This window comes from Hyperoodon ampullatus (assembly GCF_949752795.1).
Source record: "Hyperoodon ampullatus genome assembly, chromosome: 14".
Taxonomy (NCBI): Eukaryota; Metazoa; Chordata; class Mammalia; order Artiodactyla; family Ziphiidae; genus Hyperoodon; species Hyperoodon ampullatus.
The window spans coordinates 31,110,785-32,169,385 of NC_136927.1; the positions used below are offsets into that span (position 1 = coordinate 31,110,785).

At 45.9% G+C, this 1,058,601-nt stretch overlaps 9 protein-coding genes and 1 long non-coding RNA gene across 13 annotated transcripts in view; 3 read left to right on the forward strand and 7 right to left on the reverse strand.

Moving 5' to 3' along the window:
* Positions 1-5,027, reverse strand: part of LITAF (lipopolysaccharide induced TNF factor) — a gene marked incomplete at its 3' end in the record, with an annotated part of 6,560 nt that extends 1,533 nt beyond the window's left edge. The window contains exons 1-2 of the mRNA XM_079719896.1: positions 4,803-5,027; positions 1,815-1,971 (exon numbers count right to left, since the gene is read on the reverse strand). Coding sequence (XP_079576022.1) covers positions 1,815-1,971; positions 4,803-5,022 — 377 coding nt within the window. The 5' untranslated portion in view covers positions 5,023-5,027. The remainder of the gene's footprint in view (positions 1-1,814; positions 1,972-4,802) is intronic.
* Positions 5,028-76,130: 71,103 nt separating this feature from the next.
* LOC307063348 lies at positions 76,131-109,540 on the reverse strand. The gene is made up of 3 exons (XR_013811241.1): positions 109,456-109,540; positions 77,587-77,697; positions 76,131-76,333 (listed from the first exon to the last, which is right to left on the reverse strand). It is a non-coding gene; the product is annotated as an uncharacterized lncRNA (long non-coding RNA).
* A 254-nt stretch (positions 109,541-109,794) lies between these two features.
* On the forward strand, positions 109,795-117,832 carry SNN (stannin). Its single transcript, XM_079720252.1, has 2 exons — positions 109,795-109,907; positions 117,110-117,832. The coding sequence occupies exon 2, from the start codon at positions 117,201-117,203 to the stop codon at positions 117,462-117,464; it is 264 nt and encodes an 87-aa protein (XP_079576378.1). The 5' UTR covers positions 109,795-109,907; positions 117,110-117,200; the 3' UTR covers positions 117,465-117,832.
* Positions 117,833-120,274: 2,442 nt separating this feature from the next.
* On the reverse strand, positions 120,275-186,430 carry TXNDC11 (thioredoxin domain containing 11; the record flags this gene model as incomplete). 4 transcript variants are annotated; one of them, XM_079719373.1, is made up of 13 exons in its annotated part: positions 120,275-121,019; positions 125,030-125,110; positions 128,997-129,106; positions 130,037-130,179; positions 132,695-133,487; positions 138,649-138,849; positions 140,920-141,032; positions 160,603-160,696; positions 171,425-171,554; positions 175,020-175,117; positions 178,606-178,822; positions 185,688-185,791; positions 186,165-186,430. In XM_079719373.1, the coding sequence occupies 13 exons, from the start codon at positions 186,399-186,401 to the stop codon at positions 120,377-120,379; spliced, it is 2,964 nt and encodes a 987-aa protein (XP_079575499.1). In that variant the 3' UTR covers positions 120,275-120,376. The 4 variants fall into 4 exon arrangements, with proteins under 4 accessions (XP_079575499.1, XP_079575501.1, XP_079575500.1 ...); XM_079719375.1 differs by lacking the exon at positions 185,688-185,791 and having other exon boundaries at positions 178,606-178,740; XM_079719374.1 differs by lacking the exon at positions 185,688-185,791.
* Positions 186,431-192,554: 6,124 nt separating this feature from the next.
* Positions 192,555-227,224, reverse strand: ZC3H7A (zinc finger CCCH-type containing 7A). Its single transcript, XM_079720124.1, has 23 exons — positions 227,088-227,224; positions 214,745-214,846; positions 213,909-213,948; positions 212,074-212,271; positions 210,964-211,122; positions 210,646-210,726; positions 210,512-210,550; positions 209,829-209,862; positions 209,060-209,343; positions 207,750-207,954; positions 206,587-206,651; positions 205,838-206,024; positions 205,011-205,172; positions 203,792-203,988; positions 203,410-203,510; positions 202,790-202,971; positions 202,302-202,378; positions 201,035-201,168; positions 200,517-200,622; positions 197,833-197,941; positions 196,017-196,150; positions 194,268-194,431; positions 192,555-193,461 (listed from the first exon to the last, which is right to left on the reverse strand). The coding sequence occupies exons 2-23, from the start codon at positions 214,810-214,812 to the stop codon at positions 193,272-193,274; spliced, it is 2,916 nt and encodes a 971-aa protein (XP_079576250.1). The 5' UTR covers positions 214,813-214,846; positions 227,088-227,224; the 3' UTR covers positions 192,555-193,271.
* Positions 227,225-274,170: 46,946 nt separating this feature from the next.
* RSL1D1 (ribosomal L1 domain containing 1) lies at positions 274,171-286,167 on the reverse strand (the record flags this gene model as incomplete). Its single annotated transcript, XM_079718535.1, has 9 exons — positions 274,171-274,793; positions 276,931-277,200; positions 279,617-279,742; positions 279,828-279,921; positions 281,210-281,311; positions 281,399-281,547; positions 282,633-282,771; positions 285,093-285,232; positions 286,069-286,167. 9 exons carry the CDS (start codon positions 286,165-286,167, stop codon positions 274,467-274,469), a joined length of 1,446 nt encoding a protein of 481 aa, XP_079574661.1. The 3' UTR covers positions 274,171-274,466.
* A 13,960-nt stretch (positions 286,168-300,127) lies between these two features.
* Positions 300,128-330,576, reverse strand: GSPT1 (G1 to S phase transition 1; the record flags this gene model as incomplete). The annotated part of the gene is made up of 15 exons (XM_079720253.1): positions 300,128-300,622; positions 302,361-302,529; positions 302,682-302,771; positions 303,611-303,784; positions 308,401-308,481; positions 309,330-309,423; positions 310,475-310,615; positions 310,791-310,945; positions 311,849-312,029; positions 313,123-313,200; positions 315,060-315,093; positions 316,122-316,349; positions 317,073-317,114; positions 317,233-317,277; positions 330,228-330,576. The coding sequence occupies 15 exons, from the start codon at positions 330,574-330,576 to the stop codon at positions 300,570-300,572; spliced, it is 1,914 nt and encodes a 637-aa protein (XP_079576379.1). The 3' UTR covers positions 300,128-300,569.
* Positions 330,577-401,552: 70,976 nt separating this feature from the next.
* TNFRSF17 (TNF receptor superfamily member 17) lies at positions 401,553-403,952 on the forward strand (the record flags this gene model as incomplete). The annotated part of the gene is made up of 3 exons (XM_079719029.1): positions 401,553-401,670; positions 402,025-402,156; positions 403,663-403,952. 3 exons carry the CDS (start codon positions 401,553-401,555, stop codon positions 403,950-403,952), a joined length of 540 nt encoding a protein of 179 aa, XP_079575155.1.
* A 17,653-nt stretch (positions 403,953-421,605) lies between these two features.
* Positions 421,606-961,487, forward strand: SNX29 (sorting nexin 29; the record flags this gene model as incomplete). The annotated part of the gene is given in 23 exon segments (XM_079720019.1): positions 421,606-421,618; positions 421,621-421,659; positions 421,662-421,682; positions 426,845-426,909; positions 428,960-429,012; positions 451,743-451,867; positions 473,333-473,513; positions 476,561-476,631; positions 477,819-478,067; positions 480,231-480,606; positions 487,209-487,327; positions 493,495-493,570; positions 495,496-495,578; positions 539,244-539,307; positions 541,478-541,606; positions 611,047-611,129; positions 682,712-682,818; positions 753,031-753,147; positions 781,467-781,522; positions 784,541-784,622; positions 861,385-861,525; positions 900,569-900,708; positions 961,358-961,487. Coding segments are annotated over 23 exon segments (2,520 nt in total).
* Positions 465,927-467,909, reverse strand: LOC307063576 (polyadenylate-binding protein 4-like; the record flags this gene model as incomplete). The annotated part of the gene is made up of 2 exons (XM_079719788.1): positions 465,927-466,369; positions 466,505-467,909. The coding sequence occupies 2 exons, from the start codon at positions 467,907-467,909 to the stop codon at positions 465,927-465,929; spliced, it is 1,848 nt and encodes a 615-aa protein (XP_079575914.1).
* Positions 961,488-1,058,601: the final 97,114 nt, after the last annotated feature.

Below are 1,058,601 nucleotides of genomic sequence, written 5' to 3' on the forward strand. Positions count from 1 at the left end.
GTGAATCCGCCATTTATGTGCCAGAAGGGTGGTGTACCCCAGCTCCAAGGGGACAGAAGCCCCTGCACTCAGGACCTATCTGGATCTCGCCCTGTTACCTCCTCACCTAGCTGTCCATCTGTCTGTCTCCTGTATGATAAACCTGTAAATGTAAGTAAAGTGCCATTCTGAGTTCTGTGAGCCATTCATTCTAGCATATGATCAAACCCGAAGAGGGGATAGCAGAACCCCTGATCGGTCAGAAGCACAGGGGACAAACAACTTGTGCCTGGCATCTGAAGTGGGGGGCAGTCTGTGGGACTGAGCCCTTAAGCTGTGGGGTCTGCACCAACTCCAGGTAGTGTCAGAGCTGAACTGAAACACTGGACACACACCTGGTGCTGGAGCCTTGGCCAGTGTCAGAAAACACCCCACAACCTTACAACCAAAGTTTGCCAAAAAACATAGTTTAAAAAAAAAAAAATCAACATTTTACAGGAAGACACTGATTTATATAAAGCAGAATCAGGAAATATTCTGATGAGAAAACTATCTCATGAATGGAATTTCCTATTGCCTAAGCTTACCTGAGTTCAAATAAGGGCAGCCAGCGCATTTAGAGATCATCCTAACCTCCCGCCTGACAAGTGCGGGCATGGCTGCAAGAGGCAATGCACACACAGCCACCTACTTTATCCTCAACACCCCCGGAGGTGGGCATTAGTACACCCCAGGTGACAGATAAGGAAACTGGAGCACAGAGAGGTGAAGTCACTTGCCCAGAGCCACACAGCTGTGAGAGGCAGTATCTGAACACAGAGTACTGCATTTAAAAAGGAGGAACGGATAGAAAAAGCTGCCTCAATTTGAAAGTCAGAGGCCAATATTCGATAAAAGTTTCCATTTTGTCCTTCCCTGATTTCAAAGACAAAAGTTGGTTTTAACAGGAATGTCCAAAGGACGATGAGTTTTTATGTAATGTTTTCTGTCTCCTTTCTTCCCCACTGAATGCAAGTCCTCAAGGAAGTTAATTAAGCTCTCAGGGGCTTTGAGCCTCTCTTCAAAATTAGAAAGAGAACGATGATTCCCCCTCCACCTAAGTCACGAGCAGATAATGAGGAAAGAGCCAGGCAAGGGCCTCTGAAAAGAAACACACAAACACGGTTTCCTTCGAGGAAGAAAACGGAGCACTTATGGTTTTCTGAGTGACTTGCATGGCCAGGAATAAGGAGGCTGCCTTTATCTGTTTGGAAAAAAAAAGTTAAATGGTGCTTCCTCAACTTTCTCCCAGAACAGAAAGTATTATCTCTTTCAACATAATACCCTTGGTGCAGACATAAATATTTACACATTCTCCTTGTGTAGGCAACAGAAAACTACTGGGGGTCCTAAAAGGATAAGAAATTTTGAAGAGATGACTATAAAATATTTTAACGTACAGATTGTTTAAAGCTCCTCTTAGAGTCAAGCAAACATTATTAATTAGGTCATGAAATTCTAGAAAAAGAAATCCCCAAGGGTATCGCTGTACACAGATACAAATGGCTGCTATGCTTGTCCCTACACGCAGGGAGTGGTCTAAGAAATGATAGGACAGCAGCTTCCAGGGGCTGATATGCTCAAGGGCAGTGGTTCTCAACTGGGCACGATTTCTGGTTATGACAACGGGAGCAGGGGAGCTCCTGGCATCTAGTGGGTAGAGACCAGGGATGCTGCTCAACATCCTACAGGGCATAGGACAGGCCCCCACAACACAGAAGTAGGTGCTGAGGCTGAGAAATCCTACAAGAGAGGAATTCGGGAGAGCCCGGGGTCTGAGTGGACCTCAGACTTACCCCAAAAGGCACAGGCTCCCGCAGGAGAGCCAGGTGAGGGCGCCGGCATTATAGGACAGCCGAGTCACGATCATCTTGTTGCAGGAAGGACAACACATCTGGACCGGGCGGTCAAAAAAGGAGATGGGCTGCTGCACGTAGACTGTCTGCACAGCAACTGATGGAAGGTACAGAACAAACAGGCCAATCAGTAAATGAGGAAGACATTCATTAAATGCAAAACAGTAGAGGCAGGATCTCGACAGATATTTGCTCACCCATGTTCAGGAGAGCACTATTCACAAGAGCCCAGAGGTGGAAGCAACCCAGCGCCCATTCATAAATGAATGGATGAACAAAATGTGGTCCATCCATGCAACAGGTTATTATTCAGCCTTCAAAAGGAAGGAAATTCTGACACATCTTATAACATGGATGGACCTTAAGGGCATCGGGCTAAGTGAAACAAGCCAGTCACGAAAAGACAAATACTGTTGATTCCACAGAGAGGAGGCACCTAGAGTAGTTGAATTCATAGAGATAAAAAGTAGAATGGTGGGTGCCAGGGGCTGGGAGAGAGGAGTGAAGGGGGAGTTGCCATTTAATGGGTATAGAGTTTGTTTTGTATAATGTAAAAGAGATGCAAGGTGGTGATGATTGCCCCAAAACGTGAACATACTTAATGCCACTGAACTGTACGCTGAGAAATGCTTAAGGTAATCAATCTTATGTTATGTTATTTTACCACAATAAAAAAAAATAGGGGATGGGTGAGGAGGGAGAAAAATGACAAAAAGGGAAGAAGAGAAAACAGTGGCAGATTTCCAGAATTGCCACTGGAGGGGCTCTGGAAACCTCCACACACGAGATGGGGGAAAGGACTGTGTGTTTCTGGAGGAGATTTGGCCCAGCTCCACCAGGCTTTCAAACTCAACTGTCTCCGGACTCAAGTGTGGAGCTTATTAAGAATGCAGATTCCCTGGTCCTGCCCTCAAGACCGTCTGATTCGGCAAGTCTAGGGCAGGGTCCCCAAACCACTTTTTAAGCTCTTGAGTGGTTCTACGAAGGTTGTCTGCAGATGGTAATTTCAGAAACAGTGATGTGATGGGTTTTAGCCTCAATTTTCTTCATCCATAGATTAGTGGTTGCCAGGGGCTGGGGGGATGGAGGGTGACAGGGGTTTCTTTCTGGGGTGATGGAAATGTTCTGGAATTAGTGCTAATGGTTGCAGAGCTCTGTGAATATGCTAAAACCACTGAATCGTATACTTTAAAAGAGTGAACTTTATGGTATGGGAATTCTATCTCAATAAAGCTGTTTTTAAAAAAATGGAATAATAAGGGTTGTTGCTAGGATTAAATGGGACAAAGGTAGTAAAGAACCTCACCCCGGGCTTCCCTGGTGGCGCAGTGGTTGAGAGTCCGCCTGGCGATGCAGGGGACACGGGTTCGTGCCCCGATCCGGGAAGATCCCACATGCCGCGGAGAAGCTAGGCCCGTGAGCCATGGCCACTGAGCCTGCGAGTCCGGAGCCTGTGCTCCGCAACGGGAGAGGCCACAACAGTGAGAGGCCCGCATACCCCCCAAAAAATAAATAAATAAATAAATAAAAAATTAAAAAATAGAATTAAAAAAAAAAAAAAAAAAAAAGAACCTCACCCCGTGCCTGGTACAGAGTGAATCCTCCATAAACAAGCCTGCATTTCACACGGTCTCCTTAGCAAACTCCAATGCCCAGTAATAAGGCTGGCGTTTACCAAGCCAGGGGATACTGGCCCAGTTCTTTACAAGTCGGGGGACCATATTGATATACTCAGTGAGTATATGAAATCATGCTAAAAAGAGAAAACTATGTGAAAAACATGTGTGGACATCCACAAGCATCAGAAGAGCACCTAGGGTGATGGAAATCACAAAGCCCTCAGAGCTCAGCACGTTCTTTTGGTTTTCGGCAAAGTTGTTTAAGCTCGTAGTTCTGTCAAAGTGACTTTTTTCTGTTCTTTTTTATGTTATTGAGATGCCATTTCTGTGATCTATGTATTAGGGGACATGAACTGCTACCCAGAGCTAACCAGACAATATTCCCAGAAAGACCTAGAAAGCACCCCCGCCCCCATCCCCTGCAGAAGACCAGCATCAAAGCATAATTTAGCACTTACACGTAAATTTTAGTAAGGGTTATTTGGGGTGCAAGAATGAGTTATTTATTGATCAGAGTGTGATCTAAAATAGTCTGAAGTCGTTATCTTGTCCTCCTCCATCTCAAGGAGTCAAAGTCACTTGAGCACAATGACAACAATAGTTCACATTTATCCAATGATTACTCATAGAACCTTATCTAATCTTAACAGCTGCCGGTTGTAGCTACTTGATGGGCCCCATTTTACAGATGGGGAAACCGAGGCACAAGGAGGCTGGTGAACCCAGGAAGTCTGACTCACGGGCCCGCTCTCTGAGCTGCTTGTAATACTGAATCACCTACGTACCTGGGTGCAGACGGGCAGCAGGAAGTACCAAAGGGCAAGGACATGAAGAAGCTGCTGGAAGGCAGGGGAGTCACCTGCACTCATGTTGGGCTGGGGGTGGGTTTCAGCTCACCCATTCCCCACTCACGGCTGCATCCTCTCCCTCTCCTGCTCCAGCCCTGGCCTCGGGGCAGGGGTTCTCCCGCCAAGCCTCAGCAGGAAGGGCAGGAGCCCCCAAAAGCAAACTCCCACTCCCAAATTTCTCTGGGACGGTTGGATGTGCCTCTGTGATAAGCACCAGAGGCTCAGTTTATGGTGGACGTGGGAAAGTTCATAAACTGTGCTTTATTATGGAAAAGCCAAAAGCCTCACTGACATGGAACCCAAGACTAGATGTGAAATTTCAGGACAAGGGGGAAAATTGGACTGACTGGCACTTTGCTTAGACTCTGGGGCACAGTCACTACGACCACTCTCCTGATTCTCACGGAGTCCCAGGGCTGAGGGCCAAGGAGAGGTAAGGGGGCTCAGGAGGCCGTACGTACTTGCATTGGCATTGGGGACGGGCACTGGCTGGGTGTAGTACCCCGGCGGATTTATGCCCTTTCCATCCGGGCCCGTCATGAGCCCCGTGGCCGGCCCAGGCATGGGTGCTGGAGGTGTGGGGTAGTAATTGTTAACAGAAACTGTCTCTTCATAGGATGGGGGTGCAGTTGGCACCGAGGAAGGTCCAGCAGCCGCCTGGTAGGATCCTGGAGCAGACATTTTACCTAAAGCAAAACCAGAAGACACCAGATCAGAAATTCAATTGACAGGGGCTTCCCTGGTGGCGCAGTGGTTGAGAGCCCGCCTGCCAATGCAGGGAACATGGGTTCGTGCCCCGGTCCGGGAAGATCCCACATGCCGCGGAGCAGCTGGGCCCACGAGCCACGGCCACTGAGCCTGCGCGTCTGGAGCCTGTGCTCCACAACGGGAGAGGCCACAACAGTGAGAGGCCCGCGTACCGCCAAAAAAAAAAAAAAAAAAAGAATCCACCTGCCAATGCAGGGGACATGGGTTCGAGCCCTGGTCTGGGAAGATCCCACATGCCGCGGAGCAACTAACCCTGTGCGCCACAACTACTGAGCCTGCGCTCTAGAGCCTGTGCTCCGCAACAAGAGAAGCCACCGTAATGAGAAGCCTGGGCACCGCAACAAAGAGTAGCCCCGGCTCGCCCAACTAGAGAAAGCCCGTGTGCAGCAACAAAGACCCAACGCAGCCAAAAATAAATAAATAAATTAATTAATTAAAAAAAAATTCAATTGACATCTCCTCATCTCTCTTTTCCACCCTCAATCTTTCTTTTTTTTTTCTCTTTTAAAAAACATCTTTATTGGAGTATAATTGCTTTAAAATGTTGTGTTACTTTCTGCTGTACAACAAAGTCAATCAGCTGTACGTATACATATATCCCCATATCCCCCCCACCTTGAGCCTCCCTCCCACCCTCCCTATCCCACCCCTCTAGGTCGTCACAAAGCATGGAGCTAATCTCTCTGCGCTATGCGGCTGCTTCCCACTAGCTATCCATTTTACATTAGGTAGCGTATATATGTTAATGCTACTCTCTCACTTAGTCCCAGCTTCCCCTCCCCCTCCTGTGACCTCAAGTCCGTTCTCTACGTCTCCATCTTTATTCCTGCCCTGCCACAAGTTTCATCAGTACTGTTTTTTTAGATTCCATATATGTGCATTAGCATCTGGTATTTGTTTTTCTCTTTGTGATTTACTTCACTCCGTACAACAGACTCTAGGTCCATCCACCTCATTACAAATAACTCAATTTCGTTCCTTTTTATGGCTGAGTAATATTCCATTGTATATACGTGCCACATCTTCTTTACCCATTTATCTGTCGATGGACATTTAGGTTGCTTCCATTTCCTGGCTATTGTAAATAGTGCTGCAATGAACATTGTGGTACATGTATCTTTTTGAATTTATTTCATTTTCTAACTGACAAACAGGCAATCAGGAAATGACCTCTGTCCAGTCTTGTCCAAAAGCCAGAAAGTGAGTTAACATCATCCCTTCCAGACCCAAGAATGAGAACCTTAACAAGAGATTCCCTACATAAAGGTAAAAGGTAGGGGGACATCCCTGGTGGTTCAGTAGTTAAGACCCCAACACTTCCACTAGAGGTTCAATCCCTGATTGGAGAACTAAGATTCCACATGCCGAGTGGAGTGGCCAAAAGAAAAAAAAAAGATTGCCTTGGGTATTGTTCACCCTTTGCATTTCCATTAAAAAAAAAGAAAGAAAGAAGGTAGATGATGACAAGAGAAAATTACCCAAATCCCCAGGGCAAACATCAGCCAAATGTGAACATAAATTTTTTCACACTTGAAACCATCACCCAACCAAGATCTATCTTTCATATCTAGTGTTTTTTCTTTTCTTTTCTTTCCTCTTTTTTTTTCTTTTTTTAAAAAGTTAACCGCTGCAGTTTTACTAACAGTGTTTCAAGTGACGGAGAAGACAAAGGCCTTCAAAAGCCAACCACAGGGACTTCCCTGGTGGCGCAGTGGTTGGGAGTCCGCCTGCCAATGCAGGGGACACGGGTTCGAGCCCTGGTCCGGGAAGATCCCACATGCCACGGAGCAACTAAGCCCGTGCGCCACAACTACTGAGCCTGCGCTCTAGAGCCCGCGAGCCACAACTACTGAAGCCCGTGCTCCTCAACAAGAGAGACCACCGTAATGAGAAGCCCGTGCACTGCAATAAAGAGCAGCCTCTGCTCACCGCAACTAGAGAAAGCCCGCGCGCAGCAACGAAGACCCAACACAGTCAAAAATAAAAAATTTTTTAAAAATTAAAATAAATAAATAAAAAGCCAACCACAAACTATGGCAAATACTGAGCAAAACAAGCCAGATGCCAAGAAACCCACACCGTGAATGCCATGTACCCGAAGTCCAGAAGCAGGCAAAAGGAATCTTGGGGGTGTAAGTTAAGAAAACAGTTACTCTTGGGAGGGGAAGGAGAGTCTGGAAGAGGTTGGTGGGTGAGGGTGTCTAGTCATGTTCTCCTCATCTGGGGGTGGTTACACAGGAATGTCCACTTTGTGAAAATTCGAGTTGTACAATTAAGTTATGTGCCCTTTTCTGTATATATGTTATTTAAAAAGTAAACACACACAGGGACACACAAACCAACCAGTTCTCATTTTGAAAAGTGAGAATCAGAGCAGCCAGGCACATATTTCCTTTTGTGAGGGCAAAGAACCGTTTTTTTTTTCCCTGCAGAACTGATGCCCGCCTAGAATTACATGGCCTGGACCCAGGGTGTGTTCCTGTCTGCGGTCCCATGCTCGGCAGCCCCCGGGCAGCTGGAGAAGGACACAGTGCCGTCCTTTGTCTGCTTCTGTTTTTCCAACGGGGCAGGGCTAACGCTGCATTAGAAGATCCATTCAAACCTGTCTCAGGAGAAACGGGGCACGGAGCTCCGAGGGCAGCAAGCCACAGTCCGGGGGCTTGGCCGGGCCTGTGCCGCTTCCCACGTACCATGCCTCCCCTTCTAGATCCCGTGGGAAGCAGAATCGATTCACTCTGCTGCGGGGAGAAGGGGAGAATCCTTCAAGGACGCTCTGCCTTTCAGCCCAGCCCGAAAGAGAAGATTTCTCTGGGGGAAGAGATGAAAGGGCTTTCAAAGTGGAAAGAGAGGCATGGGAAAATGACCATGCATAAAACAAACTCCATAAATAAAGCCAGATAGGTTGGAGCTGGGTTCTAGAAAATTGTGAAAGTCCTATGGAGATGTTTGGATCTCATTCTATAAGCCTGGGGCTGTCCAAGGGAAACTTTCCAAAAGGATGGAAATGGTCTCTATGTGGGCCGTTCATTATGGTCGCCAGCAACCACACCACACTGCCGAACACTTGAAATGCGTCCGAGGAACTGAATTGTTAAATTATATTTATTTAGATTGAAAATCGAATACAGGGAATTCCCTGACAGTCCAAGTGGTTTGCACTCCGTGCTTTCACCGCTGAAGGCCCGGGTTCAATCCTTGGTTGGGGAACTAAGATTCCACAAAAAAAAAAAGAAAAAAGAAAAAAGAAAGAAAATCGAATACACAATTCATTTATTGGAACATTTTTATGTAAGTCTGGGACTCCTTGGGTATGTGAATCTACTTTCTCAACAGCAAATTTAAGGAACTCTGAATCGAGATCAAATGTTTTTGATAAAATTTTAGCATCCAATTTGGGATATGATGTCAACGTAAAATACACCTCGGATTTCAAAACATTTTTAAAATGTTAATGTGAAACACCTCGTTCATAGTTTTTTATATCGACGCTAGATTGAAATGATAATACTTTAGATAGCCAGAGTTAATATATTGTTCCAGTTCATTTCACTTGTTTCTTTTTACTTTTTAAAATGTGGCTACTAAACAATTTTAAATTGCCTATGTGGCTCGCTTTCTGGTTCTATGGGACAGGAGCCATGGAAGGTTATAGAGAAAAGGAAAGGTCCAACCAGGGTAGACAGGGTAGATGAAGCAGAAGGTCTGGAAGGGAAACAAGAAGCAAAGCTCGGAAGTCCCCTGTGTGTGGGTGGAAGGCCCAGGGCTGGGGGGAGTCTACACACCAGTCTACAGTGGGGGGCTGACCCCAGAACATGTTTGTGAAAACAGGCTCAGGGTTTAAAACAGACTGACTGTGAAAAGTGGTTAAGGTATGTAACTGTGTCAATTTCCTCTGACCCACAGGAACAGAAACGCAGAAGTAGGAGGGAAGACGGGCCACAAACAACAGCCCCAAGATGCCTCTCTACCAGGCCCACCTCCAACGCTGGCTGCTGTCCCCTCCCGGCTGGCCCCAGACCTCCCCACATCCGTGCACTGGGCTGGAGGGAACTTCAGCTGGGGGAAACACGGCCGCCTCGTGCTCCCGGGTAATTTACATCTGTGCAGAACGTCAAGGACTCACTGTCCCTTCCTGTCTCAGGAAAGGCAGACCCAGAGCTGCCAACACGATTTATTATGAAAACTGAGTCATATAAAAAAACCCACAAGAGCAGAAAGCACCATGTGTCCAGAAAGCCTAAAATAGCAGTTTGCTGTGGTTGCAAACGGAGTGCTTCGGGAAGGGAAACAGAAGGTCTTGGGGTGCCCCAAATTCTGCAAATAGTTCGGGTCAAACCATTGCCTCTCTCCTCCAAAAGGGAAGAAACTCAGAGATTGTGAATTGTGCTGCTGAGAGCGAACACACAGGTGTTAGGAAGCTGGGGGGAGGCGGGGTTCTTGCCAAGACATCTAAAGGAAGGAAGGGCCTGAGCTTCTGGTTCTGTAAATTAATGTCTACCCACCCCTGCCCCTGTTTTAATTGACCATCATCATCTTTCTTATGGTCACGTCCTATTTTCTGGAACTTCAGGACACTCTCTCGGGAACACTGCTTTTGGATCAAACAGCCACATAAACACGCTCATAATTCTGAAAAGAACAAGAGCAACGGTCTAGAATGGTTTAAGGAAAGGAAGGAAGGAAGGAAGAAGGAAGGAAGGAAGGGAGGGAGGGAGGAAGGGAGGGAGGGTGGCAGGGAAAGAAAACTCATAACTAGCTGCTTTGAAAGCTTTCTAAATAAATTCCACAGCTTGCTTTCCCCCAGGCCCCAGGCCAGGAAATGCCACTTCAGTCAATCCCATTTCTCTCCCTCTCTTTTTTCTTTTCTCTCCCCACCCCCATTTCTTTTTAATTTGGTTTCCCCCAGGGGCAGGAGGCCCACCTAGCCAGCCACTAAGCCACCCTTCCAGAAAGGATTTGTTCAACTGGCCTCCACACCCCCCTCCTCACCCCCACAATGTGAAATTCTTAAGGGCAGACACACATGTGGACACAGACACACAGACACACTCCACTGTCAGCAGAGAACCTGCATCCCTCCAGAGCCTCCACCTGTGTGCTGAGGCACTAGCACAATTCCATCTAATACTTGTGACCCATTTTTCTGGGACAAACTGGAAACCACAGGAAAGTGTCTTTTAGTTTAACAAAACAGAAAAGCCACAGTTTTGCCACGTAAAAGCACGGCCTTGAGAATCCTTTGGTGGCCCTGGGTGGCTGGGGTGCAGCCTCTGCAGAACCCAGGTTGCCACAGTTACGGGGAGCTTTGTGGGGGAAAATAAAGGAACAAACAAGGGGGTCTCCTTCCTCCCTCCCCAGTTGTTTAACTTTCTTATTAAGCCCCTGAGAGTGGCATTTCTCCACTGTTTATTGAAAAGGACACATTGAAGGGATTCTCCACCCACCTTCCACCTGCCCCCGCAGGAATTAAGGAAATGCTAAGGGCTGGAGATTTCTGTTTCCACCATCTCATAATGACTCTTATTAGCTCCTTCCAAATGCAGAGAGAGGCATTCCAAACACCTTTTTTTAAATATGGAAAATTTGACCAGGGCTGACCTCACAGGCATGTGACCTGTGTAGGCCCACGGGGCCCTACACGCAGAAGGGCCCCCCAAGCTCCGTTGAATGCTGCCGCCATCTTGAAATTCCAGATACTTCTCAAACCAGAGGCCCTGCCTTTCCACGCTGCACTGGGGCCAAATGTTAGGTAGCCAAATCATGATCATTGGTTACAGAAAAGGAAAAGGAGACATTTCTGATGCATGAAGAGATGCATTCCTGATGCAAGAAGAACAAGGCTGGGCTTCCCTGGTGGCGCAGTGGTTAAGAATCCGCCTGCCAATGCAGGGAACACAGGTTCGAGCCCTGGTCCGGGAAGATCCCACATGCCGTGGAGCAACTAAGCCCATGCGCCACAAACTACTGAGCCAGCGCTCTAGAGCCCACGAGCCACAACTACTGAAGCTCGCGTGCCTCAACTACTGAAGCCTGTGCGCCTAGAGCCCATGCTCCGCAACAAGTGAAGCCACCGCAATGAGAAGCCAGCGCACTGCAACAGAGTAGCCCCCGCTCGCCGCAACTAGAGAAAGCCCGCATGCAGCAACGAAGACCCAACACAGCCAATCAATCAATCAATCAATCAGTAAATAAATAAAAAAGAACCAGGCTTGGACTTGGAAATTGGCCCATGACCAGCTGCATGATCCTGGGCTCCACTCTCTCATCCGTAAATATGCCAATTGGAAGTTTGGGGCCCCTAGCTGAAAACATCCCTTGTTCTAAGACTCAACGATTAGCTGGGTGAAAGATATTCTCTTAAATGGGCAGTGAGGGCTACACGGATATTTATTCCTGGGCAGGCCTACGGGAATGAGTCCGGGAGTAGCTCATTCACTGAACCCAGTATAAAACAGGATTTCCCAATCTTGTTTGCATTACAGCTGCCTCCCTCCCTCCCCTCCTACCCCTGGCCCCCAAGGAAAAAAATTAAATTATATTTAAATTCAATTAATTAACTTGAATATAATTTAATTTCTACCTAACAAGAAAAATTAAATACTAAGAAATAAGATTTTGTCGGGCAGGGCTGAGCTTTGGAGGGCCACACACCACTGTAATAGTTCAGATTTTTTCACCTCTCCCCTCTCCCAAGAACCCATTTTCATTCCCTTGGATCCCCAGTGAGAACTCACTGTTTGGAAAGAGGTAGTTGGGCCCAATGAGTTTCGCCAATCACCCACATTTATTCATTGAGTATTTCTAAAATACGACTCCTCCTTTCTTGGTGTCATAAGTGCCATTGTCCGAACTCAGTTGTTAACCTTTTACGGACCAAGTCCTAGGATCCCTTACATCAGCATGTTCTTTTCCAGGCATGCTCAGCCCTCTCGCAACTTAATCTCATGAGCCACAAGGGAGGGAAGTGGACAGGGGTAGGGTGATCAGATGGAGGGACACTCCCTTCTGTTGTACTGGGGCCAAGCAGGGCTGGGCTGGCGTCCACTTCCTCCTGCACCCATCACTCCTCTGGGTCTTGAATCTGCTGGGTCCTCACTCCAGGAAGAAAGTAAAGGGTGCTCGGGGATTCCAAATAACCAGACTGTTTACGCCTTATTTTGGCATCTCAGAGTCCAGAGGTCCTGGCCTGATCAGAATCTACGACTCATCTCACAACTGCTACTCCGCACCCCATCCCAGATTCGCAACTGCATTAAGATGAACCATAATGGGCTCTGACTTTACCACACCGGGCCCTGTAATTCACGCCCTTACAGGCATTATCCCATGTCATTCCCACACCACTGAGTCAGAAATTATTGTTGTCATCAACCCGATTTACAAATGAATAAACTGGGGCCCAGAGAGGTTGAGCAGCTTATCCACATTTGCACAGATGGAGAGGTTTGAGCCCATGCCCCCCAGACTCTGGAGCTCTTTAGAACTCATCAGAATACCTCCCAGGCTGGGAGACCCAGACACAATCAGCAACTCGTTTTGCACACTTTGCCCCCCCAATGAAACGTGAAAGGAAAATCAATTCTCAGTGGAAGCAACACATTTGAGCCCGAGGCGACAGGTCACCCCCTTTCTCTCTGCCTTCCTAACACCCGTGAAGATGCATAGACACAGACTTTCACACCACACATCCAAGACAAGATTTAAAAAACTACCTGCCCATTACGGACTCCAACTAATTCTGTCACGAGGACTTCGCAGTTCAAAACGATCTACTTCTTTAATGAGAATCAGGGGTCCAGGAGGTCAGTGATCAGCCAAAGTTAGATATCCACAGAGCAATTCTTGCTCGTCTGGGGGACACAAGCAACGAAGGGGAGATCTCAGAACTTCTGAGATGCCACATTTGCTTCAAGCAGCAGTGGGGGGCTGGGATATCTCTGCCACCTGCTGCAGCTCCCAGGGAAGAAAAGGCAAAGGCCATGCCAACCGAGTCTCAGAGCAGGCTTTTTAATATTGCTGTTGAAAGACTGTAGCAAAAAGCCCTCAAAATCCTGGAGAGAAGCCACGCCGGTGGGTGCAGTGATCTTCGCGCCTTGAGCTGAGATTAATGAATTGATCCTGAAACCGCGAGACACAGGAAAAAACTCCGAGTCACTTTCAGCAACAGATTTGTTCCTAAAAAAACTCGGCCTAAACAGTCTTAGAATTCCCGGAAACACCCCAGTGGAGCTGCTATTCTGGGCGCTCGCACAAGCTCTGGGAGTCATCATACTCGGTCTGAGCCTGCACCGGTGTTCACTGGATAACTTGGGGTCCCAGCCTGGCAGCGTTTGCCTGGAATCCTAAATTCAGAGGCAGGGGCCTGACTTCCAGGAAGCCTAGAGATGGCTGGCCGACCAGCTTGATCACCGATACAGCGGTTCCAAAACATCGCTGGGATGAACCTCGAAAACATGATCCTAAGTGAGAGAAGCCAGACGCGAAATCATTGTATGATTCCATCCATTTATACGAAATGTCCAGGATAGGTAAATCCAGAGACAGAAAACCAATTAATGGTGCAGGAGCTGGGGGTGGGGAGGGGAGGATACTGGGAGGAAACAGGTACGGGGTTTCTTTTTAGGGTGATGAAAATGTTCTAGAACTGGATGGAGGTGATGGTTGCAAAACACTATGAATGTACTACTTGCCACTGAACTGTACACTTTCAAACGGTGAATTTTAGGTTTGGTGAATGTTACCTTAATAAAAAGAGAAAAAGAAAGAAAGAAAAAGGCAGTGCTAGAAATCTTTATCTATCGTCTCCATATCACAAGCCAAGGCCTGCAATTTGAGCCTCCAAATCCACCACTAGCCTCAGTTCAATGCATTCAGTGGCCCGTTTACCTAAAATTGAGACCGCTGGGGTCTTTCTGACACCGGCCAATGTGCCCCCGACTAAGGTGACCTAAGGCCCTGAGTTGCCTGGGATGGAGGGGGTTCCCAGGACACGCTGAACCCCTAACTCCCCACTCTGCCTCTCACTTCACCTCCCACCACAGTTGCAAATTGATGTGTCTGCAGCCTGGCCTGGATGTCCCCAAACATGCCCCAAGCATGCTCTTTCCTCTTTGCCCCGTTTCCTTCCTTCCCTATGGGTTTGCAAATTCCTCTCACCCATCATATCCCTGCTTGGCTGTCACCTCCTCCAAGAGGTGATCTCTGGCTTTCCCAGAGGGGAACTAATTCCTCCCGAACCTCTCTCTACACAGTGCAGAAATCAAGGGTGCAGGGTCTGGAGCCAGACAGTCTGTGGTCGCATCAAAGTTCCCCTGGGCATGACTTTGGTGCCTCAGATTTCCCATCTGTAAAATGAGCACACTGGCAGCTTCTTCCTCATGAGGCTCTTGGGAGGATTCAACGAATCCACTTGCGAAAAGGACCCAGGGCAATGAGAGACACATATGCCCTCAGCACGTGCTAGCTGTCATTAACATACGTTTCTCTGCTGTACTTGTCACAGGGTACCTTTCTCGTCTAAGACGTCTTCCTAACCAGTCTGTGGGCCCTTTAAGGGCAGGGATTGAAATTATTAAAATCTGCATCCCCAGCACCTAGAACTAAACTCAAAACATCATGGGTGCTTCATAGGGTAACCCACTGTCCCAGTTCGCCCAGGACAGAGGGATTTTCCCGGATACAGGATTTTTGGTACCTAAATTGGGAAAGTCCCTGGCAAAGACCAAGACAATCTGGTCACCCCGATATTTCCACAAATGTTTGGAGAAAGTGATACCTATGTGTAAAAGGGACACCAAGACCCATCTTGGATGGCATCAAGATTTGGAAGCAGAAATAAATGGGAGGGTCTTACCCTAAGAGCCTCAACTTAGAATCTGACAAAAATGAAGTTTTTTTTTAATAGGAAGATGTTACTAACAACAGGCCTTAATAACAGATGGCCTCGCAGTTCAGCTCAAGGGAACATGAGGATTTGGCCAAATATGCTCCAGAACTGGCATCACTTAATTGGTCTGGAATCCTTTGTTTCCTCCAGAATTCCTTGGGGAGAATGGTATTTCTCAGCAGGGCACCCTGTGATGTCCAGGCAGAAGATCAAGGTGTGGGTGGAGGGACTTCCCTGGCGGTGCAGTGGTTAAGAATCCACCTGCCAATGCAGGGGATATGGGTTTGAGCCCTGGTCCGGGAAGATCCCACGTGCCATGGAGAAACTAAGCCTGTGCGCCACAGCTACTGAGCCTGCGCTCTAGAGCCTGCGAGCCACAACTACTGAGCCCGCGAGCCACAACTACTGAAGCCCGCACACCTAGAGCCTGTGCTCCGCAACAAGAGAAGCCACCACAATGAGAAGACCGCGCACTGCAACGAAGAGTAGCCCCCGCTCGCCACAACTAGAGAAAGCCCACGCGCAGCAATGAAGACCCAACACAGCCAAAAATAAATAAATAAATAAATAAGTTAATTAATTAATTAAAGAAAAAAAAGAAAGAAGGGCTCTCCTCACACCCTTTGGGGAAAAAAAAAAAGATGTGGGTGGAAAGAACTTGAAAAGGGAAGTGTGGAGGCAAGTAAACACAAACAAGACAAAATCAGAGACAAAAAGAGCCACAGTCTCTAAACTTCCAGATCGGTTCATTTTTACTCTTTGATGCAAGTTTCTGAGGCTGCTCCTTCCCAGGCTCTGCAGAAGGCGCCCCTGAATTTTGCCGACAACCACTGCTGGTTCTGGTTGGGGTTTTAGAAGAGAGCGAGAAGGAGGCGCTTCCTGCGGCTGCACCATCCATCCAAGATCTGAACTTATGAGCAGGCTCCTCGCTGCCACCAGCCCAAACTCAGTAACACCTGTCACCCCATGTTCATCACCTGGTCCTCGGCATGGCTCTGAAGCCACTTGTTCTGCATGGATGGTGTGTCAACCATTCTCCAAAAATGACAATCTTTTTTCATGGGTGTCAAGAAAATTCAGAGGCTCTAACGAGCTTCTACCCCAAGATGCCATAAACATCAGCAACTGCTGCTGACACATGTGGACAGGAAGTGGGGGGACGGGGACGGAGTTCACACCTTTGAGCATCTCCACCCTCAGTGCTTACTTAAAACCAGCACGGATGGAAGGGGGACTCTTGGCAGATGAGGGGCTGAAAGAGTCTCAGGTGATTTTTTTCTTCCCACTCCCAATCCTTTCTGGTGAAATGACCGACAGGCAGGCAGGGTCCAAAACCAAAGGAGGAGGAGGACAGAGAGGTAATGCCCGATGCGGAGAATTCTCCTTGGGCAATTGTACAAGACACATGGGCTTCACAGGCGACTCCAATCGGGGACTGACCTGGTGGAGAAGCAAGGCCATGGCCGCTGAGCTCAGAAATGTTACAGGTGGGATGTCTCTGCCTGGTACCCAAGATACGGTCGCATGTGGGGTCTTCAGAAACACCTGTGTGTGTCGCCTGTCATTTACAAGCATGGGCGGGCACCACCCACCTCTCAGGGGTCAGTAGGAATGACGTGGACCACGACCTGGCCTGCTGAATACCCAACAGTGATTTGGAGAAAAGAGAAGACATGGAAGAATGTGAGCAGACGGGGCACGGAGAGGGGAACAAAAAAGCCCCAAAGAAAATTAAGACGATAGGATTTTAAGGTAGGTTGATTGTTTAACAGCAGTAACTGGGACCAAACTTCCTTGGCTCAAATCCCAACTCTGCCATGTCTAGGCTGTGTGAACTTGGGTGAGTTGCTTCATTTCTCTGTGCCTTGGTTTCCTCATCTGGAAAATGGGCTAACAATCGTACCCACACCTTCACAGTGTTGCAAGTTGGATGTGCCCAGAACACTGGGCACGTGGGTCACTACGAAAGCATTAGTTCTAATTACTTACAGGGAAGCAGAGTAAAATCTGGGGAGGGGGTCACTTGCCCTCAGTGACACAGAGGTCTCACTGCCAGGAGGCAGGAGGACCCAAGCACAGACTCCATCACACCACGTGCCCCTGTTCTGAGGCCTCTACCTTCAGGCCTTTACTTGTTTGTCCTAACCCCCTACAGTCTGACCCTCCCACCCCCACCTGCAGTGCATAGACAGGATAATGCCCCTTAAAGCTGTCCACATCCTAATCCCCAGAACATGCCTTAAATGGCAAAAGGGACTCTGCAGCTGTGATGAAGTTAAGGCCCTTGAGATGAGGAGATGATCCAGGTGGGCCTGAGACAACCACAGGGGTCCTTAGAATAGGGAAGCAGGAGGGCCTGAAAGAGAGAAGAGGCCCATTGGCTTTGAAATTGGCCCACGGAGCCATGAACCAAGACATGCAGGCGGATGCTAGATGGATTCCGGCCTAGAGCCTCGAGGAGGAATGCAGCACCTTGAGTGTCACCCAGTGACACCCATTTTGGACTTCTGAGCTCCAGACTGTAGGATAATAAATGTGTTATTTCAGCTACTAGGCTTGTAATTTGTTACAGCAGCCAGAGCAAACAAACCTGCCCCCTCCTAGCTAGGTTGCCCAATCCCCCTCTGGCCCTGCAGACTCCCAGGGGGGCTCTCCCCCTCCCATGGTGGGTGCCCCCCATCAGAGACCTGAGCCCCTCAACCTCCCACCCAGCTCCCAGGCATCTGTCCACCCACCCTCGGTACTGAAGGAGCCCTTCTCTGGTTCAAACTCCACTTAAAGCCCACGAGTGTGGCCACCCCCCCCCCGCCCCGCCACATCCGGGGGACTTTGCTCCAACAATGACCCCTCCTGCCAACCCTGCCCTCTCAGCTGGCTTCTCTCCTGATCTCTAGGCTGGTTCAAATCTTTCCTTATTAAAAGGTAAAAACCAAAACCCCTCTCTTCCCTCAGCCTGGGTCCTCAGCCCCTCTGGCTCCCTGCTTCTCTTCCGTGTCCACTGATTCACCCCTGGCCACCAGCCTCCTTCCTCCCTTGGCCATGACCCCTCCAAGCCCACTTCCCATTTCCTGTCCTCTTCTCCCAAGGCTGCTGGCATCTCCTCTGGAAGGACTGCCTCACTGGCCTGGCCCTGCACCTCTAACTTCAGGGGCTGTGCCTCCCCATCAGCCCGTCCACAGCAGGTCCCTAGGGACTCGGGGGTCTGCACGCAATGCCCACTGTCCCCCGAACTCCTCAACCCCACACCCATCATGCTGACCGTGACCCACCCCTGGACAGCTCCCCCCACCCCCACCCCGGCCAACCCAGTCTTCATACAGAAAGATGCTTCTCTCTCTCTAAAGCAGGGAGATGCAGTTAAAGCGACTCAGAGACAGATGGTCAAGCTTAATATCGTCAGTGAGAAGTCGTGTGGACATCACACACCTGCTGATCTGACGGAGTGGAAAGGGCACTCTGGCTTGGTGGTCTTGCTCCCCAAAACCCCTGACCCCAGGCTCATCACAAGAAAACCTCAGGCAAACCAAAATTGGGCAACTTTCTACAGGGGACCAGGCCAGAACTCAAAACAGCCAAGGTCATGGAAAAAGGAAAGTCTGAGAAACTGTCACAGATCAAAGGAGAATGACAGATGACAACCGAACAAAAGGTAGGATCCTGGATTGGACCCGGGAATGCAATCCAGTGGAAAAACTGGTGACACTCAAAAAGTCTGGAGCTTGGTTAACAGGAAGTTACCAATGTCAGTTTCTTAGTTGTGGCGAATACACCCTGATGATGTAAGATGCTAACAGTAGGGGAGGCTGGATGGAGCATATGGCACTTCTGCACCAGCTCTGCAACTTTTCTGTATATCTAAAACTATTCTAAAATGAAAGGTTTGATAGACAGAGATAACAAACTTATGGTTACCAAAGGGGGAAGGTGGGGAGGGATAAATTAGGAGTTTGGGATTAGCAGGTACACACTAATATACACAAAATAGATAAATAACAAGGACCTACTGTATAGCACAGGGAACTATATTCAATATCTTGTAATAAACCATAATGAAAAAGAAATGTATACATATGTATAACTGAATCACTTTGCCATACGCCAGAAACTAACACATTGTAAATCAATTATACTTCAAATAAATAAATAAATAAATAAATAAATAAATAGAATGAAAGGTCTGTGTTTAAAAAAATCCACAACTGATACCAAGATCTTTTTCACCCATCATTAGATTTGCCATTTTCACCCTGGCAGAGAGCAGAATGTTTGATTGTACACAGAGCTGGCCTGGATGTGGATGAACAGGCCTCTCTCCCAGAGCCGGTAGGAAGGTAACCTGAGTCTCACACAACAGAAGCATCTACCAAAATTTAACATGCATGAGTCCTTTAACCCAGCAATTCCTCCTTTAGGATTCTGTATCAGAGCTGACCCCATGCATGGGTGCAGTGAGAAAATGATGAGCACACAAGGGTACTCACTGCAATGTTGCCAGAAACCACCTAACTGTCCATCAGCAGAGGCCTGGGTAGACCAGTTATGGCGCATCCACACAAGGGAATAGTATGCAACCATCAAGACAGAATGAGGGGGATTCCCTGGTGGCACAGTGGTTAAGAATCCGCCTGCCAATGCAGGGGACACGGGTTTGAGCCCTGGTCCAGGAAGATCCCACATGCCGTGGAGCAGGTAAGCCTGTGTGCCACAACTACTGAGCCCGCGTGCCTAGAGCCCGTGCTCCGCAACAAGAGAAGCCACCGCAATAAGCCCGCACACCACAACGAAGAGTAGCCCTAGCTCACCGCAACTAGAGAGGGCCCGCGCGCAGCAGCGAAGACCCAACACAGCCACAAAAAAAAGACAGAATGAGGAAGCTTATGTGCAGACATGCAGTTATCTCCGAGATGTATCAGTGCATGAAAAAAGCCCAAATGGTGTTTATTGTCATAGGCCATCATTTGGGTAAAACGAAGAAGGATATATGTATTTCTTTGTAAAATATGCATAAAATGCCTCCAAACGTATACACAAGAAACTGATAACTGGGAATTCCCTGGCGGTCCAGTGGTTAGAACTCCGCGCTTTCACTGCTGCATGATGTGGCCAAAAGGAAGAAAAAAAAAAAGAAAAAAAAAACAAGAAACAAAGAAACTGGTAACAGTGGTTGCCTGTAAGCAGAGGGGGGAGGTGCACTGGGGGATGCAGCCAGATGAACGCTTTTCACTCTTATACCCTAAGTTGATCTTTTGTATATTGAGCCATAGCAATATTACATAATCAAAAAATTAAATTAAGAAAAAATTAATAAGTTAAACATATTTGTAACTTTCAAAATTTACAGTTCTATAATCTATTAATTATAATTTAATTATTTATATTATGATGTATTTATAATAAAATAAGTTTTAAAATTAATGAAATTTAAAATAAAATACATTAAACCTTTTATTTTAATAAATTTTATTTATTTATTTATTTATTTTTGGCTGCATTGGGTCTTCGTTGCTGTGCACGGGCTTTCTCTTGTTGTGGCGAGCGGGGGCTACTCTTCATCGCAGTGCGTGCGCTTCTCATGGCGGTGGCTTCTCTTGCTGCGGAACACAGGCTCTAGGCGCACGGGCTTCAGTAGTTGTGGCACGCAGGTTCAGTCGTTGTGGCTCACGGGCTCTAGAACACAGCCTCAGTAGTTGTGGTGCACGGACTTAGTTGCTCTGCAACTGGCATGTGGGATCTTCCTGGACCAGGGCTCGAACCCATGTCCCCTGCATTGGCAGGTGGATTCTTAACCACTGCGCCACCAGAGAAGTCCCAAAACTTCTTTTTTTTTTTAATGGGGAAAAAGAGCCTCTTCTGCAAACCCATATTTGCTCTCCCCAGGTTGGTCTCTCTTGTCCTCCCACCTCTGGGTGAAATGACGTCATCATTAAAGTTACTGATTACTTCTCTTTGGTGAAAAGATGTGCACTCCACCGTTTCTGCTATATCAGCCCCAAATCTGTACCAACAACATCCTATTGGCCAAAATAAAATTCTTCTCTTCACATTTTACTCTATGATCCATTTTTCAGGCGGGAGGTTCTGAAGGCTGATGGCGGATGTGGGATTGGGGAGGCATGGACCCTCCCTCACTGGCCTTAAGGAACCCATTTAGGGAGGCAAAGTTAACCAACATGGGGATATATGGAAGCAAACGCAAAGGGGAAACTGAGCCCAGATTCTAAGGCAAGTGGAGGGTCTAAGAGAAGAGAAGGACACAGGCGAGGGCAGAACAGGAGGGGGGGTGGACCGTGCGGCAGAAGACACAGAGGCAAGCACACCTGTGTCCTGTGGGGCGTGAGCAGCGGTTGGCCAGGTGGGTGGGGTCGGGTTACAGGAGCACTTTCGCCATCAAGAGCCTGGCCCTGGGACTTCCCTGACGGTCCAGTGGTTAAAGACTCCGCGCTTCCACTGCAAGGGGAGCAGGTCCTATCCCTGGTCGGGGAACTAAGATCCCGCATGCCGCACAGCACGGCCAAGAAAGAAAAAAACAAAGAGCCTGGCCCAGGTGAGGTGGGGACCAGGCTACCAGGCTGGACCTTCTGGGGAGGGACCCCCACGCAGGTTCTGTTTCATTAACCAGCAGCCCAAGAGCAACTTGAAAAGCCCCCCAAAGTTTTCAACTCCTGCCAGGGAGAATTCAGATTCTAAAAATAAGCCTCAAAACCTAGAATACCAGGAGAAAGCAACCACAGCAGAAGCCATCCAACAACTCCCCCGTCAGTATAAACACACATCAAAGGCCCAAAGGCCCGTAGCCAAGGGGTCCTCTCCCCAGATCACGTCTCAACACAACAAAAACTCATCTCATAATTTCTGGTGTTGCTTCATTCTGACCGAGGCCCCTTTTTCAATATCTCTCCCCTGAAAATCTCTTAACCATTTTCTAAAATGATCCCCTATTATTTCTCTCTGCCTTCTTAAAGTCAAGAAAGAAAGGAAGAGAGAGAGAAAGAGAGGGAGGGAAGGAGGATTGGAAGGAAGGAAGGAGGGAAGGAAGGAAGGAAGGAAGGAAGGAAGGAGGGAGGGAGGGAAATGCTTGTGTCAGCATCTTGTGGTTCTGTGATACCCCAGGCTGCTGGCAGCCCCCATCCTACTCCTCCATTTGCTGCTTCAAAGCTTCCAAGGACTGGAAAACCAGAACCCAGTGTGTAAGAACTCTGTGTAAAGTAAGAATTACTAGTTTCCTTGGGTGCCTCCCATGAGAAAAGTAAACAAGCTTGGGCATTTATCTTGATGATAAATACCTGCGTTACTTGGGAGACTCCTATTTGCTTATTTTCTCAATTCTGGCCATAGTCCAGATGACTGTAGGTTTTATAACTGCCATACCTTTGAAAATTATATAACAGTCTTGCTTTTAGCAAGACTTAAGGTGAGAACAGGGTGGTAAACGTTAGCTACTGCAGTCTTTTAAGGCATGCCCCGCTTCCCCTTGCCTATCCTATACAACCCAGCCCTGGATGACAGAAGCCTTCCCCCTGTGTCCTAATTGCTTCCTGTCTGCAAATTAGATTCTGTTGCCCTAACTGGACTGCATTATACCCCTCCAGGGAAGGGCTATCTTCCATGTTTCTCTGGATCCCCCAGAGCTTTAGCGAAAGCAATGCACAGACAACCTCCTGGCAGAGCTGAGATTTCATGCGCACATATGGCGTATATATATCCCATATACGATGGGGGAATCTATAGTGCACGTTCTTTGAAAGAGTGTATTTTTGGGGGGTAGTTTTCTTTTCCAGTTTGAGATATAACTGACATACAGCACTGTGTAAGTTTAAGGTGTACAACATAATGATTTGCCTTACATACATCACGAAATGATTACCACAATAGTTCAGTGAACAGCCATCCTCTCATAAAGATTCAACACTAAAGAAATAGGAAAAAAATTATTTTCCTTGCGATGAGAACTCTTAGGATTTACTTTCTTAATAAGTTTCATTCAATGTACAGCCATATTAATTACCTTTATTATACATTTACATCCCGAGTACTTACTTATAACTAAAGAAGTATTTCCTAAATGAAGACAAATCTTCCTTACAGAAGGATTCCAAATGATATGTGTAGAAGCCCCCTCCCTCCAGGAGGTGGAGATTAATCTAGCCCCTCCCTCTCCTAGGTGTGGGCTGGATTTAGTATCTTGCTTTTAAAGAATAGTCTAGGAAAAGAGAAAAAGACTAACTATCTGCAATGGAGAAAGCTGGCAAACACCACGTTAACCTAGAGACGAAGGTTAACATCATTAGCAATGTCACATGGGTATCATGTACCTCCTGATGTGATGTGATGCGAAGAGCCCTTCATCTCTGTGGCCTTCTTCCCCCAAACCCATAACCCCAGTGCAATCATGAGAAAAACATCAGACAAACCCAATGTGAGGGTAATTCTATAAAATCTCTGCCCGGTATTCTCTAGAAAGTCATGAAAAACAAGGAAAGGAAAGACTGAGAAACCGTAGTAGACGGAGGAGACTGGGAGATGGGGTGATTAAATGCAGTATGGTACCCTGGGTGGGATCTTAGAACAGAAAAGGGACGTTGGCGGAAACACTGGTGAACTCCAAATAACGTCTGGAATGTGATTAACAGTGAGCTACCAATGTCAGTTTCCTAGTTTGACAAATATCCTGTGGTGATGATGTAAGATTTTGGGGGGGGAGTAGACGGGACGACTGGGTGAGGGGTAGATGAGAACTCCCTGCACTAACTGCTACTTTCTTGCAAATCTAAAATTAAACTATAAGATGAACTGGAGCAGGCAGGCCTCACTCAAAAGCATTCAAGTTCAGTTTTTAAAAACAAAAACAAAAAAATTTTAAGGTTTACTTTTTTAAGGTTTTTTTTTTTTTTTTCCTCAAGTGTATTTTGGTTAAATGGGAAAGGTTAAGTGGAGGTGGGGGTGATGATCAGGGTTTCTATTATTTCTCACTGAGGATGAGTGGATGGATACTTAAGTAGGTAGATAGATAGATATCACCATATTTAAGCAAATGGGCCTTAGAGTTTAATGAATCTCCAAACCTCCCAGCTGAATGCACACTGATTCCCGGTCACAAATCTGTACCCCCTCCCTTAAGATAGATTTTAAAACTCTCACAAAGTGGTTTTAACCACAGGTAGGTGATAAACTCTTCTAAAAATATATCCTCCTGTTTTCTAGATTTAGGTATCAGATCAACATACAAAAGGGCAAAGCCTTCAGAGAGAAGATAAAGCAGCTTTTCCACCACCAACTTAATCCTCTAAGATCAGTTCTTTCAGGAAGAAAAAGAGGAAGACTATTCAATTCCACTCTCTGCCCCCACCGTGCGGCCCCAGAAAAGAATCTTGCTCCGAGTATACGTGCATCACAGAAATGACCCCAGGAAAAAAAGGCATTCCTTCAGCAAAAGAAGGACACACACACACATGCAAATTGTCAGGTCCCCTAAGAAAACAGTCTAGTTTGTACACAAGGTGGAGAACCAGCTGAGGAGGTCAAAGAGAGCTGGTCTTTCACAGTCACTAGAGAAAAATGTTCTTTACAATAATGTGAGCACAAGTGAAACCTGATTTCAAAAACCCTAACGAACTATCTGACTTCTACATTTAGTCAATCAAATATTGTTCAAAATACTTAAACTAAAGGCCACTGGCTAGCAATCTTTAAAATACAAAGATTCTGCGACGCTGTGTTTGCTGTAATGTAATTTAACCCGTATATGGCACCAGGAAACGGCCCAGGCAAATGGTGCCTCTTAAACTCTCAGTCAGTAAGGAGGAAGAATTTAGACAAAAGGGGAAATTGGGATCTCCAACTCTCTTTGGGAAAGGAAGTGAGAAATTACACTAAGGTTCTTAGGCTAATGGACCCCAAAACAAATTCAGATTCGGTCTCCCTCAGTTAAAAAATACCAAAGCTCACAGGGAAAGATTTCAGAGACATGTTTTCAAAAGACATCTTCTAAATTCAGTCTGTTTCACAAGTCAAAGATAAAGTGACCACAATCTGAGAGCCAGGTTCAAAGATGGCATAACTACAAATTACAGTGATTTGTAGAATGGAAAATCCTTCCACTGGGGAGCTGGGCTGCTCCCCCAGAATCAGAGAGGGCAATTTCCCCCTAGATTCCTGGTGAAACCACATCCCCAGTTTCCACATGAATGATAGTTTTTGATGAAACAGCACAATGAGAACATTAATGGGACTACATCAGGAGACAAAATATATGTACCCTGATTACAACTTCATTAAAAAACAGGCACCATGACAAAAGATAAAACTGCCAAATAAGGAAAACTGATGCTAGTTGTTTCATTCACAGGGTGAGATTATACCTGATAATCTTCTTTATCTTTCATGCTTTCTGTAATATTGTTATTTTTTACATAACTTTAAAAACTATCAATGCAGCCTTCATGAATAACCTCCCTGGACTCAAGGTTAGGGCAAGTCAATGCTAAGCTCTTAAATTTACCCCAGTCAATTCTAAAACTCCATGAGCTAAGTAAACTTCAATTCTCCATCATCATTTTCCCTGAAGTTACCTTCTTCACCCACAAAGAAAAAAGTGCCTCTGGCTTTTCCGATCTTGGTGAATTAACTTCCTACCCACTAGGTGAACAGGGAATCACCACACAGACACCCTTGATATTTCCTTTCTTCTGTCCAGGTCTTAAACCCTATGAAACTACACACAGTTCCTCTACCGAAATAACCTGAGGCTAAGGGACAACTTCATTAGCTACGAAAGTGTTATCCTGACTGCCCAGAGTGCAAACAATAAGATGAAATTGTGAGGACCCGGGAAAGTACCACTTAGAACTCAAATAACAATGTTAAGATAAGTAAACACCAGTCAAGTTCACAACAGGCCATAGGGGGGTCAAATGGGCACCAAAGACACCATAAACACGTCAGTACTGAAGTACAGCAGAGTTAAGGAGGCCTTATTTGCATGATGAGATGGACCACCTCACCCACTGAGCTATTTTTGTTGCAGTAAAAGCACAAATAAGGACAAGTCACTGTGCCAAGACTCTAGGACTTCGTGTCAGATCCCGCTTTTTCCACTTCACTGTAGCTGGGGTTGATTCATCTTCGGTGGGAGAATTTTAAGTCCCTGATGGCATACTCCCGGTTCTCAGAGTGGCACCATAGCACCTCTGGCTGTGGGTAATGGCAACAAAGCATGCCCTGTCTATCTCCTTGAAAATGAACTTCGGCCTTCCAGTTCCTTTGCTCTCAGTGGTTCCGCTTTTACTGTCCTCAACTATGGGCTAGTCTGTGCCTCCTCCGAAGCTTTGCTGAGCCCCTTCTGCTCACTCGGAATGCTGCCCATCTAGTCCACATGTACCTTCTGCTACATGTACTCAGGCCTCTGCTTTTCTATGAAACTTTCCCTGACTAACCTAGCCCCCAGCTCACAGCTCCCTCCTTTCCATTCCTTTCAATCCTTCCAGAGTCACAAGGGCATTGCTGAGCACTGGCTTTTCACCTTTGTGTGTTTCCATTTTCCACCCACAGCATAAACCCCTCAGGACCGGGAGCCATTTCTTCTGTGTCCTTTACAAGGCAAGGGTAGCACTTTATTTCCCCACAGCTATCCCGTAAAAGCGACCACAGGAACAAAGGGAAGTTTACTCGCCAGAGACAGCGAAATGACTTCAATCTAGTATTTTAGAGACTTCAGAAATTGATTCTCCATCTCAGATCAATCACCGAGTCACTTAATCCATGAAAACATTACAACAAGGATACTTTTACAAATCTGAATAAAAGCATGTATTATTCATGCCTTAAAGTAACAGGAAAGAGGGAAGATGGGCCTCTCCCATCGTAGATCTACAATAAATGTTTCTTAGAGAGTCTGGTGCACATTTAAGTTCCAGAGCAAGGACTGGCTGAGAGGTAAGCCAAGGGCAGCATGGCTGTTATTCTATGCCAGGTAGAGCAAGTCACCTGCTCTCTGGACTCCGAGCCAATTGTGATAAAACCAAACATGCTGGTGGAGTCCCAGATACCAGCTCATCCCACTATACGGCATCCAGGTTAGTCCCATTTTAAAAGAGTCACCCAGAGACGTCTTGGGGTAGGAGTAGGAAGGTAAGGGAGGCAGTCAAGCACACACTAATGCAAACCATGTCTTTCCTTAAAAGGGCCCCAGGGGAACTGCAGGGCCAACCTGCATTCCAGACACCGCCTGAACCAGGGCCAGCTCAACAGGCCAAGGATTTATTCCCCTTGGGAAGACGGGTGGGAGAGTCTACCCTGATGGGCTAAGATGGGAAGGTCCTGTGGCTTCCAGAAACTGGATTTCCCAGCCACCAAAGCTCAGTCCAACAGGCAATGACATCAGCCCCACTTATGGGAAGCACAAAAGCCACCAGAAAACTATTCAAAGACCAGCTGGCCTGATCCCTGGAATGCACAGCCCTTCCAGAATACACCCATTTCCCATCACCTCCTCTCCCTGACCCTGACCAAGGGCTTCTGGCACAACAATGACCCCACTGCCCAGATCCACAGGGGCCTGTACAGCAGAGGGGAGGGGGCAACCTGCCTATCTTGGTAGGGAGGGGCGATGTCCACCTCGCCAGCATGTGCCACTGGCATCCATCCAGCACCGGCAGTGGACGGGGTCCCGGCCCAGCCCTGCACTCACAGGGTGCCCACCTTACCCCCCATGAAGGGGGCGTCTAGCCAGGGCCCAGGCTCCCTTTGCTCTGTGTCCCGGATTTTCATCTGCTGGGGGCTCCCTAGGCCCTCGGGTGTCCACACAGTCACCGTCTGAGAGCCGTCCTGAAACCTGCGGGGAACCCCCGGGGTCAGGGGGAAAACGCAGATGCCGTGGCCCCTAGAAGTCGAATTTCTGGGACCGGCGTCCGGAAATTCGTCGGGCTTTTTTGTTTGTTATTTGGTTTTGTTTCTAAATCACCGGGTGATGATTCTGGAAATCTCAACTTTGAGACAGCTGCCACCAGAGCGAGTTGAGACTTTCCTGAAAAGCCTCGGGGCGTTCTCTCCGGGGAGGCGGCCCCGCGAGTAGGAAGGGGCGCGCTTTCAGGTTGGGGCGGGACGACCCCACCGCGCGCGATCCGCGGGCGATCTGCCCACTTAGCAGAGCAGGAACGGAACCAGCCTGTCCCGCGGCGGGAACAGGCGCCGAGAGGCTGGAAACCCGGCCTCACCGGCCCCGCACAGAAGATCGAGGCGGGACCTCGACGCCCTCCACCCCACCTCGACCCCGGGGACCCGTCAGGGTTCCCGGCCGCCACGACCCGCGTGGAGCCCGGAGCAGGTGCTCGGGCCCCACGGAGCCCGCTCGCTCCCCACCGCCGGGCCGGGGTACCCCCGATCCGCGCCCCGGCCGCTGCCCGCCCCCATCCGCGCCCCCCACCCGCGCCCCGGCCGCCCGCCCTCCCGCGCCGCACTCACCGCCGCCCGCGCAGCCAGTCGAGCCGGGAGGTCTGAGCTGGCGGTACAGGCTGGCGGGCTGGCGGGCGGGCGGCGGGGAGGAGCTCCCGGCGGCGGGGGCGGGAGCTGGACCGGCCGGGGCGGGACGCTGCGGCTTCGGCTTCCGGCTTCTCCACGCCTCCGCGCGCGGCCGGGACCCGCGCCCAGCCACCTGCGGGGGCCGCTAACCCGGGCCTGAGAGCCCGCCAGGGACCTGCGACCCTCCGGCTTCTGCCCTTCCCCTCCACCCCTCCGATCTCCCAGTACCCTCGAAACACCCCGGGTTACACCCCAGACCCCGTTCACTCCCTGGAACCCCCAGTTTCAGCCCAGACCCCACTCGCCCCATACTGGTGTCTCCCCTTTCGGATTCTGCCCCTGCTCGTCGATCCCCGCCACGTGCCCGGACACCCTTGAATCTCCCCTCCTGATTTCCACCCCCTGCTCTCCCCGGCTTGCATGGGTCCCCCATCTCTGGCATTCCTTCTTCCCCACCCTCAGACTATGCGGACCCCCACCCTCGAGTTCCATATCCCGCGCCAAGGGATCCAGTGCTCCCTGCCCTCCGGAGGGCGGCCCTTCTCTCCCCATAACAAATTTCTGTACATTCAGACGCATCCAGACAGCCCAAGATGCTCTATGTGCCTTTGGCCAAGTGCCCACTTTCTCTGAGCCTCAGTCTCCTATCTGTAAAATGGGCATAACAGTGCATATCTCAAAAGATCTACGGGAGAATTAGGTGAGCTAATGCAGGCAAAGCGTTTAACACAGATTGCGTTAAATAAAACTTACCCTATGTTATAAAGCAGAAACTAACACACCATTGTAAAGCAATTATATTCCAATAGACATTAAAAAAAAAACTTACCCTATCTGCTAACTATTGTACTTTGTATGCCCCCAGGGTGGCCCGTGGCCCCTCCATCACTGAAAACTGGAAATCAGTAACTACTGTTTCAGCAAAACCCTCTGCCCCTAAACAGGTGCTGCGTATCTGATAAGAGCCCCCATTATGCTGCTACAGTAATAATAGCAGCCCTGATCCAGCAGGTCCCCCTGGGAAGTCATTACAGGGCACTGATGAGCTGATGTGGCTTTGAGAGTACAGAGTCCTGGAGAATGGGTGGAACCCTAATGTGGCTACCTAGAGAAACGCCACCTGGGCGGGGAGCCTAAAATCCCCCTTGCGGATTCATAGACCTGGATCCCAGAACTCCTCTGGTGGTGGAACCCTCCCCCCCTTTACACTGAGACCCAGGCAGAGAGTGACTTGCCCAATGTCTTATAGCAAACTGTCCCCTTCTTCCCTGCCCAAAGCTCTTACCACCTTTCACCACGTGGACCCAGCTACCAGCAGCCACGTATTACTACCAGCCCTGGACGTATTACTCAATTAAAGGAGGGGATTTCAAAGTTCTCCCCAGCATGAGAAGTTGCTACGTAGATGTTATTAGTGATGCCAATCTTTTCTTGTTTTAAAACTATAGAGAGGGCTTCCCTGGTGGCACAGTGGTTGGGAGTCCACCTGCCGATGCAGGGGACACGGGTTCGTGCCCTGGTGTGGGAGGATCCGACGTGCCGCGGAGCGGCTAGGCCCGTGAGCCATGGCCGCTGAGCCTGCGCGTCCGGAGCTTGTGCTCCGCGATAGGAGAGGCCACAACAGTGACAGGCCCGCGTATCGGAAAAAAAAACAAAAACAAAAACAACTATAGAGAAAGCTGGATTTTGCCCAACACCTGATGTCTTGACATTAACACAGAGTATCACAGACCATTGATAGCAAGAGGTGAGCCCTACAGAAAATGTGTCAGAGCAAAACCTTGAAGAAACAGCCTTTCTTCCTTCCTTCCTCCCTCTCCCCCATCCTCTTCTTTCCTTCTTCCTTTCTACTGAAGGAAAAGCAATCGCACACCTGAATTTCCTTCTCTATTACTCATTGCTAAGCCATCTTCGTTCATTTTTCTCCCCCCAACTGCTGAGCCACAACAGGAGCTGGTTTTGTTTTCTCATCTGTCCTAAATACTTACTGCATCCGTGAGTTTGCGATTATTTATGGGGAGAGTTATAAAACTGTAACCCTTTTTTGATCCCTGAAAAAAACACAGAGTTGGAATTTCCAACCCAACGCTTCCAGGAAGGGAAGAAAAGTAAACCAGCCACATAATCATCTTTTTTCTGTGTCATCAATAGACACAGAAAAAGCATATGACAAAATCCAAAACCTTTTTTTTTTTCTCTCCATTTTTTGGCCATACCACACGGCATGTGGGACCTTAGTTAGTTCCCCAACCAGGGGTCAAACCCGCACCCCCTGCAGTGGAAGTGTGGAGTCTTAACCACTGGATCGCCAGGGAAGTCTCCCAAATCCAACACCTTTTCAAGATATAAAGACACTCAACAAACTTGGAATAGAAAGACACTTCCACAACCTGATAAGGAGCATCTACGAAAAGCCCAAAGCAAACATCATCTCCATGATGAAAGACAGGATGCTTTCCCCCTTGAGATCAAGTACAAGCAAGGATGTCTGCTTTCACAACTTCTATTCAACACTAGAAGTACTAGAAGTTCTAGCCAGAGCACTTAGGCAAGAAAAAGAAATAAAAAGCGTCCAGATTGGAAAGGAAGGAGTAAAACTATCTCTATTTGTAGATGACATCGTCTTGTATATAGAAAATCCTAAGGAATCCACAAAAACTGTTAGTGCAAATAAACAAGTTCTGTAAGGCGGCAGGATACCAGATCAACATTTAAAAAATCAGTGGCATTTCTATACACTAGCAAGGAACAATACAAAAACGAAATGCAGAAAACAGTTTAACTAAGGAAGTTTAAGACTTCTTCACTGAATGTTGCTGAAGGAAATTAAAGAAGACCTAAATAAATGGGAAGATATTCACGTGGTATATCGGAGTTCTATCAGAGAAATGGAACCAAAGATAGATAGATACATAGACACATAGATACACAGATATAGATAGAGAGATAGATACGAAACTCCTGAGCAGGAGCTGAAGCTCTAGTCCATAGGTGGAATTCTTCTGGGAAACCTCAGTTTTGCTATTAAGGCCATTCAACTGGTTGGATAAGGCCCAAATTACCAAAATAATCTCCTTAAAGTCAACTTGTTGTAGAAGTTAACCACATCTACAAAATACCTTCACAGCAACACCTAAATTAGCGTTTACTTGAATTACTGGGTAATATAGCCTAGCCAAGTTGACACATAAAACTAACCATCATGGATGGTAATACTCCCCAAACTTATGTAGAGATCCAATGTAATTTCTATCTAAATCCCAACTGCCTCTTTGGCAGAAATAGATAAGCAGACACTAAAATTCATATGGAATTGCAAGGGACTCTGAATAACCAAAACAATTGTGAAAAAGAACAAAGTCAGAGGACTCACACTTCTTAATTTCAAAAGTTATTATTCAGTACAAAGCTACAGTAATCAAAGCATGTGTTATGGGCATAAGAATAGACATATAAACCAATGAAATAAAATTGAGCTTATGAACCCATACATCTGTGGGCAATGGGTTTTTGAGAAAGATATCAAGACCATTCCATGGGAAAAGAGTCTTTACAGCAAGCGGTGCTGGAACAACTGGATATTCACATGCAAAACACTGAAGCTGGGGCTTCCCTGATGGTGCAGTGGTTGAGAGTCCGCTTGCCGATGCAGGGGACATGGGTTCGTGCCCCGGTCCGGGAAGATACCACATGCCACGGAGCGGCTGGGCCCGTGAGCCACGGCCGCTGAGCCTGCGTGTCCGGAGCCTGTGCTCCACAGCGGGACAGACCACAACAGTGAGAGGCCCGCGTACTGCAAAAAAAAAACAACAATGAAGCTGGATCCCTACCTCACACTATAGAAAAAAATGAATTCAAAATGGAAAAACTAAAAAAAAAAAAAAAAGGAAAAACTATAAAACTCTTAGAAGGAAACAAAAGTGTAAATCCTCATGACCTTGGATTAGGCAATGGTTTTTCAAATATGACATCAAAAGCACAAGCAACAAAAGGAAAAAATAGATAAATTGAACTTCATCATGATTAAAAACTTTTGTGCATAAAAGGACACTAACAGCATACTTCGGCTATATTATGGGTTCAGTTCCAGACCACCACAATAAAGTGAATATTGCAATAAAGTAACTCACACGAATTTTTTAGTTTCCCAGTAAATATAAAAGTTATGTTTACACGCTACTATAGTCTATTGTGTGCAATAGCATTATGTCTAAAAAAAAGTACATACCTTAATTTAAACATACTTTATTGCTAAAAACTGCTAATCATCATCTGAGTCTTCAGCTAGTCTTAGTAGTAACGTCAAAGATCACCGATCACAGATCACCATAACAAATATAACAGTAATGGAAAAGTTTGAAATATTTCAGGAATTACCAAAATGTGACAGAGAGACACAAAATAAGCAAATGCTCTTGAGAAAATGGCTTCAATAGACTTGCTCAATGCAGGGTTGCCGCAAACGTTCAATTTCTAAAAAAAAATGCTATGTCCACAAAGCACAATAAAGCAAAGCAGCATAAAATAAAGTATGCCTGTATCAAGAGAGTGAAAAGACAATCCACAGAATGGGAGAAAATATTTGCAAATCGTACATTTGATCAGGATCTAATATCCAGATTTTATAAAGCACCCTTACAAGTCAACAACAAAAAGACATCAACCCAATTTTTTTTTTTTTTTTTTTTTGCGGTATGCGGACCTCTCACTGCTGTGGCCTCTCCCGTTGCGGAGCACAGGCTCTGGACGTGCAGGCTCAGCGGCCATGGCTCACGGGCCTAGCCGCTCCGTGGCATGTGCGATCTTCCCGGACCGGGGCACGAACCTGTGTCCCCTGCATCGGCAGGCGGACTCTCAACCACTGCACCCCCAGGGAAGCCCAAAAATAGTCTTTTTTTTAAAAAAAGTTTTAGAGATGGATAGTGGTGATGATTGCACAATATTGTGAATGTACTTGGTGCCACTGAACTGTACACTTAAAATGGTTGAAATGATAAATTTTATGTTATGTATATTTTACCAAACACACACATACAAATTTAACTTAAACAAAAAATTGGCAAAGAACTTGAATAGATGTTTCTACAAAGAAGATATACAAACACCAACAAGCACTTGAAAAGATGCTCAACATCTTTAGTCATCAGGGAAATGCAAATCAAAACCACAATGAAAAACCACTTCATACCCACTATGGTGGTCATAAAAATTTTTTTTTTGTTTTAATGGAAAATAACAATCGTTGGGGAGAATGTGAAGAAATTGAAACCCTCATACATTGCTGGTGGGAATATAAAATGGTGCAGCCACTATTCTACCCCTGGTATATACACAGAAGAATTGAAAACAGGTATCCAAACAAAAATTTGTACAGGAATGTTCATAGCATTATTCACAATAATCAAAAGATGGAAATAACCCAAATGTCCACTAACTGATGCACGGATAAACAAAGTGTGGTATACCCTTATGATGGAATATTATTTGATCATAAAAAGAAGTGAAATACTGATACCTGCGACAGTGTGGATGGACCTTGAAAACATGATGCTAAGTGAAAGAAGCCAGACACAAAAGGTCACATATCATATGATTCCATTTATATGAAATTTCAAGAATAGGAAAACTCTATAGATATGGAAAGCTGATTGGTGGTTGCCAGGGGCTGGAAGGAGTGGGGTAATTGGTATGGGGTTTCTTTGGGGGGTTGCTAAAAGTGTTCTGGAAGCCAGTAATGGTGAAGGTTGTGCAATATTTTGAATTGTGAAGTTTACTGAATTGTAGAGTTTAAAATGGTTAAAATGTTAAATTTTATATTATGTGAATTTATCTCAATTAAAAAAATAAAAGTAAACCAGGCATCTCACGTACGCTCTGTGAGGACACAGCAGAGGGGAGGCAGTTATACATACATCTGTGACTGTTTCTCTTCCCACTGAAGATTTTGCAGCTGTATTCTAACCTGAAAGGGCCCAGAACAAGATCTGGGAAGTGGACACATTACATGCCAACACCCCTGGCATCACATGAACCAGACAGAAAGGGGGAGATGTCCTCTGGGTATATTCTGAAATTTCAGCAGCCAGGGGAGAAAAACAGTTTGCATGAAAGAATGCAGGCTATAATCCCATTTTTTGTTAAAAAGAAAAAAAAAATGCACACACATACACCTGGAAAAATGTCTTCACACTTTTTCAAGGATAAAAGAACGTGATAAATAGTTGTCTCTGAGTGAGGAGAATTAGGATTTTTCCTCTCCTTTTGCTACTTTCCATTTTCTAACCTTTTTTTTTTTTTTTTTTTTTTTTTTTTGCGGTACGCGGGCCTCTCACTGTTGGGGCCTCTCCCGTTGCGGAGCACAGGCTCCGGATGCGCAGGCTCAGCGGCCATGGCTCACGGGCCCAGCCGCTCTGCAGCACGTGGGGTCTTCCCGGACCGGGGCACGAACCCGTGTCCCCTGCATCGGCAGGCAGACTCTCAACCACTGCGCCACCAGGGAAGCCCATTTTCTAACATTTTAAGAAACAAACACAAATTGCTGGTTTAGGAAAACTAATTTTCAAAAAAGGAAACCAGTTGCCAGAAACAGCCTCCACTGACTGGTCTGTGTTATTCATAACAATGAATTCTGGTAACTAATGTTTCCATAACACCTTTTTCATTTCCAAAATATGTTTCCCACACACATCACACGATTCATCCTTGCAAAAGCCCTGTGCAGCCGAGATTCTTCCTGCTGAGTTACACAAATGGGGAAACTGAGGCCAGGGACAGGCGAGGCCCTCCCCATGCCCAGATCCTAGCTCACTGCCTTTGCCCGGGCTCTTGCCCTGGATAAGCTCTTTGCTTCTGCTGCTGCCAAGATAGAGCTGAATTGGAGTGAATTCAGGGGCAGAGAGAGGCCTTGGTGGAGTTGCCAGATGTAGCAAATAAAAACACAAGACTCCCAGTTAAATTTGAATTTCAGATAAACAGCAAGTAATTGTTTAGTATAAGTATGTCCCGAATGTTGCAGTGTTGCAGACTTGTAATATATTCTCAGCATTGTACAAGACATACTTAAAACTAGAAAAAAAAAATCACTGTTGGTCTGAAATTCACATTTAACTGGGCATTCTCTATTGAAATTCACATTTAACTGGGCGTTCTCTATTCTATCTGGCAATGCTACCTGTCTGGTGCACCAAAGCGATGGCACCTACAGACAGTGGCCCAGGTGGAGGCCCGGGTGAGTTTCCCTGTCCCTGCAATTACATGGGTCAGCCTTTCCCTGGAGGTGTGGGAGACTGTCCCCAAACTAGCCAGGCCTCTGCCTTCACCAGGTCCAGAAGAAGTAGCAAGTGGGGCCTTTCCTGGCCTGCCTAGAGTGAGAACTTTGTTACCTGCTTGGGGTGTAGCCCATTAACTGCAGGGAAAAACAGGTCCTCAGGATGCGAGGCCTGATCCCCTCAATAACACCACCTAAATGACATGCTGTGTGCCTGTGGTTCTATTTAACAAGATATACCCTGACCACAGCAATGGGCCAAGGATGCAGAATAAACCCCCAGTGCAGAAGGAGGAGGACGATGATGATGATAGTGATGGGAAACACTAACACTAACCCTACCCCTGCTGGGTGCTGGACACTGGACACTTTTATATCCATTATCTCCTTTTCTTAAAAAAAAAAACCTCCTGTTTTACAGATGAGGCATCTGAGGCCCAGAGAGGTTAAGTAACAAGCCCCAAGTCACACAGCAAGAAGGTGCCTGGAGATGGGATTTGAACCAAGTCCAGCTGACTCCTGAGACTGTCGCACAGCCTTCTGACTCCCTCAGCTGATGTGTCCTGGGTGCCAGGACTGTTCCAGGGCCTAGAGCTGGGGTAACTAAACAAAGGGCAAAGTCCCAACTCCCCTGGATTTTATGTTCTGGTTGGGAGCAGGAGATAGGTAATGAATCAATAATGAGTACCCTGTGACTTTGCAGTCATCCCTGGCTCTTTCTAATTGCTGTAGCTTCCCGGAAACAAATGTCTTCATGGCAAAGAGCTTCGTTCTCTGGGATCCATTCCAACAGCCCTGGGTGGGGAGAAGGGGCGGTGTGGGTGGAGCCTGAATCCCAGAATCATATTTATTTAACAAATGGTGCTCCCAACAACCCTGTGAGGGAAGTATTATCATCTCTACTTTACAGATGTAGCCATTGGAGCCCAGAGAGATTAAGCAAGTTGCCAAAAGTCACACAGCTAGTAATGGTAGCAGTGGCAATTTGAACCCAGGCTGGCTGGCTCCATGTTTAGTCACCACGGTGTGGAGAGCTTCTTGGTATAGAGCCTTCTAGATCACCCAGACCTGTATCTTTCAGGCTGTTGAACCTCAGAGTCTTTCTCTCCAATGTAGTCTCCTACAGAGCCGCAACCCACAAAACAAAAATAAGCATTTCCAAGCAACACCTGGCCCTCCCTAGTCTGAAAGGGAACAGCCAACTTCCCACCTCCACCCCCCAGCCAAGGTCTCCATGCAGGTTCCTCTCTTCCCTTGGAGCACCCACAGAGGCCCTTAGCCACTTTTCCTTAATATTTTTGTATGGAGATGTAACTGACATGTAAACATTATATATTAGTTTCAGGTGTACAACATAATGATTCCATATTTGTACATATTGCAAAATGACCGCCACAATAAGTGTAGTTAACATCCATCACCACACATAATTACAAATCTTTTCTTCCTTGTGATGAGAACTTTTAAGATCTATTCTCCTAGCAGCTTTCAAATATATGATGCAGTATTATTATTAACTATAGTCACCATGCTGTGTATTACCTCCCCAGGACCTATTTATTTTATAACTGGAAGTTTGTACACTTTGACCACCTTCACCCACTTCACACACCCCCCCACCCCTGGCTTCTGGCAACCATCAATCTGTTCCCTTTTTCTATGAGTTTGGTGATTTTTTTTTTTTTTTTTTTCAAATTCCACGTGTGAGAGACTTCCCTGGCAGTCCAGTGGTTGGGACTTTGCACTTCCAATGCAGGGGCACAGGGAGGCGGGGCGCGGTGCTGATTCAATCCCTGGTCAGGGAACTGGGATCTGCATGCCGCACGGCGCAGCCAAAAAAAAAAAAATCCCACATGTGAGTGACATCATATGATAGTTATCTTTCTTGGTCTGACTTGTTTCACAGAGGCCCTCCATCTCTTGCACCACTGTCTTTCCAGGTGCCCCAAACACCAGAGCCACCTTTCCACTCAACTTTCAAAGGGACCTCCTCATTTGGGGTTTTCTCCTGGGCACATTGCTGGACTGATTCTGCAATTCCTGGAATTTGAACCTGAATGCCAGTGTTTGTCCATCAGTTCAAGGCTGGTCTCTCTTCCGGCCAGAAGGAGAAGTGCAGGCCAGGGGCGGTGACTGTAGGTCTGGGAAGTCTAGAATTGCCCAACCTCCAGAGGGTCAGACCAGGGCTTGGGGGTGGGAGGTGAGCAGTCAGGCCCCCTCTGTTTGAGGAAGTAGATGGAGCAGTGGTGATGACATCAGGTCTGACACAAGGCCTGGGCCCCAGTCCCCATCTTGGCTCCTTCCCGGTGGTTGGACCTCAGCCAGCCCCTCCTTCCAGACTCTCTTTTCTCTGCTGCCCCAGCATCTCCAGTGAGGCCGTGACAATGAGACGAACTCGTGAAGGGAAGCGGCCTGGCACATAGAAGGCTTCAGGTGTTCATAACTGCTATTATTATTGTGTTGCTGTTGCTGCTGCGGTAGTTGTTTTTAACTGAATTGTAGTTGATTGACAATGTTGGGTTAATTTCTGCTGGACAGCAAAGTGATTCAGTTACACACATACATACATTCTTTTTCATATTCTTTTCCATTATGGTTTATCACAGGATATTGAATATAGTTCCCTGTGCTATATGGTAGGACCTTGTTTTTTTTGTTGTTTTGTTTTTTGTGGTACGCGGGCCTCTCACTGTTGTGGCCTCTCCCGTTGCGGAGCACAGGCTCCGGACGCACAGGCTCAGCGGCCATGGCTCACGGGCCCAGCCGCTCTGCGGCATGTGGGATCTTCCCGGACCGGGGCACGAACCCGTGTTCCCTGCATCGGCAGGCGGACTGTCAACCACTGCGCCACCAGGGAAGCCCAGGACCTTGTTTTTTATCCTTACTATATGTAATAGTTTGCATCTACTAACCCCAAACTTGTTGCCGTTGTTTTTAAGGACCTCTTCCATCAAAACCAAATACCCACAAGGCCTATGAGCCCTTTGTTTCTGGAATCACACTTTAGATCTGCTAGCAGCAGCCACAACTCCGTGATAAGAAAATAATCCCACCCAAGCAAATATGCTCATGACCCATCCTGAGCTCCTGACTCAGTTTCCCCACAGTCAAGGCCTCCAGAGCCCCACGTGATCTAAGCCTCACTACTTCTCTGTCCTCGTCTCAAAACACCCTCAATCTCACTCACTCTGCTTCAGCCACACAGGCCTCCCTGCTGTTCCAGCACTGTCCTGCCTCAGGGCCTTTGCACTGGCTGTTTCCCCCTGCCTGAACCACTGGCACCCCAGGTATCAACATGGCTGGCTCCCTCCTTCAAGCCTTTGCTTAAATGTTACCTTCTCAACCAGGCCCACCCCGACCACCCTCTCTGAAATTACAGCCCCTCCCTCACACTCTTGACCCCATCCCCACTTTTCTGTAACACTTACTACCCTCTCATTAACGACATCGTGTTTATTATCCCACATCTGATGGTGTGCTGCTTACGGATGTGTTCCAGATGCCCAGCACAAGCCTGGCACTGGAATAAAGAGAAGGCAGGCTGGAGGGGAAGTGGGGAACACCTTGATGTCCCTGACACCCCCCACTTCCCTTTTCTGCACCCCACCCCCAAGCACATGTAGCCCTGAGGCCCTAACCTGGGAGCATCCCCAAGAAGTCTTATTTCCAGAGCATTTCCACAAAAAAGACGAAGTACACCGCTTCCCCTTTCACCTACCCACCCTTCCGGGATGGAAGTTGTCTCTCCCACCCCCATCCTCCCCTCCTCCACCTTCCTGAGCCACTGAAATGAGACACTGAAATGAGACACTGAAATGTGGAAGAAACACTTGCGAAGAACCCCTGAGCAGAAGCCTCTAAGATTTCTTCTCCCTCCTGAGCTAGTCAGAGCCAGGGCTAAATGTTCATTACCAGACCTACTGCATTCCGAACCAAAAATACCCTGTCTAAAACTGTCATTTCTTTTAAAAAATTGTGATCATTTACTACATGCCAAATCCAATAGGAGCGCATTTAGATCCATTATCTTTTTTTTTTTTCTTTGTTGCGCCGGGTCTTAGTTGTGGCATGCAAACTCTTAGTTGCAGCATGCATGTGGGATCTAGTTCCCTGACCAGGGATCAAACCCAGGCCCCCTGCATTGGGAGCTCAGAGTCTTAACCACTGTGCCACCAGGGAAGTCCCTAGATCCATCATCTTGTTTAATCTTCATGACAACCCATCATTCTTAATAAAAACAACAATAATAATAAATGCATAGCCAGGCATCAGCCTAACATGTTTATTAACTCACTTAATCCTTGCAAGAACCCTAGGAGATAGATGTTATTATTCTCCCCATTTTACAGATGAGGAAATCAAGACACAGAGAGGTTACGTAGCTTGCCCAAGGTCACACAGTGGGGTTAGTGTGAAGCCAAGATCAGAATCCAGAGAGGCTCTTTCTAAAGTCCCTGGTGGTCCAGTGGTTAAGACTCCACACTTCCACTGCAGGGGGCACAGGTTCGATCCCTGGTTGGGGAACTAAGATACCGCAAGGCACAGCCAAAATAAATAAATAAAGTCTGTGCGCTTACCCACAGACTTATTCTATCCTGTTTCCCCGAGTAGGAATTCTAAACCCCATTTTATAAAAGATGAAGCAACCAAGACCCAAGGTTTTTCCCACTTGTAAGTGTCAGAACCAGGATTTGAACCTAAGATAGGACTGCAAATAAAGTGCCCATTCTAATGCACTGCAGCTGCAGGGTCCCAGTCCAACTCATGTACACACGTGCATGGAACCAGCTTTGACCCCCTGGGAACTTACTGCCCAAGTCACACAATATAAAAGGCCCAAGGACTCCAGACAGAAAAGCCATCGATGTGGAAGAGCTTTGGAATCAGGATTGAGAAGGGTTCCCTCCTCCAACGCCCTCGAGTGACAAAAGAGGAAGCAAAGGAGGAGAAAGAAGAAGTGAATTGGAACCCGACTCATTTCTAAAACCCACATATGTGTTTCCCAGCATCGTAAGCAGGGTGTGATACAAAACAAAATCCTGTGCGGTCATTGGGTGTAGGGGACCCTGTGGGAGCAAAGTGTCCTCTGTGCCCCTAGACGCACGCCTCAATGAACCCCCCACCCCAGGCCATTCCCAGCAGCAATCATGATGTCTGAGGGGTGCTTTCTTCCTGACCTGCGGATCCCATGCTGAGAATCACTACACAGATGCCCCTGTAGCTGTGCATGGATGGGGTATCCCCTCCCCCAAACCTCGCTGATGACAGCCCAACGTGGAGACAAGGCGAATGGCTGTTAAGAAGGAGCTGGACACGGGCTTCCCTGGTGGTGCAGTGGTTGAGAGTCCGCCTGCCGATGCAGGGGACACGGGTTTGTGCCCCGGTCCGGGAAGATCCCACATGCCGCGGAGCGGCTAGGCCTGTGAGCCACGGCTGCTGAGCCTGTGCGTCCAGAGCCTGTGCTCCGCAACGGGAGAGGCCACAACAGTGAGAGGTCCGCATACCACAAAAAAAAAAAAAAAAAAAAAAGGGAGCTGGACAAACACCTCATGAAAAACCACTCATGATTTTTCCTCTGCTGCCATTAAGGAGGAAGAAATAGTGCTCTATGTCCATTTACAGAAAGTGGGCTGTAAAATCCTCAAGTGTGAAAAGCAAGTCATAGAACGAGGAGTCAAGAACAGTGACGTTATGTATTATTAACATCTACAGCAGGGGACTTCCCTGGTGGCGCAGTGGTTAAGGCTCTGCCCTCCCAATGTAGGGGCCTGGGTTCGATCCCTGGTCAGGGTACTAGATCCCACGTGCATGCCGCAACTAAGAGTTCACATGTTGCAACTAAGGAGCCTGTGTGCCACAACTAAGGAAACCAAGAGCCTCAACTAAGACCAAGTGCAACCAAATAAATAAGTAGATAAATAGATATGTTTAAATAAATAAACAAAACAAAAACAAAAACATCTACAGCTGTAGTTTCACTGACGGTTACACCAAGGCATGTGAGACATGAAATTATGTGACTGGGTTAAGACCAGCCACCTTTCTTTTTAAAGGAAATGGGATAGAATGGAATAGACTGTCATAGAACAAAACAGAACAGAATAGACAACCCCAGCCAGCATTCCTTATAATAAGCATCATTGCATAAAACTTCTGTTCTACCTATATTCCACTGTCCGTGTGTACTGGGTTACAAGGCAAAATCTATTTTTTCATTGTGGCTCATAGCTAAACAAAAAGTTTGAAAACCCCTGATATGGAACATATCTAAAAGAAAGGACCCAACGAACCAAGAGAGTTTCCCTCTGAAGAGAAGAGGGAGGCAGGCAGGGGCTTTATTTTACACAATTCTATACTATTTGGTTTTTTCTTTTTTAAACAATGAGCATGCATTGCTTTTGCAATAAAATAAAGAACTTTTTAAACCTTTTAGTAAAAATAAACATCCCTGCCTCAGTCTCCAGGAAAGAGGCTGTGCTGTTTGAGCTGTCAACAACTTTTTGATGTGAAAAAGACCAAATCCCTACCCCAGGGGCTGTGCCTCCCAGCAGGCTATAAGGGCCTCCCTGGTTTTTTTCCACCCGTCCTTCTCTTCCCCTCCAGAAAGCCACAGGATCATCCAAAAAAGGAGACACGCCTTAAGCTGTCACTCTCCATTTTCGAAAATGGAACAGGCGCACCAGTTTTGGGGCTGGATTGTCGTGCAGAGCCCTGGTGATGCGTCTGCCAGATGGGGAGGGGCCTGGAACGCCCCCTCGCCACACACAGGCCAGTTTTCCTGCCATTTAGAGCAATAGGAGGATATCACAGACGGTTAGGAAAATCAACAGACCCCTCCACTAGCCCTGCCTGCCATCCCCACATTGTGTTTTCAGCTCAGTGTTATATCATAAGTATTTTCTATGTTGATAAAGAGCTCTCATAACTCCTTCTTCTAAATGCCTCTTAAGAATCCACAGGGCTTCCCTGGTGGCGCAGTGGTTGAGAATCTGCCTGACAGTGCAGGAGACAGGGGTTCGAGCCCTGGTCTGGGAAGGTCCCACATGCCGTGGAGCAACTGGGCCCGTGAGCCACAACTGCTGAGCCTGCGCGTCTGGAGCCTGTGCTCCTCAACAAGAGAGGCCGCGACGGTGAGAGGCCCGCGCACCGCGATGAAGAGTGGACCCCGCTTGCCACAACTGGGGGAAGCCCTTGCACAGAAACGAAGACCCAACACAGCCATAAATAAATAAATAAATAAATTTAAAAAAAAAAAAAAAAAAAAAAAAAAAGAATCCACAAAGGGGCTTCCCTGGTGGTGCAGCGGTCGAGAGTCCGCCTGCCGATGCAGGGGACACGGGTTCGTGCCCTGGTCCAGGAAGATCCCACATGCCGCGGAGCGGCTGGGCCCGTGAGCCGTGGCCGCTGAGCCTGCGTGTCCGGAGCCTGTGCTCCTCAACGGGAGAGGCCACAACAGTGAGAGGCCCGTGTACCACAAAAAAAAAAAAAGAAAAAGAATCCACGAAGGGGTTACAACAGATGTATCATGCCCAGTGATTCCTATTACAAATGTCACGGCAGTAGATATCACTGGGCACTCAGTCTTTCTTTCCTTGTTTTAGGATTAGTTCCTTTGGGCAAATTCCCAGAAGCGTGATCGCTGGAAAGGAAAGTGTAGGCCTTTCCAGCCCCTGAAACACTCTGTCAAACTGCTTTCTGAAAGGGCTGAGACCCACACCTTTTTAAGGAACTGCAGGCTGGCATGATTAAGTCACCACCACCTCTGACTCCTGACGTGAAACATCTGTGACCCAGGCGCCCTGTGTCAGGAAGAGATAGCGATGTAGCAAAGAGAGAGACTTCCTCTCCTACTGTGGGAACTGGCCAGGGCCTGAGCCACAGTGGAGCGTACCCTCACCCTGGCCAGTCCTCGAGGACTCCGGAGGGCAGGGAGGGCATCACTTCCTCTCCTTCCACAGTGGGAACCTGGAACCAGGCCCTCAGCATCCCAAAGCCAGGGCTGGGAGGATGGACTTCATCGGTAGGCTGTCACCATGAAGAATGTGGTCCATCTCCGGCACCTCCACCAAAAAAAAAAAAAAAATGTGGTCCAGAGCATGTTCTGCTAGTGGCTTAGTCAGGTCGGCTGCTATACCAGAATACCACAGACGAGATGGCTTATAAACATCGCACATTTATTTCTCACAGTTCTGGAGGCTGGGAAGTCCAAGATCAAGGGGCTGGTAGATTCTACATCGGTGAGAGCCCACTTCCCAGTTCTTAGATGACTGGGTTTTTTGGGGGTGTTTTTTGTTTTTTTGCGGTACGCGGGCCTCTCACTGCTGTGGTCTCTCCCGTTGCGGAGCACAGGCTCCGGACGTGCAGGCTCAGCGGCCACGGCTCACGGGCCCAGCCGCTCCGCGGCATTTGGGATCTTCCCGGACCGGGGCACGAACCCGCGTCCCCTGCATCGGCAGGCGGACTCTCAACCACTGCGCCACCAGGGGAGCCCTAGATGACTGTTTTCTCTCTGTGTCCTCACATGGTGGAAGGGTTGAGGGAGTTCTCTGGGGTCTCTTTTATAAGGGCACTAATCCCATTCAGAAGGGCTCCACCCTCATTACCTACTCACCTCCCAAAGACCCCACCTCCTAACACCATCACACTGAAAGTTAGGCTTCAACATATTAATTTGAGGGGGACACAGACATTCAGTCGTGGGAAAATGCTGAGCAAGGAAGACAAGGCCTATGGTTTGGCCAGATGGGGCAGATGGATGGGTGGGGACACAGCTCAGTGTCGGCTCTGGCTTTGGGGACCCTGCAGACCCCCACAGAGCCTGGGTCCTCGTGGCTGAAAATCTGCAGCTTCCTGCTTCCAGGCAAGACCCTTGCACACTTCTCTAAAGGTTGGCAAGGAGGAAAGGAGGTTGCACTTTTCCTGTGTGACACCCCCCCTTCCCAAGGGTATGGAGCCCTCCCCAGCTCAGTGTTGGAGTGGAGCGATTGAGGACAAGAACAAAAAGAAGGGCTCTGACGAAGTCCCCAGCAGTGTGCTTGTTCTGAGCCCTTCAGCGAGTTACTTAGTATTCTCACAACCGCACCAAGCCAGGCGCCATGGTCCCAGCCGAAACCTATCACCGGCTGCCCACTTAGGATCAAGACCAAACTCTCACCATGGCCTTTGACCTCCGAAGCCTCCCACCCCCATCTCCAGCTTCCCATTTTCTCCTTAGGGCATCGCTCACTGAGGGTGTGTAATTACCCATGTGGTTAAGAGATGCCTTTTTGTTAAACTCATTATGGACCATTACAAACAGCTTCCCTATCACCTACTTGTGGTCCATCTGATACCGTCTATGTATCCCCACGCCTTCCTCCGTCACTGGATTTTTTAAAAATAAACTTTAAAAAAGAATAATTTTAGGGAATTCCCTGGCGGTCCATGCTTTCACTGCCAAGGGCCCAGGTTCAATCCCTGGTCGGCGAACTAAGATCCTCCAAGTCGAAAGGTGCGGCCAAAAAAATTAAAAAAGAAGAATTTTAGTTTTACAGACTGAATTGTTTCAAAGCAAATCCTTGACATCATATGTGATCTGTAAACACTTTGGGTTGAGTCTCTAAAAGATGAGAACTCTTTTGAAAAATATAACCACAAAACTACGATGTGTACCCCTCACCCCAAAATGAACAACTTCTGAATTTCATCCAATCTGGGTTTATATTTCCCTGACAGTCTCATACATGTTTTTAAAAGAATCTGGTTTGTTCAAAACAGGATCCTGTTCACGGTGTCATCAGCACCTGGCACTCAGCTCATTTGGCCCATAGTAGGTGCTCAGTAAACACTTGCTGGGTTACCAAATGAGAAGAAAAAATAATCAAAACGACAGCTCACATTTTCAGAGTACTTCTCAGGCTGGGCCCCATGCATTTTTCTCATCTGTCTAACCCAGGCAGCCATACCAAGAGGTGATGCCTTTTGTTGTCCCATTTTACAAAGGACAAAACTGAGCCCAGAGAGGTGAAGTGACTTGCCCGAGGCCACACAGCGAGGATAGAATAGACCAGTGAAGAGGGCGTGGGGCGCTATCTCACTGTGCCAAGTGCTACCCTTAACCTGACAACAGCCCTCAACCTGCAGGTGAGGAAACTGCTGGGCAAGGCTGGCCTCACCCACACCCAACTGTTCCCCAGCAACATGAAGACAGACAGGCACTTGGCATGATTTCCAGGGCCAGGAGTTAATCCCCTCTCCACCCCTAGACCCCATCGGTGCCCTGCAGAGGGATTCCTAACCCACTTTCTCTCCTCCAGGAGGACTCCAGGAACATCCTCCTCTGGGCCCCTGAAGGAGAAGCAAAGTCATCTCAGGTTGCCCTAACCCTGTTTGGTCATGCAACAGATATTTATTTCTCATCAATAGCTGCCAGCCATTGTGGCAGGCCCAGGAGAACAAGTAATGGCCGAGACCAAGTTTAAGTCCAGTGGGGAGAAAGATCTTAAAGGAGACCACCAAATGTATTTATAATGGTCAATGGAAAAAGGGCACGAGGGAAGGATGTAGAGGCTCTAGGTACATCTGGGTGTGGTGGTCAGGGAGGGCTTCCTGGAGGAGGTGAGGCCAAGGCTGATTTTTTTTTTTTTTTTTTTTTTTTGCTATGCTGCCACACAGCTTGCGGGATCTTAGTTCCCTGACCAGGGGTTGAACCTATGCCCTTGGTAGTGAAAGCACAGAGTCCTAACCACTGGACTGCCAGGGAATTTATGGTATTTTTTTTTGAAGTATAGTTGATTTACAATGTTTCAGGTGTACAGCAAAGTGATTCAGTTATATATACATATTCTTTTTCAGTTACATATATATTTTATATTATATATTCAGCTATATATATATATATTTCTTTTTTTTCTTTTTCAGATTCTTTTCCATTATAGGTTCTTACAAGGTACTGACTACAGTTCCCTGTGCTATACAGTAGGTCCTTGTTATCTATTTTCTGTATAGTAGTGTTTATCTGTTAATCCCCAATTCCCAATTTATCCCTCCCGCCCTGGCTGAGTCCTCTTATTATTTATTTTGAACAATTTTAATTAACTAATAAAGTAGTATTAACACTAATAATTCTGAATAACAATAATAATGGCTAACAATTATTGGGTTATATCATTTTGGTATTTTACATATGGCATCTCCTTTCATCTTTACAATAACCCAATGGGTAGAGACTATAATAAACCCTATTTTATAGGTGAAGGAACTGTGGCTCAGAAAGGTGAAGTAATTTAGCCAAGTCATAGAACTCAGTAGGTGGTGGAGCTAGGATTTGAACCTAGGCCAGCTGCATCACAGGATACAGCCTCTGATTTTAGTCTTTCCTTTCTGCCACCCTGACAGGCTGCTTGCTGGACCCCAGCCTGGGGTCTCAAGGCATCATTCAAGGTCATGTCCCTTCTCCAATCTCAGACCCTAGGTCCATTACAAGGGGTCAGGGATATGACCAGTCTTCAGAGCCACAGGCCTTGCACAAACCGTGCTTGGCACCCAGCTGCTAGCCTGACAGGCTCTGCAGTTGAAGGAACTGAGTTCGACTGTGGCTCTGGGGCATACTAGCTGTGTGACCCAACACAAGCTCAGCAACCTCTCTGAGCTGCTGCCTCTGACCCTGAAAAGTGCAGATGACCATGGGGCATTCCAGAAGGAAGGAACAGCAAGAACAAGGAGATGGGAGCCTGCGGGACATGTTTGGGGGACCAAATAGCCACGTCCCAAGGACCCAGGGCATGAGGCAGAAGCTAAAGTCGGAGAACTTAATGTCGGGCTGGTTTATTAAGCACTTACTAGGTGTAAGGGCTGGAGACACGGAGGCCCAAGGAGGGTGATTTTTGTCTGTTTTTTTTCACTACTGTATCCCCAGTGCCTAGAAAAGTAGCTGGTAAACAGGAAGCTTTCAGTAGTTGATTTATGAATGAATGAAAGAACAAATCAATGAATCAATCAATCAATGAGTGAGTGAGGAACTAATGAATGAGTGACTGCATCAATGAATGAGTAACTGAGTCAGTGAGTGAGTGAGGGGACTTCCCTGGTGGTCCATCGGTTAAGAATCCGCCTTTCAATGCAGGGGACGCAGGTTCGATCTCTGGTCAGGGAACTAAGATCCCACATGCCGTGGAGTAAGTAAGCCCGTGCACCGCAACGAAGCAAAGACCCAGCGCAGTCAAAAAAAAAAAAAAAAAAAATGAGTGAGTGAGTGAATGAATGCATATGTGTTCTGACCGCAGTCTTAGTGGAGTAGCTGGGGAGGGAGGTGGATACAAAGAAGAAATTACTGTCCCCTGGCAGGTAGGAAATCCAACAAAGGCTTTTTAAAAGGGCTGATGCTCAAGTCCAGTCTTAGGCAGACAGGGAGGAAGAGCATTCCAGGCAGAGGGCACCACATGGGCAAAGGCCTGGGACGTTAACAGTCGCTTGGAGTTCAGAATTACTGGGGCGTAGGATGGAGGTGGGTGTAGAAAGAAATGTTGGTGGTAAGTCAGGGACGGGCCCCCAGGGTCTGGGATCAAGCATTTGAATACTGCCCTTATGTGATGAGTCAGAGAAGGTTTTAAGTAGGAAAACAGTGGGATCAGATCTGACCATGTCTGGCCGCAGGACTTCCCCAGCCAAGACCCTTCACCCTTTCACTGCCTTCCACAGCAGGAGTGGATCCCAAACACATACCCCCCACTCCAAAGGCTGAATCTTTCATTACTTGTGAAAAAAAAAAATGCAGGTGTCCCAAAAGTATTTACCCAGCACCCTCCATGGCACAGAAATAATAGCTGGATTAACTATTTACTTCTGCCAAGTCTGGGGTCAGCCTTGGGCACATGCTATCTCATTTAATTCTCCCAACAGCCCTGTGAAGTAAGTACTATTTGGGCCCCATTTTATGGATGAGGAAACTGAGCTCAGAGAGGTTTAAACAATGGCTGAAGGTCACACAGCTACCTGGGAGCCATTCTAGGCCTTGATCCCAGGCAGTCTGGCTCCAGAGCCCCTGTTCCTATCACCATTCTGAACTGCGTAAAGCATGGGCCCTGCTTTCTGCCTTCCATCTGGGAAAGTAAACCACCACACTCAGGGCAGGCACTCGAAAAAAGGCTGCCTTTGCCCAGCTGGCCTCAGCCTTACATCACGGCCTGCTTTGGTGCTATCAGCCCTAGCACGTTGTTGTGGCCCCTTTATAAGGGCCTGTAAGAGAAAAGCACTGAGTTCTTCAGGCCCAGGAAAGCCAGACTTCCCCTGAACCCTTGATTTGTTTTCACCTTTGGAACAGTGTGAATCTTGAAATTGATTGTGTTTCCCCCTTTGCTCTGGCCACTAGGAAGCTCAGACCAAATGCACATCCCAGCTCTGGAAGCAGAAGCGTGCTTTAACATGAGTGTTGTTTTATTTTCTTTCCCTCCTATTATTTTTCACAGTTTCCTCATTAGAAAAAGTTTCATTGCTCTGTTGATATCTTTGTTAGTTACTTCTCATTCATTGTGGCAAAAGGCAAGCTTACAGATAAATACATACACACATGAAAAATGAATAACAATCATACCATTAAATCAGTGTTTCTCAACCTTGGCAATATTAATATTTGGAGCTGGAGCATTCATTGTTCTGGGCCTGACCTGTGCACTGTAGGATGTTTAGCAGTGTCCCTGGCCTCTACCCACCAGATACCAGTAGCACCCCTCCCACCCCCACATTGTGACAACCAAAGATGTCCATTGCCAAATGTCCCAGGGGCAAACTCTTCCCTGGTTAGGAACCTCTGCTATAGCCTGAACTCCTAAAGGCAGGATGAGAGTGGTTTATGGCAGCAACCAGGGCCTAGCTCAGGGCCGGAAGTTGGCAGGATGAGAACAGCTGGCTTAAGAGATGAACAAATGTCCACCCAATACCTCATCACCCTTCCCCAGGCTTTCTGCCCATAGAGCTCTTGCCATCTCAATCCTCATAGGAGCCTCATGGAGTCATAATTAGAACCCTGCCTTACAGATAAAGGCACTGGGGTCCAGAAAGGTTGAGTAAGTAGACAAAGGTCACACAGCAAGTGGGCAACAGGGCCAAGAGGCACAGGGAGCGGTCACTGTGAGATAAAGGATGTAAGCTGGATTCTGAGGAGTAAGTCGGACTTGACTGGGCAGGTGGGATCCCAGGTGGGGGAATCTGAGCATGAGAAAGGCCCACAGGTGGGCATTTGAACGGCTTCCTTAAGACTTGGAGATTCGAGAGGGAACTGAAAACCTGTATGTGGATGTTCATAAGAGCATTATTCACAATAATTAAAGGGGGAAACAACCCACATGTCCATCAACAGACAGATGGATAAACAAAATGTGGTCTGTCCATAAAATGGAATATTATTCAGCCATAAAAGGAATGAAGTTTGCTTGATGCTGTGATGTGGATGAGCCTTGAAAACATGATACTCAGTGAAAGAAGCCAGACACGAAAGGTCACATTTTGTATGATTCCATTGACATGAAATGTCCAGAATAGGCAAATCCACAGAGACAGAAAGTAGATTAGTGGTTGCTTAGGGCTGAGGGGAGGGTGGAGTGGAAGGTAATAGCTAAAGGGGATAGGGTTTCTTTTCCAGATGACGAAAATATTCTAAAACTGTGACGGTTGCACAACTCTGTGTATACTAAAAGCCACTGAACCGTACACTTTAAATGGATGAGTCATATGGTATGTGAATGATGTCACAATAAAACTGTTAGAAAATAACAATGAGGACTTCCCTGGTGGTCCAGCGGTTAAGACTCTGTGCTCCCAATGCAGGGGACCCGGGTTTGATCCCTGGTCAGGGAACTAGATCCTGCATGCCGCAACCAAAAAAAAAAAAAAAAAAAAAAGGATCCCACATGCTGCAACAAAGATCCTGTGTGCCACAACTAAAACCCAGCACAGCCAAATAAATAAATAAATATTTTTAAAAATAATAAAGTAAAATAAAGATGGAGTGGGGGGATACTCCCAAGGCAGAGGATGCAGGCTTTGGTGCTGGCTGTGCCACTGCCTTGCTACATGACCATGGACAAGTCACTTCACCTCCCAGAGCCTCAGTTTCCTTATCTGTAAAACAGGTACATCCATGACCCCCCATCTGCTAGGGCTGAAGGGAAGTTGAAGGAGATAAAGCATGCAGCCGAGAGCCTGCCATTCGAGTGCTCCATAGATGTTAGTCACTGGACGTTATACTCTGGATGTGTCTTGTCCCGACCCCCTTCTCATTCATATTCCAGAAGCCTCTAGAGCACCCATTCCAGGAATGGGGCAATTCCTTGAAATCTGAAAAGACCGCACAGGCTTTCTTGCCCTGGGAAGAAAATAAAAGCCCTCACCGTTGTCCCTCACTGTTGACAACAGCTCCTGCCTGCTGTCCAGGCAGGCCTTCTTGCCCCAGATCCAGAGGGCCCAGCCTGTCATTTACAGATTCAAGACACCAAATGACCCCAGTGATCTGCAAAGAGGTCCTCATGGCCCCCATCACCTGGGGCCCTCGAATCTGTGCTCCACCCCCTCCAGTCCCCACTGCTCCTGGTGGCTTTGAGGACCTCAGGAACGGCAAAGAGAAGCTGGCACTGACCCTGCAAAATAATCCAGCCTGGGTGGGATGGGGTGGGGGAACCCCACAAAGAAGCACGTGTTGGGGGGGGGGCTCATCCCTGCACAATGGCTCCTCAGAAACCTGTCCCTGGGGGGAAACAGAGGATCTCTATCAACATGGCCTGAGAAAGAAATGTCTGTATTCTTTTCGGACCTGCCCCCACAGGCTCCAGGCCAAGAATGTACAGCACAGCATCTATTAAGTTTCTAAAATTATGCCTAGGTTTGGGGGTTTGGCCAGGGCGAGGAGCGGGAAAGGATGTGGCGGGTGCGCAGGCAGGCAGGAAACCTTTAATCCAGCGCCTTGCACCCCGACCTGCACGCTGGGCAGCGGGAAGGGAGTGCCCTTCCAGCAGATGTCAAATTGGTCCTTAGAATCAAAAGCCCTTCTGTGCACAGCCTGGGCGCTCAACCGTTTTTAAACATTGCTGTACTGCCTTCCCGGATTGTTTGAGTTTTCCTTGGATCGACGGAGTTGGGGGGAAGGGGATGATGTATTTGGGCCTCCCAGTTTGAGGAGTAAATGAGAGAAAGAAAACTCCTAGTGGTCAAAATCTAGAAGTGGGAACAGGGTTGCTATAGAGGGTTGTGCAGGCTGTGCACTGCACAACTGCTGAGGGTCTTCTTCTCAAACATGGAGTTACACTGTGTACACCCATTCGAGGTGGCCCATCATGTACCAGAAGGAGGACCAGCTGGCTCATGTGGTCAGGGCCTCATTCTTGGATGGAGCTGGGGGGATGGGAATCAGTGGCCAGCTCGTATGTGGGAGTCAGAGCAAGACCTTATCACAAATGTCAATCCTTACCGAAATACTTAGACACCCCCTCATACAGATAACTAAATCTAAGGGGAAGGAAGGAAAAGTCAAGGGGGTACGAGCCCCCAAATCTGTGGGCTATCTTACCTCCCAGATATGGTTGCCAGAAAAAATAGAGGACACACAGTTAAATCTGAATGTCAGATAAGCAATGAATGGAAAATATCCCCAGGGCTAAGATCAAACAACAAACCAAAAAACAATGAATGATTTTTTAGCATAAGTATGCCCCCAAATATTGCAGGGGGAAAATTACTCTAAAAAAAAAATCATCTGTTGAGGGACTTTCCCGCTGGTCCAGCGGTTAAGAATCCGCCTGCCAATGCAGGGGACATGGGTTCAATCCCTGGTCCAGGAAGATCCCACATGCTGCGGAGCAACTAAGCCGGTGCGCCACAACTAGTGAGTCTGCGCTCTAGAGCCCGCGAGCTGCAACTACTGAGCCCGCACGCCCAGAGCCCGTGCTCCGCAGCAAGAGAAGCCACCGCAATGAGAACCCTGTGCACCACAACGAAGAGTAGGCCCCGCTCGCCGCAGCTAGAGAAAGCCCCTGCGCAGCAACGAAGACCCAGCGCAGCCAACAACAACAATAAAAAATCCTCTGTTTCTCTCACAGTCAAATTTAACTAGGCATCACTATTTTTCTTTGCTAAATCTAGCAACCCTACCCCCAGAGGGCATGCCTATAAAAACTCTTTGCCACCCACCATTGCCTGGAAATGGCTGTTGAAACAGCAGCTAATTAGGAGCAACTTTCACCCCAAGCCTTTTGATTGCTGAGCACGAGCCAGGGTAGGAGGCCTGAGAGCACTCCCCCACCGCCCCCATGTCCTCGCAGTGGCCGCTTCCTCTCCTGGGGGCTCTGAAATCACCACCTGGCCTGGGTAAGAGGTTTCTCTGCAGGTGGGTGCCCAGCACGGCTCCTGTCCGTGGGGAGGATGGAAACACAGCCTCGGAACCAGAGGATCTCACAGCACTGCCCACGCGGCTGAAACTGGAAGAGTGAATCTTGTATAAGGCCTGCACAGTAAGTCAGACCCTGTGACCCCCAGGAGCCAGGGTGGCCTCGGACTCTGGTGTACTCTCATTCGTCTGAGATGGGCTTGCCCTGGGGGTCAGGCTTGGGGGGCCAGTGCTCAGGTCAGGGGGGAGGCCCCTCCCAGGCTGTCCCCCTGGGCTTTCTGGAAGGCAGGTAGAAAATGAGGGAGAGCGCTCTGCAACCCTCGGTGGTTTCTATGGGAATGGCTGGCCGACCTCCTGTGGGGCCAGAACCAAATGCACGTGACCAGTGGGCAGTGGAGCCAACCCAGCTGGCAGGACACTCACATGCACAGGAAACCTGGACAGAAAGTTACCCGAGGCCCAGGCAGAACGGACCTGGATCTGGAGCCTGGAAGAGCCTTGGCAGACAGCAGGAGGGTCTCCCCGGTCCCCCACTTCCCCCCAGCTCAGGACTGGCCACCAACTTCCCCACCCCTGCTCCCCACTTGGTCTGAGACCCTGGAAAGGGTGGGGAGGCGATGAGGGGCTGAAATGCCCCAGGGATGAGTCAGCCCTGTTTGAGCAGTTCCACTCTGCTAGCCCAGAGGTGATTGGACACCATCTGGGAGCCTCCCTGTGGCTCCTGAAGACTTGTGAGTCCCCTCCCCGTCACCCCAGAGTCCTGTTCCCTATAGAGGCACAGAGGCACCTGATCCCTGCAAAAGCTGTCCCGTGTGGGCCATAACCGGAGACTTGAGATGCCTTCTTCCCACGAGAGGGCCAGCCAACCAGGTTCTTGACTCTAGTTTTTGTTTGCACTTCTGATCCTTGTTGGGTGGAGAGGGGAAAGACGGCTCACAAGGGCAAAGCAGCCAGAGCTCCGGGCTGCTTTCTCCTGTGTGATTGGGTCACAATTGTCACAATGGGTTTGTTCGAGGTGTCAGACCCTGCTGTTCTGCCTATTTAGACCTGCCCCACTGCAAAGCCAGATTAATATTCTCCTCTCCGACTGCCAACTCCTGGAGGGCAGGGACCCTGCTAATTCAACATGGGCTCCCGGGAGAGCCCCCAGAGGGAGAGGGCAGTCAGGGAAGGCTTCCAGGCGGAAATGGCACTGGTTGAAGCCAGGGTTCATTGCGGGGAGGAGGAGGAAGGGCACTATCACACAGAAACAGTGAGATGGAAGGTGTGACACACAGGCAGACTCAGCAGGCAAGTAACCCAGGGCAGCTCAGGCTGGTGGAACTAGGGCACGGACGGGGGGCTGGGGGTCTAGAGAAACGGCTGAACAGAGAGAGCATCCTGGAAACCAGGATCTGGACCCAGAGAGCCAGCCTTGCCCTGCCACGTGCTGCCAGATGACTTGGCAAAGCCACTTCACTTGCTAAGCCTCAGTTTCCTCATCTCTAAGATGGGAACAATGGCGGAGATGAACATCGCTGATCTGCGGGGTCCCTTTGCTCCCTGCCAGGCCCTGGGGTCCGCACGTTTACCGGCACATCACTCATTCCCATGACACCACTAGGAAACAGGGGGCACCCTTATCCCCACTGTACAGATGGGGCAGTTGAGGCTCATGCAGGTTCAGAAAGACGTCCCAGGTCCTAAGGTTCAGGGTTTGAACCCAGATCCAGCGATGTGAGACCCAGGTCTGAACTGCCCCTTGGATAGAGGGAAGGGGGATGCTCTTTGGGGTATGGGCGCAGTTGTCTCTCACTCTACTTTTTCCTCCCTGGGGCGGCCATAGGAATTAGCACAAACTTGGTGGCTTATTAAAGAAAGAGAGAGAGAGGAAGGAAGGAAGGAAAGGGAGGGAGAGGGAGGGAGGAAGGAAGGAAGGAAGGGAGGGAGGGAGGGAGAAATTTATTCTCTCACAGTCCTGGAGACCAGAAGTCCAAAATCAAGGTGTCTACAGGGTTGGTCCCTTCTGGAGGCTCTGAGGGAGAACCTGTTCCCTGCTCCTCTCCCGGCTTCTGGGGGCTTCCGGCTGTTGAAGTTCAGGACATCATCCCCCAAAATATTACACCTCGGCATGCTGAATACCTTAAGCAGAAGCAGGAATATCACCCTGACCTTGCCCTTCTTCCCTGAAACAGGTGAATAAAACTCCCATGGGAGAGGTGCCCTCCCTGTACCAGGAGGAAGGGAGACTTTCTTATCACCAGGGACGGGGAACTGGGGATTGAGAAATCTGAACAAAGTTTGTTAATCTCACCTTTTCCTAGTTATTTCTCCACTTACTACCCCAAACCCAAACCCCTTTGTCTTGTTCATTCTTCACACATTTACTTGTTTCTTTGTCTCAAAGGTATAAAATCTTCCTGCTTTGGTCACTTATGGTCCTCATTCTCTTGTAAAGACTCCCATGTCCAAGTAAAAATTCAATCAAACGTGTTTCCTTTTCTCTTGTTAATCTTTGTCCATTTAGCTTCCAGATGCAGCCAGGGACCTTAAAGGGGTTGACAAAAATTTTTTCTTCCCCTCACGGCAGTCCTGGAGTTTCCTTGGCTTGTGGCTGCATCCCTTTAATCTCTGCCTCCATCATCCTGGGTATCTGTGTCCGCTCTTCTTCTTATAAGGGCACTTTTCATTGGCTGAATTGTTACGGTCTCTCATTGGCTGGGCTGTTGCCGGGCAAGGAGAAAAATCTTCCTTCCTCCTGCTGGGGTAGTAAAGTAGTAATTTTCTTCCTGTTGCAGATGCAAGGTACATCTCTTCCTGTTTGGAGTCTACAGACAGCAACGTGTGATAGGACTTGAGAGCTCCACCTTCCTGCCTTCCTGCCTTCAACTTAAATGAGGTTTCATTTGGTCCTCAGGGTACTTGGGGTGATGGAAATGTTCGAGAACTAGGTAGTGGTGATGCCTGCACAACATTGTGACTGTACTGAACGCCAGTAAATTGTTTACTTTAAAATGGTTGATTTTATGTTGTATGAATTTTACTGCAATTTAAAACAATAAAAATATGGGAATTCCCTGGTGGTCCAGTGGTTAGGACTCAGCGCTTTCATTGCCTGGGCCTGGGTTCAATCCCTGGTCGGGGAACTAAGATTCCACAAGCCGTGCAGCGAGGCCAAAAGGAAAAAAAAAGCAATAAAAATAAATGAGTGAACTTAATTTGAATGATATATTTTTTAACCCAGCCTAACCAAAGTGTTATTATTTCAACATGTAATTGATATAAGAAGTTATGAATGAGATATAATATTTTACATTCTTTTTTCCATGCAAAGTCTTTGGAACCTGGTGTGTGTTGGACACTGCACCACAGCTTAACGCAGACCAGCCCCATCCCAAGTTTCAGCAGCCACGTGGGGTTGGCGACTCTCTCGTTAGACAGCAAGGCCCCAGAAAGAGGCAAGCCTTCTGGCTTCTTCAGAGGAGCCACCGGAAAGTAAACCTTTCGCTGCAAAGCCCCCCCCCCCCCCACAATGTAACTTCCGTGTGTAATATTCTCATGGAGTCTCTGGGGTCTTGTCTGCTCTGGCCAGTCCTCCCTCCCAGAGATGGGGAGAGTGTAGGGCTGGAATGGAGACCCTTCCCCCAAAGATATGTCTACCCAGAACCTGTGAATGTGATTCTATTTGGAAAAAGGATCTTTGCAGATGTAATTAAGACTCTTGAGGGAATTCCACGGTGGTCCAGTGGTTAGGACTTGGCGCTTTCGCTGCCGAGGGCACAGGTTCAGTCCTGGTCAGGGAACTGAGAGCCCACAAGCAGTGCAGCACAGCCAAAAAAAGAAAAAAAATCATTAAAAAAAAAATCGACTCTCGAGGTGAGATCATCCTGGATTATACAGGTGGGCCCTGTCAATTTACTGGCGTTCAGTACATTCACAATGTTGTGCAGGCATCACCACTACCTAGTTCTAGAACATTTCCATCACCCCAAGTACCCTGAGGACCAAATGAAACCTCATTTAAGCTGGAGTCAGGAAGGCAGGAAGGGGGAGCTCTCAAGCCCTATCACACGTTTCTGTCTGTAGGCTCCAAACAGGGAGAGAGTTACGACTTTACTACTCCAGCAGGAGGAAGGAAGATTTTTCTCCTTGCCCGGCAACAGCCCAGCCAATGAGAGACCGTAAGAATTCAGCCAGTGAAAAGCCACTACACTTCGAACTCCCCGCTTCCTCCAATGGGCTCTTTGTTTATATCAGCCCTGCCCAACTTCCCCCTTCTCCTCTGTGAAAGAATGTTCCTCTGCTTTGTTTTTCTGGACTTGCCTATATTTTTTGCTATAACACTTGTCATGAATTGCAATTCTCTGTTCCCCAATAAACCAAACCCATTTGCTGGTAAAAATAAATGGCTGTTTCATTTTTAAAGTCAACAACCAATTAGCAGTCACTCCCCTCTCTCCCCAGTCCCCGGCCACCACTAATCTGCTTTCAGTCCCTATGGATTTCCCTATTCTAGTCACACAGCAGGGACTTAAGTGGCTACTTCATGCCAGTGGATGCCCGGCTTCCAGGACCTCGTGGAGTGTTACCGGTTGGGGCCAGGCAACCCCCCGCGCCAGAGCTAGGTCTGTGCGCTTCACTCCCAGCATTTTATCCAGCACCCAACTCAGCCCTGTCACAAAGTGCATGCTCAGTAAACATATACTCTGGGAGAAGGAAGGAACAGGGACCCCAGAAAGAGAAGCAACTCTGGGAGCCCCATTCTGCCCTGGGGTCTGAATGGCCTGGGCAGCAACTCAGTGGAAAAGGAGAGATGTGTGTGCGTGCGTGCGTGTGTGCCTGTGTGTGTATGTGTGTGGGTGTGTATGATATAATTAAAAAAATATATATATATATTTGGTCTTTGCCCCATTCCTGGCAGAAAGCCCCTAAAATCCTTGGAATTTCCTCAGTGATAAGAATGTCTTTTGTATGCTAATGAGAACTCCAGGGGTCGGGGCTACAAAGCTTCAGGAGGGGAGCTGGTAGCCAGAAAAAACAGCCAAGTGATTACAGGGCGGGGACTTTCAGCCCCATCTCCTGAGAAAAGAGGCTGGAGATTGAGATCAATCACCAATGGCCAATGATTTAATCACTTGTGCCTGTGTAATCAAACCTCAATAAAAACCCCTAAATAATGGGGTTCAGGGGGCTTCCGGGTTGGTAAACACATCCATGTGCCGGGAGGGTGGCACACTCTCCCAACTCCAAGTGGACAGAGGCCCCTGTGCTTGGGACCCTTCAGACTGTATTTCCCTCTTCCTCTGGCCATTCATCTGTCTCCTTATAATGAACTGCAATACGTAATAGTAAGGATCGCTCTTTCCTGAGTTCTGTAAATCCTTCTAGCAAATAATCAAACCTGAATGAGGGATGTTGTGGGAACCCTCAAAGCTATAGTCAGACGGGCAGAAGTGCAGGTAGCCTGGGGATCCCATTTGTGGCTGGCGTCTGAAATGGGGGCCGTCTTGCGGGACTGAGTCCTTAACCTGTGAGGTCCAATTCTAGTTAGTGTCAGAACTGAATTGCTGGACACCCAGTTGGAGTGGGAGAATCAGAAGGTGTGTTTGAGGGATTCCTCTGGGCTTCATTGCATGGATGGGCTGAGAGCAAGATGACTTTCTTGCTGGTAATGGACACGGGTAATGCCCTTGCTTCCAGATGGATGGAGTATTTCTGGGGTGCTGCCCAGGGCTGAGAGCCGGTCACCACCCTGGGCTCAGAGGAAGAAGCTCCAAGGGAGCTACCCGGTGAAAGCCAGCAGCCCAAGGGCCCTGCATGTCATGTGAATGACAGGTACTTTGCTCCGTGGGTGAGAGGCTGCCAACGCAGCCCCCTTCAGGGGCCAGGCCAGCAACAGAAATAGGAGAAGTGAGCAGAGTGTAATTATAAGCACGGGGCATTCTTAGCTATATTTCACTCTCCCACTTTTGAAGGTGATATGGGCAGAGGGACGTTTCTCTTCTGTAAGAAAATCAGCAGCACGAGTATGAAGACGTAAGGAACCAATCCTCAGCCTCCTGTCTGGGAGACACACAAAAGGGAGCAGAGGGACTGGGGCAAACTGGAAGGCAGGGCCGTCTAAAGGGTGCAGCAGGCACTGTCATCAGCGCGTATGACGCTTCTCCATCTGTGACTTTCTACCTGAGGTTTTTCTCTTGGGCCAACTGGCAGTGCCAGGGAGCTAATACCCTGGATGTAGGCTTCTACCAAGAACAGACAGGCACTGGCAGGAGACACCCCAGTTCCCTGGCCCCTGGGGCGGCGGATGTTCCCAGATGTCCCCAGTGGGATTGCACCCCAGCTGCCCACAGCAGTGACTGCTCGCCCACACCCGGCACCCTGCGCTAGCTCCTTCCTTCCCCGCCTCTCTCCCCATCTCCCATCAGTTCTTCCTGGGATCCCCTCCCTAATAAACTACTTGCACTAAGATCCTGGCCTCAGAGCCTGCTTCTGGGGCAACTGAAGTTTAGGTAAGGGACTGTAAGGGACCAACTGTTCCTTAGCTGCAGCCAGTGTTTGCTGGATGGGAAGGCAGGCCCTGTAGTGCAAGAACTTCCAATTTTTTTCAAAGAGAAACCAAAATCCAGACTTTCCTATGAAACCTTCCGAGTTCTCATTGCCAACTCAAATTAAACAGTACAGAACAAAATAAAACAGAACAAAACAAAACATGTCTGTGAGCCAGCCCTGGCCCTCGACCTGCCAGGTCAGAGCTGTTGGTGGCGGGTGGAGGAGACACAGAAAACTGTAAGCAGCAGGGACTTGGTCAGAGGGGCTTTTTGGCAACCCGCTCAAGCGGCCTGGGTGGGGACAGGCGGAGGAGGCCCGCGGTGGGTCGGGCAGTATGGCCTGTTTATGAGACCCCAGCTGGAAGCATCTGGAAAGCCCTGCGTGGCCGCCCGTGGGCCGGGAGTAGACCCAGAGTAAACAATCAGTCCGAATGCTTTTCTAAACACGCAGACCCTGAGCTGCCTGCAGCCTCCCCAGGCTCGCCAGGCTGGGGAGAAATCCCAGGACCCCTCCACCCGCCTGACTTCTAAGCTCAGGCCCAGGAAAAACAAACTCGGGGCGACTGGAGTGCCCCGAGGGGGCAGTCGTGAGAGAGCCACTTCTCGACCCCATGCTTGTGAACTCCTTTTTAATTCCGTGCAGATGGAGGAGGCTGTCTTTACAGATTTCCATCTCCCGACAATGCCCACTTCCTTCCTCTTGCAGAGAAAACAAAATGGGTGTCTCTCGAGATTGCTTTTGCCCCATTTCACATGGTTATTTAAAGCCATCGCTTTTCTGCTGCCTTCTCAGGATTTAAATTAAGAATACATGGTGTCGAGTACAGGCGGGTGATGTAAAATTTGGGTTCTATGTGTTTATTGTTCTACAACCAGCCAAACCCTTCTGTGCCTCTTCTAAACTGTTTAATACGTTCAGTAGATTTTCAGTTGGAACTATATTCCGTCAGGGGGAGGAGAAGAGAAATTCCTGAAAGTGGACCCTTAATGGGCTCCCTATGAGCACATATTTCATACATCTTTAACTCATGCAATCCTCATCATGACCCAAATAGCTGTATAGCATTGTATGATTAAGATATCTTTTGGTTGCAAGGGACAGAAACCTACATCAGAGGGAATTTACATGTTTGAAAAGTTCATGGTAAGGACCTCAGACATGGCTGGATCCAGGAGCTCAAATGCTGTCATGAGAATCTCTCCATCTCTTCTCTGCTCTCTTCCGTGACTGTTTCATTCTCAGTCAGGCCCTTCTCTTATGGTTGCAAAGATGGTACCCAGCAGTTCCAAGCCTCCAGTCACCAAGCAACCCTGGTGGAAAGAGAATACCTCTTTCCCAAGAGTTTTAGCAAAAGTCCCATGACTGAATTTCATTGGTCCAGCTTGGGTCATGTGCCCATCCTTTGACCAATCACTATGGTTAGGCTGATTAAGCAAAGTCCCAGAATTTAGGACTTACTCCTCCAAATGGTGTGAGTCAGTTCCATAATATTGGGTTGCTCAAAAGATGTTAAGGAAAAACCCGAATGAACTTTTTGACCAACCCAATACTTGTGAGAAAAATCTCATTACTTTCCTAAGTCTGATGAAATTGGGATCTGATCCCCCTTACCAAGGGGGCAGGCTTTGGCCACTCAGAAGCTTGTTTCCCCAGATAGTTCCCACAAGCTTCTCCCAGATAGCCTGGTTCCATTCCCCTATGGCCCCAGGAGTAGACGATATCTCTTACCTTTGCTGCCAAATCTTCCCTTCCTAGCCCCACCCCAGGCTCTTGGAGCTGAGTTGTGCACATGACCAAGGCTGGCCATGGTGACTGCTTCAGTAATGAGCATGTGACTTAAGTTGAGCCAGAGAGGAAATGTATTGTATGATTTCCTATTCAACAAGAGGAAATCTCCACTAGGCTGGTGAGATGGAAGCCTGGCCTATGATGCACCATCTTTGCCAGCAGATGGTGAGAGCCCACCTAAGAATTAAGCCCCCACAAAGGAAAGCAGAGTCAAGAGACAGAGACAGATCCCCAACAACCTGCCTGAGCCCCTGGATCCAGCTGTTGCACTCCTGACTTTCCGGTGACACAGAGCAATACATTTTGCTTCAATGTAAGCTAATTTCAGTGGGATTCTGTTATTTGCAGCTAGATGAATCCTGACTAATGTATGAGACTTCCAAAAACCCAAGGCCCCTTGATTCTCCACTAGCCCAAGACAAACAGCCCTTCAGAATGCAAAGTTGGTCCTTGAGAGGGATGGAGGGAGGGAAAATATCTCTCATTCTTTTGTGATGACTCAATAGCTAAAAGAAGCCCTGGTTCATTTCTCAAGCAGGTTATCCTGGCTGACAAACATTACTCATTCCAGCCCCAACCAACCCTGAGGTTGGTGTGGCCCCAGAGAACTTGTTATACTCTAAGCCTCCACAGATTTTCCACATTCATGTGAAAAGCCTGTCTGTGTCACTGCTCCTTTCTCCTCCAGCTCAGAGTCCTGGGAGCTGGGTTTTCTAGAGCTCCAAGAAAACACCTTACAGAATGTCCAGCCAAATCAACACCCAAAAAATGCTTACAATGCCCAAGAGGCCACCGGAGATCTTGCCTCTACAGAGAACGCCCAGAGAAGTTGTTCTGGCCCCTTCTTACCGAGTGATGGGCTAGCACAGGACTTCAGAACCGAGGAGGCAGGTCAGTAGGGGCCAGACGAGGAACCTCTGGCTGAGCCAAAGAGGCAAGACTCCTTCTGGAAGGACCTAGGTTGTACGGGAAGATTTTCAGTTGGGGAAATCAGACACGACTTCATCTTAGGTTAGGTTCCCAAGAGACGGAGCCCGAGACGGGGATTTGGGTGCACGTGGCTTTTTGAGGGGGAGGTTCTCAGGAGGAGGCTGTGTCATTCCCTCTGGGCTGGAGCGGAGCGTGGGTAAGATGGCTGTGAGTCACTGGCCACCAACACTCACGGCAGCTGGCACACAGCAGCCTGGTAAAGAGGATTTGGGCAGCCCCATCCTTCCTCCTCAGGACCACACACCTGCTTTCAGGGAAGGGTTGCACCTGGCAGGGATGGGGATTCACCAGTGACGGCATAGCGCAGCGGTTGAGAGCCCAGAACCTTGGGGGCAGGCAGAGCTGGGTTCGAATCCGGGCTCTGGGACACCTCAGGCACCCATCGGGACCTGCAGAGGTGCACAGCTCCCAGGACGAGGACGGATGAAACATGATCGTGTGTTAGGTGCCCCCCCATCCAGAGCCCAGCACGTGGTGGGTGCCCCACAAGTCTCGGCTTTGTACACATCTCTGAGTGTCCCGGGCCTGAGGGCCGTGGTGGAAGTTCTGGGGTGTATGGGGGGTGCGGGGGGTCTTCCTGTGCCTTCCCAACACCTACAGACACTGACTGACCTACGTGTGCCAGGCGTTACCAGACCCCTGGCTTTTGGGGTGTCTAAACCTTCTCTGTTGGGGATTCCTGGCTCCCCACTTTCCTTCCCACTCTCAGTCCCTCTGGGTGGGAAAGTACCCTGATTGGCATGAGAATCAGGTCTGGAACACAAAACTGGAGGGGGGTGGGGTGATTCTAACAGAGGAGCAACTCAGTAAGAGATGAAGGAAGTCTGGTCTTAGTCTTGAACCAGAATTGCTTCAAATCCTCCAATGACCCCTAAGACCTGGAGGACAAGTCCCGGCCCCTCGTAGGCCATGCTCAAGGGGGAGGCCTCTTGGGCCTCAGTGCTCACCATGGCCCCCTCCTGTACCTTGGCTGCTCAAAATACCTCTCCCATTGTTCCACATGCTCCTGTCCCTGGGCCTTTGCATGTGCTGTTCTCTCCGCCTCGAATGCCTTCCCCTCCTTCTCCAGGGCTACTTGCCCTTCTGCTCTGGCCTCAGGCCTCCCCTGACTCCAGGAAGCCTTCCCTGACCCCGGCTCCTGTGGGTGGGCCCCTCCTTCCCATTCCCTTCCCACCTCCCCACCCTGTGCCATCTCCCTCCTTGTTCACTTGCCTCCCCAACAAGACGGAGCAGCCCAGAGGGCAGCTGTCAGCCTTGACTGACTTGGTGTTGGCTGTGCCAGATACAGTGTAGATGCTCAGGAAATGGGTGTGGCATGAATGAATGAAAGCCAGTGAGTGGGGTGGGCGGCCCCCCTTGGCCAGTGACTAGTCAGGTGCCTCCACAAATTATATCCACTTATGTTGCACCAAGTAACACGCTAAGCCAGTGACACTAAGCCAGTCCTCTAAGCTGACTTTGACCATGGTTTGTGACAGCCAAACATTCCCAGATATACTTATGTATAATATACACCCTCCCCACCAAATTAAAACTGGCCATTGCTTTGGATGCATGGGTGACAGGTACCATCCCACGAGTAGAAATAGCCATGATAATAACAATCATTGCTGCTCTGGATGTACCCAGCTCGGCTAAGCATCGTCTGAGTATTTTTATTATTATTTTCCCTGTTTTACGTTTGTGGAAGCTGAGGCCCAACGCGGTTAAAGTTACCTGCCCACAGCAGGTGGTGGAACAGGGATTAAACAGAAAACAAATGACCAAGCTACAGTTAACTGTGCACCGCATGGGGCGGTGGTGTATCCGTTTCCTGGGGCTGCTGCAACAAATTACCACCAACCTGGCTTAAAACAACAGAAATGTATTCTCTCACAGTTCTGGAAGCCAAAAGTTTGGAATCAAGGTGTTACTGGGGTTATGCTCCATCTGGAGGCTTTAGGGGTGAATTCTTCTTGCCTCTTCCAGCTTCCGGGGCCCCAGGCACTCCTCGGCGTTCGGCGTCATCACTCCCATCTCTGCCTCCATCTTCACATGGCCTTCCCCTCTGCGTCTCTGTGCCTCAAATTCCACCCCCCCACCACCATCTCCTTTCTCTTATAAAGACACCAGTCACTGGATTTAGGGCCCATCCTAAATCCAGGAAGATCTCATCTCAAGATCCCTAATTTGATGACATTTGCAAAGACCCTATTTCCAAATAAGGTCACATTTACAGGTACCGGCGTTAGGATGCGGACATATCTTTTAGGGGGTTACTATCACTGCACTACAGGTGAGCAGGAACAAGCCATCAGCTGCCCCACCTCCACGGGGCTGAGAAAGATGAGGAGGGGGGCTTGCCCAGGGAGAGGAGGAGACGGGCACAGAGATCAGCAGGGACAGAGAGGCCACCAGGCTTCATTCCCCACTGGAAACCCCATTTACAGAGGAGGAAGCGGCCAGGGAGGCTGTGAGGCCACACAGGTCCCACTCAGGACAAATAGCTGCCTCTGACCCTGTGATCCCTGGAGCCTCTCTGGACCCTCTGGGCCAGCATTCTGGCGCATGGGGTCCCTTGGACCGGTCTTGGGGAGGCCTCGCCAAGCCAGACCAGGATGCCGGCCGGAATCCAGGTCCAAGGCAGACGCCGCCCAAGCCCTGCTTTTGGTTCTGCAAATGCCACCGGCCCTGCTCCCTCGAGGATGGAGAGTCCGGCCCCTGTCCGCATGACCATGCTGTGCCCTCAGCCCCCACCAGCGGTCGGAGTTTTCCATGCGCCTCCCCGACACCCAAAAGGCTGAATGCCTAGAATTCTGCAGGAATTCCCACAGCGGCCCCCGCCCCCTCTGGGTCTCCAGTGAAGGAAACAAAGGCCCTCTGCGGCCTGGGGCCGTGGATGGGGGAGGCCCAGGGCAGTCACTGGGGCTGTCATTCCTGGAGGTTTGCTCTTAGACAGGAAAGGATGGCGCCAGAAGGGGCCCTATAGATGTTTGCTATGATTATGATATAAACACACAGGTATGTATGAGGCTACGTACCTACACGTAGAGACACATGTAGAGAGACATATGTAACCCCGAATAAAAACTCACATGCAAATAGATACACAGATACATGGGTACCTACGTGCACACACACACAGAGGCACTCACACACACACGTACAGATATACACACAATATAAAACTGGATGCACGTAGGCCGCACGCAGGCGTGCACACAAAGTGATGCTCACACACGTACCCACATGCGTGCACACAGACACCAACCCACACAGGGGGACCATCCCAGCCAGCCCTGCATCTGGCCCATTTCCTTTTCAGTACTTCCCCTCCCCCAGCCCCACCACTCCATTTCCCAGCTGTGTATAAGACACATCTGGCCGTGGCCATAGGCACCGGAGTCCTTCCCTGACTCTTGAGAGGCGCCTGTGTCATCTCTCAGGTTATAACATGCTGTCACACACAGGCTGGTTTCTGTCTGTCTGACCAGACACCCCACTGCTGGGCCCAGAGTCTGGTTTCAGGACTCTCAGCTGCACAGCCTGGGACCCTTCTCCCCTCCATCTCCCTGCATCCCCCTCTGCTGGGCCCCATTTCCCAAAGTGGGAAACGAAGCCCAGGTCCCAGCAGCCTCTGACCCCACTCCTCTCCCCACTCCTCTCTCTGTCTCTCTCTGTCACACACACACACACACACACCCAGGGAAAACAGATCACAAACCCAAACTGCAGTAGCTCCCTCCCACCTCCCTCATCCAGATTAAGGATCAGTGTCACCAGGGCGACAACTTTTGCCACCAGTGCCCAACCCCTGACCCTGTAGATTGAAACCTTTTGTCTGTGGGACCACAAAGGGCATTTCTTTTTTTTTTTTTTTTTTTTTTTTTTTTGGCGGTACGCGGGCCTCTCACTGTTGTGGCCTCTCCCGTTGCGGAGCACAGGCTCCGGACGCACAGGCTCAGCGGCCATGGCTCACGGGCCTAGCCGCTTGGCGGCATGTGGGATCTTCCCGGACCGGGGCACGAACCCGTGTCCCCTGCATTGGCAGGCGGACTCTCAACCACTGCGCCACCAGGGAAGCCCCACAAAGGGCATTTCTGACCCAGGACTCCTGGCTTTCTACTCTCCCAAGGCCTGTGCTGTGGGCCGGCCCCCAGCATTGCCACCCTGGGAAGAGTGGATTCGGGGCAGCAGCGCAAAGACCGTGGGTGCTTCTGGAGAGGAAGCAGGAGGGCAGGGAAGAGCTAGACAGCGAGGCCATCCAGGCGGGGTGCCCGCCCTCCCCGAGCCTCAATGTGCTCGTCTGTAAAGGGGCTAAGAACAGCACCATCTGCACTGGGCGTTGCTTGGGGCTACCCAGGCTGCGCCCCTCCCCACGCTTGAAGAAATTTCCACCTTCATGGGTCTCAGTGGGAGAAAGCCCTGCTTCCCACTGGGGACCCTGAGGATGGCAGCCTGGCGTTTTGTCAGCCTCCTGGCAGCTAGGATGGGAGCACATGCCCCTGGCTGGGGCAATCAGTACACAGGTCCCAGAGTGGCACTAGTGCCACTAAGCAATAGGGATGGGAGCTCCACCACAGGGACAGGGTGGCAGGGACACCCACCCCTGGGGCCAGGCCTGCAGCCGTGGGGCAGAACCCCATCTGAAGTTTCCAGGCATAAGTTTGCTGCCCACTTTCTAGACTGTAGTCAGCACTGGGGCTGAGTTCTCCAGTTTTCTTCCTGTTCCAAGAGATTCCTTTCAGCTTATATCAGCCGGGTCTGTTTCTGTTGCTGGCTGCCGGGTCCAGGGCTCATCACGGCCCCTTAAGACTGCTGTGGGGAGTGAGTAAAACAATCCAACCTGCTAGCCGGGCACCTCAGCACATCACACTCCCTCTCTGGGCCTCAGTCTCCTCAGCTGTAAGATGGGCTGATAATAGTTCTCCACCCCCTGTGACATAATAAGAAATAGATATTTGGTCTCTGCCCCCAGCTCCTGACACAGAGCTCCTAAAACCCTTGTAATCTCCGGAGTGATAGGAGAGTGTTTTGTTCTAATGAGGTGGCTCTTGGCAGGCACCCGGGGTGAGGGCTGGTCACCAAAAAGGCCAAACCATGATTAGAAGCTTGGAGCTTTCAGCCTCACCCCCATCCTCAGGGAAGGGAGAAGGGCTGGAGATTGAGTTAATGATCCATCATGCCTACATGATGAAGCCACGATAAAAATCCTCAAAGTATGGGGCTCGGAGAACTTCTGGGCTGAACACATCCATGTGCTGGGAGGGTGGTGAACCCCATCTCCATGGGGACAGAAGCTCCTGTGCTCAGGACCCTTCCAGACCTTACCCTGTGTATCTCTTTATCTGGCTGTTCATCTGTATCCTTTATCATATCCTTTCTGATAAGCTGGTAAATGCAAGTGTTCCTGAGTTTTGGGAGCCATTCCACCAAATTATCAAACGTGGGCGGGGGCTGTGAGAACCTCTGACTTTGTGGGCAAGTCAGACCGAAGTAGGGGCGCTCTGGGGAACTCCTGTGGCTGGCATCTGAAGTGTGGGCGGTCTGCGGGACCGAGCCTGTGGTCTGATACCCAACTCCAGGTGGGTAGTGTCAGAATTGAATTGAATTATATGATACCCGGTTGGTGTCTGGAGAATTGGTTGGTGTGGAGGAAACCCCCACATATTTGGTGTCAGAAGTGTCGTGAGTAGACAGCTTTCTTTTATCCTCATGGGGATGGTGTGAGGATTAAATGAGATAATGCAGGAAGAATTTGCCATGGGTAGCATTTGCCTTAACACGGTAACAGCAATGATTTATTTGGTTTTTATGAAATAAGAACTGAGTGGGGGTCCTCAAATTCAGAGAATCTGTAGATCTGGATAGGAAAAAAATTATGTTTTTGTTTTCACTAGCCTATAACTGAAATTTAGTGTCTAACTTCAGTTCCTGAGGTAGCAACATCCATGGACCTGTGACTTTGTCACCAACAAGAATTGCAAGTATTTTTATATCCTATGACTGTCATATATATGACATAGCTGGCTTCTTTTGTAACCTGTCTGGGGTTTTTTTGCATTGAAAAAGACTATTCTGAATATTAAACTTAGTTATTAAAATACATGCCAAAAAATACATGCCAAACTGTTTAAAGGGACGGGTACTGATGTTAGCAACTTATTTTGAAATTTATCAAAAAATAAAATAAAATGGCTAGATAGAGTTATAGATGGATGGAGAGGTAGAAAGATGGAGGAATGGAGAGATAGAGGGATGGAGGGATGGATGGATGAAAAGATGAGTAGAGGGATGGAGGGATGAGGGATGGATGGATGGATAGATATAACAACATGCTATCTAGGTGTTCACTGCTCAAGTCTTTCAACTTTTCTGTATGTTTGAACATTTTCACAATAAAATGTTGGGAGAAGATTTCTAAAAGAGAGAAAAGGATGAAACCGAGAAAGAAAAAGACATTCAAAGCCTGAAGAAAGAAAGAAGACTCATCTTAAAGATCATCTTTATCATTGAGTCCTTATCAAAGTCAGAGTATACAGAGAAGAAAATGAACAAAAGAAGCACCAAAAGCAGACACATAATGCAGGACTTAAGTAACTGTAACATTAAGGGGGGAAAATTAAGTTTTCCCTATAAAGAAAGTTCAATGTCTAGGCTGTATTGTCCATGTGATGCCCACTGGCCACCTGTGGCCACTGAGCAGTTGAAATACAACTGGTCAGATCTGAGATGTGCTGTAAAATATACACCGGATTTTGAAGACTTAGTACCAAAAAAAGAGAATGGAAAATAGCTCTGGAATATTTTAAAATATTGATTACATGTTGAAATGTTAATATTTTGGATATATCAGATTAAATACAATATATTGCTAAAACTAATTTCCCCTGCTTCTTTTTTTTTTTTTAATGCAGCTATAAGAAAATTAAGATGACATACGTGGCTAAATTAGTTATATTTCTACTTGGTAAGACTGGTTTAAAGGAAGTGTCCACTGTGAAAATTCTGAGTTTACCAAGCTGCATGCATTTCTCTTATGCTTCTAGAATTATTCTTCTTTCAATGGTTGACCAGACATGGATACGCCAAGGGAATAATTGTTGCCCTTTGCTTACCTTTGGGGGAGTACCTGCTTTTTCCATTTTTCTTGTGGTCTGTACCTCTGGGAGATACGATGTCAAACTAGTGTTTAAGATATTTGGAAATAAAATAAAATCTTTATAAAATAAAAATATTTTTTAGGACTTCCCTGCTGGCGCAGTGGTTAAGAATCTGCCTGCCAACGCAGGGGACACAGGTTCGAGCCCTGGTCTGGGAAGATCCCACATGCCGCGGAACAACTAAGCCTGTGTGCCACAACTACTGAGACTGCACTCTAGAGCCCGCGAGCCACAACTACTGAGCCTGCATGCCACAACTACTGAAGCCCACGCACCTAGAGCCCGTGCTCTGCATCAAGAGAAGCCACGGCAATGAGAAGGCCACGCACTGCAAAGAAGGGTAGTCCCTGTTCGCCGCAACTAGAGAAAGCCTGCATGCAGCAACAAAGACCCAACGCAGCCAAAAATAAAAATAAATAAATAAAAGAAAAAAATTTTTAAATATATTTTTTAGAAGAAATATCCAGTCTTAAATCAACAGAAATAAATTCAGGTACATCTTTCAGAACAAAACAAAGCATGTATTTGGAAGGGGTGCCTGGACCCCAGAAGGGTCCTCAGTGAATCAGGATGTACGAGCTGGGTCCCCTGCCCTCCAGCCCTTCGAGAATCACGTGGTTTCTGACCAGGATCTTCCTGTTTTCAGATGATTCTGCCACAAACAGACGGTCATCACAAAAACATGAGGCACCATGTGACAGTCGCCTGGCCCTTCTTGTGGGCAGTGGCCCCTGCCCTGACTGGGGCAGGCACAAGGTTTGGTCCCTCTGGGCCCTGCTCCAGAGTAAGGAGACCTCGGGAGGAATCTGGCCAAAGTGACAGTGGCGCCATCCTCTGGCCAGAGAGTGGCATGGAGCTAAGTCAGGGTCTGAGCACCCTGGATATTTACCCCAAAGGCAGCTTGGGAGGGGGGATACCTGGGCTCTGGGAGGTGGGGCCAGGCAGGGTCAGCCGTCACTACTGTCAGCAACTTATTGCGAGGCATTTCCTGGATTGGGGCTCCTCTTGTACTGCTCACCTCTCCAGGCCTGAGCCTTTCTCTTCTTTATTAACATATTTTAAGCATGTTCCAGGTGCTGTCACCAAACATCATCTCATTTCATCTCTACTCATCCTTGAAGAAGGAGCTATCATCACATTTCCTAATTCACTGATAAGAAAACTGAAGCACAGAGAGGTTAAGTGACTGGTCGAAAGTCACACAGCTCAGGACCCACAGTCTTGACAACCACTCTGTGCTGCCTCTTCGCAGAAGGGTCAGAAACCCAGGTGCTCCATTCCAATAAACCAATTCCTACCAGAGAGGGTACAGTACTGCTCACCAGCATCTCTACCCAGGAGAGCTGCTCCTCCCCCAGGTGCCCCACATCCTCAGGGCATAACCACCCACCAGTCACCCAGCCAGACACTCAAGCCTGACAACGCTTCCTCCGCAGTCATAAGTGTCTCTGGCGTCAGGCCCTTTCTCTCCAACCCTTCCCCTCACTATCAACTGTGTGACCTGGGGCAAGTCACTTGACTTCTCTGTGCCTCAGTTTCCCCATCTGTAAAATGGGGATAATGATAGGTCTATCTCATAGAATCATCATGAGGTCAAAGTGATTTTTTTGTTTGTTTGTTTGTTTGTTTTGGCTGCATAGCACAGCTTGTGGGATCTCAGTTACCCAACCGGGGATTGAACCCGGACTACGGGTGAAAGCCCAGAATCCTAATCACTAGGCCACCAGGGAACTCCCACAGTGATTTTTAAATTAAGAAACACACACACGCACATAACACTGTAAATCAACTGTACCTCAATAAAAGTTAAAAAAACCCAAAAAACAAAAACAAGCAAAAAAACCCCACATTGTAAAGCCAACTATACCCCAATAAAAATTAAACACACACACACGCATGCACACACACATATATATATAGGGGCTTTATCATGACACCTGTCACACAGTAAGAGCTCAGCACTATTTAACTATCATAATTATCATCTGCATCCAGAGCTCAGCACAGTGGATGGGACACCAGAGACCCCACAGCAGATGTCTGGGAGGCCAGAGATGGTTTCCTGGGAAATGCAATCATGTCCCTCCCCAGCCAGGGGTCCTGTGGTGCTGTCCCCAGGAGCCGGAACATGAAGCACGAACTCCTCAGGCTGTCCCATGAGTCCCCGCTGATGTCACCTGCCCTCTCCTGCCCACAGAGCTCCCTCCAGTGAGCTGCTGCTCCCCTGCCCTTCTCCCCGCTCCCACCCCCAACGCCCTGCACAGCCGGCTCCTTCTCATGCTTCAGGGCTCAGCCCACATCCATGCCTCTCTGCCCCAGGTCACAGCACAGCCTCTGGGCCCCACAATTTGTCAGTTTGGACCTGCTTGTCTGTTGACTGTCCCCCCACTGGAATGTCGGGCTGTAAGGACCCGGACCTCATCAGGTGCTCACAGCTGGATCCCCGCAGCAGGCACACCTGGCAGGTGCGTCAACAAGTGTTTGTGGAATGACCAAATGCTGGAATCAGTGAGGGAACAAATGGGGTCTGGTCCCAACGCTCATTTTGCAGCCTGGGAAGCCAAAGCGGAGATGAGGTGACGTCACAGGTCACATACACGGTGGGTGGTAGAGCCAGACTGAGGTTATTATTATGAAATATTTCATAAGGACAAGGGGGCACATGCCATGCAGACAGAGCTCTGGACGACTTCCTCTTTGATTTGCCACCAGCCCTGGTGACACAGGCAACTGAAGGCTCCACGAATCACTGCCCTTCATCCCAAGCACAGTCACTCCTGTGCCAGTGGAGGGACTGGCTGCAAGGTCTTTTCATTCGATGCTGGGATGGGGGCTCAGGATGCCCCCTCTGGCAGGTCACAAGAACCCCCCATGGGACGGGAAATTATGTCTTAACAGCTGAGTCACAGCCGGGGTGTAGAATGGCATCGCTGGTAAGCGTGACTCCATGACATCCATTCCAAACTCATCCCAGCCTGTTTCTCCCCTCCACGCAGCTCAGCTGTATTCAAGTCGGCTCACTGGCAAGATGCTGCCACGGAGGAAGGAAGCAAGCCCAGAGAGGACAGAGCTGGTTTGGGGTGGGCAGCCTGGACCCTTGTCCCTTGTGGAGGGAGAGAACCAGGTCATGATACCCAGAAGAGCCAGGCCCACTAGGTGCCTATAGTGCTGAGTCCTCACCTCCACCCTCGTGAAATGGGCAGAACTGTTATCTCCACTTCACGGATGCAGAAACAGGGCTCAGAGAGGTTGAGGGCTCTGCCCAGGGTCACACAGCTGGCCAGAATTACCTCGGGGCTGGAACTCCAGAGCCTTACACGCAGCGTTCCAGCTGATTGCAATCCACACTCCACCACGTGCCAAGTGTTTAGAACACGTCACTGCCTTTAGTTTTTTTTACAACAAACCTATGAGCTACGTGCTATTGTTAGCCCTGTTTTACAGAGGATTAAACTGAGGCTTGGATAAAGGAGACCATTTGCCCAGAGTCCACAGTCGGGGGCTGACAGGGGTGGGATTTGAACCCAGTGCATCTCCAGGGCGCATGAGCTTCCCTCTGCACCCGAACTCCTCCTTCATCATCGACTCTTGGCTTCTGCACAGTTGGGCAGGAGCTGGCGGGCTGACCCACACTGTAACCTCTGGGCCAAGGACACGGGTCTGCAACCACCTTCCTGCCCCAGGGCTGCTTTCTCAGGCCTCCAGCTCTCCCAGCATTTGTGTAACCGGTCATTTTATTCACTTGTATGGCCTCCTGCCTTAGCCCTGCCTGATCCCCCATCCCCAGGAGCCCCTTTGAAAGAGTAAACGGAGCTGGAATGAGGGACTGACGCTGAGGGATGGACAGATAGCCAGACAGCCTGGAGGCAGATGAGGACACAGCCGAGGGACTCAGACAACTACGGTGAGTGTGAGAAAGCAGGTGATATACACGTGAAATGCTGGTGACAGATGTGAGCAAGGCAGATAAAGGAACCTGGGTCACTGCAGAGCAGAACAGAAATAAAAATGCTGATTTATCACCAGCTGGACACGGCCCCCTGGAGGGTAAGTGTGTGACTTTTAAAGAAATACCCTGAAAAATGGGTCTGGCTCAGCCGAGAGCCTTGGAATCCTTTTTTTTTTTCTCTAATAGCCGAGATATAATTTACATACCATACAGTTCACCCATTCAGAGTGTACATTTCAATGATTTTTAGTATATTCAGAGTTGTGCAACCATCACACAGTCAATTTTAAAACATTTTCATCACCTCAGAAAGAAACCCCGTACCTTTTATTTCCTTGTGCCCACTCCCCATAGCCTTAAGCACCCACTAATCTTTTAGTCTCTATAGATTTGCCTATTCTGGACATTTCCTATGAGTGGAATCATGTACTTTGGGGCCTTTTGTGTCTTTAGTATCATGTTGTCAAGCTTCACTCATGTTGTAGCATGTAGCAGTGCTTCATTTCTTGGGGAGGGATAAATTAGGAGTTTGGGATTAACAGATACTACTATATATAAAATAGATAACCAACAAGGACCTACTGTAGAGCACAGGGAATTCTATTCAATATTTTGTAATAACCTAAAATGGAAAAGAATCTGAAGAAGAATATAGATATATATAACTGGATATAAATAGAATATAGAATATATATAGGTCACTTTGCTGTATACCTAAAACTAACACAAAATTGTAAATCAACTATACTTCAATAAAAAAATAAAAATAAAATACTTCATTTCTTTTTATTGACCAATAACATTTCGTGGTACAGATACACCACGTTTTGTTTATCTACTCATCCGGCTGACTGACATCTGTGTTGTTCCCTCCTTTGGTATTACGAATAATGCCGCTACGAACCTCCCTGTACACATTTCTGTGTGTTTCTGCTTCTCTTGGGTCCACACCTAGGAGTGGAAGTGCTGGTCATATGGGAAAGAACCTTGGAATCTTCTTCCAGATTTAGAGATCCTCCATAAACGCACAGGCAAGAAATTCTACAAATAATCCCAGCACATCTTATGCAGGCTTCCTGCATGCCAAGTCCTGTTCTATATTCACTTGTAGAATCTTCACAGCAATCTACTGATGAGACACTAGTATTATCTCAATGGTACAGACAAAGAAACTGAGGCATAACTCTGCCTGGCTCCTGAGAACCTGCTCTTAACACTAGACCAGAACAAGGTTTGTGATGGGTGAGAACAAGACCAAGGGCACCCGTGAGTCACACCCCGAGGACCTGAAGCAGTGGCTTCCCCTCCCTTCCTGGTGTGACCCCAAGGGACCAGCATCTCCCCCTGGGGAGGAGCCCACTGAGGGCCCCCAGGCCTAGCCACACCCCTCCATCCTGGCTGAGACTTTTCAAAGGAGGGGAGGGGGTGGGCTGGGGGAGACCTTTCCTCTGCCATCAGCGAATCTGACCACTTCCCTCTCCCCTCTCCCCCCACGTCGGGACAATGGTCACAAACTTGGTCCAAAAGCATTTAGTGAGCACTTACTACATGCCAGGCACTGTGCTGTGCACAGAAGATCCTGCCAGGAGCAAAACAGACACAACACCTGGAGCTGACACTCTAGGCGCGGGAAAGACAATACACTGCATAATAATAAATATATACGGCCCCCATAGTAGCGGGTCTGTCCTGGCAACCAATGCACGCACCCCTCCTCTGTCGCAGAACAAAGGACCCCATTCCCTTCCCACAGGGGACGGGTACAGCAGTGGGGTTGGCCAGGTGCCACGTGACGCACGTGCAAACTTAAGCAGGGCAAAGGGGCACACATTGGGTCTGAAACAGGAAGGACATCCTCACACAAGGCGATGAGGCTGAGGGGCCTCTTTAGTTCCTGGTAAGGAAGTGTTCTAGGCCCAAGGCCATTCTATGAGGCCAAGTCCAGGTTAAAAGACTGCACACTCAAGACCCCTTCCCAGCACGAGGCAAGGCAGATCAAACCCAAACATCTACAGCTGGAGGGAAACGCAGAGATGAGCTTAGTCCAGGGTTTCTCAATATCAGCCATACTGACATCTGGGGCTGGAGAACCCTCTGCTGTGGAGGGCTGTCCCATGCACTGTAGAGTGTCAGCAGCATCTCTGCATTCTACCCACTAGATAACGGCAGCGCTCCCCACCCTGCAGCTGCAATAGCCATCCAAGTCTTCGGGGTTACAATCACCACCCCCACCAGTTGAGAACCACTGATCTAGATAAACCCTGTCCGATTACAGATGGGGAAACAGAGGCCGAGAGAGGTTAAAGATCAGAACAGCTGCCACAGACTGGGCATCTACCTGATGCTGACCCGACGCCAAGGGCTTTAGACGTTATCATCTTGAATCTTCAGCACCATCCTAGGAGCGAGGCGTTACCAACTCCCTTTCACACATGCAGAATCTGAAGCTCAGAGAGGCCAAGAGAGTTACCCCAGGCCACACAGCAGGTGAGTGGCCATCAGAGCCGGGCATCCCTGACTTGGGGCCCAAGCGGTCGCCTCCAAGAGCTGAAGGTGAGCTTCACTGAGGGAGTTTTGGTAAACAGGCAACAGTTGCTGGCAAATTCTTTAATTCCATCTGCTGACATGTCTGTCATCAACTGCAAACATCTGTGGGTTTCCACCGGGGTCCGCTTGACTCCTTCCCGTCCCCGTGGTCTGTCAGGCATGCGCAGAATGACAGGTTTCGGAGCTGATGGGCCACCTTTGGCCCGTGTTATCCCAGGTCTCAGTGGGCAGGTGGCCCTGGTGAATACGTAACCATCTGTCATAATAAAATCATAAGCTGTCAGAGCTGGATGCAGCCTCAGAACGTACCTGATTCAGCACCTGTGTTCTCCAGGCAGGAACTGGGGGCCCGGGGCGTGAGGGGAATACCATGCTCAAGGTTACACAGGGAGCTGGGGCGGGGCCAGAAGGAGGACCAGCTGAGATAGAATGCGCATACTGTACAATTCACTCTCTCACAGCGTACAGTTCAATGGCTTTTAGTATCTTCCTAGAACTGTGCAACCATCCTCACAATCCATTTGAGAACACTCTCATCACCCTTCCTAAAACCATTGGCAATCATCCCACCCCACCCTTGTTTTCCCCCAACTCTCCAAGCTCCTGACAACTACTAATTTCTGTCTTTATGGATTTGCCTATTCTGAATGTTTCATGTAAATGGACTCATACAGCCTCTGGTCTTTGGTGACTAGCTTCTTTCACTTTGCATAAGGTTTTCAAGATTCGTCCGTGTTTTTAACAGGGCTGCATTCCTCTTTAAGGCTGAATAATATTCCATAGTATGGATAGACCACATTCTGTGTGTCTGTTCCTCCACTGATGGACATTTCCATTGTTGCCCCTAGACTGTTTTTTTGGTAACTCCCAATGATTGAGAGCTTCCTATGTGCAAGCCTGAGCACCTGACTTGCAGACAGATCAAACAGCCCAGGAGGAGGCAAAATTTTTCCCATTTCACAGTCAGGGAAACCGAGGCTCAGAGGAGCCAAGGGACCAGCTCAAGGCTCCAAATCAGAGGTGTTCTCAGAGGTCCCAAACTGGCAGCCTGGGGGCCAACATGAAATGCACTCTGGTTTGGCCTGAAAAGCATTTCATAGTTGTTTGAATTAACTGCAAACATTTGAAACTTCAGGGTTTTTTGTGTTAAAAAAAAAAAAAAAAAAAAAAAAAAGGTATTTCTAGCTTCTCTTGAAAAAAATAATAAAAATCACAACATCTAGCCACACAGGGCCTGTCTTTCTCTTTCCAGGAGTTTAGAGACAGCTGCTGAGAGATGTGCTATCCCCTCAGGACAGGACTGTGCTCTCTCCCATCCCCCGGGCCACCTGCTGGGTTAGGGTGACCCACCATCCAGCTTGCCCAGGACTGTCCCAGTTTTAAAACTGAAGGTGCAGGGCCCAGGAGACCCCTCAGTCCTAGGCAGGCGGGATGGCTGGTCACCCTAATGGCCCGGAAGCCCCATCACCTGTCAACTCTGCCACCCACCACTCCCCCCAAGAATCTTACACTATAAGTCACACATCAGCTTTGGTCCAGCGTCTGGTGTTCTCAGCTGTGGTTTTCTTCTACCATTTCTCCCCCTGACCACATTCTCCAGGCCCCAACTTCTCATGCGTCCTGGGCAAAATGAGAAATATAAAGAGCCTGAATTCTTCATTAACCTGGACTTACTCCATTTCAACTCTTGTCCATTCTGAGATGGAGGCCTTCCTGCTGTTATGAACCTCCTTTCTTTTATGAAACAATAGGGGAGGGGAGGTCATTGGTGAGGTTTTTAATGTCTTCATTAGGTAAAATAAAAAGTTAGCCATCTCATGTCCAACCTCAATTTTTAAAAATAAACTTTAAATTTTAGAATAGTTTTAGATTTAGAGAAAAATTGTGAAAGGAGCACAGAGAATTCCATATACTCATATCCAGCTTCCCCTGTTATTAACATTGACACATTATTATTTACTAAAGTCTGTGCTTTATTCAGATTTCCTTAGTTTTTTTCCTGAAGTCTTTTTTCTGTTCCAGGATCCCATCCAGGACACCACATTACATGTAGGTTCCTCTGGGCTGTGACAGTTTCTCAGACTTTCCTGGTTTTTGATCACCTTGACATTTTTCAGAAATATTTGTCAAGTCCCTCAACTGGGATTTGTCTGATGGTTTTCTCATGATTAGAATGGGGCTGTGGGGGCTTCCCTGGTGGCGCAGTGGTTAAGAATCCACCTGCCAATGCAGGGGACATGGGTTCGAGCCCTGGTCTGGGAAGATCCCACATGCTGCGGAGCAACTAAGCCCGTGTGCCACAACTACCGAGCCTGCGCTCTAGAGCCCGTGAGCTACAACTACTGAGCCCACGTGCCACAACTATTGAAGCCCGCGCGCCTAGAGCCTGTGATCCGCAACAAGAGAAACCACTGCAATGAGAAGCCCACACACCACAACGAAGAGTAGCCCCCGCTCGCCACAACCAGAGAAAGCCCGCATGGAGCAACGAAGGACCAACACAGCCAAAAATAAATTAAAAAAAAAAAAAAAAAAAAAGAATGGGGTTGTGGGACTTCCCTGGTCGTCCAGCGGTTAAGACTCCACTTCTACTGCAGGGGGCACAGGTTGGATCCCTAGTTGGGGAACTCAGATCCTGCATGCTGTGCGGGTTGTGTATTTTGGGAGGAAGACCCCAAAGGTGAAAGGCCATTTTCATCACCATCATATCAAGGGTACGTGCCCTGAAGATGAGGTACGTGCCCTGAAGATGACCTATCATGGTTGGTGGTGACTTTGATCACCTGGCTGATCGAGGTAAATAATTTGGAATTCTTTTGTGTGGGAAATTCATCTCTCCTCCAAATTAAAAAAACTATCTCATATATATATATATATATGATATATCTATTATATATATCATATATATATATGATATATCTATTATATATATGATATATATATATGATATATATATTTTTAACTTTCTATCAGCAAAGCCCTAATCCTGGCTTCACCACTGCAGGCTCCAGCTGGCCATATGGGATTTGCCAGAGAAAGACAGAGCCCCCTCTGTGTGCCAGGCCTATGTGGGGTATTTTTATTTCACATAAAAGGGTGCTTTCTGGCAAAATCGGGCTCAGCTTCCCCAATTTACAGAAGAGGCTCAGAGAGGCGAGTGAAGCCCCAGGTCACACGCTGTGAGTGGCAGCTGCTGGGTTTGAACCCACTTCTCACCTCCCTCCCCAGCCACCCCTGAGCTGGCTTGCTAAAGCTAACTGCTAGCGAGCAGGAAGGCACCCAGGCCACGGAGGCGGGGAAATTATACCAGCCTGGATCCTCCGCTCTCAACCCACGGGGCCCCACCCACCCTCAGGGAGACATCCCACGGCGCGGACTTTCAGCTGCTGCTGCTCCGGAAACCTGGAGTTAGAAAGTGGAAAAGGTCTGGAGATGAACCGCAGGACGCCCCAGCCAGAAGGGCGCCACCTGGCGTCGCCCCTCCCCCAGCGCCCTTTATACGGGAACTGGTGGGCGCCCACCCACAGGGAGAAGCCTGAACATGTCTTTAAGGGAGTCTTGGCTTACTCCCCGGACCACATCCTGAGGCTCATCTTCATCATCCCCCTGCCTCCGAGCGGGGCTGGGCTGGGCAGTGGTGAAACCCGGGGGGCTACTCCTGAAGGGAAGTCTGGGAGTCCTGGACCCCACTCTTGGCCTCTAAGGTTCCCCTGGTGCCCTGGGAAATGCAGCTCAGGTTCCCCTGCAGGAGCACTGGACTGGGGGGTATCCTGAGAGGCTGATCCACCCCTTGGGAGAGCCCTTCCTGCTCTCTGGGCCTGGGGGTCCTCCTCTGTAAACTGGGGGTAAGAGATGACTCCCCGGGAACTGCCCAGTCCCCTGCTTCCAACCCGGACGCAGCTGGCCCAGCCGCCTCTGACGGGGACCTCTCGGCCTCCGTGGCGCGTCCCCTGCTCTCTGCCACCCCCTGCAGGTCATGTATGGAAGGGCAACTTGGCTGAAAGCACCCAGAAGGAGACGAGAACTGGGATTCTAGACCAGCATTCCTGGGTTCCCATCCCGGCTCTACCACCTGCTAATGGAACCTCAAGTGTGCCACTGAACCCCTCAAAACTTAACCCAATGCTTTGTCATTTATAAAATGCATATAAACAGGTGAGGAGGACATCTATGCGTCTCTGTGATAACATTTGCCCAGGAAATTATTGCCTCCAGCCTTGTCCACTCTGCATCCTCAATGCTGTTGTGTCCACCCACCCATCTCTGCCCGGGCTGGGCCTTCAGCCTCTCTCCTGAATCACTGCCTAGACCTTCAAGTGGCCTCCAGTCTCCACTTTAATCCACCATCCTAACTCCACCCAGGGTTCTCTTTCTAAAACACAGATCTCATGAGTAACTCTCCTGCTTGCAATACTCAGTGGTCCTCTATCGATAAAGTCACAGCATTCAAACCCTTTTCCCTCATATCTGTCAGAATGGCTATTATCAAAAAGACAAGAGATAACAAGGGCTGGCGAGGATGTGGAGGAAAGCGAACTCTAGTGCATAGTTGGTGGGAATGCAACTTGGCGCAGCCACTATGGAAAACAGTATGGAGGCTCCTCAAAAAATTAAAAATCTAAATACCATACGATCCAGCAATTCCACTCCTGGGTATACATCCTAAGGAAATTAAACCACTATCTGAAAAAGATACCTGCATGTTCATTGCAGCGTTACTTACAGTAGCCAGGACATGGAAACCACTGAAGTGTCCATCGATGGATGAATGGATAAAGAAAATGTGGTATACATATACAACGGAATAGTACTCAGCTATAAAAAAGAATGAAATCTTGCCATTTGTTACAACATGGATGGACCTTGAGGGCATTATGCTGAGTGAAATAAGTCAGACAAAGAGAGAAAAATACTGTATGGTCTCACTTTATATGTGCCATCTAAAGAAGCCGAATGATACAGAGAACAGACTGGTGATTGCCAGAGGCCAGGGGGGCAGGTAGGACCGGGGAGGCATGAAGTGGGTGACGGGGGTCAAAAGGTACAAACCTCCAGTTATAAGATAAGTAAGTTCTGGGGATATACAGCATGGTGATTATAGATAACAATAACGTATTGTATAGTTGAAGGCTGCTGAAAGGGGATCCTAAAGGTTCTCATCACAAGAAAAAAAAATGTAACTGCGTGAGGCGATGAATGTTAACTAAACTTATTGTGGTGTCATTGTACAATGTACACATATATCAAATCATTATGTTGTATGCCTGGAACTAATACAATATTACGTGTCAATTGTATCACAAAAAAAACGCAAAAAAAACCTGTTAGACCCAGGCCTTGTCTTGTCTCTGATCCAATCATTTACCATTTCTTTTTCCATCCTAGGCTCCTGCATATGAATCCACTGGCACCCTCTGCATCCCCTCACCCTATGGTGATTCCCAAATCTGGCCTTTGCATGTGCTATTCCTGCTGCTGGAAGACATTGCCTGTATCTCTGTCCACTATTTGTCATTCAGGATACAGCTCAAATGCCCCCACTGCTGAAAAGCCTTCTTTCCTTCCCACTCCCTGCCCTGCCCTGCCCTGCCCTGCCCAGAGAAGAGTGGGTCCCTCCTTTGACTTGTCCTTCAGGCATCTGCTCGGGATCCAGCTCCTCCAGGAAGCCATCCCTGACCACCCCATACCCCCAAGGTCTTGAGTTGGGATAGTGTGCCTTTGGTCTGTCTGACCTTGGGTACTGAGCCCTGTGAGGTCAGGGACTGTGTCTGAGTACTCGGGTATCCCTGGCACCCAACCATGCCCCGGCATGGAGGAAGAAATCAGTTGGGGTTCGGTGGATGGGTGAATAAATAAATGAATGAATGAACGAAAGAATTTGGACAAGCAAGTTAGAACTGGTGATCACAAGGAAGGGTTCTTGAGTGCTACTTGGAGGACCCCTTGGCTTCATGGGAGGTAGAAAAGGCTTTGCTCTGACACAGATCATGGCTCCTTTGACCCCATCTAAGCCTGTTTCTCCACAGGCAAACTTGGGAAATTATTAAGCCATTGCCCAGGTGGTTATAAGGATTGACTGGGATCACATTGCTATTGGTTTATAGCCTGGACCCCGAAAGCCTTATGTCAAAGCTCATGGGACCTTTAGCCTTCATGATGGGATTCTAGGAGGGAGTGTCCAGGACACACAGCGCCCAAAGTCTCCAGTGCCCACCTTCCACCCCCTCCACCCCACACCGGGCCCTCTGTGCCTAACACTGGCCACCAGTCTGCTCTTCCAGCTGAGCCCCAGGCAGGCTTTTCCAGGGTCTGGGCTTTAGCCTCTCTCAGCCCCTCAGCCTCTGCAATCCTCCCTGCATCCCTGCTCCCCCGGGACATCCATCAGCGTCTGGCCAGCTGTTGTCCAGAGCAGCCACTTCTGACTGGCGCCCCCCCCCCATCCATCACCGCAGCCCAGGGGACTTCAGCCCAGCTGCAGCCATCAGCCCCAGCACCCATCCCGGGGCTGGGGTTCCCGGCAGCCTCTCTGCTTAACCCCAGTTCTGGAAATGGACAGCAGCTGGGTGGGGGCAGGTAGGGGAGACCCTCCGTTCCAGCTGTTAGGAGGGGACACCCCTACAACTGACCTGCTGACAGAGGCCTTTTGCAGGCCACCCAAAGGGAATTAGGAGCCTTATTTTCACAGCAGCAATGACAGCTGACCTCTATTGAGTGTTTACTGTGTGTTCCGACCCTCCGCCAAGCACACTCCCTGCCTCTGCTAATTCAATTGTCAAAACAAAACAAAACAAAAACAACCCATGATGGGGAACTTCCCTGGCGGTCCAGTGGTTAAGACGTTGCCTTCTAATGCAGGCGGTGCGGGTTCGACCCCTGGTCGGGGAGCTAAGATCCCACATGTCTCGCAGCCAAAAAACCAAAACATAAAACAGAAGCAATATTGTAACAAATTCAATAAAGACTTTAAAAACGGTCCACATCAAAAACAAACAAACAAACAAAACCAACCCATGAGGTTGGTTCTGTTATCCCACTTCATAGGTGTGGAGACAGAGGTTCAGAGAGATGCTGTGACTTGCCCACAGTCACGCGGCGGGGAAGTGCCACAGCTGGGACTCAGACCCAGACTGAATGATTCTGGAATCCACGCTCTTTCTACCCTACACAGGTGCCTGAGTGGAAGTACAAGGAAGACAGAGGGAAATAAGGACTGGGGTGAAGGGGAAAGAGGGATTCCTGCTCAGAGAGGCATTCCTTGGGAGCTTTGAGAGATGGGCAAGATGTGGGTGGGCAGAGGACTGATGGGGATGTGTGCTTAGCAGGGGGAGCACCTTGAGCAAAGGCATGGAGGTGGGAGCCTGAACCACCATCAGCGCAAAAGGGCGAGAGTCAGCGAGATACACAAGACACACACGCAGTGTGAGGCTTGTAGGTGATGTGGATGTGTGTGAATGACTGCATTTGTTAGTGATTGTGACTCTCTGTGTGTGTGTGTGTGTGTGTGTGTGTGTGTGTGTGTGTGTGTAAAATTATGAAAAGCTTTGAAATGGGCAAAAAAGATGACTGGTGTCTTGCCTAGTGCACCCTTCTGGGTTATCTTGGCCTTTCATCATCTTCAAGGTATTTCACACGATGTAGAAAACCGACTGTAATGCAAATGATTCTCCTCCATAGAAATGCAAATTACTTGCATCCGGTAGAGACACAATTGATTTTTGCCCTGGCACACTGACTAGTTTTGCACCTATTTGTAAGTTCATTTCAGCACTCCTAATTGCCTGCGTTTGCATGTGCGTGCGCTTTTTAATCCTCCTTTGAATTGGCTGTAACATCTTACTAGTTCCCTCATAAATTCACGAGTCAAATAAAATCTTTGACATATGTTCAAAGATTTTATATTTGTATGAGAGTCCTGAGTTTCCTTTCTTAAAAAGATGTTCCTTTACCAGGGCCCATGTGCCTGCCCGCTCAGGGGCTGCAAAGCCTGCACACCCCCTGCCCCCTGCCCTGGCGCCCCTCAGGCTCTGGCCTGTGCAGCTGACCACAGACAGTATCCCCCCCTGTGGTATGCCCAGACCAATCATGGTTCTTTTGACATTAGTCAGCACTTACTACACGCCCAGCACTGGACTGAGCAATTTAAATGTCTGAGATCGATTCTTTCTCCCAACACTCCTGTGAGGCAGGTGGTCTCATCACCCCCATTTGACAGCTGGGGAAACTGAGGATCAGAGAGGTGAAAAAGTCAGCTAGAGAGAAAGTGCCAAGGCCAGGATTTGAACCTCAGCCATCTGACTCCCGTGCCCATGGGTTCCTCCACTATCTACAGGTGAGTGGGTTTCTCTAGCTGCTCCAGCTCAGAGAAGGTAGGAACAAGGGCTCCCAAAGGCTGAGCCCCAGCCCTGCCACAGAGCAGTAGGAGAGGCTGTTTCTCAGTGGGGAGCACCTACTATGTGCCAGGCCCCAGCCAGGCACTTCACATGCACACTCCCACAGTGTCCTCACCATAGTGAGGCAGGTCCTGCCTCATCCCCATTGGGCAGAGGAGGAAACAGGCTCAGAGAGGTTAAGCAACTTGTCCAAGGTCACAGAGCAGAGCTGGGATTTGAACCCAGGTCAGTGTGTCTCCCAAGTCCGGTCCAGGTTCAGTCTGCCTTCCCCCGGCCTGCAGGGAGGTCACTTATCCCAGCCGGGGTTCAGAGGGGACTGCAGTCAGCAGTGGTGGACACTGGTCCCCTCCCCGACCTGCTTCCTGCCTGGGAGATACAGACAGTCCCTTCAGAAGGAGCTGGAGTTTGGAGGGCCAGGTGTGCCAGACCCACCCTGCCCCCTTCTCCAAGAATGGTCTGGGGCCTCCCAATCAGCTGAAATTGGGGCTTCGCTGCTGTCTGCCTGCTCCTCCATACCTCAGCCTCAGTTCCCACACCCGGAATCCTGCTCCCACCACCATGCACAAAGCCTAGCTCACTTGTTAAACCACACAGCACAAGGTTAAAAGGAGCCCGCGGTGCTTCCTGTCTCAGTAAGTGGCACCTCCACCCACACACGAGCACAGCTGTTATGCACGCCCATAGCACCAGGAACTCCTGGGTAACATGTATCACAGTTATGACTGAAAATCCCACGAGGTCCTCTCAGTTTCGCTGTGAACCTGAAACTGCTTCAAAAAATTAAAGTCTTAAGAGACAGTTGTTTTTTTCTAATCCCATGAGAGTATCTAAGAATCTGTCCCCAAAATACAAATCCATGCATGCACAAGGTTTTGTTGTTGCCACTGCAGCACTAATAGTATCAGCAAAGACTGGAAACAATACAAACATGTACCAAGAGGAAACTGGTTGAATAAAATGGACATCCACATAAGAGAGCACTACACAGCTGTGAAAAGGAACAAAGATGCTCTCTTAATCCTGCACTGGAATGATCTCCAGGATATATGATTAAGTGAAAAAAGCAAAAATAGAATCCAAGGAGCAGAACTGTGTATGCAAAGTATTCTGTCTTCTGAACATGTGTGGGGTGTGTATACATTTGCTTATATTTTCAAAAAGAAACAACGGAAAGATAAAGCAGAAGCTAACAAAAGTTGTTACCTATGGGGAGAGAGGTAATTGGCAAAAGGGAAAGATGTGGAAGCTGGATTTCACTGAGTGTATCTGGTTTTAGAGTATTTAGTTTGTAAATGCAAACTTACAAAATTGTAAAGCCAAGACAAAAAAAGCAATCCCTTAAAATAAAAATACCCAACAGAAATGAGTAAACCTGACTAAATGTCAACTTGGCAAACACACTAAGAAGGATTATTGGAAGTGACTTTAAAACAGCATTTTGATTGTACATCCCTAATGGGCTTTAACCTAAGGACCACAGAATCACAAAGAAACAGGAGCACAACGAAATCTTCAACAGCACTCAGTTATCTTACAGGTAGTGATTATACTGGTATTATTAGGTTGAAACTGTCTGCTTTATAATATAGGATAAAGAAGATAAGAAATTGGATTAATATTGTTAGGAACAAAGATTTTCTGTGTAAAAATAAAAAAAGAGATACATAAAATCAAATAAGTTAACTGAAAACCTTGGGACTTCCCTGGTGGCGCAGTGGTTAAGAAGCCGCCTGCCAATGCAGGGGACACGGGTTCGAGCCCTGGTCCGGGAAGACCCCACGTGCCACGGAGCAACTAAGCCCGTGCGCCACAACTACTGAGCCTGCGTTCTAGAGCCCGTGAACGACAACTACTGAGCCCATGTGCCGCAACTACTGAAGCCGGTGTGCCTAGAGCCCGTGCTTTGCAACAAGAGAAGCCACCGCAATGAGAAGCCTGTGCACCGCAACGAAGAGTAGCCCCCGCTCGCCACAACTAGAGGAAGCCTGCGCACAGCAACGAAGACCCAATGCAGCCAAAATATAAATAAATAAATAATAAGATTTAACAAATAAATACATAAATCCTGTTTAAAAAAAAGATAACTTAAAAAAAAACACCTTGTAATCGTAAATGTGAATGATAATTATCATTGTCTCCAGCTTTAAGCCTAGATGCAATGATAACCCAGTGGGAATGAGCATTCCTAATGTCTAGATTGTGATTCCTAACTCCCATTTATTGCCAAAAGGAACAGGGCTCCTCTGAGAAACAGCTGATTCCAGGTCGAAAATGCATGAGATGAATCTGGGACGTGTCATCCATAAATCAAGAAAATTGTCAAAGACTACAGAGGTCATGTCGAAAAGAAGCTGGGTGCAGGGGGAAGAGACTCCCATTTACTTGTGCTGGGCACGGTTCTAAGCACTTTACAAGTATTAACTCACCCTTAGGAAAATTACTTAACATCATTTAATCCTCCAATAAGCTTGTTATGAGATATGTATGATTATGCTCGTTTTATAGATGAGCAAACTGTGTCCCAGGCAATGAAGTAAATGGCCTAAGATCACACAGCAGTTAGATGGCTGAGTGAGGATTTGAATCCATGCCCTTAGCCGTCTTCTAAGCTGCCTCTTCATTAATGCAGGATGATCAGCATCGAAGTAGAAAAGGAAAATAAAGAAAATGGCCCAAGGCTTGGCACAGGCCAGTCTGGGATGTGTTTAGAACCACAGAGAGTACCCCCAGTCCCTCCTTGTTGGGCCACCTGTGCTATAACCAGGGTGCTCAGAGGCTGACCCCAGTGGGGATCAAGGAGCAGTTGTGATGTGCTCGGCCCCATATCCTGGTCAGCTGCAGACCACACTCCCATAATGCTCAGCCTCCCTACAGCCACTCCTCACATCCTCCTGACTCTCTTGGGGCCACCTGGGCTCTCTTCCTCAAGACCACCACTTCAGAGCAGCTCACCATTTACTTCCTCACAATGCCCAGCCAGGTAGGAATGGGCATTCCTATTGCTCAGATGGGGAAACTAAGGCTCGGAGAGGTATTGAGCTTTCCAAGCTCATGGTGCTTGGGAAGAGGCCCTTGTCCCACCCTCTCTCTTTCCTCTGTTGGCTCGTTCTCTTTGGAAGGCTGAGCATGGGGTGCTGGTGGTCCATGCTGAGGCGTGAGTTACCCTCATTTTGGTGTGTGTCATCTCCCCAGCTTCAGCTGGGAGCTTGGAGGAGGGGTCTGCGTCCATGAGCTTGAGGCAAGAAGGCTGCTTTCCCCAAAGAGAAAGGAGCCTGCCATCCAAAGCACCCTGGACATCCACTGCCCTCCGTGTCCATACAGCCACTGCACCCAACCAGTTCTACCTCCAGAACACTCCTGGAATCTGTTCCCTCTTCACCTAAAGCCACCACCCTGGCCCAGGCCACCATCAGCTCTCACCTGGACTGTGGAAGCCTCCCACCCACCCCCGCTCCTCGCGTCCTCCCTCATCTCCTCCAATCTACTGCAAGAGAGAAAGGGCAGATTCCAGACGTGCTTTGAAGGTGGGATTGACAGCATTTGTGACAAATGGGCAAATGAATATATTTAGTTTCTGCCATCCTCAGTGTGCCTCCCTTTTCTACGTAGGCCTGATTTTCTTTCTTTTTAGATAACCAGTAAGGTGGAAATGCCAGGCTCTCCACCAGGCCTGGAGGCTGGGCCAAGCCCCACCATTCCCTGCCCCCTCCACTCCCCAGCCCAGCCCTCCACTTTCTGCTGAAGGCTGTTTGAGAGGCAGCAAATCAGTGCTTAGGAGCAAGGATCTCGCACTCTCTGCAGCGACTAAAAGGCAAGGAAATAAAAGAGAGCATCGTTATAGCTTACAAGGGATTTAAGAGAAATACCAGCCAAATGCAATGTACAGACTTTGTCTCTTGATTTGAACCATTAAACACATTTAGAAAACAAACGGGGTCGGGGGGGGAAGATGGGATTCGAGAGGATATTACAGAACCATGAACTTCTTGTAGGTGTGATGTGAAAGTGGTGAGTAAAAGAAAATGTGCTTATTTAAGAAAGTTCACATCACAGAGATACATTCTGAAGAATTTATGAATGAAATGCTTAGATGATATGATTTGTGATAGAAGAATCCAGCGGGGAAACGGGTGGGGGCAGAGCTGCAACCAGATGATTTAGAGGAAGGTGCACCTTTCTCAAAAGATATGGAGGTTCCTTAAAAAACTAAAACTAGAGCTACCATGTGATCCTGCAATGCCACTCCTGGCCGAAAGTCATAATTTGAAAAGATACATGCACCCCTATGTTCACTGCAGCACTATTCACAATGGACAAGACATGGAAGCAACCTAAACGTCCACTGACAGATGAATGAATAAAGAAGATGTGGTACATTTATAAGATGGAATACTACTCAGCCATAAAAAAGAATGAAATATGCCATTTGCAGCGACATGGATGGACCTAGAGATTATTATACTAAGTAAGTCAGACAGAGAAAGACAAATATATGATATTGCTTATATGTGGAATCTAAATAAATTTGATACAAAGGAACTTATATACAAAATAGGAATAAACCCACAGACAAAGAAAACAAACTTATGGTTACCAAAGGGGAAAGGGGTTGGGGGGAGAGATAAATTAAAAGTTTGGGATTAACATATACACACTACTACATATAAAATAAATAAACAAGGACCTACTGTGTAGCACAGGGAACTACATTCAGTATTTTGTAATAACCTATAAGGGAAAAGAATCTGAAAAAAATAGATATATATATGTATGTATAACTGAATTACTTTGCTGTACACCTGGAACTAACACAACATTGTAAATCAAATATACTTCAATTAAAAAAATAATTAGATATATACAACACTATGTATAAAATAGATAACTAATGAGAACCTACTGTATAGCACAGGGAACTCTACTCAATGATCTGGGAAGGAAATCCAAAAAAGAGGATATGTATGCATATAACTGATTCAATTTACTGTACAGCAGAAACTAACACAACACTGTAAAGCAACTATATTCCAATAAAAATTTTTTTAAAAATCATTAGAAAAAGATATACTTCACATGATTCCAGTAAAAGCACGGTGTCTAGAACTAGAGCAGCCTGTGGTTTACCGATGCTGACCATTGCGGGGAGCACTCTTGGGCTGGGGACACTTAATGATTAAACTCTTATCCTCTTTACTCTTGTCTATATCAGGGACGGATGTGAGGATATTGGAGCTAGACTGTGGAGTTCAAACCTTGCTCTGACACTTCTTTGCGTGTGACCTTGGCCAGGCACAGTCCCACTGTGTGCCTCAGTTTCCCCATCTGTCAAGGGGGGGTGTAATAATGTCTGCCTGACAGAATTGTGGTGAGAGTCACAGGAGTTAACCAGCATGTCACCCGCACTAAAGAAACATTAGCTCTGATTATTGCTATCAGGTAATATTTGAGTGTTCCCATGATTTTTTTGTTCACATTTCATTTGTCTGAGACGATCTGGACCCCCTGGGGAAGACACAGAACACCTGGCTTTGTTGTTGTTGTTGTTTTAAATAGATATATTGAGCTATAATTCACATACCATGCAATTCCCCCACTTAAAGAGTAAAATTCAGTGGGTTTTTCTTGTGTCATCCATCACCGTAATCGGTTTTAGAACGTTGCCCCCAAAGAGGCCACTGCTTCAAGGAAGGGGTGGGGTAGTGACTCTGAGCCCCCTGTGACTTCTCTTCTGGCAGAAGGGGTGGGCTGTGGGGACCACCACCTCCCCACAGCTCCTCTGGGGTGGGAGCAGCCAGCCCGTCCTGCAGTGTTCTTTAGGGACACCAGGGACCGGCCAGCTGGCCTGGGCTCCAGACCCACTGCATTTACTGCAATCATGCGAAGTACCTCTTTAGAGAAAGGTGACCGCAGACCTCCGTGCGGCTCTCTATAGGTCGATGATAACCTGCCACATCAGGAGGGAGGGAGAGAGAACCACTAGCCAGATATGCTGGGTGTTAAAGCTGCAACAAGGCCCGTCAAGGGGCATTTAATGACCGGCCCCTGGAAGAGGGGGGCAGCCAAGGGATCAAAATGGCTCTGGGGCGTCTGGCCCATTAACTGGGGAGTTGGTGGCGACATTTACCGAATGAAGGGAGGCAGGCAGGAAAGGGGCGGAAGAATCTGCATCTCCCACCATCACGAAATTCTTGCGAGGCTTCAATAGGATTTGACAAACCTTCCTGATGAGACTGAGCTGGGTTCACATCTTGGCTCCTGCCTCTGGCCCACATGGCCTGGGGCAAGTCACACTGCATCGGGTCTCCTGGTCTGTAAAACGGGCTGTAAAACCTGAAGGGTCCGTGTGAGGGGCCAGGTCAGAGCACGCCCAGCATGAGGCATGGCTCGCGGTAGGAGGTCCATGCACGGTGGCCTTGACAATGATGGGTGTTAGTTCCCCTCCCTGGCTGCACATCTTGGGGAAATTCCAGCCCAGGGAGTGCCTGTAATGGGGGTGAAGGAAGCAGAGTGGCTAGAAAGGGCTAAAATAGGGAACTACGGGTAAGGGGGTTTCCAGGCTGAGCAAGAAGGGAGATTCTGGTAGGTCAGGGGCATGGAGCCCATCACCCCTGCCTGAAACCTGCCAGGCCTCCCCAGTGCCATGCTCACAAGTGCCATCCAGGCCTGGTCCACCCCTTGGTCCCCTTCTCCCACCACTTCTTTCCCTCCCAGACCCCCTGGCCTCTCTGGTCTCCCCTCAAGCCTTTGCCTTGACTGTTCTCCCCCACTCCCCCTCAAACAATGCGTTTCCATGACTGTCTTCTTTGCATCCTCAGATGAGGCATCACTCTGACCCCCTCTCACGTAGCCCCCAGCCCACCCTCCCCGAGTCTCTATCACATCACTTGTTAGAGCATTTATCTGTCTCTGAAGTTATATTTCATGATGTATTTATCAATGTGTTTTCATGTGCCTGGCCTCCCCCTCTAGACTGTCAGGCCCCTGCGGGCAGGGATCTTGTCTCCTTGTTCATGCTCTGTCCCCAGAACTTGGCATGTGCATCCTGAGTGGTCTAATCAACATTCCCAGGGGTGGGGCTGGGCTGAGCCTGGGTGGGGGCTTCCTGGGAGGAGGCCTCTAGGAGCCCTTGATCCCCAAGGAAGGGAATGAGCCTCTGGTTCTCAGCCAGCAAGGCAGGCAAGGCTCCAGCCCAGAGATGGGTCACTCAGCAACTCCAGGGCAGGGCGGGGCTCAAAGGAGGTAGAAGACTCTTGTCTCCTGGAATGTGTCATCCACCGGGCAGGGTCAGCACTCCTCGTGCCCCCAGGCCCATGGCTCTGGCCAGGGGGCTCTTGGCTGGTTGGTGGTCAGTGGGTGGCCAGGGCCCCGGAGGCTCGTCAGACCCTCCTCCTGAGAACAGGCTGCTCCCAGCTGTCCCGGCCCTGCTTAGGGCAGGACACCAGGCCTCACCCTGAATCCCCCCTTTGCTCTCTCTGCAGGCCCCCGCGGCTGGGCCTGTCGGCTGGCTCTTTGCTAAAAATCCTCCACACCTGACCATCCCTGCCTCAGCCCAAGTCCTTCATGGGCTGCAGGGGCCTCCTCCTTGCTCTCCCGGTCCCTCTGATCTGTTCTCCACGAGGCAGACACAGCCAGCTCTTTAAAATTTAATTTGGGTCCCACCCAGCTTCCCAGGGAGGATGAAACCCTTTAATGTCCTTGCATTGCTTTGCAGATAAAGCTCAGCCACCCTCCCTGCTGCCTGACCTTTCCACCCCGACCTCGACATCCATGGCCAGCAGCGTCTCACACATTACTCCCCTTTGGGTATTTCTTGACCACTGGGCCTTTGCACATGTGGTTCCCTCTGCCTGGAAAGATCTTTCTGCCTCTCTGCTCAGTCAGTTGTCCTCGCTCAGCTTTCAGATCAGGCCTCAAACATCACGTCTTCCAGGAAACCTCAGGTCCCTGTCAAGGTCGCATCCCTCTACACACTCTCATGGCACCGTATTTGCCTTCAGGGATTGTTCAGGGTGACTGTACAATTACATTTAATGTCTGCTTCCCCTTAGACTGAAATGTGCTGAGACTGGGAACCTTCTCTTACCTGCCTCTCTCAGCACTGCACCTGGTGCATCAAAGTCTGGATGCAGCGGAGACATGCGCGTTCCTTCGTGCATTTGCTCTCCATAAACATTCGCTGAGAATCCACTGTCTCTGGGCTACCAAGTTGGCATAGACCTGATCCTGGCCCTCAGGGGGTTCAGCCTGCTGGGGACCACACACTACAGTGAGACCCGGGCTGGGCAGCGGCCACAGAGCAGGACCTCAGGGAGGGCTTCTCAAGACTTGAACAGCGAGTGGAAGTCTGAGAAAAGAGGGGGAAGGGAACCCCAGTCGTGGGAACAGCCTGTGCAAAGGCCCTGAGACAGGAGGACAGGAGGCATCAGGGAACTGCAGTGGCTGAGCATGGCTGCAGTGCAGGGAGGGAGGAAGGGGTGGAGGATACAAGGGCAGATGGAGATGCTCAGGACCCAGAGCTACCTACCTTCCTGCCTCACTCCCCTGTGGTCTCCCCCCAGGACAGGTCAGGGCCTGCCAGAATCGTGCTCACCAGCTCCAACTCCCTCCCTCTGGGGCCAGAGCAGCAGGGACAGGGTTTGGCAGGGGCCGAGGGCAGTGTGGGAGGATTTTCCTCCGTGCATTGGGAACCAGGGAGCCCCAGGAGGCACCAGCTCTGCTCAGAAATGATTCTCGTTTTCTTGCACAACCCTCGCTCTCAGCCAGTTCTCACCGAGCGCTCAGCTGCCTGTGTACCATGTCCATGCTACAGATAGAGAAATCGAGGCTCGGAGATTGGGGTCTTGGAGCTGAGATGAGTCAGAGCCGGGCTTGAACCCACAGGCTGTGTGACTCAGAGCCCAGAACGTGTTCCTTGCAGAGCCTGTTCTACGTGAGGTAGTCTGGCTCCCGCACAGGGCCCATCAGGCTCACGACTATCAGAACAGCATCAACTCCCTGTCTGAGGGGATTGCTGGCTCTGTTCTGAGGCAGGTCCTACGGCTGCACACCCCATCAGCCCGTTCCAGAGTTACAGGGGTTCTCTGTCGGGCAGACACACTGCCTGGAATCCCAGTCTTTGCAGAGGCCCTGAGGATGCCCTGACAGAGCTGCTGGTGCAGGACCCCCATAATCGGGAGGGAGCACCTTGCCGGGTGCAGAGGGTTCTGGGGCTCAGAGGGTGGGCTGTGGCCTTTGCCCACCTCTCACCGCACATGGGGAGGCTGGCAGGCAGGTTCCATCTTACTTCCTGGTACCACTTTCTCTTCCGGAAGCTTCTCCTTGACTGGAGTGAGATCCAAGGGAGTAGAGTCCTGCCTGCACCCCTGGACCCCAGGGCCCCATCCACAACCTCATCCCCAAGCACAGCCCCAGGGCCAGCCCTGAGCCTGCGGGCTCCAGGCTCAATTTGTGCGTGAGCAACCTCTCAGCTCTTCCTGGCTTTGTTGTTTTCCCAGTATTTTCTCTCAATTATTTCTTTTCCTCTAACTATTACTGTATAGATTTTGTTATAGATATAATACATTAAATGTTTTCAATAAATTACATATCTATTTTCATTATATATTAATGTAATAGGTTAATATATTAAGATATTCCTATATATTATAATGATAATGCATATTAATGTAACAATAATGCTACACATTAGAATTTTATTATTCTGTTAACTTCAACAGGAAGATCTCTCAGACCCTATCATTTGTCAGTACCGCAATCTGGGACTTGACATTTCTCTGAAGTCAGTAGTTGTTATTATCCACCTGTTTATAAAAGCTGCCTGTGAACTGAAATTCTTTTCTGGAAACAGCACCCACCTTACGAGGTTGTGGGGAGGGTCAGATGAGGTGACTGGAGCTAAGGACAGTCAGCGCTCAACAAACACCAGCTTGTCATTCTGGCTCAGCAGAACTGTGTCTTCATATGTTTCAAATTATCCTTTAAAGTCAGTAAACGAAAAAGAATAAGGCACGTCTATGTGTGATGATAAGGAGTGAATTTCAAGATATATTTTCAAGTGAGAAAAGCAAAGAATAGAACACCATGTATAGAATATTACCATCTGTGCTTTTTAAATAGGGATATATCTTTATCCATCCATACATTCATCCATTCATCCACCCATCCATCTCCTGCGTTCAAACAGGATAGCTCTGGAAGGACACACAGAGAAGATGAAGCATGCACACCTGGACCCCCACCTCCTCCCCTTTTCCTCTGGTTTTCTCCAAATGTATATGATGCATGATACTTCTGTATTTATTGTCCATCCCCTCCAGTAGAATGGAAGCCCCATGAGGGCAGGGATGTCCGCCTGTTGTGTTTGCTGTTGTGACTCCCACACCCAGAACTTTGCTGTCCAAAGGGTCAATCACCAGCCACATGTGTTGCTTGAGCCCTTGACACTGGGCTGGTCGGAACTGAGATGTGATATGTGAATCAAATCCACATTGGGTTTTGAAGACTCAGTGTGTCATGGACTGAATTGTGTCCCCCCTTCCAAATTTATATGTTGAAGACCTAACCCCCATTTCCTCAGAATACGACTGTGTTTGGAGACAGGGCATTTAAAGAGGTAATTAAGGTAAAATGAGGCTTTTAGGGTGGGCCCTAATCCAACCTGACTGGTGTCTTTACAAGAAGAGGAGATTAGGACACTGAGAGAAACCAGGGACCACACGCACAGAGAAAAGACCATGTGAGGACACAGCAAGAAGGCAGCTGTCTGCAAGCCAAGGAGAGAGGTCTTCCTCAGAAGAAACCAACCCTGCCAGCACCTTGATCTTGGACTACCAGCCTCCAGAACTGTGAGAAAATAAATTTCTGTTATTTAAGCCACCCCACCTGTGGTATTTTGTTATTGCAGCCTGAGCTAACTAATACACCATGAAAAGATCATTAAAATTTCATTAATAATTTTTGTATTGATTCCATATACTAGGTTTGGATATACTGGGTTAAAGAAATATATTATTATTTCAAGAAAATTAATTTCACCTGTTTCTTTTTACTTTTTAAATGTGGCTCTTGGAAAATTTTAAATTTCATGTGCAGCTCTCATTGGTGGCTAACATCATACTTTCTGACACCATAGCCTGGCACAGTGCCTGGCACATAGTATGTGCTCAATAAGTATCTGTTGAAGAGATCAATTAAAATAGTTGTCTTTGGGAAGTGACTGGAAGACGGGAGGAAGGGTGACTGGTTTTGCACTGTATTCCCTTTGAGTTTACCATGAGCAAGTATCTTCTTAAAAAAAGAGAGAGTGGGCTTCCCTGGTGGCGCAGTGGTTGAGAGTCCGCCTGCCGATACAGGGGACACGGGTTCGTGCCCTGGTCCGGGAAGATCCCACATGCCGCAGAGCAGCTGGGCCCGTGAGCCATGGCTACTGAGCCTGTGCGTCCGGAGCCTGTGCTCCGCAACGGGAGAGGTCACAACAGTGAGAGGCCCGCGTACCGCAAAAAAAAAAAAAAAGAGAGAATGAGAGGTCTAAAATAAAATACGATGACTTAATGTGATGACTTAATATATTAAGACAAAATAAGAGTTGCCCTCATACACTTAAAAGATGCCTCTTGGACTTCCCTGGTGGCGCAGTGGTTAAGAATCCGCCTGCCAGTGCAGGGGACACGGGGTTCGATCCCTGGTCCGGGAAGATCCCATGTGTCGCAGAGTAACTAAGCCCATGTGCCACAACTACTGAGCCTGTGCTCTAGAGCCGACGAGCCACAACTACTGAGCCTGTGAGCCACAACTACTGAAGCCTGTGCACCTAGAGCCCGTGCTCCAGAAGAGAAGCCACCGCAATGAGAAGCCTGTGCACTGCAACGAAGAGTAGTCCCCGCTCACCACAACTAGGGAAAGCCTGCACGCAGCAACAAAGACCCAGCACAGCCAAAAATAAATAAATAAATAAATAAATAAATAAATAAAAAAAAAAAAAAAAAAAAAAATAATAAAAGATGCCTCTTGCAGGTATGCACATAACAGTCAGCCACCAGGTGCCCTCCATCGCCCTCAGATGGATGGGTGTGTCAGCCACAAACTGCCGGAAAGTTGAGTCTCGGATGATGGGGGAGATTCCTCTCCACACCCCAGGCTCAGGCAGGGAATCAGGTCCCAGAGGCTCCTGCACAAGCCCCCTCCCCAGGATGAACAAAACACAGGGCTGGGCCCAGGGACAGCCCCCCAGTGTCAACAACCTAAGGTGCCCCCCAAGGTCCCTCCAATCCTCCTGCCTGGGGTTTGCTTTGTCCATCTATACAATGGGCACACTGGGCTCACTCCATTTTTCAAACATTTTTTTCGGCCACACCACAGGACATGCAAGATCTTAGTTCCCCAAACAGGGATAGAACCCACGCCCCCTGCAGTGGAAGCACAGCGTCCTAACCACTGGACAGCCAGGGAATTCCCAGTTTTTCAAACTTTTTACCATGGAAACTTTCAAACATGTACAAAAACACAGAGAATAGTAAAGGGAGCCTCCAAGCACTGTCCCCTCCCCTCTCCAACCGTCAACTCATCATTTTCTTTCACATTTACCCCCTCCCCACCCTGACTATTTTAAAGCAATTCCCCAACAGAGTATCACTTCATCTGTATGAATATGTTCAATATGTTTCTCTGAAAGACAAAGCCTCTTTTTCAAAACATAACCACAGAACCACTATCACTCCAAATAAAAGTGAACAATAACAGCTTAACATCATCCAGGATCCCCTTGGTGGTCTCACATCCCCTAAATATCAACGTAAAACAAAACAGTTAATATGTTCAATCAGGATCCAAACAAGGTCTGCACATTGAAATCAGTTTATGTTTCTTAAACCCCTTTTATTGTAGACTTAATTTTGTTGTTGTTGTTGTCCTCCTATTTTACTTTAAAATTTTTATTGGGGTAGAGTTGATTTACAATGTTGTGTTAGTTGCAGGTGTACAGCAAAATGAATCTGTTATCCATATACATTAAAGTAGACTTTAGATTACTCCAGTATATCCTTCTATTCCCTCCCACCACCCATCTCTCCCTCTCCTGCCAATATCCACCATATTAGTTATCTATTTGCTGCATAATGAGTTTCCACAGAACGTAGCTCTTAAAACAACAAACATTTATTATCCCATAGTTTTTGTTGGGCAGGAATCTGGGCGTGACTTCCTCCAGTGAGAACCCTTAAGAGTTTCTCCCTGCAATCTAAGTGTCGGTGGGGCTATGGTCTCACCTGCAGGCATGACTGGGCAAGGATCCAGCTTCCAAGCTCCTTCAGTACACACTGGCAGCATTCAGTTCCTTTCCACGTGGGCCCCTCCAACGTGGCAGCTCACAACATGGCAACCTGTGTCATCAAAGTGAGCAAAGGGGGCTTCCCTGGTGGCGCAGTGGTTGAGAGTCCGCCTGCCGATGCAGGGGACACGGGTTGGTGCCCCGGTCCGGGAAGATCCCACATGCCGCGGAGCGGCTGGGCCCGTGAGCCATGGCCGCTAAGCCTGCGCGTCCGGAGCCTGTGCTCCGCAACGGGAGAGGCCACAACAGTGAGAGGCCCGTGTACCGCAAAAAAAAAAAAAAAAAAAAAGTGAGCAAAGGAGAGGGAGAGGGAGCAGTGGGTCTCACACTTGTGTGTGCGCCAGACTCTCCCAGAGGAACTGTTAAAACACAACTCACTAGGCTCCACCCCCAGAGCTCCTGATCCAGCAGGCTTGAGTGGGGCCCAAGGATGTGCATTTAAAAAAAATTAACATTTATTTATTTATTTTATTTTGGCTGCGCCAGGTCTTAGTTGCGGCACGCAGGATCTTCGTTGGGCTAAGCACAATCTTTTAGTTGCGGTATGCGGGCTTCTTACTTGCAGCATGCGGACTCTTAGTTGCGGCATTCAAACTCTTCAGTTGCGGCATGCACATGGGCTCTAGTTCCCCGACCAGGGGTCTAACCCGGGCCCCCTGCACTGGGAGTACAGAGTCTTACTCACTGGACCATCAGGGAAGTCCCAGGATGTGCATTTCTAACAAGCTCCCAGGTGATGCTGGGGACAACAGGTTGAGAGCTACAGAATTATAGGTACCCCCCTATCTAATTTTTTATTTCTTCATTGCATTTTATCTGTTGAGGGGCCACTCTTAAGAAGTCCAAGGTGAAGACAATGGTTTCAATCCTGGATGCAAATGAGAATTACTTGGTGAAAAACTAAAAATACAGTTGCTATATGATCCAGCAATCCCACTCCTGTGCATATATCCAGACAAAACTATAATTCAGAAAGATAAATGTAACCCTATGTTCACAGCAGCACTAAGGCTATTGTGAAACAACCTAAATATCCATTGACAGATGAATGGATAAAGAAGATGTAGTATATATATACACACATACACACTTACATATAATGGAATACTACTCAGCCATAAAAAAGAAATAATGCCATTTACAGCAACATGGATGGACCTAGCGATTATCACACTAAGCAAAGGAAGTCAGAAAGAGAAAGACAAATACCATATGATATCACTTAAATGTGGAATCTAAAATGCAACACAGGGCTTCCCTGGTGGCGCAGTGGTTGAGAATCTGCCTGCCAATGCAGGGGACATGGGTTCGAGCCCTGGTCTGGGAAGATCCCACATGCCGCGGAGCAACTGGGCCCGTGAGCCACAACTACTGAGCCTGTGCGTCTGGAGCCTGTGCTCCGCAACAAGAGAGGCCACGACAGTGAGAAGGCCCGTGCACTGCGATGAAGAGTGGCCCCTGCTCGCCACAACTAGAGAAAGCCCTTGCACAGAAACAAAACCCAACACACCCAAAAATAAATAAACAAATAAATAAATTTATATTAAAAATAAATAAACAAATAAAAATAAAATAAAATGCAACACAAATGAACCTATCTACAAAACAGAAACAGACTCACAGACATAGAGAACAGACTTGTGATTGCCAAGGTAGAAGGGGGTGGGGGAGGCAAGGATTGGGAGCTGGGGATTAGCAGACGCAAACTATTATATATAGGATGGATAAACAACAAGGTCCTACTGTATAGCACGGGGAACTATATTCAATATCCTGTGACAAACCATAACGGAAAAGAATATGAAAAAGAACATATACATATGAATCACTTTGCTATAGAGCAGAAATTAACACAACATTGTAAATCAAGTATACTTCAATAAAATTGAAAAAAAATTACTTGGTGAACTTTAAAGGGTCACACCATCTCCACATCCCCAGCAGGGCCTGAGAGACAATCACTGAAAAAGCAAATGTCACAATAGCAACTCTGATGCTCAAGCCCAGCTATGGGCCACTCATGCATCTAGTTGTAGATTATTTCTAAATCTTTTAGCAAAGTGGGGCCAGTTATTCCCATTTTACAGATAAGGAAATTGAGGCCCCAAGAAGGTAACAGGAAAGTGGCAGAGCTGGGCTCAGACACAGCCCCAAGTGCTTTGTCTGTCAGTGGGTCGCAGGCCTGTAACTCATGCTGGAGTCTCCGTCCCCTCTCGGTGGAAAGTCCTCTGCCCTCAGATCTAGAGAAGAAAGTTGCTTGTGGTCAGGCTCAGCTGTGGATAAAAGCACCTAAGAGCTGGGCCTTGGGAATAATTCCTGCGTGACCCCAAAGCAACCCTAGGCCCGGGATGGCAGCTGTGAATAATGGATGACACCGGGGAGAACACTGTGGCCTGTGATTCATATCCACTGTGACGGCCAACTACCTCTGGGGATGGGGAAGATGGATGGACTTCCCCACCAGGAGGCCCCGCCTCTCCCCTCCATCCCCAGCCTCTCCCCAGCCTCAGAGTCAAAGGCAGGGGCCACCGGGGAATCAGGGGTCAACCCCACTGCCTATCACTTCCTCATTTCAACCTCTAGACCCTTCCTCCTGGAGAAGCAGGGCCCAGAGACTAGATTCTGGAGGGTGAGGGAGTGAGGGAGGGAATGGCTTTGATGTGTGGTGGTGATGGATGAGGGTTCTGTAGCCAGACTGCCAGGGTTCAAGTCCTCTGACATATGCTAGCATTGTGCTCTTGGGGGACTCACTCATCCTATCTGAGACTCAGTTTCCTCATCTGTAAAGTGTGGAAAATACCATCAACTTCATGGAGTTGTCAGGGGTTAAATGAGTAAATAACACATGTAAAGTGCTTGGCATCACCTGGCACATGGTAAGTACTCAATAAATGGTAGTTAGTGTTCTTATGCTGTGTACCCGGCAATGTGGGAAGCTTCCTGTGTAATTTGTCTTATGCAATCCTTATGGCAACCAAGGGCAGTATCTGCTATAATTCTCATTTTACAGATGAGGAAACCGAGGATCACGGAGATGAAATATAAGATCGCAAAGGCAGTCCATGGGAGGAGCAGAATTTGAACTCAACATCCAGTGAACAATTTCCAGTACACTCAAGAGTCCCAGTCGAACATCCTGCCCCACTGTCCCCAAAATACACTTGTCACCTTACAAAAGCTCCTAAGATTATACGACCCATCCCTCCTTACACAAAAATCAACTCCAGATTAACAGCTTAAAGGCCAAAAACAAACAAACAAATAAAAACCACTTTAAAATTTTCAGTAGGAATTAGAGGTAAATATCCTTTGGAACTTAATGATGGAAAGGTGATAGATTATGGACTTAAATGTTAAAACCAAAGCTTCAGAACCCTTAGTAGGAAATATAGGTGAATATATTTTAGACCTGTGTTGACAAAGATGTTCAGCATCATTAGTGATCAAGAAATGCAAATCGGGCTTCCCTGGTGGCGCAGTGGTTGAGAGTCCACCTGCCGATGCAGGGGACACGGGTTCGTGCCCCGGTCCGGCAGGATCCCACATGCCACAGAGCGGCTGGGCCCGTGAGCCATGGCCGCTGAGCCTGCGCGTCCGGAGCCTGTGCTCCGCAACAGGAGAGGCCGCAACAGGAGAGGCCACAACAGTGAGAGGCCCGCATACCGCAAAAAAAAAAAAAAAAAAAAAAAAAAATGCAAATCAAGATCTCAGCAGGCAACAACTTCACACTCGACTGGAAAACATTTTTAAATCTAATAATACCAAGTGTTGGAGAGGATATGGATCATACATGCTGCTGGTGGGAGTGTAATTAGTGCAACTGCTACATAGAGTACCTTGTTATCATCTCCTAAAGTGAAACATTCACCTATTCTGAGTCCCAGTGATTCCATTTCTGGGTAAACATCCCAGAGAAACTCTTGCACGCGCACCAAGAGCCACTTATGAGAATGCCCAAACAGCACTGTAAATTAGCAGACACCTGGACACTACCCAAAAGGCCACCCACAGGACAGCAGATGGGTCAGCCATGGTACACAGACCTAGTGGATATATGACACAACAGTTAAAACAAGTGAACCTCAATATGGGCCAATCTTAGCTATACATAGACTATTAAAGAAATTAAGCCTCATAAGAGTCAGACAGCTTGATACTCTTTTTTAGGTTATCTGGATTCCCTTTGTTATGGGTTGAATTGTGTCCCTGAAGAGAAACACTGAAGTCCTAATCCCTGGTACCTGGAAATGTGACCTTACTTGGAAATACGGTCTTTGCAAACGTGATTAGTTAAGTTTAGATGAGGTCCTATGGGTTACAATGGGCCCTAAATCCAATGAATGGTGTCCTTATAAGAAGAAGAGGAGGTCCTAGAGGTAACAATCAGGCAAACAAAAGAAATAAAAGGCATCCATATTGGAAAGGAAGAAGTAAAATTATCTGTTCACAGATGATATGATCTTATGTATAGAAAACCCTAAAGACTCCATCCAAAAGCCATTAGAACTAATAAATGAATTCAGTAAAGTTGCAGGATACAAAATCAACATACAAAAATCATTTGTGTTTCTATATACTAACAATGAACTATCTGAAAGAGAAATTAAGAAAGCAATTCCATTTACAATAGCATCAAAAAACGATAAAATACTTAGGAATAAATTTAACCAAGGAGGTGAAAGACCTGTACACTAAAAACTATAAGACAAAACAAACAAACAAAACCCTGATGAAAGAAATTGAAGAAGACACAAATAAATGGAAAGCTCTCTCGTGTTCTCAGACTGGAAGAATTAATATTGTGAAAATGTGCAAACTATCTACAGTGATCTATAGATTCAATGCAATCCCTATCAAAATTCTCATGGCATTTTTCACAGAAATTAAAAAAACTACCCTAAAATTTGTATGGAACCACAAAAGATCCCAAATAGTCAAAGCAATCTTAAGAAAGAAGAACAAAGCTGAAGGCAACACACTTCCTGATTTCAAGCTACGTTACAAAGCTATAATAAAACATACTGGCATAAAACTAGGTGCAGAGACCAGTAAAAATGAATAGAGAGCCTAGACATAAATCCACACATACTGTATGTCATACAGTTGACATACAGTCAACTGATTTTTGACAAGGTGACAAGAACACACAACGTTTGAGAAAGGACAGTCTCTTCAATAAATGGTGCTAGGAAAACTGGATATCCACATGCCAAACAATGAAACTGGACCCCAGTCTTCCACCACTCACAAAAATTAACTCAAAATGGATCAAAGACTTAAATGTAAGACCTGAAACCGTAAAACCCCTAGAAGAAAATATATGGAAAAAGCTCTTTGACATTGGTCTTGGCAATGATTTCTTGGATGAGACCCAAAAGCACAGGCAATAAAAACTAAAATAAACAAGTGGGATTACATCAAACTAAAGAGCTTCTGCACAGCAAAGGAAACAATCAACAAAATGAAAGGCAACCTACAGAATGGGAGAAAATATTTGCAAACCATATATCTGACAAGGGGTTGATATCTAAAATATACAAAGAATTCACACAACTTAATAGCAAAAAAAAAGTAAATAATACGATTTTTAAAATGGGCAAAGGACCCAAATAGATATTTTTCCAAAGAAGACATTCAAATGGTCAATAGGTATGTGAAAAGGTGCTCAACATCACTAATCATCAGGGAAAAGCAAATCAAAATCTCAGTGAGATATCATCTCACACCTGTTAGGATGGATATCATCAAAAAGACAAGAGATAACAAATGTTGGGGAGGGTGCGGAGAACAGGGAACCCTCTTGCGCTGTTGGTGGAGATGTAAATTGGTGCAGCCACCGTGGAAAACAGTATGGAGGCTCCTCAAAAAATTAAAAATAGAACTACCATATGATCCAGCAATCTCACTCCTGGGTATATATCCAAAGGAAATGAAACCAGTATCTTGAAGAGATATCTGAACTCCCATGTTTACTGCAGTATTATTCATGATAGCCAAGATATGGAAACAACCTAAATGTCCTTCAATGGATGAATGAATAAAGAAAATGTGGCATATATGTACATACACATATATATATGTATATATACATATACATACACATATATATGTGTATATATATATACATACATACATACACACTGTAATATTATTCCACCAGATGTTATGTGAAGTAAGCCAGACAGAGAAAGACAAATACTGTATGGTTATCACTTATATGTGGAGAAGAAAGAGAGAAAGAGGGAAAGAGAGATAGAAAGAGAGAAAAAAAGAAAGAAAGAAAGCTGATTTCATAGAAACAGAAAGTAGAATGGTCGTTGCCAGGGGCTGGGGGAAGGGGGAAATGAGGAGATGTAGGTCAAAGGGTACAAGAATAAGTTACAAGAATAAGTTCTGAGGATCTAAGGTATAGCGTGGTGACTATAGTTAATAATTCATTATTGTATACTTGAAAGTTGCTGAGAGTAGATCTTAAACATTCTCACCACGTGCACACAGGTGTGCGTGCACACACACACACACACAAGGAGTTAACTGTGAATTGACGAATATGTTAATTATCTTGATCTGGGTAGTCATTCCGCAATGTGTATTATATCAAAGTATCACACTGTACACTTTAAATCATATTTGGCAATTATTCCTCAATAATGTTGGGGGAAAAAAGAAGAGGTGATGACACAGAGGAGAAGGCATGTGAAGACAGAGGCAGGGGCTGGAGTGATGCACCTACAAGCCAAGGATTGCCAAGGATTGCTAGCAACCACCAGAAGCCAGGAGAGGAGCATGGAGCAGATCCTTCCCTAAAGCCTGAAGAGGGAACATGGCTCTGCCAGCACCTTAATTTTGAACTTTTAGCCCCAGAACTGTGAGAGAATAAATTTCTATTGTTTTAAGCCATCCAGTTTGTGGGAATTGCTTCCAGCAGCCCTGGGAAGCTAATATAGCCTTTTAATAAAGTTAGTAAGAAGAAACTAACATAAAAAAATATACTTTGAGGGACTTCCCTGGTGGTGCAGTGGTTAAGAATCCGCCTACCAATGCAGGGGACACCGGGTTCGAGCCCTGGTCCGGGAAGATCCCACATGCCTCAGAGCAACTAAGCCCAGGCGCCACAACTACTGAGTCCTTGCGCCACTACTACTGGAGGTCGCGCGCCTAGAGCCTGGGCTCCGCAACAAGAGAAGCCACTGCAATAAGCCCATGCACCGCAACGAATAGTAGCCCGTTTGCCACAGCTAGAGAAAGCCTGCGCGCAGAAACAAAGACCCAATGCAGCCAAAATAAAATAAATAAATAAATCGATTTTTAAAAAAACCATATATATAGATATACACACACACTTTGAGGATAAAACCATACAAGAGGGAAAGCAGGGAGTAATGAAGACAGGACCCAAGGTGATGGGGACCACGGGGTGGGGGATGGGATGGGGAAACCTCAAGACTGGACTTGGGCCATTGTTAGGGTTCTGGCTTTTGATTAATGGGTTACTTGGTGTGTATCATGTGATTAAAATAACTGTGGAAATTTTAAAGAAAAGCAGGTCATGTAAGACCAAAGAGAATACGCCATGATCTGGACTATGATCAGTCCATCATTCTCTGCACCTGAAGTTTCATTAAAAAATTACTTAAAATCAAAATAAAAGGGACCCCTGCACAGCTCGCTGTCTGCCTGCTTCCACGTCTGTGAGTTTCTCTGGTGCTAGGACGAGGCTGCATCCTCCCACTTCGGGGCACACCTTCTCAGAGAGCCCCTGCCACCACACCTCTCACCTTACGGTCTTTCCCTTTTTCCTTAGCGCATACACTGTCTGATAACCCCTATAGTGTATTCATTTCTGTGTTTATCATCTGTCTTCCCCCAGGAGACTGTGAACCCCGTGAGGGCTGAGTTTCCCGTCTGATTCATGCCTGTCTCCCCGGGAACTAGCGCAGTGCTTGGCACAGAGGAGGTGCTCCATAAAGATTGGCTGAATGAATGAAAAAGTGAGTGAATAAATGAAAGATTTAGTGAATGGGTGATTAAGGGGCGCCAGTGCCCAGGTGTACGTGTGTGTTTCGGGGGGTGGCTACCGCACGTGGGAATGCAGGGCAGGCTCAGGGCAGGGAGCACCTCAGGATAGCCCTGCCCTCCCCCCTCCCCAAGTCTGCCCCTCATCACGCTGATAACACAGACTGCAGGAATGAAGACCGGAGCCAACCCCGGCCGCCCTCAACCCATGACAACCCAGCTGGACTCTTCCGGTCAACACAGGAGCCCATGGGATGTCTCCATCCCGGCCAGGGGCTCTGTCTGGCCCTGCAGTAAGAGGACTGGGCTGCGAGCAGCTGTGGGGTTCACCTCTGGCAGGTTCCCCACTTGAGCCATCCGTCTTCCACTGTCCTCACTGCTTCCATACCCCCGTACCATCTCCAGTTACTTCTGTTACATTTTGCTTTAAATTAACTCACTTATTTTTTTCCCCTGAATAGACTGAATTAAAAAGGAATGGAGGGGGGAAACTCCCTGGAAGTCCAGTGGTTAGGACTCGGTGCTTTCACTGCCGTGGTTCTGGGTTCAATCCCTGGTAGGGGAACTAAGATCCCGCAAGCCACGCGGAGCGGCCAAAAAAAAAAATTTTTTTTTAAATAAATAAATAAAAAGAAATGGGTATGTCACTATCAAAAATGGAAAAGCAGTATCTGTGCCAAAAATAGAAAGTAACATAAACTGCAGAAAAACAACACGTTGTTAAATTCTAGATCAAGAGTGTGGATTGCCCAAGACTGTCAGCCTGAGGTCTGCTCCCTCCTGGTTATAAGGGAGCCGAGCCAGTGCTAGAGAGATGCTAGAGAGATGTTAAAGCCACCCACCAGCCAGGGAGGATTTCTCTCCTGGACCAGGATTGCTGTGTGACTCAGAACAAGATGGCGCCCTCTCTGTGTCCCACCTAACCTCGCCCTGCAGAACTCACCAGCGGCTCACTTCTCTCCCTTTGGGGAACTTCCCTCTGGCCAAGCAGTTTTCATTTCATTTTTAGGCCTGGAACCCTAAGAGCTGTGGGCTTGGCAAGGAGGCCCCACTGGAGTCTCCCCGGAGGCTGGCTGAGGCCTCTCTACTCCCCAGCAAACCCCTCCCTTGTCCCAGTGCCTCCAGTGCCCCAAGGGAAGCAGGCACAGGGCCAGCCTGGCACAGGGCAGGCCCGGCTGGGCCCCAGCAAGCCCCAGGGAGCCAGGGTGATCTCAGCCCTCGCCCTTAATCATCTTCCTGGCTAATGAGCATCTGAAAACCTCCATGTCAACTACAGGAGGACCCCTGGGATGCTGGGGGCAGGGAGATTCTACGGGCCAGATGTCACCAATGGAGGGAGGTGGTAGGGGCTCCGAGAGAGGAAATGGGCTTGGGGAGGGGAGCTATACTTCCTGCCTCTTTGAAGGGGAGAAAGCTAGGGCTGGGGCAGGCAGTCACGGTGGCGGTTAAGTGCACGACTCGGCAGCCTACTGTGCGGGCTCAGATCTAGGCTTGTTGCACACCACCTGTGACCTTTAGCAAATGCATTAGCCCCTTGCTGCTCAAAGTGTGGTCCCCAAACCATCAGTACCACCTGGGAGCTTGTGAGAATGCAGAAGCTCGGGCCCCAACCTACTGAGTAAGTATCTACATTTTAACAAGACCCCCAGGTGATTTCTGTGCACATGTGCCACTCTGTGCCTCAGTTTCCCCATCTGTAAAATGGGGATTAAAATGAATTTATGCATACGTAGTGTTTAGAACAGCGTTTGCTGCTATTATTATTCATTCATTGTTATTATTATTGAAGCAACTCACTCTGGGCAAGAGGGATGGCTGGACCCAGGTGGGCTATTCCAAGTCCCCCACCTCTCAGGGCCCCAGAGGTGGGTTGTCACTGTGAAGACCAGGAGCCTGAGGCTCACAGAAAGGCAGTGATTTGCCCAAGATCCAAACGGGGGAGCCCAGGTTCAACCCCACTACTGTTCAACCCTATTACTAATGTTAAGAGTGAGTGAAATTGTTTCCTCTGCACAAGCACTTGTGGTGCTCACAACCGTCCTGTGAGGTCAACTTACTGTCACCCCATTTTTCAGATGATGAAACTGAGGGACAGAGAGATTAGGGTGCTTTTCTAAAGTTACCCAGCAGGAAAGGCTGCACTGCAGCCGGGCAGTCTGACGCTCATCTTCTATGCTATGCTGCATTCCCCCTCTGGTTTTTTCCTCCCAGAACCCGTTCCCCCAAAGTGTCCCTGCTTCCCCTGTCATTTCTTTGACAACCCTGGCTCTGGGGCTCCGAGCCTGCTCCTCCCAACTGCTCACCACTAACGAGGTCTTTGGCTACTTGAGGCTGGAACCGCAGAGGCCGCTGAAACTGTCTCTGTGGGAAGAACCTGCTTCCTTTTACCCTGGGCTCCCAGGTGTGGCTAATGAGGCAGGAGCCCTTGAGGGCCGCGCTGCCAAGACTCAGGAGCAGGAATTGTTCTGGGCTGTCTGGCTCTGGCCTCTGGGGAGCTGGCCTGGAGCTGGAAGCTCCTCTGCCTCTCTGTCCCCTCTTACTTTCCCCTCTTACAGCTCACATCCTGGGCCTGGCCTCTTGGCTAGGGCGCAGCAGGGCCAGACCTGTAGGTCTGCAGTCTGCCCATTCATTCATTTACTCGACTGGCACGCATCATACACTCTTGCAAACGTACAATTTCGCAATGCACAGGCGGGAAAATAACAAAGGGACCGCGCTAGGTGGAGATCAGGGAGGGCCTTCTGAAAGATAGGAGTGGAATAATGTTTCAGTTGAAGGAAACAGCACAGGCAAAGGCCCAGAGGTGGGAAACAGCTTGGCACATTTGAAGCAGGAAGGAGAGACCAGCGACAGCGTGGCGACTATGGCCTTGAGAGCTGGGCCCTCCATCTTCTCCCAGAGGCCTCTGCTTGAGGCTGGCAAAGACATTTCCAGACAAGACTCCCAGCCTCCAGGATGAGGGGCTCCACCTCCCCCCTCCTGCCTTCCAAGCCAGAGGTGGCGATAAAGGGAATTTGGGCCACAGAGGCCTTGAAGTACCCACCCTTGCCCCTCTTATGGGCCCCGGCTGGCCACAAGGGGGAGTGTCCTCCTGCTGGACCGCCTTCTTGGGTGGACAAGTGGACTAACCGGCAGTAACTCCCAGGCAGACAGGCGTGGCCTCCAATCCTGCCTTCATTATATGCGGGCTGTGGTACTTCAGCACTTTGGAGCGTCTGGAAAATGAGTAGCTCTTCCTTTCCCCGTTGTCTCCATGAAATGTGTTGAGAGCTGAGTACAGGGCATAGTTCTTGGTGAGGGCCTAATCGCGGGGTTATTAAATTAAATAACCATGATTATAAGAGGCCAAGAGGCTGCAAATTCCCCACAGCTTCAGCCCGCAGCAAAATGAGAGCTCTGTGAGGGCAGAGTCCTTATTTGTCTTGTTCGTGGCTGTACCCGCGACCACTGGTGTACCCGGCACATGGTCGGCGTTCCGTAAATGTTGAATGAATGGACAGATGGATGATGAATTAATGAACTAATAAACGAGTGAACAACCAGCTCCCTCCCCAAGGAAGGACATTTAACTTAGGGGTCCTGCCTATCTTTTGCTCCTGCCCGGGATGCTGCCGCTCCCTGCTTCCGGGGAGCGTGCCACACTCTTACCTGCTGTGCGCCTCAGTTTTCCCCTCCGTAAGCTGGCGGGAGTAAGGGGAGCCTCTGGGGGGTTGGAGGCAGGGCCCCAGCCCGGGCCTCGCACCCACCCGCGCCCAATCGGCGCGCTAGGAGGCCGAACCCGCGCCCCGCCCCCAGTTCTGCCAGCTGCGCTCAGCCCCCGCCCCGCGCGCACGTGACCCCGCCCCGGCCCGCCCCGCCCAGCCGTCCCAGCGCGGACTCCCATTGGCTGTTCTAGGAGGGCCCTGCCCCCGTCCGGAGCGGAGCCGGAGATACCCCGCCCGCCGCAGAGAGGGGCTCCTGCGTCCGGACTGTTCGCTGCGGCCGGACCGGGCTGGCTGGCTGGCTGGCGGCTGGCTGGCTGGCGGGCGGGCGGGCGGAGCCGGGCCCGCGGGGCTGCGGGACGATCGGGGCGATCGGGCCGGGCTGCGGGCAGCGCCATGGTGAGAGGGGTCGGGCGGGCCGGGCGCTCGGGCCCGGCGGGGGCCTGCAGGAGGGGAAGGGGCCGCCCCGGATGGGGTAGGGGCGCGCGGGGGGGGGGTCTCTGCGGCGGGGGAGGGGCAGCCCGGGCCGGGGCGCGGCTTCGGGGGAGGGTCTGTTCCGGGGGGCCGCGCCCGCGGGCGGGGGTTCTTTGTCCGCTGCGCTGCGGCGAGATCGGGACAAAGGAGGCGGCGGGGGGCGGCGGGGGGCGGCGGCGGCTTTGCAGGGAGCTGGTGTCCCCCCAACCCAGTGCATGCCCCTCACCGCGGCCCGCAGTTCTGCGCCCCAGGCCGGCCGCAGGTCTCCTCCGGACACTTAGGGATTTTTTAAAATAACAGGAGGCGGGGATCCTGGCAACCTCCAGAGTGGTCAGGAGGGCTGCAGGGGGTAGCGGTGGGGGTCCTGGCGACGTCTGGCGCCCATTTCGCAGGTGAGGAAACTGAGGACGGGCTGCGGCGTTTGGTGCCCGGTTCCATCGGTGGTGACTGTGCGGCGTGGGCATGACTGAGTCTCGTAGTCCCCCGTCCCCTAAGCTTCCCCCGCGCCAAGTCAAGCCAACTGGAGTTGCCTCTCCAGCTGTCGTTTCCCCGCCAGCTGTCGCCCCCTGGGCCGAGCTCCTTCCTCCCTCCAGCCTCGCTTAGCTCTTTGGTAGAGTCGGGGAGAGAACGGAGTCGCCTGGCAGGGTTAAATGAGAGGGTGCGTGGAGCGCGCCTGGCACTGCGCCTGCACGTCGCCCGCGCTTGGCACGCGGGAGCTGCCAGGGCGCTTACCATCCCTGTGTCCCCTCTATGCTGTGTGCCCCACATCCTCTATGCTGTGTCCCCAGCATAGAGCCGTCCACCCCAGTCACCCAGGCTCTTCGGGTGGGGGTGGACTGGGGTTCACTTGTCCCCCTTGGCCCCTCAGGCAAGGGAGCGGGGAGGCGGGGGTCAAATAATATGACATTTTAGTGTCAGAGTTGAAATCCCGGATTCTGGATCCAGGCTGCCTGGGTCTGAATCCCTGCGCAGTTACTTTGGGGCTGTGTGACCTTGGGCAATTGGTTTAACTTCTCTGAGCCACGGATTCTTTATCTGCAAAGCGGGCATAGTAATAACTCTAGGGTTATTTTGATGCTGAAAGGAGATTATCTGTGTGAAGTGTTCAGCCCAGTGTCTGGCACATAGTAATTATTGCCAACTTTTGCCAGGCGTCTACTGTTATTACCAAAGTTGTTTGGCAAGTGAGCTGAGCCTGGGGCAGCCTGTGAGAATAGCCAGTGGCTGATTCACAGGGTGGGGGCACAGGAGACTGGCACTGACCTTGGGGCAGTCCCTGGGGTTCTGCCTGCGCCAGCTTCCTCTTCTGCACAGGGGAACCTGCGGGGTGCTGGCGCGAGTTTCCTCTCCGGGAGGACCGTGGTGTAATGGGTGGGTGGTGGAGGGTGAGGTGACACTGGCCGCAGAGCTGGGCACAGCCCAATGATTGTCAGTCTCTCATCCGCATCCCCACTGTTCTTGCCCTGGCTTTTGGAGGGCAGGGGCCTGTGTGATGCTTCCTTGGGTTCCAGCGCCTGCTCAGGCCTGGCACAGAGCAGATACGCCACCTGCCCCCTTGTCATGCCCTGTCCTCCCTACAGTCCTATGTTTCTAATCAGAAACTGGGCAGGAAATGTTTCCGGTTTGTGAACTGGGGTCCCCCGAAGAGACAGAGCCTGGTTTGCTGGCACACCTGATAGATGGCTTTGTTGGGGGAAGGGGCATGGCTTCACCCCTGTGGAGGTGGTGGGTCCCCTGTAAGCAGGGCAGCCCCAGAAGGTGGAGGCTGCAGGGGGGGAGGGGTGGCAAGCTGGTGTCCAGCTGGGCTGGGTGACACTCATGATGTGCCCAGTTAAGCGAGAAGAAGGTGGCAGCGTGTCCCTGAGGAAGGCGCTATTTGTGGCACTGGGCCTGGACCAGGCCCTGTACCCTCCTGGGAGCAGGTCCTTCACGGGGAGTGAGGGGCGACCCTGTGACACCCAGGAAGGTGTGGTGCCTGGTGACACACAAATCTGGTGGCCCCATAGCCCTTCTGTTTTCACATTTCTTATCACTTCGCAGCCTCCCCACAACCTGGCTGCTGAGGTCAAGGCCTCTTTCCCATTTTGCAGGCTGAGAAACTGAGGCCATTGGGAGCAGCTTGCTTGGCTGGGTCCCAACAGCTAATGGTAGTGAGTGGAGGGATGGTGTGGGGCAAAGGAGGGGACTCTGATCTGCTCTGCTGCTGGCTGGGCTCCACTGGGCCTTGAGTGTGTGAAGGGGCCTGTGGAGTGGGGTTAAGGCTTCATTTTGGGGTCCCCTGAAGAGGCAGGGGTAACTAGAACCCAACCCAACATTGGGGAAGACCTAAGCCGTGGGCCTCCGAGGGCAGCAGGACAGTGGGGGACACCTGCGTTCAGCTTGCTGGTGGCCGATGCAGGGTCTGTCCTTTGAACCCATCGGTGGTTGGGGGTGGGGCAGGGGGAGAGGTCAGAGGGGTGGTGTCGGCAGACGCTGGGCTTTCGAGCTTGTTGAGATCCATCCGAGGGAGGTGGGAGCCGGAGGGCGGAGGGAGGGTGGAGGACTGGCACTGTGTGTTTGGGGGATCCAGATGGCCTTGGGCTTCCAGTGCCAGCTTTCGTCCTGACTGAGGGAGCTGGCAAGGAGATGCTACAGAGGTTGGGGGAGCATGGCCCGTCGCCCACCCCTAGAGTGACCGGAGACTACAGTCCTCGGCTGTGCTCTGGCTCCCAGGCTGGCCTGACCCTCTGCACTTAGAAGACCCCTCCCTTTATTCTGCTGGGCCCCACTTCTGGGTCTCATCCTCCTTTATTCTGTCCAAGTTCACTCTTGGACGATCCATTCAAGCTCTCCACGCCTTAGTTTCCTCACCTGTGAAACTTGGATGGTAACAGTGAGCAGCACTAGCCACGGGCTTGTTGGGGGGAGTAGACGATGGTATGGAATAAGTGTTAACTGCTTTGGTGATTGTTCTAAGGGGGTCCAGGTTTCCCATGTGCCATCCTGGGCGTCTACCCAGCCCAAGCTCTGGTCCTCCGCGTCCTGCCCTGTGTGCTTTCCTGGATCAGGGTGAGGGGTCAGCTGACTTGTAGGAGACATCTTACCTCGGAGGGGCAGGAGGGAGGCCCTGAAGAGATGAAGCAAGGGGTGGGGGCCAGCCCAGGCCAAGAGGGTTCAGAGGGAACTGGCCGGCCGCCCTCATGCTTCAGGTTCCTCTGGGATCTGCATCTCAGTGGCATCTTCCCTCCCCTCCCCTCCCCACAGCTCGTGCAGGGACAGCTGCCCCTCCGTGGGCTTGGGCCAGGCCTGCCTGGGACCCACTTGCACACGTGGCTCCTGCCCCCATGTTCAGCCTGCAGCCTGTCCTTCCACGCAGGCTGCCAGCTCCCTTGAGGGGAACCCATGGTGGCTTCGAGATTCGGGGGCATTCAGGGGTGGGGGCTGCCGACCTTGATCCCCATGCAAGCAAGGTCTCCTCTGATTACTGCCTCCCCGGGCTTGGAGTGGTCGGTCAGCAGACATTTACTGAGCACCTGCTGTGTGCTGGTAATAGGGCTGGGGATCCAGCAGTGGGCAAGATGGACAGTGCCCGCCTACAGGCTCAGAGTCCACTGCGGGAAGGAGACGGCAGCCAGGGAAACACCTTCCCTGACCCAAGAGAATTTCAGGTGGCAGGGCGCCAGGAAATAAGAGGAAGTAGTACGAGACGGTGGCCAGTGGGGGTGGGCTGCGTCTGGAGCCCGGGTGATCTGGGAAGGCAGCCCCCAAGAGGCACCTTCTGAGAAAGTTCCTTCCCTTCTGATGGGAAGGAACCAGTCACGGGACACTCAGGGAAGAACACTCCAGGCAGAGGAACAGAAAGTGCAGAGGCCTTGAGGTGGGAGGCAGAAGGGTGTGAAGAAGCTGGGGAAATAGGGAACTTGGATTCTCTGCTGGTACCAGGGAGGGTTCTGAGCAGGGGATGACATGATCCGATTTTTTAAAAGATGGGTTCTCAGGAAATACTTGCTGAGTGAAGGAACAAACACAGTCAAGGGAGGGCCAGGGACCGCAGGCGAGGCCTGACCGTGGCCTGGTCACCTGGCTCTGCCCCTCCTCCTGACCTGGGGCGGGGGCAGCAGACAGGGTTTTGAGGTCACCACTCCTCTCAGAGGGTCCTTGGAGCTGGGGCTACCACTGCCTCAGTTTGCTGGTTGGTGGTTGGTGGTTGGTCCCAGGACCGCTTGTTCCCCACCCCCAGGACTCAGAGGCACTTCCTGGGCTCCTCAGCTGGTTTGGCCCCTGGGGTCCCCCCTCCCCAGGTCTTGCTGCCATTGTTTGATTTCCCACTTCCTGTCCCTGAGCCACCCCCCTGGCTCCCCAAACACACACACTTCCCCTTCTGAATTGATACCGACTTGCCTTCCTGTCCAGGAACCCAGGGGGAGGGCAGGCACCCCGGCAGGCACTGGACACAAGGGCCAGTGGAGAGGGTGAGGCGGGAGGGACAGGCAGCTAGGTGTGCTCCCGAGCGGGACGAGGGCACAGGGGTTGGGGCGGGTTCACCCAGCTGCAGCCAGCAGGCTCTCTGGGGGTTGGGGGGATCACCTGCTCCATGTGGAGGCCCAAGAGGACAGGCTGAGCAGAGTTGTGGGAGCTGATGGTAGCCCTGATGGTGGCAGGGGAGAGGCCAGGAGGACCTGTGCACTGGGTGGGCACAGAAGTGTGCAGGGCCACTCACAGAGCACACAGCCCAACAGGGGAGGCAGGTGCCAATCCGATGTCCCTGACACAGAAGCCAGAGTTGCACGTTGAGGCTGGTGCCCTGGAGGGAGGGAAGGAGGGAGTGCAGCCACAGGACGAAGAGGACTTCCTGGACCGCGGGGTCAGGAAGGCTCCCCGCCTGAGCTGGAGTTAACCAGGGCAGCCTCCACATGTTGATGTTTGTCTGGGGTCTTTGGGGAGCGGTCCCATGCCATGTGAGAGGTTTACCAGCATCCCTGGTCTCCATCCACTTGATACCAGTAGCACCCACACACACACCAGCTGTTATAATCACAAATGTCTCCAGACGTTGCCACATGTCCCCTGGGGGGCACGGTTGCCCCCACTTGAGAACCACTGCACAAGGGTAAGGGGAGCACAGCACTGGGGCAGCGGGACCCGGCTGGGCAAAGGTCTGCAGGTAGGAAGGAGCGTGGCGTCAGCAGGAGAGCAGCAGGGCTGGAGATGCTTCGTCAGGTCCCGTAGGTCACCGTAGGGACTTGGGGTCTTTCCTCTGAGTGACGGGCACTGGCTGCAATGGCCCCCACAGGTGGACCAGGGAGCCTGTTGAGAGTGATGGCAGCGGCTTGACCCTGGGGGCAGTAAGAAGGGGGCAGACTCCAGGGATGTCGCCCCCTCCTGACCAGGACCCCTCTGCACAGGTGGGTGGGGGAGCAGGGCAGTTCTGGGGGTCTGTAGGGTTTTCTCAGGGCCCGGTCCCCAGACAGACTCAGGGGCGTTGACTTAGCTGCCTTTGACCTTCAGGCAAACCTGGCCCTGGGGTGGGGGTGGAGGGCTCCCTGGTGTGGATAAGAATCATTTCTAATTAAGGCTGTCATTGCTCAAGGAGGGCAGGTTCCATCCTGTCCGGAGGGAAAACCTTCCGCTTCCAATGATGTCTACCTGCACTGATGTCTGTCTTCTCCAGAAAAACCAGCTTCAGACAGCTGAGCATCGACTCTGCCCACCCTGTGCCCAGGCGTCGCAGGCATCCTCGTAACCACTTGGGTGTTAGTTACTATTATTTGCTCCGTTTACGGTCAGGCAGGAGAAATTTTAAAAGTGCAAGGTCTTGGGACCCAGGGGAGCCACCACCTCCAACCTCAGTGGGTTGTCGCTGTCTGAGCCTTGGGGCACGTACACCCCTCCCCGCCGCCACTCAAACCAGCTGATTTCCAGCTGCAGCCACTCCTTGCACTTGCCAGCGGGCCCTCCTGCCTTCAGAGCCTTAGCAGACGGTGTTCCCCTGCCGGGAAGCTCTTCAGGGGCTGGCTTTCCCGCACATCTCAGCATCAGCGCCACCTCCCTGAGTTTCGCCTGCTCCGCCCAGTTTAGCATCGTGGCATCTGGTCCCCTATGTTCCCAGCATTACATTCCTGCATTTGTAGCGACAGGTGTTTGGCATATTGACCCGTTTGCGGTCTGGCTCCTGCACCAAGACGCCGGCAGAGGCTGGTCTGTCCTGCTTTCCCCTGCCCTCCTCTATTTTTCCAGAGCCAGGTCAGCTACAGCGTCTTTGTGGGCAAAGGCTGTTGTCGGCTACACTCTCACAGGTGCTCCTGAAGACTCGTTGAGCTATATATGTCCCGTTCACGAGAGGGGCTGATGTCATTTCCCTGCTTTTGAACCCCTCATCGCTGGCCGTCTTGAAGCACTTTATTTTTTTTTTATTATTATTATTTTTAAATTTTATTTATTTTTGGCTGCATTGGGTCTTCGTTGCTGCACACAGGCTTTCTCTAGTTGTGGTGAGCGGGGGCTACTCTTTGGTGTGGTACGCGGGCTTCTCATCGCGGTGGCTTTTCATGTGCAAAGCACGGGCTTTAGGCACACGGGCTTCAGTAGTTGTGGCTCGTGGGCTCTAGAGCGCAGGCTCAGTAGTTGCGGTGCACAGGCTTAGGTGCTCCGCGGCATGTGGGATCTTCCCGGACCAGGGCTCGAACCCGTGTCCCCGCATTGGCAGGCGGATTATTAACCACTGCGCCACCAGGGAAGTCCTTGAAGCACTTTCAATCTGTGAGCAGTTACTGAACACCTAGTGGTGCTGGACTTCTAGAACATTCACCTTAAACAGACCCGCTTTCAGCCCCTGCTGCGGTGGTGACGGAGGTCTCGGGTGCCCCCTCTCCTGCCTGTCAGGTTCGTGGCTGAGCAAGGATGACTGCCTGTCTGGTGGCAGAGGCACTGAAGGTATTAAATGGAAGTGGCTGGGTTGAGTGAGGAGAACGCTGGTGGCATCATGAACAAAAACACCCAGCAAGTGCCAGCCAGCCTGTTTCTCACTAGGATGAGGGCAGGACGGTCAGGCTTGAGAACTGATTAAAATAGACCCCATGGAAGAGCAAGCCCGAGCATGTGAGCTGTCAGGAGTCCCCAGTGTAGACTCATCTTGCTCTTTCTTTCAGGGCTCTCGTGTCCAGCCTGGGTTCCAGCCTCACTGAGCCGTCCCCACCAAGACCTTCCTGCAGAGGGGCCCCCCCCGCTCAAGCGCTAACCATGTCCATCATGGACCACAGCCCCACCACCGGTGTGGTCACGGTCATCGTCATCCTCATCGCCATCGCTGCCCTGGGGGCCTTGATCCTGGGCTGCTGGTGCTACCTGCGGCTGCAGCGCATCAGCCAGTCAGAGGACGAGGAGAGTATCGTGGGGGATGGCGAGACCAAGGAGCCCTTCCTACTGGTGCAGTACTCGGCCAAGGGACCGTGCGTGGAGAGGAAGGCCAAGCTGACCCCCAACGGCCCCGAAGTCCACGGCTGAGCCGGGATGCGGAGGCTCCTGGGGCTGTCTGCCGCCAGCCGAGAGGCGCAGTAGGGGCGAAACCACAGACGTGCTGCCATCTGAGAGGAAGGGTTGACGCTTGCTGGCATGGCCTCACCGGACTTCGTCATCGCATGCACCGACTCCTGGGATCCCGGAGGTCCTGAGCCAGGGCTCAGTGGCACTGGGCAACCCCTCAGCCTCCTGGTAGGACTGCCCATTGCAGGCAGTGGGCAGGCCTGACCTTGCTGGGGCTCACGGCCCCACAGCGCTTTTGTTACTTGAATGTTTAGCTGAGCCTGTTTTTGATGGAGCTACTACTGTTAACGCGTGAACTCACAAGCCTGTGAACTGTAAATAGGCCCCAGAAGCACGTGCTTAAGCCTCTTTTGCTGATTTTTAAAAAATATAGAGCACATGGGACTGTCCGTACTAACGCTGAGCTGAGTCAAGGCGGGAGGGAGGGTCTTAGACTTGTAAGGCCCACATTGCATTTGGCAGGGGCCTCAGATACACGTGTGTATGTAGAGAACGTGACACGTCGGCTTTAAGTCTCGCAGCTGACCCGTTGGGGTGCTTTGGCGATTTCTGCTTCGTGAGCAATGAATGGGAGCAGCAGCACGTCCCGCCCCCTCCTGCTCTAGGTAGATGAGGTTGTTAAATGCCAGTTCCTGTTGCTAGTGGAGCGATTGCAAGGAAGCTACTGCAGCTGCTTGGGAGCCGGTGAAGGACGAGTCAGGGCACGAGGCCCGAGTCCCAAGGCTGCCAGGTGTCCTAGTGGCAGAGCAGTTTCTGGCCCCCATGGTCTTGAGCATGCTGAGCACCTTGCCCCCCACCCAGCTTTACTGAGCACAGGCTTCGCTAGAAACACCAGAGCCACGGTGGCTACCTGTATCCCAAACCCAGTTGGCCCAGGAAGGAGAGAACATTGTGGTTTTTGTTTGTTGTCGTATTTAATATTTTCTGCACTGGAGGCGGCGGTGGGGGGTGCTTGGTTTCTTCCCCCTGCCCTTTTCACAAATTCGCTTCCTTTCCTCTCAGATTCCCACCCACTTGCTGGGTCCTGGATTTGATTTTCCTCAGTGGGCCACCTAGAAGGAGGGTCCCCTGACCTTACTCTGAGAGCGCCAAGTGTCACTTCTTGTGTGCCTGTGCACACAGGAGCAGCCAGCAGCCTGTGCTTAGTGGGTGCCCAGGGGAGGGGGCTGGGGGAAGAGGGAGTTTCAGGTTCAGGATTTGGTTTTCAAAAAGGTGAGGAGTTTGGTGGCTCTTGGTCAGGCCAGTGATTCCCAGCCTGCCCCTCCGAGATGTCCCTTGTGTATACTTCAGTGAACTTGCTTAGGTTTTTAATCCCACCACTGTAAGCACACCCTAAACTATCATGATTAAAATGTGATTTGTGTCTGCATCCTCGGGAATAAACTGGAGGCCAGCCCTGGGTGAGCTGGGGAGCGCTGGCCCTCAGCACTTGAGCCGCCTTGCCAGCAGCATGGGCAGGGAGCTCCCGGGTGGCCAGGGGCTGGCCCCTATTCCCAGCTCCCCCCTCAAAGCTCTGGCCTCCTGGTCAGGCGGAAGGCAGCTCCTCTGGCCTCATCCAAATCTCCTCTAAAAAGCATGTTGAACTAATCAACTTTCTAGAACCCCTAGTCGGGAGCTTAAGGAACACTTCTTTTAGTGGCGTACCCCTAAATTAACAGTCAAACATTTAAGGTGTAGCTTGGGGGGAGGGGAGGAGTAGCTAGTTAGGCCATTTGAGCTGAAGGCAGGATTGAGACAGCACAGGTGGGCTACTAAGGAATCCTTAGAAGGCAGCCGGGCTTTAGTACAGGGGAGGAAATGCCTTTGGCCCCCACCTGGGGATGGCCAAGCATGAGTCAGGCTGGAGACCAGCAGAAGGCCCTGTAAGCAGCACACAGGGTGCGGGCGGGAGGAGGGGTCAGAAGTTCTAAAGGGGTCAACTGGAAGGTCAGGGAGAAGGCGTTTCCTAATGAAGGACATCAGAAAAATGGGGCAGGTGTAGGGGTGTTCGATCCATTCCCCTCACATTTCAGAACCTCAGGCTTTCTACCTCTACTTTCCGCAGCCGGCAGCCTGCACCTAAGGCTGTCTGTCCTTTACCCAAGTAACCGAGGAGCTCCCGGGACTTGCATTTTCAGTCCCTGAGCCTGACCCTGAAAATGACCATTGCTTGACTGTCAAACTCGCCCTGAGCTTCTTACCGTGCCGGTGTAGTTTCGGTTTTGAAAAGATGAGGCATCACTTTCTCCTCAGTTTCAGTCCTGGAGGTTCCTTATCCCACAACATCTGTGCCATTTGCATCAGGCCCATCAGCACAGTGTCAGTGCCAGGTGAGGGTCACGGGCATGGTGGGACACTAGTGGGTTCTCTGGAGGCAAGTGGAAGTGCCTGCAGAACTGGTGACCAACCACATAACAGCTCTCACTGTTCTTGGTCAACAGCTACTTTTTTTTTAGCATAGACACCAGAGCCACACACTCAAATGGCTTAGTTAAGTTATGACCTCTCATTGAATTCTTTCTGAATAGCCCAACTGTTGCGTCCAAGTTTTCTGACTAGCCAGTCAGGACATCAGCCTTTCATTCTGCATGTCATCGCAGAAGCAACAGCAGGGGGATGGGGAGGGAACGCCGACACTGAGCCACTAAAATATGGACTAACTTTTCAGACAAATCTTCAAGTGGACTGTGCTACTGTTTTTGTCTCAAAGCTACCAAGTTTGTGCAATAAGTGGAGGGGATGTCATCCCTGTTCAATAAAAGCTGAATGACATTCAAGCTGATTTTCTAGACCACTGAGAAAATCTTTATTTACAATAAATTTCAATAAAATTTGCATAAATATATTCGCAATGTACAGTCTTCACCTCTGATTTCTTCGTATCATTTTCAAAGTTAGTCTGTCCTGTTCTCAGTGCTCCTTTCGGAGGCCAGCGTGGAGCTGACGTTGGAAGGCGGAGGGGTGCTGGCTGGTAGCCGGGGGGCGCCCGAGGGCTTGTGGTAGTCTGATCGCACCTCGTCCAGGGGAGCACGGTCTTCGGCCCCGTCCCTGCCCTCCAGTTTCTGCTCCATGGTGGCCACCAGGATCTTGAGCCACGTGTTCTCGGTGAGGAGGTTCTCTGAGGCATCGGCCAGCTCCTGGAGCTTGCGGGCCACCTCCTCAAGCTCCCGGGTTTTCTGCTCGTACAGGGCCTGCAGCTGCTCGCTGTGCAGCTGCAGCAGGCTGTGCTGCCTCTCCAGCGTGTGCTGCTGCCGCCGCAGCTGCTGCTCGTCCCTACGCGCGCTCGAGAGCCGGGCCTCCACCTGCCCCTGCGCCTGCTGCAGGGCGCTGATCTCCGCCCTCAGCTTCTGGATCTCTCTCTCCAGATGGGAGATGTGCCCCTGCTGCAGGACAGCCTGTCTCTGAAGACACTCTTTGGTAGGAGGGTTAACCAAGTTCTGGGGGGCAGAAGCAGGGTCTGAGTGATGCAAAATGAACCTCAGCAGATTTGGAAGGGTGATGGGAAGGTCTTCGGGGTATTTCACACTTAGGTCCTTTCTGGAGAGAAAGGGAAAGGAGTCAAAGAGAGTCACACCAACATTCTTAGTCCAAAACCAGACTGCCGCCGAAGGTCAAGCTGCTTATTTCCTACCAAAAGGAAGTCAGCATGGAAAATGTCATCTGGCAAAAAATTTTCTACAAAGCTGAGGATGTCCCATATGCTGCTTCTGTAATTAAGGTGGTTTATCTCAAAGGTGTGTCTGTTCCTGAGGACAAAGAGCTCAGTTTCTGTTCACAACCTTCCAAGAAAGATAAGAACTCAGGGCAGAGGGGCCTCCGTGTGCTCTCAGACGCCCAGTGGCGTGTCAGGAAGGGTGTCCGGGGGCACGACTGCCACCCATGTCACTATCGTGGCCATGGACAATGCTTGGTGAGATAGGAAAAACCTCCAACACTCAGCCTGGCTCTTCAGCAAGCATTTATTACACATTATCCGAGGCAAGAGTTCTCAACTAGGGTAACTGTACCCTCCCTTCCCCAGGGGGCACTGGGCAACATCTGGAGACACATTTTATTGTCACGATGGTGGAGGTGCTACTGGAGCCCCACCCTTGACAAACAGACCAAGGGGCTCTGAGGAATTAAGGTTGCCGGGCCCTGAGAGCAGAGAATAAGGAAGGAGGGTGACATATGAAGGGGATTTTCCCCAAAGCTTTGCTGCAAGTCCTGATGTACAAAATTCCTTTTTAGAACTTGTCATCCAACTGTCTGATGACCAAAATTTCTACCACAGATACATTTACCTGTGTATACACCACCTGGCTGCAATAAATCCAAACCAGCAGCTTTAGCATGAGAGGGGCAGACACCACCCAGTATTAAAGGAGTGGAGGTGAAGGGCACGACTCCGGGGCCCACCCACCTCCAGGGCCTCACAGGACTCCTCTGTGGCCTGCACTGCCTTGTCTGTAAAGGGGGGAATACGAGTCTCATCTACCCCAGAGGACTGATGTAAGGACTGCATGAGTTACCTGATGGCTCAGGGAATGTTAGCTTGAAAAAAAAAAAAAAAACCAACCACATTGTTCCTTAGAGAAACTGACCAGAAATCCCTCATTAAGAGCTTGCACACCCTCTCCACACACAAAGCCAGTGGCCAAACACCTAAGAAAAGACAAAAGGTGTTCTATCAAAGGGTAGCCCTTTCCCTATGAAATAAAAATCACAGGGAAATTAAAATCAGATATGTCCCATTTTATATGTTTATGGAAACTTTCAGGTAAATGGAACAATTTTTAAACTTTGGGGGTAAGTATATAACCACGTCTTCCTTTAAAGCATAGTTTTCTTAACATGTAAGCTTTCTCCAAGTGGGACCTCCCAGCCATTCAACTGACAACTAAGAACATCCTGGCCCCTGTGAAGCGCGGGTGAGGACGGACAAGCAGAGGCTGGATCCACCCCTAAGTTCTGCAACACAACCTGGTCTTCTAGGACTGAGCAAATGTGAATCATCCTCAGCAAAGAGCTTAGTGTGTGTACCTGGAGGCATTTACAGGCCAGAAAACGATACTGATAAACATGCTATTTTAGAGTTTCTGGAGCAATCTCCATGAACCTACCTGATGGGTGTGCTAAAATGCTTTCAAACTTCTTAGAAGTAGCAAGGATACAGAGCGTCAACAAACTGCTTCCAAAATGGTAATCATTTTGAAAGTGTAGTGGTAAAAAGGTCCCACTGTTTATGTGACTCTGGTCTAAGTTCACCAGGAGTATGTGTACACACTTCTAGCATGTAAAAGGCTAAATACAAAATGACCAATGGGGTAGAAGTTACCTGCTCCAAAGAGGGGCTATAATACTGAGGGAGGGTGGGCTGCTCCTCTAAAGAAGCGAGGTCCTTCCCCAGGGGGCACATCAGAATGAACCCCCCACCCACTTCTGATCTCCTGGCCCAGGGCCGGGCCAGAGCACCTGCATTTTGGAACATCACAGAGTGGGGGAAGAAGAGTGGTTCTAAGGTGCCCCTGCACAAGAAGGCGGCCCTGCTGGGAGCAAGAGGTAGTCCAGGCTGTGCACTGTGGCAGAGGACAAGCTCTTTCCTATGGTTTCTTTCATGATCATAAAATGCAAACGACGTGCTCACTGAGGACAATTTGCAAAGGATATAAAGAGCATACAAGAGGCACCCCTGTGACCAGTGGTAACCTTCACTACTCCAAAATTATCGTCGTCAACATCTTGACGCCTTCCCTTCTGCACACATTTTAACCCAGTGCATGTGTAAATTTATATTTTACCAAAACGCATATATACTTTTATATTCTTTTCACTAAAAATAACATAAGCATGCGCCCTGTGAAGAAGGTCTTACTGCTTGTTATCAGTTTTTCATTTCCTCTTTTGTGAGCTATCAGCTTTTTGCCTTTTACCTTCTGAGTGAACTGAACACTCACTTTGGACCAGTTAATGAAGAGCTTGCTTCACTTCTGATTACCATTTATTTTTAGGAAATAAGAAAAATTCCATTCCAAAGCAGTAAGGCTTTGGTTCACCAAGCTCTCTGCAATAGAATGGAACTGGACAGTCTACTCCTATTCAGTATTTACTCTCTTGACTTTTCAAGACAAGGGAACTAGGAAGAGGCTGTAGCAGCGACCTTCCTGCAGGGCATGGAAAATGAGCTCATCTCTATGCTGACTCCAGCAGGCAACCTCAGAATGAAAGGCACTCGACCCAAACGCGAAACAATTCCAGCTGCTGAGAACCTCTTTGTGCAAGGCATGTGCTGGGTGTTACGACGTCAATGTTTTTTCCAACTATGATTGAAATTTGAAAATTATGGTGTGTTAAACTTCATGCCCCACCTCTGTCCCACACACGATGAAATTACTTGTGTTGTTGTCCACGGTTCCTGGACCGTGTGGCACCTGCTGAGACACTTCTTAAAAAGAAAAAGGCTCGTCACAATACAGTCAGCAGTAGAACTGGGTGAGTCACACTCTGTTTTCAGTGCGTGATTTGACAAGACCCTACTACCACAGGAAGTATTCCAGCAAAAATTCTTTGAGATAAGGGGGAAAAACCAAGGAAATGATTCACTACACATGAAGGAAGCACTCTCCTAGAGAAGCATGAAGAGCAGGGCAGTGGCTGCAATAAACGGTAAAAGCGAGCGCCAGAGAATAAAAGACGTGAGCTAGGGAACGTCATTAAAATCATCCTGCAAATGCTTTTCCCTTTAAAGATATTGTCAAAGCCATGTGACTGGGTCCCTGAGGACCCATCCTTTTAAAAACAAACAGGAATCTGTACCAAGAGAACATCTGGTTTATCAGGCTTTAAAAGGCCAAGAGTTAATTTCCCTTCTACCAAAACATCTGGATCCACATTCGCTGCCAGGTCACGTCCCCTTGCTAACGGCCCATCCCTGCTCGCTGGGCTTTCAGGGAAGCTGCCCTGATCACTCACCTTGAAGAACCACTTAGACAAATGTGAAGAGATCAAGGTGACAGCCCCGTCAGGTGACATTCACAGAAGTCTGCACACCTGGGGAGAAGGCTTCTTGAGCTCCAGTATGCGGATGCAGTGGGTAGGAGGGCCTCCGTTTCCTCCTTATACCAGGGGGCCGAGGTGGCCATCCGCAGGGCTCAATGATAAATGACTCATGTGGAAGCGGGCGGGCCGGGCCTGACTCCCCGTGAGGCCCAACAGTGAGCTGTTGTTTTGCCCCACGTGAACCTGGGGCTCTTTGCTGTCAATCTCAGCACTCACTGTGTGCTCATAAGGCCAAGAAGGTGAACAAGTTCCAGTGGCCACATTCATACTTGTGTAAAACACACTCTTGGAGGGGGCAAACTTAAAAACACTACCACACCTGACATCATGACACCAAAGCCCTTTGACCCTTGGTTCCCAGTGTCACATTTTTTTAACAATACATTTTATTCTAAATACTTTAGTAATAAATAATGATGTACATTTCACTTCTGTGAAGTACCTTAAACCCATTTCATTTTCAGCAAAAGAATCCCATCTGCCCAAATATTGAAAAAATTCAGCTTTACCTGTTACAGGGAAAAAATAAGACAGTAGGAAGACGGTCAACCATAAATTCCCAAGGAAGATCATTCTGAGATACATCAATCCTGGCAAAGGGAAAGAACAGAAAAAGCAAAAGATCAGCCCAAGAAACTCCAACTTGAAAGGATCTTCTCAAATAATTGAAGAACCCAGGGCACTGTCTGCGCCCACACAAGACTGGCCCCTGGCGGTGAGTGCACCACAGGGTATAAGGCAGGCACAGCTTCTGGGAGAAGCAGCGAGACTTCCAGGACGTGCAACTGCCCACCTAACTCAATGAGGGAAATGTCATGTCTTGAAAGTAAACGTAGAATGCTCCCTCAAAAAAGTCTCGCTGACACCTCAGGAGTAGTCCACGCACCTAACGAAATCTGGGCAAGTACCTTAACCGTTGAATCAGCTCTGGAAAAAGGAAATCATTGAGCAAAACACATTGAGCCTCTGAAAATGTAAGAAAACAAGATAAGGAAGATTATATTCTATATTCTGTTAAGCCTAGACAGAGGCCAAGAAAGTTGTGTTTTCTTAGCAGATTTTAGATGAATTTTCTAATACAGGAAATGATATCTGTGCTAAATGAGCCAACCTGTGCTTAATTACCACTGAACTAGGTGGGGGCCCCTCCTGCAGTCTGCACTGAGCTGGGCCTGCAGGAATTTCTCCCCACCTGCCCCCAGGGACTGCTCAGTTGAAGCAAAAAGAACGTCCCAGAAGGAGGAAGCGAAGCAGCAGGGCTGCTAGGCCAGGTGTCAATATTCACAAATAGTGCAAAAAAAGGTGGAAATGTTTTGAATCATTAACTTGACAGAAGTTTTCAGAAAAGTATAATTGGGGGCAGAGTGGGGAGGGGGGGAAATCAGTGCCTCGCATTTGTCCAAAAGGATAAAATACACTTTAAAAAAATTGACATAACCATGGCTTCCCTGGTGGCGCAGTGGTTGAGAGTCCGCCTGACGATGCAGGGGACGCGGGTTCGTGCCCCCGTCCGGGAAGATCTCACATGCCGCGGAGCGGCTGGGTCCGTGAGCCATGGCCGCTGAGCCTGCGCGTCCAGAGCCTGTGCTCCGCAACGGGAGAGGCCACAACAGTGAGAGGCCCGCGTACCGCCAAAAAAAAAAAAAAAAAAAATGACATAACCAAATCATAATGGTTTTAAATAGCTTCATTAACAGAACAGTACTCCTGCCTCTCTGTCTGTGAAAGCCTACCTAGAACATCAGAGTTTCTATTTTTTAAACAAATGGTGTGGAACAGTTTATTTTATAATCAAGTGTTTCTTTCTCCTGATTTTTACTTCAAAGAAAAGCCAAACTGTAAAATTAAAAGAAAAACATTTGTAAACATCCACTCAGAACCCCATTGTGCTAACCAGGACCTTCTTTCTGGGATTCTCATTCAGGCTTTGGTGTATATGCCTACATACTGATAAGAGCAGCAATCATATTTCATACTCTATTCTTTTCAGTTAATTGTATGAAAAGCGTTGTTCTAACGAAGGGGTAAAAATCCCATCAAATGCCCAACCATAATTTACTTAACCATTTTTCTACTGTTGGATATAAATAATGCTGCAATGACCAGCACATGCTTCTCTGGAAGTCCTACTTCCTTAATTTCCCAAAGTGAAATTAACTGGATCAAAAATGTATAACCATTTTTGCTAAAATGTTGCTAAACTGCTTTCCAAAAAGTTTATGCCAATTTACTTACTGTTAGCTACATCTGACTGTGCCAATTTTATTTTATCAACACAAGATTCTATCACTTAAGAGTATTCCTTAATTTAATAAGTGTAAATGACACTTTGTTATTGTTTTGTTTGTTTGTTTGTTTGGGTTTTTTTTTTTTTTTTGTGGTACGCAGGCCTCTCACTGTTGTGGCCTCTCCCGTTGCGGAGCACAGGCTCTAGACGCGCAGGCTCAGTGGCCATGGCTCACGGGCCCAGCCGCTCCGCAGCATGTGGGATCTTCCCGGACCGGGGCACGAACCCGTGTCCCCTGCATCGGCAGGCGGACTCTCAACCACTGCGCCACCAGGGAAGCCCACACTTTGTTATTGTTTTAATTTACATTTACTAGATTATAATTTCCCCGTTTATTTACTCTCTTCTCTTACATGAAAAGCCTGTTCATGACCTTTCTTCACACGGCAGTCCTTCTCAGCTGTTACTCCCTCCATCCCCCATTTTTTTAAATTGTGGTAAAATATACATAACATTTACCATCTTAGCCATTTCTAAGTGTACAGTGCAGTGGTATTAAGTACATTCATAATGCTGTGCACCCATCACCACCATCCATCTCCAGAGCTCTTTCATCTTGCAAAACTGAAACTGACCCCATTAAACAACTCCTCCCCCTTCCCCCCTCCCCCCATCTCCTGGCAACCACCATTCCGCTGTCTTTATGAATCTGACCACTCTTGGTGCCTCATATAAGGGAAACCATACAGTGTTTGTCCTTTTGTGACTCATTTCACTCAGCATTAATATCCTCAAGGTTCACTCATGTTGCAGCATGTGTCAGAATTTCCTTCCTAATTTTTAAGGTTGAATAATATTCCATTATATGTACAATCCATATTTTGCTCTCAGCAGTTTTAAACCATTTTAATTTCTCAGGGTCTGGAGCATGAACACCTGATTCTGAATCCTGCTCCCTCATTTACAGGTTGTGTAACTCTGGGCAAGCTGCCTAATCTTTTTGAGCCTCAGTTCCCTCCTCAGTAGAAAGAGAGTGGTAATCATACCTGCTCCACTGAATGGTCTAAGGATTAAGTCAGATAATATGTATATATAAAAATCTCGGGCTTCCCTGGTGGCGCAGTGGTTGAGAGTCCGCCTGCCGATGCAGGGGATGCGGGTTCGTGCCCTGGTCTGGGAAGATCCCACATGCCGCGGAGTGGCTAGGCCCATGAGCCATGGCCGCTGAGCCTGCGCGTCCGGAGCCTGTGCTCCGCAACGGGAGAGGCCACAACAGTGAGAGGCCCGCGTGCCGCCAAAAAAAAAAAAAAAAAAAAAAAAATCTCGCAGCATAGTAACTCCTCAAGTGTGGCTCTAATCATTACTTACAACATACACAAAAGGTAAGACATATATGCTGTAAAATACAGCTACCGTCCTTTTGTAAGTCAGTTTTATTTTCGTTGCACATTTTTCTAGTGAAATCTGTTCATCTTTCTTGCATTATTTTTTCAACTGCTTCATTTTGGCAAGTTTTCACCTCTCAAAGGAACTAGCAAATCCAATATTCTAGCTTCTGTTATTTTTTTCTATGATTTGATCTTTTATATTTAAATTCTATCTGAAGGGTTTTTTTTTTTTTTTTTTTTGGGTGGCGGGGAGATGATATAGCTTAAATCTAAATAATTTTCATCTCAGACTGCTTACCACCTGATACAAAAACTCTTTGAGCCTTGTTTTTACAAAACAATGGTTTAACATTGTTTTGTTTGCTATACATACACATACAGTACCAAGGAATCACAAAACTAGAACATGCAGGTATCAGCCAATCTTGCCTCTTACTTTTAGGAATGAGGAGGGAAAGGAGGTCTGGTGGGAAGATTTGCTCCAGGTCCCAGGGCTGGTTGGCAGCACACCAGGGACTGGCCCCCTTTTGCTGGGCCAAGGCCCCAGTGCCATGTATTCCAGAAAGCTGGCCACTTGGGGAGCTATCTGAGCAACCAGGTCAGCACTAATCCCTCAGAACTGCACTCACCCTCCTATGAACTCAATCAGGACTAAATACACTCAACATCATGGAAGGAACACTCAGCATTCATCAGGAAAACTTTGGCTCCAATGAGGTTTTGCTCACAGCTTTAAGCTGACAATCAACCAAATCTTACCCAAGGTCAACAGAAAATGGGCAGACCCTTGCAGGCCATAACGGCTAAGCCATAAGGAGGAGTGAAGGCAGGCACCCAGCGCTGCAGCACGGGCTTCCTTACCTCGCCACAGTGAATGTATCCGCAGGCAGGAGCCGAGCTAGCTGGATAAAGACGTGATTGAGGGCTGGACAGAAGCCGCACCACTGTGCATAATAAAGCAGCAACACGTCCTATGGGAAGAGGAAGACGGCTGTTACCAGGCTGCTCAGGTCCTCACTGTGCTTAGAACCTGGCAGGCATTCAATAAATGTTGCTCATGCACAAATTACAGTGAAAATTTAATCTTCAGGTATTTTCAATTACGTGATTTCTTTTTTTTTTAAATAAATTTATTTATTTATATTTTTGGATGCATTGGGTCTTCGTTGCTGCACGTGGGCTTTCTCTAGTTGCGGCAAGCAGGGGCTACTCTTCGATGCAGTCATTGCGGTGGCTCCTCTTGTTGCGGAGCACGGGCTCTAGGCGCCTGGGCTTCAGCAGTTGTGGCGCGCGGGCTCAGTTGCTCCGTGGCACGTGGGATCTTCCCAGACAAGGGCTCGAACCTGTGTCCCTTGCATTGGCAGGCGGATTCTTAACCACTGCGCCACCAGGGAAGCCCTATGTGCTTTCTTAAGGACGTTTTACAATCACAAAACCACCATGTAATTCACATGTTCTGCAGTAAGACTGTCATGTGGTCGATCTTTTGTACGTCAAAACCAACCGCCCCCTGGTGGCGCAGTGGTTAAGCATCTGCCTGCCAATGCAGGGAACACGGGTTCAAGTCCTGGTCTGGGAAGATCCCACATGCCGCGCACCAGGTAAGCCCACAAGCCACAGCTACTGAATGAAGCCTGCGTGCCTAAAGCCCGTGTTCCGCAACGAGAGAAGCCACCTCAATGAGAAGCCCGCGCACTGCAACTAAGAGTAGCCCCTGCTCGCCGCAACTAGAGAAAGTCCACGCGCAGCAACAAAGACCCAATGCAGCCAAAAATAAATAAATTAATTAAAAAAACAAGCAAACAAAAAAAACCCAACTGCTCACCCCGATGACTGCAGCTTTGGAAATTATTATAATAGGGACAGATGGCTTGATTTTTGCCTCGCTCCTGATTCTATACCTGTTTTTGAAGGACTACTTCCCAAAAGGTATCAGTTGTCACTTCAGTGATTAAACGCTGAGATGGGAACTGGGCAGAGTCACTTCCAATAAGATGCCTTTTCAAGGGACTGTAGAGAACGCTGAAGTTTTGAATGAAAGACTCTAAAAATAAGGAGAAAATGAGATCAGTTCTTCTCTCAGTACAAGGAGAGTAGCTGGCCTACTTTAAACTCTACATTTAAAAAATTGGGCTGGCTTCGCAGGCCCACATTTTTAACACTTCACCTACAGGCAAAACCCTGAACGAAGCCACCCGGGGGGACAGGGGGTAGCTTTGGCAGTAGTAACTCAGCAGACAGCACTTTAGCTAACAAAGCACCACTCGGTGTTCCGTGTTCTACTATGCAGGGACTAGGAATTCGATGCTCCTTTTAAAAACAACACTGGTCCACAAATGGACACCTGAGACTGTATAAGTCATCAACACGCCACCATGGAGATTTCAACTATACCAAGACCTTTAAGCATAACTACTGATGCAGTAATTGCACAGGCTACTGTAATGGGGAAGGTGTTTAAATACTCAGTAATTTAAGGATAAGGAGCTATATGGTTTTTGTTTCCTTTATTAAAGTCCTTCAAGTTTCTTTCTTAAAAGGTTAAGAAAAATAAACTCAATTATATTTAGTGGAAAAACACATAAATAAAACCCATAAATAATCCCAAACCCTAACCTGAACCAACAGTTTTACCCTCCCCACCAACTCTACTATCTTCAGATTCCTTTGTATCATCTGAAGCAGCACTAATCTGTTTCACTTCTTTTTTTCTTTTTTCTCTCCATTGGGAGGCCCTAGTGAACAATGATATGTTTCGTGGAGGGAGGAGGAAAGGAGGAAGGTCTTGTGAAGAGAATCCGTCATCAACGTCTGACTGATACTTAGTTGGCTATGTTTTTGAAACATAAAACTAAGATTTACTAATCTGAATGAAGCCTACATTCTGAAACTGACCCAGAGACAGCTGACTTAAAAGTCAACTCTCCAAAACAACAACGATGCACAGTGAATGTTTTTGGACGAGGACCCTGACAAATTTTGTCACCAACCACAGCACAAAGAACAAGAGAGCTAGATGTTTCAGAGGAGATAACAGAAGACGAAAAGAAATCGGAAGAAGGCTTCTTTCAGATTACCATTAAATTCAGGATGCACACATCATGAGCTAGCTCACTGAATGCTTGAGTATTAGAACAGAATGCAGGAAAATCCAATAGACACTTACTTTAAAAATACAGGCTTGTTTCATTTTCAGAAAACTCAGTACAGTAAAATGTAACTTTAGGAAACATGAATTAGGAGCAATTTATAGTATCAAAAGAGTACACAGGGCTTCCCTGGTGGCGCAGTGGTTGAGAGTCCGCCTGCCGATGCAGGGGAGATGGGTTCGTGCCCCGGTCTGGGAAGATCCCACATGCCGCGGAGCGGCTGGGCCCGTGAGCCATGGCCGCTGGGCCTGTGTGTCCGGAGCCTGTGCTCCGCAGCGGGAGAGGCCACAACAGTGAGAAGCCCACATACCGCAAAAAAAAAAAAAAAAAAAAAAAAAAAAAAAAAAGAGTACACACTTCATAGAGTGACTGGTCACAGGGTTCCTCTAAGCACTCAGGAGGCTTCGTGTTTATAATATAAAGCCTTTTATTAACATAAGCCTTTTAACGTGTCTAATGTAAGAAACGAGCTTCACCTGGACTTAAAGGACGGCAGCTAAAATGACTATCATTTAGGGGCTTTGAGCTTACTCTTGCTTTCATACTCTCCAAAACTTGAAAATAAAAGGTTTCCCTCCCCACCAAATTCCTCCTGTCTCCATTTGGCAAATGCTAACTTTCCCCCATGTTTCCAATGAGGCTGAACTAACACGGCTTTTGAATTCTCACTTCCTTGTGTGCACATCAAGGATGGCAGCAAAGCCCTGGGAACAGGACAGCATCGGTTAGTTCACTGCTGCTGCCAAGCTGCCTAAGGATGCACTCCCATAATGGGGCCTTACCCGCCACCCCCCCCAAAAAAAAGTGGGTTTTGCTGGTTTGCAACCTGACACTTGTTTATTGCACTTGACAATTTGTTACAATCTAGGCACCCAAGGTCAGAGCAGCATTTCTCAACTTGTTATAAAAGAGCAGCAGAACAAATTAGGTCTGGTGGCCTTGACGCCTAGACAGTTAAACCTGTGAGACAAAAAGGGGGGCCAGGCGGTTCTATGGCTTCACTGCTTTCTGTTTAAGTACCTTTCGAAAGAAGCCGCTGTTGGGGCTCACGTTCATCAGCCCCTGGGGAGTTACCACCCGACCCGCTCTCCACCACCCTGTCCGTCACAGAGGCCAGGTTCCCCACTGGCCGCAGCTCGCGCCACCGTGGAAATGCGGCAGGAGCTGCCGATCAGGAACGCTGGACTCTTAGCCCCCAAGGGCTAAGTGACAAACTTATCCAAAATTTGGAGTTAGGAAGTTTCTGTTCCATTTAATATACAAAATTAGCTTCTTTTACAATTATGACCAGCTGCAGTCTAAAGATTTCAAATGCGCTAAGAGCCAACCGTAATGAGATCCCTAAATAAAAGTTACCTAGGTTAAGTTAAGCAAAGCATTAGGCTTGGGGAAGGAAACTGCCCACAGTACCTAGGGTGAACTTCATAAGAGCTTGTTTTGGATCCAAGACATAGTGAGACTCTTCTTTCACGTCTACAATTGCAGCAAATCCTTTCACCCGAGCAGCGCTCGGAGCACCCAGCCTCTCTGCATACAACCAAAATAAATTGGAATCCAAAAGGTAGATGTTCAGGGTCTTGTTGGTTCTGCAGCTCAGGCCTATGAAGCTTGTGCTATCCACGTCCAGTTCAGGAAAGAGATACCTGTTCTCCTCAATGTGAGGAACGGAGCTTGGGGTATCAACCTCACATTTCTTCTCAAGGGAAGAAAATGCAATGGTTGGGGTTTCAAAGACATCTTGTTCAGAATCAATGAAGCCTGTCATGCCCCTGTTTATGGTCCTGCAACATGCAGTGTAGTAGCTGAAAGGGCTATAGAAACTTAGAAAATTCCTGCATTCTATGCTGTCTGATGCCACATGATAAAAGGTCTGCTCCTTGAGGTAGAAAGAATCCAGAGCTGCTGCCATCTCAAAAAAGCTGCACTGGGGCATGCCGACCGAGCTTGGCCTGAGGCCACCAGCGGTCTGGTTGACACACAGTTCACACACGTTGTGGGTCCTGGAGATGGAGTGCCACTGGGGCAGCACCACGGTGTTGCAGCAGGGGGACTCCGTTATCAGCGGCGGGTCCGGCAGCTGGGCCGGGGGCTCAGGTGCCAGAGACTTGAACACCGGGGCGTCCACTCGCCTCAGGTGCTGAAGGAGCCGCTCCACCACCTGGTCCCCGTGACAGTTGTTGTACTCCAAGGCCACTTCGGTGATCTGAAACACAGGGCGGAGCTCATGAGAGGTGTGGGGGTGACTGAGGGACAGACCCCGTGGCTCTTAGACCTGGAAAGCATCTTGTCTGATTCACAAGAAGGAACCCTGGCTGGAAACACAGCATCAAACAGGAAGCTGTCACACCAAAAGCTATTAACAAAGAGGCTTGGGTTATTTTTCAGATCCTGTCACTCTGTTAACAAATACTGAACCGCCTGTTCAGAGACGGAAGGGGTCTTAGAGGGAGATGTCAGTCTACCCCATGATGGGGTGAAGTGGCTCATGCCACGACACACATCGAAGAACGAGGAACAGAATTTAAATCTCAACGCCCAGTTGAGTGCACTTTCCTTTACATCCTTAAAACTCCTCCAGACGATGTCTTCTTTCTTCATCTTAAGTAACAGTCTAAAAATTTCCCAAATATTTGATCCACTTGTTGATCCATCTAACAAGTGGATCAAATATTTCACAGCATATGTGTCCAAATAAATTCATGCCTCACAGGAGGCTACGAATTCAGCCTCTTCCAAACCATACTCATCCATCTCGCCTTCCTCCTCCTGTACCACCCTTTCTGGAGAATGGCATCATCAAACTGGAAAAATCAGCTGACCCTCAATTTCTCCTCTGCATCACCCAAGCCTCCAATCCAGCCAGCTCTGACTTCAGCATCACGAAGCGGCCCCCCTTTGCACCCTCACAGTCACTGCCTCAACTCAGGCCCTCACGTGTCACAGAGCGCCCCCGTTTTCTCTCCCCCGCCTTAACTGAGCCTCTACACTGCCACCACTTATTTTTAAAAATACAACCCTAGGGCTTCCCTGGTGGCGCAGTGGTTGAGAGTCCACCTGCCGATGCAGGGGACACGGTTCGTGCCCCTGTCTGGGAAGATCCCACATGCCGCGGAGCGGCTGGGCCCATGAGCCATGGCCGCTGAGCCTGCACGTCCGGAGCCTGTGCTCCGCAACGGGAGAGGCCACAACAGTGAGAGGCCCGCGTACCGCAAAAAAAAAAAAAAAAAAAAAAAAAAGTGTGTGTGTGTGTGTGTGAGAGAAAACCATTTAATAAGTGCTTTTCTAATTTAAAAGAAAACCGAAATTTTATAACATATGATACTTATAGACATAGTTAATTTAAGACATATGCGTTTGTACAGAAAAACAGATTGTTTGAATAGTTCTTCAGCATAAAAATGGTTACCTTAGATGATAAACCAGTGTTTTGGTTTTTTCCCCCACACAAAAACATCTCAGCCCTTTTTAAAGGATAAGGCTCTGGCAGCACATTACGCTAAAAAGGTCAAGCCCGTATGATTCATAAATAGCCCAGCTGCCCTCCTGCCCCATCCTGGTACTACTTTATATTCAAAGACATAATAGATTACCACCCCCAGTCCCCCCCACCAAAACCCACAAAAATTCAAGTACAGTCAGCCCTCCATATCCTCAGGTTCTGTATCTGCAATTCAAACAACCATGGATCGAAAATATTCAGGGGGAAAAATGCCAGAAAAGAAAGCTTGAATTTGCTGCACATAGGCAACTATTTACATACCATTTATATTACATGAGGTATCATAAGTAATCTTAGAGACGATTTAAAATATACGGGAAGATGTGCATAGGTTATATACAAATACTATGCCGTTTTACATATGGAACTTGAGCGTGTTGGATTTTGGTACCTGCAGGGGGCCTGGAACCAACCCCACTGTGGATCCCAGGGGACGACTGTATTTACCGTGGGCTTTTATGAAAAGTCCAAGTAGGAGTACACTGAGGACAGCAAAACTCCTTACGAGGTCTTCCTTCCTCATCTCTTTCATTCTTAATGTCTCTCACAAACGAAGCAGCCATGTAAAGGATATTCTTAAGTGAAGAAAATATTTTATACAGTAATGCCCCTGAAAAGTGAGGAGTTCTTAGTTTTCTCCTATAAACGGAACCAGTTTTTACTGTTATATTCCTTTTTTATAACAGGCAGTTTTGAAAAGGCACTCCAGTTACATCCCATATGTGAATCACTTGATGTCACATTTAATTTCATGTGAACTAATAAGGAAAATTTGGCAAAAAACTTTAAATGTTTGCACTATAAATGCTTCCTTCCATTTTCGTTAATCGGAGAAATCTGTAAGTCTGGACAAGATGCCTTTGTCCCCCAGACTCATACGCAGTAGACGCCTCAGAGCAGTGCTGTGAAAGCTAAGAAACCGGGACTTCCCTGGTGGCGCAGTGGTTAAGAATCTGCCTGCCAATGCAGGGGACACGGGTTCGAGCCCTGGTCTGGGAAGATCCCACATGCTGCGGAGCAGCTAAGCCTGTGCGCCACAACCACTGAGCCTGCGCTCTAGAGCCTGCGTGCCCAGAGCCCGTGCTCTGCAACGAGAAGCCACCGCAGTGAGAAGCCCGCTCACCGCAACTTGAGAAAGCCCCCGTGCAGTAACGAAGACCCAATGCAACCCAAAATAAAATTAATTAATTAATAATAAAAATAATTTTTAAAAAAACAAGCTAAGCACCCACACAGAGTCTCTTCTGGCTGCGCTAAGAATTTCTTTTGATAAGCACACTGAGATGTCTCATGAGCTCTCCGTGACTCTCTGGAGACACTGGGGTCAGGAGCCTGATGCCATGTGCGGTGCAGGCCGTGCTCTCCCGGGGGCGGGGTGGGGCACGTGTGTGGAAGAGCAGCTGCCTGGTCCCGGCCTGGGCCTCACAGGGCGGTCCCCATATGGCCGTCCCTTACTGACTGACCCCCGCCCCGACTCTACAATGACCACTCTCTTCTCGACGAGGCAGGCCTCCTCCATCGCCTGCCCAAAGTTGGGCCTAAAAGCATAATGGAAAAATAAGGCTTAAGGCTTAATTCTTTTGGGGTCAAGGAGCCTTTCAGTTTAGAACTCACCCTCATGTAAGGGACGTGTTCACCCCTCCCACCCTGCCCAACCCTGAGGATGACTTCCTTACTTCTAGTCACTGTGTCACTCTTTCCATGGTCACACGCCCCACTTTCCATCCCCAACACTACCGTCCAAGTTCAGCATCTTCCTACTTCTCACTTTTCTGGAACACGGCTGCTAGGAAAACTTTAATAATGGTAACACAGCTCTGCTGACAGCGCTCCATTATCAGACTTTGATGGCTGTGATTACTCCTGGAGTCCTCAAAGAAGCACTCAAAAGCCTCTCCTCCAACGTTTCTTTTCTGGGTCTTCTTCAACCAGTCCTTTATGGAGACCATACAACCTATCCTGTTTCCTAATATCTAAACCCGTCGCCCCCTGCCCACCCCCGTGCCTTTGCTCAGGCTATTCCTTCCCTTAAGTTTCTCTCAGCCCATCACAATTCTGGCCACCCCTGAAGGCCTGTCTCAAACACTCACCCCTCCCGCAGCCCCCTCCTGCCTCCCTCCTGCCCAGCCCCCAGCTTCCCGGGACAGCCCCCACTCTCCTCCAGTTCCTCCTGGGGCTGAGCACACTCTGCCTTGAATTACAAGCAGGTTATTGCTCCCCTACCAGACAGGCCTCCGAGACCATGAGACCAAGGCTCTGCCTTCTCCATCTTTCTCCACCGTGGCTCCCTGGCACAGTGCTCCATAAGCGTTTGCTAAAAGGGCCTGAAATGAACAGGGAAATGTACTGCACTTGGCTGAGTAATCCATAACACTACTAAGATGCCACCTGGTTTAACCACAGGCTGCGATTAGGGACTCTCTTCACCTCACAGGGACACTAAGAGCCCAGAGGAAAGGAGCTGTGGGCAAAACCTTGATAAACAAAGACAGAGGAGTATGGGGAGATGGGAGAGACACTCACCCAGAAACAAAGAGTTGGAAAGCAAGTGTCTCCCACCAGGTGTCTAAATCCAAGCACAACCCCCCAGAGGAACTGGGCTCCAGTCACAAAATACCACCCGACCCAGAAACCCGACATGCCCAAGCCAGACAAGACAGAACTCTCCAGGAGGAAACTTTAAAAGTTAAAGTAAAAATCCACAACCATGGCTAATACCTTGGTTGAAAACCCCACCTTTCCTACAAAGAGCTTTAAGGGCTCTTAATATTAGAGTGTCTTAGTAAAGAAAGAGTGTCTTAGTTCATAAAATAACTGTGTAGTGAAGATTTTCTAAAGAAATTAAGTCTTATTACTTCAAGTCCTCCCTAATCAGAGAATAAACAAAGCTATTTCATCCTCTCTTCTTTCCTCCTCTAAGCCATGGTAGCAGCATCCACTTAGAAGGCCCCCAGCAGAGATAATAACTTCAACAAAGAGGCTCCAAAGCAGCCAAGTGAGGGCTCTGGCCTGGCCTCCCGGTTCCCTCAGGAAAGAAGAATCCTGCCTCCCGGCTCCCTCAGGAAAGCAGGCCATCAGGCTCACGTGGAGGGCTTGGGAGAGGCAGCATCGAGGCAGCCTGGCCAGTGATTCACTGGCTGTCTGAAATTGGTTTTGGCCAATTAAGGGATCCTTGAGGGAAGGAAAAAATAAACCCCCAGTAAATCCAATTTAGCAATCCCACGCGCTCTCGGATGACTATTATTGCTCTAAGTGCCTCCGAACGATCCCATGTATAAACTCACACCCAGAGACAGTGAATGCACCAGATGAAGCAGAAGAGGCAGCAAGGAGGGGCTGACTCCTGATGGCGGTTGTCTCCGAAAACTGCTCTGTGAGACATGCAAGGTTTAGAAAAACATGGGATCCAAGGTCACCACCACCGCTGCTGGCTGCTGGGCTGAGAGTGGCCAGGGCCAACAGTGTGATCAAACCCCTGCGACAACAGCATCCCAAAGGCCACAATAAACCCTGCCTGTGTTGTCCATCCCCTCTGCCCCTCTCCCAGGCATCCGTCACCGCAGGAAGAGGGCCATCTGGTCCTTTTCCAGACAGGCACAGTTTGCCTTCCCTGTACCCTCCGACTCAGCCAGACCTGAGCAGCTGTCAGTAATGTGGCCAGAGAGGCTGTGGTGAATCCTACCCAAGGCACGGGCTCTCCTGCTCACTTACAGGAGAAAGGAGTAACGCCACAGAAATGCAGCAGCTGCTCCTGGTGGCCGCTTGGCGGCTAGGGGAAACTACTCTGATCGCGGAATGAGAAAAGGCTAAGTTAATCAGTTTCTCCGACTCCTTATGAGACACCTTTTACCATTATGACTCTTACCTCATCTATTAAAGGATGACTTTCGGCTAAGGGATTAAAAGGTATAAATACAAAAAGTGCTGGTCCCTTCTTCAGTTCATTGTTCAGCAGGAGACTCTTGCCGCCGTGTGGCCGCAGCCAGCGAAGGAGCGTCTCTCGGTTTTCTAAGGCCCACTTATAGATGTTCTCAGCTGTGTAGTTGATGACCTCCCTGGGAAAGACCTGGGAAGGACAAACGCACAGAGGATAAAAGGCAGGGCAGGATCAAAGCACATCCTCAGCCCCGTCCTCAACCCCACACTTCACAGGGGAGGAAAATGAGGCTCAGAGCAGTGACACGACCTGTCCCTGCCTGTGCAGCTAAACCCTGGCTCTACTTCTCCAGACAGAGCGCTTCCTCACAAGCAGCTCGGAAAAGCAAAAGCAGCTGTAAGAGGTGACTTCCATATCATGTGGTTCATCTTTTTCCCTTTAGACAACTCGTCTATCAACAAATAAGTCTCCCTGCCTGCTGCTGGCAACAATGACCTCTACCACCCTGCGCAAAGGGAGCTCTAAGGGAACAGAAATGATGGAGTCAAGGATAATTTTTACCTTGGTAAAATCATGTTTAACTTGGTCCCTGGGGACCCTCTGTTAGGGCAGAAGTTTGCATCTGCCTTGCTCACATGTACCCCCAGTGACTAGAACACCTGGCACAGAGCAGGAACTCAACAAATATTTGCATGAATCCATGAGTGACCTAGAACTTGTACAAGGCCACAGATCACATTGTATGTGTACAGAATGAAGGAGAGATACACCTAGATTTTTTGCTTTGTTTTCCTATAATAATCAAGAGTATGTCAACACAAAATTATGTTTGAAATTCCAGTGATATAAATCACTGGGTTTCAAACAAAACTCCCCACAGAATGCTTTGGAGAGTTCCACAAAATGAGGTATTTTACACTCCCCAAAATAGAGGTTTAAATTGGCTTACAACAAAGATGTCCACTGCTTTTATTTTTTAAAAATACTGGTATCCCAGTATTATTTCATTTGCTAAAAGGAATTCTGCTGCTACACCAACCAACCAACCTTAAAAACTATGGAATTGATGCAGTAAACCCAATATCTTTTTCGGTATCATTCTCAGTCCTACCTTCTTTTCTCCGTCTATTTTAAATTTCTTCCTCAGTACCCTTTACTATACATAAACATGATATGTTGGTTGTATAGCATGCTACAAAGGAAGGATGAAGGAAAATGATAGCAAAGGCAGATGAAGTCAAAAGAAGCTTAGACAGAGAAACAAGGAGAGCAGGTGGGTGGTGGGAGAAACCATCACAGCAGTGATTCCCAAAGTGGGATGGTGGGAGTCTGAAAAAATATAATCAACATTTCTATCTGGAAAACACAGAAATACATTTGACTTTGGGAATATAAACTGCGAGAAGTAAAGCCATCTGGGATATAGAGATATGCAGAAGCCAGGGTGACTGGCACTGACGGTGCCCCCCAGGAGGGTCTAACAGCATAAGGCCTGCACACTGAGCCAAGGGGAGCATGGGATTAAAGGGCTGGGCACACTGGGTACAGGAGATCTGGTCTTCACTCGACCTGTAAGTCACTGATACCATCAATGAAGTCAGAGAGAGAAAATACTGAAGAAAAATAAACTCAGTGCTGGGACTGAGGAAGTAGCAATAAACAGAGCAGAAGCACAGGACTAAGGATACAGGTCAGAAGCTCAGAAATAGCTGAGTTGGGGCTGGTCCACCAGAAGGCAAATAAAATCAGGGAACAAAGACAACAATGGAAAACGAGGCTCTCTGGGGCGGAAAGCCAACAACTTCTCACTGTGACTTGACAAGAACTTCAAAATCCATTTCATCAGCTAAAGGAGAAAAGCATGTCACATTTCTACTCTTGATAAATGGAACAAATGAACAAAGAACATTGTCCAAAGGAAGCTTAACCTCTGAGAACATGGGCCCAGAGTAACACTTCTCCAACAGAGTAACTCTGTAATTTCATCCAAGAAGGAAAACTAACAAGGCTGTATCAAAATCTAAGAATATAAACAGAATTTCTAGATGTTAAAACCAAGAGCCCTCTAATGCATGAGTTCTAAACCAGGGGCATGGGCTCTACAGAGGGGCTGTAGGGACTCTCAGTTTGCAATATAAAATCATGTGCACTCTCCTAGAGAGAGTATCCATAGATTTTATCCAATTCTCAAAGAAGTCTGTGATCCAAACAAGGTTAAGAACCACTGCGCTAATATAAACGTGATTTCAAAATACTTACAAGTGATGTGTTGAAATGTCTATGTAAATACACACTTCCAGAGTGTACTAAGGATACCAGTTTCGCAAGATGTTTATTTGTGATAACCCCAAATCGTACTGTTCCTAGGTAATCTGAAACAGAAAATTTTCCTTTATTAAAAAGAAAAAGCCTATGCCTTAAAACAACCACAAAACCCAGTGATCAAATCCTGACGCACAAATTCCCCAGAGCAAAGCTCTTTTTGGGCACCTAGCCTAGACAGAAAAGGAGAAGACGAAGAAACAACCTCCTGAAACAGACCTCATGTCTACCCCTGCACACCTGTCTCTGACAAGCAGTTGCACTGTGTCCGTCCGTGTCCCCCCGACTCACTAGCCCCACCTGGGAGCCCAGGCACATGCTGTTCTGTCTGGACACTTCCACGGCCAATTCCTTCTCATCATTCAGATCTCAGCTCTGACCCCACCTTCTCTGAGAAGCCCTCCCTGACCACCCGCCTCCGGGCAAACACTCAGAGGATGGTCCGGAAGGGGAAACTGGGGCTCCCTCCTGACTCAGGTCCTCTCTCTACCATTACTCTAATTTTTTTTTTTTTTTTGCGGTACGCAGGCCTCTCACTGTTGTGGCCTCTCCCGCTGAGGAGCACAGGCTCCGGACGCGCAGGCTCAGCGGCCATGGCTCACGGGCCCAGCCGCTCCGCGGCATGTGGGATCCTCCCGGACCGGGGCACGAACCCGTGTCCCCTGCATCGGCAGGCAGACTCTCAACCACTGCACCACCAGGGAAGCCCTACTCTAATTTTTTAATAGCACTTATTAACAGGTACATAATCCTACTGATTTATTTAGATTTTCTTTGGTCCAACTTCCTCTTAAGTTCTGTGAAATTAGAAACCTTGTTTATTGCTGTTACCCCAGCACCTAAAGCAGTGTCTGGGCATATGCATATTGATCTCTTGATTAATAAATATTAGTTAAATGAATCAATCTAGCATATATAGTAACTCATATAAATTAGTAAGAAAAAGAAAGCAGTTAAAAATGGACAAATCACAGAAAAGGAAATGTAAAAGGCTAAAAATACACTCAACCTCACTATTTCAGAGGAAAGCAAGCAAATGAGAACAAAATGCCACTTTTCACCTTCAAAATGTCCCAAATTTGAGACACAGGAAATATCAAATATTGATGACCAGAAGAGAAACAAGTACTCTGATGCAAAGCTGGTGGAAAGGGTAAAATGGCAGCCGCTTGGGAGAGCAATCTGCTGTAGTGATCACAGTGGGACAGGGACACAGCCTGCAGCCCCACAGCTCCACTTCTTAGTGTCTACACATGTGCACCAAGAGACATACAAGGACAGTCACCAAGAAATACTCTGCAGCTGTTAAAAACAGTGGGGCAGGGCTATCTATACAACATGAATAGATTTTCTAAGACACATATGAGTAAAAAAGCAAGCTGAAGAAAGATAAAGTATACCTTTTATGTGGAAAAAAGCATCACACATAAAATGTTTTCCCCTACAGGCACATATGCTTAGAAATGTATACAGAATCTGAAAGGATAATAAAAATTGTTTCGTGTTGGGGGATGGAGATCAAAGGGGACTTTATCCTTAGGTGTGAAGCTTTCTTCCCCCCCGCCAAGGAGTATATTTAATGTAATATTTGTGTGATTAGGAACTGACTAAAATGTCTAGTATTAAAGGAGGCGGATAAGACGGTGTAGGAAAAGGTGCATTCTTTCCTATCCCCTTTCTGCTTTATTAGCAAACGTTAAATAAAATACCAGTTAAACTTTAAATGCTACCAACTGAAATCTAAGTAGTTAAAATATGAAGGTGCTAAACACACGAAGTTTCTAGCTTAACCACACGGCCCACCTTCCAGCAGTGGTGGCTCCTCAGAGGAGGAATGGCTGTTGAGGATGAGGTGAGAGTGACCGTGTCCCTAACAGCGGCTGGACAATCTAGCACAAACCTGATGAGTTTAAAATGGCACAAAACCAAAGAAACACAAGAAGAGTAAATCAGAAATGGGGCTTCCCTGGTGGCACAGTGGCTAAGACTCCACGCTCCCAATGCAGGGGCCCCAGGTTCAATCCCTGGTCGGGGAACTGGATCCCGCATGCCACAACAAAGATCCCATGCATCGCAATTCTAAGACCTGGCACAGCCAAATAAAAATAAGTAAATAAATAAATATTAAAGAAAAAAAAGAATAAACCAGAAATGACAGAAATGGCTTACTTGGCAGAAATGGCTTGGGTGGCAAAGGAGGGGTGGGTAATGGGAACTGGAGAACAGGCGTGAGGCAGCCTGACCTTCCTCTGAGTATCAGAACCACAGCAAAGCTCACAGCCTTCACACACTCAAAAATTAAGATCATGATACCAACCAGCATGTGTGGGGATCCAGTGGGGAACACAAGCACTAACAAACCTACCTAGCTGTACTGCAAATGCATCACACCTCAATGAAGGGGTGGTGAGTGGGGAGAAAGAACTGAACCAGAAGAGAACAGCAAACGGTATCTTGACTGAATACTGTAAAACTAAAGACGATGAGAGCCAGGCTTCTCAGGGCAGGAGAAAAGTTACATACGAAGAGGGGAAAGCTAAAATCTGCGGTTTTAGATTGGAATCAGAAGAAATTAGTATAAACTTACGACCTTTCGTATAACCTTATGACTTATGACACAGATAACAGATATAGAACCATGGAGGCATGCATGTGTGTGGGTATAAATACGTATATGTCCTAGCTCTGTCTGCTGAAAGGGCCTAGAAGTAATGACACCTGATACTGAAGAGCATATCTTGTACCCAGATCTGGGTTTCTAAATGTCACTCTCCAATAAAAAGAAACCAGGGCTTCTTGGAGAAGAGGCTGATCCCAGAGCTGGGGCAAAGGAAGTACAAGATGAGCCTGAAACATCTTGTCAAGTCAGAATGAAAGATATGCTCATAAAAGGAGGGGGATATGTTCAAAGGACACAGGCGCCAACCCAAGATGCTCCTAATGGCCAAAGCCAGAACAATTTGAGCAACAAAATAAACAACGAGTATTTTTCAAAAGTGTCAATATCATGAAAGACAAGGAAAGAGTGAGGAATTGTTATAGGAGGAGACTAATTAAATGTGATGTGGGATCCCAGATCAGATCCTGGAACAGAAAACAGTCATTAGTGAAAACACTGGCAAAATTCAGTAACATCTACAGTTTAGTTAATAATCCTGTACCAATGTTAATTTCTTAGTTTTGGCAAAAGCACCCTAACAAATGGTTAAATAATATGTTAACAATGGGGGAAGCTAAGTGAAGGCAGGACATTAGGAAACTCCCTGTTCTATTCTTCCAACTTTTCTGCAAGCATAAAATTAGTTCAAAATTTAAATTTAAAAAAATGGCATAGGGCTTCCCTGGTGGCGCAGTGGTTGAGAGTCCGCCTGCCAATGCAGGGGACACGGGTTCGTGCCCCGGTCCGGGAGGATCCCACATGGCACGGAGTGGCTGGGCCCGTGAGCCATGGCCGCTGAGCCTGTGCGTCCAGAGCCTGTGCTCTGCAATGGGAGAGGCCACAACAGTGAGAGGCCCGCATACCGCAAAAAAAAAAAGGCATAACATATAAGTTCAGGTTCCAAAGCTGTCAGAAGAAAAAGCAGGACCCAAGAGAGGATATGAATTGGTAGAAGCAAAGACACCACTCTCCAGGAGAGGGCTAAATTTTGGTAGACTGGCATCGATAAAGAGAGGAGTGAAGGAAAAGCAGCCAGTAAGAAACTCATCTGATAGTCCGCCAAAGTCACCAACATGATTTATTGGAGCAGAGGAATAAGTAGTGACAGCTTGACTCAAAAGTTGAAAGGGGTCATTCAAAAACCTGTTTAACTGCATTAACAAGAATGGACAGCCGCCTGCACAGAGCAGATTCTAACACGCCCAAACACGTTACAATTTCAAAACTTTATTTTTTACAGAGAAACTTACAAAAATCACACATTTTAAAAGTTCCTGCATATAGTGGAAATCTTGTTGGAAGAAGCAGCTTAAGTTTGCAGTCCCATGTGTACAAGGAGTACATGAATTAGCAGAGGAAGTTTACAGTGTCAAAATGACACAAGAAAATAACACTTCTCATCTCCATATCCAGAACATTCTGTTAAGGAGGGCTCCAGGGCTTTCTATAATAGGGGCCTTTGTCATTTATAAAATGAGTAATTTTGTCCTAAAATTAATGAAGCTTTAATATTTTAATTAAGGTCTTTGAATGTGTTAATAATTAAAAATAAATTCAGGGCTTCCCTGGTGGCGCAGTGGTTGAGAGTCCGCCTGCCAATGCAGGGGACACGGGTTCGTGCCCCAGCCCGGGAAGATCCCACATGCCACGGAGCAGCTAGGCCCGTGAGCCATGGCCACTGAGCCTGCGCGTCCGGAGCCTGTGCTCCGCAACGGGAGAGGCCACAACAGTGAGAGGCCCGCGTACCGCAAAAAAAAAAAATAATAATAAAAAAATAAATAAATAAAAATAAATTCAGAATCATGCTCTCCCCTCCCCCAACAATGGCCCAACAATGGCATGATCCTATTCAGTTAATAATAATAATAATAATAAAATTTCCAAACTTGCACAAGCCTCTTAGATAGCCTCATCCACGAGAGGGCAGACAGCAGAAGAACTACAAACCTGCAGCCTGTGGAACAAAAACCACATTCACAGAAAGATAGACAAGATGAAAAGGCAGAGGGCTATGTACCAGATGAAGGAACAAGATAAAACCCCAGAAAAACAACTTAATGAAGTAGAGATAGGCAACTTTCCAGAAAAAGAACTCAGAATAATGATAGTAAAGATGATCCAGGATCTCAGAAAAAGAATGGAGGCAAAGATCGAGAAGATGCAAGAAATGTTTAACAAAGACCTAGAAGAATTAAAAAACAAACAAACAGAGATAAACAATACAATAACTGAAATGAAAACTACACTAGAAGGAATCAATAGCAGAATAACAGGCAGAAGAACGGATAAGTGACCTGGAAGACAGAATGGTGGAATTCACTGCTGCAGAACAGAATAAAGAAAAAAGAATGAAAAGAAATGAAGACAGCCTAAGAGACCTCTGAGACAACATTAAACGCAAAAACATTCGCATTATAGGGGTCCCAGAAGGAGAAGAGAGAAAGGACCCATGAAAATATTTGAAGAGATTATAGTCGAAAACTTCCCTAACATGGGAAAGGAAATAGCCACCCAAATCCAGGAAGTGCAGAGTCCCATACAGGATAAACCCAAGGAGAAACACGCTGAGACACATAGTAATCAAACTGGCAAAAATTAAAGACAAAGAAACATTATTGAAAGCAGCAAGGAAAAAATGGCAAATAACATACAAGGGAACTCCCATAAGGTTAACAGCTGTTTTCTCAGCAGAAACCCTACAAGCTAGAAGGGAGTGGCATGATATACTTAAAGTGATGAAAGGGAAGAACCTACAACCAAGATTACTCCACCGGCAAGGATCTCATTCAGATGCGATGGAGAAATCAAAGGCTTTACAGACAAGCGAAAGCTAAGAGAGTTCAGCACCACCAAAACAGCTCCACAACAAATGCTAAAGGGACCTCTCTCTTTAAGTGGGAAACAAGAGAAGAAAAGGACCTACAAAAACAAACCCAAAACAATTAAGAAACTGGTAATAGGAACATACATATTGATAATTACCTTAAACGTGAATGGATTAAATGCTCCAACCAAAAGACACAGGCTTGCTGAATGGTTACAAAAACAAGACCCGGGCTTCCCTGGTGGCGCAGTGGTTGAGAGTCCGCCTGTCGATGCAGGGGACGCAGGTTCGTGCCCTGGTCTGGGAGGATCCCACATGCCGCGGAGCCACTGGGCCCGTGAGCCATGGCCGCTGAGCCTGTGCATCCGGAGCCTGTGCACCGCAACGGGAGAGGCCACAGCAGTGAGGGGCCCGCGTACCGCAAAAAAAAAAACAAAAAAAAAACAAAAAAACAAGACCCATATATATGCTGTCTACAAGAGACCCACTTCAGACCTAGGGACACATACAGACTGAAAGTGAGGGGATAGAAAAAGATATTCCATGCAAATGGCAATCAAAAGAAAGCTAGAGTAGCAATACTAATATCCGAGAAAATAGACTTTAAAATAAAGAATGTTACAAGAGACAAGGAAGGACACTACATAATGATCAAGGGATCAATCCAAGAAGATATAACAATTATAAATATATATGCACCCAACATAGGAGCACCTCAATACATAAGGCAACTGCTAACAGCTATAAAAGAGGAAATCAACAGTAACACAATAATAGTGGGAGACTTTAATAACACCCCACTTACACCAATGGACAGATCATCCAAACAGAAAATTAATAAGGAAAGACAAGCTTTAAATGACACAATAGACCAGATAGATTTAATTGATATTTATAGGACATTCCATCCAAAAACAGCAGATTACACTTTCTTCTCAAGTGCACACGGAACATTCTCCAGGATAGATCACATCTTGGGTCACAAATCAAGCCTCAGTAAATTTAAGAAAACTGAAATCATATCAAGCATCTTTTCTGACCACAATGCTATGAGACTAGAAATGAATTACAGGGGAAAAAATGTAAAAAACACAAACACATGGAGGCTAAACAATATGTTACTAAATAACCAAGAGATCACTGAAGAAATCAAAGAGGAAATCAAAAAATACCTAGAGACAAATGAAAATGAAAACACAACGATCCAAAACCTATGGGATGCAGCAAAAGCAGTACTAAGAGGGAAGTTTATAGCTATACAAGCCTACCTCAAGAAACAAGAAAAATCTCAAATAAACAATCTAACCTTGCACTTAAAGGAACTAGAGAAAGAAGAACAAACAAAACCCAAAGTTAGCAGAAGGAAAGAAATCATAAAGATCAGAGCAGAAATAAATGAAATAGAAACAAAGAAAACAATAGCAAAGATAAATAAAACTAAAAGTTGGTTCTTTGAGAAGATAAACAAAATTGATAAACCATTAGCCAAACTCATCAAGAGGGGGAGGACTCAAATCAATAAAATTAGAAATGAAAAAGGAGAAGTTACAACAGACACCACAGAAATACAAACCATCCTAAGAGACTACTACAAGCAACTCTATGCCAATAAAATGGACAACCTGGAAGAAATGGACAAATTCTTAGAAAGGTATAACCTTCCAAGACTGAACCAGGAAAAAATAGAAAATATGAACAGACCAATCATAAGTAATGAAATTGAAACTGTGATTAAACATCTTCCAACAAACAAAAGCCCAGGACCAGATGGCTTCACAGGTGAATTCTATCAAACCTTTAGAGAAGCGCTAACACCCATCCTTCTCAAACTCTTCCAAAAAACTTCAGAGGAAGGAACACTCCCAAACTCATTCTATGAGGCCACCATCACCCTGATACCAAAACCAGACAAAGATACTACAAAAAAAGAAAATTACAGACCAATATCACTGATGAACATAGATGCAAAAATCCTCAACAAAATACTAGCAAACAGAATCCAACAACACATTAAAAGATCATACACCATGATCAAGTGGGATTTATCCCAGGGATGCAAGGATTCTTCAATATATGCAAATCAATCAATGTGATAAACTATATTAACAAATTGAAGAACAAAAATCATATGATCATCTCAATAGATGCAGAAAAAGCTTTTGACAAAATTCAACACCCATTTATGACAAAAACTCTCCAGAAAGTGGGCAAAGAGGGAACCTACCTCAACATAATAAAGAAAAAAAAAATCTCAATAAACTGTTAGCCAGGTAACTGGCCAGTTATAGTCTCTATAAACCATCCAGTGCAAGGTGTCAGAAAGACACCTGCAAGATGTAACAACATCTTGAAAGAACATCTGGGTGAAGGCAGTAGTTACTGAGCAGTTTCTGCAGCTGGTCACACAGACACTAAGTAGGTCAAGGTGACCACAGCATGAAGACTGCCGCCTGCTACAAAAGGTGCTGAGTCCTTGGCCCTGTGTCCCTCAGCTACAAGGCAACCCACTGCACACACAGCCACCACTAGGCTCCCCATGAGACGTGGGGTGAGCAGAATGAATATCATGCTGATTCACTGTTTGTGTGCTTTGAGTAACAAACAGCCTTTCTTTGATCCATTAAACATTGTCTACTTTTAGCATGTATTGTAGGTTTACCCTTTGCTATCTTTTATGAGGCTAGGGTTCTTTTCTGCCACTAACAGAATGCTCTACCCCTGCTTCCCACGCCCCCATAGGTGGAGCTTCTGCTGACCCTCTTGTACCGTCCACACACCACTGTCACCATTTACCTCATGGCAACCACCAAGGATGCATCGAGAATGGAAAGATCTGAAATTCCATCTGGTTTCCATTCAGATTCATCTGGCTCACTTGTGACCTTTCTGGTGTGCAATCAGGTTTTTTGTTTTTGGCCACTGCCTAATGTTTTAATATCAGACTACTTTATTTTGCTTAAAACCATTGCTTTAAATTCAATTTTTAATATTAAAACTTCAGTTCAGTATTAAGGTAAAGCAAACACATTCTGAGGCAAGACCTCAGTGAGGCAAAATATTAAAATTCTCAAACATTCCAGAAAGAACAAGAATTCGTTTCTTTTGTTAGCAAAAGAGAATAGTTTTTTTTATTGAAGTATAGTTGATTTACAATATTGTATAAGTTTCAAGTGTAGAGCAAAGTGATTCAGATATGTACATATGTATATGTATATATTTCAGATTATTTTCCACTAATAGGTTTTTAACCGTGCTTTAAAGTTAATAATAAAGGGTCCTGCCAGAAGCAAAGCTACACAGTTCGCACTCAGCAACTACCAGATTACCAAGACTACCAGGAGGACACTCTGAAGCATTAACTCAAGGATGTGCCTGCAGGAAGGAGACTCAGTATCTTGGGAAATAACTGTTTCCCCCGGGATACTTGGATAATGAGGCCTAGGCCCTGAGTGCACTGTCCTATGTCATAGCCATTAACCATATGTGGCTAATGAGCGCTTGAAATATGAGCAACCGAGGGACTAAATTTTAACTTTATTTGATTTTAATTAATTTAATTTAAAAGTGATACTCAACTCAGTTATCAGAAAATGTTTAAGTATGTTTAAGACAACATGGGTATGTAACCTGAAGCTAATATAATATTGTAAATCAACTATATTTCAATAAAATAAGTAAAATGAAACAATATAAATATTTGGTATATAAATCACTTTTTCAACTGTAAATTTTATGAAGTCTAAATACAGATCAAGTATTTCCAATGAACATTTAGCAGCTGAATTGAGATGGGGCCGTTAAGTATAAAAGACTTGGTTCAAAAAAAAGAAAAAAAGTAAAATATCTCAATAGTTTTTATGCTGATTACATGTTGAAATGCTAATTATTTGGGTATACTGGGTTAAATAAAATATAAATTATTAAATTAATTTTACCTATTTCTTCTTAAATTTTAACACAGCCAGGAAATTTTTAAATACCTCCATTGTTCATCTTATAGTTCTACTGGACTGTGCCAAGGTAGCAATGATGAAAAAGCAAGATTCATGTAACTCAGGAAGAAGATTAGGCTAAGATAATAAGCCCATTAGTCAGTAAATCTTAATAATGGACAATTATCTGGGAAGGATACATAAGACAAAGATTTTTTCATGAATGATTATTTTTAAGAATCCAAGAGCAGAGAATGATTATTTTTAAGAATGTGTCCCACTCTCTCCTTCAGAAAGGAAAAGGTGGGGCTCTAAACCTTGTGACTCTGGGTATAAACTGCCAAGCTTCTGAAATTAATTCTCTCTCAGAGGGCTAGAGTAAACAGCGCTTGGTGTCCTACAAAGTAAGGTACCCAAGGATACAAAGAAATAATGAGCAGAAATGCTGGAACTGAACAACATGGAAATTTTTACATCAGGACTGGCCATCTGCTCTCCAGGAGGCTTTCATGTGAGCTAATCTCTCAGGGATCATAGGACAAAATGGAATATCAGGTCAAGAAAAATACTGATAAAGGAAACTGCTAACAAATAAACCATGAAATACTTCAAAACTGAATACCACTGGATTAAGTCACATGGCTTTTAATCTGCATGGCTAAGAAGTTATTTACTCCCTGGGAAAAATTCTCTCACTTCTTTACTCTGGGAAGTAGTGACATTCCCAAAGGCAAACCTGTGTTGTGGTAACTTCCATCCTGGCAACGATTCTCATTTTACTCTATACTCTGCCATTTTTATTAACTTCTGCTTTCCCACTCTTCTTTACAAGGTTTTGGACAAGGAAGAAAAAGGAAAACGACAGGATTATATAAAAAGGAATAACAACAGCCCCTCCAAGATTACTCAGCATTTACATGGTGATTGATCATCATTCGCTAGATGATGACTTCACACACTTCACATACTTTAAATGCATTCATTAAAATGAAAAAATCTTCAAAGAAGTGCAATAGTTTATAGAAATGTTTGTTTTCAATGTATGAACTATAGCTACTGCTTGTTTTTTTGTTTTTTTTTTTTGCGGTACGCGGGCCTCTCACTGTTGTGGCCTCTCCCGTTGCGGAGCACAGGCTCTGGATGCGCACGCTCAGCGGCCATGACTCACCGGCCATGGCTCACCGGCCCAGCCGCTCCGCGGCATGTGGGATCTTCCCAGACTGGGACACGAACCCGCGTCCCCTGCATCGGCAGGCGGACTCTCAACCATTGCGCCACCAGGGAAGCCCTATTGCTTGCATTTTTTCCCACAGAAATCTGACTCTGAGATTTGTATACTGTCAAAATTCTTTTTTCTTTTTTCTTTTTTTGGCTGTGCAGCATGGCTTGTAGGATCTCAGTTCCCCAACCAGGGATTGAACCCGGGCCACAGCAGTGAAAGCACTGAATCCTAACCATTAGACCACCAGGTAACTCCCTCAAAATTCTTAATACAAAGCACAAAGCAATTATCTAGAAAAAAGTCTGGCATATGGGCACCAGAGATACAATATGCACATTCTGGTACATGTCAAAATACTGCTAAACTCTAAGTAAACATGAAACTCCTTAGCTGTGATTTTTCTCTTTCTTGTGAGTTAGGGAGGAGGGAAAGAAAAATATAGTTCCAAAGACATCATTTTAGGGGAACATAAACTATAGAACTAAATATGCACTGTTCTATACACTAACATGACAGTAAACTTAACACCCTCACACCATTGTTTTCATTTAACCAGAGCATAATATTAAAAGGATCAATTCAAATATGTCCCTTGTGTGTATTTCAATTAAATTCCTTTAAAAAAAAAAAAAAAACACCCTCAGGGAGGGAAAGACTTCACAGAAGAAACACATCTGCTTAGAAATCCCTCCTCCATCCCCTCTTATGCTGCTCTTAGGGTCTAGCATAGGTGTCACATATTCTTTTTTAAATAACTCTTTACAAATATAAAAACAATTCTTAGCTCCCAGGTCTAAAAAAAAAACAGGCCAAGGGCCAATGCATTTTCAAGCTGAAGTTTCCTTTAGAGGCAACTAGGGCAAAGTTTCCTTATCCTGCAGATGGGTGACCTGAAGACCAGTGAGAAGGGGTGACTGGTGAGCTGTGGTCACACAGGACATCTGCCACTAACATGACTGATCAGGACAGTCAGTCTCTGACTACTTGTTAGGAAGATACAGTCTAAGGGAAAAGTCTAAGGGAAAATCAGAAAACAACGTCGGTTGCTAAGTGGGAGACACAGCCAACGAGTGCAACAGGAGTTCCAAGAAGGGAGCCAGTGGATGGAAATCTCCACTTGATGTCCACAGTGTGCCAGACATCGTGCTGGCTGGGCAATATTTACAAATCCCAGAGGACTTCAGTTAGGCTTTGAAAAACTAGGAAGGCAGATAATAAATAGGGCAGGGCATTGCATTTTAAGCAGTATCATGGGCACAGACCAGCAGGTAGGAATCACCATATTGTGCCACCTGTCCCACCTCCGGAGAGTACAGAGGCAGATGGAGTGATGTGGTCCTGGATTCCTATCTCACTCCTCATTTACTGGTACGTGACTATATCAAGTTGCTATTTCTGCTGTAACAAATTACCACTAACTTAGCAGCTTAAAAAAACATAAATTTATCTTACAGTTCTGGAGGTCTAAGTCCAAAATGGGCCTCATTGGGCTAAAATCAAGGTGCAGCAGGTAATGTTCCTTCTGGAGGCTCTAGGGGAGAATGCATCTCCTTGCCTTTCCTACCATTTAGAGGCTACCTGCATTCCTTGGCTTGAGGCTACCTGCATTGGCTTGTGGCCCCTTCCGTCTTCAAAACCAGTAATGGCCGGACAAGTCCTTCTCATACTGCATAACTCTGACACTATTCTTTGCCTCTCGATGCCACTTTTAAGAATCGTTCTGATTACATTGGGCCTACTCAGATAATCCAGGATAATCTCCCTTTCTCAATGTCAGCCGATTAGCAACCCAAATCCATAGGCAACCTCAATTTCCTCTTGCCATGTAATGTAACATATTCACAGGTCCTGGGGATTAGAATGTGGACGTCTCCGGGGAGCCACTGTTCTGCCTCACAGTGTCCTGGATTCTGTTAACAACCTCCTCCAAGCCTCAGCTTCCTCACCTGAGATAGTAACACTGAGATAGTAACAGTTTCTACTTCAAAGAGTGGCACTGAAGACTGGATCATCCAGGTAAAGTCCTCCGTCCAGTATCAGCTTATCACCCTCAATGTTACATAACAAGTGGTCAAGTAGAGACCAGAACGGGGTTTGTCTGCACCGAGTCGAGTCGTTTCCCTATAAGTTTGTGACTTTATTATAGAAGGTGATCCCTGAGAGGTTTCTAAGATTTTAGTGTTTTTGGTTCTTTGTCTAGGAGTCTTATTTCAGCTTAAACAAAAAAACCAAAACCCCCCAACAACCTTGAAGAAATAGGATCAAAAATCAAAACACACACATACACACTACTAAAACAGGATACCTTTAAAAAGGTAGAAAATACCACAAGATAATTAGAAAGTAAAGATGGTGTAATTTTTCAAATACATGGGTTCAAGGAATCAGAATATCTACAAATGGGCACTACATTTAGTTCTGAGCTCTCCGCACACCTTCTGCTCTTCTCAACGCCGCCTATCTTCCACTCTCTCGTTCCTTACACACTTACCTGAAGGCTGACTCCTCATTCTCCTGGGAAATCCTCCCCACCTCCAGTCTTCCCTGACCTGATCCGCACGCCCCACTTCCGTGCTCCGACGAAGCCTGTCACAGACGTGTCGCTGCCCTCACATTGTGGGTAAGTCCACCTGCTGGCCACATTAGCTGGTGGCACCCGATGGGGAGGAACAAGTTTTACTCTTTACAGCTGTAGCACAAAGTGGATCCTCAAATGTTTGTTGAATTAATAAGTCATGCTTCTGAAGCTAATTCAAAGTGCGGGGATGTCTGTTTTTGGCCTTAGTGCTTATCTAGCGGTACTTACAAGGCTTAAGAGATGTCATAATAGGAATAAAAGCATTTCCTATGAAGTGTGATCACATCCTTGCTAAAATAATAGCAACATAATTAAAAATTCAATTTTAGGTATGGGACCAAAAGGTATGGAATTTCTAATGTATATTAATCAGTACCCAGAGGGCCTCAGAACACAGACAGTTAGTTAGAAAAAGATTACCCTCTTTAAGTGAGTATAGTGACAACAAATGAGATTATGTGGGAAAACCAGTGACCTAGAACCTGTTTCATTCACGGAGAATTGTTAAACCCAATGCTTGGTCCAAACTCCCAAGAGTGAGACCCAGGAACCTGAGAAAATAAAGCAATTTCAGAGTCAACCTTGCCTAAGAAGTCAATCCCTTGTCTTTCCAATGACTTTAAGAATGTCACTTTCAGGATAAGAAAATCCTACTTTTCAGACCTCTTGATGTTGTACAAAGTTTCACAATCTAACAGAAAAGTGCTCCAAAAAAGCTTTATTTGTGAATAAGGATATGGAGGAGGGAGCTTCTTGTGCCCTGACTCAATTCTACCAGCAAATCACAGCACCATCAGACGCCACCTAGTGGAGTAGAGGGACCCTACACTGGAATTACTTCTTCCTCTAAAAAATTCCTATTAAAAAAATTCATTACAACAGTATTTTCCAAAGGTGTTCCTTAGAAAACTAATGCCACAAGGTTCCCTGTCAACTATGTTTAGGAATTCCTAAAGGTGAATGAAGGGAGTGGAAATGACGTCTTTAGTTAACAGTTTAGTGTATTTTGAAGATGACATTTAAGTATCATGTGAATTTCAATTCAATCCATGAGGACTCTAGTGTCAGGGGATGGCGAGAAGCCAAGAAAAAAGAGTAAGGAGAATGAGCCAGGCAGGGACTCCACCCAGTCCAGTGGGAGTGATTCCTGCACATTGGTCTATGGAACCTGAAAGGCCAGGCATGAGGAGAAGTGGTGGTGGGAGGGGATCCAAAATGACTCAACATCCCTCTGCCAAAATCACTCCAACCTGAGCAATTTCAAGGTAAAGTATCCTTTAACTAGTCATTCATTCAAACTTTTAGCTAAATTGTTAGAGTTGTAGGAGAAAGACAACAAAACCTTGGCCTCAAGGTGCTCAATAAATACTGTCTGAACAAACCAGCTCAAATTTTGGTGGGACAGACGTGCAGTCAGTTCCACAGCGAGAACACCATGCAGTACTGTCATCCCTTGGTGTCCACAGGGAATGGTTCCAGTCCCCCACTCCCCTTGGATACCAAAATCCATGGATGTTCAAGTCCCTTATACAAAATGGCATAGTGGGCTTCCCTGGTGGCGCAGTGGTTGAGAGTCTGCCTGCTGATGCAGGGGACACGGGTTCGTGCCCTGGTCTGGGAAGATCCCACATGCCGCGGAGCGGCTAGGCCCTTGAGCCATGGCCGCTGAGCCTGCGCGTCCAGAGCCTGTGCTCCGCAACGGGAGAGGCCACAACAGTGAGAGGCCCGCGTACCGCAAAAAAAAAAAAAAAAAAAAAGGCATAGTATTTGCATGTAACCTATATACATCCTCTGGTATACTTTAAATCACCTCTAGATTACTTATAACAACTAACAGATTGTAAATGCTAAGTAAACAGTTGTAATTACAACATAATGCTATGGAAGTAGTTGCCACGTACACAATACATTCAATTTTTGCCTTTTGGAACTTTCTGGAATTTTCTTTTTCCTAATATTTTCGATCCAGGATTGGCTGGATCCAAAAGTAAAGAACCTGTGGATATAGAGGGCCAACTACACAAAAAACAGCAGGTATGGAGTGCTCCAGGAAAAGGGAAGAGGAAGACCTGTGTCTGCTGGTCGGTCAAGGTACATAGTATCTGGTATAGATGCTTTTAAGAAAACAGACACAGTACTTACTTACTTCAGGTGCTTTCAGCCAATGGCTTTCTCATTAAACTGCTACAGATTTTCAGACTATTACTTTATTCACACACAACATACTTCACCCATGATGTGGCCTTGTAAAACAAGCATTTACCCTTACCTCCACCCTCTCCAATTTTACAGACAGAGAAACTCAAACACAGAAAAGTTAAATGCTTTGTTCAAGTTTATAACTCTGCCAGGGGCAGACAAAGGCTAAGGACCAGATACTGCCAGATCCCAGGCCACTGCTTGTCCCCCAGGCGGCACTGCATTCCTTTTGAACAAAATTTGTTGCAAATTTTCTCTTTTAAAAAGGTCACTGAATCATAACAGAATATAACAACATTTTACCAGAACACATTTTTACAGTAAATAATGAAATAATCATAAGATGGAAGAAAATCAAGTAAGCAACTTAAAAATATCAACCCCTCTACCAAATTTTCTTTAGGCAAATTTTCTTTAGGCCTGTCTGTCAAGATCAGAGGTGGAAAGGCTCCAAGAGGAAAAGGCTCTGCAGTCTGGGAAGAGTGAAGAAGTACAAGAGATGCGCTTCCCCAGGATCCTGAAACACAGACTGCCAGCCCACAGTTAATCATTCAGCACTTTAAAAGGATTAACCATTAATGAGGGATGTGTAAGACCTTTTACAAAAAATTGAAAGGAAGGTTTGAATAAATTAATATCATGCTGTGATCCTAGAAAGGGAAGCTAAGTTTTATGAACATGTCAATTACCTCCAAGTCAACTTAAACATTTAATAAAATTCCAACCCAAATTCAGCCAAATGCATAGATGGATATAAAAGATTATTCCATAAAACACCAGAACTAGAGGACACGGAGTCCAGAGTTCACCAGGTAATTACTTACAATGTAAAAAATGAGATTATATTTACTCGTATAAAAAGAGGGATCTAGACCAAGAGAAAACACAGAAATAGACCCTATTACATATTAGAAAATATTCTGTGATAAAACAGGCATCATCAAGATGAAGGATAAAGAAAGCATTATTCTGTGAATGGTGCTAATTGATTAGCCAATAAGAAGGGAGGAAAATCAATTGTGCTCTGTATTTTAAGCCAAAGTAAATCCAGGCAGCATAAAGTGCCAAATAACTTTAAAATTCAAAAAGAAGTGAACTGGGCTTCCCTGGTGGCGCAGTGGTTGAGAGTCCGCCTGCCGATGCAGGGGACACAGGTTCGTGCCCCGGTCCGGGAAGATCCCACATGCCGCGGAGCGGCTGGGCCTGGTGAGCCATGGCCACTGAGCCTGCGCGTCCGGAGCCTGTGCTCCGCAACGGGAGAGGCCACAACAGTAAGGGGCCTGCGTACCGCAAAAAAAAAAAAAAAGAAGTGAACTAATTAGTGACCAGATTTTTCTAAAAAAATAAATCAAGAAAAAGAACCACAGATTTAACTACATGAAAATATAGAACTGCTAAATAAAAAATGATAAAGGTAAAATGGCTAGGAAAATAATGGACAGAAATATAACAAAAGGGTTACTGCCCACACCACCTAAGAGGAGGGCTGACATCAACTGACGAATCAGCACCAAGTCGGAGAGCAATAGGTAAAGGACACAGGTAACTGAGATGTCCCCTCTCAGCAACCCCACAGCACCCAGGCAGGATGCTTCATATATGGCACATTCTCAAAATATCTGTAGACCGATGGCCAGCTAGCTTCAAGAAACGAATGTTAGAGAGTGTCCTGGCTATTTCTAAGGCAATTAAAAAAATAAAAAAACATTTAGGCAATGGAAAGATGTGTAGTTTATATATGCTTGTGGCTTGGTGAACCAGGACATCTGCTTTCTACCACAACAGACTAAACACTTCGTCAGTTAAGCTCTCTATAACCAAATGTTAAGTGTGTCAAATGTTCCTCAGGCCTCAATTTGTGTACACAATAGAAACACAACAATGACCTAGAATTTACTTTCCAAACTGTCCCATTAAAAAAAAAGTCTGCATGTGTTTCTCTTACTTAACATTGGCTATTAATAATAAGTAAAATACCATTTGACTTCAGTGTAGGAGAAAGAAAAGGGGAAAAAAACCCAGATGCTCAAGGCAAGATTTATTTTAGGTAATCCTTCCAAATTTGTCTTTTTCTTCTAAAAATGGTTCATTAAGCTTAAGTGGGAGTTTACCCACAAAAATGGGGTAAAAAATTATTAATTAGAATGAACTCAGTTCTTGCAAAGTTCCTATGCAGCAGGATTTTATAAGACCCAACCAGAATAACAAGAGAGGGAAGAAATGTAGTACAGGTAAATTGAGCTAGATTTATTCTGAGAAGAAATTTCATGTAATCATTTGTCAAAATTAGTGATTTGACCAAAGGGTTCATTTTGTACCTTCACGTAGTTTTTATCCATTTATTACCTTCCTTGCTTAAAAAAAAGAAAAAGAAAAAAACAAGGGAAAGTCAACTATACTTAAAAAAAAAAAAGGGAGAAAAACAGGCTACTATCTTATACTTAGAAAGGTTTTTCCAAAAAGAAGCAAAATTTTGGAAACCTCTGAATGAAAAAGATGAATCATAAACACACAATATAAGCCAACTGGATAACAAAACATCCTTCCAAATCTTGAAATAGCTTCTCCAACTCAAGTACTTGAATGCTGCCATCATTTTAGTGATTGACTCTAGGCTACCCTTTTATACATAATCTTCAAAGGACTTTGTTTAGTTTTCTAAGAAGATTTTTGAACATCTATCTGCTTAAGCTTATTTAAGTTGGTAGTATTTTGTTTTCAAAATTCAGACTCTGACTCACTGAGCCTTCTTAGTCACCTGAAGCTGTGCAGCTCAAAGTCTTTCAAGTGGACAGAAGACACACCTAATGTGACAGCTTGAGTTCCTCTCCCAGAGTCCCCTGCATGAAAAGCATGAATACAGTAGATTCTCTATGTATAAAACCTTAAGACAATGGACATATTAAAACAGCCAGTAATATAATTATTTGACGTATTAATAGTATACTATTATAATACCCCCCCAAAAATATTGAAGCAATGTAATATCCAGTAATAGGAGGATGACTACGTATTTTTGGCTGACCTACTGAGGGAAAGATGACATGGCCATCCATCTGATCACTCATTTGGTAAATAGTGATTGAGCCCCTGCTATGTGCCAGATGCTGGAGAAAGAACACTAAACTGAAGACAGACAATCCCTACCCTCAGAAATCTCCCAGCCCAGGGAAGAAGACAGACAGTAAACAAATCATCTCATAACTATACACATATTGGGTGGGCCAAAAAGTTCATTCAGGTTTTTCCGTAAGATGTTATGGAAAAACCCGAATGAACATTTTGGCCAACATAATAAATACAAACTATGTTGAGTGCTATGAAAGAAAACAACAAATCTCTCTCCAGCGGGGTAGACTGTGGACGTGATATTTGAGCTGGAATCTGAAGGATGAATAGGGGTTCGACAGGTGGACAGCTGGGCCCTGGGGACTGGGGAGGGAGAGGGCACATTTCAGGAAGAAGGACTAGCACAAAGGCCCTAGTGTGAGGAAGGAGGGGCGAGACTGGATACCAGTTAAGTGCCCACTGGCCTAGGGTAGGGGTGGGAAAGGGGCTTAGACCAGGGTGGTAACAAGGAGATGAGGAGCAGATCAAAGTATATAGAAGAGAACTGACATAAGGTCATGGCTGATACAGAGAAAAGAACATGGAGCAACACGAAAAAATGGGCAACATGAAAAATGTTTAATTTAAAAAGTAGGACACTCAAATAATACATGATTTAGCTAAGTAAAAAAATATATATGGATTTGAGAATAGTGAACCTGGCAGTAGGCTTATCCTGTAATGTGACATGACTTTCATCCTTATAGAAATACTTCTTGAAGAAAATGTATTCCTAAATTATGATACATCCAACTGACGACACAACCACTGAAAACTCTGACCAAAATTTGTAACGCCACACAAAAAAAGAGATTATGATATAATAAAATTTGAAGTGCAAAATGTATCATTGCAGACGCTGTGAGATCAAGCTACATTTAAAAAAATAAGTCTCTAAACATTTAAGAGACTATACTTGAAATAGCACAAAATTTTATTTGCCAGTGCACCATAAAATAATGTATTTAACACAAATACAGAGAAAAAGAATCAAGAAAACTAAAATATATAATCATAAAGATAACATATGCAACAGAAAATATCAATATACAAACATTTCTGTTAAAGTACTAATGTCTTAATATGAATCATGTTTACCTTTCTTTAATGAATGTAATGCTGAAGTGAAGAAGGTCAAATAACCAGGAGGCTGGGGTGAGCCACTGAACTCAAAGTACCCGAGTACTCCAGGCTGCAGAACAAGAGCAGAATTAGGTGCCTGGGGTATCATTGGTCACTGCGTAAAGGGAAATATTTCAAAACAAGAAAGACATGCCATTATAATTTAACAACTGCAATTTGTTGCATTTCATTTTTTAAAAAGCCTAATAAGCCTTTGAAAAAAGTTGCCAGTTAGGGCTGACATTTCCCTTCATTTAGACAACAAACAGGGCAAGCGATGAAGTGGCAGCAGCTTTTACAGAGGCAATTCAGAGCTGAAACTTCCTAAGCAGGTTCTTCCACCCTCTGTGGACAGTTCTCCTACATCCTTGGTTTGAAACCTCACTGTCAAGTTCAAGCACTCACTTGCTTTTGTTTAGCAACTCCAGGCAAACTAGGTCAATGATCTGTAACCTTTCTTACATTTCTTCCTCAACCTCTTCCCCGCCTCACTCCAAACACACCTTCACACTTACTGGAAATCAGGCTACTTCTGACTGGCTCCACTGGTGTGCAAGGTCATCCTTTGAGGGGCTCCTTCTTCCCCACTACACGCAGAACCCAGCATTCCACAATGGCACCCGTCCTCTCTTGTGAGGTCAGTCTGCTGAGAGCCCTCTCGCTCCTCCACCCCAATTTCCACCTGCTCATTCCATTTCTCTAAGCTTAGCACAGAATACCCCACCATTCTGCCAAACCAATTAACTGTCCCCACCAGACACATTCTGCCTTCTTGTGCAGAATAATTTCTTCCTTCTTAGAAGGCCTTGTGGGCACTCATTCTGTCTGGGTTTGTTCTATATGTTTTAAAAGCCCAACTGTGAGATCCTTGAGGAAAGAGTGCTGGGCTTGGAGTCAGAAGACCTAAGCTCAAGTCTGACAGTTAAATGATCTTGAGTGAATGCTTCAGTGTGAAGCTCAGTTTCCTCATCTGGCAAATAGGGACCATTCATCATGGGGTTACTGAGAAGAATGAGCTTGAGGAACTATAAAGCACTTGGCAAATGTAAAGGGTCCTTTCTAGCCCTAAAACACACAGCACTATGTTTTTAATAAATAATTTTGGAGCTGATTTGATCATTGGGACAAAGTCAAATCCAAAAAGTAAAACAGAAGTTTAACCTGTTGGTAAAGTTTAAAATCGGTATGTTGTATAAAAGGGGAAATATCTGATTGTAGTGGAACATACTATCTTTCAAATCTAAATCACCTGTTAATTCTAGTAAGATTCCATTTTAAATAGATCAATTGGCTTTCACTCTGGTAGAAACTGAGATAGAATGTTTAATCTTAACATCTAAAAAAATCTAGCAAATAACTAATTTCTCAAACAACTGAGGAAATCAGAAAGTAGTCATTGAAACAGGATTTTCTTTTGCTAAACTCCTTAAAATGTTTTCAACAAGCTGATCCAGAATTGGCTCAATGTAGAATTACACAGTGTTTGGGTTCTTAAGGTTTCAAACCTAGGCTATGATGGTGTATAAGCCTTTCTACCATGAACAAAGGAAGACAAGATCTTCAGAAATTTTAGTCACTTAGTTAATACTGGATAGAAGATAAAAATGAAAAGTAACAGAAAGAAAATAGACTCAATAGTTTCTTTCAATTCTGACCAATCTCCTAAACCAAAACCAAATGGAATAAATTGGTTCTAAATATTAAGAAATGTTTCATGGCTAATAATTAAATGAGGTGAGTTTCAACCTCTTCTCCCATCATGTTATCTCAGGTGGCTTCACAGGAGGAGACATATGGCCCATAAACATGTATCTCTCTACATGCATGTATGCAACTACATATGTTTATGTAAATACACATTAATGGAAGTAAAACTGATGTGAATTCCGAGTCTTCATGAGAAACCCAGATTAAACATTTAAAAATGAATAAAGGTTAGACCATTTGCAGGGGTCCTTTACGGACCTTTCTACAGTGTAAGGGTTTATTCTTGTTGATGGCACCACTGCTACAGTTTTCCAAGGGGCTACATAGCTTCGATGAAAGAGCCTGTATCCTCAGAAGACCTGGTACTAAAATTTCCAAGTAGTTTGACCAAAGAAATTCCACAAACAATACAAACAACCCCATAAGTAAAATTATTTTTACTTTTCATTGCCAAAGAAATGAAGATCATAAGATTAGAAACTATATGAGAGGATTAAAGGTTGTATAAATTATAAAATACTAGCTCTTTGAAAAACAAGACGGGCTTCCCAGGTGGCGCAGTGGTTAAGAATCCACCTGCCAATTCAGGGGACACGGGTTCGAACCCTGGCCCGGGAAGATCCCACATGCCGCGGAGCAACTAAGCCCATGTGCCACAACTACTGAGCCCGTGCTCTACAGCCCACGAGCCGCAGCTACTGAAGCCCGCACGCCTAGAGTCCGTGCTCCGCAACAAGATAAACCACCGCAATGAGAAGCCCGCACACCACAACGAAGAGTAGCCCTTACTCTCCTCAACTAGAGAAAGTCCAAGCCCGCATGCAACAACAAAGACCCAATGCAGCCAAAAATAAATAAATAAATAAATTTAAAATATATATATATATAAAATAAAACACAAGAAACAGGCAAAGTATATTTTAGGTACCATTTTTCAAATATTCACAATACTGTGAGTCTGTATTAAACTTTGAAAAGTGGCATGTTTAAGGATATAACTTAAAATTAACATTTCAAAATAATAAAAAGAGGAAATAAAGTGAAGTGATAGTTATCTGTTTATTTCTATTGCAAATTATCATTTAAAAGTTATTAAACTGGCTCTGGTTACGCTTTAGGTAAAATAAATTTTGCAATCATTTCCCCAAAGTTTCAGTGTCTCTCCAGGCGAAGCTGTATTTGAGAAATGATTACACATTTCAGAGTTTCCTCCATAGTTCTTTCTTAAATCTGGAAAAAGGGAAGTTTGGGGAACAAAACACATGCATATTCACATAGGTCTACACCCCTTGTTTGCTGGGTTGCAAATAAACCCAGGGGCTGGTTCACAGCAGACACCTTGGCCCCCCTGCCTCTTACTTCTGAGGTTCTCTTTCAGATGAGCGGCCCAAGCACGTGAGCCAGCCTGACCCTGGGCTGAGGTTGGAGTGGAAGCCTGCTGGCACGCAGGCTGTCCCTCCTCACTCTGATGCTCACCAACATGTAAAGATGGTCCAACCTCAGGTTCCAGCTGCAGTGTTTCCATCAGTCCCTCCCAAATGCCTGGACGGCTGCCAGGTGAATAGAACAGCCACAGGAACCTAACTGCCAGCATTCCTCTTTCCTTCATTTGCCCAATTAATCAAAGGTGTAATCAGGACACACCACAGTCAGTCACAAGACACCTCTGTGCCCTCATCTCCTACCGCTCGCCTCTCTGCTCTGGCCCCCCCATCCTGTTCCTCCCTCAGGACCTTTGCACTTACTGCTCCTGCTTCCTGGAGCGCTTTCCCCAAATTTCCTCAGGGATGGATCATAGCACACAGGCTTCACTCTAAGTATCTGTTCAAATTGCCTCAGAGAGGTCTTCTCTGTCTTCTAAAATAGTTATGCCCACCCTCCCTGCCCTCATATCTATCTTATCACCTGTCTTTATTTCTCTTTGTAGCACTTATTACCTAATATTACCTTGTATGTTTCCTAGGGCTGCCATAACAAATTATCACAAACTTGGTGGCTTAAAACAACAGAAATTTATTCTCACAGTTCTGGAGGCTAGCAGCCCCAAATCAAGGTGGCAGCAGGACTGTGCTCTCTCTGGAGGCTCTAGGGAAGAATCCTTCCTTGCCTCTTTCCTAGCTTTTGGTGGCTCCAGGCATTCCTTGGCTTAAGGCTGCATCGCTCTGGTCCCTGCCTTCATGTTCACAGGGCCTTCTTCCCTGTGGATTTAGGACCCATTCTAAATCCAGGATGATTTCATCTTGAGATCCTTAACTAATGACATCTGTACAGACCCTATTTCCAAATAAGGCCACATTCTGAGCTTCTGGGTGGACACAAATTTTGGGGGGATACTACTCATCCCCCTACATCTTGTTTATTTATTTTCCTGTTTGTTGTCTATCTCCACATTTTTTTTTTTTTTGGCGCACTGCGCAGCACGTGGGATCTTAGTTCCCCGACCGGGATCAAGCCTGTGCCCCCTGCATTGGAAGTGCGGAGTCTTAACCGCTGGACTGCCAGGAAAGTCCCCTATCTCCATATTTTAACTCCATGAAACACAAGCTCTCGCTTGTTCATCACTACATTTGCAGCTCAGACAGTGCCTGGCACAAAGCAGGCACAAAATAAACATTTGTTAAAGACTGAATGGGGATAAAAAGATAAATAAGACAAAGCTCCTCCTCACCGAGTTTACAATTTAGTGAAGAACAAAACATGAGTACCAGATTATAACTTGACCCAGTTTGTGTGTTTCAACTCCATTTAATGATGTACAGTATATTCAGTACCTCCTATAATGAGGAGGCTGGAAATAGGCTATTTATAGGAGGCCAGCACATCCTCATCGGCATAAAATATTTATTTTCCTAAGTGAGCACCATTTGTGGTATGGCATAAATTTCCGCAGACGGTGTACATGCCCTCTAGTGGCCAAGAGAATAGTTACCTCGGTGTGTTTTTTTCCTCAATGGCAATTGAAATATTTCTGCATTAACGTTAACTCACACTTAGAAAATTTAAAGCTACTTAATTCACAGTCGTATAGAACTATGAGTTAACAGAAACAGTATCAAGTTATGTGTGCAACATTCAGGGTACAAACAACACTTTTACTAACAAACAACAGGATAACAGCAGGTACCAGGCAGTCTACTAGGTTTTTCTCCAAAGTGCTCAGGTTTCTGTCACCTGGCAATTTACCCAATGCCCTGCTTCTCCCTCCAAACAATTCCCAAGTCTTCTCCTACCTCACTTAAAACAACTTGGTTTACCAAAGCTGCTAAGAACAGATGAATGGATGTGTGCTAAATCACTGCTCTTAAATAGATAAATTATAGAAATTCATGAAAAGATTTCAAAAATATTTTGGCTACAGATATAAGAGTTCTAAATAACACTGTTGGCATTTGGTGGGTAGACTATAAGGTACAAATCAGATAATTCTGTCACATTCTTTAAAATATAAAAAAGAAAGTATTATTGATGTAGAAGCTACTGATACTTAAGAAAAATGTGTCTAAAAAATACCAACAAATGAGCCCTAAAACTGTGACTGTGAAAGTGACATTACCATATTTGGTCCTATTCCCTTTCCAATCAACTTAATGTCTATCCAAAATAAAAATGACACTGGGTTATGTCTGCCTATGTTGTCCACAAGTAATAAATTAAATTGTCCTGTCTGTATCTTAAATATGCATGAAGAACTTTCAAGGAAGAGGAATTCTACAACTGGAGTAAATGAAGAAAGCAGAATTTCTTAACATGGTTTGCAACAAGATGATTTAAAGTTCCTGATCTCCCTCTGTGGTGTCCACCAGAAAGTCCACTTCGTTTTAGCTACATTCATTATTTATAAGGCAGGTATGATTTTAGTGCATATTTGGGAAGAAAATTCTGGACTTTACCCAGCCTCAATACTGTGATTATCATACATAGAACACTCCCAGTTCTGCAGAATAAATGCTAATGACCCAATTAATAACAGGAAATTGTAAAACTCTACTGCTTTAACAGTAAGTCAATAGCCATGGCCCATCCTTTATCGCTAATTAGTCTTAGAACCATTCCTAAAGATGAAGGAAAAAAGTTACAATCAAGAGCTTCCCTGGTGGCGCAGTGGCTGAGAGTCCGCCTGACGATGCAGGGGGCACAGGTTCATGCCCCGGTCTGGGAAGATCCCACATGCCGCGGAGCGGCTGGGCCCATGAGCCATGGCCGCTGAGCCTGTGCGTCTGAAGCCTGTGCTCCGCAACGGGAGAGGCCACAACAGTGAGAGGCCCATGTACCGAAAAAAAAAAAAAAGTTACAGTCAAATTAAGAAGCTGACTTTCAAAATTTTTCTTTCATGAAAAAGGAAGATTCAAAAATGACATTAAATAATTAAATATTCAAAGTTTTAACCTCTAGATACATAGTGAAGTTTCAAGTCAGAGACCTTAAACATTCCTTTGTATACAAGGAAGAATTTTGGGAGCCAGAAGACCTAGGCTACAGTCCAGTCTCCACTTAGGGTACATCACACCCAGTCTGTACCTTATGTTCTTAATCTGTTGAAAGGATCTACAATTTCCATCTATCTCACATGGCTGTTGGGGAAGATTAGAAGTAAAAGCACTTGAAAACTGAAGGGCACTTACCAATGCATAGTCTACTCATTTTTTGTTTGCTAATAATGTCTGAAGTACTTTGGAATCTACAGAATCAAGTATTTGTAACAGTCACTCTTTTAATGTCTTTCTACAATGTTCAGTAAATTAAAGGCAAAATTGTTTTCCTAAAAATTACATCTGGGGGAACTAAGATCCCACCTGCTGAGGGGTAACTAAGTCTGTGTGCCACAACTAGAGAGCCTGTGCACCAGAACTACTGAGCCCGCTCACTCTAGAGCCCCCGTGCCACAACTAGAGAGAAACCTGTGCACCACAACAAAGAGCCCGTGCGCCACAATGAAAGATCCCGCATGCTGCAAGGAAGATCCCACGTGCCGCAACTAAGACCCGATGCAGCCAAATAAATTTAAAAAAAAAATTGCATCTGGTTTCAGTGTCATATTTTATAAACATAAAAATATGGAGAATGATGCGCAATCTGATTTGGGTAAGTTTGAGATATCTAAGTCAAATAAAATATTTTCCATTGGTTAAAAACTTCTACTCTTCTAGGTAATTCATTATCAAATCATCTGAAACAGGCTTTTAAAAGGATTCATCTGTAGGACTTATAAAAATTTAAACCAAGCTAGAATTAGAGCATTCCTCTTTATAATAGCAATAGAAGCATATGTGAACAGAGTTCAGTATACGTATAATAAAAGTTTATGTCAATATAGGAAGTTGTTAATTTCAGGGTATCATCACTTCCCAAGTAATAAACCCTAACTACACAATCTTATGATGATCCAAACTGTTCACAAATATCTGGATTAGAGACAAACTTATGAGTAATCAATGTGTTTTTTTAAAATGAGGGGGAAATTATCAAATGCACTCCTATAAGACGTCACAAACACATCTAGAGATAGAAGCAAAAAACAAAGCCATCCTAACAAACCTTAGAAGTGCCACAGGAACATTAAATAATTATTTCAGCCCAATTTTGGTATACCTAAGTTTAACACATTTGATATTGAACTCTATATAAAAAATATAAATTAGGAGACAAGGCTCTTGATCAAAACAAGTATCTTTCATACTAAGACTTCTTTAAATCATCAATACCCTTAACACGTTTAGGATGCATACTTTTTGGGGGGCGGATTATGGTACAGACAAACAATTTGAGTAGAAAGTTGAATATCAGGGACATCTATTGATGACAACATAACTCACTCCTGGCTCTAGCTCCCCACAGGTAACACTCCAGAATTTTCTAGTTAAGGCACTGCTTAATTTTCATCTTCTTTCTACTGATAACTGTTATAGGCAGATAAACTTGCAACAATTAGATTGTGGCATTCTGTGTGCTACATGAAAAAACGTGTTTATGCTAGGACCTGTAGGGCATCCTTAAGGCCTTATTTGGGGAAACAATAATTGAGAGCAGTGGCTCTCAATTGAGGTGATTTTGCCCCCCTAAGGGACATATGACAACGCCTGGATATTTTTGGTTGTCACAAGTAAGAGGGGGGTGCTACTGGTAACTAGTAGGTGGAGGCCAAGGATGCTGCTAAACATCCTGCAAAGCACAGGACAGCCCCCGACAACACAGAATTATCTGATTCCAAATGTCAATAATGCTGAGGCTGAGAAACCTTAACTTACAGGAATGTCTAAAAGTATATTACGCTCCAGAGTGGGGCCTCCCAAAATTCCTTTACCTTTCCTATTTATTCAACTATCAAAAACCATGACAGTAGTTTCATTTCTGGATCTTGAATTTTGTCTTTATGTTATCTTACAGAGAGTAAATGAAATTGACATCACTTCTTCCTAGGCAGTATTTGGTATGTTTCACAAGATAAATGGCTTCACATTTGAAACCATGCTGGGCTTGACTCCCGAGTTCTTTCACAATTAATCAAATACTGCCTCTTGTCAACCCAACTATTTCATCTCCGTGAAAAGAAGCCCAGCAAAGATGATTCTAACACGATAAAAGCCATCTACAGCTTTCGGGAGGCACTTGAAAGGCTGACAGAAGCTATACAGCGTCCCAGCTTGGCAGCACTCTCTTGGGTCTCATCTTAAAGGCAGTCTCGTCATTGCTGTACATCTTCTAATTAAGTGGGCTGCCAAAAAACAACCTTGAGTAATGTCGTGTGGACTCAATGTCAGACTTGGAGCATAATCTCTGAAAGTGCTGCTGGAAAGCAGGTGCAAAGAATGCAGAGGCTCAAGGTCAGGAATCATCCTGGCTGCTCAGTCATAACCATGCACTTGTCTCCCCTGCAGATCCAACTACAAAGGCACTACAAACATCTTAGAGGCAATAAATAAAAAAGGAGTAGAAAGATCTCTGACACAGATGCTCAAAGGCATTGTGTCAAAAATACTTTCCCCATCACAAATGATGAACCTTCTTCTGTCTGCCTCTTTCCAGCCTCTAAACTTCACCAAAGCCAGCAGTCAGGAGGGATTATCTGAGCCAACTCCCTTATTTCAGAGATGAGAAATCTGCATAAAATGCAGAAATCACAGATTTCTGTCAGGGCTAAAACCCAAGCGTCCAGAGTGCTAGCTGAGTCCGTCTTATCACATGACCTCTGCTAAGAACTGGCTCAGAACTCTCTGGATACAAATCTCTGATAGAGCTGGATATAATAATAAAGCCACCTCTCTGTGCTCTTTTAAGGCTAAACAATCTCAATTTTTTCCACACTCTTTTGGTGTAGGGTAAGTACATGCTGTATGCGATTTGATGTTCCACAGCTCTTCTCCCATTTCTTTATTTTTTAGGAGACACTGACTGAAAATTTAAAGAAGAAAACGAGGGTACCAATCTGGGCATGGTGTTCTATAAAAGTCCCGACAGAAGCTAAGCTGAAGGAAGAACTCTTGGCCCTTAAAGGTCATTTTTTATCATCTAATTACAAAACAAACAAAAGGTGTTTATATCAATGTAAGCTGGGAATTCCGGCAGGTGTTGTGCACATTTTGAGCTCTCTCGGTAGTGCTAAATATCCAGGATTTTTCCACAATGTCATTTTCACTGATAAATTTTCATTTATTAGGACTACATTCTAGCAGGCATTTCCTTCTTTTTTTAAATCTCATCCCTGTTTTACAGATGAGGAAATGTAGGCATAAAGAGGTTAAGTATAATACTAGCCGGAGGCCACACAGCTAATAAGGTGGAGATGAGTTTGGATTCAAGTCTGTCCAAGTCCTGATTCTTCACCATTTTGCTGGACCACCTCCAATGACTGCTTGTCATCTGGTGCAAATCTATGTGAAAACCCACATCACGCAATCATTGCACCTAAAAGTTAAAAGGAATCTCAAGAAAACCCTGTTCCCAGGCCCTGACGCCTGACAGATGAGTGACCTGCCCCAAGTCACAGACCCAGTTAGTGCTGCCAAAGGGACTAGGCCCAGGCGCCCTGCCTCCTACTATAGCTCCTGCCCAAGAGCCTCCCAGGCAAAACGGGAGCAAGCCCATGAGGGGCACGGAAACCCACCCTTTATCCACATAAGAGTCAGGAAGCATTCACCCTAATGCACATCTGAGAACTGCAAGCAGAATAACTAGATAGTAACACTGCTGCTTAGAGAATCTGCTAATAGTTAACACAAAGTGTTCCTAACATAACTGAAAAAAGCTGTAAATGATGTTCTAGGGAAAGAAATTCACATCCTACCTACATAAAATATACATAGTGCAAAAGGTATACTTCAACCGAGTGACAATTCCTAAATTCTGAATTACTGAGGTGTGGATTCATATGGTTTTTATCTCTGTCAGGTACTTATGGTCTTGATTTTGTTGTAGCTAAGTATCATTTTTACTTGTGCCCCAGTACGATTTTACACTTGATCCAATGAATTATTTTGTGGAACTATTTTTATAATTTACTGAGATTGTTTTAAGCTTTATACTGGCCTCTCAATAAGCTGTCCTGAACATGCACTGAGGATCCTACCAAAATAATCCATCAGGGGTTGACTGGCAATGGGAAAGCAGTAGAGAAGCCATGTTAGGAAACTTTCTGTTAATGAACCTTGAAATTGTTATGCACTTAATAAAACAGAAAGGAACATATTCCTAGTTTTGTTTTGTTTTAAAGCTAAACTACAACTGACAAGAAAAACCAGAGATCTGAGTAACATGCTGTAAGCAACAAATAAAATTTTTAGAAATCTGTAGCTGCATATAAATTATAAGTTAATTTTTACATACTCTAACTTAATTGTGAGACAAACTGAAAGTTTGTTAAAAATTCCTGAATAAAAAATGGACAAGGTTTTGCAAGTATTTTACTCTCTAAAAACTCACTTGGCCAAACTATCCCTATAATCAAGTATCTCAAAAAGCATTTAATTGGGGCTTATCTCTAATGTGATCTTTTAATTGCTACAAATCAGGAGGTATAAAGACTCTTCTAATATAAACAATCCAATGCAACTCAGTGAAGCCTGGGGGAATGGGAGAAGATAGGAAAGATAGGTACCTCATAGTGTGAGAGAAAATCTAGTAATTCTGATTGAGATGGGATGTAGAGAAGTGGTTTCATCACACGGCGGACAAACTTCTCAATGTAAACAGCACTCATGGGGCCTTTGTATTCGATTGGTCCAAAACTAGTGCCAAAAAAATAAAAATTAAAAATAATACACCACGCATTAAACCTGTAATATATACCTGAAATCATCAACATCACAAAATGAAAAAGTCTTGCTTTAGGATCCCAACTGTTTCATATGTAAGTAGCCTCCCTTGTCTCAGGAGGTAACTGGAGGGCCAATTAAGAACAAGCATTTTATGTAAGGGGGGGTACAAGTGGCCGTTACTTATATATGAGCGTAATTCTGCAAACTGAATTTCAGAGCAAAGAACATTCATTCTAGTCTCTGAAAAAAATTAATTCTCACAATATTTCTTTAAAAAACAAAACAAAACAGACAGGCGACCCTGGAAACTGACCAAATGCCAAAGGATTCCAGGATCTTAACTACACAATTCAATTGGGGGTGGGGGGGACGTAGGGGCAGACTTTCCAAGTCACTCCAAAATAAGGAACAAGTTGAGCAGTTGGTCCTTGGTCTACTAAAAAGTAGTTATTAAATATTCTTAGATGCACTTACACAAAGGATCACTAAATGAAACTTAAACCTATTTAAAGCTTTATTACAACAATAAAAAATTATATGAAGGTATGAAATCAGGGACTTATACAAACAATCTTCCTTATTCTCCCCTCCAGTTGTGCTTGGGAATGCACAGGAATTTGATTTAGTATTGCTAAGCAATGCTTCCAACATTCATTATCCTAAGCTAATCCGAATCCTCACATGGCTTTCTTCAATCTTGCACAAAAGAGACATTGCTCAAATATAATTGGATGGTATGTGGTGGGGGTGAGGGAGTATGGTGAAATTCACCAATTCCATAACCATTCTTCTCTCTAAATAGAAATTGACATTAAGCTTACCATTAATAGCAACAATAGAGCACAGTAAAGAAATGTATAAATGGTGATCACATAACTATAATATATGGTTACAGAAATTAACACATATAATGTGATGAGATAAACACAATTCTTCAGTGTGCACTGCAGAATATGATACCAGACAGAGGAATATTAGCATGAAAAAAGTAAAAATAGCATTTTACATGCACAGCTGAGAGACTGGGTGAACAATTCTGTCAACTCAAGACTTACTACAACTCATTTGTTAACTAATTCAAGTTTTAAAATTACTACCACCACCAACCCCATCAACCACCACCAATTTTTAATTTAAAGGAAGAAATCAAAAAAATTATCTGATAACTCATTTTGTTGAGCAAAAAGGAGGCAAGTGATCTGGAAACCTCGTTACTCAAGCAAACAGGCTCTGCTGAGGTTCCCCGGTACCATATTACAAGGGTCCCAGTGACTCATAATGAGACGATCCCAGGATGCAGGATGTAGGACACGTTTTGCCAACACACTATAGCCATTGCCTTAGGACAAGCTGACCTAGGGCAGCTGAACTTTGCACAGAGTGTTTTGAGAAAACTACTCCCTGCTTCAGAGCCTTCTGTAAACTGCCTTTGTAACTGGCATCAATACAAGCCAAAAAATGGAATCTACTTTCACAAAACAGAAAAGCCTGTTAATTTCTGTAAGCAGCTACTACTAGTTAAGCCATTACACAAACAGTAGCAGCAAGAACACACACAAACAGCAGTGGTCTGTCCAGTGATGAGACTCAAGGGCCATATTTGCAACCACCATTAGTTAAAAGAACCTCAAGACTACCAAATGCTCACAGGAGAGTTTAGTTGAAGGAACACATTCATTCATATGTGTATGTATAAAACAGAGGGCTTGAAGATTCTTAAATAGACTATGAAAAGGCTACCTTTTGGGTATCTCTGTGCCTTAGCACTTTCTTCTATTTTTTGGAACATCGGGAATGGTAGATGTTGAAACGGGTATTAATGGGTCTGAACTGACTTAAACAAGTAAAAGTTTAACGGGCAAAGATGAGGGGCAAGCACTTCAAGGCAAGTACCAGCCTCAAATTCCTCATGTGTAAAATGAGACGGTTGGACTAAGTATTTCTAAAGTTCCTTTCATGTCCTTCCAATCTTTCTATAAAACTAAGAAAACAAATAGTGTAAAACAATGTTACACACCCACGTATCCCAAAATGACATTTGTACTCAATTCAAGGGAACTCTTTGTTATTTTAATGTCACATCAAGTTAAGTCTACCTCTGGGCAGCTGGCCTGGTTACATACAGTTGCACGACCTACACTCCCTGCTAGCCATCTGTGCCCTATTTCCTATTTCGAAAAAAAGAAATGCAGGGATCTCTCCAGGGGAAGCTTATCGCCCATTACACAGCACTGACTTTGAGATCCTTCAAGTATTAACACCTTATACTTACCTTTAAGGAAAACAAAAAAAAAAGTAAACATCAGAAAGTCACTCTGAGAAACTGTTCTTATACCCAGAGGAAAATTTGAGGGTGGAGATCGGGTAGGAAAGCGTGTTTTTGCCCAAGTACTATTTAATAGCTCCTGAGAAACAACACTCTGTTCCAAACAAAGTTTATGTTAGAGACATGGGAGTGAGCTGAAAGATGACAGATAATCCACAAATGATGGTCTGTTGATGTCTGTAATAAATCCCAATTGATTAAGGCCCAGGAATTTTAGAGGGAGGAAATAAAGCCTAACAAAGTAAAGCTCTTACTGGTGAACTCTTCTTAAACCATTTTACAGTAACAAACTTCAAGCCAATTACAAGCAGTAACAAACTTCAAGCCAATTACAAGCAGTAACAAACTTCAAGCCAATTATACTACACAGAGTCCAGAATCCCATCTCCTATCTCCAAAATCCTTCAAGTCACACTTTAGACATAACACCCACAGCAAGGTCTGGGCAGTTCTCCAAAATGAAACACCAGTATTTTTGCAGCAAAATGAGTACAGTGGCACCTGATGTGGTATAAAGACTATAGGTGGCCTCTTGGTACTTCAGGCCAGATGAATGCATTTGGGGACAAAGTTCATGCGAGTCTTTCAGGTTTTAAAAGCTCTCTGGATTTCAGAATGATAGATTATAGGATTGCGGACTTGTAGTCTTTTTCTTCCCAATTTGAAAAGATGTTAGATACACTCTTAACTATGCTATGCTGCCAGGTAATGGGATAAGGACGTCTGTATATTTTTATACCATAAAATACTTTTCAAACATTTGAAATGTTCAGCCACACAATGGAGTAACTGGTATAATAAAAACAATGCTATCAAATATGTAATGACATGAAAAAGTGTTCACAAAATAAAGAAAAAGCAGTTGAAGAGATAGTATTACTACATGATCCCATTTTTTAATTAAAAAAAGGGGGGGTGGATATGTATACTCACAGGAGGATATAAGTCAAAACACACAGTGATTATGAATGGCTAATAAAATCACATACTTTTATTTACTTATTTTTGCTTATCTGTATTTTCTCAATTTTCTACAGTGAATATAACAAAATTCACTTTGAAACTGATAAACTTAATTGGAATTAGAAACTCTACTTGAAAGTTCTTACCTCCGATGATACAGATATATTACAGGAAAATAAAAGAAGTGTTTCTGTTTTCTGCATTTCCCCTGATTCCACCAACAGTTAACTGCGACAAACAACACCTGCAAGCCAAAGAAGGTTTCAAATAACTATAAACAGCAACTGAAAAATTGCCAAGATTTAAAAGATAAAATTATAGAAATGGAACAATTCCTCTCTGAAACAGAAAGTATTAAAAAAATTGTTTTGAGTGTTCAAAGAAGGTCATCATTTACCACGACAAGGACAAAGAAAGACACCTGTCCACAGTGTCCAGCTAGGACTCTGAATATTTTGGAGTCTGGCCCAAGAGGAGAATGATTTGCTTCAAATTCTGAAGTGAATGACACCAACAAACTTTTTTTTTTTTATTTTAAATATATTATTTATTTATTTATTTTTGCTGTGTTGGGTCATCGTTTCTGTACGAGGGCTTTCTCTAGTTGCGGCAAGTGGGGGCCACTCTTCATCGCAGTGCGCGGGCCTCTCACTATCGCGGCCTCTCTTCTTGCAGAGCACAGGCTCCAGACGCACAGGCTCAGTAGTTGTGGCTCACGGGCCTAGTTGCTCCGCGGCATGTGGGATCCTCCCAGACCAGAGCTCGAACCCATGTCCCCTGCATTAGCAGGCAGATTCTTAACCACTGCGCCACCAGGGAAGCCCCACCAACAAACTTTTTCTAAGCATGGTTACACTAAAACTCAGTAGTAGGATGTGTCTTTTGTTAGTCAAACTGAGCATCTGAGAAGGAAAAAAATCTTACCTACAGATGAAACATCACAAATTTCAAAGGACCATTTTCAATAACTATATTAAAAATGAATAAAGGTAATAGATGACTAGAGCTATGCTCTAAAATGTACCATTAGATAGCAAAATATGGATTAAGTATGTATTTATAGGTAAATGCTGAAGTATTTAAGGAGGAGTATCCCAATGTCCACAATTTACTTTGAAATGTACCCAAAATAAGATGGATTAACAGTTAGATTGTAGCAGTGTCTCACCTTTGCTACTACTGACATTTTGGGCTTGAATTGTTACAGGGTTTTTTGTTGATGTTATGTTTGGTTTTGTTGGGGGTGGGGTGAGGGGAGGCTCTTCCACACACTGGATGCAGCATGGTGTAGGATCCCTGGCTTCTACCCATTAGATACCAGTAGCATCCCCCTCAAGTAGTGACAACCAAAGACCTCTCCACAGTCCCAAAGGTCCTCTGAGAGACAAAACTGCCTCTAGTTGAGAACCACTGATTAGAGGGATGGTAAGATAAATAAACACATGATAAAACAAGTGTAATAAAATGGTGATAGAATTTAAGTGGCAGGTATATGTCACCTTTGCTATGTATTTAAAATTTTTTATAATAAAATATTGAAAACATATGAAGACTACAAATGAAAAGTCACTTTCAGATGCCTTATATTTAGATAGCAATATTGCTCAAAACTTAGTGGAAACTCTCAAGAGCTCCTATTATAGTCTATCTATTAGAAAGAAGAGCAACAATATCTTTACTAAGGTTGACATCTCAAAAATAGGGCACAATCTACCGTGTATGCTAATTTTATTAAGAAATGTGGCGCAAAAAATTTTTGCCTGTTTCTAAAAATGAACCCAGTCCTTTTCCCTACTGAGAACATAGAACAATAAGCTCTCAATTTAGAAGAAGCTGAAAAAATTTTTTGAAAAAAGCAGAGCCCATCAGTTGTGGACAGCACTGTAACCTCTACCACTTGTCCCATGACCTTTAACAAACCACTCTGCCCTCTAAACCTGAGGTCCTGTTTCAGAGGAACCAGGCTACCAGCATCAGCTTGCAGGGCTGTCCTGAGGAACAGCATGGGCCTGCACACCAGCACACCATCCCTATAGTCACTCTGAAGGACATAGTCCCTAGGCTGACAGTAAGATAACAAGTAACTGACACTTACCCTAAAATACAACAGATTCTCCCCTTTTCCCCCACAAGTTCTCTAAATTCAGAAAACTTGGGGAATGACTGACAAAGTGGTGATTTCCTTTAAGCTTGCCTCCCAGTGCTCCCTTAGAGTCCTTTCCTCCCTGCAAGTGCTGGCTTGGTTACTATCAGCCATTTTTAAGGGGGGGTGAGAGGGGTGGGTAAAGGGAAGACAAGGAATAGATCGATTCCATGGGTCCAAAGCTGGAACACAAAATCACAACCCCCTCAGAATCAATGTTATAGGGAATGAAGAGTTCTATTTAAATAGTACTTGGTACACATTCAGGGATATAAAACAGTTAAAAAGGCTTTGGCAGGCTGGGCAGGAAGCCTAGCCACCATTTATAACATTGTGTCTAAGAAAAACCAACTGAGAGTTCCAAATGAACTTCTGGAACTCAGCTGCACCACAAGTTACCCCAGATCAGTGGGTGTCAGCAGCAGCCTCTTAGAAATCTGCGGGATGCTTTTCTGCTGGTTGCAATGACTGGAGGAGCTATAGGGCATGCAGCGGGCAGAGGCTGTGGTACATATCCTGCAATGTTCAAAACTGCTCTGCACAGGGAATAGTCATCCACATCACCCAGAGCAGTTTTAAATGTCCTGCCAAATACTAATATTGAGGGAAACCTGTTTGTTATTATTCAAGCTCAGAACCTAACTCCATTTTATATGTGAATCCAAAGCGTGGCTTTTGTGTTCACTGAATTTCTTGGAAGACAACTTCTGTTTAATTGAAGGCAGAAAGTACTTCGTTTGGTTCAGAACTTTACCAAGAGCTGTTCACCATTTAGAAAAATCAAATCACTGAGAGCAATGCCCTCATGGCACCTAAGTTGTGAACACATCCTACTTTTATGGGCCTGCATTTGTAACTGTCCCATTCACAGTGGTTCTACATAAAGGTACAGCACTTACATACTGAAACAACATGTGATTTAATTATACACCATTTTTCTTTTTCCCCCATCTTTGTGTTACAATTAGCACATTAGATTGGCTATTTTGAAATTATATGTATAGGGAAGTTTTATCATCTATGAATTCCTTTTGAGGACAGAAAAAGGGACATCATAAAATACATACATAAGGACAACGGGGATCCACTGGATTAAAAACCACTGCCAGACCGAAGGCATATATATCAATTGCCTATATATCCCTCTTATCTAACACAAAGGTGGCATTCATTAAATATTTGTTGAACATAGTTCTGGTCCCGGGATTTAAAAGGTCTGCCTAGTTAGACTGTACTCATGATACATAAATTTCTCTTACATAAAATAACTAATCAGCAAATATCAAATGTATATTCAATGAGGATTTTCAGTCTTCCCACCAAAGCCAAACAGCATGGCACCCTGAGATAAGCACTGGCCTGCATCACAAGCAATTGCAGAATCTCCTCCCTCTCCTGCCTCTGACCAACTATGACCATCACAGTCAGAAATTCTATTTCTTTATAGAAGGCTTTACAGTTTACGAAGTAAGGCTCCTGGCCGTCACCCTGGCAAAATCAGCCATCTGGGTAACGTGTCTCTATGGGGATAACCAGCCCTGCACAGGAACTGAAGGTCATTTGATTCTCAGGCTGAATGTCAGCATTACCTGGTCTGAAAGCTGACTCGCTACTTGTTCAATTTCTGCCCTGGCGGCGATGGACTGTCCACACCACGGAGCATAGAAGAACAGGAGCACCACCTCCGAATCCTGGCGAATGTGCTCTGCGTAGTCCAGCTGCCCCTGGAAGAGGTCAAGAACCGGAGACCTCGAGGAGAAAAAGCTGACAGGTGGCTTTGCTGGAATTATCACATCTTTTGCTCGACTAAAAAAAGAGCAAACACAAACAAGATTGTTTAGTTTATCTTCTTCTAACAACAGCTCTGTGTGGAAGAAGAATGAAGCTTAAAAGAAAAGTCTTCTTTTGAAAAAGAAAATGGAGTTCCCAAAACACTGTCCTGGAGTATAAAAGCAATATTTTGTGCTAAGTTAAGGCAACATTTGGCTAAGAGAATGCAAGATATGAATAACACGTTAAAACGATTCTTGGACTTCCCTGGTGGTGCAGTGGTTAAGAATCCGCCTGCCAGTGCAGGGGACACACATTTGATCCCTGGACCGGGAAGATACCATGCCTCGGAGCGACTAAGCCCATGCACCACAACCACTGAGCCTGCACTCTAGAGCCCACGAGCCACACTACTGAGCCTGCGCGCCCAGAGCCTGTGCTCCGCAACAAGAAAAGCCACAGCAATGAGAAGCCCGCGCACCACAACGAAGAGTAGCCCCCGCTTGCCGTCACCAGAGAAAGCCCGCACATAGCAACGAAGACCCAACGCAGCCAAAAATTTAAAAACATAAATAAATAAATAACAAAAACGATTTTTTTTTTTTTTTTTGCGGTACGCGGGCCTCTCACTGTTGTGGCCTCTCCCGTTGCGCAGCACAGACTCCGGACGCGCAGGCTCAGCAGCCCACGGGCCCAGCCGCTCCGCGGCATGCGGGATCTTCCCAGACCAGGGCACGAACCCGTGTCCCCTGCATCGGCAGGCGGACTCTCAACCACTGCGCCACCAGGGAAGCCCAAAAAAACGATTTTTTAAAAATTTATTTATTTTTGGCTGCGTTGGGTCTTCGTTGCTGTGCGCGGGCTTTCTCTAGTGGTGGTGAGCGGGAGCTACTCTTCTTTGTGATGAGCGGGCTTCTCATTGCGGTGGCTCCTCTTGTTGCGGAGCACAGGCTCTAGGCTCGCGGGTTTCAGTAGTTGTGGCACGCGGGCTCAGTAGTTGTGGCACATGGGCTTAGTTGCTCTGTGGCATGTGGGATCTTCCCGGACCAGGGCTTGAACCCGTGTCCCCTGCATTGGCAGGCGGATTCTTAACCACTGCGCCACCAGGGAAGTCCACAAAAACGATTCTTAACAATGTCTGCCCAGGTATGGGGTGGGAGGGCAGTGGAGAGCAGAAGAGAAGGGTGTCTTTGAGAGAGCGCCAAATCCTAACCACTAGACCACCAGGAAGAGTTGAGAACGGTGACTCTGAATAATCCAGATCCTTTCCTCCCCCACCCAAAAGACTCCATCCTTATCTCTCTGCAGCCTTCCTCTCCACAAAAGCCACTGATCTCCAGGGTTTCAGAGCCACCAGTGAGTCACTCAGAAATAAGGGGAGGGAGCACATGTGGCACCACTAATAGGCATGGGAAATGCTTACAATCAACTCACGTTAAGTTTATTGGCTGGAGTTGGCCTGTAGTTATCCAGGGCACTCAGGCAAAAGTAATAATTAAATAATAATGTAGATTTCTCCAGATATATGTCATGATCCGAAGGTTAATAAAGATGAATAACAAAGCAACAGCCCATTTTACTGGAAAACAGGTTTCCTAAGTACGTATTTGAGATTCCCAGAAGGTCAGGAGGAGAAAGAAAATAAAACTAAACAAGTAGTCAGAAGTCACAGGCTGCCACTATATCCCCATCAAGACAAAAAGGTCTCGGCTCAAGCTGCATCCCACCAAGTTAAAGAGTCCTAGTAAATGCCTTGAGCTGTCCACATATCTGCATTAAAACAGTATGAAACCATTAAAGCAGCTTAGCTAAGAAACCAATAGAGGAAATAAAAATGGAATGCTAAAAAATATTCAATTAACCCAAAAGAGGTAATTCCCTGGCAGTCCAGTGGTTGGGACTCTGTGCTTTCACTGCTGAGGGCCTGGGTTCAGTCCCTGGTTGGGGGACTAAGATCCCACAGGCCCCAAGGTGCAGGGGGGAAAAAAATGCAGAAAAGGACCAAGAAAGGAACAAAAACCAGAAGGTACGAATGGAAAACAAATAGCCAGAAGGTAGACATAAACCCAACCATATCAATAATTACATTAAATATGAAAGGACTAAACCACCCAATTAAGAGGAAGAGATTGCCAGGTTGGATAATGAAGCAAAACCCAACCATATGCCATCTAAAAGCATTTTGAACATAAAGACATAAGGATGGGAAAAAATAAACCACATAAATAGTAAGCATAAAAAAGCTGTAGTAACTCACTAGGTGAAAGGATAAATAAACTGGGGTGTATTCTTACAATTAAATGTTAACTCAGCAATAAAAAAAAAGAACTGATACACACTATAACTGGATGAGTTTCAAAATAATTATAACGAATGAAAGAAGTCAGACACTAAAGAATACATACGAGTGCATTTATATGAAATTCCAAAACAGGCAAAACCGATCTATAATGAAATGAATCACATCAGTGGTTGTCTAGAGCTGGGAGTGGGGCAGGAAGGCTAACTGCAGAGGGGTAGTGAGGAAATTTTCTGGGGACAAGGAAATGTTCTGTATCTTGACTAAGAGAATGGAGGTGGTTACATTTGCCAAAAGTCATGGACCTATACATGTAAAATGTGTGAATTTTACTGAATGTAAATTATACTACAATGAAGTTGATTAGCAAAAAGCTTTGCTGGTGTGTCACCTCCTTGGTGAGGATTGCTCTGATGAGTCTACCAGAAGCAGGCGGCTCTCAAATTTTTTTATCTCAGCTTCCCGCTGAGAAGTTGCTTTCATAGCCCTCACCATAATCTGTAACTTACTTATTTTACCTGTTTATTAACTCCATGAGGGCAAGGATCCTGGCTCCCTTTTTCACTGTTACATCCTCACTGAGTTCCCAGTACTCTGAAGTTCAGTAATTTGTGAAATGAACAAACCTATCCTACACCTTACCTGAACCTATGTGAAAGCAAATTAAACATAAATCCATACAGACGTATATTATATTATTAAGAACAATCTAAAAGAATCAAAATGTCAGGGACTTCCCTGGTGGTGCAGTGGTTAAGAATCCGCCTGCCAATGCAGGGGACATGGGTTTGAGCCCTGGTCCAGGAAGATCCCACATGCCATGGAGCAACTAAGCCCGTGAGCCACAACTACTGAGCCCGCGTGCCACAACTACTGAAGCCCACGCACCTAGAGCCTGTGCTCTACAACAAGAGAAGCCACCGCACTGCAAAGAAGAGTAGCCCCCGCTAGCCACAACTAGAGAAAGCCCACGCGCAGCAACACAGACCCAACGCAGCCAAAAATAAGTAAATAAATAAATACATTTATTTATTTAAAAAAATGTCAGAAGGTCCATTTGCCTTACTAGGGGTGATTCTAAGGAACACCTAATTGTGTTCTAACTTTACACGTGTGCAAATGAACTTGATAATCTGGTTTCTCAGAATACAGCAAAGTAGAAAGAAGGAGGAACAGGAAGGAATGTGCTGCTAGCTCTGAGATACGCAGCAGACAGCCAGATATTTAGAATCGAAAGACAAATCACACAAATACCCAAGACCTAAGCTACTCTAAAAGCCTTGGGTCACTTAGTTTGAGGAAAAGAGTCCACCCCCTTCTCTACATCTAGAAGGTGTCAGCTTCCTGAGTTAAGACAGTTTTAAATATATTGCTTCCCCATTTTAACCAAAAATTATTAACATCACAAAGCAATGCTGTTAAAGGTTGCTATTAAATGCAAATCTCCTATTTATGCACTCACACTAACATTTTAACTCTGCAATCAGGGAGATCTGTCTATGTAAAATATCTTCATAACCTGAAAAACAGTCACTTACACAATAATTCAAAAAAAAAAAGTTCAGTAAGCAAATGCTACTGTGCTTCAGGCACTGCTCTACAGGAACCAAGGCTATAGGAGGAAGCACACGTTCTCAAGGGGCTTCTTTTCTCAAGGGAGACAGGCAAACAACCAAACGTGTAAACAAACATAAAACCACACAAAATGACCATGTTCTGTGGAGAATTTAACACAGTGATGAGACAGGAGACCTGGAAGCTCCTCAATGGGGTGGTGGGCAGGGTGGTATCTTTTTTTATAAATTTATTTATTTATTTTTTTGGCTGTGTTGGGTCTTCGTTTCTGTGCGAGGGCTTTCTCTAGATGCGGCGAGCAGGGGCCACTCTTCATCGCGGTGCGCGGGCCTCTCACTGTTGTGGCCTCTCTTGTTGCGGAGCACAGGCTCCAGACGCACAGGCTCAGTAGCTGTGGCTCACGGGCCCAGATGCTCCGCGGCATGTGGGATGTTCCCAGACCAGGGCTCGAACCCGTGTCCCCTGCAATGGCAGGCAGATAACCACTGCGCCACCAGGGAAGCCCAGGGTGGTATCTTTTAAGCTAAGACCTGAGTGACAAGAAGACAGTCATGCAAAGGGGAGGGAGGTCTTGCAGCGAATAAGTGACACATTTCTCAGCAAGTAAAAAATGCTCCTCTTTGGAGGTATTATTTTTCTACTCTTCAAATTTCGTCTTAAAAGTTAAATACGCAATCTGAGGGAAAATGTAGGTCTGTGACAGTCAAACAGAGGATAATCATCAACTTAGTACTGTTGCTCTGCATGTTCAGAGCAGCTCCTCAAGTAAATGAGCCAGATAAACCCATGGCCCGTCAAAAAGCAAACATTCACCAGGGCAGAGAAACATATGCCTCTGCCCCAACAGAAACATTCACGAGTTTCCATTTAACTCCTAAATTTGCTCTCGTTTTTAAGAAACTACACCTAGATCAAAGATTTCCTGCAGCTTTGAAGTGTAAATCTCAGGCACCAAAAACTCAAGAGTTGGTTGCAAACAAGGAAGGCCTCTTGCAACTCCCAATTTTTGTATGAGACTCATACTCTACACTTCCAAAGGATCTGAAGCAGCTTTGAGCTTACAAAACGAAATAAAGCAAAATGAATATATAAAGCAAAAATACATATAGAGATAATAGAGACAAACACACGAACACACACTCACAATTTTTTTCCCCCACAAAAAAACACACCCACAAATCAGGGTAAAAGGAAAGTGAGGATGAAGTCATGGAGATTCAATGCATAGAAAAGCAGGTAGCACAGAGATTTAAGTTCCCAGAAATGCACAATTATTCATAGTGTTTCAACCCTAAATCAACCTTTTCTTAATGTTATCTGATTTGAACTCAGCTAAGCAACAAGACAGTGAAGAGGGCTGTCACCTATTTCAGACCTGGAGCTATTAATAAAAATTAATTTTAAAAAATTCTACTCTCCTTTAAGCCTCTGTCCTCATTAACACAAAGATCTTAAAAGTAAAATAGGAAAAGAGTGGCAGAAATGTTAGAGTCAGTTGTAGAGCGATAAAGTAGTATCATGACACCATTCCATCAAAGGAGACTCTAAAAAAATCAATCTGAGTCTATTAAAAGACTGTGAAATTTGCCAGTGGCACACAAAGAAGCTGGACAGGCAAGCAGCCTGTTCACTGGTTCTCTCTCCTTGCCTGAAGTATGTGGGGACCTTGCTCAGTCTGCTCTAGTAATTGGATTTACACTCTTCCATCTTCCTGAAATCTCAAAGCACTTTCATATCTATTAAGCCCTGTTCTCTCAAACACCGCACGTTATTACTATAGATGGACAAAGTGATGCAAGTAAGCCCCCCAACCCTTGCAGGAGAGAAAACCTCTCCTCCTAATTTGAATCCAAATACCACCTTGCAATATTCTACCTTGTAAAATACTTTGTCTAATTTCCTTGTGCAGGACGTGATAAAGAACCAGGTAAAGAGACTAATTGCTGACAATAAAGGATTCAAATTCCAGTTCAGCCACTTATTAGGTGGATGTGATTTGGGGCAAGTTTTGCATCACGACCAAAGCTCCACTCCTTCGTGTGTAAACTGGAAGGGTAAGAGTATGTATATCCAGACTTTACTGGATTGAGACTTAAGTGATCCATATTAGGCTCTCAGATCATGTGTTAAGTGAATTAAATGCATTCATGTAATCTGTAGTTCTCAAACAGGCGATTCTGTTCCCCAAAGGGCATTTGGTATTGTCTGGAGACACTTCTGGTTGTCACACTGGGGTGCAGGGGTAGGAGCAGGCAGTAGGTACTGGCATGTAGTAGGCAGAGGCCAGGGATGCCGCTAAACATCCTATAATGTACAGGACAGCCCGCCACAACAAGGATTATCTGACTCAAGATATCAATAGTACCAAGGCTGAGAAACCCCGCTGGTAGTATAGCACCTGGCACATAGCAAATGCTCAATGACAGTCATTATAATTTGTACTTTCCACTACAATCCCCAATCCTTTGACATCTCTTTGACAACAGGAGCCACATATTGTCTTTAACAGACTCAATAAAAATGTTCCAAGTTGAAATCTTCCTCGTGGCCAATACGCCAGTCAGTGGCACCACAGATGTATAAATTGGAGTCCCAGGAGATACAGTGTGGATTTGGGAGCCCAAAAGCACTCCTGAAATGTAAAGTAAATTTTCTATTTGTGTACTTTCCCAAAGAGAGACATTAACTTTCACTCTTCCTGCTCACTACACTCCAGCCTACTCAGGCCCTCCTTCCAGTTCCAGGAAAACACCAGCCTTGTCCAGCCTCAGGTCAAAGGACCTTTGCACTTGCTCTTTCCTCTCCCCTGGACGCTTCCCCCACATCTCCCCAATGCTGGCCCCTTCCCCTTCGTGGGTGCGTTTTCTATCTAGCTCCCTTAGGAAGGCCTTTCTGCCCCACCCTCTTCGCTTCTATTCCCTGCACAGCACTTACTGAAGCTCTTTAAAATTATATTAAGTTTTCTTATTTACTGTCTGTACCACCCCCTGGAATGGAGAACAGGGACTTTTTATCTTCATCGCTCACCTGGATGAGCGCTCCGCACACAAGAGGTGCGGATAAATAATCGCTATATCGATGAGTGCATGAATTCTCAACATGTGGGACGCTAAAGGTTGTCTACGCCTAGCCTAGGCATAAGGGAAATAAAATGGGTGATAAATGAGGGTCCTGCAGCCTGGGCAGAAGTGACAGGTGCACCCCCAAGAAACCCCAACAGCTGACAAGCAGCTCGGAACCTGGCCCGCCTTCCTCGGTATTAAAATGGGAGGAAGGGGCGCCGGGCAGCACCCCAAAACCTCGCCTTATGGCTCGCTGGCCGGAGAGAAGGGAACGCGGCGGGCATGGCCGCATGCTGGAGGAGGGTCAAGTCCATCGCTCCAGGCAAAGTCAGGCCCGACTTCCCCGGAGGCCGCTACGACCCTCGACCCCGAGGCCCAAGCCGGCTACGCGCCGCCCGCCGGGCCGAGGCGGCGCCGGGCCCGGGGGTGCGGGCCGCCTCACCTGCAGGTGAACTTGTGTGCGAGGAGCAGCGCGCAGCCGAGCGCCACGGCCCCGCAGAGCAGCTCGGGCCGCCGGCGCGCCATGAGGGAGGCGCCGCGCAGCCCGCGGCGGAGCCGGCCCTCCGAGGAAGCAGCCGGGGCCGGACTGAGGGAGCCGGAGCCGGCGGGGCCGCCGCCACCGCCACCCTCGTCCTCGGCGTCGTCGCTGCTGCTGCCGCCGCCGCCGCGGCCTCCGCATTCCGACATTACATGCTCCCCGTCGCCGGCTTTATACCGCCGCCACCGCCAAGGGCCCGAAGGCCCGGCCCAGCCCGTCGCGCCCCAATCCCGCAACTCGCCGAGGCAGCTAACCCGTACGGTCCACGTCAGCCCCGTCGCAGACGCGGCGCCCGCCCACGCGCAGGCGGCTCCGCCCCCACCCGAGAGGCTACGTGGACACCACCCATCAGCCACGCCCCCATAGAGCCACGCCCCCTCGCTTACGGAGTCTGCGCGGATCCGTTCCCCGCTGGCGGCGGGACAGCCGCGGCGTAGTCCCACAGGCCCCGCCCCCGTCCCTGACGTATGCGCCGAAGCCGCCGTAGCCACATGCTCGCTCAGGTACCCAATCCACTGAGTCTGCGCAGGCGCCGGAGCCGAGCGTCCGGCCACTCCTATCCTTGCATCTAGCCAGCGCAGACCTCAGCAGCCCCGGGCTACAGGGAGTCCTCGTTTGGCTCCTTGAGTTTAAAGAGCCGCGATGGTGACAGCAGTCGTGTCTGCTAATATCACTACAGGCTCCAGAGGATGTAGGTGCCATTTATTGTCCCCGCTTAATGAACGGAAAACATGTACAGAGGCGAGAAGTGTCCGCGGATCCGGGAGTGAGGCGGGAGAGGTTACGGCCTCGGTTTACACATCTGTAAAATGGGAGTGATATCAGTACCACCCTCACAGAGCTGCTTTGAGGATTTTTTTATATAAATTTATTTTATTTATTTGCGGCTGTGTTGGGTCTTCGTTACTGTGCACAGGCTTTCTCTGGTTGCGGCAAGCGGAGGCTACTCTGTTGCAGTGCGTGGGCTTCTCATTGCAGTGGCTTCTCGTTGTGGAGCATGGGCTCTAGGTGTGCGGGCTTCAGTACTTGTGGCACACGGGCTCAGTAGTTGTGGCTCGTGGGCTCTAGAGTGCAGACTCAGTAATTGTGGCACATGGGCTCAGTTGCTCCGCAGCATGAGGGATCTTCCCACACCAGGCCTCAAACCCGTGTCCCCTGCATTGGCAGGCGAATTCATAACCACTGCGCCACCAGGGAAGCCCTGCTTTGAGAATTAAATGAGATCATTGATTGAAACTGCCGGGCCCATAGTGAGTACTCAAATTTTAGTGACTGTCATCTCCCAGTGTCCATTTCCTGCACCAGTGAAGTGCTGTGCGCCTGAGCACCATGTCCCTACATCACACCCCTGGGAGGAGGGTCTGTACAGCCTGTACTCACTTCACAGATGCGAAAACCGAGGTTTGGAAAAGCCACGTGACTGCAGCCACAAAGCTAGTAGGTGAGGAATTCAGGCTCAAAGGCAAGGTTAACAAGCCGCTCCAGCGACCCACTGTCGACTCTAAATCCTCTGAGACTCTAAATGTTAGGTCCTTTCTAAGTAAGTTTTTTTTTTTAATTAATTTATTTTTGGCCGCATTGAGTCTTTGTTGCTGCGCGGGCTTTTTCTAGTTCTGGCAAGTGCGGGCTACTCTTCGTTGTGGTGCGCGGGCTTCTCATTGCGGTGGCTTCTCTTGTTGCGGAGCATGGGCTTTGGGCATGCGGCTTCAGTAGTTGTGGCACACGGGCTCAGTAGTTGTGGCACACGGGCTCAGTAGTTGTGGCGCACGGGCTTAGTTGCTCTGTGGCATGTGGGATCTTCCTGGATCAGGACTCGAACCCGTGTCCCCTGCAGTGGCAGGCAGAGTCTTAACCACTGCGCCACCAGGGAAGTCCCTCTAAATAAGTTTTTGTGATTAAAAACAAGTCGGAGAAGGATGAAATATGAGTTGAGAGTGACAGGAAGGGATTGTTTCCCTGGGACAAGTGTACCTGGAGCTAAGAGAATGTCCGTAATTACCAAATTGCTCGGGCCACAGATCTAGACTCGACTTCCATTGTCAATAACTACAAACCAGGCAGATAAAACTCGGAGGGAACTAAGGCAGTATGATGCCACGCAAAAAAACAAACAAAAAAAAAAACAGGAGATGAAACCCTACCTGTGCCGCAAACCAGCCGCGTGACCCCAGTGCGGATTTTCCAGGGATGTAAAATGTGCTATGAATGGTCACCTTTGTAGGTGACCCAGAGCATTAAGTGTGTTAACCGTGGAGGCCCAACATGGTAGCTCATATTCACCTGCCATTTTGCTCTTTGGTTTCTACACCTCTTTGTTCTTTACTTCCTTCTTTTGTATTAAGTGGATCTTTTCTAAAACATTATTAATTCCTTTAATGATTTAAAACTTTTTTTTTTAGTTACTTCAGATTTATACTAACTTAACTTCAGTAAGACAGGGAAACTGCTCCAATACAGCTGTTTCCTCCTCCCTTTTTTATGCTATTATTACTCTTTTTTTAATCTACTACAAACTGAATAATATAGTGTTACATTATTGTTTTATATAATCTTATTGGAAGAAGCTAGAAGAGAAAAAATGTATTTCTAGTTTTTAAAAAAATATTAACCTTATTTACCGTTTCTAGTTCTCTTGATTTCTTTGTGTAGATTTAAGTTACATAGTATATTACTAACAAAAACAAATATGGTCCGAAGTCACCAGTACCCATTCACTGTAGGTTGCTAGAACAGAATCCACACTACTCTTCCGTAAGACACCTGTCATTTGCACAGGCCTTTATAAGGTTCAAAGTACTTTTGCTGCCTGTGGGTTATCTCATGAGACCCACAATATCTTATGGCAATGCAGGGCGGAGTCTTACAGGCCAGGAAACCACCCTGGATCAATAAAAGGATGTTTCCTTTACTATTCTCTTTCTAGACATCTGGCTGCTGCTCTGGCCCTAGGTGTTCTCCTGAAACAAAGATAAATTCATTTCAGATTACACCAGGCCATCTGGGTCAGGCTGCACAGCTTTTCAAGGCTATGTCAGCCCTAACTAGTCCACATCAACCAATATCTGAGCTTTCATGGCCACTTTTTATGCCATGATCAAGGTGGTGGCATTTGAGTAGGGGGCAGGGGGAAGATTACGTATATTTCTCCCAGGTATTAATCCTTTTCTTAGAATCGGAGAGAAATAATGCTTGTTAATTTTTTTTCTTAATCAGAGCTCTTTTGTTTTCCTTTCGTGTGCTAATAATCATTTTTCCCCTGCCCCAAATTTTGTAATTCTGTCTTTTTAACTGTCTCATTACTATTGTGTCTAAGCCAAATTTGGTTATTTTTTAAAAGTGAGTTACTATGCTAACTCAGTATCACTTGCTTCAAATATTTTATTCTACTTTGTCCTTTAAGCAGTTTCCTTTTTTTAGATATATAAATTTATTTATTTATTTATTATTTTTGGCTGCGTTGGGTCTGTGTTGCCGCGTGTGGGCTTTCTCTAGTTGCGGCGAGCGGGGACTACCCTTCGTTGTGGTGTGCGGGTTTCTCACTGCGGTGGCTTCTCTTCTTGTGGAGCACGGGCTCTAGAGCGCAGGCTCAGTAGTTGTGGCACATGGGCTTAGTTGCTCCACGGCATGTGGGATATTCGCGGACCAGGGCTCGAACCCATGTCCTCTGCATTGGCAGGTGGATTCTTAACCACTGCACCACCAGGGAAGTCACTCACCAGTTTCCTTAAATCTGAGTCTCTGGTTTGGTATTCTGTCAGTGTTTCTTACACAAGAAAACCCATATTTTACATTCTGTAGTTTCAACTAAATTTTTTTAAAGTTGAAGTACAGTTGATTTACAGTATTGTGTTAGTTTCAGGTGTACAGCATAGTGGTTTTTTCAGATTATGTTCCATTATAGGTTATTACAAGATATTGGGTAATTCCCTGTGCTATATACAAGGTATAGTAAATCCTTGTTGCTTATCTATTTTATGTATAGTAGTTTGTATCTGTTGATCCCATACTCCTAATTGTTCCTTCCCTCCCTCCCTCTCTCCTTTGGTAACTGTTAAGTTTGTTTTCTGTATCTGTCTGCTTCTGTTTTGTATATGGATTCATTTGTATTATTTTTTTAGGTTCCACATATAATGGATATTATATAGTATCTATCTTTCTCTTGGTTCTCTAAGCATGATATCCTGTGGCCCATCCATGTTGCTGCAAATGGCAATATTTCATTTTTTTATGGCTGAGTTGATATTCCATTGTACATATATATACATATATATAGCATATATATGTATAAAACATCTAATGCTTGTTTTTTTATTTTTGGTTGCGTTGGGTCTTTGTTGCTGCGTGTGGGCTTTCTCTAGTTGTGGCGAGCGGGGGCTACTCTTCGTTGTGGTGCGCGGGCTTCTCATTGCGGTGGCTTCTCTTGTTGTGGAGCAGTGCTCTAGGCACACGGGCTTCAGTCGTTGTGGCATGTGGACTCATTAGTTGTGGCTCAATGCAGTTGAGCAGTTGCCTACAGCTTGAAAAGCAGGGGGAGTGAGTAGACTAAGGTGTGGGTTTGGTTTTGTTTTGTTTCAGGTAATGAAATACTCTAAAATTCATTGTGGTGATTGTAGCACATTTGGAATCTACTAAAACCATGGATTTGTACTTTATTTAAAATGGTAAAACTTTTGTTATAAAAATTGTATGTCAATTTGTTAAATGTTGAAAAAAATCCACCCTGGAGGAGATATGGAGATAAACATGTCCAAGTAGACATGCCAGTTATTAGTTTCGTCTGCTGTTAATATTCGGGTTTTGCTCTTTCATACTTTTTTTTTCTTATCCTTTCCCCCCCACCACACCTCCTTCTCCTCTTCACTTCTAGGGTGGAGGTGTGACTTCACCATGGAATAATTAGCATTGACTTCCTGATGCTGAGACCAAGGCTGTGGCCAGGGGGGTTCTTAGCCGAAATGAGGCAAAAAACTGGATGATTTAGGCAGAAATGGAATTTACTGAAAGGATAGTTCAGAGCACAGAGAACTGCAAGAAAGCCCAGGCACAGAGAATTTGAGGTGGGGATGTGGGTGTGGAAAACAAACAATTCTCAGACTTCAAGTTTCTAGCCTAGATTCCAAAGGTTAAGACAACCAACTTGTTAAACTGCAAGCTAAAACAGAGCACCAGAGACAGCTTTTTAACATCTATTCTCCCTGGAAAAAAGGGATAAAAAGGAGTTTGGAAGGATGGAGAAGAAAAACATCATGAAGGCCATCAGACTAGGGAAACCTAGCAGAATGATAACACTGCCAGTCTGCTCTACAGAAACAGATTACTTATTTGGCAAATAAGATGCACTGCTAACGCACCTGCCAAATAAAACTGGTCCCAACTGCCTTCCATTCATGGAGGGAAACCAGTCTCCTGTGGTCCTCAAGGAGTCCCCCGGGCTTGCCTTTCACTCTGCAGCCTCTGGTTCTGCTGAAGGCACCGCTTCTCTCTCATCTCTCTACTTGCAGCCATGCTCCCCCCACCCAGGCTGGACTCGCACTGAACAAAGACCCTTTTCTGTTTTCCCCAAACCCCACTGAGTCAAGGTTGTCACGAAGAAGTGACTTTCGAGTCCATCAGCCATTCCTTCTGACTCCCACCCCCAACAGGGACTCTGCACTGGCAGTGTCCTCGTGAGGTGGCGGCCCCCTAACCCTGACAATGACTCTTCTCCCTAGCTTGCCAGGTCAGGAGCAGATCTGGGTCTCAGGACAGCTCAGCCCTTTCCTTGTCTCTGCCAGCCGGTCCTGACCACACCTTCAGTGGTCTTTCAACAACCAAAACAGCCCTATAGAAGGCGCTGTGCTAGACAGTCGTGTCTGTGGAACCCCACAGCCCACGTCTTAGCTGACCATGTGTCCCCTTGCTGGGCATTCATCTGAATGAGACACAGAAGAGCCCCCAGAGGGGTTAGCATGTCAGTCAATAAGAGAAGCCTCTTAGCAACCTGAATCGGAGGAGAGCGGGACAGAGTGAAAGTTGCTGCCATGCCTCTCTAATTTGCCTTCTGCCATTAACTGCTTAAATGAAAGTGTTTTTTAAAAAAATCTAGGCAATTCCCTGGCAGTCCAGTGGGTAGGAGTCTACGCTTTCACTGCTGAGGGCCCAGGTTCGATCCCTGGTCGTCGGGGAACAGGGATTCTGCAAGCCGAGCAGTGCGGCCAAAAAAAAAACAAAAAGAAAAAACTAACCTTGTGATTTTAGTACCCAGTTTTAACAATTCTTTAAGGAATTGGCAAGGACCACACCAAAAAAATGAAAGACATCTATATATAAAATCTTTATTACGGGCAGTATTGGTCCATACACTACACAATACCAACAGTACAAGTTTAATCTTTCAAAATCATCATTTAAACAGCAAAAGACCAAGAAATAAAATTTGAGTCAACTGATTATTTTTCAAAATATTCTCAATGCACATTATCCTCAGTTCCCTTATTATAGTGAAACATACAAATACAGAAAAATACCCCATTTAACATATACTAGTGTTAAATGGTTATTTGGCTTAAAATCTGAGTTAAGAAAATCCTTTTTAGCAACCTACATACAGATAAGTAGCAAACTTTATTATATTAGACAAATTCATTCCTCTTAAAACATGTGAAGAATTTCATCCATCATGTGTTCTGATCCTAGTACAGTGTTTCTCTCTCACCATCATGATTCTTATCTGAAGGACCAACTCAAGAAGTCATCCTCACATAACCTTATCCTCTTCCCCAACACAGTTCATCCAAAAGTCTGTTCAACAGATGGCAACCAGTAGCGGTCACTTTGCCATTTGATGCCGTGAGAGCCTGGCCAGACCTGTCAAACAGCCCGTTTTCCTACCTACTGTGGGTTGCTGCTCAGGAGGGACGAGAGACGCCAATACAAGCAGAAAATCTGCAGCTCCTCTGCTACGTGCCTTACAACACTTTCAATTTTTCTGGTCAATGCTCTGATTAGGTAACATACATAAAAGCCAGCATATTAGTTTAAATCTTTAAACAAAAAACTATATTTTCCAAAGTCATTATCATTGGGGGCAATTAAGTGATCTTTTCGTGCTTTGTTGAGCTTCATCTTTAGGGCATCTCTTCTCTCTTCCCATTCATGAAGTTCAGCATTGCCATGTGCAAATTTACAGCTGCTTCCTTCCGTGCAAGTACCATTCATATACCTGTTAGGACAAGTCAGCTTGGTAAGCATCCACCAGCTTGGTAAGCGTCCACCAGTTGTTTATAAAAATCTTTAAAATGTGTTCTTCACTACCTTTATGGTTTGCATTAAACTTTTAGCTCGAAATCTTAATCCTAGAAAAATGAATATTTTATTGCCTTGACATCTACAATAATTAGTACTTTAAACTATTTAAATGCACTATTTAATGAAAAATACAGATTGTTGGGGGAAAAAAGACTATGCTCCTTCTTGATGCAGTGGAAAGAAATCAGAAGGGGCAGGAAGTAAAAAATATCTTCAATAATTCTATGTATCACATGGATCTAAGTTTGGAAGTCAAATAGAAACAGCAACAACAAAATGAGGAGCAATTCAAAATTATCTAGCTTTTCATTGAAAAATTTTCTAAGTAAACTTAAAATACTAATATTTTCCTTTGACCTGAGAAAGTTCCAGATTTATACTTGGAATATAATTCAAAGGCAGTTTCAAAACTGATGAACATCTACTACGAGAAAGATTATTGTGAAGGGTCAGAGAATCTCCACTGCCATCTCAGAGATCATTTGGGCAAGCCTGAATGAACTTATTTCCCTATTTGGTTATCTTTAAGACTTTCACGCCAGTACCGGCAGACTAGTGAATCTTTTCATGTAACACAGAAGAGTGAAGAAATGTTCAAGGAGCAACTAAACTGTGAGCTCAAATCCAAGCATCCAGGATTAGAAGATTTTATCACCCAGATACTCTGTCTACTCACAAGGTCAGCAGTTTTCATGTGGGAAACTGAAGAGACCCACATACCTATCGCAAATACTAAAATATCCTGTTGGAAAGCGGTGCTGCCAGCAGTACTGGTCATCTTCAGTGTGGAAAACCTTCTCCTTGTGCTTCTCTGAGGAGATGTGGCCCTGCCACTGCTTCTCACTGTTACAGTTCTTCCCACACATCCAGCAGTGGAAGTCCACCTAGAGTGCACGCAAGACACACATCCCGTCAGTGGCTGCTGTCTGTGTGGCCCCTGACGGGTCACATGTGTTCAGGCACCAGAACAACTAGAAACGACTCCACCTAAGACCCAGGCTCTACTGTTGGGGAGCCCGTCCAGTGGGGGAAGCTGGGTGAGAACATAAAACTCAAAGTCAAGAGCAGGACCAAGGAGAGGGTGGCCAGCACACAGGAAGCAGAGAGCAGGGACGATGGACTGGGCCAGGGGTCCAGGCAGTCTCTGGCAAGGAGCTAGTGTGCCAACAAGGGAGTCTGTCAGCAGGACAAGGGGCCAGGTTCAAACAAGGATTCCGGGGAGGATTAATACCACGAGGGAAAGCAGAGAGGATGTGAAAACCCGGGATTCGCCCACTGCAGAAGGATGAGCAACTCCAGCCTTGCACATGAACTGAGCCCCTACTATGGGCCAGGACTTGTGCCAGGGGCCAGGGAAGTACACGTGCTGGGAAGACACCACCCTGGGGACACAGACCCACACATTAGGAACCCTGTGCTCCCACATATGCAAGCGTGCAGTGTTTGAGTGGTATTGACTATTTCCCAAATGCCCTGCAACACTGGGTAAGAACAGGTTCGCAGAGACAGGTCAACCTCATGACCCAGCAAGCTGGGGTGACCCTGGCTCTGGAAACCCTGGTAGTACTTAAGAAAAGGTGGTGAGGGGGTCAGTGCTGAGCCTTGGCAGAGAAAGCAGAGTTCACAGGGCGTATCATGCACAGAGACGTGTCCATGACCTGCATCTGAATGGCTCAATATGGAGAGGGGACAAAAAACAAAACAAGAAACAAGGAGCAGAGTAATGCATACGCCTGTCAGTTTAAATAAAACATGCCAGGCAGAGCAATAGGTTAGGAATAAACAGTCCAAGATATGTAAACATGGCCTGACAAAATATACACTGGATCTGGCCCCTCTGGGAAAGAAGGACAACTGGGGTTCCGACTTTATCTGTGACATTTTATTTACTTTACAGAAGCAAACACAACAAACTTACATCGGTTCACCTGGGATGGTGGGCTCAACAGTCATTATACTACCCCCTTCACTTTTTTGAAAAATTTAAAAGACAGACAAAACAGTAAAAGACCACAGGTGACTTAATGTCTCTGTAGAACCCAGAGGCAGAGGCCAGACTGCAGGACGGTGATAAGAGAACAAGAGGACTTGGGGGAGGGGGGAATCCCACATTTCCTGAGCACTTTCCGTGGCCCAGCACTGGGATAAACCCGCAGGCTCATCACACTTAGAGGCTCCATCACAAGCAACGCTCTCAGAGACGTTCAATAACCTGCCCAGTGTCACAGGTTACTAAGGAGAGGGAAGCAGGACTCGGACTCACAATTTCCTGGCTCCAGAGTTGGAAAAAAGATCCAGGAAAGCCATTTTTAGGATGAAGAGACTTAAACTAACAGTGGAGAGCCAGCGTGGAGAGAAGATGAAGATAAGGGGGAGGGCAGACCGCGGGCGAGGGAGATTTTGGAGAAGGTGGGAAAGAAAAGAAAGGCCTGGAAGCAAAGGTGAGGGGAACCAACCTGGGGTACTTACAGTAACTTCCGCGTAATCTGTCGGCATGTGAATTTGTTTTCCATTTTCTTTGTTTGACTGACTGGCTACATCATCGCTTTTTTCATTTTTTTGGCTCTTTAGCCAGAGTTCATAAAACTGTTCCATATCTTGTACTAAAGAAAAATGAACTCCTTTCAGCAGCAAATATTTAAATACGCCATTTAAATACACATAAGAACACGCACTCTTCTGGTATCAGTCGGTGCAATTTTCAAAAGAAACTTGAGAGGGCTGAATGGAAACTGATCGTATTTAGACACGGAGAGACAGTCCATTTCCAGACTCTCAGGGGTAAGAACCAAATTCAGGACTGTAAGACCACAATAGTTAGTTTTCTTTTTTTTTTTTAATAGTTAGTTTTCAAGATTAACTCCTCCCTGCATTTGCACGACACTATGGGGTGTTTAAAATTCAGGAACCATTTCAAGGGCATTGCTGAAAAGGAAAGCCTCGGCATGGCTTCACGATGCCCCACGTTAAACACTTGCTACCGCTGCTGTAACCACACAGGCTACTTACACAGCTCCTCACTGTCTACTGAGAAACCTACTATAAGGACCGAGATTCTGACCCTGATGGGAGCCTGTCAGTTGAGCCACAGTCCCAGAAGACCGACATGCTGGGGTGCAACTTACAACAACACAGCCACGACCAGGTGCTGGGCAGTGGCTGCAAGCTACTGGAACAAGTGTATCCGGCATTACTGTCAAGCGATAAAACCAAGGTTTCTCAACCTTAGCACTGCCAACGTTCTGAGCCAGAAAACTCTTCACTGTCGGTGGCAATCTTGTGTGTGTAGCATGTTTAACAACACCCCTAGCCTCTACCCACTAGCTGCCAGTAGCACAGCCCTACAAGTCATGACAATGTCCAGACGTTGCCAAGTGTCCCCAAGGGAAGAGAGGTGTGTGTGTGGCAAAATTCATCCCCAGTTGAGAGCCACTGAGTTTAAAAAAAATATCTGGTAATGAGGATCTGGTCAAAACTTGGCTTCACTGCCTGCCTAAGTGTTTCTAAGATTAGAGGTAAACTAAGAAATTCTTCTTCCTTCAGACCAGTGGTAGCAGGAATCACTGCAAGAGCCCTGATTTACAAGGACACCTTCAGTAAGGCCCAACTCTATGTCCCCACTCCAGCAAGAAGGAGTCCTGTCCACACAAGTCACTGAATTTTTACATGGTTGAAATACGATAGGTGACATGCTTAAATCAGATGGCTTCTTGTAATCCAGGGATCACAGATCTTAAGCAGTCGGTAAATTTCCATCAGTTTACTTAAGACTGAAGAACAATAATCCTGGTAGCAAAACCTTTTCTGGTTGGAATTGAAAGTTTGTCTGAGGCTCCTCTCAAAGGCTCTCACAATAAAAAAAAAAAAAAAAAAAAGGCTCTCACAATAAACCTAACGTTTGACCAAGACAAACATTCTCTCCTCGGGCCTTTGAATCTGGGCCTGTTCTACCAGTAAGGGCTCCTTGAAGAGACCTCCAATTATAACCTGATTAATTCTGGGGTGACTATTCACAAAAGGAGCTCACAGAAGGACTGAACTTCCCCAGACCATGAATCACGCCTATGACATCAGAGGATGCAGACCTATGTATTTGTATCTGAATCTGACCTAAGCAAACATGATCGGAGCTCAGACTCTGCTTCACTGATAAAATGGTATAATGGTTTAGAACGCAGACTGCTTTCTGTGTGCACAGTAAGTTGGCATATTTACAGAGAGGAAAGAGACTTTCAGGCAAGCTAGATTTCACGGGTGTCAAGGCCACGGTTAATCATCAACTTACTCCCGTTCTCTTTCATGTAGGTCCACACTTCTCGTTCCTCAGGACTGTGAGCAAAGGAACAGTTTCCAACATACTGACATTTTTTCCCAGAAGCAATATGATTGCACAGCTGTATTGGAAAGATAGGAACATGCTTTAAGACAGAGTACACTTAGTAAAACTGCCTAATTTTTACATTTAAGCAAAATAAAAATTATTATCCATGCTAATGCCGAGAACATAATTTTAAAAGGAGATTAATTTGCTTCTATTCAAATTGACTATAAGCCCCAAATACATGAGATGATATTAAGTTTTCTGTCTCAAAACTTTTCAAAAGAAAATTTCCAGAAGAAAGTAAGTATGAAACTGGAATATGGAACATTTTCTTACAAGGAAATGTCAACAAACTCATTGATTCAGAGTATCTGCTTTTAACACAGCAGAACATTGTATCTCTGCAATCCAAGTCTCTGGCCCCCTCAGTCTGAAGGATCCTACTCTCCCCTACCTGACACCCAGGATGCCTCCCTGTCAGCACTTGGGAAGTGATAAAGAAACTGCAGACTCCTCCAAAGGCACTAAACAGTGTCAGAAAAAATCTCGGACATTTACTTATCACCAATACTGGCAGCTAATCTTGGTCATCATTCTCTAGCTACGCGTTGTTCAAAGACAATTATTCCACTAACCAGGCCATCTAGTTATACAGCGTTCAAATAATACCTCTTCTGGTTATTTGCATTTTTATTTTACAGAGTAAATACACTGATACTGGTAGGAAAATAAAGTGAGAGCAATCAGCAGAACACAGACTCCCCTAAGACCCATGACTATTAAGAACTAGGAAAACCGCCATCACCAAGAGCTCATTCTTAGATATCATCAATGTACCTGTCTTTATAGAGCATAAATCCTAGTACAATTAATTGTTAGCTTATTTTAGTTTATCCGTGTTTCAGCAGGAGTTGGCCCTATATATTAGTTTACGTAATAGTAGATGCTTAGCATTGACTTTCACTAAAAATCAAGAAGCAGTCAACACTTAACACTGCTCCTTTCCTCCCTTGGACCAACATCAGGGACCCCCACCCCTGCAACCCTTACAATTTTCTGCATGAAGTCAATAGTCAACAAAACATTCTTGTGATAGACTGTATTATATTCTTTTCCCAGTCAATCCCCAATAAGTACTTAGGTATTACTAGGTAGACATTTACCACCGTCTTTCAAAACTCAACGATAAGGAGCAGGGAGAAGAGAAAATAAAGGAGAAGGCCGCTCTGTGCTGGGTTTTTACACAACACCAGCTCCTGTATCTTCCCTAGGATGCAATTATTCTCATTTACAGATGAGCAAACTGAGGCTGAGTAACTTGCCCTTCGGGCAGACTCTGAAGCACATGCTCTCTCCACCTCACCACACTGTCTACACACATACAAACACAGAGTACTATTTCTTCTTTTAGAAAAAGGATCCCTTAGCAATACCTAGTATGGTGGGAAAAAGAGGAAATACGCTCCTGTAAAATTGCAAGGTAGAACACCACGTCCAAGATGAGAGGATAATCAGTGGTCCTAGGCAGCTGCCTCATGAGCTAGAATTGTTCCCAGTCGTCTTAGTTTTAGCAAAGTTTTGAGGAATACGCCCATAATCTCCACTATCTTTTGAAGCACAAGATATCAATGGTTCCAATAAACCTTCCTCCCCTCCTACATAACCCATGGATTAAATCACCCAAATCTGAGGCTGAAACCACTGTGGATAAACACAAACACACCACCTCCTTCAAAGACTGTCATTATAACTTGTATAAGTTTTACAAAAAGCAAGGTACCCTGGGTGATGGGAAATTCACCCTCCTCTTCCTCAACTCTCTGGCAATTGGGAGAGGGAGCCTCGTTACATGGGGACTCTGCAATCCACCTGCACTGCTTCTCCGGGCAAAAGGCTCTCTCCATACTTCCTCCGCTGCGGCAGAAAATTTCCGCCCTGTCAGCTCCAAGTGTCCCTTGCACAGTGAAATCCCTCCAGACCCTCTCTCCTGTGAAGAGGCAAGTTGGGCCAGCTCCAGGGCTTTGCCCAGACAATCGTCTTTAAGACCATGTAAAGCACCAGGGAGACCAAGTTGAAACGTGCTACCCAGTGAGTGAAATGCTACCCACACATTAAGTTGGTCTGGTGTTTTCATTCTAAGGGCTTTTGAGGAACATATTGCTCTAACATGGAGCGTTTTTCCTTTGGGTTACTTCAAGAAAATCCTATAATGTTGGGCATCCTTTAGCAAGCATCCATTGCTTCAGTGAAAGAAACAGGCGTGATAAAAACAACTCATCAACAGCATCCATGATAATACGGAAGGCCCTGGGTTTGACAGCAAAGCTGAGGAATCAAATTTAAATGAAATTCTCTCCCATTTGCTCCCAAAGTAATTCATCTGGAAAATAAGCTGAGCCATGACCATCGCTCTTCTCTAGTTCACTGTCCACTTACTTTTCCTCAGTAACTCATACGATTCCCATCAATCTAAAGACTGTCCCAGAGCCACACATTCAAAAGGGAAAGGAAAACGAAAGGACCACTTCAATTTCATTAACATGATGAGCATTATTTAAAGGGTACCAGTTTCCATCTGAATTACTACTACTTTCTAATGATTTGAAATGCCTAATTAAAAAAAAGTGGCTTAAAAATTACGTATGTACATCAAACTGTAAAGGCATTTGTTTCTTTGTGGGGAGAGGACGGATGTTCATCCACTTCTTACGTTCAATAGACATCACTCTCATCGCACGACGATCTTTGGTCCACCTAAGAAAAATGGAGTTCAGAAAAAACAAAAACACACTGGCAAAGGCATAATATAAAGGGGCAGGTACAAAGTTTGTACCTAAAGGACCAGAGATTTTTTTCCTCAACCCTTCTAAAAGAAATGCCTTATGATTCTGTCATTTCATTTCCTGTCGATAATTATAAACAAACATTCCCTACGAATCCTAAACACGGAAATGATGAAATACAGGAAAAACACTTGAATTGTGCACAGAATTCTTAGCTACTAAATTCTAAAAATCTCTTCCCTTTTGCTTTGCAATTATTCCTAAATTGTCTACTTTCCTTTGCTCTCTTCAAAGTCTTAATCTTTTTTTCTTATATGCATGATTTTACACCCATGAAAGAGATCATTATGATCAGGCACTATTTCCACACACACACTACTTACGAATGCCTTGCTTTTGCACTACAATATTTTCTGTTTTTGTCTGGTTCAATAACTTGACCATTTCTCAGACACTGAGCACATACAAATTTTATCTTCATATTAAGAGATCCAGGCATTATTTGATTGCCAAGTACCTTAAATAATTAAAAGATTAGTTTTAATTTAACAGAAAACCAGTTTTCTGAGAACACAATCACCATGCATTTTTTTTCATAATAGCATACAATTTCCGTTTTTGTCTGGTTTGATGATTTGACCACTATATATATATATATGATCTGATAACTAAAATCTCCAGTTCTCCACCCAAATGCAAGAGAATATGGTAAAAGCAGATTACAGATGCCAAATCTCAATTTATGAAAGTCAGCTTTGGAGTTAATGACTAGGATTTTTGGCAGGGAGGGGAAGGAGGGTAGTTGGGTTAAAGCAGTTTGGCTGGGCGGTAAGCAAAACTACAAACACAATCCACCTCCCTTATTCCAAGGATCCCCACAGCGCGAGACCCCAACTGTTTTGCCAATTAAGCTGAATAAGAAAACTGTATCCTACAGTCTTTTTTGGCCATGCCGCTCGGCTTGCAGGATCTTACTTCCCCAACCAGGGATCGAAACTGTGCCCCCTGCAGTGGAAGCACGGAGTCCTAACCACTGGACCTCCAGAGAATTCCCTATCCTACATTCTTGGTGGGTATTATGGGATGCCTAACTTTTTTTCTTTTATATGATCAACTAAAATTCAGAATTTTTTTTTCACATTAAGAATTACTCAACTGGGGCTTCCCTGATGGCACAGTGGTTAAGAATCCGACTGCCAATGCAGGGGACACAGGTTCGAGCCCTGGTCCAGGAAGATCCCACGTGCCACAGAGCAACTAAGCCCGTGCGCCACAACTACTGAGCCTGTGCTCTAGAGCCCGCGAGTCACAACTACTGAGCCCACATGCCACAACCACTGAGCCCGCGCGCCTACAGCCCGTGCTCTGCAACGAGAAGCCACCGCGATGAGAAACCCGTGTACCGCAACAAAGAGTAGCCCCCGCTCGCCGCAGCAACAAAGAAAGAGAAAGCCCGCGCGCAGCAACAAAGACCCAATGCAGCCAAAAATAAATAAATTAATTAGTTAATTTAAAAAATTAATCAACTCAATAAACATTAAGAAAGTAACTGGACTGTATGTAAGTTTTAACTGCATCTGCCGACAACTAACATTAATTCGGGTGCTCCAGAAAGGATCCCAAATGCAGAAAGTACACAGGAAAGAATACCTGAGCTCCAGGTACGTTTGCTTCCAAATTTTGCCAATATCGTTTAGATTCCTGGGCAATAGCGTCATGTGAGATACCTGGGAAACGCAGAAGCCTTTTTTTAGGTCCTCTACACAATAACAGGCCACCAATCTAGGCACAGTCAGACTCAATTCTTTAATTAACCCCACTTGGCATAATCTGTTGCCAAGAATGAACATCACATTATTCTTTCAAAATGGAATATTTACAAATATAGCTCTTGGTGTCTTCCGAGGAATCTTTCTTCCTCACAAGTCCATACTTCATACATGAACTTGTATCAGCAATTACTTATACGAGACCACACTCAAAACAGGCCACTCTAAAGATGAAGTGACTACACGGTTTAAAGCTCAGGATAAAATCAACAGTGTTGCCACACCAAGTTGTTGGAGAAGGGTCTCCAATACCGCTTCATAAACCCTGACGCTCTTGAGGAGACATTTCTCAATCACACACAAACCTACCTGTTTCATTTTGCAATATCCAGACTTTCAATTCTACAAGACTATGTGCATAAAAGCACTCGTCTTCCCTTAAACAGCCATATCGCACCTCATGTCGGCATAAATCAAGCTGACACTGACCATGAAAAGAACGTATTTTGGAGTATTTTACTGTTGTCTCTCGCAAAATGTGGACAAGGCACCTAAGAGGAAGAGGGAGTGACATTTTACTATTGTTCTGCCATAGCTTTAAAAGAAATGTACATACACATATAAAATGTAAAGTTCTAGAAGTTCTAGACTGAAAATACATTTTAAATCTTTATCAGAAAAAATAAATCACTGTATGCAACTGTTTTACTAGGGAGGGGAGGGGATAATTGTATGTTAAGCTATAAAATACCTAAGTCCATGTCATGAGAAGCTATAAATCAGTATTGCTTTTCTGTATTAAATTTCAATTAAATAATTCATTTTAAAATTCTCAGCAAAACCTATTAGCCATTTAAAAATAGTCACCATCTTTCAAAACAGCAACAAAAGGAGAGGGGGAATGCCTGAGTGGATACTACTCTGGTTTTATTTGGATCTAAAAAGAGACTCTGTGTTGTCACTATAAAAATTAGAAACTACCAACATACTTATTGTCTTCAAACTCATGCTTTGTAACCGGATGAGAACAAGAAGTAGAATTATCTTTGTTTCTTTTACTTATCATTCTAGGCTTATGATCAAAACATTTCTGAAACAGAGAAGAAGAATTATCATGAAAACATAATATGAGATAGAACTTCCGTGCCATGCTTATGATGTACATACCTATACATTACATGCTTACATCAAATAACACTCAGTAAGTACGAAGTCTTAACAGTATTCTTTTGGATAATAGCAGTGACTACCATTGCTGAGCAGATGCTTTATCATATGGCAGGACCAGAGCTAAGTACTTGATACTTCTGGGCTTGCGGGTCGGAAGCTACCACCAATTTCACAGCAGAAAGTAAGGTTTGGAGAAAGTACCTCACAAAGGAATATAAATTCTCCAAGATGCTCTTGGAGAAGTTTGAACACAGTAAGGTTGATCTTTCCGTTGCCACCAAAGAAAGCCTCCCTGCTGAATGCTCCCTTTCGCTCTAGCGTCCAGACATCTATCTCTTCCTGGCAATAAGCGAATGTGCAGTGGCCCAAATATCTACATTCCTCCTCAGCAGCAACATCTAGAAAGACAGGGAATTAAAAGACATTTAAAACACAGACCATTGTTTTTTCAAAGCCAATGAATATTAAACACACTTAGGGAGACTTCCCTGGTGGCGCAGTGGTTAAGAATCTGCCTGCCAATGCAAGGGACACAGGTTCGATCCCTGGTCCGGGAAGATCCCACATGCCGCGGAGCAACTAAGCCCGTGTGCCACAACTACTGAGCCTGCGCTCTAGAGCTCACGAGCCACAACTACTGAAGCCCGCGCACCTAGAGCCCGTGTTCTGCAACAAGAGAAGCCATCGCAAGAAGCCCGCACACCGCAACTAAGAGTAGCCCCCGCTCGCTGCAACTAGAGAAAGCCTGCACGCAGCAACGAAGACCCAACGCAGCCATAAATAAATAAATAAATAAATAAATTTATAACAACAACAACAAAATATCAGAAAAGTATTTAAAAAAAAACACGCTTAGGGCATCACTTGAATTTTTATAACAATTCATGGATAGCTTCCAACCATGATACGCATATTACAATACAGGGATGGTATTAACTCTTAAAAAAGAAACCAAAAAACCAGCACCACAATTCTAAGTTATTTTTATTTCAGACAGGGAAAAAAAGCCTTGATACCCGGATGTACTCCACCTAAGTTTAAAAAGTCGTTTAGGTACATTCAGAGCTCGTTCAGGTGAAGTGGTCTGGCAAAAATGAAAATACTAAGTTCTCTCAAAAACAACTTAAAAGAGCGACATTTTCAAAGCCTTAGTTCAGTGTTCTGATTCTGTTTAGACCATGTCAGGGAAAACCTGGGGAAATCCCCATTTCCATAAATAACTATAAAACACCCACAAGACAGGAAGTTAAAAACAAAGGTAAAAATAATATAAAAAATACTAATGTCTCAATCCAAGGAACTTTCTGTTAACTCTATCTAAACATTTTTAGTTACAGTAATACTGGAACCATTATAACAAATGTAGCAAATCATTTCTCGCTTAGGCGATGCACACCAATTAAGTAATTATAGCATATACCTTTACATATATAATAAGGTCCTTCATAATTTGTTTTTGTTGGTCTTGGACGTATTTTTTTCCATGATTTATCTTCAACATTCTTTATCCTACCAATTAAAATATCTTTCTTACATTTATGATCTATATTAGCATGGTAAGTGAAATCCATTAACTTAGGGCCTGAAAAAGATGTAAAAAGGATTGCTCATATGCACAAAAAGTATCATTTCATTTTACAGGCACATTTATAAGCAGATGTAAGCAGATGGATTATGATTATTAAAATATTAAATTCCCATTAAAAAATCCCATCTTCATAACCCCCAAATGTAAACAAGCTATGGAAGTAACTTTTGCCTTTCGTGCTGTTTGTCAGACAAAACAAAGATCAGGACAAAACACCAGTCTTCCCAAAACATAACCCTTATTTAACTATTAGAATAGGAGTTTTGATGGCTTCTAAAGGTAAAGAACGCATTTAAATAAGCAACTAAGAAAGAAAATTAACTTGGGTCGAGTTTAGAATAAATTGCGTTCATATCACTTGACTTAGGGGTAAAGATATGAAATAATCCAACAGAAAGTTCTTTAATTTTCACAAACATTATGCTCAGGTAAATATTCTATTCCATATGTTTCTATATATAAAATCTTTATCAAAGGAGAGCAGCGGCCTATCCTATTAGACTCCAAAGGTCCCTAATCAATAACTGCTGCTTCTTTAGAAAGAACTCAAAGATTGAAGAATCACAATGGCTGGTGTTTCCACATGTATCTACAAATCCCTAAGAACTCTCAGGTTATTGACTGCTTTAATCCTGTCTGCTCCTTTGTTTGGTCCTGACCTGATTTTACGAAACAGATCTGGCAAGCTTGTCTCAGTTCATGGGTTCCTTCAAGGGGATGTCTTGGGGTCACTGAAGAAGGTGGTTTAGTTACTGCACTTCCAAAAAAGTTTCCAAAGTCATTCCTAGGGTGACTTGACATTCCCAGGAAACTCTCAGAAGCAAACAAACTGCCTGGTCCATTCATCTGCAAGAAGAATTAAGAAAACAAAAAACAAAAAACAAAAAACAAAAAACAGCCAACAAATATTGCACTATCACTAAAGAAGGAAATCGATGCATCTGAAAAATAAGACATTCTGCACAGACTGAAGTTGGGACTATTCTGTCCTTACTGCGTTTCTATTTAAAAACCACTTCCTTCTACATTTTCCTCTCTTTTGGGTCTCTAGGTCCCTCCCCCACTTTTTTGGATGCTCCATGAGTTGTTATAAGTGACGGGTAATTGTTCTGCTTCATCAGCCAACACGTTTTTCACGCCCTGATCTTGTATTTCCTTGTCGTTCAAGCTGTGCTAAAGCCTCTTACACTGCCTGCAATTGTGATTAATTTGCTAGGACAGATCCAGCCTTAAACACAAAGCACTTATTACTGGATGTTCCAGAAGAGTCTTATTTTAGCACTCTTTCCCACAGCACACACAAAACTTCAGGGAGATGGTCACGTTCATTCAAATAACTCAGTTACTTAAGTAAAAGACCTATTTGCAATTTAAGCGACGTATTTACAAAAGAGGAAGTGACACTTACAAGTAAAAGGGAAGAATTACTGTTGTTAAGCGGTGTTCCCTCTCTAGAAGTTGAGGTGGACAGATCTAAAATAATAAAAAAACTTCAACAGACCTTTTCATTCTAATCATGTAATAAGAACATCAGGGCTAGTAGCTAACTGTGGTTTCCCACGTTATTTTCTCATCCCAATTCCAAGAAGCTTTCTTGCTCGTGACTGACACTCAAAGAGGGCTATGGAGTCTTTCCTCTCCTCTAGAAACCAAGGGCATAAATAACCCTTAGACAAACAAATTTAGATAAAAAGTGATTTTCAGAGACATAAGCTAAGGCAGGGCCTACCAAGTGGGACTGTTAAAAAGACTAAGAAAATAATTCGTATTCAGAATGGGAAAGGAGTCTCTCCTTTTGAAAATATGAAGCAGGAACTCATCATAACATTAAGAAAATCAATAAAGTTCAATTACTTTCTTTTTCTTAGTCGACCACTCAGTTACCTTCTCTCTGCCCTTCTGTCTCCCACAAATTTTAGTTTCTTCAGTTGTCAATCTTTAAATCAATTATTTTGATTTTTATCCCTTTAACCATAACAAAGCCTCATAAAAATATGAAGATTTTTATTGTTATTGTTTAAAGTATATATTAAGCCTAGGATTACAGAAACAGGAGTCAGGCCAAAACCTCAGCAATCCCTTGCAAAACTAAGGCACCAGGCATACTTTGCTGAGCTCAATGGATGAAACCTAAAATAGATGGATCTATTATCATTTTAAACACTGATTTTAAATTAGTCTTAACTAAGTGTTTGCCTAGTTCAGAATTTAAAAGGATAACCTGTCTTTAAGACCCTTTAGATGGGGTATCCCTTTTTTAGAGAACACATTAGAAGTCATTTCACCCCCCAGAACAATAGACACCCAGCTTAACACACTATCCTATAAAAAAACCAGTGCCACATACATTCCTACTCTCAGGGCTTTGATTCTTGATCTCCACAATGGCACAGTTAAGTCCAGGTGAATTTAAAACAGGAGGGTTTTGATTTTAGAGCTACAATGTATTTTCAGCTACAATAAAAATAACTCAAGTACCAACTATCTGGAGTTAGTTAAACAACAGTCAAACCAAATTGTCTTTTTTAGAAAATGGACTGTAACTGTTTACATAAGTGGCTCGAGTCTTACCTCGTTTGGATTCGCTCACTGAAAATGAATTTAGAGAAGAACAGAAATCTTCTAAGGATGAAGTCAAAGGCGGATACAGCTCCGAGAAGGAGGGTGCAGGCGCGTACCTCGCACCGATGGGCAAGGCGCCCAAAAGAGACGCTGAGAAGGGGATGCTCGGAGCGACACTGGCCGTTGGGAGGGGGCCTCTGACTAAGGCTGATGGCTGGAGAGGAAAGAAGACCAGATTAAAGTCCATGAAACTCAGTTCCAAGCGGGCCAAACTGCTTTTAATATCAGCATATAAAAACAAATTACTTCACTGGGTGATTTTGTTACATAACAAAGTTGAAATCAATATCAAGACTCAGTGGCAGAATCCAAGCTACAGAACAAATGGAACACTACCTTGCCCCTCCCCCACAGAGCGAGGATTTTTGGCGACCTTCCATGTGCCTTATACTATGATAAATCATATACCATCTATTTAATTCTCCTAACCCTCTGAGATGTATCCTACTAGGGCTGCCATGGTACAGATGAGAAAACCGAGGGACTGAAAGGTGAAATAACCTGCCCAAGATCAAAGTGGTAGGAACCAACCCCCCATCTGTCTGCCTTTTACATCTTCTCTCTGTCAGCTCCACGGGGACATCACTGGTTTCACCCACCCTGGAAACCAGCTCTGAGTTTCCCCCTCATCATCATCCTACTGCTGCCACTATTTTAATATACTTCATAGCAGGAGTCAGTGAACTTTTCTATAAAGGGCTGGATATTAATATTGTAGGCTTTGTGGACTACACGGTCTCTGTTACAACTAGTCAACTTTGTTACTACAGGGTCATGAAATATTTTCATGTGTCTTAAAATATTATTATTATTTTTTTTTTTCTTTCAACCATGTAAAAATCTAAAAACCATTCTTAGTCCGTGGGCCATACAAAACAGGCAGCGGGCCATATCAGGCCTGTGGACCAAAGTCTGCTGACACTTGCTTTATGATATATGGTTATAGGAGAATTATCCTTAAGGAATGAGAAGTCCTTAATCCATGAATTCATTTTGCCTTACATGTCAAATGCCTATTCTTTGTCAGAAAGTTAAATTTACCGTTTCCATAATATGTGATTCCTAGCACGTTTCCCTTTTTTATTTAAAGAAATGACCAAATTAGCCAGTTACCACTGGAAAACGACAAAAGTAATTTTCAAGAAACCCAAAGCTTACTCTATAGTCAATACTAAAAATATCTAGCAGGTTATACTACGATTAAAAAAAAAAAAAAAAAAAGCCTGCCTTCAGAAGAAAGGAGTCACGCTGAAATTTACCATAACAGTTTCATTAGTTTCAGGTGCAGAATCAAGGAGGTCATCTATTTCATCTCCAAGGACCATATCTCCATCATCTAAAAACGCTTCCGGCATACTGAAGGGGATCTTTCCTCCATTTGCCAACACTGTTGATGGCAGAGAACTCTCTTCCACTTGCAGTGGCAAAATAGAAGTTAAGGGCATAATGGGAACTGAGGCCAGCTCATTTCCAACTTGGTGAGAAAAACTGGATGCAGGTATAGAAACAACAGGAGCAACTTCTTGCCTCGGAGTTAATAAATCTGTAACATGGATGGACATGTACTCACTTATTTTCAGTGTATTTATGTAATACTAGTGTTAATAGCCAATAATAGAAAAAATGAAGAGCTAGGTGAAAATATGAAAGCAATTATAAAAATAAATAGATACAACAGTGAAAGCAATTCAAATAAAAGAGTACAAGTAATCCTAAAAATAATTTGTTTTGCACAGGAATAGATATATTGACTTGTGAAAACTTCTCCTTCTTTCTCAAAACTCCTAGGCCCCTTTTGGATGGAGCTACTAGAGGGTGGTGAAGCCGCAGTGGGTATCGACGATTGCTCACTGACATCCAGTACTGTCACTCACTCACTGGCACATCCAGAGGCACAGAGGTGGTTTTTGAAATTACTCTTGTTTTAATACTAATAACCACCCAGCAATCTTATTTGACAACACTATAATGTACATAACGTCTAAGGCTGGCACTTTTCAGATTAAGAGGATGTGTGTGAAAACGTACCTGGCTCAATATCTTCCACAGAACAGTTCAAAGCCTAGAAATCAAACCAAATAATAGATCATAGTATTTTCAGGACTCTAATAAATCATAAAGCAAGCTATAAAACTCATTCTAAGAGAGCAATGCAGGTTCTCACATTTGACCTCCTTCCAATTAAGACAGAAATAAACAAAACGTGTAAACCTTTGTAATACATGGCGTTAAACGGTGCTGGCCTACTGGCACTTGTTTCTTGTGGCCCAGTATTTCTCAAAGGATAGTCAGGAGCCTTCTAGTTCCAGAGGGACTAGTCTAGCCACCACTCTCTCCCCAACTCACAGTGGCATCCTCACAGCTCTAAGAAGACTTACCTTCAAAAAACAACTTGTTAATTATGTTCAACCTAATGACTCCTAAAATTAGTATGTGGCCCTGACCCACTTTTTCTAATAAAACCTAACATCTATTAAAATCCTGTAAAATGCTCCATTGCCCTTCAGGAAATGCTGATTGAGAGGAACAGATATTACTTGAGTTGTTTGTTTTCTTTTTCTAGGGCAGGAAGCTCTGGCCACCTTTGTGTTTGAGGAATAAAAAGGTCTCAAAATAGACACAAACCAAAAATATTAGAAACAAAACTACTAATGCTTCTATCTTTTCTTCTTTTTTTTTTATTACGATTCTGACAAGAGTAATAACCTTACCTTTGTAGTCCCATCCCCAGGAACTGTTTTTAGTGAGAGCTGAAAGAAAATTAAGAAGCTAATTTAAAACCAGAACTGACTCCAAGCTACAAAACAAAACAAAAAAATACCTTATGGAGAGAACTCCACCTTACCTCAGTTCTAACATATGCTTTTCTTATTTTAAATCCCAATTTCTGAGCTAGTTCTTGAGTTAGTTTTATTACATGTTCATCCTGAAAAAAGTGAGAATATATGATTAGTGGAGGGCTATATTTACTAACTGTAAAGACGAAGAGGCAAAACAGTTCTAACTTATACTCTGTCAAGACACTTGTTTTAAGGGCAATTAGTCCCAACTGCAGCAGGTGGGTGGCTGGCTGGAAGATGTAACTTTTTAAGGCCATTTCTCTACACAGAATCAATAAAATGGTTATGATGTAAACGAATGAACTAAAACATAAATTCCATACCTGAGGCACTGCCAAGGAGCACTTTGCCACAGCGTCATAAGCCTCTTTGTACCTTCCTAAATCACTTAGAGCCTTAGATTTCCGATAGAGAGCTTTGCAGTTACTGGCATTTAAACTGAGGACTGTATCACAGTCTTCTAAAACTTTATCATGGAAACCCTGGTGAGGAAGACCAAATAAAGTTAGCAATCAAACAGTTCACGTCTTGTGATGATGTCTCCCTGCAAATGGAAACAAATTCAGACTTTTCCTTTAAATTGAAAGTTAGTGGTATTATTTGTCTTTTTAAAAATTATTTTCATTATGAAATTTCAAATACACAAAAGTAGAAAGAATATCGTGGCTACCCATGTACCCACCACCCAGACATCTGGCCATAAAATACCCCAGATCTTCGAGAAATAAAACTTTCCAGGTATGGCTGAGGCCCCCACGTGTCACTTCGCCTGTCCTATTTTCCTCCCAGTTGTAGCTACCCCCTTTTTGGAGCTCATTAAAATGTTAAATGGAAATGTAACTCCCAAGCAGCTAGTTGAAGAGGAATATATTATAGAAAACAAATCATAAATGAATGCTCATTAGCAAAGAACTAGGTGACAACATGGATACTTAAATTCATGGTTAAATTTTACTGAATGTCTATAGTGAAAATTATAAGCACATCAAAATATTGCTTTCTAAGTTCAGACATGTGAAGAGCTTGTGTTAATTCTTTTGAAGGCTAACTACTGTTTTGTGCTATAAAAAAAAAAAGCTCCTAAGAGAATCTTGACTAAGAAGCAAACTGTCAGCAGAGATACCTGATGGGTACCCTGTACCCATCTGTGAATACCTGTATCTTCCTAGGCTGACTTTTTTATGAGCAGACACCCCCCCACCAAAAGCCATACTCAAAAGGGAATCTCCAAGGACCAGTATCTACGAAACAAATTATTTTTAAATCCCTAAGCATTTGGCCAAAGCTGATTTTTCAAAGCTTGAGGCCACTCTAAAAGCAGTTAATACATCTTTCTTATAAACTGAAATTAGGAAACTGACTTTTGCTAGTATACTATGTTATTGAAAACCTTTTTTCTCTCTAGAAACATTGCTTTAAAAATCACAACTCACCATATTAGAATAGCAAGCAATACGATTTATATATAGTTTTTCAATGATTTCTTTAGGGATTAAAATTTCTTCAGACTTTGCATAATCAGCTATACTCAAAGCTTCTGAATATTGGCTCATAGAGCTGTTCCAATCACATTCCCGATAAACATCATTTCCTTCGTTAAAAAGATTTCTCACAAGAGCACGTAAATATACCTAAAAAAAAGAAAGTTACCACTTGAAACCCTTAAAGGAACAAGTCAGAGTGTAAGCAAATTTTAATTTTTGTATCTAAAACTTCAGAGGAAATAATTTGACAGAGCAAGAAGCACTGTTGTAAGAAATTATCAAATCCAGGCCAAGTCACTGCTGTTTCAGCTAGGGTTTCCTCTTGCTTGCTTTTCCCAAGAAAAAATTCAATGTGTCATTATTAAGAGATGTGCTGCAAAAGCACCTGGTCAATATTTGTTGACATTGCCAACTCTGTGCCTGGGATAAATTCCTACAAGTGGAACGAGGATTTTAAGGCTTCTGACTAGTATTTCTAAATTGTCTTCCAAAAAGGCAACAACAATGAATACTTATAGCAGCTTGCTTCAGAGCACCTCCACCAACACGTGTGGCGCACGTGCGTGAGCATGTACACATAAAATCTACACATTTCTAGGGGAAAAACGGTATCCTTTTTTATTTGCGTATCTGATTACCAGCGAGGTTGAACTTCTCCACATTTTTATGGACCATTTGTGTTTCTTCTTTTGTAAATGTTCAGGTCATTTATTGATTTATGGGGAGGGGATGGCAAACCTTTTTCTTACTGGGTAAGTATACACACTCTTCTGGTAGGGGCAAATGTTCTTAAGTCTCCTTCAGGATTTCTATCATTGCTTTAAGATTTTAGAAGTCCTTTCCTATCAAAGGATCAGATAAGCATTCAGCTCTTCTTTGTCTCATTTTACGAATTCACGTCTAAGCTGATGAAAGTAATGAAGAAAACTGTCCAGATCAACCTTTAACAGCTGAGGTGACTTGAGAGACAGGCCGTTTCACCTCCCTGGACCCCAACTGCACGTTTGTAAAATGAAAGGATTGCTCCATGTGATTGCTAGTCCTCATACTTTACAGTTCTACGTCTGTTTGGAGAAAAGGAAGGAAGGAAGGGAGAGATTGAAATGAACGGAGAGGGAGGGAGGGAGGGAGGCAGAGAGAAAGGAGTGACATTCAGTAGCACCAAAACCCACAGAGATGCAAAGCCACAGGGGAACTAACGGTCTGCAGAACTGAAGGCCTTTAGCCCAAGACCCAGTCAGCTGGGCTTTCTCTCTAACTAACTAGATTCCTCTCTAGCTCTTTCCCCTAAATATCCAGTCACCTCTTTACTTCTGTTACAACTTCTCTTCTAAGGAAGAACAGAAGGTACTCTGCACTCTCCCTCTCAGCATATTCTGTCCCCCTCATTTTCGATGAAATGAAAGGCTAAAAGTAATTGTCAAGTGGCTCAAAAGAAATTAATTCAAAACTACACTAATAGAGGAAGGAAAAAATAGGACAACTGTCCAAGTACGCCAGAAAAAAACAACTTTGTCTTATATATACACGGGTCAGCAAACTTTTTCTGTAAATGCCCAGATAGTAGGGATTTGAGGCTTTGTGAGCCGTAAGGTCTCTGTCTCAACCACCATGTCGTGAAAGCAGCCACAGATAACACATGGACAAATGGGCGTGGCTGTGTTCCAATAAAACTTTATTTATGAAACAGACGGGACCACATCTGGGTTTGCCAACCCAGGCTACATGTGGCAGTTCACAGGCTACTTGTGGAGTTCTCAAGCAGACCTTCCCAGAGTCCTTACCGCATACTGTTCCTGTGTTCCTGGATACGACAGCGGTGACCTAAGAAGAAGAAACAAATCAATTCTGATGAGCAGGTTCTTATCAGGATTTGTTCACCCAGGAGTCATCTTAAAACTGAGGTTCTCATGAGCTCACCACTGGTTCAAAGCACATTTTAAAGACCTACTTCTCCTTTACGACCATTATTCACATATAACTGTAGTCATGAAAAAAAAATCTAAAACTATTCCTTTGTATTTTCTTAAGTATAACATTTTCCCTGCAAATCTACTCCTAATTAAAGACAGCCTAATTCTTCAAATGCCGAAAAAGTTTTAAAGTAGTATAGAACCACTAGTACTATTTGATTCAATTTACTATAGAACAGAGGGGAAGAATGTCCCCTTCCCAGGAGGGACAAAGAGGCCTTTCTGCCTGGACATGGCCACCCGGGCTGTGGTCCTGTCACTGATGTGCTTCACGAAGGCCAGTTAGAGACCGAGCTTCTTAACAGAAAGAGTGTGATCACAAAAGCCCTGTGTGCTGACAGATGTTGATTTTCACTCATCAGAACTGTTCTTACGAGATTAGGTTCAAATTCCTCAGTCTAACATTTTAGAGGATACTTAAGGATTTCAGCCCTAAAAATCAGCGACAGCAAGGTCCAGTTCAGAACACAAAGAAATCAATGTCCAAGAGCAGAAAACACTGCTGGAACAAAAAGATCTAATTTCTAACCCAAAAGAACAGGACTTCTGAAACATAACTAAAGGTTTCCTAATCCCTGCTACGTGCACAGCCACACCAAAAGGAGTTCCTCCATGACGAGAACATGAGGCACGCGGTGAGCCCTTACTGTATAAACTGCAGTCCTTCCTTAATGTTCTGCTGCCTTTTTCTTCTCTCCTCGGACACACTGGACATGTTATCCCACACATCCACTTTCTAAAGGAGAAATCTGGAAAGAAACAGGCAAGAAATTACACAAGGCACGGGGCTCCTGGACCCCGGTTAAAACACCCATAATCTAGGTCTTGTCACATGATTAGCTGTGGACATGTCCATCTCCACCGCCTTGACTAGGGTCCTGGACGCCGAGGACACCACCTGAGTTGTGTCTGTGGTCCCCACCATCTCGTGCGCCACGAGCAGAGGGCTTCCACACTCTGCTCACTCCACTTAACAGCCGCGCAGACGCTGCAGGCCCCTCCTAAACAATCCCCACGCTAAAGTCATCTCTCTCTCCCCATTTCACCTTCCTTCCTTTGACGACAGGTTTTGTTCCCGGTCTGTCTCTACGCACGCGGAAGCAGCCACGAGAACAGTCCTGGCCTTGTTTTGCTTCTGGAAGCTTTCCAGAAGCAAAATGGTTTCACGTCCGCTTGCCTCTGAGGGGTTTTGACTTCCTTGTGAGCAGAGTCTAAACCTTATCTGTGTTTTTTGAAACAATCCTTCTTCGTACAACTGATAGAATAAGGATCTAAGTGAAGTTACTTTAATTGGAATTTTCTGGAAGGTAAGGGTTTACCTTCGATGTAACACTGGCAAAGGTCAACACCGTGAGTATTTAACCTGACTAGTTGACGTTCATTAAGCAGTTCCCAGAAAGCAACGGGAGAACCACAGAGAAGAGATCTCGGATAAAACATCGTCTCCCAATGTCCTAAACTAGGGTCTCTCAACCTCAGCCATTCAGGCCAGGTAGTTCTCTAGTACGGAGTGCTGTCCTGTGCACTGCAGGATGCTGGCAGAATCCTGGCCTCTACCCACTGGATGCCCGTAGAGGAGGTGGAGCACCTCCTCCCCTCAGTTGTGACAAACCAGTGTCTCCAGATATTGTTAAATGCCCCTTGGCGGGGGTGGGGAGGGGCTGGGGGGTCCACACAGTCACCCCTGGATGAGGACTACTGAGAGCTAATGCTGAGAGGACATCGTGTCACATAAACCATGTATTTGGACCCACGTGACAGGGAAATGGCACCCACGTTTCAAGTACAGAGGTGAAATGTTTTCGTTTCATTATCGCTTACCATTTATAAGCAAGTTTTATTTTTAAGTCTACCTTTTTTCAAAGTGTAGAGTGGGGAGGGAGGCTGGAATACCCTGGAGGCTCATAACTGGTGCTAATACTTTTTGTCTTTTATTTTTTCTCCTTCCAGTTTTATTGAGATTATCATTGAAATACGGCACTGTATAAGCTTAAGGTGTAAAACATAATGATTTGACTTACATACACCATGAAATGATGACCATAATAGGTTTAGTGAACATCCATCATCTCATGTAAATACAAAATTAAAGAAATAGAAAAAAAATTTTTTTCCCTTGTGATGAGAACTCATCTACCCTCTCAACAACTTTCATACAGCAGTGTTAATTATATTTATCACATTGTACATTATATCCCTAGCACTTGTTTATCTGATAACTAGAAGTTTGTAGCTTTTGCTTTTTGTCTTTTAAATATTTGTCAGTTCTAAATATTTTGATCTTGTATCTAAAAGTTGGTTACTTTGCTGAAGTATTGCTATTTACATGTGTACCTGGTATTTGCCTTAAAATACTATGTTTGAAATTATGCAGAATTAAAAGTTTAAAAAGCCCGTTATACTGAAGTAAAACAGCATTGTTTCTGCAATTTGTTTTTAAGATAGTCTAGCTTAAAGGGGGGTAAATGGGTGAGCATGAAACAAGAGTAGCAAAAACATGGGACACTGCTCCAGCTGGATGAGGGGAGGGTATGTGGGGTTCATTCTTCTACTTGAACATGTCTGGCTATTTCCGTAATAAAAAATTGTTTAATTCATATGTATGAATATTTACAAGCTTCTTTAAAGAGGCACTATTTCTAAGAGAAAAAAGATGGGAAATTAACTCAATGCATGTCAAAAAGGAAATGGTTGAATAAATTGTGCTGGAGGGAAAAAAAGGCAAAGTGCAAGTGTCCACAGTAAGACCCTGTTCTGTTACTTTAAAAGGGGGAAGGGGTATATGTTCATATTTGTTTGTGTATACACAAAATAGCTCCAGATGGGATCACAGAAAGCTACAGCAGTGAGAGAAACCCAGGGGTTCAGGGAAAGGGGTGGGACAGCGTCTTTTCACTGCAAACCTTTAAAACTTTTTTTTTTTAACCTTGTAAACAAATGATCTCTGGGAAAAGAAAGTATTAAAAGAAGTCTACAGGGCCTCCCTGGTGGTGCAGTGGTTGAGAATCTGCCTGCTAATGCAGGGGACATGGGTTCAGGCCCTGGTCTGGGAAGATCCCACATGCCGCGGAGCAACTGGGCCCGTGCGCCACAACTGCTGAGCCTGCGCGTCTAGAGCCTGTGCTCCGCAACAAGAGAGGCCGCGATAGTGAGAGGCCCGTGCACCGTGATGAAGAGTGGCCTCCGCTTGCCACTACTAGAGAAAGCCCTTGCACAGAAACGAAGACCCAACGCAACCAAAAATAAATAAATAAACAAATGTGGGGGTTTAAAAAAAAAAGAATATTAAAAAAGAAGAAGTCTATGTAGCTTCTGAGCCCTTCCTTAGAAAGATGACTTACTGGGTCACCCAGCCTTTTTCTTCTATTTTACTTAAAACAGAGTCAGAACCTTAGAGCTCAAAGGCACCCAGAGCTGCACTTGGGGGTCCAGGGTGGTCAGGCCAGAGGGACTGGGACAAAAGAAGTGAAGCCAAAGACAAGAAGCATCCCCTCTCCTTCTGTGAAGGACATATGTCTCCCAACCCCAGTCTGGTGGGGTGGGGAATTAGTTTGAGGTTCACTCAAAAAGTAAATCTGTTGGCTCAGAAGGAACTCCGGGGTAATGATAATCCTCCAAGTTAAGAGCCTTAGAGCTATTTCCCCAGAAAGTGCTTGAAAAACCTTGAACCTTGCCCTCTTAAGGACAAAGGGCAGGTGGAAGAGAGCTGACAACTCAAGCAAGTGATTAAGAGAAAATAAGACACAGATTCTTAACAGCATGAAATACCATGCCTCCTTTAAATGTTTAAAGATTTGAAGACATAACATCAGGTGATGTTTAAATATAATATGGCAGGGCATTTCATGTTCTGTAGATTTTCCCCCTAAATTTTATTATGAAGAATTTTACACACACAGTAAATTTTTTTTTTACCATGAACAACATATCCCTCTATACTACCTATATCCTACAATTAATATTGTGCTATATTTATTACATCTGCCCACACTTCCGTCCATCTACCAACCCAATTTTGGTAAACTGCAAACTGAGTGGTAGACATCAATTATAATTTACCATTAAACACTTCAGCATACATATCATTACCTGGGGTTCCACATTTGTTTACAGTTTTTTGAGGTAAAATGCACACAACTTAAGGCAACTTTTAACAAACGATACACTCATGTAACCCAGACCCCGGTGGTGAGACACACCATCACTGTCACTCCAGAAAGTTCCCTCAGGCCCCTTCTCTAGCCAATCCTTGCCCCACCCCCAGCCCAGGAATCACTGTTCTGATTTTTTTTCCACCATAGATTAGTTTTACCTGTGAAATAAAGCCTCCCCACCCCCCATCTCATTTTAAAAGAAAACGATAAAGGCTTTATACACCATCTTATTTTCAGATCCAGTCAACAAAATCTGGCCTCAATTTTCAAGTGAGGAAGAATTTGATAAAGTTAATCCAACAATCACTTTCCTTCTTCAAACTCAGCAGCACATGACAGGTGTCCACTGTCTCCTCAAAACAGGGGCTTCATCTCCAGCTGACCTCTGAATGTGAGGGCCCTGGGACGTCATCAGACCCTCTTTCCCCCAGGCACCCTCTCCCCTCAAGGACCTCCTGCTCTGCCCAGATGTTAAATACACTCATCTAGGGTCCGACAACTCCCACGTCTGTCCCCTGGCAGAGCTTGCTAGATACCCTCTACCTGGTAGTTCTACTTGGGTGTCCAGACATCACACACTGTTCCGGAGAGCAGGAGTTTAAATATTAAGACAGCGAAAAGGAATGTCGCCTTCCCAACCCTGTCATTCAACCACCCATTTGCTCTGTGAAGGCAATCAATCCATACCATTGTTACCGATTTGTTATGTGTCCTGACAAAGACACTGTGTGAACCAAGCTGTATCTTGATTGTAATGGTAGTTACATGAATCTATACATGGGATAAAACTGCATAGATACACACACACACACACACACACAGGCGTGTGCACATACACACACGAGTGAATGTAAAACTGAGTCAGGTCTGTAGTCTGGTTAACAGTATTATGTGAATGTCAGTTTCCTGACGTTGCTATTGCACTACAGTTAGGTAAGATGGCACCACTGGGGGAAACAGATGAAGGGTTCATGGGATTCTATATACGAGTTTTGCAATTTCCTGTGAGTCTATAATTATTTCAAAATAAAAAGTTAAAAATATCCTGTGCATACGTTATTTTTTTATACAAACTGGGGCTCCTAACGCGTTCTGCACCTTGCTTTTCTCGATTGGTACCTCATATCTTGAAGGTCAGTCCATATCAGCACGTATCAAGCTGCATTACCTTTAACAGCCATGCAATGTGCTCTGTGATATGGCTGCACCATAACATCACCAGCCCCCTAGTCATGGACATTTTGGTTGATTCCAGTCTTTAAAAGTTCACCAGGTTGGGCTTCCCTGGTGGCGCAGTGGTTGAGAATCTGCCTGCTAATGCAGGGGACACGGGTTCGAGCTCTGGTCTGGGAGGATCCCACAGGCCGCGGAGCAACTGGGCCCGTGAGCCACAACTACTGAGCCTGCGCGTCTGGAGCCTGTGCTCCGCAACAAGAGAGGCCGCGATAGTGAGAGGTCCGCGCACCGTGATGAAGAGTGGCCCCCGCCTGCCACAACTAGAGAAAGCCCTCGCACAGAAACGAAGATGCAACACAGCAAAAATAAATAAATTAATTAATAAACTCCTACCCCCAACATCAAAAAAAAAAGTTCACCAGGTACACAGAACATTTCATATATGCATATCTTCAAAGAATTTCCGTAGGATGAAGGGTATGTACATTTCTTTATTTTGCCAGCTACTGCCAAGGTTTACCAAATGACCCTACCCACCACCAGTGCACAAGGGTTTCTATTTTACCCCTTCACCAAGAAATTATCAAATGTTTCCATCGCTGTCAGGGAGATGAGAAACAGTGTGACAACTGTGGTTGGGGTCCTGCTTGTTCTAGTCTATCATTAGTGAGGCCGAACACCTCTTCAGATTTAAGAGCTGTTTGCACTTCCTTTTCCATGAACTGTTTCATTTCCTTCACCCATTTTTCTTCCAGGCTGAGCTTTTCTGACTTATGGAAGTTCTTTATGTGTTGAGGAAAGCAGTCCTTTGTGATGTTATTATTATTTTCTCCAATGTGATGTCAATCTTTTGACATTGGTTATGGTTTTTTTTTTTTTTTTTTTTTTTTTGGCTGCATTGGGTCTTTGCTGCTGCGCGCAGCAAAGGCTTTTCTTTACTTGCGGTGAGCAGGGACTACTCTTCATTTTGGTGCGTGGGCTTCTCACTGCGGTGGCTTCTCTTGCTGCGGAGCATGGGCTCTAGGTGCACGGGCTTCAGTAGTTGTAGCACATGGGCTCAGTAGTTGTGGCTCACAGGCTTAGCTGCTCCGCAGCATGTGGGATCTTCCCCGATCAGGGATGGAACCCGTATCCCCTGCATTGGCAGGAGGATTCTTAACCACTGCGCCACCAGGGAAGTCCCAGTTTTGGTACTTTTTGATACCAAAAGTTTTATTTTTAAGTAGCTGAGTTTATCAATACTTATTTTTATGGCTTCTGGATTTTGACATACTCAGAAATGCCTGCACCACTCTGAGATCATAAAATAATTCTCCGCATTTTCTTCTACTACTATTCTCACTGTTCCATTAAAAAATTTTTTTTCATAAACTGGATACGTGTGTGTGTGTGTGTGTGTGTGTGTGTGTTTCCCTCCCAGATAGCTACCAGTTGCCCAAACACCATTTACAAAAAGGCCTTCTATCCTACACTGATATACATAAGGCGCATACAAAATTCTGGGTCAGTTTGTGACCTTTACTCAGCGTTTTTAACTAGAATGCCCCCTAATCCTACGCCCTCCTCCCAAGACTAACCTTTTGCCCAAACTTACCTTCTTAGTACTAAAACCACCTTCTGGCCAATTACTCAAACCGGAAACCATTCTCTCACCACATCCAGTCAATCCACCGACAAAGGCTCCATCAGTGATACCGTCAAAATACATGCGGGACACCCCAAATCTGTCAGTTCTCAAACCTCCTCTGCCACCTCCACCTGAGCCACAGGTGGATCGAAATATCCTCCTCTCCCACCTCTGCTCTCAGCTCCCTATCCTCTCCACTGTCCCCTCCCCCATGCAGTTCCCACAGGAAACTGAAAGGAACGCTCTTTAAAAGCACAAATCGGTTATTGCAGTCCTGCTTAAAATCCTCTGCCGGCGTCCCCTGGGCACTCAGAATCAAATCTAGACTCCTGCCTGTGACGCCGCCTTCACCCAGCCCGTCGCTGGCCTTCTTCCTGTGGGTTCCTGGGATAAATCAAGGGCTCTGTGCTTCTGGGACCTCGTGCCTGCTGTTCCCTCTGCCCACGACACTCTCCCCAGATCTGCACGGGCCTTTCACCCCAGAGTCTTGGCTTCAGTGTCAGCTTTAAAGGCCGTCCCTCCCCCCCAACTCTGTTGCCACACCCCACTCTCACCCCATCATTCCCTTCCAGGGGCCCCCTATCTTTCTTAGTCCTGATCACCTTACACTCTCTGGGTCCAAGTCAATGAAAACTTGAATGAAGAATGAATGAAGTGGCCAAGCATAAAGACAACGCTCCGTATAAAGTACCTGGTACAGCCGTTCACTCAAGGCAAGCGTGACAAATCAAAGGACGGGGCCAAGAGGATGTGACCAGAGGCCAGCAGGTCCGGCTGAGGTGGACCCCACCTCCTTAGGGAGCAAAGCACGGAGAAATCAATAGGGTGAGAATCAACCAGAGACAGTGACAGAGAAAAACCTGAAACCGTAAGCAGCTCAAGGAGTGTGGTGAAGGGTTTCATTCATTGCCAAGAGGGGAAAAGCAAGTCAGCCACACCTTCTCCTTAAACAAAAAGGAAAAGAGATGGGGGTGGGGGCTTTGAACAGTAAAAATAAATAAATAAAATAGGCCAGAAACTCAATTAGATAGGAATTTCATTCAATTAACTAAACTCTTGCAAGCTGGAACATACATCACCTTTCTGGAATCAGCTGATTTTAAGTTCCTTACTCACTCTGAAGTTTTACAGGAGCAAAGGTCCCCTGGTTCTCCAGTATAATTCCTTACATATTTATTCCGTACTTGTTAGGTGGAACCCATTATAGTGAAGTCCAGTACAAAGCTATAACTAAACCATGAAATGCTAAACCATGAAATTTTGGCCTTACAGGGTAACTTCATAAACTAGCTCCCCTTATCAGAAAACACCAAGGAAACGAAATGTGACTACAATATCCGGTAGAGATGGAAATAATAGTTAACACTGAAGCCTCTTAGTGGACGCCGGGTATTGTTCGAAGTTCTTTACACATATTAAATCATCTAATCCTCCTAAGAACCCTGCGAGGTAGGTACTTAAGAGGAAACGGAAGCACAGAGAAGTGGCGCAAACAGTCCAGGATCACACAGCCTGGAAGTGGCCGAGCTGGCCAGGCTGGCTCCGAGCCTGAATTCCTATCCACAGAGCAATTCCACACCGCGTGTGCCAGGAGGTCGAGCACGGCTACGCTGGCCCTGGGCTGGGCTCTGAAAAACACATGCAGCTGTGACAGACAGGTGGGCACTTCAAAGCCACTCAAGAGGAACAGGACAAACACACGTCTCTGCACACGCAGGCACACACGATGACGTGTGCAAGGGACGTGATTTAAAGCAACTCAGACAAGCAGAGGGTGTCCATGGTGTGGACACAGAGAGTTAGGATAGCACTCAGGGGCCAGAGCTTTGAATGGAAATACGCTCCGCCCACAACATCACGTATTTAGATGCAAGGAATAAGTATTAAACAGCCTTACTTCCGAGACACCTTCACACAGGACCAGAGAAGGTGACCCAGGGAATGCGGCACAGTGCCTGTATTTTTGCCTAAAAAGCTATTCCTAAGTTTCAAGTGAAAAATTATAATTTCCAGTCTGTATTCAATGCTACCCTCAGACTCAAGCCTGTCATGGTAATGGCATAAACAAACACGCACACAAAGTAGTTAAAGTTCCTGTCACCCCAGCTTGCAACAGTGATCGTTCACTCTGGTAACACTTATAAAAGCACATGGATATATTACATCCCTCAGTGACCACAAACCCAGGGAGGGAAACATTATTACAGATGTTCTATCACTTTCTTGGAACACTCAAACTCCTACTGGATACTTTATGAGACAGTTTTGCCCTTTTACTGAAAACGAAACCCCCATGATGAAGGCTGTGCTAAACAACATCAAGAAAGAAATTTCATATTTTTGCCACACTCCCACCCCTGCCCCCGAGCTATCCATTTTGAACTTGCTGTCAGATATAATAACACGTGCCAGGTGCCCCTTATAGGGCCCAGCCCTCCTAAGGCCCAGGGAACATCTCACATCATACAGGAACCCTGTATGGGAGGAATGAACAAGAAAGATGTGAAATCTTGCAAACAGCGTGCCCAGGGGCGCCCAGACCCTGGGTCAGTGACACGTCCAGGACTGCAGAGGAGGGATTCTGAAGCGCCAGATCACTCTCCTGCTCCAGACTCAGGTATTCTAATAAAACACAAAGGTTCCACTTCCTTATTTGTGAAACAGAAAAATTTCTGCCTCTCTCTTACTGCATCCATTACCTGGTTCCCAAAGCTTTGAAAGATATGTGAAATTAATAGTAATCAATTAACTAAAAACACATCATTAAACTCATAATAAAATTAAAAAGCAAATTTCTTGTTGGGGCAAAACCTGGTAAGGACAAGTGGCCTTGTTTTTTTTATATCAAAGAAAATTTTCACCTCCACTTAATATGCTTCGTGTGTGTGTGAATTAAAACAAACGTATTGGGACTTCCCTGGCAGCACAGTGGTTAAGAATCCACCTGCCGGGACTTCCCTGTTGGCGCAGTGGTTAAGAATCCGCCTGCCAATGCAGAGGACATGGGTTCGAGCCCTGGTCCGGGAAGATCCCACATGCCGCGGAGCAACTAAGCCCGTGAGCCACAACCACTGAGCCTGCGTGCCACAACTACTGAAGCCCATGCGCCTAGAGCCCGTGCTGCACAACAAGAGAAGCCACTGCAATGAGAAACCCACGCACCGCAACGAAGAGTAGTCCCCACTCGCCGCAACTAGAGAAAGCCCGCGCGCAGCAACGAAGACCCAATGCAGCCAAAAATAATAAGTAAATAAGAAAAAAAAAAAAAAAAGAATCCACCTGCCAATGCAGGGGACATGGGTTCAAGCCCTGGTCTGGGAAGATCCCACATGCCGCGGAGCAACTAAGCTCGTGCGCCACAACTACTGAGCCTGCGCTCCAGAGTCCACATGCCTAGAGCCCCGTGCTCCGCAACGAGAGAAGCCATCACAAGGAGAAGCTCGCACACCACAAGGAAGAGTAGCCTCCGCTCCATGCAACTAGAGGAAGCCCGCGCGCAGCAACGAAGACCCAATACAGCCAAAAATAAATAAATAAAATAAATTTTAAAATAATAATATAAATAAAACAGATGTATTGTCACAAGCATAAACTTTTTTTTTTTTTTTTTTTTTTTTTTGCGTTACGGGGGCCTCTCACTGCTGTGGCCTCTCCTGCTGCGGAGCACAGGCTCCGGACGTGCAGGCTCAGCGGCCATGGCTCACAGGCCCAGCCGCTCCGCGGCATGCGGGATCCTCCCGGACCGGGGCACGAACCCGCGTCCTCTGCATCGGCAGGCGGACTCTCAGCCACTGCGCCACCAGGGAAGCCCCACAAGAATAAACTTTTAAACTTCTGAATTAATGTTTTACTATTTCTTCCCCCTAAAAATACTATCTAAAGTTTTCCTCTTGATTTGTAAACACATCACACTTTGGAGAAAACAAATTTCACTTCCAACCCCAAGATTCTGGAGAAAAAGTACTTTCATTTAAAAACAAAAAACAAACCAAAAAAAACACCTCAGGATATTATCTGGAAGTCAAGTCTCCATACATCATACTTTCTCTCGAAAGCCCTTCTAGAGTAACCAAGGCAACAGAATACAGACATATTCTGTTTCTACCTTGTCCTTTATTGGAATGCTCACAACTTTCCAAAAGTCACTCTCACCATTCTTAAAGTTGAGGATCTATAGTAATTGATTCTCTCCCACTTAACATTGATTTAACCCTCCCAAACTGGCAAGTTTTACAGTTAATCAAAATTAAGAATTAGGGGACAATATGGTTGACAACCACCATTTTTATTGGCAAAAACTGACAGCATCTGAGGGCTGGGAAGGGAAAAGGGTGTAGGTCAGGGTAGGACGAGCGCCCAAGCACAAGCCACAGTAACTTGGAGGAAGGCATTTAGGTGGCAGAGGCCCTGAAAATTAACATGCTCTTTGCATCACACACACAAATACTGAAAATATTCAGCTCAGCTTTGATAGCTCATGATGTGATTCTGAGTCGAATCTTACACAACTATTTCCAGACTACAATACACAGCAGATACAGACATTTTTTTCAACAAAGAAAATTCTGTCCACTAATTTAAATTATTCTGCAAATTAGAACAAGATCTTTAATAAGCAATCAGCTCGACAGTTCAGTTGAGGGTGAGAAGGAAGAAGCAGGGGGTTCCTTGAGAGGCTAAGAGAGAGGAGGCCACGTGCCATCAGAAAAGCAGTTAAAAATAAGCAGATGCCATAGGCTCCCAGCTACCCCTGCCCCCATTCTGATGCTCTGGCTGAACTGTGTCCAATAGAAATATAATGCGAGTCATATATCTAATTTTAAATTTTCAAGTAGCTATGTTAAAAAAAAGAGTAAAATGAAACCAGTGACATTAATTTTAATAATATATTTGCATTAACCCAATATGTTCAAAACATTATCATATCAACCTGTACGATTCAAGTAGAAAAAAATTACGAATGAGGTATTTTACTTTTTTTTCCTTACTAAGTGTTTAAAATCAGGTGTGTCTTTTTCACTGGGAGCGCATTATCTCCATTGGGTCTAGCCACATTCCAAGCGCTCAAGAGTCCCTTGCGATCAGTAGCCACCTTCCTGGGCAGCTCACATCGCCTTCAGGCAGACCCTTGGTTCTTAAATACCTAACTACATATGGGGGGACGGGGAAAATACCCGACTCCAGAAAAATTCACCCAATCAGGGTGCAGGCGCAACCTCTCGGGACCAGCCGGAGCTTTCCAGCTGGACCACACCCCTGCAATGACCGTCCCCAACAGGAAATTCACGCTAATGGGAACTGACAGGTCTTCATTCTTTAAGGGTGGGGAAAAGAAACCTAAAGCTCAGCCGTCTCCGTATCCACAATATAAGACAGGAAACCATTCGCCGCGCGTCCTAGACGTGAGCCCCGCGCAAAAAAAAAAGGGTGGTGGTGGTGGTGGGGAGTAACCCGAAATAAACGAGCCAAGAGCCCCGCGAGCATCCTTCCCGCCCCCAAACCCAATGTACTGAATTAGGGGTCCTAGATCACCGGATCAGATACAAATAATGGGAAAAAAAGAACCCTTTTTTTTTTTTTTTTTTTTTTTAGTTAACCAGAGAGGAGGTATTTTGCCAACGGAAACATGCTGGGACGGAGGGAGCGGCAGCCCTCTGCGCCCCACTTGGCGGCGACGCGCCCCCAGGGTGAGCCCCGCACCGCCCCCAGGGAGGGAGGGAGGGGACCGGGACCCGCCCGCCCGCGTCGACTCGCCCGCGGGGCCCGGGCGGCGGCGCGCGCTCGGACCGCCCCTCCGCCGGGGCCGCGCGCCCTTTGTGGCCGAGCCCTCCGCCCCTAGGGCCGTCGCTTCGCCTCGGGGTGGGGGGGGCCAAGCGCGCCGCCCCTCCCCCGCCCGGCGTCCGTTACCGACCGCGCGCGAGCACGAGGCGGCGGCGGGCGCGCGGCGGGCGCGCGCCGGGCGGGGGCGCCGGGCGGGGGGTCGAGGCGGCGCGCGGGCCAGGCGGGCGGCGGGGCCCGGTGGCACCCACCTACCTGGGGGGACGGCCGCGCCGGCGGGCAGGCAGCGGCGCGCGGTGAGCGGGCAACGGCGGCGGCGGCGGCGGCCTGGGCGCTTGCTTGCAGCTTCCCTTTGCGACCGGTGGTGGCGGTGGCTCCGCTGCCCCCGCGCGGCGCCCTCTGGCGGCCGGAGGCCGCGTCCGCCGCTCGGGAGAGGCCGCCATTGGCTGCGCCCGCGAGCGTCGGCACCGGGGGCGGTGGCGGCGCCACGTCGGGCCGGGCGGCGGCGACCCTCGGCTCTGGGCTCCGGGGCCGCCCCTGAAGCGGGCGTGCGGTCCCCGCCGGGCTGGGGCCGCGGGGTGGAGCCAATAAAGGGCCAAGCGGTTCCGGGACGCACCCATCCTGAGAACTGATTGGGGCGGACATGCAATTCAAATTGATGGGCGCCTTGGGTGTTTTTTCTGGGCAGCGGCCCTGGGGCAGAAGAGCAAGGAGTTAGAATAGCGTCTAACGTGGAACTGACCTAGTTTCGGGTGTCGGGAGGCCTCCCCTGAGATACTGTTTATTTAGCAAATCCTTATCCGGTACTTCCGACTTTCCCAGTTGTAACTCTTTGGAGCCTCCGGGCAACCATTGTTGTCCCCTTTCCCGCAGATGAGGAAGGGGAGCACGAAGCTCCGCGGCAGCTCTGCGATGGACCCTAGAGGGCCTGGCTCCCTGTCCTTCAGACCCGCCGCCCCCCAAATGCCACCTCATACACCTGTATTTTCAACAGCCAACTGTGCTCGGGGCTCAACAGCGGGCAAGGCAGAGTCCCTGTCCCATAAGGGGATGGGGGTGGCGGTGGGGACCCACAAGGATGCAAAAAAAAAAAAAAAAAAAAAAACCGTTTCGGGCAGTGAAAACCAAGGAGACTAGATCAGGGTAATGAGACCATGATGGGAGGGCTCCACTTAAGGTGGGATGAGTGAGGGCGGGGTGGGGACCTGAGACGGTGGCAGCGGTGCAGAGACGGGGAATGTGCTCCAGGAAGAGGGAAGGTCAAGTGCAAAGACCCTGAGGCTGGAGCTTGGTGCCTGGGGAACAGGAGGGGCCTCTTTGGTGGGTGTTTTTGAGGGGAGAAAGGTCTGAGTGACAGAGGGGCCACAATTTGGAATTTGGAGTTTCTTCTGTGTGGTGCTAATGAGTCTGAATTGGGAGTGACGCAATGTGATCTACATTTCAGGAAGTTCTCTGTGACTACTGTGCAGGGACTGGGCGGTAGGAGGGACAAGAGGAGAAGCCGAGGCCGGGAGACTATCTGGGTGGCTCTGACAGTCGTCTGGCTGACGTAGGTTTATAAAACAGATGTACTAGCTCAGGCCGCTATAACAAAATACCACAGACCTGGAGGCTTAAACAATAATTCATTTTCTCACGGTTCTGGAGGCTGGAAGTCCAAGATCAGGGTGTTGTGTTGGCAGGGTTGGTTTCTGATAAGAACTCTCTCCTTGGCCTGCAGGTGGCCACCTTCTCACTGTGTCCTCACATGGCCTTTCCTCTCTGCACAAGCATTTCTCTTCCTATAAGGACACCTGTCATTTTGGATTGGGGCTGCACTCTTATGACTCCATGTAACCTTAGTTACCTCCACAAAGGCCCCGTCTCCAGATACCGTCACTTTAGTGCTTCGGGTTTCAACATATGAATTTGGAAAGGACACAATTCAGTCCATAATCCCAGGTAAGCACCGTGACAGAAACATTCAAGGAGAGCTGATAGGAAGTGGCTTTAGGGGAGGCCCTCTGAGGAAGGAGTTCTGCTCATCACTCAGGTCTCAGCTCAGACCTCTTCTCTTGGAGAGGACTTCCCTGACGGCCACCGAAAATTGCCCGTTAATTCAGCACCCTGTTTGGTCATCACTCTCTGGAACGACCTTGTTTAATCATTTGGGTACTTATTTGTGGTCTTCCTCCACCCCTCCTAGGACAGCAGAGACCCTTCCTGCTTTGTTCTCTATTCCCAGCCCCTAGAATAGTGCCTAGAACTCTATAAACATTTCTCAAATGGATGTCCCTGTGAAACTTGGAGCTAAGATCTGCAGGATGAACAAGAGGTAATGAGCTGCAGGGGTGCGTGGAGAGAGAGGAAACATTTTAAGTCAGAAGATGCTGAAAGGCCAGATTGGCTGGATCACAGAGAGCTGGGTGGGGTCCCAGGGAGGTGAGACAGGAGATGAGCAAGGGCCAGGCCCTGAAGGCTATTGTAAAGCTACATGAAGCTGGACATCATTCTGCCAGTACAAGGAAAAACTCTATGGGACTGTATAAGTTTCCTATGGCTGCTGTAACAAATCACCACAAGCTTAGTGGCTTAAGACAACACATATTTATTATCTTACCTTTCTGGAGGTCTGACGTCTGAAATGGTTCTCACTGGGCTAAAGTCAAGGTATGGGCAGGGCTGGTTCCTTCTGGAAGCTCTAGGAAAGACTCTATTCTCTTGTCTTTCCCAGCTTCTAGGGGCTGCCTGCCTTCCTTGGCTCATGGTCCTTCCATCATCTTCAAAGCCAGAAATGATTGGTCAAGCCTTTCTCAGGCTGCATCTCTCCAGCTCAGCTTCTGATGTCACGTCTCCTCTGACGCTCCCTCTTTCTTCTTTCCCTTATAAGTACCCTTGTGATTATACTGAGCCCATCCAAATAATCCAGGATGAGCTCCATATGTATATATGGAAGAGTTCTTAGGAACAGAACATATGTATTCTAAAGAAGAGAAGGCAAACAAGACCTGTTCTTTTTAGGTAGGTTTTGTTTTTGCTAAGGTACGTTGATTTAGTTTGTGATTCCATTCTTCCTACTCACCTTGGATTCTCCACCCCTCTGTATGTTCTGTCAATTCTCAACTATTTCAGGAGTCAACATATAAGTCTATCTTTTGTTGCCTTGGTTTTTCTTTCAGCTGGGCACCAAATTAGGAATCTTAGTTTAAGAACCTCATCTCCTAGCACTCATCTGGGAATATGGGAGTGAGTCCTTGGGCCATGGACATATCTGGACAGCAGCTCTTGTTACTATGCAGGCAGTAACAGCAGTCGTAGTTCTGTGTCGTGTATAAAGTTCCCCAAGATTCTCAGCTGAAGCTGGCATGCACACTTGACAAAAGTGGTTTTTTTGTTTTGTTTTTGTTTTTTGCGGTACGCGGGCTTCTCACTGCTGTGGCCTCTCCCGTTGCGGAGCACAGGCTCCGGACGCGCAGGCTCAGCGGCCATGGCTCACGGGCCCAGCCGCTCCGCGGCATGTGGGATCTTCCCAGACCGCGGCACGAACCCGCGTTCCCTGCATCGGCAGGCGGACTCGCAACCACTGCGCCACCAGGGAAGCCCGGTTTTTGTTTTCTACATTCACAACCTAAGTCCCCGCCAAAGGAAAAACAAAGTGTTTATATCATTATAAACACCATTCTCTCTCTCACCCAAGCTCCTCCAAATAAACATAAAGTGAATGTTCTAGAATGAATGTTTGTGTCCCCTCTCCCAAATCCATATATTAGAAATCCTAACCCCCAATGTGATGATACTAGAAGATGGGCCTTTGGGAGGTGATTAGGTCTTGAGGGCGCAGCCCTTATAAATGAGATTAGTGCCCTTATAAAAGAGGCACAAAGGAGATGATTTCTCTCTGCATCATGTGAGGACACAAGGAGAGGACAGCCTCCTGCAAGCCAGGAAGAGAGTCGCACCAGACATCGGATCAATTGGCACCTTGATCTTGGACTTCCCAGCTGTCATATCTGTGAGAAATAAATGTCTCTTGTTTAAGCCACCCAGTCTATGATATTTTGTGAGAGCAGCAGGTATGAACTAAGACAGTGAACATCTAAGATACAAGCATCTGGTCAGTATGAGGTAGCACAATGGTGGAAGGAGAAGGACTTTGGAGTTTGGGAAACAAGGGCTAAATCCCAACTTGCTCCTTTCCCATCTGGACGGCCCTGGGCCAGTTTCTTACATGTGTCTTGAGCTCATCATCCTTTTTTCTTTTCTTTCTTTTTTTTTTTTTTTTTTGGCTGTGTTAGGTCTTTGTTGCTGCGCGTGGGCTTTCTCTAGTTGCGGCGAGCGGGGGCTACTCTTCCTTGTGGTGCGAGGGCTTCTCATTGCCCTGGCTTCTCTCGTTGTGGAGCACAGGCTCTAGGGCACACGGGCTTCAGTAGTTGTGGTGCGCAGGCTTAGTTGCTCCGCAGCATGTGGGATCTTCCCAGACCAGGGATTGAGCCCGTGTCCCATCCCCTGCATTGGCAGGCGTGTTCTTAACCACTGCTCCACCAGGGAAGTCCCCTCATCATCTGGGTGGGGTGCACTTGCACCCCACCCCACACCCAGACATGGTGAGGCATGCTCCCCAGTACCCCTGGGAGCTACTGCATTTGGAGAAACTATTCTTGAGGGGCGGATGGAAGGGTGAGAGATCTCTTAGGTATCCTGAGGTGGCAAAATGCTTGAGAGTCACTGGCTTAAAAATGGAACCTCAGAGATATACCCACAACTTGAGGTCACTATCACGGTATTATCTACGGAAATGGATTGACCACAGGACCAACCTCAAATAAGAATGAAAATAAAAACGATCCATTTTCAAATATTACACACCTGTACCAGAAAAGGAAAACCTTCAATTTTATAGCAACTCAGAACACGAAAGGCATGTGTTAAAATATTTGCCAAATGACCCCATGATACTGTGACAAGCCACATGTACTGAATTTTGTCAGCACTCATATGGAAATCTGTTCTGGAACCTACATGTGCAGCATAAAAAAATTTTATATTACTACATTCCTTCTTGAATAAGCAAGTAAATTGATTAATCACTGTGAATCACCTGGGCTATATTTCTTCCACATTCTGCTTTGATGAAATGCTGAAGTATAAGAAAGATACAAAAGATATTGACTGGATTCTTTTATTTGGCTTTTTAGGTGGTATATGGATTAGGCATTTGCTTCCTCTCCACTTTCTCTTCGTATTTACCTTGTGTTATTCAGCCTTGAAGGTGGCTTGCTAAAACCTCTGCCCATGGGCTGGTTGCATGGACATCAACTTACATGTGTTTACATGTGTAACTAACTGCAAGCAGGGTCCTAAACATTGTGTAAGGCAGGAGAGCCCTAATTATCCAAGGGAAAACAAAGGAGCATATACATAAATAATAGGGGGAATAATGAGATAGACTTTGTTTTACTTGTCAGCACTTTTTCCAGGAACTCTTTGGGGCTCCCCTCCCCCCCATACTAAGTTTAGTGTCACAATGTATAGCACAGTTGCTTGCTTTTATTTGAGGAGACACATTTGACATTCAGAAAAAGAGTTGATCCAACTCCTAGTAGCTTCTGGGGATAGAGGAGCATGAGAAATCAGGAGTGCTGCCTTCCCAGTAGGAATTCTTTCCAATTCTTTCCTCAACTTCTTTCTGCCCCAAGTTGGGAATACAGGAGTCCCTTTTCCATGCATTCTGTCTTCCACTCCATACCTGTTCCCAGCTGGCTTTTCCTCCCCCATCCTCTGATTAATCTTGCCCATAATTTCTACTGCCTCCAGCCTCTGGGACTCAAGCCACCTGGAACTGGTCCTTCTGGAATGGTGGATGGGATCCAGGGAGCTCCGTTCATCTGTTCAACAAATGTAAGTGCCAGCTACATTCAGGGCAGTTTGCTGAATTCCAAAACCTACAAGTCACGGTTCCTACACTCAAGATACTTAAAATTAAACTTGCTGTTTGATCCCCCAAGAGGTGGGCTTGGGAAATAGAAAATTAGAACAGGAAAGCACAGGGACCCCTATGATGAACCAGAAACACAGGTTAAGGGAACCTGATCTGTAGGATGTAAGGTCCAAGATCTTTGTCTTTTAACATGAGATTCTCAGGACATGTGTAAATGAGGAGAATTAACAAGAAATCAAAACTTACCACCGACACTGCAGTTTAAAAGGTACTTTCTGCCTCAATTAAAGGAAACTGCTGTCAGGCTCCTTTAATCCAACTAATCTACAATAGAGTGTTTTTTTTTTTTTTAACATGTTGAAGGATCATAAATTTTACTCAGTCTTTTATAGTCTTTGGCAGGGTGCCAAGGCTTATTAGGAAATTGCAGAAACCATAAATATAAAAAATGTACAAGTACTCCCTTGAATAACCACACGAATGTTTCCAAAAACATGTCCAAAGCCATTTTTCCCTTCTGTGAAGTTGTTATAAAATGTACTTAGCACAGACCTACATCTGCTGCTCTAGACTGATTTATAACAAAAATTTAAATGAATGTATTTTAAAGACATTTGCAAAAAGGAATAAATGTGAATAAATTCTAAATCTGAATCATGGTCATCTGGTTGTGCTGTAAATTTTAAATTTCAAAACAAAACAAAACAAAACAACCCTAAGCCAGCTCTTCTCCCTAACGTTCAGCATCCATCCTTCAGACATGATGTTTAAGGCATGTGTCTTCATTAGGAGAGATGTTTCTAGGAGCATGCGTGTGTGTGTATGTTGCAACCAAAACAATTCATACAGGGACTTCCCTGGCGGTCCAGTGGCTAAGGTTCCACGCTCCCAATGCAGGGGGCACGACTTTGATCCCTGGTCGGGAAACTAAGATCCCGCATGCTGCACCATGTGGCCAAATTAATTAATTAATTAATTATATTCCTATGGAAATACAAAGAAAATCTTTCATGTATTTCACACAAATTTATTTTAGTTCACACAAATTTATTATAGGATGGACTTAAATCTCTTGTTTCTTTTCTAGAATAAACATCTAACGAGGTTGGTTGTTTTTGTTTTTTGTTTTTTTTTTGCTGCATTGGGTCTTCGTTGCTGCACACAGGCTTCTTATTGTAGTGGCTTCTCTTGTTGTGGAGCATGGGCTCTAGGTGCACAGGCTTCAGTAGTTGTGGCACACAGGCTTAGCTGCTCCACGGCATGTGGGATCTTCCCGGACCAGGGCTTGAACCCGTGTTCCCTAAATTGGCAGGCGGATTCTTAACCACTGCCCCACCAGGGAAGTGCAACATATCTAACTAGGTTTTAAACATTCTTGGGTTCAACGTGACTTTGTAAGAGCTTTCTTTGATTCTCAATTCAAATGTTAATTTTCTTCACCTCATCTACAGTATGCGCAAAGTCTGTCTTGCTTTTCTTCAGCTTTGATCAGGGGAATTGGCTTCAAGTCTGCTAGTTTATCCCTAGTGAACATTACAGTAGTGTGGCACCTTTCTTTTTGGGAGGACATCAAATTCTAGCAAAGAAGTCCCTCTAATCAGGGGGACCCAAAATCTTAGTGATTCAGTTACCTTTTGGGGGGCGAGTTCCTTCTCCAGCACAATATTTTACCAGTATTTTCTTTCTTTCTTTTTTTCTGGCCGAGCCATGCGGCTTGCGGGATGTTAGTTCCCTGACCAGGGATTGAACCCGGGCCCCCGGCAGTGGAAGCTTGGAGTTCTAACCACTGGACCACCGGGAAATTCCTTACTGGTGTTTTCTTTAAAGAAGTTCATGAATGGGTATGTCAAGAATTTTTTAGTAGCAATGATCTTTAACTAGTGAATCCTGCTTACCCTAGATTAAGGCAGAAAACAAATTTATAAGCACATGTAACTTAATCATCCAGGTAAAGCCAGCCTCGATGTCAAAAAAACCCAGTCTTTCTCCAACTGTCAACTCTGCTTTTCATTCTCAGGCAGGTCCTCTGCTTGTGGGGGTGTTCCAGGCTTATGGGGCATCTTCTCAGCAACCGCCACAAGTCCCGCAAATATCCAAGGCCTGACTCTCACTAGCCGGAACTGGGTCATATGACCATCTGGAATCAATCACTGAGACCAGGGGGATGTTATACAATTGTGTTGTTATACACTTACATTGTATACAATTGTGTTAGACAGTGATGACTTGGGCTTCAACTATATACTCACCCCTGGAACTGGGGATGGTGTCAACCCCACCAAGAAACGGAGGAGGATAGTTCCTCCAGGGAAGAGTGCTGGTACCTAAAGAGGGCTATGAGTGGATAGTACCTATGTCCAAAACAGGGACTCTGTTTCTAGTAAAATAATAAACTGATATAGGTCTTCTTCTGTTCCAGTTCTCTACTCTCCTAGGCAATCTCATTCACAGCTCTGGCTTCCACTGTCATTTATGCGCTGATGGCTTTTCCATCTACATCTCTAGCCCAGATCAGTCCTCTGAACCTATACCCAAAATATAGTCCAACTGCCTACTTAGTATCTCTTCTTGGATATCTCAGAAGCATTTCCAACACAGCATCTTAGAAGCTGAACTCATGGCCTCCTCCTCCCCATGTGACACTTTCTCAGGGATACCTTCCCTAACTTTCCCAGATAGATCAAATCTGCCCAGCAGAGGCATTCAGCGTGTCGTGTACCTCCCTCCGCTTGTAACTGCATACAAGTGCAAGGTTACATTTGTTTGTATATTATTTGATTCATGTTTGTCTCCCTCACTAGACTGTAAGCCCCATAAGGGTAGGGACTGTATCTTTTTTCCTCAACATCGTATCCCATAGAGACTGGAACACAGATATTCAATAAATATTTAATTGACCACATTAGTATTTATTGATGTATAGCTATTTACTGAGAAACGTGTCCCACTGCTACATAAATACTCTCTAAAAAAGACAGTTTGCTAGTAAGAAATTAATCCAAAGTACAGCAGATCAGATGGGTGGTGGTAGATAGAAAGACATTGGTTATGAATACATGCTCCTTGACACCCACTGCTCTGAAACACAGAGATCCTAAGGGGAATCTAAAAGGCCACCTTGAGGGACTTTCCTGGTGGTCCGGTGGTTAAGACGCTGCAGTTCCACTGCAGGAGGTGCAGGTTCGATCCCTGGTCGGGGAAATAAGATCCCTCATGCCACGCGGCCAAAAAAGAATAAAAATAAAAGTAAAAGGCCACCTTGAAAGATTTCCATGAGCATGAAGGCTCTTGGAAGACATGCAAGTCAACAAAGATGCGTGCAACATTTTATATATATATATTTAAGTTGCATACGTGTACACTTATATATTCTAATATTTTCTATTTCTATTCAATATTAAAGTATATCTATTTATTCAGTTCTACATTTGGGTTCCTTTAAAGTGTATATGGCATTAATATTTTTCTCTAAGGTTTTATATAGAGTTTTTGTTACAATTAAAAGGCTATAACTTTTCATTAAGTTTTCTAAGCTATTAAAATTTTTTTATTGAATGATTCTTTAAATTCTATAATGCTTTATAATTTTCCAGTTTCACACACATGATTCATATAATCCCATAATAACCCTTATCTCCCCACCCCTATATTGCCCCTCCCCACTTCCCCCTCCCCACTGATTTGTTCTCTGTTTCTGTGAGTCTGCTTCTTTTTTGTTTTATTCACTAGTTTGTTGTATTTTTTAGATTCCACATATAAGTGATATCATAAAGTATTTGTCTTTGTCTGTCTGACTTATTTTACTTAGCAGAATGTCCTCCAAGTTCATCCATGTGGCTGCAAATGGCAAAATTACATTCTTTTGTACGGCTAAGTAGCATTCCATTGTATATGTATATACCACATCTTCTTTATCCATTCATCTGTTGATGGCCACTTATGTTGCTTCCATACCTTGGCAATTGTAAATAACGCTGCTATGAGTTAGGGTGCATGTATCTTTTTGAATTAGTATTTTGTAACATTTTATATTTAGTTATGAAAATCAAGCAATTATTAAATAACATTCTATCCATCGTGACTGAAATGTCCCTGTGATAGAAGTCATCCTCCCAGTAGGAAATAAAGCAGAGACTGATAAGATCAGAGAAAAGGTCAGGCAACAAAATGCAAAGACAAGGAAGGAAAAGTCAACAATAAGAAGTGATCAGCCAGGGAGCAACCTGGGAGCAAACTGTCCTTCAAAGAAGCCAATTCTGTGACAAAGTTCAACATGTTTAATAAACAAAAGTAGCAGTTCTGGTGGAAATTTTTGTGTTATGTGCTTTTTACCAAAAAAAAAATTTTTTAAAGTAGAAGCTCTGGAAATTATTTACTTCATAAAAGCAATTAAGTAAATTCCTAAAAGGCTGTGAAGTAAAATAGCTTTTAAAAAGTGAGGAACTGTTAATTTTATAGATAAAAGCCATTCATATACTAAGAATCCATTTTGGAAGGCAAAAGACCCCAGAGAAATACTAGAATATAATAGGTCAAATGCAAAAGTTAAGAGAAAGGATATGGGAAAAGTGAACAGCATTCACGAACTGCAGGAAGAAAATAAGGTGGATCTAAACAACCACAATATCAAGAGATTAAAAAGTAAAAGTGCTAGGGAAAAAAAAGTAAAATGTTTCCCCATTAAACCCTGAAAGCTTTACTTCAGAATATTCTGAGAACATCCTGGTAACATTTGAAACTACCTGCTTTTAGGCATTTCAGCAACTCCAATCTAAAGAGAGAAAGTGACACCAGGTATCTTCTTGGAATTCAGTAATTATTAAATGATCATAGAGGGGACTTCCCTGGCGGTCCAGTGGTTAAGACTTCGCCTTCCAATGCAGGGGATGTGGGTTTGATCCCTGGTTGGGGAACTAAGATCCCACATGCCTCACAGCCAAAAAGCCAAAACATAGAACAGAAGCAATAGTGTAACAAATTCAATAAAGACTTTAAAAATAGTCCACATCAAAAAAAAAAATCTTTAAATGATCATAGAATATATCATTTTATTTAAAAAATTAACAGGTTAGTGTAAACCATTATTGATGTTTCGGTCTAAGTTTCTAAAACGAGCTATCACTAAACTTTTTTTTGCAAGATCGGACCAAAGTTTGACGTATAATAAACATGGAATACAATTTACATATTTTATGTGTATACACATATATGTGCAAACATATTTTGTGGGTATAATTATGCATTTTGCATGAACCATCAACTTGTAATATTTAATCCAATCCAGGTTAAAATTATAATTCCGATTTAGTGAGCTCCAAATTAGGACTTTTTTTTTTTTTTTGGCTGAGTTGGGTCTTCGTTGCTGCTCATGGGCTTTCTCTAGTTGCGGCGAGCAGGGGCTACTCTTCATTGTGGTGCACAGGCTTCTCATGGCTGTGGCTTCTCTTGTTGCAGAGCACGGGCTCTAGGCACACAGGCTTCAGTAGTTGTGGCACACGGGCTCAGTAGTTGTGGCTCATGGGCTCTAGGGCACAGGCTCAGTAGTTGTGGTGCACGGGCTTAGGTGCTCCGAGGCATGTGGAGTCTTCCTGGACCAGGGCTCAAACCTGTGTCCCCTGCATTGGCAGGCAGACTCTTAACCACTGCGCCACCAGGGAAGTCCCAGGACAGTTTTATTGTATTGGCAGCAGCTGGTATTTTCCAGGCCTCCATTTATTTTCTTTGGTCTCTTCTAGATTTTTACTACTCAAAGTGTAATCGGTGGACCAGCAACATTGACACTTTGAGCTTGTTAGGAATCTAATTCAGTACACCTGGCGTAGGGCCTGAGGTTTTTGGACACCTTACAAATTCTTAGGCCATGCCAGCACTACTGGTCCATGGACCACACTTTTGAGAAGTGGAATTCCTCTAGAGACTGCCCCATTTGCTTTCTTTAAACTCTATTCCTTTTCTTAGGAGTTTCTGTGTCTTCACCTAAAAAAAGAGTGGGATATTGGGATTTCCCAGTGCTCCCAGTCAGAAAAAACTATGTTTGAATATGGCAGTTTTATATTCTTTATTCTTTAAGTGGCCAGTAGGATGATGGTGGTCAAAAGGTACAAACGTCAAGTCATAGGATAATAAGTACCAGAGACTTAATGTACAACATGATAAATATAATTAACACTGCTGTATGTTACATTGGAAAGAAAGTAAATCCTAAGATTTCTCACCACTGAGGAAAAATTTTTTTCTATGTCTTTAATTTTGTATGTATATGAGGTGATGGATGCTCACTAAACTTATTATGGTAACTGTTTAATGAGGTATGTAAGCCAAATCATTACACTGTACACACTAAACTTATACAGTACTGTATGCCAATTATATCTCAATAAAAGGAAAAACAAAAAACAATAAAAGGGCTTCCCTGGTGTCGCAGTGGTTGAGAGTCCGCCTGCCGAGGCAGGGGACGCGGGTTCGTGCCCCGGTCTGGGAAGATCCCACATGCCGCGGAACAGCTGGGCCCGTGAGCCATGGCCGCTGAGCCTGCGCGTCCAGAGCCTGTGCTCTGCAACGGGAGAGGCCACAACAGTGAGAGGCCCGCATACCACCAAAAAAACAAAACAAAAAACAAAAAAAAGAAATTGTAAACTCCCCCCCCCCCCCCAGATAAAAGCAAGTCCTTTCTTCCTGAATAACATCTTGTATAGAAAGGGGGGGGAAAAAATTTCAGAGGGCTATGACAGATCACTAGTGACACCCTGTGGCCAATTCTTATAATTACAGAAGCATTTCGGGAGTTTCCAATGTAAAATTAGACAACCTGACCTTGGGTTTTTAAATGTCAATAGTCTGTGTTTTAATATTACTTAATTTTTTAACTTATTACTTTGAAATAATTATAGATTCAAAGGAGGTTGCTAAGAAATGTATAGGGAAGTCCCGTGTGCTCTTCCCCAGCCTCTCCCAGGGTTAGTGTATTATACTATCAAAACCGAGACAGACATTGACCAGATTTCACCAGTTATACATGGACTCATTTGTGACAATGGCAATTGACATGTCAAGGAAACCACAACAGGCCTATAAGATTATTTTATTTTGGTGCTTAAATAATATTAAATGCAATGACCAACTGGAAATCCTACTTTAGCATTGTAACAATGTAAAAAGAATCTTGTATACTAAAACTCACAATTTTATTGAGTCAACTATTGCAAAAAATGTGATATAGTGAAATAAGCACTGGACTGAGAACCAGAAAGCTCAGGTTTGACTTTTTGACTGAAGAGAGCTGAAAAACCTTGGGCAGAGTGTGTAATCTCCCTGCATCTTCTATCTCAATAAAAAGCTTTTACTTTGTTGGTTTCAGGACTTGTTTCTGTGAGGTTTCTTGAGAAAGAGTACATGTCAAGCCAGTGTTTCTGACCTTGCATGTCTGAAAACATCTCTCTTCTAACCTCACATTTGATTGATAATTTTGCTGGGTATAGCTTTTTTTAGGTAGGAATTTATTTTCCGTTGGAAATTGGAAGGCATCCTGCATTGTTTTTGTTCTTTCCTAGTTCCATTTTTTTCTTCTTGTTTGGCTGGCTCATTCATAGCAGGGCTTTCTTCAGATGTCTGTAATTCTTTGCTCCTTGTATTAAGAATAAAGCATCGAAAAGCCAGTCAGGAGCTCTGCGAACAGCCTTGTCAACTGGTGAACTTTACAGAAGGATCATAAAGAGGCTAACCAACTTTTCACTGAGTGAGCCTAGGTCTCTTCTTTTTAAGGTGGTAAGTTTCCTGAGAAAGGAATCTCCCAATCTCCCATGAGAAGTTGGGGGCTGGTAAGAAGGATGGACAAGAAGTCTGATGCCCAGTTGACATGGGTGACCTTGAATTTAGATCAATATGAGTCAGTTAAAGCATAACGTTTAGCTGCCTCAGTACAGACAACTAAGAAATAAATTCTTATATTGACCAAGTTTCATATATTTTAGGAAGCAAGTGGAGGGGGAGAGATAAGGAGAGTTGGAGGGTATATGAAAGGGAGCGATGATGGTGGGATATGGGGTCTCAGTCAGATGAGGGGGGAAATGAAGACACTAGAAGATTCATGGAAAGTGAGAAAATTGGGAGTTTTTGAGTTGGAGGTCTCATGAGCAAAGAATTTCAACAGTGGCAACAACAGTACAAAGAACCTAAGATATTGGAACGACTAAAAGTGAGAATTCAGGGCACTGTGTTATGGGTGATAAGGTCTGGACAAGCCAAAAGGTCATTGGATAGAGAGAGAGCCAAAAACCAAGCCATGGGACTTCCCTGGTGGCTCAGTGGTTAAGAATCCGCCTGCCAATTCAGGGGACACGGGTTTGAGCCCTGGTCCAGGAAGATCCCACATGCCGCGGAGCAGCTGAGCCCATGGACCACAACTACTGAGCCTGCGCTCTAGAGCCCACGAGCCACAACTACTGAAGCCTGCGCACCTAGAGCCCAAGCTTGGCAACAAGAGAAACCACCGCAGTGAGAAGCCCGCGCGCCGTGAGGCAGAGTAGCCCCTGCTCACCGCAACTAGAGAAAGCCCACGTGCAGCAATGAAGACCCAACACAGACAATAAATAAATAAATAAATAAATAGATTTTTTTAAAAAATCAAAGAAAACAAAAGAAAAAGATATACATATTCTTTGGAGGTGCAGTTCTTAATAGTTTTCTCTGCATGTTTAATAACAAATATATGACATGTTTTTCTCAGTCCATTGGAGCTGCTATAACAAAATACCACAGAAATGGCTTATAAACAGCAGAAATGTAGTGATCACAGTCTAGGGGCTGCAACTCTGAGATCAGAGTGCTAACATACACCAGTGAGAACCTTCTCCTGAGTTGCAGATTTTTCCTTTTATCCCCACTTTGGGGAAGGGGTGAGGGAGGTCTGTGGGATTTTTTTTTGAATACATTTATTTATTTGTTTGTTTGTTTGTTTGTGGCTGCGTTGGGTCTTTGTTGCTGTGCACGGGCTTTCTCTAGTTGCGGCGAGCGGGGGCTACTCTTCGTTGCAGTGCACAGGCTTCTCATTGCAGTGGCTCCTCTTGTTGCGGAGCACAGGCTCTAGGTGCGCGGGCTTCAGTAGTTGTGGCACGCAGCCTCAGTAGTTGTGACGCACGGGTTTAGTTGCTTTGCTGCATATGGGATCTTCCCAGACCAGGGCTGGAACCCATGTCCCCTGCATTGGCAGGCAGATTCTTAACCACTGCAACACCAGGGAAGTCCCTGTGGGATCTTTTCTAAGAGCATTAATCCCACTCATTAGATCTCAGTCCTTATGACCTAATCACCTACCAAAGGCCCCACCTCCTAATACTATCACCTTGGGGGGCGGGTAGGATTTCAACATATGAATTTGGGGGAGACACATTCAGACCATAGCAATGTTGTTTTGATCACATGTATACTAATTGTAATTGTAAACTAGTTCAGAAAAAGTTTTACTGTTAGAACGTCATGGTCAGAAGAATTTGCCTTAAATCCAAGTTTATCTATACGGATATACCTTTGTTGTAGGGAACAATGATATGGGTGATCAAAAAGGACTTGAAAGCATAACATTAAGATACATTTCAGGGGCTTCCCTGGTGGCGCAGTGGTTGAGAGTCTGCCTGCCGATGCAGGGGACACGGGTTCGTGCCCCGGTCCGGGAAGATCCCACATGCCGCGGAGCGGCTGGACCCCTGAGCCATGGCTGCTGGACCTGCGCGTCCGGAGCCTGTGCTCCACAACGGGAGAGGCCACAACAGTGAGAGGCCCACGTACCGCCAAAAAAAAAAAAAAAAAAGATACATTTCAGGAGAGATTGAATGGAATGGAAGAACAGATTAAAGAAAAGGAAATGAAGAAAAACTTCAGACTGTTAAAGAAGAATTTGTTTATGTGTAGTATTTCAAATGCATGATGGTGGTGAAGATTCAAATTTATATATACATTTAAAAGTAGTATTAAGGGGACTTCTCTGGTGGTCCAGTGGTTAAGAATCTGCCTTCCAATGCAGGGGATGTGGGTTCGATCCCTGGTCGGGGAACTAAGATCCCACATGCTGCACCCACGCCACAACTAGAGAGCCCACGTGCTGCAACTACGGAGCCCATAGTTGCAGCTAGAGAGAAGCCCAAGCACCACAACGAAAGATCCCACATGCCGTGATGAAGATCCCACGTGCTGCAACTAAGACCTGATACAGCCAAATAAATAAATAAATATTTTAAAAAAGGTTAAAGTGGTAAATAAAATAAATAAAAATAGTATTGAAACAGAGCAGGACTCTGTGGTCCTTCCCTCCCATATCCTCAGCCTGCCTTTTGTCTGTGGAAAAACTTTAGACAAAGAATAAGTTTAATCAGAGAAGTGAGAAAATGCAGAAACAAAGGAAAATAGTCCAACGAGACTAAATAATAATAGTTTAGTCATTAAGCATAGCCAAGGACCTTTAGTTCCTCTTCGAGGGCTATAGATAATATTCTGAGCCTTATCCTGCGAGCTGTCTTATAGATACTGAAACCTCCACCGGGTGGAAAAAGTTAATTACATGATGACCAGACTGTAGCCATGACATAAGCTGCCACAGTTCCAAGAACTGGCCTCAAGAAATGGAAACAAACCGACCCTGGAACTAAAGATTAACTGTACTTAAAACAATCAAGATGACACTGGTCAGACCACCGATGACCAATTTCAAGATGACTGTCAGAGCTGACTGTGCTCTTTCTGCATGTAGCCCCCTCCATTCACCTATAAAAGCTCTTGCCCCATGACTGTTGCGGGGAGGGGGGAGCCGGCCTTTGGACAGGTTGCCGGCATCCAAAATAAAGCAAGCTTTCCTTTCCACCAACCTTGCCTCTTTATTGGCTTTTAAGCAGCGAGCAGCCGGACCCAACTTTCAGTTACACTATAAGAGTTATTTTGAAGGGTCAGCATTTACAAAATTCCAGAGAGTGCATTCTTTGTGACTATTTAACGTGATGGAAACCTTTAGAAGTGCAACTTAATGTACAAGTAACTATGGAGTTGTCTCCAAAAATATTATGATGCATGAGATCAAAGAAACTGAAGAGCTCAAACACGAGGAGAATATAATTGAAAACTGCCTCGCTTCGTAGATTACCTTTAGCACCAATGCTTTGGTTATTTCACCATTTCTTACATTCTTTGCTGTTAGCAGATTCTCTTTTTTAGAATCAGCATCTCCATTCTTCTTTGAGAATTTGTCATAAAAAATTGCTAGGGAATTTTGTCAAATGCATTTTCAGCACTTGTTGGTAAATGTGACTTTCTGCTTTCCTTTATTAATATGATGAAGTTTATCAATTTTCCTCATTTAGACCTATCCTTGTGTTCTTGAAATAAATAATCATGGCCCTCTTTGTTAAATGGTACAAGTAATTTTATTAATCAAGGTGGTCTTCAGTTTTTGTAGGAGAATGCCCTTCTTCACAGGAGAGGCAGGTTCAAGCATTTAGGCGTGCAATTCTTAAAGTCTGCCACTGATTCTCAAGTGATTCGGCAAACCATAATAATAGCAATAATAATAATAATAGCAACAAATGATGTGAACATGTACCAAAGTTACAACAAAATGTTAATTTGTTGATATTAAGGAGAGTAGACGAGTGTTCATTGTGTTTTAACATTTTACACACTTGGAAATTACGATTAAATGTTTTTAAAAGGTAAGATTTTATTTGCTCACTATGTTAGGAACTTTACAATGTAGGTTTTTGAGTTCGACTGTGCCCCAGTTTCATCATGGAGATTTTTATGGGTGCTGGGGCTGAAGTAACATTACTTTTGGAAAAAGGTGCCTTTGGAAAGCTTCCAGAGCGCAAAGCAATAGGCTGCTCGGGTTCTTTAGGTGGAGGTGTGAATACATTTCTCATATCTTCTAGAGTGATTTATATGTCTGCTGCAACTTTCCGTTGCTTCTTGAATCCATTTTAGTAACTTTTCAAAGAAACCATCCCTTTAACCTAAATTATCAGGTATTTTGATATGAAGTTGTACATTACCTTTTTTTATAATTCTTTCTACCTGACTATATTTCTTGTATTGTTCACCAAATACTCTTTTTTTTTTATTGTTTTGACAGAGTTGGTCTATTTGTCACCATTTACAAGAGCAAGCTTTTAGTTTTACCCATCAGGCGTGGTATTGTACTTGATTTTGAATTTAATCTAGGCTTTTAAATTTCCTCCTTTATTTCCATTGATTTTATTTATTCTAGTTTCTTAGACTGAATGCATATTTTCAGTCTAGCTAAGTAAGGAAAGCACTTATGTTTACGCAAAAAATGAAATAGAGATGCCTTAAAAGAAAAAAGAAAAATCTCTTGTTGGGCATGACATCACAAAGTTATGGTAAGTGACCAATTAAGAGAATATATTTTACACACATAGAAGATAGAGTTAGTATCCTTCATAAACAAAGAACATCAACAAATTAAGGAAAAAGAAAGAAAAACAGACAAAGGACATAACAAGGAATTCACATCTGAGGAACTGCAATGATCAATAAATCTAAAAACACATCCCTGACCTCATCTAGTAATGATAAAAAGAGCATCCATACAATGATTTCCAAGCACACCACACAGTTATACACAAAAAACTGTAGGTTCCTTTACCTGGTATGAAACGCAGCTCTTGAACCACCAAAAAAGGCAAACTACTTTCAAGATGAAACACCAAGCACAGCTCTTTGTGTTTCTTTTCTAGGAGACAGGATCTTGATTGGATAATTGCAATAACATGGATTCTATGGAGAGAATCTATTCTTTTTTTTTTTTAATTTATTTATTTTTGCTGTGTTGAGTCTTCGTTTCTGTGCGAGGGCTTTCTCTAGTTGTGGCAAGCGGGGGCCACTCTTCATCGTGATGTGCGGGCCTCTCACTATCGCGGCCTCTCTTGTTGCGGAGCACAGGCTCCAGATGCGCAGGCTCAGTAGCTGTGGCGCACGGGCCCAGCCGCTCCTAGGCCTGTGGGATCTTCCCAGACCAGGGCTCGAACCCATAGTCCCCTGCATTGGCAGGCAGATTCTCAACCACTGCGCCACCAGGGAAGCCCCAAGAGACTCTCTTCTTTTTCACCCATCGGCTTAGCTTTCTCCCAATTCATCCAATGATGTAAGATGCTGGGGGGGCGCTGAGAACGTTCCTTAAAGGAGAGCCTGGTAACAAACCCTTGTTATATAGTGGTTAAGGATCATGTACTTGTGTGAAACACTAGGAAATCATAGGTTTGTTTTTCCCTGTCTGTTGATGGTGGCAGTTTCATTCGGCTTCACCTGATAATGGTTTGGTCAAGATGAGAGAAATCTCCTTCTCTTCTACCACCCACTTTATACCAGGGTTTCCCAACTTCCCTGAGCTTGAGAATCCCCGAGGCTCTTATAGAAAGCACAATTCACCTGGTGCTCCATGGAGGACTCAGCAGCAGAACCAGGTGTGTGGACTTTCCACGGCACCAGGGGCTTCTTAATATCAGCAAAGGTTGGGGAAACACTGCTTAAAATCATTCACTCTATGCTTCTTTATTCACAGCTTCATAAATTTACAAATGAGGTACAAAAAGCAGCACATATCTAAAGTGTACAATTCATTGAATTTTGGCATGTATGAACCCATGAGAGCATCAGCTTAATTAAGATAAAATAAACATACCCATCACCCCAAGTTGGCTTGTGTTTCTTTGCAATTTGTACCTCCCTCCTTCCCACTCGCAGGCAACCACCAATCTGCTTTCTGTCATTAGAAATGATTTTTCATTTTATATAAATGTAAAATATAAACATGATCCAGCATGTACTCTGGCTCTGTCTGGCTTATTTTGAGATTCATTCATGTTGTCTTGAGCATCAACAGATTGTTTTCATGTTGAGTAGTATTCCACTATATGGATAAATCATAGTTTGTTTATCCATTCCCTCTGTAGATGGATATTTAGGTTGTTCCACTTGAGACTATTACAAGTAATTTTTGATAATTAAAGAGGTACAACGAAGGAGAAATGACTTTTCCCTTTTCATTTGAAAAATTTCGCTTGGAAAAAGTTGAATATGACAGAAGGTAATAAAGAAGAGAAAAGAAACACCCTATGCACATGGAGAAAAAGACTGTCAGAAAATGCACCATTCTTATGTTTGGGAGGTGGGGACTTGAATATTATTTTCTCACAGATTTTCAATCTCAAAAGTGTAAGACACTTCAAAAACACCTAGGTGATGTATTGGTAGTTCAATGGTGAAAAATTCAAGGAAAAAATTTATAGCTGTTTAAAAAAAATGTAGCAAATATGAGAGACTGTCACAACATCTGGCATCCACACAGCCGGCTCTCCCTCCTTGCTCCTGGACAGCACAGGAATTCTCCCTTTGGAAATGTACTTTCATGTCCTGTATCCTGTAACCAGGTCACCTGGATATTGATATATATAATAGAAATTTTATTTTTTAACATTTTTTTTGATTGCAGAGTCCTGGGAAAATAAAATATCCAAGTACAAAGAGGGTCATTAGTTATTCCATCTCCCAGAAACAATCACCATTAATGATGGTTTCCTTTTTTGTTTCTCTTTTTCACATCAGTTAGGGATGGTAAGATATTTCATTGTCTTGTTCTGTTGTATCAAGATTTTGAACAATTCTCCATTGTTGGACATTGTTTTCAGTTTTCCCCCGTTGTAAATGGTTCTCCTTGAATATATCTCTTTACATTTATCATACACAACTTTTTTAGATTTTTAAGTTCTGCTCTCATTTTTTAAAGATTTTTTTTTGATGTGGACCATTTTTAAAGTCTTTATTGAATTTATTACAATATCGCTTCTTTTTTTTATGTTTTGGTTTTTTGGCCATGAGGCATGTGGGATCTTAGCTCCCTGACCAGGGATCAAACCCGCACCCCCTCCATTGGAAGGCGAAGTCTTAACCACTGGACTCCCAGGGAAGTCCCTGCTCTCATTTTTAATTCAAGAGCTCCTGCTTTTTTCTTACGGATCCTTTATAGCACCCCATTGTTTTTGCTATTATGCAGTATGTTCTAAGCGTCTGAAAATGTCAATTACATAGTTGAAAGATATTTCTGTTTACGGCTCCCTGCACTCTCTGTGCCCTCTAAAGTCTTTTGAGTTTGCAAGTCATCGCAGAGGCATTCCCAAAGGGTCCTAGTTTCTGGGATTTCCCTTCTCACTTCAGAGTGAGGACTTCAGGGCTGTTGAGTGGGGCTTGTTGAATGGAAGGATTTCCATGGTGAGTAGGTTGAGCCACTGTTTTCATTATGGGATCCCTACATGTTAGGGGAGAAGGAACAGTTTTTCTTTGGCCAGTTAACTTAGGAAAGATTCTTCCAATCTCCCGCCTGAACTGTAGGACTGGGGACACATAAGAAAAGCAGGACAGCAGTGGTGATTCCCCTTTGGTGAATGATCATGATTGAAAGGAAGCAGTCACCTTTACTGAGTGATTACCTCCTTGGATTCATGTACACAGGGAGATAGCTTGGTTCAATTAAGTTCACATGTCACCAGGCATGTATAGTTATAAGGGGAGGAAAAGGTAATTCCAAGAGGAAGCTCAACAGAAACAAGAAGTCGAGGCACTGTGGGAGAGTAAGGAGACCTCAGCATCAGAAGGGTGGACGACACCATCACGTTGGAGAATGGTCAGGTGAGGGATGCTAGGGAAATTGACCAAGGATGATAGGGGCTGTGTGGTGCAAGAAAGGGATGTCTGAAGGGATGTTTTGGAGACTCACAGTTAACAGTGATGAAAAGTTACAGGACAGGACCATGGACAAGATCGGGGCATTGCAAGTGAGGAGGGCCATGAGCTGGGCACCTGTGGTCTTGGGTGGGTCAACTGTGTGCACATGAAAATCTGCAGGAGTTTCGTGAAAAGCCAGAGCGAGAGGCAGCAGCTGGATCTTCAGTGATCGTTGGAAGCGAGCTGTGGAAACAGGGAAGAGAAAATTCGTTCATTTATCTGGTGCAACCTTGAAAGAACAGGAGCTTCTGCAAGAAGATTTCAAAGAGGCAACAGGGAACAGAAACATTCCAAAATCAAATAAGCTTTTTAAAAGCCAGAGTTTATTTCTATTTAAATCTTTAAATTGTCCCAAGTCCCAAGGATTTCCAGGTTTAAGATAATATTACAATCAGGTGATAACTGTTGGTCCCTCCATTTCTAAAGCCTCACAAGGATCCCGAGCACTTCTACTCCTTGAAAATTTTTCTTGTATGAAGGCTGATATCTTGTTAGCTTCATGCAAGTACATCAGTCCAGTGAGGAAGAAAAACACAATGCCGGTAACAATCATTGTCTTTACAAGGGAGAAAGGGGTATGGCCAGAGAACAAAGTGATCAAAACACCGCCGAGTAACAATATTATTGTTGCAGCATAGAACAAATAGAAGCATATCCAGAATCTATGTGAAAACTCTTCTTGCGTTATTCTTTGAAACCAGGTCCACTGACGATTAGCTTGAAAAGATGGGATCATGATGAGTTTTAGCTGCAGGGATTAGAGGAAGAAAAAAGTTAAGTTCAGATAAATCAAAAGGTTGACCGTGTGGCTTTGTTTTTTGATGAAGTTTCAAATTCCATTCATCCTAAGTTAAAGTGTCCTGGTGATATAATACAAAGGGCTAGTGATTAAGACAACCTGGGAGTTGGCTTCCAAGGAACGTTGCTAGAAAATCAGGGATGATTGGTATTTAATCCTTATTTATTTTAAAGATTTCTTTCAATATCTTCATGAAGCTATTTATCACAAAATTCTGGATCCTTTTCAGAGAGACCACTAGTGAATTGGGTATATCATGTAGTCCTGAGGTTTGCTAGCAGGTATGTAAAGACTCAGAACACATATTGCATTTTATGGGAATATCGACATTACTTGGTGGTATACCTAAGATTGTTAATCGGATACAGATGAAATGGAGCACAAAGCAAGAGCCCCATTATTCAATTTAGACACAGATGGAATAGAACGGAATGGAATACGTGCTAAAAGCAACATGCACTCCAGACAAAACATAACAAGGGAACTTTGACCTGCAGCACAGGGACCTGTGTTTTCCTCTCCTCTGCCAGTAGGAGGACCTGAGTGCAATGTTCAACCCGCAAGACTGAAGGAAACTTCCAGGTGTTTCCCACTGATGCTCTTGTCCTTGCCTGATTGAACTGAAGAGGAGTCTTGAGTTCACCAGACTTCCAAAGGGCCACTTGGGAGGGGCAGAGTTAAGGCAAGAGTCAGTAGGTAACTCTTGTCTTGATTGGCATTTTAACAGACAAATGGGCCACTTGCTGTCTCTGGACCATGCAGGACCCACCTGATGATGGACATGATTTCTAACTAATGTGGTTAAGAGCCATGATCTCAACTGAATCAAGGGATTTACTTCTCCCCATCATTATATTATTATTATTAATCATTTTTAAAAGCTTTTTGATGGCCATTTTTAAAGTCTTTAATGAATTTGTTACAATATTGCTTCTGTTTTACGTTTTGGTTTTTTGGCCACGAGGCATGTGGGATCTTAGCTCCCCGACCAGGGATCGAACCCCAACCCCCTGCATTGGAAGGCAAAGTCTTAACCACTGGACCACCTGGGAAGTCCCTTATTATTAATCTTTAGTTTCTGAGGTATATAGTCCATTTGATCAACAAATCCTGGTGCTGGCACATTTTGTTACATTTCAAGAAACACTTAAGAGGCATACCCCACCTCAAGATTATAAAGCGTTACATTTTAATAACTATGGTATTCATTTTAATCCATTGACAATTTTTGTACTTTTGCATGTAAAGGAACTCTATATTCGCCCCTAAACGAATAGCCAAGTAGTCCTCTACCATTTATGGAATATTTCATCCTTGCACATTATTTTGAAATCCTGCTACCCCTATCATATTAAATAACTCTATACTACAAGATATGTTTTGACACCCTATCTTCCTTTTACATCTTCTAGTCTTTTGCCAGTCCCAAACTGTACTGATTTAGATCCCATTTTGTGATCTCGTTGAAAGTATTCCTCAACAACCTGTCAGACTTCTCCTGGCACACGAAGAAAAGTCAGGGCTTAAACTGAAATTGTGACAGAAACAATTTCTTAGAAAGATATATTTTATAAGAAGTCTTCCTTTTCAGGAAGGGCTCACTACTGAGTTCATCTTTCTAGTCTTCGTTACTGTTTTATGCTCATTTCTTATTTAATATTTATGCTTCTGTATATAATACAACTACATAATTATATCAAATGACATGATTAACTTTATATAATGATTGAGAATTTTATCGGTTCTATTTATAACTGGCAATTACTTCCATAAAAGAAAACTACTAAAGTTGTATACCATTGCTTATCACCAGCCATTTAAATTTGTTGCACTAATTCTAGAACTCTTCACTTGAATCCTGGATTCTCTAGGTATACAGTCATAGGAATAATTTTTCCAATCATTTTACTATTTTGTTTTCCTATTTTATTACATTGTCTAGAACAGTGGTCTTCAAATGAACCCACATGTACCCTCAAGGGACACAAAGACCATCCATTCTTGTTTGGAAAGCTCCATCAAGCTCCACAGCCTCAGCCCCCTGTTCTTCCTACAGCTGCTCTGCCTGCAATCAGGGCATCCCTTTGGCAGGTGCCCTTCTCCCTCCTCAGAGGAAAATCATCCCTCTCATATTTATCTTGCTGTGGTGCATTGCATCAGGGTAAGTATTAAAAAAATATCCAGGGCACCAAATGTAGGCACAATTCAAAATGTGGACATCTATCTTAATAAATGACTAATAACTGGGCAACAAATAGTTTTACAAGCAGAAGTCACTTTTTTTTTTGGCTGTTAAAAACTGGAGGAATCAATGACGTTTTCAGCTCAGGAAAAATAACTCGATAAAAGATCATTTTGTGATTTCTGCATGTAACCTTGAAGGAGTCCAAAATATCAAGTGACATCACTATACATTCCCATCTCTCTATATGTGTGAACAAGTTTCTTTCGTTTGTCTGTGAAAAATAAAAGCAAGAAGTGTAATGATGCTGAAATTGGTCTCATCCTAGCAGTGAGAATTCTCTATGTAAACGTGAATTTTAAAAAGGAAAAAGAAAAAAGAAAGAACATGTTAAAGAAAGAACATATTAGGGACTTCCCTGGTGGTCCAGTGGTTAAGAATCCGCCTTCCAATGCAGGGGACGCGAATTTGATCCCTGGTAAGGGAACTAAGATCCTACATACCACGGGGCAACTAAGTCCACACGCCACATACTGAGCACACAGGCCACAACTAGAGAGAAGCCTGTGTGCTGCAACAGAGAATCCCGCATGCCGCAACGAAGATCTGACGCAGCCAAAATTAAAAATAAACAAATAAATATTTAAAAAAAGAAAGAACATATCATCATTGGAAATGAAGCCCTTACCAAGTGTCCTTTTCATATTAATAACACGATTTGTAGTACATTGTTTTGATCACATGTATACTAATTGTATTTGTAACTTAGAAGAAACTTAACACCTAGAGTCTTACAGCCAAAAAAAATTTTAATTTAGGCTTACATACACACTCTTACTGCAGAGAACTATGATATGTTGATCAAATAAGATTTAAGGCATAACGTATTACATTAGGACACAGCTCTAGGTGGGAGTGCATGGAATAAAAAACAAGTTGAAGAAAAAGGAATGATGTGAAGCTTCAGATTGTTGATGAAGAGCTCAGTTCATGTATATTTCAAACAGTTGATGGAGTTAAAGATTCAAATTCAATGCATTCATTTGAAAGTGGTGTAGCTGTTACTTTGAAACATCAATATTTATAATATGTCAAAGCATCCATTGTGAATAATTTATGATGAACTGCTTTAGAAGTCAACTTAATATATAATGAAAGACAGAATTGTCCTCCAAAAATTTTATGGTTCTTGGGATCAAAGAAATTGAAGACCTCAAACACAGTGGCGAATAAGAACACTGGAAACCATAGAACTGTGTATATTACATTTCTCGGAAGCCCTCTGTTCATTTCTCATACTCTTTGACAAATGCTGATTCTCTTTCACACATTTAGAGAACATTTCTATTCTTCCTTGACAAACTATGATGAAAATTTCTAGGGAATTTTTTCAAATACATTCTCAGCATTTGCTGATAAATGGGACTTTCTGCTTTTTTTTTATTAGTACAATGACACTTGATGACTTTCCCAATTTGGATTCACCTCTGTTCCTGAAATAAACCCTCATAGGCATCCTGATTATATTAAAACTATTCAATAATGGTCCTGCACATAAGTGAGTTATTGTAGGAGAATGCTCTTATATGTAGAAGATGTAAGTTCAAATGTTTAAGGGTGAAATGTTATGAAGTCTACAACTTTCAAATCAATCAAATAATAATAATGATAATTATATACACATGTACCACAGTTATGACCAAATAATTTGTTGCATCTAAATAAAGTGCGGGTAAGCAATCTTTTGATTATTTAAACTTTTGTGAATGAAAACTATTATGACTAAGTTTTTTTTAAAAAGGTAGGAATTTATTTGCTTGTGTTGTTAGGAATTTTTACATGTATGTTTTAAACTTAAACAAGGCCCCAGTTTTGTCATGGGGATTTTTATGGGTTCTGAGACTAGGGTAAATCTACCTTTGTAAAATAATTGAAAAGCTTTCCAGCACCTCAAAGGAATCAGCTCCTCAGGTCATCCCTAGGTGAATGTGTGACCAACTTTTAAAATTCTTTGAAGAAAATGGGCTGTTTGGAGTTTCTGTCCTTTCTAAATTTAATTTTGATAACGTCTGTTTTCCAGAAAATTATTCATGTAACCTAACGTGTCAAGTATATAGGTATGAAGTTGTTCATTATCTTTTTAATAATTTTTTGTACAATATTTCTTGTCTTATTTATAATAACTAAGTTTTTTATTGACTTGACATTGTTCACCTATTTCCAAATAGAATAATTTCCTTTTCCAAAACCCAGCTTTTAGTTGTATCCATTAACCATAGTGTTTGCTTTCCAATTGGTTAATTTTAGATTTTTCCATATGAAATTCCTCCTCCATTTCCAATGTTTAAAAAACTTTTTTTCAATTCCTATGTTGAATGCATGTTCTGTGTAATTTCAATCTTGCTAAATAAAGAAAAAAGTTCAAGTTTTTACTGAAAAAAATTAGCACAGCTGCCATAAAGAAAAAAAAAAAAAAAACACTAGAGATGAAGTTAAAGTGACAGGATGGGATGAATCTATTTTCATCGTGGAGAAGACAAAGAGTTAAAATCCATTACATACAAAGAATACCACAAATTAAGAAAAAAATAGAAAAATTGAGAAAGGGCATGACAGAAAACCTACATCTGAGGAATTGCAATGCTCTGTGAATCTCAAAAGATGTCCCTGACCTTACCTAGTCATAAGAAAAAGAGCATTCTTAATGACTTCCAATCACATCACTACTTCTATATAAATATTAAAAAAATTGTAGCGTGCTTTACCTGGCATTAAATGCAGCTCTTTCACAACAGAAACCAGCAAACACCCTTCAAGGTGAAATGCTAAGCACAGCTCTTTGTGTTTCTTTTCTAGGAGACAGGATCTTGATTGGATAATTGCAATAACATGGATTCTATGGAGAGCCATTTTCACCTATCAGCTTAGCTTTCTCCCAATTCATCCAATGATAGAAGATGCTGGGGGACTGAGAAACTTCTTAAAGGAGGGACTGGTGACAAACACTTGTTATACAGTGGTTAAGGTTAATGTGTCATGAATAAAGCCTAGGAAACGATCATTTGTTTTGCCCCCTGAGCTGTTAATGGTGGTGGTTTCATTTGGCTTCACCTGATGATAATTTGGTCAAGATGAGGGAAGCCTCCTTCTCAGCTGCCACCCAATTTGTACCAGGGTTTCCCAGATGCCCTGAGCCTGAGAATTCCCAGGACCCTTGTTGAAAGCACAATTCACCTGGTGCTTCATGGAGGTTCCAGCAGTGGGGACCAGGAGCATGGGCTTTCCACAGCACCAGGGGATTCTTCATATCAGCAAAGGTTGGGGAAACACAGCTTAAAATCATTTACTCTGGGCTTCCCTGGTGGCGCAGTGGTTGGGAGTCCGCCTGCCAATGCAGTGGACACGGGATCGTGCCCTGGTCCGGGAGGATCCCGCATGCCGCGGGGCGGCTGGGCCCGTGAGCCATGGCCGCTGAGCCTGCGTGTCCGGAGCCTGTGCTCCGCAGCGGAGGAGGCCACAGCTGTGAGAGGCCTGCATACAGCAAAAAAAAAAAAAAAAAAAAAAAGAAAAAAAAAATCATTTACTCTGTGCTTATTTATTCACAGCTTCATGGAAGTATAAATGAGGTATAAAAAACAGCACAAATTTAAAGTGTAAAGTTCAATGAGTTTTGACATATGTGTATATCCATGAAAGCATCAGCACAAGTAAGATAAACATATCCATTGACCCCCAAAATTTCCTTATGTCCCCTTGTAATCCATGCCTCCCTCCCTCCTATATTCAAGCAACAGCTGGATCTGCTTTCTGTTTCTAAAGATCACTTTGCATTTTATGTAAACAGTATCAAGTATGTAATCTTTTCTGTTTTGTTTTTTTCACTTAGGATGATTATTTTGAGATTCATCCGTATTGTTTTGAGTATCTGTAGCTTGTTCCTTTTTGAGAAATATTGCAAGGTATGGATATATCACTGTTGGTTTTTCCATTTTCTTACTTATGAGTATCAGGTTGTTTCCAGTTTGGGGCCATTACAAATCATTTAGGAAATTAAAGAGGATAAATGCCAGTTTACTATTTTTTACTGAAAAGGAAATTTTATTGACAAAGACTTGAATACACATAGACTGGAAATATAGATTAAAAATTTTAAATCCTATACATTTGGGAAAAAGATGATCAGAAAACCAATCATCCTTATGTTTGGGAGTTGCTGGGCTTTGAATATATTTTCTTACAGAACTTCCATTTCAGAAGTGCAAGATATTTCAAAAATATCATGGGGATGTTTCCCCATTTCAGTGGTGGAAAAGTCAAGACAGAAAGTTTATGGTTGTGTTTAAAACAATACCAAGGAATGGTCTGTATGCGATGTCAGCAGAAAAGCTGGGTACCATCTTCTAGCTCCTTGCCACTTTTTGGGGGAGTATATTTTCATTTCCTGTAATGTTTCACTGAGCAGCTGAGATAGATAGATCGATCGATCTATATATGTATATGTATGTATGTATATATATGTACATACATATATGCAATTTTATTTTTTAAACCATTTAGTTTTTTTTACTACCACGTACTAAAAAAGCCTTAGTGAAACTTTGGGAAAATCCAAAAAAATTCAACTAGAAACAAAGTTCATTACTTACCCCACCACTCAGAAACAATCACCTTAACGGCAATTTCCTATTATGTTTACTTCTTTTTGACATCAGTTCAGGGATGGTAAAATGTTTCTTTATCTTATTCTATTGCATCTTTAAAAAAATTATTGGACTTGTTTCCAGTATTTTTCATTGTAAATGATTCTTCTTCACTTTATCCCCTCACCCGTATGATACAAAAGTATTGGATTTTGAATTTTTGCCCTAATTTTTGATTTCCAAGAACTCTTGCTGCTTGTTTGCTTTTTTTCCTGATGCTTTATAACACTCTATACTTACTCCATTTATTCACTGTGGTTCCTACATGTCCAAAATGTTAAATGCAAGTTGAAAGATATTTTTCCTGTGCTGCTCTCTGCACTGTTTCTACATCCTCCAGAATCCTTCGAGTTTGCCAATCATGCCAGAAACATCCCTCAAAGGTCCTAGTTTCTGGGCTCTCCCTTCGTATTCCACAGTGAGGCACTCAGGGTTGTTGGGTAGGGCTGGTGCAGTGGGAGGATTTATATGGTGATTAAGTGAGTAGGTGGCATAAGTCATCATTTCATTGTGGGAACCCCACACATCTGTTGAAGGAGAAAAAACTTCTCTTTGGTCAGTTATATTAACAAGATTTCACTCTCCATTAGGGCTGAAGGAGTGGGAGACACCTCAAAAAGGTGGAACAGAAGTGGGCAGTGCCCTCTGAGGCAGTGATCATGATTTTAAAAGAAGCCAGTCAACGTTTTGGCATGACTTGCTCTATTCTATAAAGTCATGTACACAGTGTATAGCTTAAGTGGAGTTCTGATGTCCCCAGGCCTGGAGGGTTAGAAGGGGCAAAAAATTAGGGGTATTCCTAATGACAAAGTGCCTCTCCTTGACCAAAGGCTCCTCTGAGTCCTCTTCCCAACCAGGACTCGAATTTTGCATTTCTGTGTTGGTCTTTGCATCACCCAATTTGAGTAGGAACCTTGCTAAGTCAGTTTAGTGAGAAACCGCTACCCTTGGCAGCTGATCAAATTCCTCATCTCCCTACCCCCCACCCCCAGGTGATGTCTGATCACCTTGGCCTGCCTTCTGCAAGAATCCTGTTAGGTCAGTTTAGCCAGAATCACCCCCCACCCCAAACACACAAACACCTAATGTTTCCTCAGTAATTTTCTATCCAGTGACCACCCCCCTTCTCCTGGGCTATAAATCCCCACTTGACGCTGTCGTATTCAGAATTGAGCCCAGCTCTATGCTGAGGTCTCTTCTCTCTCCCCTGTTGCAATAGTTCCTGAGTAAACACTGATCTTACTGCTTAAACTAATTCCTGGCTCTGGTTTTCTTGGACATCAAGAAGCAGCCCAGGACTTCCCCCGACAGTCCAGTGGTTAAGACTCCGTGCTTCCACCACAGGGGGGACGGGTTCCATCCCTGTTTGGGGAAGATCCTGCATGCCGCATGGCACAGCCAAAAGAAAAAAAAAAAAAAAGAAGCCCAAATGGGACAAGAAGAAGGTGAAGGCACTGTGAGAGAGTGAGGAGACCTAAGCAAAGGGTTGGAGAGCTCCATCCCAGTCAAGAACTGTCATGTGAGGGGAAGGAGAGAAAGTAATCAGGAATGATAGGTGAGGTATGTGTGGTGAGGAGGGATGTGTGGTGAGGGAATGAGGTGCCTGCAATGATGTTCTAGGGGTCTCACAGGTAGCACTTATGACAAGATACCCACCTTCGTGGTCATGTTTTGTATCTGGTGGGGGAAGAACAGGACATGGCATGTGAGGAGGGCTGTGAGCTGGGCACCTGTGGTCTTGGAGGGGTCAACTCTGTACTTGTTAAAATCTGGAGTTGACAGTGAAGACCCAGATGAGAGGCAGCAGCTGGACCTTCAGTGATAGTAGAAAGGGAACCAGAAGATTGGGAGCTGCAGAAACAAGCAGGACAAAACTAGTTCCAACAAGAATTTGAGAGAGAAGACTTCTGCAGGAAGAAAAATTCCATACAGGCAAGAAAGAACAAGCACGTTCCAAACTCCGATAACAAAACTTTCTAGAAGCCAGAGTTTATTTCTGCTTTAACAATACTCAAGGAACTTTCAGAAGGTTAAAAGACCCAATGATATCTGGGTTTAAATATAATATCATAGCCAGGTGCTGATTGTTGTTGCCTCTGTTTCAAAATCCTCAGGATGACCCTGGGCAGTTCGATGCCTCACTGATTCTTCTGGTCGAAGAGGGGTGTATTCTGAGTTTTGGCATAATCCATACAAAACCATCCCTCCAGAAATGAGGATAAAAACAATGCTGGAAGCAATAATTGTCATTGAGAGGGAGAAAGGTAAATGATCAGCAAAAAAGGCCACCACAGCAATTTCAAGGAGCAAAATTATTAATCCAGTATAGAACAAACAGATACGCTTGTGGAATTCTTGCGTTATTCTCTGAAACCAAGTCCACTGACTACAAGCTTGAGTTGCTAGGATCATGATGAGTCTTATCTGCAGGGTGAGGGGTAGGAAAAAGTTAGGGTTAGATAAATCGAAAGGTTGACAGGAACCTGTCTCCCCATTTGGCATGACACTGCTTTCGGATCAAATTTTCAATTATATTCACTGAGTTGCCAAGTATCCTGTTGGTATAAAACAAAGGGCTACCTCCTGGACAACCTGGGAATTGACTTCCACAGAAGACTGACAGAAAATCCAGGAGGATGAGTACATATTCTTAATTTCCTTTAACTATTTCTTTCAGTAACCTTCATGAAACCATCTATTACAAACTTCTAGATTATATCCAGAGAACACTATGGAATTGGGGCATGACCCATAGACCTGATGTTTGCTAGAAGACTCAGGTTGCATTTTATTGAACTATCAGCCTAAGCTGATAGTCATATTCTAGGATTATTATACAAATTAGATATAAATTAAATGGTACACAAAGAAAGTTTAGACACAGATGTAATGGAATACATGTTAAAAGCAACGTGCACTCCAGACAAAACATAACATGGGAACTTTGACCTGAAGCACAGGGACCTGTTTTCCTCTCCTTTGCCAGTAGGAGGAGCCGGGTGCAACATTTGACCTGCAAGAGAGCAGAAAATTTCCAGATGTTTCCCACTGATGCTCTTGTCCTTGCCTGAGTGAACTGAAGGGGAGTCTTGAGTTCTCCAGGCTTCCAAGGGCTGCTTGGGAGGGGCAGAGTCAAGGAAGGAGCCAGCACGTAACTCGTGTCTTGACTGGCATTTTAACAGACAGATGGGCTGCCTGCTGTCTCTGGACCATGCAGGACCCACCTGATGATGGACATGGTTTCTAACTAATGTGCTTAAGAACCATGATCTCAACTAAGTCAAGGGAGTTTCCTCTCCCTTTTATTTATTATTATTATTTATCTTGGTTTCTTAAGCATAATACCCTTTGACAATTGAATCCTGGTGCTGGGCATGTTTTGTTACATTTTAAGAAACATTTAACTATATTCAATATCTTATGATAACCTATAATGAAAAGAACAGGAAAAAAATATATATGTATAAGTGAATCACTTTGCTATACACCAGAAACATTGTAAATCAACTATCCTTCAATTAAAAAAAAATTTAAGAGGTAATGCCCGACTTCAAGATTATGAAGTCTTATATATGTTCTGTATTCATTTTCATCCATTGGTATTTTTTGTACATTGCTTGAATGAGAATCTATATTTTCCCTCAAAGGAATAAAGAAGTATATGTAAACCATTTGTGGGATATTTCATCCTCCCCTATTACTTAGAAATGCCACCTTAATCATATGGAATAACTATATATCCTTGGACATGGTTTGCCACATGCTGAGATTTTCTAGTCCTTTGCTACTTCCAAATTGTAGTGATTTAGATCCTGTTTTATGATCTGGTTGGAGTGTTTCCCCATCAACCAACAGATTGACTGGGGTTTTGATTGTATTATAGCAAAATGATTTCTTAGGAAAAAGTTACATTCCCATTGTCTTCCTCCTTAAAGGGCTCTACTGATTGAATTCATCCTTATAGCCTTCATTATGATGTTATGCTTATTTCCTGCTTAACATTTTATTTCTGCTCAACTCATTTCTGTATGTATGCATGTACGTGTATAAACACACATATTTAAGTGGGATTTTTATCAATTCTCTAACTGCTAATTATACTCATAAAGGAAAACTGTTGAATTTTTGTACCATTACTTTTAGCTAACCGTTTAAATTTGTGGCAAGAATTTTAAAACTCTTCATTTTAAACCTGGATGTGGGGACTTCCCTGGTGGTCCAGTCGTTAAGACTCCTCACTCCCAAGGCAGGGGGCCCAGGTTCGATGCCTGGTCAGGGAACTAGATCCTGCATGCCTCAGCCAAATAAATAAATAATAAAATATTATTAAAATAAATAAATAAACCTGGATGTGCTTGCTATATGGTCATCTCCATAAAGAATCATTTTCCCGGGACTTCTCTGGTGGCACAGTGAGCTAAGACTCCGAGCTCCCAATGCAGGGGGTCCAGATTCAATCCCTGGTCAGGGAGCTAGATCCCACATGCATGCCACAACTAAGGAGCTGGCAAGCTGCAACTAAGGAGCCCATGAGCAGCAACCAAGACCCAGTGCAACCAAATAAATAAATAAAATAAATATTTTTTAAAAGAATTATTGGGCTTCCCTGGTGGCACAGTGGTTGAGAGTCTGCCTGCCGATGCAGGGGACACGGGTTCGTGCCCTGGTCCGGGAAGATCCCACATGCCGCGGAGCGACTGGGCCCGTGAGCCATGGCCGCTGAGCCTGTGCGTCCAGAGCCTGTGCTCCGCAACGGGAGAGACCACAACAGTGAGAGGCCCGCGTATGGCAAAAAAAAAAAAAAAAAAAAAAAGAATTATTTTCCTGACATATGCCATTTAATTTTCCTATTTTATTATGTTACCTAGAACACTGGTCTACAAAGTGATATAATACACATGTACCCTCAAGGGACACAAAGACCATCAACGTGGCTCATTGTCAGGGAGCTTCCTCAGACTCCACAACCTCAGCTTCCTGTGATCCTTCCTACAACTGCCCTGCCTGCAGTCAGGGCATCCCTCTGGCAAGTGCCCTTCTCCCTCTTCACAGAAGCAAAGCATCTCATTCATATTTATCTTGCTACGGTGCAATGCACAGGGTATTAAAAATATCTGGGGCACCAAATATAGGCACAATTCAAAATGTAGGTGTTTATGTTAAGAAAGTGAATGCCTAATGACTGGGTAACTAACACTTTTGCACGTAGATGTCTCTTATTCTTACCTGTTACCAAAAAAATGGAAGAATTAATGAAGTTTCCAGCTCAATAAGAAAAGCTGGCTGGATGATCATTATGTGATTTTTTTGCATGTAACCTTGACAAAATTCAAAGAATTCAGTGACACAGCTATAGTCAGACTCTTTCCATTCCTACCATTTTATGTATGTGAACAAGATTGCTTTTGCTTGTTTATGAAAAATAAAAATAACAAGAGAATGGATCCTGAACCTTGTCTCATTCTAGCAGTAAGTTACATGCAAACAGGTACTAAAAATTGACAAGAGAGCAAAGAAAAGAAAAAGTGTATACATTGTATGACTAGAGTTGCAGCTCTTAAGCAAATTTCCCTTTTTACATTAAATACCATAGTTTGTAATATGTTGTTTTGATCACATATATATTATTATAGTTGGAACCCAGTTCAGCAGAAATTTTACATTAAGAACCTTATGGTCAGAAAAAATTTTTAATTAAATCTATATACATAACTTTGTCCCAGAGAACTAACTATATATTGTGATGTTTTTAAAAAGACTTTAAAGCATAACATTACATTAGGACACAATTCTGGAGGCGGTGAATGAAATGGAAAACAAGTTAAAGAAGGAAAAGAAATGAAGCAAAGTTTCAGAGTGTTAATGAAGAGCTTGTGTATGTGTATTTCACATGGATGCTGATGGTGAAGGTTTAGATTCAATGCATACTTTTAAAAGTGGTGTAGCAATCAGAAGTATCAGCATTTTAAAAATGCCAGATATTGGGACTTCCCTGGTGGCACAGTGGATAAGACTCTGTGCTCCCATTGCAGGGGGCCCAGGTTCAATCCCTGGTCAGGGAACTAGATCCCATATGCATGCCGCAACCAAGAGTTCGCATGCCACAACTAAGGAGCCCACCTGCTGCAACTAAGACCCAGTGCAACCAAATAAATAAATAAATATATTTTTTTAAAATGCCAGATATTACATCCATTGTGACTAATTTATGCTGAACACTGGAAGAAGTCAATATATGGGAAATAAGAGTTGTTCCCCCAAAATATTATGGTGCTTGGGATCAAAGAGGTTGAAGATCTCAAACACAGTGGAGAACTCAGAAACCACGGAGTTTTGTACGTTGCCTTTAACGGAAACGTTTTAACTATTTCTTATGCTGCTTGTCATTTGCTGTTCTCTTTTGAATATTTTATTTCTATTCTTCATTAAGAAATTTTAATCAGGAATTGCTAGGGAATTTTTTCCAATACCTCTTCAGCAGTTGCTGATAAATAGGTCTTTCTGCTTTCTTTTTTTACTATGATCAAGTTCATTGATTTTCCTAATACAGAACCATCCTTGTGTTCCTGAAATAAACCATCATCAGCATTCCTTATTATAGTAAACCATACAGGTAATCTCCTTGTGCAAAGGTGGTATTGAGATTTGTAGGGGAATGTCCCTAGCTGTAGGAGATGCATGTTCAAGAATTCAGGAGTGGTATGTCATGATGCCTGCAACTTATTCTCAGATGATTCAGCAAATAATAAATTATATACACCTGTACCAGTTACATCAAAATATTAACAATGCGTTGCACCTAAGTGGAGAGTAGGGAGTGTCCATTGTGCCTTTTTAAAACTTTTCTAAGTGTCTGAAAATTATCATGATTAAAGGTTTTAAAAAGACATGATTTGCTTGCGTTGCTAAGAATTTGTACATTATATTTTTAATTTTGTCGGGAGGATTTCTATGGGTGCTGAGGTTAGGGTAACACTGCTTTTGTAAGATGACTGGGAAGCTTTTAGAATTAAAAGCCCTTGTCCTTTCAGGCCAACTTAGGTGGATGTGTGACCACCTTTCTCATTTCTTTTAAAAAGGTTGGTTTGTTGTGATGTTTCCATCTCTCCTTGATTCAATGTTGGTAACTTTTGGTAACACGCTTTGGTAACTTATTTGAGAAAACCATACATTTTAGGGTATTATGCTAAGTGAAATAAGTCAGACAAAGACAAACACTGCATGATCTCACTTAAATGTAGAATCTAAAAAAATAAAACAAACAAAATGAAAACAGACTCATGGATACAGAGAACAAAGGGATGGTTGCCAGAAGGGAGGGAGGTGGGAAGTAGGTGGGTGAAACAGGTGAAGGGGATTAAAGGCACAAACCTCCAGTTATAAAATAAGCCACAGGGATGTAATATGCAGCATGAGAAATATGGTCAATAATATTCTAATAACTTTGTATTGGGACAGATGGTTCCTAGACTTATCGTGGTGTTCGTTTCATAATGTATGCAAATATCAACAGTACACCTGAAACTAACATAATAATATTGCATGTCAATTATATTTCAATTTTTAAAACTCTAAAATATGGCCAGACACAGATTCAATGTATTAGCATTTGTTTATATAAAGGCTGAGAAAAAAAATAGAAAGAAAACCATACATTTTGCCTAAAATGCCAAGTATATTGGCATGAAGTTTTACATGAGCTTTTTTATAATTCTTTTTATCTGACTATATTTCTTGCCTCATTCATAGAATGCTAAATTTTTTGGCTTGCCAGGTTTAGCAACTTGTCACCTTCCTCAAGAACTAACTTTGAAACTAACACAACATTGTAAAGCAATTATACTCCAATAAAGATGTATAAAAAAACAAATCAAAACATTATGCTAAGTGAAAAAAAGCCAGACACACACACACACACAAAGAACTAATTTTGAGTTTTATCTATCAAGCATGGTTTCAGTTTTCCAATTTATTTTGTTTCCTTATTAAATCCCTCCTCCATTTCTATTCGTTTTATTACTTTTTCCCCCCAGAGCCTTAGGTTGAAGACATGTTTTATTTTGAGTCTTGCTAAATAAATAAACTCTTTCAAGCTTTTCTTGGAAAAAGTGAAACAGATGCTTTAAAGGAAAAAAAATTCCTTGAATGGCAAGAGACATTACAGACAAGTTACGGTGAATGACCAACTGGAGGAATACATTTTACACACATAGAAAATAAAGAGTTAAGATCCTATATACAAAAAAAATCAACAAATAAGGAAAAACAGACAAAAGGCAAAACAGGAAACACACCTGAGGAATTGCAATAGTCAGTGAACTTTTTTAAACATACCTGAGTTCACCGAGTAATAAGAAAAAAGAAATCTTTAGTGACTTTCAAACATTCCACAACATATTTTTAAAAACGTAGTTTCCTTTACCTGATTAAATGAATCTCCTTAACAACAAAGAAGCAAACACCCTCTAAGATGAAACGTCGATCAGAGGTACCTCACTGCGTTTCTTTTATAGGAGACAGGATCTTGATTGGATAATTGCAATAACATGGATTCTATGGAGAGCATTTTCCACCCATCAGCTCTCATCCCAATTAATCCAATGATAGAAGATGCTGGGGGGCTGAGAAACTTCTTACAGGGGAGATGGGTAGGACACGTATTATATGTGATTAAGGATCAGGCACTTATGTGAAACACTAGGAAATCATACGTTTGTTTCCCCTTGGCTGTTGATGGTGGTGGTTTCATTTGTCTTCACCTGATGATGGTTTGGTCAAGATGAGGGAAACCTCCTTCTCAGCTACCACCCAATTTGTACCAGCGTTTCCCAATTGCCCCGAGCTTGAGAATCCCGGGACCCTGTTGAAAGCACAATTCATCTGGTGCTCCATGGAGGACTCAGCAGCAGAACCAGGTGTGTGGACTTTCCACGGCACCAGGAGATTCTTAATATCGGCAAAGGTTGTAGAAACACTGCTTAAAATTATTCACCCTATGCTTCTTTATTCACAGCTTCATGGAGGTATAAATGAGGTATAAAAAACAGCACAAATTTAAAGTGTGCAATTCAATGAGTTTTGACATGTTATATACAATGAAAGCATCAGCACAAATAAGATCATAAACACATCCATTGCCCCCCCAAAGTTTCTCTGTGCCCCTTCATAATTCACATCTCCTTCCTTCCCATCCCCAGGCAACCACTGATCTGCTTTTTGTTACTATAGATTACTTATCATTTTATATATATGACATCATTCAGTATGTATTCTGTCTTGTTTCTTTCACTTAGGATAATTATTTTGATATTCATCCTTTTGCTTTGTGTATCAATAGCTTCTCCCTTTTTATGTAGTATTCCACTATTGAGTATAGTATATCCCAATGAATTCATTCCACCACTAATGGATATTCAGGTTGTTTTCATTTTGGGACCATTACAAATAATTGTAGATAATGAAAGAAGTACAGTTAAGAAGAGATAACTTTCTTTTCATTAGAATAGAAATTTTATTAACAAAACTTGAAAAATATAAATGGTAAAAAAAAGGAAATGAAAAACTCTATACATATGAAACAAAGACAGAAAATACACCATCATGCTTGGGAAGTGGGGCTTTGGATACTACTTTTCTTACAAATCTTCAGTCATTTCAAAAACATGTATTCCTATTTCAGGGATGGAGAGGCCAAAGCAAGGAGTTTATAGTTAATACTAAAATAATACCGAGGAATTGCCTGTATGACAGATGGGCAGAACTGCTGGGCACCCACATACCATCTCCTAGCTCCTTGTTGCTGGACGGCACAGAAACATCCTCTACTTTGGGGAATGTATTTTTATTTCCTATAACCTTTCCCAGGTCAGTGGGATACTGACATAGATAAAGGCAATTTCGTTTTGTAAAAAAAAAAATTTTTTTTTTTTTTACAAATACTTATACATTGGGGAAATTTTGAAAAATATAAAATGATTCAAGTAGAAATAAAGATTATTACTTATCCCACTACCCAGAAATGACCACTGTTAATGATTTGCCGGTTGCGTTTCCTTTTTTAAATTTTATTTATTTATATACTTTTTGGGCTGCGTTGGGTCTTCGTTGCTGCCTGTGGGCTTTCTCTAGTTGAGGCGAGCAGGGGCTACTCTTCGTTGTGATGCGCAGGCTTCTCATTGCGGTGGCTTCTCTTGCTGTGGAGCACAGGCTCTAGGCACGTGGGCTTCAGCAGTTGTGGCGTACGGGCTCAGTTGCTCCGCGGCATGTGGGATCTTCCCAGACCAGGGCTCGAACCCATGTCCCCTGCATTGGCAGGTGGATGCTTAACCACTGTGCCACCAGGGAAGCCTGTGTTTACTTCTTTTTGACATCAGTTTTAGGGAGAGTAAGAGGTTTTGCCTTGTTCATATATGCATGTATTTTAAATTATCTGTTGTTGGACATTGTTTTCAGTTTTTCCTTGTTATAAATGCTTCTTATTAATATATTACGTCATCATTATCATGCAAAAATTTTTGGAATTTTAATTTCTGCTCTCATGTATAATTTCTAAGAGTTCTTGCTCTCCCTGACTGATCCCTTATTACAGCCTACTCTTATTTTACTTACACAATTTCTCTGCGTATTGAAAATATCAATTACAAGTGGAAAGGTTTTTTTTTTTTCTGTTTCCTGCTTTTTGTCTTCGGATTCTCTGAAATCCTTTGAGCTTGTCGATCATGACAGAGGCATTGCTAAAAGTTCCTAGTTTCTGGGCTCTCTCATATTTAAGAGTGAAGCACTCAGAGGCTGTGGGGTAGGGTGTGTGGAATGGGGGGTTCTGTAGAGTGAGTAGGTGACATGGCAAATCACTTTCATTGTGGGGCCCACAAATGTCATCTGAGGGAGAAGAAGGACTCTTCTTCTGCTAGGTTTCATGACAAGGAGTCTGGCAATCCCTAGCCTGAGCTGAAGGAGTTGGGGACACATCAGAAAAGTGGGACATTAAAAAAAAAAATGGTTCTGAAGAACCTAGAGGCAGGACAGGAATAAAGACACAGACGTAGAGAATGGACTTGAGGACACGGGGAGGGGGAAGGGTAAGCTGGGACGAAGTAAGAGAGAGGCATGGACATATATACACTACCAAATGTAAAATAGATAGCTAGTGGGAAGCAGCCGCATAGCACAGGGAGATCAGCTCGGTGCTTTGTGACCACCTAGAGGGGTGGGATAGGGAGGGTGGGAGGGAGATGAAAGAGGGAAGAGATATGGGGATATATGTATATGTATAGCTGATTCACTTTGTTATAAAGCAGAAACTAACACACCATTGTAGAGCAATTATACTCCAATAAAGATGTTAAAAAAATTAACATACAAGGAAAAAAGAAAGGTGGGACAGCAGTAGAGTGTGCTCTTGGAAGTTGGTGATCATGATTTTAAAGGAAGCCAACCTTTTTGAGTGAGTTGCTCCAAGATGTGTGCCTCTGTGGAAAGTTCAGTTACCCCAGGCTAGTGTGTTTACCAGGCATGTAGAGTCAGAAGGAAGCAGAAGTTGGGGGTGTTCCAGCTTTGTTCCAAAAGGGACAAGAAGAAAGTCAAGGCACTCTGTGTAGTAAGGAGACTGTGGAACCGAAGAGTTGAAGAGGGCTTCCCTGGTGGCCCAGTGGTTGAGAATCTGCCTGCTAGTGCAGGGGACACGGGTTCGAGCCCTGGTCTGGGAGGATCCCACATGCCGCGGAGCAACTAGGCCCGTGAGCCACAACTACTGAGCCTGCGCGTCTGGAGCCTGTGCTCTGCAAAAAGAGAGGCCGCGATAGTGAGAGGCCCGTGCACCACAATGAAGAGTGGCCCCCACTCGCCGCAACTATAGAAAGCCCTCGCACAGAAACGAAGACCCAACACAGCAAAAATTAATTAATTAACTAATAAACTCTTACCCACAACATCTTCTTTAAAAAAAAAAAAAAAAAGAGTTGAAGAACGTCAACACATTGGAGAATTGTCAGGTGAGAAGTACAAGAGAAAGTTAATGAGGACAAGAGGGAATGTGTGATGGGAGAGTGGGTTCCCTGAAATGATGTTTGGGGTATCATAGTAGCAGTAATGACAAGGTACAGGAAAAACCATGAAAGTGGATAACTGATATCAGAGATAAGATGGGGAGACTGAAGACTGTGACCTGGGCACCTAGGGTCTTGGATGGGTCATTCCTGTGCACATTAAAATCTGCAGGAGCTGATGTGAAAAGCCAGAGGGAGACGCTTCAGTGATGATGATGATGATGAAGAGGGAGATCTTCAGTGATGGTTGCAAGACAGCTAAAGGTTGGTAGGTGCAGCCAGCAGGAGTGAAGTGGTTGGCCAGATGACATGAACATGAAGACACAAGGACTTCTGCAGGGGTAATTCATCTATGCCATTGGGAACAAAAACATTGCAAAAATCAGGAAATGATTTTAAGAAGCTAGGTTTCATTTGCATATAAAAATCAATGCTCAAGAGACTTAAAATCGAAGTTTCAATGGCCTGAAAATATCAGAGTTTAGGATACAGTTTATAGCCGCCAGGTGTGGCTATGGGTCTCTCAGTCACTAAAGGCTCTGCATGGCTTCAGGTCCTTCTGCTCCTCCTCCCTGCTTCCAGGGCTTCCCTGGTGGCGCAGTGGTTGAGAGTCTGCCTGCTAATTCAGGGTACACGGGTTCGTGCCCCGGTCCGGGAAGATCCCACATGCCGCGGAGCGGCTGGGCCCGTGAGCCATGGCCGCTGAGCCTGCGCGTCCGGAGCCTGTGCTATGCAACGGGAAAGACCACAGCAGTGGGAGGCCCGCGTACCGCAAAAAAAAAAAAAAAAAACGAGGAAAAGGCCTTGGCTGTGGGGGGCGGGGCTTAAGCAAGCGCGAGGTTTGGGTGGTGGGCGGGGCCTATGCGCGGGACCCACAGGGCTGGAAAAGGCCCTGGGGGTGTGGGGGTGTGGGGGGTGGGGCTTAGGCTCCAGGAACCAAAAGGGGCCCAGGTGAGCCCCCAACTCCTGGTCTCAGAGGGCGGGGGACCTCACCTGGGAGCCCAGCAGGCTTCCTGGGCTCGAGTGGTTGGGGCAAACACCCTCTGCTTCTCTCCCTTTGCTCCCGGAGGGCCCCTCCCGCCTGCCTCTCTTGATCTCCCTGGCCTCAGGGGTGCCGATCTTGTCTTGCCTCCACTTCTCCTCCCCCCCTCGGCCCCCCTACATCCTACCGGTTCACTCTGGGGTTCCTCCCGTCTCCTTGGGGGTCAAAGTACCCCAGCAGCGGCTGGCAGGTGCCCTAGTTGTGGGGAGCTAACTCCGCATCTTCCCACACCGCCATCTTGATTCCTCCCCTCTATATGCCACTTTTATAACTCTAAATCTTTTGAGTACCCTCTACAGTAAGTACATTAATTCCCATTTTATAAATTAGAAATCTGAGGCTCAGACAGGTTAGGGTTGAGTGGTGGTACAGAAACAACAGAATTAGGATTGAAACTCAACTCCATCTGGCTCTAGAATTATTCCCTTTCTGCTAACCCAGTAGATACATAGTTTGCTCACGTTAGGGCATACTTGGAACATGTCAATATCTGTGTGGTACACAGAGAGAAACTGGAAGGGATTTAGAGGCATCTATATGATATTTGTGGGGAAATTGCAAAACATTCTTTACACTCTAGAATTATATTAAAATAAAATATACCCTATTAGGTGATATTAAATATTGAATAAAACTCCCAAATGTTTTCATATTTGTAAATGAGAAGTTTGAACTTGCTTCTGTGTACGTAAATTTTTCTTATCAAAGCTGTATTGAGATATAATTCATGTAACATAAAATTTACCCTTTGCAAGTGTACAATTCAGAGGTTTTTAGTATTTTCACAGAACTCTACAACCATCACCTCTAATTCCAGGACATTTCCATCATCCCAGAGAGAAACCCTGTACCCATTAGTGGTCACTTACCATCCCCTCCCTGCCCCTGACCTTGGCAACCAATAATCTACTTTCTGTCTCTATGGCTTTGCCTATTCTGGACATTTTATATAAATGAAATCTTACAATATATGGTTTTTGTGTCTGGTTTCTTTTACTTACCATAGTGTTTTCAAGGTCCATCCATGTTGCAGCATGTATCAGTAAGTCATTCCTTTTTGTGACTGAATAATATTCCATTGAATGGATATGTTACATTTTCTTTATCCAGTCATCAGCTGGTGGACAATGGGTTGTTTTCACTTCCTGTCTATTAAGACTAGTGCAGCTATAAACATTCAGGTGCAAGTCTTTTTGTGGACCTATGTTCTTAATGCTCTTGCATGTATACAAAGGAATGGATACGGTAACTCTATGTATTAAACCCTTTCAGGAAATGACAGACTTTTCCAAAGCAGCCACACCATTTCATATTCCCACCTACAATGCAATAAGGGTTGCAATTTCTCCACATCTATCTTGTTATTGTCTTTTGGATTACAACCATCCTAGTGGTGTGAAGTGGTACCTCATTGTGGTTTTGATTAGTATTTTCCTGATGACTAATGATGATCATCTTTTCATGTGCTTGTTGGCCATTTGTATACCTTCTTTGGGCAAATGTCCATTCTGATCCTTTCCTCATTTTAAAAATTGGATCGTCTTTTTATTATTGAATTATAAGTTTATATATTCTAAATACACATTCCTTCTCAAGTATGTATTTCCTTTCATTCTGTAGGTTGCCTTTTCACTTTTAAAAAAAAATTTTTTATTTATTTTTGGCTGTGTTGGATCTGGTCTTCACCGCTGTGTGCGGGTGTTCTCTAGTTGTGGCAAGCAGGGACCACTCTTCGTTGTGGTGCGCGGGCCTCTCATTGCGGTGGCTTCCTATTGAGGAGCACGGGCTCTAGGCACGTGGGCTCAGTAGTTGTGGCTCACGGGCTCTAGAGCACAGGCTCAGCAGTTGTGGCACACGGGCCTAGCTGCTCTGCGGCATGTGGGATCCTCCTGGACCAGGGATCAAACCCGTGTCCCTGGCACTGGCAGGCGGATTCTCAACTACTGCACCACCAGGGAAGCTCCACCTTTTTACTTTTTTGATGGTGTTTTTTAAGGCACAGAAATTTTAAATTTGGATGAATCCAATTTTTCAATTTTTCTTTTAGCACTTGTGTCTTAGGTAGCATAGCAAGAAACTACTGCCTTACCTAAGGTCATGAGGATTTACTCCTGTGTTTTCTTTTAAGCGTTTACATTTAGGTGTAGGATCCCATTTTATTTTCCATTAGTTGGAGACTGTCTTTTCCCACTGAATTGTCTTGGCACCCTTGTCAAAAATCAGCTGAGCATAAACGTAAGGGATTTCTGGATTCTCTATTCCATTCCATTGGTCTATATGTCTGGTTCTTTTTCTAGTCCCTTCCTACGATCTCCATTAGCACTTCCTTCTAAAAGCATATTCTACATTTAAAACACTTGACAGACATCAAGAGAAGTTCCCTAACTCCTGGGTCCACCTCCTTGCAGCCAAACTGTGCCCCTGTATCAAAATTCTGAGGATGCCACTAACTAGACTAGGGCATCTCTTGAAGGGCAAAGCTGTGTTTTGTGTATTAGTTTTTCAAATCTAGTACCTTGGCAGTTTGAAGAAACTTAATGGTTAAAGGGTATGTGGATAAGTGGCTGGCTGAGTGAATGAAATAAAAACTTGGTAGCTCAACAGCTGAGTTCAACAGTTTTTGAGACTGTAAGGTTGAGTACACGGGAGGAATAGATTTTGAGGGAAATCTGTAATGAAAAGTTGATTGTTTGATTCACATAAGCTAACATCTTTTAGATAGCTAAGAGACATCTTTTTAGGTGAGTCAAAATCATACATATGCCCTATTTCCTGTAGCTTCAAGTATAGAAAATGCCCCAAGTTATACAAACAAGGATTAATCCTTTTAAGATACTGTTAACTAAGATGTAGAATCTGGGATTAAATATATCCACCTAAATAATTTGCTATTTTCTCTCTCCAGGACCATTATACAGAAACCACTATAACCAAAATTTTATTTGTGGTCTTTTATCACATGCATTCATTCCTTTAAGATCCAAGCAACGATGAGGGCTTCTCGCAGTTCGTAAAGTCCTAATTGGGAATCTTGGCACTGTGACTACTAACACACTAATTGCAGGCAAGGAAAACATAGCAAATTTAAGAGATAAAAATGCAGGTAGTGCAGAACCTTCAAATATTTAATTAAATGGCAAAAGACTTCTTTGCTAATTAAACCCTAAACACCCATGAACTGAAGTACATCAAGTGTTTTTGGTCTGGTGACAAGACAATATGACTTAGCAATTTCTTTGTACTTGCATTCAAATATTTCTCAAGACTGAAATAAAATGTAACCTTTATTAAACACTTGGACAGTCTTAAATACATTCAAGGCATTTAAAATATTAAATTTTCCATGCTTATTACAGTTCCTAAAAAACAAATTAACTAAGATTCAATATTTCTTCAGAACAAAAACGTGGCAAATTTCTCCCATCAGATCTGGTTTTGTCCATTAAATCTCTATGGCATGGAGGATGAATCCAGATAACCCAGTGTTGACTTCCACTGAAACATAAGCCACATACTCAACCTCTTATCCCACAAAACAACGTAATTTACTGCACAGATTTCCAGTACTCCTCTTGGCCCCTGGATAGGCCATTATTGGCTCCCAGCCCTCACAGCCTTGAGGTAAGGTGCCCCCCAAACCTCTTAAGCCTTGGAAATCTAGCACCATGATTTGAACGTTTTCATTACAATTCAGAATTATCTCTAACTCAACTGTGGCCTTCAATTGTCAAAAAACTATCATCCTGCTCAAGAAACTTAAATAAATCTGCTCTTTTCAACATAGAGAACTATGAGAATTTCTACAGAGGGAAACTAGACGCACAGTGGAACAGGAAGGTAAACATCTGCATCGTATTCAACAGGGACTAAGCTACAGGCCAAAGAACGACTGGGTGTTGCAAAATCTTTAGCTGGCTAGAGGATGGCATTAAAAAACCATAGAGCTAACCCCAGAAAACTGTCATGGAGAGCACAGACTATATGATTAGGTAGGTAAGTTTGCCCTAAGCAAAGCAGTAGACTTAAATCTTCATCTTTGAATAAGTTACGTTTCTATGGTAAACAAATCAATTACACTAAACCCCTACATTAAATGTAGTATACTCACTTTTAGAAGCCTAAAAGGACAGTGGAATGAAAAACAAATTATTTTGTATTTCAGAGGCTTTCATGATTTAAAAAGCTGTCTCAACTCCTTGACTTGCTGGAGAACCACCTGAAGCTTTGATTCCTTTAGTCATTATATTCATGAACCGTAATTACCTTTGAAAGCATGACTCACTTTGGCCTTTCCTATACTACACTGACTATGTCACTTACTATTAGAGATGTGTACCCCAATTCAAATGCAGCAAAAGGCCGAGTACCTGAAAAGTCACTTACTGCCTCAGGATATATTTGACAATGACCCAAAGTTTAGGAGTCTATTCTCCCAAGCTTCCTACCCTAGAGCTGTCACATAAAAGTAAGTCTGTTTAGGGTGAGGAATCTGGAGGAAGATGGAAAGTCTTATGGAAGACAAATATTTTCTTGCCTCCAGCGTTCAGGATTCGATCCAGTGCCTCTGTGAATGACTCCATGTTAACTTCCCCCAACAAATGTATGCTCAGTGATCTGCAACCTTGGCTGATCACCATCTGGGTCCTGGAATCGATTATGTTAATTTTGATTCCAAGGTCTTTTCTAAGACCCATCTCAGCATGAGGGCCACGGCTGACTTGCATGCAGTGAGCCCATCAGTGGCCTGCAAACAAGCTTTGGATGTTTGCACAGATTACTGTGATGGAACTGTCATGTGAACAAATGGCTTAAAGCAGATGAGGAAAAGGGTCACATCATAGGCATTCAAGTAAAACCAACAAGACACGGGATGCCAATTTTATACTGAGAAACAAATGTTAACTTTAATAATAAAAAACACAACCACAGAGAAGCACTGTATTTTCCCTCTACTGCATTAGCAAATACACAGAAGAGCAATGAAATAAATGGATTTACTTCAAACTACTGGTTCTTACACCCATGAACATGTATCAGAATTATGTGTGGAGGTTTCAAAAACTATTTAAGTCTAGGCCTCACTCAGCGGTTGCAACAGGGGTCAGGACCTAGGTATTTTTTACAAGCTCTTTAGATAGCTCTGATGAGTTGCCTGCTGGTTGAGTCTCTGATTTTAGGTTGACTGGGGTACTCTGGGATTTTTGGGCCACTGTTTGGGGGTACGGGGAGCTTTTTTCGCAGATTTACTAGCAGTGGTGAAGAACTTGGCCTCTGGCTTTTTAGGAGTCTGTCTTGGGTCTTTTTTCCCCAGTGAAGAGGTTCTTTCTTTCTCCAACTCTTCTTTGATTCTTGCCTTCTTCCCTGGGCCTTTACCTGGAGTCTTGGGCTCCGTAGCTGTTGGGGTCTCCAAAGCTGGGGAGGCCTTTCTCTTCTTCCCATGAGGTGTGTTGGGACCAGGACTCTTCTTTGGAGACTTCTTTCCTGCAGCACCTTTTTGTGTCTAAGAAAAAGAAAAAAGTGGGTGTGGTGTGGGACAGACAACTGATGATGTGACTCTAAGAGTCACTGTTCTTAAAATTTAGGGAACCCCTAAGAGGGAAACTGCAGCACGATGAATGAGGAATGGCTTTTTCCTCCTGCCTCAAAATCATTTTGAAAGGCAGCTGTACTCCACTATTAATGACTGTAAAAAGGACCCTGGCACCTCCCTGGTCTCACCATCTTTCCTTATGGCTGGGGCTAAGGCCTCCTAGAAGCACTGGGAGCACAGTGGGAAGACCTGTGACCTAATCCTGACTCTTCTTCACCTCCAGTTGTAAATTCCTCGCATGTGGGTTAGGGCAGGGGGTTCTGAAACAGTGTGTGTGAAAACCAACTGGGGTGCCTGTTAGCAAAAGGGGGGACCGTGTTCCAGACTGGAAATCCTGGATTTTTCAAGCACCCCAGATGATGTGGCTGATGATCCAAGGACAACAATCCAGCAATGGACTCTGTCCCACACAGAAAGAGGTTATATAGACAAAACGACCAACAAAACTTTGTTTTTGAGTTAACATAAAACAGACGGAAATTTTGAAAAACACTGAAAATATAAAAAACAAACCTCTCTAATAACTCTACCACACAATATTAATGTTATTCACTACCTTTTCCCCATGAGTATGTATTTAAAAGCCGAGTATTATGCTCTTTCCCCAACTATCTCATTAGTATTTCCTAAGCACTATAAACTCGTACTAAACGTTATCTTGAATAACTTTATAGAAACTATTGCAAGGGTACATAGCATTTTCTCATTTTTGCTTCTACAGTGAACAATGCTGAAACTTTCATATCTTTCCCCTGATCAAATTTCCTAGATGGGTTCAAAGGGCATACACACTTCTACACTCTTTTTTAGGCCTTGCCTCATCGCTTGTGGGATCTTAGTTCCCTGACCAGGGATTGAACTGCGGGCCCTGGCAGTGAAAGCGCTGAGTCCTAACCACTGGACCGCCAGGGAACACCCAACACTTCTACACTCCTAATGCATATCACCCACCCAGGAAGCTATGCTTTCCACTCTTTAATTTCCAACACATTACCTGCCAGTCCCATATAACAAATATAGCTTACTTTTTCTAGAAACAATTATACTGCCTACAGTTAATATACTGATCAACATTAATTTCAAGTATATTAAAAAAAAAAAAACTCACTAGCAGTTTGGGGACACTGTAAAAGGAATATTTCACTAGCAGAGGAAAATTATAACTCCGTTGAAGATGTTAAGGATTACTGTGAGGAAAAAATCCATAATAGGTAAAGTGCAGTAACAGCCCTGGGTTGACCCTAATGGGCTGTGCCGAGGGGCCATGAGTCTCATGCACACATGGTGAGGGCAGCCCTCTACTCTCTTAGGGACCCATTTCTCCCCTTATTTTCAAGAGGTCTCCCCCCAATATTTGGATAGATACTATGAGTATGAGCAAAAACATTATCAAAATGGGAATTCCCTGGCGGTCCTGTGGTTAGGACTCAGCGCTTTCACTGCCATGCGTCTGCGGTCGACCCCTGGTTGGGGAACTAAGATCCCGCAAGCCTCGTGGTGTGGCCAAACAAATCGAAAACAAAAAAAAAACATTATAAAAGCACCCCAAAATAAAAAAACTCAGTTCCTTTAAATCACCTCCTCTGAAACCCATGAAATCAGATTTCTGTAAGAACCATGCAGGGTGGGGTGTTTGAAAGGTTTCAGAGGCAGAATCTAGCACCCAAGTTTCCCTTGGTAAATTTTCTGTAACGAATTATGTGGTGACTGAGGACTCACCTTCAGAAACTGAACCTGCTTTTCAAAACCACAGGCAATGTTTTTTAGAATTATTGTTATGGCCGAGTCTCCCTTGATTCCAAGGTACACAAAAGGCTGTGCTGACTACACATCGCTTCACTATTTAAGAAGGGGATAGAGTCAGTCAGGGGTTCTTGCGATTTACCCTAGTATTTTTCATCCATGACTTCATAATCTCTGGTAGAACAGATTTCTATAAACGATGCCTCCCAGCTGCATAGCACTTCCCGTCCCTCACCAAGTGCCTGCCTGGCACACGGAGCCCCGGAATCCGTCCATGATGGATATTAAATATTAATGAAAATACCTCTACGCTTCTTGCAGCTGGAGTTTCCTTCACTGGTACCAGCAGTGGGATTTCATCTTCAGACTCGTCTTGAGCTTTACGGAGGGTGCTCACCCCACCGGTCTCCTTCTGGGGTCCAGGGTCCTGGGCTGGAGCATCACCAGTTTTGGGGGCCGGTGCATCTGTAGTCGGGGCTGGTGCAGCCTTTCCAGCCTGTTTCATAAGCTTGTTGTTTCCTTTCTTCTGCTGTTTTTTAAGACGTTCTTTCTTCTTTTGGCTTTTCTTTGCTACCTACCCCCCCCCAAAAAAAACAAGCATAATTTTAATGGAGGACTCTTTTGTTGGTAAATAAATGGCACAGACTTAGCATGTGCAGTCAGGTCATCCATAAGATCCCTGAAAGGGCCTTGACCTGTACAAGATCCAAACACATGAGTCCCATTGCCAGCACTTGAACCCCAACTCTGCTTTGTCTCAGAGTCTCAGCCAAAGATGCATTTTATGTGGTAAATTATATTCAGAATCTGGGTATCTAAAGTGTGCAGTCACCAGCTGTGTGGAAGTCAACCTCATTTAAAGGCGAGTTACGAATAATCCAGAATTGTACAGTATGTGATGTGTTGAACTTCCATATATGCAGGTTCCACATCTGCAGATTCAACCAAATGTGAATCAAAAATATTCAAGGGGGCTTCCCTGGTGATGCAGTGGTTAAGAGTCTGCCTGTCGATACAAGGGACAGGGGTTCGTGCCCTGGTCCGGGAGGATCCCACATGCCGCGGAGCGGCTGGGCCGGTGAGCCATGGCCGCTGAGCCTGCGCGTCCGGAGCCTGTGCTCCGCAACGGGAGAGGCCACAAAAGTGAGAGGTCCGCGTACCACAAAAAAAAAAAAAAAAAAAAAATTCAAGGGGAAAAAAATTATTCCAAAAAGTGAAACTTAAATTTGCTGCAGTCTGACAACTATTTACATAGCACTCACATTGTATTAGGCATAAGTAATCTAAAGATGATTTAAAGGGGGTCCAGTGGTTAAGACTCTGTGCTCCTGGGAGTGCTAGGGGCCCAGGTTCGATCCCTGGTTGGGGAACTAGATCCCGGATGCTGCAACTAAAGATCCCGCACGAGGCAATGGAGATCCCGCGTGCCGCAATTAAGACCCAGAGCAGCTAGATAGCTAGCTGGCTAAATAGATAGATAGATAAATAAATATTAAGGAAAAAAAAGATGATTTAAAGGATGCCAGAGCATGTGGTGCAGTTTATGTGCAAATACTATGCTGCCTTACATAAGGGACTTTAGCACCCACAAATTTTGGCATCCTTGGGGGGGATCCCGGAACTAATGCCCCCATGCATGAGATGGGTGACTGTACATTTCCATGAAGCTGCTACAAAAACGAAAAACCCTAGTGTTTTTTTCCTGCCTGAGTTTGTGGTTGAGAGTTAACACAGTAGCAAGTTTACATAGCTAGAGGTCCATTATCCTTACCACAGCGTACTGTTAGGTAACATCTATAACTGTGACAAAATTCTATTTTAACCAGCAATTCCAACATTGTCACAAAGCCCTCAACTGAATCTGACAAACAGCAAAAAATTCAGACTTCTTGTTTCCAGTAACAGCAGTTTATGTTATTTTGGATTATGAAAACAAGTAAAAAGTAGGGTAAAATATTAACAACTTTTTTCATAAAAGCACTGATGAGCTGATTACACTGTAAGAAACGTTTGCCCCGAGAGTATTTGCTGATCCCTAACTTTTAACAGCCGTTACGACTGGGCACAGGAGGGCAGGGGTGTGAAGTGGAGAAATCAAATCCTAATGTCCATACCAGGCAGGGACTCTTAAGTAAAAACCTCGTTACAATAAGCTGGGACCCCAATGAGTCGGACCCTCAGGGTAGAGATGAACGGGGAGCAGGGCCATGAGGATTTGTCACCGTGGGTGGATTTGAATCATTCAGGGAACCTCAAGCCTTGAATGTGCTTTTAGGTGCTTCTGGGCTGAGAGTGCCCCAAGGTGCCTGGCTGCCATAAGTCTAAATCCTCTCGGGAAAGATCTTCATCCCACCCCTCAAGTTAGTTCTACAAATAATTTTCCAAATGGACTATCCACGATACAGTCCACAATAACTAAGTACATAGGAACCAGCAGGTAGAGACAACCCGCTGCTTCACCAAGACGGCTAACAGTTTGAATTATCAGACAATAAAGCAACTATGCTTAATGTGTTCTAAGAATTAAGACAAACTGGAAGACTACTTAGATAATAGGAAACCAAAAAAAGGTAACGATAATTTGAAAAAGAACAAAACACAGAACTTCTAGAAGACAAAAAATTAAAAGACTGAGTCTAAAAACTCATTGGACACATGGATGAACGTGGCTGGAGAAAGACCAAATAAACTAGGAGATTGGTCCAGCCAATAGCAAAAAGTTCCATTTTCTCTCATGCGGCTTTCTGCAATATTACCAGCAGCACTGATAACCTACAAACCAAAACCAAGAGGTTATGTCAGCCTCATACGATCTTAAATTTCGCCCATAAATAACCATGTATGAATACTGAATAGACTCGATTTCAGTTTTCCTCTTCCTCTCAGCTCCTCTTGCCACTGCACAGGCCCCTTCTGAGCCTTTGTTCTCTCTTCCTGGGCTGCGCTTACAGCCTTGATTAAGCCTGCCTGGGATGTGAACTTCTACTAACCTTTTTCTTCTGACTTTGTGCACGTAGTCTCCTGGCTTCACCACGACTGCTGACAAATGAAGAAAAGACAGGCAGGGAAACCGATCTCTCAGTCTTCACGTACAAGAGCTTCACGCTCTCCCACTTCTGAAACAGAGAGAAGAGCAACATCATCTGTAGGTGTTTTGTTCCTTTAAATGAACGGCCAATGGAAGCATCTGCGAGACCATACCTCCGGCAGTTTCTGTGAAAGCCCTTTTGTGACGGCAACAACGTTTTCGACGATGTGCTGAACTTGCATCCCAGTGTGACCGATGCGGATGGTACTGAAATTTAATAAAGCATTAGACACAGAGAGCTGAAAAAATAACTTGGTTTTCAAAATAAAGCATAAGCAGGTATGTGAGAAATACAAATACACAATCCTAAAAAAATTTTTTTTAATGTAAAATCATTGAAATCTTTAGGTTCTCAATTTATTTTAAAGGAAGATGATCATCCTTCATGTTCTAGAAATGCCCTCCTCCTAAAATATGCCCTACCATCAAGAGGTGATTGAGGAGCCGGCACCTAACCATGTGAGGCTGGGAGGGGCAGTGGGGAGGCCCAAAGGGAGTTCCACCTTCATTCTGGAAAACACAGGTCACTGAGTCAGCCCTCAAGCTTTCCTGAGGGCAATTACCCCCAGCAGCGGCTGTTCTGAAAAGGACTACCCCCAGGAGGACTGCTTGCTACCTTTATAGCTCCACTGCCCTGACATAGCGGCCACCTCTAAAATGAACAGTTGCTCATGTAATGGCGTCTTCTGGCCAAGAGCAAAACGATCCCCTCAGCTGAAGCAGAGGGCAGCCGCAAGCCAACGGGGAAGCCCACAAGTGCCCACTGCTCAGCCACTGGGTCCGCTGGTCCTGGCAGCCCCCACTCTCCCTACCATGGGAGCTGAAAGGCAGGCTGGCTGTTTGCAGGATGAGTGCAGAATGAGGATGAGACGGGCTGATGCTCCCACCTCCCTCCAGCCAAAGACAGGACTCTGCCCATTCTGTGTGCACACTGTCACTGACCTGCAAGTACACCCTGAACCAGGCTTATTCTCCTGTTTTCCTGAACATCTAAAGGTGCCCTGTACAGGGACTTCCCTGGTGGTCCAGTGGTTAGGACTCCATGCTCACAATGCAGGGGGTGCGGGTTCAATCCCTGGTTGGGGAACTAAGATCCCACATGCTGCGTGGCACATCCAAAAACTTAAAAAAAAAAAAAAGGGTGCCCATCCAGTACAGTAAAAATCAGCAGACGTGCCTTTTAAAATTTAAGTTAGTTAAAATCAGGCAAAGTTAGAGATTCAGATCCTCAGCTATGGAAGTCATGTTTCAAGTGCTCAGCAGCCATCTGTGGCTCATTCTTCTGCATGAGACTACACAGCTATAGACCATCTCCACCACTTTGGAAAGTTCTAGGAGGCAGCACTGTTCTAGAGAATTGAATACTTCTAAAGAATGAATTTTAGTTTTAACAGAAGAGTCTGGTTTCATTAATACTATCTTATTTACAAAAGTTTATAAAATCATTATTAAATATAAAATGAAACAGAGGCACACCTTAACGCCTTTTACCTACCTGCAAGAACCACTTTTAGAGATGTTTAAGACAGTTCCCCCTACACAGTCACTGATCTCTCTGGACAAATTCTTGGCCTGAAGGTTTACAGGTACTGGAACTCTAAAACAATACAAAGGCATTTACAGCAGCACATACACACCCATAAATTTCACGCTACTAAAGTCCGGTCATCGCTGAGAAACTTACTTCTTTCTGTTGTAGAAATGTCTCCCGAGGTGTGAGGGTAAGAGCCGCCTAATTCTGGCGTCCGTAATGAAGAAGTCGAAACTACCCAAGAGGCGGAGCTTAGCTTCATAGGCTTTATATTCCTTTTTTAAAGTTCGGAGTGGGATAATCTAGAAAATGTAAAAACATGAATCTATATACAAAACAGAAACAGACTCACAGACATAGAAAAGAAACTTATGGTTACCAAAGGGAGGGGAGGGACAAATTAGGAGTTTGGGATCAACGGATACAAACTACTATACATAAAATAGATAAGCAACATGGATTTACTGTATAGCACAGGAAACTATATCCAGTATCTTGTAATAACCTGTAAGAGAATGTAATCTGCAAAATAAAGAAACAAAAACCCCTGAATCACTATGCTGTACACCTGAAACTAACAATATTGTAGACCAACTATACTTTGATAAAAAAGAGAGAGGAAGAAAAAGGTATAAAAACAAAAAATTAAGAACCTGAACAAGAAGAATACTGGAGCAATTTGTATTTGTATTTTAAAATGCCCTGGGGTCATAGTTTAGTGAACATGTGAGTATCTAAAACAGCACAGGCACAGGGGAAAATGAGTCGGGACCCTCAGCTAAAGAAACCGAACCAATGACTACAAAAAGGGGGAGGGGTGCCAAGTCAGAGGCAAACCCAGGATGCTCTGGAAGGAGAGAGAAGTGACACAACGGAGCAGCGTTCTGTAAAATCTTCAAGATATAATCATTACTGATGCATGTGTTGAGCTTTTAGGTCAACAAACCTCAACAGCCCATCCATCACAGGGAAGAGGGAATATGCCCTACCTAAAGCCAATGAGAATTAAATTAAAAAGAGAAAATTAAGTTAAAAATTAAATTCCTAGGAGAGAAACATGTACCAGGTAACATAGGAATGTATTACTTGTCACTTCAATTGAATCCAATCTTTTAGTTGTCTTGAAAATATTAACCTGCTCCCTACCTGAGAAATGTCTTTTTTTCCCATAACAGATTTTATTGAACACAATAGATCTAAAATACCATATTTAACTGTAATTTATAGAAATTATTTTATATTCTTTTTCCATATTAAATCCTTAAGATCCAGTATTTGTGTTACATCTTAATTCTGACTAGCCACGTATCAAGTGCTTAATGCCATGTGTGGCTAGCTGCTACCATGATGGACAGCTTAGCATTGGTCAGTTACAGCTATTCATTACCTGAGAAATGGTTTTAACTCCATGCTTGTTCAAAAGCTTCTTATAAAAACGTTCTGTCTGTTCGGGAGTTAAATTAGGTTCATCTTTGGTAAATAAACAGATATCTGCTAAATCTGATCGAATACTATGAGGCAAGGACCTGCAAAATACATGAGAAGGAACCAAGGAATAAAGCATTATAACTGATAACATGTATGTTTATATCCCAGAGAATACACAATAAATTCACTGTCATTTCAATAAACTTCATTCACGCTTTTTAAGCAAATACACTACTGAGAACATTTAAAAATATATCTAGTTTTCAGTGGTACAGAGGAGAGATTTAACATCCAAATACTAAATCACCACAAATGATCTGCAGGCCGAAACATCAACTAATATTTGGGATACAATTAAGACTTAAAATATAATCAAAGATACTCAAAATAGTGCACATGTAATTATTATTATTTTACGTGTTGCTATATAGGCACACATACTACCACGTGGTAGAATAATCTAGCTTCATCAGGACAGTTCTGATTCAGAACTCTACCTTGCAGAAACCCCTGGGCTCCATAAACATAACTCTCAAGTCCAGACAGAAAATGGAGCAAACCTACAGGGACCAGCAAACATGAATTATGTTGAGTCTCAAAAAGGTTTAGTCCACTTCTTAGGCCTACATGTTCTGAGGAAACATTTCCTCAGTTTAAGAAGAGAGCAATCCACAGTAGCAGGACTTGGCAAACGAGATGGCAAGTGGCAGAAATCACCAAGAGGTGAGCAGTTGGAAAAACACCACGGAGAAAGTAAGGGCTTTCCAGAAGCAAAAACCCGCCTGGGCAGAGGTATGGAATAAAGAACGCACCCAGATACATAAAGCAATAACTAAGGCAATCTGGCTGGGGCGGTTTGTGAGGATGAGTTAAGAGAGAGTCTGAGGGTCAAAAGGGTCTTTCCAATCTGTAGTTATTCTTAACCCCTATCGCCCACCTTTATGGGGAAAAGAAAAAGAAGCTATCCCACACACTGCTTTCTATAGCACAGCTGGCTTTTTTTTTTTTTTTTTTTATTAGTTTCTGCTTTATAACAAAGTGAATCAGTCATACATATACATCTGTTCCCACATCCCCTCCCTCATGCATCTCCCTCCCTCCCACCCTCCCCATCCCACCCCTCCAGGCGGTCACAAAGCACCGAGCTGATCTCCCTGTGCTCTGCGGCTGCTTCCCACTAGCTATCTACCTTACGTTTGGTAGTGTATTTATGTCCATGCCGCTCTTTCCCTTTGTCACAGCTTACCCTTCCCCCTCCCCATATCCTCAAGTCCATTCTCAAGTAGGTCTGTGTCTTTATTCCCGTTTTACCCCTAGGTTCTTCATGACATTTTTTTTTTTTTAATTCCATATATATGTGTTAGCATACGGTATTTGTCTTTCTCTTTCTGACTTACTTCACTCTGTATGACAGACTCTAGGTCTATCCACCTCATTACAAATAGCTCAGTTTCGTTTCTTTTTATGGCTGAGTAATATTCCATTGTATGTATGTGCCACATCTTCTTTATCCATTCATCCGATGATGGACACTTAGGTTGTTTCCAGCTCCGGGCTATTGTGAATAGAGCTGCAATGAACATTTTGGTACATGTCTCCTTTTGAATTATGGTTTTCTCAGGGTATATGCCTAGTAGTGGGATTGCTGGGTCATATGGTAGTTCTATTTGTAGTTTTTTAAGGAACCTCCATACTGTTCTCCATAGTGGCTGTACCAATTCACATTCCCACCAGCACAGCTGGCTTTTTAACACCCAGGAAATGAGAGACTCCACAGAGAGGCAGGGTTACCAAACAGAGTACAGGACATCCAGTTAAATCTGAACCATTTTTTAAGTATAATTATGTCCCCAACATTACATGGGACCTACTTATCTAAAAAATTGCTTGTATTTTTATTTGCTAAATCTGGCAACGCTGCAGAGAGGGCATCTCTCACCTACGAGTCCTAGCAATAAGAATGTGCAATCACCATGGGTTTTTTTTCTCTTAGGAAATCACTGCCAAATTTTTAATTGTCTCTGTATAAAGGAGTGAGTTCAGGACCTCAGGAATTTTAGCTTGCAACTAGCTTGACGTGGAAAGATAACAGATTCTATGAAAATATGAAAGTTGTTTCATTTATTCTAACCTCTGTCTTCTCAAAAACCAGGTTTTCAGATTCAATAGAACAGCTTAGGTCAAACTGTCCACCAAACATCCAGAAAACTGGTGACATTTCTAGAAAACTTAAGCACATCTGAAATCCTAGAAAACTTAAGAATGTCTGAAGACCTATGGTTTTGGGGGGGTACAATTATTTCAACTCAAGATATCCTGAGTTTGCAAAGTTTCCACCAGAAACTAAGCTGCCGATTGTTAAAGTTCCACGGAATGGCCAAGCAGATAAAAAGAGCAAAGGTAGAAAATCAGAACTTACAATCTGACCCTCAGTTCTTTACTTGGAATTTTCCATAATACCACCATTAAAAAGAAATTTTCATTCTCATTCAAAAGCAATCCATTTGCGTTTTTCCTCGATCTGGAATGTGCCAACAGAGCTTCTACTGCCTTTTTAATCTGCAAGGTGGAGATACACAAATAAATTACATCTCAATCGAATTTAAAACTTGCCCCCGCCCCAGAATTTGTCCCTGATGAATTTCTATTTTAGCAGGTAACCCACACAACCGTATCCATTAGAATCTTGCAATTTGTAATCAGAGGAATGTAGCCACCTAAGTATCCGCTAACAGCATCGTCTACAGAAACGAGCCTCTTGTATATATAACATTGAGACAGAGGGAACGTGCTTCCCCTGCCCTGGATGATGAAGGCAGTAATACCAGTAAGAGCGCAATACACCTGCATCTAGTATTTCCTGAGCGCTTATTATGTGCCAGGCTCCCTGGCTACCGCGCTTTAGGTGCATCACCTCCTCTCAGAGCCCATTTTAAATACGAAGTTACTGAGGCTGGTAAAAATCAAGCGACTTGGCCAAAGTCAAAGGCAGGGAAGCACAGCCAGGTGGACCTCACCCCAGGATCCCAAGTTATACCTGCAATCCAACTCAAGATAAGGGACTTCCCTGGTGGTCCAGTGGTTAGGACTCCGCGCTTCCACCGCAGGGGGCATGGGTTCGATCCCTGGTCGGGGAACTAGAAACCCGCAGGCCACGCGGAGCGGCCAAAACAAAAAAAAAAATCCAACTCAAGAGAGCCAGGCCGCAGGGCTGGAGGAGGCGGGCGCCCACCCGCGAGTACAAAGCAGCGGGTGAGCCGAGGGCACCGCAAACGAGCGACCCTCCCAAAGCTCCGGAGGCGCCCACACCGGCGCGGAGCCCGCATTACGCACCCGCGCCTCCCAAAGGCCACGGCCATCCCGCTTCCGAACGCCCCTCCCCAGAGGCCACTGACCTGCTCTTCGTCCAGCTGCTCCAGGCCGGCCGGGGTCGCTGGAGTCGAAGCTGAAGTTCCGGTTGAGGTTGACGGTGGGGTAGAGGCCGAGGCCTCCATTTCGCGTTCACCTCGTGGAGACCCGTATCCAGATCCCAGGAGCTGCTTCCGGAGGCGCACGCGCGAAACCAGGCCCGTAGCCGGAAGTCGGGGGGTGGGGACTAGACCCTCGCGTCACTTCCGGGAGCGCGGGGTCGAGTTCCTGGGCGTTGCGGCGTCAGAGTTTGGCGGGCGCGAGCAAACTGAGGTAGGTATTCGCCCCGCCTGTGGTCTGTCACTTCCCAGAGAGATTGCCTCTCTTTCTCTTCTGTTCCCGGTGTCTGTGAGGCGCGGGGAGCAGCCTGGCGACATCTCGCTCTCACTCTTCCACGGAAGAAATCGAGCGCCCGGAGGCGGGAGATGAGGCCTGTCCGCCCACCCGGTGGGGCCACCTGCTGTCAGTGGACCCCCCCCCCGACTTTAGGCTGGCGGCGTGGGGCGTGAGGAGCGCGGGGAGTGCGGCCTCATCACCCACCTGCCGGGTGACCTTGGGCGAACCTAGCCACAGTCCCCGCCACGGCCAGGGTGGCGGGCCCCTCCCCGCTGGCTGGTGAAGATTCCGTGGCCTCGTGCGCGGGAAACACCAGGCGCGTCGTTAAGCGGTGTGGAGCCCGAGCGATGAGCCGGAGCCAGTCTCCTGAGCTTCGGGGCTCACAGAGGCGGGAGGTAAGAGCATGTACACGTAAAGGTGCAGGCTGGAGAACGGGAGGAAGCCTCCCTTCCTCCCCATGGCCCCAGAGGTGATCACTGTTACCTGTTTCTCCTGGAACCTTCCAGGGATGTTCTAGGCATGTTTAGGAAATACTTACACTTTTTTCTCTTTAGCGATAGCTGCGTTTCGATTTTCTTTTCTTTTTTAAACACAAGTAGTAGCCTGTACGCCCATTGTTCTGTACGTTGCCGTTTCCTCTTAATATATCTTGGAGGTTGTCCAAGTCAGTACCTAGGGCTGTGCCTCTTTTTTAACAGCCGTATGGCCTTTCACCATGTAGATAAACAAGAGGTAATTTAGGAGCTTTTTGATGGATATTCAGGATGGTTCTTTTTGCAATTAGCTACAGAAGATTTTGAGAGATCAAAGAATGGGAGTAGGATGCTTTCCGTGTCATTTGCTTACAAAGAAATGCTCCTTCCATATTGCCAAAGCTGGAGGAAGGGATGTTTTGCTCCTGATCTCTAATACTGGCTTTGTCTTTTTTTTTTTTTAATTGGGGTATAGCTGATTACCAGTGTTATGTCTGGCTTTGTCTTTTTATTTTAATTAATTAATTAATTAAATTTTGGCTGCGTTGTGTCTTCCTTGCAGTGCGCGGGCTTCTCATTGCGGTGGCTTCTCTTGTTGCAGAGCACAGGCTCTAGGCGCCCGGGCTCAGTAGCTGTGGCCCACGGGCTTAGTTGCTCTGCAGCATGTGGGATCTTCCCGGACCAGGGCTCGAACCCATGTCCCCTGCATTGGCAGGCGGATTCTTAACCACTATGCCACCTGGGAAGTCCTGTCTGGCTTTGTCTTTAACCAGAAACTTGTAGGAGAAGTGTTCTAAACCTTTGGCACCCACTCCCACTTGTCTGTTTTAGAATCTAGTGTAAGATGGAATTCGGTTTAGCATGATATTATGAATTGTCACGTTAGGCTTCATGTATATGTGTTTCCTAGTATTCTGAAGAGAGCATCGGGGCTGTCACTGTTGTGTCACCTGAATTCAAGTTTGAGAACCAGACTTGCGGGCCAGGGGAACAGCATGGATTCAGGTGAAAGAGGATAGTGGTGTTTGGAAGTAGTAAGTGGCTGGAGTAGGGATGTGCAGAGGGGAGAAATGGGAGATGAGGCTAGAGTGGGGAGGTTAAGGAATTTATTATCAAGCTGAAGGTTTATATTTTGGAGAAATCATACAGATACAAGGTTTTTGAACTGGTATTCGGGAAGAAGAGGAGGTGATGAATTATGCTTTAGGAAAGCTAATATTGCTGTGGTATTGTAGTGGTTAAAAAAAAAATGTCATATGCCCACAAATTCTTTGAAACTTAAGTGATGGCGTTTCGTTCCCCTCCCCTTGAGTATGGGCTGGACTTAGTAGACTTGCTTCTAGCATATAGAATAGAGCAGAAGTGATGGGATGTCACTTTAGAGATTAGTTTATAAAAAGACTATAGTTTCGACCTTAAGTGTTCTTTTCCCCTCCATCTTTCCCCCCACCTCTCCTTCTGTCTTTCCTTTGTTCAAAATTACTTGCTCTGGGTGAAGCCAGCTACCAAGTCCTGAGACTACTCAGGCAACCTGCCAGCAAGTGAGCTTGGAAGTGGATCCTCCTCCAATCGATCCTGCAGCAAAGTTTTGAGAGATCCTGAGCCAGAACCATCTAAGCTATGCTGCTTCCAGATTCCTGACCCACACACATAAACTATGAGATAATAAATGTTTGTTATTTTAAGCCACTAAATTTGGGCTTGGTAATTTGTTATCCAAAAATAGATAACTAGTGGAAATGTGTAGCCCTCCCATCTTCAGACCCATCAGCTGTGTTGATGTAAAAGCCCTGTTAGGACCTTACACCCAAAACAAGTTCCACCATGAACTCATTATCTTCCTCTCAAACCTGCTCTTCGTATGTTTTCTGTCTCAGTTCATGGCACCACAAACTCAATGCCTAGTTGCCCAAGCCAGAATATGGGAATCCTCCTTAATTCTTTTCTCCTCATCCTCCATTTATGGTCAATAACAAAGTCTTGTTGTTTATTTCTTCTAAATATTTCTTGCATTCATCCAATCCTTTTTATCCCTTCCAGCTTGTGATGCAAACTATCATTACTTTTTTTCCTAGACTACTGTACCAGCCTCCTAAGTTGTCCTCCTGCCTCCAGTTTTGCATATTATAGTCCATTCTTTGCCCTTCGGTGGGAGTGATCTTTGTAAAGGGCAGATGTGGTCCTATCAAACCTGATCATGCTTAACCAGCTTCCTTGCAATATCATTGTCATTAGGATGAAGTACAGATTCCTTAATTTGCCTTATACATATCCGAGTGTGCATTTGTTTTCTGGTGTCCCATCTGGTTTAGAATTTGTCCTGGAAAAAAAGTGTCCCAGTTTGAAAAATAAATTATATGGTCATCCTCAACATATTAGGCACTCTTCATCTGCTGCCTCCCTTATTACCTCCCTGACTTCATACCCTGCCTCTCACCCGTTCAGTGTTTAGATCCTGGTTTCAACTCTGCAGTTCCCACTTGTCTTCATACCTTCTAACATGCTGTAACTTCTTCCTGGAGCACTACCACCTGCAAAGTCGTCCGACCATAATTGGCTGTCCCCTGCTTGAGGATAAGCTCTGAGAGGGCAGGGGAGAGCCAATTAATGGTAGGAAAACTATAAATGATATCTTCACCATTGTATCTTTAGCACCTAGCCCATATATGACAGAGTGAATATTCACTTGAAGAATGAGTAATGCATTGTAATGGCCTGAGACAGGGCTTAGGTTGACAAGAATAGGAAACTATTGTGGTTTTCTAGGTATTGAGGTCTAACAGCGTGATAGCAGTGAGGACAAAGTATAAGACTTGAACAAAAATTGGATAAACAAAAAGGGAAATTCAGATTATTCCCAAATTCTGAATAACTGGGCAAATCGGTGGTTTTGTTAATAGAGCTTGGGAAGGCAGGAGGAGCAGTAGATTTGGAAAGAAAAATATGATATTCTGTTTCAATATTGAGCTTGAAGTTCCAGGGGTACATCTATGTGGATCTGGAACATGGAGGAGAAGGTTCCTGAACTTAAATAGGAAATGTGAAAGTCATGGAAATGATGGTTAAAACTGTGGAGAGACTTCCCTGGCGGTCCAGTGGTTAAGACTCCACGCTTCCACTGCAGGGGGCACTGGTCCGATTTCTGGTCGGGGAACTAAGATCCCGCATGCCATGTGGTGCAGCAAAAAAAAAAAAAAACCTGTGGAAATAGATGAGATTGCAAAGAGAAGAAGCATAGAGTCAGAATAGGGCTATGGAGAAACCCTCAGTTAGGGAACAGGAGGAAAAAGAGCCTGTGAAAGAGAACTAGTTGATGTAAAAGAGGGTGCTTAGGAATGGAGAAGTGAGGATGCGATAATACCGTCAAATACTGAAGAACTTCTAAAAGGCCAATTTGCTGGGCAGTTAGGTCATGGCGACCTTACAGAAAGCAATTTCAGTAAAGGATTATGAGGAATGTGAGTGAGAGAGGAAAAATGGAACATTGGTATATTTTAAACTTTTACCATTAAGGCAAATGAAGTAAGTGAAAATATTTTTGTGTCCCAGGGAATTCTTTATATTGACAATTCTCTTTACTATCAACAATAACGTATATAATAGCACTTGCCCATCTCTCTATATGGCATTTATTTTTATTTATTTATTTATTTATGGCTGCGTTGGGTCTTCATTGCTGCACGCGGGCTTTCTCTAGCTGCGGCGAGCGGGGGCTACTCTTCGTTGTGGTGCGTGGGCTTCTCATTGCGGTGGCTTCTCTTGTTGTGGGGCACGGGCTCTAGGCATGCGAGCTTCAGTAGTTGTGGCACGTGGGCTCAGTAGTTGTGGCTCACGGGCTCTAGAGCGCAGGCTCAGTAGTTGTGGCACACGAGCTTAGTTGCTCCGTGGCATGTGGGATCTTCCCGGACCAGGGCTCGAACCTGTGTCCCCTGCATTGGCAGGCGGATTCTTAACCACTGCACCACCAGGGAAGTCCCTATATGGCATTTATTGAGTTACTTGTTAGCATTTTTGATTTCTCCAAAGTTTGAACGTCTGTGGCCTTATCCTATTCACTTTCAATCCATAGGGCCCAACTCATGTATAGGTGCTTACCACCAGTGAGCTTACAACTTAACAGGGCGAAATAAGGCATACGAGGCAGGAAGTGATCAATGCTGTAAATGGTATAAGATGCCACATTAACTCAGATTACTTAAAAACTGAAAGAATAGCAGTAGTAAGAAGAGTTCTTAAAATTAGTGTTTCGGGCTTCCCTGGTGACGCAGTGGTTGAGAGTCCGCCTGCCGATGCAGGGGTCACGGGTTCGTGCCCGGTCCGGGAAGATCCCACATGCCGCGGAGCGGCTAGGCCCGTGAGCCATGGCCGCTGAGCCTGCGCGTCGGAGCCTGTGCTCCGCAACAGGAGAGGCCACAACAGTGAGAGGCCCGCGTACCGCAAAAAAAAAATAATAAAAAAAATTAGTGTTTGACCCTGCTTTGATAATAACTGTTGCTTAGTTTGTTTTCTCTATGTACTAGATTGAATCTTTGAGGGCCAGAACTAGGGTTTAGTTATTTTGGTACACACAGGGTATGCCTGGCCTGAGGTGAGCAGACACTGAGTCTGTGAATCCCTTTCTGCTGCCTTAAGGCTTTACTTTTAATTTTCCTCTTCCTGTTCCGTTTTCTTCATTTTCCCCTTCTCCAGTAGCTGTCTTTGCTTCATGTGTGTTCTTAAGAGGTAGTGTCATGCTACTTCTCCTTTTTTCCCCCTACTTTTTTTTTTTGTCCTTTTGTAGTCAGGTGCTTTCTCCTGACTCCTTGGTTTCAATCACACTATTCCTATTCCCTTTAAAGTCACCAGTGACCTTTTAAGTCAAATAATTTAAAAAAAATCCTTGTTCTTCTTGACCTGTTGTATTTGAAACCATTCTAATGTACACTGAAATTTCTCAAGGAATTTTATCCCTTCCTAAATATCCGTGCCTGCTATTTATTAAGACCTGAGTTAGCCATTAGTGAGCACTAGTTTTAAATCTGAAATGTACTCCATTTTTTCTGTGTAAGTATAGTTCATGCAATATGTTATTTAACTTTGGGATTTATGCTGGAAAATATTTTACTCCACCAGTTTGTCTTTTATTTTTATTTATTTATTTTTGGCCACACCACGCGGCATGTGGGATCTTATTTCTCCAACCAGGGATTGAAACCTGTGCCCTCTGCAATGGAAGCGTGGATTCTTAACCACTGGACCACCAGGGAAATCCCCCAAATGGTCCTTTAAAACAAGCTAATCTGAAAAACTAATCCATATTATTTTATTAAATTTCACTCAATAGCCTGAGGGTAAATATTTCATTAATAAATTAAATAACTTAAATTTTTCTTAAACTGCTGTCAGTTCTACCTTTTCTTTTTAAAGCTTTTCAAACTCAAGATACTGCTGAGCACACGCAAGATTAATACTGTGTAAACTCTATCTATCCAGACTCCACATATTAAATTACATTATTTATGCCTATCTACCCTTTACCCACTAAAAATAATGAATTTTTAAAAGAATTAAATATGGTAATTGCCAGCCAAAATGAACATAGTATTGTACTTGTAAAGGAATACTATAGGTAGTCCTAATAGTGGAGATTGAGTTAAAGGAAAAGTAAATGTAATAAGTATCCTGAACCATGTATGTGAATTACGTTTTAAAAATTAATACGTACATTAACATCTGGGAAGAAATGAAAGTAATTAGCATGTACATTTCTAATGGAACAATTACTAAGTTTTGTGGTATGATTTCTTTTTATAGTAAACATACGTTAAGGAAGAGACATTCAATATTTTGAGTACCCAGGTCTCACTGAATACTATTAAGTTGTTTCTCTGAAGGTACTGAAAGAGGTTTCTCTTTAAACTTCTTGAAATTTTTTTTTTAGTAGTTGCAAAATCTGCCTGCTTAACAAAGTGGCATTAACTATATGCAAAGTAGTATATAATCTTACAAAGGGTTTAATAAATCATAATGCAACTACCTGCAAAGAATGTATGAAGATGTTGCTAGATGGTAAACAAAGTTTAAGAAACAGCAAACTTAATAATGGAGCTCAAGTTCCAGTTATTTGAAAATAAATATTTGCTAAAATCAACTAGTAAATCTAAACAACCCTGCAAAATTAGAATAATTACAAATGACAGAACAACAACAAACAAGCCATATAATTAATTATCCGTCTGGGTTATCTAAAAGCAATTTAAAAAATCTTAGTGTCCTCAAGATACTCATCCTGGTATTGAAATCTGCTAGGAGATATTAACCTAGACATAGTAGAATCAAGAGGTGAAACAATATTGCTCAAATATAGAATGTGACATTTTAAGGAAGGTAGGAAGAACATGGTCTTTTTGGTCAGAAAGATCTGAGTCTGAATCCCAACTCAGTGATATACTAGTTATTTAGCTTTGGACAAGTTAGCTAATCTCCCAAGCCTCAATTTCTTTATCTGTAAAATGAAGCTAGTTCTCCATAGGAATTGTTAAGAGAGTAAATGAGATAACATATATATCTACATAGTACCTGGCACATACATAATAGCACAGGGCCCTTTGCTGAAAATAGTCATTAAATGGATTGGAAAGTGAAATGTGCATCTTAGTGCCTGAAAGAGGGGAGGCCTATACCTAAACTCAAGCAGGGAAGAAGAGGCTGGTAAGTGAAGAAATTTTTATTAGATTCTGATTAAAAAAAAAAAATGGGGAGGGCCCTAGGGAAGGAGAAGCAAGAGAACAATGAGATCACCAGAAAGGAGAGAAGAAAATGAAAAGGTTTTCAGTAGAGAAACTTTATCAACCTGTTTGCTGTTCCTCTTGAGCTCTCTGCTTGTACCTATATAGCTGTGTGGGTACCTCGAGCACCTCTTGTTGCTCAGTCTCATGATGTACACCAACCCTTCCTTGTACACCATTTAGGTAGACAACTTTTTAATCCAGTCAGTCTCTATTTAGAGGAATTATATTCCTTGAGAAATGTTATTAAGGCTATTTAAAAACAAAAACAAAAACTTATTTATCTGGCTGTGCCGGGTCTTAGTTGTGAGATGAGGGATCTTTAGTTGTGGCATGTGGTGTCTAGTTCCCTGACCAGGTATTGACCTGGGCCCACTGCATTAGGAGCATGGAGTCTTAGCCACTGGACCACTGGGAAGTCCCATTAAGGCTATTTTAAAAAGTGACTTCTAGGCTTTAAAAAGAAAAAGGGTTTTCAGTACCACTGATGATCTTTTATCTTTGAAGATAAGCAGCTGACAACTTCTTGGAGGACTGTGTTCTTTTAACCATACCAGTATATAACTGGTGAATGTTACTGACAGTTCAAAGTGCATCTTTACTCAAATTAGGAAGGTTTTCAATAGCCACTAAAAGTATTATGCTAGGTCATCAATAAGGGATCAATAAAAGAACTTCTAAAAGTTATTCATACATGTAATTTAATAAAATAAATCTACCAAAAAAGAAAACAAGGACTTAGCCCTGAGATTTAAAAGAGTTAAACAGTAGAGGTACAAGTCAGGTGAATTTGCCTCTAGCAACATGAAAGTGTGATAGGGACAATCCAGTTTTATAATTGACAGGGCACATCAAAGGGAACAGTGAAGCAAGCACTCAAGACTGATAGGGAGATCAGAAGGGAGCTCACATTTTTTCACCTTTGGGGAGGCTAAATAGTCTGTTTCTGTTTGGTCACAGCTTTACAAAAGCAGATAAAGGAAGAGATAAAGCTTTTCTCTCTGGTTTATTTACTCATTTGCATTTCTAATGATAAATTCAAACGAGGCTGTTTGTATTTGCAACCAACAGGAGAAAAAATCCTAATTGGAAAACAAAATTAAAAATTTCAAGGACGGACAAAAATTTATGGGATATTCATCAAATAAAATTATTACCCAGCAAATATAAAGAGAATAAACTACTGGTAAGACGTGGGTTAATCTCTAAAACATGCTAAAAAAAAAAAAAAGACAATTGGGTGCATAATATGATTCCATTTATGTGGAGTTCAAAAATGGGCAAAAGTGGGACTTCCCCAGTGGTCCAGTGGTTAAAACTCTGCTCTTCCACTGCAGGGGGTGCTGGTTCCATCCCTGGTCTGGGAACTAAGATCCCACATGCCACAAGGTGAGGCCCCCCCTCAAAAAAACCAGGCAAAACTAATCTCTGGCAGAACCGTGATTGCCTTGGCAGGAGGAAGGGATGGATTGGAAACAGGCAGAAAGAAACTTTCTGTAGTGATGAAAATGTTCTATATGTTGATGGGGGTGTTTACATAATTGTATACACTTAACAGACTCATTGTAAACTTGAGATCTGTGCATTTGACCATATGCAAGTTTTAATTTAAAAAATGCTCTGTGTACACCTTCTGTTTGCTGGACCTTCTTTACAAATAGTAATTACTCCTATGAATCTAATCCTTTCAAAATTGCTTTCTTACCCTAAAACTTAGTGTATTTGCCAGGGAAATAGCAAAGATGGTGGAGACTGCTTTTGTTCGAAGTAACTTGTGTAGTTTGTAAGCAAACACAAAGTCCTTTAGGAGGATTGTACTGCTCAGTTCAGAGGGGTGAAATCTCAACCTAAATACAGTCACAAATAAGGGTGCAAAGCAAGTTCTGTATATGTTTTCTTCCATTATGCCCTCTCTAGCTAATCTATTTTGCCAGTAGACATATTATCAGTAGCCTCACTCTTCTCTAAACTCAAAGAATAGAACTTATTTCATTGTAATTTGGCCATGATTTATTCTAGACTGGGAGATACAGTTCTTCACTACAAAGCTACAACATCCAAGGTACTGATGCTATTTTTCTGCTTTAAGATGCATTGATAGAGAGAACTTGTGTATCTGAAACTGGTTCCACAGGCCATGAAGTGTAAAATCTTGTACACATTGCAGTAGCGTGTCTATATGTGGTCTGATGCCCAAACACGACATTGAGGACTGTAGAGAAAACAGGTTCACTCAGAGTATGATACAATACAGGTGATATAAACAGACAAATCCTTCAAAAGGGAAGATGACAATTTTTATTGTTATTACAAAAGCAAATTTTTTTAACTTCAGTCATTTGAATAATTGCAAGAGCAGACTAAGGGCTTAATCCTCACACAGGCACCAAGTCAGGCACAGTAGGTAGCTACAAATCATAAGAAAAAGGTTTCTTTACCTTGGATTCCCTTAATTCCTACCTAGAGCACTCTGCCATGCTTTGGAATTAGGTTAAAAACCCAGCAAACCTAATCAGTTCCCTTTAATTCTGCTTTTTAAAAAATGAGAGCTAGGTATTAACCTGCTGTCTAGTGAAAACTAGTCACTAAATCCTGGCCTGAGAGAGAGCCACATTTGTTTTAGAGCAGAGAGAAGAAACTAGTTAACTAAGAGGTGTGTCAATTTCTGAGAGCCCCATGTGAGTCCTTAAAATGTAGACCGTCTGGGCTCAGACCTCAGTTTCACCTAATGCATGTGGGTGGTCACCTGAGGAGTGCAGGAGCTCTAGCTCCAGCACAAACACTCTTCCCGGGGAAGCAGGAAAGGAGGTAGCAGGGACTTGGGCTGACATCTGAAGCACTAAGGTAATGTGCCTGGCAGAGGGTAGCCTCAGGAAGCACAAAATGTAATTCTACCCTTGCTGTCCACAAACCTGAGGTTTAAAGGGCACAGTGGCATGTGTGGCAAGGCAGAAAAGACAATTACCATTCTGAGAATTGATGAAGAAATCCTAATTTTCTGCCTAATCAGACATGGTGCCTATCTGCTTCTCCCTTATTTTGGAGAACACTCCAACACTCCCACATCTCCAGGCCCTTAAAACATTTCTTAGTAAACAACTCAGCTAGCACATTACTGTTTCAAGGAAGCATAGGATTAGAGGTATGTGAAAAGTGTATTTACTGAAGGGAAGACTCAATATGTTTTAGCATATTGAAAATTAAGAATATCCTAGAGCCAAAACCATCACAAGTTGAACCAAATTTACCCTACCTGAAATTTGGCAGTAAATTGGTTCAAATGGAATCCACTGAACTACAGGAAAATAACACTTCCTATTCCATTCACTATGAAATCTGATATAACCAACTGACTGCTAAATTTAAACCTACTAAGTTTTTGAACTCAAAGTTGTGCATGTGTAATTACATTTATATGACAAGTTGCTGCCATGTCAAGATTTCTAGAGAAAGAAACAAGATCATAAATGTATTAGATGGCATCTGCTATAATCACTGAAAAATTAGCTGGAGGAAATATAAGCCATATTATTTGGAGACAGAAAATCGTCCCCTAAATTCTGTTGATTGCTATCTACCTTATGTGTATATGTCTGTGAGAGGATTAATGGCACAGTTTATTCTGATAAGATAGGCCAACGCTGAGAATTTAGTCATCCTACAGTCAGAGCTATAGTGCTGTTAACAGAATTTTCAAAGGGTTTTTAAAAGCTGAAAGTTGCGTGATGTTAAGAGCTACAATAAAAACTGTCCCTCGACTACCTTAAATTCCTACCCAAAGCAGTGAAGCTGTCATCCACAAAGCAGCGGTCCACGAGGAAGTCCATGCCAATGAGGAAAGGTGCTAGAGTGCTGTCATGTGGAACAGCCATCAAAGACCACGGAGTAATTACAGTCACAACTAGTGTTTTCTGAAGATTGCCAGGGAGTTTAGTTGAGTTTTTTCAAAAATTGATCATGGAAGCAGTTTTTGACCATAAGTTCACCTTTTTCTTGGGTTGCAAAACTGCGGCTGGTTGAAAGTATGACCCAGAATATCTGCAGTACTTCAGCTGAGGATGCCAGTAACTGTTCAGTTGCATCACGTTCGAAGTCCATCCCATATTGTAAAAGCAGTTCTTGTAGTTTATGTAACTAGCAGACAAGTATGAATTACCTCTTGTTACAGTGAACAACCTGTATTCTTCTATAATTTACAAAGTTTTTACATTTAATTATCACATATTTCAAGACTTTCAATTCAAAACAAATATACATGGGCTTATTTACTCAAGAACACTTTACTATTTGTCACTTAGTTTCATGGCATTATATACTCAGTCCATCTCTTTTGGTTTGATTTTACATAATTTTCATTGGATAAGTTCTGTTTGCAAATTAAAAACAAGAAGCAAATGCTATATTTTCCCCTTCTCCCACAGTAAGAAATAGGATTTAAAATGGCCATTACTTAGATGTTTATTTCAGTATCTTTCTTAAATTCATTTCATTAATTTAAAAAACTATAATTAAATAATATATCATGAAAGCTGTATAAAGAACATCATTAATGCAAAGAAAATTGTGATTCTAACATATCTATGCTAAAGAGGAAAAAAATGTTTAGGTCTGTAATATCCTAAGTCTGCAGCCAATTACCCTATTTTTGCCTTGTCAACAATATAAACACGTTTGTACTTACAGAAGACAAAATGACAGCATAGGAATCTGTATTGCTTTTAAAGGTCCAACATCTCCACACACTGCCAGTTCACTTCAGACATTATATTTCCCCATCCAAGTAACCAGGCAGTGTAATGAGTTTAAAATGCATCAAGTTTAAGTGAGCATTCTTCCCAAAGAAAGAACTTAAAAGCCCACAAAAATGTATGGTGTTGGTTAAATTAACAATGAGGTTTCTTCTAAATAATCTTATTTGCATGAATGTACAAGAATCCATTGAAATTTTTATTTCATAATTATTCTTTTTTTTTTTTAGAGGTAGGCCCTTCACAGTTGATATCCATGTCATTTTACTTGAGTCTTGGCAACATGCACATAATATCCTAAAAGTGTAAATGTTTTAATAGCAAACATAACTGGTTTTTTTAAAATGTATCAATTTAAAAATGGAAATCTCTGGAATTAATTTCAATGACTCTTGAGCTTTTAAAGATTCATTAAAATCCAAGCAATTGCTAGTATTTTGTTCTTATTAACTTGGAAGTAGAAAAAGAGTTACTATGCACTGATTAAAGCTTCCACATATCCCAGAAAAATAAAAGCCCAGAGATTTGCAGACATAGTAAAATTTATTTAAATTTCATGCAATTTTAATAGCCATGAGTATAGTTATAGGAAGCTGCAGGACAGTAACTATGCTCTGTCCATAAGATGTGGCCTCATTTATGAAATGAATGGGAATTTTACAGTTAAGAAAACAGGGTTAGATTAATTTTTATGTTTTGTGACTGGAAATAGTCTGACTAGGCTTTTCTTTTCTGAGGCAGAAGATTACACGTAAGGGACATGTCATTAAATACACAATTACAAAGTATTTTATTTAGAGATAAACCAATCTAAAAGAGGCCAAGTCTTGGATAAAGGGGGCATCCAATAAACCCAGAAAGTGTCCCCTCCATTTCCCATTTATTCTCATTAAAAAATTTCAAAGTTGTGACACAGTTATAACAGAAAGTCAGCCTTTGATCTAAAATCCACAATGCTGCATTGCGGTTCATCCAAATCATAATTTAGCAAATTTCAAGAGAACAGTCAATTTCGAAAAATTGAGAAAAACTTACACTGTGCTTGATTCTATTTATCACTGTTAACTTTAGTCTGTGCAGATATTGATGGTTCTAAAAATATGTTCATTTAGTTGCTGGATGAGATTTAGCAATCAATCAGCAAGGATCATCCAGCCTTTAAAATTACTAATACAAACAATAAACTGAGTAATTTGTAGAACTGGCACTTGCAGTTGATATAATTTTCATATTAGATGCATGCAGCTCTTATAAATATTAAAGGAGGCATTTCTGCCAGGTCTCAACATGCTGTCTTTATTGTAAATTCCATTAATTTAACAACTTAATGGAATTTTTTGTAGGGGTACAATTTTATTATACTTTATACTTATAAAAACTACAGTATGCTGTTCTTGTATTTTAAAACCACTTACTGTGTTTAAGAAATCATGTTAAAATATAAATTGGCAGAAACTGGTAGACCTAATAAAGCAGTGTCACAGTTGCATAAAGATACTGTATGTATGCATTAACCATCCAAAGAATGGGGTCAAACTAATTCTTTCTTTTAATACAAACTTGAACATTGTGTAAATGCCTCATTTAAAGTAGTGGATAAGGAAAGTTTAGAAAAGTCCAAGTAATAAAATGTACTCAATTACTTGGTAAAGTTAAAAAGCTAATGCAACAATGTTACATCCAGATAAAAAACATTATTCAAAAGCAATTCAAATACCGAAAAGGGTTTCAAATTGAATATTTTATTAACATGGTAGTTGTCTTTGTAACATGTGCACACACACTCGCACACTCAGAATGATCTGCCTGGGGGAAAAAAAGACTAAGTATGCCTAAGGGAAATGAAAAATAAAAAAATTCCTGGTAGGTTTTCTTTATTGTAGGCAATTATGTCCACATCACTTACAAAGCTATTGCCAAATCTGTCCAAGGAAGCAGAGTTTGAGAGGGGAAGAAAAAAATCTTGGGAAAAATTCAACAGTGGCATAGCAGAGCTCTCAATATGAGAAAGCTGACATAATGTGGACTTTTGCTGTGAATTTTTTGTCTTTGCAAAACATGGGGAGAGGTTTGTCAATGGGCAGAAAATAAGAGTAGGCGGTGTGAAGTAGGATTTTGCAGTCAGTTTTCCTCACAGTATTGTGCAGGGTCATCAAGAAAATGCTTAGTCTTTCTCTGGAACCAGTTTCAGAACTTTTCCAATTGCAATGGTCTTACCTAGAAATGAAATTTTTAAAAAACCTATTCAGTAGTTAACAGCAAGGCTATGTAAGATATTAAAACATTATTTTAAATCATATTTTAAATCATTATTTTACAATTTAAATTACTAATTAACTGGCTTTACCATCAAAGACATGATTTCTGAATAATGGAGGGGAACTGAAGATACGATTTTCTTTCGAAAATCTATGCTTGGAGGGCTTCCCTGGTGGCGCTGTGGCTGAGAGTCCGCCTGCCGATGCAGGGGACACGGGTTCGTGCCCTGGTCCGGGAAGATCCCACATGCCGCGGAGCGGCTGGGGCCGTGAGCCATGGCCGCGGAGCCTGCGCGTCCGGAGCCTGTGCTCCGCAACGGGAGAGGCCACAACAGTGAGAGGCCCGCGTACCGCAAAAAAAAAAAAAAAAAAAAATCAATGCTTGGAGAAGTAAAGTGTGGATATCTGTACAACGGAATACTATTTGGCAATTAAAAGGAATGAATTACATACAGTACATGCCACAACATGACTGAACCTCAAAAACATGCCGAGTAAAATAAACTAGACACTAAAGGCCACAAACTATATGATTCCATTTATATGTCATGTCCAAAAAAGGCAAACAGAGAGAAAAAGTAGATTTATGGCTGCCTAAAGCTAGGGGTGGGAATAGGTGGTGACTTTGTAAACAGGTTCCTTTTTAGATGTTCTAGATGTTATAAAATTAGAATGTGGGGATGACTGTACAACTCTGTAAACATATAATTCACTGAATTATATACTTAAAACAGGTCAATTTCATGGTATGTAAATTATCTCATTAAAAGCTGTTAAACGGGGCTCTCAGTCCTATTATAAGAGATACAAAACCCATGTAGATCTTGTGAAAAACCTAAAAGCCAACTACTCTTTAGAAAGAAAAAAAAAATTCTGGGGTTAAAAATTCTTGCTACATTAATTTCTTCTGCCAGATTTTTATCAGGTAACTAAAATTCTCATTTTGTTATATTAATGGGACAAACCCAGTAACCAGTTTCACCAAGAAGAGTTTTAAGATAATGACTTCAAATGGATACCAACCTTTATACAGATTTCTCCAAAATAAGGCTCAGGGACCATATTCATCATATTCCCAGTGTTTGGCATGGCTCCTGCCATGCAGTAGATATACAGTAAAGTTTTTGCTGAATGAAACTGGAACTAATATGTGAACTGACTATTCTATATTTCAAGTGAACCATGAAGTTTTTTTGGTGGTACGCGGGCCTCTCACTGTTGTGGCCTCTCCCATTGTGGAGCACAGGCTCCGGACACACAGGCTCAGCGGCCATGGCTCACAGGCCCAGCCGCTCCGCGGCATGCGGGATCCTCCCAGACCAGGGCACGAACCCGCGTCCCCTGCCTCGGCAGGCGGACTCTCAACCACTGCGCCACCAGGGAAGCCCCAAGATGAGTTTTAATCACACACATTACAGAGGATTTCATCATAGAAATGTCTTATTTAGTAATAAATAAAATGACTCTCAAAACCCACTGCTTGCAAAATATTAAAATTAAGATTATTCATCTAGAGCATCAATAAGATGTGTGGTCAAGTCTGCTGTTCAACTCATTCAACTCATAAAACATTATATGAATATATTATAAAACAAGTATCCAAGTTTCCTATGAACTTGCAATGTGTGCTGCACTCAGATGAAGATTACCAAAGCTAAGCATCTTAGATAACACTAGACGTCAATTTAAAGGCTTACCCTCATCTCTTAAAGTAAAACGACCCATCTGAGGGAAGTCTTTAAAGGTCTCAAGGCAGATGGTTCCTGCTGTTCTCAAACGGGCAATGCATACTTGATCTTGTTTCACAAAACGGGGTCGAGTCTTACTTTTTTCTCCTGATTTTTTGTCTACCAAGCAGATTAAGGCCTATCCAAGAAAAAAGGATGAGATTGGAATAACGTCAAATAAAAGAATCTTTAATACTAGAAGTGCAAATAAGAATACATTACTGTTGCTGATCAAAAATTATCAAGATGAAATGGTCTTAAAACAAAAACCTCAATTATCTTAAAACTCACTGTTATTTCGACTTCTTCAATACAGGTATGGATATGCAGCACCGCATTATAACCTGGGCAGATGATGGATTTGTGCTCTATAATCACTATCTGTCAAACAAAAGAATTCACATCTTTATCCCTAGGTAAAAAAGAATTAAATGTGTAACTCACAATCTCAATAGGGCACCAACTTATTTTTGTGTTAGAAGTGGTAGATCAGTTTGCCTTACCTCCAAGCATGAACTTTGATATCCTTACCTCACTGATCTTCTTGGCAAGCACACAGACTTTAAAGATACAGGCAGACTTTCTTCTCTGGGAAGGCTTTCCTCTATACTCCCCACCAAGGAATTAATCATTGCTGCTCACATGCTAGGTTTTTTCCTAGATGTGAACTTATAGTTTTATCCATTTCCCAGTATCCAAGGTCCAAAGTTAACAATCTTGTATCTGACATCAAAATCTAACTTGATTAGTCATTGTATCTTAGAACTCAAAAATTCTGCGAGCTGTACCAATCACTTACTCTTTCATTCTCCTGGGGAGGTCAGGTTGCTAATAACATGGAGAAATTACGTGTGTTTTTCTGTCTGGAAAGTTATTTGCTCTGAATGAACAGACAAACCATGACTTCCAAGGCAACTATGCTCTATTTAAAGTGAAAAACACTTTGAGCAAAATATAAGTATCAATATATATTATCAACAGGAAATAAAAAATAAAAGGGAACTTAGAAGAATACTACCTACCCAGTACTTGTACCATCTTAACGACTTTATGTATATGAGATATACATCACAGTTGTGATCTCTATATATGGTTTATTCTATTTCATTTCCCCTTCTGCACACAATGGCATGTCACCAAAAATCAGGACAAAGGAGATTTAAATTCTAGTTTCATTTAGACAGTGAACATCATCATAATAATTACAATAACTGGTTTACCTGGGCATCAAATGTGCGACCAGAATGACAAAGATTATTAGGATCACAAAGTATGAACCCTGGAAGAATCTCCTCCTCTTCAATTCCTTTCAGTCTGATTTTGAGGTTTTCACCTGGGGCTACAGAATCAGTTTCTACATCATCAGAAAGGATTCCAAGAACTTCCACGTTGTGCTTAAAAAGAAACCAAGATTGGAGATTTTTTGACACATTCACTGCATTATAGAACGGAAAATTATCTGCTGAAGACTTGCAAGTCACATTTTTCTGTGGTTGTTGATTAGCCAAAATAATTCTTTGAGTGTGAAACTTTGTAACATTTGTATGACACGAACTTAATGAAAAAAATCATAGAAGTACAAACTGCCAATTAGAAGATTTATCTGTCACATCCTAATAATTTCCAAATAGAACAAGTATAAACTAACATTTGCCTTTTTTACTTTTTCAAAATTACAACATTAAATCTAAAATTTGGATTTTAATTTTATGGATGTAACTTTTATTATCATTATTGTTAAATTCCAGGAGTTAACAGACATAGCTTCCATTACCTCTCAATCCCCCAAACATCCAAAGAATGTACTTTTCTAAGGTTATTTGAACAGCTAAGCTTTAAAGCACATTGACTGTTTAATAGGTAGTTTCCTTTTGGGGTGATGAAAATGTTCTGGAACTAGACAGTGGTGATGGCTGCACAATACTGTGAATGTACCTAAATGTCACTAATGGTAAAACTTATCTGTCTTTTACCACAATAATTTTTTTTTTTAAAGAGCATATAGATGGGGAAAAAAATGTTAAAAGCAATACTCACTAGTATTCCCTCATTTTATTCCACTTCTGCCCTTGGAGGTAATTCATATTTTTAAAACACATGCCAGAAAACAAACAAAATAAAGCCTTCAAGACAAAAACGAACTTTCTCATGATGGTAGACATACAGTAGAGAATCCAGAATCATTATATTCCATACCAGAATTCTACAGACTGTCACTTGCTAAACTCTAGTAGTTTCCCCATACACACACATACACAAATAATGGCTTTCTTTCCCAAAAGGCAGCTTATACCTTACTGATACCTGTTGAAATTCATTCCAAGAACTGGTAATATAGCGCCATATTTGCTAGCAAATTCTTTACAGTAATGGGATAAAGGGGTAGAAACTAGCAGTTCCACCATACACAATGAAACACAAGTATTGTTCAATACTTTTTGCCCAAATAATCCAGCATAATTAATTCCTCTCCCCAAATAAGGACTTTTATAGCTAAACAAAATAGAGCAAGTCTAATCTCTAATCCATACTTATGAAAAATTAAGATTAAGACCAACAAATTCTTAGTTTATGAAAGGTATTAAGGATTTTACCTACTCTAAGTACTTCACATAAGTGGAGTCATACATGATTTATCTTTTTGTGTCTGGCTTATTTCACTTAGTATAATGCCCTCCAGGTTCATCCATGTTGTAGCCTATGTTAGAATTTCCTTCCTTTTTAAACTGAGGTAATATTCTGTTGTATGTATACACTACATTTTGTTTGCTCATTCATCCATCAGTGGACACTACAGGTTGCTTCCACGTTTTGGCTATTATGAATAATGCTGCTATGAACATCAGTTCTTTTTTTTTCCTTTTTTAAAATTAATTATTTTTGGCTGGGTTGGATCTTTCTTGCTGTGCGCGGGCTTTCTCTAGTTGCAGAGACTGGGGGCTACCCTTCATTGCAGTGCGCGAGCTTCTTGTTGCGGTGGCTTCTCTTGTTGTGGAACACGGGCTCTAGGTGTGCAGGCTCTAGAGTGCAGGCTCAGTAGTTGTGGTGCACGGACTTAGTTGCTCCGCAGCATGTGGGATTTTCCCGGACCAGGGCTCGAACCCGTGTCCCCTGCATTGGCAGGCGGATTATTAACCACTGCGCCACCAGGGAAGTCTCTGAACATCAGTTATTCAAGGTCTGCTTTCAGTTCTTTAGAGTATATACCCAGATGTGGAACTGCTGGATCCTGATTATTCTATTTTTAATTTTTTTGAAGAAATGCCATTATGTTTTCCACAGCAGCTGCACAATTTTATATTCTTGCCAACAGTGCACAAAGGTTCCAATTTCTCCACATCCTCACCAGCATTTGTTATTTTCTGGGGTTTTTGATAGTAGCCATCCAGATGGGTGTGAGGTGTTATCTCACTGTGACTTTGATTTGCATTTTCCTAATGATTAGTGACGTTGAGCATCTTTTCATGTGTTTTCTGGCCACTGTACATCTCTGTAGAAATGTCTATTTAAGTTCTTTGCTCCTTTTTTAGTCAGCTTGTTTTCTTTTTGTTGTCGAGTTGTAGGAGTTCTTGATATATTATGGATAGTAACCCCTTATCAGATTTATGATATACAGTATTTTACCCACATTCTGTAGGGTGCCTACCTATTAATTTTTTAATGTAAAATAGCCTGGCATCTACATCTTTTCATTCTATTCCACTGAGACTCAGGGGACTAGTGAACTCAGTGAACTGAGTTTTTAAGGCATGATTAACAACTGTAAGATACGCTACACTGACCTGCTTAGTCATTAGTATAAAGTGACAGCTTCTACAAGAACTAGTATATTAAGGCCCTTTACCTTTAGCTATAGCCCAGCTCTAGGTTCACTTGCCCATAGTAAGTACTTTTCTTTCTATTGTGATAAAATACTCATAAAATTTACCTTTTAAAGCCATTTTACATTGTACAATTCAGTGGCATCTACATTCACAATGGTGTACAACCATCACCAGTATCTGGCTCCAAAACACCTTCATCACCCCAAAAGAAAACTCCATACGCATTAAGCAATCACTCCCCATTCTTCTTCCCCAAGACCCTTGCTTCCATCTCCACAAGCAAACTCAACTTCTGTGACTGCTGAACAGACAAAATAGAGCAAGGATTCAAACTGACCATTATTTCCATTCATTTATCATTGACCTTCAAGTTGCAGAGATAAATTACCTTAGAAAAAAGATACTATGATAGGATACTCTGATCTCCAAGGCATCAAGAAACCCCAAAGTAGGGCTTCCCTGGTGGTGCAGTGGTTGGGAGTCCACCTGCCGATGCGGGGGACGCGGGTTCGTGCCCCGGTTCGGGAAGATCCCACATGCCACGGAGTGGCTGGGTCCGTGAGCCATGGCCACTGAGCCTGTGCGTCCGGAGCCTGTGCTCCGCAGCGGGAGAGGCCACAGCAGTGAGAGGCCCGCGTACCGCAAAAAAAAAAAAAAAGAAGAAAAAAAAGAAACCCCGAAGTATAATTTGTAAGGTTCCAATTATACCTAAACAGTACATTGACAATTACCTTTTGTAATTCACTGTGCCTGGAATAAGCATGGTAAAGAAATTCTCAGGGGACCTCCCTGGTGGCACAGTGGTTAAGAATCTGCCTGCCAATGCAGGGCACACAGGTTCAAGCCCTGGTCCAGGAAGATCCCACATGCCACAGAGCAGCTAAGCCCACGTGCCACAACTATTCAGCCTGCGCTCTAGAGCCCACAGGCCACAACTACTGAAGCCCACGTGCCTAGAGTCCGTGCTCCACAACAAAAGAAGCCACCATAATGAGAAGCCTGCACACTGCAGCGAAGAGTAGCCCCCGCTCGCCACAACTAGAGAAAGCCTGTGCGCAGCAGCGAAGACCCAACACAGCCAAAAAGAAATAAATTAAAAAAAAAAAATTCTCAGTTAAATCTTAACAAAGTCTCTATTTGGAGGTTCTGATGATTCAGGCCTGTTTTCCTACATAACTAATACCTCTAGATTGTTAGAGAAGTCCTCTGGAAAACAGGTAACAGTTTCTTAGTAACGTCATCTGCAATTATCAGCAACTGGGCAGTCAGAAATAACACAAAGGAATAGCTTGAGATTTTTGCATGTTACGTAATGAAACCCTCTCCAATAATGAAGAAATTACAATAAGGTAGAAAGAAAGAGTTAGGGAAAGACCCATTTATGATAAAGGCAAATCCTCTTCTCCCAAAATAAATTAGGAATATAGGTTAGACACATTATTTTATAGTACTTAACTATGTACAAAAAATAAAAGGAAGCTAATTATATCATGATTAAAGCTGAGTTTTCATCCCTGGCTCACTTACTAATCCAGTGTGTTAACAGAAGCAAGTCACTTAACCACTTCAGATTTCTATTTACTTCCTGTAAAATAATGGAGTTGGGCTTCCCTGGTGGCACAGTGGTTAAGAATCCGCCTGCCAACGCAGGGGACACGGGTTCAAGCCCTGGTCCAGGAAGATCCCACATGCCACAGAGCAACTAAGCCTGTGTGCCACAACTACTGAGCCTGTGCTCTAGAGCCTGCGAGCCACAACTACTGAGCCCGCGTGCTACAACTACTGAAGCCCGTGTGCCTAGAGCCCGTGCTCCACAACAAGAGAAGCCATTGCAATGAGAAGCCTGCTCACTGCAACGAAGAGTAGCCCTTGTGCACAGCAACGAAGACCCAATGCAGCCAAGGATAAATAAATTAAATAAACAAAAAACCAAAAAAAAACGGAGTTGAAGCTTTCATGATGATGCACCTTTTAACTGTAACATGGAGCTAATACTGTCCCTTCTCCATGTCAATAAATAACATCACATATTCTTGATTAAATTTTGTACTTGACACTAATAAAACATAATCCTGGATTTAAAAAGTTGTTTCTTTTAATGAAATCCCTAAGATTGAAAAGTTCTGGCTCCTTGCTAATATTTTCAAGAGAAAATTTAAATGAGCAAGAGCATTACTAATTCTTACCTTGTTTGGCATCATAACAAGCTGCTGACCTTTACAAATAGATCCTGATTCTAGCTTTCCCAGGACCACAGTGCCCATATCCTGTTTAAATTTAAAATGAAAAACCAAATGTCAGACTTCTATTACTACTCTACAGCAGTTCAACAACCCAAAGTGAAATCTTGCAGGGCTTACTCATAAAAGAAAATCTTTAGCTCAAGTGGTAGAATGCTTAGAATTAATCTTAAACACAGGTAAATACTCTATATCTGTGTCATAAGCATATGTATAATTATAATACTAATAAATAAGTAGGCTTAGGATTTAAAAGGAAAGCACACTGCAGGAGACAGGGCAGAATTTTATGTTTGAAGATCTGAATTATTTGTTGAAATTCAGGTTCTCTGAAAAATATCTGAGACTTTCTCTCTTTTATAAAATTGGAAAAATACCTGTTCAAGAAATTTAACATGAAGCTAATCAAAGAATGAAGTGTTTGAGAAGGGCAAAATATTACATATTGATAGTGCAATACTTAAAAACCTAGTTAAAAATAGTGAAGCTTATTTTTTTAAAGATTAACATCCAGTTGGTTGGTGAGGCTATGGCAAAACTAGCACTCATATACTGCTTGCTGGTGGTCATGTAAGTTAGCACTGTATTCTGGAAGGCTGTTTGTCAGTATCCATCAATTTTAATACACAAACCCTTCCAGCAGTTTTACTTATAGGAGTCTCTCTCTAAAACTGATCATTGGCTCACTGGAAAATAGCTGAAATAAACTAAGTTTGTTGATTAAATTATGGTCTGTCTATATCACTGAATTAATATATAACCATTAAAAAAGAGACATCTATGTTATATTGTTAATTATTAAAGTTATTTCATAATTTAAAAGAAAACAATTTATCACCTCCCATAAAACCCAAGTTCTTGAACATTTTGGGTACCTTGTACTTATCCACAATTGGCAGCCTGATTGGTCCATCAACTGATCTATTGAAGTTTGGCAAATTATCCAGATATGGAATAAATGGTAATCCACTGAGAACATAACAATATCGATTAAAGAGAGTCAACATAAATGTTAAAATTTTAAGAAATTACATGACTCTAACTTAATACAAAAAAAGTGGTTATAACAATATTTCCATTCTATCCATGTACTCTTCTCATTCAACCTTTTTATTATCCAGTTCATTTCACTTATTCCTCAGAAAAATAAAAAAAGAAAATAACAAAATAGCTCAATATAATGAAAAAGCTTCCCCATAAACTTATTAAAATTGAGAAAAATATTTTATGGCAAATAGCCCACATGTTGTAATAAAATGACTCCACTCTATTACTTAATTTTTATGGAGTTTTCCAGCTCTGAAATCAGGATTCTATAAAATATTTATAGTTTCCCCTTTAATTTCAAACTACAGTATATGGATTGGGAGGCTTAATATTGCCAAGATCGCAATGCTCCCCGCAAACCGATCTACAAATTCAGTGCAATCCTTAGTAAAGTCCCAGCTGCCTTTCTGCAGAAATTGATAAGCTGATCCTAATATTCATATGGAAATTCAAGGGACCCAGAACAGCCAAAATAATTTTGGGGAAAAAAATAACAAAATTCAAAGACTTACACTTCCCAATTTAAACACTCATAAAGCTAAAGTAATCAAGACTTTACCTTACAAAAAATTAATCCAAAATGAAACACTCCCCTAAGAGCTTCAATAGACTTAAATGAAAATAACAGGGCTAACTCTTTATGACTGGATTAGGCAACACTTCCCTAGGCATGACACCAAAAGCACAATTAAGAAAAAAAATAAACTAGACTTCATCAAAATTAAGACCTTTTGTGCTTCAAAGGACACCATCAAGAAAGTAAAAAGACAGCCCACAGAATGGGAGAAAATACTTGCAAATCACATATCTGATAAGGGACTTCTATCAGGTGAGTAAAGTAACCTTAACAACTCAATAACAAAAAGACAACCCAATTAAAAGACAAAGGTCATGGTATTTTTAACGCCAAGGTTACAGTCAATATTTTCTTAAATTACTTATTAAGACACAAACTTTTAAAAAGGTTACTTACATGTACCAAGGACAGAAATCTGATTGCTCTTTAAGATTTGCTCCAGTCAGTCCTGAGCAGGGCATGAAGTGAATGTCCTTTTTGGGATTGAAGCCAACTTTTTTCAAAAATGGCACTAGTTTCTCTTTACATTCTTCATATCTATTAATATTTATAAATAACTCAATTATAATGTAAAGCAACTGAACTCTAGTTTCAACACTACACAAATTAAGGTTTAGAAAAACCCCAGGGGAAAAAAAGCACAGTAACAAAACCATCCTTTATTCCACTAACATGTCTATAAAAAAAAAACCAGTAAGACATCCAAACTTACCTCTCATTGCTCCAATTTACTGTTGGATCATCCATCTTATTAATAAGAACAATTAAGTGTTTTACACCTGCTGTCTTTGCCAACATTGCATGTTCTCTTGTCTGTCCTCCTTTTTCAAATCCAGTTTCAAACTCTCCTTTCCTGGCAGAGATTACCTATTCCAAGAAATCAAACAGTTTATTCTTACACATTCAGGTACACTCTTCTAGCAATAAAACATCTTTCCTTTCAGTTTTATCAGAAGCTTCTTCCAAGAAAATATAAGTAAATGAGTTATAACATACATACTTTTGAACATCACAATGTCTAAATGCTTTAAGATTTTGGTAAATGTTTCTTGATTCCTAATTCTCCAAAATCTAGTATGCCTTTATATTTTAAAATTCAAATATGTATGTGATTTAGTGCTAGTACACTGACCACCCCCTGCCAAAAAAATTGCAAAATGACTGAAGACCTTAAAACGGATAATTTCTTATTCATTTTTGTACCCACAGTACATTTATTGAGTACAAAATGGATTAGGCTTGGCAGTCAGTGGACACTAATTTCTGGCACAGTAAGAGGTAATAAAGGGCAGAGAAAAACAAACATTTTCATGAGTAAATCATGAAGATTTCTTGGGCAGATTAGAGAGACAAAAGTGAAAATTGTGACTATGTATATATTATAGTTCACTGTAACCTAAATTCTAGCTTTTAGAAGGTAAATTCAAATGTTTACATTTGGGACTTCCCTGGTGGCGCAGTGGTTAATCCGCCTGCCAATGCAGGGGACACGGGTTCAAGCCCCAGTCCGGGAAGATTCCCAAATGCCACGGAGCAACTAAGCCCGTGCACCACAACTACTGAGCCCGTGTACCTAGAGCCCGTGCTCCTCAACAAGAGAAGCCACCGCAATGAGAAGCCCACGCACCGCAACTAGAGAAAGCCTGCGTGCAGCAATGAAGACCCCACGCAGCCAAAAAAAAAAAAAAAGAAAAAAAAGAAAGAAAAAGTTTACATTTTAAGTTGGGCTGTTAACAAATACACAGATGAATTGGAAATGTCTTTCCTTACCAGTACAGCCAAATCTGCTTGAGAAGCACCACCAATCATATTTGGGACAAAACTCTTGTGGCCAGGGGCATCTAGAATTGTAAAATGCTTCTTTTCTGTTTCAAAATAGGCACGACCCACTTCTACTGTTTTACCCTTGTCTCGTTCTTCCTGATTTGTGTCTAAGGCCCAAGATAAGTACCTGAAATAATTTTAAAGTAAGAATAATACTGGTAAGAACATGAAAGTTTTAAAAATATTCTTCTACCAACATTTAAATCATGAACAAGACTGGGTAGAAATAAAAATTAAATGACTAAAACTTGTATTCTTGTGATTCAAACACTCAGTGCTTTTATATATATCCAGTGTCAATTATATATCCTATAAGCAAACACTATGTATTAGAACAAGCTGACAACATACAAAGAAAGACTATTTAGTACCAATGCCAATATCACCATGAGTTAAGTAATAAGTTCCTTTATAGTTCATTTTAAAAATCATCTAGCACAAAGTATAATACAGATAAGGCTGTCTAAGGGTATCTTTCAAAAGTAAAGGCCACTAATCCACCATTTGGGAGCAATGGTTACTTGCTAAAAATTATTTCGATATTTCTTCGCTATATAAGAGAATTACTTATATAAATTTAAACCATCTATAACAGTAGGTGTTAATTTAGATGACATCATCTGTATTTCATAGTAAGTAATCCATTTTTTAGTATTATACTGATTAGGATTTTTTCCCTTAACACAGAAATACAATTAAAAAAAAAAAGACCATCAATGTCCTATTTAGATAAAGCTTGTTAACTTAAAAAAAATAAGGTTAGAAAGAAGCTCACCCTTTCTCTCACCATGCAAAGGCAACCACTGTCAATAATTCCATCTATTCTTTTTTCATTATTCACATAATGATCATACCCTAAGTACTATTATGTTACCTGCTTTCTCCCCAAATTCCACTGTAACATCAGTTCTATTCCTGGTTACTATAAATTCTATAAATGAAATTTTAGTGGCCAGGTAATGACTTAATTAAATAGATATTTTATAATTTATCCCACAAGTCTCCTATTATTATCCTGGATGTTTGGATATTTCCAAATTTTCCCTGTAAAGTTATGAAGTCATCAGGAACTGATCTACTAGGTAGTATGAGGGTAAGGGAAACTTTTCCTTTGTTATGACACCATTTTAGACCTCATGAACTTACATCTTAGTAGACTACAAAAGCAGTAAGTAGGCAGAGTTTCCTTAAAAGTAAGTTATAGTGTCATAAAAGTTTACCAAGTTTCTCTGTTTTTTTCTTTAGCTTCTCTTTCATATTTCTCAAGTGTCCTTTTGTCAACCATTCCAGTCAAATACCTGAAAATGTTGAAAGAAAAGAGAAACAACATTTAGTTACTCACAAATTATTCAGTTGTGAAGTTAGGAAACCTTTAAACCTCTTTTGAGGGGAATTTGAACTCCACAAGAAGCTACTTTAGGCTTCCCTGGTGGCACAGTTGTTGAGAGTCCACCTGCTGATGCAGGGGACACGGGTTCGTAACCCGGTCCGGGAAGATCCCACATGCCGCGGAGCGGCTGGGCCCGTGAGCCATGGCCGCTGAGCCTGTGCTCCACAACGGGAGAGGCCACAACAGTGAGAGGCCCCCGTACCGCACAAAAAAAAAAAAAAAAAAAAAAAAAAGAAGCTACTTTAAAGTACAAGTACCACTGGGGTAGATGCTGAATTAACATTTCAGTGGAGAAGATATTTACAGTCTCAAATTACTTCCCCCAAGATAATGGGGAAAAAAATAACTTTCCAGTGGAGAATTCTGGCATACAACACCTTAACTAAGTAATTATGGCTATTATCACCAGTAATAAATAAAACATACTGAATATTGCTATTTTGTGCGCCCCGATAGGATGCTGTTAAGAGCACAGCATACCTTCTGTGACATTCTTATCCAAAATGCATACCCTCAATCTAATTGTTAACATCAGTCAAACCCAAATTGAGGAACATCTCATAAAATAACCAAATAACACTCTTCAAATTATGAAGGTCATGAAAGACAAGACTGAGAAAATGTCACAAGTTGGAGGAGACTAAGGAGATGTAACAACTAAATGCAATGTGGAACTCCAGAACAGAAAAAAATGACACTGGTGAAAAAACTGGTAAATTCAAGTAAGATCTGTAGTTTAGTAAACAGTATTGTGCCAGTGTTAACTCCCTAGTTGTGATGATTGTACTGTGGTTATTTAATATGGTAAAATTAGTTGTATAGCAACTCTGTACTGTTTTTGCAACCTTTCTGTTAAGTCTAATAAAATTATTTCAGAATAAAAGTTGAAAAAAGCAAATGTAAATACTGTATAAAAGAAAATAATTCTAACTGTTGTCCAAGCAATTATGTCTTACTAATACATTTCAATATTTTATATTTTAAAATTAGTCAAAATGAGATTATAAATTTTTAAATAATTCTTTAGTAATACCTAACTGCTTCCCTTGACTCAATCCAAATCAAATCCTGTTCTTAGCTTTAGTCTTTATGTATTGTTCTCTGCAGAGTCATCTACAGTGCATACTTCTAACCATTTTGGTGTAGAATCTTGGTGAAATGCCAATGAAAATTCCAGCCCATAAGCAAAAAATATACACTCTCCTAAAATACAACATCAACTGGGCCTGTCACTTCCTTCCACAGAGCCTTAGGTAAGGATTCCTGTGTAATGGCCTGCTTTTTAGGGTCTGTTGTAGAAATTTTCAAAAGTAATTGGCAAGATTACTGATTAAGATTACTTAACAGGGCAAGACAATGAAGATATGCCCTCTGATCCTCTGATGACACAGCTTAAAGAAATGAGTCTAATTTAGGAGAGATTAAAAAGACATTTTAATTATTTTTCAATTCTAGAACACATCACTAAAAGTCAACCAAGGCATTTTCATACCTAGATACCTTCTATATGTGTGATAAAAAAACTATTCAGCATGTTAGCCAGACTGTCTTTGATTAAATTCACATATATTCAAGGAGTTGATGAATGAGGAAAAGCCAGTTCCCCAGATTCATTATTCCCAAGAAAATCGTATTTAGAGCAGACTAAGATTTCTTATAATTTAGGGTTCTATATTTTTATACACAAATCTAAAAGACAGCTATTAGAAATACATTTAATTAATGTTCCATGAGAGTCTTAAGATATTTAACAAAAAATATACTTACATTATTTGTCCTCCAATGGTTGACTTGCCAGCATCTAAAAAGTAACATCATCATCAACAATAGGCAAACCGCAGGTGTAATAAAAACAAAACACCATCACTATATAGGAATACAACTAAAGGTCCGTTTAACATCATAATTACAGCTTGCAAAAGCAACTGCAACGATAGGAATTTGGGTCATGAGCTCTGGTTAGTCACCTTCTCCCTTTGAAGCTAAGACCCCCTGCAGCTCTGCAGTGACTTAGCGCTACTTTACTGATAAAGAAAGAAAGACTTTAAAATATTGCTCCTTGACCTTCTGCAGCAGCAAAAGAATATGCATTACCCAAGAGGAGCCTCGAAGGAGAAAAAAGTAGCCAAAGACCCGTGAACTACATTTAGGTAGTCTGCTTTTTCACTTTTAGCCAGTATAGGTGTTCTTTACAAATTTCAAAGGAGTTCTTGCTACTAAAAAAAAAGTAGAACGGTGTATCATCAAATTCAGGGCAAGGCAGAGATAAGATAAAGGGAAGAAAAAGGGGCACATAACTCCCTTATTTTCTTCTCACTTCTCTCTGACAAGTGAGATTGGCAGAGAATATCTGAATAAATGAAATAGGGTTTTGTTTTGTGTGCTAAACCAGCAACCTGACAACATCCCGAAGTTACTCCAAATAATTCATTTTTTGCACACACAAAATTAAACTACCTAGTAAAGTTAATACCGCAAAATCAACTGAAGTTCACACAAAAAATATAGGTACATTTTCTATGATATTAATTAACAGATGTCATAATATGCTGAGCCATCATCAGTGGTCTATAGACCAGTTATGCATTACATACAAATATACTGAAGCTTATTTTCTTCCAGCTTCCATGCCATCACAACTTTCAAAAATAAAGCACTGGCAATGTCCTGCCAGCTAAAAAAAAAATCTATTGAGTTAAAAATCAAGACATTCTAGATTAATTTAGTTCAGTTTCACAAAACACTTGCAAGTAGCTAAATAAGATGTTCTATATTTGATGTACCCAATAACTTTGGTCATTTCTTATCACTGCTGTGAGTACAACTTACCTACATGCCCAATGAATACTACATTTACGTGTTCTTTCTTAGGAGCACCTGGTGGTGCAACCACAGATTTAGGTTTTGGTATTTCCTCTTCCTCCTCCATCATTTCCTGGGCACTTTCCTCTGTGGGCCTTCCATCTCCCAAGGAACTACCCCCTGGCTCTGCTTCACTTATTTCTTCTTTGTGCTCCCATGATTCTTCTGGGGACATTTCTGTCTCCCCGTTTTCTACTGAAATAAGACATTTTAGCTTAGTATTCCGAAAAACGTTTATCATCTATACTTTAAAACACTGATGCTTTCAAATAACAAATAGAACTTAACATATTCAGTTCCATTTCCTAACCTCTAGTGACACACGAGCAAGAAAATCTCACAACAGAAACGGACAAGCTAGCCTCACTGCTGACATCAGAGCTCTGACTCAGAGACTAGAAGAGACTATTTTAACGTAGCTTCATCTTCATAAGGACAAAGAAAACATGAACAGCAGATCTAACATTCCTAACAGCCCAGTTATTCCATCGTCAAGATGTCCTGACAGAAGAAAGGGGAAGCTCCAAATCAGAATACAAAAAAGTGTGAAAAGATTTAGATTTTTTCTTTTTCCTCTGCAAGTACAGAACTTTGATATCGATGTTATTAATCACCTTGGGAATATGAAACCCAAGAACATTACAAAAAGGAAGAAAATTTTCACAAAGTAAATGGATCAAGTACAACTATTCAAACTGACTTTAGCATTTCCTCCATTCGATTATTTTATATTTGCCATCAATAAATTTATCATGGCAGTGTTAATGCCCAATTAGTTCTGTTTCATAAATCCTAACAGCAAAGACTCAGTTTTAAATGTAGGCATTATAATAAGCATAACACTTACATTTGCACCTTAAATCTTGAGAGTGAAAGAGTTTCATATTACTGTATTAATATGGTCAGAAATTTTCTTACCAACAGGTTCTGAAAGTTCCATGCTAACAGCTGAATTTGAACCTAGACAAGAAATTGAGATATAATATATATTTACAAAATAGTATCTAGCTTTACACACCACAGACAACTTAATGTTTTCTGAATTAGATGTTCAAAGAGTCACATCATAGAAAATTACCTTCACACAACAATGACTGTTCCTCTTGAGAAGGTTCCAGAGGTGCTGTTTAATAGAAACAACTTCTATTAAAAATTGAGACCTATACATCCATTTTACTTATCTTTTAAAATACAGGAAAAATAGAAGTTCAATAACAAAACAAAAACCTCAATAATTCAGAACAATGGCAACTAATTTAGGCTTTCAAATTAGAAGCCTCTGTTTAACTTACTAAGAAATCTACCCATCACAGCCAATTTTAAAACATTTTCAGAAACTGAAATGTATTCACAAAACCATGTTTATTCTCTGAATTTGCTTCATAAACTTTTCCTTTACAGATATTATAAAAGTAATCTGCAGCCCAGCACAGATCAAATAAGTAAGATTCTGCTCAACAAATACACATTACTTCTCTAGATTCTCCCTTGGTAGCTCTAGCCCAAGAAGGCAATGATCAGTCCTTTTTAAGATTCTATAATCATATGTATTATCAAGATCCTTGAATAAATTCTATTCAATACCAATAAAATTAAAAGGACATTCATATAGTCTGTGAAATGCATATAGGCCCTTACATCATCTCAGAAAAAGTGATTACAATGATGCCAGTTTTGTCATATATTAGAATTCTAAGGTCAAGCAACAATCCAGTTTCCACAAGTGTCATACTGCAAATCTTATGACATCACTGGAAGAGATGTATGTGAAATATACTCTGATACCCCAATACATAAGTTTATTTTTTATATCTGATAAACCTAAATGATACTCCAATATCGAAGTACTCTTGCTTTAAAGAATACACAAGATGCACAAAGACATCGAAAAATTTGAAGTCACATGAATCCTGCACACCAATAAAGAATAACCTGCAAAACCCACATTTAAAATCATTGCTCAGAGGACACGGGGAGGGGGAAGAGTAAGCTGGGACGAAGTGAGAGAGTAGCATGGACATATATACACTACCAAATGTAAGATAGATAGCTAGTGGGAAGCAGCCGCATAGCACAGGGAGATCAGCTTGTTGCTTTGTGACCACCTAGAAGGGTGGGATAGGGAGGATGGGAGGGAGGGAGACGCAAGAGGGAGGGGATATGGGGATATATGTATACGTACAGCTGATTGACTTTGTTATAAAGCAGAAACAAAAAAAATTTTTTAATTTAAAAATAAAATCAACACTAATATTATTGTATTATGGAATAGAATCTGGAATTCTACAGCTGCAATTTTATTAGATCTAAAATAACTGAAATACATTGTTGATTTGTGTGAAAAAAATAAAAATAAATCATTGCCCAGAAAGTATTAACACCCATAAGTCAACAAAATTTTGGGCCCAATCTTCAATAACATGAAGTGCTGAAGAAAGTAATTCCTGGGAGTTCCCTGGTGGTCTAGTAGTTAGGATTCCAGGCTTTCACTGCCATGGCCCTGGGTTCAATCCCTGGTCAGGGAACTGGGATTGTGCATGGTGTGGCCAAAAAAGAAAAAAAAAACAAAAACGTAATTCCTATCCCTGAAAGGTAAAGGGCAACCAATTTTTTGAGGAAAGAAGTGACATACCAGCCAAGTGTTACTTAGGAGGATCATTCTATGGTAGTGCATAGATGAACCAGAGAGATAAAGACTACAAGGCAGAAAGACCAAAAACACTACTTACAAAAAGTATGCCATCAGGACAAATAAGCAGTACAATTAGAGGAGGTGTTAAGTGCAAAGATAATGGGAGCAATATCTGACAGGAGTAGGAAGAAAGGAAGTATGAAAAGTCTAAGATGACCCCAACTTATGTGGTTAAGCAGGGTATTTTAACAGAAACTAGGGGGAGAAAAATCCTTTGAACTCAGTTTGGAAGGTACAGGAACTGTATTTCAGATGTAATATACTTATTTTGTTTTCCTGTTTAAAAAGTTTACAGGTAAGATAAGGAAAAACTACTCAATTTTCAGAGAAAGCCAGGCAGTGCTATAAATGAGTCAAGTTCACATACCACCCTAGGGATGGAGGAGGTGGCACAGGGTAGTAGCAAGAGGGGAGAACTGAGCTGACTCCTGGCTTTAAATCCTGGCTTGTCATTTATAAATTATGAGATACAATTATTTCACTGGAATCATGGAAATGACATGCCATCTGCCACCAGACAAGATTAAATGAGAGAATACATTTGTATAGTATCAATTAAATAACTTGTGGCACCTAGTAGATATTCAACAAATATGAGTCTCCACCTCCAAACGTGACTGAGTATCAATTCAATTCTATCAGCTAACATGTACTGAGTGTCTATTATGGGCTGGACAAGGATAAGAAGCACTCACCAATCCATACAGTACTGGAGATAGGGGTGAAGCTGGTGGCAAATTACCCTAACTCCAATTAATTTTTATTGAGCCCTTATGTGCTAACTGCTATCTCATTTAATTCCCCTGAAGACCCTATGAAATAGATAACTACTATCTAACATATCAGACTCAACTGGGCTTTTCCGAGTTATGTAAGTGCCATCTTGCTGTTCCTCAGACAGCCCCTGTTGAAAATCACTCAGAAAAAGTAAACCGAGTAAGTGATGATGTACAAATATTTTAAGGCAGGAAAAGACTGAGATAACTGGTATGGTGGGCTCTCCTGTCACTTATTAAGATGACCCAAACTGCAAGTGAACAATGAAGTAGTACATACACCTGATCACCTAGTTCTAGAACCAACTCTTAAATTTACAAGTATACAATACATGCATTAGGCTGTAAGGCACTTCTCATGACAGTGACATCAGTCATGAGATCACCCCCATGGATGCATAATGCAAAATCTGTTCATGGTTTTTCAAAATATCTTAACTTTTATAGTATGTTTGTTTTAAGTTAATAAAGCTTACAGAGTCAAGTACCAAAAGAAATTAAATGCTTAATATACACCTCACGATATTATTAAAGGGGCCCCAAATAAGAAGTTGACCATAGTTTTCCCATGGTGGAAAAAAAGCTTTCCATGCATTCAGACCACGGATAACATTATAAACTTAATGGCAGTGCTAGAGACATTTGCAAAGTGATGGATGTTTTTGGAATAATGAACCAGAAAAATCACAGATATAATAAGATGTTCCTTAAATTTAAGCTTCTCAGTATAGTTGTACCCAGTCTCCAAACACACACACATGCAACCCCTTCTTGTTCATTCTACTCTGGTCTTACTCATAGTGCATATCACATCCAGATTTACTGGCTACTATTCATCCTGGACTTAGAATTCTACTAGGCCCAAAGTCATTTGTTTATGGAGAATTCTACTAGGCCCAAAGTCATTTGTTTATGGTTAGCAAACAGGTGACTATTAGTGCTTGATTTCTCAAGTCCTGCATGGTTCATATCTGTTAGTAAAAGAGAAGTAAACCTCCCAAGGAATGAAATTACGGTTTCATATTTTCCAATGGTATCTCCATGTTCAGAAACATAACCTTATCAAGTGTTCAAAGGAATAATTCTAATTAAGTAGGAAAGTTATCAGAGTGTATGAGTGAATAAAACTGCCACACCCTAAGTTAAAAAGAGAAACAAATAACTGATGTAAAATTATTACCACAATTTTTAAAACAAGAAAAGATTTTACCAAAGAACAGTCGGGCAACAGTACTGACTGTGTTTTATTTAACACAGATGATAATCTGGGTCTTAAAATTGCTAGTTAAATTTGATCATGGTGAAATAAGCCAGTCACAAAAGGTCACATGTTATACCATTCCACTTACAAGAAATATTCAGAATAGGTAAATCCAGAGAGGCAGAAAGCAGATTGGTGGTTGCCAGAAGCTGGAAGGAAAGGGGAATGGGAAGTAACTGCTTAATGGATACAGGTTTCCTTTTGGAGTGATGAAAATGTTTTTAAACTAGACAGAGGTGGGGACTTGCCTGGTGGCACAGTGGTTAAGAATCTGCCTGCCAATGCAGGGGACACGGGTTCAAGCCCTGGTCCAGGAAGATCCCACATGCCGCGGGGCAACTAAGCCCGTGCGCCACAGCTACTGAGCCTGCGCTCTAGAGCCCGCGAGCCACAACTACTGAAGCCCGTGGGCCTAGAGCCCGTGCTCTGCAACAAGAGAAGCCACCGCAATGAGACGCCCACACACTGCGAAGAAGAGTAGCCCCCGCTCGCTGCAACTAGAGAAAGCCCACGCAAAGCCACGAAGACCCAACGCAGCCAAAAATAAATAAATTTATATATATATATAAAATAACTAGACAGAGGTGATGGTTTTTACAACACTGAATGTACTGAATGCCACTGAATTGTTCACTTTAAAATTATTAATTTTATGTTATGGGTTTCAGCTCGATTTTTTAAAAGAATATAAAAAAGTTTTTAAAGATTTGATCATGGATCAAAGGACTTCAACGTGGAGACTCCTATTTTGCCAGTTCACAGTACAGCACAGGTTAGTCAAGAACATATATGTGTCAGGTAATGAAAGCCATGTTTTAATTCCGGCTACATGTTTTAAACACAAACGTATGGCCAATTCTTTTTTTTTTTTTTTTTTTTTTTTTTGCGGTACGCGGGCCTCTCACTGTCGTGGCCTCTCCCGTTGCGGAGCACAGGCTCCGGACGCGCAGGCTCAGCGGCCATGGCTCACGGGCCCAGCCGCTCCGTGGCATGTGGGATCTTCCTGGACCGGGGCACGAACCCGTGTCCCCTGCATCGGCAGGCGGACTCTCAACCACTGCGCCACCAGGGAAGCGCCAAACGCATGGCCAATTCTTGAAAAGTGCTTAATCCATATATTTCATAAATAAGCAGTTTAAATCTGCACTGCTTTAGATATAAAACCAATCTCTAATCCTCTTTACACACTAAATACAGATATTTAAAATAGCCATCATAACTAAAATATCTTACGCCTGTTAGCTAAATGGTGTGTTCATTAAAGAAAAAAAATAAAAACAACTTCAGTGCTGTCACAGAAGTCACAAGTGTCCTATACTGCATGGAAGTGAGAAACTGTGTGACAATTCTGTCCGAGTTTCTACAATGGTGGAAATGTGCTATATCTGTGCTGTGATGATAGTCACTAGCCACATGTGGCTATTAAAGCACTTGCAAGGTAGCTACTGTGACCAAGGAACTGAATTTTAGATTTTACTTAATTTTAAAATTAAATAGCCACATGTACACAGTTCTAGCTCCTCTGAAGGAGTAGTCTCCTCAATTGCGGTAGGAACTTGCCTTATCTGGTTTTCCACTTCTTTCCCATTACTGGTCCACCCCACCACCCTCAAGGGCTAATGAGCTCTCTTCTGAACTCCTCTAGGATATGACCCTTCTTTCAATTATAGATCCATCTACACACATAGCTTAGTTCTTTTTCCCTAGGAGATTATGGACTGCCAGAATGACTGGTTTTCTGAAATATGGAGGCTTTTTTTCCTCTACTCTTGTAATCTCCACAGGTTGGCACAGTGTACTGTATAGAATAAATATACAGTTAATTTTTACTGAATTAATTCAAGCAGTTTCCGTTAGGGTTCAGTAGAGTAAAAACAATTTTATATGTGCCAATTTTCTAAGAAAGGAGTTAGAGAAACAATATCCAAGTGATGTTAAAGTACAGCTTGAATAAAAAACTAAAATTCTCTAGCACACAGGTGACCATACAGTCTTACCAAACTACACGCTGAGGCATTTTTCTCCCACAGACAACACTGTTAAACAGTAAAGGCAGACATCAGAAAGAAAAGCCCACAGAACATATACAGTCCGCGGTTTTGCCTTAACTACCTAACACGCTAAAAATAAAAACACACATGTTACAGACAGTGGTGAACAGAGCTGTTTAAAGTATTCTACATGATTTCCTAAAATGTATGAAAAAGTAATTTCAAAATATTACTTTAAATTAGAGCATTGCCTACTTATGACAATGTCACCCAGCTACTACTGAGAAAGAACATGGAGACGGTGCCATAGTGCACAAACTCATAGGCCCAGTTTCTGAAAAAGTGTCTCAGCCAAAAATATCTTTTAATATCCAATCACTAGGAAACTAGTCGAGTTACTATATTACTAGGAATAAGCTTTGAAATCAGACCTAGATTCTAATCCTAACTCCTCCATCTATTCATGGATGTCACCTCACCAGAAGTTTATTTAGCTTCTCTGAACCTTAATTTTCTTATCTGTAAAAATGGGTCAACAGTACCTATACCTCAAGAGGTTGTTGTGAAGATAAGGGCATATTAACCACGTGGTAACTGCTCAATAAATTTATTATTACGAGGGCTTCCCTGGTGGCGCAGTGGTTGAGAGTCCGCCTGCCGATGCAGGGGACACGGGTTCGTGCCCCGGTCCAGGAAGATCCCACATGCCGCGGAGCGGATGGGCCCGTGAGCCATGGCCGCTGAGCCTGCGCGTCGGGAGCCTGTGCTCCGCAACGGAAGAGGCCACAACAGTGAGAGGCCCGTGTACCGCAAAAAAATATATATATATATTATTACGAGCATTTCAAAGCCCCATAATAATTACAAAAACTTTTAAGAATGAAATAGAGAAAAGAAAATTCCAGGGCCACTCTCTTAGAAGATCCATGCTGGTTGTAGTAATTAGCTCTAGGCATGCCCTTTTTCCCCATTATTAAACAGCATGGTGTGCCAGAGAGAGCACTAAATTAGCGCTGGCAAATTTGGATTCTAGACTCAACTGTGTCCTTAAATCTGTGAGTGACCTTAGGCATTCACTCAGCATCTGTAGGCTTCAGTTTCTTCATCTGAAAATGAGACTGTATTACTGCCAGGTCATTTCTAGCCCTAACATTCTAAGAACCTATTTTCTAAGAACCTATTTACTCAGTCACTAAAGCAATGCCACATATCAACCTGATTAGGCTTTTCTGTAGGGTAACTAAAATCCCCCTCTTTTTCAAACAAACCTAAAAGATAGTCTTATTTATGATTTATATCCTATCTACTGCAAAAACAATGAGATATTTAATTTCAGATACCACAAAAAAGTACAAAGAAAACAGAAAAACACCCATGTGCAACCAAACTCTCAAAGAAGATGGACACAGACTACTTAGCACTACAGTAACCCACTGGAGTTCTATAAAACTAGTCAACCGGGAAATTTCCCCAGTGACATTCTAAGGTACGCACTTTTTTTTTTAAATTGAGGTAGAGTAGATACACAATATTACGTAAGTTTCAGGTGTACAACACAGTGATTCACAATTTTTCAAGGTTATACTCCATTTATAGTTGTTATAAAATACTGGCTGTGTTCCCTGTGCTGTACAATATATCCTTGTAGTTTATTTATTTTATACATAGTAGTTTGCTAAGGTATGCTTTTTTTGTTTCAAGTGAAGTGACATACAATTACTTTGTCAGAATGTGGTCTGGAATTTGGTGCGACCACTCTCGAGCTAGGCTAGTGAAAGATGCTCAAAAAATCCTTGCTAAGTGTTTCTCTCACCTAGGAAGTAGAGTATAATGGGCACTGGTTTAACTTGGAGTACTGTAACGACTAGGTTTCCTTAGAACAAAGTCATTTATGGAAAAAAACAACTACACATCTGTAGTCCAGCCACACTTTGTTAAAATCTACTGAAAACAAGGACACAACTTTTAAGAAGCTTTGGTATGAATCAGCAACTGACAGCTAAAAAAGCAGTCTGAGGACCTCAGAACAATCAAGGACCTTCAACTAGTAGCCAAATTCTTGCTTCCCCAACATTTCTAAGAACTGTGAATAGAATGATGAAATTCTAAATTAACATGCCCAATAGACAGCCAGAATCACAGTAACTCACTGCTGTTTGATATGAAATAAACAAGCCTCTACTTACAAGTAGTGTAAAGATGACTGATGCTCTACCCTAGCAAATTTCTAACAAACTTAAAGGATGAATTTTATATGTTAATTATAGCTCAAAAAACCCACCCCCACTCTTATGGTATTCACAAAGAGCACTTAGTAGAAAACAGATCTTTGGTTTTAAGATTTCACAACTGACTTTATACGAGGGTACCTGTGAACAATTCTTCTCAGCTTTGAAAGCCCTCTACACCCTGTACCTGGCCCTCTTACCAAGAAGTGCCTTCCACTAAAGTAAACTGGGTACTTGATCCCTTTTTAGACTCCTTGAGAACCAGTTCTCCATCTTGGTGGTACCACTTCAAGTGCCTAGCACAGCATCCTGCCTTCTGTAGGCAGGCAAATGTCTGTTCACTAATTGCTATACATATATCTGAGCAAAACCAGAGATTCACATCTCAAAAAATTTCATTCTAATACTGCTAACTCACCCCAAAAGTTTATCAAATCTTTTCTTCCTTCCTTTCTCTCCAATCAGGAAGACAACGCTATTTTAACACTTTAAGACATTTCCTCCCCAGCAAAAAAAAAAACAAGGCTAAAATCTGTTCTCTACAATATTTCCCTAACTTGCTGTGATACGTTTTAATTGTTATCTTTTCATGCAGTACAATTCCAGAAAAGGTGAAAAATAAACAAAGGACACACACACACACACACACAGAAGCAAAAAGCACTGAATAAAACCTGCTCTAAAGAAGGTTTATTCACATGGGAATTCCCTGGCGGTCCAGTGGTTATGACTCTGCTCTTCCACTGCAGGGGGCACGGGTTCCATCCCTGGTCAGGGAACTAAGATCCAACATGCAGTGACATGGCCAAAAAAATAAAAAAATAAAAAATAAAGAAAGTTTATTCCCAATCAAAATTTCTAACAGTTTAAACAGCTGCTCAACATGGCACAGCACCAGTGGATGCCCTCACTTGTTCCCTGTATCCTCACACCTGAGCCGTTCCAACATGTAAAATCATGAAACAAGAGCCAAAACCGAATGATCTCTAATAATCAGTAAGTCAAGGTAGGAAAAGAAATAATACTCCAGGAACAATACTTTCTCTAATCTCCTCAGCCCACTTATCCCATTCACTGTCCCATCTGAAAAATCCTTTCTATTAGAATTGTTATTGCAGGCATTTCAGTCACATAGGAGAAGAAAAACAAGTGTCAAGTGGAGAACCATATCTATCATCTATGTAAACTTAACTATCAGTCAGCTGGTGTTCTTTAACATAAAGTGTAAGAGTCCTTCAGGACAAAACAACCATTACTTTGACTCTGGATCTTCTCTACTCTGGTGGCCCTGAGGAGGTCACCTTTGGGAAAATTCAGTGATTAACAAGGATCCACCAACTGGGGACGGTAGCACAACTTTGTGAATATACTAAAAAACCACTGAACTTTTAAAAGCTGAATTTTATGGTATGTGAATCATAACAATCATTAAAAAAAAAAAGTCCCTCCTCCACAAGGCATTCAGCAAAAACCAAACACTACAAAACAGAACATTTCTCTTTAAAATTCAATATAATTCATTATATTTGGGAGATAAGCCCCCTCTAAGGGCTCACCGGGGACTGCTACTTTTATTCTATACCCATTTTACAACCGCAGTTTTGAGAGGCACTGAGGGTGGGATGACAGAAAGAACTCTACACCATTACTTTAGAAGCTCTGGCAGTGTCTAAAAGTCCAGATTCTATGGCCTGAATGTTTTGTGTTCCTCCCAAAATTCGTATGTTGAAATACTAATGCCCAAAGTGATGGTATTAGGTGGGGCCTTAGGGAGGCCTTAGGTCATGAGGGCAGAGCCCTCATGAATGGGATTAGTGCCTTTCTAAAAGAGGCCCCAGAGAGCTCCTTTGCCTCTTCAGCCCTGTGAGGACACAGAAAGAAGTCAGTCAGCATTCTGTTATCCAGAAGAGGAAAGAGGGTCCTCACCCATCCAGGCTGGCACCCTGATCTCAGACTTCCAGGCTTCAGAACTGTGAGCAATAGATTTCTGTTGCTGACAAGCTACCAAGTCTACAGTATTTTGTTATAGCAGCACAAACAGACCAAGACACCAAGTAACCCTGATTAACACTGCTGAACCTGTTTCTCATTTCACAATAAAAAAAGACAGAGCAAGACTGAACTTGGTGCAAATTGGAACTGAAAATAAGTACATTCGATCACAGAAAATGTTTGTTCTAGCACACACAACCCTTGTCTACATTTTCATTCATTTCAGGGACTCTAAACGACCATCACTTAGCCATTTTACTTGCATCTGTAGAGAACTGCACTTAAGTGAATTATACTTAATTACACTTACATGAGTTCTACTTAATCATTTCTCTGGAAACCTATATTAAAAATTTTCAAAGAGATCCAAGGTCAACACTGCATCCCAAGCTCTGACTCGAGATAGCCAGATACAAGCAGTAACCAGCAGCCTGCCAGTGAAAGTGAACGACTCTGTGCCAAGGCATCTTCCTCTACCTGCTGCTCAAAGCACCACTGAAATTATTTCAAAAAAAAAGAAAGAAAAGAGAAAGGAAGACAGAAAAAGAGAAAACTAGCCTTCTTTCCAGAGAATGACAGATATTCATCCTAGACACACACATTTTAAAAGTCGTTCATTCATTCTAGCGCTCTACCTCTAGACTCCTTCAAGAGCTCCCCGGTATCTCGTTTAAAAACACACCCACTTCACTCTGTATGACAGACTCTAGGTCCATCCACCAGACAGGAATAAAGACACAGACCTACTAGAGAGTGGACTTGAGGATATGGGGAGGGGGAAGGGTAAGCTGTGACAAAGTGAGAGAGCGGCATGGACATATATACACTACCAAACGTAAGGTAGATAGCTGGTGGGAAGCAGCCGCATAGCACAGGGAGATCAGCTCGGTGCTTTGTGACCGCCTGGAGGGGTGGGATGGGGAGGGTGGGAGGGGGACGCAAAAGGGAGGGGATATGGGAACATATGTATACATATAACTGATTAAATTTGTGATAAAGCAAAAAAAAAAAAAAAAAAAAAAAAAAAAAAAAAAAAAAACACACCCACCACCAATTTCAGCTATGGGTTAACGACAGAAGAAAACATGCTAGCCCTACAGTCCATTTCCTCAGTATAAAAAACTTGCAAACTTTATGGTTTCCCCTTTGTAAATTTCAACCTAAGTGCTATTTCCAATTTTTTCCCTGCTTTTTCCAAGCATAGTTCTCTGCTCTGATGCTGGTAATTTATGGACCTGAATGAGCTGGAACATGTAATCCAACGGTGCCACATTAACTCTGGACCTCAATTTAGAAAATCCATTCTTTTCCAAACAGACATCCTACAGAGGATGGGTTGTTGTTGTTGCTGTTGTTGTTTTAACATTAACTGGCATTTTGCAGAAGCAGCTGATAGAGTCAGTAACACCGAGATAGGTTTCTGATTAAAAAAAGAAAAAACTGACCACAACGTAGGGACCATAAGGTAGGGACAACCACTTTCCTATACATTCTTACATCTCCAATTTCTAGCAGTGTCACAGAGCAAAGGATTAAAACTGCAAATTGGCAAATACCAGGAAAAGACAGTCCTTCTACGTAAGAGGCAATGCCTACTCACTCAAGAATGACCAACATTCCAGACCACTGCTCTAAGGAAGATGTCCCTTGATGACTGGCAACTCCAGAGTTAGGAGGGAGGGCCAAAAAATAAAATGGCTGGATAAAAGCAAACTTCATGACAAGGTTTGGGGAAAGAGGCACTTTTAGGAGTTAGTAAGCGAACTAGTTTACGTGGCCAAAAGGACTTGGTCTAAGCAAAGCTAAGCTTCCTTATTCAAAGGGCAAACTTCAACGGCTTCACACAAGTAAAAGAAATACCAGTCAATAAAACAAGCAAATCCGAACTGTGTGCTCACAGACACACTTCCCAAAAACATTTCCCCAAACTCGCTTTTTGCCTCTTGAGAGAAAACTGTAGCCAAAGTCTCTGAAGAAACTAAACTCCTAGAGCACTTTTACAATGTCTGCTTATCCAAGAAATGCTAGAATATAGAACTTTAAAGAGAAATCAAGTTCACTCATTTGACATTCCTGCAAAATCAGTACCTGAAAGCATGCCATCACTTAAGCAGCCCCTAAATACACAAAGAGTTTTGAAGACTGAACTTAACTTGAAACCACAGAAAGCCTGTCTACTCGCTATGGTCAAAACGGCACGTGACACCTAAGAAGTTATAACAAATGCTTAGGTGTCTGAACAGACAAATTCCTGACACAGGAGCACAGAGAGTGAGTTACACCAAGTAACCTAAATAAGGCAAACGATTTTAACGCAATAAAAATTCTAAACGTGTCACTAACTAAGGAGAAGAGTCCAAATCCCACTTAAAAAAAGGGCACACAAATCAGCGTAGTCTCCTACACACTTTAATGTTAAGTGAGGAGCTCTAACTTTGGGACACTGTGAACTTCACAAGCTTACAAAATGCTAAGGGTGAAAAAGATCTATAGATAGCCAACAGTTTCTGCCCCATCGCAAGACTGCAATGCATCCTGGGATTCCTTCAGGACGGTTCAGTGCCGTAGATACGTTAAATGTAATTACAGTTTCAGTAATAGAAATTGCAGCGAGAGACGCTCTCTCGCCTAGGCCCAAGGTGAAGGGAAAACTCGACCAACCGTCCTCCCCAACTCCTCATCTTTCTCAACGCCCATCCGGCCGCCTCCTCCTGGTTCCATCTGTCCTCGCTTCTAGGCCTCGTGGCACTGACCCGCGGCCGTCCCCCTCTCCGTCCCATACTGTTCCCACTTCCAGCGGGGAACTGCGGCCCCGGGGGGGAGGGGCGGACACCAGGCCCCTCCGGTGTGCCCGGCACCCTGCTCCCGCCCCGCCCGGCCCTCCGCCGCGGTCAGCCCACGCAGTTCGCCTCCCCGGCCCGGGGCCGCCCCACCCAGGACAGCGGGCGCCGCTGTCAGCGCCCCACGTGCCGCCCGGCCCCACGGCCACGCGTCCCCGGCCCGGCGAGGCGCGCCCTCAACCCCATCCCGGGCCCCATCCCAGGTGAGCTCCGGCCCCCAGGCCGGCTGCTCCCGCCCTCGCAGCCCGGCTACCTCCCGCGTCCCGGGGCTGCCCCGCGTCCCGGCCCTTTACCCGAAGGGCCTCCCGCGCCGCTGCCGGCTCCGTGGTTGTTGGCGGCGGCGCCAGCTGGGGGTGCCGGCGACTGGGCCGGGCCTCGCAGGAAGGACGGCACGAACTCGGCGGCGTGGACGTTGGGCACGAAGGGCTTGGCGTTGACGTTGAGTTGCCGGCTGAAGGCCGCGCTTAGGTGCTCACGCTGGGCCTCGGCCGCCGCCGCCAAGGGACCGCCGGCGCCGCCGCACGGGCCCGGCCCGGGGGCTTCCATGTCTGCCTGGTCCCAGCAGTCCGGTGCTGAGTCGCTGCTGCTGCTGCTCCCGCCGCCGCCACCGCCACCACCGCCGCCACCACTGCCAGGATCCATGATCGGGGGGGCCGTGTGTGTGGTAAAGAGAGGGCGGGAAATGGAGGCGGGGGCTATGGGCCGGGGAGGAGCAGGCCGCGCTGACCCAGGGAAGCGGCGAGGCAGAAAGCCCGGGGGCTAGCGGCACAATCCCCGGCGTCGTCGCGGCAGCAGCTCCAGTCCCGACTCCGCACTCGCGACGACGACGGCAGCAGCGGCTCAGCCCTCCTCGTGTGTGCGAGCGGATCTCCTCCCACCCAGCCCCAACCACCTCCGACCGCCTCAGCGCCAACCCCACGCCCGGAGCAGGTTGATCCCTCGCCGCTACCCGTACCTTCGCCTCGGTAGTTCTCGGCCCCGGTCAACCCCGTTTCCGCCTATGAAGCGCGGTAGAAGGCGGAACTACGAGTTCCGGCAGCGCCCGCGCGACCCCGCTGCGGTTTTCCCGGGTGCCGACGGGAGTCGGAGTTCGGGGCCGGGAGCAACCGGAAGCGGCGCCGGCTCCCGGCATGCAGCGCGAGGAGGCGGAGGTCTGGTCGACGCTCGGCGGCCCCACCTGTCACCGGGTGGGGGCAGGGGTGGGAGCGAGCCCTGGTGCGATTCGGCGCGGGGCGGCTGACCGCGAGTCGGGGTGGCCCGCTCCGTCCTGTTCTACACAGGACGCGGGAAAACGAACAGCAGTTCTAAGGTGGAGAAAAAAGCTTTCAACTCTTGAAAATTCCTTCTTTCTCTTCTCACCAGCCCTCTGCGTTCCCTGCCTTACAGTCTCCGTACAGTGTTCTCTTTCTTTCCACCTTCCTCCTCCCCGCCCCCAGCCAGAATTTGCCCTACATTTCAAAGGCGACGCAGGGCGTCCTTCATTTCTGTATTCATTTGGTGGAAGAGACAATAAAACCGTGACCCATTACCACTAAAACTGCAAAGTGGCTCATAAAGCGCTCCGGCCCAGGTTCTACCCCGGCAGAGGGGATTATTAACTGGAAACTGACAATGACTCACTGTCTGTATGACTAGTCATTTAAAGCCTTCACTCAAACTTTTCCGTCCCTTTCTCCTCCCGGGCAAGGGCTTTGCAAACTAAACAGAAGTTTGCCATATTCCATGATGTAGCCAGCTGGACCCAACTGACAGGGTTATTTTTGTGCGTCCAGCGTCGTTATACACCTTCAGGTGAAGTGGTTTTCTTTTGAATGGTCGGATTTGCTCAGGTTTTCCCGAAGTACTTGATTGACTGCATCTCACGCTGCCAAGTTGCGCTTCCGTAAACATGGGAAAAGAAAAAAAGCAAAAGATAAATACGTAGACTCGAAGTAGGAAAGTGCCTGTTAAGTTTTCTTTTAATTCACCCTTGTGGAGCCCAAGACAGAGAAAAACATATTGTTGATATTTTTCTGCAAGAAGTCTAGACAGAGTGCAACTAACCTGTTAGCTAGAAATAACAGAGTACAGGGGGGAACACAGAAGGAATGTTTCTTAACAACCTTATGTTAAGGTCCAAAATCTAGATCTAGATATTAATTTTAATTTTAAATATCTATTTTAAAGGTAAAAGAGGACTCAGCCTAATGAGACAAATCAAAAACAAAGCTGTCAGTTACCTTTGAAAACCAGGCCTAAGTGGTTTGAAATTGTGTTTAATATTAAATTAGCAAATTTGATGGATGCTTTGTTTCTTTAACACATAACACTTGGGAAATTGAGCCCTATAAATGTAAAGAAACCAGTGACCTCAATTATCACAAGGCTGGCTTTAAGTTTCTCAACAGGCCTGTGGTTCATGCTCCCTGAAATCTTCTGGACATTGATATTTTTTTCCTCCCCACAACAGAGGATTTATTCCTCTGATTAATACAAAAATCTGCTTACAGCCTATTAATATAGTTCTCTGAAGACCCCACTGGATCTTTCTTATGTGACCTGCTTTAAAGTTGGTATTAAGTGATTGCCCTCAGGTTTACAGAGAATTTACCAATGATTGATATAAAAATCAGACCTTCTTTCATATATAGGAGACCTGCCTTGCTATTGACTCAGAGTCACAAGAAGAAGAAAACACAATGTGTCCGAAATAAAGTGCTTAAAGTGACTTCTGACTCAAGATTTGCTCTCCCCAACCTACTCCTAAGAAAGTGTCAACACAAGCAACTGACTCAGATGGTGAATCACACTGTCCTTCTTCAACCCTTGTCATCAGATACCATACTTCAAGAGGAATCACCCGGAGGGCACTGGGTGATCACTCTGATAGGTTAGTTCTTCACATCTAATTAAATTAGCAGAATTTCTTTTGGTGCTTTTTGTAGGGACAAAGAAACTGCTAAGACTGCAGCTTAGAAAAGTTGATGTCATTAACTGTCCCTGAATAGGATAATTATTCAGGAAAGAATCCACTCTGTTTGTTTTCAAAAGCCTTGACCTGCCAGAGGCACTGTTCCAAGCAGGAAAGGGAGAAGCTCTTTTTTTTTTTTTCCCCACGTTTTTCTTTATTTTTTTAAAATTGAAGTATAGTTGATTTACAATGTCTTGATAATCACTGTTGTGTTAAGACTGAGCAACTTGAGGTCAGAATCTTTTATTCATCTTCTTTATATTTGTAATGCCCAGTATAATGCCTGGCCTAAAAAACATTCTTAATAAATGTTGAATGCAGGAATCAGTAGGGAGTCTGGGACGATACTGCCCTTTTACACTCATCTGGGGCTGTTGAGACACAGGATTGTCAACTTTAAGAGACAGTTTTCCAAGGACGTCCTGCTATTCCCTGTGATACACACACAAGGTTAGCTTGACAACAGCTTAACTTTGCAAAGCTATGCTTGTTCAAGTCTGAGCCATTTTACCACAGATATTCCCATCTTCCAATGCAAATCCCCCCTGCTGTCATTCCTAGTCTCTCTCTCCCTCTCCCTCTCCCCCCACCTCTCTCATTCTCTGTGGTCTTCCAAGCCCCCGCTTAGTTATTCTGCCTTTAAATCAGGGTCACAGCATTTGCACCTTTAATCAAATACACGGTAGTTTGTTTTGTTTTTTTAACCTAAGAGTTTATCTTTTATACTTCTGAACATGAGACTGATATGAAAAGTCAAAGCTGTCCCGGGCTTTTAGTGGGTGAAAATGTGTGCACACAAATGGACACTGATGTAGCAGTCCCACTCCGAGATGTTTTCTACAGAAATATGAACACAAGTGTGAAAAGCTGGTAATGGTTCCCATTCCCATGGGAACATGCTCCCCATCTCCTCTCCCCAATGCCCCTGAAAACCACCAATCTCCTTTCTATCTCTAGGATTTACCTAATCTGGTCATTTCATATAAGTGGAATCATACAATATATAACCTTTTGTATCTGGCTTCTTTCACTTAGCAAAATGTTTTCAAAATGTTGTAGTATGTATCAGTACTTCACTCCTTTTTATGGTGGAGAAATATTCCCTTGTATGGATGTACCACTTCTTGTTTATCCACTAATTCGTTGATGAGTAAATTGCTTTTATAACTTAAAGACATTAAAGGGAGTTCCCTGGTTGATGAGCAAATTGCTTTTATAACTTAAAGACATTAAAGGGAGTTCCCTGGTTGATGAGCAAATTGCTTTTATAACTTAAAGACAATAAAGGGAGTTCCCTGGTGGTCTAATGGTTAGGATTTGGTACTTTCAGCTTTTACTGCTGTAGCCCGGGTTCAACCCTGGTTGGGGAATTGAGATCCTACAGGCTGTGCAGTGCAACCAAACAGGTGAAGTCCCAGTAAGGTGTAGAATCTACTTAATTGTATTGTGGCAATGTCGATTTCCTTGTTTTGATAGTGTACTATAGTTATGTAAGATGTTACCATTGGGGAAAGCTGGGTAGTGGGGACATAGGACCTCTTGTAATATTTTTACAAATTCTTACGAGCCTCTAATTACCTCAAAATAAAAAGTTAAAAGGTTGAAAACTCTCATACTAACAAAAAGCCATGTTTTCTGAACTCTTCGAACCCACTTGTAATTATACAGACGTTAGCCTCAGTTCCCAAGTCTTTACCAAAAGAATGGTTTTTTTTTCTGCCTTTCTTAATTAAGTTTGTTTGGGCCAGGGGTAGCACTGGGGGAGGGGGATTTTTTTTCACCTTTGAGGATTTTATAAATATAGAATATACAAAGACCCACAAACACTCACATAGATACATACAATCGCAGGATTGTCAATTTTTTTTAACTTTTTATTTTGTGTTGGAGTATAGTTGATTAACAATGTTCTGTTAGTTTCAGGTGTACAGCAGAATGATTCAGTTATACATACACATGTATCTATTCTTTTTCAAATTCTTTTCCCATTTAGGTTGTTACATAATACTGAGCAGAGTTCCCAGTGCTAAAAGTAGGTCGATGTTAGTTATCCATTTTAAATATAGCAGCATGTGCATGTCAGGATTGTCAATTTTTTTTTAATCCTTCTTCCTTCCTCCTCCCTCCCCCTCCCCTCCCCTCCCCCCTCCCCCCCTCCCCCCTCCCCCTCCCCCTCCCCCTCCCCCCTCCCCCCTCCCCCTCCCCCTCCCCCTCCCCCTCCCCTCCCCCTCCCCCTCCCCCTCCCCCTCCCCCCTCCCCCTCCCCCTCCCTCCCCCCCTCCCCCCCTCCCCCCCTCCCCCCTCCCTCCCCCCCCTCCCTCCCCCCTCCCTCCCTCCCTCCCCCACCCCGTCCCTCCCTCCCTCCCTTCTTGCGTTGGGTCTTTGTTGCAGTGCACAGGCTTTTCTCTAATTGAGGTGAGCAGGGGCTACTCTTCATTGCAGTGTGCAGGCTTCTCATTGCTGTGGCTTCTCTTGTTGTGGAGCACGGGCTCAAGGCTTGCGGGCTTCAGTAGTTGTGGCATGCAGTAGTTGTGGCTCGCAGGCTCTAGAGCGCAGGTTCAATAGTTGTGGCACATGGGCTTTGTCGCTCCGCGGCATGTGGAATCTTCCTGGACCAGGGCTCGAACTCGTGTCCCCTGCATTGGCAGGTGGATTCTTAACCACTGCACCACCAGGGAAGTCCAGGATTGTCAGTTTTTAACATTATCTTGATTCATGTTTTAAGATCAGAAATAGAACAATTCCAGTGCACAGGCCACCTCTTTACACCCAACCCTGTCCTATTCTACCCCCTCAAAAAAGGCAACCACTCTTATATATTTAATGTGATCCATCGAATCTATTTAAAGACATATTTATATACATATAACATACAAATCAATGAAAGATACACTATGTTGTTTTAAGATTTACATATAGTATACAAAATCTCTTTCATGTGTATATCTTTTAACTGCTATACAATAACTCCATCTATTTATACATCTTTTTTTTTTTTTTTTACCCATTTCCCTACTGATAGACTTTTAGGTTATTGCCAGTTTTTTGTTACACTGACAGTACTTGTACAAGTGTCAGGATCCTTGCAGAAGCAAGTTACAGAAATTTCAATTCAAACTAGCTTTAACCATGAGAAATGTATTATCTTACATAACTATAAACCCTAAGATAGGACTGACTTCTTAGTCCATTTGTTTGGGAGCTTAATGACATCACCAGTGACCTACATCTTTCCATCTGTCTGCTGCTCTGGGTGTTGGCTTCATCCTCAGGCTGGTCCCAAGATGGCTGCAGGACTCCAGATGCCACGTCCAGAGAAGCAAGAGAGAGCATATCATCCTGCACCCCTTTTCTAGGAATGAGGAAACTTTTCCCAGAAGCCCTCTATGAGGTATCTCCTCTCATGTCATTGGCCAGAATTTGATCACCTTCCCATTCTTTTTTTTTTTTTAAGAAATTTATTTATTTATTTATTTTTGGCTCCATTGGGTCTTCATTGCTGCGTGTGGGCTTTCTCTAGTTGCGGCGAGCGGGGGCTACTCTTCGTTGCGGTGTGCAGGCTTCTCAATGCGGTGGCTTCTCTTGTTGCAGAGCACGGGCTCTAGGCACACGGGCTCAGTAGTTGTGGTGTGAGGGCTCAGGAGTTGTAGTGCATGGGCTTAGTTGCTCCGCGGCATGTGGGATCTTCCTGGACCAGGGCTCGAACCCGTGTCCCCTGCATTGGCAGGCGGATTCTTTACCACTGTGCCACCAGGGAAGTCCCCACTTTACCATTCTTGAAAAGAATATATATATATTCTTTATCAGTTTCTTTTCCCTTATGGGTTATTATAAAATATTGGGTATAGTTCCCAGTGCTATACAGTAGGTCCTTATTGGTTATCTATTTTACATATAGTAGTGTGTATATGTTAACCCTAAACTCCTAATTTATCCCTCCCTGCCCCGCCAGAGTTTTTGTTCTTGCTAAATATAGCCAACTCTGAATTATTCATAGAAATTTGGAACCAGAGGGGCATGCCAGCCCAGATAGCAATAATGAATAGAAAATACACTGCTTGCTGCTTGATTTCCTCACCCAGCAAACATTTTGTTGAAATTGGCAACAAATACTGTAGTAAATTGACTGGTTCTGCATTTTGGCTAGACTTTCTCATTTTGTGTGGTTTGTTTGTTTTTAACAGCTTATTGAGATTTAATTTGCATGCCATACAATTTGCCTATTTAAAGGGTACAAGTCAGGACTTCTCTGGTGGCACAGTGGTTAAGACTCCATGCTCCCAGTGCAGGGGACCTGGGTTTGATCCCTGGTGAGGGAACGAGATCCCGCATGCATGCTGCAACTAAGAGTTTGCATGCCACAACTAAGGAGCCAGCAAGCTGCAACTAAGGAGCCCGCGAGCTGCAGCTAAGATCCAGCGCAACCAAATAAATAAATAAAATAAATATTTAAAAAAAACAATAAAGGGTACAACTCAGTGGTTTTTAGTATATTCACAGGTGTGACACCATCACCAAATTTCGTGGTATTTGTTTGGTTTTTATTTATTTATTTTTAAATATTTATTTATTTATTTGGCTGCGTCGGGTCTTCATGTGGTGTGCAGGCTTCTTTCTAGTTGTGGCGTGTGGGTTTTCTCTCTAGTTGTGGCGTGGACTGCAGAGCACGTAGGGTCTGTAGTTTGCGGCACATGGGCTCTCTAGTTGAGGTACCACACGAGCTCAATAGTTGTGGCGCACAGGCTTAGTTGCCACACAACATGTGGGATCCTAGTTCCCTGACCAGGGATCGAACCCACGTTGGCAGGCGGATTCTTTACCACTAGACCACCAGGGAAGCCCCTGTTTGTTTTTTAAGTCTAGATTAATGGAAATGCAGTTTGAAATGAAATGACCTAAGAGCTGACATCAAAAGGGGTCTCAATGAGTCACAAATACATAAACAATTCTTCACAAAGAAGATTGCATTGTAAAAGATTTAAAAGGTAAGGGAAAAGGGCTTTCCTGGTGGCACAGTGGTTAAGAATCTGCCTGCCAACAGAGGGGCCATGGGTTTGAGCCCTGGTCCGGGAAGATCCCACATGCTGCGGAGCAACTAAGCCTGTGTGCTTAGTTCTTGTCCTGAAATTGGCTTCCTCACCGGCTTCTGTGTGTTAACCACCTTCCCAATGAACTGCTAGGAAAACTCGTTGTTCTGGTTTCCCCAGGAATCAGAGATGCTTCTGTGAGTAAATCTTTTACGTCACTTTGCCCATTCATCTGAAGGAAATGCTTGTATTCAGAGATCTTAGCCAACGTAATCCCAGTGCCCTCCGTGGCCAAAATCCAAGAAGTTTAATGATCGCTGACCCCCTGGGGTTCCCTGTAAATGGGTTTGTCCCCCTGAAGCAGAATGAAACTACCAGGACCACCCTAAGAGCTGCCTGTTTCCTCAGCCAGCATGGCCCAACTCTCTCCCTGGGTTAGCAGAGGTTGGGCATTAAAAGGTGTCTAGGGCTTCCCTGGTGGCGCAGTGGTTGAGAGTCCGCCTGCCGATGCAGGGGACGCGGGTTCGAGCCCCGGTCCAGGAAGATCCCACATGCCGCGGAGCGGCTGGGCCCGTGAGCCATGGCCGCTGAGCCTGCGCGTCCGGAACCTGTGCTCCGCAACGGGAGAGGCCACAACAGTGAGAGGCCCGTGTACCGCAAAAAATAAGATAAAATAAAATAAAAAGGTGTCTAAATAGCAGCAGTCCCCAGGTTCCACTGGCTTATTGATTTACATTTGAAATAGCTGTCTGAGGGCTAATGATCATCTCATTACATCCCCTTTGTGAATGTAAAAGACCCATAACAGAGAGCACAGAGAAAGTCTGATACTAATCAGCTGACTCAGATGAAAAGTTGATTCATTCCGCAGAAATCAGGGTTCATCATTGCTGAGGTATTACCATAGTGCTTGTGATGTTTTACACCTAAGAGCCTGCACCCTTCTTTCCAGGGTCCCCGCACGTTTCTACAGACCCCTTGCTGAGAAAGGTCTGGTACAGGTAAGATGAGGAAAGCTCCGACTAGATTCAGCAGTTTTAAGCTGCACAGCTAGCCTACTAAATCATGTATATATTATACAAATATGTAATGATAGCAGTTTTAATTTATTAACAAAAATAGCTATCTTTATTATCTTTAATTTTTTATTTTTAAAGAATTGGGGTAAAATATACCTAACAAAAATTTACCATTTTAATCACTTTTAGTTCAGTGGCATTAAGTACATCCATACTGTTCTGCAACCCTCACCACCATCCATCTCCAGAACTTTTTCATCATCCCTAACAGAAACTTTGTAAGCCATAACTCCCTTCCCCCAGCCCCTGATAACCTCTGTTTTATTTTCTGTCTCTATTAATTTGCCTATGCTAGGCACCTCATATGTAGAGTCATACAGTATTTGTCCCTTTGTGTCTGGCGAATTTCACTTAGCACGTTTTCAAGGTTCATCCATGTTGTATCAGAATCCGATTCCTTTGTGAGGCTGAATAATATTCCATTGTAGGTTTATACCACATTTTGTTTATCCATTTGTTGCAGGAAGGGGGACCCCTTCCAGGGCCCCAGAGTGGGCTCTTGTCTAACACTTGGAAATGAATTGTCCCAGGAGACACACGTGCTGATAAAGCAAGGGACTTTATTGGGAAGGGGCTCCTGGGAGGAGAGCAGCAGGTAAGGGAACCCAGGAGAACTGCTCTGCCAGGTGACTTGCAGTCTCGGGTTTTATGGTGATGGGGTTAGTTTCCAGGTTGTCTCTGGCCAATCATTCTGACTCAGGGTCCTTCCTGGTGGCGCATACATCGCTCAGCCAAGACGGATTCCAGTGAGAAGGATTCTGGGAGGTTGGTAGGACATATGGACTAGAGTCTCTCCTTTTGACCTTTCCCGAATTCTTGGTGGTAGCTTGTTAGTTCCGCGTTCCTTACCAGGACCTGCAGTTGTAAGATAACTCATGCAAGTGGCTACTATCTTGCCTGGCCAGGGTGGGCGGTTTCAGTTAGTGTTTCCCCTAACACATTCACCTGTTGATGGACACTTGGTGGTTTCCACCTTTTGGCTATTGTGAATAATGCTGCTGTGAACATTGGTATACAAGTATCTTTGAGTCCTGGCTCTCAATTCTTTTGGGTATATACCCAGAATTGGAATTGCTGGCTCTTACGGTTATTATCTTTACTGTAACTTCAAATTTTATTTATCTTTAGTGTCACAACAGCCCTGAAGGGCCATATCTCCATTGTCAAAGGGAGAAAATTCAACTTCAGAGAGATTGAATGACTTGAACCCGGATCTGTCAGACTGCAAAGCTGGGACTCATCCTCCACATTTTCACACATAATCCTAACATCACTCGTGTGTCTTGCATAGGGACTCAATCAGAAACTGCACAAACTAGCTCCTGTAAACAATCTTTTAAAGCTTTGCTTTAACAAATAAGCTGTTTTCTGATCAGTTGGATTAAAAACAAATCTGTGGTTTAAAACCATCACTGATTCCAACAGGATGGCCGCACATTCTAAAAATGTCACTGATTCGAAACCCTATCAATTTCCAAAGAAGATTGGAAGCATTTTACAATAAAACAGTAGGGACAATAATGCCAAAAAGTATGAAACAAGAGAAAAGTCAGAAATCAAGATATAAAAAGGGGAGAAGGGAGAAAGGATACCAAGATTTGTTGATTGAGGAAGGCTGCATGGACTTATCACAATATTTAGGTCCAATTACTCAGCACAGGGAAATGATCCTCAATATAAACTCTGCATAATATGCATAAATCATAGAGACTTTGGGGAAGTGTATGGTCCAATAATTCTATAGCAGAATAAGTTTTATTTATTGAAAATGACCTAATTATTGAATGGTAGCAGAATGTCCACCCAACGTGGACACAGCATGACAAACGCCAGGGCATGGCTACTGCCTGACAAATGCCACATCATTTGTCCCCTCAGCCAAACTAGCAGAATGTGATCCTTCCTGGTTTGTCATTCATTTAACAAATGTTATTTCACATCTACTATTTTCAGGGTTTAAATAATATTAATATGCCGTCGGTTATACACTGAACCCACTCTTGCTGATTACAAACTTTGCAAATAAGAATAAGCCGGGGGCTTCCCTGGTGGCGCAATGGTTGAGAGTCCGCCTGCCCATGCAGGGGACGCGGGTTCGAGCCCCGGTCCGGGAAGATCCCACTTGCCGCGGAGCGGCTAGACCCGTGAGCCATGGCTACTGAGCCTGCGCGTCCAGAGCCTGTGCTTCGCAACGGGAGAAGCCACAACAGTGAGAGGCCCGTGTACCGAAAAAAAAAAAAAAAGAATAAGCCATAGAGACTGACTATTTATTTATTTATATTGGAATATAGTTGATTTACAATGTTGTGTTAGTTTCAGGTATACAGCAAAGTGATTTAGTTATACATATATATATATTTTTTTACATTCTCTTATATTATAGGTTATTACAAGTTATTGAGTATATTTCCCTGTGCTATACAGTAGGTCCTTGTTGGTTATCTATTTTGTATATAGTAGTGTGTATAGAGACTGACTCTTGATTCAACCTGTACAGGTCAAGGTATGGGGAACAAGAAAAACCACCTAGTTGTTTATATATAGATAAATCAGGTTATTGTGACCATCCATAAAGAGAAGTGTTGAGAGTCTGTACGTTTGAGAAGAGCCAGGGGAGGGAAGTAGAACATAATAGAAAGAGTTCAGCTTGGAGTTAGATAGAACTGGGTCTGAATCTTCCCACAGCATTTAGCTGTGTGACTTTTGACAAGTTACTTAACCTCTCTGAGCCTTTTCCCTTAAAGCTCTTAGCATATTGCTTGTGCTAAGAAAGTGGTAATTGTAGTATGTTAAGGAATTGTAATATATTAAGGATGGTGATGGTAACTCCCCTATATTGTTACTTAAGACAACAGAAAATGGATTTGAATTGTTGCAACACTGGTTTAGGTTATACGAAAGAAAGAACTTCCTACTTGTTAGCATGCCCAAGGTAGAGAGAGAGCAGGGTCTGGGCGCCAGGGGGAGCCAGCCAGGGCTACTTGGGAGGGTCCATCAGAGGTAGGAGCTGAGAGTAGGACCATGGGGGTGGCCAGAAAGGAGCCCCTTGTCTAGAGGAAGATCTGAGTTTTATATAGGTGATGGGCCAGGATCAATGTGGGCTTGAGGACCAACCCACCCCAACCTCACTTCTGCAACTTCATCTCCTGCCTCTCTCCCCATCACGGGCTACTCTCTACACTTCAGCTGCTCCTTTCTGATTCCCCGACTCGCCAAGCTTGTTTCTTTCTCCCGTCCTTGTACTCTTGCTGCTCCTTCTGCCTGGCACACTGTGTCCCCTGAACCTCACATGACTGGCTTCATCTCATCATTCAAGTTTCAGCTGAGATGTTACCTCTTCCTCAGAGAGATTCCCCATTGAAAATTGAAACCCCCTCCTCCTCACTCTCTATCACATCACACTAGTTTACAGTCAGTCCTCATTATTTGCAGATTTGATATTGCGAATCCGTCTGCTCACTAGAATTTATTTGTAACCCCCAAATCAATACTCGAAACACTTTCTTCGTCATTCTTGGACACGTGTAGAGTGACAAAAAATTCCTGTCATCTGACATGCACATTCCCCGCTGAGCTGGGGAAAAGCTGTCTTCTGCCTTCTTGTTTCTGCTCTCACATTGTAAGCAAGTGTCCTTTTCAGGAGGAGATCAGGGCACAGACTATCTGAAAGTGTTCCATGTCTGTGTCTTCTTGTTGATTACTGCTCATCTGCATGCATCCGCAGTGGAGGTGCTCTGAGAGCTGCGGCTCGGCTTCCACGGTTAGTGCTGTCTCCCCTGTGCCTGACAGGCACTTAATAAGTATGTGTCCCATTAATGAAGAAATGAATGAAAAGATTGGGCTGTCCGCACTCAGGAGGGAAGGTCACGAGCTGGGAGAGTCCACTGATGGATGACCATGGAAGAGATGAAGGCAGAGAGCATCCAGGCATGCCAGTGTGGGACTCATCCAGAAACAGCCTTTTCTGTGTTGCTTATGTGGCCAGGGATGGACCCTTGTGGGGGCAGACTCCTCAGTCTGGAAAGCAAACACAGCTTGTGGTCCAGAGTTAGGCGGGGCAATAGTCATACCAAAGGTATCCGTTGAGTGGGCTGCTTTTATGAGTCAGATACCTTACTCGGTGATGCGCTTACATATTTAATCCACATATTTAATCCACGCAACTACTCCATAGGGATGGATTATCACCTCAAACAAGTGGAATAACTGGCCCAGGATCCCAGAGCTACCAAGTGGCACAGCCAGAATTCAAATCTAGGCCATTCTTTTTTGGTTTTTTTTTTTTACATCTTTATTGGAGTATAATTGCTTTACAATGGTGTGTTAGTTTCTGCTGTATAACAAAGTAAATCAGCTATACGTATACATATATCCCCATATCTCCTCCCTCTTGCCTCTCCCTCCCACCCGCCCTATCCCATCCCTCTAGGGGGACACAAAGCACCGAGCTGATCTCCCTGTGCTATTGCGTCTGACCCCAAACCAGGACCCCAGCTTCAGTCTTCACATTTTTGCCATGTGTGCTTACCATCTGTACTATTATTTACTTAATGCTTTTTTCTTTAAATGGACACCCTTTCTTCACCAAGTTTATTTTAAAAGGAAACTTTATTTACTATAGTAAATAGAAAACAAGCCTCCCATACCATGAAAAAAATATAATTTAAAAACTACATACAAATGAAACAAAATATTATTACATTTTGGCCAGATACCGTTACCTGCTTGAGGTCCGTTTTCTCTGTGTTCAAGGTGGAGGTTAGAAGGCCTTGGAGATGCATTAAAAACAGGGTAGAATTCACCAGGGACTGTCTTCTAGAACTAATCAAAGGGTAATTGAATGGAGAATAATTGTCGCACTGTGTGACTTAATGTTATTTAATAGCATGCCTCTTTATCATACACAGTCTTCTCATATTCCTCCTAAATCAATTCATGTACCATGCCAGGCTTCTGGAAATAGCAACTGACCTTTGTGGCCTGAGACCCTGATGAGCTTTCACTCCTGAACAGTGTGAGTAGGCAGTTTATGTTATGGAAAGTTGTAGAGGGAATTTAAGGAGGTAGAAATGCAACTCCTTGAGCTGACATCTGATTCAGCCCCAGAGAACAGTCCAAGGGATCAGTAGCCCCAGAGAATGAGTACTCTGCTTTGTTTGCTTTCTAGGGATGCATCCAAGTCATGATGTATGGCTTTGAGAATGTTGATAAGGGTCATCAGAGGACATCAAAATTCAAACTAAGGGCACAGCAGGGGATTGGTAATTGTGGAGTGGCACACAGTCAGTCTGTAATAGGTGGAGAGTCAGTTTAGAAGATCTACAAAATATCTGTTTCCCACTCTGAGTCTTCCTCTGCAGACCTGGAAAACAAGTCAATTATTTGATGTGCAAAGAGGAAGTGAAGTCACACCCAAATGAACAAAAGCAGAGAGGAGGGGGCGTCATGTGAAGCTAGAAAGGCTACAGGATTCCTCGTGGAGTCTTTTTTTTTAAATTTAAATTAATTAATTAATTTATTTTTGGCTGTGTTGGGTCTTTGTTGCTGTGCCTGGGCTTCCTCTAGTTGCGGCGAGCAAGGGCTACTCTTCGTTGAGGTGCGCGGTTTCTCATTGCGGTGGCTTCTCCTGTTGCGGAGCACAGGCTCTAGGCGCATGGGCTTCAGTAGTTGTGGCATGTGGGCTCAGTAGTTGTGGCTCGCGGGCTCTAGAGCACAGACTCAGTAGTTGTGGCGCATGGACTTTGTTGCTCCGCGGCATGTGGGATCTTCCTGGACCAGGGATCAAACCCGTGTCCCCTGCATTGGCAGGTGGATTCTTAACCATTGTGCCACCAGGGAAGTCCCCCTCGTGGAGTCTTAAGTTACAGAGCCTGATGTGAGATGTGTCATCAGAGGATAAGATGCCTTTGTGGTAATTCGTATGCGACAGCCTGGGGTTTAAGTCAGGGGTGATCTTGTGACATCTCAGTACTGGGAGATAGCTTGGATGGTTGAGGGGAGAGGTTGCTGGAAAGGCTTTGCGGAGAGAAGAAGGGGTGTGTTTGTCTTCTACTCCTCTCTCGTACTCCTCACCCTTAGTCATTTTATAATGACCGCGCCATCAGTTAAAATGTGAGATAAGGAGATCCGAGGCATCTCTGTCTGTGTTCCATTATAATTTAATTATTCAGCACATAATATCATTCAGAGGTTATCAGACTCAAAGACTGACTCATAATTATGAAAATCTTAAGAACCTGATATAGAAAGAAAAATGTCAGTTCATTTCTGTACCTAGAAAAATGTCATTGCTGAGGCGATTGGAATCCTGTGCCGGTTTGATCAGCAGATCTCTGCTCTACAGAAAAGTGTACATGGGAGTCATAAAGTATTTAACTTTTTTGTGTTTGGCTTATTTCACTTAGCAGAATGTTCTCTAGGTTCATCCATGTTGTAGCGAGTCCGTGCTTTCAATTCTTTTGCGTATATACCCAGAAGTGGAAATGCTGAATCATATAGTACTTCTAAGTTAAAATTTTGGAGGAATCACCATACCGTTTTCCACAGTGGCTGCACCCTGTTATATTCCCACCAATAGCACATAAGTGTTCCGATTTCTCCACATCCTCATCAACGCTTGTTTTCTGTTTTGGTTTTTCTTTTTTTTTAAATAGTAGCCATCATAGTGGGTGTGAAATGGTGTCTCATTGCAGTTTTGATTTGCATTTCTGTAATGATTAGTGATGTTGAACATTTTTAAAGTGTTTGTTGCCATTTGCAGATCTTCTTTGAAAAAAAAAGCCTCTTCTTTATGCGTCAGGGTATCTAGTTCTGTAGCATCTTTTTTCACAGCTACATAGTACTCCATTGTATAGATGCTCTATACAGTTGATTAAACCAATTTCTCACAGTTTTAAACAACATGATGATGAACATTCTTGTAACCAAATCTTTGACGGCTTCCTTAATTCTATAAAATAAATTCCTGGATGTGAACTTCTGGGTCAAAGAATATATATATTTTCAGACCCATTCCCTAATGCCTTGTGGAGCAGTTGCGCTGCCTGCACTGCTGCCCACAGTGTAAATTATAATTATGTCCTGTTTCTTTGAGGTTTCAGTTGCCTTTGTCAGATTAGCCCAGCTGGTGGGTGCTAATCCTCGAGGCTCTTACTAAACACTATTAATGTCACCAAGCTAATAACAGCAGCAGCAACTTCCCTGGTGGCACAGTGGATAAGAATCCATCTGCCAATGCAGGGGACACGGGTTGAATTCCTGGTCCGGGAAGATCCCACATGCCGCGGAGCAACTAAGCCTGTGCGCCACAACTACTGAGCCCGTGTGCCACCACTACTGAAGCCTGTGCACCTAGAGCCCGTGCTCCGCAACAAGAGAAGCCACCGCAATGAGAAGCCCGCGCACTGCAACGAAGAGTGGCCCCCACTCGCCGCAACTAGAGAAAGCCCGCATGCAGCAGCAAAGACCCAACACAGCCAAAATAAGTAAATAAATACATAAAATTAAAAATCTTAAAAAAAAATGAATAACAGCAGCAGCATTCGACTCAGCAAGCTTGCATCTCACTTCCAGACAGGCGATTAGAGTCTGTTTATAATTGCTTGGTGGAAAGACTGGCTGATTTCCAGTTAGCAAACCAAACTGTTCATTTGAAAGGTTTGTTTGTGTATAATAAACCTAGTGTTTCCATAATTCAGTTTCTAATTAAACGTAAAATCAGAGAATGATAATTTGCCTGATATTTTCTGATACTTCCTGGATAAATATTTGCACCCTTGTTATTGAATATTTTTTTCTGAAGATGCATTTGGTTTTTGTCTCCACTTGCCCATAGTTTTTCAGCCTTGAAGTGTTAGATGTAGCAGGGGTACAAAAGACTTGTGCAGATCTGGGCAGTGACATTCAAATGAAAATGGCTTTGTCTTTGTGACAGTGAACCAGCTTCCCACTTTTCTTGTATCTACCTGACATTTATTGTATTCTGTTGCATCAGCCGTCATGAATGGATGGTCCAGTTCTAGGAAGATAGCATAAAAAATAGGGGTCTAGGGCTTCCCTGGTGGCGCAGTGGTTGAGAGTCCGCCTGCCAATGCAGGGGACACGGGTTCGTGCCCCGGTCTGGGAAGATCCCACATGCCACGGAGCAGCTGGGCCCGTGAGCCATGGCCGCTGAGCCTGCGCGTCTGGAGCCTGTGCTCCGCAACGGGAGAGGCCACAGCAGTGAGAGGCCCGCGTACCGCAAAAAAAAAAAAAAAAAAAAAAAAATAGGGGTCTACAGTCAATTAAGATGCTGGTCGAGGGCTTCCCTGGTGGCGCAGTGGTTGAGAGTCCGCTTGCCGATGCAGGGGACACGGGTTCGTGCCCCGGTCTGGGAAGATCCCACATGCCGCGGAGCGACTGGGCCCGTGAGCCATGGCTGCTGAGCCTGTGCGTCCGGAGCCTGTGCTCCGCAACGGGAGAGGCCAAAACAGTGAGAGACCCACGAACTGCAAAAAAAAAAAAAAAAAAAGATTCTGGTCAAATTCTGAGGTTGAACCCAAACTTCAGTGTGTGCCTAATATTTATTTGTTTATTTTGTAACATGTCCTATGGCACTAATATATTATATACATTATAAAACATACACAAAAAATTTAAATTAGGGACTTCCCTGGCAATCCGGTGGTTAAGACTCCATGCTTCCAACTCAGGGGGCATGGGTTCAATCCCTGGTTGGGGAACTAAGGTCCCGCACACCAGCGAGGCGTGGCCTAAATAAATAAATAAATAAATAATAAAAGGATTTAAAAAGAAAAAAAAGCTCCAATCTGATCCTGTCACTCCCCTACTAAAAAAAAATTTTTTTTAATTAAAGCATAAGATAGAGAAAAAAAATAATGGTCTAAAGCCCTAGACTCAGAGAAATTTTGTTCCACCATGTACCAGCCTGAATAAGTAATCAAATCTCTGTGTGCATCAGGTTTATCTATAAAGAGACATGATAATAATCATAATCATAATCATAGCCTCCCTTTAATGAGAAAATGAATGTAAAAATGCCTAGTAGGCATCAGGAATATAAGACTAATCCCTCTGTAAATATTAGCTATTATTATTGTTGCCATTATTATCATCATTGTTGTCAGTGCCTTTGGGATCTTCTGCAGAAATTTGCAGTAGAACATTTGAGAAGGAAGTAGTATAACAAGAACTGTATTCATGGTGATAAAGTTTGCTTCAGGTCTGTTAATGCTTTTTTGGGTGCTAGCGTCCCTGGGCCAGAGACATTTGAACTTGTTTTGAACACAATCAAGGCTCTCAGTTCCTGTGAGGGATGTACCTTATCAACTCATAGTCTTTATGTGGGTTAAGTAGAATAGCTGAACCATCGGCACTGAGTTTAAACTCTGGTGCATTCACAGAGTAGGTGCTCGATAAAAACCTGTTGAATGTTGTCCAGGGATTTAGTCATTGGCGCTTTGGGGCACACCATCATCATTATCTCTCTCTTCCTCCCTGTTTTGGATGACTTTCTTCTTCTTCTTTTTTTTTTTAATTTTTTGACCGTGCCCCACGGCATGGCATGTGGGAACTATTCCCCGACCAGGGATCAAACCCAGGCCCCCTGCAGTGGAAGTGCAAAGTCTTAACCACTGGACCACCAGGGAAGTCCCGACTTCCTCCTTCTTTGGAAGTACCCGCAATATGCTTTCAAGAGGGGTGGCCCTAGATGGTTGTGTTTGTACTAGTTATTCCACCTACTTGCCACGCACAGATGGTTGGACTAAGGATGGTTGGACTTGGCTCAGAAGCTGCCATTCTTCTAAGGAAGAATCCTTCCTTGCCTCTGCTAGCTTCTGGGGATAGCTGGCAACTCTTGGCCTTCCTTGGCTTGTAGAAACATTACTCCAATCTCTGCCTCTGTTTCCACAGGGCCTGCTCTCTGTGTGACCGTGTCCAAATTTCCCTCTTCTTATAAGGACACCAGTATTGGATTAGGGGCCCCCTAATGACCTTAGGTTAACCTGATTATGTCAGCAAAGACCCCATTTCCAAATAAGGTCACATCACAGGTACTGGGAATTAGGGCTTCAATGTATCTTATTCTAGGGGGACACAACTCAACCCATAACTAGGGGGGTGCATGCTGCTCTTTTGGGTTGGGTGCTCTGTGGGGGGACAATTGACAGAGACCAGGGAAGGAGGGCTCCAAGAACAGACTGAGTATAGGACAGGGCCTCTGTCCTTTGTTGGAAAGGAGCGGGGTATGTCTGAGCAAAAGCCTAGAGTACAATGTGGCTGGAACAGAGTTCAAGAAGGAACTGAGTTCAAACAGGTTGAGGGGTGAGGGACCCAGAGGGTGGGGCTCAGGCCTCTGCTAATGGTGCAGACCCTTACCCCTGCCATGGGGCAGTCCTGGCCCAGGACTACCAAAGTGCCCACATTTTTAAGAGAGGCTAGAAATCTAGATATTTAAAGTGTGCAACCTCTCAATTTTTAAGTGTTAATAACAAAATTCGTTTGAGGCTGTCAGTTTGCAGGATGGAATTGGAGGAGGGGAGGGAGTCAGGAAAGGCATCTCAGAGAAGGTTTGGGATGGTGACTAGGAATGAAAAATGAAGGACAAGTCAAAATATGGAATGGGGGGCTTCCTTGGTGGCGCACTGGTTGAGAGTCCGCCTGCTGATGCAGGGGATATAGGTTCGTGCCCCGGTCGGGGAAGATCCCACATGCCACGGAGCATCTGGGCCCGCGAGCCATGGCCGCTGAGCCTGCGGGTCCGGAGCCTGTGCTCCGCAACGGGAGAGGCCACAACAGTGAGAGGCCTGCGTATCGCAAAAAAAAAAATATGGAATGGGTTCACTCTCTCTTCCATCCCCTCCCCCACCAGTGGCCTTTTCCCTTTTCCTTTCTCCTTTGAAAGTCTGGCGTCATCTTTTCAAGTATCCCCACTTGCCAGCTCTGTGATCATGGTTAAGTCATCTAACCTTGCTGTACCTCAGTTTCCTCATCTGTGAAATGGGGCAAGTCCTTTAACTTCTTTGGGCTTCAGTTTCTGCTCCAAGAAATGAACTAGAGTGAGAGGAGGAGTGGAGGGCAGGGCAGCAGTTGTGAGGGTTTAGTGAGATTCGGGTGGTTAATAAAAGCCAGTTCTTACGGTCTTCCGCCCCTTCCTCTTTACACCACCCCTCACCGGCCCAACTGTGGAAGGTTCATCAGCCTCCCAGGCCCCTGAATGGAGGGCAGCTGTCTTCCAGCTCTGCCCTCCCCCAGAGGCATTTAGGTACAACCATGGAGACCTGGCAGAGGCTGGTGGAGAGATTTCTTGGCTGTTTCCAGCCGTTTGCCTTGTTTTCCTATAGAACTGGCAGTGGTCCCAGCATCTCTGCCTAGTGGGCAAACGAATAACCAACCAACCGTTCCTGGTTGGGGAGGAAGGTGGGATTGAAGATTGGATGCCCAGTTACTCCTATTGTTCTGCCTGGATGACTCCTGGGCTGTGATGACGGCTGTGTGTGCGTGCATGCGTGTGTGTGTGTGCATGTTCCGTCACTGAGTGGAGCTCTGAGGTTTGGGAGGAGGAACACGGAGGTCCAGCCACAAAGGTGAGAGGAAGCCAGGTGAAATGCTCTCCGGTCATCAGGTGCTCTTGGCTGTAATGCTTTTGAAAGCTTTATCTCTGTGATGGTTAATTTTATGTATCAACTCAAGTGGGCACAGGGTGCCCAGATATTTGGTTCAAGCTTATTCTGAATGTGCCTGTGAGAGTATTTCTTTTCTTTTTCCTTTTTAAAATTTTATTTACTTATTTATTTATTTATTTTTGGCTGCGTTGGGTCTTCGTTGCTGTGCGCAGGCTTTCTCTAGTTGCCGCGAGCGGGGGCTACTCTTTGTTGCAGTGCGCAGGCTTCTCATTGTGGTGGCTTCTCTTGTTGCGGAGCATGGGCTCTAGGTGTGCGGGCTTCAGTAGTTGTGGCACACGGGCTCAGTAGTTGTGGCGCACAGGCTTAGTTGCTCCGTGGCATGTGGAATCTTCCCGGGCCAGGGCTTGAACCCGTGTCCCCTGCATTGGCAGGCGGATTCTTAACCGCTGTGCCACCAGGGAAGCCCTGTGAGAGTATTTCTGAATGAGATTCACATTTGAATCCATAGACTGAGTAAATTGGATTGCCCTCCCCAGTGTGAGGGGCCTCATCCAATTCTTTGGAGAACCACTCAGTTCTCCAAACTGAGAACTGGATAAGTAAGGGAGAATTCATGCTCTCTGCCTCGCTGTTTTCAAGCCAGGACATCTGTCTCTTTCTGCCTTGGGACTCAGGACTCACGCTGGAACTTAACAACCATCGGCTCTCCTGGGTTTCCAACTCGCCAGCTGTAGACATTGGGACTTCTCAACCTCCAAGATCATGTGAGCCAATTCCTTAAAATAAACCTATGTGTGTGGGGGGGGCATTTTTATTATTATTTCAGGCATATCTTGTTTTATTGCATTTCACAGATCCTGCATTTGGTGGGAGCGGGTTGTTTTTTGATGAGCCTTTTTTTTTTTTTTTTTTAATATATGTTTCCTACTGGTTCTCTTTTTCTGGAGAACCCTGACTAATGCAACCACTTTCACTTACTTCACAACCACTTACTTGAGGCTTTTTCCCTTTCTCCCTGTCATGATCCATAGAGAAATCTTCCAAATGAAATGAGTCTGTGGCTGGTTTGGTTGGGGACTGGAGCTCATTCTTTCATCCATGTATTTGACAGATCTGTAGTGATTGAGTGCCTACTGACAGAGTTCCCTATGTTGTGCACTTCTTGGGGGATGGGGTGCAATTCACAGAGGATACAAAGTACATGGTGCCCCTGGAGTTGTACAGCTTGGCAGCCTCATGCCGTGTGCTGGGTTCTGAGGACATAGCAGTGAGCAAAACCGCTTCCTGCCCCCCCAAGCTCACCTTGACCTGTGGAAAATTGCTGGAAACCAGACCAGTTCACTGGCCCCAGATGCTTCTGGCCTAAACATAAGGAAAATTACTAGTTTTGATCACAAGCAGAAGGCTTGCAATTTCAGGAGCCTGTAGGTAAACATTTTCTGACCCTCTTTATTCCCCCAGTCTGAGTTGGGTGCCCCCTCTCTTTGCTCCCATCTCAGTTTCTGCTTCCCTGATCACAGCACTTACCTTCCTGTTTGAATTTGCAGACAGAGAGACCAGTTACCAGAACCCAGAAAAAAGAGCTATAGATGTGCGACAGGGCTGCCTGGCAAGAGCTGTGGCTTTTGGTAGAGGAATGCAGCCAGCATGCTGTGTCTTGGCAGGGAAGGAGCTAAGGATATTAATACCCCAGCCTCTTTCCTCCTGTGGGCTATTCTCCTGCCAATGTCTTCAACTGGCTGAACCCAACTCTGAGCGAGAGAGCAAGGATTAACACTGTTGATGTGGTCCACACTTCTCAGCATCCTGGGCCAGAAAGCAGGGTAAAGGAGGTAGAGGGTGGATCTGGATGGGTAAGTGGAAACCATTCAGCACAGGAAGCAACTCCAAATGTCCTCATCAACAAGGTAGAACTTTCCAGTGGTCCAAAAGACGGAACAGGCCACCTGATGGAAGAGAATGGTGTTATAGACAACCTAGTAGGATCAAACATCAGCTGGGAGATGGGGCTGCATGACAAAGTCCTTATCAAGGACTTTATGAGATTAAATGATTCTGTGAAAGCTATTGCCACCAGCTGCCCTCCCGCTTTATCCTTAGATGGGACAACAGTAATAGTACTAACAACAACAACAATAACTGCTAACGTGTAATAAACATGTAATGGATGCATAGTATGTGAGGCACTGTGCTAAGCCATTTGCATGCATCACCATATTTATTCCTCATGACAACCCTATCAGGTAGCTACTTTTACTGATTTCATGTTATGGATGAGTAAACTGAAGCTTAGAAAGAAGATCAGTAACTTGCTGGAGGTCACACAGCTAGTAACTGTCAGAGCTGGGATTTGAACCCAGGTTTCCACGATGGATAGGGATAGCCTGAAAGCCAGCAAACAGTAGTGGTCTTGCAGCGAGAGTGGGGAAGATGTATGGAGTTCCTCTGAATAGAATGAACCCCACAGGCATAGGCATCTCTAAGAGTGGCACCCAGAGTTTGCTGTGGTCTCTCTCCAGCGTATGGATGCAGGGGCTTCACTGGCTTCATCTAGTCCAGATATGTGTGTGTAACTCAGACACCAGCTGGGGACCTTCCTGCCACAGTAGAGCTAGATGAAATATGAAATTGTCTTAGAAACACCTTCCATCCTACACCCCAGGGCATGTGGAAATCCAAAGTCCTCCTCTTGATTTCTACTTCTTCCCAGGAGGTTTACATTTTCATGGTGTCTGCTGCCTCTTGGGGTTCTGGTTTGTTTATGTGCATCTCTTTCCCACACCATGTCAAACCCAATGTGAATTCAACTTCTTCAGTTTCCACAACAGCCAATCAAGCAGAGATTTTAGGGGAAATTGTAGAGAGTGGCCCCATCATATAGTGCATAGCTTCCTACCATCTTACTGGCTTTGTATCTCCTCTCCTCTTCCTGTCTCTGCCCCCCATCCTCTCCCTCTAGGACTCCCCTGGGGAGCCCAGCTTCTTCTCTTTCTCTTTTTTTGGGTAGTTTCCACTTCCTCTGAAGCCTTGGTACCTAAGGCCTGAGAAAAGAGAGGAGATTCACTTTTTAACCCAAGCACTTATCTAGTCATCTTTACCAACCAAGACAGTTCCCTCCCTAGAAGGAATTCTTTTTTTTTTTTTTTTCTTTTGCGGAACACAGGCTCCGGACGCGCAGGCTCAGCGGCCATGGCTCACGGGCCCAGCCGCTCTGCGGCATGTGGGATCCTCCAAGACCGGGGCACGAACCCACGTCCCCTGCATCGGCAGGCGGACTCTCAACCACTGCGCCACCAGGGAAGCCCTAGAAGGGATTCTTAATTTGCTGTTAAAGTCATATAATTTTCTCCATCCTATTTTATCTGTGCAACTATTGGGTATTAATTATCCAACATCTAACCAATATTGGGGCTTTGGGGACTTTATTAAGATGAGAAAAGGATAGAGAATGACTGAACCCATACTATGGGATGAAAACTGTATGACTTTAATAACTTAAATAGAAAGGCATGCAGTGGATTATGTGTTCTATACAATGGGATTCATTCTGATATTAATTTATTGTATTTTCTCACGAAGGACCTTTACACATTTCTTAGCTTGGGCTAAAATAATATTCTGGTTGTGGTTCAGGTTAGTGTTCTTTTCTTCAGCTTCCCACTTTTAGCTCATTCTCTTCTCTTACCTTCCTTTATTCTTATTCCTTGATCTCTTTGCTAGAGGCAGTTGCTTCCCTGTATCAAGGCCTTTGTGCTATTTGGATTGAGTCCTTTGTCCTCACCTCAGCACGCGTGCAAAGTTTACTCCAAATGCTTGGTCTTTGCTTCAGAATTGATAAGGAAATGTGCCTTTCTCTACTCTACTCAATAAAATGCAAGTTGAAGAAAATCCACCTCCAGCTGGCTTAAACATAACGAAGGATTTCTTGGCTCCTGTGACTGAAGGAGTCTGGAGGTTGGATGGACTTTGAGTACTGTTTCATCAGTGCTCTGAAACTGTTCCTCTGAGTCACTTCGTCCTAGAATAATGGGAAGGTCATGGACCTCACATCTGTTTAGAAGAAACAAGACTGCTCTTTCTTCATGCCTTGCTCTTAAGAGTGAGGATATGCTTTATGAAAAGATGCTAAACAACATTCAGCCTTACAGAAATGCAAATTAAAACCACGAGATACCACTGCATATCTACCAGGATGGCTGTAATCAAAAAGACAGAATTAACAGATGGTGAGGGTGTGGAGAAACAGGAACGCTCATACGTTTCTGGTAGGAAGTTAGAATGGTGCAGCCACTTTAGAACACAGTTTGGCAGTTTGTTAAAAACGTCAACATAAATGTACCATATGATCAATCAATTTCCTAGGTATTTATAATTGAGAGAAATAAAAACATATGTCCCCATAAAGACTTGTACACAATGTTCACAGCAGCATTACTCATAATAGCCAGAAAATCAAAACAACCCACCAACTGATGAATGGATAAACAAAATGTGGTATGTCCTTATGATGAAATATTATTTGGTCATAAAAAGGAGTGAAGTACTGATACCTGTTACAATGTGGATAAACTTTAAAAATATGCTAAGTAAAAGAAGTCAGTCACAAAAGACCGTGCATTGTATGATTCTATTTGTATGAAATGTTCAGGAGAGGCAAATCCATAGAGACAGAACATAGATTAGTGGTTGCCTGGGGCTTGGAGTGGGACTAGGGTTGACTATAAATGAGCATGAGGGGTCTTATTGGGGTGATGAAAATGTTCTAAAACTGTATTGTGGTGATTGTTGCACAGCTAAGTAAATTTACTATATATCATTCAATTGTGTGCTTGAAATGGTTCATAGTATGTTAGGAAAAAAAAGAGAGAGAATGTTTTTCCAGTACCCCTAGCAAACCACTTCTTGGGATTCACTGGCCCAAGCTGTGGCTTGGGGAATGGCATGTACTTACTGGTCTGGGCCTTGGTTCTGGAAAGGGAAAGCCCATCCCTGGAGCTGGGGCTGTGGTCAGCTCTTCTGAAGCACTGGGGATGTGAGTAGAGATCACTACCTAGACAAAAATCTGGGTATCGCAAGGAAGGTAGAAATGAAAGCTGAGTGGGCAGCCACTAAGGTGTCAACCACACCCAAGACTGGCTGCTTAATACAGCGGCCCTACCCCTGCATTCTCTGATCTGTTACCCACATTTGATCTCTGAGTTCTCTGCCTAGTATGGCAAAGGGAAGGAGGGGTCATGGGAAGAATCACTTCTTGAGAACATGGAACCTCAGCTAGGGCGACCAACTGACCTGGTTTTCTTGGGATGGAGTGGTTTCCTGGGATGCAGGACTCAAGGTAATAACACTGGGAAAGTCCCAGGCAAACCAGGAGAAGCTGGTCACCCGATGACCTCACCAAATAGAAATATAGAAGCAGTCCTAATGAATTGGTGCGTCTTGGCATCAATGGCTTCTAACACCACAGAAAGACAGTCAGTCATTGTGTGCCTGTGATGAAAACACACTCAGCACCATTTCTGAAATAAGTTTTTGGCAAAAAACTTGAACCTAAATGTAAAGAAGGCTGTAGATCTAACTCTCAGTTAATAGGAAACACAGAGGACCATGGGGGATATGAAATGACTCCACGTAGGCACTCTATAGGACAAATGACAGATGACCTAATTCTTCAACAAGTAAATTGGAAGGGGCAAAAAAAAAAGAGACGGAGGGAGGACCTGTAGATTAAAAGACACTTAAGAAGCATATCAACCAGTTGCAATGTGCGGATCTTATTTGGATCCTGATTTGAAGAGACTAAGAGAGAGAGAGAGAATGTGTGTGTCAGGAATGTCTAATAAGATATTTGATAATATTAAGAAATTATTGGTATATATAAAATAGATAAACAACAAGGATTTACTGTATAGCATAGCGAGCTATATTCAACATCTTGTAATAACCTATAATGGAAAGGAATTGTGAAAAAATTTATATGTATAACTGAATCACTTTGTACACCTGAAACTAAGACAATATTGTAACTCAAATATACTTCAATTTTAAAATTTATTGGTATAATACTATATTTGGCTAGGTTTTCTCAAAAAGAGTCCTTACCTTTTAGACATACATTCTGAAATATTTACAGTTGAAATGATATGATATCTGGGCACTGCTTCAAAATAATCCAGGAGGAAGCAGGTGGGGGTAAAAATAAAGCCAGCTTGGCCCGTAGTTGATAATTTTTGAAGCCGGTGATGGTCTATGAGGGTTTGTTACACTGTCCTCTACTTTTTGAAGGGTTGACGTGTTCCTTCATCAGGACAATTAAAGCAGCAGCGCGGTGCTCTTATCCTGCCTGTGTAACCCTCCCTGCTTGGGGGCTGCTCGTAGTCACAAGTAGGCCAGGTCTCACCAGAATTTAAAATTTCACATATCCGTGAATTTTCCAAAAACTTGGGTAAAGGACAAAGTCAACTTTTCCTTTTGCCAAATTAAAACAAAAGAAAACCAAACAAAATTTTAAAACTCCCATCTACTCCATCATCATTTCATAAAAGGAAGATCATATAAACATCAATAACATCTTTTCAGAAAAGTCCAGCCTTTTAGCTGGGCACAATTAGCCTTATGGACAAACTTGTTCCATGTCCCTCTTTTGTCAGTTCACCCTGAAACTGGCTACACAAACACCCTGGGGAGAGGAAGGAAGACTTGAGGGCTGGCTGCTCTCACTTCCCTTCCTGCTAATGAGGGAAGGACTTGTATGCTGCTGTCATTACAATGTGCAGGGCTCTCAAACCATCAGCCTCTCAAAGAGTTCAGGTGAAGGTCCCCCTAAACCAGGAACTCATGGATGCACTTCCCTTTCATCGAATCCTAGTGATGTGTCCCCGGTGGGGGAAGGGAGTTGCAGACTCAGGGAGGGCTTTCCTGCTGGATGAAATGCTTTGTACTTGAATGGAAAATAACAGCTGGGCCCAAGGCAGCAAGGGCCCTCTGTCTGTGCTCAGCTGGTGGTGAGGGCCCCTTTGAGACCTCAGGAGAGCAGAGCCAGCCTTGCGGGTGGCATCAATTGGCTGCATGGCTGTGCTCCTGAGACTTAAGCTACCACCTGATACACTGTGACTTGTTCCTCTTTCCTTCGCTTCCTCCTCTCTCTTGCACCCCACCTACCAAGGGGTTTTGGTTTATTTCTTAAGGCAATAAATTTCAGGATCAGATATGAGCCTCCTTTTCCTTGAAACTCAGGCACATGGAAGACAGATTTTTGGGGGTGAAGAAATATTCTGGAGGTAGATAGTGGTGATAGTTGCACAATGTTATAAATGTACGAAATGCCACTAATGGTAAATTATATGTTATGTGTATTTTAGTACAATTAAAAAAATAAAGAGACTGTCCCCCAGGTTCTCTTTGGGGCAGAGTCTTAAAGAAGGTCCAATATTAGAATATCAGAGATGGAAGAGATCTTAGAGGACATCTGGTCTACCCCATCATTTCATAGATTAAGGGTCCTGAGGTCCATCATGGGGAAGTGATGTGCTCAAGACCACACAGCAATTTAGACAGAAGAAATTTGCCGTCTACCATCAGTTCTTGGTTCTGATGGGGGAGAGGCATTGGTCTTGTGTCTTTTCTTAGTAGTAGGCTCTTGGACCTGTACATCCTCAGATTATATGCAACCACCAGACATGTTTTGTTTGGCTGCTTTGTGTTTAATATTCTAAAATTAATTGCCAGCATTTAAAATCAGGCAAATTCACATAAAAACCCAGATTTCCAGCATATTTTAACAGAAAGCTCTGACAGTGTTGGGTTCATATTCCCACATGGCAGTGATGGGAGCAGATAGGGACCGTGTTCTCTCCAGTTCTCCACAGTCCCCACCGCTCCCCACTGTCTCCCACTTATCCTCAGGCCTGTGTTGGTTTTCTAATGCTCAGTCTGCTTTTGTCATTTCTACTGCTTGCCTGCCCTGGGGAGACAGGAGGATTGGCAGCCCTGCTTTAGCCTGGGATGGAGGACTGTGGGTATTTGAACACTTCTCCTAGGTGTGTTTTGGCTGCTGGGTGGAGTACAGTTGGCCCTTTGTATACACAGTTTCCGAATCTGTGGATTCAACTAAACATGGATCAAAACTACTTGGGGAAAAAAAATCCAGATAATTCCAAAAAGCAAAACTTGAATTTGCCACGTGCTCTGGCAACCATTTACATAGCATTCACATTGTATTAGGTATTATAAGTAATCAAGAGATGATTTAAAGTATATGGGAGGATGTGCGTAGGTTACATGCAAATACTACACCGTTTTACATAAGGACTTGAGCATCCACGGATTTTGGTATCTGAGGGGATCCTGGAACCAATCCCCCATGGATACTGAGGGGTGACTGTACAGATGGTAGAGTACACACACCTGGAGTTCTGTGTATCTCATCCATTTCTGCTCCACCTACAGTGTGGCCCCAAGATATTGTGGACTAGCTTTGGCTGAAGAATTTGCTTCTCTGTGGTGCCTTGCCTTTAAGAAATGTTCCCAGTTTACAGATGGGGAAACTATAAGAGAAACAAACATAGGGATGTGTCCAAAGAAGAAACACACTTGAAGGCCTAGCACTATATTTGAATGGATGCAGGCTTAGAGTGGCATCTCCATATGATGGAATATTATTCAGCCATAAAAGTGAATAAAGTTCTGATACATGCCACAACACGGATGCACCTTGAAAACACTATGCTAACACAAGGACACATTCCGTATGACTTGACTTATATGAGGTACTTAGAAGAGGCAAATTCATAGAGGCAGAAAGAGTGGAGTTTACCAGGGGCTGGGGGAAGCGGGGGATGAGGAGGTATTTTTTAATGAGTGTAGAGTTTCTGTTGGAGGTGATGAAAAATTTTGGAAAGAGATAATGATGATGATGGTTGTACGACATGCTGAGTGTAATTAATGCCACTGCATGGTTCACTTTAAAATCGTTAAAATGGCATATTTCATGTTACATATGTTTTATCACAATAACCACAATAAAGAAATAATAGAAAAAAATGTTATCATTAGCAGGAAGTTCCATGTGGTATTGCTGCATCTCTCTCTTCCAGCAGTGGTACTAAATATGGGGAAAGAGAACCAAAAATTTAAAAATGTTCTGTTATCATCTAGGACACCACTGAGGGGTAGGTGGCTGTTCCCTTCCAACTCTTAATACTTAGTAACTCCTACTCATTCCCCACACGTCAGCTCACCTGTTGCTGCCCTGTCCTTTGCACTCCTCGAATTTTGCATTCACAGCATTTAGTACAGTTGCAGTGTATCATCTTTCAGGGTGATGATCTGATTAATGTGTTTTCTCACTTGGCTGTAAACATCACATCATCATGAGAGCAGGAATCCTGCCTGGTTTTTGGTTCAACATTATATCCCTGGTGCTTAGCCTAGGGCCTGGCACATAGTAAGAACTCAACAAATATTTAATGAATGAAAGGCAGGAAGTTCATAAAGAAGATGTAGTGGAGGGCATAGTGTCACCAGGGAAGACACATATTCAGCGGCTGCCATGTTGCCTGGATCGTACTTCCTCCATGGTTCATACTACTTGGGGTCATTCTCCCTTTCTGCTAGCCAGAGTCTCTTTCTGCTGTTTGCAACCAAAAAAACAAAAGCAAAAGCAAAACCTTCCATTATGTAATCTCCCTGAGGCTCAGTTTCTTCATCTGTAAAATAGGGGTAATAATAGTACCTTCCATTTATTCATTTTAACAAAGATTACATCAGTAAACTCAATCAGTGTTCACCAAGATAATGATGAACAAGAGGAGGAGGAAGATGGTACCATGTGTATTTCCTGTTGCTGCTGTAACAAATCACCATAAACTTAATGGCTTAAAACAACCAAATTTATTCTCTTATAGCTCTGGAGATCAGAAGTCCAAGTTGGGTCAGCAGGGCTGCCTTCCTTCTGGAAGCTCTAGAGGAAAATCCATTTCCTCGCCTTCTCTAGCTTCTAAAGGCTGCCTGCATTCCTTGTCTCGTAGTCTGTCACCTCTCCTTCTCTGACTCTAACCCTCATGGCTTTCTCTTATAAGGACCCTTGTGACTGCATTGAGCCCATCCGGATAGTCCATGATAACCTCTCTATCACAAGATCCGTAACTCAATCTGCAAACTCATTTGCCAAGTGCCTTTTGCCGTATAAGGTAACACTCACAGGTTCTGGGGTTAGGATGTGGATTTCTTTGGGGGATTTCTTTGGGGGGCTGTTATTCAGCCTACCACTCCATGTGTCCAAAGTTTTGAATTATAACTATTTATGTGGTTATGTGGAAGATTCCAAGGAAAATAAGTTATCTTCCCTGCCTTCAATGCTTAGAATACTGTTGGGGAAACAAAATATTTACCAAGTCCTCAGAGCCCCAGGCGGTGTGGTCGATGCTACTTTGGGAGGTGAAGTGATGTTTTGAGGATATGAAGATGAGTGCAGGGATCCTTTGTTTCTGCTCTGAGGAGAGGTATCTCCTCTCTTTAGAGCTGTGTAGGCTGTGCCCACTCAAATCGGGGCGCCACTTTTCCAGGAACAATTATCTGAATGTTGTCTCCTGGAGGTGTGTGACACAGCATTCCTGGCTTCTCCTCACAGGAAGTGGGAGCTTTGTGACAGGCAAGGTGGAATCTCTTCACTAGATCAGCAGACATCTTTGCTTTCTACTTTTATAGATTCCTATGGTCTGAGTGTTTGTGTTTCTCCCAAATTCATATGTTGAAATCCTAACCCTAAATGTGATGGTATCAGGAGGTGGGGTGTTTGGGAGGTGCTTAAGTCATGAGGGCCAAGCCCTTGTGAATGGGATTAGTGCCCTTTTAAAAGAGGCGCCAGGGAGCTCCTTTGTCCCCTTCTGTCTTGTGGGGACACGGGGAGAACTCTGCACCACCTTACCTGATCCTGCTGGTCCCATGATCTCGGACTTCCAGCCTCCAGAACTGTGAGCAATACATTTCTGTTGTTTATAAAACAGCCAGTCTATGGTATTTTGTTATAGCAGCCCAAACAGACTAAGACACTGATGATTTGCTAAATTTCATTTGGACCCTAGGGAGGGTTAATTTTAATGTTAGCCTTAATTTTGGCTTAGGGTCTGACAGGTAAGTTGATGGTGAAAAGGAGTGAGGGGCAAGGGAGAAGGCATGTCCCCCTCCTCCAACTTCCCAGAGCCCTGGAGAAATTGTATCAGTTAGAAACAGGACGGGATGGTCCAAAGGATAAGAAATCAGCTGCTAGACCATCTGCTGTGATACAGTTGCTAGAAAGCATGAACCATGCCCATCTTTCATCAAGAGAGTAAAGCACCACTGAACAGCAATAAAGACAGTCTGTGAGCAATTTAATTGAGGTATCTAGAAGGGAGACATACCACTACGTGTCCAAATAGGCTTTGCCCAGCCCCCCAGCCCTCAGGTCACTGACTGGGTCTGGCATGTGACTAGAATGAGTTGGGTCATTCGCTGGTGAGTTCTTGGTTTTCCAACTGGTGTCTGTCCTGGGACCTGGCCCATGAACTCTGCTTTCCCAGAGTAAAAATTGTGACGTGTGTCTCAGTAAGGATTACTTGATGTGTGTGAGCTATGTGACAAATACAAAGGTCTTAAAATTTACTTACACACTGAAACATTTTTTAAAAAGAGATTTATTCACATACCATACAATTCACACATTTAAAGTGAACAATTCAATTTTTTTGTATATTCAGAGTTGGGCAACCATCACTACAACCAATTTTAGAACATTTTCTTCATCTTCTTAATAATTAGCCGTCACTCCCCATTTCCGCCCAACATCTAGTCCTCAGTCCCTGGCAACCGCTAATCTACTTTCTGTCTCTATGAGTTTGCCTGTTCTGGACATTTTGTATAAATGGAATCATAAAATGTGTGGTCCTTTGTGACTGACTTCTTTCACTGAACATAATGTTTTCATAGTCCATCCATGTTATAGTATGTATCAGTATTTCATTCCTTTTTATGGCTGAATAATATTCCATTGTGTTGAGATACATATATACTATATACATGTATACATATATACATATACTATTTTGTTTATCCATTCATCAATGGATGGACATTTGGATTATTTCACTTTTTGGCTATGAACAGAGAGTAAGGGTAGTATATTCATGTACAAGTTTTTGTGTGGACATACGTTTTCAGTTCTCTTGAGTATACACCTGGTATACTGGGTCATATGTAACTCTATGTCAATTCTCTTGAGTATACACCTGGAAGCGCTGGGTCATAGAGTAACTCTATGTTTAACCTTTTGAGTAACTGCCAGCTTGTCTTCCAAGCTGGCTGTACCATTTGACATTCCCACCAGCAAGGTATGGGGGTTCATATTTCTCCAAATCCTCACCGACACTTGTTATTTTCCATGTTTGTTGTTGTCCGTGTTGTCTGTTTGTTTTTATGGTCATTAGTGGATCTGAAGTGGTATATCATTGTTTTGATTTGCAGTTCCCCGATGGCTAATGATGTTGGGCAGTTGGCCATCTTTTCATGTGCTTACTGACTATTTACTGGCTATTTTATCTTCCTTGGAGAAATGTCTATTCAGATCCTTTGCCTCTTTTTTTTGGCCTGCACAGCATGAGGGATCTTAGTTCCCGACCAGGGATGGAACCAGTGGAAGTGTGGAGTCTTAACCATTGGACCACCAGGGAAGTTCCTGGGTACATTTAATCTTGAATGGCTTCCTAAACAATTTCATACAGGAGCCACTATAGAATAGTGATTCACTATGGGAGCTCTCAGGTTGATAGCCTGGATTTGAATCCTAACTTGGCTGTGTGTTAGTACGACCTTGACCATTCCCTACAGACCTCAGTTTTCCCCAACTACACAATGAGGATAGAAATATTAGCGACTTCATAGGGTTGTTGTAAGGATTTTAAAAGGCCGCACATGTCAAAGGCTTAGTAAGACTTAGTAAAGACTTAGTAAATGTTACCCATTATAGTAACAACATCAACACTTACCAAGCCTTTTCTATTTTATGTGCACATAGGAATCTCATTTAATCTACACAGCAATCTTGCAAAATAGGTATCATCGTCTCCATTTTACAAGTGAGAAAACTGAAGCTCAGGGAGATGAAGGAATGTGTCCCGGGCTACCCAGCTGGTAAGAGATTCCTACCTGCATCTGGATGACTGCAGGGCCCTCCGCAAATGTGTCTCAGGAGAGTTTTTAGGCTTCTGCTATTCAAATGCAACTGTAATTAAGCAAATGCTATAAGAAAGGAATCAGAGAAGAACCCAGTAATGAAATCGTCACCCGCTTATTCAGGCAGAGAGAAGCCATAGCACCCTCGCCCCCTCCACCAGGGATGTGTTCATTTCACTTTGGGTGGGTTTTTGAGTCGGAGGGTCTTTTCACACAGCCCTGGCAAGCTCTCCCTGTTTAGCACGGCCTCCCTGAGAACCTCATGGAGTTAACTGAAAAAATGAAGAAAGGCAAGCATCCAGTAAGGCTCCCTCTTCTGGAACCATCATTTAGGATTCCTTTGTAGTTCCCCATAGCGACATTGGGTGTCACCTTCGAGTTGACTGAAGCCAGTCTCCCAGAAATTGTCAAAATGCGTCGTTTTGTTCCAAGAGTTTCTGCCTCTCTAAGATCCAGTTTGGAGGCATTCGTTACCAGCACTCCTGGCCCCAAGTCAGGCTGGATAATCTGGTTCCAATTTACAGAGCCAAGCGGTGTTCTTAAAGAGGAGGGCGCCCAGCAGCTGGATAAGCTTTGAGTTTGAAAATGGGCTCCATGGCCATGACTTTTGCAACTGACTTCTCTTCTGTTGAAAGGAAGGTGATGACACAAGGATGAGAGACAGTTTATGCAAAGATCCTACTAGCTCAGAGTCCTTTTCTCCCAGAGTTCTTTGCGCTGCCCTGTCGCATCTGCTCACACCTGTATCTACACTAGGCTGTGAGCAACTGAGGGCAATGAGTGGGCTGGGACTCTCCCTCCCTCCCTCCCTCCCTTCCTATCCTTCCTTCCTTCCTTCCTTCCTTCTTTCCTTCCTTCCTCCCTCCCTCCCTCCCTCCCTCCCTTCCTTTCCTTCCTTCCTTCCTTCCTCCATTCCTTCCTTCCTTCCTTCCTCTATTCCTTCCTCCCTCCCTCCCTTCCTTTCCTTCCTTCCTTCCTTCCTTCTTTCCTTCCTCCCTCCCTCCCTCCCTTCCTTTCTTCCTTTCTTCCTTCCTTCCATTCCCTACATATTAATTGAGTATATATTATGTGCCAGACACTGGAGCTAAAATAGAAACAAAACAGCAAATTCCTCTTCCTTCATGGAATTGACATTCTAATTCCTTATTTATCTGTATGTTCTCAACACCTAGCACATAGTAGGCACTTAATAACTGCTTTAATGGATTGGTGTATACTCTTCTCTTCCAATTTTTTCCTATGCATATACTAACACAATACATGACATTTAAATTTTAGATAGAAATGAGAGCATGAATTAATACTATTCTGTAACCTTTCCCCCAACTTAATAGTGTCTCACGGCCATCTTTCCATGTTAGAACATAAAAGTCGACTTCAGGGTTTACATGTCCCCAAGTGCTATCTGGAATCACTATGCCCCTTGGAGTCTAGAAAAGACTGGCTTGAGCCCAAATCCGTTCCCTATGAATTCTCAGGGTCAGGTTAGGATTGTGAATGGGCCAGGGTGCTTATGTTCTCACGGTCACTTCTGGTCACTGTTCATGCTTCTGCTGAATTAATTTCATTCCAATTTATTTAACCAGTCTCCTATTGTTGGACATTTAGGTTGTTTCCAGTCTTCCTATCACAAACAGTGCTGTAGTGAAAAAGCTTGTTCATCCTTTGTTTTATGCAAATTGAATAAATTGCTAGAAGTGGTATTGCTGGGTAAATTTAGCAATAAGTATTGCTATAGACACAGATATTGCAATATCTGTGGATACTGCTAAATTTTCTCCACAGAGTTTGTACTAATTCTCATTCCCAATAAGATGTGTTACCAAATTGTGATCTTTGCTTATCTGTGCAAATACTCATAACACACACATTTCTTTTTCATAGTCTTTGCCTTTTTTTTTTTTTGGTGAATTGTTGATCTGCAGGAGCTTTTTCCTATGTTAGGGAAATTATCCCTTTGTAACTTAAAATACAAATATGTTTTCTTAATTTTTATTTGTTTCTCATCATCTTTTTCTTTAAACAGCTGCCTAGTATTCCATAAGTATTCTTTAAACAGTTTCTTGTTGCTAGACATCTTGGTTGTTTTCAGTTTTTTGCTGTTATAAACTACACAGCTCTTTCCACTAATCTGCATTGCATCTCTTTATGCTAAATTCCTTAAAGTGGAATTTCTTGTTTAAAGGATATTGACTTTAAAAAGCCTTTTCATACATGTTGGGTATTGAATATTATATTTTAAAAACCTTTTTATTATTTAAAAACAAACATTTAGTAATTTAAAGAAATGCCCCCCACATCCCAATCGCCCATCCACTCAGACTGACTAGTCTAATCTATCCTTCCACCCCCTTCCACTTGCTCTGTATTACTTTGAAGCAAATAACCTCATCTATAAAGATTTAAGGATGTAGAGAGATGCTGTCTTTGGATGAGAGATTCACCATCTCTCCCCCTAGTTCTTCTAGGTAGTGGCAATGGAAAGTTACCCAACGATGCTGTTTAAAAGCCTTCCTCTTGGAGGCTGCTGGGGGGCAAAAGTTTAATCACATTCGTTTGCCCCTTCTCTGGAGCTCTGCTCTTGTTTTGCAGACAGGACAAAACGTTCACCCACATGGATGACTCAGCCAGCCCCAGGCCTCTTTGGTCCACTGCAGAATCTCCACAGACCCAAAAGCTTTGCTTCAACCATAAGTTTTCACTTATTTTCTATTCATCCCAAGAGGCAGGCAGGAAATTGCCCTTGGTCCATGACTCACACAGGAATCTTTCCTCTGCCCTTTCCCATTTGGATGTTGCTTCCTTGAACAATACCCAGGTGGATGGGCACTTTCTCCATGTGAACTTATCTTGATGTGCACTGACCTCTGGCTGGTGGGGGGCTCTGTCTTTCACGCTGAGCCCCTGCGACTCGAGTGTTGGCCTACCCAGGACTCTCCCAGGACCCTCCAGGTTGTATTTTGAGAACTCCTCTTGCTCCTGACAGGCTCCCAGTTTCCATCCTTAGTTGGCTTCACCCTGGGGGTACCGGGCACTGAGGGAGTCAGGGTGGGCACTGCCAGCCAGGCCCTGCTTCCTCATTTATGCAGCACCAATTATTGTCAAAATGCCCTTGGGATTTGGGAAGCAGAGAACCCATAGGGGTGCAGCAATACCTAGAGTGACTGCTGGCAGCCTGGCTCTCTCCACACAAATGACTTGACCCTGTGCTGGCCTCCATGGTGCTGGGGCCTTACTCACCTAGCTCACTGAACCCTCCAGCGCCCTGCAGATGGGTATTTCATTATTCTTATTTTACCCAAGAGGAATAGGAGGCTCTCAGAGAGACTAAGGGACTCAATGAAAGATACATAACTTGAGCAAGTCCCAGTACTGAGATTTTGAACCCAGGTCCTTGAGCTGGAGTTTTGACCCTAAGGCCGTCGTTCTTACCTTTTATTATTATTATTATTATTATTTTATTTTTATTTTTTTTGTGGTACACGGGCCTCTCACTGTTGTGGCCTCTCCCGTTGCGGAGCACAGGCTCCGGACGCGCAGGCTCAACGGCCATGGCTCACTGGCCCAGCCGCTCTGCGGCACGTGGGATCTTCCCAGACCGGGGCATGAACCCGTGTCCCCTGCATCGACAGGCGGACTCTCAACCACTGCACCACCAGGGAAGCCCCGTTCTTACCTTTTGATTCATTTTTAAGAACAAATATATCAGGTAGAGGTCATAGCAGAAAGGCTGCCCAATCAAATCCCCTTCTGAGACCCAACCTGGGAAATCCAAGGGAAGTAAGATCACATTGGTGTTGGCATGAATACTGGCTAATGACACTTTTCCAGGTATAAAGTAGATTCCAGGCGATGGAGGCTTCTACAGGGAAAGTCTGCTTGTCAGTAACAGCTTCTGGCCTCTTTGGGCTGCTATCTATGTTACCGAGTCCAAGCTCGTACTGTTTTCCACACGACAGGCCAATAAAATAGAGAGATGAATTGTTGGGGCAAGGAATAGCAACTTTATTCAGAAAACCAGCAAACTGAGAAGATGGTGGACTAGTGTCCCAAAGAACCATCTTCCCTGAGTTAGAATTCAGGTTTCTTTTATACTAAAAGGGGAGAGGGTAAAGTCCTGGTTCCAGTCAGACTCCAGAGGGGGTGTTCTAATTTCTTTCCTGCAGCCATTCACAGGTGGGCCTGGTCAGGAGGTTTCCTATGAGCTAAATAAAGGTACTTTAGCTTAACGCTCTTTATGTGGGAGGCAGGGTTCCCAGAGATGGGCCATTATGTATGATTTAAGCTTATAGGCAACATCCCTTTCGAGATTAACTTGTAGCAAAAGCAATAGAATACAAAGGTTAAAGTAAAAGAAATAGATCCAATATGGAGTCAGATTTGTTCTTCCCTATTGGATCTAGAAATGAGAAGGGGATTTCCTAGTTCAGTGATGGGCAGCACTGGTGGCTTTGGATTGTTCTCCCATCCCACCGAATGGACAGCCCTGTACATCCACGCAGAGTCGAGTACTTTGCCCAAGTGGGGGTGCTGGGGCTGTGGTCTTCTCTGCCACCAGGACTCTGTGCCACCAGGGGAACTATGGAATGTCAACGTGATAGAAAGAAATTTGCCCTCCTGAGTGTTAAATGCTGGGTAATGACCAGAGACTGGATTTCATTGTTCCCGCTCAGACCCATTAAACAGAGGCACCTGATGGGCAGATTTCCAAATGGGAGCTTCCACGTGTGTCAGGGCTCAGTCATCATTCTGCACTGAAGCCCTCCTTCCCCAACCCCACGCCCTTTGGTGAGTTTGATATCACCCTTCATCCGGGATCTCAAATGACAAACTCACGCCGCTAACCTTCACCACCTTCCCTGTAGCCAAGCACTCACCACTGACCTCTCCATTCTCTCTCTACATTGTTTCAAAACTTTCAGAAAATCCTACTGGTGTTTCCTCGAAAACACACCTCACATCTTTTGACTCTTCTGCATGTCTATCTTACACCACCCTGGGTCAGGGGCAGCAGTCCCCTCATAACTGTCTGCAGCTTCCCCCTTTTCCCCACTGCAGTCTGTTCTCACAACACAGGCAGAATGAGCTCTTGTCAGTCTTCTGCTTAAAATCCTTCAATGGCTGTCTTCCCATTGCTTGTAAGAAAAATCCAAACTCCTTCCCTTGGCCTCTAAGACCCTGCCTGGAACTGGTTCCTGCCTGCCCACCAGGACTTTGTTGCAGACATGCTGGCTTTCTTTTAATTCCCACCTGTTAGCACAGTTCATCCAACCCCAGGGCATTTGCACTTGCAGCTTCCTCTGCCTGGGCTGCTATGAGTCTGGCCCTTCCTATTTATTTATTTACTATTTAAAACTTTAATTGAAGTATAGCTGATTTATAATGTTACATTAGTTTCAGGTACACCATATAGTGATTCAATATTTTTATAGATTATACTCCATTTAAAGTTATTACAAAACAACAGCTATATTTCCCTGTGCTGTACAATATATCCTTGTTGTTTATCTATTTTATACATGTAGTTTGTACCTCTTAATCCCTTACCCCTAACCTGCTCCTCCCCACTTCCCTCTCCCCATTGGTAACCACTAGCTTGTTCTTTATACCTGTGTCTGTTTCTGTTTAGTTATATAAATTTGTTTTATTTTTTAGATTCTGCATATAAGTGATAACAGAGTACTTGTCTTTGACTCATTTCACTAAGCATAATACTCTCTAGGTCCACACATATTGTTGCAAATGGCAGAATTTTATTCTTTTTGCTGAGTAATATTCCATTATATATTATATACACCACATCTTCTTCATCCATTTATCTGGACACTTAAGTTGCTTCCATATCTTGGAAAATTTATATGGAACCGCAAAAGACCCTGAAATGCCAAAGCAATCTTGAGAAAAAAGAACAAAGCTGGAGGTATCACGCTCCTCGACTTCAGGCTATTCTACAAAGCTGCAGTACAGTAAGTCCTCTACATATGAACCTTCAAGTTGCAAACTTACAAAGATGTGAACGTGTGTTCGCATGTCCAGTCACGTAAGTTAGTTCACGTGTCTGGTGTACGTTGTTATGTGTGTGCTTTGTGCCACATGGTTGTGCTTTTGCGTACTTTACTGTACAGTACTGTATAGAGTACAGTAGTACAGTGTCTTTATAGATAGAATTGAATCCAGCAGGGAACCAGAACCTGTGCCATCAGCATCAGGCGTGAGTGAAATTGCAGCTTGCCCTCCATCTCCTATTGCTGATGATCCTTCAGCTCTACCATCTCCCACCTCCTCTCCCTCCTCCAGTCAGTAACTCTTCTTGCCTGTTCACTCGATGATGCCAGCCCCCGTATGCCAGCTGTACTACTGTACTTTTCAAGGTAGTGTGCTGTAAGATTAAAAATGTTTTCTTCATTTTTTGTGTGTGTTTGTTTTTTATGTATTATTTATGTAAAAGTAGTATAAACCTATTACAGTACAGTACTATATAGCTGATTGTGTTAGTTGGGTACCTAGGCTAACTTTGTTGGACTGACGAACAAATTGGACTTACAAACGGGCTCTTGGAATGGAATTTGTTTGTATGTAGGGGACTTACTATAATCGAAACAGTATGGTACTGGCACAAAAACAGACACATAGATAAATGGAACAGAATAGAGAGCCCAGAAATAAACCCACACACCTGTGGTCAATTAATCTCTGAGGGAGGAGGCAAGAATATATTGGGCTGGCCAAAAAGTTCGTTCGGGCTTTTCTGTAAGAGGTTATGGAAAAATCTGCATGAACTTTTTAGCCAACCCAATACAATGGCAAAAAGACAGTCTCTTCAATAAGTAGCCCTTCTTATCTTTTGGTTCTGCTTAAGTGTTAGTCCCTCAGAGAAGCCTTCCCTGATTATCTAAGCAGGTCTCCCTCCTTTTAAAGTAATAGCATCCCTTTCATTTCCTCCCCATAATTTATCACTGGGTTAAATTATGTGCTCTAAAAAGATGTGTCCAAGTCCTAACCCCCAGTACCTGTGAATATGGCCTTATTTGGATATAGGCTCTTTGCAGATGTAATCAAGTTAAGATGAGGTCATACTGGATCAGGGTGGGCACTAATCCAGTGACCAGGGGCCTTATAAGAAGAGGGAAATTTGCACATGGAAGAATACCTCTGAAAACAGAGGCAGAGATTGGACCCAAGGAATGCCAAGGGTTGCTGGCAGCCCCCAGAAGGTGGAAGGAGTGAGGAAGGATTCTCTCCAGAGTCTCCAGAAGAGCCAACCCTGCCAACACCTTGTTTTCAGACTTCTGGCTTCCAGAACTGTGAGAAAAGAAATTTCTGTTGATTAAGCCATCCAGCTGTGGAAGTTGTCACCTAGGAAACAAATACAGTTGGTTAATTACTTTGTTTGCTTATTTGTTTATGATTTTTCTTCCACTTGACAAGACTTTTCTTTATTCTCTCTTGTATCCCTAGTGCTCAGCTGTGGGTCTAACACAGAAAGAACTCACCAGGTATTTCTGGATGAATCAATTCCCCCACATAACCAGACATAACATCAACTGTAGCTTGTCTTGTGTTCATTGCTCTGTATCATGTCCATCGCCCCCACTTTTGGTCATCATCTCCCTCTGAATTTTTGCAAGAGCCTTCCATCTGGTTTCCACGCTGCTTATCTTTTCCTCCCCTTTTTAACAGAAATCCGATCTTCTCACTTTTCCACTTTAAACCCTTTATTCTTTCCCCATTGTCCTATACTAGCTGTTGGACCTTGGGCATTTGCCATAAACTCTCAGCCTCAGCCTCAGTCTCCTCATCTGTGGAGTGGGAGTAATAATTGCACCTACCTCACCAGGTTGATGTGAAGATTAGCTGAGAATCAATGCAAAGCACAAAACACAATGCCCAGCGCATCACAGGAGCCCTGTGAATGCTGGCTTTCATTATTATGGTTAGCGTTTCTGTTGGATTGAGGCTAGAGACCCGAGGCTATATAAAATGAATCCTTTGTTAAGATGGAGAAAAGCATTTTTTCCATCTTGTTTAGTGATTGGATCCTTAAACTAGCAGCATGCATAACTTAGAATTTTTTCTAAGTTATCTAAAAATCACACATTCAAAGTTGGCTTGCCCAACAAAGTGATTAAAAAGCAGAGTTTGCCTAGCCTTTTGGCCTGTTGAAGTTTGGAAAAGACATCTATTTTGAAAGCATGAGTTTGCATATCATTAAACACACAATGAAAATACACTAAGTGAAAAACTTAATGTAGGCTCAGGTTTATATTAAAATTATATCATTTGTACCATAGACATAATCTTAAATGTAGAAATAAAGGAATTCATTTTAATCATGGCTCAGAACTGATGACCTCTATTTCTGAAAACCTCTTAATCAGGAAATTTCCGAAAGAAAAAAATTGTTTAAAATACATGGTAACACATTTCAGAGCAATTCCAAAATTTAATGTGTGCAAATTATTCATATATTCATAATTTCATTATAACACATCAGATTTGGGGAATCAAGCACAGAGTGAAGGGAATATCCATTAACTGCTAAAAAAGGCCCATAAGTGAAATGAATTTAAATATTACAACTACCTTCTTATCGACCCAGAGATCTCACTAAAGCACCAGCTATTTAATAAGATAGGAAGGTCTCGTTGATTTGAAAGGCTAAATTGGTGAGAACCTCTCTTTTTAAAAAAGCTTTCTTTCAAAAAGTCAGGCTTTCTGTAGAAATGAACAGTACTGTGATGTGGTCTGCTGCTCTTCTGAAGCTGCTTTTGTTTGATACGGCAAGTTTTAAAAATAGTGCCAGCAGGGAAGGTAGTAAATGATTGAAAATGGAAATATGAACATGGCTTGATAGTATTATTATTTACTATTTATTAAAATTAGAAATTCTCTTAAAAGTTAATAGGAGAGACAGAGAGGCTTTTGGCCAAAGGACAGCAGCCTGGGAGGGCACCCTCGTGTGTGTGCGTGTGTGTGTGTGTGTAATGACCTTTCTGCCTTGTGATATATCTATCTCTGGACCCATCCCAGCAGTCATTGTGGGTCCTTGGGTTCCTAGAATCACTGAGAGGAGGTAGAGACTGTTTGACAGGAAGACTAGAGATTTTACTGACACTTGGGAACATACCAGGCCATGAGAATTGAACCATGACCTGGGCCATGCCCACCCAGTAGGAAAGGAGAACTCTCTCCACTGTCTTACTTTATTAAAAAGTAAAATCTTCTAAAATGGTCTTTGGTTGCAGAAATATACCTTCAGTTTGTATACGATGAAAATAATGCGGATAAAATGAGTGTTCCTTGACCCTCTTACTCTCCCGTTGTCCTCTCGACTTGGGACCCTAGTTCCTCTCATTCCAAGTTCAACAGGCTTCAGTGTTACCACTTCCATGCATCTCCTCCCAGATATTTTCTATACATTTGTAAACATACATATGCATAGAGAAACAGACGGTTTGTGCACTATTTCTAATTTACATTAAAAAAAATTCTGTTATGCATGCTGCTAGTTTAAGGATCCAATCACTAAACAAGTTCTGCAGGAAGAACAGCAGGCCCCGCCCCATTCCTAGCTCCCTGTTCACGCTGCCCTAAGGTAAACACTTTCAACTTGTTCCTGAACCCTCTCTAATTCTCAATAACGTGCTTAGACTTCTACTTCAGATTTTTTCATCTTCAGGCATTGTCTTTTGACTTCCCAGGATGGAAGACCAGGCTTTAGACTTCAGTTTTATGCCACCACCAGCATCCCTCCTACTTTTGTCCTCCTGTCATCATGGTACCAAAATCTTGGTTAGGTCAATATTTGCATTGTTATAAATATGGATGTGCCTTTCACAGCTGAGCCATGTTGAATACCATGGAGCTTTGGGGGCCCATTTTTTAATTTACTTTCTTGACATGAGTAATCGTTAAGTTTTCCCATGTGTGTCATGTTCTGTATTCTTACCACGAATTAAGCTGTAAGCTCTCTCTCCCAGCTGTCCCCCCCACCTCTCCCCACCGCCGTGTGCATTAGGTTTTCCATAGCCTCATCTTGGAGTGACTCTCCAGGAGCCTTTTGACCTGCTCCACTTGGAACTGTCTTCTCTCTAAGCCCAGTGCACAGACATCATCCTGGGAACTCTCTTCTCATCACCCCGAGATTCCTTCCTCTTTCTCTTGAGTTGGGTTTCCTGTTGCCTGGGTCCCATATCTTCCTCTTTTTTGGTTTGTTTATTTATTACCCCCTCCAGTAGATTTCTGAGGAAGGATACATGGGTAGGGTGTGTGCTTTTTCTGTAAGTGGGATCTTATTAGACAATTGTTCTGTATTCTTCCTTTTTTCCCTTAACCTCATGTTTTGACAATCTTTCCCCATTGGTGTGAAAATTTTCCCTCTTATTTTAATGGTTGAGTAGATCATAGAAACCCTGTTAACTGAAACAATTGGCACTCTCCATTGAATACTTAATTGAAAATTAGGATCATAAGAAAGACACACTACGGCAAAGAGTAGCTCAAAGCTCACCAATTCCATCTCCTCACAAGAAGACTGTGGGTCCCAGGCTCCCTTGCAGTTAGGTTAGGGGCCAGGTACCAGGGAATGACCAAAGATATGTGAAATATGTAGATGTGTGTATTAGGGTTCTCCAGAGGACCAGAACCAATAGGATATATATAGAGAGATTTATTGTAAGGAATTGGTCATGTGATTATGGAGGCTGAGAAGTCCCAAGATCTGTTGTCAGCCAGCTGGACACCCAGGAAAGCCAATGGTTTAGTTCTAGTCCAGGTCTGAAGACTGATATCCCAGCTCCAAGACAGTCAGGCACAGGGTGGGTGGGATGAATTGGGGGATGGGGATTGACATATATACATTATTGATACTATGTATAAAATAGATAACTAATAAGAACCTACTGTATAGCACAAGGAACTCTACTCAGTGCTCTGTGGTGACCTAAATGGGAAGGAAATCCAAAAATAGGGGATGTATGTATACGTATAGCTGATTCACTTTGCTCTACAGTAGAAATTAACACAACATGGTAAAGTAACTATACTCCAATAAAAATTAAAAAAATAAAAAATAAAAGGCACAGAGAACAAATTCTCCCTTCCAGGTCTTCAGTGGATTGGATGAGGCCAACCCACATTGGGGAGGACAATCTGCTTTACCCAGTCTACCAACTCAGATGCTCACCTCATTCAGAAACACCCTCACAGACACATTCAGAAAAATGTTTGGCCAATATCTGGGCGCCCGCTGGCCCAGTCAAGCTGACACATAAAATTTATCATCACAATGTGACAGGTCACTTGCAGACCTAGCCCTAATGTCCCCTGTGTACTCTTCTGTGTAGTCTTTCTTTCCTCTCTGTGGTGCCTTTGGAGGCCACATGTTAGAGGTGGTGGAGTCAGATGGAAGGTGCCTGGAGCCTTGGTTCACCATTTGTCCATAATGATATTAACAAATAAATGAATGAATAACTGGGTAAGCAGGGAAAGCTCTTCCTTACAGAACAATGCCAACTTATACATGTGCAAGGAACGATGGAATTAGAAAGTCACCATCTGGCAGCCAGCACACTGATGAGTGTTTCAGGCAAAAGTCTTCAGTTGGTGCTAAAATTAGTAGGTGAAAGATTGACGAGAAACTGGATATTTGCATAGTTTCAAAGTAAATCCGAGCAAGATATTTATAAATCGGGAAGGTGAAAAAGTAATAACTTTAGAGTGGAGAAACCTGGCTGAGACCATCTTAACCAATAATCCAAATTAACATCACCAGCAATGTGTCAAATATACATCCTGTGCCTTTGATGTAATGCACTGAGAAGGACCAATATCAGAAGTGTGGTATTCTGACCATACATGCTTAACCTGAATCTAATCAGGGGAAAAAACATCGGACGAAATCCAAGCAAGGGACATCCTAAAAAATAATGGGCCTGTGCTCTTTGATTATTTATTTATTTATCTATTTGTTTGTTTGTTTGTTTGTTTGCCATGCAGCTTGTGGGATCTTAGTTCCCCATCAGGGATTGAACCCGGGCCCTCGGCAGCGAGAGCATGGAGTCCTAACCACTGGACCACCAGAGAATTCCCAGGAAGAAATTTTTTTTTTTTTTTTTTTTTTTTTTTTGTGGTACGCAGGCCTCTCACTGCTGCGGCCTCTCCCGTTGCGGAGCACAGGCTCCGGACGTGCCGGCTCAGCAGCCATGGCTCCCGGGCCCAGCCGCTCCGTGGCATGTGGGATCTTCCCGGACCGGGGCACGAACCCGTGTCCACTGCATCGGCAGGCGGACTCTCAACCACTGCGCCACCAGGGAAGCCCGCAGGAAGAAATTTTATGTTATTTTTTTTAATAGATCTTTATTGGAGTATAATTTCTTCACAATACTGTGTTAATTTCTGTTGTACGCCAAAGTGAATCAACCATATGCATATACATGTCCCCATATGCCCTTCCTCTTGAGCCTCCCTCCTATCCTCCCTATCCCACCCCTCTAGGTGGTCACAAAGCACCGAGCTGGTCTCCCTGTGCTATGCGGCTGCTTCCCACTGGCTAATTATTTTACATTAGGTAGTGTATATATGTCGATGTTACTCTCACTTCGCCCCAGCTTCCCCCTCCCGCCCAGTGTCCTCAAGTCCATTCTCTATGTCTACATCTTTATTCCTACCCTGCAACTAGGTTCATCAGGTACCAGTTTTTGGTTTTTTTTTTTTAGATTCCATATATATGTGTGAGAATACGGTACTTTTTTTTTTTCTTTCTGACTTCACTCTGTAGGACAGACTCTAGGTCCATCCACTTCACTGCATATAACTCAATTTCGTTTCTTTTTTTTTTTTTAACATCTTTCTTGGAGTATAATTGCTTTACATTGTTGTGTTAGTTTCTGCTGCATAACAAAGTGAATCAGCTGTACGTATACATATATCCCTATATCCGCTCCCTTTTGTGTCTCCCTCCCACCCCACCTACCCACCCCTCTAGGCGGTTACAAAGCACCAAGCTGATCTCCCTGTGCTATGCAGCTGCTTCCCACTAGCTACTTTACATTTGATAGGGTATATATGTCAGTGCTACTCTCTCACTTTGTCCCAGCTTACCCTTCCCCCTCCCCGTGTCCTAAGTCCATTCTCTACGTCTGTGTCTTTATTCCTGTCCAGCCCCTAGGTTCTTCAGAACCTTTTTTTTTTTTCTTAGATTCCACATATATGTGTTAGCATACGGTACTTATTTTTCTCTTTCTGACTTACTTCACTCTGTATGACAGACTCTAGGTCCATCCACCTCACTACAAATAACTCAATTTCATTTCTTTTTATGGCTGAGTAATATTCCATTGTATATATGTGCCACATCTTCTTTATCCATTCATCTGTCGATGGACATTTAGGTGGGTTCCATGTCCTGGCTATTGTGAATAGTGCTGCAATGAACATTGTGGTACATGTCTCTTTTTGAATTATGGTTTTCTCAGGGTATATACCCAGTAGTGGGATTGCTGGGTCATATGGTAGTTCTATGTTTAGTTTTTTTAAGGAAACTCCATACTGTTTTCCATAGTGGTTGTATCAATTTACATTCCCACCAAGAGTGCAGGAGGGTTCCCTTTTCACCACACCCTTTCCAGCATTTATTGTTTCTAGATTTTTTTGATAATAGCCATTCTGACCGGTGTGAGGTGATACCTCATGATAGTTTTTTGTTGTTGTTGTTGTTGTTGTTTTTTTGCTGTACGCGGGCCTCTCACTGTTGTGGCCTCTCCCGTTGCGGAGCACAGGCTCCGGACGCGCAGGCTCAGCGGCCATGGCTCACGGGCCTAGCCGCTCTGCGGCACGTGGGATCTTCCCAGACTGGGGCATGAACCTGTGTCCCCTGCATCGGCAGGCGGACTCTCAACCACTGCGCCACCAGGGAAGCCCCTCATGATAGTTTTGATTTGCATTTCTCTAATGATTAGTGATGTTGAGCATCTTTTCATGTGCCTCTTGGCCATCTGTATGTCTTCCTTGGTAAAATGTCTACTTAGGTCCTCTGCCCATTTTTTAATTGGATTGTTTGTTTTTTTGATGTTGAGCTCCATGAGCTGTTTGTATATTTTGGAGATTAATCCCTTGTCTGTTGTTTCATTTGCAAATATTTTCTCCCATTCTGAGGGTTGCCTTTTTGTCTTGTTTATGGTTTCCTTTGCTGTGCAAAAGTTTTTGTTTAGGGCTTCCCTGGTGGCGCAGTGGTTGAGAGTCCACCTGCCGATGCAGGGGACACGGGTTCGTGCCCCGGTCCGGGAAGATCCCACATGCCGTGGAGTGGCTGGGCCTGTGAGCCATGGCCGCTGGGCCTGCGCGTCTGGAACCTGTGCTCTGCAACGGGAGAGGCCACAACAGTGAGAGGCCCACGTACCACCAAAAAAAAAAAAAAAAAAAAAAAAGTTTTTGTTTAATTAAGTCCCATTTGTTTGTTTTTATTTTGCTAGGAGAAACCCTAGGAGGTGGGTCAAAAAAGGTCTTGCTGTGGTTTATGTCAAAGAGTGTTTTTCCTATGTTTTCCTCTAAGAGTTTTATAGTGTCTGATCTTACATTTAGGTGTTTAATCCATTTTGAGTTTATTTTTGTGTATGGTGTTAGGTGGTGTTCTAATTTCATTCTTTTACATGTAGCTGTCCAGTTTTCCCAGCGCCACTTATTAAAGAGGCTGTCCTTTCTCCATTGTATGTTCTTGCTTCCTTTGTCGTAAATTAGGTGACCATATGTGCGTGGGTTTATCTCTGTGCATTCTATCCTGTACCATTGATCTATATTTCTGTTTATGTGCCAGTACCATACTGTCTTGATTACTGTAGCTTTGTGGTATAATTTGACATCGGGAGCCTGATTCCTCCAACACCGTTTTTCTTTCCCAAGACTGCTTTGGCTACTCGGGGTCTTTTATGTTTCCATATGGATTGTAAAATTTTTTGTTCTAATTCTGTGAAGAATGCCATTGGTAGTTTGATAGGGATTGCATTGAATCTGTAGATTGCTTTGGGTAATATAGTCACTTTCACAATATTGATTCTTCCAATCCAAGAACATGGCATATTTCTCCATCTGTTTATGTGATCTTTGATTTCTTTCATCAGTGTTTTATAGTTTTCTGAGTCAAGTCTTTCACCTCCTTAGGCAGGTTTATTCCTAGGTATTTTATTCTTTTTGTTGTGATAGTAAAGGGGATTGTTTCCTTAATTTCTCTTCCTGATTTTCCATTGTTGATGTATAGGAATGCCAGAGATTTCTGTGCATTAATTTTGTATCCTGCAACCTTACCAAATTCATTGATTAGTTCTAGTAGTTTTCTGGTGGCATATTTAGGATTTTCTATGTATAGTATCATGTCATCCACAAACAGTGACAGTTTTACTTCTTCTTTTCCAATTTGTATTTCTTTTATTTCTTTTTCTTCTCTGATTGTCATGGCTAGGACTTCCAAAACTGTGTTGAATAAGAGTGGCGAGAGTGGATATCCTTGTCTTGTTCCTGATCTCAGTGGAAATGCTTTCAGTTTTTCACCATTGAGTATGATGCTTGCTGTGGGTTTGTCATATATGGCCTTTATTATGTTGAGGTAGGTTCCCTCCATGCCCATTTTCTGGAGAGTTTTTTTTATCATAAATTGGTGTTGAATTTTGTCAAAAGCTTTCTCTGCATCTATTGAGATGATCATATGGTTTTTCCTCCTTAATTTGTTAATTTGGTGTATCACATTGATTGATTTGCATGTATTGAAGAACCATTGCATACCTGGGATAAATTCCACTTGATCATGGTGTATGATCCTTTTAATGTGTTGTTGGATTCTGTTTGCTAGTATTTTGTTCAGGATTTTTGCATCTATGTTCATCAGTTATATTGGTCTATAATTTTCTTTTTTTGTGTGATATCTTTTTCTGGTTTTGGTATCAGTGTGATGGTGGCTTTGTAGAATGAATTTGGGAGTGTTTCTCCCTCTACAATTTTTTGGAAGAGTTTGAGAAGGACTGGTGTTAGCTCTTCTCTAACTGTTTGATAGAATTCACCTGTGAAGCCATCTGGTCCTGGACTTTTGTTTGTTGGAAGATTTTTTTTTTTTTTTTTTTTCCCGGTACGCGGGCCTCTCACTGTTGTGGCCTCTCCCATTGCGGAGCACAGGCTCCGGACGTGCAGGCTCAGCAGCCATGGCTCACGGGCCCAGCCGCTCCGCGGCATATGGGATCTTCCCGGACTGGGGCACGAACCTGTGTCCCCTGCATCGGCAGGCGGACTCTCAACCACTGCGCCACCAGGGAAGCCCGGAAGATTTTTAATTATGATTTCAATTTCATTAGTTGTGATAGGTCTGTTTATTTTTTCTAATTCTTCCTGGTTCAGTCTTGGAAAATTGTACCTTTCCAAGAATTTGTCCATTTCTTTGTGGTTGTCTATTTTATTGGCATATAGTTGTTCGTAGTAGTCTCTTATAATCCTTTGTATTTCTGCGGTGTCAGTTGTGATTCTCTTTTTTCATTTCTAATTTTATTGATTTGTGTCCTCTCCCTTTTTTTCTTGATGAGTCTTGCTAAGGGTTTATCAATTTTCTTTATCTTCTCGAAGAACCAGCTTTTAGTTTTATTGATCTTTGCTTTTGTTTTCTTCATTTCTATTTCATTTATTTCTGCTCTGACTTTTATGATTTCTTTCCTTCTACTGACTTTGGGTTTTCTTTGTTCTTCTTTCTGTAGTTGTTTTAAGTGTAGGGTTAGTTTGTTTATTTGAGATTTTTCTTGTTTCTTGAGGTGAGATTGAATTGCTATAAACTTCCCTGTCAGAACTGCTTTTGCTGCATCCCATAGGTTTTGGGTTGTTGTGTATTCGTTGTCATTTGTTTCTATGTATTTTTAAATTTCTTCTTTGATTTGTTCAGTGATCTCTTGGTTATTTAGTAGTGCACTGTTTAGCCTCCGTGTATTTGTGTTTTTTACAGTTTTTTTTTCCTGTAATTGATTTCCAATCTCATAGCGTTGTGGTCAGAAAAAATGCTTGATACGATTTTAATTTTCTTAAATTTTCCAAGGCTTGATTTGTGACCCAAGATGTGATCTATCCTGGAGAATGTTGCATGTGCACATGGGAAGAAACTGTATTCTGCCACTTTTGTGTGGAATGTTCTATAAATATCAATTAAATCTATCTAGTCTATTGTGTTATTTAAAGCTTGTGTTTCCTTATTTATTTTCTGTCTGGGTGATCTGTCCATTGGTGTAAGTGGCGTGTTAAAGTCCCTGACTATTATTGTGTTACTGTCGATTTCTCCTTTCATGGTTGTTAGCATTTGTCTTATGTATTGAGGTGCTCCTATGCTGGGTGCATAAACGTTTATAATTGTTATATCTTCTTCTTGGATTAATCCTTTGATCATTATGTAGTGTCCTTCTTTGTCTCTTGTAATAGTCTTTATTTTAACGTCTATTTTATCAGATACGAGTATTGCTACTCCAGCTTTCTTTTGATTTCCATCTGCATGGAATATCTTTTGCCATCCCTTCACCTTCAGTCTGTGTGTGTCCCTAGGTCTGAAGTGGGTCTCTTGTAGACAGCATGTGTATGGGTCTTCGTTTTGTAACCATTGAGCCAGTCTGTGTCTTTTGGTTGGGGCATTTAACCCATTTACATTCAAGGTTATTATTGATATGTATGTTCCTATTACCATTTTCTTAATTGTTTTGAGTTTGTTTTTGTGGGTGTTTTTCTTCTCTTGTGTTTCCTGCCTAGAGAAGTTTCTTTAGCATTTGTTGTAAAACTGGTTTGGTGGTGCTGAATTCTCTTAGCTTTTGCTTGTCTGAAAAGCTTTTGATTTCTCCATCAAATCTGAATGAGATCCTTGCTGGGTAGAGTAATCTTGGTTGTAGGTTTTTCTCTTTCATCCCTTTAAGTATATCTTGCCACTCCCTTCTGGCCTGCAAAGTGTCCACTGAAAAATCAGCTGATAACCTTATGGGGATTCCTTTATGTGTTATTTTTTGTTTTTCCCTTGCTGCTTTTAATATTTTTTCTTTGATTTTAATTTTTGTTAGTTTGATTAATATGTGTCTTGGTGTGTTTTTCCTAGGGTTTATCCTGTATGGGAGTCTCTTTGCTTCCTGGACTTGGGTGACTATTTCCTTTCCCATGTTAGGGAAGTTTTTTTTTGTTTTTTGTTTTTGATACGTGGGTCTCTCACTGTTGTGGCCTCTCCAGTTGTGGAGCACAGGCTCCGGATGCGCAGGCTCAGTGGCCACGGCTCACGGGCCTAGCCGCTCCATGGCATGTGGGATCTTCCCAGACCGGGGCACAAACCCACGTCCCCTGCATCGGCAGGCAGACTCTCAACCACTGCGCCACCAGGGAAGCTCTGTTAGGGAAGTTTTTGAGTATAATCTCTTCAGATATTTTCTCAGACCCTTTCTTTTTCTCTTCTTCTGTGACCCCTATAATGTGAATGTTGGTGCATTTAATGTTGTCCCAGAGGTCTCTGAGATTGTCTTCAATTCTTTTCATTCTTTTTTCTTTATTCTGCTCCTTGGCAGTTATTTCCACCATTTTGTCTTCCAGCTCAGTTATTCATTCTTCTGCCTCAGTTATTCTGTTAATGATTTCTTATAGTGTATTTTTCATTTCAGTTATTGTGTTGTTCATCTCTGTTTGTTTGTTCTTTAGTTCTTCTAGATCTTTGTAAAACATTTCTTGTATTTTCTCAATCCGTGCCTCCATTCTATTTCTGAGATTCTGGATCATCTTTGCTATCATTACTCTGAATTCTTTTTTGGGTAAATTGCCTATTTCCTCTTCATTTATTTGGTCTTATATGTTTTTACCTTCCTCCTTCATCTGTGACATTTTTTTGCTGTCTCATTTTTTTTTTTTTTTTTAAATGAGTGGGTTTGTGTTCCTGTCTTACTTGTTTGGCCTGAGGCTTCCAACACTGGAGTTTGTAGGCTGTTGGGCAGAGATAGGTCTTGGTGCTGAGATGAGGACCTCTGTGATCTTCACTGCAGTGAATATTTCCTGGGGTCTGAGGCTCTCTGTTAGTTCAGTGGTTCTGACATGCAGCTCCCGCTGAAGGAGCTTCGGCCTGATCCCTGACTCCTGAACCAAGATCCCACAAGCCATGTGGGGTGGCAAAAAAAAAAAAAAAAAAAAGGACAATAACACAGTAAAAAATAAAATTAGACTAGGAAACTAATAGATATGTTAGAAAGAATATAAAAATAAAAATATAGATGAATCAACGACTGGAAGGTACAACAGTACCACAATAGTAAAAAAGAGGAGGAGGGAAAAGAGAAAACAAAACAAACAGAAAAAACGGGGAAAAGGCCTTGGCTGTGGGGGGCGGGGCCTAAGCAAGGGTGAGGTTTGGGTGGTGGGCGGGGCCTATGCTCAGGACCCACAGGACGGGAAAAGGCCCTGGGGGTGTGGGGGGTGGGGCTTAGGCTCCAGGAACAGAAGGGGCCCAGGTGAGCCCCCCACCCCTGGTCTCAGAGGGCGGGGGACCTCACCTGGGAGCCCAGCAGGCTTCGTGGGCTTGACTGGGTGGGGCAAACACCCTCCTCTCCTCTCTTCCTCCTCTAGTCTGGGGTCTGGGAGGGCCCCTCCTACCTGCCTCTCCTGTTCTCCCCTCTGCCTTCTTCTTATGCTCCCAGGACCAATGGGGCCAGGGGGAGTGCAGACCTTGGAGGGCAGGGAACCGGCCTGGGAGTTCAGCAGGCTCCCTGGGCCTCAGTGGGTGGAGCAATCACCCTCCGCTCCTCTCTTGGTCCTCCCAGAGGACCCCTCCCACCTACTTCTCCCTGATCTCCCTCCTATGCCCCCCAGGGACCTACAAGGCCTGGAGGGGGCTTGGAGGGCAGGGGACCCGCCTGAGAGCTCAGCAGGCTCCACGGCTCGAGTGAGCCAGGCGATCGCCCTCTGCCCCTCTCCCTCACCTCCTGGAGGGCCCTTCTGCCTGCCTCTCCTGATCTCCCCTCGGCTTCCTTCCTATGCCCCCAGGACAAATGTGGCTGGCGGAGGCAGGGGGACTTTGGAGGGCAGGGGATCGGCCTGGGGGCTCAGCAGGCTCCCTGGGCTGAGTGCACTGAGTGGGCTGGTCGATCACCCTCCGCTCCTCTCCCCTCCTCCTGGAGGGCCCCTCCTGCCTACCTCTCCTGATCTCCCCAGTCTCAGGGGCACCGATCCTGTCTGGCCTCCACTTCTCCTTCCCCCTCTGTCCCCCCATGTCCTACCGGTTCACTTGGGGGTTCCTCCTTTCTCCTTGGGCATCAGGGTCCCCCACCAGCGGCTGGCCGGTGCCCTAGTTGTGGGGAGATGCTAACTTGGTGTCTTCCCACACTGCCATCTTGACTCCACCGCTATGTTATTTAAAAAACATTTTTTTTCCTGTTTTTTGGCCTCACAGCACGGCATACCGGATCTTAGCTCCCCAGCCAGGTATGGAACCCATGCCCCTGCAGTGGAAGTGCAGTGTCTTAAACACTGGACTGCCAGGGAAGTCCCAAGGGCCTGGGCTCTTTGAGAAATGCCCAGATTGTGAAAGACAGACAGAGGCAGAGTTCCAGATTCAAGGAGACCAGTTCCAGGATAGGATTCTGGACCAGGAAAATTTTTGTTTTCCTTTTGCTGTAGACATTAGTGGGAAATTGGTGAAATCTGAATAAGGTCTTAGATGATAGTATCAGTATTAATTATTATCAATATTAATTTCCTGATTTTGACAATCATACTGTACCTATGTGATAGAATGCTTTTGTTTGTAGGGAAGACACACTGAAGTATTTAAGGGTAAAGGAGTATCATGTCTGAAAGTTGCTTCCTAAATCGTTGATAAAAATGACAATAATTATACATATAAAGAGAGAGCATGCTCTAGCAAGAGGAAAATTACAGAGCAAGTGTAAAATGTTAACATTTCTATAAGTATGAAATTTTGTCAAAACATAAAGTTAAGGGAATGCCCTGGTGGTCCAGTAGTTAGGACTCAGCACTTTCACTGCCAAGGGCCTGGGTTCAATCCCTGGTTGGGGAACTAAGATCCCACGAGCTGTGTGGCGCGGCCAAACTCCCCCCCCAAAAACCAAAAACAAAAAACAAAACAAAAACAAAACAAGAAAAACGCCCATAAAGTTAAAAACAAAACAGCATAGATAGGGAAAAGTCTGCCATCATAAATTCAATGTTGATTTCACTACAGTGAGTTTTCTGAAAAGTAATTTTCAGGTAAGATGCACTTTTTATCACATAATGACAATTATCATTGTATTTTCTTTATTCTATGAAGGGATACATTAATTAAACATTTCTGCTAATGTTAACTGTGTCAAAGAAAATATATAGCAAGTTGCTTTTTTCAAATGCCTAATGCATTTAGGCATTTTTGTGCATATTTTGGATGGTATACTTGTTTCCACTCAGCCTGAGAGGTTTGGGTTTATGGGGCTTACAAAATATCCCACAATACTGATAGAAACAAAAAAATTTATGAAACTAGGAAAACTCAAGAATTGGTTTCTACCAAGAGAGAATATTTAACTAAATAAAAATTGATGTGCTTTTATCAAGTCTTTCCAAAGCAACCAACTTAGTTTTCATATACGCACTAACTCTTTTTATTTTTCACATTTTCACTGGTTTATGTGATATTTACACAAACAGTTATAAGAACAATTACAAATGTAAATAGGTTTGGAAACACAGACAGTTAACTTTTGGGATAAGCATACAGCTCAACTAATAGGAACAAACGTTCACCCACGTGTGATAGCTCAGTATCTCCTCCTATTCTTGCTGTGGGCATCACACTGACTGGTGAGAGCTGATTAATCCAGCTAGTCAGGTAATTGTAGATCACTAAAGAAAATTCATGTTTTATTAAATAGTATGCATTTACTGTACTTTGATTAATCATTCTCCTACTGATGGGCATTTCACCAATACATTCTAGGCCCTGATAACACAGTGTGTTGTAGTTATGACCCATCTCTACGGCAAAACAGCTAACAAGTGGGGAAAGGGAAGCGGTCCCTGATGCTATCTCATTCAGGGGGTTTTCAATGTTCCAAGGCTGGCAACGCCACTCCTAAATTCATCCTGATTATTTCAAGAGCCTGTTGGTAACATTTTCAGTTGATGGGATTGAGTGTCTATCAGAGAAAGCCAGAAATAGCTCAATTGTATTGGTAGGACTCTTTAAGATGCAAGAGACAGAAAAGAAACTCACATGTATTTAAAGGAAAAGGAATTTATTGGCATATATATCTGAAAAATGTGTGACTTTAGGCACTGCCACCTCCAGGAGTTCAAATTGGCAAACATTTCCATTAAATTTATCTCTTCCCCCCAAATACTGAGATTCATTAAAGGGAGTGAATCATTTACTGGCTGGAGAAATAACACTGATTAGTCACAAATGCCTGTACATTTTAGCCTATGGTGTGTACATCTCTAACAGCATTTCCCAAAATGGGTTCCTTAGGACATCAGTTCTGTTAATGGATGTTCTGTGAAAAGGAGTCCATGATCACATATGTTTGGGAACCACTGAGCTCCACATTATTCTCTATGCAGAATATTCACAGAATATTTAATATATTGTCAATGAAAAATTAATCAGCCAATATAAGAAAGAAATGGAAAATCTTTTTCGAGCCAAATTTGAGGATTATAACCCAGGAGAAGCATCTCAGAAAGCTCTGAGAACTGTTCCACCTGTTAGAAGTAAAAGCACAGTTATGTAAGTTTTTTGAGACAGGGGGCTGTACATCAAATCACATATTATTGACAGTTTACATAATCCAGATCTAAGCATCATTGTGGTGGGTCATGTGACCCCTCACAAGCTCAAGAAGGAATATCATCTTTTTTTTTTTTTTTTTCTGCGATACGCGGGCCTCTCACTGTTGTGGCCTCTCCCATTGCGGAGCACAGGCTCCGGACGCGCAGGCTCAGCAGCCATGGCTCACGGGCCCAGTTGCACTGCAGCATGTGGGATCTTCCCAGACCGGGGCACGAACCCGTGTCCCCTGCATCAGCAGGCGGACTCAGCCACTGCGCCACCAGGGAAGCCCGGAATGTCATCTTTTAAGGAGTTGTCTTGGTGATGCTGGGAGCATGTTGCTCTTTATGGTTGAACAGGTATTGCTGATGGGGAGGTTTGGTCAATGCATAATGCAGAGACACAGTGCACAGTAGAAGAGAGAGAGGTGGCCAAAGGGTAGAAAGAATTTTTTATGTTTAAATTTCTCTTGTCTTGGCATAAAATATGAATTTTATTTCACAATGTAAATTTGCATTATAAGTCAACAATATGTGGCATACGTCATTTTCTTACATTTTTTTGAATGTGAGATCTATTTCTCATGGAACATCTTTTGGGACTTAGTGTTCCTTAAAAGCCATTTTAGGAAACACTGGTCTCTGGCTATGGATAAGATACCCTTGGATGTGAGGTAGTTGTGGAAACAAGGAATTGTTGACTAAGATGAAAACCATGGTGAATAATTAAATAAAATGATGGCAGTTCAAAAAGTTAAGCATAGGGACTTCCCTGGCAGTCCAGTGGTTAAGACTCTGCACTTCCAATGCAAGGGGCGCGGGTTTGATCCCTGGTCGGAGAACTAAGATCCCACATGCCAAAAAAAAAAGTTGTACCTAGAGTTACCATTTGGCCCAGAATTCTACTCCTAGGTATACACCCATGAGAACTGAAAATATGTGTCCACATAAAGACTTGCACATGAATGCTCATAAGCATTATTCATAATAGCTAAGAAGTGGAAACAACCCAAATGTCCATGAATTGATGAATGGAGAAAGAAAATTGGTCTTGGGTAGATCAACAGAACGTTATTCAGCCATCAAGAGGAAAGACGTACTAACACCTGCTACAACACACATGAACCTTGAAAGCATTATGCTAAGTGAAAGTAGCCAGACACAAAAGGCCATACGTTGTATGATTTCATTTGTATGAAATGTCCAGAATAAGCAAATCCATAGAGACAGAAAGCAAATTAGTGGTTGCCAGAGAATGGAGAGTGACTGCTAATGGGTAGGAGGTTTTTTAGAGGGTGATGCAAATGTTCTGGAATAAGATAATGGTGATTGATGTATAACTCTGTGAATATACTAAAAACCACCAAATTGCACACTTTAAGAGAATGGACTTTATGGTATGTGAACTCTATCTCAATAGAACTGTTATTAAAATAAAATAAGGTAAAACAATGACATGAACTAAAATTAAATTGAAAATTTTTTTCTTTTTTGGCCACGCCACATGTCTTGAGGGATCTTCGTTCCGAGACCAGGGATTGAACCTGGGCCCCGGCAGTGAAAGTGCCAAGTCCTAACCACTGGACTGCCAGGGAATTCCCTAAATTGAGCTTCTAAATGACTGCCATCTATTGAGTCCATACTGAGTGCCAGGTACTGAGTTTCAGTGGTGTCCCAAGACAATTCTAAACAATATCAGTGATTGAATACTTTCCCTCTGGGTGGACCATTCCCACCTCACAGTCACATCCCTGGTGTCCTAAGTAGTTTCTCATTTAATCTTCAGAACAACTCATGTGTTAAGTGATTTCATTATTGTTTCTCTTTTACAGAATGTGAAATAAAATTCATATTTTATAGCAAGACAAGAAAAATTTAAACTTTTTTGGGGACCCATGTGGGCCTCCTCCCTCTCCTTTAGTGTATATTGTGTATCTGCATTAACCAGACCTCCTTAGGAGATAACCTTCCTTCTTAATCTTGTAAGGGGCCCTGATGACCCATGACCTACCACTCAGTGCTCTATATGTGAGATCTGGATTGTGTAAACTGTCAATAAGATGTTATTTGATTCTAACCCTTTGTCTCAAAAACTTATATAATTGTGCTTTGACCTCTAACGGGCGGAAGAGTCCTCAGAGCTTTCTGAAAGACTGTCTCCCCGATTATAATTCTTAGGTTGGCTCAAATAAAAATTTCCATTTCTTTCTTAGTTGGACTATTGATTAATTTTTTTCGTTGACACAGAGTAAGTAGCCAAATCTCCAAAGCTCCGACAAGTTAAAGAAATTTGACAAAGCCACGTGACTAAACAGGTGCTTTGCCAGGATCCTAAATCAGGATGTCTGACTCCATGATGTGGTGATTCTATGCAGGAACGTTCCCTGTGGTTTGAAGTCGCTCTTGCATCTAAACGAGAGCAAAGGTCAGGAAAAGAAAGTACTATGTATTAAAAAGGTGAATCAAAAGAAGATGCATGACAGGCAACTTTGCAGTCTGTGTCCTAGAGAGAGGGACAGTCACCTTGAGTCATGGTCATGGCAGGGATTCACTCTTCTCCCTCCCTCCCTCCCTCCCTCCCTCCTTCCCTCCCTCCCTCCCTCCCTCCCTCCCTCTCTCCCTCCCTCCCTCCCTCCCTCCCTCCCTCCCTCTCTCCCTCCCTCTCTCCCTCCCTCCCTCCCTCCCTCCCTCCCTCTCTCCCTCCCTCTCTCCCTCCCTCCCTCCCTCCCTCCCTCTCTCCCTCCCTCCCTCCCTCCCTCCCTCCCTCTCTCCCTCCCTCCCTCCCTCTCTCCCTCTCTCCCTCTCTCCCTCCCTCCCTCCCTCCCTCCCTCCCTCTCTCCCTCCCTCTCTCCCTCCCTCTCTCCCTCTCTCTATTTATACATACATTTTGCTGGCCAGGGATTGAACCCACGGCCCCTGTGGTGGAAGCGCGGAGTTTTAACCGCTGGACCGCCAGGGAAGTCCCCACTCTACATTTAATCAGAGGCATCTGTTCTGAGGCTTTCTACACCCCTGAGAGGAAACATTATGGAAGATGATTGTGATAAAATGGCAGTGCATATGTATCACAGAACACAACCACTGCTTGGGGCTTAGGATTCCTTCTCAAAGTCAATTTCCTCAGTGCGTTTTTTTTTTAATTTTTATTTTTGGCTGTGTTGGGTCTTTGTTGCGGTGCGCGGACTTATCGTCGTGGCTTCTCTTGTTGCAGAGCATGGGCTCTAGGCGCCCAGGCTTCAGCAGTTGTGGCATGTGGGCTCAGCAATTGTGGCTCGAGGGCTCTAGAGCACAGGCTCCGTAGTTGTGGCGCACAGGCTTAGTTGCTCTGCAGCATGTGGGATCTTCCCGGACCAGGGCTCGAACCCATGTCCCCTGCATCAGCAGGCAGATTCTTAACCACTGCGCCACCAGGGAAGCCCCCTCAGTGCGTTTTGTACCCAAATCTCCTTCATGAAGAAACCGAAGTGGAGTAGTTGTGAAACACACACTTTTGCTTTAGGTATTTGAATGACTTCACAACAGGAATGGAGGAGAGCCCAGTCTCACTCTGCTAATTAATTCATCGAATCACAAATGTGCAGGTTTTAAAATTATTTATAGCTTAAGAAAGAGTATTTTCGCAAAAGTACAGGAGAGAACGTAAAAGTTCTTGAACTTGACGGGAGAGAGAAACAACCATAAAATAATTATGCCATCTCTTTTTCTAAGCCATAGGATATTTATAAATAATTTTCTTGGCATGTTAACTGATACTCTTAATCTTTTTGAGGTACAATATGTCTAGGTTATTAGACTCCACGTAATACCATTAAATATTTGTAGGTGATCATTGATTGGTGACATGGTACAAATTGTATTAACAATGATCCTGATATTCACCCAGGTGATGTGGAAGTTGTAGATTATGGAACTACTCAAACTTCAAAAATATTTATCAAACAATAGGTATGACAAGCCACTTAGAGATTACTTCTATGTTCTAGGCCCTGTAATAATTGTATTATATAGATTGCTTTGCAATAGTCTTACAACAGCCTTATGGGGTAGATGTTGGCCCCTTTGCAGAGGCGAAGAAATTTGCTCAGGTCAGACATCTAAAAGGTGACAACAGCTGGAATGTAACCAGGCCTGCCCGATTCTGAATACTATGATCTTCACCTATATACCACACTGACTTTATTCTATATGTCATTGGTTAAGATTTTAAATAAGGGACTTCCTTGGTGGCACAGTGGATAAGACTCCGTACTCCCAATGCAGGGGGCTGGGGTTCAATCCCTGGTGAGGGAACTAGATCACACATGCATGCCGCAACCAAGAGTTTGCATGCCACAACTGGGGAGCCTGAGAGCTGCAACTAAGGAGCCTGCATGCTGCAACTAAGACCTGCTGCAACCAAATAAATAAATAAATATTTTAAAAAGATATTAAATAATTTTTATTTGAATTAACATGGTGTATAGATGGATTTTGTTGGATTTAAACCTAAGGTATCTCAAATTGTGTGCTACTCATAAATACTATTACTGTTCCAAGTACTTTACACTTAAAAAAAATCACTTGAAAATGCCTATTTAAAATTTTATAATTAAAATAACTTTTTTATTATTGTAAAAGTAATATATATTTATTAGGAAAAATTAATTAATACAGACAAAAATAAGAATCACCCATAAAAGGATACTCAGAGATATTCTTTCTTAATACCTTGGAATAAATTCTTTCATATACTTTTTTTTTTTTTTAAATACATGGACTCCCGTTTTTTTTTGTTTTTTTTTGTTTTTTAATTTATTTTTGTTTGTGTTGGGTCTTCATTTCTGTGCGAGGGCTTTCTCTAGTTGCGGCAAGCAGGGGCCACTCTTCATCGCGGCATATACTTTTTTTTTTTTGCGGTACGCGGGCCTCTCACTGTTGTGGCCTCTCCCGTTGCAGAGCACAGGCTCCGGACGCGCAGGCTAAGTGGCCATGGCTTACGGGCCCAGCCGCTCCGTGGCATGTGGGATCTTCCCAGACCGGGGCATGAACCTGTGTCCCCTGCATTGGCAGGCGGACTCTCAACCACTGCGCCACCAAAGACGTCCCGGCATATACTTTTAAACGAAAATTTTAAATTTCATAGTATAAAACTTTCATAACATATGCAAAATAGAAAAGATAGTATAATGAACCCTAGATACCCATTATCCAATTTAAAAAGCAGTTTCCCCTCATAAGAAAGGCCCTTGGAAATCATGCAGGGCTGCTCCCCAAACAATCCTGGAGACTGATGGCCGCGTCAGTGACCCCTGGGAGATACTGCAGGGAGCCTGCCTGCCTGACTATTCCAGCTGCTACTGCTCACTACTGCTTTCCCACTGAGACTTGGCTTCCCTGGGCTGCCCCCAGCCAGGCCCGAGCACGGCCAGGGGACTAGTGCATTGGGCCCATTCCTGTGAGACCCAGGACTGCTCCACGAGCAACTTTGGCTCAAGATCTCCCCCCACACACACACACCATCAGCCTGACCTTGCCCTGTAGCCTGAGACACTTGCTACCCAAGTCCCTTCCTTGCCTTTCTCCTTCAGTGGTGTTAGACCTGCATTATGGTCTGAAGTTTCTTCCCCCTTCTCTGGCTCCCTCCCTGTGTTCTTCACAAGTGTTTTCCCCCCTCAAAACCTGTCGCAATCTAATTCCATCTTGGTGACTGCTTCTCAGAGGGCCCCCGACTAACAGAGGAGTTTCTTTCCCCTGTACCCTCCACCCTCACTCACCTCCTTTCAGGCTCTCTCAGCACCGTGCTTTTTCCTTAATAGCACTTTCACAATTGTAGGTACTTTATTTATTAGTTTCTTTCTTTTTTTTTTTCTGTGTCCCCTGTCAGACTGTAAACCCCGTTAGGGCAGGAACCACATCTAAAATGAACTCACTGGTGTACCTCGGTGCCTGGCATAGTGCCTAGTACGTAGTGGGCACACAATCAATATTTATGGAATGGGAGGATTTGTTTCTGCTTCTCAAGTCGTCTAATGATGCAGGCACCACTGTCAGCAAGCTCTGTGTCCTGTGGTTTTTGGTATTTACAGTGGAGACAAAAAGTGTCACGAGGAGAAGTCAGTGGTTGAAAAACAAGAAATCAAACTTCCCTGATATGACGAGTCTTAGAATTGCAAACAGTCAGGACGCCCTGGAAATCAGAGTGAACCCACTTTGAAAAATTCTAAAGAGCTGACATTTCTGATAGGGCTGAGGGATGGCAGGAGTTCAGAGGAGCAGGTCTTCAAAGGGAATCTTCTTGGAAAACTAACAGACGGCCTTGAGACTTGGCCCCCTATCAAATTAGCCTTTTCATGTCCATGAGCAGACAGACTTCTGAGGGATGTGCAGAGATCTGAGTATGAGGGAGAGATGGGAGGAAAAGGTCTTTGCATTGGAATCTACCATCGCAGGATTCACCCAGCAGGAATGCTGAGCCTCCTGCTTCATTAGAACCTGGCTCTGAGCTGTTTCATCTCCTCCACCTCCCCTTAGCACAAGCCCAGACTCCCCCAGGCTCTGTTTCAAGTTGAATAAGAAACCAAATCATTGGCAGTTTATGGGTACACCAGACGGCCAATGTTTCTGCCTTAATGTTCGCTGTTCCTTTGTGTCCTTGTTAGTTTTGTGTTCTTTTGAGGTTTCTTTCATTTTGGACTGCAGTACACTAGCAGAAGTTTGTTTGGAAATATTTAGTGCTCACAAAGAAGTTTTCAGTGGAAGTGAAGAGGCAATGCTGCACAATGGTTAGTACCATGGCTCTGGACTCTGTATCAGTCAGGATAGACGAGGTTGTGTTGCAGTAACAAACATCACCCAGATCTCATTCATGCAACGTGTCTCAGGAGGCATGGGTTGCTATCACAAAATATCATAGGCTGGGTGGATTAAACAACAGAAATTTATTTCTCACTGTTCTGGAGTCTGGGAAGTCCAAGATCAGGGTGTCAGCAGATTTGGTGTCTGATGAGAGCTCCCTTCCTGGGTTGCAGTAGGCTGCCTTCTCCCTGTGTCCACCTATGACACTTGAGTGCTCGAGAAAGTTCTCTGGTGTCTATAAGGCACTGATTTCATCATAAGGGCCTCGCCTCTCATGACCTCATCTAAACTTAATCACCTCCTAAAGGCCTCACCTCCAAATACCATCACTTTGGGAGTTAGGGCTTCACCAAATGAATTTGGGGGCACATTCAGCCCATAACCTCCCACTGGGTCAGCTGGGGCTGTGCTTCAATCATCCTCCCATTGGAACCCAGGCCCACGGAGCTGTCACCAGCTGGGGCATTGCTATTCAACATGGCAGAGAGAAAGAGAATGTGGTTGAATTAAGCACTGGCCTCTGTCTTCAAGTGACACATGTCCCTTCTGCTCACATTCAAAAACAAGTTACTCATCTATGTGTAACTTCAAAGAGGGGCATGGAAAGTACAATCCTGCCTTGTGCTCTGAAGGAGGGAACTGTATTCTTGGGAACAGCTCCCGTGATCACCAGAGTTACACAGTCTAGATGTTGTTGTGAAGATATTTTCTGGACACGACTCACATTCAAACCAGTGGACTTTGAATAAAGCAGATTACCCTCCATAAAGTGGGTGGGCCTCATCCAATCAGTTGAAGGCCTTAAGAGCAAAGACTGAGGTTTACTCTCCCTCCAAAAAGTTTTGGCCTCAAGCCTGCAACATAGAAACCCTAGAATTTCCAGCCTGCCTTGCTTGCTGCCTGGATTTTGGACTCAATACTGTAACATCAACCCTTCCCTGTGTTTTTAGCCTTCTGGGCTCTGCCCTGTGATTTTTGGACTTGCTCCCTCCCACAACTGCATGAGCCAATTCCTTGAAATACCTCTCTCTCTTTCTCTCTCTCTCTCTCCCTCCCTCTCATCTCTTTATCTATCTTCCTTTCTGTCTCCTATGGGTTCTGCTTCTCTGGAAAACCTTGACTAATACATAGTTATACCCCAATTATAGAGTTAACCCCACAACCTGTCAACATCCAGTCCAGAGCTAAGCCTGTTTTGTTGCACTGGCTCCCAAATCACCTTATCCAAATCCAAATCCTGTAATAAGAACTGTCTAACCTTCTCTAATTAAAGAAAGCACTAAATAATGATTCACAAAATAATGTGTTATAATAAATACCATGTACATCCACCAAAGTAAATGACATTAAAACATCTAGATGTTGATGCAGTATTGCAATGATATTTGAATTTCTGGAAGCTATTTTTCTACTTTGGGAAAAGGTAAGGGTTTTGGACTGAACTTGTAGATTTCCTATAGGCCACTGTGCCTGCTCTGTGCTACACATCAGACATCCTATAAAAAGAGAATGCTCACTCTTGCCTGCTACTCATTACCTTAGTACTAACCCCTTGCCTTAACCCATCTCTCAAACTTAAACACATTCTGCCTTCCACCCTTGCAGTGCCCCTTTGCTTCATCATCCCTTGAAATTCTAGCATTTTAATTAATTTATTTGAAATTCCAGCAATTAATGCATAATATTGGTTTCCTGACTTTGGTTTGGGGATGATCCCATTTATGTGGGGTCTCCCCCCAGTTATACTGCTCTAACCAAACTTGGGCAAACAACCTTCCCAGAGGTTGAATGGCTCTGAGCTTCCCGTTAATGATAACAAAATCACTAAAGTTTGCTGAGCACTTCCTCTGGTCCAGGAACTGTGCTCATAAATTATTTGCACATAAATTTATTATTTTTTAAAATAAATTTATTTATTTATTTTTGGCTGTGTTGGGTCTTCGCTGCTGCACGTGGGCTTTCTTTACTTGCAGCGAGTGGGGGCTACGCTTTGTTGCGGTGCGCGGACTTCTCATGGTGGTGGCTTCTCTTGTTGAGGAGTACAGGCTCTAGGTGCGTGGGCTTCAGTAGTTGTGGCACGTGGGCTCAGTAGTTGTGGCTCACAGGCTCTACAGCGCAGGCTCAGTCGTTGTGGTACACGGGCTTAGTAGCTCCGCAGCATGTGGGATCTTCCCGGACCAGGGCTTGAACCCATGTCCCCTGCATCAGCAGGCGGATTCTTAACCACTGTGCCACCAGGGAAGCCCTGCACATAAATTTATGAGTTCTAGAGATTATCTTACTTAATCCTGGCAAAAATCCCAGGAAGTTGATGTATTATCAAGGACATTGTTATAGATAAGGAAACTGAGGCTCAGAGAGGTTAGACCACTTGCCCAAGGCCACAGAGGATCCACTGTGGTGAAGCTGGGATTCAGATTTTTCTGGCTCCAAAACTTGTGTCTTAATCATAATGCTGTGCCACTCTGAGGGCAGGATCTGGACAGTTCTTAGTGAATCATTTCAACTGTAGGTTCAAAACAACAAGATTAAAGAGGTGTATCAGTCAAGGATGGTCAGGGGAGCTGAGCCACCATGAATGGTACAGCGTAAGGGACATATTGTAGGAATCAGACCTTCTACAATTGTTAGAGGAGCTGGGGAGGTGAGGACCAGAGGAATCACCGACCAGTTGATCTGAGAAGTCGGGAACATCCAGTTGCTAACAGAGGGCCGTGAGGGGGAGCTTGTACAGTTGTGTGTGGCCCCCGCCTCTGTGAATCAGCAGGTAAGCTGATGGCGAGATGGTGGGGCTGGGGCTGCTGTTGGTCAGCAGGGTCAGCAGGTGGGAAGAAGAGCTGGACGTAGAGCAAAGGAGAATGAGGATGTACCTGAACCCATTAGGCATCTTTGTGACCATCCATCACTGCATGCGACTGTGATGTCCTCTGGAGAACAGTGGCTGCTGCTTCCCATCCGCTTTCCCAGTCTCATTCATGTTCCTCTGTTGGCCAGCTCTATCCTGGAACCGTGCAGGGATGGGGATTCTGGGAGACACAGCTCCCACAGTAACCAGGTAGCACAGCATAAAACAGAGATTATTCAAGGAGGTCAACAGAAGGCAAGGATTGGATGTGTAGTCAAGGGCCTTGTGATAGTTAATTTTATGTGTCAGTTTGATGGAGCCCAGATATTTGGGCAAAGATTATTCTGGGTGTGTCTGTGTGGGTGGTTTTGGATGTGATTAGCATTTGAATGAGTACACTGAGTAAAAGTAGACTGCCCTCATCCAGAGAGTTGAAGATCTGCCTGACTATTGAGCTGGGACACCAGTCTTTTCCTGTCTTCAGACATTGAAACATCAGCTCTTTTTGTGTCTCGAGCTTGCTGGTTCTTGGACTGGAACTCACACCATTGGCTCTTGAGCTGGAACTTCAAACTTGGACTGAAACTACACCATCGCTGTTGACTTTCCTGGGTCTCCAGCTTGCCAACTGCACATCTTAGGACTTCTCAGCCTCCATAATTGTGTGAACCAGTTTCTTAGAGTAAATCTCTTTCTCTCTATATGTACATTTTGTTGGTTCTGTTTCTCTGGAGAACCTGGACTAATGCAGGTCTAGATTTCCCTCTCCAAGTGAAAAATCTACTAAAGTCCTGGGAAGAACTTGTGTACTGTTGGTTTGGAGTTAAGAGCTAAAAGGTCAAAGTGTTCTGGTGTGAAAGCTTGCTGGTAGTTTAGTAATTTGGATAAAGGATCTTTTAAATGGATGGAATTTTCCTTGCAGAACACGCTAATGGCTTTGGAAGTTTGAGGCAGCGTCTCTTAGCTTCTTTAGAGCGTTGAGTGACTGCTGAAGCTTGATGCTGACTTGGGGATTGGTTTTCCTCCCTGTTCTTTCTGTGTAGAGCGAGGTCAGACCCAGCACTCTTTTGGTGATGTTATCATGTCAACAAACTTTATCACGAAACTTAAAAAAAAAATCCTTGCTTTAAAACCATACTACTTCTGTGTTACTGTCACTCTGCTAAATCCCCAAATCACAGTCTTTGAGAACTGGAGGAAATTGTGGAGATAATCTGGCCTGATTTTTCCCAAATTATGTTCCATAAAACATATATTCCTAGATGTTCATAGGTGGTCCTTGAAAAAAGGAATTCAATGACCAAGTAGGTTTGAAAAGACTGCATACATTCTTTCCCTTTTGGAGAATCCAAATGCACTTTAATAAAGTTTGAGATGCCTCTTAGACTTGAAATGGATGTACCAAGTAGGCAGTTGGTAGATAGGTTTGGATTTCAGGGCCAAGGTTGGAGTTGGATATATAGATTTGGAAGGTAACAGGTTTCAAACCATGGGAGCAGGGAATTCCCTGGTGGCCCAACTCTGTGCTTCCACTGCAGGGAGCATGGGTTTAATCCCTGGTTGGGGAACTAAGATCCTGCAAGCCACATGGCATGGCCAAAAAAACAAAAATGAAAACAAAACAAAAACCAAAAAACAAGCAAGCAAAAAAACATGGGAGCAGATGAGATGATGAGGGAGAGTTTAGAAGGAATTAGTGTGTGAGGGCTGCAAGTGCTGCAACTCTCTTGCGACCATGAGGAAAAGACCTGGGAATGGAGCCAAGACCCAGAAGATGGCATTGCTGAGGCAAGTGACAGAGAGAAACTTGGTCAAAAGTTGAACTACTAAAGCTGATTTTACCATTGGACTTTTCAGCAATAATACCAGTAAATTCTTTTTGAACTTCAGTGTTTATGTCATTTCTTATGGAAAGATTCCTGACTAGTATGACATCTCCCAAATCCTTTTGCACACTTATCTCTATCTGTCTGTGTTTCACTGCCTCCTTTCCTGTCATGGAGGAGAAGCAGCTGACCCTAAGATGCCAGAATTCACCAGTCACCCTTATCCTGAGGAGCAAAGGGGAAGGCCCTCAATCAGTGTCTATTGTCGACATTTTAGTCAAGAGTGGAGGAAGTAGTTAAGAATGGGATAAAATGGTTAAGGATTTTATTTTGGTTTTTGGATTGTTAGCAACCAACCCACACTGACTCTGGCTAACTTAAGGCCAAAATGGGATTTTATTGGAAGGATCACAGGTTTTCCTCACAGAACCTAAGAGAGAGCTGAACAAGCTGAACAGCAAACCTGGGGAAGGGGAGGGACCAGAGCTACCCTGGGGAGCCTCAGCAGGATGGCATCATCATCCTCTCTGGGCCGCCCATCCATTGATGTGGTACAGCTCCAAGGCCTGCGCTCTCTGGTTCAAGCTTGAAACAACTGGGGGAGAGAAGATGCTTGTGGGGAGAGAGCCTGAGGCAAGATGAAGCCTCCCGGCCTGGTCCCTGGAAGCCCACTCAGCACATCTGAGAGGCTTGGCAACATGCCAGGAGATGTCTGCTGTGACCTCTCTGAGGATGGAACCATTCCTGGGCTTCTCCAAGATGCCCGAGGCCTACAAGGGATTAAGAGCAACCTTGGCAGGCCTTCACTGCTTGTACGGCTCAGTGAGGTTGCCAGAGAAGGGCTTCCTTGGTGCTTTGGCTTTCAGGCCTCACACTGTCTCAGACTCTGCCCATCACTGGTTTCTCTGACTTCTTTAATCTTTACTCTTGCCCCCTTAGCCTATGCTCTTCATCTTTGGGAAACTTTTCTTTCACTCTGCTCTTTTCCCTCCTCCAAGCTCCCCAGTTGCTGTAGACTGAATGTTTGTGTCCCCCCACCCCAAATTCTTACGTTGAAACCTAATGCCCAGTGTGATGGCATTTGGAGGTCTTTGGGAGATTATTAGGTCATGAGGGTGGAGCCCTCATGAATGGGATTAGTGTCCTTATAAAAGAGAATCCAGGGAGATCTCCTGCCCCCTCCACCATGAGAGTTTATAGTGAAAAGACAGCTAGCTCTCTGTGGGCTCTCACCAGACACCAAATCTGCTGACACCTTGATCTTGGATTTCCCAGCCTCCAGAACTGTGAGAAATATATTTTTGTTGTTTGTAAGCCACCCAGTCTATGGTATTTTGTATAGCAGCCTGAATGGACTAAGACAGCACCCTTTAAAAAAATGGTTCTTATTAAAAAAAATAATCATTATTATTTAAAAAGTTATTCAAGCAGTACCAAAGATTTTTCAGTGAAAAGTAAGTTTTTAAAATTTTCTTCCACCCTGGACTTTATGTCTCTTGCCAGAGGCAGTGATTATTATCAGTCTCCTGAGTATCTTTCCAGGTGTAGCGTATGTTTATATCTCTATATATAGACCCTACATATTTTATTTTGTAAACACAGGAGAGAAGATTATAAACACACTGCTCAGTACCTTGAATCTTCCACTTGGTGATGTATTGTTCATATCAGAGCACATTGGTCTCATTCTTTTTGATGGCTGTGTCGTATTCTACAGTGGATTCCCCACTGATGGACAGGCTCTTGTGAATACAAATGATGTTGCAGTGAATGTCCTTCTACATGGGACTTCAGGCACCTGTTTCTGACAGTACATCTGTCAGAAACAGTAGTGCTTTCTTTTCCAAGAGACATCGAGGCTCAGTTCTGGTTTCCACCAGACTTCCCAGGCGTGGCCCACCTTGGCCACCTCCTCTTCCTCTCCACTCCTTAAATACCTACAATATGCCCACTGACATACTCAAAGGCCACCAATGACCCCCTTCCTTAGTGCACCACCTCTGACTTTTCTGCAGAATTTGACCCCACTTCCTATCCTTTCCTGAAGCTCTCCTTGCTTGGCTGATAGGAGGGGGTAATCTTTGTCCTTGCCTATCTCTCATCATGCTTTTCCTGTGTCCTTTCCTGTCTCCCAAAGGTCACCATTTGGCAGGAGCGTGAGGGCGTGGGACCTGCTGGGCCAGCCCTTTCAGCTCCTGGTTGTCCCACCCAGGGTGTCACACCTGTTGACCTCACTGCCTGGACCCTAGAGGAATGTAAGATGTTGATTTATTTCTCAGTATCGTTAGAAACAAACGCATGTGATTCCATTTATGTAAAAAGGAAAATGCACCTCCCTATATATCTGTCTATTTATCTGTCTATCTATCCCTCCATCCACCTACAGAAATCCTCCCAGGAGTTGGCCAAATAGAACACATTAGCAATAGCACAGAGAACTCTACTCAATACTCTGTAATAACCTTTATGGGAAAAGAATCTGAAAAAGAATAGATACAAGTATATGTATAACTAAATCACTTTGCTGTACACCTGAAACCAACACAACATTGTAAATCAACTATATTGTAATATAAAAAAAATAAAAACAAAAAAACACATTGGCAGGCCTGTTTGCAAACTCTGTGTGATACACCAAAATACTAACAGTGATTATTTCTGGATGCTATGATTGTGGATAATTTTTCTACATGCTCAACTGTTTTTTTTTTTCTAAAATTTCAACAATGGAACAGAGATATTAATAATATATTAATATTCATATATTATTATTATGTCCCAAACCTATCTTCCCCCCAACCCTCTTGCCAATTTAACTTTTACCCTAGAAATCCCTATTTGTCGGAATTCTGGGATTCTTCCTAGGTTTAAAACCTGGTAGGCATGCTTCATATTCCTTCCCTCTCATATTCTATCTTCCTACTACACTTTGTGGTTATTTGAGTTAATTTCTATCTCCTCTGTTAGATTTTTAGTTCTTAAGGGACACAGACCTTGTCTTATCTCTCTCCCTGGGGCCCATCACACAGCACAGCTCACAAACAGATGCTCCAAAAATGGTTACTGAACCTTCTGCTTGATGCCTCAGGCTTGTCGACATCCTGCAACTGTCACCTGCCTGAGAAATTTCCTCTATAAATAAGCAGTTTCTGTTTCAGGTATAAACCATAGCCCTTGCTACATACGCCCCATCTCTTACCCCACCCAGGTCTCAAACTTAGAAACTGGAATTAGTGTTGGTATTCAAATCCTTAGCCATGGTACAAAGAGTCAGCCCCCATAAGAACCAAGTCATTGATGTGAAGTTCTTTTTTTCCCTCGACATTCTAGCAGCTGTCATTACATTTGCTGGGGAATTCTCAACGAGATTTTACTTGTCCTCCCATGCTGTTCTTTCTGTGGTTTCCTTGTTTCTTTTTGCGATCCGGTTCCAGATGGCTCAACAGTGCTTCCAAAATGAATATTTTGACAGATTGCTGAATGCTTGCAAACCGTGTCACCTTCGATGCCCTAATACCCCTCCTCTAATATGTCAGCGTTATTGTAATACAAGTAAGTAATACTGCTCGAACAATTCCTCATTGGTATGAAGTCTTCTCTCTGTATTGACTTTATTCAAAGAAGAAATATTACGGGGAAGGTGGTGATATTTTCTGGATCAAAAAGAGGAAGAAAATTAGGCAATCATTTAAATGCCAACAGGAACGAACAATTATTCAGAACTGAACTCAATTTTATTCTGCAATCTTAACAACAGAGATTTTTTATCAGCTCTCCTAATTAAGTATTGTTTAGAATTTAAAAGTCAATGCTGAGGAATTAGGGGAATTGGACGGCAAATAATCTTTACTTGATGTGGATATGATGTTATCAGTTCATTATCTCTCTGACATTCTTTTAATTCAGTGAAAGGAACAAATGCAATTCTCTGGACCTGTTTGGGCCTCAGCTTGATAGTTTCTTTGACAGTTTTCCTGTTGATGTTCTTGCTCAGGAAGATGAGCTCCCAGCCATTAAAGGATGAATTTAAAAACACAGGTTGGTTTGATGGTTCATCTTTGAAATCTGTTTCCAAGAGGTGGCTATGGTGAATTTCAGTTCCTTTTCTTTTTTCATGTTTGAGTATCTCATCCGGTAAGGGCCCTTCTGAGTGTATTAGATGACAGGTTAAATGAACTCTTGGAAGAAGCGAGCTTTCTTTTCGATTTTTACACCTTCTTCGCTGATGTCCTACAATGTCAGCCTTCCCCAACATTTTTTCTAATTACTCTTTCGAGGTACTGAGGCTTCCTTGGGAAACATCCATCTCTTTGACAAAGTTAGCACATTGATTAAACGTCATGCTATCAGAAACAGCTAGCCAGGTTTGGTACTATTGGGAAAAGTATATTTGGCAAGAGCCGTGGCCATATTTTCATACAAATATAAGTGTTGTTTGCTTGGGTGAACATTTTACTGCGAAAAATGCTAGAAATGAATACCAGTTGCTCCTGGATTATTTAAGCAATCATCTCAAAGATTTTTATCTTTATGAAGCAGTAGAGAACCAGTCCCAGAGAGGTGGATGTTCTACTTAAAGGCTTTGTAAGATAAAAATATTTCAGCACCTTTGCCCATGATCTAATTCCCGAACACTTTGCAGCCATTGCCCTATTTCTTTATGCATGTATTTTCCATGCATAATCTGTAAAGCATCCACCTCATTTGCTTTCTAGTGCAGTAAAGGGAGGGAGATGGCTGTTCCATATGATTTACTCATTTCTCTTTTTTTGCCTGGGGTCTGAGAGACAGGTGGGGAGTGACTTTAGTGTGACGTTTTGGAAGATGGAGTTACGCTGCAGAAGGTTGAGGAAGTAGTAAACGTGCCTTCGTAGACATATATGGGAATGTAGTGGAGACTCCTTCCTTCTGTGATCATGACAGATTCATTTTAAAAAAAAAGTAATCTGCCACAAAATGCTCTGTAAGAGAAGCATCTTTACCGTGAATTCTAAAGTGTCACCCAAGACTGATTTTGGTGTGCTGTAACATATGGTAATTTGTCATTTCACATGTGTAAAAAGGCTCAGTACCTTAATGCATCCAAGGGCCAAGTGGGTGAGGAATGAATGTAGTGGGCTGCTTGAGGCTTTGGCGATAGGGGAGCCCATGCCCTGCTTGGAGGAGACAGGAGCTGTCGACTCCCAATTGTTTCTGTGTAGGAATGTAGGCTCCTGGTGGCCACATTTTGTTTTCTTAAAAAAAAAAAAAAAGAGGCCAGTTGTCTAGATTTGTATGTAAAATCTCTTGCTTTTCAAATGTGGGCCAATGTAAAACAGACAAGCAAACACTTAAAAACACTGTACGCCCTAAACCAAGCATGTCTTTGAACCCAATGTGGCCCATGGTCTGTCAGTTCATGACTTCTAGTGTAGGACCCACGTATTTGTTCTGTGGGAAGAGACGCATCTCACGTTGCTTTGATCCTGGATGTGTGCTGCTAAGTCTGGCACAACCATGCGCCCTGAAAAGTTTAGGTTAACTGTTCTGTTTCTGCATAATCAGGACCGGCTCTCCAGAAGGATGCGAATGCAGACCTGTATGAGAGCGACGATGGCGGGACTGGTGTGGAAACTCTTCTTTCGAGAGGCCTCGGGTACACAGTGGAAGAATGTACGTGTGAAGACTGTGTCAGGAGCAAACCAAAGGTCGATTCTGACCATTTCTTTCCACTCCCAGCCATGGAGGAAGGTGCAACCATTCTTGTCACCACGAAAACAAACGACTACTGCAGCAGCCTGCTAGCTGCCTCGAGTGTCACGGGGATGGAGAAATCAATTTTCCCAGCTAATTAACCATTCTGATGGTTTAGAGCTACTTGGAAAATCTTTTGTCAGAAGAAAAGGATGATGTATCAGATCTTTTTAGGATGATTGTACTTATCAGTGGATGATATGGCTTTTTGTTCTCTAATTCTGGAAAATCTTTGTTAGATATATTTTTCTACCTTACTGTTGGGAGCTTAGCTGTGGAAACTAGCTTGGTTTCATGATTAAATTGACTCACTGAAAAAAAAAGTACTGCAATGTGTAGATTCCATAGTCACACATTTCTGTGGCTAGACCACTTCTCTCCTATACATGCACACATACATTTCAGGACAGACTGGATTTCTTTTTATTGTTAAAGGAAAGCAAGGTTATCCTACATACTTTCTATCTACAGGAGAAGCCTAGAGCCAGCCACACTAATTCAGTGTGCAGTGCATGGCCAGTTCCTGACCTTGTGAGCTTTCAGCTTCATGGAGGCATCAGGCATTATTACAATCATATAAATAAACGTGTAGTTGCAAACTGTGATAAATGGGTACTAGGTATCGTTTTTGCACCTATATGCAGGTAATAATAATGATAGCTAGCACTTATTTACCCTTACTAATGTGCTAGGGGTTGTTCCAAGTGCTTTACCTGTACTAACTCATTTAATATATACAACAAACCACAAGGTAGGTGGATCATTATTATCTGCATGTTACAGATGATGACAGAAACTGAATCAGAGCAAGATCACATAGCTGGTAAATGGCAGGGCCAGATTTAAACCCAGACATTCTGATCTATTCCCTTTTTTCTCTTCACATCAATTTAATTCCATTTCTGAGTTTCCTCATTTCTTTGGGCTACAATCTTAGTCATTATTGGGAGAGGGTTGCCTTCCTTGGGTTGTGTGAAGGTCCTGAGGTGCTATGGAAAGGGCTGTGCAATAGGCAGTGCCCTCTGGTAATCTGTTGACTTTGATCATTGTTAAGATGCCCACTGGCACCACAGCAGAAACCCTCAAGGTCTTGGGGCTTTGTGGCTTTTGTGTCAGGTATGGGGTATGGAGAAACTTGGTGGGAACTTTTTACCCACTCAGGGTCCATTATGGCTCCATTCCAGGCCTTTGAGGGCCATAGGAGACAACGCAGTATAGTGGTGAAGGCACTGGCTCTTGGAGTTTGACTCCAGGCTCTGTTACTAGGAAGTTATAGACATTGGGTGACTATGAGAAAGTTACTTAACCACTCTATGCCTCAGTTTCCCCATCTGTAAAATGGGGATAATAATAGTATCCATTTATAACGTTGTTTTAAGGATTATATGAAAATATACACACACATACATTTATTATTTATTCCCATGAAAAGTTTCTGGTTCATGTTAAGTACTTTGTGTTAGTTACGTTGCCATCATGGTTTTTATTAGTGCTTTGAGGTCTAGTCTCTTTGAGGGCAGACACACACTCCTTTTCTGTTATATGGCCTGGGAATATTCCTCCTAGTTTCTCACAAGCCTTCTTCCTTCTCCCCTCACCCCCCTCAATGAGTTTAGATTTTTTCAAAAGCCCAGAAGAGCTGCTGACCTTAGGCTTTTGATTCTTGGTCCTCCAGTACCAGGCTAAATCTTGGGAGGAAGGAATTACAATACTTAAAGAAGGGTGGCTGGTGGTGGAAAATGTAAAGCACCCTCTACGAGTTCAATAACCTATCCCATCTCAAGTGCCATGAAGAAAGGGTACAGGGCGCTAGGAGAAGGTATAACATGTATCCTCATGACAATTCCATGAAGCAAGTATGTGATGTCTCACCAAAAGTTACAGAGGCAGACAGACCTAAACTAGGCTTTCTGCGGGGGAGAGGAGGGATTCAGACACACTGACTCTTTAACTAGAATAACAAATTAGCAACAACTACAAAGTACAAGTTTGAAAATGGGGAAAACAGCCCCACCAACCAAACATACAAGTATTTTCATTTTTACATTCTATCATAGTCCCTGCACGTGGCTGTATTTTGACTCTGACACAATTGTAATCATGGTGTACAGACCATTTTGCATGGGGCTTTTTTTTTTTTTGCCAAACCGTGTGGCATTTGGGATCTTACCAGTTCCCTGACCAGGGATCAAACCCATGCCCCCTGCAGTGGAAGCATGTAGGCTTAACCACTGGACCACAGGGGAGTTCCCTGCATGGGGCTTTTTTTAACTTGTTCTATTATCACTGGCCTTTCCTTGCATTTCCATAACCTTTATAATTAGCACTTTAAACGAGATTCTTTGTGAGGTGGGCCATGATTTGCTTAGCTATTCTTCTGTAACCTGGCTTTGGTGTTTTTCACTTTTTCTCTATTATAAATAATGCTGCAGAGCATCCTTCTCCAAAGATCTCTCGATCTCTGCTGAATCCAAAAGATAAATTTCCAGGGGCCAGAGAGTATGTGTTGAGAGGCAATGTAGTAGGAAGACTATGGGGATGTGGGTCACGCAGAACTCGGCTGGAATTCTGGCTCCATTTCCCTGTGGGGGCCTCAATTCAGTGTTTTGTGGATCAAGACTTAGGAGTGGATCAATCGTCTCAGTCAGCATTGAAAAAAATAAAAGGCGAAGAGAATACATTACCTACAGAATTGCTTTGTTAAACAGCTTCTTAAATGTATGTATTTGTGTACTGGGTTGTGGTGTAAAATGCATTTTCTTTTACTGTGGGTTGTGGGCAAAACAAGTTGGGAAAACACTCCTTTAACCTTTCTGAGTCCCCTTTCCCGTATCTGTAAAATGGGGCAGTAACCTGACCTTCTTTCAAACACGACCCATCTACATTCACACCACTGCCACCACCCTAGCCCCAGGCACTAGTATCTCTTGCCAGACAATTGCAGTGGCCCCCTAACCAGCTGACCCTTCTCCACCTTGCCCCACTACAATTCATTCTCAACCCAGGAAGAGGAATCACCTTAAAATTCACATTGCGTCACTCCCCTGCTTAAATTCTTGTAATGATTTCGCATTCCCTTATCTCCTCAGAGTTAGGCAGGAAAGTCCAACCCATTCACCATGGCCTGCAGGGCCCTCCACCCACCTCTTCAATGTCCTCTCTCACACCCTTTTCTCGCTCACCCTTTCACTCCAGTCAACCCCTCCTTCTGGAACACCCTTCCCATAGATCTTCCCGGGCCATCTCCCTCTTACCATCCAGGTCTCTAAAGTCGTCTCCAGAGAGTGGCCCCCCCGGGACTGCCCACTTCCCCTGTCCCCACGCTTTGGCCCATTCCTCTTTTTAAATTTCCCCGTTCCGCTTCTAGCGCTCTCTGGAACCGCGTTGTCTCATTTCTCGTGGCCACCGTCCCGTCTGGCTCCTCGACAGAGGCGTGAGCCCAGGATGGCGGGGTGGCGTCCCGTCTGGCTCCCCGACAGAGGTGTGAGCCCAGGATGGCGGGGAGGCGTCCCGTCCGGTCCCCGCCTTGCGGATCGCGAGGCATCGCTGCGGGGGTCTCCGGTCTACCTCGGGCACCCAAGCCTCAGCGCGGCTAGCATCTCCCCAACTCTGCCGCCCGGCACGGGTGTTTACGTTCCGGGTCGGGGGGCGGGGCCGCGCCTGCTGGGCTGTACTTCCGGGGCGGGGCGGCAGGCGGGGCGGGGCGCGCCGTCTCCTGGCCTGTCTGGAGGGCGGCAGCGGCAGTGGCGGCAGTGGCGGCGGCACGGCAGGCACCGGCCCGGGAAGCGGCACCATGAGCGGTGAGTGGAGGCCTGGCCGCTGTCACCCGCCCCAGCCGCCCCGGCTCCCGCCGCACCAGCTGCACACTCCGGCCCCCGAGTCCCCGCGTCCCGCTCGCTCGCGGACCCCGTCCCATCGCTCCCAGTTTCCTGACCCCCATGTACGCCCAGTTCCTGGCTTCTGGTCACCTGCACTTTTCTGGCGTCCCCGGTCCAGGCACTCCTAGTCCCTTGACTCCTGTCCATCACTTACAACCAGCTCCTGGACACCTGTCCCCCAGATCCCCCAGTCCCTCCCAGTCCTCCGACCCCCTAGTCCAGTTACCGACCCCCCAGTTCTCAGACCTCCTGTGTCTTAGTCCCTCCTAACTCCTAGACTCCCTGAGTCCCAGTTCCAGTTACTGGTCCCCCTGCTCCCCAGTCATTCCCACTACCCAGGCCCCTGGCCCCAGTCACTCCGATCGACACACAGGCAAAGAGTGTCTCATTCTTAGTTCGCTGCCCCCTGAGCCTTGTGTCCCCCGCTAGCTCTCGGTTTCAGAGGACGCTTGGTTCTCCTCATTTTCCCTCTCTGGTTCTGCTTCTTGTATTTTGGTTATTGTTTCATACTCCAGCTCCTTCCATTTCTTTTCCTAGCTCATCTGAGGTCTCCCTAGTCGTGCCCAGCAGCCCTAGCTAGCCCTCTTGTCCAATGCTGAGCTCATTTGGGGACCTCTGCCCTTCCCAGTCCGACCCTGTCCCTCCCACTGGGGAGCGGGGTGGTTTTGGTGGGAGGCTTGAGTTATGTGTGGACAGCTTGCCTTCAGTGTTTCTGAAGTTTATTCCCTAGACTTGGATGCGTGTTCTCAGCCCTTTCCACTCATGAGGTCCGTTGGTGTTTTGCTGCTAAGTCATTCCTGGGTGTAGTATGTAGAGATGGGAGTGACTCAGGGCAGCCTCGCAGCTGCCCTGACTGGGATCTGGATTTACTTAGGAAGACCCGCCTACCCTCCTTCTGTTTTCCCCTTACTGTGGAATAGCCTCTACAGAATCCTTGCAACCAGCCCAGCTGGTCCTCGCCTTGGACTCAGGCATTTCTGGAGGTCGAGGCGGGGCAAGGTGAAGGCCATGTGTCTCTCTTCATCTTTAACTTTTAAGTTAACTCTGTGGATCATTTTCCATAGCTTAGGTGCCTTTTGTTTTGCTATTCATGAGCAAGATTTGTGAAATTGATGGTCCTAATGCGGGAGCTGGGGAGGGGGGTTTTCCTGGGAGATAGTCCAGCTTCTGTTGTCAGATGATTTTTGGCTTCACTAGAGTTTCTGGTCCTTGAACATTAGTGATACCACAACAAAGATGCAATGAACTGGTTTCCACCCAGGAGGTAATACAGCCTGGAATAAGTGCAGACCTTGGGGGCAGACAGGTTGGGTTCAAATACTTGCTCTTCCACATAAACCTGTGTGATTTAGAGCAAATTGCTCTGCCGTCCTGGAAGTCTCAGCAAAATGAGGATAAATAATAGCACCTGTATCCTAGGCTTGTTGCAATGACTAACGTTACTCACGTAAAGTGATTGATACTGTGCCCCTCACATGGTACGTAGTCAGGAACTTGAGAGCTGCTATTGTTGTTTCTGTAAGGACCTCTGTGGGGTTCAGGTGGGGTTGTTTTCTGGCCCAGCTCTGGGACAAGGGCTGGAGCTAAGAACGCCCTGAGAAACTCTTCTTTTTAATGTGACCATGGAGTCTCTGCCTTGAACTCACAGTTCTGGACCATTCTTTCTACTGTCTTCATTGGGAGCAAGTGAAATTGACAAGCCAAGGGGAACCGACCAATGTATACTTTAAGGAGCAACTTGATATCAAAACTAAGGAAGTTTTAAAATTCAGTTAAAAAACCCCATTAGGTCTAAGGTTAAACAGATTACAGAAGGAAACCAACACATGGCTTTTTTAGGAAAAACCATGAAGGATGAAAGACTTCTTTTGGAAAGATTGTAATTGAGAGAGAAAAAGTGGTTGCTGAGGATTGGAAGGGGAAGCCCAAGGTATTTTCCACCTATGGGATTAATAATTGGCACATAAAATAATGTGGCATGGAAATATTTACTCTCTTTTGCTTTTTTTAAAAGACAATTTCAAGCAAAAAAAAAAGTGGAGAGAATAGTTTAATGAACAATTACGAACTTATGACACTTCACCCATATACTGTCTACTTCCTACCTCTCTCCCCAGTTTATTTTGAAGCAAATCCTAGACACCCAGCAAATCCTATCATTTCTTCTTTTTTTTTTTTTTTGGCTGCGTTGGGTCTTCGTTGCTGTGCGTGGGCTTTAGTTGCGGTGAGCGGGGGCTACTTTTCGTTGCGGTGCACGGGCTTCTCATTGCGGTGGCTTCTCTTGTGGAGCACGGGCTCTAGGCCTGCAGGCTTCAGTAGTTGCATCACATGGGCTCAGTAGTTGCAGCATGCGGACTTCAGTAGTTGTGGCACATGGGCTCAGTAGTTGTGGTGCACGGGTTCTAGGGCACACGGGTTTCAGTAGTTGTGGTGCACGGGCTCAGTAGTTGTGGCTTACGGGCCCTAGAGCTCAGGCTCAGTACTTGTGGTGCACGGGCTTAGTTGCTCTGCAGCATGTGGGATCTCCCCAGACCAGGGATTGAACCCATGTCCCTTGCGTTGGCAAGTGGATTCTTAACCACTGTGCCACCAGGGAAGTCCTATATCATTTCATCTGTAAATTTTTAAAAAAATATTTCTAAGATATAGGGACTCCTTTTTAAAAAAGCATAACTCAATTCCATTATCATACCTATAGGAAATAAGCAGTAATTCATTAATATCAGATATTCAATGTTGAATTTCCATGATTGCCTTATAATTTTATTTTATAGTGTATTTTTTTTTTGGCCACGCCACGTGGCTTGCAGGATCTTAGTTCCCCGACCAGGGATTGGACCCAGGCCCCGGCAGTGAAAGCGCTGAGTCCTAACCACTGGACTGCCAGGGAATTCCCTATAGCGTATTTTTAAAAGTCAGGGTCTAAATATGGTTTAAACAATGCAAATTGGTTTGTCTTTTAATTTTTTTAGGTCTCTTTCTCTCTTTTTAAGTTTTTTTTAATGTTTAACATATTTACAGAATTGTACAAACATCACCGTAATAAATTTTAGAACATTTTCACTACTCCAAAAAAAGTAACTTCATACCCATTAATAGCTGTTCTTCATTTTCTGTTCCTTCAGCCCCAGGCAACCACTAATCTACTTTCTCTCTCTGTGGATTTGCCTATTCTGGATATTTCGTATAAATCAAATCATACAATATGTGACCTTTTGTGTCTCTTTTCACTAAGTATCATGTTTTTAGGATTCATCATGTTGTAGCATATATCTCTATTCATTCCTTTTTGTGACTGAATAATATTCTGTTGTATGAATATTCCACATTTTGTTTATCCATTCATCATTTGACAGACATTGACTTGTTTCCACGTTTTGGCTATTATGAATAATGCTGCTGTGAACATTCACGTACAAGTTTTTGTGTGGATAATATATTTTCATTTCTCTTGGACAGATATCTAAGAGCAGAATTGCTGAGTGTGTTTGAAGAGCTGTCAGACTGTTTTCCAAAGCAGCTGCATCATTTACAGCCCTGTAAAAAGGTTCTGGTTTCTTCCCGTCCTCACCAATAGTCTTTTTGATAATAGCCATTCTAGTGAGTGTAAAGTGGTATCTCTTTGTGGCTTTGATTTGCATTTCCCTAATGAGTAATAATATTGAGCATTTTTTCATGTGCTTGTTGGCCATTTGTATATTTTCTCTGGAGAAATGTCTGTTCAGTTTCTTTGTCCATTTTTTGTTTTTTTTAATTGGGTTGTTTTTATTGTTGAGCTGTAAGAATGCTATATAATTTCTGGCTACAAGTCCCTTATCAGATATCTTTACAAAAAATTTTCTCCTGTTCTGTGGGTTGTTTTTCACTTTCTTGATGGTATCCTTTGAAGCACAAAGTCTTTTTTTAAACTATGGGTTCCCCTTTCATCTCCCTCGTTTTTTTTTGCCCCCTTGCCATTTTTTTTTGAAGGAAACAGTTTATCCTGTTAGGTTTCTTTGTGGGATTTTGCTGATGGAATCCTTTTGGTGTAGTTTGACATGTTTCTCAGTTTCTCGTGTAGCCTATAAATTGACAATTAGAGTCTGTTGTGTCTTGCAGCTGAAAATATTGGAGTGGAGGTGGAGGTCAGATGGGTACAAGGCCAAATACATTAAGTGCAAATAACCAGGAAGTGGAATGGTTAGGTAATGCATGCATAAGATAAATGGGCATCATGGGGCCAGGAAAAACTAAGATGACCATTAATAGGGGAGTGGACAAATATATGTGGTATGGTCACATGATGGAAAACCTCAAAGATGTTAAAAGGAATAAATTAGGTTTATACACATCACTGTGGCTATATCGCAACATTAATGTTCTCTAAAAATAAGCAAGGTACAGAATTATATTTAAAATATATACCTTGATGCATATCAGAACATGCACATAAAACAATGTTTATGGATTCATGTATGTGTGTAGAAGTAAACAAATTGCTAGGAGGATGGATACCTGCTGGATGTGGGTGGTTGTTTCAGTGTGATAGTGTGATGATTTACTTGTTTCTCTTTAAAGAATCCAGTAGGTAGGAATACTTGATTATCAGCCTCTGCTAGCTAAGGAATTCTGATTTTCAGATAATGCTTTTGCTCTTACTGGGGAAAATAGGACTTGTAGGGTCAGAAAGTCATTATGATTCTCAGGCACTGTCTTTGGTAAGACTTTATAGTTGAAGCTACTCGATGCTCATTTCCATCAATAATTACTCTGTCACGAATCCTTCTTAAGTTAGAAAGACCCTGAAACCCCCACTTCAAGGCCTGGGGAAAGCCAGACCCAGAGAGGTCAAATAATGAGTGAAGCAGACAAGCTCTAAGGGCCTGAAACACCAGAGTTGGGGGCTTAGTGGGTAATTTACTGCTATGTCTTGTCTGATGTTTAGGTTCATTTTGGCAGCTTTTTTCTTATTTTTCTGGAATGTTGAAGGTCATGATTTTCTCTTTGGCATTGACTGCGTCATCTCCAGCAGTGGCTTGTATTTGGAATAAAGGATCAGCTGATGGTGGAGGGGGAGGTAAATTAGGAGTTTGGGAATAACATATACACTACTATATATAAAACAAGTAAACAACAAGGACCTACTGCATAGCACAGAGAAGTATATTCAATATCTTATAATAACCTATAATGGAAAAGAATCTGAAAAAGAATATATATATATATAAAATATATATATGCCAAATCACTTTGCTGTACACCTGAAACATAACACCGTAAATTAACTATACTTCAATTTAGAAAATGGTTAAAAAAAAGAATCAGCTGAAATGAGTGAACAGAAAAAAGAATAGCTGTGGTCATTCAAAGCAGAAAGAGTGATGATATCACCTTTTTCTCCCCCAGTGAAGGCACTGGGCTGATCTGTTACGGCAGATTGTAAGAAGAAACTGTTCCACCGTCAGCAGACATTTGACTGCCTGCCTCTCTTGTGAGCAAGTGGCAATGGACTCTGTCACACTGATCCCCACTCTCCTGCTTCCTGGTTGCATGGCTCTGCCTGGGTGACCAACAGGAAGTCAAATGCTCAGAGGTCTTAAATTTTGGAACTAAATTCTCTAACTTCTGGCAATGTGAACATAATCCCAGATAAAGCACCTCCCGTCCTGCTACCGTCTTGCCTGCACACAGGCCATGCATTCTCAACGGGGTGATATCACCCCTGTGGGGGAGAAACATCTATTCTTGTGTCTAAAGCACAGATATGCATGATGTACGATATATCTGTGGTATTAAAATTTCATGGCGGGGGTGATTAAGGAGAAAAAATGTCTAAAAAGCATCCTGACAGAGAATGAGAAAAAGCTTGAGAAATGTTGACATAGCTGAAGTAATTTTATCACTATCATATAAATTCACATTTTGCTTTTACCCTTAACATTTCTGGATAAAACTTTATCGTATTGCTACATGATCTTCATATTGATCACTTTTAGGGACTTCATAATCCATCAGTAATCCATCATTACACATATGGCATAACTTTTTTTTTTTTTTTTTTTTTTTTTTTTTTGCGGTACGCGGGCCTCTCACTGTTGTGGCCTCTCCCGTTGAGGAGCACAGGCTCCGGACGCGCAGGCTCAGCGGCCACGGCTCACGGGCCCAGCCGCTCCGCGGCATGTGGGATCTTCCCGCACTGGGGCACGAACCTGTGTCCCCTGCATCGGCAGGCGGACTCTCAACCACTGCACCACCAGGGAAGCCCTGGCATAACTTTTAAATTACTGACTTTACTTGTGGAAACTTATCCCCCCCCCTTTTTTTTCCTTTTTGTTCCTATTATACATAATGATGCAGTGAACATTTTTGTTCAAGGTAGTTTTTCTTCCTTTTGATGATGTCTTTAGGATGAGTTCCCTGAAGTAGTGTTAACATGAAAGTGTCGATGGTTCTTGATTGCTCTTTCCGCCAAAGCAATTGCACTTGTTTAAAACGCTACCAGTGAGGGACTTCCCTGGTGGCGCAATGGTTAAGAATCCGCCCGCCAATACAGGGAACACGGGTTCGATCCCTGGTCCGGGAAAATCCCACATGCCACGGAGCAACTAAGCCCGTGCACCACAGCTACTGAGCCTGCATGCCACAGCTACTGAAGTCCCTGTGCCTAGAGCCCGTGCTCTGCAACAAGAGAAGCCACTGCAGTGAGAAGCCTGCGCACTGCAATGAAGAGTAGCCCCCGCTCGCCGCAACTAGAGAAAAGCCCTCGCGCTTGAAGCAATGAAGACCCAACGCAAAAAATGCTGCCAGTGGGAGTGAGGCACTGGTAGCAGCAGAGCCTGGCCAGAAATTCAGGGTTCAACATTCTGCAGTCATTTGTTGGATGACAGTTTGGCGCATCTTCTTAGCAGAGGGCTGTACTGTCGGTGTTTGTTGAAGGGAATTGAAAGAATGTACCCAAAATGTTAAGAGTAATGAGTACGTTAACCAGGACTCTTCCTCCCACACACCTGGCCGCACCACGCAGCTTGTGGGACCTTAGTTTCCCGACCAGGGATCAAACCCGGGCCCCAGCAGTGAAAGCACCGAGTCCTAACCACTGGATCGCCAGGGAATTCCCCAGGACTCTTTTCAATTGCATGTGGCGGAAGCTGATTCCAGCACAATAGGAGTTTAAAGCATCTTGTGTTGGAAAGGTCTAGGGATAGCCTGGCTTCAGCCTCAGCTGGTGCTTAGAGAGTCATCAGGACCACCTTTCTGTCCGGCTCGCAACTCTCAATACTTTCCTCTCTGTTGGCTTCACCTTCAGGCAGCCTCCCCTCCATGGAGGCAAGACGGCCCCTAGCAGCTCTTGGGTCACATCCTACAATGTAGCAACACCCAAGCGGGCAGGCCTTTTCCAGTTGCTCCGGCAGAAGTCCTGGGGCTGACTCATAGTGGTCTGGCTGGCCTCACGGCCATCCTGGAACCAATCCATCACCGTGGCTCTGGCTGCCCATGCCTGGATCACATGCCCAGTCCAGACCCCAAGGGTGGCGTCTGTCTCACTTGTTGTCTGGATGGAGGATGAACTGAAGGAGGAGGGAAGGCTCTTGTCATTTGGTGGGGGGTGGTCAAGGAAGACCTCGCAGGGAAGGTGATGTCTCAGCAGAGACCTGAGGGAGGCGAGGGTGACTCCTGAGCAGCTGGACAGGTGAGGATGCCTTTTGCTGAGGTGGGAAAGGCTGTGGGAGGAGCAGCCTGAGGCCTCCAGGGCGAGTGAGGACCCTTTCCCAGCCCTGACTTCTGCTCAGCCATCCAGAAGCCCTCAGAGGCCTGTGGTCCCCAGCTTCCCACGAGGGGGGAAACTTGCCCACTGGCACCCCATTTCTCCTTGCCTGTGTCTGCATAGCTTGGAATCTGCTCTTTGCTCCTCCACCTTAAAAAAAAAAAAAAAAAAAGCAAAATGCCCAAATGACATTAAAGACTATTGTGAAAACAATATACCTATAAATATACCTCTCTAACATATTAAATATTTCGATTTTTAGGTATTCTACTTCTATGTTCAAAGCATATGCATTTTACCTAATTGCATTGAGTCTACATTTGAATTAGTGTTTTCACTTATTATAGCATTTACCCATGTTCCTTCTCTTCACAATTATTTAAAAATGCTGCGTAACATTCCACTAAATTGACATGCTGCAGTTATTTAACCTTTCTCCCATTGTAGGAAAAGAAAGTAAATTCTGTTTATGATGTTCTAGGATGGAGTTGGCAAATGTTTTCTGTAAAGGGCCAGATGGTAAATATTTTCTGCTTTGTGGGCCATGTAGTCTCCATCCCAATTATTCATCCCTGTCGTATAAAAGCAGCAAGGGCAATACGCAAGTGAAAGCATGTGGCTGTGTTCCAATAAAACTTTATTTAGAAGACCTTCAGTTTGGGGGCTGTAGTTTGCTGACCCCTGTTCTAGAACGCTGTGGGAAAAATCTGCACCCCTGAAACCATGTTTAGGCAGGCATCATGTTGCAGTGGAAGAACACTTTGCCCTCAGGCAGTCCTGGATTTAACTCCCATTTGAAGGACCTGAGCAAGTTGTTGAACTTCTCCGACTCTTAATTCCCTTATCAGAAAATGGAAGTGAGAGTGAGTGATGAATGTACAATGCCTTACTCAGTACCTGGAAGACAGAGAGACTGGTAAAGAAGATACTTATTACTTTTCTCATAATCCCCACCCCCGCACCCCGGCCCATTCCTCCTTAGCTTAGTTTCCCAGGAGTCAGGAAGGTGCTTTGATGTTCTTGTAGTTTTTGGTATTCCCTGCTCATTGCTTTCCAGGACTCTGCACTGGTACTCATTACCAGTGGTGCATTCCTTTATCCCTGGAGCTTTACGAGCAATGGGGAATTTCATTTTTTAAAAAAATTGAAGTATAGTTGATTTACAATGTTGTGTTAGTTTCAGATGTACAGCAAAATTATTTTGTTATACATATATATGTATTCTTTTTAAGATTCTTTTTCATCATAGGTTATTATAAGATATCAAATATAGTTCCCTGTGCTCTACAGTAGGTCCTTGTTCTCTACTTTATATGTGGTCGTGTGTATCTGTTAATTCCAAACTTCTAATTTATCCCTCCCACCCTTTCCCCTTTGGTAACCATAAGTTTGTTTTCTGTGTCTGTGAGTCTGGTTCTGTTTTGTAAATAAGTTCATTTGTATCATTTTTTTTTAGATTCCACATATAAGTGATAACATGATATTTGTCTTTCTCTGTCTGATTTATTTCACTTAGGATGATAATCTCTAAATTTATCCATGTTGCTGCAAATGCCAATAGTTCATTCTTCTTTATGGCTGAGTTGTATTCCACTGTGTATATGTACCACATCTTCTTTATTCATTCATCTGTCGATGGACATTTAGGCTGCTTGCATGTCTTGGCTATTGTAAATAGTGCTACTGTGAACATAGGGGTGCATGTATCTTTTCGAATTAGAGTTCTCTCCAAATATGTGCCTAGGAGTGGGCTTGCTGGATCATATGGCAACTCCATTTTTAGTTTTTTAGGGACCCTCCATACTGTTCTCCATAGTGGCTGCATCAATTTACATTCCCACCAACAGTGTAGGAGAGTTCCCTTTTCTCCACACCCTCTCCAGCATTTGTTATTTGTAGACTTTTTGATGATGGCCATTCTGACCTTTGTGTTTCCCCGGAGCTTTGCCAGCAATGAGGAATTTCAGTTTAAATGTTTTTTGGTGAACTTAGTAGTTACACAGTGGTATAACTGTATATAAATGTGGTGGTATAAATGTGGTGGATGATTTGGTAAGTTTATAATTTGCATTTTTCCAGCCATGAGGGAAGATACACTTTCTCTTCAAAGTATTTGCACACTGCAGTTTTTCTTTTTATTTTCTGCAGCAAGGATTGGCAAACTGGGCTGGCCACCTGTTTTGTAAATAAAGTCTTATTGCAACCCAGCCACACCCATTCTTGCTATTGTCTCTGGCTGCTTTTGCACTCTGATTGAGTAGCTGCGACAGGGACCATCTGGCTTGAAAAGCCAAAAATATTTACCATTTTGCTCTTTACAGAAAATATTTGCCGACCTCTGCTCTAGAGGGAATTCTTTGCCCATTTATGAGTCCACTGTTGACCCCGTCTTTGTTCTTGGGCATCCCAAGTCCACTTGGGTGGCCCGAGCCCATCTGCCTCCAAGCAGAGTCTGCCTCTTTCCATTGTGTGGTGAAGGAAAGTCTGTCCTTTTGTCCTCCTCCAGCTGTGCCACTTTACCCCACAGTACTGGGACCCAGTGCCCTGACTTTGGGGGTGAATGATTGTCCATTTTATCTGTTCATGTGCTAATGCAGACAAAACTAGTCCTTCACTCATGCAATGTGCATTGCATGCACGAGGGCATTCTGGTCCTCTCCATTTAAAGCAGCCGCTTGAGGGACTACAGAACCGAACCCCGGAGTCTTGGTCCAACAGTTGTTGAGTTCCTTCTGTGAGGAGGGGAACCAGAAACACAAATCATCTCAGACAACGCTCCACATGCTTACAGGGCTCCATAGAAATGCCATGTTAATTGCAGTTTTGCAGGGTGCATTGAACAAATCATATAATATCATTGAATGTATCATGTGTTTGTTATATAATGTCAGTACGTCATTTGTTGTGTTCCAGATGTTATGGCCCCTGTGTAGATAATTCGGTGCAGGAGGAGATGGGAACAAAAGGGCCTTTGGCCAGAGCTGGGAACAGCCATCGTGGAAGGGGTGGCCCTCACAGAGGCCCTGGCTGCTCTCGTGAAGGAAGAGCTGTGCTGGACAGGGCACCAGAGAAATGAGGTGGAGGCGGGAGTGGCACGTGGGAGCAAGGCATGGCTTTTATTAAACTGGGGGGAGGTATTATGACATCCCCGTATGCTGTAGGAATTGCATAGATGATAAGAAAGAATTGACCATGTGGGAAAAAGAGGGACCGTTGCTGGAGTATGTCCTTGAGCAGGTGAGAGGAGATGGGGTTCAGAGCACAAATAGAGGTTTAAGTTTTTTAACTTCTCGGAGCCTCAGTTTCATCATCTGTGAAATGGGACAATCAAACTTAAGTTAGGGCAGAATTTCCCAATTGTGGCACTGTTGACATTCGGGCTGGATGATTGTTGTGTGGGGCTGTCCTGTACACTGTAGTAGATGCCAGGAGCAGCCCCCTAGTTGTGCCAAAAATGTCTCTAGACATTGCCAAATGCCCTGTTTTTTGGGGGGGTGTGTGAAATCCTGGTTGAGAATCGCTTCTCGCCGCCACTTCTCTGTAGGGCCCCTTATAAGTAAACCTCCTTGAAGTCTCCTTATTTGAGAGTGCCTGCTGTTTCCTGTTAGGAGCCTGACTGATGCAGAAGTTAAGGACTTACTAGCCTCAGACAGACACTCCCCTCAGTGTAATCAGAAACATGAGAGAGAAGTGAGCTTGGCTTTTCTTCCCTGTGTTTCAGTGGGGGTCTGGGCACTATCTGAAGTCTTGTCCCACCCCTGGGGACTCCTGCTGTGGTGGCTTCTTTGGCTTAGAATGTGCTCTAATCTACCTGTTGCAGTCCTTTCCATAAAGTATTTTCTTATGGAGGTGAATTTCAGATAATGTGAAACCATGTATGCTTTTAATACAATTAGAACAATTAACAACTGTTAAGTTAGAAATTTAACAGTTATAAAAACAATTAACCATTTAAAAGTGAACAGTTCATTGGCAATTGAGTACATTTGTAATGTGCAACCACCATGTCTGTCTAGTTACAAAGCACTCTCATCACCCCCAGAGGACACCCTGTGCCTATTAAGCAGTAGCGTTCTATCTTTATGGGTTTACCTATTCTGTATTCTAGTTCTTCCTGTTTTTTTAAGTGCAGTTCAAGTTCCCGCTTTTTCAGTCAGGCTTCCCTGGCCCCCAGCAGGCCAGCAGTGTGCTGTGGAAGAGGTCAGGCAGATCAGGGTCTCAGCGCTGCTTTGCTGCCTGACCTCGGGCAGAATTCCTGGCCTGCAGTGGGCACCCAAAGAACCTTACCATCTTTTTCTTTTCTCCATTATGCCCACTGAGTGCATTGCAAGGATTGGCCTTCGAGCAGAGAAATGACTTTCCCTCTGCCACTGCGTAGAGAGGCAGGGGAATACCATTGTGTGTGTGTGTGCAGCCTTGCCCAAGTGACCTAACTCCTCTGTGGACGGGCACCATGATTACCTTGACCTCCTGGGTTGGGACAGGGATTGGAGAAGGGATATAGGTAGAGTGCCCTGGGGGCATCTTGCTGGTTTTCCCCTCCCCACACGGCAGAGAAGCGTTTTCACCTTTATACTCCCCCAGGGCAGTGAACACAGAGGCCAGGATTGGATTGCTTTGCCTGTGCTCTGGAGAGAAGGAAGCCTGATGAAAGTACTTGTTAGAGCCAGAGGTATAGGATTGCCCATAACAACAGCAATAATAGTTAATATGTATAAAGTGTTTGGTGTATACCAGGCACTGTTCTGGGTGCATGGTATCCATTCACTCATTAATAGCTGTAGGAGGGGACCTCCCTGGTGGTGCAGTGGTTAAGAATCCATCTGCCAATTCAGGGGACATGGGTTTGATCCCACATTCCGCAGAGCAACTAAGCCTGTGCGCCACAACCACTGAGCCTGCACTCTAGGGCCCGTGAGCCACAACTACTGAAGCCCATGCACCCGAGAGCCCATGCTCCGCAACAAGAGAAGCCGCCGCAATGAGAAGCCTGCGCGCTGCAACTAGAGAAAGACCACGCACAGCAACAAAGACCCAATGCAGCAAAAAAAAAAAAAAAAAAAAAAAAAGCTGTAGGAGGTGCAGAGGGGTTAAGTAACTTGTCCTTGGTCACACAGCTGATGATGTAGGATTTGAACCTGCCCTGTCCTACTCTGAATCCCTGCTCTCTCTCCCCAGGAGGTCACTGAAGGCTGGAGATTTGTGGGAAAAATTAGTGTAGGATCTTAAGGATTCTAAACATGAAAGACAACAGCGAAGCACCTGAGCCAGGTGACTGATTTTCAAACGCAGGTGATTTCTAAGTTAGAGCCTTAGGAGATCACTGCATTTCTCTGACAGGTTTGTGGACCCTGGGTGTATTCCCTGGGGTGCCTTTCTGTTTTCTGTTTTCATTTTGATGGTGCTCTATTTTCATTTTGATGGAAGCCTGTTCTGTGAATCACTTTGCTGTATAACTGAAACTAACACAATATTGTAAATCAACTATACTCCAATTAAAAAAAAAAAAAAAGAAGCCTATTCTGGCTCATCTGGTTGATAGTGTTGACTCAGGCCTACCCTTACAGAAGGAAGGAAGCAGAAAGGCTGGGGTTTCATAGAGAAATCATTCCTGAACTGGCAGTGGGGCTGTCACTGCAGGTTTGTTACAGGGGTTGAGGGTGAGCAAGATTTCACAGATGGCCGAGCCAGTGGACTCGAAATTGAATCCTTCCTTAAGCACTTCCATGGGTGAAGGTCTTTTCCTCTCAGCCCCAGTGCTCTGTTGAGTGGAGCCACCTTTCCTTCTTTGTCAAGGATTAGATGCCAGTCAGTTAATGGCTTAGCCCACAGTTGAGGCTCAGTAGTTGGGCACTGGCTCCCTGCTCCTCCTGGGTGGTTGCAGCCGTTGAGGCTGGAAGATTCTTCTTGCCCTGGGAGGGGTCCTGTATTCTCCTCTTGGTCCCTGGGAGAAGGTAGGAAAGAGCCCGGTAGCATCGATTGCTCTGCCTGCCTGTCTCCACAGACACCGCACACTCGCAGACTGCAGAGCTAGGAGGGTGTGATCTCATGCAGAAACCAGTGCCCTGAGAAGGGAAGTGACGGTCCGTGTCACGTGGCCAGCAAGCAGCCCGGCAGGGATGAGGACTCCTGATGCCTTGTGACTTCCCACTAGCGCGCCTTCCACTGTTCCTCATGGCCATGGGCCTCCTGGGCACCTCCTGCCGTCGGTGAATGCTCCCAAGGCTGCCTGTGCTCCCTCTACCCTACGAGACCCCCTTCTCTTCATCCCCTTTCAGGCCTGGGATGGCCACAGGTGCCTTTTCAGGGGTCAGGACTGTCTTTTTCAAGTGCACTTCTTTTTTTTTTTTTTTAACAGTTTCCCCAAAGGAATGTGTCTTGCTTATTACTGACATTTCGTATGTTTCAGTCATTGGAATATTTCTTTTTTAAAAAATTTTATTTATTTTACTTATTTATCTTTGGCTGCGTTGGGTCTTCGTTGCTGCGTGCGGGCTTTCTCTAGTTGTGTCGATGGGCTTCTCATTGCGGTGGCTTCTCTTGTTGTGGAGCACGGGCTCTAGGCGTGCAGGCTTCAGTAGTTGTGGTGCATGGGCTCAGTAGCTGTGGCTTGCGGGCTCTAGAGAGCAGGCTCAGTAGTTGTAGCGCCCGGGCCTAGCTGCTCTGCAGCATATGGGATCTTCCCGGACCAGGGCTCGAACCCGTGTCCCCTGCATTGGCAGGCGGATTCTTAACTGCTGCGCCACCAGGGAAGCCCCAAGTGCACTTCTTGTCTGGGGAGAGATCACGTCAGCGAGGGTGGGTGTGTAGTGGGCTGAGACCTGCACAACCTCAGGCTGTTTCTCTCTAGAGAACAGGCTTTCTTCCCACGGTGGAGAGGCTTTGCAGGGTGAGGCAGAGGAGGCTGCTGACCTTTCTAGAAAAAGCAGTGGAACAAGTTCCATCGCAAAGATCTGGGATCATCATGCATATCATTAGGGGTAGGTGCTGTATCCTTGCTCTTCACGGTGGGTCAGGCACCAGCAGCATCATCATCATCTGGGACCTTGTGAGAGATACAGAATCCCAGGCCCCACCCAGCCCTTCTGAATTAGAACCTGCTTGGAGATTCGTGTGCATGTGAAAGCTTGAGAATCACTGCGCTAACAATTATCAGTAGTGAGATGATGGAGATTTTTATTTTCTTTGTATATTTCCCCCTGATTTGTTATTATTGTATTTTTTCACATGAATTACTCTTTTTTTTAAAATTGTGGTAGAATACACATAACATAAAGTTTGCCATCTTAACCATTTTTTTTTGCGGTACACGGGCCTCTCACTGTTGTGGCCTCTCCTGTTGCGGAGCACAGGCTCCAGACGAGCAGGCTCAGCGGCCATGGCTCACGGGCCCAGCCGCTCCGCGGCATGTGGGATCTTCCCGGACCAGGGCACGAACCCGTGTCCCCTGCATCGGCAGGCGGACTCTCAACCACTGCGCCACCAGGGAAGCCCCATCTTAACTATTTTTAAGTGTACAGTTTGGTGGTATTAAATACCTTCACATTGCTGTGCAGCATTCCCACCATCCATCCCCATGACTCTTCTCATCTTGTTAAACTGCAGATGTGTAGCTGTTAAACCCTAAACCCCATTCTCTCCCCTCCCCTCCCCTCCCCCGGCAGCCACCATTACACTTTCTTTCTCTATGATTCTGATTGCTCTTGGCACCTCATATAAGTGGAATCATGTGGTATTTATCTCTTGTGTCTGGTGTGTTTCACTTAGCATAAGGTCCTTAAGGCTCATCTGTGTTGTAGCATATTGTAGAGTTTCCTTCCTTTTTAAGGCTGAATAATATCTATTGTATGTATATGCATACATATTTTGCTTATCCATTCATCTGTCGGTGTTCACTTGGGTTGCTTCCACGTTTTAGCTACTGAGAATAATGCTGCTGTGAACATAAGCATACAGATATCTCTTCAAGACCCTGTTTTCAATTCTTTTGTGTATATACCCAGAAATCCTGGGTTATATGATAGTTCTATCACATGAATTACTTTTATGATCAGAAAGAATAGCAAAAGCACTTCAGGGGGGAAAACCTTGTCGAGTTTCCAGTTGGCGTTGCCCAAGGGCAAGTAGAGTTGTTGAGTGCAGTACTTGGAAAAAGGAAGAAAGCAAACCTGACTTCCCAATTCTGGTGTTAGAGAAGCTGAAACTAGACCTTCTGCTAAACGAAGAGCAGGATGTTTTGATAGACACAGGTGTCAAGAGCAATGTTTGAGGGCCTAGGGTCGGTGGGGTCTCTAGCCATCCTGAATGAAGCTTCAAGATGGCCTCTGGTCTGGTGGGAAGGATGCGTGAGCTATCCTTTCTCAAGACCTCTTCCAGAAAAAATAACAGTGGCAGAGTTTGGGAAGTCAGCTGTATTACTGTGTGTCCATGGAGAGTCTACTGACTGGTTTGATCTCCGGGCCTGGGGTGAGGGAGGAGCCCGTGTGGTAGTCCTAACAACGCTTGAGGGGCACGATCTCCAGTCGGGGTCACCATTCCACCTATTTTTTTAATGTGTTTTTTAAATTAATTAATTAATTAATTAATTTTTGGCTGCATTGGGTCTTCATTGTTGTGCACAGGTTTTCTCTAGTTGCGGTAAGCAGGGGCTACTCTTCGTTGCAGTGCGTGGGCTTCTCATTGCGGTGGCTTCTCTTGTTGCAGAACACGGGCTCTAGGCATGCAGGCTTCAGTAGTTGTGGCTCGCGGGCTCAGTAGTTGTGGCTTGCAGCTCTAGAGCGCAGGCTCAGTAGTTGTGGCACACGGGCTTAGTTGCTCCGCAGCATGTGGGATCTTCCCAGACCAGGGCTCGAACCCGCGTCCCCTGCATGGGCAGGCGGATTCTTAACCACTGCACCACCAGGGATGTCCAACGGTTCCAACTATTAGTATTCAAATACAGAACAAAACCTAAACCCATTATAATGGTCCACAAGACCTTTGTTACTGGCCCCTGCCTGTCTGTCTTTGCTTCCCCTTTTCTGGTTTTTGCTCAAGTCATAAGAGGCTTCCTTTGGGTCCTGGAAGACCAGAAGCCAAGCTGTTCTTTCCTCTCTTCCCTGGCCGTTTGCTCTGCCTGGAATGCTGGTCTTCCATATCTTTCCATGGCTGCTCCTTCTTGTTATAAAGGGCTCAGCTCAGATACTACGTGTGCAGAGAGGCCTTTCCTGACTGTCCTGGCTGACGTGGCCCTCTTGCTTCCTCCCTGTCTCATCACCCCATTTAGTTTTTCTTTCTAGTATGACTCTCTAACATCATCTTTATTAGTTTACTTAGGAGCTATTTGTTTCTTCCTAAGAGAATTATCGCTCCATGAGAAGATGGTTCTTTTATACCATTTAACTCCTGTGTCCCCAGCACTTAGAACATTGCCTGGCACACAGTAGAAGTTAAATAATTACCGAGTGGGTCAATGCATGTAATTGCTTGTCTTCTCTGAGCTTCAGTTTCCCCATCTGCGATTCAGGGATCCTAATACCTGGCTGGTAGGGTGGTTGTGAAAATTACAGGACACAGTGCGTTCAGAGGACTCAGTTTTTGTTTTTTTTTTTTCGGTAAGCGGGCCTCTCACTGCTGTGGCCTCTCCTGTTGTGGAGCACAGGCTCTGGACGCGCAGGCTCAGCGGCCATGGCTCATGGGCCCAGCCGCTCCGCAGCATGTGGGATCCTCTCGGACCGGGGCACGAACCCGCGTCCCCTGCATCGGCAGGCGGACTCTCAACCACTGCGCCACCAGGGAAGCCCAAGGACTTAGTTTTGTGCCTGGCGTGCAGGAAGTGCTCACCGCACGGTTACAGTTGTGAGCAACTGGGTGGCCCTGGCGTGACTTACATGAATCATTGACCATCTCTAAGGTGATGCCCTGCTGGTACTCCCTGGTGAAGCCCAGGCTGAGTTGCCCAAGAGAGAGGCAGCTCAGTGGCAATTCAAGGCCTGCCGTGTGGAGCATCTGCCCTTGTACAAACTCTAAATTTGGGTCTCCTTTGAAACAACTGTGTTCTGTGTCTGGTGCGTCATAATATGTAGCTGTGTCTCTGTTGATTGGAGTCACTGGGTCTCTTGTGGAGCATCAGATGTGGTTCTGACAGTGGTCTGCCTGGGGCTTTGAAGTGTCCTTGCCCCACACCCTCTTAAATGGGAGTTTGGTGCATGCCATGTGTATCAGTTGAGAATGCTTTTGGCTGTAAGTAACAGCCCAATCAATGTACAATGCTTGAACAAGTGGAACTGTTTGTTGTGTGAGAAGTATGAGATTTTTAGTATTGGTTCAACAGCAAAATGACATCGGGGCTGGCGTCTCTGTGATTCTCTTGGCCTTCGCTGCAGGCTTGTTGCCTCAAGGTAGCAAGATGCTGCTCTGGCTCCACCCGATGTGTTTATGATTAAGGCCTGAAGGATGGAAGAAGGAACGAAGCCGTTAACATCTGTTCTTTTAGAAGGATGGCGTAATTTCCCCAGATCGCTCCCAGTGCTCTCTGCTCACATGTCACTAGCTAGAACTTCTTACGGGCAGCCTTACAAGAGAGGCTGAGAACAGGAGTAATTAGGTTTTTTTTTTTTTTTTGCGGTACGCGGGCCTCTCACTGTTGCGGCCTCTCCCGTTGCGGCGCACAGGCTCCGGACGCACAGGCTCAGCAGCCATGGCTCACGGGCCCAGCCGCTCTGCGGCATGTGGGATCCTCCCAGACCGGGGCACGAACCCGCGTCCCCTGCATCGGCAGGCGGACTCTCAACCACTGCGCCACCAGGGAAGCCCAAGTAATTAGGTTTTTCATGGAAAAATAATGTTGGAGATGATGGTGAGGTCAGCCAACAAGCAGTGCCTGCAGTACTGGGAAACTTACATTTTAAGTTAGGCTATTGGTTCTCAACTGGGGGCAGTTGTGTTCCCCAGAGGACATTGGGCAGTATCTGGAGACATTTTTGTTGCCACAGCTGGGGTGTGTGTGTGTCTGTGTGTGTGTGCGCACGCTAATGGTGTCTAGTGGGTAGAGGCCAGGGATGCTGACGGACATCTTAATTCACAGGGCAGCCACAGAGAATTATCTGGTCCAAATGTCAGTGACACCAAGGTCGAGAAACCCTGAGTTAGACCATTCCAGTAACATCATCCAAATTTGGGGAACACTAGTTTAGCTGCTTTCCTGGGTTGCAGTAACAGGAAAGTGGTCCAACTTCATTGTAATGATGTAGATTACTGATACCTGGTCTTGTTATTGATTTTACTAAAGAGAAGGCTGATGCCAGTTGGGCACAGCCGTACACTACATGTCAGAGAGTCTGAATAGAAAGCGAATGTCAAACAAAACTAATTAAGCCTCATTGCATTTTAGGGTCACAGAACAATGACACGAAAAGACAATTTCTGCTGGAGCGACTGCTGGATGCAGTGAAACAGGTAAGAAGAAAGCTCACGTTTGACTTTGTGGTCAGGTCATTGTGTCAGATGATCGATGACGAAGTCATTTCTGCCCTTCTGTCTACACAGACTTCCTCCCGCTTTGTATCTGGGAACGGTGAGGCTAATCGTTTTCCCCAGCAAATGATAGTGATCAGTAGTAGGGACAGAGGAGCTCCTGTGTCCTGACTTCCTGAGACCCCTGGAGGACCCGGCCCCATCCTTCAAAGATGTCCCCTTGAGAAGGGCATTGAGTGGGTTTCAAAGCCTCATTTCCAAGCAGTTGTGTTTTAGGGCAACTCCTAAGGGTGTTGCGGTCGTGTTTGGAGTTGGGACCCTGTGAGCACAAGAACAGAAGTGAGGCCATGCTCAGGATCATGTGGATCCCGCGGATGGGCTCTGCTTGGTTTGGCTGATGCTATTTCTGATGCCTGGCTTTTGGCTGGGTGTGGAAGCGAGCTTTGACATGAGGCTGGCATCAGTTTGCTTGCTTGCAGCTACCAGACAGGCATCATTTCTTGCACATTCATCGCGTGCCTGATTCTCTGCTGAGTGCTTTACATCTAATCCTTCCAACCACCCCGTGAGACAGTTCTTGCAAATATTGCCATTTTACAGAAGAAGAAACCGAAGAACTGAAGCTCAGGTCTGATAACTTGCTGCCGACGTCATAGTTAATAAGCAGCAGAGCTAGGATCCAGCCCTAGGAATTCACATTTTAGAAGGGGCAACTGGCAATTATCTGCGTGTAATCACGATGTAGGGAGATAAATATGTACTTTAATGGAAGTGTCTGTTAAGTGTCCACATGAGTCCAGAGAATTTAGCATCTGCCCAAGCCTCGAGGCGTCCAGGTATGGTGGGAAGGACACAGATTCAGGTGTAGCTGAGGTTGAAGGCCAGCTTCATCTCTTCACAGCTGTGTGTGCTGGGGCAACTCATCCAGCCTCTCTGAGCGTCCTTCTTCTCTTTAATTGGGTTACCAATCTCTATAGGGCTGTTGATGGAATTGCATTTGTTAAAGTGGGTAAAGGGCCATGGCCAGCGCCTGTTCCACAATAAATGCACAACCCACATTATTAGTTTCTTCTTTCTTTGCTCCAGAAATGGAAAGTAAAATAAGAAGATGAAGAGTTAAGCCACGTCAAATGTAGCAGTTAAACAGAAATAACTTGGATCTTCTGCCTAGAGCTGCTATTATTATTTTGGGGGGTGAAAGTGTTGTATATATGCCTTTTAAAAATCAACTTTATTGTGGTATAATTTGCATACAATAAAATATACCAATTTTAAGTGTGCAGTTCCATGAGTTTTGACAAAAGTATCATTTAAATGTCTATACACACACACACGATAATAAATTCAGGAATCTTGCAAACGTACTACCCACAGTGGAGATTCTACAATTTTGGAAGAGTAGTGGAGAGAGGTGATGGTTGCACAATATTGTGAAGTGAATTGAATTGCATAGCTAAAAATGGTTAAAACGGTAAATTTTATGTTGTCTATATTTCAGCACAATTAAAAAAAAAAAAAGAATAGTTTGCTTTTGTTTCCACCCTCCCTGGGTGAATTGTGGTTCAGCACAACCAGATGACTTGTTTGGAGTTTGATTTATGCTGTCATAACTTTACAGCCAGCCATAACAACTTTGGGCCCTGTCAGAAGGGACCCATCATCACAGATTTGTGGAAGTTTTGATTACTGCCTATTAAGAGCTCTGTGTTATTGACAGTCAGCTGCTGACAGACAGAAGAAGCTTCCTAGATAATCTGCAGAAGGCCGTGTGCTTCTGTTTTCCTCTCAGCCTTGTCTTTGCACAAGGCTCACTTCTCTACAAGCTGGAGATAAGGGCTTCCTTCAAGTGGTGGCTGGAAGACTGGGGTGCCTGCTGTCTTAGGTCTTGGGCTGATACCCTGGGCGTGGGGACACCCTGACTTGGCACCCAGAGTTCCTGGCCGTGTGTCCCCCGTGACCCTGAAGGCCTGTGGGGGAGGTTTTGTATGTCCCATCCCAACAGCTGATCTCAGCAGCTTCTTTTTCTGTGCAGTGCCAGATCCGCTTTGGAGGGAGAAAGGAGATCGCCTCAGATTCCGACAGCAGGTAAATATGTAGCTTCTGAAACCCTTTACCCTCAAAGACCAAAAAGGTGGCCAGAGATTGACCAGCTTCTATATTCTGCCGCTGCAGCCAGATGGGGCAGTGATTGCATTTGGGGGATCTGTAGATCATCTGGGCAGTGACTACTTGTCTAAAGTATTTCCAGCTTCCTGTCATCCTCCTTCTAGGAACCTACTCTGAGTGAATTCCTTGAAATGACTTTCCTCATGAAGTTATTTTCACGGTAATTTAATAATGATGAAAACTCAGAAATCTGAATGCTCAACAATTGGGAAATGGTGAATAAACTACAATGCATCGGTAGAATGGCACGTTATATAGCCATTACATTGATGTCCATACAGAATTTGTTTTAAGCAGAAAAATGCAAATGTAGTGATTTAAAAATAATATATTTAGTAAAAATAAAAAGAGCAGGATACAGAGTTAACATGGATTCAGAGTGATCCTCGCAACGTTAAACAACAGCTCTGGCAAAAAACATACCAAAATGTGAATAGAGGTCATGCTGAGGTTAAGACTTGGGAATCTTTATACTTTCTGATATTTTTTCATATTTTATACTGTGATCGTGTGTCCCTTCTATAATTTAAAAAAAAAAGTCCTAAAAATGGCCATTGACCTTCATGACCCTTCATGACCTGACATGACTGCATAAGCTTATAACACCGCCCAGGAGGAGAAGCAAATGTTTTGGCAAAGGTAAGCGACACAGGCATTTGCTGGAAATGCCCAGTGAAGTCGTTCAGGGCTAATTCGTGCTCTGCAGCCTTGGACGGGCAGGAGGAACACTCCCGCAAAGGAAGGGGAGGGAAGGGAACTCACTTGCTCAGCATTCACCTCATCCTGGAGACTGCAAGTGTTCCCCACCCTCTGACCCTGACCCGCCCAGCCCAGCCGGTTCCCTTCTCTGTCCTTCCAGAACCTTTCTCTTTGTGACACTTTACCAGCCGTGAGCAGTGCGTGTAGTGCTACGTTTTAATCAAGCTATTGGGACTATTTGAAACTGGTGCAGATTTACAGTTCTACTCGCTACCCTTACACTCTCTGCTTCTTCTTTCTCAGGTTTTCTCCATAACACCAACTAACAACTGTCCATTATGCATTTTTTTTTTTTTTTTTTTTTTTTGCGTTACGCGGGCCTCTCACTGTTGTGGCCTCTCCCGCTGCGGAGCACAGGCTCCGGACATGCAGGCTCAGCGGCCATGGCTCAAGGGCCCAGCCGCTCCGTGGCATGTGGGATCCTCCCAGACCGGGGCACGAACCCATGTCCCCTGCATTGGCAGGCGGACTCTCAACCACTGCGCCACCAGGGAAGCCCTATTATGCTTTTTAATTTTGTTTCTTTCTGTCGCCCAGACCATAACAGCAGGCAGGGATGTTTGGCTGTCTTGTTCACAGGTGTATCCCCAGCGCCTAGAAGCATCTAGAAGGTGCTCAGGGAGATTCGTTGTCTGGTTGAGTGTGTGCGTGGCTTTGTACCGCACATGGTCAAGTGTTTTTTTATTTTTAAATATTTATTTATTTATTTATTTGGCTGCCTCGGGTCTTAGTTGCAGCACGTGGGATCTTCGTTGTGGCACGTGGGATCTTCATTGCGGCATGTGGGATCTTTCGTTGTGGCACGTGTGCTCTTCAGTGTGGTGCGCGGGTTCCAGGGTGCATGGGTTCAGTAGTTGTGACACACAGGCTACCTAGTTGTGGCGCATGGGCTCTAGGGCGCGCGGGCTCAGTAATTGCAGTACGTGGGCTTAGTTGCCCTGTGGCATGTGGGATCTTATTTACCCGACCAGGGATCGAACCCGAGTCCCCTGCATTGGAAGGCAGATCCTTAACGACTGCACCACCAGGGAAGTCCCTGGTCAAGTGTTTAAAGAGGTTGTGAGCTTGGAGGGCAGAGGGGCAGCTTCTCTATTTTTTTCTTTCTCAGCGTTTTACACAGACATTCTGTGCCCATCACACATTAGGTTCTCTGTATGCTTGTGGCATTAGATCATTAAACTGAATTTTTGCTTCAGTTCTTCTTGAGGGCCTACTATGGGACCTGGCCTCCGTCAGCACAGGGGTTCTCATTTTGGAACCCAAGGTCCACCTGCATGAGAACGAGAGGCTTATTAATTAATAAAGCAATTCTGTACCCCATCCTAGATCTCCTGAACCAGGAGGTGTGTATGTGCGAGTGTGTGTGTATGGGTGTGTGCGTGTGTGGGTGTATGTAGGTCAGGAGTTCTTTATCACTTTTCTTCATAATTATTCTTTTCCTTTCCTGAGAGAGAGAACCCATTTCTGAATGTTAGGTTAACGTGTTGTTATATAATAGAGCTTACTATTACAACTTTTATTATGTAAACTGTTGTGTTTTATAGTAGAACTAACAAAGTTAATTCCTTCCATGGTAACTGGTTTCCGGCTAAAAGGAATATCCTGCTTAATAAAGATAGTTACTGTCTCTTACTGTTCCAGCTGCCCTTTGTTCCTGTCCACTCTTAGCTTCAGTGCATGCAGCCTCAGGAGAAGCAGCGGTGTAATTCTTTACAGATAAGAAAACAGAGGCTCAGAGAGGGCAAGTCAGACAGCCTAGGTGAGTCATCTCGGGATGTTAGAGTTGGAGGTTGGACCCTAGTTTCTTGGGCTCCAAAGTCTATTCTTTCTCTGTTATATCACCTTTAGCGATTATATCGGTTTTGAAGCTGGGTTTAAAAAATTTTTTTGTTTTCTTCCCCCTAGAGGGTTCCTTCTCAATATCAGAGTCTTGGTCTCATCTTGCAATGTGTTTGGCTAAAGGCGGCACCACCTTCACGTAGGAAAGGTCACATCGTTGTCCTTATTCTGTGAGAAACTTTAACCTCAAGAGGGAAAGTCAGTGAATATTTTAAAACAACTGTCGTGAAGTCTGAAAAGAAAGATAAGTCACCTCTCTCCTCACCCCTGACAAACGGCCTGGCACCGGAATGGATCTCAAATCCATTTGCTTCTCTCCAGTTGTCCGGCCGTTGCCCTGTCCCAGTCACCACGTGGCTCACAGGACAGTTGCCGTAGACCCACCACCGTCTTCCTTCTTGTCCTGCCTCCTGTGCATGGAGAGGGTTCTGCAGAATGCAGATTCCCACCTGTCACTCCCCCATGGAAAACCTTCCACTGGCTGCTCTTGGCTTTGGGAAAAAGGCCCACATCCTTAGCAGCCTGGAGGGCCCCATACCTCTCCCCTGGCTCTTTGCTCCTGCCACCCTGCCCTGGCCTTCCTGTTTTTTGTTTTTTGTTCTTAAAGCCTTTCAGTAATTTTTCAGGGAAACCTTCCAGACCTCTGATATGAATCCTCCACACTCCTCTCCAGCTCTGGCCATCTGGACCTGTTTTCCTTGCTCTGTACCATGGACTGGCAAACTCTTTCTGTTAAGGCCTGGATTTGGCCTCAGGCTGTATTTTGCTGACCCCTGCTCTGTACTGTTAGATTCTATAAACCTCTGTTTCTCATTACTACACGTCTGTGTGATGAATGGATTACATCTGTCTGCTCAACTGGATGACCAGCTGGAGAGAAGCCTGTTTTGCTCACACTACGTCCACAGCGCGTGACACATCGTAAGTGCTTAGTAAGTACTTACTGGATTACTCATTTGTTTAACAGTTAGTTACTGAACGCCTACTTGGTGTCACAGACACTGGGGCTTTCCAAATATTTCAGACAGTTTTCTACCCCTCAGGTGGCTTCGTGTCCACCTGGGAAGATAGTCCAGTGAGGCAGTGATCACAACATGCGATGCCGAGGACCATGTCCAGGGGGCTGTCGGATGCCCTGGGCAGGCTGGTGCGAAGGTTCATGGGCTCTCAAGGCCTGAATCTGGCGCTTCCCTTTTCCAGCTGCATCACTAACTTTTCTAAGCCCAAGAATTAGGTCTACGGTGATACTGTGATTTATAATAAGAAATACACATGATTGTTCTTTGCCCCATTCCTGGTACTGAGCTCCTAAAACCTCTGGAATTTCCGAAGTGGTGATAGCCAGAAAGGTGTCTTTTGTTATGTTAATGTAGTGAAAGCACCAGCAGTTGGAGGCTGGTTGCCAGGAGAACCAACCACGTGATTAGAGGGTTGGAACTTTCAGTCCCATCTCACCACCACTAGGGAGGGGAGAGGGGCTGGAGATGGAGTTCAGCTGCTGATGGTCAATGGTTTAATCAATCAAGCCTATATAATGAAGCCTCCATAAAAACCCAAGAGGACGGGGTTCAGAGAGCATCTGGGTCGGTGAATACTTGGAAGGGCGGAGAGAGTGGTGTGCTGGGAGAGGGCCTGGAAGCTCTGTGCTCTTTTCCCATACCTTTCTTCCATCTGGCTGTTCCTGAGTTATATCCTTTTTCTTTCTTTTTTTAACATCTTTATTGCAGTATAATTCCTTTACAATGGTGTGTTAGTTTCTGTTTTATAACAAAGTGAATCAGCTATACATATACGTATATCCCCATATCTCCTCCCTCTTGTGTCTCCCTCCCACCCTCCCTATCCCACTCCTCTAGGTGGTCACAGAGCACCGAGCTGATCTCCATGTGCTATGCGGCTGCTTCCCACTAGGTATCTGTTTTACATTTGGTAGTATATATTAGTCCATGCCACTCTCTCACTTCATCCCAGCTTAACCTTCCCCCTCCCGGTGTCCTCAAGTCCATTCTCTACGTCTGCGTCTTTATTCCTGTCCTGCCCCTAGGTTCTTCAGAACCTTTTTTTTTTAGATTCCATATATATGTGTTAGCATACGGTATTTGTTTTTCTCTTTCTGATTTACTTCACGCTGTATGACAGCCTCTAGGTCCGTCCAACTCACTACAAATAACTCAATTTCATTTCTTTTTATGGCTGAGTAATATTCCATTGTATATATGTGCCACATCTTCTTTATCCATTCATCTGTTGATGGACACTTAGGTTGCTTCCATGTCCTGGCTGTTGTAAATAGAGCTGCAATGAACATTGTGGTACATGACTCTTTTTGAATTATGGTTTTCTCAGGGTATATGCCCAGTAGTGGGATTGCTGGGTTGTATGGTAGTTCTATGTTTAATTTTTTAAGGAGCCTCCATACTGTTCTCCATAGTGGCTGTATCAATTTACATTCCCACCAACAGTGCAAGAGGGTTCCCTTTTCTCCACACACTCTCCAGCATTTATTGTTTGTAGATTTTTTGATGATGGCCATTCTGACTGGTGTGAGATGATACCTCATTGTAGTTTTGATTTGAATTTCTCTAATGATTAGTGATGTTGAGCATCCTTTCATGTGTTTGTTGGCAATCTGTATATCTTCTTTGGAGAAATGTCTATTTAGGTCTTCTGCCCATTTTTGGATTAGGTTGTTTGTTTTTTTGATATTGAGCTGCATGAGCTGCTTGTATATTTTGGAGATTAATCCTTTGTCAGTTGCTTCATTTGCAAATATTTTCTCCAATTCTGAGGGCTGTCTTTTTGTCTTGTTTATGGTTTCCTTTGCTGTGCAAAAGCTTTTAAGTTTCATTAGGTCTCATTTGTTTATTTTTGTTTTTATTTCCATTTCTTTAGGAGTTGGGTCAAAAAGGATCTTGCTGTGATTTATGTCATGGAGTGTTCTGCCTATGTTTTCCTCTAAGAGTTTTATAGTGTCTGGCCTTACATTTAGGTCTTTAATCCATTTTGAGTTTATTTTTGTGTATGGTGTTAGGGAGTGTTCTAATTTCATTCTTTTACATGTAGCTGTCCAGTTTTCCCAGCACCACTTATTGAAGAGGTCTTTTCTCCATTGTATATTCTTGCCTCCTTTATCAAAAATAAGGTGACCGTATGTGCGTGGGTTTATCCCTGGGTTTTCTATCCTGTTCTGTTGATCTATATTTCTGTTTTTGTGCCAGTACCATACTGTCTTGGTTACTATAGCTTTGTAGTATAGTTTGAAGTCAGGGAGCCTGATTCCTCTAGCTCCTTTTTTGTTTCTCAAGGTTGCTTTGGCTATTCGGGGTCTTTTGTTTCCATACAAATTGTGAAATTTTTTGTTCTAGTTCTGTGAAAAAAGCTATTGGTAGCTTGATAGGGATTGCTTTGAATCTGTAGATTGCTTTGGCTAGTATAGTCATTTTTACAATGTTCATTCTTCCAATACAAGAACGTGGTATATCTCTCCATCTGTTTGTATCATCTTTAATTTCTTTCATCAGTGTCTTATAGTTTTCTGCATACTGGCCTTTTGTCTCCTTAGGTAGGTTTATTTCTAGGTATTTTATTCTTTTTGTTGCAGTGGTAAATGGGAGTGTTTCCTTAATTTCTCTTTCAGGTTTTTCGTCATTAGTGTATAGGAATGCAAGAGATTTCTGTGCATTAATTTTGTATCCTGCTACTTTACCAAATTCATTGATTAGCTCTAGTAGTAGTTTTCTGGTAGCATCTTTAGGTTTCTCTATGTATAGTATCATGTCATCTGCAAACAGTGACAGCTTTACTTCTTTTCCGATTTGGATTCCTTTTATTTCTTTTTCTTCTCTGATTGCTGTGGCTAAAACTTCCAAAACTATGTTGAATAATAGTGGTGAGAGTGGACAACCTTGTCTTGTTCCTGATCTTAGAGGAAATGGTTTCAGTTTTTCACCATTGAGAACAATGTTGGCTGTGGGTTTGTCACATATGGTCTTTATTATGTTGAGGTAAGTTCCCTCTATGCCCACTTTCTATGCCTACCCATCATAAATGTGTGTTGAATTTTGTCGAAAGCTTTTTCTGCATCTATTGAGATGATCATATGGTTTTTCTCCTTCAGTTTGTTAATATGGTTTATCACATTGGTTGATTTGCATATGTTGAAGAATCCTTGCATTCCTGGGATAAACCCCACTTGATCAGGGTGTATGATCCTTTTAATGTGCTGTTGGATTCTGTTTGCTAGTATTTTGTTGAAGATTTTTACAGCTAAGTTCATCAGTGATATTGGCCTGTAGTTTTCTTTCTTTGTGACATCCTTGTGTGGTTTTGGTATCAGGGTGATGGTGGCCTCATAGAATGAGTTTGGGAGTGTTCCTCTCTCTGCTGTATTTGAGAAGGATAGGTGTTAGCTCTTCTCTAAATGTTCGATAGAATTCGCTGGTGAAGCCATCTGGTCCTGGGCTTTTGTTTGTTGGAAGATTTTTAATCACAGTCTCAATTTCAGTGCTTGTGATTTGTCTGTTTATATTTTCTGTTTCCTCCTGGTTTGGTCTCGGAAGGTTGTGCTTTTCTAAGAATTTGTCCATTTCTTCCAGGTTGTCCATTTTATTGGCATAGAGTGGCTTGTAGTAATTTCTCATGATCCTTTGTATTTCTGAAGTATCAGTTGTTACTTCTCCTTTTTCATTTCTAATCTGGATGCCATTTAAAATTTACCATCTTAGGAAAAGTTCTAGGCAGGGCTGTGAGGGGTTGGCTTCTGGTTGCAGCTGGTGAGTCTAGCTGGTTGGATGAATATCAGTAGGAACCTTGGAAAGGATGGTACCCTGGTGTATGTGCCAGGGCTCTTTGGTAACAGGCAAGAGAAATTTACTCCAGTTGAGGATATTGTGAGCTCATGGAATTGATGGCAGGTCAGGTTTGGAAATAGGAAGGAGTCAAAGCAGCTTTGGAAGTCTCCTAACCTGGAAGCAGGGTCCACTAAATGGTCTCCTAGCAGGAATGGTCCAGTTAAGGCCCTGCTGCAGGAGTGGACACCAGCTGTTTTCTGACTTGTTCTCATTCTGCCCAGAGTTGGCATTCCAGGGAGGAGGCACCTGAGTGACCAGTCTCAGGTCACGTGGCTGCCTCCTGGCCACCAGCAGAAGGATTGGCTGGTGGAGCTTCCTGGAACCCTGTTGACTTACATAGTGCGAAGTTGTCTACTTGGGTTCATCATCATCCCCCAAAGACAGTATCCAGTAAGGAAGAAATAACCCTCCAAAATGAAATCTGGGTGCTGTTATGAAGGTAGAGTGAATATAGGGTGGCAAAATGCACAGCAGTTGTCCCTGTCACTGCCATATTATAATCTTTCCCATGACAGTTCTGTGTGGTTTGAAAATACCTTTAGGCAGTGGAATGGGGCTGGAGCACAGACTGCATATTTTCCCAGCTTGGTCCTCACTCTCTATCACATCCCTTCTTGTTTTCCTAGCACAGAGTTTCCCCAAATGAGAGATTTGTGTCATTGCAGGTACTTAACATTATTTTAAGTGTTAAATATCACAGCATTACATTCCTTTCAATTGCCCAGTGGCTCAGTTATTCTCCTTTCAGTTCCTTTTAAATTGCAGTGATATTGGGGGAAAGACTTGGTTTGGTATTAATATTAAGCTGAATTAAATGAAATTGCCAATATTTGATCATTTTTTGACATACCAGAATAGTAGTATCATACAGTTGAAAACAGTATCTCAAACACCCCCTGCCTCTCTGTAAACAGAGCTTACAGGTTTCAAGCACAGTCCTCCCCTGACAGCAGCAGAGACAGTATTTTATACTTTATTTGGATGGCATTTAATTTTAGGGCTACTCTGTTGAGGGCCCACAATGTTGGCTTTACATTTGCCATTGTGATAGAGTTTTTCCTTTTAAAACAGGTTTATACAAGTCGAAAAAGTGAGTCGGACTCAAGACAAGTAAATAATAGAAATATTCTCACGAGTGACAAAAGTGGCCGAGGTGTCTGTGGACAAGAGACGTTGAGGAAAGAAAAAGTGGGCTGGACTGCAGCTGTTGGGTATGGGGGCCTACATGATATACAGTATTATTCTGTGAAAATCCCAAGTGTGAGTATGCTTGTGTGTGAGTGCTTGCGTGCCTGAGAGATTTGTTTGGTCTTGCGAGATGACACGGCAAGATGCAGCAGTCCTCACATGAAGAATAAGACAACATTGACACGAAGGGAAATGACAGGCAGCACTTGTTTTTTCCCAGCAGATTTTGTCCTCAGAAACTGGCGTAAGTGGTGGCGGTCATAATGCACGGGCTCCTTGTCCCATTCTGTTGGCCTTGTTCTCCTGCTCTGTTTTCCCCTAAGGACAACCTGTTCTTGTGCTTCGTTAAAATTATTCCTCGTTCTGTCAGTCAGACTGGCCTGTGGGGAGGCTGTCTTGTATCTTTTGAATAGTTTGCCTTCTAGAAAGAATGGCCCAAGAACTCAGCAGGCACTGGAAGTTACCTCTAGATATGCTAGTGCTCCACAGATGCTGCTTCTTCCCATGTGGAATTACAGAACATGCTGAGTTTTCCCACTGAATTAGAAAGAGCAACCCAAACTGTGGGGCAGCAGAGTGAGCGTGGGATTTGGAGCTCAGAGTTTGAATCCTGGTGTTGCCAGTTCCCGGTCGTGTTGGACTGTGGGCAAGTTTCTGACTTGCTTGTGCCTCAGTGTCCTTGTATGTAAATGGAGAGAGTAGTGATAATATTCACTTCATAGAGTTGTGAGTTAGTTCATGTGCAGCCCTTAGAACAGTGCCTGGCAGCTAGTAAGTTTCTAGAAATTGTTAGCTGTTGTTACTGCCATTATAATTTTGTGTGAAGTGTCTTGACACTCTGCCGTTATGGGTGGCAGTGAGTTGGCTTTGGGTATTTGCCTCATTTAGAAATTGTAAATTTTTGTTACTCGTTCAGGTGACTATATCAGAAGAAATCAGAGAGGAGAATTTCTTCTTCCAAAACATGCCAGGGAAGAGAGCTTTGTTTTGGTGATTTTTCTTTACCTGTTAAGGAATTCAAAACAGTTTTGAACTTTTTAGGAAGCTAAACAACAAACAGCTGCTCTTTGCTGTTCCCTAATGTTGTTTCTTAGCACAGTTGAAAACTGTCCTGTGTATTCCTCTGGACGCTTATGAAACTGAATGGCTTTTTCAGACATTCCTTTTACTCTTTTAAATGTCTCTGGATGTTCATCATGTGATTTTTTAATCTTCAGTTTGTCACAGGTTTCTCACCAGCCTCTTAGTGGTTTGAGGTGTTGACTGGATGTTCTAATTCTTCTCATCCTGGCAAAAAACCCTGGGGTTCATTCATTGGATTTCTTATCTCCCCAGCCCTGTGCACTCGATTTCCACTTTGAGGCTCTGTGGTAGATAATTCCACATTGCATATTCTTTCATTTTACTTTATTGATCAAATGAATTGATTTCTTTTTGAAAAAGATAATTTTTAGCAAATGGGGGGCCCTAGGGCATTTAGCAAATCTGAGCACATTTCCATGTGAATTTTAATATTTATATTGTTTATATTGATAGTTGCTGAGAGCAGTGCTTGGCCCATAGGAAATCGTATGTAAGCACGGTCATCATCAACATCACCCCTGTCTTGGTGTGCAGAGAGGCCTTGAGCATGAAGTATGAGCTTTGGAGTCAGGCGTACTTATCTTCCTGCCCACTCGGTCCACAAATCACCAGTTACCAGCTGTGTAATTTAGGACTTGCTCAGCTTCTCTAGGCCTCTCTTGCATGATCTGTAAAATTAGGTGATGATCATGGTACCCACTTCCTAGGGTTGAAGTGAGGATTAGATGTAATATTATTTGCTTGACACATCCAATGAGAACTTAGTAAGCGCAATACATTTTCTTCCTATGACTAGACATACCAGTGTTTTGGCTAATTTGGAAACTAAAGGCTGGAATGATTGCTCATTAATTCCTTCATGTAGCAGATACTTGTTTATAGGTCGCTGGGTTGGCATTTGGGCTGCAAACTGGATGAGATGATTGCTGTTCTCAAGGAACTCAGAATTGAGCCTGGGCAATGGACATGTAAATTGCAGACAGTCATGGTGGCCTGTGGTAATAATTACATAGTATAGACGTGAGAGGCGAGTACAGGGTCTTTAGTGGTCAAATGGGCAGGATGGGACTTCCAGGCAGCAGGAGTAGCAAATGTGAAGATGCAGGGGTGTGTGAGAAAGTAGTGGAATCATGGATGATGTGTTGTATGTGTTGGGAGATGGGCTGGAAGGTCAGTAGATTCTTGGCTTGCTGTCATGGGGAAGTGTTTGAACTTTATCCACTAGGGTATTATTTCTTAAACTATGGCTATTTGTATACTCTTTTCACAATTTTTGCTATTTCCGTATACCATCTGAGCCAGAGATTGGCTTGAGGTGGAATTGCAAGGCCTTGTCTACTCTGGTCTTGTCTTAAGCCATCAGTGAAATCAAAGATTGATAGCTACTTCTATTTTTTTCTTGACATAGTAAAATGATTAACCTAAAAATGTTCATTTATGGTCCCCCTAAAATCATGTCATGTACCATATACCCATAGCAAACTGTGGTAAGAAAGATAATGACGTTGTCAGATTTGCATTTCAGGAGGGTAGCTGCTGATCAGCATGGGGGACGGGCAGGTGAGATGGGACCTGGGGTTGCAGCCAGAGGCCGTGGCTCTGTGCAGTAGGCAAGGAAGCTGAGTGGAGGTGGTGGTATTGGGAGAAGGGACGGAAGGCTTAGGACTGAGGCTTGGTAAGATTGACTGACATGGGGGATGAGACATAAATGCTCTGGCTCTAAGAGATGACCAGAAATCAGAACAAATGTATATTGTTTTAAATTTTGTTTGTTTTATTTATTTTTATATTTTTGGCTCTAGTAACAGGCTGTAAATTTTATTATGAGTGGCCTTTGCTTTTTCAAAGGTACATCTGTACTTCAGAGTTGCCTGCACCTTATTTGTTTTTGTTTTTTTTAATTGGAGTGTGGATGATTTACAATGTTGTGTTAGTTTCTGCTGTACAGCAAAGTGAATCAGTTACACATATAGATACATCCATTGTTTTTTAGATTCTTTTCCCATATACGTCATTACAGAATATTGAATAGAGTTCCCTGTGCTCTACAGTAGGTCCTTATTAGTCATCTCTTTTATATATGGTAGTGTGTATGTCAATCCCAATCTCCCAATTTATCCCTCCCCACCACCCGTAACTATAAGTTTGTTTTCTACGTCTGTGACTCTATTGTTTGTTTAAAGGAAGCTTTCGGTGTGGAGTTTTCTTTCTCCCAGGCTGTGGACTCTGACCAAATTTGAAGATCCCTTGGCCACTGACTTTGATTTTTTTTTTTTTTTTTTTTTTTTGACCACACTGCGCAGCATGCGGGATCTTAGTTCCCCAACCAGGGATCGAACCTGTGCCCCTGCAGTGGAAGCTCGGAGTCTTAACCACTGGACCACCTTGGCCACTGACTTGATACACATTAACCGTTTCCTCACCCCTTCTGCATTGAGGGGCTCTTACTTTTCTCCATCCTCTTTTTCCCTTTTGATTTACCAGCTTCTTCAGCTGATTCCTTCTCCGCTGCCATCTCCTGTTCCTGACTTTGAAGCTCCTCATCTGCCAAAAGAATCCCAGAGCTGGAGGGTCTGTCCACCCCAGAGAAGACAGTTACTGTGTTTATATTAGTAACTTTAAAAAATGGTCGGAAATGATGATTTAACCTATTTAAAAGTTGGTTATTTTTTCTAATTTCTGGTTCCTCTGGTAGAACATTCATTTGACTTCTTTTTACATGTCTGTCTGCCATCCTCAGGCCTTCACACGAACAGTATCTTTTTTTTAAAATTAATTTTTATTGGAGTATAGTTGCTTTACACATACTGATAGTATCTTGAAAACTACTGCCTTGTGAGTTTTCACTGTTACCAAGCTTGCATTTTTTCTGTTTCTTTGTCAACTGTTTTTTTCCCCCTCTTTTTTCTCTACCATATCCTCTTCTCCCTCCCTCTGGGTAACTTATGTTAATGATCAAGAATTGTTTGTTCTGTGTGTTTCTCCACATTCATTTAATCTTTTACAATTAAAATACATGTGTATACATACACACGCACGCAGGTTTTATTGCCATTGTCTTACAAAAATTGAATTATATATAATGTTCTGCATCTGTATTTTCTCTCTTGGCACTACCCTGTCAAAACCTTTCCAAGCTAGAGTTCTAAAAATTCTTTTTAAAAGGCTGCATTATATTGCGTGATGCAGATATACCAACAATTGCCTATGAAGTAATACTGACTTTGTTTCCAATTTTTACTACTATGGACAGTGAAACAGACATCCTTGAGCATGTTTTCTTATGTACTAAGGATTTTGTTTGGCAGACATTTCCAGGTTGGGTTGCTGGGCCGAAGAGAATGTGTTTATTTTTAACAGTTGTGGTCAGGTATCTTTCTAAAAATTTCTACTGGCAGTGCATGAAACTGCCCTTTGCTTCCTTCCTAATAATAGTTTTGAGTGTTGTTTTGAAGTTTTGTCAGTCTGATGGTTGAAAAGTGGTGGCTCACTGTCATTTTAATTTGCATGTTGATTGCTAGTGAATTTCAGTTGTTTTTTTTTTAATATTTGTGAGCTATTTGGCTTTGCTCTCTTGTGCAAAGCTGCTTCATATTGTTTGTCCAATTTCTTGGTGGATTATTTGTCCCCTTGTCAATTTGTGAGAGCTCTTTGTATATTATAGTAATTAATTAACCTTTCATCTGTTTTCTGCATTGCAAATATTTTTTTTCAAATCTGTCCATTATCTTTGTAGGCACAGGTAATAGTATCTATTACAATACTACATTTAAATTTTTTTACATGGTTAAATGTCTTTTTACTGATTCCATATACCAACCTACCAGTTTCTGTGTTTTCAGTGTTTTAAGATCTTCCTCAATGTTAGAGTATGCATGTGGTCTTTTACATTTACTTACAAGATTTTTAATGTGTACAGTTAAGCCTTTGATCCATCTGGAATTTATCTTTGTAGGGTTTCTGAGATAAAACTAAAACCAATTTTAGTTTCTTCTAGGTGCATGCCACCTTTCTCAGAGATCTTTTTGGCTCATTATCTCTGAGCTGCAATTTACTTTCGTTCCATTTACCTAGCACAGAGAGAGGGTGCTCTAGGCCAAAGTACAGAGGACTAATTGAGAGCCCTGCGCTGATTTGATTCACTGGTCCCAGCACCCCTGGAACAGCAAGGAGCGGGAGAGAGCCTTGTACGCTGGTGCCGTCACGCCGAGGAGGAGGAGCCCAGCCTTAACCCCAGCCCTCATTATCCTTGCTCTAGATGAGTTTGCCTGAATTTTCAAGGATGCTTAAGTCTACCCACCTGATGGTAGATGATGCAAATAATTGAGAGGACAGGCTTATGGAAGCCCAGTCCTCTTCCTCTTTCTCTCCCTCCTCCTTCAAACGGGAATCATACCATTTATATTACACTGTAACTTGCCTTTTTTTTTTTTTTATAACTTGGCCATGTATTATGGACATTGTTTCAGGTCACTAGGTAACATAATGGTGCAACCTACCATCCATGGCTTCTTTATGTGTAATTAAGAAAGAAAAACTAGTGCCAGTTTTAATTGGATAATTTCATCAATTATGAGGCACACTTGGATTTCCAAGATCTTAAAATGTGGGGAAGAAAGGTGCTTCTAGGTTGTTTAGGTTTGACATCTCATTCTTTTAAAATTTCTACATAATATTTTGTAGTGTGGAGGTGCTGTAACTTATTTACTGTTTTACTGTTAATGGACGTTCAGGTTGTGTCTAGTTTTGTTTCTGCTTTTACTATTATAACGATGCCGCAATAAAAATATTTGTGTATATGTATGTCTTTGCCTACTAATGCTTTTATATTTAATTGTTTATTTCAACTTAAAAAAATAAATTTATTTTATTTATTTTTGGCTGCGTTGGGTCTTTGTTGCAGCGCGTGGGCTTCTCATTGCGGTGGCTTCTCTTGCTGTGGAGCATGGGCTCTAGGCGCGCAGGCTTCAGTAGTTGTAACACGTGGGCTCAGTAGTTGTGGCTCGCAGGCTGTAGAGCGCAGGCTCAGTAGTTGTGGCGCACGGGCTTAGTTGCTCTGTGGCATGTGGGATCTTCCCGGCCCAGGGCTCGAACCCATGTCCCTTGCATTAGCAGGTGGATTCTTAACCACTGTGCCACCAGGGAAGCCCTATTTCAACTTTTAATTTTGAGATAATTATAGATTCACATGCAGTTGTAAGAAATAATGTAGAAAGATCCCATTTACCCTTTACCCAGTTTTCCCCAGTGGTCACATCTTGTAAAATTCTAGGCCGGCATTTCAAATTTCGCTAGTTTTACTTATACTTATTTGTGTGTGTGTTTAGTTCTGTGCAGTTTTATCACCCTGTAGGTTCATGTGTCCCCCACCACAGTCAAGATACAGAATGGTTTCATCACCACAGGGTTCCTCCTGTTGCTTTTTTATAACCATGCCCACCTCCCTCCTGTCCCCTCCCTCCCCATCCCTAACTCCTGGCAACTACCAATCTGTTCTCCATTTCTATAATTTCATCATTCCAAGAATGTTATGTAAATGGAATCATACAGTGTGTAATTTTTGGGATTGGCTTTTTTTTTTTCACTCACGGTAATTTCCTTGAGAGTCATCCAGGTTGTTGTATGTATCCATAGTGTGTTTCTTTTTATTGCTGAGTAGTATTCCGTGGTCTGGATGTACCACAATCTGTTTATTCATTGAAGGACATCTGTGTTGTTTTCAGTTTTTGGCTACTGGAAATAATGCTGCTATAAACATTTATGTACAGGTTGTTTGTGTGAACGTAAGTTTTCATTTCTCTGAGATAAGTACTCAAGAGTACAATTGCTGGGTTGTATGATATTTGCATATTTAGTTTTATAAGAAACTGCCAACTGTTTTCCAGACTGGCTGTACCATTTACATTCCCACCAGCAATGTGTGAGTGATTCAGTTTCTCTGCGTTCTTGTCAGCATTTAGTACTCTCATGATTTTCTATTTTGGCCATCCCTATAGGTGTGTAGACATATCTCACTGTAGTGTTAATGTGCATTTCCCCAATGGCTAATGATGTTGAATGTATTTTCCTGTTCTTATACATGTGTATCCTCTTTGGTGAAATATCTGTTCATGGTTTTTGCTCATTTTCTAATTATTAGTGCTTTTATTTTTATAGGATAAATTCCTAGAAGTAGGATTGCTGGGTCAAAGCATACAGGCATTTAAAAAAATTGTACTGCCTGGTCTCTTTGCAGAAGGATGTAGGAATTCACGTTTATATTCCAATCAGCAGTACCCATTTACATGCACTCTTGCTAGATCTGTGACTGGTTTGAAATTGATAGTCCTAAGTTGATATCTTAGTATTTGCGACACTTTCCTGGTCACTAGTGAGACTGAACATCTTTTCCTATGTTTATTGGCCAACTGGATTTCCTCCCTTCATGGTTTGTTGGTTCACCTTCTTTAATAATAGTCTTTTAATTTTTTGAGTTGCATGTCTTTTTTTGTCCATTTGTGGAAGCTCTTCGTGTACTATGGCCCTTAATTTTTTTTCAGTTGTGTGCTGTAAATATTTTCTCCAGTCTATCATTTATTGTTTTACCATATTTATATCTTTTGCCGTGTTGAAATTTAAACATTTTATGTGATTAATTCTATGAACCTTTAAAATTTTGCTTTGAGAGTATACTGTCCTGAGGTTCTTCTGTATTTTTCTCTATCATTTTTTCTCCACTTGTATATTTTTTTGATCTTAACCCATCTGGAATTTAGCTCTATGATGGTTTGAGACAGAAGTTTATTTTTATTTTCTTTCAGCCCTATAACCACTTGGGTCAGTGCCACTGGTTAAATAGCCCATTCTTGCCCATCTGAGTTGAAGTGCTACCATTATTATATATAAAATATTTCCATATTCATTTGGACTTTTGGAGGGGGATTCTCTATACTGCTTCATCAATTTGTTTATCTCTGTACCCAAAACCACACTAGGCCAAGTCCTTCCTGTGATTAGTATTGGAATTGTATTAAATATATACATTAATTTGGGAAGAATTAATATTTTTATTTTAATAAATCTTCCCATTTAGGAAAACAATATTTCTATTTATTTTGAGCTTTACACCTTTTAAGAATATTATGTTTTTCTTCATATAGGACATGTGTCTTTCTTATTAAAAATATGATTTATTTTACTGTTGTTACTGTTGTGAATGTAGTTCGCCCCCACCATTTTGTTGACTTAAAAAAATCAACTTTTAATGTTACAGTTTCTTTTATTGCAATATTTTAAATTTGCGGGTTAGAAACTTTTTAATATCTTTTTGTAGATCTGCTTTTTTTTCACTTAACATTATAATCCGAGCTTTAAAAAAAATGCCATTTCAAGTTTCCAGTAAGCATTTTAATAGTTGCATGATTTTTTTCTCACCATAACTTTGATGCCATATTTTTTCATTCTTTTTAGCTCAAGGTAGCAATATTTCTGGTTCTTGAGACATGAATACTTTTTAAATGCTTGTTTTAGAAAAAAAGCTAAGTCAGAAAAGCATAGAGGCAAGAAAGACATCAACAGTAATTATTTTACCAAGTCACTCTTAATTTTTCACATAATCCCTTTCAGATTTTTTTGTGAGTGTTTTTTTAGCATAGTTGAAAACATACTTAATATACAGTTTTGTACCCTGCTTATTTTTCAGTTTTGTACCCTGTTGGCTTATCATTATAAGCTCTTGGTAAATAAGGGCTAAATGGCATTCGATTTTGTGTTGTATTATCATTTAACCAATTCCCCAAGTGTCAAATCTTTATGTGTTTTTAACTTTCCACAGTTGTAAATAATGTTTTGAATATTTTCATTCTTAAATCTTTATCTGACTTGTAGATTACAACCGAGGATTGATTTCTGCCAGTAGAATTCAGCGGTTAAAGGATGTGAACCTTTCTGAAATTTATAACACATAAATGTAGGACATGGCCCATTTCAAATGACTGTCACGTGATGGCCTTGCTGTAGTTGATGATTGTACTGTCTTAGTTGATGATTGTACTGTCTTAAATCTGAGGTATGGCTAATGCTGTTAATGGCCCGTTTTCATGGGTACAGTCGACTCCGTTCTAGGTGACATTGGAGCTTTCCACACGAGGATGATCCAATCCATTTTCATGATTGTACTTTTCACCAAAAGGTTCTAGTAAAGCTGTAATGTAGTGAAAGGATCAATTTGAAGTTACGCTGTCAGGAGGTTAATTTGATGCAGTTCTTAAAATGCAGCTTTCATTGCTGATCCTTTCTGTCTCACATTTGCCATAAATGTCTAACATTTGCCATAAAAAAGTACAGGATTCTTAGGATTCTTATTATAGATTAATGTGGCAGGTTAAGCAGTCTTGAAATTTAGGACACAGCTGAGGAAAACCAGTGCTTGCAGAATTTTAGCAGCAAACCAGTTAAGCTCATGCAATATCCAGCTGTGCTGGCGGGCGGTGAGAGACAGTTTTAAAGTCAGCAGGAGGAGGTTATTTTTTTCCACTCATTAACTCCTTCAGCAAGCTTTTACCAGGCACCTTGAGGGCAGGTTTTTTAAAAACAGCTTAACTGAAGTCTAATTTACTTACCATAAAAATCTACTCCTTGTACGTGTACAATGCAGTGATTTTTTTTTAAAGTAAATTTATAGAGTTATGTAGCCATCACCACAATTCAGGTTCAGAACATTTTCATTGCCTCAAAGAGTTCCCTTGTGCCAGTTTACAGTTAATTCCTGATTTCAGCCTTAGGCGACACTAATCTACTTGTAGTTTCTATGTATTTACCTTTTCTCAACATTTCATGGAATCATAGAACGTATGGCTTTTGGGTGTGACGTCTTTCCCATAGCATGATATTTTCAAGGCTCATCCTTGTGTCAGTACTTTATTCCTTTTTTTTGCTGAATAGTAGTCCGTTGTATCGATATACCACATTTTATTTATCCATTCATCTGGTAAACAGCTATATGCATAAAAACTTGAAGTGATTTTCTTGGCTGGTGCTTTTAAAAAAAATTAAAACATTCACTGTTAAGTGCCCTGCTTAATTAAGAACATGGCCGGGGCTTCCCTGGTGTCGCAGTGGTTGAGGATCTGCCTGCCAGTGCAGGGGACACGGGTTCGAGCCCTGGTCTGGGAGGATCCCACATGCCGCAGAGCAACTAGGCCCGTGAGCCACAACTACTGAGCCTGCGCGTCTGGAGCCTGTGCTCCGCAACGAGAGAGGCCGTGATAGTGAGAGGCCCGTGCACTGCAATGAAGAGTGGCCCCTGCTTGCCACAACTAGAGAAAGCCCTCGCGCAGAAACGAAGACACAACACAGCAAAAATAAATAAATTAATTAATAAACTCCTACCCCCAACATCTTCTTTAAAAAAAAAAAATTAAGAACATGGCCGATTCATTAACTGATAGTAGAAATTAAATGTGAGAAAATGCCATGGAGGCAGCCAATCCTCCCACCTCCTCCCCTCCCCTGCCGCGTGTCAGAGAGCACTCAGCAGAGAGCATTCTGGGAAACAGGAGAGACTGAGCTGAGCAAATAATGAGCTCCATGAAAGCAGGTGCCCCTTTCATTTTTGCAGAAGGTATCATATGCCTGAGTCAAGGTGAGAAGAAATGGAAAACCTTCAGGTGACATGATTATAAATCAGTGCCCAGAGAGTGCCCACCACAAGCTGAAGGACTTAGATTCATGTAGTTGGACCAGTGTGTTCTCCTTGGTTCCCTAGTCTTTTTTAAAAATTTTTATTTATTATTATTATTATTAATTAATTAATTAATTTTGGCAGCATCAGATCTTAGTTGCAGCATGCAGGATCTTTTAGTTGCGGCATGTGGACTTCTTAGTTGCAGCATGTGGACTCCTAGTTGTGGCATGCATGTGGGATCTAGTTCCCTGACCAGGGATTGAACCTGGGCCCCCTGCATTGGGAGCACAGAGTCCTACCCACTGGACCACCAGGGAAGTCCCTTGGTTCCCTAGTCTTAACTGACCTGGATTTGGATTCCAAATTATACAAGATCTCCTGAGATGCATCTCTCACCTAAGTATACATAAAGTCCATGTTCTGAGTTCTTCAAGGGGAGGGGCCATATTGGTCATATATACCACAGATGGCAGGCATTGTGCTAGGTGCTGTCGCCACTAAGATGAACGAGGCGTGATCCTTGCTCTCTGGAAACTCAAGTTAGCAAGAGGAGACAGCTGTGGAAAGCAGATTGTTAACAGAGGTTGACCAAGTGCTGCAGCACAAGGAAGCTCAGCATGAGGAAGCACTCAGGAAGGCTTCCTGGAGGAGGGGACCCTTGAGCTAAGTCTTGAATGACCTGTAAATATAAACTCAGGTCAAATGGGGAGGTGAAAAGGGGACATGGAGAGGATGTTAAGTAGAATGGCCTTCAGCAAGGCAGGCGTCGTAATGAACTAATTATAGGACTAAGGCCCACCTGGGTTTTCTGCTGTGTTGGGTTGATTGTGACCTATGTGCATCTGGAAGGTAATGCTGCTGATGTAAGCAAACCTTGGGGACTGGGTTTGTGTTGTTCACCTGTGTTCCATTCCCCTTAGGGGCCAGATGTTATTATAGAGTTGGTGGGGCAGTTACTGACTTGTGCACTGGAGCCAAACAAGCCGACGGGGATTGTTGGGTTAATCATTGTATTTGCAGATGATTCGTTTAAAGATGTGATTTATAATGGAGAACTCTAAACACAGACCAAGGTTTTTGCCCTCCTCCCCACCCCACCCTGAAACAGGGCCCTGGTCAGGCTCCGTTTTGCTATGCCTTGCTTTTGGTTCCTGTGGGATTTAGATAGTTTTGGCAGGTGTCCCAGCTTTCAGGGAGCCCTCAGATGTGTGCCTGTGTGGATATGCAGAGAGACTAGCATATGCACATCTAATATTTAAGAGTGACATCTGCCACAGCATAAAGGGTTGTTTCAATGTGGGGGAGTATTGTGGGACCCAGGGTTCAAGGTTAATGACCCTTTTACCTATCCACTGAAAAAGCATTTACAGAGCACACACTGTGTTCCAGGCACTGAGTGAGCTAGGTGCAGGGGAGCCAGGAGGACAAGGTAGGAGTTGAAAACCAAAGAGTGTAGTTGAGGACAAGTTCAGTTTGGGATGCCAGGTAGGGCTCCTTCCTATGGAGGACTAACTTTTTTTTTTTAAGTTTTTATTTTATATTGGGGTATAGCCGATTAACAATGTTGTGATAGTTTCAGGTGCACAGCAAAGTGACTCAGCCATACATATACATGTATCGATTCTCCCCCAAACTCCTGGAGGGCTAACTTTGATCATTGGCAGTAGTAGCCTAGAATTCTGGGATGGATTAGTGATGTCTGTCATGGGCACAGACTAGAGGATAAATATTCGTGTGCTGTGTATTTGCTGATGCTGGGGTAGCGTTTTCTGGTGTAGACAGAAGACTTGAGTAAAGGTGGCATATGGGAGGGAGTTGACTTTCATCTTAGAACAATGCATGTTTGTCTTGGTGGCATGGGGTGTAGTGGAAACTACCTTGGATCAGCATGGGGGTGGGTAGGGCTGGAGTACCCATGTTGCTGCTAATTATGTACTTACTAGGTACTGTCTCTTAAATGTCTCTAAGCCTCAGTTTCTTGACGTGTAAAATGGAGATAATCATACCTGCCTCAACCATATCATAATGTTGATGGGAGGAGCTAGTGAAATCATGGATGTGAAGATGTTTTACCACCCACAGAGTAATAGACACTGGCAGTATTATAACTCCAGGTGTGGGGGTGGGTGGAGCAGGAAATGCCTGCAGTTACGCAAGGATGAGCCAGATGGTGGTGGCCGCAGGGTCTTTGCACTGGGTCTGTCTGCCCAGCCTGCTGCCTCTTGTCATATCCAGGTCATAAGGCTACCTCCATTCGGGCCACAGAATCTAAGCCTGTTCTTGCCCTGGCTCCACCTACCACCTCATCCTGTTTTATTTTCTTCAAAGTTCTCATCAACTGATGTGGTCTGGTTAGCTTATTTGTTTGTGTATCTTCCCCTGCTAGAACCATGGAAATGTGGTGAGGCAGAGACCTTTTCTGTCTCACTCCCACCTTCATATCCTCAGAGCCTAGAACAGTGCCTGGCACGTAGGAGAAGTTCAGGATTTCTTAACATTTGTTGCATGAATGATTGGAAGGGTCTCTGAAGTCCACAGACCCAATTGGGCTGGGGGCCCAGGAGCCCTGTGAGGATTGTTAAGAATTGAGTGTAGTTGCTGTGACCTCATCTCTCTGTGAACATGTTCCTGAATCTCCCATTTCTTTGGTTACTGATAAATCAATTCAGTTAAATGCACAGTAATTGTAACTTAATTGACAATTCCATCAACTCCGGATCTGACTTCACAATGTAATCTCTTACAACAAAATAAAGGACAAGAATCAGAATTCATATTATTTTTTAGGGTATGTAACAGGCCATGAAATTACACAGTGTTTGCAATTTGGCAGGCTGGTGAATTCAATCTCTTAAAAGATAATCTTGTTTCATAAAGGACATGATATGAATTAGAGTTGAAACTTGTGAATTGGATACAATTAACACCTGACCCCTCCCCACACAGAACTGATTTGTTTTTAAATTGGCTTTTTTTTTCCTTCTCCCCTGCTGGCTGGCACCAGTTCCATTTCCCCTTGTTTCTTGTGAATTGTTACTGTGCTTTCACCAGTCTGACAAAATTGGCTAGACTGTGTGGGGCTTCCCTAAGTTATGTGAAATGAACATAAATGGAAATTGGTGTGGAGTCAGTTACGTGTCAGTTACCTGTCTGTAAATCCAGGTGTCTAGTGTGTACCCTCACTAGCTCCCTGGAGATGCCAGGGCCGCCCTGGTTGTTTCTCTGCCTTCACAGGGTGGATTGATGAATCATTGGTTCTCTCGCAGGGTAACCTGTCTGTGTGCCCAGTTTGAGGCCGTCCTGCAGCATGGCTTGAAGAGGAGTCGAGGATTAGCACTGACAGCAGCCGCGATCAAACAGGCAGCAGGCTTCTCCAGCAAAACCGAAACAGGTACTGCTCGACCTGATGCATCCCGGAGGATGTTCCTTTCTCTTGCTCTTTTAATTTTTGTTTATATTTTAATAGCGGGCAAGGCAGTCATCGTGCGGGACTGGTGGGGGCCAGTGGCACGTGGTGGTGCAGAAATCCGTGGTAAGGATGTCTTACTTGCAGTCAGTTAGGGTGTTGTCTGGTTTCTTAATTTAAATGAAGTCAGCCTTTGTGCAGAATTCTCAGATCCGTGTGTTGTGGTCTCCGAGGGGCTTGGGGGACCTGCAGCTAAGGTGCTTATTTCACCAACATGATGTGGCAATTGCTGTGAAACTAATAATCTGTTCTAACTTTATGCACAAGGATAGCACGGCATTTCATAATTAAATCTGTCTTCAATAACAGCAGCAGAAACCAGGCAGGTCTCTGAGCTTATAGTTCTGCTGCCATCCATTTTAAAATTGTCACAGCATTTCCCTTGTCCTGTGCTCCTGTGTCTGAATGACAGGGATAATGCTAATAATAATAATTCAACGCTCATGGGTACTTAGTGCAAGCCTGGCACTTTGTTAGTCTTTTGTGTAAATTAACTCGCTCAGTTCACACAGTAGCCCTATGAGTGGTGGGGACCTTCATCTCTCTTCTCCACGGTACAGATGTGATTTGTTCGAAGCGGTTTGCTTTGGATCTGAACTTTGAAGTGTATCATGTCATGTAAACAACATCCTATGTTCCACCCCACTCGTGCATTTAAAAGAGCAGGTTCTTTCAGACCCTGCTTGTGGCTGCTGCCCTGAATTCCCAGATCCTTCTTGTTACTGTGATGTCAATGTCACTGCTGAGTAAAATGTGTCACCTTTTGCTAGTTCACCTCCTTTCACAGCAAAAAATCAGTGCTCACCGTGTTTGGTAGAGGTGTTTGTGGAAATTCTCTGCCCGCTGAAGCGAGCCCTTTGCCTTTCCCTCTCATGTTGGCGTGTCTCCTTTCCCTTTTCTCTCACCCCTTCAGCAGATCTTTCATCCCTGTTCATCTCACCGGTTGCTCATTTTCAGAAATGAATGTGGGTCCTGTTGGGGTCAGGGGATGGCTGCAAGAGGGATTCCTGTCATCGTTGATTTTTCTTCTGTGTTTCCGGGTCCCTTCCTTAAAAAGTCAGGGACATAGGGGGCCAGTTCAGAGAAGAGCTGGTGTCAAGGGCCTCAGTCCTCGTAGAAACCACAGCCAGCTGCCTTGGCCACCTCAGATGTCAGCCTCAGTCGTCTCGGTGGCATTTTATGTACAGGATGCTTCCCTGAGCCTCTGTGTGGGGATGCCGTAGGGCTGGTTGATGGCTGTTTGAGGACATGGCTTTTCCGAGAGTCCTCCTTGGCTTGCTGGGCCCTTGTGTTTCTTGTCATTTCCTTCTTACCTGTCTGTGGGGCAGCTACCTCAGAGGAGCTGGTGTGGAATAGACCACCAGGCTCTGGGCAGCTCCTGGGCATGGCAGAGGTAGCCCTGGCTTTGGAGTCAGACTCAGAGGGTAAGTCTGGCATGACCCTGGGAAAATGCCCCTCTGTGCCTTCATTGTTTGCACCTGTAAAGGCAGAGCATCTGGTCTCCCTGCGAGGTTGTCAGGAGGCTTCAGTGAGACTCTCATGTGAAGCACCTGCTTCAGTTCATAGACCCGCCCCCCCAATAAATGTTTAACCAGTTACTCTCTTCTCCCAAACACCCTGTAAACGTTTAATCTCTTTCCCACCTCACCCCCTCCTGAGGCTCTGACCTTTTAACCATGAAGAATGGCTCTACCTCTACCTATCCAGACTAAAATTCTTATCTTTTTGTTACTTGGCCCTGATAATCACAGAAGCACCTACACCTTTGCAAGACACGGCCAGCCTTCACCTTCTTGCTGTTTCCTTGCATCTTAGCATGATTTCTACACTTGCATCCTGAAGAGACTGATGAGCAGTCTCTGGCTTCGTTTTTGTCGAGGAGGGTGTGCTGGGCAGCCTCCTGGCCAATTAGAAGCAAAGGAAAGACCAAACTAGCTTAGCTCTGGAGTAGTTGCCAAGGGCTTGTGTCATCATTGTTGGCAGCGTTAATTAACCGTTCACGGGTGTAGGATGGTCCTTGGCTGATTAAGACCTCTTTCCTGCCCTTGAATGTTTGATTAAAAACCTCACGAGAGAGGGGGCAGGTGTTTCTTCAGCTGCTCAGAGTTGGAAAAGATCAGATCAATGACTTCTTACGGTTGTTCTTAAAGCCATTGGAATGACCTTGCCAGGCAGAATGAATGAAACGAAGTCTGAAGAGAAGGATCCGACGGGAATGAGCACTGCTGTGCTCCCTTGTCTCTGCCGGCGGCTGGGCTGGGCCCTCTATGTAGCTTAGCGATCGGACGGCAGGGTTGAAATCCCCGCTCAGCGACTTGTCACACATGAGCTCTCTGGGACACCTCCTCTCTGAGCTTCTGTTTCCTCGTGTGTAAACTAAGGGTAATGACGGGACCCGCCTCGCAGGGTTGTGGTGGGGGCTTGAGGCCTTGGTACTGGGCTGCCCGAGCTGGTGCGTGATGATAACATGCCAATAACATTCTAGCATAGGTGATGGTGTCTTTACTTTTCAGATGATGACACTGAGCCTCAAGTAAGTTAATACGTGGCCCAAGTTCCCATGGCTGGTAAATGGCAGAGCTGAGGATTCCAACCCAGGTCAGACTGATGTCAAGAAGTTCCTGGCCCTTCCCCACTCCCCACCTCCTCTGGCCGCAGGCCTGATGCCCGTTATTGCTCCTCTGTAGGCCACTCTAACTCAGTGAAGTGAATTGAACGTGACAGGAGAGAATGAGTAACGGTGAATTAACCCACAAGGCTGTTGCATTAGCTCTGTTTCTAGATGAAGAGAGAAAAGCTGAACTTCAGAGTAATGACTGAATAAAATGACATTGTTGAAAATCACAATACAGTAGATAATACTGAGAGTCTGCCAGGGGCATGACTGCATTTGGTTGTCTGCGGTTAGGGTGCCTGTAGGACTGAGTTTGGAAACTGGTGCCCTTGCACAGCGTATTAAAAAAACTTTTTTTTAAAGTTGCCAACATTTAAAAATTATGAGATTTTATGTGGAAATATAGATTTCTAGATTTTCTTAAACTTGAGGATCTGTGACTCTGGGCCTACATTTACTGTTGACTTTGTTTGGAGCCCAGCACCCCTGCCCTTTGTAGATGGGGCAAAAGTACTCCAGGTCACCACAGTCTCCACCCCTCCCTTTCGCCCCTGACACTTGAGATAGAATGTCGGTTGCCATTTATTGTTGTACTGTTGTTATTGTTCCCACTGTTCTAATTGGAAATTCAGCAGTTTTCAAGGGTAAACACCTCTCAAGTTGTAAGCCTTTGAAGCCAGTTTCTAGAGTGCTAAAACTGTTGTTTTTGTCAATTTTGTTCAGTTTTATAGTTGCTTTTTGGGGAGAGGATTTGTTAACCTTCTCACTGGCCTGTAGCCAAAAGTCCCTTAGTTTTTGTTTTTGTCTTGATCTTGAATACAGTCTTGTCTTCGCATGTATCTGGTATTTTTGACTGAATGCCAGATGTTGTGTATGAAGAATCGTAGAGATAATTTGAAGTTTGGAATGACTGTATCTTTTTTCAGAGAGGATTTACTGTTGCTTCTCAGACAGTTAGGGTAGAGGGAGATCAGTTTAATCCAGTCAAGGGATCAAGCCAGTTCACACCTGGCCTTTAGCATTTGTGATGCCTGATGTATTTCTAGGATGTAGTTCTTCGGGGTTTCCAGCTTATATCAGTTTCCTGGAGTTGCCATAGCAAATTTGCACACCCCGGGTGGCTTAAAACAACAGAGAGAAATTTACTTTTTCACAGTCTGGAGGCCAGGAGTCCAAAATCTAGGTGTCAGCAAGGTTGGTTCCTTCTGGAAGGCTCTGAGGGGAGGGTGTGTTCCTAGCTTCTGGTGCTTGTCAGCAGTCCCTGCCATTCCTTGGCTTGTAGCTTTATCACTCTAGTCTTGGCCCCTCTCTTCACATGGCCTTCTTTCCTCTGTGTCCATGTCTCTCTGTGTCCCCTCCTCTCCTTAGAAGGACACCAGTCATGTTAGATTAGGTCCAGTATGACCTCATCTCAATAAATTACACCTGCAAAGAGGCTTTCCCCAAATAAAGTCCCATTCTGGGGTTCCAGGTAGACACGAATTTTGGGGGCCACTATTCAGTTCAGTACACAGCTGAATCCCTGAGGTGTTTTCCAGTGCCCTTCCTCATCTGCAGGTCCCGAACTCTAACTTTTTCTTTTAAAGACCCTGTGGGAATTCTGAAAGCTCCACTTAACTTCTCATCAGAGAAGCTCTGTAGTTGGGAGAAGCCTTAGGGCAAAATAAGGCTCTATAGACAGGAGTCATGTCTGTGGACTTCCCTTCTCTTTGGGATCTGAGTTCCTCCTGTCTTTCTTGCCTTTGCAGAGCTCCTAGTCCTTCAGTTTTGCTTTAATTAAAAAAAAAAAAAAGGCTGGCATTTTCAGTTGCTGTTTTTTTCGTGGGGGAGTTGGTCTGGTTCAAGCTAATCTTCCACAGCCGACAGTGGACCCTTGGAGTAATGCTTTCAGCTTGTGCCTTTTCCGGTGGCCAGATGTGCCCCCTCTGTGCGTGACCATCTTCTGTTACTTTTCTATAAATCAGATACCAGCTTTTCCTTCTGAGATCAACTGTAGCCTGGGAAAGGGAGTTTGCAGGTAGTTTTCCTTCAGTTTTGTGATGATTTTAATCAGTACCCACATATATCTCCCATTCCCTAGTTTGCTGTCTATTAGGTGGTTTTGTATTGTTTGTTTTTGATGTTAGCTTAGTATTCAGGTTTCTTTTTGTTTTTGACTTGGGAAGTTTTTACCCAAACATCCCTGACCTATGAAATGTTGGTAAGGTAAAACATCATTCTAAGCAGTTATGCTGCCAGCTCAGCAGTTATGCCGTCTTGGCGGGCATGGGAAACAGTGTCCATCCCAAACTGCAATCCCTTTGAATAGATCGTCCAGTTAGTTGAGTTACGCAGGACCCAGAGAAGTTTAGAATAAGGTCACCTGGTGTGTCTTCTTTAGAATTCAAACCCCAGAAGTGAGAGCCTACTGTGCCCGGTAGAGCCGTTTCCTCTGACTTTTGACAAGTGACTGGATTTATCTGCACAGACAGTTGATTTGCCGGTGGTGAGATGGGAGCCTGCATTTTCCGAGCCTGTCCTGCAGTTTGTTTAACCTTTCCATTCCAGTTATGCAAGGTAGCGTGAATCATTACAGCCAACACTGGTTATTCCCCACCCAGCAGTTCCGTCCCTTCTTTCTTGCTAATAGAACTCTGGTTTTGTTCTGATGTTGGGTGGCCACGAGCTTCAGGCCTGAGGCTAGCCACAGGAGGAGTAAATCTGGATCAGATCAGGCCAGCCATAATAATTTCCAGCCTGCCAGTAGTTGGTTTAGGAATAGACATGTGATGCAATTCTGACCAAAAGGAAAGGTCTGCTTAGGGGCTTCTGAGAAAGCTTCTTGCTGTTTAAACAGAGACACAAGAAGGCTTATTTTATGGCCTTGGGTTGTTTTGTGAGACTGTGATGTTTGGAGCTATGGCAGTGATGTTGTGACCATGAGGAGGGACCAAGTCTGAAGATGAAAGCCGGTACATTCAGGATGGCAGCTCAGAAAGATGGAAAGTACTTGGACCCTGCTAATGTCACTGAGCTACTGAATTAACCAACTCTGGAACTGCCCTACCTCTGGACTTAATGTTATGTGAGATAATTAGTTCCCTAATGTTTTAAGGCATTTTGAGTTGGATTTCTTTTTACTCGCATCCAAAATCATCCTAACTTAAACAATAGAGAAAAGCAAGACAACTTAAAAACAAAAAGAGACCTATGCTCCAGAAATGGGAGGAACAATGTGATTAGCACAATCATCTTGGAAATGACACTTGGGTGTTTTCTGCTCTTTTCAATGAACCACAGGTTTGGCTTTCTTAGTGTTTGCTAGTGACTCATATTGAGCAGCTCTTGTGACCCAGGGGATTCGTTAGACCCTTCGCGCTCATTGTTCCACTTTACTGCTAAAATGATTATGCATAGTGAATAACAGTGTTCCCATTTTACAGGTGAAGAAAATGAGGCTCAAAGAAATTAAATAATTTCCTTAATGTTCCAGAGCTAAAAAGTGGCAGAGCTGGGATTTCTACTCAGGCAGGCCTACATGATTGTGATTCTGAAGCTCCTACTTTTATTTATAATGGCATATTGTTTCCAGAAAGAGGGCTCTCTGAAAGATCACGACCCCCTTCCCCCATTTGAACTCGTGAGTAAATGAAGCAGCATTTTATTATTTATTTATTTTGGCTGTGCCGGGTCTTAGTTGCTTCATGTGGACTCTTAGTTGTGGCATGCGGACTTCTTAGTTGTGGCATGTGGGATCTTTAGTTGTGGCATGAAGACTCTTAGTTGCAACATGCATGCGGGATCTAGTTCCCCAACCAAGGATCGAACCCGGGCCCCCTGCATTGGGAGCACGGAGTCTTACCCACTGGACCACCAGGGAAGTCCAAGCCACAAGTATTGAGTAAGTTAGGAGCACTCAGAGCAAAGCTCAGCAAACTATGTCCTACCACCTGTTTTGTAAATAAAGTTTTATTGGAACACAGCCACAAACATTCATCTACTTAGTGTCTAGGGCTGCTTTTAGGTAGAGTTGTGACTGAGACTGTCTGGCCTCCTGACTTTCTAGCTCCTAGCGTAGTGTCTAGAAGTATATGGGTTCTTCAGTAAAAATATGTTCAATAAATACCTTTTGGTTGGAAGGAAGGCCATCATTCAATGTGCACAGTACTATAGTTCATGATTCCCGAGATATCTTAAACCAGGATCGCTCCAGAGTACTTCCTTGTCCTGGTTCATAGCCTGTGCCTTCTTGCTGTGTCTTCACATGGTGGAAGGAGCCTCTTTTATCAGGGCACTAATCCCATTCATGAGGGCTCCACCCTCATCACCTAAGGGTCCACCCAAAGGCCCCATCTACTAATACCATCATCTTTGGGGGTTAGAATTTCAAGAGATGAATTTTGAGGGGACACATTCCGATTATAGAAGTGGCATTTCAATGGCATAACCTTGGAGTTTGATGTTCTTGTTAATCACTAAAATATCATCATCAGGTTATGTGTCGGCAGTCTATTACAAGGTGATAGGCATGATTCGGAACATGCCAGAGACGCATTTATTATTGAGGTGCCTGTCTTGTAAAATTTAACTGTAACTTTCCTTATCTGTTCAGCAGCCTTTTGGCACCTCTGACCTTGACACTTTGTCTCCCCCTCTCTTCTGTAATGCCACAACCTCTGGGCATACTTTCTACTTCTTTGCAGATCCTTCCTGGCATATCCCTTCTACACCCTCAAACATTAAATATTATTTATCCTCAGATTCTGTTGTTGACTCTTGTTTCTACACATACTGTCTGAATTCCTCGGTGAAAATTGCTATCTGTGTGTCGATTACTCTTAGTGACACCTCCCGCAGATCACTCCCGGTCTTTCTCTTGAGTGTCCCTATTTGGATGTACCACGGGCTTGTCAAGGTCTGCATGACTGAACTCTCACCCCTATCCCACCCCCATGCTTGCTCCTGTGTTCCTTGCTTAGTGAATGGCTCGGCCCTTTACCCAGGTCCCCTGACCAGCCTCGGGCTTCCTCCCAGCCTCCTCCTCCTCCTTCCCCTACAACCGCTCAAACTTCTATTTTTTTCTCCCTCTCTTTTAAAAATTGTCATAAAGTATACATAACATAAAAATGACCATTTTAACCATTTTTAAGTATACAGTTCAAAGGCATAAAAGTACATTCACATTGTACAACCATCACACCATCCATCTCCAGAACCTTTTCATCTTCCCAAATAGAAACCCTGCCCCCATTAAATAATAACTCTCCATTCTCTCCTCCCACTAGCCCCTGGCAACCACCACTCTGCTTTATGTCTCTGTGAATTTGATTACTTTAGGTACTTCATATAAGTAGAATCATACAATATTTGTCCTTTTGTATTTGGCTTATTTCATTTAGCATAATGTCTTCAAGCTTCATGCATCCTTTTTAAGGTTGGATAATATTCCATTGTATGGATAGACCACCTTTGTTTATCCACTCATCTGTCGATGGACACCTGGGTTGCTTCCACTCATTGGCTATCGTGAAAAGTGCGGCTATGAACATGGGTGTACAAATAACTGTTCGAGTCCCTGCTTTCAGTTCTTTTGGTTACATACTCAGAAGTGGAATTGCTGGATCATACAGTAATTCTATGTTTAATTCTTTGAAGAGCCACCATACTGTTTTCTGTACTGGGTGCCCATTTTATTTTATTTTTTATTTTTTAAAAATTTATTTATTTTCTTTATTTATTTTCGGCTGTGTTGGGTCATTGTTGCTGTGCGTGGGCTTTCTCTAGTTGCGGTGAGCGAGGGCTACTCTTCGTTGCTGTGTTCAGGCTTCTCATTGCGGTGGCTTCTCTTGTTGCCGAGCATGGGCTCTAGGCATGCAGGGTTCAGTAGTTGTGGCTTGCAGGCTCTAGAGCACAGGCTCGGTAGTTTTGGCGCCCGGGCTTAGTTGCTCCGCAGCATGTGGGATCTTCCTGGACCAGGGCTTGAACCCGTGTCCCCTGCATTGGCAGGCGGATTCTTAACCACTGCACCACCAGGGAAGCCTGGGGTGCTCCATTTTAAGTTCCCACCAGCAATGCACAAGGGTTCCAATTTCTCCACATCCTCACCAGCACTTGTAATTTTTTGTGTTTTTGATAATAGCTACTCAAATGGGTGTGAAGTGCTGTCTCATCCTAGTTTCGATCTATTGTCTCTTGAAGTTTCAGATTTCTCTCTAAAGTCATTCATGAGCTCCTTACCAGTTCAGCTGGATGGTGCCCCCGGATCGGTGACGACCCCCCCACACCCCGCAATGGTCCTGAGTCCTCTTCTCACCAGACCTCTGTGTGGCACCACCGTTTTCTTGTCTGCCTCTCTCGGTGGTCAGGGACTGGGTCCATCCTTGCTCACATTTGTAGCTCCAGTGTATTGCAAGGAGCCTGCAACTACATTCAGAATAATGACTCTAGGACCCAGATGTCAGGTCATGCTGCTCGTTCTCCTGGGATGCCAAACCCCGCCCTCTTCCATCTGTATATCCTCACAGTTGAAAGCAGGTGGTATTAGTATTAATATAGCCCCAACTGTAAAATTAGAGAAACCTACTTCCTTGATCCTCAGGGGGGATTTTTGAAAGTGGTTGATTGCATTTAACTCAAATTGGAATTTATATTTTGCTTCACCGGGGCACCTTGGGTAACAGTTTCATTTCTGTAGAAAATTGATTGCAGAGGAAGCTGCATGTGCCAGGAGAACCCCAGGCCTGTCCTTTTGATCGTGAGGGGAAGTCCACTGCCTCACCCTGCCATCCCTATCATGTTTTCAGTTCCCCCTTTGTGTTTCTCTGTTGAATTCGCGAACTTGCAAATCAGCTAGTTCTGGTGAAAGAGAGTTGGGAGGATGTCTGCCAAAGGGGCAAAGAAGATGTCCAGGGTGGCAATAAAAATGTTCAGCAGCTGGTGGGGAAGTGCTGGTCTTAGGGAGGGAGCCAGGGCCAGAGCGCTGTCCCCCATGGGCGAGGTGTTAACCCGTGAGTCACTGGATTTGGGCAATGTCCATAGGGTCCTGGGAGGGTTCTTGACTGCTGGAGTGGCTGAGGGCTTGGGCCAGTGGCCATTTATTAAGGGGGATGAAACTGTCCCAGCATATTAGGATTTGTTGTAGCCAGACTGATGCCTCTTGGCCGAAGGGGACCTCTGGCTGTTTCAGAGGTATTTAATCTTTTTTTTTTTTTAAATGAATGAATGAATTTATTTTTGGCTGTGTTGGGTTTTTTTGTTGTTGTTGCTGTGTGTGGGCTTTCTCTAGCTGCGGCGAGCGGGAGCTACTGTTTGTTCGGTGCAAGGGTTTCTCATTGCGGTGCCTTGTCTTTGTTGCAGAGCAGAGGCTCTAGGTGCGCGGGCTTCAGTAGTAGTTGTGGCTCACAGGCTCTAGAGCACAGGCTCAGTAGTTGTGGCGCACGGGCTTAGTTGCTCCGCGGCATGTGGAATCTTCCCGGACCAGGGTTTGAACCCATGTCCCCTGCATTGGCAGGCGGATTCTTAACCACTGCGCCACCAGGGAAGTCCCAGGTATTTAATCTTGATGTCCTGTAAATGAAGACTCAGACCTGGCATCGGAGTTGTCAGTTTTGAGTTATTATCCAGCCTGTTGGTTCCATGGGTACTTTGCTTCGCTTCTGTCGGCATGAAAATGGCTCTTGCGCAGAGGATGGAGTACACCCCTAGAAGGAAACAGGGCACAGGTTTTAGAAGTGCTGGAGAAAGTTCCCACTTGTTCATAAAGGAGGTACCATAGGCCCTTGTGTCACATGGGTGAAGGCCAGGTGTGCTCTGTTGAGGTGTTAGAGCTGGGAACTCAGCCTTCAGATGATCACAGGGGCCGGACAGCTGACAGAGATGAGTGAATCGGGCTGGTGAAGGGTGCCAGGGAGTAGTGGCACCTGAGAGTCACCTGGCCCCTGCAGAGCAGGCTGGGATGTGTAGTCAGTCTGCGGATTCAGGTGGAAAAGAGGATGGATTTGGATGAGCAGCTAGCAGTCTGCCACAGTGGAGCTTTTCCTCTTCTCTGTAGAGTGGTCAGACACCTCTTCATGGGGACATTTGAATAGAGACCCAAGGAAGCGAAGGAATTAGCCATCCTGTTATTGGGGGAAGGAATCCCAGGCAGTTCAACAGGTTCAGAAGCATGTAGCAGTCGGTCTCTTGTTTGCTCTCAAGTTGACTCCCTGCCCTTGCCTTGCAAACTCTATTTCCCGGGTCCCCTTGCCCATCATTTCAGTGGGAGGTGGTGATACGGTCAGCAGGTGAGAGGAAGAAGGGAGCTGGAATATGTCTTCCTCTCAGCCCTGCTTCAGGGGGCATCTCTAGCCGTGGCTGTGCTTCCTTCATGGTCCTTGAAGGTCCCCCGTGGCTGCCGGTCAGGCCTTCCTCGTCCCCCCACTTTCCTCCTAGGTGCCTCTGCCACAGTCCAGCTGTTGCCTGCAACCCTGGTTACACCGCCTGGGAACACCTTTTGTTCCTCTGGCTTTAGGGATGGATTAGCTTTCTGACGTCAGTTATCTCTGGGTGCCCTCGTTATCTCCTGTTTGGCTTTCTGCCTCTTCCAAAAGCTCTGTAACAGATGTCCTGTTTGAAATTCCTTCAGTGGCCTAGCTGGTGTGGCTTCTGTTCTCACGGCTGGGTGGGCCCTGAGGCAGAGCAGGCTTGGCTGGTTGGAGGAGCGGCCAGGAGACCAGTGAGGCTGTTGCAGGGTGAGTGGCAGGGAGAGTGGGACGAGGTGAAGTGGAGAGGTAGTGGGGAGCCCAGTCACGTCCGGGCAGTAAGTGGTAATGTGTCCTTCTTTTCTTGCTTCATTTTTGTGATCTCCTTTCACCTCTACCAAGATAATTGGCACTTGTTCTGGTGAGTCAGTAGGGGTGTTTAAGTTTAAATCTACTGAAGTCTTCCAAAGCAATCCAGCATCTTAGATCATTGTGCATTTATTCATTCTTTTTTAAAATTTTTTTATTGGGGTATAGTTGATTTACAGTGTTGCTTTAGTTTCAGGTGTACAGCAAAAGGGATCTATATTCATTCTTTAAAAATGTATCACGTTCCGGGACTTCCCTGGTGGTCCAGTGGCTAAGACTCTGCGCTCCCAATGCAGGGGGCACAGGTTCAGTCCCTAGTTGGGGAATTACATCCCACGTGCCACAACTAAAAGATCCTGCATGCTGCAACTAAACATCCTGCAAGCGGCAACGAAGATCCTGTGTGCCACAACTAAGACCCAATGAAGCTAAATAAATAAATATTTTAAAAAATGTATCAAGTTCTGAACTGTACACTTTAAAATAGTGAATTTTACTACAATTAAAAAAAAACTGGAAATGGCTAAGTTACCTTTAACTGGCAAGTTTTAGTTTTTTTCTGAGTGAAGGGAGTTTAAAAACTAACTGAAAGGAAACTTAATAGCAGAGTTAATTTCAGTTGCAGCGAAATAAAGACAATTCCATCTTTACTAAAAAAAAGTATCAATGTAAAATGATACAGCTGCTGTGGAAAATAATTTGATGGTTTTTCAAATAGTTAAACATAGAATTAACAAACGATCCAGCAATTCCACTCCTAGATGCATACCTAAAAAAATTGAAAGCAGAGACTCAGATACTTGCACACAAATATTCATAGCAGCATTATTCACAAGAGCCAGAAGGTAGAAACAACTCAAATGTCTATCAGCAGATGAATGGATAACAAAGTGTGGTATATACTATATATAATGGAATATTATTCAGCCATAGAGAGAAATGAAGTACTGCTACCTACTATAACATGGATGAACCTTAAAAACATGCTAAGTGAAATTAGCCAGTCACGAAAGTTCACGTGTTGTGTGATTCCACTTATACGTAGACTCTAGAATAGTCAAATTTGTAGAGACAGAAAGTATGTGGAACAGAGGTTACCAGGGGGTGTGGGAGGGGAGGATGGGGGGGATTCGTGTTTAATGGGTATGAAGTTTCTGTTTGGGATGATGAAAAATTTCTGGAAATGGATAGTGGTGATAGTTGCACGACCTTGTGAATGTACTTCATGTCGCTGAATTATACACTGAAAAATGGTTAAAGTGGTAAATTTTATTATGTATGTTTTACTGCAATTGAAGAAAGCAAAAAAAAAAAAAAGGTCCCAATTTACATACTTCATACAAGTCTTAATTATGTGTTCTTCATGGTTAAAGCACAGCCCCTGTGTTCTAGTTCCAGGAGGCGTCTTGTAGCTGGTTGGGCGATGGCCACGTGACAGAGCCACAGCCCCTCATTGGAAACTCTGCTTTGCCACTGCATTTGTGTCTTGTAGTCGGGCTCATGCAGATTGGGGTGTGACTGGGATTTGGGGGCACCTCTGCTCACCCAGGTCTCAGGCTGGAATAAGGAAGCACTTGGTTTTGCCTTTTGTTCCTGGAATGGTTGATACGATGTATGGCTGATTCTGTTAGCTTACTGCCTAGAATCCTTTCCCCTTTTCTTCTTTGGCTTAACAGAACCCTGATTTTGCTTGCAGCTGTGGGATGTCCTTCTCTAGGTCATGGCTCATGAGTGATTTAGCCAGTCTTGACATGTTCTCCACTCCCTTGTGCTTTTCTGGGGTAACTTATCCTTGCCTGAAAAAAGGGAGTGATAGAGCTGGCTTTATCTTTTTTTTTTTTAATTGTTTATTTATTTTTGACTGCACTGCGGCATGCGGGATCTTAGTTCCCCGACCAGGGATCGAACCCGTGCCCCCTGCAGTGGAAGCGCAGAGTCCTAACCGCTGGACAACCATGGAATTCCCAAGAACTGACTTGTATCTTAACCTCTTTCTTCTGCTCCAGTTGTGAATGTGAGGCCCAGAGTGTTGACAGTCCTCTGAGACAGCGAGGGTAGAGGGTAGAGATTCTGCCCGTGACAGAGCCTTTGAACCAGCTGTCTACCTCCAGACTAAGTAATTAAGAAAAATAAGCCTTTCTTTGTTTACAAGGAGCCTAGCTCCTTGTAGTTGGGTTTTCTGTTTATTGTTGAGCAGTGCTTTTGTATGTGTGTTTATTTATTTATTTATTTATTTTTTATTTTTATGGAGATTTTTTCTTTATTGAGAAACTTAAGACTTGGGTACATCAAATAAAACCAGTTTCTGGGGGGGGGGAATCAAAACTCACAATAGAAAAAAAAAAGTTAACACTGTTTGGGCCATATCAGAACCCAGAGAATATATTCTTTTAATTGAAAAATTCTAGGTGCTTCATAATTGACCTTTTGATACGAAATGACCTATGAACTTTGCAATTTGTGGTTCTTGGTGTTGAGGTCCATAGGACAAGCTAGGATGTCTTCAAACCTTGAGCTGAATTCCATGAGGGTTTATTTGGCTTTTGAATCGGTTTGTCCTTGTCTAAGAGGTAGCAGCAGCAACAGCGCCCACCTTCTGGGCAGCTTCTTTCTTGGCATGATGAGCCTGCAGGGCTGCCACAGCTTCATCCACCTTGGAGCGGAGAGACTCGGGGGACTCCAGCATGTGCAGCAGCTCTGAGTTGTCAATCTCCAGCAGCATCCCCGTAATCTTCCCAGCCAGGTTTGAGTGCATCGTCTGGATGAGCGGGAACAAACGTTCACCCAGCATCTGTTTCTGTTCCTGCGGGGGTGCTGTGGCCAGCATGGAGGCGGTCAGCGGCTCCTGCCCCTGCACGTGGACCGCAGGCTGGGGTGCCTGCAGGGGCTGGATGGCGGGGTGAGGGCTGCGGACACTGGAGGCGTACTTGTAAGGTCCAACAGCCCGAGGAGCAGCGGCAGCAACAGTGGCACGAGGCGCTAGGCTCTGCACAGCTGTGGGAACACCTCCAGACTGGCAGCTGTCAGTCAGCCCTTGCTGGGCAGCACCAGCCCCACCAAAGTCCATAGCCAAGCGGTCCGGGCACTCAGACCCGACTCTCTGAGCGGTAGTAGGGAGGCCACGAGAGGCCGGAGCATTACCAGTTGGAGCCAGATGGCGAAGAGCTGGACGAGGCCCAGACTGGCGTATAGCACTTGGCATTCCTTGGAAGCCTTGAGGTCTCCCACCTTGCTGCCAGCGTGGATTAGGCCTCATCTGTGCTAACTGGTTAGGTGTGTAATATGGAGGTCTTCCCTGAGCCTGTGGAACTGCTAGCACAAAGTAGCCCCCAGCTGCAGGCTGGAACTGATTTAAGATGGCATTGGCGGGGAGCGCTCTCATCCCGGCCACCCGCTGCATATACTGGTTGGTCAGGTGAGCCTTTCTCTCTTCTTTTCTCTGGGCCAGGGCAACATACAGTGGCTTGGAGCCCACGATGCGTCCGTTCATCTCCGTGACTGCTTTGGTTGCCTCTTCAGGGGATGAGAAGCAGACAAAACCAAACCCTTTGCTTCTCCCATCCTCCAGCATCACCTTAGCACTGGTGATTGATCCAAAAGGAGAAAACTCTTTCCTTAACTTCTCATCATCAATGGTGTCATCCAAGTTCTTAATGTAGAGGTTCACCCCCTGATACCGACTAATTCTCTCCTGTTTCAGCTGTTCAAATTTTCGCTTTAACTCGGCCTGCCGTTCCACTTTCTTCTGTGCACGGCCGACGAAAATGACTTTCCCACTGATTTCTTTTCCATTCATCTCCTCCACGGCCTTATTGGCATCCTCGTGTTTTTCGTAACTCACAAAGCCAAAGCCTTTGGATTTCCCACTGGGATCTCTCATCACCTTGACACTTAGAGTCTTACCAAACTGGCTGAATAGCTCTTTCAGACTCTCATCATCCACCTCTTCCCCGAAGTTTTTGATATAAACGTTGGTAAATTCCTTAGCTTTGGCTCCAAGCTCAGCTTCCCGCTCTTTTCGAGACTTGAATCTGCCCACAAACACTTTGCGGTCATTGAGGAGCATGCCATTCATCTTCTCGATGGCCTTGTCGGCAGCCTCCTGGGTCTCGAAGTGGACAAAGGCATAACCCTTAGAGCCGTTCTCATCACACACCACCTTGCAGGACAGAATGTTTCCAAAAGCAGAAAAAGTATCATAAAGTGCCTTGCTATCTATAGATTTGTCCAGGTTCTTGATGAAGACATTTCCCACGCCAGATTTTCTCAAAGAGGGATCCCTCTGAGACCACATGATTCGGATTGGCTTTCCCTTAATCACATCAAAGTTCATGGTATCCAAGGCCCGCTCAGCGTCAGCCGGCTGCTGGAAGTTGACGTAGGCATAACCCAGGGAGCGGCGGGTGATCATGTCGCGGCAGACCCGGATGGACAGCACAGGCCCCGCAGGACTGAACTTTTCGTACAGCATGGCCTCGGTGACGTCCGAGTGCAGGTCACCCACGTACAGGGAGGCCATGGGGTAGCTGCTGGCCGCAGCGTTCATCTCCCCAGCCCCCAGTACCCCGAGCCCCGCCAGGAGGACTTCTTAGGGGGGGCCACACAGGACAAAAGGGGCTCCGCTCCGAGCCGCGGCCCACAGGTGGCAGTGAAGCTCAGAGAAGCTGGAGTCGGCTCCGAGGGCCGGAGAGGAGTGCGGGGACGGCTCGGACGAGACTGCCCAACCACAGACAAAAGGCTCTCAAAAACAATATGGCCCTCCCTGGGAGTTTGTTAATTTTCAGCTGTCCTGGTCTGGAAGCTCCCAATTTCAAAAAATGAAAACAATGAAAACGGGGACTGTCCTCCAAATTACAAAAATTCTTCCCGAGGCAACCCAGTGGTGCCCACGGCGGCCTCCGGAACGTGCGTTTCTCTATAAATATAGGCCTCGGGCTCCCGGCGGTTTAAGATTACAGCAACCCGGGGAAGAGGGAAACCAAATATTTGTCGGTACCGACTCGGCAAGCCCCGCGAGGCCGGAGCGCACAACCGCCTCCCACGTCGGGCCGGCGAAGGGCAGCGCGGACGCGGGGGGCGAGGGCGGCGGGCGCGGGGCTGCCACGCGGTGCGGCCGAGCGGCGGGCTGAGGCGCGTGGACGCGGGCGCGCGAGCGGCTCACCACCGGACCGACGGACGGGGACCGACGAACGCCCAGGTGCGGCGGCGGTGGCGGTGGCGGCGGCGGTGGCGTCGGCGTCGGGCAGGCCGGAAGCGTGCAAAAGTGACTTCCCCGCGGTTTCTCCGAGGAGGATTCGCTTTTTTTTTTTTCTTTCTTTCTTTTTTTAAGATTTTAAAGCGTTTTCGGGTTTTTTTTTTTAATCTTTTTCTTTTTTTCCCTTCAGGCTGCTAGGCCCGAAAGCGGCGGAGGCTGCGGCGACCCGGGGCGGAGAGAGTGTTTATTTTTGAGGGATGCCATCACCCCTTGAATGTGTGCAGGCATTGCTCAGGGCCTGCCATGTTCTCGGTCCCCCAAATGATTGTCAGATGGTTGAAGAACCTGCCCTAGCTCCCTGCATTAGGCTTCTTCTGGTTGCAGGTGACAGCCACAGGGCACTTACTGACTGAAGTAACCAAGAAAACTAGGGGTTGAGCTGGATCCAGTGGAGTAGCATCCCCTACATCTGTCCCTTGGTCTCTCCCAGCTCCGCTTCTCTGTGGGTTGGCTTCTTTCCCAGGTGGGCCACTCTACCTGATAGGGGAAATGGACCCAGGAAGCGCCAGATTTACACGACAGTTATAGCTCCTACTTCTAGAACGGCAGTTGGCAAACTTCCTTAAGGGATCAGATAGTAAGTATTTTAGGTTTTGTGGGCCATAAGTTTCTGTAGCAACGTCCCAGCTTTGCCTTTGTAGCAGGAAAGCAGCCACACATGACTTGTAAACAAATGGACGTGACTGTGTTCCAGTAAAACTTTATTTACAGGGCTTCCCTGGTGGCACAGTGGTTAAGTATCTGCCTGACAATGCAGGGGACACGGGTCCTAGCCCTGGTCCGGGAAGATCCCACGTGCCATGGAGCAACTAAGCCCGTGCGCCACAAAGACTGAGCCTGCGCTCTAGAGCCCGCGAGCCACAACTGCTGAGCCTGCGTGCCACACAGCTGGAGCCCGTGTGCCTAGAGCCCATGCTCCACAATAAGAGAAGCCACTGCCATGAGAAGCCCCCGCTCGCCGCAACTAGAGAAAGGCCATGCAGCAACGAAGACCCAACACAGCCAAAAATAAATTTAAAAAAACACAAAAACTTTATTTACAAAAAGAGGGGTGAGGTTGCTGAATTTGGCCCTTGGGCCTTTGTTTGCTGACTTCAGTTCTGGAGGGAGACAAGGCTTCTCTTCTAGCATTTCAGGCAGAAGTTGTGGGGAGGGCCCCGTGGTCCAGGGTGAGGACAGTGAAGCACTCACTTCAGCCACAGAATTTAAGGGAACACCAAAAGCTCAGCGATCAAGATAAATAATATTTTCATGCAATATTTTTAAAAAATCAAAATTAATACAGAAAAAAATCCATCACGCAAAGGTCACGCAAAAGTTGCACAAAATATCAAACAGGACCAGGATGAGGGGGTGCTGAGTGAGGCAAGTTGAGGCGCCCGCCCTGCTGTGGCCAGGTGGTTGACCAGCTTGGGTTACCTGCCCACCCCTGTGGGAGGGAGAGTTTGGTAGTGCTAAAAGCAACTTCACAGGGAACCAAATGGAACACGGTTCCCCTAGGAAAGAGGGGCGCAGCTGCCAGAAGAAAGGGAAAGGGATGCCGTTTGCCTGCCTTGGTACTAAACACTTCATATGCATGCTTTATTGTCTCATTTTTTTTCCCTCTTAGCAAACCTCAAAGGCAGGTAGTTCTCTCCATTTTACAGATGAGGAAAATGAAGGACAAACTATGTTGCCGAAGGTCACGCAATGCCTGAAGTAGAATTCGCGCCAGGGATTTTGCCCTCCAAAGTATGCGTTCTTGAATTCTTGGCATCGATTAAAGTTGAGGCCCATTAGAAGCTTTGCCAAAGGCCGCGTGCTTTCATCATCCTCTGTCAGCAGGTGCCTCTAGGTAGCTCACCTCAGTGCCCCCTTCTTGGCTCTTGTTCTTGTCGGCGGATGGCTTTAAGGAGTTGGGGGAACCAGAAGCCCTCACCCACTTTTGGAATCAGCCTCTGGTTTAAAGCAACAAGAGATAAGTGTATATTCCCAAATTAAATTATGGACACTGCAAGTGTTAAGTGGCAGGTGAGCTGCGCTTTAAATAGACCACATTAATTCTGGCAGTGGAAGCGGAGCCCTGCTGGGATAATAATGATCATCAATAGCATCACTCAGGCAAGCTTTAGAAGGATTCTGTATCGGTTCGCAATCTGCGAAATTCTAAGGTGAAAACACACTTGGAGGCGTTTCATGTGTACTCAGGGTCAGAGGGAGGTGACTGTAGTTTTCAGGAAAGACAGTGCAGGTGAGAGTCACTTGATTGGAATCGTGATGGATGTACTGATGGTTGTCTGGTGGGTTACAAAACAAGTTTTTGGCTGGTCAGCCGGCTGGCCCAGAGTGGTACTCTCACCAAATTCTGAGAGAGGCTTCCAGTAGAAAGAAGGCTGTTTGCACTTGTGCGGTTTGGGCTGATCTAATGGGTTTCAGGAGGGGATTAGTTTGGGTTTTAGGGATTGAGACAGAAGGTATTCTGAGTAAACTGCCCTGCTGGTGGTTTTACCAGTCTGTTCCTGAGATGTTTATTCTAAATGATCTCAGAGGTTGACTTGATACACAGATGCATACACATACTCGTAAGTACATACACATTTAGATGCTGTTAACAGAAAAAGGAAAAGAGGAAACAATATGAATGCTCTTGGATAAGAGGATAATTATTCAGCAAACAGTGGTTGGTCATCATGCTCAGTGTTCTACCCCCCTTTTCTCCAGTTACCCCAGTAACCCTAGGTGATTCTGCACTTTGGGGCTTACTTTAAGGGAGAGGAGTCTGAAGCTTAGCATGGTTGAGGGGACCTGCCCAGGGTCCTTCCGCTGAAGACCTCCTCACCTGTTGTCCTGCCTGCTAGACGGGAAGCTTGTTAGGAACGAGTCCTTCTTGTCTACCTGGGGGCCCATAGCCTCGCCCAGCTTGTGGCTACTGGGAAGAATGCAGCCTGTGCTACTTGAGCTGAACTGCAGTCTTAGAGTGAGCTTATTAACTTGCTCTCCAGTTTATGGAGATGTGTGTATTCACATCCTTCTGGAAGGAAGGTTCAGAGCTCTTGTCACCTTCTCAGAGGGGTCTGAGCCTGTTTAGCTACTGGATTAGAATCCTCGTCTGGCAGCAGAGACTCAGCAGTTTCCCCGTCGGGATATCGAGCAGGTGTGAACATGAGCGCCCCTCACTTTGCAAGGCAGTGTGATGAAGTGCTTTGCAGGGAGACAGCTCTGAGGTCCCTTTCTGCGGTACCACTTATAACCGTGTGTCACTGGGCCAGTTACTGCACTTGTCTGGGCCTCAGCCTTGTCTTTGACATGGAGATGGCGTTGGTGGTTGTGGGGACTGAGGTCGGATGGAAAGTGTTGGGTGCAATGGCTGGCACGTAGGTAATGCTCAATAAGTAGTAGCGGCTCTCGCTGTTGTTGCCGTTATTATTGGCAGCACTGAACTGTCCTTAAGTAAAGAAGGTTGATTACAAAATTAGGTACACACTAGAATGACCCCTATGAAAATCATCTGTGTGCATGTGGACAAGAAAAGCAGGATGTGAGGCGACACGATGGCTATTTTATGGATAAAAACAAACTTCTTAGCTTTCCTTAAAGCCTTAAATCTGTTCAGACCTATGGAAATCTCCCCTAAGGAACTAGAAACAAGGACAGTGAGTTATGTACAGGGATGTTCAAAGCATTATACAGGGAAAATTGGCATTATATTATGTTCCCAGCAGTCCTGAAATAAATTGTGTTTAACTGCGGAGCTATCAAAAATCATGTTCTCAGAGATCTTTACATGCTACAGGAAAATGTTCATGATCTAGACAAGAAAAGAAACAAGTCAGGATACAAAGCTACATGTGTGTGTATTTATATATACACACATGCATCCATATACATATACAACACACAATGTGATGGTGTATTAATTTCTTATGGCTGCTCTAACAAATTACCACAAAGTTTGTGGCTTAAAACAGCACAAACTAATTTTCTTATAGAGGGCAGAAGTCCAAAGTATGTTTCACTGGGCTAAAGTCAAGGTGATGGCAGGGCTGGTTCCTTCTGGAGGCTCCAGGGCAGGATCTGTTCCTTGCCTCTTCCGGCTTCTGGTGGCTTCTGGCATTCCTTGGCTGTGGCCGCATCACTCCAGGCTATGCTTTCCTGGTCATGGCACTGCCTTCTCTTCTGCATCAGCTCTTCTTCCCCCTTACTCTTTTAAAGACACTTGTGATTATGTCAGGCCCCCAGAGACTACCCAGGATAATCTCCCCGTTTCAAGATCCTTACAGGGGTCATTCCGCTGTAATGACATGACCTGTCACACCTGCAAAGTCTCTTGCCGTAAAAGGTAACATGCACAGGTTCCATGGAGTAGGATATGGTTATCTTTGGGGGTCATAATTCAGCTATCACAGATGTCAATTTTGTATAAAAAAGCAAAGTGCAGGCAAAAAGACTGACTTGAAAATGTTAATGTTGGTCATCTCTGGATGGTGGATGGGGGGTTCATTTTTATTTTCAATATACTCTCGGGTATCTTCCTTTTTGGTGCTAAGAAGTAACTCTTTTACAACCCTCAAAACTTCCCATGGACATATATACAATTCTTTTTTTTTTCTTAATATTCTTCTCCATTATGGTAAATCAACTATACTTCAATTAAAAAAAACAAAACCAAAAACTGCCCAAGGGTGTTCTTCTTCAAACGATGCACGTCCCACAGCGCGGTCCCACTGTCTCCACAGAGCCCGTGTTCTGGTTCTATGTGAAGGAGGTCCTCAGCAAGCATGAGCTGCAGCGCTTCTACGCCTTGCGCCACATCGCCTCGGACGTGGGCCGCGGCCGCGCCTGGCTGCGCTGCGCCCTCAACGAACACTCCCTGGAGCGCTACCTGCACATGCTCCTGGCCGACCACAGCAGGCTCAGGTACCCCAGAGGGGCTCAGGGAGGGGGTGCGCCGAGGGGTGACCATCGTAGTATCTGCCCGCCTGCATCTGGTGCAGCTGGGTTCCCCTCTTCCAGCCCCAGCTTGTCCAGCTGTGCTGTGGGGACAGTCGACCAGAGACTAAATGAGGATGCCTGTAAAGGGCTCCCTCCACATGACAGCTGCATGCAGCAAGCTCTCAATAGATCCTTGTTATTATTAAGGCCTGGGGTGTGGAGAGAGCTGTTGTCTTAGGACACAGCCTGTGCCCCACTTGCTGGAATTTTAATCTGGGTTTCTTTCAGATTCAGAATTTCTTTCTCTTTAGATGTTGGGTGTTCAGTGCCCAGTTTCATGTTGTGTCTCACCTTGCGTGCTGCGTACTGTACAGCTCCTTCTGGTTTTTTTTGAGGTTAATCAACCCCAAACTGATGGAAAGAAATAGGGAAGTTTTAAGTTGGGGAGAGAAGTCATTTGTTATTATAAAACAACATCTTGTTTTATTTTGTTTTCTTTTTTTCTTCACCATAAAGTTCACTCTGTCAGTTAGTATAGGCCAGGTTATGCTGCCATAACAAGCATCGTGTAAAACTCATTGGCTTGAGACAGCCGAGTTCATTTCTTCCCCCTGCTGCATGTCTGTCATGGGTGGGAGGTCTCATCTCAGGGACCCAGGCTGACAGAGGCTCCGTCTCTACATATGCTTTCCTGATTGCCAAGGCAGGACAAGGGGATGTGGCTGAGCGAAGCTCTGGCTCTTAAAGCCTCTGCCCGCCGTGATGCTCACTCCCACTCATATTTCATTGGCCAGCAAGTTACACGGCCACAGGCAAGCTCAGCAGGGTGGGTGAGGTATGGTTATCCCACAGCCATGGGGAGACGGCACTGAATATGCATCAGCGATAGTACAGTCAGCCATCTTCCCTTCAGAAACATTTGATGATGCTGTAGAACCCTCTGGGACAAAACTTAAATCACTCATAAATTACACAGACATAACTCTGCTAACATGTTGGTATTTTTTCTGTCATTTTGCTTGTATGCTGGTGTTTGTGACCTCTTTCTCCTCTCCCTGTCTGTTTCTCTCTCTCTCTCTCTCTCTCTTTCTCTCACTGTTATTTTCCCTGTGAGAAGAGTGAGCTAGACATGTTGTTTTGTGTCACCTGATGATGCAAAGGGACAGTGATCAATTCTGCCCTGGTCCCTTGAATAACTTCCACATCAGCCCAGATCCTCAACATTGAAATGTCAGTTAATTCATTAAGCTGACATTTCCTTAGTGCTGTGATGCATTTCCGTGATTTCATATCTTGCTGTGCATTCCCTGGCTCAAGTCTCCTCTTCTGTTTCTTCTGTTGCTTGTGGTCACCTCTCTACCCGTAGTTTGTTAGGTATTCTGGGATTGTTCACTAAGGCTGTTAAAGATACCCTTGAAGTTCTCCTATTGATGTTGCTTGTGGTACCTTGTCCAGTTGTGTGTTCAGACCCTGTGGATATGAAATGGTAGGGATGAGGGCCAGAACGACTGGCATCAGCTGTACCTGTGTGCTGCTTAGGGTCTGAGTTGGGAGGCTGTGAATGTCTGTGTGTACATCTGAGCATTAACCAGCTTTCATTAAGGAGAACATACACGTTTCTTATAATAGTTTTTTTTTTTTTTTTTTTTGTGAAGCTCTTTCCAGCAGATCATTTACAAGTGCAGTCTGCCCTCTCTATCCCCAGGTTCTGCATCTGTGGTCTCAGCCAACTGTAGATTGAGTACCGTGTTTAAGATCTGTGGTTGGTGGAATCCATGGATGCAGAATCTGCAGATTTGGAGAGCCAATTGTACTACACTATTTTATAGAAGCATCTGCAGATTTTGGTATCCAAAGTGGGTCCTGGAACCAATCCCCATGGATACCAAGGGACAGCTGTAGTTCAGAGTTGTGCTCTCATTGTCAAGGTTGAATGTAACAGTGAGCAGTTGAAATGAATCAGCTGTTAAGAATCCAAGTTGAACTTACCTGAATCACTAGCCACTCTAACTTGATGTGGGAAAACTAAATTCATTTACATGCATGAAAACTGGCTCCAATGTGTAAAGAATCACAAATTTGGGAATCAGAGGTCTAGTTGCAGTGCCAGCTTGAACATGTAGTCTGTGCTTCCACTGACATTTTTGCCAGGTTGGGTATGTTGAAAATGATGTGTTTCTTTTCTCTTTCTGTTAGTTGTATTCAGTCGCTTCAGCAGTTATGTATCTGGTCTCTTGCTGAACTCCAGGTCACCCGTCACTGACTGTGCTTCAGTGAAATTGGGTTTTGACTCCGTTAGTTTAGAGTTCTCTGACCTGGCGGGGAAGTCTGGGGGGTGAGGGTATTTGCTTGTTATTGCTTAACAGGGGGTCGGATAAAGACCTGGGGAATGAGGCTGGGAGACCTGCTTTGGAGCCCTGGCTGTACCATTTATTGCTGAATGACCTTGAACAATGGACTGACCTGTAGGCCTTTCTGTCCCCCTCCTCCCCCACTGCTGTTTAGATCTGTGGGCCTTTTTAGCTTCCCAGCCCTTTCCAGGGGTAACTTGGGCTTTTGGGCTGCAGCCCAAGCTGGTGTTATATACAAATGCCCTGGTTGATGGAGCCATGGAACTATAATTTCTTACTGAAATTGTCTCTTCTTGTATCAACCCAATCAGAGGGGCCCTGTGGGCCGGCTTGGATTTCCTGTCTGTCTCTTAGAGACATAGCTTGAGTGGAAGTCACCCCTCTGTTTGTCCCCTTCTCCTTTTCTGCTTCAGAAATACCACGTGTACATCTCATGCCTATCTCAGTACTTTCAAGCTCAGGGGACTCTAAAGATCTCAGGGGACCAGTGAGGAAGTTGTAGGATATATGCGCTCAATCCTTTGTTTATAACCAGAAGCCTCAGCCCAGCAGAGACCTCGTATATACACTCTGGGATAACCAGGCATGGATTTTCCAGGGAGCCATATGTGGGAATTGTTTGGCTGACAGATGCTGAGAACCACTGTTCAGAGTTTGTCCCCTCTGTTTTCCAATTTGCAGCACTTTTTATGAAGACTGGGCTTTTGTGATGGATGAAGAAAGGTCTAGCATGCTTCCTACCATGGCAGCTGGTAAGCCTGGCCAGGGCCAAGGGCGGGGGCTCCTGTGAAGCTTGGTGAGCAGAAGAGGCTGCCTGGGAGTGAATTTATAACTCCAGGGGAGACTCTGGTTTTCCCTGTCCTCACCGAATTAATAATGAGTCACTTGCCGCTGTCCTTCCTTTAGTGGTGATAAGCAATTGAGTCCATTTATCCAGAATTTGATACCCGGGCTGGGAAAGCATGGGGTTGAGGGGTTTTGGCCGTGGCTTTGCAAGTGTAATATAAAGACCCAGGGAACCGGGGGAGGAGACCTGCCTTTGAAGCCTGGCTCCGCCCCTGTCTGGCAGGTGGCCTGGGGCAGATCCTGTGAACTTTTTTACCTTTACTTTTCTCTTCTGTGACGTGGGAATCCTGATAGCATGGCAGTCACCTGTATAGGGCTGTGAGGGAATGAGATGTGAGAAAGAGTCAAGTACATGATTGTTACCATGAAAGCCCTGCATGATGCTAGTTGATGAATTGTTAAATTGTTTAACATTTGACTGTCACTCAAAGGGTAAAGTGGGTAACTTGCTTCTTTCTTCCACATCCTTTGTTGCCTCCTTTTTCTCTCTTCCCTCAAAGTTTACACTGAGTCCCACCTACTGAGAGTTATGTTAGACTTGTCCATGGATGAGGAAAAGTCAGGTGACCATGATGTCCTGTGTGGGCCATAGGAGACCAGGGCAAGTTTTTGCCTAAAGTGATAATGGTAATGATATTGGTACACATTTTTTGATTGCTTACTGAGCTGTTTTCGATGGGTGATGGTCTTTAATACTCTGTAAGGGATGCTGCTGTCCCCCTATTATAGATAAGGAAACTGAAGCTCAGAGGTCACGAATGGCTTGACCCAAGGTCTCAGAGCATGTAAGTGGCAGTGCTGGGATTCAACCCAGGCAGTCCGACCCCAGAACTTTCTCCTTAACCTCCCCACAGTTGACTTCTTATTTGCCTTTGTCTTCCTGACGGATAGGGAGAGATAGGGAGAGAATTTGGAAAGACTCAACTCCCGTGATAGCGGGTATCTCCTGACCCCAGTTTTGTGGGTGGTTTTTATCACCATTTGAGACGAGTGTGTACCCTCTTGTGTACTCTAACGTCTGCAGCTTGTTGATTGGGTTGGAGTGTGACTGTTGAACAGCAGACACACCAGGCTTTTCCCGTTTTGGGGGCAGGTCTGAACTCCATACTCTTCGCGATTAACATTGACAACAAGGATTTAAACGGGCAGAGTAAGTTTGCTCCCACCGTCTCGGACCTCTTGAAGGAATCCACGCAGAATGTGACCTCCTTGCTGAAGGAATCCACGCAAGGAGTGAGCAGCCTTTTCAGGGAGATCACGGCATCCTCGGCCGTCTCCATCCTCATCAGGCCTGAGCAGGAGACCGACCCCCTGCCCGTCGTGTCCAAGCACGTCAGTGCCGGTGAGCGAGAACGGGGGAGGACGGAGAGTCGGGTGAGGGTGACAGATTGTGTCACAGCTGAAAGCACCAGGGGGAGTGAAATCTGATGCACTCGTATTTTCAGTTCATGTTTGTGTTTATCTTATTTATTTATTTATTTATTTTTGGCTACACTGTGTGGCATGCAGGGTCTTAGTTCCCTGACCAGGGATTGAACCTGTGCCCCCTGCAGTGAAAGCACGGAGTCCTAACCACTGGACCACCAGGGAAGTCCCCATGTGTTTATCTTTCTTACCCTTATGCACTTGGAAAGGGATCTGAGAGCCTTCCTGAGATGTGAAGATGATAGGGGAACCAAGCCAACAGCTCAGTCAGAGCAAACTGAAAGGGAGGGTGTGATGGTCACGTGAAGCCAGGGGAAGTTGATCTTCATTCCTTTATTCCTTCATCCATTCATTTCTTTAATTATCCTTCTGATAAATGGGGTGAAAGCCCAGCTCAGGGTGCTATGGAGAATGTATACCGTTGGGGGGATGACATTTAAGTGGAGGCCGGGGGAAGGGAGGAGTTGGTTAGCTTTGACTCTAGGCTGTGAGGAGGCAAAGGAAAGTTGATTCAGTTCTGATCAAGTTTGTGAGACGTTTACAATACCCCTTGAACTTCCTGGGACATCCAGAATGTTGCAACAGCAAAATTGGAGATTTTGGGTGTAAGAGCTTAATCCTGGTATTCTCAAATCCCTTAAACAAAGCAGTAATCATGGTCATCCCTTTGGAATTATTAACGATGGTGAAGACACAGAATTCCATGGAGTCTTTGGTACACACTGGCTTTATCTGTCTTGCCCTCTCTTTCTCGAGCAGAGACCCCACGCGAATGACATAGAAACAGGACTGTTGATAACTTTGTGTACCAGAGATGCTGGAATTTGCATACCCAAAGGAGTATCTTGGGACTTCCCTGGCAGTCCAGTAGTTAAGACTCCGTGCTTCCACTGCAGGGGGTGCGGGTTTGATCCCTGGTCGGGGAACTAGGATCCAGCATGCCATGCAGCATGGCCAAAACAAACAAACAAAAACTGGCCAAAGGAGTATCTTTTCTATCCATTTTGGGAACCTGCTTTTGACACTGTCTCAGAGTTGGGACACACTGGTGAAGCATCACCACGTCACACCTTGGTTTAGATGGATTTGACTTTTTGGAATTGGCTCCAAAGTGCCTCACACCCAAGGTTGATGATTAAGATGGGTGAACAAACTGGCTCATCTAAGTGCTGGTCACCAAGGTAGTCTTGACTTCTGTTTCAGTTAGCCTTTGCTGTGTAACAAATAGCTCCAAAATGTAGTAGCTTAAAACAAACAACCACAATTTATTATTTTTTTTATGATTCTGTGGGTCGGCAGGATGGTTCTTCTGGTGGTTTCACCTGGGCTCCCTCATGGGGCTTCATTCAGCTGGTGACTGAGCTGGAAGATTCAAGATGGTCCCACTCATGCACCTGGAGTTGGTGCTGACTCTTGGCTGGGGCATCTCAGTTTCCCCCCACACGGTCTCCCATCCTCCAGTAAGCTAGACAGGCTTCTTCCATGGCCATTTCAGGGCAGCATTCCATGAGGGTAATGCCTAGGCTCTAGAACTCACACACTGTTATTTCTGCCACATTCTGTTCTTACAAGCAGAGCACTAAGTCAGCCTAGATTCCAGAGGGTGGAGAAATAGATAGCACCCTTGATGGGGGACAGCAAAGCCCCACTGTAAAGGGGCATCGTGCTAGGCTGCGAGGAATTGTGGCTGTTAAACAGTCGACTACAATCCCCAAACTGATTTTCTTGGTCTCATCTCCCAGCCATTAGAGTATCTTCCAAAGATACTTCCACTTGATATAATACAAATCATTTCAATAATGATTCACCCTTTTAATCAAAGTGCTTGGAAGGATTGCTTAGAAGGAATGATTGTAATATATGCTCTATGGCGTATGTGTTCACATCAGAGGTAGAGGCTCACATCCATTTTGCTTGGTCTCCCGTAGACAAATTTTTTTTCCAAGGGTTAAAAGAAATCTGAGTTTATCTCAGATTTATTTTTTAGTAGAATAGTAGAGATTTTCCACAGTCTAGAGGCAGGATGGCTCCATCATTGCTTTATCTTGCCTGCTTTTTCTTATCTCATATCTTTTGCCAGATGCCAAATGTAAAAGGGAGAGGAAGAAGAAAAAGAAGGTGACTAACATCATCTCATTTGATGATGAGGAAGACGAGCAGAGCTCCGGGGATGTTTTTAAGAAGATCCCTGGGGCGGGGGAAAGCTCGGAGGAGAACTCCGACCGCTCCTCTGTCAATATCATGATGGCCTTTGAAAGCCCTTTTGGGCCAAATTCCAATGGAAGTCAGAGCAGCAACTCATGGAAAATCGATTCTCTGTCTTTGAACGGGGAGTTTGGGTACCAGAAGCTTGATGTGAAAAGCATCGATGATGAAGATGTGGATGAGAATGAGGACGACGTGTACGGGAGCACACCTGGAAAGAAGTGCCCGGGCCACTCGGAGTCGCCGGAGAAGTAAGTTCTGCTTGAGCTTCTGAGGAAGGGTGGCTGGCTCTTTCTGTAGTATTGGGTGAAATTAGACTGCAAGTTTTCTGTTTGTTTGGGGCATCATTCATTTTTCAGATCTTGATTTCAGAAGAAGGAGCATGAGCTTGCTCCACTCCTGAGAACTAAGGGAAAGGGAGCATATATACTATTTGAAGGTACTTATTGCAAAGTTGGTGTCAAGATGTAGACCTTGAAATTCTTGCTTTATGTCTGTGTCTTTCATTTTTGTTGCTTGGATTTTGCTTGCATCTCTTACTTGCCACTAGCCCAGGAAGCTCAGGAGAGAGGCAGGGTATTCTAGAGAATAGTCTCCAGCTGGTAATTTCTGTGTTTATTTGCAGGGGTGTGAACGGCAGTAACTGGCCTGCACTCGCCACCTTAACACTCGAGCTGTGGTGCATTTATACCTGCAGGAGGGGCTTGGTGCAAGTGAAGGCATAAAACAGAAAAGCATAGTTAGGAGCTTGGATCTTAGAATCAAGACAACCTGGGTTCTCATTTACTAGCTGTGTGGCTTAGGTTGGACTAGGTTGGACGAGTTTCTTCACCTCCCAGAGCTTCAGGCCTCACGTGAGACCTAGGAGAAAAACAGCATCTGCTTTGTAGAGTTGTTGTCCAGTTAATGGGACCCTGCGTGTTGGGCCTTGGGCACGGGTGCTGGCACTTCAAGAAAGAATGCAGGCAGCTGTGGCCGCTGTTATACTGTAACTCTTGTAATAATTCCTGTGCTTGGTCTTACTGTTAATACCGAATAAACTAGTGACCTCTTCACCTGAGTTCTGTAGTGTGCAGTGCAACCCTAGTCACGGCTGGCTTCAAAAACAGCCCATGAAAGTGTAAAATGAAGACCCCGAGACCCCCTGGTGCAGTGGAGGGGCACACTGTGCCTCTAGCCCGAAGCTTTGCATGTCCATGTGTTGAATTGGAGTTTTTTTTTTTCTTTCTCATGAGACTTTCCCTGTTTTTGTCTTTGATTTTTACTCTCATCCTCATTCACATGCATGCCCATGTTAGTAGCATTACCTTGTCGATTATCTGGGACAGGCCAGATGAGGCAAACTGCAGATTCTCTGTATCCTAATACTTAGAGCCGCCTTGGGGGGTTTGTGGGTGTCAACCCCACCTGATGGATGAAAGACCAGTTTCTTTAGTTAAGATTTGTCAAACCAGTGGGAAGAACTGGAATTAAGGTTAGGTTGTGCTGTGTTCCAAAGCTTACATGTACTGTCAGATATTTTCCATGTTTCTACATAGCCATGAATCTCGATTGGTTGATATTCGGTCAGATCAATGTCATGATTTGCTAACAGTTCCCCTGTTGTTGAGTATTTAGGTTGTTGGCATTGTTTTTGTTTTTTGTTATCAGCCATTCTGAAATGAACATTTTCGTGCACAAGGCTTTTTTCTCCTGCTAAAGTATGTTAGGATAGCTTCCCTCCAGCATTGTTCTTGCTTACTGTGTATGAATGATTTTGTACCTGCATCCAGTCTTGTGACCCGCTATATTAAGGTTCTCCAGAAAAACAGAACCAATAGTGTGTGTGTATGTGTGTGTTTCTCGTATGTATGTATGTATGTATTTATCTAGAGAGATTTATCTTAAGGAATTGGCTCATGTGATTGTGGAACTTGACAAGTCCAAAATCTGCAAGGTAGGCTGGCAGGCTGGAGACCCAGGGAAGAATTGCAATTTGAGTCTGAAAATTCTGCCAGTGTGCTGGCAGAATTTCTTCTTCTTTGGGGGAAGCTCAGTCTTTTTCTGTTAAGGCCTTCAACTGATTGGATGAGGCCCACCCAAATTATGGAGGGTGATCTGCTTTATTCGAAGTCTCCTGTCTTAAATTTTAATCTCATCAAGACAAATACCTGCACAGAAACGTCAAGAATAATGTTTGATCAAATATCTGGGTACCACGGCCTAGCCAAGTTGACACATAAAGTTAACCATCACACCTGCCTACAGTTCTTCCTCTGGGCCTTTTAGGAAATGCCATTTGCATTCTCTGTCTCTGTAGGTGAGTGCATCTCTGAGTTGATTCACTCCACGAATCAGTTTTTTGGCCTCAAACACAGTGATTTCTCTTCCTACTGGACTGGTGCCATTGAGGGGAGGCTGGAGCTGGGAGGCCAGCTTGCGAGCCAGGATAGCTGCCAGCATTGTGATGTGTGAAACACAAAACAGTGCAGGGTGACCTTTCCAGGGCCTGGGCCCTTTGAGGCCATTGGGCCCCCGATGGATTATGGACAGCCACTCTCTGGCATAAAGAGGGATCTTGAGTGAGCATTCTGCAGAGCCTCTTGGGGAAAGAGGGAGAAATGATGAGATGGCCTACTGGGCAATACTTTCATTTTGCTTCTAAGCTAATATTCACGTGAAAGGTCTAGGATCCTGGAGGGGCCAGAACTTTAAAAGTTTAATAGCACAGCCAGGTTTGTGGGAGGAAAGGGGCCAGGCTGGGAGAAGCACATGGTGGGTTGCAGTGGCCTTTGGCAAAGTCGAATGCTCTGATGGTCTTTTAGATGCTCTGTTGGCCAAAAATTGGGTTTACACCTCTACTTGCTGGCAGTTAAACCACTTCTTTGATGACTGAGGAAAAATGTCCGATGAGTGAGGAAAAATCTTGTCCCTCCTACCTCAGTATTTTATTTTATTTTATTTTATTTTAACATTGCTTTACAATGGTGTGTTAGTTTCTGCTTTATAACAAAGTGAATCAGCTATACATATACATATATCCCTATATCTCCTCCCTCTTGTGTCTCCCTCCCACCCTCCCTACCCACCCCTCTAGGTGGTCACAAAGCACCAAGTTGATCTCCCTGTGCTATGCGGCTGCTTCCCACTAGCTATCTATTTTACATTTGGTAGTGTATATATGTCCATGCCACTCTCTCACTTCGTCCCAGTTTACCCTTCCCCCTCCCCGTGTCCTCAAGTCCATTCTCTACGTCTGTGTCTTTATTCCTGTCCAGCCCCTAGGTTCTTCAGAACCATTTTTTTTTAGACTCCATATATATGTATCAGCATACGGTATTTGTTTTTCTCTTTCTGACTTACTTCACTCTGTATGACAGACTCTAGGTCCATCCACCTCACTACAAATAACTCAAGTTCGTTTCTTTTTATGGCTGAGTAATATTCCATTGTATATATGTGCCACATCTTCTTTATCCATTCATCTGTCGATGGACACTTAGGTTGCTTCCATGTCCTGGCTGTTGTAAATAGTGCTGCAATGAACATTGTGGTACATGACTCTTTTTGAATTATGGTTTTCTCAGGGTATATGCCCAGTAGTGGGATTGCTGGGTCGTATGGTAGTTCTGTTTTTAGTTTTTTAACTACCTCAGTATTTATAAGTGTTGGCCTTGCTTTTGTTTTTTTCTTAAAGTATTTATTTATTTATTTATTGGCCACACCAGGTGGCATGTGGGATCTTAGTTCCCCAACCAGGGATCGAACCCACGGCCCCTGCAGTGGAAGTACAGAGTCTTAACCACTGGACCGCCAGGGAAGTCCCTGTTTTTTCTTAAAAGAGGATATAATATCTTCATCATAGAAAGGGGTTTTCCTGTCACTTTATGTGTGCTCCATGACACCAACAGGGAAGTGGGGTGAAAACATAGTTCAAAAAGAATTACAGGGCTTCCCTGGTGGCTCAGTGGTTGAGAGTCTGCCTGCCGATGCAGGGGACACGGGTTCGTGCCCCAGTCCGGGAAGATCCCATGTGCCGCAGAGTGGCTGGGCCCGTGAGCCATGGCCGCTGAGCCTGCGTGTCCGGAGCCTGTGCTCTGCAACGGGAGAGACCACAACAGTGAGAGGCCCGCATACTGCAAAAAAAAAAAAAAAGAATTACAAACATGAAAAAGGTTGCACTTCACCAGCAATTAAGCAAATGCAAAGTGAAACCAGACACTGTATTTTGCCCATCGTCTTCGTCAAGATTTAAAGAGAACTGGGTGAAAGGCGGCTTTGGGTTAGCGCCCTACCTGGAAGGCTTGCTCTCAATGTGTCCTCAATGCTTAGAATCTTCCAGACACGTAGACGTTAACTGTGGAATAATGATGAGGTATGGCTGGTGCTAGGGTCATCCTGATAGAGCGCTGGTCATGTCCGCAGCCCTTGGGGAAAACAGTTTGACACAATGTCAGGAGCCTTAAATATGTTTATCCCCCTTGATTTAGTAATTCCACTGCTGGGAAGCTACCCTGAGGACCAGCCTCAGGAAAAAGGTTGCTGCATCTGGATACCAACATGCTAATTTAGAAAAGCTAAACAATGAACCTGACGAAAATGTGCAACCACAGAGGAACAGTTAACAGTGGAATATTTTGTAGTTTAAATCTTAAAATCTTAATGTTCCGGATCTTAAACATCTTAAATGACATCTAAGAGTATCTAAGTAGTATGAAGATGAAATTATGAATTAATTTTGAATGAAAAAAACAAAATATAAAAACCTACATCTAGCTTCATTACAACCTCATAAAGGAAAGCACGTGAGTAAAGAAAGAAAAAAAAGACACTGTGGAAATCATGTCTACCCTAGTTGTTTTGGGTAATGGGGCTTTGGGTGTATTTTTCCCCCTCCTCTTTATGGCATTTTGTAGGTTTTAAAATAAGTGTCTTACTTTTCTAATGAAAAGCAACACCGGTTCTGTTTCTAAGCCCAACTCTGACCCCGTATTCTGAATTGGTCTCTGCTTTAGGAATCACTGCAGTGTAACTCCTTTTCGAGGTGGAGGCCTTTGGCCACTTTTATTCGGGTCCGAACCTTAGTTGGTGGGACCTGACTTCACTTTGTGCTCTGCATGTGTTGCTGGAAAGTGGCAAGATGTCCCCTTAGAAACAACAGAAAATCCCACCTGCCTGGAGCTGGTGCAGCGGCCAGGAAAGGACTGTGGTTTTGCTGCTGCGTCCCGAGGGGCGCCCCTGGCCACCTCTGGGTGTCTGGGAGTCCCCTTGGTTGCCAGGTGCAGGATCAGAGCCCCGGGTGGGTGGTTCTTTACAGACTGTAGAGGCAGAGCCAAGTTCGCCCCGGAACCTGGCTCTGCGGCTGGGCACACAGGTGGGGGGCGCTTCCTCTTCGGTGCCTCGTCATGTGCATTACCTGTAGGACTAAATGACACAGGTGGCAAAAGTCTGTTAGGATTATTACCTGATGTGTGTCCTGCTCCGTGTCAAACGTGTGACCAAAAGCTCAAGAGTGCTCAAAGGAGAATGTCTACAGACAGACCTTAAAAGAGGAGTTGACAGGCTAGCCTGCCGGCCAAATCTGCCCCCAGATGAGAATGGCTGTTACATTTTTTAAAGCGTTGTAAAAAGCAAAAACCAAACAAACAAAAAACCAACAAAGAAGTATATGTATGGCCACAAAGCCTAAAACACTGACTATCTGGTCCTTTCCAGAAAAATTTTGTTAATCCCTGCTCTAAACGAAAGAAGAATTATATACACCATGTCAATGATGGGGCAGTGGCCAGGAGACCTCATTGTAATTGGATCTGGAAGACCTGGGCTGAAGCCTTGGTTCTGGCCAAGAGATGAACTTGGACAAGTCACATGATCTCTCTGAGTTGTTTTCCTACCCGCCCTCTCCTCCCCTCCTTTCGCCCTCCCCGCCCTCCCCTTCTGCATCTCCCTCTCCCTCCTCCTCCTCTTCATCATCATCCCTCCCTCCCTCCCTCCCTCCCTCCCTCCATTAAGTAGGTATGATTATGATCTGCTTTGGTCTTCTTTACAACTGATTTATGATGTGATTTTATAAACTTTCAAGTACTGCACAGATGCTTCCTGGTATTTGTCAGTGGTGCCTGATTGCCCAGAGGCAGATGCTGCAGTGGGCAAATACTTTCTCAAATTTAACTGAACCAGCCTGGCGTCCCAAAGACGGCTCAGGTTAGTTTGGTACTTGGTGGATAAGGTGACAGTATAACCGATCATATGAGCCTGGTTAATATTTGAGCTGACCCCCTTTCTTGGAAGGGACCCAGACATGATCCGGTCTGGTTCTGTCCCTTTACTCGTGAGGGTTTGAGAACCAGCGAGGCGTAGGGACCCTAGCCCAAGGTCATTTCAGAGCCTGGAGCCCACGGGGCCTCCTCCTGCTTCAGCACCAGCACATGCTGCCCCCACCTCCCGCCCCCGTGACTCCGGTTCTTCCCTCCGTCCTCACCTCAAACCTCCCTTCTTCAAGGAAGCCTTCCACCACCTTCCCGACCAGCTCCACAGACCTGAGCTGCCATTTCACACCTTCTTGTGGGATTCCATGCCTCATGTCTGCTTCCCCCAGTAGGCTGTAAGCTCCACGAGGGCAGGATGGACACTGTTGGCTGGTTCTTTGCCAGCACAGAGTGTGTGCGCACTGCCGGGCAGGTAGGAGGTGCTCAGTAAACACGGGCACCGGAGGGCTGGCTCCCGACTCCCACCCGGGCCTGCTCCTGTTCTCATCCCCCTCACGGCTTGGTTGGTTCCCAAGAGGGGGCTTGTGGAGGCCCATCAGGTGCTGTACTAGTCGGGGCCCTTGGGGCTTTCGGCCCTGACGTGCAGCTGTGTTCTCCCCCCGCAGGCCGCTGGACGGGGCTGCCTGCCTCTCCCAGATGCACAGCTGGGCTCCACTGCACGTGCTGCACGGCGACGCCGATGTGCTCTTCCCGGTCAGTGGCGTGGGCTCCTACGGCCCTGCAGGTAGGTGTCTCCCGACTCCTCCTTGCCTCCTGTCGCAGCTCTGGCTCGAGAAGCAGCAGGAGTGGCTGGGTTATGTCTGCAGGTGGGGGTGGTGGGAGGGTGAGTACGGCGGCCAGGGCTCAGGGCGGTCGGGGCCTGTCGGGCTCAGGAGCGACGGAGGCTGCCCTCCTTGCTGAACCTGGGTATTTTGAGGTGCTCTCACCTGAGCGAGTGTTGACAAACCACCAGGGAGCACCTGGGGCCTGTTTTTCTTCTTGGCAGTGATTTGTTGAACTTGGTCACATACAGGCTGATCACAAATGGTGACCATTATCTTTGCTTCTTAGGAGAAGGGAGAAGGTCACAGAACCCGTAGCTCTAAAGGTCCTTGTGCTCTTTGCAGCCAAGTGCTTGGGGGTCAGGGAGTAGCTTGCTTAAAAGTGGGTAAGCATTTCTGACCTGTTCCTTGTGGTCGAGCAGGCTTGCCTGTGGTTCGTGATTGTTTTCTTTAGTTAGAGCAGGTCATGGTGGGGAGTATTGGGGGGGTGGGCGGTGAGGGTGGGAGCATGGATGAGCCCGGCTCCCCTGGTGGGGTCGGTGTTTGCAGCGCCTGGTGCAGTGAAGTGCTTGGTCACTGTCACTGCCTCACAGCACCAGTGTGTCACGGAGGCCTCGGCCCCCTTGTGTAGGTGCCCTTCTCACCCTCCTAGGCCCAGGTTTAGGGAGCCGTGGGTCGGGGCCCACTGACTGCCCAGGAAGCTGTTGACATTCTGAACCGGATGATAGACTGTTGTTGTGTGACTGTGTCAGGAACAGAAACCCACTCAAACTACCTGGGGCATGAGGCAGGGCGGGCACGCTGACTGGCGCAGTCTTGGGGGGGGGTGGTCAGCTCAGGCCCAGCTCTAGAAGTTGCTGAGGGGGGCACGTGACCACCCTGTGAGGCAGTGTTCCCGGTGTAAATTGAGGCTAATGAGAGTGCGGCTAAGTGACTTACGTCCGCCAGGCTCTTCTCTTCTGGAAAGTATGGATGGCGGTGATGACAGCCCTTGAAGTGAGTCCAGGACTGTAAGGTGACAGATCTGGGTTAGCTCATCCACTCTTGACCACAGCCCGCGAGGGAAGGGATGGTTATTGTTATACCTCCTCCTTCTGAGACTTGTGGCAAAGGTTCCCTGAGTTAATCTGGGACAAGGTGCTGGGACATGTGAAGTCCCCAGGCAGGCTTCCTGCAGGCATTGCACTAGTGAGGTCGTCTTGCGGGCGCCCATGGGCTGGAAGCTGGGACTTTGGGATGGAGGGACTCCAGGCCCGGCGAGGTCCTGCTGTCATTCTCGTTCTGGGCCCCACGCTTCCTTGCGGGGATCTGCCCCCACCTCCTCTCCCTCCTGGTCTGTCTTTGCTCCCTCATCATTCTCCGCCCTCTCGTTTGGCCTCTATTTGGCTGAGGTGCCAACACTACTGCCTCGGCTGTGTGTCCTTCCATACCAACTAGAGCTTCTGTCCAGGTGTTGATTGAAACCCCAGAGAGGGACGGTCTGGTGGGCCTAGCTGGTGTCTGCAGCCCAGGCCGGCCCCTGCAGCTCCTTCCATTCGGGTGACCAGCCTTGGTCTGAGCCACTGCGGGTTGGAGGTCTGGTCACCTCGCCCTTGCCCATTCAGCAGCAGTGCAGACACGAGCAGAATGTCTGAGAAGGCGGGGTGGGGGTGGGGGGGTGGCTGGCAGAGAGTAGGTGGTCCTCACGTTTGTCTGTGGGACCGCTGGAGGATTTCCAGTGCTTGTTCAGGCATCTGAGTCGGGGTCCAGTTCCCCATTCCCCTTATCCTGCTCCCCACGGGCGGGCCTTTTGTTTGGGTCATGAACTGTCGCTGGGTTGCCGTGTCAGGCTGCTCCTGGGGCTTGGCTGTGTGCCATTCTCATCGGGGTTTAGTCACAGAACGCGGCATTCTGGCCGTCCTCCAGGAGCCTCGCCAGGAGTCACCCCTCCCCCCCGCAGATTTGCCACCATCCCTCCTCGGGCTGTCAGCCTTGCAGACCCAGAGGCTCCACCTCGTCACTGTTGATAGGACCCCAGCTCCAGCTGGTCTTGACTGTCCTCACCAGAGGTGCTGCATGTGATCTGGTCTGCCAGCTTTTTAACTTACTGTTAACAAAGCTGCCAGGAGCCATGGAAGCTTGTGACCGCCTGAGGGGCAAACTCACCATGGTGAGAACACTGCACGGAAAGGCACGTTATTCTAGGGCTGCCCGAAGATACTAGAATCAGCTGGGAGAAGCCGTGTCCTGGCTGGAGTGCCAAAGTGCATCAAGTCCCTCCTGGCCTGATGCCCCATGTCCGTGGAGGTGTGCGGGCTGGTGGTGCTGAGGCTGGCCTGGCTGCCGGCCCGGCCTCTCCATGGGAAACCCTGGGCGTGCACGGCCAGATTTCTCCCCAAGACTCCTTCTCTTTCACTCCATTTGACTAGTGTCCCTTCTGATTGACACTTGCCTACTTTAGTGACGTTCAGATCTCCTTTCTCTTTCTGGCCTGGGAGTCATTTCATGTCTTTAACTTGGGGGGTATTTAGAGAAAGAGGGAGGGGATAAAAAAAAGGGAGAGAGGCCTGTGGCGGGGAAGGATGGATGTTTTAGTAGCTAAGTCTGGGGAGGGAGAAGGCGGCAGAGAAGGGGACCCTGAACACAGGATTATTATCCTTCTGAACCTTGGAAGAGGCACCTCTGTGGTTTGGGGGGCCACGCCTTGGGCTGCATTTTGGGGGTTAGGGACGGGCTCAGAGAAGGGAGACACCAGCCCAGGGTCACCCGAGACCCTGACAAGCAGATGGAGGATTAGATCCAATCATTCCTGCGGGCATGTCATTACCTAGAGCAGAGCAAAGCACATTTACCAACACCTGTTTGAAGCTGCCAGGGAGAAAAAGTCCCCAAAGTTTCTTTCAACTGAGAATCCTAAACTGAGGAGGACAGGACACCCATTCCTGATGACTGTGTACGTGGAGACGTTACTGCTTCTCGCTGAGGGGCTGTGGTTGGAGTTGGGTTTTGGCAAGTACGGAGCTGGTTCACTGGACAGCTCGGGTCCTCGGCCCCTTCCTCTCCCCATCATGTCCAGTGTTCCCCACTTCTCCCAGTCCTGCCGTTGGGTCTGGGGTTGGGTCGCTGCCAGGCTCTGGGGGATCTAAAGGCGAGTCCCCTGGGAGTGCCGCAGGCAGAGAGGGGACAGCGACATCGTTTTAATCCTCCGACGTTGAGGAGGAGGAATGAATGGTCGAAGTGTCCTCTGAATGCTTCCACCACCCTCTTCTGACTCATCCTTCTCTCCCTGGGCTCATGCAAAATAGCCTCTCAGCAGCTCTCTATCCCCGTCCGCCATCCATCCTTCTTTCAGCAGCCAGAGTGATTTTTTAGAATGTACATCAGATCGCCTCATTCTCCTGCTCCAAATCCGGAACCCTCACCGGGCCCACCCGGCCCCCACTCACCCCGCAGCCTCACCTCCTCCTGTTTCCCCTCTGCCTGCTGCCCTGGCCATACCAGCCAGCTTTCACTTCCTCCTCCCCTCGAGCTCCTCCTGCCTTTAGGCTGTGGCCTGAGGGCTGCTGCGTTAGAGAACACCCTGGCCCTACTGCCCACCACACCTGCACGAGGCCCGGGCCTTGGTTTCACTGTGTTGTAAACCTAGGTGTCTCCACTGCTCCGACCTCGGTGTACCACCTGAAATCGTGTATTTGTGTAATTACCTGATAACGCCTGTCCCTGAACCCCTACCCGCACTAGCCTTTGAGGTCCGTGAGGGCAGGACCATGTCTGTTTTGCTTCCAGTGTGACCCTGACCCTAGTCAGAGCCAGGCCCGCAGCTGGGGTTCAGGGGAGCACATCAGTGCCGGGGTGGGGTGTGGGCATGCTGAAGGGAGTGGATGTCTGGCAGTTGGAAAAATGACGTCTGGCTGGGGGCAAAGGAAGAGGGGCCTCGACAGTGTCTGCTATCGCTCTGTGGCCCCAGTGCATCAGGCTCGCTGCAGCTGGCACGGGGTCAGGGTCGTGTATTATGACAGGAAATCCACTTGGGCCGGGTAGGCGTGGCGTCCGGAATCCTGGTGGGTGACGCTGGTCTTTACTCCACCCGTGGATTTGCGTTGTGTAGTTGGAGTCCTGTCTTTGCTTCAGGGAGTGGAATCTGACGGCTGTGTGTGAGTTCGACTGGAGGCTGAAGCAGAGCTGAGGGGACCTGCCGCAGAAGACCCCGGGGAGGGCCTGGAGCCCTCGAACTGGGGGGCGGGGGAAGTGGCTGGAGAGCACAGAGTGGGAGGTGACTGGGTGGGGCTGACTGGTCTTGGACACCAACCAGCTCTGGGATGAGAGGGAGGGTGGTGCCACCATCTTCTGAGGTTGGAGCGGTTTTGAAGGTCACGATCGGTTGGGAGGCCAGTACATATCCCAGTAGAGCTTTCTGGAGGGTGGTTATAAACATGGGTTTAGGATTCAAGATTGAGGGCCTAGCCAGAGGTAAGGGCTTCAGAGCTGTCACCTTCACGGAGCCGAGAGCTGGAGCCAGGACCTTTGCTGGGTTTGCCAAGGGCGTCAGAGGCCACGGAGCCGTGATCCAGCGACACCTTCACGCAGAAATCAGAGAAAGAGAGTGAGGGGAGGAGGACCAGTGTGTTCTGAAGGCTGAGAGCAGAGAGCTCCTAGGAGCGGGAGGGGAGGGGTCTCGGTTTCAGGGCGAGCTGATACCAGCCGCCGTTCACTGCACGCTCTCACCAAAATGTATGTGTAATAAACTGTGAAATTTAATTATGTGGCGGGCGTTCTTAAAATGTTGTATGAAAAGAGGGGATATATGTATACGTCTAGCTGATTCACTTTGCTGTGCAGTATAAACTAACAATATTGTAAAGCATCTATACTCCAATAAAAAAAAATGTATGGTTGGCACTAGTGTCAGCCCATTTCAGAGAGGAGGCAGCCGAGTCACAAAGAGGCTGGGTAACTTGCTGGATTGAAGTTGGGGAGCAGGGACTTGAACCCAAGCCAGTGGGCGGAGCCTGCACCCTGACCTCACCACGATGCTGGGGAATGAGAAATGGGAGGCGGAGAGGTGGACACTTTCTCTTCCCCCTGTGAACTTCTTAAAAGAGGTAGCAGTGAGTGGAATAGTTTGGTGGGGACAGCAGGGTAGAAGGAAGGGTGAGAAAACCCCTGAAGTTTCCCTTAGGTCAACCTCTTAAGAGCTGGGGAATCTTGAGCAGGACCAGACCAGGTGTAAGCAGAGGAGGAGGTCACACGACAGACGACTTAGGGCAACGGGACGTGCGTCCTTCCGTCCCTGCACCCCCTGTCCCTGATCCAGGCCTGGTTGGGGGTGTTGACAAACCAGAAGTTAGTCCAACGTGCAGGTGTTCTGCTGGATGACATTGGCGTTAATGTCACTGTCCAGCCTCAGGGGCATGGATTTGTACTTTTTCCTGGGAAGAGACTTGAACAGCAGCTAATGCATCTATGAAAGTCTTTAGTGCCTCTTGCCTGTTGTTTCTAGAGATGACTTACGGCCTCACTTCTTCCAAATGCCTTTCCCACTTGATGCAGGGCAAGTGGTGCTGTAGAAAGCAGCAGTCACTGGGCTGTGCTGCCCTCGTGTGTCCGTCTCCAGACACTGCAGGCGGGAGCCGATCTAACAGCTGATTTATTATTCCCTGGTTCTGAGGTTGGCTCTGGATATGGACTTCGTGCATAACTCCAGATGGCTCCAGATCAAAGAGGTTAATAAATAAGTCATGGGATGTAACGTACAGCATAGGGAATATAGTCCATAATATTGTAATCACTTTGTCGGTGACAGATAATACTACATTTATCCTGGTGATTAATTTGTAGTGTATGTAAATGTCGAATCACTATGCTATACACCTGAAACTGATATTATTGTATGTCAGCTATACTCAATGGAGAAAAAAAGTTTAAGTGGGAGAATAGGGCCTCCAGTCAGTGACTGATACCAAGTCTGAGATTACGGCCCAAAGAGATGAAACAGGTAGCAGATGAGAATCCAGTGTGCCCGACGGGTAAACATTGTAAGTAAACTGATTTAGCAGGTGAGCCAGGGTCTGCACTGTGTCCTTGTCTCTTGGGGAAAATGAAACGAGAACAGAACCCTGACTTTCCCTCTGTGGTTGCTGTGTGCGCGCAGATACCCCCCTCGGGAGCCTGGAGAACGGGACGGGACCCGATGACCCCGTCCTTCCGGAGCCTGGACCTCGGTACAGGTGAGTATTCAGACCCCAAGCTGCCTCTGGGGTTGAACTGTCCTCTTTACAACTCTGCCTTTTATTCTTTTTTAAAGATGGGCGGGCACCTGCTGGGACTGAAGGGCAAGGCCTCACTTCACGTTAATTTAGTTCAGGTTTGGTCTAACGTCGCAGAGTGCGAAGTGGCCAGGGGATCTCAGGCCCGAGACTTGGTACGTGTCACATTTCACTTGCATACCACCTTTACTTTTTCCACGTTGGGGACCATATCTGGGTACCTCCACCATCATAATTTGCTTGATTTTAATATTTGATAATGATAACAATTGAACAATTTTAATATTACAATTTATAATTGTAATATTACATAATATTTAAACCACTTTGATATTATATATCTGTGAAGTGCTTAGTCTGGCATTCAGTAGCAAGCACCACATTGGTTTTCTTTTTTTTCAAATGAAAGTATCTCAAGGGAAAGCTGAGTTGTCCAGAGTCACTGGACATTTGGTGGACACTGAGATGGACACTGAGGACTCCCTGATGCCACCGTGATCCTTGTTGTTCTTACAGCTTTTTCTTTCTTCTCTCCATGGATTTAAGTTGGTGTCCCCAGGGTGTAGCATCTGCATTTTCAACCTTGGCTCCAGAGTGGAGTCATTGTTTACCTCCACCCATGCTTAGTGTTACAGTCTTGCCCTGCTCTCTGAGAATGGCACTCCCTGTAGGAGGCTCATACGGATTAGTACGACACCAGGAAGGGTTGGTGTCACCAGATGCATCCAGGACGCTGAGTCCTTTCTGCTGTTTATTTTTAATTTTTTTGCGGTACGCGGGCCTCTCACTGTTGTGGCCTCTCCCACTGCGGAGCACAGGCTCTGGACGCGCAGGCTCAGCGGCCATGGCTCACGGGCCCAGCCGTTCTGCAGCATGTGGGATCTTCCCGGACCGGGGCACGAACCCGTGTCCCCTGCATCGGCAGGCGGACTCTCAACCACTGCGCCACCAGGAAGCCCTCTGCTGTTTATTTTAGAAAATTTGGAAAATGCAGCAGTACATGAAACTACCTCACTCTTAACCCCAACTCCATTTCATCGATGATGTTTTTGGTCCTTTTCCTCCTGGTGTGTGGATGGGGGTGTGGTAACCAGATTATGGTCTTGCCATTTTCATGAAAGATGTGAAGTGTTATTTTTCCACGCTGCAAATTCTTTGTAACTACACAGTCAACTCTCGTTATTTGTGGTGGTCGTGTTCTGTCAAGATGGAACCATTGCTCCTAAGTTCCTGGGAGTGTCTGGTCACAACATTTTTGTCAACAGATCAGTACATACCTATGTTTTATGCCAGTTCCTCTTTAAAGACACCTTATTTAACATATGTTGTTGATTCACTTACTGTGAACTCGAGGCCAACAGCCCTACCATCAGGCCTGAACAAGGACCACCTCACACGTGTATTTTCTCCTTCAGGCACTTCACAGTCTTGCATTCAGGAACACCAGACAGCACTTCAGCACTAGCTTGGGTCCATTTTAGATGCAAAATCAGCAACAAAAAGCACAAGAATGTGAACAATGTGGTGCTAGATAGCTCGCCAGAAGGACAGAATGATAGTTGAAAGAAGGCAGAGCTTGCCTTGTTTGGCGTGAGCTGGGAGCATGCACGTCCGTGACTCAGCCTTTTGGCCGCTCTGTGCGTGTTCACAGGTGACCATGTTATACCCGAGAGCTGGGAGTTTTGGGGTTACAAGTAAACTGCAGGGAGTAGGTGAATTTGCAGCTCTGGAATCCACAAATGAGGACTGACTATAATTTCAAAGGGCATCCTTCCCTTCCTTCTAGTTCGTAAACCTGAATAAGCGTAATGCCTGCTGGTTTTTGAATGGTGAGGAGGTGTGTTTTAAGTGGCCGACTGTAACTTCCCTCTGCCTGCCTTTCCCAGTGTGGAAGCCAGCCCTCCAGGCCAAGGAAGTCCTCTGAGCAGCCTGTTACCTTCTGCCTCGGTGCCAGAGTCCATGACAATTAGTAAGTACTTTCTGAGCAGCTTCTGGCGATGCCAGGATGACTCTTGGGCCTGCACATCGAGGCAGTGCCTTTGTGCTTGCTCCTGTGTGACCGTGGACTTTACAGAGTGTGGGATGAAGTCAGATGTGTGTGTGCCTGGTCGTGGACTTGGAGTGTGGTGCGTGGTTGTAAGCTCCCTGAGCTGTAAAACTTGATACTTGGGTGCGTGAATGCTCTAAAGGACGTGCTTCAGAGGTGGAGCAGGATTGAGGCAGAGGGAAACTTCTGTCGTTCACGGTTTCCGGGTTTGTCTCCTGCAAGGCCGTCAGCTACAGAGGAACATTCTAGTTGGGTTTCCTTTGTAGCTCTGGAGGAATCACTTTTGTAGGTAAGGGAGAGAGTGTCTCTTGAAGATGAATGAAGGTTGCTAATGATCAGGTTCAAACTGTTTGCAAACTCACTACTCAGTAAAAGTATTAGCGATACAGCAATTACAGTTAGGTTTGAGTGGCTTTATGTAATAAAGAATAAACCAGCAAACTGTGGCTTAATATGATAGGAATTCATCTCTCTGTCCAGAGGTAGGCAGGCTGGGCCGGTATGTAGCTCCATGGTCATTGGAGACCAGGGCTCCTTCTATCTTGCCTCATAGTCCAAAATGGCTGTTTTAGCTCCAGCCATCCCATTCTCATCCCAGGTACCAGGAAGGAGGAGGGGGCAAGGGAGAGACTTCTTCCATTTCCACAGGTAGGATTCAGGGGTCTGAACTTGCACAGGGGAAGAAATTACAACTTTTTTCTCTAATCTCTGACTGAAATTTAGTATTTCCTTTATTTTTTATTGTTTTACTTGATTTTTCAATTGAAGTGTAGTTGTTTACAATATTATTAGTTTCAGGTGTACAACATAGTGATTCAAAATTTTCATAGATTATACTTCATATAAGTTATTGTAATACATTGGCTATAGTTTCTGTGCTGTACAATATGTCCCTGTAGTTCATTTTATCCATAGTAGTTTGTACCGCTTACCCCTACCCCCATCTTGCCCCTCCCCCTTTCTTCTCCCCACTGGTAACCACTAGTTTGTTCTCTGTATCTATGTCTGTTTCTGTTTTGTTATATTCATTTGTTTGTTTTATTTTTAAGATTCCACATATAAGTGATATCATACAGTATTTGTCTTTTTCTGTCTGACTTATTTCACTAAGCATAGTACCCTCCAGGTCCATCTGTGTTGCTGCAAATGGCAAAATTTCATTCTTTTTTTATGGCTGAGTAATATTCCATTGTGTTTATGTGTGTGTGTGTGTGTGTGTGTGTGTGTGTATACCACATCTTTATCCACTTATCTGTCGATGGACAGTTAGGTTGCATTTTCTTTTATTATGAAAGTAGCAGCAAACCATAGGAACCTTAGTAGCCTTAGCAAAATGGGTGACTTGGTCACTGACAGAAGTCACAGGCACCTGTAACAACAGTGATATGGAAAAATCTCACAATATCATTTCTGCTTGAAAATACAGTAGTTTTTTAATGTGATAAAAAATCCTGTATATTAGTGTGCTACTTTTCCTTTTTACATTTTAATAATACTATTTCAATTTAATCAGTTTCCTTTGTAATCTTGGGTGTTTTATTTTATGTATTTTAAAACATTTTTCTGAGAAGAGGCCCATGGGCTTCATCACCAGACTGCGGAATGGGTCTGTGGCACAAAAAAGGTAAACTTCTCCCCTCCCCCAAGCTATAAGGACCCTTCCTAGAAGGTGCACACAGGTTCCCACTTGTGTGGCCAACATCCATCCCGAGGCCTCCCCTGGCTGCTAAGGAGGCAGTGTGTCCTATCTGTCCACCCGCCCACCCCCCGCCAAAAAAAACCACCCATGGCTAAGGAAGGAAGAGGGGTTCGGGGGGCAACCAGCATTCTGATTCAAGGATGAGGAAGGAAATGAGTAGGCGCTGTGAGGTTGGAGGGTGAGGATTGGGTTATCTCACTGCGCATAAGCAAGGCATGCGGTTTACGCTGGCACCTCTCAGCCTCGGGTTCAGCTGAGCAGATATTTCTGTATCTGCCAGTGTGGGGAACACACGGGCCAGAAGAGCACTAAGGTCACTGGTTTTCAAATTTCCGTTATTTATTTACCTCTGTACTATTACCTACCCTGCCATTTTTTAAGAATGGGTGCCCCTAAAAAACCTGAATGCCTTTATTTTAAAATGGAATTTTATATGCTTACGGTAAACGGAGAGCCACTCTTAGTTGACTTAAATAGCAGGTAACTGTGACAATAAAGGCAAAAAAAGGAACCTGTGTTAGTAAGTCGGCCTGGATGTTGTTGCCTGTCTAAGCATGAGAAGATATATCTCAGTGCTAATCCACACAGGTATTTTTCCTGACCTCCTCGGAAGGAGTGGAAAAGGGAAGAGGAGTTCTCTCCGTGGCTCACTGTTATTTGACGCCTTGTCTTTCTAGCACCTGCAGTGCCGCCTCTTCACGTGGGTCACACCTTGACCTAGAGGGGTGAGACTTTACCCTGGCCCTGAAGTGCATCTACTCTAAAGACCCCGAAATTGAGGATGTGGAGGCCAGGCTTCGTAGGCGCCTCATCCTAGGCACCATTTGTAGGGATACAGGCGTCTCCACACTGCCACTTCCCCCCGCCCTGTGGTACCTAGCGCTGTGCTTCCGCGTAGGTCTCCTGCACCCTGGCATGAGGTCCCGCCATCTCAGACACAATTCTCTTTGTCAGCTGCTCTTGGGTTTGACAGAGATCGTGGTCTGTAGGTCTGCCTCAGCCATCTTCTGACCTTGAGGAGGGTGCTGGCCCTGCTTGTGTGTTTTCACTGAGGACATGCCTCTGACCGCACTCAAGTGATGCTGATGGCAGGGATTTAGACTGTTTTTCTTGGTTTCAGTCGTACGCTTTTCTAAAAATGTAAATCCGGTGTTCTTATTTGGTATCTTTGGCAAATAGAGGCATACCCAGACTTTACAACCTGCATATCTGAAGAAAATGTCACTGCATCCCCATTTTGACCCTCGACGCCCTGTAGCGGTGTGGTCTGTGGGTGATAAGTGTGTATAGCGGGAAGGGGTTCTGTTTTCTGCGGTGGCTGTAAATTTCAGGGAACCTTCAGGGGACAGCCCTGTTGTCTGTCCTCTGGGTGTTCCAAACGAGAGATCAGAATCCTGAGAAATTTTGAGCGGTGGGTGGTTTTGACCTGTACCCTCCCCATCCTGCCCCTGCCTGCTGTGTCATCGCAAAAAAATAGGAAGAGCGAGTCTGTCTGGGTATCCAGGGTGTGCTCCTTTGCTAGGGTTGTTGTAACAAAATACCACAGACTGGTGGCTTAGACAATAGGAATTTATTTCTCATAGTTCCAGAGGCTGGAAGTTCCCCAAGATCAAGGCGCCGGCAGTCTTGGTTTCTGGCGAGGCCTCTCTCCCTGGCTTGATGACCTTCTCTCTGTGAGCACGCATCCCTGGTGTCTCTTCCTCTTATGAGGATGCTTTAATTACCTCTTTAAAGGTTCTACCTCCAAATACAGGCAAAACATGAATTTGGGAGGGATGCAATTCAGTCCATAACAGCGGGTGTCCCAGGAGTGGGGTCCCAAGAGATCGCCAAGTTCAGGATGAGAATTGCATCCCAGCATGTGAAACATGTTAGGATTGCACTCCAGAGGAGATGCCTGACTCTCACAAACCCCAGAAGAGCCTGGCAGAGGAACCCCAACTCTCTTCCCTGGAGCGGAGAGTGTTTCCCTCACGTCCCACCAAGTGGCTCCCGGCCTGCACTGAATAATCGGGCCAGGTGGCTATCTCGGCCCTGTCATCGAGCTGGAGCTTGTGTACTTAACCCTTGGTGCTGCGGGTAATAGACAAGTCCTCTGCCAAGCAGCCTCCCCCCCTTGCATGTCTCTGAAATGGCAAAGGGTTTGGTCCCAGGCTTTTGGGGCATATATTATTATTCTTTAGTGCCCAAGAGAAGATGTGTGATCACACCCCCATTACTGCTCTCTCTTCAGGCCCTTTGGTACTTAAGAAAACACAAAAGCCTGTTATGAAAAACTAATTATTGAGGGGAGCAGTAAAGACAGTTACGAGCAAACCCAGACACCCATAATTCTGCCTCAGAGGTCCTTTCCATTCCTGCAGGTGAATTTGCGATCCTGGATTTGGGGGTGCAGAGTTGTAGCTGGTTGGAATTGCAGTGTGCCTGTTGCTTTAGGAGGGCGTGCTCTGAAACCAGGCTGCCCAGGTTCAAGTTCTTAAACCTCCCAGGCTCTTGTTTCCTTGTCTAAACATAAGGATTCGATGAATCCTTGTCTTGTATGGTCGTTGTGAAGATGAACCGTGATGTGCTTAGGGAAGTATTTAGATCAGAGTTAAGAGTCATGAGTGTTAGCTATTGTCGATGTGCTTATTTTGTATTCAGCTCTTAACATAGATCACAGTTGCCCTTTTTTCCCTCATCTCCCCGTTGTCCTGTTGAATGTGTTGACTGAAGAAAAAGGCACAACCTAAAAGTTGTGAGTTGTTTTATTCGGGTATCTTACTGAGGACTGTAGCCCTGGACACAACCTCTCAGGTCGCTCTGAGAAACTGCTCAGAACGGGTAAGGGAGGCGTTAGGATATATAGGAGTTTTTTGCTGGAAAAATAACATGTAGTTGAACATCAGGAGACTACTGCTAATCACAAAAACCAGACATCTCAAGTTAATGATTCTAGTGCTTTTCTATTCATGGGAAGATGCAAGCATCTGGGCTCCTTGAAATGATCCCTTAGATATGCATCTTATCTAGGGCCAGCATCCAAAGCACAGAATTCTTCCTGTTTTTCTCCATCCTGGATTGTCCTCGGGGTAGCATTCCACTGCAGGGTGGCTGCAGTTGCCAATGGCTTGATTCCTGTAGAACTAGCGTGGCGGGCAACATTCCCTGTTCACAGATGGCTGCATCATATTCCATCACTTGATTTATTACAATTTGCTAGGTAATTTTTTGGGAGGATCACCAGCCAGGGTTTTTTTCTCCCCAGTGAGTTTCTTCATTCATTGTAAGGAAGAATGGAAGAGTGCTATTAGTAAGTACACTCTAAGAATATTGGCTGTTATTTTTTTCTGCTTAAGCATTCCTTTGTGGTAAATTTGTGGGATAGGAGGCCAAGGTTGGGCCATATTTATGGGCTAGTTCTCAGTAGCCACTTGTGTTCTGAGTTAGTGTGTTGCCGGGAGTGTGACAGCTGCATTTCTTTACCCTCCGCCAACACTAGGTGCTAACGTGTTTTTCTACTTTCGGGCCTGGAAAGTTATCCTTTGTGGTTGAGTGGCTTTGCATCCCCTCCAGGGCAGCCCCTCTTCCGCTTTTGTTTACCATTTGTATCCCCCGTGTGAGTTGTTGGCTTGGGGCGTGGTCCCCCATTGGGGGTTCTGCCTGACTTGGGAGGGCAAAGGAGAAAAGCGGGTGTGTGACTCCAACAGTCGATCCTGGCTGCTCTTGGAGCTGGTGGCTCGGGGAGGAGGTCGAAGGAAGGGGCCAACAGTCATATTGTGTAAGAATGTGACCCAGTTAAATAATAACATGCTTTAGTAGATCTTACGGTGTGCCAAGCATTGTGCCTAAGCGTTTAAAATGCTGTTTTCTCATTTAATCCCCCAGCAGCCTCCTGCAGATAACATCACTCTTTTTGTTTAAGAAAACAGGCTGAGTGAGGTTAAATAACTTGGGTGGGCATCCAGGTCTGAGAGCCTTAAATTATTTTCATCATTATTTTTTTAATAGAGCAAGGGATTCCTGGGTGAGGACACTAGGTTTTTAGGATGAGCATACCAAACTTGTTTATTTTCAGGGGCACTTTTCGCTCTGAGTACTAGAGTCTGAATGTGTCCCCAAGTTTATATTTTGAAATCCTAACGTCCAATGTGATGATACTAAGAGATGGGGGCCTTTGAGGTGTGATTAGGTCCCGAGGGCAGAACCCTCAGAAAAGAGGTGCCAGAGAGCTCCCTTGTCCCCTTCTGCTGTGTGAGGACACAGCGAGGAGTCTGCAGCCCTCACCTGACCACGCTGGTGCTCTGACCTCGGTCTTCCGGCCTCCAGAACTGTGAGCAACACATTTCTGTTGTTTATAAGCCACCCGGTCTGCTGTGTTTTGTTACTGCAGCCCGAATAGACTGAGACACTGAGGGTTAGTGGGGCCGTGACGCTGGGACTGCTGACCTCTCGTCCATTACCAGCCACTCTTTACTAGTTGCTGCTTCTCCGCCTTCCGAGCAGGAGGATGTTGGATTTTATCCCAAGTGCAGCAGGCAGCCGGCAGAGGGCCTGAAGCAGGAGTGACCTGACTCTCCCCGCTTGGTCTTGCAAAGGGCAGGCTGTTCACTTGTGTGCCTTCCTTCCCCCTTTCTGATGGCCCTTCCTCGCCTGAGTGGTTGTTGCAGGGCCTCCCTTGTGCCTCACAGGGTGGGGACTCCTGGGTTGACTTGGGTGTCCTAACTCTCTCAAGCTGCTGACAGTCCCTAGTGGGTGCCCCAGGTATGGTGTGCTGACACCCATAATTCAGAGAGACGTGCTAAGGGCTGCAGGGGAGCAGAGTGGGGGAGGTTTGGGGGGTGTGATCTGGAGCCACCATCCTGGGGTCAAGCCCCAGCTGGAGTACTTCCCAGCTAGGTTGCTCTTTCTTTATTCCCAGATTCTCTGGGCCCTGTCTCCTCATTTGTAAAATGAAGACACTTATCGCTGGCTTTTCAGGGCCATTTGGAGGGTTAAATGCACTAATGCCGGAAGGCACAAAACCTGAGCCCCGAACCAGGTGTTGTACGGTTGGTCTCGTATTGAGAAGCTTCCACAGGTGGTGAGCATTGCCATTCTAGTTCTTCGGAGTCAGGTCACTGCCTGGGGAGGCCAGGGACCCAGGTCACTGAGAGAATTGGCGCCGTGTCCAGCGTCATCTCACCGTGTGTGGGTGTCAGCCGGTGGCATCACTCCAGGGAGGCCAGCTCTTCCTGAAAGCTTTTTTGGAGACCCCCTTCGGAGATCAGTTCTGAATCTGTTCAGTAGCCCCAAGGGTCCACGCTGTAAACCCTAGTCAGAACCAAACCCCTAGGATTCTGGAGTCTCACGTTTCCATGCTGGTTCTTTCCAGATGACATCTGGCAGGCTTCAGAGATCAGATCCAGCTGCAAGTTCATACCTATTTCTGGGGCAATTCCAGATCTTCCTTCAAGGAGTGCCTGGAAAAGATTAATAACATGGATAGCTCCTCATTTATTTTCCTACTGTGAATTAGGCTATACCTCTACTATCACTCAGTTTTCACAGCATCCCTGCAAAGTGGGAGTGTTGGCTTCATTTTATAGTTGGAGAAGCAGAGGCCGAGAGAGGCTGCAGTGAAGGTCCCACTGTGAGCATGTAGGGGAACTGGGGTTCACCCCCCAGCCCCCTGCTGTTCCTGGATACCCTCAGCTTCTGGAATTCTCTGCCCTTGGAGGGAAGCATTCAGGTCTGTTGAAATGACCCTGTTGGAGAGGCTTCCCTTCCCTGACTGCCCGTCTGCTTCCATCACCCACGCCTTATCACCCACTTTGTGTCTGAGGGCGCCAGGCTTCCGAAGCCCCTGTGGCCTGAGTGTACTGTTTGTTTCTTTTCCCACCCCTGGAAGGTGAGCTCCTCCAGGGCAGGCGCCTGGCCAGCTTGTTCACTGCGAGGCCCCGGTGCCTGAAACCCTGCCTGCCATGGACTTGCTGCTCAAGACACTTTAGTTGAAGGTGCGAGGAAGGAAGGAATGAATGTTTATTCTAGTTCTAACACACAGGAAATATTTACAAAGGCTTCAGTAGGAATGAATTGAAAGTGAGTTCCCCGAGGGTGAGCCCACGTCTGTTTTCATCACCTTTGCATCTCTAGCTTGGTCCGCGGTAAAAACCTAGAGCTGTGAGCTGCCCGCGGAGTGAAGGAGTGAGTGAATGTTCCCCCTTTTCCCCTGTTGCGTCAGGGAGGGGGCAGCTGGGGTGGAAGGAGCACCAGCCTGGGTATCGGGAGCATTTGGCTCTGATTCCGGCCCTTATAGTAGTGGGTCCCTGCACCTCTCTGGGCCTCAGTTTCCCCAATTGTAAAGTGGAGGAGGCCGCCCTCCAGGATTCCTTGCGCTTCTAGCCGTCTGTTCTGAGAAAAGAGTCATGATACTCATATCCTCCTTCTGCAACCATTCCAGAACCAGGGTGTCGAAGTCTGGATATTTCTAGCATCATGCCTGGTCTTGTTGGCTGTCCCGATTGCAAGGCAGGCATCTTCATTTTCCCCTTGCTGACTGTCTCCTTTGCAAATGTGCTGACGGTTGCCTTGACTTTGAGTGGCCTTCGGCAGGGGGAGTGGGTATTCATAAACATACTGGCTCTGACATTTGGCCTGTAACTTCTTCTCCTCTGGGCCAGGTGTTGTTCCATGTAGGAGGCATGATGGGTTGGAGAGACAGGATGGTATCTGTGTGAGGGTCCAGGCTCCTGGGGACTGCTTTGAAATGACGTTGTCTTCCAGAACGTGTAAAGGAGAATAGTCTTCTTTGCGAAAGGCAAATGTCACCTTCAGGTTTCATTCTGCGAGGCCAGCAGCCCTTATATCGTCACTGCCAACTTTCTGTCACCAGTGCTGCTAGATCAGACGTGTAAATCCTTCCTGTCCTTTGCGCATCCTTCATTTTTGTAGTGCCCTGGTGTGGGGTCGCGGACGAATTGAGTTGTGAAGGCAGCCTTTGGGGGAGGAAGGAACGCTGGCGTCAGGCAGAACATAGGGCTGCTGTTCAAGAGCTGTGTGACCTTGGGCAAAGGCCTTAACTCCTCTGAACTCAGTTTCCCAATCCATGAAATGGAGGTCATATTACCTGCTTGCAGGATTCTTCTGAAGTCTATGTTGTGTCTAGCACAGAGCCTAGAATGTATTGTCTGGGTGCTTCCCGGGAGGCCCATAGATAGTTTGGGAGACTTCAGAAGCCTCTTGCAGTTGTGTGCAAAATTATGTTTGTGTGTTTGTGCTCATATGTGGATTTTCCTGGGGAGAAGGTCCTTTGCTTTCATCACTCTCCTTCAAAGGATTGCAGACTTCAGAACAAAAAAAAAAAAGAAACACTTTGTGATAATTGCACCGAGTGTCTGCCGCAGCCCTAATAATGGGCGATATCATTATTCTCGCTGTTGCCATTCTGCTCTCTGATGATCCTTCCAGCTAGACTGGCTGTGTTTTTAGCCACCTCCATCCACAGATTAGCAGTGGGAAGTTATTTAACCTGTCCATGCCTCAGTGTTCTCCTCTTTGTGAAATGAATCTGCTAATAGTACACATCTGACAGGGTCGTGAGGATTAAATGAATGAATACATGAAAAAAGCTCAAGATAGTTTATATAAATTATACCTCGACAGGAAAAATAGAAAAGAACATGGATATGAAGTGTGCCTGGCATAGTAAATGCTCACTGACTGGTGGGTGCTATTTTATTGTTAACGTCCTCAAGGGGTACATTGCTGGCTAGTCATCCCGAAAACAGTATCTGGGCCTTCTTGTTGAACTGCAGGCGGATAGATCCGATTTCCTGTTTTAGTGACACCATCCCTCCTGCAGAGGCCCCTCGGGGTGCCTTCCCATAGCATCTCCTCCTTAACTTCCCTCTCCTCTAGAGGAGATGAAGCTGTACGCTCTTTCTGTGAGGCCAGTGGTCTCAAGAATGGAAGTGTGATCAGATAGGACAGTGATTCTCAGCCAGGGGCGATTTCAACCCCGGGGGCATTTGGCAGTGTCTCGGGACGTTTTTTGGTTGTCACAACTGGGGTAGGGATGCTACGGCATCTAGTGGGTGATCCAAGGGATGCTGCCATACATCCTAGAGCACACAGGACAGGCCCCACACTGGAAAATTATCCAGCCCCAAATGTCAGTGCCAAGGATGAGAAACCCTGAATAAGCAGTGGGGCTATTTTCCAGGAATCATAGTTTATTTTATACATTTTTTTTAACCACTTGCCTCCTGCATGGTTCAGGGAATGAAACAGGATAAAAATGAACCTGAATGAAATGACAGATCCCAGAAAGCGTTTGTTCTGTGTGTACTTGGGAGCTGTTTAGTTCCATCACCCCTGCACTGAAGGTGATTTAGGGGGGCTGAAGGGTGCATAAGGATAAACACCTGTAGAAGGTACCAGAATAAATGATCCCAGCCTAATAGCTGTAGTCACACTCAGCATGTGCAGCTCATTGGTGCTATTTTATTGGAACTTATTGAAAATTCCTTCAGTTGATATTTATTGGCATTCCTGTCAGCCTAACATTCCTTCACTTCCTCTTTAGAAAATGAGTTTCTACTCTCAAATTATTTATTTGAATATATCAATATGATGACCTGGGAGCTGGAAGTTGCAAGAAAGTGGCTCAGCGTGCCTCTCTGCCGGTTGCAGGAAGAGCAGCACTGGAGCCACCAGGGGGCGCCCTGACCCTTTCTCTGCCTCCCCCTCCCCGCTTTCCTTCTGGGGGTTGTTGCTGGCTCAATTTTTGATGTCCAGCGCTGCTGCCCTATTTTAACGGTGAGGGGGTGGGGGGAACGATGGACTTTTCTAGATGAAAACATCACCCACACACAGACCATCCTACTCGCCATGAGCACAGCTATCGCCGTACATTGCCAGTGACTTTCTGAAGGGGAGGTTTAGGTGTCTGGTCCTGTTTTGAAATGGAATATACAGTCAATTGGAAGATAGTTCTCCTTTGTAATTGCTTTTCATGAGATATAATTGATTATCCAGGGATATTTATTCAGCACTTGAATCCTAATCATTGCCTTCTTTTTCCGTTTTGGGGGGTGTGCAGTGACAGGTAGTGGAGAGAGTTAAGCCCAGATAATCAGCCTGATTGTTCCCTTTTGTTTTTGTTTTTGGGTTTTTTTTGGTTTGTTTGTTTTTTATTTATTTTATTTTTGGCTGCGTTGGGTCTTCGTTGCTGTGCGTGGGCTTTTCTCTAGTTGCGGTGAGTGGGGGCTACTCTTCGTTGCGGTACGTGGGCTTCTCATTGCGGTGGCTTCTCTTGTTGCGGAGCACGGGCTCTAGGCGTGCGGGCTTCAGTAGTTGTGGCGCATGGGCTCAGTTGCTCTGCAGCACGTGGGATATTCCCAGAACAGGGTTTGAACCCCTGCATTGGCAGGCAGATTCTTTTATTTTTTTGCGGTACGCGGGCCTCTCACTGTTGTGGCCTCTCCAGTTGCGGAGCACAGGCTCCGGACGCGCAGGCTCAGCGGCCATGGCTCCCAGACCCAGCCGCTCCGCGGCACGTGGGATCTTCCCGGAGCAGGGCACGAACCCATGTCCCCTGAATCGGCAGGCGGACTCTCAACCACTGCGCCACCAGGGAAGCCCGTGATTGTTCCCTTTTGATTTCTCCCCACTTTTGATCTTGAGCCAGGGCAGAGGGGGCAAGAAAAACATCCTCAGTTGTCAGTAGGCCTTGTCCTTCTCCCGGCTGTTGTTGGAAGAGATTCTCAATACTAGTGAGGAGGTCCGGCTTGTCGCCTGGCAACACAGTTCTTCCAAACACTCGGCAGCTTGGAGAGTGCTGTAGTAAGTGTTCCCAGGGAGATGGCGAGGTCCCCAGCTGCCGCCTGCCTGGCTGAGGGTTTCATGATGCAGGTTAGGAGGAGGTGGTGGGGCAGCAGCCGTCACATTGGTTGTGCTCGAGCCCTCTGGCCTGAACCACAAGGAGGGAAGCAAGTTGGTGCAACCAACCGAAAGCCTCATGTTGGGCAAGTTTCTTGAAAGGGGAAACGTCCCACTGAATTTTACCTACTAGATCTTCAGCGGCTGACTTGGTAATTGGAACGTTCCAGCTGGAATTTAGACAAGTCTCAATTCTTTATTGATCTATTATTCAGCCCACAAACATTTACTGAGCTACTGTCACATGCCACACCCTGGGGAGTCAAGGTGAAGGTGATCCAGCTCTGCACTCAGAAGCTCTGTGCCTGAGTTTCACCATCATTCAGATGCAGATTGTAAGAGAGTCAGCAACAGAGTTCTGAGGACCAGATAAAGCGCTTATGCCAGTGCGCTTGCTACCTAGTTGATAGGAGCTCTTACTGCGCAGACCCTGCCCACAAGGAGTTTAAAATCTAGGGGAAATAACAGTGGTCATAAAATACAGAAACCAAGAGCCATTGGATGGGTGAAAAGGAAGGCAGTTGGGGCCCTCGGGGGTGATGGATTCTTTGTTACCTGTGGGTACTGCGTGACCTCTCCGGTGACCTTCCCCCACCCTCACCCTGAATGAGTCCCCCAGAAGTGGGAAATCCTAATCTGAGTTTCAGATCAGTGGTACAGCTTCAGCCCCTTACCTGGAACCCCAGAGGCCTCGAACCTACTGCCGGGGCCGATTGTAAGCAACACAGGCTTTGTTTCCTCGCTCCCCAAGAAGCAAGGGGGAAACCGGTGACAGTCAAGAGGTGAGGGTACCAAGGATGGGGGCTGGCTGAGGAGAGGGTGATGGAGGAGGGAAGGGCTCAGGTGGCTGCCGGGCAGTGAAGGAAGCTTGACAAGGAGGGGAGGGTGCTCCCCAGGGAGGGGCAGCCTGTTCAGAGGCCCCACGACAGAGTAACTCTGCAGGACGCCCAGCCGGTCTGGAGGGGCTTTTCCCATCTCCAGAAGAGATGGGGTTGCTGCTGCTTGGTCCCTTGCCATGTTCATTTGCCCTCCACAGTGATCCCAGGGGAGGGGCTGCTGGAACCCATGTTACAGAGGGGTGAAGGGGCTCGTCCGGGTAGGCCGTGTGTAGCCTTGCCTGGAGCCCCTGCCCAGCCTGCTCCCTTGGGTGTTTCCATGAGCTTCTCTTGCAGGACGACTGCCTGCTTTAGGGGGTGTCACTGCCCTTGCAAAACTCTCCCCCGACTGCAGTTAAGCAGGGGGCAGCTGTGAGCTCCCCTGGTCTCAGCATCATGTCTGTGCTCGTGGTTCGTTTTTGAGCCAAACATGATTTTTTATTTTTTCCTTTTGAATTTCATCCTTCCAGTCGGGGTCTCTTGCATTCCTGCCGACCCCCTTAGCAACTCAGACTCCTAATTTGTTTGCACACGTTGCAGTGAGGGTGCTCGTGACCCCTAAGCCAGGATGACTTTGGACTTGAGCCCTCCCATTCTCTGTCTCTCTCAGCTGGGCCTGGTAGCAGCTTATGTAACGGCTTGATGCAGTTCAGAGCGGATCCAAAACAGGCTTCTTGCTCAGCGGATGAGTTATCAGTCACACTTGTTTGAAGTGTCAGCTTTGTTTGAGACATGCCACCAGGGCAGCTCTCTTTGTAGAGTTGCAAGAGGCGGGCAGTTACGCGGCTTGACTTGGGGGTGGGAGTCTCCTGGCTGGGCATCGGTGGAACTGGTGACACCGGCCTGTGTTATGAAAGTGGGGGGGCAGTGAGAACGCCCCAGCTCCCACAGCCCTGGCCCTGCTTTCTGCTGTGCTCCTTCCTTACCCTCCCTGGACCCTCTTTTCCTTATTTCTAAAAGGAGGTAGTAACACCCACCCGTGAAAAGCAGCAGCTCGGCTCAGGGGGCCTGATCTCAGCAAATGGAAGCAGGCGCTTGTGTGTCACTCCGGCCCAATTCTTCCCCCTCCCCGTCCTTCAGCCCCTCTTCCTCCGCCTCCCTCCTCCCCTGGATCTTAAATATTAACTTTAAAAAGTACTGTTAACATTTTTGTATGGTATATTAATACATTTACGTGGGAAAAAAGCCTCAACAGGTACTGCTGGGCACAGTGAAGTTTCCCTTCCTGTCTCGTCTCAACCCCAGCTCCCCCTGCAGGGTTCTGACCTTTGCGGTTCAACGTCTGAAGAGCACAGTTGCCAGACCGAATAGGCGGTCAGACGGACAGAGCTGGCACTTGCCTCTGACCATCCCCATGCCCTTTGCTGGGAAGCCCCGATGTCTCAGCAGGTCTAAGCTGCTCCGGGTCTCTGCAGCTATCAGATTCATGTGCCCAGACTGTCCGTGCTAGTCTGTATGCCCGGGGCGCGCTTCCCACTCTCCCTTTTGTGTAGTGCTTCTTCATCCTTTAAGACTCAGCTTAGATGTCGCCTCTTCTAGACAGACAGACAGAAACATGCAGATCAAAATGGTAGCTTTGGTATTAGTTAAGCAGACTGGGAAACAGAGCTTTAAGCCTGTGGGCAGGCAGGCATGCAAAAACGCCATCTCTGAGTTCAGTAGTCAGGTGGGAAGCCCCCAGGGGCAGCTCCTGAGCATACACCATGGTAGGTGGACAGCGGCTGGGCTCTGAGAGAGAGAGAACCCACAGGGGGCTGAGCTGAGCTCGCCCAGTTCCTCCTCCCAGGCTCCTGATCGGGACCAGTCACCCTCCCTCCCGGGAGCAGTGAGTGAGGGGCAGAGAGATGGGGTGGGGAAGGGGGGGCACTTGTTCCATGTGGAAATGGCAAGTCAGGGACTTGGCGGTTCCCCTCCAAGCTCCTTGCTTGGGAAGAGACATTGAGATTTCAAGGCTGTTTTTCTTTTTTTTTTTTTTGTGGTACGCGGGCCTCTCACTGCTGTGGCCTCTCCCGTTGCGGAGCACAGGCTCTGGACGCACAGGCTCAGCGGCCATGGCTCATGGGCCCAGCCGCTCTGCGGCACGTGGGATCTTCCCAGACCGGGGCACGAACCCGTGTCCCCTGCATTGGCAGGCAGACCCTCAACCACTGAGCCACCAGGGAAGCCCTCAAGGCTGTTTTTTAGGTAGGTGATCGAGGGTCAGTGACTTTCCTGAGGCTCTGTTTTCTCTTCTGCAAAATGGAATCGCTAACCCATCCCTCCCAGATTTGCTGGGAACGTTTGATAAAATAAAGCACGTAAAGCAAGGTGCCTGAATCTGCGAGGTGGGCGGCTGCGCGTTCAGTCCTTGTCGTCAAGAGCTCGGCTCCATGTTCTCATGCCACCCTTCTCCCTGACCTTTCTTGAAACCCAAGTCTCGTCCTCTCCCTGGAAGCGCAGCTGCTGCCTGGGGTGCGTATCTAGCACGGAGCAGGGTTCAGTTGAGGACGGGTCAGCGAGCTGGTGCCGCATGGCCGGGGCACTAGGTGGCAGCCTGTGGCTCAGCGTGTGGTGGCCCTGACGTGGTCCTCCTGGGTGTGGGTGTTTGGGGCGGCCACGGCCGGGGCAGGTTTTGACCTCTTCCCCTCCCCACACGTCCACACTCCCCAGCTGAGTCTTCTTACCTTATTTAGCCAAGAATTCAGAACTTGGTGCGAACAAGGAGGCCACAGAGAACGGGAACAGATGCAACCCATCCGAGGGCGGCTTTCCCTGGCCCCGGGGTTCCCTCCACAGCGCTCTGCCGGCCTTGATTCCCAGTGCGGGGACATCCTGCCAGCTTGAGAAGGCAGCCGGTCTGGCCTGGGCCATGGCCCTCTTGTCCAGACTTTCATCAGATTTCGGGAGAAGCTGCACCAGCCTTCTGGGCACTTTTGATTCAGGGGAGGCTCCTCAGTGGGGCTTTCCTGGGGGAGAAAGCCGAGTGCCCAGGTGTGCCTGTGTCCCCAGGAAGCTGGCCTGCCTGCCCCCTGCCGGCCACCCCCTCTCTGTGATTTAGTACCCTGGCACCTGGCTGATTCAGATGCAGACTTTGATCTGAGGGCCCCCGACACACACCCATTCCTCTGGGCAGCATTACGAACAGTAAATGCCAGGTGTAAGGGACTCGTAATAAGTGATGGTAGGTACTTGATGTGCACTGTGGGCCAGGCACCATTCCGAGGCCGTTATGTTTATTCCCTCATCTAACCTCACAACAGCTCCACGAAGTGGCTCTGTTGTCATCCCCGTCTTATTGATGAGGGGGCTTGCCCAGCATCACATGGGGAGTCCTTGACGGGAGCACATGGGACCTCATCGCCCAGGCTCCCAGACCTGGTGCCCTGCTGCTCCGGCTCATCAATGTTCACGCAGGCATCCGTGCAGCAAATATTTACTGAGGACCTCCTGTGTGCCAGGCACCGAGTGGGTCTCTAGGGCAGGAATCTCAGCCTCGGCACTGTTGCCTTTGGGTTGGGTTATTCTCTGTCGTGGGGCTGTTGTGCCCTGTAGGATGTTTACCAGCATCCCTGGTCTCTTCCCACTTGATGCCAGTACCCTCCTTCCCCCAAGCGGTGACACCTGAAACTGTCTCCAGCATTGCCAAATGTTCCTTGGGGGGCAAACCCCCACTGAGGTGAAAACCACCGTTCTAGCAGGTAACATGGAGCTTATGTTCCAGTGGGGGAGCATGGAGACCACAAACATGTATCAAGTGAGGGTCTGTCTGAAGCAAAATGAAGCCAAACAAGAGCATAGATGGAGAGTGGCCAGAGGGGCTGCTGGGTCCTGCTGTCTGTGAAGGCCCATCTGATAAGGTGACTTCCAAGTAGAGGCCCAGAGGAGTGAGGAAGGGTGTTCCCAGCAGAGGGGACAGCCAGTGCAAAGGCCCTGGGGTAGGAGGGTGCTGGGCGTGGCTTAAGCAGAATAAGCCTTGGACAGTAGGAGGTAAGGGTAGGGCAGGTGGGATGGCTTTAGGTTTTACTCTGAATGGGATGGGAACCTTTTGGGGACTTCAGAGCAGAGGAGGGACTCCATCTGACCTGTGTCCACTGAGTGGAGAGTTGACTGGGGGGAGTGGCTGGAGGGCCAGGGAGATGGCAGGGGGAGCAGCTGGTCCGGGCAGCAGATGCTGGCCACTTGGAGGTGGGTCTAGGACTCTCTGTGTAGGAGGATGACCTGTGGGGCTTTTTCCAAATTCAAATAATCAATGCAATACAAGACCATGGTTGAAGGACCTGGCCCACCTCTTCTCTATCCTAGCCCTGTTCCTCCCAGGATTAAGAGAACCTCTTCATCTTTTAGTTGTTACTTCTGCAGCTCAACACTCTTCTTGAACCACCATTTCTTGAGTGAGCACTTTTTAGCTTTATATCACTTAACGTCCCGCTAGGATGGGGAGGGATCGTGCTTCCTGATTTGAGCCCTTTCTGGGCCAAAGGAGGCACCTTCTTTTGTTCTCCTTGCTCAAGGCTCTGCTATTTTTTTCTCATCTAAATTGAGACATCCTAAGGTAACTTTTTGCCCGATTTTGCCTTTCAGAACCTTTAGTGTCTCTCTCATTGTATTCCTCTAATGAACAGTTGACCCCTAATTAATTTTAATCATTTTATGTTGGCAACTTTAGTCACAGCTGTCCCTTGATGTCTTTTTTTTTTTGTGGTACGTGGGCCTCTCACTGTTGTGGCCTCTCCCGTTGCGGAGCACAGGCTCCGGACGCGCAGGCTCAGCAGCCATGGCTCACGGGCCAAGGCGCTCCGCAGCATGTGGGATCTTCCCAGACCGGGGCACGAACCCGCGTCCCCTTCATCGGCAGGCGGACTCTCAATCACTGTGCCACCAGGGAAGCCCCCTTGATGTCTTTTTGATGCATCCTTGTTTCCATGTATCATCTCTCCGTGATGTTCTTGTAATCATTAATTTATTCATTCATTCCTAGAGACCTAACTGTGTGATTGTGGCCCTTCTAACATTTACTGGTAAAAAGATGAAATATACTTGAAAAAAATGACTTCTCCTCACTTCAGTTTCCTAGAATTGGAAACCCGTGCCTGGAGACTAAGGCTCTCACTCCAGAGGAGGCAACCCCAGATCAGAATTTGTTTCCTTGAAACTGTGGCTACTCCTTGATCCCAGACCATCTGATGGTCTGGAGCCTCGTTTGAAAATCAAGGTGTCCTTTGATGCTTGTGGGCACTTAGGTGCCAGGAGAATCTGCTCGACGGACACCGGACACAAACACCACCCTTGCCGGAGGTCTCTGAGGTCAGCGCTTTTGGAAGAGTTCTTGCCACCTGAGTTGCCTGGCCGCGTGGCTTCATCCAGGATCACTCCGGGGTTAGCTTTGGGTTTGGGCATCATTTTCATGCACTGTATTCGGGAACGTTCTTTGTAGCAGACGGAATAGGTGACATACTGATGACCATGAAAATCGGTTACCTTTTCTGTGAAAATCATTGATAAAAATAGTTGGTGACCCTTGGCTTTATTGCTGTATATCACAGAACCTTCTTTGCCTTGCAGAGATAGGTCCCAAAGACAGATTATGCCGAGGAGAAGGACCTGGAAAGGATGCCAAAGGCTTGCGCCACATCCAGTGTCTGCTGGGAACGTGGGGTTGGTCTGACTCCTGCAGGCGTGTCTGGTTGGCTCCAAACTTGGACCTGCTTGCATTTTATCAACGTTTCTTTTTTGCCTGTTCCTGGCCATTCAACCCAGGGAGAAGATGGAGGCTTACACTGAGTTTCTGGGAAGTCAGCCTCCATCCTCAGAATGTGAGAAACACAGCAAACAATTGTCTTCACAGTTAGAGCCACAGTTAACCCAAGTATGAAGCCAGGCTGTACTAAGAACCCAATTTTAAAAGAGTATTTTGGAAAAAAATCCACCAACAAATTTTTGATGAAGTTTGACCCTTGAGTCTAAGTTAGATTTTTTTTTTCCTCTTCTGAGTAGCACTGATCACTTAACACAGCAGGTGTCTTTTTTCAGGTAATAAGTTAACAATAGAAAACTCAAAAAATGGCAACGAGTGCCGTCTGTGTTTCCAGGGATTCCTGTTCCCCTCCCTTCCCCCCCAGATTCATCACCTGGTCCTGTCACGTTCCTTGAAGTGGAACGATCAGTCTGCAGAGGCGAGTTGGCAGAGTTCTCTCTGTGTGGATATTTTGTTTTGTTTGTTTGTTTGTTTGTTTTGCGGTACGTGGGCCTCTCACTGTTGTGGCCTCTCCCGTTGCAGAGCACAGGCTCCGGACGCGCAGGCTCAGCGGCCATGGCTCACGGGCCCAGCCGCTCCGTGGCATGTGGGATCTTCCCGGACCGGGGCACGAACCCGTGTCCCCTGCATCGACAGGCGGACTCTCAACCACTGCGCCACCAGGGAAGCCCTGTTTGTTTTTTTATAAATTTACTTACTTATTTATTCATTTTTTGGCTGAGTTGGGTCTTCGTTGCTGTGCGCGGGCTTTCTCTAGTTGCGGCGAGCGGGGGCTACTCTTTGTTGTGGTGCGCGGGCTTCTCATTGCGGTGGCTTCTCTGTTGCGGAGCATGGGCTCTAGGCACGTAGGCTGCAGTAGTTGTGGCTCGCAGGCTCTAGGGCGCAGGCTCAGTAGTTGTGGTGCACAGGCTTAGTTGCTCCGCAGCATGTGGGATCTTCCTGGACCAGGGCTCGAACCTGTGTCCCCTGCATCGGCAGGCGGATTCTTAACCACTGTGCCACCAGGGAAGTCCCCTCTTTGTGTGGATATTAAGTTGAGGCAACTGAGCTGAGAAGTTGGGACCGAGGGACCCCGACCGTACGTATTTAATGCTGTTTGGTCTGTGTGGGAGGAGATAGAGTGGCTGCTTTCCAGAGGGGAGCCTCCATCATCCACCTTCACTGAGACGGCCCCTCCACGGGGACAGAGCGCGCATCTCCATCTAAATCACACGGGGCAGGCGGCAGAGGCACTGAGGCGAGATCACAGCTTAATACGAGATGCTTCCACCCGGGACCCGAGAGGCTTGGCCTCTGTAAATTTCCCCTGCTCTTCCTGGCTCATGTGGGCTGAGGGATGGGATTGGACAGTCACTCTGCTAACACATCGGTCACTTCGTCAGGAGATGCATATGTTAGCATATCGGGCAGGAGGTCGCTCTGTGACAAGGACCCGGTGTAACACTGGTTTAAACGGGACAGAATTTTATTTCTTCTCACATAGCCGCTTGGGACCCGGTGTCCTTTCCTGTGGTTGCTCCGTCGTTTATCTCATGTTGCCCTTGTCCTTGTTGACATTTCCGCCGGAGAGGAGGCCTGGCCCCTTCTCCTGAGGGCACAACACCAGGCCTCCAACATCGCTGCCACCCACCTCACTTCACCTGGTGGTAGTTAGAGGGTCACATCCAGCTGCAAGAGAAGGTGGGAGATGTTTTTATTCCAAATGGTCGTGCGGCCACCTGTGCAAGAGAAGCACGGCCCCTGCTCCAGATGGAGGACAACACGGTCAGTCTGACCAGCACGCTTTTTTGGGGTATATGTATATATGTATGTGTGTATACATACACGTAAATGTATGTACACATATATATATCCCCCAGATTGTGTGTATACATATACACACACACATATATATATATAAAACTTTGTTTTGAAAGACTTTAAGCCTCACAAGAATTTGTAAATTGCAGTAGAGAATGTCCATGTGCCATTCCCCAAGCTTCCCCCGATAACGTCTTACAGAACCATAGCACATTGGTGAAATCAGGGTACTGACACTGCTACAGACCTTATCTGGATTCTGCCAGTTCTTATGTGAGCTGTTGCGCATGTGTGCACGCATGTGTAGCAGTGAGAGATGTTATCACTGATGTGGATCCACGTGGCCAGCACCATAGGTGGCACTTTTGAAAATCCCTTCAGAGGCAGCCCATCCTCGGGGATCGAGTCCAGGACCTTCTGTGAGCAACCCCTGCCTCGTCTCCCACCATTCCGTGTTCTTGGCCCTCATGTAAACAGCTGACCGTTCTCCGGCGCTTACTGTGTGGTCCCCTCACTTTCCGCATTCCCTTATGCCCATAGGTGCCAAACTGGTGGTCTGCAGAGGGGTTTCATCCGGGCTGCGCAGTGTTGAAAATGTTTTTAGAAATTTAGTTGCCAACACTGAATCATTGGGAGATTTTCATGTGAAAAACAACATCAATAAACCAGTACATCTGACTTCAGTGGAAAAATCAGAACCTCTGTGGTCCCCGGGCATGTTCGCATAGCACCATCGCGGTTGCTGGAGAGTCGCTGCCTCCTGTAGCAGGCTGTTGCCGGTTCCTCGCAGCCCCACGCGCTGGCCCCAGGGAGTTGAGTGTGCACTTGCTGACAGAAGCAGTTTTCTCTGTTATGGGGGTCTTACCCAATTTGGGGGTAACTGCTGCTCACCCTCCAAGCCTTTGTGCGGCATCTTTCCTCTGAGGAGGATTTCTTGGCCCTCCCCAGCGCACAGGCTTTTGGCGGCCTCTGCCGTCTTTGCTGGTCTCCATCACTCCACTCCACGCTTACTGTTTGCCTGGCAGCCACCTCGGCAAGTCTGCAGGCTCTTTAAGGGTGGGGGGCGGGGCTCAGAGGTTGAGTCTCATCTCTCTTCTCTCGTCCGCTGTGTGTGGGCAACGTCGTGCCTGGTGCCCCTCGCGAGTGATGCATCATTGTTGGTCTAGTGAACAGAACAGAATCAAGGTGATTAATAGGCAATCAGTAGGTGTCAGTGTGTTGACTGCCCACCTGTGGCCAGACTCTGCCTTCGCATCCTCACTCATCCTCCCCATGATCCTGTGGGAAGGTGTTCTTTTGTCCATCTTGTGTGTGAAAGAGTGCAGCCTGGAGAGATTACAGAGCTTGTTTTCAGTGATAGAATGAGGTACTGGTGAAGCTATGACATGACTTCGACCATGGGCTTTTCTTTTTTTTAAGGCCAAGGATTGACTGACAGCCCCGGAATGAGACATAGAAATAGAAATGTATTAGGGATTGCTAGAAAAGCATAGGAAATAGGGAAAGGTCAGTGTTAAGCCACAGAGATTTCCTGTTGATGTATCAATTGCTGTTTGCAGTCCCAGAGAGGATAATGATGCCACTCCAGCTGAGATGGCAGACAGGCTTGGCATGGAAGATCAGGCTCTTCCTGGACAATCCTCAGGGCACGAGAAGCCCTCCTGGTGGCACAGGAAGTTGACTTTTCCTGACCTTCCCTGACACTCTTTGAGAAGTACTGATGGAAATGAGGAAGGGGCTGGGGTGAGGCTGGGGAGAACGCCACCTGGCTGTTAGGGCTAGCGTGCTGGTCCCGGTGCCTGTTTAGGGGAAGTGCCAGGCCAGGCCCTGGGAAGACTTGGTCAGTGACTTCTGTAAAGCAGGATGACCTGACCACGGAGACCACGGCAGCAGGTGCGCTGGGAGCACCTGGATGCTGGTTCTGGCTCTGCCCCTTAACCCTTCGGGTCTTGGAGGTGTCGTGTTCTCTCATCTTTTAGGAGAGGGTTAGAGGTGTCCAGGCTTGTGGAGCACCTGCTGTGTCTGGGCAGAAGCTTTTGTAGCCTGGAACTTACTCAATCCCCTCGGCAACCCTGTGAGTTGGGTGATCGTATCCCTGTGCTCAGATGACACCGCTGGGGACCAGGGAGGTCGGTTCGCTACTCAGAGTTACACAGCTGGTACTTGCTGGAGCAAGGATTGAACCCAGGCTCAACCCTGAAGCCTCCGCTCCGTTCACCACCTGCTGCATGGTCCTAACCGCGTACGCGGGGCCCTGTGCACACGCCGCGGAGCTGCACTGCCTGGAACACGGAGAGGACATGGAGGCAGGAAGCTGTCCGGCTGAGAAGCCCGGCCCCGGCTCCAAGAAGTTCTCACGAGAAAGACGTGCATCCTTACAGACCCCGGGGTTAGCCTCTTTAGCTTCCAATTTCCTCACCTTTAAAATGGAGTGATCTCATCTGCCTGCTCTCCGCACAGGGCAGAGTGCGTGTGGGGTCTGCTGGTGTGCTGGAAACCTGGAAGGGGCTGTGGGCCGTGAGCTGGAGCTGGTGGGGACTTCTCAGCCGCGGCTTGTCGGTCTCAAGCTAAAGACGGTCTCAGGTGACTCTCTTCCCATGTCCCTGCTCGGGGACATGCCCCCCACACAAGGTTCCCAAGGCAGGAGAGAGGTGGAAATATTATTTGTTTACTTCTGCTCAGCCAGTCCTGGCCCTAATGGGGTCCGCCCTCCCCAGTTTAATATCTCTTGCCGTCCACCACGGTGCCTGTGTATTCGTCTGATTAAAGACTAATTTTCTAGCTTTCAAGGTGGAACTTGGCCCAGATTTTCTTCTCTCCAGATGAGTGGGTTTTACATAGATGCCTCAGACCATAGGCTGTGAGGAACCCAGAAGCAAGCCTCCAGGGCCCCCTCCTGGCCCCCTGAGCCCCACCACGAGGACCCCGAGGACGGGAGGGCGTCTCCCTGAGGGGCGCAGGTGTGAGGGGTTGGCTGCTTAACCCCCTGGTCTCCAGAAGGCTTTTGAAGACACAACAGTCCACCGTCACTTCCCAACAGGCCTGTGCCTAAAGCCAACTCTGGAGTCTGTAGGCCCCGGGCCCCTGAAAGAAGGGCTGGCGGCCTGGGGGAGCAAACCTGATTATTAACGGAAAAGGGTATTTTTCCCTCGGGTACCAGGGTTTTAATAAATGGAACGTGTACAAGGACACTTAGAAAGAGGTACTGAAGACTTGTCCGCTGCACACTTGTCCTCGGCTGGAGGGCGGTTTACCAGGGCAGATGGGACGCGGGCACATGAACTCCCGCCACCCCCCCACCCCGCCCTTCCCTGCTCTGATCCCTGCAGTGGCCTTTTTCTGTACGTGGGGCAAAATCTGGATTCCTGCCACGGCCTTTAAAACCTGTCTGCCCTTTGTCATCCCCGTCCCCTGTGCTTGTCACTCACTGTCCTACCACACTGGCCTCTGGGCAGTTCTCAGACTCGCCAGGCCCTTCCCTCTGCTTGGACGCTCTCCTCCCCCCAGCCCCTCTGACCACCTGAGGGCTCTTACTTCATCACCTCCAATTTTCACTTTCATTTTCCTCAGCCTGGCCCGGCCACGCCCCCTCACGTGGTTCACGCCCCTTCACGTGGTTCACGCCCCCTCACGTGGTTCTCGCTCTTTAGTCTTTCCCTTCCCGGCGTCAGTTTGTGAAGGTTTCTTTCTGGGTTTGTTTAAAGCCTGCTTGCCCTGCTGGTCTGAAGCTCGGAGACGGGCTGGTTTCTGCTCCTGCCCCTCCCCTCCCCTCCCCTCCCCTCCCCTCCCCTCCCCTCCCCTCCCCTCCCCTCCCCTCCCCTCCCCTCCCCTCCCCTGCCCTGCCCTGCCCTGCCCTGCCCTGCCCTGCCCTGCCGTGCCCTGCCCTCCCGTGGTTTTAGGGGCAGCCTGGGCAGATGGACTGTGGCCGGAGTGAGGAGGGTGCCTGCTCTGGGCTCAGGCCTAGCGCACTTCTCTTTGTGGCCTTGGGGGACCCCTACCTCGAGGGGTGCCCGCCTCCTGCCTGCTGCTCCTTCCAGCGCCTGGGCCCTTCCTTGTGTGTTCTCATTGGGAGGCCTGCCAGCTGGCAGTCTGCGGCCTCCACCTTGCACCCTCCTCCCTCCTTCGGGTTTCATTGGGGGTTTGGAGTCTCACTGTGAGGAATCGATGCAGCCCAGGAGTGGTAACTCTCAACACCAAGAGCACCCAAAGAACACCGTCATTCCTCATGCCGCCTCCAGTCTGGCCTCCAGGTATGAGTCCTAGGCCTGGCTGCATCCTGAAAGCAGGATGGCCTGCCTCTGCGGCCTTTTAAGTCTTGGGGACAGGGATTCAGCATGAAAGAAGGGAGCTCACTCTCTTGGGCTGCTTTCTGTTAGGTGCAAATCCCCAGCTGAGTCGAGGGTGACCGTTTCCGCCAGGAGGAGGTTTTCAGCCTGTTCACCTGGGGCAATGCTTTTCCTTCCTGACCTCGTCCAATGTTGGGGAAAGGGAGCCGGAAGGAATTTAGCTGCACAAACTTGGCTGCTCTGAGGCGAGGATTTGCTGTTGTTACTGAACCAAACTTGGGTCCGCTTGCGCACATGCAGTAAAGCCAATCTACTGACACTGGGTTGTGCTGAAGGAAAGTGCAGGGTTTATTGTAGGCACCAAGCAAGGAGTCCAAGCAGCTAGTGCTGGAAAGGCCTGAACTCCCGGATGGCTTTCAGGGTGGGAGACGGGGGTTGTGGGGTATGTGATCAGCTCCTGGTCATTCTTCTGACTGGTTGGTGGTGGGGTTCAATTGGGTTCAACATCATCAACTTCTGGTTGCAACCTGGCTGGAGTCTAGGAGCTGGTGGTTAGCATGCAGTTAACTTCTTCCACCTGGTGAGAGTTTCAGTCTCTGCAAAACAGCTCAAAGGATTTGGCTCAGAATATTATCTGTAGCCCTTGAGGAGGAACTAAAGATCCTTGACTTTGTTTAACGGCTAAACTATTATTATTTTGTCCTGCTTGGCTGTTTTCCATTTTTTCACTTCTCTGATTAAGTTTATTCTTTGGAACCTGGGGAAGGCCTAGGAGGCTAAAGTTTTTCTGCACGCAAGAGGCAGGCAGGGGACATGGTGGTGGTAGAGGTCTGTCTGGGAAGGCCCCACAGGGTCCTGCTTGGTTATACTGTGAGGTGATTCTGCCCTGGAGTGGGGGGCGTGAATAGGATGGAGGGAGGGGATGGGCCTTCCGGCTCCTACTGGAGCCTGATGCCTTCTACTTATTCTCCTCTAATTCTCACAGTAGCCGAAGGAGGTGAATTTGATCTCCCCATTTTACAGGTGAGGAAATGGCTTCAGAGAGGTTAATTCATCTGCCTGAGGTAAAACAGCAGGTACTGACAGAGCCAGGTGCTTCAAACCTAAGCCCATCTGACCACCAAGCTGGAGTGTGTTTTGGCTGTGCTGTCTCTCAGGGAAGTCAGGGAATATTGAGGCCCTGCTGTGTGCAGATTGTCACGCCCCATCAAGTATTTTATCTCGTTTACTCGCCAGGGCCAATCCGTGGTATAGGGAGTGTGACCCCATTGTAACAGGGGACACTGAGGCTCAGGGAGGACAGGTAGCTCGGCTCCCAGTGGGGTCTGGGCTCCGTGTGCGGCTGGTCCCAGAGAGGCCTTCAGAGGCAAAGAGGTAGACCCAAGAGGGGTGCTGTGTGGAGGCTGTTAAGTCAGTGAGGAATGCTTTCAGCTGCAAGTAGTTGAAAATCCACCAACAGTGGCTTAAGCAGGCATTTATGTTCCTCCCAGAACGGGAAGTGTGGGCGTCAGAGGTTGCCGGCCTGGTTCAGCAGCTCAGTGCTACCAGGGATGCAGGTTCTTTCTGCCTGAGCCTCTTTGGTTGTTAGTTTTCATCCTAATGTTGGTCGCCTCATGTTTGCAAGATGGTTGCTGCTGTTCCGGCAACCATACCCATTTTTGGGCAGGAAGCAAGGGAGAAGGGGTAGCCCTGGCTATTTTCTTCCCTTTATCAGCAAAATAGAAGCCTTCCCACAAGCTCACTTGGCAGACTTCTCTTTACATCTCTGCAAGCAGAACCGAGCCACATGGCCCCTCCACTTTTTTTTTTTAAAGGATGGTTATAACACAAACTTAGTTTATTTTATTAATGCCAGTACACTCTGTTGTTTTATATGTCTCTATGTTTATTCCAAACTTCACTGGAAGTAAATATATTTTGTTTCCTTGAATATATGTTGTTTTTTTGGGGGGGGGTCTTTTTTTTTCTACATCTTTATTGGAGTATAATTGCTTCACAATGGTGTATTAGTTTCTGCTTTATAACAAAGTGAATCAGTTATACATATACATCTGTTCCCATATCCCTTCCCTGTCAGGCAAAGCAGCAGGCCGGGCGTGGAGGGAGCCAGAGGTGACAGGCTTACTCCTCCTCCCACAGAATTTGCCATGTAGCAGGGGAGGTGGGGAAAGGTCAAGCAGAGGCCCTCGGGCCGCCCCAGCGGCTGAGTTGGGTTTTCAAGGTGCAATAGGAGTGAAGTGTTACATCCGTGAATGTGAAAGGCCACTGCTGGGTCAGTTTCCAGTGATGCTCTTCCTCCAGCGGGGTGGCTCTGAACACCCTCCTGATCTGAGCTTGGGAGTCTCTGTTACCTGCACTGAGGGCAGCTTGACCTGTGACTCCTGTACCCTGCCCGGTGTTAGAGGTCGCCTCTGTTCCTGAGTCACTGGGACGCTCGGGGCAGTGTGCGTGGTGTTGGGCAGTGGCGAAGGAAAACAGGACGCCCAGGGACAGCGTGGTGGACTCGGCCTCGGGAGAGCCCAGCTGTTTGCATGGTTTCTCGGCCACTTGTGTCCTGGGTGTGTCTCGGGTGTCACTCCACCTTTCTGAGCCTCACTTGCCTCAACTGTAAGACGCGGGAGCATCGTTCTCCCTCGCTTCCCTGTGTTCACGGCTTGAGGGGTGACAGCTCGGCCAGACGTCAGCTCACCTTTGGCTGACTGAGCTCCGCGTGCTTCCTCTCCCTCAGGAACCTTGGAGGAGGATGAGGTGCCATCGTGCCCATTTCAGAGGAGGGGAAGCAGGTTCAGAGAGGGCAGGTGACACACCCATGGCTGCACAGGACGTAAGTGGCAGAGCTGAGCCTGGAACCCGGTCCATCTCGGCGACAGGGAGCTTGTGTTCTGTGTAGCAGACATCAACGCGTCCAAGTGTGGAGCAGGACAGCGTCGCGTTGGTGTGACTCCGTCTGGCGTGAGGTCTGCCTGTACTCTCTCAGGAGCCATGTGCTTCTAATTAATTGCAGATTATGTGTGTGGGTCTGTTTGACAATTGCCTACACATATGATACCACAGCCTGAGGGTGGACGGAAGCTGTGCAGCTGATGTCCTGATCATTTATGGGTATTTCACATGCAATTAATCTTCCTTGCTGTCAGTTGACCCCACCACCCTGCTGTGCGCGAGGCCAGTCTCAGCAGGTGCTGGTGTTGCTGCCCCCTGGGCAGACCCGGGGCTTTAGCCAGGTCAGGGTCACGTTTCTGCTGGTTGCACTTGACAGTCCAGCCACGTGCAGGCAGCCAGCGGGTAGAGCAGATGAGGGGGATGCCTGGTGCTTCCCGTTTGCTTACTGGAGCCAGAAGCTAGGGAGGCTCATCTGCTACCCATGATGATCACAGCCTCTCAGAGCCAGGAGGGTTCCAGAGGGTCAGCTTGTCTAACCTCATCTTATAGATTGAACATCTCAGACCCAAAGTGGGTGTGACATACTTAAAGCACGGCTGGACCAACTGTGAACCTGGCATGCTGCTTACCTGTCCTCGTTGTCACATTGCACATCTTTTCCTGTCCTCTGTGTCTCCCAGCTTGCTGGCCACACTGACTCCAGTGCCACCTCATGTAGGTTCCAAGGTGCAGCATGTGAGGGATGATTTGTTTGGTCACAGGTGCCAGAAACCAGCTTGAACCAGCTTAAATGAAGTAAGGGAATGTGATTGCCCTCAGACCTCTAGCATCCAGGGGGCCTCTTGAGTTTAGGCAGCACTGGATCCCCAGGCTCAGTTGGCCTCCAGGGCTCTTCCTGAGCGCTGTTAACGGAGTGATGAGGAGAAGCCGGGGTAAAGCATGTCCATGACCTCTGGCCAAGCTGACTCTGCCCAGAATCTGCCGAGGCTTGGTTCTTCTCAAGATGAAAATCTTGAGAATGTTGATTTTGGGGGTAGAATACAGGGCTGGCATGGAGCCCTGGCCGCCTCTTTCTGAGATCCCCCGGTGGGGTTGGGGGGAGAGTATCACATGGTGGTTATGGTTGTGGGTCCCAGTGTCAAATGGCTTATGTTCTGATCTCTGTGTCTGTTTCCTTATTTATTTATTTTTATTTATTTATTTATTATTTGGTTTTGGCTGCGTTGGGTCTTCGTTGCTGCACGCGGGCTTTCTCTAGTTGCAGCGAGCAGCAGCTACTCTTCATTGCAGTGCGTGGGCTCCTCATTGTGATGGTTTCTCTTGTTGTGGAGCACGGGCTCTAGGTGTGCGGGCTTCAGTAGTTGTGGCACACGGGCTCAGTAGTTGTGGTGCACGGGCTTTGTTGCTCCGCGGCATGTGGGATCTTCTGGACCAGGGCTCGAACCCGTGTCCCCTGCATTGGCAGGCGGATTCTTAACCACTGTGCCACCAGGGAAGTCCCTTTTTCCTTATTTATAAAATGGATTTGATTTGAGCACCTACTTTGTGGGGCTGTTTGGAGGGTTTAATGAGACAATTTACGCACAGAGTTTCACCCAGTGTCTGGCACGTGGCATGTGCCCTGCTAGCGACTGTTATTAGGAAAGTCATTTTAATGTCTTGGTTTTTCCACCTGTAAAACAGGGGCTTGGACACCACCCGTTTCTATGAAATAAGGAACTTGGCTCTTTTAATACAGCCAAGCCTAGACCTATGCTTCAAGGTTGGTAGTGGATGAAAAATTGCCATGTGCAAAGGGGCAGCTAGACCCTGAGGCCCTGTCTCTCCTCTCCATGGACTTTCCCTTTTGGGTGCTCCTGTCACAGTGAAACCCCATGCCTTCTCTTGGGGGGCACTCTGTCCCCTTTAACACTCCCGCGGTGCCTTGGATGGAGGCCAGGCTGGAATAGTTAATAGGGCTTGTCTGAATGTTGGGGTATAGGTATCAGCCCCCTTTCTGCAAACACTTCCCCAGAGAAACCACTGTGATTGTTCAGGACCAAGGACAGAGGCCTCTGTAGCTGGCTCTGCAGCCTAGTGGTGAGGAACGGGCGCTAGGCCTAGCAGGTGCCCTAGCTTCCTAGCTGTGGGTCCCTGAGAAGATTGTTTGACCTCTCTGAACCTTGGTTTGCGCATCTGAAAAATAGGAACTGAGACAGCATGTGCTTGTTCGCAGTATTGATTGAAGTAATGTCTGTAAAGTTCTCTGGATGTCGCCTGGCCCACAGTAGGCGATTTTGAACGTTACCTGCTGCCACTGCTGCCATGCTGAGTCATCTTCAGCTTGGGGTCTCCTGCAGCCCTGCTTCCCAGCCGTGGCTGCGCACTGGAATCAGTGAGGAGCTTTGCACGAAAGCACTGCTGCCTGGGTCCCACCCCGGTTCTGGATTAGCTGGTCTGTGGTACAATCTGAGGTTTGATTTTTGGTTGTTGTTGTTGTTTATTAGCTTCCTACGTGGTTCTAACATGCAGTCCAGTGTGGCTGGAGAACCATTCCACTAATGTCTGCCATCTGGTTTGTCCCCACGTGGCCAAGGCCACCTTCCGGCCACCTTCCCCCCCCCAGCCCCACGTGGGTGCTTCCTTACCCGCTCTAGGCTCTGCCAGGTCCAGACCCTGGAGAGAGAGATCTGGGGGAGAGAGAGGCTTTCCTTTTCCCAGAGCCTGAAGCCAGGGGTAGGGCCCCGGAATGGGGTGGGTTGCCATCTTGTCTTGTGATTAAGGTGGTCCATGGACGTCAGGGATGCTGACAGGATCTCGTCAGCCTCGAGAGACCATTCTCTGGGGAGGAACTACTTCTGATTGACTAATACATACCTGAAGCGGTGGGGCCAGAGGATTCTGGCGGTGGAGTCTTTGAACTAGTGGGGAAGGGCAGTGCTACCAGCGTTGTTTTCCTCTTGGTTGGGAATCCTGTCCTGTGATAGGGATTGGAGTCTCCTCCACACCCCAAAGGAAGAAGGCGGCTCCCCAGTTTACCCAGGGGTTATAGATCTGCCTGGCTTCAGGAGCCAGGCTGGTCAAACCTCCGGCATGGGTGGGACCCAGCTGGATAGGACATGCTCTGTCCAAAGAGATTAGTTTTTGCTGGCCCCTACTGCACGGCACAGATTGTGTGCGTGTGTGTGTGTGTGTGTTGGCGGGGGATGTTACTGAGTGGAATCATGCTGTTATAGCAGTAGGATGGCCTAAGTTATTCAGTAGTGCCCACGTGAACACCTTTGTAGAATGTACCATCCCTCTCTGGGTGCCTGCTGATTGAGCCCCTTTGCAATACAGAGCACGTAAGCCCTGCTTTTCATGGCTTCATATTTATCTAATACTATCTAGTTAACACTGGTATTCCACTTGTCACCTTAACCCAGACACTTCACTGGTTCTGCTACATGTTTCTCACTGGGTCTTTCTCATAAAACACTTTTGCACATAACTAGCATCTCCTTGCATGCTGGTGAACGAGAAGAGGATGACCTTGGCGTATGATGGCTGAGTGCACACCCTGCCGCCCTTGCAGTAGCACCCCACCCGGGTGAGCAGCTGGCTTCTACCCCTTTCCTCCCAACCCCCTCCATAATTTATTTTTCAACTATATCTGTAATGTCTTGTTAAAAAATATTTGAAGAGAATATGGCAAAATAATAAGAACTGGCCATGCTGGGTGGTGAGGACGAAGACGTTCACCATACAGATTTCTGAACTGTTCCATGAGACGTAGTGATTTTAAGCCACGATGCCTGCTCACTGTGGAAAAGTTTGGCAGTTCTTCAGAAAGTGAGATAGAATCACCACTTGTCCCCAGAATTTCACTTGCAAGCAGAGACCCAAAAGAATTGAAAATGGGGACTCCAGTACATGTACACAGATGTTCACGGGAGCACTATTCACAACAGCCCAAAGGTAGGAACAGCCCAGATGTCCATCAGTGGATGAGTGGATGGACAAAGTGTGGTCTGTCCATACGACGGAATATTATTCAGCCATTTAAAGGAATAAAGTGCTGACACCTGCTACGTGGATGAACCTTGAAATCATTATGCTCAGTGAAAGAAGCCAGATACAAAAGGTTACATGTTGTAGGATGCAGTTTATGTGAAATAGCTGGGATAGGAAATTCCACAGAGCCGGAAAGCAGATTAGTGGCTGTCCGGGTTTGGGGAGGGGGGGCACGTGTGGGAGAAGCTGCTTTGTGGGGGAGGGGTTTTACTTTGGGGTGCTGGAGGTGTGTCAGGACTAGACAGAAGTGGCGATTGCACAAAACTCTGAATGTACTAAAATGCCACCGAATTGTTCACTTTCAAATGGTTAATTTTATGTTATGTGATTTTTACCTCAGTACATTATTTTCAAGAATCGCAATTATCCCCCCACCTGCACCCCACCCGCTTCTTACTGCCCGCAAAACTCACTCAGTTCCATTTCTTCTCCTTGAAGCAACTTCACCTTACAGTTGTTTCTGATTTTAGTTCTTCTGGTGGATACCTCTTTAAAGCTGAATGATGCACTGATGCCTTTTTTTTTCTTTTTAATTTTTAGAGAATGAATGTAGGCTCTTGACTCCTTGATATGCGGAAAAGCATGAAATTAAGACTCCCCCCCATTTACCCCTTCTAACCTTCTGACGATTTCATGTGTTCTCTGGTGCTCTCTTTTCTAGGCCTTTCTGAGTGGGGCAGGGCAGGGGTGCTCAGACCCTTTTTGGTCCCTGAGTTAATCGCTTTGGGGTTCTTGGGCGGCTGCCCTGGAGGGTCCAGCCCCTGCCCGTTCTCTCCGTCTCCTGGGGGTCTCTGCCTCCATTAGAGCCCCATTCAGGCCCCTTCCAGCTCTACACTTTTGACATTCTCTGACGTGGAACAGAAAGCTGATTTTTCAGAAATGGCTCTGCGTTGTTGTGTGCCACTTATCTTGACGTTTTCAAAATAATTGGCCGTCAGGAACTCAAACTTCAGGGCAGAGGGTCTCAGATGGGGGCCTGGAGCCGTGATGTGTTGGGCCAGCCTGTTAAAAACCTTTGTTAACAGCCTTTAAAATCAGATTTGTGTAGAAACGCGGGTGTTGGCTTCTCAGAGTGGGGCTGCGTCCCTGCGTGGGACAGTGGACTGGAGGCAGGAGAGCTGCCTTCGCCGGGCACATCTGCCCCTCTTCCCACTGTCCCCACGTCCCTTGGAGCACATTACTGCATTCACTAGCATTACTTTTTGGTCCTGTCTGCATTTGCTTTGGGGACACCTGCCTTAACATTTGTATTACAAGTCATTATAAACAAACACTATATGTGCGTGTGCGTGCACTTGTGTGTGAGAGAGTGCACACACACCAGTGAGCAAGAAAACCCACAATTACACACATGGAAAAGTTCACAAAGATTTAGAACTTTATCAAGATATTGAAAGAGATGTTTCTTATCCCTTGTGATATTCTCGTTTCTCATTCTGTTTCCATGGGTTCCTCAAACCTTTCCTCTCCTTTCCAGATTATGTAGAAACAGTTATTTTACAGTGGGGGTGGGTGTGGGTGTTGGAGGGCCAGAATTTAATCAGATTCCTGATTTTCCTGGAGGGCAGAGAAAAGTTGGGAAAGTTGTTGGAGGCCATGCACCAGGAGCTGGCTGAGTCTCTAGGGCGTGTGCTCCATTCCAGGGGACTGCTAGGCATGGTGCCACAGCTCGGGGACGGCCTTCCGAGGGAACCTGAGCAGGCTGGGTCCTTGCCCTGCCACCTCCTGGTTGTGTGGCACGGGGCAAGTCCCTTCCCTTCTCTGGGCCTCTGTTTCCTGATTCATATAATGGGTGTTGTAAACTTTGCTTCTGGGGGATGTTGTGAGAATCCAGTGAAATTGTGTATTTCAAGTGCTTTTCGCCTTGCTGGGCATACAGAAAACAACGCATAGCAGCCACTGGCCATCTGAACACTGGGAATGTGTCCTGGGGTATTTTAGTTTCTTTCTTCATTATAACAAATTGCAAGACAGAAACTCTGGGTGGGCAGGGGAAAAGGGGAGGCAGGAAAGAGAAACAGGACAAAAAGCTAGACTGGGCCTGAGAGCGATTTAAAAAGTTATGTTTTGGGCTCAATATAGTTCATCCTTTCTTTTAGAGATAAAAGGAAAGGGAGTGGGTAGGCAGAAAACGATATAAAAAGCAGTATAAGTTTGGAAAACAGCGGTGTAGGTTAAGTATATATCCACAGAAGAACACTGTTTATTTCTGTGCATGTGCCCTCGTGAGCCCTCTCTTTAAATATAACTGAGTACGGGCCCCAGGGGAGTGTTTGTAAAGGCTCTCTGAGGTCTGCAAAAAGATACTATATAAAGCCAAAGAATTATTACACAGATCTCTGTATATGGGAGAGAACGTGTGCGTATGCTTGCACATGCCCGCACATGCCCAGATGTCTAGTTACAGTCATCGAGTTTTCTCCCTTTAATCTTGAAAAGGGAGTTGAAGATCAATTGATCTCAAGATAATTTCCCTCCTGGAGGGCCTTTAATGACTGGAAATGGGAAGGCTCTTACCTCCACCCTCCATGTCACTGTTTCAGTACTTTATGTAGCGACCTCTGATGCCCATTCTCATTGTGAGAATAGAGCATTCTCTGTGGTGTGTGTCTTTGTTTCTGTTTGGGTCCTTGGCCAGTGGAGGTTGGCAGCCGCTGCTCTGCTGATCTTGGGACTCGTGTGGTTGGATTCATGTGCCAAGGGGGAGGGAATGGTTTTGCAGGCTTGCCCCGTTTTAGGTCATGGTCGTGAAATATAAGAATTCGTCCCTTCCCTCCCATGTGTATCCATTCATGAGACACATATTGGAAAAAGCTCAATTTGAGCCTGAATCCCTGTCACTGGGGCAGGAACTAACAGCTGTGAACTGGTAGTTAGCTCCTCTGGTGAGGCCTTGAATTTATTATTAAACACACTAGACATTTCTGCCCGGCCCATCCCATGCTCAGTTCCTGGAGGTGAGGGGCAGATTTTAGCGGCAGGTGTCAGTCAGTCATTCACTTGTTTATTAATCCATTTATTCATCCGGCCCTTGACTAGTTCTGCTGGTCTTGTGGGTACTGTGCCCAGGGACTGTGCCGGTCCCTGGGGTCCCTGCTGTCAGGGGCTCACAGGCTTGGGGGTGGGGCTTTGGTAGCCACAACTGCAGAAGAACAAGTCCACCCCAAGGGACAGAGCTTCCATTGAGGTGGAAATAAAAAGGTGCGGTGGGGCTCAGGGAAGGAGGGGTCCTTTGAGCTCTCCTTGGCTTGATGGGCTGGAACTCAAGAATCTTCTCAGGTTAGCACAGCAGGGTGGAGGATGTAAGGGCTCACAGGGGCCTGGGTTCTGGGTCCCAACGTGCCTACCTCATTCCTAGGGCCGCTCGGTCTCTGCTCTCAGAGAGCTGTCTTGGTGATGCTAGTACAGCAAGAGACCCAGCCAGCCAGTGGCGAGTTTACTGAATCAACAGGGATCCTTTTCAGAGTCTGGGATCCCCTGTGGCTTTGCCCCTTCATCAGGCCGAGGGCTCTGTGGCTCATGCCTGACATTTCAGATGCCAGCCACTTGGCTAAACTCAGCCTTCTCTCTGCGTTGAGTGGTCTTGTCCTCCCGGAGGGGCTTTATTGGCTTTTCTCTTGGGTGGGCTTCTTCCTGGTGCCCGCATCTCATGTTTCCCTGGCCAGGCCTCTGCACCTGACAACAAAAGGGGCCCAGCAAACCGTCCTTGGCTAAGCTCTCAGCAGGTGGATCTTGGTGGAGTGACTTGGAACTGTTTGCTCTTGCGCCAGACGCCTCTGCTCCCATCCTCCTTTGTCGGAGACTGTGGCCCATCCCAAACTTCTGGAAGTCTCTATCAGAGTCAGCCAGCCACCCTCGGTCTCACCACCACCTCACCCTACAGACGCCTGAAGCTCCAGCCCCTGTGCAGTGCAGGCCCTCGGCTGGCTCGCCTCTGGGGAACCAGTGAGGGTAGAAGAAGATGATCTAGGGCAGGAGGCTGAGCAGGGACAGCTGGAGGGACAGAGGCAAAACTGAGGGGACCTTGGAAGAGGCAGGAGGGATCCACAGTGTCTGAGGCAGCAGCTGCTCCAGGGCTGTGTCGCATTTATTAAAGCTGGGCCCGCAGCCCCTTCTTGGGTTCCAGCCATGGGGCCCCACCGTCGGCACCGGTGTCTGGCAGGCCGCACACCTTACCACAGAGGGCCCGCAGTGGAGAAGGCTGGCACGGGGAGCGGGGGCAAGGGCTGCTGGATGTTCCCCTAACTTTTCCTTAAAGGGCCAGCTGGTAAATGTTTTAGGCCGTGCGGCCCCTCGGTTTCTGTCACAGTAGCTCAGATCTGCCTCAGTAGCATGATAGCAGCGTAGACAATATGTAAACAGACAGTGGGGCTGTGTTCCAGTAAAACTGGCGCCGAGCCCTGCCCTGTCCGGGGAGGTCAGTGATATTAGCACCATTTTTCCAGCTGAGGGCACGAGAGGCGAGGAAGGACCCAGAGCTGAGACCTGTGGGATCTGGGATTTGATTAGAAGACCTGTGTTCTTTCTCTTCTGCCTGGTCGCTGTCCCGAAGAGCTTAGGAGCTTGGTTTCCACAGTGGACCAGTTTTTTTGTTAGATTGGCCCTCAGTGTGCAAAAGTTTAAAAAAAAAAAAAAAAGCAAAACTATCATTTCCTTAATGGACTTGTTCTTTGCTTGCATGTTAAGATGGGCTTGTGCTGCTACATATGGCATAAATGTTTGTTCCCATATTTATATTGTTTTTATTGCTGCATTTCACATATTTAAATTACTCTGTCTGAACTTTATTTCCATATGTAGTAGCTGCAGAGATTTAAGTCTTGTTTCTTGCTCCCAAAATGGTACCCTGCCTTGGCAACATTTATGGACAAATCCATCCTTTCTGCAGTGATTCAAAATGCTCTGTATCCCAGACTGATTTCCTACGGTTAACATTGTCCCATGTTCTTGACTGGATTTGCTGTTCAGTTCCCTGAAGCCAGGCAAGGAACTGATTTCGAGATGGATCATTCTTTGCCTTTCAGCCTTAGGAGAGGGAGACCCCGATTCAGCCGGGCTCTGTAGAGGCTGCAGTACAGAAAGGCTGCCCTGTTGTCCCTCGAAATGTGTGCTGAGGCAGGTAATAAAGAGGAAAGGAATCACAATGATAGAGACTAACAAATAATGGGATGCGCGGTGCTGGGGAGAGGAGAGAAAATTACAAGTTAGGGAGCGCCTCTGCCAGTGTGTGTCACTGGAGCTTGGAGAAGTAGAATGTTTATGTGATGTATGGAAATCAATCCCAGCATTACCTATGCAAGGAAAGTCAGCAAAGCAAATGCATAGAAAGTTAAAGCCTGTCAAAAGGGTGATTTTTTTTTTTTTTTTTTTTTTTACGGGGGTGCGTGGATACCAGCTCTCAGGCCGTTGTCTTTTTCACCATTAACCATGAATGTTCTGTGATGGTAACTTGGGGAAGGCAGAGAGGACAGTCTGACAGCTATTTTTTTTTTTTTTTTTTTTTTTTAAAGATTTGAGGTATCAGAGTACTGCTTTACCTGTATTTGTGTCCTCAGTCATTCTGATGTTGATGCAGATACAGGGCATGGTCCAAGAGGCTGGAGGTGCACAGTGTGTGGGACGGGGGAAGGAAGGGTTATGACAGGATGATGGTGTGGATCAGTCAGCGATGGCCATCCCCCTGCTTCTGTGGCTTCTGTGCGGTGTGACTGTGGCCCCTTCGAGGTGAACTTGTGGCCAAGACATCTCATTGCAGCTACTCGTAGCTGTTCTTTGCCAAAAGAGCATTCATACCTTTTCTGGGTCCTCCTGGGAAACACTTCCTCCTCCAAGTTTCCTTTCCCCCATGGACTGTACGCTTTTCAGCTGCAAAAGCCTGGGTGGTGCTGTTTGGGATCCCCGTGTGCTGTGCCTAAAAGTCCAGAAGCTGACCTGACACTTTTGCAGTCTCCCCCAGTTGGCACCTCACTCTTTGGGTCTGATTTCCCACATTGCCCATGCTGAGCTGGTTTGATGGTTCATAAAATTCTCTTGTCTAGTCTGCTGCTCTAGGGCATAGCCCACTTGAAAAAATTCCTTTTTATTTCCCAAGGTTGAGGTGCACAGGAGCTCACTAAATCCTGTAACTCCTGAAAATGTGACCAGTGGAACCCACTTGTGCTTGGATGGTCACTGCTGCCTTGGGCCCCACCCTCCCCTGCCCTTGAAGGGAAAGGCACTAATTATGGTGATCAGTAACATTTGTTGAATGCTTTCTATGTGCTGGGCGTTGAATCCTTAACAGTGCTTCTGTGAAAAACAAAAAACGCTTCTGTGAGATAGAGACTGTCAAGATCCCATTTATAGATAAGGGGGTCAGGTGCTCAGAGAGGGTGGGTAACTTGCCCAAGGTTACCCAGCTGCAGAGGCCAGATTCAAACCCGGGTCCTGACTCTAGAGATCATGCTCTGAAATACACGACCCTGAAACCTGCATTCGCTGCAGTGTGAACACCACCGGGAACTTCAGTCTCTTTCAGCATCCCACAGGAAATGTGGCTTTATCCCCTTTTGTATTTTGCTGAAGTAGAAACCTGCGCGAGGTTACCAGGCAGTAAGTGGCTAAGCTGGGGCTTGAACACAGATCTCCCCAGCCCTGGGACCTATTGGTAGCAACCTTCCGTGGGTCCTGCTCCTGTCATTGCAATGGAAGCTACTGGAACCCACACCTGACCTCTTCTTGCCCCTGGCAGGTCCCCGCTGAAGCACTTTATTTTTCTCCAGCTCTTGGACCTACTCAGGGCAATTCCCACAATTTTTGGCCTTAGAGAGGGTTTTGGAAGGCGACTTGGGGCCCCGTGGGCAGCTTGGCTTGTCCCAGTGTGGGTTCCTGCTCTTTTTTTTTTTGAGTGTCCTCATTTTTTGAGTGTCCTCATTAGGTGGTCCTGAGAATTGAAACGAGGCTTTGGTGCTGTCGTGTTACTAGACACAGAAGTACCCACCACGTGACAGCTGGTACCTTTGCCCTCCATTTTAGTTGTGTTGTACTCAGGTAGGAATCGTCTCTCTGCATCACTTATTTTCCATAAACCTTGACCAGGCTCCTGGCATGTGGGAGCTCTGGGGACCCCAGATGCACGGCATGCTGTGCGCCTTTAAGGAGTTGTGAGGTGATTGCAGGAGACAGAGGCAGTTAGCTACTGCACACTCTGCAGCTTGCTGAGGGGTAGGAGAATCACGGAGGGCTTCCTAGAAGAGGTGCCTTTTCATCCGGGCCTGAGTAGGTGGGTTTTATCATATTGGGATGGAGGGGGTTGGTGAACACAAGGAAATCCATGAAACAACAGTGTGTTGGAATATCATTCAGCCTTAAAAAGGAAGGAATTCCTGCCATGGGTGACAACATGGATGAACCCAGAGGACATTATGTTAAGTAAAATAAGCTAGACCCAGAAGGACAGACACCGCCTAATTCCACTTATATGAGGAATCTAAACTAGTCGAACTCTGAGTTGCAGAGAGTGGAAGGGGGGTTGCCAGGGGCTGGGGCAGGAGGGAATGGGAGATGCCGTTCACCAGGTGTAAAGCTTCCGGCAAGCAAGACGGGTCAGCTCTAGAGACCTGCTGTATAGCATTGGGCCCGGGCATAGCCATTAACATCTATGAAGAGGAGAGAGCTCGTGTGAAATGTTTGCACCATAATGAAAAACTTTTGGGTTTATTCAGGGAGAGGCGCTCACGTTTGTGGGGAGGGACGAAATAGTACGGTCACATCCCTCGGGGGAAGTCCCTCGAGAAGGCTCTGTCACAGGCTCCTGGCCCAGGTGGATTGCTGTCTGCAGTAGAGGCCAGGTAAAGGGGTTGGTGACGCCTGGTGACGCCAGGAGAGGGCATGACACCAACATCTCAGCATAAGGATCGTGTTCGTGGGCAGTGAGCTGCCCCCTCCAGGACAGGCTCGGCACAGCCACAGGACTGAGGGCCCTGGAGCACGACCCTCCTGTCCTGTTGGGTCCAGGGCACCCGGTGCCAAGCGCCGTGGTGGTGGGTGTGCGTGTGCTGGGCACGTGTGCTCTGCCGAGCTCTCATCCCACTTACATCCAGTGCACGTGGCTCATTAGTGTAAATCAGGCACACGTGTGCCATGCGCTGCAGAACAGAAGGCTGGCATGATTCCTTTGATTAAGAGGAGATTTCACCAGGGGTTAGTGGCGAGGGAGGATGAGCAGGCAGAACACAGAGGCTTTTTAGGGCAGTGAAACTATTCTGTATGATACTGTCATGGGAGGTACATGTTGTCACATAGTTTTCCAAACTCATGGAATATGCAACACCAAGAGCGAAGCCTGATGTAACTGTGGGTGATTATGATGGGTCAGCATGGGTTCATCAGTTGCAGCAAATGTCCCACTCTGGTGGGCGTTGTTGATGATGAGGGAGGCTGTGCACACGTAGGCGCTGCTGGTGGACGAAAAAAACCCTGTACCTTCCTCTCGATTTTGCCGGGAACCTAAAACTGCTTTACAAAATAGTCTATGTTTAAAAAAAAAAACTCACTTCTTCTAGCCTCATGTTGCAATGATGACTATCCAGTCCTTTGCTCCCATAAGAAGTTTTGGCCAGTTGAGAACTCCAGAAGAAGTCCTCGTTAGAAGATTCAGATTTCAAACAGGCCTTGGAGTAAAGGAGCAGTTTCCCGAGGCTGCATCTCCAGTACCTGGCTGCAGCCTTGCCACCTGCTCTGGGTTTCTTGAAGATAAGAACCAAAGAGACACTACCTGGCCTGTCTTCAGTGATATATTAAGTCTTGAGTTTTTGTTTTTTTCCCCCACGGCTGTAGTGTCATGGGATTAAATTATTGGCTGGTTTTTGTTTTTACAGATTTATCAGTGTTTTTAGTTAGAAATGTGAAATCTAGCATTACGTCGAGTTCTTCTAGATTATTAGTGCTCCCCATTGCCGTCCACGACAGGCAGCGCCTTGACTTAGTTAGTACTGTCCTGTCTGGTCTCTCCTCTGAACCTTACAGCATCCCAGGGAGGTGGGAAGGTGGGTGCCGTTCACCCCTTGTGCCTGACAGGAAGGCTCAGAGAGGCTGAGAGCCAGGGCCCTCATTACCTGGTCACGTTCAGAATGCAAAGTCAGACTCTGTCTCCTCGTAGGCACATGTGAATGTGTGTGGTCGTCCTCCATTAAGAAATCCTCTGTTAAGGACTCCTTCCTTAGGTAAGTCGGGAGCCTGGCTCTCCCCTTGGGAAGGTGCCTTGTAGCCAGTAGTTAGGTGCTCAGTAGATGTTTACTAATGAATGAATGTGTGAGCTGGGAGGGCCGTTGTAACCCCAGGCAGCCCGTGGCCAGGCAGGCAGCACACGGTGGCTTTATCTGTGTCGCTATCAGCTCCCTTCCCCCCGGGACTGAAGGGCAACGGCTCGGCCTCTTTCCTATCTCTTTAGGCTGATTAACTCTGCTGAGGATAAAACAGATAATTAGTAAGGGCCTACTGTAGAGAACAGGGAACTCTTCTCAGTACTCTGTAATGACCTATATGGGAAAAGAGCCTAAAAAAGAGTGGATATACGTATATGTATAACTGATTCACTTTGCTCTACATCTGAAACTAACACAACATTGTAAATCAACTATATTCCAATAAAAATTAAAAAACAAAACAGAACAAAAATCTCTGCCAGGGCCTAACCCTCCTTCCCTCTGTTCTTCCCAGCCTTGCCCTCTCTCTGCTCGTTCTAACCTTTAGTAGTATCTTGTCTGGAAATGCTTTTTCTGCCCATTGTTTCCCTTTTGCAAATTTTCAGACCTTGCGAAAAGTGCAGAGGATCCTGTGTGGCTCTGGTCCTACAACCTGTGCCAGGAACTGAGCCCCCAGGGGTCCTGGTTGCAGCCTTGTTACCTGCACCCGTGCCACTCAGCAGCCTCGGTTCTGGACACAGCACACACGTCCCACGGGCCAGGGTCTTCTCCCCAGCCAGTTGGAGGCCTCGGTTTCCCTCCTAGCTCTGACACGTAAAGGTGTGTGGTTGTGCAGCTTATTTAATTACCTCTCAGGTTCGTTCTTCTGGCTTAATGTCACTGTGCGCTGTCGATGAAATAGTAGCTCTTACATCCCTGCATGTGAGTGGTGGTAATTATTGCTGTTTCCTGGGGTCGAGTGCAGAGGTTGGAATTGGACAGATTTGGACTCAGATTCCAGTTGTGTCTTTACACTTCCTCTCCCTGAGCCTGTTAGCAGGCCTGTAAAAGGGACTCAGAGATAGCTTCCATAGAGTTGCCCTGCGGCACCAAGGAGACAGTGTACCCGGAGCGCTTAGCTGGTGGGCGTTAGAATTATCATGAGTCCTCGAGCTTCCAAGCCCCCTGAGGGCAGGGCCACGTGGGCCTCCCCGCCTTCCTCGGGTCACCCTGCCATCCTCATGTGACCAAGCTCACGCCTGTCCCTGCACCTTTGCACGTGCCTTGTGCCTTGTGGAGTGTTTCCCTCCACAGAGCAGCCCGCGGGTTCCCTCCCTTCCTTCCTCGGGCCTCTGCTGTCATGTTGTCCCCCAGAGAGGCCTTCCCGGAGCACCCCAGGAAGTGGCACCCTCCCACCACCCGTCTGTGTACCGCACCGGGCTTTCCTCCTTGCATGTCTTGTCGCCACGACTGCTCCATGCTGCTTTGTTTGTCCCTCTTCTGGGGAGGAGGCCTGCCTGCTGCAGGTAGAGACTTTGGTCTCCTCTGTTCACCCTCTGCCCACAGTGCCGAGAGCAGGGCTTGGACTTTGTAGGTGCTCAGTAAGTTCGCATCGACCCAGTGAATTTTGAATCTTCCTTGGTGACACCAGGAGAGGGACACCTCAGACACGCCTCCTCATCAGCACCTTAGGAGGCCCAGTTTCTCACTGTGTGACCCGCAGGTTTCATGCTGTCACAGGTGCGATGGGGAAGCCAGGGCCTGGACCTCCTAGTCGTGTCCTTGTGATGCCCACGTGGCTGCTCTGGGTCAGAAAAGACAGGGAGGGTCTATTTTTTGTCCCATATCTTCTGAACAGAGTGGCTTCTGGTGTCTGACCCAGAAGCTGAGGAGGAGCCCCCAAGATTCCCCTCCTTCTCTTTCTTCCCCTGGGACCTGGGCTGTGGGCTTTTATTTCCTCTGTAGCAGCCTGAGGGCAGCATGGGTCCTGGGACCTATTTCTTGCCTCAGGGTCTTTGGTGGGTCTCTTTGTGCCCGGGCATTCTGAGTATAAGTGGACCGAGGGACCTGCCTATTTATCTGTGTCCTCTTCCTCCCCCATTTCCCCCTCCTTTCCAATGTATTTGTACCCCAGCAGTGTGGGGTAGTGTTTCTTAGGTGTGTGTAAAGGACTAAACAAGATAGCGCCAGTATGGGCTTTGAACAGAGCTCGGCAAGTAGAAGCGTTCAAATTTTAGCTAAAAAAAAAAGAAACCAAAAACCATACTTCTTCCCAAAAGAGGACCTGAAGCAGCATATTAAAACAGATTGAAAAAAATAGAGTGAGATGGGTTATATGTAAATTGGCACCAGGTGGAAATACAGGTTGGCGATCAGAGGGAGGGTTAGGACACGTCGTGGTGGCCACAGGGCCATGTGCACTCACTGGACTTGTAACTTTGGCTGTGAGCTTCCTCACAGCCAGTCCCAAGAGGGACATAAAGTTCACAGGGTTCCTTAGGGAAAAAAATAAAACAAAACTGGCTTTCCAGGAGAAATTCACAAGTTCCTGGTCTTGAGATCTGAGAGTTATGGTAAACAGTCCACCGTGGGTGGACAGTGACAAGTTTTTGATGTAGATGGGAAACTTGGGTGCTTACTGATTTTAAAGGGGTGATTTTCTATCAGTGAATGCTTTCCAATGTTGACGATGTCAGGAGAGTCACTCCTATAGGTAATTATGGACTGTGCATTGGAGAGGCCCCACCCCCCTTCAGAGTCTATGGGAGTCAGCGCAGGAAAACCAAATCTGTTAGTGAACTTGAGTATTTCTGTGTGGGTATGGAGTCAGTTGTCATGTGATCTGCTGTCTGATCTGCGGTTGATAAAAAGCTGTAACTGGGAACATACTCTTGTTCAAAACAGTTGCTGTCCAGTAGTAGAGACTTGGAAAAGTGCTTAGAAATTACCAGCCTGTTTCTTCTGTAGCAGCTGATTATATTCACTAAGGAAACGCCTCCACAGTTATTCTCATCCTGCTCTGCCTTTGGGTTTTGTGTGGCTAATGAGAGTGATTGACTGAGCCCACTGGATCTCTTAGACTGTATAGGAATTATTTTTGAAAGGGAAAAGGGAACTTGTCTAGACAAGTGGCCCTAAATAGCACATAATCCAGACCGATGTGGTGTAGCAGGCGGGATCTGCCGGTTAACTTGGACTTGGCTTTCTTCCTTAGGTGAACTGCGACAGGCCATCGTGGCCATGATGACGAGGAAGGATGAGCTGGAAGAAGAGAACAGGTATCGAGAGCTCCGTGCTTGAGGGGCAGTCTACCATGGACATTCTGCATCTGGGGCAGAGAGAATATCACCGTGAAGGAAGTTTTGCTTTATTGGCAGAGTTGTGACCAGTGATTTCTTATTTTTTTGGTCTGGGATGTACCACTTTAGCATATATATCATGGCTTGAGTGTTAGCAAGGAATGAAAAGCGTATGATCCCCGCGCTATCTTAGAACAAATTGAAAATTTGTAAAGCCATCTTTTTTATTTTTTAATTCTTTTTTAAAAAAACAGCCTTTGAGATAGAATTCACATATCATTCACCTATTTAAAGTACTCAATTCAATGGGTTTTAGTATATTCACAGATATGTGCGACCATCACCAGAATTTTAGAACATTTTCACTACCTCAAAAAGAAGGTCCATCCCCATAGCTATCACCGTGCGACCCTCCTAAGTAGCGGGTAACCTTTAATTCAGGGTCTACCCGTCATGTTCCAAGCACTAGAATACTTAAAATTTTCTCAGGTCAGGGACACATAGGGCAAGATGGCATTTGAAGTCTTTTGACTTCCCCAAAAGCCTAGTTGCAGGCACCGAGAGGCCAAAGGGTCTTATTCATTTTGATTCCCTGTTGAAACCAGGGCTAGATGCCAGCCAGGTATTAGCCATGCTGCTACTGCTTGGCTGCCCAGACGTGAGCTCCTCCACTGCCAGAACCTTGTCTTGGCTACAGGGTGCTCAGTAGAGGGGTTTGCCTGCAGTTATCTGCCGAGGCTCTGCGAGTACGACAGGCTGCCTCCCTGGGGGCCGGGTGCCGGGTGTGTGTGTGTGTGTGTGTGTGTGTGTGAGTGAGTGTGTATGCTCATGTCACCCTCTTATTCTTGTACTCAGAGCAGTAATTGTGTCCCTAGTGACATGCAGTCGTGATTCTCCTTTTTAAGCCTCGATTTGGGCCCTGCTTGACAAGCTTCTCCCTCATCCTTTATGGAAGCATAGAAAAGCAAATAAGCGTGATTTGGAAAACAAAAGAGTTTTTTAAGAAAGGAATCTTCAGACAGTGCTATTTTCCAACGAAAATAAATTCCAGTGGCAGGCTGTAGACATTGTAGGATGCTTTTTCCTTGATCCAGCTGGGGCCATTATCTTGGAAAAAGCCATAGGTTTTGTCTTACCTTGTAACGAACAGTCATCACTGTTTGGTAATTTCTTCTCCTTCCCAGCAAGAGAAAAAAAATCACACTGTGTTTGTGTTGGGGGATTTCCAGGCCCCAAGAGGGGAACTTTCTCAAAACTTTCCAGGAACACACGTCTTGGGGTGGGGTGGGGGTTCAGTGAGCAGCGGGTGGGCAGGTTCAGACACTTTTGCTTATGTTCTGATGTCACGTGGCAAGTGTCCTCTAAATTTAGGATGTAGCTGCACCAAAGTTAGTAAATGTTCTATAGAAATAGCCATTTGAGGTCCAGTGACGTAGATGGTCCGAAGAACCCTGCTTGACTCATTTCCAGGTGGTAACTTGTGATTATTTCTGGAAGAGCTTCTGTCTTCTCTGCTGTTTAAGACCAAGGATGATAGATACGTAAGTGAATGTGTTCTGGAGGTTAACACACTCCAAATGTAATATAAAACACGTTCTATGCAATGTCAAATTGTATAGCTCCATGAGATACTCTATATGCTTGTTTAACCCGGAGGTGGCGATGGAGCAGGGGTAAGGTGTGCTTTGTGGCAGAAGGAGAAATGAGACTCCCGTTGTCTGTCAGATAACCGGAGCCTGTCTTCTGCTGTTGTGGTTTAGGTTGTTCTTTTGGCCTGTCCTGGCATCCTTTCCTTTGTTGAATCTCCTACGCAGCATGGCTGTGACAGAACGTCTCGGTTGAATGTGCTGCATCTCTGCGTGGGATGTCTTGAAGGGGGCTTGCCTGGGATTGGCTTAGCTCATTGTTTTCCCTTGATTTAAGCTGCCCACAGGCTCTCAGGGCCACAGAGCCAGGCCACAGATGGTTCCCCGGGGACTCATCCTAATTATGCTTCAGAGGCTCTTGAGCAGAGTTTGGTATCTCCTCAGATCAGTTTATATGAGATGGACTTGAACTGCAGTTTATGCAGAGCCTTGTGGAAGATGAATGAACTAAGATTTGACTCCACGGACTCCGGGTTGACAGCAGGTGGGCCTCCTCTTCCCAGGTCACTGCGGAACCTGCTTGACGGTGAGATGGAGCACTCGGCCGTGCTCCGCCAAGAGGTCGACACCTTGAAACGGAAGGTGGCCGAGCAGGAGGAGCGGCACGTCACAAAGATCCAGGCGTTGGCAAGGTAGGGGAGGGCAGAGGGACTTGGGGGGAGGCTTTGTTCAAACCCCAAGCACACCTTTCATCAATACTTTTTAACTAAAAAAAAAAAAGTGACCAATGGAAATAAAATCTATGCATCTGAAATTTTAACTTACTACATTAAATACTGAATAGTATGTATGCACATGGTTCAATATCCAAAAGGTACAAATGGTTAAACTCCGCCACCCCCAGCCACCTGGTTCGCCCCTGGAGGTGGGCAGTGTTGCCGTCCCAGAGATGCTCTGTGCGTTCCGTGAGCAGATGTGTACATTCGGAGGCACGAACTTTTTCTTCTTTTCCCTTCCCTTCCCTCCTTCCTTTCTGCCTTGATACAAATGGTCACGTATCCTACACCCCACTCCCTCCACAGCTTAGAGATTGTTCTGTGCTGGGTGCACAGAGCTGCCATCTTTCTAACAGCTCCCGATACCTCATTGCCCGCCTGCACCAGGATTCATTTGGCTGGCACGCCAACAGCCAGGCATCCCAGTTGCTTCTAGCCGTTTGCCTCTTCTAATAATAATAACCTTCGCATTTGTTATTTTGTCCCAATATGACTCTGTTTGCCAGAGAAATTCCTGGAAGTAGAATTGCTGGGTCAAAGCACAGTGCCTTTCTGAGTTGGATAGAGGTCATCAAGCTGCCCTCCAGGGAGGCTGGCCCTCACCCAGCACAGCCCTGCCCCCTGGGACGGATCCGACTTTGGGGTCTTTGATTAAATCACAGGGGAAAGCAGCGCTGGCAGAATATTTTTCACTTGCATCCCCCTAATTCAGAGTACGGTTGAACCTCTTTTTATTTGAGCCATCTTATTATACTTCCTTTTCTGTGACTTTGTTTATATCTTATTAATAATGAGAACTGTAAAGCAGCAGCCCCCTGCCAAGCTCCCAACTCCCATAATAACATGCGTTTTTACTGAATTTGTTCACATGCAAACGTATTTTTATGTACTGTACTTAAAATCTCCAGCCTGTCACTTCTTAGGCCACCTCCCTCCACCACTGAAGCTTCATGGTCACCATTTTCTATATGCCTGGATGTGGCATTTCATTGAGTTAATGCACCATATTAACATCATCATTTCTGATTGCTGGACACTTGAGTTCCAGTTTTTTTCCCCATTTTAGGTAAAATAAGCAGTTTATCAGGTCATTCTTTAAAACTACTTTAAAATTAGACCAGGAGATAAACCTGACTTGTGGATGTGCAGGGGAGCCCAGGGTTAAGTAAACCGACAGAAGCAGCATTTACCATCCTCGTGCTGCCAGCGGGTGTGAGTGGCGCTAATGTAATTGCCGTATACATGTAACTGAAAGTTGGCGCCGTGATCCCATGTTTAATTTTAATTTGAACTTCTCTCCTTTGTTCACATTTGAAAATGACATCTCAAGAGCATCACAGACCATTAAATGACTATGATAAATATGGTCCCAGGTGCCTAACTTGGCATTTTCTCAACCGGACCTGCATCTTACCTGGCCATGCTAGGGTTCTGTGGTGTAATTGTGTTTTATGTTGTCATAAAGACTGAAGTCTGTGGAGACTTGGGTTCTGAATCATCAAAGAAAGACAGACTTCTGTCGCCTGTCATTTTTATTGTGTTAGGAGCCAGCTCAGCCTTGAGTCCCTGCTCCACTGCTTGCAAATTGTGCGTTTTGGGTGAACTGCGTCACTGCCACAAGCATGCGTTTCCTCGTTTATGAAATGGAGAGGATGATCTTATCCCCCTGCGCGGGCCCAATGAGGAGGAGTGTGTGTGTGAAAGTCCATAAGGCGCTGGGCAGCGATGTGCTATTGGAGTGTGTTTTACAGTAAATGTATTTTGAGTATATGATAATTTTGGGGTAAATTTTATTTAGCCCATGAATGGAATAGAAAAAAATAACTTCTTAACTGAGCAAGTTTGTAATCTGAAGCCTCCCCATTTAAGCAGTGGGTAGCTGAGCTTTTAAGGTGCCTGAAAGTTTGCAGTTTGCAGGTAGAAGGAACATGTATAAAGCAGGCAAACACTTCAGAAGGAGAAAACAGGAAGAAAGCAAACAGAGCAGTGGGATGTGTAAGTTTTGAAAAATTCAACTGCTGACGTGTTGCAGACAGACTTGACCTCTGCCAACTGTCAGAACTTTCTCCGGGCTTCTGGCTGCAGGAGGAGCAGCTGTCTGTGTTGTCAGGTGATGGACCCTCTTGGTCAGTTGTGGCTTGGGGGCTGGGGGGTGCTGTCACCGAAGGGACACAGGCAGGATGTGCAGGGTCACAGGCTGGAGGCGAGGCCCACATGAGTGCACCAGGGCTGCTCTGTTCTAGGTCCCCACGTGGCCAAGTGGCAGGTTTCATAATGCGGGTGGTTTAGCCTAGTGGTTGGTGGCACGGATTCTGGCGTTGGATCCTGCGGGTCCAATCATGGCTCTGCTGCTTAGTAGCTGTGGGACCTCAAGCAGCTTACTTAACTTCTCTGTCTCTTTTTCCTTGGCTATGAAATGAGGATAAGAGAAGTCTCCACCTCATAGAGTGGTTACATAATAAAATGACAGACCATATGTCGGCTCCATGAATGTGCTTCATAAATGCTCAAAAATGTTAACTATCATTATCATTTTTCTCAAGTATAATAATTATATTACTAAGAAACCTTGCCTAATCAATAGTTGTATTTTAACGGCAGTGGTGAAGAAAGAATTAAGAATTAGGTTATTTCCAACTCAAGAAAGTGAAATTATTTCTGCCGTGAGTATGCTAATGCTAAGAAGCGTGTTTGGGTATATGTGGGGCTTACTGGCTCTGAGTGTAGAATTGTAAAATGGGAACATCCCTGAGCAAACCTAGCGTTTTAGTACACATTCATTTTGCTCAAAATTAATGGCTTTCCTTTCGTGCTGTCATGGCTCAACAAAGAGCAAGATCATATAGCCAGCCCAGTGCCTTTGTGGCACCAAGCAGCTGCTCCTTGCTGGGCGGAGGCATTGTAATCAGTTGCTGTTCAGGGTCGGTATGTCTCATTCCCTGAATAATTGATTGCCTTATTTCCTGTGGAATTAAGAATACTCAAGCTAAACAACAGGGTCCTATGATATAAGCACAGGGAACTATATTCAATATCCTGTGATAAACAGGCTATGAAATGGAAAAGAATATGAAAAAGAATATATATATGTGTATAACTGAATCACTTTGCTGTTTAGCAGAAACTAACACAACATTGTAAATCAACTATATATACTTCAATTAAAAAAAAAAAAGAAAGCTCAAGCTATGAGACAGATGTTAGCAGAAAGAAAACACACATTTACCTGAGCAGAAGTACCTTTGAGGGAAGCAAGTGGACAGGGTTGTGGGCTTATTGCAGGGACATTTTCTGCTTCTGCTCTTCATATTATTTACCCCTGGCTGTGTAACAAATTATCTCCAAACTTGACAATTTAAAACAGTGAACGTTGAGGATCCTCTACAGTTACTGTGAGTGAAGAATGTGAATGGTGCAGAGTTTCTCAAGGTTGCGGTCAAGCTGTTGGCCAGAGCTGAGGTCATCTGAAGGCTTGACTGGGGCTGGAGGGACCACTTTCCAGCTCCCTCCCATGGCTGTTGGCAGGAGGCCTCAGTTCCCTGCCATGTGGGCCGCTCTACAGAGCTGCTCACAGCCTAGCGGCTGGCTTTCTGGAGTGAGTAACCCAAGAGCAAGGGAACACACCCAACATGGAAGCCACCACAGTGGCTTTTGTATCCAGTCTCAGAAATGACAAATGATCACATCTGCTATATTCTGTTGTCACACAGCTCAACCCTGGTTCAACGTGGGAGGGGTCTACACATGGATGGAATACCAATAAGCAGGGGTCATTGGGGGCCACCTTGGAGGCTGCCTATCACACCCACCCTGGGACAAACACTACCCCAGTCTTCCTTGGCCGGCTTATCCTTCTCCCCATTCTGTCCCTGTGGTTTGGCAGGAATGACCCCACCACTGCCCCACCTGAGCTCCAGAGCAGGGTGGATGATGCCGGCCTGGTCAGTCAGCTTGTTCCATCCCTTGGCCACCATGGTTGGGTCACAGGATGGCGTGTGGCCAAGCTGATCTGGTAAGAGCCAATTCTAGCAAGAAGGGAGGATATGATGGAAGCCAGGGGCTGCTGGCAGCTGTCCTTCCTGCTGTGCGGGAAGATCCTGACCCCACATGGTGACAACACAGTGGCGGAGGGAGGGAGGGAGGAACCAACAGGCCTAATGATACTGTTAGAGCTCCTGGATCCCGTCCTCCCTGAAGCTGCTTTTCCTCTGGATTTGTCAGTTATGTGAGCCAATGAATTCCTTTTGTTACTTGAGCCAGGTTGTGACTGGTCTTCTCTCTGTTGCAGTCCCGAGTCCCGACTAACCAGGCTGCCTTTTGTGGTTATTAGGGGGTCAGAGCGAGTTGTTCTCTCTGTGTATGAGTAAAATCACTCCCTCAGTTACCAACTTGCCGGGGCCGTGACGCGACCTCCTTGTCGTGATGACCGAGGGGGTGAGGAAGGTGTCTTGAGAACCCGCTGGATCATCCCACAGAGCACTGCTCAGGGCCTCTCCTGCCTGTGTCTCATGTCGGAACCAGCCTTCCGAGCGCCCTTTTGTCACGGCTTTTCTCCTCCTGAGGCGTTCTACTAGATGTGTGACTGGGGTCATTCCCTCCCCCTTCTGAGACTCTGGTTCTTCCTCTTTAAAAGTTTGAAGGGGGTAGTGGGTGTGGGGCCCTGTCCACACCTCGTGTACAGAGGTGTTAAGCAGGATGCTGTGCATGTGTCTTGGTCACTGCTGGTGTGGAAGGGCCGTGTCTCATCCTCAGCAGGGGGAGCAGCACAGACTCCTGGCTCTGCCACTCAGTAGTTTCTCAAATCTCCGGTTACAACCGGGGCATAATAATCTTAACTATTGGGCTTCCCTGGTGGCGCAGTGGTTGAGAGTCCGCCTGCCGATGCAGGGGACACGGGTTCGTGCCTCGGTCCGGGAAGATCCCACATGCCGCGGAGCGGCTGGGCCCGTCAGCCGTGGCCACTGAGCCTGCACGTCCGGAACCTGTGCTCCGCAACGGGAGAGGCCACAACAGTGAGAGGCCCACATACCAAAAAAAAAAAAAAAAAAAAATCTTAACTATTATTCATGCTTTTGGCGGCAGAAACCCAAACCAAATTAGCTTGGGTCCGCAGGGGAATGTTGTGTTGCTGGAACTGGTCCCTGGACCTGGGTGCTCCCGTGAGGTCAGTGAGGTCAGTGTTCTTCACCCCCTGCTCTTGGCTCTGTGTTAATGTCAGTCTCAGTGCCTCTGCACTCAGCAGCAAAGATGACCTGTGTGACCCCAAGCCCCCTGCAGGATCCAGAGAGAAGAGACTCTTTCTCCCGTGTCCATATGTAACATTTCAGGAAGTCTCTTCCTTGGGCGTGTCATGGCCAGGAGTGAGCAGAGGCCGTGACTGACAGCCTTGCCAGGTCCCCAGGGCAGGCGGGGGCAGATGAATCCTGTCTGTTATGCTTCCTCCCTCGTAGGATCGTGGAGCTCATGCTCCTACAGCACTCAGCGTAGCTCGAAAATTATCATAAGTGCTCAGTGGGCGTTTCCTGATTGCTTCTTCCTAGCTGCTGCCTTGGCCAGGCCTGGAGAGGGATGCTGAGGCTTGGTCAGAATTTCGTGGGTCCTTCACTTGACCCATTTTCCCGTGCAACGAGCATCTTGGAGCCTGTAAATCCCCTTTGCTAGTTAAGCCATTTTGATTCGGGTTTTCTGTTTCTTGCTTCATCAGGAACACTCACTGACACGGAAGGCTTTGCCCACCATCTCTGCCCCACCACTGGCTAGGTCACATCCCTCTGTGGCTGTCCTTCCATGAGAACCAGTGTCACGCTGTAGTTGTATCATTGTCAGTTGTGTGTCTGTGTTGTGTTTGCTTTTAGGCTGTAAGCTCCACGGGGTCAAGGACCGCAGCCTCCGTGCTTTACCTTGTTTGTCTTCCGTGTCCCTGGCCTCACACCTGGCACACAGTAGCTGCTCTGTAATAGTGGTTAAATGAGGGAGTGCAGGGACCATGGGGCCAGTGACAGTGCACTTGGTCCAAGTCTCACTGAGGAACGTCAGCTCTTGGGTCACCTGACAGCTCTCCTCCTGTTAGTGCTGTCCCTCAGCACAGAACCGTCACACTGAACTTAGCTTCAGATCTGTCGCTGGTTGTCATTTGCCCCACGGTGATGTTCTGGTCAAGCTTGGTGACTTGTGGCTCTCTGGAAACCCCTCAGCCATCTACTTAAATCTTATCGATTAAGATAGGTAGGTAGTGTGAGATCTCTCAGTATGAAGTGATGGAAACCCGCTGAAAACTGGTGCTGTTGATTGGCTTGTATAACTGAAAATTTCGAAGAAGAGCTAGCTCTCTGCCCAGCTGGACCCAGGGGCTTGGGGTGGGGGGGTGCCTACAGGACCTGCTTCCTTCTGTGTCTCCCCTTTCTTTCCTTCGCTCACAGCTTCATTCTCAGGCCTGCTATTCTCCTGTGGTGACAAGAGGGCCCCCTGGCAGCACTAGGCATAAATCCCGTTGGCTTGGCACCCAGTGGAAGGAGAGCACATCTTCCCGAAAGCTGGGGAGAAAGTCCCGGGCTTCACTCTCAGTTCCCCAGTGGGATGTGTTACTTTTGCTGCCGGGCCTGGGTCACGTGCCCACTGCAGCCAGGAGGCGGCTCGCTTTTCCTCACCTAGCCACGCGGAGCAAGAACAAGCGACAGCGACGTTTCCTCTCAAGGACAGTCGGGGAGCATGTCCCATCAGATGGGGGTGAGTGGTGGGGAGGCAGAGTGTGGGTGACCCCTGCGGTGGGCTCAGCTCCTCGTCACATTTGGAGACTGTAGGTTTCCTGAAGTAGAGGTATTGTCGTTCTGGAGCCAGCCCTCCCGTGAGTGATGGTGAAATCTGGGCTTCAGGTCATCCCAGTGTCTCTGCGTGTCTTTCCTGGGTGGGATGTTTACGTCTGATATAATTTGGCCTCGTTAGCAAGTGCCTAGTCCAACCACTTTGGCATCATTAGACATATAGTTCTCAATTTTAGCCCAGTATCCCTTAAAAAAACCCCAACCCCTTTAACTATCCTGAAATGAAATTCATAGCTAACATACCCTACCTGCACAAATAATTTTAAAAGTCAGTATAACACCCTAACTCTAATATGAAGGAGAAATAATAGGAAAGTAGTTTATAATATTAATACAAAGTAGATTACAATATATATTGGCTGGGCATGAGCTTTGCTAGAAAATCATGATGCAGTTAAGTGCTCATACCTACTTAAAACGCATAAGTTTGGATTTAAAGGCGGTAAGGTCAGAAGTCACTCTTTAGAAGAAGTACAGAAAGTGAAAGAGCAGAGCGTGGGTGGACCCCAGGGTAAAACTGGTTTATTCAGTGTGTAGTTAATGAATTCAAGGACAGGCTCAGATGACAGACAAGCTTTTCACCCACGTCATGGGCCATCAGGACCATTGAAAGCATGGCAGGATGCAGTTTGCTCTGGGTTGTGTGCAACTGTCTTGTCTTTCAGGACAGTTCGTAGCCTTAGTTCTCCCAGTGCCGGTAGCACATTATCATTGTGGTGACTGAAAGCATCTCGACACTTTGGCCTTGCTTAGGCTTCGCTATGTCTTACAGTCACCCGGGGAGCTTTACAACCGTGTCCACTCCCAGTCAGAATCACCGCTTTAGCCCTTTCTGCAGTGTTCTCATCTTCAAGTTTGTAAACGTACCTTCAGAATTTTGTGTTCAAGAGCCTTGTGGTCCATGTTCACGTGGCCCCTCTTTTAGAATCCTTGTCCAGGGACCGAACCCCGACCACACGGAATTATCCGTTGAGCTCCTGGTGTCCCGGCCCACCCCGCCCCTCCCGTCCCTCACTCTTCCTTGGGTCCGAAGCGGCCTTCCCCAGGGTTGCTGGCGCTCTCGCTCGGCGGAGTCTCACTAGCTGAGGGAGTTGTGTTCTTGTCTTTCTCCCGCACGTCCTCGTCAGCAGCTGACAGGTCCTTGGTGACTCACACCAGAGCAGCCAAGGAGAGCGGAGTGCGTGGGGTGGGACTGGCGTGTGGGGACAGGGGTGAGGACACGACGCGCCTGTCAGGGAAGGAGACAACATGGCACGGGGGGAGGAGCTGGTTTCCCGAAGTTTAGTGCTGCCGGGATCCGGGGAAAGGTGGTTGGTTAGTTAATACTCATTTGTTCATGGGTTGATTCACTCATCAAACACCTGTTCTGTGTGAAGCTGGATCCGTCAGAGAAACCAGAGACAGCTGTCTACCTCTAGGTGCTGCAAATTAGGGGAGGACTGTATAAACACAGACTTCAACCTTTTGGCCAGTAGTTCCCTGTGCTCCAGTTGAGGTGGCCATTCTTGGAAGGAAGTCCGGGGCAAGCCTGGACTGGAGTCCAGCTTCTGAAGGCCGGGACTAGAGTAAGGTGGGTGAGGCCTGTGGGGTGCAGAAAAAGGGAGGCGCTCGCTCTGAGGGCCCTGCGACGGCTCCTTTCACTTCCAGATGTGTGATCTCAGCTGGTCATTTCACCCCTGACGCTTCTCATCTAGAAAACTGCGACATAGTAGTCTCTCCTTTCTAGATACTATCAATACGCAAAAGATAATGCACGAGAAGAGCTACGCACAGCGAGCACCCTGCATAAGTACTTAGTAAAAGCCAGCTGTGACTGTTACTACCGGTTTTGCGCAAGTAAATTATTCCTCCATTCAAGGCTGCAAAGAGCCGCTTTTGGGAGTTAATCTAGCCCGCTGTTGCTCGGATTAACTAACTATCTAATAAAGGATTCTCTGGGCTGAGGAGCTAAATGCCTTATTTAGACTTGGCTGTAGATACATTGCAGTCACCAGGGGAGCTTTTAAAAAATTTTTTTTTTCTTATTTATTTTTGGCTGCATTTGGGTCTTCGTTGCTGCGCACGGGCTTTCTCTAGTTGTGGTGAGTGGGGGCTACTCTTTGTTGCGGTACGCGGGCTTCTCATTGCGGTGGCTACTCTTGTTGCAGAGCACGGGCTCTAGGCACGTGGGATTCAGTAGTTGTGGCACGTGGGCTCAGTAGTTGTGGCTTGTGGGCTCTAGAGTGCAGGCTCTGTAGTTGTGGTGCATGGGCTTAGTTGCTCCGCGGCATGTGGGATCCTCCCAGACCAGGGCTCGAACCCATGTCTCCTGCATTGGCGGGCAGATTCTTAATCACTGAGCCACCAGGGAAGTCCCAGGGGAGCTTTTTTTTTTTTTTTTTTTTTTTTTTGCGGTACGCGGGCCTCTCACTGTTGTGGCCTCTCCCGTTACGGAGCACAGGCTCCGGACGCGCAGGCTCAGCAGCCATGGCTCACGGGCTCAGCCGCTCCACGGCATATGGGATCCTCCCAGACCGGGGCACGAACCCGTATCCCCTGCATCGGCAGGCGGACTCTCAACCACTGCGCCACCAGGGAAGCCCCCAGGGGAGCTTTTAAAACTGCTACGACCAGGCCGCTGTCCAGACTGATTACATCAGAATCTCTGGAGGCAAGACCCAGACTGCTCAGGTGCAGCCGAAGTTGACAGCCCGTGGCTCAGAGCAGCGCGTCTCAAACCGTAACGTGTCCACCAGGCACCTGTGGGTCATGGTGGACCTCGGACTCCAATTCCGCAGGCCTGGGCAGGGCCTGAGAGCAAGTATTTGTAACAAGCTCCCGGGTGGTGCTGATGCTGCCCGAGGCCACACGCTGCTATGAGTGTCCAGGACTCACACAGATGCTGGTGATGATCTGAAAGGGGAATTTCAGTGGTTCAAAACCCCTGGGCTCTTAGAACGATGTGAAGGCACTTGCGATTTTTTTAAAATCTCAGAACCAAGTTTGGAGTTAGTTTTTGTTTGTTGGCTTGTTTGAAGAAGGCAAAGCATGCTGTGGTCCACTATAAGAATTAGCACTATTAACATTTGTCATTTTTGCTTTTGATTTTATTTTTAACTGAACTATAAACAACATGCAGGCTTGCTTTTTGTGGGTTTTGGAGGATCTGCATGTGGGCTTTTAACACGAACCCATCATTCTGCAGCTTGCCTTGCTTGCCCACCGTCAGGTTGAATGCTTTTTGGTAAGATGCCCACAAGGGGGATTCTGGGATGGAATTCAGTCATGACTGGCCAGTGTGAGATTTCTTGAGAAAGCTCTTGTTTTTGTGCTTAGAAAAATTACTTTTGGGACTTCCCTGGTGGTGCAGTGGTTAAGAATCCGCCTGCCGGGGCTTCCCTGGTGGCGCAGTGGTTGGGAGTCCACCTGCCGATGCAGGGGAGACGGGTTCGTGCCCCGGTCAGGGAAGATCCCACATGCCGCGGAGCGGCTGGGCCGGTGAGCCATGGCCGCTGAGCCTGCACGTCCGGAGCCTGTGCTCCGCAACGGGAGAGGCCACGGCAGTGAGAGGCCCGCGTACCGCAAAAAAAAAAAAAAAAAAAAAGAATCCGCCTGCCAATGCAGGGGACATGGGTTTGTTCCCTGGTCCGGGAAGATCCCACCTGCTGCGGAGCAACTAAGCCCGTGCGCCACAACTACTGAGCCTGCGCTCTAGAGCCTGAGAGCCACAGCTACTGAAGCCCGCGTGCCTAGAGCCTGTGGTCAGAAACAAGAGAAGCCATGGCAATGAGAAGCCTGCACACGGCAACAGAGACCCAACGCAGCCAAAAATAAATACATTAATTATTTTTAAAATGTTGGAAAAGATAACTTAAAAAAATTACTTTTAAGTTGTAAAAGTAACATAACAACTTGAAATGGAAAAGAGAGTCCCAAATCTCACGACCCTAGCATGACAGTTATTTCTTAGTTCATTTAAGTACAATTTTTACATAGTTATACCACCATTAGTGTGTCCATGCAATTTTTTTTTTATTGAAGCAGAGTTGATTTACAGTGTTGTGTTAGTTTCTGGTGTACAGCAAAGTGATAAATTTTATGTATATATATATATATATATACACACACACACACACACGCATATATATATTCTTTTTCAGATTCTTTTCCATTATACCTTATAACAAGATATTGAATATAGTAGGACCTTGTTATTTATCTATTTTATATGTAGTGGTGTGTATCTGTTAATCCCAAGCTCCTAATTTATCCCCCTCCACTTTCCCCTTTAGTAACCGTAAGTTTGTTTTCTTTTTCTATGTCTGTGAGTCTGTTTCTGTTTCATAAATAAGTTCATTCATGCCTTATTTAATTTAATTAATTTATTTATTTTGGGGCACATCATGCAGCATGCGGGATCTTAGTTCTCTGACCAGGGATTGAACCTGTGCCCCCCTGCAGTGGAAGCGTGGAGTCTTAACCACTGGACTGCCAGGGAAGTCCCTCTGTCATATTTCAGATTCCACATAAAAGTGATATCATATGATATTTGTCTTTCTCTGTCTGACTCACTTCACTTAGTATGATAATCTCTAGGTCTATCCACTGTTGCTGCAAATGGCATTATTTCATTCTTTTCTTATGACTAAGTAATATTCTATTGTGTATATATACCACGTTATCCATTCATCTGTCAATGGACACTTAGGTTGCTTCCATGTCTTGGCTATTGTAAATAGTGCTGCAGTGAACATTAGGGTGCATGTATCTTTTTAAATTAGAGTTTTCTTCAGATATATGCCCAGGAGTGGGATTACTGGATCATATGGTATCTCTATTTTTAGTTTTTTAAGGAACCTCCATACTGTTTTCCATAGTGGCTACACCAGTTTACATCCCCACCAACAGTGTAGGAGGGTTTATACAGGCAATTTTTATTTTGTTTATAATATTTTCTTGTGTTTCCCTGTAGACTTCAAACTATGTTTAAGTAGAGATTTTTACCCTTAGAATATAAAAGAAATGCACAAATTACAACCCTTAAGTCTGGGAAGAACAGAAAAGTTTAAAGAAGAAAATCACTTGGACACAATTACTGTTAATGTGTTTTATTCCAGTTTATTTTATGTGTACATTCATTTTACATAATTCAGATCATTCTGAATCCATAAGTTGATGGTCTGCTTTGAAAACCAGTAGAATATAAGTAAATATAAGTAAAATATCCTCATGCTATTCGCTTATGTGGATATTACTTTTGATGGCCATGTAGAATTACATGTTGGGTTATGTCCTTGTTTCTCGCACCATTTCCTTTTCTAACCATTTCCCCCCTTCCCCTCTTTTTAGAATTAGTATTTCCATGAGCATATTTTTTTGTCCACTCCTTCTTTTATTTAAAAAAAAAATCTTGAGCTGGGTTTCTAGAAGTGGAATTCTCATTTTAGAAGGTATGAGTATCTGTAAAGACTTTTTTTTTAATAGTAATCTTTATTTATTTCTTTATTTTTATATTTTTATTTTTGGCTGTGTTGGGTCTTCGTTTCTGTGCAAGGGCTTTCTCTAGTTGCTGCAAGCGGGGCCACTCTTCATCGTGGTGCACGGGCCTCTTCACTATCGCGGCCTCTCTTGTTGCGGAGCACAGGCTCCAGATGCGCAGGCTCAGCAGCTGTGGCTCACGGGCCCAGTTGCTCCGCGGCACGTGGGATCTTCCCAGACCAGGGCTCGAAACCGTGTCCCCTGCATTAGCAGGCAGATTCTCCACCACTGCGCCACCAGGGAAGCCCTGTAAAGACTCTTGATTCATTTTGCCAAAATCCGTTCCAAGAAGAGGTGACTTGATCCCCCCTCCCCCATCAGTCTATGGAGGGCCTGCTTCCTTGGCATTTTTAATGGCTGTGTAGCACACCACAGTTTACGTCGCAGTTTTCATGTGGGTCAGTGTTTAGGCTGCTTCTAGTTTTCTGAGATTGTAGATAAAGGCTCAGATGATATCCCCTTGTCTGTAGCTCGTTCTGCCTCTGTCAGTTTCTTTCCTCAGCCTGTATTCCAGGACTGAGGTCATGGGGCAAAGGATACGAAGGCTTTAATGCACAAGTTATGTGGTTCTGGCTCCAGGGTGAGGCAGGAGGACCCACCCACTAGAGCTTTAGCTGGTTCCATCATCATTCATCACCACTTGGCTTCTGCTTTTGTGGCTGTGGAAGATGCAGGTATCCTTGGCATGAGTGATTCCCCAGCTGATTTTTCTTTTGGGAGCAGAGACACGGGAATCCCTCACAGGCCAGAGAATGGAAATGCCAAATGCATTCATGTCTGAACTTAGAACCATGAACGCTGGAGAGCCGTATACATTCCTTCATGACCCTTTCAGAAGTTTGTGACCTGTGTCAGTTTCCTAGATACTTTTTCCAGATGAAAATGATGCGCAGGAACAGACAGAGGAACAGGAGCACTGCACCATCTCTTAAAGCAATCACGCACAAGGGAGAAAGCCACGTGCTTGTTTATTTTCTCTAATGCTTCTCGAATCCAATCAAAGACTCAGGTTTTGTTGACGAACTAAAATTTTTAGGGAGTAAGCAGCAAGGTATCTTTGCATGCACATCTGCATTTTGAAGCACATGCCACCGTGGAATGGTTCAGCGGCAGAGCCGTTAGTAGTCGGCGCCAGATGTTCCCCACAAAATGTGCACCAGACACGGAATTGGGTGGTTCATCAAGATGCGAAAAACAGGCAGCTGTTAAGGGAAAAGGGAGATGGTTGTGTCTGAAATGTTTCTTTAGCCCATCACTTTTCCCCATCAAAGCACAGAAGCAGGAGGAGATAAAAAATTACCCAAACCAATCAGTGTGATAGAACTCTCATTAAAAGGTTATGATAATTGTCTGCTGGGGAGGGAAACGTGTTTACCATTCATCAACGCTCCATTTGCTGTCTTTTCTAACAAGAGGTAGGTAGAAAAGTCTAGAGGAGTAAACACAAATAACAGAATGGCTTTGAGGGATAACAGAAGAGCCCAGGAAAGGAGACCGAGGGGGGGAGAGATGATGCTACCGAGCAAACGTCGGTGTTCGTGTTACTTGAGAGAAATGGTTGAAGTTAAACAGCTGGACCTCCCTGATCCCGGGGGCTGGGGCCCTTTGCTCAGTTTAACGCCCTGGCTTCTTCCCCTTTGCCTTGGAAGAGGCAGAGTTGGTAAGCTGGTTCTCCGTAGAAAATAATTTTTCAAACCTTGCCTTTCCGGTACGATTCACAAGGTGGCAATTTCCATGTCACTGAACATGAAGTCTGGGTCTTAAATATAGCCAGCATGTGAATGCCCTGCAGGCGGTGACAGTGGCAATGACATCACTGCTAAGCAACTTCTTGTTATTTTGGAGCCGGGGAGGGGAGCAGCAGGAAGCTCAGCGGAGGGGAGATATTCTTGGCAGCAGCAGTAATGCACTTTAAAGAGAGGCAACTGTCAAGTCTAGTGGCTCTGGAAGTTTGCAAAGTTTATTTGTTCCACGAGCAAACAGAAGTTCACCGGGTTCGTCCCGGGTGCCAAACGCAGACAAGGCACAGACCCAGACACGTGAGATGCTCACCTACCATCACGCGGCTCGCGCCAAACAGCCATCACAGGATGTTTTATTTTAAGCAGAACTGTTTCTTCAAATGCAGTCTTTCTTGGGAGCTCCAAATGTAACCTTGCTGAGAGCTGAGCTGCACGGTTGGAGCGGAGGGCGGGGGTCCTGGAACACCACCTGCTGAACTACTAAACCCCCACGTGAGCCGCACCGAAAAGGCAATTTAGAAACGATCAGCTAGTGTGGAACAGGTTTTCCTTTGAGTTCGTTTCTCTCGTTTCTGGTAACGTGCAATAAGGAGTTGTTAGGGCTGAACTAAACCCGCAGATGGTCCCTGCAGCTCTTCTCCATCTTGTGAGGCTGTTTCGTTTCCCAAGGTGGTTTCGCTAGGAGTGGAGTTAACTGTGTCTTATGAAATATTCTTGTTTTCCTCCTCATTCAGTCATTGGTCTGTCAAATCTCATAGTGCAATCTCTCCCCTTCCCCCATTCTTTTTTCTTTTTTTTTTTTTTGTAGGATTTATCATCTTCTGATACGTTACTTATTACAGTCAGGTGTTACTGCATTTTTCTCTTACGCTGTAGGCCTTGTGGGGGCAAGGAGCTTTGTCCCATCTGTTCACAGATGGATCTATCTTGGGGGCCTGTGCAATGCCTGGCACATAATAGAGCTCAGAAATTTGTCAGATGAACAAATGAGTATTTGTCAATTACTTCTCTGCTGTTGCTCTGCTGTGTTTCTGGCTTAAGTTTCTAAGGTCCTTTATGGTCTAAGATGGCTGCTAGAGCACTAGCCATTACATCTACATTCTCAGCAGCAGGAAGGGTGAAGCAGGGGAAGGGTAAAAAGAGTGTGTGCCAACTGCTTTTAAGGAGGTTACCTGCAAGTCACTCAGAATAGTTTCTCCTACATTTCAGTGGCCTGTACTTATTCTGTTAGGGATGCTGAGAAATGTGTTTTTGTTTTTTAATAGGATACATTGTCACCCTAAATAAAACAGAAGAAGGGAAGAACAGGTATTTTGGAAGGTAAATAGCGGTCTGTGTTCAGTGCCTTGCACACTATAAGCTCTTACAGAACTAAACATAGAAAACCCCACTTCTTTTGTTACATGGAGTGACGAGGTAGCTTAAGTTCTGTTCTGTGGTCATCAGTATATCAGATTGACCCCATGGTGATTAACAAAACAGCTTTTGAGTCAGAAGGACCTTGGCTTAAATCCCTATATGAGCCGTGTGACCTTTGGCAAGTTACTTTAGCTCTCTGAGCCTCAATTAAAAAAAAAATCTATAAGATGGGGATAATATAGAACCTCCTCAAGGGTGATAGAGAGGATTAAGTGGTATAATGCAGGTAAAGAAACATGGCCTGGTGTCTGAAGCCTGGAAAGTTAATAAATGGAGGTTGTTATATGTCATCCCAATTCTTTTATCACCGTCCTCAGTCAAGTATGTTTTCTAGATGTCATCCACAGATGACAAAGACATGATCTCTGTGTTCCAGAAGCTCACAGAAGGGCATTCCAGGAAGAGAGAGCAGTTTGTGCAAAGGGAGAGAGGCAGGAAGCAGGAGGACGTGCTGAGAAAGCTTCAGGTAGCTTGCAGTGCAGCGTCCTGGAGTCCGGGGTACATGTGGGGACTGACTAAGGAAGGGTCTTGAAAGGCAGCCTGGGGACAGAGTCCAAAGGTCCCAGTGAAGCGTTTGGTCAGTGGGGAACTAAGGAAGGCCTTTAAGGAGGAGGGTAATGCATCAGATCTGTTCTGTGGACAGTTCCCCCTCCTGGGCTCCCCAGAGAAGTGGATGGAAGAAGGCCAGCCTTGGAGGGGAGAGTCTGGGCTCCAGGTGCTTTGAGCCATTCAAGCAAGAGACGATGCTGGTCACGTCTAAGCAGGGCCAGCCATTCCAGAGAGAAGATGCGGCGGGTGAGACAGAGGGTGGAATTAGCACTGGTTAGTGTGATGCTAGTTGCCCCTTTGTTGGGTTAGAGTCTGTTTTCCCCGTCGACTTTGCTACATGGGGGTGAAGGGAGGATAAACAGGATGTAAGTGAAGTACTTCACACGCCCAGCGTAGCTTCTCGAGGTAGAAGACTAGATCCAACCCAGGGCCTTGCTGGCACCAGTGTTTTTACTGCAGACATTCACTTCATTCCTGAACCTGTGCATCTTTGTTAACCTAGAGCCATTAAGTGGCAGGTCTTCTGAAGAGTGAGTCAGCACTGCCACTTTAAAAACCTGCATCCGGTGCCCAGGAACGACAGCTAATGAGCTAATTATTGCCCATCAATCACGTCTTGAGATCGTGTATGCAAACCTGCATCCCTTTGTGATTACCACGGTCACAGGGTCAGCTGGCCCCAAGCTTTTGAGAAGGAGGTTGTCCCTGGGTCACCAGTGGGGGTCAGACTGTGATTTTGGTTCATTTGTGCAGACTGGGGCTAATTTGTTTTGGCTGTTTTATCTGAAATAGAAATTGCTCAGCAAAGACAAGAGATGTGGTCATTTAACAAACAGATGTGCTGGGATGGGGAGCATGAGGCGGGATGTGACCTGGGTTTTCCTCCAGGTTCATTGCTAAGGGGTACATGACCTTGACTTTGAGAGGACCTTAACCAGGCCAAGATGCCTTTTCCCCCTCTGCCACATGGCCGTAGAGTGAAACTTTTAATAACGGATTGCTTATGTTGCTTATTTAACATTTTTTAAGGCATCTTTCAAATACATACTAAAGTGGACGGAAGAGTATAACAAACCCCCATGCACCCATCACCCAGCCTTTGCACTTATCCACATTTTATCACTTTTGTTTCCACCCCATCCCACTGTCTGCTTTGTTTTTTGCTAGAGTACTTCAAAGCAAATCCTAGATATTATGTCACCAGTATATGATTCATTACATAGGAGTCGCTAACAGATACGGATTTTAAAGAAAAACATAACCACATAGAACGCTATTATCACACTTACTAAAATGAGCACCAATCCCTTGGTATCATCTAGTTTGTAAGTTCAGAGGTCCTTGGGTTGTCTCCCTCGGGTTGTCTCAAAGTTTTACAGCAGCTTCGTCTGAATTAATTCTGAATTCACTTTCTAAAGTGTAAATCAGCTCCTGTCATTCTCATGCTTAAGACCCTCTGTTGCACACAGAAGAAAAAATCCACACTCCTTCCCGGGGCTGAAGCCCCGCGCCGTCTGACCTGCACCTCCCGCTTCCTGCCGAGGAGCCCCGCTGTTCCTCCTGGAGCATCATCCCCCAGGTCTGTGTGTGGCTGTTCCTGCCCCTCATCTCTGAAGAGAGGGCCTCCCCCTTCCTCCCCCAGGCATCTTCTCTTACCCTATTCCTCACACTAACTTTTGTCGTCCGTTTCTCTGTGTTTTTGTTGGGTACAGACCTTCCGCTCATGGGTGCCGGTTTCCCGAGGGCCGGGGCCAGCCCTGCTTGGCCACTGCTGTTCCCCCAGTGCCTGGCACCCAGAAGCTGCCCAGCCAGAGTTTGTGAAGTGAGTGGACGCTGTACAGCACAGCCCCCTCTGCAGTGTGTGACCTGGAAGCCTGCAGCCCTCACCTCTTGGGGAAAAGTATTAAAAAGGGAGTCTCTCCTCCTTTCCTGTTCCTCTTCTTTTCTTCCTATTTTGTAATGGCAGTGTTGGCAAGGGAGGTTCAGGCTCTCGGAAGCTGTGCCCATGGCGGTGGTGGTGGTTCACATGAATAAGACGCTCTAGACACGGCGTCACAGAATCCTTGGTTTCAAGAACTCTTTCCTTTTAAGAGGAGGTCCCAAACCCGCCTTTGAATCATCACTTCCCGCATCCTGGACAGCAAAGTTCTTTGCAGATTGGGAAGCCAGCGTGCCTCCAGGTGGTCATTTCAAGGTTCTGCCTCAGGTGGCATCTGGAGAGAGGTCACTTGCCTTCCCTGGACCTCCCGTTGCTCGTGCACAGCGGGGCGAGCCATCACCCCCAGACCAGCAGGCAGCCAGGCCTTCCTCGGGCTCCTTCCGTGCATCCTGCACAGAGAGACCAATTTGTTTTAATTGGTGACTGTGTCAGGCCAAGAGATGAAAGCAGCACGTGCCCCACAGGTCCCTGGGACAGATGCTACCATTAATTATGGGCAAAATGTATTTAAAAAAAATTTATGCAGTTTTTTAAAGGTAACTTTCCATTTACAGTTGTTACGAAATATTGGCTCTATTCCCCATGTTGTACAATATGTCCTTGAGCCTGTCTTACACCCAAGACTTTGTACCTCCCACTCCCCCACCCCTCTACTGCCCCTCCCCACCATCCCCGCTGGTAACCACTAGTTCTCTATATCCATGTGTCTGTTGCTTTTATGGCAAAACATATTGTGATAGCTAGCTTTTCAGTGTTTTCTGTGCATCAGGGATTGTTCTGTCTCATATACATCTGCTCAGTTAATCCGCACAGCAGTCAAAGCTGAGTACTGGGGTTTTCTCATGACCGATGAAGCAGCTTGCCTGAGGTCACACGCACAGTGGCAGGGCTGGGGCTTGAACCTCTGTCTGCCTCCAGACCCTGTTGTCAGGCCCCCTTGACATGCACTCTTCCTGGTCATCAGATGGTTTTTGTCCTGTGACAAGTGTCTCTTGTCTTGTCTCTTACTGTAGGGTTTCTTGGTCCCAGTCCTGGCTGTTTTTAGTCAATGAGAATGATAGTTTAAACGGGGCCGCATCCTTCATTTTCAGCTGCAAGGGAGGGACATTTCATCTCCCAAAACTGTCTGATTCTGAACCTTCTGTCTTGTTCCCCTTTCTAAACTTATTGGCCAGGCTCATGCCAGGTTACAACATGGGCCAAAAACTTGCCCACATTTTGCCTTTCCTTGAATCTTTATGGCGAATGCATGTTCTTCAGAAAGTTTTATGTAGCAAGACATTGTGATAGGAAGACCAGTTGTTGAGCTTTAAATCGAAGAAAAACAAGGCAATTTGTCTGATGTGTTCCAGTTCTGTTCTTCTGCCTTCTTCGAGTTTGAATCATGATGATTTCCTTCCACTTTGAAGGTTAAGCTGCTGGGAGGTGGTTTCTCGGGGAATGTGCTATTAAAGCATTAAGAACAATTAACATGTAAAGTCCTTTTTTTATTTCTACGCATTTTGATATGTAAATAATTGGAAGTGTGGTTCTCTTTTGCTCTTCCTTAAAAGACTTCTAAAAGCACTGGAATGAAATGTGTTTTAGGGGGCACTGGGCGCAGGCTTACCGTAGTTGCCCAGAGAGAGAAAAAACATACTTATTTTTGGAGGTTGACGCTGATGGCCTAGGCCTGAGTGGTCTTGATATAGGGCAGGCCGTCCCCTCCCCTCAGAGGCCCCTGAGTCGGAGCAGGCTGTTCTCCTCCTCCTCGCCTCACTCTGGTTTATGATTGCGTATTTGTGTGCATCTGTGATTGGAGTGTGTCTCCTCTACAAGACTCGGAGTCCCGTGAGGGAGGGGGTCCGGGCCCTTGCCCTCATCTCTGGCTCTTCATCCTCAGGCCTGAACCTAACACGCAGCGGCTGACTGGCATCTCTGGACTTTGGGGGATGATCGCTGTAGCGTAAACAAGGCTTTCCCTCTTACTCCCCACCCCGTTGCCCTTCCACCGACGACTCTTTCTGCTGGATGCCCTCGTTCTGGAGTTTCACCTGTCCACTCCCTGTTGGTGCTGGCTGGCTCCCCCTTCCCTACCCCGGGCCGCTCTGGTGCTTGCTGCCATTGTGCTGATCAGAAGAGGAAACTCCATCTCAGAGGATGCGGATTCGGTTGGGAGGTTTGCGACAGTGTAATTATGTAGCTGTGTGTGCTTGGAAATATTCTGTGTGTGATGTTTGTAGAAGAACATTGTATTAAGTCAGGGAATTCAGAACATGTACAATTTATCAAGGCTTTGGGAGGAACAGCTGACATTAAGAGTTTATCTTCTTGAAAGCCCAAGGGTGGGGCGAGCCAAGGATACAGTCACTAACAAGCGGAGGAAAGGGTCTGGCTCGGGTGGAAGGACCCCAGACCCCTCAATGGCCTGGTGCAGGCCCACTTCTCCAGCGAAAGGTGGCCTCGCTTGGGTTTGAGTAGAGGTTGGTGCTGCGCTTAGATGGAAGATAAAAGGGTGGACTGAGCTGGGTGGCTTGCAGCACCTTGGGCTCGGAACTTTCTCTGGTTTATCCTGCTTGAGTGGCCACACCAGCCACCAGGCACGATGCGATATGTGCTTGACAGTCAGGCTGACCTGGGTGGAGTCCTGACCCCTCACTTCCAGCTGTGTGACCCTGGGCACCTTTGAGCCTGGTCCTTCGTGTGTAAAATGGGGGTGTGAGGCTGAAACGAAATGGAGCCCATAGCCCTGTGCTCAGGCCTGGTTATTGGCCCTGAAATGTAGACCCTGCCCCACTTTCCCCGGTTCGTGCTCAGTGAATTGTTAACTTCATCCCAGCTCAAAGCGAAATCTTCTTGTTCTGTGGGGTTAAGTTGTTTCTCTCATCTTGGTGGGTGGATTCAGAATGGGATGTGTTCAGTACTCCTGTCAGGAAAACTCTGGAATTTATGTGGCGTGGGTGGAGAGCACATCTTGTTCATTATCTTAGCAATTAACCCAAACGGAGCTTCCAGGTGACCCCTGACGAGGACACCAGTCCAACAAAGGGCTTCTTTGGTTCCAGCAATGGCTGGCTCCTCTACAAGGGCGTGATGATTCCCTGCCAAGTTAATCCGCAGCTCTGCCTAATCCCCAGTTGCAGGCAGAGCCTGCAGAGTATTACTGGGAGTTGGCTGCGTTCCCCACCCCTCCGTTCTTTCAGAGCTGGTGGCTCAGAGCACTGTGTGTTTGGCTGCTTCTCTGAACAGAGGCAAGGCCTGAGCCCTAGTAATCAGAGAGCCCAGCACTGAGCAGATGCAGGAGCATCTGGAGAATTCTCACCATTTCACTTGCTAGGCTTTGGCTTCAGATGCCTTGGACCAAACTTTTCCCTCCGAAGATGGAGAAATTTCACCAAATGTGTTGATGAACACATCATCACATTTGTGATGTAGGCCCCCGGATCACATCTCCTTGGAGACAGGGTGGTGTATTAATTAGAGGAGTTTATCTCACCAGTAGGAGAATAGAAATCTCCACTGACGGGGAGAACTCACGCCGTGTGGGTGTGGGACTCATTGCCCCTGGTGAACACCTGAAGGAGGGATGGAAATACAAGGTCATTTGCTGCTACTCCTGCATCCCATGCCCATGACAGACACTGTTAATCAATCTCTGCTCTCTGCCATAGCCCCAGAATCCAGTATCCCTGGTATCTAGTATCCCCAGAATCTAGTATCCCTAGCATCTAAGTGCTCCAGTGTCTAGGTAGTCACTTCTGATCAGAGTTGGTTCTTCAGTGAAAATCTATTCTTTGTCTTTCCTATCTCTGTGAACCCTTAGAAGGGCCCTCTCTGGAAAGGGCAGAATAGACAAACATCTCAAACAAACGGTTCTAAGACCACGTGGGGATGACAAGGTCCACCACAGCTAGGGGCGCCGAGATCGTGAGGACGGGCAGGTGTGGTCATGATGCCAGTGAGACTGCGTGTCCCCAACTGGTTCTATTCCCAGTTCTGTGCGCCCCCAAGAACTGCCTCCATGCCACTTCCTCTCCGTATTTGCACTGCAGGTGGCCATCACAGGAATAAGTGTCAAGTTTACAGTGAAGAATCTCTTGTCCGGGTGGAGAATGCTGGGCCTCCATTTGGTTTGGGTCCATCCTCTCAGTCCTCTAAGCCGGCCTCCTGGGTTACATAGTGTATGTGCTCTGCTGACCAGCCCACCAGCTTTGAAAGGTCACAGCCAGAAAGATGGTTGGAACGAAGCAGTTAAGAATCACGTGATGGCCAGAATAGGCGGATTTACTGGGACGGAAGGATGACTGGTTGTCAGGCGCTGGGAGTGGGGTGGGGCAGCTGGGAATGACTGCTGATAGATAGGAGTTTCTTCAGGGGTGATGAAAACGCTCTGGAATTAGCAGTGATGGTTGTAGAACATTGGGAATATACTAAAGATGACTGAATTGTGCTTTTTAAAAGAGTGAATTGTGATATATATATCTCCATAAAAGTAGAAAAAAGTCCATGGGGATTTTAAGCTAAACAAAATCAAATGTTCATAACAGCTACCATTAGTCAAACACTTAAAAAATAACTTTGCACAAGGGTTAGTGCCATTCCCTGTTTCTTGATGACCTTAGAACATCAACATGGGCATGGCGGCTTTCTCTTTTGGGTCTGAAGCGGTAGAGACTTGATTGCTTTCATCTCTGGCCCTGTGCTGGGAACAGTTAATGCGTGTGTGATTTTAAGATACGCAGTCATCCTTTTCTTTCCTAATTCCACTCAGGAATGCTGACGTGTTATAACTGATCAAAGCACATGCCAATTATATTTTTGACAGAGATGCAGTAATAACAATTTCATCTTTCATTTACTTAATACTTTTCCTCTGAAGAGTGTATCTGTCTGGTACATCACAACAATCTTGGGGTTGATATGATTAACCCCGCTGACAGCCCTTGAAGTGACGCCGACCTTTTTTCTGACCCTCTGATGTACAAAGGGTGCCATATAGACTGTGTTTTCCCCTCCCAATTTACTGTCCACCCTTCTCTACCTTGTTCTGAGCCCCAGGAAATGCACCTTGATGGGCTGGGTCCCTGGACTCCCTTGCCCCCAGCTTCCAGTGGCGCTTGGGTGCTTTCGGTCCAGTGGGAGGTGCTGGCAGGAGGAAGGCAAGGTTGGGGCATTTGTTCCTCCAGCTCCCTGCCTGCCAGACCGTGGGTTGTGTTCTTGTCCTGGGGGCCGCAGCTCCTCACGTGTCTGCCCGTGTGCCGCTGGGGTCTGGGAACCGCTTCCTCCTGCCCCTCCAGGCCTGGCAGAGTATGGGGGAGGGGTTTCCACCATCGCCGGCCCCTGAGTCCCTCCCCATCCCTTGCTGGTTTCCCTTCACCTTGCCCCTTGGTAAAGAGTCTCTTCATTAAGTCCCATGACCTCCCCCTTTGTGCTGTCTGTTTTCTGCTGGGCTGTGACTGAAACGCCAGGCCTGGTCTAATAACTTCATGACTTTGCACTTGGTTGTTCCCCTCCAGGAACACTCTTTTCCCAGATTTTGGCATGGTCGGGTCCTTCTCAGGGTACCCAGGCTCAGTGCAGCTGTCACCGCCTCAGAGGGGCCTCGTCTGTCTGCCCTCCCAGTCTCTCTGTCCTAGTCCCAAGACTTACTTTTCTTTACAGTACTTTGACTTTGAAATCATCTTTGACTTGTTTGGCTGGCTGGCCTCATCCAGGGCGTCCTCCTAAGTTGACCAGGGGTCAGCAGACGTTTTCTGTAAAAGGCCAGAGAATAAATATTTTCAGCTTTGCAGGAACACTGTCTCTGTTGCAGCCACTGAAGTCTGCCTTAATAGTAAGAAAGTGGCCACAGACAAGATATGAGCGAATGGGTGTATCTGTGTTCCAGTAAAACTATATTTACAAAAACAGGTAGAGCAGAAACTTGTGGTAGGTAAATTTCATCTCAATAAAGCTATTAAAGAACAGCAACAAAATCAGCAGTGCAGTGCATCTGGCCTGTGGGTCATAGTTTGAGAAGCCTGAACTAGACCGAGAACTCTGTGAGCATTGAGACCTTATTGTTTTACTCACTTTGGGCCCTGGACTATGAATGGGGCCTGTCCCATGGCAGGTGTGTAATAAATGGTCCCTGAATGCACACACTTATGGAATGCCTCTGTATAGGTCATTGTGCCGGGCCGTGGTAACAATGGAAAAATCAGACGAAACCCCTTGACTTTGCAGCCCTGGAAGACACCCAAGTGTGTGTTTATTGCACAGCACAGCTGCTGGTTCTGATGACAGAAGTGCTGTGTGGGAGCTCACAGCTGCATTGACTCATCTGCTGGGAAAATCAGGGACTGGTCTTCAGAGGGAGGATCCTTGAGCTGCATCTTGAAGGATGATCAGGGGTTTTGCAGGTGGACGGCGGGGGAGGGCAGAGAGGAAGGCTTTTCAAGAAGGGTGGGAGGGTGTGGTATGTTCAAGGAGCTGGACTCTGCAACCCAGCGTGACAGAGTGACCAAGAGGGACATACTGGACAGAGGCCAGGTTGTGAAGAGTCCTGTGTACTGTGCTTCGGCGTTTGGTGGTCATTGTCCTGTAGGCAGTGGAGGGCACTGAAGGAGGCTGGGCTGAAGTACCATGATTAGCTAAGCATTGTCATCAGGGGTAGTATGGACGGAGGCCTGGGAGGGGTGGTAGCAGTGGGAGACAGACTGTCTGGAAGCTTCTTGCCCAGGAGTGGGGTCTTGGTCTGGGTTGGGGTCTTGGGACGATGTATAGTTCTTAAAGTTGAACTTTATGTTCAGCCGGGACCAGGGACTGTTCCCTGCCTTGAACTTAGTGTGGGAGAGAATGGACCGGAGGCTGATGCAGATTCCATTTCTGCCTTGATGGATGGCAGTACTCTTGGTGCAGAAGGGTGAGCAGGTGTGGGTGAGGAGTGTTCAGATCTGGACTTTCTAGTGGGGTGGGGAGGGGAGGAGAGACAGTAACAAGTACTGTTGACACTTGAATGATGCGTGTTTGAACCGCATGGGTCCACTTACACACAGATAGTTTTTAGTAGTAAATACTACAGTACTACGCGGTCCACGGTTGGTTGACTCCACAGATGCAGAGGGACCGTGGATACAGAGGACCGACTATAAATTATATGCGGATTAACCCCTGCGTCGGTCAAGGGTCAGCTGTACCTGAAAAATTGCAGAGTGCAATTGTGAGTACTGAGAAGACAGTAAGAGATGGTTGATGGGAAACTGATGGGGTCATATGGGAACAGCTGCTTTCTAGTTAGGGAAAGGCTTTTTGCGGGGGTGGGGTTCGGGCACAGGGGAGCTGGGACTGGGAAGGTGAGAAGGAGACAGCTCTCCCAAGATTGGGGGCAGACTGGTCCAGGTAGAGGGAATGGCACACGCAAAGGACCTCAGGTAAGAGTGAGCGTGAGGTGTGTAAGGAATGTAAAGAAGGCCAGTGTGACCAGAGCAGAACCCTTGAAGGCGAGTGAGGTACAGAATTAGGCTGGTGACGCTCCAGGAACCCCATCCTGGAGGCCGCCATAAGAAGTCTGGGAGACAGAATTTCCAGTTAATTGCGATTTCTAGTGAATAGGATGCTAGTTATGCCAGTTTAAGAAAACTGGTACAATAGTGAATTGTTACATAATGGGGATTTATAAGATGTACTTGGGAATCCTTGATTGTGTAGGTTCGAGGCGTTCAGAAGTTGAGCCGCGGGACTTCCCTGGTGGCGCAGTGGTTACGAATCTGCCTACCAATGCAGGGGGTACAGGTTCGAGCCCTGGTCTGGGAAGATCCCACATGCTGCGGAGCAAATAAGCCTGTGCACTGCAACTACTGAGCCTGTGCTCTAGAGCCCACGAGCCACAAGTACTGAAGCCCACGCACCTGGAGCCTGTGCTCTGCAACAGGAGAAACCACTGCTATAAGCCTGAGCACCACATTGAAGAGTAGCCCCCGCTCACCACAACTAGAGAAAGCCCATGAGCAGCAACGAAGACCCAATGCAGCCAAAAATAAATGAAGGAAGGAAGAAAGAAAAGAAAGGAAGGGAAGGGAAGGGAGGAAAGGAAGGAAGGAAAGGAAGGAAAGAAAGAAGTTGAGCTACTGCGTTTTTCCTTCTGGCCTAGCGTTACAACTTTGAGAAGATTTAGTACTGTTTACAAGTGTGTTCCTTTTTGGTTGTTAATATTTTTTTAAACTTCTCACTTTGAAATGGGCTGGCAATCGAAAGCTCTGTGAGCAGTCTGAGCATTTGGCTTGTTTTTAATCCTGGAATTTTCTTATTTTGGGCAGTGAAATTCACATGGAGTGTGTTTATTCATGCTTTCTTGACTCACTTCTCCCACGGCTGTTCTTGAATTTGCATTGCCACCATATGAATGAATCAAGAATCCATCAGGTTCAGTCTTTTGAGGATCAGATAAGGAGCATTTATCAGAACTTTTGGAGAGGCATTGACTTATTAAGTGGAAAATACACGGTTTCACACGGGAGTGAGTGTAAATAGAGTAGGCCTGTGTTTCTGCTTTGGAGTCATCATCACTCAAACTGCCTTGCAAAACATGCTTTCTCTGGGTAATTGTCCTAAAGCATAGAGTAGCTTGAGTGACACCCCATCTGCAAACACCTTTTTCCTATCGCACTGCACTTTCTAGTTATGAGGTGGCACATATATGGCTTGTCAAGCCGTTCAGCCTTTTAATGGAATGAAAAGTTAACTTGCTGTCATTTTTTGTCTCAGGTCAACTCACTTATGCCTAAGGAAAGGGGAAGAATGATCTATGAGTCAAAATTGTCCTTTAGTTCCTGAATGCTTATTCAGCTAAACATTTTTTGGAGGCCTATTTTTATCATTCAAATATTAAAAGTAAACGTTGATTCCCTGAGCACTTCTGGAGGGCCTGTGCGTCATTTAGGGCTCATGACGGTGTCGAAAAATCCAATGCAAATTGACAGAAGCAGAAAGGGGATTCATGGGCTCCCATGACCCAGTTAGATTTTGGCTTCAGGCACAGACGGATCCAGGGTCCACCTCTGTTCTCTGTCTGGGCCTCGTTTCTAGAGAGTTTCCAGTCTCCATGTCTTCCAGGCATGAGATGGCCGCAGGAGCTCCAGACCTCCCTTTTTCTCAGTGTTATGTCCAATGGGCAAGACAGAGCTTCTGGGCTCACTCTGAGCAGTCATCAAAAGTCTCAGGCTTGACTCTCATTGGCTCATATTAGGGCCAAATGTAGGCCCATCCCTGAGTTGGTCCCTATTGCTGGGGAGAGTGGAGGCCTGATTAGCCAGCTCTGAATTCTACACCCACCCCTGGAGGTAAGGCGGGTGGGGGGGATCAGCTCCCAGGTGAGCATCCTGGGGGAAAACCGGGCATAGAGGTAATGTTCCTGATGAGAGCAGAACAGGAGCTGCCCCCTAAGGTGTATCCTGTTCACGTGTGTATCCCTCCTTGCGCCCCACAAGTGCCCAGTGCAGTGCCCCACCTGTACTGGTTAGATTCAGTAAGTGTCCTCAGAATCTGATTACATGCCCCACGAGAAGCTGCAAGTGAGGCTGCTCTGGCCAGAGGGGGCGCTGCTGTGCTGGGCTGTGTTCCTGAGTTTGCAAACTAGGATGGGTTTCTCTTGCTATACGGATGAATATTTAAGTTTTAGAAAATAGAATATAATCCGTCAAATCTGTGACTTTTCAGATTCCATTGCTTAGGGCAAGGTGATGTAAAAAAGTGGGTCAATTAGAAAAATATTAAGGAAACATTAGTGTGGTTTCCATAGAATATGGTAAAAAGCTTGAGAGTGACTGGTGTGTATGCAGGCCGGGCTTACTGGTGGGTAAGGGGTGGGTCTTGAGCCAGACTGCCCAGAGTCCCCCAGCTCTGCGCACACGGGCTGTGTGACCTTGGACTCCTTGCCTCACCTCTCTGGGCCATTCCGCCTGTGAAGTGGGGCTTCTGTGGAGGGTGGAGAATTGTATGACGTGCTTACGATAGTTCTGATCACATGGTGCATGTTTAGTTAGTATCGGGTATCAGTAATAGCGGTAGTACTAGTAGTAGTAGTATAGATGTGGCTCAAGGTTAAAAATGCGGTTTGGGGCTTCCCTGGTGGCGCAGTGGTTGAGAGTCCGCCTGCCGATGCAGGGGACACGGGTTCGTGCCCCGGTCCGGGAAGATCCCACATGCCGCGGAGCGGCTGGGCCCGTGAGCCATGGCTGCTGGGCCTGCGCGTCCGGAGTCTGTGCTCCGCAACGGGAGAGGCCACAACAATGAGAGGCCCACGTACCACCAAAAAAAAAAAAAAAAATGCGGTTTGGAGGGTCAGTGAAGTACATACGTTAGTTCATTAATGAAACAAGTGTTCATCAAGCCTCTGCTATGTGCCAGGCACTGAGCAGGGCACTGGGGATGTGGAGGTGAGCGGGCAGGGCTCCTGTTCCTGGAGGGCAGCCGTCCAGTGGGAGAGACAATGCGGAGGCCACGATAGGAGTGCAGGGCGGCGCGTCTTGGAGGGTGTTGAGAGGAGGGAGCTGTGGGAGCAAGAGGAAGAAGCCTCCCGGGCTGAGCCTCGACGCCGGAGGAGCCAGCGGGTGCAAAGGCACGGGGCACACACCGCTAAGGCTCCTGGGTGCGGGTGGGATTCAAGCGCCTGGAGCCGAGGAGCGGGGCACTCATTTTGGTTGGAGATGATTATGTCATTTGGGTCATTCCATCGTCACATCCTTTCCCCACCTACTTCCCAGGTGACCGCTCTGCACTGTCGGGGAGCAAGGATGGGGTGCGAATTGCAAATCCACAACTCATGGAAAGTGTGAAAACCCTGGGTGTCTTTCCTCCCTCTGAGGCTCTCTTTTTGTTTGAGAACTGCCACCAATAGCTTCAAACGTGAGAGAGAGAGAGAGAGAGAGAGAGAGAGAGAGAGGGAGGGAGGGAGGGAGGGAGGGAGGGAGAGAGAGAGAGAGAGAGAGAGAGAGAGAGAGAGAGAGAGAGAGAGAGAGAGAGAGAGAGAGAGAGAGAGAGAGTGTGTGTGTGTGTGTGTGTGTGTGTGTGTTTAAAATCAGGAGGACATGATATACTTTTATTAAATGATTCCAGAGACTCTCTGGTCTGACTTAATGCTGTGAATTTCGTTAACTGTAACTCATTATTGGTCTGTTTGGACCTTTTCTTTATGTTTATTTATTATTATTATTATTTTTTAAAGGGCTACAAATGCTTGGCTTATTTATTTATTTATTTATTTATTTATGTCTGTCTGTCTGTCTGTCTGTCTGTTTTGGGTCTTAATTTCTGTGTGAGGGCTTTTTCTAGTTGTGGCAAGCGGGGGCCACTCTTCATCGCGGTGCACAGGCCTCTCACTATCGCGGCCTCTCTTGTTGCGGAGCACAGGCTCCAGACGCGCAGGCTCAGTAGTTGTAGCTCACGGGCCTAGTTGCCCCGCAGCATGTGGGATCTTCCCAGACCAGGGCTCGAACCCATGTCCCCTGCATCGGCAGGCAGACTCTCAACCACTGCGCCACCAGGGAAGCCCTCTTTATGTTTATTTTGAAAAACAAAATTAACTTTGGACTGCTGCATGGACCTCCCCTTTGGAGGGGTCTGCCAGTGGTCAGTGATGGCGGTCAACCGGGGACATTCTGTTACGACTCCCCACGTGGTTCATTAGCTTGATGCCTGTCTCTTTTGCATCCAAAGGAATGTTTGACTTTACGGGGAACCCTGTAATGACGTCTTAGCTTTGCTGGCTGAACCAGGAAGACTGACTTCCTGGCCAGCTCTCAGCAGGTGAGGCCCTTGTCCTCATTTGGAAATTGAAGTGCCAAGTCATTTTTTCTGGTCTCCCTGCCTCTGAGAAATCTGATTTCAGTGACCTATGACTGTACCAGGTGGTTGGGTGGCCCAGAGCTGGAGTCACCCAATGGTCCTTGTCTGAGCTCTGCCAGGGAAGCAGGTGGGTCAGCTGAGAGAGGTGACTGGAGGGCCACCTGTCTGGCCATGTATCAGATGTCATAGAGCCTCTGTGCACCCCAGCAGAGTTCTTGAAACCTCTCATTCCTCCCCTGGGCTCACCTGGTTGCCTCTCTCTTTGTCAGGGTTGGCTTCATCCTCCTCCGCTTCATCAGTGTGGTCACCGTTATGGCAGCCACCACTTACTAAGTGCCTGGGGTTGGGAGGTCCAGTCATTGATTCTCTTACCCCACCATCATTAATTAAGACTTTAATGATTATGGCAGCTCACATTTATTGAGTGCTTGCTGTGTTCCAGCCATTGTTTAATCCTCCCAAAGCCCAGTCTGATTTGACACATGAGACTGAGGCACAAAGACCTTAAGCCACTTGCCCAAGGTATTGATACCATTGCTGGGGTGCAGCTTAGCCAGGATTCGAACTCACACATCGTGATTCTAGAGCAGAAGGTGTCACGCTGTGGCCTGTGGGGCCACCATCTGTTTTTGTAAATAAAGTGTTACTGTAACTCAGCCATGTCCACCCGTTTACGAATTGTCTCTGGTGACTTGCTTTACAGCAGCAGAATTGAGTGGTTATAAGAGAGACCTCTGGCTCTTTTCTGAAAATGTTTGCCAACCCCTGCTCGGAGCCCAGGCTCTCGGCCACCATGCTATGCTGACTCTCAATGAAAAATAAAAGCACAGAGTTCCTACAGCGTGCCCAGCACTGTGCCAGGCCCTGGGAGCCAGTGATGAACCGGTGAACACGTGTCACATTCTGGTGGGGGGCAGATGGTAGTCAGGTACTCACCCTAGTAAATATGTGTTTATAAACAGAAGTGCTCTGAAGGGAGAGTGTAGGCTGTATGAAAGCAGAAAAGAGACTCTTAATGCTGGAACATACATGGTGGAGGGCGGGAGTCAAGGAAGGTTCTCTCGTGGAAGTGATATTTGAGCAGATAAAGTTTGAGGACGGAACCCTCAGGGAGAAGCAACAGAATGTGCAAAGGCCTGGGGGTGAGCCACAGGGAATAGGAGAGGACAGCTCTCCTTGCAGATGAGGAAAGTGAGGCTCAGAAGCTGAAGGAACCCTTGTCCCAGGTCACATGGCAAGGTCATGCAGAGAACTGAGCCCAGGTTTGATTCTCAACCCCATATCGCTCCTCCTGTTCTGTTCCTCCACTCACAGTGTCCACCTCCTTACATGCAGTGTCCCAGCTGGAACCATCTTCTCATAATGGGCAGGCCCGTGGGCTCCCCGTGTCCTTGGGACACAGCCTGGACCCTCGGTGGGCAGTAGCACAGGTGACCCAGGGCCTTCAGAGCCAGGTGTGCCTTTTGGAACCTGACCCACTTTGCGTTCCTTGTTTCTTCCTTGAGAGCGACTTCTTTGCATCCCTCATCACAAGGAGGCAGTTCGAACTCAGGAACTCATTCCTGAGTTCACCTTTGCTGCTAGAATGATAACATCTCGAGTTATTATTAGATGGTTACGTAAATTCCTGTTCGTGCACTTCGGTAGCTTGCCCTCTGAAGTGATCCCTTAGAGGGTAAAAGAAATTCATGGGAGAATGATGTGAGAGAGTTAAAGTTGCTTGTGTGTTGGTTTCCTCTTGCGCAGAAGCATCTCGAGAAAGGGCTGAGCGGTTGGCACCTGGGGGTCGGGTGGGGAGGGGTCTGCCCCACTTCTGAACAGTACCCACTGGGGAGAACAGTCACAAGAAAGGGTTTCCCCTCCTGAAGACCATGGCTGTAACTGAGGGATGACTTTGGAGGTGACCTCAAAACTTCAGCTCACTGCTAAGGGCTACGGGTTTTAGAGGGATGAAATGTTCTAAGATGGATCGTGGTGCTGTTTGCATTAGGATTGACATAAATACACTACCATGTGTAAAATAGGTAGCTAGTGGGAACCTGCAGTATAGCACAGGGAGCTCAGCTCGGTGCTCTGTGATGACCTAGATGGGTGGGATGGGGGTGGGTGGGAGGGAGGTCCAAGAGGGAGGGGATATAGATATACATATAGCTGATTCACTTCATTGTACAACGGAAACTGACACACATTATAAAGCAATTATACTCCAAGAAAAAAAATCATTAAATTATACACTTGAAATGGGTGCACTGCATGGTATGTGAATTGTATCTTCATAAAACTGTTATTTAAAAAAGAGACTAGAGGGGAGGGAAAACCACTTCAGCTCCTTCAGCCTTGATAAACTAGAGGGTGTATGAGGGGCAGGCTGGGGATTTGTTAGTTTAACAGGTTTCCAGGATGCTAGTTGTGTAGGTAGTGGGAATCAGGCCCTGGTTTTAGAGAGGGCACCTCTGATGCTCTCTGGAAGCAGGGAAGCACCCCGTAGGCTCAAAGCACAAGCAAGACTAGCTGCGCACGGGCCCCCAGAGCCACGCTCTGACATCGAATAAGCCAGAATGCGCCTATGATGTGCGGAGCTGTCACGGGATTTCTTCCCAGAAACAATCCCATGAGGCTCTGTAGGGCTTGTTGATGGGGCAGGCTGGGGGGAGTCTGGGCCTGGCTGGGGTCTGCCTCTGCGGCCTCCCACCTGAGGGACCTTGGTGAAGTGGCTTCACCTTTGGGTGGGACACATGTGGACGTGCTTTGTGAAGGGGAGAGCTTGGTGGGCATTTAGAGGAATTTGTTCATTTAAAAAATACGCGAGCGCCCACTGCACACGGGCACTGGAAGAAACGGGAGAGGAGATAAATGGGACCTCTCCCCCGGGGCTTACGGTCTAGAGCAGGGTTTCCCAGCCACAGCCCTCCTGACTTCTGGGGTTGTGATTCTGTGTCGTAGACTGTCCTGTGCACTGTAGGAGTCGGGCAGCATCTCTGGCCTCCACCCGCTGGATGCCAGTAGCACCCCCCAACACCATTCATGACAGTCAAATGTCTTCAGACATGGCCCAGCGTCCTCTGGGCTTGAAATTGTCCCCGATTGAGCCACAGTGCTCTCAATGGCAGAGCAGCCACATCACGTGGCGGAGGAGCCCTGGTGAACACGTGGGTGTGAGAGGGGCGGTGGGGGTGATGGCAGGTGGGTGCAGGGGACCCGGGCAGGTGTGTGTCAGTGGAGAGCTGCAGCGTGAAGTCACGGGCAGAGCCTGGTCCGCTTGTCCTCGTGACCCTGGGTGGGGGTCACTTCCCTCTGTGGAACCCCTCATGAGAATGTGGGCTTAGAAAGTGCCACCGAGCTCTGTGGGGTGAGAGGCCAGGTACTGAGGGTGACACTCGGTGGCCTCTGCCCCGCACCTAGCACTTCCGCCACGTCCACGCCGAGACTGCTGCATGGGGTGTGGGGCAGCACGTACTGTGCCCAGGGCTTGGAGAGGTCTCAGGAGGATGTGACGTCTGATTGGTTGGAGTGCCAGGGGGTGACGGGAGTCATGGGGAGAAGGTGGCTGGTGGGAGGGCATGGTGGGCACTTGTGTGCCCGTGGGTGGGCCTGTGCCCCTGGGCCTTGGGTACTAGTGTGTGGGTATGTACTCGTGTGTGGGTGTGCCCTTGCGTGCAGGTGTGTGCGTGTACACACGCCTGCTCGGTAGCAGCGAGGGACGTCTTCTCAGGCACCCCGGTTGTATGAGGAGTGCCTGGAGACCAGAGAGCTGGTGGCACCTTGCGGCAGCTGCTTACGGTTCAGTCCAGCATGTACGAGGCGGGCCTTTGTCCGTGGGGAGGATGGCACTGCTGTGTGGGAGAACGGCCGCGGTGGCCCCGGGGTGGGGCGGGGAGGCCAGTGAGGAGAGGTGGCCGTGATCCAGGAGGTCAGGTGGGCTGTCCCTGAGGGGCGCTGGGGGGTGGAGAAGGGCACCCAGAGGGGAGCTTGAGAGGCGGGCTCCCTGATGTGGATTGGTTACGCAGAGGGAGCTGTGGAGGGTGACGGCTGGGCTTCTCTGGAAGGTGAGTATGCACACGGGGGTGTGTGTGCCTGTGTGTTTTGATGGTGACACCAGCTGAGGACTCGACTGTTTGTGGTGCCCCTGAGACGTCCAGGAGCATTGATGTCCAGGTAGACAGTAGTAGGATTTATTTATGGCTCTGGAGCCCAGGAGAAAAATCATGGCTGGTGCTGTTCGGGTCTTGGGGAAGTGATGTGATTTTATATCTTAGGTTACTCTGGCAGCTTGGAGGAGAGCTGGGGAGACCTTTCGTGAGGGCCGCGGGTGCCTGCTGGTGGCCTGAAGTTCCTTCTCCAGCCCCTGATGGACCCCAGAGGAGGGCTCTGACCCTCCTCCCGGTTGGCAGAGGCTCTTGGACGAGCTGAGGGGGTTCTTGCAGAATTGCATCACTCCTTCGGTTAATGGGGGGTTTCACACAGCTGCCCGCATCATCTGCACGTGGTAACTGAGGGCACCAAATTGAACCCGGTTCTGGGATCTGCTGTTGCGTAAGCCTTTCCAAAAGGCTGAAGTTGATAAAAAGAGGGGGCAGTCACTCCCAGTCATTTCCGTCTTGTGATGAGCCCGAGTCAGGTAGCAGTAACCGTCTGGTCTGGGTGTGTCTTCCTCAGAGCGTGGGTTTGATAGGTGGTATTGGTGGCCTCTCTCATCTTGAGTCTGTGCCGTGGCAGAGAGACTGCGAGGGAGGGTGGGAGCCCCCGGCTCTGGCTGTAGCATGTTCCAGAGTCCATGTGGTGGTGGTTCTTTGCTGAGGAGGGTGTAGTTCAGGGCTGTAGCCCTCCTCTGTTGTCTGTGGGTGTTCTCTCAAGGAACGGTGACTGTAGGGGAAACAATGTGTGTGAGGATTCCGGGTTGCAAATCAAATTAGTTTATATAAAACACACAAAACCAAAAACCAAGGAACGTACCAGGTTAATATAACTGGGAACATCCAAAGGGATGGTGTGGGCTTCCCAGAGATCTGAATCCAGAGCAGTGCTGACGTCACCGGCCTCTGAGTCTTTCCCCTCCGCTTGTTTTCTGGGTTGCCATCATGCTCAGGTGGGCTTTCTCCCGAGGTGGCAAATGTAGCCTTTGGCAGAGCCAGGCTTCCATTCTTCTTGTTAGGTCAGGGTCTCAGCGAGGCGAGCACATGTGTCCCTCCCCAGAAGGACCCCGGCTACCTCTGTGTGGGTCATAGAGCCTCCCCAGCTTGGCTCAGTCTTCAATTCCAGAGGGGTGGGCCAGCCAGGGTCAGATGCCCACCCCTGGTAGGGAAGGTGGGGCTGTGCGATTGACAGGCCCACTAGAGTCTCATGAGGGGCAGTTTCCAGAAGGAAGAGAAATGGGATGACCCCAAAGTAGAAGAGTGCCCTCCACCTTGGCAAGTGCCAGCAGCCACAGGATCCCAGATCGCAGGTTTATGAAGCAAAGAATAGAGGAATTTCGTCTGGCTAAAATGGTAGGGAGCCTTGTTTTTAGGCATAATGCAGCGTTTGGATCAAATTCATATTTCTCCAATGGTTGTTATAAGTACACTTTCGAGGTGTCTCCTGTGTTCACAACTCAGGGCATGGTGGGTGGCCCAGCTGTTAAATTTGGTTGAGGAGTTAATTTAATTTAATTTAATTTTAATTAATTAATTAATTTTTGGCTGTGTTGGGCCTTCGTTGCTGCGCACGGGCTTTCTCTAGCTGGGGCAAACGGGGGCTACTCTTTGTTGCGGTGCGTGGGCTTCTCGTTGCGGTGGCTTCTCTTGTTGCAGAGGGCGGGCTCTAGGTGCACGGGCTTTAGTAGTTGTGGCTTACGGGCTCTAGAGCGCAGGCTCAGTAGTTGTGGTGCACGGGCTTAGTTGCTTCGTGGCATCTGGGATCTTCCTGGACCAGGGCTTGAACCTGTGTCCCCTGCATTGACAAGAGGATTCTTAACTGCTGTGCCACCAGGGAAGTCCCCGAGGACTTAATTTTAATCCTCAGCTCTGCTCCTTGCTGGCTGTGTGCCTTCAGGCAAGTCTCTTGACCTCTCTGGGCCTTGTTTCCAATGAACACCAAGCCTGCCAACCTCTCACAGTGCTTTTGTGAGGATCGCATGAGAATCCTGACTTTGTAAACTGTGCAGTTCGTAGCAGACATCCCTGCTGCTACTTACTGGTGTATTCATTCTGGGACACGTGTGCTTTTTTTTTTTTTTCTTGAAATTGCATCAAAAACTTTGAATCTTTATTCCGGAAGTGTTCCTCGCTCTGATTTTAAAATGTTTTGTTTTTTTGTTTTTTTACCTACTTCACAGTGTGAAGTGTTGCATACGAATGAAATGCAGATCGGCACCTGAGGCTTTGCTCACCAGCTGAGGACACAAGATGGAAAACTCTTCTTGGCAATTTAAATGGGGAGGGAGTAGAAGGAAGGAGAGGGACAGGGCTGGAGGGAAAGCGTGGAGACAGGCCAGGGGGTGCCACGTGGGGCTCAGATCTGTCACTTCAGTGCTCTGGTGGTCAACAGCTCCAGCTCCCAAGTCCCCAGGACCTGAAAGAGCAGAGGGTGGTGGATTGGTTAGGAGCTGGGATTGAACCCCAGCTCCACTGTTGACTAGAGGTGTCACCTCTGTGTCCTCATCTATAAAATGGATTCATAATATTACCTTCCTCATAGTGTTGTAAGGATTAAATAAAATAATCCAGGCAAAGTGCTCAGGATCTTGTCTGGCAGATATCATGGGCTCAAAGACTTGTCATCGTCATTAGTATGATGTTTTAATGAATGAATTTGCTTTTTATAACCCTTTGAGATACACAGGATGGATGGTTATGCACTTCTTATTTTAAGGATAATGGACACAGATTCAAAGATATAAAATAACTTATGTGAGGTGTCACGTGGCACATGGGTCCACAGACTTTGTCTGTAAAGGGCCAGATAGTAAATACTTTCAGGTTTGTGGGCCATCTGGTCTCTGTTGCAGTGACTCAACTCTGCCGTTGTAGCAGCAGCCACAGATGACATATCAACTAATGGCCGTGACTCTGTACCCATAAAACTTTATTTACAAGAACAGGTGGTGGCTGGATTTGGTCTGTGGGCCGCAGTTTGCTGACCCCTGATGGAGCTGGTAAGTGGACAGGTGCTGAGTTAGGTCTCGAGTCTGGGTTTTCTGGCTTGGAATTCTAGCCTTGTCCCCTGTGATGCACGGCTTCCTCCACATGTGGGTCAGGAGAGGTTTGTCCGCCAACCAGGAGCCAAACACCTGCTTCTGGAGCCAATTAGATAGAGCCTTTGGGAGAAGGGAAGGCTTCATCTCCCAGCCTGTGAGATGCCTGCAGAGACATTTCCTATCTCATGACTTAGTGTGCTGTGAGTTCCTCGATGCTCGCGTCGGTGTTCCTGCCCCTCTGCTGCTTGGTGACAGTTCAGCAAAAGTGAACCCTAGGAGCTCGAAGTCTTAACCTGGGCCAGCAGGCCCATCTCAGACTGCAGGGCAGGTCAGCGGCCTCCCTGCCCACTGCTACTGTGCAGCTACCAGTGATGGCATCTCCTGGGAGGCAGCTGGGCACCTCTGTGCTCCTGAGCTGCTGGGATAACTGCATGGGAGGGATGGTGGAGTGAAACCCATCAAGAGAGCAAGCGGCCCGCAGTTATCCTGTGGCCATTCTGACTGATGAAAGTAAGGGCAAGGAGAAGTCCCATTTTGGCAAGAGGAGTCATTGGAGACTTTCAGCCTTGACCTCTGCTCAAAGGAAGGGGCGGACCCACTCCGTTGTTGCTGCCACTGTCAGCTCCGGGCAGATAGGAGGCAGAGAGATTTGTCGTTGGATTTTAGCCAACCCCGCAGCAGCCTTAGCGCTGGTTGACCTCGGCCGGGCTGGGAGAGGACTTAACGGTGACAGACCAGCTTGCGTGGCAGTCACCAACTTTCAAGGCGGCATTTGAACCAGCACAAAAGAATTCTCAAAGCTCATTTAAAAACCGGAGGAATAGGTTTATTTTCCACACGACAACTCTGTTGGTGCTTTATACATAACAATAAAAAGATTAGGAGGCTGTAGAATAATATGAAAATGGAATCTGTGCTGGGTGGCTTGTTTGAAAGTTGCTGTGTTCTCCCTCCCCTTAGTAATAAACAGTACGTTTAAGGAGATTTTGTGTTTGGTGGTTTTGCTGTTTGGATTTTGTGGGGGAGGAAAATGGTTCTGTAAATTGAAAGTATTGATAATATTTCAAAAATCTCAATCCTTTTGTCCCTGAGGTGGGAGGGTTAATACATGGCTTAGTGTCCTCTCTTGAGAAGCCTAATAATAAAAAACGTTAATTATATTTCATTTACTACTTAGGTAGTTTCTAAAGGGAGATTGGCTTGGGAATAATTATTTGGGGATTATTCAATTTTTAGGGTTGTTGTGGAAGGGTTACCTAAATTGTTCCTAATCTATTTCTGGACTGCGTTTTACTCACTGCCTCAGTTATACATTTGCAGCAGGCTTTGGCCCCCTGTCGGAAGTGGGTCACTATTTGCTATGGACTGCATTATATCCTCCCAGAATTCATATGGTGAACCTCTAACCCCCAACGTGACTGTATTTGGAGATAGGGTCTTTAAGGAGGTGATTAAAGTTAAATGAGGTCATGAGGGTGGGACCCTACTCCAACATGACGGGTGTTTTTATTAGAGGAAGAGCTGCCAGGAGTGTGCACACACAGGAACGACCGCGTGAGGACACTGAGAGGAGGCGGCCGTCTGCAAGCCTGGGAGAGAGACCTCAGGAGAATCCAAACCTCCCATACTGTGGTCTTGGGCTTCGGATGTGCAGACCTGTGAGAAATAAATATCTATGGTTGAGCCACTCAGTCTGTGACGTTTCGTTATGACAACCCTAGGAGATGAACACACTCTTTGTTTAAAAAATAAGTTTATTTATTTAGTTTGGGCTGTGTTGGGTCTTCGCTGCTGCACGCAGGCTTCCTCTAGTTGTGGTGAATGGGGGCTCGCTGCTGCACGCGGGCTTTCTCTAGTTGCGGTGAATGGGGGCTACTCTTTGTGGTGTGCGGGCTTCTCATTGTGGTGGCTTCTCTTGTTGTGGAGCACGGGCTCTAGGTGCGCAGGCTTCAGTAGTTGTGGTGCAGGGGCTTAGTTGCTCTGCGGCATTCCTGGACCAGGGATCAAACCCGTGCCCCCTGTACTGGCAGGCGGATTCTTAACCACTGCACCACCAGGGAAGTCCCATGAACACACTCTTAACTGCTGTCTCTTCTCCCAGTTTTTGACAGGTACAGGTTCATCCTGGGCCCAGTGCTTACCAGCTGTGAGTACTTGGGGCAAGCTGATTAATCTTTCTGAGCTTCACTTTTCCTTTCTGTAAAATAGGGACTGTGTCCCAGAAATTAGGTGTTATGTGTATATGTGTTGTTTTAGAATTGCAGAAGGGGTTGACTCCAGCTGAGCCTTGCTGTGTCAGGGTAATCCACATTCTGAGGTCCAGTGTCCCTGTGAGATCCTTATATGTTTCCAGTGACTCACATTTGTCCCTGCTGGAGGCAAGCACCTCACTAGGATAGATGACCAAGGCGGTGTGGTATGGGGGAAGTGTGCTGGTTCTGGGGTCAGGCTGCTCGGATGTTCATCTCAGTTCTGCTTCTCTGTTGGCTGTGGCCATTGGCTAGCTGTGGTCCTACTCACAGCCTCAGTGTACTCAGCTGAAAGATGGGGGTGGGCCTGGAGTTGGGCTGGGTCACTAGCATTCTTTTTTTTTTTTTTTGCAGTACGCGGGCCTCTCACTGTTGTGGCCTCTCCCGTTGTGGAGCACAGGCTTCGGACGCGCAGGCTCAGCGGCCATGGCTCACGGGCCCAGCCGCTCCGCGGCATGTGGGATCTTCCCAGACCGGGGCACGAACCCGTGTCCCCTGCATTGGCAGGCGGACTCTCAACCACTGTGCCACCAGGGAAGCCCACTAGCATTCTTGTATATGATACAAGCTCTGATTTTATGACTCCATTTTAATAACCCAGACATGACTAGGTCCCTCATAACTGTCCTTGTGGTTTCTCTTCCCTCGTGTAGGTATTAGTCTGTATAGGGTCTTAAGTGAAAGCCATATCGATCTTCTCAAGAGGCAGACCTTGTTGGTTATATTCTCTCACATCCCTGTGCTTGTCTCAGTGTCTGGTATATAGCAGATGCTCAATTACATTTTTGTTTTTAAACAGCTTTATTGAGATACAGTTTGTACATTATACAATTTATCCACCTAAATGCAATTCAGTGATTTTTTTTAGTATACATACAGAGCTCAATTATTTTCTTTTCTCAGTTGTTTTTTAAAATGAATGAATGCTTTATCTGTTGCTTCATATGTAGTATTCATTCATTCATTCATTCATTCAGTGTTTGCTGGGTGCCTGCTGAATGTAAGGTAAGGTGCTAGTAGCAACACTGGGGGTCCAGCTGTCTCCCAATCAGATGAAATTCCTTGCCTTCATGGGGCTCACATTCTTGTCAGGAGGACACTGTGAGACAAGAATTGGTAGCATTGACTTTCCTTCTCTCACTAGAGTAGCTTCTCTCTATAGCTATTGAGCAGACCTACCTAGCAATAACCCACAGTCTCTACACTGTCTTAGACTTCCTTGTCCCTGCCATTCCCCAGCTTGCCAGTATAGGCTCTATGTCATTATATTAATAGTTTTCATCTGATCATTATTCACTGGAGATGGGGAGGGGCCCAAGGGCAGGAATATGAGGCTGGAGGTTACATGATTCTGTGAGCTCCAGAGGGTGAGACGTGCCGGGACATCTCAGGAGGAGCATCTTTTGGTGATAGGGCGTGGCTGCGCTGGGGGTGTCAACTCCTCTAGTCTTTTCTGAACCTGTTCCCTTCCCTTTGCCGTGATCTGTGGATGGTTCTTGTGCTGGAAGGGGGCTGGTGTAAGCTGTTACTACTGTGGGCAGAGGTGGGAGGTCGAGTCGTGCTCATTAGAGACAGGCGTTGCTTTGGTCCCATGGAGCACAGCCCTCAATCTGGACATCAGCCATATCTCAAGGTTCCACAAACCAGCCTGGCTTTCATCCTCTTTTAAGTCAACCTGGGATCACAAAGGGCCAGACCTCCTTCAGAAAAAGGCCTTGTGGTCCTGGAAACAATATGGAACCTGGAATAATCAGGAAGCTCGTTTAATAGGCCTTTTTGTCTTTATTTTGGAGAGGAGAATGGTAGGTGATTGGATTCACCAAAAATGAATCAAAACATAATTTTCCAGTGTATACCATGAGGTCCTCTCCTTTTTACCTTCTCCTTTGCTTTGCAACAGTGACTATCTGTCTTTGTGGACCCTGAGATAATGTCCAAGTCAGCAGCATTTGTACAGTTCAGACTAACTTGGATGGTGTTTTGTTTTCTTTGTACAATTGTATAATTGCATAGACATGTGTAACTTGGATGTAGCGTATTTGGCTAAATGGACACATAGACTTCTTGAGTCTCTACGCTGGTAGTATTGTTATTCTGAGACTGTTGTGTATCTATAGTGGTATAAAGCATACAAGTTATGATGGTATATCCTAATTCTATTATCCTGTGCATCCTTGGTGTACATACTTTGTATGAAGAGAAAAAGATATACAATTGTAATATAAAAGAGGTTAAGTAAAAAGCTCATCAAATTAGAATTGGAAATAGTATGAATAATGAGGTATTTTATCTTAAAATAAATAGGTTTGTGTATCTATGTATATATTCCTATGTATAGCTCATCTGTGAAGTCTCAGAATATAACACAATGTAATTGCTGAAAACAGATAAAAAATTTTGCATATGCTTTCTCCATTCTTAAAAAATATTCATTCTGTATCTACATTATCTGGGTGCACAGCCAACACGTACTTTACTCTTTCCCTTTCATCCTTGTTTAGTCTTAGTTCTGTAAGTTTTCCCACCAGTTCTGTTGCTCCCCTGCTAATGGTTTTGTCTATCTTAAGCTTATCCTCTGATAGATTCTGCGGGGAGGGCTTACTGGACCAGTATTCCCAGAGTTCTTACATGTTGTTACTTGTTTGCACTTGAAAATCAATTTGGTGGCTCTAAAATCCTCAGGGTGCATCTTCTTGAGACTCTTAAATATGTTACTACATTTGGGGAAGCATTGTTGTCGAAGTTGGATGATAATCTGATCTTTCTTTCCCTTAGAAGTCAGTTGCCCAAAGGAGTTCTTCCCTTTGTTTAAAGTTCAGTAATTTTACTAGGATGCCTCTTTGTATTCGTCACTCAGAGTTAGCACTCTCAGGTACCTGGTGGGCTCTTCCCATATATGATTTCAAATCTCTTTATTTCAACAAAGTTGGTTTGAATCATAGTTTACTCTCTGTTCCTTCCCTTTGCTTTTCCTCCCTTTTGGTTTTCTGTATGTTGGATCCTGTCTTTAATATTTGTCACTTTCTCTCCAATCTTTATTCTTTTCTTCACTTTTATTTTTTTCCTTTCACGTTCTAGGTGTTCCTTCTAGGTTGGTCTTCATTTCTGAAAATTTTCCTTTAACTTCCTGAGTTTTGTCACCTCATGATTGAGTTTTTCTAATTCTGGTTCGTGTTGTTCTTTCATGTCTCTTACCGTTTCCGCATTGTCTTTTAGCTTGGATTGAAATAGAAGGCTGCAGTTACATGGATATTTCTGGCATGCCTTCATTATCTGTAGAATTGTTCTACTTCTTCCTCTCTTTTTTCTTACAGCTTCTGTATGGGATTTTCTCTGGCCACTTCTTTGTTGCTCTTCTTTTTTTGTAGTCGTACCTTCTCTTGTGTTCATGGAGGGGCCAGGTGTGTCACAGCTCTGAGACCTCCTGGTTCTGTTCCCCTCCCTGACTTTTATCTAGGTCTTGTCTTCCCTTTGCCTCCAGCATCTCTGTATTGCTCAATTATGATTCCACTCGAGTAGTTTTTCTTTTTTTCCCCCTCATTGTGTGGCCCTGTCCTGGAACAGAATCCAAGGGGGCCGGTTTGGAGAATGAGTGGAGGCCTGCCTGAGGTATCCCCTTGGACTTCACCTTACGTCCCTTGCACTCACCTGCTATTGGGAGAAGGGAAATCACTTCCAGTTTTATTGTAGTTCTCAACTTGATCCAGCATGCTTTCCTTTCCAGAAATACTAGTTGGTAATTTTGGGGCTCTTTTCTCAGGGTGTCTCATCAGATGCCCTGTTGCTGCTTCCCTCTGCATCCTCCTACACAGATGCTGATGCCCTGCAGGCTTTGTGGCTGTGGGTTTGTCCTTACCTGCTTATATTTTGGGGTTTCAGGGCTTCCTTGTCACCTAGCTTTTTTTGTATTACCCATAGGCTTTTGACTTTGCTGTATATATTTAGAGAGATTAAAAATTAGGCTACCATCACGCCTGTCTTCCCAGAATCCCCTTCTAGATAGACATTTAAAATAATACAAATAAACGCCCCCTTGATATTGATCCCACCAGACAGAGCATGAAAAAAGGAAGCTGCCTGTGAGGGTGAAATTGAAGGTGAACAGTCAGCTGGTAATAGGCTGATTGATTACAGGGTATCAGAACTGATTTTGCTTCACAGAAGTGGTTACCCTTCTGGCTCCTAACAACCTTGGTTCTTTCAGAGCAGAGCTTTCCAGCCAGGGTGCTGCAGAGGCTCATGGGGCTGAGGTAACGATGCCTTCGGCCCCCAGTGCTGTCAGAGGGACCCAGGCGGCAGGACCCTTGCCAGTTCCTCCAGCCTGAGTGGCTTCATCTGTTCATTCTCAGTGGGATACAGAAATGTCATTCTGAGCCTTGCTTATGGATATATTTATTCATCAAATATTTCTTATTTTAAAAAAATTCCCTTAATGTTTAATTTTGAAAAATTTCAAACCTACAGAAAAGGTGCAAGACTGGCGCAATGAACTTGGGTACAGACACCCTTTACCTGGATTCACCAGTTGTTAATATTTTGCACATTCCTCTTTATTTTCACTTTTTCTTAATAAATAAACAAGTGAATAAATGTGTGTATACCTATATATTTATATGTATTCTTTTCTGTACTGTTAAAAATAAAAGTTGTTTCAGATATTGTGATTCTTTACTCCTAAATCCTTCTACATTTCTCTCCCAAGGACAAGGATAATCCACTATATTATCATAATATCATTATCCTACCCAAGAAAATGGACAATAACTCCATAATATCTAATATGCTGTCCATATTCACAATTCCCTAATTGTTCCTAAAGTGTATTTTTTAGCTATGTCCCCCCTAGATTCAGGATCCAAAAAGGTTTATGCATCACCTTTGGTTGTCATGTCATCAGACCGCAGCCTGAATCCCGTGCCATGTGCTGTGCCGGATGTTGGGGATACAGGGGTTAGGTAAACCCCAGTGCCTGCTTTTAAGGAGGTCGTGGTCTGGAAGCAGCCAGGTTAAAGTAAGAGCAGGACAGATTTGGACTTCCTAGGATCTTCGTGCTGGTAGCTATATTCCTAAGAGTTTCAATTCACCTTTGTCACCAATGGCATCCGGTTCCCACCTGGTCTTCAAGCCCGCTGTGCCTGGTCAGCTTCCTGGAATCCATGGGAATGCATTCATGTTTGACACTGACATGTATAAAGCCATCTTAAGAGCCTTCCGGGCACATTGTCTTGACCCTCTTGAATATTCTGCCGGGAGCCTGGAGGCCAGAGAACAGACCCTCCTTACTTACATTTAGTAGTGTCTTCTATAGCTTTTCAGTAATTTATCACCAAGGTGTGCAGTGGAATTGAACACATTGAAATGTTTTAATCAAGTGAAGGCAAGCAGCAGTGACAGGTTGAAGGAGCCTCGTTTTCTTTTTTGCTTTGTCAACTTGCAGTCACTAGCTGTTGACAGGGAAATGATTGTGTTTTCTCAGAAATGCGTTTTAGTTGGCTAGATCTTTTGGGACTCGTTTTGCATCAAGGCAGAAGTGCCTGTTTGAGCAGGCCAAAGGCAGTTTCGCCGTAGTCGCCGAACAATAAGCTACCACACCGGGAGGGCTATTTGTGTGAACCTGGACTTAGAACACGGTGGTGGCCTAACTTCTCTATCATGTTCATGCTTTGACCCTGCAATCCCCATCCCACAGCTGCCTCTGGAATTTGTCGAAGTGCAGTGTTCATGTGCACTGCGGGGCGGGGGGGTGGGGTGGGGCGTGTCTCAAACAGGAATTCCTACAAAGGGACAGGTGGGTAATGGCAGTGGATAGGAATGGAAGCAGGCACATGTGAGAGAATGGGGCGTGGAGCCCTGGAAAGCACTTGTCCTGTCTGAAGAAGCAGCAGTGCCAGCCACAAGTGGCCTCAAGGGCATGTGGGTTTATGTGGTCGGACACTTGGATTTTTCAAGGTAAGTTGGAAACATCTTTAAGGGAAATATCTTGATTTTTAATTATTTACACCTAATTAAAAAACCACATCAGATGCACACACACACACACACACACTTGCATATGCTCTGAGGGGCAACAGAGCATGTCTACAAGCCAGATGGTCCTTGCGGCTGGGATGAGCAGTAATATCCACCCTCCTTAGGTAACCTTGGTCTTTCTCTCTTTCTCTGCTGCTCGGCCTCCATTGCTGTATTTTGTTGTTACTTTATTTTTGCTTCATTCACAGTCCGTGTTTGCTGCCTGTGGTCTTGAGAGGCTGGGATTTGATGAGACTATTGTGACTTGTTCAAGAGCCAAATTGAGTTTTCCACTTGGTAGTCAGATGCTGGACGTCTGTCTCTCCAAGCTCTGTGTCAGTAACAACAGCTCCTCTGTGGCTGATCAGAATCTCCAGACATCATGCTGCCTCGTGGAAAGGAAGAGGCCCGTTCTTGGCCTTTACCCCCTTTCCTGATATGCGGGTTGTGAGATAATAATAGTGATTGAACACCCCTATTCCCAAACACGGCACAAAGTGTCTTCTAGGTTCTAAGTGGTCCTGCCAGCATTGCCACAAAGGAGGTGGGTGGATTTCGTGAGCTGCACCCCTCTGAGCCACAATATTTATCAAAGTATTAATAGTGGCTGGGCCTTGTTATTCCGAGATGCTCTTTAATATTTAATGTGCTGTATTTATATTTACCAAGCAAATTTTCTTGGCTTTTCAGTGCCAGTTATGAGCTATTCACTTAACCCTTGCAACCCTACTGCGTGGGCTGTTATGATAAGCCCACGTTTTGTTGGTTGGGAGTCTTTCTTTTTCAAGAGTTTCTTTTTAAAAAACTTATTATTTTCAAATAATCTTAAATTTGCTGAAGAATTGCAAGAATTGTAGAAGAATTCCCATGTATCCTTTACCTAAATTAACTAGTTAATATGTTGCCATATCTGAGATAGATTTATCTATCATCTGTATCTGCATTTACTCCTGTAAGCTTTTTTCCTGACCCATTTAAGAGTTAGTTGTGAACATGATGACCTTTTACCTTTAAGTACTTGTATTTCCTAAGAACAAGGGCACTTTCTTACATCACTACAGTGTGATGATAAAAATTCAGGAAATATAACATTGATGCAGTATTATTATGTAAAGTACAGGCCATATTTGTTTTTCTCCAGTTGGGCCAATTAAGCCTTTTATGGCCATTTTCTTTGCCTGATCCAGGCACTGGTCCATAACCAGCCATTGCTTTGAATTGTCCCTTCTCTTTAATCTCCTTTAATCTGGAACACTTCCACAGCTTCTTAGTTTTTCATGGCCTTGACATTTTTTCATTCCTCTTCTGGCCAGTTGCTTTGTAGGACCTTCCTCAATTTGGGTTTGTCAGCTGTTTCCTCATGATTAGATTTGGATTATGCATTTTTGATAGGATCTCAAGAGTTTTAAATCCATTTCCTCTTGGCCTAAGAAAGGGACACAAGCTAGGAGTAGACTTCTGGTCTTATAGTTGGCAAAGCTTGATACCAAGAGGTGAAAGTCAAGAGCAGAGGTAGCACTTGGTGGCCCCAGGTGGAATTTAGCTCACAGATGTGCTTTCTTTGGCATATGAGATTTTTTAAAAAATGTGAATTAGTGTTTTAAGACTTCTAAACTTCACAGAGAAATCCAGATTTCCAGCTATTCTTGAAGAGTTTGACGATCTGGCAACATTGGGGCCACCCTCCCATGTGCCTGGTGTTGAGCTGTGGATGTGCCCTTCATACAGGCATGTGCTCTTTACTGTGACCTTCACCCCTTACACGATGCCTGCCATGCATTGCTCTCAGCCTGATTCACTCCTTTATGTTACTTGCCTGCCTCCTGTAGGTCCATAACTCGGAAACCTTTGAGATAGTTGTGTGCTCTCTGTATTCTGCTCTTATACGCCATATACATTCTTCTTGGGGCCCATTAGCCAAACAACTTGCCGTTTCATATCTACTCCTCTTACCTATTCTTCCCTCTTTTGGGGAGGTTGGTTTATTTGAATATCCATTCTTATGCAGTGACACTGTTTGCATTTACTCTTCCCCAAGGTAGATTGTCACATGGAGGACCTTCGGGTACTCCAAACTGGCTCCCATAGAAGCCCAATGCGGTGAGAGGCTCCTTTAGCTCCCAGTTAATGTGGGAAATGTCACATCCCTAGAGGGACCTACACCAGTCTGGGAAATCAGACAAGTATTTTTGAAGAAGTGAGGTTGAATTGGTAATGCATTGAGTCAGCCGGGTGACAGGCTGGGGGAAGAGGACTCAGTATTGATGCCTGCCCTGGAAATCCTTCCAGGGACAACTTGAACATCACTCTAGGTCTTCCCTAGCCCTTAACTTCCATGGGGAAAACAGACCTCTTTGGGTTAGAATATAGTGATAGTGGAGCACTGGTTTACAATTTATGACTAATGATAATAATAACAGTAATAATAAAAATAACAGCTAACATTTATTTAGCACTTATTATGTGCCAGATACTTCTGTCAAATTTAATAAAGCCAGTTATTTTACCATCAAAAGGAAGTTTATTTGGGAGTAGCCAGAGGAATTGGAATTTGGGATATGTAAACTATGGTGGACCATAGGCAGATCTGAAGAACTTGCTTCTATGGGGAAACGGGGGGAGTTGGGAGGGCCTCTAATAAAGAGTCCATTGAAGGAATTTAGGAGTCCAAAGTATGGAGGCTTCTCATTGGTTGGGCTACTGCAGTCTCTGATTGGCTGGGCTGTAATTAGGTGGAGAGAGCTTTTCTTCTTCCTGCTGGATAGTAAAATAGGCAACACCTTTCTGTTTGGAGTAATTGATGATGCATGGTGGATGTGAGAGCTTCCCCTACAGGCCTGTCCTGACTCTAATTTTAGCTGAGGTTTCTTTAATTAATTCCACATTTCCCCCTTTTGATCAAGAACTTTTTTCAAAAACATTGCTGATGAAGAGTCAGGATCTCCACATGTAGTGGTTTGTCCCCCGGGGCCAGGAGGGGCCTTCTCTGGTTGTCATGTCCCATATTGGAGGGAAAGTACACAAACCAGAACCCTCGTGAGGCCACATTTGAGTAACAAGGAAAGGTAGTAGGGAGAACTTTCAAATTTGGAGTCTGCTTTATCAGTGTTGTAAACACTAGAAGTTATCTTGAAATGCTGAGCTAGCATCACCTTATTAGGCATCTCATTTTTACAAAAGTTCAACAAACAATATGTGCAGAACTTAACAATAAGTATACATAGCAAAATTAAAAACAACATTCCAGGGACTTCCCTGGTGCCGCAGTGGTTAAGAATCCGCCTGCCAATGTAGGGGGCACAGATTTGGGCCCTGGTCCAGGAAGATCCCACATGCTGCGGAGCACCTAAGCCTGTGCGCCACAACTACTGAGCCTGTGCTCCAGAGCCTGCGAGCCACAACTACTGAGCCCACGTGCCACAGCTACTGAAGCCTGCATGCCTAGAGCCCTGCTCCACAACAAGAGAAGCCACTGCAATGAGAAGCCTGTGCACCATAATGAAGAGTAGCCCCTGCTCGCCACAATTAGAGAAAGCCCACGCACAGCAATGAAGACCCAACACAGCCAAAAATAAATAAATAAATTTATTTTAAAAAACAAACAAAAAAACCCATTCCAAACCTAGTTAGCAAGATGGTTCCAAACCAGGAGCCCACATCTTAAGGAAGCCAGCTGAATAAATCAAAAGACAGTGGATTGTCAGGTGAAATTTGCTGTAACCAATGTGCTTATTCTTTAATTTTATGTAACTGCGTCTCTACTTGCCAAAAGGCATTTTTCTACATCCAAGAGGTGTTTGCTATTACACAGACACTTCCTTGCTCAGCAAGTAGATAATCAAGGGGTCTGCCATTATCCAATGAGTTGAGTGGCCATTGCTGAGCTGAAACTGTGTTGGCTATGGAGTCAGCTAACTCTCCTAATGTCAGAGAGAGATTTCTGCTTATTTGTTGGTGCTCACTTCTATTTGTGGGAAGAAAGCTCTCCCTGCAGAGGCAAAGCCAGTATCACATATGCTTCCTGAAAGCTCTCACTTAAGGTAGTTATAGAGGTTTAATGGGATGAACCAATCTGAGGCTTCCGTTTGGTTATGTAGGGAGAACAAGACAGTGAATACAGCAAGGGCACACTGTCCTTGTATTCTCCAGCTGTCAAGGCAATGAGTGACTTAAGCATAAAGGCCATTCCCCAAACTTCTACACATGAAGTTGTGACCAGGGGGTGCACATAAAGCCCTTGCATAAAGTGGTAGTATCTGATGGACTCATTCATTGGCATAGAGGCATTAGCATTATTTAACCAAGCCTCAGACGTTATGTTGTTATACCCTGAGCAGTTATCTAGATATGTAGATATGTCAGCCAGTTTACAAATGACCTCACTTGCATTGCCAACTCCATAGAACCTTTCATACCAATATTCACCCAGGGCTGGGTAAAACTGAAGCAAAGAATAATTTCAGGCAGGCTCAGCACCCTGACACTATAAAATGGGCCTGTGGAACAATTTGGAGAGAAAAGAATACCTTGAACCTCAGTGAAATTACCTATAGGATGAACCAGAGGGTCACTGCTGTCTTGCACAGACTGAGGTTTCTGATGGCAAATCCAGTGATCAGAGAGATTTCCCCCTTTTGTAAGGGATTGGGAAGTATGGATGAGGGCATTTCTCATGGAAAAGTGGGAGAAAGCAAGGTAAGAGACAATACTGCAAGAAAGGTATACAGGCCTGGCCCGGACATCTTGGGAAAGCTGTCAGCTTAAGGTTACTGGGTGGTGTGCAGGTCCAGTAGGGTTCGGTGCTTTCTTTAGGTGTGACATATGGATCTAGGAGTCTACTCCCTGGAGTTTGGCAGCACAAGGGTTAGTCAACAGGACCTGATAGGGGCCCTTCTAGTAAGGCTGGAGAGAGAGAGTCCTTTTGGAGGTGCTTTTTCAGTATACAAAATCTCTAGGTTGTAGGGTGTGACATCTGGGATCTTTGTCTCCCAGGAGCATGCTGCAAAAAGAGTGCTGTACCAGAGCATGGTTATGTTTAATAGAAGCAATTAGGCCTTTACAATGTAGAATACGTGCTTTCCTTTGTTAGTTGTGGATCAAAAGAAGCAGGAGCTAAATGCATTGGGCATCCTGTGATTATTTCAAAGGGTGAGAGTTTATGATTCGTGAAGGGGGCTAGGCCTAAGAGGCAGAGGACTAGTGGCAGTGCTTTTGGCCAGGGTATCTGGAGAGTCTCTACAGACGTCACCAGTTTATTCTTTTTTTAAAAAATTTTATTTTTTTATATTTTATTTATTTATTTTTGGCCGTGTTGGGTCTTTGTTGCTGTACACAGGCTTCAGTAGTTGTGGCACACAGCTCCGTAGTTGTGGCTCGCGGGCTCTAGAGCGCAGGCTCAGTAGTTGTGGCGCATGGGCTTAGTTGCTCCATGGCATGTGGTATCTTCCCGGACCAGGGCTCGAACCCATGTCCCCTGCATTGGCAGGCAGATTCTTAACCACTGCACCACCAGGGAAGTCCCTTCACCAGTTTATTCCTTTTTTTTTTTTTTTTTTTTTGCGGTACATGGGCCTCTCACTGTTGTGGCCTCTCCCGTTGCGGAGCACAGGCTCTGGACGCGCAGGCTCAGCGGCCATGGCTCACGGGCCCAGCCGCTGTGCAGCATGTGGGATCCTCCCGGACCGGGGCACGAACCCGTGTCCCCTGCATCGGCAGGCAGACTCTCAACCGCTGCGCCACCAGGGAAGCCCCAGTTTATTCTTAATGATGCCATTAGTATGTGTGACTAGCCCAGAGGATTGAGAATGATAAGCACAGTGAAAGTGGTGCAGAACTGGCCAAACAACACAGACCTGCTGTAGTATTTGGCCGGTGTACTGAGTTCCCTGATTACTGAAGTTCAGACAGGGTTCCCCAGGTGAGAATGAGCTTTTCCAGCAGGACTTTAGCCACAGCAAAGACAGTAGCTTGTCTACAAGGGAAGGCTTCAGTCCAGTGAGTAAACATACAAACCATGGCCAGAACATATTTATATCCATAGGATGGGGGAAGCTGGATAAAAGCCAGTTGCCAAAACTTGAATGGTCCATTGGGTAATTTAAAATGTCCAGGAACAGGAATGACAGGCTTCCCCGAATTGTGTATTGGACAGGTAGGGCAAGCAAAATAAATACTTTCTACAGCTTTATTGATATTTCCCCACCATCATTGATGCATAAAAGTTAGCCTTTATTGGTGGACCAGTGATTTCAGGGCATGTACAGTGGGCAGAAATGGGAACTTGAAAGTCTCTGGTAGGACCGAGTGGTTATTTGGTCTGAACCAGAGCTGCTTTTTTTTGTCAAACCGGCAGTTTTTGAGTTTTTGATCTTGTTTTTCTTTTTCTGAAGCAAATTGTTGGGTTTACATAGTCAGTTTTTCTAAGCTTTCATTCAGAAAAACTTCCCTTTGGACCATGACAGAGGTTTGGCTGCAGTTGGCTCCTTTTTTGCTGAACTGTCAATAGGTGGTTTCCCTTAGTCTCCAGAGAGTCAAGTTTAGAATGTCCTGGGATCTGAATAATAGCCAAAGTAGCAGGTAAGATTATGACATCCGGTAGTTCCTGAACGTGAGGACTGTTCTTAACTTTATCTCCACTGGAAGTGAGGAAACCACTTTGCTTCCATAGCATCCCAGAGTCACGGGCTTCTCTGAAAGCATACCTGCTATTGATATAAATGTTGGCAGCTTTGCCCCCTGGCTAGTGTACAGGCTTGAGTAAGTGCATATAATTGGCCTCTTGGGCCCAAGTAGCCAAGGGCAAGGGTGTCACTTCAATTATATCAAAAAGTGTTACTGCATATCCAGCACAATATTTGCCATTGTCACATTTTAAATAAGAACCAACAGAACACCATGAGATGCCAGCATTACTCAGAGGAGTTTCTTGTAGGTCATGGTAGCGGATGGTGGTGGTGTTCAGAATTCAGAAGGTGATTCATCCAGGTTAAGCAGTTGTGAGCGATTTCGTTGGTAGTGGGAGAAGAGTAAGCAGGGTTAAGGTTATTATAGTGGGAGTTATATGAGGGGTGGTTAATAAGAGAATCTCATAAGAGGTGAGATGGCTAGCAGAAAGATGCTGTGTATGGTGAGAATTTAGAAGGGTTTCTACTACATGCGGTACGAAAATGGTCGAAGGAGATCCTACAACTATTTCTTCAGTGGCCTTAACCAGAAGGGCCATGGGGGGATGGCTCTAAGGCAGGGAGGGTATTCTTGTGCTACAGGGTATAGTTGTTGGCTGTAGTACCTTCTGGGCCAATGGTGATCTCTGTGCTTTTGAGTGAGTATCCCAAGAGCATTCCCTTCTTTCTCACACGTGAAAAGGAAAGGTGGAAGCTGATATCTGGGATGCCCAAACATCAGGAATGTTCATTAAACTTTTAAGGCTATAAAGGCTGTGTCATCCTGTTCTCCCCATAGAATCGAGTTGGGATGGTCATTTTTTTAGTAAAACGTACAGGGATTTTGCTGTAAGAGAAAAATTTGGAATCCAATTCAGACAACAGCCAGCCAGCCCGAGAAAACCTCTTAACGGGCATTTAGTTTTGGGTTTTGAGAAGCTCAGGACGCTATGAACCCGGTCTGGATCTAGGTGTAGCCTTTGTTCTGGTATCAGGTGACCCAAGTACCAAACCTGGGTTTGGACAAACTGCAATTTCTTTTGGTGACCTTGTGTCCTTTTAGGGCTAAAAGTCTTGGTAAATGGATGCTGCTGTCTTCCTGTGAGGGGGCCTGGGAGGGAGAACAAAGAAGTAAGTTGTCTAAATATTGCGACAAAGTAGAGCCTCTAGGAAACCTTACATCATCCAAGTCAACCTTCAGGACTTGTGAAACTTAAGAAGGACTTTCAGTAAAGCCCTGAGGCATTGCTGTCCAGGTAAATTGTTTTCCCTCCCAAGTGAAAGCCAAAAGGTGCTGGAAGCCTTCATCAACCAGAATACAAAAGAAGGCACTGCATAAACGAACTATGGTGAAGAATTTGCTTCCAGCTGGATGGATCCCAGTAATGTACAAGGGTTAGGAACAACTAGGCTGGCCATGTTATTTATCACTTGGAGGTCCTGGACGAATCTCCATCTTCGGCCATTGGATTTCTTTATGGGTAAAATAGGGATGTTGTAGGGACTAGTGCAGGGTACGGTAAGGCCTTGGGCCTCCAGTTCTCCACGGTCAGCTTAATGGTCTAGAGGGCCTCTTTATTTATAGGGTACTGGTTAATTTCGGGGAGAGGCTTTCTGGGATCTCTTTGCATTTTGGTAGGAGGTGCACTGTGGAGTCTGCCAGTATCTGTTGCAGACTTTGCCTACGAGGAGGGTGGCAAGTGATCCAACAGGGATGAATGACTAGTGTTCGAGTTACTTTTGCTAACAGAACAGATAAAAGATGTTTTAGGATCATTTAATTTACCCAAGTGACTATTTTGGTTGTTGCTGTCACTGCTGTTATCAGACTCTGGGATTATTTCCCCCTTTTGGGAGAAAGAAGTACCAGCATGGTATTTTTCTAGTAAATCTCAGCCCAGCAAATGAACAGGAGCAGAGGGACTAAGAAGAAAAGGGTGGGTATCTCTCAAAGGGCCCAAACAAAAAGGGATGGGTGTAGAAACAAGGATTGTTGAGGTTTGTTTGAGACTCACCTGTCTGAACTGTTTAGTGCTCCAAGGCAGGGCTGTTGAGTGGCAGTGGGGTTGAGCACCGGCACCTCCATGGACAGGTAAAAAGGTTCAAAGATTCATTCTCAGTCTGGAGAGGGGTTTCCCTGAGCTGATTAAGGGGAAGGATGGGGACAAGCTTTGGTTCCTGGGAGCCTCGTCATTGGGGGTTAGGTTGGTTAGAGGGCTGAAGGCATAGTCCTTAAGCTTGTAACAGTGCTTTTTTCCAGTGTGCTGGCGTCTTGTAATAATGGCAGAGACCAGGAAGGTTTTGTTTTTGTTTAGGGGTCTCCATTTGGTGTAGTCGAAAATTTGTGTATATTGCCATTTGCATATGCACTTATTTTCATTCTTTCTAGTTTCTTTTTTAATTAGTTTTTATCAGAGTACAGTTAATTTACAATGTTGTGTTAGTTTCTGCTGTACAGCAAAGTGAATCAGTTATACATACACATATATCCACTCTTTGTTAGATTCTTTTCCCATATAGTTCATTACAGAGTATTGAGTGGAGTTCCCTGTGCTATACAGTAGGTTCTTATTAGTTATGTTTTATATACAGTAGTGTGTATATGTCAATCCCATTTCCCAATTTATCCCTCCCCCTTGGTAACCATGTTTGTTTTCTACCCCTGTGACTCTCTTTCTGTTTTGTAAATAAGTTGATTTGTACCATTTTCTTAGATTCCACATCTAAGCAATATCATACGGTATTTGTCTTTCTGTGTCTGACTTACTTCATTCAGTATGATAATCTCTAGGTCCATCCATGTCGCTGCAAATGGCATTATTTCATTCTTTTTATGGGCTAATTTCTGAAGTAGGTACTCTCTGATCACCCCATTTTGTAGTTGCTAAAACCAGGATGAGAGAGGTCAGATGACCTACCCGAGGTCACACAGAGGCAGAGCCAGCCTTCACATTTAGGCCTGTCTGACCTCAAAGCAAACACTTTTAATGGCACAGAGGACTGAAGGGAGCAGTGAGCTGCCTGCTTGATATATAAATGCACCAAGAAGTAACTTTGGAAACAGTTTTGAGGGAGTGAAATGACAGTCAAGTATGATTCCGGCTGTTAAGTTTGGAACCCTGTGATTTTCCCGTTGTACTCAGGATATTTTGGGTGTGTGTCATCTGCAATTAATTACCTTCATGAGTTGCTGGAGTTGTTTGGGCTCTTTCCCTGGCTCTGGATATGAAATGTGGGGGCCAGTGTGCCATTCTGAGGGGAATTTACCAGGTGGCTAATGAGATGGGGCTTATCAGAGAAATAGTGAAATGATGGGAACAGGGGAGCAGGCACTAAAAACCAAACAAGCTTTTTACGGCTCCCCAACTCTCTCCAGCTGGCAGATGAGATGCCGCACAGCCCAAGTGCGAGAACAGTCAAGGAGAAACGCAGACTTGCTGGAATTCGAGTTCCCTGGCAGCCCTGGCCCTGTCCTTTTACTGAATACAGTTGCAAAGAAAGGAGAAGTAGTCAGATACCTTGTGAGTGAGAGGAGACCACTGTCTCCTGAAGACTGTTAGAGGCAGGATCATTGTCCTTGTCTGGGTTCTCATTCTGATCAGGATACGGCAGGAGAGCACAGGGCAGCATGTGGTTCTTGGGCTCAGGCGTGGCCCAGAAGTGTCCTGGAGGCTGGTTAAAATGCAGATTCCAGGCCCATCCCCGAACATGTGACTGCTGACAGCAGGGCCTGGAAGTCTGCTTTCTACTTTTCACTTTTTTTTAAACCACAGAATATTAGGGTGTGTTTCCTACAAACAAAATGTTCTCCTTCATAATTGCACACACCAGTCAAAACCAGGAAATCCACAGCGATATGTTTTTACCATTGATTCCTCCCCTCCCATTCAGCTCTCACCAGTTGTCCCAGTAATGCCTCTTCTGGCAAAATGATTGAGTCCAGACTGACTTTGTGGCCTGTAATTGTCAGGTTTCTTCTGTCTGGAACAGTTTCTCTCCTTCCCTGCCTTTCGTGACCTTGACATATTTGACAATTACAGGCCAGTTTATTTTGCAGACCATTCCTCAGTTTGCTTTGTTTGTTGTTTCCTCAGGATGAGATCCAGTTTCTGCATCTGTGGTATGAATATCACAGAGGTGATGCGTGTTCTTCATAGAGCATCCTGGCGGGTGGTGCATGGCTTCAGTTTGTTCCTACGATTGTGCTAACTTTGATCCCCTGATTAAGGTCATGTCTGCCCCCTTTCTCCACTGTGAAGTTACTCTTTTCTCCTTTGCAATATTAGTATCTTGTGGGGCGGTAGTTGGAGCCTGTGTAAACATCTCATTATATGTTAAATGCTCCATTTATTCATTTTTGGATTCCTGGGTTCCTGTTTCATTCAGTAGGTCATAACCTATTACCATCACTGTTTGGCTGTTCAAATTGCCCCAGATTTGTCCAGTGGGAACACTTCTGAACTGGCTTCCAGGTGCTTCTGAAATGATCCCGTGAGTTTACACCAACACCTTGAATTCCAATCCAGCACCACGGTGTTGACTTCTGGTTTTCTCCCTGTACATGTTTGTTACTCCCTCCTCTGACAGCATTGTCTGCAGTGTATTGAGGTATTTGCCCACTCTTCTCATATCTCCAGCAGCCTTCACTGAACAGTTCAGGAAGGGACCAGCAGGCCTTGCAGAGACCTGCTTTCTGAATAAGCTTCTCCAGCTGATTCCACTGTAGGAGAACCTCCTTCCTCTGACCCCACTGCAAGAACCCTGGCTTACTGCCTCAGGGTGTGGACTTTGAAGTTGCCCAGAGGCCAGTTCCAACTCCTCTCTTGAGTGACCTTAGCCTGTCACCAACCCCCCTGAGCCTCTGTTTCCTGTTTGGTCAAGTGTGGACAATGGTGATACCTACTCCATGGTTTCAGAGGCTAAAACGAGTAGATAAGGTCCAGCTTCTCTCCTCCAGGTCTCACAGCCTAGCTGGGGGAGATGAGCACAGGCCAGGGCTGTTGAAGTCTTAGACTTGAGCGCGGAGCTTGTCTGGGGTGAGGTGGGGGCAGAAGAGGGAGTGGTCGCAACCCCGGATGGTGGACCTAGAGTTAGCCGGAAGGGCTTCGGAGAGAAGACGGCCTCCGAAGAGACTCTTGTAAAAGTCGTAGGTGTTCACCAGGGAGCTAGGGCAGATAGGAGAGTTGGGTCAGCCTTGGCGAGAGCTTGGCTGGTGTGGGCGCCAGTGAGGAGCTGATGGCCACGTCCCAGGGTCAGGGTAGCTTCTGTGTTAGCCCACCACCTGAGCTGCCGAGCTACTTCCGGAGGCCTGGGAGCCGCGAGAGGAGGGGTCCAGCCTGAAGAGCACTGTGTGTTGGGGTGGCGAGCAGTAGCCTGTGGGAAAGCCTGGGCCAGGCTCCCCACTGTGGCCTGGGCGTGGCGCTCTGAAGGGCATCCTGTGCTTCCTACCCTGACCCTCACTGCCTGGCAGCCTGGGTTTTATTGCTCCAAGCCTCTTGTGATGGTTTGCTGTTTCACAAAGGCAGTAGAGAGGAGTGGTCAGGTTCTGACCCTGGAGTCACACTGCCCGGCTTAGAATCCTGGCTCTGCCTCTTGCCTGCTTGTCACTGCCCAGAGAATTGCCGAGTCTCCCTGGAGGTGTCTGTGTCTGTAGGTGGCCGAGAGCCTGCCTGACCCGCTTCCGCCTCTCCTCCGCTGTCAGTGCTGGGCGAGTGTTAGCTTCCAGTCAGTGTCGTGGGGAAGACAGGGTGTGAATGCAGAAGTGTCCTGTGAAAGATGATGCAGAAATACATGTGCTCATTTTAGCAACAGGCGTGAGAGGTTATATGCTCCCCAAAAGGAGGTGGGGCTGGAGTTGGGGGTCTGAAGACACTAATGGGAACGCACACAGTTTTGGGAAAATGGCTTTTCCACTTTGTGTTGTTTTGCAATGAGCTTGGTGGTGACTGTAAACACCTCAGAGCTGGGGGATTTGTGCCTCCCTTTCTGTCTTTTGTTGGTGGCAGCTTGGGACAATCATGTTTTGGATCACTTGGTCACCTAGCCATATTCTTCTAGTAATCAGGTATGGTTATGGTTAGTGCCTACTTGGTACCCACCAGACCGTTGATTTGAGTGAGGTACCCTCGTGCCAGTGTCTGGTGGGGGAAGGCAGAATACCTGTAGGTGTGTTTCACTGCAATGTTTTGATGCCTGCAAATTACCACATGCACTTCACAGGTTCCTCGGTTTTGTTTTGAGTAATTATCCTTTGAGCAGTGCTGTCTGGGGTTGCCGGCTGTTTGTTCTGACAGTGGGGCAGGCATAATTGCTTTGACTTACAAACATTAATTATTGCAGTCACTGGAAGCCGTTGGAGAGGTACTTGCCACCTCCCGATGATTTGCTTCCTTTCCTGATGCTTTTAAAGAAAACTGCAGGGTGGCCAACAGGCGTATTTGGGGCTGGGGGTGGGAGCTGGCAAGGCTTTCTGGAATCCTAGAGTTGAGATCTGAATAGTCTCTCTGTCTCCACTGCCACGACCCCAGTCCTCCCGGTCCTGGCCGTCATCATTTCTTGCCTGGGTGGATGGTCCCAGTAGCTTCCTTCTGGTCTGACACTTGTCCTGTTTCCAGCCCACTCTTTGTTTTCCCACACAGCCTGCCATTCCCCTGCTTAACACCTTTTATTGGCTACCCTTTAAGCTTAGACTAAAGTTCACACTTTAGGGTCCCACATGATTCCTCCCTGCTCCGGCCTCCTTGGCCTCCCTGAGTTCCAGGAACAGGCCCGGCACTGGCCTTGGGGCTTTTCCCTGACTTGTTCCTTGTGGTCCAAGGTCCGGTGATATTGGCATCCCCAGAGGGCCTGGTAGAAATGCAGTCTCAGGCTCCACCCAGACAAGCTGAGTCAGAATCCGCATTTTTGCAAGGTCTCCGGTTGCCCCCTTCCCCACTGTCACACGGTCCACTTCCTTTAAGTCTTGCCTGTTTGTCACCTTTCAGAAAGGCCTTCTCAGATGACCCTACCTAAAATACTCTTTACTCTACATCTTTTTCTCTTGCTTCATTTATTTATTTATTTTTAAAATAAATTAATTTATTTATTTTTGGCTGCGTTGGGTCTTCGCTGCTGAGCGCGGGCTTTTCTCTACTTGTGGTGAGTGGGGGCTACTCTTCGTTGCAGAGCACAGGCTCTAGGTGTGCAGGCTTCAGTCGTTGTGGCACACGGGCTTCAGTAGTTGTGGCTCGCAGGCTCTAGAGCACAGGCTCAGTAGTTGTGGCACACGGGCTTAGTTGCTCCGCGGCATGTGGGATCTTCCCGGACCAGGGCTCAAACCCATATCCCCTGCATTGGCAGGCGGATTCTTAACCACTGTGCCACCAGGGAAGTCCCCATTTATTTATTTTGAAATTAATAGACTTTTGGGGGAGCAGCTTTAAACGTGAACAGAAAGTCCAGAGTTGCCATGTACATCACTGCCGTCCTCCCCAGTTTCCCCTGTATTAACATCTTGGGTTGGCGTGCTACATTTGCTTCAATTGATGAACAACATGGATCCATTATTATTAACCAAAGTCCATGTTTACATTAGGGTTCACTCTTGATGGTGGACAGTCTGTGGGTTTGGACAGATGGGTGACATGTGTCTACCATTACAGTATCATACAGACGAATTTCCTTGCCCTAAAAGTCCTCTGTGCTCCACCTATTCATCCCTCTCTCCCAACCCCTGGCAACCCCTGATCTTTTTACCGTCTCCATAGTTTTGCCTTTCCCAGAATGTCATATAGTTGGAATCTTAAAGTTAGTAACCTTTCAGATGGGCTTCTTTCACTTAGTATGCATTTCCTCCATGTCTTTTCATAACTTGGTAGCTCATTTCTTTTCATCGCTGAATAGTATTCCATTGTCTGGATGTACCACAGTTTGTTTATCCATTCACCTATCAGAGGACATCTTGATTGCCTCCAAGTTTTGGCAATTAGAATAAAACTGCTAAATATTGTGTGCAGAGTTTTGTGGGGTTATGTGTTTTCAGCTCCTATGGGTAAACACCGTATGAATGATAAGGGTATTTTAGTTTTGTAAGAAGCTGCCAGACTGTCTTCCAAAGTGGTGGTACCATTTTGCATTCCCACCAGCACTGAATGAGAGTTCCTGTTGCTCCACATCCTCGCCAGCATTTGGAGTTCAGTGTTCTGGGATTTAGCTGTTCTTACAGGTGTGGCTTTGGCTTTTATCGTCCTCACTGTTATCTGAAGCCTGTTCCTTGACTGGTTTGATCACCTCCCCTTTGTGAGTGTCACTTCGTGAGTGTAGAGACTTAGTCTTTCTTGTTCCCCCCTCATTTCTGTGTTCTAAACAATACCTGGTACATAGTGGATTTAGGAAGGCCTTTGTTGAATAACTTACATACTTTCTGCAACAATCCTGTGAGACCTCAGTGTTCTTCCATTGTTTGGGGAGCAGCCGGAGCTGCAGAGAAGGACATCCACCTTGCGCACGGTTGGCTAGATGTGAAATCACTCAGACTGCAGGACTTGGACAGATGAGGGAGTCGAGGGTCAGGAATGAGTGGCCTTCGGCAGGTTATTTGTCCTCTTTGTCATTCTTACCTCTCTGTTCTTTGGCCCAAAATTGAGGATCAAAGTACCTCACAGAATAGTTGTAAGGATTAAATGAATTAAGGTATGTAGAGCTATATTAGTTATCAACTGTGTAACAAATTACCCCCAAATTCAGCAGATTAAAAGAACATATTTATTATCTCAGAGTTTCTGTGTGTCAAGAATCTGGACACAGCTTAGCTGGTGCCTCTGGCTCAGGGTCTCTCATGAGGTTGTAGTCAGGACACTGGGTGGAGCTTCGGTCATTTCAGGGCTCTGCTGGGCTTGGAAAATTTGTTTCTGAGTTCACTCAAGTGGCTGCTGGCAGACCTCATCCCTCACGGTGTGGGCCTCTTTCAGCCTGCCCAGGTGTCCTCAAGACAGGGCAGCTGGTGACCAGAGAAAGGAGGGAGAGGGACGAGCCTGAGAGCATCCCAAGTAGATGTCATAGTCTTTTTATAACTGATCTCAGAAGTGACAGCTCATCCCTGCTGTTAGAAACAAATAGTAAGACCAATCTGAACTCAAGTCAAGGGGCGGGCATTTGAGTTGTTTCCAGTTCTTGGTGATTATGAATAATACTGCTGTAAACATTCATGTAGAGATTTTTGTGTGGAAAAATAGAAGTGAGTTTCTGCGACATATGACAGGTGTCTGTTTAACTTTATAAAAAGCTGCTCTGCTGTTTTCCAGGGTCACCAAAGTGTTGTGTGTTCCTGCCAGCAATGTTAACAGGGTTTCAGTTGCTCCAGATTCCCCTGGCACTTGATATTGTCATTAAAAGTTTTTAAAGCTATTTTACTAGGTTTGTAGTGCTGTTTCACCAATTTTGATTTGTATTTACCTAATGACTAATGATGATTAGCATCTTTTCATGTGCTTATTTACTGTCTCTCTTCTTTGGTGAATTGTCTGTTCAAATCTTTTGCCCTTCCCCCCCTTTTATTGGGTAGTTATGTTTTGTTTGTTTGCTTTGAGAGTTCTTTATTTCAGATACAAGTCCTTTATTGTTTATCCGATTTGTTAGTATTTCCTCCCCATCTGTAGCTTGTCTTCTGCTCTTAACAATGTCTTTCACAGAGCAAATCCAGTTTAACTTTTTTTTTTTCTATTCTGGCTCATGCTTTTGGTGTTAAATCTAAGAACGCTTTGCCTAACCCCAGGTTAGGCATGAAGACTTTCTCAGTTTTTATAGTTTTATATGTCTTCCAGTTTGAGTTAATATTTGTATAAGATGTGAAGTATTAGTTGAAGTTTACTTTTTGGTGTATGCATGTCCAGCTGTTCCCAAACTGTCTGTTGAAAAGACCATCCTTTTTCCTGAATTGCCTTTGTACCTTGGTTAAAAATTATTTGGCCCTGTTTGTATGAGTTTATTTCTGGACTCTTCTTTCTACTGGTTCTATATCTGTCATTTGCCTGTACTACATTCCTTGATTGCTGTAGCTTTATAAAAAGTCTTAAAATTGGGTAGTGTGCATCCTTCAGATTTTGCTTCTATTTCACGATGATTTTGGCTACTATACTTTTTTTTTGGCCTTTCCATATGAATTTTAGAATCAGCTAGTGGATATGTATAAAATATCCTGCTGGGATTTTTATTGGACTTGCATTCAATCTATAGATCAGTGTGTTGACATTTTAACTATTTTGAGTCTTACAGTCTGTGAACCTGGTATTTACATTGACGTAGTTCTGTTTTGATTTCTTGCATCAGTGTTTTACAGTTTTCAGCATACAGATCCTGCGCATGTTTTGTTGGATTTACACCTGTGTATTTCATCTTTTGGAACTATGATGAATGATTCTTTTTATAATATTGCTTTCTAATTGTTCATTGTTAATATGTAGAAATACAATTAATTTCCATATTTGACCTGGAAAAAGTCACTTATTTGTTCTGGGATTTTTTTTGTAGATTCTTGGAATTTTCTCTGAAGAACTCAGGTCATCTGCCAGTGGGGACAGTTTTAGTTTTCCCTTCATTCTGCACGCCCTTTAAAAAGAAACCTCGTTTCACTGGTTAGAACCTCCAATACTGTGCTGAATAGGAGAGAGAGGCAAGAGAGACTTCCTAGCTTTGCTCTCGGTCCCATGGGGAAACCATTCGGTCTTTCACCACTCAGTATACGTTAACCTGTAGGGTTGCTTTTGTTTTCTGCAGGTCTGACCTTACTCTTCATACCTTGTTTTTTCTAGTGTGCTAGTAAAGTGTGTTGACGGCATATTAAATTTTTTTCTCCTAATTTCATCGTTCAGAAATAAGCCCTGTTAACATTGTGGTATATATATATTTCTAACGCAAACATATACCAATAAATATACGTGAGGGATTACAGTAAATATACTTTCTTTGTACTCTGCCACATTCATGTAATGGTGTATTGTAAATGTTCATCTATGTTAATTAACATGCATATTCATCACAACTTCAGCAGCTTCATAGTGTCCTATTACTGGTGGATACACCATAATTTATCTCTTTACTCCCCCAGTGTCAGACATTTAATTTGTAACCAGTTTCTTTCTGATAACATTCACAACATCCTCATGTGTATGTTTTTTTTTTGTTTGTTTGTTTGTTTTTTTTTGCGGTATGCGGGCCTCTCACTGTTGTGGCCTCTCCCGTTGCGGAGCACAGGCTCCGGACATGCGGGCTCAGCGGCCATGGCTCACGGGCCCAGCCGCTCCACGGCATGTGGCATCTTCCCAGACCGGGGCACGAACCCGTGTCCCCTGCATCGGCAGGCAGACTCTCAACCACTGCGCCACCAGGGAAGCCCTCATGTGTATGTTTTGAGCCTTTGGCTCCTTCTTATTTCCTGGGTATAGTTTCCTCGAAGTGGAGTTGTTGGGTCAAAAGGTATACAGTTCTTGAGGCTGTTGATTCATATTTGGAAAAAGCTTACCTCGACCAACTGCTTACATTTGTGAGATGTTTGCTGATGGGCAGCAGAAGCTGTGTAACCCTACAACAGTTCCTTAACCTCTGAACAAAGCTTGCTGATCAGGAGAATCCCGTTCGCATTTGCACAGCTGTCTGACCAGCCGAGAGATTCTGCAGACCCGTGCTTATCCGCCCTCATTTCCCAATGGACTCTTTCAAGGCTTTAAGTTTTCAACTTTATTCAGTTCATTTAATTCCCTAAATTTATATGAACCCAGCAAGAGACTTTGGATTTATGGGACATGGGTTGGAATCCCAGGTGTGTGTGTATGTTGTTTCACTCTGTGGGCCTCAGCTTTCCTATCTGCAAAATGAGCCCAGTTAAAACCAACCTTGTGAGGCGCTGTTGATGATCCACTGAGACCAAGTATGTGGCAGGGAGGAGGAAGGATGGCACGGACCTGGAGATGCTTAAGTGCAAATTGTGGCCGTGCCTTGTGTAGCTGCATGAACTTTTTGATTGACTGCTGAGCCTCTCTGAGCATCAGTTCCTTCATCTGTATAATGAGAGTAATAACTCTTGCAGAGTTGCCATGCAGGTTAAACGAGAGCACGTTGTGTCTGCAACACCTTGAACGTTCAGAGCCCCACTTGGAGGCAGATATTCTCGTGTTGTGGGTAGAAAAGCGTATTTCATGTAGGGAGGTTTTGAATGAGGCCCCAGTTTTACCCGTAGGAGGTCTTGGCACTGAACTGCTTCTCACTTCTTAACTCACACAGAGGGATTTCAAGGAGGTATAAACATCTCAAATGCCCACCTCTGCCACAGTCCACGTGGGCAGTGTTTTTCTAACATAGACGTGGTTCTTTTCCACTGAGATTTCTCTCCCGTTCATAGAGGGTTGTGCCCAAGGTGAAAATGCAGCATTTCACAAACTGTGAAGTTTGAGGAGTTAGTAGGTGGTCAGTGTACATAAATATATGAAAGGCTTGAGGAGCCCTGGGGAGGAGGGGGAGGGAGAGGGAACTTTCCTGATGTTGATTAGCGCCATCGTTTCCTAAACGTATTTAACTCTACTGTCCCGTCCCTGTCTGAGAGCCCTTTGTCATCCCCGGGAACACAGTGTGGGAAGTACACTGTAAGAAAATATCTTCTCCTTATACCCTTATTTTATCTAAAGCAAAGATTCTCTTTCTCAGATCTGTCGCTGTGCAGTGCCTTCATGTGTACCGCCTTCATGTGTACCGCCCGTGTTACTCATTCCTTAATATTTGTCTTTCAGTCCAGTCCACTCACTTTTGAAAGCCTTCACATTCCTTTCCAAAGGATTCTTTATATCACTGCCATTAATGGAAAATCGGTTTTTAAAAAACGTACCGGAAGAAATGCTTAAGTGTTAAAATAGAAAAAGTTTTGTGAACCCCTTAAATGATCTCGGGCGTGTACCATGTTTGGGAGATTCTGTTTTAGTTCATTCTCTTGGCGTTTTTTTCTCCTTTCATTGAACTGCGAGGAAGTTGGATCCCACTGCCCTTCAGGGTGGAAAGAACTGGATGGTTACTAAAGAGGCGGCGGGGAGGGGCGTTTCTGCAGGTTTACCTTCCCTAGTGGGGTTGGATTCCCACGTAGTTGCCTGGGCCACGAAATAAAGACTGGACCCCATCCCCATCCCCCCTCGTCCCATGGCTTTCTCATCTTCAGCCTTGTAAAGCAGTCGCTGAGGGCATCCCCCGTCCACATCCTCCTTTGAGGCAGATGTGGAAATTGCAGCTGAAAGGCTAAATCCTTGGGGAGAGCCCAGCCGTTCTGAGCACTGACAGTTCCTTTTCAACAAAGCACCCCTTCCCGCAGCTTTTCTAGATGGTTTTCCAGATGGAGTGTTAGGATTTGATTAAAAGACTCCGTTGGTTGCAGAAAGAGCCAGGTGTCATGGGTGATCACTTGGCCTGTGTACACCCGAGAGCCGGGGAGGGGGACACCGCGTGAAATGGAGAAGAGAGTTGCCCTAAGATCTGGCTCACGGGACTGCAGCCATCTGTGCTGCCTCCCGCAGAGGTCTCATCCTCCCAGGCTCATGGAGGTGGGCGGTGCCTCCCCCGAGAGGGGAGCAGGCGGAGGGGGGGCCCTGCCCCACAGCAGCCTCATCGTCCCTCTTAGCATTTTCTTTAAGTGTACAATTTTAAGAGACCAGGCAATGAAAGTGTTCTTTTGTTTTCAAACATTATTTTGTTATGGACAATTAGAGAACATAGCTGAACAACAGCAACCAAAAAAGTTAAAAGTCAGAGCCCTGTGACTTCAGAGATGAGTCTGGTCAATCCCACCTGTGTGTGTAGCCTCCCGGGCTCTGTGACTCTCACTTTACCACACGTGTGTGCTCACATGTACACACACACACACACACACATGCGCGCGACAGGCACCCAGGCTCTGCACACGTACACACACACACACACACACACACACACACACACACACACACACACACACACACACACACACACACACACACACACACACACACACACACACACACGACAGGCACCCAGGCTCTGAAGCCGGACTGCCTGGGCCTGTGGTGGGTGCTGATGCCTCGGGGCCCTGGGCAGGGTTTGGTCCGCTCTGCTCACCTTGCCTCTCGCCTGTTCAGACCGACGGGCACCCGTGATGTGACTTGTGCTGGGTTGAAGACCCCTGTTGGGATGAGCCTCAGCCACAATCCCGATCTCATTCACACACTTGGAGGGTTTCTGAGGCCTTTCACAGTCAGGATGCTCTGAAGTATTGACCCATCCTGTTGTATCATGAGGTGGCAAATAAAATGGCATCTTATTTGATCATCAGGAATGGTACATTCTATATGGTTCCTCTGTCTACAAATTAAAGTCCTGTTGCTGGTTGCAAATTAGTCGTTCAGAGCCTGGGAATTATTTTCTTGGGCCATTAACATGTTACGTTTTTAAAAAATACCTTTTGGTGGGACCACAACTCTCTGGTTGGCCACAGCTCCCACCCCTCAGACCCTCTTGTCTTATGCCTGGTTTGCGTTACTCAGGGTCCTCATCAGTCTGCCTGCTCTGGTCATCTGAGTCTGTATCCCTTTGCAGATTGTCATGACCATCAGTTAAAATACCAGGCTGGAGAGAACTACACACACGATGTGACCGTGTCGGAGTCCTGGATTTGCCATCGGACTGTAGTTACGGAAGATGTAACCATTAGGGGAGGCTGGGCCGAGGGTATGCAGGATCTCTCAGTAATATCTTTCCAACTTTCTGAATCTATAATTACTTCAAAATAAAAGTGAAAACATAAAAGGCCTCATCTTGCCTGGGGTCAGGAGCTAGTTGCCTCTTTGGGGCGGTCAGTGTACCCTCCAGGTGTTTGCGGTTGAGTCAGGAGCAGTTCTACTGACCTGAAAGTTCATTTCCCATAAAAGGCAAACAAGTTCATTGGCACAAAGTTGGCTGGGATGAATTTATGGTTCCTAAAGATGTCCGTCCATGGTATATTCTCCACGACATCTCATCATTTTGTTGGAAGTTGGATTTGTATTAAAGTTTTTGGTCTTTGTCTGTTAGGTCTGATATTTAGATAGTCGTAAGATGCTATTAAAAGATGGCTCCAAACCAGAAGAAAAGCAGCCACTTGAGTATCTTAGTGCTGGCTACAGAGTTGAAGATGAATTAGGCAGCTGAGGGTGGGCCTGGATGGTGTGAGCAAGCGAGCTGAGACCTGGCAGCCAGACACGGACCCGACCCACTTGTCAGTCTGCCTGAATGAACCTGCCTCTTCTGCCTCTTGGACAACATTCTGCATGAACCATTGTTAAATTAGGCTGTACAGAAATGCACATCAGTTGCTTTCTCTCCCTTGTTTTAAGATAATATGTGCCTGGAATTCACATGTGGGGATTAGGAGTAGGTTGGGATGGGATGAGTGACAAGATCCGGCTTAGGGGATCCAAGAAAACCAGCTGTACCAGCATGTCCGTCAGGGAGTGTGTTCCCTCCCACAAACCTTCTCAAGACTTGTTAGTTGTTTAGCTTCGGACGTTCACTCTTCGTATCACAGAGAAAGTGGGGCCACGGATAGAAACATCTGTGACAGGCTATCTAGGAGGAGGGCGATAATTAAGGGACTCCATGTTTTACTTTCTCTCAAGCTTCTGAGATGAATGCACAGACCTCAGGTGACACCTAAGTATATGGTAGTGTCTGCAGTTGGTACTTATGTTCTTTCTGACAAATACAGGGCAGAAAAGCAAAATACAAACAAAGTGCTCTCTCTGTGGGCTGAGGTATAGTCAGATGCATCGAAGACAGACAGAACCTGTGATGGGCAGTCTGCAGTTTTTCCACTGAGCAAATGTGTGGCATATTCGTACCAAGGAATGGCATCTCCATCCATAAATAGACGGAGTCAGAAGCTTACCGTGGTGAATTGTTAAATGAGACAAGCCAGTAGCAGAAAAATTTATAATAGGGTCTGGTTTCATAAAGTAAACTCTGTTTAAGTGTGTCAGGTTTGTAGTGACTATGTGAGCATGGAGGAGGCGTGAAATGTGTGTACCAGGTATTTAATGTTGGTTACCATGGGGAAGGATGAGTGTGACAGTAAACAAAGGAAAACAGACTTCAAACAAAAAAATTTAGAAGAGTGTGAAAGGTGTTTCATCTGTGAATAATTATATACAGTGTGTGTGTGTATGTGTGTGCATGCCTAGAGAGAGAGCTGATAGGACAGATAGAAAAATGATAGTGGGGTTTATTTCAAGGTGTTGAATTTTTAGTGGATTTTTTACATTTCTTCTTAAATGTGTTCTGATGGCTTGAGTATTTTGCAATGAGCGTTTTATTTTTTATAATCATAAAAGACACCCAATCTTAAAGCTGTTTTCTTTGTGAGGAAATATTCCAGCATGTGTAAGAGCACACAGGCTTGAGACCTTGTTGGGGGAGGAACAGGAACAGAAGATGTGGAAGAGGCACCTGTCTCTGGGGTAGCCAGTGAGAAACCAGTTCTGAATCCCAAAAGAGACAGAGAAGAGCTCTTCTGGGCCTCAGAGGCAGAGAGACCTGGGCTTGTGCCTGGGCCGTGTGCCTTACGTATGACCTTGGCATTGGCCATGTGACCTTTTCCATGCCCCAGTTCCTCTCCTGCAAAATGAGGAGAATTCTACAGGGTCATTGTGCCTGACATATCGTTAGGTACTTAACATTATTCAGTGTTACCATCGAATGAAGAATGGGTGAATGAATACACGTGTGCTTGATTCAGTGAGGTCACATATGTAAAGTCTGAGCTATGTGGGTAAATACTCAACAAATGGTAGTTTTCTCTCTGACCCTCATGTCCTGTTCCGCAGCTGGGGTACCTGGGGAGTGAATTTAGTAGAGTGGGGTCTTGTCATCGCCTGAGTTCCATGTTTCATTCTGCAGTCTTACATGGGGTGCCGCTGGAGTTGGTCAGCTGCTTCTCATTATACCTCACTTTCCTCATCTGTAAAGTGGGTGTTGTGATAATATATATCTTGGAAGGATTAAATGAGATACATAAAAACTTCACGTGATGCCTGACAAATAGGAAATTTTCAATACATGTAGTAGTTAATAAAAATACTGAGTGTTCCCCAAGTAAACAGTACCTATTATGTGCTTCTGTAAATGGAGAGGATACTACAGAGTGCCTGGCACAGAATAGGCATCTAATAGATTGATTCAAATAGCCTGAGGGCAACACATGTCAGCATCCTGAATCTGTGGGCACCGCAACCAATTAATGCTTATTTCCATCACGAATGAACAGTTCTCGAAGGCATTCTGCAAACGTGCCTTTGCTAACATAGTCTTTTCCAGCGATGATCTCTAAAACAGAGAATATATTAATATTTATAAGATGCACACTGTGTATTTTTCTTTACACAGATTCTCCTCCTTCCTTGGGTCTAAGTTGCCAATTTTTAAATATATTTTTCTAACATTCTTGTACCTGCAGAGAAAACGAAGTGCTCAAAGTCCAACTGAAGAAATACGTGGGAGCTGTCCAGATGCTGAAAAGAGAAGGTCAAACAGCTGAAGGTGAGGGCAGACAGAGCCTGGGTGGGGAGGGGGCTACACCTTTTCATCTTCATCGCCCCCTGTGCCTGGCATAGCAGACACTCAGCATGGGATGAGTGCACGTGCAGATGAATTAGAAGAACGGGGCTGGCTAGGGTTCCAGAAAATCAATTAAATGGAAAACCCTGCTCTGTATTCTTGGTAAATGCATAATATTATAAGACTTACTTGCCAGATTATTAGCAATACTTGTATCAGTTTGTGTACTTAGGGAGTTTTATGTCTAGAGTCTTGAAACATTTGCAAGGTAGTGAACCTTCAGCACGATTAAGTCACATCAGGCCAGGGGTGAAAGCAACAGAAGGCCAGAGTGGCAGAGAATCAGAGCTATGGAGTTAGGCTGATCAGGCGCCAACCCCAGCTCTGGTTAAATTTCTTAATCTCTGTGTACCTCAGTTTTCTCATCTGTAGAATAGGGTTAGTTGACAGTGCCTACCTCATGAGGTGGTCCATGTAGACATCTTAGCATAATGCCTACATAGAGTGAGTACTGAGTAGATTTTAGCTATTATTATTAATACTCAATCAGAAATACAGGTAGATAGAAAAATGATCGTTTGACCAAGATCTCACTAAATAAAGTAGTGCTATATGCTTCCTCCCTGTGCAGTTTGCCTGCACTTTAACTGTCATGACTCTACTAAAATGTTTCTCAGGTCAGCCTGAAGAAGGGATAGTTAATTAACTTTGGCTCAAGGGTCTTGCAAACTTCAACCAACTGACCATTACAAGATTTTCTTTAAAATGAGCTCTCAGAGTGTGGACATTTTAACAGAGAGGTGGATGCTCCACACTCACAGGTCTTGGGAGTCAACCAGACCTGGATTTGACTTCAGGTGCACCCTCCATGACTTGACCTCTTGGAGTTACTTTGCCATCTGGAAGAGGAAACGCCACACCAGTGCAAGAGGAAATCACACCAATGTCACGAGGGCTGTTGTGGAGATTTTCCGAAACAATGACTGCAAAGCTTCTACTATGGCACCCGGTGTATAGTTGGTGCTCAGTCAATGGTAGTGATTTTTCTGTGTCAGAGAGAGAGATAAGATTGGAGTCCGGATTTGGCTTGCGTAGCAATATCATAAAGACTTGAATTTTCTTTGGAGCTTTTGTACTTGATCAAGTTCAACATGTTGATTTTTTTTTTTTTTGGATAACATACCTCGCCTCATTCCTGCTAGGTCTGTAACAGTTACCAGTCTGGGGGTTACCTTTGCAGAGTGAATCGTGTCCTGCTGTGAGGGCTCATCACCCTTTTCATACAGATACTGCTCGTGTGTCCCGGAGCCCATCTCATTACGTGGAGTTATGTCTGCCCTGGCCTTTGCCTTTTCACTTCTTCTCATCTTTGTTCCCCCAGCACCTGGCCTTTACAGTCGTTCATTCCATTCACTGTATGTTTTGAATGAATAGTATATGTTTAGCCCTTTACCCTTTCCAAGCAAGTTCAAGTATATTCACATTTGATTCAGTAACGCTGTGATGAGTAGGTATTTTCCCTCTATTTAAAAAAATTCATTATTGGCGGCTCAGGAGAGCTTAAGGGGGCTTGTCCATGGATCTGCGGTGGAAATGAACTTGGGTTATTTTCTTCCAAATCCCTCTTCTTTGCCATATGAAGTTCTTAAACTAGTGTGCAGAGGCCTTTCCTGGGGCGCCTATTAAATATGCTTCTTCTCAGGAGATCTGGGTTGAGGCTCTAGATTCACACGTCTAGAAACGTGACTCTCCTGCAGCTGATCCGTGGACCACGCCATCACCGTCTGAGAAATCTACACTCTACCCACACAGAGCTTTGATTTGATGCAGTAAGAAAATTAAACCAGGGGGTGTGGGGGAGCACCACTGGGCTTGCATTTGGTTTAAAAACCACAGTACTATAAAGTACATTTCTGAGTAGGAGCATTTTTGGAGTGAGTCCCCCCAGAATGGGTACACAGAACCTACAGCGTACAGAATGGCTTCTCACGGCAGCCAGAGTCCCTTTTCCTAAGACCCAGCCTGAATGCTCTGAGCCAAAGCTAGGTATGAGATAGCCCTTAAATGGAACAGAGTGGAGATAATGAAGCACATTTTGCTCTTTCTTTGCTGTCCCTTACCCCTTCGTTTCTTACTGGGTCGCTTAAGACCATTTACCTTATCTGTGAGTCATCCTTAGTGGGAGGTCTTTATGAAAGCCCTCAGATGCAGGCACATACTGACCGATGCCCTGCGTTTGCTTGTTTAAGTCCTGCAGTTTATTCCTTCTTCCACTTAAATAATATTCGTGAGCACCAGCTGTATGCCAGACACTAGGAAGCAGCTGCATTTAAAGGCATGCTTTCAAAAATTGCACTCTGGCCTTTCCAGAGCTTTTGCCTAATTTTTAAGTGTGTCATCTACTACTCAAAGGAATTGAGACCCATTCCTCAACCCCAGCCAGATGCTGACTCAGTTTGTTGAAAACTACTGAGTATGTGCCCTGGCCAGGTTGGGGTGCCCTTGTCAGGCTTTGGTAGCTTGGGGTGTCCTGGCCAGGCTAGGGGGGGCTTGGGGTTTCTGGGGAGTTGGAGGAGCAGGGGCAGGGAGAGGTTGGAGAGGGAGAGTCCGTTCTTTCTGATCCATGATTTCCTTGGCTCCCGATGTTAGGTGGACACAGAGATGTGTACTAGCTTCCCAAATTCTAGGTGGGAATTCAGAATGCATTTTCCACAAGAGAAACCTTTTAGTTTGAGGATATAAAGATTTTTCTGTCTTTTGGATGACAGATGGTTTATGAAACTGAGCTCATCAGTAGGGAAAAGAGTGAAAAGTCATTTAAGCCCTAAATGCCTTCAGGGTTGAATAGATGGCTGAGGGCTATATTGGGATCGTTACATTCATAGTTGTTGTGGGAAGTACCTTCAGGATTAAGGGAAAAAAATCAATTTAAAATGGACCTTTAGAATAGATTGTTGACAAACTTTAAGAGCTTAGTAGGTAGCTTTGTTTCAGTTCTGAGGTTATAATTAATCATGGCTATTCTTTCCCCCAAATTCTCTATGAAACACCGATGTAGGAATCAGACAAAAAGTGATCAAAATAACATTTTTTAAAAATTTATTTATTTATTTATTTATTTATTTTTGGCTGTGTTGGGTCTTTGTTTCTGTGCGTGGGCTTTCTCTAGTTGCAGCGAGCAGGGGCCACTCTTCATCGCGGTGCGTGGGCCTCTCACTGTCGCGGCCTCTCTTGTTGCGGAGCACAAGCTCCAGATGCGCAGGCTCAGTAGTTGTGGCTCACGGGCCTAGTTGCTCCGCGGCATGTGGGATCCTCCCGGACCAGGGCTCGAACCCGTGTCCGCTGCATTAGCAGGCAGATTCTCAACCACTGCGCCACCAGGAAAGCCCCCCAAATAACATTTTTATTACTGTCAGTTGATTGGAAACTCCAGCTTGACCTGAAGCCAGAATCACACTCCCCAATACATTGCTTCCCAGGTGTAGACCCAGGGACCCCCACTGTGAGGCATTGTTGGATCTGCAGAATTACACTCACCCAGTGGGGACCAAGAGGGAAGACAGTCCGTGGAGGTGTTTCCCTTTTTAATACATCATCTCCATTTGACTGAGGATCTCACCAGTCAGGTAGGAGGTGGGGAGTGAGGCCCAGAGCATATTATGTTGGATGTCTCCCCATGGAAACATGGCCCAAGGTGGGGGCCCTTCGCTAAGAGCTGTGATGACCGCAGCTGCTGGTGCCTCCTGAGGGAGAGGCCAGGGCAGTGGGGCTGGGGCAGGAGTATGGGTCAGTGAGTGGACACCTGTCCATCTGGAGAAAGGCTGTGTCAGTGGAAGGAAGGCTTATTTCACCTGTAGCTGCGACTGTTCTCCAAGGGGGTCACTTCATCCTAGTCCCTGTACATGTCCCCATGAAAAAGGTAGTCACGGCCAAAACGTTTGGGAAACACTGTGCATTCTACATTCTTCTTGCACGTCATGATGGATGTTAGTGAATGAATGACCTCTGTGCCAGAGACACTGAGCACTGCCCGGGGCTACTGACTTAGAGGCCATGTAACTTTCTGTGCCTCAGTTTCTTCCTCTGTAAAAGGGGAATTGTAATAGTACCTTCCTCATAGGGTTTTGGGGGAAGATGAGATAGATTAGTACATGGAAAGCATTTAGAATAATGTCTGATATGTAGTAGCCACTCAATAAATGTTATAGTTATTATTATTACTATTTTTACTATCTCACTTTACCTCTCCTGGCCCCTTTGAACAATTGTAAAATTAGGATTTATTAAAATAGTATATACTTTATAGGTTGTTGTTGTGGGGATTAGCTGTTAAGAGGTGTAATTCAGATAACATGCTGGGATCTAGAAAATGCTGTGGTGGACAGAATGTTGGTCCTCCAAAGATGTCCATGTCCTGATCCCCAGAATCTGTGAATATACCCCTTACATGGCAAAAGGGACTTTTCGGATGTGATTAATTTAAGGATCTTGACATGGAGAGATTATCCTGGTTTATCCACATGGCCCCAGTGTAATCACAAGGGCCCTTATAAGAGAAAGGCAGGAGGGTTGGAGAGGGAGAAGGAGTGACAACAGGAGCAGAGGTAGGAGTGATGCACTTTGAAGATAAAGGAGGGGCCACAAGCCAGGGAATGCGGGCATCCTCCAGGAACTGGAAGAGACAAGGAAGAAACAGGTTCTCCCCTAGAGCCTCTAGAAGGAATGCAGTCCTGCCGACACCTTGAGTCTAGCTTATAGGACCCATTTGAGCCTTCTGACCCCCTGAACTTCAAGATAGTAAATTTGTGTTATTTTAAGCCACTAAGTTTATGGTAACTTGTTACAGCAGCCATAGGGAGCTCATATAAATATTCAGTTAAGTTGAGGTATTGCCTTAATCATTGATGGACATGGGGATCATCTAATCATCTTATGGAGCTTGTGGTGGGAGGTTGATGTCTTAAAGGTTGGTTTTCTTGGTCAAAGGTCACCTGGTGGACAAACTTGGGACCTCACGGGAGAGCTGTGGTCTTTGATTTGCAGCCACATCTGGGACAGGAAAGCCCACCACCCCTCTGCCACACCCCTTTGTGCAAGGTGTGTTTGGCCAAGACAGGGAAGTCCTTGTCCCAGGTCATGCTCACCCCACCCGGGGGTCACTCGTGTCAGCCCTGGTGGATGATTCCTGTCACCAGCCAGCTCTGGACATTGGAGACAGAGCCTCCAGAGCTGTATGGTTGTAGCCTTACTGTCCAGTAGACCCTTGGTGTTACTCTTTGGGTGTGGTCATTGTTGCGTGTGCAGCTGGGGAGTCTGGGTTCTCTGAGTGTCCCGCGGTGGGGGTGGGGCTATTCTCATGAATGCTTTGCTGCATGTTGGGCTTCTCCCAAGGAGCATTTGCCTGTGAGTTGGAGCTTGCTCTCTGTATTAAGGAAAAGGTTCTCCTACCAGGGGCAGCCGAACGTGGGATTCCGGAAGTGCATGAGCCTGCCCTTGTCACACGGCTCCGGTTGCCTCTCCTGTCTGCCTGTGAATGGTGGACATCTGTGGCCTCGTGGTGTCAGGTCCCACGTGCTCCAGTTTTCATCAGACCAGCGTCCTTGCTCAGGGTCAGCCCAGTAAGGTAGGTGAGACTCCACCCTCCGTTCTGCACTTGACCTCAGCTGACTGGCTCCAGCTGGGTCTCAGGACTCTACTAGGCTGTCAAGAGTTCTTTCTTTCCTGTTGGGCCTGGAAGGCTGGGGCCACTGTGGTTACCTTGTCTCCAGGTGGAGCCTGGGTGTGAGGCTGTTACACGGAGAGAGAAGCTGGGCCGAGAGGCAGAGAGGAATCAGGGGCTGATCGTGTCCTTCGAGCCCCTGAATCCAGCAGTGCCTGACGTGACTGTTCAGCCCTGAACGTACTATTAACAAGAGCAGTAATTCACCAACCTCCGCTGCCCCTGTTTTTGAGCTTGAGTTGGGTTTCCATAGCTCTTATGCTCCATGGCAAAAAATTAGTTCTTTACTGGGTGCAGAGTCCCTTCTGTCTTCATGAAGCACTGTTATTTCTCTGGAGTCTTTTCCAATCCACAGTGTCTGTCTCTGTGGTGTGAGGCCCTTCCTCCCGGCCGCCCTCCGTCTCATTAGGTCCACTCCACTGGCATCACCTGTCCTGGCCACCGCAGTCCTGTTCCATGGTGATGGATTTTAACACTGCAAGTGCTTGTCGGCATCGTCATTTAATTCATCTGTCGTAGGCTCAGGGGCAGAGGGAGAAGAAATGGCCTGTTGCTGGTGGCAGTCAGAGTAATCGGCAGTGAGGGTAGGAGATCCAGTGGGAGGAACTTGACAGATGAGGGAGGCTTGTGAACAATTTTAAAAATTTACTCTGAGAAAAAAAAGAAACAAAAAAAGGAAGTCATCAACCTGTCTCACGTGTCATGTCTCTGCCTGCGTGTGGCATGCCCACTGCTGCCCACTCCACTGCTGCATGTGCTTCATGCCCTCCCCGGGGTCTCAGTTTCCCTGGGCTCCCAAAAGTGGGGAGGGACAGTTGAGAAGCCTAATTCTGTGAAGATGGACGGTCATGGGCAAGAGGATTCCTGGATCTGGCACGTTTCAAGGGTGCGTGTGGTGCTGTGTACCCTTTAATCCTTCTGTCTCAGTCACCGCAGGTGTTGGCGCCTCCCCTCGGGTGGCCGCATGTTCTTGCCCGCTGTGTGCACAGAGGTGGAGATGTCTTTGTTTGAGGCAGGCTGCTTTGGTTGCAAGGAAAGCAAGGTCATGAGTCTTGGGTGTATGTGTCTGTGTCTGGTTCTAGTGGGATAAGCATGGGACCTCGTGGAAACACTGATAAGATCTCATCACTCTGCTGTTTAAAGCTCAGTCCAGACTTTCTGACCATGGCTTGCGGTACTTGGTGTGATCTAGCTCTTCCCTGCTTTCCAGCCCCACCTGCCTTCACCCTCTTGTTCCCTCTCTCAGCCCCGGCCACACTGGGCTTGACTAAGTAATCCATCAGGGCCTTTGCACTTGCTGTTCTTCTGCTGGAAAGCGTCTCCCTCAATCTCTGAATGGCTGATGCTGCCTTGTCAGGCAGTTTCTGTTCAGCTGTCACCTCCTCTGACCTCCCTGCCTCTCCTTCCTTCTTTGTCCCATTACTTCCTTTATCTTCATCACAGCACCTTTATCAGTACCTCACAGTATCTGGTTGTTTATTCCCTTCCTTGTTCACTGTTTGTGTTCCACCCTGCAGTGTACAGTCCACAGGAGCAGGGACCTTGCCTGTTGTTCTTCCCGGCTGTGTTCACAGTGCCTCGCACAGTGCTTGACCCAAGGGATGTGCTCCATAAAAATTTATAACACGAATGAACAGAAATCCAAGAGGAGCTATTGTAGGACCTGGCCTCCTGGCATTTGGGTGATTGAAAACCCACGGCAGCCAGGGAGAGCTCAGCAGTGGGCGAGGTCACGGGTCTTCGTTCTAGGGCTACAGATAACGTGCTGTACCCTGTGTAACCGCTTCCTTCAGTTGTGCCTCCAACCAGATTCTTCTGATCACATATAGTTATGGCTCCTTGTGACTGCAGTTAGCACATGACTTTGACTCTTCCAGGGTTTCATCATTCAGAGCTCTTTGGATGACAAGTCATAAAGTCCAATTCAATCTGTTTTAAATGAAAATAATGGAAGTCCAGGAGTGCCTGTCTTCAGGAATGGCTTGATCCAGGGGCTCAAACAATATCATTAGGAGGTTTTTTTGTTTTTGATTTTTTTCATTTTCCCTCACCCCCAAATATTGGCAGTGTGCTGCTGGTGAATGTTTAACAGCTAGCTCTCTAAGGGAAGAAGGCTCTGATTTAAAGTGCTTGCTGATGTCCATGGTGGTGGTGCTCCATTGTGGCTGATTTCAAGCTGTCAACACGATGTTACTGAAGGCAGAGTTGGGAAGAGGTACATGCACTGGGCTCCTGTGAGCTGGTGTGCCCCAGCTTTACACCCACACCCTCTCATGTGTTGGCTCCATTTTCAGGCAGGTGTTCTTATGCTCGCGGAAAGCTGCCAGCAGCTCTTGGGTTAATCTTCCCAGAAACCCAACTGAAGAGAGAGCTCTTCCTCACTAGTTTCCTTATAAACCACTCTCCCATCTTCCCCCACAAGGAGCAGCACTTCTCGATCTTGGCTCCATGTTCAGTCACCTGGGGAGTTTTAAAAAATCCCAGTGCTTGGCCACTTGGAACCACTGCCTTCAAATTGATGAAGTGATGTGTGCTAATGTGCTTCAAATGTGTCAGTACTCCTTGATTCTTAGCCTGTGGTAGATATCTTGAATCTCACTGACACAAGAAATTAATCGTTAGTCATCCACCTCTAAAGTGGCTGAGCCAAAATTCCTACCCAGATGTAAGCCAAGTCCATGCTTCCCCCAGCACCCTAAGTTGATTCTCCCGGAAATGTTCTCGGTGATAAGATACGCTGCATCACTCTGGACCTCAGAGGTGGTGTATGACAGGTGACCGAGAGGTGCTTGTCTGCAGGGGCAGCCTCTGCCTAGGATGCCTGGCTTGATTGGTTAGACTCTACCCCTTAACTTTATCCTGAGAAAAACCCACTCTATGCCCCTGTCTTTGGTGGGTGACCGAAACCCAGTCATGGACCACATGTGGAGCTGGGTCAGAGCATGAGGTGCTTGGAACTGGACATCAGCTGGGGACAAACAGAAGCGCTGGCTCACCGCTTCTCAGTAGCAGTGGTGTGTGTGGACCAGGCATGCTGTAGATATTTTCTTCTTCCTCAATGAAGGCTCCTCCTTCCACGATAAAGAGAAGCCTTTGCCTTGAGAAAGAGCACGGAGAAGGTGATAGCAGGGCTTGGAGGCAAAAGGCAGGCACACATTTTCCAGTTGGGGGGAATCTGGGTTGAACCTCAGCCCTATCATCTACCAGCTCCGAAGTCTTGGAATGAGTTTTAATCTCAGAGCTTCAGTGTTTTTATTTGAACAGAGATAATCATGTTGACTTCCTAGCATTATTTGAAGTATAAGATGACATATGTGAAGGACCAGGCAATTGTTGACATTATTTTGGATTGGAGATGCAGTTTGAAGGGCTTCCAGGCTGTGGCAGGTCAGGGACCATTAGCAGAACACCTGTACATTAATTTCTGAAAGTGGGTGAATAATTATGGTGATAATTGTAGAGTAAACCTCTTTGAAAGCTTTGTAGTCCATTATGCTGGTAGAACAATATTTGTGTGATTAGCCAGTTTCCTGACCTTTAAATAAAAATCCGAACAGGTAGCCCCAGTACCTGGCCCTTGCTAAGCACTCGGTACTGCCAGCATCAGGAAGATGCTCCAGGGACAGTGGCCAAAGCTTTGATATTTCAAAATCAGGACTTGCTGGAGAAGTCCAGGAAGTAATGTACCCATCACCCAATGTACTCACCACCCAGGTATAACAGATAAATTTCCATATTGATTGAAGATTAATGAAAAGACTTAAAAGTTGCAAGTGCAGTTGAGGGTGTCCTTACTGACTGCACGCACAGATGTGTCCAGATTAATTCTGATGGCCCAGCTTGGGTGGCAGGCCTCACTTAAACGAATTCTGGGGACTTGGGTGGCATGGTCGGGGGGGAGTTAGAACTCTGATAGGCCTAGCCATGGTCACATGCCCTTTCCTGGAAGGGAGGGCGTAAGGTGGGAGCAGCCCCATCCAAACATTCTGAATTGAGAATGCAGAGGGGCAGGCCCCCAGAAGTAAGAGATGCATTCTGACAAGAGAGGATTTGGGGAGCAAAAACAGATGATCTTGCATCTGGAGTGATGTGGGAAATGGGGGTAACACCAAAATTTGTATGTAGGAGAGGTTTGGTGGTTTTGTTGGAAAGGGGGTTTGGAGGCATTGTTTTGCTCTGTTTTCATTGAATTTGTAGGTTTCCTTGGGATAGTGTATCAGGTAGAACTAGATTTGGCTGCATAAAGAAAAGAAACCTAGACAACACTGACTTCCATAAAGTTTCTCTCTTATCCCACACAAGTCTAGAAGTAAGTAGTCTAGTCCAAGGCTAGTGTGATGATTCCATAGCAGTTGGGAACTCAGGCTGCTGTTTTCTTTTTGCTCTACCATCCTCAGTACATGGCTTTTTATCTTCATGATTGCCTCATGGTATCTGTCAGTGTATTGCGGCTAATGTTCCAGCCATCACATCTGTATTTCAGGCAGATAGATGCAGAAGTGGGAAGGGAAGAGAGTGCATTTCACAGCTGAATTCTATAAGGATTTAAAACTTTAAGGATCATAAGCTTTCTTTAAGCAGCTTTTGCCCCAAATGACTTCTGCTTAATGCTGTTGGGCCTCCCCTAATTGTGGGGAAAGCTGGGAAACATGGTTGCTTAACTGGCACATAGGGAAGGAGGGACAGTGGATATCGGGTAGGCAGCCCGCAGTCCTTGCCCCAGGTGGCTTTGAGGAAGGTGACGCTGATGACAGTTTTGCCGGGGTGGGTGGAGGAGGGTGTTTCTAAAGTCCCCCCAAGCCACCCCTTAGTGCCATCACTACTGGGAAAAGCTTCATCAACGATACAGGGTCATAGCTGCAAGAGGATCCATTCCCTGGTTCTAGAAGTGGCCCATGTCTCTCTGGAGACCTCCATATGAGATAATGTTTTATTTTCTCCACCTGATTTTATCCCCCGCAGGATGCTTTCCTCTCATAAATCATTGCAAAGACAAATGCCTGAAAACACCAAATATTGATTCATGATTTTTGTTCATTTCCTTTTTATTGTTCGGTAGGAAACAAAGGCCCAGAAACAGAACAGGAGTACTTGGAGTGCTTCAGCTGCCTCCTTAGAGGACTAGGCCAGACATAACACTTATCGTTGTCATTGTGACTTTTTAGGGCTGTCTCGGCGTTGTGATTCTCGTCCTGCAGTTTTTCAATCAGTGTCTCCTTTGGTGTTCAGCTCCTCCCCTTCCTGGAAGCTGACAGGTGGCTTGTTTTGTTAAATGCCACTTTGGTTCTGAAAACTGCTCTGTTTTAAGTTTCTAATTACAGTTTTCATCAGGCAACTGGTCATTTTGCTTTGCTTGAGTGGGTAATGATGCTTCTACCTCGGCGGAGAGTGACTTGTCTAAATGTTTTCTTTTTTCTTGGACTGAATAGAAAAATAGACGTCCTAGAAAGAGATAAAGCCCACCTCTTGGTCTGGGGTTATTTCACTGGTTTATGGCCTCAATTTCATTCTTTGCATTTCAGGAGAAATGCACTCCTTCCTCACCCCTCTCTGCGGAATGCCTTCTCATCCTTGTACCTTCTGTTCATTCAGTATAGAATCTTGCTTCTGCCCAGTATACCTCCTAGTCACAGTCAGATATCATTGCTCCAGGAAGCCTAAGTGATGTCCCCACCATCATTTCCCCTAGTTGGTCACTCCCAGATCTATAGTATTGCTGCCGAATTTGTGCTTTAAAATTTTAATTTCTTCCTTTCTTTAGTGACATATTCCATAAACATTTACCAGGACATAAGCTCTGTGACAGTGGGGACTGACTTGGTTTTGATACTATTGTGCACTCAGCTTCTGAAACAGATTCCGTACACCTGGTAAGTGATCAGTAGATGTTTGATGAGTGATGGAGTGACTGACTTACTGAGTTTAAATACTAATATAACTAATGTGGGTTAAGCAGCATGTGCCAGGTCCTGTGCTAACTGCTTAAGAGGCCACCTTCCTGTGAGGTGGGTACTCTTTATCATCCTCACTTTACAGGTAGGGAAACTGAGGTCAAGAAAGTTCAGAGAGAGAGTATAGGGGAGTCAAACTGTCTACATTAAAGTCCTTTCCATGTACTGTGTTAGGTTGTCGTTATTATCACCGTCATGGTCCAGTGCTCAGCCCAAGGCACACAGCTGGTGGGTGGGGGGCCGGATCCTTGAGGCCCCGAAACAGAAGTGAATGACGCACAGTGTCTGCCCCTCTCTGGAGGTCACAGGTGGGGGTGAGTGGGTGGGTCCAGTAACCTGGGCTCCAGGAGAGGGGGGTGCCTGGTCTTTCCAGCCCCAGTTTTCTCCCAGGCAGCCAAGCCGGTGGGCAGAGCAGGCGAGGATGTGGATGCTGAGCCATGTGATGTGCTGCTTGGATGCCCTTGACCCGAGTTCCTGGGAGGCATTCTGGGTCCGTGCTGTGCTCCCCATTACCTTTCCATTTCTGACTTAGAGTCTGTTTCTGAGGCCCAGTCCCTCCAAAACAAAACAAAACAAAACCAAAAAACCCTCCTCTACCAGGTGGAGCCAATTAGGCCAAGCTCGGCTCTACCTTTAATTACTTTTGCCCTCATTTGCATCTGGTTTGTCTCATTATAATGCCATTAGCAGGGTGGCGACCAGGAATGGTGCGCACACAGTTTTGAGGCCTTGCTTCTGTGGTCTTGGCTTCCTTCTGAGTAAAATGAAGGATTTGGAATAGACACAAGCACACATATACCCCTGGGCCAGAAGCAGCCTGCTGAGCTCACCTGGCTTGCCTGAAAATTGTCTTTAGCAACTTGATTGTGGAATAACAATTTGTGTTTTCTCTCCTTGTTAAAAAATGAAGCCATATTCATTATAAAGAATTTAAAAAGAGAGACAAGCAAAAAAGGAGAAAATAAAAATCACAAACCCTCAAGCGTTGTGAATATTTTGGAGTATATCCTTCCCGATGGGTATAGCACTATGCGCTGTGAACACTCTTGGGATAAACACACCTTGCCTGAAAAGTTTGGGCATCCCTCACCCCCCTAATTGACACATGGACTTCATGGGCTAAGAAGAAAACTGATGGCATTAAAAAAAAAAAACACCAATAACAGATAATTGGTAGGGATTTTAACAGTAAAATCAGGCAGTGATATAAAATGACTGTAAATTATGCCAAGGTCCTGTCAGTAACCAGTCACATGTGTGCCAAGATGACAGGAAGTGGGGTTTGATGGGCATGCATGCTGGTTACTGCTGTCTTGCCTCCTTCCTTACCCCTTTTCCAGAGGAAAGCAGGACAGCATTCATGAAGGCTGCCCATCCTGTGTTAGAGCATGAAGGTGTAGTCCATGGGTTTGGCCTGGAAGGTTCTGGCGCTGCCCCTTGCCAGCGGTGTTACCTTGGGCAGATAACCTGGCCTTTTTTGTGTGTTTTATCTTTTTCCTTTCTGCATGTTTATTTTTTGGATAGTTTCTGTTGCTAAGCCTTGAAGTATACTAATCTTTCTTCTGCATTTAGCTCATGACACTTTATGGTGGCTGTACCTGGCTGCAAGGGATGCTGGGAAACATAGTTTCTTAGTTTTGTGCCCATATGTCCAAGTGCCCAGCAAAAATTGGTGTTTTTCTTACTACATAAGAAACACTGGCTATTAGGGGATACTTGCCATTTTTGCCACACATGTGAATTAATTGCTACTCTGCTTTTGATGAGCAAGTGGGCGCAAAGTGCTAACTTTCTGGGCAATGGCAGTAATGGGGTCAGTTTCAGTGGAGAAATGGGGAGAGGTAAAATGTGAAAGATGGTCTCCGCTCAGCACTTGGAAACTCTCCCCCTGTTTGGGTGAAACAGGAGTCATCCTCCTCTTCATGTTTAAGAAGTAAGGTAGCCAGTTGTTTTGTGTCCCATGCCTATTTCCCCTGTGAATATCGGGTGCCCTCGTGGCATGAAGGATTAGATTTACCATGATCCTACTGATCAGTTGGGTCAGTGCCAAGAGAATTTGATTAAACTAATCCAGGTGCACAGGTCCAAATCTTGGCTTAATGCTCTTAATGCTCATGTTATTTTCAGAGGGCATAAACTCACTTGCGCCATCTGTAAGGCATGGGTAGTAACTACCTGGCTCAGTTAACAGTGGATCCCAGGTTTACGAGATCAAGTTTTAAACTGCTCTTTCTATATCGTTTAGTCTCCCATAGGGAGAGGAAAATAAACTTTACAGTATTTTCTTGGTTTCCCATGACTTGTTGTCGTACTTTCTACCTTCCTTGGGTAATTTCTACCTGGAGGGTACGACAGTTGGCATTCAATTAAATATGATTTACAGAAGGTCTCTTCTGTTATTTGCAGTGATAAAAAATATTGGTTTAATATATTAGAATTGATGTCAGTGAAAGCACTCACTTCATAGCTTGTTTTTCATACATTGTTTTTTATAACTGAGTATTTTATTGGAATTTAAAAAATGAGTTATATGGATTTTTTATAACAATCCCAATAATACAGAGACGTATAAAGGAGTTAATCTCCCTTAATGCTCCCCACGTTAGAAAACCAGGGTAAATTGATGTATGTGAACTCAGGCAAATCTATACTCCGCAAACGTAAGTATACATGTTCTACCTATTCCATTTTTTTCCTCTCAAAAATGGGATTACAGTCTCTATCAGGGGTTGGCAAACTATGGCCCATGGGCATGCCATCTGTTTTTGTAAGTAAAGTTTTATTGGAACACAGCCACATCCATTTGTTATGTATTATCTGTGTGCTTTGTCTATACAATGGAGGAGTTGAGTGGTTCCAACAGAGACACATGGCCTGAAAAACTGAAAACCACTTAGCCCTTTACAGAAAGTTTGCTGACCCCCGATCTGACCTACTTTGGCTTTCTCAGGTAACAGCATATCACTGAACAGTCATGAATCTTCCTGCAGATCAAAGTCATTCTTTTTAATATCTGCATATCAGAGTTGATCATGTGACTGTCCTGTGATTGTTAAAATCATTCCCCCATAGATGGTATTTCGTTTGACTCCAGGTTTTTGCCATCACAAACAGTGTTTCATAAACCCCTATATGCATGTATTTTTAAAAAAAAATTTATTTAGTTAGTTACTTTTGGCTGTGTTGGGTCTTCGTTTCAGTGCGAGGGTTTTCTCTAGTTGCGGCGAGCGGGGGCCACTCTTCATTGCGGTGCGCGGGCCTCTCACTGTCGCGGCCTCTCTTGTTGCGGAGCACAAGCTCCAGACGTGCAGACTCAGTAGTTGTGGCTCACGGGCCTAGTTGCTCCACGGCATGTGGGACCTTCCCAGACCAGGGCTTGAACCCGTGTCCCCTGCATTGGCAGGCAGATTCTCAACCACTGTGCCACCAGGGAAGCCCTACATGTATTCTTATATCCTGGGCTGCTTCATTTACGTGGGAAATATTTACAGAAGTACGGTCGCTGAGGGAAAGCATGGGTTCTGTGCCCATCAGTTGCCTTTTGGTTTGAAACCAACATGTCATGTCATCAAATGTTCTCCCTGATCTGACACCATTTTTTTGGGATCTGACATCTTTTTTTGGGATCTGACATTTTTTTAAAAAGTGATTTTCAATCCCTTTTGACTCTGGCTCACAGTAAGAAATAGGCTTTTGAAGCACACACTTTCAAGTATGTATGTAATTGAGACACAACCTTCCTGGAATAATACTTAACCTTTACTACGGGCAAAACATTCTCATGTTTTGTATCCTGTTCTATTCCATGTTAACAAACATCAATTGTGACTCACTGAATTATTTTCACCACCCTATGAAAGGGACACAGCCTGTGGTTTGAGAAACAACATTTTCTAGAAAGGGGTAATATTCTGGAATCTTGTAATCTAGTTAAGTTTGATATTTTATCTGTTGGTCAAGGCCATTCCTCCTTCTTCCCTTCCTTATTTAAGGTAAAAACATTATTCTTCTTAATGAAAATTCATGTATATTTTAATGCATAATGTCTTTATAGTGCAAGGTGGGATACAGACCAGTTTCCTTTGGAAATGGGAGTTGTGCTTTGGTTTTCGTGTGTTTCCCCAGAGAGACTGAATACCGGGGCTTTGCCACCACGCAGTGTGGACATACCTGTTAGCCAAGCCACCTCACAGGTGATTTGTCCCCTTTCGGGTCTAGCCCAGTTGCTCGTACGTTGATCCTGACCCCCCCCCCGACCCCAGTGTTCACACACGTCACCACCCCCCGCTCAGCCTCACCTCCCACTCTGTCCTCTGCTGAGTACTCTGCAGACTTTGGCCTTGACCAGCCATGAAAACTGTGATTCTGCTATCCCCTCTGGGTCTGTTGAGGCCTGCAGCCTTAGTTTAGTAATAGAACTTTTCCCCCCTTTGGCAAACAACGAAGCCAACTGAAGCCAACAAGAAAGGGTATTATCTCACAGAACTTCTTCGGGTGCGGGTCTGGCTGGATCCAGGTGCACAGGCAGTTTACCAGGAAGATTTATCTCTCTTCCCCTTTGTCCTGCTTCAGGTTCTGGTAGGTTTGTTTCATTTTCAGACAGCTTATCTTTCCTGGAGAGAGGAAGAGGTAAGATAGAAGCTGGAGAGACAGGGAAGGGTCAGAGCAAGGATCACTCCATGTGACCTGCAGAGAGGCTTGGGTTTTATCCTCAGGCTGGGGAAGCTGGTGAAAAATTTAAAGTGGGAAGTGACATGAGTCAATTTGCATGTTTCCTCCCCTCACATGAAGATCTGCCCCATGTGTTGTATTGTTCTGTGTACGTCAGAAGCTGGATTCTGCCTTTAGAGGGATGGTTACTTTCAGACGCCTAAAATATTTTTTTTCCTTTTTTTTTTGAAATTTCTGACATTGTTTGAATTTAATGATTCATATTACGAATTATTCATGAAAATGATCTTTTAAGCTTCTTATAATAGCTGAAATTATCCTTCATTAGATACTGACAGTTCCTGTGATGGGTGTAATTATAAAAAAAAATATTCTTAGGCTAGTTATATTCTGCAGTGTTAAAATTACGCAAATGAGCAAGGGATAAGAATAGAAGCTGAGTAGGATGGTCAGATTTTATGGGAGGGGGGGTGGCAGCATTGCAGATTTTCTCAAAATGAATAAATATGTGCTGTACACATTAAATACGTTTTTATTACAGCCTGCCTTGATGTTCACCCTTTCCTCATTGGCAGGGGAGCGCATTAATTTTAGCGCCCTGAATTGTTTGTAGCTCTTGCCCATGTATGAATCGCATAAAGGAGAAATTTTCTTTTTTTTCCTTTCCTCCTTCGTTCCACTCAGCATTTTCTGCAAGGCAGGCTGTAGTAATCTCTGATAGCTCTGCAGAATGTCAGGCTTGTTGCTAATACAGAGAAAGCCGAGCCAGGGAGTGGGGAGGCTCGAGGGTGGGGGCAGTGAGCCGGGTCCAGTGAGCCGGGGTGGGTTTCTGGGTAATTAGCCTGAGAAATCAGGACCACATCTTGTTCATGTCCCAAGGATGGCCAAGTGGGGTGTTCATGGCTAATAGGGGCCAACCTGCTTCTTGGGATTAACCTTGGCAACTTTGTGGGGAAGCACTGGGACGAGAAGAATTGAGGAGCCTTTCAAACCACAATGGCCAGGGCCCCACGTGACCTGCCCCTGCCTGCCTCTACAGGGTCTGTTAATAATGCCCCTTTCTGCCTCTTCCTCACGTGGTCCCATCCCCTGGGGGCTCTAAGAACCCCCAAGAGAGCAGTTGGTGAATAGAGCACCATCCCTGGCTCTACAATCTAAGATCAACTCACAAGGAAAGCAGATGGAGTGAATTCTCCCTGTCTTTGAACTGGACCAGTTAGCGAAATGTAAGGTAGAGGGTGATTTAAAAAAGGAAGAAAAAGGCTAACATTTAAGTAGTGTTTTGCATTTGAAGAACTGTCCGTGTACTCATTTAATCCTCCCATCAATCCGATACGCTAGATGCTTTATGATCTTCAGTCTGCAAGTGAGAAAGCATAAACAGAGAGCTTAAGCCACTCGCTCAAGATCACACAGCAAATTAGGAAGGTGAAACAGTGCTGGTAAATTTGCAGTGATTGGTGACAGCAAGGGGTGGGGGCCTGGTCTGCCCACCCAAGAGGTTCTCAAACAAGCTTGGGTTTATTCAAGCAGACATATCTTCCAGAACTCTCATTTCACTTTTACCTCTTGGGACCTCTACCCATTTCCCGTCAGGTTCTGGGCGCCCACCGTGCTGCCTGCTTCTGTGCCCAATTTGGCACGTACTGCCACCCCTCGTGTAGTATTATATGTCACTGCACGGTGGGGATGGTTCGGTGTCTTCCTCGCTTGCATCTGGGCAGCCCTCTGCCTTGGTGTTTGGTTTTCTTCCAAAATGTGCACAGACCTCATTATGCCTTCAGAGGACCAGAAGTAGATACTTACTTTCCATTATATCTTAGAGACCAGAGGTTGGCAAATATTTATTTTTTTGTAAAGGCCCAGAAGTAAGTATTTTAGGCATCGTAGTTGGTCTCTCTCCTCGTCCTCTTCTTCCCCTCCTCTTCCTCTCCTTTTTTTATCCCCCTCCCCCTCCCCCCTCTCCTAAAATGTACAGTTTTTACAGTAAAATAGACCACAGGCTGGATTTCACCCAGGGGGTATAGTTTGCCAACCCCTCTTGCAGTCATTTGTTGGTATTAAACTGCCTCTCTTAAAAAATTGAACTGTCCTTGTTCTTGTGGGTCTGATTTTTGGCTCAGGTGGTTCTTCTTGCACTTGTTATGTCTGCTTTTTTCTGAAGTGCTCTGCACCCACTTGTGTACTTTCTTCCATTCCCTGTTAATCTCTTGCCACTCTTGCCTGTTCTGGTTTTGCTCCAGCCACCCTGGTGCCCTGGAAGTTTCTCAGAGATGCAGAGCTAGTGGAGGTGAGGGTGATGGTTATTTGCTTCTTCAGACTTCTCTTTCCACAGTTTCCACGGGAAAACGCTCACTTGATAAAAGGTAACCACCAGCCTGTGTGTTTGCACCTGAGTGTTCCTTTGGAGCGGCTTCTCCCTGAGCATCTGATGTTGCAGGAGGGGGCATGGGGAGGCAGCTTTGTGGTTTGCAGACGCTGTCCTCTTAGCCATCCTTTGCCAGCCTTCTGAGGTCACTAGCGTAGATCCTTCTTCTCACTTTTTAAGTGAGAAAACTGAGGCTCAGTGTGGGGTTCTGCACGCAGCATGTGGCAGAGCTGGAGAGTCAGTTTAGGTGTAAATTCCAAATTTGGGACTCTGGCTGGTACCTCCTTTGGACATGAGTAATTCTGGAATGCTTCTCCTCCGTGTGCTCGTGGTTCAGAGCAGGGTTTCTGGAGCCAGACCATGTGGGGGTGAGCCCAGTTCTACCCTTCAGCAGCTGTGTGACCTTGGGCAAGTTACCTACCCTCTCTGGACCCCAGCTTTCTTATGTGTAAAACTGAGATAGGGGTATTGCCCTCATGGGTTGTAATGACTATAAAATGAAACCAATGACATGATGCTCGGGAAACATTAACTATCATTGCTTTTTCTTTTTTAATCAACTTTATTTTTAATCGTAGTAAAATACACAGCAAAATTTACCGCCTTAACCGCTTGTAAGTATGCACTTCGATACTGTGAAGTACATTCACATGGTTATGCAGCTGATCCCTGGAACTCTTGTCGTCTGGAGATATAAAGCTCTGTCCCCAGCTCCTTGCTTTGCTTTTTAAACAATCAGGCGAGAGCAGCAGGCACTTGACTGAATTGAAAACAGCACCTGCAGTCTGCAGACAGCTGTTGTGCTTTGCCCTGTGGGTGGCCCGGCTCCTGGGCCACCGTGAGGCGTTTAGACTTGGGGTCTGTTTCCTTCCCCAGCCATGACACCTACCGTTTATTGCCTGCTTTCTCCTCATGGGCTCTTGGCTGAGCACTTCACGGTCAGCATCTCTCGGAATGCGTGCCACAGTACTTTCCGGCATGTTCTCGTGGTTCCCCTATTTTACGTAAGAAGAAACTGAGTCTCAGAGAGGCTCAGCAGCTTATGTCTGCCCACGTGGCTCAGAGAGGGCAGAGCCGGGCTCTTACCCTCATCCAGGGGCTGGCTCTGCACCTGCTAGCCTCGCCTCCCTACCCAGTTTCTTGCTATTGGACGGCTGTGGTGAGATTTTTCTTCTCATTGTTTTCCTCAGCATGTGAAATACTAATCCTTTTGAGTAGTAGGTTATCTGAGCACCTGCTTCTGACTTCAAGAATGGAATAGATGTGGCAAATTATACATCTCCTCCCCTACTGCCCCTTTCTCCTTTCTCTTCCTTTCCTTCCCTCCCTTCCTTCCATCATTCCTTCCTTCCTCCCTCCCTCCCTCTCCTGGCTTCACTGCTTTCTCTGACACATCTTTATAGAGGGCCTGCCATGGACCAGGCTCAGTACCCGATGCCTGGAATGCAGACACGAGACAAAGTCACTGCCCTCAGAGCTCGTGGACGAGAAGGACAGACAGATGAGTAGGAAGAAGTTACAAGTCAGCGTGATAGGCTCCCTAACATGTCACTGAGGGGAGTCTGGGTGCGGCAGGAGTATGGCGGAGAGCCTGGCCCGCTCTGGGTCTGGGGAGAGCATCAGGTTCTTAGAGAAAGTGCCATCTGATTTGAGGGTTGAAAGTTGAGTAGGAATTCTCCGGGTCAAAAAAGGGAGGATGAGATGGTCAAAGCTTTCTGAAGAATTCTAAAGAAACCATCTGTGCAAAAGCAGGGTGGGTCATTTTTTTTTTTTTTTTTTTTTTTTTTTTTTTTTTTTTTTGCCGTACGCGGGCCTCTCACTGTTGTGGCCTCTCCCGTTGCAGAGCATAGGCTCCGGACGCGCAGGCTCAGCGGCCATGGCTCACGGGCCCAGCCGCTCCGCGGCATGTGGGATCTTCCTGGACCGGGGCACGAACCCGTGTCCCCTGCATCGGCAGGCGGACTCTCAACCACTGCGCCACCAGGGAAGCCCAGGGTGGGTCATTGAATTTGATCTTTCTCTAGTCAAAAAAAAAAAAATTTTTAATAGCAAGCAAGCACAAAACCAGGTAACCCACTGAGACAAGCTTGCTGGAGTCCCAGCTCTGTGTCCTTTTGGATGCTTCCATAGTACCTCATGGAAGAGCCCAAGGCAGATGTGACAGTATCCCAGGGCAGGATTGGTTAAGGTGAACTGGGTTTCCGATTGGTGGCTGCACGCAAGACCAGGTTAGAATCCAGCCTGGGCACCTCCCAAAGGGGGAAGGCTGTTGGGCTTCCTGGATTTTATATGGTATCCAAGCAAGGACAGAGCTTGGATAGACATTTCTAGGTAACCTGTAAATCTCGACCTCCCTTTACTTCACTGAAAAATCATTTCTAACACCCATTATTCTGCTGAACAAAGCCTTTGGTGGTGATCAGAGACAAAGATGGCTGAAGTCTTAATATAACCTATTATATCTTTAAAAGGCATCTTACATACTTGGGCCTGGGTATGTTGTAAAGTTTGCAGTAGGCATCTGGGTCAGCCGAGGTCCAGGGTGCAGGGTTAGAAGCAGCACGGAAAGTTTAAGGTCCTTTCCTGAATTGTTTGAAGAGTCGAGAAGCTGAGGTAAGGGTCTGACCAGATCTCAGCAAAGCCTAAACAGCCATAGTTGTGAACTCAGCAAGCCTTCCTCTCTTTGTTAAAAAAAATGCATTGACTTTCCAGCCTGCAGCCCCATGTTTACTTTGCCATCCTCATTGTAGTTAACTCTACAGTAATACACTGGAGTTAATGAAGAGGCCCGCTTGCCTTTACAGTAACCCCACTTAGACAGATGAAGCAATTGAACTCTGTGTTTTACCAGGCAGCGTTCAGCCCTCATCCGCTGGCATTCCAGCAAGAGGCGAATTCATCCGAGGTATGAAATCCCTCACGTACAAAATGACTTCTTGGCTTCCTTCCTCACAATTAATCCTGGTGATGATTAATCTTTTTGCTCTTACTTTATCTAAAGAACAGTCTTGTTCAACATTCTGGAGACCTGAAAAGCGCTGTGTGTGTTTAATATTAATATGCAACCACTCAGAAAGGTGCAGAATAAATTGAATTAATATAGTCTGGGAGTTTGGGACGCTGTAACCAGCAGAGGCCTGAAATTGAGGTGTATGCTAGTAGAAAGCATGAATCGAGAGAGGGGGAAGATGGCAGAAGAGTAAGACGCAGGAGATAACCTTCCTCCCCACAAATACATCAGGAATACATCTACACGTGGAACAACTCCTACAGAACACCTACTGAACGCTGGCAGAAGACCTCAGACTTCCCAAAAGGCAAGAAACTCCCCACATACCTGGGTAGGGCAAAAGAAAAAAGAGAGACAAAAGAATAGGGACGGGACCTGCACCACTGAGAGGGAGCCGTGAAGGAGGAAACGTTTCCACACACTAGGAAGCCCCTTCGCGGGCGGAGACTGCGGGTAGCGGAGGGGGGAAGCTGCAGAGCCGCCGAGGAGAGCGCAGCAACAGTGCGGAGGGCAAAGCGGAGAGATTCCCGCACAGAGCATCGGAGCACTCCCCAGCCCGAGAGGCTTGTCTCCTCACCCGCTGGGGCGGGCGGGGCTGGGAGCTGGGGCTCGGGCTTCGGTTGGAGCGCAGGGAGAGGACTAGGGTTGGCGGCGTCAACACAGCCTGAAGGGGCTAGTGCACCACGGCTAGCCAGGAGGGAGTCCGGGAAAAAGTCTGGAGCTGCCGAAGAGGCAAGAGACTTTTTCTTCCCTCTTTGTTTCCTGGTGCACGAGGAGAGGGGATTAAGAGCGCCGCTTAAAGGAGCTCCAGAGACGGGCGCGAGCCGCGGCTAACAGCGTGGACCCCAGAGACGGGCATGAGATGCTAAGGCTGCTGCTGCCGCCACCAAGAAGCCTGTGTACAAGCACAGGTCACTATCCACACCTCCCCTCCCGGGAGACTGTGCAGCCCGCCATGGCCAGGGTCCCGGGATCCAGGGACAACTTCCACGGGAGAATGCACAGCGTGCCTCAGGCTGGTGCAACTTCACACAGGCCTCTGCCGCCGCACGCTCGCCCCGCACTCCGTGCCCCTCCCTCCCCCCCCCCCGCCCGGCCTGAGTGAGCCACAGCCCCTGAAGCAGCGGCTCCTTTAACCCCGTCCTGTCTGAGCGAGGAACAGATGCCCTCCAGCAACCTACACGCAGAGGCGGGGCCAAATCCAAAGCTGAGCCCCAGAGCTGTGAGAACAAAGAAGAGAAAGGGAAATCTCTCCCAGCAGCCTCAGGAGCAGCGGATTAAAGCTCCACAATCAACTGGATGTACCCTGCATCTGTGGAATACATGAATAGACAACGAATCATCCCAAATTGAGGAGGTGGACTTTGAGAACAAGATTTATTATTTTTTTCCCCTTTTCCTCTTTTTGTGAGTGTGTATGTGTATGCTTCTGTGTGAGATTTTTTCTGTATAGCTTTGCTTTCATCATTTGTCCTAGGGTTCTATCCGTCCTTTTTTCTTTTTTTTACTTAAAAATTTTTTTTTCTTAATAATTTTTTTATTTTAATAACTATTTTATTTTACCTTACTGATTTTATTTTCTTTTATCCTCTTTCTTTCTTTCTACTTTTTCTCCCTTTTATTCTGAGCTGTCTGGATGAAAGGCTCTTGGTGCTGCAGCCAGGAGTCAGTGCTGTGCCTCTGAGGTGGGAGAGCCAACTTCAGGACACTGGTCCACAGGAGACCTCCCAGCTCCACGTAATATCAAACGGCGAAAATCTCCCAGAGATCTCCATCTCAACACCAACACCCAGCTTCACTCAACGACCAGCAAGCTACAGTGCTGGACACCCTATGCCAAACAACTAGCAAGACAGGAACACAACCCCACCCATTAGCAGAGAGGCTGCCTAAAATCATAATAAGTCCACAGACACCCCAAAACACACCACCAGACGTGGACCTGCCCACCAGAAAGACAAGATCCAGCCTCATCCACCAGAACACAGGCACTAGTCCCCTCCACCAGGAAGCCTACACAACCCACTGAACCAACCTTAGCCACTGGGGACACACACCAAAAACAACGGGAACTACGAACCTGCAGCCTCCAAAAAGGAGACCCCAAACACAGTAAGATAAGCAAAATGAGAAGACAGAAAAACACACAGCAGATGAAGGAGCAAGATAAAAACCCACCAGACCTAATAAATGAAGAGGAAATAGGCAGTCTACCTGAAAAAGAATTCAGAATAATGATAGTAAAGATGATCCAAAATCTTGGAAATAAAATAGAGAAAATGCAAGAAACATTTAACAAGGACCTGGAAGATCTAAAGATGAAACAAGCAACAATGAACAACACAATAAATGAAATTAAAAATAACTCTAGAAGGGATCAATAGCATAATAACAGAGGCAGAGAAACGGATAAGTGACCTGGAAGATAAAATAGTGGAAATAACTACTGCAGAGCAGAATAAAGAAAAAAGAATGAAAAGAACTGAGGACAGTCTCAGAGACCTCTGGGACAACATTAAATGTACCAACATTCGAATTATAGGGGTTCCAGAAGAAGAAGAGAAAAAGAAAGGGACTGAGAAAATATTTGAAGAGATTATAGTTGAAAACTTCCCTGATATGGGAAAGGAAATAGTTAATCAAGTCCAGGAAGCACAGAGAGTCCCATAAGGGATAAATCCAAGGAGAAACATGCCAAGACACATATTAATCAAACTGTCAAAAATTAAACACAAAGAAAACATATTAAAAGCAGCAAGGGAAAAACAACAAATAACACACAAGGGAATCCCCATAAGGTTAACAGCTGATCTTTCAGCAGAAACTCTGCAAGCCAGAAGGGACTGGCAGGACATATTTAAAGTGATGAAGGAGAAAAACCTACAACCAAGATTACTCTACCCAGCAAGGATCTCATTCAGATTTGATGGAGAAATTAAAACCTTTACAGACAAGCAGAAGCTGAGAGAGTTCAGCACCACCAAACCAGCTTTACAGCAAATGCTAAAGGATCTTCTCTAGGCAAGAAACACAAGAGAAGGAAAAGACCTATAATAACTAACCCAAAACAATTAAGAAAATGGGAATAGGAACATACATATTGATAATTACCTTAAATGTAAATGGATTAAATGCTCCCACCAAAAGACACAGACTGGCTGAATGGATACAAAAACAAGACCCATATATATGCTGTCTGTAAGAGACCCATTTCAGACCTAGAGACACATACGGACTGAAAGTGAGGGGATGGAAAAAGATATTCCAGGCAAATGGAAACCAAAAGAAAGCTGGAGTAGCAATTCTCATATCAGACAAAGTAGACTTTAAAATAAAGACTATTAGAAGAGACAAAGAAGGACACTACATAATGATCAAGGGATCAATCCAAGAAGAAGATATAACAATTGTAAATATTTATGCACCTAACACAGGAGCACCTCGATACTTAAGGCAAATACTAACAGCCATAAAAGGGGAAATTGATAGTAACACATTCATATTAGGGGACTTTAACACCCCACTTTCACCAATGGACAGATCATTCAAAATGAAAATAAATAAGGAAACACAAGCTTTAAGTGATACATTAAACAAGATGGATTTAATTGATATTTATAGGACATTCTATCCAGAAACAACAGAATACATATTTTTCTCAAGTGCTCATGGAACATTCTCCAGGATCATATCTTGTGTCACAAATCAAACCTTGGTAAATTTAAGAAAATTGAAATTATATCAAGCATCTTTTCCGACCACAATGCTATGAGACTAGATATCAATTACAGGAAAAGATCCATAAAAAATACAAACACATGGAGGCTAAACAATACACTACTTAATAACAAAGTGATCACTGAAGAAATCAAAGAGGAAATTAAAAAGTACCTAGAAACAAATGACAATGGAGACACGACGACCCAAAACGTATGGGATGCAGCAAAAGCAGTTCTAATAGGGAAGTTTATAGCAATACAATCCTACCTTTAAGAAACAGGAAACATCTCGAGTAAACAACCTAACCTTGCACCTAAAGCAATTAGAGAAGAACAAAACCCCCCAAAGTTAGCAGAAGGAAAGAAATCATAAAGATCAGATCAGAAATAAATGAAAAAGAAATGAAGGAAACGATAGCAAAGATCAATAAAACTAAAAGCTGGTTCTTTGAGAAGATAAACAAAATTGATAAACCATTAGCCAGACTCATCAAGAAAAAAAGGGAGAAGACTCAAATCAATAGAATTAGAAATGAAAAAAGAGAAGTAACAACTGACACTGCAGAAATACAAAAGATCATGAGAGATTACTACAAGCAACTCTATGCCAATAAAATGGACAACGTGGAAGAAATTGACAAATTGTTAGAAATGCACAACCTGCCAAGACTGAGTCAGGAAGAAATAGAAAATATGAACAGACCAATCACAAGCACTGAAATTGAAACTATGATTAAAAATCTTCCAACAAACAAAAGCCCAGGACCAGATGGCTTCACAGGGGAATTCTATCAAACATTTAGAGAAGAGCTAACACCTATCCTTCTCAAACTCTTCCAAACTATAGCAGAGGGAGGAACACTCCGAAACTCATTCTACGAGGCCACCATCACGTTGATACCAAAACCAGACAAGGATGTCACAAAGAAAGAAAACTACAGGCCAGTATCACTGATGAATATAGATGCAAAAATCCTCAACGAAATACTAGCAAACAGAATCCAACAGCACATTAAAAGGATCATACACCATGATCAAGTGGGGTTTATCCCAGGATTGCAAGGATTCTCCAATATACGCAAATCAATCAATGTGATACACCATATTAACAAATTGAAGGAGAAAAACCATATGGTCATCTCAATAGATGCAGAGAAAACTTTCAACAAAATTCAACACCCATTTATGATAAAAACCCTCCAGAAAGTAGGCATAGAGGGAACTTACCTCAACATAATAAAGGCCATATATGACAAACCCACAGCCAACATCGTCCTCAATGGTGAAAAACTGAAACCATTTCCACAAGATCAGGAACAAGACAAGGTTGCCCACTCTCACCACTCTTATTCAACATAGTTTTGGAAGTTTTAGCCATAGCAATCAGAGAAGAAAAAGAAATAAAAGGAATCCAAATCGGAAAAGAAGAAGTAAAGCTGTCACTGTTTGCAGATGACATGATACTATACATAGAGAATCCTAAAGATGCTACCAGAAAACTCCTAGAGCTAATCAATGAATTTGGTAAAGTAGCAGGATACAAAATTAATGCACAGAAATCTCTTGCATTCCTATACACTAATGATGAAAAATCTGAAAGTGAAATCAAGAAAACACTCCCATTTACCATTGCAACAAAAAGAATAAAATATCTAGGAATAAACCTACCTAAGGAGACAAAAGACCTGTGTGCAGAAACTTATGACACTGATGAAAGAAATTAAGGATGATACAGATAGATGGAGAGATATACCATGTTCTTGTATTGGAAGAATGAACATTATGAAAATGACTATACTACCGAAAGCAATCTACAGATTCAATGCAAACCCTATCAAACTTCCACTGGCATTTTTCACAGACCTAGAACAAAAAATTTCACAATTTGTATGTAAACACAAAAGACCCCAAATAGCCAAAGCAATCTTGAGAACGAAAAATGGAGCTGGAGGAATCAGGCTCCCTGACTTCAGACTATACTACAAAGCTACAGTAATCAAGACAACATGGTACTGGCACAAAAACAGAAATATAGATCAATGGAACAGGATAGAAAGCCCAGAGATAAACCCACACACATATGGTCACCTTATCTTTGATAAAGGAGGCAGGAATGTACAGTGGAGAAAGGACAGCCTCTTCAATAAGTGGTGCTGGGAAAACTGGACAAGGACATGTAAAAGTATGAGATTAGATCACTCCCTAACACCGTACAGAAAAATAAGCTCAAAATGGATTAAAGACCTAAATGTAAGGCCAGAAACTTATCAAACTCTTAGAGGAAATCATAGGCAGAACACTCTATGACATAAATCACAGCAAGGTCCTTTGTGACCCACCTACTAGAGAAATGGAAATAAAAACAAAGATAAACAAATGGGACCTAATGAAACTTCATAGCTTTTGCACAGCAAAGGAAACCATAATCAAGATGAAAAGCCAACCCTCAGAATGGGAGAAAATATTTGCAAATGAAGCAACTGACAAAGGATTAATCTCCACAATTTACAAGCAGCTCATGCAGCTCAATAACAAAAAAACAAACAACCCAATCCAAAAATGGGCAGAAGACCTAAATAGACATTTCTCCAAAGAAGATATACAGACTGCCAACAAACACATGAAAGAATGGTCAACATCATTAATCATTAGAGAAATGCAAATCAAAACTACAGTGAGATATCATCTCACACCAGTCAGAATGGCCATCATCAAAAAATCTACAAACAATAAATGCTGGAGAGGTTGTGGAGAAAATGGTACACTCTTGCACTGCTGGTGGGAATGTGAATTGGTACAGCCACTATGGAGAACAGTATGGAGGTTCCTTAAAAAACTACAAATAGAACTACCATATGACCCAGCAGTCCCACTACTGGGCATATACCCTGAGAAAGCCATAATTCAAAAAGAGTCATGTACCAAAATGTTCACTGCAGCTCTATTTACAATATCCAGGAGATGGAAACAACCTAAGTGTCCATCATCGTATGAATGGATAAAGAAGATGTGGCCCATATATACAATGGAATATTACTCAGCCATAAAAAGAAACAAAATTGAGCTATTTGTAATGAGATTGATGGACCTAGAGTCTGTCACACAGAATGAAGTAAGTCAGAAAGAGAAAGACAAATACTGTATGCTAACACATATATATGGAATTTAAGAAGAAAAAAAAATGTCATGAAGAACCTAGGGATAAGACAGGAATAAAGGCACAGACCTACTAGAGAATGGACTTGAGGATATGGGGAGGGGGAAGGGTAAGCTGTGACAAAGCGAGAGAGTGGCATGGACATATATACAGTACCAAACGTAAGGTAGATAGCTAGTGGGAAGCAGCTGCACAGCACAGGGAGATCAACTCGGTGCTTTGTGACCACCTAGAGGGGTGGGATAGGGAGGGTGGGAGGGAGGGAGACGCAAGAGGGAAGAGATATGGGAACATATGTATATGTATAACTGATTCACTTTGTTATAAAGCAGAAAGTAACACACCATTGTAAAGCAATTATACTCCAATAAAGATGTAAAAGAAAAAAAAAAAAAGCATGAATCATCTCCCTGCAACAGGAGAATGTTCTCATGATTTTTTAATGGCCCCCTGAAAATGAATGTGCACTATTAAGGTAAACTGTTTAAAAATTAAGGCTTTTGTAATTCTGTGAGTTTAAAAGAGAGAGAGAGAGACAAGAATCTGTAGACCGTGTAATTCAGAGGAGGCAGCTCCTGGGACTGACTGGGCTGCATGGAGCTGTAGGGCCTCTGTTCATTATAAAAACGCAACTTTGGTTTCCAGGGCAGCTGAATGCCTTGAACTGAGCCTTCAGGTTTGGGGAACATTTATTTAATACCCAGTCCACTGGCCAGCTGATCCCATCTGCAGACAGCAGGGTCTGGCTACAATCCTTGATTTAGAGCTGATTTGGATCTGACTTTGGGAGGGAAATTTGGACTCGGCCAGTTCTCATATTATCAATAGTTGTAGTTGGGATTGTGGACCAGGAGTGTGGTGGAGTCCAGACACAGGATGCAAACTCCCTTTTGGGGCTTTTTGTTAAGAGCCAGCCTTGCTGTCATCATGCAGCGCAGCTGGGGGTCCAGCAGGGGGCGCAGTGCTGCTCTTCTGGGGACCCAGCTGCAGCTTTCTTTCCTTACCGTATTTCCCAATCATTCTACAGAGCTTAGAGTTCAAATAATAACGCCGTGGTTAGAATCAGCCCTGTTAAGCAGATTTCTAGCTTTTGCATTTTCATCTCTTCTTACCCTTACCCTCACCCAAATGATCTTCAACTCAGTAAGGATGAGGTGCAGGTCCACAGACAATGTGTAATATGTATGCGTGATGTTATTGGTGATATTCTAGGGTGATGCTTTTTATGGCTAGCTACCTGGAATTTTTCAGTTCTTTTTATTTCAGTTGAGGGCTGAAAGTCACACACATGCAAAACAAAACAAAACCCCCAAAACCAAACCAAAACAAACCAAAACAAAAAGACCCCCAACTTGGCCCAGTCAGCATTTGTTGAGAGTCCTTTTGTGATGAGCCCTGGGAGCTGCTGTTCATCCTGTGCAAATCTGTGGGGGGAAGAAAAGAGTACAAACTCCAGACCTGTGCTGTTCAAAGTGACCTTTCTGGACCAGCAGTATTGGCATCATCACCCTGAAAGATGATTTAAATGCAGAATCTCAGGCCCCACCCTAGCCCCACTGTTTCAGAATCTGTAGTTTAAAGATCTGCAAGTGAGTTGTCACACATTATAGTGTGAGTAGCACTGCTTGAAGTTTCTGTAGACAGAGGACATATATTGACATCTGTTGCTGTTATTCCCTCTCCTGTGCCTGTGACAGGCATCACTAACCAGATACTTTTTTCCCACTGAACCCTGTCTAAGCTTCATAATCCTTCTCAACGCAGTGGTCCAGGTAGCCACTTTCAGTTCAGAGCAGGTGCTCAAGATCAAGTTCGGTCGCTGTACCCCACCTCCGTCGAGTCCGTGATTATCTCTTACCTGGAAAACAGTGACATTCTGCCGCACCTTCCTTTCTTACCCCACTCTTTTCCTGTTCTCTATAACACAGTCATCTTTTAAAAGTGAAAAACTTCCCTGCTTCAAACCCTTTAGTGACTTTCCATCGCAATTTAAATAAATCCGAATTCCTTACCATGACTTGCGAGTCCCTGCCTGACTGGGCCCTGCTCAACCTCCTGCCCTGTCATGTGTCTCCCTCCCCCTTTACCTGCTGTTCTTTGCTCCTCTGGCCTTGTACCAGGTCCTGGAGCATGCCATGCCCTTCCCGCTTCAGGACTGGGACACACCTAAGTCACCATCTCCCAGTTGTCCCTGTGCAGAAGCAGAGGAGCACGGAGGTTTGGTCTGTCTGAAGCCTTATGAACAGTCTGAACTGGAGCAAGTTCATTTCAGAGCCTGAGATGCTGGTATAGCTACCACCCCTTCCCCCCCCGCTAGTGCTCTGTCTCTGGAGAAGACAGTAACCTCCATGGTGACCGGATTCCTTTCTGCGTTACTGGCCCCACACCCAAAGCACCAACAGCGTGCCTGGCACATAGAAATAGGTGTTCAGTAAATACAGTCTGAACATATGCACGAATGAGTGATGAAAGTGCAGGACAGTCCTCAAATTTTCGGCCGGATTTGGACCCAAGAGCACATCTAGCCAGCCTGTACTTTGTACATAGGGTGACACAGAGAAACAGAGAGATTTGACCTGCCCGAGGCCAAGCAGCCAATCAGATCCATAGGGATTTGTTTAACTGCATGGATGCTTTTTAAAGTTATTACATCAGATAGCCCCAAATATTCTTCATACCATTTTTATATTTTCTTATTCCCTTTGAAGAATGGTGTTTTTTAAGACTATCAAGTGACCTTTTCCTCAGTCAAGTAAGATCCTTTCTGCGTTCTGCAGAGATCTTCCGTCAACAGGATTTACCTAGAATTTGAATTGGGGAGTTGCTTTTCTTGGGTGGATAGTCTCCACGGGATAGTGTCCGTGAGCTGAGTCAGAAGGGATGAACTGTGCTGGCTTGGAGCTCCATCTGTGGTCCTATGTCTTGTGCCAAGATCTCTACAGGTAGCTCAGTTCCCACCATCTCATGCTTGTCTGATTGGACCCATGAGGTGACTTGAATTGCCTTCATTTTTTCTAGGACAGAGGTCAGCAAACTTTTTCTCTAAAGGGCCAGATAGTAAATATTTCTGGCTTTGTTGGCCAGAGGAGTCTTTGTCCCAGCTACTCAACTCTGCTGTTGTAGTACAGAAGCAGCCCTAGACATTATGTAAATGCATAGGCACTGTTGAGTACCAATAAAACTTTATTTACAAAAACTGATGTTAGGGCTTCCCTGGTGGCGCAGTGGTTGAGAGTCTGCCTGCCGATGCAGGGGACACGGGTTCGTGCCCCGGTCTGGGAAGATCCCACACGCCGTGGAGCGGCTGGGCCCGTGAGCCATGGCCGCTGAGCCTGCATGTCCGGAGCCTGTGCTCCGCAGCGGGAGAGGCCACAACAGTGAGAGGCCCGGGTATCGCAAAAAAAAAAAAGACAAAAAAACTGATGTTAGCCCAGATTTGGCCCGAGGGCCATAGCTTGAGGCCCTTGTTCTAAGATGTCCAAATTAAAAACCAAAACACTTTAAATGTTAGATAGCTTTCATTTCTTGTCAAATTTGTTTGCAAAGTGTCTTGGAAGACAGATTTGAAGCTGTTCTTTGGACTCAGGAACTGGTTCTTAAACTTGAGAAACATCATTGTTTTTGGCTTCCCGTTTGGGCAAAGAGTCAAACAGTGATTTCTCAGTTGCAAAAAATACTTTTCACTTTTCAAATAAACAATCATATTCTCTTCATTAGTCACCCATCTGCTGGGCCCTCTGCGGTACTGAGGAAAGATTCCTTTGTAAACAGCAGGATCGCATTGTCCAAAGTAACCTTCTTTCTTTAGTGATAGCTCTTTTGTGGAAACTGGGCTCTTCTGCACGTGGGTGCATCATCCTTGCCCAGATACTGGGAGGGCCCATTTAGCATTAGTGGAAATGCCAGTATACTTCCAGATCGATCAAACAAAACTGCACGTGGACAAGTTTCAGCATTTGTTTTTTGACCAACCAACAGTTGATAGGCCTTGAATGTCCCAAACGTTTATCTTTGAGTTAGGTTGGAAAAAAATGCAAAACCAAATCCGAAGTGAGAATTAATGCTACTCTACCACCAAGAAATGATTTGGGCTGCAAGTAACAGTTGTGGCTTTCAAGAATAAGAGTTTGTTTCCTTTGTAACGAGTCACTTAAAGGTTAAATTGGCTAATGAAGAAACTGAGTCTCTGGTTGGTTAAGTAGGGTGCACAGTTCACTCTCCTGGGCTCTGAAGCTTGGTCTTTTTCCACCACACTGAGCCCCCTCACTAGAGAAAATTAGGAAAACAGGACTTCCTTCAAAAGACTTTTCTTCTCTTCAGACACCTTTGAAAAATATTACTGAACTCACGCCGTACATCAAATTTTGTATCTTGCTTCTTCCTATAAATTGTCTGTCTCAAGGGTTTTTCTATCATATAGAATGCATAACTCCAGTCTGTAACAACTGTTTAATGGTCCATTTAGAGGATGGCCAGAGTTTATTTAGTCCATTTCCTATACTGGGCTTTTTTTTTTTAAACTGTTATTTTACTGAACATTGCTGCAGGGAATGTCTTTTGTATCCAAAAATTTCCCACATTTCCAGTTTATTTGGGGGATGTGGTACCATAAACCAGATGGATGGATGAAATGCTGTGTTTTTTTCTGACTTTTGTTATGGATTTCCATGTTGCTCCCCAGAAGGACTGTGTCCATGTGAATGTGTCACCAGACCACAGGGCCTTGTGGCCACTCTCTCCAGCATTAATGGATGGTTACCATTTGAATTCTAGTAGGCAAAAATATAGCTGGTTGTATTTGTACTTCCTGAGTTGCTATGGAGATGGAATACTTTTTTTTCTGTATTTATAAATTGAATTTCCTTTTGGTGAATTATCAGCTCATTTCTTTGGTGTTTATGTCTTAAGGATTTTTTCTGTGTGTTATATGAGGGCTTGGCCTCCATAAAGATGCTGGCTCTTTGCTCTAATGGGTTCACAGTTCTAAGGTCTAGAAATAGTCAGAAATCGTCCTCTCCTTTTAGTGTCCCCCAGTTTAGGTTTTCAGCAGATGCCTTGGTTAAGGCACTTTGACAGGCCGTATTTCGAGAATGAAACCTTCAAGCCTTTGTTTGAAGGTATTTATAGGCGCTTATGGTCATTAAGGGGGAGAAAGCATCAGGCAGCCGCATTGAAATCCCCCGCCATCTTTCCCATGGTGTAATTACTTCGGTAGTGGATGTGTCTAAAAGCTTGAATCCCGGGCTTACTTTTCCTTTGGGAAACAAAAGAACAACTCTGGTTTATAATCTCCCTCGGAGCCTCACGGTGGGGTAGCTGAAACTTGAGGAAATCTGGCTACTCACAAGAGTGTAATTTTCCCCAAAGCTACAAGTTCTTAGATACCGAGTACTGCGTGCAGCCCGTTGCTGTCAGAACCAGGCAGGGCTTTGGAGACAGCTGGTGTAGAAGGAGTGCTGATGGCTGGTCATGTCTGAGCCCTTGCTCTGTGCTGAGCCCTGGAGGTGTGGCAGAGAGAGGCTGGCTGCAGGGTGGGTCCTGGCCAGACCCTTTTCTGAGCTGCATGCCTTGACAAGCTACTTCTCTGAGCTTTATATTCCTTATCTGCAAAATGGATGTGGTAACAGTTTCCTGGCTACTGTCCTGAGATGGAGCCAGTCCAAGCCCAGTCCAAGCCTCCGGTGCAGAAAGGACTCTGATGAACAGTTTTCTTCCATCTCACATTGGTGTGCCTAGAGTTAATAAAGTGCTTTCATATCTGTTTCCTCTATTTTTATCTTGAAAATAACTTCGTGGGTTCTGGTCTTTCAAACGTGCAAATTGAATTAGACCATCGTGTCACTGCTAAAGAGCCTTCCTTGGTCCCTCGTTGCTCTTGGAGGTCGGCTCTCATCAGCATTTCCTGGCCTGAGGTCTCCCCACCTCATCCCCTTGTCCCCAGCGCCCCCCCTCCACGCATGTACCCCTTCTCCCTTAGCTCTGTGCTAGCGACACAGGTCTCTATCTTCCTCTAGTTTCCAGGAGATGTGTTCTTTTTCCTCTTACGACCTTTGCACTGACCATTTTCTTCTTTGCTTGAACCCCCTCCAGGAAAAAAAAAATAGCCACTCCTTCCCCTTTCTGACAGGCCAACGCCTGCATCCTTTAGGCCTCGGCCAAAGGTATGAGGCCTACGGAGTTCAGGGGCTGGGCAGTCAGGAGGTGCGGGCCGGGCGGCTCCAGCACGGGAGTTGCCTGCTGGTCCCCCTCAGTCCAGCGGCACTTATGTCATCATCTGTGTACTTCCGCGCTCCAGTTCTGGCTGCCCCACTGGAAGCAGCCGCTCCCAACCCTCCTCCCTCCAGCCCCCGGCAACCACTCGTCTACTCTCTGTCTCTAGAGATTTCCCTATTCCGGACGTTTTAGATAGACAGAAAGATGTAATATGTGACCTTGTGTGTCTAGCTTCTTTCATGCAGCCCAGTGTTTTCAAGATTCGTCGACATGGTAGCAAGTATCAGTACTTCATGCCTTTTTATGACTGAATTATGTTCCATTATAAACTCCACATCTTAGCTTATCCATTCATCAGTTCATGGACATTTGGGCTCTTTCCACTTTTTGGCTCTTGTGAATAATGTTGCTATGAACGTTCATGTACAGGCTGTTGTAGGGACGTGTTCTTTCAATTGTCTTGGGTACGTACTTAGGAGTGGCCTTGCTGGTCAAATGGTGACTGTGTTTAACTTTTGGAGGAACTGCCACACTGTTTTCCAAAGTGACTGTACCTCTCACCAGCAGTGAATGAGGACTCCAGTGATTCCACATCCTTGCCAACATTGGTTACCATCTGTCTTTTTATTACTGGCATCCTAGTAGGTGTGAAGTGGTATCTCATTGTGGTTTTGATTTGCATTTCCCTGATGGCAAGTGATGCTGATCATCTTTTCCTGTGCTTACTGGCCATCTGCATATCTTCTTTAGGGAGATGTCTCTTCAGATCATTTGCCCATTGTTTGATTGAGCTGTCTTTTTTACTGTTGACTTGTGAAAGTTATTTGTATATTCTGGACACAAGACCCTTATCAGATATATGATATGCACATGTTTTCTCCCATTTTGTGGGTTGTCTTTTCATTTTCTTGATGGTGTCCTTGAAGCATACATGTTTTTAATTTTGATGAAGTTCATCTGTTTTTTTCTTGTTATTTGTATTTTGGGTGTCATATCAAATTTAGTTTGTTTCTAAATCATTGTTTCTGTCAATTAATTTTAGGTCTCAAGATGATTTGATATTTAGAGAGTAAGTACCCTTCGGCTTTGGCCCAGTGGTTTTGGGGTATCTTAAATGGAGAGTTGTCCGTTCCCTCTTTGGACTCACCATCATGCTGCATTTACACACCTCTGTTACCGTCACCAAGCACCCAGGACTGGAGTTATTGAGAGTATAGCTGTTTCCCTGCTGAGCATCATAGTAGGTGCTCAGAAAATATCTGCTGAGTGGATGGTGGAACATCGGACTTCCCATTCGGGCAGGTATCGCCTCTGCTTTCTTTGTTTCTCTGATGCTGTTTTTCTTCTCCATTGTCTCTCTGTGTCTCTGAGTGTGGGTGTGTGTGTATGTGTGTGTGTGTCCCTCTCTGTCAGCACTCCCTGCCCTCCTCCGCCCACCCCCTCCTTTTGGTTCTCTCTCTTCTCTTTCTCTTAGTCTTTCTGTCTCTCGCTCTCTCCGTCTCTCTTTAGGTCCCTCTGGCTTGGTCTTTGTTTCCTCAGAATCTCTATGTCTCCTGCTCTCTGTCTTTTTTCATTCTTCTTTCACGTTTTCTTCTAAGTAGTTTACCCGGTCAGATGATCTTTGCAAGTGATTGGAAGCAGACCTGCTCTTCCTCCCCCCATTTCCTTCCTTTCCTGTCTCTTTGATTATCTTTGGTGTTTAATGAGTTTAGAGATGTTATACACAAACTGTTGATCCGTCTTCGCTCATCAACCCAGGTTGGCAGAAGTCGCTCGGGAACCAACGGTCCCTGGGCTGCAGCGCTCAGGTTTCCAGCTTGCTGTCTGCGAGTCTGTCCCCGCCGGGCCTGCAGTACTTCATTTGAAATTTGGTTTGAAAGCCGCAATGATACATTTTCACATTCTGAGGCACATTTTTGGTCTGTCGGAGGGGAGCAGTGCAGGCATATTTTTCCCTGTGTGCTAACTGCTGACGTTTGTCAGGAGCTCTATTATGGAAATCAACGTTTCTGCCTTTCCATTTTCCCAGGTTACTCTCCTATATTGATATATCTTCAGCTGTGCAATGTTGGGCTGTTCTTCAGGGTTCTTGCTTTCTGATTCAGTGGCGAGACTCAAAATAACACAGAGGAAAGAAATGGAAAAACCTTTGGGTAAAAAAGATTTGCACTTCATACTTCTTTTATTGAAAGGAAAATTAATCAGTGTTTTGAACAGAAAACATAAATGCAATAAAAGGTGGATGAAAACATAGGTTGTAGGGCTTCCCTGGTGGCGCAGTGGTTGAGAGTCCGCCTGCCGATGCAGGGGACACGGGTTCGTGCCCCGATCCCGGAAGATCCCACATGCCGCGGAGCGGCTGGGCCCGCGAGCCATGGCCGCGGAGCCTGTGTGTGTCCGGAGCCTGTGCTCCGCAACGGGAGAGGCCACAGCAGTGAGAGGCCCACGTACAGAAAAAAAAAAACAAAAAAAAAAACATAGGTTGTAAATTTGATCTGTGTGTCCGTGTATGTTTGGAGCACAGATTCTGATTTATAATCACAGTTCTTTTTGGCAGTATACAGAAACCTGAGGGAACTGAATAGTAACAGGTAAGGATTCAGGAATAAATAGCAATTTAGGGGTTATTGGGAAAGTACAATATTCTGTTCCTGTAGGACTTGTTTCTGCCTGGGGGTGGGGGGTGGAATATGTGTGACTTAAAATTTGATCTCTCTCATTTTAATATATGCTGCCTCTGCTTACACAGATAACCCAGAACTGATTTACATATTTATTTCCCAATACTATAGGTTTGGATTTTGTATCTCTGGTTTCTTCATATCAATCTGACACAAATCTCATTAAATAAGTGTTCATCAGCTCTGTTGCAACAGTTAACACATCGTGTTGGTTGACCCAAAAGACAGGATTGGAGAAAGGAAGGCGGTCACTTTCAGGTTTTGAGTATTTGTTTTTAAAAGTCTTCATTTGAACTCATGTCTGCGGGTGAAAGCAGAAGACAAAAAGGGCTCACGACTGCCATCTGTCCATCGGTGAAGGAGCTTTCTTGGGAGTCCTATCTGACAACTTCGTTTCTGTCTTACTGGCCAGACCTGGTGGCACCACCTGGCTATAAGGGAGGTGTGAAGTGTGGTCTCTCGGCTTAGTGCATGGCCTTCTTGAATGACACTGGGCTTCTGCCAGGAAGGAAGAAGTGGGGGAGGGATGCCAGGCAGGCTACCCTGCCCTGCTTGTAGAGGTAGTGCCGTCAGCAGCCAAGGTTCATTGAGCACTTACTGTGTGCCAAGAAGTACACTAAACACGGTACATGTGTTAGAGATGGCGTGAGGGTAACCAGATGGTGCCTACACCTGCCCTAGCACCTAGCATTTGGTTGTCCAGGAGATTTTTAAATTGTCAACGCCATTTCCTCAGTTGTATCTAGCTCACTGGACTGCAGACCCCTTGAGAACAGGGAGTACTTGCTTTTGTCCCTCAAAGTACCTAGCTCAGTGCTGTGTACCTAGGAAATGTCCACCACATCTTGACTTACTAAACCAAGGCTATTTCTACTGAAGTGTGTGTATACTTGTGTGTTTTCTGATTACAAAGAGCTGTACATCTATTAGAGAAAAATTTTAAAACAGGGACGAGGACAAAGAAAGGAAAAAGGAATCATTTTTAATCCCATTGCCCAGAAGTAGCCATGGTTAAGATCTTTCAAGTACCTATTTTTTCTTTGTTTTTATATGTGTCTGTGTAACACAAATTTGGATCATTCTACATATATCATTTTGTGTCCTCACATTTCACTTGGGATTATATCATGAGCATTTTTACAGGAGATTAAATGTTTTTTTTAACAGTCTTAATGGTCGCATAGTGTCTCATACTCCCTTTGGCTGGGTATTGTTTTTATTGTTCTCACTGCTGTTGCGACTTTTTTTTTTTTTTTTTTTTTTTTTTTGCGGTACACGGGCCTCTCACCGCTGCGGCCTCTCCCGTTGCGGAGCACAGGCTCCGGACGCGCAGCCTCAGCGGCCATGGCCCACGGGCCCAGCCGCTCCGCAGCACGTGGGATCCTCCCGGACCGGGGTACGAACACGCGCCCCCCGCATCGGCAGGCGGACTCCCAACCACTGTGCCACCAGGGAAGCCTGTTGTGACTATTTTTAAGCACACATTTTAGTTTATGGTTCCTCTACGGTCAGCTCCTATAAGAGAATCACTAGGTCATTTAAGGCTCTTGACAAAGACTGCCAACATGCTTTCCAGAAAGAGGATTTGATGCCAGCCGTGTGTGTATGTGTGTGTGTGTGTGTGTGCGTGCGTGTGCACGCGCCTGGTTGCTTCTCACTGGTATTCTTAGTATTTTAATTCTTTGCTAATTTGATGGTGAATTTTGTTTGATCTTATATTTCTACAGTGGTTGGGTTTTTCCAAGTGTGTTGACCATTAGTTGTTTGTTTTTTTGCTATGAAGAGTCAATTTACCGTCAATCTTTCTTTTTTCCCCATCTGATTTTTAGGTTCTCTGTTTTTGATTTGGGCGTCCTTCTTGTTTATATGAATAAACATTGGCCTTTTGTGGCAAATGCTTGTTTTCTGTTCATTTTTCTGTGTAATGTTTTTTGACATATAACGGTTTTTAATATTTACCAAATCAAATCTGTTGACTTTTCTTTGTGATGTCTTTAATTGATTTAGAAACTTCTTACAGGTACTAAGAACTAGTGTTTTCCTTATTTGACTTACTTTAAACTTTTAAATCTCTTTACTACATGTGGAATTTATTTTAGTGAAAGGTGTAGGGAGGGGGTCTGACTTGTTCCTGCCCTCATCCCCTAATTAAACAATTATTTTGCTCTGCATCATTTAGTAATGATTCTTCTCCTTCAGTAATTTGTGATACTGCCTTTCAGCCTTTGTTATAACACTAAAAAAAAAGAGAGAGAACATTCTAGGGCCTGTGTCTGTTTATCTTTTCTGTTGTAGTGACTCTATTGGTGGATACCTGTACTTATTATGTTAATTATTATAACTTTGTAGGATGTGTAAGTATTGGGCAAATCTCAATTTACTGTTCTGGAAAAAGTAACTGTTTATTTGATTATTTTCTAGATGAGCTTTAAAATTTAGTGGATTAAAAAATAATTAATTAGGATTCCAATATTAATCTCATAAAAATGCCTAGGTGGCTTTTAAGAGTATTAATGATTATTGGGTAAAACTCTTCTTGTCTAGCTTGGCCTGGTGGTCCCTTAGAAGTCATTGTTGTAAACACAGGAAGATAGTTGACTTAGTATTGAGGCAAGGAAACCCTGAAAATGACTAATCCTGTTTTATATTAAAAGGGAGTTTATTGATTTACCTAACAAAAGTTTTCTGGCTTCAGGCAATGCTTGATCAAGGACTTGGTGTTACCAGGACCTAGTCTGTCTCTAGGTCTGTCTGTCTCTGCTTGTGTTCATTTGTCTGTTAGTATCTCTCTTTGTCTCTATTTCTTTCCTTGTCTGTCTTTCTCTTGCACTCTCTCTCTTTCAGTTTTGCTCTAGCCCAGGTTGGCTCCGTCATCAGACAGGTCAGTCTCCCCGCATGACTGTAAGGTGATTAAAGCAGCTCCAGGACTTGGATCCTTAGGTCGATAATAATTTCTTGTGAGTGGCAGATTATTCACAAGAAATGCACGTTGGGAGAGCGAGGGGCAGGAAGGGGACTGTTGGAGGAAGCTGCCCAGTGCCCTGACTTTTTCAGGAGGGGGAGTTACATTCAGTCCTGATCTCGAATCCTGCGAGTGTTGATGTTTCTAGCCCTCTTTCTTTTTTTTTTTTTTTTTTTTTTGCCGTATGTGGGCCTCGCGCTGTTGTGGCCTCTCCCGTTGCGGAGCACAGGCTCTGGCTGCGCAGGCTCAACGGCCATGGCTCACGGGCCCAGCCGCTCCGCGGCATGTGGGATCTTCCCGGATCGGGGCACGAACCCGTGTCCCCTGCACCGGCAGGCGGGCTCTCAACCACTGCGCCACCAGGGAAGCCCGCCCTCTTTCTTTTTGTCTTTTCTTTTTTAAATTTTTTAACAAATTTATTTATCGATTGATTTTTGGCTGTGTTGGGTCTTCGTTGCTGTGCACGGACTTTCTCTAGTTGCGGCGAGCAGGGGCTACTCTTCGTTGCAGTGCGCAGGCTTCTCATTACGGTGGCTTCTCTTGTTGCAGAGCACGGGCTCTAGGCGTACAGGCTTCAGTAGTTGCAGCACGCAGGCTCAGTAGTTGTGGCTCGCGGGCTCTAGAGCACAGGCTCAGTAGTTGTGGCACACAGGCTTAGTTGCTCCGCAGCATGTGGGATCTTCCTAGACCAGGGATTGAACCCATGTCCCCTGCATTGGCAGGCAGATTCTTAACCACTGCGCCACCAAGGAGGTTCCTTCTTTTTTATCTTGAAAGCAGCCAACTTTCAAGGAGTGCTAGGCTAATTAAATTTCAGGGGGAAGGGCACCAATCCCAGGAGTTCAGTTATGTCTGCTGTGGCTGGCTTTCATTATTACCAGAGAATCTAAATCATACGACATCCACCAGAAAATGAAGACACTTTTTAGTTTTTTACCTCTTACAGTTGACTTCTTGTAGGATGAAGCAGAGCAGACAGTAATGGTGTGAACATTGCTGCGAAGCAAGTTGGTGGTAGTGGTCCACCAGGAAGTCACGCTGGGGCTCTGTGGGTTAGGGATGGATGCAAGGGGAGGAAGATGGGAGCTTTGAAGAAGGCAGTACGTACAGGTTAAAGCAACAGGTTTAAGGAAAGTATGTTCCACTATCAAAAAGCACGGTTAATCTCCACGTTTTTTCTCGTCATTTGTGTTTCTCCAACACATTGTTCTGTGGCCTTGGGTGGCATTTTGGTGTTCCTGTGAGAGGTGTACCAACCTTCAAAGTAAGTGGCCTTTTGATTGAGTCATTAGTGGCCTCCAGAGACACCTCTAGTCTATCCAGGAAGGCTGATAGCTTATTTAGGCCTTCATCCTGGCCCAGAAACTTGTGGGGCATTTAATTGGGTTGAACAGTTGTTTGGCTGGGTTTCAGATCCATTCACTTAGAAGACTCCGAAGGCTTCGACTGCAGGCCTGGTTCTGACCTCATGGGATCTTGGTGACTGTCAGCATCCCTGAGTACCACGTTGTCCCTCTGCTCAAACAGAAGGGCTGCTGGTCGCACCTGCATTAGTAGGTCATGTGGATTAAGGAGGATACTACCTACGAAGACTTTGTGTCATTATGAATGTCCATTCAGCACGCCGGTGTCCATTGTCTAACGTCACAGAGTCCTTTGTGGCTCTTCTAGAGGTTTGCTTCTCACCAGCATGGATGGTGACAGTCACCAGTAATTAGAATTACTCTGGAAAATCCTTTAGGAAGGTACCATTTTGGAGATGTTCCTTCTTCCAGCAATGGAACAGATTGTTGTTTCTGAAGTCAAACACCAGATGAAGTGGATGGTGGGTATTTAAGGGCATTTAAGAAGTAGGCTATTTTATAAACACACACACACACACACTTTGTTAAACCCTACAACCTCTCACTTCAGCAGGAGCCTCATACTGGGAGAAGCACATGGCTGCTGACTCCTGGGGAGTGGCTATTCCCACACCTGCCCTGAGGGTGTCCTGACACACAGGCTGGAGGAGCGGAACTGTCGGGCAGCATTGACTTTATTTCTCTGCTTTTCCTCTCTTTATGTATATTTCAGTGCAGGTCTGGCATCTCTCACGTACACACGGATCCATGAACATAGTTGATCACGAATAAACTAAATGTGCATTTGATGTCACTCTAGGGCATGTGCTGGACACAGCCAGGCGTCATGCATTGCGTGTGACCAAGCCCTGGTCCCTAGTCTGGGCTGTCCCACGGCTTGTTGCGTGAATACTGGGGCAGGTTTCCCAGCGGCCCTCGCTGACCTCTGAGCTTCTCTCTTTCTGCCACCCGGCTGTTTGTCTCAGACTCCTGGCGTCTCCTTTCACAGTTGGTAATACCATCTGATGCCTTGTAATGAGTTTACTGATGGTTAAATAAGAACACTTCGGGCCGAGGCTGTTATGGGATGTGAGGTTGTTGGGTAACTTTAACTGGATCCTGGTTAGCATTCTTGCCCCTTCAGGGTGATAAAGTGGGGTCTAGAATTCTGAGAATGGAAGATACGATTCTGTTTTTTTCATTCATATAATCCAGTAAGTGACATGTGTTCAATGGAGGGTTTTTTGGGCTTCCTAGAAGCAAAGACATGTTCTCAATACTGATTTGGGCCCAGTATGATCTAAATAAACGGAAGGTGGTTTCCATCTTTGAGGAACTGTTGCACGTCTCTGAGAAGCCGGGGCTGGAGGGATGGTGCAGGTGGGTTAACAGGAGGCTCACTGGTTAATGTTCAAATGCAGGTGTGCATCGCCCCCGGAGTCACGTTTCTCACCATTTGTTACTGTTACTTAATTTGAAATGACAGTTTTGTGTTCTCAAAAGAACAGTCACGTTTCTCCTCCCAGATTTGTTGTGGCAACTTATTAGTGGATCTAATTATAATGTTTGTTCCATGAGGCCTCAGGTAGGACCCATCTAAGTGGATATAGCACTGCTTTAAAAACAAGTCTGAAAAGGCATGTTTTCCTTATAATGATAGAGAACACTGATTTTTTTTCCCCCTACAAAAATTACTAAGTGGTAAACTTAAATTGAGAAATGATGTCTCCCTTTTTTGTTGGATTCCTTATGTGGTGGTTGAGAGCTTGGGCTCTGGAATTGGTCAGCCTCCTGGCAGAATCCTGGCATGGCTCCTTATTAGCTGCATGACTATGGCCGAGTTGTGTGATGGGGCCCAGCCTCAGTTTCACCTTTGACAGATGGTGTCATGAGAGTGTGCCCTCATGAGGTTGATGGGATACATACATGTCTATGATGTGCTGTGACAGTGCGTGTCAAGCACTTAGTGGGATGACTCCCTCTCTAGAAACAGCCCAATACACGTGACTGCTGTTATGATTACTTTTAATTCTTATCATCTGCTTGAGTTTTGATTTATAGTGACAACTTCTTAAGTTTCCTCTAGCATGAGAGATGCTGACTCTTCCTATTTATGTTTGAGGGGAAAGTTCTCTTAAACATGTTTAAAAGTATAGTGCTTAAAGACATTTAATTTTGTTCTTTTTCTCCCCTTTGTGACTAGACTAAAACCCTATGGTTGCCATTTATTATATCACTGCCCACCCCCAACCCCCAACTTATGGCAGTACTCACAGGCCTCGGTCAATGAATTCTGAAACAGAAGTTGTTTGCTGCTGAAACATCATCTGTTTCTTTGGCTGGAAACACACTTGTGTTGGCTGCTCTGGGGTTAGGCTGGTTTTGTGGTTGATGGTGTGTTGCGGAGAGGTGAGTTGGGTGGGGGGATGCAGAGTTTCTGTTACAGGAACTGGCCATCTTGAAGGGTCAGGTCTTGAAGTGGAAGGGTTACATGTTTGGACTTAGCAGCCCTTTGACCTTGGATTAATACAGTAGGTCCCCTATATACGAAACTTCCAGTTGCGAACTTTCAAAGATGAGAACGAGTGTTCGCATGTCCAATCACGTAAGTTAGTTCACATGTCTGGCGTACATTGTCACGTGCATGCATCCTCTACAAGTGGTTGTGCTTTTGTGTACTGTACTGTATAGAGTACAGTAGTACAGTGTCTTTATTTTAAGCCCAGGATGTCCGGAAGCAAGCGTAAAAGCAGCGGTGGTGTAGCTGATACTACTGTACTTTTCAAGGTACTGTACTGTAAGATTAAAAATGTTTTCTTTATTTTTTTGTGTTTGTTTTTTATGTATTATTTGTGTGAAAAGTATTATAAACCTATTACAGTGCAGTACCATATAGCTGATTGTGTTAGTTGGGTACCTAGGCGAACTTTGTTGGACGTATGAACAAACTGTACTTAATGAATGTGCTCTCGAAATGGAAGTCGTTCATATGTAGGGGACTTACTGTAATTTCCTTAAGCCTTATTTTTCTCATCTGTGGAATAGGGGTATTAACAATGGTTACTTTGTAGAGTTTTTGTATAGATTAAAAGAGTCCACGAAAGGTAACTAACACAGTGCCTGGCATGTAGTAAGCACGCCATAAATGTTAGCTGTTGGGTTTTTATTCTATTATTACTTTCCTTGTAAAGCACTAATGATGACCCAGAGGGTGTCTACATATGTGGACCCTCTCCTTGGAGTCTGTAATTTGGACTGATATATATTAATACTGAAATAAGTTCAGTTATTGGTGAGATAAGGTGACACCCTTATTTCAGAGATGGGCATATCTCTTGATGGCTCTAAGAACATGTAGCTTGCAGAAGTTTTGACATAGAACTTTGGGTGGTCTGAGGAAGGGGGAGGATGCTGGGGCGAGGCAGAAGTAATAGTAATTAGTTACAGCTAATAATCCCTCCTCCTTTTTGGGTGGGTCACAGCTGGGGTAAGTCTTTGGATCAAAAGCAGTGCTAAGCTTGATCATTAATAATTGTGTCCTAGAGTCAAAGAGTAGCCTTTATGTATGACCAGCACAGAAGGGGCAGTTTGTGGTGTGCTGAGAACAGTGACCCCAGGTCCAGCAGTCACTGTCCAAAGCAGCAGCTTCAGGGGATCTGCTCAGGTCTGGGGGTTGGGGGTTTGTATGGGTCAGAGACAGCTTCTTGGAGGAAGAGATGGGAGAGCTCAGATCTGAAAGGAGGAGGGTGTTCGCCTCTCCTCACCAGGTTTAAGGCCTGCAGAAGGAGGGGAGCGAGGTGTCAGAGGAGCTGAGGAGAGGCTGGTATGTTGGAGCTCGGAGCTCAAGGGGAATGGCGTGGGGCCCAGAGCACCACACACCCCATAGGTCCCAGGAAAGGGTTTGCTGTTTATTCTAAGAAAAATGAAAAGTCTTTGAAGAGTCATGAATAGAAGACTGACAGGGTCAGCTCTGCATGTTAAATTTATCACATTCCCCACACTGTGGAGAGAGGATTGAAGAAGCGGAGGCCAGTGGGTGGGGTGACCAGTGGGCCGCTCAGCCATCATCCAGCCAGGTGTCGTGGTTGACACTTAGGGTGGAGATGATGGGAATTAAAAGAAGATCAAAGGACCCAGGAGAGATGTGGGAAATAAAATGTATAGGACCAGGAATCCGTGTCTTGCGTTTTTTGAGAGAACTCTTTCTTGTCAGACTATATTCTTTCGATAGTCTTTCTTCCTGTACTTAATTTTCCCATGGCCTGCACAGTCTGTTTCCTTTTGCTTTTCCCTGAAAATGATTCTATGGGTAAAAATAAATATCTTCCAACTTAGAGCAGCTCCTCTTCCACATGAAGCAAGTAAATGAGTGCCTGAAATGAACAGTGATTTGTAATGAGAAAGGAGCCAGCGGTCTGTGATTGACACACGTGCAGTGTGTCCTCCCAGAGGGCCGCTGGGTCCACGTTCCATTTACAAAACGCACAGCAGGGCCTGCATTGGGTAGTGGTGTTATCCAGCAGGGCATTATAATGTTGTGTAGTTTATTTTCAGCCTCAATTAAGGTTGAAAAGTCCCATTTCCAAGCAGTCTTCAGACTAGGGTTGCTTTTTCTTTCGATTGAGTTCCTTACATGGCGTGCTCAGGGGGTGCTATTGGAGTGAGTCTTAAAAAAAGAAAACCAGCTGTGTGGCAGCCACATGTGTTTCCTGTTCCAACCCTGAAGTTGTACAAGAATGGCAATCAACCGCGTTTTTGTCCCAGAGAAAGGCAGGTCAGCCCCTGGGTGTTGTTGACCAGCGTGGGTTACCATGGGAACAAGGATAAGGGGAGCATCTCTCAGCCCTCCCACCTCTTCGCCCAAGTCATCATCATATGCCTCCTTGCTGGTCTCTCTGCCTCCTCTGCGGCCAGGCCTGCCCCTTCTCTGCTGCCAGGGTGATGATTTGAGGCGAGACATCAAGTCTGTCACTCCCTAGCCTCTGTCTCTCAGGCTTCCCTTCCTCCTGAGGATGCAGTCAGGCCCTGAGCACGGCCCTCCGAGCCCCACGCAGTCTGGCCCTGCCCTCCTTTTCCTCTTTGCCTCCTACCACCATCCTGCCCTAGACACCTCCCCCTCCTTCCTCTCTGGCGTGGCTCGGTCTCAGGGCCCTTGCTCTTGCTGTCCCTGTGGCCTGGAATGTTTTCCTGCCAGATCTTTGTATGACTTCCCCTCTTCCTTCAGGTCTCCGCTTAAATATCACATGATCAAGAGGCCGTCGTATCTAGAATAGCACCCCTGACATGACTCTGTTTTTCTCTGGAGCTCTTGGCACTGCTTGGCATAAAAATGAATTTATCTGTGGGCTTGTCTGACTCCCTACGAGAATGGAGGCTCTTCGAGGGCAGGGGCTTTGTCTCTTCCATTCTCTGCCGAATCCTGGGCCCAGGCGGTGACGAGTGTACAGTGCGCTCTGTGAATGTTTGTTGAATGAAGGAGTATGTGCTTGAGAAGCTCCCCACTGGGTCGGCCTGATTCTGCCTGTGAAAGTTATCACAGAAAGCACTGCTTTCTGTTATCTATTTTTGCTTCACAAATCAGCTCAAAACTCAGTTACTTAAAACCACGACTGTAGCATTTGCTCACTTTTCTGTGAGGCAGGAACCCATCCAGGGCGTAGCTGGATGGCTCAGTGCTGCTGCATGTTGTCTGAGGCCTCAGCTCACTGGCTCGAAGGACTGCAGGCTGCCCCCCGGCTCAGCTAAGGCCCCTGTGTCAGGGCCTCTGTTCTGGCTGTTGGTGGAGGCTGCCCAGTTCTCCTTCCCCTGTTCTCCACGAGCCTGGTCCACACCCCAGTGGTCTCAGAGTTCTGGGGGCGCGTTTCCAAAGGACAGGGCCACGTGCAAGGCTTGTCAAGCCTCTACTTGTCCCACACTTGCTAATGTCCCATTGGCTGGAGCACATCTCCAGGCCACGTCAGGGCCTGTGTGGGAAATGACTGCACAGAGGCGGGGATACCAGGAGGGGTGGTTCCTGTGGGGCCACTGGTATAACTGGCTGTCATTGGCAGGATAATATGTAGTTGAAGGGATGGATTTTAGAACCAGCCTGCTGGGTTTGAGTCTTTACTCAACCACCCTCCGGTGGTATGACTTTAGGTGAGTTTTCTGATTTTCCTATGCCTCTGTTTTTTCTCATCTGAAGAATGGGGCAGAGGATACATCATAGGGTTCTTATTGAGTTTGGTGAGAAATATATGTAAAAGTTCTTAGACTGCTTGCTGGTGCATAGCGAACACTGTATAAACTATTGGGTGACCATTAACTATCTGTGTACTGGGCTGTCCTGTCACCCATTTCCCCATTCACTTCTTTGCTCACTGTTCATTCATTTCATTTCTCAAATATTTATTTATTTGTTTCTTATAAATTTATTTATTTTTGTCTGCGTTGGGTCTTCGTTGCTGCACACGGGCTTTCTCTAGTTGCGGCAAGCGGGGGCTACTCTTCCTTGCGGTGCGCGGGCTTCTCATTGCGGTGGCTTCTCTTGTTGTGGAGCATGGGCTCTGGGCACATGGGCTTCAGTAGTTGTGGCTCGCGGGCTCTAGAGCTCAGGCTCAGTAGTTGTGGTGCACGGGCTTAGTTGCTCCGCAGCATGTGGGATCTTCCTGGACCAGGGCTCAAACCCGTGTCCCCTGCATTGGCAGGTGGATTCTTAACTGCTGAGCCACCAGGGAAGTCTCTCAAATACTTATTAACCACCTGCTGGGCACGTGCCCTGTGCTGGGCTCTGGGATACAGGAGGGTCCCCCCATGGAGCTGGCGGGGGTTGGGGAAGGCAGACCAAGCAGTCAGGATGCAGTCTCAGTGGAGTGTGAGGTGAACGGGCTTGGGGAGCCCCAGTGGGAGTCCTCTCTTGGGGCTGTGGCAGGAGTGGGCCGGAAAGGCTTCCTGCAGGGAAAAACAGCCCTGGAAGGACACGATGGACTCAAGGGGGCAGAAGGTTCCCGGTAAGTGGAAGAGCGTGTGCAAAGGCCCAGAAACGAGAGAAAGCCTGGTTGATGGAGGACCCGAGAGTTAATGGGGGGACGGCCCATGCCCTGCTCCCCCGGAGAGACGTCCTAGTGGTTTGCTTACTTCTCAGTCTGGGGAGGCGAGGTGCCTGAGGAAGAGCCCCAGGACGGAGGGCCACAGGTGGGAGCTGGGCAGGTGGCCAGTTGGTCGTCAAGCTGGAAGAGCCTGGCAGAGAGAAGAGGGTTCCCAGAAGGAATGAAAGTAGATGTCAGTGGGCCAAGAGCCGGCCTGAAGTGCACATGGGTTGGATTGGGTCGGTGGGGTGCCTGTCCTGCAGGCTAGGTCCCCTGGGAGTGCCGTGTATGCACTCTCTGCTCACCTGCTTCCCTGGGTGCAGGCTCTTGAAGGAACAACGCAGGGCCTGACACACGTCCTTGGGTAGTGTTTTGGGAAGATTATTATTTCTGTCCATTCTTATGCACTCACTTTTGTGCCGGAGATGGAAAGCAGACGGCTCTGTGCACAGGTGGGTGAAGCACTGGGAGGTAATTGACCCAGCTGCAGCACGTGTGAGATGGGGAGGGCATACAGAGCTGGGCTGTAAGGGTGGCCCAGGGAAGGCTTCCTGGAGGAGGTGACATCTGAGCTCAGTGCAGAAAGACAAACAGGGATTTTCTGAAAGAGCCATGTGGGCATCCAGGGATACTGCCAGTGGTTTGGTTCTCTTCCAAGAGGACTCAGGGTCACTCACAGCCAGCGTGGGGCTGGGGTGCAGACCACTGACCCAGGAGACTGCCGTTACTTACGGAGACTGTGGGGTGCTGGGAAAATGGCACAACAAAGGGCTGCCCGCTGCTCCTTCTCAGAGCTCCCTGAGAGTCCCTTTCTGGCCTCCAGGGCCCTGCCCTTTGGGCCACAGGCTATCGTTATGGTTGTGCGTGGCCAGGAGCACAGTCAGAAGTCAGACTGGCTGGGGTGGAGTCTTGGCTTTGCCACTACTAGCTTCCTGACCTCAAGTAAACTGCCTTTGCTTCAGTTTGCCCATCTGTGAAGTGGGAGCAATATTAGTTCCTGTTTCATAGAGCTTTTCTCAGGTTTAAATGATGATGTGTCCTCAACATCACTAATTAATAGAGAAATGCAAATCAAAACTACAATGAGGTACTACCTCACACCAGTCAGAATGGCCATCATCAAAGAGTCTACAAATAATAAATGCTGGAGAGGGCGTGGTGAAAGGGAACCCTTCTACATTGTTGGTGAGAATGTAAATTGGTGCAGCCACTCTGTAGAACAGTATGGAGGCTCCTTAAAAAACTAAAAATAGAACTACCATATGACCCAGCAATCCCACTCCTGGGCATATATCCAGAAAAGATGAAAACTGTAATTTGAAAAGATACATGAACCCTAATGTTCATAGCAGTGCTGTTTACAATAGCCAAGACATGGAAGCAACCTAAATGTCCATCACAGGTGAATGGATAAAGATGTGGTATATATTATATACGGTGGAATATTTCTCAGCCATAAAAAAGAAAAATAATGCCATTTGCAGCAACATGGATGGACCTAGAGATTATCATGCTAAGTGAAGTAAGTCAGACAGAGAAAGACAAATATCATATGATATCACTTATATGTGGAATCTAAAAAAAATACTAACAAACTTATTTAAAAAACAGAAACAGACTCACAGACATAGAAAACAAATTTCTGGTAACCAAAGGAGAAAGGGGGGAGCGAAAAATTGGGAATTTGGGATTAACAGATAGACACTGTGTACGAAATAGATAAACAGCAAGGTTCTCCTTTATAGCACAGGGAACTATATTTAATGTCTTGTAATAACCTATAATGGAAAAGAGTCTGAAAAAGAATATATGTATACATCATATATTTGTATGTGTGTATATATAACTGAATCAGTTTGCTGTAACCCGAGACACTGTAAATCAACTGTACTTCAGTAAAAAAAAATAAATAAATGAGATAATGTGTGGCAGAGACGTAGAACTGAGGTAAGAACTCAATAAATATAGTTATTTTGGCTCTTACTATTATCGATCCTTAATGGATGCTCTTTAGGGTTTTTAATGATCTAAGCTTTATGATGCAGAAGCCATTAATCTGAAAGAAAATTGCAGCCCAGGCCCTACTCATTGTGACAAATAATCTCTTCTGCCCTTACCAGGTTTCCCCCAGTCCATACAGATTTTGGGAAGCAAAGTAAATGACAAGACTGTTCACAAAGCCACATCTTCAAACCTCAAAGTGACAGATGTAAAGGAAACCTTACCCCTCTCCCCGGTACAAAAGCACGTGAACTCCCTCCCCAGCTTATAGCTGGAAAACCTGAAGCTGCCAGGCTCCCCACTGGCGACTCCCCCGTCCATAGCCCCTCTCTACCAACTGGCTTCTTGACCTCGTGGGAATTCAGTTCAGTTCTAGCTCCAAAATGGGGGAATACATGTGCTTCATAGCATTGATGAGAGAATTCAGTGAGGTTGTGTGCAGGGCTCAGATCATAGTACGTGCTCAGTCAGTGCTGGCTGAAACAACAGTAATCTGACCATCAGCCTGTTGTTTCTGATCATTAACTCTCTGTGGACAGGTGCTCATTTCCTGGTCCCATGGGTGCCTTTGTGTCTCACTCCTTCCGTGAAGGGTGCCCTCCCCACACCTGCCTCCTGCTGTTGCTGGCAGCTTGCCTCAGCCCCGAGGCATCACAGGGAAGCTCTCCTCCTCCTCGGGTCCTACCCCTAAGAGGCAGCAGCCCCTCGAGGGGCTCTGGGCGCCCAGCCACGCGGAGCCTCAGTGGGCCGCCAGCTGCCTCTCCAAGTGGCGCAGCGCCCACAGTGAGGGCGCAGCTGTCTCTTCCAGCTGTCTAATTGCTCAGCAGATCCACTTGAGCACCAGTTTAACAAATCTTACTCCTCATCCCAAGCCATCTTTTCCGTGATCTGCCTGCTGGCTCAGGATCGGAGTCGGGGAGGAGTGTTCCAGTTGGGTGGGAGGAGTGTTCAGGCCCAGATGGAGAAGCTGGTGGTGTTTGGGTCTCTGGGTCATCTCTGGGGGCCCAGCGATCCCAAAGGACTGGTTATTTTTGCTCACTCAGCAGAAGTCCTCTAACCCCCTACCATGTGCCAGGCAGATCTCGAGATGAGAGAGAAAAAGATGGAGAGACACAGTCATCTGGGCCATAACCCCCTGGTAACTGGGCACTTGCCTGCATGTAGTCATTCATGCGTCGTCCATTCATTCGTTATTTTAATAAATGTTCATTAAGTGCCTGTCGTGGGCTGGACAGCCTTCTGGGCATCTGGGCGAACAGAGCAGATAAAGATTCCTGCCCTTGTGGAGTTATGTTCCAGCTAGGGGGAGGTGGATGACAGTCACCAAGTGTGATATGTAATGTGTGGCCGGTTGGAAGGTGATGGTAGCTGTGGAAGAAGGGTAAGAACAGAGCAGGCTGAGGGGCTCAGGAGCGTGGGAGATGATGGCTTCCCACGTGTGAGGGTGGGCTTCACTGAGAAGGTGATGTGTGAGCACAGACTTGAAGGAGGGGAGGAGTGGCCATCAGGCAGGAGAATGTTCCAGGCGGAGGGGATGGCCCCGTGACAGCCTGGGGAGGGAGTGTGCCTGGCGTGTCTCAGGACCATCAAGCAGACGGTGAGGGGGAGAGTAGGAGCAGGTGAAGTCACAGAAGCTTCCAGCAGGTCAGATCCTGCAGGGCCCTGTGAACTGCTGTGAGGAGGTTATGTTTTTTCTGTGTGAAATGAGAAGCCCCTGCAGGATTTTGAGAGAGACTGACTTAACGTTTTCAAGCACTGCTTTGGCTGCTGTCTGGAAACTAGAGTGTAGGGGGCAGGGGTGGAAGCTGTGGGCTAGGCTGAGTTTGGCTTTGGGTAGAGCAGGCTTTGTCGGGGCAGGGGTGGGGGGGCGGCGATCAGGATTTCCGGTGTGGATGCGCTGAGTCTGAAATATGTGGACATCTGGAGGGAGACAGGCAGAGTTTAGAGGAGATGCCGGGGCTACTACAGACTTGGAAGGTGTGGACATATCAAGGTATTTAAAGCCCCAAGACGGGAAGAGCTCCCCGAGAGGGCACATGTAGATGGACCAGGACTGAGCCCCAGGACCTCGCACAGGAAGAGGATGCAGGAGAGGAGGAGGCACCAGCAAAGGAGATGGAGAAGGAGTGCCTGGGGAGGAAGCGGGGAAGCCAAGGGAGTGTGGGGGCCGGGAAGGCAAACGGAGAGCCTGCTTGAAGGAGAGGTGAGCAGCTGTGCCAGGTGCTGCTGGTGGCCAAACAACGCGGGGGCAGGTGACCTTTGGGACCATCTAGTGGTGAGCATTTAGGGTGACATTTACAAGAGCAGGTTGGTAGACTGGTGGGGTGATTGGAGAGGGCTGAAGACAGAATAGAAGAGGAGTTGGGAACAGCAGGTGTAGACAGCTCTTTCCAGGAGGCTGGCTGCAAATGAGAGCGAGGCAACGTGGCAGTGAATGGCCGGGATGTACAGTGAGACTCTTTTTTTTAAAGAGAGGACCATCAACATTCATTCAACAGTTGTTTATGAAGCACCTGCTGTGTGCCAGGTACTGTGCTCCTGTCTGACTTACGTAGTTCCTGAGTACATGGGACTCAAAGTCTGCCAGGGATCATGGTGGGAGAGGCAGGTGTGACCATTGACCTCCCCACTTAGCTCCAGATGTGCATCTTTTTGGTGACAGGCTCCCATCCAGGAGCCCTCCCCACAAGCATCACCTCCTTAGAACAAAAGACCAGCTCTCACCTGGGAAATTCCAAGGGATTTAGGAGCTTTGTGTCAGGAACCAGGGTCAAAGACCAAATATTATAATAAAAGATGTTCCTAGCGCCTTATCACTCAGGAGTTTACAAGGGTTTTAGGAGCCTGGTGTCAGGAACCAGGTCAGAGACCTATATGTATTTCTTATTATTTTACAATTTCTGTCTCTCCACCTTATTAGCTGAGAGGAAGAAATACTTTCCATCTGCCCATATCTCACGGGACTTGTAAAGGTGTGGGAGTTGGTTCCCGAATTTGATGTCTCCTCAGTCAGAGGTGCCAAGTGTGGAAAGAGTGGTTATATTTTATCTAATATACAATCAGACACCCTCAAGGACTTCCAGCCTCCCTTGGGAAATTTCCTTGAATCTCAGTAGGAGGAGGACCTCTGTCTTGTGTCATTAGCTGACTGTATAGTCAGGTGCAAAGAGACTACCTTCAGCAGACAAGAGACATCCCATCAGCGCAGACACAGAGAGGTGGATTCAGCCCTCTGGCTTGGAATGTTCCAGTTCCTTCCCCAGATTCCTCCTCCCCTCTCTCTTCTGTCCACTGCTTCCTCCAGACTCTTTCTTGCTTTGGGTTCCTAGACATAATTAAGGTTTTCTGGGAAGTTGTCAGAGCTGCAGAACATCTCTGTGAGCTTTTCGAAATGGCCTCTGGTTTGTTGTTTATTATCATGTTGTTCCAAATACGTCAAGGTCTCTTTCTCACATGGGAAGGAAACACACTCGGCTTCCAGGTGTCAGAACGCAGAGCGCTCGGTGGACCAGGCCGCTGTGTCCTGCAGCCCCATCTTTGGCAGGAGGCAGCGTGGTCTCGCTGGCTGGTGGGGGACCCTCCCTCTTTCTGCCCACCCCTGCAGCTCTGTCGAGCCCTGATTATGCTGGGTGTGGGGAGTGCTGAGGCTGTGTCTGCCTTCCCTCCTGCCGCAGGGGAGCATTGAGGAGTGGGATCGGGGCCAGCCCCGGAAGAGAAACCTTGGATGTGATTGTTCCCCCATCTCCTAGTCTCTGTCTGTAAGACGTTTTCTCATTGCCTTAATGCTCTGGTTCTCACACTTAGTGTGTGCGTTGAAATCACCCTGGAATTTATTAAAAATGCAGATTCCTGGCCCTTCCCTCAGACCCATTGAATTAATTTCTGGGAGTGGGGGTCCAGGAACCTGCCTTTGAACAACTTCCTACTCGCATCCCATCCCTCTCCAAGCGATTCTGATGAGGGTGGCCTACAGTTCACCCTGAGAGCCACGCCAACCTAGTGGACCCCTCTGCCGGGGTCCTCAGCACGCCCGCGAGCCCCCTGCCCTGAGTTCCCACGTCAGCAGCCTCCTCCCCCGGCCCCGCGCAGGAGGCCCTCCGACCTTTGCTCCTCTCCACGAGTCTCCGCTTCTCGTCGTCTTCTCTTCTGTCCCCTTAGGAGGCAGCTGCCATGTCGGGACTTCTCCTGTGCTTCTCTATGACCCCTTTTTCCTTTGCATTGTGACCTGAATTCATGAGGTGTGAGCTTTCAGCATGATTTCTTTCTAAACCAATCATTTTTCGGCCCGTGAAACATTAGACTTCCCCGTGACCTTGAGTGTCAGGGATGATGATTTTTCTTTTCCTGCCTGTGTTCTGGGCGTCCCTTGACACTGTTCTCTTGCGGGTCCCTGGAGCAGGAACAGTTTTCGAATTTTCAGCATTAATTGTGTGAGTTTTTTTTTTTTTCTTAACCCCTCTTCCTTTTGAAATCCTTTTCCTTGCCTTCTGCGGTGAGGCTTTCCTTGACTGGCTTTGTCAGTCGGGCTTCCGATGGGTGAGCGTCCTCAGGGTACTTGCTGGTGTTCCCTGTGGGCAGAGTAAACCGCCCCACGGAGCCCAGGCCCGTGGCCCTCACGGTGCTGGTTGTCCATGCCCTGCAGCCTGCCAGGGCCCGGGAGACCTGAGATCTTATCCCAGTGCCTTTCAGCCTCATGCTGTCTGTCTGCACACTTTCTCCAGCCCTACGTGACTTTGTCATGCTGCCCCTGGATCTTAGGGTTTAAACAATGAATATTCGAACCAAAATTGACCAGAAAGTCTTCTGCTTGATTCCATCAGTGAGGGTGTTGAGGCCCATGGAAGTGAGGTCATTGTGCAGGGTCACAGGACACTCTGTGGGAATCTGGGGGTTGGGGAGAATTCGTCAGCTCTCAAAATTTAAACTGCACACCCCTCGACCCAGCAGCTCCATCTTGAGGAATTCATTGCAAAGAAAGCTTTACACGCGTGAGCAAGAAGATGGGTATGAGACTGCGGATGTGGCATTATTTGAATCGGGATCAATAAAAGATGGGTGAAATAGATCATGGTTCCTTCCAGACATGCAGTGGCGGTAAAGAATGAGGCTGGTCTGTGTGTGCCATGGGGTGCAGTTGTCAGCGCTGGTTGTGGAGGGAAAGGTAGCTATGCCACGTGTGCCACTTACGGTTTATGAAGATCAAAACCTGTACGAGTACACCAGTATGTGTATCTGTATATATAAATACACAGGAAACTATACAGCCTGGAAGAATAATCCTTTGACCATAGTGGGAGCAGTGGGATTTTGGGGGAGGGAGGGTGAGCCTTGGTAAAGTTTGCCCTGGACTTTCTATGCTCTGTACTTAGGTATTTCAATTTTTTGTTGAGATATTATTTGTATGTCATACGATTCGCCTGTTTTAAGTGCACAATTCAGTGTTTTTTAAAGTGTATTCACCAAGTTGTGCAGCCATCACTGCTTTATCGCTCCGTTTTCATCGCCCTGAAAAGAAACCCTGTACCTGTTAGCAGTCAGTCCCCAGCCCCTTTTCCCCAGCCTACGGCAACTAAGAAATTACTTTCTGTTTCTATTGATTTCCCTCTTCTGGCATTTCATATAAATGGAATAATACTATATGTGACCTTTTGCATCTGGGTTCTTTTACGTAGTATATAACGTTTTCAAGATTCATCCATGTGTGGCATCTATCAGCACTTCGTTCTTTAAAAAAGATTAAAACTTTTTTTTTAACTGTGGTAAAATACGTATAACATATAATTGACCATCTGTTTTGAAATGTACGGTTTGGTGGTATTACACACGTTCATATGCTGTGTAACCATCACCACCATCCATCTCCAGAGCTCTTCCCATCTTAAAAAACTGAAACTCTTCCCTTAAACAGTAACTCCCCATTCCTCCCTCCCCTCAGCCCCTGGCAACCACCATTCTCCTTTCTGTCTCTATGAATTTGACTAATCTAGGTTCTTCATATAAGTGGATTCATACGGTGTTTGCCCTTTTGTGACGGGCTTACTTCACATAGCATAATGTCCTCAAGGTTCCTCCATGTTGTAGCACGGGTCAGAATTTCCTGCCCTTTGAAGGCCAAATGACTATTCACTGTATGTACAGACCACATTGTGTTTATTCGTTCATTCAGCCCTGGACACTAAGGCTGCTTCCTTCCACCTTTTGAACATTTGGAGACAAGTTTTTTTGTATATTTTCAGTTCTCTTGGGTTGAATTTTTTTAAACTACAAACTTGTGCTCATGTATTGCTTTTGAATTTATAATGAACTGGATAAGAGAAAATAAGTAGTCACATCCACGATATCAAGGTTTCCTACTTTTTTTTTTTTTTCTGGGACGTGGCACCACATGGGGGAAAAAACCCCAACACCCTGGAGAAGAAAAAACCCAAGTTGTCTGAGGCTGGCTCAGGCTCTGCCTCTGGAATCCTGACTCCTGTGTGTCTGTGCCAGGCCAGAGCTCCCACGCTGGAGCTCCTGGGCAAAGGTTGTAGCATCGTGGTTCAGATGGCAGCCTCAGAATGCGAAGGCGGGTGCTACATGCCAGTGCATGTGAGGTGCTTACTGTAGTGCCAGTGCTTGGGAAGCATCCAGTAAGTATTAACTGTCGTTATTATTGTCTTCTCCTCTTGGCCAGTCGCCCGATTCCTGAAGAGTTATACAGGCCAAGTGAGAGAGTGAGTGGGTACACACCTTGGCGAGAGTGCAAACTGTCTAGAAATGTAATGGATTATCTATGACTTGTCGGCTGGGTTGGATTTATACCCTGTTAATGTCCCAGTGGTATGGTGTATGTACAACAGGGGCATGAAAATATTAAAATGGATTATTTTTCCTGCAGTGAACATGTGTTACTTTTATAATTTGAGAAAATAAACTTGTGAAAGGAACAAAGAAAACATAACCACAAGTTCCGAGAACCACGCTAAACGTGCCTCGTCAGCTGGATGGCATCTCCAATAAGAGTGGCAGATCTCTGCTGACTGATTTTCTTGGTATGTTGATACATTCAGACTCAAAGAGGTGTCTGTCCGCCCGGAATTATCGAGAATCTGATTTATGCCTCATTGGATTCTGGATGTTTAGTGGGTTCAGAGAAACAGGATGGAGCCTTTGCCTTTTAGGAGCTTCTAGTCTGGGTAGACGGTCAAGGTCACCATCTCATGTTCTGTTAATTACCTGACAGCTCCCACCACCATCGCCATGTATGCAGCATGTTTTCTGCACCAGGCCTCTGCTAGCCGCTTCATCTCTTTTCTCTGGGAATCCTCCATTGTTGCCCTGCAGGATGGGTGTGATTATCCCCTCTTTACCAAGCAGGAGACTGGGCTCAGGGCAGCTGAGGACCTTGCAGAAAGGGGCCCAGCTGGCATTTGAACCCAGGTCAAGTTCTATGCCTTTTGCACTGTTGTGTCCTTCTCATTCTGTTGACACATTTCCTTTTTTATAAACTGCACCACATTTGCCTGTGGGATGGTGCAGAGTCCTAGGGACCCAGGCAGTTCAGAGAAATCTTCCACGTGAGCTTTTGAAATTCCAAGAGCCTCTTCTTAAGGGCAGGTTGTACAGTGATTTCCTAAGGAAGGTTTGATGCCAGTAAACCCAGGACGTACAGATGAACAATTCCTGCCTCTGATAAATGTGACATTGCTGCTCTAAGAATGAATTGCAGAAGCCACACGTGCTTGTTGTTCCAAATAAAATGATTCAGAGGTTTAGAATGAAAACACTGATTGTTATCTACTGCTCTCCACACCCAGGTGACAGGGTTAATAGTTCGGGTTGGCCCTGTGTCCTTGCTCAGACGACCAGGTAGATGTCCAGCTCGTGCCTTTCCTCCTCCCTCTCTTCCCTCTCCCTCCCGCCCAGATGGAACCACATTACACACATTCCTGCTACTCGTGGAATTCTTGAACCTAGATATATCTGTTTTGGAATGAACAGTTTTGTAAACAACATTTGAAGCCGTCCGTGTCATCTTGTCCCGTTGCTGGCAAGCTGACCCTCGTGGGTCTGTAGAGTGTGATCAGGTCCAGAGTTCTGTTCAGCAAACACTTTTGCACCACTTAGATCACGGCAAGAAATCGCTCCGTCTGGCATGCCCAGCTGCTTGTTTTATTCCAGCAACAGAGTGGTTTTCATTCTCAAACTGCTTTTCACTTAGGGGGAGAAAGACATCTCTCAAGTTTCCATCAGAGCCTCTGCTGCATCACATGAGCAGGTGAAAATGTGGTTGGCGAAGGGTGTGATGACAGTTCTGGTTTTATGCACCAGCCATTCCCAGCTGTCCCTGTGCATGTGTTATATATTTAGATGATCCCTTGGAAGAGAGATGTGGCATCTACACAGGCGAGCAGATTTCTCTGGAAAGGCCTAGAGGAGATGGAAACTTCTAACGAAAAGACTTTCTGGTTTGAAAAAGAAGGCAGGCTCTCAGTTTATATTTGCCTTTAAAAAATTGTCATATCTTTAGTGCTTGGAACGAGAATATAAAGTAGCTTGTATTTTTTTGTTTAATCCCCACAAGAGGTATTATTATCCCCTTTTACAGATGAGGAAACTGAGGCTCAGAGACTTGAAGTCATGTGCCTACGATCTCACTCTGCTTAGTGACAGAGCTAAGGTTTGAATCCAGGGATGCACTTGTGTCTCTGTCCACACTTCCATACTTCTGATCATGTATATAATTTTGTCTGTTAGAAAAACAGTATCCCTCTCTATCCCATGGTTCCTGGTCCTGTTCTTGAGGGATACAGACAAGCATGCACCCCTTGGATAGATGTTGTTGGTGTGGATGTCACATGCTAAGACATTGTTGGGTAACATTTTCTTAGCTTGGCTATCACGTGTCCACTGATTTTAACCAGAGAATCATCTATCTGTGAGGTGACTGGGTGTATATCAAGTTTTTGGAGAATCAGGTTTCAGCTTTCTGGAGAGTTTGAAGTTTATAGTTACCTGTGAGCAGGCAACCAAAAATGTGAGAATGTGTATGTTTGTGTGTCTGTGTGTGTTTGATGCATGTAGGGAAGTAGGTTTCCTCTGAGGTTTCAGCATGTGGCCTGGGAAGTCTGTCACAGGTGAAAATTGGTGACACAGTGGCCAGTAGGCTCAAGAGGTAGGGAGGCAGTGTGGTGAGTTGGGGAGAGCATGGGGCTTTGAAATCAGGCAGAGTGGGGTTTGTAGTACAGCGTTGTAAAAGAACCCACTCCTCTGTTTCCTCATCGTTGCAGTGGAGATACCACACAGTGGTATTTCGAGCCGGGTGTGAAATAATATAAATCATCGGCTCATCGGGCTCTGTAAACAGTAGCTTTTCACCTTTATTGCTGCCTGTATATGTTCTGTCTGTGCTGCAGCCTGAGACCATGGCAGGGAGGTGGAAACTTTTCCAGCTCCAGTTGGGAGCGGCCATTCCTTTTCCATGCTACGATCTGTTGTCTGTTTCACCACCTTCTTTTCCAAGTACTATGGCCTGGCTTCTCATGGGAAACTCTAGGTTGAATCAAGATTTCTCAGTTTTGGGGGACTCCCTTCCCCCAGGTCGAAATTAGCTGACTAGCAGCCAAAGTTCATTGGTTGCCCCATCCCTAAAAAGCCTGAACCTGTTCAGCAATAACTCAGAAAGCCCTGCCAGAAGCTCTTCTGAGAGATGCCGGAAACTTGCTGCCCTGGTGACACCTGGTTCTGTGACTCTGGAGCCGTGCGGGGGCTGGTGGCAGTGTCGGGTTCCCTCTGTCTGCGTTGTAACCTTGGGGCAGGGAGAGAAACCCCTCAACCTCTCCTTAGCTTTTGGGCCTCATGAATGCCTGCTGGACGAAGGTCTGAACCAGAGAGTGAACAAGTCTCCCTTAGTTACTCAGCTGCTGACGGGGCTGGGGCGGGAGCGTGCCATGGGGGAAGGAACACGGGCTTGGGTTTCGTCCTGAACGTCCCCTTTGGTACCTGTCTGACCTTGGGCTAGCCGCTTAACGCCTTGGAAACTCATCTTCCTGGGTTAATAATATCTACCGTGCACGTTTATTGTGAAAACAGTACATAATATAATAAGGTGCTCAGCAGTGTGCCTGGCGAGGCAGAAGCCTGGTAGAAGGATGACCCCAGCAGTAACAACATCTGTACTCCTGGCTGCACACGGCGCTGAGTGCTTCGCCTGCATTGTGGTGTTTCATCCTGTGGTTCTTTGGGGTTGGGGCTGTTACTGTGACTATTTTACAACAGGAGGAAACTCAGCTTTCAGAGGTAGGGTGGTCTCACCTAATTCTATGGTTCTTATCCTGATGCTCTTGTCTCCTAATTTTGTGTCTCCAACCCTGACCTCTCCCCTAAACTCTACTCACGTGCTACTGCATTTTTGATATTACCTCTTAGACAAACCTAGCTTGTCTGAAATCCAAACTCCTGGTGGTCACTCGCCCTGCTCTTTCCCCAGTCTCCCCGGCTCAGTCAGATGATGGTTCCATTCTGCAGGTTCCTGAGGCCAAAAATCTTGGTGTTACATTGACTCCTGTCTTCACCCAACCCCACATCAAATCTGACTTTTCTTTCTCGACCTCTTCTACTCCTTGTCACACCCGTTGCTGTCACCATGGTCCAGGCCAGCATCATCGCCCCCTGCCTGGACCACTGCCATGGCGCCCTAACCAGCTCTGTGCCCTGGATTCTCTCAGAAAAAGATGCTGCTACAAAGTTAGGAGCACAGGAGGTGCCCTGGGGGATAATGCCTATGAAATATAAAGGGGACAGGCAGCATTGGGCAGGGAGAGCCTCAGATTTGGATGCAGATTTAACAAAGTTTTGCCCACCCACCTTGTTGGGGAGCTCTGTGCAAAGATTGCTCATTAGAGGGGTCCCACATTGCCCCGAGGTACCTCTCTGTGCTCAGCCACTGGCTAGGGCTGCCCTGAAGGAGTAGCGCATCTGGAAGGGGCTGCAGCTGGTGGTTGTCAGCTAACTGCACTCCTTGCTACTGGTAGAGCAGTGAGCTCTCCCTTGAAGGGAGACCTGAGCTGGGTACGTCCCCAGCCACTACACCTCCCCTCCCAGCTTCCACAGTTGCCCCTTCACGGAGCCAGTAGAATGATCTTTAAAAAAAAAATAAGTCAGATCATACCACCTTTTGTTCAGTCTTCCAGGGGCTTCCTGTTTTGCTCAGAATAAAATACCATAGCCTACAAACCCCTGCCATCTCCTCTGTGGTCTCATTTCCTGTCGATCTCTTCCTCATGCATTATCCTTAAGCCACACTGGCCTTCCTACTGTTCCTGGAACACATTAGGCCTGTGCCTACCTCAGGGCCTTTGCACTTGCCATGCCCAGGAATGCTCTCCCCCCCAGGGCTTTGCATGGCTCACTCCCCCGCTTTATTCTGGTCTATGCTCAGATGGTACCTCCATGGTGAGGCCTTTCCTTATACTTTATATAATTAGTATTTCTCCACCACCATGCTTTAACCCTCCCAAAGCACGTCTTACAGCCTGACATATTAAAGAGTTATTTTCTGACTCCTCCCACTAGAGTGTAAGCTTCATACTGGCATTCCCCACCGCCCCCCTCCCTGACCCCATACATCCCTGTATTAAGTATCTAGTGTCTAGTGCCTGGCATGTAATGAATCTTAAGGAGCCAGTTGTTGAGTGAAAGGATGAAACACTTGCCCAAGGTCACTCACTGGTGAGCGGTGGGGCCAGACTTTGCACCTGGTATCTGTCTGATTGCAGAGCTCACGCTGTCTCATTCGCTGTGCTCTCCCCCTGCCTCAGCGAGTGCTTGGAGGACGGTAGATGCTGTTATTATGAAGACTGTTTCCTTTGCTGGAACAAGTGTGGGTACCTGCTGTTTTGTAAGGGTCACTGTCACCTTACCCAGGAGGAACTGTTCTTTGGAACCTGCACGTGTCCCAGATTCCTATCACACCAAACCCGGCCCCCTGTTATAGGACCCGGCACACCTCCTTTTGTGCGTTAGAATGTTCAAGGGAACCATCTCTGAATTTTAAATTGTTCTTTATCCTCTTTCACCACCAGCATCGCATACTGTTTGCATCGGGTCAGACTAAGCTTGTTCAAATTGAAAGCAAAACAGTAACCTTATCATACTGTTTGCCATGCTGCTCTCCATGGTATCTGAAGTTTTGCTTAAAATAATTTAGGCAAAACCCCCCATGTGTTCTCGGATGCTTTGACTGCCAGTGAGACAAGCATAATGTCTGCTTATTTCAGGTGACTTATCACAGACACCTCAGCAGGCAGCAAGGAGGTGAAAAACTGTGTCATGTTCCCCAAGATTAAATGACCTGCTAGTGGTGCTAACAAACCCACAGCTTTTCTGGAACATGAAAAATAGTTCTGATTTAAAGTCAGTGTCTTTGTGCTTCTACCAAACACAGTTTCAGTGTCTATTTGGATTTAAAGAGAGAAGGCTTATTATTTTTGCCAAATTTTTTCCATTTGGAGTCTAACTTCGATAATTATGCCATCAAGGAAACACCAGAGAAAACTGCTGACTACTCAGAGTATGTGCAAGTGAATAAAGTGTAGATGTTCCTGTGAATAATGTGGATATTCACTAGGTTGCTTGGGTTATGGGGCATTCTGTGCTAGACAGATAATGTAGATAGCTTCACCTTTGGCACAAACCTCAGCTGGCCAGACTGAGTTCTATATGGAGGCTCCAAAGTGCTGTGTAAGATGAAACAATATCATTGTTTTATTTATATGAGAACCCATTGTGTATGGATGTAGCTTTTAAATTTCATTTAGCAAATTAAATACAGCCCTTACCCTGTTTTGCTTTTGGACCTGTTTTTATGTTTTGGTCTTTTCAACACAGTCCCCTCCCCGCCCATCCTCCCGGGATACATTCCAAGAGCCCAGGGGATGCCTGAAACTGCCCATAGTACCACATCCCATATATGCTGTTTTTTTCCTGTACTAATGGGCAGGTCGTATATACAGCATTGGATACTCTGCCCAAAGAGGTGAGTCACGTCCTGGGCAGGCAGAGCAGGGTAGTGCAAGGTTTCACCATGCTACTCAGAATGGTGCATGATTTAAAACTTACAAATTATTTATTTCTGGAATTTTCCATTTAATATTTTTGGACCACGGTTGACCAAGGTAACTGAAACCGTGGGAAGTAAAATTGTAGATAAGGTGGGGGGTGGCTACTATACAGCTTAAGTTTCTTATCCACGGTTGAAATATCTAACCATGTGGGTGAAAGTTTCTTTCTGTCCTGTTGGGGACCAGCTGCTGCCCTCTTCGTGCAGTGCTTGAGCAGGGCAGAAGGTCAAGTTCTGAACGTTGTCAGAGTAACTCAAAATATGGACCGAGATTGTTAATGAAAAAAATTTAGGTTTAAGATGGCATAGTCTTGTACTCTGGAATTCAGAGTGAGCTATTTTGGACACGAATAGAGTTCCTCCTGGGCTGTTAAATTATCTTTCTGTTCCAAGACTAATAGATCACGCTCAAGAAATAGGTATCTTAAAAGAACAACAACAGACTTGAAGTGTGATCAAGTCACAAATGTTTGTATTGGTTGTTCAGATTTGACTTGCAGAATTCAATCACAGTTGATCGTCTCCAAGTTGATTGGTTTACTGGAGGATGTGCAGAGTGTGTGAAATGGTGCTGTAAGCTGCCATTTTTGGCTCTCAAATGACTTGGCGTTACTCACACTTTTATTATGCTGTCTTCCTTGAACGCCTGAATGTTCTTTGCTCCCGAGGCAGATGAAATCCTCTTGACTTGAAAATACACAGATCAGATGGTGGTGCTTGTACAAACTTCAGCTAAAGGGACAACTGACTTCTGGTGCCTCGCTACAGCTCACCTTGCCAGTAGAGAGGCGGGGAGTGCCTAACCGATGAGATGGCTGCCCTCACTTTCCTAATATTAAGCTCTTTCCTAATATTAAGCTCCTGATATAAGCTATAGAGATACATCCTTATCCATTCATCTGTTGATGGATGCTTAGGTTGCTTCCATATCTTGGCAATTGTAAATAATGCTCCTATGAACACTGGGGTATTTGTATCTTTTCAAATTAGTGTTTTCATTTTCTTCAGATATATACCCAGGATTGGAATTGCTGGATCATATGGTAGTTCTATTTTTCATTTTTTGAGGAACCTCCATACTGTTTTTCACAGAGGTTGCAGCAATATATATTCTTGCCAGCATTTGTTATTTGTGGTCTCTTGATGATAGCCATTTTGATAGGTGTGAGGTGATGCTGCATTGTGGTTTTGATTTGCATTTCAGTGATGATTAGGAACGTTGAACATCTTTTCGTGTGCCTGTTTCCCATCTGTATATCTCTTTTTGAAAAATGTCTATTCAGGTCTTCTGACCATTTTAAAGTTGGGTTGTTGTTGTTGTTTGGTATTGAGTTGTATGAGCTGTTTATATATTTTGGATATTAGCCCCCTGTTGGTTATATTATTTGCACATATTTTCTTCTATTCAGTAGGTTGTCTTTTTTGCTGTTGTTTATGGTTTCCTTTGCTGTGCAAAAGCTTTTAAGTTTAATTAGGTCCCATTTGCTTATTTTTGTTTTTGTTTCCTTTGCCTTAGGAGATGGATCCAAAAAAAATACCACTATAATTTATGTCAAACAGTGTTCTGCCCATGTTTTCTTTTAGGAGTTTTATAGTTTCTGGTCTTACATTTAGTTCTTTAACTCATTTTGAATTTATTTTTGTATATGGTATGAGAAATGTTCTGATTTCATTCTTTTACAGGTATCTGTCCAGTTTTCCCAGTACCAGTAATTGAAAAGACTGTCTTTTCCCCATTATATATTCTTGCCTCCTTTGTTGTAGATTAATTGACCAAAAGTGCGTGGGTTTATTTCTGGACTCTCTCTTCTCTTCCCTCGATCTATATGCCTGTTTTTATGCCAGTACTATACTACAAAGCTGTAGCTTTGTAGTCTTGTCTGAAATCAAGAAGTGTGATACCTCCAGCTCTGTTCTTTCTCCAGATTGTTTTGGTTAAATGGGGTCTTTTGTATTTCCATACAAATTTTAGAAGTATTCGAGTTCTGTGAAAAATGCCATTGGTATTTTGATAGGGATTGCATTGAATCTGTAGATTGCCTTGGGTATTATGGTCATTTTAACAATACTAATTTTTTCAATCCATGAACACAGTGTATCTTTCTGTCTGTTTGTGTTGTCTTCAGTTTCTTTCATCAGTGTCTTATAGTTTTCTGAGTACAGGTCTTTTACCTCCTTGGTTAGATTTATTCCTAGGCATTTTATTCTTTTTGATGTGATGGTAAATGGGATTGTTTTTTAAATTTGTCTTTCTGTATAGTTCATTATTAATGTAGAGAAATGCAACAGATTTCTGAATATTATTTTTATATCCTGTAACTTTACTGAGTTCATTAATGTGCTCTAGTCTTTTTTTTGGTGGTATCTTCAGGATTTTCTATGTATAGTATCATGTCATCAGCAAACAGTGCCGGTTTTACTTCTTCCTTTCCAATTTAGACTCCTTTTATTTCTTTTTCTTGTCTGATTGCCATGGCTAGGACTTCCAACACTGTGCTGAATAAAAGTGACAAGAGTGGGCATCTTTATCTTATTCCTGATCTCAGAGGAAATGCTTTCAGCCTTTCAGCTTTTTATTTAAAAATTTTAAAAAAATTTTATTTCACCAAATAAAATTGAGTTTAGTTTTTTAAAAAATTGAGCTTTTGTACATAGCCTTGTGGTAAAAGGCCTGATACTTCTAGCCACCATCTTTCCCCATTTCCCACTCCTCACAAGCAACTGCTTCAGACTTTTTTAACTGATTGTTTTAGTAGTTACCTTCGTATCTCTGAATAATGTGTCTATTGCCATTTGTTGATTTTTTAGTTGTAGGTGTTGTTTATTGATTTCTCATTGTGGAAGATGAAGGGAAGCATTCTCTGATCCTCCACACCCTTGAACTGTGTACACACACAGACAGACATATACACACGCACACCCTCCAGCTGTTATATAATCTAGCACAGTCATGTACTCATTTTGGTTAGATCCATGATCCGCGATTACATTATTATGACTCTGAAAATGCTCTCCACAGTTGAGCCATGAGATACATGATTAGTATTTTTGGACAACTTGTAAATTTCTTTGAAGTTAATACTTATCTGTTTTTGTTTTTTAAATTTTGTTGGTATTCTGCATACTTATCACTAATTCAACTTCAAATTTTCCCTCAGTTATATAAATCTCAGTGTTTCCAAACACTTGAGTCATCAGTGTCATCCTGAGGCGGTCTCTCCTGGGGTCCTCTGACCAGTAGCTGGAAGAAGCCTGACTACTGTGTGGGCCTGTACTCTCCAATTCACTCCTTTATTGAGATATAATTCATATACTATACAGTTCACCCCTTTAAAGTGCACAGTTCAGTGGTTTTGGTATACTCACAAGGTTGTGCAACCATCATTTTCTATTTCCAGAACATTTTTTAATCACCCCAGAAAGAAACCTGATACTCATTAGCAATCACTTCCCATCACTCCTTCCTCCCAGCCCTTGGAAATCAATGCCGCTCTGGACATTTCATGGAATCGTGCAGTATGAGGCCTTTCACTTAACATCATGTGTGGCTTTTTTCACTTAACATCATGTTTTCAAGGTTCATCCATGTTGTGGCATGTGTCAGTACTTCATTCCTTTTTAAAGCTGAATACTAACCCGTTGTATGGGCATACCACACTTTGTTTATCCATTTATCCATGATGGCCTGCAGGTTCTTCCCACTTTGGGTTATCATTAAGAATTTTCTCAAACTCACTTTTGTGTTGGATCTCCTATATCTTGGCATCTCTGTCTTCCTCTTCCTAGATTTCTTCTCTTCTTTGGGTGGGAGGTAAAATTTTTGAGAGGTTGCATGTCTGTAAATGCCTTTACCCGCTTTCTCACGTGGTTTGGCTTTGTAGATCATTCCAGGTTGGAAATAATTCCACTCAGGACATTGAAGATTCATTGTTCTCTAGCTTACAGTGATGCTGTTCATAAATCCTATGCCATTTCTGATTTTTTTTATCCTTTGTCAAAATTCTGCTTCCACTCCAGGAGTTTGTACCCTCTCCTCTTTGTCTCCCGTGTTGTGGAATTTCACTGTGAGCATGTGAGCATCGCTTATCATCAAGCTTATCCTCAGTAGAGCTCTTCAGCTTCAACACTCATGTCTGATGGTTCTGGGACATTTCTTGAATTATATCTTTGTCTTCCTCCTCTCTGTGTTATTTTTTCTTTCTTGAGCTCTTCTCATTTGGTAATTCTTGATTTCCTTTTTTGTTCTCCATTTTGTCATCCTCTGGCTCTATTCTCTAGAAATTTCTTTACCGTCTATCCCTTATACGTGGTATTCCATTTTTGCTGTCATAGTTTTGCTTTCCAAAGGGCTTTTATACATTCTGTGTGTTCTTTTCAAGTGTCTGCCTCTTCCCGTTTCTCAACTGCACCTTCTCCTCTCCTCTGGGAGTATTACTGGTAGTTTGCCTTTGAAATGTTGTTCTCACTTAATAATTTTTATTTCCTACATGTTGATTTCTCTGTTTGTTTATTCTGGTCCCTGTCTTTCATCTTAGGTGCTTGCCTCAAATGTAAGGTGATTTCTGGCTGTCTTCTCAGATGTAGGAGTGGGGTACTAAAACACTGGTTAAAAACTATCTAAGATCATTTCTTGGTGGGGTGAGGGGCTGTTCCATTTTTGCGGAGAACCTCCCACATTGAGCCCTTTCCTCTTTGGCTGGTAGATTGCTAGGAAATTACTTTCTGTTCCCTTGCTTAGAGGTATATGCCTGCTGCCTGCTGCTCTGGGAGTGGGGAGGGAAGAAGAACGGGAAAACTTCAAAAGTTCAGTGTGTATTATTTTTACCTCTCTTTTTAGTAAGATACCCCTACCTTCAACTCAGGCGCAGCTGCTGTTTTTTTGTTGTTGTTTTTTTAACCTTTTCTGGAGAATAAACCCCTAGTCTTCTGCTAGTTGCTTCTTAAGGCAGACTTTTATCCCTTCTTTGGACTTTTAGCTGGTGTTCAGTCCCGCTTCTAGAAGTGTCTCGTGTTAGCAGTTTATGCAAGTTGTTCATTTTAATCAGATTGTGTTTTGCAGTTGCCCACTTGTAGCTGAGAATGAAATTTTCTCAGGTCTGTCAGGTTCCTCACCAGTTACCTACCTTCTTCTCAGCTTCTAAAATTTTGTTGTGTTGTTTTCTCTCTCATTCTCTTTTTCTTTAAGGGTGGTGCCTTTAGAAGGAATTATTTTTAATTGGTATTTTAATGAGATTTTTGAGAGGTTGTGAATGTAAATTAACATGTTCAATCTGTCAACTTTAACAGGTTGTTACTGGGTCACTGCTTGCAGTAGTGGATGGAGCTATAGTTACTGCTGGGATGGAAACCACTTAGGGTTTTATTCCAGTATGTTCTGTGTCATCACTCAGGGGCCTTGCTACCTCCGGGGCCCTGACCAGCTGTGGCCTGATGGAGGCTCCTTGAAGGGCTGAAGGTGGAGCCACCGGTCAGTTCAGGCCCAGCAACGAGTCCCATTTTTTTTTTTTTTTTTTTTTTTTTTTTTGCGGAACGCGGGCTTCTCACTGCCGTGGCCTCTCCCGTTGCAGAGGACAGGCTCCGGACGCACAGGCTCAGCGGCCATGGCTCACGGGCCCAGCCGCTCCGCGGCATGTGGGATCCTCCCAGACCGGGGCACGAACCCGTGTCCCCTGCATCGGCAGGCGGACTCTCAACCACTGCGCCACCAGGGAAGCCCCACGAGTCCCATTTTTGCTCAGCTTTTCCCCGTGTTGACTTCTCCCTCAGTGCCTGACCAGAGCCTGTGTCTCTTGAATCCCAGTCGCTGGGGGGCTCACCTTAGCTTCCTGTTCTGCCTCATTGCCGTCTCATCACACTTGATCCAGGAATCTCATCTCAGGACACACAGGCATCTGCATCTGCATCCCTGATGCTTGTTTTCAGGCGTGGGGTGAATCCATAGTCACACTACTGGGTCTTCTTAACTGCTCGTGCAGGAGTTCTCCACTGCTCTCCTTCTCCTACTTATCTTGGAATTATCTGGCTCTTTCCCAGTTTTTATCTTTTTACTCTTCTCTACAAAGTGAGCATATGTGGGTATATACCTGATAGTAGAAACAATGCCCATGGGCATCTACTGTGCTAATTTCTTTTTTTTTTTAATTGAAGTATCGTTGATTTACAATGTTATGTTAGCTTCAAGTGTACAGCTAAGTGATTCAGTTATACATATATATTTTTTTTTTCAGATTCTTTTCCATTATAGGTTATTACAGTTCCTTGTGCTATACAGTAGGTCCTTGTTGTTTACCTATTTTATATGGAGTAGTGTGTATCTGTTAATCCCAAATTCCCAATTTATCCCTCTCCTCCTTTCCCCTTTGGTAACCATAAATTGGTTTTCTTTGTCTGTGAGTCTATTTCTGTTTTGTAAATAAGTTCATTTGTATCACTTTTTAAGATTCCATACGTAAGTGATATCATATGGTATTTGTCTTTCTCTGTCTGATTTAGTTTACTTAGTATGCTAATGTCTAGGTCCATCCATATTGCTGCAAATGGCATTATTTCATTCTTTTTTATGGCTGAGTATTATTCCATTATGTATATGTACCACATCTTCTTTACCCATTCATCTGTCAATGGACACTTAGGTTGCTTCCATGTTTTGGCTATTGTAAATCATGCTGCTATGAACATGGGGGTGCATGTATCTTTTCAAATTAAAGTTTTCTCCGGATATATGTAACTCTGTTTTTAGCTCATACAGCTTAATATATAAAAAAAAAAACACAACCCAATCAAAAAATGGGCAGAAGACCTAAATAGACATTTCTCTGAAGAAGACATATAGATGGTCAACAGGCATGTGAAAAGATGCTCAATATCACTAATTATTAGAGAAATGCAAATCAAAACTACAATGAGGTATCACCTCACACCAGTCAAAATGGCCATCATTAAAAAGTCTACAAACAATAAATGCTGGAGAGGGTGTGGAGAAAAGGGAACCCTCCTCCACTGTTGGTGGGAATGTAAAGTGGTGCAGCCACTATGGAAAAGGGTATGGAGGTTCCTTAAAATACTGTGCTAATTCTTGTGCTGACCTGAGAGTCAGTATCTCACGAAGATGTCTTTGCATTGTCATTGTGCATTGGTTTTAGAGTTTTTCCGGAAGACTCCTTGGTTCTAAATATAATCTGAGCCCCATTACCATTTCACTTCAGGCTCTAGGCAGGCGCTATCTCCTGGAAAACTTTTTTGTTGGAGAAAAAGAAATTTGACCAGTATAAAAGATGTAAGTGTAGGCTCTTATATTTGCCAAAACATTGTCCGTCTTCCCCTGAAATGGAAAGTAGCTACAGGATCGTTGCCTAGACTCCTGTGCATCTGTCTCTAGGACAGTAATTGCTGTTCTTAAATACAGCTTATCATTTGATTTATTATACTTCTGTGAAAATGATGCAATGCTGAAGTAATTAGTAATTGTGATTTTTTTTTCTCCTTTAACAAGAGCTTTCTCTCTGGAGAAGCCATATGGAAAAGAAGAATTTTTTTTTTCAACTGGGAGAATTATTTTTGATTACTGTTAAAATACTTATGGAATGTCTTTCTTTTTCTAAAGTTGTACCAAATCTTTGGAATGTTGATGGAGAAGTTACAGTTACTGACCAGAAGCCGGGAGAAGTTGCCGAGGAACTAGCAAGCTCCTATGAAAGAAAGCTCATTGAGGTAAGGGTGGCAGAGTCTGCGTTTATTCCCAACATTGGCTGCTTTGGAGATTTTTCAGACATAGGCCCAGCCTGTTAAACAGATGTTAGCAAAACAAGCAGTCACACACTCCGCCTCCCACAAACAAAACACAAAATGATAAAACCACTGTAATTGATAGAGAAAAGTAAGAAAGACGTGGTTCTTTGAAAAATATCGTTTAATTAGAAACCTGTGGCAAGGAGATAAGAGAGAAAACATGAAAAATAAGAAAACAATTGTACCCTTGGATTTGGAGAATATTCAAAACAGAAGAGAATATCACATACAACTTTGTGCTGAGAAATGGGGAAATAGGGATGAGATGGACTGTTTTGTAGGATCGCATTCAGTATCAAAATTCATTGAAGATGAGGCAGGCTACCTAAGGGACCAAAAAAATCTGTGGAAGAAAGTTATAAAAAGTAAGAAAGAACTGTATCCCAAGAAGGTAGCAAGCCTGGATGGTTTTATGGTGATTTTCAGGACACCCTTCAAGGTGTATACAAAAAGCCCTTCTCAATTTATATTTTCTTAGAGCATTTTTTATCTATATCTGTACCTTGGTTCAAGTGTGTATCACTCCAGTATAAAAAATCTGACAAAGATAGCAGAAACAAGAAAAGTATAGACTGGTAGCATTTGTGCATGGATACATAACAATTCAAGAAAGGTATCGCTCTGTCAAATTCAGTCATATATTAAAGGAACAACATATATAAAAAGTTAAAATGTATTTAGGATTTCTAGGATGGTTTAACATTAGGAAATTCATCCATTAAGTCCACCCATTTATAAATCAAAGGCGAAAAACAGGATATTTATCTTGATAGGTACTAAAATGTCCATTTAGTAACACTCATCATCGATATCTGATAAAATATTCTTGGTAAATGAAGAATAAAGGTCCTTTTTTGGTATGATCAGATGTTTTTGTCAGAAACCATTAATTATCACCATACTCAGTGGTAAAGCTGGGAGAGTAACTAATATATATACAGGTGTGTGTATGTGTTGTGGTGATCCAGTGGTGGTAGTATTTATTACAAGTCATGTATGTTTGTGTACATACACACATAAAAGTATACACCTATACTTAGTACTTTCTAAATCTTCTACAGGTGAGTAAGTTTTATTTTTGGAATCAGAAAAACACCCACAGTTGCTGTGGAGACGTGCCTGACCTGGGGTGGGCTTCAGGGGTAGGGCCTTTGAGGAGCAGCCCCTGAGCTCATTCTGGTTCAGGCTGCCATCCTTGTAATCTGTTTCCTCTGTCTCTAAATGACCTCGAAAGAAGGGAGCTGACTTTAGAAGCAACTGGAGTTCTAACTCAGGTGAGCTCAAGGGAAGGCAAGCCAAGGTCTTAGCCAAACAGGCAACTGGGTGAAGAGTTAAAAACCGGGATGGGAGGGCCTGGGCATGGGGGAGGTGGTCCCTGCAGCGTCTCTGTCCACCACTATGCCCGACCGTGGACCTTCATTCAGAGGGCTCATGAGACCAGAGTTGGCTGTGGCAGAAAGCCTGGGCGGAGAGGGGAGCAGGCCCCTTACCCTCAGAACTGTGACGACCCTAGTGGACTCCGGGTCTCTGGATGGCAGAGACTCTTTCATCTCTGTATTCTCAGTGACTGTTTGTTGACAGGCAGTGAATTTAGCTAAATAGCCCTTGAGTGAAAGTATTTGAAATTCTCCTGGGACAGGGATGGCTTTGGTTTGCTGAATGAAGGAAGGGCTGCTGAGCTAGGAAGGGTGAAGGGTTCTTACCAGAGTCAAAGGGGGTTGGGAGCTTCTCTCCTTTCAGGGGAACTAGGGCGAGGTGTCCACTTGTAAGGATGTGGTCAGACCCGCACAGCTTAGAGACCGGTGCTCGTGTCCCTGGATTCCTTTGGGTGCCGGGCCTGGGGCAGCGATCTGGGGGATTGACATGCTCATCAGAAACTCGGAGGGGCTTGGGAGGAAGTGACTGGCTGCTCGACCCACTGAGGAAACGCTGTAGTTCATTCTTGGGCTGGCTGCTTGGTTGGTTGGTTGGTTCATTCAGTGTTGGTTGGGTGCCCTGTCACCACCCATTGTGACCATGAGAAAGCCTCACCACCTCACTGTGCTCCAGCTGCGATGTGCAGGGAAGATCCAGGTGTGATGTGAAGTTACTGTCGGATCCCCTTGCATCATTGCTCTAGTTGCCTGCAAGAGAGGTAGGTGTTGAACTCCCACATCAGGGTAGAAGGCCTCTCTTGCCAGCCTTAATTTAAGCCTTCTTTCACGTTCTTCTGTGATCCTCTTACGCTGGGAGCCGTGGGGTCGATGGCTGTAGTCAGCAAGCTGGGAGAGAGGTGAAGTTGAAGCAGAGATGGTCCTCCAGTGGCATTTACTATGCTGCACTGATTTTTCATTCTGTTTTTGTTTGCAAAGTGAGATCCTGTCAGTGATCTCTCATCTCTGAATAGTGTTTCATTTCACCACGACTTTTGCCGAATCCTCTTTGCTGGCATTAATCAAACCCATTCTTCGTGATGCTCGGCTGTCATTTTATTAATGGGTTGGTTTTTACCAAGAAAGAGTTGTAAACGTGTGTTGGAGTGCAGTAATAAAAGGATGAGGGGGAAGGGTTGAGGCATTGCTCTTCCCATTCCGAAAGGGCAAAGGAAGAAAAAACATATCATTTTAAATAATATGACTATTTAAAATACCCCAACAATTGAATGACTCTTCTGTGATTCATCCCAGTGAAAAGGGAGTTCCTGAACCTTCTTTCTCTAGGTGTCTTTCAAAGCATTAAAACCATTCCACCTACCTGCACACATACACAGCACGCCGCATGGACAGCTCAGAACCCAAAGCAACACCATATGTAGTAGCTGGTGAGAATCAGGGGCCCAGGACAGGAAAGATTGTGCAAAGATTGTTCCTGACACCCTGTGGTGGTCAACTTTTGAAAACAAGAGGGATAAGAGAATTCTGGCAGGTGTAGGTTAATCTGGCAGGGAAAGAACACTGCTATGAAAACACTCATTATGTAGGAGCCGCTGTAATACTAGCAGCTAGCCATCAGCGCATACTTTCAATTCTGGTTACTGTGCTAAGTCTTTACCTCGATGACCTCTTGCAATCCTCAGCAGGGTTCCTTGAGGGAAGGTACTGTTCACAGATGGGGTTTTGAGAAGTGAAGTAGCTTGTCTAAGATTTCTCAGCTGGTAAGAAGCAGAGCTGGGTCCGAATCCCTCAGGCCATCTAGCACCAGAGCCCAAACCCATCATCCTGCTGTGTTCTGGAAGGCCAGGCTCAGTGAGAAAAAGAGACACCTAAGAGAAGGGCCAGTCACTGGTCCCATCTGAGAGAATGCGTGGAGGGAGGTGAGGGTTGCCAGCAGTAGCTGACAGAAACATGGCACATCGGCCTTTTGGCATGGTGCTGGCGGGGCCTCGTCCCACACCCTCAGTTACTGCAGGAGGAGGGAACGCCTCCCATCCGTGCTCGGACCTACTCGATTCTGAAGCCACTTGCAGTAGAATGCCAGGCTGGGACGTCATCTTTTTTTTACTGTATGTTCATTGCCTCATTCGGCTCCAGCATATAGTAGGAGCTCTGTAAGTATTGAATGGGATGACAGTCTGTTAAGTGGATTTGGCTGTTTGGGGTCATGTTTAAAGAGTGATGGATGGACTTCCCTCCGCTCTCAGGTCGAGAGTGGGTTGTACAAGGCACCCCTGTAGCTCAGAGCATCCTGGCAGAAAGGATTCCACATCTAATAAGAGGAAGCATGGCTCTTTGGAGGAGGCACACGTTTTCCTGGCGGTCAGTTTTAGGGGGAATTTGAGCTTGGAGAGTCTGGAGGGGATCGTGAGAGAAAGATAAGCGCTACCAGCTCATGTAGCACATATTTACTGACTACCTCCTAAGGGTCCAGCCTTCAACTTCCTTTCTCTACCCTCAGTGGCCTCCCCTACCCTGGGAGCCGTAGAGTTGATGATTCTAGGAGATGAGCCACGAGAGATGTGAGTCTGAAGCTGAGACGTTCCTCAAGTGGCGTTTTCTTCCCTAGACTGAGTTTTTCTTCTTTTTTTGATTGCAAAGTTATAGATGCTTCATCCGTGGGTAGCATTTGTGTAACCAAGGCTTGTCATAGGTTACAAAGATGAACAAGACATATTACCTGCCTCTGGGGAAGCTCCTGGCCTGGGGGGTGAGGCAGACATGTCCGTTATGATCATTAGGAAACAGGGTTGACATGCCAGAAGTGCAGACATAGAGTGACGCCTGCCTCATGGGCTCCTAGAGCTATGTCTTTAACAGCAGTCTTGCAGAGCTTGGGCACCTAACTGGAGCTTCTAGAACGTTCCTCCCCTTTGGGGTTGTTAGTGATGACACTCGGAAATTTCTTTTGTCCACTTCCCATCCCTCCTGAAGAGCCACACATTAGAGGAAATGGATTTGTTCTCACCAAGGTTTTTGAGGATAAAAGATGCTGGACACAGGGGCTTCCCTGGTGGCGCAGTGGTTGAGAGCCCGCCTGCCGATGCAGGGGACACGGGTTCGTGCCCCTGTCTGGGAAGATCCCACATGCTGCGGAGCGGCTGGGCCCGTGAGCCATGGCCATTGAGCCTGCGCGTCCAGAACCTGTGCTCCGCAACGGGAGAGGCCACAACAGCGCGAGGCCCACGTACCGCAAAAAAAAAAAAAAAAAAAAAAAGATACTGGACACGTCCAAGATAGATCTGCTCTAAGATTCTTCTTTACCTCCTGCAAGTGCAATCCTTTTGGTTTGGATTCGTCTCCAGAGATTTTTCCATTCCTTTCTAGCAGTTGCCATCAAGAAAAATGTAGAATTGTTGGTGGCATTTGGACTTTGGTCCTGCGTCATCTCCTACAGCCTGGTGGCTTGGAGAGCACAGGTGTCCCATGTCAGACTCAGTTCAGATTGGTCCCTCACCACCATGCATTCGTTCCTGGGCAGGCCACCTGACCTCTCTAAGCCTCAGTTTCTCTGTCAGTAAAGTTGAGCTGGTAATGCCTACTGGTAGGGTTGCTTTGAGGATTAAATATAAAGAATCAGGTTCAGTACCCATTGTGGACAGGAGTGCTTTTTTTCTTCCTTCTGTCCTGATTTCCTTTGGAGGAATGATGGCCCCACCATGTCTTGCCATCTTGGTAGGAGAGTAGATCTTGTCCTACTTTGGCCCCAGGGCAGGCATGTGACCTGAGCCACGGCAGTTGGGGCTTTAACTCCTAAATTAAATAAGAATGGTGAGAATGCTTGAGAGGCCACTTATTCAATAACTGGGTCCTGATGACTCTCCATTTGTTCCTGTGTGAACTGGCCAGAGCTGTTCTGGTTTCAGGTCCTTCTCTGGGCCAGGTTCTCCTAATTTCCTGACTGTTTACAGTAATTTCTTTGTAGCTCAGGTTAGAATCTGTCTCTGTTACTTACCTCCAAAATACCTTAGTTCATATGAAGTTTTGTAAATGTCTACAATCCATAGATGCTGTTTCCTCTTCCTCTCCTTTGGGGCTCCTTTGTTCTGCCTTTTTCATACGGTCCTAAGTCTTGATCACAGCCCTGCTTCCCCATTGTTTGCTCGCCTCTGTGCTGTGTACAATACTGCCAGTCCATCCTCAGCACACGGATCTTTACTTCCTCCTGTGTGGAGGGACTCAGCTAGCTGTTGATTGATTTTTCAAATTATAGGATACTTATCATTTACCGTGTGAATGTAGTTAGCCCCTGAATTTTTGCTCATGAGTGAAATAAATGTGTGTTAGCGGCATTTGTTCTCATTATAATGGCAGAGTTACTATTAATGGAAAAGTAAGCTTAAGCATCAAGCTGGTAAAAAGTACATTCATAATCACACGCTGTGGATAACTCTGAATGTGATCATCATTTTAATAAAATGGAAAAGTTCCTGAAGCAGCCAGGACCTTGGGGGCAGTTACACCACCAGCACTGGCTTCATAAATCGGCACCAATGGGTTCCAACACTCTTGATATATCTGGGAGTCATTTTTATGCAAAAGAAAACAGGCTTTTAAATAAAAGACTGGATTCCGTGTAAGGACTCAGGATACAGAACTCTGAGCTGACATCTCCATTAAACTGCTGCTCAAAATGAAGAGTTTGATGTGAATTTGTTTTTGTTTTTTAATATCTCATGATACTGAGCAGATTGAGACCGGGCTCTCACCTCGTCAGGGAAAAAATGTTTGCTCACCACGCAAAACTGGGTGTTGAAGCAAAATTGTTATGTATGAATGAAAATTGGTAAGGAGTTCTCCCTTCTGGAGGGATAGGGGTAATTCCCACTAAAGTGTGAATGACTAAGAAGGCCAAATCTCCAAGGAATTCTTAAAATCTTTTTATTATGAAAAAGATACAAAAATGGAAAATTTAGAGGTTTAATCAGCCTCTAAATACCCATCATCTGGCTTCAACCATTAATAACTCCAGGTCAATTTTGCATCATCTCTGTCCCATCCTACTCCCAGTCTCTTGTGGTATTTTGAAGCAAACCTGAGTTTTCATATCATTCCACTCCTATTTCAGGCTATATCTGTAAAATATAAGAGCTCTTAACAAAACAAAACAAAAGCACAATACCATTAAAAAATCTTCTAAAGGAGGCCCATGTTCAACTGAATTCTGACACTATCTACCCAGAGATAGCATCAGATTCTACAGGTAAGAGGCCAGTTCCACAAGATCACCCTCCACTTCAGACACCAGTTGTGAGCCCAGATTGTTACCTGTGCTTCTGACCGACTGGCTATAAATCAGAGGTTCCCAAGATGATGAATTTGCTAGAGCGTCTCACAGAACTCAAAATTTTACTCACTAGATTACTGGTATATTGTAGAAGGATATAAGTCAGGAACAGCCAGATGGAAGAGATACATAGGAAAAGGTATGGGGAAAGGGCACCGGGCGTCCATGCCCTCTCTAGCCACGCCACTCTCCCCAGATCCCCATGTGTTCACCACCTTGGAAGCTTTTGGAACCCTGTCCTACCCATAAAACTAGAAGCTTCATTACAGAGGCAGGAATGATGAAATCATTGACCATTGGTGATTTTTTTTAAACATCTTTATTGGAGTATAATTGCTTTACAAAGGTGTGTTAGTTTCTGCTTTATAGCAAACTGAATCAGCTATACATATACATATATCCCCATATCCCCTCCCTCTTGCATCTCCCTCCCACCCTCCCTATCCCACCCCTCTAGGTGGTCACAAAGCACTGAGCTGATCTCCCTGTGCTATGCGGCTGCTTCCCACTAGCTATCTCTCTTACATTTGGTAGTGTATGTATATCCATGCCACTCTCTCACTTCGTCCCAGCTTACCGTTCCCCCTCCCCGTTGCCTCAAGTCCATTCTCTATGTCTGCATCTTTATTCCTGTCCTGCCCCAGGTTCTTCAGAACCATTTTTTCTTTAGGTTCCATATATATGTGTTAGCATACGGTATTTGTTTTTCTCTTTCTGACTTAGTTCACTCTGTATGACAGTCTCTAGGTCCATCCACCTCACTACAAATAACTCAATTTCGTTTCTTTTTATGGCTGAGTAATATTCCATTGTATATATGTGCCACATCTTCTTTATCCATTCATCTGTCGATGGACACTTAGGTTGCTTCCATGTCCTGGCTGTTGTAAATAGAGCTGCAATGAACATAGTGGTACATGACTCTTTTTGAATTATGGTTTTCTCAGGGTATATGCCCAGTAGTGGGATTGCTGGGTCATAGACCATTGGTGATTGACTCAATCTCCACTGCCTCTCCCCTCCCTGGAGGCCAGAGGGTAGGACCAAAAGTTCTAAACTTCTAATCACAGGATTGGTTCTCCTGGCACCCAGCCCCCATCCTTAGGTGCTTCTAAAAGTCATCTTATTAACATAACAAAAGACACATTTATCATTCTCAACACTTAGGAAATTCCAAGGGTTTTGGGAGCTGTGAGCTGAGAACTGTGGCCCACAGTAAATCACAGTATGGCAGGACCCCTTGCTTCCTGTTCCTCCCCCTCAGTTTGCTGAGGAAGGAATCTTAGCACCTAATTCACGTGAGATGGCCAAGCTGAGGTCTTCCTCCCCTTTGCTTGGCTTTCTATGTTAATTCTGGTTAATATCAGCCACAGCCCTGTCACCAGCACAGCTGCACTGACTCTTGGAAATGGAACAGGTTGGAGACAAGGAGGTGTTGATTTCGGATGCAGGCAGCAGTAAGCGGCAGCGAGCAGTAGCTGGAAGCAAGATCTTAGTGTCCGGACTGGGAGTCTTAACCACTAGACCACAGGGGCCAGCAGCTGGGGCCTGGATCCCTAGTTCTTGCCTGTCTTGTCAAGAATGAATTCAGGTGAGGAGGCAGAAGGTAAAGAAAAGTAAAAAGTTTATTGGAAAGACAAAGTACACGCAGAAAGATGCAGGGGTGAACTCAGAGAGAGAGTTGCGCCTCTGGGAAGTTTAAACGCTTTATAAGGGCACAGTTTTCCAGGTCTTTGTCTTACTTCCTGCCAATCATCTTGTTTTGTGCCCCCTGGCTAATTTGTCTCAGGACCCTCCCCTTAGGGGTGCAGGCACCTTTCAGCCAAGATGGGTCCCAACGTGAAGGCATCTGGGAGAAGCAAGAGTCACCATGGCTTGGAGTTGTCCCCTGGCTTTTGACCCCCAAGGAGCCTTTCTGCGCATGTGTGGTGTCTCCCTTGCCCCAAGGAGGGGGGAAGCGGAGATCCCTTGATCCTTTACTCAGACAAGGTTTTGCCCCTGTTCCTGCCATGACTGTTATCTTAACACATCCACAAGAGACAAACCTTGGCTATTTACTGTGTCTCCATCATTGCTTCCATTTTGGAGAACAAACAGGAGGCTGATTTTAAATGTCTAACCTCAAGCCCACCTATCTCCTGTCTCAGGAAATGCAAACAGGAGGCTAGTTGTAAGTGTCCAGCCTGAAACCCACTTTTTCCTGCCCTATGAAGTATAAACAAGAAGCTAGTTGTAAATATCTAACTTGGGGCCCATCTACCTCCTGCCTCAGTGTCACCACGGCTTGCAGGTTTCCCATTGCTTGGGTTTCCGAATGCTTGGGCACACAGGCCTCTGCTGTGCCCTTGTGCGTGAATGAACTAGTTCCCTAATGAAGATCACAGGCAGTCCAGTACTTTATTCAAAATATTTTTTGTGTGTTTTCTCTTCTTATTTTTAATATTCTATTTTTAAAATTTGAAGTATAGTTGATTTACAATATTGTGTTAGTTTCAGGTGTACAACATAGCGATTCAGTTATACATATATATGTGTGTATGTGTATATGTGTATGTATATATATACATATATGTTCTTCACATTCTCTTCCCTTATTCAAAATATATTTTTATTATGGAAAGTTTGAATGTAAGAATAGCCCGAAGAATATAATGAGCTTTCACGTGCCCATCACCCAACTGCAATGGTGGCCAAGTCATGGCCAATCTCGCTTTGTACATACATCTTCCTACTTCCCCAGCTTCTCATAGATACGCTGAAGCAAGTTCAAAGCACAGCATTGTTTCCTCCTAAAGTATTTTGAAATATATCTCTAATACAACATGAGGGTCCTCCTATTTTTTAAAAGAAAAAAAATCCTGTAATATCACACCTAAATAAAAATTAGCAATAATTTCTTAACATCATCAAATATCTGGTGAGTGTTCAAATTTTCATTTCAAACAAATGTTTGAATAAGTTTCCAAATGGGGTCCAGCCACACATTGTAATCGGTTAATAGGCCTCTTAAGTCTCTCTGAATCTGCAGGTTTCCCATCTGTATCTTCCCTTCTCTCCCTTTCTTCTTTACTTGAAATTTATTAGTTAAAGAAATTAGATTGTTGATCCTAGAGAATGTCTCCCACCAGTGTTTTTTGAGAGTCTGTCATGTGCTTGGTACTCTGTGCTCTCTTAGGCTTTTGGTGACATTTACTTGGAGAAAAGCAACCCCCAAACATCGATGACAACGATGGTAGTAGCAGTTAGCATAAGTTGAGGGCTTATTCTACTTTTAGTCCCTGTGCTAATAGCGTCGCATTGGATTGTCTAATCTAATGTTTGCTGCATCCTTACAGATGAAGAATCTAAGGCTTGGAGATGACAAGTCACCGGCCCAAGGTCACAGGGCTCCCCGTGCAGACCTAGGGTGTCACCCTGGCTGTCTGACTCCAGAGTTAGTGCTCTTCCCCTCACGCTTAGCTAGAAACAGGAACTGGTGCCGAATCTTCGCTCCCTGTGCACCCAGGCCGAATAAAAATACGGAGACGGGGATTTGGAAGATAAGAAATAGAGAGGCTTTTTATTTTCTTTGCCAGGCAAGGGGAAGACACAGTAGGCTAGCGCCTCAAGAACTGTGCGCCCACTCTGCTGAATTACAGGGATTCTTACAGGGGAGTTCACAGTCCAAAGTGAGTGATAAAGTTCAAAACAGTGAATGTCTTGCATTCTTCTTCTTCTTGCATTATTTCAAAATAGTCACTGCTGGCAGTCAGGAAACCCAGTAATGGGGTCCATTAGTCTCTGGGTTGTCAGTGTGCAGAGCTCCCTTCTGGAAAGCAAACAGCTACAAGGGGTGATTTGCTACAAGAGATCACAGGGGGAGCAAATACCAGGTGCAGAATGTAAATTACACAGCATTAGGGGTGACGGGTTAGCTTTGTGAAGGACAAATCTAACAACAGACACTGTCGCTTAGTAACAGTTAAAATAAAACTAGGATTGGATTAACTCTTTCAGGCCAGGTTATGTTTCTTCTCTAGCCTGGCACCGTTCCCTTTGTTTTCCTTGTTCTCAGGAGAGGGAAAACTTCATTTCTATTTCTGCTGCAACAGAACCAGGCCTTGCTGGCTGGCTGGCTCTAACTTTTAACTCTAAGGGGAGCCACGGTGATGAAAGCAGTGACGAGCGTGCTAGCTCTGAGCTTGTCACACCCAAGGGAATTATTGAAGGATGAGGAGGGATGATGGGAAGAAATTCTGGCTGACAGACACAATCCCTGCTGTAAGCTGTATTGACACACACAAGCCCAAGCACTTGCTCAGATGGCAGGGCTCTTCTGATGCCTCTTTTTTTTAAATTAATTTTTGTTGGAGTCTAGTTGATTTACAGTGTTGTGTTAGTTTCTGCTGCCCATGTCTCTTGCGCTCATCACGTGTCCCCAGCCTGTTCCTGTGTGCTCAGGTGACCTGCCCAGTGCAGCAAAGGGAAAGGTTCCACTTTGGGCAGTGTGCCCTTCTCGCGGGACGGGCACAGGCCTTCTTTCCTTCCCGCACGTCCCCAGGCCTTTCATCACGCTTTGCACTTGGCAGGGTGTGTGGAGTGGCAGGTGACAGCCCGGCTCCTGTGCAGGCACACCCACACTCCAGACTCATTAGTGCTCGCTCGTCCCTGCCCGTCTCCTGGTTTCTCTCGTAGATCTTTGGGCGTCTCTTCTCCCATCTCATGGTGGGGTCACCACCCTCCATCGACGATGATACCACGGGCCCTGCCGTTTGCTCGGTGTCTCCACCCTGGGTGTTCTCTTCGGCTGCCGTTCCTGTTACAGCCTCATTTCTGTTTGCATTTTTGGAGTCTGGAGCACGTGAGATTGAACAGATGAACTTCCTGAGAGAGACACTTGGAAAATGATCTGCTACTCCTTTTTGGGTGATGGATAAAAATACTTGTAATTGTGGTGGCTGGTTTTCAGCTTTTCAGACCCACACTATTTTGGGCCTGTTTTATATTTGCTTTCCTTCTTGAGGCGGGAAGTGGCTCCTTGAAGCTGCTTCTTGGGCTCCCAGAGGAGTTGTGTGGTCTCAGTCGGGGGGCGGGGGGGATAGGTGGCACTGTCCTATTGAGGTCAGTGTTGAGGATGCACCAGATGAAGGGACATGGCTGTCACGTGTGGTGAGCCCAGCCCACTGGGAGCATCTAGGGATTGTCCCCAGCAATGTGGAACCATAGCAGTTGGAGGTGTGGGGGGCAGATGCAGAGACAGGGGGGGAGGAGGTGGTGAGTTTAATGCACGTGGACGGAATAATGAAAAACTACCCCAGGCCCAGTTGGCTTGGGCCGTTTTCCTGCTTAAGACTCCAGTGGCTCCTCTTTGCCCGTGGAGTCATTAAAACGTAGCCCCTTTTTTACGTGTTACCGTCAGACCCTGCATGCCGTGGCTCTCATCTGCCCCTGCAGCCATGTTTCTCACCTCACCGTGAGCTTGTGTCACCTTTCTACCCACTGGTTTCTTACCTGGAACCCTATTCCTTCTCTGTGTCCCCTTCTCTCCCCATTTTCCTGGGCTGACTTCTGAGCTTTCAGATCTTGCCCTAGAGCCCTTCCCCTACCAGCCCTCTGCGCTCCTGAAAGCTAAGTTCTGTTGCCCCAGGTGTCTTGTTGCTACCCGCCTCTCCCGCGTCCCCACTCCTCGTCCTGACGGTGCCATATGTGTGTTTGCCTGTCTTGTGGGTTCTTGTTTCCCTCATTCTTTGCCCCACCTCTCACTGTGCTGTGGGTTCCATGATGACAATTCTCACGTCCTGTTCCCTGTTGTGGTCCCAGCATATATCATCTTGGAGTCTTTTGGTTGCAGGTGATAGAAAGTGTGGCTGATTCTGTTGTGGCAGAGACTGTGCTGTGTGTTCATCAGGCCTGTCTCACTTGTCTCTCCCTGACAAGCCTGACTGGTGCATTTCCCAGTCTCCCTTAGGTTAGACTGGGACCATGTGACTCATTCGGGCCAGTGGGCTATAAGTAGAAGTGATGAGCGTCCTCCAAGGCTGAAGCGTGGAAGAGCTGGTGTGAATTTGCTTTGATCTCGTTGTGCTTGCCGTTATGACCCTGACAGCCATGTGTTCCATGTGGCATAGCTACAGGGTGATGCTAGCCTGGATCCCTGAGTCACCGCCTGGAAGGGATTGGCCCTGTTGTGCTGCTGGGCCCACTGCAGACTTTGTGAGAGCAGCAATAGACCATATCTGTTCAGCCACTGAGATATCAGGGTTTGCTTGTTATTACAGCCAGAGCATAGCTTACCCTGATTATGCCTAGAAAGAGAATTTCTTGATTGAAGGGAGAATTTGGCTTTAGGTGTGGCTGAATCTTGGGATGTGAGCTCTGTTACCAGGCTCCTGTCTCTCTCTGTCTCTGGCCCTTACCTCTACCATGTCTGGGTTGACATCATTTTGGTGGGTTTATCCCTCCTGATCACAGCTGGCTGTGATAACCCCTGGGCAGATAGTTTTTCTTCCAGGTTCACATTCAGGGGAAGAAGCAAGAGTCTCTTTCTTGATTCCTGGGAAGAGCCTTGAGTTCCCTCTGATAGAGCCAGCTGAGGTCCCTTCTTCTTCTTTACCCAATCGCAGGATCCCTCTCATGTGCCGAGGCCGAGGGAAGAACCCCATTCAAACGTGGAGAATGAGGGCTGGGGAGAGTGGTGGATCCCCCAATGAACACGGAGACTGTTGCTGGACAGGAAACGGGTGCCATAGGGACAGGTGCTCAGTGAATGTTTGAGTGCATGTATGCATGAACGGATGAATGAACGGATGAATGAATGAGTGCCAGATTAGTGGATACATTGATGAATAAACCTCTCTCTTGCCCCAGGGGGCTCGCAGCCTGGTAGGGGAGTTAGCGTCATAAAGCAGTAGCCAGTAGCAGCAAGTGATCAGTAAACCAAAAGAAGTAACCCAGGGAAGAGGGGAATTGGCCAGATCTGGTAGTGGAGGGGCATGGCTTGGGGTGTCTCAGAGAAGATATTGCAGACTGTTCATTTCTAAGTTGGGTTTTGAGGGTAGAATAGGAATTTGCCAGAGAGACAGGGAAGGGCAGGGTAATCCAGGTTGCAGGATCAGCATGAGCAAAGGCTCAACCAGGTTCCCAGGAGGCGACTGACTGATACATAATAGGGTGAGACGGAGGCAGACGCCTTCAGATTTTCTTTTTATTAGCACTATCCGTTTATCACTCTATTTGAGTTTTCTGTTTCAGGTCCTACAGTTAATGGTTATTTTTTGGCACACGGTACAATTGGAAAGCTTTCTCTTTCCTTTGCCTTTTCCCGTCCGTCTGATTCACCCTGACACAGGCACACGCGAACTGCCACACCTGCCACCCACTCTCTGCTCTCGGCCTTTGGAAAGAAATACCCTTCTAAAGCCCAGGCAGCCACTTCTGACCTTTTCAGGAAGGTGTAGTTTTGTGGGTCAAGCCGGTGGTGCTGAGAAACTTCTGTTTCTTAAAAGGCTCTGCAGTTTGGTCCTCAGGGAGGGAAACTGAAGGCTTCCAGCTTGAAGATTTGTAGCAGTTTTGCTTGGGTATGGTTGGGGCACATCTTGTGAAAAGTGTTGCCTGAGGGTGCCTGTCACTTTAGAAGTGGCCCTTCATTAGACTTGGGACTTTGCCTTCAATAGCTTGATGCTCTTGTTTGTTTTATTTAAAGGATCTAAAACTTTCGTCACCTGACTGTTCTCTTGCACCAAGAGGCTGACACACAGCACGGTGGCTCTGGTAATAGGTTTGCAGAAGCCAAGGTTCCACTAACTCTGTCCGAGCTCGTATGTAAACATTGCTGCTACCATCTATTATGTGGAATAAATCGAAATTTTCCGCAAAGTGGCTCACTCACCTGGAAATGAATGAATAATTGTTAAGTACAAATTAATACAATTGATACCATTTAATAAGTGCCTACTGTGTGTCAAAAACTAAATGGGGGCATCACCTGCATCCTCTCATTTAATTCTTACACCAAGAGGTCAGGAAACAGGTTCAGAAAGGGTGAGTATAATATCCTGAGTCACACAGCAAAGAAGTGGTAGAACCGTGGGGGTTTTTTTGTTTTGTTTTTTTATATTGAAGTATAGTTAATTTACAGTGTTGTGTTAATTTCTGGTGTACAGCAAAGTGATTCAGTTTTTTATATATGTATTAAAAAAAAGTGCCGTACACTTTGTTGTTGTTGACCTATTTTTATATATTGTATATATATATATATATATATATATATAGTGTGTATATATTGACCCCAAGCTCCTAGTTTATCTCTCCCTGCCACCCCCTGCAGAACAGATTTTTTTTTTTTTGAGCCAGTTCTGGTGGCTGCAGGGGCTGAGATCCTGCCACCTTGCTGTTCAGACTGTGCCTTTGTTTACAGAGGTGTCACTGTGAGGTGTGACAGCCCTCCTTGGAGGTTAAGCGCACCATTTCTATTTCCTGACACATTTTATGACTGTCTTCTAGCGGAATACTCTTCCAGATCTCGAAATGGACTCAAAGTTGGGCTTGCAGTGATTTTGGGGTTTTGCCGCCTCTACTGGCTCATTGTGTGCAGATTAATCAAATGAATTATGTAGCTCAGGTAATAACTTGCCTGGATGCAGTAGCTCTGTAGAAAAGAATGAGTTGAACGTTTTTATTTAATCCACTTTGGGGGCATGTTTGAGTTGATTAAAAAAAATAAAAAGCACAAAGAATCCTTTTTACCAATTAATTGTGAGCCATTCTGTTCTTTTGGGGGCAGGTGTCTTTCTCAGTAATGGTTCAGATCCTTGTCAGGCTGCCTGGCTTACATCTGTTCGTGCTTATAGCGTGCCAGGCATTTTTCTGAGCACTTTATCTCACTTTTATCCTTAGAATCACTCGATGTGATGAGGCGTGGTGAGATGACTGATGTTTCAGGTCACACAGATGGCAGAGCTGGGAGTGATATTCCAGGCCCGAAGCTCATAACCACTCCCTGTTGAAAAGAACCTTAAATCTGAACTACAGGAGCTTGTAGAGGTGGTTTGTCCCCACGTTGGCCAGAGTGTGAGAGTCCCAGTGATGGCCTTGGGTGTGTTCCCTGGCCCTGTTACCCAGCCTCTGTGAGCCTCAGTTTTCCTCATCTGTTGCCTGGAAGTATTGATTTCTGATGTGCACTGCTGACAGATCAGTCAGGGAATCGCCCGCATTGCTTCCTGGCAGCCCTCTTCTCCTTGGGTGGCTTTTGTGCTGTGGGGAAGGACTCTCTTGTCTTATTTACCTGCTGCAGGACAGACAGTGACACTCTTGGGTTGAATGACCCCTGAGCTCCACCAGTCACAGAGCAGCCCCACATCTCGTCGTAGCTTGGGCCTCCCTCCCCTGGTGGGCCGAGAATGGCCTGGCGAGGGCACTCAGGGGGATGCCTCCTCAGGGGGAGTGACTCAGCCCCAGTTTCCGAGGACACGCCCCTTCGACCCAAGGTCAGGGAAGTCCATGGTCATCACCCTTCTGCCGTCTACGCAGGAACTTGGGCAGCTTCGGGCTGCTGCTGCCACTGCTACAGCAGAAAGCACTGTCTGTGCTGCGTGATAGTTGGGCCTGTCTGCCTGCATGACCCTCTTCTTAGCCGTGAGCACACGCTTCCTCTCTGGGGTAAGTTCAGGCCCTTCCACAGCCTGGCTCCCCAGGCTGGCTCCCCACCTCTCCCTGGCTTGCTGTCACATGGCTGAGGATGGCTTGTTTCACCACTGGAGCTGCTCTGGACCACTATGGGGCTGAACCACTCTGGGTCTGGACTACTGCTCCCAGTGTAGTTGGAGCCCCAGGGAGAGGATGTCTCTCTATCCCCCGTCCTTGGTTCTCCACTCTGCCTGTCCGGGGATTGACTTGACCAGGATGAGGAACAGTGGCTTCCATCGGTTCTCTTTAGGGAACCCCACACCCCACTACAGGGCAGTGAGGCCTGCCTCCCGCCTTCTTCGGAATCCACTGTTCCACTTTCTGAGTGTCATCACCAGTCTTGTTTGGAAAGGCTGCTGGGATCCCTGGCCCTTCCTCCCGCTCCCCCCAGCCTCAGAGCTTTCACTTGCCAAGCTGCCCACAGCTCTCTTAGTTTTGTTTTTCAGAAAACAACTCTGTCTCACAACATCCTTCGTGGCTGATTTTTCCCCATCAGCATCCTGCTTTTTCCGCCGCTTCTGTTAACACAGGTGAATTCTACGTCTGTACCTGGCGAAGCACAGACCTGAATACACTGTTTCCTCAGGCCTCCTCGATGTGACTCACAGGCTCCATTTCAGTACTGAAAACTCAGCTTCGCCAGGGCAAACTGTCAGCCTCTTTTATACCGTGACAAGTACTTCTTAAAAATTTCTTTCCCCTTCACAGAACCTTTAAAATGCCCCAGTTCATTTACTTCTCTGGGTCATGCAGGCAACTCTGTGGCCTGCTTTGGGCAAAGAATGATACTTCTTTTTTAGCAAAGGAGATTGAAATTGGGTTCTCTTGATTTTTTTTTTCTTCCACGCCCTCCAGGTGGTTTTAAAAAAAGATCCATTTTTAACAGCGTAGAGATAGAGAAGGGAGACCAGTCTCACAAAAACTTGGAAATTTTTCTCCTACAAAGACCAGCTTCTGTGCCCCAGCTCTTTCATTTCCAGGTACCTGAGATTAATGCTCCTGAAAATGAGTCTTTTAAATTCTGTTCCTCTCCTCTAAATGAAATGTGTTCCGGGGTAATGACCCAATTCCTACTACGCAGAAATTATTTTCCTTTTGTGAAGAAAACTGGATTTAAATGCAAAAATATTGCCTTTTGGTCTTCCTGAAAAATCTTTTCTGCTTTGTAGTTAAAAGCTTTTAAAATTAATGGAAAAATTCCTCCATCCCTTTGCTGTAGCTCAGGAGGAGAGCAAGATGGTCGGTTTCTTTGTAAATAACATAACAACTGCCTTCCTGATGTTTGAGGTTTGAGCTGCTTGATGGCATATATTTTAAAGCAAAGTCGTGGTCAATTTGGATGTAAAGTGATAAAATTGACTGGATTAAATTGGCCGTCAGCAGTTAAAATACCATTTTGCATCCAAAACTTTGTGCCAACAGCTTTTATGTATGTGGGAAAAGAAAAGTAAGTTTCCTACAGTTCTTTTTTGACACATCAAAATTATAACTTTCTTTTGGTATAGCACTTTGCGGTTTTTAGATCATGCGTCAGCAAACTTTTTTTCTATCAAGTGGTAAGTATTTTAGGCATTGCAGGCCACCTAGTATCTGTTGCAGCTACTCACCCCTGCCATTGTAGCGCGAAAGCAGCCTCAGATGATGTGTAAACAAATGGACGTGGTTGTGTTCCAATAAAACTTTACTTATCAAATCAGGCAGTGGGCGGGATTTGGCCAGCAGGTGGTAGTGTGCCAGCTCCTGATCTAGATGATTCTCCTAATTGATGATGATGATGGTGGTAGTGATGGGAGATCATCACGCTCTCAGAGTCAGTGCCTGTCGCGGGCCAGGCAGAGTACATATTTAGTGCTCATAACACTTGAGTGAAGGGTAATTTTGATTATTGCCACTTCACAGAAGAATTGAGGCTCAGTTGTGTGCTCCTAAAACTTTACTTATGAAAACTTAATTTCCAAAAACTGAAAGCAACTTACACAGTTAAAAGGAGACCTACTTCTCTCTCTCTCTCTCTCTCTCTATATATATATATATATTTTTGCACTGATACTGTAATTTTCTGTTTATCGTTGTTGATTGTATTATCTGCTCTTCTGTCATTTTGGAAGCTTTCTGCTAAGTAGTACCTTTTACAAAGCACAGTGGACTATCTTGGGGCCACATTTTAGGGTGAATACCTTTTGAAAGAAACCTCACTATTTTCTCAAAGCTTTTCTGATTCATGAGGGTCCATTCTGGGCTCGTTAGGAGCGCGGCCGTTGCAAATCAAGGTAATTTGATTAGTCACATTCCCCTGTCACTAGGAATAAAGGTAACATAGGATCATTGAAAAATTACAGATAAGTAAAACTTTAAAAAAAATTCACTTGCAGGTCATCTCAGAGATGATCACTCTCGACACTTTGGGGTCTGTTATGACATTTTTTCCCCATAATTACTATATAAATATAGGTGTTATCTGTCACATACTGTATACTTATTTTTAATTTTTTTTGCGGTACGCGGGCCTCTCACTGCCGTGGCCTCTCCCGTTGCGGAGCACAGGCTCCGGACGCGCAGGCTCAGCGGCCATGGCTCAGAAAGTGTGGCTGCGCCAGGCCCAGCCACTCCGTGGCATGTGGGATCCTCCCGGACCGGGGCACGAACCCATGTCCCCTGCATCGGCAGGCAGACTCTCAACCACTGCACCACCAGGGAAGCCCTGTATACTTATTTTTGACTGGAATGTATTGAATTTTTCAAACTTGGCATCATACTGTCTGCAGAGTTTTGTAACTTTTATCACTGAAGTCAAATTCCCACTCGACGCATTGTCAGTAGTGGGTGGTTTAGTAGTGCCATTTCTAGTGCACAGTGTGACCTACTAACAGGTGGTCAGATTTCCAACCCAACAGCCCTTGAAAGGGTAGGGATCGGCCCTTGGTCAGTAGCATGTATGTCTTCCCTCTGGGTTTGTGTGAGTGAGTATAAGGTCACACTTTGTTCCTTCCAAAAGCCTCCAAAAGCTTATTTTTAAGAAATGATATTCACACACACTTGCCTGAAGGTCAGATGGTCTGTCCATGTAAGGCCCTTCTGACCTTGAATGAAGCTAGTTAGGGGCAGGAGCGCATGTAGCATGAGTCCTCTTCCTGCTTAGAGAATTATTCTTTTGCAGTTTACCATGAAGCTGTCAGCCTGTGTTAAAGGCTGCAGACCAGCAGCCGATAGACAGCATCTAGCCCATGGGTGCATTTTCCTTGCACGTGTACAGTTGATCCAAATGTTCTTTTTAGTTGAAGTTAACTTGGCCAATATTAAAGTCTAGATTTGAGCCCCACCCTAGAGAAATACTTGCCCACAGGCACCAGGAGAGACACAGACAGCCATGTCCATAGCGTTGCTCATAATGACAGAACATTCAGTGCAACTCTAACATCCATCAACGAGAGAGGAGATTTTAAGAAATAGTGGCGTGGCATAGTGATCAGTATAGCAGTGACACTGGACAAACCTCAGCTGTGCACATCTACGTGGGTGGGTCTCAGGAATATTATGTGGCAAATTACAGAACACATTTACATAAAGGTGAGAAAAATGTAGAATGGAACTGGAGGTAGGTTAGGAAGTCACCCATGTGGTAAACCATCCAGAAAACCAAAGGGATTACAAATATAAAAATCAGGGTAGTGCTAACAGGGGAGAGGTTCTCAAAAGTTCTGGAAGGTTCTGTATCATAAGTGATACAGGCAGTGAGTGGGTACACAGCTATTTATTACTGTTATTTATTTCCTCCGTGTATGTATGATATTTCTTCTTTCGTATGGTTGAAATATTTCACAGTTTACAAAATTGGATTGTCTGGAAGCATTGGGCCCATATTCCTGCACAGCAGCAGTTGGGTGGAGCTGAGTTTCAGCGGCCTCCTTCAGATGCTTTGCAAACTTTCCAGCTTATTACAGTCCTTAACTACCTATTGTTCCCTACTGTTCCCCCAGCCCAGCCTATCTTGCGTGTTTTCAGTGGCATTTGAGTTTTTGTCCTCCATCCTTGGGGTGTTCGGAGATACAGCCTGCAGAAAATCATTGTTGTATTTTCTGCAAGCATGTAGGTAAGGATGTTGGCGATTACTCATGTTGTATGTAACGTGAGTAATTTCTATGTTAGAGAAATTTCTCATAGTTATAAGTGTCAGGAATGATTCTCTTGAGTAAGTAGTCAAGTCTTTTGGATGCTGTGAATGTTGTCACTGATCGTGTTTTCTTCTTCGCCTTGCCTGCTCAGAATCTCAGAGGCAAGTGTGGGCTCGTCATTAGCTAAAGTGGAGACGTTGTAACCTGTGTGTTCTGTTCTAACCTTGCTGTTGGCTTCATCTGTTCTCCTGCCTCTCCTCCCTCCTTTATTTCCTCATTTAATTTTAAAATACTATTCCATGATACGCCTGTTTATAAGTGGCCATATTATATTTGGAAAAAGAGGATGTAAATTATCAATTCTCATTTACCTAGAATGATGGCAGAATATGGGTTTGTGAGAACATTCTGGAAATCTGAGCTTTATCCAGAATGTTTTATTCACAAAGCTGCCTTGGTCATGTATTTCAGCCATGTGGGTTACTAATTTCCCAAGAATGAGAATATAATTAAAATACACTTAACGCTAAAATGCAACTGAACATAATTTGATCTTCGATAATTTAGAAGGCAGTTAAGGAGCTTGCCTTTCCTCAAGGCCATAATTACGAACATCAGTTATCATAGTGTGATACTATAAAAAATCTGGTTATTTCAGCTTTCTGATTATTTGAAATCTATAGGAACTAGAATTTAGAGTCAATGCGTGCAGTGTATATAATGGTCTTTCAACCCACCCCCCTCCCCATACGAATAGTTCATACATGATTTCATAGCTGATGAGTGTCAGAAAAGGACAGGCCTGTAGTAGGAAGAGTTCAGTTCTCCAAACGTTTGCCAGATAGTTCCTGCCATGTGCTGAGTGCTGGAAAAGTCTTTGCTTTTTGGTTCGATGCAAAATTCAGGAATGTAAGTAGATATATATTTTTTTAAGCGTTGAATGCTGTGGCAACACAGATTGGTCTCTTACCTGGACATGAAGTGGGTAGTGAAGGAGTCACTGTTCCAGGAAGTAGCACATCCATTGGGAAGCAGAGTGTAAGTGGATTGGGGCATGGAAATATCCAAGAAGGCCCAGAACAGCCTGGTTTGTTTAAGGGGCTTATCTCTTTTTTCATCCTTACCCTCATGGTGATAGGGGAGGTGATGGAGAAGGTGGTATTATTGTTGGAGGACGAGGTAGTGGTGGTGGAGGAGAAGGAGAAGGTGTTATTGATAGAGGTGGTGTTGGTGGAGAAGGTGGTGTCATTGATGGAGGATGTGATGGTGGCGGGGGTGTTATCAGTGGAGGTAGAGGTGGTGGTGATGGACACATTATTGATGGAGGAGGAGGTGGTGATGGAGGTGTTATTGATGGAGGAGGTGGTGGAAAGGGTGATGTTATTGATGGAAGATGGTGATGGTGATGGAGGTAGAGGTGGTGGTGGAAGCATTATTGACGGAGGAGGTGGTGGTGGTGGAGGCGTTACTGACGGAGGAGGTGGTGGAAAAGGTGATGTTATTGATGGAAGATGTTGATGGTGATGGAGGTAGAGGTGGTGGTGGAGGCATTATTGATGGAGGAGGTGGTGGTGATGGAGGCGTTATTGATGGAGGAGGTGGTGGTGATGGAGGCGTTATTGATGGAGGAGGAGGTGGTGATGGAGGCGTTATTGATGGAGGAGGAGGTGGTGATGGAGGCGTTATTGATGGAGGAGGAGGTGGTGATGGAGGCGTTATTGATGGAGGTAGAGAGGTGGTGAATGTGATGGTGTCGGAGATGGGGATGCTGGTTTCAGCACTTACTGAGCGTTTCCATGCCAGGCACTATGCTATACACCCTTTACACACACTATTTCATTCATCCTCATAGCAACCCTCTGAGGGTAGGTATTTTTTGTATTTTCCATTTTCTGGATGAGGAAGCTGAGGCACGAGGAAGTTAAGTACACTCCTCAAGAGATGGGAGTGAGAAGGGTGCTGCAGGCCTGGATATGGGCTCACCGCCTCACCTCCATCAGGTCTTTACTCAGATACCCACTTCTTAGAGGCCCCTCCCTGACCACCCTGTTTTTCCCCCAGCTTAACTGAGAGATTACTGACACAAAATCTATGTAAGTTTAAGAGACATACAATGCGGTGATTCAATACACATACATATTGTGAAACGATTAACACAATAAGTTTAGTTAACATCCCCATCCCCTCACAAAGTTTCCTTGTTTGTGTGTGTGTGGTTCAGAACATCTAGGATCTACTCGCTTAACAGCTTTCAAGCATATAATACAGTGGTTTTTTTTTTTTAAGATTTATTATTTATTTAATTTATTTTTGGCTGTGTCGGGTCTTAGTTGTGGCACGCGAGATCTTTGTTGCGGCCTGTGGGCTTCTCTCTAGTTGTGGTGTGCGGGTTTTTCTCTTCTCTAGTTGTGGCACGCAGGCCTCAGGGCGCATGGGCTCTGTAGTTTGCGCCACGCAGTCCCTGTAGTTGAGGCGCGCGAGGTCAGTAGTTGTGGTGCGCGGGCTTAGTTGCCCCGCGGCATGTGGGATCTTAGTTCCCTGACCAGGGATCAAACCCGCGTTCCCTGCATTGGAAGGTGGATTCTTTACCACTAGACCACCAGGGAAGTCCCCAATACAGTGTTATTAACTGCAGTCACCATGCAGTACATTAGACCCTCAGAACTTACTCATCTCGTAACTGCAAGGTTGTGACCTTTGAACAGCGTCTTCCCGTTTCCTGCAGCCCTCAGCAACCATCGCTCTACTCTCTGCTCTGATGAGTTCAGCTCTTTTCGATCCCACATATAAGCAAGACCACGTGGTATTTGTTTTTCTCTGACTCCTTTCACTTAGCGCAGTGCCCCCCGAGGTCCATCCATGCTGTCACAATGGCAGATTCCCTTCTTGTTCTGACCACCCTGTTTAAAACTGCTCCCCCTCCCCTACAGATAACTGTTCGGATCTCCTCTACCAGCTTTTGCTTTTTTTTCATCTTACTTATCTTTTGAATTACTTTATTTCACCTATTCTGTCCATCATGTGTCCCATTGGAATGTAATCTCCACGAGAGCAGGTATTTTGGTCACTTTTGTCCACTGCTGTGTCCCCAGTACCTTGAACATCGCCCAGCACATGGTGGGGCTGGTGCTGGCCGGAGAGCTTGTGCTTTCTCCACCCCCTCATGGGAAAGTGGACCCAGTATTGCCAAAACATTTCTTTGTTAAGAGAAGTCACACATCTCCTTTTTTTCTAAAATCTTAATTTCAAAATGCTCGCAACTGATTTTAACCATAAACACCCGGGGAGTCCAGTGATATACGTTGCACACTGAATTCAACTTGCTGGTTGCCGCCAGCCTCCCCTCTCTGGATGTGGGAGGAGCACTTGACCACAACCAGAGAGCTGTGCCCGCTCAGGTTAGATGGACACTTGGTGAAGATCACCTGGCAGCAGTGACATCCAGACTGGAGTGGGGGGGCGGGGAGGACGGTGCAGTGACCCCACCCAAGGTGGCAGGGATCCCGAGAGCACAGAGCAGAGGGGGGCCTCGAGACCTGGACGTTTTAGTTCCCAGTGACATTGTGACAATGGCAAGTCATTTTGCTTTTGTGGGCATGTTTTATCACCTTCAGAAAGAGCAGCAGTGCGGAGCCCAGTCATATCACAGCCTGAGGCTGAAGGAGGAATCAGTACTACTCATCCCGTCTTTATGGGAAATTTTGCTCTTTTGTTCATTATAGGTTTTTTACATTATTTTGATTTTTCAAAATATTGCACAAAAACGTGATGCCTGATTTTTTTGGCACCCTCTTAAATTTTGCACATGGCCCCTAGTCACCCCAGTCCCACCCTGAAAAGCAGATTGCTGTTGACATTGGGGCCCATCCGGGCTCTGAAAACCTCACACTGCAATTACAGTTTCCTAATTATGCTTCTCTGGGCTTTGAATAGGAAAAGACAGTGTTCCCATTTAGAATTTGGTCAAATTATTTGCCTGTTTTACATGGCAAGGTAGAGTACCAACAAGCTATAACCTGTCCAGATTTACAACAGGCCTTTAAATACATCTTGCGATTTCTTGAAATAACAGAATCTTTGGCTGGAGAATTCATATATTACAGAGGTTTTGAAGTCTTTCTCCTGTTCTGGCCAAGGCTAGCTTGTAAATGTCTTTGAATGCATGTTTCGCCCTCTTTACAACCACACTCCCCTTAGTCGAAATTGAAGGGAACTTCTGTTTAGTGGTGACGGCTCGAATGAGGACACCGCTGATGGCAGAGCTGCTGCTGCAGTGGCCTGACCTTCGGGGATAATGGCAAGATGTTTGATCCCGCTTCCCCAGCACTTTGGAATAACTCTTGAAGAGTTATTAGGGATCCGACAGCAAAGGACAGACTTGTCAGCTGAGCTGTCCCGTTGAGCTCACTGGGAGCACCCACGTCCAGAGGAGGCAGCGTGTTGGTCTTGGTGGGGGTGGGGAGAACTGCTGCTCTTCAAAGCTTTGTCTTAAGACGCAGAGCATTGGGGTCGTGGGAGCGTGGCCCCCTGAGTGCCTGCACCCCCCTGCACCTCAGTTTCCTTGTCTTTAAATAGTCGATGAAGTGTGGATATCAGAAGAGAGCTCCAGAAACTGTGATGGCTTTGATAACAGAAAGATACAGGTTCAAATTCGGGGTACTCAGAGCTGTCGCAAGTCTAAATTTTCTCCTCCGTCAAATGGGGTCATGATGCCAACTGCATGTTGTCGTGAGGATGAATGATTATACGTGTCAGGTGCATGGCAGACCGAGGGTGTGGGATTAGTGGGGTGCAGTGGCAGTAAGGGGACGGAGAGAACTGTCGGCTCTCGCTGCAGTGAGAATGCTGTGATGTCATGAACGCGAGGAGCGGTGTCACTGCACGTGGAAGTGTCACCACACACGTGCCTCATGAACAGGGGAGCAGATGCATGAGGTCCCTGCCTCACGAGGGCTGGTTGGGGTCCCTTTTCCTCACCATTTTATCCCATGTATCTGGCACAGCATCGGGCAGCCTAGCATCTGTAGGCCTTTGCTGGTTGCATGTCTAGGCCAGGAAGAGACAGGAAGCCATCAACGTAGCATCTGTGGGGGCCACTCAGGCTCCTGAGCGGTCTGGCATGTGTCACAGCCCAAGTGGCTGTGGGAATGTGGGAGGCCTGTCCGCACAGAGGGCAGTGCCTGGCTGCCTTCTGTCAGGGCTTGGATTTAGCACTGAGGCAGCCGGGCTGGTCATTAAAATGGTCACATACGCCCCCACCTCTCGCCAAAGTGCTGCCACCGACTCCCCGTGTCGTCCTTCACCTCCCCAGTGACCCTGACCCTCCAGACTCTCAGACCACCAGCCACCACTGCTCTGAGTATGTTTTACAACCAGCAGCAGAGGTGATACCTCACTGGATCCTGGCAGGCAAATACCTGCGGTTCGTTTTCCCCCACCAGCTGGCACTCCACCTGGTCCCCTCTCCTGGTGGCTTCTGGGACCTGCAGCCTCTGCTCTGTCTGTACTGACTGTTCGGTATTGTGACCACTTACCCGCAGGGCCTGGGGTGGTCTCGGACTTGATTTGGGCCTCAGGTTCACTCGGTGATTGCTGGGCCACGGCACCACATGGGCCCGGACAGGTACTGTCCTCGAGCCTCAGCACGCCTGCTCGGTGGTGCTGTCATCATCTCTCCCTTATGTGTGTTGACTTATTCTCCAGATATGTACTGAGTACCTACTACGTGCCAGTCACTGTTCTGGGTGCCAGGGGTAAACAGTGAACAAAAGAGAAAAGAATCCTTGACGTCGTAGGTACAGAGCCGATGGCTGCAATGCCTGTGTGATATTCACTATTGCTATTTACACATAAATGATGTTCCTAGACGGGTACAAATCAAAGGCAGTTCATCAGTTAGTTTCTCAGCTGGAGAGTCTTGACAACATGTTAGGATTTATCTAGCGAGCCAAAGCACAAGGTACGGTGATTATAAGTGTGATTATGTAAGCTGTCAAGTATGTCCACACCCATTAGAAGACCATTAACCTGCTGTGTGTAGAAAAGAGAAGAGTGAGTCAGGGAAATGCAGGTCACGGCTGGCTGGGGATAAGGGGGCAAACACGAGTGGTTACGGCAGAGACCGTGTGAAAGGCAGCCCCGCTAGGATGGAAAGGTTGTCTCTCTTTGGGGCATTAGTGTCAACAGAAACTGCTCCAAGGTAAGATTTCCTACCAGGTGTGCTTGGGAATGATTTTGGTTTTCAAGGCCCTGCTCTGATTTCTCTGTACCCCGAGAAAGGGGAGGGAAGTGGTGGGTTCCCCTGAGAGTTCTGGGTCCGCTGGACTTGTGCTCAGCTCTTAAGACCTTTGGTATAGACAGAGGTTGTTAGCCACTGAGCAGAGATCCTCGTCCTGTCCCCAAGGTGGTCGAGTGGAGAGATGTACAGGTACACCTCCAACTAGCCGTCCCCACACCCCTGCCTGTGCCTGTAGCTGATAATATAACAATAGCCGACAGCCTGCTAGCGGTCACTGCCCTGAAGGTTACGTGGTCTCTGCTCAGAGATCTGCCCCTCAGGAAGTCCTTCCGGCCTGATTCTCGGCTCCAAAGTACCCTGCCTCCTCCCACGGTGCTCTATGCCCCGCCCCCGCCGCTTTATTTTCTTCCCAGCACCTGCACATAGGCTGATGTCTGTCCCATCTGACTTGGTAAGCTTGCTCGTCCGCTCCACGAGAGCAGAGACTGCTTTGTGCACTGTGGTATCTCAGAGCCTCCATGGCTCCTGGCATGTAGCAGGTCCTTTGTAGGACGTGCGTTGAAGTCCACTCACGAGGACTCGGGAGGAGGGCACCATCGTCCTCACTCTGCAGCTCCCGCCCCGGGAACGACGATGAGGCCGGGCACACTCACAGCTTTAAATCACCCGTGTCAGTGACTCCCAGGCTGGAGGTGTGGTGTGGTGTGCTTTGGAGAAACTGGAAGCGTTTCCTTTAGAAAAGGCAGTGGAGTTGAAGGCTCCAACGTGGATGTCACTTGCCTTTGATCATCCCCCACCCTTGGCCTGAAATCCATGTGCGTCCCTTTCAACTGCACAGCTTACGTCCCAGCTCAGTGCTGGGTCATATTTTGTCTTTATATCCCTAAAGTCAAATATGCAGCAGTTAGAGTTCCGTAAAGGAAGCAGAACCACCAAGAGATCTGTACACACATGTGTTAAATAATTTGGTCCGGGAACTTGGCCTTACACAAGTGCAGGAGCAGGTTGAGCCTCTGTAGGGCTGTTGTTTTCACGTCTGATGCTGGAGCTTGAAGTCCTCAGGGCGGCCACCAGGAAGGGGGGGACAGATGTGACGAGCAGGCTGGCCCCACGCTCAAGCCAGAGCCACGTGCGTTCTTGCTCCTTCACTGGGGTGCTGTGGGTGCCCCGAAGCAGCTGGGCCCTTCATCATGGAGGTAAGCCCACAGCCCCGCCCAGGAGAGGGTGACCCTGAGGAGGGCCGGGAGGATGGAGGAGTTTCAGGCCCAGCTGTTGCTTCACCAGAGACGTGAGTCAGCGGGTGAGCAGGAAGGTGCGTGAGCTACAAAAGGGCTGCTTGCTTCACTTCTACCCCCCAAATCTCTCACGGGAATCTCTTCATGGACCACCCTAACTGGAAACTTGCAGGAAAGGGAATTCTGGAAAATGTAGTTCAGGCTAGCCAAGTCGACAGGTGACAAAGCACCACAAAATGCCTGCTGTTAAAATACATTTAAGCACTTTGAGGCAGGTTAGCATACTGGTTAAGAACGTGGACTCAGGAGCCACACTGCCTGGGTTAGGATCCCGCCTCCACGTGGACCTGCTGGGTTTGTCCCCCGGGGCAGGTTACCTCTGCAGCCTCGCCCTTGGTTGTCTTGTCTGCAAAGTGGTGATGAAAATAATCCTCGCTTCATAAGGCTTTGGGAGGATTCATTTAGTTACTAACTGGAAAGTGTTTATCACAACCTGAGATGTATATTAAGTGCTCAAAATGTTAATAGTAATAATACAATAACAATGTTTACCTCGGCACCACTTCTAGTTCTCTCATATCAGAGATCATCCATGCATTTGGAGAGACTCATCTCAACACTGATCCAAATATTTGAACCTGAAAAGAGAGAAACACCAAACGGAGAATACTCCACCTTCAGAGGCAAGGTTGTCACTCCACTCCTAGGTTTTTAGCAGGAGAAGGAGATGCCTGTCCACACAAAGATGTCTGCATGAAAGTTCGGAGCAGCTTTATTTGTAATAGCCCTAAACTGGAAAAACCCAAATGGCTACTAACAGTGAAGAGATATACAAATTGTAGAATGTCCATCTCTTAAACAGGAATGAACCACTGGTACATGCAACAGCATGGATGAATCTCACAGTAATTATGCTGAATCAATAAAGTCAGACCAAAAATGAATATTATACCATATAATTCCATTTAAAGAAACTTGTAGAAAATACAAACTCACCTACAGAGACAGAAAGCAGATCAGTGGTCTCTTGGGGATGGGGGGTGGGGAGGACAAGAAGGAGGGGAATTACCAGAGGGCCTGAGGAGACTTTGGAGGTGATGGAAATGTTCAGTGTTGATTGTGGTGATGGTTTCACACATGTAAACGTACATCAGAACTTACCAAATTACATACCTGAAGTATGTGCAGTTTATTGTATGTCAATTAAACCTCAATAAAGTTGCTTTAAAAAAAAAAAAAAAGAGCATGACCAGAACTGCCTAGGACAGGTGGCGCACTCAGGAGCAGCGCCCCATCACAGGAGAGACTCACTCAAAATCCACCAGTTCGGAGGAGGATAATTGTTAGCAAGCAGCACATCCCCCAGAGGGGAAGTTTGTTGTTTCTTCAGTAATCGCCATGGAAGGAGGGAAGGAGGCATATAATGAGATGAGGCTTCCCTGAGAGGACCATCACCTAGTTATAAATTGTGGTGAAAATAAAGTAAATAAGGCTTTCTTTAAGAGGAAAGTTTTAAGTTAGGGCTGATCACCTATTATATCAGCTCCACAGAGCAAGGGTGCATCACTAAAAAATCAAGCTCTTCGTTTGAAACTCTGCCAGGGGCTCAGAGGAGTCGCTTTCTGGTTTTCTGAAATCCCCCTGAGCTAGGAACTTCTCTTTCCAACCCTTCAGTGCTTCCCCTTCCAGAGGTTGCTGGACATGTGTCCAGGGGTCTTCCAGCAGGTTCTATCACAAGGGGGCAGACGGGAACTGAAGGCTCGAGGGGCAGCCTCCTGAGCTCCTTCTGTTGTACAGTTCCCTCTGATGGAAGCACACCCTCCCTACGTGGATATCATTTGAGATCCTGCCCAGGTCATGTTTCCTCCAGGCAGAGCTCCTGGACTTCTCTCGCTGGGTTAGGTGCCTCCCTCCGTCATCATTTCTGGTTTCATTCTCCTCTCAGGATCCTTACTGGACAGCCCCGCACTGGCCTCCTTTCACGTCTCCCCAAAACCTGTGGGCTGCTGTACTTGCAGTTCCTTCTGCCTGGAATATTCTCCCCAAGGCCAGTGGCTCTTCAGCATTCAGGTCTGAGCTCTCACTTCCTAGAGAGGGTGTTTCTGAACGCGCACGCTCGTATAGATTAATCTCAAACCCTTCATCTTCCATCCTTCGGAGCAACACAGTCTGAATTGTTTCTTGACTGCCTGCAGTTAGGATGTGAGCCCTGTGGAGCAGAGACTTTGGCTGTCACTGCTGTGTCTCTGGCACCTAGAACAGGTGGGCAGCATAGGTGGGGCTTGTTATAATGAGCTTAACACAGATTATCATTGCATTAAATAAAATGAAGAATTCTCTCTTACATGAAAGTCTGAGCTGGTAAGTGGTCGTGCAGGTAGGCAGCTCTTCTCCAGGAGATGATTTAGGGACGCAGGACCTAGGCTCCTTCTATCTCATTGCTTTCCTGGCCCTCGGGAAGGGGAACAGGGAAGGGAGAGCCAGCACCTTGGCTGTGGGACCCAGAAGTTGCCCACATCACTTCTTCACATTCCACTGGGCAGAACTTAGTCCCGTGGCCACGCTGAGCTGCAAGGGATGCCGGGAAATGTAGTCTTTCTCTGGCAGCCATGTGTCCAGCACAATTTCCTGGCTTTTATTACCATAAAGTAAAAAGGATATTGAGGGATAGTTAGCAGTCTCTCTTACAGTGCTTGATCAGTTTGTTGAATGAATGAATGGATGAATGAATGAATGAGTGAATGCTCTCCCCATCCCAGCCCCTTGAGCTTCCTTCTAACCCAGCACTTACCGCACTGTAATTTATTTATGGCTTATCCATCTCAGTTCCCAGAGTTTGGTCAGGGTCTGGTGCAGAATGGATGCCTAGCACAAGTTGAATGGAAAGCCAGCACCTGGGTTTTAAAGGTTTTTCCTTAGCTCTGCGCCGTTTGGTGGGAGTTAGGGTCTGTGTATGCGAAAGCTCTGTCTATGAGCCCGAAGAGCTTTTCTTGTAAGTGCAGCTGAAAATGAAGTGTCCCACTGAGGCAGGTTTTGCCAGAAAAAAAGCCCCAGGAGCCAGAGGCAGGGGTGAGGTGTGCAGGGCAGGGGAGCCCAGGATCTGGTGCCTCGTCTGCTCCGCCTCCTCAGGAACCCCCTTTGCTGCTTGGCTTGAGCACCGGGGGGTGGGGGATGCTTTCATATGGTTCTATTGTTTAAAAAATTTATAGACCAAATAACTTCCATGTTAAGGGTGAAAACGTTTTTCTAGATGTCATCCACTCTTAGAAGATGGAGACAGAAGAGCTTTTATAGTTTCCTCTGAGACATTTTATGGGTATCCAAAGAAAAAGAAAACCAGTTATGCTTGATATGCGTATTGGCTTTGAAAGCCTTTCACAGACAGAAGGATATATTGCCCATTAGGGACAGGATGGCCTTCGAAATCAGGAAGATCTGGCTTTTGGGATCCCGGCATTGTAATGTAGGAGCTTTGGGACCCTGAGTCTTAATCTTTCAGAAGCTCGGTTGATGCCTCTGTGAAATAAGGATAATTACACCTCCCTCGTGGTCTCTGCCAGGGTAAATGGTGGTGCCAACCACAGGCTGAGCTCAGGACCTTTGCACATGCCCTTCTCTCTTCTGGGAAAGCCCCTGCCACCATGACCTGGTAAATTCCCACCAGATGAGAAGGGCCCTTCCATGACCCACCAGAATAAACTAGGACAGTTCCCATCATACTTCTTGTGGTATCCTGTTTTCTTCCCTTGCCACATTATCTCTGGTCTTAATCTGTTGTTATTTGTGTGAGCATTTGTTTTATGTCTGTTTCACGACTTGACTGCAAGTCCCTTGAAGGCAGGGTGGTGTCAGTTTTGATCACCATTGTATCCCTTGCAACTCACCCAGTGCTGGGTATGGACTAACTGCCTCATTGATACTGGTTCAGAGAATGATTCCATAAGTAATAGATTCTCAGTAAATTGAATCCTGCAACAATGGTTTCCTATAATGTAGAGAGTGTCTATGATCTTAGCTCTTTGGTATCTAAGCTAATCATTCGTTCTTTCAGACTTCACTGCTATATATATTCCTAGAACTATATGGAATATTATAGCATTTGTGGATGACTGGACCACAAATGTGACCTATCCACATTGCTCACACCTGAAAGGGAAGAAATACAGTGATGGTTGGGGGCAGACTCTGGAGCGGGACCACATGGGTTGCAGTTTTGGCCCTGTGACTTCATAGCTATGTGACCTTGGTTGAGCTACTTAGCTTTTCTGAGTCTCTTTTTCCTCATCTGTACAAAGAGGATCATAATATTCCCCCAACACACACCCCATGTTTTTCATAAGGACTAAATGAGTTAAATGAGATGAAAAAGAGCAGTGTCTGGAACATGGGAAGCACTAGTTAAGATTTGTTTTAAAAAAACTAAAATTGGGTCCTCAGCATCTTCTTCCCTGTGAGCTTTTGAAACTGAGGTTCTTTGACTGTAATTGAAATTGTGGTTGAACAGAAAGAAAAAAACCCCAGGAGGAACAGAAGAAGCCAGGCATGTCTGGGGCCCTTGATAGCTCTTGGTGGATAAAAAGTGACACCTCTGGCATCACTCCATCTCATCGCAGAAGGCCTGAACACCAAATTCCTCTGTCCTCTGAACAGTCTTTGAGTGGTTTCTGAATTATGATGGAGGTGCTGTTAGCAAACTGTGTATCCTACCAGATGGCTGTGGGGCTGGCATTTGACAGGTAATTCTCTTCCCTCATTTCCTGGATGTATCTTAATTATGGCTTTTGGGCTTGGGCTTTTAATCTCTGGTTTCATACTCTGCAGTCATGGGTGCCTCAGGAGCTGACCCAGGGGAGTGACAAAACTACTGGTAATTGTGAAGCAAAAGAAAATGTCCTGGTGCTTTGCGCTGGGCTTCTCTGGGGTCTTCTAATGGTAAATGCAGCGGGAGCCTTGCTCTAGACCAGGAGTCAGCAAACTTCTGTAAAGGGCTAGATAGGATATGTTTCCTGCTGTGCAGAGCTGCTGGTCTCGGTCACAACTACTCAACTCTGCCGCTGGAGCATGGAAGCAGCCAGAGGCCACATGTCAACCATGGGTGTGTCTGTGTTCTTTTATGTACTGAATTGTGTCCCTGTGCCCGCCTCAAATTCCTGTGTTTAAGTCCTAAGCCCCCCGGTGTGACTGTAGTGGACGTGGGGCCTGTAAGGACGTAATTAAGGTTAAATGAGGTCATAAGAGTGGGGCCCCAAGCTGCCAATAGGACTGATGTCCTCATAAGAAGAGGAAATTTGGACACACAAAGAGACGCCAGGGCTGTGCACTCACAGAGGAAAGGCCATATGAGGTCACAGCAAGAAGGTGCCCATCTGCAGGCCAACGAGAGAGGCCTCAGACAAAACAAACCCGCTGACACTGTGATCTTGGACTTCCAGCCTCCAGAGCTGCGAGCAGTAAATTTCTGTTCCTTAAGCCACCCAGTCTGTAGTATGCTGTTATGGCAGCCCTACAAGATGGATACAGTGCCAATAAAACTTCATTGACAAAAGCAGACAGTGAAGGGCCGTCCATGCTAAAGAAATCAGTAGAAGTTTTTGATCATGTACTCTGGATCAGGCGCCGGGGATCTAAGGGGCACACGAGGCACACGTTCTCTGCTGGAATGGAGGTGACATTCTTGTGGGGGAGACAGTCAACAAAGGCACGAATACAGAGCCACGCCGATTTCAGGTAGAGCCACCTATCCCACAGAGAATGGGGTGATACGATTGGGGGACTGCTGGGTGGGGGGTGGGGAGAATGGTCGGGGGGTCCTCTGAGGACGTGATGCTTGAGGTACAAGGTGTAGGAGTGCAGTGTCCCGGGCAGACAGGCAGCCAGAGTCAAAGACCAGAGGCAGGAGAAAACTTGGGAGGTTGGAGGGCCTGGCGGTAGCCTCAGGGGTGGAAAAATTTGGGGCACATGCCCCAGGGACGCGGCTGACTTGTATCTCGACCAGTGTCACCTGTGAACGTCCCCTTTAGTGGAATCAGGGTCTTATTCTCTGTTGCCTCAGGGACCAGTGCTGAGGTACTCCCTCCATTCCCACTGCCGTCCCCACCTCGCCCCCACGGGCTCAGAGCGGGTGCGTCCCCTTCTCTAACTTCTGCTCCTTCCTTCTCCCGGTTTCTCGGCGTGCTTCTCCTTCTTGGCATTTCCTGCAGCCTCCGTGTGGATAGAATGATAAGGCCGGGGCCGCTGCCTGGTGAGCTCGGAAGATGGCAGGAAGTGAGAGCTTCCAAGGCCACTTGGAAAGTCATTGGAGGGTTCTGGGCAGAAGCAGGGTTTAAAAGGCTCCTTCTGGCTGTTGGGTTGAAAATAGACCACGGGGTGGTGGCTAGGGCAGAAGCCCCATGTCCCCGGGGGTTAGACACATCCCACTTTATTGTTTCATTAAATGAAATTTGACTTGTACTCTTCTTGCCCAGCTTGCTTCCTACCTGCTCTGCTTGGAGGAAATCTAATCACAGCCGTATTTTGTTTTTCTGTTTCCCCAGTAGTTTCTCTTTCCACCTTGATGTTCTGTAGGAACCCAGGGGCACTCTTCTGGTCCGCAGGGCACAGAGACGGCCGCTCCCAGGGCTCCACTCACAGGCCACAGGCCCGGATACGTGATGCTCCCCGCTTCCTCATCTCGGGTCCTGCCCCCTGAGCGGGTGGTTCCCTTTCTCCATCACCTCCTCATCCCTTCCCCTGCTTTCTGTCGTGGCTGTTTCCCGCAGGTCCTCACAAACAACCCGTCCTTTCTTTTCCTGTCCCTTTCTTTTATGATGGGGCTTAGTGACTCATCTAGAGGTGCTGGGGAGTTTGGGCAGCTGGGGCCCAGACCGTTGAACCCCTCGAGAACCTGCTGGCCTCTCCTAGGTTCTGTCTGGAGACCCACAGTAACAGCCACCCTTCCATCCCCCAGAGACGGGAGGCACTGCTTGTAAAGCCACAGAGAACAGCTCACATGGTTTACATTTCCATGTCCTGCTCTTTGACAGTCTCACCTCCTTTCTTTGTGAGCAATTCAGTGTACATTTGTTTAATATATGACACCATCTGTGAAGGCAGGGACTAAGTGTGTATTATGCACCATTGTATACATGGTGGCTTGCATACAGTGGACACTTAATAAATGAGGAATGACTGTGAAATGAATCAAACAAGCATTATTATGGATGACCCTGGACGTGTTTCTTAAACTCTCTAAGCCTCAGCTGCTTCATCTGCAAAATGGTGATGATTATACATCGCTCTATGTGCTGGGAAGTCGAAATGAGCTAACACATGTGAAGCACGTGGCTTCATTCAGGACCTGCCAGCATTTATCATTTCCTAGTATTTATAGCTGCTTGGGGATGGGGGGCGGGGACCTGGCTTGGGTCAGGTGATAGCAGTGGCCGGGTCAGCAGTGGAAATCACAGTGCCATCATCCTGTGTATGGAGGAGTTCCGACCTGCACTGGGCTCTGTGCTGGCTGTTTGCACTCCTGGCTTGCAGTGGTTCTGTGATTGGGGCATTGCTGGCCCATTTTACAGATGAGTCCGTGGGGCTTGGAGAAGGCGTGCACTCTGAGTGTGGCTGGAAGCCAGTCCCATGTGGCAGAGCTGGGATTGAAATTCACGTGTCTCTCAGAGCATGCACATACTTGGGAACCTTCGTGTTCTGTCCAGAATCAGCAGTCAGGAGGTGCATATTGGACCATGAGCAGCAGCCTTGGACCCGGCTGGGTTTTCTGCCCTGAGGTTCCTTGGACGTTGTTACCCTTGGTTTTCTCTGGGTGACAGCAGGCCCCGTGAGCACCGTATTTTGCGTCATCTGCTCAGGGTGGATGGGAACAGCAGGTAGAGAGTGAGGCTTTCTGCCTCAGGTGGGAGATGCACGTGTGTCTTGGATACAGACTCTGCCTGGAGGGGGGAGAGGTGCAGAGAGAGGATTGAGTTGGGAGGGCAGAACCACGCAGCTTTGTTCATGTTATTTCTTAGGGAGAGAAAAGTGTGGGACGCAGCAGTTAGAACCTCATTTCTAAGGATGTGTAGTCTCTCCTAGGGAAGCAGTCATGGAAGTTTAAAAATTTCAAGCTCCCATCCCACCACTTCAGAGGGATCCTCATAAAAGTCAAGACAACATTTCCAGCTGCCATTTGATGAGGGCTGTTGTCTTGAGAGCATGAGTGACAGATTATCTGTGATGCTGCATTCACTCATCCCAGGAACTGAGCAAGGTAGTGATCATTAGTACCCATTTTACAGATGAGAAGACTGATACCCCAGGAGGAGAGGAAATAGTATTGGCAGCAACCACAGGAAGTATCTGCTCTGCGCTCGACATGTGTTGGCTCACCTTAACCGCCCTGGGAGGGAGGGTTCCTGCTTGCTTTGTGACTGTGGAGGCATTTAATCAGGAAGAAGGAAAGAACAAACATTCTTTCTCTTAGAAATTTCCTGGACGGCAAGGACTGCTTGGGCTCAGCCATAATGAGTTTGTTGGTGGCAGGTTTCTTTAACCTCCCACCAGGAGGAAATCAGGGTATAGTGTTGAAATGCCCCTCCCGCCAGCTCCAGGCTTCCCTCTTCACCAGCTTTTCCTGCTCTCCAGGAGAGGCTGCCTTTCCGTAGCTGAGCCCAAGGCACTAGACATGGCCGCGTCCAACAGTTAGGAAAACCGGTGGCTCCAGGCTGACCTATTGGTGGTAAAACCATTCTTTTATTCAGTGAAATATTGAGAGATTGATTAGATAATAAGCAGATGGGGCAGACACAGAGGACAAGTGTTTGTCCCAGTGTTCCCAGCAGAGGACCTGAGGAGGAGCCTGTAGGCCCTGACTATGCTGGTGGTGGCAGTGGGGAGGGTTCCCCGACTGGCTAACATCATCATATGTTCCACCCTGGAGCCAGGAGAGGAGCCTCTTGTCCAGAATTACGTGGGGTCCCCAGTGGAAATCAGAGGCCAGCACAGGAAGGGCAGGGAATGGATGCTGGGGGCGGGGTGTACACCTAGTGATCACTGCGGCTCTTGTGGGATTCTGCCCCGTGGGAAAGTGCAAGGAGTCTAGTCCTGGGTAGACAAGCTTCTTTGATCGAATATCCCAGTCGATAAAAAGAATCTGCAGTATACATCTTTGTTTGCAATATACGTAGTTAGATTATTTGTAACATACAAAGCAAAAACCTGAGACCTTTAAAGATGACAGGTAAAAATGGATCTAAATTGGAGCAGTTCTTTTGGTGTCCCAGTGGATTGTCTCGAGCGCCCTGCTCTGACAGCCCTGGTTGTGATGCAGTTACCTGAGGCTGAGTCATCCCCGTCGCCTTGTCCTAATGCCATTACCTTGAGTTGAGTCCTTCCTATTCTACTGTCATGATTTTTGCCATATCTGCCCACCAGTACTGATTTAGTATTTTCTTTAAATTGGCTCTCATTTTTTGCCTAAAGTAAATTTATTTATAAAGAAAACCAGGATCCTTTGCCATCAGGAGAAAATAACTGCGAAAGTACCATGATGAATACAAAACAACTGTTCGTTTCTGGCCAGAAACTGTGGCCTGCCCAGAGGTAAGAAGGGAGATGAGCACCACACTGAATCTTCAGACAGACTGAGAATGTACTGAGGGAAGAACTTTGTCTTTGGGGCATCAGCGTTGCTCTCTCTGGTGTCCAGGCACTGCAGAAAACGATCCTGGGTTCCGAGTTCCCTGCCTGGGGAAACACCAGTGGGGTTGTTAAGAGTTTGGCCTCTCACGAGGGATGGACGTGAGTTTGAGCACTGACTTTATCACTTCACTCCTGTGCCTCAGTTTCTCCATCTGTAATATGAGCCTACCTCACAAGGTTTCTGGGATTAGATGGAATCATATTTTCAAGTCTCTTCACATAACATGCAGTTGCTAGATGCAAGCTTTTATTATTAGTGGTTGGTTATTTGAGCTGTCCCATGTTTTTTCATGACTCAGTCCCCTTTCTCAGCATTCCCTGGGCTCTTAGGGGACCCTTTAGTTTTGAGGATCATATCCTTGGAGCCTCAGAAATCAGAGCAGCTCATCACCAACTGGTCCCTGGATGCTGTGAAGGCAGGGTTCACCAGCACAGACGCCAGCGAGGTCCAGGCTGGGGGCATTGGTGAGGGATGGAGGCCACGGGAGGACTGTGAAGAAGACAGGAGCGTCCAAAGAGGATGGCCCTCGGTCAGTGCCAGCTGATTCTTGCCCCAGGGGAATGCTTTTGGCATTGAAATGTCGGCACCTGGCTAACGTTTTCCTTCTGTAGGTTATACAGGGTGAGCAAAACCTATTTGTAATCCCTGGCCCGAGTGCATCTGTTTAACTAATTCCATCCACTGCTTTTGCCCCCACATAGTTGACCCTGAAGTTTAATAAGTCTAGGTTCTTTGGTCATCTCATAGCCCCTTTGATGGTAACCAGTGCTGTGAACACAACTCAGAGCTGACAAACGGTCCTCCTGACCCAGCAATCCATATCTCTGGGAAATTCCTGAAACCTCCCAAGCTACCTAGACATCCTTTTTGTTTTGTTTTGTTTTTTAACATCTTTATTGGAGTATGACTGCTTTACAGTGGTGTGTTAGTTTCTGCTTACACATCCGTTTTTAAAGCCCCAATAACTCCATCAGGTAATGAAAGATATCGAGGGAAATTAGAGCAGCAGAGAAAATAACAACAAACTTTCACCCAGGACACAAGCTCTGAGGGACTTCACCCAGAAGGCTGTTCCTCTCCCTCTGGCCCTTTACGTAATCCTCTGTAATGGTAGGTATGTTACAGCATTACTGCAAAGCGACTGCCTTGTGAAAGGCACAGAAACCACGTGATGATGCCCAACTTCTAACTGATTTTCCTTTGCAAAATTTTGCCCTCGCCAGCACTTTATCCTGTTTCTGCAGTTCTGAGGCCCCTTCCTAATGGGAAAAGCGAATCAGAATCTAAAAATGCCTACATTTTGACTGTTGCCCTTCCAGTCAGCCCCTATGAAAGGCATTTGTAAGAACGGCAGCATTGTTAGGATGTCACAGGCATTTATTTGCATGGTATCAGAGCAGATTTTAATTTGCCAAGGAGGAATCTGCCGAAAGAGGAAGGAATGGAAAGCCAGCACGAAGTGACTTGGAAAAGGTTTGCTTTGTAAAAATTAGTTAAATGTATCCTGGCAGCTCTTCTTTTAAGGTTAATTGTGATACTGATTGTTAGGAAAAACCTAATTAATAATAACAGGAAAAAAAGCTACATTTAAGTAATATTAAGGTTGTGACAAGCACTTTAAAAAACCAAGAATTCAGCATTAAGGTTTAGACTTTATCTTCCAACCTGTGGCCCATTGTTCCTAGGTGGCGAAGCAGATAAAATGCATTAATTAAATATTGGGAAGCACTTTGCTGGTTCTTCTTATTTATTATCTTGTGTGAGGCTGACATCTTGGCAATTTCTGAGAACAAAAGAATCTGCAGAGAATTTGGTTTGCTCTTTATCTTATCAGGAGGATTATATTTAAATACAATTTTTTTTTCTCTCCTTTTTTCTTTTTCTTCTGTCAGGGTATGAGGGGCAGTCAGAGTTTGGGAGAATCCTCGAAGGGTCGAATGGGGTGGACGTGGTGTGAGGTCAGGAGTCTTCAGCAAGGTTGGCAAACCTTCCGTAAAGGACCAGATAATAAGTTCAGCTTTATGGCCATGTGGTCACTGTTGCATCTACTCCACCGTGTGGACAACACAGAAAGGAATGGGCAGGGCTGTGTTCCAATAAGACTTGATGTACAGCAGGGCTGGACTTGGCCCACGGGCCGTAGTTTGCCAACCCCAGCTGGAGTCTGGCGTCAGAGGGCCTGGGTTTGAATCTAGGTCACTCCCAAGTCTGCAACCCTGGACACATGCATTAGGTTTCTTGGAGTAAAATGCAGGTAATAATAGTACCCAGTCTCAGAGGTGATGGTGAAGGGGGCGCAGGGGCTGGAAGCAGTGTGTGTACGGGGGGGTGCAGTGATTGTGCCTGGTGGCCGGGGTCACTGGAGGTGGCCCCATTTGGCTTGAGCAGGTGCCGTTTATTACTGTGGGCCATTGTCAGAGACATTTGGGAAACAATGGACTGGGGGTGGAGGCAGCTGCTAAGAAGGGAGAGAAATACTTGAGGCTTCCTGTTAGGCAGACGGAGTTCTGGGCTGTTGTGTTAGAAAACTGGAGGGGTGATCCTGTAGGCTCAGGATTTCATGTCTTCTGTGTGGGTCACATGGGTGGTCAGCGTTGGTGCTGTAACAACCCCTGGACAGCTTCATTTGTAGATGATTGGGGTCTTATTAAGCTTCTGAGCCTTCAGCCTTTGCAGCAGGTGGGGAACTCCTCTAATTTGAGGATATTGGATGGAATATCAGTTGGCTCAGGCCACCATGACAAAGTACCACAGACTGGGTGGCTTAAATGATAGGTGTTTATTTTCCACCAATCCTGGAGGCTGGGAAGGCTGAGAGCAGGGCCTCAGCAGAGTCGGTTTCCTCTGAGGCCTCCCTCCTTGGCTTGCAGACGGCCACCTTCCCCACATGGGGACTGAACAGACTGTTCCCTCTGTGCACGTCTGTGTCCTGATCGCCTCTTCTAAGAACAGCAGTCGTACTGGCCTAGGGCCCATCCTAGTGACCTCATTTTACCTTAATTACCCCTTTCAAGACCCTGTCTCCAAATACAGTCACATTCTGATATCCTGGGGGTTAGGATTTCAGTATGTGAATTTGGTGGGAACACAGTTCAGCCCCTAATGAGTGGAGTCTCTAGGCACATAAAAATGGAGTGTGTAAGTGAGAGAAGGTGTGCAGAAATGAGAGAATGTGGGGCACTGGTGTGTGCAGGGAGGAAGTGGAGGTGGGCGCTAAATTGGGCCACGTGCTAGGCTTGCTCCAGTGAGGTGGCCGTTCTGGAGGAGGTCCCAGCACCATATTACGGAGTGCCAGGCGGGCAGGGCCCTTTGTGCCACCGGCCTGGGTCATGATCCTCTCGATTTCCGCAGGACCTTCCCTTGGAGCTCAACCCCACTCAGGGGCCGTACTCAGACAGTGTCACAGTGGCAAGGGCAGACAGGCCTGGCTTTCCAAAGTCGTCTCGGCTGCTGCGTGCCCCTGGGCAGATCCCTGCTTTCCTGAGTCTCAGTCTGCTCACCTGGAAACAGGTACACATACCTATCTTAGAGTATTGGGAAGATACTGTGAGAACCTGCATGTCAGGTGTTTAGCTCAAGCCTTCCATACAATATGCGTCCGTGAACTCTAGCTGTCCTTTTATTACAGTCACAGTCATACCTGGCTTTACTGCGCTTCGCCGATGCTGTGTTTTTACAAACTGAGTGTTGGTGGCAACCCTGCATGTAACAACTCTGCAAACAACTCTTGGCGCCATTTTCCAACAGCGTTTGCTTACTTCCCATCTCTGGGTCACATTTTGGTAATTCTCACAATATTTCAAACTCTTATTATCATTGTATTTGTTATGGTGATCTGTGATCAGTTATCTTTGATGTTACTATTGCAAAAAACACTGTTACTCACTTAAGGCTCAGATGATGGTTAGCATTTTTTAGCAATCAAGTATTTTTAAATTAAGATATGCACGTTGTCTTTTTTTTTTTTAAACACAATGCTATTGCGTTCTTGATAGGTTACAGTACAGTGTGAGTGTAACTTTTATAGGCACTGGGAAACCAAAAGCCTTTTGTGCCTCACTTTATTGTAATATTCGCCTTATCGTGGTGTTTTGGAACCAAACCTGCAATATGCGAGGTCTGCCTGTATTGCTTTTGCTGTTTTACTGCTATAGTTGTTAGTACCCTCAGCCAAAGATGTTTCAAGCTTGTTGGTATCCCTTGGTCTTTGGATAAAGATTGTTTCTTCAAGCAGCTAATTCTCAAACAGACTCAGTGGTGGTTTCAAGAATCTTAGAGCTAAACGTAAAGAAAATTCTTCCACAAGCTCAATAGCAAGGCCTGGGCTGCCTCACACCCCCCCCAGTGATGGTATTTTTCGTGCTGGCAACAACTCTTAGGAAACAGGAGAACAGGCTGTGGCCCTGGCCTCGAAGCAGCGACTCTTGGCCGGGGTGAGGCTGCAGATGGCAAGGCTTCCTGGAGCATGCCCGATTCCTGGGTGCCCGGGATCCGTGGGTCTCTGTCCCCAGAGGACCCACCTCTCTGACTGATGAGTCACCTTCCTTTATCTCACCACGGTCAAGCCTTTTCTTGAAGAGGAATCATCCATCCCTTCCCCCAGGCATCCTGTAATCGGAGTACATTTCTATCACAGCTCTGCCGACTGGTCTGGTGTCTTATCCTTTACGTGTGTGTCTCACTTGTTAAGCTTCCTTTCGTTATGATTGCCAGAAACCCATCTTAAAATGATTCAAGCATCGTTAAGCAGAGTTTACTGGCTCATGTAACAGACTGTTCTAAGAGCGGTGGTGGCTTCAGGTCTGGCTGGGTTGGGGTGCTGACATGGTGCTGTCAGGCCGAGCTCTCCCTGCTGTCTCAGCTGCCTTTCCTCGCTTGGCTGCATCCTCAGGGCGCGCGTCACACGTAGGGGCAGAATAAGCACCGCAGCTTCAGGCTTCCATCCTAGCAGCCCAGCAACCCCAGCTGAAGACCTGGGATGGAGTCTCAGTGGTCACTTGGAGGGGGACTCAGTAGACTGGCCAGACCCGGACACTTGCGCCAACCCCTGGTGCCATGCGCCCTGGAGATGGGCAAGTCAGGGTTTCCCAAAACAAAATGTGGTGCTGTCACCAGTAGACGGGAGGAGATGCCGGACTGCCACAAACAGCAGACGTCCCCTTAAGCCCCTTAGGGCAGGGAACTCTGGCTTCCTGGGGTTTGTTGTCTCAGGCCCTTGCAGAATGCGTGGCGAATAAATTCCAGGCACTGAACCAAGTTGTCCCATGAAGATAATTTGGATCCTCCCTTGGACTCTCCTATTGGCTTTGGCGATTGTGTCTTTCAATGGCGTAAATGATCTGAGAGTGACTGGTACCCTGCACAGCCCTGTTCGGTAAACAGGAGACAGGCCCCACGGCAATGAATTATCTGGCCCCAAATGTCAACAGTGCCGAGACTGGGGACCCTGGGCTAGTCTTATCCCTGTGGCATATGCAAAGAAGCTGAGTGCAGAATGGTTACTAGGTCTCCGCAGGTCACACAGTGAGGGTGGCAGAACCCCAACTGGAACCAAGGCTGGCCTGGTGGCCGAGTGTCTGCTCTTCCTCGCTGTGCTGTCCTGTGTGTAATGGTAATGATGATGGAGGTGATGAAAACAGCCACCACCTATGGAGCCTTGTCTTCCAACCGTTATTCTAAGCCAGAGGTTGACAAACTTTCTCTATAATGAGCCAGAGAGTAAATATTTTAGGCTTTGTGGGCTTACAGTCTGTCATCGTACTGTAAAAGCAGCCACAAACAATGTGTAAACACAGGGTCATGGCTGTGTTCCAGTAAAACTTTGTTTAGAAAACAGGCCATGGGCTGGCTTTGGTCTGCAGGCTATGGCTTGCCAACCCTGGTTCTGTGTGGTTTACATGGCGTTTCTCATTTTGGGGTTGTTCGTTAGTCAGAGAGCATGTGATAGAGTCAAAAGAATGGAGGTTCTGTTTGTTCGAAGATCCAGATGTGAATTTTGTTCTGTCACTTACTGTCTTGTGACTGTGCCACGAAACCTCTCAGGCCCTGGTCTGCGTCTGTAAAAGGGGCGCTGACCTCACGGTGCTGGTGGGAGGCTTGGGAAGCGTGTGGCACAGAGATGTTGCTCAGGGAACAGTGGCCCCCTCGTGGCATGGAGCAAGTGATGTAACCTCTCTGAGCCTCAGTTGCCTCACCTCTGAGATGGGCTTGATGCTTATATAATAGCTAACACTGTGTGGTCCATCTTTGAGCCAGGCTTTCTGAGGAAGCGAGCCATTCAGTCCTTCCAGTAGCTCTATGAGGGAAGCAGGCACTGCTGTCACTGTTTTACAGAATGTGGAAACTGAGTTCCGGAGAGTTTAAATAGTAGCCCGAGGTGACATCCTGGCAGGTGGTTGAGTGGGCAGCCGAGTCCCAGAGGCTGGTTCTTACCTAGTGCAGGACCCGGGCCTCAGTGCCTGCAAGTTCCAGAGCTGATATTGACATCCTGGCTCAGGAAGTCACGGCAAATATTTTTAGCCGTGGATTTTAATTTCTCCCTCAGCCCATTGTGATCCACTGCCGATTGAGCTTGGAGCAGTTTCATGTTTCGTGTCTTCCCTGCATTTGCTTCCTGAGCTCCCGGGGCAGAGCCCTGGATACAGGACACGTTGTCCACTCCATTCCTGCTTCTTTCCTCACTTACATGTGACTAGAGGATTCCTCAACCCCCCTCCACATACTGGGAACAGTTCAGTTTCTCATCTTCGTTGCCTCCTTGCTCCACAGCCTGTACCTGTGTCTGGCAGGCGGCTGTGGCTTCACCCCACAGGCTCCCACTCTGGATCCTGGGCTGGTGTGAGTTGGGCAGGGGCCAGGCCCAGATGCCCAGGCCTGCCTTGTCTTTCTCCAGAAAGAGCATCTTGGCCTCGGCTGCTCTGGCCCAACTTCCAGGCTGCCGGACTTGGCCACACTTCATTCCCAGAACCTCCTGCCTGGAGATTCTGAGATTACAGGACAGAGGAAAGACTAACAACTTTTCTGTGTGCTCCAGGTGGGTCCCCTTAGCTCAAATTTCTGGGGTCTAGCTGTACCAAAAAACGGTTGCAGAAGCTGCCTCAAACTTGATTTTTTAAATTTATTTGTACCCTGTCTTGTTCCAAAAAGCAGTTGAAACAGCATATCTTCCATATAGGTGCTGGGACCATGGTCTGTGGCATCAGATACACTGTATGATCATGGATGTGTTCCTTAATCTCGCTGAGCCTCAGTTTCCCCCATCTGTGAAATGGGGACAACAGAAGACCTATTGCACTGTGTTGTTTGGAGAATTAAATAATTTACAGCATAAGCATTAGTTACTTTTGTTGTTGTTAACTGCTGCTGTTACTATTATACTCACCTTAGAAAGGAATTGGGGATCAGGGGAGATGGGCTTTTAGTCCGGCTCAGAACCAGGGGTGTTTGTGCGCTTGTGTGTAACGTGTGGCCTGACCTCATTGTCAAAGGATTGCATCTGGTTTTCCCCTGCATGCAATGCCATCGTTTTCCATGGATTCTGAGCAAATTAACATTTGCTTCTCGCCGAGATGGCTCATTAGTGTCATGCCTGTTAGGAATGTCTTGTTAAAGCAGTTTTATTGGTGATATTTAAAAAATGGGTTACTCTCTGTGTGTCCGTTTTGCCTGTTGGATGATGCCTTCCAATCCTCCCCCATCCTGATCTTATTTAAGGCCATGATCAAAAAGCTTGAGAAGGACCTGGTGCTCGGTGGGGTGGCCGTGGGCTCCCCTGGGGTCCTTTGGCAGATGCTTCTGGCTCGTGAGAACTCCATCTTTAGGCCCAGCTGCCGGGTTTGCCTGCACCTCCAGCTCCTGGATGGACACCTGTCTCTGCATTTTCCTCCCAGCCTGACCTGTGTCGCTTTCCTGCTCCAGCCGTTGATTCTGCAGACTCTGCTCTCCCCCTCTGTCCTCACAGCCCTGTCTGCTTTTCTGCTCTTTCCTCTTGGCTTCGTCTGCCCTCCTTCCTCCTCACGACATCTGCTCCATCCTTCAAGCCTCAGTTCCAAGCCAGCTCCTCCCCTGGACCAACTTCCAGGCTCCCGTGTTGGCCCTGCTCATGTTGTTGGCATGTGCTCATACGAGTCAGGAGGAGATGGACAGAGGAAGGGAGGGTGGAGAGTGAATATTAACACCTGTGCTGTGCTGGGCGCCATGTTTTATGGTCACTGGACAGTGATGATGGTTTTCCTGTTTGAGAGATAAGAAACCTGAAGGTCAGAGACGTTCAATAATTTGACCAATGACTTGTGATGATGAAGTGTTGAATTCAGACTTCGTTGATTTATTCATTCATTCAGCAGCTTTTCATCAAGCACCTGTGCTGAACCCGGCGCCTTTGCAGATGCTGGGCTGGTAGCCGTGAACAAGAGGTTCTCACCTTTTGGGGTTCACAGTCCAGGCTCAAATCCACTTCTGTCTGACTCCAGGGTCTCTGTTCTTTTTTGGCACCACATCATCCGTAACGGTTTCTTCCCAAGCAGGTGATCAGGTCCTCCTTGGAGCACCATCTCCATCCCCCACAGAGCCTGCATTTGGGGGCCTGGGTGGGAAGGGAGAGCTCCCATAGTGTTGAATGACTCATTTAGAAAAGAGTGCATTTGGCCAAGTCCAGCCTGCTGTCCTCAGAGGCCCGATCAAGAGTGGCAGGGGCAGCTGCCGACCACAGTGCATGCAGCCTTTCTGCGTCCCGTGTTTACCCCTGTCATTTCACTACACTGGGTGCAACCTCACTGAATGCTTCCTGTTGCCTTCTGAAGCTGATGGGTCTCTTGGTTAAATATCTGGGTTGTTTAATTTTTGGATAGCCTTTTAGGGGGAAAAAATGCTGGGTCATCCCTTTCAGCTAAAAGGAAACAAGCAGGAAGCCACACTTCAAAGACAGGGTCCCTTCTGAAGCGTCCCCTCCAGATTTTCAAGTTTTGACTGAGGACAAGTGCAGTGAAATGGTGAATGTTGATTCAAACCCGTAGGCAGTCTGGAGAGCCTTTGGATGGGATGCTTTAAAAGGAAGCACAAGGGCTTCCCTGGTGGCATAGTGGTTGAGAGTCCGCCTGCCGATGCAGGGGATGTGGGTTCGTGCCTCGGTCCGGGAAGATCCCACATGCCGCGGAGCGGCTGGGCCCGTGAGCCATGGCCGCTGAGCCTGCGCATCCGGAGCCTGTACTCCGCAACAAGAGAGGCCACAGCAGTGAGAGGCCTACAACAGCTTCCACCACAACTGCTTTTTGATGGGCCTTTTGATGGAGAAACTCTAGAGACAGAGGTCTGGGGCTTGGCTTTTGTGAGGCTCCCCCTTCCCCTGTAGGTGGTCCCGCTTTAGGGAAAAATAGTACTGAGCCGCATTTGAATGTTACCATGTGCAAGGCACTGCGTAAAGCACTTGACGTGATTATCTCATTTAACCTTGATTTGTAAAGCAGATGGCTGAAGTGGACGTGGATCTGATGACAAAGGATTCTTCCCCTCAAAGGTGAACTGATTTGTGGGACTCCTTTAAACCAGAGATCCTTCAATCCACATCAGGCCCAAAGATCTGTTTCATTTGGCTAATGCCATTTAAAAAATTGAACTTATTGGGCTTCCCTGGTGGCGCAGTGGTTGAGAGTCCGCCTGCCGATGCAGGGGACACGAGTTCGTGCCCCGGTCCGGGAAGATCCCACATGCCGCGGAGCGGCTGGGCCCGTGAGCCATGGCCACTGAGCCTGTGCGTCCGGAGCCTGTGCTCCGCAAGGGGAGAGGCCACAACAGTGAGAGGCCCGCGTAACAAAAAAAATAAAAAATAAAATAAAAATTAAAAAAATAAATAAATAAAAAATTGAACTTATTGACAATGTTGAACAACCCATTGTTGAATTTCCCATAAAATCTTCGATTTCCAATTTCTCTTGAAAATATGCAACGCTCCAACAGCAGTGGGTCTGTGCTCGCTCAGGGCCAAGCAGGTGCTGCCCTGTATCCAAGAGGCAGTCCTGGCTACATCCCTAGCCCACCCAGCCTGATTTTGCCTGCCTGGTCCCTCGAGGCATTTGCATTGGCCCTCTCTGCTTTACATTATCAGCCTTCCTAGTCTTTTTTTAAAGCTTTAAAGCAATAGTTTCTCCAATTTGATTTCATATACAAACTTTCAGACGTGTCATTCATTTAGCATATCTGTGCCAGAAGATGAAATCTGCCAAGATGCCTAAGAGGTTGGTTGACTATCGCTTCTCGACTTTCTCTGTGGGAAGTGACTTCAATTGCAACAGGGGAGAGGCAGCTGGGTCTGTCAGCAGCACTTGCCACAGGGGTGCCCGTGAAGGCCTGGCTTCTTTGGAGATCCGCGTGGTCAGTCATGTCTTAGATGGCCAGGTTGTAGATACGCGAGGACTTGGGAATCCAGGTGTGTGTGTGTGGCAGGGGCGGGGGTGTTCTTCCCAACGTGGAAAACAGTCTTTAATTGTACCTGAAACTGTGGCTGCGGCGTGGAGTATAAGAATTCAGTTCATCCATCAGAAAAGGCTCCAAGCAGTGCTGTTCAATAGTAATCATAATAGCAGCTAATGCTGTTTGCATTCTCATCCTGTGCTAGACGGTGTGCTGGGCGCCTCACCCAGATTATTTCAGTTATTTCTTACAGCAGCCCCATAAGATGGGCACCACGATCATGCCTGTTTTACTGATGAAGAAGTTAAGGCCCAGCAAGGGTTAGTTCGAGCTCATACAGCTCTCAGCTGGCAGGATCAGGATTGAACCCAGGCAGTCGAACCCACCACCTCCACCCTCTCCGGCCTCCTGTAGGTTGAGACACAGCCCCGAAGACAGTCTGTCTGGGTCTGAGTGTGTAACAGTGGCCAGGGCACTTTCTGTCTTTATTAAGCCGTCATCATATTTGAAGAAGAAACGGGTTGGCCTCGAGGGAGGTAGAAAAACATGATATTTACATTTTAAATCAAATTAAATTAGACCGTCGCCAGAGACCCGGAGGCACTGACTGTTCCCAGAGTAGCTAACAGAAGGTTGAAACGACTTAATAGTATGGTCTTTCAGCTTTTAGGGAGAAAGTTTTGGTTTGGAGCTCAGTGCAGCACAGGTAGAGCCACGGTGTTCAAAATAGAGTCTCTGCTTAGCATCTCAAGATGGCATGGGAGCCATAAATAAATTTGCCGGCAGAGAAGTTCTTGGCAGGAATTAAAAAAAAAATCTTTAAGCAGGTGGCACTGTGACATGACATGAAGAAACTCTGTTTGCACTGCCCTGTGTGTGTCACGACGCTGTTCGGCTTGGCCCAGGCATGCCGGCACTTTTCACCGACTGCTCTTTGTGTTGTGGTGACTCTAATACCTTAAAGTCTGTCCTCTTAGAGAAAAGATATTGGGAGACTGTGTTTTTCTTTATCCAGGGTTTGCATTTTAACGGGTGACATTTGTCCTGCTTTGTGTATTCCAAAGGGACACATCACTTGTTGCCCTATTTCCGACGTGGACCCTCAAGGTACGGGGAAGCCGAGTCTTCCTGCAGCCATCCCCTGAGGCTGGTACTGGAGGAGGCCACAGAAGGCAAAGGGGCTGGGTATTCATTTAGTACCAGCCTTGACCAGGCCCTGGAGAATCTTTTTTTCGATTTTATCTTCTTAACCAGCCTAGGCAGCAGATAGCAGTAGACCCTTTTACAGACAAAGACACGGAGTACAGCACACTGAGCTTAAGATATGTCACCTGTTCAAGGCCACCCAGCTAGTGGGTAATGGAGCTGGGATACAAATCTTTTTTTTTTTTTTAATTTTTTTAAGCTACTTTTTTTTTTTTAGTTTTTTATATTGGAGTACAGTCAATTAACAATGCTGTGTTAGTTTCAGATGTACAGCAAAGTGATTCAGTTATACATATACAAGTATCTATCTTTTTTCAAATTCTTTCCCATTTAGGTTGTTACAGAGTACTGAGCAGAGTTCCCTGTGCTCTACAGTAGGTAGGTCATTATTGGTTATCTGTTTTAAATATAGCAGTGTGTACATGTCAATCTCAAACTCCCAGTCTATGGGATGCAAATCTAGATTTGTCTTCTCTCCCGTTCACGTCACAGTGCCACATCGCTCCCAAAGCTGTGAGATGTGGATCTTTTAAAGCACCCGCTGAGGCTTCACTTTCCTCAGGGCCCCAGTTTGACTATTGACCTTGATCCCCGAGCTGCCTTTCCAAAATGTCCTGAAGAAGGCAGCAGCAGGTGAGGCATGGTCCAGCAAGATGGAAGCAGTCACGAAGGACTAAAGTCCTCCCCCTGCCCCCGCCCCTGCTTCCGAGGCGTGCACCTCTGTCTCCACACGCACCTCCTGACTGGCTCCAGAGCCCCCAGCCCCTGGTCACAGCACCCAGAGGAGGCAGCCAACTTCTCTTTCCAGAAGCTTCCACAAACGTCTCCCTTCTCCTAGACTCCTGATGATGCCATCCCTGAGCCAGTCCCCCGGGGTGGGGGTAAGATCGATCCTCCTGAAAGCCTGTGGTGGAGAAAGAGTGGGGGCCCTCCCACTCGGTCATTTGTGAGAGCTCTTTGTCATCCGTATTCTAGAAATATTTTCCTTAGATCTGTCATTTGTCTAGTGCAGGGCTGGCTGCATAATTAGCAGGGCCCAGTGCAAAATGAAAATACTGGTCTTTGTTCAAAAATTAGGATAAAAACATCTTCCTTCCTTCTGTAGTCTCTCTCTTGACCTGTCGGGGTGTTTTAAAATATTTTTATTTGCTATTTAATGTCACCCTTCCTTGGACGTGGGGATACTTGCAGGGCAAGTGCAGACCCTCCCAGGCACCTGGGGCCCTGCCTGGGACCTGACACATGGGGGCACGTGTCCACAGCAGGCCCGTGTTAGGGTGGGGATGGAGCGTGGCAGCGCTTGCTCTGTGAGGGTGGGGAAGCAGACTGCCAAGAACCCGTGTCCTCTGCTCATACACACGCTCCATGGTCCCATCAGACTTCACGTACAAATCGGCAATACAGAGATCAAATGACTAAGAATTTCAAGATGGTGAACACAGAGCATTAAGCCCCAAGTGCAGGCTCCTCCCCCTCTTTGAAGCTCAGACCCCGTGTGAGTGCGCTGGCCACAGGCCCAGGAGGCTGGTCCTAGCCTAGGGCCTTTATGCCATACCAAAGTGTTAACTTTTCACCTAGTTAAACATCTCTCTCTCTGTTATTTTAGCTCAGGTTTGCAAGTCCAGGTTCTATTGCAAGAAAGAGGAGTAAGAGCTGGGCAGTAAACAGCAGACGCCCATTGCAAGGAGCTGCTGATGGAAGGCTGGAGGGGGGTGTGTGTGTGTGTGTGTGTGTGTGTGTGTGTGTGTGTGTGTGTGTGTGTGTGTGTGTGTGTGTGTGTGTGTGTGTGTGTGTGTGTGTGTGTGTGTGTGTGTGTGTGTGTGTGTGTGTGTGTGTGTGTGTGTGTGTGTGTGTGTGTGTGTGTGTGTGTGTGTGTGTGTTGGTGGATGTTGTCAAGGACTGGGTGAGACATAGGGATATGGGGGTGACCTTCAAGTTATTTTTCGATGTAGTAAACCTGTTGCCACTATATGAGCTCAGACGTGCCTGTCAGTTGAACAGCATCCCCTCGAGGGCTCTGTCCTTGGTACAGGCAGGGTTTTCTTTGACTACAGGCGGCTCCTTCCAGCCGCCATCCTGTCCACTGGGAGCTGCTCATACCTTCCTTGGCAACTGAGGAAATGGACGCTAGCGTGGCTCCACACGTTCCCTGACGAGCAAAACACCTTCCCTGCAGGGAGGGGCCGTGTTGGAAAGTGGAGACCAGCGTTCCATCCCCCCCTTCCTCACCCACCCAGCCTGTGCAGCCCCCAGAGTGTGGGGCGGAGGTGGGAGCCTCTGCAGTGACATCCACCCACCCCCTGCCCCACCCCTCCCAGGTCTCTTCTTTGGATGAAGCCTTTTTTCAAAACAGCAAGTTGTTTTTGAAAGGTCTGTTCATTTCTGGCTAAATTTACAAAGCAACTTGTGTGGATATTACTCTGTCAGTACCAAAATCACATGTCAGTTCCTTCCCCGGAGTAAACTGCTCACAGAGGGGGCGTCTGCAGAGTCGCTGCGACTCTCCCAAACTCCTTTTGCCGGTGCAGTGATTTGAGGTTCAGTGTTGTGAAGTGAGTAGCTCCCCACTTTGGGAACCAGACAGACCAGGCTTTGAACCTGACTAGCAGGGTGGCTTGGGCCAGTTCCTTCGGCTCTGCGGGTCTCATTTTCCTCATCTTAAAGAGGGAGGTTGATGTGAAAGGATGAGATGAGGCAGCTCATGTAAAGGGCTTGGCACATGTGGGCAGATGGCAGCTGTCCCTCCATGCCCATCATTTCTGAGTGTCCTCTCCCATGTGTGCAGCCCCATGGAAGAGCTTCCCAGGAGGCTCTCCCAGGAAGGCATTTCCAAGTCTGGCTGAGGTCATGGAATCCTAATACCAAAGACCTTCTGACCTCACCTGCTGACTCCCATGGAAATTGTGTCGATGCCACTTTTGCATGTCACAAATATTTATCGAGAGCCTTCGTCAAGCACTGGGGTGTCTGTCTGTGTGTGTGTGTGTGTGTGTGTGTGTCATCAACAAGTAAGTTAATCTATTTCTATGTAACATTTACTCTCAAACTTAGTAGTTTAAAAGAACATGTTGCTTATTGTTCACTTGTGGCTAAATTTGCTATCCAGCACATGTATGTACCAGTCCGTCAGTACCAGATCACGTGTCCCTTCCCTTTTGGGCCTCAGGGCCTGATGCTCAGGACAGCTGACGTAGCTGAGCATCCCATCGTAGGGAGCGGGAACAAGCAGCTGTGAGGGTGACGGCAGGAGGGAAGCCAGCCTTTGTAACCTCGTCTTAGCAGTAGCATCTCGATGCCGTTCTGTCTTCTGTGCTTTGAGAAGCAAGTCACTGGGTCCAGCCACCCTCACCGGAAGGGGATTCCGTGCAGGCGTGAGGTGAACAGAACCCATGCTGAGAAGAGCCACTGCACACAGCATGGCCTGTCTGCAGAGGCGACATTTGAACTGAGTCCCGAGTGATGAGAAAGAGACAAAGGAAGAGTAGAAAGCAAAAGAAACAGCAGATGGAGGCTCTGGAATGGGGAAGGGCTCCTTGGTGAGCTGCGAGACCACTGTGTTGGGCCATAGCGAGTTAACAAAAAAAAAAAAGTGTGGAATTGTGCTGGGAAGGTTGGCAGGGACCAGCCTTTGCTCAGGATCCCGTGGTGGCAGGGAGCTCACCTCCTGTCCCGCTGAGGGTTAACAGTCATTGTTGGGGATTTTCTGTCGAGCTGGAACGGTCCTCTCGCACTGGCTGCAGGGCCCCCGGGCCTGGTTTTCTGCACTTGGAGTCGTGAAACTTACCAAACACAGGGGCCTCCAGTGTGCCATGTGCTGGGCTGAGCATCACAGGGTTTGTGCTCTGGGGACGCAGCGGCATTCCTGACCTCAGGGAGCTCACAGGGCTGAAGAGAAGGGCACAGCACAGAGTGGAGGGTCCGTGACACACAGCAGACTGATGACATCCAGCTGGGCGAGGTACGTGGACGTTTCTGGAGGAGAGAACGTGGAAGGATCTGGCACACGGGTCTGCCTGGTGAGAGGAACAGAACGTGTGACCTCAGAGGAGCCGGGCACTGGCCGCTGTGCAGAGGGCGATGGAGGTGGTCCAGGTGGGGGTCCTGGGATGTCTGGGGGGAGATTTCTCAGCGGTGGGGAGTGGCTCAGAGATGATGTCATATGTGGAAATTCACTGTTGCCTCTGTTGCAAAGGCCCCAGGGCATTCTCTAACTTCAGAACTAGCCTTCCTCCCTGTGGTGGACGTTCCGGAGGCCTGGAGCCGGGGTGTCCAGGGCTGTGTGTCCTCTGTGTGTTTTCTTCCCCTCTCTTCCTCACTCCCCTCCATTGCATGCTTGCTGTGTTCTCGGCACTGTCCCTGGAGCTTTATGTACACGGTGTATCGGATTGATTCTTTGCGCCCACTCCCCCAGTGAGGTAGGCACCGTCACCCTGTTTTAGTGCGGAAGCTGAGGCCCCCCTCTCGTGCAGGGATGATGGAGGCTGTCCTCCCTGAGGCCCCCTTGCCTCCGAAGCCTGTCCCTATCCAGCGCCCACACGCCTTCTTGTCTCTTCCATTTCAAACCTCTTGGGTCAGAACATCATTGGTGTTTGTTTAAAAATCCCTCAAAGAAGTTTCCAGAAACCCTTAGGGCAGGAGTTGAGAGGGGTCTTGTATTTATGTGGAAGAACATCCTTCAAGCAGATGGGAGCGGGGGTAGGCGTTGCCGTCCCTTCTTCTCGGTGTCAGAGCCCCTGGGCTGCCTGCAGGGACCGACAGGCCATTCATCGGTGGGCTTTGAGGACAGATCGCTGTGTTTTGACCCAGAGACAGAGCAGTGAGCCCAAGCGCAGCCCTTGCCCGGATGGCAACACCTCCAGTCCGGGGGCAGGAGATGCCGATGCGCAAAAAGCAAGTTAAAGTCGTTTGTTTGCTAAGTACTGTGCTCGGGAAGGGAGAGGCGGCCACCTTCTGCTTTCCTGCTGGTGATTCGATGACCTGAGCTGGGCTGACAAGGTTGTGCAAGCAGGACCTGGGAGTCCCAGCACATGGGCTGGGCCTGTGGCAGCCTGGTCAACAAGACAGGCCCTGCTCACCTGAGGGAAGCACCATCAGGCCTTGACCCTGACCTGAGGCTTGTGGTCCCCACCTTGCCGGATCCTCCCCCATCACCTTCCTCTTCTTTCCTCAAGCAGAGGAGAGCCCCTGAGTGAGGCGTCTTAGTCCGTTCAGGGTGCAGTAACAAAATGCCACAGACCGGGTGCCTTACAAACAACAGGCATTTATTTCTCACAGTTTGGGGGCTGGAAGTCCGAGATCAGGGCACCAGCAGGTCCAGTTCTTGGGAAAGGGTCAGCTTCCTGGTTTGCAGATGAGCATCTTCTTGTGTCTTCACGTGGTGGAGATCAAGCTTTCTTGTCTCTTCTTAAAGGGCACTGCTGTGGTGTGAATGTTCGTGGTCCCCCTGCCCCAATCCATACGATGAAAACCTAACGCCCAAGGTGATGGTACTAGGAGGTGGGGCTCATGGGAGGAGCTGAGGTCATGAGGACAGAGCCCTCAGGAGTGAGCTTATAGAAGAGCCTGGAGAGAGCCTCCTTGCTCCTTGTACCACATGAGGACACGGTGAGGAGTCAGCCGTCCGCACCCTAGAAGGGGGCCTTCACCCCACAAAGCTGGCCCCCCAATCTTGGACTTCAGCCTCCAGAACTATAAGAAATAAATGTCTGTTGTTCATCATCTGCCCAGTCTGTGGCATTTTGTTATAGCAGCCCGAATGGACTATGACGGGCACTATCCCCGTTCATGAGGGCTCCACCCTCGTGACCTACTCACCTCCCAGAGGTCTCGTCTCCTCACACCATTACATTGGGGGTTAGACTCTGACACATGAATTGTAGTCGGGGGACACAAATGTTCATTCTATAGCGCTAACTTCATCGCAGGCAGAGGTCATTCACTGTGGATATAAGCCCTGGAGTTCTAATGTGGTTGAATGTTTTTTTAACATTTAAAAACACTCATGGGTAATTTCTGTTCCTCTCTGCCCATATACTACACACACTTATTGCACGCTTACTGTGTGTCAGGCACTGTTCCAGGCCCTGGGGGACAGCAGTACACACATGCCCAGAGATCACTGCCCTCCTTTGCTTCTCCCTTGTGAGGATCAAGTGAGTTTGAAGAAACAGTAGTCAGATGGGAGTGAGGGCCGCATAAAAATCAGAACAAGCGCAGGGAGTGATGGGGCTGGGAGGACTAGTTTATACGGGGGGGACTTGGAAAGCCATGCTGGCCAGGTAGTCTTGGAGTAAAGGCCCAAAGGTGGAGGAGGGAATGTGCCTGGTGGTTAGTTACCTGGGAGAGGGAAGTCTTCTGCAAAGGCAACAGCAGGTGCAAAGGCCCTGGTGTTTCAGAAAGACATGAGGCTGGTGAAGAAGGGAGGGGCCGTAGGAGCTGAGGTGAGAGATGTAAGGGCTGGATGGACCAGGCCTCCCAGGCTGTTGTATGGACTTGGCTTTGACCTGAGTGACATCGGGAGCCACTGGTGAGTTTCTTTCTTTTTTTTTTTTTGGCTGCGTTGGGTCTTCGTTGTGGCATGCGGGATCCTCGCTGAGGCATTCCGGATCTTTCGTTGTAGCGTGACAGCTTCTTTCTAGTTGTGGCATGTGGGTTTTTTCATAGTTGTGGCACGCAGGCTCTGTAGTTGTGGCACGTGGGCTCCAGAGCACATGGGCTCTGTAGTTTGCGGTACGTAGGCTTTCTAGTTGAGGCGCGCAAGCTCAGTAGTTGTGACACGTGGGCTTAGTTGCCCCACGGCATGTGGGATCTTAGTTCCCAGACCAGGGATTGAACCCACGTCCCCTGCATGGGAAGGCAGATTCTTTACCACTGGACCACCAGGGAAGTCCCCACTGGTGAGTTTTTGAGCAGAGCGACAGTGGCCAGTCTGTTGAAAGCAGATGGATGGTAGCCAGGGGGCTCTTGCCAGGGTCCAGGTGAGACGGCCTGGTGGCTGGGCCCGGTGTGCTGACAGAGGAAGTAGTGAGAGGTGGCTGGATTCTAGATCTGCTTTGAAAGGAAAGCCATCAGAACTTGCTGTGGACTGCATGTGAGCTATGAGAGAAAGAAGAGTCCTGGGTGGCTCCAACGTTTCTGGCCTGAGCAGACGGAAGGAAGCTGGGAATTGTCAAGTGGGAGGAGGCTTGAGGGGGGAAATCAAGAGTTGGCTTTTCAGGCCATTTCATTTGAAGTATGGGATGCCACTCACATATGCAAGTGAAGGGAATTCTCTGGCTGTCCAGTGGTTAGGACTCTGTGCTTCAACTGCAGGGGGCACAGGTTTGATCCCTGGTCGAGGAACTAAGATTCCGCAAGCTTGCACGGCCAAAAAAATAAAAGATAAAATGGTTAAAATGGTAAATTAAACATATTCCAAGTGGGGCTGCTGAATGAGCAGTTGAATGTATGAGTCTGGGGGTCCCAGTGGGAGATGTTTATTTAGCGGTCATCAGGCTGCAGGTGCTATATCTAAAACCGTGGGACTGGCTGAGGTCATCTAAGGAGGTTTTTAAAAATCTCGCTTTGAAGAAGAAAGCTTGTGACCATCTCCCAACCCATTCATCCAGATGCTTAGTGGAGATGAGAAGGATTGTCCTACTGTGCAGTGAGGGTGGTCTGCCCCACGGTGCAAGGGTGACAGCCTCCTAGAAGAACCTGTGAACTGGCAGTCCTGACCCAGCAGCTGCCACTCATCCCAGGTCTGGGACAATCCAGCTCAGGTTCTAGGAATACAGGCACCAAGGAAGCAGACAGATCTTGCCACGAAACTGGTGCAAAGTGAAAGTTTCCGGGGCTGAGTCACCGTGGCGTGACACCTCCAGGGCCCTTCCTCGGCTGCTTCAACCTGATGCGCTGCATCCTTGAGCCAAACTCGTGTTCTCTCTGCAGCAGCTTCCAGAGGAGCCTCTGCAGGTGGAGAGTATTCAGTGTGTGGTGCAGTTGGGTGTATGATACATTTTCTTTCTTGGCATAAATAGATTTCTACCTGAATGTCTCATCGGTGTTTTGGGGGCTGAGTCATTATGAAAGTGGGAGGCCAATCAATTTTTTAGGCCAGGCATCGCCTGTTTAGCTTGCTGAAGGCAAGACCTTTGTTTCTTTGGCAAGGAAAGTGTTGGAGAGCAGTCCACGTCCTTCACCGTATGGAGGTGCTCCAAGTTCATCCTCCAGCACCCGCCCACACTGCACACTTGTACTTGAGCAGCACTGTCCTTCTGTCCAACTATCTGTGTCCACAGTTCACTGCTCAGCATGACTGTGTCCACCCTGGAGAAGCAAGGTGGTCGTCACCTGAAGGGGGCTCCTCTCAGCTTTAAGCCAGTGCTGTTTGGTATGAGAAAGAGACCATCCAGGGAGAGAAACATTTGTCGATGCTCATAAAATTTAATGTTTTTCATTTGCTGTCTTTCTTTCGAAACGTGGGCAAAATTTATCGAGCCGTGTTTAAAATATTCAGGAGGGTTCTATGTATTCCTTCCGAAGGAATATGATTAAAAATGCACCGGCCTCCCCTGATTCCTGGAAGACATTAGAATGTGACAAAGAGCCACATAATTTCAGGATTTACATCTTTATATGAAATCCTGTGCTTTCCAGCACCCTGCACAATAAACTTAAAAACAGCACTTCAGGGTGATATATTTTCTGGAGAAACCTCTGAACTGGGGAGCGAGTGGTAGATCTGTGATATTATGTAACTTCCTAGGTGTGGCATCTAGTTCTCAAGAATGAGAAGAAGCTGTCCCAGGGTGAGCCCCTCCTGTGTGCCAGCCTGGGGCTCTGAGGTCAGCTCTTGTCCCATCTGGGTCTCCCACCAGCCCTGCCCGCTCAGCACGATGGGTCCCCACTTTATAGCACAGGAGCCTGGGGGGCATAGGAGTGCTTCGGCTCGGACGCGGCTGGCCCGGGTGTGACCTGGTTCTCCTGCCTCCTGCTGGCTAACCTCCTCCCGCCCCGCAAGCCTCCCCTTGTGTACAGTCTTCTGGACCCCTCCCCTGGCCCCCGGGACCCCACTGTGTTCTGGCTGGGACACTGGCTGTGCTGTATGGGAACTATCAGTGTTTGAATCCCTCAGGGGCAGGGAGCTCCCCGAGGTCACCACTGATGCCCAGAACCTGGAGAGAAGGTGGCATATCCACCAGCTCCACTATTGGTGAGGGTGAGCTCCCAGTGAGAACCCAGGACAGCGCCTGGCGCACCAGCGAATGACTGCATAGGCGAACGAAGTCATTCCAGAAGTGGCTGCAGACAGGAGGAACTTTATAAATGAACCACCCCAGGGTCAAGAGATGGTCCCTCGTGGTGGTGGTGAGCGTGGGCTCCAAGTTCGGAGCCCAAGGCCTCAGCTCATTAGTCTTGACAAGGACTGAACCTCCGTGCACCTCCGTCTCCTCGTCGGGGTAGAGTGGTGTCGTTGCTAGAGTGGAGAAACCACTGAGGCAGGGATTTTTCTCTCTCATTTGCTACTATGTCTGTAGTACTTGATAGATGTACAGGGCTTGGTAGATGCAAATAGAAATTTGTTTAATGAATGAGTCTCTGAGAATTTTCGGATACTGAAGATGAATTTCTAAAGAAGAGACAGTGCCGTGGCTGGGCCTGGAAAGGTTGTCTGTGGATGAGCTCACAGAGGGACAATGCTGGGAGCTGGGGCCGGCCCAGGGTGTGCGCTCAGCAGATGTTTGCTCTTGAGGTGATGGCCTCTCCCCTTCCTCCTTCCACCTCCCCACGCTGCCACCAGCAGGCTGGAGAAAGCTTTCTGTGCTGGGGAGACAGACGAGGCCAGCACCGAGCTGCCTTCCAAGCTCAGGATCCCTGGGAATCGATAGCTGTCCTCTGTGAGCAAGCCTGTAACAGCAGTGCTTTTGAAAGGAGAGGGCAGCAAAGCCTTTTTTTTTAAGACTTAAAAAAAATAAATAAATTGATTGATTGATTGATTGATTGCTGCGTTGGGTCTTCGTTGCTGCGTGTGGGCTTTCTCTAGTTGCGGTGAGCCAGGGCTTCTCTTTGTTGTGGTGCGTGGGCTTCTCATTGTGGTGGCTTCTCTTGTTGCGGAGCACGGGCTTTAGGCACGCAGGCTTCCGTAGTTGTGGCACGCGGGCTCAGTAGTTGTGGCTTGCAGGCTCTAGAGCACAGGCTCAGTAGTTGTGGCGCACAGACTTAGTTGTTCCATGGCATGTGGGATCGTCTCGAACCAGGGCTTGAACCCATGTTCCCTGCATTGGCAGGCGGATTCTTAACCACCGTGCCACCAGGGACACCTAGCAAAGCCTTTTAAAGTAATTCTTGACCCATTTTCACAAGCCCGGCCGAGCACGGTGTTTTGTACTTGTAATGGGTTATAATTACAAACATTGTTTGATGGCAGGTAAATGACATTATCTGCTGTGTTAACAGAAAGGAGCCTTCACCGTCTTCTCCTCTGTTGCCCCCCACCCTTCATTGATCCAGCAGAAATAAGCTCTGGAAGTGTCTGGTGTTGTCAGTGGCTTTGGCCGCCATCCCTAGGAAGACATGTGGAGTCGAGTGAGGTCTTGCGTTCCATGACAGGCCTGGGAGGCGGCGCTGTATGCTGGGGTGCATGGAGGCTGGCCACGCAGGCTCACACCTCCTCCTGTGGGTGCCTTGTGTAAGAAAAGGAGCGTGGGTCTGGAGTCACCTAGTGCCTCATCTCTGTGTGACCATGGGTGAATGTTCTAGCCGCTTTGGGCCTCAGTTTCCTCCCCTGTAAGATGGGAGAAGCAGGGCACCTAGCGAAGTGTCTAAGGTCTCTGTGTGTCGTTGTGCAGGTTGTACACTGCGCGAGGGCATGCGGCTCTCAGGACCAGTGGGAGCTGTGTCCAGCCCGTGCGCCACTCACTGAGCCCCTGCGGGGCTGTGGCCGCTCAGAGACACACCTTTCCTTACAAAAGAGCCTTTTTCTGTGGCCCTGAAAGTGCTTGACATGTAGTGAGTGCTCAGAAAACAGTAACTGCTCTTACACTCTTGAGGAACCATTTATGGAGAACATGGATAAACGTGTCAAAGGATCTGGGGAGTAAGGTAAACTGAGATATGAATTCATCTTTGAAGGGTGGATAGCATTCTAGGAGATGTGCACAGAGGGAAGTGTAGGGGCAGGATGAAATCTCATATGATCAGTGTCGGGTTTTCCCGACATTTCTCTCTCTCCCCTTTCCACCTCTTCCCCACCTTGCCCCTCCTCCCATCGCTTGTACACCATGCCAGGGAAATGCGTGGAAAGCCACTGAAAGATATTTTTAAACTTTGGATTATGGAGAAATTTAATGTAGACAGAATAGTGTAACGTACCCCCTGTACCCATCACACACAGTCTCATCCGGCTCCAGCTGCCAAGGCCAATCCTACTCCATGCCTAACCCTCCATTGCCTTCACCTCCATATTCTTTTGAAGCAGATAGCAGACCTCTTGTCATTTCTTCGTCAACATCAGTGAAATGTTTTAAGCAGAGAAGGGATGTGATCGGGTTTGGGTCACAGGGAGGCCATTTGAGCGCCACCTTGGGGGTGGGGCGGAGGACAAGAGGGCAGCGGGGTGGCAGCTGGAGACTGTTGTGTTTGTCCAGGTGGGAGCTGGGGGGCTTCTCAACCAAGGCTTGGGTGACAGAGATGGAAGAGTGGGGACAGATCTGAAGGTGGTTAAGGCTGTAGGTTCTGTGGGACCAGTGACACCGGATGTTTTTCTTGGTGCCGGTTTAATGGCATAATAATGGCCACCAGTTACGGAGCGCTCGGTGCCTGTGGGCTCCCAGCTGAGCGCCTCTTGTGTATATATCACCTTGCTCAGATCTCACAAAAACCCTGTGAAATCTACACTGTTAACCTCACTTTATAAATGAGAAACTGAGACCCAGGTTGGTGAAAGCTTCTTCCCGGAAGTCACAGCTAGAAGCGGGGGGAATCCCAGGTCGCTGGGCTCTGGAGTTTGTGCCTTAAATACCAGGCTGTGCGACCCCTCTGGTAATGCCACCAGGATGGGTGACAGGGGTTTTTTTTTGGCCGTGCTGCGTGGCATGCAGGATCTTTGTTCCCTGACCAGGGATCAAACCCGCAGTGGAAGCACAGAGTCTTAACCACTGGACCTCCAGGGAAGTCCCAGGATGGGTGACAGTTGATGGAACCTGTTTAAAAATTTCCACAGATGCATGAGGCCTCTTGTGTTATTCTTCTGACAGGAACGTGTCTTTCAGCAGAGGGCTGGGACTCAGGGTTTTGTTTTTGCTTTTTTTCCCCTGTCCTTGCTCATTTATCTCAAACGACCACCGGGAAGGTGTTGGCTGCTCTTTTATTATTGCCGTTTCTGTATATTCTGCCTTTGCTCTTTAAGGGCCATTAGTGGAAAGCAGGAAAGAAAAGGTGTTAGCTGGGTGGGTAGCAGCTGCTGCCTTGTGTGACCTTTCTCAGCAGCTCTCTCGGTGTATTCTCTGAATGGTCGGGTGTCGGGAGAAATGAGGGCAAACGTTGGGGACAGGGACCCAGCAGCTCTGTGGCTGGGCTTTAACAGTTACCTAACATCTGTTTCTCAGAGGCATCCCGTAATTAATTAGTTCTGGGTGTTTCCTCCTCCCCCATTAAACCATAATACCAGCCAAATGTTTTTAAGCATCCCTTCTCTCAAGCCCGCCGTTCCGAGCACAGAACGGCTCGTTACAGAGGAGATGGAGGAAGTCTCTCTCACACAGGAACTTATCCCTTGGCCTCCTTGCAGGCTTCTGCTTATCTCAGTGGCACTGCGGATGGAGGCCCCATGGGGCTGTCTTGGTGGACTTGAGGATGGGGCTGCTCCCCGGGCTCCCGGTGAGCCTGTTGCTTGGCAGCTCGACTGTGATCCAGGAGGATCAGTCCCGAGATCCCAGAGCTCTGCCTCGTCAGGGCGAGCCTGCACTCCTTCCCCGGGGTCAGCCCCACACAGCACAATCAGAGCGCAAGGTGGGCTGGAAGGCACAAGGAAACAGGAGACTAGGGAGATGCGGGACCCCGAGCCCCGCAGTCACACCGGCCCCCGCTCTTGCAGACTGGTTTTGGGCAATCGCTTTACCTTGCTGAGGCTTGCTTTCCTCATCTGTAAAATGGGCATAAAGCGCGACCTCCCAGGCCGCGGTGCCTGCTCCTGTAAAGCACCTGGAACACCGCCGGACCCGAGAAGGAGCTCCATTACGATAAATTAAGGATCACTCACTGTGGCAGGCACTGGGCGCTCCCCAAACTGTCATCGCTTTGTTCCTCATGACAAATCTGGACAATAGGGAACAATACCCCCATTTTACAAAGAAGGTACCAAGAGTCAGAGGTGTGAAGGACAGGACCTGGGTTTGACCTTCACGCCCCTCGTTTTTCCACACCTGGTTCCAGGCCCTGCTTAGAGGGCTCGTTGATGCCAAACATCTCCAGGTATTCCTGACAGCCCCCTGGAATGTCTTCATGTTGGAATTTTCATTTACACACTGGTTTGCACAGTGCCTTCATATGAAGCAATGACCACTTTGAAGAAGGCCCACCTTGGCTGCTGGCCAAGTTTCTGGGTTTCTCCTTGGACCCTGAGTTTCACAGTAGCTCCTGCCTTTGTTAAGGTTCTTGTTAACTCTGGGCGCTCCTTCCCTTACTGCCAGGGTCCCCCCGAGGGGCCTGGTTGCAGACCGGTCTGTGATAAGCCAGACTGGGCCTCGGGAGCAGCCAGAGACGGTGCCTTTTCCCGGAGTGTGCGCGTGATGGTGCCCCTTACCTGGGTAATGCTCTCTGTACTTGATCCCAGGTTTATCACCTCCTCCAGGTCCTCTGGTATCTTAAGATGCCAGCTCAGCATCCTGGTCATGGTATATGCAGAGAAGCAGGGTGGAAAGTCCAAAACATGGACTCAGAAATTTGCACACCAGTTCTGCTGCTTGCTTCCTGTGCGGCCTTGGGCAAGGTGTTTACCTTCTTTGTGCCTCTGTTTTGGTTTGCTGCTCGGTTCCTGAGCCTCTCCTTCCTCCTCTGGGAGATGGGCATGATCAGGCAGCTGCGGGCAAGGCCCACCATCAGTCTCAAAGAGGGCGATGGCAGCTGTGATGTTTTTTTGAAGACGTCTGTGACCTCGGCTAGGTCTGGACATGTGTTGTTTCAGTTAACGTTCCTGATTTTCTTAGTCTTCAAGCCTAAATTGACTCTGTACAAGGAAATAGGGTATATACATCTAAAAGACCAACAGATGTTGATAACATTGTTTCTTATTTTTCTTTTCAATTCTCTTCACAAATTTTATCCAAAAATGGTCGTATTTTGGCTTTTTTCATCGTTATTATTAGTCATTGTTTCTAATAATTATTAATGCAAAAAGTTGTTTCAAGTATAGCATCTGTGTTGTTGATAGGTGCTTCTCAAACTTTCTGTGCTGAAGAGCCAGTTTTTGGGGGGTTTTTTGGGTTTTGGTTTTGTTTGTTTTTAAGTATTTCCAATTCATTGCAAACTGGTACTTTTGTAAAATAAAAAAACCAACAAAACCAACTAGAAAAATTCCGGAATTCCTGGATTTCATACCAATATGAAATTGCTTCAGATGTTTCGAAATGCTTATTGTGAATTTCTGTGCTTGCCTCAGGTGGATAGCAGACAGCTCACATCCCTGCCCCAGTTCACGGCCCCCTGGGTTGCAGACTTAACTTTGCCATTGCAGGAGTAACAGCGCTGCGCGTGGTGGTTGCTGCCATCTGGTGTTGGCCGGCAGGCTTGATGTGGTTTTTATCTGGCTGTGCCTTTGTTCACCTCCTTGAGAATCTGGAAGTTGAGAGCTGACAAGTGGAGGAGCTTCCGTGACATCCTGATTTTACAAATGATGAACTGAAAAACCTAGGTTTCTAGAACTAGGGAGTGGCCCCACTGTAATTCACACCTGAGTGTGTGAAATCCTTCCCCTTTGTCTTTGACAGTGGTTCCTGAGCCTGATTGATCATCACAGTCACTGGGATCTTTAAAAAGTATTGCTCTGGACTCCCCCACATTGAATCAGCATTTCTGGGAGTGAAGCCCAGAAATCTGCATTTCTCAGAAGCCCTCCGAGCAACTAATGATCAGCTTGCTTTGGGAGCCACTGGTCCACACTGTGCTGCTTCCCTCTGCTCTGCGGGACTGACTCATCTCCTTAACCCCTGAAGGGCTCCTGTGCCCCAGGGTGGAGGGCAGGGAACACAGACAGTGGCTCTGACTCTGATGCCTTCGGCTCACAGCCTGACCTCTCTGAGCCTCGAGGCCCCATCCATAGGAGGCCCTGCACACCTTACAGGAGGGTGGCGAGGGTCACATGAACTGATGGATATAATAGTTGGTGTTCAAAAGTATGTTAAGGCAAGTGGGCACTGGCTAGGGCTTGGTCTTCACCTAGGCGGACGCAGTGTCTTCACCGCAGAGGGAGGTTCTAGATCCCTCCCCACAGCCAGTGTCACTGGGACCCACAAACAGTTTGTGTGTTTTATAAAACTGAGGTAGATTCTGAGGCATCAAGTGAACATTCTCAGAGAGTTTGAGTATGTGACCAAAAGAGTCTCAGTTGCTGTTAAAATTTGGGGGTGTCTTGGGCTAATAAATCAGGAAGTGTCTAATTCGGTACAGTAGCCAAATGAGGAGTGAAGCAAGATTTACTTGAATGTGATTAGATAGAACATTCTGATATAAAAGGAAGAGCCAGAGGCTTTTTTTTTAAATTTATAATCTTTTCATGATTTGGCAGGTAATTATGATAATTCCTGGGATTTTCACAGACTTAAAAGCTTCTTCACAGACACATTATTTTTGGAGATCATCTTCCCTGATGCCTCAGCTGGAAGGGATTTCTCAGTCTCCTGAAGCTCCAAAGGCATCATCTTACAATCCCCAACTCAAATGTCACCTTGATGACGCCTTTCCCCGTCAATGATGACCCTTTATGCCAGGGATACTAAATAGGTGTCATCGCCTAGGCCAACACACTGATCAGTTGGTTAGGGCTGACTGGGTATCTTCTTGAGGAAGGTGGTGGTGATTGACTAGTGATGTCTGCGAAGTGGCAGGCAGTGGGAGAGAGCAATGGAACCTGATAGATTTCACCAGTTCCCTGTGGTTGGGCATTTAGGTGGGTTCCAGCCATTTGGAGCTAAACGTCTGCTTGAGCACGTGTGCAAGTAGAGGCACAGGCTACTCCACAGCAGGGGTTTGCTAAGCCACAGGTCAGTGATTTCAAAAGTTTGACAGATGTTGCCAAACAGCCTAGTGACTTAAACTTCTTAAATCTTTCTACCGTCTTCTCTCCAGCCTAAACGACAAAACCCAAATGTTGACTGATAAGCATTCACACCTTATTAGCTCATGAGCTGTGCACCTACCAGACATAACTTGGGAACCGTACCTGCCGCCATCCACGTGTTCCCTTGGGTCTTTCAGAGAATCGGGGCTCAGTTCCCAGTGCTTTGGCCCATGTTGGGCTCTGTTGGAAGCTGCATCAGCTGTGGTCAGTGTATCTCCACCTGGCATTTGCCTCTGACTTTGTCACCGTCATAAGTGTTGTCAAATGGCACCTCCTCCTTAGCCGCCTTCAGATTAGTTTTCGAGGAAATACAACTGCTGAGAGTAGTAAGAAACATGACAGACTTCTACAGTGGCCCTGAGTGTTGATGGTGCCAGAACACAGTGAGTGCCCGGCTGTGATTTAGGGCATGGATCGGCCACAGGAGGCTGCCTGGCACGTGTCAAGGCCGATTCGAGAAGTGACTCCTGAGTCTTGTCTCTGGGCAAGGACTTTCCCGATACCCCATCTTCCAAGTCCTCCTCTCTCTCTGAGCTCTAGTCCGGTTTGTCTGACCTCTAGGATGTGAACCCCATGAGTTTCCTGCACCCCAGCACTGAGAACAGTGCCTGGCGGACAGTTAGCAATTCTCTTGGTGACATTCCTGCTTTGGAGACGGTGAGGCTGTCTCCGCAGCCGTCTGAGCCACTTGTTAAGGAACATGTGGCCCTTGTCCATGTGGCTTCTAGAGACCTGCCTCTCCTCCTCCTCCTCTTTCATGTCCCTTTCACGTGGTCACCCACCATGTAAAATGAGCTTTCATTCACTGAGCATTTGCCACGTGCAGACATGGTGCCAAGCCTGCTAAGGGCGGCAGCTCATTTCATCCACACAGCGGCCCCGTGAAGTGAGCATTTTTTGTTTGTTTGTTTTTTGTTTTGTTTTGTTTTGTTTTTAACATCTTTACTGGACTGTAATTGTTTACAATATGTTAGTTTCTGATGTATAACAAAGTGAATCAGCTATACGTATACATATATCCCCATATCCCCTTCCTTCTTGTGTCTCCCTCCCACCCTCCCTATCTCACCCCTCTAGGTGGTCACAAAGCACTGAGCTGATCTCCCTGTGCTATGTAGCTGCTTCCCACCAGCTACCTGTTTTACATTTGGTAGTGTATATATGTCGATGCTAGTCTCACTTCATCCCAGCTTCCCCCTCCCACCCCATGTTCTCAAGTCCATTCTCTATGTCTGTGTCTTTATTCCTGTCCTGCCCCTAAGTTCATCAGAACCATTTTTTTTTAGATTCCATATATATGTGTTAGCATTCGGTATTTGTTTTTCTCTTTCTGACTTACTTCGCTCTGTATGACAGACTCTAGGTCCGTCTACCTCACTGCAAATAACTCAATTTTGTTCCTTTTTATGGCTGAGTAATATTCCATTGTGTATACGTGCCACATCTGCTTTATCCATTCATCTGTCGATGGACACTTAGGTTGCTGCCATGTCCTGGTGAGCGTGGTTTTTAATCCCCATTTTGTAGGTGACAGGCCTCAGGCTCACAGAGGTTAAGTGACTCATACAGGAGCACACTGTTAAGTGATCCAGCCAAGACCAGTCTTGCACCAGAGTCTGAGCCCTTAACTGCCTCTCTCAGCTACCTCCCTGCCAACCTCTGGGCCTTTGCACCTGCTGTTTTCTCTGCTGGTTGTGTCTTTCTCCTCTTTGTCCACAGGATGACCTCCTAGAGCTCAGCATGTTTATGGAACGTAGAAGACCCGTGGGGCTGAGTGACCTTAGGGAGAGTTGTTGGGAGGAGAGGGGCAGGAGATGGTGTTAGGGGGAGAGGCCGGCGCCGGACCCGGAAGGAGGGTGGATTTTTATCCTTAGGGCAGTTAGAAGCATTGAAGGTTTTAAACAGCAGGTGACAACATCAGCTGTTGCTTTGGGGCTTGGTGGAGAAAGGATTGGAGGGCCCCTGTCTCTCTCTCTATCCTATTCCCTGCAGCTATTGAGAATAACAAAGGAAGGTCAGGTGAAACCTGTAAATGCCCTCAGAGCCTCATAGAAATCCTGGTAGGCAGTGGTTGTGTCTGATGATAATGGGAACCATTTGTGATCTCACATGTCTCTTCTGAGGCTCTCTCTGAGTCTTGAATTCATTTCTAGTTATACTAGAGTTTGGAAAGAGTTGTTTGAGGAATAGTAAGCTCAGTATGGTTTATATAAGATGAAAGCCATTTATATCAATAAATGTTTGTAGGGATATGTAATGGAGAAATTCAGGGTTTCAGAGCTTTGCCTAGTAACAATGAGCATTGCCATTTTAATGACTGCAGGAAATTATTTCATCAGATTTTGTCTCCTCAGTTCCATAGGATTTTCCCCCCCATTCCCTGGTGAAATGAAAGCTTTGTCTGATGTGGTCAAGTTACTCTCTGGCTGCAAAAGAGAACCAGCGTTTTGACAGCTCATGATAAACACCCCTTGAAGCTGGGATGTTTCAGTGTTTTATGCACTTATGGAAAATTGTTTTAACACTCTAGTTTCCACTGCCAAACAAAATAAAACAAAACAAAAACAAAGCAAAACCTTGCTTTGCTTTAGAAATGACAGTGGCACTTATTTAAAGCTTGCATTTTGTGGGGGCATATTAGCAGGTATTTAGCAGTGATATTGGCAGTTGTGTATGTTTCCTGCTTGCCGTGTGGTAAATGGATTCTCAGCCCTGAGGAAGCTCATGGAGGGTTTATGTGATTTCTGTGTGGAGGAGTTGAACAGGCATTATTAGTGATGTTGTATTTGTGAAGGGCCAAAAGATCATCTTAAGCTTTTTTTATACAAAAGGAATAAGGCAACCGGGGAATATTAAAAAAACATTGTTAAAAGACTCAGTGACTTATTCTCCATTTGTTAATTGCATGGCTATTGCAGTGTCTTTTATGCCATTTTCACTTTGCACTTCACACTGGTTTGAAAAAGGTGAGCATCTGAGGGACAGAGAGGGGATGACATTTGAGTGGAGATTCACAGAGCAAATTAATGGGTGCATCAGAATTATGGTTGGGAACCTGATAAATTTCATGTTGATTACACCTGGCTCCCCTTACTTTCAGGTGAAAATTTTTAATTCTTTTAAAGAGGCTAAGTGGTTGTTCTCTCTGATAAATTATTAGGAAACTAAAAAGCAAAGAAAAGTAGAAAGAATGGAAAGAAAAATACCCCTTGACTAATGTTAATATCTTCGTTTATTTCCTCCTATGCCTTTTAACCTTTATATAACATATCAAAAAAATAAAAATAAAAAGGAGGGCTTCCCTTTATTCCTCCTGAAGCATGAAGATTCAGGTTACTCTTTTTTTCCCCCACAAAGCTTCTCCTTACATCCTTTCTTTATTCTGACAGTATGTTTTATATTTCACATAGAATACTTATTATAAATGGTCTGATATTATTTATGTGTTATATAGAATGTAGTAAGTACCTGGCTGAAGTCTGGGGTATAGGAGGGATGGTCTTTTGAGAAGGGCAGAGGGACAGGGGCTAGGTGGGGTCTGCTTGACCTCTGCATTCGGGGGGGCTTCTCTGTAAGATGCTTGCCAGATTCTTCCTTCAGGGTTCCTGATGAGCATGGCAAGATTACATCCTCACATTTCTCTAAAACATTTAAATAAATTACAGTTGAATTTGATTTTAAGCCCCAATAAGATCACTCTTGTAATCAGAGAAATTACTGTATGTTTTGACCATATGGGATATCTTTGTTCTGTTTGTAAGTTACAGCTTGAAAGATCTGTTACTGATTCTGTACATCAGTCATGGGCCATCTTATCGCAACCTCCATTTGTATTTATTTGGGATCAGCCAAGAGTATTGAAACATGGATAAATTCGCAGGCTCTTGGCAGGCCTGAATGGGCTAAACAGTGGAGTGGCAGGATTGTGGAGTGTGGCCCAGTGGTCAAGAGCCAGGGCTGCGGAGTCAGCCCTTTATTAGCTATGTGACTGTGGCCCAGCTCCTTAAACACCTCTGACATTGTTCCTCTTTCTGTGAGGCGGGGCAATAATATCTTCCTCAAGTATTTTCCTGGCATAGAATGAGCAGTGACCATAGGGCAGCTGTGCTGCTGCAGGTGTGTCTGTCACCCTCACTGTCACCATCCTCAACAAGGCTCCGGTTCTGTTTTCTTGGTTTTCAGAACCAAGGCCCTGATGAACAGAAATGGTCGGTCATTCTACTTGTACCATTAGCAGGGAAATCCTTGACAGGCACAACTCGGATGAGAAAGAAAGCCTTTGCCAGAAAATTATTCATTTATTAAGAACAAAAGCCTAAGGTCCAAAAATGACCTGATACAGTCATATTGTTACCATAAACTGGGGACCATTGAGTCCATAATGTTAAAATCAACCAAGCCAGAAACGTATTCAACTTCTGAGTGGATTGCGTAGCTAATCCGTAAGTATAAGCAGTATTACTGTGTCCAGCCCAACAACCTCCTGATGCCTTGCTGACAAGTGATGGTCTCGGAGAGGGCGGGGCGAATCGTGGGGAGGGTCCGCCCTCCGAGCCTCACTGCGTGGTGCTTGTGTGTTGCAGGTGGCAGAGATGCACGGGGAGCTGATCGAGTTCAATGAGCGCCTGCACCGGGCCCTGGTGGCCAAGGAAGCCCTCGTGTCCCAGATGAGGCAGGAGCTCATCGACCTTCGGGGGCCGGTGAGTGCTCCCACCCGGCAAGGCCCTGGCCTTGCCATTCTGCCCACACCGTCTGTCGGTCCACCCAGCCTCTGCTGCTCACAACCGTGCTGTTACGTGTGTTCAATGTCAAGGGTATGGAAAAGTACAGAGGCTAAAAGAGGGAGCATCCAGGTACCCACCATCGAGATTTTACCTGCATTAGCCTTTACCACATTTGCTTTCCTTTGGGTGGGAGGGGGTAAAGTAAATAAAATGCTACAAAATCTGTCAAAGTCCCCTTGGCACCATTTCATGCCCTGTACCCATAATCGATATTCTGAAATTGGCATATAGCCTTCTCTTCCCTGTTTTTATAATTACTACATGGATAAATTTCCATAGAAATAAATAGTTTAGGTTTTGTGTAACTTTTACCTACATGGTATACTTGTACATATCTGTTTGCCCCGTGTGTATGTGTGTTTATGTTTATTTAGTATTATGGTTTGAGGACCATCCCACATAGATCTAATAGAGGGCTTTAAACTGCAGCACTCTTGATACTTTGAGCCACTTAATTCTTTGTGGGGTGGCTGTCCTGCGCACTGTAGGATGTTTAACAGCATCCCTGATTCCTACTCACTCGAGGCCAGTAGCACCCACCCAGTCATGGCAACCAAAGATGTCTCCAGACATTGTCAGATATCTCCTGGGGGACAGAATCACCCTGGTTGAGAGCTCCTGACCTAGTTTGTTCACTTTCTTGATTCTTTAATTCTCTATTGAATGAAATACTACAATATTTTAAATCTGGTTGTGTTCATAAACATGTAGGTTGTTTCCAGTATTTTGCTACTGCAAATCATGTTGCTGAGAGCATCTTGTCCTTTTTTTTTTTTTTTTTTTTTTTTTTTTGCGGTACGCGGGCCTCTCACTGCCGTGGTCTCTCCCGTTGCGGAGCACAGGCTCCGGATGCGCAGGCTCAGCGGCCATGGCTCACGGGCCCAGCCGCTCCGCGGCATATGGGATCCTCCCAGACTGGGGCACGAACCCGTATCCCCTGCATCGGCAGGCGGACTCTCAACCACTGCGCCACCAGGGAGGCCCCATCTTGTCCTTTTGTGCACATTTATAATAGCTTCTTCTTTGCTTTAAAACTTTCTTATGATGTCAAATGTTAAACACCCGAAGGTCGGCGGATGTGTGATGCACTCGCACGTAACCATTGTCCAAATGAGCTATTGTCAGTCATGGTCAGTCTTATTTCAAGTTACCAGTACCTGCTTTTCCCTTCCATATTGGTTTGAATCAAATACCAGGCAGTTTCATCTGTAGACATTTCAGTGTGTAGCTGTAAAAATGAAGAAAACAAATAGAATATCATGGTCAGGCCTCCATTATCAGTAATTTGTCTATACCGATGAATATCGGTGTTCAAATTTCTTCTTTTCTCATAATTTTTTAATAGTTTTTTTGAGTCATGGTGAGGAGTGACAGATCTAGATCTGTCTGCTGTGAAAGACTGGACTTTTTTTTTTAAACGATTGAAAATTGTCAAACTTTGGACTCTTAACAAACCTTGTTACACCCATCCATACTAAACAGCCAAGAAGTATAAAAGGGTATGTTCAGTGAAAAATAAATCTCCTTCCTATCCCGGGCCCTTTATTGTCCTGCCCAGAGGCAATGACAATGATCCGTCCTGGGTTTCTCTTTACAGAGATGAGCAATGCTTGAGTAAGCCACGCGCACACACCTACACGTTTAACAGCCAGTAGCGGCTCTATCCCCTGTTCTGTATATTACTTTCCTCTCACCTATCTATGTACTTTGGACATCATTTTATTGTACTTCGCGTGTAGACCTGCATCCTTCTTTTAAAGAGCTGCATTGTATTCCTTTGAACTGATAATACCAAGGTTTATCTAACCAGGCCCCCACTGATGGATATTGAGTTGTTTCCCATTTTTATTTTTACACCAGAGCTGTCAATAACATCCTTGTGAAATCCACATTTAGAATAGAAGGTTGTCTGGCAGCTCATGGGGCTACACTTGCTGGGTGTAGACCCAGAGATCTCGTCTTGCAAGCTTTCGGGGCGCTGGGAGGACTAGCCTCTTCTTCCATCCTCCTCCATCTGTTGCGGGAAAACCCTTCCTGAGCGCCAGCATCTGTCAGGAACTCCCCGGTTGTCAGAGTTCCGACGGTGTGTCAGGCACACATGGGTCTTCACCTTCATTCTCTCATTTGATTTTGATGACAAGCCTGTGAGTCGAGTGGAATTGGCATCCTCTTTAATAAACATGGCAGTTGAGATGCAGAAGGGTTCAGGCCCCGCTGGACTTCTCATTATATTTCACCACGGTGCTGGGCCCCCAGCCCATCGGCTTTCTTCTGCTCCGGGTCCCTTGCTTCCTCCCTCTGTGGGGCCTTTGCTCCTGCTGCCCCCTCTGCCTGGAATAAGGCTCTGGGGCCCAGGTAACTCACCCCTCAGTATCTACTCATCGCCTCCTCAGGAAACCTGACCAGGTCAGATTTTCCATGTTGAATGTGATGTTTATATGTGTCTCTCCCTTCTTCTCTTGCTGTGATTTTACATTTATCTCTCACTAATCAGTATCTCCATGAGGTGCCCCTCCTTGAGGGCAAGTTCCATGTCTCTTTCTGCTCCCTTTGAATCCCATTGATTCACATAGTAGGTGCTCAATAAATATAAGTTGACTGAGTGAGTGAATGAGGGAATGTCACAGGTAATAAGTGGTGAAGTCCAGATTTTCCCTGGGCCCCTCTGACATGAAAGCCCATCTTCTCTCCTCCTGCCAGGCTCCCTCTTGCTTCCAGTCTGATTGCCCTTCAAGGCAGTGACATCCCTTTACCCAGAGGCAGCTCGAACCGTCATCAGATCCTTTCCTGCGGGCAGCTTGTGATGGCCAGAAGTGAGGAGGGAGTAAAGCGGTCCTGAAGGCTGTTGGGAAGAGCTGGCCATTTGGACATTGGCCCCAAGGGGACATCTTGACCTTGTTGTTACTGCCTCAGGCCCGCTTCAGTCATCTGCCCAGAGCCAGACAGACGGGGCAGAGGAGGGAGGCAGCCGCAAACTCAGCTTCAGTTCTGGAGCCCGTGAGAGGCCTCTCCTGTGGGAGGCTGCCCTACCCCGTCGTTTCCACTCTCTGCTGACCCCGGACTAGACTTCCTCCCAGACCGCCAGAGTATTTGAGGGTCTCACGGTCAGGACCGGGTCTGCCTTATTCGGAAACCCCGGTTTCCTCTTCCATCAAGTGGAGAGTAACGTGGCACTAGCCGCTTGGGCTTCTCCACGAGATGCTACCGGTAAAGGTGCTTGGTGGCGGGCACATGGTAGGGGCCCCGTTTTCACCTCTGAGTCCACAGTGCCCAGCACCCTGCCTGCCACATCGTCGGTGCTCCGTAAATGTTTGCCAAGTGAGAACTTCATTTTCATAGAGCAGAGGATGACTCCATGCACCAAATAATAAATTTTTTAAAAGATAGGTGCAGGGACACAGTTTCTTCTCAGTGATATCTTTTCATGATATTATAGACTTTTAAGAAGTCACTTATTTTAAGGAGAAGGGTTAAATCCTTATTTTAAGGATTAAGGGTTGAATCTTTTCCTTTTATTTTTTTGAATGTAAGTATTTTTAGGACTCTCTCCTCATTATACCCCCCCGCCCCCAGTATAAGATGTGAATGAATGCTGTAGTTTTTTTTTTTTTCTTTTCGTTTTTACCTTTTAGCAGGATTTGATTACAGCCCTGAAAGTTCTCTGGGAGAACAGCTCCTCTTTTGAATAATAAATGGAGACAGAGAAATAGAACCTTGTAAGATGACAGGATGTAGAGGTCAATTACAGTCACAGCACAGGGAAAGCTGAAGGCAAAACAGCTCATTAAGTGCAAGTTTGTTCCCACAGGGGAAGCAAACTTGGTCTCACTTTATGTAATTGAAGTTGGATTCCTCTCTTTCCTCCCCCTTCTGTGGGTCTCTGTTTCTTTGTCCTAAGTACCGTTTAAGTGGGTCACCTCCACTTAAGCAGAAAAGACGCCCTGCCTGGTGTGGCTTGAGGTCTGTAGAATTGCTTCCCTGATTCAAAGCACCAGCCCTGTTGATTTGTCCTCCTGTCACCAGTCTCTCACCTGTCCCCTCCCTTGTCTGTGTGATGAGGGCCACGTACTATGTGCTTGGTGTTGGCGTGCGTTTTTATCCTTTCCCCTCAGAACAATCCTGTATAGTATATAATGGACCTAATAAGGTCCATTTTTCAGCTTAGCAAACCGAGGCACAGAGAGGTCTCAGGACTCACCAGACTCACGTGAGGCACACGGCTCCGCAGTTGCACCAGATTGCAGATCCAGGACCATCTCATTCTTCAACACCATGCTGCTTACTCTCCTGTTTTCTTTCCTTTTTCATTTCAAGCAAAACTTAGTGTCTGTTGTTCTCCAAGCACAACGCCCCTGGGGATTTTGAAGATTCACACCCCTCCTTGGTGAAGCTCTCGCACACTCCACTCCCTGACCGCATCTCCCCCTTCCTTGTCTCCCCCTCTCGCTTCTTACATCGAAGTTGGTTGGGTTTTCTTTTTTGTCTTACTGATCACTTAATCTTGATATCAGACAGGCTCTTTGGAAATTTGGAATCGGGAGAAGGCAGAGTTTCGTAAGAGTAAAATAATAATTCAAAGGGTGCAGGCAGGTGGTGCATATAAAAAAGGAGGGAGTGCTGTGATAAATCATCTGGCTGCTGGATGCCGGGCTTCTTTGCTGTAGCACTTTCTGCCAGGTTGCCTCATGGCGGTCCATGAAGGGGCGCTCCGGCGTGCTTTGTAGGCAGTATTTCCCCAGGGACCATCTTGTCTAAGATTTTTTTCAAGGGATGCATTGAGGAAAGTTAGGGCCGAGTTATGTATCATGTTCGTTACCCCACACGCCAGCTGCAGGGAGATCCTGGCAGCGCGGGTTGTCCCATGAACCTGCCCTGGCCTGGGCTTCACGGGGCCCAGAGGGGAGGAGGTGGCATTGCCTGGCCGTGGGGCGCACTGGGCCTGCCCCCGCTCTACCGGGGGTGAGTGGCCGGCCAGGCGTTCAGTCTTGGGTCCCACTGGCCTTCCACTGACTCCCCAGCTGGCCGGGGTCTCAGTCATCTGAACCCCAGGCACTTTGGGCCTCCTCCACACTGGCTCCCAGACAGCGGACTGCGCGGTTCTCTTGGATTCTCTGTGCTCTCTTTTGCTGTCTCTGTTTTTTAATCTCTTTGTTTCTTCTGTCTCTTTGTGTCTCTCTCTCCCTGCTCCTCTTTGTTTCTCACTCTCTGCTCTTTTCTTTCTTGGTCTGCCTCTGCCTGTCTTTCCCTGTCTCTCTCTTTCACCTCCTGTGTGCGTGTTGGTTTCTCTGCCTCTGTCTGTCTGTCTCTCCCTGGTCCTGAGTCTCTCTCTGCCACTGTCTCAAGCTCTGTCTCTCCCCTCCCCCTTCCCTTCCCATTGTCTCTAGTTTCATAGACATTTACATTGCTCTGTGGCATGATGACGATGCTGTTCATTGCAATTGCCTTGAAAATCTGCAAATCCTTTCCGTTTCGGGTTCCCTGAAGTAGCTTACAGTAGAATCAGCTTCCACGAAAGTCTTTGCAGACTCTCCCTTCTTGCTTGCATCCCTCCTGAGCTCCTGCCTGGCCCTTAATCTGTTTCAGTGGCACTTTGTGCCCCAGCATCTGTCACTCTGTATTACCACTTTGTGTTGAATTTTCTTTTTTTTATCTGTGGATAGATAGCCGCCCTGTGACAGGGGCTGTGTTCATTTTCCTCTTCTCGGAGGCTGGCACACAGTCACTCAGGGAGCAGATGCTGTCTGAGTCGGGCCACGCACCTGCAGTACCTATGGAAACACTGTTAACCACAGTATCTGATCATCCAGAAAGGTGCTGTCCTGGAGGCTGCTGGATGCCAGAGACTTCCTGTTAATCCTCGCTGCAAGCTGCATGGTGTTTCCATGGGCCACCTTCCCTCCGTTATTGAAATGACTGAGCTGGTGGGAGAGAAAGACCAGGAATTTAAAACTCAGGGGTGAGACAGATGGACAAAGCTCACCTCAAGTTTTGTAATAAGGTCTACTTTGAAATAAAATGCTTCCTGGGACTTTCTTGGTATCTTTAAAACCTTCCGAGGGAGGGATCTCATTTGAGGGCTGATGCTATTTAAGTCCAGAGCTTAAAAGAAATATATTTTTCAGCTGGGTGGCACTTGCTGAATGTCTAATGATCAGGCACCAAATTGTCTGCCGTCCCACAGCAGCTCTAAACAGCGCATTCCAAATTATAAGAGGCTTTTTAATTCGGCACTTGGACATCCGTGTTCTAATCGTCTACCATCTTGAAGGAGATTATTTTTAAAAGTGCCATTTAAGAGAGGCTGCTAAAAATATGTCTCACATAGAGGCTTAAGTCAGAAATATTAGTTTTTGTCACAAAATCATCCGGAAGGATGCTTGCAGAACCCACTTTAAACAGCTCAGTGCCAGAGAATAAAAGCCCCTCTTTGAGCCCGGTCACCCTTTTCTGTCAATGGGCAAATTGCCCGCCTGATCACACGCCCCTTGGCATTAATGCTGGACTCACAGGTCTGTCTGCCCCCATGTGCCCAGGTCTTGCCCCTGGTTTATGCCTGGTTCACTCATGGCTGTGGGTAGTTGGGTTCCTTTGGGGAGCCCTGAGGGGCTACAGTTTAGCATTTGGGTAGACAGAGCCTGGCTACCCAAGGCTTACGGATGTGGAACTTTGAAATTACATTTCCAGTAAGATCAGAGTTTTGTGTCAATTGACAAATGCAGCGCGTGCAAGCTTTGCCACAAGGCTGATCCCTTACTGATGCAAGTAGGAAGCACTGGCAAGGTACAGAGTCATCAAGACATGTGCACATCGGGCTCCCTGATGACTTCAGCTGTGGGTTCAGGGAGGCATTTGCTGCCTGTCCGTCACTCGTGTTTTGTGAGGCTGTTTTTACACAGCGTGTGAGGCATGCTGCAGGGTTGTGGAGGACATGGGCTCCGCCCCTGAGAAGGTAAAGAGCAGAATATGTTTTGCCTGACTTGCGTCTCTCTGGTTTGACTGCATTGTGACTTGGTGTGGAGACAGGTCACTCAGAGACCTTTCCTGCCACTGACGCTGAAGAGATAGAAGCCAGGTTTACAAAGCAACGCTTGCCCCCGATTTTGCCTGCTTGCTCACGTGGCCATGTGATCACTTGGCTTAAGTTCGCTGCTCACAGCCCCACCAGCAGGAAAAATGACAGGCAGAGACAGTCAAGGAGCTCTTGGGGCTCCCAGGCCCTGTGCCCCCCGTCTTTAACCACCGCGTCCTTCCTGACAGCAGCTCGCTCTTTCTTCTTTTGTTTTCATCTGACCCAGGAGCTCGGAGTCCGATGAATTGAAATCCTGAGCTCATGACCCACACCCACCTATTAGAGGTGCAAACAAGACCTACTCTTCTTTATTTAATATGGTAGCCCTGATCTCACTCTTTGCCTTCTATGGAAGCTGCTCCCAGACTCTACCCTCAATGCTCCTGTGGGTTCAACCTCAAGACTTTGGGTTGCTTGGCTCCTAACCTCTGTGTATTTTTTTGGCATGTAGGTGTCTCAATCTTATGTTGTTAGCCTGGAAAAGCTGTTCTTGAGGGTCAAGCAGCCATGTGGCCTGGGCTTGGACCTCTGTCCCATACTGTCAGACTGTGGTGCTGTCCTTGACTCATGTCATTTTTGTCATCCGCAAAATGTAGACTCTCCAGCCTCTTCCATCCTGTCTCCACTGTGCCTTGTCAATCCTACTGACTAAAACATGTCCATCTAAATCCTAATTTAATTGATTCTGTTTCTGCTAAATTAACACACACTGTATTTCCAAGGATACGTAATAGCCACGTGATTATACTTGTATAAACCCTCTAAATATATGTGCTTATTTCTTAATAAATATCTTTCTCCACAATAACAGAGTTCCCATCTGATGAGTCCTCCTCCCCCACCAATTGCATGTGACTCACATATTTTTTTTTTAAAGATTTCTTCCTATTTTTTATAAATTAAAAAAAAAAAAGGCCCATCTCTTCTTTTTTCTCTCCTGGTCCATCATTAACTTGGGGCTGCCAAGGTGGAGAGTGGCATCTGGGCATCAGAGCGATCTTACAGTTTGTTCTGGAAGCGTTCCCAATCTCCTCAAAGTGGATTTATGTAATCTTCCAGTGAGAATAAATGCTGTTTTTTACTGTATGTGTCATGGAGGTTGATTCCCTGGTCAGCTGCTTTGTGGGATCCAGAGCCGATTGTGCCTACATCTGCTGTTGTCTTCTTTTCTGGGAAACCAAGCCAAACCATTGGCTGCCTGTTCTTTTGAAAATGACCTCTTCCTGAGGGACGGCTACCATCTTGGAATTGCCTGTGGGGTCTGCAGAGCTGCTGCTCTTGTTTCTGAGGAAAAGGATTTTGCTGACCAGGGTTCAAGCTGTGTTCTCCCAGATGCACAAAGCCTCTGGGCCTTATCCACACCGAAGTGGGTGGCCGTGTTTTGAGATGTGATGGATGTTGCCAGCCAGGCGTTTGAGATCTGACTTTGACAAGGCTTTTGATAAAGTCAGAAAAACCTTGTGTCCGCTCAGTTGTTTTTTTTTTTCCTGTCCCAGGGTGTCATGGCCTTTGCCAGCATGAGAGCATGTGCCTCCGATGAGAATCCCCTCCTTCCCCTGTTACAGTGAGACTCACAGCCAGCTGTGGCTCCCAGTGCCTCCGGACATGCAGATCTTTTTTTGGCCTTTTTTTTTTTTCCTATTGAAGTAGAGTTGATTTACAGTGTTGTGTTAGTTTCAGGTGCACAGCAATGTGATTCAGTTGTGTATATTCTTTTTCAGATTCTTTTCCATTGTAGGTTATTACAAGGTATTGAGTATAGTTCCCTGTGCTATGTAGTAGGTCCTTGTTGTTTATCTATTTTATATATAGTATTAGCCTTGTTTTAGAAAGAATCTGGCAGATGCTGCAGCAGGACCTGACTCTGGCCTTGTCCTCGCCTCTCGCTCTTGGGCCACGGAGTCCTGCCCCTCACCTTTGCTCGTGCCCTTCTACTTGCATTGTCTTGCTTCTCTGCCTTTTGTCTTTCAGAAGACATGCTTTAATTTTTTTTTTTTTATTAAATGACACAAATAATATAAGAATCTATTTTTGAAAGATATTAAGTACTATACAACTGAAGAGAGTATAAAATAAAATACAAGTGTCCCTCTCCCAGAGAGCCTTACTCTAAGAGTTTGGGTATGTGTTGCCTTCTCCTTTCTTCCCACCTTTACAGATCTTCCCCACCCTTCAAAATCCAGCTCATTCTAAAGCCCTCAGTGGCCTGGTCAGTACTGAGTTGTTTCTGTTTTTAACTTCTTCTGAATTCCTGTAATCCTTTTCCCCCTCTGAACCACCCATTTTGTCTACTTTTCTTATGTTGTCCTTTGTTTACTTATTAATGAATTTGTTCTGTTGACTTAGACCCAGTTGATTTTTTTCTGCCACTGGACAAAAGTTTGTTGTCCAGTGGAGGACACACAGAGACATGTTACCACATAACTGCAGTGGAGTACGAGGAGGGTCTGGCAGAGGGCAGGCTCTTGATACGTATTTGTTGAATGACTGAAGTAACAAACAAATAAGAGAATTATGTAGAATCAGGTGTAATGGTGGCACAATGTTGGGTTAATTAACTGCTGGGATTGTCCTGGAAGGCTTCAGAGAGGAAAGGCTTGACTTGGGTTTTGAAGGATGGGTAGAACTTGGTTGGGAAGATGGGCCTATCAGGCGGGGGGACTGGCGGTGTAAATCAATATGGTGCGTTCATGGATATTATCATCCACTAGTTTCATGGGTGTATCCTTTGGCTTCTCCATCAGATAATGAAGTCCTTAAAAGTGGGAGTGACATTTACACTCCTGCCTTCAACGGGTAACATTTATTGAGCACTCTTTATACACCAAATCTTTCCCCAAGTGTTTTACATGTAGTAGCAAGCCCATGAGGTAGATATTACTGATTCCATTTTAGAGATAAGGAAACTAAGGCCCAAGTAAGATAGATAATGTCCCCAAGTCCTTAGGACTAGTAAGCGTGGAGCTGGTAGGTCTTACTTTTTGAGTCTTCATGTCCCCATCCCTAAATGGGGTGATGCCCACAAGAGAGAGTTGTATGAGGTTTGAATTAAATGAGATAATACCTCTAAATCACCCAAAGGAGGGGCCAAATATCAGCTTATCATAACCTTGAATAAAATAGCACCTCTGCCCCCTGCTTTATTTTTCTTCATGGCATTTATCACTGCTTGGCGTAGAGCTGTTGATTTTCTGTCTCCCTTTGTCTGTTGTATACTTGACTTGTGTCCCCAGTACCTGGTAAAGAGTATTAAATATTTGTGGCATGAATGAATGAATATTAGTTCTCACTTCCCACCATAGCATCCTGACTATGGATGGGGCTTCCCTGGTGGCGCAGTGGTTAAGAATCTGCCTGCTAGTGCAGGGGACACGGGTTCGAGGCCTGGTCTGGGAAGGTCCCACATGCCACGGAGCAACTAAGCCCGTGTGCCACAACTACTGAGGCTGCGTGCCAAAGCTACTGAAGACCACACGTCTAGAGCCCGTGCTCCACAACAAGAGAAGCCACCACAATGAGATGCCCGCACACCGCAACAAAGAGTAGCCCCCGCTTGCCACAACTAGAGAAAGCCTGTGTGCAGCAATGAAGACCCAACACAGCCAAAAATAAATAAATAAAATAAATTAATTTATTATTAAAAAAAAAAAAGAAAAATACTTGATGAATTTGACTGAAGCGAAACATTCTATGCCAGTTCCCTACACCAACAAGGGACCATGGATTTATATGTCACGAGATGATCAACATTGCTGTTTTCATTTTTTATTTGCTGTCATGTTCAGGGAACTATCATATGTCTCCCACCCCGATTTTCGTGATGTCTCAGTTTAAGCGTTTCCAATTTGAGTATGAAATTATCCATCAGTCGCAGAGAGAATTTGTGTTGTCCTAACTGGGGAAACTGTTGATGGAAGAGCGAGGGCCGGCTGGAGGGGGCTTGCCCCCTCTGCCCCGGGCCCCCATCTGGAATATCACTTCTACCCCTGGACAGTGGTCTGGTCTTGCCCATCCCCAGGATCCAGGATGATACCTTGTTTATTTATTCACTGCCTACACAGTAGCATTCTCCATGTGTTGGGGGCTGACCTGGGCACCACTAATGCAGAGAATGGACTGTTCCCTGGGCCCTCCTAGTCAGCAGTGTGGTGGAGGAGACACTCACGTGAGCTGAGCTGAGATGATGGCATCCAGGCCCTCGCCAGAGCCCATAAGCTACAAGTATCTATTCTTGGGTATCTAGACCCCACCTCAGCAGAAGGAGAATCTCTGCAGTGGGGTCGGCGCACACCCCTCATTGCCTTGGGTGATTCTAACACAGATGGTGTTGAGAACCACTGACACCTAGAATTTAATAGAGTTTTTTGGTTTCATTGGATTCAGTTTGCCTTCTCTATATAGCAAGTGTAGTTGGTTTTCTATTTGCTAGAGTGATTTCCTTTTGAGTAAATTTTATAACTAAAAAAGGTGAGTTGATTTAAAAAATAACATAAACAATAGTGCAGGTAGTACGCAAATGTGGCAAACATCACGACGGTGCCTCGTGACCGGCTGATGTGTGGGAAGTACTTCTCTTTGTTTTATCACAGGATCAAAGTTTTAGGTCCCCTTATTTTGGTTCCCGTTAGCATCACTGGGTTGGATTGGGCAGTATGCCAACGATTCATGAAGGGGTAACACAGAAACAGTGAACAAAACTCATCATTATACTTGTTTAGGGACTGTGCTAGTTGTCTGTTTCTGCATAACAAATTGTCCCAAAACGTAGAGGCAGAAACAACATTTTGAAATAGCAACATTTACGATCTTATGGTTTCAGGAATCCATGTGGTTTAGTTGGTTCTTTCCCTGGGTCCGGGCCACAGACATCTCAGGCCTGATGGGGGAAGGGTCTGTTTCCATACTCACCCGTGTGCTTGTTGGCAGGACTCAGTTTCTCAGGGGCTCTTAGACTGAGGGCCTTAGTTCCTCCGGGGCTGTTGGCTGGAGACCGTTTCTCACCACCCTGGTTCATCATAGCCACTTGCTTCATGGAAGTGAGCGAGCCAGGAAAGCATGAGAGAGACCAGCAAGATGGAAGTCGCGGTCTTTTATAACCTAACCTCGGAACTGGTTTCCCATCACTTCTGCCTTCATCTGTTGCTTAGAAGTGGTCAGTAGGGCCCACCCACCCTCAGGGAAAGGGATGACACAGGGCACGAATGCCAGGACGGGGGCCACTGGCCCGTATGTTAGGAGGCTGCCTAGCTTGGGACTGCGCTGAAGACACCCACTAATGCACATCCCTGTCACCTTGAGGGGCACCCATGGGAGAGCGTTCTCGCAGGTCCTAACGCCAGGAGAAGCTGTGCTTCCTCTCAGCATTCACTGTTTGTTTTTTATTTTGTTTGTTTTGTGGACATAGTGAATCTTGTAACTAGTTTTGTTTCACTCTTTGGTCAAGAGGCATTTGAGTCAAAATTACTGCTGCTTTTTTTTTTTTTTTTTTGCGGTACACAGGCCTCTCACTGTTGTGGCCTCTCCCGTTGCGGAGCACAGGCTCTGGGCGCGCAGGCCCAGCGGCCATGGCTCACGGGCCCAGCCGCTCCGCGGCACACGGGATCCCCCCAGACCGGGGCACGAACCTGCATCCCCCGCATCGGCAGGCGGACCCCCAACCACTGCGCCACCAGGGAAGCCCACTGCTGCTTTTTGATTATAGAGAAATGATTGTATAGAAATTTATGATCTGGAAATTCTATGGCAGGACTTTCTGCATACTGACGTTCTCTGGTCTGGTCTTCCATAGTAGTTCTATTTTATTTCTTTCATCGCTCTCCTCCATTCTTTTTGTATTATTATACTGAATTGTATATATTCTTACATGTCTCTACCTTCACATGTCTTGGGGTTTGGGGAACTTGGTATTTGTCAGTTTTGCTGTTTCAGGGTGGACTCTTGGTTTCTGAGGGATCAACACCTCTGTTTTCCTAGTGCCCGGCGTTTCCAACCAAGAGTGTGTGGGCAGGGCTGGCAGTGAAAGCCCTAAGTCACCTGGTTGCGAGGTGGGGGTGGATCACAACTCCTCAGAACTTGAGCAACAATGGCCAAGTCTGTGTTCTCCAGGCCTACACGTGCCTCTCTGCTTCAGTAACAGCATGGTTTGGCACAAGGCCCTTCACCTCTTTGAGCCTCAGTTTTCCCGTCTGTAAAATGGGGTGTGGTATATTAGGGTGGGCTGGGTTATGCTGCAGTAACAAAGAACTCCAAAATGCCATTATAGAAAACAATGGTTTCTGTCTCATCCATGTTGCATGTCCTTCACCAGTTTGCTGGCCCTCTGCTGCATCTTGTCATCATTCTCACACCCAGACCCAGGCTGTGGGAGGGGGACAAAACAGCCTGGCTGAGCACACACTCTATCTTCCACCTGGATATGAGACACATCACTTTTCTCTTATTTCATTGGCAAAGCAAGTCCCCTGGACACAGGTCACTGCAGGTAAGTGAGGACGCGCAGTCCTACCAGGCACCTAGGAGGAGCAGAGTTATTTGTGGCTGGCCCTGGTGACTTCCAGAGGTGGCAGCTTACTTGCCTCCTAGGGTGGTGATGGGACCTCAGTCAGGTAATGTCTGCAGAGCTTTTGGTGCCTGGCACCTGGGGTAGCACTCACTGAACCGTGATACTGGTGGTAGTTATGGTGGCTCTGATGGCGATGCTCATTAGAGAAGTAAAGCTTATCTAGGGGCCCACAGTTTGCAGACCTCTGTCTGATTGATGTATCCATTCAGTCCCTGTGTGTTGAGTTTCTCAGTTTCCCAAGTTCCACGTACGATGCTTTGAACTGGAGATCAAAGACAAGATCGACATGGTCTGTGTCCTGAAGTAGCTCCAGTCTCTCCTTGGCAGCAGGGATTGAAGGCTTTCCTTTGGGTTTTTCTTTTGAGGGCTTGACCTTCCTAGGAAAACATATGGAATAAAATAAAATAAATGCCAGACCTGGAAGGGATCATCGTTTCTGTATCAGTTAGGATGCTTTCAGTGGCAGAAACAGAGGACCCAAGCCAAAGTGGCATCAGCAGAGCAAGGAACTTGTTACGTTAGGCAACTAAAAAGTTCAGAGCTGGATGAGCCGTGGTCCCATCTTCTCAGTAATCATCAAGAGAAAGAACGAGACTGTCCACCATAGCCAGCAAAATCCCCAGGCTTCACTCTGATTGAACCAGCTTGAACCAGTCACTATGGCCACAAGGACAGGATATGCTGACTGATCTGTGTTATTTGGTGCTCACCCTTGCATCAGGCTGGGTAGGGTTTGTTCCACACAAATCTCATGGTGGGGTGATTTCCCAGGAGGGGAGTGGATGCCGGGCAGCAAAGAGCCACACCCCTTTATCCTGCCTTTTCCTTTCCTTGGGGAGGAAATGGAAGCTCAGAGCCGGGAAATGGCTTGCCTGCTGCCACTCCGCATGTTAGAAACAGAGCAGGGACCAGGCTGTGGGTCTAGGACTGTATTCTTGCTCCTTTGACTCGGTTCCAAAAACGTCTTCTTGGGAAGTCATCAATTTCAAAGGGGATTGGGGACACATCGCACTTCGGGAGATGTAATTATAAAACAGATGTTAAATTGCACTGTCTCTGGCATCTTTGATGAGCAGAACTTCATTATTTATTGCTTGTTGATAAAAGGCAGATCGAAAATTAGACAGATTTCTCCCTGGCAGGACTGCTTGTCGTGTCTGATCTCTGCGGGGAGAGGTCTGGGGCTCTAACTGAGGGTGTTGGTGATCCGCTTCCTAAGTCAGCAGTGGCAGCAAGTGGCGGCCGCCCCGCCCTGATGAGGCCATTGTTTAGCTGGTTTGGGGAGGCACTGGTGTGTGTGTGCGGCAGGGCTGTTAACTTTGACGTGTGAGTACTTGTGGAAGGTGCTGTTTTGGAGTGACTGCTGGTGTCCATCGCTGAACATCACACAGCAGCTTGTCTGGGCGCTGGTGCAGGAACGGGCCTTTGTAGTGTTCGAGGACAGGAGCTCAGCTTTAAGAATTCTTTCTCCCTTTCTGCCATCGACGCCATCACCTTTTACTCTCGCACAGTGGAACCCCTAAGGCTGACCAACTGCCTGAGCTGTTCTGTGGAATCGACGGGCTCATCCATCCTCCCACCCATCTGGTGTTTCCGGGAGCCGATAGCATAGTGGATTGGGTTGGGTGAGTGAATGTAGGAAATAGTTTGCACCTGTAGTCAACATGTTCCTCATGGAAGAACATGTCTTCCAGCCGTTTCCTACCCCTGGCCTCTGACATGACCGTCCCTGCCTGTGAGTAGCACCCTGACCCGACCTTATTCATGACTTCAGGAGATGCTTGCTGAGTGCCTTCTCTGTACCCGGCCCTGGGATACAGTACACCAGACTCTATTTGCATTATTTCACTTAATCCATAATAAGCCTAGCAGGGAAGTATTATTTGCCTGCTTTATACCTGAGGAGAGTGAGGCTTGGAGAGGTCGGGGGCCTTGGCTGGGATGGCACAGTAAGCGTGCAAGCCTAGACCTGTCAAACCCCAAAGCCGTGTTCTTTCGCTACATGCTACAGCCCAGAGTGGACTCTCGACGCCACACCTGAGTCCACTCCTAGCTCTGGCACTTACAGCCCTGTGCCCTTGAGCAGGTTAAGTCAACTCTCTGAGTGTCTGTTTCCTCATCTATAAAATGAGGATGATAATAGTATCAACCCCTCAGGGTAATGACACATTTAAAATGTAGAACCCAGGGCCTGGCACCGAGCACGAGATAATAAATGTAACAAGTCACCACAGCTTGGTGGCTTAAAACAACACACATTTATTCTCTCACGGTTGTGGAGGCCAGAAGTCTGAAATCAAAGTGTGAACACTGGCAGGGCCAGGTATTATCTGGAGATTCCAGGGGAAGAGTCTTCCTGCCTCTTCTAGCTTCTGGCGGGCCTGAGCATTCCTTGGCTTGTGGCCACATCATTCCAATCTCTGCCTCTGTCTTCACATGGCCTTCTGCTGCGTCTCTCTGTGTGTCTTTTCTAAGGACACTCGTCACTGGGTTTTAGGGCCCACCCGGATAATCCAGGATGATCTCATCGCGAGATCTTTAACCTAGTTACATCTGCAAAATTGTTTTTCCAAATAAAGTCACATTTACCGGTTCTGGGCCTTAAGATATGGACATACCACTTGGGGGGGCCACCATTCAAGTCATTACAGCTGCTATTATTATTATTATTATTATTATTTTTTTTTTTTGCCGTACGCGGGCCTCTCACCGTTGCGGCCTTTCCTGTTGTGGAGCACAGGCTCTGGATGCACAGGCTCAGTGGCCATGGCTCACGGGCCCAGCTGCTCCCTGGCATGTGGGATCTTCCCAGATCGGGGCACGAACCCGTGTCCCCTGCATCGGCAGGCGGACTCTCAACCACTGCGCCACCAGGGAAGCCCCTACAGCTGCTATTATTTTTAAAAAATGTTTTGGGAGGCACATGTATTACATGAATACATTCTGAATGTAAATATTCAGACATTATGTTAAAATCTCTTTGTCAGTCACCCTCAGTTCCATTCCCCTCCCCAGAGACCACTGTCCTGATGAGTTCGGTGCTTATCCTTCCAGACCTTTCTGTTAGGATAGAAAGATAGATGTTATCACGGATTATTACCCTGTTGCCAGGCCCCACGATAGGTCCTGGGTGTCTGAGGTGGGTGAAAGCACAGCCTGGTGCCCGGTCAGCTTGCAGGTGTCTAGGGAAGTAGGGAGTAAACCAGTGATCTCCATGCACGTGGGAGGGGCCGTAACAGCCACACGTACAAAGTGCCGTGGGGACACCACGGGGCAGCCTTCAGCTGTCTTTGTAAAAGAGGAACGTCAGGTTCTAAAGGCTTTGATGAGTGGAGGCACCTCAGCCTTGTAGGGTTTGAAAGATGCCAACCTTGAAAGGCATAAGTCCGGGGAATTGGGTGAGGAAGGAACCTGGAGTGGACATGGCCGGTGGCAGGAGTGAATCCAGAGCTCCTGGCGGTTGTGCCTGGGGATTGTCCTCCTCAGGAAACTGGAGGTTTTCTCCAGGGTGGTGGGTTTCAAGCTGTGTCCCACGGGGCTCCAGGCCTCTGAGAAGAGAACACAGGGGCTGGGGTGGGTGGGAGGAGGGCAGAGCCCTGGGCTCTCACCCAGCTTGGCCCCAGCGGCCCCTCTCCCTGCTGAGTGACATGCATGGGAGCTGTGCCCAGTGGCCTGTGGTCCCCTCCCAGCATGGTCTCCAGCTGCCCCAAACCTCAGGGGCTAACATGCAAACGAAGGAAAAGCCATGTGCTTTGGCTGACTGCCGTGTTGACAAATGGTGATAATAGGTCTAGATGGACAAAGAAGACAAGATGAGATGCCTCTGGGTGACTTTTCAAAGTCACCTTTCTGGGTTTTCTCATGTAGAGGACACAGATGGTATTCACTGTGCTGGGAAGTGAGGCAGCCAGATGGACCGTGTTCTCCAGAACTGACGGGAGACCCAGCAGCCCAGACCCAAGCCTCGCCAGCCCCTGAGCCGCCGTGGGTGTGCTGAGTGAGAGGCGCTCAGACCTTCTAGAAGATCTGCGCAAGATCTGCCTCCACGCCCAGCCCAGTGTACTTGGCCTTGCGAGGACTCCCGCTGGGCCTTCGTGTGCTGGGCTGCTCTGGGTGATGCAGCCATGGCTGCACTTGGAGCCCCGGCTCCCGGGCACTCTTGCCTGCACTTGACATCAACTGTCTCACTTCTTTGTCAGGACAACCCTACGAGGGAGGTGGAATTGCTGTATTTATTCTACAGTGAAGGAAACAGAGGCAGAGAGAGGTCGAGCCACTTGCTAGGCTCACAGCACCGGAAAGAAGGCCCCCAGGCGCTGGGCTCTGGCGTCCGTGCCCTGCGCTCTCACTGATCTGCTCTCCACTGCGTCCCCCAACCCGCAGCCTCCAGGGTGATGCCCTGCAGAGCAGCCAGGGCGCTGCCGCTAACACTGGGCCTCTTGGCAAAACGTGAATCAAAAAAAGTGGTTTGCTTACCAAAAAAATCGAAATCTTGAAAGTACAGGAAAGGGAAAACCCACAGGTGCGTTTTCAGCCTGGGCCATGTTCACAGACATGTGGAAATACAAGCTCAGTCTTAATAAGAGGGGAGTTGAAGGGTAAGAAATAAAACAGGAAGCTTCCTGTTCCAGCAGAGCGGACAGATCCAATTAAAGAGAGTAACATCTAGGTTTCTGTTGCTGACGTGTAGAAACCAAGTTGGCCGTTCAGTTTTCGGTGCCTTAGCACCGACTGGGAGGGACACTGGACTACATCAGTTCTCTTTGCTCCTTGTGGCACAGCTGGATGGGGCTAGAAATGCTGGGCTGAGGAGAACGCGGACAGCCTGCTCGAGTGCCCGTTCTTGCTGGTGGGGCCGGTGCTGCTCTGCTCGGAGCAGCTGGTGGGAGGCCCTGTGCTGCCCCAGAGACAGATCAGGAGACATGGTGAATTCTCAGTAGTGGGAAATGGGTTCTGATTTAAAAAAAAAAAACACCCGAGCTGAAGGCAAGATTGCTAAAGTGTGGAGCTGGCCCGAGTTCCCCTTCTTGTTTTGTCCTCTTCCCGCAGGGAGGTGACAGGGAAGGTAAGAAATGGCAGCTGAGGACAATGTACTGTAACCGCACAGGCAGCATGCTGGGCAGCTTCTAAACGGACGCTGCAGAGGTTGGGGTTGGGTGAGTGCTGGCCCCGCTTTACAGAAGAGGAAACTGGGGCATAGGTTTCACGGTTAGTAACTGGCAAAGCCCAGGCCTCCCTGACCTTTAGACACCAGACCCTCGCTGCATGTTTCCCGAGGACCTGGGCAGCCAAAGGGATTCACTAAAGAATTTCCTGAGAAACTCACCCCTCCAACCCACCTCACGCACCTGAAGCAGCCTCTAGGGTGTGGCTCTCTTATTTGGAAGGGGTAGAAATTAAATCCCCAGAAAGAACCCTGGGAGGAAACATTCCAGAGTCGTTATGCTTTTATCTGCAAGTCAGCAGTGCCTGCTCATCTGCTTATGTAATCATCACACTTGTAATGGCAGAAATACAGTCCGGACGTTTCAGTAGCCGCAGGGAGCCCAGGTGTATACATGCTCTGACTGCCCGAGTGTCTTCATTTCCCGTTACAAGGAACAGATTCCTTCCTTCAGGGATTAGCCTGGATTCTCGTTTTGCACCCTTGTTTCTTTGCGGGGAGGCGGCAGGTGTAGTAAAAAGAGCACAGCTCCGATTTCAGCCAGACTTGGGTTTGAATTCTTGCTGTGTGCATGGGCACATCGCAGAGCCTCTCTGAGCCTTTTGTAGAACATGGGACACGAAATCCTCATGTTAAAAGGTTGCTGTGAGGATGATGTAAATGAATGTAAATAAGGGCCTGGATTCTTAAATGTCATTTCTTATCCCTCCCCCTCCATCCAGATCTGGGGCCTCTTTTTACTCTCAAGTACTGAAAGTCGTTTCACGAAGCTGTGGAGCTCAAACATTTGTTCCTCCCCACAGAGAAGAAGGAAGTGTTTCCTTGAAATTACTGATGATTTTTCTACATCTGTTCAGCCATCAACGACAGCAGAAGTTGGCCAGCTTTTTCCGTAAATGCCCAGAGAGTAAATATTTTAGGTGCTGTGGGTTGTACTGTCTCCGTCACACGGACTGAACTTTGGGGTTAGAGTGGACAGCAGCCATAGGTGATAGCACACATGTCATACCAGTGTCACTGTGTTCCAATGAAAATTTATTTACAAACGCAGGCTGGATTTGGCCTGTGGGCCATCGTTTGCCAACTGTTGATTTTGATTCTGGGGAGGTACTGGGTTTGGGGACCAGGAATGTAAAAATGAACAAGCCCCCCCTCTGCCCTGGAAGGTTTCCCCCAGCAGCACACGTGTCTGTGCGAGCTCATGAGGGCTGTTCTGTTTGCAGGAAGACAGTATTTGGGGTAACGGGCCTGGAGGGGTCCTTCTGTTGTCCTTCCAGCCTAGTGTCTCCAGCGCATCACCAGATAGACTCAGATCCGCTCCTGTCTGCAGTAATGAGCTCCGCAGACCTGCCGCTTAAACCTCCTTGATACATCTTAATGCTGTTAGATGCTGCTTGGTGGTCCCTGGCTAATTTCTAAGTGACAGTTTCAGTTGTGTTTGCTGTGTATTTAAGGAAATCCTACATTCACTGTCCACTTACACTGCAATCCTGGTGAGAGCAGTTTTGGATTCTAGAGTTTGCACAACTCTGCTTCTCCTTGGCATCTTCTGGTTGCTCTGTACCTCCATTTCTTTGGCTGTTCAATGGGAGTTAAAGGTGAAATGAGGCAGCTTGTTGAGTGTTTTCTAATCTTCTTTCTTCTTAAGTAAATCATGCTTGTGTACCCTTTCCTTTAAAAGGAGCTCTGCCTTGAAAACTCGATATGGGAAACGGGTCAAAGTATAATAGAAGCTGCTCTTTTTCTTTTTGGCTGCATGGCATGCAGGATCTTAGTTCCCCAACCAGGGATCGAACCTGCGTCCCCAGCAGTGGAAGTGCAGACTCTTAACCACTGGGCAGCCCGGGAAGTCCCTAGAAGCTGCTCTTGCTGAAGAAGGGCATTGGGGGAGGGGAGGCTCTGGCCACTAAGCCCTTGCAGCACCTACTAGAAACTTTGGAGATCTGTCAGGAGCAGGCATGACCCCTGCTGTGGTGTGGGGCCATAGAAACCTGCAGGGGGGGGACCCAGCCACTCCTCGGCCCTGGGTGTCTTCATGTGTAGCAGGAGAGGGTTTAGATGAGTCGAATGCTCTCAGCTCCTCCTTAGGAAGCCTAAGTCTTTCGCTAGAGGTTGGCTGAGAATTCATAACTGAAGAATAGCTTTCTATTAGTAATTAAGCCTGGAGAAACTGGAGACACTTGTGGATTTGTACTTTCTTTACAGGTGAGGCTTTAAAATATCTGTTGCTGAAAAGGCAATGGGCAGACGTTGGCAAATTATCTGGTGTGCCAAGTTGAGATGGCATCTGCATGTGTGTGTGTGCATGGGTTTGTGTATGGGTGTGTGTGTGCATATGGTATGTGTGCATATGGGTGTGTGTGTGCATGTGGGTGTGTGTGCATATGAGTGTGTGTATGGGGTGTGTGTGCATATTGGTGTGTGGGTGCATATGGGTGTGTACGTATGGGTATGCGTATGGGAGTGTGTGCACGTATGGGTGTGTGTATGGGTGTGTGTGTATGGCTGTGTGTGCATATTGGTGTGTGTGTGCATGTGGATGTGTGTTTGTTCGTATGAGTGCGTGTATGGGTGTGTGTGTATGGAGGTGTGTGTGTATGGGTGTATGCGTATAAGTATGTGTGTTTATGGGTGTGTGTGTGTGTATGGGTGTGTGTGTGCGTATGGGTTTGTGCATATGGGTGTGTGTGCGCATGTGCATTTGTGCATATGAGTGTGTGTGTGTATGGGTGTGCACGTGTGCTCAGCAGCCTCCTGGCTGTTCCCTCTTGCCTGTTGCCCAGAGTGACTTTTCAAATGGGGACTTGCCCAGACTCTCCCTTGCTTAAATCCTTTTGGAGGCTTCCCTCTACCTGAGCAAAGACCAGAGCCCCACCGTCCTCCCTCAGGCCTCAGCTCCAGCGCCGGTCCCTCCAAACCTCTTTCCCGAATTGCCTTCCCAGACACCTTAGTTATCTTGATTCTTCTCCATGGACACACTGTAATTGTGCTCTCAGTTATTTCTAGACTGTCTCCCTGGATGGATTGTGTGCTCCATGGGCCCCAGGCCTTCATCTCCCCTGCTCCCTGCTGCCTGTCTGGTACCCAGAGTGTCTGGCCCATAAGAGGAACCTAGTACGGATTTGCAGACTAAGGTCTGAGTAACGGTGTGTGCATCTGTGGTGGAGCAGCTGGCCCCTCACTCTTGCATGGGGACTGCTGGGCCCCAGACACCTGTCTATTCTGTCCAGCGTCCTTGAACTCTGCCCCTGAACAATGAGAGTAACTGCCACTTAGCAAGCCCTTTGTATGTACGTATGCTGTCCATGCATCTTAATTGCTTGGAAAGAAACTAGATGTCCATTCTTAGTAAATTAGATAATTTTCTCACGCCCCCTCCCTTCTCATCCCTGCCCTCCTCCAACCATCCCGTCCCCCATCTGTCTATTTGTTCATCTATCCATCCATTGGGAACATGCTCTGAGCAATCAGTATGTGCCTGATACCATCTGGGGCTCTGAGAATATTGTTCCTGAGACCCTCAGAGTCTTTTTGGGAAAAACAGACACATCAAAAACTAATTCACAGAAGTGTGCTAGCCTGCCTTTATGCAAGCTTCCAGGGCTACTCAGAGGATTGAATGAAAGACTCTTTAAAGCTCTTATTTGCCCATTCTTTACTCCCAGTAGAGAGTCTCGGGCCTCAGCTGATGCCTCTAATTGTATATTTGTAAAACAAAGAACAAATTAACAGATAAACACACAACCCTGAAAGTGGTCCAGACCTGGCAGCAGCCTCCCTGAGGGGAGGAAAGCCCAGGCCTGCTTTGTGTTCAAAGCAGCAGCCCTGAGCCTGTTTGTCCTCGGGCCCAGCGACCAAGCTGGAGACAGAGCCGTGCATTTCACATGTTGTTTCTTCTTAAAAAGTGAGAAGAGAAAGCAAGGTGTTGGTGGGATGGGAAATAGTTGTCGTTTCTGGCAGTGCAAAGTGAGAGCTGATTGCTGAAGGGAAGGCTATGTGAAAAGAGGGATGTGTGAGAAAGTGACTGGAAAACATAAATTATGGGTGTCTTTTCACGATTGGGACAAAGATTTGCTGTCCTGTATTGTCTGCCTTTTTGCCTTGTCTTTTGAGCAGTGAATCCGAGAGCCCTATAATTAGAAGACAAGGAACATGGTTCTCTTCCTTTGGTTCCTCTTGTGTCCAAACTAACTCATCCTTCTCGTGCATGATGATTTCGAATTTGCTCCAGAGCAGTTTAAAACTTGATTGACACTTCCGTGGAAATGGAGCTTCCCTCATCATTCACTTGTTTCCTTCAGTCACAAGTGCTCAGTCAGTGCCCACAACATGCCAGGGCCTGTGTGAATGACCTTTCGTGGAAGCTGCTGTCCCCAGGCTCGCAGGGAGGGACCAATACAGAGTGTGGAATAATTGCAGCCTGAGCACCGGGAATGGTAGAGGGTGGCAGTGTGCAATCTGCTTATTTCTGGTGATCAGGGAAGGTATCTCATAGGAGGTCATCTTTTAGCGGAATCTGAAAAGATGTGAAAAGAGCCAGCCATACAAAGAGGCTGGGGGAAGAAAGGAGGGAAGCATGACTTGCGGTAATACGTCCTTCACGGTATTTATTTGAGGATTAATAATGCGCCAATACATTGGCGCATAGTAGATGTTCAATGCGCATTGGCCCCCTCTGCCCTCCATCTTTGTCGCTTTCTAGCAGGCCCTTCAGAGAGCCATGTGACGACTTTCATGATCAGTGGAGGCTGACTTGTACACCCAGAGATGGAAAAGGATTCTGATGGTGGGTCTCGCCTGTCCCTCCACATCCTTGTGTACGCAGCGCCTGGGGTGTTTGCTACAGAAAGACCCAGAAATCCTGGCTGCTCTGTTTCTCCAGCCATGGGCTCTTCCTTTCTCTGCACTCACATACTGACCCCCGAACCCCCAGACCGCAGGCCAGATGATGAGCCGCCTTCTCTGCAGGGCCAGGGAGAAGCAAATGAGGACAACCACACTTACTTGTGCTCCACGTTGGAGGGAATCAAAAAGAAGCCTCCATCGCAGAGATGTGTCCTCCAAGACTCCCCAGGGCTTCAGGAAGGCACGAGGGATGTTTGTGGCCAGTATCAATAGAAAGTTGATTTTTCTTCCAAAATCTCTACCCCACAGGTCTTTCACTGCCAGAATATGAAGTCAAATCAGCTTTCTGGATGCTTACTGTAAACCCCAGATGCTATCTAGCTCCAATCTGGGTAGACAGAATGAAAAGAGAGCATGTTAAGATGTTTAATAAGTTTGGCCATCAATTATCATACTGCAGTTGCTGTAGAGCCTGGCCTGATTTTTAAGATCTATTCCACCGAGGTCAGAAAGTTCATGGACTCTTTTTCCAGCCAGCCTCCCTGAACTCAGGCAGACACATAAATGTCTCCTGGCTTGCTGATGCCAATAACGCCAGTAATCAGAAGAAAAACTCCTGGGGGCTTCCCTGGTGGCACAGTGGTTAAGAATCTGCCTACCAGTGCAAGGGAAATGGGTTTGAGCCCTCGTCCAGAAAGATACCACATGCTGCGGAGCAGTTAAGCCCGTGAGCCACAACTACTGAGCCTGCGCTGTAGAGCCTGTGAGCCACAACTACTGAGCCCGTGTGCCTAGAGCCCATGCTCTGCAACAAGAGAAGCCACCGCAATGAGAAGCCTGCGCACCACAACGAAGAGTAGCCCCTGCTCGCTGCAACTAGAGAAAAGCCCACACACAGCACCAAAGACCCAATGCAGCCAAAAATAAAATTAAATAAATAAAAATAAAATTTTTAAAAGAAAAAAAATTGTTTAAGAAGGAAAATTTTTTTTTAAAAAAGAAGAAAAACTCCTGAGTTGGGAGGATTTAACAACTCCCAGATACTTAACATCCATTGTCCAAGAGGGTCCCCCTACAAATAAGCATCCCTGAAGGGAAATTTATCTGTCAGGAAGATACTTTCTTTTAAAAATTGATTGTTTTCAGAAGCTCTTTGTTCAGAGTGACATCTGTCCTTAAAAACCTCACCTTATCTTTTGCTTCTGGTCACCCTTCCCCTCAGCCTGGTGGGGCAGACAGTCAGAACCTTGCTTCTTGTGAATGAGGTTCCCCGGGTCCAAGCTCTGTTCACGTCCCGTTTGAGAAGAGCCTGCATTTAAAGGCAGTGTAATGATGCCACTGGTGCCTTCACAGTCTGTGGGTCCTTCCTCCGATCTGCTTACCTGATCCTCACATTGTACCGAAGAAACTTCCCCAGGCTCAGATGCTGAGGGAAAGCTCAGAGAAGAGAGGTGGAGAGCCACCGTGCAGCCCCGCCAGAGAAGGCACTGGGTTCCATGGGGAAGCGCTGAGGGGAGACTGGTGTCTGGAAGGGGGCGCTTCAGAGCCAGCCTCAGCCCTCGTTTGTCCCCCATGAATAGAAGACCTGAGGGCACAGCCTCTCCCATCCTGCGGGGGAGGATTGGAAAGACTGTCTTATTCACTTTATGCAGTAATGCGATACACACTTAATATATTATGTATATAATTAATGTAGGCATATATTATGTATGTGTATATGTACAATATAGTAGGTATCTGTTAGTATTTACACAATTAATGCATCTTCATTGTAGAAAGTACAGGAAAGTTCAGATCCATGCTACAAATCCACCTGGCTGCCCTCTCTCTGATACCCCACTGTCTTTCGGATCTCTTTCATCCTAATACTGATCCACAGTCATTATGAGCTATATTCAAGACTCGCACTAGGCATTTGCAGTCCGTAGCAGCTTTTTTATTTTTCTTTTTAAATTTTTTTTTGGTCGTGCCCTGTGGCTTGCAGGATCCTAGTTTCCCAACCAGGGATTGAACCCAGGCCCTCGGCAGTGAAAGCGCCAAGCCCTAACCACTGGACCATCGGGGAATTCCCCATAGCGGCTTTTTATTAAACAGAGACCAGGAGCTTTTTTTTCCTATGCCATTAGAAATTTATCAAAAGCACTCTTTTGGTGGGATAATGCATTCTAATTTACATTTTTAATTGTTAGTATTAGATTATTTTGAAACTCGAACGATACAAAAGAGTGTTGACTAAATAGCCTCGCTCCCACCCCACTGCCTGGGCCCCACCCCCGCCCCAGCACCCACAGGCTGATGCCCCTTTGATTGGTGCCTTGAACTTCACTTCTTTACCTTCTTGATGCAAAAACAAATACAATTTGATATTCTTCATTCTCTGTTTTCTCACCCAAGTTGGTGTATTAGACACACCGTCTGTACCCTACTTTTGCTTGCACGTGATGGTCCATCTTGGAGGTGTTTTCATAACTGCACGTGGAATGCTATCTCATTCTTCAAAAGCACATTTAAATTCTTTTAAAGCAATTCACTCAAAAGATAAATTTTTTTAATCTTCCAGAAAGATAGCAAATGAAAAATAAGCATCATTTCTCTCCCCAATCCCACTCCTAATCTATTATCAATAATAGCCACTGTTATTTTCTTAGATCCTTTTCCAGAATTATCTTTGTGCTCGTACCTTCATGAGTGTGTGTGTGTGTGTATGTGTATGTAACTCGTTTCTTTTTAAACCAGGCATCTCATACGGACATGTCATAATTTCTTGAATCATTCCTCTCTAGTTGGACCTTTAGATCCTTTTGGTTGGCGTCTTTGTTTCCTCTGGATAGCAGAGGACTGTGATTTCTGGGTCAAAGGATGTAGGTGTCTTTAGATATCTCAGTACACACAGCCTCGTGGCTTCCCCTGATAGATTGTACCAGCTCTCACCACAGCCGCCCAGAGGAAAATAACAGTCCCTCTAACAGCAGGGCCACCCCGACCCACAGCCCAGGGAGTTCCTGATCTTTTGAAACTGATGTTCTCTCAAGCGGTTAGGCGGGTTTCTCCTTGTTGGACTTGAAAGAATCTCTTAACAGCAGCTCCTTAACAAAGCCTGCAGCCCGGAGCCCAATTGAATTGCTTAGTTCCAGGGACCTGGAAAGGGCTCAGCTTGGGCCATTCTCCCTCAGGGCTGCCATGTATGGGGTGAGACACCTCCAGGTGGTGGGCAGATTCATGTATGGTGTCAAGGGTAACAGACAACTTCTCAAGAGTTGTCATATTATTATAGCGCACAGGTCAGTCAAGGAGACCCTTCTACCTGCCTGGCACTGTTCCACATGCTCTACACATATCAACTCCTCTTGTTCTCAGAACAACCTTGTGCGTATTAGTATTATACATACCCATTTTACAGACAAGGACAGTGTGATGCAGAGAAGTCAAGTGACTTGCTTGTGGCCACACAGGAGCGCGGGATTGGATCCTGAGCCGTGTGGTCCCAGAGCCCAGGCTGCATAACCACTGTGTCCTCCTGCCTCCAGAAGGAGTCTGCTGTTTCTCTAAGGACTACCTTCTAGTGTCTTCTTATCCTCTGTACAGGCAAGACTTTGCCAAGTCTCACCTTCTCCTATCACCTTTGAGCTGGCTTTTCCTCTGTTTGCTAAGCGTTTTTAGCAGAAAAGCCTGGACATTCCTGGATTCGTATCCCTTTCCTACATGTGTGGCCTTGGACAAGTTCAGCCTCTGTGATCCTCAGTTCCCTCATCTGGGGGGCAGGGAGCATTACCCACCCCCGGATCCTTATCACGATTGATGAAGATTGAGGATAAGGAGAATGCCCTGACAGGTGCACAGTGTGAAACTTTCCCTCATCACCCCCCACCCTTCTCTATCTCTCTTGGTTCTTCTTAGTTTTGATCCACAGTCTTAAGTTCTCTCCAGTTCAAATTCGATCCTATCACAAAAGGAAGCTCATTCCCAGGGTCCGATAACGTCACGATTTATTGAGCATCTACAAGTGCTGGCCAATCGCTGTCTGCTCTGGATGAGAATTGCCATCCCACCAGGCGTTTTAGTTTCTTGCACCCAATCCTGTTCTCATGGGGCCCTTCTGAGTCACAAGAGAAAGTCATGTTCGGCTGCCTTAAATTGCTCACACATGTGAGGGGAAAGGATAGAGCCATTTGGGGGACAGACATTCCCCTTTGTGTTTACACACCACGTGTGTCTGTGCGTGATGGTTATCACGGTGATGATGCATATTTTTGCCTTTGCACATTTGATACCTTGCCTCTCAGCTCCTAATTAAGCCTCTATAGCTCCAAAATTACATGCTTTTACACACGCATGATGATCTCAGTAGGATTAACAGTCCTTTTTTTCTGTGAAGGTAATTGAGGTCTTTCATGGTGGCATATTTTTATTACTGTAACTCCGTCTTTAACCATCCTTCCATAAAATCTCTTATTGTTTTCCAGTAACTGCTTCTTCACCTCATTCTGAACAGGAAATGCTCAGGGGTCCTTGAGAAGCAGAATTTCCTGTGATTATGCAAACCATGGTAACCATGATGCATTTTCTCTCTCCCCTTCCCCCTCTCCCTATGGCAGGTGCCTGGAGATTTGAGTCAAACGTCCGAAGACCAGAGTTTGTCGGATTTTGAAACGTAAGTCCACAGCATCTGCTCGTGAGGGGCCCTTTAGAAACAAGACTCTGTTACTTGGCTTGCGTCCCAGGACCATAGAGGGAACCAGCAACCGCTGTTGAAATCTGCATGGCTGATTTGGTTATTGTAGAGGTGGGGAGTTGTTTGCCTGCAGCCTGAGTCTGGCCTTCAGATGTGTTTTTATCTCCCTCTTTGGGTATTGAAAAACAATTTCTTTTTGGCTGACATTTAAGAGTCGGAAGGTATCACATGAAAATTTAAATATCTCCATTTTCTTTAAAAGAAGAAATCCCAGCAAGGCCACCATCAGCTAGAGCTGAGCAGCAGCTGCTTCTTCCATCCAGGGTGCATGCTTGTCAGCTTGCTGCAGTCCCCACTTCTCTCTTTTGTCTGACTGTGACCCACTCCACTCATTCCATTGTCTGGGTGTCTCCCGTTCAAATTTTGAGTTTGCAACTCCTGGGCTATTGGAAACGACAGTAGTTCAGTACATTGGTCTGATTTTTGATTGGATTTAATTCTGTCTGGCGCCTCTGCTGATAACCCCTAAGGAATTTAGTTGGTCTTCAGACTGACTCTTTCTGATCAAGTTGCCTCGGTTTTGGGACCAGTAATCCCCTGGGGCTGGTGAAGAGAGGAGTGAGTCCTGAGTTAAGGGCAAGCAGAACCTCCCTCCTCTCTCATTTAGTTGTGCTGAGTAGAGGAAGGTTCAGCTTCCCCAGGAGAGAGGGCGGGGCATCGGAAGAGCATTTTGTTAGAGCCAGGCTGAGCCAAGTTGAAATCTTAACTGCAGGACTCATGCTGGTGTGACCTTGGGCGAGCCGCTTAACCTCTCTCAGCCTGAGTTTCCTCATTCACGAGGCGCAGATCACAAGAGTGGGGTTATGAAAAGCTCGGAGGGGATCAAGAGGCAGCTGTGGTAGAGGTGGAGGTGCCTGTTAGATTGGTGAGGGGGGTGGTGGAGGTTAAGAGGTGAAGGATGAAAATCAAAGACGAGTTTGCTTCGCATGGGCCTTTGGGGGGCAGTGTGGAGGGGAGTACATAGTGAAAAGGATCATGGGATGGTGGCCTGGTGGAGGGAAAGGGGGAACCAGCTGGGGAGAGAGGTGAAAGCCGCAGAGGGGATCCCAGAGATGAGCCACTCGTGAGGCGCAAGGGACTCATTCATAAAGCAAGAATTTATCACGTGCCTGCTGCGGGGAGGGGTCGTGCCAGGTCGTCGGTGGAGGGGATGAATCAGCCATGGTCCCTGCTCTCAGGCAACCTCTGCCGGGTCCAGCCACCTCATCTCTCCTCCTCCTCCCCCTCAGGTTGATCATCTCCACTAAAGCCAGAGGGAAGCGCCATTTCCCTCTCCCTCTTCTCTTGCAGAGAAGGCCCTGGCTGACCTCAGCTCCATCCCCAGCCTCCCCTGGCCCTCCCTTCATACCAAGCGCCCTGGTAGATTTGACTCCTCCAACTTATTTGGTCCTCCATACTTGGGATCATTATTTTATTCCCTTAACTCACACTTCTAAGTCTAAGAGAGAGAGGACAATCAATTCTAATACAGCGAGCTATGTGCTCTGAAAGGGAGAACACGTACGGGGGGACCTGAGGGACCTCCTGGAGCCCTGGGAGGTGGTCCAGCCCTCACCAATCCTGGGAGGTTAATGGAAACCAGAGTGTCAGTTACACTTCTACACCCCTCCCCCTCCCGACAGAAATGAAAGGGGAACACTGTAGTCACTAGCACAGTTTTGGGGACCTTTCCAGGACGGGTGTCACAAACTGATATCCAAATCAGTTTGGTGCCTCAGAATGGCAGTTTGTACTTGGAGCCCTGGGGAGGTGATCAATAGGGTGTATTTTGCCCCATGAAGGCGGTCAGCACCTGGGCTCAGAGCTTAGAAGAAATGCTGCTTCAGGAGAGAAGCATTTCTTTGTGAAAATGAAATGCTCTTTACCGTGGAGGTTGTGAGGCTGTTGAGTCATGGACTCTTCCATCATTAGTGTCTCAAACTGTGTTCTAAGCACCAGAGGCTGGCGAATTTTTAAGAGCTGCTGTTTAGAGATAAGGAGAACTCCAGGAAAAGCGTTTAGCCCTGGAGAAACTCCTAGCAGAAACAAGGGCTAGGACCTCCCAGCCCTTCCAGAATTGCACAGCACTGTTGTGAGAGCTGTTAATGATTGATCTGGAAGTTTCCGTGACAGTTAACTTATCAGCTTCACATGATGTAGATCCAGCTGGTGGAAGAGTGGTGGTGGTGGGCGTGTGCGCCCAGTGACTCAGAGTTAGGTTCAAGTCATCACGTAAGGCGGAACTGTCACATAACCGAAAGAACCCTTGAAGTTCTCTCAAATAGCCGGCGAGGATCAACCGAGATAATCTAGGTGACAGCATGGAGCCCTGCAGTGTATGTGCTCCGCAAATGATTTTGCTCTATTCGAGCCACACACAGTGTTTTTGGAAAAGTTGCAAGAGCGGTTATCGGTGCCTGGCTTCCTGGAATCCCCTCTCCCCACCCCAAAGAGCTATCTCTTGCATAGCCTGAGCGTTGGTCTCCTGAGCTCTTTCGGGGAGCCTGACCTTAAAGTGGGGGTCAGGGTCTAAAGTGGGCACAGTGAGGGGGCAGCACGACTCCTCCAAACGCTCCGGAAGCCCTGTGGGCGTGAGTGCTCCTGACCCTCCTCCGCCTCGTGGGGGCTTCCGGTGATCGTCCCCCTCTTCAGATGAGCAAACTGAGGTTCAGATAAATTATGGGCCACGGTCACTCAGTTAGTAGGGACTGAAGGGCAGCTCTTTCTCATTCCAGAATACAAACTGCATATATACATCTAAAATATATATATATAGTTTAAACTAATCCCTTAAAAATAATCTTGGGGGACCAAGTAATGAGATGGAAACTGATGCTTTAGCTTACAATTAAGTGTAATAGATGTTGCCGTACATCGTCTGCCTCTTAGAGGAGAAAATAGCTTCCTCCCTTTTTTTGGTAAATTGAAATGACCACTTTGCATCTTTCTTTTGTTCAGATCAAACCGAGCGCTGATCAACGTCTGGATCCCGTCAGTGTTTCTCCGGGGCAAAGCCACCAATGCATTCCACGTGTATCAGGTAATTACCTGGTTTTCAGTTAGGTGTCACTGCTGGGGTGGGGACCACACTTGTTTGTTACTCTCTGGTGCTTTTGCCTCTGGGCGATGGAGTGCCATACGTAGAAGCCACAGCCTCCAAATGCCAGCATCCACCTGCCCAACCTCCCCGAGGAAGTGATCCTTCTGTCAGACAGAAGGAGGCAGGGTGGAGCTTTCTTGTGCTGTCGGGCCTCCTAGTGTGGCCATGACCGCTCAGCTCGGACTGCTTGAGCAGAAATGGGATTTGTTGGCTCGTGTTGCAACTGAGACGTCCAGGTGTGGGTCTGGCCTCAGACCTGCCTGGACCTGTGGTCAGACATCTGCTCCCATTTCCCCTGGTTTCCTCTGCTTGGGCGTCCTTTTCAGGCTGGCGTCCTCTGTGGGTGGACCAGGCAGCTCCCAGCAGCACCAGGCTCAGCCTGTCCCGGCATCTCTCAGGGGTCTGTCTTGGATCCCAAGCCCATCCCTAAACCCCAGGGTCGGGAGATGGACTCCTGTGATGGGCCAGCTTCGAATCATGTGACCCCCACTGGCACTGGGGTTGGAGTTGCCCTCATCTGACCATGTGACTGAGAGAGGGGTGAGGGGCTCCCCAGATGAAAAGCAGGCCATTCTTTGCTGACGAAGGGGCAACAGCCACTTGGCAAGTGGACACTGCGGCTGTGCCCTCTGCTTCCTTGAGGTAGAGCTGATCACCCCCTCCCCGGTAGAGGATTGAGTGTCTGAAACCAGGGGACCTTTGTTTTGGAGGTGATTTTGCCCCAACAGTTGGGACCCCAGTTGTCCATCTTTTCTCGGATTTTCTGATGCCTCTTCCAGCCCTGCCTACCTACCCTCTTCTTGGCTTTCTTGTTTCTCTTTCTTTTTCTTACCTGATCTGCAGCTGTTGGCGTTCACTTGTCCTGGGACTGTCCTGTTTTCAACTTTGACTCTTAGCCACTTCTGCTTCTGCTCTTGAATGATACCACAACAACTTTCATTACGTTTTGTTCTTATTCCCCACGAGCTCCGTGAAGAGCCTTGAGTGTTGTTGCCATTTTTCTTAATGGGGAATTGACCATTGAAGAAGTCTTCTCAGCTATTAGGATAGTTTCCCCAGAGACTGGGGTGGTGCAAAAAAGGACACTGAACTTGAGAATAGAAGCCCTGGTTTCAGTTTTGTGGCCTTAGGTAAATCTCAGTTTCCTTATCTGTAAAACAGAAATAATAATAATGCTTACTTTGCAAAGCTGTTGTTATTGGGATTAGAAATACATGGTGTCCAGTAGGCACTTGGTATTCATTTCTCATCTTCCAAAATGATCGCCGTGTTTAGTCTTTGATGGCAGGACTGGCAGTGGGCGTGGGTTATATAGGAATGGGCTTAAGCATGATACACGCCTCTTACCTGAAATCTTATGGACATATGAGCTAGAGTTCGGCAAGGAAATTTGCACTGGAAAGTTATTCTAGTTTACTTGTTCAGCTGGGCGACAGTAGCACTTTAATAAGTGTTAGAGAATCTGAGTGTTCCTGATGCTCTCAGCTCTGGGTTGAAAAGAGGATTAGATACAACAGATTTCCGAATATCCTCTTCTCCTTTTATCCCAAACCAACCCCGCCCCCCAACAAAAGTCTCTTATTTGAGCGTCCTTCATGTTCTGCTTTGCGGTCATCAGAAAGCTGGGAGGTGTTGCCTGGAGAATGAAAAAAGTGAAGCAGACAGCTTTATTTTAGAACAAAATTAAAATGCGAGATCACTTGAGAGGTTTCCTTGACCTTTCATTTTTCACTCCTCCCCCTCACCTCACCCCAGGAAGCAAGGGCCGTTTTTAGCTCCTGAAAGCCAGTTAAGGAATGAGATGGACACAGCAAATATGCCGTTGCCTGGGAGATTGTTTCCACAGTGGCCACTGTGGGATTCGAGCCACACTCTCCCCATCCTTGACCATTTCCAGAGCTTTCCTGGGTGTGGTCCAGCCAGTGCGTGGAGGATAAGGCCTGGATTTCATGGAGCCATGAGGCTGACAGCTCCCACATCACGTAGAGCAGCTGCGTCCCACACCGTGGGCTGTCTGAAATCTCTCCTGATCTTGGAGTGTGTTGAATGCAACTGTTTTTCTCCTTTTAGCTAACAACGCTTCTGGTTGGTACCTAAGAGCAAACTCTGAGCATGTGTTTGGAAGCATTTTAGAAACTCTTCATTACAGTGTGATTTTTTTCTTTTGGTTTTTGTTGTTTTTTAAATGATAAATGATACTGGAGAGAGAGTGACTCCTGTAAAATACTGGTACTGTTGGACATTATTTTTATTAGTTAAAAAATGCATTTTATATAATTCCACAAAAGATTTGAGATAATTTCTAGAGAAACTCAGAAAAGGGTGATAAAATAGAAGTAAGAAATAAAATATCAGAGTCAGAGAAGATGTAAACTAAGAGTGTTTCCATTAAGGGAACAGTGGAAATCATATATATACATACATACATACATGTGAGATCCTATGTGGTTGCTCTCATTGGTTTGTAAGTTTCCTTTGAGCTTCCTGGCAACCAGTGTGAAAGTGGAAATGTGGCTATTTTGGATAATTCCATTGCTAATGAGAAGAAAATATGTCAGTTCCTCAAAGGGAGTTCTAAAAGAAATGTCCTCACAGAGCTTTAGATGAAGCAATGATAAAGAATGTGGTAGATGATGCCCTGTTACATCCCTAGGACAAATCACTGTCAGGTTTCCTTAAGATCTCCCTCCAAGGAAGCCAAGGGCATAACCTCAAAATGAACCATAGTTCATTTGAAGGGCCCAGACAAAAGGATCAGCACATGTAGCTTTCTCAGTAGATCTGCACCGTCCAGTCCGACAGCCACTAGCCACGTGTGGTCATTTAAATTTTTTTTTTTTTTTTTTTTTTTGGCTGTGTTGGGTCTTCACTGCTGCACGTGGGCTTTCTCTAGTTGCTGCAAGCAGGAGATACTCTTTGTTGCGGAACATGGGCTCTAGGTGCACGGGCTTCAGTAGTTGTGGCGCACAGGCTTAGTTGCTCCGCGGCATGTGGGATCTTCCTGGACCAGGGCTCAAACCTGTGTCCCCTTCGTTGGCAGGAGGATGCTTAACCACTGTGCCACGATTGGTGGCATCATTTAAATTTGACTTAATCAAACTGGGAAGAAATTAAACTCTAGTTCCTCAGGCACACCAGCCACATTTCAAGTGCTTCTTAGCCACATGTGGCTGGTGTCTACCGTACTGGACAATGTGGATACAGCACATTCCCGTCATCTCAGGAAGCTCTGTTGGATGGTGATGATCTAGAACAGTCTCTCCCAGAGTGGCGGAAAGCAAGATGATCTTCTGTGTGATCTTCTGTGTGCTTAGTGAGGTTTTAGGGAGACAGAGACAGGACATCCAATAAATAGTTCTGCAGGGAGAAGGCCACTCGCCTTTCAGCTCTTCCATCACTGGCAATGACCTGAAAGAGAAAGTCTCCACGTGGCCATTAGGCCTTTAACGCCCTCTAATCGTGCATCTTAGCAAAGACAGAGGAAGGCCCAGGATCAAGGCCTTTGGCAGGCAACAGACTCCAGCTCAATTAACTACATTGTTTTCTTTCATTGTATTTGTTTTTACATCTGCCTTCTACTATTTTTCCATTTACCACGGTGATGTACAGTTTCCTTTTAAAATAAATTTAAGCAGAAAGAAAGTGAGTCAGCTTAAAGAAAAATACTAAATGTATGATAGTGAAAACAGCAAGAAGTTTAGGACAGTGGTATGGGAATGAATAATATTTGGGAAATGCCACCTCTCAGTGGTCTGTGTATGTTACATAAAATAGCTCATTCAGTCCTCACAACAACCCAGTGAGGTAACAAATGCTTATTATCCCCATTTTATAGTTGAGAAAACAAAGACACAGAGAAGCAGCTCATTCAGTAACATGACTCTCAGCCCCCAAAGCATTTTCTGGCAAGGTGCCGGTTTGCACAGATTCTGTGAATGTGAGCCGAGTCCAGATTTAAAAATCCGAGAAGCAGATGGGGCAGTTGCCTTGGAAGGGCCCAGCCTGACCAAGAACTTGCCTGTGTGGATGGCCCCCTGCATCCCTGAGGCCATGGGCCAAGGGCCCCCCTGCCGCCAAGCCAGGGTTTTTCTGTCCATCTGTTTCAGGCCCCCTGCAGTACACACATCAGAGCCCTGCAAAATCCAGAGCCAAGCTGTGGGCAAGTTTGCTTTGGAAAATTGTTAAAGCAGGGCCTGTTGGCCATGACTGCTCTGGCCACAGAAGAGTTTCAGGGATGCTTCCTCAGAACCTCTTGTTTGAGCAGTGGCAGGGTCCCCAGAGCCTGCCCTGGGACGCTTGGGAACTGTGGCACTTCTGACTGCAGAGGAACTCAGCTAGGTCACCTGCTGCCCGGTGTTACTGGGCTCTCACCATTTGTCTTGTGGGAGAGGTCTGGGTGTATATTTTGCACAAAGGATCCTGGCCAGAAGTGCTGTCCCTTGACTGGATTGAATGCAAGTTATTAAAAAAAGTTTGTATCTCCAAACACCATGGTTTCCACACTCTACTCCCAGTTCCCAAGGTGGGTGCTGAGGTGTGTTCTGGCATAAAAGTAAGAAAAGGCAGCCTTTGACCAATTTTCAGAGCAAAAGTAAAATTGATGTCCAGAACTTTCCCAATTAAAATTTTTCTTCCACAAATGTTTCTTACTTCTGGCCCCTGCTAACTAACACTTGGCTGCCAGCAGACACTAGCCAGAGACAAAATGATTAAATAGCAACAAACAGAATGGAAAAAAAACAAAAAACCCTATTTACTAACTGGTCTTGCTCAGTTTCTCTCTCTCTCTCTGTCTTTCTCTCTCTGTGTGTTAATACACAGTTGTCATGGTGGGTCTGACTTTCTGTCCCTTCCACATGACATAGTGATATTTGTTGTTAATCAATTAGTTCCTAGTTTATACCTTTGCAAATGTTTTCTCTTATTTCCCAAATACCCCAACTTCCAAACCAGTTTGACGTCCACTATCTTAATATCCTACTGTAGTGTTTATAAAGGCATGTTAGACCTTAAAACAATCTACTTATTTTTTTTCCTTATGCAAATATTACAGCCGCTAAATCGGCATGAAATAATACATCAATACACTTACTCTCTGAACCCTTAGGTCTTTCCCTTTGAAAAGCACTGTTAGTGTAAGTACAGCTGGAAGCAGTCCTCTACGTGAGAGTTTATTTCAGCCTTTGAGTTTTGCCACCAGAAACACTGGCTACAGTGCAATATTCCATTTGCTCAGCACAACTAATTAAGTCTCATTTGTAAAAGTTGCTTTGGTTCAGCAAAGCTTTTTCCTTCTAGAATAAGTCCCCTTTCCTTGGGGCCACAGGAGGCTGTCTTGACTTAGAGAAAAGGCGGTACCCCAGGAAGACTCCTTCAGTGTTGGAGGTTCCCCCACCCCCAAAAGGTTATTGTGTAGCCTGGGCAGATGTTTTTAAGGTTTATTCTAGGGGAGCATATTTATATATGCAGTGCAGGGAAAGCCCATGATTTTACATATTAATAATAGATCACAGGGTCTGGCAGGCTGCATGGGCCGCAGGTGGTTTGGAGGATGGTCATGTTTTTGCACCTTAGGCTTTGGGTGCTTCAGCCCTTTTCATCTCTGTCCTAAGATGGTTTACTCTTCAGGCCCTCAAGTTTGCTATTACCTACGGTTCCATCTTTATGCTTGCTTAGTGTAGTATAGCTATGTGAGAGGGAGGGATTCATTAAGTAGAGACGGATGAGATGTTTGAGCCACGCACAGAAATGGGAATGGCAGCTGCAGTAACATGGGCTGATCAGAAGCCTCTGCCCCAGCGGTTACCATTCCAAGTGTGGGGACACAGGGACCAGTTCTGAGGCCGAAGGGATTCTCTCTCATTCACGTCAGGTCCTTCGCACCACACCCGCTGTGAACCAGGCAGGCGGGGAAGACAGCTGTGGATCGTTTGATTTCTGAGTTTCATTCCAGCCAGGTTGGCTTCTGTGCTGCATGATAAGCGAAACTGTGGGGGGCTTTGCCTTTGTTCTCGCTCTCTCCTTCCTTGAGGACTTTCCATCCCACAAAGTCAGGCACCTCCACACCTCTGAGGATTACAGCACATTAACCTCCAGCTGTTCTTGGGATGCTCAAGGCTTCTGGGAAAGCCTGATACAGGTGAAAACAAAAAGCCAAACGGAAAAAGCCTGTTTGCCTCCCCTTGGACATACGTGTCACTATTATTCTGTTACTGCCTTTATCTTCTCAAACAGGAGGAACTTCTTTTTCCCCTTTCATAGTATAATTCCTTTATTTATCCGAAAGCTGTGGATTGAGGGCCGACTAGATGACAGACATGTGCTAAACGCTGCAGAGCCTGGAGTGAGCAAGACTTGACATTGCACTTACCCTCCAACCTCACAGTCTAGAGGGGGACAGTTGCTCTGAGTAAACAGAACAGTCTCGCGAGATAAGGGCTGCGGAGAGAGGTATGGGTGGGAGGGACGGAACACCACTCACCTTGCAAAGTGACAACAGACAATGATGGATAACGTGTTTGGCACAGCGCCTGGCAAACAGCTGCCGTGCAGACACTACCCTTAGTGACCTAAGGACCACTTGACTTGTGATAAGCAATTAGACCTGAAAGTGAACATAAAAGAATTACCCCCTGTTGAACTGAATGTCTCTGGGAACGTTTGTGTGTTCAAAAAAGCCTTTAGCATCTACTTGATCAAGGGTTCCACACCAGCCTCCTTAGGGGCGGCAAGGAGCAAGATACCTTTGTCCTCAAGGTGTCTGGGTCTGGTGAGGGGACGGAGCCCCATCAAGCAGCTGAAATGCAAGGGTCGTGTCGAGCGGCTCCGTGGAGGCTTAGCAGAGGGGTGAGCTCTGCTGGAGGGAGAGACCTGGGCTCAGAGGTGAAACCTAGGATCATAGTTCACTTTCCCAGTGGGACTCCCTGGAAGCCTGAAAGCATTAATGCCCAAGCCCCAGTACATTATAGTTTCACCAGCCCAGAGCTGCCCAGTTGGTGCTAGGTTTAGTCTTGTTTTGAATTCAAGTACAGCCTTTACTTATTGAGTACTGGGTTGCACCAGTGACATTATTCACCAGTGTCTCCAAGGTGCCTGTACATGATCCCACAGCGTCATCACCCTCTTGGCCTCCTCCAAGGAGGTTTCCCAAGATGTTACCCCAGTTTAATGCTGCCTCTTTGTGTGGAGCCATAGGCACAGCTGGCGTGTAAATCTGGATGAGCTAAACACATATATGTTCTCGGTTTCTGTTGCTGGAATACAGTTGGGGTGGCCTCAAGGAGGTACCACCCCCAGTTCTGATGTACTACTGGCCGTCGTCTTCACAGGGCACTGCAGCTGGCATTTGGTTATTGTTGATCATTGTCAGGGACGTCTTCTCCTTTGAGATCTGCTTTGTAAAATCTCTTATCTTTGCTAATTGAGGCAATCTGAATTGGCCATAATTCTTATATTGGCCTTTCAGGACATCTCCATTTCTGATTTGGTGTAGAAATGGACTCTAGTAAAATTATTGAGTATTAAACATTATATTAGGAATGCTTTTTGCTGCAAGTAACATATTATCTCACTCAAAGTGACTTAACCAATAGGAGTTAATATACGTAACAGAAAGTTGGGGACTCAGGTATTCAATAGCTTAATCACATCAGTGGCTTCCAGAGCTGTTAGCACTTCCTCTTTACAAGACAATGTCCAAGTGGGGAGAAGAGAGGTTTTTACTCACACATTATTTTTTTAATCAAAAAGAAAAATCTTTGCCTAAAGCCCTCCTGTGGACTTCCCTTAGATCCCATTGACCCAAGATGAGGTCACATAGCCTTGGTTTCGCTGAAAGCAAAGCTGGGAAAATGAGCATCTCCCTGTCTCAGTCCCTGAGCAGGTAGAGAGCTCTCCTAGTAGGTGAGACAGGCAGGGAGCTGGCCATTGGGTAGGCAGCCGGGCGTCTGCCACAGGCACTGTAATGTACATTGTGTTGACAGAAATTAATCAGTCGAGGGACTTCCCTGGTGGCTCAGTGGTTAAGAATCTGCCTGCCAATGCAGGGGAACATAGGTTCGAGCCCTGGTCTGGGAAGATACCACATGCCATGGAGCAACTAAGCCCATGCACCACAACTACTGAGCCTGCGCTCTAGAGCCCATGAGCCACATCTACTGAGCCTATGTGCCACAACTACTGAGCCCTGTGCTGCAACTACTGAAGCCCATGTGCCTAGAGCCCATGCTCCACAACAAGAGAAGCCACTGCAATGAGAAGCCCATGCACTGCGACAAAGAGTAGCCCCCACTCGCCGCAACTAGAGAAAGCCCGCTCGCAGCAGCGAAGACCCAATGCAGCCAAAAATAATTAATTAATTAATTAATTAATTAAAAAGAAATCAGTTGATCTAAGAAAGAAATGGAAACTTTTATTCAAGTCAAATTGAGGATTATAACCCGGGAACAGCATCTCAGAAAGCTCTGAGAACCATTCCACCCATTAGAAGTCAAAGCACAGTTATATAAGTTTTTTTGAGACAGAGGGCTGGACCTGAATTGATGCGTTATTGACAGTTGACACAATCCAGATATGCAAGTACAAAGTGGTGGGTCATCATGACCCCTTAAGAGATCAAGAAGGGGAGAAGAGCTTCAACATGGCGGAAGAGTAAGACATGGAGATCACCTTCCTCCCCACAAATACATCAGAAATACATCTACATGTGGAACAACTCCTACAGAACACCTACTGAATGCTGGCAGAAGACCTCAGACCTCCCAAAAGGCAAGAAACACCCCACGTAGCTGGGTAGGGCAAAAGAGAAAAGAAAAAACAGAGACAAAAGAATAGGGACGGACCTGCACCAGTGGGAGGGAGCCGTGAAGGAGGAAAAGTTTCCACACACTAGGAAGCCCGTTCGCGGGCGGAGACTGCAGGTGGCGGAGGGGGGAAGCTTCGGAGCCACAGAGGAGAGCGCAGCAATGGTGCGGAGGGCAAAGCGGAGAGGTTCCCACACAGAGGATCGGTGCCAACCAGCACTCACCAGCCCGAGAGGTTTGTCTGCTCACCCACTGGGGCGGGCGGGGGCTGGGAGCTGAGGCTCGGGCTTCGGTCGGATCGCAGGGAAAGGACTGGGGTTGGCGGCGTGAACACAGCCTGAAGGGGGCTAGTGCGCCACAGCTAGCCGGGAGGGAGTCCGGGAAAAGGTCTAGAGCTGCAGAAGAGGCAAGAGACCTTTTCTTGCCTCTTTGTTTCCTGGTGCGCGAGGAGAGGGGATTAAGAGCGCCACATAAAGGAGCTCCAGAGGCGGGCGTGAGCCGTGGCTATCAGAGTGGACCCCAGAGATGGGCATGGGATGCTAAGGCTGCTGCTGCCGCCACCAAGAAGCCCGTGTGCAAGCACAGGTCACTCTCCACACCGCCCCTCCTGGGAGCCTGTGCAGCCCGCCACTGCCAGGGTCCCGTGATCCAGGGACAACTTCCCCAGGAGAACACACGGCGCACCTCAGGCTGTGCAATGTCACGCTGGCCTCTGCCACCGCAGGCTCGCCCCTCATCCATACCCCTCCCTCCCCCCAGCCTGAGTGAGCCAGAGCCCCCGAATCAGCTGCTCCTTTAACCCTGTCCTGTTGGGGCAGGGAAAAGATGCCTTCGGGAAACCTACACGCAGAGGCGGGGCCAAATCCAAAGCTGAACCCCAGGAGCTATGTGAACAAAGAAGAGAAAGGGAACTCTCTCCCAGCAGCCTCAGGAGCAGTGGATTAAATCTCCACAGTCAACTTGATATACCCTGCATCTGTGGAATACCTGAATAGACAATGAATCATCCCAAATTGAGGAGGTGGACTTTGGGAGCAATGATATATATATATATATATTTCCCCCTTTTCTCTTTTTGTGAGTGTGTTATGTGTATGCTTCTGTGTGTGATTTTGTCTGTATAGCTTTGCTTTTACCATTTGTCCTAGGGTTCTGTCTGTCCGTTTTTTTTTTCTTTTCTTTTTTTTTTAGTATAGTTTTTAGCGCTTCTTATCATTGGTGGATTTGTTTTTTTGTTTTGGTTGCTCTCTTTCTTTTTATTAAAAAAATTTCTTTTAATAATTATTTTTTATTATAATAACTTTTTATTTTATTTTATCTTCTTCTTTCTTTCTTTCATTCTTTTCTCCCTTTTATTCTGAGCCATGTGGATAACAGGCTCTTGGTGCTCCAGCCAGGCGTCAGGCCTGTGCCTCTGAAGTGGGTGAGCCAAGTTCAGGACATTGGTCCACAAGAGACCTCCCAGCTGCATGTAATATCAAACAGCGAAAATCTCCTAGAGATCTCCATCTCAATGCCAAGACCCAGCTCCACTCAGCAACCAGCAAACTACAGTGCTGGACACCCTATGCCAAACAACTAGCAAGACAGGAACACAACCCCACCCATTAGCAGAGAGGCTGCCTAAAAACATAATAAGGCCATAGACACCTCAAAACACACCACCAGACTCTGGTGGACCTGCCCACCAGAAAGACAAGATCCAGCCTCATCCACCAGAACACTGGCACTAGTCCCCTCCACCAGGAAGCCTATACAACCCACTGAACCAGCCTTAGCCACTGGGGGCAGACACCAAAAACAAAGGGAACTACGAACTTGCAGCCTGCGAACAGGAGACCCCAAACACAGTAAGTTAAGCAAAATGAGAAGACAGAGAAACACACAGCAGATGAAGGAGCAAGGTAAAAACCCATCAGACCTAACAAATGAAGAGGAAATAGGCAGTCTACCTAAAAAAGAATTCAGAATAATGATAGTAAAGATGATCCAAAATATTGGAAATATAATGGGGAAAATACAAGAAACGTTTAACAAGGACCTGGAAGAACTAAAGAGCAAACAAACAGTGATGAACAACACAATAAGTGAAATTAAAAATTCTCTAGAAGGAATCAATAGCAGAATAACTGAGGCAGAAGAACGGATAAGTGACCTGGAAGATAAAATAGTGGAAATAACTACTGCAGACCAGAATAAAGAAAAAAGAATGAAAAGAACTGAGGACAGTCTCAGAGACCTTTGGGACAACATTAAATGCACCAACATTCGAATTATACGGGGTCCCAGAAGAAGAAGAGAAAAAGAAAGAGACTGAGAAAATATTTGAAGAGATTAGAGTTGAAAACTTCCCTAATATGGGAAAGGAAATAGTTAATCAAGTCCAGGAAGCACAGAGAGTCCCATACAGGATAAATCCAAGGAGAAACACACCAAGACATATATTAATCAAACTGTCAAAAATTAAATACAAAGAAAACATATTAAAAGCAGCAAGGGAAAAACAACAAATAACACACAAGGGAATCCCCATAAGATTAACAGCTGATCTTTCAGCAGAAGCTCTGCAAGCCAGAAGGGAGTGGCAGGACATGTTTAAAGTAATGAAAGGGAAAAACCTACAACCAAGATTACTCTACCCTACCCAGCAAGGATCTCGTTCAGATTTGACAGAGAAATTAAAACCTTTACAGACAAGCAAAAACGAAGAGAATTCACCACCACCAAACCAGCTTTACAACAAATGCTAAAGGAACTTCTCTAGGCAGGAAACACAAAAGAAGGAAAAGACCTACAATAACAAACCCAAAACAATTAAAAAAATGGTAATAGGAACGTACATATCGATAATCACCTTAAATGTGAATGGATTAAATGCTCCAGCCAAAAGACATAGACTGGCTGTATGGATACAAAAACAAGACACATATATATGCTGTCTACAAGAGACCCACTTCAGACCTAGGGACACATTACAGACTGAAAGTGAGGGGATGGAAAAAGATATTCCATGCAAATGGAAATCAAAAGAAAGCTGGAGTAGCAATTCTCATATCAGACAAAATAGACTTTAAAATAAAGACTACTAGAAGAGACAAAGAAGGACACTACATAATGATCAAGGGATCGATCCAAGAAGAAGATATAACAATTGTAAATATTTATGCACCCAACATAGGAGCACCTCAATACATAAGGCAAATACTAACAGCCATAAAAGGAGAAATCGACAGTAACACAATCATAGTAGGGGACTTTAAGACCCCACTTTCACCAATGGACAGATCATCTAAAATGAAAATAAATAAGGAAACACAAGCTTTAAATGATACATTAAGCAAGATGGACTTAATTGATATTTATAGGACATTCCATCCAAAAACAACAGAATACACTTTCTTCTTAAGTGCTCATGGAACATTCTCCAGGATAGATCACATCTTGGGTCACAAATAATGCCTTGGTAAATTTAAGAAAATTGAAATCATATCAAGTATCTTTTCTGACCATAATGCTATGAGACTAGATATCAATTACAGGAAAAAAATCTGTAAAAAAATACAAACACGTGGAGGCTAAACAATACACTACTTAATAACCAAGAGATCACTGAAAAAATCAAAGAGGAAATCAAAAAATACCTAGAAACAAATGACAATGAAAACACAATGACCCAAAATGTATGGGATGCAGCAAAAGCAGTTCTAAGAGGGAAGTTTGTAGCAATACAGTCCTACCTCAAGAAACAAGAAACATCTCAAATAAATAACCTTACACCTAAAGCAATTAAAGAAAGAAGAAGAAAAAAACCCCAAAGTTAGCAGAAGGAAAGAAATCATAAAGATCAGATCACAAATAAATGAAAAAGAAATGAAGGAAACAGTAACAAAGATCAATAAAACTAAAAGCTGGTTCTTTGAGAAGATAAACAAAATTGATAAACCATTAGCCAGACTCATCAAGAAAAAAAGGAAGAGACTCAAATCAATAGAATTAGAAATGGAAAAGGAGAGGTAACAACTGATGCTGCAGAAATACAAAAGATCATGAGAGATTACTACAAGCAACTATATGCCAATAAAAGAGACAATCTGGAAGAAATGGACAAATTCTTAGAAATGCACAACCTTCCGAGACTGAACCAGGAAGAAATAGAAAATATAAACAGATCAATCACAAGCACTGAAATTGAGACTGTGATGAAAACTCTTCCAACAAACAAAAGCCCAGGACCAGATGGCTTCACAGACGAATTCTATCAAACATTTAGAGAAGAGCTAACACCTATCCTTCTCAAACTCTTCCAAAATATAGCAGAGGGAGGAACACTCCCAAACTCATTCTACGAGGCCACCATCACCGTGATACCAAAACCAGACAAAGATGTCACAAAGAAAGAAAACTACAGGCCAATATCACTGATGAACATAGATGCAAAAATCCTCAACAAAATACTAGCAAACAGAATCCAACAGCACATTAAAAGGAACATACACCATGATCAAGTGGGGTTTATCCCAGGAATGCAAGGATTCTTCAGTATATGCAAATCAATCAATGTGATACACCATATTAACAAATTGAAGGAGAAAAGCCATGTGATCATCTCAATAGAAGCAGAGAAATCTTTTGACAAAATTCAACACCCATTTATGATAAAAACCCTCCAGAAAGTAGGCATAGAGGGAACTTACCTCAACATAATAGAGGCCATATATGACAAACCCACAGCCAACATCGTCCTCAATGGTGAAAAACTGAAAGCATTTCCACTAAGATCAGGAACAAGACAAGGTTGCCCACTCTCACCACTCTTATTCAACATAGTTTTGGAAGTTTTAGCCATAGCAATCAGAGAAGAAAAAGAAATAAAAGGAATCCAAATCGGAAAAGAAGAAGTAAAGCTGTCACTGTTTGCAGATGACATGATACTATACATAGAGAATCCTAAAGATGCTACCAGAAAACTCCTAGAGCTAATCAATGAATTTGGTAAAGTAGCAGGATACAAAATGAAGAACCTAGGGGCAAGACGGGAAAAAAGACACAGACCTACTAGAGAATGGACTTGAGGATACGGAGAGGGGGAAGGGTAAGCTGGGACAAAGTGAGAGAGCGGCATGGACGTATACACACTGCCAAATGTAAAGTAGATAGCTAGTGGGAAGCAGCCGCATAGCACAGGGAGATCAGCTCGGTGCTTTGTGAACACTTATAGAGGTGGGATAGGGAGGGTGGGAGGGAGGGAGATGCAAGAGGGAAGAGATATGGGGATATATGTATATGTATAGCTGATTCACTTTGTTATAAAGCAGAAACTAACACACCATTGTAAAGTAATTATACTCCAATAAAGATGTTAAAAAAGAGATCAAGAAGGAAGGTTATCTTGTAAGGAGTTGTCTTGTTGATGCTGGGAGAAGGTCACTCTTTATGGTTGAGCAGGCATTTCTGCTGATGGGGGCAGTTTGGTCGATGCCTAATGCAGATACACAACACATAGTAGAGGGAAGAGAGGAGGCCAAAGGGCAGAGAAATTTTTTTATGTTTAAATTTTTCTCGTCTTGCTGTAGAACATGAATTTTATTTTACAATTGTCCTTTAATCCTTTTGGCCACCTTCTGTGATAGGCACTAGTATCATCTCCCCTGTTTCTGTAGATGAGGAAGCTGTGACTCCATGGGTTAAATACCTTCCTCTGGGTCACACACAAGATCCTGCCTGTTCCTCTTGTTATCCCCCCCATGTGGCCCACTGTCTACCCCATAGGCATGTGCCCTAAGTGTATGTTTCAGTGAAACGAACCCATTTCCATCACCTGTTTCCTCCACGGAATTCTCCCCACAGTGTCATTGACCCATCACTCATTGTCATAACTGCCACAGGCAGCTGATATTGGTGACAAGGTAATATCCTCACAGGGTGGGGAGAACGGCGAAGACCACTGTGTGGAATTTATGGGTCCCTCGGAATTTGAGAAATTCATTAAGGCGGAGATTTTCAGCCTAAATGTATAAAGTCATAGAATATTAGGGTTTGAATAAAATGGAGAGCTCACCTCTGTGTGTGCACGTGTGTGTGTACATGCATTTTGAAATATGTATTCGGTACTATAACTTAATATTTGAAAAGCTGGGGGGAAAAAAGACAGACATGGGCTTTGTGAATCAGGTGAGGTGGATATACCATCTTGGCGGGTGGGATGTCCGGTTTTGACCCGCCTCCTTTTATATTTCTTTTTTTTTTTTTTTTTTTTTTTTTGCGGTACGTGGGCCTCTCACTGTTGTGGCCTCTCCCGTTGCGGAGCACAGGCTCCGGACACGCAGGCTCAGCGGCCATGGCTCACAGACCCAGCCGCTCCGCGGCATGTGGGATCTTCCCAGACCGGGGCACGAACCCATGTCCCCTGCATCGGCAGGCGGACTCCCAACCACTGCACCACCAGGGAAGCCCTATATTTCTTTCTTATATGAGGAAACCAAAAGCAGTGACTTGTAGAAGAACATGCTGCCAGCAGCACAGAGAAGAGCACAGATGTGTTGCCTGGAGCCCTTTGTCTTCCTGTTGTATCTCAAGACCCCTTCCTAGCTACTGTGCCCCAAAACAGCCCCAGTTTTATCTAGAGCTGCTCGCGACATTTATCAGGTGGTGACTTGGAAGGTTAGTCGTGGGGCTGATAACTTTGCTTATCATGGAGATCTGCAGCTTTTGTTTCTTCTCTGTTCTGCGGTCACTGTCGTCACCTACTAAATACAGGTTTCCCCCTCTATCAGAAAGCAGAGCGTTCCTGTGAGATCTTTTGTAAGTTGAGATGGCGTCAAGTGAAGAAGCAGTTACCTTTTTTTGTAAAAGTGAGAATCCTTTTCGGATTTCTTTCAGTTATCGAAAACACGTGCTAATGTAGGTCTTTTGTGAAAGCGAAGTGTCATAAAGCGAACTTTCAAAAGGCAAGGGATGCTGGTGTCTGGTTTTAGTTGGGAAGGGAGGGTGGGCTGGGCGACGTACACTTGTGATTGAAACAGCCAAGTTCTAATGGGGAACGTGGCTGTTAATCATTATAAACGTGGAGAGTGTTTCAGACGGGGAGGTACAAAAGCAAAGGATGTGGCCACACCACTCTTGCTGACGTGGTGATGGTGCCTCCTAAGGGCAGGCAGACACCCAAGTGATAATAACTATCATCCCTGGAAACGAAGGGGTGGGGGCGGGGCAGGGGTGGTGTCCAGGGAGGGCGCTGGGAGTGGAGAGCAGAGAGCCTGACAGTTTTGGCGACCAGAGCTCAGCGATCTCTGCAGGGACACCTGAGGCTGGGGAGGCGGCAGGAAGAGCATCTCAGGAGAGTGCAGTGGGATGCAAGGAGCCGGCGGAGAGGCCCTGTGGAAGAGAGAAGTGAGGGAGGAGTGGAGGAGAACCCAGCCGAGGCCTGGCAGCAGGGCCAGGGGTTCACGTGTCCCCTGAATGTTTAGCCTCCTGATCTCAGGAAGGCGCACTGCGTAGCGAATCTGGAGCCCTGGCTTCCAGGCCTGCCCCGCCGCTGTGTGTCTTGGCCAGCCCCTAACCCCGTCCCCCCACTGGCCTCCTCCAGTCTGAGGAGATGGCCTCTGAGGCCCCTGAGCTCAAAGCCGTGGATCCCTTGCCCCAGCTGGAGCCGAGACTCCCCAGGCCCCCAGGAAGCCCGCCTGGCCTCCCCGTCCAGGCCGCTCCCCCAGTCTTCTAGCTCCTCCTTCAGTGAAGAACTGGGGGAGGAAGGGACCGTGGCACCTCTGAGGCAGAGAAGGATGTTCAGTTTTGCTCCTTAAGGCCGCAGAAACAGCCTCGTGCCTCCTAATTGAGGACCCCAGCCCTCGCTTCCTGCATCGGCCCGGGGCCCTCAGAGCTGCCTGGCCCAGAGTCACCTCCTTCACGTACTGTTTTTAGATGGTGGTGTCACTTTTTCTAAGCCCACCTTAAAGCTTTTTTCCAAATGAGGCAGGATGTAAGTAATTATATAAAAAAGGAAGAGAGGTGTTCGGAAGTCCTTCCCTTTTCCTGTAGTGCATTGGCACAGCTGAACGGACCTGTGTCCGCTTGGTCCCTGTATCCCACCTTCACCCCCACCACTGGAGAAACAAAACCTAAGAAAAAATAACTTGGCTAAGATGTGAATCTGTTTCCCTCCAGTAATTCCCTCTTCCAGGTTCCTCAGTCACACCCAGCTGGTCCTTTCCAGCTCCCTTGTCTGAAGGGAGATTTCTGGTGAAAATCAAAAGTCCCAGCGAAGTTGCTTTCCTTCCTGGCTGTTGTTTTCAAAAGCCTGAAGTTTGTTTCTTTTTACAGAGAGACTCCTTTGCATTTTTGTTGGCCTCCTGAGGAGGCAGGTGAGGGTTCGTGGGGAATGCGCTGACGCTCCCAGTGGCGGGGCCCCCGGCCAGGCGAGACCTCCGAGAGAGGGTGGGGTCCCAGCGTGGACAAAAACCCTCCCCTGCCTTCAGTGGTGCGGGAGCAGAAACCAGGAACCTGCAGGCTGGCAGCAAGCATGCCAGTCCCTGCAGGTCCCCTCTGCGTGGTCTGGGTACCACACAAGTGCCCACGGTGTCTGGTAGGTGGGTGATGGGGGCAGGACCCCCAGAATGGCCGAGATGGCCTTCCCTGCCGACTCAGCAGGACTGTCTCAGAGTCCTGATTGAAGTGCAATCAACAGTTACTTCTGGAAACCTTGATTTTTCATACCCACTCCAAGCACCATGAAGTCTTGTAATTACACAGGAAGAACAGGTTGTTTCTTCTCCCCACCCTCCCTTGCCTGAACAAAAACTAAAAATATAAAAATTCCACCAGGAGTTATTTCAGCCACGTAGGTCTCCTTGCAGGAGGGTTGATACTTGTGCCCCAGGATGCTGTGCAGTCCAGGGCCCAGAGTCGGCATCCATCAGACTTTCCAGCCACCTGACACAGGGCTGGTGGGTCATCATGTACAGCAGGCGGAATGAGGTGCCCCACCTCCCAGGACGTGATCTCGCTCAGTCAGGGCATGAAGTAAGGCCGGCAGAGTGACCTGGTGCAGGGTGATAGGTAGACAGATCCTTCTCCTCACCCAGGCCACGTGCCCTGTGCTCCCTAACCCGGGCCAGGAACGCCTACTCTTCCATTTAATACACCTGGAAGGTTTTGATTTTTTTTTTTTTTTTAAAATGAGGTGGTGAAAAGCGATGGCCATTAAATTCACATCTCCCCTGCAGAGGAACTCTTGGGCTAGAGGACGAGAGAGAAAACCATCCCAGTAAAGCTTCTCTGCGAGCCTGGGTGGTGGGGCGAGCAGCATCTTCCCAGACTGTGGCCAGAGCCCACCCACCTCTCTCTCCTGTCCCCTGTCTTGGCAGGTGGGCTCAGGGGACACGGAGAGATGTGGCTTCGTCCTCAGCTCTGTGAGACTCAAGCAGCCCCTTCACGTTAGCCTGGGGGAGATGAGAAATCCAGAAGTGGCCGTGCTCTGCTCAGATTCTGAACCAGTAAGGCCACTGATGGTCCCCCGTCTCCTTCAGCTCTTCTTAGACTTTCCCCTCCAGTCCACTCAGCGCAGAGGCAGGGAAAGCCCAGGAGTTTAGGGTCACAGCGCAGTATGTATTCATTCAATGAACATTCTCTGAGCCCCTCCTGGGGTGGCAGGAGGGACAGAACAGCCTTCCCTCCCAGCCTCCACCCAGCGGGGACTGCAGCCTCCTGGTCCACATGAGGCAGTTGTGGGCACTGCTCGTGCTATGCCACATCCATCCGGGTTTTGTCGTTTAGACAGTTTTGTGTTTCCCCCAGTTCATCCACGGTGGAAATGCTCCAGGTTTCGTGTGTTTAACCCAGACTTCGTTGCCCCCGTGGCATACCCCTTATACTCAGCGTCTAGAGGGCCCTGGTTCCAGAAGGAGTTTCCATGGGAGCCACCTCTTGCCAGGTGTACTCGCTGCTTTGGGGCTGTCTGGCTCTCCTGTCTCCAGGCATGTGTCATGAGGGCCGGGCAATGGTGACCTCCCTGCGGGACGTGGAACAGAGAAAATGGCTAATGTGTCAGCATGGGGGTCTTCGAGCTTCTGTCCTTTCTCTCCACTCAGCCCCATGATTTCTCTCCCTTTCTCCCCCTCCTCCCCCTCTTGTCCCTCCTTTTCTACTCTCCTCTCTCTTTCTTATTCTGCTTCCCTCTTCTCCCCCTCCCCCTCCATCTCCCTCCTTCCTCTTCCTCCTCTCCTCTCTCCCTCTCTCTTTGGGGCTCCTCTCTCTCTCTCTCTCTCTCTCTCTCTCTCTCTCTCTCTTCCCCCCACTTCTTGGCTTCCCAGCCTTCTCTCTTCTTGCCCGTTCTTAGTCCTTGACCCAGAGAGCAAATTCCTAACTCCCTGTATCCACCCATCGTTCTTCTGCCCTGGGAAGAAAAGTTCTGCAAACCACGGATCGGTGAGTGTTTTCTACCTTCAGTCTTTGGATGGCTTCTTGTTGTGCACCCCATTCTCTCCATTTGGCTGCAGCCTTTCTTCTCTGAGCTTTTGGGAAGCAGGAAGGGAAGGAATCAGGATAAAGTGCAGGGGGCACTTTTTCTCCTGGAAGCCCGAATCGCATGCATACGTGACAACCCAAGCTGCCTGCCCGTGGCAGTTGTTGGAAATCGGTGGATCCCTGCCTGCTGGGAAAATGTTATTTTCTGGCACGATTACCTCGTCACTCCTAATAATGTCCACCTGCAGCTTTTTAATGACCAGTGATTGTTCTATTACAGGGTTAAAATGGTACAGAGTTAATTGGTTGGTGATATGTTTATTCTTAAAAACTTTACTGCTTTTCATCAATATCTGTAAAACCATATGCCGATGCCCCCTAAATGAACCCGATCAGGAAAGAAAACATCCCCGTTCACCATACAAATCACATATAGAGTGTTCGTGTTGACAGTGAGGATTTTTTTTTTTTTTTTTTTTTTTTGCAGTACGCGGGCCTCTCACTGTTGTGGCCCCTCCCGTTGCGGAGCACAGGCTCCGGACGCGCAGGCTCAGCGGCCATGGCTCACGGGCCCAGCCGCTCCACGGCATGTGGGATCTTCCCGGATTGGGGCACGAACCCGTGTCCCCTGCATCGGCAGGCGGACTCTCAACCACTGCGCCACCAGGGAAGCCCGAGGATTTTTTTTTTTTTTGCCAGAAAGTTGTTTTCCAAGTGGAGTGAGTGAGACAGGGAAAGGGCACCTGTTCTGTCCGGTTGTGGTCTCGGATTTCCGGACATGGTGTGGTCCTCTGCGCCAGTTTCTGTCCTGCTGTGTTTCTGGGGTTTTTTCCACATGCCACACACCTGATAACAACTCTGGTCCCAAAACCTGGGGACTGTCCTACTCAGAATCAGCTCAGATGTCTCTTCTTTCTTCCCGTCCCCAGGAGCACTCGTCTTATGTTCCTCTTGCTAGACCACGCGGGGGCGGGGGTGTTCGGGATGCTGCTCAGCCTCCTACACCACAGCCCATTGTCGTGGTGGGGACAGCCCCCATGACAGTGATCTGACCCCGAGTATCAACAGTGTCACAGCTGGAAACCCCTGGTCTCTGTAGTTCTGGTGCTTCCGTTTGCTGGCCCCTGTGCTTGGTCCCTTGTGGGCAGGTTTCCGTGGGGAGTCATGTCTTGGTACAAGGGCTGGAGGCGGAGGGTGAGTCTGAGTAGTCCCTGATAACCTGGATGACAGGGCATCTGATGCAGCCACCTCCTCGGCAGGACCCAGCCTGATCCTGCAGTGTGATCCCCCTTCACATCCAGGCCAGGGATCCTCCAGTTGGGACCGTGTGGACTACTAGCTGATCAGCTGATTCTTCTGCTCAGGGCACTAATTCCCTATCTATACCTATCTATACTTGCACTGTCTTCCTTGTAGGAGAAGGAAACCCAGCTCAATCCAGTGTAAGAAATGGAGGACATTCATTGACTGCCTAATGGAAAAGACCAAGGGCATGTGTAGCTTGAATTTCAGGAGCTCAAGGTTACGAGGACTCCATCTCCAGTCTTTGGAGAGGGTTGTTTTGCTCTCTGGGCTGGCTCCGTTCATGGCCAGGCTGTGGTAGCAGGATGTCTGTGGGCACCTCCAGGCTTGTATCCCCTCAGCTCAGCTGCCCCCACTGGAAAGGCCTCTGTTTCTCCCAGTGCTGACAAGGGCCCTGGATCTGAGCCTTGCTTCCTCTTGGTGGTGGGGGCCATGCCCCTTGTCTACTAATCTCTGTGTTCACCAGGGTGCTGTACTTGCATACCTCCTCCTAAAGCTACAGACCAGTGGGAGCAGGGTGCTTCCCCAGAGGAAAATGAGGATGCTCTTACCAGCAGAAGGGGTAGGGGGGTCAGACTGACCAAAAGAGCATATGGCCCCCAAAGCCTGCAGGCTGCTCGTAGCCTGGGGTTGTCTCGGGAGCCAGTTTGGTGACATTTAAGTATCTCTACCCCAGGGTTTCTCAACTAGCACAGTTGACATTTGGGGCCAGATAATTCTTTGTTATGGGGCCTCACCTGTGCATTGTAGGATGTTGAGCAGCATCCCTGGCCTTTACCTGGTCCCACCTCTCCCTTCTCCCCAGTTGTGATGACACGAGATGTCTCCAGACATTGCCAGTGTCCCCTGGGATATGGAACTTCTGCTCTACATGGAGCCGTTGAATGCTGTTGTGGTTTTTATCACACATTTATTGGCCTTCCTCTTCTTGGACATAAATGGGATATGATACATGCCCTCCTCCTCATTAAACAGACCTCTCTTCTCCTTACTCTTTTTAAGCTTCTGCATAGTATTTTCTGATAGGAAGGACTTCCCCCTAACCCAGGGTGACCCAGAGCAAGGAGTGTGCCCCAGCCTCTTGTTCCATGTCATGGTGGTTCAGCAAAAGCCACTTAGGTTGATGCCATGGTTCTCATGTAGTCAGCATGGCCATGGCTACCACATTTATACCTTTAGCCTGGGCCTGGCTCCTGAGGTCTAGACCCAGGCCCATGGTGTGCCACCATATATAGGCTGTGACCTGCTGCTCACCCAGTAGGTCAGGTCCACAGAGGCACAGCTGAGTATCAGTTCTGTTCACTGCAGTATCCTCAGTCTCTAGAACAGGAGAGGCAAGCTCACTGTATATTAGACAAATGGATGGATGGATGGATGGGTGGATGGATGGATGGATAGATGGATGGGATGGATGGATGAACAAACCAATACATGAATCTACAAATGAACTTTTCTAGTGGGAGGGCTGTGGTCTGCCATCTTGACTTTATACTCTTGACTCCAGTTGTCCAACTGCAGTGTATCCTGATAGGCCCCTCTCATCAGAGTTCTCATTTTGCATTTCTTATCAAACTGTTCCCTAAATGACCAGTTCCTCCTGGATCATTCCCCTTGTCATTCAAGTTCAGCCTGCCTCAATTTTCTCACTGATTCAAACAGTTTTCCTCATTGCTTATAACTGGCTCAGCCTTGGTTCAGAAAGTTTTACCTGCCCAGGTATTATGCTGTCTTGGGTTTAGTAGTAGTTTAGTTTCTCTAGAGTTCAATGGTCAAGGGTAGCCCATGCCTTCATCTGTAATCCCCAAACTTTCCCATGATCACCTTTACACACTCAACGACCAGTCCCAGCACCTGCCCCAACACCTTAGGTACTGGGAGTAAGAGTTCAGGAGGGGCTTTATGAAGGTCAGACAGTGAGGATTCATTGAGCCACTCATGTGAGTCAGGCGCTGTGCTGGGTCCTGAGGATACATCAGTTAGTGTTGCAGGCATGATCCCCCTGCCCCAATGGAGCTTGCAGTCTTATCAGAGAAGAGACTTTAAACATATTAATGTGAAAATTATATATGAAGGGATAAAAAATTACAAACTGCACGTGCTGTGAAGGAATCATACACAGGGTTCTAGAGATTACAGAAAGGGGCCCACGTAACTGGGGGCAAGGAAGCGATCCTCAGAGGACATCTGCTCATTCCTGAAAGGTGATTTAGAGTTAACTAAGTAAGCAGAAGAGGAATATTCCAGGCAGAAGGAACAATACATACATAGCCCTTGAGATAGGAAGGGGCTTGGTTCACAAGAGGAACTGGATGGCTGGGGCAGAGGGAAGTGGGGCTCAGGGCACTGCAGCCAGCTGGGTCTGTCTGTCCATCTGGCCGCCCACCCACACAGAGCGGCCATGGAGAGGAGAGCAGGTGATGTGCCAGAGGTACACATCCATCAGGATTCCTGGGCAGCTGAGATGGTGGTCCAGATGTGGACTCTGCAGTCAGCCCAGGTGTGAACCCAGATCTGCCACTTTGTTCATAGTTGGGTGACCTTTTGGAACAGAATCTCTATTATCCTGTCCAAGTCACAAATTTCTCACCTTTAAAAATAGGTCTGCTGCTTCCTTCATGGGGCTGTCATGGGTTGGAAGATGTGTGTGGCGTGGGTCTTGACACTCACACATTTGCACTCATAGGCACACGACGGCCCCCAATCCTAGAAATAGCTTCCTCTCTAGCAGGGAGTCCAGAACCCAGGTTACGCCATCCTTCATCCCAGTTGATGGAGTATTTGGGCACAAGTGTCTGCCTGTCCCTCCTGGGCTTTAAGGTTTAGTTGTGGCCAGAAGACCCAGACCATGGTCTGGAGGCTCTGAACTGCATGATGCTGAGCTGCAGTTTCCTCATCTGAAGATCCCGCTCCGGCCCGATGCTCACTCGAGGTGAAGGGAGACAGATGTAGAAACAGTTTGTCAGCCATTAGGCAGCTGTTCAAATGTCAGCTGTTATGATTTATTTTTATGTGATGGATGTTTTCCCAAGGCCTCTGGCACAGGAATAATAATTATTTCATTCCTGTGTTTAAAAAAACAACCCTGTGCACTGGTGAGTAGATGCCTCTCCTAGCTTGGGTGAGTCCACTTATGATCTTTAGAACTTGAACTGTACTGGCATTAGGAGGGTTTTTGCATCACCTTGGGAAGCATTCATCTGAACCAATGAACTTCAGCCATGAAGGATGTTGTGTTTTTGTTTTGTTTTTGTTTTCCCCTTCCTGATCTGGGCTTGGAGAAGCCTCCGTCTTCTAAGGAAGTCAGTTGCGGGGAGAAGAGGGGCTGTTGCTTTGTTTGGGATCTTTTTTTCTACTCCTTCCAGACACAGAAAAGCATTTTGAGTCCAACCTTTAAAGGTTATCTCCTTGTGCTGCCGGCAAACTCATCCTGAGAGACTGAATTCCAGCGCCGTGCCAGACTTCCCCACCGAGTGACGTTCTGCCAGACTGCTCCGGCTGCCTAGAGCTGGAGGAGGCAGCTCAAGGTGGCGGCCACGTGGGGGCCGCTTTTTTCCGGGGCCAATGGAGAGCAGAATGTGAGAAAGGTGCTGGGTGCTTGACTGGGGGCCTCGGGAGGTCCCGAAGGACAGTGTGATGGCCGTCACACAGGGTGGTGCATGTGGGGAAGAGGAATCTCACCTCTGTGGTTGTGATGCTGCTAGCCTGCTATGGCCCGGACAGCAGGAGACAGCCTGAAGCCAGGGAAGACTGAGAGGGAAATGAGCTTTGAACACTTCAATTATTAGAAGATGCAGAAAGGAAGACAAAGTGCATTTTGCAGCACATGATTTAAAGGAAGCTTCAAGCTGGACTGTGGAAGTAAATAACTGAGTCATGTTACCAAGTCTGCCCTGACCCTGCCCATTTTTATGTGAAAAAGGGACGTGGGAAAGAGAGGCATGGGCCACTGTTAATTGTAAGCACTTACACTTATTGAGCCTTTGATTCCATAATTCTGATTCCCTGACACCACCCCGTGAGGGGAAGTATTTTCCTCTCTGTTTACAGGTGGATAAACGGAGGTCAGAGAAGTATAGTAACCTGCCCAAGGTAACACAGCTGGTGAGTAGCAGGGATGACCTGCAAACCTAGGTCTAAATGACCTTCCAGCTCTATGTTCTTTAAGAGAAAAATGCTGCCTCTTTTTTAACTGAGTTTCCCTAAGAAAGGAAGGAGAGAGATGTGCAATACAGATCAGGAGGGGTAGGATGATAGATGATGATGATTGATGAGGATGTAGATGATGGTGGTGGTGGTGGTAGTGGGGGGGGATGAGGATGGTTGATGAGGATTGAAGAGCATGTAGATGATGGTGGTAGTGGTGGTGGTAGTGGCAGGGGATGAGGATGGTTGATGATTGATGAGGATGTAGATGATGGTGGTAGTGGTGGTGGTAGTGGCAGGGGATGAGGATGGTTGATGATTGATGAGGATGTAGATGATGGTGGTGGTGGTGGTGGTAGTGGCAGGGGATGAGGATGGTTGATGATTGATGGGGATGTAGATGATGGTGGTAGTGGTGGTGGTAGTGGCAGGGGATGAGGATGGTTGATGATTGATGGGGATGTAGATGATGGTGGTGGTGGTGGTAGTGGGGGGGATGAGGATGGTTGATGATGATTGATGAGGATGTAGATGATGGTGGGGGGGATGAGGATGGTTGATGATGATTGATGAGGATGTAGATGATGGTGGTGGTCGTGGTGGTAGTGGGGGGGATGAGGATGGTTGATGATTGATGAGGGTGTAGATGATGGTGGTGGGGTGGTAGTGGGGGGGATGAGGATGGCTGATGAGGAGGAGGATGAAGGTGAGGATGGTGGTGATGGTTGATGACGATGACTGAGGATGGTGATGGTTGCTGATGGGAGCACCTGTGTTTCCTGAGCACTTCTCATGTACCAGACATTGTGCCAAGTTCTCACCATGTTTAATCTCCTTAAACTCACACAGCAGTCCAATGGGAAAGTTCTAATTACAGCTGCAGGAATAAGAAGAGGCCCATGTTCCCTTTGAATACCCCATCATATCAAGAAAGATTTGGGAATCTTTTCACTGTTAAGAGAAGGTTTTCTGCACGTTACAGCTGGTTTTCAGGCATTCATAGTTAAGGACCCAGCAGAGCCTGGGGAACGGAAAGCCCTATTTAGTCCTCATACCTCCCTTGGGACCCTAGCGAGTACTCTCTACCTGACTAGATCTTTGCCTGGACTTGCTAAAAGGACAAACTAGCTGCTTTTCATTTCCACCACCCCGGCCCTGGCTTTTAGGAATGGTGCCCATCACTTTGTACCTCTGGCTCTTTTCATGAAAAATAAAGAAGTTTTGGCCAGCTTGGCTTCTGCTAGTTGGGTTTTTTTTTTTTTTTTCTTTTAACACCTTGGGCTTGGGATCAGGAAGCAAAGCCAACCTCTGTTTTTTACCAGCTGTGTGTATTTACCAGATGTGTCCCTCATCTGTAAAATGTAGCTACCGACCACCTCACATGTAGGATTGATGCAAGAATTAAGTGAGATATATAAGAAAAGTGCCAAGCATGGTGCCTGGCACATAATAGACACTTGTTAGACCCATATCTCCTCCGTGCGCCCATCTTGCTGTGACACTGCAGCACTTCTCTTTCATTTATTTATGTGCTTACTTGTTTATTGTCTGTCTCTCACACTTTCTCCACGAGTGCTGTCTTGTTTTTCTGCTGTATCCTGCTGCCTAACCCAATGCCTGTCGATAGATATTTATTAAACGAATTCTTAAGAAGAATTTGCATGAAGAGTCAAGGCCCGTGGGCTAAAAGATGAAGCTAGTGAGGTGGGTAAGGGCCTCGTGTCCAGGCTATTCAAAATTTTCACCACAGAGCATGAGCTCCATGGAGTGAAGTTATAAGTTCGTCTTCTGAACTGGTTGGTCAGAGGCGATCAGGACCACAGGTGACCTTACCTGTGCCTGTGTCTGAGTTAGAGCCTCACAGGTAGGATTGAAAAGACTCAGTTTTAAAAGGATGATGTGTACTATACAAATCCCAGAAGCCAATTTCTGTTCCCATGTGACATGCTGTGACTTCCTCTTGTCAACCTCCATTGCAGGTAAAAGGAAGAGCCCGTCCAGAGTGGAGGTGGGGTCCCTTTAGGGTGTGGCTGCTGGCCGAGACATGAGCCCTGCCTAGGAGGTCCCCTTATCACTTTCTGTTCTCCACCTTGTGCAGGACTTTTGTGTTTTGTGTTTGTTGTTTGCTTTTTTTTTTTCTACCAGTGCATATTTTACAAAGATAATTGAATTGTGAGTGGTTTTCTCTCTTGAATGTGCTGACAACATGAAGATGTTAATATTCTGTCTTAGGGCCCCTCCCCAGGCAAATGGAATCTTGGTAAGGAGCTTTTTTGGGAGCCAGAGACTTCTGGTAGCTACAAATGTTTACTAATAACACTGAAATATCTTTATTGGCAGTAAGAGTCAGGAATCCCATAAGAGCCTAGGGGCTTAATTTAATGTGAAATATGCAAGGAGGGAAGGAGCTTACAGCAAGCAGGAATTAGGAAATTGTTTGACTGGATTGTTGAAACAGACCTTGTATTAGGGAGTGAGGTCCTGTCTTTGGACATACTGGTAACATGTGTTCCCTTCCTGTCTACTTGCCTCCTTCCGCCTCTCCCTCGTTTCCTGCCTTCCCTCCTGTTATGGATCAGGTGCTGTATATAGGATTGGATTACAGTAATGAGAAAGTATAAAGTAGGTTCTTATCATCATGGAGTTACAGTCTAGCGAGGGGAAAACAAATATTAATCAACCACATAAATAAAGGCAAAATAACAACTGTGACATGCCCAGCCACAGAAAATGGATAAATAATCTGTGACATATTCACACATTAGAGCACCAGACAGCAAGGAGAATGAAGATCTATAACGGCATCCAGCAATATGAATGAATCTTACAAACAATGTTGAATGGAAAGGTAGAAAAATACACACCAGGTGATTGCATCTCTCTAAATACAAAAGCAGGCAAGACTAATCCACGTTGTTCGAGGTGCCCATTGTGGTTAACAGGAGAAACAAGTTCCCTCTGACCGCCCAGTCAGCCGTGAAGAAAGTAGAAGATACCAGCACACTTGTGTTCACTATGGAGGTCAAGGCCAACAAGCACCAGGTCAGACAGGCTGTGAAGAAGCTCCATGACATTGACATGGCCATGGTCAATGTCCTGATCAGGCCTGATCAGGCCTGATGGAGACAAGAAGCATATGTTCAACTGGTTTCTGTCTATGGTGCTTTGGATGTTGCCAACAAATTTGGGATCATCTAAACTTGAGTCCCAGCCAGCTTATTCTAAATATACATTTTTTCACCATAAAAAAATTCCCCCCCAGACCAAGCCCTCTGAGAGCCTGGGGATGAGGTGTGGCTGATGTGGGTTGCTTAGGCTAGCGGGGCTTAGGATGACAGTGGAGGGGCCAGAAGAGAGGAGAAAACTAGGTCACCAAGCACATGTTGAGAAACTAGGATCAAAACCCAGGCATGGCTGATCTCAGTTCTTACTCAAAGAGCATGTGTCCTGGCGTGTACATGAACCACATGGGCGTCGGAGCTCTGCTTCTCCCTTGGTCACTTCATTTCTAAGTTCCTTTCGTATTGTGAGCATCTTGCTGCTTAAAGCTACCTGGTTTTTGTACTGCTTTCTTCTACTTTTGGATGCCACTGACACAAATAACCACCTCTGTCTCAGCCATGAAAGTTGGTGTGTTTCAATATGGACCCTCCTGTCCAGGATCCAGCAGGTGCATGGAGCCAGTGTCCCCAGCCACATCCTGCCAAGACCTTCATGGCCAGGCTTGGGCACTGGCCAGAGACCTTTTAAGATGGTTTTATTCAGTTTTTTAGTTATTTTATTTCTAAAAAGTTTTAATGCTTTAGTATATTGATCAGCTGAAGCTAAATTACGCTGTTGTAACAAACACTCCCCAAATCTTGGCAGTGGGTAATGTTAAGTTTATTATGTGTCTGTTTCCAACTCATGCTACACGTCCATCCCGGGTCAGCTGTGTTTATGCGCCATGTCGTCTGCATGCCAGGATCTAAAGCAAAGAAGCAGCCCTAAGCCGGGGCATCCTGCTCTCATGGCAGAAGAGAAGATGGCAGATCATGCTTACTTCTGAAAGCTTGTGCTCAGAAGTAACACGTATCACTTCCACAAGACACACGGTCAAGCCTGATGGTAAAGGACCAGGAAGAATAATCCTCTTACAGGGAGGATTGCGAGAGGGGGCCCTGCAGAGAGGGGAACTGGACTATCTGGTGGAGTAATAATATGATATACCTCAAAAAGTAATGCTTATTCTTGGAAAAATCAGCCAAGATAGATAAGTATTCTATAGCCATTAAACATGAAGATGTAGCTCTTATATCAGCTTGTTGCCGGGAGGGGGACCCCTTCCAGGGCCCGAGAGCGGGCTCGTGTCTAACACTTGGAAATGAAGTGTCCAAGGAGACACACCTACTGACAAAGTATATAAAAGACTTTGTTGAAAAGGGCACTGGAGCGGAGAGCAGTAGGGTAAGAGAACAGGATAACTCTGCCTCGTGGCTCACAGTCTCACGGTTTATGGAGGTGGGGTCAGTTTCCAGGTTGTCTCTGGCCAGTCATCTTGCTTGACCCATATTTGGCCTGACTCAGGGCCCTTCCTGGTGGCATGCACCTCTCTCAGTCAAGATGGATTCCAGCACAAGGGTTTCTGGCAGGTTGGCAGGACATATTATGAGCTGGCATCTCCTCCCTCTTTTTGGCCCCTCCCGAATTCTTCTGGTTGGTTTTGGTGGCAGCTTGTCAGTTCTATGTTCCTTGTTGGGACCTCCTGTTTTGAGACAACTTATACAAGTGCCCAAGGTGAGCAGTTTCGGTCCACAGTTCCCTAACAAGCTTGGAAGGTTCTTTCTTTCTTTTTCTTTTTTTAATTAATTTATTTGTTTTATTTTTGGCTGCGTTGAGTCTTTGTTGCTGCACGCAGGCTTCCTCTACTTGTGGCGAGCGGGAATACTCTTTGTTGTGGTGCGCGGGTTTCTCATCGCGGTGGCTTCTCATGTTACGGAGCACGGGCTCTAGGCACGCAGGCTTCAGTCTTTGTGGCTCGCGGGCTCTAGAGCACAGGCTCAGTAGTTGTGGCGCACGGGCTTAGTTGCTCCGCAGCATGTGGGATCTTCCCGGACCAGGGCTCGAACCCATGCCCCCTGCATTGGCAGGTGGATTCTTAACCACTGCGCCACCAGGGAAGCCCTGGAGGGTTATTTCTTATATATGACAAAACAGAGGAAAATAGGTAACCTAAATAGAATATATCATTTAATCCCATTTAAAAAAATAACCTAAACATTTTAAAATGTGTACATTAGCATAAGGAAAATGAAATGGAAAGTTTTAGACCAGCTGTGGTAAACCTCGATGTCCACAGAGCCCAGGCAAGAAATGACTCAGATCAGCTACTTCTCAGTGCCAGCCGATTGTCACCATGCAGGAATTTGGACTCTGTGTCCTCTGATCTTTCAGGCCTTTTATTTTAAATGGAAATCTGGATTTAAACACTAAAATCTCCTATTTTTAACTGTTGGCAAGTAATTAAAAGTTTTAACCTGCACAGGCTGCCAGGTTTGCAGTCTTTGATATGAACCAAAGATGATTTTCTCTGGGCAGTGAGATTTTGTATGTTTTCTTCCTTTTTCCTTATCTTTTTTCTAACTTTATCTCAAAAATGGCCATTTCTTTGTGACAAATAATGGGGAAAGCAAACAAGAATATCACTCATAAAAGGAAAAATGTGTTTTAGCTGCAGGAATCGCTCTTGACTTTGTAACTTATTCAGTTATTCAACTCTATTCAGTTGACAGTTGGTGGTTAATCAAAAACCTAGCGACCTAAAGAATGAGCCATATTTGGAGCCGCTTGTTGTTAATAAAACTGCTGAACACCCAGGTCTGTGATCAGGAAAGGCCAGACCCCTGGCAGAGATTGCAGGGAAGAGAGCCCAGGGGTCCTTTTCAGTGTCTTGGTGGCTTCAAGCAGCAGGATTCTCTTGTGCTGAAAATGATGCGGAGACAAGAAGAAGCCAGCTCTCTTAGGCAGGAGAAAGGGGAACCATTCTGAGGGCAAGCTCCCAGGGCAGTAAAGAAAATCAGATGAAACACATGGACCCCAGCTGCATTTACCAAATGCACCTTTCGCTTTTGAGGACGTGGGAGATTGTGTGGAGGGGAAAGAAACTGTGTTGGGTTTGAATGTGGATGCAGGAGTAGGCTTTACATTAAGGACATGCTGTTGAATATTCAGGGTTTCTTTTTCCATTTCTTTTTATCCCCAACTGTAATTCCCTGCCTCATCACCCATCATGCAAATGTGATTCTTACACATTTTCTGATGTTACTCTTTCCCTAAACAAGTAATCAAAACAAGGTTTTGAGCTGTATTTGAGCTGCAAATAAGTTTAGTATAAAATGCAATTATTCGCCTCCCAAAATCAACAGAGACAATTTGGACATTTCAAAGGCTTGAATTACCCTTAATCAGAACTCAGAATGGCGTCCATTCCAAGGATTAAAATAAGCTAGGACTCAGCCCTAGTACATAATAGCCAGTTGCTTTAAAAAAACAAAAAACAAAAAACACTTTAAAAAATGCTAAAAGTAGCATATGCTCATTATAGAAAATTTGGAAAATAAAAGAAAGTTAGAACAAAGGAAAACAAATGACTCAGTCCCACTACACAGGTACAATTATAATTAATATCTCCTTCCAGCCTTTTCTCTATGTGTTTTTTCTCTAGATGGAATCATCCCGTGGATGAACTTTTGTGTCCTCCTTTTAATTTCACATAATTTTTGCCATGTCACTCTGCACTTTATGTCAGAATCATCTTTCACAGCTGTATAATGTTCTAACATAGCAATTTAATTTCTTTGGTCATTCTAATCAAAAATAAACTGACTCATGTTAAATTTTTCAAGAGTTTATTTGAACAAACATTGATTCCAATCAAGCAGCACCAAACCGGAAGTGGTTCTCAGCATTCCACCAACAGGAGCTGGGCAAGGTTTTCATAGAGAGGATGTGGCAGTGAAGCAAGGAAATTATTTGATTGGCTATAGCTTGAGTGGTTGCATTATTTGGGACAGCCTTGCTGGCTATTTGTGATGGGTTGTTCTCAGCCTTGAGGCCATTACAGGGACTGACGGTGGCTTAGGTGTCACTTTGCTTACGTAGGCTGCCAAAGCACTAAAGCCACCACAGTCTCTGGTTTCCCTGTTTGATTAATTTAACAATTCCTATTGTTCAACATTTAGGTTTTTTCCAGTTTCTCACTGTCCTGAATAATTACAGAGAGCCACAATATCCTTCAGGCCTATGCTGTATTTTAGATTCTTTTTCTAAATACGTCTGTGGTTGGAGAAGGGGGCGGCAGTGTGATATAGTAGGAAAGGCCTGGATTTCTGGAGTAGATGAATGCAAGTTCAAGTCTGACCCTCCTGTTTTCTTGCTCTGTGACCAGAGGCACCTTATTAAATTGCCCGTGCCTTGCTTTCTTCATCTGCACTTTGGGGGCAGAATCACCCAACTTTCAGGTGGTGGTGAAGTTTAGAATAATGACTGTGAAGTCCCCAGCCTCCAGGGGACACATAGATAACTTGGCATGCTGTTGGCTGCAGGGAACAGAGGACCAGATGAGCAATGACCTTGACATCAGACACACCACTTTGGAATCAGGTCATTCCTGGGTTGACATCACACCTCTGCCCTGAGAGAGCTGTAACCTTGGGCGAGTTTTATAACACCCCCAAGGCTCAGTTCATTCATTTATAACATGGGAATGGTGGTACAAAGCTCACAAAGGGGTTATGAGGATTAAATGAAATTAATGAAATGAGATTACATGTACAGCACTTCGTATAGTGCCTGGGCTACGTATAGTTCATATTTGGTACATGATGGCCGTTACTGTATTACTCCTATCCTCCTCATTAGTGTCAGTGCCGTAAGTGGGCTCTGCAGAAGCTGCTGTGGGAGAATAAGGAGAGACCCTCACTCTCTTTGCCAGTGGTGGTGAGAGGTCATGGAAGCGTCCAGGAGGCAGTGGCGCCTGAACCAGCCTTTAATGCTGAGCCGGGATGAGCCAGGCAAGAGAGGCAGAGGGTCCTGTGGGCTCCCAAGCCCCCAGAGTTGAGAGCAAACTGAGGGAGGAATGGCCACACCCCCCCTGCAGGTGTCACATGGGTGCAGACCCGGATGGTGTCACCCCGTTGACTGAGCCATGGGGGTTTGGGAGGAGGAGAGTATGAAGTCCTCCTTGCTGCCTCATTCTCAGGGGCTGGCGCCTTCCTTTTGTTCTTACACTGCTGTGCGAGAGTGATGCTCTCTGGCTCTGCGCTGGAATGAAAACCCCAACTCTGACAGAACACATCAGACAGTGAAACATTCATTCCTCCTTAAAAAAAAAAAAATCTGACCTTTTGCAGAGTTTCAGAAAATGAGTCTCTCTGTGTTATGTAAAATGCTCTTTCATTTTCTCCCTGAGTCAAACAAAGTCAAGAAATAACGAAGTAGACGTTTTCTGCTTCAGAGTGTTAAGAATTCAGTGATGCTGCTCTTGTGGCCAGTGTCTTCTGAGCTGTTACCCATGCCCTTAGCTGGCACTGTTCGGTCAGGTAACACTCACAGTGCAGGGATGGGTGGCTCACAAGCTTCTTTCTGGTAGTTTATTTTTTCATTCGTTCACTCATTCATTCTTTGAAGCAACCAAACAAGGACCCCACCAACAAATGTTTATTGAGTACCTTCTGTGCCAGACTTTCTTCTGTGCCCTGGGGATGTACTCATGAGCACAAATGGATACAATCCCTCTTCCCAGGGAGCATACATTCTAGTGCAGAGGCTCCATAAACACATAAACAAGCACTGTGGTTTTATTCAAGTTAGTGCTGGGAAGCAAATAAAATGAGTGATGTGGTGGAGGGGACTGGGGTGTGTTCATGTAGAGCTACTTCCATCGGGGTCATCAGGGAAGACCTTTCTTCACTGGTCAGCCTGGGAGTAAGTCCTGGGGCTTATTGGCAACCCGGACTGGGTGAATCGTGTTCCCCATTCACACGTTCAACAGGCTGGTATTGTTACTTAACAGCTTTTTGTACTTCTTTGTATTCTAAGACTTGACCCTTGTCCTCAGGGAACCTTATGGTCTGGTGGAGGTAACGGATGCTTTTGGGGGGTAAATGCTGTCATTGTAATACCCCGCGGTCAGTCTAGAAGGACAGGGTTTGGGCACTTAGCTCAGGCCCGGGTAGGGGGGTGTTCAGTCAAGACTCCTTCTGGAGAAGAGATGCTTGGGCTGATGGAAGGGTGATCAGGCAAAGCTCACCCTGATCTTTGGGCAGGGCATCCCCGAGTGGAGGGAAGGCCCCAAATAGGAGCCCCGAAACAACACACGAGGCACGAAACAACATCACCGTGCTCGCAGCTGCAGCTCACACAATATAGGCCCAGAGTCAGGCCCTCTGTTTAACCCATAAAGTCCAAGTACAGGGCATTCTTAGTCTGGATCGTTCGCATATCAATGACAAGAGCTTGGCTAGCCTAAACGTTTAAAAAAGAAAAGGTGGGTTAGAGGGCTATCACTTTACATAGAAGAATACCATGGAAACTCACAGAACACAGAGCGGCAGCAGGCGTCTAATCCCTGAGGCCAGGAAGCTGGCCTCATCACCTCCATCTGCACGTGTCACTGTGAGCCTCCCCGTGCTTCTGGCGTGATCCACGTTCTTCCAGGGGAGCAAGGCCGGTGGGCGGAAAACTCTCTCCAGTGTTGTGACCGTGTATTACTTTTAGGGAAGAGCTTTGGCGGGGCTTCCCTCGGGCGGACTTGGCCACCGTGGGCACGCGGCATGGGGTGCTGGCGTCGCCCAGGCGTCATGGGGGCGGGTTTCGGGGCCGCCAGCCTGGAAGGGGGCTGGTGGGCTCCCAGAGGAGGGCGCACTGCGCAGCCGCACCGGCCACACTCTTCTGAAAAGCGTGCTCGGCCCGCTGCCTTAGGGCCCTTGCAGGGGGCTGCTCCCTGCCCCGGCCCCCGCCGTGGGTAACAGCGTGGGGCGCCACAGTTCCCGGCAGCTTTTGTCACTTAAAAAAAAAAAAAAAAAAGGTGTGGGAGAGGGGAATGTCTTGAGGGAAAATAAAAGTCAACGTAATGAGCCTCCTTCCTCTGCTCTAATGTCCACTAATTGGATACTCTCTTTAGCAAGTCTCCTAACAGGAAAATAATGAGAACTGTAGGATCAAAGGCGCCCATTCAGCTTTCGGGTGTTTGCATGAAAACGCTTCCAGATCCCAGACAGAAGCCGGAAATCAGCAACTCTGCCCACCGCCCTCTCATTCCAGCCGAGCTGCCTTCCTGTCTGAAGTTCAGCCCCTCTGCTTGACTTGCCTGCCAGGGGGTGTGTCCTCTGCCCCCAGTGCTGAGGCCCTCAAGCGGGGCGTCCCTTTTAATTCCTCCCAGACTCCTTCCCTAGATCAAGGGGGATAGGGGATAGGTGAGTTTACCAGACGCCGTTGATTTCCGGGCCTTTGAGGCGCTGGGGCAGCAGGAGTGTGGGCTTGAGTCAAGCCCCGTCCCGCTGACTCCTGTGCGGCCTCTCCAGGCCTCTGTACACTGGGGCTGATAACAGGAACAGCTTGGAAGATGATGTAAAGGGTTGAACAGAGTGTCTGCAATGTAGGAAGCACTGCTCTTGTTTCTCTGTTTGCCCCGAATAGGGAGTGGCTGGTCAGTGAGCCCCAAGAATGCAGACCTGGGCCCCGGGGACAGCCCTGCACCCCGAGAATGGCAGGGCAGCGTGTCTGGTGGCGAGAGGGGAGGGGTGCTGTCCTTCGTTCATCCTTCCCTCTGTGCCCCATCTCAGAGCTACAGCTGGGTGCCCAGAAGTGCCCCCTGGCCCCCAAGGCCTTGTGATGACCCCACAAAGCCAGCCCCCTCGAGTGCTGGGGCCGGGCTGGTCTCCGGGCTTCAGGTCGGCCTCGCTCGTGGGGCCGCTGCTAGGATCGGGCAAGAGAGGGGCCCATGGCTCGGTCAGGGCCACGCTCAACCCCAGAGCTTTGTATTGAGACGCAGCATCTGTCAAGGTTGATTTCCCAGAGGGTAAAGCCATTTTCTGGGGATGCCCTACAGCCCTGAGTGGTCCCCCCGCAGGCGGGCCTGCCTGGGCCGGGCATCAGGCAGGCGACAGAAGGCAGTGAGTTCAGGAGCTCACAGACAGCCGTTTCTATTTGGAGAGAAGGGAAGGAATGAAGGCAGGAACATGGCACCGTTTTTAGCACGAGGAGACGCAACAGCTTGGCGTTAGCACGAGGCGTGACACCTCCGTGTGTAAGGTGTGTGCTGCCTGGTGGAGTGGGGAGCCGGCACCTGACTGCTTGCCTCCTGCCAGATGCCTTTCCAGGAAGACGCCTGCATTGCTCAGACAGGCATTCGCGGCCCCGACTGCTCAGGCACCAGCCGTGCTCAGGATGTGGGGCGGTTGAACAGACTTTCTGAGCCCCAGTTGTGCCTGGAAGGGCAATGCTGGGTCCCTAGCCCACAGCCGGGGGTGACATGGCCATCCCTCCAGGGCACTGTCTGCCTGGGTGGTGGGTGACCTTGGTTGTGCCCTTTCACTTCTGGGAGCCGTGCTTCCCTTGTCTGTGAACTTGAGGGTTAGGGTTAGAGCAGGCTGACATCTCCTCGTGTATGAAATGAGGGTATCAGACCTGAGATTCTGGAAGACCTTTTGTGTTCCAGCTGAGAGTGAGACACAGGCAGACAGCATGGCTGCAAAGACCTGCTATTTTTTGGTAAAACGTTACTGAACTCCTATATTGTTTTCACCATAACCAAAATGAATCTGATGTATTTCTTTCTCCCTCCTCCTGTTCCTATTCTTTCTTTCTCTTTTTCTCTGCTTCCTTTCCTCCTTTCTCTCCATTTATTCACTCACTCATTCATTCATTGTCTTTAACCTCCACGTACTGGCGGGACCGATACCGTGCACGGTGCTAGGGATGGAACGGAGAGGACCAAGGCCCTGCTGCAATATATTCCTGGTCTCATTGGGGAAAGAATCACGTGTTTCAGACCACCATGATGCCAGAGATCAGGTGTGGAGAGAGAAGGATCCCTGGGGTGGTGGGTGTGCGGAGGCCTTCTTGGAGGTCAGGTGTCACCTGAGCCGAGTCTTGGGTCACATGTCTGAAAGAGTTTGACACAGAAAATGAGGGGAAGGGTGGGGCTAGCAGTTAGGACACCACCTCTTCCCATACTTAACCCGTGGAAACCAGTCATCAGCTTTCTTTCTCTGTGGGTTTCTGTATAGCTTGCCTTTTTGTGACATTTCATATAAATGAAATCATACAGATCTTACAGTATGTGGCTTCTTGTGTCTGACTTCTTTCACTTAGCATAGTGCTTTCAAGGTTCACCTATCTTGTAGCAGGTGTCAAAGCTTCGTTCCTTTTTATGGCTGAATAATATTCCACTGTACAGATGGATCACATTTTGTGTCCCCCTTCAACCAATGGTGGACATTTGGGTTGTTTCTACTTTTTGCCTGTTATGACTAATGCTGCTGTGAGTATCATGTACCAGTTTTGTGTGGGCCTTTGCTTTCAGTTCCCTTTGCTATACACCTAAGAGTGGAACTGCTGGGTCCTACATCAGTTTTATTGATTATAGCCATCCTGTTGGTATGAAGTAGTATCTCATTGTGGTTTTAATTTTCATTTCCCTAATGGCTGATGATGTTGAGCATCCTCTCATGTGCTTACTAGCTTTTTGTATATCTTCTTTGAGGAATGTCTGTTCAAATCCTTTGCCCATTTTTAAATTGGGTTATTATTTTATTTTATTTTTGAGTTCTAAGAGTTGTATATTCTGGACACAAGTCCCTTATCAGATTTGCAAGTATTTTCTTCCGTCCTGTGGTTTTCTTTTCATTTTGTTGATGGTGTCCTTTGATGCATGAAAGTTTTTAATTTTTTGTTTTTTGGGTTTTTTTTGCTGTACGCGGGCCTCTCACTGTTGTGGCCTCTCCCGTTGTGGAGCACAGGCTCCGGACCCGCAGGCTCAGCGGCCACGGCTCATGGGCCCAGCCACTCCGCGGCATGTGGGATCCTCCCGGACCGGGGCACGAACCCGTGTCCCCTGCATCAGCAGGAGGACTCTCAACCACTGCACCACCAGGGAAGCCCCAAAAGTTTTTAGTTTTGATGACTTCCAATGTATCTGTTTCTTTTGTTCCTCATGCTTTTGGAATGATATCTGAGAATCCTTTACCTAACCCAAGGGCATGAAAATTTAGTCTTGTTTTCCTTCTAGGAGTTTTATAGTTTTAGCTCTTACATTTAGGTCTTGATCCATTTTGACTTAATTTTTGTACATGGTGTAAAGAAGGGATCTGACTTCATTCTTTTGCCGGTGGATCCACTTGTCCTGACACCGTTTGTTGAAAAGACTCTTCTTTCTCCATTGAAAGGTCTTGGCACTCCTGTCAAAAACCAGTGTAACATAGATGAATAGGTTTATTTTCAGACTCTCAGTTCTGTTCCGTAGATCTATATGCCTGTGCTTAGGACAGCATCACACTGTCTTGATGCCTGTGGCTCTTCATAAGTTTTGAAACCAGAAAGTATGCCCCATCCCTCCCATTTCTTGTCCTTGTCTCTGTTCTTCCTTCCTCTCCTTTATGTTTTTGTGTATTCTTTAGAGCAAGCGCTCACAAATGTTTTCAGTAAAAGGCCAGACAGTAAATATTTCAAGCTTTGCAGGCGACGTGGTCTCTGTCTCAAGGACTCAACTCTGTTCGTGTCATCAAGGACTCAAAGCACTCATAGTCTGTATATATAATGAATGGGCGTGGCTGTGTTCTAATAAAAGTTTATGTTTTGTTTTTGCTGAAATTTGAATTGCACATACTTTTTACATGACAAGGAATATCATTCTTCTTTTGATTTTTTTTCCCCCAGCCATTTAAAAATTCAAAAGCCATTTTTAGTTTGTGGGTCACACAAAAACAAGCAGCAGGCCAGACTGAGCCTGCAGGCCCAAGGTTGCCAATCCCCATTTGAGAAGAATGAACCTGGAGGGAGGTTTCAGAGGAAGGTTGAGTATTCCCCTTAATCCTATGTGGCCCCAGGCCAGGCTGGGTTTTCTCTGCTAGCCCTCCTCCTCACAGAACCCACTCTTTCTTGTGGAAGAGCTCAGGGGATCTTGTGGGGACATGGCAATACAGATCTTCCTCAGCTTATGATGGGGACGCATCCCAGTAAACCCCTTGTAAGTCGAAAATAATGTAAGTCAAAGTGCTTTCAATACACCTAACCTGACCATCATAGCTGAGCCTAGCCTACCTGGAACACTTACATTAGTCTACAGTTGGGCAAAAACATCTCACACAACGCCTATTCTGTTATAAAGTGTTGACTATCTCACATAATTTTTTTAAAGACTGTGCTGAAAGTGGCAAACAGGATGGTTGTCTGGGTCCAGAGTGGTTGGAAGTGTACTGGTTGTCTCCCCTCGTGATGGCAGGGCTGACCGGGAGCTGCGGTTGCTGCTACTACCCAGCATCACAAGAGAGGATCGCACTGCATATCGCTAGCCTGGGGAATGATCGAAGTTCAAAATTTGAAGTACGGTTTCTGCTAGACCTGTATCCCTTTCACACCATCATAATGTCAGAGTCCTAAGTTGAACCATCGTAAGTCAGGGAACATCTGTGCTGCCCTGAGATGTCAGGGCACTGTGTTCTGTGCAGCCAGGGGGAGCTGCACTGCTGGATGGCTCTGTGAGGAAGAAAAAGAACTTTCCTCTGCCCTTCCAGGTTCTTCTGGCCTGTCTGAGAATTAAATTGACATGAGACAGGGTTAGCAGGAGAAAAACACAAGTTTAATGACATGTATACATGGGAGAGACCCAGGAAAAGTGAGTAACCCACCAAAATGGCCTAAGCCCTCACCTTAAATACCACCTTCAGCTAAAGACAAAAGAGGATGTCCCGGGTCGGGGGGGTCGGGGGGGGTGGGTTGGGGACTTCAGAAGGGAGGAAGGCAATTCACATGGAGATGGGAAACTAAATGTTTGGTAAACAAATGTTTGCTGAGCTGGGCAGAGACAGTGGGACACAGAGTGGACTCTGATCTCTAGGCCCTGCCGTGTTCCCTCCACTCACCTTGCCCATATTCTTTGCAGACATCTCTAGTGATAGTTCTCATCCTGGACCAGGCTCTTTATCCAAATTCCTTTAGGCTGCTAAGGAAGAGGTAAAAAGAAAGACTTCCTGAGTCTTCTGTTTCTTAAAAATAATCAGCCTAAAATAATCCTCATGCCTAAGAGACACGTTTGGGGCTGGCAAATTTTGCTTTCCTACAGTCTCACCTCTGAAATGTCTCCAAAGAAGTTTCACAGTCCAGAAGTTGAGTTTGTAGGTTGTTCCATCTCTCTGAACCAGTCTCTTAGTCCTGACAGTAGGTCAGTCCATTTATACTCATTTCGGGAGGCGGTGATGCAGGTGGGCTCACTAAGGTTATGCCTTCGGTGCAAGCAACCAGGTTGTCTAATAAGAGGCACTTCTATGGAAGCAAAAGAAAAACAGTGGCTAATGATGGGAGCAAACCATAATCCCAGTTTCTCAGTTTTGAAGGCAGTCAGTCGGGAAGATTTTTAGCTGTCCTCCTGGAAGCATCTTCAGATGGAGTGAGGGCAGCTAGTGACAGACCGACAGATCTTCCTAGTTTGCTGTACAGATGTCTCTGGTGATCTTTCCTGAGCGGCCCAGTACAGCAACAGGCCAAAGGTTGTCTGTATATGAGCTGTTGTGGTGATTTCTCTGAAGTTTATTTCAAGTTGTCTAGCTTCAGTTTATAGGGCTTCAGGAAACAGGGCAGTTTTAGCTCTTAATGATTCCAAGTCAAAAGGATGGGAGAAGTTAGAAATGTTAGTTTGGAGAGTTGTAGCCAGATATAAAGAAACTACAAGGATTCAGGATCTAGTCCAGTTTATAGGTAGATAACAAACCTCAAAGACAAAGGATAGTATTAGGATCTAATAACCACAAAGGTATATTACTGAAACAATTTTTCTCTCTAAAATTACCCTCATTTCTACCAAAGTAGCTCCTGAAGATTAATTTGTTTGCAAAATAAGTTTAGTTTCATTAAACTTGGTCCAGTTATTGATGTTTACATAAGTACAGCAAGAATAATGATTGATCATATAGGCTCTTTTAAATATGCTTTGCTAGAACTTTTCATAAGGAGTCTCCAGACTGAACTTTTAAATGTTTCTCAAGGCCTGAAAGCCAAGCCAAAGACTTGCTATTAGACTGACCTGTAATACCTATAGATTTGGGTGAATTCTTCTCTTCTCGAGGTCCCCAAAATACCCTGAGGTTCCTGCACCTGCCAGGAAGTGACCTTCCTCACTTACCTGATGAAGCTGCTGGGAACCCTGTAAGCAAAGTACCAGGCTTTTTTATTCCCCCAAAGGACTTTATTGGCTCCATAAAGTCAACCTTAGTTCTTTAAAGCTGTCTGGTCATATCTGAATCTATGCATGTCTCTCTCAAATATGGCATTCCAGTCAAAGCCTTGGTAATATGTCCAGTTTCCAAATTGTGTCCTGGTATGACGAGAACAGATTCTTATTGAACTTATGTAAATATAACTATATTGCCATGAGAAAAAGGGTATTTACTAGGAGTTTCCAAATTCTGGAGGGATCATGTAGAGAGAAAAAGGTAAGTGTTTCAATTCTGCTTACGAAGGTATAATTTACCAAATTGCTTTAGTCATAGTTAGCGTAAGAGGAAAGATTTCCTTATATCTGGAAAACAAAGATTAAAAAAGCCAGTAATATTTCAGACAAAAAGTCATAAAATTATAATTATATTCCTCAGTTTATTCAGTCCTGTGTAACTAATTCTTGTTGATCTTGATCTTTTGTTAGTGGTTTTATGAAGTCATCCATTTTTCCACCAGAGTTCTGTAATTTCTTACCCAGTTCAGTGGTATGATTTGAAAGTTATCAGAAACTTGTTTAGAAAGCAGAAACTAGCACACCATTGTAAAGCAATTATACTCCAATAAATATGTTAAAAAAAAAAACCTTGTATTTTAGAGTACTTGTTAGATTCCTTTCCATGAATTTTTCTGAAGATAAAATACATTTGCAGGAAGCTTTTGTAAAAGCATCTGAGTAGAACAGTTAACTGTCTGTAAATGAGAAAAAAAAGACTTAAAAAATGGCCATTCCATTGTTGGAGTTCATTTGATAAGGAAGTGTAGTTATTTTTGTGATGTACAATGTTTTAAGAAAACAGTTGAAATTATGACAACATTATATCGGGGTATATCAGATTTTTAGGGGCTTCATAAGATTTCTGGAACACTTATAATATATACCTATACAGAGACAGCATAAAGAAAGCTTAGTATTACTTCTTATTTAACATTGCTTCCCATGTAATTTAACATGTCAAATAAGCCTAATTAGTTTAATGTCTCCCTTTTATAAGGAGAGAGAACAAATCCTTTGAAATGGTCCAGGGGCCCTCTGAAAACCTCAAAATTGGTTTCAGTTTGGAAAAAAAAAAAAAAGATTTCATGTAGGATTTGATTTGGAGGTAGTTTGTCAAAAATATCAAAAGACATTAAACACTTGATTAAATAGGATCATAGGTCATTGTGAAACAATATTTAGTTGCTCATTTAACCACGGTGACAGACTTTGCAGGCAAATACAGAAACTTAAATAGTTGTAAAAAGCCTTAACTCTCTTAATATTGAAAAGACTCAGTTTTTTTTCTTCTAAGTAATTAGAGACCTGATAAAGACAAAACATAGAATCTTTGTTTTTTCTAGACAGATTACATTAAAGGTAAAGAAGAACCTTTGTTTACAGTTTCTCATTAAGAACAGACCAATAATGTAATAAAACTTTGTCTTTCTAACGGAGAAAAAACAGATTCTAATTTTGCATCAGTGTACCTTTGATAATGAAATTCATTCACTTGATTAAATTTATTCCTATCTTAGCCAGTGTGATCACATGTAAAGTTCATTTTCCAAGATTACTTTTTCCCAAACCTTCTGTAACCTTCTGTGTCCATTTTTTTTGTCCCTTGTTCTCTTTCCCATTTAGAAATAATCAGCCGTAGGGCAAAAATCACTTTCATTCCCTCAATAAAAATGCATCTCCATATCTCATACCTTTTCTTAGCCCAAAACACCTTTTACTTTCCTTGCATACAGAATTGTTTTCCTTATTATTTCTAGTAACATTAATCACATATATTAACTAGAAACCTTAATTTCTTGTGAAAATAAAGAAGCAAGTAATTGTGAACTATTATTAGCATTTTTTGGCTTGGCATATTTATAAATACCTTTTATAATTTCTATAAACATGTACCCATTTAAATAGTGTAATCTTTCAATGTGGCACGAGACATGGTTACTAACAGACCCTAACTTTTCTTTAGTTTCTCTATAATAGGAAGCCAGAAGTAGATAGACTTATGTTCAGTAACTAATGTTTTATTTTTTGTCTTCTTTGGAAATGATCTAGATATTCAGTGAATTTAACTTAACTCATCATTTAACTCAGCTTAGCAAAACTTTGAGGATTCTAGTAATCAAAAAGATTTTGAAAGCTGTTTTTAAGTATACATATACCATAACACATAATTATTGTTAAAAGGTTCACCTAAAAACTTTTTATCCTGCTTACATCTATTTAATTTTACTTGTTACTAACAAATATGTTCAGATTACCTGCGAAAACTTTCATGAGATATTAGACAAAGTCAGTTATCATCTCAAGCTATATATTTTTTTTTCTGAAAAATTTTAGAACAGAGATAACATGAACTTATTTGATTGATAACCCAGGTAGAATAAAAGCTGCATGTCTGTATTATAGCCAGTGCTGATAACTCTGAAGACATGCTTGTTTTAATTAAGCCACAAACTTAAATAAGCTTTCGTTTACCAAAGATTCTTTTATATCATGTTAACTTGAAAAAAATTTTTGGGTTAGTTTCTATTATATTTTTGAGAATTTTTATGTAAGTACTTGCTTGTTTAAGCCATTTAAATGGACCTCTTTTACAAATTAATTTTGGCAGTACCATCAGGGGGAGGGGGAGTGACACATCTACACACATATAGACACACACGTGAGCATGCAGACAGATCTTAAAGCTTTCATTAAAAAATTTTTTTAATCATGAGACGGGTACAATAGTACAAAACTTACTAGTTTGTAAAAGAATAGTTGGATCCACATTCTGTTCTGGCAGCTTGAAAAAGTTAATCTGTTCAGATGGCTAAAGCCTTTTTACTATTTGTGGAGAGAACTTTTAAGACTTGTATTTGACCGGTAATCTCAAGGAGGCTGTCGTCTAGAGTTTGGGCAGAAGAGCTTTTCTTGTAGGTTGTATTTTTAAAAAAGGATTCTTTCCGTCTTTATCCCTCCCCCGCTTTGGTTTCATGTTCTACTGTTTGAATTAACCCAGCTCAGTCTCAGGAAATTGTGGGTTATGTAGAGATTTGCAAGAGAAAGACAGTTGTTTCTGTTAGCCCTTGGACATTGGCTTCCTGCTTATACCTCACCCTGTGTGGGCTCAGGCAACCCTACAGGCTCCCTTTAGCACTTTTGTTTAAAGTTGCCCCAAGGGTGGATTTATATGCCCTGTTTTACAATACCAGGCAGGGGAGACGTTCCCCAGTGAGACACAGTGCCCATCCCCACTCTACAATCAGGCAAAAGAGACGCAACCCTTCTACATAAAGCCCACCAGTGTGCCTACAAACTTTCGCCTCAGTTCTGTTAACTCTTTTTTTTTAATTAAAGTATAATTGATTTACAATGTTGTGTTAGTTTCTGCTGTACAGCAAGGTAATTCTTTGATGAATGGATAAGAAGAAGTGGTATATACACTCTAGAAGTGGGTCAAAAAAGACCGTGCTGTGATTTATGTCATAGAGAATTCTTCCTATGTTTTCCTCTAAGAGTTTTATAGTGTCCAGTCTTACATTTAGGTCTTTAATCCATTTTGAGTTTATTTTTGTGTATGGTGTTAGGGAGTGTTCTAATTTCATTCTTTTACATGTAGCTGTCCAGTTTTCCCAGCACCATTGATTGAAGAGACTGTCTTTTCTCTATTGTATATCCTTAGGTGCGTAGGTTTATCTCTGGGCTTTCTATCCTGTTCCATTGATCTATATTTCTGTTTTTGTGCCAGTACCATATTTTCTTGATTACTGTATCTTTGTAGTATAGTCTGAAGTCAGGGAGTCTGATTCCTCCAGCTCCGTTTTTTTCCCTCAAGATTGCTTTGGCTATTCGGGGTCTTTTGTGTCTTCACACAAATTTTAAGATTTTTTGTTCTAGTCTTGTAAAAAATGTCATTGGTAATTTGATATGGATTGCAATGAATCTGTAGATTGCTTTGGGTAGTATAGTCATTTTCACAATGTTGATTCTTCCAATCCAAGGACATGGTATATCTCTCCATCTGTTTGTGTCATCTTTGATTTCTTTCACCAGTGTCTTATAGTTTTCTGAGTACATGTCTTTTAACTCCTTAGGTAGGTTTATTCCTAGGTATTTTTTTCTTTTTGTTGTAATGGTAAATAGGATTGTTTCCTTAATTTCTCTTTCTGATCTTTCATTGTTAGTGTATAGGAATGCAAGAGATTTCTGTGCATAAATTTTGTATCCTGCAACTTTACCAAATTCATCGATCAGCTCTAGTAGTTTTCTGTAGGCATCTTTAGGATTCTCTGTGTATAGTATCATGTCATCTGCAAACAGTGACACTCTTACTTCTTTTCCAAGTTGGATTCCTTTTATTTCTTTTTCTTCTCTGATTGCCGTGGCTAAAACTTCCAAAACTATGTTGAATAATAGTGGTGAGAGTGGGCAGCCTTGTCTTGTTCCTGATCTTAGTGGAAATGGTTTTAGTTTTTCACCATTGAGAATGATATTTGCTGTGGGTTTGTCATATATGGCCTATATTATGTCCCTTAGGAACTGGGACCCCTGATGACGAATTCCCCTGAGAGCTGGCTCCGCTGGACAAAGAGGTGTTACCAGTGCTTCTGACCAACTGGCTATAGCTGCTGAGAATCCCAGTCTATTTGACTGACTGCCAGATGCACACCAGTACATGCACCTTCCAGTTGGTGGAGACCAGAGAGAATATTCTCACTGGTCATAAAACTAAGCTCTCAGGACATAGAACAAGACCAAAGGAAAAACCTCATCTGGTTTTTCTTATGTGCACACTAACAGCTAAGCCTTGCATCTCTTGGAACCAAACTGATACCTTGGAGGGATGTGCCTTGGGATTGAGGATTGTATGTTGCTTTACAGTGTACCACGATGCATGGAGATTTTCTTGAGGTTGACAGGTGACCTAGCGTCTATCTAACCCATTCTGGGACCAGCCTGTCCTATCACGGGCGCCTCCCTGAGGTGGTGAGCGCCCTGATGGCACATTAGGAGCGCATAATGCTCAGCTTATGCCCACCAAGTTTTGCAACTTTGACTTCTGAGATTTCCCTTAGCAGTAGCTTTTACCTCATGTATGTGTTAACCTACAGCAAAATTTGTCAAAACAGACACCATTCTGGCGAAACCTGCAAACTCACCAGCCTGTCGGGCTGGTCTGGGCAGCAGGCTTATAGGGCCTAAGCTTGTATCCTGTACTATGGAATTTCCTTCTTATGACAACACATTAGACAAGTCAAAGAAAAACAGTGAAATAAAGGAAGGAGGAGATAAAGCCTAGAATACTCTGAAAAGTTTTATCAGAATCGCTAAGCCCACAGAACTTGTTCCACAAATATTTTCTCCTACTAATCTGAATTTAGAAAAGAGAAAAAGGGCTCTTTCGCTTCCAGTAGACCTTGTAGGCAGAGATCTGGGAGACTGACATGGTAAGAATTCTTTATTATTTATTTATTTATTTATTTTATTTATTTTTGACTGTGTTGGGTCTTTGTTGCTGCATGTGGGCTTTCTCTAGTTGTGGCTAGCAGGGGCTACTCTTCATCGTGGTGCGCAGGCTTCTCATTGTGGTGGCTTCTCTTGTTGCAGAGCACGGGCTCTAGGGTGCGCGGGCTTCAGTAGCTGTGACGTGTGGGCTCTAGGGTGCACGGGCTTCAGTAGTTGTGGCATGTGGGCTTCAGTAGTTGTGGCTCGCGGGCTCTAGAGTGCAGGCTCAGTAGTTGTGGCTCACAGGCTTAGTTGCTGCGCGGCATGTGGGATCTTCCCAGACCAGGGCTCGAACCCATGTCCCCTGCATTGGCAGGTGGGTTCTTAACCACTACGCCATCAGGGAAGTCCCATGGTAAGAATTCTTTCCTTCTGCCAATGCTTGTCAGATGTCCTGGGATCTCTCAGCTTCAGCAGCCTCGGAGGGAGCAGGGTCCAGCCAGGGACATTTAACCTGTCAAGTATGCCAACTGTGGGGAAAGAGAAAAGAACTTTCCTCTGCCCTTCCAGGTTCTTCTGGCTGGTCTAAGAATTAAATTGACATGAGACAGGTTAACAGGAGAAAAACAAACAAAAGTTTAATAACATGTATACCTTGGAGGGACCCAGGAAAACTGAGTTACTTGCCCAAATGGCCAAAACCCTCACCTTAAATACCATCTTCAGCTAAAGATGAAAGAGGACATTGGGGTAGGGGTTTGGGACTTTAAACAAGAGGAAGGCTATTCACATGGAGATGGAAAAGCAAATGTTTGGTAAACAAATGTTTGCTGGGCCAGGCAGAGGCAGTGGGATGCAGGTGGACTCTGATCTCCAGGCCCTACTGAGTACCCCCTCACCTAGCCCATATCTTTGCAGGCATCTCTACTGACAGTTCTCTTCCCGAACCAGACCCTTTATCCAAATTCTTTAGGCAGCCAAGGAAGAGGTGAAAAGAAAGACTTCCTGAGTCTTCTGTTTCTTAAAAATGATCAGCCTGAAATAATCCTCATGCCAGAAAGACACGTTTGGGTCTGGCATACTTGCTTCCTGCAGCTTCCTTCCTCCCTGACTACTTCATGAAGCCCTGACCCAGGGAACAGAGAGCCTCACTGCAGAGACTTGGACAAACCAAGCAGGAATGAATACGGGAACAGCTTGTCCCTTTTCATCTGGAAAAACCCTACTGCCCATTGCATCCCCATTGATGAGCTCTACATCTTGCTCAGGAGGGCATGAATTTTCGAGCCAGTCCAGACCAGGCTGGATGCCATCCTGTGTGACTTTGGTTGGGGTGGTGAGCCTGCGGGAGCCCCAGGGTCCTCACTTGTATAAAGGGGGTGATGATAGTACCCTCCTCACTGGGTAGTTGTGAGCTTTCAGTTTTTAACACAGCGCCTAGTACACAACAGGCACTTAATAAAGCTAGTTGCCCCTTTGCTGCTGTTTGTTACCACTGCATCCCCCATTGTGACGGGTGGCAAAGGGGGTAAAGGTGGCTGAGTCCAGCACGTGGCAGATCCCTGAGCCCGTTTCCTCATCTGTGACATGTGAGTAGACCCAGATAGCAAGCACTAGCCATGGATCCTGGGATGGAGCAGGTGTTGGCTTCTCCTCTTTGGTCTGAGCTGGATCAGGTGGTCTGGGGGAGTTCTCATCCACACCTGAGTTACTCTTCAAGGCCCGCCCTGGCACAGGTATTGGAACAGTTCTCCTGGACCTGTTGAGTGAGAGGGAACATTTTTCTCCCCTGCCTCCAAACCTGACTCCCCAGGTCACAGGCCTTCTCTTGTCTCTTTGTCTCTTCCCCGCAGCCCTGGCCCCACGCTGCAGGTCTTGTGCATCATATCTAGGTTACTCTAGATCAAGGGTTGGCAGACTATGGCCTGTGACTACATTGGCCCCATGACAGTTTTTGCAAATAAAGCTTTATTGGAACACGGTCATACCCATTCACTTACGTATCATCTATGGCTACTTTTATGCTACAGTGGCTGAGTTGAGTCTTTGCAACAGAGCCCATATATTCCACAAAGCCTAAAATGTTTACTGGCTGGCCCTTTACAGAAAGTCTTTGCCACCCCTGCTCTAGATGTCCCCCTTCAGGGCTCTCTCTCATCCATGGGGGCGTCCTCCGTTTTGCACAGTTTGTGCTGTGCGGTGATGGGCTGTTCCTGCCGTTGTCTCTCCATCAGATGGGAGCTCCTGGAGGGCAGTGGCTCTTTATCCTGGACACTCGTCCCTCTCACAGCACAGACACATAGTAGGTGCTTAGTACCTATGAGATGGATAGACAACTGATTGGCTGGCTGGCTGAATGAATGAAACAAGCATACTAAATAGTCGGCTAAGATAGAGTCCTTCCTGCGTGAACCTAAGCTAAGCTTCTTCACCTGCAGAAATGTGGCCTCAGTGTCAAGTTGGTCCAGAAATTCTGTCTGCAGTCCCTCAGGTCCCTCCCCAGTCCTCACAGTGAAGGGGGGCCACTGTGAATGTGGCTGATATCCAACATGGCACCTGCCGTGTGCCAGCCTCTTGCACTAAGTACTTGAGGGATATTAGCCAATTCCAGCCTCAGGACGACCCTAGGAGGGAGGTACTGTTACTACTTCCATTCTCCAGAGGAGAAAATCGAATATTGGCGGCGCTCGGTGGCTTTCCTGGGTCACCCAGCTGGTAAGCGTGCATGTGTATGGACGGTGGGGTGGGGCTGCGTTCACACCTGTGCAGCTGAGCTCCAGAGTAATGCCCCTCCCAGGGCACACCCTGCTTTGCCGCAGCTCCGATCGTTCGGTGCAATTACAGCAGCAGCTTCCTGTTCCATTTGCTCTAAGACAAGGAAACTCCTTTTAGCTTCTCTGCTTCAAATCCTAAAAGCACAGCACAGTCAGTAATTGTGCTTTATCATCTGGTGGCATATTTAATGCATTAACCTCCTTTAACTGAATGGGTAATTTAGGATTGATCTTGCGCTCCAAGGGGCACCCATTGTGTACTCGATGAGCAGAGAAGAGAGTCGAAAGAGCTTGTCAAGAACGTCTCAGAATAGGAGCCAGCAGTAAATGTTTGCGTTCGGAAGAGCTGGCCCTGTGGAGGGGTTGCCTCACAAGGAATCATGGCCGTGGAGCTCTTGATGACTTCTCACGGAGCTCTGGTTTCTCCTGCTGGAGGTGGAGCAGGTTGGCTGAACGCAGGACCCTTAGGGGAAAATCAGGATGCTGGGACCATAGAACAGGGTGTGGACATACTGGGAAGAAAAAGAGAAATACCAAAGCAAACAAGAAAAATGGCGCTTGCTGTTACTGGCACAGGTACAATTAGATTATGGTGTTTAAAGAGGGTAATGAGATTTGTTTCTGGCACTTTCACTGGGCAGTGGCAGAAAAGTCCACCCAAACCAGCCTAAATAGAACGGGGATTTGTTATTCCTTATAACTGACTAGTCCTGGGGGTAGCGCTGGCTTCAGGCACAGGTTGATCAGGGGCTCACACGAGGTCCACCTGCTCTCAACATCTCCGTCCTCTGTTCTCTGTGGACACGTTCTCAGACAGGCTTTCTTATGGGTCAAGTCAACTGTGGCAGCTCTGAATATGATCAACTGTAAGTCAGTGGGAAAAGAGTAAGAATCGCTTTCCCAGTAATCCCAGCAAAAGCCTCATAGGAGGTCATGTGCCTATTCTTGAACCATTGTCTGTGGCCAGGGGAGTGAGGGAATGAGCTGATTGGCTTAGGCCTGGGTCACAGATGGCCTCCAGAGCAGCCACAGGAAACAGAGGGCATCATTTTACCAGGTGGCCCAAAGTAGCCCACATTCAGTACAGACTGGTGAAGCGGACTTTGCTGTGCCGGGAGCTTGGGCGTTGCCCGGAATGTGAGGGGTGATCTGGGCCAGTCACTGTGGTAGTGAGGAAGGTGAGGTTGGTTGGGTGGCCCTTGGGGGTCCTGGCAAGAGCTGATGAAGGGCTGAGCTCGGGAGTGAAGAAGAGGGAACAAACCCAGGACACACGAGGAGGCAGATTCGGCCAGACTTGATGGTTCCTTTGCCCGGTGAGGGATGTGACTTGCACTGTGCAGAGCGGTCAAGTCGGGGACCTAGTCCTGGGGAGTAACTGGGCTTTTACCCATGATTTTAAACTGAATGCTTACCTTCCACAAGCAAGGGAGAAAGTCTATTTATTACCAAAACAGTAGCCACTTTTACCCTTGAATAGGGCTCCAGGAGTACTTACTGCTATTTTTATTTATTCAACAACCCACGCACTACCCAGTGGCCCCCCAGACTCTTGAGAGGTATGTCCTCATTCCTCCTCACCACATTCCCCTAAGTACACATTAGCTACATAAACACAGTTTCAGGGCTGTGAGGAACTGGAGATGCGCCGTAATAGGAAATGAGCTTCCCTGCCAGCCGCACCGGGTTCAGGTTTCCTTTCCTTTGACGGAGGTATTCTTGGTGTGGGGGGAGAGGAGCCCTCGGGTTGGGAGTCCTAGTGACTAGCTGGCGAGTGGTAGCTGCCTCCTGTCACCTGTCATGTAACCATCTGGTGGTGGCCTAGTGTGTAGGATGACCTGTGACCCCCTCTGTTTTCTTTACCAACAAAACATACCCCATGTAGCAGCCTTTGGGCACTAAAATAAATATGAAAGGCCACCACGCTGTGATTGCATTGCTGCAAGAAACAGATGCTTTAAAACCAACTGGCCTTGCTGGGCACCTCCCACTCCTCCTGTCCTAGAATAAGCGGGGGACCATACACCAGCAGCTTTAGCCATATGGGCCTTCTGGATTCAGTCCTAGGAAAGGGCAGTTCCCAGCTGTTTGACTTTCGGAAAGTTATTGAGTGTCTCTGAACCTCTGTTTTGTTATCTGTAGGATAGGGGTAGCTGTACCCATTCCATTGGACTACAGTGGGGCTGAGATGAGATATGAGAACAGCTGGAAGGTGCTTAATTAGCACAGGAACTAGCTGTGTGGCCCTGGGCAAGCTGCTGGGCTTCTCTGAGATGTTGTCCTTCAGCGGTTCTCAACCAGGAGTGATTTTGCCCCTAAAAGGGGACCTTTCACAATGCCTGGGGGCATTTTTGGTTGTCACAACTGGGGGGTGGGGGCTGCTGCTGGCATCTAGTAAGTAGAGGCCGTGGTTGCTGCTCAACATCCTACAGCGCACAGGGCAGCCCCACAGCAGAGAGTTATCTGGCCCAGAATGTCAGTGGGGCTGAGGTTGAGAAGCTCTGCTGTACAGAAAATACATAGTACAATGCGTGGCTCTGAGTGTGCTCTCATAGAGGGTAGCCATCAATGGTAGGTGCCGTGTGCCAGGGACTGCGCTCAGTTTAGAGCCAGAGATCAAGACAGATGTGCACGGGGTGCTGGTGGTAAAAGTACTGGAGCTCAGAGGAAAGTCACCTAACCAAGACTGGGAGGTAGGATGGGTCCCTTCTTGGAGGACGGGGCTCCTGAGCTGAGTTTGGCTGGGTTGATGTGAGAGGAGGGGCACCAGCCCTGGGGACTGGGGTGTGGAGAAAGGGGGCCTGCCCGTGTGACTCCTGAACCCCTCTGAGTGTCGGTCGCATGGGCCTGTGGGAGGGACAGGAGGAGCCACGCGGCCAGGGTGTTGGCCGGGACAGTGCTTCAGGACAGGACCTGTCACCCCTGCTCCAGGCCGAGTTTGTGGCTCTGTCCTTTTAAAGTTGGGTTTTAAAATAAAATTGCACCTTGTTCTGACTGTAGCTGTCACTTCTTTTGTTACTTTTGAGGCCGTTTGTTAGTAAAAGGAATAATTTGAGGCTTAAAGGTGGCCTTCATCTTAGAAAGTTGCTAAGCTCCCACTTTGTGAAAGCATGGGAGCCAGAAAGGGTTCTTAGCAGCACACCTGGGGCTGTCTCACCTAATGGCAGCGTGTGCCTCCCCTCCCACCCTCTGTGCAGGCGTAGACATCAGAGTGCAAATGCAGCATTTCCATAGACAAAATGACCACCGGCAGTCTTGAATGCAGGACTATGAAATACATGGCACTCGTGCCACAGCTCCCCATTACCATGTCCCTGGCAGACATAGCGAATCAGTCACCACCTTTCTCAGTGACCTCAGACCCATTCTCAGAATCCTCCTCCACACAGCCACCACCTTCCCTAGGCAGCCACCACTAATGGACTAGAGCAGGCAGGCAACTCTAGCCTTGGCAGATCTGCCATCCTTGTTCTAAATCCTCACTGGCTATGTGGCCCTGGGCACATCAAACATAACCCTTCCCAGTTTCTTTCTTCTGCAAGACTGGGATAATAACACCTCCTTTGAATGGTTGTTATGAACACTAAGAGGTAAAAACGCAGTATACTGTAAGTGCTCAATAGTTAATTGCCTTCTTATTTGCATAGAACTTACCCTGCCAAGGGTGCACCCTGCACCATGACCTGTGGTCCATTTTATTCCTGCCTGATATTGTCATTTATCTCTTCAGTTGCATTTGTCTTAGTCTTCAGTCAGATTGTGGGCACTTAGAGAACAGGGATGGTGTCTTTGGATTCTTTCTGTCCGCTGGCCTTCCATCAAGATGTAGTTCTTGGGTATATAGGAATGTGGCAGAATCTGCTAGTTGCTTGCCCAAAATATCTATTTTTCACTTATCTTTTAGTGACAGAGAAATGTGCCCAAGGGAAAAACACTAAATTTCTCAGCTTCCCTTGTACCTACATATGGCTGTGTGACTAAAATCTGGCCAATGAGATATAGGTGGACATGTGGGCTTGGCCTCCCAGGGGGGCTGCTAAAGGGGGATCCTTCATCTGGGTGGTATATGCTTTGCCCTTCTCGTTTTTCTCCTTCCTGTTGTCTAGAATTTAGACATGATAGCTGGAGCTCCAGCAGCTGTCTTGGCCCTTGAGGATGGCAGCCAAAGACTAAGGATGACAGAGCAGAAAGATGGACAGTTCTTGGTCCCTGATGATTTTGTGGAGTAGCTGTACTAATCCTGGATTGCCTCCTTCCAGAGTGCTAATACAGGAGAAAAGAAACCCCAAATGATTAGGTCCCTGCTGTTTTGGAGCCAAATGCAGTTCTTAACTGCTACAATACAACAAGTTCTTTGAAAAAGAGTTAAGAGAATTGCTTTCCCAGAACCCTAGAGGTGATACAGCACATAGCATTTAAAGATCTTGGAGTTCAGTTCATTTTTTCTCCAGCTATTTATGAGTTCCCACACAGGTCAGGTGCTGCTAGGCAGTACAGCTCATTGCTGGGTTCTTAAAGAGCCCAGAGCAAATAGCCAGACAAGAATCTGAGGAGAGAGATGGGCAAGGGAAGATCCTGCTGTGCCCTTTAAGCCATGTCCAGATTAAGATTAGACTCGAGCTCCATGGAGCTCCATTAAAGGGCTTTGATTCGTGCTTTGGAACCGTCGCTCTGTCTGTAGCATGCAGAAGGGGTGGGAAGGGAGAGAGCTGCCTTCATCTATCCTGCCCAGGGTTCTTCTTCCTCCTACAATATCTGAGCCTGTCAGCCAGCTCTGAGACTGCCTCTTCCACAGTAGAGCCCCAAGTCTAACTTGGGCAGCCAGTCAGACCTTGGTATATGTCTGGCGTTTTCTAAAGCACCCACAGATCTTGACATTCTGGGCTGGGCCTTCTAGACCCTTGGTCTGCTCCTATCAAAAGTCGTTTAATTGAGAACTTATATTCCTGGTCAGCCACATGCCAAGCAAACAATGGAAGAGTTTGGCCAACATCCGCTGTGTCTGTAACTGACCTCTAGGTGGCGGTGGCTGCCCACGGCCGCTCTGGCTTTTGGCGCTGTGGCAATTGGAAGTCTTTCCTCCACGGGAGCCGGTGTTCCTTGTCTCTTTCCTCCCTGCAGTTTGGACCCAGGTACCCACCTCTTTCTCTCTCTTTTATGCCACCCCTCTGACTTCCAAGTTTTCACTGCTGTGGATATCATGGGTCATCTTTACAAAATCTTTATTTGCACAGAAGGCTAGACGGGGTATCATGCATAGAAGTCTACATGTGTACACCTTGGTCATACATGACATACACACACTGTCAAAGACATCAGTCCATTGCTCACTGTTAGGTAGTCACCAACGAGTCACTTTTTACCTGGAGGTCGAATTGCAGAGGGGTAACAGGCATTGAATGAGTTGAGTCTTGGGAAATGTGTGGGTTTCTGCTTGGCAGACTGAAGGTAGAAAGGCCTTGCAGGCAGAGGGCCTGGTGTGAACAAAGGCCACATGGGCCAGAGCATCTGCATGGAGGAGGGAAGATTCGGGGGTCTCTGGACAGCTCAGCATGTGTGTGGTCCAGGCCACCAGATGGAATGAGAGGGCGTGGGGCTGCCAAGGCAGGCAGGGAGGAGATTGGGAGGGGCCTCAAGTGCTTTATCAAGGAGTGTGGACTTGATCTTCCAATCTGGGGTCTTCCAGACTTGGGATTGTGATGACCTAACACTCCACTGAGGTGCCTCAGATCCACCCCAGGTAGCAAGGGACAGGTGGGGCCCTAACCTCCTCCTTGCTTTTACCAGAGCTGCTCTAGGTCTAACACCTAGGATTTGGTTTGAAAAAAGGGTTTGGCTGCTAAAAGGGATGCTTGAAAACTAAGAGTGAGAATGGGGAGAGATTTTTTGTTGAGCATAATTATTAGCCCGGTGGGCTTTTGTTGTCAGATCTGGCTCTTGGAGGCTCAGTTTATTCATCTGTAAGGTAGGGATAAACAATAGCACCTGCCTCTTGGGGTTTTTATGAGGATTAAACATGGTATAGAGTAAGATGCTTAGCACCAGTGCTCGTTACACAGTTGGTGCTTAGTAAATGGTGGTGGTTGTTATAATTCGTATTAGTTCTCATGTCTTTTGTTTTTCCTACTTCTTCTCCATTGCTTAGCATAGCTCTGGATACACAGTCAGCACTCACAAAATTAATATTAATTGTCATTTCTTCTCCTTCCAGCCCAGATCCCATGGCAATAGAGCTCGTCCCCTGGTTCCTCTTTCACAGCCAACAAAATGGAAGCTGGAGGAAAGACAGTGTAACACAGTAGCTAAAAAGCTCAGGCTCTGAAGGGTCAGACAGGCCGAGGTAGAATCTTTGCTCTGCAACTTTCTACTGTGTGAGTTTGAGCAAGTCATGTAACTCTCCTGAGCCTTAGTTTCCCAATCTGTAAAATGCTTAGGATAATTAAATAAGATGTGTAGAAAGCAGTTAGGACAGTGGAAAGCAGTGACCACATCGTAAGTGCTCAGCAGAGTAGCTTCATATGCATTCATCTTATCCAGTTTCACCTATTCCAACCAAGTGTATCAGACAGCTACTGCCACAGTAATATTGTGTAACAAACAGCCCCCAAACTCAGTGGCTTAAAATAATTCTTGCTCACATGTCTGTGGATTATTTGGGGGTTGGCTAATCTAGGCTGGGCTTGGCTCCAAGCTGCAGTTGGTCCACTCTCCTCATGTCTCTCATTGTTCTCAAACTGGCAGACTGACTAGGGTGTACCCTCCTGGTGGAGGCAGAGGTGCAAAAACCAGCCAAACCATGCATGTGCAGAAGCCTCTGACTGAGTTACATGTTCTGATTTTCTGTTGGCCAAAGCAAGTAACACAGCCAAGCCCAAAGTCAAAGGAAGTACAACCTGCCTCTAGTAGAACGACCTGCAAAGTCACATGCAGATGACTTGGAATATGTGTGTGGGGCGGGGAGGGGATGAAGAACTTGGCCAGTAATTCAGTGGCCCCACAGTAGGCAAAAAAAAAAGGGAGAAAAAATTTCAATCATGTAACCAGTCTACTTTTCTCTCATTAAGTATCCTCAAAGAAGCATAATAGAGGAGACAATCTGCTGGCCCTTTTCTTGGTCTTCAATGTAAAGTTGCTCCCAGAGTGCAGTGTTTAAAGAGCTGCCTCTTTTATATAATCAAAAATCTTATAAAATTACATTTTGCACATAGCCTTTACTTAGTATATAATACTCTATGCAATTATATGGTTATATAGCCAAATTACCGCTCAGGGTTGTACACCAAACCGAGTTCACTGTACTTTATGGGCAATTTAAGACATCTCCAGGTGGTAATTTTAAACAAGCTCACTTTTTACCTCAGGGCTGACTTTAAAACATAAAGTTCAACTTCATTTAAATGGACTCTTCTATTAAAGGTCCATAACCCCTTATTCAAAACTCTTTTGAGATCAACACAATTCAAGATACAGGTTTTCATTTTTCTTTTCTTTTTGAATTTTAGAAAGGAATAAGGAGGGCACAATAAGCGGGTCTGGGGCAGCACCTGTAATAAGACATTTCAGTGTTTCTACAGTGAAACAGTTGCATTCATACTAAGTGGGATGGGTCGAGTTTATAAACACCCTCATTTCAGTTCAGTCAAGTTTCACTGCCAAATGAGTTTGCACTAAACTTAGTAAGAGCCTTGTGGTTTTCAGAGCTTTTCGGCTTTGGGAGTTGAGGATGGGGGTTGTGGCTGAGGGCTTGGGCCCCTGTTAACGTTGCTGTTGTTGACATGCCCCCCAGTGACACACAGGCCAGTTGGTCCTGGGCTCTAGGAACAGCCCACTGCTCCAGGGCCACTTGAGGGCACGTTTTTGCCCAAGTCCATTGACTTGGGTCAGCAAGTACCAGATGTGTGGTTTTCACAGTTCCTTTCTGTAGAGAAAGCTGAGCTGCCAGCTGCTGTGGGCTCAGACACATCTCAGGAGGACCCGGAGAAGAAGTCTTCGGTGCTCAGCCACTAGATCGCACCAGGCTGTCGGGCCATCCTCCGGGGTTAGGGCACAGACCTTCCCTCCCCGCTCCCCCTCCGTGCATAGAGGGAGGGCTTGGGTGAGCAGCTAGGACCTGGAGTGTGAGGATTTCCTAGAAGCAGGGCTGTAGGTGTCCTCGGGCAGCTGTAGGTGTCCTCGGGCAGCTGTAGGGCCTTATTTGGACCCTTTTGGAGCCAGAAGTGCCCACTCATCTCTCGGAGGTTGTGTGTCCCCCTTTCTAAAGCAGAGATGTGCCATGGTCTGCAGGGTTGCTTCAAGGAGTAAATGAGTGAATGTGTGAATGCCCCTGAGCTGGCCCACAGGAGCAGGGTGGGGAATACTCAGGAGTTCTAGTTCTTAGATCTGACTGGCGGTGACTTCCTCACTGTGGTGTCTGGATGGGCCCCAACTTTGTTGAATGGTCTGAGATGATTTGTAAAAGTGTATGTACCTGATAGGGCTGTGTGTGTGTATGTATGTATGTACCTGGTAGGGCTGTCTGTGTGCTTGTGTGTGTGTGTGTGCACGTGTGCACCTAGTGGAATGTGTGTATAATTGTCTTTTTTCAGGAAAGAATCCCCAGGCTTTATGAGTTATTTCAGGGAGTATATGATCCAGGAAAGGGGGAAGGAGTCCGAATCCTAGCTGCAGGGAGACGTGGCTGAGTAGATAAGAACTGCTCGAGGCTTCCCTGCATATAAACTCCTAGAAGGCAGGGGACCTTCATCGTCTTTCCACCAAAGACCTCTAGAGAAAATGCTTTGTGCATCTTGGTGCCAAAAGGATGTTTGAATCAAATTGCCAGAGTTGATTGTGACAGCTCCTTTGCCATCGTGCCACCCTCTTTAGTGGGCAGTAAGCTGAGCTGTCAGGCAAGGCCTTTTCCCTCTTTTCTTTCCCTTACCAAGTAGCGGCACATCCTGGTATTCCCAAATGTTCATCCCAGCCCCATCTTGAACATCAGAAACTTTTTAAAAAATGCTATCTTGTTGGCATCATTATGAGAAAGAAATGAGTACATGGACCAAATTAACTGTATTGCCATATTTGTGGCCTGCAAGCAGGCAAAATCTGCTTGTGTAGGGAGATAACAGAGGGTTCTCCCTAATGACTAATAGGCCTCTTTAAGCGAACATTAGAGAGAGGTGCGCAGAGTTCTCATCTGAAATGTTCTATTGTTCTGTTTGTTTTTTCATTACTCTGAAATGATTAGTGCAAAAATTCTTAAATTGGATGCTTTTCAAAGAGGAAGATTAAAGACAGTAAGCACAGGCTCACAGCTGTGTAAAAAAGAACACGCATCTGGGTTGCTTTGGGGAGAGCTTCCGCGGCTTCACCTTGGGCTCTGGGTAGCATGTGAAGGAACTTTCAGGCCTGTCGGGGGTGCATCTGCCACGCTCCCTCCGTGAGTCTGTGTGGAGCTGAGTTGGCAGCTCGTAGCGTTTCTACCCGAGCTCAGCACCATCTTTTTCACGTTATTTAACTAAAGCCTCCTAAATGCATTTCAGTGAGGGATCGGTTTCCATAACACCAAGACAAGGATGCTGAGACATTCTGAAGAAACCCAGACAGACACCTTGAATGAATGCACAGGAGGAAGAGAAACCTGGTCTTGACATGCTCACCAAAATACTTTGCAGTGACTGCCTGGGAATTCGTAGCTATGTGATTAAGGATCATTTCTAATTGGAGAGTCCTATATTTATTATCCACATTTTTTTTGTTAGGCAGTCACCGCTTTCCTGTTTCTAGACTGAGGGGGTAAGTATTTGTACTCTTGGCTTGGCTCCAAGGTTATCCCAGCCAATACCTGCCTGAGTCACTGCAAAGGGCACCAGAAGAAGCTTCGTGTTGTGTGAATAAACTAAAGGCCCCCAAGGAGGAGGGATCCTTGGAGGTGCTTTCCCAATCTTCTTCTACTTCTCTGGGAATTGCCCCCCTCCTCCCACATACACACTGCACAGATACACAGAGGCAGGCACTTGCCAAGGCTACTTGGCCCAGAGTGGACACCCACCCAGGGGAAAACTATACAGATACTGGTAATCACATTCCTTTTTGGTTTGAGTTCTTTTGATTGCAAATAGCAAAAAATGTTGTCTTAAAACAGAATTTATTGGCTTAAGTGACTAATGAGTTCAGGTGTGGTTTGATCCAGGGGCTCAGTCACTCTCCCTCCCTTTCCTCTTCTCCATCCTCCTTCTCCTTACCCTCCCTCCCTCCCTTTCTCTTATGGCTTTATTTTCTAGTAGATTCCCTTTCTTGTGGCATCTCCAGCAGCTCTGAGCTTACATCCTCATAGGCCAAATATAACTAAAACACCCCTCACCTCTTTCCCAGTCATGCAAGCTCCCAATTGGCTTGGCTTAGGTGACATGCCCTTCCTGTGGTGCCCCCAGGGCTCTGATTGGCCACACCTTGATCTCATACCTGCCTCTAGGGTCAGAGCCAGAGTGGGGTCCACAGGAAGCCCAGGGACTGAGGTTGGGTAGAGAATGGGTCCCTAGAGGAGAATTGAGGTGCTGCTGCCAGAAGGAGGGGACATGGGTGCTCAGCAGAGAGAAACACCCAGTGTTCTCTGGCGGAACTGTGGAGGCTCTCTCCTGGAACATTTGGGATTGGGCAAGCCATGAATGGGTCAGTCTGAACGTATATGGGCCTGGGTTTGAGGGGTGTCGTGTTGGGACCATGCGCTCAAAAAGTAGAGAAAGCAAGCATGCAGAGAGAATGAGCAGAGTGTGGGATGCACAGCCCCCTGCCCTGGTTCTGGACGGCTTTCTGGCTCCTGGTCCAGCTCCTCGGAGGGCCCAGCAACACATCTAGCTCTTGGTTGTCTGAGATACCCTTATGTCTTTCCAGTAAGTCTCCATTTCCCTGAAGCCGTTGTGCATTGGCTTTTTCTTTCTGGCAGTCAAAGGGTCCGTGACTGGGAAGAGAAAAATCAGGGACAGTGCTAGACTAGCTCACAGGGTTTCCCTCCAGGAGAGAAGCGCCCATCTCATCTCCTGTGGGGGATTGATGTGCCCGGAGCCGCGCCTGGTGTGGATGGAATTGTGCACATGGAGAGCAGATTCCAGTCCCTTAAAGGACAATTAGCAGGAGGAGGAGGAGGATCATTTAATCACATTAGAAAGTGACACTCATGGCTGCCCTTGCCGAATTATTGCCTCCCTAGCCCATTTGTTTACATGAGAACGGCTTGCTTGAAAAATGCTTGATCACACAGCCCAAGTCTTTGGAGGCCAGATGTGGCTGAATAGTCCTGATGTGTCTGAAACTCTTCATTCAGAAGGGGAAACCCTAAAACCATCTTTTGGGGGTAGCCATTTCTTTGGTATCTTCAGAGTTGAGTGTAGTGCTTGTTCAGATACCAAATTCTTTTATAATGATTTCATTTTCACTATTTCTCTATTCTCAAGAACATTTGATTTGGAAAGGTCTCCATGTAATCAAGCAAAGTAGAAAACTCTGGCAGCTTTGACCTGGATTGTCCTCTTCCCTCTTCCCCTCACCCTCCAAGGCTTTGCTTAGACATCACCTCCTCCAGGAAGCTTTCCTTGATGGACTCCACACTGCGTTCCATGCTGCTTCTCCTTGTCTCCTGGCCTTCTGTGCTTCCCTCTGTTGTAGCACTGATTCCACCAGACTATAGTTTTTGTCTGTTTATTTGTCTGTCGGCCTCACTAAGGTGTGACCTTTAGAGCAGGCCAGAGCTTTGGGGAGTAAGAGCCAACCTTTATTAAATACTTACATGCCAAGCAAAGTAGTCAATCTTAAACACAATCCTAGAAGGTGGGTGCTAAAATTGCCCTCATTTTTACATTAAGAAATTAAGGCTCGTGGAGAGGTTTAGCAAATTACTAAAGTTCACAGCTAATAAAGATGGTGAAATCAAGATTGGAACCCAGGCAGCACTAGTTCCAAACTGTTGGTCCACCTCTGTCTCCTTGCAGCCGGCACAGGTCCCGGCACTTAGTAGGTGCTCAGTATACATTGGGTGAGCTGAAGTAGACTGAATACTTGCGTATGTGCAGCTCAGCTTAGAAGGACATTGTCAGGTGGTTTTGCTTCTTTTATCACTGAGACGAGAGTTAAAAGCAGGATTGGTTTCCTACTGAAGCAGAGTTTTGCAGCCGGAGAGCAAGTTCTCACCAGGACCCTTCTCTCTGAGGCAGAGGGACTTACTCTATTTTTAAAACCTATTTCCCTCACCAGCAGCCTTCTCCAAGGCTTTAGCTCTGGGAATACAGAGTGACAAATAACTTCCCATCTGTCACAGCAATATCACAGCTGTTTGGGTCTGGGAAGCAATTGGGAACATCAGATCTTCCAAGAGCATTTTCCTTTCAATTTCGTTATATTGACAGAATGCAGGAGTATATGGAGATCAGTATCACAGATATCCTGGGCCCCGGTTCTTCCTTCACACCCATGCCCAGCTTGGTCTCTTGCCATGGGCAGGGCTGCCTGATCCTCGGGCCCCAGCGACTTCTCACACCCTGGCCCTGGAGTCCAGGCCTGGACCCTGCTTCCCCACCCCGTTCACTCATGCAGGTTTCCTCCTACATGACAGAGATGATTGTTTTGTTTTTGCATCTGTGGCCATGCGTTTCAAAACAACTAACATTTATTCAGTTGCATTTGGAGAGAAGAGGGAGGGTGAGCTCTTCATTGTCTTCTCAGAGCCCACCAGAAGTCCCACTTACTTGAAATATATCATTTAATTTTTCTATCATCAAAGTCAGTATTCAATAGAAGCAAGAAATTTGAGAAACTGGGGAAACCATAATGATAATAAAAATTTACCAACGTTCCAAAATAACCACTGTTAATGTTTTGATTCGAATCCTTCTGGTTATTTTCAGTGATATAATTGCACACATACACACGTGTGATTAGAATCATACTTGTCATATCATAAGTGGTCTCTAAATGAAATTATTTCAGAGGAAACAGATGTCCAGCTTCTGCTTCCCCCTTTCCCCTACACCCCAGAAGACTTGGCTGTATTTTTATCCGTGAAGAGAGAAGCAGAGACTTCACTGCTTTTTCAGTGAGTCTAAAAGACCGTTTGTAATTTCAGTGCTACAGAGTAGCCAGCTTTTAGAAATAAATGTCTGTTGCCGTGCACATGGCCCAGGGGGTATGAGGTATATGACTCATATCCAGACCGCGGTGTGTGACTGCAGGATGAAGTCATATTTCCTTTTAAAATTTCCGAAACGTGATCATTGGAGCCCCCGGCAGCTTGATTGCTGAAAATGAGCTCCCATCACAATGGCTCCAGCTATTTCTGAGTTTCCTGGGAACTGTCTCACGTGCACGCGGGGAACTGTCCCTTGTGGTTTTCTCCGTGGCCCCTGGTGTTGCTGCCCGTGCTGAAGATGACCCTCATAGATGGCTGGGCTCCTGGGCACCTGGCCCACCTGTGGTCACCTTTGCTCTAGCTTGGGGTGCGGGAGGGTGGTACTGTGCTTTCTCTAACTTTGCTATTGAAACCCCAAAAGACAGCTGGCCCTGCTCCCTGTGTCCCCTCTGCACAACTGAGACCAGGCTAGAACTTTTAATAAAATTGGGCCAACAGTGTAGGGATCACAGCAGAGAAATACAGCACAGGGGAGAACTCACAGTTGCGGCTGCTGGATGCAGCTGTCCTCAAGTCCAGGGGTCTCGGAAGGGTGACTCTGCCTTCCTTCTGCTCTCCAACTCCCTTGAAAGGGCAGGTGACGGCCCCAGGCGGGGAGGGTTCTGCCCCAGCACGGGGTCAGAGCCATGAAGCCCAGAGCACAGGCAGTTTCACGCTTGTCTCCTCCTCTGGCCGAGGCTGGTGTTAGCAGTGATTGGGGCCGAGGGGGACGCGGTGGGCGTCCGGCGGAGCAGAGGGTCCTAGGTGGGCCTCGGTGGGCCTCGGTGGGCCCTAGGCAGTTGGAAGGTCCATTAACGTAGCAGGCGTGACATAAGTGGAGACTGTCCTCATGGGTCCTCTGTGAGAATCTGTCTGTATCTGACCTTTACTGGAAGTGGTCCTGCCCATGACTTACCTAGTCAGACTTTATTTTAGAGGCAGAGGGTAGGCTCCAGGGTCAGGAACTCAGCGAGTCAAAGGGACCAGAGTCCCCACTTTTGTCACCAGCTTAGGGGGTGGGAACGGGAAGACACAGGCCCCGGAGTCAGGCGGACCTGGGTGCCAGTGTTTACTCCCCTTCTGACTAGCTCGTGTTGGACCAGTGGCTCAGCCTCCCTAAGATAAGATGGCAAATGAAAGTACAGTTGAACGGGCCAGCCATGGTTCATGGGCTGTAGTGTTTAAAAAAAAAATTTCCTCTCCTCTTAGAGACTTACGTCTGTGTTCTCCCTCCAATAATCTAAAAGTAGTGTAAGAGCCTCACTTTTATGTAAATTGCCCTTGTTCACTACAGTGGAGATCTGTGCTCTCATTATCCCCCCTCCAGATCTGTTAGATCAAGATGACAGTCCTGTGCTCTGAGCAGCCCCTGCTTCGTGTACTGGACGCAGAGCCATCAAGGGCACACACGGACACAGGAGGTGACAGACATCCTGCTTTTGTGGGCCTGAGCTTGGCAGTGCTCTCACCTGCGTCCAGTCGGACCTGTCCTGCCATCCATCCACCCATTCCATTCTTTTTAAAAATTTATTTCTGTCAGTGGATGTATACTGAGGGCCTCCTTGTCCTGGGGCGGTGGGTAGAACAGTGGATAAAATCAACCAGGTCCCTGCCCTCATGGAGTGTCCCCTCTGGCTTAGAGAGCCAAACGACAAACAGATGAAGAGGTGGATGCCTAGTGTGCCGGTGCTGGTTGGTGCTGGGGAGCAGCAGGGACAGCTGATGCAGAAACCTCCGGGAGTGAGGGCGCAGCGAAAGCAAAGGCCCTGAGGCTCCAGCCGCTTTGCTAATCCGTAACATCTGAAACCCAGCTCTACCCACCTCCAGCATCTTTTTTTGTGTGTGGTACGCAGGCCTCTCACCGCTGTGGCCTCTCCCGTTGCGGAGCACAGGCTCCGGACGCGCAGGCTCAGCGGACACGGCTCACGGGCCCAGCCGCTCCGCGGCATGTGGGATCCTCCCGGACCGGGGCACGAACCCGCGTCCCCTGCATCGACAGGCGGACTCTCAACCACTGCGCCACCAGGGAAGCCCAGCCAGCATCTTTTCACATCCATCTGGTTCTCCTGCCCGGCTGCCTTGGCCTCCTTTCACTTCTCCTTCTGCCAGATGTTGGCATCTGAACGTGCCCCGCCCTTTGCCCCAGAGCTGTTTCCCTTCCATGACTGGTCCATTCTGACTCATTGCTTTTTGTCCCAGGTCAAAATCTCCCTACTTGGCTAACCTAACCCCATTCCCAGGCCTAGCATAGCTGCAAGAACCATGTCCCTTTCTTTACAGCTCTTTGTCTGTGTGAAATATGTTCATATGTATGATTATTTGCATAAGGGCAGCTGTCTTCCCTGCCAACTGGAGGCTCCAGGAGGGCAGGATTATGCCTGGTTTTATTCTCCGTGATATCCCTGGAGCCCAGCCCTGAGCTTGGTTCATAAGAGGCACCAGTGGTTACTCTGAGGAGGGAATGCCCAGTTCTGATTAGGGGCCAGAGGGGGTGGGGGAAGAAGACAACCACCCTGAGCAGGGTCTGGAAGAAAAAGTCCATGCCCTGATCCCAGTGTCTAGCTCTCATCACTTCCAAAACCGAGTCAGGTGCCATCTGCTGCAAAGGGTGGTCTTTGGGTCCTCCTGGCCATGCGTGAGATTGGGGACATGTCCAGAGACAGTAGAGCTCGGGCTGGAACATGGCGTGTACAAAGCGTCTGCCCCTCAGCCAGCGTTAATCATCACTGTAGTGTCGCGCCGTTCCAGGTGGAGTAGAGACTGGGCGGGGTCTATTCCACTTCTGAGCTGCTCATTCTCTATCCTTCTTTAAAAGGAATGTGGGGTGGGCTTCCCTGGTGGCGCAGTGGTTGAGAGTCCGCCTGCCGATGCAGGGGACACGGGTTTGTGCCCCGGTCTGGGAAGATCCCACATGCCGCGGAGCGGCTGGGCCCGTGAGCCATGGCTGCTGAGCCTGCGCGTCCGGAGCCTGTGCTTCGCAACGGGAGAGGCCACAACAATGAGAGGCCCACATACCGCAAAAAAAAAAAAAAAAAAAAAAAAGGAATGTGGGGTGATGTTGGCGATTCTTAGTAAATAATGCATTTTCGCCTTTACAAGTCTGCCTCATCTACATAACCCAGTGAACCAAAAAGTCGTTTTTTTCTGGCTAAGTTATTCATCTTATTCTCGGCATTTGGCTGCAATAATATCACTCCGTCAGCGTGGTCAAACGGTAATTCAGGCATTTTGTTCTAGCAACAAGGACACTTATAGTTAATAACACATGAAGCCATTTCACTAAGAGGAAAGTTTTGTTCAGATCCATTAACACAGGCTGCCAACCAAAACACAATTCATTTCCTTCCTTGGATATTAAGGAAGCAAAATGAATCAGGAACCTAAAGCCATTTTTAAAAGAGTCTTTCTTATCCTCATGTCGCCTGACTCTTGGCATTTAACAATCTTCATAAAGGGCGTCTGAGTTTAGAGTTTATAGTGCTTGCTTTTCTCTGGGGCGGAGACCATGCGACATAGGCTTGGGTGTAGCGGCAACGTAAGGCCCAGTTCTGGTTCTTCTCCTCACTTCCTGGCTCGTTTTGGGCACGTTGCTTAGTTACTCCAAGACTCCATTTTTTAGGCATATAACATTTCAGGACTTTGGTGAAAATTGTAAGTAAAATGTCTGGCACATGGTTGGCACCTACTAAATGGTACATCATCTTCTGTAAGTCTGAGGACGCTCACGTAATTTAGCTTTCACTCTTGAATATCACAATACACATAAAAAAGGCATTTGGTTCTAAGGTGGAGGAGTGTGGATAACAAGAAGTCACCTGAAGCTGGAAACGGAGAGGCAGGCATTTGATCTATGACGAAGGAAGTTTGAAGTTTCCAAACAAGCAGTGTGTAAATGAACATTTATTTCAGGATTCTTGCTGCGTTCACATCAGCAGGTTTCTCTGCAGAGGTTAGTAGCATCCATCAAGTATCTCCTGTGAGGTCCCTGTCCTAAAATAGCATCTTGTCTGGGAACCTTGGTGCTTGTGTGACAGGGGCTGTATAAATGCCTGTGCACTGAGCTTGTCTTGAGTCAGAAGCCCCAGCAGCGCTTCCTAGGTTTTGTTTGCATACTTGAAAACCCGCCCGAGAAAGTCATTTACTGAACTCCACTGTTTCTGTTGACAGTTTTTTGGAAGCAGAGGGGATGCTTAACTGCCCAGCCCACAGACCGTGCGTTATGTTTGTTTCCTCGCCTGCCTAGCATTTGACAATTAATTAGGCATGGTAATTACCTGCTCTAATTTCATGATTGCACATCCTATAATTACCCCTAATTCTGTAATAGGAAAGTTCATGTACACAAAGGCAGACTTGAAGGAGATGGGGTTACCATACTAACAGCTGCCATTGCTTCCTGCCTGCCAGGCACAGCATCTCACAACCTCCCGACATGATTGGTCTTGGCCCCATTTTACAGATTGAGAAGCTGAGGCTTGAGGTGGAATATTTGAATCCAGGCCTCCCTCCTTGTATAGCCCACGCCCTTTCTCTGTGCTCTTCTGCCTTGCAGGACAGGCCTCATACGTGCATAACATCCAGTGTGCCGCTGGCTAAAGAGGCTGTGCTTGGCAGACCCTTGAAGCAGATCTGGGACTTCAGCCCACTGAGAACAAGCTCTTAAATCTTCATTCTTCCTCTCCCCTTCTTCCTTCTCTGCCTGCTCCCTCCCTTCTTCATATATATATATATATATATATATATAGAGAGAGAGAGAGAGAGAGAGAGAGAGAGAGAGAGAATCGAGGCTTGAAGAGGTGAATTAACTTACCCGGGATGGCTTGGCCAACAAGAGGTGGAGCTGGGATTCGGACTCAGGTCTCCCTGAGGCCAGAGTCCCATCCCTGGACCCCCCTCAGCACTGACATCTGACTGTATGTCAGGTCTACATGGATGCTCACAGTCTAGCTTAGACGTCCTACCATCATAAATTAGGGCAAAACTCACTCTCCTGAGGATAGTGTAGGCATGGCTTTTTTTGACTTTCGCTTTTACATCCAGGTTTAATATAAATATCAGATGCATAAATTTTTTTTTATCGAAGTCTAGTTGATTTACAATGTTGTGCCCATCCATCTCTGCTGTACAGCAAAGTGACCCAGTTATACACATAGAGACATTCTTTTTTTATATTCTTTTCCATTGTGGTTTATCACAGGGTATTGAATATAGTTCCCTGTGCTGTACATTAGGACCTTGTTGTTTATCCATAGATGCATAAATCTTAAATTTATAGTTCAATTAACTTTTACTTCTGTGTATATCCATGTAACCACTGCCCAGAGATATAGGACATTTCCAGCACCCAGAGTTGTGCCCTTCTGAGCTGTGAGCAGGAATCCTTACCCTTCCCCAAGGTCGTGAAGATATCCTTCCAGGTTGTTATCCTGGTAGCTTTCTGATTTTACCTTTCACATTTCGATCTATGATCCCAAAAGAAATGAGTGCAAAAGCCAAGTGCATCAATGCCCAGAGCTGCCTTACCCATAACAGCCCCAAATGGAAACACCCCAAATGCCCATCCCAGCACAGCGGGTGTATAAGCTGTGGGGTATCCATACCGTGGACAGGCGGTGAGCAAGAACACGTGAGTGCTGTCCACACCACATAGAAACATCCCATAAACACAGTATGGAGTGAAAGGAGCCAGCCACCAAGGAGCACACCCTGTGGGAGTCCATTTAGACGAAGTTCAAAAGCAGGTGAAAGAAGCTGGGGGGAGCGTGCCGCAGAGCGGGTGGGTGGTGCTGACGGGTGGGGGGCACAGGGGGCTGATGGGAATGCCCCACCCTGGCAGACGGTCTTCATCTTCTCAGTGAGAGTGTTTCCCCGAGGGACTGTACACAAGAGTTTGTTCTGGATTCAGCTCATCCAGGCTGAGGTTTTTGCCTCCTCCCCCACTTAACCTCTCCTTCCCCCCAGGATTATTACAGGCATCCTTGGGGTCATTCTTCCCAATGGAAAAGAAACCTCAAGATTCGAAGTTCCTCTTAAAATAGAGAAAAGAGAATTTGCCCCGATTCCTGATTACGGATATTACCCTCCCATTTTATTTTTCTTTTGCTGAGTCGGGGAGATTGGACTTGAAGTGTCTTTTTATTGCTTATTTTAAAAGGGAACTTGGTTTTGCTAGAAGAGGTCAACTCTTTTTATTCCTCCAAGGATTTAGTGTCCTGACGGCTCAAGCAGCAGGAATTGGGGCCTATCAAACTTAATTTAGAGGGGGTGAGCACTTTAAAAAAACAAAACAAAGCAAGAACAAAAACCTGATAATTTTGGACATAAGCCCTGTGAATTCTTCAGTGAAATAAGTGCACAGTTTGGTTAAGTATAATTCAAGGACAACTTAACTTGCAGAGAAAGTTTCCCGATTTCAGATGCTTAAAAGCATGGCTGTTGAGGGTGGATCGTTCAGGTAATTCTGGGCGATTTTAATGGCATTAGATTCCTGGAGGGAGAGGTATGAATGAGAAAGCACAATTGAAGCATCTGGTACCGAGGAGACTCTTGTGAGGACGCACGATCTGCCCAGGCGAGGGGCATTTGGGCCTCAGACCTGTTGAGCAGGGACCTTCCTTGCCAGTTGCCAGCGTTGATGGCTTGGGGTCCCTGGGGTCCTCAGGAGCCTGGGTTCTGCAGCAATGTGCTGTAATAGAAAGGGCCAGGCTTTAGACATCGGGCAGACCTGGGTTCAGTCCTCCATTTCCCCACTTCCCCTGCACAAGTGATACACCCCCTCTGAGCCCACGTCTTCATCTGGAGAAGGGGCAAATTCACACCATACCTTGCAGACTCGTGAGGATAAGAGGTGAGGCATGCGGAGTGCCCAGCACATAGTAGGTGCTTCATAAATGGCAAGTGTTAGCGTTGAAGGTATTTATCTTATTGGAATTCTGAAAAACACTGTTTTATTCTCTTGGGTCTGTCAGTGTACTTGACTCTTGCTGGGTTTCTCATTGAGCTTTATAACTTTGCTAACCGGAGAGATCAGGATTTGATTGACATCCAGACAACAGCAGAAACTGAGAACAGTGGGTGCTTGACTGGAAGTGTGTTGCTGGTCTCCACGGGCTCCCTGACTAGCTCCCCTCCCCTCGCTATCAAATGGCCTCCAGCTGGAACAGAGGCAGGTGCCAGAAATGCCCGCTGGCCACTTTTCACCTCTGAGAGGGACTCAGTCTAATGATGCTAGCAGAGGCAGGACAGTCTAAACTTGATGGAAGCACCTGGAACCCTCTCTGCCCCTGGTTCCCCCTTGGGCATCAGTTCTCCCCACCCAGTGTTCCCAGAAGGCTGCTCTTCTGCTTGGCAGGGAGACCCAGACAGCTGAGCTTTCAAGAAAGAGGCTCCGGGGATGGTACTGCTGTTGCCTTTCCCGTTGAGTATGAATCCTCCTAAATCAAGCCTGAGGTCAGACCTCCTGCCTGATACCATGGACACCTTGGTCTCCGCAATGAAATGGGAGTGGAATGTGGGTGGAAGAGGCCCAGTGAAGTCCGTGGGGTTTATGAATCACCTGAGGACTCAGAGGACCAGAACTGGGGGCATGTGAGGGGACCTAAAGCCATCTAGTTCAACCCCTGCATTTTATGCAGGAGAAAGCGAGGCCCGGGAGAAGCAGGTGTCCTCCTAGGAGCACACACGGTGGCTAGAGGGGCCATGCCATCCAGTCTCAGGGCCAGAGCTGCTTTCATGTACTCCTGAGAAATGTGTTTGGGGATTTATGTTTGTGGAGCTTTTTAGGGGCGGGGCATGATAATTTGTATTTTTATTTAAAGTTTTTAATGACCCACAGCATAATTTGTTCTAAGCTCTTGGTCTAAGGCTCAGCAGTAATCTGCATACTTGTCCTTTATTAAGCAGAGCTCCTATGGTGGAGATCATAAAGCTTAGACAGGTGTGACTTCAGTGGCAGTGCTTCCTCCACTTTGCAGAATTTCATGCTTTTGATGATGGTGGTGGCAACAATAACAGTAATAATAATAGTAGCAACAGCAGTTAACCCTTATGGCATTTTTATGAATGCTTTCAGGCATGGTTTTTTTTTGGGATTATATCCATTTCTCAGATGAGTAAACTGAGACTCAGAAAGAAGCAATTTGCCTAACATCACATAACTGGTAGGTGGTGGAGATGGTGAGTTTCTGGGATCCCCCTACAGTTCATGAGCCAGCCAAGACCATCTCGATATCCCAGTAGAGCCCAGTTCCCATCAGTCAAACCACTGGAGGGGATGAATGTTAGAGCTGATCACCAAGATCAGAGACTTACAAAATCCAAATCTTTATCAATTCCCAGTGTCAACCTAACCAATAGGTTACATTTTAAGTTATTTAAAGTTATTTATCAAACACTTACATGGCATCTTCTATGTACCAGGCCCTGTTCTAAGCCCATTATATGTGTGAATTCATTTAATCCTCCCAAGGCCCGGCGAGGGAGGTAATATCCTCATTTCTCAGAGGAGGAAGTGGAGGCACAGAGAAGTGAAGTGCCTTCCTCAGGGCACACAGTTAGTGCACCAGCAGAGCCAGGGTGTGAATTCGGGAGTCTGGCTGCAGAGTCTGTGCTCTTAGCCACCTCCATGCATCGTGTCTCCTTGCTGATCACACTCTCATGACGTCAGATCCCCTCCTGTCCACCCCCAGGATCTTGCTCCCCTCCCTGCCCTGGTCATCATGCCTGTGACCTTCCCTCTCTCCGGAGTGTTTATTCAAATCCTCAGTCCAGGTGGCTTTCCCCAAGCCATTGGCCCTCTGGAGCCAGACATCAAGGAGGATATGGGATGAGGAGAGAGTATTTGTCACAGCAGTCCTATGACTTGTGAAAGGAAGGGTTGAACTGATGGTTTCTGAGGTCCTTTCTAATCCTGGCATTCCGAAATTCTGAGTTCTTGAATGCCTGCTGTCCCCCAGAGCAGGGGGTACAATTCGGAGAGAGTTGGAAGGCAAGGGATGATGCTATTTCTAGGACAGGATATTTGCTCTGATCTGAACATTTTAAAGCATGTTTTAAAGAATGCAAGCAAATTGGCACCATCCTGGTTGTAAAGAAATTTTTAAGGATTTAAGAAATTAAAGGATTTTTTTTTAATTTTAAGAATTAAAGAATTTTAAGAAAATGCAGGCAAGTTGGCATGATCCTGGTTTGCCAGAGCGAAGGGTGGGGCCTGAAGTAAGATGATCGTAATGACGCAAGAGCCTTCCAAGCCCACTGTACCTACCCCCGAACCCAGTCTCTGGCACGAGCGTTCTTCACGGACAGTCATTGAAGGAGTTTGAACAGGGAGGTGAAAATGAATTGAATGGGAAAACAAGGGAGGCCAGAAGAGCAACTGGAAGCCTGCTGTAGTGGTCCAGGCAGGGGCGGGGCTAACTCTGGAGGTGGGCTTGGCAGGCCCTGCTGTTCAGTACTTGGCCGTGGAGGTGAAGAGCAGCACTGGTCAATGCTGATGCCCAGATTTCTGAGTCAGGCAACTCGGTGGTCCATTCGCTGGGAGAGCAAGGTGCAGGTCCTGAGTGCAGATGTAGACACGAAGAGCTTTATCAAGTCTGAGTCTGGAGTTTACATCAGAGGTCCAGACCAGAGATAAAAATGTGAGAGTCATTGACCTAAGAGTGAAATGTACAGACGTGGGAGTGGACTACTTGTGTAGGGGAGAGGAGGGCCTTGGGAAAATCTCCACCTTTAAGACATGGGCAGAAGAGGTGCCCACATGGAAAGCCACGAACGGGCCGTCAGAGAGGCAGGAAGGACTCGGCGCTTTCACAGAGTGAAGCATTTGGCTCTTGAATGTGTTCTAAAAAATGTAGAATCATAATTTATAACCCATGTTAGAGTTGCCAATTTTTATCGTTATGTGAGAGGTTTTTAAGATGTGTATCGACATTCACTGATGGCAGATTATAAGAGCTGTGTATCACTGTTTTACTCTCTGGGCTGTTCTTAACTCATGTAATTTTTTAAATGCATTGATCTCTCTCCCACTGTCTTCCCTTGCGATGTAGTTGCTGGGTGTCCCTAGAAGGTGCGAGGGCCTGGAAAAAGCTGATGAAACAGCCCTCATATGTTGTACCCCCAGAGTGCTCTCTTGATTAAAGTAAAGACATTTTACGGCCCAGTTATGCTTATCCCATCTGGATGTGACTTTCCATCCAGTTGGGCTGATCTCAACTCTGGCCTCTCTCTCTTTCCCCAAATCAATTTGCTGGTCTTTGTGATGCCTTGCATAGCTGTATGTCCTATATACCTGAAGATTCTCCATACTGCCTTGCAAGCAGGCACTGTTAATCAGCTCCATTTTATAGACAGGGAAACACATAGAGAGGAGGAGTCATCTGTGCTTTACCTCAGGGGTTCCCCAAATTGCCCATTGTCTAGTCCACTTGGGCTGCTGTAACAACTATAGACCACAGTTCTGGAGGCTGGGAAGTCCAAGATCAAGGCACCAGCAGATGTAGTGTCTGGTGAAAACCTGCTTCCTAGTTCATAGACAGCTGTCTTCTCACTGTCCTCACATGGCAGAAGAGGCAAGGGATCGCTCTGGGGCCTATTTTATAAGGGCACTAATCCTGTTCATGAGGACCCCATGCTCATGACCTAATCACCTCCCGATGCCCCACCACACTGGGGGTTAGGATTTCAACATGTACAGGTGGGGCACGAACATTCAGACTGTAACACCCACACATCAGAATCACCGGGAAAGCTTTGGAACACTATTCTTGGTTCCCAGATGGTTAATGGGGCCTACCCAAGGGCTGGTACTATTTGGAAAGCACTGCCCCTCTCCACGCTAGATTTGGATATGTTGGTAGAAAAATAACAATAATGAGGACTTTCTGAGTATCTAAATCAGGGATCAGAAAAGTTACTCTGTAAAGGGCCAGAAAGTAAATATTTTCAGCTTTGCAGGCCATATGGTCTTTGTTGCAGCTGCTCAACTCTGCCATTGTATTGCAAAAGCAGCTGTAAACAATAGCTAAGGCTGGATTTGAACCACGGGCCATAGTTTACCTCCTCTGATCTAGATAATTAGTTTTGTGCATGATGATCAGATAAGCAATTGAATTTGCCACTCTCCAGGGCATATTTGAACTTGTGTAAGAATATACTACAGTCAGATACAGTCCATTCAAGATGTATCAGAGCAGAATTGTATCCAGCCACTCGTACAAAGACCTCTAAGACATTAGCTTGAACAAATCAGAGGTGAATATTTCTCTTTTGTTTAAAAAAAAAAAGTTTTGAATCAATAGTCTAGTATTTGGTGTGGTGACTCCATAATGTCATCAGAGACCCATGGTCCTTCTAGCGTTCTACTTCCATTCTCAAGATCACCTCATGATCAAAAAATGACTGCTGGAGCTCCCGTCTTCACATCTGTGTTTGAGAAAGAAAGAAAAAGACAGAGAGAAGAGTAAAAAGACCCTTGTCAGCTGAGTCAGCTGTCTCCTAAGAGCTTTCTTACATCTCATTAGCCACTCTTTTTAGTTTATTTTTATTATTTATTTATTTATTTTTTGCGGTACGTGGGCCTCTCACTATTGTGGCCTCTCCCGTTGCGGGGCACAGGCTCCGGACGCGCAGGCTCAGCGGCCATGGCTCACGGGCCCAGCCGCTCTGCGGCATGTGGGATCTTCCCGGACCGGGGCATGAACCCGTATCCCCTGCATCAGCAGGCGGACTCTCAACCACTGCACCACCAGGGAAGCCCTCATTAGCCACTCTTATCTGCAAGGGACACAGGAAAATGCAGTTAAAAATTTTTTTGCTTTCTGAACACATTGCTACCCCCAGAAATATTGGGGGGAAATGGATACTGAGTGGGCAACTAGCACTTGCTGTGACGTTGGAGGACCCAAAGAATGCCCCAAATGAGCTGCATTAAAGTCCTGTGAGTTCTGCTGTGTTTATTTGCTAACTGATCCATCATGTCTCAGTCTCTGGAGATTGAATGCCTGAACTTCCACAACTAGCCAGGCCTTTCCAGATGCTTCTGGGGTCTAATGTATCCTTCACTGTTAAAAAGCAAATCCTTGCATAATTGTGTTAGCAGTCCTATTAGTCATCATACTACTGCTTGAACACCTAGTGCCAAGAAACCTTTTGAGACATACCTTTTCCTCTCTGGGCAGCTTTGGCTGCTATAAAGTTCTTTCCTAGTGAAATCTGTCTTTCTCTAGTTTCTATCTGCTGGAAGTTTGTCTCCTGGAATCATCCAGGACACATCATCTTGGTCTTTCCTCTTCCTCATTATAGCCTTCCCAGGAATTCAGAGATCTCTACTTTCTCCATCTTGACACTCAAGGTATCATTCTCCAATGTCTTCCATCTTCCTTCTGATAATTTGTTTGCAAATCAGCTCCTAGGACCTGTGCTTCTAAACTTTAAAGTGTGTATGAACCACTGGGGGTTCTGCTTAAAATGCAGATTCTGAATCAGTGAACCTGGGGTGGAGCATGAGATGTTGCATTTCTGCCATCTTACCACGTGTTGCTGATGCTTCTGGTCCGTGGACCACACTTTGAGTAGCAAGTGATCTGGGCCTTTCTGAACCTATTTCAGTTCATCTTTTAACAGGTGGCAACCAAAACCTAACTAAGTTGGTGTGGTTGATTTAGAATAGAGCAAGACTTGTCAACCTCTTTATTCTAGAAGTTAAACTGTACCTTTTAATGAGGTCTAAATAGTACATAGGCTTTTTTGGTGGCCCTTTCACATTATTCACTTAGCTTGAATTTACTAAAATCCATAAGTCTTTGTCCCACAGGCCATTGCTGTGCCGTATCTCCCCCACCTTATATTTACAGTGTTGGCTTTTTGGATTATATTGTAAAATCTGACACTGATCTTTTAAAATTTCATCATGTTGCATTAAACTCCTTCCTTAGGCCAGTTGAGATCACTTGATGTCTGTCATTCAGTGTATTTACTGTCTCTTTGTTAGAAGCTTGGGGGCTTCTAACAAACTTGATAGGCCTCTGTTTCTCCATCTAATTCCACTGGAAACTTCCATCCATTGATTGGAATTCTTTGGTTTAAATTATCCTCCCTTCATCGTGTTCACAAGAATATTGTGAGAGACGTTGATGGTTGCCTTACCAAAGTTCAAATACATGATGTCTGCATTTGGCGATACAGGGTGGTTTTTATGTAGAGGCAGAATTTATCATTCATATTAGAGATGCCTACTTTTATGGATAAGAGATTTTAAGATGTATATTGACATTCGCTGATTGCAGACTACAATAGCTATTTATCATCAGAGACTTCACTCTCTGGGTTATTCTTAACTCACGTAATTTTTTTTTAAATGCATTGATCTCTCTCTCAGTTCTCTGTTTTGCCTTGAGACATAGCTGCTGTGTGTCCCTGGAAGGTGTGAGGGCCTGTAAAAAAAAAAAAGCAGGTGAAATAGCCCTTACATTTTATACCCCTAGAATGTTCTCTTGAGAGTCACATCTTGATTATAATAAAGAAGTTTCATGCCCCAAGTGTGTTCATCCATCTTGATGTGACCTTCCATCCAGTTGGGCTGATCTCAGTTTTGGCCCCCTCCCTCCCTCCCCCCTCCCTCCCCCTCCCCCTCCCTTCCTCCTTCCCTCCTCCCTCCTTCCCTCCCTCCCTCCCTCCCTCCTTCCTTCCCTCTCGAGATTGATCCCACCCCCTCCACGTGCTGGTCTGTGTGATCCCAGGCACAGCTGCGTGGCTTCTATGTCTGACTGTTCTCTGCACCACCTTGGGAGGAGGTGCTGTTAGCTCCGTTTTACAGAAGAGGAAACACATGGCCAGTGAGGATGAATGGCCTCTCCCCCGCAATCTGTCACCATTACAATATGCATGTGACAAAAGTATGCAAAATGTGTCTCTAAGATTCATTGGGCTGCGGACTTCTGCTGATACTGGGAAACTGATGTTCATGAATATGCGGCCTGCCTGATGGAGTCATTCTCTTGTGTACCCATTGGTACACTCAGTACACTGAGTCCCTCCTCCGTGCCGGCGCTGGGCCTCCAGTGACACGGGAGGTGGGGTGTGGCCCTGCTCTTGCAGAGCTGGTTTTCCTGGGGGGAGTGTTGCCAGGATCCCGCCCCTTTGTAATGAGAGCTTTAAGAGACATTTACATTTTCTTGCTCTTTCCTTTTCTCGAAAGGTCTACATCCGGATAAAAGACAATGAGTGGAATGTCTATCGGCGGTACACGGAGTTCAGGAGTTTGCACCACAAGTTACAGAACAAATACCCCCAAGTGAGGGCCTACAACTTCCCACCCAAAAAGGCCATTGGAAACAAGGTAGGTACCGTCACTGCCCGGGGCCAGGCAACTCTCCAGCTGGTGCCTCTGTCTTCTCCTTCCGTTGGTGATTTAAACATATGTGCTCCTTTATTTAACTCAAAACGTTGGCTAATATGAGAAAAAATAGGAATGAAGAAAGCAGTCACCCATCATTCCACCCGCCTAAAGACAATCGCATTATGTTTCGTCTGTGTCCGTCCTCTCATCTCTCTAAGGCAGGGGCTGACAGACCTGTTCTGTTCAAAGGCCAGAGAGTAAATATTTTGGCTTTGCGCACCATACCATTTCAGCCAAAAATACCCAGCTCTGCCATCATGGCAGCAGCTGCAGACAGTATGGATGCACGTGGGTGCGTCTGTGTGCCAATAAAACTTTACTTTTAAGAAGAGGTGGCAGCTGGATCTGGCCTGTGGGGCATAGTTTGCCAGCTCCTATTCTGGACCAAAAAAAAAAAAAAATGTTTTCTAGTTTTTATCCATGGTTGTCATGATATTTATTTGGACTTAAGAATATGGAGTTATTTCCCAGGCAGGGCTTTCTCAGAGGAGCTCCTTATATTATTACTGCCTCATGAAGTTTAGTCATTGATAATGACCTAATTTGTTTCTGTGTATTCTCCAAGTACCCTGGAGAAAGGAGGCGCTTGCCCCGCGCATGCTTGCTGGTCGATTAGCGTTCATTCATTCATCCAGCCGGCATTTATTGAGCACCAGTTAAGTGTCTCAGTGCAAGGGGCACCGAAGATGACAGCGAGCCGGGCGTCGGGCCCCACTGTGTTCTCTGCCTCAGCCGGTCAGCATCGTTCTGTCCTCCATCACGTTTGCAGCCGTTCTCCATCATGGCTGTGCTTTGGATCACTTGGGAAGCTTTAAAAACTCTGAGACCTGCCCACCCCCCAGCCCCATCCTGAGTTCCTTGGTCTGGAGTGAGGCCTGGGCACTGAGGAATTTAAAAGCTCTCCAGGTGGCTCCTGGCTACAGCCAAGCCGGAGACCCCCTGGCTTCCTGTCAAGTAGGAGACAGAGACATTTCATCAATTGCAGTGTATTGGCTAGCTTGGCAGGGGCAGTCGAATCAGATGAGGTAGCGTGGACCCTTCTCGGGGCCTGGGAGGAAACGGGCCTTGGATAGGAGGCATTCTTCTCCTCCTGTGGTTCTCAGAGTGTGGCTCCTGGTCAGCTGCGTGGGCCTCACCTGGAGCTTGTTAGCAATACATATTCTCAGGCTCCATCCTGCACCTGCTGGAATACAGGCTCTGGGGCTGGGGCCCAGCAGGGTGAGTTAACAAGCTCTCTGGGTGGTGCTGAAGCACAGGAAGTGTGGGGACCAAGCGCCATCACATTGACAAAGCTTGTGCAGATTCCATTAGCCATGAATTTTCTAGTTTGTCTCTGGATGAGGCGCCTTGCCTAGGATTTCCTACAGTCTTTATCATAGAAAACCCAGAGCAAGAGTTTCCATAACCCACTCCCCACACTTGGGAATTCCAGAGAGAAAACTGTTATTGACCGTTAACGTTTACATCTTCAGAGATTTCTGATTAGAAACCTGATCACATCAGGGTGTGCTGGAGCATAATTTAAACAGTTATAAAGCAGGTTTATCTCAGGCCCAGAATAAACCTGTTGTTCTTTTTTTTTTCTGTTGAAAAAAAGTGGAGTTGAGTCCATAAAAACAGAAGACTTAGAAATTCTATACTTGTTCATAGCAAGGAGTACAATAATTCTTAATGAAAAGAGGTGGGGGGGACTATATACTGATTTAATCTAATGACTTGCAGGCTCATACAAATCTTGGGACCCATCCAGAATGTCCTAAAATGTCACAGAACAAAATTCTACATAACCAGCATATTATCCCTGTAAGATGGTCTCATTTGCAGAGCATTACACGGAAGCAGCCCTTCCATGATACCTGCAGGGAACGCGGCCCGTCTGCGTCTCACTGAGGGAATTATACAAGGCTGAACTGGGGACATGTCTGTCTTTCACTGTGTTTTCACCTCCTATGACTGCTGTAACAAATGCCCACACATTTAGTGGTCTAAAACAGTTCAGGTTTATTATCTAAAACTAGTCTCTCTGGGCTCCGATTAAGGCGTGGGCAGGGCTGTGCTCCTTCTGGAGACTCCCGAGGAGCCTTGCCTTTTGCAGCTTCTAGAGGCCCTTGGCTTGTGGCCCCCTTTGTCTTCAAAGCCACAGTCACATCACTCTGGTCTCTGCCTCTGTCTAGATAGTAGTCACATCTCCTTCTCTGACTCCTCTTCCTCTAACAAGGACCTTTGTGACCACAGCGCCCTCCCAGCCCCCCGCTCCCAATAATCTATGATCATCTCCTACCTCAAGTTCTGCAAAGTCCCTTTTGCCGTGTAAGGTAAGATGCTCTCAGGCTCTGGGATTAGGATGTGGACACCTTTGGGGCCCACACTTGCTGAATGATTTCTCTGCAGCCCAAAGGGACGCCCTCCCCACTCCATCTCTCCTCAAGCCTTATAGTTAGGCAACACTTACTAAGACAAGACAAAGTTGCCAAGAACAGCACCAGTCCTAAGTATGTTGGTGTTCGAGGCTCAGGTTTAGTGAGATGAATCGTAGGCCTGAGGGGTAGGAAGAGCTTTCCGGAGTTCCGTGACTTAGAAAGACTGTGAAGCAGTCCTGTCTCTGCTGTGCCAGGAGCAGGGACCACGAGGGAGTTTCCCCTCTGAGGTGGGTCACCTGCAGCCCTGCCCCCCGTCCTCCCGTCCCTATCAATCCAGGACTGACCTACAGCAGCAGTGGCCTTTTCGCCTGTGAAATCTGTACCAATAGGGTACCCAGGACAACCCTATTTGCAAATAAATGAGCTTGGCATTAAGGTACCGTCTTGGTGGGGTCTGGCCCAGTGATGACCGGCTCGTACACATGCACTGGCTGGTTCTTAACTAGGTCTTTGGTCCTGCCCCGCATGGTCAGGGGTGGATCTGACCATTTCCTCTCTTACTCAGGAATCTGACAGCTCAGAGCTGTCCTGGGGTCTCAGCCTCTTTTCTCGTCTGTGCGACCCTTTAGCTTTTAATTGGATGGTCAGGGTCCGACTGTAGTTTGATTCCCTCCACCCCCCCACACCCCGTCCCCCACCAGAGTACACGTTGGCTGATGCCCAGGACAGATCTCAGGATCCATCTGATTTTCAAGGGCAGAATGAGTCAGGATTCAGGACATCAGTGCCCCACAGAGGCCAACGATGAGCTCTTCTTTAGAGACCAAGCTTGCGCTGGCCACAACTGGTCTGATTGCTCAGGGTACCTGCTTTGATACCCTGAGGGCAAATTTTCTAGAGAGCTTTGATTCTAAATTGACCCAGAAAAATGTACTACATCAAAATCTTTTCTTTGATTGGATCACTTCACCAGTGAAACGCTTGCCCACTTGGACCATTAAGGCATGTTGACACAACATCCTTGGGTGGACTGAGTTACATGCACCTTGTTGCTCTAAGCCTTGGACCCGTTAAATGATTGACTCCAGAATCCACAGTCCTGGACAGTATTCAAGGACATATTAAACATAGTGTAGCCTTTTAAAATTCATCAGATGAGTATCTTTCTAGCCTGAATTTCTAGATATTTCCCCAGCTTTAGAAGTAAAATGTGATCTTAACCCCAGTTTGAACTTTTTAAAAAATTGATTAAATTTACACATTTTATAGTTTCTGGATGCAAAATTTGTCTTCGCCAAATCATTTCTTTTACCTCCATATGCCACGTATGTGTTTAGTTATAAATGGGCAGGGTGCCCAGAGCACTTGCTAAAGATATTTCCATTCTTGCCCTGCCTACAGTCCCTTTCCTTCACTGTAGCCAGAGTGAGGTTTGTGTAGCATCAGTCAGATTGTATCACTGTTGATTAAAACCCACCAGCGGCACCAGTTAAATTCAGGACTCTTTGCTGTGGCCTGTGAGGTGTCCCCCGATAGGTCCCCCACTTCCTCCCCTACCTTATCTCAGGCCCCCCTCCTCTCCCTCTACAGACCCAGCCACTCTGACCTCCAAAGACTTCCATGGGATTCTCTGGCCTTTACACCTGCTGTTCCCTCTGCCTGGAACAGCTTTTCCCCATCCCTGCATGGACAGCTCCTCCAACTCGTGAGGTCTCAGCTCAATTCCACTCCTCAGAGAGAAGCCTTTCCCAGCACCTTTGTCAATGCCACTCTCTAGCCCGTTACTCTGTTTTCATTTTCTCCCAGCCTCTCCTGGCACATACCATGGGTGGAAATGATTTCTTTGTGTACTTGAGTAGCATCCATCTCTCTGCCCTGGAATGGAAGCTCAGGAAACAGGGCCTGGGTCTGTTTCTGTTCACTGCTGTCTCCAGCTCCTAGTATAGAATGGACACACCAGAGACACCATGGCCTGAATGAATGAATAAATGAACAGAAATTAAATGGAAGTTTCCCTTTTATTTTCTTCTTTACTTCACTGGGTCTTGGCACAAATTCAAAAAACTCTGAATTCCAAAAGTGAGTAGAATAACTCTCAGGGTATCTTTGGAGGTTGTTCCCACTCCACTTTTGGCTGAATATTTCTTGCAGAATGGGCAAGAGCTTGGCAAGCCTTTGCAGACAGGAAAGCGGGCTGCTTAGCAACCTGAGGGTGTGGACTGGAGCTCGCTGTCCAAAAGGATTTCGCTGGCATGAGGGCTTAGGTGGAGGACGTGTTTTTGATGTTGCTACTAAAAGTCTACATTATTGCTCAGTGAGCAAATGAGAATTGAGGGACTATGGTTCCTTCTTAGGATAATGGAGTCGGTCTCTGAAAGTTCATTTTGCACTAAGGCAAGGCAAATCGCTTTCCCCCGGGCTGCAGATAATTCAACTTGTTGGAGAAATTATGCGTTAAAATTCTCATTAAAAACACATACACCAATGTGCGGTGGAGGGACCGAGGGGCACTCGCTGAGCCGTGGAATGCACCTTTGCAGCTCCCGAGAGGCATAGATTGCAACGCAGCCCCAGGGATGATGATGGCAGGACCCCAGCCAGCAGTGGGAATGAGCAGGCATCTGGAGGAACGCGAAGGCTGATGAATTCTTCCACTTGGCAAACATGTTACAAGTGCAGGGGTGTTCTGCTAGGTGTGGGGAGTCGAAGATGATTTAAAGTATGGTCTCTGCCTTCTCAAACTTCAGGTTCTCGTAGGGAGAAAAACTAGTGAATCCTGTGGGCTGGCGGAGGGTTCCAGTGCACTTGGAGAAGAGCAAGGACGGGGAAGCAGAGCTGCTTGCTGCAGGAGGGAAAGTGCTCGAAGGGCCAGCAGGAGTCCCGGTGCTGAATCTCACATGAGGGAGCAGGTGGGGACGCAGGCAGTTCAGGGGACATCCTTGCCGTCCTTGTGCCCATCTCCTCAGTGCATCTGCATTAGGCTCCTACGGCTGCCTTCACAAATACCACAGACCTGGTGGCTTAGAGCAACACACATGTATTGTCTTGTAGTTCAGGAGCTCAGAAGTCTGACACAGGTCTCACTGGGCTAAAGTCAAGGTGTTGGCCAGGTCGGTTCCTTCTGGGGGCTCCAGGGAATAATCTGTTTCCTGGCCTTTTTGCAGCTTCTAGAGGCTTCCTGCATGCCTTGGCTTGTGGCCCCTTCTGCCATCTTCCACGCTGCATCTCTCTAACCATTCTTCCATAGTCACATCTTCCACTGACCACAGCAGGGAAAGATTCTCCACTTTTGAGATTAGATGTGGTCCAGCCAGATAACCCAGGGTCACCTCCCCATCTCAAGATCCCTAATCACACCTTGCAAAGTCCCTTTTGCCATGTAAGATAATGTAGTCACAGGTCCTGGAGATTAGGGTGAGAACATCTCTGGGGGAGGCATTATTTTGCCTACCTCGTGCCTCTTTCCTTGCCTGGAGTAAAAGAACATTACTAGTACCTCACTTTACAACTGGGGAAATGGAGACACAGAGAGGTAAAGTGACTTGTCCAAGGTCATCTCGCTTGGCAGTGTCAAGGCTGATGTGTGTGCCCAGGCAGACAGTCTGCAGAGCCCTAAGCCTTCACCCTCTCACCACAGATCTGCTGCAGAGGACCCTGGAGGGTGGATGAGAGATTATTTAGCCATTGCCCAGTTGGTAGATGTTTACATTGATTCCATAATTCAGTTTCTTCACCTCGTTGGTGTAGAAATCAGGGAGCAGGTGACACCAGGGCCCCCGGTTGCCTCTCCCTTCTGCCGAACCATCCAGGCCTCACATACCGCCTACCCTCACTTAGGGACCATTTTTAGAGCCAGGAGCTTCTGCCTTCGTAGTTGACCCGAAGGCTTATAAACTTTCCTGATAAACCTAAGTGTATGGAGAGTCAGTCATTCATTCGTTTGTGTATGTATTCATTCTGCAGGACTTTGCCAACCCTGAGAGTTGAAAAAAAAAAAAAAAAAAAGATTCTTGCTGGTTCACTAGCTGTGTGGCCTTGGGCAAGTTATCTGACCTCTCTGTGCCACACTTTCCCTTCTGTGTAGCAGGGATGGTCGTAGCACTTCCCTCCTAGTGATGTTATGAGGATTTAAGGTGGTAACGTTTCTAAAGTGCTCACAACTGTGCTTGCGTGTGATAAGTACTACGTATGGGTTTGTTAAAGGAGCATATGGTCTGGTTGTGAGATGGAGCAAGCAGACACATAAGCGCGTCTGTACTGTAGAGGATGCTGGGCCTCTGAGCCTGAGCAGTGGACGAGCCTGACATAGGTGGTCCGTCCAGAACCTCCACACCCTGTGTTTCCGTGTACAGTAATGCCAGCCATCCTGTGCCCGGCTTGTCATATATACCGGAGGCTCTGTATTCATTTTCTCATCATGCAGTTGTTGCCAAGACCTGTAGAAAAATATCTTCTAGGTGAGGAAACCAAGCTCGGATGCTGTAAACACACCGCCCAAGGTCCTGTGGCTCCTATTAGGGATTGAGTCAGACTCATTCTAATGGCACTGTGCCTCCTGGTCCAGAAGCCTCTAAACCCACCCCCAGATCCAGGAGCTGGTACTGCAGGAAGTCACTGTTACCAGAGGTTTCTCTGTGGAGATACAACATCTCACGGGATTCTGCCAGAAACACCCTCATGTGGAAGAAGATCCAGAAGGCAATGCAGATACCGGCACCCAACTGGAACGGAGACACAAGGAGCTCAGACACCATCCCCTGAAGCTGAAGTTTTTCCGAGAGAAATTTAGGAGAGAAAAGAAGCTGCAGCCGAATGAAGCCATAAACGCAAGGTTGTTTCTTACTTGACGCTCTGCCAACCACTGTGTACATAGTCCCAGTACTTAATGTATTAAACAAGAAGAAAAAAGAAATTGGGCTCATTACACATCACACATTTGTGTTTTTCTTTAATACGGTAAAGGCCTCTTAAGATATTTTCCAGGAGAGCAGTTGCCAAAGTCATCTTGCCAGAAAAATTGTCTCAGGAGAGAGACAGGGCTGAGCCCTAGACCTGGACTATGTATAAGTGTACATATGCAGATATGGATATATATTTAATGAGTGGGGAGTTCTTGGGAGGACTTTCCTATAACATCAAATTAAAATCCAATTTTAAAAATCAAGGTCAGGGCTTCGCTAGCGGCACAGTGGTTAAGAATCCGCTTCCCAATGCAGGGGACACGGGTTCGAGCCCTGGTCCGGGAAGATCCCACATGCCGCGGAGCAACTGAGCCCGTGTGCCACAACTACTGAGCCTACGCTCTAGAGCCTGCGAGCCACAACTACTGAGCCCGCATGACACAGCTACTGAAGCCCACGTGCCTAGAGCCCCGTGCTCTGCAACAAAGACAAGACACCTCAATGAGACACCCGCACAACTGCAACAAAGAGTAGCCCCAGCTCGCCACAACTAGAGAAAGCCCGCACGCAGCAACAAAGACCCAATGCAGCCAAAAATAAATAAATAAAATAAATAAATTTATTTTAAACAAAATCAAGGTCATTTTATAAATGAATAATCCAGAGCCAGAAGCTAGAGGTGTATTTGCTGGTTTGGTCCCATCCCCCGTGTTTTCTGCATGTAGCATATGGAGAGTTTGATTCCAAGAGAATCATCTTGGTCTCAGGTCACAGACCTTGCAGGTCCCACCTCCTCCAGGAAGCCTTACCTGAACTCAGAGTGTTAGCCGTCCTTCCTCTGGATTCCTTTCCCATGCTGCCTCTGGGCTGCCTGATGCACAGCCCTCTCCCCCACCCCCCACCCCCATTAGCCATGGAATTAGAGAGCAGAACCAGGCCTGATGAGTCTTTGTCTTCTCAACATCTCACCCAGTGCCTGGCACATAGTAGCTGCTGAGTTAAACACGTTTGATGAACAAATGAACTCAAGCTACATAGAAATCGGTGTGTGATGTCAGCGTTGTACGACTTCCAGTTCCCTTTCTCCTCAGTTCCCTTCATCACTTAACACTTACAGCTCTTCGATAATTGCTCCTAGAAATATTCTCAGGCCCTGCCTGCCAGCTGGATGTAGACCCAACACAGAATATTTGCAGGAGGGTCTACAGTGACGTTGCATTAGCTGTGCCGCGTGACACACCTGGGCTCTGGCCTCCCCCTGCCCCCAGTTCACCAGCCAGAATGGGTCAGCTCCCCATTACTCATTTACTCATCTCTGGTGAGGCCTCTGATGCAGCAGTGTGGGACCCATTGGTTTGGAAATTGACGTGAATTATAACACACTTGACTCACTCCTGGGCATTAAGTGTTGCCTCAAATATTTCTGGGGCTGTTAAACAACTTGTACCTCATTATTTAACCTCTCCTTCTAGCTCTGAAGGCCTTCTGAATATACTTAACCCACGTTATATCTGCTTTTTCCCCCCTCACATTTTTGGACAACTGCTTAAAAATTACAACCCGAAAGAGTACTTCTCAGCTTTTACTCACGTCTCCAATAAGTGAGAATAATCGCTACCTTCCCCTTCAGTACTCCCATTAACATCTGAGAACTGTGTCTTGTGATCTTGGTTCATCTTTAGCAAGCTGGGGAAAAAACAGCTTTAATTTCTCAAGTTGTTGCCATTTTAGTTTTGTCCCCATTACCAGGTCTCTGGGGTCAGAATCCTTCATGTATGGAGGAAGCCATCCGTTTCCTCTTGACTTTCTCTGCAGCTCCACGGGCCTTGGGCATTTTTAGAACCCATGCAATTTAGCTTCTAAATTGCCAGAGGCTAAGGGGTTAAGCGTGTGGTCTGTGACGTCTCACTGGCCGCAGTTCAGACCCCGTCTCTGGCACACACTGGCTGCGTGACCTCGGGCAAGCCTGTGACTCAGTTGTCTCAGCTGCCACATGGGGCGAGGGTTCTTACAGCACAGGCTCCCGTGATGATCCAATGAGAAGCTGCCAGTTAGCTGTTAGCACAGCACCTCAAATGCTAGCTTGAAATAATAGGCCTACAGAGAAGCCTCACTAATTTGGTTGCCATTCTTTTGTAACCTGTGATGACTCAGACATATGCATGCTGGGTTCTTCTTTCTTCTCTCTCCTTCCTCTCCCTCTTCATTTCTCTTATTGTTGTTGTGGTGGGGGGGGTTGTTGTTGTTGTTATTTTTTAAATTGAGGTACAATATACCTCCAGTCTTAAGTGTATAGCTTGATGGATTCTCACAAAATGAACACACCTATGCTAACAACACGGAGACCAAGAAATAGACTGTTAGCTCAACTCCAAGCCTCCTCGTCACTCTCCCCACGGGGGTGGCCACTCTCCCGATTCCTAGTACCATAGATTCATTCTGCCTGGTTTAGGACTTGACATCAGTCGGATCATAGACTTTGTCCTCCTTTGTGTCTGGCTTCTTTCTGTCAGGATCACATCTATAAGGCTCATCTGTGCTCTTGCAAGGAGCAGTCATTGTTTTTTGATTGCTGTGTAGTATTCCATTGTACGAATAAGTCACATTGTATAAATTCCATTGAGAATATTCTATTGTATGAATATATCACAACGTTTTTTAATCTTTGGCTGTTGGTAGATATTTGTGTGGCTTCCAGTCTGGCTCAGTTACACATAGTGCGGTAATTAACATTCTTATATGTAGATGTCTTCTGGTGGAGATCAGCCCTGATTTCTGTGGGTCTATACTTAGGAATGGAATTGCTGGGTCAGAGGATGGGCATATGTTCCACTTTAGTAGATACTGCCAGAGAGTTTCCCAGAGTGGTGATATTTAGTTTGTTTATGATTTTCCTTATTCAAACAGTGTTGCAGTGAGCATCCTTCCATATCTCCTGGCACACGTATTTTAGACTGATAGGTGATGTACCTGTGAGTGAGGTTGCCGGCTCATAGGGCATGCTTGTCTTCAACCTCCCTAGCTGTTGCCAAATTGCGCTCCCAGGTGGTGGTACCAAGTGTGCCCTCCCAACCAGGTGGATGAGAATTCCCATTGTTTTCAACACTTGGCATCGGTACACTTGTAATTTATGTTTTGTCAACACAATGGGAACAAGATGGTACCTCGTCATGGTTTTCACATATTTGCCTAATTACTGATAAGGTTGATGATCTGTTCATGATTTTTGGCCCTTCATATCTCCTCTTCTCTTTCTTGCCTGTTTATATCCTTTGGTCATTTTTCCACTGGAATTCTTGTATCTTCTTTATTGGTTTCTATGATCTTTTTATGTTTTCTGGATGCCACCCTTTGTGCATTCTTTTTTTTTTTTTCTTTTGACTGCACTGGGTCTTTGTTGCTGCATGTGGGCTTCCTCTAGTTGCGGCGAGTGGGGGCTACTCTTCGTTGTGGTACATGGGCTTCTCACTGTGGTGGTTTCTCTTGTTGCGGAGCATGGGCTGTAGGCACATGGGCTTCAGTAGTTGCGACACATGGGCCCCAGAGCGTGAGGGCTTCAGTCGTTATGGCGCACAGGCTCTAGAGCGCAGGCTCAGTAGTTGCGGCGCGTGGGCTCAATAGTTGAGGCTCGCTGGCTCTAGAGCGCTGGCTCAGTAGTTGTGGCGCATGGGTTTAGTTGCTCTGCAGCATGTGGGATCTTCCCAGACCAGGGATCGAACCCATGTCCCCTGCATTGGCAGGTGTATTCTTTTTTTTTTTTTTTCTTGTGGTATGTGGGCCTCTCACTGTTGTGGCCTCTCCCGTTGCGGAGCACAGGCTCCGGACGCGCAGGCTCAGTGGTCATGGCTCACGGGCCCAGCCGCTCCGCAGCATGTGGGATCTTCCCAGACTGGGGCACGAACCTGCGTCCCCTCCATCAGCAGGCGGACTCTCAACCACTGCGCCACCAGGGAAGCCCTGGCAGGTGTATTCTTAACAACTGGACCACCAGGGAAGTCCCTTTGTGCACTATTTTAAAAAGATATAACTCTTGTCTTCATCTCCAAGAAGCCACTCTCGCTCCCCTCACAGTAGAGCCCACCACCTCTTCTTCCTCCCTGTGCTTCCCGTGTGCTTGGCACCCGTTGCCTTCACAGCCCCCATAATGCTTTAGTGCGTACATATGTTTACACGTGTGCTTCCTCACTGGTCCAATTTCCCAGAGGAGCAACGACTTCTCATCAGACTCTACACAACACACCAAGACACTAGCATGAAGTCCGCTATCAGTAGGGGCTGTATCAGGTGTATGTGTATGTGTGGAGGGGTGTGTCTTGTGTGTGTCTGTGTGTGGTTATTTGCACGAAGGAACATGAGGCCCCAGGTTATGTTCTTTAATATGCACCCAGAGTCAACCCCTCCACAGCTCCTCTCCCTGAGATGGGGTCCAGAAAGCCTTGCGTGTCTGAGAAATGTTGGACACAACTTCCTTTGCGTCTCTGGGGAGCTGGTCTTCTCTACCTCTACGCTAAGGTTAGCCACCTCCTTGGAACTTTCTCGTCATTGCTTCTCAGCTCTTCTGCCTTCCGTGGGAAAGCAAAGTTCCTTTTGTATTGAGTTTAGAAGCTTTTTTGAGTTAAGTGCCTGATCCTCATAAGCCCATGAAAAGGGAACTGTTTTGTATCATACAGGCTTTGATGCTGGCTTTTAGCTCTCCCTTGTGACCTGGGCAGCCTTATTCCTAGCAGCAGGAGATAAACAAGCCCTCCTTCACATCAGCACCCATCTTACTAAGCATAGCAGCTATTCACTGAGCACTAACTCCATCCAGGCCTGGTGCCGAGGACTTGGCCTGCACACTTTCATCTAATCCTCTCAGTGTCCTGGTGGCCGAGGAACTGTTATCCCTGCCCCACCTCATGCCACTGTGCATGTCTCCCTCTTAGATCCTGAACCCTCAAGCTCTTCCATGCCTCAGGGCCTTTGCACATATAGTTCCTCTAGAATACTCCATCCCCCACCCTTCCTATGACTGGTCTTTTGCATCTGTCAGCCCTCAGCTTAAATTCTACCTCCTCAGGGAACCCTTTCCCAGCTACCCAGAATACAAGCTCTCCCTCCGTGAGGGGCTTTTTCAGCCCAATGTTTTGGGGTTTTTTTTTCCCTTTGTAGCATCTGTACATTTTATAACTATAGTGATTTGTTTAAACATGGTGTATGTGTGGAGGGGTGTGTGTGTGTGTGTGTGTGTGTGTGTGTGTGTGTGTGTGTGTGTGTGTTGGGGAGAAAGCCATTTAGATATTTTAAGCAGAGGAATTACACGATCTCATTTTTATTGTGGAGACATTGCTGCCACGTGGAGGATGGCTCGATGGGGTGAGCAGGGAGACACATGCCAGAGCGTGGACACAATGTCTGCTCCTGGTGCCAGTGAGGTTTGGGTTAGTACAGAGCCACTGAGGACTGAGGGAGTCATCAGCAGACCTGGAGATGTGGCGTCCGACCTGCAGTGACGGGACCTTGGAGGAAAGACAGACACACTTAGGTGACTGTACTCTGTGGTGTTGTAGTCCTATTTCGTGCCCTGGACAGAGTCCCAGCCCAGAAGTTGTCAGCTGGTGGCACACAGGGTACATTCTGCCTGAGACATAGTTTGTATTTAATGATGATGATGGTGATGAGGGTCACAGTGACAACAGTAATAATAAACCTATTATTATCAGTTCAGAGTACACGGGCTGCCCAGCAAGGGGAGACTGGTCGTTATCTTGGATTTTCTTGTGGCAGCAGTTGGCAGGAGCTGAATGGAGGCTGGTCCTAAGATGGGGCATGTGCTCCCTGGGTCACCAGCCTGACTCTCTTCTCTTGCTTCTGGTCTCTGAAGGCTTTTGAACTTGTCATCCCTGGACGTTCAGGGCAGACTCCTTGAAGCAGACAATTTATCATGTAAGCTCTGAAGAATTAAGTAGAGAGGAAAGGGAAGGGCACTCAGTCAGGGGAAGGCATCAGCGAAGGTACAGGGGCATGAAGAATTCACGGGTTCAGGTGTGTGTTGGATCCTCCATGTCCTGGTGCTCCAGCCCCGCACCTGGACAGTGTAGGACCCAGTGATGGCTTCAGCCTTGGGTGAAGTCCAGGGGAGCAAGAAGCACAGGAATATTAGGGCCCTGGGCCGTGTGCTTTCTCAGCACCTTGGGTCTGCCCCGTCCTGTTCTCTCTGGAACCTCTGACTTCGGAGAACTGAAAAACAGCCACTCAGGGGTGTAGAGCAGACTGGGAAGAGCCAAGACCCTGAGGAGTCTAAGGGTTCTTGTTGGAAAGGCCCTTAAAGTAAAGCAAATAAATGGAAAGCTTCGCTAATTTCCAGATAAACATTCTTTCACTCTTTCATTTCACAGACCTTTATTGCGTAGCTATGGTACACCAAGTCTTATGGCTACTGAGGTGAATGAGATGTGTTTCTTGCCCTCAGGGAGCTCACAGTTTCGTAGGGCAATTGGTAGATCACCCCGTCCCCAGTAAGTGCTATGGGGAAGGTTAAATCCAGGGTTTTGTGGGTGCAAAGGGGAGAGTATATCATCTAGGATGCTTTTCCCTGCAAGTGATAAAAACCAAAATCAAACTATTTTTAGTTTAAAAAGAGGTCTCATTGGCTTCTGTAACTGAGAAATTGAGGTCTGACTTCAGGAATGGCTGGATTCGGGAGCTCAGTGACATCATCAGAGGTCAGTATTTTGACCAGTCATTTTCTCTTTTGCTGTCTTGCTTCTTATCTGTCTGCCTATCTGTTTCTCTCTCCATCTGCTTTTTTTCTGAGTTGGCTGCATTTTCAGGCAGGTTCCCCTCTCATGGCAAAGATAGTCACACACCTCTAGGCTTTCTCTGTATCACCTTAACAGCTCAGACAGAGTAAATCTCTTTTCAGTGTTCTGGTCTCAGCACTGATGCTCATTGGCCCAGTGAGTGCCACTGGGGACTCACTGAGTCCTGTGCCTATTCCAGGGTCAATAATAACGACTGTGATTGGCCAGGTCATGTGCTCAGCCTTGAGTCAAGGGGTGGAATCAATCCCATCCCAACCCCATGATCTGAGAGTGGGAAAAGGTTGATTTCCCAGGGGAAGATTATAGCACTGTCACCAGGAGAAAAGGGCATGGGTAGTGTGTGTAGGCAAAACAGCAAGGGGGGACCAGCCTGGGGGAGAAGGGAAAGAGGGAGATCAGAGAAGTTTCAGAACAGAGCCTTGAAGGATGAGCAGGATCCAGCTGTTGAGTGAGATGGGGAATTCCAGGCAAAGGAAACAGCACTTTGGAAGGCAGAGTTCGTGGAGCAGCTGGACTTCTCAGGCTTCTTGGGAAGCAGTGTGGAGGATGAATAGCAGGAGACACTGGCCCAGAGAACTGCACAGAGGTCTACAGAGTTATTGAGAGGAGCATCATGCATTCACTCATTCATTCAACAGCTCTTTCTTGAGCACCTACTATGTGCCAGCCACTGAGGCTAAACAGTTAAGAGCCCTGCTTGCATGGGGCTTAACAATTCGGGGGGTGGGGAGAAGGGGATGAAGGGGGAAGACAGATGACGTACACTTAAACAAACATACAGATAAATTCTGATGATCTCTGAATAACATACTCAGTAGAAGAGATGTAACACTAGAACTGTCCTGGAAAGGTTACCCAGGTCATAGGAGATATTAAGTTTTGAACTGAACAGTATGGAATTTCTTTGGCCTGCAACTAAAAAAACAAAGAAAGAAAGAAATAAAATTTTTTGCCCACTGTTGCCAACCACAGTAAAATTACTCAGCTCCCTTTAAAAGACAAGGGTAAAAATAGAGAGGTAGGGGCTTCCCTGGTGGCGCAGTGGTTGAGAGTCCGCCTGCCGATGCAGGGGACACGGGTTCGTGCCTGGGTCCGGGAAGATCCCACATGCCGCGGAGCGGCTGGGCCCGTGAGCCATGGCCCTGAGCCTGCGCGTCCGGAGCCTGTGCTCCGCAACAGGAGAGGCCACAACAGTGAGAGGCCTGCGTACCACAAAAAAAAAAAAAAAAAAAAATAGAGAGGTAGTAGGTTTTCAGCTAGCAATGGACTATCATTTGGGCTTGACCTTCTGCTGCTTGATGTTCAAAGCAGCTCAGTGCACTGGGTAATGGATCCATAGTTCGTTTTAGACAGGTGCATAAATCTTTGGGGGAAGCTAGAAAAATGAGCCACAGCCAGGCAGCCCTGGCGTTCTGCTTAACCCTCATTTCCGCCTTTTATCCTCTCCCCTCGTCCTCTGTTCATTCCGCCCTCTTACAGTGGGGAATCCCCACGGAAAGTGCAGACTGGAGTTTCACACAGGCATTCTTCAAACTAGAGCATCAAATAAGGAATGGTTTTGCTGTCTGGGGCCTTTCCCTCAGTAATACCATTAGTGTTCAGGCAGGTCTGGAGAGCTGTACATCATGTCTTTCACCATTGCTTCGGGGACTGTTGCTGATGCCTCAAGTGCATTGATTTTGGAAGTAATTGGGCATAACTGTTTTCCCTTTTCCCTCAGATTAGGCATCACTGCTATGCACCAGATGACCGATGGTGTGCCAGTAAAGCCGGTAACCAAGCAGGGCAAAAGATGCCTGCATCTTTTCAGATTCTCAAACAAAGTGGGAAATGATTGCTTCCCAGCCATCCCCTAAGTCTGTGTTTAGTCCACTTTGCGTGGCACTGGTCAGCACCATGGAGAGTTCCACCGTGGTTGTCATTTGTCTGATGGTTTCCCACTCTGGATGTGTATGTGAATCATTGGGTTTAAACAGATTCAGGTGCTCAGACCACACTTCAGACCTACTGAATTAGAATCTCTAAGGGTGAAGCCCTAGAATCTGTATTTTTGAAACATCCTTGGAAAGTGCTGACACAGCTGGTCTGCAGATCAGTGATGGGGGTGCCACTGGCCAGAGGGCCAGGAAGAGGAAATAAGTTGCTCGAGGTAACATGATGAGAGAGCCAGGACTGGAACTTCTGATGAGTCCATTTCCCCTCTGTGGCTGCAGCAGGCTCACTTATTCTCAACCTTGTGTTTCTGTGCCAGGGTTTCCAGCCAATATCTGGCTTGAGATTAACAGTATCAAATAGGACCTCAAAGGATGGTTTCAAATTCTGTCTCATATCTATTTTTTCTAAAGATCTTGCCACTTAAAGTGTGTTTTTTGCACCATCGACATCACCTCACCTGGGAGCCTGTTAAAAATGTGGAAACCCAGCCCCTCCTCCCAGGCCCAGTTGACTCAGAATCTGCATGTTTAACAGGCTTGCCAGGTGAGCTGATACACACCAAAGTTTGAGAAGCAATGTTCCAGGGTTTTTGCTGTTCACTGTCTGACCTGGATGCTTCCAGCAGGGCTCTTCACCACTCCTTCCTTTTCCCCTCCAGGGGGAAGATCTCTGTTCAAGCTGTCAGGTGGGCAGGCTCTGAGCCACACCTGTCAGCGGGCAGAGTCACCGTGTGTTAAGCTGGTGCATCAGGTCGTACCTGTGTCCATCCCCAACCTCCCAGGTTGAAACAGGAAGCTCCCTAGAAGCAGGCTGGCTCAGTCCCTTGCTGCTTTTCCTTCTTCTTATGTGATATTCATTCGTATTCATTAAGTAATTGTGTTTAAGTCAGTAGGGAGAGACATGGTCCCTGCCCTTGTGGAACTTTTAGTTTAGCAGAGGCAGACATTAACAAACAAACCCATAAAGAAAGATACTTTCGGGCTTCCCTGGTGGCGCAGTGGTTGAGAGTCTGCCTGCTGATGCAGGGGACACGGGTTCATGCCCCGGTCCAGGAAGATGCCACATGCTGCAGAGCAGCTGGGCCCATGAGCCATGGCCGCTGAGCCTGCGTGTCTGGAGCCTGTGCTCCGCAACGGGAGAGGCCACAGCAGTGAGAGGCCCGCGTACCGCAAAAAAAAAAAAAAAAAAAAAAAAAGAAAGATACTTTCAAGTGCTTTTAATGAGCTTTTATGTAGGAACAGTGCAGAGAGCTATAACAGAGAAGATCTGATTCAGTCAAGAGGTCCGGGTAGAAACATTTAAAGTGAAATAAAGGGGGCTGTGTAGCAGTTAGCTAGGAAACAACCCAGAAAGCCCACTCCAGGCAGAGGCAGCGGCAAACGCAGGCCTGCAGGCAGCTCTATCCTGGGGACTGGGTCAGAGTCCCTTCTCTTCTAAGCTCATTTGGCTTTTCCTCTCTTTGGGCTGGACAGATTCTAGTTCTTGGTGAAAACTTAGGGTCTCTGTTGTCTCCGGCCTCAGGACTGCCTGACCCGGGCTGAAAATGTGTTCCATATACACATGGAAGATTTGCAACCAAGGCCTCAAGCTCAAAATCAAGTCCGACTCAGCCTTTGGGCCTTTATCTCCCTTGGGTCTCTGGGGTGGTGGGAGTGAGAGGCACTTGGGTCTCTGGGGTGGTGGAGGAGAGCATGGGTCTGGGCTCCCCTGAGTTTGGACTTGAGTCTGAACCCTGATACACTGGTGTAAACCAGCACGTCACCTCGCTGTGCCTTGGTGTCCTCAAGTACTGGCATCTCCCTCCTGAGGTTGCTGCCAGGGTTAAGGGAGGTAACAGGACAGGCTTAGAACACGCTGGGCCCACAGTGAGCTCAGAAACTGCTGGTGGCGGTTGGTACTAGGCCGTCTCCTGGGTCCCCTGGCCACACTGCCCTCTTAATGCCATTCCCCTATACCCCCCCACAGTGGGCCGGGCCCCATCCCCAGCCCCATTTTACAGAGGGGAAACCGGCTCAGAGTGGCCTGCTTGAGGGCTCAGCCTGATTTAGCCCAGGAGTTCTTATCCTAGTGTCTGAGGATAAAATCCAGGTGATCAGTGAACAAGGATCACACTCTATTGTCACTACTATCTCACTGACATGTGGACTTAGGCCACAAGCTGTAACAGTGGTTGTGGTATCTGTGACTTTGTCCCCAGTAGAAATCAGTCATGTGTATTTCCCTATCACGTGATAGTTGCTGCAGATGGCTCACCATCCTAAAGCTCATCATCACTTTGAAGGCAGTGATTAGACCTGCCATTAGATCTTGTTATTAATGCCCCAGCAAAGAAACACTTGCACTGGTTCATCACAATTGTGATAGCTGTGCTTAAAATATAAAGGCTGAGCTTTTCTGTCTAATCCTATGTATCTTGTTTCGGGAATTTAAAAACACATTTCTGACAAAGGGATGGTGGGCTTCACCAAGGCCATACAGAGAGCCCTGTCCCTCCCTCGCGTCCCCAGGGTCTCTCTCCACCACACCCCGTTGCTCCCGGCCCTGGCGGAGGGCGACCACCCACCTCTACTGTTTCCAGCTGCCTTGCTCTTTCCAGGCTCTTCTCCCTATGCCTTCCCCACCAAGTTCCTTTTTTGTACAAGCAGGTGCTGGATAAATAATTAATAGGGTGGGAAAACTTGTTGGAAATAGTACAGCTCATGTTTATTTTTAAGCAGCTGAGTTATAGAGCTCTGGTCTAGGTGCAGTCTAGGTGGGGAGAACGCCTTTGGCTAAAAAGAGGGCTGCTGTGAGCAGGAGGCAGAGGAGTTTTGGATAAGCCTGGGCACTGGGAGGGTTGAGGGGTTGCGTGGGAAGCCCAGGGAAGGAGAGTTCTGTGACCTGAACAGTGAGTGGAGGATGTCAAGGGAGAGCCACAGTTTCAACGAGGACCTGAGCAAAAACCGTCCCAGACTGGCAAAAGCGTGAGAGGAATTTGATTTATGTGATTGAAAAGAACAGGACTGGATTGCAGCTTCAGACATAGCTGGTCCAGGGCTCATAGGATCCCATCAGAACCTTGTCTCTCCCTCCCGCTTTCCCTCCTTCCCTCTCTCCTTTGCTTTCTCTGTGCTGGCTTCGTTCTCAGGCAAGCTTTCTCCAAGATGGACTCTCTCTCTGGCAGTTCTAGGCTTATATCATCCCAACAGCAACCCCAGAAGAAAGAGTTTCTTTTCTGGTGGTTCCAGCAAAAATTCTGGATTTAGACTTCATTTATCTGCCTGGATGTTGTGCTCATTTTTTTTTTTAACAGCTTGAATCTACTTTTTAATCTACAGATTTGCCTCTTCTGGAAATGTTATATAAATGGAGTCATATACTATGTAGTCTTTTGTGACTTCACAGAAGCATGTTTTCAGGGTTCATCTGTGTTGTAATATTATCAGCACTTCATTCCTTTTACTGCCAAGTACTGTTCCATTGTATGGATACAGCACATTGTGTTTATCCATGCATCAGTTGATAGGCATTTGGGTTTCCACTTTTTGGCTATGATGAATAATTCTGCTATGGACCTTTGCATCTAAGTGTTTGTGTGGGCATATGTTTTCCTTTCTCTTTCGTTTCATTCTTTTGTTTCATTTCATTCCACCTAGGAGTGGAATTGCTGGGTCATATGATGAGTCTGTTACACATTTTAAAGAACTGTCTGTTTTCCAGAATGGCTGCATCATTTTATGTTCCCATCAGCAATGTATGAGGGTTCTAATTTCTCCACATTCTTACCAGCATTTATTATTATCTGCTTTTTTTTTTTTTTTCAGCGCCACCCTAGTGGGTGTGAAGTAGTATCACCTTGTGGTTCAATTTGTGTTTCCCTAATGACTAATGATATTGATCATCTTTTCATGTCCTTATATATATCTTTGTATATGTTCTTTGGAGAAATATCTATTCACATCCTTTGCATTTTAAAATTGGGTTACTTGTCTTTTTATTGTTGAGTTGCAGTAGTTCTTTATGTGTTTTAGATACAAGTCCCTTATCAGATAGATGATGTACAAATATTTTCTTTCATTCTGAGTTGTCTTTTCACTTTCTTGATGATATCCTTTGCAACACAGAAGCTCTTAATATTGATGAAATCCAATGTACTTATTCTTTCTTTTGTTCCTTATGCTTTTTGTTGTCATATATAAGAAAGCTTTGCCTAACCCCACAAAAATGTATTCCTGATTTCTTCTAACAGTTTTACAGTTTTAGTGCTTTCATTTAGTTTTGTGATTTGTTTGGAGGTAATTCCTGTGTATGGTGTAAAAGAAGAGGTCTAACTTCTTTCTTTTGCATGTGGATATCCAGTTGTCCCAGCACCATTTGTTGAAAAGCTAGTTCTTTCCCCCATTAAGTTGTCTTGTCATCCTTGTGGAAAATCAACTGACTCTAAATGTGAGAACTTATTTCTGGACTTTCAGTTCTTTTCCATTGATCTAAATATCGGTCCTCATGGGAGTACCATACTGTCTTGATTACTGAAGCTTTTGTAGTAAGTTTTGGAATTGGGAAATGAGTCCTCCAGCTTTGTTCTTTTTTTCAAGACAGTTTGACTCTTCTGGGTCCCTTAAATTTCCATATGAATTTTAGGAGAAGCTTGTCAATTCTGTAAAAAAGGCACTTGGGATTTTGATAAGGGATTATGTTGAATCTGTAGATCAATGTGAGGACTGTTGTCATGTTTATAATATTAAGTCTTCCTTTTTAGGAACATAAGATGTTTTTCATTTATTTAGGTCTTTTTTGATTTCATTCAACAATATTTCATAGTTGTTGGAATACAAGTTTTGTACTTCTTTCGTTTCTGTGCTCATCCTTGAGCCAGTCTCTGTGGCCAGAGGGAATATTGCAGTAGCTGGACCTGTCTCATGTGCCTGCTTCTGCAGCTGGAGTGGGAAGGGCAGCCCTTCCCCAACTACGTGAACTGAAAATGAGGAACAGGAGATCTTTGAAAGGATTATTATAGTCCTCTAAACAGAGGCGTGGAGGGGATGATTGCTGGGCAGGCAAAAGTAAGAAAGAAGAAAAATTGGCTGTTATAAATTCTTACAATCACAGCCTCAGTGAAGGCATCTAAAGGGATACAGAGGCAATGGAGCCAGGATTTCAAAGGCCATTGTCCACTTGATTACCCCAGAAAAGAAAAGATGAAAAGAAATCACTGGCATCTCCAGCATCTTAGGGTACAGAAGGGATTGTTTTTGGAATCTTATGTTCAGCAAAGACCTTAGACATCAAGGCTTCATCAAGGGCTTAAGACAAGGCCAGTTTAAGAGAATAGTAACAAAGAGTTAGCTGGGGAGGTGGGATTTCCTGCCTGGAAAACTTATACTAACCACACCTCCCTCCCAACCAACCCACCAAATCTAGTTGAAACCTGCTCATTCTTTGATCCCTTTCCTGGGGCTTGTCAACACAAAACACTATCTTCCTTCTAATTATCACTGAATTTTGCATTCATTTCTCTGACTAGAGCATGAAGACCACGTCTTTGGTGCTTATCAGCCACTGGGGATAATTATCATACTGAACCCATAGGTTATTGTGAAAATTAAATGGTCCAACAAAGAAGATAATAATGATGGTAACAGGTAGCCCAGACTGAGTGCTTGCTTTGTGCCAGGCACTGCAACTACTACTATGATCCCTCTTTCTCTTTCAGAGATTATAAAACGGAAGTAACTTTTCCAAGGCCACAGATCTAGGGAGCAGTAGAGCTGGGCTTCAAACCCAGGTGGTCAGACCCCCCATCTCAGGTTCTTCACCACCAATTCGAAGCACTAACACAGGGCCTGGCACAGAGCTAGCCCTCAATACAGGTTGGCTGCTGCGTGTAGTCACAGAAGGAGAATCTTTACCACTGTGCAGAGGTGCTGATATTTGTGCACTGGCCCCATTGTCCCAGGGCTGGACCCTCAGTGGCCAGGGTAGCAAGGAGCCCTCTACCTCATAGCTTTCTCCACACGTGTTAGTTGGGGCCGAGCCAGCTGCTGTGGCAAATTTAAACCCCAGGCTCTCAGTTTGTTCCTTGTTGACGTTATTGCCCCACGTTTGTGGTCAGAAGTGGCTTGTGCCTGGGCCCAAGGTCTTTCCATCTTGAGCCTTCATTATGCCCTGGGGCAGGGATCAGCAAACTTCTTCTGTAACAGCTTTGACAGTAAATATTTTCGCTTTTGTAGACCCAATGGTCTGAGCAGCAGCTACTCAGTCCTGTTGTTGTAGCATGAAAGCAGCTACAGACAGTGCAGGAACAAACCGGTGGACTGTGTTCCAATAAACTTTATCCACAGAAACAGGCAGCGGGCCGGATTTGGCCCATGAGCTCTGCTTTGCCGACCCTTAGGGCCTTGGAACACTTCACCAGGGGTAGAGAAGGGAGGAGAGAGTGTGAAAAAGACACATCCACTTGTGCCTCGGCCCAAGAGTGGAGCATTGCTTCTCCTTACATCTGATTGGCAGGAGCTAGTCCCTTGGCCTCACGTAGATGCGAAAGGGGCTGGGGGGTGGAGCCTCTGTCTGCATCACTGCTTTCCAGAAACAAGTCTCCCTCTTGGAGGAGGAGCATGCATTTGAGGGTCAGCCAGCAGGAGTCTCTACCCCATACCCCTGAGGCACCTCCCCATGCTGCAGTGAGTAAACTGGGAATGTCATGGGCCCCCAGTTTGAGATGCATTTGCCTATTTATTAAGTAGACAGGCCAGGGTTGGACTTCTGGTTCCCATTGTTCAATGGATGTTTGACCTTGGACAAGTTCTTCACCTCAGTGCCTCCATTTCCCCATCTGTCAAATGGGTCTAATAATAGTGCCCGCCACCCAGGATGTGAGGATTAAACAAGGTAATATATGAAAACTGTTTATCCTTGAGACTGGCACAGAGTGAGCTGTCAGTCCATGGCAGCTGTTGTTGTCACCGCCATCACCATGTGCAGTTCTCTAAACAGACACCAGGGGAGCTGCCACCCAAGACACTTCCAGGAACCCTTCAGGAACCTCATTTGAAGACCCCTGAACTCCATGAGATCAGAAGGCCCTTTGATTCTCAGGGACTCTGAGTCTAGGAGTCTGGGTTAAATCTTGGCTGCCAGGCAGGTCTGTGCTTCAGTGGCCCCATCTGTGCAGTGGGGTTGGCAACAGCTCTTCTGCCATCAGCACGTCAGCTGAGGCTGGAGGGGAGGAGGGCGGAGCACATTTTGAAGGAGCGTTGAAGAGAAAGAGGAGGAGGGCAAAGTAATGGCCCCCAGGTCACTGCAGCACCCCCTGCAGAGAGAGGTGGGAGAGACACCAGCCCTGAGCCGCCACCTCCCAGTACTGGTAGGGACCACTTCTGTTCACCGCCCATTGGCCAGAACTGGTCCTGGGACCCTGCCTCACTGCAGAGGTTACTGAGAAATGGAACAGAGCATATAGATTTTTTGTGAGCACCAACTTCCTATGCTGTAGTCTTAGTCACCACTGGACCTCAGCTCCTGGCACAGTGCCTGGCACGTCGTGTTGGTTGAATAAATGCATGATGACAGAACCCACTCTCATTTTACAGATAAAGATGCTAAGACCTCGAGTTGGGACATGTCTTGACATGTGGTTCCTTATTTGACTCTGACTTTATTTTTACTTTGCTTCGGAGAGGAAAACTCCAGAGACCTTGTCCAGGGTAAATCAAGTTCCCAAGTAAAACTTTAAAATAATCCCTTTATCCTCCCAACTTCATCTTATCCGTTTGGTTTTATGATATTGTGATATAATAAGAAACACACACTTGCTCTTTGTCCCTGGTTCCTGGCAGACGGCTCATAAAACCCTTACAATCTCCTGAGTGATAGGGGTGAAAGGAGCATCTTTTGGTACAATATTTGGTCTGACACAAGAGCTTCTAAGACCCTTAGAAATCCTGCAGTGATAAGAGTAGGTTTTTTGTATGCTAATGAAATGACTAGTGGCTGGAGCCCCAGATAGCTTCAGGATGGGGTCTGGTCCCCTGAAGGATGAAGGCATGATTAGAAGGTTGGAACCTTTAGCCTCTGGGGAGGGAGAAGAGCTGGAGATTGAGTTACCACCAGTGGCCAATCATTTAATCAGTCACTGCTGTGTAATGGAATCTCCATAAAAATCCTAAACTGACGTTTGGAGAGCTTCGGAGTTGGTGAACACATGGAGGTGCTGGGTGGGAGGTACACCCAGAGAGGGCATGGAAGCCCCATTCCCCCCACCCCCCACCCAATACCTTGCCCTATGCATCTGTTCCATTTGGCTGTTCTTGAGTTGTATCCTTCATAATAAACCAGTAATAGTATGTAAGCTGTTTTCTTGAGTTCTGTGATCCATTCTAGCAAATTATCGAACTGGACAAGGGGGTCGTGGGAACCACTGATTTATAACCAGTTGGTTAGATGTCCCAGTGGCTCAGGCTTGTACTTGGCCTCCGAAGCGAGGGCAGTCTCATGGGGCTGAGCCCTTAGCTCGTGAGATCTGATGCTAATTTCAGGTAGTTAGTGTCAGAATTAAGTCGAATCATTGGATACCCAGTTGGTGTCCAGAAAGTTTGAGAATTGGTTGTTGGTGTGAAAAAAACCTCCACACATCTGGTGTCAGAAGCACTGTGGATAAAACAGTTGAGGTTTGTGTTCACCTCAGATGGCCTGAGCGGTAGGGCCCTGCCCTCTAACTCCTCATCCCTCCAACATCCACCGTGGCACCAGGCACATGGTAGAGGCTCGGTGAAAGTTTTTGAAATGGATGGATTTTTTTTTTTTTAGATTTTTTTTTGATGTGGACCATTTTTAAAGTCTTTATTGAATTTGTGACAATACTGCTTCTGTTTTATGTTTTGGTTTTTTTGGCTGTGAGGCATGTAGGATCTTAGCTCCCTGACCAGGGATCGAACCCGCACCCCCTGCATTGGAAGGTGAAGTCTCAACCACTGCACCACCAGGGAAGTCCCTGGATGGATTTTTTGTAAACTTCCCCTGTGTAAACAAAGGAACAGTGTGGAACAGCAGAGTCGCTGGGCCTGGAAGTTGTCTGGACCTGGGTTAAAATTCTAGCTCTGACCATTCTAGCGTGACCATGGACAAGTTAACTCATCTCTGTGAGTCTCAGTACCCTTACCTGTAAAATGGAGAGACCACCACCTCCCTGAGAAATGTGTTTGGAGAGTTAAGAAAGATTCTGTATTGTGAATGTCTAGCCCCGGGTGGGTGTGCTGGGTGTTCAGTCTCTAGGAGTACAAGCAAGGGTAGGAGTCCTGAGGAGCGGGCCATCGTGTATAGTCCCAGCCCTGCTCTGGAGCGTGCGCTGGGCCTCACCCCTTCCCAGGTGTCTGGGTTGTTTCTGTAGAAAGATGCTGGGCCCTTGGAAGCATGGAACCATCCCCACCCCGCCTCAGTAGCACAGCTTGGGGGGACTGATTTCGCAGAGATCTGTTTTTGAAGACCTAATGATTTTATTCTCTTGCCTCTGGATGGCCTGTGGACGTATGTTATTTCATCTGCACCATCGTATTCAAGCATGTGAATTAGCTGCCAACTGATTTGAGAATCGAGAGATTTCACCTAACAGTCCAGATTTGCAGCTTCCCTTAAAAAGCGGGGAGTGGCTCTACAGGCCCCCGTCCTCCCCCATCGCAGTGGCCTGCGGGAGCCTTCTGCTTCGCCAGCATTGCTGTCGCTCTCGTGTCTCATGCATCAGGCCCTGGCCCTGGCCCTGCTTGTGCCCCTGGCCACTGAAGTGTGGGTGTGGCTGGCGGGGGTTGGCCTCTGTCCGCTTGCTCTCGGGAGGGATGCAGCTGCCTCACCGCCTTCTCTTCCTTGGCTTTGAAGCCTGCTTGTCCCTCCCAGCCGTGTCCCACCTGAAGGGCCTCCCCGGAGGGCGTGATGGCTGAGCAGAGCTGAGGAAGATGGGCTCTCGAGTCAGTTCCTGTCCTGGCACTGCTGCTCCTCAGCTGTGTGGTCCTGGCCACAGTACTTAACTTCTCTGAGCCTCATCTATGAAACGTAGTTGGAGCCAGCAATGATATTCATAAGCGTCTCCACTCAAGTCCTGGCATTCGACACGCACCAGCCGGTATTAATGTTTTGGCTCCATTTATGCCTCTCTTTGCCCAAACAGCCATATCAGCCTGTGGCATCAGCAGTTAAGGATTTATACTGATCGTAGAGGCTACACTTCAGACAGAGATGGCCCCACGTCATGCCACTGCTGCTGCTGCCGCTAAAACCTTCTCTAAACCAGACCCTGTATGACCATCACACTTTCAACAGGCTGTGAAAGGGTCCCGGGCATCGTGGGGGGACTCTCTTGTCGATAACGAGGAAATGGCTACGTGGGTGCTATCTGTCTGCCCAGCGATCCCTGTGTGGTCGGGAGCCAGCACAGGCAAAACACTTGCATGGAGGAGAGAGAGGGGCCCCATGGAGCCCGCAGGAAAGACTGGACATAAAATATATGCGAGCGCTCTGAATTTCTGGTTGGGCTTTTACAGCTCAGTCTCAGCCTCTGGAATTGTTGGACTTGGAGATTTTCAGAGCAGGGCACATCTGAACCCAGGATCCCGCTGGGGTCTTTGGGTCCCATGGAGGGAGGTCCTGGCAGTAAACAGGTGCAGACAGGAAAATCCCACATCTCTCCTTATTGATTTTCCTCTTTGGGCCTCACGTACAAAACAGCAAGTTCATGCTATCGCCCAGCTCCTGATACGTGGATCTCACTGTTCAGTCTGAAACCTTAAGCCTCAAGTTCATCATCTCTTGTCCCGTCAGCCTCCTGCTCTTCTCGCTGCCACAAGTAGCTGCTCCAGTGTGTTTGGCTCAAGCTATACATTTGTGTGTTTCCTTCTAGAATATGTTGCATTATTCATGTTCTTAATTGACTTACATGGCATTGTGCTAGAGTCTTCATTCTTTCACTGTTTTCACCCAGCATCCTGTTTACGCTCTGCTCGTGTGGCTGTGTATGCCTGTGCTTTGCTTCCGTAACTGATCAGTATGTTTTGGGGAATGTATCCACCACAGTCTGCTTGTCCTTTACTCCAGAGATGCCGCCAAGTGGCTCCTGATTCCTCCCCACTCAGACACAGTGCAGCAGCCAGGCAGTCTCCTTGTATGTGACCCTTATGGTCCATGTGAGAATTTCTCTGGGATAGATAGATACTCAGGCTGGAATTGCTGGGCCGCGTATTGTACCATTTTTAAAAAAAATTTTATTGAAGTATCGTTGATTTACAGTGGGTCATGTAGTGTACTATATTTAGTTTGACCAAATACTGCCAGACTAAAGAATATGGTAGTTTTAAAGGCAGAGGAACCTGAATTGTGCCTGCTTCTAAAAAGGAAATCACGTGTGTTGAGTGTCTGCTGTGTCCTGGGAACACATTATCTCATTTGATCACACAGTAATCCTCTGGGACAGGCACTCTTAACATGTGTGTTGCACAGGTGGAGAAATTGAGGTCCAGAGAGGTGGAGTAACTCGCTCGGGGTCACCCAGCTAGACAGTCGCTGGGGCTGAGCCTGGCTCTGAGTGATTCTTCTGGACATGGTATATGCTGCTTTCCTAAAGAATCCCAGGTCCTAGGCCTGGCTTCCATAAATTTGTAGAAAGCGTTCTAAGTTAAGGAGCATCTAATTAGATCAGACCTCTGAAATTGGTGGCTTTGTGTGGCCTGCACTCTTGTTTTGTTTGATCCACCTGGTCTTTAAATCTTTTATAATTTTCAGTATTAAAAATCTGGGATTTCACTTAAAAATTGAGGCGAGGGCTTCCCTGGTGGCGCAGTGGTTGAGAGTCCGCCTGCCGATGCAGGGGATACGGGTTCGTGCCCCAGTCCGGGAAGATCCCACATGCCGCCGAGTGGCTGGGCCCGTGAGCCATGGCCGCTGAGCCTGCGTGTCCGGAGCCTGTGCTCCGCAACGGGAGAGGCCACAACAGTGAGAGGCCCGCGTACCGCAAAAAAAAAAAAAAAAAAATCGAGGCGACCTGGCAACAGTGGGCCCACTTTCCCATGAGGCAGCAGTTGCTGGGATTAAAGTCATGGCTGCATCTTTCCAGCTGACCCTGTCCCCACCGGCCCCTCCTGGCCCTGGAGCTTGCAGCTCTGGGAAGAGATATTTTTGCATGAGGGCAAGGACTTTTTTTTCCGCTCCTGAGTTCTTCCCAGTAAATGCATGAAACAGCCTTTCGCCCGTCCCCGACTCAGCTGTCCAGCCTGCAGTTTCCCTTGGCTGCAAAGTCAATAACAGAGAAAAATAGGCTTTAGCTGTGACAGAGCCTGCTGCTCTCCTGCCAGGAGATCATTTGTTGTGTCCTATCTGGGACCGAGCCTGTGCCAGGCACCACGGAGGGTAGAAGAGACATTGCAGATGGGCTCCCACCTGTGGGGGACAGGCCACCGTATCCAGCCCATCTTGAGCAACAGAGGCTGCTATGAAGCTTCTCTCCGTAATTCCCCCTCCCACAGAAGGTAGGGTTCTGATGATAGAAAGATGGGACTTCATCCAGACACAAGTACGTAGCTCTGTGCTAAGAGGAGAGTTTTTAGAGCCATGGTATTTGGTTCACCCCATGTGAACTGAAGGACTACTTTGTTTTTTTAATTCCTGTTTTTAACAAAGCTGTAGGGCTCCTGCTACTGTGAACACAGTGACCCTAAGAGCCAGGACAGCATCCTGGTTATGAGCTGAACTCAAGACAGACATGGCTCTAAATCCCAGCTCTATTCCTTCCTAGCTGAGTCACCTTATTTCTTGGAGCCTCAGTTTCTTCATCTGCAAAGTGGGAATATTAGTATCTACTACACAGAGCTGTAACAGGGGTACATTGAAATAATTCAGGTAAACACTCCACATAGTGCTCAGCACATAGTAAACTTGCAATAAAGGGTATTACTGTTATTATTATTATTATTATTATTATTATTATTATTATTATTATCGTCACTTTGAGAAGCACATGGGAGGAGAATGTCACTGTACCTCGAGCCCTGGAGGTGGGGATGGGGGCGTGGGGGCGTGTTCCTTTTCTGAAATAGAGACTTGCTTTCTTTCCTGTGTTTGCAGTCAAGGTGTGGAATGGGCACGCCTTCATTGCAGGTGGGGGTCAGGATCTATCTTCTGTTCTGACATTTTGCGTAATTCACTGACATCACGCAGTGCTGTTTTACAGTCTCGAAGCTCTGTCACACATTGTATTCCCTCCTTGAGCTGCCCAGCCCTGAGGGTCTGATCTGTTTCCCCCATTTTAGAGTAAGGTATCGTGAGCAATGGGGCTTGTCCTAGCCTCACTCAGGGCTTTTTGAGCAAGAGGAGGAGGGTCTCTTGGGTCAACGGGAAGCACAAGCTTGGATTTGGTGTGGCACTTAAGCCCCTGGCCTTTTTCGTGAAGCAGGTGTGGAGAGGACTTTGGGGTCCGCGGTGTCCCCTTGAGTCTGCCCTTTCTCTTCCTGTCACAGGCAGCGTCTCACCCAGAGGCCATCAGAGCCTTGGACCTGCGGACAGGGTCGTACAGCTTCCTGTGTGTCGTGTGGGGAGTCCTGTTTCAGCTATGATGGGGGAGGTAGAGGCAGTTAGGTCTTCAGTAGCCCCTTGCCCTTCCCATGGGACCATTAGCATATGCTATTGATGGAGCCAGAGGACCTGGCTCCACATCCTGGCTCCCTAATTTTCCAGATCCATGGGCTTGGGCAAGGCTCTTCCTTTCTCTGCACCTCTGATTCCTCATCTATGACATGGGGGTGATAGTAGAACCTACCCTGGAAAGTCGTTTTGTGGATGAAACCAGATGGATGGGTGTCAAGGACTTAGTAGATGCTCAAGAGTCAGCCGCCGCTGCCGCTGCTGTTATTGTTGTGCTTGCTGTCGTTCTTCATGCATCTGTTGTGAGGATGTTTTTAGCTTCTTGGGAGTTTCTGTTACCCGTTAGAAAGTGGGGGGCGGTTCATGGTTTTTTTTGCCTTCCCCACACACAATGTTCTACACAAAATAGGTGGTAGCGATTTAACAATTTAGTGCAAAAACAGGAGTAGGATTTGGATCAGAAAGTCCGCAGTTTGAATTCTGGCCCTTCCCCTTTTTGTATGGCCTTGCAGAGGGTGAGTAGCCTCTTCGACTGTCTGTCACCGCCTCCCTCCCCCACCCCGTCCCTGTGCAGCAGGGATGAGCCTGCCTGGGGTGCTCAGTGGTTTAGGGGGTTATACGCACTCCCAGCTGTAAATGTGCCTCCTGACTGTAAAAAGGTCACTGTCTCTAAAAAATGTTGATCTTCTTCTCTTTTAAGTAAATATTATTGAAAATGTTACCAGGTGAATAGGAGCAAGGGCTCTGATGTTGAACCACCTCAGCTCAAATCCCAGCCGTATCACGTTCTCCTTGTTGGCTTTGGGCTTTGATGGCATGTAACATCTCTGAGCCTCAGTTTTCCCAGCTGCGAAATGGGGGTAATAATGCCAGCCTCACTGGAGGCCACAGGAGTAAATAGCTAAACTCATGTAAAGCACATAGAGGGATCCATGTTACATGGCAGGCATCAAATCATCAACTCCTTTCTATTCCTCCCCCGAGTCTTCATCTCCGGGCCTCCTGAACCCCCAGCGTGTGCACCTGGTCTCTCTCCCAGACCCTCTGCACTGACTTCATGACTTACCATCGGCCTCTTTCCAAAGCCTGGCTGCTTCAGTCCGTACACTGCCCCCCACCCACTGAGAGGATTTCACCCCACACCCTGAGCCCGGGCTCCCCTCACTCCCCTCAGTCACTTGGTCTGGATGCCTTTCCTCCCATCACCGTCTGCTGAAATCCCACCCACCCCTCCAGACCCAGGCCGGAAGTGCCTGCTGATTCCCAGCAGCCCAGCTCAGAGGGAGCACCCCACCCCCGGCCCCAGGAGCTCTCCTCCTGTTCTGCCACAGTTTTGTCACTGGCCTCCCGGCCTGTTGTCCACCACTGGCCCATGAGCTGACACCAGGACTTGTCATCTCATCTTGGGGCCCCCAGCACAGGGCCTGGCCTGTCACTGTTGGAAGAAGGAAGGGGTTCTCGATTGCGACCTCCGTGAGGGCATCTGTCCTGCTCACCTTCTCTCGCACCTGCTCATCACAGGCCCTGGCGTGAGGTGGGCGCCCGGGGCAGGCGTGGATGGGCAAGTGGAACCTCCTCTACTCTGGCGTCTGGTAGATGCTGGAACATATGAATGAGTGAGATGCTATTCATGCCTTTAGGGCAAGAACTGGGTGTTTTTTCATCCCAGCTAACTGGGCCTGGCAGGAGAGGTGTCAAATAAATGTTTGCTTGGATGGATAACTGTGTAATATCTCCGGGACTCAGTAAATGTTCCAAGCGGGAAGACACTGAGCTCCCCAGGGCTAGGCCTGTTTCCTGTCTTTCTCTGTCCATCCCAGCCCGTTACCAAGCTACTTGCTTGGTAAATGGTGGCCCAGCTGAGTGGCCAGGGGTAAAGTAATTCAGTTAACAGGACTTTGCTTCCCTGTCCCTGCAGGAGGGGCCGTGACTCTGGCCTCTAAATTAGTGGGTATCTGTTGAGGTTTAGGGCCTGACTTTCTCACCAAGGGTGCCTTAGAGACACATGGGCCTTCCTTTCCCCTCCCCTGCCATCCGCTCCCCGAAACTGCTCCAAAGAAAGCCCTCCTCCTTCCCCTCTCATTCACACCTGGTGCCATCCAGCTGATGATTACTTGGAAAAAAGCTTGTTAAACAAAACTTGTTTAAAGCAGCCAGGCTGCTCCCCATCTGTTTGACCCAGGCGAGAACATCAGGACCTCCATCCTGACCCCTTGGAGCCCACTCTCAGTGTAAAGATTAGGAGGAGAGTTCCCTTTTTTAAGTTCACGGTTTTATTATTTCTGAGTTAAGCAAGTGAAGATATTTGGTGTCGTTGTGCTAAAATCACCCAATCAGACGCTTATCAGAGGGGCTCAGTGATGTCTGGGAAGCTGCCTCGAGGGTCCTTCATGTCCGACCATTCATTGCTCTTGGAGGGCTCTGTCCAGAGTGTTTAGAGTGGCAACAGCAGTCATCGTCTCTCTTCAGGTTCCCATTAACAAGTGCATGACGGTCACCCTAGAAACAACCCTCAGGTGTCAGCGTTGGGAACCCAGGCATCACCCTTATAACAAAGTGAGTTCATGGGTTGCAGCATTTGCCCCAGGATGACAGGATTGGGCCTGCGGTTCAGATGAGCTGCATCCACACCTCACAGCCGACCCACACTTGAAAGAGGAAGGGCCGATTTCAGCATTCCAGGGACAGAATAGAGTGACCGGGACAAAAGAGGGCTTTGTAAAACGGAAGCATCTTCTTCACATTCTCGTGGAAGGAAGACCTGATTGTCACTCTCTTGCTTAAAATACCCGTGGCCCTGAGGGTAGAGTCCAGATTCTCTAAAGTGACTTCCCAGGTCCGCCCTGCCCTCCCGCAGCACCCCCACTCTTGGTGCCCGCTCTGATCCTCAGTCCCATGGTTCCTTCTGGCTGTGGTCTTTGGACTCTCCGGGCGGTTCTCTCCCTCTGTCTTAGAGCAGAGCACAGGCTTCCTGGGGCCGAGTCCTGTCTGCACCCCTCAGTCGTTAGTGTCTGGGCACTGGCCCTTACCCGCTCTGAGTCTCATCTTCTCTCTCTGACATGGGAATACTAAAAAGTACCTATCTCAGAGGGCCTCTGAGGATTCCATAAAATAACATATAAGTGTGATCAGCCCAGTGCCCGGCAGAGAAAATGTTTGGTAAAAGATAATAGTAACACTTTCTCCCCCTGCTGCTACTGCTGCTGCTCTTATGATAACTGTCACATCACACGATCCCTGGGGAGGGCCCACGTGCCCGTGTGCTCCCCACACACCCCCGCGGCAGACCTTATGCGCACCTTTATCCTGTGTTCCTGGCTTTATCGCGCTGTTTTGTAATGATCTGTCTGTCTTTTCCATCGACTGTAAGCTCTGTGAAGGCAGGATCCGAGTTGCATTTATTCCTTCACTCACAGCACCTGGCTCACAGGGGGCCCCCGAGGAGTATCTGTCGCATGAATGAGTGCATTGAATGAACGAATGTAGGATTCCAACCCATCAGCACGTCCCACCTGGGTCGTTGACTCTAAACTAGAACTCAAAGTCATTCGCTAATGCTGGGCTCCTTGGGAAGCTAGTCATTGTTCTGGAATTCTCTAGCCATTGAGGTGCCCTTAGATCAGCTGATTCTGCAGCAGCCTTTCTTGACAGGGCCCTGAGCTGCCTGCTGCTGCTGATGGACAGGACCTTCCATTTATTTTATAAAACACCATGATATCCTTAGATGAAAATAAAAAGGAACTCTGGAAGTGCAGAATCTTGGGGAAGGTCCCCTTCAAGAGTCGGAATGTGGTCTAGAAAGCACTGTTGTCAGGAACGGTCCAGGAAAGAAAATGTCACAAAGCACAGGGGGCAGGGGGTCTGAGCATTGGTTCCAGGAACTGTAGCTCGTCATCTTGTTCACAACATTCCATCATTTTAAAAATAGCTCTTGTTCATTTGATGGCGTCTTTATCTTCTTGAAGCTCAAAATAAAACTAACCTTTTCTGGAGGGGAAAAAAAACACTCCCATGAAAATAGTCCTGAATGTTCTTTTTTATTTTATTTTATTTTATTTTTGCGGTACACGGGCCTCTCACTGTTGTGGCCTCTCCCATTGCGGAGCACAGGCTCCGGACGCGCAGGCTCAGCGGCCATGGCTCACGGGCCCAGCCGCCCCGTGGCATGTGGGATCTTCCCGGACCGGGGCACGAACCCATGTCCCCTGCATCGGCAGTCGGACTCTCAACCACAGCACCACCAGGGAAGACCCTGAATGTTCTTTTTTAAAGCGAGGACAGACTCCCAGTTCTATTATTAGTCCCCAACCATAATTGACAATAGTATTATGATAGGAGTGCCGCACAAGACGACAGCAGGGCCACAGGCAGCGAGGGCCCATTAAGCGGCCACCAGAGGCGTCTGGCAGATTCCACGAGCTGGGCTTCGGTCCAGCCCATCGCTTCTAATGCTGCGTTTTGGCTGCCGCCTAGGAACGCAACCAAAAAACTCAAACGTTCCTTGGCCCTTTAAGTGCTGGCCCCTACCCAGCGGGGCAGGCCCTATGCGGATACTCGTGTCCTCCCAGGGGTCCTGGGTGACAGACGGGGGCCCTGCAGGACCAGCTCCCTGTCTTTGCTCACTCGTTACCCGTTGTCTGCCCTCTACTCCCTGCCCACGGGGAGTTGGGAGCCAGGGAGCACGCTTGCAGCTGCTTCTGTCCATCCTCCTCCCCGGTCAGGGGGCTTTGTCGTCTCTCTTCTGGCCTTGCTCTCCCTGGCGGCCTGCCTTGCTGCTCCTCAGTCCACCTCCCACATTTCTAAGCTCCTGCAACAAATGCTGATGGGGCTGCTGTGATCTCCAGGACGCGGTGTTGCTGGTGGGGGGGCGCCGTGAAGGGAAGTGGTTGGCAGGGCACTTGGGGCCATGTGGAGAAGGTTCCTGCGAGCCACGCTAAGGGTTTAGATGTGCGTGTTGGGAGGTGGGGGCAGAGTTCATGGGACGCCACTGAAGAATTCCCAGCAGGGGAGTGGCGTGAAAGATCTCTCTGCCTCAGGCTGCTATGGCTCATTCCCCACCAACAGTCTTTCTAAATGCACCTCCTGGGTCCCACCCCCATCAGCTTCTTCCTTGGTCCACGAGGCTGTGCGTGATCCTGCCGCTGCTACAGCTTCAGCTCTGGGGAAGCACTAAGCCTGGCCACGCGGGCCTGCCTCCTGTGGCTCCTGTAAGCTACACTCCTCCTGCCTTCAGCCTTTGCGTTTGCTGTTCCCTCCGCCTGGCATGCCCTTCCCCCACGGAGGGCACCCACCTGGACCCCTGACAGGTGTCCGTCCTCCAAGAGTTGCTGGAGCAGCACCTTCAGGAGGCCTCCCCTGAGAGAAACGCTCTCTCCGTTCCTTGTGCAAACCTCCGGCGCGCTTCTCTGATCACACGTGGATGGCGACATCCCAGCACTTGCCCCTGCCTGGCTACCCACTGTCTGTCTGCCTGCCTGTCTCCACCCTGTCGTACACATAGAAACTCTCTGAGGAAAGCTTCCTGGCTGAACATCCAGAATCATCAGCTTCTGTCGCAGAGCCTGGCAGGCGATGTTGGCTACTGGGCGCTTAGCCTCGGTTGCCATGAATGACGTAGGCACCATCCTTATCCCCATTTTACAGGTGAGAAACCCCGGCTCTGCGTGGTTTAGCTGCCAGACAGTAGAGCTGGCCAATGGCAGTGCTGGCCGTTCTTCTGCCTGAGGGAACGTCACCTGGAACGTGGTCATCTGGAACGTGATCGTCTCACAGGGTGGCTCTTGGATGGCTCTGTAGGGCCTCAGGCAATCCAAGTGGTACAAATTCAGGGTCCCACAGAGGCCAGGCCGGGGACGGGACTGAGGGGAGGAGGCTGGGTGGGATGGTAGCCCTGTGCTTCCAGTAATGAGGGCCATTTCTCAAGGGAGTCCAGAAACCTGGATCTGAGGCAGATACACCTTGGTTTTAATGTTTTTAGGCCATTCAAGCTGTTAGCAGCTTGTGGTGAAAAAGGCACCACCATCTTCACCTTTTGGTCAGAACCCAACTGATCCCCGAAGGGGAATCTGATCTGAACGAGACTGCATTCAACCTGCTGGAGAATTGCCAGCTTCATTCTGGGATGGAGTCCACCCCTTTTTAAAAAATCCCAGAAGCAGTAGGCACATTTGAAAATTCAAACGTTCAAATACCGACTAGGTATGAGGTAACACCAACAACTTATTGTTCATTTTGTTAGAGGTGATCGTGGTATTGTGGTTCAATCGGAAAATGTTCTTAGTATTTTAGAAATACACCTTCAAGTGTTGAGAGGTAAAATGTCATGATGACTATAATTTACTTTAAAACACCTTCGCAAAAAGGTAAAAATGATGTAATGTGGAAAATGGTTAAGACTTTATTAGATAAAGGATCATGGGGGTTTCTTATACCATTCGCTCTGCTTTTTGCCCTAATTTGAAATTTTCATAGTAAAAACTGAAATGACAGTAATGGGAAAGAATATAGGCTTCCTTGAGTTGTTCTGAGATCTTCCCGGCCCCACTGCGTCCTGCCAAGTTGTGTGCGGCCACTCGAGGTGTCCATACCTCCAGGATCAGATTGAGCCCCAAAGGCAGGACATCGAGGCAGAGGCTGGCCGTCAGCACCCCCATCCCCGCAGTGACTCGCTTCTTTCTGCTACAGCTGACGGGCAGGTGCAAGTTCTGTGAACTGCATCTTGTCTGGGAGACACCTGCACTTTAGAGGACCTGTAGATTTTTCTTATGTAAATTGGAGAGTGTCTTCTGGATTGAGGGCAGCTCTCACTGCTCACCCATTGATGACCTGGGACCCCGCTCAGCCGCCTGCAGGTCTTGAGCCCTGGGGCAAGTTTCTTACCCTCCCTGAGCCTCCGCTGTGCTGTAAAGATGCAGTGCTAGGAAAGTGCCGAGCGCAGAACGTGAATAAAGACTCCCCAGATACCATCGCTTGTTCTGAACAGCTCAGGTAGAAATTGCTCGGCTGTCAAACTCAGATTACTGCCATGTTGGGTTTTCTCAGGAGCTGGCTGGGGTTTCCAGGGACTGCCTAGCTTGAGGAATCAGTAGGATTTGTGATTCCTCCAGGGTGATAACCTTTCTGCCAAGTCCCTGTTGGCCCTGGGACCTGGGCGAGAAGAGGCCCAAGTGAAAATGGGCAGATTCGACTTCTGGGTAGGATCCTCTGACCTTCACTTTGGGGGATCCTCACCTTCCTAGGACCCCAGAGCCCAGCCCAGCCCCACAAGCAGCACAGGGAGCCATCCCCAACCTTCCCTTGGTGCTTAGAGTGTTTTGAGCATCCTCCCCCCGAAAAAGGAGAAATCTCCACGAGTTCTTCCAGGGATGATTAGCCCCTTTCTTGCCTTCCTGCAGCAAAGCCTCTCAAGCCATCCTTGAGGGTATCTTGTGCAGATTGAAAGCCAGGCCTGATTAGCTCCTTTGGGCACTAACCTGGCATACTGACCACCTTCCCAAGGAGGAGCGTCTAATTGCTTAACGATGGGTTGAAACTTGGAGACCATGGAGCAGACTCTGGTATCAGATGGGTGAGCGGAGCCAGAGTGGCTGAGCTCCAGCTGAAGACCCACGGCTCTCCTAGCCTGGTGCCTTCACTCCCCGCACTCAGCACCCCTCCAAACAAGCTGCAGGAGATTTCAGCCCCAGACTGGGACTGCGCTGGCGGTCAAGTTGGAGCGGCCAGCAGCAGTGTTTGAGCGCTGTCCCCCTCTGGAGAAACGTCTGGCTGAGGCAGTGCATCAGGGGGTGGTTTCGGGTGAGAGGACCTTGATGTGACCTTGAAGTGGCCCCCGGGGATCAGCAGCTGCTCTGTGTTCCTTCCTCCCCCCGGTACTTGGAGGAGGATTGCCAGATGAAAGACAGGATACCCAGTGAAGGCTGAATTTCAGATAAACAGTGAATAATGTCTTAGTATAAGTGTATCCCAAATATTACATGGAAAGGTTTTATTGGATAGGCCATACTTGAACCCTGAAAAATTATTGAGTCATGAATTATTGAATATGGAGTCATGGATAGTGAAAAATGCATTGTTTATCTGAAATTCAGATTTCACGGGGCATCCTGGCTTTTTATTTGCTAAATCTGACAACACTTAAGAGGGAATCTCCCTGCTGTGCTCCGGCCCTTAGCAGGGCCTTGTGGGGACGGGCGTGTCCTCGGATGTCTCTGAGCACATACATGGGCTTATTCTGCACACTGTTCCCGAGCCCCAGGCTGGCGGGAGGTGGAGAGGGGGGATGATTGTACTGCTCCGTCCCTGGGGCCTCGTGGGCAAGCGGCCCGGCCCCGCTCTGGGCCACAGTTTCCTCGTTTGTCATGTGAGGCTTCTCATGACCCTGTGAGGCTGAGTGACCCTGTTCCTTCTGCCGCCCTCGCCCTGCTCTCCCCTATTCACCCCGCTCAGCCTTCAGTCTGGAAGGAGCATCACTTCCTCAGAGAAAGCCTTTCCTGCCCCACACTGGCCCTGGTTTCCTGGTTCTAAGCCAGGCCCCCAGTGCAGCTGCACATGAGCAGGACAGGCTCCAGGCTCTGTGGGTCCCAGGGCAGCAGGCAGATGTCAGGTCCCTCGTGCCAGAATTATTGAGTTTCAACATGAGGACAGCAGATCACCACATAGGTCGACTTCTGACCCTAAGGGACTGCCCAGAGCACACACCTAGGAGCTGGCCCTGCCTATGAGGGTCAGGCAGACACAGGGGTGGGTGGCGGTGTGAGTCAGGAGGGCCCTGAGTGCGGATCTGGGGCCCTGTGCCTGCCTTGGGGTGCACCGAGCAGCCCCGGCCCAGAGTAGCCCTGGGGGTGGGACTCTGCTGCTACCTCTCCTAGTTTTTCAGAGAAAATGGAATTTGTTTATTAATGAAGTCTTTCTTAAATAGTGGCAACTGATTCATATTTCAGAAAATTCCCATAAAGGCAAAATTAAGCATCCTGTCTGGAGGGTGGCATTGAGTGTGATGAATGGTTATATGCTGACCTGTGTAGTCACTGGATTTACTGGTGTCTCCCCCACTGACCCCGTGACCTCCACCAGGGCCACAGCAGTGACCCTGTGTGCTTATGGTCTGTCCCGGGTCCCAGCACCATACTCGGCACGGTGCAGGTGCTGAGATTTCATTCATTCCTGGGAACACACTGTAGGAAGTTTCGTGGACCTGCCTTCCCCACTTCACAATAATACTGTCACGAGCATCTCCCATTATTAAACGTGATCACACGTGTAAAGCCTGAGGCACCACTTGCGCTCACTCTGGGTGGTGATGATTGATGGTTACGTGTTCTCCGGGTCGTCCATCTCCGGGCGGGTGAGGAAAGCATAGCTGAGCACACCTGTCTGTCCGTCTTCCCAGGACGCCAAGTTTGTGGAGGAACGCAGGAAGCAGCTCCAGAACTACCTGCGCAACGTCATGAACAAAGTCATCCAGGTGGTCCCGGAGTTTGCCGCCAGCCCCCAGAAAGAGACCCTGGTCCAGCTGATGCCCTTCTTTATGTGAGTACCAGCCACATTCACGTGCTCCGCCCCACACCTCCTCCCTTCTCTCTCCTGCGGTTGCATGTGTCTGCGTCCTGGACACCCCAGGACCCGGCTGTGCCCCAGAGCCTGCAAGGTGCTGATGGGGAGACTTGGGTCAAGGCGTCTGGGAGTTTAAAGGGCTCACGAGAGAATGAGCCCGCAAGTGAGCATTGTTGATTTGAGGCTCACGAAAAACGCAGGGCTCTGTGGTTTTATACTGTGGTACATTTTGATCAAAGGAAAGCTTGCAGCTCACGGGTGTTCCAGAGCCAAAGTGGTCTCTGTCAGGCTTTCTTCAGCATGTGGGCAGTGAACTCAAGGAAACTTCTCGCAGACTCCCACTGCTGCAGACTTAGATTACTTTCATATTAATATGACCTAAGTATGAACCAACTTAAAACTAGGTATAAATTCCTTGTTCTTATATGTCTTATAAAAGTAAAAAAAAAAAAGAAAATTAAAGAAGTTTACATGTTAAGCACTTAACAAAATCATTGCAATTCAGAATCAGCAGTTAACAGAGCGAATGCTACTTTTTCTGAAACCAAATCTTTGCTCACGACGGTGTGCAGCAGCTTCTCCTGAGCTCGCCGCGTGCCGTGTACCGCCCCAGTGGTCCGCGTGCTGACCACACCTCCCCCGCCATGACTCTCCTTGGGTCACGTCGCTGGGAAACATGTGTTTGGGCCTCACCTTGGGGGCAGGTGGGCCTCTCTGGTGTCACTACTTTATCAATGATCAGTCCCCTCTGTTCTCATAAGTCTCTCATCACACCGTGCCATTTACACCCTTGGGTTCAGGGAACCCAAGTGATGAAGCATCCTTAGTTTTTATAAAGTCTTCAGATGCCAGAGAATATAATTACACTCGACCCTTGAACAATACAGGGGTTAGAGGTGCCAACCCCCCCAGGTAGTCGAAAATCTGTGTATAACTTTTGACTCCCTCAAAACTTAAATACTTAGAGCCAACTGCTGACCTTACCAATGACATAAGCAGTCACTTAACATATATTTTGTATGTTGTTTGTATCTCTACATTGTATTTTATGCATTCGTGACATACCTAGCTTTTGCTTAATTTTTTCAATATTTCTAGGCTATGCAGTTTATCTGCGAGTTTTTTCAAATTGTTGCAAATCTCCAAAAATTTTTCCAATATATTTATTGAAAACTATCTGTGTGTAAGTGGACCTGTGTAACTCATACCCATGTTGTCCAACGGTCAACTGTATATTATTTCTAAAACGTTATCATCATAGTGGAAATGATAGATATAAGAATCCATATAGCTAACCTGTGGGCCTCTGAAAGTGGGTTGGGACTTGTCACTTGAAAAACACTGATTTGCTGGGATGAAGCAAGAGTCTCCTTTCCCCACAGCTCTTTAAAGTGGTGTGCTGAGGGTTTGGGGATCTGTTTTGTCCTAACGGTGATGCTATGACTCAAGCCGGGGCTTATTTCTGTGTCTGTCTGTGGGGGGAAGGGTGTGCCTTTGGCATCACACTTGCCAGAATTTCCAGGTTGAACTTCCAACCAGACAGACATCGGCATGGCTGCCCCTCTTACCTGCTTAGGGCTTTGAAATTGCAGCCAAGCCACTTGCTTATGTCTTTCTAATTGTTTCAGGGCCTTTAAGAGAAGATACAATTGTACGGTGCTGTCTGTGATAAAAAGATGCCTTTCCCCCCCCCAGACAGAATATACCATATGGAAAACTGAATTTTTCTTTTACTCAGTTATTTGTGATGCTAGGGCCTTGATCTTGCTGTTTTGAAAATGCCACTATAGTTCATGAGAGGAGGTCCCCTTTTCATCTTTTAAAGGCAGCCCCCTGGCCTGTGATGAGTGTTGGAAATCAACCTCTCACTGAGTCAGGTGTGTTTGGGCCAAATTTCCTGATGAAAATTGAATCCGAGAGGTAGTCCTGAGACCCCAGCGCTAAGAAAGGTTGCCCACTTCACGCGTGAGAAGACAAGGCTGCCTCGTACGGGAGAGCTGGTGCCCCTACTGCCAGGGCAGGTGGTCCGGGCAGCTCTGGTGGAGAGTGCACCAAACATCAGCCTGCCGAATTGTGACAATTGCACTTTAACTCAAGTGTCTCGGCGTGTTGTGCAGTCCCAGCCACTCTGGTTGCCACTGATGAGAGCTGAGAGAGAAAGCTTTGTGCCTAATTAGCAGAGGGAATGTGAGGTTCAATTTCATGGGCTTTAAAAAGCCCAAAGCATTTTGGTAGGAGATTGTGGCAAGGGGCACAATATTGACACGAGACTCCGGACCCAACATCGGTCTCGACCCCAGCTGAAATTAAACAGCTTGCCCTTCGGCTTTCCTTGCAGTTCCACAGTTAGCTGCCCTCTCCTCCTCTGTCTTTTTTGAGTGAGATGGGATTACAGGTTGGAGCTTGCAGATTGTTTCATTTGGGGGTGATGGAAGGTGAGCTGCAGCCCAGTTTGTCCATGCTGGTGAGCCTCCATGTGATAATTTCCTGTCTGTGCGGCCCCAGAAAACAGCAGGTCTGGTATCTCAGCTCAGAATCTCACCCTGAGAGATTCCTATTTAAAAAAACATCTCTCTCAGGCTTCCCTAGTGGCGCAGTGGTTGAGAGTCGCCTGCCAATGCAGGGGACACGGGTTCGTGCCCCGGTCCGGGAGGATCCCACATGCCGCGGAGTGACTGGGCCCGTGAGCCATGGCCGCTGAGCCTGCGTGTCCGGAGCCTGTGCTCCACAACAGGAGAGGCCACAACAGTGAGAGGCCTGTGTACTGCAAAAAAAAAAAAAAAAAAAAAAATCTCTCTCAACTAAGGAAATAAACTCCCCAAAGTGTGATTATTATAATCTTGACAGATTTCCTCAGGTCTTTCAAATGCTGATTCAGGGCCCTGAGGATCCCTTTCAGCTACTGAACATGAGTGGACTTGTTGACTAAGGATGGCCTTGCCCTGCTTCCTCCCCTCGCTTATTGAGCATTTACTATAAGCTCTGGCTGTAGGTTTCACCTCATCCAGTCTTCCTGAGAGCCTGTTAATTAGGTGGACACCATATCTTCATTTTATTACATGGAGTCTTACAGAGTTGCCAATGAAAGGGCAATTTCATAAGGTTCCACCAAACACTGACAAGGAAAATGAGGCCAGAGAGGTTACCTTGTGACCCCATGGTTACCTACCAGCACATGGGGGGCCCAGGCTGTTTGGTGCCAGAGCCCATGGCTTGAGGACATGGGTGACAAACCCGCAGCCTGTGGATGGAGCCTGACCCTCCAACCTCTTTTATTTGACTGTTCCAGTGGGGTTTTGTTATTTGTTGTTGTTTTTTTTTCTTTTTTTAGTATCTATTTTATATATAGTAGTGTGTATCTGTTAATCATGGACTCCTAACTTATCCCCTGCTTCACCTTTCCCCTTTGGTAACCATAAGTTTGTTTTCTAAGTCTGTGAGTCTGTTTCTGTTTTGTAACTAAGTTCATTTGTATCATTTTTTCAGATTCTGCATGCAAGTGATATCATATGATATTTGTCTTTTGCTGTCTGACTTACTTCACTTCGTAGGGAAATCTCTAGGTCCATGTTATTACTTTTTCTTAAAGTGTTGCCAACATCAAAAAATTAGAAGGTATCATATTTTTTAAAAAATCATATCAGGCTTCTCTGGAAAACTCAGAATTGGTCACACCCTATTATGGACTGAATGTTTGTGCCCCCCAAATTCATATGTTGAAGTCCTAATCTGCAGTGTGGTGGCATTTGGAGATGGGGCCTTTGGGAGGTGATTAGGGTTAGATGAGGTTATAAGGGTGGGGCCCCGTGATGGGATTAGTGCCCGTAGAAGAAGAGGAAGAGACACCAGAGTTCTCTCCTCTGCCACATGAGGTCACAGTGAAAAAGCAGCCATCTGCAAGCCAAGAGGAGAGCCTTCACCCAGAACTGAATCTGCTGGCACCTGGATCATGGACTTCCCAGCCTCCAGAACTGTGAGAAATAACTGTCACAGTTATTTCTGCTGCTGAAGCCACCCGGTCCGTGGTATTTTGTTATGGCAGCCAGAGCAGACACATACCCACCTGCATTCCCACTGGACCACACTTGGCTACAGTCAGACAGTGCTGCCCTCTCCCCACTGAGCCCACCACTCTGCTGCCTCCTGGATACTGAGCCGAGCCTTCCCTGCCATTTGCCGTTAGTGTTTGGCTGTTTTTCTCCCATAGTCACTTGTATTACCTGCCTGGCCCCAGGAGACACTTGAGTTTGTGGTGCTGGCTCTTACCTGCTGCTCAGCAATATAGGCTTTGACTGTGAGGCACCCATGATGCATTGCTCACACTCTGTGCTCCAAAGTGTGTTCAACAAGCTCATCCACTGCTGAGCGTCAATCAAGGTGGTGCCTTTCCCATATGGGGCGGGAGACGGAAGGTGTACAGGGGATTAAACCTAGTGGGTAGAATTTGCTCATTTTTCTTCACCAAAACCCTTAAAACCTTCAGGCTCATGCAGCCTGGAGTCCAGTATTCCATGGCACCTGCTTTTACACACACTTTTCCATTTCCTCTTTCCTTTTTAGTGTGTCAGTATTTCACTGTGTTCTGCAAGGGGCAGCATGACTTCCAAGGATTCTGCCATCTGCACAAATCTGAGAGTTGAAGAATCAGCAGGTTCAATTTTTTTCTCCAGATCTCTCTGCCACCCATTGCCTTCCTTGCTAATGCCAGCAGCAGTCTGAATTAGAAAGTAGGACAGTAGGAAGTGGGCCATTTCTTTTCCATTTTGAACCCTGTGTATGTCTGGCCCACGTGGGGACCAGAACCTGCCCCCAAACTAGTGAGCAGACAACACCCCCTAATGCCCTCTTCCTTTGGGGGCCCCGTGTTGTTTGCACCCTCCTGGCATGTTGGAGGGAAAGGCGAACCCCAAGATGTGACACATGGCAGATGTAAGCAGTTACTTAGGGAAATGTCAGGTGCTCCTTTGAAGGTGCATTATCGAAGGGAGACCAGGATTCCAAGAATTCATTCTGCGGAACTGGACTGCAGATCGGTGAAGACTTAAGTGATTTGTGGTGCTGTCATTTAGCACGTTATTAAAACGTTGTTCTGCAGAGTCATTCATCCTTGGGAAATGCATCGTGTTCTGCCGTTCCGTGAGGGGAGAGGAAAAGTTCCGGGGGTGGAAGCCAGAGTAATGTAGGTCACAGCACAAATTCTCCACCGGATTCTCAGCAGAAAACACAGTCGATGTTTTCCCCACTCCCCACCCCCATCTGCTGCCATATTTACTCTCAAAGCTGTTAAATATATTTTTGCTGAAATAGGAGCTGCCATGTTCTCCCAGCGAGTGGGGCTTTGGCGTGGGGTTGAGACGCTTCAGCCTGGGTAACACCAGGATCACGTGGACCCCAGCGGGCACTCTGCTTTGCCAGGGACACTCACAGGAGTCACATGGTTCCTTCCTAGCACCCTAGACTCACATTGCTTTTGTGGCTGATCCACACCTTCAGGTTCCAAAATAGTCTGCCGTGTCCAGCGGCCAGAAAGGGGTGCAGATCCTGTTCCAAAAAATCTCAGTTGTGTGGCCAGACTGGCAGACTGGTTAGGTGTGGGCTGTGTTTTAAAATAAAACACCAATGTGAGTGACTGTTGATGGGAGGAGTGTGCCCCAGCTGGCGCCTCACCCGCCGCTCCCTCTCATGTTGCCCCTGGACCTGCTTCGCTGACGTACCTCAGCTTCCTGGCCCTCGAAGGCAAATGAGTCTGAGACCCCTGGTGTCCAAATGGAATGCGTGGGGGTTTGGGAGTCAGTGCTGTTGCACACTACCTCTGCCACGAAGGAGGAGGGTGATCTCGGGCAAGGATCCAGCCTTTCTGAGTCTTAGTTTCCTTATGTGTAAAATGGGAAGATAAGTATTTGACATCACTGTTCTGCTGGGATGTTAGGTGAGGATTCTGTGTGACAGCGGGACACAGCAGCTTCTCTGTGTCAGTGGCCGTTGATAACGAGACTCGTGAGAAAGACCAGGAGAGAAGCCCCACAAAAACCCTACAGACATTTCTCCATCTGTCTCTCCATCCATCCATCCATCCATCCATCCATCCATCCATCTATCCATCCATCCATCCGTGTCTACAGGTGAAAAACTGGCATGCCAGGAAATTTAAGTGGGTTGCTTAAGGTCCTTGTGAGAGTAAGTGGCAGGCTAGGGCAAGAGTCCACTGTGCTTCCCTGAGATACAGGGCACATAGTAGGTGCTCATGAAATGCTGACTTATAACATGAATTATTCTGAAAGTCAGTCTTTCCCTTCCTCCTTCCCCTGTGGGGATCTCTCATCTAGATGGAGTGACTCAGGGCCTGCCCCAGGGAAACTGGGTGCGACAGCTAGGCTCTGGCTTTTCTGGGAGCCCAAGAGCTCAGCCGGGCCTAGATGGCAGCGCTCCCCTCTAGGGGCCAGGCCTCCCCTGCAGGAGGATGCCCACTCCTCAGAAGCTCGTTACCCGGAGGCCCCTCCCCAGGGAGACCTGCCACCTTGTCGCCTGGAGAAATGATATGTAAAATGGCACTTAATCACCACCGTCTGCTGGCCTGGCTATTTCAGGGGCCGTGTTAAGGGATGCAGAGAAAGTGCAGTCCCCAGGGTACTGGTCCTCCACGTCCTCAGGGCTCCCACCCACAGAGATCAGAATGAATCACTCTTTCTGAAAATGACCAGGGCGACAGCTACTCTTCTCTGATACGGAGATGGCCTCCCTACCCACTATGCATCCCACCAGTCACAGTAATTATATTCTACTCCTGCCATTTCTTTTCTGTTTGGTGGTGAAATGGGGAGAGATCAGCTCTACAAAGAGGAGGGAGAGGAGGACGATCATGCAGCTTTTACAAGTCTCGGAAAAAGTCGGGGAGCCTGGAACATCTCCAGGGCAGAAACGCTGCTGAGCGGATACATGGAAAACCTCTGTCAAAGGGGCTTGTGTTCAGCAAACACCTCTTTCATCCAGTCAGTGTTTATTGAGCACCTACTAAGGACTCAACAAGCACTGGGGATGTAACAGAGAACAAAACAGAAAAAAGAGGATAAACCACCTTTATGGAGTTGGGGAAATGGAAAATAAACATATAATACACTGCTAAACAAGAAGGTCTTTGCAGAAAAGTAATGCATAGTTAGAGGTTAGAGAGTCACAGTCGCATGGGCAGTGTTTCCACCAAATGGTCGGGAAAGACGTCTCTGAGGGAAGACCTTGTGAATTTCTGGGGGAAGGGTGTTCAGAGAGAGGGAACAGTAAGTGCAAAGGCCCTGAAGCAGGAGCAAGCTTGGTGTGTCAGATAAGGCCAGTTTGGCCAGAACAGAGAGAACAGGGGAATGAGGCTGGAAACGTCACCAGGGCCGTATCACATAGGGCCTCGGAGGCTGTAACAGTGACTTTGGGATTTACTCCAAACTGAAGGGTTTGGAGCAGAAATGTGGCATAACCTGGTTTATGTTTTTAAAACCACACTCTGGATATGGGGGTAGAGAATGGAATCGGGGGGACCGCGTGGGGAGGCTTTTGTAGGGCCCAGCAGGAGAAGGGTGGTGGCTTGGCCAGGGTGATTGGACCCTGGACATATTTGAGGACTGGCTGTCGGGAGTGAGAGAAGATAATTATGACACACCCGGGGTCCTGACAGACCAGGCAGATATAGAGATGCACCAAGTTATTCCATACAGACAGCCCTGTATTCAAGTCAACAAATGTCTCCTGAGCACCTACTCCGTGTAGGCCCCTGGGGTAGTGGGGAGGTTGGTGGGGGTATTATTACACATATGACTAAGGTCTGTACATATGACTAAGACAGCGCCCCAGCCCTCAGGGTCAGCAGGTGTGTGGGTCGTGTTATTATTCCATGGCAGCATTTCTTTCCCTCATTCCTGTTTTCATTCACTAGGAATTTGCAGAGTGCCTAGACAGGTGTCATACTGCCCTGTTTGTAGCCCAGCTCTGCTATGGACTAGCTGTGTGACCTCAAGCAACTAACTTAAGCCCTCCCATGCCTCAGAGTCTTCCTCTGTACAGTGGAGATGTTGCCAGCATCCCTTCCTGGGGCTGCCGAGAGGGTTCCACGAGCGCGTGCATGTCAAGCTTGTAGAATAGCGCCTCGCATATAGTAAGCTCTGTATGTGTGTAACTATTTTCTACCAGCAGAAAGGGAGCACGGGAAAAGGAGAGTCTGGGGAGCAGACGTTTTGGAGGAAGTGATAAAATCATGGTATTAAAAAAAAAAAACCTGAAATGCAACAGAAAGATATAAGAAGGAGAAGTAAACATCACACCCCACTCTGCTGTGCATCGTGCCCCCCACCCCTGTGATCGCTGTCAAGTTTCTTATGTAACTTTGCAGAAATCGTCAATACTTATGTAAGCCAAAGCCAGGCTCTACTCAGCCCTCTGTAGTTTGCCTTTTTAATTTAATAAAGCTGGCTCATTCCCTTCGAAAGCTACAGAGTACTCGCTGCAGTGGCTGTTTCATAATTTATTTCACCATCTCTCCATCTGAACACTTAGGAGGTTTCCAGATTTTTCTCCCTCAAACAGTATTGCCAGGGATGTTTCAAATAGATGCACTAGATGTACAGTTTGGCAGGTAGGTCTGTAGAGTTTATTTTTAGAAGCGGTTCTGGCTCAGGGGGCAGGTGCATGTTTAAATTTTGACAGATATCACTAACCCCTACCCTCTCGTACCAGTTTGATACTCATCACCATTTTGTTAGGCATGAAGGGGGAGATGTTCTGTCCAGAACAGCTGCAAAGCTCGGGGGGCCTCTGTCCTCCACTGGCGGAGAGCAAGCGCCGCCCTTGTGGCCAGGACGCCCTGGAAAAGCAGGGCTGGGAGCTGGGGGTGGAAGGTCTTGGAAACCAATACCATCTTGGTCTCCGGGAAGGGAGCCCTCGCAGGTCTCTGAGCTCAGGTCCGTGCTTTAGGAGGATCCCACTGGCAGCTGGGAGCGGGGGACTGAGAGTGGTGGGGAGATGGGGCAGGGTGCTTTCATAAGAGTCGAGAGAAAGGGTGGGAGGGCCTGAACCAGACGATGCCAAGATTTTGAGGCTAAATATCTGGGCAAAGGGGACAGAGGGGAAACTGGTTTGGGAGCAGGCGAGGTGAACATGAGGTGTTGGATTTAGAAACCGCTCTCTGGGGGGTCCTGAAGGCAGGAGAGAGAGGTGAGCGTCTCCTAGGCTTGCAGCCTGTGGCTTGGCATCAGGCGTGAATCCTGACTGCGTTTCTCAGGAAACTTAAGTTTTTCCAGGTCTCAAGAAAAATCAGTCAGAAAAAGTATTGTCATTCTCCTGTGAAAATTAAAGTGTAACAATCCCTGGTTTGAAGGAATCCACGCTGATGAGGTAAAAGCAAGAGCAGGAAGTGTCACACATGGAGTTGAAGGCAAAGGTCAGTGGTTCCAGGAACCAGGACAGGAGCTCGTAGGAGGGGAACAGTCATGATCTGCTTACTTAGCCTTGCCTTTAGCTGATGCCATGTCATACGTATTGTGTTCACGGCTCTGTCTGCTGCAAACAATGAAACATTCTTGCAAATAAAATAAATACTAATAAGTTTATGTACATAGTATACTGCTGTGAGTGGCATTCCAAGAAATATGTTTTGGAAGCACAAAAAGTCCTTAAATCGGCAATTTCAACGCAGGAGATTCGCACGTTGCATTATTATCCGAACATGACCCAATAAGTGTTCGCTAGCATTTCCCAGCATTTGAATATTTGCTCTAGGCTACGATTCTTTGTGAAATACCACTGAACTTAATATTTCTTATTTATTAAGCAGATCATGTTAGAGTTCCACAATAATGAATAAATAGTATGAAGAATGTTGGGACTATTTTAAGAATAACTTATGATCTGGGGAATTTCCGAGAAAACACCCAGGAATTCTGACTTCTGCTCTCCAATCCCAAAGAGTCACGGCCTTCAGGATTTTGGAAACACTCCTTGGGAGACAGTTTCCTAATATGACCTGGGGAATGGGTGTCACAGGTGGGGAAGGGCTCTCGGAGAAACAGGAGGAGGTGACAGGGTGGAAGCTGGGACAGAGTAGGCCAGGAGCCAGCACAGCAGAGGGGCGGGGAGGCGGAAACTTGGAGAAAGCTGGGTCAGGGTGGCGAGGGGAGAGAACGTTTCCCAAAGAAGGCTTCCTCTGCGTGAAAGAGCTGCCGAATTAACACCTAGTCCCAGAGCAGTAAGAATAGCAAGCTGTCCTCCTTCCCCGCTGCCAAGTTGGCTGAGGAGCATGGAGCAGGTGGCGCAGCACAACTGTGGTGGCATCCCTGCCACCGAGAACAAGTCATCGAGGGCGGCAGGGGGAAGCGCCTGCTCGAGCCTCAGCTGCCTGTCGGGCCTCCTGGTGGGGGGCGGGTCAGCTCCACAGCCCTGCTTAGAAATGTGTGCCTTCCACAGGCAGGCCTCGCCCTGCAGGGACCCACTGGGGACCTGGCAGCTGTCCGAGGTCCTGAAGGACCGTTGGCCTTGTCTCGCAGGATGGGGCAGTTTACTCTGATGTGGAGCACTTTGCACAGGTCAAAGCTTCCACCTGGGGAGTCAGCTCTGGTGACTTCGGGGCTGGTACCTGGCCCCCCTTTCAGGAACCATGACACTTTAGGGGTCCTGGAATAACTCACATCAGATAGAGGTCAGCTGGGATTACAGATTCTCTGACTCCTTTTTTGATGTGTTGGTGCTTTGTTTGCGTTCTATGGGGGCAAAGCACTGATGTCTCACCCCCAGCTCAGAGGGGGACCATGAACAGACTTGGATAAATTGCACAAGTCTTTTTTTCCATTTCAGCCTTTGTCATTGTCTCTTAGCTTCCACCTCTTACCTGCATTATTAATCAGGTGATTATTGGGAAAGGAGGCACCTCACCACCAGGACTGGCACCCTAAATGGGACAGATAGGCCCCGGTGGGAGGCTGCCTTCTGACTTATTTCTGTGATCTTTCAGCATCTTGCTTATCTGGGTTTGGCACCTTCCCAGCATCCAGGGTCAACAGAGCAGACAAGTACCCCAAATGTATCCCTCTTGACTGGAGGACCATGGCAAACTCAGATGGCTATAGGGTCCAGGCAGGTCATGTAAGTGAATAAAGCCAGTGAGCTGTGACAATAGGGAGGGGTGTGGAGTGGAGCTCAGAGACCCCATCTAAGAGTCGACCACTACTCAGCCTAGTTGATTATCATCACGTGAGACTGCAGGTTGCCAATCTGTGAATTTTCCAAGAGATGGCAGAAACCCATCTCTTGATACAAAATCTGACTTTTAAATTAGTTGGCAACTAGTTTGTCTGTGGGCCAAACACAACAGCTGTGGGCTGCATGTGGCCCACTGGATATCACACGCCTTCTAGAGCCCAAAGGGCCTGCATTAGATGAATCTGTTTAACACCTGAAGAAATGCAGGGCAGAAGCAGGCAGTAATCCACTCAGTTCCAGAGGACAATGATGACAAGATATCTGCCAGGGTAGCTCTGACCCCAGGCACTCAGGACTGAGGTTCTGACCGAGGCCTGATAAGTGATGGCTCCACCAGAACAGGCCACGGGCAGGAGACGCCAGCTCAGCATCCAAGTGCATGCAGCCCATCTGTCCTGCCCTCTCCCTCTGTATGGAAGGTACCGTGTTCCCAGAGAGAGGCCCTTGACCAGCCAGATGTTCTGCTCCTCCGGGCCAAGTGCCCGCCTGAGTCTCCCACGTCTTCTCTAGGGTGGTTCTTTTGTTTCTTGTCATCTTTGTGTAACCATAGGCCGTGCTTATTTACCTGTAAAAAGAACGCAGCCAGTAAGTATGTGGTTTTCGTCTTAGTAAGAGGAACGTGGGTCCTTGGAGGACAGTTGTGTCTAGTCCAGGGAATTGGTCACAGGTTGTTAGGGTCGAAAAGGAAGTCTGATAATCTCACCTGTTAAGTTCAAGGAACAAATTCTGTTCTTGAGGACAGTTTACCTGCAGGGGTTTTGTGCAGAGCAACTGTTGGAGGACATTTTATTACGAGTTTGTTCGTGTTGCTCATCTTTCTCACTCACCGCTCCTGCCCTTCTAACCCCTGTTGGGTCTCCTGTGCCTCTGACTTCATGGTTCTCAACTAGGGGCATGATTACCTTCTCCCCCAGCCCCAGGGACAGTTGGCCATGAATGCAGACATTTTTGGTTATCACAACTGTGGGTGGCAGTGCGGCTAGAACCTAGTGGGTGGAGGCCAGGGATGCCGCTCAACATCCTACAGTGCGCAGGACAGCCCCCCACCACAGAAAGCCACCTGACCCAAAGGTCAGTCGTGCCAAGGTTGAGAAACCCTGATCCAGCCCCAGAAGCTGGTATATCATTGGATCTTGTAGAACCAGCTGCAAACCCTTGTGGTTCCATTGCCAAGAAAGAGGTAAGAAGGATACACCAGGAAATGGGCAAGGAGCTGTTCTTTCATTAAGTCCCCACATCTACCCTCTGAGGTTGGTGTTATCATTCCCTTTTATTCAGAGGAGGAAACTTGAGCCTCTGACAGTGACGTGACCTGCCACAGTCTCACAGCTGGAGGCGGTGGGTTGGGGAGTGTAAGATGCATTTGTATGGATTGGCAGCCTCCACTCTGTGTCACCATTACGTCAAAATTAAGCACATGATACAACATTCCTAAGTATCTTCTGATGGGCCATTTCCAAGTTCAGGATTCTAATTGTGGGTCCTCCACGCCCCTAGGAAAGGAAGCCCAGTCAAGTGTCACACTTGTCTTTGGCCACTTGCCTCTCCTCTGGAGGGTCTCTGGCATGGGCTACGGCCACTGGTTTAAACCTATCCCCACCGTGGCCTCTTACTGTGCACAGCTGTTGTAGGGCCGCTGCTTGGTGTGTCTAAGGTCCTACCCTTCTCCGCCTCTTTGGGATTAACTGCCAAAGTAAATGTTGCAGAAAGGAAGGGAAATGGGGCTGAGGCGGGTTCAGGAACTCATGAGGGCTTTGACCCCGTTGAGAAAAGCTGCCTTAGATACCTGTTCCTCGTACACTTTCCACCTCCCTCCCCATTCTGAACCGGTTTGCTCACGAGCCTCGGTCCCTTCTTGTTCTTCATGAATCTAATACTGGATGTTTTTACTGGACCAGAAAGGAGAACCGAAGTCCTGCTTGGGCCCTGGGAACACTCTCCTTTGCACACACCATCTGCTGGCTTAGCGAGCATCACTCAGAAGATAAAACAGGTCACGGGCTGAGTAAGAACAGGATCCCTTGTTTTTATTTTTATTTTTCACACATGAGAACTTGCTGTGACAGAGTTGTGGATGTTTTTCTCACTAGCTTGTTCTGGGAAGGCAGGTTGAGAAATTACTAATGTGACAGGAAGCAAGCCATTCTGTCAGGGTTTGGGATGCGGTGTGTTTTATGACTTCCACATTAAAGGTATAAGCTAACAGCATCATTGTTAAGAGAAAGAGATGCAGTCATACAGGCCTGGGTTCCACTCGAGGCCATGCTATTTACTAGCTCGGTAATCTCGGATCAGACCCTTTAAGGGCTTTGTGCCTTGACTTCCCCATCTGTAAAACGGGACTGAGAATAAGCCCTCCCTCAGAGGGCTGATTCAGAGCTTTGACAAGACAGTGCTGAAGCACTTACACCAGGCACGTAGTAAGCACTTAAGGGGTTAGCTGCGGCTGCAGGAGTAAAATGATTGCTTTTGTTGTTAGCAGGAGGATACACAGCTCATTTCTGGCTCCTTAGAATCAGGGCAGACCTTGGAGCTATGGCATTTTCATGGCATGATGGCCAGAGGAACACACAGCAAGCACACTCGTTGAGGATGTGTGGGAGACAGTATAGATTTCTCTGTGACTCTCCCAGCCATGGTCCCTTTCTCCCCAAATATCAGTCAAGTTGATCTGGGAGGCTGAGGCTCTGTGACCATGTTAGTGTAAAGTTGGCAGCCCCGTGGCCAAGCCCTAAATTGCCGAGTGCAGTGACCAGGCAGCAAAGTGCCAGGTTCCTCTAAAGTAGCTGACCTTCTGTTCACCCCAGTAACTATTCAGTATGATGGATAGATAGCATGATAACAGATAAGCCAGAGCTCTGTTATTAATTTCTTACAGAATTTAGGCAGCAGCTTGGTATCTAGCTGAAAGAGCAAGATTTTTTTAAATTGAAGTATAGTTGATTTACGATGTGTGTCAATTTCTGCTGTACAGCAAAGTGATTCAGTTATACACAGATATACGTTTTTTATATTTAAAAAGAGCAAGACTTGGAGTCAGATCTGGGTTCAGTGTCAACTGCACTACCTAGTGGCCTGTGCCCTTGGCCTCTCTATGCCTCAGTGTCCCCATCTGTAAAACAGGTCCAGTAGCACAGAACTTGCTGCCTTGCTAAGAGGATTACATGAAATATCACCTACTAGGAGCTTCTCCAAGGGGAGCTGTTTTAGCTGCAGTCACATTTCACTTACTTCTTTGTTCAGGCTCTCACTTCAGTCTCAAAATGATTTGAGTTGGCAGCTTCGAGATTATTACAATTGCTTGCCCTACTTCATGTCTTTTATTCTTAGACATTGGAGCATCTGAAAATTCAGTTTGGAGCAAGGGAAGCCGATTAAGTTGTTTTTGGCACAATAACCTCCATCCAGTTTGGTGTTAGTAAAAAATAATAATAATAGTAATAAAAGTTTTCTAACATCAGGGGGTGAGACCACAACACACGAGAAGTTGACTGCTCTTTGTAGACAGAATTACATTATAATCAACCTCGGTGACAGCTTTCTTTTCAGTGGGTCAAACAATTTCACAGCTTTCTGCATTTCCCCTTGCACTTTTCAAATGGTATCTCTGAGTGGTAACTGAGAATGGTTATTTCATTGGGTGATGTATCAGTTACCTACTGCCACGTTAATACTGTGTAATAAACAACCTTGACACCTTGGTGTGGCGTACCATAATAATAACATATTGCTTACATATTAGGTGATGGGCTAGGAGGCTCAGCTGATCTTGGCTACATTTGCTTCCATGTTTGGGGGGATCAGCTGGCTGTCAGCTGGTCCAGGATGGCCTTGACTGGGAATAATGGGGCAGCTGGGACCAGCGGCCCAGCCTGAGAATGTATGGCAGACAGTGAGAACAGGGAAAACCCAAACACTGCAGCACCTTCCAAGCTCTGACTGTGTCACGTTTGCTAACATCCCATGCTGGGCAAGGCACGTCCACAGCAGAGACCAGAGTCAGAGCAGGAGAGCTCTGCAGAGTCATGGGCAAAGGACAAGACCCAGAGAGGGTAGATAATGGGGGCCATTTGTTCAACTACTGCGGATGAATAACTTGTTCTTGGTAGAAGGTGAAAGGGTGTGGGGGAAACACAGCTGTAAAGTTCTACGACAAATAATATTTCAACTAGTAAGAAGATGGAAGGGAGACCAGTGATTAGAGCCCCAAGAGCCCATAAATCGACAATGGGGCTCAGGGTGGGGTCATTCCACTGCATTCTGGGCAAGGGCCAAGTTAGTATCTTCCACATATTGACCAGAGTCCTGCCTGCCTTGACTCTTTTAAAAAACGTCTTTTTAAAATCAGCACACAGGGAATTCCCTGGTGGTCCAGTGGTTAGGACTTGGCGCTTTCACTGCCGGGACCTGGGTTCAATCCCTGGTCAGGGAACTAAAATTCTGCAAGCGGCATGGCACAGCCAAAAAAAACAAAAAAAACAAAAATCAGCATATAGTAAAATTGACTTTTTTTTTTTGTATTCAGTTCTATGAATTTTAACACATGTATAGATTTGAGTAGCCACCATCACAATCAGGATAAAGAACAGTTCCATCACCCCCCAAAAGCTGTCTTCTGCTGTCCCTTTATGGTCACACACTCCCCCATCCCTAAGCCCTGGCCACCGCTGCTCTGTTCTTTTTTTTTTTTTTTCCTTCTATTCAAATTTTATTTTTATTTTTTTTTTGCTTTATAACAAATTTAATCAGTTATACATATACATATGTTCCCATATCCCCTCCCTTTTGCGTCTCCCTCCCTCCCACCCTCCCTATCCCACCCCTCCAGGTGGTCACAAAGCACCGAGCTGATCTCCCTGTGCTATGCGGCTGCTTCCCACTAGCTATCTACCTTACGTTTGGTAGTGTGTATATGTCCATGCCTCTCTTTCGCTTTGTCACAGCTTACCCTTCCCACTCCCCATATCCTCAAGTCCATTCTCTAGTAGGTCTGTGTCTTTATTCCTGTTTTACCCCTATGTTCTTCATGACATTTTTTTTTCTTAAATTCCATATATATGTGTCAGCATACAGTATTTGTCTTTCTCTTTCTGACTTACTTCACTCTGTATGACAGACTCTAGGTCCATCCACCTCATTACAAATAGCTCAATTTCATTTCTTTTTATGGCTGAGTAATATTCCATTGTATATATGTGCCACATCTTCTTTACCCATTCATCCGATGATGGACACTTAGGTTGTTTCCATCTCTGGGCTATTGTAAATAGGGCTGCTATGAACATTTTGGTACATGTCTCTTTTTGAATTACGGTTTTCTCAGGGTATATGCCCAGTAGTGGGATTGCTGGGTCATATGGTAGTTCTATTTGTAGTTTTTTAAGGAACCTCCATACCGTTCTCCATAGTGGCTGTACCAATTCACATTCCCACCAACAGTGCAAGAGTGTTCCCTTTTTTCCACACCCTCTCCAGCATTTATTGTTTCTAGATTTTTTGATGATGGCCATTCTGACTGGTGTGAGATGATATCTCATTGTAGTTTTGATTTGCATTTCTCTAATGAGTAAAGATGTTGAGCATTCTTTCATGTGTTTGTTGGCAGTCTGTATATCTTCTTTGGAGAAATGTCTATTTAGGTCTTCTGCCCATTTTTGGATTGGGTTGTTTGTTTTTTTGTTATTGAGCTGCATGAGCTGCTTATAAATTTTGGAGATTAATCCTTTGTCAGTTGCTTCATTTGCAAATATTTTCTCCCATTCTGAGGGTTGTCTTTTGGTCTTGTTTATGGTTTCCTTTGCTGTGCAAAAGCTTTGAAGTTTCATTAGGTCCCATGTGTTTATTTTTGTCTTTATTTCCATTTCTCTAGGAGGTGGGTCCAGAAGGATCTTGCTGTGATTTATGTCATAGAGTGTTCTGCCTATGTTTTCCTCTAAGAGTTTGATAGTGTCTGGCCTTACATTTAGGTCTTTAATCCATTTTGAGCTTATTTTTGTGTATGGTGTTAGGGAGTGATCTAATCTCATACTTCTACATGTCCCTATCCAGTTTTCCCAGCACCACTTATTGAAGAGACTGTCCCTTCTCCACTGTACATTCCTGCCTCCTTTATCAAAGATAAGGTGACCATATGTCCGTGGGTTTATCTCTGGGCTTTCTATCCTGTTCCATTGATCTATCTTTCTGTTTTTGTGCCAGTACCATACTGTCTTGATTACTGTAGCTTTGTAGTATAGTCTGAAGTCAGGGAGCCTGATTCCTCCAGCTCCATTTTTCGTTCTCAAGATTGCTTTGGCTATTTGGGGTCTTTTGTGTTTCCATACAAATTGTGAAATTTTTTGTTCTAGTTCTGTGAAAAATGCCAGTGGTAGTTTGATAGGGATTTCATTGAATCTGTAGATTGCTTTGGGTAGTAGAGTCATTTTCACAATGTTGATTCTTCCAATCCAAGAACATGGTATATCTCTCCATCTATTTGTATCATCTTTAATTTCTTTCATCAGTGTCTTATAATTTTCTGCATACAGGTCTTTTGTCTCCTTAGGTAGGTTTATTCCTAGATATTTTATTCTTTTTGTTGCAATGGTAAATGGGAGTGTTTCCTTGATTTCACTTTCAGATTTTTCATCATTAGTATATAGGAATGCAAGAGATTTCTGTGCATTAATTTTGTATCCTGCTACTTTACCAAATTCATTGATTAGTTCTAGTAGTTTTCTGGTAGCATCTTTAAGATTCTCTATGTATAGTATCATGTCATCTGCAAACAGTGACAGCTTTACTTCTTCTTTTCCGATTTGGATTCCTTTTATTTCCTTTTCTTCTCTGATTGCTGTGGCTAAAACTTCCAAAACTATGTTGAATAAGAGTGGTGAGAGTGGGCAACCTTGTCTTGTTCCTGATCTTAGTGGAAATGGTTTCAGTTTTTCACCATTGAGGACGATGCTGGCTGTGGGTTTGTCATATATGGCCTTTATTATGTTGAGGAAAGTTCCCTCTGTGCCTACTTTCTGCAGGGTTTTTATCATAAATGGGTGTTGAATTTTGTCGAAAGCTTTCTCTGCATCTATTGAGATGATCATATGGTTTTTCTCCTTCAATTTGTTAATATGGTGTATCACGTTGATTGATTTGCGTTTATTGAAAAATCCTTGCATTCCTGGAGTAAACCCCACTTGATCATGGTGTATGATCCTTTTAATGTGCTGTTGGATTCTGTTTGCTAGTATTTTGTTGAGGATTTTTGCATCTATGTTCATCAGTGATATTGGTCTGTAGTTTCCTTTCTTTGTGACATCCTTGTCTGGTTTTGGTATCAAGGTGATGGTGGCCTCGTAGAATGAGTTTGGGAGTGTTCCTCCCTCTGCTATATTTTGGAAGAGTTTGAGAAGGATAGGTGTTAGCTCTTCTCTAAATGCTTGATAGAATTCGCCTGTGAAGCCATCTGGTCCTGGGCTTTTGTTTGTTGGAAGATTTTTTATCACAGTTTCAATTTCAGTGCTTGTGATTGGTCTGTTCATATTTTCTATTTCTTCCTGAGTCAGTCTTGGCAGGTTGTGCATTTCTAAGAATTTGTCCATTTCTTCCAGGTTGTCCATTTTATTGGCATAGAGTTGCTTGTAGTAATCTCTCATGATCTTTTGTATTTCTGCAGTGTCAGTTGTTACTTCTCCTTTTTCATTTCTAATTCTATTGATTTGAGTCTTCTCCCTTTTTTGCTTGATGAGTCTGGCTAATGGTTTATCAATTTTGTTTATCTTCTCAAAGAACCAGCTTTTAGTTTTATTGATCTTTGCTATCGTTTCCTTCATTTCTTTTTCATTTATTTCTGATCTGATTTTTATGATTTCTTTCCTTCTGCTAACTTTGGGATGTTTTTGTTCTTCTTTCTCTAATTGCTTTAGGTGCAAGGTTAGGTTGTTTATTCGAGATGTTTCCTGTTTCTTAAGGTGGGATTGTATTGCTATAAACTTCCCTCTTAGAACTGCTTTTGCTGCATCCCATAGGTTTTGGGTCGTCGTGTCTCCATTGTCATTTGTTTCTAGGTATTTTTTAATTTCCTCTTTGATTTCTTCAGTGATCACTTCGTTATTAAGTAGTGTATTGTTTAGCCTCCATGTGTTTGTATTTTTTACAGCTCTTTTCCTGTAATTGATATCTAGTCTCATAGCATTGTGGTCGGAAAAGGTACTTGATACAATTTCAATTTTCTTAAATTTACCAAGGCTTGATTTGTGACCCAAGATATGATCTATCCTGGAGAATGTTCCATGAGCACTTGAGAAGAATGTGTATTCTGTTGTTTTTGGATGGAATGTCCTATAAATATCAATTAAGTCCATCTTGTTTAATGTATCATTTAAAGCTTGTGTTTCCTTATTTATTTTCATTTTGGATGATCTGTCCATTGGTGAAAGTGGGGTGTTAAAGTCCCCTACTATGATTGTGTTACTGTCGATTTCTCCTTTTATGGCTGTTAGTATTTGCCTTATGTATTGAGGTGCTCCTATGTTGGGTGCATAAATATTTACAATTGTTATATCTTCTTCTTGGATCGATCCCTTGATCATTATGTAGTGTCCTTCTTTGTCTCTTCTAGTAGTCTTTATTTTAAAGTCTATTTTGTCTGATATGAGAATTGCTACTCCAACTTTCTTTTGATTTCCATTTGCATGGAATATCTTTTTCCATCCCCTCACTTTCAGTCTGTATGTGTCTCTAGGTCTGAAGTGGGTCTCTTGTAGACAGCATATATATGGGTCTTGTTTTTGTATCCATTCAGCCAATCTGTGTCTTTTGGTGGGAGCATTTAGTCCATTTACATTTAAGGTAATTATCAATATGTATGTTCCTATTCCCATTTTCTTAATTGTTTTGGGTTCGTTATTGTAGGTCTTTTCCTTCTGTTGTGTTTCTTGCCTAGAGAAGTTCCTTTAGCATTTGTTGTAAAGCTGGTTTGGTGGTGGTGAATTCTCTTCGTTTTTGCTTGTCTGTAAAGGTTTTAATTTCTCCATCAAATCTGAATGAGATCCTTGCTGGGTAGAGTAATCTTGGTTGCAGGTTTTTCTCCTTCATCACTTTAATTATGTCCTGCCACTCCCTTCTGGCTTGTAGAGTTTCTGCTGAGAGATCAGCTGTTATCCTGATGGGGATTCCCTTGTGTGTTATTTGTTGTTTTTGCCTTGCTGCTTTTAATATGATTTCTTTGTGTTTAATTTTTGACAGTTTGATTAATATGTGTCTTGGCGTATTTCTCCTTGGATTTATTCTGTATGGGACTCTCTGTGCCTCCTGGACTTGATTAACTATTTCCTTTCCCATATTAGGGAAGTTTTCAACTATAATCTCTTCAAATATTTTCTCAGTCCCTTTCTTTTTCTCTTCTTCTGGAACCCCTATAATTCGAATGTTGGTGCGTTTAATGTTGTCCCAGAGGTCTCTGAGACTGTCCTCTGTTCTTTTCATTCTTTTTTGTTTATTTTGCTCTGCAGCAGTTATTTCCACTATTTTATCTTCCACCTCACTTATCCGTTCTTCTGCCTCAGTTATTCTGCTATTGATCCCATCTAGAGTATTTTTTATTTCATTTATTGTGTTTTTAATTGATGCTTGATTCATCTTTAGTTCTTCTAGGTCCTTGTTAACTGTTTCTTGCATTTTGTCTATTCTATTTCCAAGATTTTGGATCTTGGAAATAGAATCTTGGATCATCTTTACCATCATTATTCTGAATTCTTTTTCAGGTAGACTGCCTATTACCTCTTCATTTGTTAGGTCTGGTGGGTTTTTATCTTGCTCCTTCTCCTGCTGTGTGTTCTTCTGTCTTCTCATTTTGCTTATGTTACTGTGTTTGGGGTCTCCTTTTTGCAGGCTGCAGGTTTGTAGTTCCCGTTGTTTTTGGTGTCTGTCCCCAGTGGCTAGGGTTGGTTTAGTGGGTTGTGTAGGCTTCCTGGTGGAGGGGACTAGTGCCTGTGTTCTGGTGGATGAGGCTGGATCTTGTCTTTCTGGTGGGCAGGTCCACGTCTGGTGGTTTGTTTTGGGGTGTCTGCGGACTTTTTATGATTTTAGGCAGCCTCTCTGCTAATGGGTGGCGTTGTGTTCCTGTCTTGCTAGTTGTTTGGCATAGGGTGTCCAGCACTGTAGCTTGCTGGTCGTTGAGTGAAGCTGGTTGCTGGTGTTGAGATGGAGATCTCTGGAAGATTTTCGCCGTTTGATATTATGTGGAGCTGGGAGGTCTCTTGTGGACCAGTGTCCTGAAGTTGGCTCTCCCACCTCAGAGGCACAGCACTGACTCCTGGCTCCTCAATTTGGGATGATTTGTTGTCTATTCATGTATTCCACAGATCCAGGGTACATCAAGTTGATTGTGGAGCTTTAATCCGCTGCTTCTGAGGCTGCTGGGAGAGGTTTCCCTTTCTCTTCTTTGTTCTCACAGCTCCTGGGTCTCAGCTTTGGATTTGGCCCCGCCTCTGCGTGTAGGTCGCCGGAGGGCGTCTGTTCTTCACTCAGACAGGATGGGGTTAAAGGAGCAGCCTCTTCGGGGACTCTGGCTCACTCAGGCCGGGCGGGAGGGAGGGGCACGGAGTGCGGGGCGAGCCTGCAGCGGCAGAGGTCGGCGTGACGTTGCACCAGCCCGAGGCGCGCCGTGCGTTCTCCCAGGGAAGCCGCCCCTGGATCCCGGGACCCCGGCAGTGGCGGGCTGCACAGGCTCCCGGAAGGGCGGTGTGGACAGTGGCCTGCGCTCGCACACAGGTTTCTTGGCGGCGGCAGCAGCAGCCCCAGCGTCCCACGCCCGTCACTGGGCTCCGCGCTTTCAGCCGCGACTCGCGCCCGTCTGTGGAGCCCCTTTAAGCAGCGCTCTTAATCCCCTCTCCTCGCGCACCAGGAAACCAAGAGGGAAGAAAAAGTCTCTTGCCTCTTCGGCAGCTCCAGAGTTTTCCCGGACTCCCTCCCGGCTAGCTGTGGCACATTAGCCCCCTTCAGGCTGAGTTCTCGCCGCCAGCCCCAGTCCTCTCCCTGCGCTCTGACCGAAGCCCGAGCCTCAGCTTCCAGCGCCGCCCGCCCCGGCGGGCGAGCAGACAAGCCTCTCGGGCTGGTGAGTGCCGCTCGGCACCGATCCTCTGTGCGGGAATCTCTCCACTTTGCCCTACCCAAGTATGTGGGGAGTTTCTTGCCTTTTGGGAGGTCTGGGGTCTTCTGCCAGCGTTCAGTAGGTGTTCTGTAGGAGTTGTTCCACGTGTAGCTGTATCCGCTGCTCTGTTCTTATCACTAGTTTTGTCTTTCCGAGAATGTCATCTAAATGGAATCATATAGTATCTAAGCTCTTGAGACTGGATTCTCTCACTTGGCACAGCTCCTTTGAGATTCACCCAGGTTGGCAGGTATATCAGTTGTCTGATCCTTTTTATTGCTGAGTAGTGTTCCATCATATGGATATTCCATAGTTTATCTGTTCACAAAAGACACTTGTGTTGTTTCCACTTGTCAACAACTTTGAATGGAGCAAATATAGACATTCGTATGTAGCTTTTTATGTGAACTTAAGTTTTCATTTCTCTAGGGTAATACCTAAGAGTGGGGTGCCTGTGTTACATGGTAAATGTAAAAACTGCCAAACTGTGTCTCCGAGTAGCTGTGCCATTGTGCATTCCCACAATCAGTGTGTGAGAGTGTCAGATGCTCTGCACCCTCGTCAGTGTTTGGTGTTGTCACAGCTTTGATTTTAGCCATTTGAAAGGCTCCATCGTGGTATCTTGTCATGGTCTTCTTTGGCATTTCCCTAGTGACTAATGATATGGAGTATCTCTTCATGTGCGTATGTTTCTTTGCTGTGTCCTCTTTGGGGACGTATCTATTCAAGTCTTGTGCCCATTTTTAAAAATTGGGTTGTTTGTTGTTTTACTGTTGAGTTTTTTTTTTAAGTATATTTGATTTATATAATTTACATGCTGTAATGTTTTATTAGTTTCAGGCGTACAACATAGTGATTTGCTATTTTTATAGATTATGCTCCAGTTAAAGTTGTTATAAAATATTGGTTATATTCCCTGCACTGTACATTGCATCCTTATATCTTATTTATTTTATATTTATTTATTTATTTGGTTGCACCAGGTCTTAGTTGCGGCAGGTGGTCTCCTTAGTTGCGACATGTGGGCTCCTTAATTGTGGCATGCATGTGGGATCTAGTTCCCTGACAAGGGATCGAACCTGGGCCCCCTGCATTGGGAGCACAGAGTCTTAACCAATGCACCACCAGGGAAATCCCTATCTTATTTATTTTAGACCTAGTCGTTTGTACCTCTCAATCCCCTTCCTGTATCTGGCCCCTCTCCCCACTGGTAACCACTAGTTCTCTGTATCTGTGAATCGGTTTCTGTTTTGTTATGTTCATTTGTTTGCTTTATTTTTTACATTCCACATGTAAGTGAAAACATATAGTATTTGTCTTTGTCTGACTTATTTCACTTAGCATAATATCCTCCAGGTTCATACATGTTGTTACAAATGGCAAAATTTCATTCTTTTTTATGGCTGAGTAGTATTCCATTGTATGTATATACCACAACTTCCTTATCCATTCATCTGTTGATGGACACTTAGTTTGCTTCCATATCTTGGCTATTGTAAATAATGCTGCAGTGAACACTGAGGTGCATATATCTTTTCGAATTAGTGTCTTTGTCATCTTGATATACACTGAGAAGTAGAATTGCTGGATCATATGGTAGTTCTATTTTTAATTTTTTGAGGAACCTCCATACTGTTTTCCACAGTGGCTGTACTGATTTACATTCCCACCAACAGTGAACGAGGGTTCCCTTTTTTCCACATCCTCACCAACATTTGTTATTTGTGGGGTTTTTTGACAATAGCCATTCTGACAGTTGTGAGGTGATGTCTCATTGTGGCTCTGATTTGCATTTCCCTAATGAGTAGTGATGTTGAGCATCTTTCCATGTGCCTCTTGGCCATCTGTATGTCTTCCTTGGAAAAATGTCTATTCAGGTCTTCTGCCCATTTTTTAATCAGGTTTTTTTTTTTGATATTGAGTTGTATGAGTTCTTTATATATTTTGGATATGTTGAGTTGTGATGGTTCTTTATATATTCTGTATACAAGTTCTTTGTCAGATAGGTAATTTGCAAACATTTTCTCCCCGTCTGTAGCTTGTCTTCTCATTTTCAAAAGTGTTTTTTGCTTTACAAAGCTTCTAAATTTTGCTGAAATTCGGTTTCTTAATTTTTTCTATTGCAAGTTATGCTTTTGGTGTCACGTCTAAGAACTCTTTGCCTAAACCAAGGTCACAAAGGTTTTCTCCTAGGCTTTCTGCTAAAAGTTTTATAATTTTATATTTAGATCTGCGATTCATTTCGAGTTAACTTTTGGATGAGGTGTGAGGATTGGGTAAAGGTTCACATACCTCCCATGACTGTATTCGTGTCAGGGCCAAGTGCAGGGGGACAGAGAGAGAAAAAGCACTGAGGGTTTGTCCTGCCCTTGTGGGACCACAGCTCTTTCATTTGAAGAATATTTCCCCCATATTAGTTTCCTATGTCCACTGTAACAAACCTACCACAAACTTAGTGACTTAAGACAGCTCGAGTGTATTGCCTTTGAGTTCTAGAGGTCACACAGGACTGAAGTCAAGACATCAGCAGGGCTGGTTTCTTCTGGAGGTTCTAGGGCAGAATCTGTTTGCTTGCATTTTCCAGCTTCTAGAAGCTGCCCATGCTGTGGCACCTTCCTTGCATCACTCAGCCGCTGCTGCCATCAGCTGCTCTGTGACTCTGACCTCCAGTCTCCTTATGAGAACCTCGTGATCACACTGGGCCCACCCAGATAATCCAGGATCATCTCCTCATCTCAAAGCCTTAAACTGCAAAGACCCTTTTGTCATATAAAGTAACAGGGATTAATACAGGACATCTTTAGGGAACTGTTATTCATCTTACCTCACCCTCCCTCAGAGTTCTAGGTGCTTCAGGCCCAGACTGAGGCATGAGAGCATAGAGAAAGGAGAGAAAAGAAACACGGGGGACTTCCCTGGTGGCACAGTGGTTAAGAATCCGCCTCCCAGTGCAGGGGACACGGGTTTGATCCGTGGTCCGGGAAGATCCCACATGCTGTAGAGCAACTAAGCCTGTGCGCCGCAACTATTGAGCCTGCGCTCTAGAGCCCGCAAGCCACAACTACTGAGCTCGAGCGCCGCAACTACTGAAGCCTGCACGCCTAGAGCCCGTGCTCCGCAACAAGAGAAGCCACCGCAATGAGAAGCCCGCACACTGCAACGAAGAGTAGCCCCCGCTCACCGCAACTAGAGAAAGCCCGTGTGCAGCAACCAAGACCCAACACGGCCAAAAATAAAAATAAAAAAATAAGAAAAGAAACACGGGTGTCCCCTACCCTTTCTGACCATTAGGAACCCCCTTTCCTGCCTCTTGAGTAGAACCAGAGGGCTTGCCCAGAGCGCTCTCTGTCCACACCCTCCCCACTCTCAGGTGTCCGGCTCCCTTGAGTCCAGGCTGAAGGATTCCAGAGGTTAACAATGGTGAACTCACTTAAGGTTTAATGGTTCATCAAATTCTGGTCACCTTCCCCCATCCACCTGCTACTATGACTTTTCAGGCTCCTTGAATAGCTGCCTCGTGCATTCTCTCCAGGCTTTATAGCCACATTGGGTGGGAGGCCCAGGGTGGGGTGAGATTAATCTATCTTCCCCAGATCTGGACACCTTCTTTTGCATTTTCTGCACCAAAGTATCATGGAATAGTTGTGCATGCAAAGAAGAGTATGCTATGTAAACATGTATTATGTCAGGGAGTGAATGCTCAGTGCCGGGGAATGTTACTAGGAATTAGGATAGCATGTATCGAGCACTTTCTGTCTGCCAGAATTCTCTCTGTCTGCTTGAATTATCTTGCTTAATTTTTGTAATACTCCCTCTGAGGGCAGTTTCCATATTTAGGCCCATTTTACAGATGAATAAACTGAGGCTCAGAGAGGCTAATAAACTTGCCAAAGGATCCATCCATAGTGAGTAATGGGGACAGCATCTCGGACTCAGATGTGTGTGACTCCAGGGTCCCAGGTCGTAACCACTCTGTCATGCGTTTTTTAACCACCCTGCCCTACCAGGGACTGCCAAACCTCTCTCCACGGTCCGGTCTCTCTCCCGAGTTCATACCTTGGCCACGTCTCCATCTGGCCCTGTCAAGTCTTCCTTTAGCTGTCCTGATACCCTGTTACCACCACCATCAGGCAGGGGTGGCGGGGCCCTCTCTTGATTCCCGTCACCTTGTGTGCTTCCCTCCATCGAGGCCACTAGTGCCTCGTGCTGACCTGCCATGTGGACGTGTGTCTCTCACCCGCTCCAGTGTAACCATCCAGAGGGCAGGAACCCCCCTCGCCTTTTATCTCTGCTGTGGAGCACAGGGCTGGGCAATGGCCAATGCTCCGTGAATGTTTATTGTAATGAACCAAAAGCTACTTTCCATTGATTCCCCACAGTGGGGACCTCCCCAGATGAGAGGTCCATTTAAGGAGACTTATCTGATAAATCCAGAAGGGCTCCTGTTTGGGACACGGCTTCTCTCTGTTTTCTTTTTCTTTCTTTCTTTCTTTTTTTTTTTTTTTTCCAAATTAGTATAGTAGAGATAGACCTAACCACCAGTTAGCTCAAATTCTGCAATATTGTCTCTTCCCAGGCCGATTGATCCCTGAAAGGAGCCACCATTTCAGATTCAGCCACGTCACCTGGTGCTCCTTCCGTGTGTCAGGCCTTGTATTACGCATTTTACAGGCAGGACCTCATTTCATCTGCAATTCTAAGAGATGTGGGGGGCCTCCCTGGTGGCGCAGTGGTTGGGAGTCCGCCTGCCGATGCAGGGGATGCGGGTTCGTGCCCCGGTCTGGGAGGATCCCATATGCCGCAGAGCGGCTGGGCCCGTGAGCCATGGCTGCTGGGCCTGCGCGTCCGGAGCCTGTGCTCCGCAGCGGGGGAGGCCACAGCGGTGAGAGGCCCGCGTACCACCAAAAAAAAAAAAAAAAAAAAGAGATGTGGGACCCGTCCTCATTCCCAGTTTGTAGATGAGGAAGTTGAGGCCTAGTGTGATTGAAGGACTTGCCCAAGATCACACAGCTGGCAGGTTTCAGAGCTGGCATTGAACTTGGGTCTGACTCCTCAGCTTGTGCTGTTCGAAGGCAAAGTATTAGGAGCATGGACTTTGGTCCGAGGCAGGTTTTGATCCCTGGCCTCTGACTCGAAGGTCATTGATGCATGGAAACACTATATTCTCACTGCTTTTTACAAAAATAAATTATCAGCTAAGTGGAAAAATGAGGTAAAGGCATCTCGTAAGGTATCTGGACCCATGATAGGCATTCAGAATGCTAAATATCTGAGTCTCTAAAGGCCCCAGAATCATGATATATGTCATGAGGGACTCTGGTTTGTAAAATTTAAGAAACCTACTTTGAATTGTCCTCAGCTGAAAAGAAGTACTTTTTAGTTCACGTAACTATAAAGCCCAGGGATAGTGGTGGCTTCAAAGGCTGGATCCAAAGTTTCATATAATGTCAACAGGACACTGTGTTGGCTTCATTTTCAAGCAGGTTTTCTCTATCAGATGGAAGATGGCCTCTGGCAGCTACAGGCTCTTATGGACCCTACAGATGCAGGTCCTGAAGAATAAGTAGCCTATTCACCGGCTTCTGCTGAAGTCCTAGGGAAGATTCTGATTGGCCGAGCTTTGGGTCACTGGCTCGTCTCCAAGCCAGTCACTGTGGCCCAGGGAATGGAGTGCCTTGATAAGCTGAATCTGGGACAAAGGGGAGGGGCATTCAGCCACCTTGACTCATGGACTGAGCATGATGGTTATAGAAGGAGGGAGGGTGGTTTTCTGAAGGAAGAGAAACATGTGGACAAACATGTTCATTCGGTAGGTCTGTTGTGAAGCCACAGCCAACTACTGTGGTAAATTTTTGTGTAAGAAGCTTGTGACACCTCTGGGCCAGCCTTCCACGCCCACTGAGCCACGAGATCAGACCTCTGTGCAGGAATCTTCTGCACAGCCCCAGCTTATCACTCCTCGTGGAGTGGGAAGTGTGCCTTACTGCTACCAGCAGGCGGCGTCTATCCTTAGACACGCTTCCAGCTGTGTTGGTAGGGCATTCTAAGTGTAACATGTTCACCAGGATGGATTAGTGGATTTGGGGGTTGCATGGGTTTGATTGGGATTGTAGAGTAGATTTCCCAGGTCGTTTCCTCCCAGCCCCTGGGAGGTGTGAGGGACTCTCTCTGTGTTTGGAGGAGGGCAGTCTAGGCTGAAAGGTCTCTTACCACGCTACAGGAGCCCTCGTGTCCCTTTGCCCCGGGTCAGAAAGGTAGGATCCGGTGCCCTATTGTTGCAGATGAGGAACAGAGATGGTGAGAGAGGTGGGGGACGGGAGGGAAGGGGTCAGCCGAGGTCACACCACAACTCAACTGCAGAGGCCCTGGACTCCAGACCTCCAGCTCTTACTTGTCACATCCTGAAGCCACAGGAATTCCTGTTGCTCACGTCAGCAGGGGCAAAGGTCTTTCAGCAGGTTCGGGTGCTGAAGGCTGTTGTGAAAAATAAGTCCACAGTCCTAGATTTTAAAATAAGGTTTCGTCGTTTAGAACACACGGCAGGAGGGAGGGGGAGGTGTGTGCATCAACCGGGAACTAGACACCTGGTTCCTTAACCCCCAGGGCGCAGCTCAGGGTGTTAGACTGTCCCTGCGAACTGCCTCGGGGCTCCCAGGGACAGGTGTCCCCTGACACTCGGGCAAGGTCAGGGAGGCAGACCCTGTAGTCTCGGGGCAGCAAACGTCAAGAGTGCTGGAAAGGGGAGCTGATGTTGGAAGGGGCCCTGGGGCTTGTCTGCTGAAACTCAAAGTCTCTGTCATCTATGGAGACTCTAAACTTCCTTTCTAGCCTTTGTCTTCTGAAGAGGCAGGTCCCTTATTGGGGCCTGGATGGAATGTTGATGTGCGGACTGCGTGGACCAGGGACGTTCTCCCAGGATACTCCATTAAGTGGCTCATTTGTCCTGCAGGTGTTTACTAATCAGTGCCATTCCTTATTCTCTGTCAGACCCTGGGATTGGTGGGTTCGTGGGAGATCCCATTTATTTCTCCCTACAGCCCTTGAGAGAGCTACTACTCGAATTATCTTCACTTGCCATCCTTTCCATAGGAGCAGGAAAATTAAGCCCAGAGATGTGGTCACTTGCTGTGGGTCAAACAGCTGGTGAACAGCAGAGCCGAGATTCCGAAGCTCAAGCTCTTAACCCTTCCAGGGCCTCGTGCCAGGGAATTCAGCAAGATGTCCTCAGTGGGATGCCCAGAGCTTCCGAGGGAAGGGTGATAACTAGCTCATTTATATTCAAGTTGCAGAATTCTGGAGCTACACGAACCCCAAAGGGTAGGTGTAGCAAGGGATGTAGATCAGGCTCAGAAATCCAGGAAGTGGGGAAGGTCACTAACAGCTAGTTCCTCAGAGAAGAACCCTGACGCATCAAGGCGATAACACACCACCTGTGTGTGGACTGCCCCTTGCCCGTGGCAGGTGGACCAATAATCAGCAGCTGTTAGGTATTATCATCACCATTCTCTGTGCACATTATTTCCAGGTGAGGAAACTGAGGCTCACAGAAGTTAAGCAACTTGCCCAGGCTCACACAGCCAGGAAGCGGCAGAACTGGACTTTCATAGCCATTCTGTGAGGCTCCACAGCCCAGGTATGCTCTTCCCACTCTACTAGCACAGTTACCAAGTGCACACACTCTGCTAGCCCCCAGAGAAATAGGAATGATTAGGAAAAAGGGTGGGGGGCGGCAAGGAGAAAGCCCCTGGTCCCAAAGAGCTCCACAGAGTTTTAATGAGTAGCTGGCTTGCCATGTGGACCTGTTTAAACATGGAGGCCCTGTAGCCCCAAGGAGGGGGCGACATTGCCTCCCAGGGCACACGGATGGCGGCACCTCGCTGCCACATGCCAGATACACAGTCACCTCCCCAGCCCGCCCCTGCCTGGCTCCACCCCCTGGGACTATTTCTGTCTGGCTCATGGGCTGATATAATACCACTTCGCTGGCTCTAGGGCCTGCAGCCTCGAGCAGGACTTTGCCCTCCCGTAGACGGTGTGTCCAGAGAGGGCAGCGTTCGCCTCCCAGTCGGAGCTAGTGATGAGGGCCTCTGCCAGCAGGGGCTTCTTGGAAAGAGCTACTTGGAAACAGACCGAGGAGCCTGTTTCCTCCAGAATCTGTACATACAGAAAACAGAGGTCTGGCTGTTTTCTTCTATTCTCTGAGCCCAGACTGTGGCCCTTCTCTGGCCTGTGGCCTCCAAATAAAGGAGAGGGGATGGTTCAAAATTGGCCCCATTATTGCTTAAACTAGGGGTCCACAGACAAAACCCCAGGGCCAGATCTACCTTGCTGCTTGTTTTCATAGGTAAAGTTTTATTGGAACACAGCCACACCCATCTGTTATGTACAGCCTGTGGCTACTTTCACACTGCAATAGCAGAGGTGAGTGGTTCAGAGACTGTGTGACTCTTACAGCCTAAAATATTTACTATCTGGCCCTTCACAAAAGCTTGACGACCTCTGCACTACACGGTTCCCAGCAGTGATCTCGGGTGTGGTTAATCCTGGGAAGGATGACCTTATAATTCAGAGTGCAAGTTAAAGAGGGAGGTTGGTTCCCACCTCAGGAACCCACTGTATAGGACGGTGACCAAGAGCGTGGGCCTGGGAGCCAGGTCTGGGTTCCAGCCTGGACCCTGCCCCCAACTAGCCATCAGACCTGGATCAAGTTACTTCACCTCTCCGGGTCTCAGATTCCTTGTCTGTAAAATGGGGTTAACAGTAGCACCCGGCTTACTGGCTTGTAGTGAGGATTGCACCTAGAACAGTGCCTGGCCCATGGTAAACGTGATATATGCTTTTGCCATCTCCACTGCTGCTGCTGCTGCTGCTGCTGCTGCTGCTGCTATGATTGTTATTATCAGGAGCACGGACATGATGTCAAAGCATGGACCAAGTCTTCTGTTGTTTAATAGCTGTGTGAATCTGGGTGAGTCACTTAACCTCACTGGGCCTCATTTATCTCCTTTATAGAATGGGCACAGTTGTAGTTCCTCCCTCTTGGGGTTGCTAAGAGGACTGAGTGAGACTAATGCATTTAAAGTCCTTGCTGCACAGTCAGGCACAGGGTTGTGCTCCAGAAGTCAAGGGTGCAAGGGTGCTTTTATTGTGAAAGAGTGTCGAATTTTGTCCAAGACTTTTTCTGCACCAACTGAGATGATCTTTTTTTCTCCTTCATTCTGTTAGTGTGGTGTATTACATTGATCAATTTTTGTATGTTGAGCTATCCTTGCGTTCCAAGAATAAATCTTACTTGATCATGGTATGTAATCCTTTTTACTATGCTGCTGAATTTGGTTTGCTAGTGTTTTGTTGAAGGTTTTTGCATCAATATTCTTCAGGGATTTGAGTCTGTAGTGTCTTTGTCTGGCTTTGTGCCAGGGCAATGCTGGCCTCATAGATGACTTAGGAAGTGTTCCCTTCTCTTCCATTTTTTGGAAAAGTTTGAAAAGTATTGGCATTAGTTCTTTAAATGTTTGGCAGAATTCACCAGTGAGGCTATCAGGTCCAGGCCTTTTCTTTGTCAGGAAATGTTTAATTTCTGATTTATTCTTGTTACTAGTCATACATCTATTTGGATTTCCTATTTCTTTCATACATTCAGTCTTGGTAGGTTTTTTGTTTCTAAGAATTTGTCCTAGGTTGTCCTAAGAATTTCACCTAAGTTATCCAATTTGTTGGCATATAGTATGTCATAGCACTCTTATAATCCTTTTTATTTCTGTAGAATCAGTAATAATGTCCATATTTTCATCTCTGATTTTAGTAATTTGAGTCTTTTATCCTTTTTTTCTTAGTCCATCTAGCTAAAGGTTTGTCAATTTTGTTGATCTTTACAAAGAACCAACTTTTGGTTTCATTAGTTTTCTCTACTGCTTTTCTATTCTCTATTTTGTTTTTCTCTGCTCTCATCCTTATTTTCTTCCTCCTGCTAACTTTGAGTTTAGTTTGCTGTTTCCAGTTCCTGAAGTCATAAAATTAGAGTTCTAATTTTACATCTTTTTTTTTTTTTTTTTTTTTTTTTGCGGTACGCAGGCCTCTCACTGTTGTGGCCTCTCCCGTTGCGGAGCACAGGCTCCGGACGCACAGGCTCAGCGGCCATGGCTCACGGGCCCAGCCACTCCGTGGCATGTGGGATCTTCCCGGACCGGGGCACGAACCCATGTCCCCTGCATCGGCAGGTGGACTCTCAACCACTGCGCCACCAGGGAAGCCCTACATCTTTTTTTGTTGTTGCTGTTGCGGGCCTCTCACTGTTGTGGCCTCTCCCGTTGCGGAGCACAGGCTCCGGACGCGCAGGCTCAGCGGCCATGGCTCACAGGCCCAGCCGCTCCGCGGCATGCGGGATCCTCCCGGACTGGGGCACGAACCCATGTCCCCTGCATCAGCAGGCGGACTCTCAGCCACTGCGCCACCAGGGAAGCCCCCTACATCTTTTTAATATAAGCATTTATAGCTATAAATTTCCCCCTTAGCACTGCTTTCACTGCATCCCATAGGTTTTGGTATATTGGGATTTTGTTTTCACTCCTCTTGAAGTATTTTCTAATTTCCCTTGTGATTTCTTCTTTGATCCAGTTGTTTAAGAGTGTGTTTAATTTCCACAACAATTTGTGAATTTTCCAGTTTTCCTTCTGTTATTGATCTCTAACTTCATCCTCTTGTGGTCGAAGAAGATACTTTGTATGAAATCCATCTTTTAAAAATCTGTTGAGACTTGGTTTGTGGCTTAACATATGGTTTATCCTGGATAATGTCCCTTGTGGCCTTGAGAAGCATGTGTGTGTGGTGGTTGGGTGAGTGTTCTGTGTATGTCTGTTATCTCCAGTTGGCTTATCATATTATATCTTCTCTTTCCTTACTTATCTTCCTTCTGGTGGTTCTTGTCCACTATTGGGAGGTGGGGTATTGAAGTCTCCACCTGTAACTGTAGAACTGTCTATTTCTCCCTTTGATCCTGTCCATTTTTGCTTCATGTATTTTGATGGTCAGTTATTAGGGGAGAAAATGTTTATAATTTGGTTTTTTTAATAATTATTTCTTCTTGCTGTATTGAGCCTTTTGTTAATCTATAATGTCCTTCTCTTTGTAACCTTTGATTTAAAGTCTATTTTGTCAGATATCAGTGTAGCCATATCAAGGGTGCAGGGGTGAAAGGAGACTTGCAGTCCCCCCGCTTTGAGATTAATTCCTTTATTTAAAGCTACATGTTGAGCCCCCTCTGCCCCTCCCAGGCCCCAGGTACCATGCTGGGCTTAGGGAAGACACAACCAACAGTCTGTCATCAGGGAGCTTTGGGTCAGCCTGGAGGCTCAGCTGGGGGCCAGGAGGCAGTCAGTGGAGGGGTCTGTCTGACTTGTGCTTTACATCACTGGGAATGGGGGTTATGAGGGTGGCCCCTTGGCACTGGCGCCGTTAGAGCAAGCCATGACCCCCTTACTCAGGCAAGGGTTAAAGGGGTCAGTTACACCTGTAGGTGCTGCACAGGACCCACATGCAGTGCCCTAAGACATGACATGGGAGCCTCGGCTGGTCTGGGGTCAGGGAGGCGTTTGCTGAATGAGGAGAATGACAGGAGTCAGGCAGCCAAAGAGGGCAGAGGGAGGGAGGAGTGCGGAGTGAGGCTGGAGGCTGAGGGCCGTGAGCCAGGGCCGGCAGGTGGAGGAGATGAGGCCAGGGCTTCAGGGGTCACGGTGCGGCCTTTCGATTCCAGCCTGAGACCCAGGGGCAGCCTTTGAAAACCAGCTCTCTCTCCTTCGCTGGGCACATGGGCGCTCTGGGTGGCTTCCTCATCAGGCCCTGAGCGCCTGCTCTACAGGCTGCGGGAGGCAGGGAGGGACCATCCTCGGCCGAGCGGGTGAGGTGTTGCAGGCACCAGGCCTGGGCTCCTCCCGCTGTGGCTGGCTGCCTCCGCCAGTTTTCCAGATCTGTACTTCACGGCCTTCCGGCCTCAGCGGGACACAGGCCACCATCAATGTGCTGCTGAGCGAGGCCGGCCCCCCTCATCACAGGGGCCCTGTGGTCTGGCTCTCGAGACGTTCCCACCCCTCCCCCGCAGGGCTGCCCGGGGGCTGAGGGAGGGGGCGTGACACCTTTAGGCGTGGGAAACCCTTCTGAGAAGAAATTCGGGCACACCTCGTTGTATTGAGCTTCACAAGTATTGCATTTTTTTTTTTTAACCAACTGAAGGTTTGTGGCAACCCTACATCAAGCAAGTCTGTTGGCCCCATTTTCCAACAGCATTTGCTCACTTCATGTCTCTGTCATATTTTGGTAGTTCTCACAATATTTCAAACTTGTTCATGACTATAACTGTTATGGTGGTCTGTGATCTTTCATGTTCCTGTTGCAAAAAGATTACAACTCACTGAAGGCTCAGATGATGGTTAGTATTTTTTAGCAATGAAGTATTTTTTAATTAAGGTATGTACATTTTTTAAAGACATAATGCTATTGCACACTTTATAGACTACAGTCTAGTGTAAACCTAACTTTTATATGCACTGGGAAACCAAAAAATTTGTGTGATTTGCTTTACTGTGATATTCACTTTATTGCAGTGGTCTGGACCACTGCACCCACTGTATCTCCAAGGCGTGCCTCCATCAGGAAGGGATGAATCTCGGAGGGAAGCCTGAGCAGCCCAGATATCTGGGGATATTTATTTATTTATTCTTTACTTCGGTGGGGACTGTAGTTTGAATATCAGTAAAATACAACTGGAAAGAGTGGGGCAGTCCTGGGTTCAGGTCCCCAGCCTGTCACTTAGTTACGTGACCTTAGGCAGTTTATTCTCTTCTATGCATCTCATATTTCTTCATCCATAAAATGGAGCCAATAACTCAGACCTCACAGCATGGCGGTGGGTACCGATGCAGTAAATATGAAGCATCCAGGCATGTAGCAGGTGCTGTCTGCCATAAAGTATCGATAAACCATAATTTCCCTTCTCCATCCTTTGTTCAACCCAAGAAGGATGATACGAGTTGAGTATAAATACTAACTTGATCGATCGATAATTAAATGATATAGAACAAAGGGGGAAAACTTTATTTCTTAATACATATAGAACCACTGTGATTAAAGCTGTTGTTTTCACTGGAAAACTAAAAAAACATGATGAGAAAATGACAGAGACATTTGAGCAGCTACCTTCTACGCAGGTACCTTTATTACAGGAGATTTTAAATATAAACGATTAGGACTGCTTTCAAAATACATAAAAATAAAGAGATTGAAATTAGTCTAAACACTAAAAGGTATGCTCAGGCTAGCTTGGTTCTCGCCAGGATCTGTCAGAGTTCCAGGGAGGAAGAATCACAGCTGCTTCAGCCTCAGCTGGGACAGGAGGGGGACTGAAGTCATGGTGGGATTGGAGCAGGGACGATGGGGAGGAAAATCCCTCAGTCTGTCCATCTGTCCATCTATCCCACCCAGCAAATATTTATTGTGCACCTACTACATGCACCATTTCAGATACTGATAGTTCAACAGTGACTAAAACAAAGTCACTGCCCTCATGGACCTTAAATGAACACGTAAACATATGTATGTCAGATGGTAATTACTATGGAGAAAAATAAAACAGGAAAGGGCACCCTAGGGGGTGGGTAAGGGAAGAGGCCTGCTGAGGGTGTGTCACGTATGGTTGGAGGAAGGCCACAAGGAGAGTTTGACAACGTGGAGACCTGAGGGACTGACTCAGGCGGCAGAAACAGCAAGTGCAAAGGCCCTGAGGCAGAGCCTGTTCAGCCTGCTTGAAAAACAGCAGGGAAGCCAGTATAGCAGGAGCAGAGTGAATGAGGGGGAGAGCGTCAGAGGCGAGGTCAGGGAGGCGATGAGGACAGTCGAGGGAGCACTCTGGCTGCCATTTGGGGTGAAATGGGAGCCATCAGAGGGGACCAGAAGAGAAGCAGGCAGGCTAAGCAGGGGACGATGTGGTCACCGAGGCGAGAGGAGATGGTGGCTGGGTCCAGCCGGGAGGGGCTGTGGTGCGAGCAGCAGTTAGATTCTGGATGTGTCCTGAAAGTAGAGCAGACAGGATTTGCCTGTGGGTCAACGTGGGCTTCAGGGAAAGAGAGGAGTCAGGCTGGCCCCAAGGCAGTTGGTGTGAGGAACTGGAAGAAGAGAGTTGCCATTTACAAAGTGGAGGTGGCCAAGGGTAGCGGGGGATCAAGAGGTGGCCTTGGACTTTTTCGGTTTGCCATACTTGCCAGACGTCTGGGTGGCGACTGAGTCTGAGAGCCTGGAGTTCAGGATGAAGGGCTGGACTGGGGATGGAATCTTAGGAGTCATCTCACACAGGTGGCACCTAAGGCCACCAGCCTGGGGGAGTTTGCCTAGGGAGGGAGGATGGAGCCCTGCCGGCCCACCTCGTAGAGAGGTTGGTACCTGAGAGGGACCAGCCAAGAAGATGGAGAAGCCTGGGAGTTCTGAGCAGGATCCAACTGGAGACCAAGGGAGAATGTGCACAGGCAGGAGGGCAGACGCAACGAGGGCCGGGCTCTTTCCACCGGGAACATCCTCTGACCTTTGTCCAGGAGGCTGCGATGTAGTAGGAAGAGCCGCCTTTGGGAGTCAGGCAGCCCTGAGCCTGAGATGCAGTCACACACTCGCCAGCCATGTGGGTGCTGTGGCAGCGACCCTCTCTGGAGCCTCGTCTGTAACAGGACGCTAACGTCCATTTCTATATTAGTTTCTTGACCCTCTTGGTCCACACTCCAGAGCTGCTGTTCCCCGTTACACTGTTCAGGTGACCAGTCTTTGACCCTCGAGAGTAATCAGCAGCCTCCAGACGCTGCTTGGAGCATTTGGAGAGAAGCGTGGTGGGATGGACGAGGCTGGCGAAGCCCTCGGCCAAGCCGGGCAGGGCTCTTCCCCCAAAGCTGCAAGCATCTTCTCTCTGTCACCTATGTAAGGAGCTTTCTCTGCTTCAGCCTGGGGTCTGCCCCCATCATCTTTTTTTTTATTATTGAGGTGTAGTTGGTTTACAATGTTGTGTTAATTACTGCTGTACAGCAAAGTGATTCAGTTGTACATATATATACATTCTTTTTTTAATATTCTTTTCTATTATGGTTTATCATAGGATACTGCATATAGTTCTCTGTGCTATACAGTAGGACCTTGTGGTCTCTCCATCCTTTATATAAAGGCACCTGCTAACCCCAACCTCCCGCTCCATCCCTCTCCCACCCCACCCCCACCCTTGGCAACCCTCAATCTGTTCTCTATGTCTGTGATTCTGTTTCTGTTTCATAGATAGGTTCATTTGTGTCATATTTTAGATTCCACATATAAGTGATATATGGTATTTGTCTTTCTCTTTCTGACTTACTTCACTCTGTATGACATTCTCTAGGTCCATCCACCTCACTACAAATAACTCAATTTTGTTCCTTTTTATGGCTGAGTAATATTCCATTGTATATATGTACACATCTTCTTTATCCATTCATCTGTCGATGGACATTTAGGTTGTTTCCACGTGTTGGCTATTGTGAATAGTGCTGCTGTGAACATAGGGGTGCAGGTACCTTTTTGAATTAGAGTTTTGTCTATCATCGTCATTGTCTTCCAAACAGCACCCTTGACTTGTGAAAGAAGCAGTGACATCAACAAGAGTATGCTCTCCTGGGGCCACGTTCCACCTCTTCAGCTTCCAAACTAGTAAAGATCCCTTCTTAAGCCAGGAAATGGCCAGGGGCGTCTGATGTCAGGCAAGGAGCCCAGGCAGGGGCAGGAAGAAGGTCCACTGGGCAAAGGAGGTGCTGGACGTGTCCTTAAATAGCTGGAGGGAACCCTTTGAGGCCTCACGTCCCTCCCCTCTCTGAGCCTCAGCTCCTGGCCTCTGAAATGGGTATATTGCACTAAGGGCCTCTAAGACCCTCCCTCTCCCATGCCCTACCTTGAGCAGGTTTTGCAGAGGATGAGAATTAGCAGGGTCTTCCTTGAGTCAGAGGAAACACAGCCACGTACAGGCTGATTTATCAGAGCCCAGCAGGCTCCTTGGAGGACGTGGCTTCAATCCCAAAGTGGCTTTACCTCGGCCGTGTTGAATTGGCACCCAGAATGCTCATCCATTTGGGTCCAACTGTGGACCACTGTCCCAAGCACGCTGGTGTGTGCCATCCCAGGCTGACACTGCTGGTGACTCACAGCCTCTCTCTGGCTGAGCCCAGAGGTGGCATCAGCATGCTTGTCAAGACCATACTCAGGGCAGCCGGTACTAGTGGAACAGGGCTGGGTCCAGAGATGCAACTGATTAGTGGTTTTTATAAAACAATAGCAGTAGTAATAATAGTAATGGTAGCCATCATTCATGGAGAGCCCTTGTCTCTGAGACTGTGAGGGACACTTGATAGGCCTTTTCTATCCTCATCCTCAACCCCGTAACATAGCTACCATCGTTGCCATTTTACAGGTGAGCAAGCTGAGGCTTCATAGATTAAGTGACTTGCCTGAGATTCCAAAGCAGACCCTGCTGACTCCGGAATCCAGGCCTTCCCATTCCCTGCCGCAGCCCCTCTTCAGAGGGTTACCCCCAAAAGTACACAAGGGCTGTTGTGTTGCATCGCAGCTAAAAGTAGCATCGGGGCTGCAGCCTGTTATGCCTGCTGTATATATAGGAAGAGGGTGGCAGAGAAATCCTAACAGAGAGAAGTCGCTCCTTTCATGCCTGACCTAGAAAGTTCACTGCTATTAGGGCTCCAGTGCAGAAAGCGCGGGAGCTGCACCTTGGTTTGCCTTTTCCCAGGTGAGAGCAGCCGTCAGCTGCTACTGTGCCCTTACTGTGGGCCGGTCATGGGCCAGCTGCTCTACTTACCTTGTCTCAGTTCTGCTTTACGAGACACTCGCTACTTCTCACCGTGGGTCTTCCCTGACGCTCATCTATAAGATGGGCTTCTTATTACCCTCCCTCAAAGGGAAGCAGCGGTGGTAACAACTCATGTGAACTTCCCTGCACCAGAGCCTGTGCTGAGCACCTTACGTGTACTCACTCGTTTGACCCTCTCGACTTCAGGGCCATCATGGTACCAGCCTCACCTCACAGAGGACAGCACAACAGCGAGGTGAGGAACCCACCCCAGGCCCTCAGCATCTCTGTGAGAGCAGGGATGTGAACCCAGGCCATTTGCTTCAGATCCTCTCACTCAGTTAAACATGATGCTCTAAGAGTCTGGCATGGTACTGGGCAAACAGTAGGTGCTCAATGTACATTAGTTTTCTTCTCTTTAGTGAGCGCTCTAAAGAAGTTCCTAAAGGCTACCACGGGAGGGCTGGGCAGCCTGTCCGCTGCCCAGGTTGATCTTGAGGCACTTCTGTGCCCCTGGCACTTCTGTCCCTCTGAGTCTGTCCAGAGCTTCTCCACGGCCTTGGGCCGGACCAGCTGGGCTGAAAGCCGCTTGAGTGGCACAGTGAGTGGGGGCCAGGCCGCGGGCAGCCACCCAGCCAGCACATCGGGCCTGCATTCTCTGCAGAACCTTCTTTTCCTGGCTTCCTCCCCACACCCACGGCCTCAGCCCAGCATCCCGCACCCCGTGGGGCTCAGCGGGCAGCCTCCCTGGGCCAAGCAGGTCAGAGCACTGACGGGCTCCCCACTGGCAGGGCCTGCAGCCATGAGGTATGGGGTCTCTCCTGCAGCTCCCATCTTCTGGTCAAGGGGACTGACATGCCGCCCTGTTGGCGGAGGCCCCCCTTACACCGTGCTGGGCTCACGCCTGCAGGTGTCTGAGAAGTGGGTACATTGGTTTCCCAGAGGGCTGAGCTCTTATTCCCTGCAGAGGAGCCAGACCGAGTCATCAGCCTGAAGCAAGTCCCTGAGCTGGACGCTCTCAGCCGCTGCTCGCTGAGGCCCCTTCTCCCTCAGAGGAGAAGGTTCTCGCTTTTGTTTTTCCTACTCCTAGCACCTCTGGGAGGCTGGGCTCCCCCTCAAGGAGGAGAGAGGGTGGGGAAGGGGTGTGTGGAGTGCCCCCATTTGACACAGGCTGGGTTCGGGGGAACATGAAATCAAGGACCCACCTGGGAACTGGGGCACCTGGGTCCTAACCTTGACTGTGCACGCTTCACTCTCCTCGTGTACAAGGCCAAAGGCTGGACTTAGAGCCGGGCTGTCCTGACAAGGAGCCTCCTCGTGCAGCGGCCAGTGAGCCCCTTCCTTGTGCCAGAGACGGAGCAATAATCCAGGCACCCTTGGTCCCCGCTCTCCCAGAACTCATGATAAGTGCAGTGAAAGGGTGGGGTGTCCGGGGTCCAGAGACCACCCCCAGGTCCAGTGATTCACTAGGAGAACTCAAAGACCCAGCATAGACTTGCACTCATGGCTCTGATTTATTCTGCTGAACAGAAGATGAGCAAACAGGAAAGGCGCAGGGGCTGGAGTCCAAGGAGGACCAGGGGCAAGCTTGCAAGGTCCTCACCCACGGGGCTCACACTGGATGCACCTAATTCCCCCAGCATCAGATTGTGACAACACACGTGAACTCTAGCCAACCGGGAAAGCTCTTCAGAGACTCAGCAGCCAGGGCGCTTACTGGGGGCTGGTCATTCACATGCTGGGCAGCCCCAGAGGTGGCTTAGGCCAGAGGTGGAGGGTGCAGAGTCAGTGGTCAAACTGCCTTGAGTCCACTGACAGCATCACCGGCTACTAACTCTGGGACCAGAACAAGGTCTCCCCCCAAGCCTTCACTGACTCATCTATAAAATGGAGATAATGTTATCAGCCTCATGGGACTGTTGTGGGGGTTAAATATGGGACTGTGGGTAAAGTGTCGAGCACATAGTAGGTGGTGAATGAATGGTGGTCGCTGTTAAACTGAATTACCCACCTGTGGTGAGTGGAAGAGCATCCCTCTACAGATGTCCCTGTCTTAATCTCCAGAACCTGTGAATATGTTATATGGTAAAGGAGAATCAAGGTTGCTAGTCAGCTGACCTTAACGTGAAGAGATGATCCTGAGGTTCCTGGGTGGGCCCAGCATAGTCACAAAGGTCCTAGAAAGTAGAAGAGAGAGGCAGAAGCGCAGCCAGTGTCAGAGTGATGCGATGTGGCAGGGACCTGTCCTGCCCTTTCTGGCTTTGGAGATGGAAGAGGCCATGAGCCAAGGAATAGCAAGCGGCCCCTAGAAGCTGGAAAAGGCAAGATAACAGATTCTCCCCCAGAAGTTCCAGAAGGAACACAGCCCTGCCAACACTGTTACAGAACCTGGGGTCCACACACCTGCACGCAATAAAGCCAGTCTACTGGCTTTATGGATTGTGGTGAAGAAGAAGGTGATGTGGTGAGGGAAAGTACAGCGTTTATTGCAGGGCACCAAGCAAGGAGAATGGGCAGCTCATGCTCAAAAGACCCGAACTCCCCAATGGCTTTCCAGGAAGGGGTTTTAACGGCAGTGTGAGGGAGGGAGCTGCAGTTGCATAATCAGCTCGTGCACAACTCTCTGACTGGTTGGCATCAAGGTGAAGCTTCGAGCATCATCAATCTTCTGGCTTCAACCGGCCTAGGATCTACCTGCTTGCAGTCAGCAGTTTCCATCTGGTGAGGGTCTGCTTCTTGGAAAAACAGCTTAGGACTGTGTGTCAGGCCTTTATATCCTTCAGGGAACTGGGACTTCAGTGACTCTATACAGATAGTTTACAGTCCAAATTGCTACCAGTTTCCTGGCCCTACAGCTGTTCTTTGTTTCTACAGCTTCACATTCCTTAATCATTACCTCTTGAGCCAGCAGCCCTTTGAGACGCAGGGGAGGCCCAGGAGACTAAAGCAAAAGCCTTTTACTTCAAAGGACAGGGACACTGGGGTTTATATATGGTTTTAATCCCCCCTTTTCTTTGATACTCCTCAACCTTCACAGGAATAGGTTTGGGCCAAGAAAGGGAATAAAATTTTGGATACAGAAGTTAATCATAAACTCAGCAGAGGAGCTCAGTATCACCACCTGGGTTTTAGCCCAGTGAGACCCATCTGGAGCTTTGGATCCCCAGAATTCTAAGAGAATAAATACATCTGTGTTGTTGGAAGGGAGTACATGTTAGGGTCGTAGGGCTGCTGTCACAAGCCACCTAATACACCACTGTTTCCCCTCTGTCCTAGATCCTGCTGTCTCCCCTGCCTGATCCTCTTTTGCAATCCCCTACCTTCCGAGGCCCAGTTCAGATGTCACCTTCTATGTGACCGGCCCCACCTGCCCTTCCTGCTGAATTTCTGTGGCAGGTGAGGCAGTTTTCTCTGACAGCACTGTCATCGTCTGGCTCATACCGGAATGTAGGGACAGTTGGTGACAGTTTGTGTCTCCTCTGACCCGTGTGCCCTGAGGGTGAGGCCCTCTGGGAATTACCTCTGTCTGGTGCCTTCTGTCGGCTCTCGATAAAGTTGGCCTGAATCAGTCTCTTCCCCTTAAGCCCCATGAACTCGCCAGGCCAGTGTGCTCTGCCCAGGTCCCCATCTGGTCCTGGCACAGCAGGGTGTCGGTGTGAGTCCTGCTCTCCAGCTAGACCTTCGGGAGCTCGGAGTCAGAGGATGGCCCTGGCCAGCTCTCTCTCAGTTCCTTGAGTCTCCAGCCAGGGTCCTGGGTGTGTGTCCCGCAGATGCCCACATTCATTCAAGCAGCTGATGTTTTCCAGGGACCTGCAATGGGCCAGGTGACCGGGGAAACCACAGAAAATACGATAGCTAAGTGCCTGCTCTCCTGGTGTTTTGGGTCTGCTGAGGGCATCAAAAAAAAATTGAACAGGTGATCGTAACTACAGGCCAAGCGGTCAGAGCAGAGATGTCCAAAGAAGGGACAGCTGGTCACATCAGGACATCTGGGCGGGCATTCCAACATGAAGCAAAGAGCGGGGGCACAAGGGAACAGGTCCTGGAACGTCCTGAAACTTAACAGCCACACTCGGAGCTGGCTGTTCATTGTAGCATCTGGGTTTGTGTTAAATGATGTCGTTTCTTGGGGAAATGGTAGATGGAAAATCCTGGGGTCGAATTTCGACCTTTTATTCAACAACTTTCTTCCTCATCCTCATATTGCTGTCTATTGAGCATCTACAGGCCAGGGCCTCTTAAGTGGCTTTGCGTTTGTCTCATTTTTGATTCTCCCACACGGCTGGGAAGGGTTGGAATGGGGCTCAGACCTTGCCCCAGGACCCAGTCCTAAAGCCCAGGCCTCCCCTACCCCAGGCCTTCCGCAGTCTCAGTGCTTTCGACCTCTGCACGCTTCTCTGAAAAGAAAACAGAGCTGCTTAAACCAACTCGAGACAGTCCCTGTGCCTGGCATTTTGGCGTCCTGGATGCTGTTCAGGGGGCCAGCGGAGTCGCCAAGCAAAATCTTTTCCACATTTAGCTTGAAACGTGTTGGGTGATAAACAGATGGCCGATTTCTGTTTGCAGTCAAGTGCTCGTAGAACAGAGAAAGGCCCATTCCTGGTCCCGCCTCCTCGGTGCTATGCAGTTGATGGATGGATCCAGCTGTGATCAGACAGCCACAGAGAGTTTAGAACAGGGGTCAGTAAACTGTGGCCCATGAGCCAACTCCCACCCACTGCCTGTTTTTGCAAATAAAGATTTGCTGGAACACATTCCCTCCCATTTATTCACAGACTGTCTGTGGTGCTTTTGTGCTACAAGGGCAGAGCTGGGTAGGTGCAACAGAGACCAAAGGGCCCGCAAAGCCTGAGATGTTTACTATCAGACCCTTTAGAGAAGAAGTTGGCCCACCCCTGAACTAGAACGTTGGGGCTAATGTATATGTGGTGATATGGAAAATCTCCAGGATACATCTTTAAGAGGAAAAAGCAAGATGGAGCACAGTGCATGCATTTCCATTTTTAGAAATAGCAAACAAGTAATGTATGTATACGTAGTGTGTGTGTGTGTGTGTGTGTGTATACATACACATGCACACCTGTGTACATGCTCTGCATATGATGGGTAGCTCTAGAAAGATGCATTAAAAAGTCACCATGGTTGCCTGGAGAACGGGGGTGGGGAGACTCAGTTTTTATACATTTCCTCTGCATGCTTTTTCATTTTACACCACTTTATATGTTCCTTATTCAAAAAAAATGAAATAATTTTGTTTCAAAGTACGTTGAGGCCAAAGAGTTGAGATAAGGAAGGTGCAGGAAGGAATATCTTTTGCCTTATTTTCTTTAACTTTTTTTGGAAGATGTAGTACTACGGGTTTTTTTGTTTTTTTTAACGGGGCTTTTTTTTATTTGAATGGTATTTTCATAACAGACTCTTTATGGGAAGAAGCCGGCAAGAGAAACTCAGAATTGTCAGTTATATTGAAATAGAAATAAATCTCCAGTTGACCCATAGAAGTAGAGAGCGTTTTTCCATCTCAGGCGAACTGATCTCTGCTCCTAAGCGGTGCATCCTGGTACAAGGGGCAGAGCATCTGCATCTTCTAGTGACGAGGCCTGAATTGGTGTGGAGTGAGGAACCAGGGCCCACAGCCGCTGGGGAAATACTGGAAAGCCCTCAGTACTGTCCATGAGCCGCTCCCACCCGCAAGGTTCTATGCACCGTGCTCAGACCTGCCCTCTTCCAAGGATGGTTCAAATTGTTCCTCCAGAGAGTTCTTACGCTATCAAACGTTCCACCGGTTTGCCAACCCACCAGAAACCCACCTCTGACTTCAGAAATAAAGGGGATCATTCTCTTTTTAGTTGGTCTTTACATTTGCGGCTCTCAGCCCTGGCCTGCACAGTGGATGGCCTGGCACACTTCGGGATAATACAAAGGCCCTGTCCAGTGCTGTGCAGCCCTGGTGGGGGGAGCGTGGCCTTGGCAGCAGGCTGTAAGGAGCGTGGGGTTTATTCAGAGCGCAGCAGGCAGCCTCTGAAGGGCTATCATCAGAGGAGTGTGCTATGATCAGCCTTCTGTCTTAGCAAGTTATCTAAGGGACTTCCCTGGTGGCGCAGGGGTTAAGAATCTGCCTGCCAACGCAGGGGACACGGGTTCAAGCCCTGGTCCGGGAAGATCCTGCATGCCGAGGGGCAACTAAGCCCATATGCCTAGAGCCCGTGCTCCACAGCAAGAGAAGCCACTGCAGTGAGAAGCCCCCGCACCACAATGAAGAGTAGCCCCCGCTCGCCGCAGCTAGAGAAAAGCCTGTGCACAGCAACGAAGACCCAGTGCAGCCAAAAAAAAAAAAAAAAAAAAAAGCCTAGTTAGAGGTGATCATTCTGATGCCATTAGCCAACTCTCATCAGAACTGCCCCATTGTGTGGGCTGTGCCTTGGGGTGCAAGCTGGGGCAGTCACAGACATCTGGCTCTAGGGTTCTTTGAATCCTTAGTCAGTGCCCAGCTGCACTTCTTTCTAGGGGCAATGCTAGAGGATGGGGACTCAGGAAAATGGAGGGAGACTCTTTGAGATCACCATTGCCTGGAGGTACCCAGGCTGTGCAGAAAGGCAAAATCGAGAGAGTGGGGCAAACATGAATGGAAACACAATATGGCTGGAAACTCAGCAACAAGGGAAGCAGAGAAGACACAGTCTTCCCAGAGCTTGCTGGGGACGGTGGTATATTGAACTGGTTACATGCAGATCTGATCACTGAAGAACAGCTCAGACACAGAGACACTCCTGCTGGTTGAGGCCACCCCAGGCCCACTCAGGCTCTGGATGGCTTCAGCCTGGCGCAGCTGCCCGTGCTCGCCATCCCCGTACAGAAAAATGGAACCCAGTGAAGCTGGGGATCTTCAGGCAGCAGCTCAGGGGCTCTTCCATGCAATGTTTTGGTTTTTATTATTTATTTACTAACTTACTGTTTTGTTTTGTCTTTTCTTAAATTTTTATTTATTTATTTTTGGCTGGGTTGGGTCTTTTTTTTTTAATATCTTTATTGGAGTATAATTGCTTTACAATGGTGTGTTAGTTTCTGCTTTATAACAAAGTGAATCAGTTATACATATACATACGTTCATTTGGCCGCGTTGGATCTTCATTGCTGCGTGCAGGCTTTCTCTAGCTGCAGTGAGTGGGGGCTACTCTTCGTTGCGGCGTGCAGGCTTCAGTAGTTGTGGCATGTGGGCTCAGTAGTTGTGGCTCGCGGGCTCCAGAGCGCAGGCTCAGCAGCCATGGCACACAGGCTTAGGTGCTTCGTGGCATGTGGGATCTTCCCAGATCAGGGTTTGAACCCGTGCCCCCTCATTGGCAGGTGGATTCTTAACCACTGCACCACCAGGGAAGTCCCCTATTGTGTTTTTATTAAATGAGTAATGTATTCTAGTTGAAAAAGTTTAAACAAAGTGAATATACAGGAAAAACACAAGTATGGCCTTTCACCCCCATCCTTCTGGTCTCTGCATTTAGACGCATGTTTATGTGCACATGCATTTTGAGGTTTTTTAAAGTAAAAATAGGATCCTATCCTACACTGTCTTGCTCTGAAACCTGTTTTCATGTAATTGTACCTTGAAGATGTTTTCTTGTCCGTGCACGTTGGTGTGTTGCGTCGTCTGTGATGGCAGCGTTGCTGGTTACCCATGTGCCGTCGTGTATTTACTGCGTCTCCTGCCTCCAGGCAGGCAGGTTATTTCCACGCTTCCTCGTTAGAAACCACGCTGTCTTGAACACCCTTGCACACACAAGTGTCTCCATAGGAGAGACGCCTAGAAGTAGTGTTCCTTAGAGGGTTTGCACATGTATATTTGGGTGTGTAAACACGCACACGCATGCACACACAGCTCCCTCATCTTTCCTAAAAGCTTTCACCGGTTTGTACGTTTGCAACTGCATGACCACCCACTTCTCAGCATCCCCAGCAAAGCTTGGTAACGGCTCTCTGCCCTTTGGCCGGTTTGCATTCTCCTGATGACTTATGAGGGGGACTCTCTCTGGGTGTGTTGGGTCCTTCTCTAGGACTCATTCATTCCACAAATCGTCCTTGAGCACTACTGTGTCATTGTCTCTACATGCTGGGTTACAGCCATGAACCAGACCCACATCAACATAACACGCCAAATGACAGTGCAGAGTAGCGGGGGGGAGGTGGGAGGTGGGCGGTGGCAAGGAAGACAGCACTGAGCTCGTCCCAGAAGAGGAAAGACCTGGAGGAAGAGGGCGAGAACCCGGCAGGAAATCCCTGCTGGCTTTGGGGTGAAGAGACAGTAACTGCAAAGGCCCCGGGACAGGCGTTCGCCCAGCCCCCGCTGCGGAGTCCAGGGCAGGGAATGGAGTGAGGAAGGGGGCCGCCCAGTCGGGGATGGCCCGGGAGAGCACTGTAAGCATTTTACTCGGCGGTAGGTGAAAGACTGGAGATTTTGGAGCAAAAGAGTGCCACAATCGGGCTCGTTTTGTTAGCTGGATTGCTCAGCGCTGGAGGAGAGTGGCAGCAGGCTGGACACGGGAGGGCAGGTAGGGGGATTCAGGCGAGAGAAGACGGTGCCTGGGGTCACGAGGCCACCTCCCCAAGAGCAGGGGCTCTGTCTGCTACGTGGCACGTAGTATGGCTTGAACAAATAGCAGAATTACTGAAAAACCTAAAACCTTTTTATTTTTCTTCTGTCACGTGCTCACCCTTCCCTGGGTGCTGTTGGTCTGTAGCCTCTTTCTCGTGCGCTTGTAGGAGCCCTGCACACACGCTGGACATTTTATTCCCCGCCCCTCCCAGTCTGTCTGTCATGTAAGGGAGTCACATTTCGCCGTCTTTTCCTTTATGTATTTCTGCAGATGGCATTAGGTCTGTTCCCTCCACGCCAAATTTTATGCCACTTTAGTGTTCTCTTTGCACCTCTACTGTTGTAACCACTGTAGCTTTTGCCTGATGGGACAAGCCTGGGTGATGCTTTGGAAGCAGTTATTTTTCTTATTACCAATGTCATAAAAGTAATATTACCTCCACTTTCTATGAGAGAAGTGAATATGGATTATTACTCTTGTTTTTTCGAATTGAATCACAGAGGCATTAAATGGCTTTCTCACAGTCACATGCTGGTACTTTGTAGAGTCAGATATCAACATGGGGCTTTCTGATTCTGAGGCCTCCTCCTCTGAGTTGGGTGAGGACAAGGCACTGTCCAACCAGGAGGACAAGGTCTGGTGGGGATGAGCTTGGCATTTGCAGGCCCCTTTGACCTCACCCAAAAGGTTAAGTGGACCAGGCACAATTCTAGGCACTGGGGTTTGGTTGGTAAAGATGACACTTCAGAGAGTGACAGGTACTGTAAAGAAACTAAAACAGTGATGCAGTGGCGCACGACTGGCGGTGACTTGAGTGAGACTTGAAGGAGGACTTCTGAGCAATCCAGGCGGTCTCAGTACAGCTGGAGGAGGTGAGGGTGAGGTGTAGCCCTGGTAAGGATTTGACTGAATGCAGAGGGAAGCCATGGAGATGGGGAAATAACGGGATAACTTTGATGAGTTGCAGAGGAATCAAGTGGAAGCAGGGAGAACACATGGGAATATGTTGTGAGAGTCCAGGCAAGAGGTGATGGCGGCCAGACCTAGGATGGTCACAGCGGAGTGGAGAGAAGTGGAGTATCGAGCATGTGTCTACAGGTAGAACCCAAAGGGTACACGGATGGATTAGGTGTGGAATGTAAGGGAAAGGGAGAAGCCAAGGTGATGTGTTCGGTCCTGGTTTGAGCAGTGGGGTAGGGAATTGCACCATTTACGAAAGTGAAGACCAGAGAAGGAAGAGAAGTTGGACGGGGAAATCAGAATTCCCATTTTGGCCACATTCAAGGTAGGGATGCCTGTCAAACATCCAAGTGGAAATGCCAAAATGTCCACGGGGTCCATTGACTCTGGAGCTTGAGGGCAGTCGGGGCTGAAGCGTAAATATGGGAATCCTTGGCATTTAGACATATGTGATGCTGTGGGCCTGGACGAGATCCCACGTAGGCGCTGTAGACAGAGATGAGGAGAGAACCGAGGCCTTGGCACCCTCCACAGTTTAGTGGCCAAGCAGCACAGGTGGGAGGAGCCTCAGAAGAGGATGGAGCTGCTGCTGGGGGTTCAGGGTGGCCGCTGGCTTTGACGACGTGGAGGTAGCCAGAGGGGCTCGAGGCCAAGGAGGGCTTTAAGCTGAGAGATACCAGGACCTGGTGACATTTGAAGGGACAGTGCAGGAGGGGGCAGGACAGGGCAGGGCCAAGTCCTTGAGAAAGTCCTGAGGGAACTGCCCCTGGGCCCTATGGAGGGGTTGGCCTCAAGTAGGAGCAGGGATAGGTGATCCTGTGTCACGGGGAGGAGAGGAGCCAGGCAGAGCGTCCAGGATGGAGATGGTCTGAGAAGAGGGAAGGACTAAACTAGTCACTTCAGCGAGAGAGGGAGGGGCCAGGTGGGGAAGTGGGGCAGGATCGCTGGGGCCTGTAGGGTTAGCCGTGAACCGAAAACGCAGCCAGCCAGCCCGCCCCATCTTGGGCTTTTTCCTCCCTGGTCTGCTGCTCGGCTTAACCAGGGTCGGGTTTGGCCAGGCTTTATGACTGGGGAGAGCACCACGAGGGGGTGGGGCAGTGGTTACCACGGAGATGTGATGAGGGCTAACCTGTGCGAAGGGGACTGAGAAGGGGTCAGTGGCAGGATTCAGAGAGGGGGTGTTGATGGGGGTCTGGCAGAGGAGGTACCGGGGGGAGCGAGCAGGAGAATGCTCCAGCCCCTTTCGGAAGAGCCTTTCAGGTACTGGTCCCCAACCTAGGACATGACGTACAGACCTCCTGAAATGTCAGCCTAGTCAGATCAGGAGCCCCGGAAGCCCCACTCCGGGTAACAAGGAGCTGTAACTGAAGAGGCTCCCAGCCAGGCACCCGGTGCAGCCCCGTTAGCATCACGGCCATTTGTAATGATCAGAATCTCATCTATCATGGTTTGTAGCCACGAAGTAATGAAAGCGGATGTGTCTGGGTGCACAGGTAGGCAGTGCAGAGTTTGTATGGACTTGTGCGATCTTCCTGGCAAAAAGGTAAAACGTATCTTTACGTTTTTTAATAGCATAATTTATCCCAGAGATACACGGGCCCCCGCCCACCTGTCACTTTCTGTACCTTCCCCACCGAAGCTCGGCCACTCCCTGTAATCCAGTTTCCAAGCACAAATGAAACCCGTTCTCACTTCCCCCATCTGATCGGTCATGGAGCCCTCGGGACGCTCTCTCTCCAACACCTCTGGATCGTCATCCCCACCCCTGCTGCACTGCCTCTGTCCCGTCTCGGGTCTGTCCTCAGGATCTTTCTCCCAGGGGGGCTACACGAGCCCCACAACAAGGCTCCCTGTCTCTGGGGCTCATCTCTGTCCTATGGCTCCCGGCCCCGTCGGGAGATCTTTAGAAGCTGTACCTTCAAATGCACCCTCCTGCCACGATCCTGTGTCCACGATTCAGCCCCTGGCAGCTCCTCCAGCCACTAGAGCCCTCGTTGACAGAGAGCACCCGCCGTGCTGTCTTGTTTAATCCTATAGCCCCATTTGTCAGATGGCAATCATAGATTAAGAGACTTTGCCTAGAACAAGGCTAAGAAATTTCTTACACAGATAACGATAGAGGAGATGCAGTGATACTGGGAGGAGGAGCATGAAAAGCCTCACTCAGGGTGAGTCCATTCGCAAATCGCAGCCTCTTCCCAGAACCCTGTAGGTCTTCTTTTTCTCCTGCCAATACTTCCCTATCATCTGCCACTCAGCTCAGAGGCTGAGAAGATGGGCCTGGGTGTGTGTCCTGCTGTATCACGTGCGACATCGCACAAGTCCCTGCAGCTCAGGAAGCCACGCTAGACAGTAGTTTCTTGAGTTTTCACGTGTAAAACAGAGTCCTGACCTCCCAGGGTTGGTGGGAGAGAGAACTGCATAAAGTAACGGTGGTGAGCCCTGCACCTGCTGCACAGCAAGCCCGCAGCGAACGGACCTGTTGTAATTACACATCGTCACTGTCACCACTGTTTTTTTATAACTTTTTAAAAATTAAGTGTACTTTAATTTATTTATTTTTGGCTGTGTTGGGTCTTCGTTTCTGTGCGAGGGCTTCTCTAGTTGTGGCAAGTGGGGGCCACTCTTCATCGCAGTGTGCGGGCCTCTGACTACTGCAGCCTCTCTTGTTGCGGAGCACAGGCTCCAGACGTGCAGGCTCAGTAGTTGTGGCTCACGGGCCTAGTTGCTCCGCGGCATGTGGGATCTTCCCAGACCAGGGCTCGAACCCGTGTCCCCTGCATTAGCAGGCAGATTCTCAGCCACTGCGCCACCAGGGAAGCCCTGTCACCACTGTTTTCCAGGCCACATCACCAACATCTGTGGCATTCCATGAACAGAACGCCTTGATTTAAAAGAACATCAGATTTCAAAGCAGGTTTATTTAGGAAGTAACCATTTTCATATTGAAAGATCCACCGTAAGAAATGCACATAGAAAATGGCCTGAAAAATCTACACTCCTGCACTAACAGTGGTCGTCCACGGAGGGCAGGATTACAGGCTACTTCTGTTCCCTTCTTCACACCTGCACGTATTGGTTCCATTTCCTCCCCTACAATGAGCCTGTGTCACTACTCTTTAACGTTTGTTAATGATGGGAGGGAGGGTTCTCTACATCCTCTGCTTCCCTTTTTACCATCATTTAACTGGTGCGTATTCAACTACCAGGCCAGAGCTTGGAGTAGAAAAATTTAAAGCTAAAATATTAAAAATCTGTCAGCAGCGATCAGCAGTTACATCAGAGCACTATTGAAAGCACGTGTAAAAGATCTTGAGCATATAATACGGGATTTACTGAAATGGGGTTTGTGGTCACCTGGGGACAGATGCGCCCTCCATAGTTCCAATTGTTTCCAAAGGTCAGACAGTCTGTGCTGAAGGCACAGCCTCTCAGGCCCCAGCCTGATTGCGTGGTCTCCTGTGTCACCTAGTTGTGGGCTCTGGGGCCAGACTGCATGTTCAAGACCAGCCTCTGCTCCTCACTTGCTCAGGGGACCCCGGACAAGTGGCTTCTGCACTTTGATGTCCCCAGCTGTGAAACACTCCTCCTTCACAAGGCTGGCATGCAGATTACATGAGAATTGGTGTAATTTTTAGCCCAGGACCTGACAAGCAGTGGTCCTCTTTAATCTATCCAAAAGGATTAAATTACCAAGTGCTTTTTGGGGTCAGGAACTGTGAGGACCCAAAGAAGAACCAGACCAAGTCCTGCCTTCAGGGAACCCTTGGTACTGCCAGGGCCATTTCTGGGTCACATCCAGATGGTGACACTCTTTAGACCCAGGTCAAACCGAGGGACAGGAAACAGAGAGGAAATGCCACGGAGGCCTCCTTCCTCAAATCCACAGGGTACAGCTCACAGAGAGAAATCTTCATGGACGTTAGCGGAGTGACGGAGTGCGTGGGTAGAGGTGGGTCCCCATCGTGTGGTCCTGAGCCTGAAGATGTGCCTACGAGGCAAGTCAAAGGCTGACTAGCCTGGCGCACCTTGACTGATGGTGGGGGGTGTGGGGGGAAGGGCAAGGCCTCCCCTCCCATCCCACAGACCAGAGGGCACGAGATGCAGGGTGTGCACATCCTGGAGGCAGTTCTCCCAACTCCTGCAAACACAGGCTTTGTCAGGGAGCCTGGTACAGGAGGACAGCAGCCATACCTTCTACAGAAGGCCGCTCAGTCCCAGCTGTGTTCCAGGGTCCAGCCCAGCAGCAGGCGTGGCCCCTGCAAAGCCACCCTCCCAGCTGCAGAAGGCAGCAAATGGAATATTGACCTGCCCTTGAAAGCCACTTTATAAGTGAAATGAACAGCAGATCTCTCCTCATGGTCATTTTCACTGAGGAGTGGTTGAGACCGGCGGATCAATTTCACCGGTGTGCTGGGGACGGAGATGCCATGGCAGTGTGCCCCAGAGGCTTATTAAAAGGAACTGTCCCCCCTGGGGCTCCTGGCAGGGGCCACCTCCACAGACACGGACTCCCTTGGCACCTTGATGGTGGCCAGCAGTGGGGAGAGAGTGTTGCTGCATGTGTCTGAGGAACAGAAGACCCGACAGGAGGAGGGGGCTCCGAGCATCCCTGCCAAATACCCATCTGTCTTCCATCTCTATAGATTTTGAGGGCACCTGTTCCAGAAAGCCGAGTATGGTCTCTTCAGAGAAGGTTCCTTCCTCTGCCTTCCAGCCTCCTGCCCCCAGGTCAGACAGATGGAAGACTTGAGTTGTGCTGGGGAAAGGAACGGGAGGTTTTGAGGTATATTTCTGTAGTTTTTAAAATCTTTGTAAAAGCCTCTATCCACTTCCCTCAGCATCAATATATCAAGTTCTTAAGATTTTGGTGGCCAGACTTTGCCTGTGCCTCTTTTATTTCAGTGATCTAGGGGCTCTGAAAGAGCCAACTCTATTTCTATTTGTAACAGACTCAATAAATATGTGTTGAATGATACATGAGCAGTAGAAAGGACCAATATTATGCCCATTTCACAGATCAGAAAACTGAGTCTTGGGGAGGTTATAGATCTTCCTCAAAGGTCCGAAGGTGTCTAACTGAAGGCACACAGGTTTTCTGACTTTGACTATGGAGCTTCTATTACTCCACAAGGCCTTGGAAGTCTATTTTTATAGTGGAAGTGGGGCCTTTCTTGCTCTCCACACTTCCCTTTTCTTGTCTGCAAAACTGGGGTAGACATACCTCCCGCATCCCACCTGATCGGGTGGATCAGGAACGTAATTTTACCTTGCTCAGTGGTTCTGCTCCTGCCCAGATCCAGAGCCACCAGCCTGCTTTAATTATAAAAACACAGGCCGGAGGAAAGAAGAGCTTCTCCGTGGCCTGATTCCTATCGATGGGGCTGGGTAAGAAACGGCACTATTCTCCTTTAAATCTCGCTAGTGCACGAGGCCAACAAAGGCTGTGAGCAATGAGAATTTCAGCCTGAGGACACAGAAATGTGATGGCATGCAAGGTGGCGGCTTTAGTGAGCTTTGGTGTAAAAAAAATCAATGGTCCTTATTTAAGGCTGTCCTTGCAACCGTGAGACCTTCCTGCTTCCCTGGAGCTGCATGTGCACAGTCCTGGGCTCTGCTGATGGACCTCGGTCCTGGGGTGCATGTGGCCTTGGCCCTGGCTCTCTCCTAGAGGGAAGGGACCTGGGGAGAATCCCAGGTCTCTCCCATTCAGAGCAGTCTCCACCCTTTTCTCCATCCACCCCGGACCCCTGTCACCTCCCAGTTTATACTTACCAACAATCCCATGCCTTCAGATACTACTGTTAAACCATGTGAAATTGCCAGTACCAGACTTATTTTTTGTTGTAGTTTTTGTGGCAAGAGCATTTAACCTGAGACTTTACACCTTCACAAATTTTAAGTGTACAATACAGGACTGTTGACTGTAGGTACAGTGTTGTACAGCAGGTCTCTAGAGCTTATTCCTCTCTTTTTTAAATTTAAATTTTATATTGGAGTATAGTTGATTTACAATGTTGTATTAGTTTCAGGTGTACAGCAAAGTGATTCAGTTATACATATAGCCATTCTTTTTCAGATTCTTTTCCCTTATTACAAAATATTGAGGATAGTTCCCTGTGCTATACAGTAGGTCCTTGTTGATTATTTTATATATATTGGGTTGGCCAAAAAGTACCTTGGGTTTTTTAGTAAAAATAAGACATTTTTCATTTTCACCAAGAACTTTATTGAGCAACGTATTCACCCTTTTGTTCTACTACTATCTGCCGTTTTTCAGGCAACTTCATAATTCCATCTTCCCAAAACTTTTTATCTTTTTGAGCAAAGAACTGTGCCAGGTGCCTTTTACACTCTTCCAGGAAATTGAATTTTTTTTCCATTAAGAGAATTTTTTAAAGATGGAAATAAATGGAAATTCGATGGTGCAATGTCTGGTGAATACGGTGGATGAATCAGAACTTCCCAGCCAAGCTGTAACAGTTTTTTGCCTGGTCATCAAAGAAACATGCGGTCTTGCATTATCCTGATGGAAGATTATGTGTTTTCTGTTGATTGATTCTGGATGCTTTTCGTGGAGTGCTGCTTTCAGTTGGTCTAATTGGGAGCAGTACTTGTTGGAATTAATCGTTTGGTTTTCTGGAAGGAGCTCACAATAGAGGGCTCCCTTCCAACCCTACCATATATATAGCATCATCTTCTTTGGATGAAGACCGGCCTTTGGTGTGGTTGGTGGTGGTTCATTTCACTTGCCCCATGATCTCTTCCATTCCACATTATTGTACAGTATCCACTTTTCATTGCCTGTCACAATTTGTTTTAAAAATGGAACGTCTTCTTTACGTTTCAGTAGAGAATTGCTTGTGGAAATACGGTCAAGAAGGTTTTTTTTCACTGAACTTACGTGGAACCCAAACATCAAAGCAATTAACATAACCAAGCTGATGCAAATGATTTTCAACGCCTGATTTGGGTATTTTGAGTAGGTTGGCTATCTCCTGTGTGGTATAATGTTGATTGTTCTCAATTAATGTCTTGATTTGATCGCTATCAACTTCAACTGGTCTACCCAACCATGGAGCATCATCCAGTGAGAAATCTCCAGCACAAAGCTTCGCAACCCACTTTTGACATGTTTGATCAGTCACAGCACCTTCTCCATACACTGCACAAATCTTTTTTTGCATTTCAGTTGTGTTTTAACCTTTCTTGAGATAATAAAGCATAATATGCTGAAAATGTTTTCTTCCACCTTCAGTATTAAAATGGCTACACAAAAATTCACCAATTTTGATAAGTCTTAATTTTTAAGTGCATGCTGATATGACAGCTGTCACATACAATCTAACAAAATTGTTTTGAATGAAATTAAAGACAACTAAGTGCTACTAGAGCCATCTTACGGAAAAAACCGAAGGAATCTTTTGGCCAACCCAATAGTAGTGTGTATCTGCTTAATCCCAACCTCCTAATTTATCCCTCCCCCCAACATTTCCCCTTTGGTAACCAAAGTTTGTTTTCCAAGTCTGTGAGTCTGCTTCTGTTGTAAATAAGTTCATTTGTATCATTTTTTTTAGATTCCACATATAAGTGATATCATATGATATTTGTCTTTCTCTGTCTTACTTCACTTAGCATGATAATCTCTAGGTCCATCCATGTTGCTGCAAATGGCATTATTTCGTTCTTTTTTATGGCTAATATTCCATTGTGTATATATACCACATCTTCTTTAAACATTCCTCTGTCGATGGACATTTAGGTTGCTTCCATGTCTTGGCTATTGTAAATAGTGCTGCAGTGAACATTGGAGTGCATGTATCTTTTTGAATTATGGCTTTCTCAGGATATATGCCCAGGAGTGGGATTGCTAGATCATATGGGAGTTCTATTTTTAGTTTTTTAAGGAACATCCATACTGCCCTCCATTGTGGTTGTACCAGTTTACATTCCCACCAACAGTGTAGGAGGGTCTCCAGCACTTACTGTTTGTAGGCTTTTTGGTGATGGCCATTCTGACCAGTGTGACGTGATACCTCATTGTAGTTTTGAATTGCATTTCTCTAATAATTAGCGTTGTTGAGCCTCTTTTCATGTGCCTTTTGGCCATCTGTATATCTTCTTTGGAGAAATGTCTGTTTAGGTCTTCTGCCCATTTTTTTGATTGGGTTTTTGTTTTTGTTTTTTGACAGAGCTGCATGAGCTAGCTGTTTGTAAATTTTCAGATTAATCCTTTGTTGGTTGCTTCATTTGTAGATATTTTCTCCCATTCTGTGGGTTGTCTTTTCATTTTGTTTATGGTTTCCTTTGCTGTGCAAAAGCTTTTAAGTTTAATTAGGTCCCAGTTGTTTGTTTTTATTTTGATTATTCTAGGAGGTGGATCCCAAAAGATATTGCTGCGATTTATGTCAAAGACTGTTCTGCCTATGTTTTCCTCTAGGAGTTTTATAGTATCCAGTCTTACATTTAGGTCCTTAATCCATTTTGAGTTTAGAACTTATTCATCTTGTTCAGCTGCAACATTATGCCTGTCAGTCAGTTAGCAACTCCCTACTTGCCCCTCCCCCTGCCTCTACTAACCACCATTCCAGGCTTTGGTTCTCTGAGTTTGACTATTTCAGATGCCTCATATAAGTGGAATCATACAGTAGCTGTATGTATGTGTGACTGGCTTATTTCACCTAGCATAGTGGCCTCAGCATTCATCCATGTTTTCACATATGTCAGAATTTCCTCTTTTTTTTAAAGGCTTGAATATTCCATTGTATGGATGGACCACATTTGTTATCCATTCACGGAGATGAGGTTATTTGCACATCTTCCCTGTTGTGAATAGTGCTGCGGTGAACATGGGGGTGCAGAGAGATTTCTTCCAGATCCTGATTTCTATTCTTTTGGATAAATACTTATTCTACCCTGGAAGCCTTGGCTCAAAGCCAGCAAGACACTTGCCTAAGGAAACGCAGCTCGTTAGTGGCTCCACGTGGGGTGAGCTCTCCTGCCGTTGCCACAGCGCTGTGAGGGCCGAGCGATCGTCATCCCCGTGTGGCAGGCAGCCCAGGGCACCAGGCTCAAGGGCAGCGAGCAGAGCCCATTGGCAGGGGGCCTGAGGGTGTCCTGGCTCAGAGGACCCGCCCTCACCTGCTGCGCTACTACCCACACAGGTGCCTTTGGTGAAACGAAATAAAATGCCAGTCCTGGCCCCGCTGTCTCGTAACTGTCCCCTCGCGCCAGCCAGCCTCCCGCCTCTCCTGGGCCCTCCCAGGAGCCAGCTCTGGGGACCACGGGCTCTGGTCACTGTGGGCAGAGGTCCTCCTGGCCTCACCCATCATGCCCAGTGATGACAGCAGCCACGGGCACAGGGGCAACTGGCTGGACCCCTGACCCCGGACAGTGTGAGGGGAGGCCAGTGGTTTACAATGATCTCTACACCTGAGCCGACCTGCACACTTGTAATCAACAGCCCCTCACAGGAGGGGCAAAGATTCCTTCCAGCATCGTCTGCCCATCCTCTAAGCGGCGTTCAGGGGTAAAGAGGCTTTGGGTAATGTGAGTGTTTGGGAAGAAGACAGGGCCGTGGTGGCTTTGGGCCCGTGGCCAGTGCCATTCTGAAGGACGTACCCAGAGGATTTGGAGCAGCTCCAGCTTTGTTCAAGGTCAGATGCTTCTCTTCCCTCCATGCACAGAAGATAAGCACACCCTGGCTCCCATGGGAGAAGGTGGTAATTAGAAGGATTTTTCATTTTATTATCTTCCTGAGATGTTGTCCCAAATGGGAAGTGAGGGACATCTCACTGAGCACAGTGTCTGGGTCCCTGAAAAGGCGTGAAAATCAGCTCGTGTAAACCGAACCACTCCTGCTTTGCAGGAAGCAAGTGGCCATTTCAGGGACCCCTGCGGGGACCATTCCTCCTTGGATATGATCCACTCCTTTGCTTATCCGAACTGGGCCTGGAGACATGGTGGTGGTCCTGGATCTGCCACTTACCAGCTGGTGGCTGTGTCCTCCCTGTGCCTCGGGGCTCAGCTCTAGCTGGGCTCTGTCTTCCCTTGCAGAGTCCTCTAGGACTTGGGTCCAGAAAGCCCTTGGCACGGAGCCTGACGCCACAGAGACAGCCGGGATGTGCGAACAACCTTTAATCTTTGTTTTTTAAAAGCATTTTGTATCAGTGAGATATGTATTATCAACATTTTCTCTTATTTCTCTTTTTTATTTTCTGTCAGCTGTGATCTCACCATTTAGAGGTAGTTATTCTTCCATTACCAAGTCGTGTTGATTCTACTTTCTATTCAAATTTCAGTCTGTGGTAGACAGAATGACAACCCCCGCAAATTCTGCACCCTAACCCGGGTACCTATAAATGTGTCCCCTTACATGGCAAAGGGGACTCAGTAGATTTAAGGATTGGGGCAGAGGGGAGATATCCAGGTGGGTCCAATGTGATCACAAAGGTCTTTATAAGAAGGAGGTAGGAGGGTCAGAGGGAGAGTTGAAGATGCTGCAGTGTTGGCTTTGAAGATGGAGGCAGGGGCCACGAGCCGAGGCAAGCAGGCGGCCTGCAGGGGCTGGGAAGGGCCAGGAAGGATTCTTCCTTAGAGCTTCCAAGAGGTACACCTTGAGTGTAGCCTCATAAGACCCATTTGGGACTTCTGGCCTCCAGAACTGTAAGACAGCACAGCATGTTGTTTTAAGCCACCAAGTGTGTGGTAATGTGTTACAGCAGCCATGGGAAATAAGACAGAGTCCACCACCTCTGCATTCCCAGCCCAGGCTTCTGCGCGTGCCTGGAGCAGCGGCCTTGGCATCGGGCACTTCCCAGTGCAACCAGATCATGGAGCCCCTGCCGCCGAGAGCCCTCCAGCAGATGCCTTTCACCCTCCAGCTGCTCCCTCCCTGCCTCCCCCCGTGCTCTGGTGCCCAGAGCCTCCTGGCCCCAAGCTTCACCCAGGCTGGCCCCCTATGCCCGCTCTCGGGCACTTCCTGCCATGCCCCAGGCTCCCTGCTCAGGGAGGCTCTGGTGGCATTTGTAACCTAAGTCTTTGAACGTGTGATGTTTTTAACCCTCCTTCAGACTATGAGCTCCACGGGTCCTGGGAGAATCCGTTTTGTTCACCATTTATCCCCAGTACCTTGCACAGTGCTTGGCTCACGTGGGTGCGCCAAGATTCATGGAGTAAACAAATGTATCCTTCAGGTGTTTTCTGTACACAGCAGGGTTACAGCCTCCCTACTGTGCTTTAACCTGTGTTGGAATCACACGCCCTTACGGGCTCATAAACGCACTCCCGTGCCCCTGTGCATACCGGCTGCTGCTGTCTCGTGGTTATAGGTGTTTTTTCACCAGTATATCCAGTATCAGTGATCCTTGCATTGGACGCATAAGTTGTTCCGTATTTTTGGCTCTTTTACGTACTGCTGTCGTAAACGCCCTTACAATTGGACACTGGCAGACATAATTCCCTCTCCTGTGTTTGTGCATCTTTTATGGCTTTAAATGCAGTGTTCTCCCAGCATTTTCTTTCTTGGACTTTGAAATGTGCCTTTGCTGGAAGATCAATGAAGACGGTGAGAAGACGGCCAGGGCCAGAACCGTCTTTCGTTGACTTAAAAACGGGTCCAGAGCTGTGGCCCCAGAGCTGTGCTGGGCGCTGTTGACGGACAGGAAGTTCACACGACAACGTGGACGCCCCTCCCCATTTCTCCACGCTGCTCCTGCCACCCAGCCAGGCAGCAGCCATGCCCCGGAGGCCACTCCCGCCGTCCACCCCACCCCCAGCCCCTGCTGCCCTGCCTGTAGCTATTTGCACTTGGAACCCTGACTTAACCCGATTCTCCCCGCTCTGTCTGTCCTACAGTGACGTCACCCCTCCTGGAGAACCGCTGACCAAGAACAGCCGGCCCAAAGTGGCTTCCCGCTTCCCCAAGCTGTCCCGAGGTCACCCCAGGGAGACGCGCAACGTGGAGCCCCAGAGCGGCGACCTCTGACCTCCATGGCCACCCAGACTCGGGCCCTACGTGCTGCGCCAGCTGCCTCCACCCCGGCCACGGCAGCTGGCCCCTTCCACCTCGGAGGGACAACCCTGTCCCCCCGGTGAACCCCAGAGAGCACACCTTCCCCACCGGTCCCGTGACACCCTGATTAAACTGGGCCGTGTGAGAGCAGGGCAGCTCCTCGCTGGACAGACGCAGACATGTGGGCCCTGCCCTGGGCCATGAGGGCCAGCCGTTCCCCTCCCTCCAGCCCAGGGGCCAGCAGGAGGGTGGGCGCTGGGTTGGGCTCGGAGCCCCCTGGTTGAGATGCACAAGTCTGATGTCTCAGTTGGTCAGAAGGTTCATTGAGAAAAACCCCCTCTTAACTCTTGCCCACGTGGGAATTCGAATGACTGGTTTGGGCTTTTTTTCCCGTTTAATGCAATTGCTGGCTACAACCTATGGACGTGAAGGGCGTGGGTGGAGGCTAGCTCCTTCCGTGCACGCCCACCAGTGGTCAGTAGACACCTTAGTTCTTGCCACCGTGCTCCAGGGAGACAGTCCCGTGGCCTTCGTGTGAAGGAGCCATTAGAGGGATGCAGAACTGTGGTTCTCGGAGAACTTCCCTACCTCCTTATGGTTGGTTCTGGAAGGACCAGCCCCTTTAGGAAAGCTGAGGCCCCCTAGGCCCACGTGCACCTGGTCAGGCCAGCCATCAGCAGCAACCCAGTGACCTGTATCGGAGAGCCCTGGGCTACCCAGGAGTCGGTGGCCTTGGCCTTGAAAGCCTAGAGGAGAGCCCTCAGGCTGTTAGAGACTCAGCTCCGGGAAGCATTCCAGAAGGTTCTGTGGGCCTCGGGCTTTCAGACCTGGCCCCGGGGCTCCAACGCGCGCAGCGTGGCTCTCTGTGAACTTGGACACAAGTGTCCACTCTGCACAGATCATGATCATCCCCTAAAGACGAGGGTGTGCAACACAGCCTCTGTCAGCCAGCGTGTTCTCAGCAGGAGCAGGGCCCTGTGTGCCCCTGAGACCAATCCCTCTGCCCCTCCCATTCAGAGCGGGGGCCCCCCTGGCAGCTCGCCCCATGGGACCAGAGCCATTTGGCCCGCTTTCACATCCAGAATCACGGAACCCTCTCCCACCCTGGGCAAGAGCCATCCTCAGCTGCTGATACAAACAGAGGCATTTTCTGGGGACAACAGCTGATGTAAACGTGTGTGAAAGATGGTCGGTAGAAGGCTAACCACTCATCAGCTTACAACTGGGTGAGCGGCGTAGGTAATCATTGAGCATTTCCTAGATAGCGGGAAACTCGGGAAGGAACGGCCTGGAAGGTTTGTGCTGCGTGTTCCTCCCTTCAGCCAAAAGGAAACTTATCGGAGCAGTTAAGTAGAGCTGAGATCATCTACGCATAGCCCTCCAGAGACTCGGAGGAGGCCCGAGTGACTTCTGAGGGAATATTCTGCCAGGTGAGCGAAACAAGCTGGCTGTTCTCTGAAGATGGAGTGGGGAGTGTCTGGGGGCCCTGCTGTCAGCTCATGGGGGTCAGAGGACCCAAGGGACGCTGTGTCCTAGAAAGGCAACGTGGTTTCTCTCTTCCGCGTGTGTGCCGAGGGAGCCACTGCACATGCACTTTGTTGGAATCCCGAGTCCCACAGCGCTGCCTTGAACACAGAGCCCTCCTCGACCAGATCCTCCGGGACTGTCTGGAAGCTCCAGCTGCCCCAGATCCCAGCCCCCCGCATTCGGGTCCCTCCACAGCAGTCAGTTTGACGCCAGCTGACAGGCTGCACAGCCGGATCTGTTCCCAAGGTGTCTCCTCTCTGGTTGTACTAGACCCAGAATGGAACCACTGCCCCGACACCCCCCCAGGGCCAAGGGTTCCGATCAGCAGACTTTTCTGGCGCCTGACCCGAAACACATCTGAGTGCGAGTCTGGTCTCGCCTTCTCCAGCCACCTCACCAGGAGCCAGCTTTGACATTCTGTGCACGGAGTTAAAAAAAGAGCCAAAAAAAAAAAAAAAGGCACCCATAGCTACGGCGGACAGATACTGAGCTGGGAGATACAAATGCACTCGCAGCCCGTATTTAAAAAGGAGAAACTCTGCCTCCCCATCTTTTAAAGCTTAATTATTCACGGAAAACTTGCCCTGCTCTCCCAAAGCGTGGATTGTAAAAAGCATGTTCCTGGGGGCCCCACGGGGACCCTCCAGGCTGCTTGCTATCTGCACCTCCGTTTTTGTGATCCTGCAGAAACCCTGATCTTCAATTGCTTTGATTTCAGCTCAGACACGCATGTGACATGCACATTACAGCACCTCCTCAAAGCCTTAACTTTGGAATCACATGGAATGTTCTGCAGAGATAAGTCCATCCAGCTGCTCAAAATACTCCTGCCCTGCTCTCCAGGGTGGCGGGATGGACTGACTGAGAAGGGGCTGACTCCCCAGCTCCTAGAGGAAGAATGAAACACCGAGGTCCAGGCCGAGATCCGGGACGCAAAATGCCAGCCGCTGAGGATGTGTCATCATCTGCCCACCAACCCAACTCCAATTCAGAGGGTGGGAGATCCCCTGGGACCCATGGGGGGGAAGACAGCCCTTCAGAAGGGAGCAGTTGACATTGCTTCTCTCTCCTTGATCAAATTAGAAGATTGTTTGGAGCCTCCAAAGTTGGCGTCTGAGAGAGGAAGCCACCCCCCATTCTGAAAGGAACTGAAGGGCCTGTCTCTCTAGATGGCCTTGACCCTCTGGTACCCAACCTGTACGGGGAGGGAGAGGCCCCTCCAGGTCCCCTCTGCAAAGCCAGGCTGTCTGCTCAGGGGCGGCTTCAGCCAGAATGGGCCACAGCATCAGCCGGGTCCATCTCTGCCATCATCTTGTTTGCTCCCTCCTTTTCCCCCAGATAAAGGAGACCCAGGAAAAGCAGGGCTGGGCAGAGACATCTCTCCTTAAAAGAGAAAACCAAAGCTCCCAGAAGAGCGGTCCGAGGCTGGTATAAACCTCGCCCAGAAGCGAGCTTTCCCAGCTCTTACTGCAGCTGGTCTGGAATCCTGGCTTGAAACAACCCAGCCTCTCTCCACAGTCAGGCCCTGGGGGAGGCGGCGGCTTTCCTGGAAAAGGCTGTTAAACCCCAAGGTGGTCGCCTTTAACACCTTCACCAGGCCCATCCAAGGGTTTCCTGGCTACAAAAGGCATCACCTGATTGTGCTGTAGAGACAGTACCATCTTGTGAGACCTGGCAAGAGGCGTGAAGGGTGAGGCGGAGGGACGTGGACCAGTGTTTGTGGACAAGGTCTGGTCACACAGCGTGGGGCCTATTGAGATGTGTTCTTTGATAACTGCTGGATTTTACAGGCTGTGCTGTGCCTTTAAAACAACAGAGGCAATCAAAGCTGTTTACGTCTGTCTGTCCATGGGATTGATGACACAGCTGCAGCTAATGCCCAGAGGCAGCAGGCACTGGAGGCCCAAGAATTAATCCCCAGGTTTTGGGCTCAGAATCAGGAAACCAAAATGGAGACCCACCCGCCAGCCCAGTTGATCCGAAGCACTCCTAACACCCTGAACTAGGGTTCTGCGGCCCCCGGCAAGCCGGTGGACTTCCCTCCTCTTTTTCTCCTATTTCCTCAGGACACAGTTTGCCCACTGGAGGACCAGGTCACAGGGTTTCAGGCCTTGGTCCCCCACACCACCTGCTCACCCTCACAGGGGTGCCGCCAGCTGGCCCCCTCACCTGGAGACCAGGCCCTGACCTCGGGCCCCGGCAGACCTCTCCTAACCAGTCACGTCTGGCATCCTTTCTTCATCCCTCAGCCTGGCAACTTGGTACCAGCGCCCATTCATGGGAGGTGCTCTCCCCCAAAGGGAGCACCTTGCCTGGGCGTGCCACTGGCAGCAAAGAACAGGCTGGATTCTCAGCCTCAAGCTGCATGGGCATCCCCCAGGACCTGCAGAGAAGGACCCTGCCTGGGAGCATCAGATCGGCTAAGAGGCATCCTAGAAGGAGCACGCCCTGCTCAAGCTTCAAACCCAAAGGCAATAACTGTCTTGACCCTGTCTCGGTGTTTCCCTCGGGACACTGCCACCCACACTGGACCTTCCCCCAGGCTGGGCGCTTCTGGCACACAGGCATCTGCTCATGAGCAAGGCCTTTTGCAACGATCATTTTTCACAATATTGTGTATTGTTTCATTAAAGCTAACATTAAATGTTTGCTGTTCAGATTGGCTTCTCTGCTAATTTTGCACAACTGTAGCACTGTATATTTTATCTAACATTCCCATGCCAAAAAATTCGTTTTTCATGTTTCCCTAACACGTGGTCTTGATTACGTTTCCAAAATAAAACTTCCGCTACTGGATCGATAGAAGTGAGGGTGGAGCCTTGCCGATCTCCGTGCTCTGAGCAGAGCAGCTGTCTGCTCATCCCACAGTGACTGAAACGCCCCTGCCCAGTTCATGGGATTTCTGACCTTCCCTTCCGTCATGCCTGTTGCCATGGATGGGCCTGATTTGGGTAGTTCTCAGGTCTGTCAAGGAGCCCTTACTTTCATCTCTGAATCCTCACAACCGCATTAAATGGGTTTCCTTATCTACCCAATCAGTTTAGGAAGAGAAGTGGAAAAAAAAATCTGGTTTCTCTAAAAGATGATTGAGGCTATAGCAAGGATGAGCAAGCCCACTCGTAAGGACAGGCTGGATCCATGAGTGTTCCGAGGTCCAGGGATTCAGTTCTTACTGGCACATAAATGTTTTGCCATCATCACCGAAAACCACTAGCTGACCCGCCCAGGCTCCCCGCCTGCCCTTGAATCCCATCACGTCTGCCTCCTGCCTTCATGAACTGCAAGGGGAGAAGCCATGCACCTCCGACGATTCTTTCCGCCATCACCTGAGACCATACAAGGGGACGCCCTTGCAAAAACTGGGACTGAGGACATGGAAGGTTACAGAATGGGGGATCACACGTTTGCACCCAGAGTTGCTAGCCCTTCCAGAGATGAGCTGGAGAACGGGCATAGCCAGGAGTGAGGGGGTGGTGGATTTTTTATTATCTAGGGTTCATCCTAGAAAGAATGTCTGTGCCTCTGCAGCCTTAGTGGCACCATCCCTGGCATCGCCACTTGGTAGAACACTTTGCTTAACTCTGATCAGATGCTGACTTCTTGGAGGAGGGAGTCTTTTGACTACAGGCGCCATGGTGACCCAGCCGGAGTCACCCATGATCGGGTCCCAGTGAGCTGTCTGCCGCAGGGAACAAGGCGAAAAATCTAGAGCCTAGTGTCTGGATGTGAGGCCTAGAAGCCCACGGATTCGCTCTGAAACACATAGTATTATCTTAACTACCCTGTTCTGTTAAGGTTTACACAATAGAATTTTTAAACAAATGTGTTTAATTTTCTAAAATCTCTTGTATTAAAATTTTCTTTTGGAATAAGCTGTGGTAATTTTGTTACAATCTGGTTAAGACACACCTCTTTACAACTGACAACATTAAAACAGTGACATTTTCTAAATTAGATATTCAGTTTATGGTCTCTCTGATTCTTTGTGTCCATTCTTTTTTCAGCAGTTGGAAATTAGGTGAACTTCCAATATACATGTTATAAAAACTTCCAGAAAGGTCCCTCACCATTGCACATGTTATCCTGAACAACAGGATTTGATTGGACAAACATCACTTGTATATGAAGTGGAGCGAAATCCTATTTTGAGTTATTAGGCAGGTCTGTATTAATTGGAGATGTAGAATCAAAATTCTATACAGAAGAAAAGAAGCCCCTCCTATTCATTCACTCAGAAACAGATAGTTATTGGGCACCTACTATATACCATCATGCGAGGCACTGGGCATGCCGCAGTGACCAAGACAGAAAAGACCCCTGCCATTTTGGACTAACATTCCAAGTAAGGCAGATGGACAATTATATGTATATTTCTTCCTATCTATCTCTCCATCTGTCTGTACACACATACACTTCTTAAAGTCAGCCATCCAGATAATTACAGACCACAGTAAGCGCCATGAAGGAATAAGCAGGGCTTGGAGAAAGGATCTCCTGTAAATAGTCCAGGCCAGGCTTTCTCACCCTCAGCGCTGCTGACATTTGGGGCTGGACAATTGTGTGTCAAGGGAACTGTCCTGTCACTGTAAGACGGTCAGCAGCCCTGGCCTCTACCCACTAAATGCCCCTAGAACCCTTTCTGCACTGACAACCAGAAATGTCTCCAGATTTGACCACACGTCCCCAGAGTGAGGAATGGTCCCCCCTTGAGAACCATGAGGCTAGACCAAGGGGTTCTCTTAGCAGATGTGACATTTAAGTTGTGACCTGAAGGATGAGAAATACTACACTGTCCCCTGCTCCCCACCCCAAATTTACATTGGCTTAAAAATTCATACCCTATAGCAAGGTACTTAACCTTTTGAACCAGGATGATAAGAGCCTAGGCATAAGGTCAGTATATAAAAGTCATACCCGCAAATCCTGGGAGACTCTGCTCAGGGCCCCACGAAGGGTGCACTGCAGACTGCTGAGCCCAGTGCTGTGGAAAGGGCACTCCCGGGCTGATAAAACAGGAGAAGGGGTGGGACCAACGCTGGATCTTGAGGGCGCGTTCATGGGTCGCACTGCGTCCTGTGCTCTACAGCCTCCAGGTTACTTAACCCTATGCCAACCCAGTGTATCCTGTATTTGAACAGATGAGAAAAACTACGCACAGGTTGAGTGCTGGCCCGAGGTCCCCCGGCCTCAAGGTAGAAAAGAAACAGAGGACTGTTTCCACAGTGCCCACAGCCTGCACTGTCTTGGCCACACTCTAATCTGTCCTGGTCGCCCCTCCCTGGCTTCCAGTACGGAACAAACTCCCCAATAATCCTCAAGCTCTCCTCCCAGCTTCTCAGCCATCTCCAAGCATGTCTATCTCCCAAGGGTCCTGTTCACTCGAGCTCCTCCAAGGAAAGGCTGTCTTTTTTATTCTCCCTCAGTCCATATTCCCAATTCTCAATTTCCCTGCTTCAAACCACTTTGCCTCCTTAAAAACATCAATTCCTTTGACGCTCATGCCATGCACCTGTAACACTCTCTGTGCCTACGCTTGGACTTGCATATTGACCTCCGAGCTGCTTCTCACTCACTGATGATTAACGCCTCACTCGGGGGCCCCTCCATCCCCTCCAGCCACACCCTGCATCTCGCTTCTCTGAGCTTCTTCCTCTCCAGAGGCTATTCCTCTGTGCCACTTGCAGCTCTTCTAGACCAACACGGCGGCCATCACTGCACCACCTCTGTAATACTGACGTCAGATTCTCTGCTCTGATCCACTCTGTCCCCCCAGCACTTTGCTCTAGTGCCCTCACAGCAACAACTGTTCAAATGTTTCAGGCCTGCAATCTGTCATTTTTAAAAACCTGTCCTCCTCACATACTATTGCCAAGCACCCCCATCCCAGTGCTGGTTCTGTGGGCCATGACGATCATCGCTCCCTGCGGGGACATCCCGTGAGTCCCCTGCCCCTCTCTCACACTTACTTGGCAAAAACCCAGCCCTAGTCAAGTCCAACTGACAAGCTAGTCTAAAAGCCAGTATTACTTGTAACTTTGGTTTGTAACTCCACATTTTGTTTTCTTCATAATTTAAGAGACTAATGCATTTTAAAAAATTATTAGTTTATGTTTGGGAGCACACAATGTACAAAGATGTATAAAGGGGTGGGGATGGAGCTGTAAAGGAGCAGGGTTTTCTTGTTACTAAAGTTAAGCTGATGTAAATTCAAATCATTATTCAAAGTAACTTTAGGTTGTTAAATGTAATCACAAAGAAAACAACTATAGAATATACACAAAAGGAGATGGGAAAGGAATAGTTCATGATGAAAAACTAAACACCAAAGACAGCAACGCATGGAATAAGGGACAAAAAAGCTAGAAAGCATATAGAAAATGAATAGCAATGACAGAATAAGTCCCTCCTTATCAGTAATTAAATTTAAATGGATTAAACTTTCCAACCAAGACAAAGATTGGCAGAATGAATAAAAACACATGATCCAACTATATTTTGTCTACAAGAGATTCACTTTAGATCTAAAACCACAAATAGATTTAAAGTGAAAGTATGGAAAAAGATATTCCATGCAAGTAGTAACCAAAAGAGGAGTGGCTATACAATATCAGACAAAATAGATTTTAACGAAAGTTTCAATACAGGAAGAAGCTATAACAATTATAAACATTTACACACCTAATAATAATAATTATCAAAAAATAGAAAGCAAAAACTTACAGAATTGAACAGAGAAACAGACAGTTCTACAATTACAGCTGGTGACCTCAGTAACCCACTCTCAATAATGGACAGAACGACCAGACAGAAGATAAGTAAGGAAATAGAGGATTTAACACAATAAACCAACTAAATCTAACAGACATACATACACAGAGCACTCTACCCCATAGTAGCAGCATATACACGCTTCTGAAGTGCACAGGGGACATTTTCCAGGACAGACCATATGTTAGGCCACAAGTCTCAACAGATTCTAAAAGATAGATTTCATACAAAGTGTCCTCTCCAACCTGATGGGATAAAGTTAGAAATCAATAACAGAAGGAAAATGGAAAAATCACAGATTTGTGAAAAACAATACAAACAACCAATGGATCAAAGAAATCACAAGGGAAATTAGAAAATACTTCAAGACAAAAGAAAATGAAAACACGACATACCAAAACCTATGGGATGCAGCAAAAGCAATGCCAAGGGAGAAATTTATAGCTATAAATGCCTCTATTAGAAAACTGGAAAGACCTAAATCAGCACTCTAATCTTACAACTTCAGGAACTAGAAAAAGAACAAACTAAACTCAAAGTTAGCGGAAGGAAGGAAATAATAAAAATTAGAGCAGAAATAAAATAGAGAGTGGAAAAGCAACAGAGAAAATTAATGAAAGTTGTTGAAATGTATCAAGAAAATTGACAAACCTTTAGCTAGATGGACCAACAAAAAAAGAAGAAGTTTCGATTTACTAAAATCAGAAATGAAAATGGGGACATTACTACTGATTCTACAGAAATAAAAGGATTATGAGTACCATGGACAATTTTATGCCAACAAGTTGGATAACCTAGATGAAATGGACAAACTTCTAGAAACACAAAACCTACCAAGACTGGATCAAAGAAATAGAAAATCTGAATAAACTTATGTATAACTAGTAAGAAGATTGAATTAGTAATCAATCTCCACAGAAAGGAAAGTTCTGGACCTGATGACTTCACTGGTGAATTCTGCCAAACATTTAAAGAACTAATGCCAATCCTCAAACTTTTCCAAAAAATTGAAGAAGAGGGACTTCTCACTCATTCTATGAGGGCTGTATTACCCTGATACAAAGGCAGACAAAACAACTGCAAAATAAAACTACAAACAATATCCCTGGTGAACACTGATGCAAAAATCCTCAACAAAACACTAACAAAGAATTCAGCAGCATATTAAAAATATTATACACCATGACCAAGTGGGATTTATTCCTGGAATGAAAAGATGGTTCAGCATGTGAAAATTGATTAATATGCCACATGAACAGAATGAAAGGGGAAAAAACCCACTTGATCATCTCATAGATGCAGAAAAGGCATTTGACAAAATTCAACACCCTTACATAATAAAAACACTCAACAAACTAGGAATAGAAGGAACATACCTCAACATAATAAAAAACATATATTAAAAAAAAAAACACAGCAAACACCACATATATTCAGCAGTGAAAGACTTAAAACATTTCCTCTAAGAACAGGAACAAGATGAGGGTGTCCACTTTTGCCACTTCTATTCAAACATAGTACTGGAAGTTCTAACCAGAGCAATTAGGCAAGAAAAAGAAATAAAAAGCATGCAAATTGAAAAGGAAGAAGTAAAATCCTCTCTATTCATAGATGATAGGATCTTATATATAGAAAACCTTAAAGATTCTGCAAAACCAACCAAACAAAAAACCCCACAACTGTTAGAGATAATAAACAATTTCAGCAAAGTAGCAGGGTACAAAGTCAGCGCACAAAAATCAGTTGCATTTCTGTACATTAACAATGAATAATCTGAAAGGAAAATTATGAAAACAGTTCAACTCACAATAGCATCAAAAAGAATACTTAGGTATTAACCAAAGAGATAAAAGACTTGTACAATAAACTATAAAACATTGCTGAAAGAAATTAGATAAGACATAAATAAATGGAAACACATACCATGTGTAATCTTCATGGATTAGAAGATTTAATATTGTTAAGATGTCACTACCCAAAGTGATTGACTGATTGAATGCAATCCCTATCAAAATCCCAATCATCTTTTTTTTTGCAGAAATAGAAAAAATCCATTTTAAAATTCATATGGAAGCTCAGGGGACCCAAAATAGCTAAAACAATCTTGAAGAGGAAGAACAAGTCTGGAAGACTCACATTTCTTGATTTCAAAACTTTTAACAAAGCTACAGTCATCAAAACAGTGTGGCAGTGGGACTTTCCTGGTGATCCAGTGGTTAAGACTTTGCCTTCCAACGTGGGGAGTGCAGGTTCAACCCTTGGTTGGGGAGCTAGGATCCCATATATTCACAGCTAAAGGGCCAAAACATTAAACAGAAGCAATACTGTAACAAATAAAGACTTTAAAAATGGTCCACATCAAAAAAAGAAGTCTTAAAAAAAAAAACAGTGTGGTAGTGGCATGAAGAAAGACATACAAATAGAATAGAATAGAGAACCCAGAAATAAACCCTTGCATATATGGCCAAATGATTCATTGACAAGGGTATCAAGACCATTTGATGGGGAAAAGACAGTCTTTTAACAAATGGGAAAACTAGTTGTCCATGTGGAAAAAGAAGTTGGGGCCTTACATAACACCGTATTTTATTATCTAAATATTATCTAAAATTATCTCAAAAGGGATCAAAGACCTAAATAAATGTATAAAACTCTTAGAAGAAAACACAGGGGGAAGGCTTCACAACACTGGATTTGACAGTGATTTCTTAAAAATGACACCAAGGGCACAAGCCACAAAAGAAAAAATAGATTCAACTTATCAAAAATTTTTAAATTTTGGATATCATAAGACAATATCAACAGAGTAAAAAAGCAACCCAGAGAATGGAAGAAAATACTGGCAAATCAAATTTGTGATAAGGGATTAATACCCAGAATATGTAGAGAACTCAAAACTCAACAACAACAACAAAAAAACCCAATTCGAAAATGGTCAAAGGACTTGAATAGACAGTTCTCCTAAGATATACAAAGAGCATGTGACCAAAAGGACATGAAAAGATGCTCAACACCAGTAATCATTACAGAAATGCAAATCAAAACTATAATGAGATAACACCTCATACGCATTTGGATGGCTACCATTTTATTTTACTTTAAAAATTTTTTTTAATTTTAAAATTTTATGTATTTTGGTTGCATTGGGTCTTCATTGCTGCTCGGAGGCTTTCTCTAGTTGCAGCAAGCGGGTGCTACTCTTCATTGTGGTGCGCGGGATTCTCATTGCAGTGGCTTCTCTTGTTGCAGAGCACAGGCTCTAGGCACGTGGGCTTCAGTAGTTGTAGCACGCGGGCTCAGTAGTTGTGGCGCGTGGGCTTACTTGCTCCGCAGCATGTGGGATCTTCCTGGACCAGGGCTCAAACCTGTGTCCCCTGCATTGGCAGGCAGATTCTTTCTTTACTTATTTTATTTATTTATTTTTGGCTGTGTTGGGTCTTCATTGCTGCATGCAGGCTTTCTCTAGTTGCAGCAAGTGGGGGCTACTCTTTGTTGAGGTGAGCAGGCTTCTCAATGCGGTAGCTTCTCTTGTGACAGAGCACGGGCTCTACGTGTGTGAGCTTCAGTAGTTGTGGCACATGGGTTCAGTAGTTGTGGTTTGCAGGCTATAGAACACAGGCTCAGTAGTTGTGGCACACGGGCTTAGTTGCTCCGCGGCTTGTGGGATCTTCCTGGACCAGGGCTCGAACCCGTGTCTCCTGCATTGGCAGGTGGATTCTTAACCACTGCGCCACCAGGGAAGCCCCTGGATGACTACCATTTTTTAAAAAGCGAACAGAAAATAACAAGTGTTAGTGAGGATGTAGAGAAACTGGAAGCTTTGCGCATTGTTGGTGGGAATGTAAAATGGTACAGCTGCTATAAAAACAGTGTGGTGGTTCCTCAAAAAATTAAACATAGAATTACCATATGATTCAACAATTCCACTCCTGGATATATATCCAAAAGACTTAAAAGAAGGGTCTTGAAGAGATATTTGTATAGCCACGTACACAGCAGCATTACTCAGAGTAGCTGAAACGTAGGAGCAACCCAAGCGTCCATTGACAGAATGATTAAGCAAAATGTAGTATATACATACAATGGATAGTACTCAGCCTTAAAAAGGAAGGAAATTCTGACAACCTACAACATGGATGAACCATGAAGACATTATGCTAAGTGAAATAAGCCAGACACAAGAGGACAAATACTGTCTAATTCCACTTACACATGGTACTTAGTACAGTGAAACTCACAGGGACAGAATACAATGGTGATCACCAGGGGATGGGAAGAGGGGTTGAGGACTATTGTTTAATGGGTACAGAGTTTTAGTTTTGCAAAATGGAGAAGTTCTGGAGACAGATAGGGGTGATGGTTGTACAACCATATGAATGTACTTAATGCCACCAAAGTGTATACTTAAAAATGGTTAAGACAGGTGAGAGGCAGACGAGCAAACTGGCCGGAGCACCATAAGACAGAGGAGAAAGGAAAACCAGAGTGGAGCGACTCCATGATTCTTTTCCAAGGTATTTCTAAATGGGCTTAGGAGATTAGCATGCTTCATTTCCAGAATGTTTCTGCCGTGATTCAGGCAGCTGTTCCAGACAGTAGTGATGCTCTGATACGATTAGGCAGCAAGAGGAGCCCCTTGTGGACCTCACACAACCAGAGAAGGAGGCAGAGTGCTTCTCTGACCATCCTCTTCATTCCCCAGAGGAGCAATACACACCTCTCCCGCTGTGGGCTGAAGATAAAGTGCCTGGGTTACAGATAGATACATGGCTGGCTGAAGAGTACTGAGTGATTTGGTATTTATGCCTTGTGTCTTTTTTGTACCTTAATTCACTGGCAAGCATCCCTTGTATCAAGCTGAGCCGTGTGGATGAAAGGCTCTTGGTGCTGCAGCCAGGAGTCAGTGCTGTGCCTCTGAGGTGGGAGAGCCAACTTCAGGACACTGGTCCACAAGAGACCTCCCAGCTCCACATAATATCAAATGGCGAAAATCTCCCAGAGATCTCCATCTCAACACCAGCACCCAGCTTCACTCAACGACCAGCAAGCTACAGTGCTGGACACCCTATGCCAAACAACTAGCAAGACAAGAACACAACCCCACCCATTAGCAGAGAGGCTGCCTAAAATCATAATAAGGCCACAGACACCCCAAAACACACCACCAGACGTGGACCTGTCCACCAGAAAGACAAGATCGAGCCTCATCCACCAGAACACAGGCACCAGTCCCCTCCAACAGGAAGCCTACACAAACCACTAAACCAACCCTAGCCACTGGGGACAGACACCAAAAACAACGGGAACTATGAACCTGCAGCCTGCAAAAAGGAGACCCCAAACACAGTAACATAAGCAAAATGAGAAGACAGAAAAACACACAGCAGGTGAAGGAGCAAGATAAAAACCCACCAGACCTAACAAATGAAGAGGAAATAGGCAGTCTACCTGAAAAAGAATTCAGAATAATGATAGTAAACATGATCCAAAATCTTGGAAATAGAATAGACAAAATGCAAGAAACACTTAACAAGGACCTAGAAGAACTAAAGATGAATCAAGCAACAATGAGCAACACAATAAATGAAATTAAAAATACTCTAGATGGGATCAATAGCAGAATAACTGAGGCAGAAGAACGGATAAGTGAGGTGGAAGATAAAATAGTGGAAATAACTGCTGCAGAGCAGAATAAAGAAAAAAGAATGAAAAGAACTGAGGGCAGTCTCAGAGACCTCTGGGACAAATTTAAACACACCAACATTCGAATTATAGGGGTTCCAGAAGAAGAAGAGAAAAAGAAAGGGACTGAGAAAATATTTGAAGAGATTATAGTTGAAAACGTCCCTAATACGGGAAAGGAAACACTTAATCAAGTCCAGGAGGCACAGAGAGTCCCATACAGAATAAATCCAAGGAGAAATACACCAAGACACATATTAATCAAACTGTCAAAAATTAAACACAAAGAAAACATATTAAAAGCAGCAAGGGAAAAACAACAAATAACACACAAGGGAATCCCCATCAGGTTAACAGCTGATCTCTCAGCAGAAACTCTACAAGCCAGAAGGGAGTGGCAGGACATAATTAAAGTGATGAAGGAGAAAAACCTGCAACCAAGATTACTCTACCCACCAAGGATCTCATTCAGATTTGATGGAGAAACTAAAACCTTTACAGACAAGCAAAAGCTGAGAGAGTTCAGCACCACCAAACCAGCTTTACAACAAATGCTAAAGGAACTTCTCTAGGCAAGAAACACAACAGAAGGAAAAGACCTACAATAACAAACCCAAAACAATTAAGGAAATGGGAATAGGAACATACATATCGATAATTACCTTAAATGTAAATGGACTAAATGCTCCCACCAAAAGACACAGATTGGCAGAATGGATACAAAAACAAGACCCATATACATGCTGTCTACAAGAGACCCACTTCAAACCTAGAGACACATACAGACTGAAAGTAAGGGGATGGAAAAAGATATTCCATGCAAATGGAAATCAAAAGAAAGCTGGAGTAGCAATTCTCATATCAGACAAAATAGACTTTAAAATAAAGACTATTAGAAGAGACAAAGAAGGACACTACATAATGATCAAGGGATCGATCCAAGAAGAAGATATAACAATTGTAAATATTCATGCACCCAACATAGGAGCACCTCAATACATAAGGCAAATACTAACAGCCATAAAAGGGGGAATCGACAGTAACACACTCATAGTAGGGGACTTCAACAACCACTTTCACCAATGGACAGATCATCCAAAATGAAAATAAATAAGGAAACACAAGCTTTAAATGATACATTAAACAACATGGACTTAGTTGATATTTATAGGACATTCCATTCAAAAACAACAGAATACACATTTTTCTCAAGTGCTCTTGGAACATTCTCCAGGATAGACCATATCTTGAGTCACAAGTCAAGCCTTGGTAAATTTAAGAAAATTGAAATTGTATCAAGTATCTTTTCCGACCACAATGCTATGAGACTAGACATCAATTACAGGAAAAGATCTGTAAAAAATACAAACACATGGAGGCTAAACAATACACTACTCAATAATGAAGTGATCACTGAAGAAATCAAAGAGGAAATTAAGAAATACTTAGAAACAAATGACAATGGAGACACGACGACCCAAAACCTATGGGACGCAGCAAAAGCAGTTCTAAGGGGGAAGTTTATAGCAATACAATCCCACCTTAAGAAACAGGAAACATTTCGAGTAAACAACCTGACCCTGCACCTAAAGCAATTAGAGAAAGAAGAACAAAAAACCCCCAAAGTTAGCAGAAGGAAAGAAATCATAAAGATCAGATCAGAAAGAAATGAAAAAGAAATGAAGGAAACGATAGCAAAGATCAACCAAACTAAAAGCTGGTTCTTTGAGAAGATAAACAAAATTGACAAACCATTAGCCAGACTCATCAAGAAAAGAAGGGAGAAGACTCAAATCAGTAGAATTAGAAATGAAAAAGGAGAAGTAACAACTGACACTGCAGAAATACAAAAGATCATGAGAGATTACTATAAGCAACTCTATGCCAATAAAATGGACAACCTGGAAGAAATGGACAAATTCTTAGAAATGCACAACCTACCAAGACTGACTCAGGAAGAAATAGAAAATATGAATAGACCAATCACAAGCACTGAAATTGAAACTGTGATTAAAAATCTTCCATCAAACAAAAGCCCAGGACCAGATGGCTTCACAGGCGAATTCTATCAAACATTTAGAGAAGAGCTAACACCCATCCTTCTCAAACTCTTCCAAACAATATCAGAGAAAGGAACACTCCCAAACTCATTCTACGAGGCCACCATCACCTTGATACCAAAACCAGGCAAGGATGTCACAAAGAAAGAAAACTACAGGCCAATATCACTGATGAACATAGATGCAAAAATCCTCAACAAAATACTAGCAAACAGAATCCAACAGCACATTAAAAGGATCATACACCATGATCAAGTGGGGTTTATTCCAGGAATGCAAGGATTCTTCAATATACGCAAATCAATCAATGTGATACACCATATTAACAAGTTGAAGGAGAAAAACCATATGATCATCTCAATAGATGCAGAGAAAGCTTTCGACAAAATTCAACACCCATTTATGATAAAAACCCTGCAGAAAGTAGGCATAGAGGGAACTTTCCTCAACATAATAAAGTCCATATATGACAAACCCACAGCCAACATTGTCCTCAATGGTGAAAAACTGAAACCATTTCCACTAAGATCAGGAACAAGACAAGGCTGCCCACTCTCACCACTCTTATTCAACCTAGTTTTGGAAGTTTTAGCCACAGCAATCAGAGAAGAAAAGGAAATAAAAGGAATCCAAGTTGGAAAAGAAGAAGTAAAGCTGTCACTGTTTGCAGATGACATGATACTATACATAGAGAATCCTAAAGATGCTACCGAAAAACTACTAGAGCTAATCAATGAATTTGGTAAAGTAGCAGGATACAAAATTAATGCACAGAAATCTCTGGCATTCCTGTACACTAATGATGAAAAATCTGAAAATGAAATCAAGAAAACACTCCCATTTACCATTGCAACAAAAAGAATAAAATATCTAGGAATAAACCTACCTAAGGAGACAAAAGACCTGTATGCAGAAAATTATAAGACACTGATGAAAGAAATTAAAGATGATATAAATAGATGGAGAGATATACCATGCTCCTGGATTGGAAGAATCAATATTGTGAAAATGACTCTACTACCCAAAGCAATCTACAGATTCAATGCAATCCCTATCAAACTACCACTGGCATTTTTCACAGAAGTAGAACAAAAAATTTCAAAATTTGTTTGGAAAAACAAAAGACCCCGAATAGCCAAAGCAATCTTGAGAACGAAAAACGGAGCTGGAGGAATCAGGCTGCCTGACTTCAGACTATACTACAAAGCTACAGTAATTAAGACAGTGTGGTACTGGCATAAAAACAGAAAGATAGATCAGTGGATCAGGATAGAAAGCCCAGAGATAAACCCACGCACATATGGCCAACTTATCTTTGATAAAGGAGGCAGGAATGTACAGTGGAGAAAGGACAGCCTCTTCAATAAGTGGTGCTGGGAAAACTGGACAGGGACATGTAAAAGTATGAGATTAGATCATTCCCTAACACCATACACAAAAATAAGCTCAAAATGGATTAAAGACCTAAATGTAAGGCCAGAAACTATCAAACTCTTAGAGGAAAACATAGGTAGAACACTCTATGACATAAATCACAGCAAGATCCTTTTGGACCCACCTCCTAGAGAAATGGAAATAAAAACAAAGATAAACAAATGGGACCTAATGAAACTTCAAAGCTTTTGCACAGCAAAGGAAACCATAAACAAGACCAAAAGACAACCCTCAGAATGGGAGAAAATATTTGCAAATGAAGCAACTGACAAAGGATTAATCTCCAAAATTTATAAACAGCTCATGCAGCTCAATAGCAAAAAAACAAACAACCCAATCCAAAAATGGGCAGAAGACTTAAATAGGCATTTCTCCAAAGAAGATATACAGACTGCCAACAAACACATGAAAGAATGCTCAACATCATTAATCATTAGAGAAATGCAAATCAAAACTACAATGAGATATCATCTCACACCAGTCAGAATGGCCATCATCAAGAAATCTAGAAACAATAAATGCTGGAGAGGGTGTGGAGAAAAGGGAACACTCTTGCACTGCTGGTGGGAATGTGAATTGGTACAGCCACTATGGAGAACAGTATGGAGGTTCCTTAAAAAACTAAAAATAGAACTACCATATGACCCAGCAATCCCACTACTAGGCATATACCCTGAGAAAACCATAATTCAAAAAGAGACATGTACCAAAATGTTCATTGCAGCTCTATTCACAATAGCCCGGAGCTGGAAACAACCTAAGTGTCCATCATCGGATGAATGGATAAAGAAGATGTGGCACATATATACAATGGAATATTACTCAGCCATAAAAAGAAACGAAACTGAGCTATTTGTAATGAGGTGGATAGACCTAGAGTCTGTCATACAGAGTGAAGTAAGTCAGAAAGAGAAAGACAAATACCATATGCTAACACATATATATGGAATTTAAAAAAAAAAAATGTCATGAAGAACCTAGGGGTAAAACGGGAATAAAGACACAGACCTACTTGAGAATGGACTTGAGGATATGGGGAAGGGGAAGGGTAAGCTGTGACAAAGGGAAAGAGAGGCATGGACATATATACACTACCAAACGTAAGGTAGATAGATAGTGGGAAGCAGCCGCAGAGCACAGGGAGATCAGCTCGGTGCTTTGTGACCGCCTGGAGGGGTGGGATGGGGAGGGTGGGAGGGAGGGAGATGCATGAGGGAGGGGATGTGGGAACAGATGTATATGTATGACTGATTCACTTTGTTATAAAGCAGAAACTAATAAAAAATAAAATAAAATAAAAGAAGCCTTCCAACCCTGAAAAAAAAAAAAAAAAGAAAATTGAAACTGTATCAAGTATCTTTTCTGAACACAATGCTATGAGACTAGATATCAATTACAGGAAAAATCTGTAAAAAATACCAGCACATGGAGGCTAAACAATACACTACTTAATAATGAAGTGATCACTGAAGAAATCAAAGAGGAAATTAAAAAATACCTAGAAACAAATGACAATGGAGACACGATGACCCAAAACCTTTGGGATGCAGCAAAAGCAGTTCTAAGAAGGAAGTTTATAGCAATACAATCCCACCTTAAGAAACAGGAAACATCTCGAGTAAACAACCTGACCTTGCACCTAAAGCAATTAGAGAAAGAAGAACAAAAAACCCCCAAAGTTAGCAGAAGGAAAGAAATCATAAAGATCAGATCAGAAAGAAATGAAAAAGAAATGAAGGAAATGATAGCAAAGATCAATAAAACTAAAAGCTGGTTCTTTGAGAAGATAAACAAAATTGATAAACCATTAGCCAGACTCATCAAGAAAAAAAGGGAGAAGACTCAAATCAATAGAATTAGAAATGAAAAAGGAGAAGTAACAACTGACACTGCAGAAATACAAAAGATCATGAGAGATTACTACAAGCAACTCTATGCCAATAAAATGGACAACCTGGAAGAAATGGGCAAATTCTTAGAAATGCACAACCTGCCAAGACTGAATCAGGAAGAAATAGAAAATATGAACAGACCAATCACAAGCACTGAAATTGAAACTGTGATTAAAAATCTTCCAACAAACAAAAGCCCAGGACCAGATGGCTTCACAGGGGAATTCTATCAAACATTTAGAGAAGAGCTAACACCTATCCTTCTCAAACTCTTCCAAAATATAGCAGAGGGAGGAACACTCCCAAACTCATTCTACGAGGCCACCATCACCTTGATACCAAAACCAGACAAGGATGTCGTAAAGAAAGAAAACTACAGGCCAATATCACTGATGAACATAGATGCAAAAATCCTCAACAAAATACTAGCAAACAGAATCCAACAGCACATTAAAAGGATCATACAGCATGATCAAGTGGGGTTTATTCCAGGAATGCAAGGATTCTTCAATATACACAAATCAATCAACGTGATACACCATATTAACAAATTGAAGGAGAAAAACCATATGATCATCTCAATAGATGCAGAGAAAGCTTTCGACAAAATTCAACACCCATTTATGATAAAAAGCCTGCAGAAAGTAGGCATAGAGGGAACTTTCCTCAACACAATAAAGGCCATATATGACAAACCCACAGCCAACATCATCCTCAATGGTGAAAAACTGAAAGCATTTCCACTAAGATCAGGAACAAGACAAGGTTGCCCACTCTCACCACTCTTATTCAACATAGTTTTGGAAGTTTTAGCCACAGCAATCAGAGAAGAAAAGGAAATAAAAGGAATCCAAATCAGAAAAGAAGTAAAGCTGTCACTGTTTGCAGATGACATGATACTATACATAGAGAATCCTAAAGATGCTACCAGAAAACTACTAGAACTAATCAATGAATTTGGTAAAGTAGCAGGATACAAAATTAATGCACAGAAATCTCTGGCATTCCTGTACACTAATGATGAAAAATCTGAAAGTGAAATCAAGAAAACACTCCCATTTACCATTGCAACAAAAAGAATAAAATATCTAGGAATAAACCTACCTAAGGAGACAAAAGACCTGTATGCAGAAAATTATAAGACAGTGATGAAAGAAATTAAAGATGATACAAATAGATGGAGAGATATACCATGTTCCTGTATTGGAAGAATCAATATTGTGAAAATGACTCTACTACCCAAAGCAATCTACAGATTCAATGAAATCCCTATCATGCTACCACTGGCATTTTTCACAGAACTGAAACAAAAAATTTCAAAATTTGTATGGAAAAACAAAAGACCCCGAATAGCCAAAGCAATCTTGAGAACGAAAAACGGAGCTGGAGGAATCAGGCTCCCTGGCTTCAGACTATACTACAAAGCTACAGCAATCAAGACAGTATGGTACTGGCACAAAAACAGAAAGATAGATCAATGGAACCAGATACAAAGCCCAGAGATAAACCCACGCACATATGGTCACCTTATCTTTGATAAAGGAGGCAGGAATGTACAGTGGAGAAAGGACAGCCTCTTCAATAAGTGGTGCTGGGAAAACCGGAAAGGTACATGTAAAAGTATGAGATTAGATCACTCCCTAACACCATACACAAAAATAAGCTCAAAATGGATTAAAGACCTAAACGTAAGGCCAGAAACTATCAAACTCTTAGAGGAAAACATAGGCAGAACACTCTATGACATAAATCACAGCAAGATCCTTTTTGACCCACCTCCTAGAGAAATGGAAATAAAAACAAAAATAAGCAAATGGGACCTAATGAAACTTCAAGGCTGTTGCACAGCAAAGGAAACCATAAGCAAGACCAAAATACAACCCTCAGAATGAGAGAAAATATTTGCAAATGAAGCAACTGACAAAGGGTTAATCTCCAAAATTTATAAGCAGCTCATGCAGCTCAATAGCAAAAAAACAAACAGCCCAATCCAAAAATGGGCAGAAGGGGCTTCCCTGGTGGCTCAGTGGTTGAGAGTCCGCCTGCCGATGCAGGGGATGCGGGTTCGTGCCCTGGTCTGGGAAGATCCCACATGCCACGGAGCGGCTAGGCCCATGAGCCATGGCCGCTGAGCCTGCGCGTCCGGAGCCTGTGCTCCGCAACGGGAGAGGCCACAACAGTGAGAGGCCCGCATACCGCAAAAAAAAAAAAAAAAAAAATGGGCAGAAGACTTAAATAGGCATTTCTCCAAAGAAGATATACAGACTGCCAACAAACACATGAAAGAATGCTCAACATCATTAATCATTAGAGAAATGCAAATCAAAACTACAATGAGATATCATCTCACACCAGTCAGAATGGCCATCATCAAAAATCTAGAAACAATAAATGCTGGAGAGGGTGTGGAGAAAAGGGAACACTCTTGCACTGCTGGTGGGAATGTGAATTGGTACAGCCACTATGGAGAACAGTATGGAGGTTCCTTAAAAAACTACAAATAGCACTACCATATGACCCAGCAATCCCACTACTGGGCATATACCCTGAGAAAACCATAATTCAAAAAGAGGCATGTACCAAAATGTTCATTGCAGCTCTATTTACAATAGCCCAGAGATGGAAACAACCTAAGTGCCCATCATCAGATGAATGGATAAAGAAGATGTGGCACATATATACAATGGAATATTACTCAGCCATAAAAAGAAATGAAATTGAGCTATTTGTAATGAGGTGGATAGACCTAGAGTCTGTCATACAGAGTGAAGTCAGAAAGAGAAAGACAAATATCGTATGCTAACACATATATACGGAATTTAAGAAAAAAATGTCATTAAGAATCTAGGGGTAAAACAGGAATAAAGACACAGACCTACTTGAGAATGGACTTGAGGATATGGGGAGGGGGAAGGGTAAGCTGTGACAAAGCAAGAGAGAGGCATGGACATATACACACTACCAAACGTAAGGTAGATAGATAGTGGGAAGCAGCCGCAGAGCACAGGGAGATCAGCTCGGTGCTTTGTGACCACCTGAAGGGGTGGGATAGGGAGGGAGGGAGGGAGACGCAAGAGGGAAGGGATATGGGAACAGATGTATATGTATAACTGATTCACTTTGTTATAAAGCAGAAACTAATACACCATTTTGAAGCAATTACACTCCAATAAAGTTGTAAAACAAAAAACAAGACAAAAAAAACTAATTGAGACTTCAATTGCTGTGAAAATATGAAGATATTTTTATGTTGTTTGAACTATATATTTTTAATGATGATTAATTTCATATTCTTATGTGCATGATTTTCCTTCAGTCAATTATTATCTGTGATACTAGTCTGAAAAAACAGGTCAACGTGAAAGAGAAATACTTTGCATCATAATGAAATAATGAAGGTAGTGTCTGTTACATTAATGTTGAACTCTGAGTTAAATATATTCATTTAAATGAGGAAGCATTTATCATGGTGTGCTCAATACCTGAAAACAGAGATGGTCTGTGTTTCTCCTTTTAATCATATACACCTTTATTCTACACTACAATCCTTCAGAACATAAAGCTAAGATTAGTATATTATTTTAGTTATTTATTTCTAAAATGAACTTCCTAAAGGGAGGAGAAAGACATAAAAATGATAAAATAATAAATATTTTTGGAAAACATTCATTTTTAGCTCTGAGTCATAGTTGCACTCTTGTAGGTATAAACATGACACCTATTAATCTTCCTTTGCAATAATATAGGAATGAAGAATAAATACTAATGTTATTGGACATTGGTTAGCAAACATATATGGTTAGATAATTAGCTGCTAAATAAGAACTTATTTGTTTTACCGTATTCCTTACAATAAACACAAATTAACAAGTAAAAAAAAATGGTTAAGACAGTAAATGTTATGTTATGTGTACTTTTTCACAATTAAAATAAATAATTATCCTGATTTCATAGAAGAGATTATTAAAGCCCAGAGGAGTGATTAGCTCGCCCAAGTGTATATGGCTGGCGATTCAAACCCAAGGCTGTCCACACCCAAGCCTTAGCTCTTTTCACTAAAGGGCATTAAAAGAATAATGAAAGAAAACTTGAATGAAAGTTCACTAATGTGTGGTGTTTTCTATCCTATGCTACCGTGGGCCTCTCTGTCACTAATTTGGACTTCAAAGTTTGAAGACTTTAAGTCAATATAATGGAAAAATTTATAACAGAAACATTTGTCATGGGCTGTATAAAGTACTCCTTGAAAGAGGTAAACTTTGTGATCAAATAGAAGTGAGTGGATCACTCACACTCAAGCGGCTGCTAGAGAATTACTACTCAAGCTGGGGGTTGCAACAGATGACTTCTAAAATCCAGGCATACTTTGTTTTAGTGCACCTCACAGATATTACTTAAAAAAAAAAAATTGAAGGTTTGTGATATCCCTGCATTGTCAGATGACAGCATTTTTTAGCAATAAAGTATTTTTTAATTAAGGCATGTACATTGATTTTTAGACATAATGGTACTGCACACAATAAACTACAGTATAGTGTACACAGAACTTTTATATGCACTGGGAAACCAAAAAATACATGCGACTTGAGTTATCGCTATGTTGGCTTGATTGCAGTGGCTGCCTCTATCCTAACAGTCCGCAGGGAAGGGAGATGGGCACGAACCAGGGCCGAAAGCATTGAGCAAAGGAGAGAGAGGCAGTGCCGGCTCCTCTGAGAAGCCCGCCTGCCATAAAGGGCCCTGGGATTTCCCTCTTTGATGACACGGCCAGCACTTACTGGTTCCTCAAGCTTACTCACATAAACATGATGCTCAGACCCAGAAACACTAGGTGAGTGAAGAAAGCCCTTGAGCACCTCTGATGAAAAAGCATCGACCCCTGCAAGGCAGTGACCTGCATGCCAGCTCTGCCACCTCCTGTGTGACCGTGGGCACCTCTCTTGCCCTCTCTGGGCCTCAGTGTCCCCATCTGTGAAATGGGGATAACAGCACACCTTCCTTATGGGTCATTGTATTAAGTGTGTAAAACACACAAAGCCCTTAGAGCACCAGCCCCGCTCAGACATCCCCAGCATCCGCCATCACAGATGCTGTTCAGTGTCTCACATTCATTTATCGTTACCTGTTGATCGTGTATCTTCCCCTGGGCTACACATGCTGAGTGTACACTTTTTTTTTTTTTTTTTTTGGTTGCGTTGGGTCTTCATTGCCGTGTGTGGGCTTCTCATTGTGGTGGCTTCTCTTGTTGCAGAGCATGGGCTCTAGGCACGTGGGCTTCAGTAGCTCATGGGCTCTAGAGCGCAGGCTCAGTAGTTGTGGCGCACAGGTTAGTTGCTCCGCAGCATGTGGGATATTCCTGGACCAGGGCTCGAACCCGTGTCCCCTGCATTGGCAGGCGGGTTCTTAACCACTGCGCCACTAGGGAAGTCCTGCCGGGTGTACACTTGTTCCTCACTTTCTCTGCTCTGACCCCACTGCTCTGCCAAGACGCCCCTGGCACGTTTCAGCAGCAAGAACGTTTTGTAAAGTAAGTGCACTAGCACATCTCCACGTCCGCCACCTTAACTTATTCAAAATCCTCACAATCCCACGAGGTGGAGATAACAGATCATCCCCATTCTACCCCGTGGGGAAGGGAAGTGCCTTGCAAACCCAAACAACTCTGAAGAAGCTCAACAAAGATCCTGGAAGGACAGGGATTGAGACTCAGGCAGATGCTCACCCCTCTGCAGCCTCAGTCTACCTGTCAGGTGGGAACAATGTTGTTCACCTCACAAGGTGGACGGGAGAACCCAGGGAGAGGACAGTTACAGAGCATGAGCGTACAGCAGGTGCTCAATAAATGGTCCTTCCCCCCCCCCCCCGCTTGCTGTGGAGACTGGGCAGCCCCATTACAGCATCCAATGGAGGAAACAGGCCCAGAGAGGTATGGCAACGTGCCCAAGGCCGCACAACACTGAAGGCCAACTTAAACAGAAGCACAACATGCTTGTGGGGGAGGGGCTGCTGTGTCCAAGCCTCACCTTTGCCTGGACTCCCTCCCCGAGGATTGTGGGCGTGTGGAAATGAGCAGATCAACCTCGATGTGTCTTTTCCAGAAAAAATAATTATAATAATAATGTCCTCTCATTTCACACCGCTATTCTATGACCGTTCTGGCTTCTGCATCATCTGTCCCCCTGCTGTGTCCCCTGCTCTGTTTCCTTTCTCCTGCTGTTTCCTAGGCACAGTATTTATCATGTCGTGTTCTTTGTCTTTATGTAATCAGAGATTTCTGGGAAACAGCTAAGTGATGAATCCAGTAGATGTCCTGTGTGCGCAGGTTTTTTAATTTGCACACCCCCTGAGGTGGCTTGACAAGCTGTCACCTGGGACACTGGCTGGGGCTGAGGCTCAGAGAGGCCACCTTCCGCCTCAGCGACATCCATATCGTCCCCATCATTTTGGGGGACGGGGCACCTTTCGTGATGAGAACAGGACCACCCGAGGCCGACAGCCCCGGGGGGCCAGATCCTGGCCCCTCCAGTCCCTGACTGGCTTCTTTCACTAAGCATGATGCTTTCAAGGTTCATGTCTATTGTGGCACGTGTCAGGACTTCATTCCCTTTTATGTCTGAATAGTATTTCACTGTATGGATAAACCACAGTTTATTTACCTCTCTTACTTTTTCTGGCTTTGTGGGGTCTTCAGTGCTGCCAGCGTCTGGCCCTCAGCTCCTGGTTCCCTGTGAGGGATGCTCAAACACCCCCTGCCCTCAGTATCCTAGTGGGTCTCACATTTGACGGTAAATTGCCATCACACAGAGGGCCTGTTAAATCCCAGTCGCTGGGCCCACCCCCAGAACTTCTGCTGCTGGATGGCTGGCGGAGGCTTGAGAACGTGCATTTCTAACGAGCTCCCAGGCAACGCCCCTTCCCCCAGTCTGGGGACCACCCTGGAGAACCTGGGCAGCAGAGGTCACAGCAGAGGTGACAGGAAAAGAAGTATTAGGGAGCTCAGGGGAAGATGGCGGAAGAGTAAGACGCGGAGATCACCTTCCTCCCCACAGATACACCAGAAATTCATCTACACGTGGAACAACTCCTACAGAACACCTACTGAACGCTGGCAGAAGACCTCAGACCCCCCAAAAGGCAAGAAACTCCCCACGTACCTGGGTAGGGCAAAAGAGAAAAGAAAAAACAGAGACAAAAGGATAGGGACGGGACCTGCACCAGTGGGAGGGAGCCGTGAAGGAGGAAAGGTTTCCACACATTAGGAAGCCCCTTCGCGGGCAGAGACTGTGGGTGGCGGAAGGGGAAAGCTTCGGAGCCGCGGAGGAGAGCGCAGCAACAGGGGTGCGGAGGGCAAAGCGGAGAGATTCCCGCACAGAGGATCGGTGCCGACCGGCACTCACCAGCCCGAGAGGCTTGTGTGCTCCCCCGCCGGGGCGGGCGGGGCTGGGAGCTGAGGCTCGGGCTTCGGTCGGAGCGCAGGGAGAAGACTGGGGTTGGTGGCGTGAACACAGCCTGCAGGGGGTTAGTGCACCACGGCTAGCCAGGAGGGAGTCCGGGAAAAAGTCTGGACCTGCCGAAGAGGCAAAAGACTTTTTCTTCCCTCTTTGTTTCCTAGTGCGTGAGGAGAAGGGATTAAGAGCGCCGCTTAAAGGAGCTCCAGAGACGGGCGCGAGCCGCGGCTAAAAGCGCGGACCCCAGAGACGGGCATGGGACGCTGGGGCTACTGCTGCTGCCGCCGCCAAGAGGCCTATGTGCGAGCGCAGGTCACTGTCCACGCCCCGCTTCTGGGGAGCCTGTGCAGCCCGTCACTGCTGGGGTCCCGGGATCCAGGGACAGCTTCCACGGGAGAACGCACGGCGCGCCTCGGGCTGGTGCAACGTCACGCCGGCCTCTGTCGCCGCAGGCTCGCCCCGCACTCCGTACCCCTCCCTCCCCCCGGCCTGAGTGAGCCAGAGTCCCCGAAGCGGCTGCTCCTTTAACCCCATCCTGTCTGAGCGAAGAACAGACGCCCTCTGCAGACCTACACGCAGAGGCAGGGCCAAATCCAAAGCTGAGACCCGGGAGCTGTGAGAATAAAGAAGAGACAGGGAAATCTCTCCCAGCAGTCTCAGAAGCAGCGGACTAAAGCTCCACAATCAACTTGATGTACCCTGCATCTGTGGAATACATGAATAGACAACGAATCATCCCAAATTGAGGAGGTGGACTTTGAGAGCAAGATTTATGATTTTTTCCCCCTTTTCCTCTTTTTGTGAATGTGTATGTGTATGCTTCTGTGTGAGATTTTGTCTGTAGAGCTTTGCTTCCACCATTTGTTCCAGGGTTCTATCCATCCGTTTTCTTTTTTATTTTTTAAATAATTATTTATTTTAATAACTTTATATTTTATCATACTATATTCTATTTTACTTTATCTTCTTTCTTTTTTTCCTACCTTCCCGCCTTCCTCCCTCCCTCCTTTCTTTCTTTCCTTCTTTCTTTCTCTCTTTCTACTTCTACTAATTCTTTCTTTCTGCTTTTTCTCCCTTTTATTCTGAGCCATGTGGATGAAAGGCTCTCGGTGCTGCAGCCAGGACTCAGTGCTGTGCCTCTGAGGTGGGAGAGCCAACTTCAGGACACTGGTCCACAAGCTCCACATAATATCAAACGGCGAAAATCTCCCAGAGATCTCCATCTCAACACCAACACCCAGCTTCACTCAACGACCAGCAAGCTACAGTGCTGGACCCTATGCCAAACAACTAGCAAGACAGGAACACAACCCCACCCACTAGCAGAGGGGCTGCCTAAAATCATAATAAGTCCACAGACACCCCAAAACACACCACCAGACGTGGACCTGTCCACCAGAAAGACAAGATCCAGCCTCATCCACCAGAACACAGGCACTAGTCCCCTCCACCAGGAAGCATACACAACCCACTGAACCAACTTTAGCCACTGGGGACAGACACAAAAAACAACGGGAACTATGAACCTGCAGCCTGCAAAAAGGAGACCCCAAACACAGTAAGATAAGCAAAACGAGAAGACAGAAAAACACACAGCAGGTGAAGGAGCAAGATAAAAACCCACCAGACCTAACAAATGAAGAGGAAATAGGCAGTCTACCTGAAAAAGAATTCAGAATAATGATAGTAAAGATGATCCAAAATCTTAGAGATAGAATAGACAAAATGCAAGAAACACTTAACAAGGACCTAGAAGAACTACAGATGAATCAGGCAACGATGAGCAACACAATAAATGAAATTGAAAATACTCTAGATGGGATCAACAGGAGAATAACGGAGGCAGAACAGATAGGTGACGTTGAAGATAAAATAGTAGAAATAACTGCTGCAGAGTAGAATAAAGAGAAAAGAATGAAAAGAACTGAGGAAAAGGAAATAGTTAAGTCCAGGAGGCACAGAGAGTCCCATACAGAATAAATCCAAGGAGAAATACGCCAAGACACATATTAATCAAACTGTCAAAAATTAAACACAAAGAAAACATATTAAAAGCAGCAAGGGAAAAACAACAAATAACACACAAGGGAATCCCCATCAGGTTAACAGCTGATCTTTCAGCAGAAACTCTACAAACTAGAAGGGACTGGCAGGACATATTTAAAGTGATGAAGGAGAAAAACCTGCAACCAAGATTACTCTACCCACCAAGGATCTCATTCAGATTTGATGGAGAAACTAAAACCTTTACAGACAAGCAAAAGCTGAGAGAGTTCAGCACCACCAAACCAGCTTTACAACAAATGCTAAAGGAACTTCTCTAGGCAAGAAACACAACAGAAGGAAAAGACCTACAATAACAAACCCAAAACAATTAAGGAAATGGGAATAGGAACATACATATCAATAAATACCTTAAATGTAAATGGACTAAATGCTCCCACCAAAAGACACAGATTGGCAGAATGGATACAAAAACAAGACCCATATACATGCTGTCTACAAGAGACCCACTTCAGACCTAGAGACACATACAGACTGAAAGTAAGGGGATGGAAAAAGATATTCCATGCAAATGGAAATCAAAAGAAAGCTGGAGTAGCAATTCTCATATCAGACAAAATAGACTTTAAAATAAAGACTATTAGAAGAGACAAAGAAGGACACTACATAATGATCAAGGGATCGATCCAAGAAGAAGATATAACAATTGTAAATATTCATGCACCCAACATAGGAGCACCTCAATACATAAGGCAAATACTAACAGCCATAAAAGGGGAAATCGACAGTAACACATTCATATTAGGGGACTTCAACACCCCACTTTCACCAATGGACAGATCATCCAAAATGAAAATAAATAAGGAAACACAAGATTTAAATGATACATTAAACAAGATGGACTCAATTGATATTTATAGGACATTCCATCCAAAAACAACAGAATACACATTTTTCTCAGTGCTCATGGAACATTCTCAGGATAGATCATATCTTGGGTCACAAATCAAGCCTTGGTAAATTTAAGAAAATTGAAATTGTATCAAGTATCTTTTCCAACCATAACGCCATGAGACTAGATATCAATTACAGGAAAAGATCTGTAAAAAATACAAACACATGGAGGCTAAACAATACACTACTTAATAATGAAGTGATCACTGAAGAAATCAAAGAGGAAATTAAAAAATACCTAGAAACAAATGACAATGGAGACACGACGACCCAAAACCTATGGGATGCAGCAAAAGCAGTTCTAATAGGGAAGTTTATAGCAATACAATCCCACCTTAAGAAACAGGAAACATCTTGAGTAAACAACCTGACCTTGCACCTAAAGCAATTAGAGAAAGAAGAACAAAAAACCCCCAAAGTTAGCAGAAGGAAAGAAATCATAAAAATCAGATCAGAAAGAAATGAAAAAGAAATGAAGGAAATGATAACAAAGATCAATAAAACTAAAAGCTGGTTCTTTGAGAAGATAAACAAAATTGATAAACCATTAGCCAGACTCATCAAGAAAAAAAGGGAGAAGACTCAAATCAATAGAATTAGAAATGAAAAAGGAGAAGTAACAACTGACACTGCAGAAATACAAACGATCATGAGAGATTACTACAAGCAACTCTATGCCAATAAAATGGACAACCTGTTAGAAACGGACAAATTCTTAGAAATGCACAACGTGCCAAGACTGAATCAGGAAGAAATAGAAAATATGAACAGACCAATCACAAGCACTGAAATTGAAACTGTGATAAAAAATCTTCCAACAAACAAAAGCCCAGGACCAGATGGCTTCACAGGGGAATTCTATCAAGCATTTAGAGAAGAGCTAACACCTATCCTTCTCAAACTCTTCCAAAATATAGCAGAGGGAGGAACACTCCCAAACTCATTCTATGAGGCCACCATCACCTTGATACCAAAACCAGACAAGGATGTCATAAAGAAAGAAAACTATAGGCCAATATCACTGATGAACATAGATGCAAAAATCCTCAACAAAATACTAGCAAACAGAATCCAACAGCACATTAAAAGGATCATACAGCATGATCAAGTGGGGTTTATTCCAGGAATGCAAGGATTCTTCAATATACACAAATCAATCAACGTGATACACCATATTAACAAATTGAAGGAGAAAAACCATATGATCATCTCAATACATGCAGAGAAAGCTTTCGACAAAATTCAACACCCATTTATGATAAAAACCCTGCAGAAAGTAGGCATAGAGGGAACTTTCCTCAACACAATAAAGGCCATATATGACAAACCCACAGCCAACATCGTCCTCAATGGTGAAAAACTGAAAGCATTTCCACTAAGATCAGGAACAAGACAAGGCTGCCCACTCTCACCACTCTTATTCAACTTAGTTTTGGAAGTTTTAGCCACAGCGATCAGAGAAGGAAAGGAAATAAAAGGAATCCAAATCAGAAAAGAAGAAGTAATGCTGTCACTGTTTGCAGATGACATGATACTATACATAGAGAGTCCTAAAGATGCTACCAGAAAACTACTAGAACTAATCAATGAATTTGGTAAAGTAGCAGGATACAAAATTAATGCACAGAAATCTCTTGCATTCCTATATACTAATGATGAAAAATCTGAAAGTGAAATCAAGAAAACACTCCCATTTACCATTGCAACAAAAAGAATAAAACATCTAGGAATAAACCTACCTAAGGAGACAAAAGACCTGTATGCAGAAAATTATAAGACAGTGATGAAAGAAATTAAAGATGATACAAATAGATGGAGAGATATACCATGTTCTTGGATTGGAAGAAGGAACATTGTGAAAATGACTCTACTACCCAAAGCAATCTACAGATTCAATGCAATCCCTATCAAACTACCACTGGCATTTTCCACAGAACTAGAACAAAAAATTTCACAACTTGTATGGAAACACAAAAGACCCCGAATAGCCAAAGCAATCTTGAGAATGAAAAACGGAGCTGGAGGAATCAGGCTCCCTGGCTTCAGACTATACTACAAAGCTACAGTAATCAAGACAGTATAGTACTGGCACAAAAACAGAAAGATAGATCAATGGAACAGGATAGAAAGCCCAGAGATAAACCCACACACATATGGTCACCTTATCTTTGATAAAGGAGGCAGGAATGGACAGTGGAGAAAGGACAGCCTCTTCAATAAGTGGTGCTGGGAAAACTGGACAGGGACATGTAAAAGTATGAGATTAGATCACTCCCTAACACCATACACAAAAATAAGCTCAAAATGGATTAAAGACCTAAATGTAAGGCCAGACACTATCAAACTCTTAGAGGAAAACATAGGCAGAACACTCTATGACATAAATCACAGCAAGAGCCTTTTGGACCCACCTCCTAGAGAAATGGAAATAAAGACAAAAATAAACACATGGGACCTAATGAAACTTCAAAGCTTTTGCACAGCAAAGGAAACCATAAACAAGACCAAGAGACAACCCTCAGAATGGGAGAAAATATTTGCAATTGAAGCAACTGACAAAGGATTAATCTCCAAAATTTATAAGCAGCTCATGCAGCTCAATACCAAAAAACAAACAACCCAATCCAAAAATGGGCAGAAGACCTAAATAGCCATTTCTCCACAGAAGATATACAGACTGCCAACAAACACATCAAAGAATGCTCAGCATCTTTAATCAGAGAAATGCAAATCAAAACTACAATGAGGGGCTTCCCTGGTGGCGCAGTGGTTGAGAGTCCGCCTGCCGATGCAGCGGACACGGGTTTGTGTCCCGGTCCGGGAAGACCCACATGCCGTGGAGCGGCTGGGCCCGTGAGCTATGGCCGCTGAGCGTGCATGTCCGGAGCCTGTGCTCCGCAACGGGAGAGGCCACAACAGTGAGAGGCCCGTGAACCGCAAAAAAAAAAAAAACTACAATGAGATATCATCTCACACCAGTCAGAATGGCCATCATCAAAAAATCTAGAAACAATAAATGCTGGAGAGGGTGTGGAGAAATGGGAACACTCTTGCACTGCTGGTGGGAATGTGAGTTGGTACAGCCACTATGGAGAACAGTATGGAGGTTCCTTAAAAAACTACAAATAGCACTACCATATGACCCAGCAATCCCACTACTGGGCATATACCCTGAGAAAACCATAATTCAAAAAGAGTCATGGGGGCTTCCCTGGTGGCGCAGTGGTTGAGAGTCCGCCTGCCGGTGCAGGGGAAACGGGTTCGTGCCCCGGTCTGGGAGGATCCCACATGCCGCGGAGCGGCTGGGCCCGTGAGCCATGGCCGCTGGGCCTGTGCGTCCGGAGCCTGTGCTCCGCAACGGGAGAGGCCACAACAGTGAGAGGCCCACATACCGCAAAAAAAAAAAAAAAAAAAAAAAAAAAAAAAAAAAAAAAAAGAGTCATGTACCAGAATGTTCATTGCAGCTCTATTTACAATAGCCCGGAGATGGAAACAACCTAAGTGTCCATCATCTGATGAATGGATAAAGAAGATGTGGCACATATATACAATGGAATATTACTCAGCCATAAAAAGAAACGAAATTGAGCTATTTGTAATGAGGTGGATAGACCTAGAGTCTGTCATACAGAGTGAAGTAAGTCAGAAAGAGAAAGACAAATACCGTATGCTAACACATATATATGGAATCTAAGAAAAAAGAAAAAATGTCATGAAGAACCTAGGGGTAAGACAGGAATAAAGACACAGACCTACTAGAGAATGGACTTGAGGATATGGGGAGCAGGAAGGGTAAGCTGTGACAAAGCAAGAGAGCGGCATGGACATAAATACACTACCAAACGTAAGGTAGATAGCTAGTGGGAAGCAGCCGCATAGCACAGGGAGATCAGATCGGTGCTTTGTGACCGCCTGGAGGGGTGGGATAGGGAGGGTGGGAGGGAGGGAGACGCAAGAGGGAAGGGATATGGGAACAGATTTATATGTATAACTGATTCACTTTGTTATAAAGCAGAAACTAAAAAAAAAAAAAAAGAAGTATTTGGCACGAACAGCTACTGAATGACTGTGAGATTCTGGGCCCTGAATGGAGTCCTCCACATAAATATCTCATCACTCCTCACCCCAACCTTATAAGGCAGGCATTGTTACTACCCCCATCTCACAGATGAGCAAACCGAGGCCCAGGGAGATTAAATGGCCTTGCTGCCGAGTCTAGGGATATCTGTACTGGGGACTTCACAGCCTTCCCAAACCAGTGGGGAGGCATCTGGGTAGAAGGGCACTTATGGCTCCTCCCACAGGGCAAATGTTCTAAGACAATGGTCCACAGGTCACCCCACTGGTGCGAGCCGAGGGCAGGACTGAAACCCAGGCCTGGAGTCTCCGAAGGTTGTGTTTGCATCTGGAGACGTAAGGAGAGCCCCACGAAGCCTCTCTGTGCCTGTCTCCCCACCTCCCCTCACCCCTTCTACTCCTCTCCACCCACCTTCTTGATTGTCCCATGGCTCAAGCGTGCTAAGCCCTTACCTACCCCGTCCCTTTGCACTTGCTGGTCCCCCCCCGCCTGGATTGCTCTTCCTGCCTTTTCTGCCTGGCTCACTCATTCTTTGGGTCCAACTTGAACATCACTTCCCCAGAGAAGCCTTTCCTGACCTCTTGGTCTACCATTAATTCCAGTCTCTCATAAACTGTGTAGTATATATCAATACTTAAACATTTATTTGTAAGTGTGCTTACTTATGATGGCAGCTGCCCCTGCTCTAGAAGGAATGGACCATGTTGGTTTTATGCACCATTGCACCCCCATTGCTGGAACGTAGTAGACACTCAGTAGATACTTGTTCAGTGAATGAATAGTGAAGTGAATGATCACTCACTTTTAGGACGGACTCTTCTCCGTAACTCCTGGTTAAAAGGAACAATTATCTACCTTCATCTATGAGACTTCTCTGAAAAGCTGGCCAAGATGCTGATTGGACCTTGGCCCTAACTGTAATAGCCCAGAGAGTAAAGGCTCGGACTTAAGCCTTATTGATCACTGCATCCCAGCTCATGCCCGGCCCCCAAGCAGATGCTCTATGAATGGGGGTGATGTGTTGGTCTTCTCAGGTTCACCCATCTTTAAACACCCCACCCAGGTGGCTATGAACCCTGAACTAGGGACAGGGTGCATGTGGGCCCCAAACACATCACTGGGACCATGAGACATCAGTTTACCCTCATCCCCAAGGGGCACGCCATAGAGTTTCTCCAAGGATGGGGCTCCCTGTATTCTGTGCTGGGGGATTCTGTGTCTGCCAGAGAGCAGGTCTCTTGAAAATTTCTTTTTGTGGTTCCCTAACCCTGACTAGGAAGAGGAATGCAAAACCTGGATCACCCAGAGGCCGACAATTTTCTGATGCTGAATACTGTAAGAGCTTTTTCATTCTTTACAAAACAGAAGTGTTTCCCTGTCCCACTTGAAATGAATTAGGTGAATTTGAGTGGGTTGTTTTGTCAAGTTACATGAACATGTGGACAATAATTCTGACTTATCTCTGCAGTACAACTACAATGTCTTAAAGCCCACCTTTTTATTGTTATTACAGTAACTTGCATTTCTGTGTCTGTGTGTTTGAAGATTCACAAATGCTGCTGGGACTTCCATCTCTACATTTTGAAACCTCTCAGCATTAAGATTCAAGAATGGGTACTGGCTTCTTCTTTTCTGAGGATCTTACCCATTGCTTACTGTCTATACACTCACGATACCCCAGTTTACATTCAGGTCCCACGGGAACGTCTAAGGGGCATCTCCAACTAAATATGCCCCAAATGGAACTCCTGAGGCCTCCCCCAAACTTGCCCTTCCTCCTTTCCCCTGTGTAGGTGAAGGGCGCCTCTCCCCGGGCTGTTCAACTTGAATCACACGACTCCTCTTCTGTCACCCTCTTCCCACTACATTCAATCCATCAGCAAGTCCTTTCTACTCTGCCTTCAAATTCTATTCATACTGGTTGTCTCATGTCCGCCCCAAATTCATGTCTACCTGAATCTCAGAATGCGGCCTTATCTGGAAATGGGCTCTTTACAGATGTAATTAGTTATTAAGATGAGGTTGCTGAAGTCGGGTATCCTAACTCCAATGACTAGTGTCCTTATAAAAAGAAGAGAAGACACACAGAGACAAAGCCTGTGTGAAGATGGATGAAGAGATTGGAGTGATGCAGCTACAGGTCAGGGAACACCAAGGATGGATGGCCACCACCAGAAGCTGGAAGATGCAGGAAAGGACCCTTCCCTAGAGCCTTCAGCTCGAGCGTGGCCCTGCCAGAACCTTGATTTGGGACTTGTAGCCTCTAGGATTATTGGAGAATAAGTTTCTGTTATTTTAAGCCATGACGTTTGTAGTGATTTGTTACAGCCGTCACAGGAAGTAACACACTATCCAAATCTATCTGCTTCTGCCACTACTCCCTCCAGGTTACCATCACCCTCACCTGGAGACCCAGCAGCCTGCCAGCTGGTCTCTGTTCTATTCCCATATGCATATGTACATATGTATACACACACATATACACATACATATATATACACACAATACATACAAATTATATATAAGTAGGTATGTATGTGCCATGTGTGTAATATACACTAGTGTATCACATGTATATTACACCTAATAAGATAGAGTATTTCCTTCTTCCCAGAAAGTTCTCTCTTATGGATGCAACTAGAGATTATCACACTAAGTGAAATAAGTCAGAAAGAGAAAGACAAATACCATAAGATATCACTTACATGTGGAATCTAAAACATGGCACAAATGAACCTATCTAGGAAACGGAAACAGACTCACTGACAGAGAACAGACTTGTGGTTGTCAAGGGGGAGGGGGGAGGGGAAGGGATGGACTGGGAGTTTGGGGTCAGTAGCTGCAAACTATTACATGTAGAATGGATAAACAACAAGGTCCTACTGTACAGCACAAAGAACTATATCCAATCTCCTGGGATAAACCATAATGGAAAAGAATATAAAAAAGAATGTACATATGTGTATAACTGAGTCACTTGGCTGTACAGCAGAAATGAACACAACACTGTAAATCAACTATACTTCAATTTTTTTTTAAAAGCCTTAAAAAAAAAAGAAAGGAAGTTCTCTCCTGCCCCTTTCCAGTTAATTCCCGCCCTACCCTGCCAAGCACCCACTTTCTGATTTCTATCACCATAGATTAGTTTGCCTGTTACTTGGCATCATATAAATCAAATCGTATAGTATATACTTATTGTATCCAGCTTCCTTTACTTGGCATAATCTTTGGGAGACTCGTCCATGGTTTTGTGGATATCAATAATTTAGTCTCTTATTGCTGAGTTATTCCACTGGATCAAATAATGTTTTAAAAATACAATCAGATCATGTCATCCCTGTGTTTAAAACTCACTCACAATCAGCTATGCATGTGCATGTGTCCCTGTGTCTCCTCCCTCTTGCGTCTCCCTCCTGCCCTCCCTGCCCCACCCCTCTAGGTGGTCATGGAGTGCCCAGCTGATCTCCCTGTGGGTAGCATGATTTTTGAATATGGAGATGGGTTCTTTTTCATTGGGAAAGCCTCTTTATATTCCAAGCTTAGCATATATTTTTGTGAGAAAAAAGAAGACAGACCGATAATTAAAACTATTTTTGGTGTTGAACCCTATTCTTGACCCCAGCATAATCCAAACTGATCCCTAAAGAACATTCATTCCCTAACATGTTGCTCTTCCTTCCAGGAAGCCCCAACTGGCTGTACCCTGAGAGCCATGGGGGCTGAGGAATAGACTTGGCACCATGCTCAAGGTCACAACTGCCTGCAGTCACAGTGGCATCTGTGGGGCACTCATCTCCTTGCCTTCTTCAGCTTTAGTCTCTTAGGCACCCATGCTCAGGCCGCTCAGTGTCTTGCCATGGGGTCTTTGAGCAAGGGCCATCATATCTGATTCCTCACCTAACGGTCAGAGCTCTACTTTCCCTTCTTCAGTTCAAAATAAACAAACGGCCAAGATGATAATATGTCATAAATTACCTTTAGTGTCTCTGCTGCTCTTAAGCAAGTATAGGCATTGAAGTAGAACATACCAACCAACAAAGCATTGGGTAAAAACAGTTATTCTCAAAGAAAATTTTTGATCATCAAGGACTCTTTTCTGTTTGTTAATGGATACTACAGTTTTGAAAGATTTCATCTGTAAAGAAAACTGCATACTACCTTAATTAAGTTTGACATCCTCCTTAGGTTTCTCTTCATATCACATAAATATATCCCCTTTTACTATAGTAAAAAAAAAAAAAAAAAAAAAACAACTCACTCACAGCTCTCCGTGGGCTTAGGTTGAAATGCAATCCCTGACTGTGGCCCTGAGTCCTGCTGACCACGCTAATCCTATGACTTTGCATGACCTGCCCTGTGGCCTCCTTCCTCTACCTCAGATATGCCCACCTCACCCTGGACTCTTAGTCTGATACTCACATCTCTGAATCTTTCTCATCCTCTGTTCTCAAGTCATGTGTCTTCTTCTCAGAGCAGCCGTCCCTGGCCATCCTGTTGTAAAACAGCATCACACATACCCCCCACCATGTTCTATTTTATTCTGAATTATCTTACCATTTGCTTGTACGTGACTGGTCCACCCCTACTCCACAAGCTCAGCCTTGCTCACCATTACAATCTCAGCCCCTAGAGTAATTCCCCAGCATAGTGGGATATTATTCAATATTTGTTGAATAAATGAAGTGATTTGCAAGAAAGTTCACATACAGGTTATGTTTTCTGTGTTATTCATTAGAGCTATTCATTGATATCCCTGGTTCCCTCCTTCTGGACACTCTTTGATGTTAGGCATAGCCATGTGACTTGCTTTGGCCTGTGAAATTTGAAAGGAAGTGATACATGTCTATGCCAGGTAGAAGCTTGCATGGTTGGTGCATGATTCCCCTCCCTTCCCTCTGTGATGGTGCAAATTTGTGTTGAGAGAGACCCTCTACTGGCCTGTGCAACAGGGTAGCTCCAATGACCAGCACCCTCTTGCTGACCTCTACTGAACACATATTATGAACAAGAAATAAACTTGTATGAAGACAATGACATTGGGGGATGTTTGTTACTGCAGCATAACCTAACCTGTCATATCCTGACTTGCTCTCTTCTCCAATGAGTTCTCCACATTCCTCTCCTCCCACTCACTCTTTTTATTTTTTTAGAAACAGGTTTTGTTTTTTTTTAAAACAAGTTATTTATTTAGTTATTTATTTATTTATTTTCAGCTGCACTGGGTCTTCGTTGCTGTGTGCAGGCTTTCTCTAGTTGCAGCAAGCGGGGGCTACTCTTCGTTGTGGTACACGGGCTTCTCATTGTGGAGCACGGGCTCTAGGCATGTGGGCTTCAGTAGTTGCGGCATGCGGGCTCAGTAGTTGTGGCTCACGGGCTCTAGAGCACAGGCTCAGTAGTTGTGGCGCACGGGCTTAGTTGCTCTACGCCATGTGGGATCTTCCCGGACCAGGGATTGAACCCATGTCCCCTGCATTGGCAGGCAGACTCTTAACCACTGTGCCACCAGGGAAGCCCCCCACTCACTCTTGAGCCCCTCTGATCTAGCATTTCTCGGCCTCTGACCTCAAACGACTCTGTTAAGATTACCAATGACCTCCCCAGGGTGAAACTCGATGGTCAAATCTTGGTTCTCATGTGACCTGACCATTACAGCATCTGATGAAGCTGCTCACTCTCTCCTTGTAACCTTTTCTTCACTTGGGAGGCAGGATGCCACACCTTCCTGGCTTCCATCCTACTTCTCTGGATACTCTCATCCGTTCTCTCTTGCTGGTTCCTCCTCATCCTCCCCCAACCTCTTCCTACAGAGCACCCCAGGGCTTGGTCCCAGACCTCACCCCCCCACCACTTATGAGTGACTGCATCAGTCTCCTGGCTGCCCCATGCTGATGACCCCCAGATGTGTATGTCTGTCATCCATGCTGCCCCGATTCCCAGCCTGTATTTTCACCTGCTCACTTGACAGCTCCATGTGGCATCTCATCAACATCTCAAACTTAACACGTCCAAACAGAGCTCCTGATCATCCCCGAGAGCCTGCTGCATCCCTAATTGTTCCTTCCTCAGGGTCCCTGAGTAACTACAATGAGCAGGCCAGAAACTCTGGACTAATCTTTCAGTCCCTTTCCCCCCCACCACACCTCACACATCCTGTTTATTAGCAATTCCTGTCAAAATATATCCAGGGTCCTACCTCTTCCCACCACCTCCTTGGCTACCACCTTGCTTCAAGCCACCTGCCCCTCTCACCTGGATTATTGCGTTAGCCTCATAACTGCCCCGGCTCTCACTCTTGCCCCCATACTGATGATTCTCAACCCAACAGCCTAAAAAATCCATCAGAAAATGTCAGTTTTTCTTAAATCCCTCCAGTTTCTCCCCATTTCTCTCACAATAAAACCTACCCTGTTCTAAGGATAGAAAGCCCAGAGATAAACCCACGCACATATGGTCAACTTATCTTTGATAAATGAGGCAGGAGTGTACAGTGGAGAAAGGACAGCCTCTTCAATAAGTGGTGCTGGGAAAACTGGACAGGGGGACATGTAAAAGTATGAGATTAGATCACTCCCTAACACCATACACAAAAATAAGCTCAAAATGGATTAAAGACCTAAATGTAAAGCCAGATACTATCAAACTCTTAGAGGAAAACATAGGCAGAACACTCTATGACATAAATCACAGCAAGAGCCTTTTGGACCCACCTCCTAGAGAAATGGAAATAAAGACAAAAATAAACACATGGGACCTAATGAAACTTCAAAGCTTTTGCACAGCAAAGGAAACCATAAACAAGACCAAAAGACAACCCTCAGAATGGGAGAAAATATTTGCAAATGAATCAACTGACAAACGATTAATCTTCAAAATTTATAAGCAGCTCATGCAGCTCAATAACAAAAAAACAAACAACCCAATCCAAAAATGGGCAGAAGACCTAAATAGACATTTCTCCAAAGAAGATATACAGATTGCCAACAAACACATGAAAGAATGCTCAACATCATTAATCATTAGAGAAATGCAAATCAAAACTACAATGAGATATCATCTCACACCAGTCAGAATGGCCATCATCAAAAAATTTAGAAATAATAAATGCTGGAGAGGGTGTGGAGAAAAGGGAACACTCTTGCACTGCTGGTGGGAATGTGAATTGGTACAGCCACTATGGAGAACAGTATGGGGATTCCTTTAAAAACTACAAATAGCACTACCATATGACCCAGCAATCCCACTACTGGGCATATACCCTGAGAAAACCATAATTCAAAAAGAGTCATGTACCAAAATGTTCATTGCAGCTCTATTTACAACAGCCCGGAGATGGAAACAACCTAAGTGTCCATCATCTGATGAATGGATAAAGAAGATGTGGCACATATATACAATGGAATATTACTCAGCCATAAAAAGAAACGAAATTGAGCTATTTGTAATGAGGTGGATAGACCTAGAGTCTGTCATACAGAGTGAAGTAAGTCAGAAAGAGAAAGACAAATACCGTATGCTAACACATATATATGGAATTTAAGAAAAAAAATGTCATGAAGAACCTGGGGTAGAACAGGAATAAAGACACAGACCTACTTGAGAATGGACTTGAGGATATGGGGAGGGGGAAGGGTAAGCTGTGACAAAGTGAGAGAGAGGCATGGACACATGTACACTACCAAACGTAAAATAGATAGCTAGTGGGAAGCAGCCGCATAGCACAGGAAGATCAGATCGGTGCTTTGTGACCACCTGGAGGGGTGGGATAGGGAGGGTGGGAGGGAGGGAGATGCAAGAGGGAAGGGATATGGGAACAGATGTATATATGTAACTGATTCACTTTGTTATAAAGCAGAAACTAACACACCATTGTGAAGCAATTATACTCCAATAAAGTTGTAAAAAAAAAAAAAAAGCAAAAAAACTACCAAACCAATAAAATTCAAATTAACAACATTAAAAAAAAAAACCTACCCTGTTCTAGAATCACAGATGTAGAAAACAAACCTATGGTTACCAGGGAGAAAGGGGGAGTAGAGGGATAAATTGGGAGCTTGGGATGGACATATACACACTACTATACTAAAATAGATAACTAATAAGGACCTACTGTATAGCACAGGGAACTCTACTCAATACTCTGTAGTGACCTATATGGGAAAAGAATCTAAAAAAAGAGTGGATATATGTATACATATAACAGATACACTGATTCACACCTGAAACTAATACAACATTGTAAATCAACTATACTCCAATAAAAATTAATTTTAAAAAACCCTACCATGTTTAACAATGGTAAAACAGGAATAAAGACACAGACCTACTTGAGAATGGACTTTTGTCCAATGTGTCAGGACACACTGTCCCTAGATCTTTGCTCAAATGTCACCTTCTCAGTAAGGCCCTCTCTGATCAGTCTATTTAAATACTTGGTGGGTATGATTCTAAGTCCCCAGTGACCATCTAGAGGGGCTGAAACCTATGAAATGATGGGATGTCAGTCCAGTGATTACATTATCTACACAGGGACAAAAGCTGTTTTGAAGATATAATTAAGGTTACTAATCAGCTGACTTTGAGTTAATTGAAAGGGAGAGTATCTTGTGGGCCTGACCTAATCACAGGGCCCATTTTTCTTCTTTCTTTCTTTCTTTTTTTTTGTGGTACGCGGGCCTCTCACTGTTGTGGCCTCTCCCATTGCGGAGCACAGGCTCCGGACATGCAGGCTCAGCGGCCACGGCTCACGGGCCCAGCCGCTCCGCGGCATGTGGGATCTTCCCGGACCAGGGCACAAACCCATGTCCCCTGCACTAGCAGGCGGACTCTCAACCACTGTGCCACCAGGGAAGCCCCACAAGGGCCCTTTAAATCTGGCTCTAGAGATGAGAGACAGAGGAGGCCAGAAGTCCAAAGCATGAGAAAAATCTGGCACCTGTTGCTGCCTTTGCAGATGGAGAGGACCACATGGGAGCAGCTCCCAGCTGACAGCCAGCAAGGAAATGGGGACCTCAATCCTACAGACAGAAGGGACTGAATTTGCCAATAACAAGGATGAGCTTGGAAGTGGATTTTCCCCATATCTTCTAGATGAAAACTCAACCCTGCTGATACCCTGATTTAGCTTGTAATGCCCTGAGCAGAAAACCTAGCCAAACTCTGCTAGATTTCCAATCTACGGATGTGAACTGATACATGTGTGCTGTGTATCAGCAGCTATGTTTGAGGTAATTTTCTATGCAGCGATAGAAAACTAAAACAAATAACAACCTTCAAACCCCTAGAGTGGGAGAATATATTCGCAATCAACATAACCCACAAACAGCTCAGATCCAGAAGATAAAGAACTCCTACCAAACAATAAGAAAACAATAAGAAACAATAAAAAAAAGACAGGCAACCCAATAGAAAAATGAGCAAAACACCTGTTCAGATGCTTCATGAAAGAGGGTAATCAAGTGGCTGATAAAACATATGAAAAAGTATTAAATGTCATCAGTCATCAAGGAAACAAATTAAAACTGCATATGTCTGGAGAAAACCATGCTTCAAATAGATACATGCACCCCAGTGTTCATAGCAGCACTATTTACAATAGCCAAGACTTGGAAGCAACCTAAGTGTCCATTGACAGGTAAAGAAGATGTGGTACATATATACATTGGAATATTACTCAGCCATAAAAAAGAATGAAATAATGCCATTTGCAGCAACATGGATGGATGTAGAAATTATCATACTAAGTGAAGTAAGTCAAAGACAAATATCATATGATATCACTTATATGTAGAATCTAAAAAAATGATACAGATGAACTTATTTACAAAACAGACTCAGACACAGAAAACAAACTAATAGTTAACAAAGGGAAAAGGTTCGGGGGAGGGATAAATTAGGAGTTTGGGATTAACATATACACACTACTATATATAAAACAGATAAACAAGAAGGACCTACTGTATAGCACAGGGAACTATACTCAATACTCTAATAACTTATATGGGAAAAGAATCTGAAAAAGGATATACAAATATGTATAAGTGAATCATTTTGCTGTACACCTGAAACACAACATTGTAAATCAACTATACTCCAATACAAAATAATAAATTAAAAAAAAAACTGAAATGAGACAGCACTCCACAACTACCAAAATCCTAAAATGGAAAAAGACAGGAAATACCAAGAGTTGGCCAGGATGCGGTACAGAATTTTCATCCTGCTGGTGGGAGGACGAATCACTAGAAACACTTTGGAAGACGGACATATCTACTGAGGTTGAATATATGCGTCCCCAAGACCCAGTAACTCTGCTCCTGGGTATATACCCAACAGAAATTAGTACACATGTCCAACACAAGTCAGGCATAAGAATATTCATACATGCATTATTCATAGTGACTTACAATGGCCAGGCTCTCCAAGGCCTCTCTGGCCTCACCTCCCTCTACTCTCCCCCTTGCTCACTCTGCTCCATCCTCGGCTTCCTCGCTATTTCTAGAACACAGCAGGAACTCTCCTCCCTGAGCCCTTTGCACTTGCTGTTCTGTCTGCATGGGGATCTCTTGCCTTGGAGCAGTAGTCTGCAATTGGGGTGTGATTTGGCCCCCCAGGGGACATTTGGGATGTCTGGAGATGGCTTTGATGAGCACACCTGGGGGGTTGCTACTGGTATCTGGTGGGTAGAGGCTAGGGATGCTGCTAAACATCCTACAGTGCACAGGACGGCCTCCACACAGAGAATTCCCCAGTTTAGAATGCCCAAGGTGCTGGGGCTGAGAAAGTCCCCAACTTCCTTCAAGTCTTTGCTGGAATGAATGTTACTCCCCCTGTGAGTGTCACTCTTCCCAAACCGCCCTGTGAAAATTGTAAATGACCCTTGAACAGGACACTCCTTCCACACAGCCCTGTCTTTGCTTCTCCATAATAGTCATCACACCATATATTTTACCTATGAATTTATTAGTGTCTCTCTCCACTCATGGAAGGGACGCTTTTACAAGGCAGTGATTCTGGTTTGCTCTCTGCATTCCTAGCCCCTAGAAGAGGTGCTCCATAAACATTTGTTGGATGGATACATGGATGGATACCACACTAAACGAGAGGAAAAATAACCAAACTTTACTACTGTGCCCAGCAATTTTATTTACTCTCCTACACTGACAGCAAAGATTGCATTGAAAGGTAGGAGACTATGGTTGAGAAAGCACCAATAAGCAACGATCAAAAAGGAAGGCTTCTCATCTGCCTATGTTTTACTTGTTACAGTTTGCTTTCAAGGTCTAGTGTTTTGCTATTGAAATTGGACTTTGTTCAAGGCAGCTGGCCATCACTGTCAATAAAACAAACTCGGGGGAAAAGGGAAAAGCAGAGGCAAGGATCACTCGTGTTCAGAGACCAGATCATGACACTATCTGGATATAAACCCTCTGATGGCCAGAGGATACTTCGTGCTGGATGGTGTGATTCCACTAGACAAATGCTTTCCTTTCTAATGCCATTCATCTCACTCCCTGAGCAGAAGGAGTTGAATTAGCACCATTTTAACTTTACTGTGGAAGATAAACACCCCCACCCCCCCACCCCCGCCACCCATGGTTCTGATGCGAGAGTTTTGGGTAAAGGGACTCAGAACCTGGGCTGGTTCTGACGGACAGGAGGAGAAGGAGGGGTCTGTGAGGGGCCCTACAATGACGTCCGCTTCTCTTTGGTGTGTGCTTCCAAAACCCTTGATCATGTGACCTTGTCTGCAAATTTCTGAGCATGAACTCACAACAGTTCTTTTAATTTGGAAGTTATGTAATGTGTTCAAATATGCTGTTTATAATACATACAACCTCCAAAGTAAAGTTTTCAAAGAATGAGATTTTCAAAAGTGAAACTTTTAGGTTTCTACTACTCCCCAGAGTTACTGTCTTAACTGTCCTCTGGGGCATGTGTACTCCGTCTTGTCCTCTGGGGCATGTGTATTCCATCTTGGCAACAACTATGTTAAGTGCAGTTTCTAAGATTCTTCTCAACTGGCTCCATTACAGCAATCACAGCAAGTGAATTGGAGGCCCAGCAGCAGAAAGTTTTGTCCCAAGAGGGCCATTAACCTCACAGCTGTCACCAGCCACATTCATCACGATAAGAGGCTTTGGAACTAAGAACAGGAGAACAGGGCTAAAGACATCTGAGACCATGTCCAGCCTGTCTTTTCTTCTATACATCCTTCACCTTTTCTTCCACCCCCTTCTAGAGCTTCTTATGTAACACTACTGAATTTGGCTGGGCCAAATTCAAATTCATCCAAATTGGACAGGCTGAGGAAACATGATGGGCCACCTGCACATAGAGGTCAAGGACCCCTCCCCCCAATGGCCAGCCAGTGTGTTTCTGGAGGCTACTGTGGTAGAGACGTGAAATGCCTCAATATCCATTCTTCCCTCCTTCTATAATGACAGAACACACAATTTTTCTGGGACACCTGCCTACCCAGGATATAAACTGTATTTCTCAGATTCTTTGAAGTTAAGTGGGGCCATGTGGCCAAGTTCTGGCCAAGAGGATGTAAGCAGAAGTGAAATATGCAATTTCCTTAAAAAGAAAGATGCTTGTCCTCCCTCTCTTCCTCCCTGCTGGCTAAAGTGTGGCCATGAAGGAGGGCCATCATCTTGGGCCATGTGGACAAGGGCAACATCTTAGGGGTGGCAGAGCAACAAGATGGAAGGAGCCTGGGCCCTTGACAACTTTGCAGAGCAGAACGGTCTCTGTCTTGTTCAGGCGGCAGGTATTCTGAGTCTCTTGTTTGCAGCTGAGACTATGTAACACAGATAATGACAAACTAGATAAAATCCAGGAAAAGTTCACCATATAATGAGGGGTCTGGGTCTTATGTCTTAAAAATCAGCGTTTGACTACAAATAGAACTACCATACAACCCAGCAATCCCACTACTGGGTATATACCCTGAGAAAACCATAATTCAAAAAGAGTCATGTACCAAAATGTTCATTGAAGCTCTATTTACAATAGCCAGGAGATGGAAACAACCTAAGTGTCCATCATTGGATGAATGGATAAAGAAGATGTGGCACATATATACAATGGAATATTACTCAGCCATAAAAAGAAATGAAATTGAGTTATCTGTAGTGAGGTGGATGGACCTAGAGTCTGTCATACAGAGTGAAGTAAGTCAGAAAGAGAAAAACAAATACCATATGCTAACACATATATATGGAATCTAAGAAAAAAAAATGTCATGAAGAACCTAGGGGTAAGACAGGAATAAAGTCACAGACCTACTACAGAATGGACTTGAGGATATGGGGAGGGGGAAGGGTAAGCTGGGACAAAGTGAGAGAGTGGCATGGACATATATACACTACCAAATGTAAAATAGCTAGCGGGAAGCAGCCGCATAGCACAGGGAGATCAGCTCAGTGCTTTGTGACCACCTGGAGGGGTGGGATAGGGAGGGTGGGAGGGAGGGAGACGCAAGAGGGAAGAGATATGGGGATATATGTATATGTATAGCTGATTCACTTTGTTATAAAGCAGAAACTAACACACCATTGTAAAGCAATTATACTCCAATAAAGATGTAAAAAAAAAAAAAAAAAAAAAATCAACGTTTGAAGGCCTAAAAGCTGTTTTAGTCCAGAAAGAGAAGGTTGAATTGAAACATGGCAACTGTCCTCAAACTCCTGAAAGGCTGTCCCCAGCAACAGAAAAGGGTGGCCTCCTCTGTGCAATTTCAAAATATTTGTTGAATTGGTTAATGAATGATTGAGATTTGATGTGTGGCTGTTTCAGTGGGGCATATGTTGGTTCCAAAAGAAAAATCCCTTTTAAACAATTGTGATTAATAGAGAAGAAAGGGAAGAAAAGTCATGTTTGAGGACCTGCTGTATTCCAGGCAAGGTGTTACGTGCTCAGCATCCTTCGTACGATGTCACTGCATTCTGACCTGCCCTCCGGTGTGAATTTCTAAAGCACAAATTCATTTATGGTGTACACTTTAACCCAAAGTCCTTCTCAATTTCTCCAAAGTTGACCAATGGCCAATAAGCACATGAAAAATACTCAACATCATTAATCTCTAGGGAAATGCAAACTGAAACCACAATGAGATACCACTCTACACTTACTAGGATGGTCATAATTTAAAAGACAGACAATAACAAGTGCTGGCAAGGATTTGGGGAGGTAGGAATGCTCAAGCATTGCTGGTGGGAATGTTAAAGGTGCAGCTGCCTGAAAAACAGCCTGGCAGTTCCTCAAAAGCTTAAACATGGTTACTATACAACCCAGTACTTGTTCTCCTAGGTATAAATCCAAGAGAACTGAAACATGCGTTCACACAAAAATCTGTACACAAACATAGCAGCATAATCATAACAGCCAAAATGTTAGAAACAATTAACATTAAACAAAAGTTAGAAAGTCAGAAACAATCTAACTGTCCATCAGCTGATGAATGTATAAAAGAATGTGGTCTATACATACAATGGAATAACAGTTGGCTATAATAGGGAATAAAGTATCAATATCCATTACAACATGGATATGCCTTGAAAACATGTGAAAAAAACCAGACACAACAGGACAAATATTGTCTGAGCCCATTGATATGAAATGTCCATAATAGGCAAATTCAGAGAGACAGAAAACAGACTGGTGGTTGCCAGGGGTTGGGGGGACGAAGGGAATGGGGAGTGATGATCAATGGGTGTATCAGCTTTCTTTCAGGGGTGATGAAAATATTGTAAAATTAAATAGTGATGACGGTTGCAGCATCCCTGTGAATATACTAAGAATGGCCTGCTTTAAAGGTGTAAACTGTGTGTTATGTGAGCTCTCTCTCAGTACTGCTGTTTCTAAAAACTCCTTTGTCAGCTCTCTGTTGCCTTATGCTATATTCACATGCACCATTATTTACTTCATATTTTCCTTTAAAGCCACTCATTTTTTTACTGAATATTTCTTTTAAAAAGAAAAGTGTTTATTACTCTCTTAAATGAAAGGCTAATATCACTTGAGAGAAATAAGGGAACTATTGACAAGCTCAATCTGTTCTGACTGGTCAGCGTCCATGCCACCCCTGTTACTAAATATTTTGAATTTAAGTAAATAAAACCCATGACTAACTTCTAAGGTGCGCTGTCTGAAGCCTGCTCTCAATTTGTTAAAGAAAAGAAAAAGGGGGGGGGGAGGGGAATTAGTATTAGGTGTTGAAGACAAATTAGCACCTACATGAGAGTTTCTCCTTGGTGTGATCAGGCTAGAAAGGGACAGGAAAAAGGAATAATTTCCCCTTTATGTGATTTGATAATTTAATGTGGCCGCTGTGATGTCTACCTGAAGGATATACCAACCCTTTTGGAGACACTGACCTTGATGAGAAAGGCTAGCATCCAGCCCCAAATACATTTAAACTCTTTGGGTGTAGTGACAGTGTCTCATTCATCCCTGGATCCCCCTGAGCCTAGAATCCTTTAGGGGACACACTTAGCACTAAACGTACTCTAGTTGTTGCTGTCAGTCCTCCCAGGGGTCTCCTATGGGTTTGTGTTACTCTAAAGGCTGTGGTTTCAAATTTATGGTTACCAAACTCTACTCAATATCTCATAACAACATATAGTGGAAATGAATCTGAAAAAGAATATATGTGTGTGTGTGTGTATAACTGAGTTACTTTGCTGTACACTTGAAACTAACACAACACTGTAAATTAACTATACTTCGATTTAAAAACAGGTCTTGAAGAAAGATAAAAGCTGTGGTTTCTCTCAATCAGGGTTGAGTTTTCCATCAAGAAACTCTTTTCGGGCCTCCCTGGTGGCGCAGTGGTTGAGAGTCCGCCTGCCGATGCAGGGGATACGGGTTCGTGCCCCGGTCTGGGAGGATCCCATATGCCGCGGAGCGGCTGGGCCCGTGAGCCATGGCTGCTGAGCCTGCGCATCCGGAGCCTGTGCTCCGCAACGGGAGAGGCCACAACAGTGAGAGGCCCGCGTACCACAAAAAAAAAAAAAAAAAAAAAAAAAAAAGAAACTCTTTTCATGTAGAGGTGAGACATCATCTGTCAGAAATATGCAATGGACTCCTGGCACAGGAGCGCCTGTGATCTTGGACAAGCCCAAAGACTCTTCCAAGACTAAGAAGAATGAATATACATGAAACCATCCACGTCTGCTTTCTGCGAGGAAAGAGCAGAAAGCAGCAGAAAGAGCACAGCCTCTGCAGGCAAGGAGCTGTGCTGAGTGCTGTTAGCTTAGCCATCTCCCCCAAACTCAGTTGTTCCATCTGTGAAATGGGGACACCATGCCTAGCTTTCAGGGCCATTTTAAGCATTAGCTATATAACTAAAGGTGGAGAATTCAGGGGGAAAAAGGACAACAGGAAGGCTCTGAATTGTGGCCAAACCAGTTTTCAAGCATCGCCCTGGTCCTGAGGACAAGAAGGGAAGAACAGAAAAAGCAGACCCAGGAGCCTAGTGTCCTCACCGTGCTTCTTCGAGGTAGAGGTGAGCTAAGGTTTTAGCTCCATCTTCACTTCTCTTATCAACAGGTACTTCACCTCATCAGGCTGTCCAGAAGTGGAAATATTGCCCTCTCTTCCACCTCCAGCCATGATGGGATAACTGGGACCTAAATAACCCTCCTCCGTAAACAACTATAATACTGGCAAAATATATGAAATAACTGTGCCCAGACTTCATGCAGCTGACTGTGCTGGACTGTGATCCCTGAGACCCAGGGAACAAGGGAGTGCCCGGCTTTCCGCCTGAGATCCCTTCTGTTCACAGCAAAGGAAGGCAGAGTCCAAACAGAGCAAGGAGTGAGACTGGAGGTTGGAGGAGCTGAACTGGCTGGAATCTGTGGGGAAGGGTCCTGGAGAGAAGGGGCTACAGAGATCAGCATTGGGTCCCTTGAGTATTTGGCTGAGCACGAGGCTGTGAACGCAAAGGCCAGTCCTCCATGACGATGGCAGTGAGCACCTGCTGGGGAAAGAACTACCCAGGAAATAAATATACTAGGGAGCTGTGAGCTGAACAAGTAGCAGAGCTCAGAGGTCTGGGAAGCATTCGCGTTCCAGCCATCCAGAGTGAAGAGGCCCCACTGAAGACATGGAGCTTTCAGGAGAGACCCCAGGGAGGCTGCACTTAGGAGTAGGGCTAATCTAGGCTGAGAGCAAAGGCTAGTCAAGATGCACAGTAACACACTTCTAAAGGATCAAGCTCCTTCGCGAGTAAGTCACTGCCTGCTGAAGCAACACTCTATTGGGACCAAAGAATCCAGACACTCAGCAACATAGAATCCATCATGTCCAACATACAATGAAACATACACTACATATGAAAAAGCAGGAAAAGGTAACCATAACCCAGAGGATCATCAGTGAATAGAAACACATCCAGAAATAAGATGGGATGGAATTAGCAGACAAGGACTTTAAAGCACCTGTGATCAATATATTCCAGGACTTAAAGGAAAATAAGAGCATGATGAGGGAACAAATAGGGAATCTCGATACAGAACTGAAAATATTACAAATAATAAATGTTGGAGAGGGTGTGGAGAAAAAGGAACCCTCTTACACTGTTGGTGGGAATGTAAATTGATACAGTCACTATGGAGAACAGTATGGAGGTTCCTTAACAAACTAAAAATAGTGTTGCCATATGATCCTGCAATCCCATTCCTGGGCATATATCAGGAGAAAACTGTAATTCAAAAGGATACGTGCACCCCAGTGTTCACAGCAGCACTATTCACAGTAGCCAAGACATGGAAACAACCTAAGTGTCCATCGACAGATGAATGGATAAAGAAGATGTGGTAATATATATACAATGGAATATTACTCAGCCATAAAAAAGAACAAAATAAAGCCGTCTGCAGCCACATGGATGGACCTAGAGATTATCATACTAAGTGAAATAAGTCAGACAGAGAAAGACAAATACCGTATCACTTATACATGTAATCTAAACAAATGATATGAGTGAACTTATTTACAAAACAGAAATAGACTCACAACATAGAAAACAAACTTATGGTTACCAGGGGAGATAGTGGGGGGGAGGGAGGGAGATAACTTAGGAGTTTGGGATTAACATATACACAAATATACATATACATATATATATGTATATCTGAATCACTTTGCTGTACACCTGAAGCTAAAACAACATTGTAAATTAACTATATTTCAATTTTAAAAATGGTTAGAAAAAAGAAATGAAAAAAATTTTTTAATTAGAAATTTTAGAAATGAAAACTATGATATCTAAAGTGGAGATTTTTCCCGAGATAGAATTAAAAGAAGATCAGACATTGCATAGAAAGAAAGATTAATGAACTTGAAAATAGAGCAATAGAAATGATCCAAACTGAAGCAGAGAAGGGAATAAAAGAAACCAGAGCCTTGGGGACCTGTGGGAGAAAAATCAAGGAGTCTAACTTGTGTCGGAGTGTCGGAGGAGAAGAGAGATTGGGGCAGGGTTTCGATTGTTACGGCAGTGCTTAGATGGAATGTGTATCTCTAAAAGGAGAAGTCTGTGAAATCAGTGATTCAGGTCTCTATCTTAAGACGTTAGAAAAAGAAGCATAAATTAAACCCAGAGCTAGCAGAAGGAAGGGAGCAATAGAGAATGAGAATCAATGAAAGAGAAAACATAAAATAGAAACTTCAATTAAAAAAAAGAGACATGGGGAGGGGGAAGGGTAATCTGGGACAAAGTGAGAGTGGCATGGACATATATACACTACCAAATGTAAAATAGATAGCTAGTGGGAAGCAGCCACATAGCACAGGGAGATCAGCTCGGTGCTTTGTGACCACCTAGAGGGGTGGGAGGGAGACACAAGAGGGAGGGGATATGGGGATATATGTATATGTATAGCTGATTCACTTTGTTATAAAGCAGAAACTAACATAACATTGTAAAGCAATTATACTCCAGTAAAGATGTTAAAAAAATAAATAAAAGAGTTGAGGTATCTGACTGCGGTTTTGATTTACATTTCCCTGATGATCAGTGACGTTGAGTATCTTTTTATAAGTTACAAGGCTGTGATGTACAGTAGAGGGAATAGAGTCAACCTTTTATAACTTTGGATGGAGTATAATCTGTAAAAATATTGAATTACTATTTGAACCCCTGAAACTAATATTGTAGGTCAACTATACTTTTTTTTTTAAAAAAGCTGGAAAAAAAGTTGATTCTTGGAAAACAATGATAAAACTGATATGCCACTAGGCTAGACTGATTAAGATATAAAGAGAATAAAATTAATTAATCAACATTAGGAAAAAAAGAAGGACACTGCTACAATCTTAGAGATGTTAAAAGGATAGCAAGATAATTTTATGAACAATTATTTCAATAAATTTGACAACTTAAATAAAAAAAAAAATCAATCAATTCCCTGAATGAAACAAATTACCGGAACTGACGAGGAATAGAAAATCTAAATAGCTCTATTAAACTATTCAAATTCATAATTAAAATGCATTCCACAAAGAAAACTTCAGGCCCAGAGGGCTTCAGTGGTGAATGTTATCAAACATTTAAGGAATTTTGTCAAACCATATGAATGCTACAGAGACCTCTATCTCTCTAGATGCGCGGGCTTCAGTAGTTGTGGCTCACAGGCTTAGTTGCTCGGCAGCATGTGAGATCTTCCTGGACCAGGGCTCAAACCCGTGTCCCCTGCATTGGCAGGTGGATTCTTAACCACTGTGCCACCAGGGAAGCCCAGAAATGCAATTTTAAATCAATGAGATACCACTACACACCCATCAGAATGGCTAAAACTGAAGATCATCAACCTCATGTTGGCAAGAATACAGAGCCACTCAACTCCCACACACAGTGGAGCTGTGTAAAATGGTACAACCAGAATGACTGTTCCTCATAACATCAAACATAAACCTTCTCCATGATCCAGAGGTTTCACTCATAAAATAAATGAAAATACAAATCCAAAAAAAGCCTTGTACAAGAATGGTCACAGCAACTTTATTCATTGTAGCCAAAACCCAAGAATTACCCAAATGCTCAACAACAGGTGAACAGATAAATGATGCCACATTCATACAGTGGAACACTGTTTAGCAAGAAAAGAATGGACTGCTGATAAAACTCACACCATGGAAGGACCCGAAAACAGGCTGCATGAAAAAGGCTGGACTCAGAAACAGGACACACTGTATGATTCTGTTACATGAAGTCCTAGAAGAGGCAAAACTAGTCCACAGCAAAAGAAATCGGAACAATGGTAGCCACTCAGCTGGGGGTGGGAGTTGACTGGGAAAGGACATGAACCATCTTCTCGGGGATGAAAACATTCTATATCTTGGTAAGTGTGTGGGTTACACAGATGTGTGAATCTGTCATTGAACTGTATGCTTAAGATCTGTGCATTTTCCTGTATCTCAATTTTAAAAAGTTTTAAAAATTAAAAACAAAAACAAAGTTTTTTTTTGCCTGTATGCTTAAGAGCTGTGCATTTTCCTGTATCTCAATTTTAAAAAGTTTTAAAAATTAAAAACAGAAACAAAAAGGTTTTTTTTTTTTTTTTTGCCAGTCCTGAAGTTTCTAGTTCCCTTGAGCCAAAGTTCCAGTGCAGAGAAAGTCATATTGTAGATTTCTCTTTTCCATCACCATCATAGCAGCCCCCATTTATTGAGCACTTACTATGTACCAGGCACTCTTCTAAGTGTGTTATGCAGATTAACTTCCCAATATTCACAAACGGTCTTCGTGATATTTATCATTTTCAGTTTACAGATGGGAAAGAAGACCTACACATTCCCACTGGCAGCCTCCCCTGGGAGACCTTTACAGATTGCAGTTAATGATGGTGGCGGCACTATATCCTGGGGTGACCTGGCTTTGCCATTGGCAGGGTGACGTCACACTCTGTTTAATTAAATCAAGTTCATGGGTGAAGGTTGTAGACCTAAGAAACAAAGCTAATCAAGACAAGACTGAAATACAGGTTTTCTGGAGCACATGATGCACTGGTCCCCTGAGGAAAAGGACTATTTGGGATGCAGAGGCTGGTGAGGAAGGGTGCTTACTGCCTGGGGGCCCCGGGGGCCACGTATGGGTCATGCTAGGTCCTCCCATGCAATCTTCCCATCTTTTACATCCTACATGCAACCCCATCCAGACCAGGAGGGACAAACCCAACAGGGCAGGCTGTCATGGAGGGACTTCAGGAGAACCCCAAAGTCCCATGATGTCAATTTGTAAATTTACCATTTACCTTGAGAAACAGCTGAGTTATAAATGGAGTCCTTTATTTTTAAGCACACCAATAACTGTGTGTCCATTGCTACATGTGGCCAAAAAGTAAGAAAAGTGCTTTAGGGTCCCTGCTTGCTTTCCAGGTATCTGTTGGACATTTGGGGAAAACTTGCCCCTCACTACCCCAAATACATTAAGAGAGCTCTGGTTGCCTGTAACATGCACTTGTGCAAATGAAAAAGACGTGTGTCTCCCCCTGGGCAGATGTAGCCCCACGCTCTAATGCACACACTTGGCAAGTGGGTAATGGGTTGGGTTTCACCTCCCATTTGCCCCACCACGGGACATCCTGGGGTTATGTACGACCTGCCCAGTTACACCCAGCAGCCCTTAACGGAGGTCTTGGATATTTCCATCCAAGGGTAGGTAGAAAAAGGGATCAGAGCCCCAAACGGTTGCTGTCTCTTACCCACACAGCTTACCTACGGTAAGTGAACCTCTTTGTAACCACACCTCAAACAAGAACCCTGCTTAGACAGTGAAGAATCCACCTTTGGCTGATGGCAAAGGGCTGGCTGCTGTGTGGATAATTTTGAGTGTTACTGGTCAGTCTCCTGATACCACAAAACTTTATCCCTTCACAATGAGAAGAATCAAGGCAAAGCCAAGCCTACAGAGACAGGCTGGCTGGTGTGTTTTGTTTTTTTGTTTTTTTTTTTTTGCGGTACGCGGGCCTCTCACTTCTGTGGCCTCTCCCGTTGCAGAGCACAGGCTCCGCACGCGCAGGCTCAGCGGCCATGGCTCACGGGCCCAGCCACTCCGCGGCATGTGGGATCTTCCTGGACCGGGGCATGAACCCATGTCCCCTGCATCAGCAGGCAGACTCAACCACTGCGCCACCAGGGAAGCCCTGGCTGGTGTTTTATTGGGTTCCCAGATCCTGGATTCCTTTGCTCAGGGAACCTCTGTCTTCTTCTGCTCTCATTCTCACCCAACAGATCCCAACTTGATTCTGTTCATCTTCCCTGGTTTAAGTAAAAGTCATTGGTTTGCTTTTTAATGAATTTGAAAACCACTCTGTAAGATGAGAAATGAGACCCAGAGAGTAAAGGTGTCTCCGCAATCACACAGCTGATAGAGTCACAGCCAAGTTTAGGCTCAGGGTTAAACTCCAAATTCAGTGGTCTTCCCATGTGTCCATCTCACTTGGGGTCCAGACCAGGAAGGCACCCCTAAATATCAATTTTAATGACACTTAAGAAAACGGTGTTGATGACTCTAAGCCCAAAATATGCATCAAGTGAATCCAAATTAAAACCATAATGATCCATCATTTTATACATGCCAGGCTGGCAAAAATTAAAGTCTAATAAGTTGTGGCAAGCAGAAAAATGGCCCCAGAGACGTCCATGTCCCAATCCCTGGAACATATGAGCATGTTCTGTTACGTGGCAAGGGCGAGTTAAAGGTGCAGATGGAAAGAAGGATGCCTGTCAGTTGATCTGAGATGGGAGATTATCCAGGTGAGCCCAGCATCGTCACGGGGTCCTTCAGAATGGGAGAGAGAGACAGAAAAGGGCAGAGAGATGTGATGTGAGGAGGATTCTACCTGCTGTCACTGGCACTGAAGGAGGCGGGAGGGGCCACAAGCCAAGGAGTGCAGGTGGCCTCTAGAAGCAGGAAAGGGCAAGGAAACGCATTCTCTCAGAGAGCCAGAAGGAATGTGGCCTTGCTGACACCTTGATTTTTAGCCCAGTAGGACCCATTTCAGACTCCTGAACTACAGAACTGTAAGATGATAACTTTGTGTTGTTAAGCCACTAACTTAGTAATAATTTGTTACAGCAGCAATGGGACGCCAAACACCCAGCATCTTTCCCGGCACATAGTAGGTGCTGGGTGCTATGGGAACATAAGATCACCAAACCCAGTCTTGGGGGAGAAGAAAGGGGTAGAATCAAGGGGAGTTTCTAGAGGAGGCAATGTCTGAGCTAAAGCTTGAGGTTCAAGCCACAGAAGGAAGGGGCTGTGGTTTTCACAGAGATCTCTGTGGAAAGGCGAGCTAGGAGGAGGTGCCCGGGGAATTACAAGCTGTTGGTTCTCTGCACGGGAGGATGGAGCGGACACTGAACGTGGATGTGGATGGTGGCCACATTCAGGGTCATGGACTTTATTCCCAATGCAGCGGGGAGCCTGCAGGGGATTTTAGTTGGGTTGTGCTTGGCCTCATCAAATTTGCCTTTTACACAGCCCACCCTGGCTATGTACAGTAGATGGGAAAGTGGGACTGGAGGCAGGCCGACCACACGAAAGGCCACTACAGCATCCAAGCAGACGGCGACGAAGGCCCAGACCAGGTGCTGGTCCAGATTCATGTGTTCATGGCGGCGGCTCGCCTGGACCTGGGGAGGGGTGGAGGAGCTACGTAGATGTCTTATTTGAGGTTCTTGGAACGCCCCTTCCACATTCTTTCCACCACATCCTACCCTGAGTCTCCAAAAGCTGCCCTGTGCTCCTTGAAGCCACCGCAAGCTCCTTCCCTGTCCCCAGAGAAACGTTAGACGCGGAACATGGGTTGTCATTTACCATCTGCTGAGAGAGGCCCCAGCGGAGGATGAGGCATGTTAATTAGAAGGGGGGCAGAGGAGAGTGAAAGAAAATGACCGCCATCTGCTCTGGTGCTTTGGGGGAAGGGGCGGGACTAAGATGGGGAGACAGAATTGGTGACCCCAATATAGTTAAAAGTACAGCAGTCTTGAGGTCTGAGCTAGAGGGACCCAGATGTCCTTGGCAGTGCCCTTAGCAGACAGACAGAGTTTCCCACCTAGAAAGTGGCTCTGGGCCTTCTCAAACAGAGCAGGGTAACCGGGTAGGGCTGTCCACACGGTGAGGCGGTGGGGCGGGGGGAGGGCGGGGGGGTGGTCCATGGAAGGGCACCTGGGCAGGAACCACAACCAGGTAAATGTAGGGTGGTGGGATGATGAGTCTGTTGGCGACAGAAGATGCTATGTACAGGGAAGAGGAGGAAGGAAGGGTGGGAAGCTGGCTCCAGGACAAGCAGATTCAGGGTCATTCTAAGAAGGATGGACGCCATTTTCCAGGCAAAGTTGGGAAAAGGGTAAGAGATTATTTGATCCTAAATACGGTGTGAGTTAAGAATTAAAAAAAAAATAACTCACTTAGTCTTTACAACAATCATACGGAGGGAAGGGGTGAGTTCTATTATTATGACCATTTGATAGATGGGCAAACTGAGGCCCAGACAGATTAAAATGTCAAAGCTAGTCAGTGCACAAGACTGAAGTTCTGGTCTGCGGCTCGCATGTACTTTACCTACAAAGTGGACCGTAAGCTTCCTGAGAGCAGGGCCAGGTGTGTTGATCCTGTGACCCCCTCTCCAAACACTGGGCCCATAGCAATGATCCTTACTGGCTGACTTGGCCCATCGAATGAACCTTTGCTAGCTCTGATTACACAAGCGGATAACAGTGTAAATCTCAGCTCAGGAAGAATCTGTTGCTCTAAGCCAGGGGTTGGCAAACATTTTCCTTAAAGGGCGAGTTAGTATTTTCGGCATTGCAGGATGTTAAACCTTCATTTCAACTACTCAACTTGGATGCTTGGGCATGGCCATGTTCAAATAAAAGTATAAATATAATATAAAATGGGAGGACTGGCTGGATTTGGCCCACAGGCCCACAACTATAAGCAATTTACTAAAAAGCCAGCTGTGGGGATGGGGGCAGATATTAGATCTCAGATAATGAGGCTTGCGTTCTTTCTTCCTCCCTTCTGTAATAAAATGAGCAAAATCTGCACTGAAGACAGGAGAATAATGACATTTACCCATAATTTGGTGTCTACTGCCTGTCTGGTGCCTTATAGGCATTTGTTGTAATCCTCAAAATCATTCTGAGGAAGAAGGGTTTAGCTCCATTTTCCAGATAAATGAAGATGCTCGGAAAAGTTAAGGAAGTTGCCAAAGATCATACAGCCAGCAAGGGGTAGAGTCAGGATTCCAACACAAAAGCCTCCTCTCTTCCCACTATACCCTGCTGGCTCTCATCCGGTCCTGGCCTCAGTCCCCCTACATGTGGAGTGGCTTCATGATAGCCACTGATGACCCTGAAAGGTCATGGCTGGGCATTCAGGGCACAGCAGACACAAAAGCTACATGAGGCGAAAAAATAAGAACCACAGTGCTTTTGTGTCTGCTGTGCCTTGAACGCACAGCAGGCTGTGTGCTGACCACTTCAACCCAGATAAGAACTTGATGGAAGCATAAAATCAGAGAAGAGGTCGTAATGAGGTCATAAGAAACCTCTAGAGATTTGGGGAAATTTCGGAGGGTACTTTTTTTTTTTTTTTTTTTTTTAGTATTTATTTATGTATTTGGCTGTGCTGGGTCTTTAGGTGTGGTGCATAGGCGCTTTAGTTGCAGTGTGCGGGCTCTTAGTTGCAGCGTGCAGGATCTAGTTCCCTGACCGGGGCTTGAACCCAGGCCCCCTGCATTGGCAGTGCAGAGTCTTAACTGCTGGACCACCAGGGAAGTCCCTTGGAGGGTATTTTGAATTTCCCCAAATCCGTGGAATAGGGGTTTAAATCAGTCCTACCTAGATCTTAAGGGGCTGGGAGACTCCCCAGCTGACTTTGGGGTTTCATACCAAAATATGTATAAAATTAATAAAGGGGGCCATTCTGGTTGAAATAGGAGGTGACAGACTCAGGAAGCTGTTTGCTGCATTTCCCCCTTCTCCACTGCACAGACCAGGAGATGATCATCATTTGTTAGCCAGAAAACACTTGGGTTTTTCTGCTGTTGAAGTCAAGGACTGTGAGATGGATTCTTGCTCATTTCCTTTCCACACCCTGCACCACCCCACTGGCTCACAAGCAACCTTCCAACGGCCACAGGGTCTGGGGTAAGCTATCCAAGAAGAGACTTTAAAAAAAAAAACAGTGCCTTCATGAAAAGATGCTCATCATCACTAATTATTAGAGAAATGCAGATCAAAACCACAATGAGGTACCACTTCACACCAGTCAGAATGGCCATCATCAAAAAGTCTACAAATAAGAAATGCTGGAGAGGGTGTGGAGAAAAGGGAACCCTCTCACACTGTTGGTGGGAATGTAAATTGGTGCAACCACTATGGAGAACAGTATGGAGGTTCCTCAAGAAACTAAAAATAGTTGCTGTATGATCCAGCAATCCCACTCCTGGGCATATACCCAGATAAATCTATAATTCAAAAAGATAAATGCACCCCTATGTTCACAGCAGCACTATTCACAATAGCTAAGACATGGAAACAACTTAAATGTCCATCAACAGGTGAATGGATAAGGAAGATATGGTGTGTATGCACATACACACACACACACACACACACACACACAGAGGAATATTACTCAGCCATTAAAAATAATGAAATAATGCCATTTACAGCAACATGGATGGACCCAGAGATTGTCATACTGAGTAAAGTAAGTCAGAAAGACAAATACCATAGGATATCACTTATATGTGGATTCTAAAATACGACATTGGGAATTCCCTGGCAGTCCAATGGTTAGGACTTAGTGCTTTCACTGTCGGGGCCTGGGTTCAATCCTAAGGTCCCACAAACCACAAGGCATGGCCAAAAAAAAAAAAAAGACATAAATGAACATATCTACGAAACAGAAACAGACTCACAGATATAGAAAACACATCTCTGGTTGCCAAGAGGGAGGGGTGTAGGGGAAGGAAGGATTGGGAATTTGGGATTAGCAGATGCAAACTATTATATATAGAATGGATAAACAACAAGGTCCTACTGTTTAGCACAGGGAACTATATTCAGTATCCTGTCATAAACCATAATGGAAAAGAATATATCTATATCTATATATCTATATCTATCTACATATATATATATATATATCTGAGTCACTTTGCTGTACAACAGAAGTTAACACAGTATTACAAATCAACTATACTTCAACAAAATTTTTTTTAAAAATGGTGCCTCAGGATGAAAGCCGCAGTCGTGCATACTTGCTTTTCTTTTTGGGCGCACGTGCTAGTTTTTGACAATGTTGTGCAACATCAGCCTGTCACCTGAAATCAGCAAGAACCCCGATTCTGAAATGTAATGAGTGCTTAACTGCATGTACTAATAATCTCTTGATATGTGAGTCCCAGATTTCTCATGGACACAGTTCATATTTCACGGCCAGCCAACTTCGTTACCTCAGGGCAAAAAACTATAGATGACCATGGTGTTAGTTTAGCAACATCTATGTTATCTAAGAAAACAAGAGTAACTTTACACATCTATGTGGATATGACTCAACAGGAAATACTCAATGAAGAGGAAGGAAAGAGCTGGCAAAAGAGGTAAAGGGTCTAATGGAAGCAACCTAAGTGTCCATCGACAGATGAATGGATAAAGAAGATGTGGCACATATATACAATGGAATATTACTCAGCTATAAAAAGAAACAAAATTGAGTTATTTGTAGTGAAGTGGATGGACCTAGAGTCTGTCATACAGAGTGAAGTAAGTCAGAAAGAGAAAAACAAATACCATATGTTAACACATATATATGGAACCTAAAAAAAAAAAAAAGGTTCTGAAGAACCTAGGGACAGGACAGAAATAAAGACACAGACGTAGAAAATGGACTTGAGAACACGGGGAGGGGGAAGGGTAAGATGGGATGAAGTGAGAGAGTGGCATGGACATATATACACTACCAAATGTAAAACAGATAGCTAGTGGGAAGCAGCCACGTAGCACAGGGAGATCAGCTCGGTGCTTTGTGACCACCTAGAGGGGTGGGTAGGGAGGGTGACACAAGAGGGAGGAGATATAGGGAAATATGTATATGTATAGCTGATCCACTTTGTTATAAAGCAGAAACTAACACACCATTGTAAAACAATTATACTCCAATAAAGATGTTAAAAAAAAAAAGAGGTAAAGGGTCTAAATGTGATTTGTCTATTTCCATCCTAAGAGATTATGGAACAATAATGATGATAGCTATGATAATAATACCAACTAGAAAAAGCCAAAATGTATTGAGTGCTTTCAGTGTGCTAGGGATTGTGATTTATGAGGTGTCTGCTGGGGCCACCATAACAAAGTACCTCAGGCAGGGTGGCTTAAACAACAGAAATTTGTTCTCTCACAGTTCTGGAGGCTGGAAGTCCAAGGTCAAGGTGTCTGTGGGGTTGGTTTCTTCTGAGGCCTCTCTTCTTGCCTTGTAGACAGCCTCCTTCTCCCCATGTCCTCGTGTGGCCCTTCCTTTGTATGCACACAGTTTTGGTGTCTCTTCTTCTTCTATTGGATGAGAGCTCCACCCTTATGACCTCATTTAACCTTAATTGCCTCCTTAAATGTCCCATCTCCATACATTCTTTTTTTTGTTTTTTGTTTTTGGCCATGCCATGCAACCTGTGGGATCTTAGCTGCCTGACCAGGGATGGAACCTGGGCCCCCTGCAGTGGAAGCACAGAGTCCTAACCACTGGACCACCAGGGAAGTCTCTCCAAATACAGTCCTATTGGCAGTTAGGGCTTCCATATATGAATGGGGGGTGGAGGTGGAGAGAGACACAACTCAACCCATAACACATGGATTATCTTAATGCTCACCACTATCCCACAGCTAGGTACTATTACTATCCATTTGACATTTCACAGCTATAGTAACCGAGGATCTATGTACACAGTGGGCAATCTGAGATTTAAACTATACACTCTGAGTCTAGAACCTATACTCTTGACCACTGGGCGGTCCTGCCTTTCACAGGCTCTAGCGTGCACTTCCTATAAGCATCCTGTCAAGAATACTTTTAGAAAGGTACCTGGGCAATTCAATGATCAGCTAATTTGAGGACCAGGAGTTAAGAAATGCAGGCTCTGCCTTCACCAAGGGGTTGTGACGTGAGTAGCTACAGAACAGCCTTCAGTCACGTCATCGGCACATGTGGGGCACTGATCCCTCCAATGCATGACTGTGGCAATCAAATCAGATGACGTGTATCAGAGCATTCAATCAGAAGAGATATGCAAAAGATTCCATTGTTATTCTCAGTCTTAGTGTAAGAGTTCTTAGTGATGAAAAAGACCTTAAGAAATCATTTGTGTCTAAATAGAGCCATGCCCAAAGAGTCCCTTTTTATAGAAGAGGTGAAGAAGTTGAACCAATGACTCAACAGCATTGGAGGTAACGAGCAGAACTGACCCATCAGACAACTCATTTGCCCCACAAAGCAGAAGAAAGGCCAGAAAGCAAAGGAGAAGATAATGATTAGGGAGGAGAAAAAAAGAAGAGTGACCTTTAAAACTGTTGGCTTTCCCAAGAAATTAAAACAGAAAGAATAAACAAAGACATAGTTGAGGAAATTACTTAGCCCTGAAGAACATTCTTAAGGTTTTTATTATGAGGAAATAAATTCTGAAAATATCCAGGAAGATAAAACAAAGGTTAACCCACAATAGGCCAGACATTTTTTCTGAAAAAATAAAATCAGAATACAATAGAAAGAAATCTAAAGGATTTTGAGAGGAAAAGCCATGATATGATGCAGCAATTTAATGTCCAACCAAGGTGTTGTTGGTTCTTAAAGCTGAGAAAAAGACATCAGCAGAAGAATAAAAAGGCAACATTAAAGAAAAAATGAATAATAATTGGTGGTGATTAAGCCATCCATATATTAAAACAATATAAAGCTGCAATAAATAGAGCAGTGTCATACTAGTTTAAGAATTAATCCTCCCATCTTAATCTCCAAAATTTATAAGCAGCTCATGCAGCTCAATAACAAAAAAACAAACAACCCAATCCAAAAATGGGCAGAAGATCTAAATAGACATTTCTCCAAAGAAGATATACAGACTGCCAACAAACACATGAAAGAATGCTCAACATCATTAATCATTAGAGAAATGCAAATCAAAACTACAATGAGATATCATCTCACACCAGTCAGAATGGCCATCATCAAAAAATCTAGAAACAATAAATGCTGGAGAGGGTGTGGAGAAAAGGGAACACTCTTGCACTGCTGGTGGGAATGTGAATTGGTACAGCCACTATGGAGAACAGTATGGAGGTTCCTTAAAAAACTACAAATAGAACTACCATATGACCCAGCAATCCCACTACTGGGCATATACCCTGAGAAAACCATAATTCAAAAAGAGTCATGTACCAAAATGTTCATTGCAGCTCTATTTACAATAGCCCAGAGATGGAAACAACCTAAGTGCCCATCATCAGATGAATGGATAAAGAAGATGTGGCACATATATACAATGGAATATTACTCAGCCATAAAAAGAAATGAAATTGAGCTATTTGTAATGAGGTGGATAGACCTAGAGTCTGTCACACAGAATGAAGTAAGTCAGAAAGAGAAAGACAAATACTGTATGCTAACACATATATATGGAATTTAAGAAAAAAAAATGTCATGAAGAACCTAGGGGTAAAACAGGAATAAAGACACAGACCTACTAGAGAGTGGACTTGAGGATATGGAGAGGGGGAAGGGTAAGCTGTGACAAAGAGGGGGAGAGGCATGGACATATATATACTACCGAGCATGAAGTGGATAGCTAGTGGGAAGCAGCTGCATAGCACAGGGAGATCAGCTCGGTGCTTTGTGACCACCTGGAGGGGTGGGATAGGGAGGGTGGGAGGGAGGGAGATGCAAGAGGGAGGAGATGTGGGAACATATGTATATGTATAGCTGATTCACTTTGTTATAGAGCAAAAACTAACACACCATTGTAAAGTAATTATACTCCAATAAAGATGTAAAAAAAAAAAAAAAGAAAGAATTAATCCTCCCATCAATGGAACTGAATCAATAACCTCAAAGTGGATCCCAGTATAATTTTGTAAAAGTTAGAGACAATGCAAATATTCCTGCTATCTTTCTGCTACTTTTCAAAATTGTACTGGAAGTTGTAGTCTATATAAGAGGAATAAGAACTTTTAACATAGAAAGGGAGATACAAAGCTAATTATTTACAAAAGATATAATAGAAAATATTCCCTAGAAAATTCTAAGGGAACAAATTGACAAACCCTTTATAAGTAAGAGAGCAAACTGGTCAGATATTAGACAAACATAAAAACAAATAGAAGATTAAAAAAATGGAAAGCTAACATCTAAAAAACAAAAAACAAAGTAGAAGATGCAATAGGAAATTTTTAAAAAATTGAATAATAATAAAACTTTAAGAAATAAGATCTTTATCAAGACAATGCTACATCTTTACTGAAAAATAGAATTCTAAGTGGGGTGATATACCATGTTCATGAATAAGAAGACACATAAAAATGTTAGTCAATTCTTCCCAAATTATTTTACAATTTTAATGCAGTCCCAAAGTCCCAGTAAGACTTTTCATAGAATTTGACAAGCTTATTCTGAAATTCAAAAGAACAGCCAAGAGAATTTGGGGGAGAAAAGACCAAAGAGAACCTTCTCCTACCAGATATCAAAAATATATGTATTATAAAGCTATGTGATACAAGCTATTGTGATACACAAACCAATGAAGAGAATACAAACCCAAGTAGAAATGAAGGTTTAATATGTTAAAAGGAGGTATTTCGCATGAGCAGAGAAAGACAGACGCTTCAATAATCTGTGTTGAGACAATTGGCTGGGCATTTAGAAAAAATATAAGCTGGATTCCTATCTCATACAACACATGAATATAAATTTTAGTAAAAACCAAAGCTATTAAAATATTACAGTAAAATATGAGCAAATATTTGACTTTGGGGTTTTAAAGGCCTGTAGAGATAAGATGTTTTAAAAGCCATAAAAAACCGATAAATTTGACCATACTAAAATGTTAAGGTTATGTGTAACAAAATATAAACAAAGTGAAAAGGCAAGCAACATTGAAGATACCTGTAGCATCTGAAACAATAATTATTACCTAGAGAATATACATATATATATAAAATTTGGAGGGGAGAAAGCCCTTTTACACTGGTTCAAATAAATCAAAAGGAAAAATTTGAGTAGTGGTTATGAATGACCAATTTGCAGAAGATGATCATATGAAATGATTATATGAAAAGGCATCCAACCTCATTAGCAATCAGAGAAATAAAAATTTAAACAATGAAATAACCTATTAAATTGCCCAAAACTTAAATATGATAATTACTTCCATACATTGCTGGTGGTAAATCGCTATAACCCTTTGAGAATATTTTGGCAGTAAAATAAGTGCATATCCTAGGTAGGTTTAACTACCGCCCCCTGGAAAAGCATTTGCCCATGTTAACAAGAAAGCCTGAACAAGTGTGTCCATCACATCGTGTGTAGTAGCAAAATCAGAAGACCATCCAAATGCCCAGCACTGAGTGAATGACTAGACAGACTCTGATGTATCTGTACCATAATACACTGTACAGCAGTTAGAAAGAAAGAAGTCTACGTATATTGATATCATTCTGAGATATAAATGGTGAACAAAGCAAGTTGAAGAACAATACATACATCATATATGCATACTGTTGACACCAAACAAGAATAGATCCTAAGGATATGGATATTAACACGTAGGAAAAGGTCTGGAAAGGCACACTCTAAACCAATGACAGAGATCACACCAGAGGGAAAGGAGGGGAGACCCTGGATCATGGCTAGTGGTCCAAGATGACTTTAGTCTTTTAAGCCACCCTTTAAAACATCCAGGTTGTGATGAATGTAATTCTCTGAAAGGACTGAGAATACCTCACAAGTGGTCAATATGTTTAAAGTCTTGAAAAGGATCTTGAGAAATAGCTGCTTGAATCCTAAGAAAATACGCAATGGATGTGAGTGGGGGACCAGGCTCAGGTGTGTGAGGGTGGGTCTACTTAACTCGAGGAAACAAATTTCAGGAGTAAGATGTTCTGCTTAAGTTCCTAGAGAATCAACCCAATGACCTAAGAAAGTAGTATTTCTTCTGGTCCCCAGTGACTCAGCACAACTCCAGTTACAAAAATCAGAATTCCTGTATTCAAGTGCCAACTCCATCACTTCTAAACTGGCAATCTTTGGGCAAGTCTACGACTTCTATACACATAGAATGGGATAACGTGGCATGCCCCATCTACCTTCCTGGTTTATTTTGAATCTTACATGAGATAATACAAGCAAAAGTGTTATGAAAGGTGATAAAACTATAAAGACGTAAAATATGACACCCCCCAAAAAAAACCCCAAATACAACAAGATAAAGTATGCACATACTGAGTAATTAAAAATATTTTAAAATAGCTGTTTTTCCTTCAGAATTTCTCATCAGTTCAATATCTCACACCATATTCTTTTAAAAAGGCCCAGATGAAATAATCAAATAGTAAAAATGAAACCATAAAAAAAAACCCAACAATATGGTTTTTGAACACACAGGAAATATTTGACCACGTAAAAACTTTAAACTCCTTTACATTGAATTATATAAGCAAAAAATAAACGGCAGACAACAAACTTCGAAAGCAATAGATACCACATTTACAATCGCCCACGATCCAATGAAAAACACAAATTCTCTAATAGCAAAATGAACATAAACAATTTCCAGAATTATAAGCTTATAAACCCAAGAGAACATCTCACCTCAGGAAAGAAAAATTGAAAACAAATGAGATACTATTTTTTGGCTATGAAATTGTTCAAAATTTAAAATACCATTAATAATTAATGTTGCCAAAAATAAAGTGGGATGGACCTTCTATAGAAGTGCTGTCCAAGGAAATATATGCAAACCATATACATAATTTAATACTTTCCAGGATTCAGGTTAAAAATAAAAATAGGTGACATTAATTTTAATAATATATTTATTTAACCCGATATATTGAAAATGTTATCATTTTAACTTGTTATAATATTAATGAGATATTTACATTCTTTTTTGGAGGGGTACTAATTCTTTGATAGTATGAATTTTATACTTTCAGCATCTTAATCCAGATGCTAAATTTTTATTGGAAATATATTTTAAATTTTGTAACATTTTCGGTTGAAAAAGGAGATTCACGTACCCAAGTTGCTCCAAACATACTTAAAATTTTTTTGCAGTAACTGAATGGAGTATCAGGTTTTAAAATTTATTCTAAATTAAAATTAAACCTCAGTTTCTCAGTCCCACTAGCCTGAAAGCCACATGTGCTGCTTTCTGACCAATATTCATGAATATTTCGAGACCTACCCTCCTCCTCGATGGATGGGTCCATCCAGACATCCTCCTCCATTCCTGCTGTGACTCTTCCCATGAGGCCCACCGCCCAGGCCATCACTGGCACACCTTGAGTTCTCAGGTTCTAAATGGTAAAGAACAATGCGAATAAGAATAATAATAATAAAGCACAATGGGTTCTACCTGTTGAGCAGACCATGGTGTCAAATGTTTTCCATTCTTTATCAATAGCCCCTACCCCTCCCGTTTACAGACAGGAAATTGAGGCTTAGAAAAGGAACATGTTAGGGTCAGGCTATCAGTAAGTGGCAGAGCCACTCACTGCTGGAACCAGAGCTGATTGTCTCTAGCCCCTGCCCTCCCCTTCCCCACGCTGTTCTGTTCTGTTTGTGTGTTAAGGCTCCCTCCCCCACCCCCATGAAGTCACCCACAGGGGCCCCCAACCCTCCTTGGGGGATCTGGGGCATTGGGATCCCATCCACAGCATTGCTTCTTCTCAGAGTGTCATTAGGCCAAGTTGAAAGAGCCACCATGTGAGATCCTTACTGGGTGGCAGGCCCTTTGCAACAGGAACCATCACTTCTCCCACTTTATAGAGAACAACTGACTTGCCTAAGAGCAAACAGCTAGGAAGTGGGGTGGGGGTGGGCTGAGATTTCATTGTCGAATCTGTGTTACATGTGACTGGTGATGCAGGGTGTTTCTCCCCTGCCTCAGTCTCCACCTCTGAGTTTATATAACCCCCCTCGGGATCTGAGGTCATAACTGAGTATTATAACCCATAACGTATCAGGCAAAGGTATTCTTAATTATTGCTGTGTGTCTACATATGAGGAACCATTTCAAAGGTGTGTCAGCGGTGGATCACTGAGCACCTACCGTGTCCTTGCGCTGCACTAAGCATGCACATACACCTTCACGCCTAAGTCTCGTTAACAGCCCTGTAGGCTGGGTGCCATCCACTGCATTTCACAGATTAGAAAACTAAGGCTACAAACACTGGGGTGCATCTAAGATCACAAAGCAAGTATGCAAATGACAGAGTCAGGGTACAAAGCCCCATCCTGAAGCATGAGTTCACCTTTAAGGCTCATTCCTTCAGGCAAACATCACTTCTTGGCACCTACTATGGGTCTGGCTCTGACTAGGCAGGCAGGATACAGGAATAGGACAGACATGATCCTCAGTCGCAGGAGCTCAGTCCCTAGCAGGTGGCTGTGCTGACAACATGTACCGACACCAGGTCTCTGTGTGCTGCCTCCCTCACCTGCCAGGCCCTGGCCCCACTGTAGCTGGGTGGGTGGGACCCTGTGATTGGGTCCAGCCTACAAGCTCTAAGTGGCAGTGAGGTGTGGCTGTCAGCTCCAGGTTGACCCACTAGGGAGTTGAGGCAGGACCCTCAGCTCTCCTCACAGGCCGAGTACTGAGCAGGTGGAGCCAGCCTGGAGCCTGAGCCACCACGTGGAGCACAGCTGAGTGTCTTCATATGAGAGCGAGGCCTCGGTGTGTGAAGCCAATAAGATGAAGGGATTGCTTGTTACAGCAGCAGCGTTTAACACATCTGGATAAGCACAGTGAAACAGACATTCAAATAGTTCACAAATAATTATAACTTACATAAGAAGGGCACAAGGAGAGATGTTTAACAAGGAGACTGATTTGGTCTTGCAGGGAAGACAAGGGTTGGGAATGGGAGGATGGAGCTGAGACTTGCAGGTAATAATGATGGCAGGTGACAGTCACTGAACATATGTGCCAGACACTGTGCTGAGTCCTTCACAAACATCCAAGCAAAAGCCATTCCCGGGAGGAGTCTAAAGCCTGGGGGACTTGCAAGTCAGCCCTCTGAGTGTGGTTTCTCTCACCTTTATCTGTCAGGCACTGAGCACCTATTATGTGCCAGGCAAAGCAAAGCCTCTGCTTTCACATCTCTCACACCCTGGAAGGTGTGATGGGGGAAAACAAGGATGACATGTCAGGAGGTACTAAGTGGTACGAGGGAAGAGAACAAGGTAGGGGGCCCATAGTGACCCAGGCTAGTTGAGATGGAACATACAGGAAAGCGTCTCTGCAGAGGTGACAATGGAGCTGAGGGTTGGAGGGGAACCGTGAACCCTGGGCATGAGCATCTGGAGAAGGACATTCTCAAGGGAACTGTAGGTGCAAACGGGGTGCCTGGTGGGTTTAAGAACCAGCAAGTGGGCGATGGTGGCTGGAAGAGTGAAGCGGGGGAAGATGACGTCAGACACAGGGCTCTGGATGCTACTGCAAGTGATACAGAAAGCTCTGGAGGGTTCTGAGCAGATGAGGAACATTATGTACTTCATGCTTCAGGAGGATCTCTCCAGGCGCAGTGGTTCTCAACCATCTGGCCATTTCTGGAGACTTGTCACAAACAAGGGGTTGCTACCAGACTCTAGTGGGTCAAGGCAGGGATGCCAAATGTCCCAAGTGCACAGGACACCCTGCCCACCCCCCCAGCAAAGGATGATCCAGCCTCATATGTCAATAGAGTCAAGGGTGAGAAATCCTACTGTCAGGGCTTGATAGCAAAGAGACCGTAGCAGGGGAAGTGGATGCCAGGAACCCATTTAGGCTACTGAATAGTCCAGACAAAAAGCAGTGGTGATGGATGGACCTAGAGATTATCATACTAAATGAAGTCAGACAGAGAAAGACAGATGCCATATGATATCATTTATATGTGGAATCTAAAAAAAAACGATAAAAGTAAACTTATTTACGGAACAGAAATAGACTCACAGACATAGAAAACAAACTTATGGTTACCAAAGGGGATAGTGGAGTGGGGTGTGGGGGAGGGAGATTAGATTGGGATTAACACATACACATTACTGTATGTAAAACAGGTAACGAACAAGGACCTGCTATAGAGCACAGGGAACTCTACTCAGTATCTCGTAATAACCTATAACGGAAAACAATCTGAAAAATATACATGACTTAGTCACTTTGCTGTACACTTGAAACTAACATTGTAAATTAACTATACCTCAATAATGATAATAAAAAAAGAAACAGTGGTGGTTTGGACCAGGGTGGCCGGAAGTTATCAGACTGGGAATGCACTTTGAAGGAACAGCTCTGGAGGTTACTCATAGTTTACTGAAGCCATGGCACTAAAATATGAGAGAAAGGGGGGATGTCCAGGGCAATGTCAATGTTTATAATCAGATCAAGGAGAGAAAAGAGGCATTTACATGCCAACAGTGTAGTTGAGGACCTCCTAGGAACCAGACACTGTTAGGTGCCAAGGACACAGGAAGAAGAAAGCAAAATCACTGCCCTCCTTGGCACTTAGACTTGAAGGGGGAAGGAAACTGACAGATAAGCCAACAAACTAATAAGTCATTTCGGATCACAAGAAGCCCTCTGAAGAAAATAAAAAAGGGTGATTCAATAGAGGGGGTTACTTGGTGCAGGGTAGTCGGGAGTTTCTCTGAAAAGCTGACATCTGAACGACTAAAGATCTGGGGTGAAGGCACACCAGGCAGAGGGCACTGGAGGTGCAGAGGCCCGGAGGCGGAATGTGCACGGCATGTTTGTGCACGGCATGTTTGTGCACGGCATGTTGTTTGTGCACGGCATGTTTGCAGAACTGCAGGCAGACCAGTGCGGCTGGAGCGACAGGGTGCTGGACAGGCAGGTTGGGGTGCAAACTCGGAAGGTCCTCTGGCCACACAAGAGTTCAGATTTCATGTCCAGGGCAGTTGGCTGCCATTCGTGGTTTTAGGCAAAGAACAGCATCAGCTGATCCTTGGACAACTTCCAAGATGTCTCTTGGCTGCCACGGGGGAAGGGACCGTGGGGTCATCAGGGAAAGTGGGGAGACCCCCCAGGGAGGCTGTGCAGGTGTCAGGAGAGGGGATTCCCTCTCAGGACCTGGGAATCAGATGGGCTTGCATGATATAAAGAAGAAACTGCCGCCAGCCGGGCTGGGGCCTCCTCCGCACCCTTGCTGGGGTCACGTGGGTGTGTTCAGGCAGTGACCAGGCCCCGCTACAAGGTGTCTCGCTCCAGGCGGGCTCACTGGGAGCAGTGGCTCAGAAGCCCATGGCCTGGGGGTTGGCCCTGCCCTGCCCACCAGACCCCGGTCAGTCCTGTGAGTTGCAACAGCCATGGCGCAGTGGGGGGGGTATCCCCAGAGCTGTGATCAGGCAGACTCAGATTAGGGTCCTGATCCCACGAGCCACACACTCCAGCTCCCTCCCCTGTAATAATGGAAATAGGACCTGCCTCAGGGAGTCGAGCGTCTGCAAAGTACTCAGCCCAGAGCAAGTACCCAGGAAATTACAGCGATGATCATCTGTGTGGGTGCTGAGATTCGGCCTTATGATTTATGTGTGCTGCCCACCCTCTTTCAGTTAAGAAACATGAGGCCAGCAGAAGAAGGGGGCAGACGGGAAGGACAGACGATGGGTCTGTGTCCCTAGAGCCAGGATGCCTGGGTTGGGACCTGACTGAGGGCTCTTACGCAGCTCATTTGAAATGGATGAACCTCAGTTTTCTCATCTGCAAAGTGGGAATAACACGGCAACTACAGTCATACCTCATCTTACTGCACTTCATAGATATTATGTTTGTTTGCTGAGACAAATTGAAGATTAGTGGCAGCCCTGCATCTAGCAAGTCTATTGGTGCCATTTTTAGCAACAGCATTTGATCACTTCATGTCTGTGTCACATTTTGGTAATTCTCACAATATTTCAAACTTTCATTGTTATTATTATTGTCATTGTTATTTAATTATTATTGCTTGCCATGGTGACACGTGGTCAGTGATCTTTGATGTTACTATCACAAAAAGATTACAGCTTACTGAAGGCTCGGGTGATGGTTAGCATTCTTTAACAAATAAAGTCCTTTTAAATTAAGGTATGCACTGTTTTTTCGGACACACTGCTGCACGCTTACTAGACTACAGTATAGTGTAAACGTAACTTTTATATGTGCTGGGAAACCACAAAATTCATGTGACTCGCTTTATTGTGACATTTGCTTTATTGCAGTGGTCTGGAACCAAACCCGCAATATCTGAGGTCTGCCTGTACTTCCAGGGTTGATGAGAACCCTTCATGAGGGGATGCACAAAAGATGCTTAGCACCGCACCTGGCCATTAATAAAAAAACTTATGAGGATGAAAGGCAATGATACTCTGTAAACTGTAGAGTCCTAATCCACACATTGGAATATACTGGAATATGCTATTTCCATTTCCAGAAATACTGTTCTTATTTTTCTTATTCTGGACACTAAGACAGTAGTTCTCTAAGGGCAAGCCCCAAACTGACAGCATCAGCATCACCTGGGAGGCAGGGCCAGCTTAATAGACGTGCAACTTATGCAGTCATCCAGGCCCTACGCTCCGAAGGGCCCCCTGCTTGGTTTCATGTCCTGCTGTCACCATCTTGAGACTCTTAATTTAAACAAGGCACCCTGTAAACTGTGTAGCTGGGCCTGCCTGGAAGCTAGAGAGGCAAATTCTCGGTTCCCACTCCAGACCTACTGAATCAAACCCAGCAGGAGCCCAGCCAGCTGTGTTTAATAAGCATGATGTGCCTCACCAACTGTGGTAAGCAAGCAACAAGGCATCTTCCTGACCGTCTACGTAAGCCACGCAGAATTTCTCCACTGGGGCAAAACCACGGGCCAACCAGTGGGTTAAAGGGTCCTGTGCTTTCTGCTTCCAGCATCTGCCTTCCCCCTGCCGACATTGAGAACTGTCCATCCAGAGTCAAACTTAACACGAAGCTAATGATGTTTCAGCTTCCCTCACTGGCAAGGGCCCCTTCCGAAATCCAGTAACTGATTTTACATCTATGATTCCGTAATCTTTTCTTAAAGAGGCCCAGCCAATCGTACAAGCTTCAGGCCCTGGAGCACCCAGACCTGCTGTGGTCTAGTCAGGCAGGTGGGATTATCTGAGCTGTGACATTTCAGTTGCTAAGTAACTAGGTGACACTGCTTCTCAGACGTCCTGTGCATCAGCATCACCTGGAGGGTTTGTTAAAATCCAGATGGCTGGGCCCCACCCTCAGTTTGTCAGGAGGCCTGGGTGGGGCCCAAGAATGTGCATTTCTAACAATCTCCAGGGCGATGCTGCAACTGCTGAGCCGGGGACCACATTTTGAGAATCAGCGTCTTTGAGGATTCTTCCCACCTCCACCTTGATTTCTGCCTCCGAGGGGCCAATCCCTGCTTGTCTACCCTCCCTCCAGGAAACCCTCCCTGACCTCCCAGGCTGGGCTTGGGGCGCCTTCTTTGGGCAGCTCTAGCCCTTTTCTCTCAAGCTACCTTGTGATGGTCAGTTGCCACCACCAGACCATGAAAATCTGTCCTTTATCTGGATTCTCTGTGCCCACCTCCACGCCTGCAGATGAACAGGAAGGCCACTCTTGGACTTATGATACCCACTTCCTGCCCAGGGCCCTGCTCCGGCCCCAGCTAGGCTGCCGCATGAAGCCTCAGGCTCCTCCTGGGAGGACCTCCCAGTCAAGGAGAGAGAGGGGAGCCAGGTGGAGACGCAGGTGCTGCAGGAGCTAGGGACGGAGAAATCTGTGTCCCCCAGGCTGAGTTATTACCTGGGAGGTGGCAGCCGCTCCCAGCGCAGCAATCTCAGCTGCTTCCTAATTAGGTCACAGCCAGTGCAGGGGACAAAGGGACAGGGCTGCTGCTCTCTTTTCCCCGCACCCCTCCTCTCTCTCCAACAACAGGGCCCAGAGTGCGGAGCTTACGGTTTAAAACGCCTTCATATCCACCATGGGGCCTCCGGTCCCTCCTCCCTCTCCCAGCAATTCTGTCCCTGCCTGTCCCTGCAGTGTCACAGGTGCCAGGGGTTCTCCTCTGCTTGCCCGTCACCAGCACAGGCTAGCCTCTGTCCCCTCCGCCATCCCACCACACCCGCCGTCCCCTCTCCTCCTTACCCTCCAGCAGTGAGCTGCGTCCGGAAGTTGAGTGAAAGCTCAGAGGCCTGGCCCAAGGCCGGGTCCCCGGGGTCACAGACACACGTCTGAGGTCCACGGAGTTGCCCCAGCCCCACCCGTGTCCCCCTGTGGATGGAGCGGGGGCTACTCACCTCTCTGGCTTCCAGGGATATCCTCCAGGGCCTGCGGGAGATCCGGAAGGCCCAGCCACAACAGGCTGGGGTCACGTGGGCTTTAAACCAAGCCGGGTAATATGGCCCACACCTGGCGGAGCCCCGGGCCGACCCTCGGGCCAACTCGCGGCTGGCCTCTCAAGCCCTAGGGCCTGATCTCCATCACCTGGATCAGATTCACCCGAGGTGCGCTGGGCGAACGATTCCCGGCCACGCCCCCGCCCCCACCCCCACCCCAGACCCACCGAGTCACGGCCGCTGCTGGTGGGGACTGGGGGCCCGCATTGTCACAAGCAACCCGACACACTCAGGGAACTCAGGACCACTGCTCTGAGATCTCCAGCATTAGGTGCATGTTTTCAGGCTCTTTACTACCATGCCATCTGAGGGGCCTCGGCTGTGAGGGGTGGGGGTGGGGGTGGGGGTTTCTTCTTTCTTCAGGTTTTATTTATTTGCATTGTCTTAATGAGCAAAGGTGGGGAATGGCATCAGCTCTTACTAGGAGCCAGAGGCTTCACAGACAAAAAAGCAAAGCTTTATTTTTACAAACCACCCCTTTTAAAAATAGTGGTTCCCTCTGTTTATTCAAGTCTTGCACGTCTTGCAAATTACATCAAATTATAAAAATAAAATGATAGTCACCTATAATCCCACTAGCTACAGATACCAACATCATTTTGATATATTTCCATCCAGTATTTTTCCTAATGCCTGTATTTTAACATAATGGAGAGTTTACAAAATACTGTTTTTCTTAAAAAAGAAAGCTCGATCAAGGTATAATTAACATATAACAAACTGCACATATTTAATGTGTATAATTTAAAATGTTTTCACAAGTGTATACACTCATGGAACCACCACCACAAAGAAGATAATGAACAGATCCATCACTCCCAATTTTTTAAATGAAGTTTTCATTTTGGAATTATTTTAGATTTACAGAAAAGTTGCTAAGATAGTATAGAGAGTTCCGGTATAGCCCAGACCCAGTTCCCCTAATATTAATATTCTACATACCATGATACATTTATTAAAACCAAGAATTTAATATTGGTACATTGTTATTAACTCAACTACAGACTTTATCTGAATTTCACCAGCTTTTCCACTGACATCCTTTTTCTGTTCTAGGATCCAAGTTAGGATACCAAATTGCATTTAGCCAAACATAGTTTGATACCTTAGCTTTCATTACTTAGCGTTCGGTGGTGAAAATCTCTTCAAAAACTTGCTTTAAATGAATGCCTCATATTTCTTTCTTTCCTTTTTTTTTTTTTGCGGTACACGGGCCTCTCACTGTTGTGGCCTCTCCCATTGCGGAGCACAGGCTCCGGACGCGCAGGCTCAGCGGCCATGGCTCACGGGCCCAGCCGCTCTGCGGCATGTGGGATCTTCCTGGACCGGGGCACGAATCTGTGTCCCCTGCATCGGCAGGCGGACTCTCAACCACTGCACCACCAGGGAAGCCCTGATTATTCATATTTTATGGATGAGGAAATGAAGGTTCAGAGAGGACCTGAGCAGTGGGCTGGGATGAAGAGGAGGCTTCTGGGAAAAGCACCGCTGCGTTTCTCCCCTGCTCCCTCACTGCTACCACATTTTGCTTCTAACACCAGATGTGTGGGTTTTTCACATATCAGGCAAATCTCTGCAACACCAGCTAGGTATGCTACAATCCACTTCTGACACTACTCAGAGTTAGTGCAGACCCTACAGGTTAAAGGATCCATCCCACACAACTGTCTCCAACAACTTCAGACAACGATCAAAAGTAATATGTCCCCAGGTTACCCACAAAGTCTGTCCGACTTGGCTGCAAATAGGAGGTTCCCATGACCCCTTCCTTGGGTTCCATCATTTGCTAGAATAGTTCACAAAACTCAAACAACAGGTCACAGGTGGCATCACAGGAACACAGCTCGTTTGCAGGCTCATCACAGGAACACAGCTCGTTTGCAGGCTAAGAGATGCTGCAGTGTGTAGGGGCCAGGTTCACAGGACCCTATGATCTCGCAAAGCTTCCTCTCTGCCTGGACCAAGTTCTGAGTCATGGGCTTTTCTGAGTGGGAGGGCTGCTGAGGGCATTGGCTTGGTAGTCAGGCACCCAGCTGTTTGTTTCCCCTTGGCCAATCCTCCAATTCTCTTCTGAAAAAACGATGCAATACATTTGGGCTGCAAGTAACAGAATGCCTGGCTAAAAGTGGCCCAAACAACAAAGACATTTATTCTGTCCTTGAATGAGCAGCCTGGGGGTAGGTGGTTCCAAAGTGCTTCATTCAGCCCTTTGACGATATCCACATGGACTCTGGGGTAGTTTCCCTGCAATTTTTGTTTTGTTTTGTTTTACCTCCCTCCGAGGATTGCACAAACTCCACAACCTCATGATGCCCAAAAGTGGGCAGGGAGGGAGGGGTTCCCTTGGAACACATCCTTCCTTTTAACCAAGGAGGAAACTCTTTCCCCAGAGCCCCTGCAGAATTCCCCTTACATCTCGTTGGCCAGAACTGGGTCACATGCCCCAGGCCTCAAAATTTCCCCCTAAGCTTCTTTGCCGTAGACATCTTTGCCTCAACCATTTTTGCTGCAAACATTTCGCCACATAACTAAATGGCCATCAGGCAATTTTGCCACCAAAGATAAAATAACTAGTTGACAGTGTGTTTTGACAGTTTGGTTTTCAACTGGTTGGAATGTTTTAGCACTTCTTCCATCAGTGACGTTATTGATGGCGTTATTGAGCTGACTGATGATGAGGATTTGCCCCAGAGTTGGTTTCTTATTTTGAAATACACTACATCAAAGGAGAAAGAGGCCAAGGGCCTTTGAAGGACCAGAGTTGAACCCGCATGTCCCACAGAACTATGGAATGTCTATCAATGAATATATGACCATACGCCAAGAACACAAACAGTGAGGTTTTTGTGTTGCATTACAAATATGCATCCTAGTATTGGGAAACTGATACTTCTCAATGAAGGAAGAAATTTTAGCAAAAATACATGATGCTGCATAAGAAAACAAATCAACAAGCAAAAAAAAAAAAAGCATAATATTATGAACAAAAGACTTGGAAGACAGCTGCTTTGGTACAACCCACAAAATAAAATCAGTTTTTTGGCACACTACTGCCATGAATCCACGCACATTTTAAATGTATTCAAATATTTTGTAGTTCATGATAAAGTCTTTTTAATTTTGTTAATCATTTCTCATGTTTCATCATGTCCTCTTTAATGTCCTTCTTTTATTTTTCATTATTTTATCTTTTACAGCAAAATTGCCTTACAGCCAATTGGTTACTTGGCAAAAATGTTTATGGAAAAATTGCTGCAGCAAAGGTGTCTATGGCAAAGTTGCTTATGGCCAAAGTACCTAGAACCCACATGCCCGTGCCTGGACCAATCACTGGGTGCTGCCCGCCTCATCAAATGCCACTATCCCCATGGTGTTCCTTGCATGACATGGTTCCCTCCTGCTATAGGACCTCCACATGTAACAGTCCCTGTGTTTGGAGTGGTCTCCCCTGTTAATACAAATGCACCCTTCATATCACAATTAAGTTTTTCAAGGAATTTACTGAACCTCTCTATGCCTCACTTTCCTCCTCAGTAAAATGCATTCCCATTATTTGCTTATCTGTGGGGAGGCTGTGCTCAGCTGGGTGCTTCTTCAGCTGCTCTCACCTGGTCTCACGCAGTTGCAGTGCAATGGCGGCTATGGTGGTTCTGACAAGATGACCTCACTCGTGTGTGTGGTGCCTTGGAGGGGACAGCTGGAGGGCTGGCACTTTTCTCTCTCTCCTCATGTGGTCCTTTTCATATGACTTGGGCTTCTTTACATGTTGGCTGGATCCCCCCACACACAAAAGTGCCAGGTTTTCTGGAGGCTTGGATCCAGAACTGGCATGCTGTTACTTCTGCCATATTTCACGTGGTTATAAAATGAGTCACCAGACCACCCCTGGTAGGAGTAAATGTCTGGCACGGGTGTGAGAGGGGACATGATGGAAAGAGTGCCTCTTACTGGCCATTGCTAGACTAGATTTTCTTACAGGGTCTTCCTCGCTCTAACATTCCAGAATTATACATTCTTCCCTAAACCTTCAGTAGAACTTAGTGCCCACTTAATGATCTAACTCACGACGTAATGGAAATATTTGTCTCTGGTCTCTGTGTTCCTTTTAAAACCTTGTACCGTCTACTTCTTTCCTAATAAATGTAGAGACTATTGACTAGAGGGATTAACTTTAAAGCATTTACCCACAACTACATGCATTTGCCCCGAAACTAATGATTTCAGGCTTGTGAGATGTGAGTCACCTTCTCTTCGTCTCCGGAAAGACACTGAAAAGCCACCTCTTGAGAGGCAGGGGGTCATTACCAACGGGAAAGGGAAGGACCCCCTCTGTTTAATGTGTGGATAAAAGTGGGATGCTGGAAATAGCCTTTTAATATGTGACTGCAGAGGTGAGACAGGCTGTCACAGGCTTCAGCTGTCTTGGAGAGGAAGCCAGAGGTGCCACTGTGGGGAAGGGAAGCAGGGTGTGGAGCAGCATCCGCCCCAGAGCACCAGGAAGGCTGACAGCTCTCCCCCAGTGCCCCTGCCGGGAATGGAGGGATGGGTCATGGGGCTGACCCCGGCTGCCATTTCTGACAGCTTTATAATTACACCATCTGTTCGTTAAATTACTGGTAACCTTTTGATCCTCTCACTGGGGAGCCTGTGCGTTTTTGATGTGTCTTTTATCTTAGTCTGATAGTCTAATCATCGTTTTCTTTTTTTCTCTCTCTTATCTTCTTTATCATGTGGACCACAACCCTGGATTCTCAGGGGCCACTTGGCTTCTCTTTCCTTCTGCTTTTTCCTATTGTTGAATTACCTTAAATAAGCCTCATCACCTCTCTGAAGTCAGTTTCCCATTAATGAAATAAAATATTTTGATTGGATCGTAAGAATTGGTGACATAGAACATCTGACTCGGCCTGCCATGTCTCTGTCCAAGTCCTCATCCTCTGTCATAGGTGGGACCATTGTCCGAACATCCCCAGATGGCATCCCCACGGGCATTTGAGCTCTGCCTGCCCGCCCCCACCGTGAATCCAGTCTCCACCTGAGCCAGAGTGATCTTTTCAAACTGCAAATTGGATCATTTCATTCTCCCACACCATCCTTACTTTCCAAGACCAACCTCCCTAACGTGTTCTCCGAGGCCCCACGTGGTCCAGCATCTGCCCACCTCTCCTACCTATTCCATGTCACTTCCTCTCTGTCCTCCAGCCATCCCAGCCTTTCAGGTCCCCTATCCTCAAACAGCGGTTCTCAAACGTGGCTGCACATTACAATCAATATGGAAAGTAAAAAAAAAAAAAAAAAAAAAAAATCCAGATGCCCAGGCTTCACTTCCAAAGACCTTTTAGAGTCTTTGGAGGTACATTCTTGGCATCAGTATTTTTAACATTTCCTCAGATGACTCCACTGAGCAGCCAAGATGGAGAATGAATGGTCTGGGGCACCTTGTTTCCTTTCTCCATTTCTCTTACTAATCATCTCCTGCCATCCCAGAGGCTATTGTCAAAGTGCCATCCCTGACCCCCACCTATGTCTGAGTTAGACCTCATGTTATTCCTTTCACAAAACCAGGGTCTGTACTTTCAGAGCACACACCTCAGTTTTCAATTGTATATTCATTAGTGTGATATTTGATTACTGTCACCATGACTGTGGTGGCCAGCCTCCAAGACGGCCCCCAATACTCTCAAGTTCCTGGTATTCACACCTTGTGGGGTCTATTCCCACAGGGTACCAGGATTGGATTCTGTGACCAATAGCATATGGCAGAAGTGAGGGTAGGCCACCTTCAAGATTAGGTTTTAAAAGACTAAGGCTTCCCTCTTGGGGATTCTCTTTCTCTTGGGTCACTTACTTTGGGGGGTGCCAGCCACCCTGTCAAAAGGACCCTCCAGACAGCCTATGGAGAGACCCATGTGTTGAGGACTAGGGCCTCTGACCAACAACCAGCAAAAAGTTGAGGCCTGGTGCTTCCTTGGTGGTGCAGTGGTTAAGAATCCGCCTGCCAATGCAGGGGACATAGGTTCGAGCCCTCGTCCGGGAAGATCCCACATGCTACGGAGTAGCTAAGCCCATGCACCACAGCTACTGAGCCTGCGCTCTAGAGCCCGCAAGCCACAGCTACTGAAGCCCGCGTGCCACAGCTACTGAAGCCTACATGCCTAGAGCCGGGGCTCTGCAACAAGAGAAGCCACTGCAATGAGAAGCCCACGCACCACAACCAAGAGTAGCCCCCGCTCGCCGCAACTAGAGAAAGCCAATGCATAGCAACGAAGACCCAGCGCAGACAAAAATTTAAAAATAAATAAATAAATTTGTAAAAAAAAGTTGAGGCCTGCCAAGAGCCACATGAGTGAGCTGCAGATTCTGCAGCTTTCAGATAATTGCTGTCCCAGACAACAGCTGACAACAACCTCATGACAGACTGAGCCAGAACCACTCAGCAGGGGACTTCCCTGGTGGTCCAGTGGTTAAGAATCCACCTTCCAATGAAGGGGACAAGGGTTCAATCCCTGGACGGGGAACTAAGATCCCACATGCCACGGGGCAACTAAGCCCACACGCCACAACTACTGAGCCCACACGCTCCAGAGCTTGCGCGCCACAATTGGAGAGAAGCCCGCATGCCACAAGTAGAGAGAAGCCTGCACACCACAACGAAGAGCCCACGTGCAGCAACAAAAAGATCCCACGTGCCGCAACTAAGGCCTGATGCAGCCAAAAATAAAATAAATAAATATTAAAAGAAGAAAAAGAACCACTCAGCAGAGCTGCTCCTATATCCCCAACCTTCAGAAAATGTGAGATAATAAATGTTTATTGCTTTGAACCGGTAAGTTTTGGGGTGATTTGTTACACAGCAGTAAATTACTAACACATTCTGATAGTTCTGTGAGCATGGAGACCACGGCTGTGACTACTCATCACTCTATCTCACCACTCTATCTCCAGAGTCTGTAGGAAGGCTCAACAAATATTTTTTGGAATTTTTCAATCAACAAATGCTTCTTGAACACCTACTCTGGGCAGGTGCTGGTCTAGGCAAAGGAGATACAGTGGAGAAGGAGACAGTGTCCTGTCCTCAGGGAATTTACATTCCAGGGCGATTTGATGAATAGGAAGGGGAAACAGTTGGAGCAAGGGTGGGGAAGTTTGGAACACAGAGATGTGTGGTGGGGTAGAGGGAATTCAGTCATGAGCAAAGGGGTTTGGGGCTTCTCAGGCCCATGGATGGGCCTCAGGGAGGCCATGAACCCATTAGTCTTGTGTGTAAAATGCTGTGCAGATGTGCCTTGGAAGATGGAGGGATTCTACATGGCATCAAATTCTCGAAAGGAAGGCTAATAACAACTGGCCTAGATGAATGTTACAGATGAGTGCTGTGGACTGAATGTTTGTGTCTCCCCCACCCTTCCAAATCCCTGTGTTGAAGTCCTAACCCCCAAGGTGATGGTATTTGATGATGGGGCCACTGGGAGGTGATTAGATCACTAGGGTGGAGCCCTCATGATTGGGATTAGTGCCCTTATAAAGAGAGAGGAGAGAGCCTGCTTCCTCTCTCTGCTCTCTGCCATGTGAGGACGCAACGAAAAGGTAGCCATCCAGAAACTAGCAAGCGGTCCCTCATCAGACACCAGATCTGCCAGCACCTTCATCTTAGACTTTCCAGCCTCCAGAACTATGAGAACTACACGTCTGTTGTTTAAGCCACCCAGTCAGTGGTAATTGGTTACAGCAGCCAAAACTAAGACAGTGAGGCAGGTGGTGACCTTCCAGTGCAGCCAGTTCCTATTCTTTTTTTTTTTTTTTTTTTTTTTTTTTTGCGGTACGGGCCTCTCACTGCTGTGGCCTCTCCCGCTGCGGAGCACAGGCTCCGGACACACAGGCTCAGCAGCCATGGCTCACGGGCCCAGCCACTCCGCACATGTGGGATCCTCCCAGACGGGGGCACAGCAGGCAGACTCTCAACCACTGCGCCACCAGGGAACCCCCAGTTCCTATTCTTGTTGTGGGCAGAAGAACAGAATGGGGAGAAAACTGGACTTTAAATATTTGCTCTGACATTCACCATCTGTAGACTCTGGACAAGTTATCATCTAAAGCCTCGGTTTCTGCACCTGTAAGCTAAGTATGAGAGCAATGGCTTCATAGGGTTCTTATGAAAATGAAATAGGATGTGTATGTAAAGTCAGAGCCCAAAGCCTGCTGTCCAGCAAATGCTTTCTGACAGCTGTTAAGTTCCTTAATGGGGTGAAAGAGATTTGGGTTCTGACACCTTTTTTCTCAATATTTTTAAATGAAAAATTTTCAAATATATCTTCTTTATCCATTCATCTGTCGATGGACATTTAGGTTGTTTCCATGTCCTGGCTATTGTAAATAGTGCTGCAATGAATATTAATCAGCCATAAAAAGAAATGAAATTGGGTCATTTGTAGAGACGTGGATGGACCTAGAGTCTGTCATACAGGGTGAAGTAAGTCAGAAAGAGAAAAACAAATACCGTATATTAATGCATATATGTGGAATCTAGAAAAATGGTACAGATGAACCTATCTTCAGGGCAGGAATACAAAGGCAGACATAGAGAATGGACGTGTGGACCCGGGGGGTAGAGGAGGGTGGGATGAACTGGGAAATTAGGATTGACATAAATACACTACCATGTGTAAAATAGATAGCTAGTGGGAACCTGTTGTATAGCACAGGGAACTCAGCTCAGTGCTCTGTGATGACCTAGATGGGGGGGATGGGGGGTGAGGTCCAAGAGGGAGGGCGTGTGGGTATGTGTATGGCTGATTCACTTCGCTGTGTGGCAGAAACTAACACAATATTGTAAAGCAATTATACTCCAATAAAAAAATTCAAATATAATGAAATGTTGTAAAGGCTTTGCAGTGAACATGAATATACCCACCACCTAGGTTCTACCATTAAAGTTTTGCTATATTTGCTTTATCACATATCTATCCTCTGCTGTCTAGCAGACAGTGTTGTTGCCAGACTGATGTTCTCAGACTGTAAGTTAACTTTGTTAAAAATCCTTACTCCTTAAAACTCAATGGAACCCTGCCACTGGAGAATTCAAATGAGTCCCCCGCTCTTTTTCCTTTTCAAAGAAAAGCACATTGTGAAATTTATCAGTATCAATTACTATTTGTATATGCTCTAATCCTTTAGGTATTGAACGGGTTTCCTTTCTGCTGGGTTCAATTTCATGACAATAAATGGTACCCAGGGGCATGATGATTGCATTGGTGGTTTGATCCGAATTTCTGATGCTTGGCAAAATTCACCCCAAAGCAGACAATTGGTGTTAGAGCCCTTGAAGGACCCAACCTGAGCCAGGATCGGTGAGGTGTCCAGGACAGAGAAGCAGAGATGAGCTCCTAATTTCTAGTTCTCAAGGATCTGGTGTTATCACCTTCAGAAAAACACATCATGCACTGAAAGGGTGTTACAATTACCAGCCCTGCTGGGGAGATGATGCTGAACTGTCTACACAACATCAAAAAGCTTGTTTTCTTCAATGATAATTAGAGCATCTCCGTAGGAGAGCTAGTTCATAAAGACGCTCCCTATGACATTGCTCCCTGCACACAAACAAGCCAGATGGGAAACTGCGACCAGGAGGGCAGAGGCCACCACTAATTAGTCGTGACATCAGCATTTAGACTTTGCTGGCCACTTACGTCGGGAGAAGTGAATAAAGCTAATGAAATGTTCTTTTCGTCTGCGCCAGGAGCTGCAGTGTCTCCATAGGTGAGTGGGCTTGGCCCAGAAACCCCTCTGCTGGAGATCTTTGGGGGATGTGTGACCTTATTGCTAGAATTTGTTGGACAGAGAAAAAAAGTACCTAACTAAATCAAACAGTTAAATGGATAAACTTGGTTCCATGTGTCAGAGGAGACATAATTTTAGCATGGAAAGAATTTGCTTCCCAGGCTGACTCCAAGATGAGCAGAAGGACTTCCACATCCGAGGACAGGCTGGGGTCCTGTTTGGTAACACGGTCCTCCTTCCACTGCAGGGGGCTGGAGGCTTGCCCCCCTGCCAGCCCCCAGAGGACCATTTTGAGACCTGGGACAGTGTAGGGGTCATGGGTTCCGGAAACACATGGCTGGGTTTTGGGTCCCAGCTCTGCCACTTATGAGCTGTGTGATCTTGGGCAAGTTCCTTAATGTTTCTGTGCTTTCATTTCCTTTTCTGTAAAATTGGGATAATAAATAAAAGTACTTACTTTAGTAGGGTTGTTTCCAGCATTCAGTGAGCTCAGGCACATGAAGCGGTTAGAAGAGTGACGGGCCATTTAGCTGACGTCCCCCTGCCTCGGCTCCCTGCTCCCCTACTGACCAGAGGGCACGTTCTTTTTTCCTTTCGAGGCTGAGTTGCAAAAACACCGACTGCTGCTCTGCTAGTCGTTGCACTTGTCTTCCCTCTGCCCTTCCCCAACGCCATGCCCATCCTCACTGCCCGCTGTAATGATCACCAATGATGTTATCCTGGGGATTCAGGAATATAAATCTATTTTAATTTTATTTATTATTATTTTTAAAATTTATTTATTTTATTGGTTTATTTTTGGCTGCATTGGGTCTTTGTTGCTGAGCGCGGGCCGTCTCTAGTTGCAGTGAGAGGGGGCTACTCTTCGTTGCTGTGTGCAGGCTTCTCATTGCAGTGGCTTCTCTCGTTGCAGAGCATGGGCTCTAGGAGCGTGGGCTTCAGTAGTTGTGGCTCAAGGGCTCTAGAGCACAGGCTCGGTAGTTGTGGCACGCGGGCTTAGTTGCTCCACGGCATGTGGGATCTCCCCGGACCAGGGATTGGACCCGTGTCCCCTGCGTTGGCAGGCGGATTCTAAACCACTGCGCCACCAGGGAAGCCCCTATAAATCTATTTTTAAGCAGCCAATCTAGGAGGCCCAGCACAGGAGGGGTTGGGGTGGTGTGGGCTCTTCGTGATGCACTTCTGGGCTTTATGCTGGGGTCGGGGTGGGGAGTCAAACTGTGAAGTTTGATGATGATTAGCATCGTTACTCTCTACAGGCGCACATTCTGCATCTAATAGGCTAACACATTAAAGAATAAGCTCATTTCATCTTCATGGGGAAGGTACTATATTGTATCCATTTTAAAGATAAAGAAACTGAGTTCCCCAAACAGGACCTTACCTGTCCAAGGCCACAGAGAGTGAGTGGCAGAGCCAGGACTCAAGCCCAGATGTGCTCTGTCCCATTAACACGTTTTCCTCCTTGGCCTGGAAAGACATACTGGAGGCAGGGAGATGGGCTGGGAGGCTGCGGCAATGGTTCAGTGACCTGGTTGGAAGACGTGGCTATGGGGATGCCATTCACTGAATGCCCACTGTGTGCCTGCCACGAGCTTGACATACATTGTTTCACTTAATCCTCACCCACATACCATTATTATCCTACAGATAAGGATGTGAAAGTTTGCAGGGGCTTAAAACACCCAAAGTTGGGCAACCACTAGTGGCCCAGATGGGATTTGGGTCCAGAGTCTGCCTTCGGGGCTGTCAACCACTGCGCCGAGGATCTGGGTGGGGGGGCACTGGGGTGTTGGGAGTCGTGAGAGATTGGACACAGGGCAGATGGAGAGGGAGAAGCTGGGTTCCTGATTCAAGGCAGAGGGTTTGGGGGGGGGGGTGTTGGTGCTTGTCAAGACAGGGAACAACAGAAGAGAAAGTGGTTTCAGAAAGGAGATGGATTCAGTTCTGGAGATGGCGTGCCTGAGCCCTCTCTGGGTCTCTGTTATGCTGTCTGGTTGGCATTTGGAGGATGTGACTCATGAGCTTAGAAGTCATCTCATCTTAGAAATGGCTTATGTGGGAATTGTCATCACAAAGGTGGCAACTGATGCTATTGGTGCTTATGCTTCCCAAGGACAGAAGGGAGCAGATAGGGTTGCCCGGGATGCAGGAAACATCAATATTTAAATTGTCTCACTGCTCTCCATTCAGCGGCCAACAAGAGGCTGTACTGTCCCCAGGGGCTCATGATCTTTTCTGACAAACAAGGGAGACCAGCAAGGTGCAGGTCTACATGGTAAGTACCGTACAATGTCATTTACATGGCTTTTCAGGTAATCGGTGACAGCGAAAGTAGGTGGTTTAGGGCTACAATGTTCCAGTTTGGTAGTTTCCACAAAAAGCAAATCCAGTCTTTCGAAGACATTCTATAAGAGATGAAATGGATGAATTTCTCCATGAAATCTTGAAAGAACATCTTCAGTGCCCAAGCGGAGACTTTGATAGGCCCGGGAGTAAGCCACACCCTGAATGTGCTCTCCTTCAATGTCTAAAATACATCTCATAGGATCTACCAAGGGCAGAGATTCTGTGAAAGCCAGATGGTCACCAATCTATACAGACAGTGGTCTTTGCCTGACAAGACAGAGAGGTGAACTGAGCATAAATCCAGAGAGTCTCACCTCTTCACAATGAAGCACAAGCACAGAGCACCTCTGAGAAACGCATTCTCGGGACACAGAATATGCCTGTCAATCAACCAACCAGCCTGTCAATCAACCAACCAACCAACCTGTCAATCAACCAACCAACCAACCGACCAACCCCAAGGCTCCTCCACTCTTAGGGTCACCACCCTCTCCATCCTCCTCCCTCCTGTCTCACGGCCAAGGCTGTGCTCCTCTTCCAATGAATATCCCTGTTCCATCAGTAATTTCCTTTCCCATGTCCATTTTTATCCTCCTTCTCTTGATTGCTGCTTCCTCTGTTAACATGCTCAACTCATACTTTCTCCACTTTGCTCTCTGTCTACTCCCCTCCCAAGGTCCCTGGAAAAACTGGTCTTTGTGGATTCCCTTTTCTTTCTCACTATTCATTTCTTCAGCAACTTGTGGTGTGGCATCCATGTACTCAGTGAGGCGAGCGTTCATAGTCACCAACGGTCCTTATCCTCCCTGTATTTTTTGTGATCAGCGACGGCTGTTGGGTTGTATTGTTGGCATTTCTGGTTCAGGCCAAGGGGACCTATGGAGAATCTGTTGAGGGTCTCCAGGAGATACTTTCCTCTCAAGATAGAAAAAAGCAACTCTATAGGTAAAGACCCACCCCACCAGCCCCATCTTCCTGTCTTTGAACACAGTTCTATAAGGATGTGATGCTTGGAGCTGGGCAGCCACCTTGTCAATAGGAGTCACGATGGCGTCCTTGACATACAGACCTGACATGTTGAGCTGGTGGAACATCTCAAAACCACCGACTTCAGTTCCCTTTTAATGCTGAATAGTATCCCATCATAGGAATGTACCACATTTTACTCATTCATTCAGTTATTGATGGACATTTAGGTTGTTTCTAGTTTGGGGTTATTATTACAAATAAGCTGCTATGGACAAATTTTTGGTGGAAATAGCCTACATTTTGCCTGGGTCAATACCTAGGAGTGGAACTGCTGGGTCATATGGTGGACTTTCACTTTTAAGAAACTGTCAAACTCTTTTCTAACATGGTTGTACCATTTAATAATCTTGCCAAGAATGTATATGAGTTAGTGGAGAGGAAAAAGGCTGGTTTTTCTTTACTCACTATTCACAGAATACTTCACTTCTGGTATTTAGGCTCACCATACGTGTGGGTTTCTTTTCCCCACACCAAGCAATTCTGCAACACGGGCTGGGTGTACTACAATGTACCTCAACTCTGAGATCATCTACCTAGAGATCACATCAGATCCCAAAGGTTAAGGGTTCAGTCCCACAAGAGTGCCCCATGTCCCACTTTAGATGCAAGTCCAGGTTGTCAGGTGTGCTTTTGACTCCTCAGCTCTAAAGTGGAGGTTCCCACAATGCCCTTGTAGGGTTAAATGAATTTGCTAGAGAGCTCACAGAACTCAGGGAAACATTTTACTTACTAGACCATCGTTTTATTACAAAAGGATATAACTCAGGAACAGCCAGATGAAGAGATGCATAGGGCAATCTACAGCTATACTACCCTGAACCCACCTAATCTCATCTGATCTCGGAATTTACAAAAGGTCAGGCTGGTTAGTACTTGGATGAGAGATGCACAGAGCATGGTGTGTGGGCAGGGGCAGAGCGTCCATGCTCTCTCCAGATGTGCCACTTGCAGCACCATCACCCTGGAAGCTCCAAGAATCCCATCCTTTGGGTTTTTATGGAAACTTTGTTACCTGGCACGATTGCTTAAATCATCATTTGCTGGTGAATAATTCAATCTCCAGCCTCTTGGCCTTCCCCTGAGGATGGGCAATGGGCCTGAAAGTTCCAACCCTCTAATCTGGTTCCATTAACATAAATTCAGGTGTGGTAGAAAGGGGTTTCTTAGGAATAACAAAAGGCATCCTCATGTCTCTTAGCGTTTAGGAAATTCCAAGGGTTTTAAGAAATCTGCCAGGGACAGGGATGAGACCAAATACATATTTCTTATTATGAATCGCAATATCACAGAGTTGTACAAAATTCTCACTAACATTTGGTATTAATCTTTTCCATTTTAGCCATTTTGGTGAGTCACAGATGGCATCTCATTGTAGTTTTAATTTGCACTTGCATGTTGGCTGTGATGATGAGCATTTTTCATGTGTTTGTTGGCCATTCATATATTTTCTTTTGTTAAGTGTCTGTTCAAATATTTTCCCCATCTTTTTTATTAGCCTTTTAAAAATTGAGTTGTAAGAGTTCTTTACATACTCTGGATACAAGCCTTTTATGTGATAAATGTGTTGTTGTAAATATATCCTTCCTGCCTGTGGCTTGCCTACCATTTTCTTAGCGATGTCTTTTGAAGAGCAGAATCTTTTATAAATAAAGTCCAATTTGGCAATATTTTGTTTTATGGCTCATGTTTTCTGTGTTTGCTGAGCAGCTGGAATTTGTAAACTTTTGTCTTTTACCAAGTATGGGAAGTTGTTGGCTTTAGTTTCTCCACATAATTTTCTGCTCCATGATTCCTTTCTTTTGGGGGACTCATACTAGCTGTATATTAGACATTTTGACATTGTCCCACAGGCTCCTGAGCCTTTTTTTCCAACCCTTTTTCTCTTTCTCTTTAAACTGGATGGTGTCTATTCATCTATCTTCATGTTCACCCATCCCCACTGTGATATTAAGCCCATCAAGGGAATTTTTCAATTTCAGATATTGTATTTTTTCAGTTCTGAAATTTCCATTTGATTGTTATTATTATTATTATTATTTTTTTTTTGCGGTACGCAGGCCTCTCACTGTTGTGGTCTCTCCCGTTGCGGAGCACAGGCTCTGGATGCGCAGGCTCAGTGGCCATGGCTCACGGGCCCAGCCGCTCCGCCGCATGTGGGATCTTCCCGCACCGGGGCACAAACCCATGTCCCCTGCATCGGCAGGCGGACTCTCAACCACTGCGCCACCAGGGAAGCCCATCCATTTGATTATTATTTTTTTTTTTTTGCGGTATGCAGGCCTCTCACTGCTGTGGCCTCTCCTTTTGCAGAGCACAGGCTCCGGATGCACAGGCCCAGCGGCCATGGCTCACGGGCCCAGCCGCTCCGCGACACGTGGGATCTTCCCGGACCGGGGCACGAACCCGCATCCCCTGCATCGGCAGGTGGACTCTCAACCACTGCGCCACCAGGGAAGCCCGCATTTGATTATTTTTATACATTCTATTTCTCATGTGAGATATCCTTTATATCAATTCATTTAAAGCATTTTTTAAACTTTATTTCATTGAGCATTGTTATCATAGCTGCTTTACTACCCTAGTGTGATAATTCCAACATCTGGGGTATCTTGAGGTTGATTGTCTTTTCCTTTGTGAGTGAATCAAATTTTCTTGTTTTTGTTTTTTTGTACATCAAGTGATTTGGATTGTATCCTGGGAATCGTGCATGTCATATTGTGGAGAACTGGAATTCTGTTATATTCCCCTGAATGTTGAGGTTTTTGCTTTAGCAGGAAGTTAACTTGATTACTTAAGTTGTAAGTTCTCTGTTGTTTGCCTTAAGCAGTAGTTCAAATCTCAGTTCAATTCTTTAAGCTCTTGCTGCTCTATCCTGCTCATGTATACTTAGAGGTAAGCCAGAGATTTGTGTGAAGTTCACACAGAAAATCAGGGGATTTCCATTCCCGCCTCTCTGGGATTCCTCACTCTCCAGTGACCTGGGCTTCTTCCCTGGCTTCTCTGGACAAAGAGGTGGTGGGTTTTGGGGAAACACTTTATCCATCCCAGTTGTGTTGCTCTACAACTGTGGTTTGCTCTCAGGACAAAGTGGAACAGGGAGAGGGGAAGTTTTGAGCTCCTGGTTTTTGTTCACTCTCCAAATCACCAAGTAGGTTTTTTGAGTCTATAGTTATCTGCAGCAGTGCTGGTCTGCAGGGGAAAAGCACTCAGCTCCGAGTGGAGCCCATTCCTTTTTCTGTTTATTCAGTGTGCACCAGGCTGAACTTTTCAGAAAGATTCCCCTTCACTCCTTCCGTGGCTTCCATCTTTCTCTTCTCGTGCTGAAACAATGATGTTCCCTAAAGGTCTATTTTAAGGTTCTGTCCTTAGGTCTCTTCCAGTGCTGCTAAATTTTCTCAGGAATCTCATTCATTCACATAGTCTCTCTGGGTATCACTTCCAAGGTGTATTTTTCACTTCTGAGTCCCACACTTGTATTTCCAGCCATCTCCTTTATATATTCCCATATAACCTTTAGTCTGAAATCAGTCCCTTCTCTGGGCTCACCTGCTTTGGTTACTGGCACAGCATTCATTCAGTGAGCAGGGCTTAGAATTACTAAGAGTGAAGAACACTTCTCTCTTTATCCCCCATTTCTTCACTGTGAGTGGAGAACCAAAGATAACACTGATGCTGTTATTTACTGACCTGTTGACAATACCTAACTTTGAGGACGATTCCCAAAGAACTACCACAAGGCTGAGGAATGTCGTCTCTTTCCCTTCCCTGTATTGTGTTAATGTTGATAATTAGTATTGCTATCTGTCTTTACTTATTTATTCCACATTTATGGAATAAGTATTCATTGAGCAGCTCCTCTGTCCCAGGCAGGGTTCTAGGCATTGGGAAGAATGGCTGATGAGACAGACAAGGTCCCTGCTGTTCTGAAGCTTGCATTCAGGGGTGGGGGGATATAAAGATCATGAAAAACAAGCAAATTTCTTAGTGACGTGCTATGAAGAAAGTAAACAAGGGAGTGGGGAGGTGATGCCTGGGGCTGAGGAACATAACCACAGACAGGTGGGGAAGGAAGGATACTCTGAGGACTTCTGAGCTGAGGTCAAAATGATAGGAAGCCAATTCCCATCAGAGGAAACAGCAAGTGCACAGGGCAGTGGGACGGTCAGCAAGGGCAGGGTGGCAGAGCTGACGCTGAGAGGTACGGGAGGGGCCGGGGCAGAGTGGGAGGGGCCTGGGAAGTCGTAGGCAGGAGTCTGGACTTTGTTCTAAGTGAGATGCAAAGCCCCTTTAATGAAGAAAATTACTTTTAAAGACAAATATCAGAACAGAATAATAAAAGGTAACTTGTGAATATTCACACTCAACGCAATTTATTTACACAGGTTTTTTACTTACATTGTTGTTTTAGGTGTGATCTAAAGCAAAAAACCAATCTGTATATATTTCTGTGTGTATGTGTATAGTCACTAACGTTAAAATAAAAAAAAGGAAATAAAATCCACTGAAGGAAAAAGATAATTTAGTCAGTAAAATGTTTTCTAGAAAGATGCTAGAAATCATTTATTATTCCAAGAAAAAAATCCTCCATTGTGCCTATATGTAAATATACCTAAGAGCTCTCCAATGGTTGTAAGACAGTATTTTATGAAGTTATTAAAAAAAATATTACCTGTCAAGTACTATCTCTTGCATGTGCAACCAAAACTGCTAAGGTTATCTGAACAAGAAATCCCTGGTGTCTATTACAGAGAGCTTTTAATTGAACTTGCCTTGACAATTTATTCCTAAATCTTTTTTCCCTTTAGCTCAATACTATGTTGCTACTTAATTTCATGACTGCACAAAACTGTTTTAGACACTATTTGGGGAATAAGTATTAAGAGTTCAAGTAAATGCAAATGATGTTTTTGCTACCTTTTCTCAAAAGATTTCACATTAGAAGACAGACTATAATATTAAACTGTATTATGTGTATATAGATTCTACAGTTATATGTCACTCAGTATCTTTTGCAGGTACATAAGGTAAATGGTTCTACTGTTTTTTTTTTATTTTTTATAGTGCTGCTATGAACATAGGGGTGCATGTACCTATTTTGTTTTTAATAGATCTTTACTAGAGTATAATTGTTTCACTATACTGTGTTAGTTTCTGTTGCACAAGGCTAATCAGCCATATGCACACACATGTTCCTATACCCCCTCCCTTTTGAGCCTCCCTCCCATCCTCCCTATCCCACCCCTCTAGGTCATCGCAAAGCACCGAGCTGATCTCCCTGTGCTATGCTGCTGTTTCCCGTCAGCCAACTATTTTACATTGGGTAGTGCATATATGTCGATGCTATTCTCACTTCACCCCAGCTTCGCCCTCCCACCCCACGTCCTCAAGTCCATTTTCTATGTCTACCTCCTTATTCCTTCCCTGCAACTACGTTCATTAGTAACTTTTTTCTTTTTTTAGATTCCATATATATATATATATATGCTTTTAATAGAACTGTTAGCATACGGTATTTGTTTTTCTCTTTCTGACTTACTTCACTCGGTATGACAGACTCTAGGTCCATCCACCTCACTACAAGTAACTCAGTTTCGTTTCTTTTTATGGCTGAGTAATATTTCATTGTATATATGTGCCACATCTTCTTTATCCATTCATCTGTTGATGGACACTTAGGTTGTTTCCATGTCCTGGCTATTGTAAATAGAGCTGCAATGAACATTGTGGTACATGTCTCTTTTTGAACTATGGTTTTCTCAGGGTATATGCCCAGTAGTGGGATTGCTGGGTCATATGGTAGTTCTATTTTTAGTTTTTTAAGGAACCTCCATACTGTAATTTTTATTGGAGTATAGTTGATTTACAATGTTGTGTTAGTTTCTGTACAGCAAAGTGAATCAGTTATATGTATACATATATCCACTCTTTTTTAGACTCTTTTCCCAGTCCTAGTGTCATTAGTCAGGCTTAAAACTAGTGTTTGCCTCATAACCCTCTATTAGGGACTGACTAACTAGCAATGCTGAAAAATCAAGATATTATGAAATGTTCTGTTTGTTAGTGCCATGAAGTTTACTACATTTTTCCCCCCTGTTCTCCAACTTGAGGGGAAACATGACTGAAGACTTGAGATAAACTTATTTATTGTAAAAACCAAATGCAGTTAGATGATCATCTCCCCACCTGCTATCCACAAACCCACCCTTGAGTCCTGACAGTCCAGTTCTAGATCACTTTAAATAAGCTTCCTCCATTAGCAGCCCCTTATTTTTTTCCCAATTAAAATGATTAATTTGGGGCTTCCCTGGTGGCCCAGTGGTTGAGAGTCCGCCTGCCGATGCAGGGGACACGGGTTCGTGCCCCGGTCCGGGAAGATCCCACATGCCGCGGAGCGGCTGGGCCCGTGAGCCATGGCCACTGAGCCTGCGCGTCCGGAGCCTGTGCTCCGCAATGGGAGAGGCCACAGCAGTGAGAGGCCCGTGTACGGCAAAAAAAAAAAGAAAAAAAAAAGATTAATTGGAGGCGGGGGAGCATTAGGTGGCCCTCTCTGCCCTGAGAGAGATGCTGGCTTCCTATCCGCTGGGGTGAAAACTATAAACAAGGAAGGAAGCTTCATCTGATGAAGTGTTTACTGTTGTGGCCAGAGCTGTGTCCTGTGGCCCATTACGGTTCAGTTCAGCCTTTCAATCTCCTCCAGTGAAAATTCTCTGCCTGGAACGACCCGCTCCTTGGACAGGCTTTTGCCACCCTGAACCTGCTGTCAGAGAAGGGGCTTCTGGGCCTTGCCTAGGCTTTACAAACGCTGGGATGAAGTCCCAGGGCCTCCAGCTAACTGGGTGCCATGTTGCCAAGAGTGGGTACAAACCTGTCACCTGTGAAAAACGTTTTCCGGGAAAGAGGCTAATGTCAGGGAGTGTGGGCTCAACAGCTGGACCGCTCACATCTCAACCCTTCACTCCCCACCTGATGAGATGAGTGACCTTGGCGAAGCGGCCCCACCTCTCTGAGCCAAAGGACTTAAAACAGTACTTAGCACCTAATAAACATTCGAAACCATAGCACTTATGATCATGGTGTGTTTTATTGTTTATCCCAGTATAAGGCACTTTTTTAAAAAGTCTTTTTTTTTTTTTTAAAGAAAAAGGAGTCGTAAGTGAACACATTGGTAATTATTATCAGAATGATACACTATCATTTCCTAACTGCTTTCTGAACCTATCACCATTGGGGAATACTGCTGTTTGGTTACTTTAAAAATGGTGAGAATTTCATAGGATTCCCTGTTCGTAGCATATTCTTGCTGTGTTTTGAATCAATTATCTTCCTTATTAGGTTTTTGGAGAAGGAGATTTAGAAGTTTCATTTCGATTACTTTTAATTATTTCCATATCCTTCCCCAAACCCAAGTGCCACAGTCTAGAGCATTTTGCACAGGTGACATGACAAAGAGAGCTCCAGTCCGTGGTGATTAAACTCTCCCCGTTTCCCCCAGGAGACCCACATCCATACTGATGATCCTGGTTCACGTTCCTCATGTCCGATTCTGAAGTTACCACATCCCAGGCCTCAAACGCATGGCTTATTCGTTACGCCTCTGACTGAATTCCCCTTCTTGATCTCTTCTATCCCCATCTGTTGTAAAGAAAGACGAATGCGAAGCAAGAATGCAGCAGAACTCTAAAACAGGAGCATTCTAATTTTGAAATTTTTTAATTTCTTGCCACTTAACAATGAGCTATGGTGTGTCACCGATCTGTAGTAAAATTAACTTGTCTTTTGTTCCTTATGAATTTATATATCCAGTTATCTTTCTATTTAATTTCACATGGTTTTGTTACATTGACTAAAACTTTTTAACATGAAAGTCTTTTAATTTAATGGACTTTGCAGTTCATTTGCAACCAGTTTTTTGTTTTTTTTGTTTTGTTTTGTTAGGATGACTGAATGCTACTGCATAACGCTGTGAAGTTTTCCTGGCAGGATGGCGAGTACCCAGGCTCCCTGTCCACCAGGATGACTGCCGGAAAAGGCGACATGGATAAAATTACGCAGTGGTCAGGAGCCGCAGAGAAGCAGCAGCAAGGTAGATTAAAGAAAGACAATGATGATTTTAACCCATCCACGCTCCTTGGTCAAGGGATCTTGCACCAGCGCATTCAATCAAAATTGGTGCCAATTTAGATAACATGGTTGAAAGCACTGTTTTTGCCCCACAGGAATTTCTGCTTGGTTTCTGAAGAACTCTGCATCAATTCCCATGTTTTCTGTCAAAGTAGACAGAGCTAAGAGTCTCATAAACGGAGGATGATTCCGATCACACAAGAACATCCACCTGTGGAGGGAGTTACTGCAGCAGCGAATGCGAACGTGAGTGAATCAGACGTGCTGCCCATGACTGCAGAGGAGGCCTTTTAGGGCTTCGGTTCTAGTCTCTG

Coding starts and splice junctions, on each gene's coding strand:
- SNN (XM_079720252.1), top strand. CDS start 117,201: ATGTCCATCATGGACCACAGCCCCACCACCGGTGTGGTCACGGTCATC.
- ZC3H7A (XM_079720124.1), bottom strand. CDS start 214,812: ATGTCCAGTGTGTCCGAGGAGAGAAGAAAAAGGCAGCAGAACATTAAG. Junction 209,344..209,828: donor TGTGGAAGATATTGAGCCAG/GTACGTTTTCAC, acceptor TCCATGTTACAG/ATTTATTAACTCCGAGGCAA. Junction 206,025..206,586: donor GTAATTCTTCCCTTTTACTT/GTAAGTGTCACT, acceptor TTCTTCTTGCAG/ATGAATGGACCAGGCAGTTT.